The following is a 1,153,433-nucleotide window of genomic DNA, read 5'->3' as shown; positions in this document are numbered from 1 at the left end:
AAAGTGAGAAAGCTCGTGGGTTGAGATAAAGGCAGTTTAATAGGTAAAGCAAAAGCCATGGGTGCAGCAAAGCAAAAAAAGGAATTCATTCACTCCTTCCCATCGGCAGGCAGGTGTTCAGCCATCTCCAGGAAAGCAGGGCTCCATCTCACGTAACATTTACTTGGGAAGACAAATACCATCACTCCAAATGTGTTCCCCTCCTTCTTCTTCCCCTGGCTTTAGATGCTGAGTGTGATGTCATATAGTCTGGAATATCCCTTTGGTCAGTTGGGGTCAGCTGTCCCAGCTGTGCCCCCTCCCAGCTTCTTGTGCACCCGGCAGAGCCTGGGGAGCTGAAAAGTTCTTGACTAGCGCAAGCACTACTTAGCAACAACTAAAACATTAGTGTGTTATCAACATTATTGTAATACTAAATCCAAAACACAGCACTATACCAGCTTCTAGGAAGAAAATTAACTCTATCCCTGCCAAAACCAGGACATGTGCCTTGGTCATGGCTACTTCTCCCATACGGGTAGGGGCTCTATCCATTGATGTTTTCTGTATAGAATCATAGAATCAGAGAATGGTTTGGGTTGGAAGGCACCTTTAGAGGTCATCTAGTCCAACCTCCAGGAATATCTTCAACTAGATGAGGTTGCTCAGAGCCCCGTCCAACCTGAACTTCAATGTTTCCAGGGATGGGGCATCCACTACCTCCGGGCAATCTGTGCCAGTGCTTCACCACACTCACTGTAAAAAATTTCTTCCTTATATCCAGCCTAATTCTACCCTCCTTTAGTTTAAAACCATTAACCCGTGTCCTGTCACAACAGGCCTTGCTAAAAAGGTTGCCCTCATCCTTCCTATAGTCCCCCTTTAAGTACTGGAAGGCCACAATAAGGTCTCCCCACAGCCTTCTCACTTCTTACAGAAGTCCAGATAGATGACATCCGTTGCTTTTCCCTTGTCTACTGATGGAGTCACGCCATCATAGAAAGCCACTAGGTTGGTCAGGCAGGACTTGTCCTTGGTGAAGTCACACTGGCTGCCTTGGATCACCTCCCCGTCCTCCATGTGCCTTAGCATAGCTTCTGGGAGGATCTGTTCCATGACCTTCCCAGGCACAGAGGTGAGGCTGACAGGTTGGCAGTTCCCCGGGTCCTCCTTTCTACACTTTTTAAAGATGGGCACAGTGTTTCTCTTCTTCCAGTCCCCAGGGACTTCACCCGACTGCCATGACTTTTCAAATATCATGGAGAGTGTCTTGGCAAATACATTATCCAGTTCCCTCAGGACTCAGGGATGCATCTCATCAGGTCCCATAGGCTTGTGTATGTTCAGGTTCCTCAGGTGGTCACGAACCTGCTCTTCCCTTGCAGTGGGAGGGGCTTTATCTCCCTGGTCTCCATCCTGTGGTCCATTGACTTGGGAGGGGTGAGGAGAGAGGTTACCAGTGAAAACTGAGGAAAAAAATGTTGATGAGTACCTCAGCCTTCTCCTCACCTGTTGATACTAGGTAATTGTTCTTATTCATCAGAGAGGGGTATGCTTTCTTTAACCTTCCTTTTCTGGCTGACATACCTGTAGAAGCCTTACTTGTTATTCTTTGCATCCCTTGCCAAGTTCAGCTCCAGCCATGCCTTGGCCCTCCTGACCCCGTCCCTACACAACTGGGCAGTGTCCCTGTACTCTTCCCAGGATGTCTGTCCCTGCTTCCAATGTGCAGTTCCCTCTTGCTCTTCAGTTTGACCGGCATGTCTTGACTCAGCCATGCTGGTCTCTTCCCTTCTTTGCCTGATACCTTACACCTTGGGATCGAGAGCTCTTGTGCTGTATGGAATATCTGCCAGCTCTCTTCTGTTCCCTTGTCCCTGAGGACCATTTTCCAGGGGTCCTTCTGACTGACTCCTTGAAGAGCTGGAATTTTGCTTTCCTAAAATTTAGCATCCTGACTATACTCGCTTTTCTCACATCCCTTCAGGAGTGTGAACTCCACCAATGTGTGATCGCTGTAGCCCAGGTTGCTATGACAGTGTGATGGGACGGTCAAAGTGTCAATTGTTGGTCTATGAATATATGTGTGAAGGGAATGAAACTGAAGCCCCAAATGCGCACTATTTTGAGAGGAAGAATCCAGAAAATAAATATTTATCTCCATGTTGGTGTATTTAAAAGATCTATGAAATAGAAAGTAAATGGAATCTTTCTTACAAAATTCTGTGTGGCTGTTGCTTTAATGCTATGGGTTTGTGTGTGGGGAAGTAGTCCATGCCAGTGATTATGTAAAAAAAGTTTAGTGACTAATAAGCTGCCATACTTTAATTTGACTCACAGTCATTGGACTAGATTTTAGCTATTAGCTTTACTCTTGTGATCGAGGTCCTGAAGAACAGAGATTTAATTTTCCCAGGGTCTAAGCAGTAGCATAAGCTAGGTGCCCTTCCCACAAGCTGAGGAAAGACAAGAAGTTGGAACAGAGCTGTAAAAGAAGTTCAAATAGTAAAAGCTGCTTCTGGCAGCAAGTCAAATCTTGGTTTATCAGGATTTTGGCACAGGCAGTGTCAGGAGTAAGCAAGCACATGGCAGGTTTGTTTTGTCTGACAGTAAATCACTGCATGATATACTCCAGTGTTTATTTTCCCGAAGGCAAGGGATCACCTTCATCAAGTCTTGATTCATATGTGGTCTTTATCTGAAACATAAATATTAAGAAAATTTATTTTAAAGTTTTGGTATAATTTTGGAATATAATTTGCTCAGTTGACAGAGTTTTATAACTAATGTAACTGCTTTCCCCATCTTTTTGATTCTTTTTTTTTTTTTGATGGAGAACGTATAAACCTACACCCAAACTTTCTTCTACCCATTGTCTGAATTACACTTTGATTTCTTAAAGGTATATATTTATGTGGGTATTTTCTAAATAGTTTCATTTATTTTCACTGAATTAATAAATACAAGAAGTATTGAAAATTATCTAAAAATTATTTTCATATCTAAATAGATAAAGAAAAGCTAGAGAAGTATTTTTGTTCAGATCATACCTTTGCATTGAAAATCTCTACCCATAAATTTCAGAGGAAAGCTAATACTGTGGTTTTTACTATTTATCCCTTTACCTGCAGTGTTTATTGTTCCAATTTATGTTTCACTAATCTAATTTCTTTAAATTACTTTCACCATTCAACCCCCACTTCCCTTAACCTTGAATTGAAAGATTCAATCCACCTCAGAGGAAGTTGCAATTACCTCCTAGGTAATCTGATCTCAACATTTACTAAAAAAAAAGACTCCCCAAACTGCTGGATTAATTGTATAAGACTTTCCACAGAGAGTCTATCAAAACTTCCCAGAAACACTGTTCTGTGACTTAATTTGCCTCTTGCCTCATGAAGTATTTAAAAATGATTGTGAATTTGAAGGAAGAAAAGAAATAAAGATGACAGTGCAAAGATGGCCTGCACTCATCTGATCTCATTATGTGAATGAATTTAAGTGTGATCAGGGACTTCTAAGGAAAACCTCAATTCAATAATCCCTATTCTATATTGGGAAAATAATCTGTTTGTCTAGGTAAAAGACATTACTTTCAAGAAATCTTTGACCTAAAATGGAGTGTGACAGAGCCAGCTAAACGGCTTTCTCCATTCCATGTATTAGTTTATATGCTCTGGCTGTCATCTCTACTACATAAGAATGGCCATAAAGCTTCTGAAAAGAAGGAATAAAAGGAATTGCAAAGTAATTTTTCCTGCAGAAATATTCCTGTATCTCAACTTTTTAATGTGCTTGTTCACCCGCCTGTAATTGTTTCTTCAGTTTTTCATCATGTTTTAATTCCTCTTGTTCTTTCAGAAGTCTTCCAGATACAATAGGCTGAAAGAGAATGTTTTAACCACAGTTGATTTCACCTGTTTTGGTGTTGCTGTCTGCTAGTAACCCTGTTGGATTAAGGAGCTGATGCTATAAAACACTTTTTCATGATCTGTGATAGGGAACAGCCTTTTGCAAAGTGTTTATGTCGATGGTGTAGCACAAGTTAGCTGTTTCACAAGAGGGTCTGGATCAATAAATTAAAAACAAACCTGGAAGGACGATACAGGAAAGAGTTTTCCCATCAGAAAATCTCATCAACATTTATTTATCAATTACTCCTGTAGTAAGCACTGATCATATAATTGGTGAAGTCCAAAAAAGGAAACGGTCACTCCTTGGAAAGGCTCATAATCTGAAAATCAGGGAAGAGGAGACTGGATGATTTGGCAAGGCTGGAAGCAGGACTCTGAACTCATAGATTGTTATTCATTAGCAACAATAAGGCAGTCTTTGCTGGAGAATTGCATGCGAAGTAGATGGCTTAGAATTTCAGAACTAGAGGCAGGAATAAAAAGGATGCTAGTCCAATGTAACTGAACAAAATATGAGCAGAATTAGCAAATGGAAGATACTAAGTGGCATTTATGCATGCCCTGATTTTTCATAGCTTTTTGATAACCAATTACCGTTGGTCAGTGTCGGAGACAGCTTACTGGACTGGATTGATCCCTAGGCTGACCCATTTGAGTACCCTAACTTGAGGCTGAGGTTGCTGATGTATATTTATTTCTAAGTGGCATATGCTGGAATTTCTAACGCATCGCCTTTTAAATACTCATATATGAAAAACGTAACCATAACTCTTAACTCTCAATTTCTACTAAAGAAAATTTCTAAATAATGGCAACAGGCAGACCCAGGTTTGTCTTCTGCATTAAGCAATGTACAGGTCAAGGGGCACTAAAGGGACCAGTTTACATGTGAAAAATAATTCACATGTTCCAAAGACTGGGATTCCACTATAAAGATTTTTTTTTTTTTTTTAAGGGTAATCTATGATAGAGGGGAATATTCCATTCAGAGAATGGTTGTGGACAATTTTATTTTGGCTTTTGTAGACAGTATACTTGTCAGACAGTAGAAGGAGAGGCTAAGGCATGTAATTAGACAGGTTATTGGTGTGGCAGAGAGATACCCAGCAGAAGCTCTTTTAGGGAACAGCCTGGCAGTCATTTATAAGATTTCCCATCTGAAGTCAATAGGAGGTCTGAATCCATCAGGAATTCAGAACAAGCTCATAGTAGAAAAGAGAAGAGACAGGAAGTCAAGTGCCTGTTGTTTGCTCACTAGGAAAGACTTAAGGGCAAGGAAGATCAATACAGCTGGAGAACTGGAGTTAAGAGGAGGATTTATGAATTATTTCTCAGACTCTTATTCTCTGAAAGAAGAGAGAGAAAGCAAGTGTCTAATTTTCTTGTCTCAAGGCTTTTTTTTTGTCTTCTGGCAAATATCAATCATGTAGGTAGGTATTTTATTGATGCTTAAGTTAAGAACTGGAAAAATTTTCAGAGGTATAGTTTTACTAAGCTCTTTAATCCTTTTTTTTTTTTTTTTTCCCCCAAACCAGCTCAAGGTTAAAAGCCTAATCACATCTTCTTTTCCCTAGTTTATCTTAGGGATTCTTTCAAGGATCATTAAACATATCGCCCCCACATTTTTTATAATTATACAGACCTACTCAGTACATAAAAAATAAACCTTGATGAACCTCCTTAAACACATCTTCAACAACTGAAGTGCAATAGGTAGGCATCCTGTATGTGTATATATATTTATTTGTCTCTCGTGTGAGTGTACACACACGTACATGTATATTTAAAGAGGTAAACATTTCTGATATCCTTTGGATTTTGGCCTACCCTAGAGGTATAAGGTATTAGTAAATTTAGCATATTTTAAAAACTTGTTAAGCACTTTAATTGAAAAAAAAAAAAGTCAATTTTCAGTGACTTTTAGACTTCCAAACTGATATTATTTTCCTCTGCCTTTGGCACCTAGATTTCTTCAGCAATCACTAGAAAAAGGTAGATACATACTCTGTAAATTCCTATTTTTCTTCATTGTTTATAGGGGAAGATTAGATTAATAGCTTAGACAAAACACTTAAGTGTTATAGGTGATATTAGTTCTTCGACATTTGCATTCATCTTGAAAATGGGACTACACATTTTTAAAATATGACATAGTTATAACGTTAGTAGTGATATAGGCAATAAAACAAGCTCTATTATGAGTTACAAAATAATAGCTTTCTTTTGTACATTGCTTTTGTTTATGCATTATCTCTGCAATTGTAAACTCACATTTTATGTTATGCATCACTTAAAACTTGAGAACACTTAGCATTTGTCATTTAAGGAAAAGAGGAAGAAGAATTAATCTTAGACAAAAGCAGAAACACCAGACAAAGGAGTGATGGAAAAGTCCTTCAGAAATCTTCATGTATGAATTACTGGAGTCTCATAATGAGTTAAAAGAAGATTATTTAACCATAATGGATATAATACTTCTGTAGTACTCTAGCAGTAGAAGAAACGACAACAGAAATTAACATTGAACATACCTTAATTAATTTACAAATCAATCCACAGGAGTGGAGTAAAATAATTATTATAGAAGAAGGTTTAGTTACGTTGTTAAGAGCAAGTATGTTCCCCTCCCCCATTAGTAGAGGGGATCCTTACAGTAAGTTTTGTGCAGCTCAATGAAACTGCTGGCCTAAGCATGTTTTAAAGAAGGGCATATTTTGCACATATTTTATTGAATTGCACTGTTTTTAAGTAGAACAATACTTCACACAGTTTTAATGTACAACTTATTCTATTTTTGTCTTAAAATATTATTCCCATCTTATTTATGAGTCATAAACACCCATCCTTATGTTTGTGCATTTATTTCCTGTATGAAAGTTCACCATGTAAGAAAATTTTCTGATAGCTATATGGTAACACCCTAAACCAAATGTGAATCCAAGATCTGCTTCCCTTGAAGCCCAAGATTACCTCCATTTTCTTTTCACGGCTAGATCTATCCTTTCATCCACAGCCTAAGTAACAGATTATCTGAATCAATGTCTCTTTTAGGAAGCACCTGTTGAAGCTGATCTGTCTCAGACAACCTGAAAGCACAATTCCTGTCTTTTGTCTCTAGTTCCTTCTGTTAATGGTGCTAGGTTGATGTTGCTTTATAAATATGTTTTACCTGTGATCCTCAAATTGACATGTACCAGCTCACAAATGGGATGTAGTAGGAAGAGCAAGATGAAAAAAATTCAGTTGATATGAAGTATCTTGCAAACAGGATCTAGGAAACTGGGAAACTGCATTTAGGTGTTGCATCTGTCTGATTTTGTTTGTTTCCATTTTGAATTAGGCTGACTGAATTATCCATGCGTAAGAAGCTCTTCTTGTTTCTTCAACCCATGGTGAGCAGGAGTATTTGTAATCTGGATTATTTGTGATTATGATAATGATAATTTAAAATTAAAACATCAGGACAGACAAAATTTTCCTCATTAGTGCAACTGCTCCTCCATATCAGCCACCCCATTTTTAGTCATCTGAATCCCTAATACAATCAAGGGCAGTTCAGCACGTATCTCCAAGTCAGGCCTGTAAGGATTAGCAGCAGGAAACAAGTGAAAATAAATTATACAATAGGAATGTTTAATTGATGTTAAATTAATTTTAGCTATGTGCCAGCACACAAAATATTGCCCCAATTAGTGCATTTTGCTATTTTTCCCTTCAGTCTCTCTGCCTTCTTTCTAAACGAACTTATGTTTGTTTATAGCTGTGGTGATTCAACAAAACAGAAACCCAACTCCCCAAAAAAAACCTCCAAGCTGAAAATGAGATTATAATACTGATTATTTCTTCTTGAATATTATCTCATGTTTTCAGACACTTATTTCAAGCATTTGATCTTAAAGCAATTTGACTGTCTGTGGCAGGTTGATGAATTACAAAAGCTGACATTCTTCATTACAAAACTGTTACCGAAAAACTCAGTAAAATAAGAAACAACTCTTTAACACCCATTTAGTATTAAAGAGCAGGCATTCTTTATTCACGGCGCCGGATGCACGGGGGATCGCTTCTTCTAACGTGCATACCTTACACACCTTTCCCATACAATTTATAGATAAAAAATTTACGTATTCATACATATTCATTATTGTCCTTTCTACTGATTGGTACAAACTTGCTCATTCCATATGTAAATTACTGCGCAGGCTCAGTTGTCCTCTTCTATTTTTCTCTTTTGAGTAGGTGGTGTTACTTGGGACGGTGGTCCGTGAGTCGGTGGTCGCGATCTCCCCCTGGCAGAATTACTTTTACCTACTTGGCTCTTAATCTTGGCAGTCCTGGCCAGTTTTCTCAGTCCACTACACGAAACCACATTTTGTCATCCTTTTCTGACAGAAGCACGTTGTCTATTGTTTCGTTCACATTAATGATTACCTAGGGACTAAAATACAGATCAACAGATACACTGATTCGTACACTCCATGTTCCCATAATATAACAACATCCCTGGTTGATTAATTTCACCACTTTGGTTACAAGTCCAACAAGCAATGAACTTGAGTTTCAGAGGCCGTTCTTTTGCTAGAGATGAAATATTTTAGAGATTCTATTTATTATATGTACAAACAAACATAATGTACCATTATTGTGCTACTCTGTATTGGGAGTAGCAGTATGGACAAAAGTAGAACACAAACTGATAAAAGATCACAAACTGTTCCACTGCCATAATCCACCAAGTCAGAATTTCTACTATATATGACTGTCATTAAAGAGATAATGGAATTATTTCCAAAGCAGTTTCTAGCTAGAAATTATTTTCAAACAACTGTAATCCTATTTTAAGTCTTCTCTCTCATAGAGAAAAGTCTGTTTGTCTGTCTTTTGAATTAATATAATACAACTAGAATATCTTGGAACATAAAACTGTAAAGGCCCTTCTCCCAACCATTTTAAAACACCAGATAACAGAGTCTGCCATTTTCAAGGAGCAATTTTCAACAGTTAGACACTTCTCCCTCTTTAGGGAAAAGAAGAAAAAAAACCCAGATATATGAATCTTCAGGCTACTCTAAGATTTCCACTTGTCTGGGTAGCAGTAGACTTGGTACTCATACTGGAGTTCAGAGGTACATCTGTAACAATGTGAATTTCAGAACTAGAAACTAACTCTGTCCAAAAGGTGTGTTTGACATAATGTAGTTCGTCACTGAAATATCTGTGTTTTAGTTCTAATCGCATGTAATTAATTATTTAGAATACTTGCATCATAAAGCTTTTGGTGCTATGAAAAAACTGTTGGCTGCTGTTAAATTTTAACACCTCTCCCCTGAATTTCACAAATTTCACTATGACATACCTTGCTGTTGAGCTTCCTTATTCTGTATGCAGGCCTGGTGGCAGAGGCCTGAACTGTATGAAAAAATGAATCCTTGGTCCTCAGGATGCCAGACAGTGTGAGGGCACTGTGAGTGGCAATATCTGCTGGAGGAGAGGGACGGAAGAGGAACCATGTTAGAAATGTGTGTATTTGGGGTTAGTTGTGGGGTGGGTTGTTTCATTGTTTTGAAAGACATTTTGGGTTGCAACAAGAAAAATGGGGGGTGAGGGAGGTGGAGCAAGAGGGATGAGAAGTCATCCTGACGCAGAGAAAAGCTTGAAGTTTTAACACTCTATGGATAACAATGTCTAAGAGCTTTGGCTGACCAGTCACTCTTATCTAGGACACTGATTTCCAACGAAAAAATGAAAATGTTGATCAAAAAGAAAATGAGTGTTGAGGGATTTTCTTTAATAATGTGCATGAACTAAAGAAGAAACAGTTGTTAAAAGGTTTCTTGTGATCAGAGAAGTGGAAGAACATGATTAACAGCCTTCTGTATATAAAAAGGATATGAAAGTCCTCAGTGCTACCTATATTTTGTAAACAACCAGAGTCATGGGAACTCTTAAAAAGACCTAATTAATTAGTGAATAATAAAAACATTTAGGTTGGAAAACACCTTGAAGATCATCGAGTCTAACCACAAACCTAACACTGCCAAGCGCACCCCTAAACCACATCCCTAAGTACCACGTCTACATATCTTTCAAATGCCTCCAGGGATGATGACTCAACTGCTTCCCTGGGCAGCCTGTTCCTGTCCTTGATAACCCCTTAAGTGAAGAAATTTCTCTTAATAACCAATCTAAACCTCCCTTGGTGTAACTTGAGGCCCTTTCCTCTCATTCTATCACTTGTTACTTGGGAAAAGAAACCAACACCCACCTCGCTACAGCCTCCTTTCAGGTAGCTGTAGCAAGTAAGAAAGTCTCCCCGAGCCTTCTTTTCTCCAGACTAAACAACCTGAGTTCCCTCAGCTGCTTCTCATAAGACACGTGCTCTAGAACCTTTACCAGCTCCATTGCCACTCTTTGGACACGCTCCAGCAGCTCAATGGCTTTCTTGTAGTGAGGGGCCCAAAACTGAACACTGTCACCTCACCAGTGGCTAGTACCATTAAGAATCCATTTGTTCTGCAACATTTTTCATTTTTTAAATTGTCATTAATAAAGTACCCTGTACAAAAAAGCCATCATATCTGAATCCAAATCACTATATATGTGCATGCCTGGTGCTATGAAAAAAATATAAAACCTAACAATAGAAGTGATATACGCTATAGATTTCTAGCCATCAAAAAGAATGAAAAGGGGAGACAGACTGTTCTTTCAGCAGCCAGAAAGCATGTTCTACAATATGTTTTCCTTTAGCAGTAAGAGAAAGAGGAAATATCTCTTCAGCAAACAGGTGGGAAGAGATAATACAGATATTATGTCATGGTATGCTATTACATGAATATACTATACCTTGAGGTAAAGCCACAATAGAAATCCCCATTTAGGCAGACATATGAGAACAGGTCAGGCCATTACCTCAACCATCAGACTCTACAGACACATAATTCAGTTGAGAATTGGGCACACATTTTAGGTTGCATAGCACTGGCAGAATCCAGCATCTTCCCTTTGTAATGACATTACTGTTTCATAGGTCTATAAAGTCAGACTATTTCATTATTATTCTCTTTCTCATCCCAAGAATCCTCTGTTCTTTTCTGCATACTGACAGTCTTTAGAAGGAGGGATAATACATTCTTTTCAATCCCTCTGGCAGCAGAGTGCAGGCCACAGTTTGCTTTCACTTGGGGGCGTCCAGTACACCTGGAATCGACTGCCCCAGGGGTAGAAACACAGTCCTGCCATTTGCCATGGACTGATCCATAATGCACTGGAACAAGGTGGAGCTCCCGAACACCTACAATACATTGATGACATCATCGTGTGGGGCAATACAGCAGAAGTTTTTAAGGAGAGAAAATAGTCCAAATCCATCTGAAAGCTGGTTTTGCCATAAAAAAAAGTAAAGTCAAGGGACCTGCACAAGACATCCAGTTCATAAAAATAAAACAGTAAGATGGACATCAGCAGATTCCAAAGGATGTGATCAACAAAATAGCAGCCATGTCTCCACCAACTAGCAAAAAGGAAACACAAGCTTTCTTGGGTGTTGTGGGTTGTTGGAGGATGCATGTTCCACATTACAGTCTGATCGTAAGCCCTCTCTATCAAGTACCCGGAAGGAGAATGATTTTGAAGGGGGCCCTGTGCAACGACAAGCCTTTGAACAGATTAAACAGGAGATAGTTCATGCAGTAGCTCTTGGGCCAGTCCGGGCAGGACAAGATATAAAAAATGTGGTCTACACTGCAGCCGGGGAGAATGACCCTACCTGGAGCCTCTGGCAGAAAGCGCCAGGGGAGACCCGGGGTCGACCCCTAGGGTTTTGGAGTCGGGGATACAGAGGGTCCGAAGCCCGCTATACTCCAACTGAAAAAGAGATATTGGCAGCATATGAGGGGGTTCGAGCTGCTTCAGAAGTGGTTGGTACTGAGGCACAGCTGCTCCTGGCACCCCGACTGCCAGTGCTGGGCTGGATGTTCAAAGGAAAGGTCCCCTCTACACACCATGCAACTGATGCTACGTGGAGTAAATGGGTTGCACTGATCACCCAGCGGGCTCGAGTAAGAAACCCCAGTTGCCCAAGAATCTCGGAATTGGTCATGGACTGGCCAGAAGGCAAAGATTTTGGATCATCACCAGAGGAGGAGGTGACACGTGCTGAAGAAGCCCCACTCTATAACAAACTGCCAGAAGATGAAAAGCAATATGCCCTGTTCACTGATGGGTCCTGTCGCCTTGTGGGAAAGCACCGGAGATGGAAGGCTGCTGTGTGGAGTCCTATATGACAAGTAGCAGAAACTGCTGAAGGAGAAGGTGAATCGAGCCAGTTTGCAGAGGTAAAGGCCGTCCAGCTGGCCTTAGACATCGCTGAACGGGAAAAGTGGCCAGTGCTCTATCTCTCTACTGACTCCTGGATGGTGGCAAATGCCCTGTGGGGCTGGCTGCAGCAGTGGAAGCAAAGCAACTGGCAGCGCAGAGGCAAACCCATCTGGGCTGCCACATTGTGGCAAGATATTGCTGCCCGGGTAGAGAACCTGGTTGTAAAGGTACGGCATGTGGATGCTCACGTCCCCAAGAGTCGGGCCACTGAAGAACATCGGAACAACCAGCAGGTGGATCAGGCTGCCAAGATTGAAGTGGCTGAGGTGGATCTGGACCGGCAGCATAAGGGTGAACTATTTCTAGCTCGGTGGGCCCATGACGCCTCAGGTCATCAAGGGAGAGATGCAACATACAGGTGGGCTCGTGATCGAGGGGTGGACTTGACCATGGACACTATTGTGCAGGTTATCCACGAATGTGACACATGCGCTGCAATCAAGCAAGCGAAGCGGGTAAAGCCTCTGTGGTATGGGGTACGATGGCTGAAATATAAATATGGGCAGGCTGGGCAGATTGCCTATATCACACTCCCACAGACCCGCCAAGGCAAGCGCCATGTGCTTACAATGGTAGAAACAATGACTGGCTGGCTGGAAACATAACCCGTGCCCCACGCCACTGCCCGGAACACTGTCCTGGGTCTCGAAAAACAAGTCCTGTGGCGACATGGCACCCCAGAGAGGATTGAGTTAGACAACGGGACTCATTTCTGAAATAACCTCATAGACAGCTGGGCCAAAGAGCACGGCATTGAGTGGGTGTATCACATCCCCTGTCACGCACCAGCCTCTGGGAAAATTGAACGGTACAATGGACTGTTAAAAACTACACTGAGAGCAATGTGGGGTGGGACATTCAAGCACTGGGACACACATTTAGCAAAAGCCACGTGGTTAGTCAACACGAGGGGATCTGCCAACCGAGCTGGCCCTGCCCAGTCAGAATCTTTACGTACTGTGGAAGGGGACAGAGTCCCTGTAGTGCACACAAAAAGTATGCTGGGCAAAACAGTCTGGGTTCTTCTTGCCTCCGGCAAAGGCAAACCCATTCGTGGGATTGCTTTTGCTTGAGGACCTGGGTGTACTTGGTGGGTGATGCGGGAGGATGGAGAAATCCGATGGGTGCCTCAAGGGGATTTGATTTTGGGTGAAAACAGCCAATGAACTGAATGGTATGCTGTTAATTGCTATATAATGTTTTATTCACCCCTGCTATGGTTACTATATGCCATATCAATTATATAATGGTGGGAATCTCCCAAATTAATAATTTTAAAAAAAAAGAACTTTAATTGAACCAAGGAAAGTGCAGCAGTGATGGAACAAGGAGTGACTTCAGCGTGCAACAATCCAACACCAGCCACACCATCTCTCTGGCTCTGAAAGACTCATACAATAGATGGATGCTGAAGTCATGGACTAAATGAGCTCAATAGACATTTCATGGCCATTTTACAGGGGTGGTCCATAAACTAGGGGAATGATAAATGAAATCTGTATATTCTATTAAAGGATGAGAAGTCAGGTAGGGGTTATTGAAGTTGTACTGGATAGTATGGGACATGAGCATGACGTAAATGGTATGCAATAAGGGGTGGATGCTGTCATGGTTTTAGCTGGGATAGAGTTAATTTTCTTCACTGTATCTATTCTAGTGCTGTGCTTTGGACTTAGTATGAAAAAAATATTGATAACACACAGATGTTTTGGTTGTTGCTGGGCAGTGCTTGTACTAGTCAAGGACTTTTCCAGCTTCCCATGCTCTGCCGGGTGCACAAGAAGCTGGGAGGGGAGGGAGGAAAGCCAAGACAACTGATTCAAACTGGCCAAAGGGATATTCCATATTGTGTAAGGTCATGCCCAGTATGTTAACTGGGAGGAGCTGGCTGGTGTGGGAGGCAGCGATCGCGGCTCGGGGACTGGCAATGTTGGTTGGCAGGTGGTAAGCGGTTACATCATTTGTGGGTTTTGGGTTTTTTTCATTTTTATATTATTATCATCATCATCATCATCATCATTATTATCATTACTATTTTTATTTTAATTGTTAAACTGTTCTTATCTCAACCCACAAGTTTTCTTGCTTTTGCTCTTCTGATTCTGTCCCCCATCCCACAGGGGTGGGAGGAGTGAGTGAGTGGCTGTGTGGTGTTTAGTTGCCGACCAGGGCTGAACCATGAAAGGATCAAAGGAAAAATTAGGCTGGAAGGGAATCTGGAAGTCATGTAGACCTACTTCCCCATTTAAGACATAACTGCTGGGTTTGAATAATGGACTCTAAGGAAGCCAACACAATCTGTCCCACTGGAGCCTGTGCAGCCAGCATATGTGCCCCTTTACAGAAACAGGGTAGGGGAACAGAGCAATCCATGTTCTCCAAGTTCCACAGGCAAACACAGGTGCCACTTCGAGGGTATTCTGCACAGGAAGAGTCTGGCAAATATCTGATTGGCAAGATGAGGAGGTGTATTTTTGCAGGATCCACTTAAACCACTGTCGTGGTTCAGCCTCAGTCATGAACTAAACACCACGCAGCTATTCGCTCACTCCCCCCACCCCTGTGGGACGGGGGAGAGAATCAGAAGAGCAGAACAAAAAAAGACTTGTGGGTTGAGATGAGAACATTTTAATAATTATGATACAATAATAATAATAATATTGATAATAATAATAATAATAACAATACTGATAATATAATAAAAAGGAAAAGGGAAAAAAACAGAAACACAAACGATACAACCGCTCACCACCCGCTGACTGATGCTGCCAGTCCCTGAGCCGCGATTGCTTCCTCCTCCCCCCCGGCCAGCTCCTCCCAGTTAACATACTGGGCATGACGTTACATGATATGGAATATCCCATTGGTCAGTTTGGGTCAGCTGTCCTGGCTGTGTCCCCTCCCAGCTTCTTGTGCACCCGGCAGAGCATGGGGAGCTGGAAAAGTCCTTGACTAGTACAAGCACTACCCAGCAACAACTAAAACATCTGTGTGTTATCAACATTATTTTTATACTAAGTCTAAAGCACAGCACTGAGCCAGCTGCAGGAAGAAAATTAACTCTATCCCAGCTAAAACCATGACATCTTCCAAATTAAGGTTCATACCTAAAGGTTGAATCAGATGAACAACCTGAAGCTATTACTACTTCTGCCTGATTTTGTCCTGAGAGGAGCATTGTCACAGATGAAGCCAGGACACTTGATCAGCTCATGGATAGGTTGCTAAACCTCTATGATCTTCAGCCTGACATATCAAGGCAAAACAAATTACTTTCCTTTATTTTAATACACCTGGCTGAAAACTATGCTGCTTCAGGAACTGATCCAGTAGTAGAGGAACTGTGTCTGCCTTAATGGCAGGGACATGCATCATAGAAGCAGAACGGATGGTACCCACTCTACAGCTGCAGCCCCCTGATTGATTTTAGTCTACCGTGCCAACTCTGTTACAGGCATTGCTGTTATCCAAAGCTGCTTTATACACACCAAAAAAAAAGAAAAAAAAAAAAACAGGAAAAAAAAAGCCAGTGAAAATATGCAGTTTAAATTCCTTTTCTCTTTATATTCAAACAGTTCTTCTTTTACACTGAAGTTTTCAGGGAAGTCTAAGGAAAGCTGCTGAGAATTTTTGCCTGCCTTGCTGTCGTGCATAGAAAGGGGTCAGTGTGATTGAAGATTATGTCCTCTCTTGGTAACTTCAGCAACAGCTGTTGAAAACTAAGAACACATCAGCTTCAGTGTCTACAACACAAGACTGAAAAATAATTTGTGCTTGGCTCTAATCAAGGCTGGTTGCAGTCTTGGTGACCTTGGGCAAGTTACTCAAGCTCTTTGTTTGCCTTCTTGCTCAGCTGTAAAATGAAGTCAAAGCAGGACTTCACTGGAAAACAGATGCTGCCTCAGACTTGAATTTTTGTGGAAAATAAATTATAGAAGAAAATATAATAATTAATAACTAGCAGTCAGCACATAGTAATTATGTGGCCATATCCATTATGACTGTACATAAACAAAATCAATTTTCATTAGGAGTTATTAATGTTATCAAGCATTGCTAGAAAGACTTTGGCAGTTACCAAAAGCTTTTTTTTTTCTCTAGTGAAGCACAGCTATTCTTTCATTCCTTAGTATTGTGTACTTTTATAAGCCAACCAAATCCTGATATAGAATCAATGTATACTGAAATTTAAGACCAATTTGAAAATGTATTTCAGTACTGTTTCATATCTTTATGCATGTGAAAGTTTTATCTCCATAAAAGGGAAAGTTTTATGAGCAGTGAATATAGAGTCAGATTCTGTTGCAGTTTAAACTGGTGTAGATAGAGCTATCCTATCAAAAGCAGTGAAGCTGGATGTAGCATCAGGATAACTTCATTTAAATGCTAGTGTCTTTTAGGATACTAATTAATGCAGTGCTTTTTCCCTGTTTCGGCATGGAGAAGAATGTGAGGTGGGGTTCTCTTCTGGGAATGCTTCAGTGTAAATGAACATGAATTTCATGAAAATTTTCAAAAAAGCATGACTGATGGAAATGCATTTTTCCATGTCCCTAAGTACAACAATAGATCAAATGAAAAAGCTTTTCCTATTTCTGAACGGCCTCTGCTGTTTTTATGGAGGCACTGGGAAGAGGGCTAATAAATGGCAAAGAGCTTTGGCATCCATTCATATTATTTTTTAAGGGAATCTATATTGTCATGTTTTGAATTTGTATTGTCATTTATTTTGGAATTTGGCAATCTGTGGCAAAAAGGTACAGGAAAATTTTTCAGACATTACTGTGATTGATATTTTAGAAATCCAATGAACAAGGAACTCAATAATCACCAACAATTAAACTCGGAAAAAACCGACGTACTATTAGATCACACTTCTTGTCCTCACATAGATGGGTCCAAACTTGAAGTTCATCATGCTAGTCCAAATACTTCAGAAACAGCCATGAAGTCTGATATGCCAGTCTTTGCTGACAGAAGTTAAAGGAATCAGTTTTCAGTCTGGATTTCAAGACAATGACACAGAGATTCTCTGTTCTATTTACACTGCAGAGTGCAGCCAATATCATGTTTAAAAGCCATTAAACTGTATTAAGTGTCATTGTGCACACCCTACTCCTCAGTTTCCCTACTGTCTTTTGTTTTCCTAACAGGTTTTCTTCCTAAGACCATGGATTGATTCTCTGTAGCTGCAATTCAATTGCTGTAGCTATAAAGCAGGATGGAAAGCATATGATTACTAAGCTGCTAGACAAAACATGGCATTGCAGAGCTCAAATTGTAGGATTAGCTTATTTATTTCATTGTAATTGAACAATAGGCTTGAACAAAAGAATGCAACAAGTCATCTACTTCATCCTAAATCTAAAAACAGCACTAATTGAAAAGAAACAGAAGGAGTACACGTTTGAAATGTGCGCCATCGGTCTGTTATTCAATCAGTTTGATATTGAATTGGATATGGTAGATGTAGAGGGTTGGATTTATCTGTAATTTGTCAGTCCTTTTTCACACCTTGCAATTCTTTCATCTTCCATGGAATCTGGGTGGAAGACAAGCACGAGAACTTTAACTCTGGTTAAAAATTAAATAAATAAAAATGGACATTGGTGGTGCTAGAAATGCAATGTTGTGCCTATTGCATCTACTTCACACTGTGATCAATGAGAATTAAAGTCTCAAAACTATCTTGATAATCATATTAGCCATGTAATATAAGCCGTATTTATATGGTACTGACAGATGAACAAACTTTAGTGCTAGGGCCTTTTTTACTCATTTTGCATCAGAAGACAAATTTGGAGGAGTGTATATCTGGACCTGCAGTGGGTTCTTCAGTGGCTATATTTACTGATAACATGTCAGGCACTTCAGAAATGAGGAATTAATGGGATTAATTTCCTTCTCTTCCTCTTCAAATCCTCTGGTCTCCCCTCACTTTGAGAGGGTCAGTCAGTTCTGATATAAAATAATTTGGCACTAGATCATTATTGAACATGTCAGTAGGGGTCTGATTTTCACATAGAAACCACTGTCCTTAAGGTAGTAGTGTTCTCCAAAATGCTGATGGTAATAATTCTTCTTATTTCTGCAGAAATATCTGTAGAAACCTTTCTGTCTTTAGAACTGAGAACCGTAGGCAAGGTGCCAGAAAGAAATACAGAACTGTCTCCATGTTTAAACCACATTAATTGCCCAAGAAACCCTCACAAACCCACATTCTTTTAATGGCGCATTCTGTTATAAGTTTAATTGTCCTATATGCTTTCATCCTTCAGTATTTATTACTTCAAAAGTACAGATGTGACCTCTCAAAACATGCATTCATCCGAAGTACCTAAGTCAAAGAAAAAGACAAAATTTTTCTTAATAAGAATTTAAAATTACTGTTCAGGATGCAGCTTTATATGACACGCTAGAGAGGAAAAATTGCGAATGTGAGGAGCGGTATGCATAGGGTATGTACATACAGGTGACTCAAGCAGATGAAACAATATTAAAAAAGAAACTAATTAATGAATAAAATATGGGTGTTATCTTTTGAACTAAATGAGAATAGTTCCACTCAACTTCAAAACCTATCTTTTCCTATCTTTACATAAAAATCAATAGTTGTTAATTCATATCACCAGGAAGAATCACCCAGCTGGGCTGCTACAATTCTTAAGGGTGAATAAAAAGCAACGTCAAACATTTCAGGTTAGAGGCAAATTATGACAGTCTGAGTGCTAACTCAGAATAACTAAACTGAATTTGTGTGAGCTCATAAATAGTCCAAAAACTCCAGCTGTCTTTGAGGAACAATTTTGAGTAAAAACCCACAACAAAACAGCAAACCAATAACAAAAAAGCAACACAAAAAAGGTGTATATCTTCAGTAAAGTCAGACTTTTGCTAAGAACAACTGAATGGTACGCATCTACATTTAGCTAGGACGATGAGCAGCCACACGGGATCTAACCTGCAGCTGATGGTGAGCCAAAGTGCTGTGCAGACTGAATGTGAGCAACGCTGGCGGATAGCTGCCTCTGAAAGTGGTGCGTTACAAAGAGGAATATGAACAGGATAATGGACTAGTGCCAAAAGTCTTGACTAATGGAGAGTGAGTTAGTGGCAGGGCAGAAAATTAGGGAAGTGCAAGCAGCTCAAACTATCCAGATTAAATAACATAGGGAGTGTTTGCTGGGTATAGCTATCAAGATTAATATATGATTTGCCATATTATTTGAGACATTCTACTAATCCCTTATTAGAATAGGATTTTTAGACAGGAGATAATTTTCTTTTAAAAATTTATCTTCCATCTTCAGATATACAAAAAGTTTTTTCACAGGCACTTGGCATGCAGAAATTCCCAGGATTCAATGCATGTTTAGTATTCAGTTCATTACACCAATGCCTCTAAATTTGGTACACAGAACAATACTCATTTCTTAAATGAGTCAGGCTCCAGTGAAATTGAAAAGAGCTACATGCATGCATTTGCATCCAGAATGTAATGGATAATTTGAATATGCAACAATAGCTTTGCTGTGTTCAATATCACATAAAATTTGAAAGTTATTTTCCTTTCACTATACTTCATGGTCAGCTACTGTATTTTTCAGAAAAAAAAAAAAAAAAAAGAAATCTATACCATTGTATAGAGAGTTATTTGTAAAATTCTAGCAAGAGGGACTTCACAGGAATAAAGGTCAGGGTCAAATTTAAGCAGTCACTAATAACACATGGATTAGATCTTCCACATCATGGTAAAATCAAACTGAGCTTTCTTGTACTCATAGAACTAATATTCCCTACTCACAAGCAACTTTATTAAAGGAAGAAAACATAAACAAGAAAGGCATTAGGAGGCTAAGATTCAATTCCAAAATCAGTTATTTTTTGGACTTCTACTCTGATGACAAAATTGCTAGTGAAGCTGGCTTTCCTGCTTTTTTGCAGTCTCTTCTTCACTTAATCCTTGGGATACTCAAGATTCACTGGGTAAGAAGGCACCGGTCAAGCTGTATCTGATTATGGTTTATGCCACATTTAAAATATTTAAATTTTCCTGCTTTATTTCACTAGATGGTCCCACAACAGTCCAACAGTAATCCCACTAACTGCCCTAGCTGCTCCTCACTCCTCCTTGCTCTGTTAGTTTCTATTTTTAACCAGCTTCGCTAGGTAGAAAACTGGCTAGACGGTTGAGCCCAAAGACTTGTGGTGCATGGAGTTAAATGGAGTTGGCAGCCGGTCACAAACAGTGTTCCCCAGGGGCCAGTTGTGTTTAATATCTTTATTGATGATCTGGATGAGGGGACCGAGTGCACCTTCAGTAAGTTTGCAGATGACACCAAGCTGGGCAGGAGTGTTGATCTGCGGGAGGGTGGGAAGCCTCTACAGAGGGACCTGGACAGGCTGGATCATTGGGCCAGAGCCAACGGTATGAGATTCAACAAGGCCAAGTGCCGGGTCCTGCACTTGGGTCACAGCAACCCCATGCAACACTACAGGCTTGGGGAGGAGTGGCTGGAGAGCTGCCTGGCAGAAAGGGACCTCAGGTTGTTGATTGACAGCCAGCAGAACATGAGCCAGCAGTGGGCCCAGGTGGCCAAGAAGGCCAACGGCATCCTGGCTTGTATCAGGAATAGTGTGGCCAGCAGGAGTAAGTAAGCGATCATGCCCCTGTACTCGGCACTGGTGAGGCCGCATCAACGTTATCAATTGTAACACATCATACAGGCGCATACAGGTGCATTAGCACAAGTCAGGAGCAATGGGAAAAGCATACCAATAAATCCTTTCTGACAGCTACCATATTCCATCATTTACATCTGCCACCTTAACAAAACCATTAGGGTCAGACTGTTTGCTGCTTGTTGGTGGAGGGTGAGGAAAAGTTACCATGAAAAAGTAGATGGAGCTTTTAAAGATAAATATTTTATTTCTTTCATCCTCTGAAATCTGGTCCTTCAGTTACCCGGGTTCCATTCTTGGCATGTAGGAGGATACATTTAAAGTGCCTCTTTAAAATAAGTAAATAAACTTCCCAGGACAGCTTTAAGCTCCATCATCTTTTGAAATCTAATGAATTTATCCAGATGTTGAATTGTGGACTCCAGGCAAGACTTCTTCCAAATTATATGCTCAAAGTTATCCTCCTAAATCTGTATTTAAGGACCAAGAGTAATTGGCTTTTTATCACCAAAACTTAAGAAACAAAAAAATCAGGGCTTTTGCTCCAAAGAAAGATGCTGTATGCCTGATAATCTTACTGTTACTTTTTTAGCGTGAATTTAGGAGCCTGATGTCAGGCATGTGCAGCTCCATCCACAGCTTAACAGCTGTGGTGCAATGTTGCTGTAGTCACTGGAGCTGAGCCAGTTTATACCAGCTGGGGACTCTGTCCCCAGCTATCGAAACTATCTCTTGGCAGCTCTTCATTAGTATAGAGCTTGGGTTTTGGGGTTTTTTTTGTTTGTTTGTTTGTTTGTTGGTTGGGTTTTTTTTTGTGGTTTGGTGGTTTATTTTTTTCTGGTCGCAACATTGTCACTGAATGAATGTTAAATAAGGCAAGCCTCAGACCAAAAGCAATTTATTTTACCTTTATCTAACCTTAATGGTTACAGGGTTCAGCATCCGAGGTTTGGATCACCCACTCTGCTGGGTATGTGTACAGAAGGGACAGTGCAGGGCAATATCTGCCTTGTTTTTAAACTGCTATTGCCAAGCAGATTGCCATTTAAATCCAGGCAGTCAGCTGCTGCTTCTGCCTACTGTCATTAATACCATAGCTTTGAGCACTATTTCACTGTTGCAAATGTTTCTTAAATTAGTTTTCTTCCCTTCTGCTGCGTTCCTTTAAAAACAACACCAGTGGGTTTTATCGGGAGTTTTGAAAGCAACTGGCCTCCACGGCATTTAATAGTGACAGGAAGCAACAGACTTTCACGGGCTCCTACAGAGAAGTTAAATAGCTTCAAACATTTTCTATCAGCTTAAAGCACTGTGCTCGATGGTGCAAGCACACTTTGCTTTCTTTGCCTTACAATAACCCTGGGATATCCGTTCTGAAAACAGATTTGAATGAACTTGAAAATTCAAGATAGGCTTGATTGCAAACCTGTCAACAGCCCCTAAAAATAATAATAAAAAAATAAAATCAAGTGATAGCTCAGCAAAGCAAACTGCTTGGCACACTCCATGCTCTGCTCAGTGTTTTCTGTCTTGTCAACTATCAATATTTATGTTCAGTGAGGGAAACCTGGCTAAATTAGAGGACGTAAGAGGGCACTGCTGAAATCAAAACTCCGCCACAAGTCACAGTTGGGCTTGACTTTTGTTTCATTAAAAATTTAATTGGAACCAAACTGTGCAGTCACAAAGCTCATCAGTGCTTCCCGTTCACAACATTAAAAAAATCAGATGTTCAAACATAGCAAATTAGTGAAGAGCATGTTTACACTCTGCTCCCTTATTACTGAAAATGATTATTTGATAAACAAAGAGGTGCAGCCAGGAGGAAATGCCAGCATTTGTTGACAGATATACTGTGCCTTGGTGACTGCACCTTATACCGCTGGGTGGACCAAGAATGGTACTTCCATGAGTACTCTTGAAGAATTGATAAATAAAAGAGAGCAGCCAGCTGCTTGTGAGCTCTAAATTAATCTCAGAGCAGAAATCGTACAGGACTCTGACTTCATGCAATACTGGCAGCACTGCTCTAAACCAATGAGCTTACATGTGTGCATGAAAGGGAAGCTTGTTTGCAACATGCAGAAGGAGCTCAGAGGGCAATACACCTTTGTAGACAGGATCTTTCCTGTGTTCAGGGTATGTTGTCTCCCACACTGAGAGAATGCATTACTCACAGGTAGACAGCAGATGTTCCTGCTTTCATTTCAGTGGAAGCTATATAATACCACTGGACTACTAAAACTGTAACCTTCTCATTTCAAAGCTTACCCCGTCCAGCTACTCTGTGTGGCTGTCCAATGAAAATTAAACTGAGAAAAATAGTTTTCTTCTTTCTGAGGCTTTAAAGGGTCAGGCTTTCCCTTGGGAGTAAATGTATTGCTACAAGTCAGAGGAACTTCTACCTGGTTTAATTTCAAACAGCTTGCAGCTGGAAGACAAACAGAATAATAAAAGTCTCTTATGAAGGTAACAAATACCAACAGTTCAAGAACAACTGAACAAATTTACATTTCTTTAAAATGGCTTAGCTGAGATCAGGATGTGTATGTAAAGTTGCAACTCAGTCAAAACTTAACCATACATGGGTAAATAAAATAAGGGAAGAATAACAGTAAGAGCTATAGTTGTCTGTGGAATTACCAACTGGGAATTCATTAGACTGTGTATTTTTAATAAGAAAATATTAATTTAGTAATCAGGGGTGTTAAAATCAGTTACTGACTCTGACAGTTTTATTCCCAGTGGGATTGCTATGAAACTGTTGTACACTAAAAACTATGAATCTTAAAGGTACTTGGAATGTCTTCTGTATTTAATTGGGAAGTCCTTAAATCTCCTTAATTGGGTCTGCTGAATTACGCAGGGAATAGATTTAAACCCAGAGACAGTGGCAACAATTGCAATTTAATGGCTTCTCTTTCCTCTTAGATGGGATTCAAATGATTTTAGTAATGCCTGCCTGTAGGTTGCACAGCGACTACCCCTGCATCAGAGCACCCAGACACTGCCCGCTGGGAAGCCTGGTCAGCGCCATGAGTGTCTCCTCCTGGCTGCTTAGTGTAGGTGTTTCCATACTGACAAGTTCCCGATCTCCAGCTCTGGCCTCTTGCCCTTACTGCTCAAACTGAGCAGGCACCTGGTCACTCCTCAGCTCTCCTTTATCACTCTGTAAGTCTTTGGAATATCATACTACTAACCCATGATTTTTATTAATTGTTAATTCATAATAATTCCATTAAAAATTTTCATCAATTCACCCCCACTTACCCAGCCAGCTTCTAACAATTTTACAGCTTTTATATTTTCCTGTTTCAGGAATCAGTGCTTTTACTGCCATTTAATTATTGATGACTTCAATAACACCTGCATTGGCAAAAGTACTCTGTTGCTCAATGCATTGGCTAAAACATTTACTTTTCTTTTTCTTTAGAGATTCCAGAACTATTATGAGAGAAGTAACCTAAGACTGGCCATACAGGATACTTCTCTATTAAAATAAACCAGAGATGCTGGACCTGCTTTTATCCTGATGCAAGTAAGAGGTGACTATACTGAAAAAGTGTCATGCCTATTTTCCCACTGTCAACCAGCTTCAGCTTTAGCCTCTTAACATGCTTCCCAGCCGAACACAGTCACCTGTGTGAAATACATTCTAAAAGGAGGTTTAGAAGTATAAACACATACATTGCACAACGTACAGTAGTCTAGTTTTAGCCTTTGCATCCACAAAAAATTCTTGTGCTTGCATATCAAAACCTGAGGTCTGTCTTCTCATCAAACTGTAAAACTAAAGCTTTGTCCAACCATGTTATTTCCAAAAATACTAATTATATGTTTCACACTTAGCTTGTCTGTGTATATCTGTAATGCTATTGCTGATAGGGCTAAATGTAAAGTGAAAAAAAATTAAATTACTGTGAGAAGAGTTGAAAAGCAAATATGGTCGTGGAACACCTTTATATTCTTCTGCTGTACACAGGAGAATAGTTATTATAGTTATATATAGTTATAAAATTATAGTTACGTGCATCAGGGTGCGGGTGCCCCAATGCCAGCGGCAGCAGCAAGCAATGGGGCGGCCGGGGCGGCCCCGCGCCGGACACAGCCGGTTCCAGCCGGCTCCGAGGGCGCCACCGCAGGGCCCGGCCGAGCCCCTCAGCCCCGGGCGGGCACGGCCGGGGCACGGAGGGAGGCAGGGACGGGGGGCAAAGGGCTGCCCGGCAGCCGGGGCTGAGGGAAGGGGGGTGAGGAAGAGCCCCGCCAGCCCCGAGGGGAGGAGAGCGGCGGGAGGGGAGGAGGCGCTCCCGGCGCCCCGGCACAGATTCCCCGGCGGCCCCGGGAGGGACCCCGGCGGGGCGGGTGTTTCCCTGCAGCCCCTGGGAAGGCCCCGGGCTGGAGCAGGGGGAAGGGTGAGGGGGAAGGAGCGGCAGGGAGGGGCTGCTGGGGGCTGGCCGCAGCCACCTGCGCCCCTCGGGGAGGGGAAGGAGATCAAGTGTTTGGGGATGAGGAAGTGAAGGTGAGCCTGGGAATAAAGGGAGGATGGGGAGAAGGCGTTCTAGTTTTTTAGTTTTCTCTCATCATCCAACTCCTATTTTAATGGGAAATAAATTATTATTCCTCAAGTTGAGTCTGTTTTGCCCATGATGGTAATTGATAAGGAATACCCCTGGGTTTTTTCTCATAACATTGTATTTTTCTCCCCATGTCCTGTTGAGGAGGGCGAGTGAGAGAATAGCTGGGTGGGTGTGTGGCAGCCAGCCAAGGCCTACCCACCACATTATGAAACTTTAAAAAATTAATTCCATGTTTTTCTCCTCCACTACTTATTTAAAAAAAATAAAAAAACAGGCTCATGAATCTATATCTTCTTGTTATTGTCAGCTGTGCAGCATGCCAAATCTTCAGGTGGTGTCAGTTTGTGTAGTTCCACATGTGTTAAAAAGAAAAAAATGTACAACTGTCTGCAGAGACTAAGGAACTGAATTTTAGTGGTGTTTTAATCAAATCGATATTTTTGGCAGAGAAAAATATATAAAATGGATGTCAGTGAATATTAGAAAAGTTGCATCCTGATTTTGTATGTTTCTGTTGGTATGGTCCATGGCCGCAGAACTGATCAATTTGTACCCAAACCAATGTATAAATGCACAGTATGGTTATATGCAGATTAACTTCACTGACCTGTCACCTCATAAGGATGACCACCACCAGCAGCTCAGAAGGCGGTTCCGCTACAGGCTTCCCCAGCAAGAGCTGATTCCTCTGGGATATATAAACTTAAAGGAAGAGAACAGTGACATGTCAGTTTAGTGTCCTGAAGCTGCACCCAGTGGCCTGCATAATGATTCAGTTAGTAGAACACAACCCAAACCCACCCGCCTTGTCCACATCAGAAGCAGGAGATACTTGAGCTCTGTGTTAGACATAACTTTGAGGTAGATCTGATCATACTGTTGAGCTCAGATCCTTGCAAGCACCCCACCAAGTTGCAAGGGACTTATGTACTTTTTTTTAAAACTTTTTTTTTTTTTTTTAAGTATATTTGCTGTACTGGAATTTACTAAATTTGAGTGAGATTTAATTTATACCTGTAGGGCACCTCGTGGAAGTGCTTCTTGGTACATGCGCCATAATTTTACTCCAATAGATTATTTGGTTAGGAAAGGTGCTAATAAAATCTATGACTTTGTAAGGAGACCAATATGTTGAAAAGCAGTGGAAAAGCGTATACCTGAGCAGAGTCATAGGTAGGTAAAAATCAGCAGCTAATCAGTTAGTCTGTAATTAATTCAGTTGTCTAAAGTCTACGGGAGCAAATTGCTTAGGTTTAGTTCAGACTGCTGTGGCCCTTTGCCGTTTCTGTCATGGAGAAAGGAGGTGAAGAATGCAGGTGGAAGTAAAAAGAAATAGTGATCATTATTCTCCTTCCTCTCTTCCACAGTGCTGTGCCTGGAGACAAAACAAAGGAGGAAGCCAGATTCAGATTTTATGAAAATGGTAATTTTAAAATTTCTTAATAAGTGGCATGATATTTTATTTGAAATCACATTCTTTGACTGATTCCTTCCCTCAGTCTTCTGAAGTCCCTTTAAATGGAAGAAGGATAGAGTAAATCTGTCGTACTCCACCTTTGGGAATAATCCAACTGTTATAAACTAAGGGATTCCAAAGCTCTAATATATAATGAGCTCAGGCTATCTACAATTTGGGTATCTTAAAGGACAGCATATGCACTATTAATCTATGAATGAAAACTCTACATTATTTCCTCACTGACTTTATCCAGTTAGGTGAGCTATCATCAACTGAGGACTCCACACAAGAATTTTTTCAGAAATAGTATGGCACTAAACTAATACAGTTATAATTTTACAGTTTTTAAACTTTCCATTTAGAAAACAGAATTAAGTCCGAATTTACAGGGTTCACTTCTTTCCACGCAGTTTTATAATGATTGCAGTCCTTGAATAACGGATCTTTTATTGCCATTTTAAATGAAAGGGGAATTGTTCTCTGTTTTAGTTAATTACATTGCTATAGCAGGAACATGGTTTACTATTCTTTTACTCCCATCAGCTTAATAGAATATTAAATAGTTATTGACTTCGGAAGAGGTGAACCATCATGATTTATTGAGCTGAGATGTAAATATTCAGCAAGCAGCTACAATTAAGTTTCTGCTTCTGTTCTTCATTTACAGGAAGCGTAGGTGGTAAAAAGAGGCTGATCAAATGTGATAATAACTACATCATTAGAGCCCAATTATGAACTGATCTAAAGAGGATCTGAAGAACTGTGGCTTATAAGTGAACACAACAAAGCTGACTTTTAACAAAAATAAAAATAACAAAGTACAAAATTTTTTCCATCTTTAATATCTCCGATTGTATAATTTTAATTCCTGCCTGACCTGAAGAACCTAAGGGAAATGGTAAAAAGAGGCACAGAATCTCCTCTCACAACACAAAACTGCTGTTTGATGTTGTTCACACAAAGCAATAAATTATTGCAAAGTTGACATCTTAAACTTAACCGTTTTGTTGGGTGTCATTTTTCTGTGACCCCTGATTCACGAAATGGGAAACTGCCAACATCTGTTTCTGTTTTACAGCTCCAGGAAAGTACTTTGCATATTAAATGCAGCATAGTAGCATTGTAATCTTTGGGCAATTCAATATACAGAAAGAATATATTGCATTGTATTTTCCTACTCTTTTTACCTTCAGAAAAGTACAGTGCTGCTGGAGAGTTTGGATGCAAGACACATAATTTGTGTTCCTCAGGAGAGACTGTTAAAAGAATTTTACTAATTTAGATTTAAACTAAAACTGAAACGTTATTGCAATCGCCACCATTTCTGATGACAAAGCATGATCTGTCAACGCATCTACAGAGCTAATTTTAAGTGTAATTTGAACTGCAATAGACCGATTCAAGTTTTGCAGTAAGTCATTTACATAACTATCAGTTTAATGAAAGGATGAGTGTAAAGGCAACAACGTTTCTCATTTACAAGAAGTTTGTAACTTTTTTCCCTGCTTATCATATTGTTCCAGGCATGCAGAATGTAATTTAATTTATACTTTAGCAAAAAAAAAGTAGAAAATGGAACTGGTAAGGAATGGCATTATCTATACAGGAGGGCAGTTATGCCCCAGTCTATGTCCTGATCCTCCAGACTGTGAGATGTACTGGACAACACCATAGCTGCCTCCCTGCCTGTGCAACTTTTTTCTCCTGAAGGATGATGGGAACTGCACTAGCTTAGTCCAGTTCCAAAATTCAATTCAAACATAGCCAGGTGCTAGGAGGTACTCTTGAGTCCTTTCCTGAAGCAGGCAGGCTAGAACGTTTTGTTATCTCACAAAAGGGTGGCAACTACTGTTTTTTCCGTAGTAAGAATTATTATTCCCGTGGACACCTTTTGCCACCCAGTGTGAGCTTGAAATCAGGTAAGTCACCTACTGGATTTTTTGTTCTACTGAAATTTTGTTGAATCACAGCTGTGAATGTATTTGGCAGAAGCAAACAACGAGCATGAATTTGTTAGTGTAGTTCCTCTGACAATTCATTTTAATCATCTTATTCTGCATGTTTCATTGAATGTGTAGAAATGTTGATATTCCTATGGCAGACTTTCTGGGACATTAATGCTAGAGTTTAATAAAGTTCCTGGTACAGCAAATGCACATGTCAAGCACTTACGTACTAAAGTGATTTTGTTGTTGAGGTAATTACCATACATTTTAAATATACTTAGAATGGACAGTCTTATATTACTTACAATTTTATAGCAATTGTGTGAATGCTCACTACCGTGCATAGAGGTTCATTCATACTATGTGAAAAACATTGCTTTAATGAGAACAAATATTTCTAGAGGATTTTTTAGTTACATAAATAGAAAGGTATGCAAGCTGTCCAAAGACCAGGTTGCTTTCATGCTTCTGTCAGGAAGAGGGATGTAGTTAAGCGACTAACCCTTTCTTAAAGATCTCCTTTTCTTCTTCAGGGAATGTTTTCCATTCCCAGTTGCATACAAAGTCCTAGGCCAGTGCATATTTTTTTATCTTTTGACTTACAGGAAAAAAAAGAAAATAAAACCCAAAAGTCCCTCAATGGTCAGTACTGATGTTTTGTTCTGCCCTGGCTACTGTACACACACAAGTCTCCTGTTAGTGCCCGATGGAGTTATCCACGCTGAGGCTACAGTGAAGAGCTTTCTGAGAAGGAGGCTGCTCAGACATTATTAGCTGCAGCTGCTTGAATACTCCACAGGAGCAATTAAACTTTAGTATCTGTTCTACCTTCCCTGAACCTGTCATTCTCAGCAACTGCAGAAGTGAATTTATTTAGATAAATAAGGGGGATATTTAGATAAATACAAGGGGAAATAATTCCTCTTGTGTTCCTTTACTGCAGTGTTTATGCTGCTGTCAAAGGTTAAGATGAATCATCTGTCCCTCTGTGACATCTGTGTACTCAGGCTTTATTGAAAGAAATGTGTGAGTGTAGTAAGAAGGTAGACTCTCCTGCTGATCCATCACTACAGTTTTAAGATATGACAGGCACCTCTCCTCTGTTAGCTGGTACTATGGGCTGTGAAGGGACATCCAGGCATTTAATACTAGCAATTTCCACAGGATTTAATAAATAACACCATCTGCCTCTAGGTCAAGTACAAAGCACCGTTAAGTAGTGAAAGTAAGCAGTAAGCCTTTCACTGGAATTCTGCAAAATTTAATAGGATGTAAAGGAAATTGTCCTTACTCCCCCGTAAGTCGCAGTGAACAGAACCATTTGCACAGAAATTTCACTGCCGCAGCTTTTGCATAATGAAAAAAATGCACCCATTCAAGGCTTGTTCAAAATATATAGTGTAGATGTCTAAAGAAGCAGGCTGTAGATGTAATTATATATAACCAATAAGAGATTTTATCTTGGGCAGTATGAGACAGAAAATTTTATATCTTAAAATTTACTGTGATTTTTGTGACTTATAGGTTTTTAATTTTTTTGAAAATCCATGTTTCTTTTCAGAATCAAGATAGTGCCTGTGGTTAGTGTTAGCATGGTGGTCTCTCTTCCATCTCCTGAATGATACGACCTGCTTTAGTAACCCTCATGCATTTATTAAGCAGTGTTCTTTTGTGATGTGCCTTAGTTTAACACGGTTGAAAATAGGACACTATTAAATTATAAGACATAAAAAATTAAAAGCATAAACCAGTGTTAGCTGCTGTAAGAAATCCATTGTAGACTTTATGAGAAAGTTGCAAGAATACAGATTGAACAGGACAAATGTTGAAGGAGATAGTATGATAAAAGAAAAAACCTCACATTTATTTAATCTATTTACCTTGGATCAGATTGTTTTCAAGTCTTTTTTTTTCTTAAAGTGACATTGAATAGATATTGTTATATTCAAATTTTGCTAGATATTTTTCCTTTTGTTGTTGTTATAAACAGCATTTGGGAGGGCTGCTTTCAGCCGTGTATCTTTTTCAATATACTGTTGACTAAGACAAAAAGAAGAAGTGATTGTTTGGAAACTACCTACTTAGGTACCTTAACAGGTATAAAAAATACATAACTATTAGATACATACATGTTAGATACTAAAGATACATGACTAGAATTGTAACTTCTGGTCCCCCCCTTCAGAATTGAGCGGGCACGTTTTTCTGAAGACACCGTCACTATGCATTCGTAGACAGACTGGATTTTTTTAAGGATAAATCAGAACTGGTAGGTGTTAAGCTTCCATGGAAAGCTATTGAGTCTCCTGGTGCTCTTTTCATCCTAGCTGTACGTGTTCCTACGTGCAGAACAGATGTTGCCTTTTTTGCTTCTCTTTTGCTGGGCAAAGCTGGGAATTATCTAACAAAAAAAAAAAAAGTAGTGTTTATTAGAATTTGTAGTGCTACAAGTTCTGTTTAATTAGGCTCTGGCTTGGTTAGCATACATTTATGCCTTCGGTCCTTTAGTATCTGAGATTCTTTATTACAGCTGCTGTGTCAGGATACCGTCCACTCTATAAACACAGATACAGAGTGGCAAATATTGATCATGGCTTCTTCCGGCATCCAGAAAACATTGTCCTTCAAAACTTTCTTTTTTAAGAATCTGGGTTGGTTGTTCAGTTTTACATCTGTCAAAATCATCTGTCTTATTGTTTTTGCTAGTTTTTTAGTTGTGGGGTTTGTTTTTGTTTTGTTTTTTTTTTGTTATTCCCTGAGAATTACTCCCTCTTGCATTTCATTTCGTGCATAATTTGAAATAGTAGCTCTCATACAGCTTCCTGGTTTGCTTCCCAAGCCTTAGTTACTGAAACTTGTTACAGCTATTACAAGTTCTGGAGCTTTTCAGGGGTGCTGTTGGAAATCAAGCCAGCATCTGAAAGTCTTCCTTTTTGCTAACACTTGCTACTGACAGGTACACACGCACTTTTGTTTCAGAACCTGAGCACTTTTCTTCTGCATTTCCAGAGAGCTTCAGCTCCAGTGATGCTTTTAGCTGTCCAGTTCTTCCATGCAAGGTATTCTGCTAGTTTTTTCCTGGTACATGTGTTCCTTAGCAAATACCATTTGAAGCCGAGAAGTCTGCCACTGGTCTGTGTTATTTAGTGCCCAAGTTGCAATAGCTTAAGATCAGCCTTTTCCTTTTACCACTGTTTTCAAATAGCTCGTGACAAATTCTTTCATGTGTTAGGGAATTGTCATTTTGTAACTTTCATGTTTTCCTCTTTTTCCTTAAAAAATCTAAGGAACTACGCTTTCTCTGTCCTCACGTAGCTCAACCACTTGCTAGTCCTCTGACTGGGAAGAAAGAAAAGTTTTGTTCAGCATTCAGTCTCGGGCCCTCTTCAGTTCTGCTCTTTTTTTATTACCCAGCCCAGCAGTAATACTCTCGTTCCAAGGCTGGGAGTCTCACTGCTGTTGTGGAAGGAAGAGTAGCTGCATCTCTTCAGTGCAGATTGTGCTTCCAAGTGCATGTTTTGTACCTAAGAGTTTAGTCAAGTGAATAACTATTAAATAGACAAATCCCGAGGCAGCATTTGGTGAGAGAACCTGATGCTTTTTAAAAGAGGTTGAAAACCTGAGGGATGTAGAGACCCTAATTAAAGCTCAGGAGAATTTTGAAGTCAGGAAGACACAGAGCAGCAATAAAAGGCTACTGTAAAGTTTGTGGTCTTAAAGCCTAACGTTAACTCTATCATGCTGAAGTGGAGCATAAAATGAGAAATGTCAAAGTCTGATTTTAGCAATGCCTGATTCTCAGGAGAGAACTGAAGCAGGAGACTCTGAGGCACCTAAGAAATCTTTCTTGTGCAGCAGTGGCTGTTCATTCTTGTTATTTCTACTAATAAATTGCAAAGCTTAAGCTTTGTTACTCTTCAGAGAACTTCAGTTCAAGTACTTAAGAGAGATACTGGATCAATGGGTGAAACAGTTTTTTAAGTAACATAGTGTCAAGAATAAGCACATAAATCAATTTCTCTGAACCTGTATGCAATTCCTCGAGGGTTGATTGAAAAAGCCCAGAATGAGGCATTATTGATGGATCAGATATGCAGGATAGTTTTATTAGACCATGGCCCATATTTGGATTTCTGGCACACTGCTTTTTACTGATGTAGCCCCAGGGGAGATTCAGAATGGCTGTAGGGTGCCACATGTAAACAAATACTTGCTCTGCAATGGTGTATGATCAGCTAGCCAATCGGATATAAAAGCCATCATATTCACCTCTAAACAGCCTTTAAAGAAAGATCCCCAAACTAGAATTCTCATTACGGAAGAAACTGAAAGTAGGGATATCTGGAGTAAGTTGGCATGGACTAGATAATCTATGTTTTTCTGTGACTATTTAATGAAATAATAGTGACATGTTAACTGCCCAACAGTGGTAGGTAAACATCATATGTGGTTTCTTACTACAATGTACCTATCAGTTTGTTTTCCATGTTAGTTACATAAATATCAGGCAATTTTTTATCTTAATGAAAATAGATGCTACCCCTCACATTTCTTCTCATGTTATTTAACATTTCTTTTACACAATCTACATCAAATTATAAGCATACTATTTCTCAAATAGAAAAATCTCCTGTCTTTCCATTTGATTGTAACATGATAATGAGACTGTCATTCATTGAAAGTCTGCTTTTTAAATTAAATAGCAAGAGTCATACTGAGATGCTAAAATGAATATATTACAATAATTGAGCTTTCAATTTACTTAAAGCAAACAGCGTGAGTGATGGCCAGCAACTAGATCATCAGAAACTTTCTGTTGCTGTCTTATGCATCTGATTAGTTCTTTTACAGCTTTGGCAGAATTTTTCTCTGCCCTGAACTCACTGGCTTATTGACTTCTGTCATATCCTTCCTCTATGATCAGTCTTTTCACTATAGCTTCATGCCTGCATTTTTTCATGCTGATTTTTGTCTTTTTTTTTTTTTTTTTGCTCCTTACCTGCTTCCTCCCATTACATTTTTTTTTTTATTTCATGACAAAGTTTATGAAAAAGTAATGTCATAAAGTCACAAGAAAATAGCTGCCTAAATGTGCATCCAGTCAGGTACCATATCTCTGACAAGCTTTTCCAAAAGGCACCATCAACAGGCTTCTTCAAAATATTTTGGAAGCTGAAATTGTGAACTCACTGACAGTTTGGTCTTTTAGACTCACGTTGGTGACTCTTTTCCCTCTTGCCTCCTTTCTAATCTTAGCATTGAGATATCAGGTCATTAAGGGAAAATAATACTAACGTTGATGAAGATAAATGTGACACTAGGTGTTTACTAGAGTGAAACTTCAACAACGACAAAAAAGAGGCACCTGTGTGTGAAAGCATTATGTGTAATGATCAATATCTAATTATAACATAACTGTGGTTTTCAAATTAATCTAGATAGTTTTAACCTAAAATACAATCAAAGAAGAAGATGTGGAGATGTCTTTAACATGTCCCAGTATAGCCATTACTTTAGTATTACTTTTCCTGTAAAATGGGACTGGCTTTGTGCCCCAGTTACACGATAGACATATGGTTGTGATATTGTAGCAGCAAATGTTAAATTGCAACCAGAAGTAGTATTTTAATCTATTTGCTTTTGCATTTTCAAACTATTTCCTCCACATCTGTGATCATTATGTGTTTAACCCAATTTGTAGCATTATCTACACTTTACATCCTATTATTTCAAAAGCAGTGAACTCTGACCTGGTGACAATATAGTGAATTTGTGTTAAAGTGAGAAACATATAACACAGGCTGCTGTCTCTATTCCCTTAATTAGACTGTAAGTACTGTGTTATTGGTAACCTGTGACTGGAGATGCCAAATGAATTTCTACATTTTTGTGCCCCCCAATCCAGCATATTTATTAGAAGTCCTTAGGGAATTTTGAACTCCATTTCCGTAGAGTTTTTAATTCCTTTCTCTAGATTTAGCACAATTACAAGAGAGGTTAGGCACTTTATGTTCTGCATAGGTTGGACAGCAAGTAGACATAGCTTCTCCTCTTTACTGCAATACAAAGACATTGAAATAGAAGACAACATTCACTGAAAAGCAGGTCAATCATTACACATCTAAACATGCAGAATGGAACTTTTCTCTACCCCATGAATGTTCACATGCTTGCATATTTCGCCTCTTGTAGGTTACTTCTCCTGAAGTGTTTTTTATTTGCTATTAAGAGATGCAGAAAAAGGTCTATGCATTATCACCTACTTACCTTTTGCATTTTATACTGAGGGCTAATGTGGAATTTTCCAGTTTCTACACCTTATGGCTCTCACCATATAGTTAGGTGAAAACTGGAAGTAGGGGTTTTTTTGGGTTTGGGTTTTGTTTTGGTTTTTTTTTTTGGGGGGTGGTGGGGGGGAAGCTTGAATTACATCACATGAAAATGAAGGTAATTATTCTCTAGTTTTATACACCCATACATATTTGTATTCTCAATTAAGATCAAAACTTTTCAGGAGGAATAGAATTGCATTGGTTTGACCACACAGTCACACTAGGAATGGTAACATCACATACATTAAAACAACATTTATGTGAAAAAGCACAAGACACTAGCTTCCTAAACATTGGGTTCATTCCAGTGAAGTTGACCTTTTTGCCCTGATACGATGGAGCTGTTTAAGCCCAACTGGTGCTGTAATCCTTTCAAGCATTCTTTCGCTTCACTGCCTGATTTACTACTTGCAGAAGCAAGAAGCCCAAGAGAGAATCCATTTAAAATAGACTGCAAAAATAAATAAAACAAATGGAGGAATGAACTCGAGCTTGTTTACTGTCAAACCGTCTATGCTTCTGTACATCAATGAGTAATAGACAAAAATGATAATATTACTGCTGTATTTTTATGAGTAAAGGTCCAGTGCTACAGGTAGATGACAGCTCCACGGTGAAAAAGGGCTTAGATAACCAAGAAGTAATTTTCAAAGCATTAGAAAGCACTTGGAACTATTTTCATAATACTTTGATAAAACTTGCTATTTGGGTCAGCCTATTGTTTTCCAAAGGCAAACATTCAGCTTTTCAGAAGTAGCTTCACAAGCCAAGAAGAAAAATCACAGTTGGCATGGGTAGCTTAGCCGCGTCCAGGGATGGTGCTGTGCACTGCCAGAGGCAAGAAAGCCCCTCTTCCTTGCTTATCTCCAGTATTGCTTGTTAATATAGTTAACCATTCCTTGTATACTGTAAAACTGTTGAATTCAGCAGGATATTGAGCTCTTGTCTCTTGGAAGGATTAACTTCTTGATATTTATTTGGCTATCATTACAGAAATTAGATTACTACATTATTTTTTTTCTGAATTACTGCTACTGTTCTTTTTTCCATAAGATTCTGTGAACTTGGACTTGTATAAAGCTGTTAACTCTGGTGCAGCTGGAACAAAACCCTGAAATAAATGCTAGATGCTGCTTGGTAGTTTTGTTGCAACAAACAGAAATTTTCTTATCATGCAATCAAATATTCAGTGTTGGAAGTATTTACTGCATGTCTGCCACTATTCCAGTTTTTAAGTAGAGGCAGTGGCACTAAAATATGGATCTGTACAACAGTCTGGAGATTACCTTCCTCCACTTTGTAACATATATGATTTTTCTGTTCTTGAGACAGAGAGATCCCTGAGCAAGAGCAAACACTCTCCCTTGAGAGTATTGTTCTGAAACCTGTTAGAGGGGTGTGAACATTGACATGGAGAAAAGCAAATTACTGGAGAGATGGACTCTGCATACATTCTGCATTCTTACTGAAAAAGCAGCCTGCAAGACTTCCACTGATTGCTCTTTGATGGAGGTGTTAAAATAATACGGCAGTGTTATGTGGTGAAGCAACAATATTTTTGCTTGTAGGTATTATGTCTGTTAACTGGCTTCTGGTGCTGGACAAACTTGCTATCTGAGAGCTTGAGGAACCTGAAAACATACATACAGGACTTAATAGAGTTTGCTGTTAGAGTATATGTAAACTTCCAGAGTGTTTACCTTTATAAGAAAATAGCCTAATTTGGAAACTCACACTACTTTCCTGTATTTTAATAGATTTTGACAAAGCACGTAAAAGTGACTGGAAATGTTCAGATTGTCGTAATTTTTTTACTGCCAAACCTCTGATTGTGCCACCAGTGTATCAGTAACGTAGTTTATTAACACAGGCATAAAATTACTGTGGGACTGCCTCAAGGGAAGTTTGCTTGAGGAGAAAGCATAGTCACAGACAGGCAGCATTCAGTTTAAGCTAAAAAGTGCAGGAAAAGGCAATGTCATTACATGAACAGTTAGCCTGTAAGCCCCTGGGCTGTGCCCCACAACAGAACACACGGGACACCTGAACTGCTTTTGCACAGAGCTATTCTTGCCCTGTACACCTCAGTGCTTTAAGCAGCACTTGATACTTAAGTCAAATACCGTGCAAAATCATGTTAATTCAGGCCAAAAAGGCCCCTCAAAATCCAAGCACAGTGCAAAGACAACCAAATTAGGGCAAGAAAATGCAGTCAACACATTGTCTGACTTTTTCCCATTGTCCGTGGTAGGCTAACCCTCATGACATCAAATAAGGGACTGTTGAATTCTTTATATACTGCAGAAGTCAAACTAGAAAGTTAGGCTGATACCAAACTTAAGCAACCTACTGGACTAAATGATAGGAATAGAGGAGACATATTGAAATTTCATTTCTTTGATGGTAGCTGAGACCCGCAGCTATCCTTTATAAACCAGTGCCACACTTGGCCTGCAGCTTGAAGGAATATAGTCTTAGAAAAAGGATTAGTCTGTTTGTTTGATAAAGCAGAGAAGAAAAGGAAAATCAGAGACTCGTATTCTAATAATGGTTTGCTGGGTTATTCCTGTTCATTGGAAAGTCTTGGTTAGAAAATACGAAAGTTAAAATCTATACCTAACTGAAGTTTTAGGTATAGATGACTTGTCCGAGACCTTTCACAGTGTGCAGTCCATTATGAGTATAGATTTTATTTTACCCAAGTCTTCACTTTGACTGTGACACTATTCTTACTCTCTGTCTAACTTATTTGGCCAATTAAGCATGTTGATTTGCTGAGTTACTGCCTTAATAAAATTGATTAAACAGCCTTAATGAAATATACACCTGGAAATATTTAATTTATATGACACCGCTTATAAGTAATTAGGGCTAAATCAACAGAGTTAGCTAAAAATACCTAGTAATAAAGAGCAGGCACTGGGATTTATCTTCAGGTTTGCAGCAATGAACCAGGCAAAGTGACCACCAAAATAATGTTGTTGATTTCATCAAAGTGCCAGGAGAGCAGATGATGAAAAACTGCAGGTACGTAAAACTGTTGCTATGGTGTTCAATTCTTGCACCACTGTGTCTGGATTTAGTGCCTTAGACTGAATTACAAAATCATATATTCCAAATGCTGCTTATCATTTCAACAGAGCCTAGTAATAAATGACAGGAAATACATTACCCATCCAAGATGTGTAAGAGTATATGAGCAAAGATTGAATTCAGGCTTTCTAAAATGCTCACTATTTTTTTAAACTGCCATTTGTCTCTCCTAACATATATATCCAATTTATAATTCCAAGGCATGAGGTGGTGTTTGAAGACGAAATTTGGTAGCTGTGAGCAGTTAGAGATAGTAAGAACATGAAGAAGGAAGGGTAAGTAATACATTTGTATATCTAATCAAAATTCATGCTTTAAAGAAGAGGGGGGGAAAAGAAAGCAATCAAAAATTTAAAGTTCAGATATCTACAATATTGCAGGCTTAGTATGGCACAGCCATGTTTGCAATGTGATACCACAGAAAACTTTGCTAACTGAAGAAATTGTCAGATGGACTTCTGAAGATAAAAGTCGCAAGAGCAGCCAATTTTGAGACAGTGAAATGAGACGAGCAGACCTTTCTGAAAGGAAAGCAAGAATGATGGCAGCAACACCTTTCCTTGACCTTTCCTCCTTCTTTGCTATGCTGTTTTTTAATTTCCTCAGTATTGACCCAGACTTTTTACACCTGGTCTTCCCTAACTTTCCCCTTTCCTGGAATCTTACATCTTCTGGGTTCTTGACCCACCCTCCTCAGTATAACTTTCATCTCTTCCACCTTTGACTTTGCTCATGTCCTTTTCCTTCTCTCTGGTTCTTTTCCCTCAATATTCTCTGGCCTTTTTCTCACAAAACAAGTCTTGAACCTTTCCTTATTTTGAAACTAATCAAAATCCAGTGAAAGTGTCACTATCTTATGCTTTAACAACAGCTTCATCCTGCAGAGTGGCCTTCACAAAAGCCCCATCCTTTTAGCTTGAGAGTACTTTTGCAGAGCTGATGTTTATATGCTCTCGTCTAGGTTAGCTTGCTTTTTCCTCTCGATCTCCTCCTCAGTGATTCCCCAGTTTCTCTTGCATCAAGCCTACATGGCGTACCTTTACATCAGCTCTCCTGGACAGAGTTTCGTGCATTAGTGACTCCCTACTCCAATACTCATTGGGACACAGAAACTTCCTGTGTGGACGTCAGATGTGAAAACACTGAAGGGAAAGCAGGAAAAGTCCTTTTTTCTTTCTATGCATACATGGTTCTCCCATCAAAACTCAGACATATTTATAATAAGTTTGGAACTATGTAAAATGCAGGTTCATGACCCCAGTCCTGTTTTGGACAGTGTGGAAATGTTACCTGAATCTTTGAGTAAAACAAGAATAATTTCATTTCTTCTGTCATGCACTTTTAATTCACTCTCTCTTCTGCAGAGTGGTTATGATTGACACAGCAGATGAAGTTTCATGCTAGCTAGTAGAAATATAGATTTTTACTAATGTGTTTTGAAAATACAAAACTTTAAAAATTGAATCACAGATAATGAAAATCTACTGAGATTTGACATGACACTGTAATTTGAAGACAAACTGACTTAGCAGTTTAGATTAAACATATTAGATTTTGTCTGGCAAGTTATGCTCATGGCTAGGGACTTCTAAAGCAAAATAATCTAATATGATATAATAACTCAAGTGTAGTACTATGGTAATCTCAGCAAAAGCTTGTGTGAAGGTTTTGTAGAACTATGATTTTTGCATTTAATTGAAAAAAAAAAAAATCTTAATTAACTCTGCCCTGACTATCTGTACAGATGAGAGAAACTCGTCATTCTTTGCTCAAAAATCTAAAACTTGAGAGACGTATCAGTGCCTTTACATCAGTGAATGAAGCATCTGTTTCATTGTAAAGTACTGAACTGTTAGTGTAATAAAGGAACAACAGGGCAATAAAAATAAGAAAATAAAAGAGGAAAGAGAATAAGAAATGTGAAAAAAGGTGAAACATTGTTAGTTACAGTGAGTAGGAGATAAGTAAATATTCTCATATATCAGGGCATACTCAACATTTTACTGAGGACAGTTAGAAGGGCCATAGAATTTGGTCTAAATTATACACAGAAGTATAGATTGATTACCATTTTCATGGCAATTTTGGCAATTTAATAAAGACATGTTAAGGCCATTGCACTAAGCAGAATAGTGACAGGATGCTTTTAAAAACACCTGAAGAGCTGTTTAATTTGCAGAGTATATGGAAGTTCCAATTTGCTGACACAAACACTAAGGCTTCCCAGTTTTACATGGGATTTTTCACCTGGTGCAATATCAAGTAATATCTCGGCAAAAGATAATTCATTTTTATTATTTATGTTTGTAATCTCAGCAGCCTGTGAGTGCTGGCAGTGCCTCAGTTTACACACTGAGAAGGTGTGAGGACTCCCTGGAGAGCAGCTTTTACATGCAATACACTGACATTTGCACTTTCTCCTGTAGGTTCAGGTTTCAGGTGAGGAACAGCAAGCACAGCATTGTTCCATGTAATTGTAGCGATATGTGATGTCCAGCACTGATGCTGGAGTAAGGATCTGAGGAAGGTCTTTACAGAGGTGAACATGAAGCATCAGGGAAGGGACTCTGCCAATTCAGAAATGAGTTGTAATTATGATCTGGGAGGCTGCAGCTTCGCAGTGCTGCAGGTACCTGCCTAACAAATTAAGTATTTACAAGTCCGTGAAAAGCGGTACAGGAATCAACTCCGAGGCAAGTATTGATGCTATTTATTCAAATTAGATACGGCTGTTGTGTGTGAAGTCAGAAGTTGCTTGAAAAATGATAGTTACTCTATGGTTTGCTTATGAACTCATAAGCTCAACTCAAGGGGATGGTCAACTTATTTTCTTGATATTTATTCAAGGCAAGTGTTGGTGCAACAGCAGTGCATCTTTGCCATATATGTGGTGCCATGCATCTGAAGTGATCTAAGGTGTAGTGGTGGAACAAGATATGATGTTATACTTTTCATTATTTTATAACCTACTCTCCAGTGCTCTGACCTATAGACACAAAATGTGTAATTAAAGCACCTCACAGAATCAACTTTAGTTGCAAAGTTTGCACTGGCAGGGTTGAGAGGTTTTAGTACAGTAGGATTGAAGCCACCTACACAACTATTTAGATGTCAGTTACTAATGCCATCCATGTTATCACGGCAGATTTTCCCTGCAAAATGCCTGTAGGCGAGACTTTTCCTTAGCAGAAACCAAGGAAGTTAATCTGTCTTTTGCTCCTGTCAGAGCCCTGTGTGGGTTCTCCCTCTCCTGGTACTGGGATGCTTGGGCTCAGGGCCATATTGCAGCTGTCTGGCCTTGAGACACCTGAGCAGGGACCTGCCCCTACGCTCAGGAGCCACCTCGGAGCCCTGGCCATCAGCCCCTCCCCTGCCCCAGCCATGGGCATCACTGCCTCGATCCACTGCCCCAGCCACCCTTTCTGCTGTGCTAAGAGAATTTGTGGTGCTGTTAAGAAAATCTGAAGTGCTATATTGTTATAGAATACAGTGCTGTGCTGAGTTTGTCAACCCCAAAACTAAGTGGGAAGAGATTGCCTACTGAAGGCATAGATGTGATCTGTAGCTCAGTAAATCCATTGATTTTTGAAAGCTGGGAGATTATATTGAGAAAAAATCATTTCAATGTTAGACCTGTTGTTATGCCTTTCTCTAAGCATCCTGTTTTTAAACTGTTACGTATACAGTGGGATGGATCTTTCAGTTTGACCCAGTATTGGCATGTCTGTGGTTACAGTAGTACAGGTGGGAGTCCTGGTACACTGCTGCTGATCCTGTGGGAGTGCAGAGGTCACCTACCAGCATGAAGATGAGTTTCTAAATTCAGCCCTCCAAATGCTATGTGCTTCTTTGGCCTACCCTGATGATATTCTAAGCGTGGCCATTCCATGCTTCTCCTTTGGTTGCCCAATGTCTGACCTGGTAGACCATGCCTCAGACTTCCCTTACTTTGATAATGACTCCCCTCCCTATGAATGGCCACCTACTGGCAGTGCAACAGAAATATAAAATGCTGAAAAATAAATACATAGACTTCTTGCCTGAAATAATAAACAGTGAATAATGACTAATGTTTTTAAACTTGTACTGGCTGAGTATTTCTTTATTTCATGTTTAAAGTATGGATTCAATGAGGTAAGAATTTCAGATGCAACAGAGTGACCCCACAAAATGACTTGTTGGCAAAATTTCTTATGACATCAATATGTGTAAAACTTTCCTGTAGTTAAATGATTTCTCAGAAAATTCTGAGACGAAAAAACAGCCGCATTCTAAGGCAAATTTGCATCCTTTTTTGTAAGAAGACTTTTTGTAATACACTGACTGATTGATATTCTATCCCTTGTTATTCAAGGAATAGAAAGGTTTTGCATGCTGAAGGGATTGTTTTTGAACCTTTTTTCTGCCTAAGAACGTCCCTGTTACACAATAAATTTCTTGTCTCCCTTATGCTTGTTTCATTTCACTGGTAGCAAAGGTGGAAAAAGTATGAAAGTAGATTGTGATCTAAGGCATAGAACTACACTAACAAAACACAGGGTTTCCAAAAGCAGGAGTTTTGTTCACATCAGGCATGGGATATAATTCATATTTCTGATGCAGTTTTACTCATGGTAACAATGCTGGAGGCTTCATTCATTAAGGTAGTTTTTCAATCTGTTCCAATGATGTTGTTGTTGGGGTTTTTTTTGGCCAAGTTGGCAACGTCTAAAAAGCCATAGATTTATAAGACAGTTTCATATTGTCACGCTATCTGACCTCGGTCAGTTCTAGCAGTGTTTTCTGGTCTGTAATTTGGTTCTGTTCTTCCACACCTTTCTCTCAGGGTTCTCTTTAAGTCATATGTCTCTCCTCCTTTAGCTTTAGTTTCTAAAGCTAAAAACCCAACCACTTCTACTCAGAATTCTTGAACATTTTATTATATCCTTTCACTGGGACATCTGTGCTAGTCAAATATTGGGCTACTACCATAGATTTTAAATGCTTCTCCCAAAATCATACTCTCTGTCATACATACAAGTGTAACTAGAATCTGAGGCCATTCTTTATTCTGTATTAACTCATGTTGAAATAACATATTTTAGAGTTCTTTGGCTAAAGAGCCTAAGTTTGGTATCATGGAAGCAGGCTGTTGAAGGAGGGGTTACATGAAAGAGAGTTGCATACTAAACAACAGCTTCCACTATGTGGAAGGTGAGAAATTAGTGTCTAGAAAAGCTGGATGAAGCAAGGGGATTATAAAAAGTTACGATCTACTCAAATAAGCTTTTCAACCATCCTCACTACAAAGTAATGTGCCTTAGGGAAAAAAAAAAAAGGAAAGAAATCTGAATTCTCTTAGTCTGGACAAACGTGCTGTTTCAAAGCATGGAGGCATAAGACTAAGACTTCTTTTTCAAAAAATGTGTGAAGCTGGACTAAGAGCCACGTTAAAACTGGAAGTAAATTTATAATGGTGACACGCTTTAGGTGACACACGGCCCTGTGTCTTATTTTCAGGACCAATTTCAGTATATTCTAATGGGCCTGTGTCAAATGACAATGAATGAGATTTAGACTTCTTCCTCATTAAACACTCAAAGAGGACTGCCAGGAACCCATTAAGCAATCTACTTGGTTAGTGCTGTGGCTATGTCTGCATGTAGTACAGTTTACTTCAACTTGTTCGGTTTCTCCTGTGCACCTCAAGCATTCTGTGGACAGATACAGACAATAGGTCAATGTGAGCACTAAATAAAAAGAAAGGAGAAAGATTTGTCCAAAGCATAAAGCATTGTCTTTGCAAGTGCTGAGAAAACCTGCGTATTCGGGATGTAATTCCAAATGCTTTTCATTCAGTTTGTGGAATGCACGCTGCTTTCCTCAGCGGTTTTGAAGCAAAGCCAAAGTATTTGTCTTGAGGTAACCTAGGATCTGACTTCTTCTTCAACATATACACATATTAATTATGCCATTTGTTTCCAGAAAATCAGAATTAGAGTGCATAAACTGTGGTTAGTAACACTGTTAGCCCTGCAAAGTTTTTAGTAATGCTCATCTGTCTCAGTTCTTTTCAATGGCAGTACTCTGGAGTGGACACAGGACTCTACCATGATGAGCATTGGTCCATTTATAGATAACTAAAATTCTGCAGGAAATGTTTTATTCCTACCCCCAAAATGCAATAGTTGAAACCAAAACTCCTAAATAGCATCTGTTTTATCTCTGGAGTCAACATTTTTTTAATTTTTAAGGATGCTGAACAGACCAAAACAAGCAGTTAAACAGTTTCAGATTTAAAGACTTGAGTTTTTTTTTCGAATGCATTTCATTTTTCTGTTTGCTGCAATAACCTTTTTAAGACAATCAGAAGAAACTCTGATTTATGAAAAAGAAAATGCCCAACTGATTCACCCCAAAGTTATAAGACAAAAATTATCTTTGAATTTTTGGCTTTTGCTTTGATTCAGGGAAATATTTTCTTATCATGGACATATTAAATCCACTGGAAAACTTTAATGGTCCTACGGTTGTCTCCCATTGCTATTCTAGCAGTAAATTATAACAAGGTGAGATAAAAACCTAAGTTCCCTGCTTGAGCAAGTGGTTGGACAAGATGACCTAGAGAGGTCCATTCCAACCTCAACCATTCTGTGATCCTGTGAAGTTTTAACAAATGGTTTATTGCTTTATATCTGGTACTGTGTACTAATTGTCATTATAATTAATCCCGTTGTCTAAAGATTAGATGTTACTAGCTGTGTGGATAGGAAATCACATTTGTTCTCGTAATTTCACAGGAGAGACATCCAGCTTCTCCTAATGTGCATCTACATTTCTTACTTATTTCCTTTTTTTTTTCTTACTTGGTCTATAGTCTAAGCTATGAGATTGCAGCTGATCAATCAACTTTTATTACTATCTGCTCATCAGGAAACATTTGGTAGATTTGTTTTTTTTTGAGAGGTAAGTCAGATGCTTCACTTTTCTTTCATGGTTGTAAGTGGTAGTGATGAACTGCATCGGTTCATTAGGAAAGTGGGAGAATGATAAGGAATATGGAATCTTCCAGCAGTGTGGAAGACATCATATTTTTAGCACCTTAGTGTGTGCTGGGCAAAACTTACTTGCGATCCATATTTGAACCAGTGCCTGTTACTTTTATCGTGTTTTACAGAGAGCTATAACCATGGCAAACCTCTCAGTATCCGGATTAGAGCAGGTTTAGTATTAATTAGACCTTCAGAGGTGTCTGGAATCTAAACAGAGTTTTAAATGGTGTGCAGAGATATCGTTGATCATTCTGCAGAGATTGCATTCAGTTCCACCACAACAGAGTGATATTCATACTCCAGCAGGCTTGCTGTATATACATGCATATATATGTGAATATCTCAGATAGTAAGGATCTACAGGGTCACCTCATAGTTACTGTCTGTTCTCTTGCTCTAAGTAATGCAAACCTTTTTGTTGTGCATTATGTGCTTGTATTGCTACTTACCTATGCTATTGTGCATCTTTGCTTGCTTGTTTGTTTTTTAATTTCCCCTACAGGCATTTTCTTTTGCCTCTAGGTGTTTCCTGGCCAAGTCCATTTTACCACACCGTTGGCACATCTGATCTCTAGAGTGGACTCTCCAGCTACATCTTTTACATCCTTAAGCACTTGACATTTGTGTTTAGAAGTGTCAATCATTTTGTACATCTTTATGAGTGGATTCAGCAGCTGAGATTCCTCAGCTGCCCCCCACTTTTACTTACACATACAAAAAAAGAATGTAGAAATAAGAACCATTTCCACTATCTCATTTGATAGTTCACAAGGATCTTCTTATAAAACACACATGATATTTGCAGTGTTCAGTGAGACTCTTTAGGACAACCATAAGTTGTGAACACACTTTTCTTTTGTCTTAGGTCTTATTAGAGTCAAGCAGAAGTTGGGCACCAGGGATGGGGCTGCCCACAGATTTTCATTAAAACCAGCGAATGACAATTTTTGAAGTTTTCCTTTTCTGAGGACACATTTTTCTCATAGAAAAGGCAAAATTATCCTTTTCTTCATAAACAAATGAGAAAACTTTAGAGTAACAAAATTCCTCTCTTCATTCACTTTACCCATGGGAGTCATCCCATAATCCTCAGTTTAGCTTACTACGGTGAGTTGTTTGCACTAAACAGAAAGCTGAAACACAGGTCATCTGATGCAAGGTCCTTAAGCAAAAAAGCTTTTTGTAAGAGGATATTTGTACTAAAAAGGGTCCTTAAGCAAAAATTATACAGATAATTTTCAGATGCAGTTTAAGAGGTCCTATGCTTGTCCACTGACATAATGCATCCTCATGTTTCTTAACATAAGCACTGTTGTACTATATACAAAGTTCATCTAGTCCATTAAGCTGTTTCAGGTGATGCTTATTAGCAGACTGTGAAAAATACTTCTGTGTTGTTCTGTCCTAGCCTTCAGCAATCTGCAGCTCAAGGTCAAGTTGAACCAGAGGCAGTATTTGAATTTAATAATCTTTGTCAGATTATTTCTTTAAGGGCCTTTCTAATCCTTCTTATTATGAAAAATATTTCCCTGTTCTTATATCTTTGTTATGTCCTTCTTTTTCTATTTAGTTCTTTAGGAAGTAATGATTTAAAAAACAAGCAGCCCCTCTGGAATGTATAATTTTGAGGACATTTAACTGTGCTGTCATTTTTTTAAAATTTAACTTCTATGTTCTTTTTTACCTTTTTCCCCTGTTCTTTCCTCCACAAAATTATAAGTAGCAGAAAGGCTGTTATGTTTGCTGAGTCCTAGCAAAACCCATTCATGTAAATTAAGCTTGATTAACAGTAATCAAACAGCATATGAACAATGATAGCAGTGAAACTATGTTGCCCAATTAAGATCAGAGGATCACACCTTCAGGAAAAATGGCCCAATAGTGAGTAACTTGAAACTTATTCTACAGTTTCCAAGTGCCTAGCTGAATTGGTAACTACATGTGCTAGAATGACATCTGTCCTGGAAAACAAAAGCCAAATCAATGTATTGTAATATACAATATATGCATTCATTATGGATGTAGCTAATCCATCACCCTCTCTGCTTCCATTTCTATCATTTTTCTAGGTCTCAAAAGTTTTTACATGCTTGGGTTTGATTTCTGCCTGAAGTTATAGTTCAGAGTTCAGCTTTCACTACAGGTGAAACTGGTAATCTGTTTACTTTTCAACAAGAGATTATCAAACATAGGTGCTGTGATGGTTTAACCCCAGCCAGCAACGAAGCAACACATGACCACCCACTCACTCCCACCCCACTGGGTTGGGAGGGAGAATCAGAAGAGCAAAAGTGAGAAAATTCGTGGGTTGAGATAAAGACAGTTTAATAGTTAAAGCAAAAGCCGCGTGCACAAGCAAAGCAAAACAAGGCATTCATTCACTACTTCCCATGGGCAGGCAGGTGTTCACCCATCTCCAGGAAAGCAGGGCTCCATCACACATAACAGTTACTTGGGAAGGCAAATGCTGTCACTCCAAATGTTCCCATCTTCCTTCTTCTTCCCCTGGCTTTATATGCTGAGCATGACATCATACGGTGTGAAATATCCCTTTGGCCAGTTTGGGTCAGCTGTCCCGGCTGTGTCCCCTCCCAGCTTCTTGTGCAGCACAAATCCAAAACATAGCCCCATTGTAGCTACTATGAAGAAAATTAACTCTATCCCAGCCAAAATCAGCACAGGTGCCTTTATGTATTAGGTGCAGGTAACAGGTAACCAAGAAACACAGCAATTTTTGCAGCAGTTCACACAGACAGGTGCACACAATGGGCCAGCAACTGCACAGAGCAGCACGTAAGTGCTCAGCAAAGTGCCATGGTACAAGGTCCCCAGCAGGGATTTAAATAACTTTCCCTGTAACATCAAAGGCCTCGAACAACAGTAAGTTCCTGAGAAAGGATGCTGCTCTGCAGTTCTTGGGCTGCAGGTGTTGCTGGCACCTCTCTCTGAGGCTAAGGCAGCAGATGATCTCCTAGCCTGCAGTAGATGTACAGGTTGAAGATATGTGTCACCAGCTGAAGGAGATATGGGTGGTGGTTAGCAGACTGTGCAGCGTCAGACATGATAAGAGCTTCACTGGATTTTCTCTTAAGATCCTGCAGAAGAGGTCCAAGTCCAGTTGAAGGAGCAGGCAGAGTCTATGCATGCTAGGTTGGGAAACAAATATTCCTGTGGTTGCAGAAGGCTGGAAGCTTGTAGTTCCTGGCACCAGGACAGGAGGAAGGCTTCTGCTCCACCTGAAGATTTGCAGGTGCACAAGAGGTTCAGTGCTCTTCCACGAAATGAGCTGCTGGGAGCTCTGTCCATTGAATCATCTGAGCTGGCTGAGCCTGAGTCATGCACGAGCATCAGGAGGAAGCAGTGGGTGATTGCAGAGGAAGAACTTCTGCTGCAGAGAGCAGAGACTGCCATCTGTCAATCTAACTGTCTCCTGGAGATATTTCCTGCTTGCTTGGGGTTGTGACATGGGATGTTGTTGAAAGGCAGCCAAGGCAATGTTAGCAGATGTCTGTTACAGACTGATGAGGAAGTATGCAGGGCCTTCTTCAGACAAGACAACTAGTAGAAGCATCATGTTCCTAGGCCCTGGTCCTCATGGGGATGTCAGCCGCCCTGACATCTGCTGTAGGGGCAACACTGCAGAGCACAAGCTGCCTGGGAGGTTTCTGGAGTGCATTGATGACAAGGTGATTAGGTTGCTGCTGAGGGAAATGTAGTGCTGTGCCTAATACACAAAGCAATCTTGAAAGTGTATACCTACTTTCTGCATTTGAGCCAAGCTTTGAAGAAATTGTATCTGTTCCAGTAATACATGTTTTTAAAAAATTTACTAAAATCATCCTAGGAAATCTGGCTAAAATATCAGTGCAGGAACTCTTCTTGCTTAGCCTAATATACCAGGGATAAGGATTTGTTAACATTATCCATTTTCTCTTCCATTTAATTGTTCTGATGGAGATTGTTGTTGTAGTATACGAATATTTTCAGTCTTTCAGTACCACAGACTTGATACCTACATGCCTAAACCACTATCCATCCTTTGACATACTTTGGTTTTTATGTGCTTTTATCGTAAGACAAATAACCTTTATAAATCTTGGACCAGATATAACTAATAACTTTTAAATTCTCTCTCAAACATTTCTGCTTATTTCCTGCACATTTCTAATTGAAAATATGACACAAATGAGATGGGTTTATGGTGTGTCCTGCATGGATATATATTCTAGCAAGAAAGTTCAGTAGGGAAGCAAACTGGACAGATTGACAGGGAACCAAAATGGCTGTTGTATGTATATTAACATACAATTTTTGATTGCAACAATTATTACACTTTTCGCATTATGAAACTGTCTTCTTCAAAATGCATGAAAAACACATGCCAAAAAGGGAGACAAATGCAGAATGCTTCTCTTGCTAAAGAGTACTTTCCATAATTGAGAAAAGGAAAAAATTAAAATTAAATTTAAATTATCTAATGTTTTTATGTGTTGGCACTAATTGTTTTGAACTGGGAATGATTTAGTGAGGCTAGGTTACAAGATCACCATGACAACTAACTTTTCCATGACAGTCTGAAGCTATTTATGTGTATATCTATTTTTTTTTTTAGCATGCCAGAAAATGACAGTTAAAATACTGCAGTACAGAAACAAAGAAGAATATATTTGAGGAATACAGTGTATAAAATGTCATTTTGTAGACTACAATGATCATTAGTGGAATCTATGTCTGTCCTAGAAAGCAGACTGTGGTCTGATGCTTAGTCAACTGTGTCCAATTTTCCAACTACTTGCACTCCTAAATATCATTTTATATTGTAAAATGAAAGATAAATATGTCAAAAAAAAAAGTAATTTGAATTTTAAAATTATAATTTAAGGCACAGCAGTGTCAGGTTTATAGTTTTCAGTCCATAATCATTATCTTCTGATCACCAAACTCATATTTCCATGTATGTCAAATTTTTACCTCATTTTCTTTTGCTGGCACTTCAAAAAAAAAAAAAAAGATGATTGATGATAAAGACATGGCAATAAAAAAACCACTGGGAAACTCCATAATGTGCTAAGTTATGCTATTTTATTTTTCCCTGCGTTAACACAATGGAAGTTAGTCTTCACAGATAAATTCTGTTCTAAGGTATTTAGGTCAATGGAAATATTGTGCATGAATCTAATGATAAATCTTGTCCCCTCACAAATACTTGGGATCTCCTGCTTTGAAAAGAGTAAGGCAGCTGTATTACTCCAGAGGAAAGACTGTTTTATTTTGCTTACTGTAATAAAAATCGTTCTTTCCCAAATGCTAGATTTAAAGATTGTAAATTAAAAAGAACCAAAATGCCAAACTCCTACATTCTTTATATAAATGTTAGTGTTCCTGAACTTAAGGTTTTTCTGATTTCTATTTTTTTCTTCTAGGCAATGCTAGAAACTTTTTTGCTTTCTTAACCTTGATGCAGACTGAGTACTCCTTCAACTATTGCTTGAAATAAAAGGCACTTAACTTTTATAACAAATGTGGCAGGATATATGGGATAACAGCTCCTCATATGATGGAACATGATCCAGTTTGACCTACCACAGCTGTCATGTTAGTGCAAATTGAAAGAAATACCACATTGGGGTTAAAAGCAGCTACAAGCAGATAATTGCCCATGAAATGTGTGCACTTCCTATCTCCAGTGGATTGATGAGGAAAAATAATCCCTTGAGTCTGCCAGAACACCTCTATGATTAGACTGATGGGATAAAAAAGGCTTTATGGACAAGAGGCCTATTCCAATATTTAGCTCCAGTTGAAAGCAATTGTTTTCAAATGAATGAACTGATTATGTTAGGGGCCTCTACCAATTTTATTCTCTGCAGTCAAGAATTAACTTTCATGGCCATCACTTCACTTTCAAAACATATCATCCTTGATATCAAGGTCCTTGGCAGTATTACAGAAATTGTACTTTTCAGAGAGATATTGTTCTTGAAGAATTTCTCTGTTGTAATAGTTGTAATAAATATACTTAATAGCTTTCAGCAGTTTTCTTTTCCCTACAGTAATTCTCTTCAGGTTTTTTTTTTTTGCTAGTTAAGTACTTCTATGCCAAGTTTGTGAAAACCCTAACAAGAAAAAGTAGTGTTTTAATTTGTGGGAAAAAATAATTACCATTTAACAGCAATAACCATCTGCATATTTTGTTTAGAGCTCGTGTTAATATATTCCAGGGCACTGAAATAAATTCAAATATTCTGCATGCACCTGTGTGCAGAATCATCATGAAGACGAGGGATTTTTTTTCAAGCGTGGTCATATTGCCTTTGATGTAAACTTTATTTTCTCCATTCTACTTCTTTTTGTTTGGTTGTTTGAGAAGTTGATTAGTACATTAATTAGCACTGTCAGTTTTAAAGGATTATTTTAGCATTGCAGAAAAATTGCTGGGACCAAGTTGATGAAGGATCTAGTTCTGCTTCTGTTTTTCTAGTTATCATGATAAAGTAAAATTAAATCTGATCTCCAGCTGTGACCAGAACCTACTCAATTTGTAATACGCATTGTCTAAGGTAAAAATTAGATTCTGGCATAATCCTTCAAATTACACTAGCAGATAAACCATGTCTGGAGGTAAACAGAACATTTCAGTCCCTGGGAGAGAGCATCACATTTATTTAAAGAATGTGTGCAAAGGTGCAGATGGAAAAAATGTTAGGCATAGCAAAAAGCTAGGACTATTTATTAGAAGAAATACAGGTTTCCCAGATGTCAGCCTCATAAAAGTGGAGAAACCAAAGAAGAGTAGGGGCAATTTGTTGCTGGTAAAGAAGTAATCTTTTTCTTCACCCTCTGTAAACTTGCTTCCTCAGAAGATATGCCTTGAAAAGTATGTGACAAGTAAGTAAAGAAACAATTTGCTGGTACTAAAGGAGTGGTTAGAGTTAGTGGTTAAAAGGTCCTTCTTTCATCCCCAAATATGGCTGGAACTTGCTGTCCTGATTGTAACAATTCCTTCAGCATTTGACAAGCCCTTGGGGCTGGGTACAGCTAGCTATAAAAGCAAGGTCTCCCCATACCTTCACTAAGATAAAAGGTCAAAAGGACACACAATGTTGTTGAAGACAACTGGCTGGAGCTACAGCTGCTCTTACAACTCAGAGAGTATGGGGGCACAGGGGTGGAAGAAGGAATATTTGGAGAAAACTTAGGACAGAAAGATTTATCAGATAAGCAAGAGAAGGGGATTTAGAAGTAACACCACCCCCTCCTGAATTTAGACTGACTGGAAGATATCGTAAGTTAATGAAGTCTCTGCTTGCATACCCAGATCTCACTGAAACCTGCTGTAGCCCACTAAAACCCTGTGATTTGCACCCAGCGCTCCCTGCCCTTCTTTACTTCATACCTATTCTGACAGCATTGCAAGGACAAAGACTTATGTTGTAGGCCTGGCAAAATTCAGTTTTGTCTATACTTTCAGAATGTGGTAAGCCAGCTCTGTTTTTTCAGTGGTGTTTTAAGACTATCTAATTAAGTGTGACAGATATCTGGTTACAGTTGATTTGGTCTTACCTAGACCTCTTGTTAAAGCTATATCACTTAAAACTCACTTTGATCCTCTAGATTTTGAGATATGTACAGCATTTTTCTTGACTCCCTCAACTTTCTATTGCAACCCACACAGACTATGATCAGACATATTGTTTACAAGAATGTGTGTCAAAGAAATGTCAGACTACACTGACATTGGGCTTTTAATACCTTAATTAGCAAGTCAGTTCCGAGCTGTGTACTTTTTATGAAAAAAAACTCTTCGCTTTTAAGCTAACCTTTAAATGGGGCACTTATCTATGTTTTAATGACAATGACAACAGTTCACTTGCTTTTTATCCCCCAAAGACGTAAGCTGTTCCATTACAACTCTATTGCAGTCTTTAGTTTCCCAGATTTTAATCACCTTTACTGAGTTTTAGTGATGACTATGAGGTGAATAATTTATCATACTCTAAACAGAGGAAAAGAAGCAGAGTAAATGATCCTTCACAATTAGATTTACAAGGTGACTTTAAAATCTTAGGGGATTACCCAATATATTAAGAGTAGTCAATTTAAAAATTTAATTAGAGAGGTAGAGCCTAGTTTCATGTGTTATGTGTTTACTTTAGGTTAACCCTAAGGGTGGTTTCATTAACATTTGCTCATTTCTATGCATTTGTGTTTTTAAGATTTCCTTCTTCATAATAGGTCTGCTGCTTCACTTTTTAGATAGCAGTAAGACTAAATACACTCAGATAAAACAAATACAAAGCCATTAGTGAAAGGGCACATTTTTGGAGCAGTCAATTAGGATAGTCTGGTCTATTTAACTTCCAGCCAATTTATTTTCCTTAGTCATTTAATTCATTAGGACAAGGTAGAGAAGTCGAGGGCTCTATCAAGACCTTCTGAGATCTTCTTACTTACAAAGAGTATCTTTTTTTTTAATCTTACCTTTTTTGCTTATATTTTCTGTGTAAATGCTGCTCCCAAAAAAAACATTTTTAAAATTTTTTTCTTCTTTTGTATTGCCAGTTTAAAATAAATGTACAACATTAAATGACCTTAGATCTTGCACTGTGGTATACAATACATATTTGTATTATATTTGAAAGAAAAGCATTTAAGATTATTCTACCCTGGTCTTGGCTGTTTGGTATTGTTTTTAAAGGTATCATGTCTCTCTTCAACATTATTAAAAAAAAAATCCAGTGGTAAATCTTCCCTCACTTCAGTTATTTTTCTTACAAGAAGTTGAAAGCATTATGGTAATTCAGTGCTGTTTTTTGATGGTAAATATTAAGTGGCTTAAAAAGAAGTTGTTTATATAGCAAAGCTGTGCCCTTGCAGATAGAATCATAGAAATATTTATGTTGGAAAAGACCTTTAAGATCATTGAGTCCAACCAGAAACCTAACACTGCCAAGTACACCACTGAAACATGTCCCTAAGTACCACGTCTACACAGGTTTTAAGTACCTTCAGGGATGGTGACTCAACCACTTCCCTGGGCAGCCTGTTCCTGTCCTTGATAACACTTTCAGTGAAGAAAATTTTCCTAATACCCAGTCTGAACATCCCCTGGTACAGCTTGAGGCCATTTCCTCTCATCCCATCAGTTCTTACTTGGGAAAAAGAGACTGACGCCAACCTTGCTACAACCTACTTTCAGGAGGATGAGGTCTCTCCTGAGACTCCTACTGGCTAAACAACCTCAATTCCCTCAGCCACTCCTCATAAGGCTTGTGCTCTAGAACAATTGGTTTTACTATTAGAGATTGAGGGCAAAAGGCATTAAGTACCTCAGCCTTTTGCTCATCCTTTGTCACTATGTTCCCTACCCCACATCCAATAATGAATGGAGATTTTCCTTAGCCCTCCTTTTGTTGCTAATGTATTTATAGAAACATTTTTTATTGTCTTTTATAGCAGTAGCCAGATTAAGTTCTAGATGGGCTTTGGCCCTTCTAATTTTCTCACTGCATAACCTCACAACGTCTTTATAGTCCTCCTGAGTTGCCTGCCCCTTCTTCCAAAGGTCATAATTTTTTTTTATTTTTTGGTTTTTTCTTCCCCTGAGATCCAGCCAAAGGTCTCTGTTAAGCCAGGCTGGTCGTCTTCTCCACAAGCTCATCTTTTGGCACATAGGGACAGCCTGCTCCTGCCCCTTTAACATCTCCTTCTTGAAGAATGTCCAGCTTTCTTGCACTCCTTTGCCCTTCAGGACTGCCTCCCAAGGGACTCTGTCAACCAGGCCCCTAAACAAGCCAAAGTCTGCCCCCTGGAAGGCCAGTAGCAGTTATGCTGACCCCTCTCCTTAATTCTCTGAGAATCGAAAACACTATCATTTCATGATTACTATCCCCAAGACGGCCTCCAACCATCACATCATCCACAAGTCGTTCTCTGTTCACAAACAACAGGTCCAGCGGGGCATCTTCCCTATTTGGCTCACTCACCAGCTGTGTCAGGAAGCTGGCAGATGTTCTTGCCAAGCCACTCTCCATCATCTTTGAAAGGTCATGAGGACAGGAGAGGTGCCCGAGGACTGGAGGAAAGCAAGTGTCACTCCAATCTTCAAAAAGGGCTAGAAGGAGGACCCAGGAAACTATAGGCCAGTCAGCCTCACCTCCATCCCTGGAAAGGTGATGGAGCAGTTCATCCTGGAGGTCATCTCCAGACATGCAGAGGAAAAGAAGATTATCAGAAATAGTCAACATGGATTCACCAAGGGAACATCATACTTGACCAACCTGATAGCCTTCCCAGCATGACTGGCTGGGTAGATGAAGGGAGAGCAGTAGATGTTGTTTATCTCAACTTCAGCAAGGCTTTTGACACTGTGTCCCATAACATCCTCACAACAAGCTAAGGAAGTGTGGGTTAGATGAGAGGACAGTGAGGTGGATAAAGAACTGGCTGAACAACAGAGCTCAGAGGGTCACGATTAATGGGACAGAGTCTGGTTGGAGGCCCATAGCCAGTGGTGTTCCCCAGGGGTCTGTGCTGGGTCCAGTCCCATTCAATGTATTCATCAATGACCTGGATGAAGGGGTAGAGTGTAACCTCAGCAAGTCCGCTGATGATACCAAGCTGGAATTAGTCTCAGCAAAAGCTCCCTGTTCAGCCAGGGCAGTCATCTTCCCTACCAGTTCATCTTGTGGCCCTTGGGGACAGCCTGCTCCTGCACCTTTAAGACTTCCTTCTTGAAGAATGCCCAGCCTTCCTGGACTCCTTTGCCATTCAGGACTTCCTCCCAAACAACTCTCCCAACCAGTGTCCTGAACAGGCTGAAGTCCACAGTAGTGGTTTTGCTGAGCCCCCTTCTTACTTTGCCAGGAATCAAGAACTCTATCATATCATGGTTGCTAAGCCCAAGATGGCCTCTGGCCACCACATCTCCCAGCAGCCCTTTTTTCTGAACAGCAGGTCAAGCAAGGCAACTCCCCTGGTAAGCTTACTTACCAGCTGTGTCAGGAAATTATTGTCCACACACTCCAGGAACCTCCTAGATTGTTTCTTCTCTGCTGTGTTGTATTTCCAGCAGACACCTGGTAAATTGAAGTCCCCCAGGAGAACAAGGGCTACCGATTGTGAGACTTCCACCAGCCACTTGTAGAACACTTAATCTACCTTTCATCCTGGTTAGGTGGTCTGTAACAGACCCCCAGCAGGATATCTGCCTTGTTGGCCTTCCCCCTCATCCTTACCCAAAAGCACTCAACCTTATCATCACAATCACTGGGCTCTACACAAGCGAAACACTCTCTAACATACAGAGCCACCCCACCACCTTTCCTTCCTTGCCTATCCCTTCTGAAGAGCTTAGAGCCATCCATTGCAGCACTCCAGTCATAAGAGTCATCCCACCACGTCTCTGTGATGGCAACTAAGTCATAGCTATCCCACTGCACAATGGCTTCCAGTTCCTCCTGTTTGTTGCCCATGCTGCGTGCATTGGTGTAGATGCACTTGAGCCGGGTTACTGATTTCACCCCCAACACTGGCACGCCACCCCTAGTTTCCTCCCTAGTGGGCCTGGCTACATCCCCTTACCCTTTGGTCCTAGTTTAAAGCCCTCTTGATAAGCCCCGCAAACTCATGTGCAAGAATCCTTTCCCCCTTTGAGATACCTTAACTCCATCTGATGCCAGCAGGCCTGGTGCCATATAAACCTCCCCATGATCAAAAAAAACAGAATTCCACCAAAGGCTCCAGCCTCTGGACCACGTGTTAATGCGGTGAGTCTTCCTGTTCCTTTCAGTATGCTTCCCTGCCACAGATGGGATTGAGGAAAACACTACTTGTGCTCCTGATCCTTCAACTAATTTCTCCAGTGCCCTGCAGTCCCTTTTGATCGCTCTTGGGCTTCTCTCTGCAACCTCATCAGTGCCCACCTGCACAACCAGCAGCAGGCAGTAATCAGAGGGCGGTACCAGACCAGGGAGCTTCCTAGTAACATCCTTGACCCGGGCCCCAGGGAGGCAGCAGACTTTCCTGTGGGATGGGTCTGGTCGGCACATCGGGCCCTCTGTTCCCCTCTGAAGGGAATTGCCTACAGTTACCCTCCCTCTTAACAAAGGCAGCCATAATGCATGGGGCTGACTGACTCTCCCTAGGCACCCCCCAGATGGACCTTCACCCAAACCCTCATGTGCCTGGCCCTCAAGTTCCAGAGCCCCACATCTGTTGTGTAAGGGCATCTGGGAAGGTGAGGGAGGCCAGGAGGGGCTTCGCCTGCTGCCCTGAGCAGGGACCTGTTTCCATTGACCCCCATCTCTTAGGTCCCCTCCTTCTCCTTGTTGGCAAGAGGGCAGGGGATCCTCTGCCTCTTGTGGATCCTCCATCCGCTGCCTTGGCCCCAGGGATGGCAGGGTGTGGCTCCACCCTCTCACACTCCCTGATAATCCTTAACCTCCAATAGATTACCTGACAACCTGTGGTGGAAAAGATGTAACTCAGGCCTTTGAATGATTTTACTGCATTATTCTGCTTTTACCCTGTCAGTAGTTGTTCTCTAGTCAAGTGGGGCCACTCTAGTAGGGCCACTGCTCCTTTTGTTGAATCATTTTCCCCTTTTCTCACCTCCAAATGGTTATAGTTTAAAGAAAAGTCTGCCTAGGACTGGAAATTCTGCTCTTAGTCAAGGGTGAGTTTTTGTGGCAGCTGGAAAGCTGGAAGAGGCATAGCTGGAAAAATCTTTCCTTAGAAAATCGGGGTGAGTAGTGAGGGAGTTCACGTGTTGTGACAGTCCTGAGCGTTACTTGGAAAGGAAGCAGTATTCTCTTCCCATTTCATGAAGACTAAGTCTACAATATATGACAGCTTAAGTTTTTGGTGTAATATTTGTGTGGAGAAATATTCCATGGCTTCACCTGGAATGTGATTTTTCAATCTGTTTTCAATCTGAATTAAAATACTTTTATATTGAATAACATAGAAAGGGTCAGTGTTTCCTTCCACAGCTGTAAATAGCCTTTGAATTTTACCTTTTGAAGAAGACATCAGACTTATTGATTTTTTCTTACTATCTTTAGAACTAAAAGATTGATTCCTTCAATGCTGGGCATTGTACTTATGTTGACAGTTCTGGTGAGTTGCAATGTTAACTTGCATTTCTTCAGAAATAATGTACACACTTTCGCAGTGTTTTTAAAATCAGGTTTTTGCTTATTTAGAAGGGATAAGTGAGACCCTTTATTCACTCTTATCAGTATCACTGCCAGTAAAGCTGACTTTTGACTGCGAGAAGACCTTAGTTTTAGAAGCTCAACTCCATCAAATTTATGTTTTATAGGTCAGCTTGTCCTAGAATTCAATAATAATTCAAATTAATAGTCATGATAATAATTGCTTTTACCAGGAATCTTTATGATTTTCTTTCAGGAAGAAAAGCAAAATATCTGGTTTCTGAAATAAATAATTAATTGCAGCTCCATAGGAAACTACTTTCATGCTTTTTAGTTCAAGGTTGAAGGCTTCCTTTGGGGGAGAGTATTCTTCATTACCAATTATAAATAGTGTTTATTACATCTTATTTGAATGAAACATGTAGCACTAAGAGTGGGACACTGGACCTATTTGAAAATGATATAAACTTGCCCATTGACCTCTGCTAGATCTAAAATTTCACACAAAGTCTAACTCAGCTTTTTTCCCCAGTTGAGTAAGTTCTGTAAGTTCTGTGATAGAAACTTTGATACAGGAAGCCTGTGGGAAGATGTCTGTATTCTGTGGAACCTTAGTGAAATTCCATGAAAGTCCACATGGTCATGTGCTTATATATTTTAGAATAGCTCTGTGATCCAAGAAAATAACATTGCCCCATTTTTGCCATTAAATAATTTTGAGGCAAAAAGAACATGTGGTTCGAAATCACTTTTAAAAACTCAGAATAGTTTCTCAAAATGGCCTCAAATGTTTTCTTACATGATGAAACTAGTCAAAAAAGAGAATGTAAATGGAGTCACACTGGAATACGTCAAGTGTTTTAATGTTCTATATCCATGAGTTTTTAAGACTATGAAAGGCTACACAAACCAAAAATTAATTATAAGCTCTGAGCAATTGAGTTAAAAAAAGAAGTAATAAATATTTTAGAAGTTCAGCTGAGTTTCTAGAATAAAAACAATGCAATGCATGTTCTAAAACTTGAAAAGGATTACCTGCCATATGAATGCTATAATGATTACTATGTCTTTTAAAACTGTCTTCATCAGCAAGTGTGATGAATGTTTGAGTCAGCATATTAAAGAATCCAGAGTCTTGTCAGCGTTTCAGTATTCTCCTTGTGGGATGTCAGTGAGCGTAATACAGTAGCTTCTTTCCCTAACTTATTGTGGTTTTTTTTTCTTTATGTGAAGGAGAAGAGACGCACAAAAGAAAAAATGCAGGCCAAAAGAAAAAATGCAGGCCAAAAGAAAATGTGGACATTGTCTACCTGGACTTCTCCAAGGCCTTTGATACGATCCCCCACAGCTGCCTCCTGGAGAAATTAATGCGTTATGGCCTACACAAGTGGTCTGTGCAGTGGGTGGGGAACTGGCTGACAGGCCGCACCCAAAGGGTGGTGGCAAATAGCTCTTTTTCAAAGTAGCAGCCTGTCACAATTGGAGTCCCCCAGGGATCAATATTGGTCCCAACGTTATTCAACATCTTCATAAGTGATTTGGATAATGGCATCAAGTGTAGCCTGATGAAGTCTGCAGATGACACCAAGTTGAGTGGGGAAGTAGACACTCCAGAAGGGAGAGCCGCTCTGCAGGAAGGTCTGGATAGGCTGGAAGAGTGGGCCAACAAGAACCTTATGAAGTTCAACAACAAGAACAAGTGTAAGGTCTTGCACCTGGGAAAACATAATCCAGGAGTGCAGCACAGACTGGGATCCACCTGGCTGGAGAGCAGCTCTGTCGAAAGGGACCTGGGGGTCCTGGTGGACAGAAAGACCAACATGAGCGAACAGTGTGCTGCTGCGGCCAAGAAGGCCAACAGGATGCTGGGTTGCATCAAAAAGGGCATCGCCAGCAGAGATAAAGAAGTCATCATCCCGCTCTACTCAGCACTTGTCAGGACCCACCTGGAGTCCTGTGTACAGTTCTGGTGCCCTCTATACAAAAAGGATGTGGACAGGCTGGAAGGGGTCTGGAGAAGGGCCACCAAGATGATCAAAGGACTGGGAAGCTGCCATACGAGGATAGGCTGGGAGAACGGGGTTTGTTCAGCCTTGAGAAAAGGAGGCTCAGAGGGGATCTCATCACCATGTACCAGTACTTAAGTGGCAGCTACAAAGAAGATGGAGACTCCCTTTATACAAGGAGTCACATGGAGAGGACAAGGGGGAATGGACACAAGTTGCTCTTGGGGAGATTCCGATTGGACGTTAGAGGGAAATTTTTCACAGTGAGGACAGTCACCCATTGGAATAATCTCCCCAGGGAAGTGGCTGACTCGGCCACGTTGGACACCTTCAAGAGTCGTCTGGACAGGGTGCTGGGCTGTCTTGTCTAGACTGTGCTCTTCCTAGAAAGGTTGGACTAGATGATCCCTGAGGTCCCTTCCAGCCTGTGATTCTGTGATTAATTGCAACAGCTGGAAAGATTCTGACCAATCAAGACAGCTTGGAGACTGGGGACTCATGAAGCTCTAAGTTATTCAAGGCTGTGACAGACTTTGAGCACAGGGCTCTTAGAGCCTTTCCCATTGTTGATACCATTTTAATGTATTTGGATTAGGTTTTGAATTTTCTGTATTTAGTGCAGTGAACAGATTAAACTTTCTTATCTGTGAAATGAAATCTTTGATAAAACCAGGGGAAAACAGAGGCAGTATCTGTATGATTCTATGATTCTATGTTACACAGGTGAATATTTTTTGCTTGATCAGACAAGTAGTCCTGATTTACCCAGGACATAGAATTATTGCAGTAGAAGAGACTGTTTTTAATATGCCAGTCGTACTGTTCAACTAAAACTAATGGGCTTAGTTATTATGGCAGTATCTTAATTTCAAAAGTTTGTGGGGGGTGTATGCCAGTTGTGTGCTACTTTACTATAACAAACCACCTAGCTAGCAGACTATTCCTAAATTTACAAAATACTGCATGCTTGTTATTAGCATAGGTTTACTTAATATCAGAGGTAACTATGTTTCTGGAAACCTCTGTAACTCAAAAACTCTTGCTACCTTCATCCACATGTAAGTATGCTCCTGGAATGGCACTGAAAATTTTTCATTTTAATCTTTGCAAAACAGGGAGAAATATACTCATGCTCCCCAGGACACTAAGAAAGAGAAGAAACATTTTCAGAGGCTGAAGTTATATTGGCATTTGCAGTTCAGGTAAATAATATTTTACCAGTTCAAAGGCAGACTGCATTTTTCATTTTTATTTCCCAATGAAGTAAATACTGAATTTAATATGAAGCTACCATAGTGACAGGGTGAAGTAAAGATGCTTACAGCAAAATCAGGTTGTAACACAGGCTGTGATGCTAACCCAGATCTATGATCACTTTGGTAAAATTCAGTGATGCTAGAAGTCTGCATGGGGTCTGAAGTTGAAACTTCAGATATTGGTCTCCAGTATTTTATAATACAAACCATGCCCATAGCATCATGTAAGAGTGCAAATAACTTCTACAGATATCCTACATTTCTTTATACTTACTTGCCTAGAATATAATCTTAGGGGACCAGTATTTTATTTATTACTTCAGGGCTTTTTCTTTTCTTTTTTTTTTTTTTTTACTGCTTTCTCATGCTTTAGATTTAAACTGCAAGAATTTTATCTGTAGAGAAGATTTAATATACTCTTCCTTGATAATTTTATTCCTAGCACAATGAAGTCTTCCTTTAGGAATAAACCTGTGCATTCTACTGAATAATGGTAAAACATGGCTCCTTCACTTAAAAGGAAACAAGAGTAAGTTTTCTGCTAAACTGTGGCTAGAACAAGTATAGCAATTCTAATTTGAATATGATGATATGTTTCAATACAGTCTTGATATGAGCTGAGGAAGGAGATACCAATTCTGTGAAATAAAGTACATTTTTACTAAAATAAGTACATTATGAGAATTTTTCTTGATTTCTTGTGGTCATGTGTTTGTAGTTGATTATGTAGTTGATGAAATAATGATGAATACAGTAATTTAATACTGCCCATCAATGCCAGAACTTAGCAGCATGAACCCTGGTCCTTGGGGCAGTGAAACCTTAATTAAATAGCTGGATGTGTTACTCAAGGAATTGAAAATACACTTTTTCCCCCCTCTTTGCTAATCAAGGGAAACATGCTATTAAAGATAAATCTAGGTTAGTTAAACTGATCACATATTTGCTAAAAGCTGTTTATATAAACCACTGCAATTTTAGTAAGGGCACCCCCTGCCTCTTAGCTATTGCTTTTGTCTGTGTGGACAAAACAATGGGTGCTACAAGGATTGAGTTACGATAGATCACAAAGCACCCCCTCCTTAAAAGCACCCCCACTCTCCCAAGCCACAAACGACACTCAGCCTTTCTTTTGTGCCTGTACATTTGTTTTGCCTGTGGAAATGGAGGTATATTTTTCTTGAATGGGTTTATGTGAAAACATACACACACAGCATAGAGTAAACCTTAGCTAAGAACAAGGTAAATATTTCTTGTTTTTCTTTTTCACATGACAGCATCTCATTTCTTTATTACCTTGTCTTTTGCTCTCTCACTAATTACAAAAGTGCCTGTAAAAAGATCTTGAAATCCTTCATGTCAGGAAGTAGGCTTTAAACAAAATTTAATTTCAAAGCAGCAACATAATTGATCTGCTCAGCTGACAGTTTCTTGAAGATGTTGAAAACAATTGCAAATTATCTTGCAGGCAAGCGATTCGCTACTCCATAATCATTGTATGTTCATATTCTTAAGAGAGGTTTTGTTTCAAACTGCGCTGGCCAACTTCATAATCTCTTCATACTAATATGCAGAGAGTGAGCAGAGTTTTCTTCCAGCCGCCAAATAACAGAAAAATTGATTTGACAGGGTGTTGATCATGAATTTTAGTAGAATATTCAATATTGCACTTGTACTTTCTTAAGTCAGTCCTAACCACATACCACTGGTTAGAAATGAAAGCACAATGGCTTAAGTTCTCTAGATAGACTTTCTGTAGTAACTTGGTCATGCTGGCAAAGCTTCTTAATAATCTTCTTCAATTTTAGTCTTCTTCAAATAGCTGACACTCAGAGACCCCAGGCATCATGACTTCCTGCCTCCACAAAAAAATTTGCTTTTATCAGGTTCTTCACTCATATCCTTACCCAAGGATAATCAATAGAGGGAGATATAGGAAGTCATGATGCTCTTTTTCCTGCCCCCCCACATTAAAGGTGAACCAACCCATGAGAACTCTCCCTGTCTCTTCCTCCAGTAAGAATTGGAACATTTCAATACAAATGATGATTCAAAATACAGATGCCTTAGATGTACTGTTCCTTCATTAATGGGAATACAGTTAAAAAATATTAACAACATAAATTGGTATAATTAGCTCTTTACAAATATTGAAATGAAAATATTCTAAATATGTCTGCTTTTTCTTCTGTACACTAGCACGTGTCAGGTTTGAGTTGAGGCCATGCAATATTATTTGCCACCATTTTAGAAGTTTTCTAAATAAAAACAATAGTCAGAGGTCCTACATAGAAAAATATATCCCAACTTGCTTTGCTCTAGGAAAGTAAAGAAACATATTTACCTGACCGGCAATTGCATCTCAAGTAGTGATGGGTGCTACCTGAGACTAACAAAGTCAGAGGGTATACACTTGTATTAAACTAAGTATAAAATATTACCTCCCCCACAAAGAAATGAGTGCACAAAAAAGGACTGATAGTGCGGAGGTAGTCTGGAGTATTTGCTTCCGTTGGTTGTATAAAATATGTGTATTTTAAATTATATTATTTTTCTAGTGAAGTCATTGTGAATGTAACAAGGCTATATGTTCCTTTAACTTGTTCAGTTTCTAAGTTTTAAGAAATTCTCCACCCCGTATCATGCAGTAGCAATTAGGAACAAACAATGTGGGCTTCCTAGGTAACTAGTAGCTATGACTACTCTGGTTTTAGGGTTTCAGATTGAACCGGAATATATAATTTTACATTGAATCTGCTGCTAGATGCAACAATTGCTGTGTAGACATCTATGACATGCCATTGCAGGGTATCGAAAGTCAGACAAAAGGCCTGTAAATTCTTTTGTGAAAATTTCTGGTATCAAAGCAAAGCCCACAGTGAGTCAGGACGACAAACCTTCAAGCCTTAAGTGACTAAAGATGTATTAGAATAATTGTTTTGTACCTGATTGGTGATAAAACATCCAGTATTCAGGAAGAGATCAGTGACTTATTAATATTAGCTAATTAAATCTTGTAACAGATTGTTATTTGTGTTGATGTGTTCACTAGTATAACCTTTCATCTTCTTAATGTTTTCACTGCTTTTTTTAATTTTATTTTATTTTGGTGAGATCTATAAAATAGACTGTGTTTAATTACAGTTTCTACTTCTTTGATCCAGCCAGAGTTTCTCCTTCTTGGTTTCTGTTGCATGATTTAGTTACCAATCTAGACTTTTAATGAAATTCTGTTCTTTATTAGGCTGTAATCTGAAATCTTAGAATTTACAAGCTAGCAGAATAAAAATCCTAGAAGTAACACAGTATCTTGTCTACTATAACTAGTTTGCCATTGTGGATTTATAGGACATGGCATTATGGCAACAAGAGAGTTTTCAGCACCATGGCAGATTAAGTACAAGAGCCAGACTTGCTTGAAATTGAAATACGCCAGCTGAGAAATATTCTTTATATAACAGTGTAAAATTTAGTTAGGACACTTTTATTACACAGGAACTGTGAACACTAATAAGTCAGGATTTATGTGTTTGATATAATTGCCTATTAAAATAAGCACAAGACATAGTTTAGTATAAGTAACAAAAAATTATTCTCTATCCTACAAGAATTTCTGCCAACATAATTTCCTATGGAGTGCATAGATAGAGGCTCTCTTACCAAACAAAAACTTCATGTGGAGCTACTATACTTTTGGCTACAAAATTTCATATACTATTGCTTTTTAGACTTCTGTGGAAAAATGTGTATGTCATTAGAAGACTGAAAAAGAAAATACTGATATAGTAAGAGCGCATATGAAGAGAGAAGAGCAGAAAAATAAAGATTTAGAATATCAGCTCATTTTACTAAAAGAGAAGAAACAAAAAATGCAAGCCTTGTTTTTGAGTCTCTCAATAGCAGTTCCCTCTATTTTAGACAAGTGTTCTTTAGAGCATTTTGGAAATACGATAGTTAAAAACAAGCAAAACATTCCATTAGTAACTATATACTATTGACTTTTCCCTTTGCTTCCGTAATAATACAAATGACAGCAAACAAAGCCCAAGCCAGACACCATCCAGAGGTATGTAATCATTACTTCCAGTTTCCATTCAGTTTTATTTGAAAAGTCTAGTGCCTGGTTTCACAATTCTGCCAGTTGCTGATATGACAGTAAGTTCTGAAATATGAAGCTGCACACTGATATGAGCCCCCATTTCAGAAGATGGGAGTAAAGTTATTTTTAGCTTTAGTCTGACAAGGTCAGCTATTAGCTACCATGCTGTTCTTTGTACTGTACTCAAATATTTTATATGATTAATTTTGAATACTATGAAAATCAAAAAGCAGCCTACAAATGATGGCTAGCTTCTATCAAGCCACATAGATTGCATAGGTGCAACCCTTAAGGAGCTGATGACATGATTATGTAGATTATGGAAGGTTAATACAAATAAGGAGAAAAACAAAATTCCTAGTTTGTTAAATTCTTAATTTTGAGGTTGGTTGCATGGCATGATAAATGCTAGAAAATCACAAGTACGTAAATGCCTATAGTGGAACTAATGAATTCTAGTTTATGAGTATTCCCAAGATATACTTGTTGACCATTCTTAATAAATGCACTGGGTCTGGCTGGGATGGAGTTAACTAGAGTCCAGGAGTGTGGATTTGTGGCTAAAACAGTGTTGATAGCACACCAGTGTTTCACCTGTTGCTTGCACAACATCAAGGCTTTTTACCATATTCTTTTTCACGTTCTGTGCCCCCAGTGAGTAGGTTTTGGGTGGGCAAGAGACTCAGAGGGGACACAGATGGGCCAGGTGACCTGAATTGGCTGAAGGGGTATTCCACACCATATAATAACATGCTCAGTAATTGAAAAATGCAGTAGAAGGAGACAAAAAGGAGGGGTTTTAGCTTCCAAGGTGGCTGTTGCTTGGAGAATGGCTTGTGGGAGGTGGTGAGTGATTTCCTTTGCATTGCTTTATTTTTTTTTCTTTTTTTCCCCCTTTTCTCTTTCCTTCACCTATTAAACTGTCTTTATCTTTACACACAGGTTTTCCCACTTTTGGGCTTCCTATTCACTCTCTGTGCTTCAGGGCTGGAGTAGGGGGAACAACTGTGTGTACGTGTGCCTGGCTGTTGGCTGTGGTCAGCCCACCACAATAACAAAGCAAACATGAAAAACATTTCCAGTGTGGCCATTTATAATTTGTCAATCTCTACAGGTATTTTTGGACACAATTAACATAATTTTCTTTCTGGGAGTACAGAAGACATATATGCTAAAAACACCCCCATCTTTTCCTACAAAAGATAATGGAGACAGATCCAGAACACTGAAACAGCAAGCTGAAATTGGACTTCTAATTTCAGTATGAATATTCAAGTAATCTACTGTCAACTGTTAATGGGGAGGACTAGACATCCAAAAAAAAAAAAGCTTAGAAAACCTGTGTACTGAGTGGGATGCTACAGGAAAATCTGAGCACCAGACCCTGTCTTGTTTCCTCTGCCCCTGTTTCCCAACCTTCAACATGCTGTGCCTTCCCCTGGATGGATGGCAAGCATTGAAAAGAACAGGGCACACAGCGTAGCATTGGTAGTGGTGGTATTCTTTTGCATATCCATTAGCAGTTAGAGCACTCAGGATGTGGAAGATCTGAGATGTGGAGGTTTAGGTGAATGGAGAATTTATGTCAGATCATGAAGGCAATTATTTATTTTAGACAGTCTAAAGAGGAAATTCTGAAGACTATGTCATCTGGATTGCTGTCTAGGACTTTGAACTGTGACTTGATACGGTCTGGATCTGTCCAATGCCTTTCTCTCTACCCTTGGAGTATAAGGCGAATAGACTAAAGATTTTCAGACTTTGATCAGTCTAGCAGATTTTCAGAATATGCCCTAACAAGAGGAATTACCTTTTTGTAGATTTAGATGCTCTGAAGAACTGTCAGAGTAATTAAGTTCATCCTGTGAATGCAGCTGGCATTCATAGTTATGATATGACTATCATAGTTACCAGTGCATTGGGCTGTTCCTTTGCTGCCATATGCAGCCCCAATGAACAAAGATAGACAGAACTTTCTTCTCTGTGGGCACTGAGCAGGCCTGATATGAGACAGCTCCAGTTTACAGCCTGGGAATATCACTATTAGTGTGGTTTTGAGATTAATTTAATAAACCTTCAGCAGGACTTCACGTATGGGACTTGGAACAATGTTCATTAGCTCAGGTGTTGATTTACGTCCACCTGTTTTAGCTTGCATTGATCTATATAGACAAATGCTTAAAATGTTAGGTTAAAAACTCTGAAAGAACAGAAGTTTTCAATGTGTTGTTAAGATGACTTTCACTGCCGTTTGAAAACTCAGTTAAGCAGAAATAATAAAAATAGCAAACTCATGACTGATTACAGAATAAATTAAACCTTGTACCAATGACTTTTACAGTGATGTCCAAAACATATTCAAGTAATAAGATTCTGGAAGAAAGTGTGATTGAGGTCAATGCAGATAAATTACATGAGATGTTGGTAGTAAGGGTTCAAGAAGCTCATGCCTGATTTTACATCATTTGTGTTAGATCTGTATTTGACACTCATACTTCGAAGGTTTGCAGATTCATCTAAATGACACTGCAGTGTAAAAGGCTAAGTTTGTATCTACCAACTTAAATTTTCCCTATTAATTATATGCTAGGCTGAGATCCACACATACAATAGTGTCTTTATGAAAATGATTTGGAGATCTTGTTAAAAACTCTAGCTTCTGAAAGCAGCAGTCAAATGAGAGGAATTACTGCAAATGGTCTGGATTTATTTCCTACCATGTTCATTTAAAAATCCTAGTTTTCAGTTGTAATCCAGTCAATAGTTTTCTGTATTTTTGAGTTACAAGAACAGCTGTTCTTGTTTGGGTACATGCCCAATGTCAGTGTCCACAGTGAAGCCTTTGGGATTATTACCAGAAAATTGTCAGCAGGGTAATTATTAGCAGAGAATTACTTACTCTAAAAAGACTGGAGTAAGTTCAAAATAAGTATTTTCAGTGTGCAGTGTAAACCCTCACAGCATCAAGGTCAGGGAACATAAAACTGAAACAATAAAAATAAATCAGAGGATTAGTGGCAGATGCCAAGGCTGCGCAAGAGTAGGATCTCTTATAGATATCCATAATGCAATTCACTGCAGCAGACCCCAAATTTAAGCTACCAAACTTAAATGAAGTATTTATTTTTATTTTTATGCAATGGCAAAAGATCTACTAAGGAGGCTGTTTTTATTGTGAAAAGAACTTCTTCCATGATTCTGTTAAACAGTTAATTGATTATGATAAAAAATAGGTAGCACTCCCATGGTGTGAAGCTACAAGCAAAAGTACGGTGATCAACATGCATTTTACTAAAAATGGGGGAGGAGAAAGACAAACCCTAATGCCAGAATTTGTAATTTCCATGCTAGGCACAGTGCGAGAGAGGCATCCAAAGCTCCTTTGGATTGGATGGAATAAAGAAATAATTGAATAATTATAATAATACCAACAACAACTACTAGTACCAATTGAGAACAAACCCAGTAATACTACTCTACCATGTATTTATTCTGCCAAATAGAAGAGATTTGAAAGTGCCATGAAAGAGGTGGTCTTTAGGAAACAAAATAGTGAAAAGAGGGTAGTAATTTCTTATTAAGATTCTTCTTCTTTTATGTGAGCTTTATCATTAAAACTAGATGTGCAAAATCAGCTTCTCATTGATAAGACAGCTTATGTCAAGGGCAATCATATTAGGCTGTGTCTCTGTTAAAAGCACTGTTCCCTTAACTAAAATAGCACATTCAAGGTGAGAAGAGAAAACAAAGTCAAGTCTATTTTTAATTTTGATGTAAAAATATAGCCTACAGTTTCAGGATGCACAGAAATAGGAGGCTATATAAACCAAAACTTATTCCCTCTTTGGTGATGAAGAAGTGGTTTGTATGTGTGCTTGTATACACATATATATATGTATGTATTTTCAGACTCCATGCATCATTAAAGCAGCAATATGTTTCCAAGCCATAAGTAGAAAACATAAATTGAATATTCCTTTTAAAATTCTAAGTGACTGAAAAGAAGGAAATATAAAATAGCTTTGTGTAGGAGGGTGGGTTTGTGTTGGTTTTGCTCTAGACCGCAATCCCCAATAATCAGGTAATTGCTCTTTTAAAGAAAAGAGAAAGTATAAGAAAAATGTACATTGTGTATATAGAGTTTTCGAGGCACAGATATTTCTGTTTAGAGTCTGTAGGTATTTCAAAGCTCTCCAGGGCAGAGATTAAGGTTTCCTGTGTAGCTGAATATTGCCCTGGTCTTTTAGGTACTAGTCAGTACCTCAGGCATGCAAAGCTCATAAACTGGGCATGGCACAGGCAAAAATAATATGACTTAAATCTAATGATTTTCAAAAAGATTGTGGTTTGGGTTTTTTTTTTGGCCCTAGAAGTTATAGAGCACATTTGAGTTACATTTGAGTCCTTCCTTTCTCTAAAGCTGTGAGAGCTAGGAAATTCTAAAACAAAGGACAGATTTTCTTCTAATTCAATGGCTGGGGGAACTGGAACTTAAATTTCATACAACATGGGAAATGCAATAAAATTAGGAGTTGACAACTGTGTACTACATAGAATAAATCTTCATCCAAAAATAGCATCTTGACATGAGAAAAACTGGTAATTATATTAAATGATCATCCCATAGGCATGCAAGTAGTAAAGATGGAATGGTAGCATCCCTGCAGAGTCAGACCTAAAAAGAAATCCACTGAAGGCATTAAAACTATCTTTTTTCCACATATTTCCATTTCTTCTAAATATAAAACTCTATATGTTTGCTTTCTCATGTCTGTTTTGTTTAGCTTTGCATATTTACATTTTATGGCATTTTTCATTTTACTTTTCTTCTAGAAGTATAAAGCATGCTTTTCTTACTCCTAAATTAAGGATTTCTCTGTAAAGGCAGTTCTCCTGCATTTAGCTGGTCAGAAAGGCTGCTGCTTGCAGAATGTTGTCATATACAAGTACTGGTAGTGACTGTATTTGGTCATCAAGTGTCAGGTATGTTTAAAGGCCTGAAAGAGCATTGCAGGTTGCATCAACTGCTCTGATGCAGATGGAGAATTCCATGTTTACAGAGCCTTCCACTAAAACATCATGAGGACTGAGAAGTCTTGTAACGTACAAAGAAGTCTTTTTAATGGTGGTACACCCCTATATGATACCTGCTCAACCTACACTCATCTAGTTAGTGAGATCAGGAGGGGGTAAGCTCCCATATGGAGATGATCTTCTTGCCACTGGAATATGGTATCATCTGTGACTCCTGTTCTTGCCAACACAACAGCAGCAGCTGCCATTGTCTAAGTCTTCTAATGACAACTTGGCCAAAACCCCTTTGTGAGCCACTGTGTATTGTGATGCCCTGCATTGTTGGTTGAGGCACAGTAGTTAGGTAATTGCTTGAAAATGACACATGCCATTTCCAGAAAACATGGCTCACTGTACAGAAGAAAAAGAGATGTGAGGGTCTGGCATTAGCCGCAGGTTCTGGAACTGCATTTGTCTCAGATCTGGTCTCTGTCACTAATATCTTCCCTGGTATATATACAGGAGCTCCAATCTGTAGGAAAGATGAACAAATTCAGATTAAAATTCTTCCTTGATAAACCTTTTGACACTTTAGCTGTTATTTTACTGTGGAGCTGCTTTACTCGGTTTCTGCGAGTGGGCTTTTCAATTTGTTTATCTGCTGAGAAAAATCTCCTAAATCCATCATGATGAAAATACACACTGCTTTGCTTACTGAAGGATTTTAGTACTGAATGTCTCTGTATTTGTAGCAAGCAGACTCAGAGCAGTCTTGCACAGCAGGTAGTATTCCACCTATTTATTTCAATGTGATGCTGAGCTGTCATTATCTTGATGGTCAATGGGATTAGAGCTATGTAATCAATTGTTGCTATCATATAATGTACAAATAGATTGACACCTTGACCTTGCAATTTAGCTAAATTGTAATATTATCTATAAGGCTAATCTGAATTATCTAAGAATATATTTCCTCTTTTCCCATACTGTCAAGGGCCCTAAAAGCACACCCTTTTACAAGCCTTACGAGTATATCTTGCTGTAAGATGCAGATGTTGCACTGTTGTAAACAACTTATTCTTCCCTCTAAGTGAATATATCATTTAAGTGAATATCATTTAAAGTCTTCAGAAATTACTGGGTGCCCTCCACCGTTGCACGCGCTCTAGCACCTTTATATTCTAATCATCCCTACCAATACTCTTAGGATAACGTTATGTAAATTATATTCAAGGTCCTTAATTGTTGTTGGGAAAAAGATGCAGAAACAAACGTGCTGGTGTAACAGAAAGATATACTGCTGGTTACAAAAATACACTAAAGTGTCAAATATAAAGTTATTAGGAAAAAAATAACCAGGAAAGGAAACCCCTGTTTCAGCTACATTTATGTAAATTAATCTCTAAGACAAAGTTATTTAAACAGAACTTCTTTGAGAAAGAATATTCTATTACTAATTACTACACTTTGAATCCTGTTAAGAGCAAAAAAGCAGTACACCTCAGTACAACTAAGATTTTATTGTTAGACTAATCAAAATGTAACATGAAGTAACTGGTCCAGTTAACTAATAGAACATTAATTAATATTACAGTTAAGATTAATATGCATAAACTTCCCAGTACCTATACCTTTTCTTTAGCACTACGCTTCCCCTTCCAATATGCTTTCAGGTCTTAAGGTCTTCCTGAAGCAGAAAAGGCAAGGGATTATGATAAGACACTACCATCACCAATCCCAAGTTCTTTATCAGCTGCTATTTAATACCAGCAACAGAAAAAGTAGAGAAGTTTATCTTCCTTGTTCTTGAGAGCCACTGAAAGCTACTTTTTCTATGTTTTGTTACCAGTCTGCTTTCTTTTCATGAGTTCTCAGCTGAAGCTTGAAAGTTACACAGTAGCCTCCTTAAACCCCAATTAACATAAAAGGTGTAAGGGTCCTGAGTGCCTTAATTGATCTTAATTACCCTGACTAGCCTCATCTGGAACAGACCCTCACCCACATCCTCTCCCTGTAGCTCCAGGAGCTCTATTTAAGATCAGGCCTGGATACCTGCCTCTTTCTTAAGGTACATTGCAGGTACTCTGTTTTCAGTCCTGTCTTTAGCCCCAGCTTAGATCTTGAGCAATGTTGTATCTGTGTCTCTGAGCCCTGTCTCTGGTCGTTTACTGTTGTACTGAACTGGGCTCCTTGGGTGGACTCTGGCCCTGACTCATCACCTTGCCATGACTGGGACTGTTGGTGGCACTTGTTGTCAGCACCCAATTCTGCCCACTTCCTGTAGTGCTGCACTCTGCTGCAAGTGTGGTACCAGCAGTGGGGTCCCCTGTCATGGAGTGCCCCCACTTCTGCTGCTGCTCCTTCATAAAGAGCAGCTGTTTGCTGAGCAGTGACTTAATAATGTGGTGGGACCTTTTTACTCTATATGGTATTTCCTGAGCACAAGTGACAGGGTTTAGGCAACAATCACTTTGTTAATTATTGTCTAATAACCAAAAGAAGATGAAACTTGCTGAGGCCACCACAGACCCAGGTAAGGTGTGAAGCTCCAGTGCTGTTAAGTTGGTACAAAACTTATGGTCTTTTGGTAGAAATAATAAAATTGTGTTTATTTGGCTATGTAGCCTGATAACTCGATTAACAAGTTAAAATAACTCTGTTAAGAAGTGCGAAGCCTGTGTGGGATGCTGTAGGATAGCCCTAACTGAGACTGGATTTGTCTGGCTGCTATGGACTTCCTGGAGCTTTCTGGTAGTTAGGTAAGATAGCGTAGTATGTTTTAACTGTACCTGGGGACAGAAGTGCCCTCCATAACTATTTCTTGTGTTTCTAGCCAAATTGTTTGCTCTATGGATGAAAAGTAATAGACTGTAGGAAAGCGAGGGTTTTTAACAGCACATATCTTTTGGCTTTTGCCTTAAAGTGCATCTGGAAGCTCTTCAGAGAAGTGCTGGTTTTCATATACTGTTTCTGTAGGACTCTGCAAAACAGAGTCCTGTCCTAAGATTAGTATTTTTTTGGTAGCACAAATAACTACTACTGCTGATTACTTCTCTGGGATATGTATTGGAACTGAGTCTACTAGGTTTGGATTGATGATAACATATGGTATTTCAACGTTAAAAAAAAAACAACCCAACAATGAAACACTGCACAGATTGTATAAACTCTTGGCTTGTGAAGTAGAGAAATGTGAGTTAATGAAAGGTTTTGTACATGTTATTTGCTTGCCACTTGGATGTGGTTGCTGAGACATTACTTTCAAAACAAGACATCAGGGCTGTCCCAGAAATGGCATGTTGGTGGTGAGACAGCAGAATAATTCATCAAAGATGCATGAAAATCTGTTATATAAATACCATATGTACAAAATAGTCTCATATGTACTTGTGAAACAAGAAGAAGCAGGAGGAAAGTACAGTAACTGTTGCCAATATAAAACCAATGTGAACACTGTAACTTCGAGATAGTAAGTTGCACAAGTAACTGTTTGGATGGGAGCTTTGCTAAGTCTGAAGTTGAATTCCACTTTAACTTTACAGCTGGTCCTGAAGTTGCCTTAAACTGCAAGGCTCTTAGCTTTATCATCTGTACTAATTAGATCCATAAAAATCCTATTCATCCTTTATGGAATGTCTGACGCAGTTTTGTTTCTTATCTCCAGATGTTTATAGGTTGTTTTTTGGGGTCTGGGGGAACAGGTGGGGTGTGAAACCCATGGATATTTTACAGTGTTTTCTAGCAGCTTTGTGAAGAGATACAAAGAAACGAACAGAACTGAAAAACAGCTTTTAGAAATTAACTTAAACAGTTCTACTGGTTTTAAGTGGGTATTTACTTCAACCAATGCTATTTTGAATTTGACAGTGTTAAGCTTTACCAAGACATAGTGAGTAATTATCAGTGGGAGGAAATGCATTTAGCTAGGGAATGATGACAGACTAAAAGCACATGGAAAAGTGGATATGAAATAACTGAGCATCTCTTAAAATATTTTTCAAAAATCAGAACTCGTGAAGAAAAGTTAAGTGTTGTTAAGGATCAACTTTTTAAAGTGGAACAGTCATTAATTTGTGCAAATTGAATTCCAAAATTAAAAGCAAATTTTCTATCTCAAGGTTTCAGTTGAGCATGAAACTGTCTTGTAGAGTTGATAGTGGTGTTAAAAAGTTTGAAGCATCTTCCATTTGTAAAAGTAAAATTGAAAGTGGCTGGTCTCTCATCATACACTTCCAAATTCTTTCATGATCCAGTAACATAGAGATATTAGCTCTGAATAGAGCTATGAATAATTTGAGCCGTTCACTTTGCAGGAGGAAGACCTTTACATATTACTGTTTAAAAGTCTGTCTTCTATCATACTTCATAAGCACAGGTTAAAAAAAATCTGAAGAGCAAGCAGACACTAGAACTATACTCATGATAAGGATGCTGACTGTCAAGTGCAGAAACCCAAGGGAAACGTGTTGCTCTCTACTGATGTAGTCTTTGATCAACTGCATAACTACTCTGTTTCAAGAGTACAGTGAATGTCTTATATGCGTTGGTTTGGAATGTATTTAAAATCGTATTTAATGAGGAAGTGCAACTAGACTTTTAATCTAACTGCTAGTATGATAATTATAAATTAAGATTGAACTAGAATTTTGATGTCATAAAAGGGAGTGTTAAGGATTTCCTAATGCTTTCTTCTTGTCATACTTGCCAGTATTCAATGCCAAGGTCTTAATTCCCCCACTTCTGTATTACACCTGAAAAGTTTCAGGTCATGACAGTATCCTTTGCTTATAGAACACATTGGATTCTCAGCTCTTCTAACTCATCTGGACTTCAAAGTATTTAGGTCCAGTGTTCATTAAGCGTCCAGATCATTGAAACTGAATGGTTAATCATACACCTCCTTAAACTGTCCCTTAGCAACTCTCTATTATAGTGTTTTACAAGCTTCTTAAACAGTTGTCTTTATGCATCACTATAGGAATTTCATGCTATTGGGGGAACGTATTTCATAGTGAAACTAAGCAATGTGCTGATCAGACAAGGAAGACTTGCTGTGGATAAATGTACTAATCACTGTAAGATACCAATATAATTACTTGCATTAGCTTATTACAGTCTTACTGCTTTGCAAGTCCAGTTTTCTTTTTCTAAATACACTGCTTCTCTTGGAGCATGCAGATCAAGACTTGTCATGACCTTCATTATTTGCCCTGCTCTTCCAAGAACACTGACAGGTCTCTTAAAGGCATCAAGATACAGCACAGTTAAACTCCATTACTCCAGCATATATGTGCCAAAACTCCCAGCCCCAAATGCTGGCTGTGGGTGCTATTTCCACTGCAAGATCATTGGTGAACACTAGAGATAGACATACTCTCTGTCCTTACTACTCTGTCAGCCTTTGGGCTCAAGTTTTCAAGCTTTCTTATTTCTGTTTTTATCTAGTTATACTACAGTAAGCCTTCCAGTATTCTGTCCATGCAGACTTTAATTAAAACTTCCTCCCAATGTTTTTAAAAGAAGAGAACAGTGAAGAGCTCGATACAGTAATTCTTACCTAGTGTATATACTAAATGCCAGAAGTAGTGAAAGTGAGGTCTAGTGTGACAGTAAAACTATATTAAGTAACTGACAAATACTACAGCCAGAGAATCTACTCTTCGCTTAGGTAGTACAGGTACCTATATGTCAGTAGAAATAATAGGACAATTAGTAGTGGAAGACTTCCAAAAGCTAGGATTTTGAAAGACACTGGAGAACTTGTTACAGCTTAAAACAGTGTTAAACAAAGTTTTGGCTTCTGTTAAAGACAACAGCAAACAGCTAGTTAAACTCAACACAGAAAACCTTTAAACCTCGTATCTGGTTATCAGCAATAACCAGTTAGTATGCAGGGGGGAATTAATCCTGCAATAGCAATTATGGAACATCTCCCTTACAGAAGCTTCTCTCCTCAACCCTAATAATTTATTCATCTACCACCTTCAAATTTTTCCCTATGTTCAGTAGGCATTTTGTTTTACATACAGCAGCATATCTAAGTCATAGGATACCATGACGGAAGCAGAAGTGTATGAGAGTTGTCAATCATCTGCCCTTTTAAGTACTAAAATGATGAATTCGTTGATCTTTATAGCTAAGACTTACTGATTTAAGACACCCCTCCCCCCCATAATTCTTGAACAAATGAATACTGTATTAATGAGTATAGAACACCATGCCATGACTGCCCCTGGAGAGTTGCTACTGTGATTGTGTATTTTGCTTGAAAGTGGATGAGGAAGACCATGGCAAGAAGCTTAGAGAGGAAGAAACTGTTCATAAGGGTATTACAGTGCATGTGACCGCAGATATGTGATGGGGGAGGTAAATGCTGCGGGAGCACTAAAGTATTTAGTTGTACCTAGTTAATATAGTTGGGTGTCTGATAGCACAAGAAAATAAGTAGAAAGGCAATAATATCTGAGAATTATCTGGGGTGAAAAGACACTGTATAGAAATAAAAGCATAGATTTCATTGGTATCTGGTGGCTTTCCTACAGGTATTGGAATATAGATTGCCTGTCTCACTGTGTGTGCTTTGCTGAAGATTTAATGTCAACAGATAGGCAGAATCCCATCTTTTTCAGAAAAAGAACAGGTTGGCTTCTTTAAAAAGTATCTTTTTATTGGTTATAAACAGCTTTCTCTTCGAGTTTACAAGCCAGGGGAGCTAGGTCATATGCTGCTCAGCACAATACAGTGTTTTGAATGACTTGAGAGGCCTAGCTGCTTTTCTCTGCTAGAACCTGCCCTGGTTTAGAATCGGGCAGAGAATAGACATACTGTTCTACCTAGATGGCTAAAGAATAATGTGGCTTTACAAGTGCCTTGGTGAAAACTCAAGGTGTTGGTAAATTCTTTCAGGAAAACACGAAGATAAGCTTGAGCTGTGTTTGTACTTTCCCAAAATAATCACTGAGAATTTAATATGAGATCACAAGGATTTTTCTGCCTCTAAAGTACTTAAAAAGTAAAGGCCAATTTAAATGCAAATGTGACACACGTACTGTGGTGATTGTGCAGAAGCTCTCTGGGAATATAGATTCTTTATAGGTGTCAACTAAAAATACAGTGGAAATGTAGTTTCTTGAGTGATAAATAATTCAAATATTAAATTGGACCTTACTATCAGTGTCTCTGAAATTGGGTGTCAGAGCTGTGGACTGTTGTTAACCAGTTGAAAATACTGCCAAAGAAAAGTTTACCTATTCATTTTAGTATAATCTGTTAGCAAATTCTGGTGTGTGGGGAGCCTAGCCCGGGAATGGCTAGCAGAAAGAGGGCATTGAAGTAGAAAAGCAGGCTCAGAGTTAGAGCAACCTTGGGCCCAGCTGTTGGTCGACAGAGGAGTGTGAGGTCAGCTGGTGTTTTACAAGGGAGTGTGAGCCCAGCTGCTGTTGACCGGTAAAGGAGTGTGAGAAACAAGTAACTGCTAATTGCAAGGCTGAACACAAGAGATAAGCATGGGAGGAGTTGGCATCTACCTCCCAGCCAAGGATGAGCTATGCTTTTGCAAATAGGTATGAGCTAATTTACGAACAGTATAAAAGATATTTGCTAATTGCCAATAAACGAGACTTGATGATCATCATCGGATGGTGCCTGTCTCCCGCTGGTTTTCCGTCAAATGGTGACCCCGACGTGATACCACGGACGGTCCAGCGTAGGGTTTGGGTCCTGCAAGCAGAGGGACGGCAAAACAGACAGCGCAGCTGGTCTGCGTACCCTGGGCGACCACATAGGTGGGCTCAGTCTGCGTGCCCTGGGCGACCACATAGGTGGGCTCAGCCGATACGTGCTGCCGAGACCTTGGGAGCTGCAACGGCGCCGATGAGCACAATGGAGAGGCAAGCAGCATATGATTTCTTTACATCTCTTTTAGAGAGGCGTAACATTAAGGGTATAGATTTACGTAAAGAACTACCGTTGTTGATAAGCTGGGGATGCGAGAAGGGACACTTTGTAAACCCGCATACGGTGCATGAACTGGCAGAGTGGAGAAAGGTGGGGGATAGTTTGTGGGAGGCGGTGTTGGAGGATGATAAAGATAAAACTGCAAAGAAAATGAGTAAGCTATGGAAAGTAGTACATAATGAGTTATTGCAGATACAAGCAGAAAAGCGAGCTGTGCAGCAAGCTGTCTCAGCTCAAGAGCGAAATCGGAGCTACGGCTCAGACTGGGGACTTAGCACCCCGGGCCCGCCTGCGGTTTCAACTGTCTACCTGCCCCCTGGGCCGGCAGACCCCTCAAACTTGCCCTCGTCACCCGCAACTCCCGCTACTGCGAATAACCAGCCCGCAGCAGTACCGGCTCCCGGCTTAGACCAGGAGCCGACTCTTGGAGCGGACTCTGACTTAGCGGAAGCTGTTGTACGGGAGCGGCGAGAGGCATGGGCAGCATTAGCGCGGGAGGGGGCAGAAAAGGGTGATCCTGAATTAGTTGAAGCCGGTGGTACTCTCGCTTTTCCAGTAATTTATAGACCGAATCCCGGGGGAGGACTGCAGGCGGAGATTACTGCGTTAGACTGGAAATTGTTGTCCCAATTACGGTCTACTGTTAGTCAGTTCGGAGTATCGAGTGAGCCTGTAAGACAAATGCTGGACTATCTGTTCACTGCACATGTCTTGTTGCCTGCCGATATCAAAGGGCTCGCCAAGTTGATTTTTTCGCCACACCAAAGATTGCTGTGGGAGGCTCACTGGCAAGCTGAGGCACAGGCGTCAGCTGCAACCCAGAGGGCACCGGGAGACCCCCTTCAGGGCGTCACCTTGGATGAGCTGCTAGGGCTGGGAGCGTTCTTTAGAACGGAGGCACAGGTTTTATTGGGACCAGAGAAGTGTAGAGAAGCGATGAGGGTTGCTCGAGCAGCTATGACTAAGGTTAAGGATACCGGAGGGATCCCCTTTTATATGGGAATAAAACAAGGGAGAGAGGAACTGCTTGGAGGGTTTGTTGATAAAATAGCAGGGGCTATAGAGAAGGCTGGGGTGCAAGATTGGATGAAAGGGGTACTACTAAAACAGTGTCTGTTACAAAATGGTAACTCACGGACGAAAAATTTGATCGGTTCATTAGGAGTAGATTGGGGAGTAGCTGATTTGTTAGAAAAGGCAGCCAACACCCCCACCGGAGACCAGGTATTCTTAGTCGATGCTATTCAGCAGCTAGGGCTAGGGCTACAAAAACAAGCTGAAGCCTCTTGTGCTCAAGTGATGGCCGCCCTTGCACCTCTCCAATCGGCTGCCGTTAGTAACCCTTATTCCAATCCGCGGATCAAGTGTTTTCGCTGCGGAAGGGAAGGGCATGTGCGCCGACAGTGTACCGCGACTGGCGTTTGGTGTACGAAATGCCGCTCCGATAATCACAACACCTCCGCATGTCGTCGAAGGCCGGGAAACTCGGGACCCAGCGCGAGCCGCAGCAGCCGCGCGACGACACAAGTAGCTGCTGCAGCCCAGCCAGTTCGCTCCAACCTGCCACACGAGGAAGCCTCGGGTTGGACTTGGCAGCCTCAATAGACGTGATGCTTATGTCTACTGCGCCGACGAAAGTACCTACTGGAGTGAAAGGACCCCTCGTCATTAATGGCGGCGCAGTAGGTGGTCTTTTGTTGGGGCGATCATCTGCCTCTATGATGGGACTTTTTGTACTGCCGGGAGTTATTGATGCGGACTTTTCTGGCGAGCTAATGGCAATGGTATACACCCCGTTTCCACCCGTAAAAATATCTAAGGGACAATGCATCGCACAAGTGGTCCCCCTTCCACAGATCGCCAGGGACATTGTTCCAGTTAACCCCGAGGAAAGAGGACAGAAAGGGTTTGGGTCAACCGGGGGACTGATGCTGTTAACGGTTGACCTTTCCAAGTGACCGAGAAAGACCATTCGTCTCTCCTATAAGAACCAAAAGGTTACCCTTACCGGTCTGTTAGACACCGGAGCTGACACCAGCGTAATTGCCCCGGAGCAATGGCCCTCGAATTGGCCATTGTATGCTGCTACTAACGCAATCACTGGGGTTGGGGGCATGACATTAGCAAGCCGCTCGCCGACAGTCACCGTCGAGATTGATAATCGAATAATGACTGCCGTGTTTTCAATAATTTCACTGCCGCCAGCCGTACAATGTCTCATTGGCCGCGATATCCTCGCACAGATGGGGGTTGTGCTCACTAACGAGTCCCCTTTGGCGTGAGGGCCGTTGCTTGGACTTTCCCCCTCTCCCTCAACTGGAGATCATCGGAACCAGTGTGGGTTAAGCAATGGCCATTAAAAGGGGAAAGCTTGCAACAAGCCCATCATCTCGTTAATGAGCAGCTCCAGCAAGGGCACTTGAAGTTGTCTACAAGCCCTTGGAATACCCCTATATTTGTGATCAAAAAAAAATCTGGAAAATTTCGCCTTTTACACGACCTCCGTGCTGTTAACAAGCAAATGGAGCCCATGGGCGCGTTGCAACCCGGACTGCCAAATCCTGCAATGTTGCCCCAGCATTGGCCTTTGCTGATAATCGACTTAAAGGATTGCTTTTTTACCATTAAATTGCACCCGCAAGACACGCAACGATTTGCGTTTACGCTACCTGCTTTGAACCGAGAAGGCCCCGATAAGCGGTTTGAATGGACTGTTTTGCCGCAAGGTATGAAAAATAGCCCCACCTTGTGTCAACTCTTTGTCGATGTGGCCTTGCAGCCTCTGAGAAAGGCATGGCCCCACACAGTGATTTATCACTATATGGACGACATTCTGTTTGCACAAGACCGTCCATTTAGTGCGCGCCAGATACAAATGATTGAGCAGACGCTAAAACACCACGCTCTCGTCATCGCCCCAGAAAAAATTCAACGTACTGCGCCATGGAAGTATTTAGGATGGACAGTCACTGAAAAGTTGATCACGCCGCAAAAGCTGTGTTTAGACATGAAGATATGCACCCTCTATGATGCCCAGCGTCTTTTAGGGGACCTACAATGGCTGCGCCCCATCGTCGGTTTTCCCAATGAGTTGCTAACTCCCCTGCGGCCCCTCCTTCGGGGCACCGACCCCGCGCAGACAGTATCTCTCACGGAGGAGCAACGCTCGGCCCTGTCCCAGCTCCTTGACTGCATCACGAACGGACACGTCCGCCGACGACATCCCGACCTCCCTATCCACCTCACGATCTGGTTTGGGTCAGAGCATCTACTCGGCGCCCTCACTCAGTCTACAACAGAAACAGGGGAGGAATGGGTGCTAGAGTGGATAGCCCCGCCTATGCACCAGCGAAAAACACTAGTGCAGAAAATTGAAGCTCTGAGCGCGCTGGTCAAAAAGGGGCGGGAGCGCGTGATTCAGGTTACTGGGGCCGAACCAGCAGTGATTCATCTCCCCATCCAAAAAGAAGCGTTACAATGGTATATTAGTAATAGCCCAGAGTTACAGGAAGCATTGTTAGAATCCGACAGTGACATCGCCACAACTAAATCCCTGTCTCCAGTGATGAGATGGTTCGACACCCAGAACTGGATCGTCAAGCCATTGCGGGAGGACTCGCCCATAGCGGGGCGATAACGGCGTATACGGACGCCGGAAAGAAGTCTAGAACAGCGGCAGTTACGTGGCATCAACATGGCTCGTGGCAGCATCAAATCCTGCAGGCTGCTGCGACAGACAGCCTCCAGACCTTAGAGCTTTTGGCTGTGAGCTGGGCCCTGGGACATTTTGACGCCCCCCTGAACATTGTAACCGATTCATTATATGTAACGGGAGTTGTTCAGCGAATAGAAGATGCAGCTATCAAACAGCTACAGAATCAGAGACTGTTTGAACCGTTCACGAAGCTGCAGCGCACGATCAAAACAAGGAGGCATCCGTATTCCATCATCCACATCAGAAGCCACAAATGGGACGTGGGTCTTGGAGAAGGAAACGCTAGAGCTGACAAGCTAGTGTCAGCGATGCAGACCGCCCCGGTGCCCCAACTTGTGCTGGCCAGAGAGTCGCACGCGATCTTTCACCAGAATGCTAAGGGCCTTCAAAGAGACTTTCGTATATCGCATATGGAAGCCACCAACCTAGTGAGGATGTGCCCTGTTTGCAGTCATCATAATGGGGGTCTAGGCATAGGTGTGGGGGTGAATGCCAGGGGGTTGGAGAGCAACGAGGTGTGGCAAATGGATGTTACTCATATAAGCAGCTTTGGGCGTCTCAGATATGTACATGTTACCGTTGATACGTATAGCAAATATATTTGGGCCACGCTGCAGACAGGAGAAAGGGCCTCTCATGTAGTCAGACACTTAATGACGTGTTTCGCGGTGATGGGAGTGTGTAAGCGCTTAAAGACAGATCGGGGACCAGCCTATGTCAGCAAACGAGTACAGTCCTTCTTGGGACAGTGGTCAGTACAACACATTGCAGGTATCCCTCACAACCCAACGGGTCAGGCAATAGTGGAACGAGCAAATGGGTTGCTGAAAACCTATGTTCAAAAGTACGCAGATATAAAAGACCCGCAAGAGCGGCTGGTAAAAGCACTGTTTGTGCTAAATTATTTGTGTGTATTTGGCTCTGAGGGAGTGCCTGCTGTCATCATTCACTATAGACAGAAAAAGGACGAGCGGGAGTTACCCCGCGTTTGGGTCAAATACAAAGACCCGCGTACGGGTCTATGGTCAGGGCCTGTGGAGGTTTTATATTGGGGGAGGGGGTATCTCTGTGTTTCTACCCCTACAGGGCCGCAATGGATTCCAGCTAGATGTGCCAGACCCGCCGCCTCCCCCACACAGTGCGACGCAAAACAGCTGCCCACCGCGGCACCAGCCGAAGCGGCACCCGAACAGCTGGGATCAGCGGAAGGAACCCCAGAGGAGCGCTGTGCAGCACTCACCACTGAATAACCACGGTCCAGGAGGAACAAAGGTCCCAGAGGGTGCATAGCGCCCGAGATCTGGTCTGTTTTCTGCTGAGACTTCAAGGCGGACTGATAATGAACTCTGCCGAACAGAAATTATGGGCATTAGCCCTTTTAAGTGTATGTAGCACTGCCTTTGTACCTAACGTTTTTGACCCACGAGAAAATATCTGGGTCACGCTAGCTAGATCATTGAATACGACTAGCTTTTGTGCCAGCCTAGCAACGCCCGACTCCCCATTTATCACATGTCTTATTGGGGTGCCTTTAAGTAATGCAACCTTTCTGACCTTTACCCAGTCCGTAGCAGAGCTGCGACAGCAGCATAATATAACTCGGAAGCGTCCCTTTAAGTGGTGTGACGCCCCTTCGGTGTTTGCTGAGTATGACATCTGGGACGATGTACTCCCCGTGGGCCCAGAACCACAGGAGCTTGCCCTTGTGGGCTCTCTTAATGCTACTAGCTGTGTTTACATCGGCCTGTCCAATTGGACCGGGGATCAGAGGGAGGGGCGCCACATCAATATCTCACCCCCCACTAACGTTACCCCATTAGGGGACCTCAGTCTCTGGGAAACGGTTTGGTGCCAGCGACTGGCCCGCAACAAGACCCACTCGGCCCCGGGCACGATGTGGCCCAGGCGCCTTCCCAAGGGGTTCTTCTTAATTTGTGGCAACCGTGCCTGGGCAGGCATTCCCTCCTACCCTCGAGGGGGGCCATGCACGGTAGGCCAACTTAGTTTCGGTGCACCGCGCCACCACCCCAACGCAACCCATAGGTATCGGTTTAAAAGAGGTACGTCTCAGTCGCTAACGTCAGAGTGCAGTGACGGAGTCAGCCTATGGAATAGATGGGAAGTCTTTTTCGCATCCCTCTTTACACCAGGGGTCTCCGCGGCTCGAGCTCATAAAAATCTTGAGAGTCTCGCATGCTGGGTGCTGAAACAAGCCAATGGCACAAGTAGAGTCCTCTCAGAGGTATCTGAGGATCTATCCACAGTGCAGCATGCCGTGTTACAAAATAGAGCCGCAATAGATTTCCTTTTACTGGCCCACGGGCATGGCTGTGAAGATTTTGAGGGAATGTGTTGTATGGATCTGGCTGACCACTCTCGATCTATTCATAAGGAAATCCAGGACCTCATAGAACACACCCAGAAGGGGCAACAAGATACTGGCCTCTTTGGTTTGGAGGCCTTGGGGGGCTGGTTGGGGGTGCGTGGATGGCTAAAAAGTGTGTTACAGTCGGGGTTGTTGTTGCTAATCATAATAGTTGTAGTACTGCTTTGCTTGAGCTGTGTGTTTTCTTGTATTAGAACCCTTTTAATGAAAATTGTTAACCAAGCTTATGTCGTGCAAAGTAAAAACGGGGGAAGTGTGGGGAGCCTAGCCCGGGAATGGCTAGCAGAAAGAGGGCATTGAAGTAGAAAAGCAGGCTCAGAGTTAGAGCAACCTTGGGCCCAGCTGTTGGTCGACAGAGGAGTGTGAGGTCAGCTGGTGTTTTACAAGGGAGTGTGAGCCCAGCTGCTGTTGACCGGTAAAGGAGTGTGAGAAACAAGTAACTGCTAATTGCAAGGCTGAACACAAGAGATAAGCATGGGAGGAGTTGGCATCTACCTCCCAGCCAAGGATGAGCTATGCTTTTGCAAATAGGTATGAGCTAATTTACGAACGGTATAAAAGATATTTGCTAATTGCCAATAAACGAGACTTGATGATCATCATCGGATGGTGCCTGTCTCCCGCTGGTTTTCCGTCACTGGTGAGCTCTGATCTGTCTCTGCCTGTACTTACGATGTGTTCGGTGACAGCTGATAAAACATGCATTGTTTTCATGCATCTTGTGAAGAAAGTTCTCTGATACCCACAAAGCCTAATGATCATTATGTAGCTATCTGCAAAGGACCAACTCCTATAACCGTCATTTCTTGAACCACTGCAAATGGTCCCTTTCCAGATTATGTTGTTGCTAGTGCTTGACATCAGAGCTGCAGGGTTGGACCCAGATCCCTATGGCCGACCTCAGCTTTGGGATGGGAGGAAGCTGAATAATCACCGAGGAGTTACTGCTTTATTTTTCTAAACAAGGAGGAAGACCCTCTTCCTATGATTTTCTGATCTATGTTGTTTGCCTAGTACACTAAGTGATGAGCCAAGTGTGTTTTCTATTGCTTTGTATGCTTTTTGCAAAAGGTTGTTCAGAAGTAAGCTCCCTTCTTTTCTGTGCACTTTAATGCATGTCCTTCTAACAAGAACCCCTCTCCAAGAATTCTTCCTCTGAACATAAATGCTTTTTCTCTTATGTGTTTGTGTTCCCAGAATGTTGTTTTTGTGTGTGTGACCTGTTGTAATCTCATGTCTTTGTACTGAGAATTATCATATGTATAACAATGTGGCAGTTCTACTTATATTGATCCAAATACTATTGGGTATATACCATTCATTTAAAACATATTTATGCCAGTTAGGTATATACAATTATGTAATTAGTATATGCACCATTGAAAACACTTAAAGAATTAGCTTGAGGTTTTACCAATTAAATACCAGGGAAGTCTAAACTCAAACACCTTCTGTGTAGAGATTTTTCAAATAACATGTTAATGGCAATAAAAGACAGTCTGATTTGATAGACTCATTTGAGGCTACAAGCTAATTAGTGAGGTCCCAATTAGAACCACAGGACCTAATGACTTGATAAAGCTGTCTTGTGAAGAATCATTCTCTAACTTTTTCTTGAAACTCTACAAACAGTTCTCATTAAGTGCTAGTAACATGCCTGAAGTTAAACATCAGTTTCCTTGGACTGCAGTCAGACTACCTGCTGCAAAAAATTAATTTTTGCTGAACATTGAAACTGTTGGGTAACTTGAAACAATGGGGGGAAATGATGCTTAGGGTACATCCTTACACATCAGGAGTGTATGCAGTATTTTTTAAGAGAACAAAATTGTCCAGAACACTAGTTAGATTATAATTATGGATGATTCACCACTGTTACACTGCTATTGATTTATATTGATCCTCTCTTGTGGTTTTTATTGAGATTCCTATCTTCTGTTTGTTCTTGTTACCTGTTTCTGAGATGAATAGTTGAACGTGTACGACAGGATTCTTTAGTGCTTTCTGCTGTACATTTATCTTTCTCTAGTTCTAGGAGCAAAATATAATGATAGAGGTCTTGCCAGAATTGCAAACTCAGAATTATTCTGGGATGGAGTAAACAATTCTGCATGTATACAAAAGAAACACAACTTCCTTAAAAGGCTCATTTGGTTCTATATGGTATGTTTCAGTTTTCTGTCTATATTTTTGTAAACAAACACTAGCAAGTGAAGGAAAGGGGTGCTGTCAAAACTTCTCTTCCTACAGTATAGCCAAATAGATGGAAAGAATAGGAGAAATAAAGGTTGAAAATGGCTTTTGTAATTTCTAAGGCATGAAATTGAATTTACTTCTCTCTTCAGGGAAGTTCCCTACCTGTTTTTTGAACCAATGACATATCACTTGATTCTCCATGCCCTGGAGAACGTCCTAACCAATTAGCTGAAAGAACTCTATTCCTGGCTCCTAAAATAATGAAATAAATACACAAAATAGAAATGTCTTTAAGTTCCTACTCTGCCATCTCAACTAGTAAGTGACCCAGAACCATGGATAACCCTGCTGGATGATAAGCCCCAGGTGAAATACTTGAGGTGAGCAGAAAAGAGTATATAACACTTCCTCTTTCAGAGCTGGAGTGTCTTTACAAAGAGATATATGTCCAGAGGTGCTGATGTCTCTATTGTGCATTGCCTATGACAGTTTAATATTCTTTTAAATCCCCTGCTTCTACTGAAAAAAAAATAAATGTTTTTTTAGGCAGATTAAAATACTCTGCTTACAAACACGATATTTTATTTAAAAAAAAAAAGATATGAAAAAGCTTGAAGTGTGGTGTTTTGTTCGGGGGTTTTTAAATTTTTTTAAATTTTTTTGGCCACTAAGTTAAAAAAAGATTATCAAAAACTTAATTCTAAATATGATGATGTTATACTAACAGCTTTGTTCTAACTCATCCTCTGACAAATGCAGATTCTTACCTTAAGACCTTTTAGATAAACTTTCAAATGAAAGACAAATCCATACTGTACAATATCAAGTATTTTCTGTGTAGAATAATATATACAGTGCAATCCTGGAACATAAGATATATGCTCAGTGTTCCATACCTTACCCAAATCTCAGTCCTCTCACCAGTGCTTGGCTTCCAGGAAGCTATGTTACCCTGAAGATGCTTCCCTTCTCCTGCTTTTTTTTAATTTGATTTCCTTGGTATATTGGTGTTTGTCAACCATTGGGGATGGCTTAATTAGGAAGAAGGTAGGTAAGAGGCAGTAGCCTTCCTGGTGGTATTGCCTGATGTGATACACAGCTCTTATGTCACAATGTCGTGCTCGTGTTAAGCAGCTGCATAGCTTCCTCTTTACCAAACTCAGACTGGGGCTGACTGTATAGCTAACACGTAACAGCACTGGCAAATGCAACAGCTTCTCTGAAAGTAGAAGTCAAAGGGGATATAGCAGTCTGATCTATCAGCTCTTGCCACGATACCTGTGGCAAGAGGTATTGTCTATGTTCAGAATCAGCTGAATGCATTTTCAACTGGGACCTTGTTGTTTTATAGTGGGGGGCATGGTATGCGAACATGCAGTTGGTCTGTGATGCTGCTACAAATAAGGCACTTGCAAGGCGTGCAGGAGCGCCTGTGTTGCAGAGCTTCACTCTGCATTGCCTGTAGAGATACTTCAGCTAACTGCAACTAGGCCAATATATCTTTGTGGTATTATGCTGTGTAACTCAAGAACTGAGATATGGGAAGTAGTCTAGTTGCATAGCATTGCTCTATGCCTGGGATATTTCCATCTGAGATTTAGCTCCATAAAAATATTATATAGATGAAGCTGTGTTCTGGAATTTGGGCTAATTGGAAAACCCTTTGAAAAATCTTTATAAATTGCACAATACAGACTGCTAAGGTTATCTGCATATATCCTGAGACTTTTATGAGGCTTTGATATGTAGATTATTTGTCCTTTAAGCTAAGAGACATCATTCATCCATGAAAGAATCTAACCAAGCTTGTTTAAAAACACAACATCCCATATCAAAGCAGTCATATCTCATCTGCCAGTTTCAATCAGAGTTAATTAGCTATTCATTTATCTTGAGTGTGTTCTTATAACAAAATGCCCACAATTGTTGACTTAGCTTACTGAACAGCATACACTTTAAAGGAAAATAAATATAATTATGTTTATTTCAAATGCTTAGATTTTTCAAGGAAAATCTAAATGAAGTCTTTGGAAATAGTATTAGGAAGTGTCAACACTCAATAGGAAATATTAGGGAGTTTGAGATTGTTACTTGAAGTACTAAGTCTAGATGTATAATTTGTCTTTAATTTTGTTGTACTTTGATGCAAAGCAAAGGGAAAATAGAAAGGATCAGAAACTCTAGGAAGCTATGTGCAAAATACCTATTGAGCAAAACCCAAATTGTTTAAGGAATAATTTTAAAAGTATAAAGTGCAGTCATAAATCTTTTCCAAAGACCTCAGCTTAAGGAGAGCTGACAAAGAGTGCATGAAGTTATTTGATGACAAAGGCACAAAAAGAAGACTTTGAGGGTAAGACCACAGCAAAGGAATTATGTGGGGATTTTTTTGTATTGCTGTTCATCACTAAGGAGCTTGGGGACTTCCCATATTGAAAACCTGGTTTTAGCCTGTCAGGGAATCTGCTAAATTGTTTGGTACAAAAGGTTGTGAAACATGTAGAGAAAATGAACAAGAAATTATGATAACCGGATGATATTTACCACAGAGTTCTAAAATAAATGAAATTGCTTACTACAATTCATAGTTCAGCTCTCTCCAACTTAAAGCTACAGTGGTGTTAGAGGAGAGGAAGTGGCTGATGTGGTACCAGGTTTTCCATGGGTTGTGGGTTTTGTGGTGGTTTGGGTTTTTTTAAGGTTTCAGAGGCAATCTAGGTGACTACAGACTCATGATTATGCTATCTGTGCAGGTTTAATTAATGGAAACTTTGCCAAAAAGTAAAATTAGTAAACATAGATAATAAAATATACCAGAGTGAATACGATTTTATAAAGAGAAACTCCCTGCCTCAGGGGTTCAAAAAATAAAGGGAACTCATAGATATCCTGTTGTTCCTTGAAGTCTGAACTGCAAATTACTGGAAACTACAGAGTATTCTTGGGAATTACCATTAAACATGTCTGCTGTTCTTATTTTTTCCTAGCCATCCCCTGCTGGACATGCTAAGAGGGAAAAGGTTGAACTATACAAACATTTCATCAGATTTGTTACAGTCATGTTCTTTGTGGTGAAATCTGATGATGGGAAAGGGTCTTGTGTTGAGCTGGACTTCTTAATTTGGTCAGGACAGATGTCTACTTCTGGTTAGTATTCTGTTTTCTTGTGTCTGTGCTGTAGCCCATGCAAAAGATTAGTATATTCTAGAATGAGAAGCAAGTTACAGACGTACAGATGGCATACAGAACAAATGCATGAAACTTTCACTGCCATTACATTAATTTGCCTTTAATATGCCAAAGAAGTTTGATTTCTGAGACATTAGCAAGTGTGATAGCTCAGAAATCATCACTTCTCTGTGGGCCTTGAGGAATCTGTCTGTGATTTAGACTCTCTGTACTTCAAAGTAAACAAACTGATTGCATATTAACTTCAATAACAACTAATGATCTGTCATCCTCAAAACTGAAGAGTTTTACCAACATTGCTATGGAAATGGATTACAGACATTGGCAAATAGTTTGATACTGATTGTGAGAAATAAGCTACTGTGCAATGTATTTGTATGGGGAATTTCATCAGTAACTGCAGCTACACAATTGCTGGTTTTAGAATAATAGGTCTGCAAAGATATAAGGTATCTAGTAAACATTTACTATGACTTGTAGAATGTAAATTGTAGCTCCTGAACTGCATTTGAATAGTGTATTGTGAGTTATTTGGTAAGCTTTATCTGATATAAGCATATACCTGTATATTTCAAATGTAACCATCTGAATTCTAAGCAAATTTCCTAAAAATAAATTTTAAAAATATACTTTTTTCCCTGTTCTCAGGGAAGGTGACCATCCTGATAGCAGTATTCCTATGTGTTCCAGCTGTTGTCAGACTTGCTTCTAGCTACCCTTTACACTGCATGTGTGTAAAACGGGCATTTGAGACTGTCAGTATGAGAGATTGTCATTACCAAAATGTGACTTTGTAGTTGGCAGTGTAGAAAAGTAATGCAAAGATGGAGCTCAGGTAACAGGACTCCATCTGTGGAGTTCAATCTAGAACTGCAACCCGATGTTCATGCCTAAAAATTCCTAACATGAGTAGTGGTAAGATACTTAGTCCTTTGTATTTGCTCAGTTTCCTATACTTCATATTTCAAACTGATTTAATTGGTTAGTTCATCCAGAATGACAGTACACAGCTGCTGTGACTTTGTTATTCTTGGTATTTGAAAACAAGGGGGGTTTGTTGCACCAATGTAAATCTTGCAGCAAGACAGAATTGACAGTCTCGTAGTTACGACCATTCAACTGTTCTGTATGGCATCAAGCAATAGGATTCAAGGAAGCCCATGCCCTTCAAGTAAAAGCTAATTCATATATGCTAACTCAAAGCAGCAAGGCTAAATTCTTCTTTGGATTAATGGTAAATCTCAAATCCTCTTCAAGGGCCTTGCAATAGAACAATTCTTGAATACTACTCAGAATGCTAATTGTACTGATGACTCATCAGTTCCCAAATCCTTTTCAGAAAGACTCTGCTGTAGAGAATCCTGACCTCTGTAATTTGTATGACTTTACACTCAGCTATCAAGGCATTCATTTTGCTACCTTATGCCCAATTTATCAAGCAGCCCAGATCACTTTGGACTACTGATCTGTCCTCTTCATTAGATTAATTTCTCTAGTTCTTGTCATTCATAAATGTTATCAGGGATTAATTTATTTTCGTTCAGGTCTTTGATAAAAAGTTAACTAATAGTGGGTTTAGAATTGTTCTCCGAAATCCTGCTAGAAACACACCCTCTTTGATTATTAGTCCTTGCTACAGGAAGCTCAAGGAAATATTTATCATCTTTATAATCTACTTACTGTGTGTCACTTTCATTTTTTTGCGCAAGTCCTTTTAATTGAAAAATTATGCAACAATAAGTTGGTAAGCAAGGCACTAAACAAATAACAGGAAATAGGTCCTGTTGAACTAGCCAGGTATATGTTTATCAAAAGTAATGTTGTGGTTTTCTTTTCTTAACTGGCATTAATTATATCTTAGTCCTTTAGTTCTTTAGCACTTTTATTAATTCTTTATTAATAGTCTTGTGTCAGCCATTCAATATTTCACCCAGGATCAATATCAGGCTGACAAGCTGTTACTACACAGATTTCCTTATTTACCTTTTAATATATAGGCAAAAATTTTAGCTCTCTTCCACTGGGTTTGGAACGTGGCTATTGTGCCAAGTGCTGCTGCACCTCAGCATTTCTGCTCCAGTCTCACTCTGAAAGCAGGCTGTTTGGCTGCAAGCAGTCTAGGAGCGATTTTCTAACATCTGGGTTCCAGTTGCACATCCATCCTGTGGTATGACAACACCACCTCTCTTTCCAACTTTCCAAAAAAATGAAAATGCATCCATCTCTTGCATGAAATGCATCTATCACCTTTGTCTAGAAAGGTACTTAATTTATGCTGATTACTTATATTTCTAACTCATTAAATAAACAAAAGACACTATGCCCCCCCAGCCTATTTATTAACTTCAGTAACAATTTATTTCTACAGTGTCCTTTGCTTCCTTTACTGATGATTTCTGCCCCACCCCCGATTTATAACTTCATTCATATTCACGGCACTCAGCCATTAACACATATGTTCTGGGATTGTATTAGGGTGCCTTTTCCCCCATGAGTATCACACAGATTTAAGAGGAAATCAGTGAAACTTTATTCAGTCATAGGATTGTGATTTCTAGAGCATCTAGTCAAGTAATGTTAAATAACTTCCAATTATTATTCAGTTTTTTGTTAATATTTGATCGATTGATTTGATCCATTTATCTCAAGATTCAAGAAGACAGTTTGAATATCTCTCAATTTGTGAATCAAGGTAAAGAATGAAGTATTTATAAAACATAAATGCATAGGTTTTCCAAAAGTGAAAAAACCTGGCTACAAAGGTATTCATTTATTTTTCATTATTTCTCCATAAGTAGAAGCAGTAATAATGGTGGATACTTCTTTCACAGATTCTGTAGAGTTTAGGCCTTCTGGGTTTAACTGAATGCAAAAATGCCAAAGTATAAAGTTGCAGAGTAAACCAGAGAAGGAAATGCTTTGATTGAAAGATTTAGCTTCTAAATCTTCAAAGAACAAAACATATAAAATTCTGCCTCACATCTGTAAATGGTTAAGCATACAAAATTGCCCAGTAAGTGAGGTGTACATGTATGCTGTGCCCCACGTTCCCTCCTCCTTACTGTGCTGCAGGGAAAGACACCCTGGGAGGCTTTGTGTGGTGAATATGGAATAAAATGGAAGCTGTCTACCTGGTATTTTGTTAGTATCCGTTCCTCTGTTGCACATATGTGTTGGCTCGTGAGTGAAATATGTTAGCTCATAGTATGTGGAAATACACTAGTTCAGAAGTTTCAATAGAATAAGCTGTTCCTGGGAAGTAACTGCATCTCCAGCCTCATCACTGTCAGAGGTTGAGGCAAAGTATAGAAGTCCCCATGTACAAGGCAGTACGTGTCACAGCTGGTATGCACGGCAATTGCAGCAGAAAACTGCATGGCACAGCATTTCTTCAGAATAAAAAATGTGCCTATATTCCAAGAGAACCTGCAAGGCAATATGTAACAGCATCATATGCAATGTAATGAATTAGTCATGTGAAACTATTAATCATATTCCCTTCACCACTTGCTCCTCTATTAATCCATTCCTGCCAGAAATTTAACATTGCAAATTCCTCAGATGTTTCATACACCTACCACTGTTTAATTTAACCTTAGGCTTCCTTGAGTCTCCTTTCCCTCCAACCTATCTCTTTTTCCCAAGGAGTTAAAGACAGCAAGATTCTCATAGAAGGTTAGTTGTTCTAAATGTTGTGAGAGTCAGTTCTGGTATTATAAACCCAGAATTATTTCATGCTTAACAATGCATGACTATAAGCTTTGCAAATTTGTTACTAACTGGGAAGAAAAAAAGAACAAAAAACAGGAAGAAACCAAGGCTTCTTTATTTCATGGATGAGTGGGTGCAGCACAAAGCTGTGAAAACCTTAATATTTTACAAGAATCTGAGTATGGGTCAGGAGCTGGAAATAGGTATCTGGGTAAGAATAATACCAGGTGATATCTAAAATATTTTGACCTTTAGAGAAATTAATTATATACCTGGATGATGTTGCTGGCGATATGCTATCTGTTTTAAAAATTCAGGAGAACTTATTTTAGGAAAATATTTACATCCCAAGAGGATGGTATTGAAAAACCAACACAGCAGAAGAGTGTGTTTAGGGTCTGATGCCTCTGGAAGGTGATTTGGGATTTACTGGTGCTACTGTGGTGTTTCAGTTTCACGGGTTTTTTCAGCGGTGTTTGGTATGGGAAAATGGAAGCACTTTTAGGAACTGAATATGGTAATAGAGTTATAGGATCACCAGTTAGGGTCATACAAGATCCTTCAGGTTGGAAGGGACCTCAGGAGGTCTCTAAATCAACCTGCTTAAAGCAGGGTCAGCATGCAGTCAGACCAGGCTGGTCAGCAGTGCCTTATCTGGTTGTGGTCTTGAACACTGTAGGGGAATAGACAGGGATCGGCGACCGGAAGATCACGGGATGTGACGGAAAGATAGACTCCTCCCCATAGGAGTGGCAGGAACAGGAAGCGCAAGAGCTATATAAGCGTGTGATGCAGCTAAATAGACGGACATTTTGCATCCATCATATTGATGTCTGTGCATCACTGTCCCCAGGGTGGGTAGAGCCCTGTGTCCCAGAGATATGTGGCCCAAGAGAAGTTCTCCCATAGAAGCGTACAGCTACAGAACACCTCTGAAGACGGAGACTGGGCAGCATGCTCCCGAGCTTCACTGTCCTCAGGGTGAATTTTTTTCCTTATATCCAGTCTGAACCTCACAGTTTCAATTTGTCACTCTGAACCTCTGTATAGATCCTGCCTCTGTCTTTCCAGTAACCCCCTTGTAGGTATAGGCAGGTTGCTGGTTAGGTGCCCCAAAGGCAGTCTCTTCTCCAGATTGAACAAGCCCTGGACCCTCACCCTCTGTTGATAAGGCAAGTGCTCCAGCTCTAGGCCAGCTTGGGGGCCTTCCACTGAACTCCAGCTCATTGATGTCCTTCCAGTACTGGGGGCACAAGACCGGATGCAGTATCTAGAATGAAATGCAAGTGCTGAGCAGAGATGGTTAGTGCCCGCCACTGATGTTCTGGCTGTGTGCCTGTGAATAGGGGCTCATATAGCCTCTGAGAGGCTGCAGAACAGCTCTGCGGAGAGGGACCTGGGGGTTCCTGTCAATGGCAAGTGGAACGTGAGTCAACAGTGTGCCCTGGCAGCCAAGAGAGCCAACCATGTCCTGGGGTGCATCAAGCACTGCATTGCTAGCTGGTTGAGGGAGGTGATTGTCCTGCTCTACTCTGCACTTGTGCGGCCTCACCTAGAGCACTGTGTGCAGTTTTGGGTGCCACAGTACATTAAGGCATTAAGGATATAAAGCTACTAGAGAGTGTCCAGAGAAGGGCCACAAAGTTGGTGAAGGGTTTAGAGGAGAAACCGTATGAGGAGCAGATAAAGTCACGTGGTTTGTTCAGCCTAGAGAATAGGAAACTGAGGGGAGACCTTATTGCGGTCTACAGCTTCTTCACAAGGGGAAATGGAGGGGCAGGCGCTGATCTCTTCTCTCCGGTGTGACCAATGACAGGACTCAAGGGAATGGCAGGAAGATGTGCCGGGGGGTTTTAGGTTGGATATTAGGAAAAGGGTGTTCACCCAGAGGGTGGTGGAGCGCTGGAACAGGCTTCCTGAGGAGGCTGTCATGGCACCAAGCCTGATCATATTCAAGAAGCACTTGGACGACACCCTCAGAGACATGGTGTAAATTTGGGGTTGTCCTGTGCAGGGACAGGAGTTGGACTTGATGATCTTTGTGGGTCCCTTCCGATTCAGGACATTCTCTGAATAGTGCCCAGGGCACTATTGGCTGTCCCTACAGCCAGGGCACACTGCTGGTTTGTGCTCAGCTTGTGTCTGCCAAGGATCTTAGGTCCCTTCCTGCAGAGCTACCCTTAATCAGACAGGCCCAGCCTGTGCCCTTGCACTGGTGCTTCCTGCCCAGGGGCAGCACTTGGCTTTGTCCTTAAATTTCATTACTTTCCTGTTGGGCTTCTCCTCTGGCCTGTCCAGGTCCCTCTGAATGACTGTTGTGCCCTCAAGTGTGTTGACTCACTCACACCAACTTGTCATCTGCAAACATGACCAGCATGTCCTTTGTAACCTCCTGCAAGTCATGGATAAAGTTGTTAAACAGGACCAATCCCAGGATGGACCCTGTGGAGTATTGGCTGCTTGTTACTGGCGTATGACCCATTCACTGCTACCTGCTGACCCCAATAATTCAGACAGGTTTTTACCCATCTGTTTTTTCAATGATCTAGACTATAATGTCCTAATTTGTTTCCAAGAATATTGTGAAGGGCTGCTCAGTTGTGCTCAAGTTGAGGTAACTGACATCCACTGTTCTCCCCCATCCACAAATCCACTCATTTTATCACTTTTTACATCTAATGAATTAAAGGGTGTAAATGAAAACAGAGACCTTCCTATTTGGTAGAAATTTCTGGAAATAGAAAAAAAATATTTATCCAAGCATTCTTTTTCCTGTGTTCAAATCGTGATGAAGAGAGCAAGTGGAACCGATGCACAGAAAACCAAGGAGGAATGTATTTAGACAACAAAAAACCCAAACCAAAGCAACAAAAACTCCCACCCTAAACCCAAAACAAGCACCACTGGTGCTATGCTTCCATGCTGCTTTGGGGAAATAAGAAAGGGGAAAACAGAGTCTATGAATTGGAAGAAGTAATGTTTTCATTACAATGAATATTCTAGCTGAAGGGATTGGGACTAAATCTCAGGCAGAAACAAGCAAGTAAATACAAGTCTCTCTTTCTTAAGGTGTAAATTACTGTCAGTGTATTTGTCTCAGCTAGAAGTATCTACAGCTGCTAATTTTTCTGGGCTCCCTTTTTAGCTAACAGGCACAAGGTAGCATTTTTAGGACAGTTTATGCCCTGTTTTAGACATCTATGATGAAGTTATGACTTGAGTACAATAGGCCATAGTAATGTCTAATGTCTGTAAAAGGAGTTTAGAATAACTAGCTTAAAGTCATCCGCATCATGGTCAGATGAGAGGATTTGTTTTGCTTTGAAACATCACTTCAATAGCATGCTCAGGTAAGTTCTGCAGCTGATGTTAAGGTTGTTCATCAGAGGAAGATTTAGGTATATGTGACTGCTACCATTTCACCACAGCTGTTCAGATTTTGGTTTGACCCCTAATGCAAATCTAAAAGTTTTGGTTCCATACATTCCATATATGCCACCAATCTATTAGTAAAATCTTTCAGTGCCACGTGCTCTGAGTGGAGAGCACGAGAGACAGCTTCCACAAACTGACAGACTATAGAGCAGCAATAAGAATAGATCATTATGCCCAGGTAAGCTCAGCAGTGATAAAATACTGTAAGCATTGGAAAAATACAAGGTTTTAATGTTCTCTGACTCCCCATTTGTCTAACTCATGCCTCTAAAATCTGTGGCGGTTTGGTACAGAAGCATCCCAGGATGTGCATTACACTTCAAGGAAAAATAAATCCCCACACAGGTGTTTTTCAAGCTGTAGTAGCATATGAACACAAATCATCAATAGCGGAACATCATGCTAATGAGATCTAATTGTGCCTCCCACTGTGCCCCCCCAACAGTTGATTTCTATAAAGGACTGTAACTTGTTAAAGCAATATCTTATTGGTTCATTGGGTAGATTCTAATTGTTTGAAGACACTCAAAAGAAACAGTGTAGCTGATCATTGTTCACTTAATTCACTAAGTAAATTAGAAGTTGAATTGACTTCATGATGCATAATTGATTTATCTAAATAGCTAACTGAAAACTGGAGGTAGTAGAAAGAATGAAATGTTCTGCAGTAATTATAGCAGACCCATTCATCTCCATAGTTTTCATTTTTACTGCTTGTTCCCTAAATATTCTTTATTTCTCAGCTAATGAAATGTCCCTATACTTAAAGCATATACTGCAACTTTCCTTACTACTGCAAAATTACTGCAGTCAGTAGTTAAGCTGGCGGTAGGGGAATACTGTACCTTATCTATTACCGTGAACATTTTCATGCATATGGGTAACTCCTTATTTCACAATTGTTTGTTCTGTGAAACTGTTCAGCACGACACACTAAAAAATAATAGGCATGACTGGCATGTAGTGATGATTATTCTCAATTCTTTGTTCTTTATGATTTCTCTTCCTTTATTGTTTGTTTTTGTTCAAGAATGTAAGTAATTCTGAAGTTACTTAATAGTGAATTTTTACATCCATTTAAGAGATTAATTTGAAAAGTCAGAAATTCCTGTTTCTGCAGTGAACCAGTCCTGAGAACTATGCTTCCTCTTTTTACAAGTTCTTTTTATTTCATATTCACGTGGGTTTTTACAATAGCTAGAATAATGTGTTATCTTGTAGTCCTTAGACTGTATTGGGAAAAAAATAGATTGTTTTTTTTTAATGAGCCATCCTCAGATATTGAAATCGCTCTGCCCGTTAAATGGCAGGATGTTTTATTTGCAAAGTATCTGGGAGTGTTACAAAATCCATACCAGAAGCAACATGAGTTTAACTACGGAAGAGGTTTTTTGTATTGTTTTGGAATTACATGTTTACAGTAACAGCATTTCAATAGCTTTATGGCTGCTAAGAAATAGAAGCTTAAGAATAGAGCTGAGACCTTATCTTAGGGTCCTCTGATTCCTCTGCTGAGATTAGCATACACTTGTATTGCTCTCCTAATCTTACAGCTAAAGTTCATGTCTAGAAAATAGGATGCTTTAAAGAAAATATTCTTGGATAATTAGACATGAAAAGTAGTCTTTATTGCCTGCTATGAACAGTGTGTATACATATTTTATTTCTATACGGAATATATGGCCTCATCTGCTGTGTCATTAGAATTGATCGTTAAACTAAACTGCAAAATGTTGAGTTGTTTAATGTTGGATCGTACCCCATGGAAGTACAGGAAACATTCAGGTGGAACAACTTGCAGTATTAGCACCGTAAACTGACAACTCGAAACAGTTGAGAAACTGTTGGGATTTTTTTCTTCTTCTGCATTAGCCAATTTGTGTCTGAAAAAATTTGTTCTTATTAAAAAGTTATGCTCACTTCTTTTGTTGTTTTTGGTTTGTTGTTTTTTTTTGCATAATACCTTCTTTTTGAGTAAGCTGCTTTGTTTGTTTGTTTGGGGGGCTTTTTATATTTTGTAGGAGTTCCAGTATCTCCCAGTCCCTCAACATAAGATTTTTTTCAAAATGTGAAATTGTGTTGCACTTCAAGATACAACTTTGTTAAACTATAACTTCCTGGGTTGTTTTGTAGTCACATTTGCTAACAGTTTTAATTTCATACATTAATTTTACTCGGATATTACAGATGTTACATATTCTGTTTGGAAAAAAGTAAAGGGTGGAACAAAAATAAGATGGTAAAGAAAAATGGAGATCTGGATAATAAGCAAAAGGGGAAAGGCAGGGCTAAGGGAAGATATGGAAAACTAATAATAACATGGGAAAGTTAATAAAGTAGGAAAAAGTAGTTGGGTTCAAACTTCAGTTAGTGGATAAACTAATAAGGGGGGGAAAAAATCAAGAACATGTCTAAAAAAAGTTTACTTGTCCAAGGGAAAAAAATATGATGTGAAAGTACACACATGCTACTGTTAGATAAAAAAAAATAAAATCAGTGATCTGATGGATGAGAATCTGCTGATCCCAAACCAAATGCCTTCTGCAATTATAATAGCTGTTGCTTTGTATATAACTTAACTTGTCTGAAATCTCTTCAATCCCAAAGGCCAGACTGTAATGCCATACCTGCTGCAAAAAGTGCTCTCACATCTGGATGGTCCCATTCCAGCCACAGAGCTGTCTCAGTCGGAACAGTGTGAATTGGTGTCTTAAGGGCTGCAATAGGTTATACAATTTTAAGCAACGCAAGTGTGTTTGGATGCCAAATGCAATTATAATCTGAAAGATGTCTGAATGATAGATTGGAATTGCAGGGTAGCATTTTATGGCAATACTCTCTACAATGCACTCAGCTGACAAGCCAAGAGACCTGTGGCAAGGCTTGCTGGTGCCCCTGCCCCACGTGCTATGCAACCTCACACACGGACTGGGAAATCCAACTATGTTCTTTCTCATTCAGCCACCATCAGCAGTTGGCATTTTTCTTTCTTTTTCAAGAAAAGTTCACCTTATATCTCTAGACCTAGTGTTACGGTTTTTTGAATGTATAGCAAGCAAAAAGCCTAAGCCTACAACTCAAAAGGAGCTTATCCTCTAGGGTTTTAAAGTCAAACTTGGTACAGACCTAACAAAACTAAATATAAGAACTAAAAATGGTAACATCACAGGCATGTTGAAATTGCTTGATTTCCTAATAAAGCTTGAGTAATTGAATGCGGAAGAAGAAACTATGTGGGACGCTGAGTCAATAATCACATTCAGGTAAAAAAGGTCAAAATGAATAGGGATGCAAATGATACCTGGGTGTAAGTTCACAGGCAAATTAGATTTATATGAAGGAATGCAACACAAACTTCTAAAATATCAAGCAATATCATATAGTCCAAACTGCTCTTATGATATAAGACACAATCACTGTTTGCATTTTCTTTCTTTCTCTGTGAAATTACTTTCTTTAAGTCTGTCTTCAGACTTAAAACACATTATTTTACATGTAATCTTAGAGTTAAGTCTGTAATCTTTATGTTTTACAAACTATTTTATTAAAAAACCGTTTCATCTAAAGGTTTTTGTTTCATAGGTCCAAGGTTATGAGCAAGTTATTACAACACAAATGCATACCAATGCATACCAAGGTCTGCAAATTAAAACTCCAAAGCCTATTTTAAAGTGCTCTGATCTTGTTTAATCAGCAGCATAAGAGCAGTCAATTCCCTTGTGTGCTCCAGTTAGCTGAATGTTATTGCTTAGATAAACAGTACACCTATTCTGATTAGGTTCATGTTTATTCATTGAGACAAAGAAATTAGGGATGGAAAGACCTCTCAGGTCATCTTGTCCAATACCTTGTAGGTGTAGGATAGTTCCCAACAGAATATTGTAAGCTAGATGTTTTGTATGCTCCAGCTTCAACCAATTCAAGTAATGGGGTTTCTGCTGTTTCCTGATAGAGTTATTAAGAAATTTAAGACTTCAGCCTTAGGAAAAAATTGTGATGGTACTTGGTTTACATTTGATTTTGAGTTTCTGGCTGTTACATACACTAGGGTCCAAGCAATGATCAATCTTCCACACACAGTGTTTTCAAGTGTTTTATGAAACTTTTTTTTCTTATCTGATAAAAAAGGACTCTATAGAGATGTCTCTTAGTGCTTTTGATGTGTCCGTTTGTTTTGCTCTGCCATACATTCCTTTCATTCTGCAATTCTCATTTTAATGAAGTTTCTTCTTAAAACTGACTGAACTATCTTGCTGAAAACTTTAGTGGTAGCCTAGGGGTTGGGTTTTTATTGGGGGGTGTGGGCCTATCTTGTTTACTTTTTGTTTGAAATATCTACATGGTTCTCCTTTTAGCTTCTTATCAAGCTTGTGAAAAAAAACCTTTCTGAAACTGATCAAAACTTGTCCATGTTTGACTATGGTTTCATTGCTACACCATATCTTTTTAAAAGGAGAAAAAAAGTACCTGACATCCTCCATACATTTGTTTGCCAAGTCTGTGTGCCTTCTGAATAGGTCCCATTTGAAATAAGGGTTTAAAAAACAAATACTCAAATCAACTTCATAGCTGAAAGTTTATGTATCAGTAGTTATAGATGGCTACAGGTTTTGTCAGGTAAAGAATGGTGCTTGAGGGACTGCTTTAAAATCCACTGCATCAGCAGTTTTCTGAGGCCTTATTCTACAACAGCCTAGGTTTTGAACATACAATATTCTTGTCTTAAACTGTATGTCTTCCTCTAGGCACAGAACTCTGTCCTACGAGTCTTCCACATCAATTACACATCAATTCTTCCATGACCTTTACTTGTGAAGCAGTTAGGAATGCTACAGAAACCAAATGCCTCACATGACACCCCAAGGTGGGGGATAGAAAAATGAGGTCACCAAACAACATGCCATACTTTTCAGTTTATCAACATCCACAGATCTTACACTGTGGTTGTAAGTCTGGATTTTCCTTCTATGACCTCATGATCCAAAGTCCTGTCCCTCCACAGTTAATACTGAGAAGCCATCGTTGACCAAAATGGCAATCTGAGAACTAGTTTTGGCTTCTGCATTGTTAATGTGTAGGGCTTTGGGACTGGAACTGTAGAGTGCTTTAATATATTAACACCAGTGCCACTGTATAGTAGCCAAATGCACAATCATACTATGTGAGTCTCTTCTCAGCAATAACATTGATAAATATCTATCAAAACAAATTATACCCTACCTTTTGTTACTTCTACATGTACTATGAATTTTTAAAACAACTCTCCCTTCTTAATGGGGTGGATCTGTATGTTAAAAATAAATCTCATGCTGTGCCGAGGTCTCTACAGCATTTTAGCTATGTTTTTAAGTGTTTCAATAGTGTGTAAGTGGTGTAAAGATAATGTGCTAGCTTTCAGTAACAGACAAGTTTAATTCCGCTAACCTGAAGCCTAACTAAAATATGTACTTGCCCTACTTTAATGGTGGGGAGGAAGAGGGGAACACCCAAACCCTCCACCTTTTGAGGAGGAGTGTCACATCACAACTAATTTTCAGTTATGTAATCCATTACATCACTGTAAATGGAATTTCAATCTTGAGCAACGATCTGAAAGGACAGGAGTAACAATTCAATAAATCTATTAGGGTGGACTTTTGGTATAAAATCTTATCAGCTCAATAAGTCTTTTATTGAGTTGACTTAGCTGATGAGTATATTTAGCACTATAAACAAATTAAGTGCTTAGATATAAATGAGAAATGTAAAAGAGAAATCAAACTGTTTGCCTTTAGAAGAATTACATAATACCTAGCTCCTAAAATTCAACTTTTATGGGGTTTTCACTTTAATAAAATAAGGTCAGTTAGACATAATAATAATAATTTTTAGCTTCCACACCCCTAGCATCTGCAGCAGTGAAATAAATCCTGAAAACTTTTATTTTATGTAGGAGGTAAAACTAAATTACTGTAATAGTGTCTCGAGGTCTATATGCTTTGAATTGTGCAGAGAACTGTATTGGTGGACCAATTGTCAGGATATTGTGGGAGTCCCTGTCCTTTATGGTGGAAATCTTAATTTTTTGCATGGTGGTGGGAGAGCTGGGTGCTCTGTAGGGTGCAGCCAGCTTTCCAGCAGTGCCCTCAAACAAAGCTTGTGCAGCGTGAGTGTGATTCGAGAATGTGTTTGTCAGGGCATAGGAGGAACAGGAGAGTCCTGCCTGAACAGTCACTGTGTTACTATCTGAACATGTGCCTAACCAAGTGGTGGTGATTATCTAGAAGCTATTAACCGCTCTTAAATAGATCTCTACTGGCAGCTGGGGGGCAAAAAGATAAGGTTTGGCGTATCCAGTTGCTCCTGTTAGCATAGCTTGTGTACTGCATGAGAGTGAATCTAGGTCACAGACTGCAGTGCTAGATTTGTTGGAAGGGAGTGTGGACTATTATCAACATCAGCCTTCCTTTCCCTTACCTCTTACTCCTTGTTTTAGGATAATCCAAGTGTGGTCCCATATTATTTATCAAGGACACATAGCTAAATAATATACCCTTTTTCCTGTCTAATCAGAGTACCTGTGCTCCTGGTAGCCAGAGACAAAGACATCCTCACAGAGATTTTTTCCATCCAAGTTTTGGCCCTGGTCCTTTAGCACTGGAATGTGGTGATGCAGAATGCCCAGCAGCTCTTGGCTCTGACTACCCAATGCTGAGTCCCACCTGGAAACAAGACTTAAGTGGTAAAACATGGTTGGATGCTTCTAAAAAAACAAACTGCACTTAGGTTTCCTGTCAACTGAGCTCTGATAAGATAGAGGGAAGAAAAAAAGATGAAGTCCATGCTTAAAATATAGTTAAAAATAACTGGGGACATAGGCTAAAGACTGAATGAATGACTCCCTGGCTGGGGTTGCATCACTCCCTTTTAGTTCCTTCGTGGCAGACATTTTGAAAGAATCTTGAATATAGAATCCATTTACTTTGCTTTCAAGGCTGCTTGTGTTCTTGGTTTTCTTGTATTGGTTATATCAGTTGTACTCTATATACTTCAATAATGTGTAATCAAATAGAATAGTATCACATACATCCATATTGAATTTTAGAGAAAAATAATTTTTTCCTAAAGCAGCCTACTAAACATTCAGGTGGAAAAATTACAATAAACCATCATAAGACAAGAGAAGCTAGAGAAACAGTGACTGCTCTTGCTTAGACTCTGTAGCTTTTATTCAGCAGAGTAAATAGGTCTATATGTTGTCATGTATGTGCAGATTCTTCAATACGGATAAAGGCTGCAAAACTGACATTATCATGAAGAAAGAAAAATAGTCCCATGAAATCCAGAGATTTCTTTTGAGAAGGTGAAATTAATATAAAAACACAGTACTGGAATGTATTAACAAAAGCAAATACGCTTGTGGTCAGGAAAAAGATTGTATGCAGTTATAAATAAGTGATAGACAACAAGAAATGGGACACCCGGCAAAATATTTTCCCAGAAGATAAGACAAATTCACTTGAAATAAATTCCACAGGTTTGTAAAGCTTTCAAAAAAAAAAAAAAAGTCATTCTAATAGAGTTAAAAAGTCAAGAAAAAGCTGAAGAGAAAGGAAAATAAATAATCATGCTGGAATGATACCACATTCAAAAAAATGCAGAGGCAAAAAATTCATTCAGTGTTGTTTGCTGTGAGACAAGAACAGGACACCTATGGATTAAATAGGCCAGGGTGAATGCAGAAAATAAGGAACTCTACTAATGTAGAGTGGAATGTGCTGCCTCCAGTTTCCAAATGAAAAAAATAAGATTCATGCTGTTTTTGTCATCATTTGAGCCTCCCATTGCTTGAATACAGTGCAAAAACACTTGCAATAGTAGTAAATTCGCAATGCAAATTAGAGGAAGAAATGAATAAGCTGCTGTGCTATAAAAAAGTTCTTTTTAAATAAAAGTTCCAAATATGAGGCATTACAGACTTATCTACATAGGCTGACAATGAGCTGAAAGCTAATAGATAAGTTAAAAGGGGGAGGAAAAAGAAGAGAAAAAAGCCTAGCCTTGGACTGACAGTGAAATAAGTGGTTGTTTTAAGGCAGCTGTACGAGAGGCTATCAACACTTCACCTCTGCTGAGTTTTGCTGTATTCATAGATAAAGTAGAGCATGAACAGCAGACTATAACATTATAGCAGATTAATCAAATTGTTGCTGATGAAAGCAGATCCAGGCACATTAAGTAATCTCCTTTTATGATACTTGTCGTTTCAGGGATTTTCTGATTAGTACAAGGAAACAACTAAGAAAATGCATTCCTATTCATGGTACTTCTAGATGCAGTTTTTCAAGAATTGGACAGATAGGGCAGTAATCTTCTGTAGATTACATTTTTCACTGCAGTAATGAAAAACACCATACAGAAATTGACAAGGTCGATTATGTTATTGCTGATCCTTTGCAGTGGTCAGTACTAACACTAAAACTGACTACTGAATCTAAAATGTTCTTATTGTCTTTATTTTGACAATACCATGATTCACCAAGATACCGACGGTTTTTCTTCTGATCATATCCTAGTAATGCCTGATGCTAAGACCAGAGTACCTTTGAACTGAGTTCCTAGATCCCCAGTCCTACTGGTAGATAGGGATAATGATCCAGGTCACCACACAATACTGTTGTAAGATGCTGTATGTGTATTGGGAGTTGCAGTACTGTTACTGTCCATGTACCGATTAAGCACTGAAACCCTGGTGATACCCTGTAGCTGCCCACACCTAAGCAGAAATGATAACAGTCCCCAAGCTGAAATCCAACTGTGCTGAAATCCTCCAAAATGGGCATTTTTGTGATTGTCTTTCTGAATGGCATCGTTCTCTTGAAGTATGCAGAGATTAAACAGCAAATCTGTCCCAGTGGTAGCATGGGCCTGACTCATGTTACTGAATTTAAATCCAATTGCTGATCAACCTCTAAATTTGGTGCCTCAGACCAATTTCAAAACTGGCATTTTTTTTCAGTTATGTGAACTTTTAAGCGGAGTAACACTGAAAATATCAAAGAAACTTTACACCGGTAGGAGGGAAGAGAGTACTAACGTCTAATCTTGCTTTTCAGAGTATGCCGTTGGCTTTTTTAAAACCATGTAGTGAGTCTATATTCTTACCTAAATGTTTTATTCTTTACTAAGTGATTTGAAGCGTTAACAGTAGAAACACTCTTTAAACATAAAGGTATATTTAACAAAGCTCAGTACGATATTCCCCTGGCATTAAGTTAATTCTTCATCACTTGGGAGTATCTCTTCTTACGTAATAAAAGGAGATAATGCATTAATGTTTAAAGGTATTCTTGAAGAGCTAGACTAGAGTATTTTGAAGTAGCTTCATTGCTCTGAGATACCTCTGGCTTAAATGATTTCCAAGGCATTTCAAAGCAAACAAGTAAGCAAAGTCTGTTCTTGAATGATTCGGTCTGACTCAGTTTTCTTTGGAGAAAAAAAAAAAGATACTTCTCATAATGGTTTACAGAAGTTGACTGAAATGGGCATTGTTTAGCACAGAACAGAGGAGGCAACTTGCTCAACCTGTAAGGTGGGATAATGCAAGACAGTCGCATTCTGTATTTTAATTTTCTATTTATGTCAGCCCTCTGACACCATGAAGTCCTGCCTGTGCCTAGCTAGCTCCTTCCTCTGAACTTTTTGTTGTACTGTTGATTATAAAAGAGGTGCAGATCCTACTTAGAGTTACTCTGTCCTCCTAGATGATTCAGATATATGCTTACAAACTTAGAACTGTTATGAAAGACGAAGTACCAGCAGACCCTGTAGCCTGCACCCACCTGGACCCACCTGGTGCCTGTGCCCATGCTCTACCAGCTCAGCTCATCCTGGCTGGCCACTATGGTGGGACCTGGGCTGCAGCTGCCAGGAAGGCGGTGAGCAAGAGGGAGCTGGGAGAGACCCTGGTAGGAGCCTCCCCCCCATGCCTGGGAGCCACCAGAGTCCTGGGCCTTCCTGCCCTGCCCTATCAGACTGCTCTTGGTACCCCAGGCCCTGTCGCCAAACCCTCACTGGGGAGGGCACAGTCCCACCAGCCTGTGGGCACCTGTTGCCCTGTGGCCTGTGCCAGCCCCATCAGGTGTTTTGGAACATGTAGAACAGTCCTATGACAATTTTAGGAGCTGCCCCATGATATTCTCATATAATGGTGGTTTATAGAACTCACAGCTTTCTTCCATGTATAAAGTAGTAAACAATCAAATGTCTTTGGTAATGGAAAATTCTGTTCCCACAACAACTGCTTGGACTAAAGTTATTGCTGCTATTTTTTAATAGATTTTTCATTTGCTTGTTGTTTGGTCTGTGGAGCTGACTTAAAATTTCGTTGCTATTTAAATTGAAGAAATTGTGGACTAAATTATTTTTTACATCTCAATATAAGCTATAATAGGAGTTATTCAGCCTATCTATGTTCGTAGTTCATTAATAAACTCAGAGGGGCCTTTCCAAAGGCATCCTGAAATCCCAGAAATTCCATGATTCCCTGAAAGAGAAAACCTTACATGTCCTGGTGATACAATCTGTTCCTAACAGTCATGTAAGCCACTGGGATTACTCTCTTTCTTAGAATTCAATTTATGCTTAAATGCTTTGGTGCACATGCAGAATGTTTTCCACATTAATGTATCTTGCTTACTTTTCTGTGGTAACTAATGATTCCTACTTTTACTAATACATTCTTCCTTTGATGTTTTTTTCTGAAAAACAGATCTTTTCTGTGGGAAATCGTTACCTTAGGACTTAGATCTTTTCAGTGATGCAAAGAGTTTTTCTAACACCTTTCTGGCAGGAAAGAACATAATTATTTGTTAAAAAATACTCAAGGGTGAAAGATTAAAGAAAAATGTAAGTGGAACAAACACGGGTTTGTGGTTCAGAGTATGGAGTAATCCTGCTTTATGAAATAGAAAGTGAATCTGATAAGTTTATGAAATCTTCAGGCATTTTTTTATCCCTAGTGCTCTTCAAACAGCAATCAAAGAATAGAAAACTGCCTTGATGTTACTCAAGAATGCGTTATATGCACAATAGTTTGCTAAGTATGTCACAATTAGAAGATTGCAGATGGACAAAGGTTGAATGAAATAAAAACACTTAGCTGATATTCCTTTTAATAAAAATTTATTTGTGTAATCTTCTTTAAATTCATACTTAACTGTTAGGCATAACAATCTATCTTACTTTGTCTCCGTTCCACAATACGTTTGAATTCTATTAGGCTTTGGCAACCTGTTCTTAAACGTAGCACATACTTTGCTCAACGGTTATGATGATAAATCCTTTGTAGTGGGAACCTGCAGGATAAGCCATAGCATGAGAGCTGACATATGAATCTCCTGCTAAATAGGTAGGACCCTTGCCTGTTCCTCACAGAGCTGTCAGTGAAACCAATAACATGTTAGTGTAGTGTGATCTTAAACTGGAACAAGTCTCATGCTGCTCGCAATAATGATGTACCCCAACTCAGTATTATTTTTTTTTTCCTGAAGAGAATGAGATATCAGATAGATTGTAGCCAGTGAAATCAATAGCTTCTTATGCAAGGTCTGAAAGGCCATTTTAAGTGTTCCCTCTTCTATGGAGAATAGTCATCAGAGAGTAGCTGAAATATGTCTGCAATAAATGCCTTCATTTCTGTAGTTTTGATATGGGCAATTCCCTTTATACTTTGCTAGGAAAATAGCAGGTCTGTTTTTTCCATTCCTGGTCTACTTTTCTCTTACCTTTCATTAGGAAGTATAACCTCTCAGTAAACATGCCTGATATATGGAAGCACATCAAACTTGAGAAGGGTTATAACTGATGTTCAAGGGCAGAATAACTGGACTTGTTAACTGCTCACAACACCACTCTTGCATTCTAAAAGACAGCACTACAAAAAGTTTGAAGTAAACCCACACCATTGCCCTAATACCTAGAGGGAGAAAGAAAGGATGATTTTGTTGTGAAATGTACTGATAAGTATATTTCACAACGAAGTTTTTCTATGGTCTCCAAACTGTAAGTAGTTAAAAATATTTCTAAATTTGTGAATTAAAATATCGAATGCATGTGATATAGGAATTGCTGGTAGACTTAACATAATGAGTAGTTCCAAAGATATGATGTTTGAGAAATTTTGATGAGTAGCTCTGGACCCATTATCCCCAGTGAGCTCTATTAGGTGACTGAGGATGTGTAACGTAGATATGGCAGCCCTTTTGCTTGTCAAAATTCTCTACTTCCAATTATGACAATGTAAGAGAACGCACACACCCCTTGAAAAGGACAGGTATAGTAGTAGCAGTGATCAAGCACTGTTTCGTGTTTTAATACTCAACCTAAGCTTAGGGGCGGGATATCTTGGCCATCAGTGATTATCCATTTAACCAAGGACAAGCATTCCTTTTAGAAGAAAATTAAGGAGAGTTGGCAAGAGAAAATAGCCTTAAATTGTCCTTGTGTTAACACGTGGCCATATATGGGTAAAAAGGGTTACAGCACTTCACCTGTAAAGACCACTAAAAATCCCCAAAGAGAGGAAGGCAGGTGCAGAAGAATCTGAAGTGGTTGGCTCCCCTTCAGATGGAGGAGTGACTTAATGCCATTACACAACCTATGTAGATTAGAATGAATATGTATTAGATTGGTAGAATATGTATGGACTTATTGCATAAATATGAGGTAGCCAGCTTTGGTGTGCTTGATTTGTGTAAAACCACTAAGCACCCAGGCTAGCACAACCGTGAAATAAATTAGCAATATCTCTCCTGAGTGCGTGATTGCACACCAAGCAACGAATCTGTTTTTTGGACAACAATGTCAGTAACACAGTCAGAAAGCCTCAGAAACCATGATGATTGGAAGTATATTTGGAGATAGCTTGGGGTCTACCTTGTAGTTATTTAGCACTGCTAGAACTGGAATTTTACTGATGTATTTGCTGATAACTAGGATTAATAGTCTGCCCTTTTTATATTATTCTGTGATAATAGAATGCTGTGGCCTTTATAGAACAAATCAAATCTCTAAATGGACTGATGTTACAAGACACTGTAAGAAAGGTACCAGAAGTCTTTGTTTAATCTCCTGATGTCACAAATTAATCACACTGTGCCTAAATCCTCTCTAAATTAATTTTTGTATCTATATCCCTCTACTAGTGTTCAGGGTTTCTCAATTTTGAATAGCAAGAGATTGCAAACTCCTTCTTAAATATAACTCTATTCCCAGAAATCTGCTTTTCTAAGACCACTGTTCAGTTCCAGCCCTCTTCTACTTCTAGAATGGAAAGAGACCTATGCAGTTTTACTACCTTTGTTGGGCAGTCATATTTCCCCCCAGTAACTTTTGAACACGCTGGTTAATTTTGGATGTGCTTTTGAAAGGGTATCATTTTGAAAGTTTTATTTTCAAAAATTTCCTATATATTTTGTGAAGAGGTTAGCTGAGTACAGCAGAGTGATGCAAATCAGTGACCTCTGCTGATAGGAGAAACAAACATAAATTAGTTCGTGATACACCTGGAGAGTCTAATCAGTGTGTGAATAGCTTTGGTCTACTCAGTGATCACCTCTTTCTGCCTGCTGGAGTTGTCTTGGAGAACAGACTTGGTTCAGTTACAAGGTATAGAGGGAAGTTGAAGAATTGAGTAGGATAACTAGGGGCAGAAATGCTTGCTTTTTACTGTTCTCAGAAAAAAATAAGTAAATAACTCATATAAAAGCCTTAATTTCAAGCATTAGTCACATCACTGGCAATGCTCACTTTTGTTGTTTTCTTTTACATAGCAAAGATGAGTTACAATAAGCAGTCCTCAATGACTGCTAATAAAATTGTCTTAGGGCCACAGCACTTTCATAGTGAAAACAGGCATACAGTCTGAAACTTAAGTTTCCCTCATGGAATAGCACAGAATATCATGACACAAATTTAAAAGTTGGAAGCCTTAATGTTTGGTCGTTTTCTAATGTGGAGGCACTAATATGGCAGCAGTGTATTTTTTCCCAATCAGGGAAGTCCTACTGAACACAAGTTAAGTCAGAATGGTGTCTTTTTTCATGCATCTTGAGGTTTCCTGAGATAGCCATGAAAGCTTAAATACGGAAGGAAATTCAGAGTAACAGCACTAGCAGAATGTCTGCAGAATATGAACCAAGGAAAACCAGTCACCACTCATGGCTTCCAGCTGTGTTCACCATTAAGTCTAAAAAAGAACTAATGAAAGAAAAATAGATACTTTTGGATCAAGAACTGGGACACAGGTATTCCCAAATAAGTTTGGAATAAGGAGGACTATGTAATTTTATACTGTAAGAAAGTCATCCCAGCTTTAAAGTTCACATAAGTAACGTCCTTTATGGCTTAGGCTTAGCTTAATACAAACTAATTGCACAGTTTAAAACATGCTATATCAACATCTCCTTTTCAGTTTTCCACCACTCTTTGAGGCTTTTAGTTGGTGCCCTTTTATCTTCCTAAACTGTAATACAAATTAATAAAATGATGTTTAACCTTGAATTTAAATTAATTTTGGTTATTTCTTCATTAAACAAGAGAACAGCAAATATGCCTTATCTCTTCAAAATACAAGCCAACTGGCTCTTTTCTATAAAATAAGGATCTCACACTCCCTGCTACAAATCCAAATTTTGGGCTATATCCTATTAATGCATTGACAGTACAATTTGAATTTAATACATACTGTGGAAAGTAAGACAATTTTTGTTCTGAATGATAGAAGGAAGTAGTGCTCTGTCCTTGAATTAGCAAGTGCTAGTCATTGGAGCATGTGAAAGCATAGATGGAAACATTTGAAGTGTTTGGGTTTGCTTCTGAACAGTCACTATATTGAAATCAAACACATAAATTGATCATGTCGATTATAAGTAGATATTTGATCAATCTAAACTGACTGATCTGCTGAGGCATGGAAGTAGTTCAAATCAGAATACAGCTGAAGTTTCATTTCACAAAGCTAACATGCTGAGTAGCTGCTTTCTTAATATATTCTGAGGAGTTAACAGAATTTGATCCCTTTTCTTTATATTGTATTGCAAATCTTATTCTAACGGTTCTTTAGCAGAATAATAACAGCAGTGATTTGACCTTTATGTAAGTTGGGAAACTGAATGAGAAGGTAATGTATCTTCTGTCTTCCACAGAGAAAACCTCTGGGCATTAACTCTAGTTGTGATTTTTGTCCTACAGTGTAAAATAATTAATTTCACAATTGCTTCCTTCATCTTGTTAATAACGGTACACATCACTGGTGTGATTTCTGTTCTCTTTTTTTAAAGACTAAAAGAGCATCTACTATTCTTCTGGGAGAAATGCAGTGTTATAACAAATGGATTCAGAATGAAAGCTGTAACAGCATCAGAAAATGGTGGATTTTTTTTTTTATTTATTTTAATGTAGTGGGAGGAAGTAATGAGTTTCATTATTTTTCTTGACTAAAGGCCTGGCAGTTAAAAGCATTTTGTGTCTGCTGTAGAATTCATCTATCGGAGCTTCACAATCTTAAATTAATTAATCTTTATAATCCTGCTGATAATTATTGTGGCAGGTTTGTGGGTGTAGAGAGAATGAAGCAGAGCACTTGATCCAGCTTCCATGGTTGTCAGGGCAGTAATCTCATTGTCTCTAGAACTGGATCCTGAGCATGTGAAAGTAAAACTGTGCATAATTGTGGTTTAATGACAATACAAACCACCAGTTCTGCTGAAGGTACTGGGAGGAAGGGTTGCTGCTGTCTGTGCTCCACTTGGCGTAGCACCTCACAACAGAGGGCAGGCAGTTCCAGTGATGTGCTGAAGTAATTGCTGCACAGCCTCTATGTTTGTTTTGTGGCTGTATCTACTAATGCTTAAAAGAAGGAGGAAAAATAAAGGAAAGCCTCTCTACATGTTCCCTCATGAACTCTGCTTGAAAAAGAGTTTGAAAGATTTCAATTGATAAACCAGTGTAACTGCAGCAGCAGTATTTATGCGTAGTTACTGGCTTTGAATGAATAAATATCAGTTTGCATGCCCATTATGAGGTTTTGCAAGCATAATGTGTGCAAAAGCATTTATGTTGGGCACAGTGACTATGCCTATAAATCTTGAAAGTAAATGTTAAGAGCAAAGACATGTTTGAAGTTCTGAGTATATGAGGAAGTGGATTGCTTAATAAGCAGCACAGGGCTTGAATGCTTGCAACATTATTTTCTTTAGGGTTTTGTACTGCTGCTGTCACAGTGTTTGAACTTTTCAGATGGTATCCTAAGTGAAATAGCTGCCACTTTTAACATAAGGTCTGTTTTCCCGTTCTTTCATCTCCTCCTTGGAAGGAAGAAGGGGAATTAGCTGTGCCTTTTAACGTTTTAAAAACTAAGACAATTTTCCTGCTACTGCCTGTGGGCAAGCCAGTACCTCCATGATACAAAGTGCTTGTGGATATTTAAGTAATGTCCCTTCCCGGCTGATTGTTCCTGTCCCGGTGCTGCCCCGTCCATTCCCAAGGCAGAGCTGTTTGTGGAGCGCATTGTGATCTGAATGAGGGAACAAGTCTAGGTTAAAAGAAAAAAATACTGCTTAAATGCAGATTAGTTCCCATATTACATAATGGTGACTTCTCTTGGTATACAGATACATGAATATAATTGAAGGGCAAGAAACTATGTGAAGAAGTACCTGTTGCTGTCAGAGGGAGTCACCCCTAAATGTTTTTTTTCTATGAAACTACTGTCTTGCAGAAGGACTTACATGAGGGCTCTACATATCCAAGCTCTGTGACTATTATGACTGTACACAAACAAGAGGTTCTAATCACCACTTTTTCAATAAATAATAGAATTCTGATAACAAGTATTAATGAAGAAAAAAATAATGGTACAATTTTCCTTATTGTTAACACCTGGCAGCCATTGAACCTATATGAAAAAAATGTATGAACCTATTTGAAAAAACGTATAAATGTAGCAACATATAAATACTATACGGGGCGGGTGGGGGAATAATTCTGACCAATGAGTGTTTTAATGAAAGCATGGGGAAGGATTATTGTCATATTCTTATTAAAAACATACAACAGAATTTCAACATTTCTAGACTAAAAGGCTACTGTGAAAGGGAAAACATGGTGAAAATCTCAGGGCTAAACATAGTAGAGTCTTTTAACAGATTTGCCTAGAGCATAACAGGCACGGTTTAATTAAATTGAATTCTGTAGCGTATGTAACCACAGTCATTCTAAGCCAAGAAACAAAATTTGTCATTCTGACAACTACATATGTTTAACATGTGAAACTACAGCATGCTCCTAAAAAGAAAGAGATCACATTATAATAGTTTTAGGTCAATAAATATTCTATTAATTGGTAAGGAACTCTCGTGACTTAAATCAGAATTTTTAGCACTCAAAGAAATGAAAGTATGACGTACTTAAAAAGTGCTAAGCTTAAGATCAGGTCAGTATGCAAGGATCTTAAATACACTGTGAGGTATTTCACAAATGAACAATGTAGCGTTCAGAATTTGGAACATTAAATATCCTATAAATATAAGAACTGATGGAAAATGTAAATAAATAGTTACTGAATTTTTTTACAAGCAGCATTATTTTGGCTAAGAATTTTCACATTAAAGCAGTAGATGATGTGCAGTCAGACATTGGTGGGTCCTGGAACTGTGTTACAGGACAACAGTGGAAGCTTCTGAGAAATCTGGTATAGTCACTGGAGGGATAATACTATGGAGGAAAGGGATAGCTGATACACAAACCGTTTCAGCTTATTTTCTCTCTAGATAATAAACTTGAAGAATTTCTGATTTATTATTCCTTTTTGTACGTATTTCAGTCATCACAGAAAATATCAGACTGAATTCAGCATATTCTTTCTTGATAAGTGATCAAATAAGTTAGCATTTTCTATTAAATACCATAGACTAAACCACAAGCATTTAATTTTTGTCAGGCCCTAGCAACCAGCTTTAAATCGATATTAGGTATTTTTAAATTTTCACCTTAACCTTTCCCATCCCTCAGCTCTTTTACTTTTCTTTTGTATCCAATAAACTGTGTCAAATACTGTAGAAAGCTACACAAAAGCACAAGCGAGTATATGACACTTGACTTGAAGACCTGGGACTACTTTTAAAAAGTCAGTGACATAATCAGAGTAAACCCTTCCTAAAGTGTCACTCTTACTCCCTTGAAATCTCTGGCAGCATAACTCATGCCAGTTAGTATCTCCCTTCCCATCTGAGAAATAGATAGCAGGGGATATTTTTAGAGATACACAGGTTCTGGGAGTAATATGAAAGAAGGGTCATCCCAGCATCAGGCCTCAGCTGGTCAGACAATTGGTCTATGCCATAGAGGGGAGCAGATGTTTTCCCTGATGGGAAGCAGAACGAAGGCAGGTGGCTGATTCAGTCTCCCACACTCTTCAAGCCACTGTACTGGTGACCTGATGCTTTTGATGCCCTCCTGTCTCTCTTGATACAATTGACCACCTTTCTGAGGTTTTGTGAATCAAATGGACTTCTTTTTATGGATCAGAAAGCTGTTTTTTCCTGTTGGAGTCTAACTGATATTTTCAGGAATGTTAATACCTTATAGCAAAGGAATACTCTCTCTGTTGGCTTCTGCACTCTATTCATGTCAAGTAAATGATAAATAGGCCAGTCCCAGAGGTATCTGAGACCGAGCTGGGGAACTATTTCTCTGGTGGGGCGGGGAGCGGGGAAGAAGACTTGGACATTTGGTTTGGGGTTTCTTGTTTTGTTTCTGTTTGGGTTGGTTTTTTATGGTTCTCTCTGTTTTGCAAAAGCATACAGAACTCATCTGACCCTTGTGGAATAAGCCAGAGAACACCTGCCCCACAGCACTGATTACATTTCAAGACCTCTATTGTTCCCCTCAATTCAGTAAATTGACTGGTATCTGAGAAGGCCAAGTGTGTGGCCAGTGCTTCTCCCCATTGCTGAGTTAAGAAAAGTGTGGCCTGCTGTTTAAAATAAGCCTTCTCTCTGTTCTTTTTTTTTTTTCCTTCTGGGTATCTGATCAATAGATGCAGGACTGTGACATAAGAAAATCCATTTCTAATATCCAGAGCTACATGTAAGCTATAACTGATTTCATAATAGCTGTCTGTCATGCTGCCTATGCAGTCCCAGTCATTATCAAATCAACAGTTTTCAAAGCATCCTGTGACTATCACAGGAAGAACAGAATCTGGTTTTGTAATCCCCATCTCATATAAAAGACAGTGCTGCTTCTATGTGAAACTGAGACCTTTAGTACTTTGAATCATTAAAGATGACCTGTTACTTAGTGCATATTCATAGAAATTTTTCAGTGGACAGTAACATGATAGTTTCCCACGTGTATATGATTTTAAAGGGCCTCAAGGAGTTTCAAGGGACCACACACACTTTAAATGTGCTATCAAGTAATGTAGGTACAGATTAAAACAAAACAGCCAACCAAAACAAAGAAAACCTTCCATGATTTAATACATAATTAGGCTTATGTATCTAACTAAACCCATGTTTCTTGATTGTGATATACTATGTTAACTCATCTTGTTAAATTGCTCTTAAAATCTTTTTTCTATGTCTGTTTTGAAGTTGAGTATAAATTCCAAAGTCACGGTGTCTCTCTAAATTATTATTTGTAAACTTCCTCTTACTATCTTTCTCACTGTAAACACCAGTATTTGTATTTCTAAGATTATGCATTCTTATAAAGAAAACTGTACTTCTTAGGGTAATGATAGGTTCCCGTTTTCCAAATTGCTTTTCCCGTGACAAAAGCGTTACTGTAGAATTTGTAATGCTGCTTTCTATATAGTAGCAAATTGTACTCGTGTCAGGAATATGCATAAGTGGCTTTTTTCTCTTTGTGCAGAAAATGAGCAGTTTTCTCATTTTCTATTTATCATCCCTAAAAGCAAAACCACTTTCATGTTAGTGCCTTGATGCAGCAAGATAACCAGTAGTGAACCTTACATATTAGGATTTTTCCAAGTAATATCCTGACTCAGAGCCTTCAGATCTGCAAAACTTTCTCCAAGCAGAGATGAAAGTTATCCTGTGATTTCTACTGGTCTTACTGCTGAAGTTTAATGGGTTTGTTCAATATCTGTCCTAAGAAAAGGAAATGGAAGTTAAGTATTCAAATCATGTTGTAAATGAACAAGAGATCCACATCTGATTAATCGTCTTTCAAAAACTGCCCCCCAGTCTTGCACAGTACAAAGCTCCTCCTGAGTGAGACTTCACACTCATAGCACTCCATAGGAACTTAGCCTAAACTATGACTTCACATCATAGTTATATAATTCATGTTTTCAGTGATTTTTGTGCGGAATTAAATGTAACCTCAAAACTTGAGATACAGTTCAGAGGTTCTGAATCAAGATCATACTACTGTAAGCCCTCTGAAAACTGAAGTAAATAAACTTCCTAAGGATAGAGCACAGAGATGGCTTAAGCCATAGATAGAAATTGTTGACTGACCTGAATTTTGAAAGCTAATGTAACTCTCATCTGCAAAATTCAGGTTTCTGATAGCTGCTTAGTAGCTTCCCAGTACAGTAGCTTGGAAGACATAGTGGCAATTGGTTTGCAAAGATCAGTGATGTTTGGGGTGGCTCTTGGTGGAGATAAAGGGACTTTCCCCAGTTCTTCACAGTTGCCAAGGAAATTAAACTTGATTGGCTCTGGGACCTGTTTCCTGGGAATTGCTGGCTGGACTACCTTGTCATTGAGATCTAGAAATAGTTGTTCATTTCAAGGATCAGCATTTATTTTAGGCAGATGTGAGAATTCCCTGTTCTTAATAGGATCTAAAAAACAATACAAAGCAAGTCAGTATTAGGGTACAGAAATCAGGATTGTGGTTGTACCATGAGGATGAGTTGGAGAGAGAGGATGAGAAGGTTGGGTTAAGGAGGAAGAGGAGGGAAAGCTGAAACATGACATAATAAGAATTGTCTGGATGGTCAAATTCAGAGGGTAGTGGTCAACAGCTCAATGTCCAAACAGAGATCAGTGATAGGTGGTGTCCCTCAGGTGTCTGTATTGGGACCAGAAATGTTTAATATCTTCATCAGTGGCACAGACAATGGGATTGAGTGCACCCTCGGCAAGAGTGTCGATGACACCAAGCTAAGTGGTGTGGTTGACACCGCTGAGGGATGGGATGCCATCCAGAGGGACCTGGACAAGCTGGAGAGGTGGGCCCATGTGAACCTCATGAAGTTCAACAAGGCCAAGTACAAGGTCCTGCACCTGGGTCAGGGCAATCCCCAGCATCAATACAGATAGGGTTATGAAGGGATTGAGAGCAGCCCTGTGGAGAAGGACTTGGGGTACTATTGGATGAAAACCTGGGCGTGAGCCAACAGTGTGTGCTTGTAGCACAGAAAGCCAACCACATCCTGGGCTGCATCAAAAGAAGTGTGGCCAGCAGGTTGAAGGAGATGATTCTGCCCCTCTGCTCCACTCTGGTGAGACCCCACCTGGAGTGCTGCATCCAGCTCTGGAGCCCCCAGCACAGTAAAGACATGGAGCAGGTCCAGAGGAGGGCCACAAAAACGATCCGAGGGCTGGAGCACCTCTCCTGCAAGGACAGGCTGAGACAGTTGGGGTTGTTCAGTCTGGAGAAAAGAAGGCTACGGGGAGAACTTATTGTGGCCTTCCAGTACTTAAAGGGGGCTTATAAGAAAGGTGGGGACAGACTTTTTAGCAAGGCCTGTTGTGACAGGACAAGGGGTAATGGTTTTAAACTAAAGGAGGGTAGATTTAGACTGGATATAAGCAAGACATTTTTTACAATGAAGGTGGTGAAACACTGGCACAGGTTGCCCAGAGAGGTGGTGGAGGACCCATCCCTGGAAACGCTGAAGTTCAGGTTGGACGGGGCTCTGAGCAACCTGATCTGGTTGAAGCTGTCCCTGCTCACTGGAGTGGGGTTGGACTAAATGACCTGGAAAGGTCCCTTCTGCCCCAAGCCATTCTATGACTCTGATATTTGTGAGGCCCTGCAGGAGAGGAAACCCACTGAGCAGCTCTCTTTCTGTCTCTTTCTTGCTTATGCTGAATATCAGCTCTGAACATGCCTTTATAATGTGATATTTTCAGTGTTGCTGAGATTCATGTCTGAAGTCAGAAACAAATTGCTTATCTGAAACTCCACTGTTGTCACACTGAGTGAAACGTTGGGTCAGTACATTAACATTTTAAAAAGTAGAGGTAAGGAAAATCCATATATCCAAACAAGTGGGGAATATCTCCAGCCATGCTTTCTTTGAAATTGTGGAGTCATAAAAGGCAAATTTATTTTCTACTTGCTATGCATACCCTATACTTTATGATATGGAAGTACTGACAGAACACGGGATTTATTGCTGATCTGAACGGCTGATTACATAATTGTGAATTGACTTCTGATACTGGGAATTAAAGGTTAAATAGGAACTCACTGGACCAAGCATTGTCATAAAGTTGAGAGGGTAACATATGACTACTGATCTTAATTGAAAGAAAATTGCTTTTTTAAAAATGTAAATTTTTACTGTAAATAACCAACACTAAAGGAATAATACTTCTGAAGTATTAGCTCTGTTTCATGAATGAAGAAAGAGAGCGAGAGGCACTGAGAATAAACCCATACAGATGTAGTAGTTGAATGAAAAAATACATTAAAGGTAGTATTTTTTTTTCTCTGTATGATGTAAGGACCTAATTTCATGCAGAAAAATATGATCTAATTTTGACCTCAAGGATAAGTTCTGTAAGCTTTACTTCAAAGTACTGGCCAAGCAGTCAGTGTTGTCACCTGAGACTGCTGTACAATGTTGGTCTTTACCCCTTCAATCCTGTCTAAAATGATTATGCCTGTAGCTTATTGAGTGCTATTTTGTAGAGAGGTATTTTGTATTATAATATGAGGTTTTTAAACTTTAAAGGCCTTTTTGTGTATGTGATGCTTTGTCACAATTTAGAGAGAACTGTTTTTGACAGAAAAATAAATTTTTCACAAAGACTACTTTTTTCACAAAGAATTTTGCTTTCTATAAGAAAAGATAACTTCCGGAAAAAAACGAAGCCTAAACACAGATTGGCTTTTTTATGTTCACATCCACAGATCCATAAATACCTGTGGCAGGAAGACTTCGCAGCTTAATAATGCCAACATGGGATGTTATTTCATTCCTCTTCTCCATAAGCCAACTTTCCCAGCCACTGTGAAACATAAATCTCCTTGCCTTGCATCATGAAATAACTGTCAGTACATTGTTGAAATACCTGTCTGCATGCACATATGTATAAAAACCCACAGTCTATTATTGACATGCAAATACTGCTAAAGAGGAAAAGAAAAAAGGATGTCCACTAATGCCTGTTTTTTAAAAATAAATATATATCTAAAATATTTTTAAGCATTATTCGTGTGGAGAAGGTGAGAGGAAATGGAAGAATAAACTTTGTCTTTGTTCAAACTGTGCAGCAAATATGAAACCTCTTGAAATTTCAAGAAATGGTTGGATTTCTTTTCCTGGTGAATGATGTGTTTTTGCTTCAGGAATTACTCACATCTCATTGGTAAACCTGAAAGTAGATGTGTTTGACTTAGTCTACAGTGAGTTCAATGACTTCAGTAATACTTTAAAGGCTTTAATGTGACTGCACTGAATTGCACAGACTTTAATAGCAGCTTTCAAAAGCATTGATGGGTTGGGTCTCAAGCTTGAGTTGTCACTTAGGTCTGGAGTGCTTGTAAACAAGTTTAGCAGATGTCTGTGTAATCACTTCATTCATACAATCGACTCTGCAGAAGTACTTGTTTCTCTGCAGGAAGGCTGAAAACGGATTGTTTCTGTGTAGGCATGTAGTAGTTGTCAGTGGAAGACCACTACCTCTGACACAGCATTTGGAACAGAAATGGTATAGTCTTGGCAATAAGACTATAATAGGAAGTTTGATACATAAATTGCATTTCTAAAATTAATTATATACTTCCTCTCTTCCACGCACTTCAGTAAAGACACTTGGCCATTCATGGTATTAGTACTCATTTAATTACTAGTATATCATAAGTTCACTAGCCTTGTTTTCATCAGCCAAGACCAGAGTGAAACTAAGAATTACAAGTGTCTTGTGATTAGTTTTGTTTATACCAAAAGTACTTCTATCTGTAGCAAAGTTGGTGATCTGGAGAAAGGAGAAATAAACAACTAAAAGAAATATGAAGGACCTAATGCTGCAGTGACTCTAAGATCTTAATGTACCACACGTTCATCTTCCCTGGTTATACAAATCCCTCCCAAGAGGAAATTTTAAAGTAATATAATAAATCAGGCCAGTTGAGAGCTTAGCTTTTTCCTGCATGGCACTGATATCATAGCCTTGCCTTTTTTATATTTTGTGCTTCTCTATGCCTGCTTTTGAATTGTATGCATAATGGAGTGGTACATTCCTATGTCCAAGTGCACATCCTGGAAACAACACTGGCTATGAAATGGGTATTGCTCAAGAAAGAAGCTCCTTGAAATTTGATTTTCCATCCAAAACCTACATACTAGATGACATGGTAGTCATAATTTACCATTTAATATGCTGCCTCTTTATTTCATTGTTTTAATCCAGCGTGTTGTCAGTGTGCCAGGAGCCACGGGGGACACCCAGGCTTGCAGGGCAGGGGCCTCTCCAGCCAGGGTCCATCCCACTGGCCCCCAGGGAGGGAGCAGAATCAGGCCCAACAAGGGTAACTGGGATCAGACAGTCCATCACTAAGGAAGCCCAAAGGGGTGTGGCAGGGCTGAGGCCAGGCCGGGATGTCAGCCAGTGGGTCAGGGTTCAGATCAACAGTGTCCATGGCCACTGTGTTATGGCTGGAGATGTAGCTCAGATGGGGGCCAAAAGAAAGAGGCTCGGACCAACAGCTGCTCCTGGGGGCAGGGGATCAGCTCTGGATGAGGCCTGTCCTACAGCACTGACTGGGAGGGCTCTGTCAGGAAGGGGACAGCCTGTGGCTGCGCTGCTCTGAGCTGGCCCTGAGCCCCGCTGCCAAACCTCCAGGAGCGGAGGTGTGCTCAGGGCCCTGAGCCTGCAGTGCTGCTGGTGGTGGTTTGGCATGTTGCAGTCTCAATGCAGTTGAGAATGCATACAGTTGTCATCATTCTGTTCTTCTGAATGATCGAAGCCCCTCATCTGAATTTATTATTTTCTTCTATTTATTATGGACATTTAGCACAAAGGTACAGACTGAGAGAATTTTTATGAAGTACATAAGTATAAAAATTATTCTCCAGTATTGGGAGTATCCTTCCCAGCAATAGTTAAGTATCCAGGTATAGTTCATTCTCTGGATGTATTAACCCAAGTGGATTTATACATGGTATTTTGTGACCTTATACTCAATCTAGTATAGTATGCTTATACTCTAGTCTGTATACATTTAGTTCTGATTTCAGCAAAACTGTAATGAAGTAGAGTGAAATTATTCACAGTTGGAGGAAGGTGGTCTGTTGAATTTGAATCAGATCTTCCCCTGCAAGGGCTTTGCAGTATCCTGTTCAGCTATGGCTTTCCAAATATCAGCATATCTGCCAGCACAAGGCTCTCGCTTATAGAAGGTGACCTCTTCTCTTGGTACTCTGATAGACTGCTGTGTTGCATTGCAGGACAATAGGAGAAAAAAGGACTTCCTGGGATTTAGGAGAAGTATATGGAAAAGCAGGGGATTGGGTGTTCAAGCATCCAGACACCAGACAAGAAGAGAATGAGCAGAAGCCTGTTTAAAATGAGGTAATACAGCAGCAGAGGCTGATCACTACTGACTGGGAACAGCAGAACCAGTGGATCGTGTTCTCTAAAATGGCAGTGCCTTTTGATAATTAAATGTATTAACAGTTAATGGAAGCAATAAATACTACAGAAAATCAGAACAAGTCTTGGAGAAAAGCGTCACATAGTGATATGGGCCTTAGGGAAGTCCACTGAAAAATCTAAGTGTTTTACTGACTGTGTCTTTCAGTCAATAGTCATCAGATCCTCCTGTTATTTTCCACTGGAAATAAAAGATGAAGGCTCTAATTCTGTTGCTGCTGTGTTGATTAAAGAGAAATATCAAAGAAGTCAACACAATTGAAATTGTGTGACCAGTCAAACCTAGAATCTGTCAAATAATTTATACAAACTGCTTGCTTTATTGGTAGTGCTGATCCAAATTGACCAATGCTTACAAACATATAGTGTAGGTTTTTAATGTTCCTTATTTTCCAAATAAAATAATTTACATGCTAGCCTGGTTTGTCAACTTCCTTTACATAAAAATAGCTTGGGTCTTTGTAAACTTTGTCTTGGAATATTTGTCTTCATGCCACTTTCCAGTGCTGTAAATGCCAGTTCGTTGGGTTTTCCCTATCTATTTTCTAACTGCCTTATTTGTTTTCAGCTCCTACATGCACTGGCCTGTTCAGCAGCACTAAGGCAGAAGTCTACCCAGCAGGAGACAGTTACTCTAAGGTGTACAGGAGACTAGAAAGAATTGTCCAAACAGCTACCTTGACTGTACAATAGTCTGAGAATAATGTGCCCATGAGAACAGGAAGTAGGCAGTTAACAAAGGCTTCCCAAAATGGTTAGTTCTTCTGCTGCCTTGACTGCAGCAGGTAGATATTTCCCCTGCAGGAACACCACCATCTCACTTGAGAGCCACATGAACAGGATACTGCTTATGCAGCTGGACTTCCAGGAATCAAAGTGTAACTTTGCTGAAGAGGCAAAAGAGGAGCCATGTGCCTTAGCTGTGCATTTGCAGCATTCTGTGACCCAGGCAGGTCACCTCCAAATGCAAATCATACTTTTACTGTTTCACTGGAGGAGAGAGAGGATAGTCAGAGGCCGCTGTCAACATGCCTCTGCTTCAGGTTGTATACACAGTCTTAGCCACCCAATTACAGCTGTTGTGCTTGGAGTAATAGTAGCGTAATTGTCTGGAGGTGAGCTGGAAAGGCAGCCATTTAGTATGACGAGTGGTGAGATGAATTTCCTATGTTAAAAAGACTTTTCCATCTGATAGAGTACTTCCAGGAGATCTGAAACAAAAAACATAGTTTGCCAATGAAGTGCTGGATGTAGAACTGGAAGGTTTGTACTCATTGATCCTATGTTATCCCAAGGGATTGACATTATTTACAATTCCTTCTGAAACTCTCCTTCCTCATTTTACAGAAGCTATGGATTTCATAGTGGGCAAAGAGGAATTCAACAACAGATTATGGCTTGGAAATTCCGAAGTTGAGCTTTTTGTCGTGTGGGGGGGAAGGTGAAGGGGGAGGAATTGTGTGAAAACAAAATCTGCTTCATTAAAATGCCTGCAAGTTTTTAGGGATTTCATAGACTGTTTTTGCAGTGCCACAGCTTTGTAACACAGGATGTTGAAGTAGATTCACATACACGAAGATGTACTAGCAGGATCTGTACCTGCTACAACAGCACTACTGGGCTGTGCAGATGCAAAGAATAAGACCTGCAACACTGCAACAGCTGCAATAAGGGAAAATAATGCCATGGGCCCCTGGAAGGCACTGCCAGCACAGCTTGGGTGGAAAGGTGCTATGCCACAAATAGCAGGCCCCTAGCGTTGCTCTGACTGAGGTACTAAGGCACTGCCCAACACAGCCACAGCCTTTTCTGACATATAGACATTACTGGGTAATAGAGCATTTGGGGCAGGACAGGATATGGCTGTGGTACTATTTGACCTCTCCTGCTGCTTAGTGCCACTGGTCTCAAGCAAATGGAATGCAAGTGGAGAGAATTCCTCAGAAAAGCTTTAAGACAAAGATGATTTTCTGCTGTTTCTTTCCGTACTTTCACAGGGTCATGTCCTATCTGATTCTGAGTTAGCATTATTGTCCTGCCAACATTGGAAAACTATTATTTATGAAAACTTTAAGAAAAAAATGATAATTTCTTGAATAAATCAAGTCCCTCCCTTTTTGACTTTGTCATGTATCCTTTAGCTTCCAGAACTTATAAGACTCAGATGCCTCTGCAATAGTTTCTTGTATATCCTATTCCCATTTGCACTGCATATGAATCTGTCTAATCTGCCTTCCACATATGTACTTTATGATAGTGCTCTGGGAAAGAGGGGCTCCTTTGAAGTACAGAACAAGAAAAAGAAACTTGTCTGAGAATTTCAGTGACGAGTCTGTGTTGTTACCTCAACCTCTGTTGTAATATGGAAAAGTTAACTTTTCACTAAAGATGGCTGTATGCTGCAGGTAGAGTCAGGGTAATATAAATGTGCACAACAAATTAATATCTCTAACAGTTGGACAAGACAGTCCTGTTTGTTTTCCATATTTATAGATACATTTTTCACTCTCCTAGACAGCCATAATGAAACAAAGTGAATCATGCACACACACAAAAATTACACCTAAAGAACTGCTGCTTTTATAATTTGTCTGGTTTTTTGGTTTGGGAGATTTTTTTGTTTTATTTTTTGGTCATATAGTGTCATTTCCAGAATAGTAAACTAACTAAAAATGAAAGAAAGATTTCTACAAGGAAAGCAAGCCCTTGAAAATTGGGGTGTTTGGTTATTTTTATTTTTTCTGTTGCTGTTCTCAGAATATGCTCCACCACCTTTTTTTTTTTTTTTTAAATCTTTGTTCTGATGCCTAAAAGAAGAAAAAGTGTCTTGACAGTGCTCTTTTGGGGCTTAACTTCTCTATTCTCTCACTTCCTGTCAGTTGCTCTCATGCACAAGTCTTGGATCACTCCTTAAAGCAAGGGAGAAAAATCTCATTACAGAAACTATAAAAGGGATACAGCGATCTGGTTATGATGGTTTCAGCAGTTTTCACTTTTACTGCAATGTTTTTATTATTATTTTTAATTCAGTTAAGGCTGGTACTTTAAGCCAGAATTTGCAAGGTGCATTGTAACTGATGTGAGAATATGAAAGCTTTTGACTGGTGCTGATGTTATTCTGCTGATAAGAAGACAAGGACTCTAATTCATTCCCTGTGAAGAGTACAGCCCCTTCAGGTCTTGGAAGTTGTCAATTTTTTCACCTCACAGTGAGGACGGCATGATAGTGGCAGAGAAGCCACTGTATCCATGTTTCACCCTCAAACCAGCAGGGACCATTGCAGTATTCAAAAGCCCGTGCACCTCCTCATCTTCTCAGTCCTGCTGTCTGAAACAGCCATTTGTCATCGCTTCTGTAACAGCCCTGGGGGCCATACCCTGTAAAAAGCTGAATACTTTTAATTGCCTCTGAATTCACTCAGCAGCTCTTGGGAGATATCCTTGGCTTGCTAATTCCTTTTCATCATCACCTGCTCTTTTTCCATGAACCCGAAAGATTACTAGGTGATACCAGCTTTTACTCATTGATTCTGGTCCCCGTACATACTGTCAATATAAAGGTGAAAATTCTGTCTGCTACAATCAATGGTCTTGAGCCTTTGAGTCCCCTGAGCTTTTCTGTGTTTAGACTGTTATGGGAAGAGTATCATAATTAAAATTGTGTGAATAAGCTATGATGAATAATTTATCACGCAAATTCCACTATTTTGTCTCTTAGGAGTATCTCAAGGTAAATTGACTTCTGTTTGGTCTTTGAGAGTAGTTCATTGTCCAAGGAAGTGTTTATCTTTCATGATTAATAGTCAATGCTACCTTTTATCTGCTTCCGTTTTGACTGTTGCTTAGTCTTGATTGTCCAAGCAAGTCACATTGGGGTTTACCTTTCTGTTAGAATAAAGAAACGAGATTTTTGACATATAAGTTTTACAGTGCTGTTGCAAAATTTGTGAGAAAAATCATTACTGTTTTTCACTTGTTCTAAGTGAGTGACTGAGGTATTCCTTTCCTTAAAAACCTAAACTACTGAAGGCACATGATGTAGCTGGTGGGATGGGATGGGTTTACCAAAATACAGATCCCAGTACCTAGACTGAGATCTCAGCTATCCTGGTTGTTTAAAGTGTCACTTATACAATCACAAACATACACAAACATCAATGAGAATTCTTAATTTGTAGCTAATGCAACAAGAAACTCGGGTAAAAATGTTGTAGCGTTATTTTGGAGATTTTTTGGTCAAGCTTTAAGTAACATTTCAGTTTTAATTTTTAAATAAATTATTTAAATGTTAATTTCCAATATTTTAATCTTACGGGGAAAAAAATGGTTTCAAGTCCAGATCATATTAAATTGTTGCTGTCACTTTGCTGTGCCAAATTCTGTATTAGTTACCTGATAAGTCTGTTGCCCTTGCAGTGATCTCATCCTGCTTCTTTCTTTGATATCAGGTTCTTAGATGAGAAAACCAGTATGCAACTGTTATCTGCAATGGAAGTATATAAGTTTATACAAACAGTAAGCTGACAGGGGTAGGCAATTTATATGATCAGCCGCCTTAAATTAGAAAATTACCCTTAAGTGGATTATCCTGAATAAGTGTAGCAATATTGGGTGTGTGTATGAGTGTGTGCACCTTAAAAGGTATCAGCAAATTTGTTATATAAAGTAAAATCATAGTGCATGCAGCACTATGACTGCACCTCTCTCTTACCATGCCTGGAATAATGTAGCTGTCTTAAGTCCCTGATTTGCTGTTGTATATTAGGGTATAATTAGATCCATAGCTTTAACAGTTGTATGAAGTAGCACAGTCTAGTTGAAATCAAAGGATTTTTTGAGTTAGTTATTTTGCTTATCGCACTGTCTGTAATTATTGGGATGTCTTTTTTTCTTTTGTCTCATTTTCTGCTTCAGATTATAAAGTGTTCATGTTTAAAGAAGGCCCAATACCTTCAAAGTTGCAGAATCCAATCATCTACCTTATAGACAACACTAGTGCATGATATCTATTAATTTCCTATTGAGAGATAGTCCCAAAATGAGCCTGGAAATGTCTTCCAAACTCCTTAAAAAAACCAATCATCTTCCCTCCCCTCATCATAGCCAGAGTCTAATATGTTATTATGGTAATTGAATACATTTTGTCAGAGAAAAGCACTCCAAAACACAATGGCAATATGTGAGCATCTGAAGGTGTGCTTTTTGATTCATTTTTTGTTCCTTTTGTTATTATTTAAGTCTAACTTTCATCTGAGTTCTCAGCAGGATCCTAAGAAGGAGGGAGTGGAGGTTCTGAAATGGTTTTGATTTGAGAGCAGAGACACTATAAAGAAACTGCCTAAGTGGTAAACAATGCTATCTGTAGCATGTTTTAATTTCTATGGATGGGTGCAGAGACGTGTGTATGTCTCCTCCACCTTCCCATTGCCTTAAAAACTTAGAAAACCTCTGTTTTTATATTGTTTTGAGTAATATGTGATAAGATGGAAGGAAATTATGAAAACACAGGAGAACTATAAGTGCAGACTGCAGCAGATGTTTCAAATACGGGAAATGTTATTTTAGGATCATTATATCTTCCTTATGTGCTTTTTGAGATGATGAGACCCGAAATGTCAAAAAAACAGGTGTTTTTTTTTCTCATCTTTATGTAGGATCTTTACTGCTACAATTAAATTGATGAATTTGATACTGTCTTACATGTCTGTCTTACATTTGCAAGTATACAAAGATATTTATTTATAATTTTTAAAAAAAGCATATTGCTTGTGACCATTTGCTGTTCTTTATACATGAGTTCGTTCCCTACATACAAATAACTTGACAAGACTTTCACGGGAGCGTTGTGCTACTCTGTGGACCAGTCATTCATTGAAAGCTGATACTGCTAGAACCAAAGCAGTGGTTAAGAATATTTGCCTGGAGTGCCTTGAACCATGAAGGCCGTATCTAAATTGGTCCTGAAGGTTGTTCCAAAGGACACCCTAGGGAGTTTCTTACGGACAGGATTAGTGAAATGGCCTGTCCCCATGCCAGGGTAGAGGTAATATAGATTTGTAGTTTATGAGTAGGTTTTCAGAAAAGCTTCTCTGTTGTAGAGCCCACACTGAACAATGAGATTTTTAAAAGTACCTTGTATGGGTGTAAACTTATTGTGGTATTTATGGCAGTCAGCAGTTAGACTTTATAGTAAATTTATTTTATGATAATGTGCAGCTACCTATATGATTCATTTGGATGATATCAGTTTTGTTTATTGCTAGAAAAGAAAACTAGTAAAAAAACTGTCTTTAGTCTTTAATCTCTGATGATTTACTAAGCACAGATTCAAACTTCTAAGTCAAGATGGGAAAGAAAATAGGCTGCTTTTATATTCTGGATGTTAGCAGGTGTGCCCAGTATGCCTATGAGCACTAGGATGCCTAGTCCTCTTTAGGGATTTGAAGCCATTCTAAAGCAGGTCTGGGAGCTCTCCTAGATATATTTGAGCCTCACCCCATCAGTCATCCCTAAGCTATCTGAAGTCAGCTGAGTCAAAGGAGAAAGGATATAATGTTCAGCTTCTTCTGGAGCTACGGAGATTTCTTAAGACAAATTTCCTGTTCTCTCTACTCATGCACATGGAAGACACAAGTCAGTGATGCATGGACAGAAGTATGTCAGTCTGTCCTACCAGTGTAACAGTGAATTAATGTTGAATCTACAGGGTTCTGAGATAGGGAGTTTGACATATTGGTTCAAAAAGAGTGACATTAAGACAGTACCTTAACTTTTTAGGTATTTTAATCTCCTTGTGTTGTAAAAGCTATAACAGCAACAGAATTTTGATGCTCTGCAGATATCAGGGATGCAGATTTGGTTGCAGTATACCCTCTGTGGGAGCCAAGGTCCCTACCAGCATCCTCGTACACAGACCTGGTTCATTTCTGGGAAGGACACATATGCAGAATTGTCTGCAGTATTTCACTATCCTCAAAAGAGAGGCTGCTAAATGAGTGCTTTGCAGAAGCAGGCAATGGATGCAGTGATTTAAGCAGTGTTTATCAAATCACTAGATGGGATTCAGCCAAGTATTTTGGCTTCAACCATATTGCAGAGTAGACAGAGATATTCTCAGAGGCAGATGTTGGAAGGTAACAAGGGTTGCAAACTGCCTATGGCATGTTTGGTGACAGGGTTGCATCTTCTGCTCCGGTACAGCAATGATGCTGTCCCAGAATGATCCAGTCTACTCTGAACTGTGCTGATGTCTGCTAACCACCTGGAATGAAAATCCAGAAACATCCTTACTCAGATCAGTCTTTCTAGCTCAGTATTTTCTTACCAAAAGTGGGTGTAAACAAATGCCAGTGGACAAATAAAAAGGAAAATATATTCACATTTCCCCTGCACACACTCCAGTTTCCCAACTTCTTTTCAGATCTGAGTATGCCTTGAGCTTGTTGGGGCATTCTCTTTTAAATACTTGCCTCATTTCCCTTTGAACTTGTAGCATCATCAGCATTATTTGTTAAGGAGTTCACAGGTCCACTGTCAGGGTGAAAAACACTGGCTTATTTTGACACTGGCTCCAAACAGCTTATTTTGCTGGCACATCATTCTGGTGTTGGAATAACTGATCAATGACTGAGCTACATCTCCATGAGACCTTTCCCTTTTACTTGTGATAGTCTCAAGTGACTCCTACCCATCCTACGCTGTCCATCTCCCAAATAAAGCCTTTTCACATGATTATCTTTGCCTCTGAATATTTTCCAGTTCTGTTTTGGTGTGGGTTGTGCTTTTTTTTGTTGTTGTTTGGTTGGTTTGCGAGGTTTTGTGTTTGGTTTTTTGTTGGGTTTTTGGTTTGGTTTGGGTTTTTTTTGGGGGGTGGGGGTGTGGTTTGGCTTTTCTCTGGTGTTTGGTTTGTTTGGTTTTAAATGACAGTACCAGAGTTCACTTAGTATTGAGATGTGGGCAAACCATGGATTTATACTGTAGCATAATTCACAGTACTGTCTGGCATTGGAGTAACTTTTTAACCCATGCTGAGGACTGAGCTGCTGTTTTCACAGAGCAAGGAACCATAACCTAAAGTTTCGCTCCAGAGTGTTTGCAGTCACCTCAAAACCAATGGCTTGTATTGGGTAGATGGCACTGTGGTCCCAAGTGTAGGTGAGGCCTGCACCAGCTGCCTGGGGCTGGGGGCTGCCTTTTCCTTTGGGGAGGGGAGGTGATGAACACACTGGCTGCATGGGGAATGTGTACACAGTTAACTACACATATTCACTCAGCTTTTCTCTTGGAGTGCCTAGGAGTTTCTGCCTTGTTGCCTGTGCAGAAGTAGCCTGCTGCTTAGACAGGCCTTGGCCAGGGAGCAAGGAGGCGCCAGGAGCTGCTGCTTCTGCCCAGGTACCCTCGTTGCAAAATGCCCGCCAGCGCTGCTGCCGGCAGGCTCCATCGAAGCGGCTGTGACTGGCTGTTCTCCACGCAGGCTCTGATGCTACTGGTGGCTATGTGGGCTGGATTCCCCTAGCGACCTCTGCCTGGGCCCTGCAGGGCTGTGTCGGGGTGCTATGAAGGCCCCGGTGTGCGAGGAACAGCATCCTCACGGTGCAGACAGTGACAGATTGAGCACCAGGGGATGCCCAGATGTGGCGGGAATGTCTGGCCAGTCCATGGGACACAGGGAGAGCAGAGCCAGGGAAGACAATAAAATCCGGAGGCTGCGGTGCCTCTGCAGTCCTGCCTAGCGTGTGCCCACGCAGGACAGCGTGTGCCCCTGGGCGGAGGGGCCATGGTCATCCCCGGGTGGGAAATAACCCATCGAGGACATGCAGGAGGGAACGCGAGCTAGGGGAGACTTCATGTTGGTACAGATGGGGTGCCCCAGTGCTGTGGATGGACCTCTGAACTGCTGCTGTGGGCTGCAAACTCGTGGTTTCTGAAATGAAAACTGTGAGTGAGACACAAAGAAGGCAGTTCCTCAGCTACTGCTGTGAAATGTAGGTTGCACTTACAAGGAGTTTTACGTGTTTGTACTAGCTAAAATACAGCCCAGTAAATACACATAAGAAATGGGTGAAGGACCGATAAATACCTAAGGCCCTCAATCCTTCTGTGTTTTTAAAGGCATGGCTGGCAGTGTTTTCTCTGTTTTTCTAAAGCAGATTTATTGCTGTTCACTTGCAGTGAGAGAAATGAGGCAAGGCTCTGTCCACAGAAGGTAGCGCTGCAACTGCAGTAGTGCTGGAGAGATGGAGGCCAACGCATTTCAAACGTACCTCGCTTGCTTTCTAATCAGAAAGGGTTTCTGTGCAGTAGAACAATGCCATGATTTCTTATCTAATACTAAGTTGACTGTCCCAGGAACCAGTGGTATAAATAATACCAGTTCACTGTAGTAAAACTGTAGCAGCATGGGTGTTGCCCCTTGAAGCATCAGCCTTTCCCGTATGCCAGAAGAAAACTCATAATTTAGCTGCAGAGCGTTTCGGCTAAGTTGGTCGGCTCTCTCTCAGCACTGTGCTAGTGTAGCTCCATTGCTGCTTTCCAGCTCGAAGCACAGACAGGGCACATTCAAGTCCATATGGAATATAGCATTTAAACAAGTGCTATACTAGTGTCTCAATTTTTATGCCAGTCTAATTTATATCACCTTATCTATGTATCATTTGGACTGCTGATTATACATGCTTATGTTGGATTGGATAATTCTGTATAAGCACTATCTTGTTGATTCATTGCATTATCATGCTCTTTATCTAGAAGTTCAGCCTTTAGTAAATGCAGACTTTCATCAGTATGAAGTAGGCTTAGATTTCCTGCTTTTATCAGAACAAGTTGTTAATTTTTATAGCTTTTTTTATTGTGGTTCTTTTTTTTTCTTGAGGTTGTTATTGGTATGACTGTTATTTCGGTGCAGGAAGGCAGACTTCTCCTTTGACATACATAGCATCCAGCTGGAGAAAATGATGGACCAGCCTAGAGCTGCTTCATCTTGATGCTTTATCTGTGCAGTCAACTTATCTGTGTGCCTGTATGATACAGGCTTGGTGTAAAAGGGGTGTTAACAATTCCAACTATGCTACACAGTTCCTTAATCCTTGCAAGTATTGTGTTATTTCACAAGGTGGTATCTTAAAATGTGAAATAGCATCTGTACCAGCAAGGTGAAGGGGATTTCAGAATTATAAGAAGTACAGATTCACCCACCAGATTCTAAGAGAGATCTTGTCAACAAGTACTCTACATCTACGTTAGAAATGGAGACTGCACTACTATACTGGGTGCTCTATCACATTTATTTCTTTAAAACCTTGATGAATATTTTGTTTTCAGAAATAAAAAGCTTGCCAGAAGCAGTCTGGTAGAAATAGTTGTTAAACTCTATGTTCTGAAATTGAGATATGAGAGATGCCTGAATACAGCAAAAGGAGACAATGAACATTAATTTTGCTTTGCAAATATCAATTGCAGAAAAATGTAGATGAGTTTTTCCAACTCCCTGGTGTTGAAGACCAGGAAAACAGAAATGGATTTTTACTTTGCTTGACACAGGCCAGCAATTAGTTTGCCTTTAATAGTCTAGAAAGTAACCTTAGGAGTTCTAAATTGTACCTGACTTTCCCTTAAAGACTTAGAGCTAGGGATTTTTGAAGAATTATGACAGCATGGCTCTTTTTCCTTCCAGCAACAATGCTGGAGAAATAGCTAGGTAGTTTGAAGAAGTTACTACCTTTATTTTTATTTTTATCACAAGAAAACATCTACATTTAGTGAAATAGTTTTTGATGTAGATAAATAAGTATAGTTAATATGATATACACACCTACTTCAAAATTTTTCTTACGGCATTTAGCTCTCTAAAAGTTTCTTCTGTGGATGTAGTAGATTGAAGAAAAAAAACAGAGGTAGCTAGAGATCAAAACTTTGCTGAACTCAAAATTTTAAGCCTCCCCCTTCAGAAAATCTTCCAGATCTTTTGTTGTTGGTTTTGTTCTCTTTTTTTCCCTTTGATGTTACTGCAGAAATGATGTATACAAATGTTTTTGGAATGTATGAATTTTATATTGCTCCAGCAATTATGCCATATTGCAGAGTAGTTATGCTAACGCTGTATTACTTGTGCATGCAAATGGTTGAAATGAGAGCACTGAAATGCATCTACTTAAAATGTAGATCTGCACTACTGGTTTTCCACTCTACAAGGTGTCTGCATCTTTCCGTGTAAATAATTCTGCTTCTCTTGCATTTGTCTACCTCTGTTTCACTTGTCTCTGTGCCTGCGATTATGAGTGTGAGTCTGTACATATCTGTGTTTGTGGGCTTGTATCTAAGTATGGGGCTTTTTTTATGAGATTGTAAGGATTTGCAGAAGCAAGCAATACATTCTATAAATGTAGTTTCTTTGGCGGTTTTGTGCAAATTCCACATGCTATCTGAAAAATCCAGCATTTTTGTAAAATGTATAAAGCAAAGGGAATCACCTGATACATGTTCAGTACAAAAAAAAGTAACCAAATATGCAATATCTTGAAGAATAATTTTGACTGTAGTTTAAAAAACAAACAAAAAAAATCTTCCAAAAAGAATTCATCTTAGCCTCTACAAAGTCCTAATATGCAAAACACTTTCTATGAATATTGTTTTATAATTGTACATAATACACCGATTATATATGTTATTGCCTTACCACAATGCCATTCATTAGTGACTGTAATATTATAGTATTATATAATTATGTAATATTATATGCATGGCATGGTGCTACAATAACAAAAGCTGTTTCCACAGTTCCCGTATTTTCCTTGGATATCAGGCATTTACCACTACTTTTTTTGATCCATTATCTCCAGAGAAGTAAAAGCACTCCAGTTTTCACGTACAGCACTAGACAAGGTTAAAAACAGGCTTGGAGATGAAAATATAACAGCAAAAAAATACAGAATGTGCACATATCTGGTATCGCTGCCTTTACTTATCAGTTAGGCTTAACATAAGGTAATCCTCAGCTGTGGGAGCCCAACTACTACTTTAACATTATTCTACTCCTACAATTGCTTTTCAGAGGATTGGTTGTGGCTGGCTCCAGAGGAATCTAATTTGGGGAAAGGACTTGTATTTTCACTTTGATTAGTTCAGGGTGCTTTAGAAAAAGGCAATGAATCATCATCTCGGCTTGTCCAAGACTTCAGTTCTTGTTTACTTGGGGTTTTTATTCAGTTCCAGGTAGTGGGCTTGCAAAACCTTGGAATTTAAAAAAACAGAACAAACAAAACAAAACAAAACAAAAGATTAAAAAGCCCAACCCACCACAACAATAAAACAAGGATACGTTAACTTATAAAACTTGAGAAGTCTCACATATACTAATATGGAACACCTAATAATCTGCAATGCATTAATAAGAGGCAAAACATTCAGGATTAGAGGTATTTTTCCCTTGATCAGATTTTCTGGTACCCTTTACCTTCTGTCATTAATCAAACATAGTTATCTAATACTATATGCATAGGAGTAGTCCTTTATTTAAGACAATTAGATTTGAGAGTAGGCTGGTACTGTCCCACCACTCCATTCATACCTTAGTCCGGTTGCAGCACTTAACAAGATTAACATGTCAGTTACAGAGTGATCTATGCTTTAGTTAAGCAATATTTTTGCAAATTTTTTTAATTAAAAATTTGTCATAGTCCAAAATGTAGGACTCACCATCCCAGGTGGGGATCTAGCCACCAAAAGTCACTATCACCATTCTTTTGTGTGGTCCAAATGATACTTAATTATCTTAAACAAGCAACAATGGGGTCATATGCCACCTCCCATAGCAGGCGTTAGGCTGGTTGGCTGAGGTAAAACAGTGTTTCAAATGTTCTCTGGCAAAGGAGAGAAATAAATTGCATTCAGGGTAGCCATGTATGTACTGTTAGATGAAACTGTGCCAGCATCACCTCCTCCTTTGGCTGTCCTTTGATAGGAAAGACTAATCCTTTTGTGTTTTTTAAAGGGTGCTGAACTCTGGGTAATTATTCAGGGCTGTGACTCCCCAGTGAAGGGCAACCAGCATAAAGTATCTAATTGTTCTGAAAGGCAGAAGGTTTATAAGCTCTGTCATGGATGCTTTTCATTACTTTGAGTAGTTTTCTCTCTACACATCAGCTTTTGAAGACTGCGTTCCTGTTTCTCTGCATTTTGTATAAGGAACTAGGGAAGAAGCTGTTATTTACACTGTGTCTGAAATAATATCAATTTGGGATATAAACTGATATTATTTGAGAAATTAACTTATATAAATTTAGCGATTTATGGATGTGGGTAATTCCAGAACTGTTAGCAAGAATACAATAAAAGGCATAGCTTTCCTTCATTTCAAGGTCGGAAATTTATCATGGATTGCATCCATGGAAAGTATATTGGTAAATTTTGAAGTTCACTTTTTCCTCTGGCTACGGTTGTCTTTTCTGTGCCGGTAGTGGAACCAGGGACATGTGTCCTGGGAGAATGTAGGGACGATCCCTGGATGTGTAGGGATGGGATTAGGAAACCGAAGGCACAGCTGGAGTTGAATTTGGTGAAGGATGTGAAGAATAATAAGGGCTTTTACAGGTACACAGTCCAAAGACAAGACAAGGAGCTGTTAGTGGGTCCACCAACATCCACTGGAGGGAAACCATGCTTCCTTCCCTGGACGTGGTCCTCAAATGCAGAGGGGAAAAAAAAAAGAAGGCTGCTGCTGTTTAATACCTAAAATGAGTTTCTACTACAGAAGATCCCCAACTGTTTGCCTGCAAGAGTAACGACTGAGCTAGGCATGCCACCTTCATGTTATTCAGGGACTAAACCCAAGCAAAAAAGATTTTCAGCTGCTCTCCCTGTGCCTTTCGTGCTGTTGGATTTTGAAAAGATTACTTGCGTAGTCAGAAAACAAAATAGCAGATTTACACAACAGGGGAATGATAGCAATGTTTCAAAGAGTAGAAAATCTTGCCTGTAAAAGAAATTGAAATTGTAATAACTTTGGATACACTGAAATTTGACTAGTTCAGAGCGATCTCAGGGCTCTTGGTCTTTGTATTTATATGTATGTACCATAAATAATTAAAACACTTCTCACAGTATATTCACAGTACTAAGATGAGGTTCTATAGTATATTCAGCACATGAGTTTTCCTTTGTTTCTTTTACCTTTCATGACTGAAGACTAAAATACAACCCCTGGTATCAATGCAGGCTGGGGTATGAAGGGATTGAGAACAGCCCTGCGGAGAAGGACTTGGGGGTACTGGTGGATGAAAAACTGGGCATGAGCCAACAGTGTGTGCTTGTAGCACAGAAAGCCAACTATCCTGGGCTGCATCAAAAGAAGCATGGCCAGCAGGTTGAGGGAGATGATTCTGCCCCTCTGCTCCGCTATGGTGAGACCCCACCTGGAGTGCTGCATCCAGCTCTGGAGCCCCCAGCACAGTAAAGACATGGAGCAGGTCCAGAGGAGGGCCACAAAAACGATCCGAGGGCTGGAGCACCTCTCCTGCAAGGACAGGCTGAGACAGTTGGGGTTGTTCAGTCTGGAGAAAAGAAGGCTACGGGGAGAACTTATTGTGGCCTTCCAGTACTTAAAGGGGGCTTATAAGAAAGGTGGGGACAGACTTTTTAGCAAGGCCTGTTGTGATAGGACAAGGGGTAATGGTTTTAAACTAAAGGAGGGTAGATTTAGACTGGATATAAGCAAGACATTTTTTACAATGAAGGTGGTGAAACACTGGCACAGGTTGCCCAGAGAGGTGGTGGAGGACCCATCCCTGGAAACGCTGAAGTTCAGGTTGGACGGGGCTCTGAGCAACCTGATCTGGTTGAAGCTGTCCCTGCTCACTGGAGTGGGGTTGGACTAAATGACCTGGAAAGGTCCCTTCTGGCCCAAGCCATTCTATGATTCTATGATAATGGAGCAATAGCAACAATAAATACTGTTCAAAATGCTGTCTGTAGATGTGATCAAAGCACGGAACAAGGAAATAGAAACTCTCAAACTGTATTCCTCATGTGTCTTTTTAGGTAAGAAACTTCTGTTTCTCCTATGTATCACCTGGGGAGGATGACTGTTACAAGCCTCACCATGTTGTTGTCAGGATTAATTATAATGTTTGCGAAGTGCTTTGAAGATAAAAAGTGCTAGGTAAGTGCTAAGTAGTATTTTTATTCCACTGGAGTCAGAGTAATGTCAAAGAGAATGTCAACTTCAAAGACACTGCTGTCAGATGTAGAGTGCTCACAGGATGGATGAAGGTTATTTAATTTTATCTGCACATACTGAAATTATAATGGTCAATATAACCCTTTCTTTAATGCAGGATATACTGAGATGCTTATTTTATATAGATCTATGATTTTATAACCAATTTTTGATTGCATGAGTGTTAGAAAATGGATAGTTTTCCAAAATCTGCTAATTAGAGCCAGTATTAAATAGTATCTACCTGCTGGAGGGAAAGCAACTGCTCCTTAAGTGTTAGGGTAATCTACTTTTTTTTTTTTTTGGAAAAAAAAAAATCTCAAAGGAGAAGCTGTCAAATATTTTGAAGAAAAGTTAAGTATGGGTGAAGAATGAAGTGAAAAGCAGTAGAGGACATTTGAAATGGAGCTTAAACTAGGTCAAGATCCATGCTTTGTACAACCCCTTAAACAAGAGGTCAGTGTGTGTTAGTTTTTGTTTTATATTAAACCCACTGCACTAGTATGATCTAGTGAGGGATCTAATATGCTCCCCTTAAAAATTTAAAAAATATATTCAATTTAACTTGATTCAGTTTTGGCTCTCATTTTAGTTTCAGTAGAGGTTTTTGTTTTAGTTTGATTTGTTCTAAAATTCATACAAGTTTTGTTAGAAAGTAAACCTCTTTATCACCTTGGAACTTTCTCAGAACTGAGATGTGGTTGAGACTCACAGACTACATATCCTTTGACATTCTACAAGCTTGAGCTTTCACATCTTGCTTCATGAGCACTGGCAGGCTGAAAAGCAATTCTGAAATTTGCCCCCCAAAATCATGATCTCTCAGATTTTAAAAGCACCTCAACCTTTAAGGGCACTTGAGTTTGGATTTGAGTGAAGTAATAATATATTTTAAGAACTGAAAAGGCACTTATTTCTTCAGATAAATGACTTTGTCCAGAAATGCTGCCTCACTGCTATTATATATCCCCATTCTGTATTATTTTTTTTTTTTTTATGTTTTCATATAATTGTTTTTCACACAATAAAGCAATGAAAGTACTGGATTTAGTATTTAAGCCTGAGTGGTACAGGACACTTACTCTATTCACTGACTTCCCCTGGGGATGGGAGGTTTTATCACTTCAGGGTCGTCAAGCATAAATATAAGAAAAAAACATGTAATTAGTAATTGGGCCCAGTTCATGAATAAAAACATCCTAGGGAACACATGCCAGCTATTGCTGGAGCAAGACCACTGATTTAGCTATATTTTTACTGCCAGATACAGGGACATGAGCTGTCTTTAAGAGCTGTTTCAGATACTGCATATTTACAAGTAGAGAGTCTAATAGTATAGTGTAAAAATAAAAATAGCAGAAGTATTGCCATGAGTTGTAATCAGAGGTGAGAAATGCTCAGCTTTGTGAGAAACCTGAATTCAGAAGCATGGATGTAAGTGAATTATCCAGTCCATCGGCTGCTGACAACTTGCAAGAAGTTCAAGTCCAGTTCCAATGCCACAGCTACTCATTTGATCAATGGAGCAGCTGTGCATCCACAAAGGCTTTTGAATACTCAGCCCATGGTTGTAGGAGGAAATGAGACTGTAGCTGCTGCTAGGGGTGACCTTCCTTGGAGACCCAGATGCACAACCAACCTCAGCCTCTAGTGGAGAACCAAGACCTGTTACTCATAGGGAGAAAATCCTCAGAGTTCTACCTGTACCTGGCACTCAGTGCTGTGTGGTACAAGTAGAAGATTTTGTGGGTGTCTGCAGTATGAAGATCTTGCTGCATGACTCTTAGGGCTGGGAATGACTGACTAGGTATCTTTGTTTTCAACTATGGATTTAGCTGTCCGCGTTCATGATCACACAGTGAAAAGTATTTACTTTCAACCCACAGAAAATTTTCCTAACTACTCCTCAGGTTGTAAACCTTGTCTTAAATTTCAAGACAGTAGATAGGTGGGTTTAGCGTGTATATTGAGTAGGAACAGGTACCTCGATCTTAAAACACCTTTGATCAATAGTTCCTTGAAACAGTTTGACGGACTGTTAGTGGAGAATCGGCAAGAAAATGTCTACTGTTACAGTTAAATCTTGCTACCTTGTACGCAGAATTAAGCGCATTTGGGAAAGTGGTATGAAAGTGGTATCAAAGAAACTCTCAGTATAATACTTAGTTGTAGTAATCTAAGTTATGTTAAAAAAGTGTTTCTCATGCCTGTGCATTTGGTATTAGATACTCAGTAGAACGTCTGTCTTGTGAAAACTACCACATTCTATATAGTCAAGCTAAATTACTAAATGGTTCTTTGGTGTACTTTGTATCTATCTACTTTTTTCCAGTAAGGGAGTCGCTGGTCTTCCCTCATCTCACATTTGCAACCTTCATTTCCTTGGCTGAGAAAGCATTCTCAAGGATTATCTTTCAGAAGTCAGGTTCCAAGTAGTACCAGCTCCTCACTCAATCTCTTTTCTGTCAGGAAGAAATTCTTTCTCTACCTTATGCCAGCAGCAGCTAGTTCTGGGGCAAATCTGTTCTACACCTTCTCACACGTGCTCTTGCCTTCCTCTATATTGCATGCTGTCTCCGTTGGTCAGAACTGGTCTTTAACTGCAACAGTTCAGTTTTGAGGGTTACAAGCTGCTTGCACTCAGTAAACAGAGGTATCCCCTGGACAAATAGTTGTCTTTTTTGTACTTTGTACTTAAGCATGCTCAGAGTAGTCTGTTGTTGATATTTGATCTACATAAAGAGCTGATGTTTCTACACTATGAATCCTTACACGTAATAACATTTTAAAAAAAAAAAAACCACCTTCTTTTAAAATATTGTGTTAACTTACCCCTTCTTAATAACCTTTTCCATTTAATTCACAACTTCTTTGTCAGGTTTCTTTTCTTCATTGTCACTCTATATACTGTTGACAAGTTTGTTTTTCTTCCCCGTGACACCCCCCCACCCCTCCACACCACCCCACTCCCAAGCTTAAAAACTACTGTCTTTGGGTCCTGCTGTACACTCTTAACTCAGAATATAGCTAGTTGTGGAGAGGGTTATCACATCTGAAAAATACGTTCACCCTGGTTCAGCAAAACTTGTTTTAATTCTGTCTATTGAATCACAGAATATCCTGATTCCACACAGGAATCTACAACCTAAAAGTTAAACCATGTATCTAGAAGCATTGTCCAAACACTCCTTGAACACTGATAGGCTTGGTCCCATGACTGCTTCCCTGGGGAGCTTCTTCCAGTGTTTGAGCATCCTCTCAGTTAAGAACTTTTTCTTAATTGTCTCCTAACCTGTTGGAGTAAGAGGAATTACATTCTGTTTCTGAATTACCCTCCTGATATTGAATACCTTTAGGGTTCTAAACTGAGCCTTGCATTAGACTGACTTCCATTTGTCCATCTCAAATGGAGTCCCTAAGTTGGAAGCCTGGGTTCATGTACTTCACTGTTTGAATTTTCATGCTTCCTGCAGCCCACAGACTGGGCTTTGAGTTATAATCCAAATGTTTTGTGAACTCATAACATGATATTACAAGCATATTTGGGGATTTCTGGTTAAGTCTGAATGTTGTCACAGGCAGATGTGACCTTCTTTCTGTGCACCGCATCCAGCAGGCACAAGACTACTTGTGCCATTTTTCATCTATGAACACCGGGCAGTTATGTTTGCAGTGTCACAGGAGGACAGCATAACTGATTTAGTCATCAAAGATTGACAGAAGAAATACATTTAGAAATTGTGTCGTGGATACAAATGTCCCCTTGCCTATACCTTCAACTTTCCTTGTGAGTACCTTCAGCATCTCTCCTGGATTTCTAGCTAACAGAAGCAGAAGGTCCTGCTCACAGCACAGTCTCTGCTGTGTGTGTTTTCTGCAGGCAGTGGCAGTTGCTAGTAAATCTTGTCCGTGCTCAGAGCAAAAACCAGCTGTCCTTGCGTGCTCTCTGAACTAGCTGGATGCAAGCCAGCTCTAAACTGGAAGCCATGTAGCTGTGTTAGCACGGCGCTGAGCCTGAGTGCCACATGAGCCTGAAAGCCCTGTCTCCCAGCAAGGCTTATTAGCTAAAACTCAGTGCCATGTTAATTGTACCTCGGAATCTTCTGGTCTGCTGCTGGCTTACATCCAGCCAGCCTGGAGTGCAGACAAAGCTAGTCGCAACTGTCTGTAAAATACCATGTAGTTGCAACCCATATTTGCTTCCACAGCAGTCAGCCTTCTTTTGCCTAAACCCTCTTTAAAATTGGGCTGGCAATATGTAGTAGAAGCTTTGTGCTTAGACAGTTATCCTTGTAAGGAAGTGGCTCTTAAAATGTCTGAAGCCAGGTGTGCGGAGTATTCTTTGTTTATATATATTGTTGATAAATAGCTCCAGCTATTTCTTCAAGAATTCATATCTGTCATGGCCTTTCTTGTTTGAAGTTGTAACTGTTTTTCTGTCTAGTCATTTGGATTTGTGTGAAAAAAATGTATTCTTAATATATATAACTTGAAAAATTAATATTAAGAGTCAAACAAGCTCCAAAGTATATTTAAGCCTCTGTGCATTTCAGAGATATATTTTAAACTGACTATTTAAGTGCTGCAGAACATACTATGTCATACTACACTTTACTGGTATAACATTACTTCTGAGTTGCAGAAGATCTCATAACAGCAATTTTCAGGTATTGTGTAGTTTATTGTAGCTATAATATTTATTATTGGCATATTAAAAAAAGGCAGGAAGCCTAACTAATAGCTGCTTTAAGGGGATGTTTTAACTGCAATATTAAAAAGATTGTTCAAGTAAAAAGTCTGTTCAGAACTTGAACTGTAATTTGCTTTGAAAACTCTCCTGCACGCTGAGTGAACTCATAATTCTGAATATTTGTTTCTTCGTTTCAAACAGCATAGCCTACTACACTGATGAAGTAGCCACAAGGTAATTTTTACATTTCAGCAATGGAGATCTTATCATAATATCCAAAAGGCACATACTGTGCTGCCATCTGCTTATTTTTTCTTATTAAACTGAACGAGAAATCAAACTTTTTAAAAAATATTTTATTTAAAATATTTATCAACACTAAGTCTCTGTGCATGGTAAATACGGATTTAATATTAGCTTACAAAAATGTACTTCACAAATGTTTTTGATAATTACGTTTAATACCCATATTCTTAATGCTTAAAGGCAATGTACTTTGCTCTTTTTTGTTTTACAACATTGGTTTTGTTTTTAAATTGGTTTATTTGCCAGAAACACACACCTATTGAAAAGTGGAAAAAACCCCACCAAATGTCAAGGAGAGAATAAATGAATGCTCATGAAGGAGGGGGAGAAAAACTTGTACAATCTAGGGGATAGAGTAACACCTTCGTTTGTCATGAGACTTCTAGTAGAAAAGGAAGGGTTGAATATTTATAAATGTGATGAGAGACAATAGGACCAACAAACCTGACTGATTTCAAATCACGTCTGTGGAAATCAATCTGTCAGAACTTCTCCAGTGAACTGGAATTTTACTTTCCAAACCTTCCAGTAACATCTGAGGATTTTCTTGAGGATATGCTATTTTTCTTTGGTGTTTAATGAATACCTAAAAATAAATAAATAAAAAATTCTCCCTCGCCTCGAAATGGATAGTTTCTACTTTACCCCCTTTTCTCATACTATACAAGGTTATTTTAATCCTTATGAAAAGACAAATTTATGATTTACTATCTTGTCAACTCCTTGAATAAAAAATAGCTTTCTTTTGTCAGATTGCTGGTGACTCAGTGTGAGGTACAGAAGAGTATCCCTTCCCAAGAGTTGATTTTATGACTGACTACTGGAAAATATACTTTGGATTCATTATGCAGCTTTGTGGTTTGTTCTGCCTTTTATATAGATGTCCCACAGTAAAAAGAAAAATAACCCCAACATTGATACGCTAGGCATTTGGCTGCATTTCAAAGTGAGACCATGACTATCTATTTCTGAAAGAGGTTTTGTTATGGTGCATGTCCAAAAAAAAAAAAAAAGACCCCCCAAAAAACCCCCATCTATAATGACATGGTGCAGCATCCACATTTCATTGATAAAACACATAAAGCATTCATGGGTTTAACTTCAGATTGTCAGTTGTGTTCATGTCAGCCAACAGAATACCGTTCCTAACCCTCTACCATAGAGACATAGAGAATTATGTTAATAATCTTAAAATGACTTCCAGAACAATAGCAGGTTCTTCTTATACGTAGCATATTGTTTCAAATTCAGTTGCACTTCAAATATTTTCCCACATTCTACTATTACATCTACTGCTGTATAGGATGCCCGAGAACTTCTTCTTAGGTCAAGGAGATAGGATTTACAGGAGACTGTACAGAAAAGCAGATGGAGTCATGCTCCTGACTTTCTTAAATGGCACTAAGTGCCAATGTGTAGGCACCTAAATTGCATCCTTGATGACCAAATGCATGATAAATTCTTAGCTGCTAACAGGAATGGTCAAAGGTAACTGTGAGCATTGATTTTTCAGGAATTAACAAAATAACACTTCCCACTCCCTCTGTCCTTTTGATCTCTGTTAAAAAAAAAAAAAAAACCAAACAAAAACAAAAGACCCAACATTTAAGGGTCTCCAAAAGCATCTGATTCTGACCAAAATCTGCCCTTACTTTTCTGAAAAGTTTAAAAGGTATTTTTGCAGGGTAACTGAATTTATTTCTCATGTCAAAGTTGCAGTGAAATGTTCTTATAGTTTTATTTCTGATTACATGCATCTTCCAGCTGAAAAGGTCTCTACAAGGAAAAAAGTTTTTGTTGAGGCATTGAGAACTCACTTGATAAGTACCAGCAAACAGGATAGTCTACTTCTGCATTGTGGAAACCCAGAGTGTAGTAAGTGCATGCTTCTCTGTTACACCAATGGTGGCGATTCAGACAGCTAAAACTGTCTCACAGAATCACTATGATTGGAAAAGACCTCTAGGATCATCAAGTCCAACCATCAACCCAACAATACCATGTCTCCTAAAACATGCCCTGAAATGCCACATCTATGTGTCTTTTAAATACCTCCAGGGATGGTGACTCCACCACCTCTCTGGGCAGCCTCCTCCTGGCCACTCTTTCAGTAATTTTTCCTAATACCCAATCTAAACCTTCCCTGATGCAGCTTGAAGCTGTTTCCTCTCATTTTATCACCAGTGACTTGGGAGAAGAGACCAACACCCAGATCACTACAACCTCATTTCATGTAGTTGTAGAGAGCAATAAGGTCTCCCCTCAGCCTCCTCTTCTCCAGACTAAACAACCCCAGTTCCCTCAGCCTCTCCTTATACGACCTGCTCTCCAGACCCCCTTCACCAGCTTCCTTGCCCTTCTCTGGACATGCTCTGGCAATTCGATGTCCCTCTTGTACTGAGGGGCCCAAAACTGAACACAATATTCAAGGTGCAGCCTCATCTTGTACTGTGCCACCTTGTACTCACCTTATATTGTGCCAAATACAGGGGCACAATAACTGCCCTTCTCCTGCTGGCCACACTATTCCTGATACAAGCCAGGACGCTGTTGGCCTTCTTGGCCACCTGGTCACACTGCTGGCTCATGTTCAGCCGGCTGTCAACCAGCACACACAGGTACTCCTCTGACAGGCAGCTCTCAGCCACTCTTCCCCAAGCCTGTGGCGTTACACGGGGTTGTTGTGACTGAAGTGCTGGAGCCGGTGCTTGGCCTTGTTAAACCTCATGCAATTGACCTTGGCCCATCAGTCCAGCCTATCCAGGTCCCTCTGTAGAGCCCTCTTATCCTTGAGCAGATCAACACTCCTGCCCAACTTGGTGTCATCTGCCAAATTACTGTGGGTGCGCTTGATCCCCTCATCCAGATCATTGATAAAGATATTAAACAAGACTGGCCAAAAAACTCTCATTTCTGCTCATTCTATGTCTGAGCTTGGAATCACGAGCTGTCATTACAGATTACTATCACTCAGATGGATACTTGGGTTAAAATCATGCACCTGTTTAAAAATTACTCTCTAGTTAGTTACATTGCTGAAAACTGATGTGATGTCCTTCATCACTGTCTTGATAAAGCAACTGAATTTTCTGTGTGGAAATATTTGTGTTTTCCCATTGCACCAAAACCAAGAATTGCTCTACAAACACTAATTTTAGTGGCAATCAGACATTTTTAAAGCCAGGAAATGGAGACCGTTCTTCCCTATTTCTTCCCTTGCTCAGTTAAGCATCTCTACCTCATCTTTCTTCCCTCTCTGAGTTAATCAGCTTTACTACATCTACTCTTATCCAGTCAGGGCTTTCTTATATAGATCTTATCAAACTACAAGGAAGTAATTTGGCTCAAATTAACACTATGATACTTGTTTTGCACCTTTCACTTTCTAAACTTTTAACTCTACTTTCCTCATTTCATTAGTTCATTTTTAAGTGATGAGCAATTATGGCAGACACTCAGAAGAATTACTAAGGTCCTTCAGTCATTATGGTCTCCTATCATGAACCTGGATGATTTCTTGGCTGAGAGCAAGGTCTTTGATGGTCTGCTCTAGAGATCTTCAGTCATAGAGGATCTCATGAGTTTTCCAAACCCCTGTGCATTCCTTTAGATATTATTTTCAGAGGGAATAATATCCTAAATCTGTAGGAGATATCCTCATGCTCAAATCTTTTAGCGTTCTAATACTTTCAAAATTCTCTGAAAAGGCAAGAAATCTGATTTCCTTAGGCAGCGTGAAGGTTTTAACCTTAATATTTTATTCACCAGTTAACAGTAATTTCATTCTGATTGTTTCTAATCAGTTCTTCCTCTAAATTCACAAACTGATTCAACAGCACTGTATCTACACCAGTAATGAAGCATTCAGTAATGAAAGGTCACAAAACATTTGTTTCCTATTTTGTTTTTACTTTTTTTTTTTTTTTGTAAAGTGAGATGATAACTTATGGCAACAAAAATCACTCCTAAGGCTCTTTCCTTAGCATAATCTCCTATCTTGGGTTTAGGTGTCTGAAACTATAAAGCTACTAAATACTGTTTGCATTCTTATTTCTTAAGTATTATATAATTATGTTTCTGTGGAAGCAATTTCCTCAAATTTTTAGGGAGTAGGCCAGCATTGGACAAAGGAGGTAATATATCTGAGTAAACTGTTGAAGATAAAACATTTTCACATTTATCTTTATATTAAATGCAAGTCGTGTGTATTCAGTTTCCCTCTTCCTTGTTCCCTGCATAAAAGTACATGAATGCAATCTTTTCAACTCTTGCATTATTTTTTCTAGATCCTGCTTTTATAAGCATGTGAAAGAAACATGAACTGTAAGACTGAAGTCTTTGTGATAATTTAGAACAATTTTCTGCACACAAGTTTTTTCTATATACAAAAGCATCACTTAAATTTTTATGATTTATTACCTAGTTTAAAAAAAAATCCAGTGAGAAATATTTTATGACATCTATAAGAACTTCAATATTTTTGTACCTCTTATAATTTAAAAAAATAGTTTGTAAATAAAGCTGACTTCCTCATGTTACCTTAACAGGGGGGAGATATCATTTGTTAATATTAATTGAAAGTATAACACTGCTAGTAACTTTGAATATGGTTGTGTTTCTGATGACAAAACAGAGCAGAAAGGGATGACGGAATTTACTGTGGTGCGTAGTTCTTGACACACAGGATGGTGCTGTGTAAGATAATTTAATAAAGTCTGAAGAAAATCCAAAGCTTTATTAAAAGCTCAAAATAAGAAGTAAAATGGAAGAAAATGGTGCCGCAAGAGGAAGATATTAAATGTAGCATTAGAAAGAGTGAGAGAACTGGGATGCCACTGTGATGGTATTTTCAGCATGATGACCACTGTTCTCACTAATTATCACTGGACAGGTGGGACCTCTAGAGACTGTCTAGTCCAGCCCCTTCTGCTCCAGGCCTGAAGTTGTCTGAGACCTCAAAGTTAAAAATTGTCCTTTCAAAAGTCTGTATCATTTAGGGCAGGGAAAGTTACTGTTCAGTATCTGAAGAGGTTGTTCATTTGTTTTATGCTGCTTTTTATTCTGTGAATGTTCTGAATTTAATGTCACCAGATATGTTGTCCCCTTCCAGATGATCAACTTCAGCAAAATGCAAGCCTCTGAAATCAAATGCGGAAATAAGGCACAAGGCAATACAACCTGTTATCTGTCCCTTCCAGAGGCAGAAACTAGTCTCTGGAATTACCTGCATACAGTCTGGTAACATTCATTATGTTAGACGTATCTATATTGGTTGCAGGGGGATTAGCCAGAAAAATTTAGCAGAGGGGAGACTTAAAACAGGTGATCTAGGCATTTTGGCTGATCTTTTGTGACATGAGGAATACTAAGAGCCTTTTGCCCCTTTCAAAGCATCCCTATTTTTCTTTTGATAAAAGGGAAGAAAAGTATATATTGTTGAGCTGTACCTCATTTTCAGTTGCTGTGTATTGGAGGACGGGAAAGGCGAAGTTCTTACTGCAGAGATGATGAAGTGGGATATGAGATAAGTGAATGTACCGTGCTTAACAGTGTTGTAGAAATAGGAGGAAATGGATTATGAAAATGATGCACAGAATTGTAAAATGAGGTGCAATTTTTTTTAGTAGCTCTCTAGCCTGTCTGCCAAATTCTCCCTACCATATTTTTTTTAGCCATTAATCCTTTAAAAGCAACCAGCACATGAATAATCTCTCTGAAGCCTTGGGGTTTCGAGTTAAGTTGGTTTTGACTGGGGTTTGCTGTTCCAGGCTTGCATATATCATATTGTTTAATGGTTTTGTGCTCTTCCTTGGTTACGTAATTGAAGCTGTGTATTTAACTAGATGCACAGACTCTCATCTAGCCAGTCTGGTCAAGCAGCATTCTTGCTTGCCACTGCATCTCAACTTCAGCAACCTCCTTCCCTCAAACAAGCATGTAGTGGACTGGTATGTACCTTCATTCTTTGTTTTCCTGAGTTTCCAGGGTTGTTTTAATGGTCTTTCTTCAAACCCTGATTCAACTCACATCAGAGTTCCTATCTCTGGAGAGCCAACTGTGGGGGAGAAAGCAGTTCAAGTCTACTCTTATGCTCTCCTTCCAAGAAGGCTAATGTTTCACCTCTCTCCAGATCCCACTAGTTTGGGTTAACAGTCCCACACAATCTCTTCTTCCTGCTACTATAATCTGATCCTGTTTTCTTGTATGATCTGTCCATTCTTCTTGAAAGTTAGCCTTCACTATAAAACTATTTTTAAAACCAGTCCAAGTTTTCTGAAAGAAGAAACCATGATGCTTCTTTTTCCTATTATCATAAAATAAAAGCAAACACTTCAGTCATTTATCATATTAATAGTATGCCTGTAGTTCATTTTTAGACTATTGGGAAAGATTTTGACTAAGAGGACAAGTGGAATAACAAAGGTGTATCCATACAAGCAAGTAGGATCATATGAAATTGGACATTTTTAATTAGCTTGTGTTTGCTTTCTGGAAACTGATGAATGAGAGTTTTAGCACTGGTTAGCTTATCAAAACTAGTAATTCTGGAAAGTATGATGAGACACCCAGCTACATCCACGTATGAGGGAAACATATTTAGATTTTATAATGTGATTTTAAGTACAGGTTTTATTAGCAGAACCCTTTGTTCAAAAGATTCATATTTAGATCTCCAACCTAAATAGTAAATTTCTAACTACAGGGAGTTATCAGTGGAATCTAGATAATCCAAAATTTGACTCATGAGTGCTGGACATCTGCTATTCTTTTAGTTTTCTTTCATTGGAAGAGGTTTATCCTGGTGAAGTTAATGGAAGGATAATCTCTGAAGGTGTATAGAGTTCTAAAACTATCTTCTCTGATTCATGAATTTTCCGAGTCAGTTCTCTGGAATTTGGGAGGCTATAATAGGAAGGTATTGTTATATGATTATTATATACCTTTTTTTGGACGTTCACTTTTGTCTGCTCTTATACATAGAACATTGGGCTAAACAGGCCTTTGTTCTGACCTGTACGATAGGTCTTACTAAGCATGTAGATTTTTAATAACAGCTGAGCTTTAAACAGGAAGACTTCTCAACCTTAAATCTAACAAAACGGGCACTTTGTCATAACATTGTTTGCACTCTGCTGAAATCCACAGGAAAGAAATCTCTTCACTGCTGTCCCCCACTTGGATCCTAATAAATAAATGATATGTTTGGCAGTGCGTGCTTTCTTAATCTCAGTGACTGGTGCTAAAATAAGAGGTGGCCTGCAATCAGGAAGGTATTTTTAGTTAAAAGAACTGCTGCATGAAGTGCAGTGTTCAGTGCTACAGTGTCAGAAGCAAATCCTTATTGATTCTGACCTCTCTACATCATACATTTTGCTGATCAACTCTCTGATTGTGCTGCTCTGTCAGATACTGGAGCATGGGATTCAGAGTAAATGGACGTGCCAGAGCAGGTTTACACCATGACCAGCTGAAAGGCCTGGGAGTCATTCTACAATTTCTTCACCGTAAAAGTCCTCTCAGTGTCTGTTCAGCTTTGTAAAAGGAAGTTAAACATATCCTGCTATGCAGCAATATTTCAGTTTTACTTGTTCCTTGATGTTTTAGTTGATGCTTTCTTCATCATCCTGTGGGCACAACCATTTTAGTCCTTTAAACCATCTGTTAAATTAACATACTTTCTTAGAAGACCATGCTATCTCAGCTCCTTTTCAGCGTCTTTTATGAAGTGCATGTTTGCAAGTTATGTAGTACCTCTGGTGGCTGCTTTGAGAGCCCCACCAATTAAGGTTTGTGAATTTTGAACAATTTGGTTCGTATGATTCTGCAGTCATGAAATGAAGATTACATTCTTAAAACAGAGATGGTGTCACTTTTTCTTTCAGCTTCAAAGAGATCTGGTGTTCAAGCTTCAGGACAATTTTGCATTTAAAAGATATGTATGTGGAGGCTATTCATAATGCCATCCCTTTCAAAAACCAGTCTGGATTAATTCATTTGGTCACTGAGACAATAGCTATGGCTTTCTTAAGCCAAACATTGTTTTTAATTAATGTCACCTAGGTATCTGCAGGCTTCATTTCTGGTTTGTGGTCTTTTGTGTCTGATCTAGCTGAAAAATGCCTGTGTTCTCTGAACAGAGGATAAAACAGGTCCATGGTATGAAAGTAAGTGAACAGATGAAAGTAAGAATAATTATATAATTAAAACAAAAAAAGAATGAAACTGGTTTCCTTTTTTCTTGTTCTCTCCATACTACTATCGATAAAGTGAAAATGGGTCCTTTCCACACCTATCAGTTGCTGTTCTTCCACATACTGATGAGTGACAATTATGTTCTATCTTCTAAGAGTTTTCCTTATGGTTTTGAAGGACCCTCCGTCCCCCTGCTTAGCATCTTCTGAAATAAATTAATTGTCAACATCTGGAGAGCATACCCAGAATATTTCCTTTGTTTGCTTCATTGTGGGCAGCAGGCAAATTGATGTAGGTTGTTTTTTTTTATTTATTTCATGGATCTTTGAAGAGAATACTTAGAGGGTTTGGTTTTGATTTGGGTGTTGGGTGATGTTTGTTTTTTGGGGTTTGGGGGCGGTTGTTTTGTATTTTGGGGGTTTTTTTGTAGCACACTTTGATTACCTGACAATGTCATTTGAATGTGTTTCTTTCATAGTTTATTTGGGTGGACAAAGAAATGTCATGGTTGTTTTCACCTGGATTTTTTTTTATCAGTAGTCATTCTGTATTTTATAGTTAAGTTCACAGTAGAAAGAGATATTTTTTCTGTTATGACATTATACTATGATTGGATGGTGTAGGCACTCAAGAAGCAGATAATTCAGTGGAGTATGCTAGGGTGGCCATGCAGCACAGCTGTAGTTTACAGCCTTAAGTACTCTTAGTCATTCTAGGTCATAGCAGTCCTGAATTGAGAGTATCAGTCTGAGTTATGTTTTCTGTGCTGTGACTCCCAGCTTAGACCAGTATTATAAAGACACATTTAGAGTCTCCTGGAAAATAAATATTTAGCATCCCCAAAATGTTTTTGGACAACTGACCTTTAAAGGGAAAAGGTGGAGAAGAAACCGGATATGGGAATCAGCAGCTCAGCTCTTGGAGCAGAGGAAGGAAGCTGAGCAATTTCCAGATAAATTGATTAATCCCTTCCTCCGCACAAGTACAGAATTTGAAGACCACTTCAAAGCACAGTGATCATCATGATTTTGAATGCCATGAAATCATTTGAGATTGGGGAGATGATGGATGCAGTATAGCTCAGAATGTGATGGTAATTTGGCACAGCTGATAGCTTCATAAGGCATAGGGAGGGTTGCGAGCTTTCACTTTTATTCACATATCTAGCAGAATGCAATGAATAGGCATTTCAAAATAATATTCTGTAAACACCATATAAAAGACCTCATTGTTTACTCCTGTGTATGTGTATGAGCACAAAATTCTGTTAAAAATGGGTAAGAAGATACTGGAATTGATTTCTATTTCTGATGGGTCCCTCTTCCATTTGTGCTTGCTTACTTGTTTCTTTGTTTGGGCAAAATAGCGGATTCTATTAGTTGAAGCTTTTAACTGCTCTCCACTCACCCCGCTCCAGTGAAGCCATGCATTTCCATACAGGAGGGCTTTGCCTCTTTATTACTTGCTCTGATGTGAGCAGCAGCCCATGGAAAGGACTAGAGTGAACCGTATAACATCATTACTATTAATGGGCTCAGAAAGCACAGTCCATGAAAACACAGTAGTTCAGCTTGGGAAAAAAAGAAAAGGCAGAAGCTTTACCACACCTCATTCAAATGATGAATGAAAACGCTGAACCATTTCTACAAGACAGATGAACACTCTGAGCTGAAGAAGGTTGTTCAGGCAGACTGCATCCGTGAAACCTATGGTTATGAAAGATGACTGCAGTATCTTTCTGTATCAGTATTAATGATGCCTAAAATGCATTTCTGAACATACACATCTGCTTACAGATATAGATAGATTTGAAGGCGCATGTCATGCTTTGTGGCTTTTTTCTTTAACTAATAGATTAGTGGAAGTGGCTGCCATAGTTCAGCTTCATAACTTCACTAATGTAAATTGAAAAAGTTTGGTTATAGTTTGACAAATGTTCCTGTCTACATTAAATTCTCTGAACCATAATAATTTTTTTATAGAGATGTGCCAAAGTGCTTGAGAATAATTTGGGCAGCTGGCAAACTGTTACCCACTAGTTCACAGGCAGAACTTTCACCTCTTCCTTTTGTTCCACTTCAGTGAATTTGGCTAGAAAAATTGTTGCACAACTGGGGGAGACTTTGCTTCTCTAAGATACTTTATTTACCTTTTAACGTACTGTTGTACCTTAGTCGGATGTGCGCTGACATACTTACATGCTACTGAACTGCTGAGATGGTAATATATCACAAAATCTACAGTATTCCTTTTAACTGATTGAACTGGTGATGAACTGATCTATGTGAGCTGTGCTTTAGTATTCTCTTAGTAGATCAATGCTGTATGACTTTTTGAATAGGAGAGCTTATTGACTAGCAGAAATACTATGAAAACCTGGCAGCTTGGGAAGCAAACACAAGAGGCACAATGAAAAATTTCCCATTCCATGTCCTACTGGCATTCCCAAACCTTGACCCAAAAGAATTATCGCTGTTACCAAAACATGGTAATTCAGTCTCAATTTAAAGTATTTTTCTAATTTCTAATGTTGTCTCTTAGTGATTTGCTGCTTATAGCAGTTCATGGAAAATCAATAGCATTATCTGTTTCATTTTATAATAATAATTTGGCATTATTCTGTACAGGAAATACTTTAGCTTGTCAAAATAGTTTAAAGATTTGTGGATGGGTACCTATATTAAAGAATGAAGAGCATGTGCAATTTTTTCATGCAGGAAAAAATACTTTTACCTCTGCTTTGCTTTAAAAGCAGATAACTTTTAAAGGCTATTATTAATGCAATTAAGAAATGTACCATTCTGCAGAAATTAGCCTAATGCAAGAATGTTCTGCTCCCCTGCGCCCTCTGCAATGTGTGGGCTAAAGAACATTGCATTTATTGGGAGTCTAATCGATGTCTTGCCAGTCTAATCAAAGTACTAAAACCAGTTACCATTATTCTCAATAAAATTATGCTAACATATAATATTACAGCTCATTCCCAATAACGATCCACTTCATACCACTGTAAACAAGATTTTTTGTTTCTGCACACCGGGTGTTACGCTCACTCTTCCAGAGCGTTCTTATGGCAAGCTGTGAGCATTTGAGTTCATTTTCTGAAAGGAGGAGAATATTGATGGTGGGGAGTTTTCTTCCTCCTCAGACTTGCTCCACTTGGGGTTGCTCTTAGACGATTTCAGTCCATTGCCAACACATTTTTTCTTACCAGTTCACAAGTTTAATTAAGCAATGGTTGCTTAGATTCATTATACCTCTACCACATGCAGTTTAATTTCTTTTAGAAGTAAATCCATGCAATTTCACAAAGCTAACCTAAAGCAAGTTCAGCTATACTCATTGCACCATGAGGCAATATGCTGTTACAGCTAAAACAGGTGCAGGTGAAGACGCAGACTGACAACTCCTGAGGCCTTGTACTGTAATTGGCACAGAGCCTGTGGCATGTTACTAGCAGCTGCAATATCACATCACCTGGCCTTGCAAGGCTACTGTTCTAAATACATGGGAATGTAATACAAAGTCAGTCATTCTGTGGCTGTTTTATCCAAAGATAACTTCTGGTTTGCACTGTTGTAGTAGGTTGACTATGTACTACAGCTATGGAATGGCTTCTTCTTGGAGCTTCCCATTCCCCACCTACTCTTTCTTCCAGGCTGGTATAAAGGAATTTGGGAGATTGTAGGTATTTTCTCCCACCCTCCTGCTGTAAAAAGTTGCAGCTTTTAAACTGAAAATTTTAAGTAACAGCAAAAGCTCAAAGGCGTGGTTCTGTTTGGCTTGAGAAGATGCTATTTGGGGATTTAAAGGACAATGAGGTATATATTCTTCCTTGCTTTACTATAAGTAACGAATAAGATGCATGGACTTCCTGACTGGGGGGGGAGGGGTGGTGGGTGCGCCAAGCAGCGGGATTTGCATCGTGAAGATTACATCCACAATGTTCTCAACTCTGAGCCTCAAGCTCTCTGCCTGATAGTGCTGCAACTTCTTATGTAGTGGGTTCTGGAGTACTGTTTCTTGGGTATAGGTGTGCTTCCAAGGGCATATATACATCCTCCACCACACATAATGCCCTGACCTAATAATCCTATTACCAGTTTAATGCAACTTTTTAGTGCTGAAAGACAAAATATGCACTTACATGTTACTTTAAAGCAAACGTGTAAAATATTTTAACTTTTAGAGTTCTATGAACAAAATTCCAAAGATCTTCTGATTTCATAATGGCAAAAATGCTGAGTAAAGAACACATCCCTTTTTCAGATGGCATGAGATATAATAGCAAACATTTTCTTTCACTCTTGACATTACCAGATCTAAAATTCTTTTGTGAAGAGGACACCCAGCACAATTCAGGAACGGTGGCTCCTGCTGCTTTGCAGCTATCTTTCCAGGCTCGAAAGGCCGAAGTTGTATTCATTTCCAGCATAGGTAAAAAAAACCCCACATTGATCTGAAAACATAAATGAAATAGCATAGAATGCCTCTTATATAGGTATGCCAGAAGAAGCATCTTCACTGAAAATTACTCTTTCAGCTGAAATGTGGTCACTGACAGTATACATACTTCTAGTTCATTGCAATATGAAATAAATTAGGTTGTCTTCAGTTACCTTAAGTTCAGTTTTATTATTAACAGAGATTTTAAAAATTTGAATCTCTTATTTCACTGTGAAAGAACAGAAATTAGAGCATGATCAGGTACCATTGGTTCACCCAAGATGTAGTAACTTAACAGACTAGCAAAATGGCAAAAGGGAAAAAAATATCTAAATGGCAAGCTTGGGGAGTAAAATTTAATTTAGATGATCTAACATACTTGTAAAGGTCCCATAAGCATAAAAACCTTGAGAACTAAAGTTGCTTGAAAATATTTTTATGAAATAATATTTTTTTTATTAAATTGGCCTCTTAGTAGGTAGTAAAATTTCACCTTTTTTTGAAACTAAAGGATGGGAAGAGACAGTTGGCACCAAAAGCTGAAGAATTGTACAAAAAATAAAGAAAAATAAAATTTTAAGTTTGGGTCCTTTAATGAAAACTGCAACCTCTTGGCAAGCTTTGATGATAATTGTTTTCCACAGAAGCAGAATCACCATTTCCTGTAGAGCTTTGTTGAACGTTTTCAGCAAGTTTCACTGAACATTTGAACACTTTTAGGGTCATGGTATGTGAGTGTGATTAGGAAAAAGACACGAGCTACCCAAACAACAGAAAAACTATTTAAAAGATATATAAAGAACACCATAAAAACACATTACATTCAATACTGTCTGATGAAGCCTTCATCCATACAAGTATTTATAGTAAATAGAGTAATTAAGAACTAATTGGACAGAAAGCTTTTTTTTTTTAATTAAGCTAGAATAGTTATGTTGTGATTAAGATTTCCAGTTCAGTCACAATATATTTATATTGAGAAAAAAGCAAGAACGTATGTTCTAATTGTCAGTGATTTCATCAACTACTTGGGCTTGAACTCATTTGAAGTAAATTCTGACAGACATCTTGTGGAAACAATTTTTTGAAATGTCATATCAGCTTCAAACAATTAGCATTAAATTGAAATCTATTTATTAAATGAAGTTTATGCTTTCAAAGTAACCTATAAATTAGGGAGTTGCATAAAGAAATCTAGAGTAAATGATGCTGGTACTGTCCACCTCTTCAGCAAAATGTGTCAGGCTCAAACAGATAAAATGATGCAGCCTTACAACAGATTGAAAGTAATTCTTCATGGATGGCAAGAAGAAGCAGCGCAGATTCTTCCAAGTATAAAATTATATTGTGACTATATAAATTAAATTGCTGCATATGATGGGATTCTTTACAAGGACACTGCTCCAAAACACCATATAACTCAAAATATTGCTTTGCTGAAAAATGCTATGTGCAGGCTGTAGTGACTGTCCATATATCCAGAGCAGTTTGAAATGTTTTATAATGTCCAGTCATTAACAGTGCCGGTCATGAACAGTGAGGTCTCTATGCAGAATCTGCTGTACCTAGAAAGTAAAATGTATAGCAAGCAAAGTCCATGAACTTCCCTATTAAACTGGGACCAAATCTCTCACAAACTGAGTTTATTAAACAGAAAATGTTATCCAACAAGACAATAGAAATAGCTCCAAACTTTAAAAATAACTACATGAGAATTAACAGTTGTCATTAAAAAACTGCAATTAAAAAAACACACTATAAAGAAAAAATTGCTTATCATGACGTTCCGGGTGAATTAGAGAATGGATAACAGTTCACTGTTTAGGAAGAATTTATTCCTATACATCTCTCTGGTATGGCATCCAAGTATTTCCTGTTAACTTCTTACTATGTATGGACAAATGAACTAAGAAAAGATTAAATACAGCACTTGAAAATAACTTAAAAAATAGTGAATTAAATGACAACTCTTATGCAAGGAAATACCTTAGTCAGCTTTATCAAATTTGCCAGGCTTTATGGCAATCACCAGTTCATACAAGCATGCATTTTAGGGCTAGAATGAACACATGCCAGTCTAGTCTAAATTATATACTTGGAACTTCTTTTATTACGTCCAGCCATTTGTGTTCACATACCTTTATAAATATATCCAGTCTCAAATTAAAAATGTAAAATTATGGCAAAGCCACAATATTCCGTAGCAATTATTTTCCTTAAGTCAACACATCTTAAAAGTGTGTTTCTGATCTACTTCTGCTATTATATTCTGGCTAAACAGAAGTTCCCTCTAAAATTCAGTATCTTTTCCTAGTGTCAGTGTTTACAGACTATGGTCTGTAAACCATAGTCTTCTGTCTGATACTTCTGTCAACCTTTCACATCTTTGATAAGATAAATAGATTGATCTCCTCGTTTCCTCACTCTATGATGACAATATTTGAATATAATACGTAACCATGACAGTAGCTAAGATATTGTTAATGAGGCTTAGCCTCAAAACTTTTCTGCCTGACGTTGGAGAGCTTTAATTCTCAAAGAAATGAGCACAAGCTTGTTGAGTTCTTGATTCATTGACCGACCAAGATCTAATGCTGTGTGTTCTATGATGCACATATGCATCCTTTGTATCTCTTCATATAAACCTTTTGCATCTCTTCATCAAAATGAAGACTCTACTTAGACACAGAACATTGTCTGAAATGAATATATTCAAATATAGCTTGATCTTTTTTTCGTAAAATATTTATTCTACTTTTATAGTTCTCCAAACAAGCAGAAGATATTTAGCCCCTCCAGTCTCCGTCTACTTGTCCTTTCTTCTGATTAAGCATCTCCAGTAAAAGAAAAAAATAGCTTAAAGTTCTTACCTATTTTATGCAAATTCATTTCAACAATGGGATTGCTTCCTGTTTATTATTCAACTCTATAAAAATGACAAACCATTTTTTTTTAGAGGCACTCATTTTCTAGAAGTATGTCTTGCAGCTGCTTCATGGTTAGCATCAACGTGGAATCTGTGTTTGGAACAGCTTCAGGCCACAGCCTGAATTACAACTTAATTTCTCTTCCCAGTTCTCTCATGTATGAAGTGATCATATTATTTCTCGGCATGTCATGTTATGCGCTCCTACTGCTGCTTCACAGATTTACAGACGATCAAATCTCATTTTAGGTTTTTCTATAAGTTTACTGGACTACTGGAGTATTAGGCAATGTTTTTACTTATGTATTATGAGGGTGGGGTGGGGTGGGTTGACATTGACAGACACCTATCCAGCTGCTCCCTCGCTTCTCCCTCTGGACAGGATGGGGGGAAATAAGATGGAAGAGTTCACGGGTCGAGATAAGGACAGGGAGATCATTGACCAGTTACTGTGATGGGCAAAACAGACTCAGCTTGATGAATAATGATTTAATTTACTGGCAGTTAAAATAGAGTAGGACAGGGAGAGAAAAAAAAAAAAAGACATACTAGAACACCTCCCTCTTGTTCCCCCCTTTTCCCAGGCTCAACTTCGCTCCTTCATTCCCAGCTCCTCTACATCCTCCCCTCTGAGCAATGCACGGGGCATGGGGGGCTGCGGCCAGCCCCCAGCAGCCCCCCTCTGCCGCTCCTCCCTCCTCACCCTTCCCCCTGCTCCAGCCCGGGGCCTTCCCAGGGGCCGCAGGGAAACACCCGCCCCGCCGGGGTCCCTCCCGGGGCCGCCGGGGAATCTGTGCCGGGGCGCCGGGAGCGCCTCCTCCCCTCCCGCCGCTCTCCTCCCCTCGGGGCTCCCGGGGCTCTTTCTCACCCCCTTTCCCTCAGCCCCGGCTGCCGGGCAGCCCTTTGCCCCCCGTCCCTGCCTCCCTCCGTGCCCCGGCCGTGCCCGCCCGGGGCTGAGGGGCTCGGCCGGGCCCTGCGGTGGCGCCCTCGGAGCCGGCTGGAACCGGCTGTGTCCGGCGCGGGGCCGCCCCGGCTGCCCCCATCGGGGGTGGCTAAAACGCGGTGCAGAGGCATGAAATCAAGACTGAATCTACCAGCTATTCTTTCTTCTTCCTCAGCTTTGTGCTGTGTTGCTTCTCCATTGTGCAGCACACACAGGTATGGATTGGAAAGAAAAATGTGTGGTTTAAAGAATGTTAATTTTCTGTGGCAAAAAGAGGAACTGTAGTGCATTTAAGAGTTTGCTCTGGACCAGTCTAATTCAAAGTGGAATAAAAATAAGATTGAGATCTAGTGCGTTGTATTGTTACCTGTTGAAAACTTTATAGGCTTGTGATAATTTTTGGTCATTGTGTCTCTATCTTACTGTGATTGCACACCTTTAATCTCCTGGATCTGTGCATTAAGGAGTTGACAGCTGAAGAAACAGAATCATACAGTTTGACGTTGTTGTTTATGCTGATAAAATATTTAAATTGCCTAAAGACAAAATAAAAAGGAACTTGTGGCAGGAAGCAAAGACAAAGGATATTAGCTCATGGGAACCTTAAGTTTAAGTTTGCTTCACGAAGGTTCAAGGTATTGCTCCCAGAAGGTGAATTCAGAGAATTACGTACTATAATGGCACCCAAGAGTCAGAGAGAGTGCTGGCAAATCCAAGAGTAAATTATCCGTGGTTGCTTTTGCTAATTAATGGTCCAAAGACAATTTTGTAAATTATGAAAATAAAGGTTGGTGATTTTGTACCGATAAAAGCACGTACTTTGTGAGAGCTGTTCTAATGAAACTGAAAGCTGAATGAGGGTTAAGGGCATATGATTTCTCAGGAATGTTATTTGGAGTATGTAACACTAAAATAAGAATTACCAAACAGAACCAAAGGAATAAATATCTGTGATATTAATTCTGCTGTCCTAAACAAAATAAGTCATCTTGGAAACATTTTTGGCACAACTAAGACTGATCAGGTTAACCAGATCCACAGTCTTATTTTTGCATACTGTACTTTTGCAAGTATATGATGATATCTGCTAAAAAACTGTTAAGATGGGCTGTCATTTGTGGCTGAAAATGTCTGTGGCTTGCCCTGGAAATTCTCCATTTATTCTAAAAAGTACGCTTGCTGCTTTTTGTTATACTTGTTATTTTGGTGGTAAGGTGATTTTTAAATGGAGGCAAAAATGTGAATTGTTTTTCTTCACAGTGAATAAGTGTGCTGCACATTGCAACGCATTTGATATGATAATGATACGTAGTACATGAATTAAAAGCTTACTTAAATTTTATATGTGAATTTTACATTGTGCTATCTCACCCAAGTTATAGTTCTCTGCAGAAGAATTCTTCTGCTCGGAAGAAACTTAGACTATATGACAAACCATGCTACTTTTAACCAAATGGCATACCATTGTGGCTACATAATTTGCAAAGGCTACAGAATAAAATGCTCACATTTACAGCATATAAGGTTTCCATAATCTTATTGCCGTTATTGATGTTGCATTGCATTCTGATTATCGTACATGTAGCATTGTTAGGTGTTGCATAGCAAGAAGTGTTCGCCAAATTTTGTGAATGAATTCTTAATAGAATAACAAGTAATCTTAAAGCTTTAGGTAAAATCAGTGAAGAGAGAAAAGTTGCATATTGCTCAGTAATCTCTTTGCATATGACTGTTTTCTTGACTCACATCACTCAATCTTGACTCACTAACGTTACTTGACTCTGTCTGGTAAACCAGAACATTCTGAGGATGCCACGTTTCAGTTCAAGGCTTCAAAATATCTATTCTTACATCTTTCACTTCTAATTGGAAAAATCGGAAGCTAACCACAATATTATTATACATCATCAGTTTACAATGCCTGTCTGCCTATATCCTGACAAATGGATAGGCAAGAAGTGGTCCCTGATTCTAGCATTGAGTAGCTTGCAGTGACTCACGTCCATGCTGCTTGGGGCTTGCTGTCCCTAGAATAGACTACCCATGTCCACACTGCACAGCATGGCGGTGTCAGGCAGTTCTCCCATGGCCCTAAGAAGCAACTGTTATTTTGGTGTGTGTTTTTGACTAAAGTGTGTCTGAATGAACGTGAGACTTGTTATTGCCCACCACATTGCTTGCTGCAAAACACGCTGGGGTTGTGCTATAAATGTGAGATGTGGTATGAAGACATGCAGAGGGTTTGAAGGCACAAACCCAGTAGCACCTGAGGACTCAATGGGTTGAAAGGAGTCAAAATATATGTAGTCTCATTTTTTCTGCTTATTGAATCATGCCCAAACAATATTTGTTGGTGAGATTCAGAATGGAGCCAGGGAGCAAGCTGTTAATTAAGGCACAGGTGGCCAAGAGTCCTGTGCTTGGTCTCATTCTTTGGACCTCTTTTATTTAGAAGTGTAGATGTGTACAGTCAATCTCTGAACTGGTTTCCTTTACCTCATGTATCTCTGAAGCCTTTTGTGGATTAGATCCAATGTTTTGCACATTCTTTTCCACTGATCAGCTCAGTCTTTTCAGTTTCTGGAACTTAAAGTCTGAGTCTATTTTCCTACCTCTTTTTTTCTAGAATAAGTGGAAGGCTGAAGGCTTGCTCCTTAGTTATCACTCTACAAGTGCTTTTGATCTTTTGATGATCATAGAGATTTTTGGGTTTGTTGGGTTTTGGAGTTCTTTGTGTTTTTGGTTTTTGGTGTGGTTTGGATTGGCTTTTTAATAGGAGGGACTTCAAATAGCCCTGTCTTAAATGTTATGGTTATTAAATCAAGTATTGTACTGACAGTGATGTGTTTAAAATGACACCTTTCACAAAACATCTAAGCTTCTAACAATCTTATTATGATCCACTGTCTCTCAGGACTGCAGGTCCTATGCTATAGTAGTGTTATTTCTGGATAGCAGGTGTAATAATTAAGGATTAATGTACTTTTTTCCAGTAACTATTTGATCCAAGGATCTAAAACTCCTGTGACTACTGCTGCAGGCTGTTTGTAGCTGAATGTTCTCATTTCATGTTCTCTGATCTTCCCTCTGTTATAAGCTTTCAGCTGAAGTGAAAATAATGTAGTTCTTGGTATAGTAAGTGCTGTAATGTATCTGCTTCACCAACCCTTGCTTTAAAATTTTACAAAGGGCCAGTCTGACTACCTTGAACCCACCTTGACTGAAGTGGTGGGTAGTTGACAGTGTTTTCTTCTCATATTTTTAGTGCTTCAGGAGCTGTATGAGTAATACCACTTTTGAAATACTAGAGCTATTAATCTGTTCTGAAGTTTCTTCCATTTTCTTTTTTGTTTCCTGTTTAATCAATCTAATTTGTCATTAAGATTTTTATTGTTAATATTTTCTAGATGCCTCTTTGACAGGACAATTGAATTCTGTCAACTTAATTTTATATTTTGTTGACAGCTTCCCTGTGCTAGTAAAAACATCTTGGAATCAAGCTTTAACATTTCACTGCCTTTCTACATGAATGGTCCCAGAATCAGATTTAATATTTGACATGTTTTTGACCCACTGTAACCAATCAATTTCCTGCAAAAATTACAGATGTCAACATTTTAAATTTTAGCTTCACCTTTGCATCTCTCACATACCCTGTAGTAGGGAAGATACCAACCAGGTGAGCTAAAGCTTTCCTGTGTATTTTGGGGCAAATACTGTAATGGACCTTCAGCCATCATAGTGACTTGTAATGTCTAGTTTACAGTTACCCAGAGGTCAGTTCTGTTGAATATATTAAGAATGTGCCTCTCTTGAAGATTTCTCATTAACGTTTTTCTAAGTGTACACTGTGTGCTGCGTGTATGCCATGTTTCCCTTTCAGCTTTCAGTGCTTTTCCATGTGCTTTTACAAAATTGTTTTAATCTTTGCAAACTATGACCCTATTTCCAAGGTAGGAGACTTCTTAAGTGTTAAATTCCATGGTAGGTGTTTGGTTTTTTTTCCTGCAGACATAGTTTGTCTGCATTATGAAGACTCTATGGAAGCTTTCATGAGTTTTCTTGCCCCTGTGTATTAGTAGGTATCTCTCTGTATTTCCATCTGATTCCAACTGACGTTTTCTTGTCTTCCTACCCAAACTTGTAATATGATGCAACAGTGCTCTATAGCTTGTAAAATTCTGGCTACTTTAACTTATTTAAAATCTAATGGCAGTTGTCTTCTCAGTCTCTGTTTCAGTTATGATCTGAACATAAATTAGGATTTCAGAAGCCCTCTATGTATATGTGATTAGTTGATCTAATATTAATAGCTGTGAAGTTTATCTCCCTTTCAAAAAGACATATGAAATTATATATATCAAGTTAAATTTCTTCACATCTCCATAGGACAGTCTGAAAACTGTTAGAAATTTTAACTTGACTTTGACTGCCTTATTCAGGAAGAAGTAAGGAGAAGAGAATGAGGTATTGTGTTTCCAAACAAGGCAGCCTGACAGTTTCTTAGAAAATCTGAGGAAAATAAAATGCTTTTTAAAAAAAGTGTTTAAAAAGCTGAAATAAATAATAATAATAATAATAAAAACAACCAAAAAAGCAGATTCTTTGCTTGAGACATTTAATTGTGGAGTTTTGATGCCAGAAAACCAATTATGCACTTTTTCCCTAGTGATGGCTTCTTGCTCATTTTACTTTTTAGTGGCTCCAGATATCTACATGAATAGGTTTAATTCTTGCTTAAATCTTTTTTCAGTCATCTGTTGAGCTCCCTGAGAACTCCAGTTGTAACTGAGTGTTGCTCTTCGATTTTGTTACCCAGTTTTCGTCCTTTTGTTTCATGAAGCACTGTTATTTTTCCACATGAACTTCTAGTGTCATGCAGGTAGAAGTAGTACATTCCTAGACGTTTTTTAATAGGGAGTTTGTGCTGGAGCTCATAACTGCTATGAGCTTTTTGTCTCATAAAACCAGCAAGCTTTAAAGAGTTTGAGAAGCAGAAAGGGAGCAAGAACTACATGTGTCTCAGTAGGTGCTGACAAACCCATCTTAATAACAAAAATTACTATACCAGAAGTTTTCCATGACTTGCATTTTACCCTAATGCATACAGGACTCAGTATTCATATGACAGCATTAGCTGACTTACAGGTAGCTACTGTTATGATTCAGTGTAGACAAAATGAAGTCTAAGAACGTACAATTGCAGCCCTTTGTTGTATGTATTTCAGTGAAAAGTAACGTTTAGCCCTTGTTAAGAGCTAACATGGTTCTGCAAAAAGCAGCAACAGCAAGAAGTGTTTTTATGAATCAGCCAGTTATGTTAAAAAGGTATTCTAGCAGAATAGTGTTGACCAGATCCAATTCAACTGGGTGAAGATATCAGGTTGCTTTTACTGATTGAACAATGGCATATCATGATAAAATAAATCTGTGAGCAACAGGACGGCAATGGCTGACCCTACATACAGTATGTATATGAAAATACATAACCTATTTTCTACATTATTAATTATATTTGGGAAGAACATAAGGCATGACATCAGGTGGATCAGGAATTCTTTATCAGCATTTATCTAGAAATATAGCTGGATGGAATTTCTTGTGTTAGGAGAGAGTGGGGAAAAGTGATGGATGAATTTTAAACACAGGATCATAAGCTGTCAGGCAATGATAGCAGTGTGCAATATTAATATATGCATCTCACATGGGGAGGTGATAAATGAGACAGCCCTGTGACAAATTGCATAGGCATGTAATAAATAAGTTTACCATATAACTCTGCAATTAATCAGATGCCTTTTGCCATTACCTGCCCACTAATCCATCTCTCAGGAATTTATCTTCACAATCCAGATTCCTCAGCAGCTTGAAACACCCTACTTCCTTTGAAGTTCAACATGCCAAAACCCCACTTTTCTCCTGTTCTCCCTACACTAGCTCTGCCGGAAGCACATAATGAGCTAACCTGGGCTCTTGAACACTAACAGCTTTGTTATACATGAAGATGTCCTCACAATTCAATATATATTAATTCTCAGCACAGGAAACAGGCTACTGAAAATCAGTTTTCTCCACTTCGCAGTGGGCCATATAACACTTTCTTCTGTTAAAAACTGTTACGTATATTTTTTTAAACTACATTTCTAGTTGTTTTTCTTTCCTGGTGCAGTCAACCACGTACTGCTTCAGGTGTGTTTTTGTAGAGGTAAGAATTATCCACTTCTTAAGAAATGGGACCACTTAGCTCTGCCTCCTAAATTAACCTATCTGAGTTTATCAACACCCTTTCCCATCCCAATAAGTCTGAAACACTAACTGTTTCTAAAAATGAAATATGCTTCCATCTTTCACCCTACTTTCTTTTCACTGCAGAATTGCTTTTGGAAAAGCTCAAAGCCACAAGTCTGTCTGGATTACTGATTTCAAATGTGTTACCTCACAATTATTACAAGTGAAAGTCATTTAACAGGGAACAACATATCTGAACAGGAGCTCATTTAAAAATCCTTAGGCAGATTATATTTTTTTTCTTTTATAAGTGATGTGATTTTGTGGATATGGCCTCTTTGTCAGAAAATTGTGGGTCTTTTTCAAGGTGGCATTTGGGGGATTTTTTGTAGCATTTATGAAATTTATTAAAATATGGATATATTTTATTTTTTCCATTTTATATTTCTAAATTTCAGCCAGAGGTTTTCCTTCCCCCATTTTCTTTAAGGATTCCTAGGAAGTCTGTCATGGTGCCCTGCCTGGATACGCAGCAGTTCTCTACTAGCTTTTTTTTTTTTCCGCCACTAAATTGTATTGTGAAAGTCAACTTCATTTTAGAAACTTGTGATAAATGTTTCAGTGGCACATTTTAAGAACAAATAGCTCCAGTTTATTGTCTGATCAACTCCACTGTGTCTGAAATAAAACTTCTTTTCTTCAGCTTTGATTCTGTGAAAATATTTGAAACCTCATATTGTTATGCTCATTCAGGATGAAATGAAGCTCTAAAAACTGATAGATGTGTGTGCTTATGTGTATGAGAGATGAAAATGAAATTTCCATCATTTTTTATGGCTATTAAACTTGTTTCCCCAAAAAAGCTAAAACACCCCACAGTACTTGAAAGTTCCTATGGTTTTGGTCCTTATTGTCTTGATTTTATAAGATAGACATATACAGATAAAGTTATTTGAAGTAGCTTATAAATGTTTTCTGTCTGCTTTTGAACCTTCTATGGTTGGATTAGTGGAATTCTAGTATTTTGATTTTATGCAAAAAAAAAAGAAAAAATAAAAACATGAACAAAAATAAGTTTGGATAAAACGTGTCTGCATTGGTTTCTTTCACTGCTTAGATTTTGTGAATCCTAGCCAAATTCATACTGATTTGTGTATTTTGAAATTCTCTACCTATGTATTAAAGAAGTAATATTTAGATTTGTTTACGTGTTTCTCTATACAAATATAGTAATGGTAAGGTCTCCCTAAAGGAACTTGCCATCTCCTTGCAATATCATTAAAAGATTATAACAGCTTTTAATTTACTTGATTTGTTGTTTAAGAAACCAGTTACACTTGATTTAATAGGCAGCCGTGAGTTGCCTTTCTGGGTAACCAACAGTAGCTACCCAGAAACTGCATGTGTCCATGTGTTTTATGTTCATAAAGACCAAAAACTGTATGTATGGTAAACACTTCTAAATCACTTATCCTGAAAGATTTTCAACCAAGCAGTCTCTATATCTTGCAGTTCAATGTATGTTTTGTTTCTGTAATAAGTACTGTGTGTTACTGTTTGAAGATGTACTGTGTCCTGATAATGGTCCATCACTGGGATAGGGAGGTCACTGTAACTCCTATTTGGCAGTGTTTACAATATATAGGCATTCAGCCAGCACAGTGTTAAAAGGTCATGAAATGCTGCAAGTTTTAGTATGGGACAGGGAGGGAATTTATGAGGCTTATCTAAGGGTGGCTTATTCCTGATCTCTTTGCAAACCACAGACAGACTAAAGGTCACCATGACTGTTGGCATACTGTTCCTCTTGTTTCCCATTTGTCTAAGCTGCTGTAGTATAGGCATCTTTTACTCACAGCAGTACCAAAATAGCTCTTTCTAAACCAAATAGAACAAGGTGTGGTCTGAACGAACTCTTTCAGAGGGTTTTTTTGGGTACTGACATAGTTCCTTTTAATTCATAATATCTAAGATCAATATCCTAAATGTAGTTAATTTCAGTGAAAGGAGGGCTCCAAGCAGCTTTTGAAACTGTCTGTAGGGATTCAAAGTCTGTCGTGTTCGTAGTTCATGAGATCTAGCTGTTGTAATAACATTCTTTTTAAAGGCTAGTGGACATTCATAGTGGTGAGCGCTGCGCATGATCTGCACACCTAGCCCCTTTGTGCACTCTGGGACTGCTGGCTCCTCTCCTACCTCACATGTGGATTTCCTGCTTCGAAATCAATATGTGTGAGAGGAGAGATGGATTTCATTGCAAAACAGTGTAGAAAACAGATGAGTTGTGTACTGAGACAGGGAACACAGTTGCATTGTTGTGCCCCTGGTTTAGCTTAGCTGAAAGACCAAGTGAGTTGCCTAACTTATAGAGGGAGTATTAATATGGGGAGGATCAGAAAATCAAACCTAATCCTCTTGTGTCCTAGGCTGTAGTAACTGTTAAACTATCCTGTGTATTGTCAGTTGAAGATTATGAAAGCTTTCTGTGTCTCAGGATGCAGCTTGGATTTCTGTCTGTTTCTTAAGATTTGTACATATCGGTTTATATGTTGAGGGATAATTTAAATAATAAGAAACAAGATCTTGAAAATAACTTATTATAGATTTCCATTAGTGGTAGTTGTGAGGAAGGAAAGTAATGTCTTTTCTTAGCGTGCCATTTATCAGTAAGCACAGTGGCTCAGAGCAATTTTGTGCTCTTCTCATGTCCCAGGCGTCCTCATAGATTTTCACTTCTGCTAGCAGGGTGGAACCCTGAAATGCAACCTGATGCTTTATCTTGATGAGCTGATCTTTATTGACTGCATAGGTATTTTTTACAGCACAGGGATAAAGAGAAAGTTATGTTCTACAAAGCAGTCCTTACACTTTTTTGTTTCTTTCAATATCCCATGAGCAGAATTTAAAACTTTTTGATTAAGAACATTTCATTATTGATCAAGAATCTACCTCAACTGGCTAAGCCTTAACCATAGATTTTGCTGAGCACTTGTGATTCCTGAGGACACTCAACGGTAGCAGAGGGAGTTTTCTGGCACACCCTGAAATCATTAGTGAAGCCAGAAGGACAATGAGCTTCAGCAGCTGATTGTATATTAAATAAAATAATTCGTGTGGATAAGAAACTATGAAAGGTATTTATATTCAGACCCATCAAATTTTAGTATCTGTAGCAATCAGTAAACTCTTATTAGTGGCATTCAAAAGATGTCAGAGGCATTAGAACCTGTTGTTTTATATTTATGTCATGAAAGGTGGCACTAGGATGTTCTGGGGTTTTTGTGAGACTTTAGCAATCAATAATTTGTCATGTACTTTTACTAAGGTTTTTTTTTGTTATTTGCAGCTACTGGCAGGGGCATGACTTTGATGGGAATGAAGCATGTTTAGTTTATTTAGCTGCTGTAAATATGAGGTACATGGAGAGAAAAACAAAGCAATGCCTTCTTGTATTTTACTCTTCTCTTTCAACTACCAGTATTTAAAATGGCATAGAAAAAGTACTAAATATAGATGTTTCCTTCTTATTTTCTTGTTATTCCTATTGAGTTTACCAAGTTTCACCAATGGCAGCAGACTTCTGATGGAGAAAAAAAGAAGCAAAATTATTTTAACTGAGATAATTTCCACTTGTATATTTCATAGTCATGAAATCCCAAACAAAAGATCTTTCTTTGAGCATTTTCATTCAAATTTTGTGTAGCTATGTTTGTAAGAAATCTTATTCTTGCAGTTTCATCTAAAAAAGTACTGCACCTGATTCACTGAATAATAAGTGAACATCTGTAGTCTACTACTCACGTAATTTTTCTGATTTGGATTTTGGAGAATAAATTTGCATATATAATTTATTTCCAAGCTTCTGAACTAATTTATATCCATGGAGGACTTGGATCTTTATGCAGAAATATTTGAACCCTGATTATTTTTTATGTGTTGCCATCTTTTGCATTTGTTCTATCATGTGCCTTTAAAATTAATTGAAAATGTGATGAATACCATTAATTATTAAAAGTTTAAAATAAACTTGTTCAGATAGTGAAATGTATCAAAGTATGAAGGGATTTTTGTGATGTAACTCCATTGCATTTTTAGTATCTCCTTGGCTTTATATTTCCTTTGGTATGTATATTTTAAATCAAATAGATAAAGATGTTAATACCGTATTTCATGTTTTCTTGCTTGTTTCTTTTTGGTAGTGCTGTAAGAGAGATGAAGGGAATAATTCTGATGCATTTTAAAAGTAACTAAAGGTAATGAAGAGTTCTAGAAAATACAAATCAGTGTCTGAGTCCTTACCCATTTAAATGCTATTTGTATGCAGTACATTTTGTTAATACTGTATTCATAATAACATAAAGAAATCTCATTTTGCTGCCAGGGAGCATGGAATTAGATTTAGCATTTATTTAAGCTACACTTCACTTTTATGACTTGGGGGAAGATAATGCATATGTGCATGAATCCATGTTTTTTGGGGGAGGGGAGTAGGGGAGGAGATCATTCAGTTCAGTTCTAAAGATGAATCATCTGTTTAGCCCTATAAAATGTTATTTTTTCCTGTCCAGTAGCATGCGTAGAAGTACCATTTGGAGTGGAGAACAGAAAAAGATGATGGCTTGTGAAGGTACACACCATCACCTCCTTTCTTCTCCTACTAGTAAAATGGCTCTTTGTAGGTGAGATTAGTGTGGTGCTGAAGGCTTTCTTTGGGTGATACAAGGAGTTACAGTCATATCCTTTTTTAGCTACTCATGGGGTAAAGTAGTAACTGTTCAGTCACTGTCACTCCACATACATAACTAGAAAGAATTATTTTCATAAAAGAAGAGATTGATGGCAGCATGTGCTGCTGGAAAGATGTGAAGATGACATTGGCAGTGAAGTAGAAGGATCACGCCACCCTGAAAGAGAAACTCGTCTTTATTGGGTATTGGCACATCCCTTTGAATCTGTGAAACTGGAACAAGGACCTAGTCTTAAGGTTTCCTGTAAAGGAGTTGCAGCCGATTATTTACCTCGTTCTCCCGTAAGAGAAAAAAATACCAAAAGGCACTATGGTAGCTCTGTACAAAAAATGGCATTAAGAATAGTTTATGTGAGAAGGTAAGTGAATTTAAGTAAAATATTTCTATTGTGAAAATATGAGTTAATTGGAAGAAACCTACATGACAAGTTTTGCTTAAACTTTTAACTCGCTAGCTGGTGATAGAGAAAATACCTCTGAGAGTGGTATAGCAATCCCTCTCTATTTTCTTCTATACAAACAAAATATGATCTCTTCTCTCATAAGAGAGAAGTACGTTCCTCACTTTTGACTGAGAAATGTCATTTAAAGATAACAGTTGTAGCTAATACAGGAATTTGGCGCAGAATCTCTTAAGTAGCTGTAAGGGAGATAGCAGTTCTGTTCGCAACAAAATTACTTGGACCGTGCCCTCTGTATGTGGGTCAACAAAAGTACAGAGCCAGTGTTACTTTCCGTACCCATTTGAATTCTTTATAGATGTTCATCAGATCTCTGAGGGTAATCTGTATCAATCTCTACTCAAAGCAAGACTAACTTAAAAGTGAAATTGGACAGCTAAGGGTATTGCCATCAAATTTCGGTATGTTTAAGGGTGGCGATACTACAACCTCACTGCACCACCTTTCACAGTGTTTGACCAGCCTCAACGTTAAAAGTTTTATCATCTAAACAGATTTTCCTTTGCTAGAAGTTTTCAACATTGCTTCTTTTCCATGATACACCTCTAAGAAAAATCTGGCTTCGTCCTCTGTAATTACCTGTTATGCGGCTCGAGAGAGTGATAGGATCTCTCCCTTAGCCTTCTTTTCTTGGCTAAACAAACCCAGCTCTCTCCACCTTACCTCATGTCCTCCAGTCACTTTACCACATTGCTAGCCCTCTGTTGTAGTCATCCCATTTTTTCAGTGTCTTTTTTTTTTTTTGTGCTGTGGAGCCCAAAACTGGATGTGGTACTCCAGATGTGGTCCGTCCTGTAGTGTCGAACAGAGGAAAAGAGTCACTTCCCTTGACCTGCTGGCTACACTTGTGCTGGTACAGCCCAGTATGCGGTTGTTCCATCATTGCAGGATACTGTTTGGTACCTACAAGTTTTCTAAAAGTATCCGCATTTCTTAGCTCCAAAGTTCTTAATTCAAAGCAGTGTGTCGCACCCATCTTTCTGCAGGCACATGAGCCATATTTCAGGATAGTCCAACTTTTACTCCTTCAGTGAGATCTGGCCCACAGAGGTGATGCCTTCTGTCCCATTGTGGTTGTACCAGTGTGAGAAGCAAAACCGCTTCCTGTTGTGTCTGCAAACAACATATTTAAAGCTGGAAAAGATCATATCCGCATGGGAAGAAGAAATGAAGAACTGACACCTGCTGTGCCTGAGGATGGCAGAGCACTAAGAAGCACTGTGTTTTATGTTTCCATGGGCTGGTAGAAGTAGAATATGACATTCACCATAGTAATTGCTGAACTCCCTTGCATGAATGTAGGCCTGTAGATAAAGTAGGATCTACTTACAGACAACTGCTATCACTTTAAAGAAAAATACATTTTTAAGTGAGAATATTTGTGGATGTAGCTGATAATACCGTTCAGGTACTAATGTACTCACATAGTATTTTCTTTTGGCAACATTTTCATACTGCCAGGAAATACTTTTAACAATTTATATTACATCTTAGATTTATAAAAGTTGATTGTTGGCATTTTGACAAGCCATACACATTAAACCTTGACTGTAGAGGAGATCATAGTGTGAAAAAAAATGAGCATGATACTTCTAATAGTGGGTGGTTTATACTGTTAATTCTGAGAGAAAGTTTCAGTACATGCTATAAAAGAACACCCAACGATCCTCCTAATTAGTACAGAGAGAGATCATTCCAAACCTGTCAGAAAAAGCTGCTGCTTAATCTTTTTGGTTAGTCTGATCTTTAAGGATGCTATGATGATGGGGCGGGGGCAGGGAAGAAACATGGAAAACATGTTAAAATCCCTACATGGGGAGTAAATAGTATAAAATAATAACATGTCTCTTTCTCTGAAAGACTGTTTCTTTTCTTCTTTTCCTCCCAAAATCTACAAAAGAATTTTCAAGTTGCCTTTCAAGTTTCCAATAATCTTCCACTTGCAAAGAAATTAAATTGTATTCTCACTCAGACTTATTCAGGAAATACACTGATGTCAGACAAGTATTCAATCATTGTTTACATTATTTACTTGAGACATGCAAATATTTTATAGTTATCTAGTCTCCAGAATTATGGATATCGGTTTTAAACACAACTAGTTCCTTTAAGCAATATTATATATAATAGCTCTCCGTAACAGGAGAGATGCTGATTAATATCTTTGTTGATCTCATATATTGACACATTGTTCTAGCTACCTTATAATATGAAATTCATTATACAATTAGAGACTCTATTAACCAGCTAAGTTCATTTAGTTTACTAAATTTAATTCAGTAAATAATTGGTGAGTTTAAAAAACTGGTAATCTGATAATCAGCAGATAGAACAAACAGCTGAGCTTGTGAGACCTTTGCTTAGTATTTCTCTGTAAGGTTGTCAGATTTTGCATGTTGTGTCTGCTCAGTTGTGCAGTTTTGATGAATTTTGTAAGCACCTGTAGGCAGAGCACTATTGACTAATGTAACATTTTTCCATACGGTAAGTCATACTCCTTTAGGAAGATACAAGAAATATTATGCTTGGAAATATGCTGGCTCCTGGAGCCAAAGCTGTAGAGAAACATCAGCACAGTATGAAGTCCTGGCTGATTAGGAAGGGGTTGTAATAGTACAGCTTACTTCATAAGGAAGACAGTGAAAATAGTTTAGAGTGTATTTTCTTAGGTAATAACTTCCTTAGGCAAGATTTGGTTAAAATAGCAAAATCTGGAACTTCTGTTGTTTTGGGGGTTTCCTCTTCTCTCAGCTATTGCAGAAAGATTATTTTTGTATTTCCTAACAGTGTTTCTTTTTTTTCCCCTGCTTTTTTATTGCCTTGAATGTTATTTATTTGTTTGTGTCATTTGCCTAGAAAAATCTGGTTATCAGGGTGTTTGTTTTGATTTTGAATATCACAGACTTGGAATGAAGAACTTCATCTGTAAAGATGCTAGCAGACAATAGGGCTTTCTGTGATGGAGGCAAGCTCTAAAGAATAGACTGCTTTTAAAAACATAGTCACTGAAGATGTGTGTTTTACTTTGGGTACAGGTATTTGGATGATGCTTTGACCTGAGGGATTTGGATTATTATGAGCAGGAGCTCTAGCCAATTGTAAGGAACAGTGCTATGAGGACACAGGCTTCTCCGTTGTTAATCTGAGTGTTTTATTGCAGTACTGTTAGGCAAGCTGTAATAGTGCTGCAAACCCAGTAAGGCATGGAGAGGAATCCTGTAATTGTACTAAGTCACATGCCCACTCTGCTTTGGGCAGAGTGACCCTTTACTGGACTATCATTTTCCATTGCTTCAGAATGTTGTCTTGTCCCACAGAGCTTATAAATTTGGCACTGAGTGAACACAAGTTCAGGACTAGACTTGTATCTCCCTACCATGAAGTCCACAACTGTGTCCTTTACATCTCCTGCCTTGATGAATGAAATGTATTCCTCCCTAGTTTGTGTCTCATGCAGATGACAGCCCTCCAGCTTTCTACACAATTTGGCTATTAGGATTGATCTGTGTACAGATTATTTTGTCTATTTTCTGTTAGCTTTTCCTTGGCCCTAAATGGAAAAAAAATCCATGCCTTAGAAGTTTGGAATGCAGGTTAGATTCCTGCAGCATTTTTAAAGCATGCACTCTTTTAGCATAATTAAAACAACTTAATCTAACCTAATTATGTATGTAAAATCTGAATTTCTGTCTGTTATAACCCCAAAAGAACCAAACTATAATTGTTAAAGAAGCCATCTAGTCCATTTCTCTGCCCCAAAATTTGAACAGCTGTACATAAACTAGTTGACAGGTATTCATTTAATTTATTTAAAAAATTCTTTACCATTTAATTACTTCACATTTTGTGTGAGTCTCTTTGGAGTTGTTTTCATTTCTGACAGCACATCTGGAAGGGCTTTCTTCCTTTTTCATTTAATTGCTTATTTTCCTATCATTAAAGGCAAATTTCAATGTCCCTTAATGAAGAACAGTCAGTGGAGGAAGTGTTAATTGTTTGATTAGAAAAACCACATAGTTCAAATTTTCTGAAAAAGAAGAGATGGCATATAAATTTGAGGAAATCTTTCTTCAAAACAGTGCCAAATTACCTCTATTTCAAAACAATTTCTATAATTCTTAGCTTTGAACTTGAACAATTTGGTCCACTGTGCTCTTCTTTCAAAAGTTTTCAGGCATGTTCTACCTCTTTTTTGTGTTTAAACCAAGGAAACTCTTACCTTCTTTTCTTTTTATGTTTTACCCACTTGGCAATACCAGTTTTAATCTTTCCTCCATTTAAGGGCATCCTTTTGCCTTAGTATTTTAATTTTCAATATGGGGAAAAGGGGGAAAAGTCCTTTTTGCTGTTCCATCTCTCTCAGCTTTGAAGCACTGCCAAACTTCTACTTCAAAGCTGTTTCAAGGCTTCAGCTTTGTCACAAAACCATCCTGTGCAAAGATTTTAGCAACCCACACAACAGTTTGTTTTTTGAAATATGCCTTTATTACTGAAGAAAGGTTAACTCTGGTGATTCCATAAATTATCTCTGCAAGTATAAACTTTCCTTGAACATATGGGAAATATCTTGAGATAATACTGTTGACTGGAAAATGTTTCATCATTAAATTAAATTGAATTAAATTACAAAAAAGTGATGGTGTTATATCCTGAAAATTTTTTATACCCTGTACTTTTCCATTTGACTAGTATTCTGTTTCTAAGCATCTGAAAGTGATTTTGAAGAAAAGTTCTCCATAGATACCCTAAAAGTTTTGTGATGATGATCCAAAATCCTAAGAAATTTCACTGGAATTTTTAAAGTCCTAACTATTCTTTTATACTTAGATATAAAGAGATCACATATATCAGGTTTAAAACATCCAAATTAATTTTTACAAGCATATTAATAAGGTTAATACAGACAACAAAAAAGATAATGCTTCTGGTGCAAGTGCGTGTATGGTACACATAAATGGAATGTGATCAGTTCATCCTTACTGGAGTGGGAATCCTTCATGAAGGAAAATGTTATGTTCACATAACTGGACTCTGCACAGAGCAATAAACTGAGCAGGGTCTGACAATACCTGTAGTTTGACTCCAGCTTGGCTTTGTCAAGGTTTTCCTAGTAAAAAAGCCTTACTTGGTTTTGACCACAGACATACAACACTTAAAAGTAAATATGATAGTCTGTGGTCTGACTTGGTCAGAAAAAGAGCTGAGTATGAAGAAAAAATATGATTCATGATCGTGAGCTTTATGGTTCTTTATTGGGTTGTTTGGTTATCTTTTTAGAAGTGGAATCTAAATTTTTTAAATTTTTAATTTCTATTTCCTAAAATTAAGGTGATTTGTCTTGTGGCTTTTTAAATAACATAATGAAAACCAGAAAATAAATAAATGGTGAAAAATACATCTTCTAGGATAGTATGGTATATGGTATCAACTGCAAAGGTGTTACCTCTCCTTACGGTACTTGAAATAAACACTACTGGTCATGTCCATAAAGCTGTTCTCTACCACTGACTTAATGCATTCTGGGTTACTACAGTGGGTCTTCTAACATCAAGTGAATGAACGCTGCAAAAAATTTTCACAAAGTCTAGCACTCTCTGTTTAATGCTGAATGACCTTCAGTGCCTGATTAATTGGACAGATTATTGGGCAAGTAAATGGACAATTTTCACTTTGTTGCAGTCCATACTGAAGAGACTTATCAGAGATTAAAATGTACACTAAATAGCCATCATCTTTAGCTGTTTTGATCTACTTACTGAACCCAAATTTAAGGATCATATCAAGTCTCTCATCAAACTGAAAAATTGTGCAACCCAAGCGCTGTTTAGTTTCTTTTTTCTCTTTTTTTTTTTTTTTCATGTGCAATATGGTATGAAATGTCACTGGTTTTATCTTAATAAACTTGTAAAACACATATACAAACTTTTAACTAATTCCTGAAATTTGATTTGTAAACACAGGTACCAAAGGAATGAACATAGGAAGCTTTGTGACCAAATAAACTTAGTACAAGGTCTGCCAAAGTGACATTAAACATCATTGCAAATTCAGTGAAGCTAAATAACTGTCTAAATTGGGTGGTAAAGAAAATAATGAGGAATGCTTTTAGATCTATTAGCAGCTAATGGAAAAATCAAAAAACAATTTCAGTCTATGTGCCTGATGTGGCAGGAATCAGTAAAACATGCTGACTACTGGATCAGCACAAAATAGAAAGGGCTGTTTAGTAGAAAGCAGTAAAATCTGAGAAGTGTACCAAATAAATCAGTTGCTAACTATTTCCATGCAACAGGGTTAGCTGAACACTCAGGACAGAGATGCACCAAACTGTTGTGTGGAGATCTACCTGCCTTCCACATGTCGGTCAGTATTTCCAGAAGTAAAACAGTTCTACTGGATTTAGAGCCTCAGGAATACTATCTAGATCTAATATATATTTATCCAAACTATTGTTAAGTTGGAACCATACAAATGACACAAAAATGTCACTTTTGAATGAAGGCTGATTTCAATGAAGTACTAGCTGTTCTGGTCTTCTGAGATAATAGAAAAAATGGTCAATGGTAATAGCAAATCATTAAAAGTAGGTAGAAAATAATTTCTACCTTTTTAATTTTTAACATTTTGTTTGCTGCAGTTACCTTTAATACAACATTTTTATTTAAAAACAAAAGGTTGCTTTGAGCCAAAAAAAAACCCAGAACTGCCTGGATTTTCAGATTTATTTCTGAACAGATAAATTTCTCAAAAATAGGTCTCTCGTATGAAAACATCCATTTTAAATGTGTCTTACTTTTTAACTTAAAAGGTCAGAAGCAATTTTCACCGTTCATAGTTTATTCCTAGGAAGCTATTAATTCAAAGTACAGTTCAGAATGTAAACACAACCATAGATCTGTGAGACTACGTTGACTTTTCACCCTTATTAGAGAAAAACAAATTTTGAAATACAGTAATTTTCTTCAGGATACAAATATTTGTTCAACTGTAATTAACCACTAGATAGAATATAAGTCTCCCTCACTTGTCTGATGGGGGAGGCTGCTTGGAAGAGCTGTTCATACTTCAGTCCTGCACTGTTTTCATAATGAGTGGGATGGGTCTCAAAATAATGCATTCAGCTAATGAAGAGGACATGTATCTGTTTACCTCAGCTCTGGTGCTTCTGTGGACCCAGCTATCTTCCTTTCTCTTTGTGTGAGAGAGAAAACATAAGATTAAGTTTTACTTAATGTGTGCGAAATGTAAGGCTTCATACGGGATGCATGACAACTTTAAACTTAATGCTGACTCTTTAAGTCCTTGTTGCCCAAGAGCTACTAATTTAATTAGAGACTGCTATGCTGGAATTAGTAGGGAGATAAAATACCCCTTCAGAGAAATTTCATTGAAGAAGATGAAGAGAACAAGTGGAAAAAAGAAAATTACAACCACAAGCCTGTTTCTCTCCACCGACTACAAAAGGAGTGTAGGATGACTAACAGAGTTGGACGTGTCTAATTGTAGACATTTAAGGTTAGCTGAGATTATCTCCCCTTTGTATTTCAAAGATTAACCGTTGGTCTTCCTAGTGGATAGACATTGAATTTCAATTTAGATGCTTCTAAGTTTTCATGTTTTTTTTTTCAATAAAACATTGAAAGTGCAAGGAATATGGGAAATTTTTTAGTTCATTGGGGTGGCTATTTTATTTTTAAGTGAGACCTCTTTTTACACAATTAAGTTTTATGGTTAGTGACTCCTGTATTTACTTAACTTTTCATGGGGTTTCATTGTCATGATTTCTACCTCAATTTTCATAACTTTTAAAGATCTCAACTATTAAAAAGCATCACTGGACTTTCTTGAAAAATGCAATAAAGTATTTTCAGTTATCCTTACCCTTCTCTTTGAGGTCAGTGAAGAGTAAAATGAGAAAGGAGGGGGAAAAAAGCAATTATTGTATTTGTATTTTAAATATATTTACTGCTTCCATCTGTCCCTGATTTTTTTCCATCATCAGTAAGATCTACCTGCATGATATTTAATTGAAAGTAACTTTCAAAATCACATTTGTGGTGGTTAGCAGAACTCTAGCTTTATACTTATGTGTAAAAATATTCACACACTAAACTGTCATGCCCTTATCCAGTCATAGAACTAAATAACATATTCTGCAGCTTACCGTTATCGTTCCAGTTCTGAAAACTCAACAATTTATATTTAAGTTACAGTGTTAAAAATAATATCGGTGAATAATCCTGCATGATTAGTGTGAACAAATGTAATTACGATGTTTCTTGAATCAGTAAGAACAAGGTTACCTACTAAAAATAAAGAAAAAGCCTCTGGTACATCTGATAACTTTATTTTTATCTCATTTTTAATTTAGTTAAATTAGTATGAGTTTGGAGTAACCCCACTGAAGTATTGTAATAGGGCAAAAGGACAAGACTCAGTATCCTGGGTTTCATGTTCCAGGAGAACTATTTCAGGTGGGGTGAGACTTAGGCCACTTCTCTTGAAAGGCTATCTGCACTCTGAAATATTACCATCTTTACTGCTTATAAAGAAGGAACCTCCTTAACTTGCTCACCAGATGCTGATTTAGATTATCAGATTTTTTTTTCGTAAGAAGTATCTACAATAACTCTGTCAAAGATGCAAAACCAGTTTAAGTAGCTGAAGTCAGGTAAAGCCATGCTTCCATGGCCCTCACCAGATCCTTAATAATGGTCTTCATGAAATTAGGTTACCCTAATTAAACCCATTATAGGTATTAAAGAATAATGCATTTAGTTATGCATATGCAGTAGCTAAATAAATTTTAATATATTTAGCATTTTAATAACTAACCTTTTATTTCTCTAAATATGCAAGATAAGATAGCTGAACTATCACAACCTCAATTCTCCAGCTAAGGATGGTCTTAATGTTGTCAGATCAGTAGGTCAGGAACTTCTCCTCACCCCAGCAATGACCTACAACTGACCTGCACTAAATTGCTAAATCAACGTGTATTTTATTGCAGGTTCACTGGAGATCCTTATCCTTAGGCAAAACCTTTACACACTGTAAATGGATTCTGAGTACCTCTTTCTTCTTGCCTCTGAAGCAACTACAGCTGTGGGAGATAATGTATAGGCTAAAGACAAGCTCTATTTAAACCCCTTTCAAGCTGCTGACCTCTTGGGCATGGTAGCATGAAGCTCCTGATGGTGTTGCTGGTGAATTATTGCAGTCTGTGCGGAATCCTCTCTTACTGCAGCTACGCTGGCAACAGCATCTTACCTAGTTTAAATTTAGCTGAGATACATGTACATGAGGTGCATACATAGCACTAACTGCACTATACGTATGCATAAGTCAAGACAGTCAAACCGATGGCAGCCCACCTGCAGGATAATTTTATATATCCTTTGCCAATGCTGTAGAAGAAATGCTGCTGTCAACATTTAAGTGATGTTTAACGGTGAAAGTGGAGGCACAGTGCCCACTGTGTCTGTGCAGGGCTCAATGCCAAAAGGCAGAAGGTATCCCATTGCCTTACCATGGCTGGTGAGAGAGATGGCAAGAGACCCTGCATTTAGCTCCTGACAGTAAGAAAACTATAAATATTTTCTTTAGTGCCTGAAATAATCTATGTGGTGCAACAGAAAAAGCATTTACTTGTTCTCTGTTCTTATCTTATTTTTGCTTCTTCCCCCCAGTTAATGAGGGCTGTACACTGTAGCTTCGCTAGAAGAGCTTTCCATTAGCAAACACAGTTTCATCAGCATTATATAGTTTTGTGAAAATACACTGATACTGAAAGTTTAAATTTTCTGATTATTCCCACAGGACACCTTTGCAGACAGAGAAGAATGGCACTGGTTTCTTTAAGTGCACTCTGGTGAGTTGGTTCTGTGTTTGAATGTGAACACACTGATGTCTGTGTATGTGGGCCCCACTGACTGAGGAACTGTGTTGGCATATATTAGTGTATCATTTCTTGGAGAGAGAAGGCAGTGACCAGAGAGGCATGAGGCAAACTTATTAACCTTTGCTATTAAATATAGATGGGCATTTGTTGTAGGATGTAAATGGATGGTTGCAGATAGCCATGCATTCACCAAGCCCATTTTCCAGCCCAGGTGACTACATGGTGTTACTTTCAAAAGGGAGATACCTTCCAGTGAAGGCAGGAATTCATTGTTGGCATAACCAAAAGTTTTAACTGTAGCTAAAATGCTATGAACTGTTATTATTACTAGTCAGTTATATTGCAGCATTCAGTGGGTACTAACACTCACAGTCCAAGTCATCTACTTAATACAAACTAAATCTGAAGCTAAAGGTTGTTGTACAGGTCACCCCTTCTGGTGAACTCTCCCTTTTCTCTCACCATTTTACTGTTCTTCTGGGTCCTAAGGTCAGTGGTTTCTGTGTGTGGAGTGGGACACAATGTTAGGATGAGCTGTGAGCATCCTGATATATTCACTAGGAGGTTCTTCAGAATTGGAGAGTTAACCTTCCTTTGCTGGAATTGCATGTTCCTGATTCCTAAGTTTTCATTACTACCAGTAACCAGCCTCTGGTGAGTTTCTGGTACCCCTGGGACCTCTAGTACGAGACTCTGCTCTCGCCTTCAAGGCCTTTGCTGTCACCTCTTGCTTGTACTCCTTTATGCTTCATCATTATTCTTTGGTCATAGACAGTTCATTGTACACAGCATATCTACTTGTTATTCGTATCTGTGTCAAAATTCTTAACAGTAGACATTACACCACACCGTTATAAAAAGCTAAGCAAAACTTAGTTAGGCAATAGCCACCTGGTCATTAGGTAGTTGCTGCTGCAGCTGAACAGGCTGAACAAAGTTCCAGGCAAGCCAAAACAAGGCAAATCATAAAAAATCCTGAAGCCCTCATTAGCCGAGCGCAAAGCCCATGACCTGCTAATAGCAATCATAGTTACTGTGTTTACTGGTATGCAGGATTCATGTGGCACTGTGTCTGAGCTGATCACCCCCATGAAGGGCAGCTACCTGGCTTCTCCAGTGAAGTTCATTCACACTTGGTCAGTCTTGAGTGTTAACAGCCTGGTCATGTGTATGTCTGTTTCGCTGTGCATCAGCCTGAATGCAGCATTGACCAATAATTATGAAAGTTACCAAAACTTGTATCATTAAAAGAACTAATTTATGATACATTAGCCTGTGTTCATAGAAGTAACAAGGTGGTGTACCAAGATGTTATCAGAGATGGATACAGTGCCTCAGATTTTGCCAGCTTCCTGAAGCTCAAAGGTTCTGAATTCCTTCCCAGGTTTTCAGAAATCAGGATTTATCTGTACAGAACCATTTGCTGGATTAGAGTTTGTATGTGGTTAGCACTTTTAAAAACAGTTTAAAGAATATATTTTGTCAGCATCAAGAATTGACAGTAGTATTGTTATTAGTAGTTTCATAAAGCACCTGTGCAGTCATCAGTAGTTATACCATGCTGGCTGGAGGTATTATACTGATTTACAGATTTTTTTCAGGAGAGATTATACATCAAACATATGGAAGTTGACACAAAAAGTGATTATGACTGATCAGCTGACAGGCCCGGTGAGAAGTACAGCCAAGATACAGGTTCAGTACTTTATATTTTATTTTAGGAGCATCTGCTTTCCAGAGGACTGAAGAAGGATCAGTCCTTGCACACTCTAAAGCTTTTAGATTAATACATAGACTAGGAGAAGGTATAAGCTGTCTCTGAATTTCTTACAATCATAGAATCATAGAATCATTAAGGCTGGAAAAGACCTCTAAGATCATCAAGTCCAACTGTCAACCCAACACCACCGTGCCTCCTAAACCATGCCCCAAAATGCCACATCTACAACAAGGAACAAAGCATAAAAATGTCTTTGAACAGTTGAATGTTTTCTAGATGGGCTGCACAAAGAAATACTGTGTACCTTTTCTGAGAAAATTCAGGGGTACTCTGCATAAAAAATTGCAGAAGTGGAACATTTGGCACCTGAAGGGGAGAGTTATTTATGTTTTCAGTGTAACGCAAACATCAAATTATCATAACAAATTCATCCTTCTGTCAGCAAAGAATTTGAATGTTGGATACCGAGATGAGAATTTTGCTCCTATTTAAAACCATGCAATATATACTGTAAGACTGAAATGGAATAAAGAAGAGCAAGGTGTGATGGAGCAAAGACGTTAAGGTGCAGAGGAATGAGAGGACAGAGAGAAGCAATTTACCGATATATAAGAAGACAGGGAATTTATGATGGTGAAACAGAGTTTGCAAGGATTTAGGACTCTCTGATACTTATGTCTGTCACATCTCCATGCTGAATTTTCATAATTCTGAGGCTGAATTGTGGCAAGAAACCTGAATGAAAAACCTTTTTTCCCCCTAATATGTTTCTAAGAAGACTGGCTAGGTTCATACTCAACTGTCTTTCCCTCCTCTATAAATTTGACATGGACTGTGCTGGCAACTACCAAATCTCTAGGGAACCTGAACAGAAAATCTCCTTGGAGAACTTCAATTCAATTTATGTGGAATAGATTGGTTGGCAGCAGCTACTGAAAACTGAATTTAAGCACATTGTGAGAGACAGATTGTCTTCCAAAATTTTGTCTTTTGATGCAGGGCCAACACTTATTATTGGAACTGCTATAATTCATGAGATGATCTCAAGCAGCTTCTTCTATATGGAAGAGATTTCAGAAAGACATCTGAGAATTCATGTCCTCTCCTCTCCAAGTCGCTGGTGAGAACAATAGAATTTCATCCAAAGACCATTGCTATTATCTTCACTGGACACTATAAAGAATTCTCAGTCTCGTATAATCTCTTGCAAAGAAACTAAAAATAGGTTGCTGAATCACTGGTACTGTGTAGCCATGGTAGTCTTCTTGGGTATATAAGAAATACAAAATTTTTATCTTTAATAATGTTCTTTAGTTTGTGTAATGCATGAGAAATAGCTGAACTGTGTCTTTTATAAATCACACTTAGTATTAATGTAGTTCAAAATAAAAAAAATACTGCAGGAATGAAATTACATAGAATGTTCAAATGTTTTGAAAAATATGTTAGGATGTTTCCATCTTTTTAAAATTTCATTTATTTTAAATCACAATTTTTCAATATTTGGACATTTTATTCCAATTTAAGGTGAAAACAAAACAATGTACATCCTACATTCCAAAGTAATATAATCTCAAAATTGTTGTACTTTTCTACTTCTACTTTTCTTAATGACTATGAAGGTTATAAGTAAGCCAATTTAAATAAAAAATTACATACAGGCAAAAAAACTCACAACCAAACCACGACTTCATATATAAACTGTTAAATTGTTGAAGATTAATATAATTTAACTAGAATAGCAATATTTAACATTTTATGTAGTTTGCATTCTGATCAAGAACAATTTGTTCCATGTGCAGAAGAATTTTATATAAATTATATGGGGTTTCTGTAAATCTGCTGAATGCAGGCTTTGTTGTTGGTGGTGGGGGTTGTTTGTGGTTTTTTGGTTTTTTCCTAAGGGTGTGATTAAAATCATTTAGACCAATGGAAGGCTCCTTTTGTTTTAAAAGGCTATTGGATTGAGGACTCTCTCCCCTAAATTACTTACTGTATATAAAAAGAATTGTGAAAAATTGGCAATAAGGTGTTCAAGTTGCAGAATATCTTAAAGTACATTTCATACTGATCATTTAATGTGATACTTGTGCCCTTATGTTCTGTCCTGAAGTGCGTAAATGTCTTCAGCTGCCAGACCTTTCTTCACTGCAAAGCTTAACTGGGCTTTTAATTGAGTCCTGTTCACTTATGAAAAATCTCATCTAAATTTATTATTGCCTTCATAGTGGTTTAGCTGGCTTATCTTGGACTGAGGGCAAACATACGAGTTCAACATTTTCTCTGTCTGATAATGACATGCTTTGCAGAGAAATTGCAGTTTAAACCCCTGTGATGCAGATGACAGTCCTTTAGTCCAACCCTACAAAGTTCCTCAAACAAATCCTCCAAAAATCCAATAGAAGGGAATTGAGGTGTAACTCGCCTTTTTACAGTCCAGTTAATCATAGGGTGCACTCCTGTGAGGCTTGAGAAAAACCATTAGTGAATGCAACACCAGGAAAAGGTGTAGAATGCGTTTTGTCCTTTTCAGTGTTTCACTTAGAATCATAGAATCATTGAATCGTTAAAGTTGGAAAAGACCCTTAAGATCATCGAGTCCAACCACTAACCTATCACTGCCAAGTCCACCACTAAGCCATATCCTCAAGCACCATGTCTACCCTTATTTTAAATACCTCCAGGATAGACACTCCACCACTTTCCTGGGGAGCCTGTTCCAATGCCTGACAACCCTTTTGGTGAAGAAGTTTTTTCTAATGTCCAACCTAAACTTCCCCTGGCACAGCTTGAGGCCATTTCCTCTCATCCTATCGCTTGTTAATAGGGAGAAGAGTCCGACCCCCACCTTGCTACAACCTCCTTTCAGGTAGTTATAGAGAGCAATAAGGTCTCCTCTCAGCCTCCTCTGCTCCAGACTAAACAACCCCAGTTCCCTCAGCCGCTCCTCATAAGACTCGTTCTCTAGACCCTTCACCAACTTCTTTGCCCTTCTTTGGACATGCTTCAGCACCTCGATGTCCTTCTTGTAGTGAGGGGCCCAAAACTAAACACAGTACTCGAGGTGCAGCGGGTAGGAATGTGTCTTGCTGGCGTAGTTTATAGAATCATTTTATTTATACCATTCAGTGCCATGTAGGCTACTGCTGTTACAAGTGTAGTCTGTCAGTCACAGTGTGGTCTGCAATCCTTTAAACAGTAAATATCTGGAGGGGTACATTACAATGAAAATGGAAATGGCATGAAAAGATCATGTAAAATGTAATTTTTATCCGCCCCCCCCCGCCCCGATGTTATTTGTCAATAGTGTAAATGCATTTTTGAGCAGATGGTATTCATCCCACAGAAAGAGGGAATGAAAACTAGTACTGCTTCCATCTCTAGTGACAGTGAACAGAAGCAGCAGTAACATGCCTAGAACCTTTCCTCATATATCCACTCGGATTGGACCGGCTAATCTATATGTAAGTCCAGCGTGAAAAAGTATAAAACAAGATTGATCTTCATTCGTTGTAAAGAATGCAACTTTCTGATCAGATTTGGCTGTGATCTGTTAAAATGGAGTCCTAGAGGATACTAGGTTAATGTAAAATTCATAGTTATTCTGTTAGACTTTACAGTCTGATGGGAAATCTGGCGAAGGATATGACAGTAAGGAACTGATGTGGAAGTACTCTTCAGTAAGAACAAAAGTCTATATACTTATGCTGTATTTTCTGTGTTTGTTCTTGGTTCATGTTTGTTTCCCTGTAAAAAAAGAGACAAGGAAGCTATTTATATATCCAAAACAGTTCTTGAACATTGCTTGTACACTCCTACTTTCTTCTCTGAACATGTACCTTACATGCCCCCTGTATGGAACTGAGTAGCGCTATTGAAGATGGTTGTTTTGATATTTCAGAAGATGGGTTTTGATGCGCCATAACAATCAGATTACTAGGAAATGGCAAAGTTGGATATCCTTGTATTACAGTGTTGTTTGAAGAGGCATACACAGGGTGAAAATAACTATTTTAACACAGCCAAAAGCAGGCATCAGTTCAAACAGTCTAATATCTGATCTGATGGATATGTTTTGCCTACTGATCACCCTAATCCATAATCAGTTTCGGTTGTGCATTAATTCAAATGCTGCTTACTTAGGCTGTTGATTTTTGGAGAAGCTTTTTAGCTTGCATAGCTAATTATTCAGAAATCTATTGTGCACTGTCAGACTGTGAAGGAGCTGGTAGGCATTTGCAAATTCTATATTCAAGGAAAGATTTAAAGGATCATCAAAGCAGAAAGCATACAATATGCTGATTTTTCAGAAGAGGACAGACTACTAGAAATATCAGTCTCATCTTGAAGCAGTTTTTTCTCCAAAACTGAAGAAAGCATGGGGTACACCCACCCAAAATCAAACTGCTTAGAAATTAGATTTGCAGATACTACCTTTTGAGACAGATTAAACATTTTCTTTCAGAAATCCATAGATAAACATTGAAATCCAATAAATATGGGTCAGGAGTCTTTAAATTTAGGACAGAAGGAGATAGGAAAAATGCTCTCAGAAAACATTTGAGTGGGTGGGAATCTGTGATGGTTCAGCCTCAGTGAGCAACTAAACACCACGCAGCCTCTCGCTCACTCCCCCCACCCCTGTGGGATGTGGGATAGAATTGGAAGAGCAGAAGCAAAAAAAAACCACCAAACTTGTGGGTTGAGATAAGAACAGTTTAATAATTAAAGTAATAATGTTAGTAATGATAATTATTATAGTAATAGCAATAATGATAATATAATAAAAAGGAAAAAGGAAAAAGGGAAAAAACCAGAAACACAAATGATACAACCGCTCACCACCCGCAGACCAACTCTGCCTGTCCCCTAGCCGCAATTGCTGCCTCCCTCCCCTGGCCAGCCCCTCCCAGCTGGCATGCTGGGCATGACGTTACATGATATGGAATATCCCTTTGGTCAGTTTGAATCCGCTCTCTCAGCTGTGCCCCCTCCCCTCCCGGCTTCTTGTGCACCCGGCAGAGCGTGGGAAGCTGGAAAAGTCCTTGACTAGTACAAGCACTGCCCAGCAACAATTAAAACATTGGTGTGTTATCAACATTGTTTTCATACTAAGTCCAAAGCACAGCACTATGCCAGCTGCAGTGAAGAAAATTAACTCTATGCCAGCTAAAACCATGACAGAATTAAAGCAGTGTTAAACTGATATCTATTCAAGAAATCCAACATCCAGCCCAGTAAGATGAACGTTCAATAGGTCTATTCTCAGACAATAAGCAAATCAGAAAATATGGGAAGAAAACCCTTTAAAGTGTTCCCAGGATGTGGTCATGATTTCTTTAATACAAGAATCACAAAATCAGTGTTAGATCTGGGGAGAGGGAGAAGACTCGGCAGGGAGAAGCAATGAGCACAGAAAAGGAGTCCCAGATGATTTTGTTCTAGACACTTAGGCTGATTCATCTCTGCCTTGTCCTCACAAGCGATATAGGCATCTTCTAAAAAATTTTTTTTGTTTGTTCATACAGCACTGCATTATAAATATCAGGAACCACTGCCACTTTAAATTAATGCTGTTACTTTGACTTTGGAGCTTTGTTGTGTATTGATGGAAGGAAACATTTTAGAAAAATCTGTGAGAGAAGTCTAGATTGAAAGTTTCTCTCATGCAGAGTACTCAAACAGATGTATAAAATGGAAGGTTACCAAGTTGGTGAATATATGCCCAAACCTATCTGGCTGTTGCTGCAGCTGCTCCTGTTGCTTAGGCAGGACAGAAATGGAAGCTGGAAAGAGTTGTGGAAGGAAGGGAAGAGCCAAGATACGTGCATAGGTAGCAGCGGGAGCTAAGAGGCCAAGGTAGTGTGTGCTGGTTTTCGGTTTGCCTTTTAGTGCCACCTAGAAGCTGACAATGATTGCAGCCTTTTGTTGGTATAGTTTGTCCCACGTCCGAGTCATCAGGACTTGACCTTGGCTCCCTGTTTGGGTGTCTTATGTCCCCTATGCTGTTCTTTAACTTCCTTTTTTTCATCTCTTACAGCTTAATCTTTTGTTTAACCTTAGTGTTGGCTTTTTCTTATTTTAATTTGTCTTATACTTCCCAAACTCAGTGTCCCAAGGTGTGCTGGGATGTTGGTCATGTGTTCAGCTATACATGCCATTCTTATAGATCTTCCTCTCCAGTTTGCTGCTTCTGGTTTTTCCACATGCAGACATTCCCATTCATTCTCCATTAATACCAATTTTAACATTTCTATTGCAGTTCTCTACAATAATCCTTCAGAAGATTTTCTGTTGTTGTTGTTGTTGTTAGGATATTGAACTTTAGAGTCAAATATACAGCATGACCCCCAGGGAGCAGAAGTCAAGATCAAGAGGATCAGGTTTAGAGATTACAATAATCCTACGTGTGAATACATCTGCTCTAGCACAAACCAGTTACTCTGCTGGCAGGAATCTAGAGAGCTAGAAATCTAGAAAGTTTGAAACTTTATATCCTGATTAGCCTACATACTGTCTAACTCTCACAAACATATTCTACCACAAATTCTCTCTCTGTTAGCCTTCCATTTTAAATCAGAGATAATATTTGAGGAATGAAGTTACATTCAGCATGAATAAAAATACCAGAATCTAGACCTCACTGGGAAAAAATTAATTTAAAAAACAGGTAATCTTTGATTCTAAAACGGAGTAGAACTGTAACGTGAACTAAATATAAGAAGAGACTATTTTGGCACTGTAAAAGGCAGCAGTGATCGAGACCACATTTGAAATACGGTGAGCAGTTCTAATCAGCTCATTATAATAGAGGTATTAAGAAAATAAGGCAGCAAAGGAAAGGGTAGGAAAGGGCATTCAGAATTGAGACTTAAGGATTTTAGTTATTCAGAAGGTTAGAAAATCAAGGTTCAAATTCTTTAGAAAGAGAAGATTAAGAAGAGACCTTAAGCAGCTATGCAGTGAAGAGTCTGGGGAGGACAATTGATACAAGATTATTTAAGCTGGTGTCAAGTTGAAGAACCAGGCGGCAAAAGCCTAAGGAATGCAAATTGCTTGAGGAATTCAAGATGAGCTCTTTTTCAGCTAGAATAATTCATAAACAAGACGGCAGTAGGAGACATTTTTAAACAATGTGTGGTACTTTCATAGAAACTCTGCTTAATGGATTCATTGATAGCACTTTCTTAAAATAAATAGAATCCAAACAAAACGCTTTCCAGAAAAAGGATAGTAATTCTTAGGAAACAGAGAAAGAAAGATAATATAAAAGATAATGTTGCTTCTTAAGGTTACATACATGCACTGCACACACACTAAAGTTTCATTGCTCTCTATGGTTTCTCACTCTGACCCTTGTGCTGCTGTTATTAACCAGGACAAATATAATGATTTTATCTTTCAGTTTTAGCATAAGCCTTGTTGTATTTAATTTTACAAGATTTTATGCTGTAAAGTCTAGCAGTTAGTAACTTTTAAAAACACAGTAAATGTCCTGAATGTTAAGAAAGTAAAAATATGACCTGTGTTATAAGTTTTGGAGATTTCATTAATTTTTTTTAAGCTACTGTTATGACTCTTGCGAGGTGTTACTCAGAATTCCTATACACTGAGGATTTGCAAGAATACAAAAAGTTTGTTAATTTTTGATTAGGCAATAAAGCTGAAGTACTTAAATTATAATGATCTGTGCATGTGAAACAAGTCATAGTGTTTGAAACTTAGAGAAACACTGTAAGAACCTTAGCAGTTTCCTTACTCCCTTTATGTTCAGTGAAGCTTTTAGTTCCTTGTTCTTTGACTCATAAGAGATTCAGTTATTGCTGTCTCCCTGAGTTGTTCAGAGGTCATTCAGCGCCAAGTAATCTGGTGGAGGGTTGCTTCCTTCAGTTCTGCATTACTGATGCACTGAGTGAGATAAGCCTCTGAACTTGAAGATCTTGCACAGAGGTATCAGTCACAAGTATTTACATGTGCAGATGATTCTTTTTAACTAGCTGTATGTGGAGATGATAGAACTAATAAGAAGACAATTTCCTTGTCTGTGGTCTATGTAAGTTCTTCTTGTCTAGTGTATACACAAAAGTGCCCTAAAATGGCTTTAGGTATGTGCACCAAATCCTGCTTTTATAGTATTCAAAATTCCTGTCAGGAATTTCTTATGAATTACAGGTCCATTCAGTCTGAGGCATCTGGAACACTTTGGAAATCTTCTTCATAGATGTACTTCATTTGCGATGGATGTGCGTGGGAGTTCCATATGTCCTTCAGCCTAATCACAGAAACTGTTTTCTGCCAAGCTGTGTGGCATCCACGCACTTCAGGAAAATATCTAAAATACATTTTTTTTCTTTTCTTTTTTTTCCTCTTTTCTCCTTTCAGGCCAGATTTGAAGCAAAGAGAAGAGTTGTTTGAGTTGTCTGTGGAAAACTAGGATGTTTTGTAGCCCTATCTTACATAAATAGAGGAAAGTTATGAATGCTTTGAAAATTGATTAAAAATGTTTTTTCCCAGAGAAGTTGATTAGTACACGAGAAACTTTATGTAACCTTTTTTGATGGTGTATTTCTGCTAGGTATTCTGTTTAGACTGGTTTTCAGATTTGTATTTGAAGCAGTGGTCACTTCAAAATGCAGGTATTTCGGAGAGATTCCTTTTCATTTACACTAGTCAAAATCTGTACGCTGTCCTTTGGGTCTGTGTTCAATACTGATTGCACATCATGCACAGCTAACTGATTTTGAAGGCAAGTAAAGAGGGAGTATCTAGAGGTGGGTTTTGGTTTCAGTTTTCAGTATTTAGCAGTTTTTATTTTCCTGAAATTTTAAAGGGGGAAGTTTAGTTGGAACCACCTATATAAAATCAAGCCTTTCCCCTTTATACTTTCAGTGGGTTTTTTTATGCCTCGTACTTGTTAACATAGATCTTATGGCCTAAATTAGCTTAGTCTTGAAAAACAGAAAGAAATAACCATGGCTCTTGGATCATAGACATTAATTTGGCACTAATGAAATTGTAAAGCGTATGTGTAAAACAACAGCTAGGCTACTATCTATGTTATATATGGATAATAGTATATAGAATCACTCCCTCAAAATTAAGTAAATGTCTTTATTATTTAAAGTTTCTTTCCTGTGTCACTGTATTGCATGTAAGTCTTGTGGGCACTTTGTGTTCTTATCTGGATTTCCATGTTGGTTCCTGTGGTACTAAGCAACTCTAAATAAGATGTGACCCTCAGTAATTCCACAGCTTTAGCCTTCATTCTTCATAGACAACTCAGCCAAGAGATACTTTCTCAGTGCTGTTAGGAACTATTCCAACCCAGTTTGTTCCTCTGTTTCACAATTCTTGTAGCCACAGTAATGATGTTCACTGAGAAATTTTTTTACAGATGACTAACATAGTAAACATTAAGTCATACTTTAAAAAGAATTAAGAAGTTTTAATTCACTGCCTTATTTAACAAAACCGCCTGTCAAAACTACTTGAGAAAATTAATTCCACATTAAATCAATTGTTCTTGAATAATTAGATGTAATGAGAATTAATGCTGTGCAGTCCAAAAACCCTCTTGCACGTGACTTATATGTTCAGTAATGTTTAAAAGGATTTTCTAGAAGTATCTCTGCACAGTGCTGGCCTGGTCCTTCAATGAAGTAATTAATAGGATTTTGGGGAAGTGGAGTTCCATCCTGATCTTTTAACTAAACTGTCAAATTGCAGTGATCTACCACAGTGCTCAATACATATTTTTTATTTATATTTGTACATATAGTCTGCAGGATGTTAATTATTTACATGAACTTACACGGGAAGTCATGGAAAGTTCAGGTTGCAAAGATCTTGAAGTCATGTAGTCCCACCTTCTGCTCAAACTGAAACATGACCTGTTTGCTCAGGGCCTTACTGTATGTCATGTTTTCCCACTATCAGTGTAAATAGAACTAGTTATCAAATAATTCAAATTCACTATGCCTTTTGTATTTATTAATTTGCTGGGTAAACTGTAGACTTCTTAGTATTCGCCCAGCTGAGCAGCTGAGTGTGCTTCTTTCAAAGTTCTGATATATTGAATAATAATTTTTTTAAGTAGTTGAAGAATTATTTATCTGCCATCAGTTAAAAAATTTAATGACTTCAGTAGTTGCAAACAAATACAAATACCTAGCAGGAAATATACCAGAGAGAAACATTAAGAGGATTCCTTGATTCAAGCTCCTATACTGATTCCTGAAAATCCTTTTAATCTTTTTTAGTATCATACTTCTGAATGTTAGTCACTTATTAAGATTAGATTTTATTGCTGACAGTTTTAGAGCATCATATAATTTTTTTATATTTACAGTATCGTTAATCTATTTGAAAAACATAGTACTTAATACTTAGAATCAATGAAAGTCGTCAGCCAGCCTTAAAAGTCATAGCATGAACTCTGTCCAGTGTGAATAAAAGCAGCTATTGTAAGAACAAAGGTACCTTTATTATGATTGTGGATGTGAGAGAGAGCCTATTTCTCCTGGCAAAGCAAATCTTTCTTAGAACGTCTCTGGCGTCAATAGGGATCTTCCAAAGCACTGGATCGCCACATCTACCAACAAATAATTGTTAAAGGAAAACTGTCAATCCACCTATGATTAGCTGGCTGGTGGCATCCATTGATAAGCTGTTAAGAACAACTGGACATTTTTTGCTTGAACTTTACATACTGAAGTGTTGTCTCTTCTTCACTAAGCAGTTCAAAACCATACCTGACAAAATGAAGAATGCCCAGGTAAACCTATGTCCTTTTATAATTATTGAAACTACTTATAATCTCTTTTCCCATGGTACAGACTTGTAGAACAGATGTTCTCCTGCTGTTTCTTTTGGTAGTAGGAGACATTAAACAACCTATTCAATTTCTTTCTGTGAGATTTCATAGTAAACATAGTAACTACACACTCACTGCAATTCTTTTCACCTGGTTGTACTTGAGGTGCTACAAAAAAGAACAGCCTGGTAATTTCTGGTTGCACTTCTAATTTCTTGAAAGGCAGCTAGATGAAAAGAAATGCAATGAAGTGGTAGAGGAGGTTTGACAGAAGTAACGACGGTGGTTCCTGAAGATTATTTTGCTGTAAAAGATGATGGTGAGCTTATCTTTAAAATAAAATAATATGCATTAATTATGTAATCATATGTGATGATCAAAACTGGCATAGCTGTTATAGAAGCTGGGACCTTGGGGTGCCTAGATGAAAATATGAATTCCCAGACTGAAAATCAGCTGAGAGGGACAATGGTAGGAGGTTGAATTCAGATCAAACATTACATCAAAGTTTTTTCTGCCTGATTCGGGAGCTTGCAAAGGATGACAAAACTCTCACAACAAAGTTCACATAGAGTAGGTGTATATGGGTGGTGCTCTGAGTGACATTTCTTCTCTTTTTTTTTCCTCTCTCTCAGAAGTGGAATTACACATTAATTGACACTAACACAAATGCTTGCTGCAGAACACAAAATAATGCTGAGTTCACAAAGGCATTTGTAATTGCCTTTCAGAAACATAATGCATTTCTGTAGAAAATGCTGTTTTATTGTAGCATAAAAATACAATTTAATCTCTAAGCAGGTGTGACTGTAAATGAGGAGAAAGTGTAGTTACTCTTCTTTCTTATCATCAGCTCCTCTAATTATTTTGCTTCATTGTAAGAATTATAGTCTTTGTAGCACCAGAGCTAATTCATGTACCTAAAATGGATTATGATCTTTATCTTTTTATGCAGACATAATAATTAAACATTTTACATTAATGAGAAGCATTACTGGTTAGAATTTTCATTTCTGAAGTGAAATAGCTAAAATGTTAGATGGGGGGATAGGACAGATGGTTAAGTGGGTAGAGCATTAAGTTGCTGGGCCATGACGGTGATGCAATCCTTAAACAGGAAATGTTCCCCAATCTGGTCACCTATGAGCATACGCATTCCTTCTTTTGCCTTTTTTTGGAATGCAAAGACTAATACTTGCAATGATATGCTTATAAACCATTTTACTTTCCTCTATCTCCAATACCTTTAAACAAATCAAGGTTGGAAAATCAAAGGCTGAAACTTGGGAAATATGAGAATTAAAATTTACCCATTAATGTAAATTTAGTAATTGCCTGAATGCATACTGGTTTTATTCTTATAGATAATTTATTTACTTTATCTCCTAAACTTTTTTTTATATGTTATATTATTAACTTTATATCTAAGCCTTATTTAGGTGATCTCATCCAGCCTTACAGCAATAACAAAACTATTATTGCAGGGAATATGCTACACAAACTATCAACAAAGACTTTTCTCTCCTTTGCGCCTAATAATTTGTGAATTTTCATGGATATTTGAAAGATCAGTTTTTATTAGTAGTATTCCAGGCAACTGTTGGAGAACCAAGAAACAAATATTATGATAAAAAATTGTCAGAAGTACTTGCGAGCTTGAGATAACAAAATTGAGAGATCAGTATCTAGTTTTTCTAAATTCGCTCTATACTTTTAAAACAATTAGATGTTACATCAATTCAAGGAATGTTTATATTGGCCACAGTTGCAATTACAAGTGTATAGTATCTTTATGATAAGCAAATTGTATGAGGAATATACAATTATTGACTTCCTGAAAATGTCTTGTTTATGACTCGTAGCTATTCAGATGTTTAAATCACAACAATGGGATCTAAATCCCATCAATGAGAAATCAATGAGAATTAGGCTTCTGACTAGAACTCAGTTTTTTACTTTTGAAGATCTAGGGTAAGTAATAAATCTTGTATTACTCTGGACATTGTGAAGGAGAGAGAGGGAAAATCTGCTTATTCCTGATCATATTCAACTTCCTTCATGTGCTTTTTCTGAAATCTTCTGCCTCATCCATTAAAAACTGTCCAGTATCTGCAACATATGAAGTACGAATCAGTAATACTGTAAACAGACACCTTTCATGCATTTTTTTGAAGGAATCAAAAATTATCAGTGAAGCAGGAGATACCATAGGGAAAAAGACAGAATGAAATCTATAAACATATCACAACATAGGAACAGTCACAAAGTGAGGGAAATAAATTCACTTTAATTTTGGCGAACCTTACTTCATCGTCTTAATGCTTAATTACATCTTTTAATGTAATGTGCATGTTAATGCTCTTTTATACTTATTATTTAGGCTACACGGTGCATTGAAACCTTACATAAAACATGAGGTCTGCAATGGTTAAGATCTCTGAAGAGAGGACCTTTACAAGGCTTAATACATGAAAACTGATTTTGTCTGTCTGCTCTTTGCAGAGAATGAGTTAAAATTGATTCTTCTGGCCTAGTTGTTGAAGAGTGCCATACTCCTGTCATTGTCTTTCGTGTCCGCTTACAGTGTCATTTCCCTGAAGAGATGAAATTCTAAAGAGATACAAGGGTCAAAGGGGTGGAAATATTATAATGGCTTGGAAAAACTGGAATTTGTGACAGGCAGAGATGAAGTGACTGATTTAGGTTCTTAGAAGAAATTTGTGAAAAAGCCAGAAATAGGAAATCAGATTCATTATGTTCTAAAATACAAGAATCCATTCTATACAGTACAGCTATCATTATCATGCTTTCCATGGTATGAATTCTTAATTTTCTACAGGAACATTAGAGTAATTTTCCCATATATGCTGTCTTTCTTAAGAGAAATCTAGGCAAAGTTCTGTAAGTGTGAGGCTGTTCCTCTTAGTGGGAGAGAGGATTAGATGTGGAATCTTCTGTGATAATGGCTCAAGCCCTGTTACAACTCCAGTGAATTCACAGCAATTGTAGTAGAAAGTTAGTGTGATGAGTACATTTATATTAATTGACAAGAAAAATGCTTTTTCAGAGAGTTATAAAATAACCCACAAATCCCCCCCCAAAAAAAGCCAAAACCTGAAAATCTACCTGCGTATGTTTCAATTCTATGTGCAGATTTGGAGCCTAAAGTCTTCAAAATCTTCAAGCATCATTCTCCAACATGAGCAAAACTAGTGGCAGTAGCAGACTGTTATTCATAGAGTGAGCAAAAGGCTTGAAAAGGGTGGGATGCCACTCTGAGCAAACAATCTCACAGTCATGAGACAAGCAAGACATTCTGCAAGCATGATCCAACTTTGTTATTCCTTGGGCTGAAGAGGGAAAAACTGTGCTTATACCCAGTAAAACAACATCTGTTAGCCCATTTAGCTTTGCTTGCTTGTTCGATAAGTATCAGAGACGAATGCATAACTTGGTGCATTCAGCCTCAAAGTCAGTGGAGGTTTCTTCATATCTATGTTACTCATTCTAAAAGAGGAAGACATGATATTTGTCATCTTCCAGGCACATCTCTGTAAAACACTGTTGTGTAATATAGACAGTAAAGAGAATGACAGTGGAAAGCTTCCTCTGTTTCTCAGCCCTCAGTGTTATTTCTGTCTACCAATCTATTTCTGTGAATAGAAAAAATATTGCATATAGTTTTATAATAAAATTCCCATTGGAATCAGCTGAAACTAGTGATTTTTTCCCCCAGATATTTGTATCTCAATTTAATAAGCTTAGATGTGTGTTTCTTCTCCTCAAGGAAATCTGGTGCCTACAGAATCATTACAGCTCTTTTCTGTTCATTCTATGTTTGGAAATTTCATGTTCTATTTCTATTCTATTCAGTTTCTGAGCATTGTTTTTATGGAGAATGGCAGAACACAGAAGCCTGTAAGATTTCCAAAATTGTACTGGGAGAGGAACAGGTAGAGGAAATACATAGGGGTCAGGAAAGGAAGAGTAGGAACTTTTTTTAAAAATAATGTTGGTATTGAATGGATTTTCATGTCATTCTTTCAGACTGATTAATTCCATACTACACAAGTGAGAATTTGGGACATGCTTTTAAAATATCTGAGTTCTGCTCTCTAATGTGACATGTGTTAAGTCTCACTGAAAACTGAATGTTCCAGATAAAAATGCTTAAGTGCTTAAGTTCTGACAATGGGAACAGGTACGTAAACTTGTTAAGCATTTTTGAAAATGTTATTCCTTTAGTAGAATCAAATTTATACAAATCCAGTTATATTCAGATTTGAAAGGTTACTATCCAGAGTGCTACCGGCATGGTCAGATATTCACAGAATTTTGTGTTTGTTGTGGGATGAACTACAGAACAGAAATAAGAGCAATTGACTCACTGTGGACATGATTTGGAATATACTTAAGTATTTGTTCCCTTGAGCATGTGAACAACACAGTTAACTTCAATTATACTACTATTGAGAATAAAATGCCAGTGTGTTGAAGTATTTGTATGATTTTGTTCTATCATAAAAGACAAGCTCATATAAAAAGATGGAGAAAAGTGCTAAAATGGTAGGCTTTATTTACAGATGTTTATGAAAAATATAAGAAATTAATGGAATCTGGAGAACTTTTTGACATATAGCCCTTTGTATGTAGCAATGAGATAAATCTTTCTAAACATCTGCCTCCAGAGTTGTCCCACTGAATTGAATGAATTTGCACTGCTGTGAAATTACTGAAGACACAGAGAGAATAAAGCCCTATTCCTGTCATCGATATATCTGATAAGTATGCTATTCAGCATACTTGTTATTTGATTTGCCCAACCCTAATAAAAAGTCCCATCTGTTTTGTAAGGCCTATGAGTCATAATGCCTCCTGCATAAGTCATCTTTCTGAATATGTCTCATGATTTTTATTTTTAACTATAAAAGAAGCTACAGCAATAAAATGTAATAAATGTGTTTTGTGCTTCTTATTATAATTGCCTGAAAATACATTGTATATCATAACAATGCCATAATTTCACATACTATTTTATTATATTGCAAGAGTAATCAGATAAAGTGCAAAAATTGCCATTAGAGCTTCAGAGTCCCACATCACTTTCTTTTCTATATAAAATAGAGCAGATTAATGTCTCCTTAGCCTTTTCCATTATTCAGTTGCGAATATAGTTAAGAAAAGAAAATCTATGTTGCAGAAATGCAGCTTCTCCAGGGTGATTGGAATGTTTATTTTAGTAGTAGCCTCATTTCTAGGCAGGTTATCGTTTGTCAGATGTTTGTCATTCTGTGATAGCAAAACATGGTGACTCATCCAATACAGAAACTTTCAAGTTGTTCCCAAACTCTTTTGCTGAAACTGAAAAGCCATTTAATTTAATGCGTTTAAAATCCCAGCAAGGGACCCAGGTACTTACTTGCATATGCCTTTGCCCTTGAAATGATAGCAGTATGCCAAACTAAAGGCTACCTACACAGCTGTATAACAAGGAGAGACAGAAAGAGGCAGATTAGGTACATTAAAGCCACTTTGAGTAGATACAGTTTCCACCTGTAATGTTAATGGAGCAGAAAGAGCAAAGATTTCATTCAGAGACAGCAAAACAACTTGCCAAAGCACCAAAAGAGGCTGCATGGTGGGGGATGGGAGCCAGTGCTGGCAATACACAAGCAGAAGGGGAAAGGCTCCTTCATTTTCTCCTCTTTTTTCCCTGAAGCAAAAATTTCCATTTTCTTATATGCTAATGGGAAGAAGAACAAACAATATACCACTAACGTTTTTAGTGTGATAGTTTGAAAACTGCAAAAGCATAGTCTTCTGTTTTAAAAATGCATCTTTTAACTGGATTTTTTCATTTCAGTTTTTTTTGTTTGTTTGTGTGGGTTTTTTTTTGTTTTGGGTGGTTTGGGTTTTTTTGGTAAATGCAAGCACGTATGTAACTTAGGGCAGATATAACATGTTTGTAGTGTTAATGTGTGCCATGTGTTTTGTGTAGGCTCCTGTCTTTCCCAGCACACACACCTATAACATAAAGAAAAAATGTAAAAACCATGTTTTTTCCTATCTTCCACATGTCTCCTTTAGGAGAAAACAGACTGTAAGATCCTATAGGTAGAGTTTTCTGAGTGTTTTCTTGCATTCTCCAAAGCTTTAATCTCTTGAGGTAAAATTCCTCAGGTCTGAATTCTGCCAAAATTCAGGGCTCATTTTGCTTTTTGTCTTTTGAAGGAAAAAAAAAAATCAGTATTTTGCTCTTTTGAGAGCTGTTATGGAGCCACAGTGAGCTTAGCTTTTATGTGCTCAAAGTCACAGAGAACATCGTGATAAGCTGCAGATACTTTCTGTTGGAAGAAGGAAGGAATGGCTGTTGAAGCTGCACCTGCCTGTGCATGCCTGGCTGAAATCTCGAAGCTGTGATTTCTCGCACAGAATTCAATTTCAAGAAAGAAGGGAAGGAAGCAATATACTTCTTGCCTGTGTGCATGGGCCTGCCAATGTAGGATCTGTTGTTGTATCTGATTGAGAAGGGAAAGAAGAAACAGTGCTCTGCCTAAAGCATGCTTGCTTCCTTGAGCGTATTTATGTGCATACGTGTGTGGAGAATTGGATGATGAGTGAAGGAAGAAGTTTTCTATTCATGCATAGTCTAATAAAGCCCAAACAAATGCTATATTTACTTTACTTAAAATGTGTGAAATGTAAGTATAAAACAAAACAAGTAGAGAGGGCATTGGCAAACTGAATGTCAGTATAAATGTAATTAAGCTAAAACAGATGTTAGTTTTGTCTCTAATGATCTTTGTTAATTGTTGTATTCCATGTTACAGAGTACAAATATATTTTCAAAAGTTTTTTATTGGATACAACGCATATGATTTGCTGAATCAGAATAATTTATTCCTCTGATTATTTAAAGCCATAAGATATGTAACAGCTATATAATGGGACCGCTATCAGCCAGCATTCAGAGAATAGTAAACATAGAGTAAAACCATCCAGAAAAGTTACTTTGTATTTTACTTCTTAGTTTTGGCCAGAGATGGCGTAAATAAACATTCAGCTGAAGGGAACAAAATATTTTCTTTTTCTCAGAACCAAAGACCTGTACTTTTCAGTACTCTGAAATACAGAATTAGCTTAGTTGTATTTTTCCACATTAAAATCTTTAGAGAGTGATGAAAAGATAGGCAAACACATATAAACTAATTTTCAGGAAGGCACAGGTAATGTCGTTCAATGCACTTTCTCTGGGGAGCTTATTTGATGAAACATGCATTGGTTATCTTACTGATGCTTGGTTTTGCTTCTACTTCACAAATACCCTATGCAGGTTATCCAAGAGAGCTATGGGGATGCTTTAGGCATTTGTGGACTCTGGAAGCAGTTTGGTTCCCAAATTTTTAAAGCTCTCCATACTTCCTTCTCAGCACAAAGTCTCTCAGTCTATGGAGAAGACAAACCATAAGAATTAAGATTCTAGCATGGTTTGGGTTGGAGTAGACCTCTAAAGACCGTCCAGTCTACCCACCTGCCATGGGCAGGGACATCTATCAGGTTGCTCAAAGCTCAACCAACCTGACCTTGAACACTTCCAATGATGGGGCATCCACAATTTCTCGCGACAACCTGTTCCAGTGTCTCACCACCCCCATCATAAAAAATTTCTTCCTATGTCCAATCTAAATCTACCCTCTTTCAGTTTAAGACTGTTGCCCCTTGTCCTGTCACTAAAGGCCTTGGTAAAAAGTAAAACTATGTCAGTGGAATGTTTGTATTTAAGCCTCTGATTCCAAACTCAGTAGTACAACCATGCAGCAATACAGGAAAATATGCCACATGTTTTTAATACAGGAAATGGTGTTAATGATTTATACAGGAAATCTTATAGTGATAAATCTCAGCAGCAGCAGCAGAATTTGTTTGGGCTCTATTAGACTATGCATGAATAGAAGACTTTGTCTTTCCCTCATGATCCAATTCTCCACACATATATGCACATAAATACACTCAAGGAAGCAAGCATGCTTTAGGCAGAGCGTTTCATATTTAAGCCAGGAGTCATATTTAAGCCTTCAGCTATAAAAGCCCAAATCCAGATGGGGCTTTCTGAAAGCATTTGTTAGAGCATCATTTTAGGCTAGGTTAGATTATGTTTTTCAGGTAGAGGAAAGAGTCCAAGTGGTGTTGGATGACTAGAGATAGTAGGGGACTGGTTTTTTAGCTCTGAGTCACTAATGCAAAGCCCAAATAAGCTGTCAAATAAACCCAATTTCAGCCTATTAAAAACTCTGAAAAGTATTGCAAAGATTTACACTACAAAGTATTTTGAAGGCAACATAGTATGCATGGTTTTATTAGTTGGGAAAAATACAATTTAAACAGTAATCCTTGAGAGCAGAATGCCATGATATTTCAGACCATCTAAGTATTGTCTTGGGAATTTCCATTTAAAAACAGATTGGTTTCCTATGAGTAATTCCCTCTTTGTTGGCAACTACTCATTCAGTGGGTAGCATTTTTGATCTGCCTGTTGGCTGACCAGCAGTGTGTTACAACAAAGGTTTTTCAAGCTGGGTAAAAATCACTAACCACTGAATTGTAACAGAGAAGCTGACTGCTGAGAAAAAAAGAGCACTAAAAACTGCCACTGATGTGATTCCAGAGATGTTAAAAGTTTAAGGACAAGAAAATTCCCTTATAAAACCCAGAAATATGAACAGTCATTTTTATGGATAAAATGAATAATAGTAAGTACAGTAAATATTACTCTTATGAACATATGATCTTTCAATTCATAAATTAACTCTAGCCATGTATTTATAACTTTAGCTCTGTAGCTGCAAAAATATGTATTTTGACACTTTTCAGATAATAACCATGCTTCTTGTGTGTGTGTTCACAAATGATATGACTTTGCGTTCTAAAACTAAATAGATTTGCAAATAAACTTAAATACAGGGAAGCAGAACAAAGCAACTGGGAAGAATTGAACAGTTTTATAAGAAACCTAAAATTAGAAACTCTACCTGTTGGAAAAAAATCTTAGAAGTCACTCTCTGAAAAAAAAAACCACCACACATTAATGCCTGAACCAATACATAGTTTTAAATCACATGCACAAAAGTAGTCCTAGGCATCCTTTCAATGCATACATGGAATAAATTTATTTGTAGTATAAGCACTTATATTTTTCCTTGGAAGAACAATCTCTGAAGTAAGCAGTTTAATCACAGGGTGATGTCCTAGCAAGACTATTTTAATGAGAAAATTTATTTGAAAGAACAGAAAAAAAATATTGCAAATTTTCTTTATGGCTTTTGAGATGTTGCAAACTACATTCATATGTCACTCATTCAGTGCTGTTTTACATAGCTTCTGTAGTATTACCTAGTGCCTGTAAAGGATCACAGTCTCAGCATATTTCCACAACTACATGAGCCATTAATATGAAGGTTAGTTTCTGAATAAGCCAGTAAATTCAAACCTGTGTTCAACCTATATTCTTTTAATATCGCACACAACAATACTAGCTTTATATTATATTTTTCTTACTTGCGTAACTGTGGTTAGTAAGCGGCAACGGTAGATCACTGAACTATTTTACTAGGCCCCTTTCACAAACAGTACAAGTTTTCATTTCCTTTTAAACTCTTGACATATATTCTCTTTCCATAAAACCTGGGAAGGTGAAAATCTATAATCTGAATAACCTTTTTACAACTGTAGGGATCTTTTTTCCAGCTGCTTCCACTCATTTGGCTCAATCTGTGAATATTTCTGAACAGCTTCTCATATTCAGAAGTGTACATTGTATTTAAATATAAGAAAGAATGGGATTGGGCCCTTAATGTGCTCTCCATTTCTTATCTTTCTTTGAAAAACAAACAAATTGAGTTTTTTTAAAAAAGCTGTAATTTGGGCTCAAATAATCCTCAAATATGTAGTCTGGTCTAATAGTGGATGTATGTAAAGAAAGTGGCACAGCTAAGTCACTGATGTCTAGAGGTTTTGTTTGCTTATATTATGTATTTATTCATGTTAGAAGGGTTTTTTGAAATGTGCTGCTTTGCTGTCAGCATGCTCATGAGTAGCAAGCACTAGGATTTCTGGATCTCAGTAGCTCAGAAATCAGTAGTGGAATTATTCCAATGACATTTTTCTATTCCGTCACTCAGAATGAAAAGATCTGCTCTCTACTGTGTAGCGTAACTACTGTGACAGAATAGTATCAGCAGATAGGGGTTGTCATTTTAAGCAGTCAGGCCAGATATTTTTTATTTTTATCCTAAGCCTGGCAAGTTGCAAAGCATCAAGTGAAAAATGGGGGAGGGAGTAGAAGTACCCTATGGTACCCGAGAATACTATTATTGTTATATTCATCTATTCTAGTGCTTGATCTTCACAGAAGCAGTTTACTTTTAACAATGAAAAGCACTCACTATTAGTTTGATGTAGGTGTAATCATGGTTATAAGGAATGTACTGATTAAATAGACAATGTGAGTTAAATATCATCACTGTTTTGACCTACCTACTTCCTGCCCCAAAGCATAATGTTGCAATAACATGATCTTTACTAAAAACCACCTCATTCCATAATCCAGCTCAGCAACCATTTTATTATACAGGTCATTGTTATTCAGTCACATACCTCAGTTGGTAAATGTTATGCATGTTGATCATTTTTAGATTTGGTGAAGTTTCTTGATATATACTTAATAGTTAATAAAGAACCAATATTTCTGTGATTTTTAGTTTGCTGGGAGTTATCAAACTATCTGCAACAGCCACAGTCATAATGTATTTTTTGTCACTGTAAACCCTGAAGAAGTTTTATCTCAGTTACAATACTGCAGGAGTGGCAAAAGTTTTGCTGATGTTCAGTTTGAAGGTAAAGTTGTTATCACAAATGCCTTGGTCTTCCCTTCAGCCTACCCCTAGTAAATCTTACTTTAAAGTCTGTGGAAGTGCCTCCATAATAACTCTACCATACAGAAGATTTAAAAATATTATATAAGGAAAAGGCAGCATTAAGATTGAGCAGATTTGTTTTATGGATATTAGACTCCCTGAAAATTTTGTGATAATAATTTTACCCCAGTTATATCTGCTTATAATTGTGTACATTCAGAGTAAGGGCTGGTGGTTAAAAAACTGATAAGCATCTAAGAAACCCTAATTTAGTTCCCTGCTATTACACAAACTTGCTGCATGACTTCAAGCAACTACTTAAAACACCTTTGTGAAAGTATTCAAGGCAGCTAGGGGAAGTTCCACAAATGCAAAGTTGCCCAAATTTTAATACTTTAACTCTGGCTGTTTTATTAGCACACAGTACCAGTAAGAGTGCCTTTTTAAAAGTTTTCTTTCTACTGTATGTAAGTATTCTTACATTGCACTTTGGGTATTAGCTGTTTGAAGGGTTCAAAGGATTCTAATATATACACACACAATCTGGAAAAATAGTTGGCTGTTCCCTTCAGTGAAGGACTCTCTTCAAACCTTTTCTACTTAGCCTTTTTTTAGTGGATCTCAGTTTCTCTTGCTGGAATCTCTCTGAAATCAACAGGTGTCCCTTTTGGGCTCTTCGCTCAAAGTACATTAAGGCTGTAAAAATCATAAAAGTTCATTTCAGTCTAAAGGGTGATTGAAAAGCCCACAGATATCCATTGAGGGCTATCAAATACAGAGATACCACCTTTGTAGGAATGTCCCTCACCTATAAATTGTTGCAGGCCAAAAAATCTATTTGGGAACAGTAGTAATTCATTTATATACCAATAACTAAGCATATAAGTCTTTCATTAGCCGCTTCTCAAGGCATCCAGCCTGAATGCAGAGCTCTAGCCTAGGTAGTAATGACATGTGTGAGGAGCATGTTCAACTCCTCATTATTTCAGGCAGATAACTACAAGTGCTGCAAGTTATGGACCAACTGAAACTTCCCTGGATTGTTGCTCCCTTCTTTCTACAATGAAGCATCACACAGCTTTTCCAAACATTATCGTTACAGATTTAAAAAAAAAAATAAATTTAAAAAAGAGGGAAACAAAAGTCTAGATTGGGTTTGACTCAATGTTCTTGCTTTTATGTTCTTATATCAGTTTCAGCCTATCTTCTTCTAAAATGTTTTTCAAATGTTGGCAGCCATTTAAGAGTGGTTGTGGTGTGGATATCTTATGGTTGTCCGTAGGCCTGGAGTACCTTTTCTTTGATATTTCTTTCTATTACAGGATAAGATCATCAGCTATAATCTTGACTGTCTGACATTCTTGTGTTTTCTTAGAATAACTTTGCAAGTGGATTCATGTCCTGCAATACCTACTAAGAAGACATAAGGAAAATTGACACATCACGTGTAAAATGTCAGAACACATTTGGCGTTGCAAGCACAGTGAATGATGTTGCCATGGATAAATCAGGAAGTATGTCTTAATGTAGATTCTCAGTTTACTTAAAGGTTGTCTTGCTATTACAAGTCCACTGATGGGTTCTGTTCTAGTCTCAGGAGATGAAACATGCTTCTTCCTTACAGGCTTACTAACTTTTCCTCTCTGGCTTTATCTTTGCATTTTTTATGATGTACAGAATGCAGCTTGCCCTGCATAAGAATTTACTGAAGGGCTATATTCTGTCTATATTTTATTAGAAAGCTGAACAGAAACTACAGTGATGTCCTCTCTCTTCCAGCATCTCTGTATGTCAGCTGTTATAAACTCAGTGCAGTAACATGTCTTCTGTGAATTTTTTACTGAGAGCCTGAATTTTTCCACCCACCACAGAAAAATTTAATTGTACATCCCCTGACTTTTGTTCACAACCTTCCAGGCTGTTAGAGCTTTGTATTGTTGGGATTACATTGCTGCTGGCTTTACAATGCAGCTGAAGAGAAATGGATCATTGATCCAATAGCATGACCGTATATAGGGCAGCTGGATGGCTGGCAGCTTTTTTTTATTGCATAGTGTGCATATTGGAGATGTCTGTGTCTGCTAGAGTCGTACTACAGATGCTTTTCTCTGCTACAGGTGTATAGTCTCTATTTACTGTATATGTTGCTTTTTTTGTTTGTTTTCCTGTCTTGCTCAGTTGCTGGGCATTCTTCCTTTTATGTTTTGTATTTCTTTCTATGTTCTTGACTGGGCTATCCCGCCTCCCATATTCTTTAAGTTTGACCTTAACTTTATACTAGTAGCTACAAATATTTGTGCTTACGCAGTAGCGTAGTGCAGATAAATTTGAACTATTGTTAAACTTGCCAGCAACAAAGCTGAACAGGACAGAGGTTATACAGGCCTGAGCAGGTATCCAGATTCTCATTATATTTTTCAAGAGAACATCGCGCATTATGTTGTGGTGTAACTTCAGTACATCTGGGTTTTTTGATCATGGATGATTCAGTTGCACTTCATTTTTTGGAAGTTTGCTTATTGTATCTAGCTGTTCTGTTAGATCTCTTTCTCAGAGCCATCACTCCTGTTAGCTGATGAGTCTGTCTCTAATTAAAGAAGGTGTACCATTCCAGGAGTTCTCTATGAAGGTCAGCTTTAACTAGTCTATTTCACCTTTTGCTTCTTGGTTTCAAGTGAAAAACTGTTTCTCGTCCTCTTGAGAGTTATACCACTCATTAAACACCTTTACCAGCTGTAAATATGTTTTTCAGGCTTATTTCTAGCATCAGTCTTACTTCTCAGTGCTTCTTCAGTGAAATAGAAATTACTCTACTTTCATCAACTTATCTTTATCTTCCAAGCTTAACTCTCCATGCAGACTAATTTCTTGGTACCATTTACAATGTTGTCTTTTCCTTTCTTTCTTCCTTTTGAGATCTGGTTTACACTCTAGTCTGAGTTCTGTTCTCTAGTCTGAGTTTCTAAAGGCTGCCTAGTTTGACTTTATTTTTTCTTTTAGTAGATTTCATTATTCATGGCTGTCAATACCACATTTCATGCATTGTGTGCTGGTTAATAACTACACCAAGCTAGGATTTTTCTTTTCTTTCCTTTTAGAAGCATTTCTTACCAAAATGTGGGTATTACAAGCAGAACTGTATATTCATTCAGTTTAACTCTCTAGCAACCTCTGCTCCTCCGTACAAGTTCCAGGCCATTAGCCAGTGCTGATACGACAGGGCATAACTCTATGGAGTGGGGATGTATGGATTTTAACTTACTCCTGACTCCTGGTACCAAAGTTTCAGAAGATGGGATTAGCAATCAGCCTTTCACATTAAGGAGATGAGTGAATTTGGATTATGTACTTGGATACATAAAGCAGTGCTTCATATAAGCCCCCAAATCTGTAAAAGACTAAAAATTTATTTCATTAGAATCTGTTCGGTTTACAGATTAAAACTAAGTTTGGAAACATGGAAATTTTTCATGCTTCTAGCTCAGAATATCTCTTTTTCAGGCTAATAGGAGTAGTCACTGTCTATACTCTTTTTCCTAAGATAAAATCAGAAATAAAAATGTTAAGTGGAAATTTGGGGAAAGAAGGAAAGGCACAAATGAAATTATTGTGTCTCACTGCTGTACTGGTTTAGGCCTTAATTCAGGACTAAACCTCAGCTTCCTTCCGCATTATTCCATCTTACCTTTCCATTGATGGGGGAATTGCTCTACTTTGTTGCAGAGACAGGGCATATCTAGCACCTCATTTACAAAATATTTAATTATAGAAAAAGAGAATCAAAATAATTTAGAATGAAAGCAGATACTGAAACTGGAAGGCAGCCAAAATGTCTGGTCCTGCCGTTTCCTGAATGAGAAGTGTTTGATGTGTATCTGTCTCTCATTCTTTTTATTTTATCCTTTGCTTGTCATTGCTTTTGATTCTTTCAGGATCAGTGCAGACATGGATTCTATAAATCCATCCAAAGACTTGTTTTTAGCCAATGTAAAAAGCAATAAATCGACACTGTTTATTTTTTTCTCTCTCTAAACAGGAACTCAGTGAAATATATCTAACATTCATATTGATTCGTCTTCATATTGAATTCTCATCACATTGAATTTATATAGAAATGATTCTTTTTGTACTCAAAGGTATCTGCATAGCATTAACTTCAAGAGAAAATTGTTATCTCCATCTGCAGTGGCCCTGTTGTGCAAGGTATTGCAGTGCACGCTTCTTTTCACCACGTTTTTCTGGTGGCACCTGTAGTATTTGGCACAACAGACAACAAAAAGAAAAGAGACAGAATATGCATTTTGATTGTCTTTCCTTTTGTGGGTATAAGCAGTGTCTTTAAACAGCATTTATAAGGAGCTATTTTGCTTTCATTTCATTTCATAAGATTTTTTTGATTAATCAGTTCACAAAAATGCAAGGGTAGACCTTTAAAATTGTGTTAATGTTTAGAATCCAACGTCATGTTAAGCTCTTCTTAGGCTTTGACAGTGTTTATTTCATTCCTGCTTTACAGCTTGAATTGGAAATGCTGAAATATCATAAAACAGGCTTGGACAAATTTGATAGATTCATATCCAGACCTAGAGCTTCAGTACAGTCTTGACTGTAAACATGTCTCTTACTCTCCCAAATTACTGCCCTTCTGTTTATATATTGAAAAGGAGGACAGTTCTTATTCTACATGTCATTAAAGACTTTATGCTCTAGATTTCCACTTTTCCCTGTTCCTTTTATATTGCATTGTCATATTGTTTGACATCTGTCTTTGGTTACGTTCTGCTGTCCCAGCACTGATTGTTTCAACACCATCTTACTATGTCTCCTCTGTACAAAGGGCTTTGTACACAGCATGTTCTGGTCAGTATTTCTTAAAAGAAAAGCTCCCTCAGCACATTATTTACTATTACATGAAAGGGATTGCAGAATTTTGTTTTATATATTGTATACACTGCAAAATATTACAGTGATGCAACACTGTTACGAATACCAGAGTTTCTTAGTTGAAATAAAGTTGGCAATGTTAAATGCAGAGTAAAAAGTTTAATGTGAATGTATTTGTAATTAATGTTTTTCAGCATATTATAAGAAAGAAAAACAAATACTTTTCCTTATTCTGAATTCTTTAGAAGACTGTCCATTCAGAGATTTGTCAGAATAAAAATATTTCCATGTAACATGTCATTTCAATTAAGCAGCTTTTTCTGGTAGAATATGTTTCACTTAAAAAAAAAAAAATTAACTTTCTGTAATTGTGACTGAATAGAAACCCCTGCTAAATCTAGTTTATATGCTAGCATTATACCAGTCAAGTGAGTCAAGTCATTGCAATCTTAAGTGTATGTTAAATCAAGTTGGATTTTTATAACAATTTTCTTAGCTATAATTTTAGTCAAAGTAGTAGACAAAACAGTTTGAAAATCTTTTTGCCTGATATCCTTGAGGTTGGAATATATTCTGTTAATGCTTCTGCTGGAAGTGTTATGGGAAATATTAACAAGCTGAGGCTTACCTTCACTTGTTTATGAAAAGAAATTTTTTATACAAAATGAATGTTACATTTCCTACCTAGGTATGCACATGGGCTCCTCCACCATGAAATATTCTAGTGGCCTGCCATCTTCCTTCCAGAACTGTGTTGCAAATGCAGGTTTGTGGATATGGCTGACTACACCAAATTGTCACAAATACAACCTTGTGTATCCTGCTGACTACACCAAATGGTCAGGGATATGATTTGTTACACAGTTTTAGTTAGCAATTTAAGATTTATTAATATTTTTGAGATAGATCACAGTATGAGATTGTATAATTAACAGCATTAGCCAATTTAAAACAACAATTTGATGGAAGTTTTTTTACAATCAACAGCGATTTAGTTAAAGATTCGAGAATGGCAAGGTTCACTCTATTACTTACATAGAAGAAATGCAGAAAGGAAGATGGAGGAATACTCCAGTTAGAATGATTCAGAGGGATTGTGGATGCAGGAGATTCAGAATGCAGGAGGTTCAGAATAGACCCCCTTGCTTTCTAAACTTCTTTCACAGAGAAGTCTAGGTGCAGCTAGGTCCAATCTTAGTTTCAGACTTTGTCAACGGTTTATATGAATAGGGATAATATATATGTATAGTCAAATTTCACACACACCCCAAGGTTTACCAGTGAATAAAATTGCCCTTTTTGTGAGTTTCATAAATTAATCACTTTTATGCGCTGGCATTCATCAGCGCACAGGCGGCAAACCTCGTGAAAGCAGGCCTTTGAGTCCTCACAAAATGGTCAGCAGACAATCCTTCAATCCTTGCAAAATCTACCCTGAGAGGTATCCCAGCCCAGGGGGAGATAGAAGGTCATACAGCCCGCTGTGGTCCCACAGAGCTCAAAGGGTCTCCCTCTTAGATCACTATTTTTAGGATCAAGATGATTGGCTTGGGTCAATATTTTACATTCTGGCCACAATTCTGGTACACAACTCAGATGGCCCAGGTGTGGACAGAGATTGTCTGGCACCCAGGTCATTATGACTAAGATAACAACACAATAGGGCTCATTCTGGGATCCCAGTGTGGCCCGGCGCGGGGTTGGGCTGCACCACCACAAACTGCTTTTCATTTTTCCCAAAGAAATCACTTCCAATACAATCTTTACTACCCTGGGGATCACACAAATACTGGATGACATCCCAAATAAGTATTGACAACTAAACCAAATGGTGCATTATTGAAATCTAAAATTCTAGAGAAACAGATGGGTTTTTTAATCTACCACTTCTATAGATTAATGAAAAATTATTAAGAAAAATAATCATCATAATCATAATTCAAGGAGAAATGGTTAGTGACCTGCCACACCACTCAGATATACACAAGTCTATGGGGCCAGATGGGACCCACTCAAGGGTACTGAGGGAGCTGGCAGAAGTGCTCACCAAGCCACTTTCTATCATTTATCAGCAGTCCTGGCTAACTGGGGAGGTCTCAGATGACTCAAGGTTGGCAAATGTGATGCTCATCTACAAGATGGGCCAGAAGGAGGACCTGGGGAACTACAGGCCTGACCTCGGTGCTGGGGAAGGTTATGGAGCAGATCATCTTGAGTGCCATCATGTGGCACATATAGGACAACCAGGGGATCAGGCCCAGTCAGCATGGGGTTAGGAAAGGCAGGTCCTGCTTCACTAACCTGATCTCCTTCTATGATCAGGTGGCCCACTTAGTGGATGATGGAAAGGCTGTGGATGTTGCCTACCTGAACCTTAGTAAAGCCTTTGACACCATTTCCCACAGCATTCTCCTGAAGAAACTGGCTGCTCTTGGGTCAGACGGGTCTACCCTTAGCTGGGTAAAAAACTGGCTGGATGTCAGGGCGCAAAGGGTTATGGTGAATGGATTTAAATCCAATTGGTGTCCAGTCACAAGTGGTGTTCCCCATGTCTCAGTATTGGGGCCAGTCTTGTTTAATATCTTTATCAATGATTTGGACAAGGGGATCGAGTGCACCCTCAGTAAGTTTGCAGATGACACCAAGCTGTACAGGAGTGTTGATCTGCCTCAGGTTAGGAAGGTTCTACAGAGGGACCAGGACAGGCTAGATTAATGGGCCAAGGCCAATTGTATGAGGTTTAAGAAGGCCAAGTGCCAGGTCCTGCACTTGGCTCACAACAACCCCATGCAATGTTATAGGCTTGGGGAAGAGTGGCTGGAGAGCTGCCCAGCAGAAAAGGACCTAGGGGTGCTGGTCAATAGCCAGATGAACATGAGCCAGAAGTGTGCTCAGGTGGCCAAGAAGGCCAACAGCATCCTGGCTTGTATCAGGAATAGCGTGGCCGGCAGGAGCAGGGAGGTGATCGTGCCCCTGTACCCAGCACTGATGAGGTCACACCTTGAATATTGTGTTCACTTTTGGGCCCCTCACTACACGAAAGACATTGAGTTGCTGGAATGTGTCCAAAGGGCAGTGAAGCTGGTGAAGGTTCTAGAACACAAGTCTTATGAGGAGCAACTGAGGGAACTGGGGTTGTTTAGCCTGGAAAAGAGGAAGCTGAGGAGACCTTATTGCTCTCTACAACTGCCTGAAAGGAAGTGGTAGTGAGGTGGGTGTTGTTCTTTTGTCCCAAATAACAAGTGATAGGATGAGAGGAAATGGCCTGAAGTTGCACCATGGGAAGTTTAGACTGGGTATTAGGAAAAATTTCTTCATCAAAAGGGTTGTCAGGTATTGGAACAGGCTGCCCAGGGAAGTGGTTGAGTCTCCATCCCTGGAGGTATTTAAAAGCTGTGTAGACGTGGTACTTAGGGACGTGGTTTAGTGGTGGACTTGGCAGTGCTAGGTTAATGGTTGGACTTGTTCTTAAAGGTCTTTTCCAACCTAAATTATTCTATTATTCTATTTAGCTATACATAAATTCACTCATGTAAATATTTTTTAAAAACTGTTCTGAGAAGTGCTTAGGAAGCCATAAACAGAATATGATGAAAGACTCCACTCTAGAATTACTATATTAGTACCACACCTGCTGGTCTTACGTGTTGCACAGAGATTACACAAAGTACTAGATACTTCTACATAAAGTGTAAGAACCTGAAGACTGCCTGTGAAAACATCAGAGATTCTTACAACATGTTTTGAAATGGTCTACCCCTGTCTATATATACTATGGAGAGTTAGGCTAGATTATGGTATTAGAAGCCTGCAAAAACCCTTCAATTCATGCCAGGCAGTATGATGGAGGGGACTGTAAAGACAGTTGGATTGATGATTCCTTCAAGTGGATGTAAGCAACAGCCAGATGTTTACTTCATGCAAACATTACTGAGATTTCATATAGATGTCTAACTGCTGCACTTTGGCATTTAAGTTGCCCGTAGAACAGCTGAGGAAATGGCAAACATGACAGTGCTAAGCCTTATTGTAAGGCATAATTTGTTCTAGAAAATTTACAGGTAACATTTGGTCTTTTTAAAATTTATTTCTTCATTCTCTACTTGACAACCTAACATCACATGCATAAAATGGTGACCAGTGCCATCAGCTACCAATTTCTGTCCTTTCTATACTCTGCCCTGTCCTTTTGGTTAAGGTAAAATGCGATTAAATTGTTATATGTTCAACACTCTTCTTACTGTTTAGGTATTTACCCTGCCTCTTCCCCTTCTTATCTTCCTTTCTTGCTATATGCTCAGCCCCTAACCATTTGGAAGAGGAGGGGTAGAAAAGGGGAAAGGGGAGAGGAAGGTATCTTAGAACAAAACTCTACTGTAAAGTGAAAATTTGGTAGTCATACTCCAAAAAGCACACTATGGTTTACTAATGTGGTGAATTAATATATGAAGTCAGTGGAAGTTTGTGTTTTTTACAACCTCATCAATAAAATACCATCATGGCCTTTCTTTGCAGTAAAATGTTTGTAAAGCTTTTTATATAAACACATTCTGGAAAGGCTTTTATGTCAATATTAATCATAGGGATGTTTTAATATCAGCACAACTTTTAAAGGCTGTTAAAAATTGTAAATCCCTTATCAATGTGGTTTCTAAATTTACTATGAGCTGTACAGCAGTACTATCCAATTAGAAGCAGCAGGCACATCTGAAAGGGCAAATCACAAAACACAGAAGGAGTCACTGGTCAAAATACATGAAAATTGACCCAATCAGCAATAAATGGCATTTTTAAAACAGATAGATAGTGTTCCAGTGCAACCTATCCACTGCAAGTTGGCCTGCTTCCCCTTTGGTTCCCAAACTGGTAGTTTTGCTCTTCCATTGAGGCTCATAGTAAGGAAAAACCACTGGCCCAGCAGCACTGTGTATCTTTTATGACTACCCTCCATTTTTGCAAAAATATAATTTCTTGGGTCTTGTGGTTTTTTTCATTGTAGTATGTTTATTTTGTACATTCTCTAGATAAAGGGTGTTTGCAAAAGAACAAATGCATCACAAGCTTGGACTAAATGATATTCCTGTTCCCTTATTTCTACATTCTCCTGTTACACCTGCTCGTTCTGTGAAACAATATTCAGCATACTAATCTTCACTTCCCTCCAGTCTTTCCAATAACAAAATGAATACAGAAACAAACTAAACCAGCATGTCGTCTGCAATGACAAAGTATTGTTTGTTAGTTCTCTTGCCTTACAGGATCTGACAATATGAAATGCCTAGGTTTTCAGAGAGTTCTACTCTATAAAGACTGTAGCATAGGGCAGATAGGGCGCTGGATCAGGAGGAGGTGAGTTAGTGATATTTAAGTATAGGCAAAAGACTCAGACCTTAATACTAGAAGAGGACAAGCAATAAGAAAGGATGGAGAGGCCATGGTGGTACCACAGAAGGGGAACGAAAGAAAGGGGGTTGTGATGACTGAGCAGAATGCATTCATGGATATAAGAAGAGACAAGTTTTATTGTTGGATGATAGGTTTCAAAGCTGACGCTCACATTCTACCTCATACATCCTAAAACCCTTCTGCACATATAGTACCTGCAAGGTTTTGACAACCTCAGTGCTACAGATATTTAACAAATACCTGTCTAGGATCAGATAATTATCATTTGAGTGCCTATTTGAGGCTCAGTATGAATAGGACATCCTGTGGCAGTGCAGCTTCTTTGAACTCAAACACAGGGTTTCCATGACATCCTAGTTCCAAAGAGAAAAGATTGTTCAATGCAGCTCTGATCCTCTCCCTCTAAATTCTAAAGCTAAATTTGAATAATACCTTTGAGTTGGATAAGAAAGTTTTTCTTTACTGAAAAACCACAAAAGTGCTTGTTACATGTAGAACAGATCTTAATTAACTAGAGCTTAATTTACCAAAGACCTAAATTAGAAAAACTTCAAGGTCATTTAAGGACATCAAAAGGCAAAGAATGTAGATTTCTGACCATGTCGTTTAGTCATGATCTGTTGAAAATAACAGAGTGTCTTTTAAAAACTAGTTGAATTTCAAACTTTAACTACAAATAGAACAGTATGTATTCATCCTCAGTTCTGATTTTCATTTCTCTTGATTTTTTCTTTTGCCTTTGGTTACTAGACTCCAGAGGCTTACAGTGTCCAGCAGGTCTTTCTCTGGAAAGATTATACAGGTTATACACTGTAACCTAAATACGTCTCATTTTTAATCTATTTTTATTTTGCAATAAGCCACACGTACTGAGTTTTCCTACATTATACTTTCCTACACAAAATATTTCTTGCCAACCCACAATATGTGTTTTAAACGTTTATCTGCTGCCTTCTCAGTTTTCTGTCATTTCAGTTGGAAAAGTAAGCAACAAAACCATAGCCAAAATTACCTTTACTGATATTGCGTAGGTGTGAAAATACCTCATTACTTGACCTGTTTACCTGGGCTTCAGCAAAGCATTCACCACTGTTTCCCACAGCCTTTCCTGAACAAACTGGAAAGGTACAGATTGGATGGGTGGTCTATGAGGTGGGTAGGAAATTGGCTAACAGGTTACACCCAGAGGGTGGTAATCAATGGCTTTTACTCAGGTTGGGAACCTGTCACAACTGGGCCCCCAGGGATTGATACTGGGCCCCATGCTGTTCAACATCTTCATAAATTATCTGAATGATGGGATTGATAGCACCCTCACCAAGTTTGCTGATGATACCGAACCAGCTGGTGAGGTGAACACATCAGAAGGGTAAGCCATCTTACAGAGAGACCTGGACAGGCTGAAAGAGTGAGCTAGCAGGAGCGGTATGAAGTTTAACAAAGGCAATTTTGAAGTCCTGCACCAAGGACAAAAAAATCAAAAAGTGCACTACTGGCTACATGTGTGTGGCTGGGGAACAACCTTGCTGAAAGGGGCCCGGGGGTCCTACTGGACAACAAGCTAAACATGAGTCAGCAGCGTGCTGCCGCAGCAACAAAGGCAAGTCGGACCTGGGCTGCATCTGCCCAGGAATTACATTACTTTAAAAATTTCTCCATATGGTTTAGTTTGCTGTTGTTTAATTTGCCTTTTGTTTTTTTTCCAGGGACGTACATTTTTGCTGCATATATATATAAAGGAAATATTGTTAGGAAAATTTAAAATTAGCATACTCCATCTATACTACAATAATGTTATTTACAGAAGAAATACATATCAGAGACGATAAATCAGGTTTAGTTGATCAGAATTAAAAGTCAAAATATCATTTTTAAATAAAATACGTGATTTGATACTCTGCTCAGTGTTTATGAGGCACACTGGGGAAAGATCTTTATAATAATCTGCAATTGCCAAACCCAAAAGGAATTTGAAAAATTTTTGAACAATGTTTACCTGTCCCTTAAGTATTATCTAACTACTTAAATTCCCACCAATAAACTTTTGCATGAAAAGAACGAAAAGCCTTTTTGCAGCTCTTTGCGGCATAGGCAGTCTACCAAGGGTTTGCCCAGACACAGAAAACATACAGTTACACTCCAATACGCTTTATGGAAGTGGCCCCCAGGGAGTCCTGCTGTTGTAACAGAGACACTTACAAGTGCAAGGATCTGGCAGAACTGCTTCCAGATCTGGAGTTTAGCTTGTAGGTTTTATAGGTAATGTCTTGGTAAAATATATCTTAGTTATTTTATTGCTATTTCTTTTAAGCAAAGTTATAAAAAGATGACGAAACATTTGTATTTAATATTAAAGTTTACAAGCAATAAGTGCTTGAAAACCCTATCAGTTATCATTATTCATTACTTTTGTGCCTTGGTACAGCACAATATGTGTTATGCGTTCCTACTGGTCAGAGGGACTTTTTCTTCATATGATTTTGGGTGTTGTAAACAGTATGAACAAGTTACAAGTTATCAGAATTTCTCATAAGGCAAACAAAATAAAATTGCAATGATTTACTTTTTTGTCAAGTCTCACAGGTGTTTCCAAAATGCAGCATGATTTGAAGGTTAACTGTCATTCCTGCCCCCCCAGTTCCTTACACTTAAAATTAGTAAGTATAGATTATCTATCAGCATGAGACTATATGAGGTAAGGATGTATAATGACATGATGTAAATTTTTCCATTAATAATCTCAGCATAAATAGTGACCTTAACGAATGTTTTCTTTGAGTTTAGTACTATTGCTGTGATGCAGCCAAGGGGCAGGAGCTGTTAGGAATTCTGGGAACTGTGGAGTTTTGATAGTGGGACTAAACAAATGCTTTCCCCCAGAGTGATTACAGGGGAGCTGTGCAAATCTTCTTGCAGGGAAGCTGTACTATTTTTGCTCAGCACAGGGTTCTGAGAAGTTATAAGATGCAAGGCATCTCACACCATGTGTAAACTGTGAATTGCATTTGAAAATACTTTTTCTGTGAAATTCAGCATTTTGAACATTTTCTTGGTAGCTACCACTATCTTTTGTTGAACTGAGATTTTGACAGCCTTCCTGTGAATGAGTGTCTAAATAGTGGCACAAGCAGATGAGGGAAGAGAACATTCAGACTGGAAAATGACAGAGTATTGCAGGTTGAAATATACTGCCTGAAGGAGTGTAAGAGCCATCCTACTAAGTATGGTGACTGACACTCACACTAGTGGAGACTTAGATAGCCATTACTCTCTTAATTTTCCATTAGTAATTCACACTGTGTTTAGCAGCTCTCTCCAGCCTCTAGCTGACCATTCTGAATGGAATGATATAGCTGGCAACTTACCTCTACCTCTCCCCCTCACCCCGAGCAGGGTCTAGGAAGTCTTCCCTCTTCAAATGATGTCTTGTACAGGTAAGGACTGGGGATAGGTAAAAAAGAATAGAGACAAAGAGTTGTGGACTGAGAGTTTTGTGGGACCCAGAAATTTAATTTAGAGATTGCATAATTAGGTCTGAGAATTGGGAGGGAAGATCTTAGGGGAGAAATAAGTTGTTCTGATAGGGACTATCTCAAAGACTCTCAAGGCAAATATTCAGGTCTCGGAAGGGATCCAAGAATGCTTTGCTCAAGGGAAGATCTAGGGAGTGGAACAGAATGGTGTTCTGGGGAGGGATGGGAATCCTGACCAGTGAGCATGAATTTCACCACAGATTAGTTACATGCCTATGATGAGGCCTGCAATTTGTGCTGAATTGCAGAGGTATGGTTTCAATGTTTTTTTGAAGATTCCTGCCTTTTCAGGTGGAAATTATGTTTTAAGAAATGCTGTAGGAAGGGGCTCAGTGTTGTCTGGCAAACAGCATCCACTCTGGATAGCAGAATTATTTGTCCTAAGGAAAAAGAACTGACAGAAAAATTCTGGTAAATACTATTCACCAAGGAAAAATAGAATGGCCAGCACGCAGAGGGGCTACAATAAGGACTGCCTGTTTTGTGAGAGAGTTGTATGTCCTCTTACCCTGACAATTTTTTTCTTTTTTTTAGAATTCCCAGTGTATTAATTGATAATATAATGTAGGGGAAACCACATTTAAAAAGAGATATTTTGGGAAAGAAGAGAGTGGGGAGTCGATCAAGTGGAAGAAGTACTAATGGTGTACAGAAAGCACTAGGCCTTAAATGGCACAGAGAACGCAAGCAGACTGTAGCAGCTCTTAAGACAGTTTGGGATGTTAGTAAGATACTTTGCTCTCTGGGACCTCATTTACCAGCAGCACATCCTCTGTAATACATCATCTGAATACTGAAAAAAATGGCTGGATGGAATAGATGTAAAACTCCAGTGTGAACCTCCTTACAGTGTTCCTGTAGGCTTGACTGTGCTCAACAGCATGATAGTCTTAGATAATCCTCTGGGATGACTGGTACTATGATACATGAATGTGTGTCAATGTCTGATTTAGTGATTTTTCTAGAAACCACTGCTAAGTCATGACTAAGATAGTAGTCTCAGGAAGGTACTTACTGAAACTGCAAAATTTGTTGTCAAAAGAGTAACAAGAGATCCCATATACTTTAATATCTTGTAGGTGAGATAGCCTGGTACATTCAAATAATGATGCTGAGTGGGAAGGACAGTATACACAAGCCATCTCCATACTCATACCACTGTAACCTTAAACCATGCTACTTTAATCTTGCTGGAATTCACTCCTTATTACAGTTGCTAAATGCCCTTTTAACTTCTTTTTAAAGGTTGGTTCAGGTTTTTACTGAAGTAATAACTTCTTAAGTATACTTTATTCCAGCATGTCCTTTGCATGTTGCAAAACTTAATATTAGGTATTTCTACTGAAGTAATCTCCCTCTCTTCCACACTCCCCCCTCCGCCAGCCTTTTGTCCTCTCATGCTCTAACTTCTCCTTTCTAGAATCATTGGGTTTTGCCTACTGCCTTTTTGTGGCTGGTTACTAGGTAGCACATGAGGCCTCTTAGTTATACCACAGGAAAAAACATTAAATTTGTAAAATGCCATACATACCAACAACTTATAAATATCTATACCTTAGAGAAGAGTTCACCATGTAGCATCTGTTAATTTCTGTGGAAATAAGGAAACCAAATACTTCACTGGCTTTGAACAACCTTTCTTATATTTTAATTCAGGTTTGTTTGTATGGGTTTTTACTAGTTTTCAAAAAGCCAAATTCAATAGAGAAAAATAACAGTTAAGGGTCTTACAGAATTCTCTAAGGCCGTCACAGAAATACAGATGCACTTAAGTCCTTTCTGTTTGGAATAAACCTCTTGAACATTGCTCCTGCAGCATTGTCCCTGCATTCCCTTAAGTGCAGACTATTCAAGAACACTTTGTTTACTTCACTTTTCTAGAACGACTCATTGTATTATAAGGTTGAAACAATGTCCAGTACTTTACCAGATGTACATCATTTATTGTTTTTATCAAGTTTAATATGAGTGTGATTACATGAAGTGTTAAATGTCCTTCAGCCTTTACTGTAAGTTTTGTTTACTCACTGCACATTTTTGAGTTGTTCTACTCCAGATTATTTCCTAACAGTAACCAAGTTGGACTTTGTTCCACATGCTCAGAAAAATTTTTTATTCTTGTGATTTCCCTTTCTGTAAGGCTTCTTAAATTGCATTTATTCCTATATTAATTCTTCTCGCTTAAGGAATGTGTCTGAAGGTCTCTAGGTGCTGTACAAACATGTGCAACATGTCCATTGGATGAGTAACTGTCCCGAGGGAGTCCTCAAAAAGGACAAATAAAGATCTCCATGTTATACTAGATAGGTATCTACAAACCATCTATGTCTAATGAAAATATTAGTCATAGCAGGTCATACCTTTTTCATAAATAGCCCCTAGAAAGTAACCTCTAACATGACCTTCTTTTCAGATGCACTGATCACCTAAAACTTCTCATTGCTGTCCATTGTCTATAATGTAACTACTTCTCATCTGTGATAATACCAAATATTTTAATATCTATGGTATTGACACTGGTATAAGTATGGGCATAGTCATATCTACTATGTAATGTAGCTCTTGCCATGAAGAGTGACACTGGTGAAAGCAGTGTTCTGATTTGTCAAGGTACCTATTGCTTTTCATAAACATAAAATACTACAAATGCTGCAAGACAATGATGTAGACAAAGAGTGATAACCCAAAATGACACACAAACAGAACTGAGGAAAGAACCAAGTTACATAATATTCAGATGTAGATTATTTAAAATTATTATTTTTAATGTGTACTAATATATATATATAATCACCTCTTAATTTTATTTGCTCCATCACTTCCTTTGCATGTTACAAAGCTTAGCATTATGTCAAAAATATTCTAAAAATTTGGGTCATCAACTACATAAGAGGTCAGAAGTGATATATCTAATACTTACTTCCAAATTTTGCAGTAGAATGCTCTCAAGTGGCATCTGTTTCTCCAAAGATACGATATTTTAAATGATTTTGAAAAAAACACACCACCAAAAAATCCCCAGCAAACCCACCTTTCTAAAAGAATAGTTCGCCAGTAATTAAAAGACAAGCAACTACTTATCTAAAAAGAAGGAAAACGTCAGGGCTCTCTTGCCCTGGTATGAAAAGGCAACTATTTTTTTTTGTGTTATCACTGAGGTCAATGTATTAATTCTCTGTTGTCCTCAATATGCAAGGCAGTTTACAGGAAACCATAAGATAAGGGCACAGTTGGTCTCCATTGTTCTTCAAAGGCACTGAGAAAAGAGTTTGCCCTTTTTTGTAGAGGTTGTCATGCCTAGAAATTCCTCAAAAAACCCCAACCAACCAACTAAAAAACACCACCAAAGCCCTGGGCAGGGACTGCATACCATCACTGTGACCTAATCTCAAATCGGCATATGTGAATATTTCAGATTCACTTAGACTTACCTTACTCCTGAGAATGAGCATGAAGCCTGTGTACAATCATTACTGTACTTGGAAAGAAAAACAGAATTTCAGGGTATCTCACACTAGTAACAGAGTCACTGTACAATCTCCAACTTTACTTGTACTTTACTTTACTGTACTTTACTTGTACTTTGTTCTAAGATATTATACTGAACTTGGATGCTTATAGCTAGAGTGTCAGCGGGTTTGCTGTAAATTAAACTAGCTGGTAAGCCTATCTGCAAAAGAAAAGAAAAGGAAAGAGGGAATTAGCTGCCAACATTTTACACCAGGAAAATTAATTTTCTTTTTTAAAAAAGTACTAAAATGCCTGCTAGTTTTTGTGTTGTAGTTGTCAAACGTGCAGAAATAAAACTATTATATTCATATTCTGCACTATCCTTAATATTTTTTAAAAGGTTGTGAATCAATCTCGTGATTAATAATATTGGCTGTTTCATTGTACATTTCAATTTCTTAATGTCTGTCTGTTGCCTATTGTCTTATGCTTTAACTGTAACAGCTTTAGCATGAAGATTCTTTTGAACTGTGTAGGAGATTGGCTTATAGATAGGGCTTCTGACTGCAACTTTTAAAACACTAACAGTTCTAATCATTCTAAGGAAAGAAAGGCTCCTGAAGTCTGGCCCTTGCCACCCAAATCAAACATTCTGATTTGGGATATACCATGTTGCCAAACATCCTTTGTCTCTTGGAAGCTTTTCTTTCTATCTTACTGAAATAATTACAGCAAAGAAATTAACCTAAGTTAAATTAAACTCAAAAACCCATGCTATGATAATTTATGAGTATCAATTTTTTTAGTTCTCAGATAGACCAATTAATTTTTTTAAAAAATCATAATACCCAGTTTAGAAAATAAATATTAAGGCATATATAGTAAAGAAAAATATTCAGGTAGAAAATCAGTACAGTTTTTCCATACTTCAGATTCCAGAACATAAAGATCATTAGATTATGAAATACAAACACCTAATCATTCTGTTTGCACATATATGCACGCACACACACGTAAAAGGAGAGCTGAAGTACTAGAAATGGATAAGTTAATTTTTCCTTTGTTCCACTGGAATTATTAAATCATTGCAGAACTGAAAGACTGTGTTAATTTGAAGGGGTAAGGAGTCAGCTAAGGCAGTTGATTTAATACTTGTCAGTACAATTGTTCTTCTTTTGACAGCACAGTATTTATTCATTTAATAGTTTTACTGTATTGAGATCATAATGCCTTTCTTGGTTGGCACATCTATAAAAGATTTTCAGAACCATAATTTAGTTTTTGTTTCTGCTATTTCTATTGAATATAATGCCTACTAAGTATTTTTTGCCACATATGTACCTGAGTGTGGCTAGTATGATTTTTCCTAATTCTCAAATCCCTCTTCTTGCCATGTATCTGATATATGGCAAACCTTTGAATTCTTTTATAATTTCAAACTGTGAAATATTTTTTCCCACGTACCTAAATAGTGAAGTTTTATTAAGTAAAAACATCTATGAAAAATGGCTTACAAGGATTACATTTCTCTTCTTCATAGTAGGTGGAGTTCCTTGATAAAAACATAGCCTCCAAGTCTAGAAAATCCTGGGCTTTGTGTAGGGGAGGATTCACTAATAACAATAACTTATTTTCTCCTCAATTTATTTCTTCATTTCAAGCAATAGGAAAAGAACAGTAGTAGTGAATGCAGTAAATATAAAATTCAGACTAGAAAAGAAAAATCAGTGATTCACTCTCAGACCTAGCTCACAACATTAATGCCTCAAAAAGATGTCCTCTTTAGTAAGTTGTTTACATGTTCAAAATAGTCTAATTACAAATATTCCCTGAAGTGCATTTATTTTCTTTAAATTAATTCAATTTAGTAGCAACTCAGGGTGCTTGCAGGTCCTCTGATGTAGTTCCTTCCGGATTGGGAATGTCTTCCTGGAAGCTACATACTTTTGGCTTCAATATGAAAAGCATTGCTGCAATAAATTCTGATTCCTTTCCCTTTGTACCCGTAGTTAATACACATTTCAGTAGCTGTTACTAAGCATCTGAGTATATGAATCAGTGAAATGAATGGGGCAACTAATACAAGCTTTAAGACTTACTGCACATTTGCAGAGACATTTCTCCATCAGTTTTCTTCAGAACCATAACTAATGTGCAGTAATTTAACAACAACAACAAAAACCCCCTTAGATTCTTAAGAATAGGGTACCAGTCCCTGGAAGATGCAGAATGATTGTATTGTTAAGTGCTAATCTAAGTATGAGATCATATTATTTGTGTCAAAAGGTCCATAATACTGGAGAAGGGCTCCCATATTGATCATTAGCTATATATTATATTGGTCCTTCTCTATTTTTACCCTTAAAGCAGACTATTAGAACAGAGGAATTATACAGATTATTTTACAACAAATTATCAGCAGTTTGACATTGGAAATATGTTGGATTTAACCTCATAGAATTAAGCTTTTATTTGAGAGGTTTGCCTTGAACCAGTTCAAGAAGTTAAAGAAGCTGTCTAATTTAGTCAGATTAAAAACTGTTAATGGTTGAAATCTTTTACTGTGGACAAAGAGGAAACCCACTATATAAAATCAATAGTTTATTTTTAGTATTATAGAAAACTTAATGTTATAATGTAAGACTTGTTATTAGTCCAGATCTAATTATTTTGGAAAGAAAAAGAATACCTGCATGGATGAAAAATATTTAATAATGATAATAGTTCAGTAAGTATTGTTATACATATACTTCCTAGTTTGTACCCCTTTTCCTGATTGTGTGCTCACTCTTTCATGACTCCTTTTGGTCGTAAGATCGATGGCTTCATTGTGGTGTTGGTGGTGGTCTGTTACAGCAAGTCATCAGCATCTGGGGTCCTCATGGTGAGGAATCTAAAGCTGATACATTCTTCTACCTCTTCCTTGCTCCCTCCTCCTTCTTTCTTACATGCCTTAGATTCATCTTGGTCCGTTGTTATGTTTTCTAACATGCTTCTTAAACTTTGCTTTCTTCATTGGCCTGCAGCTCCATGTTACATCTGAATTTAATACATATGGTGCCTTTTGTGGATATTAGGTGCTCTTAGATATCTGATCTCTTTGTTCCTCCTAAAACCAAACCATTTTTTCTAGCTTTAGCCTGCATTTCTGTAGCTGACATCTAGAGAGTTGTTTATAGCCATGAGGTCTCCAGTGTCCAGCCTGTGTCCCATCTCTTCTCACCCCATGCCTATATTCCCCTGTTCTGCATTCTGTATCTCTACTTACCAAGCTCTCTGCTCTCATACCAGGCCTATATTTCTCTATACTGCATCATTATGTTAGTCATAAATACCTTTCTAGAATAATTGCTTGTTACTGACATCTATGTAAAACTATAGTCATTCCACACAAAGACAAACTAAAGAAAACAAATTAACCATAGCTACTTTTTCAATTAGATAGATGATGGTTACAGCTAAACTAAGTAAAACAAATCTGCAAGCAGGTTAAGAAAAGCTCAGACAGAGCAAGCCTGGGAAGTCCTTACAAACTCAGTACAAAGCCTGTGGCTGTCCTCCTCATCCTTTCCCCTTTCGTTTTTACAGACACCCAAGGAGTAATTGGTACTACAGAGTTTGTTTTATTTGTGTCCAGTTCCTCAATCCCTGGAGCCCAGGGGCTTGTAGCCTCACATTCTTCTGGGCAAGGGTTACTTATCTCAATGAGGCAGCCTCTCATAAGGGAGGGGTTGCAGTGAGGGATGCAGCAGGGCTTGGCTTCACCTGTGTATATATGTTTTCTCCTACTTTGAAGATACTCATGACTTGTTTTTATTCTGAATTAGATGTGTGTGGTTTAATTAATTCCATCCTGAAAATAAGATAAAGTAATATATGTTTGGTTGTGGTTTTTTTTTTTTAATTGTGACATCAGTAATTATACTAGTGTGTTTTCCATCCTGGTATATCCTATGAATAGATATTGAAGTAGTATGTTTGTGGAAATTTATGCTACTTTTACCTAATGTTTTACCACATACTAACAATACCCATTTGGGATTATATTTGTTCTTCTTTGACTGTCTTCTGACAAGAAAGAGTGTTCTAAGTATCCCAAAACATTATTTCTGTAGGTAAATGCTAGTGTATTAGTGTCTCGGAGAAGAAATATGGTTCTGCTCTGCAAGAGGAGGCAAGCAGGGGGTTAAGGCTGAGAACAGGGCAGTGGCCTTGCTGAAAGAGCACAGTCCCACTGTTACAGGTCTTAGTGACAGTAACCATGGTAGTTGTGTGGCTAGACAACTGTTCAGCTGGTGCGGGGTGCCGTGGTGGAGAAAAGCACCCTGAGAGACCCTGGCTTTTGCCCTCAGGCTCTGGGCATCCCCCTCCCACAGGAAGTCAGTGATAGGGTTGTGTATCCACAGACAGGGCATGGTGAGGATGGCTGGAAAGATAGGTCATGCAGGATGGGGAAAGGCAAATAATCTCAAAGTGTATGAGTGTTATAGTTACCCTAAGGAGAATGGTCTCACAGATGATGGGCCCCCCATGGTACTCCTCCCATCTACGGCAATGACTGTGGGTGGGGTGAGGGCTAGATGAAAATCCTGGCTCTCTAGGCAAACCAAAAGGACACAAAACTATGGGACACCCCTGCAACTAGTAGAGCAGTGGTTTACATAGTGCACTCACCTGGGATGATGAAGGAAGGTGGACTGTGAGGCTGAGCTCTAGTGCCCACACTTCCAGCTGTGCCCCTTCCCAGTGGTCATGGCAGGGTTTGTTGGGGCAGGTGGCCATGTGATAGACATTTACACCAGAATAAAAACACACTCACTCCCTATGCCTGTGCTCTTGATCTCCAGGTGTGGGGGGAAAGTGGCCCCTACCTAACTGTGACCCTTGTTATGATTGGTGGGGAAGGTGGAATAGAGCTCATTCATGGGTTTGGATACTTCTCTCGATGCTCTGGTAGGCATCACTCTAGGGTGAATGCCATGTCTGAGAGCAGCCCTCTGTTCCTGAACAGGCTGGCTCTGGCTAAGCCCCCTCTGTGGGGCAGAGCCAGCCCAGGAGAGCAGCCATACAAGCTGTGGGTCCAGAGCAGCAAAGAGAGCATGGAGGTCTGCAGCACAGGGATGCCGCAGGGCTGGCTCTATGAGGGCTATGCCTGAGAGGTGTGAGGTGATGACCAATGGGTAAGTAACTTCTGTCAGGAAGGCCCTTGGGGGGCCAGGTGAGGATATGGAGGGTGCCAGAGTGGGCCAGGATGAAGGGCACTGGTCAGGTTGGGGGAGCCCATGGACAAAGCAGATCTGGGGCCAAGGGCCAGGGCTCTGAGGCAGCTTCTGAGTGCAGAGGGAGGCCCCTGCCAAGGCTTTTCCCAGCTCCCTCTCACTTGCTGCCTGCCTGGCAGCTGCAGTCTGGGCCCTGCTGCAGCACCCAGCCGGGCTGGGGGAAGCAAGTACGGGGCACAGGCTACGAGGTGCAGACCCCAACACACGCTGAGCTTGCAGGAGCCTCTGGTGCACTCGGTCCTCCAGCAGTTAGCTGGGAGAGGAAAAACAGTGATTAGTCAGAAGGGGAGAAATGTATAAAATAAATGCACATGACAAAACTGTTTGCAGAGATCCTGATTTTGATGTAAGATGTTTACCTTGGTGGCAGGCAATTTTGAACATTAACCTGTGTAAACTTTTTATCTCCCAACAATAATTATCTTCTTAATTTTTTCCATAGCACTTAATCATAGGTTACTCCCTTTTCCATGTTAATTTCAAACCTGAAAAATGTGTTTACTTCTGTAACAACTCTGTTGAGTATATTGTGTTATATGAAATTATACAGTACTATAGTGATTGTATTTCTTTACATTTAATTATTAAAAAGAAAACCATCTCCCAGTGTTAGTTGTATTTTTCTAAATGAAGCACAGAAACAATTTTTGCCTTTAGCAAGAAATTTTGAATATATAGATAGGTGGTTGGGGTGATTGCTCTAATGAAACACAGGAGTTCAAAAAGTGAATGTCATATGTCTTCAACTGGACACTTTCAAACAGTAAGCAAAATATAACCAATATTTATCTTTCTTTTTAATGTGAAAGAGATTGTGTATTAATTCTTCTTCACCTTGCTCTATCCTATTTTTATTTCTTGTTTTTCATATTTTATTTCATACTGAGTGACATCTGAATCCAAGACAAATTACCATGTTAAAAGAGAGACTGAGTTGGGAAAAATTAATTCAAGTCATAGGCCAAATTTATTCAAACTTTTCCATTTAATTTTTTAAAAGTTTTTAGATACATTCTTTCAGATTAGATATTTTTCAGTCTTCACTTTGTAAATCCTTGATCAAACCATTTAAGAATGTGCTTCATATTTAGGTCCCAGTAAATTCTATCTATTTCCTTAAGTACTTAAGAATAATAGATATTTATCTATGCTGAATTATTGCAATTAAGTTAATTTTAGCACTTTTCTAGGATCAATTTCTATCTAAAAACAAAAGCTGTGAAGCTGATTACTTTTAGTAACTTTCCAAAGTTTTTGTGAAGAGGATGGAGTGTTTATTATTTAAATTTAGGGTATAAATATTACTTGAAATATTACCTGAATTACTTGAATTACCAAATATTACTTGGAAAAAAGAGCACTATCAATTTGTCTTGCTATTAATATTTCTTTCTCCCTGTGGCTATAATACTGCAATCATCATATTTTAATATGTCTCTTAGCTATTTTGCTGACCATTGAAAAAAAGTCCATTTCCAAGTTTCAAGTCGTTTTTTATTATTGGAATCAAGCAGTAGCATACAACAAGATTTGTATCTCATGAGAAACACAATGCCAGATCCGGTCTTCTGCATTGATGAATGGTGTCATAGGTGTTTCATTGTTTCAAGGAAACATATATGTCCTATGAAATCACGCACTTCACCTTGCAATCTCACTACTGCTGATAAAACTAGTTCAGGCTACTCAATTATCTCAGTACATTCACCAGTAAAATTCCTGATGTGACGTGTTAGGAGAGATCTAATGGTTTAAAGGGCTTTCAGCATCAACTGTGGCTTCAGCTGGAAAATACATTTTATTTCATCATCTCTGTTGCATGGCATGCAAACTAATACAATGAATTTGCATTCATCTCCTTGACCCTCCCTTGAACAGAACACATCAGGAAAAAATATCACCAATATAATTAGTTTTTACAACACATTTTCTGTCTGTTATTTGGCCTCCATAATAGAGGTGGGTTTTTTCCCCCTCTTTGCATATTCATTCATGTTTGCAATGAAATGGTATTGCTCTTAATTTACATTAGCTAATCAGAAGATTTTTGCAGTTTTGACTACCATGCATAATACAGCAGGCAAGATACTTACCATATCTCTACTAAAAAGCCTGTACCATGAGTTTAATCATGCTATTTAATTGCTAGGCTTAATTTGAAAATAATTGTTCACAGCAATTAAGTAAATGCCCCAATTTCATTAACAGACTTCCTAATTAGAAAGTACAACATAAAAGTGCTAATGTTGCTTCATTAGGCTTGAAATACTGTTTCTAATACTACTTTTTTACTATCTATACAATTTCTTTCTGCAGTAGAATATCAGCCTAATTACTGGTACCAGACTAATAACAAATTTCCTAGTGTAACACATTCATGTCCTGGCCAAGTGTGCAATGATTTATTAAAAGGGAGATTTAAATCTATATTTAAAATTTTAAGTATTTTCTGAAACTTGAAAGAAATCTAAGATACAGCAGTGTATGATCAAGTATGTAGGAGTTAATTGCTTTGAAGAATAAGAAACCAGTTTTTCCAAAATTTAATGTCTCAACACATGTTGGCCACTTGCTATATCAGAAACTGGAATAAGAAGTAAAAAGATAGAAAATGTGGCTGCTAATGAGATACAGCGATGACAAAAGCCATCATGTCAGTGTCACAAGATTATGAGCTGTCATTAATAGTCTGTCAGAGCTGTTGTTTCTTTAGAACATTGAGGAATCATTCCACTTTTTTACCATATTAATATAAACGCGTGCTAGAAGGATATTTCTATTTCAACCAAGATGTTTCAGTCTTTGATGTTAACACAATTGCTGGAAAACTTGAGAGTAGTGAGAAAAAGTGATCACATTAAGACGATTAAGAATAATGATGATAATGAAATATTTTTTTTAATTGTATAAGATTCAAGTGATGTATGAATCCTTGTGGGTTTTTTTGTAAAAGGTATTAAATAGTGCCTACCTGCCTGGACTCTCATCCCTCACTTGAGGTCATTGCATTCCTTTCTGCATATAAAAAATTCAGTATTCAGCAGCTTCATCATGCTCTGGAGTGGATAAAGGAGAATGTAGAAGAAAAAGCTGCACATAAAAGCAATAAGGAGACAATTAAAAGGATGTAGCAGTACATAAAAGCAAGAAATAAAATAGCCCTTGCTTGTTTCTGAGCTAGCTTCAAGCTTTCTCTCAATTTCCTTTATTTTTTCTCATACTGTCCCTTGCTTAAAATATAAGGATGATTTAAAATATGTTAGGAAGAAAAACATGTTGATGTATTTCTTTTGAAAAACCAGCCAGCTGTCTCATATGCTGATCATTAGTAGATATATGTAGCATTGAGAACTTTTATGTAATTATAGATTTTAATATTGGTAAAAATATGTAAATAGTTAGGGATTGGATTTTTTTAGTTTTGGAATTGCAACATCTCATCTCATCCATGCATGCTTATGTATGTAGAAATAGTAAAGTTCATAAATAGGCAAAGAATAATTTTGATGTACTACTCTCCATCCAAAAATACAAAATCCTGAATATAGGTATGGAATATGGCTATGGAGAAAAAGTTACAAATACATAAAAATGTTGCATATAGGCCATGGATGCTCATCCCATGGGTCAAGAGGAGATGGAGACAATTTTCTGTATTGAATGACAGAATGAAATTCTTGAAAGGCGATAAAGCAAAGAATACAGGTCTCCAATTGCAATTTGTCTGGTTCATCTGAATGATATTAAAATAATAAGGAAAATTATTTTCCATAGCAGAGTAGGGCAAGTTACCCAGGGAGGATAGCACTCATCTTGTATGAGCTGGATGAGCTTCAAGGCTAATCAAGACAAAGCCACAGCTATTTTGTTTTACAGGTTTAGGTGTATTAGTTTGACATAGATATCTTTATCCATGGTTTGACATTTTCTTGTGAACATGCTGATCCTCTGATTCATATCAGGTTATATGACATTCATAGTCCCACGTCAGGACACATCGTAATACCTAAATGCAGGACTCTGGAAATACTGTTTATCTTCAACTCTGCTACACTGGAGCTACAGCTATTTTCTGAATTGGTGTAAGTTTACAGGATCTTCTGAGGTGCTACAAAGAAGTTACGGCACTGGTATGGGAATATGTGAATTCCCAGTTCTGTGATATGAGAGTTGAAAAAGGGAGATCTTGAACAGAGAGCTAAGTTTCACAGAACACAAATCCATAGCTGTCTTTTTCAACTCAGCCTCTAATTACAGTATATAATACCCATTTTGTACCAAAGGACCTATTTTCCATAAACCCATCAATTTTGCTAATGTTCTTTAATTCCTTTCTGATAATATCTGCTGTGGTCAGACTCTGTGTGGTCACCACCCAGTGGTGTCATTGTCATATCGCAGTCGCTGGACAAGCTCAGGCCCAGCACAATGCAAGGTCAGACCCCTGACCAAAGCACTGCTGCGTGGTCTGGATTGTCTCCCCACAGTCCACCCCTTGACCACAGCAATCACTGCTGAATAGGGGACCTTGAAGTCTGTGGAGTGCCAGTGGGAGTGGCTCTTGTCTCCATGCATATAAACTCAGAATGTTGTTTCCACTGGGACAGGAGTATTAATGCCTCCGTAACTGTCAGGATGTGTTCTGGGAAGAGTTTGATACTGTTCAACATTAACACCTTATGCACTCTTAGTATGACTAACAATACATCTGAAAAATAAGGTAACTATGATAACTACGACTAAAAATTGTAAGACAGATTGAATCATAAAGGCCCATCATCCAGATAGATTGAGTCCCAAATGGGATAACAGTCATGACATTAAACTGGTGTGATGTGTGTTCCACAAGGTCTCAGAGTCTTGAGCAACTTTCCTCATTATGTTGAGTTGCTGCTGAAGCAGAAGAGAGATATTTGGAATAGAGATACAACAGCCTGTGGTTGTGTTGATGAGCACACACACTCCACCTTGTTTGAGCAAGAGGGCACCTAGCACCATTCTGTGTTGTAGTATCATCTTGGTGGTGGCTTGCAATTTTGTGTTGACCAGCGTGAAGGATGTTCTGGTGCTGTTTGCATGTCCCAGTTGAACAAGGTTATCTCTGATGATAAAGTTAGTCTTAATGTTGCTACTAAACAAGTGAAGCAAATTGCACCATCCTGAGTCTCAAAAGTCATTTGGTTACAGTGGTGCTGCTCATTGTGAAGACAGACTGGAATACAGCCACTTTCTAAATTGGTGGTCACCTAGGTAGAAAGCAGCAGACCAAGTATGGTGTACACAGGGTTATTTCTTCAGCTGCTCCAAAACCAGGGCCAGGCCCACCAGGGCTGTCATGTCCAAAGCTGCTAGTCAGCAACTCATCTGTTTTGCAAATTGGCCCATGACATTCCTTCAGAACAGAAAATAAAATTATCTCAGCAGGTAAAGGCCGGACAGTTACCCCTGGATCCACTTGTGGGGAATTTTTAGGGTCTTGCCATCAGGAGTCTGAACTCTCCAACTCTCCAGATGCACGCTAAAAAGGAGGCACTGTTTAAGCACCTCAGTGGGGTGATTAAAAGGTATTGCTTGCCCAATCGACAGGTCTCTAGGCACTCCCGGAGGAGCTGACAGGTTTGACAAAGGCAGTCAGGTGGAAAAGCGTTGCCATGTTGCGAAAATTTACTTTGGCCAGGGCTGTCCAAAGCAGCTCCCCCAGTCAGGCTTGTGGGGCTGTAGTGTCTGTTTTAGATCAGGAACAAAAGCATCTTTAATTTGGCAATGTCTGTGTTCATCAGGAAGGTGCAATGCCACCCAGGTGGTGGGTACACTGAGAGGTTGGCCATCCTCTCCCTGAACACAAACACATGCCTGGGGAGAGGTAGGGAGGGTTGCCATTAGGGCAGAGAGAAAACAAGAAATTTGGACTTCAGTGTTGATCAAACATCTTACAGGGAATTTATTAGGGCCCAGGCCAATAATGACATGCAGACCCCTGGCTTGGGGTTCTATTTGAAAATTTTGAGCTGCCGTACCAAGGACACCGGACAAGGTATGGGTGCTACTCATTTTCCATCAGTGGGGTGGTAGTACGCTGAACAGTGTCTAGAGCCTCTCTGGCTTCTTTATAAAAAGGGTTGGTGGATGGGTGGTGTGCATCCTTGCCATGCCAGCTGTCTTCACAGGCAGTTTGGACCACAGTCCCTAAAACTGCTGTGGGTTTCTTATGCCTTAGTTCTTGTGACAAACCTGGGTCCAGACCTTCCCTCCACAGCCTAGTTCTGAGGTCTTTCTTTTATCTTGTCCCACTTGAGAAGTTAACCCGAGCCCCCACAGGACCTTGTTTGAGGGTTCTGACCTCTTTTGGGGGTTTTGGTTGGGTGACATCTTCATTGCACCCTATTGTTCCAGCCTTTTGTGTTAGTTGCTTTATGAACCATCCCCAAGTGTTTTTCCCATTTTGCATTGCATCAGCAGCACTAATTAAGATTCGTTTAAGGCTGGGTCCCAGCCCTCATGTGAGCAGCCCTAATTTATCAGAGTTCTGGATCAGGTACAATTGTGAGTCTGAAGCTTCCCCATTGTTATTGTGTCCCCTTTGAACAACAAACTGTTTAATAGCCAACTGCATTAGTCTGTTAGCCAATTCCTGAGCAGAGCAAGCTCAAATATGTGCTTATTCTCCTTGCTCCGGTTTAGGAATATCCCCCACACAATAAGGGCAGTCGGGGACAGTGCTCCCAGGCTTGCGCTGAGAAACACTCTAGCCTCCCCCCTGAGCTTCCTCTTGATCAAAAGCTATTTGATGATCCCCCATCACATGAACTCATTTGACCCACTCGATGGCAGACTCATCAGGCCCTTTTACCAAGGTCCCTCTGTAACTTGGCCAGATCAAGATGGGTAAAGGAGGTGGTCTTCACTACATCCCAGGCAGGTATCCCACCTGCCCCTGACTTATTTTGTGTTTGATAATGGGGAAGACTCCTTGTGCAGTATCATCCCCATTGTCTGGCCAGTCATCTGGCTCCTCATTGGGATTGTTTCAAGTGTCCCCATCTCAGTGCTCAGGATCTTGTATTAAGGCCCACATTTTAAGGGCATCCACAGTCCCACCCTTTTTCTCCAGGTTAGCACTGACCATCTGTACTATTTTATCTTCTAATCTATTCTCATTTTCTCTATGTTTCTGTAAAGTTAGACCTTGCATCATCAGCTGCATCTCTTGCCTTTGCACCTTTTCTTGTAACCTTTCAATTAGAGCAAGCAATTCTCTGTCTTCCCGTCACTTTTTTTCATTACAAGCAGCATGATAGCATGCACCCAACATCTTACAGATGATACCTTTACCTTTTCCACCTTTAACATTTCTCCATGCCAGGTCTGTTTGGCTCTTCACCTGGTCCCGCTTAGAACAGTGGTCTCAGACACAAGCATTGTCAAACTGGGACCAGGGGGAATTCCATGTTTACCCAAATAAGCCTCTACCCTGTTATCCTTGGACCCTGGTCACTGTGCCATTTTCGTCACAGTCAGACCCTATGCCACTCTCCACCCCTTGAAGGAAGGAGGTTCCCAGTCTGAGGCACAAAGTGAGGTTTATTAGGATAAGGCACTTATTAAGAAGATAACAATTACACCACCCTGCGAGTGGGGACCCTTCTGCTTCTATTCCAAATTCCTTATAATCTATGGTTAGGTATCACTCAATTCCCAGGAAAATATCCTTACCTGGTGTCCCAAGTAAGGGAGATCAGGAAGGCGCGGGCCAGCCATTCCTCAGGAGCGCTTGAATTGGGCTCTCGGGGCAGATTATACACCTTGCCTTGGGGGGTTTCTGTGGTCAATGCCCAGCAGTGTCATGTCACTGTTGCCAGGTGAACTCAGGATTGCAGTTGCTGGGTGAGCTTGGACCCAGCACAAGGAAAGGTCAGACCCCCAACCAAAGCACTGCTGCTCAGTCTGGATTGTCTACCCACAATATTATATAGTAGCCTTTCTGTGTTTTTTTCCTAGGATCAGTATAAGCCTGCATGCAGGCAATAGTTATAAAAGCAATGTTTTTGTATTCACTCTTAAAAAATACTAACACAATTAGTTTTATGTGTGTATACACATTTATACATATACATGCTGAAATAATTTCACCCTGGTTCAACAAAGCAGTAAAGTCTATCTTTATTTCTTTCCTGATTTTCACAACTCAGCAAAGTACTTCAGAATTTACTCTTCTGACAATTGGTCTACTGTATTTAGCCAGAATTAAAAAAAAAAATCAGCAAAAGTAAATCGGAACAACTTTGAATTATGTCCTGCCTATATAGGAGCTAAATTTATAGAGGACAATTTATAAATTTAGTTTAGTCAGATGTGATTCCAGCTTCCAGAAATGCCAAACTAACCTGGATTTGAATTAATTACTACAATGTACAATGACTGCATTCTTTATTGATTTTTGTGCAGTTGATCCTACATCAAACAATATATATAAATTCATCTGCTACCTCATCTGCATCTGTCACCATCTTCCTTCAGATGCTTGACATTCCCTTTTCTTCAGTTGCTGGAACTTTTGCTATCTTATAATCTTTACTTATCTTTCCATCTATCTTCAGTCTTTATTTACAAGTGATTTACAGCTTGTACTATAAAGAAAGCTAAAAAGCTGCTGCTGTAAAGAACTTAGGTTAAGTCTGTGGTGGGACCTGCAGACAGTTTCATTTTCTTCTGGGTTTGAATTTCTGAGAACCATATAATAGCTTAGGGATGTGTCAAAAAAAAAAAAAAATCCCAAAACAAACCTTATCAAGAAAAGAGAAAAATAATTCTCAATTTTTATAATTGTTTTACTAGTTCAAGTCAAGATCTAATCAATGCAAAACAGTGGGTATATAAACTTTATAATAGAATAGAACATTTCAGTTGGAAGGGACCTACAACGATCACCTACTCCAACTGTCTGACCAATTCAGGGCTGACCAAAATTTAAAGCATGCTGTTAAAGGCATTGCCCAAATGCCTCTTAAACACTGGGAGGCTTGGGGCATCAACCACCTCTCTAGGAAGCCTGTTCCAATGTTTGACCACCCACTTGGTAAATAAATGCTTCCTAATGCCCAGTCTGAACCTCTGCTGGTGCAGCGTGGAACCATTCCCACATGTCCTGTCACTGGATACCAGGGGGAAGAGATCAGCACCTCCCTCCCCACTTCCCCTCCTCAGGGAGCTGTAGAGAGCAAGGAGGTCACGCCTCAGCCTCCTTTTCTCCAAACTAGACAAGAAGAATTATCATCCTGAGTAATGTGAAAACAGGAAACATTCTGAGGTTCGTACTAACCAGTATGAAGCGTGCTGAGAATTCTGCTAGTAGAAGCATATCCTGGATTTCATTAGGATACTGTCTCTGCTTCTTAATACTTTAAGACTGACCAAATTTGTCTCTATCTTCCTGATGAGTTTGACAGTTTCTTCCTTGGTTATTATTTCAGTAGACTGTCTTGACTGAATATTTTCCGGATCATACAATATTTTATTCTGAAGTTTACATGCCATTTTAGTAGCCATAAATGGCTTAACCACTTATAAAGCCATAGAGTTTCTGCAGTGTATCTTCTATGTAACAAAATATCTCAGGTTTAGAACGACTGTTGCTATTTTAGAACTCATGTTTTCATTCTCAGAGGATGCGAGCTGTTAGGTTGTCTGCTGCTATAAATATAAATTCTACAACCATTTTGAGAGACAAGCTCTGCCAAAATTTTACTTCAGATGGAACTGAGGTAAAAATGTACCTAAAATTAAGCGTCCTCAAAGGTGAAGAGCTGCAATTATTTCAGTTTGTCATTTAACCACCTCTCATCGTTCCTCTGCAGAAAAAGGATGTTTTGGAAACATTTAAAGTCTTCAACTGTACACAAGGGTAGTCTACTTGTGTGTAGATGGGTCTCATTTCTGCTGTATATGAACAACTATTTCTTTCAGTTACTTAAGAATATTCACGGGGTTTTTTTTCCATTATATTAATATGACTTTTTGCACAGACATGCATGGAAATAATGTTTTGGTTTGGTTTGCTCTAATAATTTATGGTGTTCTTGGCACAAGGTAATGATATCATATCTCTTGAATAGCATGGTCAGTTGTTGTCTGATGGTGACCTGTTGTGAGTGTCCGGGAGCGAATATCATCAGCTGGATGATATGAGTTTCTCCAAACTGCTGTTCTGCTCAGTTCTTTTAATCCATGGTCCTATGTGACCATGCCAGCACATGCATAATCCATTGCTGTTGATTGTCTTAACAACATACAAAACATATCTTAAATAGACTGTTTACAAGTGTCTTATCTATGTAAAATTTGATCACTTCACCTGCAGCAACTGCCTGGGAATCTCTGGGTCACACTGCACAGGATGTTAAATAGCAGTTAGGCATACAAGTTGGACTAGACACAGCAGGAGTTTCCTGAGTAATTCTCCAGAATCATCCAAAATTCCACATGAAGTGCTTCTGTAACTGTCAGTCAAATACTTCTACTTTGTGAATGTGTCTGGAGTTCAGTTGATCACCTACTTCCAGGTCGGCTCTGTTTCAAAGGAGTCCATTATCTCTATGCTGAAGATTAGCAGCATCACCCAGGAAATTAATGACTTAAATCCACTGGGCATATACAGAAGCACAGCCCTGATACTCTGCTATGTGTGTTAAGATCATAGAATAAATTTGTTTTTCATGCTCGTGATTCATTTATAACTTAAACTCCATAGCTCCAGTTATAGTTGCCATAAACTATAAATACTAGGGAAATTAAATACAACAATTAGGCCCTACGTGAAACTCATATGATGCTACTAATTATATTCAAAATAAATTCATAATCTATTCTTAGACCATATGCCCATAAAGAGGATCAGACAGAGTAAAAGACCTTTTTGTAACTGTATTGCATGGAAAGCTAAGAGGAAAGTGTACTGCACATCCTTTGAATGTCCTCATCAAAGCTAAGCAGAAAACCAGTGAGGAGGGTTGGATCCTCACGTCTGGTCTATCTTTGGTCAACCTAAATAAAGAAATGTCTAAAAGGAGCTGTAACATCAGTTGCTGAGGGCCTGTGAAGACGAAAGCAAAAAAGGAGTTATATAAAAGCTGGAGATATTTACCACTGGGCTGCTAATGGTTAGTTGTAACTGGTTTGAGAGGTGTGGTAGCTGGTATCTCTTTTGTACGTTTGTTCTCACCTTGTATATTATATTCCTTAAAAAAAATCTTAATTGACTATGTCACAAAGAGAGGAGAGATTATATCTTTTCTTGCATGTATTTGAGCATGCTCAGGAGAGAAAAGCTTTCAGATTGCTAGTTCACTGAGAGAGAAGAAAAGAGCATGCAGTGTAATAGGCAATGAAGAAACTGCAGAAAGGAACAGGGAGCAGCCACATTTTCAGGACTTTATAGTGATGGAAAGAGGAAATTTCTGTGGACCATTGAGAACTGAAGAGTTTATTGCAAACCAGAAAGCCATTACCTGGACTCGTACCAACCCAAGTAAAAATTTCAGGTGGGAAAATTTGTTCATAAGCCCTCTTTTCTCAATTTCCATTTTCATTTTTCCTATTTATGGCTATTCTGTCTTACCCAGTCATTTTTAATAAATCATTTTTTGTTTACATTTTAATAAAACAAGCTTTTTGCATTTAGAAATCCTTTTGATCTTCCTGAAGAGGGAGGTCAGGACAGAGAGACTAAAACTTTGGCTAGTTTGAGTCCAACAACAAGAAGCATATCCTGGTCTATGTCAAAGCATATACAATTCCTGGTGGCTTCCCTGAGTGACAGGTACCCTACACCATGAAAAAATTAGGCCCTGAGAGTCTTCACCTTACAAATATGCTCTCTGGTAGTGTACCACAGAAACAAAGAGAACGTCACTCTGGCTCAGACTTTGTTCAGTTTTTGTGACATCCCACTTTGGCTGTATATGTTTGAAATATGGGCTCATGTTTTTACTGCTGTTAAAATTAGTATATACCTTTCCTTGCCTGCAAGGGTTTCTTACTACTTAGATGTATTGTTTATATATTAAATTATTCTAATGTCTTCTGGGCTTGAGGGGAATGAGTAATACAAATTATTTTTGTTAATTCCTTTTAACTGTTGTTAATCAATACTATTCTATGCAAGACCAAATATCAGCTAGGGTATACACACCATTGCTTATATATGAGAAAGGAAGTTTATTTTTATCCTTTGCTTCTGGTGAAGTGCTGCCTGCTCATCAGCAGCTTGTTTTGATGTTTGTAGTTACTAATTTGCACTAATAAAAAATATCAAACATGGAGGGTTATTGAACTTATTTTTTTCTCTTCCAGGCTAGACTGAGAAAATGTTTACGTGCTAAAAACCATTTTCAATGCTACAGTCCATCTTTTGTAACACATAAAAGTAAAAAGAAAAAGCTTCACAATTTATTCTTCTCATGTTATTGAGTTTTAACAGCCTTCAAGGTTTGATCTTTCTGGAGGTCCTAGAGTGTTGCTATTCTTTCGTTTCTGTTTGCTGTTATTCATAACAGGCAAGGAATTTCTTTTATAAGTCCATCAGGCAGAGTTTAGTTTTATCCATATATTTGCTGATATCTTTATGTCATGACAAAAACCCTATAATTATCGTACCTTAAAGTGTCTGTCTTTCTGCCCATGTCTGTGCATTTTAATTTACTTATTCATTATTTTCTTATCTTGAAACTTTTAAAATATGGGTCTCACTGTGTTTCTGTAGTCGGTCTGTGATTGCAGCTAAGATTCCATGTGAGCAGACACCACTATTGCAACCCTTTCAGTGACCCCTACAGAACTAAAATTACAGCTTTTATCTTTCCTTTAGGCAATTTACAATGTTGTTTTCTCCCTTTCCCTCTTAGGCCTGAGCCCATAGATTTCTTCTTACATGATTAACATTAGCTGTGTAAGGGGGGAGTTGCAGAATCAGGCCTTTTATATGTCTACATGCATTCACACATTGTGTTTAAATTGCTTTGTTCTCTGTATCTGTTGTTAATTCAGTCAAGGTGAACAACATTACAAGACAAAGAAAGGGAAATAATGAAAGTAAGCCAGATGTTACTTCAATGTTAAATGGAGATGTAGAGTTTAATGTTTTCTTCTCTTCATGAATAAAAAAGAAAGGAAAGGAAAGAACCCTTCTTGGGAAAAAAAAAAAAAGGAAGTAGAATATTACATAATAATATTTAAACATGCATTCATAAGAAATGGATCAGACTATAATAAACTTTTACTACTTTTCTTCTTATTTGCATTAAATTTCAATTTGGGTGGCAGAAAGATATTTTATGATTACCATTTTTTTATGGTACATGTTATTTGTCATCTGTCTTATAGGCAGTTCTTCCTTTAGTGGTTGTTTTCTTCACTGAAATACGATATTGTTAAATGAGAAATTTTGGAGGGGAGGAGAACATATTAATCTTTTGGCAAGTGACAAATTTGTTCATTTTAAAGTTTGCTTTGGAACAGGAATGAAAACTAAATTAAAAATAATTTGTGCCTTCCCAGGGAAATCAGTGAAAAGCCATTGAGCATGAAAATGTTTCCTCCAGCGGAGGGGACTTTGTGAAGTCACATGTGTTTATATGTTAAATTGAAAACCAGCCAGCTGTCTTGGATCCCTCTTCTCTCTAATAACCAGATCCTGTGAAATTCTTCCAAGCAGATCCCTGAATAGGCCAAAGTCTACTCTCATGAAACCTGAGACTGTGAGCCTGTGTTTTGTCTTGTTCCCTTCTCTTGGGATCTTAAACTCCATCATCTCAGTTACTGCTGTCAAAGCTGTCCCAGACCTTCACATCCCCAGCCAGTTCTTTCTTGTTTGTAAGTATCAGGTCCAGCAGAGATCTTTGCTTATCAGCTTCTTACTCACCTATGTCAGAAAGTTATCATCAGTGTATGCAAGAATCTCATGTACATCTTGTGCCCTGCTGCGTTGCCCCTTCAACAGATGTTGGAGCAACATAGCTGATTTGATTTCAGAATTATATGAGATACTTTGGCAGTCTGACAAAATCTGAATTGTTATCATTTTCTTTCTTCTGGTGCACCATGGGAAACATAATGGGAGCCAGGTAGTTATGTGACTTTCAGTCACATACTTCATCAACAGCACAGCAGGCAGAAGACATTTGCAAACTATGACTATCTAACCTAAAGAAAAAGTACTCTATGCCACTAAATGGTCATGATATGAAGCAGTTCAAGAAGATATATTAATTAGGTCATCTTCAGTTGGCTTCACATTGCAAATTACCATTGTGCTATCAAACAATTTTTATAGAACTTTCAGTAAATATTCTAGTAACTGACCTGCCAGTATCTGTGGTAGCAGGATGCAAAGAACTTGCTCTTCTTGGGTCAAATTTGCTTAGATTCAGTGCTGTTCCTGTGAGAAGACTCTACTGTTGACTTCGGTTATATGGCAATTGGTGTGGAGTGTCAGGATGACAGACAGTTTACTTGAGACTTTGTCTGATGCATCACTAGCAAACCAATATGAAAATCTCTGTTGCCCCTGAGTGCCACCATACAGAAACATCATGATTTGACTTAACTATACAGATTAATGGACCTGTTATGATGAGAGAATCATCACTTTTTAAAATATGCGATGGGACAGATTACATAATTTGCCATGCTCAAGTTGAGCATTATTTTGCTCACATAGGCTTCCCAACTATACAGACAGGAGGAAACCCTAGTCCTGTTTTTACCCCTTTGCTTTGGCACTGTTTATAAACAGCACTTTTTCTGATTAAGGATATATGGTGGAACTCACATCTTTACATTTATTTGTTCCTTTGTTTAGTCCTGTAAACTTTACTGGTGTTGGTGCTCTTCTTGTTTTGGGAGATCAATATACCCTCTGCAGCTTTGGCTGAAGTCTTTCCCTGAGCACTAAGAATTGCTGTAAATAATTATTTAATTAGTGCCTATGTATTGCAAGATAAAAGTTGAAAGCATGTTTTGGAAGATGGAAAACATGGTGGCATTGGCATGTACCAAGCCAGCATTTTCTGTGCAGTATTTACCCTGAACTGTAGTTGAATATTACATTTTACTCACTACCCTCAAGACTAAAGACTTGGGGAGAAATAAGAGGTGTCTCTGAAGTTCTCTATATGCATAACTTCAGGATGGGCAGGTGGATGTCACCCTTGAGATCTTACTTGCTCAAGTTATGGTTGCTAGTATTCCTGCTTTCAAGATAGGGTCTACACTTGATATTTTTATTTTACATCTTATCGAAGATGCAAGCTATGGTATTTTGCATTTAGGAGGTTTGACTTTGTATAACTTCAAATAAACTTTTATAAATGACAATTCTTCTACATTTTAATGAATTCAGTGAAAATTTAAGTGTATCTTACAGGACAAAATGTCAATTATTTAAAATACTGTATTTTTAAAGCAACTTAGTGAAAAACAGGTTGCAGCATAAACTAAACAAATTTTGTTTCAAACTTGGCTTGCCTCTAAAACTTTTTTATTTTTGTTTATAGAAATATTTAAGTGTGACTTTCTGCATGGTTACTTTTTTAATGTGTAGAATGATATGCCAGCTTAGAAACACTCCGGGAGTTTGATGATGGACTTCCAGAAATAGTTGCTCTCACAAATCACTGTCCTTCTATGTGGGAGAAAATAATGTCGTTCATTCAGCACTATGATCACAGAATCACAGGTTGGAAGGGAACTCAGGGATCATCTAGTCCAACCTTTCTAGGAAGAGCACAGTCTAGACAAGATGGCCCAGCACCCTGTCCAGCCAAATTTTAAGTGTCCAACGTGGACGAGTCAACCACTTCCCTGGGGAGATTATTCCAATGGGTGACTGTCCTCACTGTGAAAAATTTCCCTCTCATGTCCAATCGGAATCTCCCCATAAGCAACTTGTGTCTGTTCCCCCTTGTCCTCTCCATGTCACTCATTGTATAAAGGGAGTCTCCATCTTCTTTGTAGCTGCCCCTTAAGTACTGGTACATGGTGATGAGATCCCCTCTGAGCCTCCTTTCCTTGCGGCGAGCGAGGAAAGCAAGCGGCCAACTCAATGTGAGTGATAGAGCAAGCTTCAGCTTTATTTTTAAGTCACAGCGCTTTTATATGCTCTTGTAAACAAGCTTCAACAATTACCTAATACAGGTTGCGACACCTTCTTAACAAACAGTCTATTTCTGTACTTCGTGCCTAATTCCTTGTTCTTGTTCATCGTTTGCTCTCAAGGCCGAGAGATATCCCTGCCTTTCTTCTTTGCTCTCAAGGCCGGGATATCTCTCGCCTTTCTCCCTCCTCCTGGTGACTTGCAGATTCTCTGTAGTTTTCCATCAGTGGGTCTGATCTCTGTAATTTTCCATCAGCGGGTCTGACGCCGGGTCTGTAGTCAAGCTAATTCCATCGCATACCTATAACTCTCCAGCCCGCTTTCTATCTCAAACAACTTATCATGAGACCCACATGCTGATTCAAACCTATATTTTCCCACATATCCCCCTTTTTCTTTTGTTCCTTGAGAAAGGAACACGGCACTCATACTTCTTTCCATCATTCGTTGCATACATTGCGATATACAAGGGACACACATTAATATAATAATAAACAGTATAAATATTATTAATCCCATCTGCAAAATACTCTTGATCCAATTGCCAATGCCCCATCCATTAAACAAGCTGTTAAACCAATGCCATGGATCATCCTCCCTAAGTTCTGAGACCCTTCTTCTTAAGCTCTCAATACTTGCATGTATAGATTCCGAGTGATCTGATAGATTCATGCAACACATCCCTTCAAATTCAGCACACCCATGTCCTTGGGCTAAAAGCAAAAAATCTATGGCTGTGCGGTTTTGCAGCGTAGCGTGTCTTACAGAGTCTACATCTAGTAATAAGTCAGATAATGCCTTTGATGTGGCATTTGTTTGTTTAACTAGCCAACACCCTAGCTTGTTTAATGTCGTGAGGCTTTGAGCAACACCAACTCCAGGAGCCAAGAAGGAAACAGCTATGATCTTTGTAGGATTCCAAAATTCAGCTGTAGAGTCACAGTTATCCTCAAACTTATGAGTGCTCCTTTCGCTTCTCATCTTTCTATGATGTTGATAAATCATTGAAGTGTTAGGGGTAAGAAACGTTAGGCGACCTATAGAGCAAGGCCCTCCCTTTATATGTGACGGGATGCCAGGCCAAGCCTGATCTCCACAAATTAAAAACAAACCTGCAGGTAGCGCAATAGGCATATTGTTAGAGCGTGATATATTTACAGAGGTATAGTTACACCAAGCAGTAGCATTTTTATATATACTTAGGGTAGCATTCACAGACCAAGAAAGAGACTGGTTCTTTCCTGTGTAAGTAAAATATAAACAAACATCCATTGACAAAGAACCCAGTAGCTCAAGCTCTTGTGGCTCAAGATTAGTTTGAGGGCGATGGACTGCCCAACCGTCCCAATTATTCACACAATTCTGGGGAGTATCACAAAGGCTTCCTAAGTGTGGTGTATTTTGTGGTATCACTAGCGTTCAATTATCAACTGGCACTCCAACCAAACAGGTGGAGAAGGGATTTCCTGGTGATGACAATGATAGGCAGATGGAATCTTGGCCTGTTAGATTTGCCAGGGTAACCCATACATTCTGTTTGGGCTGGGGCGGTATGTATATGCCCTCGGTGATTCTTATCATGATACTTACGATGACTAATGGGAGTACTCTCGTGTACATTTTTTCTTTGTCTTTTCCCAGTGCCTTGGTGTTACTTCCCATATTTCAGGTGTATCGTCTAGAACCCTCTACCCTGTGGCCTGTGATGATTAAAACCTTATGTGTCTGTAAGTGGTGATAGTAGCAACTGTCACACCACCTCCTAGCTCGATGGGTTTTTACCCACCTGCGCTATTGACAGTTATGACACTCTCTTAGTACCCAGGGTCGGCACTTATCGCATTGGGGACACTATCCGTATCCTGTCTACCTCTACCGGTGTAGTCATACGTCTTCACCGTCTACTTCGCAGATTTCGTTCTTCTGTTCACTAGGCATAGCCTTTACCCACCTACTGGGTATCCACCTTGGACCTGTGGGGGTAAGCACACACATGTAACCTCGACCAAAATACTTGACTTCTACGGGCCCTTGCCATAGACCAGTGGAAGGGTCTCGATACTTCACCATTACTGCCTGTCTTGACTCTTTCCTATTGTCATTTCCATGCACCCACGCAGGAGGGTTATCGTGTTCTGCAAATATGCATAGGTGATTTAATACAAACAAAACTTTTGCACAAACAAAACTTTTGCCATTCCAACACCCTTATCTTCTCCCCCTTTTTCTTTTTGCACTGAGTAAGTGCACCCAAAATGTGAGTAGAACCATGGAGCATGGTGAGATCGATGGGGAGATTGGGGTGCAGCCGGTCTACTGCTCTCTGGACGATCTTGGAGCTAAGACGTTGTATCATAGAGGTTTGTTCGGCAGTCGGTCAGACCAGCGTGGCAGGGTCAGTGCCCTTTAACATTGGGCGAAGAACTTCCAAGTCATCATTAGTGATTCCGGCTACTGGCCGTAGCCATTGCAGGTCTCCTAACAGCCGTTGAGCATCATTAAGGGTTTTGATTGCTGTGTGTAACGTAAGTTTCTGTGGGCTTACTTGAGAGTCACTGATGCGCCACCCAAGGTATTTCCATACTGGTGAACGTTGAACCTTCTCTGCTGCTATTACTAGGTCGTGTAGCTGGAGCTGTTGCTGTAAATATAATTCTTGCTGTGCTGAGAAAGGTTGTACTTGCGCAAACAAGATGTCATCCATGTAATGGTAAATTATAGTGTCCGGCCATTGCTGCCTCACTTCTTTCAATGCAGCATCTACGAAGAGCTGACACAGAGTAGGGCTATTCTTCATGCCTTGTGGCAATACTGTCCATTCGAAGCATAAGTCAGGACCCTCTCTGTTGATTGCCGGTAATGTAAATGCAAACCGCTGGGTATCCTGAGGATGCAGCTTTGTAGTAAAAAAGCAGTCCTTTAAGTCGATAATTAGTAAATGCCAGCCAGTTGGTAGCATGGCTGGATTTGGAAGGCCAGGCTGTAAAGCCCCCATCGCTTGCATTTGCTGATTTACTGCCCGTAGATCATGTAACAGCCTGTATTTCCCTGACTTTTTCTTGATAACAAAAATAGGGGTGTTCCAGGGGCTTGTTGAAGGTCGGAGATGTCCTTGATCTAATTGTTCTTTTATTAATATATGGGCTTGTTGTAGACTTTCCCGTTTGAGCGGCCACTGCCCGACCCATACTGGCTCTTCTGTGAGCCATGTCAGTGGGATTGGGAAAGTCCATGTGGCAGTGACCCTCTTTGGTTACTGTTGAGAGTTTTTGGCCGGACCCAATGGGGCGAGAGCGGCACAAACTTCTGGCTGAACGTGTACCATTCCCTGCCCAACTTCCCTCAATGCTTCAACTAACATAGCTCGGGGGCCGGGAGGTACCCGACTCATGCGTTCAAGCATCACCTCAATGCCTGCGTCTAGGGGAAGTGTAATTAAAATGCTTTTAGTAGCATGGTTGGAGTTTTCCATAACACATTGACGCAGCAATGGGCCCTTCATAAAAATTTTCCAATCAAGAGGATTATGGTGTGCTAATAAATTTTGATTGTTAGCAGGGTCCGGTTGATAGATGACAGGGAAAGCCTGAGCTAACAAATCGGCGGTCTCTAGGTCCCCGTTCTGTAATGCCTCTAACCGGATTTTTCGCCAGTCAACCTGGCTACGCACAGCAGGCACAGAACGGTGACTAGACGTGCTCGGCTTATTTTCCTCCACCGGAGAGACTACATCACATAAATTTTCAATATCTTCACCTCCCTTTCCCAAGCTTATTCCTCCTCCGCTAGTTTCTACAGATGTAGATTTATCAGGGGCGGGAGGGGGGTGGAATAAGGGGTTTTCGAGGTATGACAACTGGGATCCCCGAGAAGGGAGGTGAGAAATTGTCTAAGCCAATTCCAGTCTTTCCAGCATTGGGGTCACAGTTGTCTAGCCGATCAGAGGCGGCTGTTGCTAATCTTTTTTCAGTTTTATATTTTTTCATACAGTTAATCACTTCCCGCCAAGGTTTCATTAACTTTTTCGCTGTCTTATCGTCATCTATCACCAAATCCCACAAACAATCACCATAGGCTCTCCCCTCCTCTACTTCAAAAATCGACTCCGGTTCTTTAAAAAACCCTTTCGCTTTACCCACTGCAACTAATCCTGACAAGTCTTTTAACTGACTTACTCCCCGCTTTTCTAAAAAGCGCTTTAATAATTCGAAAGCTACCTCGACCTCCATCGCCCGATGTGAGGAAAATCAGCGTCTTTGTACAGCTCTCGCTCCCGGGTTAGCTTCAACTGCGGAAAGCGGATCCCCTCTTGAATCCCGAGGTTGGATCCAGGCCGGAGGGTCGGGACATATCAGAAATGATGCATAAATCGACTCCTTTTTGCCCCCTGGCCGCCGTCTGCCAGTGCGTCTCCGTCTCTCGCTGCCGTATCCGAAATAATCCTTTTCAGGTCCCTGTTCGGGCGCCAGTTGTGGCGAGCGAGGAAAGCAAGCGGCCAACTCAATGTGAGTGATAGAGCAAGCTTCAGCTTTATTTTTAAGTCACAGCGCTTTTATATGCTCTTGTAAACAAGCTTCAACAATTACCTAATACAGGTTGCGACACCTTCTTAACAAACAGTCTATTTCTGTACTTCGTGCCTAATTCCTTGTTCTTGTTCATCGTTTGCTCTCAAGGCCGAGAGATATCCCTGCCTTTCTTCTTTGCTCTCAAAGCCGGGATATCTCTCGCCTTTCTCCCTCCTCCTGGTGACTTGCAGATTCTCTGTAGTTTTCCATCAGTGGGTCTGACGCCGGGTCTGTAGTCAAGCTAATTCCATCGCATACCTATAACTCTCCAGCCCGCTTTCTATCTCAAACAACTTACCATGAGACCCACATGCTGATTCAAACCTATAGTTTCCCACATTTCCTGAAGGCTGAACAAACCCAGTTCTCCCAGTGTATCCTCGTATGGCAGCTTCCCAGTCCTTTGATCATCTTCTCTGGACCCCTTCCAGCCTGTCCACGTCTTTTTTGTATAGCAGGGACCAGAACTGCACACAGCACTCCAGGTGGGTCCTGACAAGTGCTGAGTAGAGCAGGATGACAACTTCTTTATCTCTGCTGGTGATGCCCTTTTTGATGCAACCCAGCATCCTGTTGGCCTTCTTGGCCGCAGCAGCACACTGTTCGCTCATGTTGAGCTTCCTGCCCACCAGGACCCCCAGGTCCCTTTCGACAGAGCTGCTCTCCAGCCAGGTGGATCCCAGTCTGTGCTGCACTCTTGGATTATGTTTTCCCAGGTGCAAGACCTTACACTTCTCCTTGTTGAACTTCAGAAGGTTCTTGTTGGCCCACTCTTCCAGCCTATCCAGACCTTCCTGCAAAGCAGCTCTCCCTTCTGGAGTGTCTACTTCCCCATTCAATTTGGTGTCCTCTGCAAACTTCATCAGGCTACACTTGATGCCGTTATCCAGATCACTTATGAAGATGTTGAATAACATTGGGCCCAATATTGATCCCTGGGGGACTCCACTAGTGATAGGTTGCCAGCTTGAGAAAGAGCTATTTACCACCACCCTTTGGATGCGGCCTGTCAGCCAGTTCCCCACCCACTGCACAGACCACTTGTCTAGGCTATAACGCATTAATTTCTCCAGGAGGCGGCTGTGGGCACTGTGTCAAAGGCCTTGGAGAAGTCCAGGTAGACAATGTCACCTGCCTGCCCCATGTCAACCAGACAAGTCGCTTTGTCATAGAAGGCCCACCAGATTTGTCAAGTACAATCTGTCCTTAGTGAAGCCACGTTGACTTTTCCCAGTCATGTGCTGCATTTGACTTGTGATGGCCCCCAGGGAGGATTTGTTCCATAACTTTCCCAGGGACTGAAGTAAGGCTGATGGGCCTATAGTTACCCGGATCCTCCCTCGAGCCTTTTTCGTAGATAGGGGTAACATTTGCCTTCCTCCAGTCATCTGGGACATCCCCTGTTGTCCACAACTTCTCGAAGATTATGGAGAGTGGCCTTGCAATGATGTCATCCAGCTCTCTCAACACCCTTGGGTGGATGGTGTCAGGGCCCATCGATTTGCAGGGGTCAAGCTCCTGTAATAATTCATGTACTAACTCTTCCTTCACTGATGGTGGGTCAGTGTTTGGATCAACCGGGAATTTTGTTCCCAAAGCCTGGAACCCAACAGTGCTGGTAAAGAGAGAGGTGAAGAAAGTGTTGAGGACCTCTGCCTTTTCAGCATCCTTGGTCATTGACTCTCCTTTTCTGTTTAACTGTGGGACTATGTTTTCTTTCTTTTTCTGCTTGTGGTTGACATACCTGAATAATCCTTTCTTGTTATTTTTGAAATCTACAGCCAGTTTCAATTTGAGCTGGGCTTTTGCTTTTCTAACTGCATCTCTGCACGCTCTGGCAATGCTCTTGTAGCTCTCGACAGATAATCCTCCACTTCTCCATTTCTGGTGTGCTTCCTTTTTGGATTTGAGTAGACCTAGGAGGTCATGGTTGAGCCAAGGGGGCCTCTTGCTCTGTTTACTTCCCTTTCCTTTGTAGGGGATGAACTGGCTTTGTGCTTCCAACAGAAAGTTCTTGAAGAATTCCCAGCACTCACCAGCTCCTTTGTCTTCCAGGGAAGCTTCCCCCGGGATCCCTCCCAGCTGAGCCCTGAGTGAACTGAAGTTTGCTTTTCTGCAATCCAGAACCCTTGTCTTAGAGCTGGCCTTCAGCACGCTCAGCAGGATCCTGAACTCCACAATATTGTGATCACAGCAGCCAAGGCTATCACTTACCAAGATATTGCAAAGCAGACATGATGTTATACCACTTCCAATATGCTTTGTTATCCAATGGTAATTGTAAACAAGCTGTCTTTAGTGGCTTTTTTTTTTTTTTTTTTTTTGGTACTGTGAAAGCTTTGCTGTCTTTGGTTTTTAATTCATTTTTCCTACCAATTCATATCAAGATTTTGTTCAGTTATAAAGGGCAGATCACATCGTTTCTCTGCCCTTCTTTTCAGACCAAAGAAACCCTTTCCAACCCTTCATAGCCTCACTTTAAATTCTCCAACTATAACCTTTTTGTCTTCCATGTTTCCTCTTCATATTTGGCAGGTGTTGGAAGACTGATCGTGATTCTGTTCTTCATGGTCACCCTGGCAAATATGCTGGGCCTGTAGGAAGCACAGAAAAACCCAGAAGTTATTGGGCTTTTTATTTTGTTTCCATGGCAGTACATAAAAAAAAATAAATCTCAATTTTATGTTTTATTCCTTCTGGCTTCTTCCCACTACTAGGGAAAATGTATGTATGTTACTCCTTTTACTACTTCTGTATTTTGGTGTTCTACTTGTTTGTCTAATGCCTGAGTTAATTTTGTGGACTTTGCCTGCAGAAAGTCTTAGGATGTTGCAGGAGTGCACTGACAGCAGGGAGCTTGGATGAATCAGGATAGGGACTGCACTTCTGCAGGAGTGTCCTATGTCACAGGACTTTTGGAACTGATTTGTGAGAACAGAAAGCAGAAAATATCCCAGAAAAGAATGAGAATACATTAGCAGGATATATAGCAATATTATGTTACAAGTGCTACTGGACTGGAAAGACATCTGTGAAAAGGCACCTGTATCATCTAAGAACCAAAGCAGAACTCTGTGCCTGAAAACCCATGTTACATTTCCTTGTACGAAAGATATAGTGTACAGTAAGTTGAGTTTTGCAATTATTTTCTTCAGAATAATAAGAGTTAACATTGTTCTTCACCTTTTCTGTCTCTGTTTCTGCACATTTATATTTGTAGGCAACTGTATGCCATGAAATGTGCCCTCAAATTTTACTGCTAAAATGCTATTCATGCTATCTGGTAAAGTGGCTACATAAAATGCTATCAAATATATATTATAAGATGCTATGATAAAAAGCTGTGGAATATACCTCATACAGTGCTGATACAATGCTATGAAATGTACCTCATAAAGTGCTATGAAACCTAGGCATCTAGGCCACTGATCAAACTGTGAAGCACATTAATTTGAATCGTACCTAGTTTTACAGTACTCAAATATATTTACTGAGAAAGTAGTGTAATTCCGATCTCCCAGGTGGAAGTGGAAGAGGAAGGACAGCTAAAAGTCATTATTTTGAGCACATTAAGAGAAGAAAAGACAGAACTGGGTGATTACCTAGGAGCAAGCTGGACCAGGAATTATAGATAGATAGGCAGAGTCAGAGAACATTATAAAAGTATTTGGTTCCTCAGGCTGACCTAAATGTTGTTTATCCTCTTCCGGCAGGTGGAGAATAACCTTAAATACACTTGTGTGTGTCAGCACATCATGGATGTTTCATTTGGCAAAAGAACACAGTTTAGCCAGTTATACTTTATTATTCATATTACACATAACCAGGAAAAATTATGGTTAACTTAACACCAAAGACACTATTTCAGACTTTCTTGACAAAACACAATGCCTGTATAGCTTTCTTAGAGTCTCTTTTTAAAATCTGAAATTGGGGAAAAAATGGTGAATTTTAAGAGAGAGCTCATTGTCAGAATGATAATGGTATTCAAGTATTTGGATTTTATTATTCCTGTGTGCACTGCTCACAATAAAGTACAGCTTGGTGATTGCATTCCAGGTCAAGATTTATCCTTGCTTCTTTGTATATGGACACGTGAATCTAGACTTGAGGTCTAGATTTTATTGTTGGCTTCTGAGGAACTTCCTCTCCATTGTTCTTTTTCCAGCATTGTCAGGTATCCTAGGTGTCACTCCTCCGTAACTTTCTGCTGTAAGTGGCTTCAGTATCCCAGCAGTTACTTACAAAGGTTTTCTAAACATTTTTCTCTCCCAGAAAAAAAGGTGCTCCAGGACCTCTGCTGCTCTCCATGGAGTTATGTGATGCATGGCATAAAACTCAATATTATCGCTGTCACAAGGAAAAACCGCCCAGTTCACATGATTTAAGCTAAATCAGGGTTGAAGCATTTCTTGGCAACAAGTAATTAAACAGTAATGAGTGAACTACACCTTCAGGATCAGTGTCAGCAATACAACAGATAGACCACAATAGTAGACTTTTATGAGATGTTTAAAAAGACCTACAAATTTGTAAACACGCTTCTAAACCTAATTCCCCCCCAGTTGTCACATACACGGAGTGTTACAGGCATATCCCTGTATTGGGTAATTAGTATAAACTGGCCGCAATGTTAGCTGACCCCATGAGTCTGTGTACTACCACAGGAGTGCTGGAAGCCAGCTGGGGCACCACTTAGGTCAGTACAGCTCCCCATGTTTGTGTTTTGTTATGTGTTTATTATAATCCCATAAGAATATATAAACTGTAGTAGGCCTTAAGACTGCTAGCCAAAGTAAGCAAATTTCAGTTAACTGTCTACATTAACCTGCAATTAACCTTTAGCCAAAAAACCCTTTAGCCTAAAAGCCTGCCCTGCATAACATAGTCAGATTCCCTGAGCTTTGAAGGTGCAGGAGGAAGTATGGCTTTGCTTATATGCAATATCATGAAATACATCAAGTCAAATACCCAGAATGCATTTACATAATACTTAGATTTAATTTGATGATTGTCTGGGTTATCTTAGGAAGGCTTATACGTTTTGTTTTCTGCTCATTGAATTTGCTAGTTCAAAAGAAGCGGCTTTCGGAAAGCTGGAGAATGAAATCCCTTTATCTGTCCACTGAATTAGTTCAAGTCTGGCAGCAGCTGTACTTATCTGTTGGGCTTTAACCAAGAGGAAAGAGCTATTCAGGAAAGAAGGTTGTTCTGTCTGCTGAGACCACTGACAAGAATGCCAACTGGGATGCAACTTGCTGAGCCAGTAACTTCAAAGGGAACTGTGCTTTCATTTCAATACAAGTTAAGGATGTATAGCCAGCAATTTAGCAAAAGGCCTGTGCCTTGGCAGTACCCTAAACTATCCTCTGCCAACTGTTGTCACCAGCAAAATGGTTCAAATGTGTAAGGAGTTCTTTAAGCAATTAAGAGATGTTTCTGGCACAAATTTCCACCCAGAAATCTGAAAAAGCTAGATGCTTCCCTGGAGGGCCCTATTAGGCTATGCTTCTAGTCTCACAAGTGCTGAATCTATGTACAACACCAAAAACCAACTCTAAGATCATAAGATACATCAAACTGTCATCTGAAGATGAGATAGCATATGATAACAAAGAAATCTGCACTTGATTTGTGGGAATATGGTGTGGAATTACAGTCTTCCTAAAAGAAAAGATAATATAGATTTAAGGCTGTCAAGTCTGAATGAAAGATCAGATGATACCAGGCAATGAAATGTACATGTGCAGTTAGTTTCCTTACAGTTCTTTAAAATGCTACTGCCCCAAACTCTACCTGTTACTTATTTGTTGATTCTCTGAGGATGGACTGTAGAAAGGCTTTTGTGCTAGAAATCTTGTGCCTTTTTTTTTCCCCACCTATATCAGTGTGTCTATCTAAAGGATACTTGTCTCCCAAACAACCTTGTCCTTTGTATCACTGTAATACTTAAATAATCAATCAGCGACTAAGGCATCATTGTGCCAGACAAAAAGTGGAAGACAATCCATGCCCTTAGGAGCAATTGTCTGGATATGACAGTGATCTTATTCTGTGTCAGGACATTAAAAAGCATTATTCAGTATCGTAAATGTTATATACAGCAGTCGCTGAAAAATCTGCTTTAACCATGGCCAAGCTTTTTAGCTTGTTGTCTTCTCTCCTCAAAGGACATGAAATTTAGATCAGACAATCCACACAGTCTCTGAGCCTGTGGCCTCAGGAGATGATCTATGATTGTGAAAAATCCAAAAGAACAGATGCATAAGTAGGAGAACGACATTTTCGCTATATGCATAAATGAGATGTTTTAAAAGTGCTGAATGAATATAAAGATATATAATAAATGTTTAGGCATTAAAACATTTTTAAGCTTTGAAACTAGTGTTTCAAGTGAAAAATATATTTCAGAATATTACACTTCAAAAAAATTTATAGCATGTTGAAATGGAGATGCAGTCATGCTGTTAGTTTTTGTTTCTTCATGGCAAAAGTTAGTTGCATACCGTAAATATTGTCTAACAAAATTATATTCTATTGATAAGTAATAGAATATATTTGACACAATGAAGACTAAGAACAAACAGGAAAGTATTACAATTAACATTACTTAATGCATTACTAATCATCATTTATTCTTTTATTGTTCATAACTATAGCTTCACAAATTCTTTACATTAATTAAATGAAAAATTCAAAAAAAAGACACATGTTTAGATGAATTTGTCAATTCTTGTATGAATAGGGATTGGCAAAGTATAACGTTGTGGCCTATAGTCTAATCTTAAGAAATTCCCTGAAGTCTGAAAGGCCTTCTGAGGTGCCATGTCAAGAGTGTGTGTATGGTTCTGGAGATCTTACACAAATTAGTAAGTGTAATGGAAACAAATTTAACAGATTGTTGCCTAAAAATCTCTACTGTGGTAGACAAAATATACAAGCGTAAGTACACTGCCAGTGCTTTCTATGGAAGAAGTTGAAAATAATTAAAGAAATCATGAAATATGAAAGAAATTAAAACTACACAATGTGATGAAAGCAAAAGTATGTGATGGAAGCAAGTTTCTTGCTGTCAAAGATAGCATTCAGGTTTCTGGATAAATTTATTAGGTATTACTTAGATAAATCAATTTATATAAAATCTAACATCAAAGTGGAACATAGCTTGTCCTACCTAAAAGTGAAGCATTTGTCTGGGCAATGTTTTCATTTGATTCCCCAGAAGATTTTTGTATTAGGTAAACTGTGTGCACTTTGCACTGATTCACATCAGTGAGTCAAAACTCACTGCAACACTTCAGTATAACAGGGGAAGCTAATGGTTTTTCAAATTGCTGTGGGACTCAGTCAGTAATGAGTAATAAAAAGAATGCATGCAAAAAATAGTTATGTTGATTTCAGGAAAAATACTTATGTGCCATCTAGGAAGTGTGGATCTTGTCTAAGGAGATGTGGCAAATCAGTTTTCCTCAAATAGGATTGCAGGATGCAAACATAATAAAAACAAGAAAACTACCATGGATGCTACACTGTTTAAAACTATATAGCATCAAAACTGTGATATTCCTTGGAGAACAAATTCTATTTCTTTCACTACTACACCTGCTGTGGTAAATAGGATTCCGTGTTGTTCTTATGGATGTTGGAAGCTTAGGAGTGCTGATTCAATAAGAACTCTCTTCCACTTACTTAGCCTGTGCCATCTCTCACCCAAGCTAAGTGCCACATAACATGAGGCATTAGGTACCTGCATGGCTTCTCTGTTACACATCTTGAGATTCAGCATCATGGAGACTCTACTGCCTTTGTGGCCTTGTATACTCCTGTATCCTCCTTGTATACTCCTGCTAAGTGAAGAAAAGGGGTGGCATTTGACTCATCATGCAGGGAAAGATGTTGGATAGACAAGACCAGAACCAAGGCATCAACAAACTGTAGCAGATTATGAAATACTAAATGCTGAAATAATTACGAATGGTGGCTGATATTGTGAGTAGCCATTAAGAAAATTAAAGCTGTCATCAATCCATTCCATTTAGTCACCTTTATATTAAATATATAACCACCTGTATACCATAAAAGCAATGATCTGTGAATCCTAATTTGAAGTGGTAGAGACTAACAAAAAGATATACGAACATTAGATTTGGCCAAGTAGATGTGACCTGATCCAGCCCCAAACCCCTGAAAGTATTTAATACTGACATCAGTGAAAGGTGGATCATGGCATATCACAGACAGTCCATATTGTGGGGGATCCATCCTGTTTTTTGGCACCCGTACCCCAAGCATTCTAACCACACAAAGTTTCAGTCTTGTGCTTCCCAAAGCCATATCAAGATTGCCAGTATTAGAAGGAAACATTGAGTCTTAGCTCCTACAAAGAAAAGAGTTGTGTTTGGAAGGGGAAAATGAGTGCACAAGATGTTGTTAAACAGGAAGTTTTCATTGAATTGCAAATAAAAGAATGTGAGACAAATAAGACCATGTGCCTGATATATATTGGAAGCTGAATGTTTCTGAAGCCAGCTAGTTTTGCTTGAGACAAATGCAGCTTTCTCATTTCGAGCAAATGAAACCTGCTCATCTAATATTTGAGTGAGGACTCCTGCTTAATGAATTAAACTTCCTTAAAAGTCACTATGATTATAAATTTGAAGGCCTGAATCAAATAAACACAGAATATACATATTTGGATACGTGTTATCTAGATTAAAAGTAATAATATATATACAAATTTTCATCAAACAGGAATATATGGCTAGGTCAAAACATGCCATGGCCTGTGGTAAAGCAGAACATGCTCAGAGACCCAATAAAAGTATTAGCGTAGTCTCCAAAGCTGCAAGAATGGTCCTTGCATAAGGTCATGAATGGTATTGTAATGATCCTGCCTAATTTTTACCCTAATAGTGTTCACTCAAATAAATAACAAACTAATTGAAGTGATGACTAAATTTTTGTAAAGTATTGAACTCTAACTTTTAAAATCAAATATTAATCCTGGTTTTCACCTACTGCTTCAGATTATTTTGTTACCACAATGTATCCATTATTAAAACATTATTAAAATGCTTTATGTGTGACTTTTCTTTACCCTTTTTGTTTGAATCTGGTACTCTTGCCCCATTCTTTTACAGTCAGTGTTTGTAGAAACGGAATACGTACTTTATTTCCGTTCGAAAGCATCTCCTGGGTTCTTTACTCTGTTTTGTTCTGGGAGTATCTTTTACACCACCATTTGTCTCCACCCTTTTCCTCTACATTTCTTTGATCCTCTCTTAACTCAACTGTCTTAGATCTGAATCTTGATCAGGGAGTGGATAGATCTTGCACGTCAGAAAATGAGGCTGAGGCTAAGGCTACACGTGTGTCTCAGCCTAGATATTCATTGCATACTGTTTTTAAGGCATACCTGCTTTTGTAGGCAGTAAGAGTGAGAAACAGCATACCCAGATTTATATCCACTAGCCTTAGGTACTCCAGCCTAATAATTGGGTACCCTGCTGGATATGAATCAACTGAAGATAACTTTCAACACGTGCTCAGAGCAGAGAACGATGTGCTTTCTCATTAGACTGCTGTGGGAATTTGCACTATGGCTGTGGCTCTAGTGGAGTACATGTTTTATTTTAATGAAGAGTTTTGTTAGAGGACTGAGGCTTCAGTAGCTGCAGTAAAACAGCAAAAACATGTACGTGTAAGTCTGCAGTGGGATGGAAGGTAGGTGAAGAATAGGCCAAAGAAGGGTTTTCTGCTCATCCAGAGGTATACAGCAGAGAAACAGCTAGGCCAACTCATTTCTGTTGTGTTTTTAGCTAATCCAACCCACATATAACCAACATATTAACACATTTCTGGAAAAAGGTAATGCTTTAAACACTAGCCAATTAACTACATTTTGTTACTAAACCATACCTCTCACTCCCCCAAATCCTCTCCCCTCTCTATTGTAGCATGCAAATATCAGCAGTCGGGGCACCAATTACTGCCTCAGCTTTCACACAGCTGTACAGGGCAATTTAATGATGCACAGCTGTGCCCAATCAGACATGCTTAGGAAAATTAGGCAACTCCATAAAAATATTCTTCCAGGAAATGCATAGGAAAGGGAGAGATTTGTGTTTGAGAAGTGGGGATTCCTTTCTGCCCCAGTAAGTTGATGGCTTTTTTTTTTTACCTTTTTAGTGTTTGTTTGGTTGTTTTTTGACTAATGATATTTATTGTCTGGCTGTCTCTCTAAGGCAACCTCTATTTTTCTTTTTAATTTAAAATTTGGCTCTATTGTGGAAATTAGTTAAGGACAATGCACGTTTGTGGTGGTTTATTTGTTTTATATTGTTTAGCAAAGCAATCTTATAAAGATTATTTGGTTATAAAACCTTTAAAACCTGTTTGTAGTCTGATAGGTGAATAACTGAGTGCTGTTATGTGGCCCAAATAGCTCTCCTGGTGAAGAAAGGTTATCTCTTGGTAAGAAGACAATACTTACTTACACAGAGAGCTGTGTAAATTAAGGCTTTTGCTGGAAAACATGGTGGAAAATGAAAAGAAGGTGCTTTAGAGTCAAAGGTGTTGAAGACTTTAGCTATAAGATCTAGTGAAGTAGAAGAGGAAATCAGACTTTCCTATATAAGGCTAAACATGTTCCTCTGTGTTAGGTGTCCCTGATCTGGAAGAAAAGACAATGGATGTCTGACTTTACTTTTAAGAACTACTGACTTTAATTTGCTGCAAAGTGTAATTTTGGAAGAAAAGATTCTATAAAATAGGACCTTGTTTCTAATATGGTTAGTTGCTACGTTTAAGAGCTGAAGTCCTTTTGACTGAAACCTCGCTATATGACAGTTACAAAACTCTGTTTGATGGTGGTGCTGGCGTCACACACTGTTAGTATAGATAATGAGACTGAAGTACTGAATGTGGGAAAAATATCTGATAACCCATATAACCACATTCCTGGAAACATAGAAGAATCAAAGGTAGATAAGAAAAATACCTGGACAAGTGAGTTATTTTCTTTCACTACTTCTCTATGCAGTGTGTTTGGTTGATGTTCTTGTTATTAAATTCTACAGAGGGGGGGGGTGTGAGAGTTTCTAAGGAAAAGGGTGATGTGATTATTGCATGTGGATCATACTAGCTTACAGACCTTTTTTGTTAAGGTATTTAGATATATTAAAATTAGATTTTTTAATGTATGTGGATATCTACATGGAATTAAACTCTTAAATGCTTTTCAGTATCTCTCTAGACCTTGTATGTGTAACTGCTGAAACATTTTTTAGCTTTTTTTGTGTGCTGAGGAGATTAACCTTCTTGGTTAAAAAAAAAAAAAAAGGCAGGGGTCCAAACAACAAGGAAGAGAGTTTATATATACCTGTAGCCATTTTCTTTAGTAAATGTGTTTGAAATTACACCTCAGTTCTATAGCATAACGTAAGAGTTGTGCCTCTTTTTCATACTCTGTCATCTTCTGGAGATGCACAAGGTGTGGGCTCCATTAACTGTGGAGTACTAACTAGTTTAAACATATCTGTTGCATAGAAGCCCCATTATACCCAGGTAACATCAGAAAACCTATAGAATATCTGACACTGGTGCAATCATGTCTGCCCTGTGCATACTCATGGAAACTGAAAGAAGCTCGTGCTTTAAGTATGTAATATCTGTTGCATTCGTACTTCTAGTGTATATTTCCTCACTGTGTGAGTAAATGCTAATAACTGTATGCTTAGTTTCTATGCATTTAGAGCGTCCTTGTAGAAACATCTTATTTCTGCCTTTGATTTGTATTATCTGTAATAGTAGTTATTTTCCATTATATTTTTAATAAATAAATGTTATTTACTTTTTTCTACACTTCAAGATGTTTATGCTTTGTGCTTTTTTTTTCCGTTGAAGCAGAAAAGGCTTGAAGATGCATTTGTAGTTGTTTGGAGGGCAAGGCAAGGAAAAAGGGAAATGCTGAGGCAGGAAGAATCCTTGTGCTGTCAGTCACCAGTGGTGTAACTTTTCTCTTTAAAAAGTCAACATTGTGTGTATTGTTTGCAAATGACAGTTTACAACTAACTGTTATGCTTCTACATGAAGAAGGAGGAGGCTTGTGATCTTCCACTTGATTATACTTATGTGATTTCTAACAAGGAAGAGTGCTCCTTTGCTGTAGAACCCTGCCTAGAAGCTTCATTATAGAATGACAGGACACTATTATTTAACACAGTGTGTGTCTTAGCCTTTTTTTTTTAACTGATAGCATTTTACTGTTTCACAGTAAACTGTTCTACATGATGGAAAGTATTTTGTATGCAAGGTTTTGTGTGCTCTTTAAACTAACTGCTTAGCATGCTTATGCTTAAGGTGTCTAATTTCTTTTTCTGCTTGTTAACCAACTTTTACACACTTATTTAGTACTTACATGAGCCTAACAAGTCTGTATTCTCAGGTAGGCAACTGTTTATCTTAATGTCCTGATATTTCTCCAGTATTAAGTGGGGATTTAATAGTTGACTATTAAATCCTCAACACAGAGAATTTTGCAGTGATTTTGCTGGTTGAATAGTAATGTTCTTGCTTATATACAGAAATAAGCATGAAGACCAGACACTTACAAAACACTTGACTGAAAATTCAATCAAAAGCAAACATGAATACCCTGTCATAGGCATAGCTAGACTGAACAGCTTTCAGAATAGAAATTTTTGGAATGCAGCTTTTTATGGTATTTTGGTCCCTTGGTATTACTAAGGCTGAGGCTCACTGCAGCCTTTCACTGAAGCTGTTGAGGTAGTGTTTTCCAGGGCCTTTGTGGCAGTATCTTTGTTTCATTTTTCTCATGTTGTTCTCAGATTGTTTGTCTTGAGCTCTGCACCTGCAGACCCTGATAGTACTGTTGTGGCAGGCTCATAAGGCAAGGGACTGCTACTGGTATGACATTCATCTCTCTCCTTTCTAGTCCTTTCTCTTGTTTTGTAGCTTTGAGTTTATATTACTTAGTGCACAATAAAGTTAGATGGTTCTTTATGCAGTGGTAGGTTACTTAGTATTTATTAAGTCCCTGTATGCATAAATTAATGTGCAACACTTGCACGCGGTCAGCATACTCCAATCAGAGCTAATAACATCATTAAACAGGGGCAGCCAATAGGGAGTTTGCACAGGTCCTCAAGACAAGTATGTAATTACACAGGGGAAATGCATGGTGGAAAATAATCCTTTTTCATTATTAGAGCCTAATGTTTAGTGTACTCCCATTTGAGGCAGTGGGTGTGAAGGTAGGTATGCTCAGGATAAGCTAAGAATTAACTGTTTCGTTGTTCTCATTAATGACTTTTTCTTCTAAATGCTTTTATAGCAAGTTGCAGTATCTCTGTCAGTTTCAGATGACCTGAAATCCTAAAATCTTGGTCAATTAGTCATTTGCTTAGCAAAAAAAAATCTTTATTCTAATTAATGCACATCACACTTGCCTGGTGATGTTTATAAGCATTCTCTGCAGTGACCCTTATAAGGGAAAGATGATTCCTTTTGGGCAGGTGGGAGGAGGTCTACATAGCTGTGTCTTGTCTGAGCTTGCAATTTTCTACACGTATTTAAGTCAGAGATGCCTGAATTTGTCACAGAATCTACTTCTCACTTTTTACTTCATATAAAAATTTGAAATTCAGTGTGCTAGGCTTAATGCACCCTGTCAAAGTACATGCAAAGGTTCAACAAGTAAGGTCCTTCTCTGCCACTGCATAGAAATGTTTAATGTGATAAATATTTAATGGATAAGAAAAAAGTTCAGTTCAAGGAAAGAGTGGGGAAATAAAAATTAAAACTTTTACTGGCACAGTAAGCCATTCAAGCACTAAGATTTTTCTTTTTTTTTTACTTGAAGGAGAAAAAAGCAGGGAGAGGAGTGCAGGAAGGAAAACTCCATGTGGGTATTCTGTCTGCACGGTAAAATTCCCGTGAGTTATCAAATGACTTTGCATTGAACGGGTATTGCTACACTACCATGCTGCTGCAGTGAGATTCCACAAACCATGTCCCCTGCTGGATGTGGGGTTGGCTATTGCACAGACATGAAAGAAACACTGTCCTGGTGTCTTACTTCCCCTGCTTAGCAGCTGCTTCAGGGTGAGGTTGTGAATCTCATAAATGTGCTACAGGCTGTCTGTAGGCTTAAGCTACCTCATAGGGTGGAATTCTTCAACTGACTGGATGAAGCATATATTGTAGTCTAATTATAGTTATAGCTGGAGTGCAGTGTAAACGTAACTCTTTTAGCCTTGAGTCCTTCTCAACAAGGACATGTCAGTAAATGTTACAACACTTCCTTAAAAATATTAAGCTTTTCAAGATGTTTTTACTTTAGTATTCTTCTAACAGTATTGGAAGTGTGTTACTAACAAATTCAAGGAAGAGTTCCATATTTAGAACAAGGCTTTCCCCACTGACGTCTGTAATGAGGTGTATAACCAAATGACTCTGATTACTTATGTGACCCATGTCATCTTTATTGGAAGAGTTTCGGTACTTTTTAAAGCTAAGCTACTGACCAAAAACAATGATTACTGACCTAGGTTTTAAAATACTTTCAAGGCTTACCAAGTGTTAGATTGTCAGATGAAAGGTTTGCCTCCACACACAAAAGAGAACAGAGGCCCAGTGCAAGGCAAAGTAGCCCAATAACCTGAATGGAGAAAGGAAGCCCCTGCCTGACTCCTCCAAGGGCTGTCACTGGAGGATTATAAGCCTCATAGTCTGTGGGGTGAAACACATCCAGATGAGTCAATGGAAAAGTTATCCTTGTCACCTTTCAGACTGAGAGGTATGGGACTCATGGGATACAGTGTTTTGGGATTGCATAGGACTTCCCATGAAATATTTATGGGAAAGACAAAAGGTAGGGGAAAAAGAGGGTTTAAGGTGGTTCCGGGAGGGACAGGCATGGGAAAAGAGGATAAGGGAATGACAGGCCCATTGACTGTAAGCAGGCCACTGCTCAGTATGCTTGTCTGGCCCTGTACTACGCCAGATGTGATGTGTACAATGCACAGGCACAATACGTCCTGTATTTTAAAATTTCATTTCAGTTATTTCCTTGAGAGAAGGGACTGTCTGTGTGCATGTTTGTGTCTGCAGGTTTGAGTGCCAGCAACTGGAGTAGGACTACAGGTCATAGGGGCTCACATGCCTGTGGTGCCAGCAGCTGGAGTGAGTGAGGGTGTGCATGTTAGTGTTTGCTGTATCAAGGTGGACTAGCTAATGAGTAGGTTAAGTGTCCTGGGAGTTCTGTGTCAAAGCAGTTGCAAGTCTGGGCTGGACATGTATGTGTCCTACAACTGTATGATTTGTCTACCAGATGGACCAGGAGCTCCAGGCTAGCTACCAGAGAGATCATACAGCCTGGGGATTGATAGATCTTTGCGTGAGACACCTGGAGACAAGAGGCTCCACAGATCAGGTACTGGGTAGGCAGTGTCCAAAGCCAGTTACTAGAGGGATCCACTTGGTGTGTGTAAGGGGCAGCAGCTAAAGGGGTGCTGGGGGCCTCAGGGGGTTGTATGTCTGGGTCCCAGCAGATGGGGCAGATACTGGATAGACTTTGTGATCAAGTCCAGCTCTGGAGGGATTAACTGTATGGGTGTGTATATCTATCCACTAATGGACTTTATCCTGACCAGCCAGAGAAGGGAGCAGATGAGAATATGTGTGCCTGAGAGTTGAGTGTTTATCTGTGTGGCCAGCCATGTGTATATGTTGTATACATATGTGTGTGTGTGCGCCCTTGTTACAGGTTAGACTGGGTGTCAGGGAGTTGCAGGAGCCTTGCTTCTACTGGGCTGCCTGATTTAGCAATACCTACCATCAAAAGCCAAATGGTGGTTGCACTTACTGAAGGTCTAGTTCCTTGCCCCATGCTCAGAAGTGATGTACAGCTACAGGTGAAATTGTATGTCTGTTTTCTGGAAGAAAACTTAAAAATGTGAATGCTGAAAGGGTCAAACCTGGAAGATGTATTTAAATGGAACTTGGGTCAAAATATGCTTTTTAAGTTCTGTAACTGTAGAGTCAGTGTAGTTTTTGTGAACTTGTGTTATTTTCCAATTCTGGCACTATTTTTTTGACAAATATGAAATTCTGTGACACTTGCAAAATTCATCTGTTTTAATCTGCTTTAGGCAACAGCTTTTCTTCTGAAGTGATTCCTTAGTGCAGTATATGGTCTTCTAGAAGCAATAAGGGTAGTAAGGCTACAGTAATGGAACTTCAAAGAAGCAATGGAGTATCCAGACTGGGAAACGTAGTCAAATATTAACCAAGTGCACATCTGTTCTTGACTTTCTTTGAAGGTGTTTTACAGAAACATACTGAATTAGTTTATTGGATTTTTGACCTTGTGTTTATGTGCCTTTTCTCAGGTTTATTTTAAATGTGTGGTTTTCTTCTGACTATCAATCCAGTTGATTGCTTGTTCCTTTAACATAGACATCCTTACACTCTTATTTTTGACTAGTTTACAGCACTTTGTAAGGCACAGAACTAAATATAATACTTATTACAGTATGAAAAAATTAACCTTAATGTAACCAAAAATGCTGATCAGAAGTTTGAATTATAGATTGTGCTCATTGAAACAACATCTGGCAGATCTATTTTTTAGGTAGACTTATGACTTCAAGGTTGAGCTTTAGAAGAAATATGGGCAGTTTAAAAGGGATATCAGAAAGACAGCCTCCATGATCCATAGAGTGTCACATATCCAAATAATTACTGTGTAAAGCATAGAGGGTTGTGTTACAAAATATTAGGCCTTTCAGGAAAAAATATAACATTTTTTAAATTGCTTGAACTATTGCGAATATGCAGAAGTTTATATTGGACATCTTGCCATAATCCTCTGGAAACAGCACTAAAGTGGTGGTTGTAGTCTCATTCGATTGATAGACTATTAATATCTTCATTATACTTATTTTCTTATGCTTCCTGTCAGACAAAGTAGTCAGAACTAGGTTTCTTCCACAGTTCACATGCAAATAATAGCACCAAACCACAGGTATATGTACTATTGACATGTATTAAATATGTAGTGTTTTCCTATACATCCTGTTCTACCTGGCAGTTTTCCCTCCCTTTAGAGTGATATTTATTTTTTTTTTACTCAAAACTCTTCTTAATAAATATTCACCTGAAACTGTAGAGCAAAACATGTCTGCTGAGGGGAGACATCATGCATTAAGCTATGATTGTTAGTCAGGGTTAGAGGATAGAGGCAGATACCTAAAAGGATATAAAGTTAATTCCTATCGTGATGGTTTTGGCATCAAGAAATTTTATTATTTATACGCTTCGGTGGAGAGAGAGGAATGCTACTTTAAAAGGCTGTTTTTAACACCTAAGTTAATACACTATGCTGCTTCAGTTGGATGATGTTTGATAAAGGTGTAAATATTTTTCAAATGGAGCATTGAGGGTAGGAAGGCTCTGCAGATGCATCTGGACAGGCTGGATCGATGGGCCAAGGTTAATTGTATGAGGTTTAAGAAGGCCAAGTGCCGGGTCCTGCACTTGGGTCACAACAACCCCATGCAGCACTACAAGCTTGGAGAAGAGTGGCTGGAGAGCTGCCCAGCAGAAAAGGACCTGGGGGTGTTGGTCAACAGCTGGCTGAACATGAGCCAGCAGCATGCCCAGATAGCCAAGAAAGCCAACAGCATCCTGGCTTGTATCAGGAATAGTGTGGCCAGCAGGAATAGGGAAGACATTGTCCCTTTATACTCAGCACTGGTGAGGCTGCACCTCTAATATTGTGTTTAGTTTTGGGCCCCTCAGTACAAGAAAGACATTGAGTTGCTGGATCATGTCCAGAGAAGAGCAACAAAGCTGGTGAAGGTTCTAGAGCACAAATCTTATGAGAGGGAACTGGGGTGGTTTAGCCTGGAGAAGAGGCTGAGGGGAGACCTTATTGCTCTCTACAACTACCTGAAAGGAGGTTGTAGTGAGGTGGGTGTCAGTTTCTTCTCCCAAGTAACAAGATAGGACAAGAGGAAACATCCTCAAGTTGTAGCAGGAGAGGTTTAGACTTGGTATTAGGACAAAATTCTTCATCAAAAGGTTGTCGGGTATTGGAACAGGCTGCCCAGGGAAGTGGTTGAGTCTCCATCCCTGGAGGTATTTAAAAGCTGTGTAGATGTGGTACTTAGGGACATGGTTTAGTGGTGGACTTGGCAGTGCTAGGTTTGTGGTTGGACTTAATGATCTTAAAGGTCTTTTCCAACCTAAATATTTCTATGATTAAAAATGCACTGCAACCAATAAACAGTTGTTTCCTAGTTCTTGTTTCAGGCAGCTTATTTCCAAGAGTTCTCAGCTGTATTGCTCCACAAGGGGAGTAATACCACTTAAATTACCCCAAAAAGGGGAGACAGCTACTCTATGGGTTGGTTGACATATGTTACTTTTTTTCTGAAAGTCTGAGCATTATGGGAGTAGTCAATATTTGAAGACACTTTAGGGTCTGGGATTTTTAATGTTTGGGTAGACTTTTCAAATTTTTAAAAATGTCTTTGTGAAAGGGTGTCCTTAAGCAGTTTGGTTCCTTTAAAATTTATTGTTTAAGAAAGTGGCTTTCTCTTATTCAGTCTACTTCTACCATCTACTCTAAGACGACTGTGCTGTCATTCTTCAAGGTTAATCAGTGTGTCTTACACAGTTGTAAGAAGGCACCTTTCTGCTAGGTAGGATGAAATATGGCTTTTCCAAGCACTTACATCTTCCTTTTCCCCTGTGCTGCAGTTGAAAAATAAGAACAAATCTAAAATTGAGGTTCCTTTTGTGCAGTAGAACAGATCTGCCATTCTGGGCTCTGTCCTTCGTTGCTTAATCTTTTTATGAATGGCCTTAGAAAACTTGTCAGATTTCTGATTCTTAGATTATATAAAGGACTTAGTCATATGAGTGATGCCAAACTTTTGTTGGCATCTGAGTTTTGTGGTATTTGTTCTTTGAGATGTATTGTTTTGGTTGTGCCTTGGGATCTTGTGCTTATGTCTATATTGGTAAATTAAACATGTTGAAGACTACCTCATGAATACAGCCATACCCTGTCAGCTGGTCTTAATGCCAGAACATTAAACTCTTAGCTTTTAAAAATAAAATTGCTGTGTCCAAATTGGCTTTTGGGAGTAGTTTCTGAACACTGCCAGCTCCTGAATCATGCCCAGAAATAGTTTGGGAGAGCACTGGTTGTTCGAGGCCAGTCCAGGCCAAAAACTGCGCCAGGCAGGGCTGTTGTAACAATTAAAAGCACAGATAATTGAATTCAAATGCTGTGGAACACTTCCTAGCATTTCTTAATTAAATAGTATAGGGCTGGCCAAAGGAATAAGCTGGACAGTTTTTCTTCTGTTAACATTAAACTTCAACTTGGCAGTTAACTAAAAATTGGCACTAAGGACCACACGCACAAACTTTGCTTTAAAATTTGCCTTAGACTGTACAAAGCATAATTAATTGACACAGCCTTGAACACTTCAACAACTCTCTTCTGTTGCAAGTTAACAGATGACTTTATAAAATAGCACATTTTCTTTGTTTTCACTTGTCTTTTCCTTTCTGTTGATATTCTGTTTCACTGCCTTAGGTGCTGGATGAAACTGTTTCAAATATCAGTGTGTTAGAGTTGAAGAAAAGTCGCTCTAGTCTCAGGATTAACCAGTGGAGGTGGTATTCAGATATAATCTTCCTATTAATTGATCTCCCGTCCTCTGTGCAGGCTGTAGGTATTTTGAGCATCTCCATTAGGAGCAGGAACTGAAATCAGAACTTCTGGCTTTCAGCTATGTGGGCCCAATGACATACATCCTCTCTAAACCAATAATCAAACATCTTTCCACACTTCTGTACAAATTTCAAGTTTTGATATAGCATGCATTCATATTCAGTCTTTCATCATAATATCTTAAGCACCTAACTGGTGCAGCTACAGCAAACATTTTACACCAAATAGTCTAGAAAAAGAGCTGTAGTGAAACCTTCACTGTACTACAAGATTGTGAAGGAGAGCAAGTATAACTGATACACTGGTTGTGTATGTACTTTGTGGAGAACTGAAAAATATTATCCTCACTGTGGGACTCTGCTGTCTTCACCAGTTTGTACCACAGAAGCTTGTCATCCCTTCTCTGCCTATTATACCAACATTCAGTTTTCCCTTTTCAAGGGGATAATATGAGATTATTCTGTTGAATTTTTCTGAATATTTGTTTTATCTTAGAGTCCCAAAATTTCTGTGAAGAGTTTATAAACAAGAATGGTCTAAAAGCAATGTGGCTGATAAATGTGTGGCTTTTGGTTAGCTCTTCAGTGGATCATCAACTATGAGAAGCAGAATATTTTGAGGAAGGATAGATCTACAATGTAATGAAAATATCAGCCAGTGATATTGTTTTCTAACAAAGGATTTCTAAAGTGATAAAGGACCAATTGGGAAGAACTATTTAACAACCAGGAGAGAAAGGAAAGATTTGGGTATGGTTTTATGAATGATTTAAATATGCTGTTACAAAAAGCAGTCGGTTGTGTCTAGTGTCAGCATCAGCACTCCTTGATGTGGCTGAAAGCTAGCTGTGTAAAATAAAGCTTGAGCTACTTCTCTTGACCAAAGCAACTGTGCAAGGGATAATAATATGAACCCCCTTTGCGCAAACAAGGAGATTAGATAAAGTGAGACCAACAGTGAACTTGAGAGGAAAGGTGGGGCCTCTGTTTCTAACAGCAATCCTAATTGGTTTGTGAAACTGCACTTTTTTGACATTGCTTTGAAAAACATGGAATATACCAGAAACAGGCTGCTGCAGAGCTTTTTTTATATAAAACAAAGAAAACCAAACAACCCCTCAGGTACTTAAAGCTATCTTGCATGTACAGATCGATCCATATATTTGCAATAGTTCTCCTACATGACAAGTGCATACGTAAGTCTATATCAGCACTTCCCTGGGTGCTGTCAAAACCTTCTTCAACTCACCCTGGATGTCTTGACCCCAGGATTCTTGCCTTCTGCATTCCAAATGCATAGAAAATGCATAGAAATCACCTAACTACAGCTGACCTCCTCCCCAGAGATTGACAGAAGTGAGGGAAGGGAGGGCATGCTTAGATAACAAGCAGATCTGTGTGTCACCCAGGATTCACAGTTTACTACTACCTGAAAGCTACACCAGGCACTGGCTGGGCAAAGTATTCAAGGAAATTTTCACAGCAAGGGTCTGGAGCAATAATTTTTTTAACCTATCCCCTCAAAGGAATTTTAGTGTTGCATTAATACCCTGTGGAGAGGTACAGAAACAGTCCAAAGAAATTACTTCAGGATTTCTGCATTTATAATAGCTTATATGCAACTACAGGGGATAAATACTTACTCTACAGGCAATGGGTTTTTATGCAGCAGAATTTGACTGTCATTAGGATGCTTTAAATTCAAGAAGCAGGAAAGAGATGACAAAGGAAATGGTACTTTGCAGCATTGTTGTATTGAAACTTTAAAATGCATGCAATACTGAAGCAGAAAGTTGTTACATATCAACAAGTAGTATCACAGTTTATTACCCTATATCCTGTTTAAAATGTGTTGGCAGCTTCCTAGTCAGACTTGTCAGCAAGATATTAAACGCTTCATGTGAGGCCTTCATTTTATCAGAGTAGAACATAATGATTTAAGGAGTAGTGGCATTCAGCATTGCTGATCCTAGGATCACTTTAATAATTCTCTTTATGTCATGGTAGGGAATTTGTTAACTTTATTAATAAATTATCTTGCGAGTCCTTCCTGAGGATCTGACACTTTGTGCAAAGTAATTAATTAGAATTGCCCATTTTCATTTTTCCCCTTCTGGGTGCATTAGGTATAAACTATAAAATCATATTTTTAAAGGTGGAGGTTGGTTCAATGAGAATTGTTTTTAAGACTTGCTTCATTAGTGTCTTATTAGCATACTGGTTTTTAGGTATCTCTACTTCTTATTCCAGCAGCCAGTAGGTGAGGATAAATAGACAAAAGCCCAACAGGATAAATGATGCCTAAATGAAATAATCCTGTGTCAGAGGAATGAAGGATGACATCTTGAATTGTAATGTGAACACATTCTGTACAAGAATGTGACTTAATGCAAATGTGATATAAGTCTTTGATTTGTTATGGCTAGCTTTAGGGTGACTCAGACTAATTATCTAGTATAGGAAGGTGTGATGTTTTCCTCCCTAGAGGTGCATTATCTAACAAATCTATGTGAAACAGGTCAGATGAATTCTATAGACTATTTTATCATCAATCAGAAACAACTATCTTTGTTAGAAACACATCATTTTTGAGTAATGAACCGTGGTTTGGGGTATTATTCAATAACATAAATTTACAGGTGCTCACTTGTTTCATTACAATTTGATGCTATGATAAGGACTAAGAGAACACTGAATAGTCTTCTGTGTACATCCAACCTGTTAAAATGCATCAACTTTTCAGCCTTTTGTTCTGGACATGTCTATCCCCTACGGGACATGGAGTAGGGTGGGTGAGGAGTTGGAGATACTTTCATACAGGACAGTGTTTGACTTAAGCCAAATAACAAATTGGGATCAAATATTAAGACCCTTACGTGGTTAGATTACTATATATTGTGGTGTTATATCTGCAGCAGTTTCTGGCTCTATTAAGAGCAGAGATCCTGTGCTCTTTCTCAGGTGGCAGAGGATAAACAACAAATATATCTTGCCTGTTGCAACAGTTCTTGCAAGAGGAAAAAAGTATCATATTTGAAGCCCCTAATAGTAAAATTTTTCTTGCATGCCACACTTGTCAGTTTTTCCTCTCTGTAGTAAGAAATGATCTTGGAGGAAATTGTCCTTGCTGTGGAGGCCCAAACAGCATGTCTAAGGGGTAAAGAAGTGAAGCAAAAGGGAAGTGTGACAGAAGAACATAACTTAAACATTTTCGCCTTTCCCTCGTGTTATAATATTACATTGTAACTGCAAGTGCTACAAGCATCACAAGCAATGCTGCCCAAAACCTGACAATAAAGAAGCTTACCCTACAGTTGAAGGTGTGTATGTGTTACTGGTATTACTGAATGCTTGTAACTTGGAGGATTGGGGGGGGGGGGGGGCGGGGAGGTGGGGCAGAATGCGGGGGAAAAAAGCAAACTACCTGCTACCAGAGGGTGGAGAGAATGCAGGAAGCCTGCCTTTGAGAAGCCTTCACTAATTCTTATCACAGTTACCAGCCCATATATTTAATAGCCAGCCTGGCAGAGGGGGGGTGGGGGGGTGGGGTGTGTGTGCCAAGCCAGGAATTGCCTTTTTCAAGCAGTAAACCTTGCTAGAACAGCTAGTTGCTGTCTCCTTTGATGTGGATAAAGGAGACGGTCTGCAGCCCTAGCAGCTTTTTACTTCACTTTGTTTTAAACAAAAAGAAAAAATCTAAATGCACTGCAGTCTGCAGGTTAAGATTTGTCATGTATGTCAATCCAATTTCTATTCAGACCACCATTGTGGAACAGGAAACACCTGCATACAAATGGTTTGACATGTTAAGCGGTGAAGCTAGCGGGAATTGAATTGGCTCAACACTACTGAAACTATTACCTAGCACAGAATGACATCCTTAGGCAGCACAAGAGAGGCCAATCTGGCTATCAGGGAGCCCTTAGCCCTTAAAATAAGAGTGGAAATGTTCTTTAGGACAGAATTAGCATTAGAAGTCTGCACGTACAAGAATGTTTTGTTGTGTCCAGTAAAGGAGCAACCTCTCTTCCTAAAATTCTGCAGTTTAACTAAACTGAAAGTTATATTTCCATGTATAACAAGAATGATACTTATTGTCATTTCATGTGATTACCAGCAGTACTGAGCATTTTGCCCGTGAGAGATTTGTATCCTCAGTTCTAATTATGCAGTATTTCAAAGCAGGAAGAGCAGCAACAACTAGAGTTCTCAGAACCTCAAAATCTGGTGTCTCTTCCTCAGTCTCCTTCCATATGTTGTCTTCTACTTTCTGTGATTAACAGATTTTGGTAGTTGCATAGTTAATGTGGTCTTTAATTGAAATAGCTTTAGTGGAAATTTATAAACAGCTTCAGGTGAAGTGAATCTTATTTCAGTACATATTTGGTGGCATACCATGAAAACATAGCTGAACTTCCGTGTAATTAAGCCCATCTGAAAGTTAGTTCTAACTGAGGCACCAAGAGAATAAAAATCCCTGGGGTTTACTTCTAGACATATTCAAAGTTCTGGTTTGTGTTCCTTGCACATACAGATTCTGCAGAATGCTTAAATAAAATCATGCTGGTGTTTTAGCCAGCTTCTGATGTCTTCAGGTCTACTGAAGGTGACTCGGACCTCTTTGTTATTTTCATTTAAATATGCTTGGAAGTAAACTAATTCTGTTGCTGATAAATCTTTCATGTTTTTCCCATCCCTATCCAGTAAAGCTGATAGAGGACAAAAAGCAGAAGTAAATGTCCAAGCATGTAGTGGTACCAGTCTGATAAAGTGATCCAAATAGATTTAGACAAATTGAACAAATTAATAGGAAAAAAAAATATGCTAGCTGGCACTTGAGACAAGCACTGAAGACTCTGAGATATCAAGGCAATCATATACTTGATCTAAAATCATCAAGGAAGAGGTGCACTCATCCGTCTCCTAGAATCAACTTTAAAAAGTCCTGACATAGTTAACTAACTGGAGAAAACAATAGTAGCATTGTAAAGCTGTGTGAAATACACTGACTTGATAAATGCTGGGAAGCTGTATTGGTTATTGATTTTTATGGAGCAGTTCTTAACTCTTTAAACTGAATGTAGTTGTGAATTTACCACAACAAAAGGGGAACAAGAGAAAAGGAAGGGAGTAAAATACAAAACCATGTAAAGTACTAAAATACTCCAGTGCTGTCTGCTTTTCTTGGTATGATATGGCTGTCCTGGACATGTGACAAAGGTGTTTGTCCATTATACACATCCCTCCCCCACTCCCATTCACAGCTTAGTTGGATTTGACTCTAAATTTGATACTTGTTCTTTACATCTTGTTTAAATGTAACCTTTGCAGGAAGGTGCTGTTTCTAACAGAATTTGTCTGATTCTGTGACCAGTCTACTAGATCTTCCTTTGGAGACTTTGGTTTTTATGGAAATGGGGCCTGGGGTGGGGAGATAGTTTTCCTTAGGTTATTTTTATTTTTTTTTAACTTAAAAAAAATAAAAATAACCTAAGGAAAACAACACCAAAGAACTGAGTAAAATTGGAAATCTTCCGGAAGAAATCTTCTGCAAATCAGATATAAGAACAGTTATTTGCTAGCTATGATGCATCAAGCAGAACTCTGAGAATGTTTGCTTCACAAAGGGGAGAAGAAAGACAAATCAAGAGCCAAAAGTATTAATTGGAATAATAGGGACAGGAAGAGTTATGCTGCTATGCTTAAGCTTTGTTTTCTCAGTGGGTGGTCTCCCTGCATTTAGCTATTCTCATGCATATAGAACTTTGTTTCAATTTGAGTTATTTTTCCTGAAGGTCTTCATAACCAGACTTTTTTTTGGAAAAATAAAGGGATGATATGGCACATGTGGGTCTGTCATACCTTTGGTCTCACCATACATCTGCAGGGAAGTTCTATATAGAGGAAGAAGGGTTTAATGAAGGTGGCTAAATTACAGCAATAACTTGGGAGTAATCTAGTGAGGATCAATATGACACAGGTCGGCATTTTCCTGAACTTATTTCCTTGGTTTGCTGCTTGTCATGAGTTCTTTGCCTTTATGTAGCTGGTCCAGTCTGTAGCTGGGATCTCATTGAACCCCACTTCTGTGGAAAGCCATGGGTTATACAACTGTCTCTTTGTTTTCTAGGATCTTGAACTCTAGAGAAATCGTCTTCAGGCATCTTAGGGGGTTGCCTTGTCAAATCCGTTTCAGATGTTTCTAGGCATCTGCTACAAGGCAGAAGCAGTACCACACTCAGATAGCCATTATGGACACAAGCAGTGCCTGAAAAAGATTTTGGGTCATCTAGTGCATTTGGAATAAGTTTTGGAGATGTTCAGATTTTAAATTACCAACTCAAATTTCCAGCTGATAAGTTCAATTAGCTTCCAAAGTTGTCATGATCTTTTCAGTGAATAGAGGAAAAATGGAGTCCTGTTGACCTGAGTAAGAAAGAACGAACATGGTAGTATAGAAGGGAAAAGATTAAAAAAGAAAAAGCTCCTGTCCAGTGGTCACTGATTTCACCCGATGCATAGTGATTTGGCTGTGTATTAAGCTTGAAGACAACTAGTTTGATGTACAGTTCAGGCATAGTAAGAAGTGAGTGAAATAGTTTAAAAAAAAAAAAAAAAAAAGCAAGACCCCAGTGAAAGTGAAGCTTAATGGGCTTTGAAAGGGAGAAAAGAGAAGAAATAATTTGGGTAATGGGGAAAGTAATTTTTTAAAAAAAACCCATCCAGACAAAAACCAAAAAAGAAAAATGAAACAAAAAAGACCCAGCCAAACAAAACAACATACACCCCTCCCACAAGAGACTTTTATGTAGAACAGCAAGATTTGGTGAGGTAGATGGTTGGTTTCTTGTGATACCTACTGTCTCCTAGGAACATGACTGTTAATGTTGCTCTATTTACTGTACTTCTGTCTTTTGACGGGATCTTGAATTTGCAATGTGCTTAAAATATTAGCATCTAACACTCAACTCTTCCAGTCAGTGTTTCAGCAAACAGCTGAATATCTCTAACATGCCATATGAGTGAAATGTTACATAGAATTTGGTCAAATGTGCTCAGTCAGATGCAAGTAAACTGCCCCATACAGCACAGTGACTGACTTGATCTGTCTGAATACTGGTAGCACTAGTGACACTGACTAGTCTGTTATACTCATGACACTCAGTTGATGCTTACGCAACATGCTTTTAAGCAACCTGAAGATATTTTTTTTTTAGTTCGTGTCTTAACTGTTAATCAGATACCACTTAACTGTGTCCAAGTCTATGTTGGCTGTCAGAGCAATTATGCTTCATAGATCACTTATTCCTATAAACCATATAATATTATTTTCAAAGATAAATCAGCAGTGGGGGTGAGGCGGGTAGAATAATACCAAAGTTTATGTGAGGAGTACATATTTACATGTTTCACTATTACTACTTATATAGAGCTCTTTACTTGTGTGCCTGAGCTCATCTAAACTGTTGAGGTGACAATTAGCTCAGTAGTTACAATGACCTGTGAGCATGCTATGACAACATAGCAGTTGCGAGACTACCTAAGCTAACTTAGCACTGCTTTATCAGAACCTAAGCTACATCAAACTCTCTTCAACTGAAATGCTTACATTTAACAAGAGAAATGTTTATTGTGTTGACTCATAGACTTGTTTTTAAGTTGTTAAATTCCCTCCATTTTCTCTGTAGAAAATCTTGTTAATTTACCAAAAGATGAAGTGGCAGAATGAAAACTAGGTATTTGCGATGTTGCGGAGACTGGAGCCACTGAAGAGTATGGTACAATGAAGAGTATGGTGTAACGAGACCATGAACATTCTCTCTCTCTCTCTCAAAGGAAAAAAAACAAAACCCCCCCATCCCCCAAAAAAGCGCCAAACACTAAATGTTACCAGCCTGTAGAGTCTTAACCTGACAATTCTAACTAATATTGAAAGATCAAATTAATAATAACAGCTTAATATTACCAAAAGAGAAAATAGGTATTTTTTTAAGTTAGTGGTGTCATTGAGCCTATTCAGGACTGTAGTCTAGAGTGGTTGAACTTATACAATTTTTAATTTTCTGATGCTTTTAATTCTTCAGTTCTCTGCTAGTGATCTAGGTCATGGAATACAGAATAAAATGTGATGTCACTAAACGAGAAAGATTATACAACTGAAAATTGAAAATGTTGAAAACGCAGTTATGTTAAAAATATAGCATGAAAAATTTGGGAGGAAATATATAAAAGCAGGAATTAATTGCACAAGTATAGGATGTCAAACAAATGTTCAGGTGTCAACTGTTCCAAAAAGCTCAATAGTGGACCTCTAGCTGAGCTGCTACCCAGGGAAATCCTGCTGTTCTGGAAAAAAATAAATATTCTGGTATATGTGAGCCTACAGTCTGTAAAGCCTTTTGAAATAATCCTTCTCTACTGAGTGTTAGAAAGATCTTGGCTTCTGTCCAGTGTTAAGCTTTGTACTGCACAATTGGAGAAAGCTCAGAGGGGATAATAAGAGTGATCATAGGTCTACTAAACATGGCTTACAAGAAAAATATGATTTAATTTGTGTTATCCTGTTTAAGAAGAGTCTTAAATATGTAAAATACTATTGAAAAGAGGGCTGGAATAATTCTTTGCTATGTCCATGATAAGATAAAAGATGTTAAATTCATGAAATGGTAAGGAAGTTTAAGGTTAGATATTTTAAAACTTCTCAAAATGCTGAAGTAGGGAAACACTGGAATAAATCATTTGGATATAGCTTCTGAGAGTAGAGGACAAGTAGAAAAACAGGTCTCAGAAATGATGCAGAGAGAATGATGCCTTAAGGTAAGAGAATGGAGTCAAATGCTCATACAACATGTCTTTAAACCCTGTAATTCCATAGTAAATGAGTAATAAGTATGTCAGACCTTTAGCTTTAAATAATAGAAAAGCTTTCACTTAACTTCCTCCCACACTTGTCAAGGATATTAATTCCTGCGCCTTCCCTTTTCTCTCACTCCCTAGTTACTTCTAACCTTCTCTGGCTGTTGTTTCCATCTCAAGCTCCTATATTGCTTGTCTGTAACAAAGTAGCAGTCGTCATATTCAGGCTTTCTTACGCTTTTCATTTTGGGATGCAGGCATTACAGAGGCTATCCCTTGCTATCATAGCAGAGAATTTCCTTTGGAAATTCCCCACTGGTGAAGGTAAGGTGGTTGGGTGTTTTCATTGGGGTTTTTGTTTGCTTTTCCCCCAATACTTTTTGTTTTCCTCCTTGACTGTGAAATTAGGAGGAACATTCATATATGATAACAATCCATTTGGTTAACCCATCTCTATACTGCAGGGTTTAAGGATTTTGTTGTGGCCTTTAACTCCAGGCCCTCATCTTTCTTATCTGCAAATTGTTCTCTGTCAGTAGTACAGAAAGTCCATTCTGTTGATTTGAGAAATTTAGCTAGAATGTGCAGATGAAAAAATAGTTTTTGAAGCAGAAGATGGTGTTTGTCGTAAGGCATACAGTCATATCAGTCCAGATCTAATTGATCTCTAGCTCTTCAGGAAAACTGATTGTGTTGACCAGGTTCTGTTACTCTTCACTTGATATAGGTATTGCTGCATTTGTTCTTTTAATTTAGTACTGCTTTGAACCGTACCCCAGTGTTGTATACCAGAAACATACAAATATTCCAAAGATCTGTCCATTAAAGGTTAAAAATATGTGCAATATAAGAGATGAAAGAAACAAGTGTTATACCCACCAAGGATCTGACCTGATAGCTCATATATCTACGAGTTACAACCTCTGCTGTCCTTAAATGACAAAGGCTCTGATTCTGCAACAGATTTTTTTTTTGAGTAGTGCCTTATTGTGCAAGTATTTCTGCTGACTTTCTCACAATTCCTTTGGTTCTTAAGAGAATCTCAGCTTCTAAATGTTATGCCCTGTTGTCTTCCTTTAATTTTGTAAAACTTCAGCTTGCAAGTCCAACATCCTTATTTGCAGCTGTAACACTTATATTCCAAGCAATGTGTAGGACGTGTCATTATTTGGAAATGGTTCCGGTTAACTTATCCTTCAGCTTCAGGCTCATATTAAGTAAACAATAACAGATTATAAGCCTGTTGTAACAGAATTAATCTCACTCCTTTTATTGAGTTACTCAATTGGTATTGAGTGTTTGAAGGAAGAGCGCTTCTTTTTTGCAGGCAAGAAAGATATTCCAGTAAAGATCAAACTTCTGAAACATTTTTAAAATAAAATATGATAAATAGATAATATGATTTAAAATAAAATGATAAATACATTTACATAAAACTATGTAAATACATAGTTTATGAAAAAGACAACCTGAGCATTTCATAGATGTGGTCTGTCTTTGCTTCTAACTTCTGCTTCTTTTATTCCACGATATTTGTGTAATTTGTTTATAATTAAACAAAATGTATGTTATAAATGTTAATAGACACATAACTTCAAGTTTTAACAGATTTATACTGTCATAACTGATATATAGATTACCTTTGGTGGCCTCTTAGTAACCTTTTTCTGTATAGAAATTACATATACAAAATACCTACACATACCAAGCTTCAAAGACAGATGTACTGACTTTGCTTTAGAAACAAATAGAGTATTTCCTGCCATTCCATGGAGACTTTGCAGATGGCCAAAAATTAAAATACATTTGTAATTTTATACTGTAAGAAATACATAATCCTCTCCAGACTGTGAGCATAGAGTGAATATATGGACAGAAAAATACAAACTTTGTGGTATTACTAAAATGGAACAATATTTCTGCCTAAAACCATTCCTAAAATATTCTGAGACTTACCATTTCTTCCTGGGCTGCAAATTAAGAGACTAAGACAATTAAGTTAAAAGTGACTTTCCATTTACAAAGGAGGGATGGGTAGGCTATTTCCTGAATGGCCTACTAGTGACAATGTCTACAATGAACTGTGACAAGAAAAGTACTTCTGGGTCTTCTAGTCTTTGTCAGCCTGAGTCTTTACCACATTTCTTTCACTGTAGTGGCACCTGAAGGTCAGTTTCAGATCCCCTCTTTGTTCTTTCATCTCTTGCTTCCCTGCATCAACTTCACCATAGCAATGATCCCCAGGCTGAGTTCATCTTTATTTCATTCTTCAAGGAGGACAGTAGCAGGAGACAAAGTAAGCATCATCACCCTGCCTCTTGCCACTGTGCAGCTGCACAAAAAAAAATAATCTTGACATCTGCAGCTCTGAAGGATAATCTGGAGAACCAGCTGGGGTCTTTCTGTTGACATAGTGCTTGGAAAATTTTGCCAGCATTGCACACTGTTGCAGAGCATTGAAAAGTGGTAGTTTTCAGAAAATTGTTCTATTTTCTTAGGAAGCAGAAATCACCCTAACATCTTCGAAGTGACTCCTTTCTATGGACAAGCTTCCATAGCTTTGTTCCAAAAGCATTTAATAACTGCAGCTTCTCAAGGGAATGTATGAAATCACAATTTAACACTAATAATGTACTCTTTTTACTGGTGTAGGGCTTCAGAATTGTGGTTCTGCTCTTATTGTTTGTGACAACTCAACCACACTGAAGGTCTTGGGTGGGGGGAAATCACTGTCAAAAGTAACTTTTTCCTTTGTAAACCCAAAAGTATTGGAAAACCTGTGCTATAGATAGTGATTTCAGCTTCACTTATAAAATTATTTTAATCTCATTTATAAATATTCCTGTTCATCTCTAGTGGTGTTACTGGGTTTCCTGATGTTTTGAAACTAATTTCTCAGACAAGAAAGAAGAGATTAAGAATTATAAAATTTATTTATCTGGAACAACAAAGCAAGGACATAATCCTATTTCTCTGGAAGTGTTTCACTGATTTCTTCCCTCTTCCTTTTCTCTGGCTGACTCTGCTTCTGAAATTACACAAGTTCTTGAATGCAACACTATTTTGCAGCTGGATGTATCATTAGGGGGATTATATGAAATATAATCATTGGTTCACTTCAACTTTTCCATTTTGTTTCACTTGCTGTTACTGTGTTCTTATATCTGGGATATGTACATACTACCTGCCTTCCTGTTGTTCCGTGTATCGCACTCAAGTCATGTCCCTGTAAACTAATTGGCAGCTGTTACTTCTCATTTTCTTGCTTGTGGTTCTAGTTATTAGAATATTTAAAATATGTGGGGAAAGGTTCTTATTTCTTTGGTTTAGTGTCGTTGTCTCATCATCCCCCCCCACCCCTTACTTCTCATTTGTACTGTAAATACACCAGAAGGGATAAAAATCAGTTTGTAAAATTCCAGAAACCTGTGGTGCAGAACATTTGCACCCCTAAAGGGCCTGTAATTAATGAATATCACTCCTTTTTCCTCCTAAATTTTTGTTTATTATGAACGGGAGGATTGAAGCACAATATTCAAGTATACTTATTCATACACAGCAATGACTGGCAGGGTTAGGCATTTAAACAAACGTCTTCAGAGAATCAGACATCTCTCTCCTTTTACTGTTACAAGTCATTAAACTGTACACAAACTGAAACACAAATTATAACATTTTTTCCCAACTGATACATACAAATTCATTGTTATCCATGAGTAATTTTATGGATGGTTGAAGCAGGGAACTTGGCATTTATTGTAGGGGTTAACAAGGTCTGTGTTCTGAAAAGCTTGTCTTTAATGTGTGCTAGTTAGAAAATAATTTTGGAAAAGGAAAATATAAAAATAGCACACTTTGGCTATATTATTATTTTATTGACATATATTAAATCAAGGTTTCTTTGGGCATGTTAAAAATGCAAATTAACAGTTGCAGGTGAGAAATTACCACTTGTTAGCACTGCTCTCTGGCTAGATATGAAATGCCAAGTATGCATATGTAGAAACCCTAGCTATGTGTCTGAGATGCTTTATTATGCACCTGATAGGAAGCTCTGATCTCTGTAAATAAAACCAATGGTGACACTAACCCTTACTAGACAAAAGGTGTTGCCTTGCTTTACACTTATCAGTGTATTCGTTGTGTATCAATGACTAGAAGACAGTGTGAAGAATGTGAGTGTGAGTCACTGTTAGCATTTTCATTGTCTGTTATCAACATATCTCAGATCAAGAGACAGTATAACATCCTTTTTCCACAAATGGCTTTTCTACTAAAACTTCATTTTGAGATTGATTCCTAAGTACCACATACTAAGCGTAAAGCCAAACATGAAACTGTCATCTCAGTAATTCAACTTTCATACAACATAGATTAATTCATTGAGTATTCAGTGTTGTGTACTCTGTTTTGTGCTACATTGCACATGCATAGGTCATAAAATAGAGGCTATCCAATAAGTATCATAATTATTAACTTTTTGTCATATAGAACTATCTTATGAAATTGAATTCTTCATATTAAATGCTATCAAAGGTAAGGTACCCGATATAATTCCCTTATGATCCTTTCATGAGACCACCTCTTGCTCTGTTGGTCTGAAGCAGGGATGAGCCCATGCTGATCAGTAACAATTTTGCAACAGATGCTGTATCTAGGGCTAAGTAGGGTTTTGCCTCAGGAGGCATCCTCTTCACTTGGAAGTCCTAGGTTTTCTTCTAAAAGGATGTGAACTGAGATATAATTTCAAACATGAATTGTTTTTATTAGCCTTTTGATGGAGCTTTAAGAAATGACCTTCCAGCAAAGAATATTTTCAATTAGATTTGAAAAACTTGCCCAGCCTGAAAAAGGAATTTTAAGAATGAAAACACTTACCTTTAAGTGGTGGTAATAAAAGGTTTTGATGCATGCTGCTGCTACCTTAAAATAAACCTAATGTATAAACACTATTACACTTCACACTTACTGTAGCAATTAAATTTACTCTTTTCTAGTTCAGCTCTCTACTTGAAATTTACTCTGTGACAAAATTAATTGTCCATGTTGTTTACTAGCAGAAAATAACTTACTGATATTCTATGACTAAAACAGAAGCTGAGGATCGGTTACCCCAAATTCATTTGCACACTACCTAGTTTTTACTGGTAATGAACTAATAATAATTACCAAAGATGCATGCATAACTCTTAATGCATCAATTGATACAGAGTATAAGTTCCAGAGAAACATGCATTCCCCCTGAAGCATTCTATGCAGCCACCAAAAGGAGGAGAGTTTTATCCTTATTTAAAGTAAGGATTTGCCAGGTTAATCCAACAATGCAGCACCCTCTTTTAAAGAGGGTGAGCAGGCTGTGTTGCAGGAGGAAGGAAAAAAATGTTTTGGGGTGAGATATTTAATCTGCAAGGAGCCGTACGTAGAGGAATTCGGGAGAAAGCCCAGTTCTAGAATTAATATCACTGCTATTTTCACCCCCACCAGGACATCTGAAAAGGCAGCTACTTTGCACTTTCCCTGTGTGAATTTCTTGAAGGTCTCTAAAAGCAGCTTTCTAATTGGTTTGTTGCTTACATAGTTTCCTAAATATCATCTATAGGTTAAAGTAAGCCCAAAGCAAAAAATCCTATTTCTGATTGTGCACACTGGATCAGGAAGGAAGAGGGATAGAAGGAGTGAGGATGTTTAGTTACATGTTAGTGCAAGGATGCTATGCATAGACTCTTATTTGTCTTTTATAAGTATTTGTAACTGTTTTCTATTTCTTGTTAACTGCTTTAACTTGTATTTTTCTTACTTTTAGATTAAGCTGAATCTTTTTTAAGTTGAAAAAAGACTTCTGATATAAGGGTGTGCTGAATTTAGAATTTATAAACTTATAAATTTCAATCCTCAAACACTTTATGAAGTAGCACAAGTCACTAGCACACACCTCAACCCCACCCTGTATTATATCCAAATAGTAAAGGGGTCCCTATTTAAGTGGTGGAAGCCTGGTGGAGGGCTGGCTCAAATGGATCTGACTTCTAATATTGACTTCTAATACCACTAAAAGCTTTGTGGCATGCAGTGAAATATTAGGTTATGTGCTTGAACCTCAAAGTCACAAGGACAATACCATATTCACATAGTATACTTGATTAATAAAACTTAAAAAAAAACAAATTGAACTGAATTTTAGTCACCTGTCTAAATATATTTACTTTTTATGAAGTGCAATAATATAAGATTTTAAGTATGGACTATATTTTAAAATAAAATCAGTACAATCCTATCTCTTTCACTTTCATAAGTGGACCATTTCCCTTTTTTCTTTTGTCCTACTGAAGTCTGGTGCAATCATATCCAAAATGCATAAAAACACAAGAATTGCCTCTCCGAACAGAACTTGGTGTTTATTTGCTGATGACTGACTTCAGTAGGACTCGACAAAGGATAAGAGCTTGTAATTGCAATTAGATAGGATGTGGTGGGTGAAGTCTGAATCATCAGATGTAACAACTCCTCTAAATGCTTTGAATTAACAAGAATACTTTGTCCTTTTTCAATTTCTAGTCACTTTTTTGGAGTTCTGTGACAATCATGGCTTTATTCTGCCATCCTCTGACAATGTGCAATAAGGTGATGGTACAGTGCACAGGAGGAAATAGAAAATTGCAGTCACTTGTTCTAAATTTGCCAGCCCTTGCTCTCAAAGTATAGTTCTTGTTCTACCAGAACTTCTACCATTGCTATACTACTCATGCACCCACTCTATTTCATTCTTTAAAAAAAAAAAAAACAAACCCAGTCTCTTGAAAACCATATTTTGGACTATCTTGGAGCATTCATATTACTTCAGATTTTTAAAAGTTGTGAAATTATAGCTTTTTAAATTAGTTGGACCATTGCACCATTACCCTTTTTTCTTTTAATAATCTTATAACATGCCCTTAATAATGTTTACTGTCATCTGATGCCAGAATCAGCTTTGTTTAGAAAGTCTGCTTTTAAATAAGGAATCATGACTTGAACCAATAAAGGACAAAAGTTTGTACGTATAGAGAAGTTCATGTTGTTGCCAACAAAAAGCTGGATTATTCATAATAACCCTGCCTCTTCTGAGAAACTATAACATTCTCACTGCATAATTTAAATGGACCAAGTTTTGAAAGGTTTATATATCCCTTCAGGTGGCTGGGGGAGGCCTTGGGAGTATGTCACAGTTACTTTTTGAGCTGTCTGATCATAGGACGTGACACTATGAACATGCTGAAATCAGTGAAAATGTTGCTGATTGCAGATGTTGTGCAGCTTGCGCAGTGCAGTCAGTACAGTACAGGATTATATGTTCCTGTGGAGATTGATTTTGCTTCCTGACATTACAGGAGACTTATTTGCAATAGTGTGCTGCAATCTGCAAGATGTGACTTACGTAGCAAGTCTGAAAGCTGAATCTCCATTGCTTAATTAATTGGAAGATTAATATAGGCTAGGGTCCTGATCAGTTCCTGAGAGATGATTTAAGAAATGGTAGGTGCTGATGCCTGCTGATTAACCTCAGATGGCTGATAATCCTTAGGCTAGTTCCACTTAGATTTCTTTTCTGTGAATTATTTTTTAAAATTATTAATCACTTCATGTGAATTTAACAACATTTTCAGTCATTCCATGCCACAAGTTAGGCTATGCCAGATCTTTTAAAATAATTCACTAGTTACTGTTTTATCAAGCAAATTAAATGATCATTTCTTAATATTTATTTTAAAGACAACTCATCTCCAAACCTAACCAATGGCAGCTGGATCTGCCCAGTTATGTGCTTTTGAATGCATTAGCACACAATTTACTAGCCTATTTAAGCATCAGACAGACCGTAATACATTAAACTCTTTTATTCCCTATTACCAAAAACTTGGCAAGGACCTGAAGTACAAATAAAACGAACACCACACATCCATAGAATACAACTACCAAAAGCAGGAACTGAACTTGTTTCTTAGTTTCAGTTTCTATCATGAGGTTTTTTGCTGCTTTACATGAGGATTTTAAAGACATTATGCTAATAGTTCACTCTGGTACTGAGTTTTGCTAATAACTTCTAGTTTATTTCCAGGCATATATAGTTACAGCACTAATTGTCATATATAGCTGACCCTTGCCAGGCCCTGGAGAGTTGAGACAATTTTAGCCTTATGTGAAGCAGAGTATGGTAACAGTGAACAAATAGTGGGTTTTTTTGTAGGAAACTCTAAAGCTGATTTTGATATCAAATGCACTGCATCAAACCAGTTTGCTGTTAGGAAAATTGTTACTGATAAAAGCCTAAATCTAATTTTAGACTTAGTGACAATGGATACACCAAATATGTTTCCAGCAATTCTGACTTGAATATGAGTAAAAATTCAGAGATACCTTGATTTCCAAGATTGTGAAACAATGGCAAAAATTACTTACATGTCACTTTTAAAATCACAAAATCATTTTGGTTGGGAAGACATTTAAGATTGAGTCCAACCATTAACTTAACACTGACATCCAACAATTAACTGTGTCCCTAAAGCACTACTTCTACATATCTTTTAAATACCTCCAGGGATGGTGACTCAGCCACTTCTCTGGGCAGCCTGTTCCAGTCCTTCTTAACCTTTAGGTGAAGTAATATTTCCTAACATCCAACCTAAACCTCATAGGCACAACCTGAGGCCATTTCCTCTTGTTCTATCACTTCTTACTAGGGAGAAGAGACCAGCCCCCACCTCACTACACCCTCCTAGAGGTAGAGAGCAATAAGGTCTCCTCAGCCTCCTCTTTTCCAGGCTAAACAACCCCAGTTCCCTCAGTTCTTCCTCATAAGACTTGTGTTCTAGAATCTTCACCAGCTTTGTTGCCCTCCTCTGGACGTGCTCCAGGAACTCAATGCCCTTCCTGTAGTGAGGGGCCCAAAAGTGAACACAATATTCAAGGTGCAGCCTCACCACTGCCAAGCACAGGGGCATGACCACTTCCCTACTCCTGCTGGCCACACTATTCCTGATACAAGCCAGGATGCTGTTGGCCTTCTTGTACACCTGGGCACACTTCTGGCTCATGTTCTACCAGCTGTCAACCAACACCCCGAGGTCCTCTTCTGCTGGGCAGCTCTCCAGCCACTCTTCCCCAAGCCCATACCATTGCATGGGGTTGTTGTGACCCAAGTGCAGGACCTGAGACTTGGCCTTCTTAAACCTCATACAATTGGCCTTGGCCCATTAATCTAGCCTGTCCAGGCCCCTCTGTAGAACCTTCCTAACCTGAGGCAGATCAACACTCCTGTACAGCTTGGTGTCATCTGCGAACTTACTGAGGGTGCACTCGATCCCCTTGTCCAAATCATTGATAAAGATATTAAACAAGACTGGCCCCAATACTGAGACATGGGGAACACCACTTGTGACTGGACACCAATTGGATTTAAATCCATTCACCATAACCCTTTGCGCCCTGACATCCAGCCAGTTTTTTATCCAGCTAAGGGTAGACCCATCTGACCCAAGAGCAGCCAGTTTCTTCAGGAGAATGCTGTGGGAAATGGTGTCCCAGTTAGCCAGGACTGCTGATAAATGATGGAAAGTGGCTTGGTGAGCACTTCTGCCAGCTCCCTCAGTACCCTTGAGTGGGTCCCATCTGGCCCCATAGACTTGTGTATATCTGAGTGGTGTGGCAGGTCACTAACCGTTTCCCCTTGGATTATGGGGACTTCATTCTGCTCCGCCTTCCAGCTCAGGGGGCTGGGTACCCAGAGAACAACTGGTCTTACCATTACAGACTGAGGCAAAGAAGGCATTGAGTACATCAGCCTTTTCCTCATCCTTTGTCTATATGTTTCCCCTCTGCCTCCAATAAAGGTTGGAGATTTTCTTTAGCTCTCCTTTTGTTGCTAATGCATTTATAGAAATTTTTTTTTTTGTCTTTTACAGCAGTAGCCAGAATAAGCTCCAGTTTGGCTTTGGCCCTTCTAGTTTTCTCTGTGTACAACCTCGCTATGCCTTTGTAGTCCTCCTGACTTACCTGCCCCTTCTTCCAAAGGTCATAAACTCTCTTTTTTTTTTTTCTGAGTTCCAGCCAAAGTGTTTTGTTCAGCCAGGCTGGTCATCTTCCCTACCAGCTCATCTTTTAGCACAGAGGGAATGTCTTGCTCCTTTAAGACTTCTTCCTTGGAGAACGTCCAGCCTTCCTGGACTCCTTTGCCCTTCAGGACTGCCTCCCAGGGGACTTCTGTCAACCAGGCCCCTAAACAAGCCAAAGTCTGCCCCCTGGAAGGCCAGTAGCAGTTCTGCTGACCTTTCTCCTTAATTCTCTGAGAATCAAACACTATCATTTCATGATTACTATCCCCAAGACGGCCTCCAACCATCACGTTATCCACAAGTCTTTCTCTGTTCACAAACAACAGGTCCAGCGGGGCATCTTCCCTAGTTGGCTCACTCACCAGCTGTGTCAGGAAGTTATCTTTCATATGCTCCAGTAACTTCCTAGACTGTTTCCTTTCTGCTGTATTGTATTTTCAGCAGACATCTGGTAAATTGAAGTCCCCAACAAGAGCAAGGGCTGGCAATTGGGAGACTTCTCTCAACTGCTTATAGAACATTTTATCTGCCTCTTCACCCTGGTTGGGTGGTTTGTAACAGCATCCCACATGATATCTGTCTTGCTGGCCTTCCCCCTGATTCTTACCCATAAACACTTGATGCTTTCATGACTGTCATTAGGCTTTAGACAATCAAAACACTCCTTAATATACAGAGCTACCCCACTGCCTTTCCTGTTTTGCCTATTCCTTCTGAAGAGTTTATAGCCATCTGTTGCAGCGCTCCAGATGTGCAAGTCATCCCACCATGTTTCCAGTCTTCCTGCTGTGCAATGGCTTCCAGCTCCCTCTCTTTCCCATGTTGTGTTCATTGTAGCTGCACTTAAGTTGGGCTATTGAGCCTGCCACCTTTTTGTGGGGACAAGCCCTAATTCCTACGTGAGCATTCTCAGGTGCTTCTGTGGTTTCTAATACATCAATAACTCTTGTGACTTTGCTGCCGTATGGACCTCCATCCCCTACCTCAACTGAGACAGGAGACCAAAGGACCTCACTGGCACACCATCCCTCGAGCACTGGCATGCTGCCCCCAGGCTTATCTCTAGTGAGCCTGGTTTTATTCCTTTGTCCCTTCAAATCTAGTTTAAAGCTCTTTCAGTGAGCCCTGCTAACTCTTGTTCAAGGATCCTTTTCCCACTTTGAGACAGGTGTATGCTATCTCTTGCCAGCAGGCCTGGTGTTGAGTTTTTTTGATCGTGAGTCAGTCTACACAAAATTCTGCCAGTGACACCAGGCTTGGAGCTAGGTATTGATCTGCTGGGTCTGCCTGTTTCTTCCCTCATCATTCCCTGCAACTGGAAGTGTAGAGAGGAACACTACTTGTGCTCCTGATCCCTTAACCAATTGTCCCAAGGCCTTTAAATCTCTCTTGATTGCCCTTGGACTTCTTGCAGCTTCATCACTGCTTATCTGAAAAAGCAATAATGGATAATAGTCTAAGGGCCACACCAGGACAGGAAGTTTTCTCTTTACATCTTTAACATGGGCCCCAGGGAAGCAGAAGATTTCCCTAAGAAGTCCTTAAGACAGACTTTAAGAAGTGGCCTGCATATTGGGCCTTCTGTTTCCTTCAGAAGAGAGTCTCCTATGAAAATGACTTGTCTTTTTTCCTTTAAGGGAGCAATTTTGATGCAGGGCACAGGCCAACTTAACCTTGGTGACATCTCCAAGCTAGATGAGCCATTGTCCTTGTTATTGTTCAGTTCCACTTGCAGAGCCTCTTAACCTATTATGCAGGGGCACCTGGGAAGGTGGGATAGTCAGAGGAGACGTGCCTGCTGCATTGGGCAGGAACTTGTCACCATTCCCTGCTATCGCTTAAGTCACTGTGTTCAGCCAGGTGGAGAGAGGATAGGGAATCCTCTGTGTCACGTGCCCTGTCTGCCTCCTGGGCCTGTCCCAGGGAAGGTAGTGGTTCTAGTGGTCTGTGTCTTTGAGTCCCTCATACTCCTCAACCTATTTACATCCTCAGAGCCACTAAGCGAAGGATTTACTCCACCTGAAAGACCTTTTGCTCTTCCCTCTAGAACTTAACAAAAGAAGAATTGGAGGGAGAAGAAATCCAGGTTTTTAACTTCTCATGTTTTCAGCGAAAGTAGTAGCACTGAAACAATAGTAAGTAATAAAGTGGTAAACACAGAGCACTTAAATTTGGCACCAAATTAATTTGGGTAATAGTTAATCTCTCCTTGTGTTTTCTCTGTGTAGTCCTAGCAGACTATTTTGAATTATTCTGCAGAAGTTTTTCCATTGTCTTCCTCTTTCCATGGCAGGAGTGTACGAGACTAGTCAGCAAAATATATTTCTGGTTTGACTGGCTACGCCTTTACTTAATAGTGGGTGGCATAAATATCCCCAATAGTTGCAACTCCTTTGAAACAGACATGGGAGAGAGAACGCATTGGTTGGGAGACCCGTGGATGTTCTGCACTTAAGGACTTCCTTCTAGTTTTAACCCACCTTGTTTAATGATTTAAGTTCTCTTATAGATGTGGTGAAGAGGAATATATCATACCTAGCATCCTCAGATTTCAGTTTTGAACAGGGCTTGCAGAATATTAAACTACTGCATGTAATAATAAGTTAGCATTTTTCTGTCACTTAGCTGCTTTCCTAGAAGTCCCAACAGTTGTTGTGGATTATTTAATGCCATCTATACAGTTCTCAGCCATGTAAACTCATATTCCAGGATTCTCTTGAAGAAGAATGTAGGCATATACCTATGACAGTTTCAGGTTTTTTAATCGTAATATTTCCCTGTTATAATTATCCTGAAAAAGGCTGGTGAAATGGATATAGATAAGCACAATCTCTATGCTATTCTTGAAAGTCAGGGAAACAGCGAATGTGTTCTTGTAATAAGGGACTTCAATAATTTTGTAGTCCTCAGCTAAGTCAGTTGTGGTTGGAAGTTATGATAGAGGCTTCAGAAGAATTAAATAACCAGATTTCAGTGGTATAGTGTTTCAGTGATTTGATTTCTGAAGAAAGTTTAAAAGTCTGAGGCTCAAATATTTTGATTGTGCTAGGATTGGTAAGGACAGGAAGACTTCTGTCATCAATATCTAGTGCTTACTTGGATGCAGGTATTTAAAATTCAGATTTAAATAATCACTTAGCTAACTGTAACAGCGTAAGTAAATTATGAAAGTAGGACACGATTTAATCTCATTTTAATGAAAATATTCCCCAGTGTCAGCCTTATCTTCATTTCTGAACTACTGTAGTATTAATTATTTCTATTTTTCAGTGTTCAAAAATGACTTGCCTGAATAAATGGCTTTCTTAATTGGCTAAATAAAGAGGTGTGATTGAACAAAGTTTAAATATTGGAATTCACAGCTTTTGAGGTGTCAGATACAAATATTTGTTTTTATTACTATATTTAGTACTCATTCATAAAATAACATTATTGGTTAAATTTAGTTTCTGAGGTAAACGAGATCTCATCAAGGCACAAAAAATGATACTGGAAACCTGGTGCAGTGAAAGAAGTGACTCCCTGTTGAATTATAGAGTTGATGGAGTATGAAAATGATTATATTTAATATCTTAAATAAATGTGCTTCAGGGAATGCTTCAGCACTTTAAAATGGTATCTTGTAATTTTATCTCACCTGGCTAACAAATACCACGGTATAGCTGCCAACTTTTCAAACTCTTTGACTAAGCTTCTGGTACTGCTATTAGATTTGAACAGAAAAAGATGATATGACAATCAACAACAATAAATGTCATAATTATAGACATTTCTAATCAGGCCATTTTTATAAGCTGTAATATCTCTGCAGCTTAAAAAGCCATTCACTTTTTATATAGTAACATGAATAGTTTTTCAGTTAGAGAAACTAACCTAGTTATACGGCTTTTCCATTTTCTGGCATGCATAAATATAAAAAAGGATCAGATCCTCAGGCTTCTGTACCTAAATAAACTGCCTTTCTACTAGGAATTGTATGGTGGAGATTTTGGGAGGGTCACTAAATCTACAAGAACAATTTCAACAAAAATCAAAACAATGTTATAGTTTAAAAAAAAAAAATCCTAGATCTTGAAGGGCAGTACTTTTTTTTTCTGTGTAAAATGTATGGTTATTACTTGGTAAAATAAGACTAATCTCTTCAAACTTTCAGATACATATTCTTACTGTTTTACTACAGTAACTTATTACCTGGGGAAGAAAAATCTTTAGATCAGGATTCTTTTGGTTGGTATGTATGCATGAAGATAGTGTTATGACTATTTATTAATCAAACCTAGTTGCTTGGAAGCCCCTTCACCTTCATAAATGTGGACAGGGCAAGCAGGTGATTCATGAGATCACAGAACTTGGGTAGCTTTGCATTTTGACTAACATGAATATGTACTTGGACATTTGAGAGTGACATGATAACTTTTAACATCAAATTTACTGTAAAATGTGTAACATAAGCTCTATTTGAAAATCAGGAGAAAACAGTAAATATATGCATTAAAAATAGCTGGATTTCTTTGTTTCTCAGTGCTGGGATAAAAGGCAAATACCACAAGCATGGATAGTAAGAGCTCTAGCATATCAGTATAAGAATATGTAATGGTAATTTTGTGTCCCATTTTGCATTTTTATGCAGAAATGTAGCTGAAACTCTTTCCAGAGTATATGTCTCCATAATAATCTAATGGAATACACTTTATCTCAAAGTGGAAGAGAAGTACAGGTATGGCAATGGAGCATAAAAGTAAGCTGAGGTCTTGTTTGATTTGCTTTTAATATTTATAGTATTTCCTACTTCATTGTGTCATGAAATGTTGAGATTTTACATTTCTTTAATCTTCTTGTTCCTCATGTTGAAGGCTTAATGCTTCTTTGCAATGAAAAAGGAAATAATCACGTGAATCAAAGGTTTAGGGAAAAATTAGTAAGAAACATGGGTTACAAGTGTTGAAATGCCTAAAAATCCTAGGTATTGTCCTAAGAATTGTCAGGTTTAGCACAAAAGTAGGTAACTGTTAGAGATAATTCTGTTAAGGCAGGTTTTTCTCATCTACAAACATAGTTTCAAATTACAGTCCAATTCACAACTTTTCACAATTGGCTCTTTAAACCAGTTTTTAGTGGAACTTCACAGTTCACTTTTTCTGATGCGATTAAGCTTAACACATTTACTTACCTTCCACATGAAAAGCAAAGCTACCATCTACTGTAATTGAGGCAGGTATAACGCCTTCCAGATACTCAGATTGTTTCCTGTTTGGGGGGGATCATGCCTGAAAGTTTTGTTTTCTTGCATAGTTACTTCACCCAAATAAGTTTATGTTAGATTTAGATGATTCATACTGTAATCTGAAATTAGCTAAAACAAAGATCATTTTAGAAGCCTCCTTATATCTAACTTATAGGCATAAAAAGCAGTATAGGCTGTTAGGGAGGCAGGGATGAGTGTTAGGGAACACAATGAATGAAAGCATCTTGTCTGCTCAACTAAGTATCAATATAAAGCTGAGAGTTTATATGTGGATGGTCTTCCTATTGAGTTGTCAAGCTGGAGTAAAGACGGAGAAAGCAGTGGGTCTAAAAGAACATTGGTTATGGTGCTGGTAATTAGTATTAACTCATTAATGCACCAAGTGATATTTTTGATCTGTAAAAAGATGTTTAAAAAAATAAGACTTCTAACTGTAAACTTCAGTCTAGCAGAATGTTTATGGTGACCCACTCATGTTAAGGAATTACATTGCTAAGTTTAGAAAATGGATTTATCTTTCCAACTGTTAATATTCATCATGCTGGGTTCATAGCTGTAGACTACATTGTAATTAATAAAACATTTAAAAGACTCCTAAGAGAAAGACCAAGATATTTTTAAAATAATTGTAACAAATATAAAGAGGAATTGTGATGAATTTATTCCTGAATGGTGAAGAAAGGCTAGAAGAAAATTATTTTGGTTTTCATGAAGGTAAAAAATAACCATCTTTGAATGTTCCCCCTCCTCACTCCTTGTTTTTTGGAAATCCCTTTTACAATTAACAGGAAAAAACTATACTGTGACTTCAAACCACAACAAACTTATTGGAAGAATTTTGTGGATTAAACTACTTTCTTGATAACAAAGACTTCCAAACTTCTATTCCTACTTAATTTGAAGGTTCGGGCAAAAAATTCTGTGCTTCTTCCTTGAAAAGTTACAATATGGAATGAAGCTAAGTACAAATGTATTCTAAAGTTGATTTCAGGCATCTCTTGAACACTTATCACTCCATGAAAAATTCTGCAGTCTGTCTTTATTTGGTAGTTTTCAAAACTGACCCTGGCTAGTATATGTGCTAAATGTGGAACATGTGTATATCCTGCTACAAGTATATTACTATTCAAATAGATAAACCATTGCTGGATGGGAAAAGGAATACTTTAACTGTCACAAGGATTGTTTGACCAAGAGCTGAGAACAGGATCCAGGTTTTGACTTGCATTCCAGTCTTTCCTTAGAGTGCTGTCCTCCATTTTATTGTTATGGTGATAGTTTTTAAAACAATACATGACTTGACAGTCCATGTGATCAAGGGAGTAGGACTTCACAGTATTTTGTAACACTTTTTCTTTGCTTTGTCAGCCACATACACATCTCTCAAACTTCTGTAATATACTTAGTATAACAATGCTTTTTGTTTTCATTAACTTCTAACGGGTGAGAGAAGTGCATGCAAAGTACAATCACAATTCAAGAGACACCTGACATCCCATGACAGCAGAGCTAATCAATAGAAAAGCAGCTGAGACAACACAGCTCTGGCACCGTAATAAACTCTATCCTTTAAGTGTACAGATCCCCAGTAAACACCTGGAGACCAAATTTTCAATTCTAATTGAAAATAAACATCATGGCCCAATAATCTACATCTCAAATATTGACATTTCCTTCTCCAAGAAAACGTCAGCTTTGATGCTTCCTTCTGGATGATTCTTCTTGCACAATTGGAAAGATCACAATAGTATAGAAAAGCGCACAACATCCAGTCTATTTGGAGGTCTGTATATACATATTAATAAAATTTTTGGATTAAACACTTTTGTTCTTGCAGTCATAAATTGGGTATGCAGTTATGCACCTATTTACATATTAAGAAACCAGGACTTAATAACTGGGCTTAATAATTCAGCTCAGATTTTCCATGTCAGTATTAAGTTGAGTCCTGCCTCAAGAATAGGGAGTAGTTAATAGAAGGTCTAAAAATATTTCAGAATCCTTTTGGAGGAGAACTTGAATAAAAGCAAAGAAATTGTATGATATTATCATACTACTGAAAAGCACACTGTCTGTGCCATGAGTAGATTTATTTTACTCCTGCCACTTTTCTACTTTCAGGAGTTTGCCATTTTTTCTTCAACACTCTCAGTGTGAAGCTGAGCATACGCATAATGTCATACTTTGATTGTTTTAGTCATAGCACTTAGCATTTAGCCAGACCTTGGCAGAGACCGGTGGGGATATCTTAAGGACAGGGGAAGACACATGCGCTGACACAGCAGCAACTTAAAGTTATTTCTACATTTGTAGAATGTTCATGACAAGACAGGGCTTGCTGTTTCCCCCCCAAAATCCCCTAAGCTTCTAATCTAGTTTTAAAATGTGAAAAATAACAAACCTGATGAAATATGCTCAAAAGATGGCTTTTATGAGAAAGTCATGACTTGTTTATCTTTTAGTCTGCCCTCACCTCCTTATAGCACTTTTATCTGCATATCTTTTCGTTCTCTAACTGTGATTTTGGTTGAAGTGGAGCTCTTGGATATATTTTGATTGATGTAGCTTTCAATTACAAGCACTTCAAAGTGGTTGTAGGAGATCTAAATAAGACTTTCATATACTTCCATCTTGTGTTGCAGTTTTGCAGTGATATCTGTTTTCAGTAATGGGACAAGGGCTTGTTTTTAAAATAAATCTGTGAATGTTTATTTCTTCTGCTGTAAATGACTACTCAAATCTATGTGTGCAGCTATGTCCAAAAAGGCTTGGATGTATCAGAGTAAGCCTGGTTTGTGTGTTTAGATCTGATGGACTTCAATTTGATCTAGACAGATCCAGAGGTTGGCCTGTTATGCAGCTCAATTTCTTTACATGTTCCTTCACAGAGCAAATGCATTACCTTCAGGAGCAGCATAAACAAAACTTGATCTCTATGCTGGAGTGTTCCTAATGTTTAGACAGAATTATGGAGCAGCATAATGTTAGCTTGCAAATAGTTAGGAATAGATATTACAAATAACTTAAATACCTAATTTCCATTTAATTTCAATAGTGCTTGGACTCCAGAGTGCCATAATACCTGGGGCTTTGTAAAATCATCTACATTTAAACATGGGTCATGGAGGTGGTTGTAGATTCTTCTAATATACGAAGTTATCTGTTTAGATAGAACTCTGCAGGTTGCAGGACTGAACAAAGAACATCCTCTTTAATAAGAGGAAGATGAAGGCGAGAAAGGGAGGTAAGCCATGGGAATGCTTTCTTCCACTTGAATGCGGTTAATGGAGGTGAACAACATTAATAAAGATTAATAACCTTAAACTTGAAAAGTTGATTTTGATGTCAGAGACTGTGGGAGTGTTCACTCATCAACTTCTAACAATCTAATTTCAGGAAACTAAAGCAAGACACCTATGCCCTTTCTAAAATGAGTAGCTAGTGAAAAGCCCTTCAAATGGATGAATGATTTGGAGAAAGAATCTCACAAAGGCAGAGTACCTGTGTAATGTTATGGAGGAGCTTAAACTTTTCTCTCCCTGATAAAAGTTTCTGACCTCGTGTTCTGTATGTTGATCATATAACTTGGGCTGTGACTGTAATTAAAAGATCGCTTACCTGGGGAAAAAAAAAAAAGAACTTTCATCTTCTCTGTAGACATTAATCCCTGCTGTGTTATGCATGACCACACTTTCTTCAAAGTGCACTGTTACTGTGCATCGTTCAAAGCACTGTAAGGAATTAATGGTCCTCTTAAGCAAAGCGCTTAATTCATACACTTCATCTTACAGCCAGAGTAGTCCAAAAGAACATATATATTCAATTATAGCACTTCTACCTGCTTATACTGAGGGTACTAGGTACCTTGGGTATCTAGAAGTCACTTCAGAATTTAAAATGTATTTGTTTATGTTTCAGATCATTGGAAGGTGATTGAATGTAGAATTCTAAATCAGCTGAGTCTTTCAAGCATTAAATCATCTTTAAAACATGACACTTAAGATACCCTTATGAAAGAATTAAAAGAAAACTCATGAGAAAGTGAACACTTCTAATTTTTATTGTTTTCACTACCCACCTAAATATTGCATGGATCTGATATATTGAATGGTAATAGTAATAGTCAAAAGTACACATGAAGGCTGCTGTGAATAAGTCCAGCTACTCTGTGAAAGTAGTATGGGAACAAATAGCTGGAAAAGTTATCATAACATGTGAAGATTTTGTATGGAAATGGACGTGTTGGGGGGTTTCTCCACTTGGAAATTTCATTTTGTAAAACCAGAGTTCTTTAAAACCTAATTTTACACAACAGATTTCTTTGCAATATACAATAAAATAAGATAACAATATCTAAAATACAAAATAAGATAACTTGTAAATAAAATGTGGAAGGAGAAAAGTTATTTGACTAGACAGCATACCCCCTCGCTTCCAAGTAGCTGCTTTTAAAGTACAGTATTTCTCATATTTTAAAATCTGGGGGTTTTGCTTTGGGTTTTTGAAAATTACTTTTGTATTGTCATACTAAATAGATCTTGAATAGATAACTTGACCTGCAAGTGCTGAAGTATTTAGCTGTGTTTGGGTAACCTAGCAATATTGTAAGAAATATTTGTTTCCAACCATTTGAATAAATGTGTATTTGAAAGTAAACAGCAATGATTTTGTATAACTTATCTCTCAAACTCTCCTTGAATAAATTGCTCTAAATTTTTTTCCCATGCAAAGATAAAAAGCTTTTATGAACCCGTTTGCATTGCAGAATATCTAGAGAAAGATTTTTTTTTAAATATAACACTTTCGAACTTGCAAGTATTGTTTTGTAATAGTTTGTGAAGATAAAATCTATGAAAAGTTCCCCAGTAGATATATAAATAGAATGTTGCTTTTTTAGTGTTATGGTCTGTTTTTTAATTTGGTGTTTGTTTTTTCTTTCTAGACTTAATTGTCTAGCAAGTAAAAACTCCCTGTAGTTTATAAAACACTGATAACATTACAAGACTCTTTTCCTTTTTTTTTTTTTTTTTTTTTTTAGACGACAGTAGGGCTATATAACGATTCTGGCCGAAGGGTGAGTTTGAATAGAAACAACCCACCTTCCGCTATTCTACCCTACATGTCATCTGAGCTAAGAGAGTTGGTGCACAGAAAGCTACATGACCTAAATTGATTACTACATTGTTGTAACCCTTTGTCTCAGCTTTGTGGAGTTGTGCTGCCGTTCATGAAAATACAATCTGTAGTCTATATCATTATAGTATCTCAGTTCCCTGATTCCTAGTTTTAGACTTTTGTCACCTAAATACCAACCACTAAAGAATGTACCACTATGGCACTTCAGGACTATGGGCCCCAGGATCATGCTCTTTGCAATACAATTGCACAAAGCACAAAGCGAGGTTACCAGGTATTGTGCTGCTTTGGAACAATCTACCACAACTGCAGCACATGAGGACAGTAAAATCGTGAAGCACCCCTGTGGACAGAGAGCCCAGCATAAGTGATAGGAAGGGTTTTTTTTAAGTTGCCTGTAATTTTGACCTTTTTTTTGGTGGTGGGGAAAAGATCATTAAGTTTTAAATGCCAGTAAAACTAACTTCTGTTCCAGTCTGTAGATATGCTTTTCATCCAGCCTGCTAAGGACAGACAGACATCCATAAGCTCTTTCGCTTATTAAAATAAATAAGACCTCACAAAATTGTTTTAAATTAAGAAACTCTGGTCTGCTTGGTGTAGGGGAATAGACAGGGATTGGCGACCGGAAGATTACGGGATGTGACGGAAAGATAGACTCCTCCCCATAGGAGTGGCAGGAAGAGGAACCGCAAGAGCTATATAAGCGTGTGACGCAGTTAAATAAACAGACACTTTGTATCCATCATATTGATGTCTGTGCATCACTGTCCCCAGGGTGGGTAGAGCCCTGTGTCCCGGAGATATGCGGCCCAAGATGAGTTCTCCCATAGAAGTGTACAGCAACATCTTGGTTATGATAATTAATAGTTTTCTGACATCAAATTAATTGTTGGAACCAATGCTGAGGAAGGTGAAGCAGTCATCGACAGGAAATGTTTAATTTACACACCAGTGAACAGAATAATGTAAGTCTTAAAACACAACAAGTAGAAGGGAATGATTAATGTATAGTCTGTTAACATTGTAATACACAAATAAACCATCATGAGAAGACAGCGTTAAAGGGACAGAACACTATCTTGTGTTTGGCATGTGTATAACTTTCTGCTACACCACTTGCATGACCACGAACAGCTGTTTCATTTTTCCTTTTTTTTTCCCCAACAGTAAACTGGAAATAAAGGGTATTTAGCCTTATGTTATACTTTTCCATTGTTATATGGGATAATTTTCTTTCTACTAAAGAAATCTTTTCTGCTGAAGTTAAAAAAAAAAAAAAAATAATAAAAAAAATTGAACACCTGGCTAGTGAGTAACCTGGTATCCATTGGAGAGGGCTAAAGGTATTTTTCAGAAGCTCCTTTGGCTGAAGAGCAAATGGGAATAAAAGTTGCTGTTGCCATTGAAACACCATCATGTAGAAATGCTACTGCCATGAAATCTGGTGTGTGTATATATATAAACAAGTAATAACGTGTGAGGGTTTTTAATTGGTTGTTGATAATTTATGTTAGTGTGCATATCTGTGATATTTTCCAATTCTAGAGAATTACAGTAAACACAAATTAGCCTTTTCTATTTTTAAAGCAAATAAAAGAATGCGGTATACTTACAAACTCTAGTGCCTTTAAAATTTGAAAGAAGCAATCTGATTATCAAGCCTGTCGTATTATCATTTTTTTTCATGTTCTAGTAAGTACATTACTGAAAATGCTGAATAAAAAAATGCAAATAATATGACTAGTATTACAAGCTGTTATATTTTGTACCATTGCTGTAGAAAGCTGCTGCCTCACTTTAATATGGGTTGGTGGTTGTAAGGTACCAAATGGTTGTTGAAATAGATATGTCCTTGTATAAATGGCAATGAAAACCAAATGCCTCTCCTTTACTCAGCTCTGGAAATATCCTACAAAATTGCTTTAAACATTTGGATGGCTTTGTCAACACTTAGTGAATTCTGGCCATCATGAATCTCAGATGCCCTCATTGAGTAAACCCCAAAATTATCACAGTTTCATAGCCTAAGCTGCCCCTGTCATATGGTGAGTGCAAATGTTTCTAAAGCAGCAAATGTTCTGTCAAGGGTTTCTAGTGATGTTTTGATTGGATTGCTTTATTATCTGAACAAGTCTGCCAAAAGAAAGCACCTGCACAATGAAAAGTGTGCAGAAACTGCCAGTCTGTAGCAAGGGAAGGAAAGTGAAGCATGTAGTGACAAGGTACCTGTCATCGGAAGTTACGCTGAATAGGTTATGATAGATTCTGCTGCGCATCTGATATCACAAAATATCTCTTGCAAAAAAACTTGGGGCGTGGGGGGAATAACTAGCCTAGCTGTGGTAACCTTCTGTCCTTGGAGACGCTGTGTCATAGCTTAGTGCGCTGTAACAGCTTACAAAACAATGAACTTTTCAGTGGCTTCTTAGCCAGACCTTTTCAGAGAGGTTATCAAATGATAAATGGCAGAGACAGTAGATACGCTCCTTTTCTATATTTGTCTTTGTTTCAGTTCTAGGATGTGAATGCTGTACGCAGATTTTTATTCTTGTGGATGATCTGGCCTGGAGCATATCATTCACTTGTTATAACTGATAGCTGAATATGCAAGTGCGCTAAAGAACTGACAGGAGTAAAATTATTTTTTCTATTTCGGAGAAGGGATACTTAATGAAATTCCCTTGCTACAGTCCACTTTTCTGGACTGTATATCATCTCTAAGTAGATTAAAATTATGATTTGCACAGGAAAAAGTTTCACATGAACAATGTGACAACTATTATCAGTTATGTATATAACTTCACAGATCATTACCATTTTTGTCACTGGAAAGTATATACAGTTATACTGCACCCATTGTTCTCAAGAAACAATTAAATTCAATCTTACCAGTAGCTAGAAGTGTGTGAAGTGTTGTTAGGACATGATCTCTGTGCAAATGTATTGTAAGTTTTACTGTGTACTTTCTAATGGAACTGAGGAAGTGGTCCAGAGATGCCACTGTGTATCACCTCAGGTGAACAGAAGTGGTCTTTGGCAGAATGAGGGGAAAGAAAAAAAGGCAACTGGATGGTGGGGTGGAGGTTGGGAGAGCCCCCTTTCAGTAAGGTAGATTAGACCTGAGTGGGAGTAGATTAAAAATCCAAGGGGGGAGCTAATAGAGGTATTGGTATTAAGAATTTTACAAGAGCCTTTTGGGATAGATTTTTGGCTTTATCCCCACTGTAGATATGGATAAAGTCTGTTAATGGATTTTTAAAACTCCGATTTAAGTTCAATAAAATTTAACTATCCTTCCAGACATACCTTTGCATATCTCAGCTTTAAATTTTTCCCATAGTAAATTTTCATGAAAAGTAAAAGAAGGAACTTGAGTATAATTGTGTCTTAACTAAAACATTGCCTCAGTGTACCTGATCTCCTACCAGACACAGAGCAGATGTAGCTGTTACACATATGCACTGTCCACAGATGCCAAATGTTTAATGTTTTGAAAGACTTCAGTTGTAGACCACGCTGTAGCAAACCTTGTAAAACATCAGTCTCAGACCTGAGTTGTTCTGGCCTCAGTAAAGCGTTATGTTAAATAAGCTAATTCAGAATTCCTAGAGGGTGTGTCTTACTCTTGAAAAGTCCAATTCAGAATAAAATCAAATGTGAAAAAATTTGGGTTCTCTTCTGAGGTCTGTCTGATAGAGGCAGGGTGGTTCCTCCTACCAGCACTTCCATAATTGACAGAGTATAGAAGTGATACTCTCACTTTCCAGTGCCCGAAGTATGCTTTGGATTTTTAGAGACTATGCATTTTGTCTTTTCTTCATTCAGGTCTATGCACTCTTTCATGATTTGCCTGAGTCTGAAGTTGACAATATAGTAGAAAAATCATGACACTATTCTTTTTCATATTTTTCATAACTACTTCTGCACCTTTACAACAGTAACTTGTTCTTCATGGTTGCCAAGTATGATTCAGGGGTTGCAGAGTGCTTAAGTCACTGGAACTGGATACTGTGCGGGTCTTAACCCTGTTTAATGTTGGAATTCGTAACTGTGTCCTTCTTTTCCATTATTGCCTTTCTTAAAGTATGATGTTTCATAAAACAGAAGGCCTCAGAAATAGGGGAAAAAGTGTTCTTGGACCAAAATGTCTTGAATGCTAAGGACATGTAAGCAGATGACTAAAGACTGTCCTGTACAGAGTACCTCTCAGTTATCACTGCAAAATTTAATACGAAGGATATGAATGAGTCAAGAATATGATTGGTAAGAATATTGATTAAAAAAAAAAAAAGCACTAAGATTATAGTTTTTCCTGCAAAATCAATTTGAAAAGCAAGAAAGTTGAAGCTGATTGAAGGAAATGCATTATTATTATTTTTAATCTGGAGTAATCTAACTTTCACACATTGTCTAGAAGTTTTTCTTTAGCTATAAATGATTTGGGGCAATACAGAGTGTGCATGCACCATGATCTGGTGGGCTAACCACCTATGTGCATGATAAGTAAAGGAAAACACCTCTGACAGGGTGGATTAATTACTTCAATTGATAGTCTTGACATTTTCCACGAAGCAATAGAAGTTAGCCACTGAAATACTAAAACAGATTATTTTTGTATGTGTGTCCAGAGATGAAAATGTCGTTTTGTTTACACATGATGCGTAAATAATGAAGCAGTCTATGCACCTGGTGACTGGCCATTTTGCTTTTACACTTAGACACATTTATCAACCAGCAGGTTTATATTAGGTGCATTAAATAAAAAGTTCAAAAACTTAGGCTGATTTTTTAAAAAGTCTCTGACAACTTGCTATGCTTGTTTTTGTGAGAACAATATGCAGAACAAGAAAAAAGGTTATTTCATCCTCTGACTCTTTAATTCAATTATATTCTAAAACTCATTGTGTACTTCAAAAATAAATTAGCTCAAGATGTTATTCTGCTCTCCATCTGCTGCATTTCTTTAAATGTATTCTTTCCACTCCCAGATCAGTTTAAGTGATTTTTTTTTTTTTTTCATCAAAAGCCACAGGCATTTTTCTTGTTTGCTTTTTTAATGCCTCTGTTTCAGAAATTGTCTCATAAACCATGTGACTCTCTTGTTTCCTCTTTTTTTTCTCATGCATGAAAAAAGCAGCCAGTAAAATGCAGCTAATGGCTGTTTGGTATCTATGTTGCTGTAGCTTGTGTATCAGCATGCCTTTCATTTTCTGTCTGTGTCTGGCCTGCAGAGGATGATGTGTGATGTAGAGCAAATGATCAAAGTACAGTTGCATTGTTGCCCCTTGATACTGAGAGGCAGAATATGGCAGAAGAGGGTACTTGAAATAACCACATCTTTGGTCTGGATTCAGCTGTTTTCCTCAGGGGTAGACGCTTCCTTCCAAACTCTTTGTTTCTTGAGTTTGATCAGCTGCTATTGCTACCCAAGATGTCAACAGTAACATTAGCCATGGTTAAAAAAAAAAGATTTAAAATGTCTTTATAGCACAGAATGTTTCCTATCAGCTCTTCCTGATATAAGTACAGCTTTAAGGTCACAGGAAGGAGTAGAATAAAGTTGTGCAGATTTCTCCCAAATCTTAAATGAATCTTGAATTAATCGTATAGCTGAATATATATGGTAATCTAATAAATCACAATTACACCCGGTTGATAGGAGCTCAAGAAAAAATTTTAATCAGTGTCACTTGTTACAAAATGGGGCTGGTCAGAAAAGCTGTGGCACTTTTGCTAAATCATTTAAAGACTCTCAGATACAATAACACTGTCCAACTTTGAAATATAAAAATATTAATTTATATTCAAAGTGCCATACATGGAGGTCAGCCATGCTTTTATTGGGTTAAGGGTAGCCTGTCCAAGACTTTATCCAATAGGCCAAAGAAGTTGGTAAGTGTTTACCTTAAATACAGTAAACACAATTTTATTTTGTTAGGCTTAAAGGATTCTTTTTCACCAAGTTTAAATTGTGATTTGCAACATAAGTCTCTGTCAAGAACAAAGTAATTAAACAGCAGTGACAAAAATATTGCCAATGCTAAATCTAAATATTTTTAAGAGGCATAGGCCTCTTTATGTGACAGGCTTAAGCAGTTAAATTCAAACAACTCGGGCAGTCTCCTACTTTGTGTCTAAAACTGAATGAAAAAATCTGGACTTCTTAGGCCTGTATTACAATTGGGTTACTGTCTAACATTAATTTAATTGTTTATATGTGCCATGTGATATCCATTATTCCTCAAAAAAATAAACAACTGGTTTAAAAATCAGGAAGCCCTAATACTAGTATGTCTAATTTTATTTACAATCATAAAGGTTAAGCTTACTTTGTCAATTGCTTTTTTCACTTCACTATGTGACTGACACTTGTCATGAATAAAATAACTTTTTTTTTTTAGAGATTATTTGGGGATTACTGTAGTATAAGATTTGTATTCACATCTGAATCTTTATTAAAGATATGTTTGCTATAAGGGAAATGACACAATTCTATAGGTCATGTTTACGTATTTCCAATTTTGAACTACTGTTTTCTTGTCATTTCTGTGCCTACCTACCCTAGTTCATAGTCTTTGAATTCCACAAATGAAAGATGGAAATGTTTTTCTTAAAAGTCCCATGTTCCCTCAACTATATTGATATCTTTATACAGTATGTTTGTATAAATTATATAAATTTTATATATTTCTAAAATGCAGAGTTTTAAGGAAGATTAGTTAACCTGGTCTCCTGTTCACTTTCTTTCAAAGTGTTCTTATACAGCAGCTATACTTCAATACCGTCTTGTAACTTTTTCAGGAATTAAACTGTGGAGTGAGCAGATAGAGGCAGTATTTTCTCTAGTGGTTGGGGCAAATAATTCTGTGTGAAGTTCCCCCCAGGAATGCAGTCAGAAAGCAGCCGCAAACTTTCCTGCTGGGGATAGCATCTCGGCTTGAGCAGTAGGGCTATAAACGGCTCACCCTGGCTCTGCTTTTAATATATTCTTTGAGCCTGGACAAACCACTTTTCTGTATAAAATGCATGTAGTAGTTGTATACCTTATATTTTGTATTCAATTTACATTTTTTAAAGTATCTGGCATCCTTAAATGAAGATATATTTAGAAACAAAACTAGCAAATCTCCAAGATAGATGTATGTGCAGATGAACGGATGTCTGTTTTGATACCTTTATGCTGTTTTAATACTGCCTCATAGAGACAAAAATTGAACATCTGGTTTTTTACAAATTAATATAGTGAAATTGAGCATTCATGTCACTCTGATAGTCATCCTAACAACAAAGGCCGATCTTATGCTGTTGCTGTGGTATTTAGTACAATCAGTCTTAAGAAGTCCTATGTATTCTGTTTGTCATACCTGTGTTAGCTGAGGTTTTAAGCTTTGACTGTAGTGAGACACTGAATAAAATCTTACCTCTTTCTCAGAGAGCACTGCCCCTTTTAAAAGTCTGCTTCATACATTTAATTGCTTGTAAGTTTCTTATGAATGGCTTGTGAGATTCAGAGGCTTCTAGCTGAGTTACAGCTGAGAAATTCTAATTTTCATAGTAAATAGAATTTACTGGTAACAATATGGAAGCTTCTTTGGGTTTCTGTGTTAAAAACAGTTGAGGTTAAAAAAAGTCTAATTTCAAATAAGTTTACACACAAACATACTTATGCCTGTTTTTCCTCCTTGACATAAGAAGGAAATTTTTATACTGATGAGAGAATGTAGAACTCTCATACTTATGTATTACTGCTAGTTTCTTAACATCAGTTAAGAGAATTTAAATTAAAATATCTGAAGTTTTTTCGCTATTATATTTTCAGGGTAGGCTGATAAAAAATCCTACCAGCACAGGCTCCATGCAAATTATTTCTGCTTCTATACGTCCCTTAGCAAACTGCCTTAGAAACTTAACTTTCAAGACAAAAATTGCCCACCCAGAGGACACTGGGACACAAAGTTTCTATCTGGAACACATAAACTATCTAACTTTTCTTGAGTCTATGCCTATGTTTTCCGAAGCAGAGTGACTGTAGCTGTAAAGGTCAGAAATCTAATCTGATTTGTATCGTATCTCTTTCTGCACAGACTGTACATCCTAAGATTCACCATTTTTGTATCAAACAGGCCAATTTTCTGAGAAATCCTGTTGCTATTGTAAGTTCCTACTCTGTTCTCACTTTGACTGAGGTACTCTGTCTCACTGATGATTTAATGGATCCCAGAGCATCCTGCCCAAAAGAGGAGGTATTGTGAATTTTATTTTTTTTTCTTTTAGGAAAGAGCAAGTGAACCTAGAGGTAGCAGTGGTGCATTGCATTGGAGAATGTTTCTTTTCTAAAGCTTCACTACCAAAAACCTGATAATTCCCAGTATGTGTAAGAGGATATTACTATTTTCTTAAACAGACAGATGTGAAAAACTTTCTACCTAAAAGCTCTGTAAGTGACTAAGTGATCAATAACATGTTATGAAATGATTGCATTTTGCTAGAAAAATATATCAGCATTTGTAGATGTACTTTAGGTACTATAAAAAATTAGGAATAGTTGATTGAGTGCAAATTAAAAATTACTCTGGCTAACTGATTCATATTCCATTACAACACACTGGTTTGTTTTTCAGACACACGGAAAATATTAGTTTATGCATTAATGCTATTTATAGCTTTTCATGAATTACAACATTCACTAACAAAAAAATCAATAAATGAAGAGTAGTTAGAGAAAAGTGTAAGTAATAAAACATTTTGCATTGCAAGAAATAAGTGATGACTGAAATACAATAAAAGCATTTAAGATAATTATTGAGGAAAATGTGCAAGTCTGCCAGTGAGTCAGCTGATGTGGTATCAGCAATGTGGATGAGGATTTTGAAACGGCAATCTCATAATGATTTTACCCAACTCTGTTAGTTCTCTTTTTAGCCAGGAGACCTTACAGTGTTATACCAAGAGGTCAAAAGAATTTTTATTTTATGTATTGGAAAACTGAGGTGCAGAGAAGAATAATTGGATATTCCTGGTACCTTGTCAAGCCCATAGTAGAGTGGAAGCAGAACCTTAATCTCCTCAGTCCCCTCTCTTGATCCAGTGAAAGGAAGTAGTTCTTATTCTACAATTTAAGAAATAGATTTGTTCTGTTGAGTAAGCTTACTGATTCTATTAAAATCCAGAAATGCTTTACATTAGTTGAGGCTCTGTTTCATGCAGTAAGCCATATTTCAGGTACCACATGATTTACATTAACTTATCTACAATTATCCTTTATTTTCATTGATCTATTTATCCACATACAAGAACTAATATGAAAGGTTAATATTAGGTCATTATGGCAAAAATTTTCCGTCTCCAGCCCGACATTTAAAACGCAGATTTAGGAATTTAATGACTCAATATAATATATTTTTATACCCATGAAAAGCTCTGGTATCTGTGATGAGAAATCATGCAGGTCCTTATTAGCAGTTTTTTAAATGCTCTCCTGAACATAGATGTCTGGTATGAAAATAATTAGGAAGCAGATAGAAAGCCAATTTTCACTGCATACGTCTTCGGACCAGGAAGAAAAACAATTAATCATATGTCATAGAGTATAATGGGGAAAGTAATATTCCAAGTGGTGGGGCTAATCCAGACTTTCTGCAGTATTAAAAAAACATTGAGAATGTCTTGCAATTTACCTATGTTTCTATCTCTAGTGAAGCATAACAGCAAATTGTTTGGAAATAAAGTAAGAGTACTAGAGGAGTAAATACTCAGCCAATTTCAAGTGTCCAGTCCTAAATTATCCCAAGAAGGAGAATTAGCTGTGAAGAAGAATGAAAAATGTCTTGTGTCCAAATCATGCTCTCCAAGAAACCATGGGATGAAACCCAGATGCAAGAAGTGGAAAGCATCCCTCTGCAGTGAATAGACAGCCACAGAAGGGAGCTGCCGAGGTGACAAAGGAAGGAAAAGGTGAATCACTCCTGATTATTGAGATGCCTTCTAGATGTTGTCTCACATAGGCACTTCTGCTGGAGTAGTGGAGGGAAAAATATAGCTGAGGAGCTATGAAACTGATGGAGCCACCACCATTAGCCATGGTGATTAAACTGAGAAGGAAATGGAATGACATATTCCATCAAATGTAGTAGGTAGCTGGGATGGTCCATTAGCACAATTAACATATTTTTTCATAAGACAAGATCTAGCATATCTCATACTCCATTTTTGTACATGTGTAAAACAATATGTCATCTTTTAAGCTCTGTAGGTCCTCTTCCCCAGACAATAAATTTCCAGTCAGGCACAATCAGCATTGTAAAATAGGGCTGTCTTGCCCTAAAATGTGACAAGAAATATGCAATAATCATGCAAAGAAGAATTTGTCATCAGCTGAATCAAATTCTTAGTAGCAGAGTTGATCAGAAAACCCCATGTTTTTAGAAACATTACACAGCTGAAGCTGATGGGATTAACACACTGATTTAATAGAAGGATGAAAAGATAGAATATAAGCAAAGCACTTTTCAAATCCTGGCAAACAGAATAATAATCAGACAGTAATCCATAGGTTGAGGAACTTCAGTTGTAATGATATTATTTTAAAAGTCATCAAAAGGGACAACCTATCCTAGGAAATACAATTTCCTCCCTGCTTGTCTGAAAGTATTTCAATGGACTTACAGTTGCTATAACAGTAAAATAACCCATAATTGTTGGTAGATGCAGGAATTTTAGCTCTCTTGTGTAGCCTTGCAGTTCCCAATTACGCAGTTTGTCTTAGCAATGACACCACTTTCTGTACTGTAGCAGTTAATAAGTCCTGCCATGGGTGCTTAATGTTTTTAAGCACTTTCTTTACATGGTTCTGGACCCAACTTTCCCCACAAGGTATAGATCTTTTCCCAACCAAAGTGAGAAAGAGCAAGTCCATGCCTCAACAACAATTTTGGGTTTCATTTGTGCACAACACCTCCATTTGAAGTTTTAATCTTCCATTGATCCATTTTCTTCCATTGGTAAATGAAAATTTTGTGTGCTTTGTGTCAGTGAGGAAAATTTTAGTTGCCTTTCTTGTCATTTTGTGTTTTATTGCAACATTTTAATTGAAATATAAAGGTCACGCAGTAATTCTGCAGAGAAATCCTACATTAACCAATCATATGGATCATTAAAGACTGTGACAGGACTCCCCATCCTACAGAGAAATAAATTCAAGCAGACAAACCCTGAGAGATACTGATGTTAAAGGAAAACCCCTTTGCAATAGGAGCTGCCAAAATGTGACATGCCCACTTCTAGTATGATCCTTGTGAACTAAATCAAACAAAAAAGCATTAAAAACTCTATTTAGATTCCTCTGTAAAAGTCTTTGACAAAGTTTCTCTCAGTATAATGAAAACTATGATTGAATTAAACAGATACTCCTCTTAACACATGTAGACACTGTGCTTGTTTTCTTAAGAAAAAGATAACTGGATATTCATTGGTTGTGGAAATAAATGTGTGATACAGCAAGAAATTGCAGAGTTAGTAAAAGAGCAATGGCTGGAGGAAATCCATACCGAGCAAAAGAACTTTTTTCCTGTAAGATTTTTTTATTATTATTATTCTAAGACCTTTTCCTGGAAGAGAGCAACCACATAGTAAAAGGTCTATATATGAAGAATTTGAGAAATACATTATGAGGCTGGATGGTAAATATAGCTCAGTTTCTATCACTAGAAACAGGAATTAAAATTACAGTTTAATTAATTTCATAGTTGTCCTTAATTAAAACATCCGTTCTGATTCCAACTAATCTATGAATAAATAATTGGTAATATAAAATTTGTTTCTATAGATTTTCTTCCAATGTTATGCATTTCATGTTATTATATTTGCATGTGTTAAAATTAATGAAAGCTAATCATTATGAAAACAGGATGTTAAAGGGCATAAGCATTGAAAAAGTATTTATAATACATGAAATAATTTATTTATGTTTTTATAATTCATGCAATAAATTATGCAGGTGTGCACTGGTGTGCAGGGAGGGATCAATGCTGGCCTGGACACATGAGGGAGGTGGGTCAAGGAGATAATTATTCTGGAACGGAAGGTTCCAAAGTACTATAGAGCCAGGTGGCAAAATGATATAATATGGGAGTAAAGTAGCCAGACCCTATATTCTTCCATATGTGCACTGTCATATGCATAAGTTGTATACATGCATTTTGGGTGCTATTTCTAAGTGTTAGACTATGTGAAAAAAGTGTCCAGTAGAGTTGGGTGCAATGGAGAATTACTAAAAATAAATACCTTTACCTGTATGGTCGTATTGGGCTGCCAGACATTTGTAACTTCATTTATCTATTTTCAGAAGAATAACCTGAAGTTTCTATTCCAATAAAACGTGCAACAGTTTCCTTCTAAAATGGCTGCTGCAGCTCATTGTTGTCAATGGCACTGAAATAAACTGGCAGCTTCCAAAAAAAATCCTCTGCCTCTTGTTATTTCCCCTGAGATAAAAAAGCTAGGAGGCTCTGAGGCATCTTATGCTGCCAGGAGTCAGAGTCACTTTGAGAGGAGCGTGAGGTAACAGCCATTTTGCAGCTGGATAGTCCTTTATGGAGTTTCTCTTTTGGAAAACTGCATCTGTGAGTCTCTGGTGTTGAACCTTCAAAACACAAAGAACAAGATATTAATTAAAGAAGAATTAAGAAAAACATTAATTAAAATAGCCAAAACCAAATGAAATATTTCAGAGTTTAAGGTACAGTGTTTTTTAGAGTGTATGCGAAACTTTTTCTTTTTTACTTTGCTCCTTAGTGGGAAGAGTTATGGGAATTGCACATAGCACTGCATGTCCTATAGGCTCTGTGTCCTATTTAAAGGATTTATTTGTAAATGGATACACTTTTCAGTCAACACCATTTTGAATGGAGATAGGTGTATGATGAAATCTCCCCAGACCTCACAAATTATATCTACATATTCATTATATGGGATATATTCTGGCTGCTTGCCAACTAGAAAGGTGCATACTGCAGCAACCTCTGCTGTTTTACCTGTGGCTTTGGTTTACCTCAACACCTACTTTGGTAGGAAACTGTGTTCACAGGCATTGAATTTGGACAGGGCTGTGTATGTGCATGTTTGTTCAAGAGAGGCTGTGGCCAGGGTGACCAAGGCCTGTTGGGGTATTATAGACTCACACATCTTCCCGAGAAGGAATTTGTTCATGGTTTTTGTGAGCTTCTTCAAGGATGCTTTTAGAGGTTTTTCTTTTTGCTGTTCTGTATTGGAAAATTATTGAGAACCTTTATTTTTAAGGCCGAACAGCTTTCCATTTGCAGAATGGAAAAGTAATTTTTTTTCAAATTCATCTGAATATTGCTATTTATTTCAAATAACATTTTGCCCTGTAAAGTGACAAATTACTTGTCATAAGTCAGAAAACTGTAGTGTATTGGCAGGCGACTGTGTGGATAAAAAAGAATAAAATATCCTTTTGACAGACAATATTGAAAGCTAACATGAAAGATATAGTTAGTGATATTTGGTGAAACACCAATGATGACATGTCGGTTTACGTAATTTTGCTTTATGTATTCACTTCTGTATAGTTTTCTATTTAATTAATGATCAATATGTGATATTTTCTATATAGGCATTCTTTTGTACTATGGCTGAATGTTTCATATCATTTTTTTATTACCAGAAATGCCTTGCTTTTCTTGCTTTTAATCAGAAAAAGATTATTTCACATCTGCATATATAAGTGAAAAATTTCATAATCTGTAATGCATAAGGTCATTAGATGAGGTTAAAGCTTGGGTGACTTGATAGACATTTGCAAATCTTGTGTCCTTAGTATTCTCAGGATAGGTATTATATCTTGACTATTTTCAGATAACATGAAACACCATTGCTATGCCACTGCTATATCAAAATATGACAATGTGGCATATTGTGACTTTCAGCTCAGGTTTTGTCAGAAAAAAACAGTAGTTACATCAGACCTGATTTGGCACTGAAGAACAAACAAAAAACATCCCAAAGCTAAGAACTCAGTATCTTAGATTTCACTGTTGCTTCCTGTGCCAGATCATCTGCGTTGATTAGTCAGCACTAATGGGCCATTGCCTGTGAACTCTTCTACCCTGGGTGAGTGTGCTGTATGAAACAAAGAAAAGCCTTTGTAATCTAGAGGCCACCTTAGATAGTAGCTCCTTCAAAACTGCTCAGATGATAAGCACAGTATTTACATTCTCTAACAAAGGGAACAACACAACGTCTTTTGCATTGCCAGTTGTAAGGAATGGACAGTAACGTTTCCTATAGGTGCCCAAGAGAGGTAATAGACTTTTCCATAATGGAATTAGAGATAAGAATAGTCTTAAAGTGTGAGGACTCCCTTATAATTGAACCTCATTTTGGTTGTATGACATAGGGTATTAAAATAGCTGTACGTGCCAAAAGAAGGTGTTTCTAATTTGCTACCCCTAGCAGTCAAATGACGTGGTTTCCTTCTTAAAATTCTCTTTGGAAAGACTTTGTCTTTTTCACATGTTATAAAAGACAACTAGATTATGCTGTTGCTCTGGTAATCCTTTCTAATGAAAGTTTTATGTCCCCTTGGCCAATTGGTCCTGTGTAGCTAACATCCAGAGCTGGCTGTTTATAAAGCAGACTGGCTGAATCCACGCTGAATACCACTAGTGGGATGCCTCTGGATGAGGAATACATCTCAGATACCTTTGCACTTACTCTCCCATAAGCCTTTCTAGCATGTGTAACAGATAAAACATTTCTGTAGTTTGTGCACACATGGTACATAAAACTGAGCTGAGCCCTAGGTAGCACCAGTAAGCTGTTATCACTCATGGTATGTGACAACATAACACTGTTTCCTGCTCCATCTTGTGCTGTGACCTCTGCTCCAGCTGCTTGTGTTAATCATGTTCCTAATGGAAGAGACATTCTTGCTGTTTCAAGCTGAGGAACCTAACTTTTCAGGATGATGCTAGACAAAAGGCTGTAAGATGGATATAACATGTAGGAAGGAGTACCACCAGGCTTACCACGCGTAGAGGAGACAAATAATACATATGTGATGACCCATCACTCTCTGTATGCTAGTCATGAAGCAGTCTGGGTCAACAGACATCTCTCTCCTTTCTGTTGCTTGGAAGCTGCTGATCAGGGAGACAGTACCAGGCAGGACTGGGCAGTAGCCCAGAGTTATCATTTAGAAGGTATAAAATATACACATGTGGAGGTCTCCATAGAGGTGCCTTGTTCTTGCTACAGAGCACAAGCTGACTTTCTTGGAGCTAATATATCAGTAAAGAGAAAGTTGCCATCAGAACCTTTAAATATTTGTGTTCTCTTTTTTTTAAAAAGCAAAATAGAACTGTCTTTCATCTCACAGATGGGATCCACTTCCAGCTCCCACACTAGCTGTAGCACTAACTAGGAGACTGACAAAGCAAACTCTGTGCCTGGTGATGTCCTGAACTGACAGAATATATTTTAAAATGTTAACTGAAAAAATTAGAAGTGCATATTATGTTACTTTTATAACATTTCTCATAATTTTGGGTATGGAGTGATGAGTGTAGTGTGACATATTCTGCTAAGGAGATGTGCTGCTGCACCAGGATGGGAATTCATCAACATGTAATGTAATGTTGGTGTAATTGCTGCACACTAGAGGAGCACAGCCTTGTAACCTTCAGCACTTGGTACAGCAGGGTCATTTGGTTAAGCTCAAAAACTTATGAGAAATGCATTGAGGTGTGAGACAACACATGGGCTAAAGATACGTGAAATAAGAAAAGTTTAAAATAAATAAAAGGAAGTCAGCAGAGACTTACAGGACAGCATTAGTGGAGGCCACCATACTAATGCTTAGTCTAATTTATTAATCCTACTTATCTTTTAATGTCTATTAGCCAACAAATGATTGCTTTCTAGTCCTTAGATAGTGTTTACTGTTGTCTCAGAATTTCTTCATGCATGGGCAAATTTGCCCAAGCAAAAGTGACACCCCCACCCCACCCCCAGAGGGAATTACAGTGTGATCTGTACAGCTGATCTGGAAAAGCTGGACCAAACATTTGTCCTGAATAGACCAGAAACTGAGCTTCTGTGGTGGTCATATCCTGTTAAAATTGCCTTATGCTGCCACTGATTTAGAAGGTTTAGAATGGAAAATTGCTCTAAGTACTGTTTCTTTCTCTACTTTTTCTCCCGTCTCAGTTGTAAATTCTAAAACATTCCAGTAAGATTCACCCTAATTATAGTGTCCTGTTTTTTAAAGTATTTGGGGATTTTTAAAAGAATTCATTTATTAAGTTGGCTGAATTGTAAAATACTGTTTTGAATAGACTATAGCCATACAAAAATAATTGAATTTCTAAAGTTGTTGGTAGGTTATTCTGTGTAAACACCATTTGCAAATAAGCCTATACGCTGCGTGGAAAGCAAGCAGGTTTCTGTTCAGATTCTGAGGTCTTGCTGCCAAACTATACAAGACAAGCTTTTCAGTCCATCCTCTAAATCTACAAACAAACTACGAACATACCTCAAAGGTAAACTTCTGTAAACTAGTTGTTTCCTGTTTTATAAGGGAGAGTGTTGTTTGGAAGATAATGGAGGATAAAGGGCAACGAGAGAAGCCAGTACTTCACATTCAGTTGACTGCTGTGGTAAATAAATTATTACCTCTTTGTTTATGTAAGCAGGCTGTAAGACTTGCAGGTTTACTTTTCATAACTTTTGTGAGGAGAGGTGGAATCAGAGACAACTCGTTTATTTAAAAATAAGCAAAATAACCATAGCTCTTTTTTCAGCTATTAATATCAAAGGCACACAACCTCCAAACTCCTTTCTTTCCAGTATAGGGATAGGTAATTCATTTATCAACAACTGCATAACAGTTGCTGTACTATGAAATATGTGTGGAAATGTGTAAAACCTCTAAATTATTTCTGTCAGAGATTAACTGATGATGTTGTGCAAAGGTGTGTTAATACACAAGAGCTGAATGGAGAAGTTCAAACATAAATGGCTGACTGCAAAATAGAAATAATGCGTTTCAGGTTTATTCCTTGCCTTTTGCTTAAAACCAGACTTGAAGGTTTCTGAGAACTGAACATGTAAACCTGAGCTATGCACAGAACCATCCATGTAATATGATGATTGTATGGCAGTGCAACTCTACTGGAGAGAAAAATGCATCCTGGACAGAATATAAGTGACTTGAACATAAACTCCGTATCTAAAGTTAGCTTCCTTACAGCTACACCTTCAGTAGCTTAGTATCTAATAGGGATTAGAGGACATTACTTCAGAGTTTCAGCTTCCTCAGAAGAGATGGTTAGCATTTCCAGAAACAGGCAATCAATATCATAGATTGAAACAAATTTTGTGTGGTCAACTAAATGCAGTTAAATGATGGAAATATAATGTTAAGGCTAAATAGATTTTTAGTGATAATTTTGATGTTATCTATCATTTTGGACAAGTTTATCCTTTCATCTTTCAGGCTTAGCTTTCTGTATCCTTTGGGTTTTTTGTTCCAGATCTTTAGTAAACTTGATTGACCTCTTAACCCTCCAGTTCTTTTATTTTAAATGTGCTTTTTCCTTTCATACTCCTCACAAAAGCCATCTTTACTGTTAATCTTTTTGTCATTGTTGATTTTAAGCAGGCAGGTGCACTTTGTTTAAAGATTGAATCAAATCATAGTCACAAAAGAGAATTATTAAAGGCTTAGATTCATAGAGCTGGCAGCCAGCCAGTCAGTCCAACGACACTGTTCCCTCAAAAGCCTCCTTCTGTCTTTATTTAAACTTTGTTTCAATATTAGGTTACATAAATCAAAATAAATAACTTTAACATGCAAAAACATTTTTACACAGACTTCTTTTTTTTTGGTTTTGTGTGGGAATTTTTTGGTTTTCTCTCCTGTTTGGGCCCAAGGGATGCTGAATGGGTGGACTGCTGCCGGTTATATACTCTGCTGCAAGCAGCTCTGCAACAGCGTGCATGGGGCCAAGTGTGCCCGTGCCGTGGTGCGTGGCAGAGTCTCCAAGCTGGCCACCCTGCCCTGCATCTTGTGCCACCCTGCCTGAAGGAGAGATCCTCAGGAAGCTCTTGGCCAGGCTTATGCAGGGCAGTGGGAGATACACTGCAGCTGGAAATGACTCATGGAAATGAATCACTTCCTAATTATCCGTTAGTTTAGAACAGTTCTTTTGCCTTGAACTATTATTTTCACCTGAACCAGTATCACGTGTCACTGCTCTGATGCAGTGACATTTTAAGCTCCCTGGGCAGCCACACATGATTCCACAAAGGAAGGGGTAAATCAAGCTCTAATTCTGCAAGCCTGACATTGTTATTTCAGCCTGATTTTCTTCTAATCCTGTTGCAGTGGAAGTGAGAGAAGAAAAAATCAGAGTTGGTTATTTTTAGCCTTCAGAGGTTCCCCTATTTTCACTGGATTAACAGGTCAATCACTGCATTTGGCTTGCTTATTGTGCCACTAATAACATTTTTATTAGACAATTCAGTGCTGCAATCTTATAGTAGGAGCAATTTACACACTACATTTGAAGTTTAAAATGAGTAATTTTTGACTGTTCTCAGTGTTCCACAAAGAAAGATCGTTAGAACTGTTCCACAGATAAAGGAAAGGGATGACCTTATTAAAGTATTTGGCTTTAAACTTTAAAATGTTGTTTCAGGAATGACCTATACTTGTGGGGTTTTTTTTTTGTTACAAAAGTGACTATTTGGGGAAAATAAAAGTAGATCAAAAGAAGGAACTTAAACATGAAACCCTTTTGAAGGTCTACTGCAGTTGCTGGTAGCATAAACAGGTTTGCTTAAACATGCATATTTATTAGTTTATTCTCCTGAAGCCCAGCACGAAACAGACAATTTATTTTTATCTGATATCAGTGAAATTGATAACTTACTGGTTTCATTGCATTTTCTAGATTCAGTATTTCCTCCCTATGCTTGTCTGAGAAAATTGTAACCAATAAATGGATATAAAAATAATTCTGATTTTTTCATTTCTTAAGTGTGAGTCTATGTGTGTATATGAACATATACCCATTATATATATATAGATATGTTCTATACAAATATAGAAAATGAAAAGGAAAGTTCATTTTTAAAGTTTTTTTGTCATTTGCAAATCATATAGCTATGTTAACTTGGCTAATGTTCTCGGCAGATTCCCTGAAGAAATTCACACAATTTATATAGTGTTTTGCATGCAGGAACTCTGTAAAATTATGTAAACGTCTGTTCCTGCAGATGCTTTTGGAGACACGTGTTGAGCACTCAGATTGAATGCAGTTACAGTATGCACACGCTAAAAATTATGGATGTGTTAAATCTTCTCCAGATAGAGCTAAAGATTGATGTTTAATTTGTTTTCTAAGACCAATATATACATAAAGAACATAGAATTAGTGACTGCTGGTTTTGAGACCAAAAACTAACATCTTTTTCATTGTTCTGTTACTGAATATGGGGCTGCTGATTTCTCCTCCTTGCATGAATGAAAATAGAACATACAAAGAAATGCTCCAGAATTAAAATACCTGGCCCTTGTTCCAGCTGCAGGTAACGAGGAGCCCATTCAATACCAGGTAATTTTTAAGCAGTAAAGAACCCCACTGATGCTTTTTCAATTCTCACAACAAGATTCCTTTTTAGGCAGGTGAGACAGACAAGATCTAACTCTCCTTTTCTACAAACTCATGAATGTTATTGAAAATGGAAGAAGAATTTTAAACTATTGACTAATTAGTGCATTTTTGGAGCATTTTAAGATGTATAGTTGGTAACTTATCTCACCTGTAAATTCACAAGCCAGTTCTATACCAAATTAAAAGCATGGAAAGAGTTAAAAGTATAGGCATTGATTCAACATGTGGAAATATTTTGCAGCTGGTTGAAAAAAAAAGATGAAGCTGAAGGATGGGAACAAATGTAGAAAGAAATAATACTGAAGGGCATAAAGTTGAAATCTGATAGCTCATTGGCAAGGAATTTTAATATGACCTGTACTGAAAAAGGCAATTGTGGTTTTTAGCTGCTTTCAAAAATGCTATGAATTAGAGAAACAATAAAACTTATTTTAACCTCAAAACTTCTACTACAACTAAGTTGTGGCCTTAATTTTTCTACAGTATGCTACTACAATGCTATTCCTAAAATGGATTCAGATTCAGAAAAGAGCAATAAAAGTTGTTGGGAAGAGGAATAAATAATATTTGGAAGGAGAAAAACAAAAAACATCCAACATGGAGAAGTATGTGTTCATTTAATTCTAGCAAGCTCATACATACACAAATTATCAACTATTAGTATGCATAATTCAAATATACAGATGTTTCAGCAGATCAAAAATTGTATCAGGCAATCTGGCTTTTAGCATTGGAATGTAAGTACAGAGGGATCTAGAGTACCTTTTTCTTTTTGCTACAGGAATCATGACTCAGTTGAAAGAACAGTGTTTTAAGAGGTATTCGGAACTCAATTTAATTTTGTGTCATCATTAATCTTCTACTGCCATGCCATATTTTATTTTATATCATCTCTATGTTGATCTGCCAATGGAATAACAACAGGTGGGCTTTTCTTCACAAACATTTATACATCTTGAAAATTCCTTTCCAGGAGAGGTAAGAAATATTATCTCCATTTGACAGATGGAGGCAGGGCACAAGACAAGGTAAAAAGTAATTCAAAACATCCACTGATTTAGAATCTCAATCTGAAGTTACAAAATCTTATTTTTTTCAACTAATTTGCTATTTTGAATAACATTTAATAACTTTGAGATGTTTTAGTGATAGCCGTGGATACCCACCAAGCTCTGCCAATAAATTCTGTATTGTGGCTATTTAAAGAAATGCAACATCAAAATGATGGCCAGTTATTTAAAGTTTTAGTAGGAAAAAAAAAATGTTTACTATTGCACAGAAATATTTAAAAAAAAAACACAAACCAACAATAAAGAAGACAGCACTTCTCCAGGACATAGTGCAGCTGCCCGTAGTTGTAATGTATTTTCTCTGTTCTGTGGGAGGTTTTTTCAGCATCTTCCCACTGTAAGTAAATATCTCGGTGTGCGGTCTTTGTGGTGTTCCTTGAAGGTGGCCCATTCTATGTATGAAGACATGAAAAATCTACAGATACTTGACTGTTGAATCCTAAGAAAAATGCCAATTACAATTGGCTAGGCAATTTTAATTCCAGTCTTCTAAAGTTTTGTGATCCTTGGTTATATGATCTTTTTCATATGTGTTCTAGAAAGGGTCAGAAAATTATACGTTTGAAAACTTAGGCCAACATCAGAACTCTGAGAGATTTATGAGATCGACTGCTACTGGCTTAGGTGGGGAATGCTGATGCTCAGAGATCACAATTTCTAGTGTAGTCAGATCTTTTTGTGTTTAAGAGTGCTATTAACTGTAGTCTGTTTCCACTGCCTCTTACATTCATTTTTGCTTCCCCCTTTCATCCTGGTCTCATTGGTTTTCAAGCGGCAGAAGCACAAGAAACGTGGGAAGAGGGAGTGCAGTCCCATGACAGCTCTAAGCCAGCACCCTTCCCGCTTTCCCACTGTGTCTGAATGTGTGTTCATATAGTTTCTACTTGTGCTGGCGCTGGCACAGCTATTCGTGGGTTTGCTAAAAACAAACACTGCTAAAAAGCTTTTGCTGGCTGTGCTGCACCCGGGCTGATGTGAGAAGGCAGGCAAGAGTGCACAGCAGAGCCTGGGAGAGAGGGAGGGACTGCAAGGGCCTCAGCTTCAGCTCATGCTGCCATGTGATAACGACACGCACTTTCCTAGTACCTGTCTGCTGGCTGGCACAACCGAGGCTGTCAGCCGCCAGAGTCGCAATTTCTGAAATGTATCTCTTTTTTGGTATATGCAGAGAAGCAAGGTGAGTGAAACAGGCTCTACATAGGCAGCCTGCAGAGGCAAAGCCTTAGCAAGGGTCTACTGCAGAAACGCTCTTCTTGGATGCTGTTTTCTAGGGAAATGGCAAAGGCTACGTCTCTGACAAACTGACAACTGTGTGCTAAATTTCAAACTACCAGACCTTGAACAAAACAATTGTGAAAAACAAAACCGCAACAAAAAAAGTGTAAGTAGCATTTCTTTATTGTAATTATGGCAATAGCTTCTTTTTGTTGATACTTTAAAAAACAGTCTGAAGTATTAATACAATGAGATAAATATCTACTATGGAAAGTTTCAGCTTGCATGTATGAAGTTTAACAAAATTATGATAATCTGAAAATGGATCCAAGTATTAGAAAATTATCTGCAGGATTAAGTACAGGTGAGCTAATACTTATATTGTAAGTTGAACAATGATTCAGAGACAATATATGAGTTCCACAGGTGAAGTTGAACATTGAATATTAGAGAAGGTGGTGCATCCGCATCTTTTCAGGAAAAAGAAAGAATGTTAGGATAATCTATTTAATATCAAGGCATATGACATTATTTTGACCTTACAAGTGACTCTATGATACAATTCTTAGTACTTGATTTTGAAATAGAACTGTACTATATAAGGCCTTACAAAGAGTACATAGAGAAATTCAGCGTTATTCAGTTTTGCCTTTCACATACCTAATGCTGCTAGGTATAGTGTTATTCTAAGTGACATTGTAGTGTGAGTCTGTTGCTGCTTCTGGGGTATGGCATGATATATGCACTACTCCTCCAGCACTGTATATGTCTGGAACTGCTTTGGGAATGGTGGTTATAATCATATTCATGGTGCATCAGAAAAGGTATTTAAAAGATTAATCTTGATATTAGTCAGAACTTCTTCCTGGGAGACCTTGAATGATTAAAGTAGTAGTTTTCTGAAACATTCACAAGTCTCTTGGCTTCTGATTTCTAATACAAAAAACTTGTTTATTATGGTCACAGTGCTCTATTGTTAACCTACATTCATGGGAGTCTGGAAGGACTACAAGGCGTTAAGGAAATAACAAGCAGAATTCTCTTCTGAATTGCACCAATATGAACACGAGTTTCAGAAGTGCTTGGCCAGTTTGAGTTGTTCAACTTTTTTTTAAATGTCACAGCATGTCACGGAAGCCTTTAATTGTGTACGCCGCATGCCTACATCTGCAGGTATTTTTCATTCACTGGCATGAACCTTCGTTAATGTCATGTTATCTCATGCTGTCTTGTTCTGAATATCACCCCGTTAGGGAGAGTTCCCGGAGAAGAACCTGAATCTTTGAAGTTTGGTTCATCTGTGGCAATTTGGCAATTTTTCACCTAAAGATTAGGTTCTGTTTATAGTGTGAGGATATGAATATCAAGAGGATTTCTACAAAATGGAACTTTGCCTTCTTCCATGTGTCTGTTGAGCTAAAGAAAGATCAACCCTAGCATATTTATAGCTCTACGAAAGAGCATCTTTGGTCATCACTGTCAACCAATGTAAAATTTGCCTGGAACAGTATGAAGAGGTTGTAATAAAAGAAGTAATAGCCCTACTGTAGGCACAGCAACTGGTTCCAGCTTTTGTTAACAAGACCCCTTAGTACACAGAGCTCCTAGATGGTCGTCTTAAAAACTCTGAGATTGTGTTGAACTGTGATGGTTGACCTTTTTAGATACTAACATTCGTCGCATGGTTAGTTGGGGGGTTATGGTTAATGACAGAAGAAAAGTGATTAAATTTTCTCCCTTTCAGTGCTCAGAGATATTTACAATTTTACAAGGCTTACTCTTTGAATTGGGGTAGGAATTTTAGAGAACTGATAAAAATACATTATCTTTGTCCCACAGACCACATAAATTATTGCTTATCCACATGTGCCAGAGATATTCACAAACATTTTCCATGAAATAGTCAGTGATCACAAATTCTAAAACATTATTCTCCAGCACTCAAGCAGCACACACATGTATGTGTGTAACAAAAATATTCACTGATTTCTCATTTCTCCCAAACTGAGTAGTGTCAATCCTCCTAAACCTGAGTTGTCTTATTTAATCTTCTAATCATAGCATTTGTCTTCTGAAATTTGGTATGATTTGACAACAGTTGAAATCACTATGTGGCATTTTCCTTCCCCAAATCAGATTAATATGCTAGGTAGAGTGATTGCAGTGGATTTTCTCTAAAAATTAATCAGGGGAACATAATTCTGGATTGTGTGACTACAAGAGATTTCCTTGTTTTTCAGTTGTTATTTTCCCATGCAAATCAATGAAGACATTTCCAGCAATAAAAAGATTGTACACACATTACATTGACTTCGTATTGCCTAGAAACGCAATAGATTATTATCTGATGAAGTAATAGCTAACTTACTGATCACGTCAATATCCTTCTGTGAAAGTTGTGTAAAAATCATCATCTCAGAGCAGTTACCTATTAACTACGGAAATTATTAGTATGCTGGCCAGTGGCTGCCAGAATCAGACCATGCCCAGGTTAGGAAGGTTTCCTTTAATTCAGGTTCGTTCTCTTTTGTACTGTCAGAAAGTTCAAATACAATACAGTTTCTGAAGAATCTGGTTAAAAATGTCTTCTATAAATTTGAATTGCCCTCTTGATCATATTGAAGAGCATCTGACAGGCATAATAGAGATGCAACTTGCAATGTCACTTGTGATTATTTAAAATTCAAAGTAGCTTGTTGAAATATAGTGTGAATGGTTGTGGATCCCTAGTAGAAATTTCTGGCATCGTTTTGGAAGTTTCAATTTAGCATACTCCTTTTTAATATCTTTTCTAATTTAAGCTCCATAATGTTATTTTAAAAGAACTTTCTCTAGATGTAGAATTTCTAAATAATAATGCAGATGCATATAGAAAATAATTCCTAACTACTGTTATTCTCAGAATCTTGACTGTCAGGTGTCTTACATGACAAGTGAATACTGCAAAATCCTAGAATATGCTTTTGAGGGGAATCAGTGGGGAATGCTTAAACAGGTGTTCTGTAATCTTTGCAGATAGTGAACTTGTCACCTCAGAGTAGAAACCATATTTCAGAGTGAGGGTGCATGGATCAGAGGATGCTGAGCTGTCACTTAGGGACATAAATATTCACAAAAATAGTTTTTTTTCTGGGTTGTTTTTTTTATTAAAAGCTAAAAGCATAACAACAGCTTTGTCCATTCTGCTTATTTAGAAATGAATACTTTAGAACTTTCACAATTACCAAGAAAAAAACTATTGACGAAACAAAAGGATGTATTTTTCATGCTTGAATTGAAAACTACACAAACTAGAGTAATTAATCAACTTCATTCCACAAACCATGTATCACATAGCCCATACTGCAAACAAATGATAATACTTCTAGGCAATGCACTAAAAGATTAATAATCTTTATATAAGCTTTTCCTTTTTCCAAAATAAACTAAACCAGAAATTTTAAAAGTATTTAATGGAAGATAATTATTCTTCTGCCAGATGAGGTTCCTTCCTTAAAAAATATCAACAAAAAACCAAAACAACAAAAAACCCCCAGGAATAAAAACTCTTACACTCTAAGTAGGTAAGTCAGATGTAAAGTGAGCTAGCAGAGTCACAGCAGATACTGCAATTATTCTGTCACCATGGTTTTTATTTACTTTTACTTGGAAAACAAAGATGGTAAGGTAGGGAACATGACAGAAGAGTAGGAGGGTGAAGCAGCAGTGGGGGAAGTGTGAGGGAGGAGAGTTTGTAAGCAAACAGTTACAGAATTGTGGTTATATAGATCCATCTCTCTTAAAAAGTTCTTCCTACATCTTATAGAAACAGTGTTCCCTGGTTTGGCAGAGCTTTCATCTTAGATTATGCGTGTGGATCCTGCCTTTTAGTTTCCCTCAATGACATTTGGTGAAACAGGGGTATACAACAGCTAGGTTCTTCCCTTAGCAACTCTCAGTGTAGCAGTAATGTTAAGGCAATTTTCCTATTCCTTCTCAATCTAATAACCTTTTCTTTCCTCATATTTATCTGTAGATTGTTCTGTGATACCCTGACAGAAACACATAGCTCATACTTTCTCATTCCTATGTTTGTCAATATTCATCATCGTATGATCAATAATTTACCAGCTGCTTTCCTATAACAACACAAATTAAGGACACAAAACCAGCCCAAGAATGTCTGTGTTGTTCATGGCTCCCTCAGTCACCCGCTGTTGTTGTGACATCCCAGCAGTGGCTTTACCTATGCAGTTATCATGCTTTGACCCGAAGCTATGCTTTCATTTGGATAAGTCACCAATGCCTATTTTGCACAATCCATTTTACTAAGTGGGTACACTATATGCTGTGAGAAGTGCATTACAGTGATGAGTAACACGGCAGAATCTTAGAGAACACAATTTTTTTTTTTGCTATTTTATTGTAAACACTTCCTAGCTGTGAAACTTCTGCATCATTTATTGTTGACCTTATTCTGGTGCTATTATAAAAAGTGCTACCTTGCTGTATGAATGGTTTGAAAGTAGATGGGATAAGAGTATTATCAGCGTAGGACAGCCATGCTAACGCTCTTGTGTAGGAGGAAGAGCTGCTCTGGGAGATGAATGTACTCCCACAGGAATTAAAGGCTATTGTAAGCATTATCTGTTTCATCTAAACAGATAACATGATTTAGAGATGAGGGCACCCCTTTGGTTGTGTTTTCTCTAAGCACAAAATGACATAGTTTGCATAGTAAAAAAAAAAATAAATCAAGAGTATACCCTTGCAGTGAAGAAATGCAACTGCATCTAGGGCTGTATTAGCAAGTATTCAGAAAGTCAAGGGACGCAATTCCTCCCCTCTGGTATTTATAAGACCATATCTGGAGTACCACGTCCACTTTTGGGCTCCATGGTACAAGACAGTTAGTGACATACTGTCAGAGAGGGCCATCATGATAAGAGGACCAAAGAAAAATGGGAGAGGCAGAAAGAGCAGGATTTGTTCAGTCTGAAGACGGGAAGGCTGAGGGGAGAACTTATATAGAGGTACCTGACGGGCAGCTGCAGAAAAAACAGAGCCAGACTCCTCTAGGTGCACAGTTGTAGAACAAGAAGCAACAAAACCAAGATGGAGCTTAGTAAAGTTTGGTTAGATATTAAGGAAAAAAATATTCACCTGAATGTGGTCTGACACTGGCATAGAAGTATTCAAAAGACTACATGATAAGGCCCTATGCAACCTGATCTAACTGGACCTGCTTAGGGAAGGAGACCGGTCTAGATGACCTTCACAAGTAGTTTTCAACAAGTCTTACACATCAGTGATTCTATGAAAAAAATCAAACCCCAGGCTAAATAAACTAGTCCAGTATGTGAAAAGAAGGTGAGAGAGAGAACACTGCAGAATTTTGTATCCAAATTTTCTAATCTGTGTAGCAGATGCCAGTATTTGGATCACAAGGGGAAAGATAATTAAAATATATAGAATATAATAGTAGATATGTTTACCAAATTTCTTGATTATTATCAAAGTAACTAAGGAAATAATATCACTTATTTGATGCATGCTATAGGTTTTTGTTGTAATTGTGCTTGTCATTGCAGTACATTTACGTTGCAATTGATGCTCTCTGGTTAAGGTGCTCTGTGGCTGTTGTACTGGCATAGTATTTTATCTTACTTGTCAGCCGCAGCTTGTGATATGTTATGACATGATATAAAGCTGTGCAACATTAAAAAAAAAAGGCAAGTCATCCACTCTGACATAATTTCTGTAGTGCAAAACAATTTTTTGCTTCTAGTTCCAGCCTCAGAACCAAATACAACATATCATTTGTCAATCACAACTTGTGTTAATGCAAATATATTATTTCCTAAAAGAAACATAAGGCTTCAGAAGTACTATTTTTATTTTGTTATAAAGAGGTGTTTTTTGGTTTTTTTATGTTATAAGGCTACATAAAACATATTAAAAGTGTACTTCCAAAATTGACTTTAACAGCATACTTTTCAAATATTAGGTAAGTTTCTTTTCCTTTTCTTTCTTTTCCTGGCTCCCTTTCTTTTTGTACAAGCCTCTCACCTTCACTCTGAGGCTGGATAGTCCATCTTCCACCCTTCCTGTCATCTGTAATTCAGTATCAAGTATATCGCTACAGACCACCAGCCTATGCTGAGAGTTTCCGTCATGCTCCTCAGATAAGCACAACCAGGCTTTTTCTACTGCTGCCCATCAGCCTACCTACAAATATATGAGCAGCTTTTAAATTTTTGCCCTTCAAATGTCCCCGTAAGTTTTCCTTGTCATGTGTTGCCTACACGAAGTTGCTAATAATCTAAATGGTTGTCATGTGCTTTTGCCTACCACAATGGTTCCTGTAGTTTCATTGCCACATTCCATGGGTTACTCAATCTGAAATTTCTTTTAAGACCATTTTCAATCTCTTTTTTTTACAGCATCAAGCTCAGTGAAGTAGTGGTCTCTGAACCAGTCTGTGTGCTATCTTCATATTTCACTGATAAGTGAAAGCTCATGTGATTCACATCTGACGGGTGGTGGTGGGGACACACACAAACACACACATTCCTGTTCAACTAGCTGTGACTAATCGTTAAAAGCTTTAGATTGTTTTAAAATTAATGAATTTATAAATAGAATAAAAGGCAGCTTTTGTTATAAAAATAAATAATGTTTGCAACAGATTTTTATTAGAAGTTAATAAAATAATAAAGACAGTTTTAAGTTAAAGCCGTCATCCATAATTCATCTGAGAACCTCTTTTTTTTCTTATTGCTACTCAGTGTTTTTGTATGCAAAAACAGCGCAGAGTTTTCAATGGAAATCAGAAGCAGGGAAATCTTTTTAAATAAGAAACCATTCAGTGAGCAATTTATTCCTGTGTAGTTTGGTAGAGCCTGGTTCTTCTGCTGTTCTGGGTTGCTTAGAAGCACCTTATGTTTTTCTGCACTGTGGTGTCTGAGAAAGTAAGGAAGGGCAGTTTGAAGTAATTGTTTTTTGAAATATCTATTTTTGTTAGACAAGTCCTGCAAATTGGCTTTGTGTCAGCGTTCAAAACCCGCTATTAACCACTGTATTCTTATCATTGCTTATGTACTGAGGGAACGTAGCTAGTGTCCATATTTTATAAACTGAAGAAAAATAAAGAAAAGAAAAAAAAAATAGAATCAGGAAGCAGTCCATTTTTCTAAAGGAATTGCCAAAGGGTTTCCAGCATGAAGACTATTAAAAAACAAAACAAAAGAAAACAACTTTTGAGGCATTTTGATCTCAGTATAATGTGGCCATTATCAGCCTGAGGAATGCTGAGTGAGAGATTAAGTATGTTTAACTTGAGATCTAATTAAAAAACTGTGTGATGAAAGAAATGAAGGAGAAAATTTGTAACAAAATTCTGTAAACTAAATCTTAGATGTTGACAGAACTTGGACTAAGAATAAAGCTGAGAAGTTACACTTTCTTTGAATACGAAGTTCCAGCTAAAGACAGACATAAAAATGTTACAGTCTGCAGCAGATATATAAAACCCATAATTTTATATGAAAATATATATGTAGCCAATTTCTCTTATTACCTACCCAACCCCAGCAGGGTAGACAGATCTTTGCTTTTTTGAAAACAAATCATTTTTGAAGAATTACCTTTACACTTAGATCAGGAACGATCATGTTTGCTGTTGCAGCAATTTAAAAGACAATTGAGGGGTCTCAGAAGATTATCAACATTTTAATGAGTTGAAAATTTGTCTTTCACTAATACATTAGAATAGCGAGCCTGATTTCTTCAGTTTTGCCAAATTAAAAAAAAATCCAGTTAAATATTCAGGAGTGAGTTGAGAGGAAGATGGAAGATCAGAGGTCTTAGAGAAAAAATTAATGATTCACAGGGCACAGGCACAAAATTCTCTTGTGTTCTTCCCTCCCTCTGTCCCTGCTCCTCCCCCTCCAAGTGTTCCATTAGGTTGTCTCAGCCCCAGTTTTAGATGGACATTTCTCCAAGTTGCAAGTGTCATGCTATCTCATTGCAAAATTATCACAAAGGTAGCAATGTCATGGCATCATGCACAGTGTCCTGAGTAAGGTTGGGAAGTTCTAGCATGAAAGTTGCCTGAAGCACTTGCTTCAATTTTTTTAAATATTCTCAACTGAATGAACACTTTAACTTCTTCCTACTCATGCTACCTATTGTCACATTTTTCAAAGACTGCTCTTTTTTGAGCATAAAAGATCCTTATAATCCGCTTCATGAATGCTCCGGTCTTTTTGACTCTGCTTATTTTCCTTCAGCGTAAGGGATTTTTTTTTAAGAATTTTTCTGTTTCACTGTGATTGTTGTCTTTCCCTGTTTCAAGTAGGTGCACCCAGTGGTTGTATACATTTTTCTCATGTACATTAGGCTTTGTTTTCCTCAACTTCTGTCATTACAGTCCTACTGAGACAAAGTTAACATTATAACCTCATAAATTGCTATATAGAAGGACTTAATTTTCTCTTTGTTTAAAGGAAACATTTTAAATATTTGTTTGGCTCTCAATGTTTGTATGATACGATTTTATTAAACCAATATTAATATATATTGTAAATAACATATATAACCAACATGTGTTGGTAAAAACACAGTAAATTGATGGAAAAAACCCCATTGATATTAGTGTGTTAGATGAGGTAGATATTAGAATAATAATTTCAGCTAAAATATATTGAAAATAAGCCTATATTTAAATTAATTTCAGAGCAGATCTTTTGATAACAACTTAAGGAGGTTTTTTCCTTCTTTTAGATACGTTTTAAAAGGACTATAGTTGAGATTTTAGAATCTATATCTAGATAGTACTGCGATAATGGTGATAGAGTGGTGAGAATACTAACTTTAAAAAAACAAATTTGCCATCTGTTATATATTGATTTTAAATGCCAAACTATTGTTAAATGATTTTAAGTTTACTTTTCATTTCCATAAAATACTTACGGAAGAACCTATCTGCCTTACATCTAAAAGGCAACACAATTTGAGCCTAACTACATAGATAAATGTTTTCTTTATGTATGCAGTCACTTTCAAAGCACCTACAATTCTTGGAAAATTTAATAGTGGAAAAAAAAGTTGGAATATACAATTCCAGTGATTCAGTGTTCTGGAAAGACATAAAAAGACGATAGCAAGAACAAGGCAGGTGCCTGTAATACTTTTCAGAACTTCAGCTTGTCTGAAAGGAAAGAGGAATAAAATTATTAATAGCACAACCAACTGACATTGGTCAGAAAGTGTATTCATTATTCTGGAGACTGGAAAGATCAGTATTGGATAGGTTTCCTCAGTATTCATCGTGTCTTCCTCTGAGATGTGAAGACATTCATATTGTATGCACAGGTTCCTTTAATAACCTGGAAGAGAGAAGAAAGCCCATCTGGTGTTACTCCACCCTAAACACTTTATAGTTTAGGGAGGATATTTAGCAGCTGCCAAGAGTGTCAAAGATTTTTTTTTTAATCCTAATTTCTTTGTTTAAAAAATAGTTTCACTGAATCTATCTCCTTAAAGTCCATACTTATCAGTCAGTATGTGCTTTCTAAAACACAACTACTCTCTAGCACTAAGAATCATTCACTCCAAAGATTAAATCATTTCACATGCAGAAAAGTGTTGCTGACTTCAGAATTTTGCAAACTGAAACTTAATCCATATTGCTATTATTTTCTTTATTAGTGGGTGATAGCTGACATTGAGGCTGAACTGGTAAGTATTAATAGGTCTTTCATGCATTTGTTAATTTACAGATATTCAAGCTGAGTCAGTGTCACAGTGCTTCTTAATTTTCTACTGCTATGATATTCAGGTTTTTGAAGAGCAGGTCTAGGTTAGAAACCTCTTCAATTGTAAGAAAGATAGAAAGTGTTAATATCCCATAGCAGAAATAAAACATTTTTTCCCCTGGCTTAAATATTGCTACTTAACATTTTATGAAATGTAATAGCCTATGTTATGTTGCCCAGGTGGTCATCTCCCCTGGTATCTTGGTTAAATATTTACTTTGTTTAAAAGCCAACAGAGGACAGAAAAATCTCTGCAAATACATTTTTAAACATTCTCTAAAGATTCATATTAAAAAGGAATTTTAAACAGAACTCTAAAATGCATTTTATTTGCATGAAAAAATATTTCATATCATGTTTCTTGAAAATTTAAATTGTTGCACAAATTTAGGTTTTGAATTATTCATTTATAGATATTTGCTAAGTACAAATACGGAGGGGAAAAAACCCACAAACCAGAAAACAAACAACCCTGCCCCCAAAACCAAACCAACCAAACAAACAAAAAAAGGCAAAAAAAACCCATCCCAAAACCACAAGCCCAGACCCTGCTTCAAATAGCCTAAATGCCAATTAGAAATTACAAATAAATTACATCAAACGTGGTTACATGAATCCATCTGTGATTTGTTATTGAACAAAATGACATACAAGTGTTTTGAAAGGAATTTTTGTGAGGGACGCCTACCAGAGACCAATATTTTTGCAATGTTATAGTAGTATCTAGATTAATCTACAGTAGTTTAGGTTCCTTTTTGCTGACTTATTCACAGAGACGGTGTTTCAAAATTTTAAGGAGTTTTAAAGAATGGAAGAAATGAAGTATCCACCTTTATTTAGATGGGAAATACAGGCATAAGTAAGCTTGTGAAAAGATAGGCACGTTGTCTGTAGGCAACCCATAAGAGAAACCTGTTCTTTCTCTGAAGGATTTGCTCAATAACTACTAGCAAAACATTAGATTTCTTAGAACTGTGGTAAAATAAAGCACCAGCTCTAATCTGAAGGCATCATTTATTAGAGGTTATTGTGTGGTTTGACCTCTTTTCTGAAATGACCAGAAGGCAAGATTTTGCTTTACATTGACTTTGATTGTACTGTTGTGATAAACACAGAAGTCTGGTAGGAATCACACTGAAATAACCAGGGTTTTTTTCCACAAGCCACAGAAGGATGGTTTGATAGTAAGATCTATTTCCAACGTAGCACAATTGTCAGTCTTAAACAAAAATTGTTAGTTTCCAAAGAACATATGAATTGACTCACAAGATTAAACATATATCATAATCTTATTAGCCTTAATATTTTGTGTTTCTACAATAAATTCTTGTTCCATTTTACAATTGTAAGAATTGGTAAACTACTGTTTGACTGATGTAATTATTTGACTGTAAGAGCTATGTCTTTAACAATGTGATTCATTACAGATAGTAAAAAAAGATGACTCAAAGCAGAACAAGAGATTAAAGTATCCGTAAGTGGCAAGTTTACAAATCTAATTTCCACAATTTGTGTGCATTCTATCCTTGTAAAAATAAATAAATAAAACTAAACCATGTGTTAGGTACAGTAACTATGTTCTTTTCCATATTTTTCTTGTGGTGCATGGTATTGTTTTAATATTTTCCATCTTTTCACACAGTTAAATTTTGTTAGAGCTTTTATATATTTAATCCATACATTTAAGTAGGAATGAATTATGTATTCATTATATAGGTCTATATTATGTAAATAAAATGAAAAGCAAACTGCAAAATAATTTTCTTCTTTTAGGAAATTGGAAATCTGACATGTAGTAAACAAAAATACTAACCCACATATGGTGGGCAAGCTGTTTGTATTCACTGTCATTCTGATCATTGTTCTACGTAGTCTTTAGAGGTCGCTGTATTGCTGTTTTAACTTGGACCCAGGGTTCATATCTGCAGTGAATCTTCTAATGGTCCCCACTTTACTGGGCTTTTGTTTATACTCTAGGGCAGCCTCTTATGAATCCATGCCTTTTCATGTGAAAGAGACAGAAGATAAATCTTGGAAACATGCCTCAGGTGCTTTATCCACAAGCAGGAATTTCCTCCTTCAGACCAGATGAGACCCCTTTAAATTAGTATGGTGAAGACCACTGGTTCGTCAGTGTAGACTGTTTTGCCCATAGCGGGGCAAAAAAATACTTGTTTCATTTCTTAGCTGCATCACACTTCTATCAATTAAACAAACAAACAAAGAACAACAACAAAAATAAACCAACCCACCCTCCTCATAAAAACCCCCGAACTCCCCAAAAAACAGGGTAGGAGTTTCTTCTTGAAGAAACTTTCTTAGTCAATTTATATCTTTGCCTGGAAGTTAAGGTGAATCAAACCAATAAGCAATCTCCAAGAATGACAGTTCTTAGACGTTTGCTTACCTAGCAAAAAATATGATTCATAAAATGCAGTTGCTTTGTAAGGAGTTGTTAATGTCAGATGCCTGAAGACTGGTAAAATTGCTGAGTTCAAGAAAGAAAAAATTAATGTATTTTTGACAAGTTAATGTGAACTCTTGCAGTCCAGTTGTATGCTTCAAAATATACTTGCCAACAAGTCCCTGTCACTTATTTTATGTTTTGAAGGTCCTGCTTTTAAAGTGGCATTCCTGGTGCAATTTATATTTATTTGGGTCTAGTGTATATATGTACAATGTGCTGAGGGAAGAACGTGTCTTTTGAAAAAGACCCAGAATTGCACTTTCCAGAACACCAATGAAAACTTGATTAGAGATAACAAAGCTATCCAGAAAAGCACGCAAGATTTTTAACTACACACCCGACAGACTTTTTATCAGGTTTCTGCTTCTTTTATTTTGTCCTAGGTAAATAACTCAGACATTTGTTCAGTGCTCTTGTCTCTTCTCATACTTGAGGTGATGATACTTTTGAAATTTGTACAGAGTCCTGTCTCTTGTGAATTGCATGAGATTTTTAAAATGCATACTTATTGTGTTGCAATTTACATTTTTTTCATTTCTGCATATTTTTTATGAAGGCAGGGTATCTCCCTCCCACTTCTGCCTTTCAATACTGTAGAGGGTCAGAAAGATTTCTTGAGAAATACTTAGTAAGTTTTAAAAATACACAACTAGATTTCATAGTTCTGGAAGTGTCTCTAAATAAAAATAAGAGACACTATTTCCTTTTAATAAAATTAGAAGTATCGCTTAATACTCTGGCACTATTTCTTTGATGGACTTTGCAAACCAATGCTGTAGATGGTTTTCATGAAAGAGTTACCTTAGTTGTGAAGTAGCTGATCTTCCACAAAGTTGTCTTTCTGTAGACAAAAATTTGAAAAAAGTCTAAAAAGAAGAAGAAATTATGGCAGAAAAGTTTGAAGATGATTTTATAATCCAACAGAAGCTCAATTACTGTTGCTGTAGCGTACAAACCTTTTTTATGATTTTTTTATTTTGTAAGGATGCAGAAACTGAAATTGTTGTTATCACGAAGGAGGTTACAGGGTTGTGTGCTAAAACAAAGGGCGACCATAACAAAGACAGTATTTTTATGTGAGAAAGAGCTAGTTCTAAGAATAATTATGTAGTATGAAGGATGGGATACCCAGATGTTTTTTTCTCTTCTACCAGATAGTAAAAGGTAAAAAGAAAACAAGATCAAAAGTGGGGAAACCTCCAGAGTTGCAATAGGCACACGAACACAAAAAGAGTTTGGTAAATGAAACCATCTGTACTAAGAATCCATGCTGAGAAGCTGGTGACTACTGAGATTTAATTAGCACCTCAGTACTGGAAGAACCACCAATTATACAAGCACAGGGAGTTAACTAGAGAGGCTGAATTCTGACCTGCATCTTTTAAAAAGTTTCTTGTTTACACAGAGAAATCATTTTTCCTTTTTTTCTTTGTTTTCAGGCAGCACCCAAGAGAGTAAAAGTCATTCCTGGAAAGTTTGGAGGTGAGTTTTATTTAGGATTGCCATCCAAATTTTAGAAGGATTTCCAAATTTATTTTAACATACTTTTCTTTAGACCCAAGGAAAACAGAAAACATGAAAGTTCATTCAGTGTAAACCCATAAATAAATCTTCCTTATTTTTTAACACATATTCTGACCTTAAAATCTTCCAGAAATATGTTTCTTTTTATTTTGTGCAATGCTTATTATTAAAGATTTCCTTTGTATTGGACTACAGTATACCAATTGATCAAGGGAAAATAGATTATTGATTGATTGCTTTGTATTTTATATTTTGATCAGTAAAGATGATAATTCTTAATTTACAAGCATTCACTAAATATCTGAAACACACATGATTTTAAATACACACAAAACTGATTTGTAGCTCAAATACCTGTTTAAGCTACCACATTAATTTAATCCTCAAATTTCTATATTGATTTTCTGTAGGTATGATACTGAATTAAAGATTGGTCATTGGTCATCAAATTCTTTAGCCGTAAAGATCAAGTTTATCCCTTAGACCTATTGCTACCATGCAATACAGTTTTCTAAGCTGTTCCCTAAGACAAGCAAACGCTGAGTATCTGATATTTCTAGGACATAGACTGATATTCCTTGAGAATATCAGATTTCAGCAGATTTCCATCTGTGAAGTCAATGCCCAACTGAGTTCTGAGTGCTACAGGTTACATTGTGTTTTATACCCCAATGTCCTGGTTTGGTCTCTTTGTTATCATCTACTGTTCTTACATTGCTATAACCATCTACATGGAGAAAGTAAGCTGAATTAAAACACAGCCATACACAATTAACAAAAGAAAAACGTTCTGGACTCTCCACATCCATTAAATGTTCTTTGGACCCACCTTTGGAATGTGGCAATGATCCAATTTTGTATGCAGTTTGTGGCAGCAGCCACATTCAGGGCTGAAAGGAGCTGCTGTTTAAATGGGAAAATTCTGATGGCAGAAAGGTGTGAACACTTTTGTTTGTTCCTTCAGCATGTGGCCTAGAAAAATGTATCCTTTTATGCATTTTGCTGGTAACCTGATGACTCCAGCCCTATTAGTCTGCTTATCTCCTCAGAAATATATTCCCTGGCTGTAGTTAATAATTTAAACCCAGATATAGCTAAAAATCTTGTTCAACCATTAGCATGTCTTCTTAAATCATGGTTAGAGAACACTGTTTTTCAATATTAATCTCCAAATACCTTAGAGTTTATAGTACCTCATTGAATCTGCGTTTGTTTCTTGCCCGTATTCCCACAGAGTCTAACTTCTTGGATAGCCTGTATCTTTCACACTGGCATCAATTATGTGTATTCACACTGAATTAAACTTATTATTGTAATAATACAAGACAAAGACACTAGTGAAACAGACGTTTTGAATACCTGTATCTAGAGAATTCTGGTTCTGACCAGATCTATAGAAATAATATAATTTGGTTCAGTATCTGAACTATAGAAATCCAGTTATTTGGGCTTAATATAAGTATCAGTTGTTTTCAATATGAAGCAAAATGATGTGTTTCATTTTGAAGTTATCTAAAAAATCCAATAATTATTTGAAAAATAAAACTTTTGGAGTTGAAATCTGAAAGATTTTGTTCTGAACATCTGATACAATAATATTTCATATTACAATATTTGATATCACAATAATATACTTATCCCCATTTTATTCAGCCAAAAAATATATGCTGAATTCTACACGGATTCCCTCTGATTAATTCTGACTTAGTAGTTGTTTCATTTTATGTGCATGTCCGATTCACAGCTGTTGTATTTCTTAATTATGAGAAACGCTTCAAACTTAAAACTATTGTATGGCTGGTATGTCCACAGGTTCTACAACTCTATTTGGTTGCAAAGTTCAGGAAGTTCTCTAGTGCAGTTCGCTAGTTCTCAGTTTCCAGGTAGGACAACCTCTGGACACTCAGCACAGCAGGCAATAAAAATTAGCAGTTTCCTAACAAACAGATTTTAAAATATGCATATTAAGAAATATAATTCCACAAAATATACACTAACAAAGCACCAGGTAATAAATTGCTACTTTGAGATTTATGTGCTTTGTTCCCTGAAAATTACTGTCTGTCTGTATTTAGAGCTAAAAATGGCTGTTCACCTTGTAAGGTTTTATAAAAGTCCCTACTGCTTTTCTAAGTAAATTATTTTTCTGTAGCCTGAAGCTACTAACAGTACCTGAAGAATAAATAACAGTGTTGGCACAGGTCAGCTCATATCCTGCCAATTCTCTCTCACACTGAGCACACCCACTAAGAATAAAGTACTTGCAACTCCAGTGGGTTTTATTACATATGGTGATGGTGGTAGTAATCTTAAGTGACTAGCAAAACAGGAGGGCACTAAAAAAGATATAGCTAAAATACATTGATAATCAATGGAAGAAATGCATCCCTAAGTGGAAATTTTCAGAACTCCAGCAAAAAGCTCTTGGAAAAGTTTAGGTTATCAGGTACTCCTTCAGTGCTTCGCTGAGGGAGTTCAATTCCTTCCTGTGAGAACCTGGCAAAATTAACTGATTTTACCTACCTGAAATTTTAGGTAGAAGCCCCAAAAAAACAAAATAACAAAATCTGATGTTAATTCAGAGACGTTATTTGGTTAACTTCTGGTTTATCAGTGTATCGACTTGCCATCTTTCTAGCAGGTTTGAAAAGTTAAGTGATAATCCAGTAGACTTCATGGGGGCGGGGAGGTTGCATTTTCTTTAGGTTTACTCATCAGGGTTTACAAAGCTGATCTGGAGACTGGATTTAGACTGGATTTAGAAGTTTTTAAAAAGTTTGATTAACAGGGCTGAACAAGTTTTTATTATTATTGGTTTTACTTTTCTTTCCCGGTGTGAAACTGAGGCCAGGCCAGGGTCCCATTATAGAAGTAATTAAGCAAACATATAATAAAACTGTAATCCCTGTTGTGTACAGCTCACAACCCAAAGAGCAGCCTGACATTTCAACCATGATAACTTAAAGTATACCAGTGAAATTTTATTCCCATTACATAATAAATATTTAAGCATTAAGAAATGTGCTTGGATATGAATATAATTTGCATCAGAAATTAGTATTTTTTAAGTTAAAATTTTATTAAAGTGGTATAATTTTGAAGTGATGGGCATTGCATTACAGTAAGATGTCATAGTTATTAATTTAAGAAGAAATATTTACAAACATTATTTTTAGAAGAATATCAGATAAACTTCTCTAGAAACATTCAGTTACTTTCCATATAAAAACATGTTGAAAATTCTGCTTTTGGTGAGACCTTGTCTAAGCCTGGAACTGGTTTTTTTCATTCATAAGGTAAATTACAGGATTGCAACTTATTCTCAAGATCAAATTAAATCTTATACACATAGTAAGGCAGTTCGTTCACTGCCTTCATTTCTGTTCAACTGAAATCAGCATAATGAATTTTATTTGGCAGAAAATATTCTGGCTCAATTTAGACGTTTCATTCTAACCTTACTGATAATACCCAGATACCTGTAGACAGTACAAGCTTCCAAGAAAAATCAGCTGAAATGCAGTAGAATACAAGAAAGCAGTGCTTACGTATAACGATATATGTTAACAGCAGGTGGTGCTGCACCTTTAAATTAAAGGCAAACTGCAGCTCCCCCCCCCACCCACCCATATGCTCATGGGTATAAAAATCTGGTTCAAGCTCCAATTGGTCTGAAGGCAAGTGAAAGGCAGATGAAGCCTGAACCATTTTTTTTTTTTTTTTTAGATCTGTATGGGTTCATATAAATATATGTGTGTGTGTATATATGGTATATGCTATTTCTGGTTTAAAAGTTCTTGTGAGGGTTGTCGTTTTGTCTGTGTGAGTGCTAGCTTTACAGTGCTAGCAGTCAGGGGGTTAGCGTGTATTACTTGCTACAGTCAGAATTAGTCTTCTCAAATGTGACACTCCTTCTGGAGGAGAAACCATAAGGTTATTTTTATTACGCTTTGAAGCCTGAGGTAGAAAAGGCATATAGAGCTGCCTACAGTGGAACAACTCACACCTATGACAAATCTTTCTCTGGTCATCATGCTGTTGTATTTAAGTGCCTTGAATGACTGTACTGTTTAATTATGGGATAGCCCTCCTCCCTGATGCAGGTATCTCTGTAGATGGTGGTGAGAACTCTGTATGTAGAGCTGGAGCTGAATTTTAACATCTCTGACAGTAGTTTGAGTAAGTAGTAGATTACAACAAATGATCACATTCTTAGAGGATCTTGTGAAGCTATGCCAGCAAACAGTGAATCATATGAGGTATGAAATGATTTATTTAACCTATCTAAAGGAAAGGTTAATGGTCGTGCTAACCAAAGGCACAGCATGTAAAGTTCTTAAGATTTCTCCTCCATAATAATTTCTGTTATGAAGTTTCCCTTCTGTATAGGTATAACTCCACTGGCAAACACGAGGTTCAAATAAAATGTCATATATGAAAAAAAGTCTACATGCAGTATATAAAAAATGTCTTGTCTGAAAAGTCTATTTATGAGACTTAATAGGTGAATTCTGTGACCTACTGTGTTAAACATAGTAACTAAATCTGTTTATTTCCTGGTTATATATTATTATGAATGATGAGTCAAATAATGGTATTTTGTTCAAAAATGTATCTGCTACTTCAAATCTGCCTTAAGTGAGTCTGTGTCAAGCTGAGTACTATATAAATATCACTACTATTGGACTGACGACATCTAAAGACACTCCTTTTCTATTTCATGACAAAACCAGAGGTTATTCTTAGAATCTGATAGTACCTAAAACAATTACCAAAGTAACTCTTTGAATACCTATTTAAATATTTGTCTGCTAAAGCAAAATGAAATACACAATATTTATTGGATTCATTTTACAGTCAAATGGACATAAGGAAGGATGTTATTGACAACCTAATTATCACTGGGAGCTGGATGTGTGATATGCTTATTTTGGAAATGTAGAGAGTGTTCAGTTTTATTGATAGGGAAACAAAGAATGATGAGTCCTTTCGATAAAAAGAAACAATTGTTACATATTGCCCTTAAATTGTGTAATGCATGATTATTATTTTGTAGTTCAAATAAAATAAATGCATGTTAATAAAAGACTGATGAAAAACATTACTTTTTAACATAGATGAAGAAAATAAATGAGAATTCTTAACATTTCTATAGCTTTCTAATAAGTTTGTTATAAAAGCTATTTTGATTTTATCACTGTTTTCAGGATGGCTGCTAATTATTTTTTTTTAGGTAGGGTTAAAATCTAAGAGAAACCAAAATAAAAACAAAGGCAACCTTTTTTTTTTTTTTTTCCCCTTGCTGCATGTAGCTGAGATTTAATTTGACGGTTTTATATGAGTACATTAAGACCCTAGCGCTTATCATCCTGTGCCTATATGGTAGGTACTAACAGATGAGCATGGGTTAGAATCTCATCAAGGATTTAATTGTTTTACAAGGCTTCTCTTAAGCTACATAGATTTACATGTATTTAAATTGTCACTTAATTTTGGATGAAAACAATACTTCATTTTTTTCTTTTTTTTTTTTTACAGTGGATATTCCTGAACACGCATTGTGTTAGTTCCAAAGTGAGTGTTACTATAGAAATATGTATACTAGAAGGAAACATTCTGGGTTTGCTGATGCTAGATTCATAACTCTGCAAAAGACTCATGCAAGCTTCATTTTGCCTCCTTTTAGTAATGTTCTTTTCATCATGTGCTAGACCTTGTTTAAAGTTAAATGTTTGCCTAACTGCCTCTTTGTTGCTCATGTTTTATGAATAATCTTACAGATGATCAATAAAATATTATTCTATTAAAATTTCAGCAAATGTTTGGAATGATGTAATGATTGCAATAAATGTCACTGAAGTTCACTGCAGTTCTTTTGGAACAAAGTTGAGACAGTCATTAGCAGGGAAACCCAGAAACAGCTTGTACAGCTTTAAAAGTGTGCCTGTCTAGACAGCAGATGAATGGAGAAGAAATTCTTCCTGCATTGGCCTTGAGCAAACTCTATACAAAATTGCAAGGACTTATATAAGCTAAGACTGCAGTGACCACACAGGAAAGCTTAAAATCCTCGTTCTAGATTATATTTTATGTAATCATGACTTATTTACATATTATAACTGAACTTACATTTTATGTGTTGAGTAGTCTGCAATAACATAATGTATGGCTCATGGTAACCCAATAATAAAAATGTACGCATAGAAAGAACTATCCTTACAGAAGGAATAATAATTGTATTCTTCCATCTCTCATTGTGTGCTGTTCCTGTCAGAATAAAATGAGCTTCAGGATAGAGCCGTTAATCTGAGCTCTGGTACACTCAGCAACATTTGTGGTTGTGCTGCAGGCTGACAAGAACTGTTATGTGGCTCTTCCCTGATGTACTCCTTGTACTTGCTTCCCCAGTGTAGACCAAAAGGCTCAGTTACTTTACAGGGAGGTCAGTCTGTCCCTCCAGGGAATTTCAGTCATCCTAAAGAGACTTTGAAACACAGTGAGCAAAGAGACAGGCAACCCCCTAATACTTGGTTCTGTCCAGCAGTCACCAAGACAGCAGAGTTGACTGATGACTTTCTCTTTCTTAGGGCAAGGGAGCTCTTGCTCAAGTGTTCCCTCCCCTTCCCCTTCACTAACATGGTGGCAATTATTTTCTCTGTAGATGCTCACACTTGCAGTCAAACTATGGCATGAACTGAACTAAAGGTGTGTATTTGTGCACTTAATTCATATATAGTATAGCTTAACCCATAGTAAAAGACTTGAGATAGATCATGTTACTTCACATTTGTTGCAAGCTAGGAATATACAGTGTGTATGAAAGGTAGCTCAGCTGATGCTTGGTGAACCACAGTAACTTGATTCATTATCAGTTCCCTGGGAAGCTAGGCCACAAATCATACAAATTTGCATAGGTTAAAATCTCAAGAGGTTTTAACACATTTCTGGTATAACGTACTCAATATATGACTGTCAACATATTGATATTTGCAAGTTTTAGCTGAACTCTGTTTAAAACAGCTTCCAAAGAGAAATTCTTCTTGAGAGTTATTATTTTGATCAACAAAAGTGTACAGTAGATAGTGGGAGCATCAGAGTACAGGGACAAACCTCAGGAATCAAGCAAGGAAGGTGTAAGCAATGTAGTGTCTAAGTGTTGCCATGGAATTGATAGAAACCTCAGGGAAAAGGAGTGAACAGCTGCTGCCATAATGTGCCAACATAACTTCAATGGGAAGTAAAAACTGGACAGAGCAGATCACATGCAGCCAGTGCGGAACCTGGAAAGAAAGGTTCCCATAAGTCAGCACACCACTGACTCTGGTGCCATGCCAAGTAGTATTGCATACGAGCTATGAGGATAAGCAAGCACGAATAATCATAAGGAGCTCAGAGCAGCAGCAATCTCACCGAGCCACCTCTGCCACTCAGCTCTAACTGTCTGGAGGATCAAAGATTGCATAGCAACGTGCATTAAGTAGAGGAAACTTAATACAAAGCATGCAGCATGTATTCAACCCCACTAAGGCCTCTCAGCCTAAAGACAATAGCAGGAAAAGGCACTGAAAGCATAATATATGGTATGTTTTACCGGAGCCTGTGCTCACATTCATTGTCCATTTGCATAGTTAATATCAGAAGTCCAATATATGGAAACTGTTCGTGACTTGAAAAATCAAATAGGGGACAGCACCCTGGGATGACATAGGTGGAGCTGCTGTTTTCCAGATTTTATCTGAGGGCTGAGTGATTCCTTCATTCATCTCAACAGTGACTTAAGCCACTGACTGCCAACAATTTTTTAACCCATTCTTAATTGAAAAACTACTAACCTTTCCACATTCGCCATGTCAGATGCTGTATTTCTTTACACTCAATCTTCTCTGCCTGTAAGAACTTTTCCATGACTCACTGACTGTACAGTGAAAGTGTAAGCAAAACTTGGTCAGCGAGCAACCATCTCCTAAAGTTTCCAGTTGTTTTTTTTTACATTTGTTAAATTCATTATGTTGTTCAGAACAGCTACCCGAAAGTTACTTTAGGGAGCCACGTTGGCAAAAGGGAAAGCAAGCCATATGTATGATAGTTATCTTTATTACTAAAAGAAATAAAAGTTCAGACAAATTAATGGTTACAGCCCTGACATGATAGGCACAAAATGAGGAAGTATTAAAATATAACTTTAGGGAACGCTTTAACAAAAAATAAACCATTGTTCTCTTTTCCTTTCCAAATCAGAAAATGTTCATGTTTGCTACCTGGCAGTAAATTTAGGATAATACATTTGGTTAATTTACCATGTTAATTTAAATTAATATCAAAATATCATTAAATATCTTTTCATTTACTTAAAAAAATATAATTTCCTTTTTCTAAGGAAGTAAATACATACCATTTCTCTGGTCATTAATGAGTCTCAGTCACTTTAAAACCAATTATATTTACTTCTACCAGGCCCCTTCTTCTCTTGTTAATTTTAATAAAACTCATAATTTTTTAAATTTATTTTTTAACTGGCAGGTAAAAGGTGAATGGGAGCTCTCAGTCTCAATTCTCTCCCCAAGTTTTCTGTATTCCCAGTTTGCCCAGAACAGGCAGAGACAAGCTGGCAGACAGCCTGGCGGAGGAGGAGGAGGGGCTGACAGTCAGGGCATTGAGGCTCCAACAACTTGCCAGAGAAGCGCGTGCCAATTTCACTTTCCCCCTGCAGTGAGAAAATTGGTTGGATAAAAGCCTTTTAGGCAGTCAACAGGCAAACATTTTTTTTTTCCCATTTGTATACCCAGTATGTGATTTTTCTAGAAATCTTCCTCTTTCTCCCTTCTCCTATGACTAATTTTTTAAAATTATCTTTATCCCAATAGGAACCATCAAAAATACCTACAAAAAGCATGGAAGGAGAAACAGATGGAGGCAGATAGTGTTGGAGAGAAGACGGGAGGCTGAATAGCTTTGCATGGTTAATTGGGTGGTTAATAGCTCACATCACTTTATAGTGTTACACAGCAGCTTCACCAGATAGACTGAGAAAACTGGAAGATTCCTGTTGGGGTGGAGACAGCCAGAGGAAGTGCAGCACAGGGTTTCCGGGGTCCTGTGGACTTACAGAAAAAAAGTGCTGAGTAGTAATTTCTTTTATTATGATTGAAATCAGAATTATTCTGACTATTTGCTAAAATACGTAATATTAATTGATTCAGTTAAGCTTTTCTTTCAGGGCATAAATATAGTTCTGTGAATGCAAATAGTGGCTTTGAAGAGTAACAAATAGGGTATAGGAAGGAAAAAAGCATTCGGCAACTAGGTGCCTAAATAGTATGGAGGAAGGCACTCCATTTTATCTTCTGTAATTGCCAGTTAGAGAGTTTGTTGAATTTATAGACCACAATGCTCTAGTGTGGTTTCTTACAAAGCAAGGCCCTGAAGAAGTTTTAAATAAATGTTTACAGTTCATCATAAACTTGGAACGTGTAGTGCAGTTGCAGATACTTAGTTTGTTGCAGTGAGACAACATTTTAAGTTCATATTCCTTGAAGAACAGAGGAAGAACTCTGAGCTACTTCAGTAGAAGTAAGCAAAATTTAAGTGTCCTTTGATGCTTCTTCACATGAGTGGTTGACTGGGAGATTTCTGTAACTTCCATTATTGACAGTAAAGGGTGATTCTAGACAAGATTAGAAAATTTGCAAGAAAGAGCATTGATATATTTCCAGGGTAATATTGTTACTCTTTTGATATTTTCCTTAAACCACACCCACCCTCCTGGCATCATGGTTCTGGGAAATTTTCGGGTCTTCAGATTAGTTATTTTCTGGGAAAATACACTGATAGTTTTTAAATTACTTTTAGCCTTGAAGTGTCAGACGAACAATTGAAGATATATCTAAAATGTATCCTGAGTTTTTATTTGGGTTTGTTGGTGTTTTTTTTCATTTTAAGAAAGAAATCTGAAGAACCCCAAAGCCATGCTTTTTTTTTTCATTGCTTCTAAAACAGTCTTAAGATTTGGGGAAGAAAGCTGATACTGAATCCTTATGACTGCTAATGCTGTGATAACAAATACGTGACTACATTAGCAAAGAGAAAAATTCAAGCAGCGTGTCACATTATTTTGTCTGATTGTGGATGGGGGAATTTAAAATTTGATTTTTGTTTTTTTACAGAAGTATGTTGGACTCTGTGCTAGTGACAGCCAGGAGGCTCAGATGACAGAGAGGAAAGCTTTGTACCTACAAAATTATGAGAGGTCAAATGCGCATACCCAGCTCAGCTGTGCTTGCCGAACCTTCAGCCTTGCTGAGAATTTGTTTGAATGGGCACTAGTCAGTCAATTGCAGAGATACCAGCACCACAATGGGCTCACAGAGGATTTACCACATACTGTATCTTTGCTGTGAGGCACGTGATGTTTTTAACTTGGGTTAAGTAGTAGACTAGGTACAAACCTAACGGGGAAAAGAAAATTGCTCCAGCACTGTCAGGGGCCAGCGCGGGCCAGTGGGTGTCCGCAAGCCAGCAGGGCCATGCCCTCCTCACCCCTCGCTGGCGGGCACAGTCCCACCACGCCCCAGAGAGCCGAGCAGGGCTGTGGCCCGCTGTGCTGTTGCCCAGTGATGCCCAGGAGAGGCAGTGGTGGCGGCGCTGAGGTGGGTGCTGGGATGAGACGGGTGATCGGTGGTGATGAGGTGGGTGCTGGCATGGGGCAGGCGGTCTGGATGGGGAGGCCCATGGCTAGTGCTGAGGGCTGGGGCTCCGGGACGGCTCCCAAATGTGGAGGGAGGCCCCGGCCAAGGCCTCTCCTGGCTCCCTCTCACCCAGCGCCTGGCTGGGCTGGGCTGCGCTGGGCTGAGGGGGCAGTGCAGGCCACAAACACCAAAGAAGCCACTGACATGGACCTTCAAAGTGAAGGTCACCATGCTTCCCCCTTCACATAGGCCCTATTGACCTCCACAGCATGCAGTAGGGCAAGTTAGGAGGCTTTTGGTAGATTTTTACTTCACGTTAACTCATGTTAGAAGTCTGCTATTTTCTAAGTATAGATACATTTTCATCCAGTCCAAGTGCAAAACGTTATACAAGAGGTTGTGAAAGAGCATTGCCATTAGCACTGGGCACAAATTATGCTGGCAAATGCCAGTGAAGATTTCAGCAGAAGGTAACCAATGTGGCAGTGGCATTGTTCTTCATCAGGCTTCAACTGTGACTCTATGTTTCATTTAGTTGTGCACCTGATGGCAGTCTGAGCAACATGAGGACCTTGTGGCAGTTTGTGCAATCTGTCATTTGTCTTTCATTTGGATTGTGAGGCAGTTCTCTACCCTTTCATCAATTTTTAAGCTTCATTGTGGGCTAAAACTGGTATAGATCTGTGAAATACTGTCACAGATGAGGATTTTTTTTGGTGTTGGATCACTGAAATAGCGAACTTTTCTCCAGAACACCTTACATAAAACAATGCACTAGATAGGCTTTTAACTACTACAGGTGTTCACTTTGTTTAATCTATAAGAGCTGTGCTAATGTATGTCAATCTAAGATCTTCACTAGGAAATACAGAAATGCATAAACAGAAAATTTAGCCCCCAAGCCACCTCATGAGATCTTTCTGGGTATTTCTTTATGTGTTTTCTCCTCAGGTCTGTGCTTTATCACTTAAATGATATTTCCACTTCTTAACTGGACAAGTAATGTTCTTTAAGGAGAATGGCTGTTTAAGAGGGACAAATGAAGAATAATACAGTCTTGATTTATCGACATAATATTAAAATTTCCCCAAATTTTACTAGATAGTAATATCTGGTAATTCTCAGAACAGCAGTTATCTACATCTATCAAGTATACTGTATAGCCAAGAGGTCAGCTGGGACCTGTTGTGTGGTTGTGTCTCAAGGATTATCCCTCATGGGTGGTTGGTGCTCATTAAAAAGAGGGACTGAAAAGCATTCTTGAGGAAGGAGCCGATCCATGAACTTCATAATTTCTGATATCAGAAACCAAAAGACAGTTGTCTCATTAGAAGGTGAAGCCATTGAAACTTGTCATTTCTAAAAAAGATCCAAGCCCTTCCTAAAAGGTAGGGCATGAGAAGCAGACCAGAGCTGACATAGCAGGATGTCCCTCTGCGCCCGCAGCAGTCTGCTGAGGTCTCCAATGACCAGGAGCTGCCATGAGGATCACATTGCAGGAGCTGGGGCCTGATTACAAGACTTTGGTGAAAGAACATTTATCCATGTTTTATTACATCGCAGACCTAATCAGTAGCTTTGTATCTGTCCCTACATCTACTTTTTTCATTTCACTCTTAAAATGCACCCTCCTCCAGGAGAACCAAACCTGAACTTGAATTTGGAAGACTCATTAGAGAAAGGTCCTGGGAATGTATTTGAATTGTTGTAGCAAGTTGTTTCAACAAATAGAGATTTAAAATGAGGTCATTACACAGGCTGTGTGACATGTAATTTAATTTATCTTCAGTGTCCAGTTGTTTAGAAAAGAAAGATCTACATGTATCTTTCTTCTCTATCTGAAATTATTCCTCTTCTGTTTGACTGAAAAATTCACCTGATTTGGAAGCTGTAGTAATAAATCTATAGCATTGGCAGAAACCTATTCATAAAACGTGGAGATTTTGCTGTAAGTTCTGGAGGAAAGTCAATGTTGCAAAGTGAAGTGTAAAATTATTCCTGTCTCAATGTTATTTTTTAGCCATATATCTCTGCCTTTTATGAACAGCAGGCATATTTGGAAGAATTATGTCTGAGTCATAAATCCCTATTTGCCTGGGACATGACTAATAGGTGTCTTTAACACAGTAAGATGATATTACTGTCTTAGCTTGCAATTTTTTTAACCTCTGAAGCACATAGAACGGATGAAGTTTAAACAGCATGGTGACATTAATCTATGGTCTGTCAGAGTATTGTTACCTCCCCCCTTTTCTGGTCCGTTGGTTCCAGCCAGCAGATACTGTAATTTATAGAAGTCTCCACATTTATTATTTCAATATTTAGCAAGCAGATTCAACATGGTTGTTTTCAGAACCTGCTGGTTATCATGATCCATTGGAGACAGGGAGCAAGTGATTCAAGGGAGGGAGGATGAAGGAGATTGTTGTTCGGGCACTCCCTCAACCTCGTCTGCTGGACCTGTGACCAGGGGAAACAAAAATCTATTTAAATGAATAATGCTGCAAGATCCCCCTCCTGTAGCTATTACCAGGGGCTTGTCTGGTGTCCGTAGGCAGTTACTGACCCCTCATGTTTTCAATAGCTATACGTCTTGAGTGTAACAAAGTAACCTTCTTGAGTGGGTTTCTGTCATCCTCATTGTCTTTTGGAAAAGGCAGAGAACAACTCTGACGACATATCTAAAATATTAATATTTAATATTTGTGAATATCTATGCTACTCTAAAGGCTGCCAAGCATTGCTTATGAATAGGTTCTGAATTTTATAGAAAGGTTTATTATTATAGTGGCAACAACACCATCTTCTTTGCATGCCTTTACTAGCTCCCTATTTGTCATTATCACTATTATTAGCTATTTATTTACCTGATGTAGGTCAGACTGCATTCCTGCACAGCATTATGCACAGTTACATTAGCTGCCCAAAACACATGCCCCACAAAAGCCAAAGCTTCTTCATCTGTGTACATATGCACAATGTGTTACATGATACACTGATAAATGTTATTGTATGTAACAGGAATAAACAATATTTGGAGTCTCCTGAACATCCTCAATTGTTCCTGAGAGTGTGTTCCCTGAAACGTTAATTTATCCTGGCTGTGTAATGTGAAAATACCATCCAGAAGTTTCTTTGTGAAATTTTGTTGAAGTTATGTCTTTAATCGTTTGGTCTTCAATGTTCCTGGTATGCCATTTGTCCCTTAAATCACATGACATTGTAGATGCTTAGTCATTAGGCTGCCTAAATTCTTAGAAGAAAATAACTGTAGAGGAATAATGAAGAATAATATATAATGCATCACTGATATGGAAATTAATCAAAATTTATGCAGAAATTCACAAGCCCTTCAGCAGTGATCAGTACTTTTTATAAATAAAATGGTAGCTGTCCAAGTATTTACAAACAAATAACAAACCCTACCACTGTTATGGAGCTAACTGATAAGATATATTTGCTAAAGCATCACCAAATTACAGTTTGTGCTCGTCGATCAGTTCTAATTAATTCTAGATGTTCCTCGGGGGAGATTCAGTTCAAATTAACTGATTATTAGCAATGATGAGAGAAGAATGGTTAAAACTGTACACTTTCTTGTAGCCTTCAGGAATATGAAAGCAATTACTTGGACATGAAATAAGAAAGTGATCTGTGTATTCAAATATGACACATAGAAGAGATTTTCTGCTTCTGGTAGATAAGATAATCAGAGGCTTTGTGTATTTTAAACTCTTTTTTTCCCTAAATTTTTTTTCCCTTTTTTAGCTAGAAACAGAGAGTGCAAGATAGCACTGCAGCACCCTAAAACACAGAAAGTGACTGACTGCGGTTTGGATTTGACACATTAGCATCTACCTTCAGATGAAGCATGCTGGTGGTTATTTAGATTACTACCAGTTAGGAATTTATATTCTTTGCATTGGAGGATGACTTTGTGAGCTTTGGGCTCCGCTTGAAGAAGAAATGACATCTTGAGGTACCAAAAAGTACACGTTTAAAGACAAACAGCTGAAATGACAGCAGCTGTTGCCCCCAGGCTTATCAAGCTGAGCACTGAAAAGGATGATTTTATCCCTGTGCTGTGGAGACTGTCACTTTCTGATGTAAACAACTAACATGTAACGTTTCTTCTTAAGCAGTAATAATTGTAGGCAACGTGCCACAAATGAAAAGAGAAACTGCTGCTACATCTGCCAGCCCTTGAAGGCTACAAGTGGTGACACTGGCTGCAAAATGCAGACAATTATTTCAAATTCTTTCTGATTTATTTATGCTAAACTGTTTTAATAGAAGAATATGAAAAATAGCAGCTGTGAGAAACCTTCAAGGGAGAAGTTGATTATTTTTGTTTTGTCTTCAAATTAACAACAACTGCATTACTATGCTTAATTTTAAACACATGTTTAGATGTGTTCGGAGTGTGGATTTCTAGCTCCAGAGCTCTAGCTTCCTCAGACACCATTGCTTAATGAGTGGTATTGTCAAATATGCATCACAATATTTTTTTTACTTCACTACTATAATTTCACATAGTTTTTCTACATCAGAGATTTCTTTTGTAATCATTCTGTGTTCTTAATATATCTTTTTTTTTCAGAGAATCCCACAGTTTACACATTTTCAGGTTTTCATATGGCACCGCTATTTTATGTTATTTATAGTCAGGAATGGGACATGGCTAAAAGAAGAAGATAGAATTATTCAGTGCTTGAAATATACCTTCTGCAGAAAGCTAATTTCCTATTTTAAGAGAAATTAAACTCCTGGAGTGACTGCAGATGTTGCTTTATGATACTTTTAATCAAGGATATTTGTTAAAGACTAAAAATATCTTTAGGATAGATACTTTTCAGGAAAAAATATATTTTATTTAAAAAAAAAAAATTAGTTTTCTTTTGGAAAGCTAACATTTCTGATCTCATCTCTGAAAATACATTGCACTCTGTTTACCAAAGGGCTATCAGATTGTAGCCTCTGCTCATAACTAAACTGAGTTATGAGCAAACTGAGTTACTGAGTGCCTAGATCAGAAGGTTAACTACCAGGCTCCTAGGTTGTTGAAACCCTCCTCCAGGAAGGTTGTTATTTTTATTATATGTGTAATCACAAAGAAAAGTTGCAAACAAACCAGTGGAAATGTAGCTTGCAGAGAATTACCAGTAATATCTCATGAAAGGTTTCTGAAGAACCACTGAAAAATTCAAAGTGTGCTTTTTGAAAGTTTAATATATGAGATCATACTACTCAGGTAACAAGGGACAAGTATTTAAAATCAAATGGTTGAGTTCAAGTGGAGAGAGATTAAATGAATTTGTAGAGAATTTGAAAAAATTATCTTTTCATTTTGTCATATGCTGTATATACTGTTGTCTCAGTGACCAGTAAGGGAGAGAAAAAAGGGGAAAAATCTCCACTTATTTAAAATATGTTTGTATATATACTACAGAGTAGGTGAAATATCATAATCTTGTGAACAGTAGCTGTCTGCTGGCAATATATGCACTATGTGGTTTTTTGACAAGTCTATGTAAGACCAATATGCTGTAGAAAGAATGAAGTTTTCTACCTTACATGTTATTAAAGATCTTTATAAAGGCAAGGTCATATGGTAGTAATGTAGGAAGCAGAAGAGAAATGCAACTTTGTTGTCAGATTTTTGTTTTGGCTGGCATATAAAATTATCATCTTGAGACCCATAAATATCATGTCAGACCAGTAGAGAAGAAAAGGTCTGAATTCCCATAAGGTTATGTTATAGCATTCTTACCTATTCAAGTTGATCTTTAAAGTCACAGCAGAATTAGAGAACTTCTCTTTTTTTTTTTTTTTTTAAATTCTTTGAAGCTATGCGAATATACCAAACTATGTACTTTTTTTCATATCTTTCTGTCTGGATCTTCCCTAAAACCTGAGCATAGCTTTCAGAGTTTTAATTTTTGAGCTGGTCTTGTTATACGGTGAAAGTTGAATAGATGAATTTGCATATCACTTCCAGTTGCCTAATCAGCTGAAATTAACACTGGAGTTTAGGAAGAACAGGAAAACCCATCATTATTTGTTGTCACAATAGAAGAAATCAAATGTATTGTTTTAGTGAGGAGTCAGTTCTGAAACAAATTCCTATGGAGGTTAGTAGCCTGATGTAAGAGTACTCTTCTGCAGTAATTGTAGTGGAATACCAATGGACATAAATTCTATCCAACTTAAGTTAGTACTATTTTATTCAATAATGGTTAGGCCTACTAAATCTACCATTGTTTTCTTTCTATAGGTTTTTCTTTACATTCATCCAAATATTGTCAGAATGTGTCTCCCTCACCTCTGTAGCCAGCAATGACAACATGATATTTCTAAAATATTTCTGCCATTTCTAGGATAGAAAATCTCAATGCCAGAATACCCCCTTTTATTCTTTCTTTCTGAGAAATAGGTATCTTTTCACACTCGTAAGAAAGTGGCTGTGAGTACAGAGGAAGAGAATTTGTTAGGAACTGAATATTTTTCTGGCAATGGATAGTTTCGAGAGTTTGAAGAGGCACTGATGCTTACCCAAATAAAAAGCTTTTGAAACCCTGCTCCATTAGATCTATGTTTAATTTTACTGTTTGTATATCCATTTATGCCTGCTTCCTACATGCTTGCAGTGGTGTGGCTGTCTTATTTGTATCCATAATAACTTCTTTATGTTTTCATTTTCCAAAGTTAAAGACACATTTCTACTGAGAATAACAAAATGAAACCAAAAACCTGCTCAAAAGCTACTGTATTTCTTCTGTCTTAGAAATAAAGGATGGCTCATTGATATATAGTCCCTAGCGAGCCTTTACATGCATCTTGGACTAGATGTTTAGCAGAATCTAACCTCTTTTTTTGTAGAGGGATTTAAGTCTCACTGCTTTAACTGCTGGTGGCAAGGACATCCTCCATTATCATTGGTGTATTTCTGAAAAAAATTACTTACCTTTATGGAGATGGTTTTGGTCATCCAGTTCTTAGTACGTTTTTGTACTTTACTGTGTTTCTCTCCAGATTCAGTGAAGTGCATAGTGAACTCCCCAAATCAGTATGATTTCACTGATTAAAACCATATTTTACTAGAAGGATGTAGCTAGGAATTACTGTCAACCATTTTCTCCAGATTTTTCTTAGCTTCAGACTTTATTAAAACACTAAGAACATTGTGACAGTAGAATTTTACCTAAAACATCTAATTTAATGACAATTTTTTTCTTGCATACTTATTTGGAAGAACTAGAGAACATGCAAATTGCAACATCAGGCTTGAAGACAGGAAGTTGTGCTTTGGATGTAACAGCAACTCATAAACTGTTTAAGAAAGCTAGTTCATTAGAAGACGTCACATGTATATTGTAGTTGGTGGGCTCATATGTACATACAGAAAATATGATTTAAGGTAAATTGCCTTTAAAAGATCAAATCAGAGTGTTCTATTCAGCTTTATATACTTGACTTACTTGAGTTATTCTTAATGTTTTGCAGTTGCAGCACAATCAAAATCAAAGCTTTCTAAATGAATCAGAACTGATAAATACACCTGTATTTTAAATGGTATTGCTTTCCATTTATTTTCTTTTTATTTTCTTTTCCTTGGTGGATAATTTTCTGTCCTGAATACAGTCTTCCTGGTATGTATTCAAATAGGTAAAGTGTTAAAACATATGAGAAATTCCAAATAAAACATTATCTTTTTCACCCAAGCAAATTTCCATGCTCTGCCCAGGCTTCTTAGTTACCTGCTGGTTTCAGTTTTTCACGTATTACTTATGCAATATTATAATTATCTTGGGCTAGTAAATTAATACTTTGTAGTAGTGTGTGTGTCTGTTATCTTCTCACTTGTTCTCATTGCTTAAAGGCTACATTTTGAAGAAAAGTAGAATAAACCAAAAAGAGAGTAGAAGGGAACAGATGAACAGAGATCATCTACCTGTCCAGTTGGGGAAAGAAGGAGAACAAATGATTCACACATTCACAAGTCACATATTCTGTGATTTTCTCTGTATAGTAACAACCTGCCCAGAAACAAACACATCCAGCAGCAGTACCTTGTAAAAAGAAAATATGGATTGCAACCCACCAAGAGACCATTGAGCCCGATCAAATACTATGAGATCTCAGCTTTCACTTGAGAATTCATGGAGCAATGTCCATACATAAGCAGGATTAGAAAGCGAGTTGCACGTGCATTTTCCCTCATCTTTGTAGCATCCATTATTAGCCATTCTTGGGAGAAGGTACCAGACCTTGAGCAGTCTTTTTTTACTATTTTTTAATTACTTTTTTTTACTACTACAGTTTTCATAGGATTATACAATAATACCACCACACCCTTTACTACCTTGTCCATTCTTTTCATTTCTGTCATGATTAAAGAGGTCTGACATAATTTTATAATATACATTCAATGTTCTGAAGCAGAATGACAAACGTGTCTTTCTTAATAATTTAAAATGTTTTTTATTGTTTTTACATCATGCAACAAAACAAACTAGTGGTGGGAGCGTTCAGTGAAAAAGTATCTGCATGCTTCACAACTCTGTTGACTTTCTTGACTTATTCACTTAAAAACAATTCTAATATACTTGGAAGCTGGAGTCAGCAGTCAGTGTAAATATCCAAAATTTGCATGGACAGTACTGAAAGGTTGTTGAAACTAATTCCATCAAGCATTTAAAAAATGTTAATAGAGAAGTTGAGAGATAAGAATTTGCACATACTAATGTACTGTAAGCATACTGTTTAAGCTGAAAAACTAGATAATTTTCCCTTCCTGTTTTCTGTAATATTAATTTGGGTTTGTTCTAAGCCTTACAAATGTTTGTTTTTGGCAGGGACTGTGAACGATCGCTTTTAAATTTTGCTTTATTTCCAACCTATTACTTTTTTTGATCTAGCAGTGGTAGCTTATTTTCAGCAAGATAGATGGATGCACTAGACTATGTACATCAGCAGTAAACAAGGTACAGAATCAAAGAAATAATTCCCAACTAATAGACATTTTGTGGACTGCAAACATATGTTTTGTGAACATAGGGGTTGGAGGTCCCCTGACGTTTTCAGGCATCTTTGTGGAGAATGCTGAATGAAATACTACTATGCTATATACTGTATTCACTTATCCAGCAGCTGATAAATCTTGCTGCCTCCAAAAGCCTTAGGAGGAGACGGTAATGAATTTCAGGGTGATATAGAGGTATACCATGGAAGAAAAAGGAAGGGCACTCTGTTGTTCAGGCTGACTGATGCTAGAGCACAAACTGGATGTGAATAGACTAGAAGAAACAGGAACTAAGCTGAAATTGCTGCCCCTTGAAGGGAAGGTTAGAATACCTGCTGAGGCAACACTTCATTCTGGTGTACATATGCTCAGGCTCAATGGGTCTTTACTAAGTTGACTGCCAGGAAAAATCTTTCATTGGTTGGGAATTATGTGCCACCTTTCAGTGCCCCAGTACCTAATACTTAACTATGAAACATATCTAATCTTCTCTCAGAATAACTCATATCTTGAAGAAAGTGTCTGTATTCCCATTTCACACGTTAGTGCACTGAGATACGCAGATGAGGGGACTTGTTAAAAGTTGCAAGAAACTTGTAAAACAGTGTGTTGATTTTTGAGGTCATAATAAATGCATCCAGTTTCATCAGTAGATATTAAAATACTTTAAGTAGCTACATATGAAATTTATGCTGCTCTTTTTTAGATGACTTGCAAACAAGTACATGCTATGACTTTTTTAAGGAGATCTAGACAGTTAAATAAATCTGAGGGTTGGTTCTCTGCCTCACTGTTCCAGTTCAGTGTTTTAACACTTATCAGTACTTTGTATATAGAAAATAAGTATTTCCTCAATTTCATTTTTTCTCTGTTAGTGCCTTGTGAAAATAGTGCTGCTACTGCTATGAAAACTAATTTGAGATCTACGTGTATAAAATTATTATACAAGTGTGAAGTACTAGTATTAAGCACATGATGGAGATGAAGACTCTTAAGTGCATAGTTGCAATCTTAGCCTAGGCAGGCTCATACTTTCAATAAGTGTAAAGAACTGTTATTTATTTGGAAACAGTTAAGTTTATTGTGTTTCTTCAGAGAAAACAAGTTGTCAGTATCTTTACCTGTATATATCATCCAGATAGGTATAAAAAAATCCATGGGAAGATCTTTTCAATAGCTGCCTTAAAAATTAAAACAACAAAATGCAATATTGTTTTGAAGGTAATGTCTGTTGTTTAGAAAAGGTATTGTATTGGGATTTACAAAGAGTTTCTGAGTTTCAGGAAAAGAAATCTACCTCTCAGTGAAATAAATTCACTGTCTTGTTAGAGATGCAGTAAAATAAGAAATGACTAAAAATGGATTACATTAATATGTATGCATTTATAATTACACTCCTGTGAAAAAGCTTGCAAGATTCTAAGATTAGTGATAACAATTCATGGAGATATTCTTATCCCCTGAAGAAAACAATGATAACTTGCTAGAGAACAACAGTTTGAACAATACTATCAAAACACATAATGTGGAAAACTTACCGTTTAGGGAGTGTAAGTCAATATAATACATTATTTAAAAGCAAAGTTTGTATACATATTAAAAAATCATTAACTATTTTATGAAATATTGCCTATGTACATTAGGGCTGATTTCCATTCTGTGATAACCACAGGGTTCTCATCTGTGCTACTGACATAACCATGTTGGTATTTCTTAAAAACTCCAGTTTGGAGTCCCTCTCATGTTGATAATCCATTTGGTGCTGGTGATGCTAATTAAGTTCATACACAGCCAGCTTTGATGGATGGACTTTAGCTGACACTAATTTGACAAATATCAAAACTGTATGATTTAGCTATTCGATTATATCTGGCTTATTGTTTCCATTTTTGCATCAAAACATGACTGTTTTACTGGAAAGTGAGATGAGTAGTTTTTTGTGCGTGTTGATGATGGTGGCAGGAAGCAAAACTAACTGAATTCGTAGGCTGGTGTTAAATGGAGATAAGTCTCAACAAAAGGATTCAAGAAGAGTGTCCTGATGCTTAGTTTCATGTTTTCAGCAGCAGGCCAGGCAAAGCGGGACTCAGTGCTGGAGTCACCAGCAAAGACAACTACTAAACTTGTGAAATCTGCTCCCACTTTCTTACCAGTACTTATGCCATTGTCTAAAATACAAGAGAAAAAAATCAACAAATCCACAGAACACATTCCAAGAAATGGTATAGATTGCAAAGTTGAATAAAATAGATAGATGCTTTAAATTAAATAGTTTACAAATTAATTGTGGTGCAGGTGAGGTTTTGTGTCTTACAGATTATTCTTCCAATGGCTAGATGGATAAAAAGCTCTACAGTTTGTGGATATATAGACATTATGGAAAGTAGGCAGTTTGGGTAAGACAAAGGTGGTGACAATGACATTGGCAAACTGAAAGCTTTGAGGAAGGATGTAGTAAGAAATATGAGAAGTTCAAAATGGCTTGTGGAAAGACTATTGCATCCTGTTTTATCTCTCATTTCCTGTGTCACTGGACACTGGGCTATTACATTCATAGTGTGCTGCTGTGCTGATTGTGTCTGAGCCTTCTGTCTCATTTTTTATTTAAAATGCAAGTTCTTTGGAGAAGGGACCGATTATTAGTGTAGTAGCATGACAGAAAGAAGAATGGCATTGACCCTGCATAAAGGCAGCACCTAAATTTGAAGGCATTACATTTCTAATAATCTTCAGGATGTGCCTTACTAGCACTGAGCACAGCAGCTGTATTGTATCCAGTATTAGGCATTTAATTTTGGAAACAGGAAATCTGTTGAATAGAGAAGAGAGCAGAGCAAAAAGAATGATCAGAATCTAGGAAGCAAAAAGTCTTGTGAAGAGAGATGGAAGGAATGGGGATTGTTAGAGATTATATATCTGTATTTCATATCTGCATGATATCTGCATGATATGAAATATCACAGCAAAAAGGAAGAGAATAATCCACATTATTCTCAACCATCATATACATAGAGCACTTAAGTCCCAGAGGACTTAAATTTCAGCCAGGCTGTTTTAAGTTAAACACCTGGAAAATCTTTCACATGTAAACCTAGCTAAAATGTGGAGGAGGCTAGTTGAGAGACTGAATTCTCCATCCTTGAAGGTTTCTAGGGACAGATTAGACATCAGCTGGGAGTGATACCTCTGTTGCTGACTTTACCTGTGATCTTAGGGAGGGACTTCAAATGCTATCTCAGCTATGATATGCTGGATCTCTGGTTTCTCTAGGTGTCACCATAACAATGTGTAATAATTCCAGTAAAAGCAGAAAAACCTGATGGCTACATGAATAACTGAAGAATAAGTTAGGCCACCACTTAAGAGGTAGGTTACCGCTTTGTTAATATAATGTACTGTAATTTTGTAATACTGTAATTAATGTAATGTAATGTAATTTTAAGTAGGTCTAACTGCAGAAGTTTAAGAAATTATACAAGTCACGATAGGTTGCTAGTAAGTGTACCGATAAAATTAAGCTTTCTCTTTGAATCTTGTCTAGAATAAGGTTGCCCAAACAAAAGGAAACTCTCAGGTAAAGACTGCTTGCCTGATCTTATGTATGCATACATGTAAATATTTATTGATTTAGAAGGTTCACTGGTGAAATCTCAGATCTCTTTTACCTATGAAATGCACCACTTGGGCATTTAATCCTAGTTTGATACTCTAGATGAGTGTATTCTCCATATAAATTGATAAACCTTAATTTCTACCACCTACAAGTCAGGTGAATAAGTATCTGCATAAATAAATTCAGTTGTTCACATAAATATGCTTCCATGAGGCTGCAAAGGTAAAAGTCTCAGACTTTATTTTAGCTAGAATGAGACATCTTTCTTTTAGACTCCATAATGGGTATTTGTCCAGCCTGCATCTTCTTAACACAGATCTTTGAAGGACCCTAAGAAGACTGAGGATCTAGCCAGAGAAAGCAAGAGGCCTGAGTTATCTGGGCAAATATTTAAACAATTTGCAGGGTAGTTAGGGGCAGGATTCATCCATGTTTACTTCTACTGGCATGCAAGGACCTTTTCAAAAAGGAGGAATTCCAGTTCCTCTAGGTTAATACTCCGCCATCCTACATATTGTGTACCATTTTCAACTTTAATAAGTATTCTCTCATAAGAAAGTAGCCCTGTCTCCACTTTAGAGTGAGGCTAAGAAATGAGTTGTTCATACTTCATGTTTGGTTTTTTTTTTGAAGAAATGGAATTTTAAAAAACACACATACTTTTTTATGACAGAGAGCAAAATTGAAGACTAAAATTAGCAATTAAACTTTGTGGTTTTGCAGAGACTTGTACATCTCTATGTAAATGATACAGGTCCATTTTTTACAATTTCTTTGGAATTGACTATTGCCAAACTTTAAATAAAACTGCAAAGCTAAAAAAAAAGATAATTTAAAGCAAGCGTTTAAATGTTGCTGTGGTTTTGCAGATAGTATGAGCTTTATTATTGGTATTTTCCAGTTTAAGGAAATACCTAGAATGAATGAACTTTTTTAAGCAACCTCTATGTTATCATAAAAGGAAATGCAAAGCAAAGTTTTCCTTATCACCAATTAATAGAACTGACTACAATGAAAATTATACTTGCTGATGATCTCCTAGTTTAAAGCATGGAACGTCAGAAACTCTTCTTCAGTCACTATACTTTTAAAGCACAATGACTTGAGGATACTTTCATGGCTTATTCACATGATGGACAGGAAAAGAAATTGTTTGATTTGTTGAGTCCCTGAGAGCTACTTGAGTGTGTCATGACACTCACAGCTTTCTCCACACCAAAGATAGGACTCCATTAGTTGCCTTTCTGAAGAACACTGTAAGAGGAGAACCTAGTGGCTTTGGTAATCCATACAAACACTTCTTAGGGCATTTTTTTTTTTCTGGTTAACTACCAGCATTTTCATGTACAACACAGTAACTGACTGTTTTGAGCGAGCTGGACTTCTATGAGTAGCTCACATATTAGATTTGAGCACATATTTTCTTCTTTATTTTAGTCTATCTATCTGTAAGGGATGAGAAAGAGCTACAGAACAGGACTGTGGCTGGACTGAGAGGGCTGACCAGCTGTGGAGAAGACCGTTCCCCTACCACCGATATTAGAGTCTTTCTTCTTGATGGGCTTGCTGCTTGCTGGGAGGAGACAGTTTTGCTTTTATCAGGCTCCTTTAGCTACATGATATCTCCCATGTTATTAACTCTGTGAGAAGGGATGCCTTTTTTTCACATCCTCCTAGAAATTTGGTTTTAATGAAATGTAAAGTCAGCAAGCATCAGAGCTACATGTAATTTAATTCCCATTTATATATGTATGTATTTCTGTAAAATAGTGCCTAGCATGGGCAAAGATAGAGAATCTTAGTTCGTCATAGCTTAACCTAACATCTATGGTACTTGGACTTTCTGGCATGCTGAAAAACCAACCTATCTCCTGCAACTGGACAGCAATATAGGGTCTTTTCCACAACATAGCCAGTCGTGTGTGTGTGTATATATGCATATTTGCACATAAAAATATATTTATATGCATAGTATAATGAATCTAGAAATGGGTCTTGTGCTTCTGGACTTTATGATGTTGGTATGCGTCAGATATCCCACATACTTTTTACTTCTTACAGCACGTATCCTGCATACTTACTATTTCCTGCAGCAGGCTCTCTCACTTGGTCTGAGAAGTGCATGTGAGCAGACTGATACAGACATTTCCAGGCTTCTCCAGTGATAAAGTTTGGACCATTCAGATCTTTTCTGCTGGAGACACCTTGTTCAGAATGAGCATCACATTGAGGAAGCAATTTAATGAGACAGGAAACTCAAAACTGTCTTGCAGCCACTACCAGAACAGCTCAGTATACTGTTCCCTCTTCCCCAAGTTACTTTTCAAAAAGAGAGCTGCTGAAACTGAGCCTACAGGTCATATGAATTATCCTAACAGGCTGCAAATGGCCCATGAGCCAGAAGCCAAACCTTTCTGAACTATGTCTTTGTAGTGCAGAAGGTGATACTTATTTTCAGCTTTGGCCATGGAAAGATGAGTGGACTGAGAGGAAGGCCCCATCTACTGTGCGACAGCTGCTTTGTGTTTCACAGTACAGTTAGCCCTGTTTCCCTATTTGACTAAAATTAATGAAGTTGCTGCCTGCCACTTTAAAATCCTTGCATGTATCTGTAATTAATTTGCCTGTCTGTCAACTGAGTATTATGTTATATATAGCATGGCACTCTTATCAGCTAAATAGAGGTGTGTTTTTACTAGTCAGGATATCTAATTTGCAAGTACAAACTTTAGGATATTGAAACATTGTGAAGATGCTTTGTCCACGTAGAGGAGGCAGTTTAGGTTACATGGCTGACTTACTTCTGTGTTTCTATACTTCATCCAGTTTTTTTGTTCAAAATTTAATGTAAGTCCTTTTTAAATGTGTTATTTTACAGTAATCTATGTAGCATACCCTTTGTTTTTACGTTAGAAACATATTTTATAGCCGTTCTTACCAGTAAATAAATACCAAGAAACAAACAAAAGACAGTATATTTACTTTGAGGGTCTAAAAATAAAGTTATTCCTTCAAGTGTAAAGCACTCAACATCTGTGATGAAATGAAAAAGCCTTACGCATTAAATAAATTTCAGCACTAGACAAAAGAAAAACCTCTCTTCCCTAGGCACGTTATTGTGACTGTGTATGTCACAATTCAATTTCTTTTTTTCTTGTTTGATTGCAGTTCACACACGTTTTGTGGTCAGAAATGTAGGAAGGCTGTGGGGAAAAAAATGATGATATCTGGGTGATAGATTGCAATGCAGTTTCTTTGGGGATTTTTGTTTGGTTTTGTCATATGCTCTGCCTACTAGATTGTAAACAGATCATCCTCCCAGTCGGTTGATTGCAGTTTGAGATATTTTAGTTTTCTTACTGAACGTTACCCAGCTTTAAAGAGTCCAGGTGGGGATATTTTGATCAGTCAGAGCTTTTCTTAACACAAAAAGAAAACGAGAGGTTGTCTGGAGCTCCAAAAGTATAGGGTAGTTTTCAAGCAAGGGGTTAAAACTACTTTTCACAACTAATAATATTTCAAATGCACACTGTGTATTTTTGTGGGAGGGGGTTACAGAAAGGGAATCCTCAATACCAATTGGCTAGTCTCTATCAGCTGCAGTTGAGCTCAAGCTGCTGCTGAAGAGCAGTATTGATCTGAAGGGTAAATGTGTAGGGAACCACAGAGAAGGATTCAGTCGTTTCTGAGAAGGGAGCCAACCCCTTCCAGTAAGAAAGTGGTTTCTACCTGTCTTTCCTGCCTGTGAGACCCTTTGTGAATGAAGGGGAACACGGGAAAGGGCAGTTTGTTGCTACAGTGATTCAGAGAAAGAGGTATTGCTGCTGTGCATGCTGCTGCTGCTGATCTTGCTGGTGCTGCTGCAGCTTCATGTAGCAGGTAAGGCTGCTTTTTCTGGGGAGGGGGAGGAGAAGAAATTGGGATTGCATCGCGGTGGCTGGGGATGTGGCGTGGGGGCCCCCTGAATCACTGCACAAAAGGACGCTGGCTCCACGGAGGAGCTGCAGGGGCACACGCGAGAAATGTGGCCGTGTGGATTAGCAGGCTATTTCCTGCTCATCCCGGTTTGGAATCGTAAAACTTCAATAAGTTCTAAACAAAGTGTGCAAGTCCGCAGTGCCCAAAGCAAGAGGGGGCAGTGAAGGGAGAGGAGGGAGCTGCACGTTTCCCTTCCCGCTTTGCAGGCGTCCAGCCCTCCTCCGGGTCGGGCAGTGGCTTTGACATACAGAGGTATGGGTGCAACTAATTCGGTTGTGATGGGTACTGAGATCAGTGCTGATAAAAAGCAAAATACGTCGTGCCAAACTGGGGACTTGTTTCAGTTCACAGAGAAAAGAAGTAAGTGAGGGTGTAGAACTTGTGGGACTAAACATATATTTGCCATAATTCTATGTGGGTTTGGTTTTGTTTTGTGTGGTGGGTGTTTTTGTTTTTTTTTTTTTTAAAGCACTCAGTCTGGTCTGTGTGTGAGGGAAGGCAGGAATGGGGGGGCAGGGGGGAAGGACACGGACGGAATTTCTGCAGCATTGACCTTTAAAGTGATATGGTTCAATTAAAAGAAAGAAGGTAAGAAATGTGAATTCGACTTGAAGCAACTTTGAAAACACCTGAGCAGCCTCTTCTCTTAAAAAAAAAAAAAAAAAAAAGCACTGCAGAAATAATTTAATTGTGAGAAATAAAATTTAGCTATGATATCCGAGGTTTTCAAATGCAAGCCATATTATTGTAATGTTTCAAATTGATCTTCTACAAATTAGTCATGTGATGGGCAGTAGAACATACATAATCTTTATACAAACATTTTAGTGGTAAGTTTAGCCCTGAATTATAAATCATGCTGCAAGTGTGCCTATAATAGAGATGTGTGAAGGTACTTATCTTGATAAATATCTCATGGAATTTTTTAATGTGAATGGCTTTGTGGCTTTGATATTTCAATTCTTAATATTTAGTCTGTTTAAGAAGGATACCTGTTTCTTATATTTTAAATATTCCTTTCAAAGCATACTATGGTGGTGATGGACTTTGTGTTAATATCCGTGTGTACTGAGTGATGGTTGACAGTGGTTTTTTTCTGTATCTGCAAATATCTGTACAGAGCTAAATAGGAAGGGAGGCTATTTTATGGCTGGGTAGCATCAATGTACAGTTGAGGTTATTGGTAATTTTTTCCCTATTTCAAGTTCAAATATAAATCACAAAAAGCCTAACAATTCAGGAATACTAAGTAGGTCTTATGATAATGTACCTTTTGCTGTGCATGTGATGGCATTTCAGATACAAAATAAATGGGGATTAAAATGTTTCCATGAAACGATGCTTTTAAGAAATTCACAGATTGGTCAGGAGGTCTTTATTTCAGTCCTCTGAACATATTGTTAGACCTTTCATTGATCACAGCATGTTTTTAAGAGGTTTCAAGGCTTCTTACAAAATATTTCCCCAGATCTGAAAGCCAGATGGTTACATTGCAGAAGTCATAAGCAGTTAATTGCTGAATTGATTTGAGTGCTCCAGAACATATCAGCATGCAGACCGAAGGCTTCCATCTCGACTGATCAAACTAGTTACCTGATGTTGCTCTTTGGTGAGATTGGGGTCTCTGTTAGAGGTGGGAGGGAAAACAGATTCTCTTTTTGGGAAGGAAGAACAAAACACTTTAGTTTCAAAAGACTTCTTTATAAAGTAATTTATTTTTCTTTCTCATATCAATCCCATACATGACATTTTTCCTCATGTTTACTTTATTTGGATTAATTTGCTTCTCCCCCCACCCCCAACTGTTCTGAATGTTAGGTCTATGGATTTGTTCACCTACTGTGTTGAATCGTATACCAGATAGAGATAATATGATCTCCCAAAATTTCCTTTCTATTCACTGTATGTAGACAGAAATCCCTCAGAATGTTCAATACTTTGGAAGGTTTTTTTTTGTGTGTGGGTTTGGTTTTTTTTTTGTTTTTTTTTTTTTTTTTAATATAAAAGAAGAAATACTGTTTCAGTTGCAGTGACATACAATATAGCATAGATAACAGAATGGTAAATATAAATGTTATGGTTGTCTTGCTATATGCAGTTTCTCATTTTGTACCCATCAGTTGGAGTTTTGTTCTGACGAAAAAGATGACTAGTAATCACTAATCGGAAGGAAAGCAAATGCTTATTTTGCTTTCTTTCAACCTTAAATAACCCATTAGTTCGATAGTATTGCTTGAGATGATTAAAAAATTTTATAGGCTAGCAAATTTCTAAATTGCTTTTTCTTAAGTAATTTTTAGGCTGAAAGCTTTTTTAGTATTCAAATTATTTTAAATATTGTCCTGTTTAAGAACTTTTAGAAATCGTTGACACCTGAGTTATATGAAAATCACATATGTTTCGGTCTTTATTGCTTTTGCCTGAACACTGCTATCACACTTTCTTAAAGGTATGGTTATAAATGCTTTGTAAAAGGTTAAGAAGTTGTGTTTAAGTAAGTGTTTAAATGGTTATCACAGAATTAGAGAAGTGCGTAAATTACATGTAACTGCAAAGCATCATTATAAATTTTTAAAAATATGCTTATAATCATCCAGGGCTCAGGTAAACTGTCTCTAATTTGCTCATAGGATCTATAGTCCCATATTAACCTTTCTAAACTATTCAGACATGCACATGCAATATAAAATGTTACAGTAAAACAGAGAGGATAAAGTCAGGGTAAAAACTTGCACTGTCTTCATGTAATGAAGCACATAGGTAAGGGGGAGGGAACACAGACTTGTATCCGCTGTGCATACAGCCACAGAAGTACATGCAGCCATCTCATTGGTGGAGTGGGGCTTTTCTTACCATGCGCCCTACTATAAAATTGGTCCAACACTTAGTTTCCTATGCGTTAACTGACTCTTAAAATACGAAAACAAAGATTATGTGGAACATATTTAGGCATAACTGGTCATAAATATCAACATTCTTGAGGAGGTTATACACAAAGAATTTCTGCACATACGTTATTCTGAAGATGGCAGTGCCTGCCCAGGGGGACATCATACCTTTTGCTCTTGAATATATTACTTATGCTTATCTTTATGCTTTTAAAATCATAAGATAGTGCATGTGATCTTTACATCTCTATTCTTGTTTTCCAGATATATTATATGGAACTGTTACAACAAAAAAAACCCAGAATATGTTTTAAATTTGGATACATTTACTTTAAAAGCTGTATTTTGGTCATGCATTCTACTTCTGGTTCTAACAACATAGATCAATTTTTAGGTAACAATATTCAAAGCTTGATAAAAGTTTTGCCTCTATTGCTTATACTTTAATACTACACAACATAGTTAATGGCATAGATGTGAGTATAGTGTGAAATCATTTTGTCATGACAACTTGCATTTTGATTAAGTTACCACAGCTGTCCAACTCACAGTCATGAGGTTCTGAAAAATAATCACTTATATCTATTTTTACTATGCAACTCTGTTTTCTTCTTTTAGGAATACCAAACTCTTTTCTGGATAATTTTTGTAGTATTGACAAACAGCAATATATGTGTGTGTATTACTGAACTATAAACTATAAGTAAAAAAGCAAAAAGAAACTAATTGTTAAATAACTCCAGCAGAAGTGTCATCATCTTGTGAAAGTCTAGGAAGGAAACATGGCTGGTTAAATTGTAGTACAAGTACATAAAGAAAAAAATTTTCTACAAGGTCTAAATTGCATCATTTTAAACAATAAAATATATTTATATTTTTTCAGTACACTGCTGAGTAAAACAGCTACATTTTAATCTCATTTGCACATTGTCATTCACTTCTGACAGCTGATATATTTGAACCTGTAAATTAAAGAACATTAATAAAGCAAGGCAGGTGAGAAACAGAAGAAAAAATAATGCTGATTCCGTAGTGTCTTTAATTTTTCTTAATTTAACCAAGGCTTTTCTATTCATGTGTTAAGAGAAGAAACTGTAATACCTCTGCATTTATCTGCTCCACTTCAAATCATATATATTTACCTGCAGCATCAGTATATTGGTTGGTTTCCAGGCTATTCATTTGCAAAGCACTTTGATGGATCTGGAATGTGAAAATTGTTATATGAAGCCAAATACTATTCTGCTTTTAAATGACTCATAAAAATTCCTCTACTTAATGCGTTTGTGTGTATACACAAGTTTGGGATGTTTATACATACCCTTTAAACTGAGACATTTTTATGAGGCATTTTAAAAGGTGAACAGAATTTGAGTTTACATAGCACTTGTCGAGTTTAAGGTATCACAAAGAAATGAATTACGGTGCATGGTGGCAACAAAGCCTTAAATGCTGCTAAGAAGGGATGTTGTCTAAAATGTTATGTGTTATAACACTGTGTTATGAAAAATACCATGTGATTTTTGCTTTTTCTTAAGCAACTGACTGTTCACTAAAGGAACTGGAATACAATGTCTTGTATGAGAGATGGCCCCTCTTTTTTTTCCACTGTAGATTTCACTTTCCTGAAAGTCTTTAATGAGGAGGGAGGACTAGGCTCGGTTGTGGTACATTAATTTGTTTCAGTATATTCACTCCTACTGGCCTACAGTTAGGAGCTGTATGATATCTATAAGTGGTCATGTCATAGTAGTGGAAGTAATGTTGGGGAGTATTTTCACATGTCTTATTTTGTATTGTGATACTATCAGATTTCACAAAGTAAACCTGACAGTGTATTTCTTAAGGTACAAACTAGGGTAAAGGAGTACCAGTTCTGTCATCCCATGTAAATATAAGTTGCTGTTTAGAGACCTCAGTTTAAGAATGACAGTTAAGTCTGTCTCTGTTTAGGATGTGGCTTAAGAGTCTGACTAATATTAAAAGATGATTTTATGTACGCTGTCATGGTTTTAAGAAGCTCTCTGCTAGACAAAGTACTCTTTTTTACCTAGGATGTACTACAAGATGTCAATCATCTCTCATTACTGAGGACCCTACATTGGTATCGAATAAAACAGGGGTAAAACATACTGTCTTGGGCACTTTGTTTTATTGGGTCCTCTTTCCTAATTTAATTGTTCTTTATTGTTTCACCTTGACTGATTTGTTTTCTTTTATCCAGTGAAATTCATTCTGAGGGACTATAAAATAGCTGCTTTGCTAAACGCCAGAAAGATGTTGCATTTCCCCAGCAGATCGAGTGCACTTCATGTCACGGCTTGTTATAGCTATATGCTTTGAAATCTTGTAACCAATATTTTGCTTCATCTTTTGTGTTGCATTATGTTTCTTATCTGCTTTGTCTCAGTACATAGTTTCTTACTATCTACAGAAAAATTTAGCTATAAATTGAGTTTTGAGATACCTTGACCACACTCCTGCTGCACTTAATGTCTTTTAGTTCCCATTGTCACTTACCAAATGGCAGATTTTCTCCAAACATCTGTCCCCCAGTAGTAGAGTCAGAGGAGACAGACTATGCTATGCCTTCACCCACAGAAGCAGTCTCTTTTTCAGTTTTGTTTTGTACATTATGTCTTATAAAACACTGGAAACTTTGACAACAGCATGAAATACAATAGGACTTGTGTGGAATTGGAGATGCACCTTGAAAATTACTTCAGCTAAGGGAAAACACTTCAAAATAACAAAATGAACCTCACAGAGTGTGTTAATGATCTGATGGATTCAACTACATATTAAAAATAATGATTGTAGACAGGGAAATCGTAGTACTGAAATCTATTCTTGGTTTAAAATACTTTAGCTAGAAAAAGAGAAATTAAACCTAGCTAAAGTTAAATAAAACCTGCTTCAACTTTTCTGGCATTGATGGAAATAGCCCTGGTTCAGGTCTTTGTCAGAGAAAGCTGCATGATTCACTGAAGAGATAGCTCAATGAACAGGCGTGACAGGCTTGATTTATCAGCATGTTTCATGTTGTATTCCAGCAGTAATTATTTATTCCTGTAGAAACTGGCTTCAGTTTTGGTTGATCCTAGCCTCTTTGGGAGCACAGAGCAGGAATAAAGCTGGCTTAACCTTGGTTGGAGACTGACTCTGTCACAAAGATAGTACTGTTCTGTTATTGGCAAATAGCGGGCATTTGGCCAGGCAGAGAGTATGGTTAACATGTTGCTGCCCTGCTCATTGCATACCTGCTGGTAAAGCTCCTTTTGGGACCTGTGATTAGTATGACGTAGGGAAGCCATGAAATTGTGCTGTGGATCTCCTTGGAAATGGACCAACAGCCAGCAGAATGGCCTGGGTCTAACCCTCTTCTTTCAGGTGGCAGACTTTGTCAGAACAGACTCTCCTATGAAATTTTTGCTGACATCTGCACTTGGTTGGGCTGATATAGGCAAACGAGGAACTAATTAAACACTAATTAATAATAACACGTAAAGTTAATGGAGATTCACCTGAAGTATAAGGCATGGCCTTCAGTCATTGTGTCATACCAGTCTGCCACTTTTTTACCACCTGTCTTTCCCCTTTCTTAATCTATAAACTGTATTTTAGGTCAAAGATTTGACCTTACCATCATGTATTTTCTCTCTCTAACCACTCATAAATATGAGGTAACCTACTTCAGGCCTAAAGCTGTGCTTTTGGCCCACTGTTGGAAGAATTTTCACACACAATCATACAGATGAATGAGAAAGCAAGTCTGTGAGCATGTCTAAAGAACACCACTGTATGACTCAAAAGCACAGGATGTTTTAAGTATTTATTTTAATATGTATGTTCATGGAAAGGGATATCTCACTCCAGTGCATATGACCTACAATAGCCACCTAAACTAAGCAGGAAGAAATTGGTAGGAGAGTGCCTATATTTTTCCAACAGCTGTTTCTGGAAAGTGTGTCAAGTGTTTTTTCTGTGCTAAAAGTCACTTTTGGCCACATACCGCTTAATAAGAATGCATTTTACTGTGTGATGCTTGAAAAGTCTTTCAGATTGTGTCTTTGTGTCTTGAAACCTAGGTTTTACCTATTGAACTAGTTGAACTCTGCTAACACATGAAAACTGGGTATTCTCACCAGCCACAAAGATGGCCAAAGGCTGTTCTTGACTGCACAACAACAAAAAAACTCAACAAAATTTTGCTAATGTTGGCTTCTGAGAACTCATCCAGATAGTCCAGGAGACAAGAATGAACTTTTCAGGTTAACGTAACTATTATTTCTACGCTGAGTAACTCGAAGAACAAAGTTATCAGTGTCTTTTGCTTGGCTGTGACAGAGAAGGTGACCAAAGAATAGATTACAGCTTTCTTGTCCTGTATGTCTAAGTTTTGTCATAAACAGGTGTGTGGATTTCATATGTTCTTCTCTAATTTATCAGTTGCCCCCTTACAGGGACAAAATGCATTTTTATTCAATTACTAGATCAAATCAATGGCCTGCACACAATCCGAACTGTTTAAGGGTAAATAACTTGTACCTATAAAAGTTGTATGCTATTTATATTTTATAGAAAATCATATTAGCTCATCAGGTAGGTTCTAGATATGTAAGTGTAAAACAGACTTCAATTTTAGAAAAGCACCTGATACAGTAGCTAACAGTAGCGTCTAACATTCAGCAAAGGCTGTATGTGGTTCATGGGGACTTCGTTATTATGCACACGAAAGGTATTTCATTGGATTTTGTTCCCAAGGCTGTAGAGTGAACTGAGCTGCTTAAACATGAATATGAATGTGCTTCTTGAAGCTGTGACTGGAGAAAAAGAATTGACTACCCTTATACTCAGGCTCTTGTCAGTAAAAACAGTATACTCTAGTGAATTTCAGTCCACCAGGAAAAAGTCTCAGTGTGTCTTGAGGAAGTATGAAGGAGGTGAGTATATGATTTGAGTATATCACAAGTGAAGTATGCCCCAACAAAGAACTTAGCAAACCAACATGTATAGTAATATTTAGTGACTTATTTGGGTACACCTTTAGAAATGTAAGCAAAGTTATTCTACGTGGATGCCGTGGAATGAATAAAAAGTGCAAGACCTTAAAGTACCTTAAGTATACTCAGAACAGCTATATAAGAGTCACATAGGAAGTAATCATAGACAGTTTTTTAATGTTTCAAGGGTCAAGGTGGAGGAAGTGGAAGGAAATCATCTATCCTTCCTAGAAGCAAATAAAAATAGTTTCAGGTGTTAGGATCACCACTTTCTCTATTATTTAGCAAGTTCTGCTGCATATGCTCCTCCCAGATTACTCATGCAGTTCCTGGAGAAGATATCTTCCTCTGAACTGCTAAGCCTATTACTGATTTTGTCAGGCAAAGCTGGTTTGCTAGCATATAAAGATTTGCTTAATAGACCCATTTATTTACTCCCCTTTTTGCAAAGAATTACTATAAGCTTTATATCTGTAACGATAACAAGAAAACATTTTTTTCTGGCAAAGAAATAAATAATTCTTGATATAAACTTTATTTCAGAAAAATCTAGGAGAAAAAGAATTCCTTCATTTATGATTCAGCAGTCTCAAAGGATGGTGTCCATAATTCCTTGTTGCATGCACAATTAAATAAAGCTGCCAGGATGCAGTAAAAGGGTGGGGGGGAATCTTTGAAAGGTTTGTCTTAACTGGTTCTGAAGCTTAGTCCTGTTATCTAAACTGAACAGTGAAGAACTGGTATTAATACCTGGACTTATGCCTATGCAATATCCAGAGTTCCTAAAGTAGCAATTAAAAGGCTTAATGCTGAAAACCTCCTAAGCAGAATTCTGAAGCTCTTTACTGAAGGGCAATATTTCTCACGTAGTGTCGATTCATATTAACTGGAACAGCATTGATTTTCACACAGTCCCAAAGTCTTACCTCCCTGAGCTTTAAAAGTTTCTGAGGAATAAAACATTTTGAAATTAGTGATTATTTTTCTCCTTCTTGAAGACAAAACTTAAATTGAGATGCGTATAAAAATACCTTTCTATATATGTGTAAATAAGTATGTTTCAGTGGAATGTTCTAAAATTATTCTTGTCTAAATCTTAGGTTTTCCCTCTCTCCTACCTACCCTTTAAGAGCATAGTTACAATCTCAGTTATACTCAGGCTGTATCTTCTAATAGAATATAAGTCCTTGGAGCATTAACAAATCTCTCAGCTTTTAAATAGACTGTGACCTATTCATTTACAGGGCTACTTCAATAAAGCAATAGCTCACTTAGGTTAATGATGGATCATGGTGTGATTCGATTTGCAGAGTGCAGACTTGCCCATTATCCCCTAATGTTTGTATGGGTCATGTTATCACATCCAAATAATGATACATGCCACCCCTTGTTCCTGGAGATATCGCAGTGATTACAGGAAAGCTCGGCGTGCTAGTACACAAACCCTTTAGGGTTCTGTTGGCCGCTGTTGAATTAGTATTTTTGGCTGGAGTATGATAAAGCAGGAAAGGCTTAGGTTTCTCTGTGACTGTGACACCTTCCCCTTGTGATTCAATTGGCCATCTGGCTGAGCAGACGGGCTGGACATTAGCAGAAATCAGATCTGCCTCTCTGTCTTTTGCTACTTGCTTTTTTCTTTTCTTGGTGAGGAAAGTTAGCTGACCCTGACCTGCTGTGAGAGATAATTTGCAAGTCGAGTGCCTTGTGGTCTTTTTTTTTTTTTTTTTTTTTTTTTTTCTCTCAGCTTGAGTATCTAACATGAAGATGGAGCAATTTCCAACAGGAAGAAAACATATCAATACTTTTGTACTGAATGTAGATATCACACAGGAGAGACTTGGGCTGGTAGCCACATTGAGAAGGGAAAAAAAGGATATGTTTTCTGGTTGTGATACACTGCAAGTACCAACATAATAATTTCTTTTCCACTGCTGTCACACTGTCATTTACTCTGAAGGATTGTCCTCACTTAGGCACAGCAATTCAAAACAGCCTAAGTGATAGGATAAGAAGTGAAATCTTGAATGTGTTTTGTAAATGTTCATAAAATGCTCTTAAGGTTTAATTTTACTTCCCATTTTTGGGGATGATATGGGTTTTCTTGCCTATCACTCCATTTATACTCAGCGACCATCAGGCTGCTCACTGGTCCAGCTGCTGACAAACACTGAATCTTGTTAAATGCTTCCAATAAAACTGTCATAAACCACACTAGCACTAAACCTTCCTAAATCTACACCAGTGCTAATTAATATATACTTCAGCTAAAACATGAATGGGCAGAGGAATAATTTCCTTATATTTTTTAACACAAAATAGAAATAAGGAAATAGAAAAAATGAACTTTCTTTGCTACCAACTGCACATGCAACCTAGGTAAAGAAGAAACTGCTGTAAGAAATAATGCTGATCTTCAAGTGAATAATTTTTGTTATAGCTGAATTTAAATATTCTCCAACAGCTTCTGTCACTAGGAAGAGAGGATAGTTGTACATTGTTCAAGAATATTTTTTTAAGGAAAGTCACTGGTGGTGAAAAATCTAAATGGAAAGCACCTGTTCACATTGTTTTTCCCACTTTCTTTGCTGCTAGACAATGACAAATACAACCACAGTCAACATTGTCAAGTGTCAATGAAATATTTTAAAATATGCTGGTTTTAACCCTTTCAACCATTTTTCTCACCCACCTACGCATAAAAGCTATATTTCCCAAAAAGTTCTAATACTAGAGGGGGTTGGTTGCTTAAATCAGAGTTTAGAAATAGAATTCTATGTGATTAAAATAATATTGTTGTGCTGACCTGCTGGGCATGGAAAGGGGAAAAGATGGGCACTTGCAATAAATGAGTAAAGCCATTTCATTACCGTACAATAGATTTGGCTTTTATTATATAACATTTTTATTCTGCTCTAAAAGCATTATATGAGGACCTCCCCAGAAATAGTGCCAAAGATCTCAAAACCGTAAGCAGATTTCAAACCCAAATTAGATTTCCCAGCTGCTTAGTGGTATATGCTCACAGTGAAATAGTGAAAAATGGCTTTTGAAATGTTTACTACATTAAAACTCTGAAAAATTTTACATATTTTAATTTGCTGAGAGTTGCAGCAAATTTAGGACTCAGAAGTCCCTTGTGATAGTTGCCTGAAGCATCAATAGAAAGAGGTTTTCTATTTTACCTCCCCTTGCATCAACAGTATAATGATTTTTGAGGATCAATATTATATTCTTGTGTTTGGAAGCTTAAAGTCACGCAATCTTATTTCTCTCAAGTGTTTTTCTTCCTTATCATATAGGGTTTACTGAAATTTGAAAGGATATGCAGACTCACCATTTCCAAAGACCAAAATCCAATGTCTTTCTCCTTCCTTCCCAGCACCCAATTGCAGTGATAAATATATAAAAAATTTCATTTTTTAAATCATATCTAATAAGCTTTCAGAATCAGTTCAAATTCTGAATACAATGACCCTTCTTTCAAACTCTGCAGACTAATACGAGGAAACATGTGAACTATGGGCATTTTTTGCAAGCAAAGATTGTCATTCAAACCATAAGCATAGGTGTAACTATTACCTGGTAATTTTACAGCAGAGTAATTTTTGTAATGAAACATAAAGGCTTAACATTTCAAGATTTGAAAGATTGTGTTAATGCTGATAATTGTACATTAAGTTGTCTGCCAGGTATAATGCAAAAATATGTATCTTTATCTTCAATATGTAAATACTAAGTGGCATATCTGTATCACTATGTCCTTATTTTCTTTGCATTGAAAAAGTGCAGTGAAAAGGATGGCCTGAAAGAAATAGTTGGTTCTATTGTTATTTTTCATATAGTCTAGTGGAATCCACCCCTAGAAAGAAGAAATTGTGAATGTCACTGTGACAAAATATCTACATAGGAATTTGTGAACTTATTTATTTGCTATGTGAAAATATGTGGTGAGAATATGTACTTAAGTCATTATTATTTTTATCATCATTGAGAGGATAGTGTTAGGGTTCTTGTTCATGTCTTGATATTTTAAATGGAAAAAGAAGATCCTCAGAGGAGTTTAGGGCCATAACTCCCTTCTTTTGCATTCAAATTCTCAAGGAGGAGCTAAGTGCTCAGATTTCCTTGAGGAGTTAAGTTAAACCCTTATATAGAGACTGAACCTAGATGAGAAGCAATGCAAAGCAAGAAATGATGCTTTTTATGTAAAGTGCAAAGCTTTTTCTTTGGAAACTATCAAATATCTTTTGCCTATGTCTTACTTAAATACCTGCAGACATGTAAACCTACCTCTGTCGCAAGTGTTAAGAAACTTATTAGATCTACTGTCAGAAAGAACACCTGACAGAAAAAAAAAAGAAAAAAAAACCAACAAACACAAACCTCTTCCTCTCAGCTTCTCCTGGAGTTTTCTTTATATCACATAGTTTTTCCTCTATGAAGAAAAGACTTCGATCTTTGTGAACTTAGTTTAGAATTATAACATGGAGCTTTCTTAATTTCAGATTACAAGGACAACGCTTATTTCTGCCTCAGATATAATTTCACAATTCCAAGAAAATCTGAGTAACATTGTGTCTTTGCAATGGAATGGGCAAGAGAGAAAATATTGGCCTTATTTCAGTAACAGTAGTGGTTTTAATGCTGTCACTCTATCATTTCACTTCAACTTATTTATTTATGTATATGGGAGGCTAGTCAGCAGCTATTGCTGCAGGTAATATAAATTAATTTATGTGGATCAGCTTATTTTTGACACTGGGCAGCTAGTCCTGATACCCGGTGCATCCATGATGTACGTGATAATTTCTACATTTCAAATTTTTATTGTTGTTATTTATCCCCCGTTAAAGTTAAGTCATTCAACTGCAGCAATAACTATTGGCACAATGAGATACTTATTTAAAAAATGAAATCGTAAAAGCAGGAAGTTTGAATGTTACCCAATAACACTAAGTAAATATACAGATGTGATTGTCCACCTTTCATAGATGGGGAACTGAAAAGAGAGGTGCTGTGAATTACTGAGAATAAGTCAGTTTTGTCAGCTTCAGGATAAGCTGTAGAAGCCCAGGCCAAAACCTTCCTGATGGAAATATTTTTCTAGTGAGAATTTGATTTTCAGCTGAAGAAAACATTTTGCAACAGAATTTGCTTTCATGAAAGAAAAATTAAAATAAATAAATAGCAGAAACAAAATATTTCCTAGACAAATGCATGAAAACAGAAAGCATTTAAGTCAGAAAGATTGCATGATGTTGAAGGTGGTGTTGTTGCCTCATGCGCTTCTCACTGAAAGACAGAAACACTTTGCATTTCCCCACACATAACGCTCATGGCCTTGACAGTCTTATTCAGCAAGGAAAGTGTTGGCCTGTGTAATAGCATGGGGAATACAGCAAATAGGAGCGGATAGAAGTCCAATTAAAACAATCTTGAACTCTCCCTACTATACGACACAAAGGCAATATTCCAACTGAGAATTTTGGCTAAAATTGTATTTTGTATTTTGGCCCTTTTTTCTCTGAAAAGCTGAAATTTGATTTCAAAAGCAAATCCCTGTATTTTGAACATTCCTAAACTGCCTTGTTTACTACTTCGTAACTCCACATTTTTTGGATAAGAGTTAAGCCCCCAAAGTATGTTTTATCTGTTGCTTGTGAACTTAATAATGTGGAAAGCTGTGTTTATCCATCTTCTTTATAGAGGTTTTCACCTCTAATTTATTAAGCACTCAATTTATTCTATCACTTCTTCACTCCAGATCAAGACTTACAGAAGGACAAATGATACCACTGACTAAATTGTAGAAGTTTAAGAGCTTGGGAGAATTATTAGGTCTTAGTTGTTGTCTGACAACCTAAATAATTACCTTAACATCAAGCTCTGACCCTCTTCTACACTTAGTGGAAACACTGCACACTGTTCTGGCATTCTTTTAACAGTTACGGCTGACTATTTTCCATCTTTCCTTGAGGACATTTATCAGATAGATAGCTTAATGTTGGTACCTTATGATTTCTTGACAGCTGGCCATAAAACCTGATAAATGTTCCTGCCAACAAAGCAACATGTGGGTTCCAAAAAAAGTTTGCAAATTCTAACAATGTAGATTATTTGATTGATGTGCAGTATGCAATTTAATTACAAAAATAAATGAGAAAGAGGAAATTTGTCACTTCCCCATTCATTATTCCTTAATTAGACTACAACTAATCAGGGTTTCTGATTGGCTAAAATAACCTCGGATATAATTTACTACACTGTCATTACAGTTGGATAAAAAGGACAGCATGAATTATCTCTCACTGCCAAAACAGCACAAAAGAACAAGGAAACAAGATGAACCTTAAAATATTGTAAACGTTGCCTGTCTGCAATCTGTCAGATTAGTAATGTATTACAGTAAATTAAATGCTTCTCTTGTGAAATGACAGTGTACATTTTTTCCAATATGCAATATTTATATATATTCTATTTCTGAGTACCAGAGTAGATCAATACTCCACCTGAGACCAGCATTTATTTTGGTTTTGGCTTGTGTAAATGCATTCTGTGTACTTTGCTTAACATCAAAACATGTCAAATGGGCCAAATGGACGGAGATAATAACACAGCTCTGAGCTTGTTATAGCTTCGTTGCCGAGTCTAAACATGGAGTATAAAATTTAATTTAGGTGGGTTTTTATTTTCTAAGTCAATTATATTTTACCAGTCTGGTTATTCTGTGATGTCTGTTGTGTGTTTCTACTACCTGCATTGCTGGTCTATGCTTTAATGCTTGTATATTAGGGGAAGAAGACAGGACAGAGAAAGTAAGCTTTCCTGATTATGTACTTGTACATACTGTTTTCTTGCAAGGGTGACATCAAGTTTATGTACATCCCCATGATACATTCATGCACATATGAAGAGTGTATTTATTTGTTTATGGGAATCTGATAACTGTGCAGGCAAATAGAACAGGTGACGTGGTGCAGGGGCTAGAAAAGTCTGATTACTCAAAGTTAGTTCTTCTTCTGAGGTACTGTCACTGCTTCAAGATGTTTTGTATGCCCAGGGTGGAGGAAAAGAGAGATAGTAAGAAAGATGTCAAAGCAGAAGCTAGCACAGTGGTTAAGGAATACTTTTGGGATGTGAGAAAATAAAGTTTAAACCCCTATTTTCCTTGGCTTCAACCCAGTTCTCATTTTAAGTAACTAACTTCATCTTCATACTATTATAGCCTGAGTCTCTCCAAGGAAGTTATTTAAATTTTTATATAAAAAAAATAAGAGATCATTGGCAAAGACAGGAATTCTAAATGACTCCATAGCACAGTGGGCGGAATACTTATCCACACTTTCAGAGGCAGGTTGGGTTTCTCTTCTGAATTGGGCCAAGCAGGGACTTTAAGCCTTGGTCTCTCTAAATCTCAGATGAGTTACCCTCTGCAATATTAGCTGGTCTAAAATTTATCTTCAGACTTTCACAGATGATTCAATATTGTCTGTGAGGAGTGTGAACACTTGAAGTCTGAAACAGTCTAATGGACAAAAAGTACATTTTAACAACCTCTTCACACAACTTTTTCTTTTTTTTTTTTTTTTTTTGTGTTACAAGTTCTAATCTAGGGGATGTGTTTTGGCTGCATTTATTTCCTTCTTTATTAGTGTAGACCCAAAATGGTTCAAGAGAAAAGGCAGATGGTGAGAAACAAGTATCTGAAAGAAAGATCTGTAATCCTGAATCTGTTTTACAGTGCAAAAACTCTTGAGGTTATGGCTCAGAAATAAGTAATTCATTGAAAAGTGCTTATCTCCTTTTAATACAGCTGCACACAAGCAGCTTATGTACCTTGCTGATGGCTCAAGCAACAAGACACAAAGTCATTTTTATTTCCTTTGATTCTATGTCTTGTAGCTAAGCAGGTGCAGTGTGTAAGACTGAGTCATGTACAACTACTGCTTGGTTCTTAACACTTCAAATAGTGCATATAAAATGACCAGCTCACTAATCTATCGCTAGAAATGGCAAAAAACTGCGTACTTGCCTCTATTTCTGTGGTAAGATTGTTTCTTGTGGGTTTGTTTTTGTCAGAGATTATCCATGATGTGCAGGGAATCTTCTCTCTGTGTGTGCACATGTGTGGTCCCAGCATCTTGGTAGTGTCCTTATTATCTCTTTTTTTTTCTTCTAAGATTTTGATTTTTTTTTAATTGTGCTTTTTCTTTCTTTTGCATTTTTTTTTTTTTTACTTCTAATAGTTTCTGTCTCTTTTGGTTCTTCCTCTATCTTCCTTTCTCTCATTCAAAAGAGGTAAAGTAGCTCAGTAATACTGCTGTATTAGATTTAAGGAGCCTTTAGCTTCATTCCAAGAAAGCTGGGTCACATCTGCAGCAAACAATAGTTCTCATATGCATCAGATGCAGTGAAAGAAGCCTGAGGCTTTATGTAGCACAAAAAGAGCTGGAATATTTTTGTAGCGATCTGCATTTGCATCATATTTGTAACTTAGTAGATATCTGCTATTTCCTTGCACCTCTATCTTTACTTCTCTACTTTGTAGAAATACACATTGCACCATGCAGTTGAGGATGTAAAGACACTCCAATATCTCTGCATCTTTGTAAATACAAGAAAATCTCCATATAGTATAGTCTGATAGCATGGTATGAGAAAATTTTTTAAAGGAGCAAGGTGGAAATTCCTATATATATGTAATTAATATAACTGGATTTCTGCAAAGGTTCTGATAGGATTTTTTTGTGCAAAGCAGAATCTTAATTCAAATGACTATTATAGCATTACATATTTTGATGTCTCCTTCACTACATATGAAATATTTCATTAAGAATTTTGTTGTGGTTGTTGTAGAAGCACTTGAATAATTAGGCAACCAGAATAGGTGAAATAAGACAGCCTGTGATCTAGACTCTTCATATGCTTTTTAAAAGGTACAGAATTATTTTTATTACATTTATTCACTTCAGGAACCTCCTGTCTGACCTTGGCAAGACTTGCAGCAAGGGCTTTTACAAAATGTTTTTAAAGAAAACTCATGTGTTTGAAATTTCCACACAGATTAAGACACCTCAGTGATCTTTAAAAAAATATGCAATATTTTATTTGTTGAAGTATTTAACTTATTTCTGTCAAACAGACAGGCTTTGCATTTATCCTGTTTGATGGTAACTTTTGAATGGTCTCCAGGTGCCGCTCTGTCTCATGACAAACTAAAACAATAGCTTTGCAAGTGATGCCATCTGCCTGCATCCTTTGAAATCTGTTAACTGAAAACCAGTAACCTTGGAAAAGGATTAACTGTTTCAGTGCTGTCCATATTAGCTGCAATTGTACTTCGAATACTGTGAAAACCCTGGCTGTAACTGAGGCTACAGAGTCACACAAAATCACCTCTGTCACGTTACTGAGACTGTGACTGTCACCACAGGTAAATTCCAAGGAGGTCTGTGGCCTTCTCAGCCAAGTTAATCTAGACCAAATAGTGCGTAGCTAATGCATCGTTCCAGAAGGTTGACCATTGCATTGCTTTTTTAGTTTAGGGAGGCTTTGTATAGGTGAACAAATAAATGCTGTTTCCCACATTGCTAATTCGGATGGGGCAAGAAGGTTTAAACAGGGAAGGAGAATCTAGTTTTGAACACTTGGCTATGTGAATGGAGCTACGCAGAAGTTAGCTGGCAATTTTAAAATTGCTAATTGAGCATTCTGGCAGATACTTCAGTGAATGTTTCTCCCCAGTGAAAACTATCTTCACTTTATTTTTCCCCAAATCCTAGTTTTCTGAATATAGCTTGATCATCATATGGAATATGACTCTTTATATTTTGACCTGTATAATATTTCATTTACTTATATGATTACAACCTGTGGACAGTAACTTTAAATGTAAGGGAATATTCAGTCAGAGAAAGAAGGAGCGTACTGTTATTGGTGAGATCTTAAAAAAAGCTGGAAAATATTTTCCAAAATGTATTTGACTCTATATTGAATTAAATGAAATGTGTAAAACTGCATCTAGTAGATCCATCTGGCATAATCACTCATAACATAATTACTCTTACTATTTTTCCATATGCTGAAAATCAGGTTTTGTCCAGTTTCAGTTTAATCGGAAAACTGTAGCTGATTAACTTCCTTGTGTCTATGAGTACTTCCATAGTGGAGTCCCTGTGACACCAAACAGAAAACATCTAGTTGAGTCAGCTGCCACTTACCATGTCTTCCTATATACTGGGTTATTCTGAAAATGCTGCTCCATAACCTGAGGCGGAAGCCTGAGACATATAAGCAGTTAGGGATAATAAAGCTGCAGGGCAGGGTGATGGGGCCATATAGATGTGCATAGTGTCACAGACAGTAGGTCCTCCGGGTTCTTTATGTGGCTTGATTTTATTTAAGATCTTATGTACTCAACACAGGGAGCAATTAAGGAGGAAAGCAATACAAACAGGATGTCATGAACATGGATGAATACACATTATATTACTTACAGAGTATTGTTTAACAGAAAGTTTTAAAAGGATAGAAATCATAGCTTTTATAATATTAACAAATTGTTTGCTTACCAGGGATTATATATTATGTCATATTTCCTAGATCATGTTCTTTCTGAAAATTGATACGGTCAGCAGGATCTTAAGTCAGGATTTGTGACATCTGCGTGAGAGCCTGGGTGGAACCTGTGAGTTCAAGGAAGGAGGAATGTTGCCTTAGAGGACTCTTTCATTACTTTTCATTAATAATTATCTGAATAGAGCAAGCAGATAAGTCCATTTTATTATTTATTGTTATATAATCTGTGCTTCTGGAAATATAGCAAATTTATTGTTTCAAAATATCTTGTTTCTGACTCTTTGCCCGGCATTTTAGTTGCTATATGGATGCCTTAACACATTTTAGTTGCTATATGTATGCCCTAATTTAAAGTATGGTCTCTAGTGTATTTTATACAATTATTTGTTCATCTTCAAATATTCAATGTCTCTTAAATTATTTTTATTTAATTTGCAGCTTTATGTGAGACTGAAATGACAAAGGTCACAGACCTTGTCTACAGATGTGTCAGATTAGTCCTTTTGTCTAATTCCATCTGCATCTGTGCACAGGTGAAAACTATTAATCCCACCTAGGTGGGAGGCCTAAGAGAAGAATACAGACTGATGTGAAGAGAAAGAAGAGATACCACATAGGTGTCTCAGTGTCCTGAAAGCTAAAGAATGTGTTAGTAGTAAATTTGACATCTAGAGAAGTAGTCTCAAACAATTCTAGTTCCAAAAATAATTTCCCCATTAACCTAAGCTTTTAATGCAACTTCAGCTCACCACACTGACTTTGAACAGTAAAAAAATTTCATCAAAATCTTTCAGATACCTCCATGGTGGTATCTACCTGGTCTTGACAAATTGAAAGAACATTGGTTTTGTCCTCTAAGACTCAAACATTGTGTTTCTCTAGGTATGCTTTCAGAAGTGAAGGTCTTCCACCACCTCTAAGGAGACCTAACAGTGACTTTTTTGGTTTCAAGAACATGCTGTCCTATGAAGCAAAAGATTTAGTTTGGAAATAAAAGTTTGGTATATGAAAAGGAAATATAATGTGCTCTCTGCAGAGCAAAACCATCCTGTAATCTTTTTATTGTTGAAATAACTGAGACATTAATGATTTTAAGAATTTAAGCAACAATATTATGTTGTCTCTCAACTACAAACTCAATTTTTATGCCTTTACCTTCTTCCCTAATGAGTTTGAATCCCTACCATGCAATCAGTGTTGTTCCTTAAAAAGCTATGCTTGGATTCCCTAGAAAATTAGATTTATGCATCCATTTTGTCTTTGTGTATCCATCTATGTATTTCCCTATTATGTTTCAGCTTATCTAGCATCTTCAACATGATTTAACAGAGGGCTAGAAATTTAAACAAAAAAAAATAATTTCTTACAATGGGAAGAAAAATTATTTAGAGGCAGCATGCAGCCTCCAAGTCCAGTCACTGGGCCTTCCAAGAGCTAGGAGCTTGTTCTTTTTGGCTTGTCCAAAAGCTGGGAGCAGACAGCTGACTGCTCAGTTTACACTGAGTCTGAGGCAACCACAGTTCATGCTGTTTCCTGCCTGTCTGGGTAAGGGGCCAAGCAAAAGTGGGTTAGGTCACAAGGAAGGCTCAAAAAAGTGATGGGAATATGCTGCAGTTGTTGTTATGTACTAGCAAGGCAACTCATGAATCAGTCACAATGACAAATCCACCCAGCATCAAGCTTTGTAAATTCCAAGTTTAAAGAAAGAACACAGAAGAGGTACTGTGGTATTTACTTATACCTTTCTGTACCTATAATTATCATAATTATTTCTGCCTTCTTTTGGTTACTAGAGCATTTAACTCCCACAAAAACGCTTTTTCCATACTACCAGTTTTCTGTTTCCATTTTACATTGATTTCATTCATCACATGTTGAATTTAATTAAACTTTCTTAAATCGTAAACAAGCATTAACCATTTCTTCTGTAAGGAGTAATTTTAAGGTCACCTTCCTTAATATATCCTACTTGATGTGTTCATTTTATAAGCAATAGAGATACCCTCTGTGCAATAGAACAAGGCTTTTATAGATAATTCAGTATGTGTTGCCATGCAAATATGCAGGTGTGTGTATATGTATATATATGCAGGTGTAATAACTTAGTATGCTTTTTATTAGTAGTGGGCAAACTGAAATTCTGTCTTTGGTACTTGTCATATTTGGTATAATATCCTTTTTTCTAAGGGGGGCCAAGTGCTGAGAAAAAGAGAGATAGCAAAAAAACAAAGCAGATATTACAGCTGCTAAGAGAGTAACTGGGAGGGTGCTTCTACAGGCATACCATCTCAGTTAGCAAATACTGTACCACAGCTATCAGCAAAACAGTATTTACCTGTGTGCCCCTTGAAGGATTACACCTGAAAGGGCAGAAGTGGAATAAAGACAGGCAGAGATGATAATGAACAACAGCAAAAATACTACTTCTACAAAAGTTCCTGTTCCCTTAGTTCACATGGGGGTGCGAGCCTCAGTGAGCAGAATAAACGGAAAGCAGAGAAAATTGTCAGTATTTTATTATCTTTCTCAATCTTTAATTTGTGTTCAAGTCATGCTAATGGTTAGATTATCTTGATAGGTTTTATTTTAGCTGCAGTGTTGGCTATTTGGATTTTAATTATCAGTTTTTATGGAACTTGTTATAGGGAGGACTAAGATGCATTTTACTGCTCTGAACAGTAACCTCTGCACACATTCACTCAGTACATAAGTGAAATATTGTCTCTGGTAAAAATGACCAGTTTTAGCAAGAAATAACAGTAAAACAGTTAGAATAAAAACATTTTAAGGCAATTTACCACACAATTATTAAGGATTCCTCCCATTTCTGGAGCAATGCTTTTAAAAAGTTATCAGGTCAGAAAGCAAACCACATAAAAGAAGCTGGTAGCTGCTGTTCATCTACAAGGTGTAAATGTATTAGATAAAATCCTTTTCTTACACTGTTTAGTTAGCCACTGCACATCTTCACAAGCAGATTAAAGTTGTTGTATGGAATTACATGTCTAAGAATTACTTTTTCACCCATTTAGGAATGCTTAAAATGCAGTTAATTTGCAGGGTAAATATCCAGTTGTTTGCCAGACCCTGTGCTGATGATATGTGCTTAGCCTGTTATTTAGCACTTCAGAGTTTTAAATTTGTGGATTGCTAAGCTGAAATAGTAGAACTGGTACTCAATTTGCCATAGAGCTACCATGTACACTGTTACTTGGGAAGAGAAGGATTAAAATATATCTGGCACTGTACTGGACAGATAAATGTGACCACTGCCCAGAGGTATTTCAAAATCAGAAGGAAAAAATTATCTCTAAAAGCCTTTTTTTTTACCATTACTTGTTATTTTTAAATCCTTTATGTCACCTTACCTGAATTTCTGTTACCTTGAAATACCTGTTGCTAAATAAGCACTTAAGCTTAGCATTATTAGAAGTCATGGCTTTGAAAGCTTCTGGATGACTGAAAATGCAGAGTTTGAATCTGTGTTTATTTGCATTAGTTTTTCAGTAGTGTCACCTGATGGTTTTAAGAAAGTAAGGTGTCAATTTTAGGCAGTGCAAATGACAGCAGAACAAATCTGAGGTTATTCTTACTTTGAATGTGACTGGTTAAAAAATGAAAAATAAAAACCTTCATCAAGCAAGCAAAGAGGGCTGGGTTTTACTGTGCTTTTATATCACTGTTCCCAGCATAAGAAGTTCTCTCTCTTTTTACGGCAGGTCATCCACTAGCCCTATGTTAAAGCCCATATAATAAATAAGTGAATCCACAAAGCAGGAAAGCTTTATTAGAAGAGGGCATAGAAAGAGTTTTTCGAGCTCAGTTTAAACCTGTCTTTCCTACAGAGATAACAAAGGCAAGATACAATGTCTAGGTACACTTGCATTAAGAACTTAAAACACCCAAATGTTCCTGCCTCTCAGAGTTACACATCTCTCTTCCTTAAGTTCTCCTTAGAAAGATGCTGAAGAAGAGGGTTAATTACCCTACAAAACTGTCTAAACCGGTCAGCATACAACTTGTCATACAGCAATAAAAGTCACTATACTCACTGATGCTCACACAGTCATCACTAAGACACGTAAGAATTTCAAGTGACAGTATATGGTATGTCTGTTGATCAGTCTTAGTCTGCTGGGCTTTGGCTTATTAGATGTGTTATACTGTTGGAATCAGCAGTGAAACTGCTACTGGTTTTGTAGCCACATTTCTGAATTGCACTTTTTTGTGTGTTCACATTGCTCTTGTGTGACACCCAAACTCTGCAAACTCACTTAATATAAATGTTAATTGTTCAGTACTATTTTCAATTTCTTATGTTTTCTCCTTTTGACCTATTCTGTAGAACTTTCCAGCAGCTTTTTCTTTGACATAAGCAATATTTTCCCTTCTTTCCCGAAGATCTCCATCTGTTTCTTTACCACATACAGCAGTGCTTCCTGATTTTTGACGTGGTGTATATTGTTCAAGATGTATCCATATATAGGACAGGACCAAGCGACCTGGTAGATCTCAGGGAAAGAAAAACTATGGAGGGTTTATCCAGTAATGAGTAAGAAAATGAGAAAGGAAAGTAGAACAAACTGTTTCCTCAACTGAAGAAATTATTAAAGACTGTTTGGGGGCAACTGCACTAAGTTTTCACTGTCTCAGATTCTTGGCAGTAGCTGTCCTAGTTTCAAGCAGCATGAAGTGTCTGAATTTATAGCTGGTGTGAAATTATGCTCTGGTATCAGCAAACAAAAATAATGAGTTCAGATCATTCCTAAGTGCTTCAAAATCTAGAGCTTTGAAATAGATGTTTAAGTACCTAATTTTAGGCACTCTGATTTGAAACCGGACTTATTATTTGTGTATGTTTTGAACACCAGCTGACAGATTATCACACCACTTTAAGTCTCCAATGTTTCAGACAGTTTCATGGTGCTAGAAGGTATGATATTTGAAAAGCACTTTGCTGTATGAGAACAGCATTCATTCTCATTTCAATGAAAGCTGCAATAAATTTGATAAAGTAAACAGATTTGAATTGTAATAAACTGACAGTTCACTAGTTATATCTGAAATATCTGACCATGAGCAGTCAAAGTTACGAAACAGACACAATTTTTCATGTCAGAGAATGTATTTGGGCCTTAGGCGAAGGGCAACTGAAGGCTTCTCTTTCCTGCTCAGACGAAAGTATATTGTTTTCCGATACAGTAAGGACCAGCATAAAGGTCAGTACTAGCTTAATTTTCAGATAAACAGCAATAACACTATTGAATGTTATTGACTGTTATATTAAAAATTAATAAAAATTGTCTCTTCATCTACAACATTCAAGAGCAGCAACAGTAAAAATGGGTGTCTTCAGCTTTAATAAATATGCCAACATTGAGGCTACCACATTATGAATGAATTTGGAGCATTGTGGGAAACCGAGGAGAACTTGCAGTGTACAGTAGCTCACACAGATCAGTCATATCACAAATGTTTGAAGAATTTATGCAACATACAAGAATTTCAAAGATATCTTTTTTCTTTTATAGTAAAGAAAATTCAGCTTTAAAATTCAAAGTATAGTCAACTATTTATAATTTGTCAAAATTAAAACTTCCCCAGAAAAATGTACTTTGAATTTGTTTCAAAGAAGGTATAAAGTTGGCAGGTTTTTTCACGGCTTTGTTGTTTTTTGGTTTGTTTGTTTTTTGTTTTTTTTTTCAAAAATTTACTGTTCTTGTATAACTTCAAGTAAAAGATGAATATATGGCACCTTTGACAGCTGGGATTTTGTGTGTGTGTGTGTGTTTGTGTGAAGACTTACGCTCTGCTATAAGGGATAGTGATATAGAATCTTGAAATGGACTTTCCAGTAGCCTCTGAACAGGTAAGCCATTCAAACAGGTGAGCAGGTTGCTCAAATAAATAATCTCACTGATTTGGTCTACTCTAACAAAAGCCTTGCTAATTGTGCTAAGTTCTTGCACTTAGTTTACTTTATAATGGATTTATTCAAGAAAAAACTGTACCCTTTGGTGAATTGTCCCAAAGACTTTGCTGTAACTCCACAATGAATTGCAGAGTTGAGGTCGATGTAATATTAAAAGAAAACTGTTTAGTAGCATGGTGTTTGCTTTATGTAGTAACTCTCTAATCACATATATAAATATTGGTTTAAAAGGAGTCATCTTATTAAGAAAAAGCAATGACATTTAAAAAGAATCCTATAAATGTCAAGGTAAAGACAGTCTCAGGAAAACATTAATCTGCTGATAACTGTTACAATCACAAATAAAATTATTAGAATGGAAAATAATTAAAATGAACTGATTCGTTTTATGCATGTTTAAAGTGTAAATTGTATCAGAACTTTCGGTACAGTGGCTGAACTGAGAAGGTATTTTTGTTAGAAAATGGCATGGCCCAAATCCTTTTCTTCTCTGCTTAGGAGCTCTTCTTCTCCATACTTACATAATAGAATCTTTCTTTTGGCAGAAAATGCTTGCAGTAAGAGAATATGGCTAGTCAGAAAATGCTGGTTTAGGTTTGTTTGGTTGTTGGTGGTTGGTTTGTGTTTTTTTTAATGTTGGTGTTAGATTATTTTATTTCTTTTTTTTGTTTGTTTTGTTTTGTTTTTTTTTTTTTGTTGCCACCCAAAACTACTAAATTTCAACAAGGGGTTTCTCAAGAAGCCTTGTTGGATAGCCTGTAGGATAACCTATGAGTGTCACAGTACAGGCTGTATGTGGATATATGTCTGTGGATATACAGGAACCAAAATGTTCCTCAAATTCTTCTGAAATAGGAAACTTGCAAGGGAGAATCATAAACATCAGAGAACAGAGAAACAGAGAGTATTGCTTTACAAGAGGTAGTATTTGATTATTTTTAAAAGGTGGAGTAACATAATATATTAAACAAGGCTTTACCTTTAAGCTCTGTTGTCACAGACCTTCTAGTATATAAATTAAAGAGATTAAATCCTCTAGCTGAATAAGACAGACCTTCACCGGTGTCTTCTGTGGCCCATGTGAGTATTCTAACCACTGTGTGCTTAGCCATACAGGGACAAGGCAACAAGTGTGCCACTGTATTGTTGGGAGAAAGCAAGGATGACTGTAGAATGTACTGCCTGTTATCTGTGTTGACCAATGGAAAGAAACAAGTGGCAGTTATACACGGTCAGACCTGTTTGTAGATCTTTTGTGGTTCTGAAGCAACACCTTTTGAATAGAAGTTCCTTGGATCCATTGTTTTTATCCTTCTTTGCTAACATTTTCAAAAGATTTATTTAATTCCAAAATTATTCTAAAATCTCAGAATTCCCAGGAAGCATCTTGTCTTTTGGTCAGTTGTACTCAATAGTTTCTATTTTTCTCCTCTGAATATTGATGTGGAATGGTTCGTCGCAGAATCAAATTGTTTTTCTGTAGTTAAAATAAATCCTCTCCTTTTCATTTTTTTAAAAAAGATGTTAAAATTGCTTTTTGTCTGATCTTCCTCATCAGTGGGTTGCAGGTCTGTGTCAAATGCTTTTCAAGTCAATAAGGTGTCCTGCTTAGAGGTGCTAATATATGTTACATGATAAATGAATTACCGTAGTCCTCATGAATTTCATATACGATCCTTTGTACATAAAAGTACAGAGAAAGGACAACAAATACTTCCCTGACAGAGCAAGATTTTTAAGCAGTAATTTTCCAACTACTTTTCTTTTGTGGCAGAAAAAGAAATCTTAAGGTTTAGTAATAGCGAAACCTCACATCTGAGTCAGGGAAGGCCTGATGCACAAATTGTTGAAGGGTGGGAGGCGGGAGGATATTCTCAGAAAAAATCACTAGATGCTTGCCATGTTCTTCCACTCTTCCCCCAGGCACACTTTGTTGATCACTGGAAGAGACAGGATATTTAATTTGACCCGACTATGTTCTCCAAACTAATTACTCCCACAATTTCACAGTCCCCTTTTACTTAGGGAACTGCTGACCTGTACCATTCCAATCACCTGTCCTCTCTACACACGTAAGCTTGCCAGTGACCTTCTTCAAAACTTTTAACACTTGCATGTTTCTGTGAGATTTGTTTAAAAGTTTCTCGTGAAAGAGATATGCTATAAAATCACAAGAACTTGGAGAGTCTGAACTCAGAGTACACAGACCTTTTGGAATAAAGTATGAATAAAATCAAAATTGACCTATATCTTCATACAAAAACAGAACCACTTGAAAATTAGAAATATTTAATGGAAAAAATATAATTAAAATATCCGTGCTTTCTGATTCAGATAAAATTTTGAGTTACTACTTAGTTTCTCTTACAGTAATTGGCATCAGTCTCATTGATATTATTTTGACATGAATGAAAGCAAAAAACTCTGCAAACCTCTTAGCAGCTAGTTCCTCAAGCTTTCTAAACTATTTTCTCCTCCAGTAGATATTTTGGCAACGATAGTACTTTGGGGCTCTACGTTCAACCAGTCCAAATGAACATGTCCATCCTACGTGTACTGATAATAGCTGATATATTTTTGGAGGTTGGATATACCTGAATTTCATAGAGATTCTCCCAGGAAAACAAACCGCTGCATGTTTATCAGGATTACCACAAGAGGGATTTGGAAGGATTTTAACTTGTTAGGTTTGCTGTTTCTCTGTCTTCATCTTTATATTGAGTGTTTCTTCATTGTGCAACATTATAAATTAACCAGAATTATTAGTTTGAAGTAGGTTTGTTACGTTCTTTTATTTCGGAATAATACACCAGAAATTTTACTGTTGCCAGTGATGACCTCCTGGTTAAACAGAATTGGATATGAAATGCACTGAAATGTTTCAATGTTAACGAAGTTCAGAGTATGTGGTTTGTAATAAAAGGCTAATTATCAATTTTGTCCAATTTCTCAGATATGTACACTGATAATGCCAGTGGATTAAGCAGACTGTACGCCTAATTCATCCTTAGACGTTCATTGTGCAATATAAGTTTACACCTTTTCAAAGGCTGCAAATCTGTCCCATTGAAATAAGAATAATGTTGGCAAAATGAACAGCAGCCACTAAAGGAAACAAAAATTCAGAAGAACTGAAAGTAAATACTATAAAGCTCCTTTTTTTCTAATTAGAGTAAGGGCATTTTGACTTTTAAAACCCAAGAAGGAGATTTTTAAAGTTAGAATTAACTTGTGAATGGTTGTCCCAATAGGTTTCATTAGCAATACAGTAAAAAAGTTAAACTTTTGTATATTTGTTGCTTTAATTTTGTTTACTTCCTTGCTTATAAACATTTGTGCTTCTGCTCTCTCCCTTCCTTCTAATGACATCTGGATGATAGATATTCCACAGATAATGGCTGACGTACAATGCACTATAATAGGGTTATAGGAGCGTTTTAAACTAGAAAAAGAAACCATTAGTAAGATATACATTTTTAGTTCTAGCCACACATGAAGTACTTGTGTCCTGTTATGGAAAGACCTGAAACCTGCATGAAAGGAGCATTTGTTCGGTGGCCTTAATATTCACTGTATTTTCTTAATCTAGTAGTGCTTTGGTTGGTTTTTTTTTAGATTTTGACATTCACTTGAGGGACTACACCTTATTAAATGATACTGCAATTTTTATGGTCTTCACATGAAGTGCAACTAATATAGGTTATACTGAAAATGTAGTGTCAGACTTCATAAATGAAAGTTTTTCTGCAACTGGGTTGAATGCAAGAAAAAAGGTATTTCATAGACATCTAGATAGGAAAAAACTGGGAGGAACAGTAACTTTTTTCTTTAACTTTTTGACACTGAAATGAAAACAAAATGTAATCAGGTCCCCTTATATTAGATCACGCCCTGAACATTTATAATAGTTTCAAAAGAAATCATACGTAATGTGAACTTTCCAACCATTAAAGGACAAAAATAATGAAGTATATGCTGAATTATTAACTTAGAACTATATCATGGAAATGCTGGTAGAAAGTAACATGTTCCTTATGTGTCTGCTGATATATCCATAAACAATACTGATTACAACTGACTGTCTGAAAAAAATATCAAAGGGGTCTGACAATAATATATTGTAACTTGAACACAGTCTGCTAGGAAGGGATTTTTTTACAGCACAGTAAAGTGGATCTAATTTACTCTTGATTAACAAGAGGGCATATGCCCCATTTTACTCTTGTTTTCAAAGACAATAAATAGCATGAATTCCTCCAGCACAAAGAACTGTCTGAATTATCTGTCTTGTTTTATAACATGTCACTATGTTATCCGGGGTTTTTTTGTTTTGTTTTGTTTTATCTTTGTCTTCTCTTTTCTGCATCACTTAAGTTTGTGCTACACCGTTTAATGTATTTATCTCTTTCATAATTCAAATTCCAGCTCCTCCTGTATCTACTTCCTCACAAGATCAAGCTTAACAGTGGATGCTGTGATTAATGTGCCAATTGTGCTTAGTGTTTTACAGCATGTGGTTGCACCAGGGCATATGGCATGAAAGGTCAGTGATACCTGAATTGAAACATTGATTAAAGTGCTGAAAATCATCTCTGGACAGAGATGTTTCCTCTTAAAATCAAGAGAACAGGTTGTCATTAAGCTGTCCCCTTCCGTTCTTGTAACTGAACTATTTGTTAAGCCCCGAACACTTAAAACTACATTATGTTAGATTGAAATTTAGATTTAAAGAAACATATAAAGAGTTAATTCTCTTAAGATCTTGTATGGGCCACAATCCATTACATATACTGCAGTAAGACAGAACTGTGTGAAGGTAGTCTCTTCAGCCAACAGATTTGGACGAATTTTGTTTTACTGTGTTCTATTGTATTTTAGCACATTTACATTCTACAGAAATTGAATTTGTGTCCTTTACAATAATTGTAAATGCTATTACTTTATTTTCCCCAAAGATTCTGGGAAAAGCGTCGTAAGAACCCTGAGAGTAATATTTGTTTAGTGCTTTCAGGAGACAAGTTATTAGATTCAAATGTTTATTAAAGATTCAGGTATGACCAAAAAATTAGTGCTATGTGGGTCTCAAGAGAGTCAAAGGAGTATATTCTTTTTCTTTTTTCCTCTGGGGTGAAAACTGTTGGGTAGAAGAATTATTTTGCTGTCTTCCTAATTCTTTCCTGGCTGAACTGTAGAAAGCCAATATGTCGGCAGTCATTTTCTACCTTTGATCTACATTTAACAGTTTGATTTTGTATATAATTTTTTTTTAAATGAAATCTCCTGAGAAACAGTATACCTTTTCCATTATTGGACAAAGAGATAATTTTAGTAATGTTCTAGAAATCCACCAGCTTGTATTAACTTCCTTGGATTTCTCAGGACTTCTTGGTTAGAACTTTATATTTTTCACTAACTGTGGTTTATGTCCTTGGTCATTTTTCTGTCTAGAATATGTGCCGTAAATGACAATGCTGGAAGGCTATAGGGCTATTCTTTTCTCACCTAATACTCTTCCTGGTTATCATATCCTCTTTTTTTTCACCTCTTACTTTTCAGTAGCTGTCTTCTTCAGTGACATTCTCCGTCTTAATGTAGTTTGTTTTCACATGTAGAGTATGCTGTCTTTTGACAGAAGCTTTAAACCACAGATTTGCATAAATTAATAAATTTAACTAGTTTATGAAAGTTAAAATTCTTTGGGAGGGATGAGTGTATGAATTGGTTCTGTTAGAAAAAATTCCTGGGTCCATGATAAGTCTGTGAGGAAGGCAGGTTTTCATACCTCTTAAATGACTGCAAAGCTATAGAATCACTCTCATTCTCTGCCTAGCCTAATGATTATGTATATTTTAAAATCAGAATTGTTTGAATTTCATACTGCCATGAAAGGAATAGAAAATTGTTTTATTATTCCTAAGAAAATGTTTGCAATTTTGACTTCTCTCTTATGATGCGTCAGTTAACAGATATTTCAAAAATCTTTCTAGATGGAGAGACACCTGTTCTTTTGAACAACTTGCAGCATATTGGTTGCAAAAGAAACATGGAGGGTGAGATGCTTGTAGAATAGCTAGTAGAATTTAGGCATCCTTATCGCTCCACTGATTGTATTAATCACTAAAATATCTGCCTTTTAGTGGTTTACAAAATCTCAAACATTTTTCTGGAATGAGATGACTGTTGCTTGCATTTGTCTAGTCATCTTTCTTGGTTTCTTCCAGTTATTTAAATGTTTTACAAATCCTCACATTCTCCAGAAGTGGCACCTAAGTATTTTTTCTTTTCAGTAATTATTCTGAGGTATTTATACTAAATATACCATCAAGGTCATTTTCTTGTCATCACTTCTTGACTCTTACCAAGTACCAATCATAAACAGTACATCTGATTTCACTAATAGCTTTCACCGATATTCATGAAGTTAACATTTACATATTTTCATTCGCATATGCTCACCCGTCTGTCTGCCAGGAAGAAGTACGTTCATACAGTGCATACAAGAGCTTTTGTAGTCAAATTAATGCTAAATTCAACTGTATCAGGAAGGGGCATTCCAGAGCAATGATACAGCACAGTTGCTTCTTAGAATAGGAAGGACGACTTTCTGCCTCAGCTGAGAGTTTCAGAAAGCCTTAGCTGAAAATTTAAAGTCGGTAGAAAGCCTGATGAGAAAGGGTGAAATACGAGAAAACTTCACCATGAACCAAATTCAGCCTCAGACTGGGAAAAGCATAGAGACAGTGTGCTAATAAACACCATCTCTTCCTTCCTGATACTTGCTAATACACTGAGGCAGAGGCTGGAGTTCCAAAAAAGTAGCAGGAGGGAGCCTGCTCCACAGTGCTTCAACAACTGTTTTAAAAGTTGACCTCAAAAATAAGAGGAGTCTTCCAATGGCTATTGATACCAGTAGTGCTGTGGCACAACCTTAGGGGCAGAGGGGAGGTGGATAAGAAAGCCTTCATGACTGTAGGGGTTAAATTTTTAGACACGATGGAAGGAACTATTCTGATCAGCTCATCTGTCGTGAGTTCACAAGCAACGTGGAGTGAAGGACTTCCTCAGATTAATTATTATTTCCAATCAAACACTATTCTTGATTTTTAAATTTCTGGTTTAGATAGTTCTCTCCAATGCTTAGCCAATGGATCCAATGACTAATTACTGCCATTATGCAAACATAATGCTCCATTGATTCATAGTGCTTCATTTGCAGGTGCCATGGTTTTAGCTGGGATAGAGTTGATTTTCTTCACTGTGGTGCTGTGTTTTGGACTTAGTATGAAAATAATGTTGATAACACACCGATGTTTTGGTTGTTGCTGGGTAGTGCTTGTAACAGTCAAGGACTTTTCCAGCCACTCATGCTCTGCCGGGTGCACAAGAAGCCAGGAGGGGAGGGGGCACAGCTGAGAGACCGGATCTAAAGGGATCCGGTCCAAAGGGATATTCCATATCATATGACATCATGCCCACTATATTAATTGGGAGGAGCTGGCTGGGGGAGACAGGCAGTGATCATGGCTTGAGGACTGGCAGCATTGGTCGGTGGATGGCGAGCAGTTGTATCTCTTGTTGTTTTTTCTTTTTTTCTTTTTTTTTTCTTTGTGGGTTGAGATAAGAACAGTTTAATAATTAAAATAAAATAGTAATGATAATGATTATGATAATAATAATGATGATAATCTAATAAAAAGGAAAAACAAACAAACAAAAACAACAAAAAAAACCCCACAAGCGATACAACCGCTCATGATCCACAAGTTTTCTTGCTTTTGCTCTTCTGATTCTCTTCCCCATCCCACAGAGAATCTACTCTATCCCAGCTAAAACCATGACAGCAGTCTACATTCAGCTAACATTAGCTTCCAGACATTAGTTGTTTTGTCTTTTTTAATAACTTTATTTGCTAGAACAAATATTCTTGTGTTGTCAAATGGAGATTGGAAAGTTAGAATGATATCAGAGACACAAGTCAACAGTAAAATAAAACAATGAATAAAATAATAAAATCTGATCCAGTTAGAATATCAAATAGCATGTGCGGTAACATTAGTTTAAGATTATTTCCTCTCTGAATTTCTTTAATTCTATGCATATTTTAACACTGCAGCTATAAATACACCAATATTAAGCTAAATGTTGAAAATATTTTAATGAGAAGGGCAAAGGAGGGCAAAGTGACTGTGTAAAATGACTGAAAATCAAATGGAAAATGGAAAGCCAAAACAGATTTTGTTTTGGATTTTGGACAAATAATTTTAGCTGCATCTTATCCTTAACTGCCATAGACTAGGTAAGTTAAAATTAACATGTAAAGATGAAATTTTTAAAGAAGTTAAACCAAGAGAGAATCTTTATACTAGTAACATAGATTTCTCCATCCCCTTCTCCAGAAACATAGACTTGAGTGTCTTAATATTGGCTGATACTTATGAATATAAACAACATTAATTTTATACAATGAAACCACCAGGTTGTGAAGTTACATCTTACACAAAATTTTTCTTAGAGCATGTAAAATATTAGCAATACTTTGTTTTCTTATCTGATGTGACTTATAGTCTTACATAAATTGAGGATATTATAAAATCAAACCCACAAAATGTTGTGTCAACCATGAAATTAATGTTTTTGAATCTCTTTTAAGAATGCATTAGCTCTAAATGATTTTCTGCAACAGAATACTAGGTAGTTTCAACAAAGATGTCTATAATTTTTCATTAATTTTCTTTTACCAAATATAAAATTCATGCTCTTTTCTGAAGTTGAACTTCACTGCACAATAGTCATTTCCCATATATGTCATCAGAACTTTGTGTTGTTACATTATTCCTTTACTCTTCCTTTCCCCATTTCCCATTAGTTACAGAATCATTTTTTTACTATGAAGTAACATGTAAACTCTCTGTGGTACTGTTGTCCTGTCTAAACTTTCTGCAATCTTAGATTCATAAAGTCCTCAGTTACAGTGCTTTGCTTTACAACTAAAGCATCTGGCATATCCAAGTGGCCTCATGAATGAGCCAGGGACGGAATGCATTCACTCCAGTCTCTCTCGCTCAGAATTTAGCATTCATACAGCCCTGGTTATTATAGTTTTATCTATTTACACTGTCTAATGAATTCATATAACAATCTTATGAGGTACAGAGGAAGTACTCTTGTTCGCATTTTATAGGTAGGTGTTGAAGCACTGCAAAAGAAGTGATGTATTTTGAAAGATAATTAATTTTTTTCTTTGGCATTATGTGCCTTAAAACATTTAAATCTCTGAAGTAAAGATTCAAATAAAACTCTCCTAATTCTCTGGGCCTATTGTTCCTCAATGACTGGCTAAGAAGTTGAGTAACATAAGAAATGATGTGGCTGGTGGCCCCAGCGGGTTTGATTGAAGATTGCAGTCCTGATTAGTTCAGGTTTGTCTCATCAGTCTGCCATAGCCGCTCCCTCCCTGGCAGGAAATGTGAGTCATCAGTAGACAGGACTTCCTATCTGAGCAACGGAATGAGGCCCTGAACTGCCTTGACTTTAAATAATAGTTTTCCAGGCTGTGTATTTCCTTATAGACTCCTCTTTTGTTTTTAGACCTTTGTCTTCTTGAGGGACTGAGATCTTCTGTCTCTTTAATGGTGCAGTGGACCTTAGGCAGATTCTCTTTTCCGTATATCTTTTTTTATTTTTAATTATACCTAGCTAATAAAAATGTTAGAATTTGAGTCAAATTCTGCTCATTAGTGCACAGCTGACTGTTGAGGAGATGTTTTACGCTGTTAAGGAGATGTTTTACTAAATCTCTTAGACCTTGACAAGTTGGGCAATTAAATAATTTCAAAAATCTGGAAGCAAGTGTTTTTCCCGAGATCAAATAGGATGAGTGTGTTGTCATGTTTCAAATAGGTCACCTTTGGGACTTAGTTTTTCTCCCTTTTTCACAGAATCACAGAATAGTTGGGGTTGGAAGGCACCTCCCTCTGGAGATCATCTTGTCCAACACCCCTGCTTAAGCAGGCACACCTAGAGCAGGGGGCACAGGAACGCGTCCAGGTGGGTTTTTAATGTCTCCAAAAAAGGAGATTCCACAACTTATCTGGGCAGCCTGTTCCACTGCTCTGTCACCCTCAAAGTAAAGAGGTTTTTTCTCATATTCAGGTGGAACTTTCTGTGTTCCAACTTGCTCCCATTGCCCCTTGTCCTGTTGATGGGCACCACTGAAAAGAGTCCGCTCCCATCCCCTTGACACCCACTCTTCAGATATTTATAAGCATTGATAAGATCCTCCCTCAGTTTTCTCTTCTCCAGGCTGAACAAACCCAGGTGTGTCAGCCTTTCTTCATACGGGAGATGCTCCGGTCCCCTGATCATCCTCGTAGCTCTCTGCTGGACTCTCTCCAGTAGTTCCCTGTCTTTCTTGAACTGGGGAGCCCAGAACTGAACACAATATTCCAGATGTGGCCTCACTAGGGTGGCCATACCTGGACTGCTGTGTATGGATTCAAAACTACCAGTGTATTCACTTTTTATTGTAAGAATAGAACTGTTGCAAGATGATGTACTGAAAATAAATTACCTCTTCCACTAAACCCATGGCTTTTGAGTCCCAGATGACTATCTAAAATGTAAGTCTTCCTTTTCTTCTTAGTTTCACACTCTAGTCTTTCTAACTCTACCTATCAAGAGTGATTTATTGTGAACTACAAATGTTTTCATAAAATATAGTGTGCAAATGGAAAAATGTACGCATAGGGGTTGTTAAAAATACTTTTGCTGTGAGAAACCAATTGTCTAGCACACCTTCTCTATCTTCTTTGATAATAATAAAAAAAGAAAGTAAATTTGAATTTGAATTGGAACAAAAGTAAAATCTTATGTTTCTGATATGACTTTTTTTGAAGAAAACAAAAAAATGTACACCCAGCATTTGTAATATATTAAAGAAGTAATAATTTTCTTTAGTTAAATTATAACTGGTTAGTTTTTAATTAATGCAATTTCATTACTTAATTTTAAAACTAAAGATCTTTTTTGTGGGGAAATTTTTCAGAAAGGCATTTGCACTATGGACATCTTTTTGTGTGTTCAATTCATCCTTATATAGTACTAAGCCCACTTTTATTTTGATTTGCAACATCTGACTTTCATTCTGACTAGGGTTAATTAATTTTCTAGCAAGAACAAGAGAATGAAAAAAATATTTGTCACCCTGAAATGCAGTTCGAGTACCTTAGGGAAACCTGAATACCTGTCTGATATAGGCAGAATGCAGAGTGAAATGATTGCTGGAGGCCTACGTGGCTAAATGGGGAGAGGTGAGCATCCTGTGTGTGCTGTCAGGAGAGCATACAAGTTGACGTGGCTGGTTTATGAGCTATGGCCCACTTCCCACTAAGCCTGAGGATGACTTCTATTTTCAGTAATAACAAGGGTTCAAAAGCATTCAGTTTCTCTGTACGACTCTTACTGCACTTGTTAAAGCATTTATGATGAGCTCAGGCTGCAGCTGGCAACCTTCTGCCAGCTTTCAGACAGAAAGCTCAAGTTCTAGGCTTGATGAGCCTCTACGTAATTTGTATATAAGTTAATTGTATCTGTGTTTGATCACATCGACAATTTCTTCAGAAATACACTAAATATTTGAATGTAAGTTTACATCCATACAATCTGAGACATCCACACATAATGTGATTTTTCAACTGAGAAAAAAGTGATCTTTTTACAGGTGAAATATTTGTCCTATTGAAAAGAATAGACAGAGTGAAGGACAAGACAGTTTAACAAAAGAATGGGAAGTAAAAATAGTATTAAAATTCCCTCTCCAAGATCCACACAATATTTCAGATCCTTTTTAACTAAGAAGAAATATACATTGACAGAATAAAGGTCCATAGGTGAGCCTGGAGCAAAATATTTTTATTTTTCTGGATCTTCCACTGCATTGGAGAAGACAGCCAGTAGTATGGTTTATATTTATCTGACAGCTCTGCTTTTCTCTTCTGCCTAAAGCAGAGCAAAAGTATAGGCAAGAAGGAACTATAGAATGCTCTACTAATCTTTTAAAAAATGCTGGAAGCCTGCTGCTTCTCGAACTGGAATATTTCAAAGGACAATTAAGAGTTTCTGACTCCAGACTAAAATCTTAGTTAAATCTGAATCAAGTCTTAAACGAGAAGTTTTGGTTCTTGTCTTATCAGGGTGGTGGAGCTCTACTCAGTGGAGTTGAAACAGACTCCCACTTCTTTAAAATATAGGAGTTTCATATAGATAAAAGGGACTGCATTGATTAGTGCATAAACAAGTCTGTTATACAATATTACTGACACATTGAAGAATTCAGAAGTGTGCTGAAAATCCTTACATCATGATTCACAGAATTTCAAATCATTACTTTTACTTTTACAGAATATCTGTATTCATTCTTTAAAAAGATGCCAAACACTTCACATGATTTACACGGATGAAACAAATGTACTGAGTGGATAGTAAAGGGTACTATAAACAGGAAACAACAGCTGATAAAAATTAAATTACGCATAAATTATTTTCTTAAATTTTGTGTTTAGCAATTTTAAATTTCTGGCATTTTGTTCTTGTGTTGAAATGGAGTTCAAAGTTTGCAAGGATGGGCGTGGGGAAAATACTGCACGTCTAGTCTAAATGAGATTAAAATCTCTGTGCGTACAAAAATGAACTTTTTTAATACAACCAGTGATAATATACTCTTATGTTGGTTTTTCTTCTTTCTAATTAAAGAATCTTAGAGTTTTACAAAGTGCACTATGAGCCCATTCAGTGAACTAACAGGAACTCTGTCTACAATGGAATTGATATGTTTTTCCAGCACTTAAGACAGCTTGTTAAGAATAATTTACCCATTTAAAAGTATAAAACGGAATTGAGGTTTAGGTTAAGAGAAATATAATTATGTGAAGTAGAGTTTTGTCTGGGCCTTCTGGTTATGTAATCAGGAAAAGTGCCCTGCAAGCTTCTCTGCATAAAACTGGTAAAAGCTTAGATCAAGGATGTTGTTTGCTTCAGCATGGTGCCTCCCCACACCCAGCTGTGGGATGTATGGTACAGTTTACAAGATGTTGTTTTGGCTGAATTACCAGTACAATTTGCTGGATGTTCCAGGGATACTTCCCTCATTCAGATATTTCCTCATCAGGACTTACTCATCATTCAACTAGTATAAAAGGATATGGCTGCAAGCCAAGACAGAAGAAGTACTGAATTGTACAGACGAAGAAAGCACTGGATTTAGACTTAAGACTGTAGGTACACATATGCAGTGAAAATACCAACACCTGAGATACAAAAAATTGATTTCAATATATATTTTATTAGGATACTAAGTGACAGTATATTCAGTATATTCAGCTCTAGTGAATAGCAGTTATAATTTACGAATTTCTGATAAATTGAATATAGAAATAATTTTGCTTTAGTGCTGATGCTTATCGTTTGTTTATTATGATCTCTTTCAGGAACTACATGTAGTTAATTTATTTTATTTGTCTTCAAAATGAAGATACTTTAAAGACTATTACCTGGCTGCATAAAGGAACTGAAGATGCTTGATAGAACTAGTATTAATCAGACTACATCTTATCTAGCTGTGTACATATATACATGTAGGGAAAATTTACATATATATGTGTATATATAATATGCATATATGTGTATCATGCAAATTTGAACATATATATGCGTCCACGTATTTACATATATTAATATATATATATCTTCAATGTAATAACTGTGGATGAGTAATATGAGCAATTACAGCTATGAATTTGTCTACAAAGCATTGGTGTTCAGATATTAAAGTAGCTTCTTGGTATCTAAATTTATTCTAATATTCCAAACTTGCAAATACATCTGTTCTTTTTTTTTCCCCAGTGATGTGCCAGTTTCCTACCTTAGGTAAAATTTATAACCAAGAGTGGTAACGTTTCAGTTCAGTTTATGCATAGATTTACTTGACCTAAGCTTGAATGTCAGATTTCCCAGCTATCTCTTTACTTCTCTAGAACTATAAATAATCCCTCCATCTTAATGATCTTGTATTATCTGTCGGGAGGTAAGAGGGAAGTGTTAGAGAATTTGGTTCACTTCAGCTTTGTCAGTTCTTAATCAGTTATTTCTCCTGACCCTATGAGCTGCATATTGAGGTTTTTGTAATATCAAAAGCCACAAGATGTATTTTGTACCATGTAGACAGGCAGAAAAGAAGTATGGAAGTACTTGAGAGAAAGGAGGTAACTATGCTTTCTCAGGGCTTACTCTACTTTGCTGAAGAGTAAGACATGGAATACTTCAGACATTAAGCGCAAATGTTTAGCCTACAGCCAGGGCAACGGGCAGTTTGGCTATCCACAGTCATTGCTGGCTCATTTCTCTCGCAGCTGGCTGACCCGGTTCCCTTTTGCCTGTACACCACCTCCTTTGTCTGTTGTAGTCTTGGCACTCAGCTGAGCTGCTTGAGCTGCATGCAGCCAACAGCCACTGGATATTCACCTCTGACCTAATGCTACATAGATTAAAAGGGAAGAATTTTCTGTAGGCAGAGCTGCTTTTCAGAGCAGCCATATCTGGGAAGACTAGCATTGATCCAGCATGGTACATCATCTCTAACAGTGGCCAAGAGCTGAAGCTTAAAATGATGAAACATGGCAAACACATAGAGTCAAACAGGATGAATGAGGTTGCAGGGTCATCTTAAGCACGTTGCCCAGGACTGTGTCTCATTGGGTTTTGAACGTCTCCAAGGATGGAAACTCCACAACCTCTCTGGGCAACCTGTTCCTGTGTTTGACCATCCTCATAGTAAAAGTGTGTTTTGGTTTTTTTTTCCTTTTTAATGTTTGAATGGGATTTCCTACACTTCATTTTATGCCCTTTGCCTCTTGTCCTACCACTGGATAACACTGAGAAAAGTCTGGCTCCTTCTTGACTCCCCTGATCAGGTATACACATTGATAAGATCCCCTTGAGCCTTCTCTTCTCCAGGCTGAATGGTCCCAGCTCTCTCAGCATCTCCTTCTATGTCAGATGCCGCAGTCCCTTAATCACCTTTGTGGCTCTTTGCTGGATTTGCACCAGAAAATGCATCTCTGTTTTAGACTGGGCAGCACAGACCTGGACACAATACTCTAGATGGGTCTCAGCAAGGCTGAACAGAGGGGAAGGATGACCTCCCTCGACCTGCCAGCAATGTTCTTCCATATAGTGCCCAGATACTGTTCACAATTGCTGGCTTAGGGTCAACTGGTTGTCCACCAGAACCGTTAGGTCTGCTAGAAAATGTTGTTTTCCAGACTGTCCTCCAGTGTGTACTGATGTAGGAGGTTATTCCCCTCAGGTGTGGGACTCGACAATTTCCATTACTGAACTTCATGAGCTTCCTGTCAGCTCATGTCTCCAGCCTGCCGAGCTCCCCTTGAATGGCAGCATGACCCTCTGGTGTATCAACCGCTTCTCCCAGTTTTGTGTCTTGTCTAAACTTGCATCCATCACCCAGGTCACTGATGAAGAAGATAGACAGTGTTGGTCCTGGTATCTACCCCTGGGGCACATGCTGCTCCATCCTCATGATTCAGCTCGCTGACTTCCTGAGGCATATGTGCTTTCTACAAATTTAGTAATTCCATATGTATGAGTTTCTCTGTAGTGAACTTTTCCTCACCTCTTTTAAACAAGGCACTTATTAGCAGAGTTAACTTGCCCAGATGTTAGTGATGCTCAGGATTTTAGACCTGTCAACACAAAAACAGAGGAGGGTCAGTAGGGTGCTTTCCGTGCCCAGTGGTCACATTACTTTTAATAAGAGCCACTTGGTTACTGAATTTTTATAATTTATTTAGTGACAGGCATCACATAATCACAGTTGGTAAATCTATTACAGTTTCTATTTATAAGGTGAAAAAGTGATAGCTTGGATATAGTGGAATGTCTTTTGACAAATACTGTCACAAATAGGAACTACTGTCTTAGTTAATGAGAGACTGTTTAATTGTTAGCTTTTTAAAAATCATTGCACCAAATTTAAATAAGAGTTACATTTTTAATATACCAGTTTTGAAGAAAATTGCCTCTGGAAACCAGAAAAAATTATAATAATTCTATAATTATAAAATAACTTGGTTTATATTTCACTGATGTTTTTTCCAAGAGACTCACAAAACAATAGAAATTAAAATCAGTGTGCTGGCTGAATAATTTTGAAGCTCAAATGTCAACTAAGTGGTCTGAGTGGAATTAAGCTTATCGGATTTTTAAAAATTGATCAAAGTGCCTGTTTGACTGTTACTTCCCCATTTGGAATCCAGGAATTTACTTCCCTGTCTCACTCGAGTTTTGGGAGGAAAAATACATTACATTATTGTAGTGCATGAACACTTACTTTGCAATGTGTAGGAAGCATATAACCATATGTGATAAATACAGATGACTGATGGCTTGTGAGGCTTCCTTACCAACATTTTTCCACTGACATCACAACCAAAGTGATAGTAAGAAATTTCAACTCTAAACATATGATTACAGAATGACCAGCATTTTTCTAGAAATTAAAATAAAAATGATCTGAAAATAGTACTCTATGCCCCATTTTTTTGCTGCATTTTTATCAGCTTTTTGTTTAATCAATAAGCATTTTTCAGAAACACAGTAATATGCTTTTTTATAGAAGTCTAGCTCTTTCATTGACTCCTGTTTAAAATTTTTTATACACTTGTCACTCTGTGTACCTGATAATATGTTACTGAAATACTTTATTTGACTTCAGGGGTTTGAAATAGTACTGTATGAGAAAAAACACTCCTGTTGAGACTTTTGATGGGTAGAGATGGGGGAAAGTGACAGGGAGAGTCTAACTCATTAAGAGCCCTTTTAAAAATACTGGCAGAAAGCCACTAGTTTCCTAAATACATTCACACATTTTTTCTTATTTTTATGATGTGATAGTAATGATTTGGAATGCATTTCCTGTGGCAGTGATACATGGTATGCAACAATGACACAAATCACAGCTAGTTTGTGATATCTTCTAATCTGTACCTTTTTTTAAACTATGGTAAATTTTATGGTTAGATCATAACATTCTGTGTCCTAGGACCTGAGGCTGATCTGTCAGAGTTCATCATAAAAATAAGCAAACAATCTTTACCTTGAACTCTAAAAAAAAAATAATAATTACTGCAGCATATTCAGCGGCCTATAATCTTTAACAGTGACAATTAAATAACAACCATTACAGAAGTCAATAATGCTCTGCTAGTACAGTATTTCAGACTACTGTTATAAAGACAAAACCAGCAGGCACACCAATCCTTTAAAAAAAAAAAAAAAAGGTAAAAATTTTCAGAATTCTGGAATATATACATAGTTTGGGAACCAGTCAGTCCCTTTGTATGTTTACATCATGTAATGTCTTCTTATGCTATTTTTCTTAGAATTTCTTCCATAGATACATCTGTATAGAAGCAAGTTGTAATTTCTTTGTTTTACTGTATCACACGATTTAGGTGTGACATCTGCCATGTTAGCAGTATTTCTACATAGGCTGTGCACTAACCAATGCAGGAGGTAACTATAGTTTTTACAAGGATTTGAAAATGAATGGCAAGACTTATAGTTCATTTAATATTTTGGAAATAATGTACCAAAATCATATATGTACTTTAATATATATAGACTTCTCTACCTCTGCCCAGACTTCTACTCCAGCTGTCTTGCCTCTCACTCCCCACCCCGTTCTGCACCACACTGCTACTTCCAGGTCCTGTCTCCAGGGCTGTTGTGGTTGCTCACCAGACTAATTGGTTTAAGGCAGGGGGTATGTGTTCACTCAGCTGCAGTTCCTGATGCTTCTCACCCAGCCTTAGCATTCTGGACCACCAGCCAGGAGCAGTCACACTGTTCCTGCCATCCAATCTTTAGATCTTCCCTTTCCTTATTTTGAGGAAATGCAATTCTTCTCAGAACCTTCAAAGTCCATTATCTGAACAATATACAAAGACCGAGAATCTTTTGAGGAACTACCCTCACCTATGCCTTTGAGACCAAATAAACTATGAAGTGTTTTTTTACTGTCTTTATGAGCCAGCTCCTGAGAAGCTGAGATAGATTAAAAACTCTATGTATCCTTTTTTCTACAAAAGCAAACATCGATATTTAGCTAATACTTTGTCCATTGTTGAGCAGTGTTGCTGGAGTGTTTAAAAGCGTTTTGTAAACAAAATTGTGTATGCCTAGCTACAAGTACTTGTGATAATAGTAAAGTGCTGAAGCTCAGCAGAGTGTGTTTTATTTGTCAATTAATACACGAGTTAGGTGCATTGTATGGCCGAGTGCTTTTACCACCTGAAGTTTGTATTAATAGACTAATAAAACATGCCCTGGAGTGTCTTAATGCTATTACCATATGGCTCTTTAAGCATCAATTAATTTATTTAAACTATCTTTTTAAAGCAATTTTTCTCTTAAGGTTACTTCTGCCTACATAAAATGAAAATTGTTTTTGTGGTAAAAGGATAGAATAAGAAAAAAACCTATTTTACTGCCATAGTATTTGTTTTCATTCATTATATGTTATTTTAAAAATATTTTCATTTGTATTCCCTGTCCTATGTTATATTTGAGTCTTACTGTTTTTTTCCTTGCAGCTTAGCTCTACTTTCTCCTTTCATTGTTTTTCCAGTTCTTTGCATATCTTTCTTCATTCACATTAAAGCAAAATTTCTCTACCTCATGCAGAATTCTTCCTGTTTTGATTTTTCACCAGCAGCTACAATTATTGCTATTTTTTAAGACACTGAATTAATTGCTTTGATGTCTGGGTTTTCAATTCCCCCCCCCCCCCCCCACTCCATCCTTGCAAATATTTTTAAAGGTAGATTGAAGTCAACGCATATATGTCATATAGACATGTACATTGTGCCAAGCTGTTAGTTTATGAGATTACAGTTCTGATAATTTGAGGGATGGAAGTCTCTGTCAGCAGGATGAGATGTCCAAGGTAGTAATTTTTTAATTTAATTTTTGAACACTTCATTAATTCTCCAGAGTGTTTCTCTTAAAGATGTCCTTTAAGAGATATCCAAAGCTCTCTAGAACCTGCAGGGCTTGTCATAATATATACCCTAAATAAAATTGGTAGTTATAGAAAGATGAAAACTGAGTGCTGAATCCCATATAGACAACTTTTTACTTGTGGGTCAACAGGCCCATCGTAGGTTGAAGAGATATGCTGGGTTTTTGAGCCCCTGCAGACCATATGAGCTGTGCCCTTTAGATTCTGTGAAAGACAATTGTAAAAATGTATAATGTATCTAGGAAAAATATTCCACTTAGGAAGTTGTTATGCAGCAGAATTCTAGCATGTCTGACCTTTTCCTTAGTTGTGTAGATGTCACCATACAGATATAATGAAGTGCAAACTGCCAGCTACTTTAAACAGAGTAATGATACTGGGCAAATTTTAGTCCCTACATACTTCAAAGAAGCATTGGATTTTTGTCATCATCTCTGTAGAATCAGTGTTATCAGGATTAGGACACTCCACTTTTTACAAATAGTTTTTATCCACTTCTATTAGATATTGATGGTGTCACTTGAGATGGCAATCCAGGTATTGCAGAAATGCAAAAACTGAGTGCCTCTACCATGCTTGTCAAAAAACTTGATGATGCCATCTAAGAATTTTAAAGCATTTTAAAGTCAAGCTACAGCTTTAAGAGCTAAGCTGGGAACTTCCATTTAGCTTGCTACATGAAATCAAAATGGAAGGTAAATCATTTGAACATGCCTGAAATGCTAATGAGGTGAGCAGCCAAACTTCAAAGAAAATAGTCACCTAATTCCAGAGTCCACCAGCTACATCATTTCTTAGGCAACTCAGCTGTTAAGAAACCTGCCTTTCACCAGAGAGGTAAATTAGCTCTCTCTGAAGCGCTACAGCCAGGTAGGAAGGGCAATTTCTCTTTGAAGTTCGGCCACTAGCTCTTCTTTCTTAAGGAACTGAACTTCAAAGAGAAATATTGTTTCTTTTCCTTTTGGATGTTGTATTCAGTAGCATACAAGACACAGCTGCTTTTTGTGTAGTAGGTGGAAAAACATTATTTTAAGCAATATTTCTGTATACATATTCAATTGAAGTTTCAGATTAGTTTCTCGGTGATAGGATAAGCTGAATAGCAATTAGGAAGAGCTACTAGAGACTTTTGACTATATAATTTACAGGATTCTTAAAAGAAGTTCAAAGAAAGGGTAAGAAAGAGAAAAGATCAAGACGGTGATTTTCCTTACTAGCTTTCCATTTTATTGACAAGAGGGACCAACCACCTATCAAAATCCAATAACTGAGCATCTGCTCTAACTTTTACATCTATTACTCCATACTGTTATTTTGGAGTTGGTAATAGAAATGGTGGTTAGAAGCACCTCTGGAGGCCATCCAAACTCCTGCTTTCAGCTGTGGCTTTGTCCAACAAAGTCTTGAAACCAATGATGGAGACTGCTGCCTCCCTATGTGACCTGTTCTAGAGTTTCAGTATCCTCCAGGTTATTTAATTTTCTTTTTTTTTTTTTAAGAAAAAAATTTCCAAATATCTAATCTGAACCTTTCAGGCTGCTTATTTTAGCCACTTCCCCTTTAACTTGGTTGTCTGCCACTGCTGGGGAGAGTTAGGCTCAGTCATATTCGTAACTTTCCTTCAGGTTCTTGTAGTTTGCTCTTAGATTATCCCTTTCCCTTGAATTATCCAGATTAAACAAGCCCAGCTCCCTCAACCTCTCTTGGAGGTCATGAGCTGAAAATCTTGGTAACCCTCCACCTTTTTTAACTGTGGGGCCCAAAGCTGGTCACAATATTCCAGGTGTGGCTTCATTATCACTGAGTGGAGTAGGATAAACGGTCTGCTGGCTCATAATGTAATTTAATGTGCTGGCTGCTTTATCTGTGGTGAGGGAATGTTGTTGGATTATATTGTTTTGTGTCAACTATAATATCCACATTATTTTCAGCTGGTTTCCCTGAAGCGGTAAAACTATCACGACTGTAGCTGGTCTGATTCATACCAAGCAACCCCAATACCATATACTAATGCAGTTGGAGAACGAATTCATCATTAATGCAGCTAGCTGGAACATATCCTTTTAGGCAAAGCTTAAGTGGTGCTCATAAGCTTCATACTTGTCCATTGCATTGGGATATTTCTTACCCATTAATAATACCCTGAAATTCAGCAGAATGAATGTCAATTGTGATGATGGAGAGAGCACTAGAGTTTTCAAGACCTCATGAATTATCTTTAGAACATTTTTCTCTCATGATTAAGCAATTATAATCTACACCTTACATCCTTGAAATATTTAGGGTTTTGTATAGATTAGATGAGCTGTAAAATTACATAAAAACTTTCAAAATTGGCCATTTTCAATTAGTTTCAAGGAAGGATGTTAGGAGTAACTTGAAATTTTAGTACTTGCTGTAGCACTTAAGAACATCAATAGGAAACTCTTGTTGAATTCAATAGGTCTGGAGAAAGCTAAAATGCTGATATATACAATTGCAAATGAAGATGAAGAATGGTGCAGCCCCAAGTCCCATTGCTTCTCTCAAGATTAGTATGATTCCTAACCAAAACAATAGCAGCACATTTCAAATACTGAAACAAAATATAAATAATTTGGTTCCATATAATATCCCAGACAGGTCTGGGGTTTTTTTTTGCTGTGCTGTTTATTGTTTTGATTGTGTTCTAGAGTGATGATGAGACACTTACTGCAAAAATGTAACACAGCTATAAATTATCAATAACATTAGTTAACAGTCCCTTTAATCTCTATTATTCTTGTTCCTCTTTTCCTACCTGGGTAGTTCAGGTTGTTTTGACAGACCCCACTGCCATCAAGAGTCCCTGTGCTCTTCTGTCATGGTTTTACCCTAGACAGCAACTAACCACCACCCAGCAGCTCGTTCTTTCCCCCACCCCAGTGGGATGGAGGAGAGAATTGGAAGGGTAAAAGTAAGAAAATTAATGAGTTGATATAAGAACAGTTTAATAATTAAAAATAATAATAATGATGATAATTATGATGATAAGATTGTAATGAAAAGGAAAACAATGAGAGGGGGAGAGAGTAGTGAAACCCAGGGAAAAAACAAATTATGCAACTGCTTGCCAATTGCCGACCGATGCTCTGCCAGTCACAGAATCACAGAATGGTAGGGGTTGGAAGGCACCTCTCTCTGGAGATCATCTTGTCCAACACCCCTGCTTGAGCAGGCACACCTAGGGCAGGGGGCACAGAAACGCGTCCAGGTGGGTTTTTAATGTCTCCAAAAAAGGAGATTCCACAACTTATCTGGGCAGCCTGTTCCACTGCTCTGTCACCCTCAAAGTAAAGAGGTTTTTTCTCATATTCAGGTGGAACTTTCTGTGTTCCAACTTGCTCCCATTGCCCCTTGTCCTGTTGATGGGCACCACTGAAAAGAGTCCGCTCCCATCCCCTTGACACCCACTCTTCAGATATTTATAAGCATTGATAAGATCCTCCCTCAGTTTTCTCTTCTCCAGGCTGAACAAACCCAGGTGTGTCAGCCTTTCTTCATACGGGAGATGCTCCGGTCCCCTGATCATCCTCGTAGCTCTCTGCTGGACTCTCTCCAGTAGTTCCCTGTCTTTCTTGAACTGGGGAGCCCAGAACTGAACACAGTACTCCAAATGTGGTCACACTAGGGCAGAGTAGAGGGGGAGGATAAGCTGCTTTGACCTGCTGGCCACAATCCTTTTAAAGCATCCCAGGATACCATTGGTCTTCTTGGCCACAAGGACACTTTGTTGGCTCATGGTCAACTTGCTGTCTACCAGCACTCCCAGGTCTTTCTCAGCAGAGCTGATTTCCAGTAGGTCATCTCCCAACATGTACTGGTGCATGGGGTTGTTCCTCCCCAGGTGCAGGATTTGCACTTGCTCTTGTTGAATTTTATGAGGTCCCCTCGGCCTGCCCTGGTATGGTGGAATGGCAGCACATCCTCTGGTGTATCAGCCACTCCTCCCAGTTTTGTATCATTAGCAAACTTGCCAAGGTTACTCTCTGTCCCTTCATCCAGGTCATTGATGAATGTGTTGAACAGAACTAGTCTTAGCACAGGCCCCTGGGGAACACTGCTAGTTACAGGCCTCCAAACAGACTCTGAGCCATTGATCACGACCCTCTGAGCTCTACTGTTCAGCCAGTTCTCTATCCACCTCACTGTCCACTCATCTAAGGAACACCTCTTCCTAAGCTTATCTGTGAGAATGTTATGGGAGACAGTGCCAAAATCGAGGTAAACAATATCCACCACTCTCCCTTCATCTACCCAGCCAGTCATGCCATCATAGAAGGCTATCAGGTTGGTCAAGCATGATCTTCCCTGTGATGAATCCATGCTGACTACTTCTGATAACCTTCCTGTCCTCTACATGCCTAAGGATGACCTCCAGGATGAACTGTTCCATAGCCTTTCTGGGGATGGAGGTGATGCTGACTGGCCTATAGTTTCCTGGGTCCTCCTTCTTGGTCATTTTGAAGACTGGAGTGATATTGACTACCCTCGTCCTTGGGTATCTCTCCTGACCTCCATGGCCTTTCAAAGATTAAGGGGAGTGGCCTAGTGACAGCATCCACCAGCTCCCTCAGCCCTTGTGGGTGCATCCCGTCTGGGCCTATGGACTTGTGTTGATCCAGTTTGCCTAGGTGATCTCTGACCCAATCTTCCTCAACCAAGGGGAGGTCTTCTTTTCTCCAGTTTTTATCTGTCACATCTGGGGGCTGGGATGCCTGAGGGCCAGCCTTAGCAGTAAAGGCTGAATTGAAGAAGGCATTCAGTAACTCTGCCTTCTCTGCATCCTGCGTCACCAGGGCCCCCATCTCATTCAGCAGAGGACCCACAGTTTCCCCTGTCTTTTTTTTACTACTGATGTATCTGACATCCCATGCCATATTTAGTTCCAAGTGGGCCTTGGCCTTCCTTGTTGCATCTGTGCATACCCTGACAACATTCCTATATTCCTCCTAAGTGGTCAGTCCCTTTTTCCACATGCTGTAAACCTTCAATTTGAATTTTTCTAGAAGCTCTTGCCTCATCTATGTGCATCTCCTGGCTCCTTTGCTTGACTTTTTCCTCACAAGGTTGCACTGTTCTTGAGCTTGGAGGAAGTGGTACTTGAATATTGATTAGCTGTCTTGGAACCCCCTGACTTCTAGAGCCCTAGCCTATGGGATTCCTCCAAGCAGGGCTTTGAAGAGGCCAAAGTTGGCTCTCTTGAAGTCCAGGGTTGTAATCCTACTTGTCCCCCTGCTTCTACCATACAGGATTAGGAACTCCACCACCTCATGGTCACTGCAGCCAAGGCTACCCCCAACACTCACAGGCTCAACCAGACCTTCCTTGTTCATTATTATAAAGCCCAGCAGCACATCTTGCCTCGTTGGCTCCTCCACCACCTGTGTCAAAGAGTTATCCTTGCCACTCTCCAGGAACCTCCTGAATTGTGTGTGCCTTGCTGTTTTGCTCTTCCAGCAAATATCGGTGGTTGAAGTCCCCCACGAGAATCAGGGCATGCAATTGTGAGGCTACTTCCAGCTGTCTGTAGACGGCCTCATTGACTTTCTTTTCTTGATTAGGTGGCCTGTAGCAGTGTCCACAACAGTGCCACCCATACTTGCCTGCCCCTTACTTTTTATCCATAAGCTCTCATCTCGGTCTTCCTCCGCCCCTAGGCAGAGTTCAATACATTCCAGTTGCTCCCTCACATAAAGAGCAACTCCTTCACCTCTCCTTGCTGGCTTGTCTTTCCTAAAAAGTATGTAGCCATCCATGACAGCATTGCAATAAGTTTGTGGCCCTGCGACCACACACAGGTCTCTAGTTCCTCCTGTTTATTCCCCATGCTGCATGTGTTGGTTGACAGGCATTTCAGAGAGGTTAATTGAGCACACAGGTTTCCCTGGAGGAGTGCGCAAGGATGCACTATAGCCATACACACCCTTGAGGAGGTTGGTCTTCTGATTGTCATCTTGTGAAGCAGCTAAGGCACATTAGTTGCTACTCTGGTTGGCCTGGCTTACTCCCCCATTGTACGTGATAGCATTAGCATTAGCATCGCCGCTTTGGACCCCACTCCCCAAGTCCATCAGTTTAAAGTCTGCCTCACCAAGTTGGCCAGCCTGCTTCCAAAGATTCCCTTGCCCTTTCTTGACAGGTGGATTCCAGCCCTCCCTAGCAGGTTGCAGTCCTCTAGCCAAAATTGCTGTCCACCCTGGCCAACTCCCCACAGTTAATGTACTGAGCATGAAATCATATGGTATGGAATAGCCCTTTGGCCAGTTTGGATCAGCTGTTTTGACTGCACCCTCTCCCCTCCCAGCTTCATATGCACCTGGCAGAGCATGGAAAGCTGAAAAAAATTCCTTGACTAGTGTAAGCACTACTTGGCAACAACTAAAGCATTAGCGTGTTATCATCATTATTCTCAAACTAAATCCAAAACACATCAATATACCAGCTACTAGAAAGAAAATTAACTCTATCTCAGCTGAAACCAGGACATCTCCGAAGGCTGGTATGGGTCTTTTGGATTTGAGTGCTATATGAAATGTCAAGAGTAAAAAAGATTGCAATGGTGTTCACTGCAAATGTGAAGATGGTAATTGGAATGTGTGCATCTATTCCAGTAAAATGAAAAAACACAGGACTGTTCTATTGCACTGTAAGGAACAGCCCACATCCATGTTGTTAAGTTTTCTTAGCCACCAAAATAGAGTGGTCTCAGGCAAACTGCTATGGTAATGGTCCATAGCCTGTGTTATGTTCTGCTCCATCTCAAAGAATTGCTTGAGAAAGTGTTGCTTAGCCTATGCCCAAACTTGGATGGGAACCATTATAATGATTAAGCAGGATAGATAATTAAAAGCATGGGAATGCTCACTGGCATTGTTTAATTCAGTAAAATAGACATGCCTAATATTTTCCGAAGTAAATAAAGGTTTTCTTTGTTTTACTTAATTGTATTAATCCTAATTTACACAAACATTTTGATCTTAGCCTAGGTATTTTTAATTTTTACTTGTTATGTGTAGGACAGAGAGAAGTTACATTGTTTGGCCTCATAATTACTCCAAAATCTTCTATAGCAAAATAAAAAAAAAGGCAATTAGATTTTCTGATAGGAAACTTCTTAGCCTTTCCTTTTTTTTTTTAGTTGTATCTTATTGTTTGGGGGTGTGTGTTTTGGTTTGGGTTTGGTTGAATTGTAAATATGCTGGTGTTGTAGGTAAAGAAACCTAGACAAAAGAAGAAAACAAAATGTTCTGTAAGTCTGATTATGTGACTACAGCATGAGTCAAATACTGTACTTTGTTTTCTTCCAGTGTTTAGGTTTTGTATGCAATGTTTCATTGACAGACAGAGTTCTGGCTGACTCCTTCTCTTATGGACATACACATGGTTCACTGAGGTAATTGCTGATATAGGAATAGTTTCTTGTGGTAAAGTCTTCAACTTTTTCTGTACATCATCCCTATATGCAGAACTGTAGAATTTCCTGGGGACGTGAAAAGATTCTGAATTCATATTTTCACCCATTGGAGTTAACAGTTTAAATGAAAAATCTGAATGGTCTAGCAACACGGTAGTTTGTTAAAAAAACTACAGGATTCATAAAATTAAAATTATATTGTCCCAGCAGTGTGTAAAAAAAACGCAATGAAAAGAGTAGAGCTGGCTTTTCTGTCAGATGCAGCTGCAAAGATAAAGGTAGGGAGATAAATAAGAACTTCATCCAGTCTGTAAAAGTGTGGTGGGTTAGCCTTGGCTAACAGCCAAATGCCCACCTAGCTGCTTGCTTACTCCCCTTCCTTTGTAGGATAGAGGGAGAAAATAAAATGAGAAAGCTCATGATTGAGATAAAGATGGGGAGATTGCTTACCAGTAACTGTTGCAGGAAAAAGAGACTCTAGTTTGGGGCAAATTATTTTAATTTATTGCCAATTAAAATAGATTGAAGTGGTGAGACACAAAAGGCAAATATTAAACCAACACTCTTCCTCCCCCCTTTCTAATGCCCAACTTCACTCCTTCATTTCCAAGCCCTCCCCAAGCAGCACTGGGAGGGATGGGGGAGGGAGGACTGTTACTGTCAGTACATAGCAGTATTCTCTCTACTCCTTTGTTCTCACACTTTTCCCCTGCTCTAGAGTGGGTTCTCTCCACAGGCTGCAGTCTTTCTGGATAAATCTATTCCAGCAGTCTGGGACCAGCTGTTTCCAGCACAGGAGAGCCCCAGACTCTTCCCACAAGAGCTATTCTCCCACTACCAAAACCCTGATGCCTATATCTAGTACATAAAGATATCCTGATTTAGCAAAGTATAACATACCAGTTTCAGTCTAAATGACACTACTTATATGTCAAAACACTTGTAGCACTGTGCAAGATGTTAGTGAAGCCACTTGAAATTAAATGTAATATTTTATTGTTATTTATGTGGAAATAACAATGATGTTACTGTTGCCAAGAGTTTGTGGTTTGTGTTCTAACACCAGGTTTGTATGACCACTAACTGTACACAGTGATCTATCAGTAGAGATTTGACCTGGATTATCCATGAGCATGTAGTCACGTTTCTCTTAAATTAACCAGAATACAAGTTTCAGCTTTTATTTAATCTATCCTTTCACGTCAACTGTAGAAGACAGTTGATGCCTGCTTTGGCAATTTTTTTTTTCAAAATTACTTAATTCAATTAGTACCAAGTAAATGCTTTGTATGATATGAGACTTTTTTTTTGATTTTAACTCACATATAAACCATACAGAACCTCTACCCTGATTCTTCAAGAATCATAGAATCATTAAGGCTGGAAAAGACCTATAGGATCATCAAGTCCAACTGTCAATGCACCACCACTGTGCCTCCTAAACCATGTCCTGAAATGCCACATCTAAACGTCTTCTAAATACCTCCAGGGATGGCAACTCTACCACCTCTCTGGGCTGCCTGCTACAGTGCCTGACCACTCTTTCAGTAAAGAAACTTTTCCTAATATCCAATCTAAACCTCCCCTGATGCATCTTGAAGCCATTTCCTATTGTTCTATTGCTAGTGACTAGGGAGAAGAGACCAACACCCACCTCACTACAACCTCCTTTCAGGTAGTTATAGAGACAGATAGGGTGATCCCCCTGCCCCCCTCTTCTCCAGAATAAACAACCCCATTTCCATCAACTTCTCATAAGACTTGTGTTCTAGAACCTTCACCAGCTTCCTTGCCCTTCTCTGGACATGCTCCAGCAGCTCAATGTCCTTCTTGTACTGAGGGGGCCAAAACTGCACACAGAATTCAAGGTGTAACTTTCACCAGTGCCGAGAACAGAGGCACAATCGCTTCCCTACTCCTGCTGGCCACACTATTCCCCATACAAGCCAGGATGCTGTTGGCCTTCTTGGCCACCTGGGCACACTGCTGGCTCATGTTCAGCTGGCTGTCAACCAGCACCCCCAGGTCCTTCACCGCTGGGCAGATTTCCAGACACTCTGCCCCAAGCCTGTAGAGCTGCATGGGGCTGTTGTGACACAAGTTCAGGACCTGGGACTTGGCCTTCTTAAACCTCATACGATTGGCCTCAGCCCATCGATCCATCCTGTCCAGGTCCCTCTGCAGAGCCTTCCTACCCTCACGCAGATCAACACTCCCACCCAACTTGGTGTTGTCTGCAATCTTACTGAGGGTGCACTTGATCCCCTCATCCAGATTGTTGATAAAGATATTAAACAAGACTGGCCCAATACTGAGACATGGGGAGCAACACTTGTGACTGGCTGCCAACTGGATTTAGCTCCGTTCACCCAAACTCTCTGGGCTTAGTCATCCAGCCATTTTTTTACCCAGCAAAGAGTACACCTGTCTAAGCCATGAGCTGCCAGCTTCTCTAGAAGGGTGCTGTGGGAGACAGTGTCAAAGGCTTTGCTAGAGTCCAGGTAGACAACATCCACAGCCTTTCCATCATCCACTAGGCAGGTCACCTGGTCACAGAAGGAAATCAGGTTTGTCAGGCAGGACCTGCCTTTCATGAACTCATGCTGGCTGGGCCTGATCCCCTGGTTGTCCTGCACATGCTTGATGAGCTCACTCAAGATGAACCTCTCCATAATCTTCCCCAGTACTGAGGTCAGGCTGACAGGCCTGTAGTTCCCCAGATCCTTCTTCCAGCCCTTCTTGTAGATGGGCGTACATCGGCAAGCCTCCAGTTGTCTGGGTCCTCCCCGTTAACCAGGACTGCTGGTAAATGATGGAGAGTGGCTTGGCGAGCTCCTCTGCGAGCTCCATCAGTACTCTTTGGTGGATCCCATCCAGCCCCATAGACTTGTGAATGTCCAGGGGGTGCAGCAGGTCATGAACTGCTTCCTCCTAGATTATGGCGGGTTTGTTTTGCAATCTACTTGACTTCCAGCTCAGGGGGCTGAATACCCTGGGGGTAATTGTTCTGACTGTTAACGACTGAGGCAAAGAAAACATTTAGTACCTCAGTCTTTTCCTCATCCTCAGTTGCAATATTCCCCTCCACCTCCAATAAATGCTGAAGATTTTCTTTGATTCTTTTCTTGTTGTATGCCAGTTTATCCCTCAATTATCACAAACTGTTACTGAAGAAGATAGACTTTATACATATATACCAGCCTGGTAATCTGATTTTTAATGACACTTTTAGACAAAATTTTTAAGTCCTTGTTCATTATTTTGCATTTTATTGCTTTACCATTTCTGAAGGACAGGCGCTACTTTGATATGTTTGCCCTAAAAAATATTCAGTTAGATCAGTTTACTGTTAGTAATGTCAACATTTTATTACTGGTGTAGTATATTGTACTGCTCCATCAAGCGCCTTACTAGGAGATGAAGCAATGTAATGTAACAGAGATATTGTTTCTGAAAAGTCAGTAGACTACAGTAGGTGGCTTGAAATGTGTGCCAAGTAGCATGAAAAACAAACCAGAACAAAACAACGCTTCATAAGTTTATGCTTCCCAGGATGAACTTTATAGCACTGACACGCTGGGTCTTCACTGTCAGTAATCTTATGCTGAAACAGTCTCTGCCTTGTAACACTAAATTTGTTTTTCAGAAGTTCTCTTTCATTAATTCCTGCTTGAAGCCATATAATTAAAACCTCACAAGGTGTTCCTTGGTAAAAAATTAGTATTTTTTAACATGACAATAGAACACAAATCCCACTCCTAACACAATGGACCTTCTAACCTGGCACTCATAAAACCAAGATGTTGCCAAGTAAATTGGCTGCTAGTGCTATCAGCACCCTGCAGTGCTTTTGTTAATTATCTTGCCATAGTGCCTGACACAGATAGCAATCTCTCCAAAAGAACAGGCAGATTTAAAGAGGCAGAATTAATTAAAATTGATTTGTGCAGCCTGTCATGTTGAGCTCTGCTGGGAGAAATTTCTTTCCCCTCCTCTCCCTAATTCATGCTGCAGTAATACATGAAACAGGTAGTTGCCTCACCTTGGCGTACTAATTATGGTGAATGAATGGGATTTGTCTGCCGTGATAGGTAATTCACAGGATGAGAAGACATCAAAATTTAGTTCATTTGGCTACCACCCAGAGGGAATACCTCTTTCTTCCAACTTTATGAGTTCATAATACAGGAGACTAGAAACCAAACTTCAAGGTCATAATTTTGCAACTGAGGGTGTACTTTGATTTAATATGTCCAAAGATAAAGGGCTGTAAACCTTCATTGTAGATAGTATAGAAAATGGTGATGTAAGAATCATGCAAGAATGAAAATCCTGGCTTGTATGAGGAATAGTGTGGCAAGCAGGACCAGGGAGGTGATAGTGCCCCTGTACTCAGCACTGGTGAGGCTGCATCTTGAGTACTCTGGTTCAGTTTTGGGCCCCTCACTTCAAGAAGGACATTGAGTGGCTGGCGTGTGTCCAGAGAACGGCAACAAAGTTGGTGAAGGGTCTAGAGAACGAGTCTTATGAGGAGCAGCTGAGGGAATTGGGGTTGTTTAGTCTGGAGAACAGGAGGCTGAGGGGAGAACATACCACTCTCTATGACTACCTGAAAGAAGGTTGTAGCGAGGTGGGGGTTGGACTCTTTTCCCTAATAACAAGTTATAGGACAAGAGGAAATGGCCTCAAGCTGTGCCAGGGGAAGTTTAGGTTGGATATTAGGAAAAACTTCTTCACCGAAAGGGTTGTCAGGCATTAGAACAGGCTGCCCAGGGAAGTGGTTGAGTCTCCATCCCTGTAGGTATTTAAAATAAGGGTAGACGTGGTGCTTGAGGATATGGTTTAGTGGCGGAGTTGGCAGTGATAGGTTAGCGGTTGGACTTCGTGATCTTAAGGGTCTTTTCCAACCTTAACTATTCTATGATTCTATGATTCTAAAATGCTCCAAGATTATACAGAGAAATCCTGACGTGAGCACTTAATTCATTTCCCATGTATGAGTTTCATTAGCAAGGAATACTTGTTAAGAATTCCTGAGCTCCTTTATCCAGATCAAATGTTATGTAGGATTCTTCTTGTATTTATAAAACTCAGAACATTGAGTGTTACAAATAACCTTGAAGAAGACAACAACAGTTACCAAAATTTGCCTATTGTACTGGCAAATAATGGAAAAATGTGGGCAGAATTGATGATTTTTAATTATTTAAATCAAGTCAGTCCAAGCTGGATTTTTAAGAACTTGCTTTTTGAAAAATCCATATTTTTAAATATCTTAGATTTGGTGTATGTTTTGCTGTCAGTTTTTTAAACTGTGATTTATGTGTGTGAAAGTAGTTTTTATTTTTTGGCAAGCTGATATAGGGCTATGATGAAGCCACAACCTACAGAAACAAGTTTCTCCTTATATCAAACACCTTTTTCCAGAGACATGTAAAAAAAAAAAAAGGAAATATATATTTAAAATAAAAATCAAAGTTTATTTATTAACAAGGGGGTTATTGAGCAGGATTTTATACTTTTAGTGGATATTTTCTTAATACTTTCCAGTTTTTTTTTTAACTTCAGAAAGTTTTCCCTGGGTTTCTGGTGGTGAAGTTGCTACTCAGAAAGGTATCTAAATTTGAAGAAGGATTATAATTTGTATTTAATGTGAGAGGTGGATAGAGTATTTTCAGACAAAAATTGCTTGCATGGAGCAACTCCTTACTGAATCAGAACTTGAAAAATATATTTAAGGTGCCCACAACAGTCAAAAACTGAGACAGCAGCAGCTGAAATACTAGGCAGTGAAAGAAATACATCAGACAAAATACCTTGACAATGTTGTATTGGATATATTTGCACAGTGAACTTGTGTCGTGGTTTAGGTCAGTCAGCAACCAAGCACCACGCAGCCGCTCGCTCACACCCCTCCTAGTGGGATGGGGGAGAGAATCGGAAAAGTAAAAGTGAGAAAACTCCTGGGTTGAGACAAAGGCAGTTTAATAGGGAAAGGAAAGGCCGCATTTGCAAGCAAAACCAAACAAAGAATTCATTCACCGCTTCCCATGGGCAGGCAGGTGTTCAGCCGTCTCCAGGAAAGCAGGGCTTTCCTGTTACTGGGGAAGACAAATGCCATAACACTTCCTTATTCCTCCAGCTTTATATATACTGAGCATGACGTCGTATGGTATGGAATATCGCTTTGGTCAGTTGGGGCCAGCTGTCCCAGCTGGGTCCCCTCCCAGCTTCTTGTGCACCCAACATGGCATGGGGATCTGAAAAAGTCCTTGACTAGTGTAAGCACTGCTTAGCAACAACTAAAACACTTCCACATTATCAACACTGTTTTCAGTACAATTTAAAAATAGCCTCATACTAGCTACTATGAAGAAAATTAACTCTATCCCAGCTGAATGAAACTAGGACAACTTGCTATGCAGCTTCTTACTACTGTATTTGCTATTGTGGCCACCTCTTTTCCTTCTTCTAGTAAGACGGTTTCCCCCCTGCCCTTTTTCCCAGCATAAGTTCTACAAATGCAATTCAACGTGAGACAAATTCTATTCTTGAATAGCTGTGATTTCAATGGAAATGGCATGTTTGTTAGACTTAAATACGGAAATAGAAATAATAATTGAAGCATATTGGGCCTGATTCTTCTCTGATTTTCACCCACTCAGAGGACCATAAGAATTCATGAAGGTACAAGACAAAATAAAATGTTATTATTTTATATCCATTTGTATGTTTCAGGTATGAAATTTTATAGAAAGCACAAAGCAATAGAAACATCTCACTTGGCTTACAAAATAAATGTTCATTAAATAACAAATTTTCCTAAATAGTAAAAGAATATCTGTAATAAATTTTATGAACATAGGAAGTGTAGTTGTGCTACTGTATGATTTTATTTCTGTTTTCCAAGTATACTTAGCAAGGTTTTCCTAGTTATACTGCCCCAGAAGTTAATATATTAATTACAGAAGTTCTCCGTGGAAAAAACACATTGAATCATGTTTGGCTCTAATAAAACTAGGATGGGACAGAACAAGAGTTAGACCTAACTTTTAGTGTTCTACTACATATATATTTTAATAACACTGAAATTATATTGTACTGTAAACCCATTACATATTGTTTGATAATTCACTCAAACTCAGCTTCACAGTCTTTAAAGAAGGAAAAAAAATTCTGAAAAGAGAAAGGGTTTGATAAATACGGATCATTACTTACTATGGGAGATGTATTATGAATCTTATCCTGAGATATTTTGGGTTTTAGCTAACAAATACCTGATATGTTTGTGACCCTAGAAAACTTGGCTTTGTCCTGTTCTGGATCTCTGTCTTCAGCATATGTACAAAAGGGGAATGCAGTGAGCACTAATAGTTAAAACAGAACTCTGCTTTCTCAGAGTTAATCTAGTGCCTAGTCATTTACATAATGTCTCCATCTTTTCTTTTTCCCTCTCTCAAACTTGCTTCTTTTCTTGGCAAAATAGCTCTTTGATTGCAAAAAAACCCCAAAGTACTCATCAAAATCCTCATGGAAAAAAAGTGCTTACAGCTACTCCAAAGATATTTGATGTTAATTTCTTTTTCTTTTTCTCTCTCTCAATATGTCATATAAATTATTTGATAATTTCACTTTCCTTTTTTTTTTTAGCTGTAGCCATGAACAATTTGAAAATCCAAAACCTTCCAGATATCACACACACACAAAATTTTAAACATAGTCTCCTGAGAGTACTTCTGAAATGCCACTCTCATTTCAGACCCAGATTTCCTCCCAACTTACAGAATGCATAACAATGTGCTTTACTACTTGTATCTGTTCCTGTAATAATAACATGAATGATACCTAGCATTTCTGTGATGCATTTCTTTAGAAGATGTCTAAGTAATTTACAAAGATAGTCAGTAAAGAGCTGCAGGAACGATTTGCATTCTGGAAAAAAGTGTCAGATGGGGGAAAAACCCCCTCATTTATTTAGTCTTTTTTTCCAAGAAGAGGTCATGTAAAACTTTCACACACTGTATGACTATCTAAACGTAGGAGAGAGGTATTTGAGATATGACTTTTCTTTGTTTCTATTGAAAAAAGTCAGAATGTATTTTAATAGCTGGAATACAACTTTTTAAAATCAAATGAGACTTAAGATGTGAAGTACTAAAGTGAAGTTAATTTTCTATTGCAACAATTTGCTCAGAGTGATGGTGGTTTCTTTCTCACCAGTTGAACCTAGCTGTTCTTAATAATATTACAGCTCAAATAGAAATTATAGCCTTGGTGCAGAAATTGCTGTGTGAGGTTCTGATCAAGAATGCTCTAATCTAACCTCAGAATCATATAAAAATTTAGGCTGAAAGTGACCTCAGAAATTCATCTTATCCAATTTCCTGCTCAAAGCAGAACCTACTGTGAAGGTAAACAGGTTGAATATCTCCAGTGATGGAGAACAACCTCTCTGTGCATACTGATCCAGTGTTAACAGCCCATATTCCTACATACTTTTATGTTTCTTGTTGCTTATTTATTAAATGCCTATGTGAATTTTATTCCTTGATAAGACACAACTCAGTGGCCAAAGAAGGTACAAACCATTGTTCAGAAGTATGTCCTCAAAGAATAGAAAGCTATTTTCTTATTAAATAAAATAGTGTGGTACATAATTTTTGTCTTGAAGACAAGCATACATTCAGCATACATTCTTAGAAAAAACCCCAAGTGTGTGATTTGAATTTTTAAAAAAATGCCTAACTCAAAACCAGAATAGATCTGTGGTAAGCTCTTGTTGGTAATTGTACTTTACATTTCTTTTTTTACAAGTCCTTTACAAAAATGAATAACTATGTACTCTGAAGTCTTTGCATTTTATAAAATGCATTGAAGACTGACAAAATGATTTGGAGAAGATGCTGATTCTTCTAATAAGATGTTTTCTTTCAGGGTGATAGGTACCAGCAATACTTTAGAAGCTTAGTATGGCAAAAATTTTGTGAAATGGAAAGTTGATAATATAATAAATTTAATTATGTTTATTTATAGACTGGATGAAGTTGAAAAGGACCTCTGGAAATCATCTAGTCTGATCCCAGTACTCAGAGCAGGGTCAGCAGGGTCAGCTAAAGCAAGTTGACAAGCACTGTGTCCGGTCAGGGTTTGAATATATCCAAGATATTTCAATTCTCCTATATTTCAATTTGTGTCCATTGTCTTTTGTTCTGTCACAAGATACCACTGAGAAGTCTGGCTCCTTTTTCTTGACTCCCTCCCATGAGGTGTATATGCACATTGATCTCCTGAGCCTTCTCTTCTCCAGGCTGAATATTCCCATCCCTCTCAGCCTCACCTCATATGACAGGTGCTCCAGTCCCTTAATCTTGTTTGTGGCCCTTTGCTGGATTTGTTCCAGTAAGCCCATGCCTGTCTTTTACTGGGGTGGACACAGCACTCCAGATTTTTCTCACCATGGCTGAGCAGAAGGGAAAGACTACCACTCTTGACAGTTTTTTCTTACATAGTCCAGTATGTTGTTAGCCATCTTTGCTGCAAGGGCACATTGTTGACACATGGTTAACTAGTTGTCCACCAGAGTCCCCAGATCTTTCCCTGCCAAGCTGTCTTACAGCCAGTTTCCCCTAGCATGTGCTGGTGCATGGGTTTTTCCTCCTCGGGTTCAGGACTTGGAAATTTCTGTTACTGAACCTCTACTGAGACTCCTGTCAGCACATTTTTTCCAGCGCAACCCTCTGGCATCCACAGTTTTGTATCACAGTTTTGTATCATCAGCAAACTTGCTGAAATTACTCTCTGCCCCATCATTCAGGTCATTAATGATGTTGTTGAACAGTATTGGCTCTAGTGTTGACCCTTAGGGTACTTCACTAGTAACTGGACTCCAGCTGGAGGCTGGTCACAATTTGTGCCACTGATAACAATCCTTTGAGCCTGACAGTTCAACCAGCTTTTAGTCCACTTCACTGTCCATTTATCTAGTCTGTACTTCAGCAGTTTTTCTATGAGGGTGATACCGGAGACAGTGTTGAAAGCATTACTAAGGTCTAGATAAACAACATCCACTACTTTCCTCTGAATTAGTGTCTTGACATAGTAGTTTTCTATTACCCCTTTTACATAAAAGATGTGACGTGCAATGTATCAAGATTGTTCAAGGCAACTTCTAATCTGAAAATTCCATGAAATTGATTGGTAATTCAAGAAAATATTACTCTTTAATAATAGTTATTGGGGACCATAGAAGTTATCTTGTATTGCTAAAGCAACTTTTTAACCACATTTAACCAATTTCTGATGATTTTAAAGTATTTTTGAAATCTTCTCAAGTTTTAAAACATCTTTTTTTGAAACTAAAAAAAGTGTTTCAATAGTGTAGATAAGGGTTTGAGGTGTCTGAAACAAAATTTCAATTCCTGCTAAAGCCCAACGTAACCAAAAAAAAACCTGAAACAGTTAACTGACTGGAAGAACGAATTCAACCTCAAAAGAAGATAGAAACACTTCTTACCATATGGACAAGCTGAGAAGAAATCACAGCACCATTACATTTGTAGTAGATTACCTGTACAGAAGCTCCAATTTCTAAAAACTTTAGCCCATGACAGAGATAATGTAAATACAAATATGTCATTTTATTCAGATCAAGCCTATAAGAAAAGGGGATTTTTATTTTCATCAACCACCTTCCAGTGTCAGAAGGAATTATAAGAAACCTTCTAACTGAATAACTTAACTGATATGAAGGTAGAACTCAGCAGATGTAAATGTCTTGATGGCAAATAACTTTAAACTACTAAGCTATTTAAATTGATTATCTTGAACTTCTTTATTTGTTTATTTCTATCTTGATGATTTAAAATATTTTTTTAAGCATGGTAGAATCTGATTGTTTAAATATGGATGAAAAAAGAGGTTTCACAGCAAGCCTACTAGAAAGTAGGTGTTGCTATATGTTACCTGCATGCAATACACGTTTTCAGGTGAAGATGTTTTCCAGGTTTCTGAGTTGTCCTTTAATTACTTCTCTTTTGAGTTAGAACAAGCAGATACAAGACGAAACAGTAAAAAGAAATTGTATTTTTAATTATCTCAACAAGAAGCCGCAAGCTACTCAAAGAGAAGGGATTAAGTTAGAAAATGAAAGCTGTGCTATCTACACACTAATAGAATACTACAAACTTCAACCAGATTTTTCAGATTATATAAATCAGTATTGACCCTTTAAAATCAGTGAAGTTATACTGACCCACATCAGCTGATAATTAGGATTTCTTTATTTTTAGAAAAATACCACTGAAGCGCCCTTATTAAATGTATGGTACTTACATAGATCCCAGGTTTAGCAGCAGTTTTTCAGCTCACATTGACAAGATTAGTTCTGGGAAACCTGTACTGTATATCTTTGCTGGCACTTAGGAAAAAGTTAAGGAAAGGCATGGTGTCCTTAGAGTTTCAAGTATGAGAAACTATACTGGAGTTTTTTGATTCCCTAGCAGTGTTAGAAACTGAATCCAAATCTGGTGCATGGCTTTGGAAGAATCAATTCTACCATTTATACTTTGGTTTTCCTTCCTGTCCTTGTTTCTCTTGTTCATTCACATTCATCTGTTTTGAACATGGGTTATCTCTGACAAGAAATGGCAATGGTTCACATGTATACAGGGATTTGCAATTGCTGCAATATGAAGTAATTGCTGGAGAACAGAGACCTTTTATTCTTCAAAGTCACCCTCAGTTGAACATGTGCAATGGTCATGACAGCCCCCTCTAGGAACAGGGCATCTAAAATGAGGAAAGCATGAAGAGGCTATACTTACACAGGTGTTTGTTTTTTTTTTTAAACAAATACATATTTTTAATATATATTTATTAGAGACAGATGAGAAAAGACAGTTATAATCTTGGTTGTTGTCATTTCTAATGAAGTTCAGGCATTTTACTCCCCAGTTTTAATCACAGTTTTTATTGCTCTGCAATAATGGCATCAAACTGGAAAACAAATAACAATAATTTATTTAAATAATAATTTTTTCTTAATAGAGAAAGAAAGAAAAAACAAGGCCCAACCAAGCACCAAGCAATTGGTCCACACTGAAATCTCTTTATCACATCTTTATATGAAAAGCTTTTAACTGGGGTTAGAACTGTTACTGGGACATACCTAAGTAAATGTGAAGTATATTCTTCCATATGTCAACAGCTAAATGAAGGTATTATACATACACTTATAACATGTCTTCTGGACAAGATGACATCTGGAGGTCCTTTCTAACTTACACCATTCCGTGATTGTGATTCTCTGAAATAACCAAGAATATTGAAAAATTATCAGGAGAGTTCCCTTTAAGAATTAAAGGGAATAGTGAAGTCTATTTAGTCCTCTGTGTTACCTTACAACACAGCTACTTTTTCTTTCTGTTTTTTTAATTAAAAAACCCCACCAATTCACTTTAAAGAGCTATCTTTAACAGCAACAACAACTTCAAAATAATAAAAAAATTAGTAAGTGTTAGGCTTTCTGTATTCCAGAATAAATCTAATTTTTTCTTGTAGCTAACTAAGTTTGATTTTATAACATGAGTGTATAGTCATAACAATCTGATGCTTAACAGAAGAAGCTGTTAAATGCAAAGGCTTTCAGATTTCCTACAGGAAAAAGTCAAGCTTAGTCTTTGTCAATGTTTTTACTTACGTCCTTTACTTAGTCATGGCAGTTTGTGCTCCCTCATATATAAAATGTGCCAAAGTAGAAGGTTAGTGATTCTTGAGTCATCAATAGTGCTGACAAATTTTAAATTATCAGTTATTAATATTGACGTTGGTATGTTAATAAAGTTTTCAACTAGTGCAAGTACTGAGAGAATCATTAATGATAAAATGATCATTGGCAGCAAGCAATCTGGATCGCTTGGAAAAAGGACTGCAAGAAATACACAAACCAAATATTTTTTCATACATCTGAAAAATGTATCATGTTCTTTTCCTATATCTGTCTTCCTGGTCATTAAGAATATAATCCTGTAGTTTTGTTTCTTTTAGACAGACAGTACTCAAAATTGCAAAGGGCAATGGTCTGAAGCACAGTTCACAATTATAGTTCTGTGTAGTAAAAAAACCCAAGAAACCCTAGCCCCACAAAAGCTAACTTAACTTTTGGATACACTTTTATAACATCAAATAAAAATATATGAACCATTAAAGCAGTATAGAAATCGAAAAGCTGAACTTCCAAGTCTATACAATGGACCTCAAGGTGATATGTGCGAGTTTACAACCCAGCAAGGGAAGCTTTACATGCCTGTATTTATTGAAGCAGAACTGAGATTTAGCTTAAAGCAGAGGCTTATTTAATTAGCCTGAACTCTTTATTTAATAAAATGAGCAAAGACATGAACATGTGAAGTACTATGTTCTTCCAGCATCATGTCTCAGGGAGTAAGCATACCTCTTACAAATCAATAAAGGTAAATGCAATTTTACAATACCTAATACTTCCAGTAAAAATTACTGGTTTTTTCCCCACAATTAGAAGGAAAATTTGACTCTGGACTTCTTTCTTTTTTTTTTTACCTTTTTCTTAAAATAAGTTTTTATACAGTTATGATAGGACAATTTTTGCTATTTTTTAAAAATGTAAAATCATATCAGGGTGAGTGTGTTACTGAAGGTCTTTTTCTGTGATCTAAGGAAAGATTTAGTGTTTAATGAATAGTGGCTGTTAGTTCACAAATGGTGTTTTATAAAGTAAAATGTATTAGTGCATATTATAAAGATTTTAAATTCTTGTGTCCTATATTTTGAAGCAATTGCTAAACATTTTCATTTCTTTTTTCCAAGTTTAAATAATTTGTGGCAGAAAACACAGCTGATTGCTTGAACTGAAAAATATTTCTAATTAGCCTGTAAAGTAATCTTATCTGAAGGGGGTTAGGACTCTCACACAGATCACTTGTTGCTTTATTTCTGTCATCCATCTTCTTCAGGCATCTTGACATTTTACAGTGCATTATTTTTTACACACCCTAAACTGAGGCTCTTAAGCTGATCCTAGGAAGAATATTGTTCACGGAAGACAATTAAAAAAAGACCTTTGTTTTTGATCAGAAAATCTCTAGGCCTCCTGCCTTAGTGGTACATGAACAACTGCTGTGTCATACTTCTGTTCAAGTCTGTGTCCAAAGACAATGCCACAGAAACACATTTCTTAAAAAAAATGACACTTTCTTTATTGGTGCTTATTAATGAAAAGACAAGGTGACCTTATTATTTTCTCTCTTTTTAAAATTTTCTGTTGTTTTGGGACTGAGGCTAGAGATAATTGGCATACTTCTCAACAGTCTCTAAAGACCAATTAACTACAGGGAGCCATGTACTCTGCCAGTCTGAGTTTCAATTAAATGTCTGCTCCAGGAGGAGTTAAACTAACACATAGCTATTGAACAGCAGTTACACTATTGATATAGCTGAGTCCACTGCTGAGGACAAAGACTCTTGCTTCATGACAGATGGCCTAATGCTCTGGCAATTAATACATTTTTATGACTTTTAAATCTTTCTGACCTTTTGCTTTTCTCTTTCTGAATTAGTAGGGCACATTTTGATTAGTGGAATGGAATTTTAAGGACACGCTTATGTGATATCTTTTCAGGAACTCCCTTCTACTTTTGTTTAAATGTTAAGTGTTGTTGTTAAATGTAGTCTGTTGACAAGAATTAACAGCCCAGTTTTAATCAGACAGGACTGTAGGGAAGGTGATGATTTCTGGTGAGACCCTGTGTTACTATAGCTGGACTGCCAAAATAGTTAGGGATTAAAGAATAGTAATAATTAATATTATTAAGAACCTAGTGGCCAGGATATATGTAATAGAATTCAATACTTGTATGCTAACTCATCATGTCCTAGAGTTGTATCTTTAAAACATAATTTTCCAAAACTAGAAACTCAAGAATCAAATCAACATGGCATAGATTGCCTTGTAAACACTCTCTTTCAAATTACAGAGGTATCTGCAAATTTTGGTTAACTAATAAAATAAGTTGGAATCTAAGAAAATGCAGTCAACCAAAGTTATCTTAAATATTTCAAGTATTAAAAAATGTACTACAGTTTCCCTCATTTACTTGTTTCTTCCCTCAAAATATCACCAATATGATGTTAAAAAATAATCACAGAATCACAGGTTGGAAGGGACCTCAAGGACCATCCAGTCCAACCTTTTATAATATAAAAGGAAATTAATATATCTCTCTCAAGCATACTTTACCCTGGGTCAGTTTTTCAAACATGGCTAGATAAATTTAGATGTCTCACTACTTTTTTTTTTGCTAGGCTTTTAAAAGAAGTACAATGAGTTTCTGAAAAAATAATCACTCATAACTCTAGCAAAAAAAACCCAGAAATTATAAATTCTTGGTATTCATGAAAAACAAGCTCTCATATAAAATCATGGGAAAAGGATGAAAGATACAAATTATTAGGTGCCTAACACATATTGACAATTTTTTAAGTATTATGCAAATACTTACTCTTCTTATTTTTTTAATAGAATAAGGATTAGACTGTTTGTGTATGCATTTGCATTTTGTACAGGATACAATATTTCAATGGGTCAATATATTATCTTTTTTCCCTCTTTCTATCCAATGTACATCATTCAAACAATGAACTCACTTGAAAGAAAACAAAGAACACTTACAGTTATACATTGACTTTATCTATTTATTACAGAAATGTTATTAGTCTGTTTAAACCTATATTTGTATTCTAAGAACATAAATGATGAAGGCAAAGCCTTTTCATTTAAAATCCACCTAGTGTTTGTGGTGTTTCCCCAATATCTAAATATTAAGATGATCTGAAATGAATTCCCCATATTAATACATGAAAAAATTTTTATATTAACTTGAACACAGATGGCTTCAATGATACTTATTTATTAATAATAACAGTTAAGTGACACTCAGAAAATCTATAATAAAAACTTTTGTTCCATAAAATATTAATTAAAATTTTAAAATGCATACTTTACTAAAACCCCACATTCTTAGAAAGCAAAATTTTATTTCTTCTCAAATTTGTGAAAAAAGTAATTAAAAAACAGCAACACTGAGGTGTTAAATTAAGACTCTGTTATCCATAACAGCCTCTTGGGGACATCAAATATACATATTTCAGATATCAATAGATAATTAGACAGCTCAGTCAAGCTCCTAGTTAAAAAAGCCATAAACTTTGGGAGTTATTCAGCTGATCAGACTTATATGTGCTCTCTGAAATCCACTGACTTTATTGATTGTCTTTATTGGCCAATGGAAGTTTACACACCTAAATTGCATGCAAAGACTTTAATGCCTCAATTTCTGTGTCCAAAAAAGGTTCTGCTTTCCATCCGAAATGGTATCTAGAAGTAAGATTCTGCTCTGGTCCATAGAAAATTTCGAAATAGCTAATTTTATTTTGATTTTTAAATACTGAAATACTACATGTAATAGAACCATTCTTTTCTTTGTGGATCAAAGTTGGGGGCTCGGTTTTATAGTCATATTTGTTCATCTTGTTCTTTTTGTTATATCTTGTTACTATTTTACTGTGTAAAAAAAATTTTAAAATACACTAAATTAAAAGCAGTGGAGAATTAGATGCCTTAATATGTCTAGGCAGGTATGAATTCTGTTTTACTAAGTTTTAACATAAAATCAATATGAAAAATTTTCCATATGTAATGACAAATGTCAAGCCCTTCTAAAAAGTTGGAATATATCTTACAGTAAAATTTGGTAATAAATAAGCTGCTCTTACTATCAACTGACTTTACAGACCTCCAGTCTAATTGACCTTGCCTGGGAATTCGCTCAGCTGTTTTAAAAAATGAAATCTCTGGACTCTAGTTCAGAGAAATATTCATCATTTTGATACTTCCTAGGTATCTTCCTTGATGTACTTCCAAGGTCTTTCTCGTGAGAACATGTCAGTGTGCAGGCAATAATTTAGTGAGATTTTGTCAGAGAAAATAAAACATAAAAGAGAACAGGACTGAAGACTCCATTCTTCATCTTTGTAAGATGGACAAAGTCAACTGAGAGTCTAGGTATTTTTCTACTGAAGGTTGGACTATTTAATGCAAAGGAATTGATACTTCCACATTGTCTGTGCTGAACATGGACACTCATTACTTGTAGGTGATCAAAAAAAAAAATCTAAAAGATTGGATAAAGTGACTATATAGTTCTATTTGTATTTTTTGGGGGGAATACATTGGGTCCCTCAGTTCCCAAGCAGGCCTTTTCTAAGCTAATTCACAGTTCACAAGGGAAAGAGGAATACCAGATGAAGGGTATCAGGACCCTTTTTCATTATAGCAACAAATAATCTGTGGGTACATATTTACCATCTAGAGATAAATGGAAGGTCACCAAGCAAACAGCATCTTAGAACTATGCCTGCAGTTAGGAAAATGAGATGTGTTTGGAAGTGGATGAGTTTGGTCATTGTCTTCAGAAATGTCATGTATTCTGTAAAACCTATAATTATTACTTCTTTGTAAAAAATGTTTGTGGTTTGTTGGTTTTTTTTTTCAGCACACAGCTTTAGAAGTTAACCTAGCGTTTTAAATAGCTCATCCCATGTGAACAAACTTCTCACTTATTTGGAAAAGTTTACTCTGCTCTTCTGTCTATGCACATGTGTTGGTCTTATGGTTAGATTTCTGGGTTTTTTCCTTCAGTATTCTTAGATAAGGAACCTGTAAATGGGGAGAAACTTTTAAGTTTTGTCTTTCAAATAGTGTTTGTCTATAGTTTCTATTACTCTGTAGAAATAACTTTGTTCACATGTCTTATCCACTTTTTACAAATTTACTTCTAATCTTGGTTTTTGTCTTTCATAGACTTATGGTATGGGGGATTTATGGGCATGTAAGAAAAAAAGAAATATGCTTTTTACTTTCCATTTAGGTCTTTACTCTTCATAGCAAGTGATTATTGAACTGAAGAAACCAGTTTTTATTAATAGCTTGGTTATAATTTTATTGCTCACAAAGCACACCAAGCTGACAGCACTCTAGACTGATATCCTTTGTTTATTGAAGTGTAAGTACAGGATCATTAAATCCATGCTTTTCATTAGCCCTGTTCAGTGAAACTTCAGCTCCATTTAGGTGTATGATACCTTTGGGACAGAGAGTGTATAACCATACTTAAAGCCAATTCAGGGTATGTGAAGGTTTAGCTCTATAGTGCATGGTTGGAATGGTTTTATAGGATTTTACCTTCTTTCTGCCTTTCTGTTTCTTTTTCTCTTGCTTCCTCCCTTCTCCTTCTGCTCTTCCCCTTCCCCTTCCATTTCCCCTCTAAAACAGACCCCATCCCACATAGGACTTTGCACCATTCCCTGCTACCTTAATGAAATAAAATCCATCTGCTAGCCAATGCTATTCCAATCTACAAAAAGGGTGTGAGGGAAGACCCAGGGAACTACAGACCTGTTAGTCTAACCTCAGCTCCCACAAAAATTGTGGAGAAGATTATACTGGGTACTCTTGAAAGGCTTTTAAAGAATAATCCAATCATCAGGCACAGTCAACATGCATTCACAAAAGGAAAGTTCTGTTTAAATAATTTTATATCCTCCTATGATAAGGTCACACATCTAGTGGATGAAGGGAAGACAGTGCATGTGGTTTTTCTGAATTTTAGTAAGGCTTTTGGTACTGTCCCTCACAGCATCCTTCTGGACATGTTGTCCAACTGTGGATGAGTGGGTTCATGGTGCGCTGGGTGAAGAACTGGCTGAAGGTCAGAGCTCAAAGGGTTGTAGTGAATGGGGCTATATCTGGCTGGTGATCAGTCACCAGAGGTGTTCCTCAGGACCCAATTCTAGGCCTAGTCCTGTTCAATATATTTATTAAGGATCTGGATGCAGGAGTTGAATGCATGCACCATCAGCAAGTTTGCTGATCATACCAAACTGGGAGGTGCTGTTGACCCTCTTGAGGAACAAGATGCCTTGCAGAGGATCTAGATAGATTGGAGCATTGGACTATGATTAATGGGATTAAATGCAACAAGTTCAAATGCCAGATTCTGCACCTCAGATGGAGTAAGGCTGGGCACAAGTATTAATTGGGAGAGGAGTGTTTGGAGAGTTGCCCTGCAGAAAGAGATCGGGAGGTGCTGTTCAACAGCAGGCTCAATAAGAGTCAGCAGTGTGCCCTGGCAGCCAAGAGGGCAAAGTGCATCTGCGGTGCACTGAACACAGTGAAACCAGCTGGTCAAAAGACGTGTTTATGGCTCTGTATTCAGTGTCGGTGCAGCCTCACCTTGAGTACTGTGTGCAGTTCTGGGCCTCACAATTTAAGAAGGATGTGAAGGTCCTTAAATGCATCCAGAGGAGGGCAAGAAAGCTGGGGAAAGGGCTGGAAGGCATGTTCTATGCGGGGTGTCTGTGGACTTTGAGCTTGTCTAGTTTGGAGAAAAGGAGGCTGGGGCGTGACCCCCTTGCTTTCTACAGTTCCCTGAGGAGGGGAAGTGGGGAGGGAGGTGCTGATCTCTTCTCCCTGGTATCCAGTGACAGGACATGTGGGAATGGTTCAAAGCTGCACCAGGGGAGGTTCAGACTGGGCATTAGGAAACATTTCCTTACCAAGAGGGTGGTCAAACACTGGCACAGGCTTCCTAGAGAGATGGCTGATGCTGCAAGCCTGTCAGTGTTTGAGAAGCATTTGGACAATGCCCTTAATAACATGGTGAAAGCTTTTGGTCAGCCCTGAGTTGGTCAGGCAGTTGGACTACATGATCATTGTAGGTCCCTTCCAACTGAAATTTCTATTCTATTCTATTCTATTCTATTCTATTCTATTCTATTCTATTCTATTCTATTCTATTCTATTCTATTCTATTCTATTCTATCTCAGTCAGGTTTTACTTCTGTAGGGCATTTCATTTGCAAAAAAATACTGGCAGGTAATTAATTATGTGTACAAAAACCTTTTCCCTTAAAACACAAGGTAATGATGCAAATACATGCTTTTAAATAACAGTGAGTAAAATATCAACTTCAGAGGAATCTGAATATCCTAGTCTTGAATTTTTTCCTACTCCAGTACCATTTTTGCAGCTGCACTTGTTTTGAGCTTTTAAATATATTAAGACCAAGATAAGCTCAAGTGTTCAAAGGCTACATCTGTTCTAAGCTTACAGATGGTCTTTTGTGTTATCTCTGGGCTCTGTATAATTATATGTGACACTGCTTCTAAGTTAGGTGTTGCAGTGTACAGATACTTTACAATTGAAATGTTCCAAGGGGTTTTCCTTAATACTTATTATTTTCTATTCCTCAGTGTATGCACCATGACCTCAAGAGCAAAGAATAAGTTATTGAGCATTGATTTGTACTTGTTGCAGAATCCCTGCAGTTGAAAAAGTCCATCTTGTTAGGTTAAAAAATACTGAAAAACTTTCATTCTCTTCCTGTATAATTTAATAGAGAAAAAAGGTGTGCTTTAAGTTTTTCAAACCACGCTAAAGGAAATTATCTTTTTGATATTTGCATAAAATGCATAAGAGAAATATTAAAAACATGCGTTCTAGTAACATCAACACTAACCTTTTGGTTCCTGTTAGCTTCTTTAGTATTCTTTGGCATTCAAGTTTATCTCTTCATTGAGCGTTCCTTCTTTCTGCCTTCTCAAATAAGCTAGCAGTCTTGGAAATTCTTATTCTATTTGACTGCAGAATTCCCCTGTTTGCGTCACAGAATAAACATGAAAGGGTTAAATACAGCAATGTGTATGTGAAGTTGGTTGAAGCAGTGTCTGGAATTTCTTATGGATGAGACATATACACCTGAGTATTGAAACAAAAAGGAAGAGAGCTATCTTGAATTATTTATTCTCCTAGATTCCAACAGCTCTTTTTTCAAAAAAGCACTTTTCTGTTGAATAAATAACCAATTCCCAAATGTACCCCTGCTATAGTTGAATCTTATTAATCCTAATATGAAGGACAGGGAGACTTTCTTTTAAGCAACCAAAACACCATGCAGTGTATGAGGAAAAAGTGGCAGTATTGTAGACAATATTTATAGGGGAAAAAAAGAAAAGCTGGAGTATATTGCTTAAAGTGTATTAGACTATTTTAAACTTTCAAATCTCTAGATGCATAGCTTGAGTATTGTTAGTGTTTCTACTTTTTAATAAATCTTTGTACTATAAAGTGTATGAAACCACTTTTTTATCAAGGCAATTCTGTGGTAACTAGTAAATATTTGTCTGTATGGTTAGTTAAAATAAGTAACAACAGAACAATCAGATAACTGTTTCTGCTTTCTAAAACAGAGCCTTGCAAATAAGCGTATAATCTGCTGGAGGTCTATTCTGTTCATCCAACACATTCTCAGTACCTCTTGACACTAATAAGAGTTATCTGCATACATCAGGATGAGAATTGAGCAAGTCATTATTTATAAAGCTTGCTGCAACTTCATCTGTAACTACTAAACAGACTCTCGCCCACTTAAAAGTATAGGAAAAGCAAATATTGGCCAAATAATGATGTTCTTGCTGTTTTCTGCTGAGTTTTTATTTAGTTCTTACTAAGGGCCACTTTTCTGAATCCTGATTTCCTAGTCATATTTTAGAGCAGTTCAGTTCTATTGCAGTTATGCACAGTATTCATTGAAATAGAAATGGAATCATGAGCTCGCTAATTAATACTGCTATTTTGCAGAGAATTTGTCTTTTAATTGTATTTTTAAATGTAAAGCTTTTTTCAACAGTCTGTATTCAGCAAAATCATCATTAGCATAGCTTTTCTTAATTCTGGTGACTTTGGAGATATCCTGGTTGGTCAAAAGCCAAAATAATAGTTGAGCCTTCCTTCCAGTTCATCCTCTTCTGTGGCAGTATTTTGAACTTAATAAATGCTTTCTTTTAGTTTTATTATTAGAACCATTACAGTTTAATGAAAAAAAAAAAGAATCAGACTTTTCTGCAATTTTTTAGTTGATCTTGAAGTTCATTTACCTTTCAGAATGTGAATCACCATAAATGCCTTTTTATGTTAAGCAATGGATGATATTAAAGGAAACCCCTCCATGTAAACCTACTAAGGGTATTTATTTTTCATATAGCCATGAAACAGTGCACTTAACAGGGTAATGCTGACTTAAGTAAGATGACTTGTACAGTATGAACTACATTCTGGTAAAGAGCCCAGTTTTTCAAAGATTAAAATTTTTTAGAGAACCACACAGCATTTTGATTCAAAATGCACAGTGCTTCTGAGCATAGTGCTTTATGACTCATTTATGTTTAACATGTGTCTCTGTAGACCTGTATAAATTTTTGCAGGAATTGGGACCTAAAAGCAGTGTTGCTTTTTGGAGTTGGACTGTGTGAATATTTGCTGTTGTTTTTCTTTACTTAAAATAAACAAACCTCCATAACAAAAAACACTATTAGTAACTGATGAATTACTGGTAGCTGGAGAGAGAAGATATGCTAACATAAAATGTCATCCAGGCAGTTTTAAAGTATGTTCCAAGAAGACAAAACAAACAAACAAATAACAGAGAGAAAAACAGATACATAAAGCATAATCTTTGCAAACATTGACTTTTAAAAACTATTTCTGACATTTATTGAATATGGAAACTCAATTGTCAGTAAAAGTCAAAACAGCAAGTGAAAGTGTTTTACATTTTATCCCACTTCCCTTGAGAAGGGAGTATTTTCAATGGAAAATGGTAGAATCAATTCAGATTTTTAGGAGTACTGATGGCATGTGGACATAGTTGTTTTTCTCTTGCTTGTTTTTCTATCGATCGTGCTAGAAGCTTGAACTTTTTCTTTGTAGGCAGACCTCATGGCAGCAATTTATTCAATGGTCATCTTTTAATCAATCATTGTAATATGTTTTAAATGCTACTATGCTAAAAGATAAATATAAAATCTTAATAAACCCAAATGCTACTGTGTGATTTCTTATAGATACATTGCATCAATTCTCAAAGAATATAGTTCATTTTCAAAACACCATTTTCCAGACAAATATCCCTAAGTGTGTTGAGTTTCCACTCTAAGAACCATTTATCTTCCTATATGGTAGCTGAGATCAACAGAAGAATGTCATTTCCAGATGACCTTCAGGTTATGTGGAACAACGTTGTTTCCCCTTGAGGATTCTTGTAAGGAAGCAAAAAATCAAGGGAAAGCTATAGTCTTAAAATTGAGGAACTGGCTGTCTTCATGATTAGTAGGTTAAAGCTGAATCTTTTAAGTAGTTTTATGATTTAAGTAAATATCTGACACTTACATCACATATTAAACAAATTTAGACTACTCCATATCTTACCTGAAAAAAATGTAGACCAAATTTACAATCACATGGAAAAAAGAAAGACACTTTCTCAAGAAACAGCTAAAAAAAGGAAGATAAGCAAGAAACGTAAAAATACCATCAGTGCTCTGCAGAAATACCTTTAGAGAAATATCTCATGCCTTTATAGACTATTTGGAAGAGAGAATAAACAGTTTATCAATGAAATCTGCATAATAAATTTACTAGTGTGTAATTGTCAGCATTAGTCAAAAACAAGAAGAATAGGAAACTAAAGGGTATTCAAACATAGACAAAACCAAGATAAAAGTCATCCTGGGGAGAGAAGCAGTTAATATAACCAAGGAAAACAAACCAGCACGCTCATTGTCAGCTGGAAGGCAGTAACACTGGAAAGAACAAGGCTCACTGTCATCGCAGGGGACAGCTACATTTCCGTGAGCACATCAGGAAAAAGCAGCAGAGACTCTAATGCAATGTTGGGCTTTTTGCACAGCAGCAACATTAGTAATGACAATAATAGACCCTTAGAAATGTGGTCCAAGTGTGACCACATCCTGCTATGTTACTTGGATTGATTAGAATTATTTATGCAGTTATTATAATGCAGTTCAATGAAATATTAAGGAAAGAAACAAATAAAGGTAAAAGACATTTAATTGCAAAAATAATTGTTAATCTGTTTAAATATAGGCCTTTCTTCTCCCTAGAAGTAGTAAAATAGTTATAGTTCAAAAACTGCAAACCTTAAAATGCCCGTACAGATCAATCTTTCTCAGCCTCCCTGAGAAGAGGGACTATTTGGAGGATGTTTTCTGTTTTGAATTTGGATGTTTCTAGAAAGAAAATATAGTTACTTTTATAGTACATACTTAAAATATGTTTTCATTTTGTACGCCCATATCTGCAGAACAGCCAGGTTTCCAGCAAGGGAAGAAATAGTTTTCCTATATTACAGTGCCACCATGTCTACCATAGAAATCACCTGGCCTGCCAAGCAGGTTGTTTTTCTAAAGACAAAGATGAGATACTGGCACAGTGACGGCGTATGACTGCAAGTAGGGGTTATTTGGCTATTCTATGATGGATGTTGCACATGAAGAAGAAAGAAATAAACCTGAAATACTAAAAAATGTTTTCCATTTTTGGCAGCACTTGTTCTTGGCTTTGGGTTGGCATTTTTGTAAAAGCATTTGTCTAAACCATGCTATTATAAGATCTTTTCAAGTATGAATATTGAATCTTTAACATTACTATTTTGCTTCTAGGAATTTTATGTTCCTCCCCCAACTCACATTCAGATTAAAGATACGTATCATGCAAGTTGAGTTTTAAATCCCCTCTCCAGAAGCTGTCATATCCCAAGGGCAGCTCCAGACTTCAATCTCTGCACCTAGCCAGTTTAAACAAAAGGGAAAATATTGCCATTTGGAGTGCTCTGCTAAAAGAGACATTGAATGCAGAGGTATTCCCCTCACCAAAGAGCAGCTTTACAATAAACAATAAAAATAGCTTGTGGCACAGGTAACTTCTCTCACAGATCCAATTCTTCTAAAGCAAGACCTAAAGGTGGTTTCCCAGCACTTGCTGCTTTGCATAAAACAAAAGTCTAGCAGCAGTTTTTGCTCAGCACCTTATGAAAGAGGTGCTTCTGGTAGTAGGTGTGAGCAACAGCCAGTCACAACCTTGAAGAAAATTAACCCATTATGATTAAATGAAGATTATTTGTTATCAGTAGAAAAGAGAACAGAAGAACTAGAGAAACACTTCCAGTTTCTTGGCATAAATCTCAAGGGTCAATGTTGTCTAATATCTGGTTATCGCAAGTGGAGGGTAAAGAGCCAAATGTTACAATTCTGTAAATCTAACTATAATATATATATATATATATATATATGAGTATACTGAACATATGTCCTGTGATGGTAAGAACATTTTCTAATCTTCTGCAAGCATTTGACTTGTGTGTGTATCAGGTGCCTCTGGGTTACCCCTGTGCTGGAAGGAAAGGCAGTACAGGAATCTTTTTATTTATACTGCTCTGTGCCAGCTAACAAAACCTGAGATCTCCTCACAGAGTGTCTGTATCATGCTTCCTGTCCCTGCTTGGCACAGGAGGTGAAGGCAGGAACAAGCAGGTCCCTGTCTCAGAGCCACTGGCTGGTCTGCACAGGTTGGGCAGCCCCAGTATGAAATCTGCCCTTGGAACAAGGCAGCAGCAAGAGATGAACCTTCTGCAGAATCAGAGCAAAACCCTGTTTGTATGAGTCCTCAGTTACTACTTTTCCCCGTTTGGAGCAGTGCCTGAAGACTATACAAAACAGTCTTTATCTATTAATGGCTATGAATAGAATAATAAAAAAATAAACAAAAAAAAAGTAACAAAAAAAAAAACCAAGACAAAACCCAAACAAATCTGCTATACTGTTCCCTAAGAGTTCTTCATTTACTGTTTGTTTTATTAATTTGAATTCAGCTGTCAAGCCTGCTAAATAATCATGTGAAACAAAAATGCTGCTTCTTTGGCCAGCTCTGAAGAGTGCTAAAGAAATAACAGTTGTACCATTACGATATTGTAGATGAAAGCTATAAAGATACTTCCTTCTACAGAAGTTACTTATTTTCTGTTCCAGTCTTATAGATGTTAGAACAGTTTAAAAAACAAATCACATAAATTAGTACATAGGTTGAATATTTTTTACATTCTTAGGAATGACTTACGAATGGCATCATATAATCCAGAGAGATCAAAGGTTCCATCCTATAAGAATGAAAACACAGAATCAGAATAGCACAATGTAAGCAAGTTTAACTGTGGTGGCTACTAGAGGTCCTGCTGTAATACTGTTTTCTTGTTAACTTTTAAGCTTTTCCCCAAAAAAGTCTTCATCATGGAAGGATCTTGTAGTGAAAGCATAATGTAGTTATAAGTAGTGCCCTACAGGTCTCGCTTTAAGACCTGCTGATTGCTTCAAGCAGCAGAAGATGAATATAGAAGGAAGTTCTTACTTGGATACTTTCAGTGTGCTTTGAGATAATTTGAAATAATTTTTAACAGTTTTTTTACTGGGAGTGATCAATCATTAATAAATGGTTCTTGGTATGAACAATTTAGAAATAATTTCTCAGAATTAGAAAAGAATCTTTTACATTTAGCTTCAGTGTGTGGCACAGTGACTACTACCTGTGACCCTGAACTGGTATCCAGGAGTACAGGAAGGATAATGTCAGAGTCATTTTTAGTAGATTAGAGAATGACTACACCTTATTTTGGTAAGTTAGGGGTATCTGCTTCCACAGACTAGTTTAATGAAAAGCTCCATGAAATAACACACCTTTTTAGCAGACCATTCTTTGATCTTATCCTTTTGAAAATATAATCACTACTACCATTTAAGATATATCATGGATTTATGTAAAGATATTTAAAAAATAAAGGTGTATTTTATATATGCAGATTCATAATTCTAAATACAAGAAAATCCAAAGAATTTTTCCTGGGGTAGATTTTAATGATCAGCAGTACTACACAAAATCAAAGCAGGAAAGAGATTGCAGTGACAGCATATGGTCTCCCAACTGCAGCAATACAGGTTGCTAAAGCCAGTAATAAGTTTAAAAAAAAAATATAAAAATCTGTGTATCATATTGCACAACCATTCATCAAGCATGCAGATATTGAGGGGCAGAATAACACATAGTTATCAATTTAAATTGCAGGAGGCAGAAGCCTCAAACTTAAATAAACCCATCCAAGGTTGTCATGTGCATACTGTGTTCCCCACTCTTTTACAGACCTCAGGCAAATTTCTGAATGGAAAGGAAGATATATTACATTATTGCTCAATGATCTTCTCACTGTACTGGTAAAAAACCCTACTCTGAAACATGCAGTTCTAATAGCACTGATCTTTTTTACTCAGGATGAAACTACTGAAAATTTATAAAGCCTCTGTGAGCTTTCAACTTCAGATTTTGTGTTCTTTGCATTTCAGTTTGTATGTTTCTTTAGGCTTTTGAGATATCAAGAAACCATTTTCTCAAGAAAATATTAAAACGGGACATCATTATAAGGAAATGGTACAAGTTTTTTAGGAAATGGCAGATGGTTAACTATGAAAAGAGATATCTTGTGACCTAGTGAAATACCTCTTTATCAGTCTCTTCCTGTGCCAGAGCTTCCCTGCATTAGGATTCAGCTGATTTGTCAGCAAAAGCCAGACTAGAGCCACAGTCCAGAAGAACCTGCAGCTCCACAAGGTGTGGGTAGGCGAGGGCAAATTCAAGGCCTAAGTTAACATAGATAGAAAGCATAGCCTGGGACCACCAAGCTCCCCTGACTGTCAATGAAACCCAAGTTCCAAACTACTCAGGAGCACCTATAAGAAAAGGCAGTAGTTTTTACCAATATTGGCTTAGATTGTATGCTGAAAGCGTCTATAACAGAAAATATGCTTCATAGAATCACAGAATGGTAGGGGTTGGAAGGGACCTCTGGAGATCATCTTGTCCAACCCCACTTCTTGAGCAGGCACACCCAGAGCAGGGGGCACAGGAATGTGTCCAGGTGGGTTTTGAATGTCTCCAGGGAAGGAGACTCCACAGCCTCCCTGGGCAGCCTGTGCCACTGCTCTGGCACCCTCACAGGAAAGAAGTTTTTCCCATGTTCAGGTGGAACTTCCACTTTTATGTCTTAAGTTACTAAATACCTAAATCAAAAATAGCTCTCCAGCTACAGGAAGACCAAAAAATATAATTTTCAGTCTTAAACATCATTTAGCATATGTTTACCTTTTGCAGTAGGTTCTAGTGTTATAAAAGTATTAATTAGTCACATTTACAATAAAGGCGAATGGTTGTGCAAACATTTCATAATATTGTTATCTGTGCCTTCTGAAAAACAGAATTTTAAAAACCAAAGGCGATTTTCTAAAGAATACATTTCAATTCGTCTTAAAAAAATAGTCCCAAATTATAAAAGTGACTTTAAAACTGTACCACATTGTCCTGGTTTTGGCTGGGATAGAGTTAATTTTCTCCGTAGTAGCTAGTATGAAACTATGTTTTGAATTTGTGCTGAAAGCAGTGTTGATAATGTGGATATGTTTTAGTTGTTGCCTAAGTAGTGCTTGATTTTTCCGCTCCCCCGGCTCCGCTGGGTGCACAAGAAGCTGGGAGGGGACACAGCCGGGACAGCTGACCCCAGCTGACCAATGGGATATTCCATACCGTATAATGTCATGCTCAGTATATAAAGCTGGGGAAGAAGAAGGAAAGGGGGAATGTTCAGAGTTATGGCATTTGTCTTCCCAAGTAACTGTTACACGTGACGGAGCCCTGCTTTCCTGGAGATGGCTGAACGCCTGCCTGCCCATGGGAAGTAGTGAATGAATGCCTTGTTTTGATTTGCTTGTGCACATGGCTTTTACTTTCCCTATTAAACTGTCTTTATCTCAACCCAGGAGTTTCCTCACTTTTCTTCTTCTGATTCTCTCCCCCATCCTACCCGGAGGGAGAGTGAGCAAGCGGGTGTGTGGTGCTCAGATGCCAGCTGGGGCTAAACCACGACACACACGGAAAACCTAAAACATTAATTCTAATGAGAAAAGAGTACATGCTTGTCCTTTTTTTCCCTTTTTTTTTTTTTTAGCATATTTCTAAGAAATTAAATATATTTATCATATTTAGATATTTAGAAGGGCAATACAGGTAATTTTTCCAGCAAGGGCAATTGACTTTTTTATATATTTTAAATATTTTTCTGCAGTTGAGAATCTCAAATCTTAATTTGTGGTGATAACTCTAGAGAAACAAACTGCTATTTCTTCTTTAAATCTAATAAGCAATAACAAAATAATATATTTTCCTGCTTTCTATTTAATTTGTTGCTTAACTCTCATTTTCTTGTCATACCAAAATGAGGTAGAGATTAAAGCAGTGATGAGCCCATGTAAAAGAAAACTCTAGTTGCTGAAGCTAATGGTTCTGAGTGGTTCGCAATTTACGTTAGACTGATTCTGTTTACCTCATGTAAGCTTATTTATAAGTATACATTAGCCTGGCTTTATTTATCTTGCTTCTAACTGAGAAAACTGAGACGTGATTTTGTTTCTGAATGCTTAGTTACCTAGAATGATTGTATCATTATCAGTTCATTACTCAGTTTAGGTAAAATTAATATGTAGAACTGGGTAAACCTTTTTTTCCACTGACATATGTGGCATTAAACTGATTGAATATGCTCTGCCCTCCCTGAAACAGAAACAGGAGCCACCACCAGAAAGAAACCCAAGATCAAGGGGTTCCTGTACCCCTCCCCCACCAGGCCAAAGGCAGTAGCTCAAAATAAAAGAGTGAATGAAGGCAATTCCATTCTCAGGGCAGCAGGCGAACACCCTCCTTGCCCATCTCACCTTCCCAGGTGACTCTGTATAACAGGTATGAGGCTCTGCAGGTGGAAGAGCAGTCAACGGAAGACATGGATAACAGTCCATCTATACCAGTGGTGTTGCCAGGGTCAGATACCCCCTGTATCAAAACCGCCTCCATGAGGAAGAGAAGATGGATTGTAGTTGTAGGCGACTCATTTCTGAGGGGAACAGAGGGTCCAATATGCCACAGAGACCCTCCTCTTAGGGAAGTTTGCTGCCTCCCTGGGGCCCATGTTAAGGACATTACCAGGAAACTTCCTTGCCTGGTATGGGCCTGGGACTATTATATGTTACTGTTCTTCTATGTGGGAGGTGATGAAGCTGCAACATGTAGTCCAAGTGCACTCAAAAGAGACCTCAGGGCTAGTAAGAGACTCTGAAGCAGAGGTTATTTTCTCTTCTCTCCCTCCAGTTGTGGGTAGCGACACTGGAAGGAACAGATGCACCCAGTCTATTAATGCATGGACCTGTGGCTGGTGTCATCACCACTGTTTTGGTTTTTGTGATAATGGGATGGCCTACACAACATCAGGCTTGCTGGTGGGATTCACCTTTCTCAAAGGGGAAATAGGGTCATTGCTCATGAGCTTGCAGGGCTCATTGACAGAGCTTTAAACTAGACTGAAAGGGGGAGGGGGTTAATATCAAGCTTGCCTGACACAAGCTGAGGGATGACACGCCAAGGCTAGAGGGATGCAGTGCTAGTGAGGGCACTCAGCCTGTATCTCTGACATGTGCTGGGTTCACTGCAGCACAGTTAAAGTTGTACAGAGATGAGCTAGGGGCTACTGAGGTATTAGGAGCCAAGAGGGGAACACCAGTGAAACACCTAAAGGAATTAAGGGGTATTACTCTAAGAAGGTGACATGGATGACAGTCCAGCTGAAGTGCCTCTACACAAATGCATTCAGCATGGGCAATAAACAGGAGGAGCTGGAAGCCATTGTGCAGCAGGAAAACTACGATACAGTTGCCATCACAGAAACATGGTAAAATGGTTTACCCAGTTCTACTGGAGTGCTTCAATGGATGGCTATAAACTCTTCAGAAGGGATAGGCAAGGAAGGAGAGGTGGTGGCATAGCTCTGTGTGTTAGGGACCATTTGGATTGTCTAGAGCTTAATGATGGTGATGATACAGTTGAGTGTTATGGGTAAGAATCAGAGGAACGGCCATCAAGACAGATATCATGGTAGGAGTCTGTTATAGACTATCCAAACAGGATGAATAGGCAGATGAATTGTTCTACAAGCGGCTGGGAGATGCCTCATGATCACTAGCCCTTGCCCTCACGGAGGACTTCAATTTACCAGATGTCTGCTGGAAATACAACACAGCAGAGAGGAAACAGACTAGGAGGTTTCTGGAGTGTGTGGAAGAACTTCCTGACGCAGCTAGTGAGTGAGCCAACTAGGCAAGGTGCCCTGCTGGACCTGTTGTTCATGAACAGAGAAAGACTTGTGGGTTATGTGATGCTTGGAGGCCATTTTGGGCACAATGATCATGAAATGATAGAGTTTTCAATTCTCAGAGAAGTAACGAGACGGTCAGCAGAACTGCCACCTTGGACCTCCAGAGGGCAGACTTTTGCCTGTTTAGGACCCTGATGAACAAAGTACCCTGGGAGGCAGTCCTGAAGGGCAAAGGAGTCCAGGAAGGCTGGATATTCTTCAAAGAGGAAGTCTTAAAGGAGCAGGAGCAATACATCCCCTACGTGTTGAAAGATGAGCTGGCAGGAAAGAAGACCAGCCTGGCTGAATAGAGCACTTTGGAACTCAGAAAAAAAAAATTGACCTTTGGAAGAAGGGGCAGGAGGACTACAAAGTCATAGTAAGGTTACACAGGGAGAAAACTAGGAGGGTGAATGACCATATAGGAATTAATATGGCTACTGCTGTAAAAGACAACTGGCTGCTCATGGTTTGGACAGGTATAGCCTTTGCTCGATTGTTGCTGTACGCTTCTATGGGAGAACTTATCTTGGGCTGCATATCTCCGGGACACAGGGCTCTACCCACCCTGGGGACAGTGATGCACAGACATCAATATGATGGATACAAAATGTCCGTTTATTTAACTGCATCACACGCTTATATAGTTCTTGCGGTTCCTGTTCCTGCCACTCCTATGGGGAGGAGTCTATCTTTCCGTCACATCCCGTGATCTTCCGGTCGCCGATCCCTGTCTATTCCCCTACATCTCCCCCTCCCCATGCTGCTAAAAGTTCTACAAAGCTACTTGCGTAAGCGGCTACATATTGCGGTCAGGTCTATATTCATGTAACTCTTGCAGGCGCTCCCTGATTTGTCTTACAACACAGCATAACAATGGTAGCCCACAAGTAACCATGGTTACTACACACAACAAGATCCCCCCAATTATTACTATCCAGTTCCAGTTTATATCTCTCTTTTGCCGCCCTTTCCCAGTGTCGCTCTCGTTGCAATATTGCTTGCGATCTTGTCAAGGAGCTCATTTCTTTTCCCAATGGTACGGCTAGCATGAGGATCCATGTCAGCAGACCCTGCAAAGAGACAACTCAGAGAGGGATTATTCATTGTACATCCTTGCACAGTTCTGCTTTCACACACTTTGCAGGCACCCATTCTATGCGCCCCTCATTCTCAACCGCGGCGTAGCCCCTCCCCAGGCATCTCAGTTTCCATCCTCTCTCCCATTGCTCACTGCCTGGGAACCTTACTCGTACCTGCGGATAGCGCTCGCCTGCTTGAGCTTTGCCAAAGTGCTTCTCCACTGCTGTAACTTGCTCCTGCCCGCGTATAAAATGATTAAGCGAATATAGTGCACGCATTAAAATAGTTTGCTGAGCTGCTACGGGTATAGCTCCCTTATACCCCTCCCCCTCCCCAAGCTGTATTATCTTTGCTTTCAAGGTGCGATGAGCGCGTTCTACTATTGCCTGCCCTGTGCTATTGGAAGCAATGCCGTGTTTTAATACAATATTCCAAGCTTTGCACCATTCCTCGGTACTTCGAGCCCAAAAGCATGGTCCATTGTCTGTTTTTATTTCGGTGGGCTTTCCAAGCCACGCCATCACCGTGGTCCAATGCGCAGCCAACTGCATTGTGGTCTGCTTCCGATGTTGAGTAGCCATGATGACTCCACTATATGCATCAATTGTAATTGCCAGGTGCCTTCCGGGGGCCAACTGTGGACATTCAGTAAAGTCAGTCTGCCAGATAGCATTTGCTTCCAGTCCTCGAGGGCTGACTCCTGCCTCCCACAATGGCGAGTGCTGACAGTAAGGACAGGTGTCTACTACTTCTCTTGCTGCTCTTATTGAGATGCCACACTCCTTTGCCAAGGCTTTAGCACCCAGGTGCAGTTGTTCATGCAGTTTCTTTGCCTCCGTCAATGTCCAGACTCCCGCGGCTGCCTCATCAGCCATGCGATTCCCCTCAGTCAGTGGTCCAGGCCCCGTCTGATGACTGCGATTGTGAATTACTGTCACAGTTGCTCCTTGCTGCGATAAAGCAACCTCTACCATCAAGGCAATTTCCGTGTGTGGTACACCTTCTTGTTTCATGGATGTGACCAACTTATACACGTATAAAGAGTCCATGCACACATTTATATGCCGATCTATATCCTTTTGCAGGGCCAACTCTAGCGCTTTCGCTTCTAGCCACTGCACACTTTTACCCCGCTCCTCATACGTCTGGCGCATCCAACTAGTCTCTTCTTTCCACACTACCGCCGCTCTGTTCGTCTTCGAGAAAGCATCTGTGAAATATGTTGGTCCTGGGTGAGGGGTATCCAGAACTCTACTATCCACACTCAAATCCGCCACTTTGGCTGTCTTGGCCCACCTCTGTACCGTGCCTGTGACGATTTTTCCTGGGTACGAGTATACCGCCAATTGTATATCCTCTTCACTCTCTACCACCTTCTGCCATTTCTCCCCATTCCATGGCACTGTCAGCTTATCTGGCTCCTTCCCAAAGACTCCCTTGCTTTCCCGTCGCAGACGCCAAATCATTCCCCCAGCTACCCTGACTTTTGTGGAGAATGCATCCTTGAGAACCTTCTGATATACCCATCGGAGTGGTTTTTCTTCCCCCGCCCGTATTTGATATAGCAATCCTAATCCTCCACCGGTGGTCAGAATCCAACCTGCGATTAATTCCTCCTGAGGGTCCCACCGCCATACTCCTTCCTTTTGCATTTGACGTTCTATCATCTGCAACTGCTGGACTGCCTCGGCGTCTAAAGTCCTGGGCTCTCATGGGTCAGTCCCTTTCAGCAACGCATAGAAAGGTTGCATCTCCTCACAGGTCACGCGCACAAACGTCCGCAACCACTGCAGTGCTCCTACCAGCTTCTGTACATCGTGCAAATTTTTAAACTTAGGTGTAAGTTTAATAGGCTGAGCTTGTATGCAATCCCCTTCTATTCTAGCACCCAGAAATCCACACACTGGTCCTCGCTGTACCTTTGTCTCAGCTACCTTGAGGCCCTGTCCCTCAAGGCCCCTTTGGGTGTCTGAAAAGACTTGTTCACATAACGCCTCGGTGGGCGCAGCTATGAGGACGCCATCCATGTAGTGGATCATGTAGATTTTCTCCTGATACTGCTGCCTTACTTGCTGCAGTGCAGAAGCCACATACCTCTGGCAGATTGCTGGAGAGTTTTTCATCCCCTGTGGAAGTACTGTCCACTGCCATCTACTACCTGGTTCTGAGCGGTTCACCGCGGGCAGAGTAAAGGCAAATCTCTTTCTATCATCTGGATGTAGCGGAATGCTGAAGAAGCACTCTTTGATATCTAAAGCAATGACTCGCCATCCTTTCGGGACAGCACTCAGATCTGGTAGGCCGGGTTGGAGAGGCCCCATGTCCTCCATTTGCTGATTTACTGCTCTAAGGTCATGCAGCATCCTCCATTGGTTTTTATCTTTCTTTTTTATAGCAAATATAGGGGTGTTCCAGGGGCTCATCGAGGGCTCTAAGTGCCCCGCTTTGTGCTCTCGTTTTACTATAGCTCTTACAGCCTCTCCTTTCTCTGTTGTCAGGGGCCGCTGCTCCACCCAGACGGGCTGTTCGGTTTTCCACACCAACTTGTGCTGACGAAGCCCCTCTGAGGCAGTGGCCCTTATGCTAAATTTTTCAACCCAATCCCCATCTGGGCAAGGGCATTCCGCCCCAACAAGGGGCTTGCTACCCCATCTGCTACTAGTATGGTCACTACGGCCGTGAGGAGCTTCCCTGCCTCCTCGTCCATGACTTCGAGTTTCACAGGGCAAGTACTAGTCTTCGTCTGTTGTTCTCCTCCTACCCCTATTATACGTTTTCCCATGGCGAGGGGCCAAGTTGGTGGCCATCGTTCGAGTGGCATCACTGTGACGTCTGCCCCGGTATCCACTAACATTCCCAGGCATATCTGTGCCGGGCAACTCAGCTCTTGTGGGGTAATCATCACTGCCGCCATGGGTCTCTTGTTACAGCCTATGACCAAGGCCACGCGGGGGCCGTAACCTGCAAATCTTCCTGGTTCTGCTCCCCTGCCTGAAGGTTCACTCCCCCTTGGCCCGCTATGGTGGGCCAAGCTCCTGGCACTGGCACCATGATGGGGGCCACTTGACTCACAGGAGGCGCGAATCCCTCTCGCTTTGCCCTCCTTTGGCCGTTTCCCAGCTTTGTGGCTGGACAATCTCTTGCCAGGTGTCCTGGCTTCCCACACACCCAGCACCTCCCTACTGGGCGTGCTCCTCCTCCATTACGTCCTCCCCTTTCCCCTAGCGGGCACCCAGATTTAAAGTGCCCTTGCCGTCCACACAAATGACATCTCGGCCCCACCCCGGCCGCTTGCACCATCACCCTTTATTCGCTTCCACAGTCAGGGTTCTGGCAGATGTGCACTCATACACCATGCTGATTCAGCGCCTCCTGGCGCAAGACGTGCCTGATGGTTTGACCCAACGATGCCCCCACCGCCAGGGTGCGGAGGACATCTTGTGTCTGCGGATTTGCTTGACTTCGGAGGCAATCCATAAGGACTGCCTCCTTGGCTGCTTGTGGCAATTCTGATTCTATGATAGCCTTCTGCAACCTGTCACAAAACGTTGTAAATGGCTCTGCTAGTCCTTGCTGTATCTTTTGCCAAGGTTCCGCTCTTTTTTCATACCTGCCCACTTCACTATACACTCTGCAGGAACTCTCCGTTACCGCTTGCAGCTCCCTGCCCCTCCTCCAGGAGTTACCCGGACAGGGAATATCCCGGGCATCTCTATCCTTACTCCATCGAGGCTACAAACCCTGGCTATCAGCCGCCAGTTAGGTAACTCGACTGACTGTCGCTGGGGCGCACCCTTCGTTAAGAGTCCTGTCTGCCTCCGAGTTACTTCCCCTAGTGTGCGCATAACCTGCTGCAGCTGCCGCAGCACGTCCTCCGCGGACCCCTCCGGAGCTGCAGCGCTCCGGAGCTCCCCTTTTGGCAGTCTCTCTCTTCCCTCACTCTGACTGGTCCTCCGAGTCCCTGCTGCCTTATGCCTCTTTTTTGCACGCTGCAGGCAATCTGCCCCATCTTCCCACATGTGGACATCGGTTTCTCCCCCAACTTCTGATTTGCTGCTACTCGAGCTTGATCTATACCCACCCTGCCCTCCCCTCCAGGCACTCCAATCCTCCTCCTCGCCTGACTCCCATCTCAAGGGTTGCCCTGGGAGCCAGTCTCGAGGGTCAGGCAGAGGGCGGTGCCGCTGCCGGCACTGATCATCCTCCTCCTTCCGCTCTGTCACTCCCGCTGTGTCCGCCGCTATGTCCCCCTCCCCGCGCGCAAGTACCTGCGCCTGTGCCAAATCGTCCCACGGGTATGCGGGGGGGCGTTCCAAAGGTCCTGCTGGCTCAACAGGGAACACCGCCGCTTCCCGATCCACCTCTTCGGGAGCTTCAGACTGAGTCGCTGGCCAGACTACTCCGTCCGAACTCCCTGCTTCTCCCCCATCCCCCACGATGCTTGTCCCTGCTTGCGTCGCCACTGCCCCTCCTGGGTCTATTTCCGGGCTACTGTCGCCTGTAGCACCGTGCAGGCACCGCCGCGCCTGCCGCCACGTCTCCTGATCATCCCCAGCTTTCAATAGTAATCGGTGTATCTTTCCCCAGAGCTGTATGTACTGGGGTTTTCCCATCATAGCCCTTTTGGCTAACTCCTCTTTAATTCTTATCCAATTATCTTTATTATATATGTCTGTGGGACTCCGTATGAGCCCCTGCGTAATCATCCATTGGATGCCCTTTGAGGCAGGCGCCTTCGATATCGAAGTACCATATTCCTTCCCCAATCCCTTCAGCACCTTTACGACTGATTCCATGGCGCGCCCGCCGTCCTGCGGCTCCCTGTCCCACCCCTGTGTGCCTCAAGCTATCTTTTCCCCCCGGCAAACTTGCCATGTCGCCCCGCCGATCACGTCGGGGTCACCACTTGTTGCTGTACGCTTCTATGGGAGAATTTATCGTGGGCCGCATATCTCCGGGACACAGGGCTCTACCCATCCTGGGGACAGTGATGCACAGACACCAATATGATGGATACAAAATGTCCGTTTATTTAACTGCGTCACACGCTTATATAGCTCTTGCGCTTCCTGTTCCTGCCACTCCTATGGGGAGGAGTCTATCTTTCCGTCACAGCCCGTGATTTTCCGGTCGCCAATCCCTGTCTATTCCCCTACACTCGATAAAATCTGGCTGGATGACCAGGCCCAGAGAGTTGTGGTGAATGGAGTTAAATCCAGTTAGTGACTGGTCACAAGTGGTGTTTCCCAGGGCTCAGTTTTGAGGCCAGTCTTGTTTAATATCTTGATCAATTATCTGGATGAGGGGATTGAGTGCACCCTCAGTAAGTTTACAGATGACATCTAGCTGGGCAGGAGTGTTAATCTGCCTGAGGGTAGGAAGCCTCTACAGAGGGACCTGGACAGGATGGATTGATGGGCCAAGGCCAAGTATATTAGATTCAACAAGGCTCAGTGCTGGGTCCTGTGCTTGTGTTACAACAAACCCATGCAGCTTTACAGGCTTGGGGCAGAGTTTCTGGAAATCTGCTCAGCGGTGAAGGACCTGGGGGTGCTGGTTGACAGCCAGCTGAACATGAGCCAGCAGTGTGCCCAGGTGGCCAAGAAGGCCAACAGCATCCTGGCTTGTATGGGGAATAGTGTGGCCAGCAGGAGCAGGGAAGGGATTGTGCCCCTGTACATGGCACTGGTGAGGTCATACCTTGAGTACTGTGTTCAGTTTTGGGCTCCTCACTCCAAGAAAGAAATTGAGTTGCTGGAGCATGTCCAGATAAGGGCAAGGAAGCTGGTGAAGGTTCTAGAACACAAGTCATATCAGGAGAGGTTGATGGAGCTGGGGTTGTTTAGCCTGGAGAAAAGGGGGCTGAGGGGAAACTATGTTGCTCTGTACAACTACCTGAAAGGAGGTTGTAGTGAGGTGGGTGTTGGTCTCTTCTGCCAAGTAATAAGTGATAGGATGAGAGGAAATGGCCTAAAGCTGCATCAGGGGAGGTTTAGACTGTGTGTTAGGAACTATTACTTCAGCAAAAGGGTTGTCAGGGATTGGAACAGGCTGCCCAGGGAAGTGGTTTAGTCACCATCCCTGGAGGTGTTTAAAAGACTTTTGGATGTGATGCTTAGGGCTGTGGTTTAGTGGTGAACTGACAGTGTTAGGTTTGTGGTTGGAATCAATGATCTTAAAGGTCTTTCCAACCTATATGATCCTGTGTGTATTCTGTGGTAATTATTTCTTCCATGTCAGAATCAGAAGCATGGGCTTACAAAGCCCAGCAGCAGTGACTGAATGTGCACACATCCAACAATATTCAATTTCGTCTGGTTGGGTAGTTAAGTTAGAAGCAGTTATAATGATGCTTGCCATGAACATAGGGGATACCAACCATGTGGTCTCATCATAAGCAGTTCCTGTTTTACATGGCTATCACAGTTCTGGCTTGTTAAATGGACCTGAGTTCTGGTTAACTTCTACTTTTATTCCGCCAAACTGAGATGTTTTTCTGAATATTTTTATGAGTTTGTTGTTTGTTTTCTTTTTTTTATGGATTATAACAAAACACTTTACTATCTCAAATTTACTATGTGTTTATTTTTTGCCTGTAGCATTTTCCATATAAATAAGCTGCATGGATTAACTTTAAACTAGGATGAATGTAATTAAAAATATTGTCTTTCCTGTTGATAGAATCGGTTTTGAACTTCCACATATATATTGATTTCTAAATTATCTTTTAAAATTCAAATAATTAATTCTGGCCTAATGAATTATGCAAAATAAAACCAAGATTTCTTAAACTTAATATTAAACTCAATGTTAAGACCTGTGTACTTTTGTCCTCAAAGTAGATAAAATGTATGGCTACGTATAATTCATTTATTCCTATTCCTGATGTTTTCTCTTTTGAAATGTGGCACATATTATTAGTCCATAGAGTCAGTCATAAAATTCCTAGTTAGACATTACTCAGGGGAAAACCTCCTACTGAAATATCTAAGAATTCCAAGTGAAGGTTGAATGCAGGTGTTTGATTTGTTCCTGCAGAAATCAGAATTACCTAAACAAATAATTGTATATTTGTATTCAAAATCTGTAGATTTCTTGGAACATAGAAATTCACACTGTGGTGGATGTATTCCAGGAAATACAGCATATTCCCCTGCTAACAGTGCTCTGCATTCTTCCTGTCAAGAAACAGTTCAGAGTTTTCTCTAACATGCTAGATGTGCTTTAATTTTTTGTTTGATTGCCAGGGTATAATCTATTAGGAAGGGCTTTTATCTGGCAAAAGGAATTACTCCTTCCCTCCATGCCATTTTTTATGTGTAATTATTTATATCTTCAACTTCTAAAGAAAGAGTTGCCCTAAGGATATTTTGCCAGTGTCTAACAACAGATATGGTAAAACAGATATGAAAGAATTATTTGGCATTTAAATACTTTGCATACTTGCCACATCTCCAGCTGTTACAACGATTTTCTCAAAGAGAAAATTTAACAGAAAAACATCATTGCATGGCATGATTACATTGTTTCAGCTACAGCTTTTACAATGAGATAAAGACCTTTAAAAAGAAAAGCTGAAAACATAACAGAGAACTTATATCACAACTTTTCATATACCTCATCCACTTATAATATCCTGTTGTTGAATGTACTTTAGAGATTTAAGGACTGGCCATTTTAGAGTGCTGTTAGATATCCAAATTCTCCCATTTAAAATTTCTCTGTAAAATAATGATTCCACCTGTCAAGATTTTTAAGAAAGCCTAAGTAAAATCTTAGGGATAATTGATGAAAAATACCCAGCTTGGCAGTGACTGTATAGTCAGAAACAATTCAGAATTCCTTCAGAAATTAGCTTTTTGTAGAAAGTTAATATTTAGATACAGTATTTCTTTTATTGCAAGCATTATCTCCCAATCATTTTAGCTGGCAGAAACAGAAATAAAGTACATATGGTGAGTAATTACAGGAAACTAATAGAACTACTTCTGAAAAGTAACCATATTTACCTGCTGAAAGATAAAGATGACAATAAGACACTGCACAAATGAGTGATGATGATAATCTCAGTCTTGTCTCTTATCTTTGTGTAAGCCCAGAAACAAGTTAACAGTGAGTGACAGGGTGCGAGTCCAAAATGAATACCCTACATGCATTATTAGAAAAAGAACTTGTTCTTATCTGTTAAACTGTCTTTCTGACCAATTAACCTTATCAAAATATCTTTTTAAAAGATCTAGAACTTCTTTCTCTATTTACAATGCCTTCACCTCTATAATAATAATAATAATAATAATAATAATAATAATAATAATAATAATAATAATAATAATAATAATAACAACAACAACAACAACAACAACAACAACAACAACAACAACAACAACAATTCCCAGCTATTGGGAAGATCTTCTGAAATATATCAGTAAAATATTTGTATGTCCATAAATACCATAACAGAATGGTATAAGGAAGTGGAGGATGAAACAGCTTTTCAATGTTTTCCACCATGCAAGAATAAGGGAGCATGCAATGACCAGTTTTAGGCATGCGTAAAGCAAAAAAAACCAGGTTGGTTTTTTTAAAAGGTGCAAGATTAACGGTAGCTCTGATCACCTCAGAATATTTTCAAGGCTAAAAGTATGTTTAGCTGCCATACGGCTATAGTGACCAGTACCAAATATCACCCAGGCACAATCCCATTTTTAGGCATATTCTTAAATATTTTATTATTTCTCTCAAAGAATTAGCATTTTCTATGCTGTTTTTTCTGCTTCTTGCAGTGTCTGTTACTCACCCTTCTCAGGATTTCAGGCTACACAGACCTTTTATATGGGCCATTACAGTCATTTTTATGTTCACATTATTCTGGTTCTGCTCTCTGCCTGGTTTCATTTAGCTCTTTTCCACTATTTAGGAACTCCATTAGAGCCTGAACATCTATAACTTCCTTTCCTGTGGTTAGATTCAATGTCTTCCTTCCTAATAAGTCTCATTTCTTTCTTGCCTCTTAGCCTTTTCTCCCGGCAAGTGGATAATATAGTTGCACCCTTGCCTATTTTCAGCTTTAGCATGGTAGTAGATGTCCTGGAAGTGCCTTCAGTTGAGCCACTTCTCCTTTGTTTTGGGGTTAAGCTATGAAAAGTCTGTATAGCTGCGTAGCATGTGGGAATTCTAACAAGGTTTTCCAAAGATGCCAGCTTAGCAGAACTGAACTGGGGCAGCTGCTAAAATACTGCAGTATTTTTAGGTTTGGTTAGGCCCAGTAGTCCTTTGGTGTCACAGGCACTGTCTTGGGACAGAACAGTCTAAGTCGTTTCAGGTTGATCTCTGATTTCAGCTCTGCGGTGGGACAGGGCACAGGGATAAAAGGCAGCCACTAGCAGAATAGCAACCCAGTCAGACAGCTGAGGCAAACTGAATCGGAAAATGCGACTCCTGGACAACATAAAATGTAAGAAAAGGTTCTGAATACCCAAGACTCTCTGTATGATCAGCAAAATCTGAGAGAAGATACTAACTAAATTTTGTGTGAGGTACAAGACTATTTTCTTCTGATTTAACAGGTTGTTCTTGTCCTTTATGAGTTATCTTAGCTCTCGTATGGTGGGAAATACGTACACATGGAGAAATGAATCTGCAGTCTTTACAGAAAAGAACAATATTGTTTTCCGTATTTCTATTTATGAAGCTTGAAAATATTCTGGACACCAGGAAGTGTCATGTTTTTCTTTTTCAACAGACAGTAATTAAAACAATGGAATATAATGAGTTTTCTTATATGAGTCATTTCTGAGGGGATTAGCAAGCCAGGTGGCTAGGGAGTAGGACTTTTTGTTTCCTACTAAATTCCACATTGCTTTCTCTATTCTACTTCTCAAGCTGAACATTTCTTTTTTTTAAGATGTCAGGTTTTTAAACAAAATCTTCAGCAATATTCAAATTTCCATGACCAGAAGTTGTCTTTTATGGATTTTGGCCATGATTGCTTTTATTTCCAAGATCTAGGGTATGTGTAAACAAATTAGGGAAATAAGTCCACACCGACACACACAGAATTACTTATGCATATATTCTGTATATCAAGCAGGTAAGCCCTTGTGTAACATCTTTTTATAGAATTTAGTAAGGATTACCTCAAATGGTCAATGCAAGTTACCTAGGAATCTGTAGCAATACATTCAAAACCTATGGGATTTAATGAAGGATTGTAATAATTTCTTTGAAGTTTTAAACCACCTTTAGACCATAATATGAGGTTGTAAAATGTAGTCAGTTGGTTTAAAAAACATACAGCAAGACGATTCTCCATTAAGTTCTCAGATTGTTTTTTTTTCTGTCTGGGAACAGTTTGCCTTTCAAACATGAGTGCTACTAGGTGGAGTAATCCATGGCCTAGAGGTTCAGCTGTCTGTACTCCTCAGCTTAGTTTTGGAGTGGCACAGCTGCATGCCCTTACTTCAGTTTCGGGAAGAAAAATGTTCTTGCCCTTTAATTTTCTCTTTTTTTGACATCTGAATCCCGTTCAGATAGATTTTCGGAAAACACAGATTGTGTCCAAGCTTCAAAAATTCCAACGAGGACAAACATGGGAAGTTACTCAATATCAGATGAGTTTTGGCTGGAGATGGAGATAGAAGAAAGGGTTAGGACAGAAGACAAAATGAAGAGCTCTGGGGTTGGGGTGAGGGGAAATGACAGTCTGCAGTGGGAAGACATGCAAAACTTTCATGAACATCAGAGGCTTCTGGGAAAGATTTTCATGGTTGGTGTCTCAGGGAAGAGGGTCTTGGTCAGTATTCCCTTCTCTCTGAAAATTAAGATTTTTGCTAGGGCCTATGAGGGAAGTGAACATGTGCACAGGACTGCTGTCCTCTGCCCTGTCTCCCACTACCACCTTTTATAAATTAAAGAAATCTAGTACCCCTTATTTCTTGACTATTATGGTTTATTTTCTATTCCTTTTCTCCCCTTATGTCCTCTCTTATTTTGATTTACCTCTGGATCCTTTTCTCTTTCTACTATCATTCTTTTAAATGTCCTCTTTCTTATATATTTTATTATACAGTGATCTAGACGGTTTAGTTTAGCCTTGTAAGCAGTTGTAAGCAGTTTGTAGGCAAAATTTTTGATTTATTTTGATTTTTTTTCTTTCCCAGAAGTTGAAAATGAATATGATTATGATGCGGGTCTTCTAAACAACCAAATTTGTTCTGAGCCAAATAAAGTACTTTCCAAAATCAGCCTGCAGATCAAATCTCAGCCTGTCATTACTTTCACATCTGCTGCTGATAGAATCTACTGCACTGAAAATGCATGCTTGAAACAAGAGCTGCACACAAATGGCAGGACATAAAGTAATATAATGAATGTAAAGAAACAATAAAACCCACTTTCAAATGCCATTTATGGGCTCAATACTGCAAGCTGCTTGGAGTTTTCAGGGAATAAAGAACAATCTGTACCTCTGAGAAAGTGGTCAGTATCCTACTAGACCAAGATCTGTAAATTATGACCTTACCTCCAAAAGCACCTGTAAGAAAAATCTTTCTTTTGCCAAGAGAGAGATCTGACAAAAGACAGAAAATAGCGTGCAGAATTAATCTGGTTTGAAAATGCAGCTCTGTCCTACTGAAACTCAGTAATGAACTGGAAAGGTTAACTACCTTCATTCTGGATGTCTTTTTAAGTTCTGAAAAAAAAAAAAGGATATTTTTGATTCTCAAACTGATTTATGAACAAAATACAAATCAGTGGACAAGGCTGCCACTGAAACCAAGGTTGAAGTATCTCTGCTCATTTGCTTCCCATATTGTATCATTTTTTTATAGATTATGTTCTTAACTGTGATGTCAAACCATGAACATATGTTTTCTGTCATAGTACTAGCTGGTTCCTAAATCATAGTAGTAACAGGAGTGTCAATATTTAATTTTGCATTGTCTTTTCTATCATAAGTCTTTGCTTTCATTTGTGTTCAGTATTGCCAGATTTAACAGGTGGGGATAATACACTCCATGTTTGCTATCTGCTTCAGGCTTACTTTTTGTGAAACAAACTTGGAGACAAAATTTCTACTAATACACTAAGAAAAAAAAATATGAGTGCTATTTATCCCCAAAAATTCCATTGCTTCTGCATGTTGACAAGTGATTTCTAAACCAGGCCAAATTCCAGTGTCTTCCAATGTGAAGGTCCATCAAGACCGCAATATTTTTTGTCCAAAAGACAATACTTTTCTCTGAAAACTATAATTTTAATATTTTTATTATTATCAACTCTGTTATAAGGAAATAAATTTCTAAAACCATGAGTTAAATAGGTTGCAGGTCCTAGTTGTGTCACATATACATTAAGGTGTAGTTAAGATTTCTGGCAGGAGGTAGATATTGAGTGGTCTAGTAGTTTGTTAGGCTTTGCTAGTCCAGCAAAACCTGTGTATGAAGAAATACATCAGTGAGACTATATGTTTTAGTGCAGACTCCTCCACTGACAGCTGGATGTAGAAAGTTCTGTATAGGTAAAACACTTTTGAGTTCTGAGTTTTGGAAGCTCTGTGTATTGTTTCACTTGATATTGATTATCACCTCAGTTTTTCAGATGTTGGAGTTCTACAGATCATTTATTGCAGAGACCTCTAATGCACACTCCCCACCCCTCCAATTTCTGATTAGCCAGTCTGAAGTTTAATTTATTCAGTGACAAATTTTTTCACTGTGGTGTGATAAGTCTATAAATGTGTCTGCACCGTCAGTAACTCTAGGTCATGCTTTCAAGGGACAGGAAAATTATTTGGAAGTTCTGAGGATCAGAGGTTCTCTGCCCATATTGCAAGCAGTTATTTATACTAGAGTAAAATGTCTGGCACGTTTCATCTATTGGCTGGCTGACAGAGCTTTTCCGTATAGTGTTGCTACCCTACAGTATTAATTCAAATGATAGACATCTGCATAGGCTACCTAAAAAGCCTGTTGGGTGGAAGAAGATGTGTATCAGGAGAACAGTATGTTGAACTGTGGAAATATGTGAAGAGGTGGTACAGGACAAAAAGTATTTTTCTGTGAATAGTACTCTGCTTTGTGCCAAAGGCAAAGCTCCATCCTTGGCTCTCTTCCTGAGCTACCAGTGTGAGACCAGACAAGAAGGAATAATCCACGTACAAAGGGAAAAGGCTGCAGAAACAACCTTAAGAGGAGTATTTTCATATTTCTGTACTTCAGTTTTATCCCTTGCATTCTTTTCATGTATCATCGAGTCTGTTTGTATGACCTGAAATGAAAGACTAGTCTTCCCTTTTTATTAACAATAGAAGGGCTCATTTAGGAGAGGTGATACCTTGTTATTAAATTGTAAACAAAACAATGTGATTGAGTGGTCTATATCCCCTATCCTGTCCTTCTGTGTTACTGAAAATTTAGAGGTTCATTTAAAAGCAAAGCCAGCAGGAGCCAGACTAAGTTTATGCAGGCTTTAAATTACAGCGAGCAAGTGTAAAGAGAACAAAACAGAAAAAATATTTGAAAAAAGAATAAAGTCCCTCCAGAGGCGGTGATGTTATCTATACTTAGTAATATTGGTGATGGCACTTATTCTCAGGGAAGGGCACATGCTGCTTGTATCCCCATTCAGCACAATAAAAGATAAGAAACCTGGGATTTTATTAGTCACTTAGTTGTTGTTCAAAATTATATACGGACACCATCCATTTGATGAGTGGAGGAGTATCAATAGAAGGAAAAGGGATCAGCGTGTAACTGCCGGGGAACATCCTTCTCTCAGACCTCTTTATAAAGAACTATACACGTGCATGAAAAATGTGTGCAAGCAGCAGAAGAATGCACTCAAAAGTTCACAACAGCATAGGGTTAGGCAACTTTTTAAAAATGCTACTCTATACTTACTCCTTCAAGTCTCATAATTACCCAAGATTTCAGATGCAAATTTGGCTTTCAAAAGTAGGCACATTTTCTTCCCACAGACTGTTTCACTGTTTATGCACAAGATGGCTGAATTCAGCCTGCACAGAGCATCTTACTTCCAGGATTCCCTGCCTTCTCTATGCCAAATTTAAAAACTGTTGAAGTCCCAGTGTGTTGTTGTACATTAGCTCATTTGCAGAAAACAAACAAGAAGAAGAATACTCAAAACACTAAGCAATCAGTAATTCTTTCAGAGATTTAAGCTGATTCATGTTTGGAGTCACCAAAGGGTTCAGACCATCAGATATACAAAATTTCCCACCTGCATTCATCAGTCTAGGATTTATGTAGACTGACCTCTGAATAGGTCAGCTATCAGGTAGCCAAGAGGGAATCTAGCTAATAGTTTTTCCAGTGTAGGATTACAGACTCTCATGCTTTATGGACTTCTGCAAGAAAATATATGCTGTTGATTATATATGCTGTTTCTTGCCCTTTCCCCTGACCCTTTACTTAATCTTTTGTTACTCAAACCTCTAACACCCTCCATTCTTCATCTTAATTCTGTACTGTACAGCATTTACATTTCTTACTAGAGTTCTGCACCTGCATCTGGCTCCCTGGTGCCTGTACCACAACATTGGGAGTACTTAGGAAAAAACCACAGTGTAACAGGCCAACATCTAGTTATTATCAATACTTATTTATCAGATGGACTTAAATGTAAACAGTGCCTGGAAAAGTTTTCTTTTGTAGCCTCGCAGGTAGACAGGAGGTGCTACTGCTGAAATATCACAAAACTGCCTTTTATTATTACCTTTTTTGCTAGTCGTATTTATGTTATGAACTCTGTATTGCTAAATATTTCCCAGTAACATAATAAAACAGACTTTTCCCCAAAAGTTTATTGTCTATGATATGTGTTACTCAGCTTTTCAGACCTTAGAGCTTTGAAGATAATTAAAGGAAGCATTCCAAATCTAGGATATCTAAATAAGGTACTGGAATTTTTGGTTCTGAACCTCACAAATCTACAAATAGATGACCTACAATGTCATGCTATCTTTCCATGTTAAGGTATATTACTCATCTTTTTAAATACCTTTCCTCCTGCTAGAGTCATGGCAACACCATACTCTTGCCTGGCCCATTAGCAGTAGGCATAGCCTTTAATTTCTAAAACAAAAAATCAGAAATGTTTCTGAACTTATATAAGGCATCACAAAAGGGAACAAACCACCATACAACATAGGTTGGAGTCTGCTTACCTGTAGTCTCTATATCTTTACTGCTTTTCCTGTCACATATTTTCCAAATGAAACTACCTTTCTTCATGCTTTCATTTCCCATCTCAGTTCACACTTACAGTATTTCCTGTTCTTGCTGCCACCTATTCCAACTAAAGCATTTTCACACACTTCCAGTGAGAACAATGTGACACTTTTTTTTAGGTTTTTTTTTATAAAAGGAAATGCTTTACTGACTGAAGTAGGATGTACAGGTTGATGTACAGTTCAAACTGATTCAGAATAAATTCCAATGTACAGAGTTTTTACAGTAACTAAAGTATTTTGTTCTTTCCCAATGAATGCTGCCTTCTAAATTGACAGTGGCCATTTAATCAGAAACAACCAAAGCAAATTCTAATATTACTCTATTATTCTTTGTTTAGCTAATTTGCTAATAGATACCTCCCACAGATTTGAAAGTCAAGTTGGAAGAAGAGTCATCTGTGCTGCACTTAACATTTGATAGTCTGTTTGAGCTACTGAATAATGAATAACAAAGTCCTTTAAAACTACAAACATTGAAAAATAAATGAGTCATCTTCTTTGTCTTTCGCTTGGTAACTCTTTCCTACTCCTGTTAACAAGTAGATAATAATCCTGACAGTATAGCAACATGTTCTGTGTAGATTTTCCAGTTGGAGGTACACCAGTGTATTTCAGCTAGGGTCACATCTGATATCCCTGTTGTTTACATGCATACATTTTGAATTTATCTTCTTTAGTTTAGCTTAGTTTAACATAATTTAGTTCAGTGTTGTTATGCTTACTTGAGTTTTATTTTGGTTTGATCGAGGTTGGTTTTATCTGGGGCTTGCTTTCATCACAAAAGGAACAAACATAGGCAATTTCAGATTAATAGCTCTCTCAAAAGATATTAGGAATAAGCAGATACTGGAAAAAGGGACTGATTAGAAACAGAAATAGGAAACAAAGTCCATGTTTTAGAGCTCAGTAATGAATAGAATAGGAACAGCCAAAAGTCATGTTTGCAGAGGAATTAAAATTAAAAGTGCAGTTTCTCCAGCTATTTGCATAAAATAAGAAAAAATAACAGAAATAGTGGGACCGCTATGTAATGGGAATTAGGCAGAAATTAAAGAAAATCCTTGTTTCCCTTGATTTTCAGTAAAGGTAATAATTGAGAGCATGGAACCAAAACAAAATGGCCTGTAAGGCAGAGAGAAGAAAGGCAAAAGCGGAGACATCATAAGGCAAAACCAAAAATAGATAAATAAGTTAAAGGTGGTGTGGGGTGGATGCATTATAAAAAAATAAGTTCTGAAGGAGGAGAGGCTGAGGGACCAGGGATTGTTCAGCCTGGAGTATAAATGGCTTCAGGGGGACCTAAGAACAGTCTGCCTATGCCTGTGGGGGGTTACTGAGGAGACAGAGACAGGCTCTTTATGGAAGTACACAGCCAGAGAAGAGGCAATTGTCATAGACTGAAACAAAAGAGATTCTGACTTTTAATAAGGGGAAAAAATTCACCTTGGGGACACCTAACTCATGGAAGAGGCTGCCCAGAAAGGCTCTGTAATCTCTGTCCTTGGAGACTTTTTAAGACCTGTCTAGATAAAGCCCTGAGCAACCTGGTTTGACCTCACAGCTGACTCTGCTCTGAGCAGGTTAGACTAGAGACCTCCTAGGGTCCCTTCTAGCCTGAATGAATCTGTCACAAGCAACATATTGCCCCAAAAGAAAATAAGGCCTGAAAGAACATAGTCACTGTCTCTACTTACATCATATGATAGGAGTGAACAAAAGGAGGAAATGTAAAAAGCATTACTGGCTCAACAGCAAATAAGTATATATGCAGATTTTGAATAAATTCAGCCTGGAGTTAGAAGATTTCTAACTGTTTGAGTCATGAAGGTTTTGGAACCACCCTCCAAACGACAGTAGTGAGGCCCAAGATAAAACTAGTTTTGCCTTGGAACTTGGCTCCTATACAGAAAGGATTGTAGTACATGTCTGCCTGCTACAGCATGTCATTCCAGTTCTGCAGCTAGGCAGACCTTCACAGGACTCCTAAGAAATTTCCTAAGAAAATTCCTTTGTGGTGACCTAATCTTTGCTTCCCAGGAGTTTCTACAGTTACTTCGTAAAAACTTGACACAATGACACAATAGGCTTGTAAAACCCTCTCTCTGTAGTCAGTCAATGGCAGATGTTATTAGGAGGTAAGCCGAAGAAACCCATACATATATCAAACAGAAAGGTAAATCATCCTCAGTTTGTTCTCATCATGCTCAGCTGAGTAATACCTTGAGATATAGGCTGCAGGGGCTACTGCTGCATTATAGTTAGTGTTCAAGGATTCAATCCTATTTGGTTGATATTAAACAGATTTATTTTAATGTCCTTCTCTTATAATTGAAAGTTAATACGGCAATTTGCAGCATTTTGAGAGTTCTTTAATAAATCTCTGCAGTGTTTTCTTCCTACAGCTTCTTTTTGAAGAGCTTTCTAGGCTCTCAAATTCAATTTTCAAAAAAAGGTGTATTTAAACACTTCTAAAAAGTTCTAGATCCTTTAAAGCAAGTCCTTTCAAAGCTTGAGATAAATGCAATCAAAAGATAAGTAGAGAGTGAGCACATTTGAGTTTTTCTGTAGAATTATTCTTTTCAGATTTCTGTGCTATACTTATATGTGGAGTAAGTTTTTAAAGAACAAACCTAAACCATCTGGTAGCATAATACTTGGTTAGTGCTTCATGTCTATGTACTGGGTACACAAGAAATCTTTGATTTATACCATGTCTTTCTGGAGCAAATGAAGTACACAATGCATAATTCATTATATTATGTCTTGGCAATGGATGGCGGTCTCAATTCTGATGTTAGAACCATTTTTCTTTTTTAAAAGACTGGGCCTCTGTAGGAGCATGATTACAGTTAAGTGCACAGATGAGTATCAGATACAATGAGAGGTTGTATCTCTGTCTTACATCTCTGTCCTGAGCATGTTGGTTTAGAGCAGCCATAAGCTGCAGGCCCTCGTGAATGATTGACATTACCAGTGCGACTGGAGAAAAACAATGAAAGTTGAGAGGAGCTTGTTCTGATGTTTGGGACATTAAAAAAAAAAAGTTTTAATTAAGTGAAAAAAACCATAGCTTTAGAAACTAGAAGATCATATCTTCTGAGTGTGAGCTCACAGTGTGGATTACTTCATAAATGGGTTATGCACCTGGTTCATGCCACTTACTAACCCTTACATTCCCTTTAGTCTGAGGAGTGTATATGGGACTTGGAATGGTTGGGGAGATGTATTTTAGGGCAAGTGTGCTTTGCACTTGAACTACCTCTCGGCTGGAAAACCGGTACAGGGAATGATTCCCGCCAGTGTGCTTTAGGGTTCATGCTAAGACTAACTTCAGTGACTGTTGACATAACTCTGAAGTGGCACTTGTGAGTGTTGTCCCATCTGTTCAAAAAGTGTGATGGTTTTCACTGTGGAGAGAATTCTTTCCCCACACATGTTTGTAGGACTATAAATTTTCTCAGTGAATTTCACTGTATTTCCTTTCTTGATCCCTTTCATCTCTAGATTCTTTTTCATAATGTGTCTGTTCACTCTAGTGATGGAAACACCTCCTATAACAAATGTGCTGTTTATGCCTTCTCTTGGATTATTAATGGAGTTGTTACATAAAATAAATCCAACCTCTGAAAAATGCAGTAGTGTAGCAGATTAACATCCAGGCTCAATATATTGCAATGCCCTTCAATATCTTTTGTCATCAGGTGCAATGACATGGTCCTCATTACTTCCTAATTGTCCATAACATTTCCCTGTATTTTTCTTGTTAAAGACAGCTTTAAAAAGCAGCCCTATAGCAGATACAGTTCAGAATTACCAGTAACCTTGTTGCTGTACGCTTCTATGGGAGAACTTATCTTGGGCCGCATATCTCCGGGACACAGGGCTCTACCCACCCTGGGGACAGTGATGCACAGACATCAATAAGATGGATACAAAATGTCCATTTATTTAGCTGCGTCACACGCTTATATAGCTCTTGCGCTTCCTGTTCCTGCCACTCCTATGGGGAGGAGTCTATCTTTCCGTCACAGCCCGTGATCTTCCGGTCGCCGATCCCTGTCTATTCCCCTACATAACGTAACCCTCTTCTTCACGAAGGATCGTACAATGACAACCCTGTAAATCCTTTATTTAAATTAAGTGAAGTATGGCACAAGCAGCAGTGAACATGTTTTTTTCCCAGCCCCCCAGAAATGAATAACCTTGAGGGGCAAGTCCCCAGGCCTATTTAGTCTTTGGCTTCTCTCATGAAATTGCTTACAAGACTGCAAATTAGCTTGGCAATAATAGTGAGGCAGACACGCTGTATGTGAATTCATGAATACCTTTCCCACTTAATAAAAACCTTTGAAGTCATCAAAGTTAGCTAATACAGGTAACCTTGTGCTTCTAACACTAACATTTTTGTATTAGCTATCTCCATCTTAACACTCTACTCAAATACCATTATGTATCCTGCTTATTTTCCCTTTTTATTTGGGGAAATCTTTGGAAAAAATGCTGTTTCCTGTTTTCACAGCATCTACAAAAATGACCCTCAGGACGTTGACTGGGGTTTCTCTTCAGTAGAATAACATAGATTTCACAGCATGCAACATGTAAAGTAATTACTTTCCTAAGATGTATCAAAGAAAGAAATCATCTTACATTATATGGCAAACATGAAAGAAGAATACCAAAAGGGATCATCTTTTTCATCCTTTTGCCCCAACTGTTTCTGACAGAGTTATTTCAAATCCTGGTAAATACATCAAATGATGGAAATCTCACAGCCTCAATCTAATTTAGTGCTTAACTGTCTGTACAGTTAAAGGTTCTACAAATGTCTAATCAAACTTCAGGCTTCATTTTAAGCCTCTTACTTCATGTTCTATCCCCAGTGGACCTTAAGAACAATTTCTTCATACCTCATGTGCAACATCTAAGTAAGAGTACAAGGCAGTGCATCTTGTTCTTATTGTAAGTCATCCAAAGTGCCCTTTCTCTTCAAATATTGCTTTGTCTCTTTCCCAACAAATGTTTATAAATTTTGGACTCTGAAGACATGGTCTCCCAAATTCACCATGTATGGCATTTCTACATTTGTGTACTGAATCAACTTCTTTTTCCTAAATTCTTAAATTTTAGTATGAATTTCTGAATCCTGAATTTATAAATAATGTTTAGTAAAGCTTAAATGTTCTTGCTTCTTGCACCTTTCAAATTATGATTGCTTTCAATGAGATGAAATTGTCTTGAGAGGAGATTCTAGTTGTACAATTCCAGAAGTCAAGCACCCTGAAATTACTTAGATTATCAAATTGATCTATTAGCTATACTTGTGTCCGTCCCATCCTATTGGTAGATTTGTCTTTGTTTAACTCAGATCAGAATCCAGAATAGAATTTTACAAAAACAATTTTTTTAGCCTTTATTAATGTATATCATCCATTAAAATGTAAAGTGGGTATTTGTCAATAAATCTAAATTCAATGCAGTATGTTACTAAATATTCTCTGAACTAAATGTTCTCTGTAGAACAGCTGCTTAATTTTGGTAGTCATACATGCAACTTACATTGACTGTCCTTGTCCCTTGTCCAGGGTAACACCAACTAAACTTAGGGTATCAGGTGCTCAACTCACTTAAAAATATATACTTGTTTAATTGAATGTTAATAGATCTGCTTACATCCCACAAAATCTATAAATTTGAAATGTTTTTCTTACTTGGCACATTAATGAGGTACATGAAATAAGTAGATCAATCTGACTATTTTGTTATGCAAAGAACAGGCCTAATTATTTCACTCACTCAAAGTCAGAAAAATCTATATTTAGTCTATATATAAATCAGTATTTACCAAGGGTAATATTTACCAGGTTTAATGCCTCACCAGCCTGATTGTTTTTTTGATAAAATGACAGGTTTGTGGATGTTACAGCACATCTGGATACTGAGTCCACAGGGATGACACTGATGAACTGGAGTGAGTTCAGCGGAGGGCCCCCAGTGCTGGCTGGGTTCTCAACCGCTTGTCCTGTGAGGAGAGGCTGAGGGACCAGGGCTTGCTTAGCCTGGAGGGATGGCTTCAGAGGGACTTAGCAGCAGCACCCGCCCCTTGCCCCGACACCTGTGAGGGGATACTGAGAAGATGGAGCTGGGCTGTTCACAGCGGTGCCTGGTGGGAGGAAAGAGTCAACACACATAAGGTGAAACAAGAGAGGATAAGACTGGGTATAAGACGGGATAGAATCACCCTGAGGACACTCCAGCAGCAAAGCACATTTCCCAGAGACATTGTTCAGTCTCTTACCTTGGATGTTTTCAAGACACAACTGGATAAATCCCTGAGCAACCTGATCTGACCCCATATCTGACTCAGCTTTGACAACCCTTCCAGCCTGAATCATTCTGTGAATAGAAACTATGGAAAATTTAGACATCAAAATGTGTTAACTTATTGGAAAATACTATGGAAATGCAGTTACTTAGCTGCTTCTGTGCATTTACTTCAGGTTAAGTTTAAATATTCCTTATTTACTGGATTTTTTTTATATTATTTTGCAATTAATTCTGCAGCCTTCTTTAGAGATTAGTCAGATTCATGGAACGGGTTAAGGAGATTATTGTGTCACTTCAGTATATTTGCCTAAGATGGTGAAAGATGAATTGTTAAGGACCTACAGGCTATCATAAATAATTGTATTTTCTCTCTCAGTCACTGATTTCTTGTCTGATTCTGAAAAAAATTAGCTGAACGGGACTTTTAAGAACTGGGTATCATTCATTTCTGAATAATTAAAATAACTGATTTGCAGAAGCCCCAACACAAAAAGTTAACTAGAGCTGTGTTTTAAACCTTTAAGGTTATTATGAGAACTGTTCTGAAAAATCATACAGTTGATGATACTTACTAGATCCTTCTCACAATCTTGTCCTTATTTTCACAGCTGTAAAACAAAACTCTATTTTCAAGTCACATTACAGAAATGTTGATATCAGTGTTTCATTACCTTGTGAAACTTTGAAGAAATAGAGAGAAAAAGGTGTATGGAGTAAGTACCCCATTCATTGGATGAGACAGGAACTTTGTGGAAAACAGCTGTGTGTGCTAGCATCACAGTACGTGTAAAGTGGAAAATAATAAATGTAAGAGTTCAGCTCTTAATATTTCTTAACTGTGCACTCTTAATATTGTTTTGAAGTAAGTTAGGATTATTTGTTATTTTAAATAATTATTTGAGGCTGTGTTTCACTGTTTTGATTAAAGAATCCATTCTTTGATGAAATAATGGGAAAACCTAATGGCAGTTTAAGCAACTGGTATCTGGAATGTGCAAGAGAGGCCTGCTCCATTGTCTCAGTATTGAAAGAAAGTTTCTTAATAACCACATGCAAACCTTTTTCCTTTGCTTTCTATTTTGGTTTCTTTTACACAAGGGGAGATTCAGGTGCTCACACCTCATTCATATCCGCATCGCTGCTTCGAAAGTCAATTCACTCTATTATCTTTCACTTCAGTGCACATCTCATATATTTCTCCAGCAGAATACACAACTCTCAAGGAGATGAGCATATCAAGGAAAAAACAAACACAAACAACAGAGGCCATCACTAGCCACACATCACAGGTCATTATTATTGCTGCTTTGTTATCATCTTGTTTTTCTCTCTGGTCTCTCCTCCTGGGTGGAAAGAGCACATCTGACTATAAAACCAGGAGTTTTTGTTTACTGAGAAAAACATTTCTATATTAGAAATTCTTGTGACTTTTTCCCCACTGTCAACAACCAACTACCATCTGTCCAACAGTGGTGAAAAAAAAATGCTTGAAACAATATTCTGGAGGACAAATAATTTGCAGAAAGTTTTTTTCTAGAAATGACAAGCTAAGTAAAAGATAGTAAAGTGCATACAAACGATCTGCTAGCCCTTCAGTCTCTCATATCTAAATCAAAACTTTTAATATTATTAGTATAATTGAGCTATTCCTTGTTGCTTCATTCTTCTGGTCAGATGAGTTTTTGTACTGGAAATGAAGGCTTTCAAATTCTGCAGCAAAATAAAAGCATTTTTGTATGTTGTTTATTTAAGTGAACAGAAATCCAACCCAGTGGCTCTTAGCCTAGAAATTCATATTAGTCAATGTGTATAGAGACAGTGCTACTAGATAAGCATAGTGATACTTTAATTTCAAAGGAGTGTTGCCACTTAATGTAGCAGTCAAAACTTGTTTTCTATCAGAAACTTGCTTTCTCTACATCTACAAAATCTGTCTATAGCTTTAAACCAACCAGAAACAGTATGCACTTAGTCCATTTCCATTATGTCACCTTGAATCTTTTCTTCCTGACAATTTAATGTAATCTGCTTTTCAGTTTCATGTGGAAAGCAGTGCCATACAAAAACGTTTCACTCTGTGACTGGTTTCACTGTAATGTTTACCCACGAGTAATATTCTCTCCAAAGTGTTATGTTAGTTTAACCTCTCTCCGGTACTGAATTCACCAATTACGTAGGAAGCAATTCAGGGTTAACATAAGGTATTAGCTCTAATCTTGTTAATTTGAGTTTATGTAGATACGAGTCAGGGACCTGACCCTACACTGATATTGAGAATAAACCATAGAAGTGTCAGACAAATTGCAGCTCATTAGTTTTCCTAGGCTGTGAAATTATCCCTTCTCAGTAGTTTTCTGGGACCAGCTACTCCCAAGGAGGAAGAGTAGAGGTGGGATTGCTAACCTTGTTCCTTCCTGTGCTGGACTGAAGTGAAGGCTGATGCGTGATGTGGAATATTCATGTGCCATCACCTGGAGAAAGTGGGGGGGGAAAAAAAGGGCAAAAAACCCCAACATGGTATGGCAGTCCCTGAGGACGAGATGGTCTTTCTTTAAGGCACATGCTCTTCTGAGTTTGATTTTCAGATGAGTGAAGAAACAATGTCAGCTCATACCCTGACATTCTTCAGTTTTCTTACCACCTTTCTAATGCTATGCCCATAAAAGCTGTGCAATAGTTGGCAGCATACAGCTGAAAGTAATTTGTTACAGAGACAGTAGAAGATATAAACCAGATTACAATATATTCTTCAGCTGGTTTTGTTGAAGATGTTTTTTTTAATAGGTTACTTTTGAAAATATGTTTCAACATATTTTACACTGTAGGACAGTGTCCAGTAAAGAACTGAAGGCAGAGGACTTTGCTTGTGATATATTTATACTGTCCTTCAGGACTTCTCAGTTGTCTGCAACAGCGTCACTGAGATAATTCTAGTGCTTTCCCATTCAATCAAGATCCAATTACAGAGTTGCCTTCTCTGTTTCTGAAACACATACAAACTGGTAAAAACCTTTTTCCGCTGACACCTTCTTCTCATTCTTCTTCACTACCTTGCTCCCATTATTTAAAGATCTTTTATCATGAAATATGTTATTTCATAAGAATGGAATATTCCATAATCTCAGAAAAAATATTTCTATTGTATTGTTTCATCAGTTTTCTATTTACTTCCAAATTTGCTTGAAATTATATTCTTTCACCTATACTTTCTCATCTATATGTGATCTTATTTCTGCTTAACTAGTAATTCTTTTTAAAAATTTGTAACTTTGTTTAAATATTATAATCTATATCGAAGCCTTCTTAATCATACTGAAAAGAAACCACTATTATGATCAGTCAGGGTAGCATTATGCATAAAAGGTTCACGGTTTGTTCTTATAGGAGCAACCACTTGTTTTATTGACTTATGTTAAACAAGAATATATGTATATAATTATCAGCTAGGGAATCAGATCACTGTGATGGGAGTATCTAGAAGTCTGACATCGTGGGTTAATTTTAAACCTTAATAATCTTTACTAAGTTCTTTGATTAGCAGCAGACTTGCTAATCATTAATTCATACTCATTATTAATCATCACTACATATACAGTACTGTTAACACATATATTAAATTAGCTGTAAGCATTTAATAGTTTGAGCTGATGCAGTATAGTGAGCATTGTTGTCTCTGGTCCTTGGTGGCTCTTTGTCACCAAGGTCTAGGTGGTCAAGCTTGGGAGTTCATCAGATGTTTTCATGGAATTGCCCTGCTCCCAAAAAGGGGAGTCTCCTCTGCTCCTGATTCTGCTTATTGTGTTGCCTTTTGTCTTACCACCTTTCCTGTGTACACAGGAGGTGTCGTGCTTATGTGTAGTCCCTTGTGCTCATCCTGTCCTCTTTCTGGCAAATTTGTGTTACTTGGATGCCTCCTATTAGGAACTACACCCATCCTTGCCCCTTTGATGGTCACATTGCATCTGAAATGACTGCATATGTTATGTTCGGCATATGTCGGATGTTTCTTCTTCGCTCCCTCTGTTAGCCCTAGAGCTGTTTTTGCCCGTCTCCCAAGGCCACAATCTGATTGTGACCCGTAATGCTCATTGATGAGTTGTTCATACTTCTGGTTTTATCCTGTGCTTACACTTGCAAGGCTTCTGCTATCATTAGATGCCTCTACTCCACCATATCGTTATTTTAATGTGACAGTTCATCGCTACTTATTGCCTACCAAAATATATAAAAATTCTTATAACAAGCATAACATGCCATTGTTCAAAGTAAGCAAAACTGAAATAAATTAGGCAACAATAATCTGATTGCTTAGATTGCTAATGCAGAAAAAACAAGCTAAAAAACAAAAATGCTGGGAAACCTGAGGAAGCGCAAACTGAGACAGACAGGCCCTCCTCCTGAGGCCTTGCAGAACTATTACAGCATTAATACATTGTTACTAGTAATGGCAATATTTTATTTACTGAGCTACAGGGCTGCGTGTTTCTTAAAAGATGGATTTAATTTCATGCTTATAGCAGCTGAACTACATAATAAGGAAAAGAGTTTAAGCAATATATTTAATGTTAAATATTTGTATATAACAGCAGAGATTTGAATGAACATAGCAAATGTTTTTAGAAAGGAGAAAGAAAAGAGATGTCAGATATTCAAAACATTTATTTCTTTTGCTGGTTTTATCCAAGTATGTGGTGAAAAACCTGAAACCTGATCTTGCTTATGAACAGAGTTGAGTTAGGAGGCTGGATCCAGCTCTATGTGCAAACAAATCTCTGGGAATTTGTTTCTCTTGTGTGATCCCAGACTTATGATGAACACTATTGCTAGGAGTGCTTGCAAGAAAGTTACCACAGAAGGTAACTAAGAAGGAAGGAAAGCAACGTAACTGGAAGTGGTGCAAACTGAGCTTTTTGTTCACCTGTATATACATAACAGAAAGCCATGTACTGGCATTCTTCTCAGCAAATTCTTAAATATTCCAGCTATTAGCCTCTGCCAAGGCACTTTAACTCTCTATTTCTCAGTTAACTGTATTTATGTATTCTTTTCTTAGTTCATCTGGTTAAAAACTACTAAATTTAATTTCTTCTACTATATATTCACACAATAATAGCTAAGAACTCACTGGTTGAGACATATGTCTGTCAAGTCTCGATATATGGAAGTATAAGACACATCCATATACAGAAAGTGTCATTTGGCTAGCAAAGACTAGAAGATATATGTCTTACTGTAACAGTGTTTTGTGGTCTTACAAGCTGAATGATTTGGTACAGTATGTTTGAATTTAAAAAGTAAAATTATTTAGGTTTCTAAGAAATGTAAGCAAGTTAAAAAATTTAACAAAACTAAAATCTTGAAAAGAATAGCTAGAATTTGAGCAGAACTGACTCTGTCTTTAGAGAGCCAAGAACTGTATCTGTCTTTAGATCTTTAAGAATAAAACTAGCTTTCAGTGAATCTAAAGTACAGGAACCAAGATTTAAGGTAAGAAAAGTTCTCTCAGACAGCAAAGAAAATGTAGCTGTTTGCTACTGCTGATAGTGACTGTCCCTCAGAGCCAATGAACTGCTCTTCCCAGCAAAGTATTTATATATGAAACTTCACTGACTGTGTGACAATTGGTGACCCTCAAAGGCTACAAGGTTTGGGGCTGATAATTTTACAGGTGGGTTGTTGTCGTGGTTTAACTCCAGCCAGCAACCAAGCACCACACAGGTGCTCGTTCACCCTCCCTGCCCCCAGTGCAATGGGGGAGAGAATCTGAAGGACATAAGTAAGAAAACTTGTGGGGTGAGATAACAGCTGAATAATTTAAATATTATATTAATAATAACAATAACAACAGTAGTAGTAGTAATGAAAAGGAAAATAACAAAAAAGGGAGAGAGGAACAAATTTTTTCATTTGAATGAGATGCACAGAGTTGCCCCCAAGAACTGCCACTGTCCTCTTGCTAGAGAGGAGGGTTTGAGAAAAGGAAAAGGCAATTTTATTTACTATTTTAAAACAGCCTTATTTGGTAAAGTTAAGAAACCATCAGAAGCACTGTATGGCAGCTGTGGGGCAGACTGGAGGCTGAGGTGTAAGACTGGGCATGAACGGAGAAGAAGTCAAAAAGGGAACTGGACAGAGGGGCAGGTGGCTCCTTGGGTGCTCAGCAGGTGTGAGCTCCCCACTGCCCTGGGACTGGACAGAGGCTCCCCTGGCACCTAGACATGAGCAGAAAAGAAAAAAAAAGGGAAATAATGCAGGAAGTTAGTCCTCAGAGATATCAGTTGGAATTTTCATCAAATTAAGATTGAGATTTTATCTGTTGCAGTGGCGTTTGCCTGTTAGACTGACACCTTATCACCTGTTACCCATCTCATTATGGTAATATCAGTCTATAAGGAAATATTCTTAAATGATGTTCAGAAAATTTTCCTGCAGACTAAAAGTAAGAATGGAAAATATGTATAAAGGTTTACTTTGAAAAGAATCTGAGAGCATTTCTGCTCAAAGGCATTTTCAATTTTCTGTAGCATTGTCTGAAGTTAATAGTATTTTTTATACATCTATTGCCTTCCAACAGATGGAAGCTAGGACACTGCGGAAGGGAGCCCCACTTCACCTTTCCTTCTCATTATTCTTTGTCTGCTCTCTCTCAAAAAAAGAAATAGACTGAAGATGAAGAGACATGGAAAATAAACTAATCATCCAAAATTACAATTGTAAATATTTGGGATTCCTAAAAAAAAGTTATATTAGTTCAAATAAAACACAAATTTTCATTTTAATTCATAGTACAAAAAATTAAAGTTATTATAGGTAGTAACTAAACAAATGTAATAAATGTATTTTTGTATTTTTTTTTCTCAGCAAAAAAGTTTCTCAAGAAGTTGTATTACAGTCAGACATATGGAACTATAAGTGCAAAGAATCTCTACAAAATCTTGTGGTTGCAGGTGACCATAATTTCTTTTTCTTTTATATCGATGGGATCTAAATATAGTTCATTCACATAATGATACAGTATTATAAACATTTTTATTCTGAAACATTGAGAATTTACAAGGAGAATGAGTGATCCAATGGGCTGAAAACATCAGTATTCTAATTCTGTTTCATTTAGATTTTAACCTCTTACTGAACTTATTCTTCAGTGTCATTTTTATGTCCATAAAGGAAGAGAAATATCGATTTATTTTATCCATACTGCTCAATTTCCTTTTTCCATTGTGTAAGAAATGGCAATTCAGTGTAGTAGTACCACGGGTTTTGATTTTTGTTCAGCGAACATCGGAATGTTGGGGTTTTTTTTCCATTCATTTGGTTTTGCGACTTGTTCCATGTACAAATGAAATACACGGATGGCAGAAGTTCCCTTATTTACTTTACTTTATTGCCTCTCTCACACTTTACTAGATTACATTTGCGGTAACCGAAGTCACAGTTTACACTTATTTAACGGTATTGACTGAAGTAACACTGAATCTTTTCCAGTGAGGGCAGATTTAGCTACAAATCACTGTTCCAACACCAAGATCATTAATCAGCCTCAGGCTAGATCCATTATGTGGATATTCAGCATAGAAGAAATATTAACGGCTCCACAGAAGAAACGTTACCATCAGATTAGCTCTGACTCCCTGCTGGAGCAGCAAATTACTCTGAAGTAATAATTATAATACATTAGTAGAGGTTTAATTTCCAATAAGTGCTGTCTGTTTAAGGGATGGCAATCTCGCCATAGCTCAGAGAACAATAGATCATGCTATCAGCAAGAACAAACCTACATGAAAATAAAAAAAAAGATAATAAAAAATTCATTACAGTCTCCAAATTGAAAAAAAAAAAAATCCCTAGAACTTTCCTAGCTAGAACTTTGTGGAAAAAATCCCATTTATTGTGTTTGTTAAACCTTTCCCTTAATCAGTAAACAATGAAATGTTTTACCTGTAAAAAAGGCCTGACTATGCAAACTCCTGTCTTCTTTTCAACAGTAATTTCTGGAACATGCTCATCTCTGTTTTAGGGTATATATATAGCAAGAAAAAGGGAAGGTGTGTTGTGCCTGAAAAATTTAGTTTGAGTAAGCATAGCACATTGATTTTGATGGAATTACACCAGTTTACCATAGCTGAGGGACTGGACTTCTAGGTATATCCTTAAACATGGATATGAAAGGATTTGATTAGCCTGCACAGATCCACTACACAGAACACCATGGAGTTTTCTTTGAGAATCACCTACAACTAAAAAAAATTTCTTTTTCCTTCTTCTATGTCTGTGCTGATATTCATCAATTTAAAACTATTCGAGTCAAAAAGCCTATGCTCAAAAATGTTTTGAGTCATCATGACGGCGTGCTGAGGAAGTAATATGAAGTTTTTATAGCACATGGAAGCTTGGATATATTCAGTACAGCTCTGATCAATGTTATTGTTTGAAATGAGTTACTAGAACCTTTGAAAAACTCAGTATCTGATAACCACAGAGGTGATCCAGCAATGGCTCAGTGTAATGTTTTTATTTTCTCTACTCTATGCTTGTTTGCTTGTGAGGTTTGGGGGAGAAAGTAGGAATGGGAAAAACAAAGATGCTAGACTTCAAAAGAGGAGCAAAAAGGCTTTTTTAAGGTGAAGATTATAATATTTAGCTACTAGATATTTACTAGTCTAACTTTAGTTGCAAGTATTGTATTATGCCTTGCCATTTTAACCATCAGTTCCGTTCCTTCACACAGTCAGAAAAAATTGATGAAGTTCCTGGGACTGAGGAAAGCTGATAAGAGTACATACTATGGAATCAAGTTAAATAACCTCAGCCAGCTGTCACATGGCTGCCATCTTTGCCTCTGATGAGACCAGAAATGGCAATAGAGACAGAGTGTCTCCTCTTCCTCTAAAGAACAGCCTAGTAACTAGAGTCAGATTTGCTGCCTCAGCAGAGGCAGCCATCTGCTTCCCTGCACAAAAAGAGACTGGCAAAAAATTGTGGCCCAAAATGTGTTTCCAGACAGGAATCCAAGGTAGGTCAGCATGGAAAAAGCCATTGCAAATGAAGTCCCATAGTTTCATTCTAGAACAAGAATGACTGTTCTGATTTATCTCACTCTACTTTGGAATGAGAAAAGTTTAAAAAAAATCTTAATGGTTGTTCTGTAGCAAAAATATCTGTAAGGATACTTGTTCAATAATACATAAACTATTTTAAATTCAAATCCTCTTTTACTCATAATTTTTCCTTTAGACAAGCTGGTTGTAAAGGTAAATCTGATGCATTCAAGGTTGGTAAATTCAAGAGCTTCTCATTCTCTTTCCCTCTATTGTCTTGACGTTTAAACTTTTTTTTTCATTATTACCTATATCCCATCATGTATTCTGAAGATTGTTCTCCAGGTTCACCCAAACCTTGATTTATGGAATTCTTTGTGGTTCCATTATAAGAGTAGAGAGATTAATATCTTTTAATCCTGTGGATTTCTGATGTGATTTATATGTCTCAAGAATGTATACACTTGAAGGTTTTTCCATTTAAAAATAATTTAAAGCCATATTGTCAAATACAGAATAAATAAAAGCTGTGATGTCTGGATTTAAGCTTTTATGGCACAGTTATAAATACTGTGTTAAGAGCAGTTTGGGCCCAGATCACTAAACTTATTGCAGAATTGAATTCTTATTATTCAAAAAAGAATAGTCTTCTCAGTTCCACTGAAACAGTGCTTTCTGAGATATAAAAAAAGTTGAGTGTTCTCTTTTCCTCTGTGTACTGTCAGACTTTCAAACTAGGCAATGAACTGGAAGAGACTATCGTAACACTTCAAGAAATGCTGCTGCCTTTCTATATGTGGTCAAATCAGAATTAGTCTTCAGACAGTTTATGCTTAGATTAATTCTTGTTTTAATAGCCCTATTATGTTAGGAGAAATCCTTCAACTTTAACATGTTTACGTGAGACTCCAGTATGGAGATTTTGGCTTAATCATCAAAACTGCATTCATGTTTCCATCTGTCATACTGTCCCATCCAGGAACAGGGAAAATTACACCATAAGTCTCAACATATTTTAACACAAAATGATAAACCTGTACAATCATAGAAATGCATATTATTACAAATGTGGTAAAAGATAACTACAGTTCAGAAATGCATAATGTATAGTATATATTATTTTAGCAAAACCATAGTTATTGCCAAGTGTGAAACTTGGAATTAATGAAAACATAGATTGCAAAGATTTTACTCCCTAACCTACTTCAGGAAAACTATATTCTATTTCTTTTATTAGTATGCTTTTTCTACCTGATTGGTATTGACCGAACTTAGGTACCGCTTACAGGAGCAGCTGTTCTGTTGAATCCATGCACATAGTAAATTTCATGAAAAGTGGCCACAAAGACTCAAGTACAAATTGGTCTTGGTATCTCCTTTGCTGAGTCACCCATAGCTAGCACAGGGTGAATGACTATAGCCTGAGAAGAATACACTGTAAAATAAAGTATTGGAAACATTTGGGAAGATACGGTCCTTATAATATATTGAGTGTTATTTTGAAAATTGTGTATTTTTCTGTCTTTCTGCTTTTCTCCTGGCCTAACTTCATTGAGAAAGGAAAAAAAAAAAAAAAAGAGAAACAAAAAGAGGGAGGAAAGAAGTCCTCTCTGCCCGCCTCCCTCCAAAGACTCAAGAAAACAACCTTTTAGGTATCAAAGAATTGCTTTATAGGCTTCCATTGCATTTCAGCTAAAACATTTCTGTATAAGAAAAAGTGCCTTTACTATCCTGAACTTTAACATATGTTAATGTTGAATCTCATATCCCCATCACAAATAGAATTTGTTTTCAGAAATCTGCAAAGTTCTGTGCAAAGTGTTAGAAAGTTAAAAAATCAATTACAACTCATAGTACCTGAAGCCTTAGATTCCAAAGCTGCTGACCTCATCTCATGGTATATGCATCAGAACTGCCACCTCAGTCAACTACTTAGGAGACAACAAACTGGATTTGATAGCTTACTGCACGCTTGCCCTGATTTAAGACACATTGGCAAAACTGAGCAGGAAAATCGTCGTGCTCAATTTCTGTGCTGTCCACAAGGTGAAGGCAGAGGATTCTGCTTTCCTCAGCTTGGTAGCACAATCTAAAAGATATTTCCAGGTATACAGAACACAAATCTGCTCTTTCCTTCAAATATCTGGAATTTCCTCATGCTTTCCTCTCCCTTCTACAAATGTTACTAATTAGCTGCTAGTCTGAGCAATATGCAGCCACATTTTTCAGCATTTCTTCTGCAGGCCCATAAAAATTTGTTTCTCTATATTTCTGTAGCAGTCCTTTGTATAAATAAAATTCAAGATTATTTCTTATTTTGCTAGAGAGAGTGTACATTCCATAAGATTTCAGTGAGCATTGTTAAAGGTGAAACTGCAAAAATAATTTCCATACTTTCACATTCTAACAGCTATTTATTCCTGATTAAAGATCACTAGTAAAGATATGAAATAAGGTACAGCTTACCAAAAATGAGAATAAAGCACAGATATCTTCATTGGCATCTTCTAAAACAGTGATTTATTCTTCATCTACTGAAAACTAAAAGATGGCAGATTTTTTATTACTACTTTTTACTTAAAAATAGCATGATTTTAAAATTTGCAGTACTTTTTTTTCTTTAGAAATTTTCATTCTCTCAAAAGCAACTTTTTTCTCTACAGAAAACTTACAGAAAACTTTCAGACAGCTCTAACAAAATCTATATATGAGACAAGTACAAGCATGAACATAGGTCACAAAATGACAGAAGTTCTGATTTCAACGGACTAATCCAGTTCCAAGATCAGAAGCTGTAATTTCGTGTTTTAGAACAGTCCTACATTACCGTCACAAGCACAATGTTTCAAAAGACCTTGAGAAAACACTTCAAAACAATAAAAATATTTAGAAGAATTCAAAATTGATATTTAAAACTTTCAAAACAAAAATGTGTCAAGATGTTTGTTATTATAAAAACAACAGAGTTCACACACGCATTGGTTTATTCAACTTTTAGACAGAGAAGTTGCAACCCATTCTCATGTTTACTAGTCCTTAGGTTAGGACTCAACTCTCTGTCCTCAGGTGAAAATCATCATCTGAACGATTTCAGAATTTTTTTAATCCTTTTAATCCTTTTGAAATACACTTAAACCTCTGATTCCTCTTCAAGGGGTTGATATGAGAATAGACTTGCTACCTGAACTGTTTCAGACGCTGGGAATTCTCACTTATTTCATGACTTTCTCCACTGAACAGGAAAACCAAGTACTTACGGGTCCCAAGAGACACAGGCGTGGACTTAGCTCACTAAGACCTGAATGCTCCTCTAGAATGATCTTTCTCTGTCCATTGACTACAGACAGGACGTGCAGAGATTACAATTCTGTATTAGGTACCTTAATTAAGGACCCAAAGTTAATCTCATTCAGTGCCCTGTGCAGTGCTGATGATATTGTTAATTTTTTGCAAAGAGAAAAAGAAAAAAACAAAGGAGAGAAAATAGAAAAGGAAGTAAAACCTTTGATAGTTGATGTTACAGATGTGTATTTCTATGTCACAAACCACAAGCATGTGGGTGACCTTTCACATCAACCCAAACCAATGTAATTGCTGGCTGAAGCACTCCTGCCTTTACCCATAGCTCTACCTTCTAGCCCTATTGCTCACGGGACATTGAATTAAACATTTTCAGGAAAATAAACAGAATCCTCCATCACCCTCCTTTCCCAAGAGCAAACAAAACTGACATCAAGAATTTAGCATTTTTATGTACTCACCATACTGCAGCTGCAGCCTTAGACGTCACAAAAGGAATTATATATGGTTTGTATTTTTTTTTAGCTATGGGCTTTCTCTTTTTTTCTTTCATTTATTTTAGGTGATGAATGTATGTTTTCTTTAACTTACCAATGATCACAAAAACTGAGCAATTCAGGATCACTTGAGGACTATGCTTTGGAGCTCAGCCACTTTCCATACATATTTTAGGTTTAGTTAGATTTATCATACTAGCTTGACTAGCTTGAATTACACTGTGTGGTCCTGTACTGAAGGTTAAACTTCAAACCTCTGAATTTGGCAGAGTTATGAAATCCTCCCTTGATCTATCACTGTCAGTAACCAGCAGGGTTCCTGCCTTTCAAGATGGGTGAGTTATGCTGGAGACCAGTCTATAAAAATGTGCCTGTAAAGGTGAATATTCCTCTCTAAAGGTGCTGGTTGGTTTTGTTAGGTGCTCTAAGATTTAAATACCTTTCTCTGAAATGTGTGCTGCTTCTCTCAAAAGACAGATTTGAAAGATCCCACTATTTAGTTAATATCCCTTTGCATTTTGGCAGAAGTAGAACATTCCTCCTATTAAGGTGGACTCTAGTGGGGATCTGTAATTCCATTCTGTGCCGTGATCCATGTCCCAGCCCTCCTTGAATCTGCTCCAAGCAATGCTCCCATTTCAGAGCTCTGGGAAGGGTGGACTCGGTGCAGGATCCCCCAGGCTGATGATGATTTTTCCTCAAAAAATAGAAGGTTGGAAGTATCATTTCTGGTACCATTGTAAAATTGTATTTTTTAATTATTTTGGTAGCTCAAAATAATTAAAAAAAACCAAACACTACCACAACTAAGCAAGATGTAAAATAGGAAATAAAAATATATTAATTATACAAATATGTCAAGGGCAGTGAAACAAAAAGCATTCTATTTACAGTTTTCAGACTGCAGTCTAGTTACAAGCTTTTTGGGGGGTTGCTGTCTTTGAATGCTGCAATTACTTTATACATACTGATAAGCTTTGAAAATGTGACAAGAAATTAGAAATATAACATCTTTTTTTGATAAAGGAAAAGAAGAGGGGGAATATATCGGAAGTAAGAGGTTACCAAAGTCAAGTGTGTTTTCAGTTGTTTTGGGTTTGTTTCTTCTTAAGACAGGAACACAAGATAAAATAGGGAATAGTAGATCACCAATATCAGAACAGATAAAAAGGTTTACACACAAGGCAAACAATGAAGTATTTTGGGGGGGTGACATTTGCCTATGAATGCATGCAAGATAATTTATTAACGAACAAGTAGTTCCATTCTAAGTACATATGAAAAGAAAAATATTTTTTTTTATTTGACTATGGGTATTCATTGACTGTCCAAAAGAAACCAAGATCAGTATCTGCCTTTTGAAATGACCACCTGAATAAGATATGTAAGTAGTCAAACCTAGTTCTGCTTTTATTGAATTTAGTCCTTGAGAAAAATGACACCGAATTTTCTTTTAAAGTGACCAATTGCTCATTATGGCATATTCTGATTGCTTGGCCAGGAATTAGTACAGCACATCATAGAGCAGAGAGACCTTTTAATATTTTAATTAGTATTAAGCATTGTAGTAAGAGGTCCAACCACCACAACACCAGAGAGACAATTTGTCGCTGTCAAGAGCAGGAAAAATATGACTAAGAAAATAGGCACGTATTTTCTGTCTCGCTGACTTTGATATGGTCATCTATTTGCAAATTACACCACTTTCCTATAATCCCTTTATTGCGTTTTCTTAATTTATTTGTTGTGACGTTCTTTCATTTATATTACAAACCAGAGGAGGTGATGACATCAATTGTTACGGTACAGTAAGTCTAAATTTTATATTCTACATTTTTTATTCAAGTACAAAAAAAATATTCCTTGGTAAATGACTGGTGAGCCTATCAGCCACACAGAAGTCAGTTAAAACTCATCTTTGCATATGGTGGCATTTGCCACACATAAGCTGAATAAGTGCTCTGAGGGCCTCTGTGGTGGTTTCAGGACTTATTTAATTTGCACAAAATTGACAGTGGCCCAAAGCAGCTTTCCTGCTCATTTGCTAATGGTGAGAGTAAAATGCTGCTTGCCCCTCATTCAGTGAGAATTACCTGTAGGCTGTAAACCTGAAGATGGGGAGGGCAGGGTGCTGTTATAGACTCTCTATTACCCAACAAATCTATTCCATCAAATTTATTTTTTGGGAACCAAATTTATTTGGTGTGGCTTTGCATCAACACAGAAAAGAAAGAAAATTATGGGGTGTGAATATTTGCAGGTCATAGGATGGAAAAATCACACCCACATCCATACTAAAGCCCTCCCAGAGATGGGCTATTGTCAGGGGTATTTTCAACTATGCTAAGAACAGCTGATGTATTTTCTTCTGTATCTGAAAAGGAATCACCTGGAATATTTATCATGAATTGGAACAGGAATATTGAGATGTTTATGGTGCCAATTTGCTTACAGATCAGATGTCCTACCATATAGGACTACTTATGAACTTTTCTTAGGGGTGGTTCTAGGGCAGGTTGAAATACTTCATCAGGGAGAACTACCAGCCTTGCAGGAGTTCACAGGGCCATAAAATGCACATGGAATCAGTATTCAGGTGCCAAAAATACCTTAATTGACACTGATTATGATTATATCTAATAAGTATATTGTTCATTAGAGAAGAACTGGTTTTTTGGTTGGTATGAAGGAGGAAACTTGAACTATCAAGGAATTTTGCTGTAATTGCCAAGCAAACTCTGTTTCTTGTTTTATTCTCTTGGTTCACCCCCTTAAATGGCCACAAATAAAGTTAGTGATATTATAATGGAGTACATTTAAATAAAGCAGACTTGATAGGTCTTCACTATAATACATGACTGTATTTAAATGTAATATACTCTTTCTACACATATATATGTATACTACAGTTATTATAAGTATTTTATATTATAATTTATAATATATAATATATATAATATATATTATTATAAGTATATTATAATATACAGTTATTATAAGGTTACTCCCTTTGTTTGAAGAATCAAAACTTCTTCACTGTTTTTCTTTTTTCATCTTAACTGGAATTCTTATAAACAGACAATATTACAGAGAACAAGGGCAAACAGTCATACTCCCTGGGACAATTTAAAGTGTAACTCCTTCTTGGATAACTTTATTTTACTGAAAATCATATTGAGTAAGTATATCAGAAAGCTTCCACTATGGTGACTAATGAATTAAAGTAGGACACCTGATGTGCTGGATCAGAGAAAAGCAATTACTTCTTGCCTGTTCTTTTAACCTGCAGAGTGGGAAACAGCTGCGAGCAATATGAGAGGTAACAATATGAGAATGTGGATATGAGAAAGTGGCAGCCAGGTGGTTTAGGGGAGGTGTTGAGTTGGTGAAGACATTTATGGCCTTGCCTGGGTTTTTTTTTTGTTGTTTGTTTGTTTTGGTTTTTTTTTTTAATATGTTGTTGAGTTCCTCTGTGGTGAGTTGGGGTGCTGGAGGTAAGCTTTGTGCAGTTGTTGCTAAAGCCTTTTGTTTGTCTTCTGTAGTAGGAACAGTTGAGCTGCTAGGTCACTTGGTTCCTGTGTGTTTGAGGACTTGGTATGAGAGTTTCCTAATGGAGAACTGCCTTAGAGCAGCCAAAATGTTATTACTGAACAGCTTGAATGTAGCTGGTTTTATTTGGCAGGCTTGTAGGAGAGCTTAGGAATGGTTTCTGTGAGAATTTGATTCTTTAAGCTTCTGACTGAAGGCTATGAAAAAAGAAAATTCAAAAAACCCTGTGTTTAGCTCATATAAAGTGTTTGTTAGTTGTGTTTATGGTATTAATTCTACTGAGATGTTTTCCTATTAGCAACAGGTTCTCTTATCTGCTTTTATTTAATTCCTATAGACAAAAAAATGAATAAAAAGTTATAGGAGTGGTCCTTGGCTAATTATAATCTTTGTGGGCACACCATTTTAGTGGCTTCTCTTACTTGTCTTTTTTTTAATATTAGCAAGATTGAATGTAGCTCTATAGACTTTAGATCTGTTCAGTTTTATTCTTTTTATGGACACCACACCATATATAGCATCAGTACTTAAGGCTACTCTTGTTAAGACCATAAGCAGTTGTTTGATATTTGACTAGTTTTTTAAAATTCTGTGTTTAAAAAAAAAAAGCACCACCTTTTCTTTTAACAAAATATTGATCAACCCCCTAAGGTTTAAGGCAAGGCCTCTGGTTTCTCTAGTTCTGAAGAGCCTGTACTGAATTCTTGTTATGAAGGAATGGTAAGTCAACCAAATATTTAAGTGTGTGACTAAATCCTGTTGATTTCAAAAGTAAACATATGCCTAAGTAGCTTGATTACTAAAGCTTTTATTAAGAAAGAAAAGCTGTATAAGTAGCTTTGACATTATTAATAGGATGGTACTTTGAAAAGCAAGCATGTACCTATGTGGCTGTCTGTTTCCCTAAGAATAGCTTCTTGCATGCATGAAGCATTCATTCACTTTCTTGGCCTTTCTTGGTTTAATTCTGGGAAATGTTTTCATGTCATCCTAGTGGATATTCTGGAAAAAAACTATAGTCTCTTGTGAAAACTCAGGTTTCTGTTGTATGCATACTTCTAGACTTTACTGCTTGATTCCAGAAAGGTGGTTCACAAGCAAAAACTGCTGTTTGGAAACTTTGGTATGCAAAGTGAGAAATGCATTATGGTTTCTTTTAAGTCATTTCACATTTGTTTCTTCTGGTGTGGCTTGAGTACCTGTGAGAACATAACAAACACAGTAATATTTTTGAAATATTTTTTTTTCACTCTTTGTATTAAAAATGCATAACATTAGGTATAATATAGATATAGTATGTCCTCAATTTTTGTATTTAATTTCAATTGATAAGCAAAAATGCAGCCAAGTTAATCTGTTCTCATTTATTGCTTCTCTCATGTTCACGTATCACTGAAATCATAAACATTTATTCAACTTACACTAGTGCTAGCATATCTTGGAGCTTTTTTCATCCTCCTGCTGCCCCTTGTGAAACTGTCAGACCTTCATCTCGGGTCAAGAGACTACTGTCTTTAAATCAAAACTTCTTGAAAACTTGGATGGTAATTAAAGAAACTGAAGTGACTTTGCTTTGTGATGGTATCATGTGCAACTCTTACTAACTAATTATTTGTTCTCATTGTTAATTTTGTTTCATGTTATACAGTTATGAACAGTCTCAGCAACAGTTTCTGTTGCTAGTCATGCAACCAAATAAATCAGTCTGGAATGCTACTGGGAGAGAACAGGCCCTGTCACAAGTGTGTAAAATATCATTAATTAATGACAGCTTTGTCCTGCAGGGTATTAATTTCTGCTCACATGAGAGAGTCTTTGACTTAACTGGATTTTTTTCCTCAGCTGAAGACTTGAATTGTAGATAAGAATTTGTAGGATGAACAAAATCTAAAAGATAGAAACTATTATAAGTACTTTCTAAAATCAAAGTTAAATGACCCTGTATGAAAAGTCTGAGACCCTAAAGCTGTATAAAAAATTTAGGAAGTCAGGTAGTAATCATAATCACCACCATTGCTGTTTCTGGTCTTTTGGAAGGAAAGAAGGGAAAGTTAGCGGTACGTAGGTGAACACCTTGGAAAAAATATTTTAAGTACTAGAAAGGATCTAAAATGACTGTTTCCTTTTTTCCAAAAAATCGTCCAGGCTGATATCGTCAAATACGACTAGGTTTCTTCTGCTCATTGTGGTTTTCTTCCCCTCTTCTGCCCCCTCCTTCTTTCCTTTGTCTTCCAGAAGCAACATATCTTCTGGGTAATTATGGATAATTAGCAGTACAAGAATTTTTTTACCTGTGCCCAATAAATTTTTAAGCTTTTATGTGCAAGGATTTAGTTTTGTTACTTAATTTATGTTATCCTTGGAGTGTCTGATCCAATTATATGGTCAGCTGGGCTTTGATAGAGACAGCTAAATTAGTATGTGATAGGAACCAAGCTTTAGAATTGCCCATAAACAAAAAAGATTTAAGAAAACACTTATCCTTACTATACTACATCCCTGCTGAGTAATACCTGTAAAAGAATAATCATAAAGGGGTAAGTAGGAAGGATAAGAGACATAATTTCATTAGGTACCCCAAGTTTTCATCTCCTTAATAAACACACACCCTGTTTGTATGTAAAAGACAAAATTCCAGAGGATAAGTACAGGGTTTTCTTGTGTCTTGTGGAATCTAGAAATGTAACTTTGAATAGGTACCAAGTCACACTTTCAAATGTTTCTGTGAATGCAGAGGGAAGTGGAGACATTTGTGAGACATTAAGTATTAATTAATCTGACCACCTACATCAGGTGGCCATCAACTAATCAGGTTAACCTACATTTGAGACAACATCTATCTCCATTATCCGTAAACTAATGGCATTTCCTGCTGACTGACTTTTATGTTCAAGACCTGGCTCTTTCAGAACGAGAACAATTAAGATGTTCTTCTGAGCACCTTGTAGTGCCATTCCAGTACATGCTCCAGCATTAATCTGCTGCACTTGAACATTATGGGAAGCTATAAGTTTAGACCATACATAATTTTTCACAGGCTTGTCTGAGCTAAAATACAGAGTGTTTGGCTTATATTTCCAGACAGTTCAGTTGTTTAAAGTTTTTGTTGTCTATCTCAAGTTTTCTATGACACCACAGCCTTAAAGGTAGTTTGTGCTATTATATTTGTGATTCTTAAGGCTTTAAAATTATTTCATATTTTCTATTGAATATATTCCAGATAAAAGCAAGGGGGTGAGGGGGAAACAACTATTTTATCCATGTTTCACTTGTAATCAAATTCCTTGGGATGGTTTTGATGCGTAGCATGCTGTGATAGAATTGTAACACTTCCAAAATAAGAGATATTAAATCCTGCTGATGCTTATACATTTCCAGTGGCCCAGCATGTAGTTAGATCAGCTGCACCCTTAACTACCGTTGTTGTACTGTGTGATGTTGCATAATCAGAGTACGGTGCTGCTACAGCTATAGGCCTCTCATTATGGTTGCTGCTGAATGACTGCATTCAATATTCTGTATTCCACTCCAGGGAGTACTGCAGACGTGTTCTCTACAGATTCTGCAGCCCCATTAAAAACACTTCAATCTTCTTTCCATTCAGTGTGGGCTTTAACTGGTTGCATATATGAAGCGATAAGCACTTCATCGAACAAAGAAAACTTATAGAGCTTCTGTTCTATTACCATGAATATGAACAATTTTGAAGAGTATGTAGAATGTACCAAAAGTGACAAAGTAACGTGGAATTTTTTCTAACATGCTTATTTACCCTGCTCAGCATCAGAGGAGGTGAATGAGGGGATGAGAGATGTGAGGAAGCAGTCTTCTCTCCATGTCTATTCAATCAACAGTTTTGGGTGAACCTGCCAACCTTGGTCCTGAAGGTTTCTACAATCTAGCAATGGCTGTGTCATGTTAATGACTGGTATTCTCCTCATTTCTATCAAACTGGGATTCCCTGCCTGGGAGAAGGAAGGCTCCCCTGATCTAATGCATTTAGCTTTTGTTAAATTAATGCTGTGATACAATTTATTTGTTTTGGGGGATGGGGATTAGACTTTTTCTCCTTATGCAGAATACTATTTCTTTCTAGAATTATCTAGTGATTTAAAAAGTAAAGAAACTTCATAACTTGAAAAAAGACAGTTGTATTCAACTCTTCAGGTTGTGGCAGATCTGAAGGCATAATTCTTGGATGCCTTCAGCAAGTGCTGGGGGTCTTTAGATCTGTTCTCAGATACCCTGCCTGGCTACCTCGTTCAGAGTTTTGTAAGCTTTTGACAAGTTCTTCTCTCGCACCTCATTTTTTTCTTCCCAGTTTGTCTTCAGTAAATGTTTCTTGGGTTTCCGTACTCTCAGAGGATATGAAGGTATACCCCCCATCATTTAGTCTTGCATCTGAAATGCAACAGAGTAACAGGCTTTTGGAAATGCAGAATTGACTGCTCTAATAAAAAAAAAAAGTCAAATGTCAATATTAAGTGAAGTAAAATAGTTTCTGATGGTTAGAAGTACATTATGGTCTGATACTGCAGATTTTTTGATTATTACATTGAATTCAGTTCACTAGTTTATAGATAATATGTATAATTTAGTAATGTTTTAATTTTATTTCCCAGATAAATCAGTGTGTTTTTATACAAAAAAGAGGAATCTGGTCACATATGCAGAAGAATGGGGGAGGGGGGCAACCAACCAAAAAACCCTCCAACAAAACAAAACCCCCCAAAATGCTAACATAATTGACTTTTTATATGAAATTTTGGAAATAGTGGGAAATAGGAGAGGTGAATACTGGTTTCAGCTCAGATGAGGTTTGTTGTGGTATAAGTGTATCTCTTATTAGTCTGTTCATAAATCTCCTTACTAACAGGAATTTCTACCTGGAAGTTACCTAATCTATATGGTAAACTGCATAGATTGCTTAAAATTATACTGTTTATGTATAAAGCATGATCATTATAATCATATAGTTAAAGTGAGTTTACTTACTGACTTTGTTTAAAAAATAGGTTTGGGGAAATATCAATATTCACTTCTCTGTCTAAAGAAAAAACCTAATTACAACTACTGTGATTCTTTAAAATGGAATTCTCTTAAAAGAGTTTTTGGAACAACAGAAGAGTGTCTCCTGGAACATCTCTGTACTGTGAAATAATGTGCTATTAACTTGCATTGGCTAACTGAAGTTAGCGGTTTGGTTGAGAATGCTGTCTTGTGTCTAACTGGAGTTGAAATGTACTTTTCTCTCTCCTACCAGCAAAACAAGTAGAGGCTGATATTTGCCACTGAAGTTCATCATTCAATCCCCTAGCTAGAAGGGTATTCGGACATTTCTCAGTTACTTCAATATGAGGAAAGATTAAGTAACTAAATCTTTAACTTGGGGAAGAGACAAATGTGCTAATAGTTTATAAAATGATGAATGAACATGCATTAATCACTTTATATTCATTTTTTTCATGTCTCATGATACAAGAATGAAGGATTTAAAAAAAAAATTCAAACAGCAGGTATGAAAACCAGAAAGAAGTATCTATGTCATGGAAAGCACAAACTGTGGGATCTTCCTTCCAGCAGTTATTGTGGAAGTGCAAGGTGTAACTGCACAGAATGACTAGAAAAATTCATAAAACAAGCTCTTCAAGAGCTATCAAAAACCAAGATGAAGACACTAACTCTAGTTCAAAAGGCCCAGAATCTATAGGTTAAGGTATCTCAGAAAAGGAATGTTTCCAAGTCTGTTTTCTTGAGCACATAATTCTCTTTGGTATAACTGCTGGGTTCCTCAGTCAGAACAGATGGACTCTACTAGGTAAAGAAAACAAAAAATTGCTCTGACATTACAGAAACTCAAGAAACAAATATTGCAGAAGACAAACTGGGAGTCCAAACCAGGGGGTGAGGGGGAGTATAGAGAAGATTGTGTCCAAAGCTTTTTTTAAAAAACAAAACAAACGAACAAAACCCATCTGAGGTAACCAGGTAGGGCAACTAAAAAATAAAACAACCCAGACCTAAAACCCTCCAGTACTCGCTGAAGGCATTCAAGAAGCCTTGGATGTGCTCTGCCCAGAGGCAGAAACATGCAGGAAAATGTAGATCTGTGAATATTTGGAACTCCCTGACAACTTTCAGGCAATTAATTGGTAATGAAGACCCAATTCCCTAATTATTCTATTTTGTTATCGAATTTTGTGTGCTTCTCAGTGCTAATTGTTGACATAGATAACTTGTTTATTCTTAATTCTGTTCCAAGCTTGTTTGAACAAGTATTGCTTCATTTCCAGCATGGGCTATTTTAGTCTTCCTGGGAACTTCTTTATCCTGTTTTTTCTTTTCCTCATTTCATCATGGTTCTGATGTGCCTTGTAGAGCAAGTCCTTTGGAGCTAGATTTGCCAGCTCCTTTCTCTTATTTCTTAGATGTTTTTCCACCATTTACTTGCCCTGTACTTGCTTATCTGTATGTAACTGTGGCTACTGCTTTTCTGGTTTTCCAGGTGGCATGAACCTCTATCTCAGTCAGAGACCTTACTTTTAAATAAATTAAAGAAAAAAAAAATGGGGGACAAAGGAGGGTGGGCATGAATCTCAAAATACCAGAAACTTGAAGTAAGTAAACTGAGGGGAGAATAAGCAGAGCTTCCCCAGCAGTACTCTGTGATCCCAAGGTATCCAGAGATATGCTGGCCCAGGGATCTGAGAACAGGAGCAGATTCCACCCCACCTTCTTTCTGTTTAAGCTCCCTGTGATTGTCTGGGCCAGAGCTGGGGAGGGGTTTGAGGAGGCATTCCCGTGGCTTGATAAGACCTTGGGGAGTAGCAGCTTATGAGTTGTGAAAAAGGGATCTTGCTGAGGTCTGAAAGAAGGGCAGCATCCCAGTGAGTGCTCTGCAAATATCTGTGGGTGCAACCATTCAAATAACACTGCAAATGTGCTTGCACCCACTGCTGGAGTGCAGCAGGGTGCCAGAGCTAAGCCTGCCCCTGGGCTGCTGGCTGCTCAGTGCTGCAAACTGTTTGCAAGGTGTCAACTCCATTTGGTAGGAGACACTGGGAATCCTTATCTGCTGAATGTGTTTGTGGTTCCCCCCGTGTTCCTCTGACTGTAAGGATATTTTTCTGCCTAGCCTTAACTGATGTTTTGACTTGTTGCCTGGTTATTTCCCCAAACTTGGTTAGTCTTGTCATTCTTTTGAAGAGTCACCCTTCCTGCTCCCTCCCACCCCCAAAAACCAATCAACCAGAGTATCTGCCGCTTTCCTGTTTGCTTTGGTGGATGTAGAGAAGAGGAATTACTCTGATATCCAAACTACTTGCTTGACAGTGGCAACATCTCCAGATTATTTGGAGCTGTTACCCAGTAGTTTTCCCACCTTTGTTTTACCTCACCAGTCTCTACGGATTTTTGGAAGAATACTATTTGTTCCCACTTCACTGGCTGCAAGCTTTAGCTTAAAATTTAGCCATGTGTGCAGTTAACATGTTTATTTCTGGGAAAGAAACATTTTAAGACCAACAAATGTCTGAAGGAAAGAGAAAGCCCTCTCCTCTGTCCTCCTATGCTCATAATAATGTTGTTTAGGCACATCTGAGTGAGATTAAAGTTTGGCAAACTGCCAGAGCTAGCAATAGCAAACCATTCTGCTGTGTTCTCCAATATTGCATTTCTGGCCATGTTCAAAAATTACGTAGATGTCAGTATAAGGAGGAGTAAAGTTGAGGTAATCAATTCCAGTTATTATGTGGAATAAATGAAATATCAAGGTGGAGGCTGCTAAGCTTTCAGTTCTTTGGGTGCCTGGTTCCACGGGTTCAATAAGAATGCCTATCTCATATTTTTCAAAATCATAAAACTTCAGACAATTGTTCTGATGCTTTCTTTTGCTTATGTTTGCCTTTATTTCCTAGGTTGACTCTGTGTAGAACTAACCTTCTCAGTATACCCAAGGATTCTGTTTGCATTCCTAATATCCAACAACTAACCTTATCAAGTTCTATGGTGAACTCCAAGTTTAAAAAACTCAACGTTTAAAAAAATCATATTGTGAAGAATTGCAGAGTGAGTCTTGGGGTTTCTAATCCTCTATTCACTGGGCACGTCTACACACTTGTAATGGATGAGTTATTTATCTGCCATCATCTTGCTTAGTTCCCCAGGTATAAGCATATGATTCAATCTTGGGTTTCTCCCAGATCACTATAACATGTTATAACAGAAACAGTGTGGTGTCACTGGGAAACGTTATCCATTTGCTAGCTATTTCCTCTTCCAAATCATTAACTGCATAGACCCAGGAGATTTTGCTACTTAAAAATCTGTGGTTGTTTTGAGGAATAATTTTTAAACCTTATTTCCGATTGCTTAATTAGCTTCTAAATCAAGATATTTGCCCCTTAGAAAACTACCTAGTACACAGCTGGTGACATAAAGCTAAATAATTAATATCCTTATGTGTAATTAAAAAAATTAATACTCCTTTAGGAAAGATCTAATTATATTATTTTTGAAAACTGAAGTTAATTAAGCCCACCTTCATCTACTCCCCCTCCCCAGTTTGTGTGTGTTTGCAGAGTAACTCTATTGGGGTAAAGGAGTGAGATTTCTTTCTGCTGCCTCCCTCCTCCCTTTACTGGAGCCATGCTGGCTTGAGCCTATCAAGTTATATTTATCCAACTGTTCTGCCATCCTATCTTTAATTAGATTCTCTATCAGTTTACTCTGTAATGGGACAAATCTCACCAGGCTGTAAATTCTAGGTTCTTTTTAGCAGCATTATTTAAAAATAGGTACTACATTATTATTTTCCCCACGATTCACCAGCAGCTTGAATGTTTCTATAAAGACATTCTGTAGATTTCTTTTCAGCACTCTTTCATTTTTTGTTTGATACTGTAATTTTTTCTCAACTTTTTCCTGAGTATCACTCCACTCAATCCTCAACCCCCTCTCCCTGTAGATCAAAATTTTTTGTTGGATATCAAGTGATTGGTTTTAAACTAGTGATTTGAAGACTACCATGTGTGTCCATAAGGGATACTTAAGAAAAATAATCTTACTGGCCAGCATCTGAAGCTCACAGAGGAAGGGTTAGCACTTGTGGTGGGTTGACCCTGTGTAGAACTAACTTTTTCAATGTGCTCTGGTGCCCGCCAAGCTGTTCTGTCACTCCCCTTCTCAGCTGGAGAGGGGGAGAAAAATACAATTGAGGTAATGATGGAGAGATCACTCACCAATTACTATCATGGGCAAAACAGACTTTCCTCTGGGAAATTAATTTATTGCCAGTCAAATCAGAGTAATGAGAAACAAAAACAAATCTTAAAAACACTTTCCCCCCCACCCCTCCCTTCTAGGCTCAACTTCTGATTTTCTCTACCTTCTCCCCTTGCAGTGGTGCAGGAGGTCTGGGAATGGGGGTTGTGGTCGGTTCATCACTGTCTCTGCCACTCCTTCCTCCTCAGGGGGAGAGCTCCTTACACTTTTCCTCTGCTCCAGTGTGGGGTCCCTCCCATGGGAGACAGTACTCCATGAACTTTTCCAGTGTAGGTCTTTCCCATGTGCTGCAGTTCTTCATGACTTCTCCGGTGTGAGTCCCTTTCATGCAGTGCAGTCCTTCAGGAACAGACTGCTCCAGCGTGGGTCCCCCACAGGTTCTGCCAGGAGCCTGCTCCAGCATAGGCTCTCCATGAGGTAACAGCCTCCTTTGGGGCATCCATCTACTCTGGCATGGGGTCCCCCACAGGCTGCAGGTGGATATCTGCTCCACTGTTAGCCTCCATGGGCTGCAGGGGGACAGCCTTCCTCACCATGGTTTTTACCATGGGTTACAGGGGAATCTCTGTTCTGGTGCCTCGAGCACCTCCTCCCTCTCCTTCACTGATCTTGGTGCATTCAGGGTTGTTCCTCCCATATTCTTACTCCTCTATTCTGGCTGCTGCTGTGCAGGTTGTGAGTGTCCTGTCCCCCACCCCTTCTTAAATCTGTTATCCGAGAGGTGCTACCACTGTTGCTGATGGGCTTGGCTTTGTCCAGCAGCGGGTTTATCTTGGAGCCAGTTGGCATTGGCTCTGTTGAACATGGGGGAACCTTCTAACAGCTTCTCACAGAAGCCATGCTTGTAGCACCCCTGCTGTCAGAACCTTGCACACAAACCCAATACAGTGTTCTAGTGTAGAAATATGGTGAGCTTCCACACTGGAGAAGTTGAAAAAAACTGTTCAGCAATTTCTTTCCTTTCCTGGTCTTTTCACTTTATAGGTAATTGTGCACTTGGAATATGCAACCATTTGGAAGACTAAATACAATGTGAATAGAGTAAAATAAAGATGAAATGAAGGGTAATTATGTGCAAGGCCAAAATTAACCTTTTAATACAAAAGGGGCAATGTAAATTATCCAATTTACTTAACTTTAGTTATATGTAGCCTTATTCATGTGCATAGTAGAAAAAATAATTCACATTGTCTTAAAAGTATTTCACCAGCTATTTATTAAATTTTTATTTGCAAATAATTTTGGCAAATTCATCTTGAAGCAATAGTAAAAAGAAACCACCACCCACAAAAATCCCACTAAATGAGGATGTGTCCTGGTAGAGTATTATTTCAGCTTGGTATCAACTGAAGTGGTTCATGTGGCTCTACTACAAGTATCTTTCACTGGTACTTTTGTTGAAAAGGTTAACACCCCTATAACATACTCAGTCTTTAGCTGGAAATAAATGCCTTTCAGCTTTATGGTTTTGTTTAAGATTATACATTTGTGGCAATCATATTTAATTTTATTTTCATATACAGATAAATATTAACATCATGCTAATATTTAGTACATGAATACTGCAGAAAAAAGAAATTAACTGCAACCAAAGTCAAATAACTTAGAGGGAGTGTTACTTATTCTTTCTGTAAACTGTCCAGAGCTATTGAATTTTAGCATTTCTGGTTATGCCTAAGGCATGGTGCCAAATCAGAGTGTCTTTATTCTGCCCTACAGCTGGGGGGGGATATGTGTTTTGGATTGTAACAATGACCTGCAACTGCATGTCCTGTTGAAGTGGGTAGATATTGGATGGCTGCCAGATGCCCACCCAGCTGCTCTCTCACTCCCCCTCTGTCAGGAAGCAGTAAGATAGAAAAGCTCATGGGTTGAGATAGAAAGGGGGTTCCCTTATCTGTTACCATCATGGGCAAAACAGACTTGATTTGGGTCAAAACTAATGCATTAACAATTAAAATTGAGTAGTAGGAAACAAACTTTAAAACAAGACTTTTCCTCCCTCAGGCTTTCTTTGGACCCAATTTCAGGCCAGGCACTCTACCTCTCCCCAGGTGGCACTGGGGAATAGCGTGGGGGATTGTGGTCAGCCTCCAGCAGCCCCTCTCTGCCACTCCTTCCCCCTCACCCTTCCCCCTGCTCCAGCCCGGGGCCTTCCCAGGGGCCGCAGGGAAACACCCGCCCCGCCGGGGTCCCTCCCGGGGCCGCCGGGGAATCTGTGCCGGGGCGCCGGGAGCGCCTCCTCCCCTCCCGCCGCTCTCCTCCCCTCGGGGCTGGCGGGGCTCTTCCTCACCCCCCTTCCCTCAGCCCCGGCTGCCGGGCAGCCCTTTGCCCCCCGTCCCTGCCTCCCTCCGTGCCCCGGCCGTGCCCGCCCGGGGCTGAGGGGCTCGGCCGGGCCCTGCGGTGGCGCCCTCGGAGCCGGCTGGAACCGGCTGTGTCCGGCGCGGGGCTGCCCCGGCCGCTCCTCACAGCGGCCGTCCAACACCATCACCAATACACCAGTTTATATTGTTGTCTGTCCCATATACTTTGTGTAAACTGGGTCATGTGTCTTAATACACCTTTTTAGGTAGGGAAAACAAGGCTTAATTCTTTTGGGGATTTAGTTATCTTTATACTGTGCTGGAGAGCTTTTACTTTAGTGAGGGGGAAAGTAGTTGAACTCTACCTCCATTACTGCTTTCTGACACAACTTCTACTGGCTGCAAGCGTCCAAAGAAGAGGAGTTGGGTTGCTGTGCCTACCACCTTCTCCTTGTGTGGTGGTTGTTTTTTTTTTTTTTAATCTTGGTTTGTTTGTTTGGGTCAGTTTTCTGGGTTGTGGTTATTTTTTTTGAGAATTGTTGGTCTGTTTTTAAAACAGCTCATACTGCAATTATGCAGCTTTAAATTCAAGGTCTCTTCAAATGAAAACAATATTTTTACTTGGTAGGTGATAAAGCCCTTTTCCTTTCTTAAAAAAAAACCCAACATTTTAGGACTAAAGAGGTTGTGTCAAATTGCAATTAGAGAAGTAAAAACCTAGATGTAGCTTAATGAGTAAATGAAGAGTTGGATAATGGTGATCTCTTGTAAGATGTTTTAATGAGGAAAATGCTCTTTAATCATCTGATGATTATGGAAGAAGTGCAGTAATCTGTGCCACTTTGATGTCCTGGCAAGGTAATTTACTGTATTTTATTTTCTTGCTGTGAAACTGAATAGCCTCACTCTGTGCCCAGGCAGCAATCTGAAACATCTGGAGTCTGATGTATTCAAAAGTCTTTTTTGAAGCGTTCATCCTAAATTGAGTAAATGGAGAGTGTATGCTTTCTACTGCTGACACCCAGAAACATATGAGGGGCTGTGGATGTGGTTAGAGATAGGATTACTCAAAATATGTTTTGTAAGCGTTTCCTTTTCAGAAAATCTTTATACTTAAATCTGAAAGCTGTTTCTTCTAGGAGGTGATACATAGCTGCAACTGTCTGTCTCAAAAAAATGAAAGCAACACTCCACACCAAATACTTCTCTGCTGCCAGAGTGCATCAATATACCTTTAAAACTACAGGTTCTGAAGTGCTCTGGCCAGTTCTTTCATAAATGGAAATACTTTTCAGGTCTATAATGTTTGTGTTCTTATGAATGGAAGGAGCGGCATCACAGTCCCATGAAGAAAGGCTATATGTATGTGTGAAGCAGAATATAACATCTTATACTATCCCAGGCACGAACTGTAGCCTCGTCCCTGATGGACATCCTCTGTGCTGATCACAGTCTTTCTTTTTTTTTTTTTAAATTCAGTACTTATGTCTGCAACTGTGCTGATATTGCTATGATTGACTGCTAGCACTGTTAATTTAAAGCCCCCAAACCAGTTAATAGATAGCCAACTCTTTCCTACCTGAGGGCTTAGATGTTTGTGGCAATTTAGTAAAATGTATAAAGTGTGAAGACTATATACTCTCTCATGTCTAAATCACAAACTGTAACTTGCCAACAAAACGTTTTTGTCAAACTTAATTGGTAATTTAAATTTGAACATTTTTAGCTGACTTACACCATAAAGTTACACAGGTTCAGTTTTTGCAGTTGCTTTTACAGGCTTTAGTTTATACATTGCATAAATGCTTGGTCACATTCTGTCAGTGGATGGGCACAAGTGTCATCTGTTGGTAGCATCTATTTCTGCTGGTGTTTGGTGGTACCCAGAGGCATGGTGATTGCACAAGGATAGGCAAAGCACCAGTCTGCACGTGGTCAACACCTTGTTCATTACAGAGGGAAGGAAAAGAGGTTTATTTTCAATGCTTCAGCATTTTGTATGGATCCTGTTCTCCAGGGTTTGAGGTGGAAGCAGATTCCAGGACTATTCTTGAGGGCAGACTGCTGCTGAAATGAATAGCTTCCAAAATTTGCTTGGGACCAATTCTGTACTGTGTGGTGTTTACAGCTCTAAGAATGTGTATTCAGATTCATGGAGTGTAATGGTTATGATGGCAATGAGTTAGAAACATTAAAAAAAAAAAAATCACATTATTGTCTTTAAAATATTTTCTGTCAAATCTGTTATTTTTAAGTTATCTTGGGCTAATATAAAGCCTATTTTTATGACTCTTCAGTAACTTGTATAAGCAAAACCCTGAATATGAATGAGTGTCTTCAGGTACTACTGCCATATAAATTATTATTTCCTAATTGTACTATAGTCTCCTGGCTGCTGATTGTTATTGTAGAATAATTCTAATTATAGTTGAATCTATTAAAAAAGCCAACCACCTCCACCTCTAAGAATGTCTGATATCAGGCTACCAGAAAACCAGTGAAGGCCACCTTTATTTTATGATGATGAGATAAAGTCAAATAAGGCTTAGCCTTTCAAAGATGGTTCACTTTTTTTTCATTAATTAAATCCTAAATAGATAGTGAGACATGAACAGTTGTCATGTATGCTGAGTCAAAAGAAGTGGTCTGATTCATTGGCTGTGGTTAGAGAGAATGTGGAAGTTGCCACCGGAAAAATGCCCAACACACTAGCTTTATTAACAATTTCACTATCATGACTGCTTCTAGGGCAGTATTTAGATGGTGGATTTGCTGAGGCACTCTTTTAAAAAAAAAAACAAAAAAAAAAAAAAACAAAAAAAAAAACCACACACACAGAAAAAGAGGAAGAAAACCCAAAAAGCAGAGATAGGCAAAGCTATGGATTTAAACACCTGGGATTTTTTTTCTTTCTGCCCTATGTGCTTTGAGAAAAGGAAAACAATGGCTGTGCAGAGTTTGGGTTGAAAAAGCAAAAGCTGTGTAATGAGATTACTACAGCTATCACACTGTGATTCCATTGTACTATGTCTGTGTCCCCCTTTTCCAATAAATCATAATAACCAGCTGACAATGCAAATATCACAGCATGTTGTCTGGGAATTATGCTGATTAGTTTGTAACTTGCAAAAGCTCCACTCACTCTCAAGCAATGAGTCTGTCTCCTATAGCTGTTATTTTTTCCTGATACTCTGTGTCATAAGAGATACTGATATTGCAGTGGCCATAATTCTGTTTCAAATCATTGCTAATAGCTTGTGTTTGTTGCCTTTCAGGGCTTTTGGAGTATGCTATTAATACAAAAGTATGTTTTTACAATCTTCTCTTGCAGAATACCTATAACTAGATTTTTAAATCCTCATATAAAGCTTTGGTTTTAAATCTTGCACAAAGATAAAAGTATATATTAAACCAGTATAGGAGCATACAGTCTGCATGTCAGGAACATGTCTGGAACATGGTAGTCTTTGTAGAGGCAGAAAATAAATTGAAATCCTATATGTGTCTTTTTCTCACAGAAATAGCAAACTTCCTGCTCTAGGAGTTATAGATCTTTTTTTTTAACCTTTCATATATTTTTCTCTTACAGTAATGATGATTTCTGTGTAATAAATCATGGTGTTTTTTCAAGCTATTTATTCTTCTACTATGCATTGAAAGTGTGTATTCTCTGGTGTGATAAAATTATGAGACAATGACTCCAGTGTAAAGCTTGGAAATATGTGTTAGGCTTGTGGAAAAAATTCAATAGAGAAAGATTAAAGCATGTAAATCTTTACACTGACACTTTCTTTGTCTTGGTCTAGTTCAAAGTTTAATAGAATCAGTATGTTTGAAGTCATCACAGTGTTGTCCCATAGGGTGACCCAAGTGAAGGATCTACCAATACTTCTAGCATCCTTGCCTATTGTGGAAAAACCTTATTTCAGACACAGTCTAAGCCCTCATGCTTCAAGATTTGTCTATGAAGGACTGCGTATAAAGAAAAGCCCTATTTTTTTAGACAATGTTATGGGCACATCTGAAAAATTTCAGATAAATGGTCTATTGGATGAATCCCATTCCAGTGGTGCACACTGGCAGCAGGGGTTATGACTGAATTACAGAAAATGCCAAGATTCAGTTAGCTGTGTTTCAGAATCACTGGGCTGGACTGTAATTACTTCCTGTAAAAATAAGAAATTGCTGTGCCTGGTAACACTTGAAGCAGTGTCAGCAGGAATTTGTACATTGAACACAGCAGAAAATGCAGGAGTCTCAAGTATAGACAGCCTCTACTGCTGCTCTTTGACATCGTGTACAACTTCTTTTAAGGGCAGGACTTTATTCTAAAGTAGGCCAATAGGAACAGGAAAATATGTTGCTACTTAATGTGTAGAGAGTTATCACTATTAGAAGGCCTTCTGTGTGTACAGACATTATCTTGTCCACCTATACATTCTGGTTATTTTTGGGTTTTTTTGTTTTAATTTTTAGAATTTTTCTGCTTTATTGCTAGACTTGTTGAGGCTAATGTTCTGCTTCTATTGTATTTCATCTCTGGTTAGAGCACTTTCCATCCATCCATCCATCCATCTCTATATGTATCTATTAATAGTTAAGTTCTCGGAACCCTTCTGGAAGGGTGAAGTATGGGGAGAATACTTACCATCTCCCAGGGTGTTGAATTCTCACCACCTGGGATCTGTGAGTCCCTAGAGCTGGGCAGGAGTCCTAGGTGGCTTTTTTTTTTTTCCTGTATCTTTCCTGTCCTGAAGACAGCTATGTATTTCTCATCCTAAAAGTCATCCCAAGGAAATACCTGCTATTGCTGCAACCTAAAGAGCAGTTGGAGAGTCTTGATAATTCCCTGTTGGTTGCTGTTTGGCTTAACACTGAGGTGATGTCTACCAGGCACTGCTACAAGCTACTCATGGAAACTTCCTGAGTTCTAGAACAAAATTACCTCTATTGTGAGGGGGAAAAATCCAAACCATCCACTGGGCTTTAACTTATTCTCACTGATGTTCTTCCAAGCACTTCTTGTTCACAGTTCAGCAACAAGAATGTTTCAGGGACTGTTTTAAGATATCAGATAAGCAATCTTCCATCACTATCCTGTTGTGAAGCCTAAAAAATATTATTAGAAAGGTATTAGAAGATATCACTTCTTCACAGTGGCTTGAGTGTCTGAGAATATTATGAGGTCAAATTAAACTTATTATAGATATAATTCCTGATTCCCCATACTGTTGAACAGAAATGGTAGGAAATGTGCCCTAGGTATTGCTCTAGAGCTTAAATCTTTAATCTCTTATAGCTGGTTCTAGAAATTGCTAGGGGTACTTTGATCCTTCCCTGTAGCTCTAATTATCTGTGGCATTTCTGCTGGCATGAACCTCTATATCAGTAAGCATGAAGAATTAATACAGCTTTAGTATGTTGTTCAATAGCTAATACAGGATCTGTTCACAGCTATCTACATTATGATGCATGGCAAAGAACTTAACACTTCCAGAGTAGCTTAGTTCTTGACTTATGGGTAGAAAGCTTTATATATTATTTGCTAAACCTTATTTGATTTGAAAGGTGCAGAATGGTCCCTGAAAAGATCTAACTATTTTCAGTTAGGGTGAAATAATTTTAGAAATCAAATTAGAAGAGTTGGAAGTAGCAATAGGTAACTTCAGATCTTCAGGACTATTGGTGGTGTTAGAACTACAGTAAAGTCTTTGAGCCACAACCAGCATCTCGCTTTCTTCATGCCAGATGGTGTTGTACATGTACACAGTAAGAGGTTACTTCTATTATGTAGAACTTTTGGTTTTAATTGGCAAACAAAACCCAAATCAAGGCTAGAAGGTCTTCCTTCTAAGCCATTTTCTACTGAGCTACCCACTGTTCTGTTTTCTCAAATAAGAACATATACACAAAACCTAGGGAATCAAGCTGACATTACATATTATCTTGCTAAGGATGTTATGTGCTTTTATAAAGCACCACATATGGATATCTTAAAGCTAATTGGCTCTTCAGAGCAGAAGTGCTTTCCCTTTTCACTCTGGACAAAATGTGAGGATACATCCCTGGCTTTGGGATAGTATGGTGTTCTTTTCTTGCTACTTGTCATTCACATTAGGATGGATTTCCTCTTGTAAATACTGCTGTAGTTTAACATCCTAGATAATATAACGTCTTCCCCATGGTGCTTGTGCTTTCATATTTTTTTTAAATCTAGTGAAAACTTCTTTGTCTTCGTATTAATTAATAACTTTATTTTAGTATAAATTATTACCTTTAAACTGAGCTTTAAGTGATCTTCAGACTAAATGAAAACAGGTGTCTGTATACACTAGTATTGGAAGTATTAGAGTTTGCAGATCAGGTTATTTTGTTGTTAAGGAAATTACATCTCTGTGGTTTACAGTAGCTGAAAAAAAAAGTGACATTAACTCAGCATGTTACCAGACAAACTTACACCTTCAGTATAAGATGTACCAAACAGTGTTTGTCAGAAAAGTTCAAGGAACAATGACTGCGGTGTGTTTCTTCTGGTGGTGGGATCGTGTCACTTGACGATCCCTGGACTTTAATGTAAGTGCTGTACCATGATGCACTCAGAGTATTTTCCTTCTGATTTCAAAGTGTGATGGACTTTGGCAAAGCACCCTAATTTTTAGCATTAAGTTAATGAGGTATGTAGTAATCCTAAAGAGAGCAAGAGAGAACTGTTAGAGGAAAATATTTCATGCAGGATCCAACAGCCTGAGAGGTGAGGCTACTCCAGCTCCACATCCTCAGGTTCAGCTAGTAGCAAGGCTGAAGATGCATTCCCACAGGCACACACACACAGAGCACACATTACATATCCATGGCCAGCCACATAGACCAGACAGACACGCAGACCATTAGCGGTCTCATCCTGCTTCCTTGTCTTGCTGGAAAAGATGGAAGTCCATTGGTAAGAGCGCGCGTGTGTGTGTGTGTGTATATATTTTTTTTTTTTTTTTCAAGGTGGCTCCCTCCAGCAGCTACTGTCACTCAGTTTTTCCAGTAGCTGTCCCTGGATACCAATCTTGCCAGTTGCTCACACCTGGACATGCAAGCTCACTGAGGCTGAAGCCCTGTTCCAGTGGCTGGCACACTGTGGATGCATGCACCCCTCCCCTCCCCCTGAGCTGGCCAGGACTCCCCTGCTCCCACATATGACCTCTCCCTGCTCTTGCCTCTAGAGACACACAGGTGCTCTCACACCCAGACCTGCCCTCCCCTCCTTGCTCCCAGGTCACTTCACCCACTCACAAGCTCATCTGGGTTGATCTTTGTTAATGATCACATGCTCACTCGCATACCCATACTTGTTCCAGTCACTGGCACCATGGGCACATGGGCTTTCCAACCCCAACTGCTGCACTCACACACCCAGCATAGTCTCCTCACTGATGAAAGAGGTAGACAGTGGTTTAATAAGAAGACAGGACAGGCTGTGATGATTTGTCACAGGACATGGCCAGATGACTATCCTGACCAGCCAACTGTTTACATGACTGGGCCGTTACACCCCCTTACCCCTCTATTTTCCCATTCTTGTTCCTACCCAAATCAACTGAACTCCTCCCTTTTCCCACCTTTGGTTCCTCCCTCCCCTAAATATGCCACAGTAAGTCCTGTGACCCTGCTTTCATCCTTCACCCTACAGTGTGTTCCCCTGGGCAGCAACCCTCTTCATCTGAAAGGTGATCTCCAGAGCTGCTCCTGATGACTCTTCATCATGGGTTTCACACCTGAACAATGAGGCTGAGGCTCTGCTGGGACAGCCCTGGGAGGGGCCCAGACAGGGTGTTTGTTCCTTGGGAGCCCTTGGTTTGGGTTCCCACCTGTGGTGTTTGTGCATCCCTCTGCTCCTCTGGGCTTGTGGAGATGGCCTGCTGATGGGCCTGGGAGCAGCTTGAGCAGGGTATTATTTGGGGTCCCACTTCTGCTGTTGTGTCTCTGAGCTCCTCTGTGGGCCTGCAGATGAGATTTGTCATGTAACCCGGCAATAATGAATGTCTTATGAATAATAGGCTGTGTTTACTAGTTCTTAGTTATAATACAGAATTACTGTTATCCCATTGTAATGTGTTCAAGTCTCCAGAGAGGAAGATGTTCTGAGTGGAAATAATTGTAACTTACTGTTAGATTGTTTTTCTGAGAATATTATGTTGTTTGCCTTTCCTTTGTCCTTAAAATATTCTTCATCAGTGATATTTTCACTTCTCTTTTTAAGGATCGTTCTTCAGAAGACTCAGACTGTAGCAAGCTCATATGAAACAGCTGACATGTTCTTGTCTTTCACAGATGAGTGTGGAAAAGAGGAATTAGATTTACTTATTTCTCTTTATTTTTCCATAGCTCTTGGTCATGTTGGTTATTTACAAGGTCATGCTCTGTTTCCCTAATTGTTGAGTTACTCTGGCACAACAGTATTGTTTTATGGAGAAATTTTGCCTGGGATAATGTCAGCAGGAAAATGAGTTCAGACAGCCCTGTGATTCAGACCTTAGAAGGGATCAGTCTCTAGTGCACAAAACTGCCTGTCAATGTCTGAGCAAGATGAAGCTGAATGGGCCATGACAGGGGAGAGGGATAGATGCTCTTTATCAGAGAACTTAGACTTTTCTGAAAGGTGCCAAGTGACTGGGGAAATGTAGCATGAGGATGTATGCCCTGTAGATGGAACTTGCCTCGCGATGTTGTATTTGGTCTCAGAGGTCAGTGACGGGGTGGTCACTGGAAAGGAGCTCATTAAATGCCCTTTTGGCTAATGCAATGTTTTAAAAAAACAATGCTTCTCAATTCAGGAAAGCAGAAGTAGTCAGCTGGTGTGCTATCTCATTATTTTAACTGTAATTATTGATCTGACTTCTTGTTTTCTCTTGTTTGTTTGGGATGGACATCAGGATTTACCTATGGCTGGTGAATGGTTGGTTCCCTGTTGGTCACCCACACAAAAGCACATAATTTTATAAGAAGGTAGATCTAAGCCAAAAGAAGTACTTAGAAGTACTTGCTGGAGGCCCTTTACGTGCTGAGCTTGAGTAATCAGATTTAGCTGGTTAGGGGAAAGTAAAGAGGTGAAGCTTTCACTGGTGGGTGCCAGGTCTCCAGGATATGTGTTTCAGTAGCTTTGAGGATGCATGGAACTGCCTCTGTTCAAACTATCTATGTCTTGCCATTGGTGTGAGAAACCATGGTGAAAGTCTTGAGGAAAACCAGCCTCTATCTAAATTAAATTCCCTTATAATTGTGTTTCCGAGGTCTGCTCTTCTGGGAGGTATTCTGGAACTTTACAGAGGGAAGAAAAAGAGTTGTTAGAATAGCTACTTGTTATCCTATGTAAATCCTCACAGATGATAAAATTTAGTACCTTTTCAATATTTTACAGTTTTCTGTCAACAAAAAGCTGAAGTCTTTGTGTAATTTTAATATTCATATATTCTGGTAGCTGCTTATTATTAACTGTCTAATGATTTGTCAACAAGCAGGGATGAGAGGTAGTGATGAGTGTTGCAAAATGAGAATATGAGCAAAAAGCTCGATGTTCAGATCAAAGGATTTTTATGCCTTTTCTTTTTCTACAGCTTGATGGAAACAAAATTTGTCTCTTTCAAACTTAACTGTCTGCAAATTAGCCATTATCCCATCACCTCAATAGGTTGTCATCTTAGCATTTTAGGTCATAAATAGGCAATCTGTGAGTACCCATACAGTATACAGGCAGTTATTTTTCCTCAACTTTATTGGTTACATTGCTGTTGTCTCCTTTCTAAAGGAGGAGCAAGATTGTCTTTTGAAGTTAGGTTTCATTAACTGAGTTTAGCTTCACTGAAGTGTTTTTCAGTGTTGAGTTAAAAAGCTATTTCCACATGAGCAGAGAACTAGTCCACCCAATAGAAAACATTTCCTATATTTGAGTGAGCTACTGTACTAAAAGCAGATCTGACAAAGTTTTGCTATTAGATATAGTAGACATATCTATGGCAGTCGATATAAAAGCTATTAGCAATTTCACCTGCAGATGCAGCATTTTCAAACACTCAGCATATAAGAAGGCAGTGTTGCCATCTTCAAGTATTAAATAAGAATAAATTCCATCTTGAAGAACATAAGTTAGAAAGGCTGAAATGACTCCTTCTGAACATATTCCAGCCACTAGAGGTCTTATAGAAATTGGAAGTTGTAAAATTCTTACAGCACTTAATTTTACAGAGAACTTTTATACTAAATTTGAATGGTTTGTTAGAACTTTCTGGAAACTATGTTTAAATCACAACATGCTTTCTGCAACATAATATTATAACTCTTTGAAATACCTTTTTTCCTCCTTTTCATGTCTCATTAAATATTTTGAAAACATTTTCAGAAACATATTTTAAGGTGATATCATACCTATAAGAAAGTGAGAGCACTGTAGAAAGATGTCTTGAGATCTCAGGAAATCATAGTCAGTCTCTCTGCTCAGTCATTCAAATGAGATGCATTGCACTTGGATATTCAGCCACTTGCAGCATAAGTTTTTTCAGTTAAAATCTTGTGTACATAGCTAATCCAAATTCCAATAATTAGTGTTAATATACGTCAAAGATAACAGCATAGGATGGCATGTAGTAGAAATGTAATTACAGGCTTTATATAAAAACATGTCTGTACTTTATGTTGTTTTCTTGCATGGAGGTTCTAACAAATGAAATGGTCTTGACATTCTTCTCTCTTTGCTGAAAGAGCATATGTCATACCTGGTGTAGAGGTTTCTAATTCTCTACTGATTGCCTTTCCTTGGGTATGAGCTTTTATCCTGTAAAAATGAGTTTTTAACTTTGAGCCTTAAATGTGAAACAGTTCTCACTATCACCTTTTATCCCCCCCTCCCCCACCCCACCCCGTATATTTTAGGCACTGAGTGGCTTGTAACTTAACATAGCTTGTGTTTCCAGCAGTAGCACTTGCTTTCAGCAATAAGCTGTGCTCTCACTATGAGGGACAACTGTAGTTGTGCCAGTATTTCCTACTTACAATGAGTGCTGGGGAAACAGAATTATTCTTGCCTTCCCAGAGGTAAACAAAAAGACGGGCAAAGCAATATTGTGTTTGGATATGAAATAGTCATACAAGACTGTCCTTTCCACGTAATGAGGTTCACATTATCAGTCAATAGAAGAACTCTTGTATTAAGGTTAGCAAAATTGAAGTACGCAGGATACATAAATCTGCTTCAGTGCTAGGGAATGTACAGAATTAGACAGGATCATCTCTTATGACTTGTCTGTCCTTTCATAGCTGTAATTATACAGATAAATTTTCCCCCACTATCACTACCAATACATTTTGTTTAAAAATATTTTTAATCCATAACATAAATCAGAATAGGTTTTCCTGTTTCCCTATGCAATTATTCAAGTTTTCTCGTACCTGAGACAAAAATGAATACCACTTGGAGACTTTTTTTTATGTGTTACATAGCATATCTAGTTAGGCTTGGCTGGTTTAGTCTTATGCCGTTATTTTTGCCAAAGGAACAATTCTATGTAGGTAAGGTGCAGCTGCTCATGCCATCAGATATGTTGATGAGTGGCAAGTAATATTCAGATCAAGGACAAAGTTACTTTTTTTTCTCATAACGATGTAATCAGTCATGTCATAATGAGTTAGCCCATTTAGGACATGCCTATTGCATTTTTGGTTTAGTCTGTGTGAAACCAGAAACTGATTTTGCAAGGCTTTTTTGACCAATAAACTGGGTATATCGGTCTCATTCTCTAGCTCTAGAATGAAAATGCCAACCCCATTAACTGAAAGAGGTCAGGAAATACTTCTGGCTCACTCTGTAGAGTACTCTACAGAAATGTTGACAAAAGCTGAATAAACAAAGTTAAACTAGAATCATAGAATGGTTTGTGTTAGAAGGTACTTTTTGAAGATCATGTAGTCCAACCCCCTTGCCACAAGCAGGGACATCTCTCACTATGGGGTTGCTAAAAGCCACAACAACCTGACCTTGAACACTTCTACTGATGGGGCATCCACAACTTCTCTGGGCAGCCTATTCCAGTGTCTCACATGTTCATCATATAAAAGAAAAAAAGCCCCTAAAATAATAATGAAAATATACCCCAAACCCCCAAAGAAACAAAAATTTCTTCCTTATATCCAATCTAATTCTGCCCTCTTTCAGTTCAAAACTCTTGCCCTTGCCCTGTTGCTGTAGGCCTTGGTAAAAAGTCTCTTTCAGTCTGTCATATAATCACCCTTTATATAGTGAAAGCCTGTGATAAGGTCTCCCCAGAACCTTCTCTTTTCCAGGTGGAACAACCCCAACTCTTTCAGCCTTTCTTCATAGGGTAGGGGTTCCAGCCTTCTGACCATTATTAGATTTACCGAAATGTTGTGTATTAGGAGACAGCTAATGAAGAATTGCCAAATTATTGCATCGAATGTACAACAAAGACTCTAACTATACTTCATTATTATCTAAGTTATCAGGAGGGTCAATTAATGGGTCTCAAAGAATATCTTTATTCGGACACAGGTACATGTAGTGCATTGTGAAAGAGAAGAGCCTTTTTTCCTGTTTCTTTGAAGTCTTTCCCAGCAGCACAAAATCTTTCTGAATAAAATTGTTAATGATATTTTATAAATTATTTGGAAAATAGATAATCTAACCATGATACAAGGTCAAATGGTAAGCAGTAGAAAATAATCTGCTGAGAAGGTTAGTGTTTAAGTGGCACAAAGTACAAAAATATAGAAGTTCTTGTGACCTTGGCCTGGGTTTAGAAACCAGGCAACTGTGTTAAAATAACACACGCATAGTTAAAACGTGAATTTCTTGTGTGCAGTTCCTTCAGCAACTTTCAATATTGTGGAGCATGCCAGCAGGAGAAAGGATGTCTTCCTTAAAGATACTGGGCTAAATATTGGAAGTCCTTTCTACTGCTCTGAAGGCAGCAATAGTTTTCCTAAGAACTCTTCAGAAAAAATACAGTGCTTTTATCTTTTGTGGTCTAAGCCTTACTGGAGACTTAAGTAACTACCTGTTTCTTACTTAGCTTTCCTCTAACACTTTATGGAGTTTTCAGTAAAATCTTAGGTTTGGGGAAGTGCATTGATACTGTTGATTGCTTAGTTCATAAGTTACTACTTGTCTAGTGCTATCCAGGAGGTACCATGAAGAACCAGCAATTCTCATAATGGGCTGCTAGAAGTTTTCCTAAGTGAAGCATTAGTGTAAATTAATTTTCACATATGTTGCATAAGTCTGTTCGTAACGGTGGTCTTCAAATTGCATCATTAACATGGCAGCATATTATAATGGTCTAATCACTTTCTCTCTGTATTGCACTTATGGTACTTTTTTTAAAGAGCTGAATAGTCCAGAAAATTTATACCACGCTCCTGGGGACCATTGCTTCATCAATTAATTCTTACAGCATACCAGTTGATATGGCATGCAACAGCAAACCCATGATTTTTTTAAGTGGTTTGTTCTTAGGATTGCTTTTGTTTTGCAAGTTCTTGTAATGTTTTAGCTAGAAATAAATCATGTAAGAAATAGTTTTCTGTTTTGCTGATGATATGTCTGCTTTCTTAAAGCTAGTTACTAATCCTGAAGTGAAAAGGGTTCTTGGAAAACGTGGAATACTTTTACGTCTTTCTTTGTGTTTCCGTGCAACAGTCTATGGTCTGTAACCATGAGTGGCAAATAACTGAAACTAGTGTGTGATAGGCTCTGAAACAGCCCTACCTGGGGAGAGGAAATGAACAAATGTTAGGAGTCCAAACTTTTTTCCTATGTTTTCCATAAGCATATATGTAATGATGCATTAAGAAAAAACCTGTAAGCTTCCAAGCTGAAGACATAACTAGAATAATAACTACATGCAACTAAGAAAAAGCTCTTGCTTGTCAAAGGGAAAGAAATAGGCATATTATAATAAATAATCTAGTTGAAGCAAAGCTGATAAACTATGTGAGGTGAAAAGAAGAGGGAGCTCAATGGAAATAAATGAGAATTATAAGCACAATAAATAGTGGATGTGTACACAGGAAAGTACAGAACTAAACTGAAGACAGGGTACAAAGCTGAGTCATGCTAAAAAACAGAAAGCATCTTTTAAAGAAAGTAACAATTATCCTGTACTTGTTTTCTGCCTGATATAACATTAAGACTTTTTTTACGTTCTCTTTGAAAATATTATTTTGTATTTTTTGTTTGCTATAGTCACTAGTGAGGCAGGATAGATGAGTTTCACTTCCTGACAAATCAATGCTGCTTGTCACAAATTTATTTTGTTCTTTAGTTGCTGAAATCTATGATATCTCTGTCTAGTTAGTGTGAGAATGAGGTGCTAGCTACAGCTTTAGGGAGATTTACCGTCAGCTGCTTTCTTGACATATAACTTGCTCCCAATATTTTATTTTGACTGTAAATGAGAATAAGGTTACTCCTCCTCAATTTCAGCCCATGCAATAGAAAATGGAAGAAATCAGATCTGGGGTTTCTTATATCAGTAGACTTAGATAAATCTGGCACTGATCCCTCATACTGCAGAAAATTCTTATGCTGTAAAATGAAACAATATAATGTTGATGTATTCCATCTGATAGTAATTGTCTCTCTTATCAAAGAAGCATGCATGATTAGACAACTTATTCAGTGTCCTCCTTACAGACCTTCTCTGTGATAATAACATTTTCCCCCCTTGTTTTCTGGGATGGGTTTATGTAACTTCAGAGCTTTTGTAGCATGTAACTTAAGGTTTGGCATCCTGGTTTTGAAGCACTTTTATTTGCCTGGTCCCATCCTTGTTATTGGTAAGGATGCATATATGAAATTATAACTCAACATAAGTAATGCCATTCTTGCCACTACTCATATCTGCACATGGGCTAATTTTATGCAGAATGAAATAATCTTTCTTTTCTTTTTTTTAACCAGGAGCCTAAAGGGAGTTAGATGAGCTAATTTGGTTATGTAGTTGTACTAATATATGCTTCTGTGGAGCTAGAGAACTGATGGAGCTGGCAGAGGAGCTCGCCAGGCCACTCCCCATCACTTGTTAGTAGTCCTGTGCAACAGGGGAGGTCCCAGACAACTGGAGGCTTGCCGATGTACGCCCATCTACAAGAAGGGCTGGAAGAAGGATCTGGGGAACTACAGGCCTGTCAGCCTGACCTCAGTACTGGGGAAGATTATGGAGAGGTTCATCTCGAGTGAGCTCATCAAGCATGTGCAGGACAACCAGGGGATCAGGCCCAGCCAGCATGAGTTCATGAAAGGCAGGTCCTGCCTGACCAACCTGATTTCCTTCTGTGACCGGGTGACCTGCCTAGTGGATGATGGAAAGGCTGTGGATGTTGTCTACCTGGACTCTAGCAAAGCCTTTGACACTGTCTCCCACAGCACCCTCCTAGAGAAGCTGGCAGCTCATGGCTTAGACAGGTGTACTCTTTGCTGGGTAAAAAAATGGCTGGATGACTAAGCCCAGAGAGTTTGGGTGAATGGAGCTAAATCCAGTTGGCAGCCAGTCACAAGTGTTGCTCCCCATGTCTCAGTATTGGGCCAGTCTTGTTTAATATCTTTATCAACAATCTGGATGAGGGGATCGAGTGCACCCTCAGTAAGATTGCAGACAACACCAAGTTGGGTGGGAGTGTTAATCTGCGTGAGGGTAGGAAGGCTCTGCAGAGGGACCTGGACAGGCTGGATCAATGGGCTGAGGCCAACTGTATGAAGGTTAAGAAGGCCAAGTCCCAGGTCCTGAACTTGTGTCACAACAGCCCCATGCAGCTCTACAGGCTTGGGGCAGAGTGTCTGGAAATCTGCCCAGCGGTGAAGGACCTGGGGGTGCTGGTTGACAGCCAGCTGAACATGAGCCAGCAGTGTGCCCAGGTGGCCAAGAAGGCCAACAGCATCCTGGCTTATATGGGGAAGAGTGTGGCCAGCAGGAGTAGGGAAGCGATTGTGCCTCTGTTCTTGGCACTGGTGAAAGCTACACCTTGAATACTGTGTTCAGTTTTGGCCCCCTCAGTACAAGAAGGACATTGAGTTGCTGGAGCATGTCCAGAGAAGGGCAATGAAGCTGGTGAAGGGTCTGGAGAACAAGTCATATGGGAGTGGTTGAGGGAACTGTCAAAGAGCTTAGCCTGGAGAAGAGGAGACTGAGGGGAGACCTTATCGCTCTCTACAACTACCTGAAAGAAGGTTGTAGCAAGGTGGGAGTTGGTTTCTTCTCCCAAGTAACTAGTGATAGGATGAGAGGAAATGACCTCAAGCTGAATTAGTGGAGGTTTGGATAGGATATTAGGAAAAATGTCTTTACCGAAAAGGTGGTCAGGCATTAGAACAGGCTACCCAGAAAGGTGGTGGGGTCACCATCCCTGGAAGCATTCAAAACATGTCTAGACGTAGTACTTCAGGGCATGGTTTAGGAGACATGATGGTGTTGGGTTGATGGTCAGATCTGATGATCCTATAGGTCTTTCCCCAACCTTAGTTTTATGATTTTAACTCCAGTCTAAGTGAATGTCTAGTTATTTTAACTCCAAAATTGCCTGTAACTTCTCATGATTCTGGAGTTGAAAATAAAACATAATTTAGTTTTTATGCTTTATTATGATGCACAAATTATACATAATTTGTAGAAAAGTGTCTGTGTGTCTCAGGTTCACAGCATACCCTGAAGTTTGGAACTGGAATAGAGTGAAGATTGAATTGTTGATCCAAATTAAACTTGCCTTTGTTTTTATAATGCATTGACTCAGTATCCTAGGCCTAAACCTAGGCCTGAGTATCACCCCTCTTTTTATGAACTTAACTCACTAACTTAACAGTACTAGAGACATCTTGATGAATTGACTGGTTCATCAACATATTCATCCCCTTCAGTAATGGAGAAATAATGTGACTATACTGCTGTATTATTGAGTCCTGTTATTGGTGAGAATAGATTTGAATACATTCAGCAGGGGAGAAAACATAGAAGAGAATTAAGCCTGGAGCAGAAACATAGTATGTAGTAGCGTGTTTGGATCTCTTGCAAAATGGGACTTGGTGTGTATACATGTACTATGTAATAAGTGTGTGTATAACTGCTTGTGTGACTTCATTTCAAACACTAGTAGATAAGCATATGCATATGCTTTGGTTTAAGGGAAACAGCTAAGCTAAGAAATCAACAAAATCCATTGTAGTTTAGCAGCACTGCACTAGGAGTCAGTTGAGATTCAGATCGCTTGTGCTGTTTGCCCTGAAGTTTTTCTTCTATTCTCTGCACTTCTTGAGTGGAGACTGTTTATAATGGGAGACTGCACATATGCCTCTGTATGTTAAAATAAATGTTCAGATTAATTAAGATAACCACCAAAATCAAAGGCTCTATTTCTATCAAAGTACATGTATAGAATTCTGCGTTACAATCAGAATAATTTGGGTTCAGAGGAGCCTCAGGAAGTCACCTAGTCCAAGTTCTTGCTCAAAGCAGAATCAACACAAAATTGAAACCAGGTCTTGAAAACCTACAAAGGTGGACACCACACAACCTCTTTGGGAAATCTGTTCCATTGCTTAATTATACCCATAGTGATTTTGTGGGTCTGCCCTGTGTTCCCCCCCTTCCCCGGTATCAGTTCATGTCCATTGTCTCCCATCCCTCCCATCCTCCAGCCATCTACCTCTGCAAAGACCTCCTTCCCACAGGGCAAGGGCTTGGCTTAATCTCCCTACACTGAACTTGATCCAGTTGTTAAAAATCTGCCTTGTACTGAGGGTTCAAAACTGGACACACTATTCTAAATATTGTCTCACTAGCACTGACTAGGAGGGACTAATCTCCCCTCAGCTTCCTTGCTCTGCTCCTGTTAACACAGGCCACAATGCTGCTGGTATTCCTTGCTGCCACGTCGCACTTCTGATTCAGGCTGAAGTATAAACATGCTTCCTTTTTAGGCTCTTGAGAGTATAAAGTTTGCCATGCTGGCTCAGACAGTAGGGTCAGAATCCTTTCTTTGGAATTAACCAGTGTGCAGTGTTTCAGGTAAAAGCAGAAAGAACCATGATGCTCTACATAAATCCTCTGATCAATTTACTGCCTGATGTGTGGGTGTTCTGGCTAATTTGTACCTTGTTCAAAAAAGAAAGAGCTCTTTCTGGCACGCTCTCTCTCTATATATATGAATGTTATAATTGACTTTCACAGCTGCTTTACATAGGACAAAATGATGCTGGATTGCATAAACGGAATCTTTGTCTTTTTTTCATCACTACCAAAAAAAAATTTTACACTTCTAGTACTTCAAATGTTAAGTAAGAATATATCCTGAATTCTTTTTTTTTTTTTTCTGTCAAGGGGAAAGAAGAAAAAAGCACCTGGGCAAGTGTCTAACTACTTGGGTTGAATTATGTCTTTAGTGATATGATGCATCTGCTTCTGAAGTTACATTCATACTTGAAGCTATTCCAATTAAATATTTCCAAGCACATGGGAAAGTCCTCTAAGTTTTAATCAGATGTATATTACAGTTCTCTTCTTCAAGTATCTAACAGAAAATAAGATTATTCCTGACAATTTTTTAAATTACTCAGCTAAAGTATATACAACAATATATGTTTGTTTCAGTAACATTCCGTAGAATAGGCTAAAAACAAAGTGCTATTTAAAGACCTTGCTATTTGTAATACATTTCAACTGTTACCATAAAAGAAACTCAACCAAAGGCAAAAATAATTGTTTAGGAAGAAGACTTGCCTATATGTAATTTTTGAAGTTTTGACAAATACCTTGTTGATAGAATATTTCTCTGAAATATCTTGAGCCCAAAACAACAGAGACAATCATAACGTGGAATTCATATGAGATTATCTTTGAAATTAAAAGGACAGTTTATTACTCAAGCAATTTGCTAAAGAGTAAAATGTAATATCCTCGCAAATCCATGGGCCCTGAAGGATGCACCCGCGTGTGCTGAGGGAGCTGGTGGATGTTCTTGCTGAGCCTCTCTCCATCATCTGTCCTCCATGACCTTTCAAAGAAGAGGGGCCCGAGGTCTGGAGGAAAGCAAATGTCACTCCAATCTTCAAAAAGGGCAAGAAGGAGGACCCAGGAGACTATAGGAAGCCAGTCAGCCTCACCTCCATCCCTGGAAAGGTGATGGAACAGTTCATTCTCTGGAGGTCATCTCCAGGCATGTAGAGGAAAAAAAGGTTATCAGAAATAGTCAGCATGGATTCACCAAGGGGAGATCATGCTTGACCAACCTTCTATGATGGCGTGACTGGCTGGGTCGATGAAGGGAGAGCAGTGGATATTGTCTATCTTGACCTCAGTAAGGCATTCAACACTGTCTCCCATAGCCTCCTCACAGGCAAGCTAAGGAAGTGTGGGTTGGATGAGTGGACAGTGAGGTGGACGGAGAACTGACTCAGCAACAGAACTCAGAGGGTCGTGATCAATGGAGCAGAGTCTGGCTGGAGGCCTGCCACTAGTGGTGTTCCCCAGGGGTCTGTGCTGGGTCCTGTCCTGTTCAACATAGTCATCAATGACCTGGATGATGGGACAGAGTGTAACCTCAGCAAGTTCACTGATGATACCAAGCTGGGAGGAGTGGCTGATACACCAGAAGGCTGTGCTGCCATCCAGGGAGACCTGGAGAGCTGAGCCGAGGGGAAGCTCATGAAATTCAACAAGAGAAAGTGCAAGGTCCTGCACCTGGGGAGAAATAACTCCATGCACCAGTACAGGCTGGGGGCTGAAGTACTGGAAAGCAGCTCTGTTGAGAAGGAACTGGGAGTGCTGGTGGACAGCAAGCTGACCATGAGCCAGCACTGTGCCCTTGTGGCCAAGAAGGCCAGCAATATTCTGGGTTGCTTAAAAAAGAGTGTGGCCATCAGGTCGAGAGAGGTTATCCTCCCCCTCTACTCTGCCCTAGTGAGACCACATTTGGAGTACTGTGTTCAGTTCTGGGCCACCCAGTTTAAGGACGCAGAAGTGCTTGAGCAAGTCCAGCAGAGAGCTACGAAGATGATCAGGGGACTGGAGCATCACCCTTATGAGGAAAGGCTAAGAGACCTGGATTTGTTCAGCCTGGAGAAGACTGAGGGGGGATTTCATCAATACCTATAAATATCTAAAGGGTGGGTGTCAGGATGATGGGAGCAGACTCTTTTTAATAGTGCCCAATGACAGGACAAGGGGCAACGGCACAAGCTGGAACACAGGAAGTTCCACTTAAATATGAGAAAAAACTAATCTACTGTGAGGGTGCCAGAGCAGTGGAAGAGGCTGCCCAGGGAGACTGTGGAGTCTCCTCCCCAGGATACATTCAAAACCGGCCTGGACGTGTTCCTGCGCCCCCTGCTCTAGGTGTGCCTGCTCAAGCAGGGGGGGTTGGACAAGATATGATCTCCAGAGGGATGTCACTTCGAACCTGTACTGTTCTGTGATTCTATAATATGCAAACCAACTCTTTAATCTGAATTGCAGTTCACTAGTGGTTGTTAAGCCAGATATGTTTTTCATGATTTTATCATTTTCTATATCTATTTGTAAAACTGTTTTTGTTTTGCAATCGTAATAAATGTAATTAAACATAGAAGAAATGGTTGAATTTCTGTATTTAATCATACTCTCATATAAAGGAACCCTGTTAATTGTAGCAGAGCCTCTTTCCCCACACCTTTGCTTGCTGATCACATAAAACAATATTGAAATATTCAGTAACTTTCATGAAGATGCAAATACTAATTAGCAACGCTGATCTGTGATGCAAAAAATCATCTATGTAGAGCATGGTGGTAGTGTCAAGCTTAAGTGGAGCAGAGGGGAAGCAAATACTCAAAATTACAGGGCTAGTTTGGAACGTTGATATTGAAATAAAGTTAGTCCAACAGCTTAGGCTTCTTTCTAAGCTGTAAGGCTCTAGAAAGTATTCAAGGGTTTGCATTTTGGGTGGCTTTTAGTGTTGATGTTTTTGTGTTTGGTCTTTTTTTTTGTTTTGTGTCATTGTCCCCTCCCCCCCAACAAGGGTTGGCAACTCTGGTTTTGTTTGTAAGCTTATTTTTTTAGTTTGAGATATTCTTGCCACTGGCAGTTGTACTATACCCTGTTTCCTTGCTTAGCGCTAAGTTTAATAAAACTCTTAATGTTAGTTTTTAAGCTAACCTTTTAAATGCCACTCATTCTTTAAGGTCACTAATTAAATTAAAAGGGAAAAAAATTTCAGTATTTGATGACTGCTGCAGGGAGTATATTTGTAACGCATATAAGGCATTTTTATGTGACTCTGAAACACAGCAAACAGTAGTTCAAATACAACCAAATTCTAATTCAGAAAGTTCCCCCAAGTCCAGGAACTCCTAATGGTGACATTACATGCATCAGTGCTATGTTAAGTGCTCAGTGTCTTATATTCCTATCACTACTTTTTTTTGTATAACTAATGTTTCCTCTTTTATCTGCAGCTGTATATGTTTTTTGCTCATAATCATAGGCTGCATATGCCTGTCTTCCATGTTCCCTTGTCAAAAGCTGCCCTATATTCAGCCTTGTGGTGGAAGTTGCTATTGTTAGAGCCCCAGACTGGTCAAATGTCACTGACAGCTGACTGAAGTGAAAGACTACATGCAGATTTGATGCCCGACCCTGTGGGAGTCAGTGATGAATGCTACAACATTCTGACCAGCACTACCTCTCTATTTGCTAGTGCACTGCTTACAGGTGTAAATGATTAGTGAGTTGGCAAGTTATTTTCTTTTTCTTATGAACTGAAAGAATAACACATTTTTGCTGTGAATACATGGTAAAGTTTTAAAGTAAATTTTATAAGAGTGAATTGAAATAGGCAAATGTCTGCATAGTATGATTCAAAACTGGTATTAGATTGCTTCATGTATTTTGAACTTGGAAGAAGCTACAGTATTTTGACTTATTTTTGCTTTTGATTAAGGAAAAGTTTTGAAAATCCTCGGTGAAGTTTTTTTTAAATCAATTGGCAAAACAGATTAGTATTTTTTGGGTTTTTTTTTTTTTCTTGTTTTGTAAGTCCCTTGTTCTCTTAATCTGCGTACTAATTAATACAGTTGATATCCAATGTGGGGAACTTGATAAAAATTCCTCTTCAATTCTATCCTTTTTAATCGTATTTAATTGTTTATGTAGGCAATATTACATGTTGAACTTTGCAGGTCATAGTTCTAGACATGGAGTTATCTCATCTGCAAAAAAGTCAGAAAATAAAGGAATTAAACTGACTTCTTCACTGTTCACTGAGGTTATGTAATTATTGTGAAACTGCTAATTATTATGCAGACCCAAAAGCATTGCCTCATGAAGTGTAACAGAATAACTAATAGTTCATCACCACAATAATAATTTTTATATATATGTATTGAATTTCCTGTTTATAAAGTAATTAAGTAGCAATAAACATCAGGTAAACTGATAGATGCTGAAATAAACACAAATAATTGGAAAATAATTAATCTTTTTGTACACAGAATTTAAATACTCCTGTTCCTGCATAATAAGAAGATTTAAGATTAATCCTAATGTAGAAAGGAAATGCTACTAATTTGCGTGGTCATCACCATGCCTGGTTTATCCACCTACAGATGCTGGTAATTTGCACGAGAATGTAAACCTTACTAAAAATAGTGTCTTTTAACTTGTATTATAATGTGCACATATAGCAAAGAATTTATTTGCTTGTTTCAAGATCTGCACTAGGTAAAATTAAATGCCATATGTTTCATTTCAGAAGGAAAAAATCCTATGCTCTGACATTTTCAGTGTATGCCTACATGCTTCATGAAAACCTTGCAAAATTGTTGTGAAATATACAACTCGAGAACAAAATTTTATCATCAGCTATTTACAATGGTTATAAATATGAATAAAACAAATTCTGCCCTGTCTTACCATTTAAAAAGGTTGCTTACGAGTGGGTGGAATTTTTCAGACCTGTTAGAGAGGAAAATGTTTCAGAGTAAGTTGTGTAAATGTGTTTGCAGGCTTGGCAGAAATCAGGCTAGAAGTAACTGCTCATCTTCAAAATCATGTGAGCAATGTCCATGAAATACACTTAGTTCATTTTAATTTTTTTTAATATTATGAGGAGCAGACCCTTAAGAAATGCCAGCTTTTTCCTGTGACCAGCCTCCTAGGAACACATGTGGATTTATGTTCAATGAACACTATTTTACAAGTATTATTGTAGTTTCCTTTATTTCCCTTAAACTTATGGTAGGAAGTAGATTTAGTAAGTAATTTTCTACTGTAGGGAAACCAGAAAGTAAACTAATTTATTTTTTTTTTTACTTGTTCTCAAGAAGGACCTAATAGGTGATTATAGAATGACGAAAGATACTGTGATAGAGTAGCTGTATGCACCTCATAAGCGGAAAAAAACTCCTTAGTGCTGGCCCTTGTAGGCCAGATTCATGGTACAATTCATAGTCAGACTTGTAATACAAAAAAACCCCCCACAGATTACATTACTTCTGCTCACAGATCAAATATTACAAGGCCCATCCAAAGTCTGTCTCGACATACTTAATATTAAGGCATATACCCAATATACTTGTAGTATATTAATATAACTAGGCTACATTAAAGTATATGGCTGTCACATTTGTGAGAATATTGCTGAGGGTGACAACCTTCATCACTCATTTATTACACTTGTTTTTCTAATAAACAATTTTCTATCTTTTTCCATGCAATGCTTCAATAGAAAAGATCCCAACAGTCATCTTTCATCAAAACCTCTGACTTCATGTAGGAACTAGCCCACCAGTTCCTTGATTCATGGAAAAAAGCCTGGACTTTATCCTGATAAGTTTAGCATATGAATGTTGCTAAATATATGCATAATATATGGAATTGTAGAATCATTAAGGTTAGAAAAGACCTCTAGGATCACCAAGTCCAACCATCAACCCAACACTGTCATGTCTCCTAAACGATGCACTGAAATGCCACATCTACTTGTTTTTTGAATGCTGTATAGCTAGTAGTTCGGAGTGGTTGGTTATACTGTGGCTATAGTACAGAACTATACTATTTGAAGAGGGTGTCATGTGGCTTGGGTGACTGCAGCCAGCTCCATTGTTCTTGTGCCTGTTGGTAGTAATAGGATCAGAAAGGCATGTTTACACTGATGACAACACATAACTATGGTTGCCACTATACCCATGTAGCTTTGTTTGTTGTAATAGTGGTATTGGTGTTTTTATGCATTGGTAATGCAGCCTGAATAACTGGTGTGAAAAGTATTTTTTGCCTGGCAGGATTCCTAGCTGGTTGCTTACATGTGTGCACACATTTATTTACATGTATATTTTTAAATGTGGGAATTTATATGTATTATATATATATCAAATAAGATATGTGTATCATTGTGCTAGTTGGCATTGCAGACATCTGTCTTTTGGAAGAGAATAACTACTTTTTTAGCTGAATTTACAAGTTGATGAGGCAGGCAATATCATATGTATAGATAGCGCATCTGTGCTGGTACCCATAGGATTAAATATTTGGCCAGTTGTGATGGATGATTTGCTGAAGGCTAAGGAAGAACTCTGAGCAAAAGGGAAAAAAAAATCCTCCGTAGGACAGTACGTAGCAAAGTGAAAGGATTGAGAACCTAATAAAAGACTGCAAAATCTAGCTTTGCTTTCCCTCATTACTTTCTCAAGTAGTTCAGTGTGATTGTGTTCCCTCTTTGCTCTTGGCCAGAGTGCACTGCAGTTGTATACATTGGTTCAGCACTCTCTGTCATTGTTTTCAGTGTCACATAAATCTAATCTGTCTGAAGATGAGCTTATATGGCTGAGCAACAAGTGGTGCTGATCTCTGAGCATAACGGCAAAATGTAGTACCTGCCTGTTCTACCCATCCACACAAATGGCAAACACTTGTCTTTTCTTTGGTTATGGCACATCAGATTATTGTCCTGTGCTATGTCAAAGTCTTAAAGCAAGCGTCTGACGTTTCTTTTGAACAGTGTGATAGCTATGCTCCTATGTACGTGTCTGTATATATACACGCATATATGCACACATGTGCATGTATACTTCCTGTCTGTCTTTTTCTCTTGTATCATGATGACCAGTCCTGTGTCCTTTTATTTGTTTGGGTAAAACAGGTAAAAAATATTCCTTTAGGTATAATGTTTCAAAGAGCAGAATTGATGATTTGACTTGTTTATTTTTTTTTTTGCTCATTACTTGATATTAGTTGCAATTAAAAATAAAAGACAATTGAAATGTGTTATGTATTTTGGAGTATTGTCAGGATTAACAGTTTAAAAAGCATAATTTGGGCTGTCTCCCCATCTGCTTACTAATTTATACATCTGTGGCCTTGCAGGGCATGAAACCTCTGTGTACTAGACTGTGGTGTTGGCTGTCTGATCTGAGAAGTTTAAGAAATTGTACTGAGTTCTGCAGTTGAGTTACCAGGCTATGTTAAAGTTCCTGGTGCTAAGGGTGATCATAGAATCATAGAATTGTTATGCCTGTAAAAAGTATCCTGAGTTAAACTGTGGTTCCTCCTTCTCACTTTGCTGCTGTTTACCCTACATGGCTGACTGGCTGCTGATCTCTGTGGGGAGGTACTGATAAAAGACCCCTAGGCTTCCTAAGCGAAGGTGTCTTGTCTTGCTCTTGCTGTTTGCGTGGGATTCCCCTCACATCTAATGTTAGTAGCCTAAATGTTCATGTCTAATCTAAGTTGTGTATCTAAGCCTGCTCTCGAGGTACACGTGTTGCAATAAGGACTGTCACGTCAGCCTTATGGTAGGCAGACTTGTCCTTTTGGCTAAGCTTTTCTTCCTCCAGACTAAAGACCTCTGGGGTCAGCTAAGATGGAAATCTGAGGTGGTACAAGGCAGCTTTTACTGCCCTACTGACTTTAGCTTATCATGTAGGTAAGGCCCAGATGCAACTATATCAGCTGGTTGCCTTTCTTGTCTCATATGCAAAAGTCTCAACAGCTGCATGGAGAAACTTGTGAATTAATCCACTGTGATACCCTGGCTAAACGGGAGGCAGCAATCAGCTCACTTCTTCTCTGTGTAGTGCCTTATGCCAATACAGTAGAAGACACTTATGCTAGCAGGCACTGCATGGATGTAGAAGTGTGGGTGACACTTTCAAAGCTGTAGTGCCTTAACCTTTCACTCCTTCTTTTAAAATTGTTTTTACCTGCTTTACCAAATGCCTCACATTTCACCATTTAACCATAGGTGCTTTGGTCTGTTGTTTGGGAGCAGTTAGTAAGACCAGGGTCTAAGGGGAAGAAGGCTGAAATAAAAAAATATTTTCAAGTGATGCTGTCTCTCTTGTATTCCATGAACAGCTTTTGTTAGTACCAGGTGTTTCATCAGAGGATATTATTCGTCTCTGCCTTGTGACATTAGATGCAAAACTAGCGAAGAATTAATGATCAGTGTCATGATCTTTCCTGACTTCTATGTTTCTTTTAGTTTTTACTGTCTGTCTCAGCCCAAGCCAAAGTGGTGACTGTGTCCATTATTTTTCCTTTGATTTCTCCTACTACAGTCGGTTATTGACTCTGCTTTGCTATAAACTAAGGGGTTTATAGTCAGTGATAAGATTTCATGAAACTAATATAGGCCCTGACAAAAGAAACTTATGACAAATTAAAATGACTAAATGACTTTAATTTTCTGAAGATGCTGTGTATTGCTGCTGAAATCTCCTGCACGTGCAGTCTTTCAGTCTAGGATATCAATAGTAATCCAGGTAGTCACAAATTGGCTCAATAAAGCTAATTTAAAAAGCAGAATCTATAGTATCCCCATCACAAAATAGAAATGTTGTATGTTGCTTAATTCCATGCAATACATACAATGTCTTTGAGCTGAGAAATGTAAGGAGATAACCTTTTAAAAACTCGTACAGTAATGTTAGTATTGGTGATTACATTGGACACCTGTCCAAGATGAAAGAAATAACTTTGTCGCTAAAGATTACTCTAACATTAAATTACTGTAATTGATTTAAAAGGCAGAATTAAAACTGTATAGAAAAAATGTTTGTGTTTGAGAGACACAAAATCATATTTTGGGAGATGAAGTTTGGAGATTTCTTCTGATTGTGTGGTAAACAACTCTTACAGTACAGTCATTTATCCTTATAAATGGAACAGATGCAAGATGGGGAGATTAATGGCAAAATGTAAGTCTTCTTAATGTGGTTGAGTCATCCTTATGCCAATTGTAGTACTGCAAAAAGATGATGAAGTACTCGACATACTTCTAATCAGGAAAAAAATAATGTTAGCATAGGTTAACATCAGATGGAGACTATTTCTTGTGTAATTAGTTGAGTCTTTCTGAAGATTTCTTTGCCTTTGCCTACATTTTAATATTGCCTTTAAATTATTTTTAGAATTAAAATTATGTTAACTAGATTTTAAAAATGTTTTTGAGTTTTACTGTTTTTGGTAACTACATCTTGCCCTGACTTGTTTTCTACTAGTAAATCTCTACGCTTCATAAGAAGTTACAGTTCAAAAAAAAAATAGGTAATGACAAAATATATAAACTTTGTAGAGTGAACCAGGCTAACACTTCTATGTTCTTGTGTTACAATTACATCAACATATTTAAATGTGTATTTTGCAGATGCATTACCAGCCAATGAAATGATCTATAATTCTATTGTGTTCAGAACGCAATGGAGCAGCAGCTGTGACACAGTAGATGGACTGAACCACTATGAAAACAACTAGTATATGTTTGAGTGGTTGCTTAGCCAAACCCTGAAACCAGAGTGGGACTATTATTTCTGACATCACTAAATTTGTTAAACTAGTTATAAGAAAACTCAGGGTGCGCCCTTTGCACTGGGGCTGGGCAAAAAGCAGTCAAGGCAATTTTGGCTGAAGTGTTACCTACCCAGTATCTGTTAATTCCCTGAAACATTCTCTGAGCTTAATGATAACCTTGTAACCCTGGAATTAATTTAGTAATTGATCCACGTAACTTTAATTACAGTACAAAGTAATGGAACTCTATACATGAGCTAGGCTATAATCAGTGGCGCATGGACTCAGGAAGAAAATCCTGTCAGAGGTAAACGATCTTTGTGGGCTGTGGGTATTTAAGACAATCAGTTGAGAAAACCAAAGAAATAACCAATCTTGCCATTTCTGTAACAAATGGAAATCCAGTTTAAGAGAATTCTGGTGTGTTTGTGTATACAAGGAAATTCTGTTTCAGCATGGTTTAAATAATTTACTGGCTTCCTGATACAGTCACAGAGTCTATGAATGTCAGTTATCTGTTATAGCTTTTTAATCTATTGGCCAATTCCTCATAAATTTGTCAGGTAGTAGAAGCCTGAAGGCAATGAAAGACTTCCTGCAAGCTGTGTAGGAGAGGAGTCTACCTCTCTGTCTGCACGGAGGGAAGGCAGGCAGAGTACAGCTTCCTTTTCACCAGTGAAGAAAATGCATCTGGGTGTACCTGTGGGTGTGCCAGGCAGGCAGTTAGTACCTGCTGGGGCTTGGATGCAGATATAACTCCTATTTTAGGCTATCTAGCCAAAAAGGGAAGGTAGGGGTTGGGAAGAAGGAAAAATGAAAGGCTTCAGAATGCACAGAGGAAAAGAAGAAAAATAATAATACTGTGGGCAAGAGAGAATGAGAAGTGAGGTATGCACATGTAGCAAATGGAGCTTCATCAGTCCATGGACAGAAGACAATGCTTACTGAAATGTCCACTGCAAACTCATAATTTTGAAAGAAGGCTTAAAAATGCACTTACTGTTGATCTACTGTTGCATATAGAGAGGTCAGAAAGCTCTACCACTAATTGTGTATGGAGATTGTATGCCCAATGCTGCATACACCTGAAGTTCACCCTTTCTAATGCAAAATCATTAAAAAAAAAAAAAAAACCCACGGCATTTCAGGGGGTTCATTTTAATTGATTGCTTAAGGGAGAGAAGTTTGTACAAGATGGATAACTGCTGACAATACATACACAAAAATGTTGTTTTACCTGTTGTAGCTCTAGGAGATAAATGGGTAAGGCATTTAGACCTGCCCTGCTTCTGACCTCTTCAACTACTCATTTGAATATTCTACAGGGTAAAAAGCATCTGTCTCTGTCCTTTGTCTCAGAAGCTCTAGGAAGCATATGTGAAATGTGAACTACAGGTGCTAGAGGAAGTCTGAAAATGTATCTATGTACTTGGATGATTTGAGAGAATGAAGAGCAGTGCAAAGACATGTTAATCTCTATCCCACTTAAAAAATCAGTATTATTAAATACTGCTTAATAGAACTCACTAAAGATTTTTTGGGGCTGTTTGCTCCCTTTAAAATTGATGTCCAGAGGAAAGGAATTGCATAGAAAAAGAAATCTGTAGAAAAGTTACTTTCTGCTGCCTGATTGCACAGTAAGTACAAAATCTACATATGATTTGTATATTCAAAGATAATTTCTATGTTCAAGGAGTAGACAATATGCTATATTTTGAAAGACTGGCAGTAGTAACCTTGACAGGAGAGTTTAGGACGACAGTGTTACTGTGTTGCTAGTAGCAACATCTGTGTTAAATGTGCTTTAACTGAGCTTGAGTTTTGAAGCTTATTGCTCTCACAGTACGTGCTGACATTTCATGAAAATGGGCTGGGATTATTAATGCAGTTAGGCAGCCACATAGTTTCTGCCCCCCTGGTCGCAATACCTTCTTCTCCAACTTGGTACCCATTGTGCCCTCTCATGAGGAGAGGGGTGACACCCTGCTGAAAGACGGCTAGCGAGGAGGGGTAGGAACGTCTGGGCTCAGTTAATTCTGTCTTCAAACACACAAGGCAGGTTCACTTAAATGCCTTCATGAATTAAGTCCAGTGTTTAACACATGAGCTTCTTAGAAGATGAAAGCCCAGTGAATTCATATGGCTCTATCTTTTCCTACTACAAAGTTACACATTGCTTAAGTTGTCATCTTACTACGGAGTTCAGTCTGGCTCGTTGTTTGAAACTCCAGTTTCTAGAAGCTTGACTGGAAAAAGGTTTTGTAAATCCTCTGTACTAGAAATAGAGGTCCCATTTTAGCTGAAATCTATACTACTACTAATTTCTGCAAGACAAAATACTTTGTTACTGCTAGAACTAAGATGTTAGGCTATTTTATGGTGCCCTTTTTCTGGGGGGAAAAACATACTGGTATACTCAAGCTACAGTGCTTTGTGGGGTTTTTCGGTCATGGTGGTTTTGGCTTGTTTTTTGCTTTATTTTTAGTAGGATATTTGTGAGATTTAATCTTTAATGCCATCTGTTTAGTTTGCAAGTGTCAGCAATGCTGAATGAATGAATGTGCTTAATGAAATGCAAGATTGAAACTTGGACTCTTCATGTTCCATTCTCTGGTCTGTATATATAGAAGTTGGAATACCTGTGCACTTTGTATATTTTGTGCCTCTAATAATTGTGCTGGGATTAGGGAGGGAAGAGGTAGCACCCTTGCCATAGGTCAACAGTAACATCTTTCAGTTTAGGGTCTCTTAGCTAAAGCCTGGAAAGAACATTTGTTGACCACAGTCCCCAAGGCTTGCAAATCAGATGCAGATTCAAAACTCATTTGTTATAAATTAATTATAAACCAATGAAGTGAAATATCTTGTATCTTACGGCCCCGTGCATAGTCTGCATCTTATTTGTAAACTTCCTCAATTCTACTTTTGCATGGAGCCCGACTGTTGGAGGGCCTAAATCCAGCCTCATCCTGTTCCCTCCTCTGGCTGAGCAGGACCGAGGCCCATTACTGGGAATACATTTGCATGTGTACAATATGCATCCCTCCAGCAGCTGGGCTCAGTCTGCCTAGCAGCTGTCCCTGGACCCCAGTCTTACCAGTTGCTGGTGCCTGGGCGTGGGAGCCCTGAGGCCTGCAGCCCAGGTGCCAGTAGTATATATGAACCCCTTTGCACACGCTGGCATGCACACACCTTGTGGGCCCCTAAAACAGCCAGCCTTGTACATGCAGGCCAGTAACTGGTCCTGGATTGTCCTTGCTTTTCCCACATGCCTTAACCAAAGGAGACAGAAACATGCACATAAATGTACATGCACACAAATACGTGTATGTCTACACAAATGTAGGCACGCGTACACAAAGGGTCTCACCCATAGACTCCTAGACTCCGTGGTCTCTTCAGCAGCCCTCCAGGAATTCTCTGGAGTCCCTGATACCCAACTCCTCCCATGGTCTCATCCTTAGAGGAACACACACATACATGCCTACTCCCCCCTGCCCTGGCTCCCAGGCCAATTCACCTGCTCCCTGGCTTGTCTGGCTTGATCTTTGCAGCTGCTCACGCACTCATTCGCACAATTGCACTTGCTCTGGTTTCTGGCAGCATAGGCATGTGGGTGTCTGACCCCTGGTCCCACTCCGCTCCTCCCCCCCAGGCACACAGGTAGAGTCCCTTGCCCAGGAAAAAGTTAGAAATAGAGTCTAATAAGAAGAGGGGACAGATTGTGCTGATCAGAGGCAGAGCATGGCCAGACAAGTGTACTGACCCAGCCACATGTTTACCCATGACCCTTTCATCTCCCTATCCCTCTACTTTCCCATGCTTGTTCCTTTTCAAACCACCTTGATCCCTCCTTTTCCCCACCTTTTCTTCTCCCCCTAAGCATCCCATAATAAGTCTCATGGAATCCCAAAATGCTCTTCCCCCGCATCCCATAATGTGTCCCATGCCCCTGGGCAAGGATTTCCTACCTCCATCCAAAAGGTGATTTTCATGGTTGCTCCATTGACTCATGATGATGGGTTTCACGCCTGAACAATGAGGCTGAGGCTCTGCTGGGACAGCCCTGGGAGGGGCCCAGACAGGGTGTTTGTTCCTTGGGAGCCCTTGGTTTGGGTTCCCACCTGTGGTGTTTGTGCATCCCTCTGCTCCTCTGGGCTTGTGGAGATGGGCCTTTGATGAGCTGATGGGCCTGGGAGCAGCCTGGGCAGGTTGTTATTTGGGGTCCTGCTCCTGCCACTGTTGCTCTGAGCTACTTTGCATGTATGGAGGTGATCTCTTTTTATCACATATCCTATCATCAAGTCTAACCTGAAAGACAGCCAAATAATATCAGAAAAGCAAAGCTCCTAACTATAATTTGGAAACTAATCTGCAGTGTGAATACTGGCATGTATCTGGAAATTTCAATTCACTTTATGTATTTATTGGACTACTAAAATTAAGTTATACTGAGTATCAGTTCCCTCCATGCTGGATGTATTTTGATGTCTAACTGGAGACATTTTAAAATTGCTGGACCATTTTGGAAAATTTTTGCTCATGTTCTGTAGTCTTCCCCCCCCCTTCCGCCCCCAGTAGTATTCATAGGATCAAAATGAGTAATTAAAATTTTCTAGAAGATAATTATTTTAGGAGTAGAATTATGATATAAAATAGGCAATGATATCAAAATATAGTTTTGAATAATAAATTGTCTATGATTACTTGAAAGAAAAATTAACAAAACAATTGTACACAGGGGCACTATGTATGGTAATTTCTATCAAAGACTGATCAATACTTCCTATATCTTGACTTTTAGGGATGAGATTTATCAACTGAATAATTTCCTGATATTATTTTTTAATAAAATGTGATTATTTATAATATGATATTGCTTTAACAGTAATTTTGGTCCTGGTGAATTTCCATTTGCAGCAGGTAAAAGTTGTTTTTGCATTTTAGAAATGAGTCTGTTTTGCCTTCTGTGTAGCAGATAAAATATTAGATGTATTAGCTTATTTGGTTTTTTAGGTGCATAAGATAAGAGTAAGATTAATAGGATTCCTTCATGCAAAGTGTAAAAATAATAATAAAAAAATAGTGGAAATTATAACTATAAATATATTTATAGAACTATAACTATAAATTATAACTAGGGGCTGGAGAAGCAAATTTACTTAGATGTGAAGGGCTTTCAATTGGCCGCTTAATCTGTGTAATGGGGTTGTAGAGTAAGTAGCCTGTCACTTTCCTACATAGCATAGTGCTGTTCGCTAAAGGTAAAGAGGGAGGTTACAGAATATTACTGTAATTCTTATTATTTTTGTGGTTGTTTGCAGTGAGACTTGTAGCATAAGGATGAAGCTGATTCAAATGACTGAAAAGTTCACAGATGTGTCTGCAGTTTTGTTTGGTCTTTTCTGGTACAAGCTAGATGAATATGGATATGTGGGGTAGAGCATATTGGTGACGAATACTGTAATTTCATATGCTTTGCAATTGTCAAAAACTATTATTAGCTATCTCTTTGCTAATTCTCGTGTTCTTTTACCACAGCTCTTTTCATTTACAATTTGTATTCATTGAGGTAGATTTAATCTAATTTTTTTCCACTCAATATATAACCAATTAAGTCTCCCATGCCACCACTACAAAACCAAGTGCATGTTCATCCAGAAATGGATCATGAACCAGTATTGTTCAGTAATAAAATTCTTTAATGCTTCTTGCTATTATTCTGTAACAAACACATTTTGCACGCATGAAATACAGGACCAATTCTTTTATTTTCTTCAGTGTAAAAATACCAGTTGTTAGCAAGCAGTCCAAATTTTTAATTAAAAATTACATATTGCATCTTCCTCTGTTCTTGGGGGGGAGGAAGAACTTAATTTCCCTATTGATGTTTTTGTTACTATATTACTTAAGGAAATGAGCAGTGACATAAAAGCTTGTTTAGAGCTCTTGAAGGCATAACTGTGATGATCAAAAACTGTGTGGGGGAACAATTCTAAATTAACTTGAAATTCAATTTACCAGAAAACAAAAGAACCCTGAAAAATTAGTATTACTCTGAAAAAACCAATTCATTACCTGGAGTGTTGAAATGTCTGTTAAAAGAAAGCTGAGATTGTAGAACACGATCCATAACTGAGAAGAGATATTTGGAACAGAATAGATACTTTTAGTCTTAAAGCTGCCACAACTGTAGTAGACACTAGTGGGAGTTATCACTTTAATGGCTGAAATGCCAGCATCAAGTCCATGAAAGGTGATGTGAGTTCCCTTTGCAATGTGTATCACCAGTTGGAGCTGTGGCAGGATAAAACAGATTTCTTGCAGGTACCTAAGGCTGGAGCATTTGTACATGTGCCCTTGGGAGTGTTGTGCATTGGTCAGGTCAGTAACTCGGTCTTTCAATTTACCACTCTTCTGAGCAGCTGTTACTCATAAGTGAAAAGCATTTGCAAGGCTCCCTGCATCCATTTGTTTACCTGCAGGCTAGAGATGGCAGTGTTCTGTATGAAGTGTGCGTGATCAGCAATTATGTTACTGTGATATATGATAATGGGTTATCAATGAAATGAAAGTAAGCCAGGTCAATAATCTATAAAAGGCAAACTTATTTTATTCACTTTAAGAGCTGGATAATCAGGTTAAAAAAAAAAAAATCAAGTCCTTATTTTCTTACGAAAAGCCTCAATAACTGCTCTCTTTGGAGTTTTTATTGTCTCTTTGGTAAATGATAAATATTGAACAGGGCAAGTTACACATTCATGAGACACCCAAATGCAAAAAGTATTTGAGTGAAGCTAAATACTGTAGATTGATGCGAGCATAAATTATCAGCAAAGGATAAATACTACATACAGCTCAGAATTGTATTTCACTGCTTGTGGATGTTAAGAGAAGACAGTGGACTTAAGGATTGATGGGAGTTGTCCTCCTATCTCTGCTAGGGCCAGAGGGAGTCCTCTCATCCCTGCTAAATGCAAGGCTGCTGCCTTTTCCTTTCCCATTATTCCCAATACATCAGTGTATGTACCCCCCATGCATACACGCTGTGATACACTGTGAGCATGGCTGGCCATGAGGAGAACATCACCTCTAGCTGTTCAGGCACCACATACCAAGAAACAACACTCACATAAGCATGAGTTGTACATGGCCCAATTGTATTCTTACTCACTGGCTAAACAGGCTCAAACTCACATGCAGAGGTCTCTGGTAGCTCCCCCTTGACCTATGTTCTTGCCCATATCTAGTCACAGACCTATAATTTCTCCGGTATTCATTTCCTTGCCGGCTAGTCAAGCTTGAAATTTGCTGGCATCTCACATGCATGCGCACACACAGAGTAGGTGACGCGCTCATGAAAAAAGAGTTTGGAATAGAGTTTAATAAGAAGACAGGATGATCTGCTGTGGTCAGGCACCGGACTTGTACCTGCTTGTATACAACCAGCTGCTTTTGTCCCCTCTTCTTTTTGCCGTGCATCCAACTTTTTACCCATCTCGATCCCTCCCTTTTTCATCCTTGTCTCCTTGCAGGTAAACAACCTGCCCTCAGTTTCTTTTTCCCCTTTAGAGCCAATGCTCTAAATGACTAAGTGACCTAGTGAAAGGTGGGGTAGGAGGTCTACCTGTCTAGAAATAAAGAATCAGGAAAACATAGCCGCTGTTGGCAGTTTCTATGAATGTGTAGAAGACTGATCCCTTCTCTCGTCTGCAAGCAGACATGAAGTTCAACTTTCTCTGTAAGTCATCATCATTGCTGTCAACACTCATGAATACCTCAGAAATAACAGAAAATTGATTAATGTTAGAGGAGGCATCAATGCTGCTAAATGTTCCAGATATTTCTGTAATTTTTACTTTGCATGGGAAAAAAATTGTCTGCTTGCCTGCTTCTTGATTTGGATAAATTCAAATGTAATTATTTTAAAGGAGCTACCTGTTAGACCTTCAGCAACTTCATAGTGCATTGTCAGTAGACGAAGGAAAAACAGAAAATCTAGAAAGTTGTGAAAGATCATTCCTACCCTCTTGTCATGCAACGTCAGCCAGAATAGGGGAATTTCTGAAGAAATACTCAAGACTGTCCTCTGTGGATTTTACAGCAGTCAATTACTGGCAGACAATGTGATGCTATTAAGAAAGACTTGAGCTTCTTAATTTTATCACAAAATAGTACCACCAACATAATCCAGACAGAATAGCTTTTTCTATGCCATAACCCAGACCACTATAATGAGTACCTGGCCTTTCTGGTGTATTATGATTAGCACTGTAATACAGGCAGAAAACACTGAAAACTTAAATAGGACTGTCTCTCACATAATCCCTACTTAATCTTCTCAAGTAACGATTGTCTGTTGCCACTTGCCTAGGCTGTATTTGATCTGATATTTTTAAGTAAATGTGATCTTCTCCCATTGTTCCTCAAGCCCTTTGTTCTCCTGTATGTTCTCATTCAATTCCATAGCCGTTTGTCTCACTCTTTGGAAGACACATCCGTAGTTTATTTATAAATTCACTTAACTATTGGATGAATGGCACAATTAGCTTTATATTTCCTAGGTGTCTCACTTATGGTCATAGACATTTTCTTGGTATTTTATTCTCTAATTTCTACTGGTTTATATTTTATTATTTTTTCTTGTTTCCATATTTAATCAATCTGTGATGTAATTTACCACTAAGTGAAAAGGAAGTATACTATAGTTGAAGAATATGAATGGTAGAACAATACCCTATTAAATTACTACAGTGTTTCTTGCATTGCAGTTGGTAGAAAATTGGTAAGTTATTGAGTTCACAAGGCAGCTAGTCAACCATGATATGCTTTTAATTAGGAGTTTGAAAAGAGCTTTCATAATTACAGAATTTCTAAGACTTTTCACTTTGAACTTGAAACAGCTCTTTCTGAGTCTCTTAATGCAGTTTTAGTTAAACACTTGTGTTATAAGAACTCTGAAAAGCTATTTCAAATAAGGAAATGGCTTCTCCCCTCCACCCCATCCCCATTTATTCTCCAAATTAAAACTGTTCTTTTCAGTCCTGTTGGTGGTAGTCTGTTGAAATTTTGAAAGTAAGACATGGAGAGGTCTTTTACACTTCTGTGCTTAAAAGTAGCTTCTTTTGGGCTTGGGTATTGCAGAGGTCATCACACCAGATGATTTTAATTGTAAGGTTTGCCATACACTGTAAATTTGGCTTTTTTTTCCCTAAAAGTCTGGCTTTTGAAATAAAGGAACAGGTGAATCTTAGATTTCATTTGAGAAAGAGCATTCTTCTGATGTCTGTAGTTGAGGAGAAAAGTTTGACAATATGTTCTGTGCTGGAGAACTGTAAAGACACTCTGAGAAGAAAAAGCCTTCACTCTTTCCCTTTCTTAAAAATGTGGTGTCTGAACAAGCGGGCTGTGCAACATTCCTGGTTTGGAATTTCCTTACTGCGGTGTCTGTGGAAGCTTATACTGCTGCTCTCCCTTTTATATACCTAGTAGGTGAAAGGGCTTCACACTTGGACATGATTAGCTTTCTACATAGTGTATTTTCATTCATCTTAGGCTGCAATAGTATTAAAATATTGAAAACAAACCTACCTTTCAACATATCCCTAAGTATCTCCTTTTTTATTAGCAATGAATACTACTGCTTTATAGATCTCTGTTTATAAAAGTTCTATGTCAGCTTTAAATGTCTGGTTTAATACTGATGAAGATCAGGTGAATTTACCTTTCAGCTCTTGCATTAGTGGAGTTGGATTGTGCCATGCTGTTGTAGGATAAAAATGAAAAGTTCACTTTTCTATGCCCATGACTTTTATCAAATGTTAATTGCTACTCTACATATAAATTTTTGACAAGGTCCAAATCAGTCAGAATCTTGGAGTATATCTGCCTGTACCTTTTCTTTAAAACAAATGCACTGAAAATACCAAAAGGCTTCCAACTGAGATTTAATAAAACACCAACTAGAGCAAGGTGTAGCTTTTTAAACAAATTAAAATTCAACTTGTGGCAGTTGGAAACAAAAGGAACTGGAATCAGTGTCTCCTTACTTGTTCTGCCCTTGTAGAGCAGGGCTTTTTTCCCCCATGGCCTTGCTCTCCAAGTGATTTCCAGTTACATCCCCAGTTGCAGAAAACTTCACACATCCACCTCTAGATCCATAGGAGATTCACTTCGTCTGCCACCTCTGAAAACCTGGCAGTACGTCTGCTCCCTATATCATATTATACGGATATCCCTATATGCACGCACCCTTCCTGCAAGTTCCTTCTGTGCTGTGTTCCTGTTTCTGCCTGTCTTGTCTTGTGCTCCAGAAAGCTTTCCCCAGGTGAGCACCCTCACGTGCTCTCAAGGTCATCTCTCCACCCATCCAGCAGGTCCCTCCTAACACAACATACAAACTAAGTGACTCTCGTTGTGCACGTACATCCTTTCAAACAAAATTGAATGTGCACTACATTATGAACAACTAGAAATAAAGATACTATCCTTCGCAACATGTAAAATAGACAACAGAAACACAAGTCCAAAGACTTGTTCATCATCACTCCCAGAAGTTCCTCAAATGTTTTATATTGGTTTACATTATAACAATCTTAGTTTTAAGTGATTTGGTGTAGCTTGCCCTTTCTGGCAAGTCTCTCATATAGGAAGTGTGGAGTTACATCCCACACTAATGTCCTCTTGGACAAGGTGAAATGCTGAGGAAAACATCAGGCGATATTGTTATAAAAGAAAGAATTTGGGTTAACATTTTTATAAGTGTTTATTAGATAGACCATCTTTCTTTGACATCCCACTTCCCCCCCACCCCCCAAAATGAAGATGGTAAATGCTTTGGCCTCATAGGACACTGCATATATTTTGTTCTATAAAACTGATTTTACTGATACAAGTACATCCTCCATTTTATTTTTTTATATATATATATATATAAAGAGCACTTGGAAAAAGGGTTTAATTATGCCTGCTGGCAGGCATTGGCAAATGTGTGATAATACATATGCATGATTTTGTGTTGTGCTCAATTTTAACAATAAGTACAGACTATTTTCTGATATTTTGTGGCCTGCCATTATCTTTTCACTGCAGATGGAGTGTCTGTCATAACTTGCTGAAACCATGCTACACAGAATATAAATACTTAAGGTAGAACATGTTTTAACAATAGTTTCATTGTAAAAACCTACATATCCTGTGAAAATAAAGTTATGATTTTAGGCCATGGTCAGACTTCAGTCCTTTCCTTCAGAAGAGAGCATGGTAACTGGCAAGATTTTCATGTTCCTTATTTGTTTCTGAATTTCCACATACCCCACCTGCATGTTGGAAGGGGGAAAATATATTTACAAATTGTTAGGCTCTCAACCTGAGATGCATTAGATACTGTGCATCTTGTACATATTTGAGACAAATAGATGTAATCCCCAGGACAACTTATGCCATTTGATTAGTAAGGATTTAGGCCTTTGCTAATTATCTTGGGTGGAAGGCAGTGTTGGAAAGGCAGTGACGACAGACCTGTGCGGGGCATCTCCAGCTGCCCTAGTGCTTTCTTTGCCAGCTGCAACACTGCCATTGAGCATCAGTACAGCTGGGCCATAGGAGATGAACCTACTTCTTATCTAGGGACATTGCTATAGGCAAAGCTGGTTATTGTGGTCATATAACATAACTATCTATATGAATGCTCTGATTTTGTTACTATCATTGCAACATTAGCAAAGCAAAAATGAGATGCTTGTGTAAAGAGGCTGGCCCAGCCAGTGACACAAAGACCCAGGATACCACGTGCAAACTGGTAACCCTCCAGTGACTAATGCTAAAGCCAAACTTCCTTTTTAAGAAGCTTTCGATGCTCATACTGCTTAAAACTAACAGGTCTGGTGAAGTCAGAGATCCAAGGTAGGAAGACACCTCACGCAGGTCCAGAGTGCAATTAGTCTTTATTGGTATAGGTGTTTTATGTTCTTTTGAGGTTAACTACATAAACGTTCAGATGCAGTTTCTTAATGCTTAGCTCATCTCCAAATCCAGTAGACTAATTGAAAACTCTGAAACGTGATTGTGTTAAATAAGCTTTAAAGTTCTTCTGCTGTATATTGTTTGTAATGTTTAGAGATATTTGCAGAAATGCATGCAGAGAGGAACTTGGAAATCCAGTCAGGTGTGTGATTGCATGAGAAAAATGAATGCATAACTGAAGATTTAATTTGGGCAAAATTCTATTATGCATTAATATTTTGTGTTTCTACTTTCTAGATGGCTAGCTAGAGTTATACTGAAGTACTTGCATGCTCGGATGTCCTGATTGTGATTATTGCATAGAGACTGTATAATAAATTAACTATATAGGTGTACATCTGATTGAGGGTCTCAACATTAAGCTGTACAGAGGTGATTAAGACCTTAGACCATGACAGAATGTGGGATTCTAGGGTTTAAAGTCTTGAAACTAAATTCCATTGATAGGTAAAGTACTTCTCTTACAAGTAATTATTTTTCTTTCATGAATGTAAAAATGGTAACTGGAAAGTTATCTGGGTCTCACTACTATGGAAATGCCACCCTTCAAGATGATCTTAAACAAGTTACATAAAGAATTGCTGATAAATATGGTCAGGAGCAGAACTGAATCAGCACAGCAATATGACATTAAAGGAGTACCACCAATTGGATGTATATGTAGTCTTTGTTACATTGTGAACAGTACGATCTTGCAGAGTAGATGATTAAAATCTTGGTGTTCCTAACAAATTCTGAGATGAGCTAATGTCTTCTACTCTATCCTATTTTTCAATCTTAATTTTCAGTGTCAAATCCAGTTTAGGAAAGCAAAAAATATTCCAAGACTATGTTAAAACCTGGTATTTTACAGTATTCTAACAGGAAAGCATACAAAGGTATGAAATTGAAGCCATGCTCTGCAAGCCTCTGGCTATAAATGTGTGGTATGCATATTACAGCTGTCCACCCTTGGGGAACCCCAGCCATGGTTTATTTTTATTTCAGGGTTCAGTGATACAAAATTAGTAATTTTTATTTTAAACAATTCCTTCTTCATCACAACTTTTAAGTTACTCAATATAATTAATGCAATGTTTAGATGAATGCTAAAAATTCATAGGTTCATTACTTTATTTAAAGCACTGTACAGCTGGTATTCAGTCCTATGTTTTGGTAACAGACAAATTTACATGATGTACTTCAGTTTAATAGAGTTAACTTTATAAAAATGTCATTCAAATGTACAAAAAGACCTTTAAAAACATTTCATTTGCATTATGAAAACTGTACAGTACCATGTTTTCCAAGCTTTAAAACAAGGTTGAGACTTTTTTCAGTTTTGGGGGGAAGGTATTAATTCATTTTTAAGGACAGAGTCTAATTTTGGGCAAGAATATTTGGGACAAGTGGAAGCTGATGTTCAGATCCCACTGATCTACAAAAAACTTCCCAGTATGGTAGTATAAATTTACATTCAGGTACATTATAATAAAAATCTTTCAGATACTTTTATTTCTGTGTCATTAGAATAGCATCTTAAGACTGGACTATGACAGAAGAGCATAAAGTTTTACATTTAAGTGCGATGTGACTCTTCTGCCTATTTGTTGGACATGGAAGTTAGTGTTCTGGAATAATGATCTGTGTTATTCTCGTTGTTACAGACAATATAAATATGGAATTCTCAGTATTCTTCCTTCTTTTTTTTTTTTTTACTTCCATGTTTTTCTGCAGAATAATTTCTGTCTCTTTATGATTTCAGTCTTGCTTGACGGTAGTGTTCAGACAGGAGAAGCAGCATATTGTGTGGAGTTGTTGGGTGCCAAAGCCAGCGCAGGCTGGGTCACCATTGCACTCATCCTCCCTTGGTTCAGGTAGTTCCTGCTGTAGTAGGTCCCATAACATACACCTCAAATCAAGGGGTATTTTCCCCTAAGGTTAAATCTCCTTGAGGTGCGTGCTGGACTTCCTCATCCTCCTGCACTGCACAAGTGCACCCAGGTCCTCCAACCAAAAGCAATCCCATGAATGTGTTCATCTTTTCCAGAGGGAGAAGCAACCCAGTCAGTTCCATACGTGGGCTATGGCGACCTTATCTCCTTCTGGAGCCTGTAGGGGATTTGTTTGGGCAGGGCCAGGTCAGTTAGCAGATCCTCTAGTGTTAACAAGTTAAAAGACTTCTGATAAATTTGCTGAGGGTACAATTTATTTCAAGATTTCCAAAGCAGGCAAACCCGTGTAGCTTGGCCATGATTTTGCTATGCTCCTTTGAACAATGAGACAGATCAGATGGTTGTTCGCAGTGCCTATGACTGTTCAGATGCCTCTTAGTTGTGATTCTGCCTGGGTATTGCAATTTTTAGCTTAATCTTGTAGAAAGAACAATTCCATTAATAAATAATTTTTAAAAAAATATTAAGTAATTAAGAGGTCTTTATTGGTTGCTGATGTAGATTTCAAGGCTGAATGAAGTGAATAAGAACATGCACAGCCTTGTGTCTTCTGCCTTGGCATGTGACCCATGTGTGTTTTACTGCTTGACTGCAGTCTTCTAAATCCCTCTGATAAATCTCAGTTTTAATTTACCATTTTAAAAACTCAAAATTTAAAATATTTTGCATTATTTGGGGTTGGATTTTTTCCAAATTAAAGTTATTGACAGCCATCTTTGTGATAATTTTTTTGTAATAGTTCTGAGGAAACATCCAGGCACTCCTTTAACTGGAGGGTGTTTCTCCAGACAGGGAACTCAACAATGACACAATGTGTTTTGACCACAAAAAGAGACACTCAGCATTTTAAATCTTACTGCTGCTGCTCTACAGATGTGGGGGATTCTTTGCATACACCCAATCCAAGGTGGATTATTTAGTTTACTAATTTCAGCAAAACTCTTCCCAAGAATCTGACCCAGGTAGAATGGAGAAATTGTTTAAGGCAGCTTGATAAGTTTTCTTGCAAGTCTTGAAGCAGAGGAAGAGCTACACTTGTGGATGTAGCAGTTTCTGAGGACTAGAACACCCAGCTGTATTTTTGCTATCAGTTTTTAATCTGTCAGGGAGTGTGTAGAGACTGATTTCTGCTGGAATTCTGCCAGCAAGCTGAATGTGCTATTACCTCTAATTTCTGTCATCTTTCAGTGATGTCCAGTAGGTGGCACAAATACACAAGGAATTTGTACGTTCCTTTTCTTATCGGAGTTCTTTTATGTTTGGTTCATTTCAAGGATTGTAATTCAAATTTAGTCCAGATTGTTAAAGTGCTCCCACTCCTTTATGCATATGTATCTCAAAATTTTATCTTAATTAGGGATGTGTGTATGTCTTATTTTTCTTTTTATGCTCTTCTGCTACTCCTTTCATAACAGTTGGATTCTGTGATAGATTGTAGGGAGAAAACCAAAATATTTTCTGTCTATATTCATAGGGGACTTCTCAGTTCGTCCCCTGGGGACAGTGGCAGGCAATCCAATCTCATGTAGCCATATACTAGGACCATAAAGTAAACAAATGTATTTCATCTAAAGAGATAATTGTCTTTCATGAGGAGTCTGAAAATTTACCTTAACTCTCCATTCTGCTTTTTTTTTTTAATAGATCACCTGGTAATTTATTTTAAAATTATTTAGATTTTCAATTTCTTTGCTATGTTAGGAAACTTACTACTACAATTTTCATGTTACAGTTCCTTTTTTGTATGATAACAGAAATTTATTCCTTTTAAACATATAACAAAATGCTGCTCTTAATCAGAGCAAAACCCCTAGAAGATTCATTCATGTGTAAGTCACTTGTGAGGCTGATTTGGGACTTAGAGTGGTGGGGAGGTTTTCACTTCTACTTTTACTGTCATTCGATTTTTTTCTAACAAAATGTCTACATGTTGAATACCTACATTTTGTCATTATCTTCCTTACTAGTTTCCCTGACAAAACTAAAATTTTATTTTTCTGTTAAAACACAAGAAAGTACACAGGGAAGAACTTGGGCTATAATTTTATTTTCCATGGAGCTGAGCACAGAAACAACACTTATTAATTACAAGGAACAGAGAAAAAGCTTTAGTGTCTTATTGCAGAAATAGTCAAGGCATATTGGCTGTTTACTGATTTCATATCTATCTGTTATTTGTATATTATCTGCATTTTCTCTGATTACAAAAACAAAAGATAATTCATAGTATAGCATGTAACTGATAAAGCTTAGTCTGTAACAAGATGCACTAGAAAAAAACACAACATGCTTTTACATTAGCATATCTCTACCATGTAAATGCATTGTATTTACAATGTATTTATACTATCCAGGTCTACTTGCTTCTGAAGCTTCTTTGTCCTAGAGTATATTAATACATCTCATTTTTCCTGCCAAGAGATATTTAGATATGGTAGCCATATTTCATAAGTTTAGATAAGGAAAGAGAACTAATCTAGCTTTAAGGAAGCCAGTCTTAGAGAAAATAGATGGAAGAAGGTCACTGAAGAGGTATTGTGGAGCTAGCCTTTAAACCTTTCTGCAAAAACTTTTTATCAGATGGGTAAACTTCATGGGCTCCTGTTGTAATTAGAAAGCTTCAGAGATGAAGCTGTATTTGCAATTTGTGCTGCCCGCCTTGAGTAGCAAAGGCACGAGGACTACTCAGTTTAATAGCAGCATCAGGCTTGTAAAAATGTGTTGCCAAAACAGAACCCAATCTCAAGTATCACATAGTTTGGCTTGTAAAAATGTGAAGACAGCTATCATACTGCTTTTCATTTACTCCCTTCGCCGTTAACTATGATAGTTCCTGTAACATTGTGTCAGTAACGCTTTCCTTCAGAATACCAATGGGAGATACCACTGCAGTGGTGGCAGCTGCTGCTGCATTTTTCCTTTCTTTTCTTTACTTGTATCTGAAGGTCCAGTGACGGTTGGACAAGCATATCTAAATCCTTATCTATCTTACATTACTAGATGTATGCTCCTCCTTTAATAATTAGGAAATGGGGGGTGGGGGGTGGGGGGGTGGGTATCCTGAATAAGATAATTTTTAGAAAATAATGGAATGCTTTTTATTTTTTTTTTTCTTGTTTTAAGCAATATAGTTCTTACAGTAAGAAGAAACTACATCCAGGTGATCTAAGAACCACGTTAACAGATCCTAACTTTCAACTTTGTTTCCTTGTTACTTTTGCTTTAAATAAGGAAATAGTCACACCATTGACTATAATAGGTTTTCTGCATAATTTCTATTTGCCTTAAGCTCTTAACAAAATTGCTATTTAAATAAGAAAAGACAGGTGATCTGTACATTAGCAGTTATAAACCTCAGTTTCAAAAAAGTGGAACAATATAATAGTATCTAATAATTTAAGTTCTTCCATGATCCTTGCTAGAATGATGAAATTAGTTCATAACTTGTTTACTCAAACAATACCAAAAATGAAGCACCTCTATACCCAGAAACTTTTTGGGGGTGGGATATAAAATACACTTATTTGAAAAAGAAAATATTCAGAACCAAAGACATGGAGCAACCTAAATGAATGCTTTGATTTAATGTTAGGGTATTAAATAAGTTATTTAATATATCTGGTGTATGGAAAGGCTTGTTAATGCGGAAAGATTTTTTACTGTTATGAAGAGCTTACATTCAACACTACATTTGAAATGGTGATTTTGTACTTGAAGTGTGTTCTACACTCAAAGATAAAAATGCAACTAGAGAAAAGTTAGGTAGACTAAATCTTGTTATACCAATCACTTTCATAACAAATACATGTAAAATTGCTAGGTTATTATTTAAATATATTTCAAACTCATTTTTCATGCACTTCTTGCGATGGCTTCCAAAATTACTTGGTGTTTGGCAAGAGAATGTGAAAGAAAAACACATCCATTATCCATCCTCATCAATATTTCAGGAATTAGGTAGTTGCTTGCTTTTTTTAGACTCCAAGAAAATGTTTTTACCAGTCACTGACAACTCTTCCAGCTAAAGCTTTTCCTGACACAAGGATTAATTACTGTTAACTTACCTGTTAACCCTTCCAAAAATCCACTGCATGTTGTAAGAAAACAATGGTATTAAGAGTTAGATTGACAGTTTTCCCTGCCATACACCACAATGCCCCACCTGGCAGTGCAGCTGTACAAAGCTTTGGCAGTTTTGCAATAAATCTTATTTGCAGCCCTCCACTTTTTTTTTTTAAACTATTTTTAATGCTGGTGTTGGAAACATTTCAAATCATCTTTTTTCAGTCCTCCTGTTTGTGTGTCTTTCTGTTTGTTTGTGTTTCTGTAACATGTTGCTCTCCTGGATAGTCACTATCAGAAAGTATCAGTGTAGTCCTAGGGAACTGGGGATTTGGGGGGGCAGTCTTTCGCATGCCATCTTACAGATCCAACTTGAACCATAAGATGTAAATATTAAGCAATGCCAAGCAAATTTGTACATAAAGTAAAAATTTTAAAGTAGCGTTTGACTTAATCTAATATGTATCTGAACTTTAAGTTGTGTGTAAACAGAGGATTTTGATGTTGAACTGTTTAATAATCAGTAGGACAGTCTGATTTAGCAGCTTCGTTTATATCTGAGGAAATACATAGCAAACAGACTATTTTGTAATAAGTATTTTTGGTTTTTACTTAATTTTCTAACTACCTTTTCAAAGCGATAATGAATCAAATAAGTTCTCTCAAAAATTGTCATGTCAGTGTGCTAACAAAAGTATTATTATTATTTCAATTTTTATTAATTTATCGTGTCCTTGTCACTGTTTAAACAAAGTAGTTCAGGCCAGTGTTAGTCCAGGATTCTTGAGTGCAGAAATCTTTGCCCTTTCCTTTCCCTGATGCCCAATACTAGGAATTGCCCCAGGAACTGTCTAGTGACGGAAAGCCCTCCCGTAGTGCCTGAATGCTGCTTATGGAAAAGGGTGGTGCTTCCACTATCCTCCCACCAGTTGCAGCTCTCACTGGCCACTCTGGTGCGGCCAGTTTCCTTCAACACAAGAGCAGAGGCTTGAACCAGTGTCAGGTTTTTACTAGCATCCTGACTCTGAACTAAAATAGGAGAAGAAATTAAAAATAATCAGAATTAAATGGAAAAGATTTATTGTGGCCAAATTAAATTATTGCTAATGTGAAATAGTCTTCTAGCAGATGAAACACTGGCTATCACTTTCTTATTGAATATAAGCTTAATGAGAATGCCAAGAAAATCTCATTGTATAATGTGCAATGCCATAACGCACTTCTAAAAATCCCTTCCATATATAAGACCAAAAGGATAAAATAAAAAATAAAATCCAGGTGATTTCTAGAAGTTTTGTGGGTTTTAGAGTAGAGTCTTATTCCTTCAAGTGATAATAAAATAAAGACAGGTTTTTTGGTTGTTTGGTTTTGGGGTGGGTTGGTTGGTTTTTTTCCTCTCCAAAGCTGATATCATATAACATGTATCATAGGCATCAGTGACTTTCCATCTCTCATAACAGGAAATCACGGGAGACTAACATTATACTGAGACAAAATTACCACGTTTAGATTGAAATCCAGCCCACCAGTTTTCTTCTTTCCGATTATGAACGGGCTGAAATTTGTATTTAGCAGACGTCAGGATTTCTAGCACTTTTAGTTAGTTTATCAACAGGATGCTTTATAGGATAAGCAGACTTGATGGACAACTGCCACAGGATGACATGAGTATGTAAATTTGACTACTTAGGTCCAAACTTTGCTCATACTTGGGTCTACCCTGACTGTTAGTCTGGAATGCTGAAGAAGGTTTATAGTGAAATACACATAAATAAAATGAGCAGGTGTTGCTTTTTCTGTTAGCATGTAAAGTAGAAGGGTGTGTGAGCATGTTCTGCAGTTAAATTACTACAAAAGTTTTCTATTCAATACACTAAGAACAAGATTAAAAGACTGATAGGTGGCTTAACTGAATTAAAACAGAATGAATATTCACTCTGCAATAAAAGTTACTAGTAAAGAAGTACAAGCTAATATCTTTGACACTACATGAATGCATCAAAAAGGAGCCTGAAGGACAAGCTCTTGAGGATTCCCAGTCACCAAGGATGAAGCAGCTGCCCTACAGGCCAGGCATTTGGTTACCTGTAGCATAAATTGTGTAGGGTTTGCATATGTTCTGTTTCATGTCCCTTTAATGTGAAAATTAGGGTCATACCTAGCTCCTGGGAATAACAGCTAGAAACTTGAATGGACTTCCCAGATAATTAACAATTGCCTACCCACGGCTGGCCAAAATGCATCTGTTGCTGGCTCATGATGTGTTCTCCATCATTAGGGAATGATGGAGTTAGTTGCCAGTCTCAGCGTCAAAGGTGCATTGCTGTTGCTCTCAATCTGAGCGAGAGGTTTTATTTGACAGAACGAAATATATCATTGCACCGAGAAAAGGAAGGAATTGGAAATAGGGTTATTATCCAGTTCTTTGTTCTCTCTGATCCATACTCACGAAGATAAAAGCATTAAAGGACCATCACCACCTCCCCCTATCAAGGATGCTGTGAGCATCGCCAATGGCTACATTGCTCAGAAGTGAGAGGAAACTTGGGTCCGTAGCTACATTTTAATAGAAGCACAAGACATGCCTAGTGTCTCATTAAATACTTCAGTTTGACTTCCTAGCCTCTGACAATGCTATTACGGGCAGTGATGCTTGCTCCGGTGAAGTAGGAAAACACAGGCAAGAGGGTGCTTTGCGTTGTTTGTTTGTTCTACAGTTGCAGCTGGATTAAGCTAAATTATTCTCACCTCAGTGACTTGCTGCAGACATAAAAGGACTGTGGCTCTTCCTCTGGTGAGAAACAAGAACATTACCTCTTCTCCAGCATCTCTCTTGTTTTCCCCCTTATGCGTAGTGAGTTCCTCCAATGTTTCGTAGTTAAGTGAATCATAAAGCTTTCATGCACTCCAGTGGGTATATTCATATGTAAAACTACTACTATGCTTGTCATGAAATTGTAATAGGACACAGCACTTAACACAGCTGTGGACTTTTTCCCAGCCATCTGAATCTCCACGTGTGCCTTTGAAGTGACAATAACAAGGTGATGTTCTACTGTTATACCTGTACTGTATTTTATAATCTCACTGTCTGGGAAAATTGCTTCATAGGAAGGAGTTAATATAGATACCTATTCCTAACTTCTTCCCAATATTTACATGGTTTTACGTGTTAGGAATTTCATGTGAAAACATATAAAGCATAGAAATATACATCATATATATAAAGCTCCATTAACTTCATGGATTAAAATGGTGAATCTCAAGCAAGTAATAAGAAGTTTTATAGTTCAGATTAATCAAAATATTCCATAAAATCAAAGCAAAGGGTTTATATTGTTGAGTATAGTTTCTTGCTGCTTAGTTATTTCTGTGTCAGCGTAAATAATAGCCTGTAATTAGAACACTTGAATTCTACTTTATTTGCAAGACAGGAAAGAATGAAAAATAAAACTTTTCTGCCATATGGAAATTTCATATACATATGGGTTTTTTCAGTCTCAGAAAAAGTCCCAACCAAACAACCTGGAATTCCATTATCTTTAATATGTTTCAAAGCAAAATAGTCATCAAGGGTGAAATTCACTTTATACAGAAGATAAGCAGCAGAAAGCCCTTGATTGCCACTACATTTTTAATATAGTTGGAGGAGGAAGGCAGAAAAAAGGAATCTTGGGTTGCATTTAGGACTCTACCTATTCCCTCTCTGCTACATCTGTGTAGTTGTGGCTGTTGGCATCACAGTTAAATGGACTTCTATTGTCACTTTTTCAGGTCCTCCAGAGAACATTTGGGCTATTCCTCTTGATGTTACTAGACAATGACTTCCAAATCTCATTATCATGCAGGAACAGTTGCATAGGATTTTATCTTCACAGGTGGGGTTTTTTAGGGATGTCGTATTTAATAATCTCTAGAACAGAAGAAACTAAATTGAAAGAAATTAGCAGATTTTCGGGTGCACTTTTTGATTGATTTCTATTACTCTGCTTAGACACTGAATGATTTTGGAGGGTTTGCTAGGGTTTTTCTTTACATTAATAACTAATACTGGAGGTGATATAGTGAACCTGGTTTTTAAGTATTCAAATTGCATGTTTATTTTCACCACATCACACTTGTACAAATTCTGCATTTTGGGTTTTTTATTTTTTAAAATTTCTTAAGGAAATCAATCATAAGAGTTTTTTTCATTTATAATAGAGGCATCTTGTGGGGGGAAACACTTTCTAGAGATATACTATTTTCTGATGGGAGGGGGGAAGAACCAGTATTTTCTCTCCTTTTTTCTTTTTCCTTACAAATGGACATATGCATCCACGATCTGCCAGGAATGGACTATGGAAACCTGTTGTTAATTAGTAAACTACTGTCCTTCCTGTAGTTGCCATTCCTGCCCTCGAGGTTGTAAGAAGAGCTTGCATTTTTGTGATCAGATTTAAGCATTGAATCTGCAGAGTTTTGGTTCCTTCCTTTGTTACGTTCTCCAGCTTCTGGAAGGGTTTAGGCTTAACCATAGAACTTTAGTCCACAGCCACTTCAAAATAAGATCTCCTCGTACTTGCACGTGATGCAATAAGTAAAAATTGTGTATTGCATAGGTATCTTGGACTTAGATTTTATTTGCAGACCACAGCACTGCACTTTAAATTACTGAAATACTTATTTGCAAAGCACCTAGTGCCTAAATTATGTAAGAGCTGAAGCTCACGGACCATGTTCTGAATTGCTGATAATAAAGTGGATTTTGCTTGTGAATGTGGGATTTTAAGTTATGAAAGGTAGTGATGCATTTTTTTTTCTTTTAAGTGGTGAAATTTCAAGACTATAGAACTCCCAATACTAGCTGTCAAAACATAACTTCTTTTCTGACACCCTTTCTTATATTTTTTGTTTCACAGTATTTTAGCAGAAAATTCGGTCTTTTAAAACTTACAAATCACAATCATTAGGTATTTATGCAAGCAATTGTTTACCTGGTCTGTTTGGTGAGCACAGTAGTTTCTTAATACTTTGCTGTAATGACAGTAGAAAACCTGTTTTTCCTGAGCTGCTCCAACCAAGCAGTAGACTGATTCCTTTGAGAATGTAGCAATTTTACTCAAAAATTTGAGCTTTAACTCTAGTATAATTTTGAAAAAGATTATACGTATACATAGACTAGAAATTGTTAAAACCATGTACTAATCATCTTTTGACCAGAGGTAACAGCATAATATAATTACCAAGGAACACTGCAATCAATATCCAGATAAGAACACCAGAAAGTCAGCAGCTGGTTTCCAGTGAGTTTCTTATAGAATCTCCAGAAATAGCTTTGGAAATAGGCTTACTAAAATATGTTACTCTATTTGAAGTTCTATTCGGCAAAAGCAACCACATAAAAATTTTAAGCTGGAGTGCTTATTGGGGAAAGCCTTACAAAACAAATTGAGGCCTAGCACCCCCAGGAACAGTCATAGCCAAAGAATCTGTGCATGTAATGGCAGAATAAAACACTATTAACACTGTCATGTTTAATAGAAGTGCTAGAACAGTTTTCATTGCAGATGTGGAAAAAAAAAATTAACCTAGTTATAAGAAGGCAACAAAATACTTTGAAACAGTAATTTAATTTTTTTTTTTTTAGATTTTAAGATAAACATTCTGGCATTTTTTGTGTCCAAATAATACCAAATTATTTATATACATTTATATATTTATACACATATGTGTCACTGAGAAATAAAATTGTAAATTTGAAAAGATATTCCATAATTTATTAAAAAAAGAAGACAATATCTGGTGGTATTTGCAATTGTACAAAGCCATTGCATAGGAACCTTCATGGTATTAGATAAGGCAAAAATGTTATGAAATTAATGAGTAATAATATTTCCTGATGAACACTGTGTTAACACTGTGTTATACTCAGCCTCATTCTGTCCCTGGACATACCAAGTGTTTACAGCTATACTCAACAGTTTTCATCTGATTAATTTCAAGGATTGTACTTGAATTATTTAACTTAGCTACCTACCTCACTCCTCCTTTCTGTTAGAATCATAGCAACAGTGGCTTACTGTAGCTATGATCAACATTATCAGATTTTGTAACAAAAAAAAAAAAAGCCCAGGTTGTTCTTTTGAACCGCTACCTATGGCTACAGCTTCGTAGCGTGTTGCACTGCTAACTTAATTTCCAGCATTGGAGTGTAAATCAAGACCTGTAATTAGACAGACTATATGCACACTTTGGAACATTTGGAAAGGCTCAAGCGCGCTGCTGGGGAAAAAAACCCTGGGCTCTGATAATGTCAAAGAAATTATGTGGCGTCTGAGAAACACAAATGAAATGCAATGCACTGAAAAAACCTACTATGTTTGGCAGATGTTTTCAGAAGAAAGCAAGCAATTTTGGTTATCTTAAGCTACGGAGTGATGAAAAAAAAAGATCTCGGATCCTGAGAAGTTTGCGAAACACAAAGCAAAATATGCCTGTTGTACAGGTGGTATTTAACTCCTGTTCAGAGTACTTGTTCCTCTACCTAAGTGCAAACACAGCATCATGTCATCAGCTGCCCCACTGAAACGGACTCATTCAAACTTCTGTTGAATTGTTCTAAGGATGGTACAAAATTACATTGTCATCCTGTTTCCAAAATGGTGTTTGCTACTGTTAATGTGAAAAATTTTGGGGTGGAAAGTATTTGAATGTGCTAGATAACGGCCACCTTACAAATTCAGCCTGAACCCCTTATATTACAATAATAAAACTAGCAAAAGCATAGTGATGTCCTATATCAAATGAGAACATATGGCTTCAGTATGTTACTTTTCGTTTAATGCTATTCAATCTTTACGTAGCCCATGTGCTCAATGGAAATACTGTTAGAGTGAAAGCAGAGGCAATGTTCTTTTTTTACTTTCTTTCAGACTTTTAATAGTTTTATCGAGTAAATTAGTTAGAATTTACTAAAAGACATGGAAAGAAAAAATAGCAATGATCAATGTACTAAATTTAAAATAAAACATTTAAAAATCTGCTATCTAGTAGAAAGAAATTACATACATGTGTGTGCACTTACGAAGGTGTGTGAGTAGGTGTGTACAGAGGGAAGGGTGAGAGACTAAGGAAATACCCATTTGTTTTTCCATTTAGACAAATGATGTTCCTGCAGCCATTAACCAAGTAAACATATGGCATCTTTTCACAGAAGAATTTATATATAGTAAATTCTTTATCAGATCCCTGTTGTTCCTGAAAAATGCACTCAGCACAAGTGTTCTGTAAGCTATTCTAAAAGCAAAATACTTAAAAATATTTTGAGAGGCCATGACGATTTATTCTGAGAAGTAAGCTAGATATCTTTAGAAATAATCTTAAAATTCTTCTTTGCCTTTTTTTTTAATGTAGCTCTTTAAAAGGAACTTCTCATTTCTCATGACGCATATATGCAATATTAAAAGGGATGAGGAAGACCAAAAACCATCTAAGAAAATAATTATATTCTACATCTGGAGATAGCAATAAACTGCTGGCTAGCATCATAACTAGTTCAGAATGATCCTTGGTAATCCTGTCATCCTTATCCTTGTACTAAACGACAACTTTACGGGTGAAGGATATTAAGGCGTACAGGCTGGAGTCCAGAGGATTATATTCAGAAGGTCAGTTATAGATTCTTTATAGGTATTTCAATGATTCTTTGATAATATTTTCTGTTTAATCAGTAAGACTAAACACTTTTATATGCCACATTGGATGTTTGAAACCACATGAATTCCTGTCTGAAAATTTAGACAAAACTCAGATGTTTGAGACCATAAAATAATACTCAGTGTAGTGACAGAGTTCTTTGTCTTAATTCCTAAATAAATCCTGAACAGTCAATATTTAATTTTCAAGTGATATTTATAGTAGTAATTTTATTATGGTTTTCTTGCCTCATCTCAGTGAAGAAGCAGCTGTAGGATGGAAGTAAATGTCAGAGCCAAAGCCTTATTTGATTAAACTACGGCAACAGCATTAATCTTCAAAAGGAAATCAAGATAATAGAGGGGGCTGAATGGACCAGGAGATTGATAATTGGTTAGAAAGCTTTTGACCTTTGAGCCGGTAGTTCAGATTCAAGCCAAGTCAGTAGTGACTGAAAATCATTACTCTCTGATAGCAGTGCAATTGCCATGTGAAATGGGTGATTGGTTTCAATCCAGTTCCTAGTGAACTGGTACTCTCATTGCAAAAATAGCTACTCCTATTGTCAGGGGTTTAAGAAAGGAAAGGACAAGGAAACTGCCTTACTTTCTCACCCTCAGAAGTATTTGGGGAGGGGATGGGAGGGAGGGGAGAAGCTGCAGTCCACTGGCACATTAAAAGCATCACAGCTACCATCAAGCTCCTGATAATGAATTTAAAACTCTGGATTCCTGTTTTGTCCACATGACACATCTCGTTGACGTGAATAAACATGAACATTCTGTATGTAACACAACTCGAAACACTTTTATAATGATATTTCTCATTTAGAATAAATTAGATTGTTTTCACTATTTCAAGTAGGAAAAATGTGTGGCAACAGAGATTTTAAATTTTTTTGTCAATTTGCAAGTCACAGAAAACTGGTAAGCAAGTAGTTTATATGACCTTGGAATTGTGCTTGACCTCATCATCAATGGGTGATTCATACCTGAATTGAGCTACTAAAGATTTACAACTGCTTGTCTATGTCACATTGTGTTTTTTCCTCCTTAATTGGATGACCTGATGTTAATAATTAATGCCACCTGAAACCAATATAATTTAATCCTGTAAGAAATCATTTAGATTGCTGGCAATCTCAGGAACCACAAAGAGTCATATTAAAATGATGGAAGATTACATTTGTTCTCCTCTTACTCTTCTGACTAAAACTTGGTTACATTTACCATCTCCTTCACCAGCCATTTCCTTTCATTCTTTTTACCTGTGAAGAATGAGGCTATGTTGCTCACGCAGGCAAGCTTCGTGACTTTTTTTTAGTTTGCCTGTTTCTTCAATCTGTTATCTGAGTCCTCTGCAAACTGGGATGATGTACTGTTGCTTCAGCACGCTCATGTTGCCATGTTATTTATATGGTTTATGCTAAAATTAATAATTTTTTATCTGTTCTCACCTATTTCACTATCTTCCTTTCTTTTAAATAAATTTAAACTTAAAAGTTTGACTGTCTGGTATGTATTGTCACTAGAAGGTATCAGGTTCCTTTTCTTTAAAAAACACCCACCTTGCCCCACCTGAACCGCCCCCCCCCCCCCCCCCCCCCCAATCCCCACTATTTATAGTATAAACTCTGTCTAGAGTTCACTACTAGAGTTTTTTTTTATTTTTTAGTTTTATGGTAGAGACAACGTAGGAGAGAATAAAAATAACACTGGACCATTTAAAACTCAAGTAATGCTATATTATTAGAAGTTTTCTCTTACTAAAAATACACTGGTTCAGAGGTTGTTGCATTGTTTTCTCTGTGGGAGAAAGCTACTTTAGAAACCTATTGGATTTGTAGAGGGTCTTTTTGAATCCCTTCAGATGTGTCTTTGTAAAATACAAAGTGCTAAAAGGGTGAACAAATATGATCATTCTATGACATATCCTGTTGGTTGCTTCTCTGTAACTGGTGCATCTCCCTTAGACTGCCAGAAGTGACAGGAAACAGCCTCCATCTACTGCAGACAGAAGAAACAGGAAAATGCAGGAATGGATGCAAAGACTTATGCTGCAATGCTGTAGCCCGTGGAAGCTTTATTACTGAATTCTATCGCAGGAATATCAGGCTTCAGCAAAGGAGTTAGAGCTGCTGTTTTAATATTGATTTGTGAATGAGTAAACATAAAAGCATTATTAGCTGTGCCTTGTTGCATATTTGTGTTTGAGACAATATTTATCAAATAAGCCCAGATGGAAATGTTATTCTTTAGAAAATTGACTATTACTGCTTTGAAGAGAGGTTAAAAATTACATGGTATTCTTGTTTTTCCAGTATGTGTTTGACTGCCAAATTTCTGTAAACACCCTAGTGCAGTAAAATATAAAAATAATAATACTGACAAGTACAGGAGAAGTGAAGGATAGAAAAACCTTTCAATCTATGATCAAGTTCGTTCTTAATGACCTTGCATGTGTGATAGACCCAAATTTGTATCTTGCATGAAAACTTTTTGTTCATGAAGAATAAATGTTGACGTAAAGGAAATGTGAAAAGAAAAGCAGGCCTGGATGCCAGCTTCACAAATAGCTTGGCAATGGAAACTGTCACTTTCATCCACACCTGTGATCCACCTCCCCCACGGTAGGGGACAGGGGGGCACAGACAGAAAAGTGCCATGAAATTCAGTCCACGTACAAAACCAAAAGAGAACAAGGAACCAGAATGTCATGCAGAACAAGTTTGACTACCACCAGTTAAATGTTCTACTTTGAAAAAACTCCATAAATCAAACTGTATGGTATTTCACCAGATATGCAGGTTCTGTATCACTTGGTACTTCCTGCCCTTTCATGGATGATGACAGTCCTGGCAGCTTTAACTCCATTTTGTAAATGTGTTAAAAAAGTTCTCTGTGAACATGACTATATTCCAGTGTACTCAAATGACACCATAGTTTCCAGTCAGTCTCCTCAGGCTAAATGATTAATCCAAACTGAATATTATAGTTCTCGTGCTGTACTTTTCCTCTAGCTAAGTAAACTGGGTATTTGCAGAAAAGATTTTTCAAATTTAATCAATGTTACTGAGAAAAAAATCGATAAGGTTTACAGAACCACTCCAGTCCTTATTTGCAATAGGAGTCATTGTGATCTCTTCCTCGTTGCCAGTGGTTTTGGTGAGAGTTATTTATTGCTTGGTACCTAGGGCTGTACACTGCATGTTAATGATATATTTAAGGAAACAGGAACTTGCAGTGCTAATGCCAAAAAGCTGGATTCATTTTTATTTTTTTTCATTGCTTTCCAAACTTCCTTATTCATTTCTGCATCAGCAGACTCCAGACTCCTATAATGAGTATAGTTCTAGATGCATGCTTCAGCTGCTGGTTTCAACTGTTATCAAGTGTTATTGATCCATGAAGTTAATATTGTTGCTATCAAATCCAATTCAATAACATGAAGAAATAACACTGAGAAAAAGCAGGTTGTTTTGGTTTAGATTTTTTTTTCCTATTAGAAGGTGGTTTCTGAGACACAAAAAATTTGCTTGTACAGTGTTGGGGTTTTTCTCTTCTTGGACTGTTTTTAAAATTTATTTGTTAATTTGTTTTTCAGTAGGTGCACTCATTTCTTTTATGTAAAAGCCATAAGTAAATTCTTAAAAAGAAAAACAAGTGTGGATGATTTGGTAAGCTTGGAGTAAAGCATACCATTCATATTATGCTTGCTTTACCAAGAAAGTCAGAAGGAATTCTCCTGTTAAGTGGATAGGTTTTGTACTGGTGCTGCCTCCCTCCCAGATATGATGAATTTAAAGGGTAGAAGAGATCACCATGTCCATCTAGTCTAAGTATTTGAATAGTACCACCAACTGGAATTGGAGTCAGTCACTCCTAAAGTAAATTTATTCTCAGTGACTAAAATGACATGGGCTTTAAAAAATTGTGGTTGAATGGTAGTCATAATTTCAAAATTGAATACAAACAATAATTGAATAAATCTACTGAAGTTAAAGTGATTCCTGTGATTCCACCACCACCACACACACCCCTCCCCGCAAAAAAAGAAACAAAAAAAAAAGTTGTTTCCTACCGTACTGAAAGTGGTTCTGTATTAGCCAAGTGGAGGCAGGGGAGCGGAAGCACTGCAGAACAAGTTACATGCTTATGAATATAGAGTTTATGTTGTAGTATGCTATAAGCTTTTGTTTTAATATTTACTTGAGTTATGGCAATTTAGGTTACTAATGTCTGTATAAATGGCTTTTTTCCTTTTGTGTGCATAATTCATCTGCAACTTCTGTGTTTGTAAATTTCTAAAAGCCTTAATTTAGTGGCAGAGAGCGGGTATTATGTCTTCCTTTAGTAGCCCCGTATCTCGGATAAGAACACTGCCTGGGGTGTGAAAGAACGCAAATAGATACTCACCAGCTTAGCTGTTTGTCTTCCCTTTAATTTTCTCTGCTTTTATAGTTTTATATCTGGATGCCATCTCTCTTTTAATATCCCTTCGGCCATAGGTTTGGACTCCCTTGTTTTTTAATTTCCTTTTTCTCTTCCCTCCTATTCCTATTCTTTCTGTACATCTACATTCAGAAATTCCAATATTCAAACAACCAAGCACCAAAGAAGCCTCCAAGTTTTAGTCCTATTGAAGTAATAGAAAAGGTTTCCTAACATTGTTTTTTTGTTTTTACTTTCCTAGTGATCTAAACATTAGATCAAGGTTCAAATAAGAATGTGTCTCAGAGTTGTAATAGGAACCAGTTTGGGCTGGTTATGGAAGTTGCTATGTGAGTTATAGACACTGCACTTCTGAGAAAAATTACCATGCCACCATATACGATACTGATTTATGCCATTATGGTAGTGACAAAATTGACTGCAAAGCAGAGAACAAAACATTATATGCGATGTCCCTAGCTCATATTATCACTCCTCCATCCTTTTCAAAGAAATCTTTGTATGTTTGTTTTCACGCTGTGATGAATGATAGCTGACACAAAGGAAACCCAGCCAAGGCAATGCATACAAATCAGAGCCATAATATGATGTTCTTCAGTAATGCCTACTGGCAGTAAAAATCCCACAAGTTTTAGACAGCTATAAGGAACGTGATCAGCTTAATCCCGAATGTTTGCTCAGTGGGTACATCTGCTTCGAGGGTTATCTCTGTCCTGCTCCCAACCTTGCCATATTCACACATGAGGCACAGAAAAAGTACTGTGTGGTGATCTATTAATTTGTATTTTTTTGCTAGATTGAGTTGCCTAAGAAGACACTCCCTGTTTTTTTTACTGTTAACTTTTTCAGTCTCATGAGAAACAACTGTTGACAATGATAATTTAACTTTTGTATGTTTCTACAGACTGTAGTGACCCAATCAGTTGAGCCCTGTGGTGAATGAGGCCAGCTAAGGTCTGAACTTCACTTCTGTAAGATCTTGGAAGATGTGGTGTCATATTCACAGGTAGAGTTCTTAAAAACTCTCTAGATGTCTCTGTCATCTCTAAGAAACCTGTAGTAATTGCGGTCAACTTATGTTAAACCTAATGGATTCAGTTCTCATCTTTCAGTTACTTATTTTTCTATTTTGTTATTTCTGTATTAAACACAAATTAGTTTTAGGCCCACAAAACTGAGCTGGAGAAATATGGGAATGCAGTATTTTTGCTGCATAGCTCAACAAAAATACTTGATGCAGTCCAGAGGTTGCACTACTACTGACCAATTGACTATTTACAAAGGCCTATGTTGTATGTTACCTTTTCAAGGCTATTTCAATTTACATGCAGATTGGAGAAAATGAAAGTACTTTTACAGTCTGTTCCGTACCTCTTAAAGAACAGAAACGAATTTTCTCTTTCTGAGCTTTACTTTTATGATGCTTTTTTCTTGTAATTGCAAGGTGTTATTTTTGTCAAATGCTATCTGTCTCATTTCAAAGGCATACCTTAGCAGAACCTCTTTCACAGGAGAATAAAACAATGTCATAGGCTTTCTTATGTTTATTAATATGCCATTGCCTACTTCAGTTGTTTCTTATGGAATCCACTATAAACTGGTTTTACTATTCTTGGCAAGAATCTAATGCTGAGGATGACCAAAAAAAAAAAAAAATCAGTTACAGGCAGGTATGAGTTTTATAATTTTGAAGTTAGTTATAATATATTTTGAGGTAAAAGCCTAACTGATTTTGAAGCACAGTCTCCAGAAGATGGCAAAGGTTAGTGGGTGGTTTTATTTGGGGTGTGTGATTTTTTTTGTTTGTTTGGGGTCTTTTTAGCAATTTGTTCTATGAAGCATTGTACACTGGAGAAAAAGTACACGTGACATGGAATGATTAAATTCAGTAATAGCCCATGTATCACACCTTGGTTGAATGCTTCCTATCAACGCTCATTTGCAGGCAGGCAGAGCAAGGAAAATCTGGATGCTGATTGTCCCCTGATATAGTTATATAGAAAAGGAAAAAGCTGAGGAGAGTAGTTTAAGACTCGTTGTGGTTTAGCTTTAGGAGGAAATAAGCACAATATATACAGGCTTTGATTTAATTTTTAAAATTATTGATATTTTCTTTGTAATAAGACAGTGTTCTGCCCAAATCCCATTTTATGCTATCCTTGATTTAAATGGATAATGTAGTTCTGTGCTACCCAGTACAGTTGTGGGGCTGGTACTAAAGACAGACTTTTTTTCACATGTGACTGCATTTTCATAATTGTGTGATATCTGTTATGTAAATACTTCAATATGTATGTTTTCCATAAAATTCTGATGAAAACTTCAGAAGCAAAGTTGGAAGAGTCTGGATCCTAAGTTTTTGCTCAGGCCTGTCTTTACTGTTTGTTCTTTGGGACAAATAACACAATACGGTTTTCGGTTATGTATCTTCTCGTACTAAATTCTGGGTTTCTGACATAGTCAAAAGGAATTAGGATATTGAGATTATATCTCAGTGACACTGCCAAATATATAAAAAGAGCTCCTCTGATGTCAATGCTATCAGCACTTGTTACCTTGCCTAGGCTCACTGGAATTGTGCCATCTGTACTTTGAAAACCCTTGGCTGGCTGTTAGGTTCTTTTTTGCTGGAGATTTGAAACCTTGGATGAGTTACCTTAAACTGTGACTTGATATTGCTAATGAGTTTATATTCTCACTGCATATATTATGTAATAGTTTTAAAGTGCAAGATTATAAAATTAGGCACATAGTTAAAAACCAGGTTTAAAACTTTAAATGGGGTAAGTGATCTAATTCGCAGTGTTACGGTGTAAGCTCCACAAAATACACTATTTTAGATGCACAAATGTACATCTATACTGCATAGAATAGGAACTCAGCTTTTCATATGGGTTAGATAAGCCTATATGGGTTTGATATGTTTATATTGGAATATGTGCATATAAATAGAGGTGTGGAAATCAGCATATCAATGAACATGTAATAAAGAGTTATTAGAGCAACAAAAAGGTATATATTTGCCTCCTTCAGAATGGGTTTAAGTGCCCAAATATTTGTTTTAGCTACATAAATTTCTGTTAAGATGAGGAAAATAAGCTCTAGATCTGTGAACTTTGAAGAGTTTAATGCACAAAACAAACATGTAGCTGTCTGCTCTGTCCCTCGCAGGCCATTCCCTCCCTTCCTTTTCTCTGTGGGTTTTTACAGCTGAACATGTTGTTTGAAAGTGTGCATGGCAGGCAGTAATCCAGGTCATCATATCACCCAGTCTGGCAAAACAAGAGTGATAAACAAGGGAAAAAAATCCTTTTGTTGTTATCAAAGAAATACTACAGGAGAGATGAAGAGGCAGCTTGGTTGTGGGACAACAATCCATAATTTACATTTGCAGATGCCTCTGTAATTTAAGCAGCAGGCAGAACAACTGCACAGTTGTGGATGCTCTGGGGAAAGGATACCCAGAGCCTCGTAAATCATGGTAAGGATTAAAAGCAATGAACATTCATCTTCTTAACCTTGTAAAGCAATATTGCAAAGCCAAGGATTACGACTTACTGTGCATGTAATCTTTGTTCAGGGATAAAGGGTGTCAACTTTTTAAAAAGCTTCTCTCAATTAACAGTAACACCTACCTTTTGAGAAGGGACAAAAAAACCCATAAAACTGATTTTAAAAGAATTCCTACTATTAAATGAATGCTTAACATTTCCCACAAAAGAAGGGAAAAAATTTAGATTGGTTCTTGATGGTGGAATCCTGAACAACCCTTTGCCTTTCTTGACTTTTTCAAGTATGATGAATACCTGACTCAACTACTCATTGTGATTAAGGAATAATCTCATAATGAAAAAGCATAGCATGTATTCAGTCTGTTGAATAAGCACTGTGTAAAGCCTGAATTTATCTGTCTGCTTTCGAAATGTTGCAAGTATGCAGGTAAATAAATTCTAACTTATCCACCAATGTATTAAAAGTATTTTACTTCCATATTCAGAATGCCAGAGTGTAGAGGGACTAAAAATATTTGAAAAGCAAAAGAATGTGGGCAACATCATGAAGAGGTCCTTTCATTGTCCAGCAAATGAGAAAAATCAGGGAAGTAAGATTTTCTGTCTTGGGTGGGTTTCTGTCATTCCTGTCAGAAAAAATACTGTTCAGCAGAGTCCTGTACTGCATCAGTGACAATGATGATGATCAGCTTTCAATATGTACTACCAAGAAAGCAAAAGGGTGTTAGGTTCTTGTAGGTTTGACCCAAACTAACGGAGAGGAACTGAAGGAGAACATGGAAACAGAGAGCGAGGCTGTTCATGAAGCAGTAGTGTTCAGGAGAAGAAGAAAAACAGCAACATTAAAATTACGTACTTCCTGGAAGCAGATTTCAGTGAATTCAGATAATTGATAAGATCCTAATGAAGAATTGGTAGTTCTTTGAATAAATGTTTTTAGTAGTAAGAAGCAAGTGGTGAGGAGAAGAAAACCTGCTATCAGTGTTTACTGATCAGTGCATTTATTATTTTGTTTAATCTTTATCTTTGGGTATCAGTTAATCTCAGTGACAATGGTATGACATCTCAGATTATATAGATCAACTAGTTATTTATTTTGATGTTGTTACAATGAGCCGAAACATATCCCAGGTTACTCACAGAGCCAACTGAATCTTTCTCAGACTTATTATATCAAATGTATCTCAGAGATGTTTCACAGAAAATAAGCAAGATGGATGAAGTACCAGAAATTTGAGTAACAAATACAGTAAATACAGGATGCAAAAAGAAAATTAATTAATTAATCATCTTAGCAGTAGTTCTTGGGAAAAATAAACTATTTGTAATCTAAGTGTGCATTAAAAGCAGTGTGGCCAGCAGGTCAAGGGAGGTTATATTCCCCCTCTACTCCACCCTAGTGAGAACACATCTAGAGTACTAGGTCCAGTTCTGGGCCACCCAGTTCAAGAAAGACAGGGAACTACTGGAGAGAGTCCAGCGGAGAGCTACCATGATGATCAGGGGACTGGACCATCTCCCTTATGAGGAAAGGCTGAGAGACCGGGGTTTGTTCAGCCTGGAGAAGACTGAGGGGGGGATCTCTGCAACACTTATCAATATCTAAAGGGTGGGTGTCAAGAGGATGGGGCCAGACTCATTTCAGTGGTGCTCAGCAACAGGACAAGGGGCAATGGGAACAAATTGGAGCACAGGAAGTTCCACCTGAATATGAGGGAAAACTTCTTACTGTGAGGGTGCCAGAGCAGTGGCACAGGCTGCCCAGGGAGGCTGTAGAGTGTCCTTTTCTGGAAATATTCAAAACCTGCCTGGATGCGTTGCTGTGCCTCCTGCTCTAGGTGTGCCTGTTCAAGTAGGGGAGTTGGACGAGATAATCTCCAGAGGTCCCTTCCAACCCCTACCGTTCTGTGGCTATTTGTTTCTGTAGGCTTCAGCTTTTCTTCAAAGTGTCCTTATGAACTGTCCTCTCAGCTACAAATAACTGATCCGTTTTTTCACCATTTTTCCTTCTTATTCTCTTCTGGATGTTTTTGAGAAAGCCTTTAATAAACCTGTAGTCTTTGGAACTGTGTCTTTCATTCCCTTGATTCCAAATATTTATTCTGTCAGTTATTTCCAGGCTTTGACATGTATTTTGGGAGGATCAGATATGTATCTATGCAGTATTAAGTTAATTTAGTAAACTAATTATTTATTCATAATTCAATTCCGTTATTATTATTATTCCAGAATACAGCTGCTTAAAGACCTTTGCATTAATTCTGATCCTCCTGAAGTCTGCACTGGAACGGCAAGATTTGAATAATTTATTTTTTTTAATGATGGAATTGGAGAGTCTAAGCATTATGCCTTTGGGACCCATAAGTAATAACTTTAAAGAAAGGAAGGCTATTTTGAAAGCAAGTGTATTACGTTGTTTGAAAACAGTTATGAAAAACCTTATTTCAGTTTTCTTGTTTAAGGAAAAGAAAAACCTTTAAAACCTCTAAAAATTGAATCCATTGCATAGATCAGCACTATAAAGCAAATTTGTGGTCTATCTTCGTAGTCTTCAATGACATTGTGATATGGTTCAGCGTTTTGAGTGGCTTCAGCACCTCATAGTAGTTGAGCTTTTGAAAATTATGAGATTTTGTATCTGTCAGGTTTTAAAAAAAAAACAAAAGTAGGTGTGTAGGACAAAATAAGTAAGTCTGAAGACAGCTCTGAGAGTTGGAATAGATATACTGAAATTTTCTTTGGTAGATTGCATGATTAATTTAGTGGGAATTTTCTTTCCCCTTTTTTTAATTGTAGCTTTGTTTACTGGTTTTATATTCAGATCTGAGTAAGTTCTGTTGCAAATGCTGTACTTATTTCATTCTTATTTACGTCATTTTCTGTCCCTTTGTAATTTGACAAAACATTTCTAATGACATTGGGTAAATGGATGAAAAGATCACAGTCCTGAAAAGGACTGTGCTGCTGAAACAGCTCTTCTCTTATGATTTGGGAGACATTGCTCTTCTAGTCCTCTATTTACTGCTAAAAAATCGATACAAAAAATAGCTTAGTATTTATTAATCAGCTTTAAAATGAATGTGCCTCTGAATAGAAATGCTGGGATGTTGAAGAGTGATGTTCCAGAGGGAGATGTCCTTCAAAATATATTTTCACCTTGTATGCTCTTTAGGCATGTAATCATTACTATCATACAGAATACAACTATCACACAGCATCTTTAAGTGGAAGATGAAGTTGGCCCACATCGTGATTACCATACTTCTGTCTTAGAATTTTAATTATTTAAAGTTTATTTAAAAAAAAAAAAAAAGGAAAATATGTGAGTGTAGTTTGAGGTTTCTGGGTAATTTAAACCTTTGCATTGTCTGCAGACCCAGACAGACATCACGTTATGATCTTTATATTCAGTCATTATTTACAAAGTGTCTTTTCTAGAGAGGGCTTCCTGAGTACTGACAGAGATTACAGTCACAAGAATATTGGTTTGTCAACTGCTTCAAGCCAGACCATTTGATAGGTGCTTATAAACAATGCTGTAAAGTTTTACAGGCCCCAGGCAAGACTTTCCGTCATCTCTTCAGGATAGTTGTATCCTCTGATTATCTTATGAAGTTTGTCCTGGAAATGTCTTCCTGGGCAGCTTTTCTATGGTGATTTTTCCTCTAATTTGACTATTTTTCTTTCTCTGCTTTTTTTTCTTACTTTGAATATGTGGAACTTCATTTAATTTCTAACATTCCATTGGGATGTAGATTACTCTAGAAATCGAGCAGATAGTACAGAGGATGCAGGGAGATAGAACTTGCTTATATATCTACCATGCTAGGCAAGAATGATGCAGTTGCTATGAAACTAAATACTGGGCTTGAATACTATTTTTACATACACTTTTTTCTTTCTATGTTTTAATGTAAACTTGAAGATTATTTCTTTCCTGTTAATATTTTTTTTTCATACCATAGATGTGAGCTATATGCGCAGTTTTTTATCCTTATGAAACACATCATACTGCATGAATCCTGGAATGGATCACTGGTTTAAGGGTTCATAACTCATGAAAACCATTAAAGTGAAACAATGACGTGAACAGCTGGCTGTTTAGTGAACTGGCAAAAACTGTTCTTTATCTGGGTGTGTTAATTTGGTCTGATGTAAATGTCTTTTTATTATTTTTAATAAAGCCTTCTATGTATGATGGACATAGAATAGTCTATTTTAAGAAAGCAGGATGATCAGGTGCTGCTTACAACTGCATAGCTGAGACTGAGATTTTTGTAATCTTCTCATGCAAAAAAACCTTTCAAAACTAGTTATTGATTTGGGATTCCTCAGATTTTAGTGCTAACTTGAGATGATTGTAAAAGACATTAATTTTCTGACCATGGGTCAGTTTTTACCCTTTTTAACAAGCTGATTGAACAAATATTCAAGTTTCAAAGACTATACCTGATTGAATTGTGACTTCCAAAAATGTAGTCTAAAACTAATCCAGGGCAATCAAGTTCTTATGGAAATCCCAAATTTGCTTCACGTGGTTGAAATAGTTAAATGAAACATATGCAATGTTTTTATTCGCCTGAAAGAAATAATAGAAATTGCAAATTATTGTTGCAATAGCACAGAAATAACTGCTTAACGAAATTGCTTATAAAAGTTTGCAAGGAAAATAGAATGTTCTGGAGCTGATAGTTTTTTTCAGGAGTGAAGCTTAAGTTACAAAAAAGAGGGCAGTGGGTTTTTTGTTTGGTTTTTATTTGGTTGGTTGGGTTTTTTAGCAATGAATTATTGCATTAAAAGTATTCATGCTCCTACTGAATCTTGGTAATTTGAAAATGTTTGAAAAATGCTGGTGTATTTAAAGCCCAAGATGAATGAGAAGATCCCAGAAAGAAAAAAAAACAAAAACCAAATCTATTGATTTAGGTAAAAGGAGGACTAGAAATTTAAAATCTATCTAAGGTTCAACTATTTCAGAAAGCAGTTCATGGTACTGGGGAGCCAAGGGCTGCTGCACTCAGAAGCAATTTATACTACCGTCTTAGCAGTATGCAACCATGCCAAAGCTAGTTAGTTTTGGTGAGAAAGACTGATTAGTAATGGGGTAGCACTGGGCTGTTGTAGCAATTCGTCTTCAGCTTCTTACTGAGTGTCCTTATATGGTACCATACTGCATTATGCGAGCATCTGCTGGAGTTCCACTCACTGCAGCAAGCATGCCTTCAGAAACAAGGGAGTGTGAAAGAACAGTGAGGTTTGCAGGATCAAAATAGGAGATCTGTACAGTGATGAGCCAAAATATCAAGCTTGCTATCTCAAGAAGGTGTTCAAAGAATCAGTGGAATTCACTTAGAAAAATTCTAATCTGTTTGCAACATGAAGCACTTGTTTTACTCAATGTTTGGCACAGGCAAAACTAGCACAGGTTCTTCCCATTCTTAATCCCATATTTAAATGAATGCTATCAAGAATAAAGTAGGAGTTCAATGTACATGTCAGACATTTTTTTCTATCCAAGGAGACTGTAATTAATCATAAACTGTACTGATGCAGTTTTCTTCATCCTTGCTGTTAAAATGTTGGTTGTTTGCCAGGTGGCAAAGAAATAATGTGTCCAGTAAAATGGCTTTGCTATGCTGGTTGTATATGCTCTGAATATGGAATTGATATTAAATCATAGAAGTCAACCAAGATCAGTTTAAGTATTTACTCTTACTCTTCTGTGCCGTCAGCTTGTAGGTTCAGAACCTATGTGTCCATGAAGGGCTATAGAGAGTTCAGTTTTCTACAGTCCCTGTAGGGTTTACAAGGGTAATATGGTTATTTCAATATCGTGTTATTTTGCATGCATGGGAGCCTACAAAGGTGCTTCCAGAATTTTTTTTACTGCAAACTATTTCTTGCCTAGGGAGTATGCTTGGTAATGGATGCCAAGGCTGCATTTTTTTAATCTGATATGGACATCAGTAGGAAGCATATGGGAGCCTCTACAGAGCTAGTCTCTACAAACCTTTATTTACATTGGTAAGCCTAGCACTGATCTCGCAGTGCTTAGTGGTATTACCACATAAGTATGAGCTTTGGAAGGAATGGAGGTGAGGTTTTCAATTATAACACATTATATCCTTTTAAGAATTACTTAAATATGCATTTCCAGGGTGGGATATTACAGAAATTCAGAATGTTACAGTCCACTGGGTACATACAACATGCTGTAAAAATTTCAGTCAAATTTCATGAAGGAAAGACAGACGGGTACAAAATGTTGTAAGATAGAAGTGCTTATTGTACAACAACAGGAATATCTGTCACCCCTAATATGAAGCACAATGTGTTAAAAAATCTTTCACTAAATAGGAAAATTAAGCACATAGAGACCATAACCGTTTAATACACTACACATGACTCATTCCTAAAATCAAGAAATTTTGATCAATGTTGATTAAAAATCAATGGCAACAGTGTAGGATTTTTTACTTTCACTACACCTGACAAAAATGTATTTTTCTGGTGTTAATCTGAGGTTTAGCTGAAGTAAAACACAAAATAAGTCGTTTGAATATGAAAGTCCAACCAAAGTGTCGTTGAGTTGCCTTAAACAATTTCAGGGTTTTTTAGATTAAAATATTTAATCATATAATGGGATGACTTAAAATGTTGTTGTTCTTTATATCAAGTATGATTTGCTTAAAATAAAAAAAAAAAGAAATAAAAAATCAATGCAAATTGAAGTAAGTATTATGGATAAGTTACTTGTAATTATTGTGTCTTTAATTTTGGCTCCCCATCTTGGGAAATCATGCTGCCACCCATACCTCAAAAAGCAGTTAGCTGCTATTGCAACAAAGGCGTATTGAATTTTTTTCACAATCCAAAATCATGTCAAGATCCAAGCAATCTAAATTCATTAATGATGTAGAACAAAGAGTCCTCAGTTCCTTTCTTATATCCATCATTCACCTGACCACCCCAAAAATCTTTGTGTTAAGACCGTGGTTATAAAAGATGGACTCAATATGATCTCTTGCATAGCTGTAATAGTAACACATAATGCTTCTAGTTTGCTGATGAGTAATGTAACTTCTAACATATTGAGTTCTAAAAATTAGAAATCAGAGCTAAAATTGCATGGTAGAAAAGCACAGATCATGAATAAATTATGTCAAAGCTGTCTAATCGTATAGTCTTATGGATAAAGGAAAAACAGTAGGTGTCATAAATCCTGATTAAGTAAGGATTTTGGTACTGTTTCACATGGTATTTTAATCTGCATTTGATCTAGATGGATCAACAAAGAGAAAGTACAAAGCTGTTTGCAGGACTGTTCTGCATAATGACGAAAAGGCTTACATTCATAGTGAAAGTGTGTGTCATGAGGATTTGCCTATGGTCTTAGACCTGGCTTTATTCAATATTGCCATTAACTTGATAGGTGATGAAAGAGAAATATATATTGCTTATTGATTTTGTAGATAATTTTGTTATCTTCACAGAATCACAGAATAGTAGGGGTTGGAAAGGACCTCTGGAGATCATCTTGTCCGACCCCCCGCTTGAGCAGGCACACCTAGAGCAGGGGGCACAGGACTGCATCCAGGCGGGTTTTGAATGTCTCCAGAGAAGGAGACTCCACAACCTCCCTGGGCAGCCTGTGCCACTGCTCTGTGGAGAATTAAAAGTGTTTATAAGATAGACTCAGCATTCAAAATAACATTGAAAAATGGGGAAGTAATCACCAAAACATGTGGTGAAACTTAGACAAATGAAATATACCCTTGTGCACAAATCACCGAAGGCAAAATACAGACTGAGGAATATCTAGTTATGTAACTACTCTGGGGTGTGAGGGAGGGGAGGAGGGATTACAAACTGAAGATGATTCTGTAAAATCATGTCAGGATGGAAGGTGGAAAATCTGACACATGATTTGATGACTGGAGAATGGCAAACTTTGCACACATCTTCAAAAAAAGCCAAAAAGACAAAAAGAACTACAGTATGGACTCTCCTTGTTAGCTTCTGGGGGAATCATGAAATCATCCTAAAGTCCACATCTGAGCCCATGAAGGAGAAGACAGTGATTTGGAACAGTCAGCAAGGATTGTGCCTGACCAACCTGATTGCTTTCTGTGGTGAAATGACTGGATTTTGAACATGGGGAAAGCAATGGGTATTATTTACCTTGACTTTAATAAGGGTTTCAACACTGTTAGTGTTGAACATTACAGTCTGGATGGGTGGAGGACTAGGTGGGTAAAAAACTGTTTGGATGGTTGGGACCAGGAAATATTGGTTAATGGGTCATGTGCTATTTGAAGTCCTGTGACAAATGAAGTACCTGTGGCCAGTAGAGGTGGCATCTGGGCTGTATTCATAGGGGCACAGACAGGAGATTGAGGGAAAAGGATTATCCCCCGTCTCTTCAGAACTTGTGAGACCTCATCTAAGTACTGTGTTCAGTTTATGGCCCCCCAATACAAGATAGATGTCAACTGAAGTGAGATCAGCAGAGGATCCCCAAGCTGATCAGGAGTTTGAGCACTTCTCCTGTGAGGAGAAGCTTGAGGCATCAGGGCTTGTTCAGCCTGGAGGAGAGACAGTTTTTGGAGGATGTGACAGAATCTTGTTCATACCAACAAGTGGTTTAGCAAGAAGATAGAACTGGGCTCTCCACAGGAATGCATGAGGGAGAATGAAAGGCAACAGTCATAAACTGAAACAAGTAAGGTTCAGACAGGATATAAGGAAAAACTTTTTAACTCTGAGGATAGTCAAACTGCGGAACAGGTTTCCCAGAGAGGCTGTTTATTCTCCATTTTTGAGATACTCAAGACCAGACTGGATAAAACCCTGAGCATGCTACTCTGACCTCATAGCTTACCCTGCTGTAAGCTGAAGATTGTACAAAAGATGTCCTGATGTCCCTTCAGCCTGAGTTATTCTGTGATTCTATATGTAGTTTGGGAGACAATACTTCATCTCTATTCAGCTTCAGTAATGATTTTGTAATGTTTTGGTAATTTGTCCTGGTTTTAGCTGGGTTAGAGTTAGTTTTCTTCCTAGGAGCTGGAATACTGCTGTGTTTTCGATATAGTATGAGAATAACACACTGATGTTTTAGTTGTTGTCATGTAGTGCTTACACTAATCAAGGACATTTTTCAGCTCCCCATGCTCTGCCAGGTGCACAAGAAGCTGGGAAGGGGCGCAGCCAGGACAGCTGACCCAAAGTGGCCAAAGGGATATTCCATAGCATATGACGTTATGCTCAGTATATAAACTGGGGGGAGTTAACTGGGAGGCAGCAATCGTTGCTCGGGGACAGGCTGGGCATCTGTCGGTGGGTGGTAAATGGTTGCATCATTTGTTTTTCCTGGGTTTTGTTTCTCTCTTTTTGTTGTTTTCCTTTTCATTACGTTATAATTATTTTCATTATTACTATTATTATTGTTAAACTGTTCTTCTCTCAACCCACGAGTTTTCTTGCTTTTGCTCTTCAAATTCTCTCCCCCATCCCACTGGGGTGGGGAGAGTGAGTGGACCACTGTGTGGTTCTTATTTGCTGACTGGGGTTAAACCATGACAGTCCTTTTTGGTGCCCAATGTGGGCATGAAAGGTTTGAGATAATAACAGGTTAACCAAAGCTTATTAAGTAATTAATATCTGTTAACAGTTGTGGGTCATGATATTGATTCTTCTGTTCTCGATATTTATCTGATCCTCACCATGCTCTTTTTGCTGCTGTACCTGTTAAAAATTGGTGTTGGGTTTTCCTGTTTGCTGTGTTCTGCAGTGATTAGTGATGTTTTGCCTGGGAGATTTCTATTTAAAACACTGGCCTTGAGTTCCATCTGATGTCTGGGTTTTGTACAGAAGCGTTACTGTATTTCAGGTATGATCTCATGGAGACAATTAGCAATTATCCTTCTTCCTCTGAGAGTTTTTTTTTTATGGAGGAAATACAGAATGGCTCCTTTGCTACCTTATTCTGTGATGTTTCCTCCTTCATCACAACAACTTTTCAGCATCTTCAACATCCTTGGATACTTAAGATACTTCTGTTGGTATTTCTTGGGAATATTCAAAGAATCATAGAATGGTTTGGGCTGGAAGGGACTTTTAGAGGTCAGCTAGTCCAATGCCCCACAGTGAGCAGGGACAACTTCAACTAGGTCAGGTTGCTCAGAGCCCCGTCCAGTCTGACCTTGAATGTCTCTAGGTATGGGGCCTCCGCCCTCCAACCTCTCTGAGCAACCTGTTCCAGCACTTCACCACCCTAATTGTAAAATGTTTCTTCCTTATATCCAGTCTAAATCTACCCTCCTTTAGTTTAAAACCATTACCCCTGTCCTGTCACAAAAGGCCTTGCTAAAGAGATTGTCCCCACCCTTCCTATAGTCCCCCTTTATGTACTGAAAGTCTGCAATATTGTTTGAGTTTTGTCTAAGGTTAATAAGCAATTTAAGAATACTATCCAGAGATCTGCCCCAAGGCTCAATAGTTATGAGTGGCAGGGAATATGGGATAGCATGGGCAAATGCCTAGCACTGTGTTCACCTCCAGTGTTTTGGAACTTCACCCCTGAACAAGTGCAGAATCCTGAAAAACTCGTAGAATATTTGGAAAAAGTGTGCTGTCACCCTAGCAATTCCAGAGAGAGAAAAATCACTGCAACATGCTGTGCCCTGGCCCATGCATACCGAGCCCTGTTCAACACTATGCAGTACCCCCCAAGGGGAAGAGAAGGCCTCTGGATCTGAAGCCAAAATGACAGGCGCTGCTGCTACTCCAGCCCCTACTACAGGCACTGCAGCTGAGCTGGGGAGCCAACCCATACTGTTCTCAGTTAAAAAGAATCATGAAGAGTTTCCTACAAAAGAAACATCTGATTGGTTAAACAAAAAAACCACATGATATGACATGACATGACATGAGAGTACCTTTGAATAAGTATGGCTTTAAAGTCAAAAAAAGAGAAGATGGACTAAATGAGAAATCTTAATTTGACATGGTAAGGTCCTGAAAAAGGAGAGAATAACCTGTTGTCCAGATTCATGACAAGTAGGACAAGAATTAAGTACTTTCTTACTTTATAGCAAGGAAGACTTGGACTACATATAATTAAAAATCTTTCGATGGAAAAAATGCCACTGAAATAGACTGTATAGGAGAAGCATGAAGTCTTCATTATCAGAGACATTTAAGAACATAAGCACGTCAGAAACACTGATTTCTGAAAGTAGAAATGAGAACTTTTGAATATATTTCATATTGTGCATGCATAGACTAGGCTAAAATTATTTAAAGCTTTCCTGATTTCAGGCCCCTATTGTTTGCAGTACAACTGGGAGGTAATTTTTTAAAAAAATCCTTCAGACAGTGAGTGTGTCAGGATTTGTTCGAAGACTGACTTAGCTGTCGGTTTTGGTACTTTTCTCTGTAGGACTTATGTCAAGTCATGTTAAAATATAAGAGTACACTTTTACACACATCTTTGTACGAAACACACAAGCTTTAAATTACAGCAGCCTGAATTCCAGCATTCGCAGTTTATATCTTTAAATGCCTCTAATAAAAATCTCATATGATGCCAATTTTTTACAGCTCCTTGACAGAGTGAGAAGCAAACCATTATCTTTTTTAAAAGTTTGGTTATCTGAAATAGAAATAACAGCTGTAGTTGTAAGAGAGTTCTTCCTCTGTTTTCTTCCATAAAGAGTGACTTTTTCTGTTACCTATGTGTGAAAGTGGTAATAGTCTACTCTGAAGTATATGTATTTACAGCCTGAGGAACAGAGTCAGTGTGAGGAACGCACTCTCATCTCTCCACGTGCTGCATCAGACATCCCTTCTGATGCAGCGTGTCTTCTCTGCTGTGCTGCCTGGTACACTGAGAGCAAGGTTGCTTGAGATAAACTATACCTTTGTGATTTTGTGCTTTAGGAGAAGTAGTAGTGTGACATGAATTGTTCTTTCTCTGGACAACCTTGTGTTATACTGAGAATTAAATGCAGAAATTGTGCGTCTACTCCTTTGTGTAGACTGAGAAGTCAACCCGTGACTGACCCAGGAATAGGTGGTCCTTTTCATTTCATGTGTTTCAGAATTTTAACTGTTGAGTTTGCACCATGCAGGCAGGGTAACACAGCTTTGTCTGAAGTAGGAGTTTCTGATGCTTCTTTTTCAGGGCCTTTCGACTCTCTTTGTTGCTGGAATGCAGACAAGCTAGAGGTAAGATTTAGGGTAGACTGCTAGTCAGCCTATACGGAGATGAGGCTGAAGGCTCTAATTCTTGCAAGATTAAAGGCTTTAAGTGAAATGAATTATAAAGGGAATAATCTCTTTCCTATATTGTCAAGGTTGATAACTATTTTACAGGTCAAACCTCAATATTAGTCTGAGTGGTCCCTGAAGCAGACATGTCATCTTACTTGTAGTCTGAATCATGTGAACCAAGTAATTTTAGAGCAGGATAAACAAAGGAAAGAAATTGAATTTTTTTACAGTATGTCCTCTACACTCTGGGGTTTTTTAGTGTGCTGTTTTGCTCCTCAGTCCTGTGGACTTTTCCTTTCAGTCATACCTCACAGACCCCATTGTGAGCCAATTAGAAGCAACAAAAACTCTTTTTAATTGTAGACTATGTGAATTACAGTGATATTTTGCTCATTTGATCAGGTGACAACAGGACAACAGAAAAAAGCTAACATAGTATTTTAGTTTATTTTGTTTTATTTTTCCATTGGATGAGGCATTGAAAAAGCTAAAATGTTTCCTCATACTGTTTGCTGTTTTTTCATTATCAATCGTAAGGTATGTATGCCTGAAACAAAATGTCTCAGACAATTTTTCTGTGAAAATACAATTCTGTATTAAGAAAACACCTGAATATTTCTGTGCTAATGGACAGCTGCCACTTTTCTTACATCTGTGCATTGGGATATTGCCTGAGGGTTGATGCCATGTGCTTAACGTCTGATGACAGTAGAAGAAAAATGTGTTTTGATTGACTTGTGTGTTTTTCAAAGTGTCAATAATTGTATTTAAAGCTGTGATTCATGAGATCTCACTCTGAGGTTTTGCTCTCACTGTAGACATTATTACATAAATACAACTAGTAGAGAGCTTCACAGAACCTTCCTATTCTGATTGCCTGATCTAATTGCTATGAAGGACATCCTTATTAAACCAGAGTAGGGAATTTCCATTTTTTTACTGAAATCTCTTTTATTCTCTTGTCCAGCATGTCCCGTTGAATGTTAAGTTTGTGCTACAAACCACAGTTAAATGATTTTTATCGCTCATTTGATTTAAGTAGCATTTTACCTTCATTTATTAATAAACATGGTAGTGGTTCTGTAAAGTTAACTGCATTATATATTATTATATTAAATACCATATTATGGTATTATGCAAGTTGTTAACTTTACAACTAAGGTAACTGATACTGTGGTAACAAGTATGTTACAGGAAATTGAAAAGATTAATGAGACACTAAGGACAGTAGTTTGGATTGATTCTCGTTATAGTCCCACCTACCACGAACTTTGAAATCTGCAGTTCATTTTGCATCCCATAACTTAACAATATCAAGATCAGCTGGGCTTGTTGACTTTATGAGCTAGATAAATGGAGTACAATTAAATATTATTAGCTGAAGCTCACTTAGCTTCACCTGACATATGGTGGTTTGCATAAGCGCTTCTACGCTGAACTGGGCACGCACATTCGCAGTACATGTTTCCTCATATTGTTTCCTGTTTTTTCATTATTTGGGGGTGTGTTGTTTCTTTCTGAAGCTGAAATACCTGTATCGTGCTGAGCAAAGTGTGTGCTTGCAACTGCTACAGATCTTTGAGAGAAGTGAAGAATAATCTCTCAGTGAGGTTTTTGGGTATTGCTAGCAAGACGAATTCTCTGGTACTTCCGGTTGGCTATGCCTCTCATTTCAAATGGAAAGCTCAAACAGACCAACCCTAAAGATTTTCATTCCTTACTTAAAAAAAGTAACAGACAGAAAAGGAATATTGAAACTTTGTAATACCTTAGGTGGAAGTACCTTGTACAAAATGTTAACTCAGAATTCATGTCTTGAACTTGGGAAAAGGAGTAAATTGTTTAGATTCAGAAGTCATATAAAAATTCAGGATTACAGATCTGACCAGGAGGGGAAATCTTGAATAAATCAAAATTGTCACAGTAGAAAATTAATCTTTTTGGAGTCTGTATTGTGTCATATGTTCTTCTACAGTGCCATGATCTTTCAGGGGCACTCATACAATAATATAATGACTGAATATGAAATAAATGGAAGATGATTAAATTGGAAAGTACAATGTAGAAGTGCTATGTGCTACAATAACATTCAATTATCCCAGCACTTTCTTAGCTGGAAACAAGGAAGGGACTAGTGAGGCACAAGGAATGAATAACAAGATGTAAGGCACCTTTCTGCCACAGTAATTTTGTATGAGGTAGGAAAGAGTTCTGTGACTGAGGCACAAAGTGGGCTAGAAAATGTAAATATTGAATTATGTGAAAGTGTTAATACTTGGATGAGAAAGGTCTATGCAGAAATCGAAATGAAAAAAATACATATTAAATAAGCAATACAGAAGATGCCAGCTCTGTCTGTTTCTGGATCCCACCAAGTGAATTGGTAAGAAGCTTAAAATGTTTTGGGAGCAAACATGCAAGCTTTAGAAAAAGTTGTGCCTACTTACATAGTCAGCTGTTGGTATGAGTAAGAGTAACAGACCTCTGTAGATGAAAATGGGATATTGCACACATGAAAGTGAGGCAATAAGCTAGCCTGCAACAGCAATGTTTTATTATAAGATTTAGAGAAGGAGGACTCCTTTTACAATATTATTTATTTTTCTCTCTAATGTACATTCCTGCTGTTGGTCCAGGGGGAAGACGTGTATGAGTCAATGATAAGGTGCTTCAGTGTATCACTGACAGTTGTATTTATGATAAGTGTTGATGTGTTTTGATATTTTTCATAAATATATTACATTTTATAAAATTTTTGTAAGGTATTCAACACTGGAAAGAAAATATTTTTGTTACTAATTCATCTGTGGTGACAATGGAGATAAATTTGCACAACTTAAGAAATTGAGACAGCTAGGAGTTGAGGATACGTGTTACATACCTTCATAATACTGGGTTTCTGAAGCATGTGTGCATGTTTCTCTGAATCTCTCACAAGGCCTTTATAACTGATTTGTATAAAAGCTTTTTAGGAATTTTCAAGCTTTAAAGAGAGTCTCTGGTTTCTTTATAGAGTTTGGGTTGGTTTTTTTTTTAAGAAAGGTATTAATCAAATTAAGTTAGTCTTGTTCCTTGAAATCAAAACATGCGGTACAGTTTTGACATCTTATAGGGCTACTGCGTGAAAACTCTTTCCCACCTCAATTTTTTTGTTTTTTTTTGTTGCTGTGATGTATTTTAGACAAGTAGCATTTCTGATTAGTTTATCAATTCTTTGTTATAGTTGCTCCTTCATAGTAGTATGCCGGACTTTCCCATGTATTTGGTAGTCTTGTTCTGCTTTTAAGACTTTGATACATAAAACATTGACATTTGTCTTTTCATATGTAAGGGCACTGCAGGGGCCTGTGGCTGCTGGGCACTGGGGTTGTGTGGAGGTGGAGGTGTGTCAGGGCAGGGCCAACATTTTAATATATATTCAAGACGGACAAATTGAAATATTTCCTCTAATTCAGAGATATATTTTGGCAGGTGGTTATAAAAAGACTTGAAAAGTCTACTTTCATAAGTTTCAAGTTCACATATATTGGCCATACGAGGGATTTTTTGTTCAGCCTTGAAGCATTCATAGAATAGAATGTCCTGAGTTAGAAGGGAACCGCAAGGATGATCAAGTCCAACTCCTGTCCCCACACAGGACAACCCCAAATTTACACCATATATCTGAGGGCATTGTCCCAGTGCTTCCTGAACAGCGTTAGGCTTGGTGCCATGACTACCTCCCTGGGTAGCCTGTTGCAGCGCTCCACCACCCCCTGGGTGAACATCCTTTTCCTAATATCCAACCTAAACCTCCCTTGGCACATCTTCCTGTCATTCCCTCGGGTCCTGTCATTGGTCACCAGAGAGAGGAGATCAGTGCCTGCCCCTCCTCCCCCCCTTGTGAGGAAGCTGTAGACTGCGATGAGGTCTGCCCTCAGTCTCCTCTTCTCTAGGCTGAACAAACCAAGCGACGTTAGCTGTTCCTCATACAGTTTCCCCTCTAAACCCTTCACCAACTTCGTGGCCCTCCTCTGGACACTCTCTAGTAGCTTTATATCCTTAATGTACTGTGACGCCCAAAACTGCACACAGTACTCGAGGCTGCGCCAGTGCAGAGTAGAGCAGGACAATCACCTCCCTCAACCCGCTGCAATGCAGTGCTTGATGCACCCCAGGACATGGTTGGCCCTCTTGGCTGCCAGGGCACACTCTTGGCTCATGTTCAACTTGCCGTCAACCAGAACCCCCAGGTCCCTTTCTGCAGGACACCCTTCCAGGGTTGGAGGTGAGGGTGAGTGGCCTATAGTTTCCTGAGTCCTCCTTCTTGGTCTTTTTGAAGACTGGAGTGATGTTGACTCATCCTTGGGTATCTCTCCTGACCTCCATGGCCTTTCAAAGATTAAGGGGAGTGGCCTAGTGACAGCATCCACCAGCTCCCTCAGCCCTTGTGGGTGCATCCCGTCTGGGCCCATGGATTTCTGTTCATCTGGTTTGCCTAGGTGATCTCTGACCCAATCCTTCTCAACCGATGGTAAGCCTTCCTTTCTCCAGATTTTTTCTCTCACCTCTGGGGGCTGGGATGCCTGAGGGCCAGCCTTAGCAGTAAAGACTGAAGCAAAGGCGGCATTCAGTAACCCTGAATTCTCTGCATACTGCATCACCAGGGCCCCTTCCTTGTTCAGCAGTGGGCCCACTGTATCCCCAGTCTTTCTTTTACTGCTGATACATACTCAAGATGCCCAGGCAATGCTTTGCTATTCCTCCTCAGTTGTCTACCTCTGCTTTCATTTTGTATATGTTTCCTTTTATGGTTTCAGTTTGGTCAGGAGTTCAGGCAAGCTGATTTCTTGTCACGCCTGCTTATTTTCTTGCATTTTCTTGTGCTTTGAGGAAAGTATCCTTGAAAATTAATCACCTCTTCTCTGTTCTTCCACCCTTCAGAGTGGTGTCTGTTTGGATCCTGTTTCAGTTGTTATCAGTTTTCTAACCAAGCTGAAATTTTCTCTTATCCCAGGCTATGTTTCTACGTTTACCTTGCTCACTTCTCTGATGATCTAAAACTCCTCCATCTCATGGTTGCTGCTGTCAAGTCTTCAATGAGTTTCACATCTGTAACCAGTCCTTATTTGTGACTAATTGGCCCAACAGACTGTCTTTCCTAGCTGTCCCGTCTAGCATCTCCATTAACCATGCTCCTCAACACTTCAGAAACTTCTTTGATTCTCTGGGACTTGTTGTCCTGCATTCCCAGCAGATGTCAGTGATCAAAATCCCCATGGATCTTGGCCATTTCTTCCAGTTGTCCAGTTGGGAGGCTTTGTCCACCTGTTCCTCTTAATTAGACTGGCTGAATCATGTACCCACCACAATGTCTCCTTTATTGGCCCTTTCTTCTGATCCTGGCACACTAGGGGTCCCTGGACCTGCCACCTCTGCTATAGAAAAGTCATGTACTTTTTTTTTCCCCCAACTGCCTCCCTCCACCCCCACCTCCATGCAGAGTGTAGCCCTCTCCTCATCTTTTCTGCTTGTCTTTCCTAAAAAACAGTTCTCTATCCATCATTTCTTTACAGTTGTGTGGGTTGTCCTACAGTATGAGTTGCTACTGTAGTGAGGGCATAGCTGTGCAACTACTTCCAGTTTCTCCTGTTTGTTTCATAGGTTCTGCAAATTAGTGTGAAGATACTTCAAATGGACACTTCCAACAGGCACTTCAGATTAACCTGTGTTTTCATGGGCAGTATGAGAGCCACTTTCATTGCCAGATATGCCCTTACCTCCGTACATCGATTTTCCTGCAGGCTTTGGTCTGCATTCCCTGATGAAGATAGATAAAAAACTTCATGATTTTTAGTAAGCTTGCTGGCAAAGATGCTCTTGCTTCTTTCCAGTATGTGACTTCCATCTCTACATGGCAGTCCTTGGTCCTTGAGGAAGATCCTGTGATACCATAGGTTTAAACCCTAAAAGCAGCACCAACTATCCAGCCAAACGTTGGTGTGTAGACTCAGGTTGCAAGTACATTCGAGTGTCTAAACTCAGAAAATAAAGGTGGCTCAGAAAAATGAAACTGTTTAGCAAAACTGACTTAAATTCTGTCAGTGATCTCTATGTTGTTGGGGTTTTTTTTTTTTCTTTTTCTCGTTGTGACCACATTCTTTAGATTACAAGTAGTAGTTTCTGTTATATCTGAATGAGACCCCCATGTCTGGATGATCTGCTTTTTTCTGAAACCATCACCCTATAATGAGTTCCCAGGGAAACCTTTTCTTTTTTCTCTTCCGTTGCACGACTCTGAAAATACCTTCTACCATTTCCTCAGTAGCTTAAAAACACAAAGCAGCACAGCACAGAAAAAGCAAGAGCTGAAATCTTGCTTTACCTAGGGCTCACTGAGCCTGTATGAAAATTTCAAGAAAGGTCTGGTAATGCTTCCATGCATGAACTCTACCAGAAGGAACTGGCTTGGTATATGTTTCAAAGCCATGATCTGCACATAATTCTCTCAGAATCTTTTCATTAAGATATACTCTTGCTGTTGTAGAACAAGCATTTTCTGTCAATGTAATAGTTTTTCTTAAACCACTTTCCATATGTGGGTTACAATTATAAAACAGACATTCAGGGTGTACAGGAAGGATAAAATCATAAATATAATCTTATTTTGTGTTTATTTTAGTGCAGCCTTGGATAAATATTTTCTTTTGCTCTGTTCTGTTTTTTTTTTTTTTTTTTTTATTTTAATGATTACTATACTTCAGGTGTTTTACACCAAATAAAAGTTTAACTAGCAGTTATACTGCTTTGTGTTGTTCAGTAGTAGTTTACTTTTTTCCCTATGTATGTGACAAAAGAACTATGAGACTTTGTTAATGAGTTTTGGGGTCCTCCCTACAACACGGTGGGAAGCTGTATCATATAAGCAGAAGGAAGGATTAAAAAAACTGTTGTTATCAATCCATAAATTGACAATCAGTTCATTAAGAATTCATTGTGGTGAAAGCCTTCTGGGGAGAAGGGAATTATTTTTCATGTATTTTAATATGGGCATAAAGGGGGAGTGCAGAAGGCAGTTTTGGAAGGAAGGGGGGCTGTACAAACCCTAGGTACTGGATACTGGAAGAAGTGTTTATCACTATCACTTTAGTTATGAAGTTCAGTATGGAGCATGACCTGGTTATGTGTTCCGGATTGAGGTGAAAGTCGTCCCATGGTTAAATGATTAAAGACTTACCAATTACAAGTGCACATACACTGGAGAGGAGAAAAGCTAGGGGGGTAAAAGGGAAGTATAAAAGTCTGTCCCTACTTTTGAAATCAGTATGTCATGTTATAACTAATAATAAAAATAATTGGCCAAAGGCCAGTGCCATTTAACAAAAACTTCTGTGCGAGATGTGGAATGGCTGTTAAAGGGGGGAGGTCTGCTACATGTATATTGCTATCTTTTATGAGAACAACTCTTTGGTTGTCAAAATCTGGTATCAAAAAAATAATTCTGCAACTCACTGAGCCTGCCTAGGTATAAAAAGACTTCACTGAGTTGTGAAAGTCTGGAAGTAAAATTATATACAAGTAATCAGTAATAGAATTTTAAACTGAATTTTTATTTGGTACAGTCTTTGCATGAAAGTATTTTCTGAAATGATATTTAAAAACTAGCTACTGGTACTGCTTGCTATCCACAATTGCACAGACAAACAACTTTTTTTTCCTTTCTGAGAGTTTTTGCTGGTTCTTACATAAGCTTAGAGAAATGCAGAGTAGGTATAAATTCCACTCTGTGCTCAAGTCTAGTTATTTTACCAAATATTTACATTGCTTACCACAGAGTCCTTAGTGTACAGTTTGGAAGACAGATCTCCATTACTTCAATGGCTTTGCTAGGCCTTGCTTGTTCTATATTACTGTTAATAGATGAACAAAGAATATAATATTCAACAATTTTTGAAAGCTCCTCTTATAGCATAACCTATAGCTTGGGTATGAGACATTCTGCTGGACTGAAACCCCTTAGGCAAAAAACTATTAAATCCATCTTTTCCATGTTTCATGCAAATTCTTTATCCATTAGCATGATATACAAAAGGGCAGCACTACTGTTCTTTCTTGTGACAATGAGTCTAAATGGAAGCTGGCATCATTGCTGTATTTGTGTGGAGCTTATTCTCTAAATCTGAGTGGAATGAGTACATCTCCTTCTCTCAAGGAGTCTTTGGATGAAGCATGTGGTCAAGAGCAGTTGAAGCAATTCTATATGAGTGCAGAGGCACTCAGGAAACTTCACTCTTAAAAATGTACATACTTCCTGACTTTGGGTATTTATGACTTATGCTTGGATTTGAGGATAACTTATCTTGAGAAACTTAACTTGAGAATTCTTTCTAAATGCTGTCTTGTGGGTTTTTTTTTGTTTGTTTTTGTTTTTTTGTGAATCTTGTTAGTTCTGTATCTTTAAAAGGGAGATGGTAACATTACTCACATCGCTGCAATGAGTATATGCAGTTAAGGTTCATAGCACTGATGTTTATAAAGAGAAATCAAAACTTGAGTATGTGGCTGTAAGAAGCACCTTTATTAACTTTGTCAATCACTTCACATGGGGTTTAGTTTAGCATCTGCCACTGACACATCCTGTATTTTACATATTTTTTATTCAATTCCAAGATGCTTTTGCTTACTGCAGTGATCGTCAGCTGCTTATTTGTTGGCTAGTATGTTGTACTCAGTCAAATGTAATTTTCAGCTGTTCTTTGAGCCCACTTTCTATCTTGCTATAGGGAAATGTGTATTTGCGTGACACCTGTTGGTTTTGTCTACTGCTTTTATTACTGCCTCAAAGGAATAAATACAAATAAGATGTGTTAGATAAAGAGCGAAAAAGAAAGCAAGGTAGAGCAGGAGCAAAGGAGGTGTCAGGAGCAAAAGGGGAAATAAAGAAAAAGATGGAGTAAGCAATGAAAATATTAAAATTATTTTTTGGGGGGGGAGGGGGGAGTGTGACAGGGAAAGCTCTCAGAGGAAGGAAAAGACACCCAACACTTACTGAAGAGTTAGTTTTGACTTTTGTATTTGGAAACATTCTACTTAACTAATCTCCATCATGAAATCACATCTCAATAAATGCTGTAAATGGAATTTACTCAGTGTAATAATCATCCTGTTGCGACCTGTGACTCAGACAGAAACTCTTACTTATCGGTAAAGAGAATTTATTTTTGTTCTCTATGGCTTGATACCATGAGGTTGTTATCCCAGATAAAAACCTCAAACGAATATAGGGGAAGTAAAAAGACATTTTCCATCCCTTTCTTTTATTTGTAGGTCCTTGAACAATACGGTCTTGACACTGTGGGTGGGAATAGGGATGGGTATGGGTGTTCCTTAAATGACTTCAAAGGCAAGTAGGTTTTTTTAAGTTTTCTGTATTAGGCCTCTCTTTTAACGTAGCAAACATGGGGTGGTGGAGTTTTTTGGTTTGGTTATTTTTTTCATATCTTTTTGAGGTGTTTTATTTATTTATTAAAAAAAACACAGAGCAAGCTAAAATGGTAAATTAACTCATCCTTAGATGCTTATGGTGGCATGTTCCAAATTTTAATTGTAGCATTAGATAAAACACACTTCAAAAACAGTTACATTCCGTGTATGTGGTTAGATATTTTCTGCTTCTTTTGCAATCATTGAAGCCGTTTGCTTCCTAAGGCCCTGCCTTCTTCTAGAAAACATAAAATTTACAGTATTAGTGTGATTTGCTACAAAACCAGTTCCGAAGTCACAGAGCCCACATTGACACAACAGATCAGGAAATATATTCAAATAACAATTGATAAACATATACACTGGAACTGTATATCATATAGTGAATCAGACCTGATTCTACTTCTGGTCCATAAATGAGCATTAAAGAAACACTTCCTCTTATATTTCTAATGATTTTGCCATATGTGAACATACAGTCATACTGTATTTCTAGTAAAAGTTTCCTTATCTCTGTCATTGTAACTAATCTCTTTGGTTCTTTTTGTTAGAAATATTTAGTTCTCATTTTATTATTACTATCTCTAGTTTATATCTATCACCAAATAATTCTTTAGGAAGAAAAGGTTTTAATTTTTTATATTTTTTGAAAGGAAGTATTTGAGGATGAATAAATGCATGCTTTTGTTGTTCTCTATTTCTGGAATTTCACAGAAATCAATTGTTTTCTACCTTGTCTCTGAATATTTTTATTGACAGGAAACAGAATTTGGTGCAGTTCCATGAACAATCCTCTCAGTTACTACTACAAATCTAAATAAAAAAAGAAACAAACAAAAAAATCCTCCCAAACAAACAAAAAATGCTGGTGCAAAAGTCTAATTTCCATTCCTCTGACATGTTGTTAGTATGAGGAGATAAGGCAAGCAAGAGCGCAGAATTTCAAAACTCTTATAATAACAGGCAAAATCCACTTGCTATCTTTTCCAGACAAATTATAATTGTGATGTCTTTAGTCAAATATTGTTCATATTCAACATATTCTATTCAGATCTGTATTCCTCTTTCTCATGATTTTTCATATACTTATTTCATTTGAATTTCCATAGTACAGTACAAAATATATTCAGCACCGAGCTCTTTGAACTTTATTCGAGGGAGCATCATACTACCGCAGAGAGTTGTAAGCCTGTAGTTTCCTGAAAAGCCTGGGGGAAATGAGCAAAAAACACTCAAACCAACCTTCTCTTCTCAAAAACCTAAAATAAAATGTTATGCACAAAAAAAGTTTGACAGTGGTCAAAACTTGGAATACCAAAGGAAGAAAGCTTTGTAGCATGAGCCGTACACCAGCAGAGTTGGGTTAGCATAGAGTTCAGAGAGCTTTAACACACAGTTGAAGGTCGTTTCTAGAAAATGGCAGTCCTTCAGCCTGAGGTGACTTGTATTGTGCCAGTCCCAACTACAGAATTCAGATACATCCAGAGGTGGTTATTCAAACTGTGCTTATCCCTTCAGCAGATATTTTTTGAATGAAAAATAATGTCACCCACACCTCCTGTGGAAACAAACATGAAGTTGTGTCCTATGCACTTCTCATTACAGGCCTGTAATGAAAAAGCAATTTTTTTTTCTCCTAGGGCATTTTCGTTTTCTCTGTAGGTCCAAGAAATACTAAGCATATAATGGCCAATTTTTGCCTATTAATAACAACAAGGAGTCCAAATGATTCACTATTAGATTCCATACTAGATGCCATGTGTAGCTAATAATATGGGAAAGCCAAAGCCCACCTGGAGCTGAATTTGGCAGGGGATGTAAAGGGAAACAAGAACAGATTTTACAAGTATGTAAACGGTAAAAGGAACACCAAGGAAAAGGTGGGCCTGCTGCTGAATGCATCTGGGAAGCTGCTGACAAAGGATGTGTTTAAGGCAAAGATCAGCCTTCAGGAACCCCATGCCCCTGAAACTAGAGACAAAGTCTGGAGTAAGGGAGACATGGCCTCAATGGAGGACAGCCAGGCTAGCAAGCACTTTAACAAACTAGGCATTTGTAAGTCCACGGGCCTTGATGGGTTGTACCCAAGAGTGCTGAGGGAGCTGAGTGATGTCATTGTGAGGCCACTCATTTATCTTTGAAAAGTCATGAGCATCAGGAGAGAGCAAATGTCACTCTTATCTTCAAGAAGGCCAAGAAGAAAATCTGTGGAGCTACAGATTAGTCAGCCTCACCTTAGCCCCTGAGAGGTCAATGAAGCTAATCCTGGAAACCATTTCTAAATATGAAGGAGAAAGAGGTGCTCAGGAATAGTTAGCATTGACTTATGAATGAGAAATCATGCTTAACCACACTGATAGCCTTCCACAACGAAATGACTAGCTTGGTGAGCAAAGGGAAAGCAGTAGATGCTTTTTGCCTTGACTTTAGTAAAGTCTTTGACACTATCTCTCATAACATCTTTAGAAAACTAAAAAAGTGCAAGTTAGATAAGTGGACAGTGAGGTGGATTGAAAACTGACTGAATGTTCATGCCCAGAGGATGGTGATCAATGGCACAAAGTCCATTTAGGGGCAAGTCACTAGCAAAGTACCCCAAAAGAACGAAAAGGGGTCAAGAATGGAGGCAATACTGTTTAATATCTTCATTAATGAGTTGGATGATAAGGCATTCATTGTTTTGAAGATGATACAAAACTATGAAGAGTGGCTGATATGCCAGATAGGTGTGTTGTTATTCAGAAGAACTTTAGTGGGCTGGAGAAATGGGAAGAGAGGAATCTCATGAAATTCAACAAAGGGAAATTCCAAGTCTTGCATCTGGGGAGGAGTAATCCTAGGCACTAGTACACACCAGGGCTGACCAGCTTGAAAGTGGCTTTGCAGAAGAGAACCTGGGGATCATGGTGGACACCAAGTTGACCATGAACCAGCCAGTGTGCCCTTGTGGCAAAGGTGGAAGAGTGTTGCCAGCAAGTAGAGGGAGGTGGTCATTCCCCTTCTGCTCAGCACTGGTCAGACCACTCTGGGAGTGCTGGGTCCAGTTCTGGACTCCCCAGTACAAGAAAGATATGGACTTAACTGTAACAAGTCTGTTGAAGGGACACAAAGATGTATAAGTAACTAGAGTATGTGACATACAAAGAGAGGCTGAGAGAGCTGGAACTCTTCAGCATGAAGCTCAGGAGGATCTTATAAATTTGTGTAAATACCCAATAGGAGGAAATGAAGGAGAGGGTGACAGGATTTTGTCAGCGGTACCCAGTGACAGGACAAGAGGTAATGGATGACAATTTAAAAATGTGAAAATCCATCTGAACACAAGAATTTCTGTGATTCTGTAAAAACAGCCATACAGCCCTAGAACAGGAATAGAAAATCCTTCCTATGCATCTAGGTGTTTCCTCATTATTACTTCAATTTCATCCAAAACAGAGGTCTTCTATTCAGTCTAATTGTGGCACAAGTAAGAACTTCGTGAGCTCTGATACAATGTAAGACTAAAAGTCATTGACATGAAAAGCCACAATCTGTTTCTTCATTTATTACTATAAAAAATGGATGTTTTATTACAACAATAAAATAAGGAGCTGTCGCTCTATCTACAAGTTGAAGAAAGAGGAAAAGCTGAAATATGAATAACCCTATTGACGTTTATAATCTTCTTGCCACAGAAACCTGGCCAGAGCTTCGATCAATCCTGTACGTAAGAACTAATCAACCAAAGGGTTACCCCTCTCTGGTCTTGTTTTGGGGAATAGACTCTGTTGTCAGGAGCAGTCTAAAATGAAGGATACCAAGAACAATTCTTGTGTGTCCAGCTGAACTATACGTGAAACGCTGGTGTAGGACACAGCTATCATTAAATTCATTGTAAGGCTGTTCTGTCTTGTGCATCTTTATTGCGTACAAATATAAAAACCCCACTGTTAGTTACATAATATGGGTTTTATGTTTTTCCTTGTATTTTTCCTAAAATCTACATACAAGCCATAGTCATGAAAGAGAGTAGGTTTTTTCATATGGTAAATCCTTTACAACTTTGTTCTTACCACAGCCTTAAATGAAAATTGTAGCTTGTTCCTTCACTGAAATTAAAAAAAACCAAAACAGCCCACACAGACAAAAAACTCCCATAACACTCTACCCAAAAACAAGCAAACAAACAAAAAAACCAACCTCAAAACAAAACGTTTTCACTTCTAATGTTCAGTGTGTAAGATTTGGATAATTTCCAAAGCACCTGAAAATCTAATGTAATCTTCAGCAACTTACAAGCAAAGAATGAAAAAAATGAAAGAAGTGCAAGACGAGAGCTTGAAAATAAATCAGAATTAATTACATGAACAAATGAATGGGTTTACTAAATTTAAAGATACAATTATATGACAAATTATGCTGAAAATGAAATTGCTCACTGAAATAGAAGCAGCTCCCTAGAGGCTGCTTATGTTGTGCAATGCTGTCATCATAAGCACCAATGTAAAATGGCTTTGTCTTACTCAATAGATTTATGTATATAGAGAACCAGTTTGATTACTTTGCTGATTGAGCTTTTTGTAATTTCTGTGGCTTCTCTTTTAGCACTGAAGTGCCAACACACAACTTTGGGAAAGTAAGATGGTTCATTAGCAGGGTTCTTGACTAAATTCAGATTCATTTGGTGAAATTCACTGTTAAAAGTGATCAGCATAGATGTCTGTGATGCTATTTTAACATCTAGTTTCCAGGGCTCAGCTAAGCATAAACACTTCATATCGCATAGTGCTTTTAAAAAAATCAAAAACCTGCCAAAGAAGCAGGCAAGTATTCTGAAATATAAAATACTATTTATCTACTCAGATTTAATAATATAGTGCTAATGCTACCAACTGTGCTTCAAATAATTCTTTTTAGATTAAGTGGGTCTTTTGGAGGAGCTTTGCATGCTTTCATATGTAGAGAGACCCAGAAACTTTCTAATGAAACATGCTTACAGCTGAATTGAAAAAGTAGTTGAATAACAAATGCATCATATGCTGTGTCTCTAAGCTGCATGGCTGTTTCTGTCTATGGCTATATTTTTTTGTTTTCTACTTAATGTATGTTAATACGCATAAAAGTGTAGTGTTTATCTACACATGTATCTGCATCTGTGTATCTTCATTGCATAAAAATGAAAGAAGGAAGTATCTAAAGACAGTTGATAGTAGATAGTGTTGATCTGTTAGTATACCATGTAAATTGAAAACAAAACCGAAGCCTGTAATTAGTGACTTTGAAGCAGTAATAAGAATGTAAATGAAGCAAAGTCTTGTTGACTGTTTTTATAAGAAACGTGAGAACAAGAATCAAAATGGTGAAAGAATGTGAAGATGAAACCTCTAGGAAAGCAGAATCTGTTTTTGAGCTTCTGAAGGAGTATTTTGTAAATAGCTGTGAACAAGAAGATTTGAACCTGTTAAGCAGTAGTTGAACTTTCTATTACCCCTTAGTTACCTAGTTATTTTTAGGTATCTTACAATAATGCTGTCTCTCAGAGGTTGGGGAACAGCAGAATAAAAGGAAGAAGGGTTCACATTCTCGAAGACAGAGTTCAGTTTTCTACAGAATAGGAATCTTCCCTTCCTGCATGTTCGGAATTGTTTTCCCCTTCCACCTAACTTTTTTTTTTTCCTCTGGATATTAGATTCCAGCTGTCCTTTCAGATCAGATAATAGAAAAGAAAGAAATAAAGCATGAGAAAAGTAGGCAGAAGAAAGACCTTCAGGAGGAAGGTCTGCTGCTCTTAGAAGAAGTGTCTGATACTATAATGAAGGATCGAAGGAGGGGGTGCCAAACTGTCTTTTGGTGCTTTCAGGAGATTAGGTTTGGCAAGGGAGACAAGAAGATAGAGCTCTTCGAGCCCCATACAAGAGCTCTCTTTTTCTCATGTCAGGGCTCTGGAGGAAAGAAATTCATAAGAGATTAAATAAAAATGCTTAAAAGATTCAAATCATGCAGAAATTTAGATATTGTGATAGGCAAGGATTGTAGTATTTGGGGAACCATTGTTTGTTTTTTAATTGAGAATTCATTTGGGCACAGCTGAATTGTAACTATTTCCTTATAATTACAACTCTAAGAACTAGAAGTTTCTGTTTGCTTCAAGCCACATATACAGACAATTATTTAGCAAAGCAGTTTTGTTCCAAGTCTCGTGTAATTGGCAAAAGGAAGAAACTGTGATCTCTAATATCCTTTAAAAAATCTTGTGACAGAACTACCTCTACCAGATGTATTAAAGTAGGTGTTATTACTAAGAGTGTTCTGTATTCCTCCTGACAGAAGCATGATCCTTGGCATTTTTTCTACTCCAGCCTCTGGTTCTTCTTAGCCTAGCTCAGCTTGCTCACGTCAGATACCAGTCACTTTGAGGAATGATTCAGAATTCAAATTCAAAATTCATGGGCTAAGTTTCAGGGGTGAGTAAGAAATTTATATCTGAAAATTCACAGTAAGGATTCTTTATGGCACCTAGGTAGGGGAATTCTTTGACCTTCCTCAGAAGCTGAATTTAGATCATTTTATTATCTCCAAGGGGGAATAAACTGAGATAAGAACAGCAAGGAAGAAAAGCACCGAGTCCCAATTAAAATAGATCATTCTTTTGTAAGTCCATTGCTTGAAATATGCAAGATTTTAAGGTTTCAGTTCACTGACATAAGAGTGAGAAAACCCTTGTCATTCTAGCTGATAGGCTTTCATAGCTCTTTAACCTTGCTAAAGGCTTCTGTTTCTTTCAGGCCAAAACAGATTTGTTGTAAAACATGGTAGAGCCAAAAACTTTAATTAAATTCCATGAATAAACTTTTTATTCCTTTGTTTTTCAGATGACACTGGAAGTAGGGTTTGCTTCTATCATAGGAAACCATTTGTTCTTTACAATTAATTGTATGACCTATATAAAATAAAATACTGTGTAATAGTATAACTATATGTAAAGACAGCAGCCATGGATTTGCAATGAATCAGCCATTTTATAATGACACTTCTGTGTGGTTAAGTGCTTTGTAATTCTGAAAAATCTATGCTAATGCAAGCAAACACATCAGTATCCTGGGTCATAATCAAAGGAATCATAAATAAGAGGAGCACATAATGCAACTTACAGCTGAGCAAGGGATGGCTGAGTTCCTTCCTATTCATATGCAACCTCTAAAAAGGGAGTTATAGCAAAGATTATGGTCTTGCTTAGTTTTCTCTTTGATCAACATACATCTGGCCAGCTGTAGCTGTAAAAACTAGACTGTCATTGTCATGGTTTAAACCCCAGCCAGCAAATAAGAACCACACAGCTGCTCATTCACTCCCCTCCGTGGCATGGAGGAGAGAATCAGAAGAGTAAAAGTGAGAAAACTCATGGGTTAAGGTAAAGGCAGTTTAATAAGCAAAGCAAAATCTGCACACCCAAGCAAAGCAAAACAAGGAATTCATTCACTACTTCCCATGGGCAGGCAGGTGTTCAGCCATCTCCAGAAAAGAAGGGCTCCATCAAGTGTAATGGGTGCTTGGGAAGACAAATGCCATAACTCTGAACATCCCTCCCTTCTTCCCACAGCTTTATAGGCTGAGCATGACATCTTATGGTATGGAATAGCCCTTTGATCAGTTGGGGTCAGCTGACCCGGATGTGTCCCCTCCCAGCTTCTTGTGCACCCGGCAGAGCATGGGAAGCTGAAAAGTCCTTGACTATTGTAAGCACTACTTAGCAAGACCTAAACCATCAGTGTGTTATGAACAATAGTCTCATACAAAATCCAAAACATAGCAGTGTTCCAGCTCCTAGGAAGAAAATTAACTCTATCCCAGCTGAAACCAGGACAGCCGTTTAAAATGCCATTGTAGTGAACAGAGGGTATTATTTTTACATAAAGTACCACACGTGAGGAAGAATTCTGTTGCCTGGCGCTTGATTCTGTTACAGACTTCTTCCTAGGATGTTTTAGAGTGCTTTAATGCCAGAGTTTGGGCTTGCATTCAAAATATTCACCTTAAAGTTTGTGGTCTGGTAAAACGATTGGTTGTTTCTATAGGTTGAATGCCCATGTTGGCATTTCACTGAATACTTAATTGGATACGCTGAATGTTAGAGAGAATGCTACGTGATATTTTCTGTATCAGAAATTGTTCTGAAACTGAAGCCTTATAATGGAAATGAGCTTATACATATGCAAGGTGGTTTTTGTACTGAGAGAATACATAAGGCACGACTTCTCTGAGTGTGGAGTTGTACAGATATCTTATCACATATCCAAAAACTCATGAAATTATTCTTATCTTCCTGCAGCAGTTTGATGCATGGATGTAGAACCAGAAGGAACCTTTAAGGTCATGTATTCTCACAAATGAACAGAAAACAAGCATGGGTTTCTAGAAAGATTTTATTATGGGTACTTTTACTGATGTCAATATTTCTGAAGAAGAATAATGTCCAGAACAACCATATGATGTACTGGGCCTGGATCTGTCTGCAATAAATGATGGAGCATTTGCACACCATCTTGAAAGACCTAAATTACAATATTGCAATCTATTTGTTCTAATTCTTGCCTGACAGTAAATCCACATTTGACTGTTCTGTCTTCTATCAGTATGAATTTGTGAACAGGCTTACAGGCTACTTTCACACAGACCAGCCTGTGAAGTGTGCTAATCCATGAGCTATGCTTGAGTAACTAAAACCCTGTTGTGGACGTGCCAGACAACCTTTATATGACTGCTTGGCATAGCAGAGTTAGGAGTATTCTTGAAGGCAGTCTTCTGCAACAGACAAGATGGACAACCATCAGTTCTCCAACATACCCTTGCCATTACTGTATCCAGAATGAAGAGTAATGGAATGTTTTGGTAAATTAAGATACTCCCTATATTAGCACAGAAATATTCATTAGCTAGTCGGAAACCTTTTCAGCCTGTTACAGAAGGTTTATGACATATATGCAGGGAGAATACACAAAAAGGCAAAGCCCATTTGGAGTTGAAACTGGCCAGTGTTGTGTCAGACACCAAGAAGGGGTGTTTTAAGTACATTAATAGCAAGAGGAGGTCTAAAGAAAACATTGGACCGAAACTTGTTGAAGATGGTCATCTGACTAACAGGGATGAAGAAAAAGGTGAGGCATTCAATGCTTTTTTTTTTTTTTCTTCAGTCTTTAATAAAACTGACAGATTTTGACCTCCTTGGTCCCATGAGTTGGAGGACCATGAGTGTGGGAACAGTGCCTTTCCATCTGTGGACACTGAAATTTTAAGGGACCAGCTGTATCAGCTCACTGTTCACAAGTCCATGGTGCCTGATGGGATTCATCCCAGAGTAATGAAGGAGATAGTGGATGTTATGGCAGGACACCTCTCAATCATTTACCAAAGGTCTCAGGAGTCCAGGGGGGTCTCTTCTGACTGGAAGCTAGCCAATGTTATTCCAATCTACAAAAAGGGTGTGAGGGAAGACCCAGGGAACTACAGACCTGTTAGTCTAACCTCAGCTCCCACAAAAATTGTGGAGAAGATTATACCGGCTACTCTTGAAAGGCATTTAAAGAATAATCCAATCATCAGGCACAGTCAACATGCATTCACAAAAGGAAAGTTCTGTTTAAATAATTTTATATCCTCCTATGATAAGGTCACACATGTAGTGGATGAAGGGAAGACAGTGCATGTGGTTTTTCTGAATTTTAGTAAGGCTTTTGGTACTGTCCCTCACAGCATCCTTCTGGACATGTTGTCCAACTGTGGATGAGTGGGTTCATGGCGCGCTGGGTGAAGAACTGGCTGAAGGTCAGAGCTCAAAGGGTTGTAGTGAATGGGGCTATATCTGGCTGGTGACCGGTCACCAGAGGTGTTCCTCAGGACCCAATTCTAGGCCTAGTCCTGTTCAATATATTTATTAAGGATCTGGATGCAGGAGTTGAATGCATGCACCATCAGCAAGTTTGCTGATCATACCAAACTGGGAGGTGCTGTTGACCCTCTTGAGGAACAAGATGCCTTGCAGAGGATCTAGATAGATTGGAGCATTGGACTATGATTAATGGGATTAAATGCAACAAGTTCAAATGCCAGATTCTGCACCTCAGATGGAGTAAGGCTGGGCACAAGTATTAATTGGGAGAGGAGTGTTTGGTTTGGAGAGTTGCCCTGCAGAAAGAGATCTGGAGGTGCTGTTCAACAGCAGGCTCAATAAGAGTCAGCAGTGTGCCCTGGCAGCCAAGAGGGCAAAGTGCATCTGCGGTGCACTGAACACAGTGAAACCAGCTGGTCAAAAGACGTGTTTATGGCTCTGTATTCAGTGTCGGTGCAGCCTCACCTTGAGTACTGTGTGCAGTTCTGGGCCTCACAATTTAAGAAGGATGTGAAGGTCCTTAAATGCATCCAGAGGAGGGCAAGAAAGCTGGGGAAAGGGCTGGAAGGCATGTTCTATGCGGGGTGTCTGTGGACTTTGAGCTTGTCTAGTTTGGAGAAAAGGAGGCTGGGGCGTGACCCCCTTGCTTTCTACAGTTCCCTGAGGAGGGGAAGTGGGGAGGGAGGTGCTGATCTCTTCTCCCTGGCATCCAGTGACAGGACATGTGGGAATGGTTCAAAGCTGCACCAGGGGAGGTTCAGACTGGGCATTAGGAAACATTTCCTTACCAAGAGGGTGGTCAAACACTGGCACAGGCTTCCTAGAGAGATGGCTGATGCTGCAAGCCTGTCAGTGTTTGAGAAGCATTTGGACAATGCCCTTAATAACATGGTGAAAGCTTTTGGTCAGCCCTGAGTTGGTCAGTCAGTTGGACTACATGATCATTGTAGGTCCCTTCTAACTGAAATACTCTATTCTGTTCTATTCCATAACAAACACTGATGTGTCATCTGCAAACTTGCTGAGGGGACATTTGATCCCACTATGTCATTGATGAAGATATTAAATGGTAGTGGTCTCAGTATAGACCCCTGAGGGGCAACACTTGACACTGATCTCCATCCAGAGAGTGAGCTGTTGACTACTATCTTCTCAATACGACTGTCTAAACAATTCCTTATCCACTAAGCAGTCCACCTATTAAATCCATCTCTCTCCAATTTAGAGAGAAGGATGTTGTGGGGGACCATGTCAAAGGCTTGTTGCTCTTCCCTTGCCTGTTGATGTAGTCGGTCCATTGTAGAAGGCCACTAGGTTGGTCAGACAGGCCTTGTCCTTGGTGAAGCCACACTGGCTGCCTTGAATCACCTCCCTGTCCTCTAAGTGCCTTTGCATAGCTTCTACGAGGATGTGTTTCATGATCTTCCCAGGAACAGAAGTGAGTCTGACAGGTCAGTAGTTCCCTGGGTCATCCTTTCTACTCTTTTTAAAGATGGGCACAATGTTTCCCTTCTTGCAGTCCCCAGGGACTTCACCTGACTGCCATGATTCTTCAAATATGAAGAGTGGATTGGCAGCTACATCAGCCAATTCCCTCAGGACTCTGGGATGCATCTCCTCAGGTCCCACAGACTTATGTACATTCTTGCTTCACAGGTGGTCACAAATCTGATCTTTTCTTTATGGCAGGAGGGACTTTTCGCCCCAGTCCCTGTCTTGCATTCTCTCCACTCGAGAGGTATGGGAATAGAGGTTGCCAATGAAGACTCAGACGAAAAAGTTATGGAGTATCTCAGCCTGCTCCTCATCCTTTGTTACCAGTTTGCCAGTCATGTTCATCAGGGGAGTACGCTTTCTTTGACCTTCCTTTTCTGGCTAACATACCTGTAGAAGCCCTTATTATTCTTTGCGTCTCTTGCAGCTTCAGCTGCTCCTTGGCCTTCCTGACCCCATCTGTATACATCTGGGCAGCCTCCCAACACTCTTCCCAAGATACTTGTCCCTGCTTCCACTTCCTGTGCATTTCCTTCTTCTCTTTAGTTTGACCAGTAGTCTTGACTCATCCATGCCAGTCTCTTGCCTTTCTTTCCTGATTTCTTACACCCGGGGATCAAGAGCTCTTGCACTCTATGGGAAGTGTCCTTAAAGGTCTGCCAGACTACCATAGTCCTTGAGTGCAGTTTCCCAGGGGCTCCTATTGACTAACTCCTTGAGCACTGCAATTTTGCTTTCCTAAAATTCAGGGTCCTGGCTTTACTCTTCACCTGTCCCATATCCCTCAGGAGTATGAACTGCACCAGTGCATGAATACTGCAGCATAGTCTGCGTCCAGTCTTTATGTCACCAGTTAGCTTACTTGTGTTGGTGACCAACAGGTCCAGTATCTCATCCCCTGTGGTAGGGCTAATATGAATAGTCTGCCTCAGAAGCAGTCTAAAAAAGTCTGAGGGATTAATTGTTTCTCTCTTACTGCAGCTGAATTAGTATTTATGCAAACAGTTCATTGTTCATCACAAAAGTGAAAAGTTTTTTAGGAAAAGTAAAGAAGCTATGCCATCTTTTGATAATGCACCAAAAGATAGAAGCTAGATGGCTTAATAAATAATTATAAACTTAAATATTTTGAGGAGGAAAGTAGATACATCTTTGAAGCATCCTATTAGAATGTAGACTTTGTAAGACTAAAACATTCTTGAATCTTTCATACCTAGTATCATAATGATATAAAAACACTGATCAGAGAAATTTGTTATTCTATACTTGATATCTTCAGAACTTGCATTAACAAGTTAGTTTTGGGAATATACTTTTTTTTTAGTTAATGGGTGAGACGTTTAATATAAATGAATTTAGCATCTTCCTGTCTCTGAAGATGATCAAAATCAGGTAAAGAAAAGCAGACTTTCTTATAAGTCATTTTTAATTACTGTGCACCTTCTTATGCTAGTCAAAGATATGCATATTTGATGCTTCAAAAAATACAGATGTTCATGACCTATTGTACTTTATAATTTTGCCTGTGCTTAGTAAACAAAATCTAGAGTAAAGTTGCAGAACTACTTTTCTGTGGCTTGTACATTTATTTCTGGGACAAAATCTGACTTTCTGTACATGATCTAACTTGAACTCTGTATAGATCTGATGACCATCAGTACTAGTTTTTCGCTGAATTGCCTACATGATTTCAGCATAAGTCATATAGATGTTGTTTATTATAGATTCATCCATTCGTCATATATTATAATCAGTGTTTTCTTGTCTTCTGAAAATTGGAAATTACAAGAGGAGAGCTTTTTGGAACAGTGGTCCATTAGCCACTGTTAACAAGCATAGCTCTTCTGGTTTCACTCCTATACTGCCTGTGGTTTGAGCTTTGTGTCCACATAACGTTTCTTGGAAAAACAAAAGGGGTGTAAGTTATGTTGAAGTTATTTGAGAAGTATGGGTGTGATTCAGAAAGTTTATCTGTTCTTATTAGCAGGGTATTCTGAGTATAAAAATCCATGGTATATGCCAGCATGTTCAGTAGAGTTTTGTGGGTTTTTTGTTTTGCTTTGTGGTTTTTTTTTTTTTTAAACTGTATGAAAATAATTAGAAAATGTGGGGTTTTTGGTTTTTTTTTTTAGGAGAACCCCTCACCCCCACCCCACCCAGCAGCATTTCAACATATCAGTCTTGAAATATTCTTTCTGAAATAAGAGACCTAGTGTGTTCTGTTCTGATAATGATAGGGGCATCAAACAATCAGCAACCCTAATGCAAAGCAAAACCTCCAGAAAATCTCAGTACAGCAAGGGCAATGTGTTGCTTGTTGTTTCAGACTCCTACCTCAGATTTTACTGAATTACTTCTGCTGTACGATATCAAGGGAATGGCATTCTCCTTGAGTTGCCTGGTAAGAGTCTGCCTGGTGCAGGCTGGGAAGGATACCTTGTGTAGAGTTTCTCATGCCTTTACAAAGTGGCATAGTCTCATTGCTAAAAAGTGATTTTACACTACTGAGAAGATAAGTCAGCAAAAGGAACTAAATTACAGGCAGCACTTCAGCCTTTAGTGACAGAACTATTTTCCACCGGAGACCTTCCACTTTCTCAGATGCAGTAGCTGGAACAGATAAGAATTTAATTCTACTGCTAAGGGTGCTGTTAATAATACAGGTAATAATTACAGCAGTGAAGTTAATGATCTCATTTTGTGCAGGCCTAGATACTGTAAAATGCTGCTGACTATTACCTGGGTACATCAGATACTTGGTAATGGAATTTCCTTAAACTTGTCTGCAGTAGAGAGAAAGGGGGAACACTGAAGATAAACTTAGGTTTTTAGTACAAGAATTGTATTTGACCATAAAAGCAAAGTCATATGGACAATAACGTTTTCCTTTTAAACATGTAATTTGAGGCTAATTATCTTCGGAAATACAAATACCTGTATCAGTCTTATTTTCAGAAAAAATATAAGTTGAGATATGACAGTTTTTCATAAGCAGTGTCTTAATTTTATTATCTTCATTTTAGAAATTGCCATCTGTTAAAAACTGGTTTTTCCAGAACTGGAGGGTAATTCTGGCCATATTCATACCTCTGCATTATTATTTTTTTTTTAAACTGATTCTTATCTTCAGGAACTCCCAGAGGTTCTCAAGCTGTGTTCAATTATCTATGCTGATATACAGAAGCACATGAAATAATGCATTATTTAGTTGTCTTTAATATTAAAAGATGGATGTTGAGGTCCATGAAAAATGCCTGTCCTAACATATACCAAAACTTCTGGATGTGATTTGAGGAGAAAAAGCAATTTGGAATACTGTAATTTCTGTATGGATAAACAAGACCAGAATCCTACATATTTTGGAAATAAAATTTAGATTTCCAAACATTTTTTCAATTACTTCATCAGAAACTGTTCAAAAACATGTAACAAAAATTTGTTGACAAAAGTTATCGGATACCTTAATACTTTTTTTCAAGCAATATTCTTATGCAACTATTTCATTGTAGTAACTAGGAAAAAATGTTCTGCATTTCATGAGATAGAAAATAAAACTAAAGAATTACCATTGTTATCTCACACATTTATGTTATGTATAGTAAAAAAATTTCTATTCAATTGAGCTTTTGCTATAAGCTCTCGGTTCAGTAAAGCATCTTTGTACAGGTAAACTATCATCATCCTTGTTCAAGTCTTAATAAAATAAATATAGATTCTACCTGTCAAACTGCTCCTTCTGAATTGGTCCTATATAAACAGAGGCACCAGACATGAGGAGAAGCAGCATAAAGTCGAAGTGATCTGGTCAAGGGTAAACAGCTGGGCAGAAGTGGAACAAACTCCCCTGTAATCTTAAACTTTTATTCTGTGCTGTGGTTTGAACCATGTGCCTTCTAAAGTGAAAGGTCAAGGAGCAAATCAGTGCCTTTACCTGTAAATAACATGATTAAAAAAAGACAGGAAGGAAGACATTCAGTCTTAAGAATTGAAGAAAAAAAAAATCTGTTTTTAGCAGATCCATGCTTAGATTTCTATTCATAGCTTATATATTTTACCATAAGAATTTTTTAAAATTACATTTTCCATTACATTAATACAAGAATTAACACAATAACTATAAATCCCAGACATATGACGTACATTCTGTGCACTCTCAGTGTATATATTAAAGACTAATGTTTTTATTCTTAATGCTGATTTTCTGAGAGAATTGAGACAATATAGGTGAATCTGAGGTGCTATTGGGTGTGTGCAATCAGGGGAATTTGCCATTTTCTCTACAGAATCCTAAAGGTGATAATTTTTGGTGATAGATGTGTTTGTTTTTTTTTTTTACTGGAATGTTTTTCTTACTGGAAATATCTTTCTGAGACAGGCAGTACCGGCACAGCCAGCCAAGTGGCATGGGCCCCTCGCTTACACTTTCTCAAGCCAAAGCTGCTCTCTTCAACAGATATAGCCAGAAGAAAGCATTCAACAAATTTGATGAACAAAGGTTCAACCAACCATTTTACTTACTTGTATATATCTGCATGTGATATATCCACGTATATATATAGGATATATATAGCTTATGTGTATATATAGGATATAATCAGCCTGTTGTGCCAGGTGCAGGGGTGGCCTCTGTGAGGAGAGGCCAAGGCTGCCCTGTGCTGGACACAGCCAGTTCCAAGGGAAGGCCCGACACTGGATCAGGGAAAAGTGTGAGCAGGAAGGAGCGGCAGAGAGGAGCTGTTATGCACTGACCACGGCCCCCCGTTCCCCAACCCCCAGTGTCACTTGGTGAGGAGTAGGTAGAGGAGTCAGGGATGAAGGAATGAAAGTGAGCCTGGGAAGAAGTTGGGATTGGGATAGGTATTTTAGCTTTTGTCTTTGTTTCTCACCACCGGACTCTTTCAATGGGCAAGAAATAAAGTTAATTTTCCCCAAATCAGGACTGTTTTGCACAGGATGGTATTTGGTAAGGGATCTCGCTGTCTTTATCTTGACCCATGAACTCTTCCATCTTACTTTCTCCCCCATATCCTCTTGAGGAAGGGGGTTGAGAGATTGGCTGGGTGGGGATCTGGTAGCCAGCCAAAGTCAACTCACAACACCTGTGTAATGAAAACTAGTAATGGGAATATAAATTTCAATGTGGCAAATGTTTAAAGAATCATTTTAAAAGACTAATTTCAATAGTACATTTAATATACATGCTTTAAGTGATGATCCTACGTCATCTATTTGCTGGCCACTATCTTTTGTTTCAATCCTGAAACTAGTATGGTAAAGTAGGTGTGATATGTTATGGTAAATATAGGCATGTTGTGTTCTGAAATCTAAAATAGAGACAACAGAATGAAATGGTAAAGTAGCATAATTTTCATTCACAACACACTTAAATCCTCAGCTGGTCTCTATGCACAAGGAAGTACAACAGAACTTGTCATTTTGAAGGAAGCTAGAGGTGCCACAGCAGAATTAAGTCCCATCTAGAATGATTGTGTTATAGGGACTTTTAACTTTGGATAGTCCTTTTCATGGTGGTACTGGAATTATTTGTCAGCTGAGGGCAGTCTTGTTGAGAAAAGCTGTGTTGTAGTTGAGGCACCTTCAAATGGAATACTAATTTTTTTTAATTACATCAGCTCTGTTGTTGAATACATTTTTGAACAAGCAGTAAGTTAAGTTGTATATACAATTCCAACCAGCTTCTAAGTGATGGAGGAATAGAAACTACAAAATTATGGAAAGAACAGAAAAACTATATAGGCATTTGTTCATAATGGGTAGTTTATACATTTGTGCTGTTTCTTATTACCAAAAACTCTGCCAAGAATCTTCCAAGTTATTACTGATGAGCTCTTAAATATTTTAATATTGCGCATCTATTGAAGCCCGTAACTTTTTTTTTTCTGAAGAAATAAACCTTCCCAAATACTAGACGGATAACCAGTAAGTTATTCAATAAAATATTACATGCTTTTAATAATCATTAAGAACATAATTAATGCATTCATTAATTATATGACATTTTAATCAAAATTAGTGCTGTAGTGCTGACAGTGAAGTACACATACATTTTAACAAAAAAAAGTCCCAAACATTAAAGCCAGAGCTACAATAAGAAATTAAAACAGACCTCTTGACCTGCTGATCTCTTGAAAATTACTGTTCATAAAATATCTCCTTTGTACAAATCAAAAGTCTAATCTATAAATCTGCACATTACAGATAAGAGTTTCTTTTCCTTTTGTCTTTTTAATTCATGAGTAGACCTGCCAGCAGACATCCAAGGCCCACTCTTACCCACTGTTGTTATTGCAAAAAGCCTCACAGCTAGAAATACTTATGCTGGAAATAAGGTATGGGTCACAGCTCAGCCTTGCCTGCGGTGAATTGCAGCCAGAACAAAGACCACATTCAGTGGTTCAGGAGGAGAACATGCTAAATGACAGTATAACAGTTTTCTGTGTTTGTTCAGCATCTAATTAACACAATGGTGCTGGTACATAACTGAGACACTTAAGCAATACAGTAATAATAATAATGATGATGATGGCTAGGACAGAAAATACAGGAACCTCAGAAACAGTAAATTAATGAGTGCAAAACTTACTAGAAAATTTGTCTGCAGGAAAGAGTAGTTCAACATTTTAATTAAAAATAGCATGAATCTTTGTAGATGTCAAATATTCTTCACTTGCAGACTCAGCTCAGTATGTGTACTTCATACACATTTTTGGGGTTTTTTTTTATAGATAGGCTTACTGGATTGAATTCTTCTCATCTTAGTTTACTAAGTACTGCCACATTAATCTGTTAAGCCCTTGAAAACTATTACTGTTTATAGAAGTAATCAGGAACTGTTTAGTTTTCACAGAAATAAAACTTAATATTTTTGGAAAAAAATGTTCGGTTATTTGTTTTTACTGAAAACCATGTAATATCTCAAAAATATTGACATTCAAACAGCTTTGTGGGGAAAAGAATTCTACCTAGAAACCATTTAGTGGAAACACTGTTACCATTGTTAGATATAAGCTAGATGGTTACTCTGAATGCTCTCTAAATCAAAGCGAATTGTGCAAAGCAATTGAATATCTTATTAACATGTAGTGATAATGTTTGACATTCACAATTCAACAATATATTAAGATAAAAAATAAAAGGTTGTTGTTCTGTGTTTTAAAGAACTGCAATTTCCTACCATAATTGTGGTAGGAATTCTGGCAGTCTACTTTTATGGCAGGTAATACGGTTACAGGATTTGTAATACAGTGATGCAAAGACATTCATGTTTTGAAACGTAGTTTGTAACCAAGGTTGAAAGTATAAACAATAAAATACCAGATACAGATAGCATTCATGATGTATTTTACTGAAATTTTATTAATACTAAATAGATACTTAGTGTTAGGTGGGGTTTTTTCCCTTTCCATTGTGTTAAAAAAAACCTAGAACTAATTAACCTCAGTGCACTAGATGTCAAATGTACGCTTTTGGTTTGAGGAACCCTGACATTAGAATAAAGACCCCAGACAGCAAAAATTATTGTCTGTGCATTATGTTACAGTTTATGCACCACCTGGTGGTTTTAAGAGGTGGTTATGTTGCCACACCAGTTACATCTGAATAGCTGGTTCACCAGATCAGAGACAGCCCACCCCTAAAGAGCCACAATAGCACTATGTAACGTGTCTATTTGTCTCGAGTTGCTTGATGGAGAGGAAAGATGATGACAAAAGTATCTACTTTCCCCCTAGCTCCCAATGAGCTCTGAATTCACACAGGGGTCTTAAGTCTAGTGCCTTTGCAAATAGTTTGCTTTATTTGTGCAGTTGCTTTTATTTACGGAGACACACTCATTCATTAACTTTCCTCCTCCTCAGTTTCCTTTTCACAATTGCACATGTCCAAGATAGATTAAGTTAATAATCTCAAGCAGAGTTATTCCACTAGTTTCTTATCTGTAAGGTATTGCATCAGGCTGTATATTTTTCTCCCAAGAGCTACTATTTATTCTCATTGTTTAGTCTTTCTGCTTTTTGATTCAGTATCTGGTTATTTATTTTTCAAGAAATGCCCTATTTCCTTTCTTAATTATCTGGTAAGTGAGTAGGAGGCCATGGGCGTGGATAGATAACAGTCTTACCATGTAACATGATCACCTAGAGCCATGAACTTACTTTTATAAGTGCTAAGTAATCAACAAAAAGCAATGTCCAGTATCATCTTCAGTCAAATACACACAGTTACAGAATTGTTGTTTTCTATTTCCTAAGACTACGTCAGTGATGTCTTTGTCTATTGGCAACATCAATCTGTTTGCTCCTCACAGTAAAGCTCATTTTTCTCTCTCCCGTTACCCTCCATCCAAACTTTTAGTATTCCATGATAAAATCCTATTACCCAATTTCCCTTCAATAACTCCAGACACCTGATAATTTCCAAAGCTTCATTTTTTTTACTTTTATTTCTTGCAACTGAAGTGAAGTATTTTAAAAAAATGTTCCACAAAATAACCAGTTTTTCTTCCTTAAGTATACAAAAAATCTAAACAAAAAATTGGAAAAAACAGTGAGATGAAACCTTTAAAAATATTTCACTAGATCTAGTCTGCGCAAAGATGCCAAACTAGAAGCACAAAGTTAAGGGAGATAAAATGTGTTTGAAATAGGCCTGAACAGATCAGAAGTTACCAGAATATATTTCTAGGCTAGCTATGTGGCTGATGTTAAAGCAAGAAACAAACTCAAAGTATCCTGGACATACTTTTCAGGAAAAGCCATTGAAAATTAATTCAGAGAAGTGGAGAACCCAATCAATAATGACATAATAATTTCAAAGCCTTGCTTTGTTTTATTCTCTTGTTCTAGATTCTAATATTTTTAAGTGCTCTTCACCTAGAGACTTATATTTGAGTTTACTTGTGCTTTGCATTCAGAATCAAAACGTTATTTCTTTTACTTTTAGGTACAATTTTTTCTTTTGGATTGGAAAAAGTGAACTCAGGACTAGTGTCACCACAAAGCATTCACAGTTATTACCTTCATATCCTCTATGCAGTTTGACTATTAAAATCTCAAGAAATATGGAAATGTCTAAAGAGTATCTTCTAAGACAAATTATAATGCTATAATATTCTAACAGTTTCCTTTTGGTGCAACAAACCATTTCAAAATAAGGCTATTAAATTTTTTTGTAACTTCCTTGCAATTTATTTCAAGACTGAAAGAACATACATGATAAATTATCCTGTATTATAGTAAAAAAAAAAATAAATAGTCTGGGCTGGTATACAACACATCTCCTATGTTACAATTTTTTTGAAAAAAATTGTAAATCAAACCTATCCTAGGTATAAACTACTTCTGTTTCTTCTCAACATCTTCAATGCTATTGTAATTTTTTCTCTCCTGCGTCTGTGTCCCAGATCCCACAAGACTCGACAAAAAGGAAAAAGGTAGAGGGTGAATATGGGAGTAGTGCCCAGATGATGCAGTTTACATAAGCTATGGTGCCTTTGAACGTTTTTATAAAACCACCATCCACACTTGCCTCCCTTCAGTCCACAGGTTTCAAGTGATTTTTAGGGAGAGGTTACACATCATCATTTGTATTAATTTTTTCTTTCCTTGAGTTCCTGATAAACTTTTAAGTGAATATCATCTGATTCTGGCAATATGGTTATTATGTGAGTATTATATGTTAGTAAACATAAGTTATATTCCTTTAAAAAGCCAGCTTTTATATATTGCATCAATTTACCTATAGGCCAAGGACCCAGGTTCTTTTAGCTTATACAGCATTGTATGGGATTCCAGGACTAAGTTATACCCACTCAGGGAAGTAAAGAATGGTGTGTGGAAAAAGTAGATAGCCCCATACACACACAGATACCCAAACCTAGAGAGAGAAAATAAAAAATATGGTACCATGCTCTCCTCAGTCATGTTATTAGTGTAGCTCTTTAATATAGATACTAGACACTTTCAGTTATTTTTAATGACCTACAAATTGATACATCAGAAAACTAGTTTGGGAGTCTAGCTTTAGCTAAAAGAGTCTATGTTGATGTGTGGGGATAAGTTCACTTTCTATGAGTTATTCCTTTCTTTGCAGGAGTCATCTATTGTATTCTGGTGTAATTTTCTGCCTTCAGGTGTAATTTAGGAAGTGAACATATTTCTTTATACTCACACCCACACAGAAAGAAATATATATACATTTTTTTAGTTAAAGAGATGAGAAGTAGAGAATTAAGCGAAATGGTAGTATTGGATCCAATACATTCTGCATTTAAATGTAAAAGAGAAATGAAATTGCTCTGTCTTATTGTAAGTGGATTGTCTTCACAGTCTCATAAAGATGAATTCACTGTTTTATTTGTACTTTGTGCAACACAGCATGAAATCTGCAAGTGAAATCTGGGTCACAATGAAAAAAATGATCAAAAATCATGTTTATGCAATATTTAACTAAAACTTTAATTTTTAAAATATGAAAATACAAAATGTGTTTGTTTTTTTTTTAATAGGAATCATTCTGGGAGGGGGAGAAGAAATAAGTTTGTATTTACTGTAACTGAAAGCAAGTTTGCAACACTAACTAGCCAACAATAAACTTCCTACTTTTGCCTCACTAATGTGTTAGAAAATGAGTTTTCTCACCAGTCATGTTTTTATAAGAGAGCCCTATTTAGAAATATAAAAATTTCAAAGGGTGCTGGATGATTTATAATCACATATATTTGTTCTGAATATCAATTCTGTGATTGTATTTCATTACTTTAAGAACTGGTTTGTTAGGATTCACTTCAGAAGTAGGCTTTCAGTCATTAACCACAGGATGTTTAAAACTGGTAGCTGATTTCAGGTTTAAAATATTCCATTTTGCAAAGTAAGTAGAGAGTGAATAGGTAAATGTCTCAGTAATCCTGAAGGCCAATTTTGACCCGTTAAATATATAACACCTGTTGCAGGTAGAAGCTCTGAAAGAAACAACACACTGGGTGTAAATAACATAAAGGCAAAATTAAAGCCATCAATCCCTTGAAGTAATGCTTATTTTTTCCTGAGAAACCTTTTCACAGCACAAAACTGCTATGACTTTTACTCTATATATCCATGTATATATATGTACATGTCTGTGTTTGGATTTTTAAAATTGGATACATGTAGTAATCCCAAAGTTAGAGAATAAGGTTGGAAAGTAAGGAAAAATATATGGACAATACTTAATCATATTCGTACTGTATTAAGCACATATACGTTTCTGTAGTTCTACCAGCTGAACATCATATCCAAAGAGGCTCATTAGTGCTTACTTTATTTTGATGTTTTATGTAAATAAATGGCAGTTGTAAATGAGCTGTAAACAGAGTGAGTTTACTAACCCTTGCTGCATGAACATATCATCACTTTCAAGACTAGCTATTGTTTCTAATGAAAAAAATAAATAAAACTAAACAGAAAGTTCCATGGTGATCCGAAGATGAAGAATGTCTTTTAAAAGCCAGGAAGATTCTTGAATAAATTAAAACCCATATCCTATAATACTGTATTTTTAACTATGAATTTTTTCTGTTGGGAGCTGTCATTTTCTCCATATTTGTAGAGTGCCAAACAAAATGAAATTTGACTAGAATATCATTATTAAGAAATATCATTAGTGCCATAGATTTCCTCCTTGATCAACTGAAAAAGTTGGACATGTGCTTCTTGTGAGCATGTACTTGTTTGTAATTATACTTATATGTGTTCACTCTTTGGGAGAGGCTTTATACAATAGAATGCCTTCAATCTCGTATACATTTACTAACATTGAAAATAAAATATTTTTACCATAATAGTTTACCCCTTTATATGTTTGTCAATGTTCAGTAACAAAAAAAAAACAAAAAGGATTTTTTCACTTAAAATTTTCTCAAGGAAAATCCTTAAATATGCATAAGTATTTTTGAAGGAAATGGAATAGATAATCAAGACCCAATACAGTGCTTTGGACTTGCCAAAACCCTATGGAAAATTAAGTTTTAAGGATCGGTTCATGGGCAGGGCTTACAAAAAATAGTGGTTCAGATTCAGAAATGCTGTCCCCTGCATTAAAATTTAGGACATTTGTGCCTATCTATATCTACTAAAAATCTAGCCTAGAGTTTTATACATAAAGATGAGAAAGAAAAGCTCTCTTGTGCTTTGCAGCTCCTGAAAAGAGAGACAAAAATAGCTGACCATTCTTACTTTGGCCTGAAACATTCTCCTGTATGTTTAAGACAAAGATCAATACAAAGTATGTTAAACAGGTAATCAATATTTATTGTCTCTCTTTTCTGAAACAACATTTACAACCCTAAACGATCCTTAAAGCTATGGGTTTTTTTTTTACATGAAAAAGAAGAGAGAAAATAAAATGTGGTTTTAAATTTCTGGGTACCCCTTGTTCCCTCTTAGTGTTTTCTTTTCTCCTCCACCATCTGTCAGGACACTTACAAAGCAAATTGGATTTTAGGATTAAAGGGAAATGAGGGGTCAGAAATAATGCTGTGTGCATAATCTGACTTCTTATGTAGCCCAAGCTGTGTAAAGAAATCAATAAATTCCAAGTCTTTGAAGAAAACAACACAACAAAAATTGCCTGAATATATTCTGTGTCTACTTCTCCACCTCAACTATAAAAAACTATTGTCTGTCCAGCAAATACCTAAGAACAAAATAGCAAATGAAATGCAGTGCTTTCTTGGTCAGTTGGTTTGTTTATGAACCAAACAGGTAGCTCAGGGTGAGACTATCCTTGAAGATAGACCACTGACTTGGGAGTCAGTCAGGTAAGTCTTTCTAGCAAGACACACAAATACTAATGATAGGATAGAAGGCAACAAATTGATAGTAAGCACCATGCTTGAGCTGGCAGGAAGACGCAGTTTCCCTCCCCAAACCTAGGAGGCAAGTGGTATCATGAGGTAGAAGACCTAGCAGGGGTACAGGGAGGAGGTGAAAACAGCAACAGTAAATTAATTAAAAGACAATCATCAAAGTCATCAAAGAAATGCTCTCAGACCAGGAGATTTGGCTTAGAAATAGTACCATAGCATAAAAATTAAACAGTTAGTCTGGAGAATTATTTGGGAGTGCTGTTTAGTAGGTACAGTTCAGACTTCATGCTTCCACCATACAAATACTGATAAGCTAGAGCATCTGCCAAATCAGTGTGTGACAAATATGTCATTAGATGTTTAAAAAAAACACAATAACTTAATTCCTATGAAAAGATGACTGATCTTCAAATGGTTGACGTTTTTGTTTAGCTAGTATGAGTGGCAAAAACTCGTGCTATAGCCACTTAAATGCAAGAGACAAATTAATGTTTGTTTCTTTTTCAAAAATAAATGATTGGTCTTTTTCTTGTTCTCACAAATGTATTAAATCTGTTTCCTTTATATATTTTATCAACTCCTGCTATCAGTGCTTTTTCTTTTGTTTTCACAAAAGGTACCAAGTGGTTATTTTTTGTAATCAGTGATATCACCCCATAATTCAGTTCTAGCTGTGTTCTCAGTTAGTAAGTTGTTGAGTATTTTTCTGCTTAAAATTCAAAGTAGACTGAGACCTAATGAAAATTTTGGTACTCAATCACTGGTTTATGTATTCATGCTGTCTTTATTTAAAGATAAATTCTTCAAGCGCCATATTATATATAAGTACTCATCTACCAAGTCTTCAGCTTTTCTGCATGCTCTGTAACATGAGTTTGTTTCATAAGACAAACCTGTTTTCCCCTTTGCAGGTCCATAGTGGTTCTGTGGCAGATATTACAATTTCTTAGATGGAAAAAAAATATTTAAAATGCACTAACACAGTTGTAGCAGGTTGATTTGTGTTTCTGCTTGGTTTTTTTGGTTGGTTGCTTTTTCTTTTTTTTTTTTTTTTTTTTTTGAGATGTTACAGAAATAAGGAAATCTTTACTTCTTTTCTGCATATGCCACAGCAAACAGCCTACAAACTACAGTCTGAGTCCTGTCTAGTTCATCCCTTTAAGGGTACTACCCTCAACAGAATGTCAGAGCTCACACTGACGTGAAATGCTGCTCTTTCTGTGCCATATCAAGTTTTATTTCCAAATTAATTAAAGGTAAACTTGTCTCATTTCTGGTAGTACATTCATCATTGGTTTCTTCATACATCTGTCTTTCTTCAAGCCTTCCCAACAGTTTTTCAAGAAATCTGCACAGTTTTAACTCTTTGACATGGAATGAAAGAACACCGCAATACAAATAATAAATTATTTCAGTAACTTAAGTTTTTCATAGATGTTATCAGTTCAGTTACTCACTAAAATTAAAACCAAAATCAACAAGGCTCAAGCACTAGTTTATTATCACTTGTGTACTAACCTTTAAATGACGCCTAAAGCAACTTCTGCGCTAGGAAATGAATAAGGGCTAAGTTGTCCTATAGGGAGGATTTCAAAGTGCTATTATCTTATAAACTAGGCTGAGAGACAGGATTTGCAGAACTCACGCTTGATCAGGGAATCAATTGTGATCTATATGCTGGCATCATGCATTGTAAAATAAGAAGTAGTAAAAATCATAAAAAGAAATCATACTAAAGGAAAGAGAGAATGAGTGTGAAATATGTAGTTAGGGTGCAGTTCTGCACATTTTCCAAGCTTTAAAATGTGGTACATTAGGAAACATGATACTTTTTTAAGGTAAGGACTTATCCAATTTTTTGCTGACTAGAACAGTGCAAAAGATGGAGATTTCAAGTAAAGCTTAAATAATAAATAAACTAACATCAGCAAAATAATTTAGGATTTTTTTTTATTCTTTTTTGGCATGTGAACAAAAATATATTGAAAAAGTCCTCTAAATACATAATTAGGAAATAGCAATGATTTAGCCACATTTGTAGTTCTTTATCATTACGTTTAAGGAAAAAAGGGACAAAAAAAAAAATTATTTTAACTTCATGATCTCAAGACATGGCTCATGATCTGAAAATGTTTATTCCTGAGTTCTAGAAGTGTGGAGGTGACAGTACTTACATTGGAAACGGTCTGAGAAATAGGGAAGGGATTTAGAGTACACCATTTAAAAAGGTATTAAAAAAGGTGTTTGTTTTTTCTAGAGGTAAAGCAAGAAGAGTCTTAAGATAAGTAAAACTAGCATTGTTCTGCCATTTTTCTCTGCCTTAAAGTACTCTACATGTCTTTGAAATTTATTATTAGCTCTGGAGAAATATAGCGATGGAGCAGCATAAGTAAATATCACAGTGTACAGGTGGAGATAGGTCAAGGACTTGATGCCCAAACATTGCTCCATTATTTTTACCTCTAAATCTTTGAAACAGTTATATTAAGCAGATAGATAATCTTGTTCAAAGTGAATATGAAGGAAATTACTATATATGTGACAGAGCTACATTACACTTCATCCTCTACCATCCTGTAGACAAGTTTTCACTTTCAAATGAGAGACTCATTTACTTTTTCCATTTCCCCAGCAAGTTTTATTTATTTATTTAGTATTGGTTTTTATTTTGCAGGGGAAATTAGTTAGGAAGGAATATCCATGTAGACTACTTTGTTGCTAATGTAAAACATTGCATTCTTTCTTCACAGTTTTTATGGATCACAGAAAAAGTAATTATAGGCCCTTACAAATCTTACTAAAAAAATGACTGATCTTTCAAATGTTGGTGTTGAAATAGTGCACAATAAACTGTTGCTCATACTATGAACCTAATAGTAAAGCCCATCCTACTGTTGCTACTCTGTGGTGAAACATCTATTCATTCAACAGATCGCATCAGATGCCAACCCTGATCATCAGAGAAGAAAGTCAAATTACTGCTATAATTTTTTTTTTTTTAACAAAAAGTAGTTGCATTTAAAGATTCTATAATATTCTACATAGTTGTGTGTTTGGATGGGAGCAACTGTCTACCTGTGATTGTTGCCAACATGTGGAGTTCCACAAAATGCTAAGACATTTAAAATTTCAAATCCATTCTGGTTAGAAATCAATGTTTAGTTCAGGTATATGTTACATGGTTGACAGGCACCCCTGGAGAGTATTTAATATCAACTGTTTAATAAACGATCTATTAGGGTCAGACTTCATGATGACTCCTGGGAGAAGTATGCATTTATATCTTTGCCATTTACTCACTCAGCTTTCCATCCTGTTGGGAATTAAGAGCTGTAAATTCTCCAGATAGCTGTTTGTAGTCAGGGAGAACCTGAGATGACTGTGGTAGGATGTTGGCTGCTGTGCTCGCCAACCTAGTCACTGCTGCAGGACTCCATTCCCTCTTTCAGAATTTTTTCAGTTTTGATAACGGGCTGACTGCTTTCATGAGAAAGGGAAGAACTGTACTAAACCATGTTTAGCCTTGCTATGAGACCAGACCCTTTCTAAAGTGTGTATTGTTGTATGTAAATAGCACTTTACCTCTTCCAGAATACCTTATGTCCTATTCTGCAGCCATCTTCTGTCATCTTGATAATTTGCTAGCTCCAGAGTGATATTTTTGCTAATTATGAATTAAACCACATCATCTTCTGAACAATTCTGAGCTACAGAAAAGTTCATGCTAAGATCCAAATTTCAAGTCTGACATTTGTGGCTATTTCTTTAAGGGCCTGGCATTTTCTGCAGGATGAGCTGCTCTTTACAGCCTAGGTGATAAATGTGATATCAGTCAATTAAGGAAAAAAGTGAGAGATGTGTAATCACAGAAATTACAATCTAATGATGCTTAACTCATCTGAAGATGCTAGATGAGAAAAATATTAACTACTAAAATCTAAATTACATTATGTGACACAAACAATCCAGTATAATATCTGATTGAATGCATAATTGTGTAAGTAGTTAGAATTTTTTTTCAGCTAAGTAACAAATAATGACTAGGAAAATGAACAAGGAGAATCCTGTTAACACTCTTCAGAGATTTTTTAAGAAATCATTCAAATGGAGATCAAAACTCACCAATGCTGAAGTCAAAAGGGGCTGAAATTATCTATGTCAAAATAAGAATGACATAATTTTTAGCTTGCACTTATTTACCCTTATTAATTTATCACTTGGTTGAAAGGACCTGAGGACCTCTTTTATTAGTAATATTTGTCCCAAACCATGTACCTGTAGATCACAAGCTCTCTGACTTTCTCATTAGAGGAAGTAGGAGGAGTTTTCTTAGTATTTCGCTATGTAACAAGTGTCCCATACCTCAGGTCATCCCCATGGACCTTTCCTGGGCTGTTTCTAGTGCTTCAGCACCTTATGAGCTGCAGAAATGACCATACTGTTCTATAAGTGATTTTGCAAATAGCTTTATACAGATCATATTTCCCCTGGAATTTTAGCTGATCTTCCCTTTATTCAGGTACACCTGATATCAAGTCGTTTTTTTAATTACTTCGTTATACTGTAAGCAACAATTATCTGGTTATCCACCCTTAAACCCTTCACAGTCAGCTTTAAAGCACTCACTCTTTTTCACCAGTGGTATGACATGTATTCTTGATTTATATGTATGGGATATACCAAATGATATATGTATGTATGTGTCTCAAATGTACCCAGTTTACCAATTTATCTTAACTTCCTTGTAAAATGTTTTCCTTTTAGAATTAACACGCCACTGACTCTGTGACATCCGCAGTTATCAAAAATTCTTTTTTTCTACGTAGCTTATATAAATATATACATTTTATGTATATGATACATATATATGTACAGAATACTGTGGGTTTTTTTTCAGCAGGACCATATTAAAATATTTCAAATCTACTTTTCCTCCTTTACAAATGCATTTTGAGGGCTATCAATGAGAACATATCAATCTTGTCATAGGTTAAAATAGTGCAGGGACAGTAAACACAGCCAATGTTATTATTTTTGTTTTGGTATTTAACACAAATGGCTCTAGATACTTCAGGGAAGATGAAAAGAGGAAAAATTGGTTTATATTTTCCTGTCCATTAAAGAATGAAGACATCAGCAATCTACATATCCTGCAACCAGGAAATCTAAGAGACAAAGATGCCATAGACAGGCTGCTCTTATCAGAATTGTACTAATATTCATATGAACTATCACTTAATAATTAAAATAAAGTAAGCCTGTGTTTTCCCATCAAGGAATTGAGAGAAGAGGTATCAAGTTTGTTTATTTTTTAGGATAAAATAATTTTTTGATGAAGATCAGCAAAGAAACTTGGATAGAGAGATTATAATTGATTCAGATCTATAGATCAGCTGTTGTGGATGTTATTTTCAGACTAGAGCTATGACAGGGTCTCTGTTTTAAAGATCTTATAATCTGCATTAGAACACAAGTTTCTAGCCTGGCATGGACTCAGCATGAACAATTTCATTGATTGCTGGTTGCCATTTAAAATGCAGTTCTAAGATTAAAAAAGTAATGATTTCTTTTGTCCTTACAATGACTTGTAAAGCCGGAAAAAAATCTCTAGTCTGTTTATGCCATTTTTAGATGTATGAGTTTTTGCTGCTTCCCTTTCAGTACTAGAACTGTAAAAGATTGCTTTGCTTTGCTTTGCTATACCTTTATCAGTTGATATATGCAGGTCAAACATAAACAGGTTAATTATTGATCTCCATGACAACTTTCTACTACATATCTAAGTCTAAAATAGATTATAAAATTGAATAATCTCAGTAGGGGTTATTTGCCTACATGATCCAATAACTGGGCTATATAGCAAGAAAGAATAGAACAAATCTGTTATTAACTTACTGAGAGGAAAATAAGTGTGAAACTGAATGCATTTACAGCAGATCAGAAAGCTACTTTATGTCTACCAGTGTGTCTAATCAAACATGGTTGATTACACAAGGAAATAATTCCCAACTCATCTAAAGATAAAGCAGAAATGAAGTACAGAGTCTATATGTTGATCTCTTTCTGACATGAGGTTTTTTGTCAACTGTGTAGATGGTACAACATTGAAATGTTTGTCAAATGCATCTCACTGTCAAGAAGATGTTCTTCCAGTAGGTATAGGAGAAGATTTTTTAGAAAGTGTAAACATTTGACCATTTCCTTAAATAAGAAAATTTTCATCTGAAATGTCCTTTTTTATATTTCATTGAATGACAAATTTAAAATTGCATACAGCAATGTGGTAAACAGTTGATTCTACCAAAAAATCAAGTGTGTCCCCATAGATTTGCCAGAATCATATTCTTTTCCTAAATTGTTTTGACCTTACTAAAAAACTGCTGATGTACCCAAAATACAACAATCAGCACTATGTTTAAGCTGACATTTGATTAAAAGGTGCTGTGCTAAAACAGTGATGTTGCAATGTATTCTATGGGGACAGTTGCCAAATAGGTAAGAGTTTGCATTGTTCAATGTGACATTGCATACACTTTCTACTTACTTTGCTGGATGCTGATATAGTTAATTCGGTTTACCTCAGCTGCAGTTTGATCCGGTGACTTTGCTTAGCCTGAATGCACTACACAAAACTTTTTTTTTTTTTTAAATACTTTTACTGTACCTATTCTTTCATGGAATTATCCAGGAGATTTCACTGTTTTTTTTCATTGTGCTAATAGCCTTTTGTGAACCAAACTGGACTAGCTAACATGTGTTGCAAATGAGAATACCTTAAATGTCTTCCTTTACTCTTAATGTTTACAGAGAATGCACGAAAGATGCAGGGTGGCACTGGAAGATTTCTCCCAAAAACAACTCCAGGAGAAATTGTTCAGTACTACTAGCCTGAAACATTTTTAATTGCAAAAGAAAGAAAAGAAAGAGAAGGAATTAAAAAAAAAAAAAAAAAGCCACACTGACTTGTACACAATGAAATATGCAAGCCTGGGAGGTGTTATTGATCATAATATTGCTTGCATCAAATTGTTTTGGCTCAGCCTGCCTCTAAAAGCAGTTGTCACACTGAGTTCTCATCTGTCTCTGTCAGTTCTCTTCATTTCATTAAGGTACTGCCTGTGAGCTAAGGATAGGGGAACAATGCTGCACTGCAGTTTAATTCCTTTACAACCAGCATTGCTAGCTTTTCGATAGTGGTCTCTTACTAGACTGTCATGACCTGATATTAACAGTGAACCTTTCCTGATGGAGGTAAATGGATCACAGAAAGGATCAAAGTACACTGTGAGTATTAAGGTTCCAGTGATGAATGCAGGTGAAAAAGAAAAAAATAAACGAACCCAAAACAGCAAATTACAATTTGCCATCTTCTAATTACAACAAATATTACTTGAAAATATATTTAAAATCAGTGAGAATTATTGTACACTTGGAATAGACAGTTATTTAGGAACAGCCATCAGATATTTCTTCACAAGTAATAACAAATGGGAAAAACTTTTCAATTAATACTCAATTATCAGTCACAGTTTCACAAATTTTGGCCTGGTCTCTTGCCCACAAATCTATTAACAAATGCAAGTTTTCATTCGTGTATAAGCCTTGTGAAGCCTACAAATGTGCAATTAAGGCAAAAGTGTTAAATGGAAAATATAGCAGACATTTCCTCTGCACGTTCCCCTGGTGTCCAATCGGAATCTCCCCAAGAGCAACTTGTGTCCATTCCCCCTTGTCCTCTCCATGTCACTCCTTGTAAAAAGGGAGTCTCCATCTTCTTTGTAGCTGCCCCTTCAGTACCGGTACATGGTGATGAGATCCCCTCTGAGCCTCCTTTTCTCAAGGCTGAACAAACCCAGCTCTCCCAGCCTATCCTTGTATGGCAGCTTCCCAGTCCTTTGATCATCTTGGTGGCCCTTCTCTGGACCCCTTCCAGCCTGTCCCCATCCTTTTTTTATAGCGGGGACCAGAACTGTACACAGGACTCCAGGTGTGGCCTGACAAGCGCTGAGTAGAGCAGGTATGATGACTTCTTTATCTCTGCTGGTGATGCCCTTTTTGATGCAACCCAGCATCCTGTTGGCCTTCTTGGCCACAGCAGCACACTGTTTGCTAATATTGAGCTTCCTGCCCACCAGGACCCCCAGGTCCCTTTCGATAGAGCTGCTCTCCAGCCAGGTGGATCCCAGTCTGTGCTGCACTCCCGGATTATGTTTTCCCAGGTGCATGACCTTACACTTCTCCTTGTTGAACTTCAGAAGGTTCTTGCTAGACCACTCTTCCAGCTTGTCCAGACCTTCCTGCAGAGCAGCTCTCCCTTCTGGAGTGTCTACTTCCCCACTCAGTTTGGTGTCATCCACAAACTTCATCAGGCTACATTTGATGTCGTTATCCAGATCACTCATGAAGATGTTAATATAACATCGGGCCCAATATCAATCCCTGGGGGACCTCACTCATGACAGGTTGCCACTTTGAAAAAGAGCTATTTACCACTACTCTTTGGGTGAGGCCCATCAGCCAGTTCCCCACCCACTGCACAGACCACTTGTCTAGGCCACAACGAATTCATTTCTCCAGGAGGAGTCTGTGGGGAACCATATCAAAGGCCTTGGAGAAGTCCAAGTAGACAATGTCCACTGCCTGCCCCATGTCAACCAGGCAAGTCACTTGGTCATAGAAGGCCACCAGGTTTGTCAAGCACAATCTGCCTTTAGTGAAGCCATGTTGGCTTTTCCCAATCACGTGCTTCCTTTGACTTGTGATGGCCCTCAGGAGGATTCGTTCCATAACTTTCCCAGGGACTGAAGTAAGGCTGATGGGCCTGTAGTTACCAGGATCCTCCCTCGAGCCCTTCTTGTAGATAGGGGTAACATTTGCCTTCCTCCAGTCCTCTGGGACATCCCCCGTTCTCCATGACTTCTCAAAGATTATGGAGAGTGGCCTTGCAATGGTGTCAGCCAGCTCTCTCAACACCCTGGGGTAGATGGTGTCAGGGCCCATTGATTTGTGCGGGTCAAGCTCCTGTAGTAATTAATGTACTAACTCTTCCTTCACTGATGGTGGGTCAGTGTTTGGATCAACCGAGAATTTTGTTCCCAAAGCCTGGGACCCAACAGTGTTGGTAAAGACAGGTGTGAAGAAAGTGTTGAGGACCTCTGCCTTTTCAGCATTGTTGGTGACTGACTCTTCTGTTTAACAGTGGACCTATATATTTAAAGACTTGGAATACTTATATATTATAGGCCATCAAATATTTCTGGAGTGCAGGCTTATTATTTAGACCAGACTAACCATTTTGCTCCACTGCTTTACATAAAGAAGTCACTTTTACTGTGATTATGCAAATAAGACTTTAATTTCATTAGAGGTTAGGCATATATAAAGTACTTCAGATAAGTGTGATACATGTCAGGGAATATGTTGAAACACTACATCTAAAGACAGGAAGGTTGTCAACGTCCAGTACATGTCAAAAGGTAGAAATATACATCTTTTTTTTTTCCTATTTCCATTCCTTATTTCTTGTGACAAAATACAAACTGATTTGGTGCCAGTGTTCTGTTCCTTTTTTTTCCTCTCTTGATCTGACTTTTCTAGTACTCCTTATCTGAACTGTTGCTTGTCTTTGGTTCTGATCTAGCTCAATTGTTTCCTTTGACTCTTTTCTACTTAGCTTAATGCTTGACAAAAATATTGAACAATTAAGCCATACAAATGGTCATATAAACCATCTACTATTGCTTGCTGAGGCTGCAAGGATTTGATCTACTGGAATTGTGTCTGTGTTATAGCAAGATGAAAAAACTGAGCCTGGATATTTATTATCTGGCAAATATTTACAGAAAGTAATCACTTTATTACCTTTTTATGTAATTTCAATTGAGCTTTAAGCAAGCAAAGCTCTTTCCAAGGGAACAAACATGAAAGAGTACAAATTTATATACACTTTTGATTTAATAATAAGCATTAATATAAATAATATTCTTAATGAATAGACTGTTTTTCACTATAATAACTCAATTATTTTTAAATCATAACTGAATATTCTCTCCACCATTGAAACATCGGGTGCTACATGACAACTGTTATAATGAGCATAGTAGAAGAGTAGAAGAGTAGGAAGACTTGGTGGGGAACACTTAGGATGGAAAAGTATGATATTTTGTCATTAAACTTGAGCTAGATCATAGTCACTACTCAGTCATGTTTATATCTTCCTTCATGTGAGAACTGCAATATTTAATCTGTTTTCTGATGTGACATCCCTTGAAAAATCAGATAGATCTGGCATGTAGTCCACCCTCTTTGCCCAAAGAAGCTGTTTTTTAAAGCTAAGCATAAATGTTGTTTTCTGATGCTAAGTAGGCCAGAATGAGAAGAGGACCCTTCTTCCATAAGGTTCTAAGAGAGGTCTTGTCATTTTCTGTAGTTTTCTGCACACTTCAGCCTATTTCCTTACAGAAGAATGATGACCATGATTTCCTCTTATTGTACAATAGTGTCTGAAAATAGAGAGAAGAGAGAATTTTTCCCTCCTCCATGTTCAGGTGAAAAAGTTTGTGATAAGAAAACTCATCCAAGCTCCAAATTTTGGTAGGGTGTATTTGATGTCCAATTAGTGGAAAATAAAACTTAAGTTTAATTTTAGTTTGTATTTCTATATTGAACTAGAAGGTAGAAAACTTATTTTACAGTGGACCTCATAAGACCATACTATATGTAAATTGTTCAGGAATAAATCTGGGCACCAGTTATGTCAAAATCAAATTACTCTTGACTTTAGTAAGGACTGACACCTCTTAAACTGCAATAAACAGTGATATTTATTATTTCCTATCTATAACTTTGCTGGAGTTGAATATACGTATCCTGAGCTTTGAGTGGTGGTACTGCTGGCAACATGGTCCACCTCCTGGAAACTTTGTAGTGTGAGGAAAATTCCTAATGGTTCAGCAAAGCGCTGACATAAAAGTGGCATGTCAGCATCTAACCTAGTTTCCAGCTAATCTCTTAGTGCAACTCTGTCAGTATGGACAGTTAAGGGTTTTAATGACTTGTGCTTTGGTTGTGTTGATCCTCTCTCCCTGGACTGAATGACCCTCAGGTTACTGCCTGCTTGTATCTCTGAAAGTCCTGTCCCTGGAATGACCATGACGATATCACATATAACTTAAAGATAGCTTGTCTGGGTGAACTCAAGCGCTGGGTAGAAATCCTCTCTTTGTGTGGCCTGTAAATAAAGCCTTGCAGGCAGGTTTAGAGCTGAGCTCAGCATGCAGTGTAGGCATATTCCCATCAGCCTGGTCCCACGCTATTTACAGCTGCCCTCTCCGTTCTGTTTGTCTCAATGAGTGGAGCACTTGGATCATGATGCTCTCTCAGGAGTTGTAATCTCTGATTTTAGTGAGGGAGGAAAGCAGAACTGTTTCGAAGGGTGGTTCTTGGCTGTGGAACTGCTTTTTTTTTTTTTTTCTTTTTTTCCACTCAGCTCAAATGGATTTGAGTCTGTTGATTTGTGAAATAAATTTCAAAACAAGCCATCTCTCTTAATCTGTGAGACATGCCTGGGCTCAAAGAAGTAAGGTCACTGACAGAGAGACTAAGCATCCCATTGGGTCCATTTGGCAATTAAGAGTATAGCCTTTGATGTCTTAGACAGATAATTAGTACATAAGCCTAAAATGTGCTCTTAGGACTATGTTTTAGCAAGGATTTTATTAAAAAAAAAAAAAAAGTGATTTTCAAATTAGTTATTTGTTGATTTATCAATGGAAAGATGTTATAGTCTTCTAAATACCTTGTCTAATACTTATAGTCTTTTAATTACATGTCCAGTGAGTAAGACTGCTTACCAACATTGTAGTTAAACATAAAAACTGTTGCTAAACCTGGTTTGTTTGTTTGTTTTTCCTAACAATGAGTGTAAATGAGGTTTTCGAAAGAATGTCAAGCAGATCCTAACCATATAAACTCTTGGTGGGAAGGAGTTCCACTAGTCCCTGTGATATCTCAAATTTGGTAACATAATTTAATCATACGTTATTTGTATTATAATATCATTAAAATGCACCCATCTCTTAATCTGTATTTCTAAATCTGATGTATTACTAAGAACCGGATATTTATTTCCTAAATAATTCAAATAGTTGCCTCTTACTGTGCATTTCCACTGTATTTCCACACAGATGAGCGAAGAACAAAGTTGTATTGCTACCCAAACACCCTTTTATAAATTACCTTCATAATCTTGGTTGCATTAAAAACACAAGAAAAAAGATGGGGGAAAAGGCTTAGCATCTGCATTTATTCATCTGCTCAGCCCCTAACAGAGTTTCTGGTAACTCAGAGTTCAGAGGATACATAGGTTCCTTCAAATTACAACATTTTAAACATATTCTGCCTTACTGATTACCACAAGTATAAAATCCCTGTTCATCATGGAGACTATTCTGAAAGTAACCAAAACCCTGTCATTGTCAAGGTCCATGACTAGAGGACAGCTACTGTGGTATGAAAATATATAATACAGCATCTTCCAGTGTAAACAGGAATTAATCTTTGATGTATTGAGCATATTAATCATTATCCAAATAACAATTCCACAGTAATGCAGCTGGAAGAGGCCTGAAGAAAGGAGTCCATCTACCATTAAAGTGGTTATTGATTGAAGGTTAATGCTGTGTGTCTGGGAGATCACTCTGCATCCTTCTGGTAATCAAATAAGTGCAGAACTGACTGACTGACTAAACTGCTTGGCTAGCTGTCCATTTTACTCAATATGGGATATCAGCATTGATTGTTTAAAGTAATCCAGGGCCTAAAATGGTTTTATGCCCAGAAGGGCACAGCTCTATGTTGACTGGAAATTGTCATATATTCACACTTACCTACGAAGAGAAAATTGCTATTTTTTTTACCTTGTTCACATTCAAGCTGTGAACCTCTACTGCTTATTGTATTTTGAAGGTTTCACCCCTGGTTTTTTTTCCTGTGAACAGAATGATTTGTATACTATTATATGGTACTGTTCATTTCTATGTGACATTCATACAAAAAGAGAATTACAAGGTTGGATAAATGCTCCTGAGGGATGGGGAGATGGGGGTAGCCCAACGACCACACTCAAAGGAGGGGTAGTTCAAGTCTTCTGGGACCACAGGCAGCAGCTATGGAGAGCATCAGGGTAAGAGGCAAGCCAAGCAATAAGCACGCAGGAGCAAGCACAGGAGGCACAGGAAGGCTGCTAAAAACAGGAAGCAAACGTGGAGCCAGGTTCCTAGTGTGACAAAATGAGAAATTTTTCTTAGGAACACAGACAGACTGTGCATAGATAACGGCAGCCCAGGAAAACCACTGAGTTGCCAAAATGAAGGTAGAGCTAGGGGTGAGAACTTACACTGCTATGGCACAGTGGGAAAGGTTTCCCTTTTATTTCTCTTTTGTCCTACTAGTCAGTTGGAGTTTTCTATTCTCTAAAAGTAGAAAGGGAAGAGGAACATCTATAATCTAAGCACATAAAGTAAAAGAATATGGTCCCTAAATGCTCAAGGATAATAAAGGAGTTAACACAGCATTTCAGAGCACATAAATGAAAAGCCCAATTAAAGTCTGCATAAAGTAAGATGTGTAAATATCATACCAGTCTAGGAGTTGACTGTGTCAACTTGTCAGTTGATATTTCATCTGCTCTGGTACATTCTCAGTGGGTTGATGATTCAGTTCTCTGTTTTTCTAGCTTAGGCCTGACCTTTATTCCTCAACGGCCAAAATGACTTGTGATCCAATCTTCTAGAAATATCAGTAGTGAATGCCTTGTGTGTTACTGTTAACAGAATGTGAAATTAATTCTTCCAGAGGAAGAAAAGCATGCAAACAAGTGATTCTAAATGAATAGTTTTGTGCTGTCTTTTTGTTGTATGGCCTGAATTTGAGCTTTTAAGCTGTATTATACTAAAAACAGTGGCAACTTAGAGATGACAGCAAACATTATTTTTTCCCCCTTATCTTTTGTGGCAATAATAACTAGTCTGTACAATATTAATTTCATTTGCTGTGTACCTTTTGATGAGTTTAATTGTTACATGACACAATTCATAGAACAGTAAACCTTAGTCTGTCTGAATAAAGAAGCTATTTCTATTTGCATGGTAATGAAACCTTCTCTCAAAAATGATGAGGATAATCAACAAGCTAATGAGACTTCTGAATGACTTAGGACTATAAGTTGGTTCTTCTTGTCATTTAGATCAAACTCTGCTGATAAATATAGGAGAAAATCCTTAATTGAATGTAAACATTCAAACAAGAAAAGAGAGAAGAAATTAGTATAAACCAGAAATTAAAGGAAAGGGAGAAAGAAATTCTGAATGGAAGTTAGTCTAGCCAAGAAGGTTGTATACGAGACAGAAATGCACTGCATTAATGTCTATTGATTCAGGCACAATAAAGTTTCTCCCTGACTGTTTACTGAGCTATATAAAGGCTTTCCAATGGACAAAGTAGCTAGATTTATCCCTAAAAAAAGTATCTGCTTTAAACATCATCTCTCCTTTTGTGTATTTTCTTGGTCAAATATCTGGTGTCAAACACCAATTTGTATGAACAGCCTCAGAGATTCCTTTGCTTCTAGATCTCCTGTAAAACAAGCTATTCAGTTTTCTTCATAAGGGAACATCATTATAAAGATCAGAAGAAAATCCAAGGAACATTTTTGATATCTGAGCATATTCTCTAAGATAGATGTAAAGTTATATATTTATATTATGCATCTTTTCTATTTATGTACAACTATAACGTAGCATGAGCACATTGTTTTAAAGCAGCACCAAACATAATTTTAAAAGTAGCTTGTGTTTCTAAGCTTCTAACTTCTGACTTCTTAGACAGAATATTTAAACAAAAAAAACCCAAGGAAGATTACATTTGAAAATATTGACACTAACCCTGAACTTGGTCACTCCCTTCTTACTGCGTCTAGTGACTGTCTGCCAGGGCTTCATGCTTCCTGACATGGCCTATATTTTCGCACATTCGCTTTCCCGCTTAATGACTGCCAGTTGCCCCCTCTTCTCCCTCCTACTCAGGGCAATTACAGATCATGCTGCCTGTCCTACTTTTGTGTGAGCACACTCTAAGTGGAGGAAACAGTTTCGCCTGCAAGTGGTTGGTTGGTTCTGCAGCTGAACACATATGAGAACAGAAAGCAGCAGAAACTGAAGAGAAAGTGGTTGCGATGATACCTATAAACTTCAAACAAAGAACATTTTCTTACAGGTAATATTAACATACAAAAGAAGTTATGCTTATTTAGAGGAAATTTTAATTTCTTTACCAAAATTATGACGTTTGGTAATATAGGAATGCTTCATAAAGAAGTCTTGGCAAAATAGCGTATTAATTTGTAGAAGAAATAGAATAAAAGTCTGATGGTTGATTTTTTTATTTTTAAAGGAAGACATAGCTAGTTATTAACATATATTTGTCAGCATTCTGTTTTCTTTTCCGGAGACAATTTCCCACATATGCAGCTTTAAAAGTAAGTGTCTGTGTTTTATGCATGCAAGCTTCTGCCTGCTACATGTATATTTTTTGAACAGCAGTGTGTTGCTCATTTCTCAAGATATTATTTCTCAAGCATAGTATATATCAAGCAAAGGGTTTTGTCATTACCTTGATACATGAGATTAATTTTGCTGGTTGTGAATGGTGTGGTTGCTACAGCAGTGTGAATCAAGAGCAGATTTTAAACAAGAATATAAAAGTTCATGTTTTTAATACAGTAATTATATCCTGTGGCAATTTGTCTGTGTTCTTGAGCAGTCTCTTTAAATGCCCGGTGCGTGACAGTCAGTTGGACAAAAACGTGATTAGTTTTCCTCAGCGGGTGGTAGAAGTCTCTGATAAGGCACGCTCAGTGCAGGAAAGGCAAGGACCTGTTGGGGTGGGTCCAGAGGAGAGCCACAAAAATGGTCAGAGGGTTGGAACACCTCTCCTATGAGGAAAAGCTGAGACAGATGGGGTTGTTCAGCCTGGAAAAGAGAAGGCTCTGAGGAGACCTTATTGCAGCCTTTCAGCACTTCAAGGGGGCTTATAAGAAAGATGGGGACAAACTTTTTAGGGAGACCTGTTGCAACAGGACAAGGGATAATGGTTTTAAACTAAAAGAGTGTAAAGGAAGTAATTTTTTACAATGAGGGTGGTGAAACACTGGCACAGGTTGCCCAGAGAGGTGAGAAATGCCCCAACCCTGGAAACATTAAAGGTCAGGTTGGACGGGGCTCTAAGCAACCTGGTCTAGTTGAAGATGTCCCTGCTTTGATGCAAGGGGGTTGGACTAGATGGCCTTTAAAGATCCCTTCCAACCCAAAATATTCTATGGTTCTATGATATAAGAACATCGTTTCAGCAGATAAAATTCTTTTCTTTGAATAGCACTATTCTTGCACATGCCTTTTGCAGACACTGAGTTCTGGGCTGATGAAAATGCAATTTCCAGATGTAGGATGCATGGAGAACACCTGAGACCTCTGAGTTAACACAAGAGAGAGGTTTGGCCTGTAAACTGTCTTGCCAAACTTGAAATCAACAAACTTTAACCTCTCTTGCTCCAAGAATAAACTCATCCTGTTTTAAAGACAGTTTTGAAAATGATCAGCTTTTATGTGGAAAGTGCTTTCTGATCCATGGCACCCCTTCTGCATCTTCTGTATGATACAAAGGCATTGGTTACAATCTCAGTAGCTGAGAGAGTTGTTGCCAAGGGGAAAATTATGACTAGATATTGAGTGAGCATAACCATAGCTCACACACTCTCTGTACTGTCTTAGGAAAAAGTGACTGTGAGAAGACTAAACCAGGAATTAGACTCAACATGTGATTAATACTGTAGTCTGGCTTTTCTTAGACAGTAGAATGTGTCATGTTAGTACGATCAAAAGCATTACAGAAAAATCCATATATTTGTATTTATTTATTTATTGCATAAAAGTCATTAGGCAGGAAAAGAGAAAGGGAACAAAATAAATGGAAAGCCAAAAAAAACCCCAGAAAAACAGCTGGGGTTTTTTCATATATATGTTTTGTGTTTATTTCCTCCTCCTTTTTCAATACATGTTGTTAAAACTTTGTTTACTTTCAACTGTGATTGCCTCTCATTTACATTATTGTCAATTTTATTGTTGCTATGGTCTTCTTCAGATTTTGTTTTTACAAAAAAAATCTTTTGGTAGTTCACACAAGGAATGCACAAAGACCATGTACTACATTATTAAAAAATTTTGTCTGAGAGGAAAAAGAGATGTTATAATGCATATCACACTACAGGGATGTTTATCAAGAAAATTGGAGGAGTGTACAAGGGCCCTAGCAACTCTATTTGTCCTTGAAGTTAGCTGTGCTTTCACTGGAGGTTGGACAGATGTTTTCTCTTCAAGCCTCTATTTTTCTGTAGAAAAGCCTAAATGATGTTTATGGGGATCATATTTATGTATTTATGGTGGTTTACACCAGGAAGTAAAAAGTTCCTATTGCTATATCTGCTTTTGTCTTTCAGTACATATGTTCTGTCCTTAAAAAATATTAATAGCCTCCCTGCTGTAAGTTCCCAAATGGGTAGGGTGGTATTTAGCTATTGGAATCCTCAGGTGAATATCCTTTTCCCAAACCTAAATCTACAAGAGTTCTGAAGACATAAGTGAGTAAACATGTAAGTCTTGATAGGATTCCAGATTTTGCATAAAGTAAGAGGACATTTAGAGGCCACATTTAAAATCCGTTGAAGTTGGTGGGAGTTATTGAGCTACTTTGGACTCCAGTCAGTAAATATTTTGCTGGAATTTTAGTATGTTTTCTACCTCTGTATGAATTCCTTCAGAGGTCTTATGGTTCCTACTGCTTCTGCTCTCCTCAGCTGGTTAGGAAGGAAAAGGAAACCTAGAATCCTGGAGAGGGTGTTCAGTTTCTTGAAATGGTATCTGTTCAGTTGACTAATTGTCTTTGTTCTACCAGTGGATCCTTTTCTCTCTAGATGGCTTTATGGCTGTGTGAGGCCTAGTGAAGCAGAGTAAGGAATGAACTGACAAACGAGGTTCAAAATTACCTATATTTTGGAGGAGGAAAAGGATCGTGAACCACATTTTCTTCTGAGAATACTTAAAGAAGAGGCATTTGAAATATAACTGTGAGGTACAGGCACAAAAGAATTACAGTACTGAATGAATGTGAATAGCTGGAAAGCCACTTGTAAATGTTAACACTAAACTTGTTCTTGCCTTAATTATATTCTTCTTCTTTACTATTATGCTTGGAATTGCCCTCACTGCTTAATATCAGTTTGTCTGTAGTATATTGTTTTCTATTAAGAGAACCACAGAATTAATGGCACAGAGACCTTTAGTGAAACTACCTCTTAGAATCCCAAAATGGGAGTAACATCTCACAGCCCATCACTTACAATTTCTGTCTTGCTATATTAATGAGTCTCAGGCAATGTTAATGCACCTGGAGGCCATGGATCTGAAAAGCCCAAGTGCAGCATAAAGGAAATGGACATTCATTTGAGTCTTAGAGCCTCATGGGGCCTTTACAGGTATAAACTTGGCTATAAATTGACAAGCAACCTTGTTTGCCCTCAGGCTCTCTGAAATCTATGAGGAGAGAGGTTGTAGTGTTTAGGGAAAAAAAGTGCTTTAATGGATTGCCATTTGCTTAAAATCCAGGTATAGTGCTGTGTTCTGTGTAGATACCCTTTCTGGTTATGGCATGCAGGGTGAATTTAAGCCCACTGGCTATGGATTTTCATAGCAAGTCAACCATGCTTCTACATTGCTCAGTATTGACCAATTTACATTAAACAGTTACCGGTGTGTTTTTTTTTTTAAAGGCAGGCTAATAAATTACTATGCAAAACCTTTGCCAAAAGTAACAAAACTCAAAATGCTAATGTCTTTCTCTAATGTGAATTTCTGCCAGTCTGTCCTGCAACTCCACACTGAGGTTTTTGAAGTTGTTTAGGTGTGCAGAATAAGCTTGAATCAGGATTTTCTGACTGTTTTGTTATATTGCAGAATACAAGGAATCTCAAATAGTCTAACATCTCTGTCTCCTTTGGAAAACAGGAAAAAAAGTACTGTAGTAAACAGACAGAGCAATTTGTCTTGTGTGCTCAGATAAATCCTTAGGATTTAGCCATTGTTTAGTAGTCAGGTAGGACTGGATTAACAAGGACAGTCCAGACAGAAAAGAGTCTCTTCAATGCTGATGCTTTCACGTATTATCTTCCTCTGTTTTTTTCTCTGACAACTTCCTGCACTTTTGTCCTCTGCCAGAGTGAATCAGAAGTGATTTCAATTGACAGAAAGTCTGATGGCAACTCAATAAAGAAGAACAAAAGTGCTAGAGGTTTCAGGTAAAAGAAGATTGTTCCCCTTCAGATAATTATCACTTGTCCATCAGAATAACTTTTTCCCTATTTTTCCAGGGAGGTGCCTCTGTTTGTTGGACAGGGCATCAGGATGGGATACTCTTCCACTGACATCCTCCTGGGCTTCGGACAAGTCACTTTATCATTATTCGGAATTATAGATATGACACTTCCTTTTTTGAGATCAGTAAATAGAAAGTGCTATGTGGTTGTTTAGTGTTATTTTTAGATTTTATCCTTAAACCTCCTTGAAAATAATGTCATGTTGCATGTACCTTATTACAAAGTCTGGGTATTTTTTTTTAAATTTTCACAGCATTTTATCTAGAATTTTAATTAAAAGGGGAGGTAGAATGATTGCAGTTACGAGGAGATGATTGTTTTGATTTTTCTGTCTTTCTTTTCTCTGACAAAATCTAGTTGAATTTGGAAATCAATTAAGAAGACAATGAATGATGATCAGCATTTGTACAATAAAGATCATGTCCATTACAGCTGGAACACTAACAATAAGACATTTGAAAGTTCTCTTTCATATTAACTTTAAGGCACTTGGTTGTAACTTGGTTGGTTTGGGTTTGACTCTACCAGAGACATTCTTTATGAGTTTTGACAAGATGTTAGGTTAATCTTGGCCTGCATTACACATTTTACACGTGTAAAATCATGATAAAGATGATTATTTTTTTCTATTTGGATTATAACCTTTTTAGTGCAGCAGGCAGTGCTTGTAAATACATACTTGTGAAGGAGACTCCTCTGCACCGAAACAGTGCAAGTAAAAATAATCATGAGATTTCAGGAACTTGGTTTCCACCAGATCATGAGGCAGGGGTGATTCTCTATCAAAAGAGCAATCATAATGGCAATAAACCACAAAATATGTTTTATAGGTTTTGGAAAGCTTTTCCTCTTTAGAGAGATTTTTGTGGAAATTTCACATACTGTTTCGTCTATACAGCTTATCTGTCACTGATTAGGATGTCGTAGAAAAGTAGAATATGAGGTTTTTCTATAAGTAATTCCAGGTTTCTGTGCATTTTACTCAAGGAAAATTTATCCATAACCATGAATTCTAGAACAATTTGCATGGAAAAACAAGAACTGCTTGTAGAACAAACATGAACATTTCCCATTGTGAATGCCCCTTAGGCTATTGCTAAAGAAGCTTCAAAAACAATTGCGCCTGAGTCTTTGCTGCTGGCCCTGATGTAGTCTTAGAAGATCAGTATAAATGAGCACTATGAATATTTTCTAGGCCAGGATGAAGAAAATCAATATGAAATCAATCCAAACTGTTGTGCTTTCTCCCAAAGTGCTCCAATGGCTAGAAAAAACCAGAATTGTTCACTTGTATGTGCTGAATTCCTGGGAAAGACACAGTGAAAACTAACAACAAAGAAAAAAATACAGAGGCAGGATAATCTCCATGTCTCCCCATTAACTCTTAGTAATATGGTTGACTGAGTAACAAGAAGTGAAGTTTCACTTGCAATAGCTAGCACAGTGTTTATGCAAAGGAACACGTACAATATTTGGTATGCATCCTATACTTAATATAAAATGCAGAAGAGGTTTGCATAGTGATCTTTTGTATCCCTTCATCATCTTCATTGTTTCTTTGGCCTTAGTCCAAAAATTTTAAATGACTGTCATTTGCCTTCCAATATGCACTAAGTGTCTGACTTCCTATTGCATTAGGCAGTTTTACGTTGGTGTAACCCTGGTGAAACTAATGGTGGTGTTGCCTCCGAGAAAATGGAAGAACTCAGGAGTAACTCGGACTCCTAGTTTTAGCAGTTTTGCATTGAACTTTTGTCCAGCTTGAACTGTGTGTGGTAGGAGTGCGAAGGAAGAACAGGCCATCAAAATACAACAAAGATAGATGTGGTAGGGCCCACTTCCCACATTTTGCATTCTAATAATGAGATTGATGTCTTTTTTCCAAATCAAATGAGTCACAATTAGTCTTTATTATCCAGAGAAAAAACAAATGGTGAATCATAGCTTCATATCTTAAAGTGTTTGTTATATAATACATATTGAATTTCATTTGCATGCTTTATGCATATATTTATTTTGCTGAAAGCTGATTACCCAAATTCTTCTAAAGTCTTTGAAGGCACTGTGCCAGTCCTTCTTAAAGTCTGCAGGCATATTGTTTTTGACAGTCAGGAGAGTTTGAGATTTCTGTATTAATTACTCTGTTTACATAAAAATGAGCTTTATATCATTTGTGTATTCCTATTATATGTATTTTAGAAATTACAGAGTAATTACAGCAATTGCTTAAGCTGCATGTGGTGTCTAATTTAATTTAATAAGATGCAGCTACATCATTTTTCACATGTCATAAAACTAGATGTGTGAGGGTGAAGTCATAACGAACTGTTATAACAATATACATGGAGTTCTAAAAACATTGTTCATTTACTTAATGCTAATTATTTATATAGCTAAGAAATACTGGTATGTTTGTCTCTGTACATGATGTCCAAAATATGTGAAACGTTGCTACTTCTTATTTTGTTACTTTATACAAAGAAATACATCTTACTTTTTTCTTCTACGTAGGTCATAGCCTTTACCAGTTTTAGTCCGGTAGTATTAGCTATAGTCTGTGGTAACGCATTTTAGTAAGCCAGAAGGGATGGCCATTTATCAGACTTGACAAGTAGTGGCTGAATAATAACTTTCCTGTAATGCAGACGCTTTCCTGAATGTTTAAGTGCTGATGGTTTGAACATTACTGCTCACCAAATTTTAATTGATTTGAGGTTCACTGATTCACTGACCTCTAAGTAAGAGCCAGAACACACTATGTTTTTATTTTCTTTTAGCTGTATTTCCAGATGGATTTGCAGTCATGTATTTGATTCTCTAATGTCCTATAGGTATGCCAGAAATGTACATCCTGCTCAAATATGCAAAGTCATTCTCTGAGTTAGAGACACATGATCTATACATTCAAGAACACTGGTTCTAGCTGCGTGTGAGGTACATGAGAGTAAGTATTGCTTAGGGAGGGAAGTACTTGAATAACGAGACGTAACTTTTCTCAAGGCTCGATTGCATGGGTTAGGAGCATAGGTTTTACAGATAGCTGCAGAATGAGGATGAGATTTTAGATGCTGGCGCATGGTTGGGCTAAGGCAGCCTGACTCTGCCTAATTATTGTGAAAATTTTGACCAGCAATCTGAGCAATGTTTCCATTTTCCACTTGTTCCTTATAGCCCTAATTCAGGATTTTGTGAATGGGTCATGGCAATTTGCAGTTATGTCCTTTGGTTCCTGCACCAGGAAGTTTCATTTCTGGTTCTTTTTTTTTGAAAGTTTTCTGGCTTTAATGTATGCAGATCCCCCCAAATATTTTATTTTTCAGCTTCTTGGGTTTTGTCTCACCTTGACTTTAAGACATGGAGACATTCCTTCCTTTCTCTTAACTTCAAGGAGAAACAAGAATAAAAGCCACTCTGTGCTCTGTGACCAAATAGGAAGCATTGTAGTGACAAATACTTCCTGATGATCAAAAATGTGAGCAAAAAAAAAGACTTTTTGTTTTCTGTTTTGGAGCAATCAGTCAAAAATGCTGTGTTTTCTTTAACACCATCAACGGAGGATGAAAAATCATATAGAATACATTAATGACTGGTGGTTTTGGTCATTTTTTGGGTTGGTTTTGTGGTGGTTTTTTTGTTGTTGTTGTTGTTGTTTTTGTAAAATCTCAAGGACTTCTTTGTATGCCATCATTTATAATTGGAAAATGCATTTTGTGTAAAATTCTCAGTTTAGATTGGAGTTCTGGAGGTTTCTAGAACTTGTTCCCCCTTATAAGACACCTCAGATTTAGTAATAGGCATGTGGGCAATAAGTGAGGGGACTGCCATTTCTTTTATTTAGACTGTCAAGAGACTGACTTTGTCATAAAAGAAACCAGATAATGGAAGTACGAACAAATAGTTTCGATTTTGCTTTATATCCATATAGAAGAGGTGATATAATAGGAGTTTTGGAAACTGTTAGAACAGAGAGATTCAAATAGGAATAGATAAGAAATACTCATTATATTATAGCTTTTCATAGCTACTTTGTGGAGAACAGTGCAATCTTGTCTTCTTCTCCAGATATTCAAAGGATGACATATGCATAAAGATCAGCCATTTACACAGAAAACTCTTAAACTGAAAGGTAAAAAAGGCTAAAGTGGTGAGTACCCAACATAAAACAAAACTGTAGTTTAGACATTTAATTATTCCTACAGTGTAGGAAATGTTTTCCAGCTGCATAGAAACATTGTTTACTTGACAAAACTGCTTTAGCTATTTTTGTCTGCTCTACCAGAGTTATGCTGCTTAGTGAGTTAGTTTACATTCATGACATTTACCATTAATGGAGCCAAGCAATACAGCATATATATATATATACACACGTGTGTGTGTATGTATATATATAATGGAATAGGTGAGCTTTAATGTCTGCTACTTCTCTGCACGTAAAAAGAAAAGACCCTTCATTTTCTTCCTTTCCTGTGTATTAACGTACTTTGTCTTGAATTTTAGTGTCTTTTTCATTAGCAGCATATTAACTGCAAGTGTGCTGAGTTGAATGTTATGTACTAAAATTCACAGAAGATTCAAATCGTTAAACAGTAAGCTTCATGATACAATAAGTCATAATTAAATCATATGTGGTGTGTATCTACCACCAGAGGAGGGGCTAGGACAGACAGGATCAGCAGTCCTGGTCCTTCAGCAAGTGGCTCAGGGGTGAATTGAATCTCTGTAATATGGAGCTGGCTCACAACAGGAAACCTAGATAGTAGGATTATTAATACAGTGTTGGTTCTTGTTAAATTGCTGTTCACTGTGGTTTACACATTTTTGTACATGAAACATACCAAAGAGAATAAGAAATAAATGATGGAAAGAGAAGTATTATTTATTGCAGCTAAAATATTTTGCTGATTTACCAAACTGTCAGTTTGGTGTATGGATAGAGTGAAAATGTTTGAATATATAAATAAATATATGTTTAAAGGTCTACTTCTAATTCTGTACTTTTAAGCTACCTGATTTGGCCCAATTCTTAAGACCAGCCACTTTAGGTAGGTAAAGAAAATTTGTTCAAAAATAGAGTGAGATTCAGTGATGTAAACATGGGTATATTACAGTTACTCTGTTTCAGGAGGAAGAAAACATTGTAGTAATCAACATTGTTTCTATACAGTACCTGGAACCTAAACTCCAATGGGAAGGAGTTCCTGATGAATTCTTAACTTTTATACTCAATTCTTGCTCTACACCCTAAAATGTCACGGAGGTTAGTTGTGCTACAAAAATATTTCGTATCTACGCTTCATGCTATTACATACTGTGTTTTAAGCTTATGTGAGATAGTTGCCACAATAACACAAGTGTGTAATATACAGATAGGTACTGTTTATATTTTTCATGTATATATATGTACCTATACACATGCATAGATGTAACAGTTTTCATTCTTAGCATGGAGATGCATTGTTATTCATAGTGGGATAAATCATCAATTGCTCACTCAGGTCTGACTTAGTGAGACTTTATGCTGAAAATTGTCATATGTATTTCAACAAATATTATTGTACTTCCTTAAGAGTCTTTAAAAAATTTAAAAGTAAGTGACCAAATTTTGGAATGAGAAAATGTTAAGGTTGCTGTCTAAGTTTTATTCCTTTTTATGTATTTGAAATTATTTTCTTCAGTTCTTGAGAAAACAGATTGTCTATGTTCGTTTCATATGTTAGAAGTTCATAAGAGGAATCATTAACACTTTATTTTGAGAAAGACGATGACACCAAATTCATATTTTCCAACAGGGATTCTATCCTGCTATATTATTCAAGCTGATTTCATGAGCTCCAACACTATTTTTCATGCCAAGACTTGAGTTCAGATTCTGTTTCATCTGTGAGAGCTGGTAATGTGTGTAACAACTAAAGCACTGTAAATAAATTTTGTTCCTCAGCTTTTCTTTTTGGTGATAACGATATCAAATATTGCAGTAAGAGGAATGCCAGGTCAGGTCTTAGCAGCCTGGATGAAAGCTCCCCAACAAACTCCCCTTTGCATGACCTTTCAGAAGTTGGTAGATTTCTTATAACTTTTTATATACCTACATTCTATAAGTCAAACTGTTAATATGTATGGAAAACACAAGAGAAAATTTATTCTACTGTCTTGAAATGAAGTTGGAAGACTTCTTTTCTTCCAAACTACAACTAATCCAAAAATATTGTGCCTTGCCCTTAGGGAAATTAGAAAAAAAAATTCACTAAAACCAAAAGGAACTGCAGTCTCACGTGAATAAAATTTGCCAAAGTTTTATTTGTGATAACCCCTAGCATTTCTTCCTCCATAACTAAATCTTATTCCATGGGTGAATCATGCATCATATGGGATTTAAAAAGAATCAGTGAGGTCTGTTCTCTCACCAGACTGTGAAATGCCTAAGGAAGTCAATGCACATTCTTGTATGCATTTCCTGCTCTGTCCCAATGTGCCCTCCCAGTAGGATGAGGAGATCCTTACTGCCCAACCTTTTGATTAACTGTTTAATTCTGAACCCCTTTTGAGGATGCCTTTCTTCACTTGCAGTTCTCATATACACAGCCTGAGACCTTATTCTGTACTATTCCCCCCTTAGTGTGTCTTTTAGGGTACAGGATGTTCTTTTCCACAACACTGCTAAGAGATTTTTCACAGAAAAACTGGCTCTGTTAGCTCTGCAGTATTTTCAAAGATTAGGACATCATGCAAAAAGGGTGTGATTTGTGCTTGATGTTTTTAGCTTTGTCTTGAGATCTCATTGAATTGTTTAGATACTGTTAAGTTAGTTGGGAAGCCTTTTCTGAGTCCCTGTTTAGAGACTAGATATTTCTGCAGAACCACGCCTGATCTGGTAACAGTTGTGTTGCTTATTTAGTAAACTCCACCTGCTTAATAATACAGATAGAAAAGCTGTGTGTTTGACTTAATTGAACATGGAGTTAAAGTGATATTCTAAAAAAATAATTACTCACACAAAGCCTCTTTAATTAAATAATTATACCCTTAATTAGATAAATGTCCCCTCTTGGATCCAGAATTTTTTCTGTGTTGTTTTGTAGTGAAAAGGGGACAACCTCGGGGAGGCTGGCAAAGTTCCCCTTAGAGCTCTTCTTTTGCATCTACAGCCTAATTCCCTGGTACAAATCAGAAATTTCCCATGTATCTAACAATAGAAAGCTGAAGAGGGTCCAATCATACCACCAACTGACATGAGACCCTTCCCTAGGCTGTCCATCCAAGAGGCCACTTGGACTGCACAGAAAAGAATTTTAGTGATGTTACAGAAGCATCACCAGAAGACAACTGACCGACACTTTTCCCACACACATTTTTTCCAAATACGAAGACATCTCTGTGAAATATGGTACTGTTACAGGCCTGCAACATCTGTGCAGGATGTAGGAGAGGAGCTGAATTTGCTAGTTGTATAGTATATCCCAGAACATTTAGGTTCCCAGATTCAGTTGCTACTCCCTCCATGCCAAATGAGTAGTGTAAAAAAGCCACCCAAAAAAGCAACCCTTTGATCTTTCTTAGATGCTGGAATGAGTCCTCTATGGCACAGATATGATTTCCATTGATTCCACTCTGAGCTTGGTGTTAACATCGATCTTGCATTTTATCTCTGACATACAATGAGCCCCTACAGCATGCTACCAGGAAAAGGAATAATGTTTAGGTTTTAATTTGCTACTGAGGTTTGATAGACTTTCCATTAGAAATCAGTGACAAAGAGTCCAATCCGATCTCTGCCTGGATTCAATAATTTATTCTCTGAAGCAAATGTCAAAGTAGAGGAAGGTTTGCCCAGCCTGGGGAGTTTCCTGAAGTTAGCTTGTGCTAGGTCTAACCTTCTGTTAAGAAAGTAATCTTAGTTTAGCTAACTTCACTCAGGTAGGCTTCTTTGCCATCTGCCCTTTTGTGAATAATGCTTATAGTGTTACAATTTAAAATCCTACTTAGCAAGGTGGGAATTAACACAGAAGAAATGAAGAAGCATTGCAAATAACTATGGTAAAATAGATAAATATAATAGATTAAAAAAAATTAAGAGCTGACTAAGAAAGGTTTGTTTAGGCAAAAGTCTGGGAAGAGTGGAAATCTTATTTTGAGAAGAAGAATAGAAGTCATCCACAGGTCTGGGATGAAACAGTTCCACTGATGATGGTCCTATTAGGTAGCAGTCTCACTCATTCTATCTTTAGCTGAATATAAAATTGAATGGCAGCATCTCCAGCTGAGATGACAGCTTGACTTTGGGTGGGTAGACACTTCATGTTTCTACCACGATTTTTTTCTCACTCTTCAGCTACACCCCAGAGAAAAATTTTTGAAAAGCAAGGAACAAAACATAACGATTTTTGACTATAGAGGTTAAGTTTGTTTTCATACACTCTAAAAAATGCTAGGAAGATACAGACACTTGCAAAAATAATTACCAGTTGGTGGAAAACATGCACTTCTCATCTCTTTGTGTGAGCTGGCTTTTTGGTTTTGAGGTGCTCTATATTTCAGAGAAATATGAGACTAATGGAGAGCAGGGCAAGGTCAGGCATGGGCATTAAAGGCCACTGTTGTCACAAGTTAGCAGATCAGAAGAGCTAGAATTAAGACCACACAGGAATAATTGTAAAAACATTGCTGCCTTCTTTCCCCTTTGCCTAAACTAATCACAGAATCGGTCTTCCTTATTCTAATCTGTTTATAAGGATCAGTAAGGCAGTAAAAGCTCGGGGCTTGCCTTGTCAATTTGACAGTTTTCAGCTGTAGATGTATATGAAAAATTGAACTATATCTGCCATGAAGAATCTGTATTAATTGGCAGTAGTTTCAAGAGAACATATACAAGGTTGGTTCCCTGGTAAGTACCAGATATGCACATTGATTAATCCTGCGTGTTTGTTGGTTTGGTTTTTGGGTTTGTTTTGTTTGTTGTTTTTTTTTTTTTTTACTTCATATATTTGCTTTATTATTTCTATTTATGTAACTGTTAATGGTTTCTTTAGTGTTTTCTTTTTCATGTCCTCCTTATTTTTATGGGAGAAAAGCTGATAGCATTTTAAAAGTGTGTCAAAGGAAATAATTACAAGGAATGTTATTTCTTGTAGATAATTTCCTTTTTCTTGTGTTTTCTTTGTTTTTCTAGAGATATTAGAAGAAATAATATTCTGTATAAATATAACGGAGCTGATACGTATACACTATTTAATACAGCACCTGGTGGTTCAGGAGAAGCAGTTATAAAGTAGCAGGCATGTGTAATGCAGCATTATTTCAAAATTAGATCAGGAGATTAGAAATCAGAGTTTCTACGCTGTGATTCTTGTCTTTCTAGGAGATATTGGACAAATAACTTAAACTTGCCTAATTCTGCAAGTTAACAAGCTCTGTTTATATGTGTTATCAAAACAATACTTCACTAGTTTACTGACTATTGAGAGCTCATATAATTACTTGAAATCTTAAGATGAAACTCTTTCCCCCACCCCTAAGTTTAGGAAGTCAGTCATTCTCTCTCTGCAAAATGGTTAGTGATTATTCTTGTGGTCTTTTTTTACATGCCTTAAAGAAGTCTGGTTGTCATGAAAACTGGCCCTTTCAATGAATCTTATTTTGTATAAATTTAGCACATGTTCCTGGCTCATCAGGGGTGCATTGGTCTAATGGTCAGTTACATGAAACAACACTGTTTGTCCCGTGTGCTTCTGCCTTTCACGCACTGTAAAACTAAGGTTATACTGTTTACACTTTTGTATGATGATAGATGGGTCAGCCAACCTTGCTTGGGTTAGGCTTGTAGGATGTCGTGTACAATCTTGGAGGCCAAACCAGCCTCAATTTAAAAAATAAGCTATTAAAAGCATGAAAGCTGGCCTGAAAGTAGGTGTTATAATTGGAAGACGGGGAAGAAACACATGCATGTTTCAATGCATTTCTTTTGCCTAAATTATAGTGCATGATGTGCTCTTTGATCTCTTCTGTTAGTTCAGTTGAGTATAATGGCTGTCTTCTCTTTACTACATTCAACAATAAGGTAATCTGCAAAGGACAGGAAGATGAATATTCTATATCTCATTTCTAGCACTAGATTCAAATGAATGAAAATAGATGCAGGCTTTACAGCTTCTGATAAAGAAAGAACTTTGCATTATTCTTGACAGTGATTAAGTAGAAAGCTGCTTTTATTTTGTCTTTTGTTGCTTGGTGATTGTAATGATAACTGGTTAAAAATAATGAAAGTTCTTTGCAATGATAGTTTACACTCTTGGTCTTATTTTTTCTTAAGAGCAAATTGTGAAATGTTGTAGCTCTTGTAGGAATAAGTGGAACCTGAGAAGTGAAAGCATCTCTGAAAAAGTCTGTCTGCAAGATGTAGCCTATTGGAGGTGGAGTGGATGATCAGGTCACATCACAAAAGTCATGTTCATTCTGGAGATATCAAAAAAGTCAAGGGAACTTTTACTCTATCTGGGACTTTGGAGTGGGGAAAAAAAATCTAAACATTTAAAAATTTGCTATTAGCTAAAATCTTGAAGTCTCTATTTAGTGGTTTGGAATTTACTCAAAGTTTGCTTGGAATTTTTCCCAAATGAAAACTAAAAGCAAGAACCTCACCTGATATAACCTGGCATAGCTCCACTTAAGTCAAACAGATACGGTGTTTGAAGCAACTGAGGAGATGGTTGCTGCTTTCAGAATAGAGGCTGGTCCTTATTCTTTCCACTTCTCTTTTAAAATATTTTTAAATTTATTTTTTTAATCTTCAAAACATTTCCAAGTATTAAATAAAATTTCTTCTTTAGTTATTTTGGAGTGTATTGGTGAGAAGCATGCAGATATATCACCCTCTGTATTGAAACTGGAATGCCTAACTCATTTATTATCTAAAGTATTTTGTGGTCAAAGGGGAGAGAGGGCTGTAATTTTCGGTGCAGATGGCAGAAGTACTGTACAGAGGAGTCTAGTGTATCTATTAATCTAATCCAGAGAAGCAGACAGTGAAGAGGTTCAATTCTGTGACAGCCTAACCGTTAATGGCATCCCAAACTTGATTTTATTTCTTCACTTTTTCAGGCTGAAAACACTGTGGCTAAGATTTATTATGTCATTGTCGTCTCTGCCTTTCCTCTGTCTCATCTGTATTCTTTACAGAGCCTATAAACATGGGCTGTCAGCAAGCTAAACCTGTCAGATTTCCACTTCCCCCCTCCTCCGTCTGCTACTATGCTGCCTGAGAAACAGCCCTGCACGCTGCACCCTCACTATGATTCTCATCATCACATCTCATTCATCACTGTGACTCCAAACTCAGCTCAACACATTATAAAAAAGGTCAGGGATATGAAAGGAAAAGAGAAATAAACAGCTACCCAGCGGAAGCGGTTGAGCTACAGGAGACGTGGGAGGTAAGATCGGAGCCAATTTCTCTGCCAGCAGCTGTACTGGGCATAAAGTACTTGTTATACAAGTTCTAAGTGTTTTAAGCTGGAGGGTTGTGTAGGGGTTTCCTGCAGCTCCTGGTTTATTTCCCACCACAGAAGCATAGTGAAAGGACAGAAAACCTTAGTTAAAGAGAGAAAGGTTATAAAACTTTTTATAACTGGAGTAAAGATGATGGATTGGTTGCTGAACGACTAGGAACCTGATAGCACGCAAGATTTGGACTCGAGAGTTCAATAAACATCCTTACAGTGACGAAAGAACAAGCCCTATGTTGACTTTATGAGCCAAACTTTAAGTAGCTTTTGACTGGGGATGGGGGGGAATTTCGTATGTAGGAAAAAGAAATTATTTTATATGAAGTAGTAATATTCTTTTAAGTGGGATCTGCTTCTTCCGGTGTGCTACGCTGTCAGTGTAGTTAGGTAGAATTTATTTTAAAAATTATTCTGGCTTAGTGATATCCCTTCCCTTGTTCATTCTCCTCACTGCTTCTTTGGCCATTTTTCACCAAGCAGGCTTGTTTTCTTGATGAGGAATTATGTTCTTTGCCTTTATGCCATTTTTTTCAAGCTCTTGGCACTTTTCATCATAAATAGAAAATAGCTGTTAGCTTTTTCCTTATTTTTGTTTTGAAATTCTATATTTAAAATATTGATTCAGTATCATGCCAGTAATATCCTTCTCTCAGCAAATAAAAGAAATAAGAGAAACTGCAGAGCTTAAAATAGGTAACTTTCAAAACTCCATTCAGAAGAGTTTGATACAACAAAATAAGCTTGTGCAAGCATAATGTTTTTTTTTCTCACAAAAGGTACTCAGCTTATAAGGATTTTAATATATAGTTTTATTTATGTATGCAATAATTGGTTAAGATTTTGATATGACCTCTGATTATAACATATTGCCCAGCAAACATGATTACTTTGGTCAAATAGACAAAAATATAAATACCTATATTGACCAGTAATCTTAAAAACAAGTAATTCTGACTGTGCTTTATGCAAGCACAGATGATTTATGTTCTAAACTTTTTTAATGTGCTTCTGTCCAGTTCATGGTAAAAGCTTATTTTTATGCTTTATGTGATATTTAAGCCAAATAAAGAAGATAAGTAAACTGATTATTTGACACTTTTCATTAAACAAACAAACAAACAAAAAACCTAAAACGCCCATGGTGAAATTATTAGACAAATTGTAAAACCAAAAGCATATAGTGATTTAGAAGGGAAAAGGCAATTTCATGGAGAATGGTTCCCATGACGTCCATTAAATGCCATGTTTTGGATGCAGTCTTCGAATCTGATAAACCTTGTGCCACTGGCTGTTGAAAGGTGAGAAGGAATACTACCCTACATTTTGGATCTATTTCTCATTGTTTCCTAAACATTTGCTGGCTTACTGAAGCTGAAGACAAAATACTGGAGTTCTTGGTCCAAAACTCTGTAGCACATCTTACAGAGTCACCTGTGGGAGGAATCTAACAGAATTTTGGAAGAAGCTTCTTATAACTGAGAAAAAGAACTTTTGCATGTAGAAATAATATAGGGGACTTCTATATTCCTCTACTTCTGTGCAAGTGTTTCTGTTTTCCTCAGTAAGTGCCACTGCTCTCAGTGCCGTTACAATGCTCTTTTCTCTATGTTCAATATACCCCATGAAATGATAGTATGGAAATTAATCTCTTTTGACCTCACTGAATACCCTAGCTTTAGGAGTTAGGGGAAGTTAAGACCCCTGAACTAGGTAACTGCATTAACACATTGCATGCGTAATAACATAACATCTGAAAACAGGTGAGCACATGGGATTATTCAGACAACAGACAGCTAAAAACCTAGCTGAGAATAGATAAATTCTACATTCATGTGAACGGTGGGGAGTAAAATAAATTGTGGATAATAAGAACCAGGAAGGAAAACATGTTAGAAAAGAGAAACATATTTAAGTTCATACAACTTACTAGTTGTCATACAACTGTCAAGCATAAATGCAGCATTGTAATACAGCAGAGCTTAGTACTGATGTGACTTGTCTGGCCCTAATATGAAATGACTCATACTCCAAAATAGGGAAACATCATACTAGAAATTTCAAACCTGTGAAGAAAGAATTTTGAGCAACACATTGCAGTATACCTATAAAAGAGGCTATAACTGTAAAACAATTAGGAAGTAGATTCGAGTAGCTTTTCATGAGCTATGTTCAACTGTAACAATAGCAACAACAGTGGCAGTATGAAAATTATGATCCTGCTACTGAAGGAAAACACAATAGAGGGTAAGATCAGAATAGTAAAGTGAATTGTGGTAAGAAAATGGGAATATTTTAGAAAATAGGTAAGAAATAGAAACCCTTAGAGAGTTTAAATTGTAAAATAATATAAACAGCATATACCACATCACTGCAAGTATAATGTAGATTGAGTGGAGGATGAAAGGAGCAAGAAGAAAAGTCCAGAATCCAGTACTTCCTTCTTCATTGACGAACTGGGTTGAAGTAACCCTTAGCCAGTTTATCTGCTGACATCAAATGAGATTGCTTAAGTTATCTTGATCAATACCGGATGAAAATGAGGTACAAAGGAAAGATTAAAAGATTACTTTGTAGTGAGATATCAAGTATTCTCTTATGTTCCTCTACCAGAGTAAACTAGTATATAGAACTTGACAGGCTGAGTCTGATAAATACTTCAAATTTAAAGTCATGACTTGGAAAAATAAATGGGTATCTCGCTTTTTCTTCTTGAACATATAGTAGGGTTTGTATTACATAATGCATTGCTGTCCACATAGCTACTGGCTTTTTGCTAGTAAATGTTGTTTAGAGGGCTACATTAAGCTATGAAAAATTGTCTTCAACTGAAATACAAAAGGCAGCCATTTTAAAGTCACATGGCTGAGGACAGGAAGGAAATTCAGAAGAGGATCTCTTTCAAATCTCACCAAGCAAAGATCTCTGTTTACATTCACCATCTAATAAGTCTAATTAATGTAATATGACAGAATTTGCCTACTCTTAGTTTCTCATAATCTCCAAAACTAGGTTTGATTTGCCAGATTGTAAATCAGGTTCATGTAATGCAGATATGTAGGTGGCTTTTTTAATCCTATACTTCTTAAGGAGGATTAGTTTAGGTGCAGACTTCCCTACTCATGCTTCACAGATCAACTGACTGAAATCAATAGTCTGTAAACTAAGACAGATTTGCAAAATGAACAAAACCATTCCTTTGTTACAGATCACTGAAATAAAAATCCTGTAGCTGAATACAGAATTTTATGATATACTCAGAGAGCTCTTGCATTTGTGTAAAGAGTCATGACTTCATTTCACTGGTAGAGTTCAGTTGGTGTATTGGGTATGACAGTTACAATGTTTGGAGTGCACTCAAGTCAACATCTGCAGCATAAAAGGATGTACCACTCTCATGATTGACATGACCATTGACCCCTCTTTATTTTCTGGCAATGTTTACTTCCCATTTGACACAGTCTTAAAAAACATTACTTACTATATGGAATTAGAAGAAACATTGAAACACATTCAGATTTCTCTTCAGGAACAGTTAGTACTCTTATTTTTCAGATACGAGACTCTTTCTGGGAGTTCTAACTGGTCTGTTCTTCTATTCCAAACCCTGCGGGTTTTATTAAGACCTCTTCAAAATGTGAAAAGAAGGGGATCCAAACATTTGCATACTTAAGAAGTGTTTAGTCTTGATTAATGGTGCATTGGAAATCAAGTAAGGTCATATTTTTACCACAATTCATTCATCTGATGCTACCTATAATGCTATTTATTTAATAGGTATGGTGCTAGTCCAACCACTGAGTATATTTGGATATTGAATTTTATTTTTGCTTTCACTTTTCCCTACAAGACTGCCATGATGCAAAAGGACTTCTGAGTTCTGTTGCATGTCTCTTGAATGAAAATCACTAACATCATCATTGCATATGTCCTTTGATAGTGCTGCTTCACTTCCCCCCGTCCCCCACCTCCTCCAGCTGAGGCAAACTAAACATTCAAACAACATTAGCTCATTTCAAATTTCTTGCATGAATATGAACAAAGTTGTGATTTAGGAAAAAGTGTGTTCTTTTTTATAGTTATATTACATTAATTTTTAAATGTCGATGTTTGAAATGCTCTAAAGTCATTCATGAGTGACCAGAATACAGTATTAAATGTATTTTTTTTGCATTTTCTTTCATATGCTGCCATATGAAGATGTATAACAATGCTTGCCATTTTATTTTCTTTAGATCATAGCCTGTAATATTTTTCAAGAAGCCCAGTGCTAGATGTACTCAAAGATTTTAATGTTGCTCCCCAAAATACTACTTTTTAAAAAAATATGTCATTACTTCATATAAAACTCAGGGATTAATTAGAATTGCAAAATTATACAGAAAAGAGACAGAATAATTACAACAATTTTTTAAATGTACAGCCAGATCATTTTATGTTTACCCTTACAAGAATTATGCAAAGCAGTTGAAATGCAAACTACTCGCTACATTATGCATTATATTCATTATTGGTGCTGTAGTTAATATGTTCTTGGCATTCTGTTGCCTGTTACAACAATGGGATATAATGAGATCTTTTTTTTAATGCGTCAGGCGTACGAAGTGTATTATTCAGAATTTCTCATGCAACCACTAGAATCCAGTCAACATTGAGATATGCTTGCTAATAACCGGAGGTTCTTGGCACTCTGATGTGCAGCTTACAACAGTCCTATACGACATGGGAAACCCTCTGTCACATGCAGTGGAGAAACATACAACTAAGATGAACTGTTTAGTCCCCCAGGGAGAACATCCCACCTACTGTGTCTTGGCTTGAAGTTTTTAGCAGCAAATATCCATAAGACAGCATGAACATGATCTTTGGAGGGAATTAGTGTCCTTCCCTTTCCCTTCATAAGGCCTTTAAATTTACAGATGATGATGCCTGTATGCATAGGAATGGACAAAATATCCTTGTTAGCTCTCTCTGTTCGAATATAGCTAAATGTGAATATTAACTCTCCCCCTTCATAGGTAAGATAAGGAAGAGATAGCTCTAATTCAATACAGTGGTATGCTGTTAGTTGTAATTTGGACAAGAAAGATTGTCCTTTAATTAAAAAAAAAATAAATCTGTCAGGGTCATAGTAGTACAACTTTTGTTTTAATTGGGCAGAACATCTATTCTTGATGTACTGCGTTGATATGGCACCCATTAACATGTCAGATTTCAAGAAATATTACACTGACCTTACCACTACCATCTCCAATGCATGTGTAGTGACAAAGCAACTTGACTGGATGTAACGTAGTCTTCATGTACCAACTATTTCCCTGTTTAGTAAATTCTTTGTCAAGCAACTTCCTTTAGCAAATATATAGGTATTATTTATGGCATTAGGATTGTAAAATGCAAGAATTTTGAAACATCAGCTTATTTAAAATACTTTTTTCAACCTTTTAGTTTAAGATCTATATGTCTTTTCTAAGCATTACTGAACAGTACATTTTTATTTTTCTTTTGCGATACTGTTGCAACCCTAGATAAGCACATAAAAATACAGGGAAAAATACTAAGAATAATAAAAAAGAGCTACACTAGTATCTTAGAATATTGCTTTTCCAGAGACATTCTGAGAGAACAGATAAAAAACCCACCATTGTCCAAAGTCTGTTTCTTTGTATGTATCCAGAGTGTTTAATTAGTGATAATTTGATTCTGAAATTGCTTTTTACTACCTTTTTGTCTGGATATGCAAGGCAAATGCAACAAAAATTATCTGGACTCAAGTACTACAATATTAGTAGAATTATTTTCTGATTTCAGATTAATTTTAATTTACTTAGTTTGAGAATTAGAGGGGGAAATTTCCTACAAGAAGTTTCTTCAAATTTACTTTTTTATTTGCCAGCTGTTAATGAATGTCTAAGGCAAGAAACAAAAAATGTATACTATTTAAAATTCAAGGTTCTGTAACATATTAGAAATGTCTAAAAGACAGTGATATGAGAAGCTGAAATAAAATTAATAAACTTCTCAAATTGGTGTTTTTTACTTGTTTTGTGGAAGCTTGGGGGGCAGGTAGGAAGCAGAAAATGATGCATTACTTTGAAATATTTAGACAGTACTAAATCCACTGCATTTTTGATGGGGAAAAAAAGTGAAATCACTGTTTTACTTTAAAATGTTTCTCTGGATGGAATAACTGTTAACAGTGGTATAAGGATGTCTACCTGAGGGACTGACATGACTTGCAGAATCTTTTATTAATGAATACATGAATGGTAGAAAGCCAGTTAGATTCCAGAGTTTAGACTGAGCTTCCATAGATGGAAAATATTTTGTAAGGTGAAAAAAAAGAATCTTACACATATAAAGACTATAGATAAGGTAGATTGTTTATAATCTATCCTGTTATATCCTATCAATCGTCTCACTGTCAGAGACCTTAACTGTAACAAAAAGTCTAGAAATAAACATTTTAAAGCATTAAATATTTTGTTAAAATCCTTTTGAAATACAGAAAGAAAATTTGCTCCTAATTAAAATAAAAATGTCATATTTGTACGCATTTGGATTTTAGAAATGTTTATTCCTATTCACTAGATTGAATTTCATTTTAATGGGCCTAAAGAATAGTGTTAATTAAAATACCCACTCTTTTCTCCAGTGCTTTTCTAAATCTCTAAGGTTAGAAATGTTTAATTTCCTACAAGACCATACTAATGAATGTTTCTTCGCTGAAGAGCATAATCTTATTTAAGGATTTCTCTTTAGTTTTTTGTTTTCTGGTTAACATCCTTTAGCACTCTTCACACTTGGAATTTGAATTTTCCCCTCTTTAGACCAAGACAAATCCAACTGAAAGCATTAGCTACAGACATTTTTGCTCACTATCAATGTCCAAATTCAAATCTGTCTGTGGGTCTCAGCCAAGTTCTCATTTCTTATTCCTGGTCCCCAACAGATGAATTTTTGGTTTCTCTTTATTTATTTCTTTTGATTTCTTCTTTTGTTCTTTTGCCACCCTATACCCCAGGCAAAATACCAAGGTATACCTCTTTGCTTATCGTTGTTATTGCAATCAGAAGCCTGGTTTTTTGTTTTAGATTTTTTGCAGCAATTGCCCTACGTGATAGGTGTTCATAAAGTATTGTTGGGTTACTCTGGTTGGTTCAGATGAAAGCACCTATCCATTTTTCAGATATTTTAATAATTACTTAACCAGACAGTTATTCTATATCCTATGTGTGAAAGGGAAATTTTATTTCTTGCCTCACAAAGATACTGAGCTCATTAATTCCTTCCAGATTATAGGGCGTTTAAATGCTATGAGAAAACGAGGAATGGACAGATAAGTATCTATTGATAGAACTAGATTATATGCCTGTGATTCTCAAAAACACCAAGACTGGAAGTCAAACAAAAGTATATACATTTTTATTCAAGGGTATCTTGAACTTTGGTCTCACACTCTGTTATAATATAATGGTGAAATAGTACTATTGTCCTAATTTAAAAACAATGGCACAAGTGAAGAGAAGGGATTGTGGAAGGAGACAGACAGATATATCTACCAGACAGCTCTCTCATATTTTGACTGTCCTGTGCTTAAGCTACACAAATAGCAGCTTAAGGATCTGCATTTCTAGACTAATGCGGACTCTGAAAATCAGTGATTGGTTTCTTTCTATCCCTAGCTGCAATACCAGAAAATAATTTTCTTCAGCAGACTTCAGTGCCTTTATATAAATGAGCATATGGGACTTGCACCTTTATGCCGTACACTTGAAGGCCTGGGGTCCTCTACTGCTGCTACAACCCACAGCTTTCTAATTATGTCACAAAGAACATGAAACGATTATGGATGAGCAAGAGTAGTTGCTAAGAGACGTCCTGTGCAAGGAGCTAGGTAGGAACTGCCAAGTAAAACTGTTCAATAGGCACCTTTCAAGTTTTCGCAGGACTAATAAGCAGAATTCTAGGTTAAGGGCTTACTGATGTAAATATTTTTGAATGGAGATATAATTGATTTCTTTCAGTGAGCTCAAAACAATAAACAATCACCAAAAAAGGCTTAGGACTTTTTTAGTCCATTAGCAGTCTGTTAGATTCATAAGTTTATGAACTTACAAAATACTCGAGTTTGTTAATGCTAATCAAAATTCTTCAAGTTTTACATTATGAAAAAGGCATAGTTTTAATTAAATGTTAATATTTGGTATCACTGGTCCTTCCACCAGAAGCAGGATGTAATGAACTGTATCTTACAGAAGTGCTTTCTATTTAGGAATCTTGTTGGCGAAGCAATGCTTGATCTAACAGTATAGTCTAAAACTTCTTGATAAAGGTGAGTATATTTATCTGTATGAAATTATATGGACAAGGTGTTATGAACTTTGACTTTGATCCAATAAGTCCCTTTGACAAATGGCTAACTTTTCAGTTTATCTCCAAATTTACTAAAAGTTTTACGTAATCAAACATACCACACTCCATCTATAAATGACTAACTCCTGAAGCAGTATTGGCAGAAAAGGAAAGTAATTTTCTGTAGTACGGATAATCTGTCCATAAATGCTGTGATATCGTTTGAGTTCTAACAGCATAACCATACCAAATGAGTAATCTATAAACATATCAGCCTAATGTATCAATGTTGTCAACTTTATAATTATAAGAGAAATAATGATTCATAATTGAAAATCACCCCACTTTCTAATTTTTACCTCTGTGGAAAGGCCCCTAATGACTTCAGGGTGCTTTCAGTCAGGCCCATTCTGACCTAATGGATAAATAAGCATACAGGTGCTATTATAAAATGTTTCTTATTTTTTTCTTTAAAGGTCTCTGTCTTTCTCCCCTTTTCACCCTGCCTCTCTCCTTGATGATCATGCACAGGTTACTAGAATACAGATCTACATAAAATTTGAGATCTCTGTAATATTGAAATTAAATGCTCCTCCATATATTTGTAGTTTTCTGGTGTAGTACACATATCATTAATGTAGTAAAACATGCCATTGCCAGTCCATTCTAAAAACTCTCTGTATTTCCACAAACATTTTCTACTGCACAGAGCTGATGACTAATACTGCCTGGCAAGTTGTACTACACTTTCTGGAGGGACTAGAGTAGCAAATATATAATGTGGGCTGTGCTAATGTTCTTGAAATGATTGATAAGTTTTTAATTATAAATCAATTTTTAATTTAGTTACTCTGTTCACCCAAGTATATCTTATGAAATTTAATTTATGAAATATTAATACATGGTATAATTGACTTTCCAGTGCTGGTAGATTTAGTTGCTTGAGAACACAGCATAGATCCTTTCATAATGACTAGTTTTATAATCAGGGACTTAGGCCCATAAAAAGGTATGCAGGAAACCTCCCCTCTTAATGGTATTACTTGTACTGGCGTGGTTTGGGGTCTTGCTGCAAAAATCCCTCCATCTGTGTCCTAGCCTTGATAGCACTGAAATACAACATTTTTCATAAGCACTGTGATTCTGTTTCTCCTCTTATGCACTGTGAATTATAAGTAACTAGATGGAAGGGTGAAAGCAAAGTCAGTTAATATCAGCTGGTCTAGGCAACCTCTATGTTATTTAATTTTCCTTACTATAGATAACCAACATGCTTTCCCTGATATACCTTTTAGGCCCAACTTGAACAACACACTTCCTGCATTCAGTTTGATTACTGTGGTCAGTCCTCACTGATTTTAAGAACATGCATGTGTTTGCATGGTTGGTTGATGGCTTTATAGCCATTTAATGACATTTACTCTTGGCTTTCTCTGGAAGAACGGGAAGTAGCAAGCCTCTGTCATATATTGTTACTAATGTTTAACTTCTTCCTCTTCTCTAAAATTTCTCAAGTATTTACCTTCAAAAGTCCCCAGAAAGCTCATAAGTCTGCTGGATCTTCATGTCTTTGGTAGTGTAGCCTATGGTATAAATACATTTTTAATTTTCTATGTACCCTGTTGGCCAAAGTAACAGTAAGCAAGTCATTGTACTAAATATAATATGTTGAATAGTATATGCTTCATAAAAAATGAACAGTTTTCTTGGAATGATTCCTATTTGTCACAAAATATTGCAAAATATGTGTGATTTTCATAAATGGAACATGCTGTCTGGAGATTTCAATGCTTAATTAGAAACAATGATTAAAGAAAAGTGAGTATACACATAGAACTTTGGCTTTTCTTTGTTATTTCACAATTAATTAATTACCTCATTTTTTAAAATCACTTTTCATCCTAAACTTGGAAAATTTAGGGCCAAACTTTGTTGACCATAAGTAAACATCTGATATTCCATACTTTACTACAAGCAATAAATTCACCGTTCAAGAGAGAATAACAGTTTATAACCTATGTAATTAAATGGTGTTATTTTTGTAGTAGAGCAGGCACTGAAAGGAAACTTTTATTTCTTCGCATCAGTTTTTGAACAGCAAAGGAACTCTCAGCAGAATGGGATATGTTGAACTGTGGGAGGGAGGGATTGATTTAGTTTGGCTACAAATCTACTTCTGATCTTCTGTCTGCTACAGATAGTTTTTTTTTTTCTTCCAGATTTTTCTTATTGTAGCCTAATAGCATAGGGTTGCCAATGCAGATTTAATAGTTGGACTTCTAAAAAGACTAATTTAATGTGTGATTTTCCTCATTATATTAAGTAACTTTGTGAATGGTTATTTGGGTTCTGTATACCTGGGACTTTTTTTTTTTTTTAAATAATTTATGCATTTTAGATGACTGTTAATGAATATCTCTTCATCATTAATGAACTCCTAGTTATTTCTTGTTTGGGAACTAAAGATGTGAGAACTCTCCTTGGGTTTTCTAATTGCAGCTGTTTACAACCATTCAAGGTTATGACTACACTCAGCCTTTCAGCCACCAGTTCCAATAATATTAGGAAAATTCCACATACACATTTTTCAAAGGGAACTGTGTAGTCAAATATGGCATATATATGTTTTTGGGCTGGATGAAAATATGGTTCTCAATGTTGCTTATAGGAATGCAGGTTCTCCATGGACAGGAGATTAATAGTATGTCTTTCAACATTCACAATAAATTAATTTTATATCAAACTAAATCAGCACCATAGAATTCTAATTATCTTAAATACGTCTTTGGACACTATTGCTGAACAAAATGCACAACTCATAATAATTAACGTACCAGTGATAATAAAGATGTAGCAGTAGCTGTAATTGGAAAAATCCTTCAGCTATACTTCCCCACACTATCTTCTACTCTTTTATTCCCTTATGTTTACACTGGTATTTGTAAAAATAAATAATGTTATCACCATGACTCTGTAAAGTTCCTAAAAATCCTACTGTTCGAGTAAATGATCAGAGAGTCAAATCTCAGATTTCTAAAGTTTAATACCTTTAGTTCTCTTGTTTTGGGAGTCCTAGAAGGCGTAAATTTATAGGGGAAATTTTAGAAAATAAAAATTCATATCCTAATGATTTTGGAATAGAATTTTAAGGAGAAAATATACATCTCTTCTGTTTAAGGAAAACAAACATAGAAAATCCATTCCCTGTTCTCAACTGTTCCTATTTCTACTTACTTTTTCGATCCTGTTTGTACTTACTTTATCTGTCATGGTCAATGCTGAACTCTATGGTAAACATGTTGAGAAAGTATGGGAAAGAGAAAACACATAGCATGAAATATTGTGACAAACTTAATTTTTTCAAGCCTTGTCCAGGCAGGGAGGAACCTCTCTTCGTTCCAGAAGATTCCTCCTGGTCCACATTTTCATTACCCTTTTTTATCTTTTATGGTGCTAACTGATAAAATATACAGAGAGATGAAAAAGATGTTTTCTAGCAGGTGGGAAATTAACACCTGGTAGCTAGCTGGCAGGAGGAAGCTTATGTGTACATGCATTTGTGTGTGTGTTCATGTGTTTAATGGGTTTTTCCTCCTTTTAAGAAAACCCCCACTTTTATAAAAAAACCCACTTTTAAAAATGTTTATTCACTAAGTATTACCTATAGATTTCCACAGAAGGAAAAGTGCCACTTGAACTAGTCTTTACTATTTCTTTCAACAAAGCAATTCTAACTGTGTCTCAGGAATATCTTTTGCAAAGGCTTCCTCTTTATGATGTCCTTATTGCAGTGCCTCTCTCAGCCCTAAATGGGTCTAACAGAGGTAGCATTGCTCACAGGATATCCAGACTTCCATCTTTAGCGCCAGTTTGAAAGCAAGAGACTCTGGGCTATATTTTGAAGTACCATTTACTGCTTGTTTGATTGGACTCGAGTCAGTCTTGAATTTATCATGCCATAAACACTGAATATGTTCTGAATCTCTAATGGTGTTTTTATTAGAACAGAGACTAGAAGCATGAACTTTTTAAAGCAAAGAGCTCAGAACATGACAGAAAGCTGAGAGGGTTTGCAAACAGAAATTTCTCTTGCCTTCTTTGTCTTTGCAGAGGTCTCTTGTTCTCCAGGCTTGCTATTAGTCCAGGTTCCGAGGCTGGATTAATGGAAGTGAATCTTGTTGATCCCTAGAAAAAGACTAGCTCCCATTTTGGAGGCCTGTGTTTGAAAATCCCCTTTTCTTCCCTACTGCATCCTCTCACAAGGCAGTATTTTTACGGTCCCATGAGCTACTTGCTCACCTGTATACCAGAAAAACCTCTCTGGCACCCTTGCTGCTTTCAGGGAGTAGCCTCCCCTTCCTGCCAAGGTACTTCCTGATCCAAGACACACCTCATCCTCCTGTCCAGATCTGGGCTTTTAAAAGAATGGAGCACTGCAGTTCACTGTGACTAAATCAAGCAGATTTAACTCTCAGCTCCTTCGGAAAGCAAAGGCCAGAGGTGCTCGGAATCAGGTTTGCTCAGAAACAGGTTCGGATTTTAACATGAATGGATAGGGATTGGGAAGAAAACTAAATGTTTTTCAATTACAGGTTGGTAATTTTGTGAAGTGACATAATTTATGTTGCTTCCTATGTCTTCTTGATAGGAAAAACTGTCTGCCTTTTTGATTTCTAAATTACATTTGATGATGTTTGGCCAATAAAAGATATTTGATTGATGCTGTTCACGCTGTAAATGTACAGAGTGCCTACACAACTGTCTTAAGCAGAGAGCAATACCCTCGAAAAGAGGGTTAGCAGCAGGTAACTACCATCTGTGCTGCCGTTTAAGATTTATTCACTGGTCTCTGGGATGCAACACTGAACAAAGTTTTCTAGGCAGGTCTTTCTAGAGTCTAACCAACTGTATGGACAGAAAGCAGCATTCACATAGCCTGTGCTTTCCACCCTTCAGACTCCTTGTTTTATTCTTCTGGACCCTGCCATGATGTAGCTTGGGTATTAATTCCAAATGCAAAGTGCTTGGTCTGACTTTCTTAGCATTTTCCAGAATGACTGCTAATTACATTGGATGTGGGCTGCTATTGCTGTGCTGCTGCTATGTTCCAGTTTGTGTCTCTCGTGCTCTCATTTGCTCCCCTTCTTATTTGCCTGAAGTGAAAGGACTCATTTAATGGAATGTATTTACATGAAAAATTATGGTTTGGTCTCTTGGCCGTAATGCTGGTTGGAGCCATTTGGCACTGAATCAGTTTCAGTGGATTGCGGCTGCCTGTTCTTGTTGTATAAGGTTGCCAGTTATAGTTTATAGTCTGTGTGGAGCAACTAATCTCTCTCTGGTGTAAAGGACAGAGCTGGGTTTCTGTATACTATACATTACATCTCATGCCAGCTGGAAAGATTGCTAGGCACTCTGGAAGCTTTTTTTTTCCCAGAGTAAGGACTTTTACTTAGTTTCTATATGTAGTTTCTTCTTCTCTTGATTATCTCTTAGCAACAGACTTGAGAAGTGTTAAGAAGATTAAATGAATAAATGAAAAAGGAGACCAATTCACTCCAGAATAGGACAGAACAAATGGAAAGAGATGCAGCATTGATCTACATCTGAGCATCATTCCATCCCAAAACTAATCCATAAAGGATGGAACAATTGCAGTTGTATATTATTGACATTTATCACAACTGCTTGGCAGTAGAGTTGTTTAGAAAGACGCGGGGGGGTGGGGGGGAAAATTACTTTCTGGGTCTTTTTCTTAGATGATTATTTATAAATTCAAAAAGAAAATCGGAGCTGTATCAAATAAAAGTTATAAGGGGAGGAAAAGCACTGGAGATTTGATCTATTTGTCCTTTTTGAAGTTGAACATGATAATGAGACAATTAATGCAATGTTTTTTGGTGGATTGAAATTACTCCGTACCAAAGAATAGGAACAATTAATTAAATACAGTGAAAGTTATCGCTTTTTAATATTTCTTCTTCCCATATGATATTTGGAATAGATGAAAGGTAGTAAGTTACTAGTTTAGGTTCATGCACACTTACAGTGAAGTGTAAGGATGGCTGTATTAAGTCAGTTCTCATATCTATGTAACCTAATATTCTGTCTCAGACAGTGATCAAATATGAAGGCCTAGAAAAGAGTATAGGAAGTGATTGTCCCCCTGTACTTGGGACTGGTGGGGCCACACCTCGAATACTGTGTTCAGTTTTGGGCCCCTCAGTACAAGGAAGACATTGAGGTGGTGGAGAGTGACCAAAGCAAGGTGATGAAGCTTGTGAAAGGTCTAGAGAACAAGTCCTATGAGGAGGGGATGAGGGAACTGTCGAAGAACTTAGCCTGGAGAAGAGGAGACTGAGGGGAGACCTTGCTCTCTACAACTACCTGAAAGGAGGTTGTAGCAAGGTGGATGTCAGTCTCTCCTCCCTAGTAACAAGTGATAGGACAAGAGGAAATGGTCTCAAGTTGCACCAGAGGATTTGGTTGGTTATTAGGAAATAATTGTTCCCCAAAAGCATTGTCAAGCACTGAACAGGCTGCTCGAGGAAGCAGTTGAGTCCCCATCCCTGGAGGCATTTAAAAGACGTGTAGATGTGATGCTTAGGGACATGGTTTAGTGGTGGATTTGGCAGTGTTAGGTTAGCGGTTGGACTCAATGATATAAAAGGATTTTTCCAACCTAAATGATTCTCTAATTCTATGGTATTCTTATATTATGCCTTTCCAGCCTTTAACTATTTTTGGGTCAGGGACTCTTGATACGAACATTTTATCTAGGTATTTAGCAACTTTCTTTGGATTTGTCTTCCATGAACTTTTCAGGTCTCCCCTGGACTCCATGTGAAACGTAGGCAACCAAATATGTTTTGGCAAGAATTTCCACTACTCAACCATCTGTTTTGAGCTGGCTCCTCCTAGCTTACTTTATTACCCCTAGTTCTTGTTTTGAAAGAGAGTGCTTAACTGAACTGTATCCACCTCTTTTCCTTGTTACTTAATTTTATAAAATTTTACCACAGCTCTCAGCCCTTTCTTTTCCAGGCTGCAAGATTGAACTCACTCAGGCATTCAGTGTAGGGAAGATACTCCATCTCTTTGCTCATATCCAAGCCCTTGAGATGTAGAAGGAGGGGAGGGCTGGAACGGCACACAGTACTGAAGATGCAGAGGGACCACAGATTTATGCAGTGGCATAGTGAAATTGAACCATAGTGTATATTCTGGACTACGTATATATTTAAGAGAACTCCCAATAGGTTTGTGACTTGATGCAAGCACAGTTTCTCCTCTAGAGATAGATTCAGAGCAGGATCCTGTTTTACCTGTCTGAATTGCGAACTAGGAGATTCTGCTACATGCTCTCTGTTGTGGGATGGTCCAAAGAAACCAGCCTTGGTGTACCAAACACAAGCCCAAAATCAAACAAGTGATTTTGCCTCTCTGTGTGTGTTAGATTTAAATCAGGTCTATATACAAGTGAGATAATATAAAATCAGTTAAGCATAACCCATCTGAGAGCTTAATTATTGTTCCTTTATTTTGAAGATCTCATTTTCATTAGGGTCAGAGGAAAATAAAAAGGCAGTCTGCCCCCATGACAAAGAAGGGACTCAATAGCAAAAATACTATAGGTAAAATATCAAACAAGTTTTTAATTTTGTTTGGAGATTGCCATAACTTGATTAAATTTCCTGGGGTTTAACGTCTTTTACATTGATTGAAGACCTAGGTTGGTAAATTCAAGTTAAGTTGAATTTGTAACAGGAAAAATCACCACTAAAATAGTATTTGTTAATGGTTCTGCAAGTATTTTTGCTGACTGCATGGAACATGAAGAGTTTGAGCCTGGAGTGTATTTAGAGTTGTATATGTAATTTTAACCAAGAATAGGGTAATTTAAAATTCTTAGGAACAAATTCAATGAGTTAGGAATTCTTTTGTCAGAATGTGAGCTAATAGCACAGTTGATAAAATTATGGCAAAAGAAGACAGAACGAATTGGGTTTTTTTTAAGGAAGCCTTTCTAACACAGCCATTAAAGGACTCAATCTTTTTAACACAGTAGAACAGTCTTGCTCCTAAGTTGACAGGTAGGTAAAACAAAAGCTGAACAAAGTCCTTTTATTTCAGAAGCAGCTGGAAAAGGTCAGTTAGAGTGGAAAGCATTTGGCAAGCTTTAGAACAGCCTTTGTCCATTCCACTCTTGTACATCCAGCACTAACTGTGGTTTTGTGTTTATTTTATTTTCAGCTCTAGAAAGAAACACTGCTTTAAAGCAGGTGGCAGATACTTAGTACATTTAAGGGGCATTCTTTATGGCTACTTACTGCCTTTGATCATAACTGACAACGTGCTTGAATTCCCTTAATATAGGAAACAGTTCACAAGTTCACTGTAAAGTTGGTAATGTTCCTGTTTCTTCTGACATCATATTTTGGTTTAGTTTTTAAATGATCCCATACTTTGGATGAATGTTGTTGTTCATAGAACCTCTCATAGACAAATACAAAACTCAGATCAACAACAATCCTTTCAAATAAGTAAGAATGTCTAAATGTGAGAAAATCAAAAGTTGATCAAAAGAAATCAAAGTGATTTCTATGGATTTGTTTTTAACCTGACTTCTGTGACTGTAATTTTTTTAAAGCCAAAGTCCATAATTGAGAAGTATAGTGAAGTTTGTGGAAATCTTCTCTCTACTTACTAACAATGAAACACTTTCTTGACCTTACGTATGGATATAAGATACTTCTAAATTCAGTAGTACATTTTGAGCTCATCCCAAGGACTCAGCACAGACTTAAATGTTTTTCTCCATTGATTGGAACAAGAGAACAATAAAATAATAATTAAAAAAAAAAGATAAATAATTATTATGATGATAATTAACCAAAGGACCTGTCTTTGTTGGCTAAATGTTACGCTGCTAATATATTAATAGATAACAGCAGATTGTTAAAACAACACATTCAGCAGATAAATATCCTTCAAGTACAATTTTAAAAAATATACCCTGTTGAAATCCTTAAAACAAATTCACTTCCTAGCCAGAGATTAGAAAGCCCGTAATGTTATTTGTATTGTTATACTTCTTAACTTAAGCAGCACGCAATGAGTTTACACAGGCACTAAACAATCTCTTCTTAGAAAGGTTTTATGAAACCATTTGTAAACATCCACAGCAAAGTAAAGCTCAGTGGATCCATCAGCACAGTATTAGCTCTATTTGCATGTCAAAAATACAGGTACTTATTTAGTGGAACCTGATAACTTTCATAAAAAGAGAACAGGGTTGATATAATATAGAAAAGAAAGGGCAACCAGACTGTTGGGGATTTATCAGCACTGTAAAGTTAGTATGACTGGTTACTCTAAGAAGCTTTAATTAACCATTGATCACACTGAATATTTTAACGATCACATACATATTGTGATGTACAGCATGCAGAACTGCTTGGGACATCACACAAAACATATCAAAACCAGTGTCAAATGTTCCATTAGTTATAATAACTGCTCTTCAACTACATTTACTATTTAATGTAGGGTTATGGAATTTATGAAGCCAACTGAGATTAAAATATGAAGTACTTTGCAGGTTATGGAAATGCTGCAATGACTTTAAGACTTCAGCCTAAAGTGGTAAGTTTTAGTGCTGGAAAACACATGAGAGAAAAAATGGGAAATAAAACAGTAATACTCTTTTTTTTACTCAAAATAATCTTACTATTACTTCCTCTCATTGTATAAAAGAAGGTGACATATTCACAAATGAGCCTAGCCAGAAAGGTACTGTTCTGAAAGAAGGCATTGATTTGTTCACCCTTCATATAAGAGTTAGTTCATTGGCTTGGAGTGTCTTATCTTGAAATGAGGGTAATTTTGTTTCTCTTTTAGCTTAACATTCCAGACAACCTATGATTATAAATAATTTCCTCCATTAATTCAGTATTTTAGCTGTAGGAGGAGTTGAGATCCTAATATAGATCAATGGTATAATGTGTATGTATAATGCCTAGATTTAAAAATCTGTTTTAAGAAGCCAATTGTGTCTATCTTACTGGATTCATAAAACTGATAGATAGGGAAAGAAAGGTATCCTGAATTACTCTCCAATAAATACTGAAGGCTTTTACACCACTCTAACTTCACTAGGAGATTAGCTGGTTAATTTAGCCAGCTAATCCAGGTGTCTGAAATGCAGTCAAATGAATAGTCCCTTACATAGCTTCCTATTTGTGCTACTCTGGTGTAAACTGGCCGTAACAAAATTGGTTCTTCATACTTTCAGTTTTCTTAGAGCACTTCAAGCCTTTACATAAGGTATAATAGTGAGTAGAAGTACTCTGATAATTTTGTATTCCTTATCCACAGGGGAGTAAATGAGACCAAGTTCTTAATTACTGTAGTGTGAAAGAGCCCATAATATACCTAAAATGTTTATAATGCATCAGATGTCCTACAGATCATTCTTGGTGTTTCAGTAGTAATTCTACTAATGTATTGTATTATTCTGTGTGTTCTTCATTCGTATCATTGCACAAATGTAATGTAAGACAGTAGAACCCACACAATTCAGTCACCTTCTGCTGCAATAGTGTTTTGACAACAGAAGATTGGACTGTTACTGATCTGCTATCAAGCAGTTTAGATATTATCTGTATTGTGAGATAGCAATCTTAGATAAAATACTACCACTTAGTGACCTGTCTATAAAATAAGGTGATTGAAATATGATATACTATGGTACACTATTTTTGTTATTGTTACATGTAAAATAAACCTATATTTAAGCCTTCTAAATTCCTGTGTCTATGTGTTAAAATATAACTACACACAAGAAAGCTCTGAAATTTTCCTGCCATCCAGAATAAAAAGTCCCACAGAGATAAACTTTCTTTTGAGTAACGTACAGTGTTTACCCTGTCCATAACTTGAAGTTACTTTCCAGACTAGTATGTCTTACCTTAATTTAGAAAAATGGTTGACAGTGTACAATACTGCATTTATTTCAGATGTTGCTGAAGGTGAAGGATGACAAAATACAAGTTTCAGCTCTATGCTCCAAAGGGCTTGGAATAGCCTTACTTAAATTCTAACTTAAAACTTTTGAATGCCGCCCTACATCACAATTAATATTATAAAATTTAAGTTGAAATTCTACAGGATTTTGCAGACTGTATCTAAGAGCCTTGCTTATTTTGACACTTCCCCCTCATTTTTGATTGCTGGGTACTTTTTCTCTTTTAATCTCTTTAAATGTCTTTTCTCTAGTCTTGACTCCAAACTAAATGGATGGCCTGCCTAGGAAAACACATGTTTAATTCTACTCCATTGAATGTTTATTTGATCTAGGAAAACTTTAAAAAAACTTTAGCACGTTTATTAAGTGAAATTTGCGTGCCAGTACACTGTCAATTTGATATTCAGTAGCAAAAGGTTATGACATTTGCAGATGTGACATCACACATTTCCTAAATTTAAGAAGACTGGTGCATTGATATTTTGAAAAGTGGAGAGGCTGGGGAATGGTTTCCAAGGGAAGATAAGATGAAGTGGTGAATAGTTTAAAAACAGTACAACCAGATATGGTAAAGCAGTATTTGTCCTACTTATCAGGAAGCAAAGAAAGCATAACTTGGAACTTGGGCTTTTTTCTTTTTCTGAACTGAATTGATTCTTGGAAGACAAATGGTAATTGGCAGAATTTAATATTGTCCATTTCTGGGGTTCCACCAAGTGCTCCTGGGCTAGGGGTACAGAAAGGGTCAAGAGAAGCAGAAATGACTGCTCTGTCATAAGGTTACTTTCCTTCAGAAAATTGTCAGTAGGTATCTTAGGTCATCCATAAATTTCTTATAAATGTTATCTATTTCTTCATGATTCTTTTATGTTAGTTGTGAGTATTAAGGTCCCATATTAAACAGATAGCAGTGGATCTGACATTCAGGCTATATAGCATTAACAGCCAGTTTCATGCTTTAAAAAAAAATAAAATTGTTAACTCACGCACCAACCACAAAGCTGCCTTCTCTTCACTAGGATTTTGCCTAGTTTAGTTGCAAAGTGAGCAACACCTCTTTTCTCCTCACAGGGGAGATAAGGTTGCTAAGGATGAATGCTTCATATCCCGCCTCCTCTATGGTGGTTCTTTGTGATAATTTCTGAATGACCTTGCCTGCCCTACAAAGCATATAGGTGTTACATGTCATATTCTGAGTGCAATTCTACTTCTCCATGGATAATAGGTGTGAATCTGTGCATGGTACTTAACTTCTGGGTGCCTGGTTATTGTTATAACTGAGGATCTTTCAAATACTGTAAAGAGTTAACAGATTTACTGTAACTATTCAACCCATATGATAAAATAGATTATTTCTGTTCACCGGTGATAAGATTTTTTTTTAAATTTTGTCCTGTTTTTATGGATTAGGATATGCCTTTGCCATTTTTTTCCCATACACAATTCTCCAGTTGAGTGGACTATCTGAGGCAAAAGAACTGCCCTAGTAGCAGTGGCCATGCTGCCTACTCTGGCCATCCATCTCCTAAAAGAATGTGTTTTTCAAGTGATACAGTAATTTGGAGTGTTGCTTCTGCTGGAGGATGGGTTTGGAATGGAAAGGATGGAGGGCAGTTACTGCTGAGAGGAGGAGGAGGGTAAGGCTTTCCACTACCACTAATGAGCAAGTAATAAGGGTTACTGCTCTCATAATCTAGAAGCAGCATACTCCTTCTGCCTAAATTTTCCATTGTTGACCTGCCAAAACAGCTTTCCTGTTTCCCTCCTTCTGAGAAGTGTGGTTTCAGACCCCCCTTGCCTGTACACAAGTGTAGACTCTCACAGGAGATTTTTGTGGGAGACTAGGGGAGTTAGCTTCAGAACAAAACATCCACAAGTGAGCAAGTGAGCAAACTGGAGAGGAAGGAGATTTCCACCTTCACTTTCATCTCCAGAAAACCTGACTAGAACATTTTCATGAACAGACTGTCTTCTTATTCTTGCTAGTTAAAGCTGATGGTTGAGCAATCAAGCTTTCTGTGGATGGAGTAATGGATCTCCAGAAGCCAGAGACTGACATTTAAACCAAGCCAGACCATAACAGTACTATATCAGCACTGTCTTCCTAATTATTCTTCTTGTGTCATGTAACTGTCATAGTCATACCTTGTGTTAGTTTTGGACAGGAGGAGGCCAGATGACACAGTCTGTAAGAGTCTCTGCATTTTTCAGAGAATAACCTCCCAAACTAATAGATCTTGAAATAAAAACTTTCAATTAAGAAGTTGTACTAGTACATGACTTGCAGCTGTTTTTTATAAGACAAACATTTGTAAGACAAGCAGTTACTTATAAAGCATTTGCTAATAAAATATTCCCATAAATCACAGCAAGAAAAATTTTACAGTACACAGGACAGGACAAATTGAAATGTGCAATTGAATATTGATCTATGGCCAAATAAAAATCTTTTAAATGTAAAGGCCTCACTTAATTTAGGCAGAATCAAAAATAACATCAATGGACCTGTTACAATTCTCCCAAGGCCTTTTCCGGAAACATAATGCAATTTTCATGCTGTCCGGTGATGGATCCAGTTAATGGAATAACCCTATAACCTTTAGTGTTCTTATTCATATTCAGGGGTAATATAAATATCATCTGTCCTTCCTTTGGCCTGCAGAACATTAGGCTAACCTCTTCAAACTCAACGTGCTGTGGTTGCTCTATCTGTCTGATTGATTATTTTAAAATAACCGGTGTTATTTTAGGCATAGCAACTCCTTTACTAGACCTGCAATGTATTAGGGACTGAATATTGCACTGAAACTTAATGAAATTGAATCTGTACCAGAGATGTATCAGACCCAGAGAAAAAAAAAATATTATTTATTTGTTCAAGGAATTCTCCCTAGCAGATTTGTTACCTCGAGTGTTTCTTCATGTGGGGATTTCTGACCTAGAGTTCAAGTAATCATACTCTTTATTTTCACTTGATAAGCATTCTAGCTTTTCCATAAAGCTTCCTTATAGCGTAATTCTGTATAACAGTCTAATTTATAAAATCTGTGAAGAATAAATATAAAATATGAATCTACATAACTTAAGACTTACTGGCTTCAGCTTTCACATGATTTACATTTTACATGTTTAATGGCAGGTTAAACTGTAAATTAGGTTATCCTCTGGGTGGAGGTCTGAGGTGTACTTGCCTTCTTGGGAAGTCTAGAGGGTTCAGCCCTTGTGTCGTATAGTTCCTAGCTGCAGTCTATGGGCAGAGGGGCTACTAAATACCTGGAGCCAAACTAGTAAAGGGAGTGTTCAGCTAGAAGTTCTCACTAAAGGCTGTGGTAAACATCTGAGGAAATGAACCCCAGACACTTGTTTTGTTAAATAATCCTCCATCTCTACATTATCCTTCCAGAAATGCCAAGGCAAGTATACCCAACTCAGGTTTAACGGCGGTAAGCAGATCTGTCATTCCTTACACACAGCTGCCAGCCTGGCTTATGCGTATTCCTACAGCTATAATGCAGCAGGAAGAGACAGGCATGGGAATTGGGCAGAATGATGAGCTTGAGTTAAACCAAGGGAAAATCCGTAGCCATCATACCTTGTTTTGGAAGAAAAGTTAATAAGTCAGAAAAGACATTTCAAGGAGGAATTTTAAAATAAAAGGGCTGAACTCAAGGAAGAAATGCAGAATCAGCCCTATAGTGATGGCAAGTCTTCCTTGGAATGTGCTATTTTATATGTGCTTAAAAGAAAGTGATGATGGTGGATGAAAAGGTATAAGTGTGTTTGCCTTCAGCCAGACTTCTCACACCACCTGGTAGGTAGCTCAAACCAGAAAATTCTGAACATCCTAAGGAAACCCTTGCCATTGAAGTGGAAGAAATGAGAGAAAAGAGAGAAAAGAGGAAGGGGATGATGTGATGCTTGCTGATGAAGGGAGGATTTTTTGGACACAGGGATGGCTACATAATAATTTCTTTTCCTAAGATCTATGAAATTTATGGGAAACTTCCAGTTCCCTGAAGATAAAATGTTTACTTATGTGTATCTGTGCCTGAGAATAATTTTTCCCATTCTATTCAAAGAAGATTTCTAAGAAGCATTCTAAGAAAAGATTCACTTGCATATTGATTCACTGGGCTGATTCTTTGTTCCAGTTCACGTATAAAAACAGAAGATTTGAAGCAGGACTCCTCTATGTTCCTTCTGAAATGAGTGAGTATATAGCAGCCAAACAGACAGCACCGCAGTGATGAGTGCATTACTAGATATATAATGGTCACAGCCCTTCAACACCATCAGGTTTTAATAGTTGTTGGTGCATGTAGTGTGTAAAATAGTGTACAGCTATGGTTCTGTGCACGTCTCAAATACATGCCTGCTGCCTTTATGCACGGTAGAACAGAGATGAGAAAAGGAAGGTAATGAACTGGCAAGCTGTCTTGGGTGGCTAACAGACAGAGCACGATCTAAAAGAACAAGTTTAGAATTAGATGCCAGAACAATCTGTGTCTTTGTCCTCCACTGTGTATTCACAGTCGACCTCATCCTGAAAACACTTGTTATTTCATTCCCAGACCTGTAAAGCATCTGTGGTTGTGCTTAGGCTTCTAAGCTGAAGTCAGCAGCATCACTCAGAGGCTTCAAAAACTAGACTACTTATGAGATTTATTGGATTGAAAACCAAGGGTTCATTGCTCTGCAAGACCTAACTATCCCTTGTTTTTCAGATGTGCCATAGAAAATCAGCTTGCTGTTGATGTCAGCAAAAATAATCTTTCTGACGTAGGACAGTAACATGTTAACTAGCCTGCTTTAGCTCTAGGGGTAAAGCTGGGACTGTTGGGCTCATTTACAGTTAGGATCAAATTTGTCTTTCCATAGCCCTCTAAACAGAACTGAAGGGCTATGAGAATTAATTAGCTGATGCCTGTCACATCCCTTGAAGATGAAAAATACTGTCTAAGCAGCACCATGGTCACCATAACAGTCCTTACCTTTGCAGATGATTACATGTAATCAAAATGTGAGAATCATTCACAGCACCGTGATAACTGTATTGTATTGCTGGAGAAAATACAAGGTTGTATGATGAGAAGGGTTACTGTGATCTTCTGTGCCATCTCTTCTGAATTCAGTGTCAGCAGCAAAATGTATTAAGCACAGGAGTAGTTATCTTTCCCTCTGAATTTCTAGAAGAAATACTAGGTGACTGAGATGGGACGGGAAAGCTAGTACTTAGTGTGCTCTGAAGTTTTTTTACGTGGAGCACTTCGAGAGTGAGCCTTGGGCTCCTGTGAAAATGGAAAATGGCCAGTCTAGAAAGACAGAGTATCCTGTTACATATTATCCTCTTTATTTTAAATTTTCCAGAGGCAAACTTAATTTAACATGACATATTAACAGAGTTAGATTCTCAGGGACTGTGGACCAATTTATGAGGCTTTGTTCTGATACCCTGGTTCTGTTAGTTTTCTCTTTGTGCAACCTTGGCTGTGTAACCCAAACAATGCAGAGAAATATTTAAAGAAAACAAACTGGGGAATATGTGAAAGTCCTTTCCAGCATCAGGAATGTGAGGAAATGACCTTCACATCTCTTGCTGGAACTTTAAAAATGCTTCCATGGTATGGTATGAGGCAAAATTCTGTAAAAGGAGAGATGGACATGGCATACCTCTGTCTTGGAGTCGTCTTCTTGCCAATTTACAGAGGTAGTAGTAAGAGAAAGAAAAAAGGCATCATGTTGAATGCAAAGGTCACAATCTAAAGTGGTTCTTCAGTCCCCATAAGACTAGAAGATTAGAGTCTGCCTTCGTCATATTCTGAGCAGGGCTGGAATTCACATCTGTATTTAATTTCCCATCCGTTCCTCATTCTACATGCTTGAGACTGAGTAGTGAGTGAAAAGAGATTTTGCTTCCTTTAAAATAAAACCTGAAAAATATTTAGAGTGAAAGAGGGGTGGGGTTTTTGTCTTCTTATAATACCATGCACCTGTACAAGATCCAGACACAAGGAAATCCTGCAGAAACTCTGCAGGGCTATTTGTAGGTATAGGCTAAGCTGGCAATTGCCTGGGTTGATAAAAGTATCAAACACTAATTCTAGGCCATGGCAGCACTGCCCAAATGCCCAAATTGCTCATGCTAGAGTGCAGAAAGCCATTATTCCCACCCTACTGTGAAGAGGACAGCTGAGGCAGTCAGATGGTCAGTCCAGCTAGAGCTCTCCTTGGCCCAAAACTGACTCCATAAGATTAATTCTGTGCCAGGTAACTGCCTCTTTACTGTGACTCTACTGCTTGGGGTATTTTTTTGGTTTTGGGTTTGGTTTTTTTTAAGTAGTAAATGGTGTATTAATAAGTTTTGCTTAAACTGATGAAAATTCTTGAACCAGGTCTGAAAGCACCTATTTTTTCCTGTTGCCTTCATAACAAAGGAAGAATGTAAAGCCAAGATTAGTTAATGTCCTTGGTTTAATTTCCAAACAATATATGCTAGTGTTTTGTTTGTGTATTAGACTTTAATCCCAATAGGATTAAGGTTTAGAAAAATCTGCTAATACAGTATGTCTAGCGAAGGCACATAATTGTTGGTTAAATGTTACCTTCTTGTCTGCATTGACTCTGTTTTTCTTACTCTCTAGACTGACAGACTTGACTTTCAAAAAATGGGTGGAGCAAATGAAGCATTTTTAGAAATAATGTTCTGAGAAACTGTATTGCCTTAGTCTTCTAACTTTTTAAATGAATTATGGAACAGCTTTGTGTATGTATTAACTGCATAATAAAAAACAGCACCCTCCCCCCCAATAAAAATAAAGCCTGTTGTTTCAGTAGAGCATGTAGTCCCTTTTAAAATTAATTTGTCAGTACATTAATAATTTTCTATTTGGTGTGTATTTAATCAGTGTTATTTTCAGGGCTCTGAAATATAGAATCCATGAAAGAATGTTCTCAAGAAATCTACTCTTTTAATGTTTTATTAGTTTCTGATGTTGTATGTACTGTTTCTTTTTGATGAGTTTAGGCAAAGATTAAAACAACTTAATCCATTCATCCAAAATGAGCTTAATGGCCACGTTGTAAAGATTTATCTCGCAGCAGCTGTATCAGTTACAGAAATTCTATCAAAACCCCACTGATTATTAGAGATGAAATTTATTTCACATATGAATTTGAAATAAATAATTTGTACTGTTTGCATTAGAGAATTTCAGGCATGACTGAATTTTTTAAGGAACACTACTAAAGTATAATTCTAAGTTCAGATAAAACCTGTACTTAGTTTCAGATGCTTTCCATTCAAGTGCTAGACAGATCTTGCATTTTCGCTTTTATTATCGTTATTATCTGAGTTATTTCTATTCTTGAGTAGTAAAGTACTGTTCCTAGTAGTAAAAAGTGTTGTTTTTTTAATAACTGTTGTTAACTGTTATGGAGTAAAACCATTAAAGGATGCTCTTCAATTTTCTTATAACTGCAAGCGCTATAGGATGCATTTCTGTCCTGCAGTCACTGTTGTGGCTATGCTATAGTAAAAAATTAGATTGAGAAGGCATACTTAAAGTAATTAGCTTGGGGAGTGGTTGTACAGGCAGACAGTGGGGAAAACAAAAGAAATTTTGTTAGTGTTTGAGGCAGGTCTGATTCCTCATTTTTCCGTGTTGTCTACTTTGCTTACAGTATTCTGGCTAGCCAATTTAAAACTAGCTTAGGTATTTTGCTCTATCATCGGTGGGAACTAAGGGCAGCCTAGTTATTCAATATGATCCTTTCTCAAAAGAAGTGTAGGATCAGAAGTTCCCTAAAAGTTATGTTTATATAATGAAAAAAAAAAAAAAAAAAGAATGTAGAACATCTGAACCTCCACAAAAAAACACTTTTTGTCATCTCAGATCTCACATGAAATGAAGAAAGTATGAGTTCTTGTACTAGTCCAGACACAGCAGGGCTCATGTCTACATTGAGGAATGGTAAACCTGCTTTGCCACACATCATATCTTCCTTCATAGATAAACTTTTAATGGAAAATGAGCTTGCAGTTATATGATTATGAGGCCATAGCTGTGATACCTCAGAGCTATCATAGAATCCTGGAATAGCCCAGGTTGTAAGGGACGTTAATACATCATCTGGTCCAACCTTTCTTGGGAAAGGGAGCCTACATGAGAATATATAACACACTACCCAGTCACATATTGAAAACCTCCAGTGATGGAGTGTCTACCATGTCCCTGGGGAGTTTGTTCCAGTGAATGATTGTTCTTATTGTAAAAAATTTCTCTCTTATGTTGAGATAAAACCTCTTCCAGTGCAACTTGTACCCAATGCCCCTTGTCTTCTCCATGTGGCTCCTTGTGAAGCAAGAGCTTCTGTCCTCTTTGCAGCCTTTATGTACAGAATACTGTGATGAGGTCCCCTTGAGCCTTCTCTTCTCCAGGGAGAAAAGACTTAACTCCTTCAGCCTTTCCTAGCAGAGCAGGGTCTCTAGCCCTTTGATCAAGACGTGATGATTAGACCCTTTCGCTCAGGTCTGATATCATGTCTGTTTAGATCACTGTGACAGGTCAGATTAGGCTATAGGTCTGCAACTTCAAGTGTAGCAGGGTACCAAATAAGTGTCCAGATAAGTTTATCAAAGTGTTTTCCTCTGTCCCCTCTCTGCCATCTTTGTATTATTTGTGTATCACATGTTTAATATGTGTGCATATGTCTTTGAAGTGTTCTCCAATTTCTTCTCAAGCCCATGTTGGGAGCCTGTCACGATCCACTGTTGGGTTGAACAGTTTGGCAGAGGATAAACCCCCTTGCTTTCCAACGGACCTCAGATAATTCTGGGAGGTTGGGGGTGGCTGGGCTTAACTTCTGATTGATTCCAACGTGTTATTGTGACTAGGTTCCTTTTACATTCTCGGAAACAGAATTAAGACTCAAGATGGAGTCAAGTGCCAAGTCACTTTATTTGGCCACAAATAGGTACAGGAGAGAAAAGCAATGAAAGAGAGAAAAAAAAAAAAAAAAAGGTGAAAAAGGGAATGAGAGGGAGGGAGAAAGTAGGACTGTTGCAATAGTTATCACTGTGGATCTGTGGCAGTCCATCCAGTTCAGGCAGGGGGGAATCTGGGGAGTCCGGGGTGACAGTCCAGGTGTCTGATGCATCTTTGAAGCTGGTGGAGGAGTGGATGTTCCAGAACGTTGTCTCCCCTGGTTTCCCCTTTTATAATGTTGCTCTTTTGCATAGTCAATAACTGTTCTGCATACCCACACGTCCCACTCGGCAGTGGGGCGCATGCCCAGTACTGTCACTAGAGGATGCTTGAAAGTTCTAGAGGGTCCGAGCCCCCCCCCCCCAACCCCCCCCCCCCCCATTGCCAGTCGGCCTTGGGCCTGGTCTTATGCACGGGGGATATGTACTCCAAGATAACGGGGCACACATTCCTGTTGGGTCAACATTGGTGATTAAACTGTTCCACTCAGCTGCCATAGTGATCAGGCTTTGGTAGAGAAGCTTGCCTGCCAACAATGCTGAGACAAGTTTCTAGTCCCTGACACAGCCTTTTCTCTACTGCAGAGCTATGGTGTCATCATAGAAAGTTTTTATGTTTGTGTTCCAGATAGGAGTGTAAATGGTTAATCTGTTGGCATCCATGGTATAAGATAGTGGACACAGTGGTGTCCAGAGACAGAACCAGAGGCAATGGGCATAAACAGAAACATAGGAGTTTCTATCTGAACACCATAAAACGGTATATTTTACTATGGTGGTGACCAAGCACTGGCACAGGTTGCCCAGGGAGATTGTGGAGTCTCCATCTTTGGAGATATTCAAAAGTCATCTGGACATGGTCCTAGGCAACCAGACAGAGATGTCCCTGCTTGAACAGGGCGCTTGGATCAGATGACCTCCAGAGGTCCCTTACAGCCTCAAACCTTCTGTGACTCTGAAACTCTGTGATATGGTGGTAAGATTCTGATTAAAACACAAGCACAACATCTTAATGTAATGTGGGTTAAAGCTTAGTCAGATGCCCAAAACTTTAAGCTGTTTTAAGTTTTTTTGTGAATGATTTTTACACCTCTTCAGTTACTGCTCTTCACTCAATTGATATAATTACCTTTCATCTCTAATATTTGCTATTCACCTAAGGGAAGAAAGGAAATTATTCATAATAATACATTCTGTTTAAAAGCTAAGCAGGAAGAAAAAGGGGGAAAAAATACAGTTCTGTAGTAATACAAATTCAGGGATTTCAGTCATCATGTCTAGTGTTTGGCTTTGGTTGTGTTTAAGCAGAAAAGCAGATACTTGACTTGTACCATGTTGCACATCAAGGAAATGTTCCCATAGCAGAGTCTAAGGGTAATGTCAGGTACACTGTGGATAGAGGCAGTGCTCATCTGCATGGGCACTGCTTCTCAGGCCTGGGAAGGACTTGTCACAGTGTGGAATATTTATGGAAGTATAATGTGGAGAAAGAGTCATTCTCTCCTTTAGCCAAATGAATAAATTTGCCCTGGTAGTGATTACTGAATCAGTGTGTAAAAGAATAGTAAGTGGAATGTGAATAAAGCCTTCTTCTGAAGCAGGTGTTCACTGGTGGTGGCATGATCAGTAAAAACATCCACTAAATGCTATACCAAATGTTCAAACTTAATTGCTTTTCAGTCTCACCTAAGGTTTTAAATCCTTTAGTTACATTGATAATTATTGTCTTCAGTATATAGATAAATGGAAATGGGGATGTAATAAACATTGCAGCATTGAAAATATAGCACAAAAGCATGACTTCAGGTGTCAAACTATACAGCTCTTTTCAGCCATTTGCTAGTCTGTGAAAGGTTAGCTCACTTATTTTATTACACAGGTTAAGAATCTGAATATCTGTCATCTTACTTTATCCAAAATGAAAGTACATCATGTATGATTTTTAGACTTTTCCTCTTCCTTCTATTAATCAAGTTCATCATCTTGGTAGTATAGCAGAAAGATTTAGGTTTTTTAAAAATCATTATTGTTGTTGTTTTGCTGTTGTTTTTTACATTATTAAAGGATATCCCCAGCCTAGCAAGCAAGAAAACTCCACAAGTCTTCAGACATTTTACAATTTTTAAAAGAAATTAAATCAGAAAGCGCTACACATTAATTTACATATCACTGACGATAAACAACAGGTATCATATATATTGTCTTACGTATGCAGGTAAATCTGTTCCTAAGCATGAATAAACCTTGAATCCAGAATCCAAATCTGAGGTCAAATAACCACCTTTCTATCATCTCCAGTTCAGTTAACAGGTATGTAGATGAAATAATACAAAGGTAATATTATTAGGTGCTTGCCAAATTTTTGTGGGGCTATGAACAGAAAAGCAACTTAAATAAGTAAAATCTAACAGTCTGCCAAGGATGCATTTCATATGAACAGGAGTGGTATGTCGTAGAAGCAGTGATAAAGAATATGTGCAAAAGATAAACTTACTCTATCTGGGACACTCACCTAAATACGACCAGTGAAAACTGCACAGATAACGATCTTCTGAATTTTAGTGTTTTCTCAACATTGGAAAAATATGAAGAAACCTAGATAGTATTAAGAAGTCAAGATTTTTCATAAATTGAAATGTCAAACAACTATATATGAAATAAAATGTCTTTTTACTGAAATTCAAATATTTTTTGTAGAGTTCATCTATTCTTTTCAAAACATACAAACTTTTTTTTTAATTAAAAAAATTAAGGTTTCATTTAGAAAAGGCTTTTTATTACCATCTGAGTTAATTTTTTTTTCCAGGACAAAACATACTTAGAATAACTAAAAGTGGTGACATATTTTGGTATTGCTGAATCTGCGTGACTTTTTTTTTAAAAAAAAGAATAATACCAGAGTCACCTATTAAAAATACAGAATGAAAATGAAGCTTTATAGTATATTTACATGTAGTGGTATTTTAGAGTGAAGTGAAGCCAATACAAATGTTGCATTACTTATTAGGGAGCTGCTCAAAAGTAAGTACTACAATCGTAACCATAGCTGTTAGGCACTATCCAGCATTTTGCTGCAGAATATGGGTTTAACCCAATGCCATAGCATGGTACTAGAAAGTACAGTTTGTAACACAGAACTGTGTCACCTCTTGGAAAAACTGCAGTGCTACTCTTAGCTTTGAACTGATAAAATTATTTGGCAAGATATCTCCAATTTAACTTCCTTAGTTACTGTTTTACGATGTCCAGATGGCCACAGAACATATCCTGAATACTGCCAATGTTTGGACTTGCCAAGGAAATACATGGAGAGCAGTGGCTGCTTCACTGTACATGTGTGAGGCTGCAGCCAGGGTGATAGAGAGAATCATATATATAGGAGAATGCACTAAACATCCTATTTAAATGCAGTCTTTTTCCAACAGCTCAGCACAATGCTTCTACACCAGTATAATCTGGCATGTCTACTCAGATAGATTCTGATAATCCTGAGCAAGTTTCTGAGCTGTTGGTTCACAGGGGAGAAGTGGTCTGGAAATAGTGATCTTTATTAGGTCATGCAGTGCTGTATCAATACAGGAATTAAAACTCCAGAACTCTGTTATTTCATATCAAATTCTTCAGCATGAAAGAGAGAACTTGGGTGTGCTTTGTACAGGCATAATATTTGTCAATTCAGTATCTGTTTTAGGTGATTAGTGTGCTTTAGCTTTACCTATACTTGATTTTATTAAATCTCATTGTAACCAAAATAAATCTAGAGATGCAAATATTTGTGTTTCTCCTTGTTAAGAGCATTAACTCTTTAGCATTAACATGCTTCTTGAATTTTTCTTGAATTTTTGTTCCCTGTGCTTATAACCACAGTACTGTCTGAAAACTATAATAGTATTTTTTCCTTGCAAAGGATTAGCCCCTTGCAGTTCTGTCTTTGGAAATATTTCTGGTCACACTGTTATATGATTGTGCACTTTTGCATTAAAGAATGCAACCTCTTTGCTTAGAGGTGTAGACATAATTGTGGGTAGTCTTCACTGTTAGGATCTGAGGACTAAGGCATTTAAGTGCTTCCATTTCCCATAACTGCTAAATATGTTTTACTGGAATTTGAGTAAGGGCTGATGAACAGTTCTATTACAGCTGCTTTTCTCTTGGTGGTCATTCATTTCATTAAAGCCTACATACTTCTCACCATGAAACATAAGACAGGAGTGGTGATCAAAACAGTAATTTTCTTTTTTAATTATTCTTTTAATACAGAAACAGTTGCTTGTTAGTGATGTCCAAAGTTTTTAAAAAACTGTATTCCTTTACAGTTCTTCAAGTGAAAATTACTAACATTTTCAAAGACTTCAAATACCAGTCATTCCAAGGAAGGTCCAGTGTGCCACAGCTCTTCTAAGTGTAGTAAGACAGAGTGAAAACTGGACATGAAGCAACCATATGACTCACTGTAACAGTGCATATCAGCAGTTGAAAACCTTGGGTAGTCAGGCAAGCAAACAAGGGACGGAATCTCATAAAAGTCCTCTTGGCTTATTTTTTCATCTTGAAACTTTTATATAACTCCATAGGTAGTCATTTTTGTTTGGCTAATCAAACATAGATTCCTGTGAAATAATGTCATGTCCTGGTTTCAGCTGGGATAGAGTTAAATTTCTTCGTAGTAGCTAGCATGGGGCTGTGTTTTGGAGTTTTGCTGGAAACAGCGGTGATAATGTGGAGGTGTTTTAGTTGTTGCTAAGTAGCACTTACACTGGTCAAGGACTTTTTCAGCACCCCAGGCTCTGCCACGTGCACAAGAAGCTGGGAGGGGGCACAGCCGGGACAGCTGACCCAAACTGACCAATGGGATGTTCCACACCATATGACGTCATGCTCAGTATATAAAGCTGGGGGGAGAAGGAGGTAGGGGAGGGCATTCAGAGTTACAGTGTTTGTCTTCCCAAGTAACAGTTATACATGATGGAGCCCTGCTTTCCTGGAGATGGCTGAGCACCTGCCTGCCCATGGGAAGTAGTGAATGAATTCCTTGTTTTGCTTTGCTTGTGTGTGCGGCTTTTGCTTTACCTGTTAAGCTGTCTTTATCTCAACCCATGAGTTGCCTCACTTTTACTCTTCCGATTCTCTCCCCCATCCCACTGCGGGGGGGGAGTGAGCGGGTGGCTGTGTGGTGCTTGGCTGCTGACTAGGGCTAAACCACAACATGTCATTAGTGCTAACTTTTTTTTTCAAGAGCTACTTCTGTTTCCTCCTGATGTCAGTCCTTAATACAGTTATAAAGCAATGAGAGATTTTTATTTCTACTTTTTTTTAGGCATTCTTAAGATATACTGGTAGCTTATTGTAGTTAACATTGTGATTAAGTGTTCAAGAAGAAGTAAAAAGTCTTAATAATGTATGCATTTGCATAATGCTGTGGGATATGTACTGACCTCGGTTGGTTGCTGACATACATTTGAACATGGGAGGTTTAATAATGCAACTCCCTCCCCTCCATTGACATGTCTGCTCTGAATCTCAGAGGATGCTGCTTTTTGTAATAAGCAGGATTATTCATAACCCAGTTATATTGAACAGCCATATATTCTCAACCTGAACTGCAGCTTATTAACCAACCATACAGTCCAGGAATTTTAACTAAAATATTAATGTAGTATGCTATTTGCTCAGGACAATTCATGTTTCTGCAATTGAACAGGTTCAATTGCTGCATCATAAATTCTGATTTTTAGTAGATTATTGCACACCACATCAAGCTGACTATAGTCATGCAGGATGCTGTCATCTTGTCAATGAATATTTTTTCATGATTAATAGGCTTAAAGTTTCAAAGTATGATATTTTAGAGATTGATTTTCTTTTATGCCTTTATGTCCTGTAGTGTGAAACCTGTCTTTTCAGAGGAACTTGAGTCTCCTGAAGTCTCTACCACCTATTCCTCACTGAAAATATCCGAAGACTGAACAGAATTTGATATGTAGTTTATATGTAATAAATATATAATACAAATTCACAGTGGAATGTCATATTATTAATTCAATTATCTACATATTCAAATAATACTAATATAGTGGATAGTACTACTGAGCAATAGCCTATGGAGTGTGAAATCCAGTTTCTTTAATGACCCTTTTTGACATGTTGCAGAGTGTTGCAAGAATCTAGAACATAAATAAAGAACAAAAAGACTCAAGAACTCAGAGATTAAGTAAACAGATAGTTCATGTGAGTCTATGAACACTTCTTCCTACCCCTATGGAAAAAACCAAGAAAAATATCAAAATATTATTATCTCTTGGGTTGTAGACTTACTGTATTGGTGTTTGCCCAGTCACAAAAAGAGCAGCTACAGCGTATGACCCAGGCATTATTGCCGATGTGATATTATAAATGGGGATAATTCTTGCAGGCACTAAACTCTGAGGGGGAGCTAAGGAGGAGAAGTGTCAGTATAGATATTCTAGTACTTCAGATGATTTTATTTAGACACACTCACTTATTTTGAAGAATGATTATCTTGTATTCTTCAGAATTTATTTCTTCTCTCAATTATTATACTGTCTATGATCTGCATAGCAATATGCTGCATCCTTACTGAGATTTTTAGCTCTACTCATAGATGTAAAATTAGGCCTTGAGCACTTGTGGTCATAAAAGACTTCTTGGCACTTTGATAAGAGAGGAAAGGGGTAACCTGCTGAAGAGTGGTTCGCTCTGCTAGCCATAGCCTAGTACGGGTTACTCATTGCATTTTTCTCATCTAAAAGGAAAAAAAGAGTAACCAGATTGTCTATCCTGATAATGCCATAATGAGTGGTTGTCTCTGTAACAAACACCACGTTTTAACCAAATATAACTAATCTGGTGATTAGTGAGGAAACTATCTCTCCCTATAAGCTATGCATAAAAATTTCACGTGCTGCAGTGACAATGCAGTTTTAAGTTATAAAAATAATATGTTTATTTTAACTGATAGAAACAGATTGAGGGGAGCTGCTTTGGGGCATTCTTGTAATTCTGATTTGGGAATCTGGACTACAAATGACATTGTTATTTGGAAGGTAAAGTTAAGTATTGCTGCAGGATTTGATGTATCAAGGGGTTGGGGGATAGAGAGGAGGGTTGATATACAGTTGGTTATATTGAAACATACTAAAAGTATTTTTGAATTAGAGTTTATTCAAAGATTAACCCTAAATTGTAATAAATGCATGCTTTGTTTTGTGGTTTGTTGTTGTTTTTTTTTGTCAGAACGTTTAGTTATAGACATAGTCCAAAGTATACTTGAGCCTCCACCATATGTACATAGATCCTGCACTGATAAGAGTCAGCTGTGACAGAATATGGATTTCCCCAGTGCCTTTTGGTGTTAATAAGATGAAGGGATTAGGATTTTTAATTATCTGTTAGAAACAGAAGTGTCTTCATCAGATCAGCATGCTGACTGTTACAAGTATTTTGTTTTTCCATGGTACCTAAATTTGTCTTGAAGTTCACAAGCAAGTCAGCGAGGGCATCAGTATGGTTTGGACTCTGTTAAAACAGTCAAGAAGTTTGAGCCCAAAGAGAAACTGTTATGAACTCCTGCATTTGTGACCACTTTTATAGGATTGATTGCCTTCTTTGTACATCCCTTGGGGCCTGCCAGTTCTTGGGGGAAGAGAGTTCCTCTCTGGCAAGTTTGCCTCTGGCACTTTTTTCCTGTTATTTGTGTACTTTAAAATCTTTTTATTGTGTCAGGGACTCTAGATCTAGAAACTTGCCATGAGTGCTTCTAGGGTAGATGTTGTTAAAAGATTGTGGTTTTTTTTCCCTATTTTCCTTGCAAAGGGACATAAAAGGTATTAGAAGAGGGAAAGAGCTAGCAAATGGCATAGCTAGATCGTCAATTTACCTCATCACTCTCTGTAACTCCAGAAGGGTATAATGAAACCTCAGTTACTATCCTGGAAGCTGCAACTCTTTAGCTTGCAGGCACATAGTCCTTTTTTTTTTAGTTTCTTTAAAAAGTAGTAGCCTCTTTATGTCATTAATCCTGCCCTGCGCAGACTGACTAGTACTGGGGAATATATTGCCAGTAGACAAGTCTACTGCCTGGGCATAATTCCCAGCAGTAAAGCTGGCATTTGGCCTGCAGGAATAGATTACTATGGATTGTTTCCCAGGAGCAGCTTTGTGAATTATGTCATTTGGCATCTGAACCATATCTTCGGGAATACCCTCTTCATGACTTTCAAAATTCAGTCTGGATATTCACTCTGCACTTAACTTTCAGCAGAGTGCTTATAATTCGCTCCAAATCATTCCATGTCAGACCCATTTACTATAGTTGCAAACTCATGCAAAACTAGCAATCCATGAAGGAAGAGTTGGGCCTTGGTGACTGAGTGTTTTGGCCTTGAAGTTGAGGAAGCAAGCATGCTAGTTAACACTTTAAGTATTCTTGCTTATTGTCACCATTGTTCATCTGAAATGAGTCTCTGCCTACACTATATTGTAATATCAATTACACATCTGTGCTTGGCATTTGTAATTAAAGCCTTTTATTTTTTTTTCCCTCTGTTAAGACCTGACCTGTGTTACAAATTTTTTGAATGTTGCAGGGAAAAGAATCATCATGTTTTCAGGTATGTGCATATTTTGTCAGACTTCTGCTGTGATTTAGAGGAGCATTTGGACTGTCGCATCATTCAGCCAAACCTTTAATCACATGCCTGAATTTCATGCAAGAGTGCATTAAGGTTAAGGATTTTTTTGAGTGAATTAATATTTAAAATTTTAAAGTACAGGCTTGGCTTCCACTAGGGGACTTCAGCTATAATATTATTAATATTATTATATTAATATGTAAGTGTTTATTATTAATATTATAATTAATAGTAGTATTACATTTTGAAAACCCAAAGGGATCATGGTTTGATTGGGCTCACTGCTTCTAAACAGAAGAAAAGAGTTTCTGCCCCACTGTGGGTATCTTGAATAGACAGGACGAATAAAAAGCAGGAGAAAAGATATTATTATTTGTATTGTATTATTGGGGAACTGCCATTCAAAGAATTTTAGCAACCTGTACAAATTACAAAGGAAGCATACATAGCAATAGAAATGACCCGTCGCCATGACAGTCTTCAGCCCCCAACCATCCATTCATTTTCCCTCACTGCTATCATGTCCCTAAAAGCCAGTATGTTCCTTTTTCTTTAATTAACAGTCAGCCAAAAGATACAAGTCTCTTTTAGAAAGAAGAGACTTGTCTTTGACATCCTTTGTCAGACTTCCTGTAATTGGAAAATCTGGAATGGCTCTGCTCATGGGAGCTAAATGTTAAAATCCAAATTCATTCTTTAGCCTATTAAAAAACATCTCATTTTCTGTTCCCTCAAGCAGCATTGTCAAAATTTGCTCCCCAGGTGTCTGGATAGATGGAAGTTACAGCTGGTGTCTGTCCTGCTCTTTACATTGATGTTTATATTTGTCCATCTGACTGAATGCCACCTGCTGCAAGGGCAAGAGGGTGACATCACCCGTTTCTGAACAATGTCTTTCTGCCAACAGAAGGTTATTCAATTAGGCAATCATTCCTGCTTAATGCTGGATGGGATGAAGTCAACCACCTGCACTTTGTCTCCCTTGCTTTCCACTTCCTGGGACAACAGCCTTTTCTGTCCCTGGAGAGGAGAGGAAGGTTGTCAATCTGTTCTCTTTTTGCGTTAGGTTCTGACTAGAGTTATTAGTCTGACATTTGTTTTGCTTCCTGGCTGGGGCTATACTCAGTACAGATACTTAGTAGAAATATGAACAAGCATTTGATAATATATTAATGTTTTAGCACCCCTCCCTGCTCTAGTGGACTGAATTTTTTGCTTGCTTGCCTTGACATGGGATTAACAAATTTCATATGCTTTAAGGCATTATACTAGGATCACTAAGGGGAGAATCATTCTTAAGTGCAATGGCATGATGAGACCCTCCCTGCAATTTTGTATACATTTATATGTAATTTTTTGTTAAAGTTTTGTTTGTGTGGTTGATTTTACTAGATTTACTTCAGTTTATAGAAATAGAAGCAGTGTTTATTGCTCTGGTTACTCTAGCTTCACAGGCAAATACTTTTCATAGAGGAACATTCTCTGGTTTTGATTAACAGGATGTGTGGCTTTGTGGCTTTTCAGGGTGTTCCCTGCACCTTACATGGTGGATCTCATTTTGCAGAAGAAAGAAAAAGAACAAAGAAGAAAAAGAAAAGGGATGCAGACCATCATCTGTTTCTTATAAACAGACATGCTGCTTTATATTCTTTCTTAAAACTTCACAAATTCATGAATAGTATGTCAAGCAACCATCTACTCCAAAGTTTATTTTAATAAAAGTACAATGACAACTCTTATATCTGTATCAGATTAGATAATAATTTCCTGAAATATATAATATTTATGGCATCTTGAAATCTTTACATGAATGTGGAAAATTGTTCTCTAAGCATTGTTATCAGAACAAAATTGAGTTTCATTCAACCCTCGTATGTCCCTGAGATCCCATTGAACCCAAGTGCCACACAGTTGAATTTGAAGTAATTCCATTTGGTTTTAAGTGCACTGAAGACAAGATTGAGTCTGTCAGATCTTATTTTAGTCGAAGGGCATAACTCAAATTATTTTCCTACTCTGATAGTGCTTACTATTTTTTATATTTATTTATTTTTCTCTAGATGTAGTCTTCTGTTCTCTCAAATATTTCATCTATATAGGCCCCATTTTGACTGGAAAAGTATCCAGTCTTTCTGTTAAGTAGACTTTATTACTTTTTTGCCAGTGTTAAAAACTAGTTTTTCAAGTAGAAACACGTTTTACCAACCTGCATTAGAGCAGTGTTCACTGCTTTCAGATATACTTGCTGCCTTTGCTGTCTCAAAAGCATTTAATGATCTTACCCCAAATGACTGTTTAAACACATTTGCAAACAATACACATTTTTCTGGAATAATAAAAAATGTAGTTCCAGAAAGAAAGAGGTAATTAAAATTTTCTCCCTCCTCTTGCAAAGGAGACAGAGTCCAGAAGATTTCAGTTTCCTGTCTTTACAATTTTCAATAAATATGTCCTTATATATTCAATTAATGACTAAGTGTAAAATTAATTAATTTTTCAGAACTCTCAATAGTCAGTAAACATTTTACACTGAGTCTGCACCTTCAGCCTAGCATACAATAACACCAGAGATCATAGGGGTTTGTTATTTGCAAATATGTGATAACAAACTTCCAGGACTGTATCCCCATTAGTGGATTATGTTGCCTTTTATTGAGAATTGCACAAACCGCACCGTTCTGGAATAAAACAGGCCATTGAACAATTAATGTGTAATTGATGCAGCATTTGGGATTCTTATATTAAAAAGGATGTACCAGCTTAGGAAGCTGAGCAAAGCTCAATTCCTGTTGACCTATCATTTTTGATGCTCTTGAAAAAGCATCTAAACTTCTGTAAATAGTTTCCCAGTGGTGATTAGATAAGTAGCCTGTCTGCTTGCTTACCACAGAAATAATAATATTGCTTTTAACATTGATACATCCAGTGTACTTAATAAACAAGGTAAATACTTTTTTCATGTAAGTAAAGTGAAGCAGAAAGGAAGATATTCAAACAGGTTATTCCACAAGCCAGTTACAGCATATGGGAATAGAATTAATGTCTCTACACTGGAGAAGAGTTTTCAACTCGATTTAAAACTGCCTTTAGCTCTCTGGACATACCAAATTTAAATATTTTTGTTATCATTACTTACATTGGTAATAAATGACAAAAATATACAGAAAGCAAAGCTCAACCATTTCTCCAAGTGAAGAATGGGGATCTAAAAAGGCTTGGACAAATGAAAAGAGAGGAGATGAGGGAAATGAACATAAGTGCTCAAAAGCAGAAGATCAGTGAATACCCATGAGCACAAATACATTCACACATCTCAACATTCAAAACCATTTCACCACTGTTGACTTTTTGTAGGTTTTTCTGCCAGGCTTCCAGAATATCACAAGACCAACAGTTCTGTTAAACTGTTTCAGTAGTTGTTGAAATGCTTCAATAAATTGCTGCACACAGAAAAAATGCAAAGAACTGTCTGAAAAGCAGGATAGAGAAAAATAAACTTAGGAGACTGAGAGGGGAAATACTGTTAAGATAGTGTTATTTGGAAAGAAACAGAAGTTAGTAAAATTATGAAAAGTAGGAATTAAGGTTAGAATCTCTAATGTGATATATAAGTTTGTGTTTCTTCCTCTCTTGATCACAGTTTTCATCACAATATAGTAGCTTTACAATTCACCAAACTGACAGAGGCCAAGATAGGTGATAATTCAGCCATCTTATCAGCCAGTATCATTCAGTTTTTTGAGTTGTGATGAGGGGAAATCTGCTGTCTTTACTGGATTAAGTCCACTGATCTTTCTTTAAGCTGGTGAAATTAGTTTCCAAACAAGTTCTAAAGGAGGAAATGAAATAAAGGTTTTGAAAAATAAGAAAAGCGGGAGGTAATAAATCTTCTCCAAACCAAATAAAACTTCTCCGAACCAGATGACATCACAAATATTTTGTCTCAAAAATTATGAATGTAGAAAGCAATTGGGGGCAAAAGAATTGCAGAATCATATAAAAAGTGAAGTTGAACAAGAAACTGAATTCTAGATGGATAAGTGGAGAAGAAAATAACTATATGCAACCATTGAGTTGAAACAGGGCTGAAAAAAATATTGTCGTAAAATAGAGCAAAAGAGTCACAGCAGGATTAATCACTGTAACGCTTTTCTTGTCTTGTTTTCAAGACAGAGTATGACTTGAAAAAGGTGTTTCCAGACCACATTACTTAGTACACATGTCACATTTTCAGCCGGACTGGTGTACTTTGTCTCTGATGACTTGAGATAACACAGAGGTGAGTTTTACTTCCTAAATGGTAATGTAGAAGAAGGTTGCACTGTCTTAAGGAGTGTAAGATGCCATTTCATTCTCAGTCTGATGCACAAATTTCTCTGAAGGCATGCAGTTACTGGCAAGCCATCCTATGCAAATTTCCACTGGAAGGAAAATTGATCCCTTGAAGGACTCCTGACAAATCTTCCTTCACTACTAAAAATTAATAATATGGGTCAACTCTGTTTTCAAGACAAGAATTTTCTCAGCTGAAATAAAGATAAGAAACTGAGTTAGCCTTGCTGTCAGTGGCAATTTCTGAATTAGGTCAAGGATATTATTAAACCTATTGCAGTAGTACAAGAGCTCATCTTCGCAGCGCTTTTGGAATATTAATATATATCAGTTTAGAAAATGAGAAAATTATATTTGGAACAAGTGTTTCTTGACATCTACATTTGTACAACTTAATGTTGTGTGTTGACAGAAGTAAACTAGACTGATTATAAATATATGCTTTTAGTTTTAAAAATGTGTTCAGGATAAGTAGGAGTCCTCATGGAGATCTTAATGGGCATGCAGAATCTGCAAGTACAGCCTGAAGGATGAGCCCATTTCTGGCTTCCTGAGCATACAAAACCCAGCAAGCCCAGAGATTTTCAGCCAGGTAGCACACTGCCACTCAAGTGCACACTGGCCACAGCCGGCCACAGCTGTGTGATTGGAACAAAGGTGGTGGAACATCTTGTGCTCAAGCTTCCTTTGGAAAATTGCACCTTCACATCAGGACAGATATAACATACGGGTCATGTCTGTAATTCATAGATGCCAATATGTATCAGTGGAGTTGTTCTACAATGTTTTTGGCCTTCAAAGGGAGATGTCACCTGTAGGGATCACAAACCCCTCTATTCTGCATGTGACTATATACGTATGTGCATCTTTATTTAAATATAAAATCAATAATTTGATGCTTATGTTGAAGGTTAAGTTGTTCCTAATGAAAGGCCATAGCAATCTTGATGCTGTCACAGATAACTATATGGCCAACAGTGTTTAGCTTTAAACAGGTAAATCTCTGTTTTGGTTTACACTTGCAGCACCCAAAATGACAGGATCAATTTGTTTGAAAATTGATAAAATTAATCTATTGTGGGCTATGACCTTATATGCCGAGATTCACCCCAGAAGTATTTTTTCTTTATGTTTGAATTATAAATCTCAGAAAAACAGTTTTTATTGTAGAATTATTGACACAGCTTTAACTGTAATTGTGTGGCTATAATTCTGTAAAGCAGTGTGTGTATTGCTAGCTGTTAACTAATATTTCTCAAATAGTAGATATTGAACAGAGAAGTAAAAGAAAATTCTGTGGTGGCAAAAACCAGTAAGTAATTGATGTGATGAATCAATAAAAGAGCAAAAAACTGCTATAGGAATGACCCAGGATGAAAATTATTTGGACAGCTGAAATTGTTCAGCGTATATGTGGAGATAATCATATATGGATATTTATGGGCTATATGTTGTATTCACTGTGTGTTTCAAGACTCAGTTTTGTTAAGAAAATACAGCATCACTCTAATATTTTAATATATAAGATTGTAGATGGCAATAAAAGCAATTATTGTGGCTAGCTGCCGCATGACTTAGAACAGAATTTGAGTACAATTTTACTATGTACTACACTGTATCTGTGCTTGAAAAAAAATCTGTTCTGCCTCTTTTGGAGGAAACATGGGAAGTGCTGGTTATCCAATGTAGTATAAAGATACAAAGATGTCTGATTCTGAGTTATTTTCTTAGGGCAAATACTTGTTTTCACCTGTGGCACACCCTCTGAAGATTGACAGGTTTTATTGGATGTCATTTAGTTCAGATTTAAACACAATGAGAACAGCTGAGATTTGTGTTGCTTTCATGTTTTCATTCAATAAATTTCTTTCCTTTTAAACTTATTTACTTAAAAAATAATTTAGGCTAAAGTTCCTAACAATTGCACCTAATTACTTAATAAAGATGTACTTTGTGATAACCAGATAAGTTCTCCACAAACATTCATAAGAACTGATGTCAGTAAGATCTTATGGTGATATAAAAAGAACCCAGTTAAATTATATCTTATTTTAGTGGGCCTACATATTTTAAATGAAATATGAAAGGATGAGATTCTTTGAAAACCTAGGAAAGAAACAAACATCTGCATTGAGATTGTTCTCTTTATTAATGGCAAATCCTTAAATTGATAAGCTTTCCAAGGTCATGATTTATTGGGTGATATTTGTTACCTGAAAATAGAAGGACAACACTTTAGAGGCAAATTTTCTATCACTGGAAATCTAAGACCAAATAAATGAATATATTTTGTGATTTTTCACCTCTTCAAAAGTACTAGAAGATTGTGAAGTATAAGGGATGAGAAGCACATGTGGCTGTGGTGGCTGTGGTGACAGCTTTCTGTATTAGCCATACCCTTATTTAATGTGTAATCACAGGCTTGTCTTGAGGACAGGCTCCATATTTTTTTTCCAGAAATAGAGTAATTAGTATGAAAATTTAGAAAAACTGGTTTGTGTTTCAACCTGGGGCCAGGTTTTTCTCTAAATCACCTTTATCCAAACTGGGTTAGCTTTTATATCTAAATGTACTGGTCTGGTATCTCTGTACATTCGAAGTATATGGACTTCCGAGGGAGTATATAAACAAGCTGTATACTGGGTGAACTGTTCTGTGAATAGGTACAACAAGCTAACATTTACAAGATGCCCTCTTAATTGCTGGTTTTCTGCTATTTCCTTATATCTGCACTTTCTTTAAGGTAGTCAGGAGTAAAATTGGAGGGTTTGCCATGGTAAGAATCTCTCCGTATTTTTATTTCTGCACATGCTTCAGCAAATTCTGTCCTGCTTAGCCTTTAGACCGTATCAAATTCTACCCTAACATCTTACCCTTCTTTTTGTGGTATCTCATAGCAGCACAGCAAAACTGTTTTTGTGGCCTCCCTGACACCTTTTCATCAGCATGCCTTCTTTTTAGTAATTTCCTTTATTTTCTTTTCTGTTTCCATGGTCTTCTGGCCTTGCTGTTGACCTTGTACAGCAGAACACAAGGGGAATTCTTGAGCTTTTCTTGTCTTTAGTGATCACTAAGTGTTTAAAAGAACGGTTCTTACTTCCTAGCGCCCTGTGTTGAGAACACAGCAAGATAACAAATCTTTTAAATCACCGCTTTAAGGTTCCATTGGCCTGGGAAGTGAGCATCCTACAACATTTAAGTACAATCTTGTAGTATCATCAGCTCCACTGAATTCTCTGCTTCGGGCACTTTGATATGTTCTGTCAGCTCAGCAGCATATTGTTTGACTTGCTCTTCAGTGCAAATCTAATGGGGATTAATGGCAGCAAACTCAAGAGCACTCAGGGGCCTGCTCACCCTGCTTTGACTCCAACAGCTCCCTAGAATGCTGAGGAAAGTGCTCCAGCTTAGGTTTGTCTTAATGTCTCAGTCAATTCACTAAGAAGTGCTTATTTCAGGGAACCCAGTAGTACAGGACAAAAAGGCCTTGCTGAGTGTGAAGCCACTTCTTATGTCTTTCTAATACTTAGTTCACTTAGAATTCTGTCACGGTTTTGTCCCTGTGATGCCACAGTGCAATCGTTCACTCTGTTTAGCAGACTGTCCCTCTTTTCTGTAGGGCTGTAAGTTGCATGTGTATAATCAGTTAGAAAACCTATAATTTGTACGTTTTGTTTCTTGTAATTTTCACAGGAGTCAAGAAATAGATATTACTTAAAAATGGTTTGAGGGAATGTTTCATTGGGGAAAACTGAATTAAAATAATTTTTTTTATATTTGAGTCAAGAGAGATGCTTATTCTTCCAACCCAGAATGCATCAAGGTGCCTTCTTTCATTTCCATAGGAACTGTTACTAGAAATGTAATTCTAGATTCCTTATTTTTAGTTCAGTGTCCCAAGTGGACAGCAAATACTACATCCCAGAACAAAGTAGCATTCTCCTCCTCCCCTGTCCTCCAGTATAGACTATACTTCTTTAATTTAGAAATCTGGAATTGAGTTTTAACACTCAAGTTCAGTTGTTACTACTTGTGTAGATGCTCTGCACTGATTGTGTCAGTGCAAAAGAATTTCCCCAAAGTAACTGAAATCACACAGGACACAGTATGAAAAAGGTGCTCTTGTGTATCAGAGTCTGATATCTGAATACAGGAAGGTTTAAATGTTTAAGTAAAACAGAACCACCCTTCTCTAAAAGTCAGTTCTTATCTCATACAAACATTGCACTGGTAAAATAAGATTGGATTGCAAACACTTCTTTCACTGCAAAACAATACTCCTAATTATGAACATTTATTATGGTGCTACTTCTCAGTTAGAAGATTTTAGTTAATGCATGATCTTTGCCACTCTGATGTTTCAGAAATCATCCCCAAAAATTCACCACAGATCATAATATATTAAATGATATCAGAAGCCTGTAGAAAGGGAAGTTTTTTTCAATGTTGAGGACAAGTCTGTGCTTTTTATCTAGTTTAATGCTTGCTCAAGTGGACTTTATTTTATGAAGGTATTTATAGTATTTATTTTGCCTTACCTATGGTAAATTATTTTAAAATTGTCTACTCTGGAAATCATGCAAAAGGAGAGGGACAGACACATGGTGAATGTTTTTTTAGGCATGTTACATTAAAATACTACTACTATGTTTATCCATCACTTTCAGTTGTGTAATCTGAAGTATTGCCAATTTTTAAGACAATATCAAACACTGTAAGTCTGTTTCTGAACCATGGGTTCCTAAAATTATGTGCTGAAACATGTAGCATAGCAGTTTATAAATATTCATTGAATCAGTTAAACAGCTGGTCTCTCCCTCTTTTTTTTTTTAATAAATATACATTTGTGAGTTTTGCATGCTTTTTCTTCTTGGAAAGTGTGCTTTTCATCAAAGCAAAATCCTTTTCATGCCAGCATACCTATTTTGAAAATTTTTCTGAAATCCATGTTTTAGTGTTTTGATCAAACAGAGAACAGTTTCACTCCTCTACTATGTGGGAGATGTAAGATCAGATTTTCTTTTCAATTGTTATTAAAGGTGACGACACAAGATCAGATTTTTTTCAACTGTTATTAAATATAATTATTTGCTTTTAAAAAGAGCCATGTTATAATGATTCATTACATTTTAAATTACTCAGAAATGGTTCGCTATATGAGTAGAATGATCTGAACAGCTTTAGTAAGGGCATCTGGGAGATACTGACCCCAAAATATTCCAGAGTGGCTGTGAGGGAGATCTCACTTAGGATGTGAAATACCAATAGATTAAGGGACCTGAAGCTGACATTTGCCACATACTAGGTGAGTATTCTCATCTTGTCTGTAGTGAAAATCCCTCTGACACTCAGTTTGATTCTTTTTTCTCTCTGCATCTTTTTCTTTTACCAGGAAGTCATATAAAAGGCTTTTGGCTTCATGCCAGCAAATATTTTCTATTCTTGATACCTCAGGAAGAATTGTGTTACAAGAAAAGATTTCAGGCACTTTAAAATAAAGTATCATCTTCAAATGAAATTGAAAACATTGATATTAGTAAATATTAAATATATTTTACAGAATTCATTTGGAAATTAGGTACATCTTTCATTTCTTATCTGTTCAATCTCCAAAGTTATGTGCAAATATACAAACTGAATTCTGGTAAAACTTCTCTCAACGGAAGCTGCCTGTGAGTCAAACAAGGACAGACTAAAATTTACCTTGTCATGAGAAAGGAAATTGAACAATTGTCTGAACTACATTATAGTTCTTCACTCAATAGGTGGCAATCCATGGCAGATCATATTTATATGAGAAACCAGGATCATCTACATTTTGTTTCTCTGCTTGGCTAGGTCATTGCCTCATGAGTTAAGGTATGATCTTGGTTGTTCACAGATAAATTATATTTAGAGATATTCTGGAGAAAATTTAAAGCATGTGAAGGATATGAATCTACTTTCTAATCTCAGTCTAGGTGATCTGAGAGAAGGCCGTGGATGGTGTGAATTGTTCTGAGTGATTTTACATCTCACTGTTGTTGCTTTTCATTGCAAAATTCCATTTTGTTCAATTGCTCGCCATGATTTACTGGTTTTGTTTAAGCTTAAGAAAGCAAGGAGATGGGTCTGCTGGCAAACAATGGAAAAGAGATATAAAAATAATATTGTCTACAGTGCCTGCTTAGACTATCTGACCAATGTTCCTGGTTTGGGGTAGCTATTCAGTTGCTGAGACAGGTTGAGACTTGAAGCACTCTTCAGAGTAAATATTTATGGACATGGGGTGATCTGTAGGAAAGGGCAAGAAGCAGTTCATGCCTTTAATTGATTCTTGAAATTTCTTAGGAGCAGCCTAAGAAGGCGTCCGATAATTTGGTGCTATGTGTACCTGCACCTAATAACTATCTAACCGAATCTCTCACTGGTAAATGAGTTTTGTCTGAACTGACAGGAGGACAATAGGATGAGAAGAAACAGCCTCACTTTGCAATAGGGGAGGTTTAGACTGGATATTAGGAAAAATTTCTTCTCTGAAAGGATTATCAGGCATTGGAGGAGTCACCATCCCTGGAGGTATTTAAAAGGCATGTAGACGTGGTGCCTAGGGGCATGGTTTACTGGTGGACTTGGTAATGTTAGTTAGTGGTTGGACTTGATGATCTTAAAGGTCTTTTCCAACCTAAATGATTCTTTGATTCTGTGATTCTGTGACGTATTGTGGATGCCTGTGCTGAAAGTCTTGGAAACAATTTCCGGTGAAAATAATGCGGAAGAGACAGTAGGGTTCTGTGGAAACCAGGAAGGTCTGAGGTTCTGCTAGTAACATTGTTTGTTTGTGTGTGTTAATGCATGGATTATTCCTTACTTTTCAACTGTGCTTCTCAGAAATGCAGACCTTATTAGGGTACAATTATCTGAGAATGTAGAAAGAAAAAGTCACACCTACAGGCAAAAAGTAGTATGAAATAAACAATGATAGAGTTTCCAGTAGTTAATTTAATAGACAATAAATAAAATTAAGCCTGTTTGAAAGAAGGATATGAATCATATATGATAATGTGTTTGAATAAAAATATAAAAGTATCAGAAAAAAAATAAAAGCAGGTCATCTTACTACATCATTCAAAGCCTATTTCTTACCAAATTTCTAAGAAAGCCCATTTAGCATCAGTTTTATGTTTCAGTTTAATGTGAAGCATTTTCTGTAAGTTGCCAGAGTAGATGATAGGATGTTTACATATTATTACAAAAGAATTCATGGTTTGTAAGTACTTTAAATTTGATATTTCTGGTTGAAGAAGCCTGATTGGCTATAGAATGAATTACATTTTATATCCATCTGGTTGGTGTATGAAGCTGGAATGAAACATGAAGAATTAAAAAATGAACAATTAAGCTAGGCTTTTGAAATTTAGTAGTAAAAAATAAATCTTGTTTGAAGTGTACAAACAATGTAATTTATCTTGCAAGACTGACACATGAATAATTGCAGTTACCCATTTGCCTGGTGAAATAAATTCCACTTACACATCATGCTGTTGTGCTCTGCAACTCAGCTTTTTTCCACTGTTTCACCATCTAACACTAACCAGCACACATCAAGGTGCAGAAAAAAATTCCCTTCAAAGCAAATCATCCACACGAACAGCCTTATTTGAAAAGCTTAGAGGACAATTACTTCCTCAGGCTATAGTCCTATTTAAAAAGGTACAGAGAAGAATATATGATAGTCAGCAGCATGTATGAAATTTAAAAATAGTGAATTCAATTTAATATTAACATGCACATTAGGCATTCAGTAAAAAATATATTAAATATATTAGTTTATAAACATAAGTTTACTCTTTGAATTGATGTCATTAAAAATGATGTTTTTCTATTTAGGCCAGAAGCCATGTGCAAACCTCTCAAAGATACATTTTCTTCTAAGTAATATATCTTTATTGATTAACCAAAAGCAAAAAAAAAGAAAGAAAAACCCTTTGAAACTCTCTTGGAACGCTAAGGGGCAGTTATGGTCAGAAAATTGATTGACTGTAAAAGGGTTGTTTTTATGATAGTTTTGAATAGAGTCTATTTATCTTGTTAGCTAAAACAGATTTGTATTATTTGCCATATTTGTATTGCACTTAGCACAAAGGGTGCTTCTGGTTTTTGCTTTGTTTTTTGTACTTGTTTCATTGTTTCATTATGTGAGATGGAGGCTGGTCAGGTAAATAACAAAACCAGTAGAACTGAAATGGTAGTACCAAGCAGTGGGATAGCAACCACTTAACCAGGATCAGCAGCATCTGAAATAGTCAATTTGATCATGCTCTAAAATGCTGTATTATCTATGTGCCAATTACTGAGGCCATGTAAAGCACTACAGCAGATTGCGGTAATCAGTGGATTTTTATTTTATTTAACTTTCTAACTAATTCTTCAGGAATTTTTCTCTATATAATTTGTTTCTGATCACACAAAGTCTTTCTCGACCCACAGTTCTTCACAGTACTATTTTTCCATAAAAAGTAAACTAAAGTAATGGCTTTGCATGTGCTAATAACTTAATTCTTTTACTCTGGAACGGGGTAATTGTATTTCTGATATTGAAATGAGTTTCATATTTTTTAAAGAAACCTGTATGTTAACTTGAAGCATTTGAACATGCCTTCCTGCCCAAGTCAGAAACAAAAATGTTAGCTCAGTTAAAAAATTATTCTAGAATAGAAAACATTCAATACCATAGAGTAAAATAATTTACTATACAAATGGTAGCCTTTCTGGTTTAAACTGTTCTATTTGCTCACCAAAAAAAAAAAAGACTGGTTTTTTATGTACACTTGAGTTAGACTGACTTACAGCTTTAAAAAGAACCCAAACACATACACATTAGCAGTTTGTTTTTTAAACTTGGGGTAAGTTCAGCAAAAACTTGAACTCTTCCATTGAATTTTTTCCTTCCTATTCTACACACACAGATTAGACGGTTGCTAAGCTAAAACTGGATTCTGAAGTCATTATTCAACTTCTGTAATAGCATATTTCTTGATCTTCCTGCTAAATTGCATTCCTTGAAGTGGCCAAGAGAGTCACTCTCAGTCACTCACAGTAATATTTCATTCATTATTAAAGTTTCTCCTCAGGTAATTTAAGTGTTTGTTTCTTTTGAATCTAAGAAAATGTAGAACAGAATTATTTATTTTTGTTTGTATATTGTAAAAATAAATTGAGATTGAGGAAATAGATATATTCTTTGAAAGTTCATATATGCTGCTAATTCTCAGAATAGGACTTTTAAAGGAGTTTTTTTTAAAAAAGAGAGATTTTTAAAAGTTCATTGAGAAATTAACATGGATCGGAAGCAGCAAATGATTTAAAACCGATCATGAGAAAGATTTAGGCAACAGCCTACAGCTTTTCTAAGACTCAGGGAAATCATTTAACCTCAGAAAAGACAAGTGACTGGGGGCAGAGCAAGATTCCATGTTGTGCACAGATATCTTCTTATTAAGTTATCTTTAGCTTCTTAGGTAGGACCCTGTTCCTATTTCAGTTCTTTGGTCCTCCTCCTTGAAGAGGATAAAAAGATATAAAATACACATGAATGATAGAAGCTTAAGATTCTTCCTTATCCATGTTGACCTGTGGGTTAATCAGTCTCTTGCTGGGTCTTTACTCTTTATGTACACTGACAACCAGGCAGACTTTATGAGAAAGCAACCCTGTATTTTGTGCAGTATTAAGTTTCTAAACATAATGTACTGTGTTTCCACAACGTTGAGAAGGAAATGAAAGCTTTACACTTCTGTTAGTCCAGCAGAGGAAAAAAGTCTTCCATCTCTCTGCACCTTCTTGAGAAAAGCTGTGAGGGAAAGTTAGAAAAATAAAGCCTGTAGGACACCAGTCACCTTTTATATGATGGCACTGTCTTTCCACAGGATTTCCATACACAAAATGCTGCAATGGTTTGTTGTCATTAAAAACATCCTGAGATAGAGAACGCTGGAACTGTAACACGGTATAACAATTATCATTTCCAATGAACTTCATAGTACATTACAAAATTTTCAGTGTATTTATATATCCAAAGAAGGACTGTGGTGTTACAATAAGAAAAATGCACCTGCTGGCATTTAGCAAAGATTTTTTTTTAATTCATTCTTTGTACTCCAACCCTATAGTTACCATCATCATTCTTGCTCTTTCCCCTCTTTGTACCCTACTGCCAGGTAGCCAACAGAGAGAGACCCTGAAGCCCAGTAAATGTGATTTTGGCATTACTAGCAGAAGCCTCCCAGGGCCTTGTGCTGGCCTGGGTGGTGATGGCCGACCCAGTGCCTCAGGGTGACTGTGCCCTTCCCCAGGGCAAACCAGGGTTTCACAGTGCCATCAGTGGTGTGGGCCGTGCTGAGGGAATGTACAGAAATAAACATAAATGGTCCTAAGACTGGGGAGGAAGAAACTCTCTTCATGAACGTGGCATGCTCCCTGGTGAAGGGCTAGAACACGGCAATTTGCTGTAAGTCACCCTGCCGCCCCCACCTGCCCTTCTGTGCACGCACACACTGGTCCTCTAGAGGACGCCAGACACAGCCCATATTCAGGCTACAGGAGCCCTGGAAGGGTGGACATAACCTAGAACCGAGGGTGGAGAACAGGAGGGGTAGGAAATGTGTGATTTTTACAATAATTTCAACTGCATGGTTGCTGAGAGTTTTTTGTATTTGAGAATGTGGACTGTAAAAACGGTGAGCGCATCAGCTGCACCAGCAGTGGTTTGTTAGTAGCACAGGCACGACAATGTCCCTTTTGCCCATGACAGGCTTTTGGGGGAACGAGTGATGGAAAAGGTGGGCAAACCCCGCAGTGATCTCAGGCACTGTGACATGGTGAGCTACCCTCTGCAAATGTGCCTCTCTAGGTGGCCAGGGGTGATAGCAGGAGACTAGAAAGGCAGAGTTTGTGTCAAGTCTGCCAGCTGATTATGTATTTTATTTTATTTTATTTTATTTTATTTTATTTTATTTTATTTTATTTTATTTTATTTTATTTTATTTTATTTTATTTTATTTTATTTTATTTTATTTTATTCTAAAGCAGTTCGGGTAAGGGGCGCTCACTAAAAACCTGAGGAAAGGGAAGAGAGAGGTTTTTGCCTTGGTCTTGCTGTCAGGTTGCAACTCCAGCTGGGCAAACCCTGGTATGGAGAGGAGGCAGCAGAGGTGTTGGTGGCTCATGTTGTTAGTCTAAAACCTGAGAGGGAGAAAGAAAAGAGGCAGCCCCTGAAGCACTCTGAGAATAGGTGAGGCCAAGGTTAAAACTCAGGGTTGCTGCAATGTGAATTCAGCTCTGGTCATAGTCTGAGGAGATCAGAGGTCTCTGTTTTCTGTTCTTTTTTGTGATCTGGTTGAGTCCAGGTGTTTGGTCTTTTTGGTAGGTTGTTTTCTGTGAACTGAGGGAAAGGGCAGAAGGCCAGGCATACCTGTAGGAGAGACAAGAAAGAGGAGAGAGCAAATTCCCCCATTCTCCTGACCCCATGCTAGATGCCTGCTCTGCTGCTACGTGAGCTCTCAGGGCTGAACTGAGTAAAGGGGTTATACACTGGGAGCTAAAGCCCTGGGGATGGCCTTCTGGCACAGGGCTTCTTGCAGTGTAAATCTCTGGAGGTTCCTCTCAGAAAAGTGACACCCAGAGGAGAGAGAGGAGTATAGCACAATAAAAAGGAAGGAAAAAATGCAAGGAGGAAAAAAGCTTTAAAACACAAGGTTGTTGACTAAGTGCTCTCTGTACTTAAGTAGCTCTCAGTGAAGTGAAGTAGAGCTAACTGCGTAAGCCGGAATGTGAGCCTGTAAGGGATGATTGTAATTGATGCATTCAGAGAGACATTTATTTTGAAAGTAAAGAAGAAAAAGAGAGGGGTAAAAGTTTAGGTGAAAGTGCTTGATTTTTTTCAATTAATATATCAAGTTCTATGTAACATATGTTTTGTGTTCTAAAAAAAGAGATGAAACCCAGGAGTAAGAAACCAGGCTGTTGGGTCACTGAACAGTTCCTTAAGCAGACCAAGTAAAATATTCCTACCTAGAAGTAAAGTCATTCATAAAATATACTGCAAAATATATTGAGAAAGCAACAATGCTGCTAATTAGCTGGAATATCACCAGAAGCTACTCTGGAAGGAGATGCTTTGGTTGGGTTGACAAAGATAGCTATTCATAGTTGTCTTGGCTGCAGGTTTTTTGTGGTTTTTTTTCCATAGGCAGAACAGAAGGATGAACAATCTATTTCAGTCCTATGGGTATTGTTAGCTGTGTAATGCATAGCTTTTCTCTGTTTGGATTTTGTTCTGATTTGGTTTTTTATTACCATATCTCAATATGGGAAAAACTAAAGCTAGGATACTTTTCTCTTGAAGTCATATGCCATGGCTGAGGTTCAAAACATAAAAAAAAAAATGTACCTAGGCAAAGAGAGAACACAGACACAGTTTAAAGTGGGTTTTTTTTCAGTATTATTTTGGATTTGAAGCGTTACTTTAACTAGACTAATATCTATTTGTTAGGTTCCCTGTATACAGTGTGTTCTTTTTCCCATAACACTACTTTGAATGTAACAACCCAATGATGGGTGCCTTGAGTTCCATCTTCTCTGTCTGTAGAGATAATTTTACCTAGATTATGATCAGACTGTTGGTGCTGAACAGCACAAAAGAGTCTGAAAGCAAAGTAGATTGTATTTTCACTTTGCCTGAATTCAGCTGAAAACCTGTTCCATGTCTAAGTTAGTTATATGCAGAAACTTGGTGTCACTTTGTGGGCTACTTAACCTCAGAACTCAAGAGATCCAATCCATTATCCTCCCTCCCAGATGGTATATCCTGAACATTCCAGGCTTAAGGGCTCCATACATTTGGACTAGCAGGAAATGCCTCCCCTCTACCCTTGCTCCTTCACAATTAATTGCACAGAGGAGAATACAGTGACGCTTTTTCTAAGACATTGCATTAGATTGTGAAACCCAGCAAATAATCTCTTTGTTCTCATTTGAACTTACATTTGAACTCTGAGTTCAAGGAGATCTTAATGTTACAAGAAAACTTTCTTTAACTACCAAACATATGCTTATTACAGCAATTCAGAGAAGATGTGTGAACTGAAACTGAAACTCTTACACTTCCTTACATTCACTGAGTTTTTCCAAAGCGTATATCTGCCTGAAGTTAATTGTTAAGGTGTCAAACTTGGTGCAAATAACAACCTAAGGAGGTAGAATAGAATATGAAAAATACATTAAATATCAGATTTTATTACAATAATACTTTGTATCTTTCAGTTAATTGTTTTTCATGTGATCTCCTAGAGGAATGCACCCACTGATGATGTGCAGACACGGATTAAATCAAAAGCATTTGTAAGCTTGGATGGATTTACTAGAGAGCTAATGTAGCTTTACGTGGCCTACTTGCACTGTGAGGCTTGGCATACGTCTTGTATTTATGATCAATGTGATCTTTGTTTGGCTTCAGAGTGTTCTTTCAGATGGGGCTCTGTTAATGTTATTCTGATATAATTTGTGAGTTGGGGTAAAGCAAAAAGTGAAACTTATGTGAACTTTACATCCGAGTTTCTACAAATCTCTGATTTTTGCTATTTTCTTATCACAGAAGGATTCATCTTTTCAATCACTGTTCTGCATTGAATGAGGTTGTATTCTCCTTTTTTCCAGTTACACAATATAATATATGGAATACATTGAATACTTTGTGTATTATGAGTTCACTTCCATTAGATATCCACAATCCATATTCCACAACTAGACTTTCTATCATCTTCCATGACTGAGCTCTCCCATGGGCAGGTAGAGGGTTTTTTTAAAAGAAAAAAAGAGGTAATATGTAGCTGTACGCTTCTACGGGAGAACTTATCTTGGGCCGCATACCTCCGGGACACAGGGCTCTACCCACCCTGGGGACAGTGATGCACAGACACCAATATGATGGATACAAAATGTCCGTCTATTTGGCTGCGTCACACGCTTATATAGCTCTTGCGGTTCCTGTTCCTGCCACTCCTATGGGGAGGAGTCTATCTTTCCGTCACATCCCGTAATCTTCCGGTCGGCGATCCCTGTCTATTCCCTTACAGTAATACAAGTCAGTGAGCATGCTGCAAGATCAGGGAGGGAAACATACTTACACAGGATGTACGGACTCTTTTCTTCTGTTATCGGATGTGAATCTCAAAAAAAAACCCCCACAGCTGAATAAATTATCTGCATATTAAGGATTGTCCTTGAATATCTCAGTTTGCTGTTTGAACTTGGACTGTTTGTATATCTACCTATTTTTTCTTTTTGGTGTTTTAAAGTAGTGTTCATTCAATTTTTGTTCACAGCAGATATCCAGGACTGTATCCTTTTTAGGGCTGCACACTTCTAAGTCAGTACTTAGAGCTGAGATCACTCAAGGGCTGGTATCCTTACTATTCAATCTTCAGGCTTGCACATTTTCTTCTCATCAGTGCTTGAGTACAATGACCATGTACTTCATGCTCTAGACACTGCAAATACTTCTGGGATAAAAGCCTATAAAAGCGAAAGGAGCTACTGTATTTATTTAGGATTTTGCTTTTATCCTCTGCTTTTCCATAGCTCTGTTAGCCTAATATGTCTTTCAAATGAATCCTTTTAAGATGCTCTGAACTATGAAAGATAATCCTACATCCTGTGTTTTGTCAAATCCAATTGATCATAGCCCCAATAAGTTCATCTCTCCTTACCAACATCCTTGTAATGTTTTCCTTATACTATTGTAGGTTTGTTTCAAAGGCATGATAGGTAAGATTTTCAATGGTTACTTTACATTCACATTTATATGAATTTACAGTAAGAGTAAAAATAAGAATGTACTTCATTGAGGGAGTTAACATGATCTCATCATTTCCATAATATGAATAGTCAGACTGACTAACATCTGAGATAAAATGAAAAAATACACTTCCATTTATTGGATAAGTTCTGTTTTCAGTGTGACACTCAGACTTGTAGGTGCATCCCAAAGGGGAAGTTTTTATATACATGCACATTTTTAAGGCTTCACTCTTCATGGTTGTTATTTTTTCTTTTTTTGGCTTGGTTGGTTTTTAATTTATTTGGGGATTTTTGTTTTGTGTTTGGTTTTTTGTTTGTTTGTTCTTTTTACTTTTTCTTATTTTGGATGCTTTTAGGAGCACTAAATTCTGGAATACAATTCTGCCCTTTGAGGGAAATTTTGGTAACTATAACAACTCTGGTTGGTCACCTAAAATCATTACTACTGTTTTATGATGCTTCTAGGTCTACTTGTATTTCAAAGATTACTTTCAAGGTATTAATTTATCTGGGTTTTTATTAAGATTTTTGGAGGCAAATATTTGATTTTGATTGAAAAATATTTCATTTAGAAATGCTTTTTTGGCTCATTGCACCCAGGACAAGAGAAGACATAAGCATGTAATTCAGTCTTTTCCTGAATCATAGGTCTCTAAGTCTCTGAGATAGAACAGAAATGTCTTTCTTCAGTCTGGAGTAGTGAATGTGCAAATTATGAGTAAAAATAATATTTATTTCAAGATAGAGTTCTGCCAAGAGCAGAAGTATAAGAAATATCCATGAGAAGAAAACTACAGTGTATGTTATTTGTTTAGCTTCTAAATATTATTTTTACCTTTCCTTTCAGAGCAGAAAGGGTTTGAGAGATCTGTAGCAGGTAGCACTCAGAATGACCAGCGTCCTCATGACTCCACATCAGCTCTAGACTCTCCTTGTCTAGCTTCAAGGCAGACAAAGTACAAATGAATTGTAACAACTTCTGGAAGAGATTTTGGTTAAGAATCTTTCTTTGAATAGGGCATGGGCCTGTGTAGACTGGAAACATTCTTCTTTCAATTAACTGTTTCTATATCTTCTCCATTTCAGATATGTTAATTCAACCAATCTATATCTAAGCATTTTTATATTTATATATAGTTTTTTGCAGTTTTTTTTTAATTTTTGTGTTGTGTGTAATAGTTGTATGTAATAGTTGAGCTGTGCAACTGAAAATGGTATTACAGGAAAAATTGTGACATTGGCGACTGAGATTTGGCTAGCATAATGTAGAATCACAGAATCACAGAATGGCAGGGGTTGGAAGGGAACTCCTTCTAAAGATCATCTCATCCAACCCCCCTGCTTGAGCAGGCACACCTAGAGCAGGGGGCGCAGGAGCACGTCTAAGGGGGTTTTGGATGTCTCCAGGGAAGGAGACTCCACAGCCTCCCTGGGCAGCCTCTTCCACTGCTCTGGCACCCTCACAGGAAAGAATTTTTTTCTCCTATTGAGGTGGAACTTCCTGTGTTCCAGTTTGTGTCCATTGCCCCTTGTCCTGTCGTTGGGCACCAATGAAAAGAGCCTAGTCCCATCCTCCTGACACCCACCCTTTAGATATTTATAGGTATTGATGAAATCCCCCCATAGTCTTCTCTTCTCCAGCCTAAACAAACTCAGGTCTCTCAGTCTTTCCTCATATGGGAGATGCTCCAGTCCCCTGATCATCTTCGTAGCTCTCCGCTGGACTTGCTCAAGCAGTTCCCTGCCCTTCTTGAACTGGGGGCCCAGAACTGGACACAGTACTCCAAATGTGGTCACACTAGGGCAGAGTAGAGGGGGAGGATAACCACTCTCGACCTGCTGGCCACTCTGCTTTTAATGCACCCCAGGATACTGTTGGCCTTCTTGGACACAAGAGCACATTGCTGGCTCATGGACATCTTGCTGTCCACCAGCACTCCAAGGTCCTTCACAGCAGAGCTGATTTCCAGTAGTTCAGATACCAGCCTGTACTGGTGCATGGGGTTGTTCCTCCACAGGTGCAGGGCCTTGCAATTGCTCTTGTTGAATTTCATGAGGTTCTCCTCGGCCCAGCTCTCCAGCCTGTCCAGGTCTCCCTGGATGGCAGCACAGCCTTCTGGTGTATCAGCCACTTCTCCCAGCTTAGTATCATCAGTGAACTTGCTGAGGTTACACTCTGTCCCATCACCCAGGTCATTGATGAATATATTAAACAGAACTGGACCCAGCACAGACCCCTGGGGAACACCACTAGTGGCAGGCCTCCAGCCAGACTCTGCTCCATTGATCACAACCCTCTGAGTTCTGTTGCTGAGTCAGTTCTCTGTCCACCTCACTGTCCACTCATCCAACCCACGCTTCCTTAGCTTGCCTGTGAGGATGCTATGGGAGACAGTGTTGAATGCCTTACTGAGGTCAAGATAGACAACATCCACTGCTCTCCCTTCATCGACCCAGCCAGTCACGCCATCATAGAATGCTATCATGTTGGTCAAGCATGATCTCCCCTTAGTGAATCCATGTTGACTACTTCTGATAACCTTTTTTTCCTCTACATGCCTGGAGATGACCTCCAGGATGAACTGTTCCATCATCTTTCCAGGGATGGAGGTGAGGCTGACTGGCCTCCTATAGTCTCCTGGGTCCTCCTTCTTGCCCTTTTTGAAGATTGGAGTGACATGTGCTTTCCTCCAGTCCCCGGGCACCTCTCCTGTCCTCATGACCTTTCAAAGATAATGGAGAGTGGCTTGGCAAGAACATCTGCCAGCTCCCTCAGCACTTGCAGGTGCACCCCATCGGGGCCCATGGATTTGTGAGGATCCAGTTTGCATAGGTGATCTCTGATCCATTCTTTCTCAAACGATGGTAAGTCTTCCTTTGTCCCAGTTTCTCCTCTCTTCTCTGGGGGCTGGGATGCCTGAGGGCCAACCTTAGCAGTAAAGATCGAGGCAAAGAAGGTGTTCAGTACCTCCGTCTTCTCTGCATCCTGCATTACCAGGGCCCCTTCCTTGTTCAGCAGTGGGCCCACTGTATCCCGAGTCTTCCTTTTACTGCTGATGTATTTAAGGAAACCCTTCTTGTTATCTTTGACATGCATTGCCAGATTTAATTCGAAGTGGGCCTTGGCCTTCCTCGTTGCATCTCTGCACACCCTGACAACATTCCTATATTCCTCCCAGGTAGCCAGTCCCTTTTTCCACATACTGTGAACCTCATTCTTCCATTTGAGTTTGTCTAGTAGCTCTTTGGTCATCTATGCAGGTCTCCTGGCTCCTCTGCCTGAGTTCTTCCTCCTGGGGATGCACTGATCTTGACTTTGGAGGAAGTGGTCCTTGAATACTGTCTGGCTCTTTTGGACCCCCCTGCCTTCCAGAGCCCTAGCCCATGGGATTCCTCCTAGCAGGTCTTTGAAGAGACCAAAGTTGTCCCTCTTGAAGTCCAGGGTTGCAACCCAACTCATAGCCCTGCTTGTACCTCGCAGTATCCTAAACTCAACCATCTCATGGTAACTGCAGCCAAGGCTACTTCCAACTCTCACATCCTCCACCAGCCCTTCCTTATTTGTTGGGATAAGGTTGAGCAGCACATCTCACCTCATTGGCTCCTCCACCACTTGCATCAAAAATTTGTCGTCGATGCTCTGTAGGTACCTTCTGGATCATGCATGGCTCGCCGTGTTGTTCTTCCAGCAAATATCAGGGTGGTTGAAGTCCCCCATGAGGACCAGGGCCTGCGATTGTGAGGCTACTTCCAGCTGTCTGTAGAAGGCTTCATCAGCTTCCTCTTCTTGATCAGGTGGCCTGTAGCAAACGCCCACAACAGTGTCACCCATATTTGGCTGTCCCTTAACTTTTACCCACAAGCTCTCAACATGTCCTTCCACTACAAGGCAGAGCTGGATGCATTCCTGTTGCTCCCACACATAAAGAGCAACTCCCCCACCTTGCCCTGCTGGTCTGTCTCTCCTGAAAAGCCTGTAGCCATCGATGACCACATTCCAGTCATGGGAGCTATCCCACCATGTCTCTGTGATTGCAATGGAGTTGTGGCCCTGAGACTGCACACAGACCTCTAGTTCCTCCTGTTTATTCCCCATGCTGCATGCATTGCTGTACAGGTATTTCAGAAAGGTGCTTGAGCACACAGGTTTCCCCAGAGGGGCATACGAGGACCCACTATAGCCATGCAAACCCTTGAGGTGGTTGGTCTCCTGATTGCCATCACATGAGGCCGCCACGGCACCTTTATCACTGCTCAGGTTGTCCTGTCTTATTCCCCTATTGTGCGTGATGGCATTAGCATTGCCAGTTTGTCCCCCTCCCCCCAAGTTCCTCAGGTTAAAACCCTCCTCACCAAGTTTGCCAGCCTGCTGCCAAAGATTCCCTTGCCCCTTCCCAACAGGGGGAGTCCATCCCTGCCTAGCAGCCTATGGTTGTTGAAGAAAGTCCCATTGTCACAAAAGCCAAAACCCTCACATCAACACCAGCTACGTAACCAGGAGTTGATTTGTATTATTTGCCTATTTCTAGTAGCCCGTTTCTCTCCAACAGGTAGTATGGAGGAGAAGATGACTTGGGCTCCAATATTTTTCACTTGCTTTCCCAGAGCTTTATAGTCTTGCTTAGTTCTGCCCAGACTCTGGCTTGCAGTGTCATGTGTGCCCACATGAAAGAATAAAGTTGTAATTATGTAACTGAGGGCAGTGGATTTTTAAAGTTCACATTTTATATAACATTCCTGTTATTTCTTTTACATGTTGGCGTTTTTTTCCACATCTTGATAAATATTTTAAACTAAGTTACAAACTGGGAGGGGAATATCATCAAAGAAAAAGATTTCAGAAAGCATAGTGGACCCATTTGCCTGACATTATGGGAATGTTGTGGGTTAGAAATAAAGCTGTTGCTGTTAAACTACTACTATATACATATATCCCCAGGGGCATGCAAGGAGGAATTTTCTTCTATAAACTGTTAGTGAGATGCTCTCTTGAATTTCCTGAAAATAATCAACAGGCTGTTGATAGTTTTTCCCACAGAATATTGGCTATTTTGGTAGGCAGTGAACCTGAACAGGGAGTCAGCTGTTCAAAATGCAGCCTGACTCCAGCACTGACTGCAGCAGTCTGCAGTTAGAGATGTTACTTTTAGACTGGTAAGGAGGATGATACTTTGACTATAGAATCCACAGGCTGATAGCAGTCGCTCATACAAGTCTTTCTTTATTTTAAGCATTTTTTTCTGTTAGTTGGAAGATTCTTGTCAAATATTAAACAAAACTTCTGAAAGTAAATGTATTTTTTAAACTAGTCTTATGAGCAAAAATATGTTACTAATAAGAAGTAAAAAATAATAAAGGCCATAATAGAAAACTATTTTTATATATATCGTATAGACCTAACTAGATAACACCACCTCAATTTTAACACAGTTCCTTTACTTTCAAAATTATATGTAATTCTTATGCAAAATATTCATTATGGTAAAGAAAACAAGTCAGATATGGAAAAAATAGCTCACCCAAAATACCTAATAAGCCAATGGGAGGTCCAGGAATAGAATTTGACTTTCCAGCATCTTGTTCTAGAACTCTAGTTCTCAAAATATATTTATAATTTAGCATCACAGTAAGGAATTTAAAAAAATTCACTTTTTGCACAGCAAATTTTCTATTGGAATAAATTTTTCACTGAAGATTTTCTACATACTTACTGCTTTTCTTTTTCCCACAAGCATCTTTTATAAAAATCTGAATGAAATATTACATTCTAATCAGTTCATTTAAACAAGATTATTTAACTCTGTTCTCTTTTTTTATGTGTGGTGCTGTTTGTCTGAACTTGGTTACATTTTAAAAAGTTAAGGACATTGAACTCCCAAACTTTATTACCTATGGGGAAAAATATAGTACCAAAGGAGATTAACTTTACTAATTAACTGATTCAAAATGAAATATTCTGGGTGTACTTGTATCAGACTGAAGTTTTTCAATTTAAGAGACTTCAGAGTATTGTAATATGTTACATATAGAAAAAAAATTTTTAATGTTTTGCAAAATGGAACCTCCAATACCTTTCTCTGTCTTGGTAGAAAAGACAAATGTTGAAATGTCATATTTCCTACAGAACAGAAATAATGAGGTTTGCATAACTTTAATTCTAGGATGTCTGTTATTCTAGCAGGTAAAAAGCCATTTGTGAAAAGAAAAAATATTTATCCCACCATGAAGGCCCAAGCAATTTCTAGAGTGAGGTGACAGTGTGTATTAAAAACCATGTTCATCATGAAATATGAGTCCCTCTGATTGTTTGGCATTGAAATGTTCTAAACATAGATTATAGAAAATATCAGTTTTACCAGCAATTTTCCAGTAATAATCTAGTATTTAATTAAGTACTTACTGATGTCATGCATATGGCTGTAATCAACAAACCCTAAGTAATGTCTTTTTTACGGAAAGCAGTGTTCCTGAATAACTAAGATGCATAAATAGCTTTGGAACTCTTCTTAGTGCAAACCCAGAAGTTAATAAAAAGTTTTGTGATAGCTGCTGTTTCAATTATGTGTTTGGTTATTTCCCATCTTAGAGTAGTTCGCAAACGGTGAATACAGCTTGGCTGTTGACGCTCCATTGTATTCTTAACTTGTTTTGGATCAGATCCAAAATTAATTGCTATCAATGGCAGTTTTCTGATCTATGTTGAGAGTTGGATCTGGCTTTTACTCATCTAAAAATATTTTATCATTTTCCTTAATACCGTCTGCCACATTGAAAAACTAAACAGTTGCAGGGTTTTGTGTTTTTCTATGTTTCATTAAGAGACACGGCATCTCTCTTGACTAATGGGATGGAAATCAGTAATAATAGCAGTTAGCAAGCAAGTAACATTCTCTGAAGATGTCAAAACAAACAACAACAACAAAAAAAGAACCCAGATAGACAATTGATCTTTTTAGTCGTTTTCCCCTAAAAGACTAAGAGGCACAGAGCATGCCATCTATAAAATAGATTTTTGGAGAATCAGGAGAAAAAGAAAAGAAAAGAAAACAAAAAAACCCTACTTCATCCACTGTGGAAATGAGCTATTCTGGGAACTGAACTTCTAAGTAGTACCTCTGGACTTGTCTATAGGGAAGACAAATGCAGAATTTGGCAACCCTGAGCCATCATATTTTGAGGACAACTACTTTCAGAAAGACCAGTCAGAATGGAGATCTTTAATGCAAAAAGTGCCTGAACAATGTAAAGCACTCTTTAGCAGCCCGAGAATACATGTGAGACATCTATTGTGCATATTACAAACCACTTGTTTCTCCTTATTTTAGATGTCAGTCTTCCATTGTCTAGTGGATTTCTTATATTAAACAGTATGCAAATTTGCTACTTACTGCAAGGATTCATTTTTCAATTGTGATGTCTAGCGTCTGTGTCTAGTGGTGATAGCTCATATGTTCAGGATTGCTGAGAATTTCTTTTGACTGTGTCTCTCTGTCTTAATGAGTAATACTACAGCTTTAGATATGTGCCTGACTGACAGCCCTGAAAGGCAGTGTTTTTTACATTTTCTTCTAAGTTTGTATAACATGTGTAATGTATTCTCCTTGATAACTTCCTTTTGCCTAACTTGAAATCTGATGGGACATCATTAGGAGAAGTCTTCCTTACAGATTTGGTCACTTTGCTATGTCTGTATCAACAAATGAAACACACCAGGATCATTACAATGAGGGTGGTGAAATACTGAACAGGATGCCCAGAGATGTGGTAGACACCCCATCCCTGGAAACATTCAATGTCGTGTTGAAAGGGCAACCTGAACTAGTTGAAGATGTCCCTGCTCAGTGCCAGGGGGTTGGACTAAGACCTTTAAAGGTCCCTTCCAACCCAAACCATTCTATGCTTCTCTGGCACTGAGGCTAAAATGCAGCAAACAGAGAAGAGCAATGTAAGTAAACTCCCTTAGCTTCCTGAATAAGATGTTTTCACATAAACTCCCTGTTGTTCTTTGCTACCTCCTAAGCCTTGCATGGGAATGGCTTGCAAGAAAACAGAGGCTGCAAATGGGCTAGAAACTATTCTAATAATTTTGCAGGATGAGTGATTGAGCCCAGTGCCCAGGAGCATTCACAGACATGGGTTAATTTAATAGCATAGGCAAATCTTTTGAGGCTGCTGAAATATTTGAAGTTAATTTCAAGTGCTTACTATATTTTTACATTAGAGGTTTCTATTTAACACAGAGGTTGGAAAACAGTGTCAGGACACTTGCCTGTCTGGATCATCAGTGAACCCCAACTTCAAGTGTAACATCACAGAATCACAGAAACACAGAGCAGTAGGGGTTGGAAGAGAACTCCCTCTAAAGATCATCTCATCCAACCCCCCTGCTTGAGCAGGCACACCTAGAGTAGGGGGCACAGGAACGCGTCCAGGTGGGTTTTGGATGTCTCCAGGGAAGGAGACTCCACAGCCTCCCTGGGCAGCCTGTGCCCCTGCTCTGGCACCCGCACAGGAAAGAATTTTTTTCTCCTATTGAGGTGGAACTTCCTGTGTTCCAACTCGTGCCCATTGCCCCTTGTCCTGTCATTGGGAACCACTGAAAAAAAGTCCAATCTCATCCTCTTGACACCCACCCTTTAGATATTTATAGGTGTCATGGTTTTAGCTGGGATAGAGTTAATTTTCTTCACTTTAGCTGGTATAATGCTGTGCTTTGAACTTAGCATGGAAAAAAAAAAATGTGGAGATAACACACAGATGTTTTGGACTGTTGCTGGGCAGTGCTTGTACTAGTCAAGGACTTTTCCAGCCTCCCATGCTCTGCTGGGTGCACAAGAAGCTGGGAGGGGAGGGGGCACAGCTGAGAGAGCGGATTCAAACTGACCAAAGGGATATTCCATATCATGTAACGTCATGCCCAGTATGTTAACTGGGAGGGGCTGGCCGGGGCGGGGGAGGCAGCGATTGCAGCTCGGGGACAGGCAGCGTCGGTCGGCGGGTGGTGAGTGGTTGTATCATTCGTGTTTCTGTGGGTTTTTTCCCTTTTTTTTCCCTTTCCCTTCCTTTTCCATTTTATTATATTAACATTATTGTAATTATTATCATAATCATTATTATTATTATTATTTTATTGTAATCATTAAACTATGCTTCTCTCAACCCACAAGTTCTTTTGCTCATCCAATTCTCTTCCCCATCCCACAGGGGTGGGGCGGGGAGTGAGCGAGTGGCTGCATGGTGTTCAGTTGCCAGCTGAGGCTGAACCACGACAATAGGTATTGATGAAATCCCCCCTCAGTCTTGTCCAGGCTAAACAAACCTAAGTGTCTCAGCTTTTCCTCATATGGGAGATGCTCCAGTCCCCTGATCATCTTCGTAGCTCTCCGCTGGACTTGCTCAAGCAGTTCCCTGCCCTTCTTGAACTGGGGGCCCAGAACTGGACACAGTACTCCAGATGTGGTCTCACTAGGGCAGAGTAGAGGGGGAGGATAACCACTCTCGACCTGCTGGCCACTCTGCTTTTAATGCATCCCAGGATACTGTTGGTCTTCTTGGACACAAGGGCACATTGTTGGCTCCAAGGTCCTTCTCAACAGATCTGCTTTCCAGCATGTCAACCCCCAACCTGTACTAGTACATGGGGTTGTTCTTCCCCAGGTGCAGGACCTTGCACTTGCTCTTGTTGAATTTCATGAGGTTCTCCTCGGCTCAGCTCTCCAGCCTGTCCAGGTCTCCCTGGATGGCAGCACAGCCTTCTGTTGTATCAGCCACTCCTCCCAGCTTAGTATCATCAGTGAACTTGCTGAGGTTACACTCTGTCCCTTCATCGAGGTCATTGAACAGGACTGGACCCAGTGAGGAACACCACTAGTTATGGTCCTCCATCCAGACTCTGCCCTGTTGATCACAATTCTCTGAGATGCCAGATTAAAGATGGCATTAAAGATGCCAAATTGAAACCAACTGCAATGCTAATACTAAGAGCAGCATCGAGTCTGTTGGATCCACTGAAGGTGAAGCGTAAAAGAATTAAAATGATGCCTAGTAAAGAAAAGCTACTGCTTGTTCCTGAGGCCACCTAAGTGGGATATAGGAAATGATACATGTCTTCATATGGAAAGCTGAGCTGCGGTACCTTTTCAGCTCAGAGGTGCAAACGCATCTCTTCACAAATTAAAGCTAGTTCTGAACTCGCTGGCTGGGATGCTGGTGGTGTAACTGCAGAACTACAGATCTCAGTTTGGCCAGCTATCCTCTTTGGTCACCCTGTGGATTTCTCTTAAGAAAGTCCAAAAAGCAAAAGAAAAGCTTAATGCTGATTATTGAACAGATTTTTGAGTATTGTAGCAAATCAAGACTGTATCAAATCATGTATGACATGTATTATACATGCATATAGTTTGTAGGATACACATATATTTTGGGGGTTTTGATCACTGCACATTTTTTTGAAACATCAGGTGACAGAACGACACAGAAAAACTGCAGGAGGCTGGCACAAACATCCTATTTGCTTTAAGAAATAATGGTTTTGGAGTACATTGAATGTGTGTTCAAACAGCATCTTGTCCTTGTTTTTAGTTATGCTGCTGCCTCAAGACTTCAATGATTCCTGTATTTGAATGCTTTATGCTTGCCACTTTTGCAGTGTTATTAAAAAATATCATGTTGTCATCTCTTGCTGCTGTGGAAAGTCACAAAACTGAATGATGTAATTCAGGTATTGTTTCTAGGCTACAACTGGGATGATATTTAAATTTAGATTAATCTTCTTCATCCATCTCCTAGTATTTTAACCCTGCGGTATTTTAACCCTGTAAGAAATGCCAGCTTTAAGATATCCTTGCTTTATGGATATCTCAACAACAAATTCTTTGGTCATATAGTATTATATATGACAGTATTTATAAATGTACATTTTCTGGGTACTCTCTGGTGATCATCCCTGCAGTATTATTTTTGATAATTGCTGTCTCCCTTTGTTACAACTGACAATATTGGTATGAAATGTTATTGTTAAATCTCAGTCTTTATAGGATCAAAACCTGAGGTCATTCATTCTGCCCAAATCAACATTAAATGAAACAAACTGTTTGTAATATTTTTGGTGTGCATCAGCAAAACGGAAGCATTTTGGCATTCTGATCCTCAATTTTCTTAGGTCATACCTATGGAGGGATTGTCATCAGTACCTAAAATTCATAGAACCGTAGAAAGGTTGAGGTTGAAAGGAACATCTGGAGGTCATCTGGTCCAATCCCCTGCTCAAGAAGTGCCAAGTGCTTACAGTGAAGGACACAAAAAGTTAAAATAACATAAGCTCAGAAACTGAAAACTTTTGACTTTGTATTATGTTTACTTAGGAAATAATTAATCAGCCAAACTTTGAAATTATTTTTAAAAGAAACAAAAAAAACCCCAAACCCTAAACCCACTTTATTTTTATTTTGGTTTCTTAAATTTTTATAATTGCAATTAAAATACAATATGGAGCAAAACATCAATTATAAAAAAATTAAGAATACTAAGATGGGAATATTGGAGATTCAGGTATCCATTTACTTGTCAGAACAAATTATAAGAAAATCAAAATTTAAAACATTTTAATTTAGGCATATATTTTCTGACAGAAAAGCTCTTATTAATGTATTTACGAAAAATTTACATGTAACCTGAATTCCCTGGGATGACAATTTTTCTTTATGAAATGGCATAAAAATAAAATTATATTAGTTTCAGAAAAGGTAACAGCTGACATAATGACCAGCCAGACATGCCACTTATTTTCAGTAGCTGCTTTTTCACATAGCTGGCATGGATAATTTTCACAGAAACTAAGATATTGACAAGATATTGTTTAAACAGCTCTTCCCCTGTCTTTGCTACTTTGCATTGCCCATCTTCTCAACTCTTGAGTAATAAAGAAATATGCCATGTGCCTCAGTTATTTCACACAATGGCTCTGCTTTGCTTCTTTGTTGAAATATTCAAGAGGAGTTACTTGACTTTTAAAAACAAAAAATATCAACACTGTCAGATTTCTTTCCCCTACTTATATAGCCTATATTGGCAACAGAAAATAGTGAAGTTATAGACCAGATTTTTCCCCCGTACTGTATAAATTTAAGGTCCGTAGTCTACACCTAAAAGTTGCTTCAATTCAAATTCAGTTCTATGTTTTAGATCAATTTATACATGCTCAGAAATTCTGTGTATCAAATAATTCTCATTTAGGTAGCTATTTGATGTTTATTTGACATCTAAATTGCAGGGAATTAATTCTTTATTTATTTTAATCGGCAGTATATTAGCACGCAACACAAATTCAGTTTTATTTCAGGGTTTCAGGATTTCAAAATTAGGTTCTGTTTCAACCTGAAAATGTCCATTTTGCATCAATTTGGTACCTATGAGGAAAAAGTGTTTTAAAATAATTTATTTCAGAATTTTCAGGATTTTTTTTTCAGTTCTGTCTGAAGAAAATAAAAGTTAAATTTTACGTACTTATAATTTTATTTTTTGACAGAATTACACCTTTGCATGCAAGGTTCATTTCCCAGTACATGGCTTTCTGCAGTGTTATTTAAGGGAAATGTTCTGTTCACAGATTCCTCCATAATATATTTGGGAAGAAATCTCCTTGTACATTGACAGGGAAATACGCATAAAGTCAAAGCTAGCTGTGGAGATTGTATTAGTTATGGAAAGCGTACAACATATGAATGTGGACGTGTGTCTGTGTGTATTGTGGTGAAGATACTTTCAATTTTTAATTAGTAAATCACTGTTATGTGGAAAATTTCTGAGTCCCAAGTGCAAAGATATAGTTAATGGAAATATTTTCATTGTAGGAGGCCTCTGTGCTTCACTAAATCATGACTGTTAGTGTGATAGAGAATAGATCTAATTTTTTTCCAGTAGGAAAATACATTGTATTCAGTGAAAAGACCTAATTCCTTTATTTTGTCAGTAAGAGAATGTGATCTAACATCATTTACCTACTATTGCGTTAAAAGTGGAGTACACAAATACCATTATCTTGGTAAGAAATTGCTCATTGCATAACAGCCATGTTTAATGATAAATTATTGGAGTTGCACTGTATACCAAATTGAGGATAAGGCATTTACAGTGTGATTTAAAAAATGAACATGGAATACCCATATTTCTTACAGGAACAGCTCTCATACAGCTACATCTGACTGACATGAACTTTCAGCTATGAAATTACAATAGCTATTTTTCACAGGTCTTCTCTCATTTATGAAATGAATAGATTTATCCTGTGATGGTATTGCAGCATAAGCCTCTTTTTGTTAATGAACACAGCAACTCATCCAGGCTGTGTCTGTTCTCTTCCCGCTGATATCAGTCCTACTTTTCTGTTTACCTCATGCATAGCAGGTCTTCATCGCTATTTAGAAGCAGAAATAGTAGGGATTGAATGGCTAACTTCTTACATTGAAAATGTACCCTGTAACAAAAGCACACCTATGAGAAAAGGCTTAATGACTAGTAAAATAACATCTCATATATGAAATTAAATTTATCCTATTTTATTCCTCTTCTTATACTTCTTTCCCCAGCCTAGATCATAGAAGAAAAGTATTTACAAAATGATCAAAATCTGGGTAAGACGGTTTTGGTAAAAGCAAATAAATTATTTCAAGAGTAAATATAACATTTACTTAGATAGTATTAACTAAGTTAGAAAACTTAATGCTGAATTTCTGCTCTATAAAAAATTTATATCTACATAACTAAATGGCGTGCTCTAGTATGTCGATACTTTGCAACATACATTTGGGATCTTAAAGAAGAATACTTATGCTTTGAAGTTTTAAAAATTTATTTACCAGGTATTGTTTTGGTTAGCTGAAGTTAGTTTGCACTGTAGATGTGATACCTGTTCATTATTGTAGAAAAGTGACATGGAATAATATTAGCTCATAAGGCTCTGTGGGAATGTATATTTAATAAGCTAGGGAATGTAGCTGTAAAAGTTTGATGGGGAAAGACAAAGAACTTGACCAGAATGTATATTTTCAAAATATAAGTATATTTTTTTCTATACACTTCTACTGAAGGAAGCTTGTGGCAAGTAATGATGGGATTCTGCTCACCTAATATTAACTGTCTAAACTTTTGCATCTGATCTTAGCAAATTTTCTATGATCTTTTCATAATCAAAAGGGGAAGAGCTAGATGCCAGCAAAGAATGATAAATCTCATTTTGAGAAACATGTCTGTGTTCAGGTGGAAGAAAGCTTACTGACATTCTTCTCTAATAATGGACTATCAGTAGCCTAAATGACTAGCTTAAATTAGATGATTAATTATGGCGGTACAAACTCAATGAAATAAATCACTCATGAGAGCCTCATGCAGTTCTAATGACATTGCAGAGCATAGAGAAATGTTGCAATGTTCTTTACAACGGGACTCGTTGTAAAAATTAATACATTCACACCAAAACAGACCTGAAAACTTCTCAATACTTTGGTTTTAGTTAGGATATTGTATACTGCCTTTCCTTCTTATGAATAATTCCATCTAAGTGTACATATGTATATCGCTTATTTTAGCAATGAGTTATTAAGAAGTTTCTTATTTCAGTTACACATATATGTATATTACCAATGCATTTTTTACTTGTTCCAGAGCTATGATTCATGAATAATTTGAGTAAACTATGGTTATCAGCATGATTATGTTATTAGAAGTCAGTCTTGAAAACATTAAGATGCAGTTTAATGAATTCATTGAAAATTTTTTACTCTTATCTGCACAAATAAGGATAGCCTCTTAAAGAAACGTATGCAAGGTCTGGTCCACAATCTATTGGCCTACAAATTTAATGGAAATAATCTCACTTAACTCACTGGAACCACTTTATTTGAGACTGTAGTGAAACAAATCAAAGCATGGAGTGAGTTTTTTTGATGGGATGTTAGGGATATGTCCTGCATTGTTCCTTTGGTCTCAAACTTACTGTTCGCTGCCTGTGATATTGTAAAGAATATGTTAGAGCACCTAGCTTGCAGTTAGCTCTTTGTGCCCTGCTATACTGTTACTAGTATTTGAGCTAATTAGGAATAACTCAGATATGTCTGTGTGAGTTGCAACCATTCCCAGTCTGCTTGCCGCTGAGGATAAAAACACTCGTAAGTTCTGGAACATAAATATTCATGTCTGATGTTTTACAAAATCTGATATTCTTCAGCTTTGTGGTATGGGACCCACATGAAAAGATTGCTAATGTATATAATACCAAGCCTGGTATTATATACAGGAAGTGAAGTGACTGGAAATCTGCCTATTAGTATTGAGAATGAGGCAGAATTGAGAACTGAGAAACAGACAGCATTGTGATACAAATTACACGGTACAGATGTCATCACTGTTGCTGTAGCTTTCCTGTATACTTCAAAAAACAGTTTGGAAAAAGATGCACATAAAAATGAAGATAATTTGCCATCTGAGCAGGTTTAGATATAAGGGATGAAAAGTTGAGAAAAAGGTGGACATAAACAATGAAAAAGCCCCAAACACTTGAAAAGCAGCACAACCAATTACAAAGGCCACTTTCATAAGTATTTTACTTATTAGAAGATTGACTGAAACACTGTAAACACCTGTCAGAAGAATAAAAACATATACTTTTAGAAATTGACAGTTATGGATGACATTGTCTACGAATCTCTGTTGTGTTAGATCCACAGTTAGATACAGGATTTTTTTCTGACCCATCCTAGTCATTGTTTAACTATTCTTTGTCTCCCTGTTTTGAAGATTCGGGGTTTTGAAGAATGTGTGTGAATTTATCATTAATCTCACACAAATATTCTCCCGAATTAGAAAATAAATTATGCAAAGTTAAGATGTTTTCTTCTATTTTGTTTTCAGGTGTTGGTTTTGAATCAGTTATGAAGATGTTGAATAACATTGGGCCCAGTATCAGTCTCTGGGGGACCTCACTCATGACAGGTTGCCACTTTGAAAAAGAGCTGTTTACCACCACCCTTTGGGTGCAGCCTGTCAGCCAGTTCCCCACCCACTGCACAGACCACTTGTCTAGGCCATAACGCATTAATTTCTCCAGGAGGAGTCTGTGGGGAGCCATATCAAAGGCCTTGGAGAAGTCCAAGTAGACAATGTCTACTGCCTGCCCCATGTCAACCAGGCAAGTCACTTTGTCATAGAAGGCCACCAGGTTTGTCAAGCACAATCTGCCTTTAGTGAAGCCATGTTGGCTTTTCCCAATCACGTGCTTCCTTTGACTTGTGATGGCCCTCAGGAGGATTCGTTCCATAACTTTCCCAGGGACTGAAATAAGACTGATGGGCCTATAGTTACCGGGATCCTCCCTCAAGTCTTTCTTGTAGGTAGGGGTAACATTTGCTTTCCTCCAGTCTTTTGGGATGTAACCCATTCTCCACAACTTCTCAAAGATTCTGAAGAGTGGCCTTGCGATGATGCCAGCCAGCTCTCTCAACATCCTTGGGTGGATGGTGTCAGGGCCCATTGAGTTGCAGGGGTCAAGCTCCTGTAGTAATTCATGTACTAACTCTTCCTTCACTGATGGTGGGTTGGTGTTTGGATCAACAGGGAATTTCATTCCCAAAGCCTGGGACCCAACAGTGTTGGTAAAGACAGGTGTGAAGAAAGTGTTGAGGACCTCTGCCTTTTCAGCATCATTGGTGACTGACTCTCCTTTTCTGTTTAACAGTGGGTCTGTATTTTCCTTCTTTTTCTGCTTGTGGTTGTACCTGAAGAACCCTTACTTGTTATTTTTGTCATCTATGGCCAGTTTCAATTTGAGCTGGGCTTTTGCTTTTCTAACTGTATCTCTTCACGCTCTGGCAATACTCTTGTAGCTCTTGACGGATAATCCTCCACTTCTCCATCTCTGGTAAGATTCTCTTCTGGTTTTGAGTAGGTCCAAGAGCTCATGGTTGAGCCAAGGGGCCCTCTTGCTCCACTTACTTCCCTTTCCTTTGTAGGGGATGAACTGTCTTTATGCTTCCAAGAGAGAGTTCTTGAAGAACTCCCAGCACTCACTAGCTCCTTTATCTTCCATGGAAGCGTCCCACAGGATCCCTCCCAGCTGAGCCCTGAGCGAGCTGAAGTTTGCTCTTCTACAGTCCAGAACCTTTGTCTTAGAGCTGACCTTCAGCATGCTTAGCAAGATCCTGAACTTGACAATATTGTGGTCACTGCAGCCAAGGCTATCAGTAACCGAGATATTACAAAGCAGGCTTTCTCAGTTTGTGAATAGCAAGTCCAGCAGTGCCTCCTTCCTGGTTGGCACATCTAACATTTGTATGAGGACACAATCCTCTATGCATTCCAGGAACTTGGTGGATGACATGCGAGCTGCCGTACTGTTCTTCCAGCAGATGTCTGGGTAGTTGAAGTCACCCATCAGGACCAGGTTCTGTTGGCCACAAGCTTGCTTTAGTGCCCCAAGTATCACTTCATTGGCATTGGATAACGGGATCAAGTGTAGCCTGATGAAGTTTGCAGAGGACACCAAACTGAGTGGGGAAGTAGGCACTCCAGAAGGGAGAACTGCTCTACAGGAAGGTCTGGATAGGCTGGAAGAGTGGGCCAACAAGATCCTTATGAAGTTCAACAGGGACAAGTGTAAGGTCTTGCACCTGGGAAAACATAATCCGGGAGTGCAGCACAGACTGGGATCCACCTGGCTGGAGAGCAGCTCTGTCGAAAGGGACCTGGGGGTCCTGGTGGGCAGGAAGCTCAACATGAGCGAACAGTGTGCTGCTGCGGCCAGGAAGGCCAACAGGATGCTGGGTTGCATCAAAAAGGGCATTGCCAGCAGAGATAATAGAAGTCATTATCCTGCTCTACTCAGCGCTTGTCAGGCCACACCTGGAGTCCTGTGTACAGTTCTGGTCCCCGCTATACAAAAAGGATGTGGACAGGCTGGAAGGGGTCCAGAGAAGAGCCACCAAGATGATCAAAGGACTGGGAAGCTGCCATACAAGGATAGGCTGGGAGAGCTGGGTGTGTTCAGCCTTGAGAAAAGGAGGCTCAGAGGGGATCTCATCACCATGTACCAGTACTGGAGGGGTAGCTACAAGGAAGATGGAGACTCTCTTTTTACAAGGAGTGACATGGAGAGGACAAGGGGGAATGGACACAAGTTGCTCTTGGGGAGATTCCGATTGGACATGAGAGGGAAATTTTTCACAGTGAGGACAGTCACCCATTGGAATAATCTCCCCAGGGAAGTGGTTGACTCAGCCACGTTGGACACCTTCAAGAGTTGTCTGGACAGGGTGCTGGGCCGTCTTGTCTAGACTGTGCTCTTCCTAGAAAGGTTGGACTAGATGATCCTTGAGGTCCCTTCCAACCTGTGGTTCTGTGATTCTGTAATTCAAGATCTGTATGTCTTTTATTAATACAGAACTTTTTCTCTGAAAAAGTAGTGCTTTCAGAATTAATTCTCAATGATGGAACACACTAAATTAATCCATTGTTACAACACACTTTTTATGCAGGTGCTTATTTAGGGGTTCTTCTGAGACACGTATTTTACCACTGTTTACAAGGCAATAGAGTTCTTTTTGATGAGTGTAACTCTATATTTAATTATTTCCTAAACCAAATTAAAACAATTTCATCCTGCTATCATTTTCATATGGATCAGGATTATTTATTATTAATAGAGTGTTTTCTTCAACAAATTAGTATTTTATTATTAATTTCATCATAAATAAATAATTTGTATCTTTTATATCATTAATGACATTGGACAAATATGTTTTCGGTTGATTGCAAATGTGCTGCTGTGCAAATGTCAATGTGATAAAGAGAGTTTACTTTATGCCATTTTCTATAGTTTTAATTAAGCAAGAAAAGAAGACATCCAAAATAATTACATCCCATTTCCTGGTTGAAGAATACAAAGCTAAAGCCTATGCAAACATAGAGTGCTAGACAAAGAAAACTGATACTTTCCTGCTTAGTCTAGATTAACCTTAAGTACTTCAAAATATTTGTATCAGCATCATTCAGATTGTATTAAAAAAATTTAGTTAAAGATTATCTGATATGTAAAGCTAGTTTAACTGTAGGTCTGGACATCTAAGAACCAGTATATGCCTTACTTTCATAATGATTCTTTAAATTTAGAGCATTGAACTGCATAACATTGCCTAGTTTTGACACAGATTTAAGTAAAATAAGCAAATAATAATAATTGTTTAAAAGAACTTGATTTCTAAAACAGTAATTAAGTTTCTATAACCAGCACTTTTGAGGTCCATACTTCCTCAGTAGCCTTCAAATATAATTCTGGAGACATGTAAATAAAATCCATATCTTCCTTTTAGAGTTGAAATGTGTTGAAAAAAGGGAACACAAGATGAAGCTGCAGCACCTTATGTGTAACCTGGCAGCTGTAACACCCACCTGGGAAGAAACTGAGGGCTTCTGGTCTGTATCCTTGCGATTTTCATGTCTGTTGCATAAACAAGGTTTTTGTCCTTCCTGCTGAGCCACATCATAGCTGAGCCAGGCTCTTTGTTTCCTTTGCCACTTTTCCTGTCTGCTGAAGTCCTTTCTGCACAGTGCTCCAAATTTCTGTGGGAGTGGTCTGTGACCCTACCCAGACCTCCAACAGGCTGGCCTAGGCAAAGTAAACCTAGCTAAATTTCACAGACAAAATGCAATACTTGTTTCTGGCATGATACCCTCGTGTCATTATTCAGCATCCTTCTCATCAGTCCTATACCTATGTATGTGAACTGTTACGAAAGTTTTGTCTCATTACTTTTTTGTAATAACATAAAAACCATTTTAGCACAGTAGCTAAATAAAAATTTAATCTGTGGATGAAATAACAAAGTTAATAGTGTCATCATGATTACAGCATGCTGCAGAAACTCTCTCAGTCAATTTGTTTCTCGCCACTACAAAATTTGAGATCAGAAGTGGTAAGTTGCTTGCTGTTGTCGGTGATTGGATTGGTAAGCATGTGTAGTGGCTACAAAGTTTACAAATGCTGAAGCCATGATACATGTTTTGTTAGTAACATCAAAATAGCGCCAATAAAGCTTTATTCCACCTTGTCATTTACAGGAAAATTTCTCCTGAGTATGTGTCTTAAATAATTTATAGGGAGAATTAATTTTAAAAGGACGTAGAACTCAGAAAGAAAAAAACCTGATCTTTACTTTCAAAATCTTACGCAAACAAAGAAAGATATGTTTTTAGTATTCTTTCTTGGAATAATAGTTTTCACTCAGGTTCTTAGAGCTTGGGAAGAAGGTAATTTTCCAAGACACTGAATAGGTGTGTCTATTCTGTAGGTAAATATATTTCATTCTGAGGGCATCTCCAGACAAAGGGGTAACTTGAGAGAGAAATGCACAGCGGACAGGAGTGGGAGCTCCCCTTTTATCACTGAGCCTTGCAGCATATATCTTACTGCAGTGGTTGAAATTAACAGGGGTTTTTTTTGCATTTCTCCCCTCCCCTCTTCATCCTTATTGGTGCTTTCTGTAGTCTTGGATATCAGTGTAGTGTGAGAGTTTTGAATAAAAGAATATATAGACAGTTCAGCACCTTGCTTCTATTGTCACTCATCAACACAATACAGTATTATATACAAATGTCAATGTCTGCATAAAGCGCAACTGGAACAAACATTTACCCTATCAATGGAGCAAAAGCAAACCTTCTCAAAGAGGGGCAAAAGTGATCTCAACTCAGCCCAATTGTTTGTACATCTGGTAGATTTTGTACAGATCTCAATGTTTGTTCCCAGTACTTTGAATATTTTTGTAATCATTTGGAGCTTTTTGATTTGGGTATGTATGTGCGGTATACCTGTTGGGATTCTATTGCAATCCAAAACCAATTCCCAAGTTCATATGAGCTGTGACACAGAGAACAGTTTTTGCTTTTAGATTACTCAGTCATTCCATTCATGGATTTAGCTTGGATATCTCGCATCCACGGTTGCTGTCCTAAATTCTGGGCAATGCTGTATCTGTTACATCCTCAATGAAAAAGTCTTTCTGCCAGCAGTACAATACAATAATATTAACCCATGTTCTCTGTAGTCCTAATGTAGAAGTGTCTGTTTTCCTGCAGTCATTTGGGAGGTCTGGATTAAGAGGCAGTTTTTACTGTAAAACTAAAAAAAAAAGTTACTGGGATACTTAGAGGATTAAACAGAGGTTATTTGGAAAGAAGAAAGGCAAGGTTTCAGGCAAGTCTGTTTTGTTTACATACAGTTTGAACTAAATCTGTGATCTAGATCTAGATTTATAGACCATTTGTTTTCTGTCAGCCTCCCTACATGCAAAATGAACCAGGCACAAAAATTCTAACTGAATTTATGCCACTAGTATTGGGCAGTCTTTCCATTTAGTTGATCCAGTTTTGAGTACAGATAGCCCGACATCAAACAAGACGCCCAATAAATTAGAATTATCTAGTTTCCTAATCTCAGTTTTGTGCTCATAATTACTTTTAAGATTTTGCCACTATCCAAGAAAGGACTGTATTTTGTTTAAAAAAAATAATTGTGAAAATGCACAATATGTTTTATTTGTCTGTTCCATTTTTTGATTTGTGGATCCTCTGGCATACTGAGTGACTGTATAATACATGGTAGGGCTATCACTGCCTGCCCTCCGGTGGTATGTTAAATTCTTCACTGGAATCTTATGATTATTTTCTGAACTATCACCATAATTGTCCCATCAGCCTCCATTCCTTTCTGCTTATAAGCATCTTTTCCCTTAGTCTCCCCTTTCTCTGCTCTCCATGGCCTCAGGCAGGTCACTTGCCCTCTCTGCTGATGCTTCTCCATCTGTAAAATGGGAGTAATCTGAGTTGTTGGGAAGATTAATTAGTGAATTAATATTTGTGAAGCACTTGAAAGATGAGAAGCACTAGATAAAGGCTAAGTAGTGTAATTATTATTCTCAGAAGTGCCTTTATGAATAGGAAAAAAAAGAAACAGCGTTTCTGCAAACTGATTAATAATCAGTATAGATGGTTCTGGAGATAGCTCAACACAGGCTAGTTGGCTATGCTTGTAAAGAGACAAATTAACATGAATTAATATGTAGCATTTACATTTCTTACCCACCATTTTTAACAGATAATGTTAATATTACACATTTTCATGTCAATCACTAATCACAACTTGCAACCATAAGACAAAATGCAACTTTCTGAAGTTTGGAAGTGAGCCCTTTACCTTCAGGCTTCCAAATTCTTCTACTCTCATTCCATATACATGAGTGTCTTTAAAACATGCTACTTATTACAGATGCAAATGGAACTGAGAGAGTAACTGAGAATAAGTATTTTAAGGTAATATCCTACAGTCTCAACTTTGCATTATAATTATAAGACTGACTTCTCCACCCCACCTCCAAAAGGAAGGTAATTTCCTAGTGCTATAATTAAGCCATCTTTCATTCCTCCATATGCAGAAAAATTCGGAAGAGAGGCTAATGGCCCAAAATGAGTATGATCGCATAATGATACTTTCTGTCCAGAAAAGATATAATTATTAACCTGAACAATTTTTTTTTAATGTATCATATGATTCATCTTTCTTCTGTGGCTAGAGAATCCTATGCAGTTTAACCACTGGAAACCAACTTGTATTACTTTGCCAACTGTCTCAAACCATGTCATCTTAAAAAGAGATATAGGGAGAGAAAGAGATAAAGGTGTGCTTTGTGGGACATTATTCTCTTCCAACATGTTTCCATACCAAGAGCTTATTAAAGAAACTCTGTTCCAACATGCTCTGTACTGTTTTTTGGCAGCATGATGCAATGAAGTAAAGATGCTACTTCTTTATTCTTTCTGTGGGATATGATGCCCAAGTTTATGTTGTCAGTTCATTGCCTCTGCTTCCTTGAGTGAAGGGGCTGCAGCTGAGACGTGGCTTTTGCTTGGGCTGCCCGAATGAAGGCGGCTGATTTTTTGCTCCATTCTCCTCCTGCCCCCTTCATTTTCCTGCTGGCTAGAACTGAGTCACATATTTGTACTATGATCTGATTCTGTGTCTTCTGAGTGTTTAAATGTTGGCATTAATAGATCCCATTGGAAATAACGAATACAGGATGGAAATATTAAGAAGGCAGTTTTGTATATTATTGCCTTTTCATTCTTCTGCCGATCACCTAAAGAAAATTTTAGGAAACCTGATAATCACAAAGGCCCATGAGACTGATGTTTTTGAAGTGCAGGATAGACTCAAAAACAGGTGGATGAGGAATAGCATGCAGCTCTGCAGAAGGAAGCAATAATTTTGTTCTGAATTTTGTTATAGGCTATAGATAAGCAAACTAATGGGGTAGTAATATGTAGCATGCTGTCTGTAATAGGAGGGCATTGGAAGGTTTAGTGATGTGAGTGGTACAAACAAGAGGAAAACTCTACAGGGTTAGGCTCTGCTAATCTGTGTTAGTATCTGTGTACCAGATTAAAATCATCATGTTCCTTGGTACCCAAAAATAAAATCTATATACATTACGTAATTTGGCTTCTTTATGTCATAAAAGCTACTTACATTATTAGACACTTGGATGCAGTACAATGCTTTTAGGAGTAATGGTCCTGCCAGTAGGCACATGAAAGGAACTAAATCACTTAGATTCCTGAAAGGTTCTGAAAGTTCTGTTCTGCTCAGAAGACTGGGATGAGGGACTACCTTACCAACCTGTCCACCATCAGCTTGGCATGGTGGAGCTTGAGTATTCCCACAGCAGAATCTAGCCTAAGTGCTAACCAGCATGGTCACACAGGAAAGGAGAGTGCTGACCCCGAATGAGAACTTGTCTTACTAGCCATTGTTTCCATCAGCCTATTCTTTCAGAGCTTGGCATCAAAACAATGTTACAGGTCCTCTTTATAGTATAGTCCAGCCTTCTTCCCTGTTTGCTGTGCAGAAGGAAGTCATCCTTTACAGCCAAGCGGCTGGTGTCTGTTATGTGAGAGAAAACATGCTTCAGACCATGAAAAATGAGAAAGAACTGGGAATTACAAACTTTCCAGTCATGTTCTTTACAGCTTTCCCAGTTCCTCCTGAAAAGTAGTTGAGGGAATGTGATGCTAAAAGAAATTTTGTCAGCACTTTATTCCTTTTCCTACATAAAATTTTTTGTGTCTGTATACAGGAAAAATGTAGCTGTTATTCTCCCTCTATTTTCTTCTTCTATACTTACCCATTCTAACACTGCCAGAGGAAGCAGAAGGATACTTTTCTTTCTAAGACTGTCAAAAAAAAATAGCAGGAACACAAGGAAGGAGGAACATTAAGAGACATGGGGTAAATAATCCTTGGAGAAGAAAGATAGGAAGTGCTTGTGGTACTAGAATTTTGTAGGAAGAAATATTAACAAGGAAAGAGTAATTGGAAAGACAGTGGATGAAGGTAGGAAACAGGGTGTTTCATATGTCTAGAGAACAAGTACATTAAAATAACTTGAAAAGAAAAAATCAGACTTTTTTAAGAATTTAAAAAACATATTAAAAGATGACTGAAACAGGCAAACTGAAAAAGAGAAGGGTGGCATTATGTAAGAAAAAGCAGTCCAAGGTAAAATTAAAAATAAACAACAAAACAGAACAAACAAAAAAAGAAACAAAACCAATTCCCTGAAGTTAGAAGACTAAAAACTAGTCAGAGACATGCAAATTAGGACTGCAGGAAAGTTTGGTTTAATTAATGTTTATGTTTGTTACTATATTTTTCTGAGCTTTTCCAGCAACCAATAATGTCTGAACAATCTCGGGCAGAGATGTTACCTCTTAGGATCTGGTTTTCTCTAGGTATTATAAAAGCCCTGTGGCTTCCCTGAAAAATGGACAGATATGATAGTTTATGACACCAAAAATGTGTCTCTTAAAGTATGTTAGATTTATAGTATTAGTCTGAGTAACTAGAAGAGCAGGCTTCAGCTATAAAAATGCCATGGAGAATACCAAGACTAAATTGCAGTTCAGTTTTGTCCCCTTCAAGGGGACACAAACAACCCCTCCTTATTCAGACAGACAGGAACATGGAGGCTAATGGATAGGTATAAGATATTTATGTGGTTACAAGCAATATATTGCATCCCTGTGCACTACTTTCTGCACCATCCTCTCCCCCCTATTCCTGCATGCTAAAGGAAGTGGATGGCAAAAGGGAGTGAGCAGACAGAGATTTTACTGGGAAGTTGTTGTAAATTGCTGCTGAGACAGGTTATACCACAAATCACAGTGTTCCCTTCACCTGAACAAGAAGGATGTGGGGGAGGAATTGTACTTTCAAAAGGATGTCCCTGAGTCATTCTGCCTCCCACACTGCTCCTGTGGTACAACTTGCGGGGCAAACCTGTTTCTGCTGCTATGCCTAAAGCAGGTCTATAGCCCCCAGCAAAAAGGAGACCCATACCAGAAATTATATGTTACACTTTGCTACAGAACCATGACCCTGGTTACAGCTGTGTAGCTTGTTTTCAGTTGAACTGTGTAAGTGTATTGCTGACAGAAATTTTCAGCAGAGATAAACTAACTTCAGGTATAAAATTTCCTCTGTTCTGTAGAGTACATTCTAGCAGTCCTGAGGTTCTCAATTCATACAGAAAGATGCACCAAGCAGACAGAACAGAATTTGGATTCCATGTTTTAACAAAACTGCCTTTGTAATGCATATCTGTAGCTAAATAGTATTGCAGGCCCATATCATGTTCAAATAATTGCCCATTCTGTTTCTTTCCTTATAATTATGGACAATCATAATTCATTTGGTGCTTGAACATGAACTATGATCCTTGTGGGTCCATTCCAACTCAGGACATTCTGTATTCCTCTGTGATAAAAAGTATATTTTTCTCAGAGGGTAGTAAAACTGAAGAGGAATAATCAAAAGAGTGGTGGCCATTTCACATCATCTTTCTACCTTTATTTCCCTTTTCTGTTTACCAGATGCAAATACATTCTTAAAAACACTGTCCTTCCACGTTTCCTTTCACTCACAGGGCTCTGTACCTTCTCTGCCCATAAGTCCCCCGCTTTTGGGAAGAACAATATTTTTTTAATACCTTCCAGAACTGAATCCTGGAGTACTTTAGTCACCACCAGCCTTCCCACTGTCATTCTGATTTTGGAACTGTTCTGCTCTGGTACTGGATGCTCCAAAACTTGCATTTGTTTCTTTATGCTTTTTGTGGACCTTTACTTAAATCCAGGATTAGCTGTGCCTCCTAAATGTTTCCAACATTGTGGGAATGCCACCAAGGAAGTAACACTAACATTGCAATGTCACAGTCTACCACCCTAGCTTAATAAAAGTGTACAATGAAGCTCAAACCTGTACATGGTATAAAATAATCAGAAATGTCTTAAAGTAATATGCTGTACTACTTTCCTTATCTTTGAAAGTTTGGCCTAAGTAAAAAGAACAGTACTGATTATTATTGCTAAACTGGGAGTGAGAACACTGGTCAGATACAAAGCAAGAGCGCTTTGTATTTGTCTGAGCCCCTACAGCTACCAGAAGGAGAAGCCTCATGAAGTGAAGCAGTTTTCCAATAAGTATGGCTAGGATTCAGCTGTTTTCTTCCATCCAGATCACATCTTTACCTTAACATCAAGAACCTATCGGACAAGGAGTTGAAGTGCTGAATGTTCAAGATTACACTTTTTGTTAGATGCAAACAAGTTTCCTGCGTTCTCTGTACTTACTCTGGCCAGAAAGTTTGTAAAAAGATGATCCATATAAAAAATAAAATATTGGACGGTATTGCAGGAAGGTTGATCTTTGAAATCCGATGTAATATTCATCAATGACAAATTGTATTGCTTTTACATGAGATCTCACTAGTTTATAAATATGCTGTACAATTCCACTTAAATCAATGCAGCTATGCTGGTGTAAGCCAGATGAGAATTTGTAGTCGAAACTGCTCAGCTCGTGCTTTTGAAGGTAATGAGGATGAGAGTAAAATTTCAGTGCTGAAAGGCATGGCAATTGTCAGGTTTTACTGAGAGCTATCTAGTCTGGTTGTCTCTGGCTGCCATGGGGAAAAAATCATTGCCAAAATTTAGAAAAACTGATGGTTCTGAAAGTTCAAATGGTTCAAATGGGTTTCTTTTTCTTCAAAGCATTTTAATGTTTTTAAGTGCTGTATTATTTATATGTTTTTCTCTGGAGAGATGAAGGGTAAAGATGGCTTTACTCAGTCTCTTCTATTAAGTCTTTTATTCTGCTGGTTTCGTTGCTGTCCTACAGTATTCCCACACCTGATTTCTAATTACTGTTTTTCCAGCCAAAATGAAGCAGACAATACTTCTTTTTGTTAATTACTTGTTAAAAAAGAAGAAATTACTGAGCAAATTGACATTCTTGGTACATCTTGTATAGTATATCTTTTTCATAGCAAAGGATCTTTCTAAGCATAATTCTGTGTGTTGAAGCTATGGGTATAGACATGGTTCACTTCTAATTCATTGAGTTCCTTAGCATCAGCACAGCTGAGGCAACTGACTGTGTGTGATTTGCGCCAGCAGAAAAGTTGTGAATATATTAGCGTATAGGTGATTCCGTCACTTTGCTATCTGTTCTTCTATGGCCATTATTCTGTATTGAATTTACAGTGATGCATGGTGAAGTATTTTGCTGCAGTAGTTTGTGTCTCTTAACTGAAGATCTTTACATTAATATTAGAAAACTGACACTAGTAGAGTTTTCTGTATTTATTTTAACATTCGGTCTCTTCAAATGGCCAGTTTGGGAAATAAATCTCCTTTAAAAAATGCTATTAATCTGTTAAAATATACCCCAAACCAACTAAATTATGCTTTTAATGAAACATGAGTGTCTAATGACCTTTGACAGTAAAAATACCATGGCTTATGCAATGATACTTTAAAGGTCTTCTAAATTTTATTACTAAATAGTATTAGATAGCAGAGGATTTTTTCCCTATGATTAGTATCTTGTCTTGCCCAGGAGGTAATATTTTTGTCTATCTTTGAGGAACAGTCCTGAAACAAGGAAATTTTTCTTGAGTATATATTTTAAATCCTGTTGTGATTTTAAAATTTTCTCACACGTGTATATTTTAATTCTTTGCTACAGTCATGGCTTGTGGCAGTGAATTCAAAAGGTTAATTAAGGATTGCATAGAAAACTATTCTTACTCCTTCCCCCCGCCCTCTCCTCCCCTTTAACTGGTTTAGTGTACTGTCCCCCTTGTATGAGAATGATGATCTGATGAGGGGTTTTTTTTGGATTTTTTTTTTTTTTTAAATCTATATAAGTCATTATATTATCTCCTGTTGAAGACGTATTACTTCTCTGATCTCCTTACTCTGAACAAACTTTGTCCATTTATTCAGATGACTGATAGGAACTGAATTCAAAATTTTAAGTTATGTTTAGGATTTGGAATAGGACCCAAGGCAACTGACTTCACTTCTGCTGTTTGGACTACAGCGAGATTTATGAGTGACTCAAATTATTGTTTCCTTTTGTTAACACTTAATTTAAAATGCCAGTTTCCTACCCAGTTGTCCAATTCAACAGTAAGTCCCAATTGTTTCTGCATAAACTTAAATCATGTTGTCACTTCAAATTTTGTCACTTCATGCTTCAGTCCCTTTTCTCAACCCGCTGTTTTCTTTTCCAGAACTTTACTCAAGGTAAGAAACAATTAAGATAATTCAGTTATGTACGATAAACTTCTGATGAATGTTGACTTTTAAACCTCAAAAAGGCAATCAGAACATTAAGTGAGAAGCATTACAATTTGTATAATAAGAGTGGAATTTTTAGTAGAAAACTACTCAAAGAGATTTGAAAAGGGGCTTGTAATAGGAATAGTATTCCTGACATGGAGATCTCTTAGGTTGTGGAACAGTACTTTAAAAGAAGTGTTGAAAATTCCAGGGCTAGTAAGAGTTAGGACTCAACTAAACAAAACAGCAAGAAACCTGAAATTGGAAGCTTTCAGGAATGGCAAAGGAATTGTCTGAATAAAGTCTTTTTCATATTTAATCTCTTTCATTGTATTTGAAATCATAAATAATACAGTATGTGTCTGTGGATTACCTGTTTCATAAGGGATGACATGTCAGAACAGATAAGATCATAAGTGTTGGGATGACTTGCTGCCCATTCTGTGGTACAAATTTATGGGTAAGGAAAGCAACCTCTTTTTCAGTGAGGATTGTCTCAGAAAATCACCTTGGTCTTGACACATGAAACCATTTTAGTCAAGTTCAAGAATGTGTTTCTCTTTCATATTAATGCATGTAAAAGCCTTATTATTTGATTAATTTTTACTTTGTTACCATTAGTCCCAGGTGAAACGGGAATCCCTGGGTGATAGGCATTCTGTAAATCATACTAAAAGATAAGCTATGTTCTAAGAAATGTGCTGTGCAAATATGAAATGCTCCAAACAGTCTTATAATCCTGATTTTGCACATGGAGGAGCTTTTGATCAGTGGGAAGAGAGAGACATTTCCAGAGGAATATAATGAAAATGATATTACTACCACTGTTGGGGTAGAAAAGTTAATCTCTTCCTACTGTCTGCGTAGTGGGAACATGGGATTTATTGCCTGTTTCTCAGGTGTTACAGTTAGGGTGACTGCAGTTTGGGTGAGAAATCATTTTCAGCTGTGATTTGCTAAATAAATAGGAGATTCAAACTTTTCTGGTTACTTCTGGGTGATCCAAGTCTTGTGATACTCTTCTCTGTAATAATGAGATTTCAGATGTGAATGCTTGCAGAAAGTAAATATGTAATCCATTTTCTCCACTATTTGTTTAACAACTTAAAAATTGCTTTCTTGAGTGCTTATCCTACTAAAATACAATTACACTAATTTACCTGAAAAATTGATAAAACCAGACTTAAAGTAAATAAAAGTGATTAAGAATTTCTGTATATGCTTATGATTATCTTTGTTTCAGCTTTCATAGAGTAACTTACGATAAATATATATGAACTAACATTGCTACTGTAAGTTCCAAATGTTCTTCTTTAGGTGCTATCAAAATTAAATATTATCCATTTTGTATTGGTGCCTCAGATCACCATTACTAAATATATTATTCTGTGAACTCCTCTCTTAGTCACAAACTGGTATTTCCATGGATAAATCTGAATGGAAAAATGAGTCAACTGGCTAGTGGCATGATTGTTGTCCAAGAAGCAGGAAAATAGCAGATGAGGATAGTCATAAAAGTTGCCATACTTTGGCTGAACTCATTTGACCACATAAGCCTGAATACTTGGTACACAAAAATCTAGTTTCCATAACACCTTAAAACCAAAAACAGGTTACAAATACACCTCATTCTTCTTTCACCCTGCTTTTATTTTTCCAATCTGTATTTAAACTGTCATCTTTAATAGATTTATTTGTATCAGTATAAGTGAAAGGCAAATTAGGTCTTTTAAATGCATTCCTTGTTTTTTTTCCCTCTATTGCAATCGTAGAAGAGAACTTGTACTATTGTGCTTTGCTACTGATTTTATCTCTACGTTGAAGAGTCCTTTCTGTACTAATTTGGCATTCTTTCTCTACATTTTATTTAAATTGTTACATACGCTTGTTAAATAATTCTAGTCTGTTTGGGTTTTGTTGTTCTTTTCTTTTTCTTTCCCGGGTGATTGATTGCCATCTGGGGGCTAACATGAGCCCACCATGCTAATTACATTTATTCTACCCACTAACTGCTATTGTCTCCAGGGTCAGAGACAAATGTATGAATCCACTTTATCTCTCAGCTTACAGAACATCTCATACAGTGAGCCTTGTATTATGAAACAGCTACATCAGCCTCTAATTACTCAGCTCTACCCTGTGTTGAATGCTGGTGCACCTTGAGAAACAGCATGCAAAAGCACATTTGTTTAAGTCCTCAGATGGTTAACGTTGTGCATAACCTCCTCACAAATTACAGCCTCAGCTGCAGCACATCCATTAGTCTGGAAGAATGAAGATTCCCAAGCGGCCCTGGTGCCTTTCCCAATTCCCTTGCGACCCACCAATCCTCTCAGTGCTTTCTCTGCATGTAGGGAGTGTTCAGAGCTAATCAGGTCAATGATCATCTCACAGCTCAGGGGACATGACAGGAGCCTATCACAGCAGTTACACGATCTTCCAGACCCGAGCACGCTTGCTGAGAATCTCATGTTAAGAAACATTGCTTTGGTGCCTCTTCTCTCACTCCCTAGGAGCCTCTGAGGATTTCAGCTTATCTTTCTCTCTCTCCTTTAGACAGTGAAGAGTTCAACATCAACGAAAAAAAGGCAGAGCAGTATGCAGCTTCCCAGAGGGTGTTGATTGAAACTTAGATTACCCCCAAATCACTGTTGATTTGACTGATGCTCCAGCTTTACCAGAGAAAAGATTTCAATTAAGGTAAGTGCTGCTTTATCTGGCTGACTGCATCATGCCGAATTTCTGCATTGAAAGTTCAAACTGAGTAAACTGACAGCCTGCACTGCAGCAAGGGAGCCCGTGCTGAGTGTCAGGAGAGGGCTGGGAGCAGAGGCAAGTGTCCCAGCTTGGAAATCCTCTCTGGAGGGATTCAGGTTTTAAGCAGCTTCTTATGAATGGCTCCAGTTATTTCCAATTTGGTCCTTCTCTGAAGCTTGAAGAAAAACGTTAGAAACGTGCAGCGGTGTGAGCAGGGAGGAGGAAAGGCAAGCACACTTTCCCCCTTTGTGCTTAGTGTATTTATCTGGGGAAGCACAGCAGCTGGAAAGCAAAAGTACGTTATGGTAAAACTTCATTCTGAATGAGGACCGTTGTTCCTTCACAAGCAGGACCTTGTAGGCATAAGGCTTCAAAGTCCCATGGCATTCAAACGAGACAGAAAGGGATTTTTGAAATGTGAATCAAGAATATGCCTGCAGCTTTCCAGGTTACTGTCAGACTGAAGGCTGTGACTGGTGTGTGTAATGTTATACTCGGAGGCTGATGGGGTTTGTAGTTACTTTCATAGGATTAGAAGTTCTGGGGGGGATAAGGGTGAGTGGGGTGCTGGTTCAATTTGAGTGCCCAGAAAATTAAATTGGTAGATGCCAGAAGAGGGAGGAGTAGTGCTTGACTGAAGAGGGAGAGGATGTATTTTTCATGGGGTAATAGAAAGTGTGGCATATCAAAAGAAATAGACATGATTAGAAATCTTTATCTTGAAAGAAAAAAAGCAGAGAGTATATGAGGGAGGCTGCCTTGAAAGATTAAATGATTAATAAGGAAAAGTCAGAGATGCTTCGGCAGCCTGGAGTTAGTTAGATGACCCGATGTACCTATGGCATGTCCACCCTAAAATGTCTAAAGTGAACTGAATATGATAGTCTCAGTCAAGTCCACACTTAATAGCTATGCTGTCGGGGGCATAATTAAGGAGCCAGCAAACAGCCCAACTTTTTAATACTATAAGGGACCAGATTAAGATCTGTTGTACTAAACATGTCCGTGTTCTTTCTGTTGCCTACAAAAATTAACAAACTGTGTTTAAAAATCTGTCATAATAGGGAGAAAAGATCAATGGAATGTTAATTTATTTCAAATCTTGCTGTCTTAAACAGATGTGTTACTCCTGGGTAGTTTATAAAAGTGTGACTTAATTGCACTGCTTTTTGCAGCCAATACTGTTTAGTGTCATTAAATATCTGTATCATTGTTGGTAATATAATTAATAGCACTATATCCTGTGATAAAAGCTCAGCTACTCACTATGGAAATCTATTTTTTCATCCAAAAATACCTTCAAAGTCCCTGCCCCGCTCCACTCCTCCCCTCCACCCCCCCAACTCTCCCCCCACCCCCCAAGAATAAAAAAGGACAATTCAGGGAAATGTTGGCTACCTGCAGGTTCGTTATATATTCCATTGGCTTCTTCAGTGAGAAATACCAAGTTCTTTTTCTCACAGAAACATAAGCATATGGGAAAATGACCTGAGGTTGTAAGGGAACATACTAAGAATAGTGACAGTTTTAACTGTCTATCAGTATGTTCTCCTCGAAATGATTTCTGAAAGTATGTTTTTTATAACGGTGACTCAATGTCCACAGTTTTCTTGGAAAGGAAATTGAGTTTGGAAGTAGTTACAGGCACTGATCTTCATTTTGGTGTAGTGTATGGCTCACTTCTTTCATGTTACATTAATATATTTACTAAGTTTTGTGTTTCTTACACCCAGAGATGGAAGTCTTGACCAGGGTTGAAATATTTGAATGCGTAAATCAGCTTCCATTATACCTGCCTTCACTTTTATTCTTTCATGAATAATCAATGGTTTCTCAGCATAATTAGTGTTCAGTAATATACATCAGAGTATTCATTAAAAAAATCGAAAGACAATAACTTAATGCACTGTGTGGAAAAATTTCTAGTGTAAATAATTCCTATGCAGACTCAGACATCCAGGTTGCATACGAATAGCAGGAACTTCTGTTCCAGTCTTTCACAAGGGCTGACTACAAACATTGTTTGACATGATGGCTCTGTTTCCCTTTTGTCTCACAAAGCTGTTACTGTAAGTAAAAAATAAATAAATCACGCTTTCATGGCAGTGTGTCTGTGGGTTTCTAAACAAATCTTACAAATGCACTTACATCTTTATTATTATTTTACAAGATCAGATGTTCTATCGGCTTCTAAGTGAAGAGCACTTACTTTCCGGTATGTTAGCCTCAGAGACTGTATGAGATGACAGTTCACCAAACATGGAGAAATGCTGGTTTTCCTCATGTTTTGATAAAAATAGACAATAATGCTACAATTATTTTCTGATCTTTTCCATTGGTGAGTTGTGGGCTTGTTCATATGTACTGATAGTCCGAAAGTGGCCTCAGTAATATGGGAAATATCATTCCTCATTAAGCAAATAATGTGGGGCATCTGATTCACTGAAGCTTTTCAGACTTGGTAAACATATGAACACAGGTTACACAGAAAGGCAGTGGAAGACGTGTCAATATAGCCTAGTTCCTTCTCTTGGACCTTTTTTTTTTTACTCTAAGGTTATATCATATATTAAATATAAAGCTGTATGCAGAGTTCAACTTTATTTCAGATATTTCAAGTTCTTTGTATGAGGCCATTGTTAAATTCTTTTGCCTCAAGCTATGTCCTCTTATTACTGACAGAAAAGTATGATTGCCGTCTGGCCTAACTTCATTGAAAATTAGCATTTGATGCTAAAGCTTTAATGTTTTCAGAGCTTTTTAAGGAAATTTATTAAATCAAGGTTCGAAAAGGGGTAAACCAAGGGAGCTCTCCAAAAGCTGACATAAGACCAACCATAGAGCAGCAAGGAACAGTCCTGCTAAAACAGTGATAGTGATATATGAAAAAGAAAACAACTGTTAATAACTACAGTTAATAATCCAGATAATGTCTAAAGAGATATATTGTAACTTCAAGAGGCGAGGGTAAGAGTGAGATATAATAAACTTCAGGGGTTAATGAGTTTCCCCAGTTTCCTTTCTCAAAGATGTATGGCAATTGGCTTTACCAGAAAGGGAGTCTTTTCAAGTCCTGCGTTATTAACATGCATTGGCGAATTAACATCAGCTTTCCTAGCGAGACCATTGTGTCCCACCAGACTCTTGTTATTCCTGTTCCTTCTGTTATTTTCTTAGTCTGTTTCCTGGGCACTTACTCTTGCACCTCTGGATAGAGCCTTCTTCTTCATATAGCTTCTTTTTCTTCTTAGTGACCCGTGCTTCTTTTCATTCTGTTCCTCTCAGCGTTGTCCCTCTGTCTTTCCTTTCCTTTTCTTCAGCTACCATGATTTAATGCTTCATTGCTTTCACATCTATTCTCCTCCTTCCTCTGATGCTGTAAGGACACCACTTTTCTTACTTGGTCCACTTCTGTAAATTTTTCTTTTTAATTGAAACAGAAAACCCCTCTGAAAACACTCCAGTACTCACATGAATGGGATGTGTGCTCCAACACTCTACCATCTCTTTATCCCCTGATTCTGTATCTTTTATTGTTTTAGATTGTACATTCTTCATGTCAGGGGCTGTATCTCAGTGTACAGTAAGTAGCTAGCACGGTAAAAGCCAGTTCTTTTTCCAGCTTTGGAGTCTATGTGTGTGTCTACACTGCCTAAGTAACATGCTTTTAACTGGTTCATGGAAACAAAGCTCTGCAAGGTTTAACTCAGATACCTCAGGATGTCATTGTTCTTGCAAAAGCATACCTTACAGTTAAAAAGAAACATACATTGCAGTGTGTGTATTTTTATATATATCTATGTAAGTTTTCAACATATATTCAGGAGTTGTTATTTTCAATTCACTGTGAAAGTTACACCTTCTGAATGACTTCTTAGACTCGTAATTATTTGATTTAGAGGCAAATGTAGTGTTTACTACTACTTTTTCCTGGCTTGTCTTTTTATTGCTTGTCATCATAAATGCACCATATTAAAGAATGAGTTTCAAACCTTATCTTCCTTTGTATCAATAGAAACTTTCACTAAGGTCCACTTGTTTTGCAGAGATGTAACTCATTGAAAGCATTGAGTTTGGCGTGTGTCCCTGGATGAATATTTGTTGAGGCAATAATTTTGTAGCAAAGCTTTGAATCTTCAGTGGTGTTTTGAGAGGCAGAAAGCTTCACTCTGCTTTCCTGTTGAACCTTCAAACCTGGTAGTTTGAGGGGGGGGGGGGGGAAATCTTTACTGTAGGTGATATCTATATCAAAGTAAAATACAAACCTACATCTCCATATTTATTGCTGGACTTGGTATTAGCAGAAGTCAAGGACATATGTTTTACAATGTTAATTTTGCAATGGATTATTTAGAGGCTTCTTTTTCTGCCAACCAGATGGGAGCTATAATATTGCATCATAAGACTTGGTCAGATTACTTTAGGAGCAGCTGTGGTTCAGTTTCTGTCAAATGTATCACTTCAGTTTCAAGGGTGAAAAGAGTCTTTAAAGACCAAACTCGTTGATGTAAGCCAGAGAGTTCTGGGGCTGGAGGGGCATCTTTCTCTTGCAGATGTCTCAGTGTCAATATTTTTTAAGGCAATGACTGCATTGGTTGACACATGTATAATGTTTACTGTTTTGTATCCCAGCAGAGTGTGATTTGGGGTCTGTGGGTACTGAAGCCCATCTCTGTGCTGTTGTGCTGAATGTCCCAGATCTGTAACCACAGCTCAGACTGGAAACCTTTACAGAGGCATTCATAAGAAACATGTAGGTCTGAGATTCAAAATAATAAAGTATCTAAGCATCTAACTCACAATAAAGTGCTGTATCCCACTTAAGTTTAGGAGTTATATATTTAGGTACCAGAATTATGTTGTCCTTCAATTTCCAGAGTGCAGTATACTCTGAACAATCTCCAAAACAGACAATAAATGCTCAGTTAAATGAGAAGTTTTTGTTTCCAAATTTAGATCAGATTTATTATTGTTTTCATGCATGCATTTACTCACTGACCACACTAATACTATGTCTAGCACACCATATATACTTACAAATTACAGTTGTGGCTGACTTGGTTAGAAAAACATTTGAAATTATCTTTTTTTTTTTTTTTTTTGCCAGTGAAGGTAAATAGGATGCAAACCCACTCCTTTTCCAGAAAACAGACAATACTTTTGACCTTTCTTGATCAAAAATGTGCTCCAGCACTGATCGCGAAATCCAGCTTTTTGACCTAGGTCATTTAGAGTCTATAAGCGATAGGTAGGTTCTTGGCTGCTGTTCTCTGAAGGCTGCCAGCAAGTGCTAAATTTAATTGTAAATGCAGACACACATTTGCTAAAGGAGGTGCCCATGTCATTTATTAGTTTTGCAAAGATTTCTGGTTTTTTATGCAGTTCAACCACTACCCGCAGGGCTTGGTTAGAACTGGTGACCTAGGTTCTGAGTTCCCTTACTATTCCCTTATGTTCTTCAGTCCCCTTGGACACTATATATATATATGTATAGTACAGTGTTTCTGTATATGGAATTGAGATGGCAACTTAAGCAACTCTCTTAAAAGCCTTTATGAAGATCACAAAGTACATTTATTAAGAATAACTTTCTTGGCATTCTGTCCTCAGGCATACTGACTCTGTGTGTGCTTGTTACATTCTTTCATAAGCCTGTTTTATATTTAGTTCAATATACAATCTAAAAGGGAAAAAAAAAAAAGAGGCTTCATTCCATGGTTCTTTTTTTTCTATTTAAGAAAATACTGCAAATAAAGCCAATATTGTTAAATGGAATAAATATACCAGAGAGTAAAATTTAAAGATTATTTTCTAAGAATATTTGTAGCATGAAGAAAAGCTAAAACGTAGTAATTCTTGACTAGATTTTCATTGTATTCAACAGTCTGAGCAGACTTTTACTCAATACTTTTGTTAAATATTTGATGATGAAGCCATTCTGCCAATTCACTCAAATTTAGTTGCAACAAGCTTTCTGTAAAAACTCTTCAAGTAATGCTTCAGTCATTAAAGTGTAGTATTAATTGTACAACAAAATGAAAAGCCATTTCATTTTCATTTAGGAAACTTCTATCTTTCCTTCTTGACAGTCTTTTCATCTCTCCCTAAAATATTAATAGTAATCTTGGTACTTGTTTACCATAATTTTAAATATTCAGCTGTACCTCTTGAAAATGGTAAATGGAATAAAAATTAGTTGCATTCCCTGGTACAAGTAACACTTCTTATTCCTTTTCTGGGTAAAATAGTAATAATTTAGAGAAGGGAGTAAACCTACCTAGTGTAGACTTACTTATCATAACTTTAAACAGATGTTACAGAAGTTCTGATTTACACGGGTAGAAGAAAATGAACAATAAAAAGCCCTGTGCCTTTCAGTAAAAGTCACTTTTTTTCTGTCACTACGTGATAAGCAATTCTCTGAGGATACAGCTGTGTTTCACATTCTCATCTTTAATTTTTTTTTTTTTTTTAATCTGACCTCCTAGACAGTGGGACTCAGGTTTTCTATAAAACAGATGTTTTCGTAATTTGGCACTTCTATTTCTGAACTGCTACTTGAAGGAGCACATATGTCAAAATACATAAAGAGATAAAATGTGATATACCTGGCTCCTGGCTGAAAGACCGTGTATGCCAGAATAAATACAGAGATTAAGAGGTGATGTTGAGAAGGTAAGCGCTGATAAGGAAAACACTTAAATGAACTTGCTAATTAAAATGCTTTTTGAGGAGTATCACTTCTCTCTGACAATTTTGTGATTCAATGTTAAGACTTCTATCCCATTTTTTGGTCCTCACTGCATACAAATCCTTTGAAATTTTCAGGCACCATCACTTTTTTTGCATTTGTCCTGGTGTCTCCTCATCTTCTTCCCCCTTGCCCCACCACTTTTTTATTATTTGGAATGGAAATGCCTGTTGTCTGGTGCACAGAACATATAAGCAACTAAATTCAGGTCCATCAATGGACTTCAATCCCACTCTGAATTACCTGCCAGATGTAGCACATAGCAATTACCCGTCACTCTTTTTCACCCTGAGAGCCAAAATGTATCATTCAAGGACATATTTGAGTTCCAGCAGCCAAGAATGTGAGTAATCCTAGGCTGAGTGTAGAGGAGAGACTATGTATGGCAAAATGGAGCACAGCCATCAGCACCTGGGTGTTTTCAATAAGTACAGTTAAAAAAGAATATTTTTTTTTCTTGTACAACTGGTTTTCTTTAAGCTTGTTATTTAAACTGCATGGGTCTATTTGTTTATTTGCTTAGATTTTTTTTTGGCTCTGAGTGGAACTCCCTGGGGCATTATCTTCCAACAAACAATGGGTGTTTTTTGCAAATGTTTTCTAAAGGTCACTCTTTTTTTTAATCAGCTCGCTTTTTCTGTAATAACTATATGATATTTTTTGCCCTACTTGTGATCAATGAGCATGAATATTTTAAATAGAAGACTCACACATTTAACTACATTTCTAAATGTTGCTGTTACAGTTCTGTGGAGGGCTTGGAAGGGGGATGCTGCACATCCAGAATTGCCATTCACTTCTCATTGCCTGGTGGTTATAGAGCCCTTTCTGTGATTATGTGCCTAGGGATGTTCAGGTAAAAAAGGCAGGAAGCTATGTTATAATTTTCTCTTGAATGGAATTTCTCACAACTATTTCTAAATTTATGTATGTCTTCTGCCTAGTCCAGGTAAGAGCTGCGTTCATGTTGTTCAAATACCTAGTGACAGATGACGATTTTAACTAAGATCTGAGATTTAATAAATCTGACTCGATACAATCTTACTTAGTTGATAAAGAACAGGTGGAGCTGGTTACCATACAGCCTACCTCAGTTGTTTCTCTCAGTGCAGGCTGTACCAGGCAAAACACAGTGATCTACCTAAAAATATTTTAATGGAAAGTTTAGGCGCGTCAGGCATTTCTCTTTCTATCAGCTGCTCTTTAGGTTTTCTTTGGACTGATACCATGGTAGAGAAATAGTTTATTCTAATTTCAAAGCATACTTTAGCATATATCATTCTTTGACTCTCTGGTTCTGACTTTGTGTCTGTATGTCTTGTGCAAAATTGATTAAATAAGAAAACAGCTAGAGATCTCATCTTATCTAAAACTATGAAACATACAAGTGCTGAAGGTTATATCTGTTGTGTTGCATGGTTTTCCTACCCTTCTTGTTTTAAAGTTTTACTTCTGAAGAATAATGGTCCGATATTACTGATGGCCATAGTTAAACTAGTCACTCTGGGAATCCTTCTTCTAAATTTTCTGATAGGATATTTTCCCCTACCCCAGTAAAAGTAAGCAATAGTATTTCTATTGGAAAAAGTTTCCTTCGTACCTCTTTAGCGATAATGTTCCCAAATAGAAATTGCACTTCTTGCAGAGAAACAAACTTGGGTCAGATGGGTCTAGGTTTCCTGGGATATACAGAAATATTTTATAAAGTGCAATTCATAAGGCATAAATGTGGTTTTTAAATTGCTTGTCAGGAAAAAGAAGTGATTTTTAATGCAGATCTACCAAATATAATGTTCTTTAATAACGTCAGTACCCCTGAAGGCAAACATTTGAAAAGGCAGAGAGAGCCATAGTGCCAAGATGAATGTTGTGAGTAGGATATAAGGCAAAATATAACACAAAGAAATAGAGAAATATCTCCTGTCAAAAAGAAAAGTATTAGTAATCGAAATGATTGTTCTAGTTTTCAGTTTCTTTGCTAATATCTAATGAGGCGTTGGGCTTTTCCAGTACTAAGTATTTTCCCTGTAATTACTTTTAAAAACAATGTTAAATCTTTATTTTTATTCTAAAACCAATTAGGAATACAAATGAAAATAGTAATATTTATTTTCTTTATGATGGAAAATTGTATAGCTCAGATGATACTGAAGAAAAACACAGCCACAGGGAGGGAAACTACTTCTGAGTATTCATTTGAAGTATTACTTTATAATTCTGTATGAGAATGTAATCACATGTGTGTTGGATTTTGATATTCTAAAATAGTAAAAATTTTCAAGCTCTCCATGAAACCAAATGTTATTTGATAACCATTGACATGAGGTTTATAATCAGATAATCTTACCCCTCTCTCTTTGAGACAATACAGTATGTTTTATGGAAGGTATTTTCAAAGCAGCCCTACTGCAGTAAAGCTATAACCTAGCTTTAATTGCATTAAAATGGATTTCATGTTTACCAGCCACAGAATGGAACGAAGTTGTGGACTCTGCTCAGTATATTGCCTCACAGTTAAAAAACCTACAGCAACAGAAGTAACTGGTGAAATCTGTTTTACAGAAAAGGAAAAAAATAATTGAGATCAGTCAAACCTAGATGAAGAATCAATTTAACCTTCTCTGATTCAACAGTAGCTGTATCAGGGTATGGCTGTGAGGTATACTGCATATGACTGATAGAATTAGAAAATCTAACTGAGCAAGTAGGTTTGATAAGCACTCATGAGAGCTCTGAAGTTTCACGGACTGTCTAAACAAAGCCAAAGTCTCAGAGGTATTACTCCTTGATTTCTACCATATTGCTATGTCTGCAATTGAAATGTTAGCGAGTGGCCAGTATGTTGAGTAATGGGCAAGTTCCTTCTCTGAGCGGTTAATAAGCCAAAGCAGTGCCATGTCCTGGACAGTTCAGCAGCTCTGACCATTTGAGACTAGGTGAGGATGTGATTACTTGTGTGATGCCATCAGCACTTGAGCTTTTTCTCCCAGATAAATTGAAGTTTATCAGTACTGCAATAATTTTTGTTCTCTCCTGATATTCCTTTACCATTTCATATTTAACTTGGTTTGTCTTCTTTCCCCCCATGTTTCCCAGAGAGAGGCTTCTCTTCCCAACATTTGAAAAGTGCTCCGTCTGCCCAATGTAAAGGTCAAGAGAATCATAGAATCACAGGTTGGAAGGGACCTCAAGGGTCATCTAGTCCAACCTTTCTTTGCAAAAGCACGGTCTAGACAAGATGGCCCAGCACCATTTTCCCTCTTTCATTTTGTCCCCACTTAGCAGACCAAGGGTAACAGGTTTGTATAACTGCTCTCTGGAAGTCACGTTTCCCTCCACAGCCTCTTGTCATCCTGTTCCCTTTCTGTGCCTAAGGAAATAATGAGTCACTGTCTCAACAACTCCTAACTCAAACTTTTACAAGAGATTGGGTTGGGATCACAAATTGCCCTAATGTCAGATATTAACCCTGGAGATTATAATAGACATAAGCAGAAGCATTTGTAATTTGGATTAAGGAATTGGTGGGGGAAGAGGGATTGAGGCTACATTTCTTCTTGAATACGGAAGCAGTATATTTATTTTCACTAACAATGGTAACCAGTAATTACAGTCTTTTCTCACTCTCCTGCTCCAGGGGAACTGAATTGCTGCTATCTCAGGGGAGGCTGCATTGCTACTGGCTGATGTCATTTAACAGTTACTATTCTCCTTTGAACCTGTTGGTGAAGCACATCTTCCCTGTTCCTTTTTCTTTGCTTTCCTGATAAATATGTTCCTGAAATGCCCTTTAAAGCAAGTTTAGATATCTGTGCAAATATTATGGTTTAAACACATGGAAGATACTAGAAAACATAAATATTTAGTTTAAGAGAGTCTATCTACAACAAATTCCCCCTCCTCCCCATAATGGGATGCACTTTATTACAATGGCAGTTAATATGTATTTAATTTTTCCATGTTTTCTAACATACAATTGAGATTACAGCTGTCTATTTCTTAAATATATTGCATGAAACAATATTCTTACCTTTAAGAGTGATCTATTTAACTCAAAAGTACCGGGCTTCCTGCACAGTGCAAAGAACTGGCTAGATTATCTAGCATGCCAAAAAAAGATTTAGCTTTTACTTTTTATAAACAGAATATATATTTACTAAATTATGCTTTTTATTAATATTTCAGTACAGCTATAATCCTTCTTCTTTATTGTTCTCAGTCTCTCTAATGCCAAAGAATGGACATTTAACTGGTGGTGATTTTGAGAGTTCTATTTTGTGTATATGTTAGTAAATGCATCTGAGGAAAAAAGTGACATTTCTGTGAGCATACAAATACATGAACACCTTAATTTTGCATACTGCTGGCAGACAAATTTTGAGCACTGTTTAAAATTTGTTTAATACGCGAAACATGAGATCTCTACATATTCATCCAGTCCTTACATACTTTGGATGATGAAAGCAATACAATCCCCATGCTTTATTATCTAATCACATTCAATTTTTAATTGTTTATTTCCTACTATTATTCCTCTTAATTATGTCTTCTCTAAAAACAGCCTGTCTGCTATTCTTTGCAAGTACTATAGTTGCCATTTCCCTGGGACAGACTCGCCATTTAAAAGAGACTCTTCCTTTCCCCTCAGCTATATTTCTTTGCTTAACGGTTACTCCCCAGCACCCATAATTCTAAAACAGACACCAGGTAAAAGGAATAAAACAGGACTTGTCAGATCAGCTCATCTTAAAGATCTTTTATATTACACTGGATCCACATATGTTCACATACAGTTTTTAAAACACATTGTTCATTCTTGTATACGGTTTTTCTTCCTCTGTGGTTGTTGTAAAGGGATCCACATAATGAGCAACTGGAATGAGAAGAAATATCAGTCCAATCATACACTGTAACTCTTTAAAATCAGAGTGAAACCGGCCCTTTAAAATATCATTAGTTATCTGCAAAATGTTTTTATTCCACTGTTTAGAAGGCTGATGCATTTACAGGAACCACACCAATACTCATACTTACATAGTCCAAAAGTGTATGTAATGGTACAATATAAGGATTAATTGTGAAAGTAATCATGTTAGTTTTCTAATTATTCAAATCTTAATTACAACTCTGTTGGCCCAATTAGTTCAAAACACAAGGCTAATGTTAGGGTTGGGTGGATACTCAGCATCTGTGCATAAGTAAGAGGCATCTGTTGCCAAGTGGTGGAGTGATGGAAAGTGTCAACTCACCAGCTGTGAAGTCAACAAAGCTTTTAAAAAACAAATTTGAGCCAACACAATGATTTAGCACACTTGGGGGAGTGTAAAGTTTATTGCACATGTATACTTTAGCTAGCTGTTCTCACCTAGTGGGACTGAAATCTAGAGCAACTACGCACATTTAAGTCTTTGCCTGCTTTTTTGACCATGTCCTGCCTGGCAGGGATCTGTAGTGGGGAATCTGGCAGTGACATTTCTGTCTGTTAGTGCTGCAGAGGGTTGATTCTGGGTTTGTTTGTTTGTTTGTTTGTTTTCTTGAGCAAACTAGAGGACAAAATATTACTAAGTTGTTCAGCATACGCAATGTCTTAAGGTGATTACAGCATTTTGTAAGTATTACATGCAGACAAAAGGATAGAAAATAGTGAAATATTGAGAGGAACCTCCTATTTAAAAAGTGTTGGCTTTTCTTTCCTAAGACCAGTATCCCCATTCTCTGCAATTCTGTAGGGAGAGACAGCTGTGCTAAATATCAGTTGTACCTTGTCCATTGTTTATAGCTATCAATTCCAGAAAGAAAGGATTTTTACGATTCTGACTATTGATACTGATCTTAGTAATTTCTAGTGTCGCTTACAGAGATTGAGGATATTAATAGCGTTGCTAACTTTACAATAGTGTGTTTAATATTTATGCATTATTAACATTTAATGGTAACGTGTAAACTTTACTGAAAGATAATCAGTTGGCAGCAAGAACAAAAGGAGGTGAACATTAAAACCTAAGACAGAATTATATTGAACGCTAATGCATTCACTTTTGCCCTAGTTCTGGATTCTATGGATCTTTTGTCAGTGACTTCATTTGCATTACTTTCAAGTTTTTATTTATTCAAATTTCACAAAGTACAGTTGGAGGAGTGTTTAGATTCATTGTCGTCTGATAATGTTGTTAATTTACATGAAATGCATAGAGTTTGGTACTGTACTGCAATGTAATAGAAAATGAACTCAGCTTTCAACATTGCCATCATAAGACTTTTCAATTATATTAAAATAAAATTAAACTGAGTTATAGGGCACTTCTAGCATTCTGGATCCAGGTTTCCTTATTTGTAAATTACAAGCAGCAAGCCTTTGATTTCCTTGCTGGTTGAGCAAATAGCCCTTTTTAGGTACAGTTTGCACTTAAATATAGAGCCTTTTGCTTTAAAAAAATTTGGCCTGTATGGCAATACTTGATCTGTCCTGTTAAAGCAGCACCCTGACTGAACTGAAGAAGCTAAGCAACTAACCCACCCCTACAAAAATATCTATAAATAAACTAAACTACTTCTGAGCAGGTGTAATGAAGTGTAAACTTTAATGGTTGTAAACTGAGGACTTTGGTGTCATGGAATGCATTTTTTTATAGTCACAATTTATTTTGGTGTTTCCACATCTGCACATCTCATGCTCAGAAGGCAAATTCAGCATTTCTCCACATTATATAGCAGTTTGTGTATAAATGTGTGTGCAGTGATGTAATGATGCAGACAGTAGTAGTACATTAGGTTTAGCTAAGATTACCTGTCCAATTTTACTTATGACTGTGAGACTCACGCAGAAGCTTCTGAAACATTGAAAGCTGCCACCTCCCACAGTGTCATGAGTCTGACTATGGTATTTCTGTAAATAGGGAAGAGAAGGGGCATAGTGAGACACACAGCAATTAGTTATATGTGCTTTAGTGTTTTGGATTTCAGCTTTCTGTTGCAGTTGCAGCTGTATTTCACCTGCAAAATGTTCTGTCCTTTTAAATCATACTGACAATGTGAACAGCACGTGTATACTTTAACTAAACAACTTACTAGCTGAAGTGGGCTGCCTCAGCTGTAAGACATGAACTCAGAAGTGATAAAGCATGGCACTGCTTCAGCAAAATGGAATAAGAAATCATTTTGACAGAGCTTAGATCTTGGTCTGGACTGTTGAATGGGTTTGGTTGTGGGATTTATTATTCCCCACCCACCCACCCTTTCCTTTCAAGGTCGATGTTCCGTATTTTGTGTAGAGTACATCTTACGTGACAGAACAGGAAGAAATGCAAGCTGACTAGGTTAATGCTTTTGGGGTCAAAATGGGTTCCTGAATGCAGGGAAACAGCATCTGAGAAATGGTGTTCACTGTCACCCCATAAAGGAAAACAGTGACTGAACATCAGATGATCAGACTACAGATCTTCACTGGGGGCTCATCATGAATTATTTTGAAAGTAACTATTTCAGTTTATCAGTAAGTAAAGGAAATAAATAATTCCTATCTCTGTTAACTCCCTTTATTCCATGGAATTAAAGGAGAGTAGCAGATGTTGCTGTGATGTTAGAATACAGATTATAAATTATGTCTGAGAACTGATTCTCGTGTATTGGGTCTGCAGACACCTTTAAAATAGCAGAAGTATTCAGACACTAGAAATAGTTTTTTTGTTATTTTCCCATCCTATCCTTTGCTAATGCATGAAACACAGTTAAGGTGAGTAGTAGTGATTTATTTGAAGATGACTTGGCATTTGCCTGTGATAAGAATGGATTTTAAAAAGCCTAATCCATAATCATGCAGATGACTGGCTATAGAGTGTCTGTAAGATTAGTTCCTCTGAAGCTCTCTCTCGGGGTCTGAAAGCAGCAAACCAGTGCTCCTCTGATCACAAAGGGAAATAATGTTTCCTTTGCTGCTGTTCCATCCTACATGCTAGAACAATGGTAAAGCCTCAGCTGCATGTAAACCAGGCTAGAATAACTCTATCTAGCCCCCCGCACTGTACAACTTCCTGTCACATATTCATGTACCTCAATAACTCTACCCTCTACCACAATTATGGATAAAAACTGTGCCAAGTTAGAGCTTGTCCTAAAATCAAACACCTTATGATCAATGTTTATCAGCTATTTTACATTTTTCTTTGCAATAAAACACTGATGTTCACCTAAAACTAATGAGGTAAAATAGGGTAGACATAGCATTTAATCTGACTACTTCACGTAGAGACAATGGTATTTCTTTAAATTGTTTGTTCCAGAGCCAAAGGATTGCTCTCTCATTAGTTCACTCTGCTATGCTTAATTTGTCATTTCTTCCAAGACTTTCTCTATGAAGACCACCTAGGTCACATTAGCAGTTGCATTTTGAAAGTGCACCTTGAACTGCATGCAGCATGTAAACTTTTCTCTCAAGTAGATACAGTATATCATGTCTCAAGCATATCAACTAAATGAAGTGACTTCAGTGAGGTTATTCCAGAACGTTATTAGTTTCCATAAGGATAGATACTGTCAGTATCTGATTGATAGAATCATATTGGCATTTTCTGCTACTTCAGGTTGAATTGCTATTGTCACGTAAATGAAAGAAATTATAAAAGGTCATATGCCTAGATGTCTAGACACATTGTTGTTATATCTCATCACTAAAAGCTATTCACTTTGAGGTCAATGACACATTTGCTGGGACAATTCCCTAAATAAGTTTTATCAACTGTACTGACCTTAGAGCAACTATTCAATTTTACATTACACCAGAAAAAAAAAAATCAAATATTGATCTTGTGAAACATTTGTCATATCGATTTCAGTGGTATTGGATCAAGATCTGATACTCTGTTTTTCAAAAGGGAAAGAAAACAGAAGCAAATCTTAAGAACACAGAAGGAGCTGTCTTTGTAGTATATCTTGACAGCATTTCCCTCAATATTATGGTCATTAAAGTCACAATCACTCCTTTGAAGCAAAAGCAATCATAAGAAAACAGCTATGGATTCTTGAAAATGTAAAGGTATCAGGAGGCTGTGTGTGCTCTTTGTTTATGACAATTGTCATCTTGTATTGCTCTGTAGCTGAATATTTCCACTAATAACCTTGAGTCGTCAGCAGAAAGCATAGAGTGTTAAAGACAGCATGAAGCTTTTAATGTAAAACATCATTTTCCAGGGAAAAATAAAATTATGCTAACCATGGCAGAGCAATTTGTTACTATGTTAATCAGTGTAGGCTCTTTTATGTCAATTATCTTCAACTTTTATAATGTGTGATCTCTAAGAAGGAGCAGATTTTATAGTGTTCTGCACTGAAGTTCAGTGGCCATGTATTTCTTATGTAACTTATACTAAAATATAGAATATGAACAGAAAACTTAGAGCAGAGGTCAGGTAGAGATTTACCCAGTAGGCTAGGTTGAAGACAACACAGACCAGTCACGCTGTATGCCATACTCCAGCACAGATTCTCTTTGGAGTTTTGCTTTGGTGGGTTGAATTTTTCCTCCAGTCTCTTTCAGGACAGGAGCAAGTCAGACATGAGATAGCATCAATTCAGTTTTGCAGAGGAAGAAAATTATTATTCTTATTCTCTCTGAGAGATATTATATTCCAGAACATGAGGAAGCAGGCACTGTACTTGCTGGTACAAAAATCAAGAACAGTTGTTCTGAACCCAGTACGAAGGACAATTGTTGCTCTTTTTATACTCCTATAACTTCCTATACATGAAGTTAGGACTCTCCCTCCTACCTGTGATACTATATCTGTGCTAGTATATCTGCACTAACTTTAATACTTGATTTGATTTCATTATGTGAAGCTATTATTGCAAGAGGCCTTTTTTACCTCCTTTCAAGGAGTCTTATAAAACATAACGTGCTGGACATAAATCTGTTTATCCCACAGTCCTTATAAACACCCATTTTTGTAACTTAATTTAAATAAATAATTTACTGATATTGCAACTTCAATATAATGCTTTCTGTAATAACTGGCCATAACTTTCTCTGTGTTGTTATCTCTTCAGTTTCTAGCTTCTCCTCCTACCTGCTTTAACTTCAGAATAAATTACAGAGAATTCCTATTGTTAGTTCTAATGAGTCCATGCTCATAAGGATCCTGTTTGAATTGTAAACTGAACCACACTACCACATGGATTTTTTTCCTCTGTATTTAGGACTAATTCAAGTACCAGTGATGTGAATCAGAGTTTTCTTATTGACTTAGCTGTGAGGTGGATTGAGCCCTAAGGCAGTCCTTGTAACTCTGTTTCTGAAACTGCTAATGTTGCAGCTAGGAAGAACTAAAGCATACCTCAGTTATTAACCACTTTAACAACACAGAGTAACTGCAAATGTTATCATTGAAGAGGGAGGAGGTAGTAATTACAGTTCTTGGTTCCCACTTTCATAATGAAAACTAAACAGATTCTGTATGAATAAAACTGGTAAATAATCTAGCATTATTCCTCCACTATTTTTTAATGAAATTCTGTACATTAAATTTGCAGTCATCATAATAGATAAATTGAAGTAATCAGGATAAAAATCCTACTCCTTTATACTACTTACCTTTAAGTAGTCTTCTGATTTTTAGACCTGCTAAACTTGAAACTGCACAGTGTTCCCTTATTTTGATGTAACAAAAACTTTCTGTCATCCTAATAATTCCTGTCGGTACTGATGTTCTTTCTTCTTGATGAGACTGAGAAGGAGAGAAAGAGATGAGTAAGATTCTTAATGAAATCACTGTGTAAGTCACTTCCACACATACTACTCAAAGTTTATCTTGCCAGATAGCCAGAAAATTATTCCCATTTAACCACAAAAGCAGAATGCCATGAGAAATACACAGCTGAAAAGAAAAATATAAGAGTAGGATAATATGTTGGTTGTCATTTTTAGCAGTAGATTAATAGAATCATAGAATAGCTTGGGTTAGAAGGGATCTTTAAAAGTCATTTAGTCAAACACACCACCCTCACCTCCCCCGCAATAAGCAGGGACCTCTTCAACTAGACCAATTTGCTCCAGGCCCTCTCCAACCCGACCTTCAATGTTTCCAGGGATGGGAGATCTACCACCTCTCTGGGCAACCTGTGCCAGTGTTTCACCACCCTCATTATAAAAAACTTTCTTATACTTAGCCTGGATCTACCCTCCTTTTGTTTAAAACCATTACCCCTTGTCCAATCAAAACTGGCCTTGCTAAAAAGTTTGTCCCCATCTTTCTTACAAGCCCCCTTTAAGTACTGAAAGGCCACAATAAGAACCTTCTCTTCTCCAGGCTGAACAACCCCAACTCTTGAGACAGTCCTCAAAGAAGAGGTATTTCATCCCTCTGAATATTTTTGTGGCCCTCCTGGACCCGCTCCAACAGGTCTTTTTCTTTTATTCACCAGTTAAGTATTATGCTAAGCTGGATGTCTTAATCATCTTCCCACATCATCTCAATGGAGCAGAAAGAGGATCAGACCCATATCCCAGAATTTGTTCAGAGAATTATAGTTTTTCATAAGCAAAAATGTAAGAGCCAAAATTAGGACTCTCTCTTTCTGAAACTTGTACCAATTGCCCATATAGTTTTGGAACACTTCATCTGAAAAAGAGACTAGAAAGGAAAGGAAAAGTTTGTCCTGCATGAGAAATGCCATATAATGTCTTCCAACTCCTTTTTGGATTGAGAATTCAGGAACTTAGAGCTTTCTAGACCTTAAAAGGGAGTTTCTGCTAGCAATATCTCAAAACGGGAAAGGCAGGACAGCTGAGATGTCAAGAGAAGATGTGCTACTGTGAAAAGTATGGACTGCACTGCTGCCTCTCCCTGAAGATAATGTTGAGCATATGGGGTCCAAGCAGGGTTTCTGAGACCAACTCTAAATAGAAGCCGAATTTGTAGGCTGGCCAAATGTTTCAGAATTTTCTGTTTGACTTTTCTGATTCCTGAAATTGGATTTTTTTTTTCTGTAGAAGTGAAGCAGCATAAATGAGCTAGCCAAGAGCATATCCATCCGTTTCCAAAGCAAGACAAAATGTATGAGCTTGTAAGAACAGGAACATTTATATATATAACCTAAATGAGAGTTTATTTTTCTTCTTTGAAGCATGCAAGGAAAACTACAAAATACAAGGCGCTCTGAAATATGCTGACAAAACTAATCAACAAAAAGATGGCTACTATTACAATTAGTTTGGTGAACTTTTGAATATCTATGGATTATCTCCAGATCATCAGGTCTGTAAAATAATTTTGAAGTGATGATTGTCTGAGGTATTTTGTCCAAATATTTACGTCACAGAAAAAAATATAATGAAGTAGACAAAATGTTGAATGAAAGCATTCATTAAAAAGGCAACAATTATTTAATTTCAGTTTGCCTGAAATATTTCCTCTGAGTTTCATTTTGCATTTAATTTGCATTTCAGGCTTTAAAAAACATTAAACTATCATGGTGAAAGCTATAGAATTGAGACTTCTAAAGAGATTTTTTCCAAAACTGGTGAAAATAAATAGCAGAACTCTGATGCTGTCCATCATCTGGTTGTGGACAAGAACTGAATCCACTGGAAATCATAGAATCAGAGAATTATAGAATCATTTAGGTTGCAAAAGACCTTTAAGATAATTGAGTTCAACTGCTAACCTAACAGTGCCAAATCCACCACTAACCCATGTCCCTAAGCACCATGTCTACATGTCTTTTAAATACATCCAGGGATGGTGGTTCAACTACTTCACTGGGCAGTCTATTCCAATGTTTGATAACCCTCTCAGTGAATTTTCCCTAATCAAAACCTCCCGTGGTCCAACATGAGGCTGTTTCCTCTCATCCTAGCACTTGTTACTTGGGAGACCAGCACCCACCTTGCTACAACCTCCTTTCAGGTAGCTGTAGAGAGTGATAACGTCTCTCCTGAACATCCTTTACTCCAGGCTAAACAATTCCAGTTCCCTCAGCTGCTTCTCATAAGACTTGTGCTCCAGACCCTTCACCAGCTTCGTTGCCCTTCTCTGGACACGCTCCAACACCTCAATGTCCTTCTTGGAGTGAGGGGCCCAAAACTGAACACAGTATTTCAGTTGTGGCCTCACCAGTGCTGAGTACAGGGCATGATCACTTCCCTACTCCTGCTGGCCACACTATTTCTGATACAAGCCAAGATGTCGGCGGCCTTCTTGGCCGCCTGAGCACACTGCTGGCTCATGTTCAGCTGGCTGTCAACCAACACCCCCAGGTCCTTCTCCACCAGGCAGTTTTGCAGCCACCCTTCCCTAAGCCTTTATCATCATATGGGGTTGTTGTGACTCAAGTGCAGGACCTGACAAAGCCTCGCTGAACCTCATACAGTAGTCCTCAGCCCATCAATCTAGCCGGTCCAGATCCCTCTGCAGAGCACTCCTACCCTCAAGCAGATCAACACTCCCACCCAACTTGGTGTCATCTGCAAACTTACTGAGGGTGCACTCAATCCAGATCATTGATAAAGATATTAACAAGAACTAGCCCCAATACTGAGCCCTGGGGAACACCACTTGTGACCAGCTGCTAACTGGATTTAACTCCATTCACCACAACTCTCTGGGCCTGGTCATCCAGCCAGTTTTTAATCCAAAAAACTGGCTGTCCAAACCACGAGCAGCCAGTTTCTCCAGGAAAATGCTGTGGGAAATGGTGTCAAAGGCTTTACTAAAGTCCAGGTAGACAACATCTACAGCCTTTCCCTCAGCCACTAAGTGGGCCACCTGGTCATAGAAGGAGATCTGGTTAGGCAAGCAGGACCTGCCTTTCATAAACCCATGTTGACTGTGCCTGGTCACCTGGTTGTCCTGTAGGTGCTGTGTGATGGCACTCAAGATGATCTGCTCTATAACCTTCGTTGGCACCGAGGCCAGGCTGACTGGCCTGTAGTTTCCTGGATCCTCCTTCTGACCCTTCTTGTAGATGGGTGTCACATTTGCTAAACTCTAGTCATCTGGGACCTCCCCTGTTAACCAGGACTGCTGATAAATGATGGAAAGTGGTTTGGTGAGCGCTTCTGCCAGTTCCCTCAGTACCCTTGAGTGGGTCCCTTCCAGCCCCATAGACTTCTGTGTGTCTAAGTGGTGTAGCATGTTGCTAACCATTTCTCCTTGGATTATGGGGGCTTCATTCTGCTCCCCATCTCTTTCTCCCAGCTCAGGGGGCTGGATACTACAGGAATCATTGGTTTTACTATTAAAGACTGAGGCAAAGGATGCATTAAGTACCTCAGCTTTTTCCTCATCCTTTGTCACTTTGTCACACATTTCCCCCTGCATCCAGTAAAGGATGAAGATTCTCCTTAGCCCTCCTTTTTTTGCTAATGTGTTTATGGAAACAATTTTAGTTGTCTTTTATGGCAGTAGCCAGATTAAGTTCCAGTTCGGCTTTGGCCCTCCTAATTTTCTCCCTGCATAACCTTACGACAACTTTATAGTCCGCCTGAGCTGCCTGCCCTTTCTTCTAAAGGTCATAACCCTAGAAATTCTATGCATTCATACACAGTTAATCAAGAGCCATGGTAAGCAGCTACCTGGCAATCAGCAGTTTCTATCAGAGGTATGATAGGTATTGGTAGCAATTAAGTTACAGTTCACTACCAAGCTCGATTGTGTTGTGATGGAAGATTCTGATTTTTTTTTCAATTAATATCAACAGATCTTGTGTGGGTATGCTTTTGCGTGTGTAACTGTGTTTGAATAGCAAATGTAATTCAGAATATCTAGTGGTGTATAAATTAGAAGGTAGTAATTTGTAAGATGTGAGTAATAGTAGATCACTTAAATATGAAGCTGTGATCATATGTAAATTTAGAAAGTTATTTGCATAAAAACAATATTTTGTTACATTATTTTATCCATAATACCTTTAAATGAAATTGGCACAGATATTTTAATATGTGAAAGTCATGGTTTTAGTTTTCATAATTCATAGGTATATAGTTGTTCATAAACTACTACTTCTGCTGTTGGTATGAGATAGGTCAGATCTTAAACCAAAAAAAATTCCGAACATATTTAAACAGGTGACTAATGAGTCAGTGATGAATACAGTAAGATTACTGATATGGTTAATTTAAAGCCACACGTAAGTGACTTGCTAGTAAGAAGTCACAGGAGAGTACGGAACTGGATAGTTTTCCAGTTCACTATTTTGAACTGAAGCAGCTCTCAAAAAATCATGTTCTCTGTCAAAAGAGACAGAAAAGGTCTGAACAGATTTCCTTTTTTCATCTTGTGCCATCACAACGTTACTCCAGCGCATGGTGAACCACTGCACCTTTTTCTAAAGTGTTTTTCATAAATCTGAGCACTAAATACCTCTTTGCAGCAGCACGTTATTTGCTGGTTTTGTCCTTTTCTTCACAAAAGTTATAATGAAATTAGCCTGTGTAAAATAGCTGTAAAATTCAAGACAAAAATGATCAAAATTGTAAAATTAAAGGGTGCTCTGAGTTCTGATTTTTAAAAATTACTTGTTATAGAAAGGAGCAACTGGAAAAGGCAAAGAATATGTAGAATGTCAGGACAAAATTTTGGCTAAAAATTCAATTATCTTTTGCCAGTCTGACTGAATTTATCTCAATTTACTTAACACCATTGTAAATCTATGTACCTAATTGCATTTCTAGGCTGTGTGAATGATTGTGATTTTCACAGTACACTGGGGGCATGAATTTATATGTCTATAATTTTTGAGGGGCATATTGGTTACTCAGTATTAGGTTTCTGGAGAGGGTGGAAAAGGATCCAGAATTCAGAAGTTTTGAACTAATTTTTTTTTCCATTAGCATTGGTAGGTTCTATTGTGGCTCTGTGCCATATGGTAGCGGCTCTATGGCCCTGAAGTCTTTCTCAGGCCCTCATGCCCTCCTTTAAACTTTATTAGACATTGATTTTGTAAAGGTATTTCCAGATTCCCAAAGGTAAAGTCCTAATTTTAACTTACAAGTGCAGATAAAGTTTTTCAAATGGTGATTGGAAGGAAGGAAGGGAGGGAGGGAGGGAGTTAGCTTTGTGGGACGTGTTTCCTTTGCATCAAGTATGAAAGTCGATTCTCTCTGTGTGTGAGAATATTTAATTGATCAACTTAAGCCATGGTGATTAAGGCATTTATAGAAATGGACGGGAAAGGACTAAGTCTCTTCACAGAATTTACAAAAGTATAATCTTTGATTTTGCCCTGATATGAATTGTCTTTGGAGAGGCTGCAATGTTTATGAACTTTTTTGGTGTCTTATGTTTTCCACTCAGTGAACAGTTTTTTCTCATTAAGTTTCTGCCATTGGATTGTTTGATAATTTTTAGATATATTTATACACTTGAACTTTCTAAAGTTTTTTATTGAATTTTTTTTAAAATTATTTTTATCTTCATCAGGTAACTGTGCTACTTTATGCAATTATGGCTAAATTAAAGTACAGAGAGATGGTAATAATTGTAAATCATTTAGAGCAGTGTAAATATAACAGATGGTAACAAACCTATAAGTAAAATTCAATGGATTATTACCCACGTGTATTTTTGTATTAAAAAAAAAATTGTCTTTGTTGTAACAGGAATTCACAAAATAGTGAATGCACCCTGAAAAAGTCCTTAAAGGTTTAGAAGATATAATTTATTGACCATATGAAGACCTTCTTGACAGTAACTTTCTAAAGGTATAAAAAGGAAAAATACTTACTACTTTATCTGAACCAACAGAGCTTGTTCAGCAAGGACTTTTTTTTTTTTTTGGTAGCAATGACACTTGGATTCCATTTGAATTGCCCCCTCTACAATGGAGCACCACCTTTTAGATTTATTCTATAGCAAATATACAATGCTGGGGAGGGGAGTTTTAGAGACATTCCTCTCTTTTAACAGTTCTACATAATACTGAAGCACACTGGAAAGAAAATACACTGTTCTGTGTGTAGAATTTTCTGCTTAATAGGTCTGTGATTACACACCTGGTCAGTAAACATTGAAAGTTTTTTTGGTTGCTTTCTCTGTCTCTGTTTCTGCAGAACAGAATAGGAACTTAGTTTTTACCTTTCAGTTGTGATAAATCCTCCAATAACTCAACTAAAAGACGATGGAGTCCAGCCCTGTGAATTACTGAGGTACTAGAAAGGTTAGGTTATTTAATCTGGGAGTTGTTGCTGGCAGTGAGCTTCTCACTCCAAAGTTGTTTAATCCTGATATGTTTTATTGGAGCACTTTTTTAATTGTCCAGAGAAGTAAACAATGAGATTCCTCTCATTGAGTCCAGAGGTACTATGTACATAGATTCAATTCGAAGAAACAGCTTGGATACAACAGTACGTATCTTTGACACTACACTGTTAGCTTGGGAAGGTTGCTAGAATGTTGTGCAGGTGTGCTGAACTGGGTCTGGAACACAGATTGGCCTTGGGAAGGGAATAAAACCTTATTAGAGATTACTTTGAGATCATGAGAGTAATTTATTTGTGCATAGATTTTATTTGGGGATTATCGTAGATAAAGTTTATTTAACTTCCCAAATATATAACAAGATACCCACTGGGATCATTTTGTTAAGATTTGACAATTTGGGTTCTTTATCCCCAGTTACGATAAGCTATGAAGTCCTTTTAGTAACTACACACTACAGCTTGTTTGTCCCTCAGACTCATGTAAATAAGTTCTTACCTTATAAATATTACATTAATTTAGGTAACAGCAATATGCTAAAGTATGTAAAATATTACTAACTGTAAAAACTTCTGTAACAATCTTTTACTTTAATATTTTTGTAAACTGCAGAAAACGTCTGTAGTATTAATAACATACTAATAATTTACCAAGTATCATCTCTGATACAAATACTGAAATCCACTATCCAGTTGTTCTCTATCCACATTCTGCAATATGTTTTTAAACAAGTTAGTCCAAACAGATATGTCAGAGGAATTTCTCTTATTATTTGGATTTAAGCTTCAATGTATATCTCAGTATTGACTTTACAGAAAATATTTTCACATGTAGAAAATAACGGTGTATTGCATTGTCTGCCTTAAAAATCATGCAGTCTTTACCAGGATGAAAAAAAGGCACTTAATTACTGTATTTCTCTTTCTCATCTTACTCATTTAGAATGAATGAATAAATAAATAAATACATACATAAATAAAGGTGTGTATATAAAAGACGAAAATGCACTCTCTTGTGAAATCCATGTGATAAATTGTCTTTATAATGCGCCTTTTGCCACACACTAATGATTCCTTTCAAAACTTCTCCTAAGAACTCATCCTAAATTGAAAATCTCCAAGTGAGTGGCATTTTATACGTGCATAACATAGAGTGTATGCTTACATGTGTATTTATACTATTTCTCTCTCTCCCCTTCCGCACTGAGATATTGAGAGTGATGCAACACAGTGGAATGAAAGAATACAGCTTTCTGGGTGGACAGCTGACTTTTCCATCACTCAGTGGGCTAAAAATATAATCTTTTGGAACTGAAGCATTGTGTATCTGTGTCAGCTACTGGTTAGATCCTGCTGGCCTTGTGCACAGTTCAGTAGGAAAAGCTCTTTGTTCTTTCTAGGAATGAGGTTGAAAAGCTGTAACACTAAGGTATTTTTAGAGATCTTTAAACTTTTTGTACATTTTTATTTGCCCATATATGTTTCAGACTGGCTAACTGTGGGGTGTATTACAAGGTTACAGAGACCTTCATTCAAGATGATCTGTGCAAGTTGCTCATGGCTTCACACAGAACCTCAGAAAGCACAAAACAGCCAAAAGCTGTTTCAAAAACTAAAAGTTACGTTTGTCAAATAGAAGGTTTGGACGTCCAATAACGTGAAACCTTGAAGCAAAGATTAAGAAAAAGGCCTGATCACAGCTATAGATCATCATCTTCCAAATGGGTCTGCACTACTTGTGTTACAGGTGCAAATTCTTGCCCTTTTACTAGCAGATATATCTCTTAAATTTTGGGAGATGTCTTGAGTACCGCCTCTGGAAAAAAAAGAAGTTCTTACATCTATTTGTCTGTAAGTTCTTTTTACTTGTGGAAACAAGCAATGTCTTCACAGTTATGTGTCTCAAAAAAAAAAAAAAAAGTCTGATCTCTATGGCGCAGTGTTGTTGGAAGTGAGTTTGGAAAATTATTACCAGTGAAAAATGAAGCAGTGGAAAGCTAGTGTATCTGACATAAAATAGGGGTTTTATTTTTGAGGCTAGAACTCATTTTCAAATGGAGGTCAGAGTAGCATAAGTTTTTCCCTGAGCAGGGTCTCACCTTGTACAGTGTGTTTCTGTGTTATTTGTGTAATGCATTTAAATTATTTTTTCTTTATGCTTGTTTGTTTGAATAAACATGTTTACTGAGCTTAGTGTGAGATTGCTGTGAGGTTAGGTAATGCAAATTTTGAAGCTTCACTAGGAATATAAGTTTACTGACCTGCGTTTAATAAACAAGTGCAATGATTTATTACAGCAGACCTCAGTGATGGCTGTAGGACTTTTTTTAATGATAGGGATTCAATGCAAAATCATGCTTCTGGCATTCAACTGTTGCTCTCTGTCCTGGATTGCTTTTGTGAGGTCACTCAAAGTCACTGCGGCTCCTCTTCTGCTCACCAAGAGACAAGTACACTAAGAATAATATTCCTGACTAATATCTTGACATTATTCTGTTTTAAAATTCTCAGCCTACACAGGCGCTACTTGAATGTGAAGAGAAAACCTCAAATGCGTTGACTCACCAACCACACAAGCGTGCTACAAAATTGTGCATTAGCTCACACTGATTAAAATTGGTCTCATCTAAACAAATTAAGGGGTCTGTTCTCTCATCCATATGCATGGATAATTCTCATTAATACTAATAGTGGGTATGTGTATACATGGGTTGGAGAACAGACCTCTGAGGCTGAGTCTTCAATGTCAGTTTGGTTTATTTTCTACAACAGCTACAAAACATTCAGTGTTAAGTGTTTCAATAATTTAGAGAAAGATCAAAGGGGAGAAAGGTCAACAGTGTACCTTTTCTTGTACCTTACTGTGGTAAATTGATAAAACAATATACCCTATCTCTTGTAAGCTGGGAGGCAAGTAATATTTTTTACCAGCTACTGGCTTTTTATAGTATCTACTAACAAATTCAGATTTGTATGCCTGTGTTTTCAGACGGAAATAAGGAAAACAACAAAAGCAATAATGCTACAAAGTTTCATCCTCCCAGAACAATGAAACATTGATTTGTATTGAATCTCTTAATGCCATCTTCATAATTTTCCAATCTATAAATACCATTTACTGTATTTGAGCATGTGCCTGTGCTGCTTACAGCATATGAGCTGTAATGTCATCTAAAGAACTCCTGTGATTTAGTCATTTGAAATTCAGTTAAGTGTTCTCAGAAGAGTCTGTCAAAACATTTTAAATATTTTTATAATACTGTAAAAATAGTGTCATGCATATGTTATCAGACAGTAGGAGCTTAATTAACATTCTTAAGAGCCTGAGCTACACTGGGATAGGGAAAAAGGTGCATAGTACAAGGGCTGATGCCTCAAGGGATTTTGTTCTCCAGGTACAAGGTCTTTAAACTGAGCTGCACCGGGAGAAGCTGGTCTGAATTGTTTGAATTGTAGGAATTGCTAAGTAAGAATTGATTCATTCATGAGTACTAAAGCACACCAACCAAAGAAAGGTTTTTGCAATGGTGATACCTAGGTCGCTGCTCTAGGTGCCATGGAAACCTTGGAAAGCTCAGGGTCTGTTCTGAGCTAGACGTTCCTTGGTGTAAGGTTGCAAACCATGACAATGTGCATCTCTGTTCTTCTCCTAGGCACAATGTGAAGTGTCTCTGGTTACGCTTCCAGCCACCTAAGCCTGGAATACTAATGGAAAGCTAAACAACAGGATATGATGGGGGCTTACAGAGCTGAATGTTTTAGGTTAGTTGTCATGGATGACACAAGGACAGAACCACACTGATCCATGGCATATAATGTAAAGCATATTTTTAAGTAGGATGGGATCTCAGTGGAGGGATGTTCTCCATGAGGGGCTATTGGTTTTCCTGTTTATTGCTTTCTAACATAGCTGGTTGACACGGCTTCATTGGTGTCTTATACTGTTACCCCAGGCCAATCTCTTCTGTTTTCTCTGTAGCTAAACCCATCTGGCTATTGTTTCCTGTGTTACTATTGCCTGCTGACTTCCTGCTCCAAGTGTGTTACCTGAATACAAAGTTGTTAAGAGTTTGTCTATGCTTCTGTGTTTCTTTTCTGTGCATACCTCATCATTAGAGCAGGCAGGTGTAGGCCAGCAGTTTTGGGTAAGACCCTACATAACAATGATCTGTGGTTGGTTTGTTTTCATAGCACATACCACAGCCATGTAAAAGTTCAGGCTGGGCACTGGGCAAATGCAGTCAAGGTGTCAATTACTTTAGGGGTGCTTTCAGGTAGCCTTTACCCTTTGGCAGTTACCATACTTTGGGAACATACTCTGAACTTGCCAATGAGGGAGTGAGGCCTTTAATGTGTTTCTGAGTAGAAAGATGTATGATGCCGTGATGCTTCTTCACATCCCTGCTTCTTTTAACTTAGCCCAACTTGTAACTTGAAAAGATATAATTTGTTATACAGCATCACCAGAGTCATCTAGAGAATTTTTGAAAGGTTTGGGATCTTGAGTTCTCCATTAGAGTTAAGGTTAAGGGCAGAGTTATTTTGTTTGTCTTGCATTAGTGTACAAAAGGCACCAACTCCCACAAACTGACAAAAGTAATATCCATGTGTTTGAGTGGCAATGGTGACTTTCAGACAGAGTTCTGTTCTGCACAGTGCTTCATGGCCACTTGAGGAGGTGACTGTCCATCTTAATCACTTAAAAAAATGAAGTTAACACCTTCGAGCAGTGAAAGGTGAATGTTATGGGTTTGAAACATAGTCAATAATTGCTTCGATAGACCATGACCCAAAAATGAATGGTACTTTTCAACGGCAGTTTAAAACATCTTCTGCAAAAGGAAGGATAAAAAGAGGAAACCTTATGTGAAATAAGCTAAAAATAGAAGATGACTAGCAGGTTTTTCCTTTGTTTTTTAATCAAACCTATGCAGTACAGCATCAGAAAAATTAACATGGTATTGTGCTATGCAAATGGCATTCAACAATAAATATTGACAAATAAAGTCCCATACATACAGAAGTTACTTTTCATTTGGACAATTTTTATTTAAATACACACACACCAGAAAATATTATTTTGGTTAACTAAAATGAATGAAGAAATTTTTAGCCAATTACTTCCAGTGGTGTATTACAAGACAGCTGTGTATGTACAAACATAAGAAAAGTGGAATTCCTTAAACAGTTGAGTGTTTTGGAAAGTGCTCACATGATGGGATGTGAATAACATGTTGGGGAATTTATCTTTAGTTAGAAAAAAAAAAAACCCACGAACTAAAATTGCAGGTTTTGTAATATTGTATTTCCTGCAAGTGTGTCAGACCAGGTTGTGGGTTAGAGCATAGATCTTTAAAGCAATTCAAGTTTATCAAAAACTAGAACAACAGAGAGAAAGAAGGGTGACAGAGTTTTGTTGTATGATTATGAAGTCAGCCAGTCCCTACCTTTTGGGGCAGAGGAAGGAGGTTGCCAAAGTAAGTAAGACAAAAAATAATTAAAAATAGGAGGAATTATATAAGATGAAGAAGACATGTGAGGTACTTCCATTTGCTTTGTGAACGAGACATGTTCTCATAATAATTGGTTATACTTTGAAATGACAGTAAGCCCTAAGAAAGGCAGAAGAGAGGGTTGTCAGATTTATTTTATTTTCTGGAGTATATAGTATATATTGCTTTAAATTCAATGGAAATTTTATAATTTCCTAATCTCACACTAATGCTTTAATTACCATTCTGCAGTCAGATCCATTAATCCCTTCTGCTCACATAGAAGTGGAGAAGCTTTGGTCTTCTTATAGGTAGTACAAAAAAATATGTTCATAGAAACTTCTTTTGTGGAATTAGATCATTTGGTTGTAACATTTTGAAGATTGTGAAGTTGTAATATTTTTACACTGTAAGCCTGTTTTTTCTTCTCAGTTATATTAAATCAGGCAAAGCAAATTTTCTTCATAGATGTAGTTAAGGTTAGAGGTGTTCATTAGCAGCTGAATTTCCTGCTGCTTCAGTGGTGGCAATAGGATAAGCTTCTTAAATTGTAGGGTTATTTTTCGTTCAACATTATTCCTTTAGCTCTTTATATGTAAAAAAAAATGCAACAAAAATATCACTGAACAGGGTAATTCAGCTTGTGACTGGCACACAATCTAGAAGCCAATATATCTTTCTTTTTCTCAGTCTAAAAGATACGCCATTGTGAGGATGTAATTTTTAATACTCAGTTCTCTTAAAGTGATATGATTTGGACTGCCTACCTTTAGGTACTTAAGTATTTATAAATGAGGTACTTAATTTTAGTCTTTGATATGTCATTTGAAAAATGTGGACCAGCAACTTTTGTATAACAGAATGTTATATGAAGTTTGAAAGGAAATGTGAAGTCTTCAGACAAAGTTCAAAGATATATTAGCATATAATGAACATGAGTTTATGAAAGGTAATACAGAATCTTCACAATAATATTATGGGTGATTTTTTAACTTGAAACTAGGTTTACAATTGACTCTGTGGTTCAAATGGTTAAATTCTTGGACTGATTTCACTTGGTGAGATGGGTGATCACAAAAAATGGAGCAATTGGTACCAATGTCTGAAAATTTTTACTTACACGGAAATTTTCTTGATTCTTTTCCCTAGTTTCAGAAAGAGAGAGAAAGTAAAAGAAATATTTGTTGTTCTTATCAACTATTGTGTTGGATTGCTTTTTTTCTGAGAAAAAGCAAAAAAATAGAATTTTAGCTTTTTTAATTTGTTGATATAGTTTTGATTTTATATATATATATATATAAATATAAATATATATATAGATATAAATATAAATATAAATATAAATATATAAATATATTTATTTATATAGATTTTATGACTTATTTGAAGTACCATGATGCTTGAAGGATTTTTTTAAAAATGATTTTTCATGGGCTAAGCTAAATTGTTTTTCTGTATGAGAAGTCAGGAGTCTCTCAGCAGTATAGTGAGTTATGGTCTTATATATATCAGGCAGGGATGGAGATCAGACGTTTGAAAAGAAAAGAAAAATAAGTTAAAGGAAGCTGTTTTTTTCTAAAATAATATTGGGTGGGAAGCAGTGAGGACTCTAGTAATTTTGGCAAAGATTTCAAGGGGCATTTCTGGAGGACTAGGAATATATAAAATTCCCTCAAAGTCTTGCTGCAGGACATAGTTGAAGGGGATAGTTGGAATTTGCCTGAAGTGAGTGGTTTCATTGGTAAGCTGAGTGACACCCTTTGGACTGGAGTCAGCAAAATCCCTGCCTTGTCACAACTCCTGGTCCAAGACCAGGCTTGTAGTCAGGGTGGTAGAAACTCTAGGTTCAGTCTTCTTTGTAGACTGGTCTTCCTAATCATGAGACAAAATGGTATTTCCCGTTTGCTGGGAGTTCGAACTCCATTGCTTCTGAGCGGGGTGGAGGGGGTGGGGGTAGTGTGTGTCTTCCTTCCCTGCCTCCTTTTTATTCCATCTCTCTTGCTCTGCACCTCTTTCTCTCCCTCTTTCTCCCACTTTTTTTTCCCATTTTTGTAATATAATTCCCTATACCCCTTTGCCTTATTCATATGCTGAGGCTTATTTTTTATTCCTTATTTTGCTGCATCTTTCCTAATTTTTTTATATCTAAAATACAGGACCCTTGCTTTCAATGCCTCAGAAATGGATATTGCTACATAAACCTTTTGTTTCTTTGTTTTCTGTTTTATAACTCCAGCTACCCTAGTGACTCGTTCAGGACAGGGAGGTTTCATAGTCTTTGTAGAATTTAATATATGAGCAACTACAGGCCGAGCAGCAGATCTAGTAGCTATGCATGTGATGGGCTCATCAATGTACCTGTGCATTTCTAAAGTTGCCTTTTATGTGCACAGAAAAAAAAAAAAATGCCTAAACAGACAAACAACAAACAAAATCCTGTGCAATTTGAATAAAGAAGATTGGTGAGGGAGGGTGGCTATTCTGCTCCACTGGATGTTCACATGGGCAAGGTCTTTGTGGGTTTGAAAGCATCAGGAAACTCAGTCATCACTCCTGTGCAAGCCCCCACTCTCCATGGCCACCTGTTACTGCTCCCGCCACCACACAGGTCTGATTCGTCCCTAATGGGAACAAAGCTGTGGCAGGTTTTTGCTTTTGGAGCAGTGGCCTGCTCCCCCAGAGCACCCTGCTGTGCCACGTCTGAGGCTGGATCAGATCAACAGGACGGCTCGCATACTTGAGGTTAGGGCTGGGACAGAAACGTTTTGCGGAATCAGAGGCTTAGCACACTGATTGATGTCTGTTCATCATACCTGCATTCTTCAAAGCATTCTCTGTCACTTTCAGTTTATTAATTCATTATTGTAGTCTAGTACCAGTGATCCAAATATCCCTTATACCTTATATTTCAGCGATGGAAACATATGTCTGAAGCGTGATAATATTAAGAATGGCCAGTTCGTTGGGGCATAGATGTCATAGATCAAAGCTGAGCTTTCACTGTAAATCTAGGGGAAATTAAATTTTGAATGACTTATGGCTCTGTTTTCAACTGCAAATACTTCAGGGTTTCAACTTATACTGTTCCAACATTCATACAGGCAGATCATTGCATAATACAAGAGCACAAACCTAATACCTAGGAAAGGGTGGTTTTTCTGGTTTGTTTTTGTTTTGGTTTATTTTTTAAATTCATTTATATTTCAGAAGTTTAAGACAGAAGGTTTTTATTTGTGTTTGTAATGAAACAATAGAAGAAAGCAGCACACAAACCTTTGGTTAAAAGCAAAATCTGTTTCGCCAACAAAGCTTGGTTACAAGGGGATGTAGATTATTTAAATGGTACATTCTGTTACAGAAAAAATAAACCCTAGTTTCCTGAAACCTTTTAAAATGAGCACTCATAGTTAATTAGCCCTAGATAATAGTGTTGGTCTACTCCAATATACACGATAAAAATAAACTTGAAAGTTAAAATATCATGAAAATATCAAGTTAACAATACTTATAAAACATATAATTACAGAAGGGATTGAGATTTGTTTGACACAACAATGTGCAAAGAAAATCAGCCGTAAAGGAAAAAAGCCATCATAGAGCAGAAAAAAAAATCAGAAAACCATCAACATGCTTTTGTGCTTAACCTTTTCAGGGAGAGACTATTGTAGTACACATGATTTGAAAGTGAATAGGCAGTCTTGTGAGTTTAAATAAATTTTTATTGATGCTAAGGTGATAAATTTGAATTTTTAATACTAATTTCTGTATTGCTCCATTGGTTAGTGCTGGCTGAATTGTTTTGTGTGTTGAGTCTTTTTCTGTCTTTCTTTTCGCTTTCTCAGAAGGTTCTTTTCTGATATGCTGAAGAGTGGGTGTTCCACCAGGGTAGCATTTTCTTATGAAAGAAAAAAATTATCAGCACACTTCTTATCAATAATAACAGCCTCGATACAGAAATATGTGTCAGATGCAATCCAGAGATCCATGGCCCTGGGAAGAATGAATGACAGTTGACTTTAGATTTTAAGACTGGCTGGACAGTTCTCTATAGTTCTTCTTAGAGAGCTGTATACAGCCAGAAAGAGCAGTAGTGATGACATGAACCAAAGTGAAGCCTTATTAAAGCCACTGCTGTCAACAATTCTACTCCATCAGGACATTTTCTCTTTACTTCTCTTGAAGTTGCAGGTCTCACCTGGGTGAAGCTAACCATTATGCTGCATACATTAGGTGTATTTGGGTTTCATTATTATTGAATGTTTCTATATAATATAACAATAAATATAGTATATATGTATACACCATTAAATATATACAGACTTCAAAATTAGGTTTAGATTTTGTGTTTGGTGAACTAGAAAACATTACAAAATAAGGTACGTCATATATTTGAAGCAGAGCAGTTACAGTACAGCACATTCAGGATTCTTTGAGGTACTCTGAATGTAGCCCCAACCCCGGCCTTCCAAAATGTAATGAGGTTGATGGAAACTTACTATATTTCAAGAGATGAATATAAATTTTTGAAGCTTCTTGTAGAAGGGGTGAAGCAAATCGTGTGTAAACTGTGATTCCCTTCTCAGTCACTAAAATGTTCCATCACATAGTTTAGTTATTTTCTATTGTCTATTTAATTTATCAGAAAAGGGAGTGTGTTGAGAGAACATCAGAAGCCACTGGTACTCCTTTTCGAAAAAATAAAAAGTTGAATAGGACATGATACTGGCAATTATGGCCAAGTAAGCAAAAAATCCGGGAAGATTATTATTTTCATTTCAATGGTGTTTTAATGAAATCTTGTAATATAATAATGGATTCACAAATATTTAAAGTAGATATTTAAATAATCTTCATATTCTTCCTAACTCAGCCCAGTTTCCATCATACAGTCAGGGTCCAAAGTGTAGAAAGTTGGAGATGCATAGCACTGTGATGACTGATTAAGAACACTGGAAGTGTTGTAATGCTGACTAAATTAAGTACTACACATTTTTAGATTTAAATTAATAAGCTCTGTATTTGAAGATAAAAGGAATAAACCACCACAAACATATGGAAAATACATAGGTCCAGGCTCAGCTATTTAGTAGCTTTCTGTCCTTCTCATCTCTTGTCAATGTTTCCTTTTTGTTGTATTCACTTTGGAGGGAAATTTCAGGCCTTCAGGAAGTATGCAGTTCACAGACAATAACAGTTTTATGCACTGTGTTAGCTACTTGCTGCATATTTAATTAACTAGAAATTAGCTACCTACTGTGACTTGATATCAGAAGTGGACTGCTAGAGTTTTATCTTTACTGTCTTAATAGGACAACTCTGCTGTACATGCATATGTACATTCCTTTAACATTGTTGTTAAAAGAGATTATTTGTTCGAACAGATTTAAAATCTTTCTGTGAGCATGAGAAGAAACAGTGAAAACTGAGCTCTTGATGTACACCATTTCCTGTCAAACAGTTATGTTTTTGTGTAATGCTGGGCACAGTTTAGAATTTATAGCCTACAGGCCCAGTTGTTTTTCTTAACAATTGCTTAACCTTCAAAATTTAACTAAAGGTCTCTGGAAAAACATGTACGCTACTTTCTAGCTACTTCTGATCTTAGCAGTCTCATTCACATAGATTTTCATGTCCTTACCACTTACATACTCTACAAAATGTAAGTCGTAACAAAGCTTTTATTTTTTTCAGCCAGTAGATTGAGGTGTTTATGCTTTATGCTTATACCTCCTTCTTGCTAACTTTTCTCTACATTATCATATACAATAGGGAGTCCCATATATTTATTGCGGCTATAAAGCAAAGCAGTAATACTCCCTGTATGGACAGACATGTCCAACAGGTGTTGTCTGTGGCCCTCTTTACTCAGGGGTCCCTCAGATGTGAGCAATGTTGGTTTCATTTTCATGGTGGTCTGCTCCTTATAGTCTTTTCTCCTGTATTTTCTTTTGCTTTCTTTTGCCTCTTGCCTCTTATATGACTAGCAGCATGTCTGTCGTGGAAGGTTCACATTCAGTTGTGCCATGGCATCACAGAGATGTAGTTACACCATATCATACTGTGCAGTTTCTGTATACCCAGTTACATAAACATGTACATAATTTGTGTATCCATCATGTGAGGGACAGGGTAACTTGATTTTTGGTCTTATGAATTTGGTCTTCTGGTCAAGTAAAAGGTCAGGAAATATTTCCTTGAATATTAGCATAAGAAGCTGTATGGCTTCCTGAGCCATATGAAGATCTGTGTACGAGGAATTTTGTGGATGATGAAGAAAACATTAGACGACATGGAAAAAAATGGCTGAAAGAATAACCCACCTCATGACTGTATAGTTCGGTTGTGTATATCAAATAAATCCTACACCTTGAATTGAAATTTGAACCTTCTTATTTCATCCATGTGTAGATAAATCAAGAGGTGCTTCTTTTTGTTTTAATGCCACCTTCCTATAAATATGCATTCACAAACATTTTCAGGCATAGTCTGGTTAGTCATAAATCATCTGATTTATGATCTGTAACTTTAAGGACTGATACAAAACTAGGTCACTTTTCAATATGTATAGTATTGTGTGCAAAACTGAAAGAATAGAGTTTGAGAGATACTGCATTATGATACTGACTGCTCAAAACCCACAAAGTAGATTCTTACCACAGAGAAATGAGACAAAAAAAAGGAACATGTGGAAATCTGTGTTCTACTGCATCTGCATCTGACTTTGTGCTGGTAGCTTTAACTAGAAATTTAAAACAGAATGAAAAGTAGAACGTACTTATGATCAGTACTTTGGATTTGTGTCATTGCTGCATCTCAATACAATAAAGGTAGCTAGGAACATTAATGGCCTGAGCTTCTCTGAGGTAGAAAAGCACTGTTACCTGAAGTTGCTTTTAAGTGTCCTTGTGTCAGTCTGATGTGACCAGATCTACTGCAGAACTTCAAAAATGCCATGTTTAGTTCTGTCCTCAGGTATATGATTTCAGGGTCCAAGGGGTTGGGAAGTATTCATGCCAATTTAAATGAATCCATAAGGGTAAGGAAGAAATACAAAAGAATAAGCAAGACACTTTGAGACACTATCTAGACTTACTACATACATGTGCCAGAGTGATCTGCTTAGATTTCAAAAACATTCCTATCACTTGTTCCTTGCTTGTTCTTACAGGCTATTTTGCACTTAATCATGTTATATGCACCTGGCCATGAGATTCGTTATATTTTTTCTCAAAAGCTGAAAAAGCTGGCTAGGAAACCAGCAAACAGAATTCAGAACACTACCAACAGCCCCAGACAAAATATTTGAGGCAGAAGTGCACACACAGTTCAGAATTGGAAACCATAAAAGCCTAGAATTTAGTCTACAGACATGAGTAAATAAAAGCCTGTCTAGAAAAAGATGGAAGCATTGTAATAGACTACTGCTTTGCAAGGGGCAGTGGTGTTTAAAGGCTAGAAAAAGGGCGATACTTTGACAGGAGAAAAATTCTGCTGAGCTGCAACTAATCAATATTACAGCTAAAAAGGAATAGATTATCTGCATAGGGAAAACACTTATTAATTTCAGATTAGACAGTAGACTGATGTAGAAGTACATCAGAAAGAGTTAAATAGTTATAAAGCAGGTGACAAGGCAGTAAGAAAGTAAAATTCATCATATATAGTGGCAATTTTACCCATATTTATAAAGTATCTGAACTACATTTGTGAGTTAATAAACTGGAGAAAGAGTGACAGCTTGTAATAATGTCTTGGTAGAACACCTGGAATTTTCAAGAGACCATTTTTATTACATTGTAGGAGATGCAAAGTACGTCAAAGTTCAGAGTCAAAGCAAGACTCCAACCCTACCCATGATTCATGTAACTAGGGGGTTCTCCTTTCCCTGGAGAAAATTGAAATTAGGATTTTTGAATAATGAACAGATGACATGTTTACATGTCAATATACAAAATACATATGTGTATTGTCAAAATGTATGTATGTCAAAGTACATGTATGTATTTTTAACCTGTTCTAAAAAAGAACCCCAACAAACAAAACCAAAGGCCAAATTCCCTGTACCTCCAAAACAAAATTATGATGGAATTCTTTCCATGTATATAGAGCCAAATAATTAAAAAATGTGAAAAAGGAAGATTTTTTGGTACTAAGAAAGAGGAAATTCTAGGAATCATGATTTTTCAATGCTTTTATTTAAAAAAACCCACATAACTCAGATTACTTTTTGGGTTGCCTCTGGCATCAAAGATATCTTCTGGGATAATACACTTTTCTGATACAATAGAGAACACATTGGACATTTAATCTAAAGGGAAGAAACAAATGGAGGAGGATGAACAGAGATTCTGAACAGCACTGGGAAGAGCTAAAAATTTAGAAAATATGAAGCACAAACAGGGAAAACAGAGAAAATAGTAAATAGGGAAATAGTAAGTAGGGAAAGCAGAGAGAAAAGTAATTATGAAAAGGGTAAATAAAACAAAATGTACAAATATATCTGAAGATTTTTAAGTCCATTTCTGGAATACCTGCTGCTGTGGTTTAGCCCCAGCCAGCAACTAAGCACCACACAGCCTCTCACTCACTTCCCCCTGGTGGGATTGGGGAGAGAATAGGAAGAGTTTAATAGGTAAAGCAAAAGCTGCGCACGGAATCAAAGCAATACAGGAATTCATTCACTCCTTCCCATGGGCAGGCAGGTGCTCAGCCATCCCCAGGAAAGCAGGGCTCCATCACGCGTAACAGTTACTTGGGAAGACAAATGCCATCACTCCGAATGTCCCCACCTTCTTCCCCCAGCTTTATATACTGAGCATGGTCTCATGGTATGGAATAGCTCTTTGGTTGGTTGAGGCCAGGTGTCCTGGCTGTGCCCCCTCCCAGCTTCTTGTGCACCCGGCAGAGCCTGGGGAGTTGAAAAAGTCCTCGACTAGTGTAAGCACTGCTTAGCAACAACTAAAACATCTCTGTATTATCAACACTGTTCTCATACTAAGTCCAAAGCACAGCACTATACCAGCTACAGTGAAGAAAATTATGCTAGCTAAAACCAGGACACCTGCTTTAGCTGTATAAACATACAACACATCAATGGATTGGTAAATACAAGGGAACAGAATATTTTTTTTATTCTGGAAGATAGATGGGACATAAAATGTAACTTTCAGTAAGGATTTTGAGAAAGGAGTTTCTATTAGAGAGGTCAAGTCCTGAAATATTTTTATGGAAGCAAACATTCAGGTTGTCTGCTGATACTTCCAAGTAGGATATTGGCGCAGATATTGTGCCTGGTATTTTGCAGTAATAACACCAAAGAGAAGCTTCTGCTTTGGTAATTAAAATGTGAACAAAACATGAAAAGAAACATTTTCAAAATGAGAAAGGGATTTCAGCCATGATCCATGTGAATGTATAAATATATTTTTTTATAAAAGGATGTTAAGGCTTGCTAAAGTTGAGTGTTATTGATCTTTCCACTAGTACCTTGGTGAAAAGATTTTTCAGAGCGTGAGATTTTGCACGTAGCCATCACTCTTTACAACACTTTAGATGCTCATGGAGCAAAGATGGGAGCTCAATTACAGACCTGTCATTCAGTACAGTGCAGTCCAGCAGCAACTGAATATGAGACAGTGCAGGTTGTAGTTATATCATTAGAGCCTGGGACTTTATATATATTCACTTTCAAAGTTACCCCCTGTGTTGCTGTTACTACAAATGAGGATTTTAAACAAAGACAGCAGACTTGTGACTCTGTGTCACTGCAGAAAAACATATTCTCATAACAGTGCATGAAGATTATTTGAATTACAAAAAAAAAAACCACACACACACACACAAAAACCCAAAAAAACCAAAAAACCCTTTCACCTATATGTATGAACCTCAGGTGCACAAGGAAATAGAATAAGTTGTGAAAGACTGTTGTATAGGCCAACAGTGCAAGCTATAGATTACAGAGCCTAAACTGGTAGTTAGTAAACTAAATAATACCTCTTACTTAGCAATTGTAATACTATTTGCTTCCAAAGGAACAGTGACTGTCTCAAATTTGTAAAAGACTTTTCTTGCCAGCTTGCTAGAGACCTTTTCACTTTCATTCAGAGTACAGAAGAATCACTCTGAAATGAGGTCTTATAAAAGACAAGACTTTTTTTTGCTTTATCCCATTCACAAGCAGAGAACCACAGAGGTGAGAAAATCACAAAAATCCAGCAACCTGCAAGGAAGGAGAGTCATGCATAGCTTTCAGCTGCTGTCCTGTACTGTCATATACTGAATTAACAAAATGACAGATTGCCAATAAGACTGAAATAATCACATTCTAGGACAGCATGAACAATACAGGGAAAGATGTAATCCATTTGCTGGGTTGTATCTTCTGCCGGTAATGGAAAGTGTGCAGCTAGATGACTCCTAATAAAAAAAAAAAAAAAGCCAGCTAGTTATATTTTATGATAATATGACCTGAATTAGTGTCTCTGCTGGGCATGCCCAGTTAGCTAATAATACATTATACAAACTTAAGCCTTTTGAAAGGCTGATGGAAAGCAGGCAAGAAAAGTAATGCTCGAAATGTAGGTTTTTAATCACCACCTTCTTCATCTAAAAAAATTACTCTCACACCCCTATATTGTTATGGTCTTTTCCATTTAATAATATGGGAATGAAAAAAATTATTTTGACACTTCAGTTTGAGATTTCATGCAGTAAAGTACTGCAGGTCTTGTGTAAAAAATTAAAAATTGACTGTAGGCTTCTGTGGGACTTAGTAATCTGCAGAATTAACACAAAAAAATAAAGTGACAGTTATCTTCAGCGTGCACTAATGAAGGTGAAAGATCCAGGTCAGCTTATCATTGTACAGGTAAAACTAGACTGAGTCATGAGAAGAAGTTGACAGTGGCTTAGAAAAAGACATTGAAGATCAGTCACCTGAGAATGACTAATTACTACCATATTTCACCTGAATAATAATAATGAGCTACATATCTGTATAACATGGAAATATTTATCAGCTGTTTGTTAATATAGAAGAAAAAAGATACAATATCAGTAGTGTTTATTGATAGTATATCATAATGAAATATATCATTGGTTCACCAAAGGAAGAGAGGGGACGAAATTTCTATCTCACCAAGTAAAAACTTATTAACTGGTCAGTCAAGTGCAGGATATAAAACACACATATCTAAGGAAACAGAAAAGTGCTGATTTCCTGTGTAGGTAGCAAATACAGTAATTTTCCAGGAGAAAGACTGAATCTGCCTGGGTGTTTTGGGAGACTTGATGGGGGAGCTTGGCTATAGGAATGTAACATTTCACCAAAAGCTAATGATTTTTGATGGAGGCTGTAAAGCAGAGGTTCTCTCCAAGAGTGCTGTCTGGGATATAAAGTAAGGAAAAGATTGTGAATGCCTTACTGTCATCTTCCCTGAGAGAGCATAGCAGCTATATCTGGTTATGAGAGGGGGAGAAAGAACATTCTGGTTTTACATTACCTGAATAGACCAAGTCTCTCTTTCAAACACATTTATAAATAGTAGGAATGAAGACAGAAAAAAAAAAGTGTTACATTGAAAGCTGGAGGGAAATACGCATATTACTTTAACTTGGATTTTCTTAAAGTGATTTTTAAATTTGTGGGTAACTGCTTACCACTAAGACTAGATGACCCCTGAGGTCCCTTCCAACCTGTGATTCTGTGATTCTGTGAAGACATTGTGAACATAAGGATAGGATGAACCTAAACCACTGTGTGGTGTGGTTGACATGCTAGAGGGAATAGATGCCATCCAGAGGCATCTTGACAGGCTGGAGAGGTAGGCCTATGCAAACATCATGAAGTTCCACAAAGCCAAGTGCAAGGTCCTGCACATGGGTCAGGGCAATCCCAAGCACAAATACAGGCTGGGTGATGAGTGGCTTGAGAGCAGCCCTGTGGAGAGGGACTTGGGGGTACTGGTGGATGAAAAGCTAAATATGACTTGTCAATCTGCGCTTGCAGCCCAGAAAGCCAATCGTATCCTGGGCTGCATCAAAAGAAGCATGGCCAGCAAGTCGAGGGAGGTGATTCTGCCCCTCTACTCTCCTCTGGTGAGACCCCACCTAGAGTGCTGTGTTCAGCTCTGGGGCTGCCAAGTAAGAAGGGCATGGACCTGTTGGAGCAAGTCTGGAGGTAGGCCATGAAGATGATCAGAGGGATGGAGCACCTCTTCTATGAAGACAGGCTGAAAGAGTTGGGGTTGTTCAGCCTGGAGAAGAGAAGATTCTGGGGACACCTCATAGCAGCCTTCCAGTACCTGAAGGGGACCTACGATAAAGCTGGAGAGGGACTTTTTACAAAGTCATGTAGAGAAAGGACAAGGGGTAATGGCTTTAAACTGAAAGAGGGTAGGTTTAGATTAGCAGCAAGGAAGAAATTCTTTACTGTGAGGGTGGTGAGGCACTGGAACAGGTTGGTCAGAGAAGTTGTGGATGCCCCATGCCTGGAAGTGTTTAAGGCCAGGTTGGATGGGGCACTGAGCAACTTGATCTAGTGACAGGTATCCCTGGCTATGCCAGGGTGGTTGGAACTAGGTGAGCTTTAAGATCCCTTCCAACCCAAACCATTCTATGATTCTGTGATTCTTTACACCTTATCTCTCCAACATAGTGTTTGGAGCATCCAGAAGATAACAGAGAAAGTCCCCATTTCATCTACATAGACCAGGCACCATAAATATCAGAAGAGACATAAAGGTTTTCCAAATACTCATGGTAGCCTGCAACACATTGTCATAACACTTTGTTGGGAAGTGTGTGTGAATGCTTAGGATTCTCAGGGAGCATGTAATTTTTCCAAAGTAAATAGGATTTGTGTCTGTTCTCCTGTGAACTAAATCATGGTTTATCCATCATCCCAGTCACACGCAATGCTATGTGTTTGGGTTTTTTTCTGTTTGTTCTAGAAATTAAAGTTTGGGAAAGTGAAAACACAAGTAATAAAGGAGAAGTCATTTTTTGAGAGTTGGCATTACCTGGGTAAAGAGAGGCTGAATGGTCTGGCAGTAATAGGCAGTCTCCCTGGTAAGCAGTGAGGTTTTAGAATAAGTGTATGAACTGCAATGGTCCCCATAGATTGTGGAGCAACTAAGTATAAGTGAGTGAGTGGTAGGGCAGATAGATTTTCATAGTCAGTGTTGTAGGTCCTTTTCTGAATCGTGAAAATTGCCTATATTTAAAAAAAGGTTGTCCTTATTTTAATAAAAGTGTAGTTACTACAAATTAACAATTCCTTAAATTGCTACAATACTTTTTCTGGTTACCAAAACCAATCAGTGATTTGTTTTATCAACGTGTCAGTAATGTTTATTGAAATTAATGTCCTGAGGGGAAGAGAAATATGCTGTATAAGACATTGCTTGAAGTTACTGTTTTACAACAGTTTCAATTTTTTAGTCCCCAGACATGTGCCATACAGAAAGCTTCATTAACTCATTTTTGTTTCTTCTTGATCAGTTGTCAAAGGCAGACATTTGTATTTCATTGAAGACCACTTATGATTCCTCTAGGATGAAACAGGCTTCAAATATCCAAGTTGTGATATGAATTGTGAAGTATGACATAGTATTTTACATATTTGTATTTTATAAATCTAACAACCACATCATGCCAAAATACTTGAGAGCAGAAACCTTGACAAATAAGCATTTATCATCTTATGTGAAATCATTAACACTCAGTTTGGGAGGTTGGTTTAGATGAGTAGACTTACCTTTGTATGAATATGTGAAAGTTTTCTGATCTTCTGCAAACTCAGTGCAGGTTTTGAGAATGAGAAATACCTCAAGATATGGTTTTGTCTCTGAGAGTTCCCAGAGGTAGTTTGTGCAACAGCTTCTTGCGCTACAGGTCAGGAGCGCTGAAATCAAATTCTGGCCCTTTGTTCTTGATCCCATCTAAGGCTTTGAGTTCTGACATAAGCACAACAGTCACTCTCTGTGAAGATTAATATAATCAACTCCTTGGTTATATGGACAATTAAAAACTGAAAGGGTAGAGAAAGGTGCGGATGCACTGAATTTTTTAAAAAATGTGTCTGTTTGTGATCACTTTTTAAATACTTAAATACTTTTTAAATACTCTTTGATAAAAAAAAAGAACCTGAATTTGTAGTACAGAAAGAAAAACAGAAGTATCACAGGGTTTGGAGTGCAATGTAGTATGTTCCCGCTCACCACTGGGCTTTTGTTCCTATGTGATTTTACCATCAATTTACTTCACCTGCTTCAGGGAAATTGAGATTCTCTGAATCCATTTGTTTTTCTTCAAGCACGTTTCATGAAGAAAGGTGTTGTAAAATAGATTATATGAGCTGCTTTTAAAATTTAGTGCAGTTTTGGGCTTGTCAAAGCTAAAAAGTCCCATCTAAGTTATTCAGAGTCCTACTATAGTCTCCTGTAATGCATATTACCACCTCTATGAGAAAATGGATCTATATTGTCTGTAAATGAACCAGAGTAAATAATCTCCTACATTGTAGGTAACCACTTGTTTCCATTTTTCTACTGCTGATGTGATACAAACAGCTGTGATTGTTGGGACTATAGAAATATTTTTGTTTCTGTATTTTATTAAAGGAGAATGAAATCTTTTTGCTTCATGGGTTGGGGGAAGGGGGGAATTGATGAAGGGACAGACATAATTGGTTTCCTAAGCAGGAAACTGGAGTGGGAACAAATAGAAGGGAAACAGCCACTTTCTCTCATCAGGGTTAGAAGGTCAAGTAAGGCCGTGTTCAATAAGAAGAGCTTATTGTGTAACAGAAGCATGGAACAAATTAGATGATGTTTCATCTGAGGCTTTTTTTGGTCTTTCTGAGATTTTCATCAGGTGTGAACTTCTTACAGGAGAAAATTACTTTGATTACAACCAAATGTTTGCTCTTTCAGCTGTTTATGCTTTCTAGTGATTATCATGTTATCAGTAGTTAAAATATGCACAGTTTAAGATCAGCTAAAGCACTTTAAATGTATAGATAGTTTGTGAAGTGAATAAGAAAACCAATTTTTGATCAATGTTTAGAAATCAAATTCAAGATAATGCTGTACTATCATGAATAAGTAATACTAAAAAAATATAACCAATTCATCTTGAAAATAATGGTGCATTTCAGCAAGCTTCTGTAGGTTACAAAAGAGTAGCATATATTAAACAAAAGCAGCGAATTACACACAGTGCTATTAAAATGTAATTGTTATAAACAGAGGTTTTATAGAGGATAATCAATCACCCTCTGTAGGGGAGAGGAGAGCTCAATAGTATTCATGATATAGTGCACCTGAATAATCAAGTTTTTTATTCTTTTCTGCACAGAATAACTTCTCTTTGAATACAATACACAATTTAGAATAGCCACAAATTATAACTCAACAAATAAATTGCCATGCATTTTCTGTAGATGGCAGTCATCCTGGAAAATTGAAATGAAGTGTAACTTTTATTTCTGCCTTTTTTTTTTTCCCTGGATGACTTTCCTTCACCAAAACACATTGGTTTGTGCTCTCATGGAGCTTCTAAGCTATTAAAGAAACTGGTGGTGTTTCAGATGCTTTCTTTTTGGTTAAGTCTTGGCATTTCAAGGTTACATGTGCGATAGTTCATAAAACTGAATGCATGTTGCATGCTCTGTGCATGTGACTTCCTGCAACATGAAGGCATCAACAAGACAGTCTTAGAAGTGACATCTCAGAAGCTGAGGAAAGCATTTGCTGTGCCATGTAGTTTTTAAATAACACTGTCAACTATTAACCTAATTTTGTATTCCCAAGACACAGTTTTTTGAAATGACATAACCTTTTAGATATGAACCTTTTGGGTTTTTAATCTATCACTTAAAGCCTAGAAGGACCAAGTAAATGTTGACGATACAGATCCTAGCTCTGGTATATTCTGTTGCTTGCTGCGATGGATTTTTTTCAGATCGATTCTCTCTACCTCTGATTCTCTCTTTGTGAAATATAGTTGCTGTTATTCATATTCTGGGATGATCTGTCAAGACATTTTATTCATTAATGCTTAGAAAGTCATATGTGCTACTGCACTCAGAAGCATTTATTAATATGGTATATATGGGCACATAAATGAACAGTCCTACTATATACACTACTTAGTATTATTTGTATCACTATTTAGTTTTTTGGTCTCTGGAAGATTATGAAAGCAACTTTTTATGTGATAAATAGATATTTTCTTTAATCTTTAAAAAGTTTGATGTGCTTCATCTTCACCACCATCAAACTGTGCTGTAAAAAACCATACCGCTATATCATAAACCACTTTTATTTGTGTTTTCTTTATATTAGTTATTACCTCCACAAAAACATTTGTTGTTTTTTTGTGGGGTTGGTTACTTTTTTCTTCCTAAATTGGACAGCAAAAAATGAAAACCAATTTTTGTTTTGTTGTAATATATATTTTCTTGGTTTGCCTGCATTACAGGTACCAGGCTGTGTCAGACATTTTTTCCCTGAAAAGTTCAGGAACAGAGTTCGGGATAATAGTAGTAAGGTATCTATTAACATCGTAGCTGTAAAGCAGCCTATAGTTGTCAGTATTTTCAGAAGGTGCATATTAAATGTTTTACATGCAGGGGACACAAACTCTGTTTCCTTTATAATGAAAGCTCTGCCAAAAACTTATACAATAAATACTATGAACCTGCTTTTAATGAACAGTGTATTGAGGAGGTCCATGAAAGGACACTATACCACACTGAAAAGAAAGTGTAAGTACCTCTGTATGTGGAACATGAAAAAAATCTACATCTTCTTTCAATGTAAAACTGAATGGGGTATTATCCATTTTTGTTTCCTCAACTGAAAAGATAGCAGAAAAATTCTCCTTTAGTATATTATTAATTGTAGTGGATGCAGAAGACTATAGTATGAAGGTCAAAGACTAAAGTTTTAGTTGCCTTGTGATTTACAGATTTTTTACTCATCTTTCCCCTGGTAGACTCTGGGAAAGACTGTTTCCAGTGTTTCGGCTTCTGAGCTGAGAAATGTGTTTCTGGAATGAGTGAGCACATGCTTTTGAACAAAGAAATGAGCAGAACCAAAAACACCATCAGGAAAAATGGTCCATAGTGACTAAAGGAACATTATGCTATTTACCCAGGGCATTGCAAACTCACATCCCCCTGTGCTGTGCAGCTGCTCTGAATAGAAGTACTGAGTGTCCTAGAACGTATTACATGCAGTGACCATATGTAGAAAAAGGAGCCATAGGAAATTTATAAGCTTTATAAGAAGCACTCACAGAATTGTAATTGCACTACATCATTGAAGCGTATTTGTCCCAAATCCTTTATTAAATTACTGAAATTTGCAGCACTGTGTATAATGCTTTTTATTCTTTCTTGTATAAAATAAGAAAACTAAAATATCAGTTTTTCAGGCTGTTAGGGACTTGAGGAGTTCATTTCAGGTGAAACTGGTGTATACTCATTCTTTTTTTTTATCTGCAAGCTACTTTTTCTTCTTCTGAAATGCCATTTTAAAATATCTCTTGATCCTGTGATCACAAAGGGTTTTTTTGTCATTCATATAATTGCTCTAAAATGCATTCAATAAAAGTGGAAAGGAAAGTGGTAATTTATTTGTTGGGCTTTTTTCAGCATCGTTTTCACAAATGTTTCCCCTCTCTTCTCCTTTTTCTTTTCCCTGATCGACTTTAGCAAAATAAAAGGGAGCTTATGAACTCACAGAGATGAATTATACACAACTGACATGCCATTGACTTCATGACTAATGTGGGTGTAAAATAAATTAAGGTTTTTCACTAGCATCCTGTCCTCCCTGTGCTTCTTTTTCCTGATGTTTGCCCAACCTCTTTTTTTGCTCTTAAGAAAAAATGGGGGTGGAAGGTGGGGTTACAGTTTAGCCTGTGATTCGTCGTCTTCTTTCTTGCTTGCTTTCTTTTTTGTCCTTTTTTTCTTTCTGTTGTTGTTGCATACTGTGTGAATGCTATACTTTTCAACTGCATGTTTCTAGCCTCTTTAATAAGCCTAAGCAGATTTTTGTGTCAGTTACACTGATAAAAATCTGTAACAATACTTTGCTTGTCCTTGGTGCTTGTCTAGATATCTATCTGTGTACCAGAAATACAGAAAATCTTTTATCTTTCATTTTTAATGTCTGATCACTGATTGCTCGGTAGAAAATTGCTTGTCAATGCCTGTAGGAAAGTTTGCTAGATCCCAAATTCAGTTTGCTTAGTGTCTGATTAACAATGAAGAGTCAGGTTTGTTGCCGTTTATTGAGTTAAATGAAAAAGGAAGGAAGAAAAAGCAAAATAAAAAAGCCTGCATCATTGACTTGTAAGTGGCTACAAAATTAGTAACAAAATAAGTGCACAAATTCAGAGAAAAAAATTCCATAATGACAAAAATACTAAGTAGTCTATTGATATATATTTACTGAAGAAAGTGGGACTATAAGAAAGTGATTTGAGGTCAGAAACATTTTCTATCCCAGTTTGTCCCATTCCCGACATTAATTTTATTTTCCTCTGAGCTCCAAAGTGCCTGTGCAAAGACAAAAAGCACATCTGCTTCCTTGAGAGGATTCTGTTTCAAGCAATGTCATAACCTACCCAGGATGTCAAAGTGACATGCAAGACTTTCTCTACCCTTCTCCCTTCTCTCTGAAATATTTCATGATGAAAGTGAAGTGTTAGGCTCCTCCGAGTGATTTCTTCTCAGCCAAACTAATCCCATTATCTGTTAGTCATGTTTACATCAGGCTAACAGATAATAACTCATGTGGAACTCTGTAACCATCTTTAATCTTGTTTTTCATCCAAGCCAGTGTTCCAGGAGCCTGGCTTTCTCTGATTATTAATGTTGATGGGTAAGCGTCCTGTCAGGCTTCTGCTCACAGAATTGGAAAGGGGCACAATGTCAGCCCTTTCAGACCAGCTCTCTGGAGTCACATATGATAATCGCGGGTACCCCTTCTCCTAAGGGAAAGAGCTGGCTATCTCATATGTGGTCTCAGATAGTAATGTAGAGCTTGTTCTCACACAACCCATGAAATAGTCAAATTTTCACTTCTGAAAAAGTTGGAGGTAGAGACAGAGAGAATTGTGACTGATGAAAAGTCTGCTGTCAGCTCAGTGGCAGGCTGTTTATATCCAAGTGAGCCTCTTTTGTAGTAAAATGATCTTACAGAAGATTCCTGAATCCCACTAGGCATACAGATGCCAAAGGATGTTCTCAGAATTAAATAAAGCATGGATGACACATTGTGAAAAAATGACTTTTTAATACTTTTCTGACTGACTTAAATGACTCAGAGTACCAACAATATTACAGAGCAATACTTTATATTAAATTGGTAAAATGTTTATGTATGAGTACTTGAAGGCATGAGTAGGTACTATAATTTTCATGCATGTTTATGTAGACAGCAAAAAATTATTAGTCTCAGTACAATAATGTCAAATCACAGCTTTATCTTTAGACACTATTGGATAAGAGAGACTGAAGTAGAGGGAAGAACTTACTTAAAGAGTTTCTATTCAACAGGGTAAATCTGCTCTATTGTTACAGTCAGAATGAGTGGAGTGTAAGCAACTGCAGGGTATGTGATCATCCTTTTCATCTAGACAGTGCTCAAGAAGCCTGTCTTTCTCTACTGAATAAAGATAACGTGCAAGTATCCCTCCAAATCCTTCAGTCTGTGGAATCTGAATGGGGCCAAAAGCAGACCTTGGTAAGGAATCTATAATTTATGTAGCCTTGAAATGCTCAACCGACTTACTGAGATGTTACTACTTTTGTGATTTATTTAATTTTTGGTTTAAGAAAACCATAAACTATGAAAAAATCTTCCTCTGTATTTATTTGGACATGTAGGTCTGTCAGGAAAAAAAAATAAAATTTAGGATTAAAATCATCCCTTTACTACATGCATGTACTATATTCTGCAATGGTCTTTTTTACCCATTTCAATGTGAAATCTTTAAGTCTGGAATGGGCATCCAGATCATTATCTTAAGAGATATCATATCTGCAAACATAAAATAGTTAATTGAATAAAAAGGAAAATTAAAGGATATAATGTGACCTGTGAATGTGAATGTGTGGATTGTCTCTTGATGGAAGTGGAAAGCAATCTGTTATCTCAGTTAATATTTATACTTGACTACATCACCATATTGGAAAGAACAATTACAAAATTATATGAATAGGCATAATGGACTTTAAAATCTTTTCAGCCATTTGAGTTGCTTATTTAAATACAAAATCTCTTTTCTTCTCTTTTTCTGTCAAAACTATTAATAGTTTTCTTCACAGGGATCTAGTTCCTTATAAAATTGATAACAGGTAAATAAACATTTGGGGACAAATTCAGAATTCAATTAACATTATAAAAAGTCAAAGTAATTTTGCGCAACTCCACAAGTACTTGAAGTAAATGGTTTTGGCATATGAAGTTGGATACTTTATTCATTACCCTTCAAAGTTGTTGGTTACTAGTTGTGGGACTGCGGAGGTATTATTTAGCCTTCATAAGTTTTGTGAATGACTATGGAATATATTTAAATTTAGAATAAGAATACAGAGGCAGATTCTGATCTCCACTAAGGCTATATTAAATGCACAATAACACGACTTTTTCTTGCATCACAAAACTGACATTGGAAATTGACATTTTTCAGCTCTTTAAATTTTTTAATTAATGTAACCACTTATCATCTTAGCAGATAAAGAATGAAATATAGAATGACATACTAATTCAGACAACAACAAAAAAATAAAGCATATGGGTAAAATACTTATTTTTTAAAAAACCAAGGACAGATGCAATAAAGATTAAATTCTGTCAAGCATTTTTCACTATTTTTTTTTGTATGGAATTAAGTGTAATCTGTTTAACCCAATTATCTTTATTGTTTCTCTTTCTTAAATCAGAAGCACCAGGTTTTGGGTGACAGTGATTCTGTAAGACAGAAATCTTAATTGACTTAGTGGCCTTTGACTCAAAGCAAGGACTTTCTGTTACCGTATATAATGGGGAAAGATGAGAAAAGAACACAAGTGACAAAGTGGATGAAGAAAGCAAAGCTAAGCTTATGGGCCCCCTGAAGGTTGGTTTGCTAGCCTCAACAGCTAAAGCAGGTGCAGGCATACAGGTTTGCCAAGAAATTTTGTGTTGACAGCATGATGGAAATTCATGCAAATAAGTGTTCCATGTCACAACTCAGCATGTGGTACATGAAAATTATGCTGATTTTGTAAAATTAAACTGTCATTTTATGGAGAGGAATATTTAGTGCTGCTGTGTTATAGTATTCAATCATGTGAATATAAGTACAGGCTGGCTTCAAAATCTTTCCCTCCGAGACCTTGCCTTTCCTGCCGGGTTCCAGGAATGCTGTAGCCTCCTTTGCGGAACTCTTTCTGTCGCTGAGTTTTCTGTGCATGTAGCTGCTGAACTTCTAGAGCCTCCAACTTCTAAGGATGTTGCCCATCATGTGGACATAGATTTTGCCCCTCTGCTAATATGACATATTAAACCATCTGGGAAGACTTCTGGATTCTATTCTATATTGAAAATTACTTTTATCAATTTCTGCCTTTGCTTTGTTGTATGGCATCTTGTAATCTTCTCTTTTCCTCTTGTGCTTTTACCTCCCACAATTTATTACTCCAATTGGACTGTACTCCATTTAATTTATGATAGCAGTGACTCCAGGATACAGGGCTACTGGTGTACTTGGTTTTCTTTCTTTTTTTTTTTTTTTTTCTTTGCTGGTGTTTTTGTTGGTAAAAGTTTGCAGAGTTTCTACTACTAAAAGAAAAAGGAAATAAATTTTTACATAACACTGCTTCGTACTGGTTTTACAAGAGACCTTACCCTAGAATGCTTTATTGTATTAAAAAGTAGGGGTGTTTTTTCATTTTTCTCTTTAAAAATCCCTTTGGAAACAAATCTTGTTTTACAATTGCTTTTGATTTCAACTTAGGGTTGATTTAAAAAGCTGATAATCCTAAAAAGGGAACAATCTTTCTTTTTTGTTTTAGGAATAAAACTCAATTTACAATGAAAAGCAGATATTTCAAAATACTATATGAAATGAAAATTACCTTATTAGCGTCTATTGTAAGTGTTTGCAATTTATCCATTCAGTCCTAAATCTTCATCACGTTGTTCCTTATGCACCATCCTCTGTAACCTGAAGAAGATTCTGGGCCACATTAGGGTTAATCTTGTTTCTTTTTCATGTCAAAATTATATCTATAGTTCCAGTTTTGACAAGAGAAAATTTCAAAATGAAGCATGGAATGTGAAAGTGCTACAGTAAGTGCTCTAAATTTCAAAATAAATGTTACTGGCATGCAGTTAAAATAATAAAAAATGCATGTGCATTTTGATGAGGAGATCATAATCTTTGGGATAATGCATTATATTCAAGATTTTTTTCAGCAGAGGAATAAACTTCATTTTCCTATTTCCACACGTAGGCACTGGACCACTGCACTTTGTGGGAAGTGGAAGGTGTACTAAGGGGCTACTTAGAGTTTTTTTTCTGCTGAAGAGCAGCAACTCTGTTGTTGAGAGCATTTTTTGGAGTATGTATGGTATGGGAAGGGAAACTTGCACCTTAAAAAGACCTGAGGAAGTCATATCATGGGTGGTGTCCTGCAGAAATGCTTACACTTTATATAAATTTGGAAGTGGGAAGGATTTTTACACTGTATTGGGAAGGTTAATTTACATTAGTCAGCGGTCAATATGTTTGGTGTTTTTTCTGACAATATACCACCACTCTTAGGCGTGCCTGTAAGGAATACACTTGCATTTTTCTTATGAGGCATATAAAAAAATATTTGTGTATATATGTGTGTGTGTTAGTATTTATGTATAAATATACACATAGAAACAACACAAAATAAAGGAAAATTTGTTGTCCTGAAATTTCTGGCCTAAAGACCAAAGCAAATGTAGTTGTCATGAAATCTTTCTCCTGCTTAATGAGGAGTTTGTACCCTATCAACAACAGAGAATTATTTGATTTTTTTAAATAAGTTGAAGAAAATTAAAGACCTGAGGGTTTTGCCTTGATTTCCTAAATTGAAAAAGGAAAATAAAAAAAATCTTCATGGGAGAATTTGTAATACTTGGCTTTAGCTTTGTTCTGAGAAAAATAAATTTTATTGTTTTTTCTTTGGGAGATGGAGTGCTTAATCTTTGCAGAAGAAAAGGGACATCTGGGAGGTGAAACTTTGTTACCTCCTTTAGGCTGATAGGGACATCAACTCTGAAAGACAATTGAAAACCAAAGTCTTAGTTTTGCTGCAAATACTTAAAGAGACTATTATGTTCTTCAGAATCACATTGGTCACAGTTTGGTCTTTCTGTTTCAAAGATCCCTTCAGACAGCAAACGTGAACTAAAGCATCATTGAGGATGCTGTAAATTTTTCCAGTACTCGCACAAGTAAACAAACCTTCAGGTTTAACATGGCATATAGTCCAGCCTCCTATACAAAGTGATCATAAAAAGATTTATTGTGCTCTATGCTAATATGTATCTCAAAAGTTGTCCTGATTTTCCAAATTACTCTGCACACACAACCTCTGACCGAGAGCACCTTTGAGAAGCAGACCTCTTTAATTCAGGTGTATAACTGTAAACTTAATGTCTTATATTAGGTATTGCATTTTAATAAACAAGACAGTCCCATTTCCTCACTCTTCCCTTTGCCCTCCTGTAAATACTGGTTCTAAAATTTGCTATGGCAGATAAGAGAGGGAGATAGGGAAGGCAATTATTAAGTGAGCAGTAAAGGTGTGAGTTGATCAATGTGTTGACAAACTGGAACACTGGTGCTGTATTTTGTTCTTAATTTATGTAGCTTGAGCCAGTTAAGACAACTGGGACGCTGCACAGTTGCTGGCACTCATCTGTGTATTTATGGGGCAATTAGCAATTCCCTGCACCTTGTCTGCAGGTTCACTTACATAATTCTGGTGTGGTTATTTCTCAGTAATAGTAAAATATGAAAGTCTCTGTAACCTGGCTGAAAGCTCTTATTGCATACCTATTATTTAGGCTGTTTCTGAACACGGGCCAAGTGGGTAAGTCTTTTTCATTGATCAGCTGAAAGCTATTTTATCCACCTCAGTACGAAATAATCACGATAAATTTTTCTGCTTTGATTGTCTGCTGCTCAAAGGAGCTACTGGCCAGCCAGGCTGCTAACTATTGTCCCAGATGTTAACCTATTAAATATTTAATTATCATTAGCGACGTTTGAAAACCGTAACTACGCTAACACAGGTAACAGAGAAGTAAAGCCTTTTTACTGAGGTGGGAAGGGCCTTCAGAAGGCATACTACTTTCTGTATTTGCAGGTATGCATCCTAAAGGATCAACTGCTTATTCTGGGCTAATGGCAAACCTGAATCTTGGTACCTTGTTTCTTCTTTTTGTTTCCTTTGGTGACAATAGATTTGTTTCTGAGCTTTCCATCATTATGCAAATATGTGTAGCAGCAGCATCATGATAAATACTCATATGTAAACGTATGAGATTTCAATCATTCTGAGGTAGAAAATGGGACTTTCCAAACATTTGACAAAACAGAGAAGAAACATACAGGGATAGCCCCCTTCCCTGGTATTATCAAAATATATGTAGGGCTCTCAAGTGGGTGACCTTAGTCAGGTTTTGAACTGCTCAACGGGGTTTCTGTTTCACACGTCAGGTGAGAGGTGTGTCTGCTGTTTGCCTGTTTGGTCTCTCTCTCTGGCATTGGTCCTCACCAGAAATTCCTTGCTGTCCTTGAATGAAGTTAGCAGGTAAATAGGTGGAGACACATCTGACACCTTAGCAGATTCTGAGGTATACAGGGTTGCAAGTGGTGAATCAGTGAAAAATTCTCATTGATCACAAGAGTTTGCTGCATTATGTTTCATCTGCAATACCAAAGGAGTAGTAAAGTCAATAATGGTTGACATTGCCTCAAAAGTAAAACCTGATTCAATTTCTAAGTTGCAAGGTTTGGGTTATAATGCTCTTTAATGCCACAAACCATATTAGAAAAGTGTATGTGTATCAAAAGGGGTTAAAACAAAGAATAGTTTTAGTTCTTTTTGAAATGGAAAATAAGACTCTTCCTGGGGATAAAACCCTCCCAGGAATTTCAAAAGCTCTAACATCAGAGAAAATTTTAGCTACAGTGAGGCAAAGTCATAAAAGCAGTTCAGATAGAATTTCTCTAAGTGATACGCTTTTACTGTCTTTCATATCACCAATTGCTTTTAACACCTTACTAACACCCAGCAAAGCAAATACTTATTTTTATGGTGAATTAATTGTTCAGTCTGTATTTCTGAATAATCTGTCATAAAATGATGAGAAAAAATTTTACCGTCTCTGTTAGAAAAAAGGTAGTCAATGGAGTACCTTTTTAAAGAATATTAGAGATATAAATCTATTAATTTACAGATATATTTTATGAAATTCACTGTGCAAACTGACCTTTTTTTACTTACATACAAAGATTATCCAGATAAAAATCTTCACTAAACAAAGTTTGATTATTACATTTTTGATAAAGTATGGCCCAAAAGCATTACAATTTAGAGCTTTATATGTAAAATATTATTTTTTTATATAAATATTTTAGGTATCATAGGTGAGGTAATCTCTTTGTTTACTACATTAAAATGCTATCTTCCAAATATCATTTATTTGGTGCATTTAATATCTATTAAGAATCTACAAGTTTATAGCTATTAATTTGTAAGTCATTGGAGTACAGGGTGTATCTTCTTCCTTGAAAGCATTCTAAGGATTTCAACAGGCACTTGAAGTCTATAGTGTCTCTTAAAAATCAAATTACTTTTATTTAGAAACACAGACCATACACCTGTATTTTCAGCTCCCATGTCAACAAATGCAATTGCTAGTAATAATAAATAGAGGCTAATACATTTATAAAGAATAAATTGGGAAATTAATTAAAAAGTGAACTATAAACATCTCTAAAATTCCTTAGGACTTTCAAAGACTCATTTCCTAGGAGGAAGAGAAGAGGGATTTGACAAATGAGAGAGTTTATTTCGGCTCACCTGCTAGCTTGGCATGAACAACAAAAGCTATCTTCATGAAAAGACTCTGTCACAGTGCTTGTGGGTGAGGCTTTGAAACTCCAGAGAAGCAGGAAGTACCTGCTGCTAATGAATAGACCAAGGAAGACTTACCCTCAGTGGAGGAGGACCAGGTTGGGAGCACTTTAGCAATCTGGACGTACATAAATCCATGGGACTGGATGGGTTGTGTCTATGAATGCTGTGGGATCTGGCTGTTGTCATTGCAAGGCCACTCTCAGTTATCTTTGAAAGGTCATGACAATAATGAGAGCTTCCCGAGGGCTGGAAGACAGCAAATGTCACCTGTATCTTCAAGAAGGACAAGAAGGAAGATTTGGAGAACTACAGGTGAGTCAGCCTCACCTAAGTCCCTGGAAAAGTAATGGAGACCTGGAAACCATTTCCAAACCCATGAAGCACAAGAAAGTGACTTGGAGTAGTCAGTATGGATTTACAAAGGAGAAATCGTGTTCAACCAACCTGATAGCCTTCTATAATGAGGTGGATGAGGGGAGAGTAGTGGGTGTTGTTTACCTTGACTTTAAAACGGCTTTTCACACTGTCCGGCAAACATCCTCATAGAGAAGCTGCTGAATTACTGATTAGATAAACAGACAGTGAGGTGGATCAAAAATGTGCAGAATGGCCAGGCCAACTGGAATAGATTGGCCAGAGAGGTTGTGGAGTCTCGGTCTAGAGAAATTCAAAACCCCAAAGGTCATGGTTCTAGGCAACATGCTGTAGTTTACCCTGTCTAAGGGGTTGGACTAGAGGAACTCAAGAAGTCCCTTCCAATCTCAACCATTCGTGTTTCTGTGATTCTGTGATGAGCGAAACCACACAGTGGGTCACATGTGACTACACAGCAAGAGTTACATTGGGGAAACATATATTTATTTCCACCAAAACAATAGCTCCCTCTGTGGTTTTTCAGTGCAGAGTATTAGCCTTCCTTCTACCTAGTCTTTGGCCCAGTACTCCATTTCTACCTGAAGAAAATGTGTGTATCTCTTTGGGCTGCGTCCTCTAGTAAGGTTAATTCACTCATTTTAGGAAAGTATTTGATTTAAGTTGCTCCAGACTAAATGCGTCAATCATTCTACCTTGAGGTCTGAAGGTATTTTTTTAGTACAAGACTGAGCCCTTAGCGATTACAATATATCTGATTGATTGGCTGCAATCTATAATACTGCAAGTATGACATTATCCTCTCTCCATAATGCTGTTCTTTGTGAGTTCAGCTGAGGTGCAATTTCATCAGGGACTATTTCAGCACTTTGTTTCACTGAGCTTAACCTTAAAAAGGCATTATTGATTTCCTAGCTAAACCACAGTTTTGCAAACTGCAGTAACTAGAAAAAATTTATGCTTATTATAAAAAATAAAAGAAATATATGCAATAAACAAGATGCTAATTACATGTCTTGAACTAAGTTGTACAAATCGTAAACCACCTATCCACTATACAGTTGCATTTTTACTGTAACACAGTGGGAGCTTGTGGTGGGTTGACCCTGGCTGGATGTCAGGTGCCCACCAAAGCCGCTCTATCACTCCCCTCCTCAGCTGGACGGAGAGGGGGAGAAAATATAATGAAAGGCACATGGGTCGAGATAAGGACAGGGAGATATCATTCAGCAATTGCTGTCACAGGTAAAACTGACTTGCCTTGGGGAAATTAGTTTAATTCATCACCAATCAAATCAGAGTAGGGTAATGAGAAAATAAAACCTAAATCTTAAAACACCTTCCCAAACCCCTCCCTTCTTCCTGGGCTTAACTTTATTCCCAATTTCTCTAACTCCTCCCTGTGAGCAGCACAGGGCATCGGGGAATGGGGGTTACTGTCAGTTCATCACACGTTGTCTTTGCCACTCCTTCCTCCTCAGGGGGAGTACCCCTTACACTCTTCCCCTGCTCCAGCACGGGGTCCCTCCCACAGGAGACAGTCCAGAACTGCTCCAGCATGGGTCCCTCCCATGGGGTGCAGTTCTTCAGGAACAGACTGCTCCAGTATGGGTCTCCTGCAGGGTCACAAGTCTTGCCAGCAAACCTACTCCAGCATGGGCTCTTTTTTCCACGGATCCATGTGTCCTGCCAGAAGCCTGCTCCAGTGTTGGTTTTCCATGGGCTCACAGCCTCCTTTGGGCATCTGTCTGTTCTGGCGTGGGGTCCTCCATGGGCTGCAGGTGGATATCTGCTCCACTGTTAACCTCCATGAGCTGCAGGGGCATGGCCTGCCTTGCCATGGTCTTCACCATGGGCTGCAGGGGAATCTCTGCTTTGGTGCATGGAGCACTTTCTCCCCCTCCTTCTTCTCTGGCCTTCACTGGTGTCTGCAGAGTTGTTTCTCTCATGTATTCTCAGTTTCCTCTCTGGCTGGGCTTTTTTTCCCTCTTCTTAAATCTGTTATCCCAGAGGTGCTACCACCGATGCTGATAGGCTCAGCCTTGGCCAGCGGTGGGTCCATCTTGAAGCCAGCTGGCATTGGCTCTGTTGGACATAGGGAAGCTTCTAGCAGCTTCCTACAGAAGCCACCCCTGTAGCCACCCCACCACCCCACTACCAAAACCTTGCCATGCAAACCTAATACAGAACTCAGAAAAAAAGCAAGGGAAAAACTTTGCTTAAATTACAAATAGAAAAAAAACCACACTGCAGTTTGAGGATATTGGGTGTAATAGTTTTTACAAATATGTGCTTTATTTTAGTTAATACTGTTTTATTTGAGTAGTAAAATAATTCAAAGCAGGGTGTTAGCAGAAAAACATAATAAGATGATATGGTTTCTATTCTAATCTAAATCAGTGCTAACTGAAAATAGCTTATGTCTCTTTAAGGACATTTTTGTTTCCAAAAAATGTTGGGTTTTTTTTTTTAATTTTAAATAAGCTTTCAAAGATAGACTATTTTTTTATTTCACATTGAAAGTTGTGTATTTCCTTTACTTTTTGTAATGCTGGGAGGTGGGTCATATATGTATGAACATCAAATTGGAGACAAAAGAATACTTGCCTTTATTTTATTACGTTAAAACAGATACTTGTGTGACTGAAATTATGAAAATATATTCACACCAGTTAATAGAGGCCTACCTGTGTACCATACAGGGAAAAAGGGGGTCAGTGAAAGGAAGCCTCCAATAATTTATGTTGCTGAGCGTGAGTGTTATACAGATGACAAGACCTGTCTTTCTTTTAATATATTATTATCTTGTGCTTTTATTTTAAAATTTAGAAGGGTAGGAAAGTAACTGAAAGGAAAATTATTTTCACAAATAAGATTTGCATTCATTTCTCTGGACAAGACAGACAGGGCTGCAGTAGTAAGTGTCACTGAAATAAGCCCCCTATTTCTTCCTGCACCACCTAATCTATTGTCTGCATTGGTCCTTAGTTGCTGAAATTCACAGCAGGCTTCTGTTATGAAATTACTCAATTCATTAGACTTGAATTTGGGAAATGAACAGTCTCACATGAGAGGTATGAGAATCTATAAAGATGAAAGTCAGGAAACAATATTGTTTTATTTGTTCTAGAGACTGCACACAAAATGCCTCATGGTTGCTTTTAACATCCCTGAGTTTAATCGCAGACTTAGGTTGGGAACAATTCTGCATTGACTGGAGAGTGGAAGGTTTTACTTGAGTGAAAAGTTTCTTGAGAAGAGAGTAGGTATTCACAGATATCTCAATACCTGGTGAGTTTTCATGAAACACGTCTGGTTCTGAACAACAAAAAACAAATGAGGATTACTTTGGCTGAAGTTATTATAGATGGCTGTAGTCTCTAGTTAGAACAATTGTTGTCAGTCTAACTAGAGCCTGCCTCAGTCAATGTGATGGCCTTATATTCCTTTGCTGTAATGGTGGGCAAAACAAAGAAAACTGTTCTAAAGAATAGAAATAGAAGCCCTAAAGTTACTACTTCTGTTGTTTTAATACCCATGAAGGATTTTTTTGTTAGTTTATCAATCATCAGAAAAGAGTCATAGGCTCACTACAGCTGCAGGTCCTAACAGAACATATGTAGGTAGGGTGAGTACAAGTCAAAATTAGTTGTGAAGAGATAAATTATTAATCATAAGAGTTATTTGCTGTTGAGCATTGGAGTAAGCCCAGTGTAAACTTGGTGATTCCAGGATATTGAGAATCCTGAATTGGATGTTCTCACAGTTAAGAAAATTGGTGGGTTATCCCTCACTCTCATTGTCTCTGGGACTACCTGTTAATATTCACAAGATTAATGGCTTGACACTTGTTGGGCAAAGCTGCTGTCTGTCATTTTTTTCTGAGGAGGGTATCATCTTCTGAAATTACATAATTCAGTTCTGTTAGCGCAAATCTATTAACGTTTCAGAAGACCAAAAATGTAAGTTGGGCTGAAAGTACAAGTCAAGCTATGGATTTCCATGATGTATTATGGAAAAGAATATTAAAGATTAAATACTTCTTAATACTATGGTGAGGGAGACAGAGGCAGTTAAATCTATTTTATCCAAATCACAATAACTGACCATAGGAGACCTATTTTTTCAATTTTAAATATCTAAGGTTATACACCAAGTTTGTATTAAGCAATAATTTTGCCGTTATATACACCATACACAAGCAAATGCCTGCAAGGACTCATTTTAAAATATTTATCCCTGTGTTAGTTATGTAATTTAGTTATATATTTATGTAGTCCTTCTAACACAAGAAACTCATGGATTATATCAAATTTATTATACTCAGAGTCTCACCAGTAGCAGAGTCTTTTAATAATGGGATCTTAACTAAAGTATGTTAGCAATCTGGAATAATTGATAGAATTCTTGACAGGTTGGGAAAAACAGAAACACCCTAAGGAATAACAAAATAGTATGTTACAGAGCACATTAAAATGTGCTCACATTCATTTTTATATCCCGTGTTACCTACAAAATTATAAAAATATTTGAGTTGCAGTGTGAGATTTATCAATTTTTCTCTTACATACATTGCGAATGTGTTGAAAGGTTTTGAGCTGTTTGCCTTCTCTCCTTTCCTCCATCTCATGTATTAATTAAAAAAAAAAACCATAGGAGAGTAGAATTAAGGATAGTTTCCTGATTGTCCATGCTTTGACATTGACATATTCCTAACAGAAATGAAAATGTTTGTAATTTATCAAAAATAAAGATTCTAGATCATTGAAAAAATAGGTATAGGTTCACCATAGTACTTTTCTGAGACAAGATGAACTTAACATGATACAAGGCAGAATAAACATAAAATTGATGATGTTATCTCATCATCTGACTAACTTCCTCAAGTAAAGGGAACCATGTGCTGTTCTGAGGCATTTTGTTTCTTAATTTTAACTGATGACTAAACAGTAGAGCTGCATTGTATATTTACAGAGTAGTACTGGCCCGGATTTGGATGTCACTGAAATAAACGTTCAGTTTTAACCTGTAGTGAAAATTTCATTTTACCTGAGTTAACTTTCAAGAGTTAAATGAACTGTGGAGCCTTGTGCATTGACTGATGTATTTTCATATTTATAACGAAAGTTTCAGTTTTCAGTCTTTGTTGGTTTTTTTTTAGCAGTTATCTCCCTGATATTCTTATGCATGTTTGTAAGTCAGACATGATAATTTCCCATGTAGAGGATGATGATTCAGTGGTTTAGATTTAAGTCATAAATGTTCTCCTCTAAGTATTGATAATGATGACAGCTGATACAATACGTATAAATAGCTGTATATAGAACCAGTTCATTGTTTTGCACTCACACAAAATATTTTATATTGCCTTTTTTTTTTTTCATTACACTTTCTATAACCCTCAGCATTGTACAGCTACACATTGTTTTGGAAGTTTGTGTCATCTGATTTTGTTAGGTTACTAAACTCTTAAGTAATCACTTTTTTACGTGTTAGAAAGCTGGTTATTAAAGCATGTCTATGGAGCTATAATATGTTTATTATTGTAGTGTTTAGAAATGCCAAACATAATTAAACTCCTCTCCAATGTTAGGCACTTCATAAATATGTTTATTGGATACTGGTAGATCACGTATTTTGTGCTGTAATAAGTCTTTGTGGCAACCTTCTATGAATGTACTACAAGGACAGTCATACTTGAAGTTCAGGAATATAATTATCATCTCACTTTGGCTTTATGCCAGTAAAAGCTCAATAGAGTATTCCAGATTCATATTAGTATCCCTCCTGATATCTATAGGCATAAATGACATTAGAATTGAACTCTTAAATCAGCATAGAGAATACAGTTCTGCAAATAACCATTGTAGAGAGAGGGGGTGGCCTTGGCAGTCAAATCTAAAAATCATGGCCTTAATAAAACTGATGTTTTCTTGCCCAGCTGAATAATCAGCAACTTTATATCAAACAAAATATTTGACATGAAATATTAGGAATTGGAGGCTTTTTTAATAGAATTTAACAAAAGGAGAGCTAAAGTCACCTTATTGCAGGAGAAAGGCCATCATCTGCTTGTTGTCCAGTCGTTCAGTCAATGCAGTTCTCCTCCAGATGATGACATATATCTTCCAGAAATAACAAGATTTGTCTTCTATTTGTGTATTTTCTACCCATATTTATCACAGTTTATTGGAGTCCTCTCATTACTAAGCTACAGAATATTTGGGATTGACACAGAGCATTGGTTTTCTGTTCCTCCTGTTCATCATCAACTTCATATAAACCACCACTGAAGCAGGGACTGTGATTCAGGTGTTCAACTACATGAGGGGTCGATCTATATAACTAGAGAGCCATTCTAGGTTTCTACAGCTTGTTGTGTCCCACACACAGTGAGATAAAGGTATAACTGTTATGGTCATGCTAAGATCCCAGCAAGTCAGATGTTTTCTTAGCAGATAGAAACACCAAATTTTTTTCTACCCCATGACAGTCATCTGGCATGTATTCCAGATCTTACACTTGCCAAATGGGTTTAATTCCTAACTAAAAAAGACAAGGTGAAAGAATGGTGGGAAAAGGGAAGAATTACTCTTATTTCCAAGGTGTCTAGATAGGTTGTGAGCTCAAGGAAGTCAAACTCACAAAGATATATGGACATCAATAGTCTAATCAAATGGTAGATCTTTAACTAAATACCTTTGAGAATATCAGCCTAACTGATTTGCCTAAGGTCAGAGAAAGAAAACTTATCAAGGTGAGAGATGACCTGAGGTTTTCCATATCCTTTTACAGTTCCTTTAACCACAAGATATATCATCTTAAATGCTTTAGCAGTTAATTTTAATAGATACTGACAGCATAGACTTTTTTTCTGTTGTTGTATTTTCTTATTTCAAGAAATTGCAGAAACGCGAGGTTAGACAGTCAGTTATTACAGCATATCCACAGTTATAGATCTTAGCTGGCTTTCCATCTGGCATGGATCAACCATGTTACAGTACTGTCGCCAAGTTTTTTCAAACCTCTTTACGGGTAACAAGAGGGTTGCTTTACATTAGCTGTTGTTTCACGTAAGCAAAAGTATTCTCTATGCTGATAGATTTATGATTAAAGTGGCTGCAGAAATGTTCCCCCTATCAGTGCATAATGGATACCTTCTCAGTTAGCAATATGCCTCCATTCACAGAGGTACAATTATCAGCTTTGCTGGACTGAAGGCAGTTTTGAGTGCTTCATGGAGCTTTAGTGTTTCTTGCTTGTCTGCATGTGACAGTAGCATTTATGCAGCCTGATCCAACTAGATACTTCATACAGATCTGCACTGGTTTTGGCTGGGATGGAGTTAATTTTCTTCTAGTGGCTACCATAGGGCTGCGTTTTGGATTTGTGCTGGAAATGGTGTTGATAACACAGGAATGTTTTAGTTATTGCTGAGCAGTGCTTACGCAGAGTCAAGGCTTTTTCTGCTCCTCACATTGTCCCATCAGCGAGTAGGCTGGGGTGCCCAAGAAGCTGGGAGGGGACACAGCTGGGGCAGCTGATGCCAACTGACCAATGGGATGTTCCATAACATATGATGTCATGCTCAGCATATAAACCTGGGGGGGGGGAGAATAGGAAAGGAAGAGCGTTTGGAGTTATGGTATTTGTCTTCCCAAGTAACCATTGTGCATGATGGATCCCTGCTTTCCTGGGGATGGCTGAACACCTCCCTGCCGATGGGAAGTAGTGATTGAACCTCTTATTTTGCTTTGCTTGCACATGCAGATTTTACTTTCCATATTAAACTGTCTTTATCTCAACCCATGAGCTTTATCACTTTTACCCTTCTTATTCTCTTCCCCATCCCACTGCAAGGGGAATGAACAAGCATCTGGGTGGAGCTGAGCTGCCTGCTGATATTGAACCACGACAAGATCAAAGATCATTTGATTATTTAGAGTTTTCTTTCAAAGAGTTCTCTAAATCAGACCTTATGTTCATATTAGTGACTGCAGAGGATGTATGGCTGTTCTCTCCAGAAGGGATAACCTTTGCCAAGCTTGGTGATGTGATTTGTGTCTGCAGTGCCATGGCTTTCTTTGATTAAGGGTTATTGCAGCAGTAATCGCATGCCTCAGCTTTGCTATTCCGAACATTATTTTGCTCAGGGTGTTTAGATTAATGTCAGTATAATGCAGGTCAGTATCAAAATTCTTGAAGGAGCACCATTTATGCTGTATGTTTTTATTCTCAAGAAATAATCTTAGCAATGATATTTAAATCATTGTTTGCAGTTCATGAGTTTCGAAGCCTATAGTTTTGGGGACAAAGTAAATAAAATCAAGTATTCTTAATTATCATGTTTTAACAGATTGTCCATGCTTGCTGCTGTGTCACTTTTTCAAACTGGGCAAATGAAAAATGTAATCTCAGTGTATAAAAGCATGTGTGGGGGTAAGTTCATACAGGTTCTCCCTCTGTAGCTCTCTTCATGGGTTAATTAAGTTGCACATAATGGTACTTAAATCCATATAAGATTGTCTGAAGAAATGACTAGCAATAGCTAATCTTGAAAAAAAAGCAAGATCTAAGAAAATTCTGGCCTTCTGTACTTTCATATTATATGGGAAAGAGATGTATTGGGAGTGCATGTCTGTGCACTACTATCTTACTAAAGTATCTCTTTATGAGCATCAGAGGAAATAATTCTTTAAAGAATTTAGAAAATATAGTACCTTACTTATGGCCAAATGTTCTGATTGGATTTCTAAATCCTTATCTCCTAGCCCTCATAGCACTTTCCCAGGCAGGGGTATATGAGAGTGCTAAATTTAAATGTCTAAGGAGCATATGACAATGTAAAAGCACCAAAACAGGTTTAGGCATCCTGGCTAGAAGACCAACATTTAGCTTAAAAAGAAAATGCAAACCAATAAACACAGACTAAAAGAAATATCAGTCTTAGCCTTTGAATTGTTGCACAAGTTTCAGCTGTGTTATTAAATATATTCTGTCAGGCCACTTCCACCAGGGTTCCTCTAAAGCCAGCAGTGAAATGCTGGGGAAGAAGTGCCAGCAGTGGGAGACCCTCTGTCTCAGTTTCCTACTGCGCAAGTGTTACACAGCAGTAAGCTGGAGTGGTTCTTTTGAGTGTCAAAATACTGGATTCTCAATTTTTGCCCTTCTAAGTGCTGAGCTTTAAATTTAAAAAAAGAAAATTCTTCATGGTGAACTGTCTTGCAGCTGATGAGGGTGTCTGTGCTGCAATCCTGTACTGCAACACCTACTAGTCACCCATTTTTCTCTAACCCTCTTATTCATCAGCTTTTTGAAGCTGTACGGAATGGAGCAAGTGCTAGTACTGCTCTTTCCTGACTCTGCAGCACATGTTCTGGAAGGCAGTCTGGGAGACCGACAGAGAAAGGGTTAATGTGTTCTGTGTTTTGCGCTTGGTTACTAACCTTCCAGCCAAGGGGGAATTTCACTGAAGTCCTTCAATCTCTTTGCATTACTTTTGGTGCTGTATAACATTTTAAAAGCTCCCTGACTGAGAGACGTGGCCGGAGGCAGAGCTCTGCTGGGAGAACTGTAATGTACGGAGCCTCCTCAGCAAAGAGCAGTGCTATAGCAGTTAAATTGAATACAGTGTGATATTGGGGTTTGTGAAGCAGTGCAGACTATCCCACTTCCCACCACATTTTTATGTTGTTTATTTCCATCTACGGATGTGCAATTCAAAAGGATAGTTTGAGTTCTTTGTTTGTTTGGGGTTTCCCCCCCCACCCCCACATTTCATGTTACTATGATTTTGCCCAAAAAACTAGGCATGCACCCTGCTGCCATGGATCAAGAGAGGCACGGGAGTTTGGAAGTCTTGGAACTGAATTATGGATGAACGTAGTCTGAACCTGATGTTGTATACCATTGAATGAATAGAAGAGAGAAGCACAAAAAGTCATGTGAGCTGTTAAATAACAAAGGCTGCTACTAGAAATACAAACCAAATACATTAATATTGAGTGCAGCTCTCTAGTGTGGTAGAATCTTGCCTTAAAGTTTCTTTGCTGGAATAAAATCCACAGAATACAAATGATAATCGAAATGGGAAGTTTGTACCCATTGTACCTAGGAATATTTTGCTCTAGATGAAAAAAATTGAAATTACTTGAGCACAACTTATAAAAAAAAAATTTTTAAAAGGATCATGAACAGATAGGATTTCTTCCCTCATTTTTAATCCTTTCTGAAGGTAGAATTAAAACACTCGCTTGAACTAGATACCTTTTCACCACATTTTTTGCTTTCTTTTTTATTAAGACCTAAAACATAGCCTTTCTAATCAGAACAGAAAATCTTGCCTTAAATTTAGGATAGGAAGTGCAGTTATTTTTCTAGGGTGTTTTTTATCCCTTCTTCAAAACTTGTTAGGTTTTCCAGGCTCCCAATTATAAATTCTTTCTATTTAGATGCTTCAGCACGTACCTAACAAATAAAAAAATATTTTATCTATTGTAATGGATAATAATAATATTATTCATAAGTAAAATATAACCTTTAACAGTGTTTGAAAATGAAAAATATATATGGTTAGATCACTGTTTTTTCTTTTCTGAAGTCCATATCGTGTCATTGATTTTTAAGCCGAGCTCTTTATTGATTTGGTAAAAATTCCTGCTTAAAAATCAATGACACAATATGGCCCTAACAAAGTGGTGAATTCCATTGTGATATAAATTGTATTTTTGTTTTTAAAATGTAAAATGCATCCATCTTAAATCTTGTAAGCAGTATTTCTTGTACCTGACAACCAGCAGGCTGTGGAGTAGGCTGGCACTTCATTCCTAGGTTGTAGGTCTTAATGAGACAAGATTATTAATTTATTCTTAAGTCTTCAATCTACAGTAGAATTTAAAATTTGTTAGCATAGAACTGTGGTTTATGGAAATGTTAGTTGTCAGAAAACAACTTTGATCCCCTTCTATTCAAGTTAGTGTAACATGCAGCCTGCCAGTCATCCACCCCTAATGAAGAAGAGCCACGAAAGGGAAAGCGCATTCATTAAACAGATGTCCTGGACCTTACGAAAGTATAAGAGTTCAGTTTTAACACCTGCATCAGGGCTGGCATAGTCAAGGATAGCTTCAAGAAAGCCATTGACCCATTCTCTGTATTAAAAGAAAGAGCAAGAAAAATAAACACTAAAGTGTTCATGTTGCCTCAGTACTTACTGCTGCCCACCTGAAAATTCATGTAGATGTGTGATTGTGTCATTGTTTATTGTCTAATTCTAAATTCTAGGAGAGCTCCATTTGTTTCAGCACAGGTTCCATAGATTTAGCAGTCTTCACAGTGTTTTTGTTGGGGCCTGGGTCACAGCATTTTTCGATGGTGTGAGTGCTCATTTTCACCAGTTTTTATTGATGCTGAATTTGGCTCAAAGTTGTAACTGACAGCTAGAACTACATTTTATTGAACTTGATTCATACTCCATAATATTTAAATATTTGCATCCCTAATTTTTATATACTTAAGTCATTTATCAATGGCATTTTATTAATTGCAGGCAATAAATCAGAACTTTTCATAAATACAAAAAGAAAGCACCACTGTTTATTATACTGTGGCTAGAAAACACAGTCTATTTTCCTATCTGCCTTTCTGTTAAAAGGGTCTGTGCTGGTATAAACAGAGCAATGTGAGAGCATAACAATTCCTTTAGGATTTTTTTTTTCTTCCTTGCTGATGGCATTTGGCTGCTACAAGGATCACCACAGTTTTAATTGTCACCTTGACATGATAGTTCTGTCTCAGTCCTGTAGTTAGTTAGCACTGATTTATTTTTAACCTGTGTACCTGGCATTTGTCAGTAGAAATGAATATCACAGTCTTATCTTACTGGCTTCTGTGTTGTTTCATTTTCTACACTGACTGCAGTTCTATCATTTTCTCCATATATCAGGACTGCAATTTTAATGTGCTTTACTGTAGTCCTGAAGAACAACACAGCTATCATTTTGATACAAGGCTTGTTGTGGGAAGAGGATGCCAGTCATAGACTTCATATTGTGTGTTGGCAGCTTTGTAGTATTTAGCTGTATGGGCATTGTTTCCCATTTTTTATTTCCCATAGAATTTATACAAGTCTATCCCCTGGAGTCCAAGGTTCAGTAAAAACTTTGTCCAAGTCCACCCACAGACAGAAGGGGATGCTTCCAAGATGCTTTTTTGGCAGAGACAACAAGCAAAGCATTCCTGCTCTGCACAGTAGGATGGAAGAGTAGGTCACCTCTTCCCCAGTAAATTTTGTGTAAACCTGGTGGAAATATTTTTGACATCACTAATGTGTAACCAGTTTGCCTGATAACTGGGTCACAAAGCAAAGGCTATGGGCATGTCCTCAGACAGGCACAAAGGTAATGCTAAGCAGAGCAAGAATGACCTGTTCCTGTAATAACAGTACAAAGTTCTAGAGCAGCTCAGTGCTACAGTCAAAATAGCAATCTCTTTTAAAACTGTGATTCCTAATCTTTTTCTCTGTCTCTAGAAACTAACTGTGAGAATTTTGATGAACGCTTCAATGTAATTTTATGTAATCTGATGTTGCCATGTAAATCTCTTTTATAGGTCCCTTTAGATGGAATTTAATGTGGCAAAAACCTTGTCATCAGAAGGATTAATGCCTGCATTAGCATTTCCGCAATAAAATCAGAAGCTAAGTGGTGGAGGCCACAGACACCTCAAACTTGGATTCCTCTGCTCTGCATTAAGTGCTGGAGTTTTATTACTTGCTGTAGGGAAGCCGTTGCCAATGCTTACAAGGAACTGCTTATCCCTGCTTCTCTGGGTCCTGTTTGATGGAGGTCTCCTAACGCCACTGCATCCACAACCACAACAGACTTTAGAAGCAGAGCCAACAGAGAATGTTGTCCCAGTGCCAGGGAGGAGGTCATCTGCCCAGCGAGTCAAACGTGGCTGGGTGTGGAATCAATTTTTTGTGCTGGAGGAGTACATGGGCTCTGAACCTCAGTATGTGGGAAAGGTAATTTTTCACTCTTTCTTTAAAAGTTGAAATGACACTGACAAATAGTAAAAAGTGCTATAAATGTGTACTTGTTTCTGGTGGACCAAACCTTCTTCAGCTGGCAGTAGTTCCCTCAGTTCATTCCCTTCACCATTCGCCCTGTCGTATAGCCACTATAGACATTATTATTTTTAGTGCACAAGTTTATAACATTTACTTTCTACCTGTGTATGTTTGTCTTATTTCCTTATCCTTGGATTTGGAATAAAGAAAAAAAAAAAGGGGGGGGGGGGGGCGGGTTCTGAGGTAAGTTTGTGGTGCACAGCTAACTGTAATTGAATCTACCGCAATAGCACACTTGATTTTTAGCAATGAATGTCAGACTGATATCAGAGATAAGATTTAAACCAGAAATCTCTAGCCCAGAACGCACAGTCGTTTCTGTGATTGGTATGGTTGCTCCAAGTCAGTTTTCAACTAGAGAAGATTCTTGCTTTTTGCTCTGTTATCTTGTCTCAGTATAATTTGCCTTTATTTCTGATTGTTCAGATTGTTTTCAAGTATTTCTAATATGTTTTATTGCTTCATAATTCAAACTCTTGCATTATAGCTTTTATACACTGTGTGCAGACACGCACACCCACACATGCAGAGAATTTATGCAATTCTTTCTCATTATATGACCACTGTTTCTGTAACAGGGCATAAGTAATTTCATAGCCAGCTGTTTGAGGCGTGTAGGGGGTGAATTTAGACAATAGAGTTTTCAGAATGGAAAGCTGGAAATAAGACCTGAAAAAAATAGTAGCACAGTATATAATTGTATGCCATATATAATTTTCAGTTTAAGTAAAGTCCCTTACTCAGTGAAACTAAGAGGTCAAGGATTCATTTCCTGGGTCCCCAAGTCCACTTCCCTAGACAGTGAGGTTCAAATTCACCTACCATAAAAATGAGGCATCATGCTTACCTTAACACCATGTTTTAACATTTTTAATGTAAAAGCTGGGAATGTAGGGGGTTTTTCTAAATACAAATAAAATTCACAGAAATTAATTTTCCTTCCGACCCTTCCAGGAAACTATTCTGAAAGAGGGTGTAGAAATAAAACATCAAAAGACTACATGTGGTTCACTAGATGATTTGACAAACCAGCCAAAAATGTACTTGGTTATTACATATGTAGGCATCAGTGTTAAGCACTAAAACATACTAGTCAAAACAATTTACAAAGCAGTATGTTTATATCACAAAGATAATGAGTTTGTTTTACAGTCTGAAGAGAGGGGAAACACATAATGAAAAGGTGCATCTTTGTGACATCTGGTTGATACAAATTACACTGTCTCTAACATGTATCTTTGTTCTGGTCGCTTGCTAAAGATGCAAACGAGGATTCTAATCACATTAGATGCTATAGCACAGGCAATGAGATTGCTTGTGCTTTTTACCTCAGAAGACAGAGAAGTTATTGCTGCACCACTGTAATTCATTAGTCTTTATTCCTTTATGTAAGATAGTCTGGGTAGTCATTTAGGGTCAGTTCTAAGCTGCCAAAATTAATATTAATTTTGCACAAAATTGACTATTATCAATACATTTGAATTTAAGCTTATAAACAACTTCAGAACTAATGGGTTATTTTAATTAAAAGAAACACTTATCACATCACAAAATTAGCTGGCATGTTTTTAACTCTTAAGACATTTTTTTAACTGTTACAAGTTGTGGAAAAGACAATTTTCAAATATGAGGAAAGATCTAATTGCAGTGTAGCACACACAATAGTGATATTTCTTGACAGGATATCATACACCAATGTTACCTAATAAATAAAATAAAATATGGAAGGATCTTGGTGGTAAAACACAAAGCAAATTAGGATGTTTAATTAATACATCTGTAATATTAAGTAAAAAAATCTGCTTCAAGAATAATGCAATTCATTGCAGATGATAATTTTTTCAATCTTTATTACCTGCTAAGCATCCTTTCCATGTTTATTATTACTTATTTTATTTATATTAACTGTTTGCTTCAATATACTGAAAAAAGAACCTGCTAATTTTTGCCTTCTTTGTCTTCTTTGCCTAATCTCTTAAAAAAAAACCAACCAAACAACAACAAAAAAACCAAAAACACAACCCAAGATGGAGATGTTAGTGTTTTCCCCTTATTTTTTGCAGAAGCTCTCAAAGAAGGTAGAATTTAGAGAAATTGTGCTTTCAAATCCAGATAGTGAAAGCCATGTTTAATATAAATTCAAACCATTGTCAACATACAGAAATACACTCAATGGTGGCTAGTCAATATCTTTAGATCTTATGTAATTTTTTTAAATCACAAAAAACTTTTAAGGTATGAATTGCACTTGAGTTCTTGATTGATTGCAGAAATAAATTTGGTTTATATTTACCTTAATTTAGCTTTATTCCAAAATCATATATTTTCAAAGTAATTATCTTTTATAATAACTATTGTGCTATATTTTAAAGTATTAATATTAATAAAGATATTAAGTATATTGTAAAGTGCAGGATATTTTATGTGACCTGAAATCACAGGGTTTTTATCTTCTTCTTCCAGCCATCGTAGCCAGACACAATATAGTCAGATGTGCATTGGCATTTATATTACTTCTCATAGAACTGCTGCACTAATAATGTCAGAGTAATTTATAAATAGGAGTTTAATGTGTCTATTAAATCAGCTGACAATTTCACTAAACAGATAGGGGTGACTAGTTAATTTTGGAAGCCACCTGTAAGACAACACAGATTTACAGCAATAATGTCAGCTGTTATCGGCCAAAGCACTTAATTCCTTTTATGTCTGTTTTTAGAAGACTATCTCAAGAAGTGTCAGGTTGCAAATCAAAATATAGTTTCAAAACTGATGGGGATTAGTCTATCTCAGAGTTAGAGACCTTGGAATAGTGCTTCATGTTGACACATTAAAAGCCATTCAAACTGAATATTAAATCAAAGTTTAGAAATCCTTTGCTTGTGTAATGTAGAAGGGCCATAAAAATCCATCAGATTACCAAACAAAAGATAGCCCCTTTAGTAGAGATCCATGTAAGCAGACCAAGGCTAAAAAGCAAAATTGGAATATGTTGTTGCCATGTGACCCATGAAAATTGAAGGGATGCTAGAAGTCTTGCTGTAAAATAAGGCTTGCTCGTGTACCTACTTTGCTGTGCTTCATGTGTTTTCCTGGTACTGTGAAGTTCCAGAAGGCCATGCAGAATAGCACATGTGTGGATTAAGATAAAAAAGTTCATTATTCTTTTTTTGTGCCAAAGCTCAGTCCTCACTAAATAGTGATAGAAGTCATCAGAGTGTAAGATCCTCAAACATGGCCATGTCCCAACACAGTTCATAACCACTAACAAGGTAGCAGTTTTAATTGACCTTACACAGGGGTAGCTCAAGGGTGTGCAACCCTGTCAGAACATGATAAATCTTGCTGTAAACTTTCTTTATTGTTGTGTTTCAATAGCGGCATGCTGTCGTGGTTCAGCCTCAGCTGGCAACTAAACACCACGCAGCCGCTCGCTCCCCCCCCCACACCCCTGTGGGATGGGGAAGAGAATCGGACAAGCAAAAGAACTTGTGGGTTGAGATAAGCACAGTTTAATGATTACAGTAAAATGATAATGATAAATGATTATGATAATAATGACAATAATGTTAATATAATAAAAGGGAAAAGGAAGGGAAAGGGAAAACAGGAAAAAAAACACGGAAACACAAAACGATACAACCGCTCACCACCCGCCGACCGACGCTGTCTGTCCCCGAGCCGCGATTGCCACCTCCCTCCCCCTGGCCAGCTCCTCCCAGTTAACATACTGGGCATGACGTTACACGATATGGAATATCCCTTTGGTCAGTTTGAATCCGCTCTCTCAGCTGTGCCCCCTCCCCTCCCGGCTTCTTGTGCACCCAGCAGAGCATGGGAGGCTAGACAAGTCCTTGACTAGTATCAGCACTGCCCAGCAACAGCCTAAACATCTGTGTGTTATCTCAACAGGGTTTTGTTTTCCATGCTAATTTCAAAGCACAGCACTATACCAGCTAGAGTGAAGAAAATTAACTCTATCCCAGCTAAAACCATGACACATGCAAAGGCAGTATAATAAAATGAAAGTTCAAGAGAACAAAATAGATGAGAACAGTATAGATTCTTCATTATCAAGATAATATTAACAAAAGTTTTTAGTTGTTATACATGTAGCATGCTTCCATTTATATATGTGTCTTTGCATTCCTAGTGTATGAATGCATTACATCTTCTCATGTTGTACACCTGCACAGCTGCTCTTAGTAAGGATTTTTGCTGTCTGTCCTCAAGCTTGACGAGGCAGGCATGCAGCCATTTGTACTGAGCGCAGACTGGGTGCATAGGAAAAGATTGCGAAGTCCTCTTCAAGGTAACAGCCATTTTTCTTCTGTTTTCCAGTGTGCAACAACTAAATATTCTCAGCTTGCCAGCTACTACCTTGCTAATGAATAACCTATATGTTTTGCAACATTTTGTTCTTTAAATCTCTGTTACATTATACATGCTTACATACAAACTGCTACAGATTTTTTTTTGTTATGATCCCCACCAGCTGAAAAAATGTAATAGGCACAACTGGCCTATGGCAGCATAGGGTGCATGTAACAATAAGGTATTTTTCATCTGACTCAGTCCTGAGAAAACCTCATCATCTTCAGAGGTTTTACCATATATCAAGTCAGAAACAGTGCTGATCTGGAGGAAGCAGAGCTCTGTATCTTTGACCAGACCAGAGTGCTTTTCTGAAACCTAATATTTTACCCTTTGCATCTGAAAAATGAGCATAGAACTCATTTATGCATTTTGTAGTGGATAGTATTTAATATAAGGAAATTAATGTTGACCACCTTCTCAGGATTAAATCAACACATCTTTCTGAATGCAGACTCAGATTTTACAGATATTTGCCCTCTTGGGTGAGTGTCTGGATGGTTTCATCTGGGATAGAGTTAATTTTCTTCCTAGCAGCTGGTATGGTGCTATGTTTTGGATTTAGTATGAGAATAATGTTGATAACACACTGATGTTTCGGTTGTTGCTAAGTAGTGCCTATACTAGTCAAGGACTTTTCCAGCTTCCCATGATCTGCCCGGTGCACAAGAAGTTGGGAGGGGAGGGGGCACAGCCCCAACAGCTGACCCCAACTGGCCAAAGGGATATTCCATACCATATGACATCATGCTCAGGATATTAACTGGGGTGGGGTGGGAGCAATCGTGGCTCAGGGACTGGCTGGGCATCTGTTGGCAGGTGGTGAGTGGTTGCATCATTTGTTTTTTCCTTGGGTTTTGCCCCTCTGTCTCTCTCTCATTGTTTTCCTTTTCATTTCGTCATATTATATTTTCATTATTAAATTGTTTTTATCTCATCCCAAGAGTTTTCTTACTTTTGCCCTTCCAATTCTCTCCCCCACCCCAACAGGAGGGAGTGAGCAAGGGGCTGTGTGGTGCTTGGTTGTTGGCTGGATTAAACCATGACAACAGGGCAGTCTGTGAAGGAAATGATAGGAAATTAAGGAAATGGGCATGAGAGGAAAATTTTTCGTGGTGAGGACAGTCAACCATTGGAATAATCTCTCCGGGGAAGTGGTTGACTCGGCCACCTTGGTCACTTTCAAGAGTCATCTGGACAGGGTGCTGGGCCATCTTGTCTAGACTGTGTTCTTCCTAGAAAGGTTGGACTAGATAATCCCTGAGGTCCCTTCCAGCCTGGGATTCTGTGAAATTTTGCACTGTTTGTGCAGAACCTGTTCTCAGACAAACAGATTTACAGTGCTGTGGCTATCTTTCCGGTGTTATTCACAAGCACTGAGTTAACTGGAAAGAAAAAATGAAATTAAAGAAAAAGAAATACATGCAGAGAATTTGAAAGCTACTGCCCTCTGAAGAAAAAAAAAAGCTTAAGTCTCTGTTCATAACTGTACCCTGATGAATCTGATTTTTTTGAAAAAATATTTCTACTAAATTTCTGCAAAGAGGGTCACAAAAATATTTCATTTAAAGCTGTCATAAGGGTTTTCCTAGCTTATCAGATTCTATGCCCACAACTAAGGTAATAATACTAGAGAGAGACCTGTATATCATTTCCATTAGACATTTGCACAGTGCTATCTTGAAGGAGATGAGAGTTGTTTCAGAGACCACTGATAGTAATGTGTTAATTGAATCCCATGATGCAGGACATTACAGCTACTCATTTCTGGACGATTTTAATACGAAAGATCTTCCAAACAGTATTTATAAGAATGAGCTTCTTCAGTACAATTTTATCCCACATGAATTCATATACCTTCCTCTGTCTATAGATACCATAGTGAAATTCTTGTTGGGCCTTACTGGTCCTTAGATGATAATTTAAAGCGTGATCAGGCATGATCACATTAGCCTGGCTTACTAAACTGACTGACTCTGTTTATACCATGCACATTTTCAAGTAAAAGCATTGTCACAATCTATTACAGATAAGAAAACTGATGATGAGAAACGAAACAGTAAAAAAAGCGTAAGAGGAGTCAGAACAGAGGGCAGAACTCCAGACTTCTCATCTTGCTGTGTTGAGCTGAGACCTTTGTCTCTCTCAATTCTGGCTGGTGAAAACAAGTGATGACTTTAAAAGCTTTGCATCCTGTATATTGCATAAAGTATGTGAGGCACAAAGCAATTTTGACAGTTGCACATGAAATTGTGAGAAGGAAGTAGAACCATGGAAATGCAAAACTCTCATGAGCAAGGCAGACTTGCACTTAATGTTTACTTTTGCAAGATGTATGAAGACCTAGTTTTATTGTCATGTGTGGTACACATGACAATACAACACAACGTTTCTCATCAGTCCAATGGCTTCACTTATTTATCGGTTTACCTAGGTAGCTCATAGTGGGAAAATTAAAAGCAAAATACTGATGGTAGCAGCACCTTTTGCCTGTAGTTCTTGCATCTATAAAAACTATATGAGGTATTTGGAGAAGAAGCAAAGATGAGAACTATGCTTTCATTAATTGCATGAGAGAGGAGAAAGAGTGAGTTCAGGACTAAGAGCGCCATATAAAAAGAAGGATCAACTTCTTGAGCTGTAATACAGATTTTAGGGGATGTAAAAGGTTGTGGTCATTGTTCTGGACTGCTAAGGAAGTCACAAATAGAAGTAGTTAAAACTCTAAAACTCAGCAGGCTTCATTGGCCAAGAATTCAGTGATCAGTGTAGGAGACTGAAGGCCTGTGAAGATGGTCCTGTTAGTATAAAGTCACCAGCTCTCACAAGATCTCTGAACACAGCTGAGTGGATGGTGCTAATGGTGTTAGCATGTGTCTGAAGGTTATGGTGTCAACACAGATGGAGAAATACAAATGACATAGAAATTAAACTGATATAATGAAAAGCCATATATCTATTGTAGTTTTATCTGGAATGTTTTTGTTTAAATATCTTCATCTGGTCATGAAGACCATTTCAACTAGGAAATATGTGAAAAGATAGTTTAAAAAAAGATTTACAAAACATTTTGGGGTGTTCTAAAGGATGGACAACCCAAAACATAAGCTCTCTTTTAATCCAAGAGAATTTAAAAATTTTAAATTTGTTTAATCTAAATCTGTAGTTTGGCTGAGAATTGCTGACTCACCTGGCAGCTGTGGAGATAGTGTTTCTGATATTCACATCAAACACAGACATGCATTATGTGTATCAGCAACTCAAGACTGAATTTATAACTAGTGAAACATTAGATCATCAATTACAAGTGAACTGAAGTTCAACAAGGCCAAGTGCAAGGTCCTGCACATGGGTCAGGGCAATCCCAAGCACAAATACAGGCTGGGTGGAGAATGAATTGAGAGCAGCCCTGTGGAGGACTCAGGGGGATCAGTGGATAAAAACTGAATATGAGCCAACAATGTGCGCTTTCAGCCCAGAAGGCCAACCATATACTGGGCTGCATCAAAAGAAGAGTGGCCAGCAGGTCGAGGGAGGTGATTGTGTCCCTCTGTTTTGCTCACAAACAGAGACATGGACCTGTTGGAGCCAGTCCAGAGTGGGGACACGAAAATTATTAGAGGGCTGGAGCACCTCTCCTGTGAGGACAGGCTGAGAGAGTTGGGGTTGTTTACTGAAGAGAAGGCTCTGGGGAGACATTACAGAGGCCTTCCAGTACTTAAAGGGGGCCTACAGGAAAGATATAGAGGGACTCTGTCAGGGTGTGTAGTGTAAGGATGAGGGGTAATGGCTTTAAACTGAAAGATAGTAGATATAAATTAGACATAAGTAAGAAATTATTTACTGTGAAGGTGGTGAGGCACTGGAGCAGGTTCCCCAGAGAAGCTGTGGATGCCCCATGTGGGGAAGAATTCAAGGCCAGTTTGGATGGGGCTTTGAGCAACCTGATTCTAATGAAAGGTATCCCTGGCCATGCCAGGGGTGTTGGGACCAGATGAACTTTAAAGTCCTTTCCAGCCCAAACCATTCTGTGATTCTATGAAGGAGAAACTAGCTGAAGTCACAAGATCTCCTTTTTGGAAATGTATCAGAAAGCCAAGTAGGGAATTAAATAGAATTAGCCAAACAGCAAGATAAGGAAAACTATTAAATACCTATAGAAATGTCTGTATCTGGTTAAACATGTGTAAATCAAAGTAACAAGGAAATTCAGAAATGGAATAAAATTTATGATTGCTGCAACGTGTGAGGTGTTAAAAAAAAAAAGGGATAGCATAATACCTCACTCAAACATCCTACAAAAATATTAATTCTCAATAGGAAAATTCAAATTATAGAAATATTAATGAAAGAATTGCCAGAAGACAGAAGGCTAGTTTAAATCTCAGGATTTCCAATCTATGAGACAGCTTGTTTTTTCAAAATGTGGACTTTTTTTGTTTCTTTTGCTCATTACAGGAGGATGCCTACTTGATATAAAAACACTATTTGCAAAAAAAAAAATTAGAACAGCAAGCTTCATAAATTTAAATTTATAAAATTTATTTCATAATTCCACTTAATTTTAAAAAATATGTTAAAATGTGAATATTTGCATCATTTAAATTAATCGTTTTAATAAAATATGCAGAATTATATTCACATTATGAAAACATAGTGTAAAAAAATCACCACTGAAATTCAAAAATATTGTATGAATAGAAAATAAAATTCATTACAAAATTCAAACTTAAAGTCAGTTTTTTCAAATTAAATGCCAAATATCCTGAAACAAAAGCATTTTCCCAGGAATAATCAACCAGTTATTAATTAGGCATGTTTTCCAAGAAAAAAAAAAAAAAAGAAAAATTTCCAATCAAGTGCCCAGCACCAGCCTGTAGGAGAAGCTAAAGGGTTTTTTAGGCACTACAGTTAATATCCTTGTATGTAACTTATAAACAGAAGTGAAGGTAATTAGGACTGACAGTCTTGTGAGGTGTTGCAGTTACATCTATCATGGTTTGCGAGTCAGGGCCCTGAAAGTCTTTTCACAGTAGACGTCCTAAGGTGCTAAAACCCTTAAAAAGTATGTATATCACACTGAAAAAGTATGTATATCACACTGTAATTTGTAAGTCTGTCTGATACAGAAAGCAACGGACTTGGAGCAGGTATTGCTTTTATGACATGTACCGTTTCCCTCTCTCACCTACCTCCATGTCCCACAGGCTGTAAATGACCTCTCTTCTCCCTCTAGAAATAATGATCCTCTAATCCTTCTCCTGTCTCCTTGTACCTGACATCCACTCTGCTGCAAAAGCTCCAATCGCAACCGCTTTACTCCTTACAGAGGGTCTGTTACATATCCAATTACATTCTGGGCAATGAACCCAACTTACAGTTAAGTTTGAACGCTGCAGCTTCTGTTTTGATTTGAAGTACACCTTGTGTAGACAACACTTGCTTACATTTTCTACATACGTTGGTGCAAGTTCAGTGAAAGGAACTGCTTTCATAAATGATCCTTGTATTTGCTAAAAATGATTTATATATAGAAGAGATTAGATTACATGTTTTCCACCTGGGAAAAAAAAACCCTGCAAAGTCAAAAAAATGTCTTAACAAAGAAGAAAAGTGGAATGTGACAAGGCTAAAACTGAGGAAACAATATTACATTAAAAAAAACATATATTATTCACGTGTCCCAAATAGTGGAAAACTTTTGTTATAGGAACAATTGTGTAGTTCTGTCTCTATTGTCACTTGTTCTTGAACATTTACTCAATCTAAATATAGATTATAAAATTCCAGATAATCCAATAATATTGTAGAGTCATTTACAAACAAAAGATTATGCTGTTTCTAAGGGTAGAAGATGAACTCAAGCATAAGAAAAGTGTGGTTGAAAATTGGCCTTCTCTTTTCTTTCCAGGATTATTTTAAAACTCTGATAAATCCCCTGGCATCCTTCACTGTGTGGTCCCAGAAGCATGTGTACTATGACTGCTGCACTGTAGTGATATATATGTTATAATGCTATATAGGCAAGAGAGGATGCCTAAGGAGAAAGGTGCTTAAGCTGACACTGCTGGATGGCTTTTCCCTCCCCCCACCCCAACCTGGGGGCTGATATTTTACAGAAGGTGAAAAAGGGAGGAGAAAAGCTGAAAGACATAATAATGAGTGAAGAAAATGTCCACCAGTATTGACACAGGCTGAAAGTAAACCTAATATAGTTTTAATTACTAGTTACTATCTTAAATTTAATATTCTTCTGGAGAAGGTTTTGTTTCATAAATACACATAAGGAAAAAAGCACCCTGTTGATCTTGCTACATGACAAAATATAAAAAGGGTAGGGGAAAACCAGGTTAAAATAGAACAGGTGAAATAAGATTTGAAGTAATACTCAGGAAGTAAGATGGCAAGAGAGGGCACTTTTATACAAACTCAGAAATTGTAGCAATAAAGGTGTAGGCAGATGGTAATGGAGGCAGTTAGGATCCCGGTCCCCTTAGAGCTCGTGGGGCTCCTGCTGTTGCCGTGGAAAAGTGGAATTGCAAAGGACGTCCCATACACAGCGTCACAGTATACAAGCTGTTCTCTTGCTGCACTAACATTAGCTAGTTAAACAACAAAAAATTTCTTACTGTAGGTTCACATGCCTGTACTTCATTGTATTCTGAAATTATTGGGTCCAGTGATGGTAGCCAAAATGTTACAGGTTGAGCCACTGCAATGTTAGCTTAAATAGTAAAAAATACTTCAGAAGTACAATGGGTTTTGTCTAAACAGCTGTACGCAGTATTTGTTCTTGTATTTACAACAAGAGAAAAAAGTGTGTGTAGAGAACAAAGCCAAGCTTGGAAAAAAAACCTTCTGTCTTCTAGCACCAGCTTTAATTACAGAGGTTATTTTCTTGTGTACATTGTATTTATTTTAACTCAGTCTCTGAACACGTAAACTAGAGTTATTATTGATACTGCCATTATGACCTTGCAACTGCTTGCTAAAAAGAATAGATTTTCACTAACAGATGGATTATCTGGATATCAGTGATGTGGACACTATATTAGTGTCAAAAAATACTTAACTGATCACTGAAAGAAATATTACTATGTTTCATCCTGGACACTTTTGTGCTGTCTTCAGTGTCAGTAAAGATTTAGGCTGGGGCCTATGTTGTAACCTGATCATAAATGAACTGGGAAAGGGTGTGAGTATCCAAGTGACAGTGTTTGCTGTTCATATTAAACTATTTGAATTAGTAAAGACAAAGGCTGAACAGGAAGAATGGGAAAAGGACCTTATGGAACAGGATTAAAGTAATAGATGAAATTTTATATGAAGTGGTACACACTAGGGGGAGGAGCGGATAAGTCTAACTTCATTACAAAAACGTAATGTTCTGAGGCAACCATAGTCTCTCTCAAATGAGATCTTGTTTTGTAACAGTTGTATGTACATTTGCTCAGTGTGTGGTGAGTGCCAAAAAAGCTAATGGGATGTTAACAATTCTTAGCAGTGGCAGGAGAAAATAAATGTCATTAATACAGCTTTGATTCTAAATTTCTGGTGAGCCTGTATCTTCAACACTGTGTGAATTATTTATCTCTGGTCTCATAGAGGACAGGAGTCCCAAAGAAATGGGAGAAGTACACAGGAGGATACGAAGGGAATCAGTACCTTTGGACTGACTCCTTGTTAATGAACGACAGATTAAGATGGGATTCCTTAGCCTGGAAAAGAGGCAAAGAGGAGGAGGTATGATAGGTATCCATAATGTCTAGAATAGAGTGGTGAGGCTCAAGGGGGAGGGATGGGGAATGATGGGGGGCATCAAATGAATCCAACTGGTGGCACATTCAGAGCAAAGAAAGGGAAGAGATTCTTCACAAAATGTACAAATCCGAAATAGGGAGCTCCCTGCCACAAGGTGCTATGGATATTGAATCATAGAATCATAGGATCATAGAATTGTTAAGGTTGGAAAAGACCCTTAAGATCATCGAGTCCAACCGCTAACCTATCACTGCCAAGTCCACCACTAAACCATATCTTCAAGCACCACATCTACCCTTCTTTTAAATACCTCCAGTGATGGAGACTCCACCACCTCCCTGGGCAGCCTGTTCCAATGCCTGACAACCCTTTCGGTGAAGAAGTTTTTCCTAATATCCAACCTAAACTTCCCCTGGCACAGCTTGAGGCCACTTCCTCTTGTCCTATCACTTGTTACTAGGGAGAAGAGACTGACCCCCACCTCGCTAAAACCTCCTTTCAGATAGTTGTAGAGAGCGAATTTTTTCATGTGTGTGAGAAGAACACAAAGTAGTTAATGAAAAATCAGTCTGCTGAAAGCTGATAACTACAGAGTCACCACTAATGTCTCCACAAATTACTGGAGGCTTGGAAATTATGTGGTGAACTGTGCTTTCTCTAACCTTATGCTTTTCTCCAGGTACCCATTTTTGGCCTTTGCCAGAGACAGAGTTCTGGGTTGGAGGCCACTTGCACACAGTGCAGCACACCATTCTTCTGTGGGGATCATTGGTAATCAACAGATGTTCTCCTCCACCTAAGAAAAAATGTTAATGAGGTGTCTTAAATGAGTAGTTTTTATTTTGGATATGTCCCCAAAAGTGACTCATTTAACTTCATTGAAAGTCATTTGGACAGTTTGATGGGCAGGAATATTATCAAAGAACAATTCAGTTCTAAATAGAGAAATATACTTGCTTAAATATTATTTTTCCTAGTGAAAATATAGACATTACTCATTATATGTAAAATGCAAATACCTGGAGTACTTCATGTAGCAATGTACTAAGTCTTTAGCTAATGTGGCTATATTAGTAATAATATTAGCTTAGGCAGCTTTAAAACAGTAGTGCAGATCAACGTCCTAAGGCGATGTTCAGAAAAATGTCCCGTTAGCAAGAGTTTTGTGATATTGTTGCAAATATTCATGCCTTGCAAGCTTTCTCACTCCCTACCCTTTCACATCGTTTCATTAGTTTTCTAGTCCATGTAGCTGGCGGAAGACTTTCCTTTAAAAGATCTTTAAAAAAAGCTGAGCCTACTCAGGCTCCCTATAAGCCCCTCAGAGGATGCCTTAACTCTAAAGTTGGCCTACGCTGTGATTGGCTGCGGGTATACTTACCGTCCCGTTAGCTGAGGAGCTAGGCTTGTGCTGCAGCCTGCATACACAGTTTTCCATGCTGCCTGTGTGATTCTCTCTATGCTTTCAGGCAAGAAGGAACCAGCTCTACCTGAGCTCAGGCCAAACTGAACATGAGAGGGGACTTGATCAGGTGCAATGAAACCACCCAAGCAAGCTCGTCACCCACATGTAACACAAATGTGACAACCTGTGAACTGCAGTGGTGCCTGCATTCAAACCCAAACTCAAACATGACTGCAAAAGACAGATATGAAGCACAAATATTCCCACATGTCTTCTTGCTGGGATGTTTTAGCTTTTTATACAAATCTTACACCATTCTTAGAAAATGCAATGTCATTCAAATCATGCTTTTCAGTCTATTTCATGAAACTAAAATGACCTGTTAAAGTGGATAAGAGTTGAAATGATGTCACGTTAGTCTGACTGCCTGACAAGCTGAAACACAAAAAGTAAATGAAAGGAAGGTTTTGTTATACCTTCTGCTTTACCTCTGTGGAAGAAGTCCTTGTTTATCTTGCAAATCCAAAAACCTTCAGAGTTCTTTATACATTTGCATACAGTCTTTATATTCAAAATGAATACCACATAAACTGAAGGACAGTAAATGTTTTATGTGCAGGTTGAATAAGAATTTAGGCCTGTCAGGAGTGTGTACACTAGCCTTTTTAATTTTTGTTAATTCTGTGGGTCTTCAAAAGTGGTTTTCTGGCGCTCAGTTCCACTTGCCCTTTAAAGAAGCTTAAGGTGAAGCAAGATGAGAGAGAAATTTCTGTTCCAATATCTTAGAGGATAATGTCAATAAATGTGTTTTAATTAATAAAACCTTTTCTACCTGTGACTATGGCAGCGAGCATGCCGTAGTCCCTGGCAATGACACTGCACTGTTCACCAGAGGTTGTTCTATTCAAATTTTTTTATGTCATTGTTTTTCAGCAGTGATATTTGAGTAAGCTGTTGATCACAGCTGATTATGTCTTTATTCTTTTTTCTTGTATCTTGGTGTTCATGTAGAGTTACTCAGTTGACAAAGAGGGTTCAATTTTTTAGTATTTCGTAGCAGAGAAACCAAAGACAGTTTCTTTGGTGTGTCAAAAAACAGATTTGGTTAGTTAACAAGAGTTCTTGTGTCAAAAAAACATCAGCCTATAGATATTTATGTATTACGGCTTCTGTGAATTAAGGATTACAATTTAAAAAGTGGTGCAGAGCAGTCTAATTTCTGTAACGATATGTCTTTTCTTGTTGTGAGCAGTGAAGCATAAACTGCCAAAGAGCAAGCCAAGAAAAAAATCTCATTTACGTTCTTAGTGCAATGTATATCTTCTAGAATCTGAGAGCACTTTTTCAGCACTATCATATAAGCCAGTTAATAGCTCCTGCTTGTCAAATCCAGCTGTATCAGCCCAACAGCAGGTAACTGCTTCTAGTTTAACCCTAATTGATGCCAGTAGTAGAGTCCTAGAAAAAAATCGATGAATGTTTGCGGAATCAAGAGATTCCTGCTTAAGCCTAATGAATTCTGGCAGACTACATTTGTGCAGTTTAAGAACTGTAATAAAGCTGCTGAAAACTTGAAACACTGACCAGTTTTAATGAGAATTTCTTTTCAGTAAGGGTATGTGTTACTGTAGCATTTTAAAAACATACAGTATTTACTTCTGAGTAATTTCTATACTGATAGACGAATTTGGTATTATCAAAAAATTAAAGGTCAGTAACACTTGTTATCTATGTTAGAAACAATAATTTTGGCTTTTTTGTATAGCAAAACACAGAACCAAAAATAAGGTCTCCTTTCATCTGGGATGCAAACAAAATTGGTTTACTTTATTTACCATTTTGACATGTTCATTGCAATGCTTTGTTTGCCATGTCTGAAAGCTATTGTAAGGCCTGGTTCTGAATTGTACTTACTACATCATTCTTTCTTCAGCAAGCTGTGTGTAAAATTCTGCCAGATGAGCCCGGTAGCAACTATAGCAAATTTTTATTACCCAGGGTAGTAAAATTAGATATATTGTCAATTAAAAAATAAACTAATGTGTAACCTATTCTTTTGGTTTGGAGGACTTTTCTTTTTTTAAATTGTAATTGATCCTACACAAAATGAATTGTTCTGTCCTCTACACTTATTACCATCTCTATAAAGAACTGTGATTCAGAGAGGTGCCTTTATGGGCCTCATCACTAAGGCATCTGAACATTGCAATAATTACCCTTGCGTGGCTCTGTGAGGCAAGAAAGTATTAGCTCCTTCCCAAAAGTAGGGAGTTGAGGCACAGGAAAGACTGAACTACTTGTCAGAGTAATTACCAAAGTTATACTGAAACCCTAGAGACTAGCAAGTCCATCCTTCTGATTTTTTTTTATTATTTTTTTTTACAAGTGTTTTTTGATATAAAAAATGGCCTACTGTTTAATATTGTCTGAATTGTTATGTAGGGAGTTCTGTCTATGCTGAACAACACAGTAACAGAGCTGGCCAGATCTGCCTACCTGGAAATGAAATAAAGGATTACTGATTAAATTCTTCTACATCCAACCACTGCAGTGTTCTTTAGATTAAATAGTTACCTTCCAAGTCCATTCCTGGTTTTGACATTAATATTGTCAAATTTGTAACTGCAAGGTGAAGTAAGCTCAAGGGAAAGAGGGAAGGGGAGAAAAGGGCAATACTGTCAATTCCTCACTAGCCTACTGTATTCATAGATCATCAGACTAGATCACAAAATTATTAAAATAACAGAGGAAACAGGCAATCAAAAATATTGTGCTGTTAAACTCATAATAATCTATCTGCATTATGCATTATGCTTCTTCATTTGTGTTCCTTGGAATAGATTGTTAACTTGTTTCTTTGGGGAGCCCAGCCCCAGAGACTGATTCTGAAGTAATGGCTTCCTCAATGTATTAAATAATTCTGACAGGCTGCTCATTTTCTTTAATTACCTCCAAGTATCAGTAGTTAAAAACTTGTAAAAAATAATGGTATAAGTAATTAGCCTATTGACATTACTTTTCCTAGAGGCTATACAAGATAATAAGAAATGTGCACTGAATTTGATCACATCTTATACATTATACAGATAATTTTGCATTATTGGGGAAAATTTAAAATTTTATTATTTCATGGAAAAAAAGGCTGCAGCCCATCTGCCCAATATCCACCAGACAGGAACCAAAGATTCTTTAATTCTGTGTGTTTGTGTGGGCTCTATTGCTGTGTTTGTTAATGATGTACAATTGGTAAGCTATGAGTTAGATAAATATGCAGAAGTTATTTGCTTCAGTAGTTAATCTCCAGTGTTACCTGACAGTAATGTAGTAAAACTGTAGGGAAAAAGTTATAAAGATAAATATAGGTAAAATTATGCAAGGACTTAGGAAAGCCATTGTCATTGTATCATGCTTATGTATTTAAATAGCTGAAAGTCATTTATAGTCTTAATATTCATGGGTGTTGTAAGCTATAGGACAAGATGAGCAAGGGCCAAAAACAACGCCTACAAAGAAAAATAATGGTGACATTTGTTTAAATGCTGCCAATATCCCACACATTTTGACAGACTTTATTTACACAAATCCTTTTCAGGAAATTTGTCCTCAGATTCAGGGATTTTAAAGTAACTTTTTGGTTTTTTCCTGTTAAATTCCAGTTCACTTCACATTATGGCACTGCTAATTTTATAACCAGCTGATGAGAGTTGTATAGCTTTACTTCAAAAGAAATTGCCTTTGTTTACAATACAAACATAAACCAAAGCCCACTTCCATTTTGATCTGTGTCCAAAAAATAAATTGGACCTTTCCTAAAAAAATCTTTTTTTATTTTCTCAGAATAAAGAAATGTATATTATCCTTCTTAAATACTGAAGTTCTGATCATGTTTCAGAATTGTGGCATTTGTGTGTTACCTGATAGATGGTGAATCTCCTTGAGCGTTTTCATTCTAATCTAAAGTGCACTTCTAGGCCAAATCTCTTGAACATTCAGACTTACTGTACTTTTGTTGACATCAGGAGAGGTCTTAGAAGGTACAAACTAGATCACTTTGGGAAAAAAATAAGCTGAAAAGGTGCACTACATGAATTGGGACTTAGTCCATCAAACCAGATGAGATCTTGTGCACAGCAAAAAAACACTGAGGTGCATTTATTGTGGACATTGTTCCTCAGCATCAGCTGCTTCTTTCTACAGATTCAGTCTTACTGGTTCACGTTACATCCTAACATAGGTACAGCTTGTGTCTAATAAAAAATAGATATGGAAAAACTACCCAAGGCTCGGCGAGAGCTTGCTTGTTCACTCAGCCCTCTTTCCCTAAATTTTAGTTAAGTTTTCTGGTCCTTTTAAGAAGAACTACTGAGCAGAAGTGGTTTATACAGTCAACTGTCCAAAAGCAAGGAAGAAATTACCCAGAATAGTAGCATAAAGTAGGAGAGTATGACCTCAGTTTTGGAGTAGCTCTATGTGATATTTATATTAAGATTTATGTTTATACAATTTATATGCATAAATATGCCATATTTTCATGCTGGTAATGTACACCTCAGTATACAATCCTTGAAAACCCTACGTACTAGAAAATAAGTGTACATTTCTTGCCCAAAATCAGAGCAGAGACAGGCAGCAGAGTCGGAATAAATGAGCTTCCAAGGTACAGAGGGAAGAGAGGTTCCTCAGCAAAAAATTTCCATTGCCTGCTCATGAGTATATCCCGGTGTGTTGTTGAAGCGCTTTTCAAACAAATAACCCCCAGGTTATATTCATGGAGTCGTGTGTGTGTGTGTGTGTGTGTGTGTGTGTGTGTGTGTGTGTGTGAACACTTGTATATATTCACAAAAATGTCTATTACCTGTATGTGAGGTCTACAGGTGGACTACAAGTCTAAAATAAAGCCTCAGTAAAAGTTGCATTAGCCCATGTGCCTTCTTTTTTTGGCTACTTTTTGGCTATTACTTTTTGCATTGTGAAAAAAAACACACCAAAGAATAAAAATTTTGACACAGATCATTTATGTTGAAGTCACTCAGAGATTTCCATTTTAACACATTTTGACTTGATCCCACTTGATTGGTAAGACTAAGCATGAAACAGGTGAAGTTATAAGAATCATGACAGAGAAATGAAAAATTATTTGTTGATGTATTTGGTTTAGGAAATATGGTCTATTTAAATATTTTTTCACTGCAATATTGAAAGATAACATGAAGTCTAGTTAATTTTTTTTTTTTAATGGAAAAAAAAATTAGAATAGTCCAATACAAAAATGAATTTTTCAGGAGAAAAGTTTTGGTGTGAAAAACAGTAAAAGAAGTTTTGAAGAACAGAAGTAATTTTCTAAATACTGTTTTATACTCTTAAAAGAGAGTACATTTATTCCTGTGAAAGCCAGTACTTTCTCCTGAATACGGGTTCATGAAAATATTCACTGTAGCTTTTTTCTAAACTACAAAAATTAATATTTCAAAACTTTTTAGATATGAAAGAGATGAGAAAGGATGCATCCATTATTCACAATCTGTGATAGAGAAATCTTGTATGTAGAATGCAGTCTAAAATGTCATCAGTTTTTTCCTTTAAGATTCTCATAAAATGCATATTTTTAAAATACTTGGCTATGTAAAATTAATTTGCCCTTTCTTTTTGAAACATTTGCTAGCTGTTTTGCAACATCGATTAGTAATGCATATGACTTACACATGTTTGATCATATTCTTTTATTTTTTGTCTTCTTTTCTCTTATTTCTTTTTTCTCTTCCATGTCCACCAGAAAAAGAACTACTCTAAAACAAGCATATGGAAAATGTGGGTGCAAAATCAGCAGCTGGGGAAACTTCATTTGATTATTTGCTTTTGTGCTGATAAATGATAAATTCAACTTTTCTTCTCATAGACCCTCTGGTTCCACTCTCTCGACCTTTAGAGTTTTCATTCTTAAACCTTCATTGAACTGACCCATTTCATATGGAAGGAGGACAAGTTTGCTTTGGTTGGTGTTTTCTGTCAAGATCATAATCTCTGCTCTTCTTCAGAATCAGCTGGAGTTACTGGGACTGTTCATTTCTTCGGTGTTCCCAGCTGCAGTTGTACGATGTTAGATTATTCTGCTTCACTTCTCTGATCTTTGTTTGGGGTACTGTGGTTTGAATGAAAAGAGAACTTAATGTTCATCCAAAGCTGCTATTGTGCTGGAAGGCAGCTAAAAGATAGAGTATTGCCATTAAAGTCACTACATTTTCACTGAATTCTGTTTACAAATTATACCATTGAGCTACTTCATACCCTTTTATTTCCTTGTCTGTTGCCCTTCCTCTAAGTAGGGTTGATAATACCCTCTGTAAACTGATGTATGGTTATCATCTGTAGCTCTTATATGAACATGGGTTTGTAGAACCTGAACATCATTAACTTTCCTGTGTTAAAGTCCGTAATACCTCCAGGACTTTGACAGTGTGTTGCTACTCAAATCCTATATACACCCCACAGTGCTGATATGTGCTGTTAATTTGTTGTTGCCATGACTAGTTTATTGCTTTGCCTGTCCACAGGGAAAAGTGTTTTTCCACCCTTTTCACAACAGCCAGTACTGCTCAGCAAGGAAATATAGGAGTTCTTGTGGACAAAGCAGAGAAAGAGATGGGTATCTGCTGCCCTGGTGTAGCATGATGCAGACACTTCTGTGGGAGAGAGGTAGGTGCAGCAGCAGGAGCAGCCCACAGAACGTAGTCGGTAATACTGGGAGAAAAAGGGTTTATTTGCACTTTTGGGAAGTCATCTGAAAACACCTTACAACCTTCCCTCAGTGGTTCTGGTGCATCTGTGTTCCTGTGCCGAGGAGGATGTGTGTTAGAACACTGCACTGCAGCCACAGGGAGAAATATCCTCCAGCTGAGATACGTAACTGCTCCTTAATAACCTCTTCATAGGTAGGCACGTATCTTTTCTTAGCTGTGCTTTGTACTGCCCAGCCTGGCTGAAACACCTATTCATCTGCTGATCAAAGTCATGGCATTCACAGATCACTGGCAAGTTGGAGACCCACCCTGTGTAATTCTTTTCTGTCTTCCGAAGAAGTTTCTTGTTGCTTTTTCTTAAAAATGAAAAAAAGTGTCTTTTGAGGGCAAACTTGTTTTAGTACAAAGGCCATGTATTCCAAATTTTTTTGAGGAGATTAACCAGCATTTCTAAGGTTCTTTCATGTGTATGAACAAAACAATTTTTTTATTTGTGGAATGAAGAGAGCCCTTTGGATTCTCCCATTGTTTTCTCTTCTAAAATACAGATTCCATTCACATTCACCTGACATGTAAGAATGAATTTGTGTAGGTTTATTTTTTCAAGGGTAAATATTAGAGTTTTTTACTGAAAAAGAAAAATCCCAATTAATCTCATATTCCGTAGTCAGTTCCATGATGCTGATAATAAAGGAGTCACACAAACCCAAAAATTGTCACCATGGGTCCACAATACTAAGAGTTGACTACAAAAAAGATGCTTTAGGAAGTCAGAAATGCTACACTGCTACTAGCTGCAGCTGGTATATCAAATTAGGAAGAACGTAAATTACTGTTGCTCCAGGTAACAGCTGTTCCAGTAATGAAAACTCCACTACTCTGAAGTACTGTTTAAAACAAACTAATGTTAAGATTATCTTATGGGAGATCACTGTTATAATGGCTTGTTAATCATGCTGGCTAAGCCCAGTCTAACTAGGTCATTAAGTTAATTAACAAATTAGCAAAGAAACCTTAACGTATTTATGAATTTTGAAATTTTAGCTGGGGTGACTCACTAATTTTATCCATTTTAAAGAAATAATTATAGAAAATTTAGTATTCAGTTGAATTCTTACAGAAGAACACCATCCTGAGAAGGCTGTAAATGTGCTGGGACACAGTTTATTCATGATTTCATAGCATGAGATTTCATTGTGACAGGTGTTTGGCATCCCACAACACCAATTCATGCTTCCTGTAAATGTATTGTTAAAATAAAAAATATGCACTTTTAAGACATGCATATAGTAAATCAAAAGCTCATTTTTGCTTAAATATTTTCTTTTGCATGTGCTACATGATTTTTCAAAGCATATTTTGCAGCACTCAAAACAAGGCCAGCTGGATGCCAGTGAGGGATGAATCTATTCTGAAAGCTTAAAAAGGCCCACTACAACTGAATGCTGTATTCTTTTCATGCCCCTAAGCCAGCTTCTCAAAAGACTTAGTTTTAGAGTAAAGGATGTAGCTCTAAATTGGATTTCATAGCAGCTCAACAAGAATGGCTATTTCCCCATGCAGGTGTGGAAGGTGAAGGTAAAAGTGGGAAGCTCTGTGCACAAAGCCTTTTTCTTTTTCTGTTCTTACTCAGTCAAACTCCCCATTGTTCCTTTAATAGAACCAGCTCTATGGGGCACATGGCTGGTACAAATAGACCTGTGCCCTGCTGTGGTTTTTTCAGTTATGTGGTATCCCATATACGTAAATAAAGTGCAATACTACAGAGTACAGCCTTGCAGATCTTCCCATGTGTGGTTGGAACACTGTTTTCAGAGGCTGCACCTGCTATGTTCATGTAGTGACACACTATGATCATTGTTGAGGAGGTAGATCTTGGCTCCTGAATGACATAGGAAAATATGGCTTGCCTCAATGTTAGAGAGCAATGCTCCTTGATTACTGTCAGCAATACTTACAAGAGAACACTCTTGTAAGGCAGTTTTCACTGCACTGAATCTATACAATTCTGCAGAAGATAGATCGTCACCAGATATCCTTGAAAAAAATGAGATTTTCTAACAAATAACTTTGCACTGAAAACTAATATTTTAATATTCAATTTGTTGATAGAATTAGAAACACTAGCTTTCCACAGATTCAGTAATTTGTATATCTGGAGTATTTTCCTCTCAAAAAAAAAAAAAAAAGATGAACAACAGAACTAACTACTATTTTCTGGATTACTCATTTCTGGCAAATTTGTTTGTCAATAAGTGTAATTACCTCTTCATTCTTTGATTTGGTTTAACCAAAAGCACTCTGTTTATACATTACCTTCCTGAAATAATTGGATTCTTGCAGTAATTTACTTATTGTCCTATGTAAATTAGACTACATTATCCTTTATTGTTAAATTGAGTCCAATTTATGGTGCAACTATTGCTAGAGTAAGAGTTTCATTAATAAACAGATGATAATCAGTTTAAGATTAGCTGACCTAATTCTAAAGAGGTACCAGTGTTCTGTGATGTCATTAACACATACGTAGTTTCTATACACGTTTTTCAGGTATAGTTAAAATTCATCTGCCTCTAGATTGTATGTTTTCTTGAAGTGCCTTATTCACATTAGGGATTCTCTGTTATTCAGTGAGTAAAAATGTTTGTCAGAACAAAGCAGAAATTTATTCTTTATCATAAGCCATGTTTACATTGTCTTTTTAGAGAGGCACAAGCATGTTTCTCAATCCTGGTTTCAATATTTGGAATAAGTGTCATAAGAAGATGAACTTGAGAACTGTGCTGCAAATCTGTGAAAAATTAAAGGCAGACAGCAAAGGAAATAGATGATGTTTGATGCTTAGAAGATCTCCAGCCAATGAATTTATTATTTCTTAATAGCTAAATCTGTTCTCATGTTCAAAAAGGGCATATGCAAATCATCTACCACACCAAAGGAATATTTTTTAGGAAAATTGCTAAAAAAGGCTTCCTGTTTTGAATATGACTTCCTTGACTATAAATAGCAGCTACTGCAAATCCAGGTGAATTTAGCTACCAATAGCTACAATATTTGTTGGTGAAAGAAGACTTACTTCTGTGAACATCAATAAACAGATAAAAGCACTGTCACATAACAAGCAACTCCTGTACCAGTTGGTGTGTTTCACAGTAATTTCTGTCTATCTGAAGATTTATTGTTAAAATTGCAAAAAGCATTATTTGATCAAGTTTATCCCATCTCTTGAATCCTGAAGCAATCAAATTGCACTATCTGAGGTTCTGGAAAATGACTGGGGGGAATGATTTCCACACAAGAAAAGACAAGACTTTTTTTGTTTCTATTTTAAGATCTTCAGTTCGTTAAAACTTAAAAGTGGAAAGAAAATTTACCTAAGTGTGTGAATTGAAACAAAAGAAAATGTTTACTCTCACTCTGCAGGAAAGTACCCTGCTAGTACTCTACAGGTGAGTACTCTGCTAGTACTTGCAAGGCCCTAATTATTATTGAATAAAATTGGAAACAATGGGAGTTTTGCCATTGACTTTCTCAAGGCCAGGATTTAAGCTTTATGGACACAATTAGGCTTCCCTGGAGCCTGGAGAGATTTTTGCACTTGTAAATTATTTTCCCCAGGACTTCTTGAAGAACTATATGCAGATGAATTAGGAACAAATTAACACATCTGTTGTTTCATTGAGCAGCTCTATCAGAAAAGGGATGGCATATAAACTCACCCAGCTCTTCTACCTTGCTTCCTGTTTATTCCCTCTTCCAAGGTCTCTGTAGCAATAACCTTGCTGCCCTCTGTCTCTGGGGTAAAATGACTGTGTGCTCTTCACTTCCTTCTCCATCCCCAATAGCAGCAGTGGCTGTTCTTTCATATCATCAGTATAAAACATAAAGTACAGCCACAGCTATAGAAAACAGAGATATTACCACAGCCATACAAGCATTTCTGTTCCAAATTATAAAGCTCTAATTTCTTTACCTATTACACTGTATTCTCTTCTGATTCTTATTAACATTTTCTTTATTCATTAAAAACATGAGTAAATCTTAAAAGTAAATGCTATAGCTACGCTATAACTTCATGTAAATGCAACACATTTTTCAAAAAATTGCATTGGGACAATCCAGCAGAGACAATCACAGTTCAGATTTATAATTAAACTGCTCCATTTGCACAGAAATTATTTAGATTTGAGCTGTGGAACATATTTTTCTTTTGCCTGTTACTACATAGGTGTGACATTTTTATTAAAAGGAAGGCATGCTGATATTTTTACACAGTGCAGCTTAATGATATGTGAAATATGAATGTATCCATAACTTACAATATTTATAGGATTTCTGTGATTTGATTCAGTTCTGCATAGTGTCATATAAATGCTGCTTGTTTTAAATAATCCAAGCCTAAAGAACAAATTCTGACACTTCACACCTTGCCAGTGTCATAAGAGCCTACTTTTATCCCATCCAAAGATCGATTACTTAAAAGACCCCACTGAAAGAAATTTTTTTGCAAAACTGCCAAAGAAAAATTTCTGTAAATCAAACTATGCAGTGTGTCACTTATCTGTATTGTACCAATTCACTTGCTTTATTTACTATATCCTCTAACTTATTAAGTTTTTATACCATGAATACCACCTCATATACATTCTATTGAAATGACTGGTACTATTTCTGAAAACCCTAATTATACCAATTGAGTAAAAACGGTAGATATGACCCCTTCATTATTATTTCTGAAACTCTGAAATTGGAAATAAAGTTCATATCCCTGCCAGATATAACAATAAATTTTTTTCTGTTTCTAAGGGAGCTTGTAAGTAATACAACCTTTTTCTCAAGTAGGCCTTCTCCTTCTGCCAGTATGCCTCGGCTTCCACCACTGATTATAGTTGTCATTCTGAATATGAAACGGTGTCCTGTTGCAGTATAGGCATCGTGATGCAGGAGGTGACACACAAGCGGGGTGGCAAGGTGTACGTTCCTTATGCACTTTCATTCCTCTTCCTCCAGTGATGACATTAACTCAGCCACCTCAAAATCATGTTTCTGCTCCTCTTTCTGTAGCAGCTCTTCACTAATCTCATTCTCTTTGTGATTTGTTGAACCTGCTTACATTGAGGTCACAAAATTTCGTAAGTTGCCACTCTGCTGTTAAGTAATCACTGCTTGAATTTTACTAATTTCTTGCTGGTGCTTGAGAAAAGAATGTAAGTTGATCAGACCAGAAACCAGCTTCAGCAAGTAGTTTTAAAAAGTGGAGGGACTGCTGTTTATTGCATTATTGTTTTAGTTATACCTAGACCTCAATCAATGTTGCAAGAAGTTTGTCTCAACACTGTAGCAAACACAGAGCAAGTTACAGTTTCATGCCCAGAGAATATTTAACCAGAAATAATTTTGAATGTTTAAGCAAAATGAAATATGTACAACACAACCCTTTCCTATGCTTCTTCTGAAACCTTAGGAAAACCAACAGTTGCTGTACGAAAAGGCTATTTCATTAATACAGCCTTTAAATTTTATTTTTTCCTGAGGAAATCTTGCAACTGGAACATGATTCATGTGATTATGCTTTCTTGGAATTGAGACATCTGGGCACAGAAGTCTTTCAGCTTCTCTGCTCTACCTTCCATTCCTATATATCATACACATTAAACATTATTGATTCATGACTGCTGGATTATTTTGCATTTTTTGTGTTGTGGTGTGCTTGTTTGCCTGGGTTTTTTGGACCAACTGAAGACAAGGAGATTAAAAATTCAGAAGATATTCTCTTTCGCTCATAAAATTCTGTGTCTGTAAATGCCTTAAAATTATCTCTCTAATATATGTGTAATATTTTTCACTTCTGTAATAAAAACTAAGATATCTTTTCCCTATTTAGAAAAAAGAAGTGGTCAAATAGTTTATAATAATATGCCTTGTCACAGTGACAGACAGGTTGAGACAGAATCTTTCTACTCTGTCATTCCCTACCTGTTGTAGTGTGTCATTATCAAACAAAAAGAGACACCTTAACCGACAGTGCTTTACAGCAAGTGTGACTTATAGAACAAATTTTTTGTATTTAACATAGCATTAAAATTAAATACATGAGGAAGAGAGTTTTTATATTCTTTTGCAATACAATCAGTGAAGAAAAATGTTTGAAATAACAAAAAATATTGTATTAAGGGAAAGATCAAAAAGAAGAAAGTTTAATCAGCACCAACAGAATTTAATAGGCCTTTGCTCTAAAACCCCCCAAGGTCAGACTGGAATTGAAGAGCATACTGATATAAATAAAAAATGAAACAGCAGAAGATTTATTTGCTACTTAAAGTTCCAATCAATGTCAAATTAAGCATAAGCTTTTATAATCGGTTTAGAATCTTTGACCTCTCCAAATGCAATGGTCTTAAACTGATACTCTTTCAGCATATGTTTCCAGCAATGTGTTTCCTCAAAAAGGAAGAAACCCTACAGCTCCAGTCTTTCTTCTCGTGTTCTAACTACAGAAACCTCTTTTTGATTTATGACAGACCTCCTGTTAGAAGTACTTAAAAGTTGTGTATTTATCAGTGATTTTTAGATGACGATGATGATGATGATGGTGGTGATGATGATGATGATGGTGGTGATGATGATGATGATGATGATGATGATGATGATGATGATGATGATGATGATGATGATTATTATTATTATTATTATTATTATTATTATTATTATTATTATTATTATTATTATTATTGGGATATACACATAGAAAAGATTTCAGCATAGGTAGACCACTGGGTAATGAAACAGGAGTCTACATGGTGATCTGTGTCCTTTCACGTCTGCATGTCAGAGAATTGTGTGTTCCTAAAGTAGAGTAAACCTAGTTTAGAGAGTCTTATGGAGGGTATGTTTTTAGGAACTATGCTGACCCTTTGACTTTCTGGAGAAGCTATCTCCGGATATTTTGCAGAGCTGAGTCAGGGAACCAGAGTTAGGCTTGGGATTCACTTTGTGTGGGGTCAGGTGGACCATTTCTAAGACTATGGAAGTCAACTAACTCCTAACCACAGTTAGCAAGTGATTAATGGTAGGAGATAACTGGCTTCATGAGTAGTATGTCTTTAGATGTTTATGACTACATAATCAGAGATATAGTTCTTCTCCTATTCCAGCTGTGGTGTGGAATAGTACCCTGCTCCACAGCTACTGTTGCTCATGCACGTTGCTGCCTCCAAAGAAGAGCAACTCCAGCAGGAAATTGAGTTTTCAGAAGAGCCAGGCTTAAGATTTACAAAGGCTATCCAACTGATTTAACTAGATGGGACAGTATGACATAAAAAAGTTCAAGGGAGTTCAATTAGCTCCAGATGTATGGGGTGGAGAAGTGAATGCCACCAACAAAAGGGGTGGGAAGCTTCTCAGTGCCATGATCTCTTCCAGCAGCGGATGTCAATCCATAGCCCCTATTTGCTGTGGCGGCAGTCAGCAGTCAGCTGTCTTTTTGTCTGTCACTTCAGAAGCAGAATGGCATACAGTACACTGTCTTCCCTATGACATATTCATAGCTAATCCTACAGCCTACATGAAGTTATTCCCACTGACATCAGTAGGGCAGTTCCTGCGAGAGAAAGAAAAGGTCGTGCAACTAAGCAGCTGTAGAGATAACTTCCGTGGGAAATTAAATCTCAAGAAAAAAAATGTCCATAATGTCATGACCCATTATGTGATGACAAAAGGAATCATATATTGATCATGTTGAATTTGGTATTCAAGCATGTGTCCTCTGACACTAATGGTATTTTCCATGTAAGGCCCAAGTAGTTAGCATATAAGGAATATAAAACATGATTTTATACCTTGTAGCTTAAGGCATCTATAGAGTATAATTCTACAGAAAATGGATCACATTCACACACCCTTGAAAGAAAATAGATTTTGTCACTTCACTTCACAGGTGTAAACACCTCATTTTAGACTGAAAATATCTAACCTTGCCAGCATTTAATTTCAGTGATACTTTGCAATATAAAGTGTCGACTTGTTCTCAACTTTTTGAACAGTGTTTATATAGTGATCTTCAGAGAGGCTGTCTTCATAAATATAGTTAGGCAGTCATTAGAAATTATGAACTCTCCTCTAGTAAGTGTCTCACAAATTTTGTTATAGGTATAGCACATTTCACGTAAAGGTTTCCTAAGTCTGTAGAATCTATTTTATTACATTTATTCATACAGCATAATTTTTATTTTCATGCATTGATCTTTTATATATGTTGTAGAAGGGATAGAACAGGGAACGTAATGCAAAGTAGTATATTGCTGTCAGTATGTGACATCCAGAGAGATGCAGGTCCTTTTGATATTCTTACATGATTCCTGTTTTAGAAAGGAAATATTACATCTTATATACTACCTAAAAAGAGCACCACTCCTCTACACTTACTGTTTTTATTAATTACAGCAATGTTTTTCAGTGTTTCGCAGGTCCTGCACAATTAAATAACAAGAACGTAGTATTTCACTGTAAAGTCTTTTCTTCACTTAGTTTTCAGAATTAAAAGGTAACTATTGCCTTGAAAAGGAATACAAGTATCTGATGTTGAAAGCTGTGATGAGTTTTCCCCAGGCCCCTGTTTGTGGCACATTCCCTTCACTCATTTCTCAGTTTCAGCCATCAGCATTATGCTCCCAATTAGCCACCAGGACTCCAGCCAGGCGCTGGTACAGGGGGAACGCAAGTGCTTTCACAGGTGTAAGTCAAACCAGCTCCACCGGTGCCAACTGAAATGCATTCAGTTGTAACAGATGATGACTTGCACAGACTCCTTTGAACCAGAAGATAGTTCATCATTGATTTCAAGTGCACAGGAATGAAAAGAAATGAAAAAGCCAAATCTATGCATGAAGATACATGGCAAAACTTCACCTTTCCTATCTGATGCATTAAGGTCTTTGGACTGCCAAGGTTTCAGATTCAATCCCCTGATCTGTTCCTGTTAAATACTTTTAAAAATTCTGAAATTATAAAACTTTAATGAGATGATGAAATAATTTTCCACTAAGCTGTCATCAGCAGTTGCACGCTTCATTGTAGCTGATACTACTTCAGCAGGATGCAGAAAAATTGCATTCATAAAATTGTAGAATGGTTTGTGTTGGAAGGGGCCTTAAAGATCACCTAGTTCCAACACCCCTTACATGGCCAGGAATACCATTTACCACATCAGATTGCTCAAAGCCCCATCCAAACTGGCCTTGATTTCTTCTCCATGTGGGGCATCCACAACCTCTCTCAGCAACCTGCTCCAGTGCCTCACCACCCTCACAGTACAGAATTTCTTATATCTAATCTACATCTAACTTTTTCCAGTTTAAAGCCATTACCCCTCATCCTATCACTACAGACCCTGATAAAAAGTCCCGCCACATCTTTCCTATAGGCCCCCTTTAAGTACTGGAAGGCCGCTATAATGTGTCCCCAGAGCCTTCTCTCCTCTAGCCTAAACAATCCCTCACAGGGGAGGTGCTCCAGCCCCCTGATCATCTTTGTGGCCCTACTCCGGACCCACTCCAACAGGTCCGTGTCTTTTGTATGCTGGGGGCCCCAGAGCTAGACACAGTACTCCAGGTGGGGTCTCACCAAAGCAGAACAGAGGAGCAGAATCACCTCCGTTGACCTGCTAGTCACACTTCTTTTGATGCAACCCAGGATATGAATGGCTTTCTGGGAGCAAGCGCACATTGGTGGGTCATGTTGAGCTCCTCATCCACCAACACCCACAAGTCCTTCTCCTCAGGGCTTCCCTTAATCCATTCTCCACCCAGTCTGTATTTGTGCTTGGGATTGCCCTGACCCATGGGCAGGACCTTGCACTTGCCTTTGCTGATCTTCAGGAACTTCACAGAGGCCCACCTCTCATACCTTTCAAGGTCCCTCTGGATGGCATCCCTTCCCTCTAGAGTGTCAACCACAACACTCAGCTTGGTGTCATCCACAAACTTGCTGAGGATGCACTCAGTCTCACTGTCCCTGTCCCCAACAAAGATGTAATATAATACTTGTCCCACTATGGACCCCTGAAGGACTCCACTTGTCACTGGTCTCCACCCAGACATCAAGCCGTTGACCACAACTCTTTGGGCATGAGTATCCAGCCAATTCCTTACCCACTGAGTGGTCCACCCGTCAAATCCATATCTCTGCATTTTAGAGACACGACTGTTTTGCAGGACAGTGTCAAATGCTTTGCACAAATCCAGGTAGATTATTTCAGTTGCTCTTCCCTTATCTTCCAATACTGTAACCCCATCATAGAAGGCCACTAAATTTTCAGGCACAATTTGCCCTTAGTGAAGCCACGTTGTCTGTCATTAGTCATTTCCTTATTTTCCATGTGCCTTAGCACAATTTCATGTTCCATGATCTTGCCAGGCACAGAGCTGAGACTGATTGTCCTGTAGTTCCCTGGGTCTTCCTTTTTTCCCTTTTAAAAAACGGGGTTTGTGTTTCCCCTTTTCCAGTCAGTGGGAACTTCACTGGACTGCCATGACTTCTCAAATATGATGGATAGTGGCTTAGAAACTTCATCTACTAGTTCCCTCAGGACCTGTGGATATATGTCATTAGGTCCCATGGATTTCTACAGCTTCAGGTTCCTTAGTTGGTCTTGAATCTGATCTTCTCCTACAGGAGGTGGTTCTTCATTCTCCCAGTCTCTGTCTTTGCCTTCTGCCACTTGGGCAGTGTGGCTTGAGCACTTGCTGGTAAAGACTGAGGCAAAAAAAGTTGTTGAGTACCTCAGCCTTCTCCATATCCTGGGTAACCAGGTCTCCTGTTTCCTTCCAGAAAGGACCCACATTTTCCCTAGTCTTCCTTTTATCACTGACATACCTACAGAAACTTTTCTTGTTGCTCTTGATGTCCCTGGCCAGATTTAATTCTATCAGGGCTTTAGCTTTCCTGACCTGATCCCTGGCTGCTCAGACAATTTCTCTGTATTCCTCCCAGTCTACCTCTCCTTGCTTCTGCCCTCTGTAGGCTTTCTTTTTGTGTTTGAGTTGTCCAGAAGCTCCTTGTTCATTCATGCAGGCCTCCTGGCATATTTGCTTGTCTTGCTCTTTGTTGGAATGCATTGCTCCCGAGCTTGGAGGAGGTGATTGCTGAATATTAACCAACTTTCTTGGGCCCCTGTTCCCTCCAGGGCTTTATTCCATGGTACTCTACCAAGCAGATCCCTGAAGAGGCCAAAGCCTGCTCTCCTGAAGTCCAGGGTAGTGCACCCTCCTTGGTGCCCTAAGGATCTTGAACACCACCATTTCATGGTCACTGCAGCCAAGGCTGCCCTTAAGCTTCACATTCTATACCAGTCCCGCCCTTGCTTGTGAGAACAAGGTCCAGCATAGCACCTCTTCTTTTTGGCTCTTCTATCACTTGGAGAAGGAAATTATCATCTACACGTTCCAGGAACCTCCTGGACTACTTATGCTCTGCTGTGTTGTCCCTCCAGCAGATATCAGGGTGGCTGAAGTCCCCCATGAGGACAAGGGCTTGTGAATGTGAGGCTGTTCCTATCTGTCTATAGAGGGCCTCATCCACTCAGTCTTCTTTGTCAGGTGACCTGCAGCAAACCCTACTATAACGTCAGCTGTCCCTGCCCTCCCTTTAATCCTGTCCCATAAGCTCTTGGTCAGCTCCTCATCCATCCCCAGGTGGAACTCCATGCACTCTAGCTGGTCACTGACATAGAGAGTGACACCCCCTCCTTGTATCCCCTGCCCATCCTTCCTAAAGAGCCTGTATCCTTCCATTCCAACACTCCAGTCACAGAAGCCATCCCACCAAGTCTCTGTGATGCCAATAAGATCAAAGCCCTGTAGGCATGTGCACATCTCTAACTCCTCTTGTTTATTCCCCATGCTATGTGCTCTTGCATAGAGGCATCTAAGTTGGGCCCCCGATGAAGCTGGCTTACTGGCTGGAGTGTCTGGAATTCCTTTGTGCTGCTCTTTAAGTGGTCTCCTGCTGACCTGTGATCCTTCTCCAGGCTCTGGGCATCTATTGATGGCACTGGCATCAAACTGGTAGGAGTGGGATGGATTAAGGTTGCCCTTCCCCAGGAACTTTAGTTTAAAGCCCTTTTCACCAGCTTGGCAAGTCTATGACTGAAGATGTTCTTCCCCTTCTCTAACAGATGGACCTCTTCAGCCCCTAGCAAACCAGCATTGGAGAAAGAGGAAATTGGGAGTTGATAATTTTCCTCAAATTTTGTCTTCTGTTGTTGTATAATGGCCAATACTGGAATTTGTTGTTGGAACTAGTGATTATGTTGTTATTTTACTGTGGTAATACCTAGAGGCCTCAGCAGATTCATGGTCCTATCAGCTGTTACCATTCTGCAGAATGTTTCTCTCAAATGGAATTCAACATAACTGTGGTCTTAAAACTATCATCATACATTCGTAAAGTATATTGCAATATAGAGTTATATGAGTTCAGTAAGAATAATTTAATTTTAAAAATTACTTCCAATATTGATTCTTACATTAAAGTTTAAGACAGAGGACCAGGACACGGTGTTTCTATATGCATCAGTTCTACCTGAAATGGTGATATAAAAGTCATCATCAGAAATACATGCAACTTGTAACTTACATATATAATTACTTGTCTAATCAAGTTTTAATGGGAAATTATTATTATTATATTTTTATTCTCATTATTATATTTTTATTCTTTCAGTAATGTGCTAGTGCATAATTTTTTCATTTAGCAATTTTTTTTTCTGTCTATGGGTAATTGCATTTCAGGAAAGAAAAAAATATTTTGGAGTGTGCTTTTACAACTGTAATTACTGAATTCCACATAGTGCAACAAAAATACTCTTGTAGAGAAGAATTAGAAAAATAACAGTCCCTGACCCCTCAAGTCAGTAATGTTGATAGGGATGAGGATTCATTTGAACTGACTGGGTCAGGGATTGTTTTTATTCCTTGCTAATGACTTATTTGCCATCATATTACTAACTGGCAACCACACTCATTATTGGAAAAGTCTGGTCTGACTTAGTGTGCTTAAACTAAATCCCCATGACAGAAGGAGATAATGTTTTATTTAATTGGATAATCAGTGTTTTAATTTAAGTAAAGCTCAGCTTTATTTGCCAAACACTAATCATTAGAAAAAGAGTAGAAAACCTTTTTATTTAATTCCTTTTGATAAAGAAAGTATTCTAATCTAATTTGGAAAGTGTACAAAAGATACTTCAAAATGCAGAACAATGTTGTCTATTACCATTTTTATAAAAATTAAACAGAAGGATGCCAGTTCTTGGAAGTAGAGATTTTACTAAACATAGGAAGAAAAGCCATAGCAATACATCTCTAAGAAAATTGGTCATGGTGATATGATATGCACAGCTTGTTAGTTCAAATAACTATTTTTTTCTTCCTCTTTATATATATATATTCATTTTATATATATACGCATCCTTTAATTGACATATTAAATTATTGTTTAAAATTCTCATAGCACTAAGAAAGCCTAGCCATGGATGGGGTCTCTTGTAAAAGGCCCTGTACAAAGCTAGAACAGAGATATCCCTTCCTATTGCAGGTAATATTCAGTCTTAAAAGGAAACAAAACTATCTTTTCCAAATGACCTTTAAAAAACAATTATTTTCTTTTTTTTTTTGTTAATCTTTCTTCTATCTCATCATTTTGTGGTTGGACTCCATGATGTTAAAGGCCTTTTCCAACCTAAAGGATTCTTTGGTTCTGTGATTTTAGTTGCTACTTCTTTCCACATGCTTATTTTGCCGATTGTTGTTCATCTGACCCATTTTGCAGTAGTGTTCTAACTCTTCCCAACACAAGGTTAGCCCACAGTCTTGCCTGATTAATGCATCTTAACTGAGTATTCAGAAGATGCCCTAGGTAATCCAAATTTTTAGGATCAAGAAACATTTGCACTGAATGTGTGTGAGCCAATTTTGCATTGTCCCTAAACATGCTCTGGAGAGGAGCTGAGGGGGGGAAGTGGGTGTAATGGAGGGGGAGAAAAGAAACAATATGTGATTGGATTTGATTAGCAGCAATTGCATTGTTGTTTTTACTACTCGATTTCCTGAATTAAAGTCTCTGACGCCATCACCACCTCTTTTTATCCTGGGAAAATTTTCAACATTTATATATTTTTAGAGGGAAGTAAAAAAATGTACATATAAAAGCAGTATATTAGAATATAATTATCAGTTTTTAAAAGGAATTATGCAATCTCTGTAGACCATAGAGTTCTTGCCAATTGACAATATGTGTAGAATAAGTATCTTTTAAAAGAAAGGGCAATGTTCCAAACAGAAAGTCTTATATGGTTACTATCAGAGGTTTCTCTGTGCTCATTTACACCCTCCTCTCCTGTAGTGGGCATCCCTACTGCAACATATAGGCTTCTGCAGTAGAGGATGGCCAAAACAGCTCTGCTTGCATCTATGTTTTCCATACAACAAAGACCTTTTTTTCTTTCCTCAGTTTAGGACATCATTCTGTGTTTGCAGTCCTAGGTAATACTGGAGCTGACTGGCTATTTTGACCTCTCAAAAAGTTTTCAATATGCATCTTACTCAGGAGCGGGCAGGGGATGGGGAGGTAGGGGGGGAGAGCTGGTGGCTACAGAGCAAATTGAGGTACTTGGCAGTAGATACAGGCAGAGAAAATAATGGAATAAGGTCCTAAAATATATTTCATGATGAAAAATGATGTAAAGGTACTGATATGGGATGGATAGTACCATTGTGCATGCAAGGAAGGGTTAATATCTTGGAACATTTAGCAATGTTTTCAGTCCAGAAAGCACCGCAACATAGCATTTATATTGGTCTACTAGCAATAAATAAATTCAACAGTGAATTTTTTTGCAGCCTGTGAAATTGACAATGGAATAAGACTTAGAATCTCAAAGTATATCACATGGTGAATATATCCATTTAGGGATATTAAACATTCCTTGACATTTAAAACTATTTTACTTCCTCCTCTTTTCTTTCTCTACCTTTTTTTTTGTATTGTAGATGGATAGGAAATTAAGAAAAGGAATCAATAAATTCATAAAATGACTTTTCAATGTCTGTATTGGTGTGGAATTAAGATCACAGCAATCCTAGTGAATGTCATATGCCTTGTTCTTGTGTGTTCTCTGAGGATAAAGATTACTTCATTTTAAGACTAGACTAGCTTGCAATTCAGTAAGCTGCTTTTGCTTCTGATTTCGTTACCTATGTCTGAGAATTTATAAATTAGACTTTCAAAATAATTGTAAGTTCATTATTGCAAGCCACTGAAGTGTTTAAGAGATGTACAGTTGCCATGTTGAATTTAGCTAGCAGTATACAGCAGTTCTTGAAGTACATCAGCTAATACATTTCTTGATCTTTCATGTGGTTTCATATATAATATCAAATAATTTGTGCAGGTGTATGAATTCTAGGAGTTACAAGGAGTTAATAACACTGAGTTATTGAAGCAGCAATGTCTTAATTTATTGCTAAAATAGGAATGCTTGTTAAGAGTTGGACATAACTGCCTGACGAACTGAATAAATAATTTCTCCCAGATGTGCTGTAGCAAGTTTTTATCAACTTTTTCATCCTCTCCGAAGCAAACTCTCTTTCAGTTAGTTACAGGCAGCAGATTGCTAGATCACGTGGACTTGTAGACTGACTCAGTCTGGCATCTGGTATTGGACAGGATTCAAGAACATTGTCATACTTTCTGGATAGATTTACGCAATATATTTCACAATAGTCTCCATCTTGTTATTCGTAATTGATTTTTTATCAGTCATTGCCTCTGCCATATGTGTTATTGTTTGCACACATTAGCAAGAATTATGGGATGATATGTCTTTATCTGCCATCACAGAAAAATATTCATGATTTTCTGCACGAAGAGAATTTGCTGCAAGAAATCATTACTTTTACACTTGGGGCAGATTTGCCCAAAGATCTGACACTAATGTCTGTGTTAGGTAATGAGAATAACAGTGCAGATTTGAGCAAAAGTAGAAATGAATCCCTTGCATTTCCAAACTTTTGTGGCATTTTTAATATTCAGGATTTACAGAAAAAACATAACAGTAAGAAAAATCCATGTGAATACAATCTTTTGCAGCACCCTGTTGCAGTAAATTCAATTCTGAAATGTAAACACATTGTGGGCATTTACGTAAGTTTTGAGCAATTGTTCTCTTGCCCTGCAGTTTTGCTCAAGTAGCAGAGAGTAAGAATTAGAAAATAAGTACTAACAAGAAGGAGAAACAGGATACAAAACCAAAACTACTGCTGGACACAGTGTCAGAAAAACTAGTCTCTCACAAATCTTCTCTATGTTTTTCAGCACAAAAAATAAATGTCTTTTCTTCCAGTGCAATACAGCTTGTAACACATAAATCAGAGCCACACTAGCAAGCACTCACTCTTTAGGCTAAATTGCTTTCTGGAAAATTTCAGGCATTGAAAGTCAGGATTATTTTCTAGTGTTGTGCAAGTCCAAACAATGCTAGTTCCTCTCTCTCCATCCTTGCATCTGAATCTCAGTATCACATGCCTTTTATTGTTGCAGAATTTGGTTCATTTTAAATTAAATTAATTCTGTATTCTTACACAGTAATTAGACACTTTGTAATGTTGAATTGCCCCACATATTGCATAGCTCAATCTGGGTTACAGATAAGCATGCATTTACTCATTGTCCAGCATTGGCATCTAAGAAGCATATATCAAAATCAGCAGATCAGCATGATTTGATGAATAGATACAGTGTGACAGATCCCAGCTAATGCAAAGCATTATACTACTCTGCTTAAGACGGTTGAATGGTTCCTAGGTTATGCTAGCTGAGTGATATTTGTGAAGCACAGTAAACACATCTATAACTGTAGAATTGCCAATGCTGTCAGTTATAAAGTTATTTTGCTCCAATACATTTGTTAAAAGCTATGCTTGTGTTTGCCTTTGTATTTCACTCTTCCTTTCTCTCAGGAGCCCTTGTTTTGTTTTTTTTCTTGTTATATGTTTTAACTCTTTCCCCAGCTAGGGGACACAACTATAATTATTTCTCTCTAGTATAATCCGAGCGCTTGGATAACACATACGATGCAGCCTGATTTGTTACTAGTTGAATATAAACCTTTCAGTGGCCAATCAGAAAGGCACTCAACCATCTCAGCTTTAGTGCCAAATCTGATGACAGGAGATGGGAGTAGAGGCAATATTCTTGGCACACTTCCCTGTTTACAAATCCCTGCTTTGAATCCACATTCTTTTTCTCTGTGTTATTCTTACTTCCAGGAGTATGCAACAAGGTAGACTTCACAATAAAGTCCACACATATTTAATACAGGGACACAAGTAAGAAAATGGTGTGATTCCTTCTATAAAGTTCTAACATTTTTTCTTTGAGCTTTCTCATAATCGTTTTGATTTTTATTTTTACTCCATGTGTGTCTAAGCCTCTATATGATAATGGAAGGAAAATACTAAGTTTTAACTGAGCAAGGTATAATGGAACAGCAGGAACCTTGTGAGCCACTTAGATTAAAATGATGAGGAAGAAATAGACGTTAATTATCTCAGGCTGCATTATCATTTCATTTTGCAAGCAAGGAAATATTTAACACCCCAGGAGGAAAAGAATTAACTTCCTTTGAATCTTTCCACAGTGAACCAGTGCTCAAGAAGCAAAATGCTTTCGTTTGGACTGGGGGGATAATTTTAAATATCATACAGGGGGCACCTAGATGAAAGATCAGAATCTACTGTATTCACTGAACAGGAATGATGGGATGAAAAAGTAGATAAAGAAGAGACTATGTTCATATTCGCTCTGTCCCACAAACCATGACCTCTTCCACAGTCACAAGGACCTGTTTTCAATTTCAGGGCAATAGCTATAAATGTTAATAATTGCCTTCACTTCTTTCTCTGTAGCTTAGCTTCTTGCCCCATTACCGAAACCATTTAGTTTCTCGGTAATTCATTTTCTACATAATCTCCTTTCATGTCCCATGTTTCCTCTACTGTGTTTCACCTTGGGCAGTACATCATGTAAATAAAGCTTATATCCATAATCGCTTTAGTATACTGCTTAAGGGAATTCACTCTTGAAAACTCCATTCCAGCCTTGTCCATTATAGTAGATCTCTTTAGTCCTCATTAGATGGGACAAGAGGGCAAATATTTTAAAAGCTATTTCAGCATCAGCGATGTAACCTTGAGTATCGATTCAAAACTTTTAGATGTATTTAAAGGATAATGATGAAACAGATAAAATCGACTGAGAAAGAAATTCATCATACTGTGTCCTGATTTCAAAAATTCTTGCATTTGAAATAGTGTTTAAGAACATATTATAGTAGCATAGACACTGATCAAATGGACAAAAACGTTAAAGAACTTGTATTCAGGTGCTTTTCAGATTAGAAATAGAGATTTAGCATACTAACATCCTGAGCCTGGAAAAGGTGTATATAGGTATTTAAGGCAGAAATAATTGAGTTAATTGAGTTAATAAAAGAAAATATTGAGTTCTGTATTCTTTCAGTGAGCAAGAGAACTCCTAAGTCCATACTGTCCACAGTGTGACTATCTCAGGAAGGACAGAAGCAAACAATCAAATATGTGTGTAAAAGAGGTAGTATTTTTAGTTCTGTTTAGCATTTACTGTAATTAAGAGGTCTATATTGTCTGTTTTAAGCCAGGTTTGACTTTGAGTTTAGGATTCCATCAAGCTCTTGTGTATGAAATAAAAATTAGATAGTTCCCTTCTACTTCTCTGAAAGCCAAATGCCTGTGAAAGCTTTTGACCCTCTCTCATATCATCTCATGTTTGTTTGACATGGTTATTTGTGGTTTTCCATCCTTGGTCTTAAATTTCAGTTTATAACAAATCTGAAGCCCTGTTTCATTGCAGTTTTAGTAGTGAACAATATCCACGGGAGAAAGCAGGTGGAATTTTGAAATGCTCTCTGTGCTGAGTACTAGATGGGAGTAAAAATGTTAGATAACATGCTACCCATATTTTTTTCCATGCACTTAGAGGTAGTTAAGGACTTATGAAATTGGTTCCTCTAACATCTTTTATTACATAAGGGGAAAAAATATTGCCTTCTAGCCTAGAAAAGGCCTTTAATGTTCTTTCCCTCCTTTTTCTTTTTTTTCTTTTTGTTCTCAAGCTTCATTCTGACTTGGACAAGGGAGTGGGCACTGTTAAATATACCCTGTCAGGAGATGGTGCCGGCACGGTTTTTACCATTGATGAGACCACAGGAGACATTCATGCCATAAGGAGCCTAGATCGAGAAGAAAAACCTTTCTACACGCTCCGGGCTCAGGCTGTGGATGTTGACACCAAGAAACCACTAGAGCCTGAATCAGAGTTCATCATCAAAGTGCAGGACATTAATGATAATGAGCCAAAGTTCCTCGATGGGCCTTATGTTGCCAGTGTCCCAGAAATGTCTCCAGTGGGTGAGTAAGAAGCTTTAAACACTTGATAACTAATTGTAGATTAGTTAATTGTCTCAATGTGCTTTTCCTGCTGAGGAAAGAAAAAGAAGGCTGAAATAAAAATATAGATTCTAAAACTTATTATTAGAAATGTCTTGCTCTGTGCTTAGAAATATACAGATTACAGTTTTGGTTTACCTTTATTTGCTTATTTAGAAATTCATTCTCCTGCAGATGAGTTCTTGTGACTTTAGGACTCTGAGGACAGGGAGAGAAAAATAGATATTCAAGGCAGATATACTAAAGTTCAGGGGTTCTGTGTACCCCCGAACTTCTTATTTCACATGATGAAGTTCATTCCCCTCTCATCCTAGTTAACGTTGACTGTTTTCTGTACAGAATTAGATGGTACAACAGCATCTTGCCATTTACTGTTCTTGACTTTGTGGCTCTGAAACCCCTACAGCACTTGTATGAACCCCTAGTTATGAATTAGGGAACAATTCTTTAGCCAAGTCCTGCTACACTGTGGGTGCTGAAAGTAAAGATTGACCTCACTTGGCTCTCCCCAATGCAAGAACGGGAGTCAGAGAGACTCAGCAAGTCTGGTGCAAGGTCTCAAAACCTAATGTCCGAGAAAATATTGATGGCATTGGATTCTTAAGTCACAAAAAAGAGAAGACTGACTGGAAATTACAAGTTTTCAAAAAGCTAGTGTACAGGGGAGAAAATAATTTCCTCTCCAAAGCAAGGTGGACTCTAGTAAGGATACTGAAGCACTGGAACAGGTTTTTGTTTGAAGAATTTTCACAATAGAATAGATATTTGCCAGGAAAGACATAAAGAGCATTGATCAAGCTGTGTAGGAGGAGAATAGACTAAACGGACCCTTCAGGTCTCTGCCTGGTGGCTGATTCTGCAGTGGCCCTGAGCAGTGTGTTTGCCACACAAGCACACTGCTTGTGTCCTGCTGCCAGATGGCAATCCGGGCTTCCCTGTGGGCACCAGAAATTAATTCATTCTGGGCTGGGAGGCCTTTAACTTCCCAGCACTATTTTCAGCTTATTGCTATTTTCTCTCCTAAGCCGTCTTTCCCCAGTACTTCACAAGCCAGTACTAGCCATGTAATACTCCCTGTAGCTGCTAACAGTTCTGGGAGCGTTCTGACTCTGAAATGTGCAAAGGGGTCCTTTTGCCCCTTCAGCTATGCAGCTCAGATGATGGTGTTTTGAAGGCAATCAGGAGGCAACTAGCTATCTACACAAGTTGCTATATGGAATTAGTGAGCTAGTATTTAAATTTTTTTTATAAAGGGTGGTAGAATGTGATAAAATGTGATACGAGTAGACATGATCATGATAATTTCATACATATGTAGAGACCAGTTCACTACAGTCACCACAGAGGTTCGTCTATATATTCACTATATCAGTGCACTGTTGTTGTTGCCCCTGTAGACAGTTATATTACATATAGATGGAAAACGTTTGCTATATTTTCAAGTCTATTTCTGTGGCAAGTTCAGAATAAAATTTTCTCACCAGTGAATGTATGGTTAGTTGTTAAAATGTTTTTAAGACTTGATCAGAGAGAAATGAGCAAAATAATAATGAATAATGCTGTTTACACAGTGGTATGCAGTGCACACAGTCATTCTCCCACTCTGTTCCTCTCCCTCCATCTTCCTTTCTTATTTTCATAAATACATGTATGCAGAAGCAAACAAAATGCTAACTGTGGTTTTATTTCATGGGAAACTCTTCAAGGTGTGCCATGCATTGTGGCTTTTACATTGACTGGGAGTTGCATGACTAAATGAGATGCAACTGCGTATAGTGTGTCATGCATACAGCATTTTAAAAGAAATGCTTTTCGATTTATTCTCCTTTGGAAAAACAACAGTAGATGGCGTGGCAAAAATGTATCCTCTTGATCTTCACTTTATTCAGTCACATTCACTACCTCTAAAAGATTTAGGCATAACAGGTTTAATTTTCCTTTATAAGAAAAATAAAAGATGGATGAAAATTGATCAGAAAAGACAAGGCAAGGAAATAGTGCTCTAAATGGAGGCCGAAACTCCAATTAGTGGTTACTAAAGCAGATAACAATTTTTGCTGTTGGGCTGTCTTGCAGCAAAAATATCCAGAAATGCCTTCTGTTGCCTGTGATGTGCCAGGAGATGGTGCCTTCTCTGATGTAGGTCTCTCCACTCACTTGCTCTCTCTTATCCATGCTTTTGCTACCTTATGCAAGCATAGATTTCTCAGAGGATCTAAAACTCCTGCTCCCTATCATCGGTACCATTTAGTTGCGCCTATAGAGATGCCTAGACCTACCGCTGCCTGAGGCTGACATTGAAAATCACTCTGATTTTTTTAACTGGTGCAGCATATGGTTGTCTTGGGTTAAGCAAAACCCCTGATAAACTTTTCCTCTTATCTATTTTTTTACACTTTCATTTTCTAGTTGCCAGTTTTCAATTCCCAAATGTCCTAAACTTTATTTACTATATTTTTGAAACAGTATTTATTATGGACTGCACTCATGCACGCTGTTGCCCTTGTGGGAAATGCACTACCACATGACATTTTTTCCCCCTTACTAGTCGTTTCTATGAACCTCACAAGCTTTTTGTGGCTAGTGACTTGCTGTCTTTTATTGTTGCATGATACTTGCATGCAAAGTTTTACTCAGTTTGGTAGTTTATCCTAAGGTTTTTGGTAATAAGGAGCAATATAGGGATGCCAGAGTTCATGTTGAAAGGGGAACATAGAGGTAGAGAATTAGCTAATAAAATCCTCAAGACTTAATACCCAATTCATAAACACAGAGTTTATATTCCATTTGGACAATGAAATAAAGTGAATTGTATAAAACACTTTTGAGGTACCATAGTCTGCAGCCAGGAGAGGAATGCATGGGGCTGAGAAGTCTTGAGAAGAAAAATGTCCATCAGCCCTCTTATGTACATTTTAGAAATTTTCATGGCTGCATTGTTCTCAGTTTTGTAACATCTCTGAGCTTTGTACTAATTACAGTTGCTGAAGCTTTGGTGATTGAAAAAATGCCATAGTATTCATCCTCAGATTCAGAGTTTCTCTCACAGAGTTATAATAAAACTCCACGTCAACAGTGAAGTTGGACTGTGATGATTTCTTACTGGAAAAGGTACAAAAATATGGAAATTTATAGGATCCTCAAAAAGTGGTTTTCTGCACATAGGTATGATTTAGACATATCTGATGGTAGATTTTTCATGGTAGATTTTCTGAGAACTTTGTTGTGTTATTTTCCATGCATGCTTTATGTGGAAATTTATTTTTTCCCTTCAAATTCACTTTGAGGTTCTATTAAAGTTTTAGAAATTTTTAGATAATATTAGAATTGCCATTTTTACTTAGTGGTGCATATTTTATTGTAGCCAAATTCCTTCATATGCCTTTTACTAAGAAAAAGTGTAAGCAGGATGTTTGCTGGGCTCTAATACTCTAAGCCCACTACAAACTAGGGCGCTTATTTGTTTTATGCTAGAGGCTTGAATAGACATCTAGCCTTCCTCCTTCCATACATGCACTGTAATCTGCTCTTGTATGATGGAGAAGATAGTCAATCACAGATATAAATAAATAAGATATTATCTTGAAAAGCCCCTTGGTTACTGACTGGTGTAACATGCAGGCTACCGTACCCATCTGTGACTTCCACTATTTCTGATACTTTGTAAGTGTGCACAGCTTTTGTATTGCTGCGGAAGAATATTGGTACCGCCAAAATGGACAGTGTATTGCTTACATTATAAATAGGGTGCAGAATACTTTATGGTGAAGAATTTATTTTGGAAAGGGCAATGATATGAAATTCCCTGCAGAGAAACTCAGCAGATGGAGTCAGATTACAACGCAGAACTAATATTTTAAGAACAGAGATTGCTATGCTGTTATCCTATGCCCAATAAGAGACTTATAAAAGCTTAAAGGCTGGATTCCTAATATATTTTTTCTGATATTGGACTGGTTTTATCAATATCTTTATTTGAAAATATTGTCTTGATTTAATAGGAGTTCCGAAATGTAGAAGAAACAAGAAATGGAAACTTATGGATGAGGACTGAAAAGGTGGCTGAAATTTCCCTATTTTTAAATTAGTATTAGAAAAGTACATTGCCCTTAAGTATAATTTAATCGGTTGTGTTGTTGCTTCTGGCAGCTGTGCCAGCTTCTGTTGCAATATAGCTCACGTAAGCATGCAAATATATGATGAGTTTAAAGCAAGGTTATCCCCTTATTAAAGCTATCAGTCCAGATGACTAAGAGTAGAGGCATACCAGTATTAAACACACCTTGAACAGAAGATCTTACTACATAATTTTATAAATTTATAAATAAAAATGTGCACAGAAATATATCTACATTTCTCATGCATTTCTTCCACTGACTATGCTGATTTTAATTGATCATATATATTACATATGACAAATGTATAACTTCTACTGTCACGGTATACTAATTGTTTTCTAAGGTATTTCCATTATTCCTCTATGCTTATACACAGCCCAGCTAGGGCTGTATTAAACCTATCAATTCCATAACATAGAGATTCCATATGTTCTTTCCTAGGCAATTTCATTTCATACCTTTCCACTAGATTAACTCTTTGTTGCTTAGGGCAACTCTGCAAACTCCAGATCACCATGGCAATTATTCTGCCTTTTTGGTTATTAATTAATGAGTAATGAAATCTGTTAATATTAAAGAGCTGTATTACTGACTAAGCTTGAATATTCTTTTGAAACTGCCTCATCTGTAACACTACACTGTAACACTAAAATGTGCAATGATACTAGAAAGTTGATATCAGTTTCTTTTTACTGGGTATCCTCCATGGTGCAAGGCAGCTACTTGAATAAGGCTATGGAGTTGCTTCCCATGGTACTGACAGCAGTTTTCCTTCTGAAGTGAATACTCAATTAGCTTATATTTAAACATTAACAAAGGCATATATATACACACATTCACAAATGGAACATAAGTTTAATATATCCATCTATGTAGTTTCATGTATTGTATTTCTACGATACGTAGAAAACTAACTTGATGGACTGGTCGGTAGGAATCTGCATTCTGGCTGGGCATAGCTTAGTACCAGGTACTTGAGTAAGCCTGAAGCTTACACTAAGCAGAGCAGGGGAAGGAAGGACTATAAAGCATTGGAGCAAATACTGAATGATCCTTCCCCTGATATAGATTCCTAGCTTCTGGTGATATATTTTTAAGGACTTCCAAAAGCGTACCCAGGCTGTTGTGGAAGATACTACTTGGGGAATCTGTAGAGGCCAGAGAGATGTTTGAATGGTATTACACACATTCATGGAGATATAACTGGCAATATAATCTGTCAGCCCCTGTCTGCAGCCCCTCCATCTCTACCCTGGTCTCCATGTTTTTTCTGGTGTTACAGAGTCCTTAAAGACAATGATGGGGGTCATATTCAAGATAAAAAGTTCTTGAATATTTTTGTTTATTCTCTTTTCCTTATCTAATAATTCCCATCAATCATTTTCCCTTTTTGTCAAATGTTGATCATTGAGATGAAAACTCTGGAGGATTTTCCACAGTGACCCCAAGATCAAGAGTTAATAGGTAACCGAGCTACAGCCCACCTCTGTGAAAGTACTGATAAGGTATTTTTTCCCCAAGCTTCCTACTTTGTATTTCTCACTGTGAAATCCCCTATCCCCAGTCACTTGTTATGTTAAGATTCCCCTGTAACACTTTGCAGTCAAGCTTTCATTTTGTCAAGCTGTCACCTGCTTATATATTCTCTTTTACTGGCAACCTATGAGTTCAGACCCAAGTGAGATGCCAGTGGCAACCCATCTCTCATATAAATACTGGCAAGTTATTCCTACCATTTTATTTCTATTTTTATGTGGATGTTATCTTAGAAAAGGCTGTTCTCTCCTAATCTATCTTTTCTTTTTTAGAGGCCTTTGCTTAGGAACCAAATTAATCCATTGCCTGGGTTGGACTTGGTGCCCTAGGTCACACAGAGGACTTTTCAGAAAAATTCATGTCCCATCACTGCCTTTCAGTTCTCCATCCAGGGGCTATGTCAGATGGCAGTTTACCCATCACAGTTGACTTTTCAGTGGTTTCTCATTTCGAACTGCTTTGTTAATTACAGATCTTGTTTTTTTGATTCATGGTTTTAAATGTGAAAAGAAGCACTTACTGATCATCAGACTAAGTGTTATAGCCACTGTAGAGAAAGGTGAGTTTTAAGGAAGAAGCAAAAGGAAAGGCAGGTTATGGCTGCTTAACCTTTTGTCAAGAGTTTTTTTCCCATGTATAAGGGGAATTGCACAAAAATACAAAACAAAAAACCACTGAGATGTTGAGAGAAAATTACAAGTAGACAGTAAATGATTGTAATACAAAAGTGTTTCTTGACCTTATGATAGATCACTAGGCAACCTAGACAGCTTCAACTACTGTGAAAAACCTTACATACAAAACCTATTTAAACCAGAAGGGAGGAAGAAAACAATGCAGAGAATCAAGGCTTGCTTTGTTAAAGGATTGTGGCTATTGTAATACTCACTGGGAGTTTCATTTCATACACCCTGGATGTTGGAAATTGTCAGCAAAATGAGGAAATTTGGTAAATACTGTTAGCTGGGAGAATCTATGTAAAATGAAAGCTGTGACAGACAGGACCTTACAAATATGCACACAGCAAAATGTCTGAGAAGGTTTTGCTGTTAAAAAGGTGAGATGCTGGATAAATGTTTTATGCTAGCTGGTTTCACAGTCCCAAAATGTCAGTGTCAGTGTCAAATTCATGCAAAGCATTTCAGTCTTATTTCATGTATATCAAGGTCTGCTTTATTGTGTTTAACTGGAAGTGAGCAAAGTTAAAAAATCATGTCACAGCAGATAAAGCCATTATGTTCCTACCTACATGCTGACTTTACTCCGGCTCAGTAGAGTAAGACAAATAACATTTTATATTTCATCACACCCAAGTATTTTGATGCACACCCTTCTGTTAGGTTAACAAACCAATATTTCCATTATTAAAATTAAGCTATTTGGGTTTGCTTTAAATGTATATGTTGGTAATTTTAATGGTGCTGAGTTTTAATTCTTTCAGTATTTAAGAAGAAGCTTTGTAATTATTGATACTGCCTTATGCTTTGCACAATCATCTTTAGGTTTAAGATATATTGCATTAGAGTTGATGGGTTTGTGTGGTTTTTTTTTTTCAATGGTACTATTTCTGAGGGAAAGGTATTGGCATGTTTTAGTGTAGTATCGAAAGATGCAGGAATTGTTTTTATACAGGCACATAGCATCTCTAAACATAAAACAAGTTGTATTGATGGTTGTTTTAGTAGCCACTGATCAGCTGTAAATGTTAAAAATTAACAAGAAGTTGCTTTTTCCTTACCACAAAATGACTCTGAACATTAAATATCTTTTCAGCAAGAGCTGTTCTTTTGGCCACCAAGCGGTTTTAAACATTAAACATATTTTAAAAGTATTACTGTTCTCAGCCACTGAGTGACTGTAAACATTAAACATGTTTTATAAAAGCTGCTTTTCAAGCTACTGCTTGCATGGCTATGAACATAATTTTTCTTTAAAGTTGCTTTCCAGCCACTGAGCTATTTTTTTCTTGTAAGCTCAGTTCTATTTATAATTTTTCACAGAAGAAACAAGTGCAAGGTTTCACTAGCACAAATCAGCTCTTCATTTATGACAAGTAATCATGACCTAGCCATCTTCTCATAAAAACTCTGCAGATAATGAGAACAGGCCAAAGTTAAAATGGATGTTTATGGATATTTTGCATGGACAGTGTGTGCATATCTAGTGTTCTCCTCCCCTGTTTTTGTGTATAACTCTGCAGTAAACCAAAATAATAAAAGCAGAAACAAACAGTATTTTGTACTAAGGTAACTGGTCTAAGAAGCCAGTCACTGATGGATTGTGTGAATCAATCATCATCAGCCCTAAAGGAGGACAAAACAGAAGGCAAAATAGTCTCAAGATTGTTAAGCAAATGGGAGTCACTAAACCAAATGTGATTAAGGGCTTTAATTCTGTGTGCAGAAATAACTCCATGTGGAAAATTAGAGGTAATCCGAGGAAGGCCCAGAGTGATAAGAAAAGTGTTCGTGAGAATCTGGATTAACAAGGGCTAAGAGAAAAAAAATCTCTGATCACAAATATTCTGATAAGGACAAATTATTCTCTGTTTAGAGAATCTCACAAGGCTTAAAGTCTACAGCAAAGACACTGCAGATAAAAATAACACCTTAGGGGAAAAAAAAATCTACATAAAACAGAGGTCTAAAAATACCAGCAGAATGAGGAAGAGCACATACTGGAGTACCTTGAAATGGGATGTCAGCCAATTAGTAAGTGTATCTGTCTGTTGACCTTGGATTTAAAGAATCCTAGATACTTAATGTTTCTCCTTATTTGTAGTAAGGAATAGCATAGATGGGCAATCCAACCCAATGTCTATCCCATACACTGCAGACTTTTCCTAACTAAGGAACCATTAAAGATCTTAGGGGAACATGAGCATGACACCCCTCCAGCCTTTGATCAACAAGGGTCCCAACAGAGCTGGTTGAAACCTTTCCGCAAAAGCCATTTTTGCTAAGATTCTGTAGAACTGAAAGATGCAAACATGTAATTCTGTCAAAACCTTTTTATGAAAAACCAGATGGATGTCTGGTGAGTCATCCCCCAGGTTATCTGGTGACTGGCAAATTAAAAAGGTGGTTCCCAAATTAGCTGAGAAGCACTCTTTATATCAACCTGACAAGCCAAGCGCTGGCTGGCTGGGAACCCATAGGCCAGGCAGTCTTCTCTAGAGCTGGGAACCTGGTGGGTTTGTCTGTTCCCTGATTTCTCTGCTGCACAGTTGATGACAAGACAGCTTGCCATGCTTCCCAGACAAGCTAGTCAGCCTGCAAGCTAAACAGGTCACAGCTACAGAGGAAGAAGATAAATGGAAGTGAAATTGCTAGAAAATCAGCAGTGCCAATATTGTTTTCTGGAGTGCACAAATAATTTTTCCTGGAGTGAAGCAGGATGAAGTGAAAGGCCAAAACTACCTGAAATATCCCAATAAAGCAATATTTCACTGTCCAGACGTCCTTACTTGCTAATTATGTCTGGGCAGCTTTAGCGCAGAAACCAGCTGTAAATCGGAAATCATGGAGGGTTAGAGAGAAGAAGACTGGAAGTAAAGATGGGTGCTCACTTCAGGCAGGTGTGAAAGTAAAGAATGATAGCAGAGGAAGAGGAAAAGCTTTACAAACTGTACAGATTTCATTTCAGGATCTACTGGAGAGAAATGTAACACTTTTAATATTGCCTTGAACTTGATTCAGACTGGCAACCCTAAAGAATCTGCTATGGTTTCTGCTAACAAGACCTCAGGACCATACTTTTATTTTCGTAAGGAGCTTAAAGGATACGAATTAATAAATAAATTACACTCAAAGTATGAGTGAGACTATGGAGCGGTCCTGAGAAAGCAGGGAAACAGCATGAAGCAGGAAGGGTCCTCCAGCAAGGACTGCTGCACCAGTCATCAACAGAGAACGATGCAGATGCCCTCAGAGGTGTAATTTCAACTAACCATTTGCATCTTGGTACACAATTGTTCACAATTGATGATTTTCACTGGAAATAATTGGTTGACTGCTAGCCATCCCACTGAGGCTGACATGATGTTTTGTGGATAGAGATTCTAACAGGTAAAGGATAATATGAATCCCAACAGTCAATCCAGTAATAACCGGGTCAGGATATCTACAGCTGGAGAGTATCTCCTCAATCATATCCTTCATCTTCCACCTGTGTTTATTGCTGCTAGTACAGCAAGCATCAATTTTACCATTTGCTCTGATCTAAAGAGTATTCTAACTTATCTGAAACATAATCACATAGCTAGGTTTCTCATATTGTAGGAACATCACCTTAGAAGCCTGTCTATCTTCCTGTCTCTGTGCATGGCCAGAAGTAGAGACCTGGAGAAAGTTAGACACACATTTAGGTGAATTATCATGTCACAGTCTATTTGGGAGTAGGTTTTATCCAAGCACACCTTACTTATTTAATTTTTAACTCTGTTAAAAAGGCTTGTTGTTAGAGTTCACAAGCATGTCAAATACTTCTCTAATCCCGATTTTGTTAGGTCTAGTGACTGCACATTCTCTAAATCGATCATGTCATTCTACAAAGCATTTCCTTTTCCTATTTTTAACGCCTTTTGACTTTCAGTCTGGAAGATCAAAGTTTAATAGGAATAGATAATTTAGCTTTGGTATAGTCCTAACTACTGTATACATCTCTATCATGCCCTATTTGTCTCATTTCTAAATTAAACAGATGAAATCTTTAAAGATCTATGTGGAAAACTTCATGTCTCAATCACTTTCACTGCTTGCCTCTAAGCCCCCTTTATTTCTGCTGTCTTTTTAGCAATAGGGCCATGGTAATCAATATTTTCAACAGTTTTGAGAGAATTCAGATGAGAAAGATGCTTGAAGGGCAGCTTCAGGTGCTCAAGCCTGCAATTTATGGTTTTGCAAGAGATCGTACAGACACAGATGTTCAAATTATCAGCCCCACTTGCTACTTCTTTGGTTCAGTACCTCCAAATTCATCCACTTTTTCTTGCTGCTTACACTCCATATCACCTCATGCCTGAACACAAACCAAACCCTGCCAGACAGCAGATGTTTGATAGTCCTGGGATTCTTTCATGGCTTGTGCATGTGGTTCTGAATGAATCCTCTGTTCACAGATTTTAAGTCCTAAACCAATATTAATCACTGAGCATAATCCAGCGAGACATAGCACCTTGCTGTTCAAACAGTGGATGATCCTATGTGCCTTCAAAAGATCATCCAGTTGCTAATACAGCGGGGGGCGGGGAATCTTCCCCTGGCTGAATAGAAAAAATAGCTTTACTATGATATATTAAAGAACTGTGTTTGATAGTTTTATTTGCAATACTGGTGGGGGAATAAGGAGGAGAACTGTTAACAATTGTGGAGGGGAGGCAGTGGCTGAATGTATGTAAATTGCTGCTTTTATTTGCCATGACCCAGATTCAAACACTGGTGTACCAGGAATTGCTCCAACATAAAATAAGGGATAATCAGTTCCTACGTCAGCTTTTCATTGCAACAAATAAGTAAAATCAAATTCTAGCCTTTTCTTCTGAAGAAAATCTTTCATAAATTACCTGAAAGGCACTAAAATGTCAGCCTGCTTGCCTGAATCAAAAGATGGCAGCAAAGAATCAGCTCCTTAAATTCCAAAATCCATATGAAGCTCATAATTGAACTGGCAAGTTGTAAGGAAGGAATCCTTTCTCTGGGCCACTGCACAGCAATAAGAGATCTCTGAACTGCTGATTTAAAGGAAAGATATGGGATAAGAACTGCACCAGCACATCCTACTGATTTACTGTAAAGCTGAAGTTGTGGCAGTTCAGTAATACCTATGCTGCAATCTGGATGCTTTATATTTTAGCTACCTTTATCAATTTGCTTTGGGTAGCACAAGGGGATAGTAACAGTGATGACAGTATAGGCTTTATGGCAATGTAGTACAAGGGACTTTGGGATACTAACTCACCAGCTACCTTGCAGGGATGTCCTAATGGTTCATTTCCAGTTCTACTGTTACCCAGACTGCCTATATTAAAGCCCACATGAGCCTCCCTGCCCACATTGCAAATATGTTTTATGATTTGAGTGTTGACTTGTGGACACAGTGTGTGTCATGTTGGTACTGCTCTCATCAACAGTAGACGTTTTAGACTTGTTAGTAAGATCTTGTTCGTGAATGTTCTTCATCGGCACATTCTCAGGCCAGATTTGTAAAGGTAACTTGGCACTGAAAGTGTTTTATAGGCATCTTGTGGGTTTGGTTTTTTCCTTGATATCACTAAGTGCAGAGCACGTAAATGGTTTTGAAAACCCTAGTCAGTCTTTAGATTTCCAGATAGCTTTTAATAACTTGAGCTGTACCACCAAGTTCCTCAAGCAATGCTGAGCATCTCTAATGTATAGGCACCTAAATTTTGCTGTCAAATTATAAAAGTGAACCAAAATGTTATGGAAATTTGGCCAGGTAGTCCAAGCAATATCTTCAGACCCCAGTCAGATCAAACACAGATCAGATTCAGCACTACTACAGCAGGCAATCTGGGGTATGACATGCAGGGTTAGATGCCCACATGGATTTATTTGCCTAATTCCAAATGAAGTATCTTAGTACCTGTCTGAACCTGGAGAATAGTAAATGTCTATAAAGTTGTTTCATGGGTGCCTAAAATCACTAAACATAGTAACCTAAGCCTGTCCCCCGTCTGCTCGTGCACAGAACCATCTGAACTTTAGACTGCTGAGTAGCTAGATGCCAATTAATGCCTAAGCACTGTCAGAAATCATAACGTAGATATATTTAATTCTCCTTTGGAAGACAGTCAGTGACATTTTCAGGGTTCAGAGTTACACCACATGCAAAATGTGACTGAAGGAGAGGTTACAGGGTTTTGATTTTGCAGTGAGGTAGGCAGAAAACTCACACAAAATGCTGCAGATGCAGCTGTAATCCTTTCCTTTTCTGAAAACCCCTTCCTCATGTTTTAACCACCAGGCCAGATAACCTTTCTTAGTTTTTATCCTTTCTCCTTTTTTTTTGGCCTGATGAATATTTAATAAGCCTATATAAACCAGATCATCTTCCTCCTTCTTCAAGAGAGCGATGGTCTGAGCATTCACTTAAGAGGTAGGAGATAAGCATTCAACCACCATATAACAGAAGAGTGACTTAATCTGCATCTCATGCATCCACTGGGCATTCAGGATGGACCATCATCTGCTTCTGCATTTTGTCAGAATAAGGTTTGTTTAAGCTGTTAACACAGAAAAGGGTTCAAAATTGCTTTTCCCCAGAAAATAATTTCTGAGAAAGAAGGTACCTAGGATGCACCTTTTTTCATTGCTGTTTCTTCCAGGCTACAGCACATTTTCACTAATAAGATCACTTGTATGGATCTTATTGTTAAGCATCTAAATAACAATAGGTAAAAAATATCCTGCATCTGTTCTTATTGCATATTGCAGTGGCACTTTTTGTGATTCATGCCCTCAGTATCTCTGCTCTGTAGCAGTTGTGTATAAAAGCACTGTGTAATGTTGCTTCTCTGGTTTATAGGTATAGTCTTGAAGACGGTGAAAGCTGAGAAGGTATATTAATTGCAGAGCTTGTTTCTTAATGCATATATCTGATACCAGAACTGAGAAACCACAAACGAAGGTGTATGTGCAAGGGAACTGGGGAAAATTCACCTTAAAAAATAGTATGTCTTTTTTAATATGTTTGTGAAGGAGTCAGGGGTAAGAATAAGCTGAGGAAAACAAAAAATATGGAACGAAAAGCTAGGAAGTAGCTCATAGGTGAATAACAGTATAAGAGTTCAATGCTCATTAAAAAATCTGAACACGATTTGTTTAGTGAGTTAAGATGACAACCATGTTGTCTGTCTTTATGTATGTGGGAAGGAGTGTGCATGGATTATAAAAATCCACTTGATAGCTTTTCTAACAACCCTTCGTAGTTGTCTGGCTGTTCACTGTCTGACTCTCAGGTCTAAATTCCAATGGCTGAAAAGTACTTCATTGCCATCCTGTAAATGGTGATCTGTATCCAGCCTCCAGCTGATGTAGTGCTCAAAGACTGACAGGCTGTGGTGGTTGGAAAATCTCTTGCTACTGCTAAGTATATGTATTGGGTGTCAAAAGAAGTGCCATTAAGGGTCTGGGGTTTTATAATGATCATATTTATTACTACTAGTAGTATTTTCTTACTGATATTTTGCTGGAAGAAAGACATACTTGTGTTGTGTAGCTTTGTTCTGAGCAACCAGTTATGAAATAATCAAGTTATAGAAAGACAGCAACATAACATATTTCAGAATTTTGTAAATTTTTTTTAGTTTTGAAACAGCATTGAAAATTTAATAGTTTGAGCAACTATAGTTAGAATTCTAGTGACATGATTCATCTTGCAGCTCTAAAAATATTCCAGTTCATTTCAGTGATTAAAATGAAGATCCAGCTGTCTGATAATGAATTTATAGCCCATGTCTTTCTTTTTCTTAATTTATTTTAATTGTGATTAGGATAGAATTTTGTTTTATGGATCTTACCACTCTTGACCTTCAGGCAAAATCAATACCTTGGATTGTAAATTGTTTAGAAATTTCAGGGGAAAGACAAGAGTCCCTGAATAACTGAGTACATTCAAATTTTAGCCAGTTGATATGTAGGCCTGGATTTGGATTTTAACAGACATAGATTCACCTGTGAAACAATAACATGACAAATGTTAAGCAAGTTTTCTCCTAAGAAATGTAAAACTTTTTATTGTGAGCTAAGCAATAAGTTGAAAGATATCTAGGCCATATTTAGGTGTGTTTAATTTTAGGTTCAATTTTTCACAAGTTCAGAATTTATGCATAACAAGGCTTGCTTACCCCACAGGTTTTAGAATTTATGAATAAACATAAAGAAGTTGTGTGGGTATGGCATAGAAAGGCAAATTTCTAGAACAAAATCCTCATTACAGTTGAAGAATGGTGAAACTGCACTTCAGCCTGGACAACAGTCAAATACGGTTTGTCTTTGCCATCTGAATTGTATCTTTCCTTAGTCTAGCCAGTGATGCCAACTTAAGCATTGCTTTTTATCTGGTCTCCAGAGACAAGTGATTTTGATCATCAAAATAGAGAAATGCAAATCAGGGGAAAAAAATCCCAGAGCAGGCTCAGAATAACTATAATGAGTAAATGATTCAAACTTCTATTTCATAAGTATTATGAAGTTTCTACCTTGATCATTTCAACAGCATGAAGTACAGACTTAGGCATTTTGTATCATCCTTAACTAGAATTTTCTGTATTGTAGCTGTGCCATTCAAATATTGAAATACCTCTAGTTATGCATGTATGTATGGCCACAATTCATTTGCATGTTGTACTGGTCTGTCTTTGTCTCCTGTCTTGTTGAAAGAACATAATGTGTTACAATAAAATTGAGGTATTAAAGAAGCCTTCATATAAGCTGCTTAAAATTAAAAGAAGAATGCTGCAGCCTTACCAGAGAGAGAAAATGCACACTGTGGCAGCAGCGGATTATTCCTTTAGATTTTGAAAGCAACTGAATTTGGTGTCAGTGTCTGATTTTACTCTTTTTTTCAAAGTTCAGGTATTTGAATTAAGGAAATAATAATTTTTCAATGTGTTTCTTTTTAAAAACCAGATTACAAGGAAATATTTGGAAAATGTGTATATATGGCATCAGGAGAAGGCTATGTTGCAGTCATTGGTGTTTGCAAGGTGTTAACTTACTGAGTAGAGTGATGCCATAGAATTCTCAAATAAGAAAAATTCTTCTCAACAAAGAATTGTTTTAAATCTTATAATAAAGATTTATCTGTCCATAGTGCAGTGATCACAGGAAGACAAACGAATGTTTTCTCTTTACATTTTACAGCTGGGAAAATGAGCAGGTAAGGAAAGTTACTGTGTTACAAATTAGATTTTTCCTCAGAGCTTTCTGGCTACCAGTTATGCCCCTAAATTCTTGGCTATGGATAAGGAACAGAAGAACATGATGAAAGAATGACCATGCCTTAAGGGAATGAAACTACCTACTATATTACCATATATCCTCCAGTCACTCTAATAATAAATCCTAATTACCTTTTTTTGGTGTTTAATTATTTGGTCTCATTGGCTTCCATATTTTTAAAGGGTTCTTTAAATTAACCATATGCCTAAGTGACTTGCTGGTTTTTCATGAATCCAGGCTTTCATTCATATTTTAGATGGCTTCAAGGTGGTGTTTACCCAAAATATTTGGGCCGTGGAGCAATGTAATAAGTGGAAATGCTGACTTGGCCTGTTGTTCATCATTTTACCCAGAGATAACACTCCATGAAGAGGGAATAACTTCTGCTGCCACTGTTCGATCAGTGTAAACTTTTGACAGCACTCAAGCAGCAGAAAAAGGGATGAGGGAGAGCCACCCTGGATGACAGGAAGAACTCAGGACAGGGAAGAAGAGTCTGGAAGTCCCCAAAAAAGACACCATGAAGCCCTCATAAAGGCAAGGTTCAGTGCAGAGCTCCTGCTGAAACTACTCAGAAATCCTCTGAGAAAACATCTGGGGAAATTAGGTTTTGAATAAATATAATTTCTATACTGGCATGGCTGGGATACTGCACTCATGAGGACCATACAGATGTGAAGTGAGAATATCACATAGGCTTCTGGAAGGTGGTTTTCAACATTAGCTTTTAAATACTCAGGTAATAGGCAGAAATTCACATATTTGGCTGTTTTCTTTGGCATAACCTAGACCTGCACCTATGTTTCTGATATTGCAAACACAACTGTCTCGGCATATTTCAGCTCTCTCAACTGCTGACAGGCAGATGTACGTACAGGAGCGTGGCAACCCTCCTTGGTGACAGGCACATGTTTCACAGGTCACACACGCTTGTTTTTTCCGTTCACACATTGTACTAGCAAATACTTAATCCCTGTCACAAAGTTTATCTGATAGGGAAAAACAAATACTGTTTTCACTTTTAGAAATACCTCCATTTTTATCATCGGTAAGATAAAACACAGGCATGTCTTTAAAATCTAATCTATACTATATGCTCACCTCTACTGTACTGTCTCAGCTAAATTAGAAAAATTAAATGCCGTATTGAATTATTTCTCTTGGTACCAATATTTAAGCTTAACTGTTTGATACTTGTATATGTGTGTGCTTTCTAACATCTCAGAAAAAAAATATGGAGGTCCCAGTTTTTTATTTTGTTTGCTTTTCCATAGGTGCCTGAGCTATTCTGTATTTTTACAGCTTAACAGATGAAGGGTCTGACACTGTATTCCAATTTACAGAACACCAAATATTATCTACTGAAAGGCTACTGTGATGAACTAATACTTTCCATAGCAATTTTCAAATTTTTCATTCAAAACAATCTGAGAGGATTTCAGTTTTAAGGTAAAACAACGTCAGAGTTACAGAACTGCAACTATTGCCACATGCAGAAATAGATAAACTCAGGCTCTTGAGTAGATATATGAATCTGGGAAATTCAGAATCTCATTCTTCTCCCTGGCTGTTTTTCTCCCTGATCTCCCGTCTGCATTTAGGGGCTTCCTTCTGTCAATGAAGTAGCACTGCAATACAAGAAATGGAGTCTAGCCAGAACTCCCTGGGCCTTATCTATTTTGTTTATTTATATTTTTTTGCTGTTCCATATTTTGTTTCTCCAATTCCATATGAGAAATATGATCTATCTGTGTAAAAAGACTTTTTTTCTGTTGTTTATATATGAGAAACAAAACAGTCCTTTTCTGAAAACAAAGCTTTTCTGAATAAACTTACCATATTTTTAGAAGGAGCAGGATTCTTCCAATCCAGAGAATTTTGTGAGACTAGCTGTTGTAAAACCAAGAGGAGTACTGCATGTAGCTGTATATTCTGAAAGTACAAATGGAAAAGTTACCAAGTTCATATCTTTCATTAGGTTGATTAATTCCCATGAACTTTGATTCTTACAGATGTTCACATCAGTTCTGAACATTTTTGCACTGTCCTTTTAAATTAGTTCTATATTTCAGCAAATTCCCAAGTATTCCTCTTATGCCCCAGTTCTGCAAAGCAATGTATCGTTTAATCTTGGCATTAATTTCAAGCATATTGAAACACTTCTTTAAAACAGATTTAAGGCACGCAGCTCTTAATTTTAAACTACTGCTTGCCTAAATATCCATGCTATATGTAGAATAGTAGATGACCCATACTGATTACATGCTTATTAAACTAAGAATACTAAAGAAAATCTGCTAGTAGTATTTAAGACAAGAGGGAAATAATATAAGATTTTCTGACATTTTCTGTCAGAGCTCTTTGTCTTAAGGGATATTTTCTTACCTGTACTTTAGTACAATGAAATTTTAAATTATGCATTATGGTGTTATACATCATTCAGCATTGTTTTTTTTCTTTTGGCCACAGGCCATATGAAAGGCTAATGACCTTTAAAAGTGGGGGGGTTTATACACTTTTTTTTTAAGGAAGATGCTTACTGCATGTTTTTTTATATTTGTACAATAAGGAATGGCATGTCACACTTTGGTAATGTACAACATATTTGCTTTTGCCACTGGTCCCTTTCCCAAAGCAGATCTTTAACTTGTGAGCAGGAATTTCATTTTCCTTTCTTGTCCATTTTTCATCTGGGGACTATGCTCAGACATTTTATTTTCTTGTTTCACAAATCTCATGTTTTGAAAAACAAATGCTGATAACCTGAAGAGTCATCAGGACCTAATCTTATTGGGGAGTCAGAGATGTATGTAAAAACTATTTACCTTTCTTTTAGTATTTCTCTACGTACCATGCAAATAGAGAGAGTTATGACATACAAATATGTTTGTACAAGCATTGGGGTTTTTTTGTTAGTTCACTGACCTAGAAGATTACAGTGCCCTAAAAAAAATATTCATTTTGGAATCAAAGCATAAATGTTTCAAAACAAAATGCTTTCACCTTTTTAAGTATTATTTCTTCATTTCAGAATTACATTATTTCAGAGAAATAATTTCATTATTAGTTCAGATTTTCTTATTATTTCAGAGAGGTTTGTGGTGAGGCTGTTCAGCACAGATTTTGAAATATCTTTGATTAATCTGAACCTCAGTTTTTCAGTGACTTTTCTACCCTCCAAAATTCAAATAGTGTTTAGGATTGTGTTCCTAAGGTCAAAACCCATTGCAAAGCCTTTTAAAGACTTTTTAACATTTGAAACATTTATAATGACAATCTTAGCTAGAGATCGATTCTCTTTTGCAGTGTGGTTATTGCAAAGTTCTTTGCAGACTCAGTTGCGTGCTAAGAAGTAGATCTGAGATCAGTTTGGAGGCTGCGTGGTATGTGTTGCGCCTATAAGATCTTTTTAACAGTAGAGTTCCCAGCAGAAGTGTAAACAGCCTCTTATCCCAGATGTTAGTGTGCAAGAAGTAAGTAACTGCAGATCTGTAAACATACCTAAAATGTTTGTAACTATTAAATATTTATAGGATTATTTTTAATAGGTATTTCCCAGTATTTTTAGCCTCTCACACGAAAAACATCAACAGAGAAGAAAGGGTTTCTTTTCCTCTAGAAGAGGCATAGAATTACACCCTTTTTTCCATGCACCTTGAGTATTTTAAAAGTAGAAACATAACTTAGTGGTTTGTAAGCTATTCTTTTGTCTATGTACCTCCAGTCCCAACTGGGTTAATGCGTTCCTGTGTTTGTCATTAGACTGCTGAGCTCCGATCACCCTCATGATGTTGGGTGGACGCTCTGTATGGTCAAATCTGAGGCTACTGATCTCCAACCATCATCAAATTTATTCACTACTGTAGCTTTCGCTAATTCATAGCTTTATTAAGCTACCAGTAAGAACCTGACAAATCACCTTTCTATGCCTGAAAACCCCACTGAGCCTGTAAAAGGCAGGTGATTATACTGAGAAGCTGCATTGAATTCTAATTGAAATTAGCCTAACCTGAAGGAGGAATACATTTTTCTTCCTAAGAATATAGCTAATATTGTCATTGCTGTAGGTAAAAACATCATTAATATTTACAATTCTGTAATGGATTATATTACACTGTATTCAGATCACCTCTTAGGCAGGAAAAATATAAAGCTTGAATGCAAAAGATTCAAGTAAACTTAAGTGACTTATTCTCTGGCCAAGGGGGCTGCAACTGGCCACAGCTCCTCTAGATGTTTACAGAGGACCTGTTCAGCTGTCCTCATCTGGTGTCAGCCCAAACGGTGAGTATCTGGAAGCGTCTGTTCACAGCTGGCTGCAGACATCAGACAGGCTGTTGTGGAGGCCAAAGAGCAGAAGTGTTTGGGAGCCAGGCTGCGAAGCACCTCGCAGTCAGCTCGCTTCAGGCGTTGTTCCCTCTGCCATGCAAAGAGAAGGCAAGCCAGAGTGAGGAACCTGAGGCACATGACACAACCTGAAAGACTCAGGTAATGACAGGTGTTTTGAAAGCAAAACATAACTGAACTAGGTCAGAGAGCAGGTATAAACTTTCTGGCAATATGTTATACCTGTTGTGGTTCGTGTTTTAAAAGGTGCAGCTGTATTTTAACAAGATGGCAGGTCTGATGGTGGCTCTTCTGAGGACAGCAGTGAAGGTGACGAAACGGCTCTGCAGCTGGAACTGTGTATGAGCCACAAGACAATCCATGCCATGTACATGGCTGACCCAAATGGGGCTCCACCAGACCCCAGCTCATATTTCTTGCAAAGTGAAGAAGTTTTAGAATCAATATCAATAGGTGCAAAAGGAATTGAGGTCTCTAACATAGAGTGGTTTTACATCACTTCATCTCTAACAAAACTGAAGTTGCACCCTGTTTTCATCAGTATGAGTTATCTAAAGTTGCTGAGTGTTGTCTTTCAGTCTGTGGAAAGCACTAAGTGCTATGCTAGGCAAGTGTGATACTTTTGCAAGAAAGAAAAGCTAGAAAAAGAGAAAAATAACATTTTTTCCCTGGTGCTGTACTGTAATTTCTTTAACCTCTGAAAACTATCTTTAAGAAGGTTTTTTTTTTTGGCCAGAGCCTGGGAAAATAAACAGATATGTTCTGTGTTAAATTTTAGCTAAATATGATTTGAAATGGTGATGCTATTAAAACCTCAAAATAATAGTTTAAAAATAAAAAAAAAGCCCCACTCAAAAAACCAAAAAAAAAATCCATAGCACATCAGTCTAAACTGTGATGCATCAGAAGTATTGGTATGGGACTGCATGTGTTTATCACATCTCAGTGTGTTGTTTCACTGTCTTTGTACTTGCTGGTCTGTGTAATCATCACTCCCTGTTGGATTTCATGTAAATTCCAAGTGCAAGCAATACTTAGCTCTTCTGGAAGCATTTTCTTGTACAGAAATACCACACAAGGCGATACGATATTGCTCAGTGGATCCCTTGTTCTTGCAGCCTTATCTTTCAGCCCTTAGGGACTGAAGCTGCATCTGCTGAGGAGCAGTTTCTGTAATAGCTCTCAGACAGCCTATTCCAGGTAGTCTCTAATTAGACACACCCAGATGGTGGGCACTGAGCAGATGTACTGCCAGCTTGAGGTGGATATGGAAGAAAGTTTTCTTTTGGCTCCCCATAGTTTGCCTTCCTAATGTTTCTTCTCAATTTTTCTTCACAGTGAGCATTTGAAACGCTTTTTGACAATTTCTAAAATATGAAGCGAGCTCAAGCACTCTAGTTTTTATTGCCGCTCCAATCCAAGGTACTAAGCATTCACAGTGCTTGGTGTAGTCTGAAGCCTAGACATATCGAATTCATGTTACCCAAATGTTGTCATGAACAAAATTACTCACTTGTGCTTTGATACAGAATCTTTATCAGCAATTAAGATTTTGTTCTTGGAAACTAATTAACAATTATGTTCATGCTGCCAGAGACATAAGTAAGCACACTCAATCATTTCTATGTAGCCAGCCTTGCAGATCAAATGAATTTAACTAGCCTGAATGGAGTCTGATGTTTTCAGTCACATGAGTAAACACAAGAAGCAGATCTCCAGAGTGAGAAACACTTATTTTCTGACAGATACTTTTCACGGTAGGGCCATACTTTAAGTATTTAGCTAGATCTGACATTGAAAAGATTTTGAGGCATAATACTTCCTTACCCAGCAGTTCGACCGTCGTGTTCACAGTGTTGTATTCCATGCTTCATTTTCCATAAATGTTGATGTATTTTTCACAGCATTCAAGGCAATGACAACTTTTAAAAGTTCCTGTGTTAGTCCTCCACTTTTCTAAGTCTGATCTCATATAGAATTAAAAAGAAATATTATCACAACTCATGTGAAATATCTTGGATCTGCAGTACAGTGTCCTGTAATCATCTATGTTTCAACAGTTTTAACAAAGTCAATCTTCAAATATCATCCTTCTACTGTATTGTCATTTTTTAAATAGAAAAATTTTATTTATTTGAAAGCAATATTCACAAAACGGCTAGGCACCAAACTTAGTTGTATATGATGTAGGAATTTATGAAGCATATAACTTGGGAACTGAAGATAAACTTGAAAACCTGAAGGCAGATTTTGTGAATCAGAATCGTTTTTTTTAGGAGGGTTTGAACACATCTTTACAACTTAGCTGTCAAGAAACGTAACTAAAACGTAAGTCATTATTTGTGTGATGCTTAAATTATAATACATCTTCACAGTCCTCGTGAGGCTTACTTTGTTCCTTCTTATATATTGCTCTCTGTTTTGGCATTTGTTGGAAGGAAGTCTTTCAGACTGTGTTATGTTTGAATATCTTGTGTAAGAGAGAATTCTACTGATTTTTAATTGATGAATATGTAGCATGCCCACTAAGCTGCTGCTTAGTCATGCTGCAGACAACTGAAAAGCAAGGAAATATGGCAGGGAAATGCTATGTATATCTCATGTTTTAAAGAAGAAAGAATCAAAAAGCAACCAACCAAAAAAAAAAAATAAAACCAAACCCAAACCCCACAAAATGATTTGCAAGTGTGTCCTGGTTTCAGCTGGGATAGAGTTAAATTTCTTCATAGTAGCTAGCATGGGGCTGTGTTTTGGATTTTTGCTGGAAACAGTGGTGATAATGTGGAGGTGTTTTAGTTGTTGCTAAGTAGCACTTACACTGGTCAAGGACTTTTTCAGCTCCCCAGGCTCTGCCGGGTGCACAAGAAACTGGGAGGGGGCACAGCCGGGACAGCTGACCCCAACTGACCAATGGGATATTCCATACCATGACGTCATGGTCAGCATATAAAGCTGGGGGAAGAAGAAGGAAGGGGGGGGATGTTTGGAGTGATGGTGTTTGTCTTCCCAAGTAACCGTTACGCGTGATGGAGCCCTGCTTTCCTGGGGATGGCTGAGCACCTGCCTGCCCATGGGAAGGAGTGAATGAATTCTGTGTTTTGCTTTGCTTCCGTGCGCAGCTTTTGCTTTACCTATTAAACTGTCTTTACCTCAACCCATGAGTTGCCTCACTTTTACTCTTCCAGTTCTCTCCCTCATCCCACCAGGGGGGAGGGAGCGAGAGGCTGCGTGGTGCTTGGCTGCCAACTGGGGCTAAACCACAACAAAGTGTTAGACTTCAGAAGCTAAACCAGGAGAACCTTTTCCACTTTTTCATCATTTGACCATTATGGAGTAGTTGAGACCATCTGACAAGATACATGCAGCCACTTTAAAAGCAATTTTATCAGTAACTATGTTGTATTTAGATAATACTTTACTTTAACATTAGGTAAAGACAGACCTATTCAGTGAAGGATAAGCATTCTTCCAAAGCATTTCTGGGATCAATCAAACTTTGAAAATTCAAAGATGCTCTGTAATTAATCTTTATTTCCCACTATTTGATAATTTTCATGTGTACCTTCACCTCATTTTCTAATGGAGAGTGGTGTCAAAAATTCTGAGAAATCATAAGCAAAAGCATTTTGCAGTTTTTCCTGGCCAATTCCATGCCAATTCCATGCAGAGGTTTAGAAACCTACTTGAAAGAGTCTCCTCTCATGGGTTTTCAAATTCAATTTTACTGACACAACATATCTAGGAAAAAAATTCAATTAGCTTTCAGAATACCAAGTCTTTATCTGACTGAAATCAGAGCTCTGAAATTCTTGAAATTCACCCATGACTAGTGAAAATGTATTGTTACACACAGTTCAAGTATGTACGGCAAAAAGCTTTTAAAGTTTTTAAACTTAATGTCCACCTAAAATATGGCTTAGCAAACTTTGTGTAAATTGTTGGGGCTTTAATATATTCTGGTCAGCCATTGCAGTTGTGCTTCCGATATGTTTTTTTGAATGTTTGTTTTAAGGCCAAAATCAGGCCATTACTGCAAAAATAAATATGGTGATTTAAAATGTTACTATGCCTCGGAAGTACTGTCTCCACATTTGCACAAGCAGAAAGAATCACGTGAACATTCCTCATCTGTTTTAGGGGCAAATCATCTGAGCTGTTGCTGCTGAAGGCTGTCCAGGCTAGGCTGGAGAGCATTGCTCTGGAAGCAGAGCTCCCAGTGAATGTTCTGGCAACTCGAGTGTGCGAGGTCTGACCTAGAGAAAGTGGTAAATGCAGGTATGGAAGTACGTGGGTGGGAGCAGCTAAAGGCGCTATGTCTTCTGTTTACAGGGTGCAAAAGTAGATGCACGGCTGTGCAGCCCATGCTATTCGTGTTGTACCTGCTGTTAACCCCACTAGCAAGTGGCTGCAGAGTGGTACGGTGGTTGCTTGGCTGGTATAATACAATGTTAAGAAACTAGTGTGGACATTAAAAGTAGTTTAACCAAAGCAGCGTGCTCTCTGCCTGGGGTAGTTTATATAGGTATTGTGTCTTTTCTGTTTTTATAACCTAACAAAGCTCTCATTCATCTCAGTGCAGCATGACATTAAACTATACAGACCTAACTAGGTAATTTTAGATAGCTTAGTTCAGGGGTAGAGGAGGTCATGGTAGCAATGCATGTAATCTGTCTGCATCACTGCTTCCACTGTTACTTCTACAGTTGGCAGGGATTATACTCCTAGGGTTTGGGGTTTTGGAATTTTTTGTGTTTTAACTGACCTTCCATCCCTCTGCTCTAAGGGTATTTAGTACGTGCCACAAATGACAATAGTGAAAACTTGAAAACCAGCATTGTCTTTATACAAAGAATTACAGCTAAACACAATTTTCTCTTTGTATTATAAATGAAATTGACAAAACATGTGTGTCACTGATATGAAATGAATGTTACCCCGCAAAATCAGAGGAAGGAGAAGAGAGTGTTCACATTCAGCCTCAGTTATGTCTATATTATTAAATTATCTCTGCTAGTCTGCCTGTTATTTTGTGCTGAGTCCTTTCTTTTCCTGCCCTTGCTCTCATTCTTATCTTCTTTCCCTAAGAATAAGTTATTTGATTAAATTGTAATTAGTGACTTTAGTGGGGCTGCACGTGTGTATCTGAGAACAGAATTTCGCCTAAAGAATTTTTTAAATTGAATGTGTAATAATAAAAGGAAACTGAAGGGGCGTACGGTTTTTAATATAATGACCAAAAAATTCAAGGAATTGAAAGCAAGCTTCCCAGAAAAAAATTATTTCTCCTCACAGTAAGTAAGCAGAGAAAAGGGGCACAGCACGTCACATGTCATTTGGTAGATTGTCCTTTCATATTCACTTCTAATTTGATAAAATTCAGATAAAATTCAGATATACACAGAATAAAGAGAAAATAAAAATAAAGTCAAGTGCAGGAGTGAAATGTCTTTGATATAAAATTAGACTCAGACTCCTATAATTGCTTTATTCTTTTTAAATTAAACCTTAAAACACATTCAGCATATAAGTATTTTTAATGCAATATTTAAATTGTAAAGTACTTACTTTATTGATTAATTACTGCAGAGGTCTGGGAAGAAAGATGAGACCTGCCCATTTAGCTCCTGGATAACATCTGAGGAGGCTTTATTTAGTTAGGTGTTTTGCAGGTAGCCAGCTGCTTTATATGTCCTGCAAGTTGAATTCTTGTATTGCTCAGGAGGACGGCGCAGGTGTTACCCAATACCCAGTAAAGCGCACACAGAAACAGCAGTGGACACAAACTGCAGTCCAAATGGGCAGTGGGTGCAGCAGGTTGCAGGCCGTGATTATTTGTCAGTCTTTGTGCTCTGTTGTCCTGAGCAGCCACCTATTTTTCTGTCCCCAGAGCGGCTTTGTAATAAGGTGTTATTAGCTACCTGTCAGCAGTCCTAAAGCTTTATCCCTGGGACATGAATGGGAGTAATTGGGAATTAGATCTAGGTACATTCTGAAAAGGAGAGACAAAAGGCTTCCCAGCCTTTCTGTAGTCCTGACATCTCTTACAGAGGTTTTTCTTTTTCCTGTGGCAAAAAGAGACGGAAGTGCATCATTAAATATACTTACTTGAAAGTGTGATTTGGTAAGTCTTTCTCATATGCCGTATGGTGGCATACCTGTAGCTTGCCAAAGTTAAATCAATAGCCTTCTCTTCTGTGCACAAAACAAAATAAAACAAATGTGCCAACAATAAATTGTGGAGATAATTGCACGAGCTTTGGCTTTACCAAACCCTGAGCTCAGAGAAAACACAATAAATTATCCAGAACAGAACCTCTGATTTCGTATTTGGTGAAGAAGGATTGCCTCTGTTGAAAAAAAACATAATTGAATCAAAAGGAAAAAGTCTTTAAGTTGCTTGTTTTACTAACATATAATTAAATTAGCTTCGTGCAAATATGGATGGAGTGCACTGCATTTACAAAGGTGACAGGGTTCTTTTCAGGATTTATGTTGAATCAAGAACTTGTTTCCGTAGTGCAGCTGCCTCTGAGCAGTGGTATTTGTAATTTTTTGTCTTGCAAAAAACTAATGGTGAATTGCCTTATGTGGTTTAATAAATAGCAGTACAGTGTGTTAAATTCCTGTGTTTCATAAAGGGAAAAGGGATCTCGAAAACTCATCATTTCAAGCTTCTGTTTTCAAACTAAGACTCAGTTCTGATTAGAAGTGTTTTTCCAGCTAGCATATGACTTAGTAATAATAAGAACACACCTGTAATTTTCAGCTCTTTCCTTTCCATAAAGAAGTCTGTCCTACTGTGCCATAGATTTCTTGCTTGCTACACCAAAAAAGGGATAATTTAATCTATTCCATAGCTTCTTATACAGAAGGGCACAAATTTCTTATTACAAGGGGATGAGAGAATAAAAAGGAGAAATTATTCAATACTTGTTTCAGTATTTCTTTGTAATATGGGTATAAAAGTGCTTCCTGAAAGGAAGTGAAAGAGATGAAAAATGAGACATCATTAGAATGATATCATTCTAATGGCCACGCATTGTTGAAGCAAAGTAAATACATAAAGTGTGCAAATACTGGAAAAAAAAACCCAACACAACAGTTTAAACAAACATGTAATTTCAGATATCTACTTGCAATGCTGTTGAACAAAGTATGCCTTTAAATGAGTCCTGTCCCAGATCATCAGTTACATCTGTATGGAGTCCTTAGTTTGCATGGCTTGCTGTCAGAATTCCTTGGTGATTCATGCCACAATCCCTACAAACATAGCCAACAACAGTCATGTAGTCAAAAAAAAAAAAAAAAAAAAGGAAAAAATATGTAACTTTAATGGCTTTATTTTGGTTTAAACAACAGAATTTTCTGTTTATTTAAGGAATGCTGAATAAAAAGCTGGTTATCTTGACACGAGGGCATCAGTATACATAAAACAAAGAATTTCCCAAAGTTACAGAGTCTGGTTCAGAATATCATAACGACCATAAAGTTTTAAGTCAAGGTTAAATTTCATTCTGTGGTGACAAAGAATTTAATTCAAGGGTGTTCCTGCTTAACCTTTCTTGCACTGTTACTGTTCTTTAATTAAATGCATTCCCCCAGTGAAAAGGAAGAATAATGCGTGCATAAGTCAACCCTTGCACTGTGGTCTAGGAGCAGCAACTAATTCCACTGAAGGCAAATTAAACAAGAAAAAATATTATCTGAATGCATTCATACTTCCCTCATTGTCAGGTATGGAAAAGAACCACAGTCAATAAGGACAAACATGCTGGAGGTAGAAGTCAGATTCTGTCAAATTTTGGATTAGTGCCATAACACCTGCATCAGTTTTTCAACACCGTTGTGGCTCCTGCAATTTTAATTTGATTTCAGAAGACAAGAATTGTTCTAGAAGAGTACTGATACAGTCCATTGTAGAAACCAGCACTGGGCTGAAAAAAAAATTAGTCAGGTTCAGCAGATTTGGCTTGATCCCAATATACCTAAGAACTATCATGACTTATCTATCTTACTAGTTTTACTTCTTAAAATTCAAAATTTGGAGTGATTATTGAATTCCTTTTTCTGACTAGGGAACTATTAGCCTAAAAATGCTGAGAAACTGTTACAGAATGTTTTTATAGCAATTGTGTAATTCACCATATGCAGTCTTGACACTGTGTAGTTTGCCTATGAAAGCCTGTTATTACCACCATCAGTTAAAACAAAACAAAACAAAACAAAACAAAACGAAACTCAAAACCCTAAGAAACTTGATGCAGTATGAAATCCTACAAATTATAAATGTGACAAGATTTAACTTTCTCAGGTCAGTAACAGGAGACACACATATGCACATACACACACACATTACATTCATGCCACAATCCCAATTTGTATACATTACTAACCGCAAAAGTAGGATATCTAAGTCTGGAAACCAGTTTGACTACATTTGTATGTAGAAAGGATATTTAGTGTAAGGGAAGATCCATAGAAAAACAAATAAACTGAGAACCGGTTGTGAGAAAGTAAAAGCTAAGGTGTTCGGAGAATACATCAGGCAGAAAGCATGCTTATAAAGATGAGAGACCTGCCAAGATCCATTAGCATTGCCCTGAGTAAAGCGTGAGAGACTCCAAGTTTAAACAGGAAAGTCATTTTGAGAAAGGCACTTCATTTCCTTGGAGGACTCTGCTTACAGGGCATTCCAGAGTTGTGAAGAAACTGAAACCAGGCATTATAGACAGGTGCTTTTTTTTATTATTATTTTTTTTCAGGGTATAAATTAATTGCATTAAATAGAGAAATGTTTATTTTGGATCCACTTAAAAGTTGTGTGTAGATTATAGTAGTGCAAAGTCACCACCTCTCCCTGCGCCCACAGTGTGAGAGGCAGCTTTGCTCCCAAGGCCGTTTGTGCTCATTAGCACATGTTTGTGCAGAGACTAACATGTCCTTTATCTCAGGTGCATAGATTATCACTCTAACGCCTATGTGGCTTTCAGCCCCGTGGTGGCTCATAGCCATATAGGAGAGTGTCCAGAATTAGCACCAAACCATTCAGTCTGTGTTTTCTGTTTAATCTGTTTTGCTTGTGCTTTCTCAGTAAGTGCAGTGTTTATGCCTACATATGAGCCTTGTTCCTCAGGCACCTCAACCTTTCCTGTCAGCTCCAGGTACGTTTGGTCTACTCACTCCTGGGCTGGGAACAGTAAAGGCAGGTGACCCTTCAACAGGTGGGTTGTGGGACCCTTTTCTGGGGAATGGAGGCAGATGAAGAGCCCCTCGCTGGCAAATGCCACAGTAAGGCTGAGGAACAAAATCATGTTCTTTCATTAAGCCAAGAGCAGGTAAGGGTGTAGGACCCTGTGCAATGGTCTTCTGGTGTATTTAAAGGAAGAATCAAGAAAAACTGTAGGGTACTACTTGAAGCCACATTAAGATATTGCATGGAGATAAAAAGGGGGTAAAGTTCTTGCTAAAATGACAATCTGGACTTGTATTCACTATTTCCGTCTCTGAGAAGTAGTATAACTAATTTGAAGTGATCTTTTAAAGTACATCAGAATAAATTTGTGATTTCTTTTTATTTAGTGGGTAGATCCAGCTCAAGCTTATGTCAAATCTAAGATAATTTTTTTCTTAATTCGAAATATAATAGCCAGTGATAAGACATTCTGAGAAACTATGCAAGACAAACTTAAGTAGTGATACCGAGGGTGGCAAAAGTAGGAGACTGAGGTATAAGGTTTTGGGTTTTTTTTTGCCTTGACTGCATGCAGGTTTTACATCAGAACATGAGGGATTTTTCCTAACCAAATAAAAGGTAGGGTGTTATAGGAAATTATGACTACAGACAACCCTACTACTGAGCCACATGCTGGGTCAACTCTGCCCATCTACCTTGCATGAGAGACAGATGCTCTGACAAGTTTAGGTCTTTAACTAAAAGTCAGCATAGCATTTATAAATGCATAGGACATAGACAAAACCATGAACAAGCAGATATTGATTATTAATATCTATTAATAAGAATTTGAGAGCTTTCATGGACCAAATTCTGTATCCTGCTAGGAGAATGGCACCCTCTGGTGGACCTTCTTTATGGAAAATTTCTAATGGAAATTGCAATCATAATTTAGAGGCTGTTCCTCTACCATAAAACTGAATATATTTTAAGAAGTGCTAAAAATTAAATAAAAGGAGAAAAAGGTATTAGTGATAAACAATATAATTGTCACAGTTGTCCAGTGTGGAAGCTTACAGTTATTTCTTGCACAATAAAGGCCATGTGAATATTTAAGAGAACAAAGAAAGTTACTCAGAAACGAAAGCTGCTTGTTAAGTGTTTACTCGAACTATCTCTTCAGAGCTGTGAGCAGCTAGTAAAGAAATTACTCTACAATTCTATGAAATAAAGATTTCTGAAGACAGTAATGGAGTACAGGAAATCAAAATAATATAAGTTGTGGTTTAACCCAATGAGCAGCTAAGCACCACAAAGTTGTTCACTCACTTCCCACCCCCAGTGGGATGGGGGAGAGAACTGGGAAAAAAAAGTAAAATTCGTGGGTTGAAATAAAGACAGTTTAATAAGACAGAAAAGGAAGGATGATGATGATGATAATAATAATAATAGAAAGAATGGTAAGTGGAGATACATAAGAAGTGATGTACAATACAATTGCTTACCACCCAGTGACCAATGCCCAGCCAGTCCCTGAGCAGCAGTCGCCAACTCCCCCCAGTTTATACACTGAGCGGGGCATCATATGGTATGGAATAACCCTGAGCCCAGTTTGGGTCAGCTGTCCTGGCTGTGGCCCCTCCCAGCTTCTTGCTGGCAGGTCATGAGAAGCGGAAAAGTCCTTGACTAGTATAAGCACTACTTAGCAACAGCTAAAACATCAGTGTGTTATCAACATTATTCTCATACTAAATCCAAAAACAGCCCTATACCAGCTTCTAGGAAGAAAATTAACTTTATCCTAGCTGAAACGAGGACAAATTCAGTTGTGGTTTTTTGTTTGTTGTTTTTGGTTTTTTTTTTTAATACAAGTGCTCTCATTTACTTTTTCATTACAGCACGACTCAGTTGATTTTGGGACTACAGTAGTAGCAATTTTTTATTTTCAAATATGATGACAGTCATTGCTAAATGTGTTCTGTAGGTTACAGTGGCATCGAAGTCTTGGGAAATCAGTCAGCATCTCCCCTGCAGATAAGACAGGTGATCATATCCACAGGGGTCTTTGAAGACAGCATATTCTGGCACCTTCTGCCCATCATACTTGCCCTGCTACATTGCACTACCTGTAACTTATCAGGTAACTGGATGAACTGGGTATACTCCCAGACCTCATTTCTGCCTAAACAACATGCAGTCCATAAGATATCTTGCTACTGCATGGTGGTCCATGAGAATAAATTTTGGGAAACATTACTTTATGAAAATTAACATCTATATCATCTGCACTATACTGTAGAGGAGAATATTCCAGAAAACTTTTCAAAAAACTTGTGTTTATCCTAAATAAACAAATTATATTCTAGGCAATGTAAAAGAATAAGTATAACCAAGTAAGATTTTTCTTTGTGTGACCACAACTAGCAACTGAAAACTGATGAGTTTTCAGTGAGAAAATATTTAGAATTATTTAAGGACAGTAATTTGCAACTGCAAAATTCAGTCACCATTGGGAACCCCAATAGTCCCAAGCATGTAACAGAAACATATCGGAAGTGACAAAGGAAAATTAATTAGACATTTTTACATAATGGTCAAAGAGTGCATTCCCTCATTCAATGCAGCCTTCACATGCTTACGGAATTTTAAGAAAACCAGACTGTATTCTGCATTATATTTAGCTGCAATAACAAAGAAATGAATGAGCCTGTTTTCTCCATTGTCTTCCTATAAATTTGTCCTCAACTAGCCCACATTCACATGAATTATTATTAATTTCCTTTTTCTACTGTCGATGATAAAAAAAAGCATAAAGCCCCATGGAGAAAATGAAATGAATAAATTAAAAACCAGACAATTAGAAGTCGCCTGCTTAGATTTCTCATTAAAATTCCATATTATTTAGTTAATTGTGACATAGACTCATTTTTGCCAGCCTCTTGACAAGGATTTTTGTCAGCTGCTTGACATGAAGCTTGTTGTTAGCACTAGATGCAATAAGGCCAGGAAAAAAATAGTTGTGGAGCAGTGTCAATCATTTGATATGCACTGCATTTCCAGAAAATACAATCTCACTTTTATTCATCCCATAATTAATTAAAAATATTGACATGTCAAGGAGAGTTTTTTTCTAATATCACTATAAAATACAATTAAAAACAAGATAAAAGCAAGAGAAATGGGCTGATTAGAGTCAAAGGATGAAAAATGGCTGAGCAGCTGCATCCAGAAGCAGTGCTTTCTGTGAAAGAGACAGACTATAAAAGAGCTTTTTCTTCTATAGAAAGAAATCTAAAGAAACCATAAGTTCCTCCAGGGACATTTTATCAAGCAGGGCTTGGGCAAGGTTTGAGAGTGGAAGTCCCAGAGGAGAAAGAGGCAAATGTAAAAGGGAGATGGTTGCAGAAGAACAGGCACAGCAGGACATATGGCAGGAGAAATTAGGAGGATAAGCAAATGTGTTAAATAAACATGGGAGAGTGAAGGTTAAATTGGTTGAATCTGGAGCAGAAACCCACTTTCCTCTGTGAGACTCACCAGCTGGAGCCTATGGGAATATGGCGGTCAAAGATCTAGGCCTTTGGAAATTGCAAAAGGTATGAGACTTCTCAGCAGCCAAGACCTGCAGTCAGTCTAGGTAAGGTATCACTGTTCTCTGAAGAGGAGCAAATACTTTTAGGAGCTGGATGGAAGACTTGCCATCTTTATTGGTTTGGGTTTGGTTTTGCTATTAGATAGTAACTTGTCCTATGACCAGAAACCTTAATAAATTTGAGAGGAAAATTTACAACTTACTGCATTCAGATGCTGGAATTTTTACCACCTCTTCCTGCAGCTGCAGTATGTACTTGCAAATGCATATGCTCCACTTCACCTAAAGGGTTCCAGAGTTGAAATAAAAAAACAAAAACAAAAACAAAAACACATAAAAACTACAACCTAACAACCAAAACCAAAGTTATTCTGCTGCAGGAATAAGGGACTGTTCAGTTGAACTACAGTATGATCCTATGTAATGTTCAGAATAATCTCATTTGCCGTAGGTCTCTAGTAGTTAATAAAACAAAAATGCATGTTAAAAACAACTGCTGTCTTTTGCCTGAGGCTTGTTACTAATTTTATCATGCTGTTGAATAATTTGGACCTCATTTCAGGGATCAGTTAAGTTGACAAATGTGATTGTGGCTCTTGGGGAGGAGAATGATGTTAAAATTTTTAGGTTTAGGACATAAATAATGATTTATTAAAGGCATTATTTTTTGTCTCCTCTAGCATCTGTGATACTCTTACAGGTTGGAGTACATTTCTAAAAACCTTTAAAAGTGGTCTGAGTCAGTTTCAGCTAGTTCTAGTGAAAGAAGCCTGACTACCGCGTTTTTGGAAGAGCTAAAAATCTACAAGCTGATCCAGTAAGTTAAAGAAATTAATCCTGTAAAAAAAAAAAAAAAAAAAAAAAACCACATAAAATAGTCTTAAATGCTTCCGAATCTAAACAGATTTCTTTAAGATGATGTTTAATGTTACTTCTCAGAGGCATAACACTTTGCAAAAGGGTCCAAAGTATTTTGAAATTGGATTTCTTATGTACATTAATAATGAGATTTATCTGTGACAGGTGACAGGAGCTTTTATATTTTAAGAGTTCCCAGAGAGTTCATTCACGTATTTTGGATACAGAATACATAGTCTGCGTATTTAATGATTTGAAGAAAAGAATGGTTGCAGAAACATGCAAACAATATTTTGAGTCAATATTTCCATGAGAAAGGCTGCTCAAAATCAGTCAATAGCTCACAAAACCAAGTTCAAAAATTTTAATTTTAATCCCATTTCTCTGTGTAAGTACCAACATGTCAGGGAACATTTGGTTTTATCTGGAGTGATAGAGTTAGATGGATTTCAAATTTCGAAACGACAGGGATATCTAAAGGTATGGTCCTTCCCTATCCGAGGTAACGGGAGCCTTGTTGCTAACTTTAGGATGGCCAGGATCTTACCCTTCCCAAAGAGGGCTTTACAATGGGAAGTGCTGAATAACATGATGTGAAATATTCTTAACTGGGAAAAAGATAAAGGATATAATTGCATTTTGCCAGAAGATACAATCTTCAGCTAGCTAGTTTCGTTTACCAGTCATGGCTAAAAGAAGGAGTTTTAAGAGTAGTAGTCTGGGCTTTTGATTTACCTCTGACATACAGTGAAAAGTGGCACATATGTGAGTATAGCCTTTAATATCACCTAGAATGACTCCAGGACCACTGGCAACACATCACCAGATCTGGCTTAACTCCAGTTTGAAGTTTTGCAGCCACGACCCACTCAGTCAATAACACAGACTGTCCCATGAGGATTCAGACATTTACTTTTAGACACAGGATGAATGAATATTTAGTTGATAAATGAACACTGTCTGCATTTTGGAATGGGCAGGTACATTAACTTTTAAAGAGTTGAGATTGAAATCTTGAGTGCCTGAAGTTAAATTGTAAAACTTCAACACCCACAATTAGGAGACACTGATGAAGACAACACTAATTTTAGAATAGAATAGAGTAATAGTATTCTCTAAGCAGATGATGAGGGGGTTTTGTCCAGTACTTCAAACCCCTTCCTCCATACCCTCCATCACGTTTCTTACTTGCCACAGTAGTACTTCATGGTGGAATCATAGCACTGCCTTGAATCTCTCTTGAAAGATTAAAAGTGAGTCACAAAGGACAAGAGCATTACTAAAGGTGGTGGGGTTTGGTTTTTTTTTTGTGTTACTGAAGAGTTCATTCACTTGACAACTCAATTCCAAATATCTTGAAACTGTTTTTCCAGTTAGCTGATTTTACACACAAAAATCTTCTAGGAATGGTTTTAAAACAATAGTGCAATTTATGTAGAATATCCAACTTCTTCCTGTTTCAGTGCTAGCAGTGGTCTTATTCCACTTATTGTAGGTAAATGGCTGTCTTTCATGATCACTTGTTAATATTGTTTCATGTTGCTGAAAATGCTTAGATTTTCATTGATCATGAGTGCTTGTACAAAAGAAACTGAGAAAGAGAAGATGAAAGAAAGAGTGACATGAGAGTCAGGAAGATGTGTGCGAAAGAAAGCATGTAACCTTGTGAATATTTAGACAAATGAAAGGTAAAAGTTTATAAGCAGTCACTCATATGAATTTTTCCAGAAACATGGGCAGTACAAATTTGAACTTCCTCGGGTCAAAAAAGGCGGTTGAATTAAGAACTCCCACAGCATATGTGGGTGTGTCTTCCACTCCTCATGCCATCCTGGAAACAAAAGCTTTTTTGGTCTTGCCTGTTTACCATGCTTAAAACTGAAAAGTTTTACGTGTATTGGAATGCTTGAAATTAACTTGAAATCAAGGGTTTGCTCGAGGTTTTTTGTTTGTTCCAAAAACCACACTTTATCTTTCAGTTTTTAACAAGATAAACAAACAAAACCAAAACCAGATATTTGCACAGCCATAATTTACAAGGTGCCTTCTAAATTATCATAAAGTATTGTCCTAAATAAGCAATATTCTGTAATTCTGTCAGCTCTTGAGATTGTCATCTGACGGCTTCTTGACTGTAGTCTATAGTTCTTTCAAAGGTATGACTTTAAGGAATTTGAAGAATGTGATATACTGCTTTATGCATCTAAGATTGGGACAGTCTGGTGTTCTGCCCAATGCTAATTTCCAAATTATGTATATTATGGTGTCATGATGTCCTGGTTTTGGCTGGGATAGTTAATTTTCTTCCTAGAAGCTGGTATAGCGCTGTATTTTGGATTTAGTATGGGAGTAATGTTGATAACACACTAATGTTTCAGTTGTTGCTAAGTAGTGCTTACACTAAATCAAGGTCTTTTCAGCTTCTCATGCTGTATCGACTGAGAAGCCTGGAGGTGCACAATAAGCTGGGAGGGGGCACAGCCAGGACAGCTGACCCAGACTGGACTAAGGGATATTCCATACTATATGACATCATGCTCCATATATAAACTAAGGGAAATCTGGCTGGGGGGCTACTGCTTGGGGACAGGCTGGGCATTGGTCAGTTGGTGGTAAGCAATCGTTTTTCATTTGCATGACTTTTCTTTCTTGGGTTTTATTTCTCTTTTTTTTTGTTGTTGTTATTTTCCTTTTTTTCTTCTTCATCATTATTATTATTAAATTATGAAACTGTTCTTTTCTCAAATCATAAATGTTCGCACTTTTACTCTTCCGCTTCTCTCTCCCATCCCACTGGGCAGGGGAGTGAGTGAGCGGCTCTCACCCCGGGTGTGGTGGTTTGCTTCTAGCTGGGGTTAAACCACGGCACATGACCAGTGATATAGTAGGAGACCTCTCTATTGTTACCACAGTACAGAGCACCAAAAAAACACTGTGCATTGAACTGTATTAGGACAGTGTCTATGTCTGTAAGTGTGAAGGCTAGTGTTTCTATTTTATTGAGAAGAATCAAAGAAATAGTGAAATACTTTGTTGACCAACGGTCTGGTATAGAAGTAAGAACAGGACAAGATCTCCCCGTTCCAATCTTCTGCTTCAGTTACTGTCTTTCCTGATGCTGAGAAAAACTCGGCAGTATCTTGAAACAGAGACACGCTTAGTAAGGTGGAAAAGAGTGAAAGGCATGTTTCTGTGACCTTTTGGCAAAGAACATCCTCCTAGTTATGCCTGGGAAGTACATTCCTCCAGTGAAATACTGACATTTTCTTTGGCTTGCAGGGCTTTTCTTAAGAAAACTGGCTTTAACTCCCTAGTCTGGCAGCACACAATCCAGAAATTTGCCTGCTGTGAAGGACACTTGAGGTTTTGTTTAATATTACTTTATTGTCAAGGCATTATACTGATCCAAATTGTGAAGTAAACACAAAATTGGATTTACTGTTCAGATCAATAACAAGTCAGACTGGTACACTAGAGAGTTGTAATATGATTTTAGGAAAAAAACAGAATACAGACACATGAAAAGAAGGGAATTGTTACACTAATGTAAGATATTGGAGACATGAGAGTCACGCTCCCAGCTAATTTTAAGTGGATATATTTAAAACTTCCATATGTTTAATATGACCTTGTAGTTTGAATTTCTTCTCTCTCCTAATCACTAAAATATTATATTTTCTGTGCTAAATTGGCTAAGTGTGCATAGTAGTATTACCATAAAATTTTCTGTCTTCAGTTAAAACTTTATAGACTTTTGATAATTAATTTACAACTGTTCCTTATATGAAATAATTATTATACCTATGTATTGTTATGGTAGTATCTAAAGGCTCTGAAAAGGATTGCAGAAGTATTATTCCTGATGCTGTACAAAGAAAGAGTGCTATCTACATCATACTAGACAGTAATATGATGCAACGGAATCAGATTTGTGTGATGAAACAGTGAGTGCTGAGGACTTGGCATCCAGAGTATCTCTGCTCTCACAGTTTCAGACAAACTTTCATCTGGCCCCGTGGACTGAACACCTACCTGTTAACAGCTGTGTTGCATCAAGTGCACACCTACAGCACACCTTCCAGCTTAGCTTCGCTCCAAAATAATCCATTTTGTACACTTAAAGAGTGCTTCACATATTAACCAGAGCATAGTAAGTGGGGACAAAAAAAAGATCTACTTCAAAAGTAAAGTCCTGAACCAAATTAAAACACTAACACAGGGGCACTCCTATCGTAGCCACAAGGGCAAGGACATAATAATACTCTGAGGGGAGGGATGTCTGTTCATACAGTGCATGGAATCAAAAAGCTAGGGTTAGAAGGGATCTCAAATTTACTTAATGCATTTCCACGAGGAACAATCACATATATGTCTCAAGAACGTCCAAAGATGGTGACGCTACAATCCCTCTAGTAATAATAATAATAAAAATAATTCATTATGTGCTTTCCATTAGCATTAGGTCTCTGAAGACTGACCACTCTTAACCTGAATGCCTGCACTGTGTTCTGTTTCCAGCTGTTTTTTCCACCTCTCAGGAGCTTCTGCTGCGAGGCTGATTCAGCTGCTTGTGCAAAGTCCACTAAACTGCTGTGAATTATCAAGGAAATCTGAAGTTGACCTCAGTTGGTACCTTTATAAGTGGCTGGGTCATTCCTACAACAGGAAGGGATTTCTGAGAGGGACCATAAAGCCCATCTGAGGAGAAGAGTCACCCGCAGTCAGCCCTGTGCAAGCTGCCTCTGCTCATCCATTAAAAACCTCTGTCTCCCTTGCTGTATGTTGAGTTCATTACTCCTTACCCGGTTCCTCTAGAAAGGAAAATTAGTTCATTACATTTGTTTTAGGAAGGCCCAACTATTGTGGTAAAAAGTAAGAGATGTTTGGAAGGCTTGTGTTTCACGGTTTAGACCAACCACTGCTAGGAATCAGACCAGGACTTACATAGGGATATGTTATCCTGCGTTTTTCAAATTATGGATTTCCTCCACCTTTTATTCCTGAAACACCATTTGTGATGGAGGCTGTGCCTGATGTCACTTGGAGCAGCAATACCTCTTTTACCATTCTTCTTATTCTTGCAACCGAATTTGCAGGAGATACATCTTTTGTGGGACCTGAGGACCTCTGTGCTGTTCCAAGTTCTGAAGCCCCTATAATCAGACACATGTCCTACTGTGGATATGTGTGGTTACTGTCCCCTATCAGTGCTGAAGGTTAATGTAGTTGGATGTTGATGTAGAATAGTATAGAAATCATGAATTAGGTCACTGAATGGATCAGATGTCATTTTAAATTTTATCACAAGATTGAGTAAAATTCTATGGATTCCTCAGTGCTTTGATCCTGAAGTAGCAGGAATGTGTTCAAAGCAATATTCTTATTAAATCTTTAATGAAAAATCAGCACCTTTCACAGAATATCACATTGCATACTAGATTGTGTAGAAGTCACTGTTGTGTGCTGAGGTTATTTTTGCATGTTATCGTGTCTCTGCTTAACGCAAGTTTGCCCTTAGGAGATTTGTAGATTTTAAGTAGAAGAAAAGATCTAAAGGTAAATACAAAAAAAGATGAAGGAAAAAAATGCTTATGAAGACTGCTCTGCATTCATCCTGAGAGATTTACCCACAACACTTTCAGTAGGTGGGAAGAGGTGTGATGCAGGCAAAACAAGCTTTAAAAGTGCTTAGTCCTCAACCTCTCCAAATCTCTTTTTCCTTGCAAAGTCACCAGATTAGCATGAAATTTGATGACCAAAATTTAATCCTAAGTGCATGACTCTATTAAAATATAACTGGCCAGTAGGTCCTGATAAAATTCTGACATTCAAAACTAAAATATTTTTTCACCAAATTCTGGTTTAGAAATGAACTTTATTCAGGTAAAAATGCCTGGGTGAACATAAAATTAAATTATTTCTAACCAGGTCCAACATCTGGTAAAAGTAAATGAAACAAACCAGCCTTTATATACCATCTGAACACCTACTGAGAATCAAACCAAAGTCCCTTTAACTGACATTCAGTATGAATGACATTTATTTCACTAATCTTTTCTTGTTTCCTCTGTAAAGCTCAAGTTTTCTTATTTCTACGTTCTGAATAAATCATTTGACATTTGAAGAATTGATGTGTGAAACTCCAGCTCATGAAAACTTCAGACAGTAAATAATGGAAGTACACTATGGCAAGCTTTCTCCTGAATTCTTTGTGTGATGCCCACCATTTTTGGTGTATATATTGGGTGGGGCTGGGGTGGGCAGGGAGTGTCACGATTTCAAGACTTTCACCACACCATAAGAATCTCCAGGGGCTTTTCCATGAGAAGAGTAAATGTCATTTCCTGGATTGCTTAAAAATGCTTCTTTTCCTGGTACTCTTTCATCCAGCACTGTTGAAAGGCATGCAGCTGATATTAAGTGCTGTACAGATAAACATCATGACAACCATCACGTTACATGAGCATGCAGAAGCTAGGGATTAGTTCCAGGATACCACTTTTCTCACTCAAACTGAACTTAATACTTAGACTTTTCTTTGAACATCTGCATCTGAACAAATATTTTGATCATACTGAAACCACTTTATAGATTAATAAATGAATAATAACTCTTTGTGCTATCATTCTGGGGTTGACTGTTTTTCCCTCAAGCCTTTAAGATGTCTCTGCATCATGTATGGCTAACATTTATTATTTCACAATTCCATTGAAAAAAATATATTTACTTCCCAGGGCAAATCTAATTTCACAGTGTTTTTGACAAAGTTCTCTGGTTCAGACATAGCATATGATATCAAAAAGGTTCTTTCTTCAAATACAGCTTACACCACCTCCCTGCAAAACATAAACTAACCCAACAAAAGCATGCTTTTATCAGCAGAGAGACATCTACAGTAGGGTTTTTGCCAGCATAGCTATTGTGACTAGATGGTGTACTCGTTATTTTTATCTCCCACATCCTAGCCATGATGGGTATACTGGCAAAATTAAGTCCCTGTTGAATCATGGCCTAAAAAGCTATCGAGCTGTCAAGATGATAAAAGCAAAAGTCAAAGTTAAGCTTTTCTATTTGCTAAATTTCTTATATGTGAGAGGATCTTCGGTCACATTGGTAAGAGGAAAACAATCCACCGACTTGAAAGCAGAAAGGAAAAATCACTCTCAAGAGATGCATTTCTCAAACAGATAGATATTAAGCTTAGTATTTGCTAATTGGTTCTTGTGCTGCTCTCCTTGTGCATTATTTCCAGCAGTTACTTTACTAGGCTACTCCTTTATGTGCATATTGGGTATAGACTATTAGCTGCTATTTCAAGCTCCTCATTTTCTTCAGAAGTGCAATCTCTGTAAACATTATCACAGCCTTGGGACTGTGTAAGCAGCTGGGTGTCTTAATAAATAAATAAATAGACTAAATTAATAAAAATAAATAAATTAAATAAATATTCACTGCTAACAGAGTCATTATTATCTTAGCCAGACTGTGTGCCCTTAGTGGCTTAACTCTGGCCAACCCCAACAGATGAGGGTAGGGAAAAAAAAGGGAAAAGAAAATAATCGCTTTGCTGATTTCCAGTCTAAATAATTATCTAAAAGCCCCACAGCTGTAGGTGTCCCCTGTTTACCCTTATCATCCATGAGGGAGACAGGAAGGACTAGGAGAAAGGGACCTATTAATTAATTAGCAAGAAGGACTTTGAGAGACAAAACTGTTGTGGGCAATAAAATGTGCTGACTCTTTCTAAAACCTTGGTTCTACTTTTTAAAGCATTTATGACATAAGGAAGAAGAAATAAAAGTCTTTCTTCACAATGCCATGGGTTCCAATTTTCCAGGAAAAAGCCCTCAATATTTAAAGCACTGTTTTTCAGATGAAATTGGAGTGTGTATGTGGTTCAGCTTAATGCAGCCAGCTTCCATACTCCCTGGATTGTTAGCACTGTAAATCAAATGTTATTCTGGAGATACTAGAAATGTGTTTGATTATGCACTAAATGCTGAGACTTGCAACAGCTGCTTTTAGCTACCAGCACAGCAAAAGTATTAGCAAAAAGCTGCCATTCTTCATCAATTACAACAGGGAATGGCAGTATTGCTTTTGTGGACATGGCTGCTTCTGACAGCTGAGAGAAAAATATATATGTGTTCGGTGTCATGTCTGGAATGCAAAACAGGAGAAAAGTGTGCTTCCCTGATTGTGTCTAGTATTCAAGATATTGATGGAGCCAGCAAGCTTGTGTTATTATCAGGGCTGCACAGCCATGAATACCTAAACTGGAAACTGTTTTTTTCCAAGTCAAATATGCCTTCCTCACTTTACTTTAGTGGGAGTCAGCTTCAGGAGTATATCTTCAAAACATATTATTGGTAATTTCTTCTATAAAAGATAAGCCCCAAAAGGGCGATGTCAGCATCTCTCTTTACAGATGCATACGTTCTCCCAGTACCGGAGCTTTGCTAAAACTGCCAGTGTCAGGTCAGGGGAATATTTATTGAGACAGGGGATCTCCTGATCTGAATTGCAATGTAGTGCTGCAGTGAGTCATAAATTCACTTTTCCTTTTTTTTTTCCCCCTTAAAAGAAAAAGTAATCACAAGAAAGGTAGATGTTCATTAGGTTTTTACTTGATTTCTGAAAAGAGGATGGACATTGTTCAGATTGCCAAGGTGCTATGCTGGGAATAGTTTAGGAACAACGTTGTGCAAAGTATTGAGTTTCTATGCCAGCAGGTATGCCCTTCTTTCCTCCCACCCATAAAAAAATGTTTGCACAATTACCTGATTTCTTTCAAAAGTACTAGGCACCAAGAACTCCCAGCAGAGTGACAAAACCACAAAATCATATATGTAGTGGGGAGAGGCTGTACAGCAAGATGATGACAGCTCTTCTAACTATACCAGAAAATCCTGTTGCGGGGAAAAAAAAGAAAAAGAAAGCTTATGGCAGAAGATCTGCTATTCAATCATTACTTATCATGAGTAGGTGCAACTATCTTGATAGTCTGTTACAAAAAGTAAATTCTATGAAAATTTACGTACAATGTCACCTATTCATTTCCTACTAACAAAAGACAGGCAAAAAGTGAACAAGACAAATGGTAAAATTACAGCCCTGGACTTCAAAAGAGGAGAATTGAACTTCCTCAGGAATCTGCAGGATCTCATAGGAGGATCTGAAGAGGTTGTGGGATCTCTGTCATTGGAGATATTCAAAATTTGTCTAGACAAAGGCCTGAGAGACCTGCTCTGACTGAACCTGTCATGGATCTATGTGGAGTGGAGAGGGGCTCCAGGCAAAGCCTGTGGAACACTTATGCTGAAGGCCTGCTCTCACATGCAGTACCCCTTCCCTTCTCAATTACCCCCAAAACTTTATGCTCCCATCCAGCCCTCTCTTGCCTCTTCAGACCCTCAGAGCAGATCCCCTTCACTTTTGAGGAAAATAATGCACTGCCACTACTTAACTGAATTTTGGCATTTATTACCAAAGTTAATGGGATTTGCAGGCCTAGTGAAAGTTGACCTTAATGAGAAAAGACTTGGTGTATCACCATCTTCTTTTTCATTTTTCTTTGCAATTCTATTGACTATATATTATTTTTGCAGGAATCATGTCTAAATAAGTCTGTTGTCTTATTCTAGTAACCTTGAATCATCTCATTTTCCTCTACAGTGAAATAACCAATTTATCTAGTCCCAGTTGAGATTTTTGCTCATGCCCTTCAGTTCAATGAACTAAACATGAGAAATTAAGATTTCCTGGGGTTTTTTTTGGAAGCTGACAACAGCTCCACAGTCAGCAAGGTACCTCACCTACACTTTGGTGATGCGAAACCTATTTCCAGGCTGAAAGAGTAAAAAAAGTCAATATTTTAGTCTTTTATTAAAAAAAAATCGGGGTGCGGGGGGGAATCAATAAATTAAAATTTCTGTTTTGAAATTGGGGATGTTCTGAACTTTGGAGTAATTTTTTTAACAAGTTTTGACTGGCCTTTCAAAAGCAATTTCAAAATGTCAAATTGGATGTATTAGAAAATTTTGGAATTTCTTTTTAGTACTTTTTGGTTGGAAAGAGATTTAATCAGTACTGCTTTTTCAGAGATTCTTTTTATTTTGGCAAAGTAGCATTTTTACTAATGAAAGACTGTCAGAAAAAATGGTAAGAATTCTAGAATTCAAACCCTTATTTCATAAACGTTCTTATTATGGTATAAACTCAGGCTTCCTATAGTTCCCTCCAGTCATTCTAATATAAACTATGAGGCTTTTTAAGTGCTATTTTAGTCAGTTTGGCCAATGATTTAGAGATCTTGGGCCCCATTCTATTTGCAGTTATTGCTGGATTGCCTTTGGACTTCAGCCAGAGTAAAATTAGACTAGTATGCTTCCTGTAATTAAAACAACTATTTACAGTATGTTAGTCCTCAGTATTGTCTGTAATGTTTTAAAGAAAATATAATCTTCATTAAAATTCCATACTATTTCCTTGAGCCGTTTGAATGGTTTAGCATTATATTTCTTTTCTTTCTAAAGTATAAATAAATACTTAAGCACATAATTCCATTCTTCTGCATTTTATAATGCCTTACATCAAATATTTGTTGATTGCACACCAAAAATTAAAAATATAAATATTTTTAAACGCTGGCTATCTTATAAGGTATTTTTAAACAACAAAAAATATTGTATTTTTTGTTCATTTAATTACTCCATGTGGTAACGTAAGGACATATTTTAATTAAAATGTCATGAGCTATAGTAAATGTGATCCTCCAGCACTGCCTTTGTGCATTGAAGAATTTGAACTGTAGCACCCTGTGTTATTGCCTGGAAAAATAAAATTAGATTTTAGAGTCTACTTTTAAAAGTATATTGGTTTTATGCTTCGCAATAAAATAAAAAGCTTGTTAGATACAATAGATACAATGCTTGATAATATTGAAAGATGAGAAACCAATTTCAGAAAACCCATTTAGAACATTAGGTATGTATTTAAGTTAGTAAATGACTGGAGACACATTAAAAATTGTGCCTGACCTCTCATAAAAATATGAGCTTTACATATCATCTGCTTGTTGTAAACGATTTGACAGAAGAATTAATACAGTTGAAACTGCTATCACTCTGAAATAGAATATTTTTCATATTCGGTGCCTGCTACTTATCAAGCTAAAATATTTGAATTTCTGCCTTAACAAAACTTAGTTTATAAATCAGCATTTCTTCTTTCTTTTGTGTAATAAGGTTGAATCACCTGGAGCATGTACCTAAGAATATCCAAACTAATATTTTTAGACAACTAAGTCTGTGCAGGGATCATCAGGCACCTAGGTCGACAGCAGAATTTTCAGGCAGGCTGATGGCCACCATCTGCTTCCTTCACCTTGCAACATCACATTTTTGCATGAGAATTTAAACATAGATATGGATTCAGCTGTGGTGTTTCACATGCCTACCTGTGCATCACTGGTATACGCAAACCAGTGCTACCAGGGTCCCTGTGCCACCCTGGCTGCAAAGTGAGCTGCAGGTGCATGGCATGAGTGTAGATGCCTACATGGTAGAAGTCTAATAATAGGTGACATGAACTCCACTGTAAGTATTGCCATGAAAGCATTCCTTCTGGTGCACACTCGTTCAGCAAATCTTTGTTTTGGTAAATAATTTCTAGTTTGGAAAAACCAGCTGGTGGTGGTGGTATAGCAGGAGCTGCTTGCTGGTCATAGTGGCTTTGGAAAGAAGGGGAGATGGTCACTGCTTTGTAAAAAGTATATTGATTGGTTTTAAGCTGCTGTTCGTAGAGCTTAGGAAACAAACTGTGGAATAGGGGATGAGCTCCTAAATCCATTCTCAGCAACAGTAGCTTTGCTTTGAATATGCAAAACCAGATAAACACATTTACTGATGTACCTGTTGTTTCAGTCTCCTGAGACACTGTATGGATTAAATTTACGAAAAATTCCCAACTTTGCTTATTAAAAATCCCCCCACAAACACATTCAATACCTCACATGTTAATCTCTTAAATATATGTGAATGGTTACATCATAACAAGAAAAATTAAAGTTCCTTGAATATTTTAACTCAAAATTTCTTACCTAAACCTGTTGAAACATAAGGGAAGCTGATGAATATACTGGGTCAGTAGTTCTTGATTTGTATTAATTTAGTACACTTTGTAAAGCTTCTCTGATTCTGAAGCGTTACCAATTCATGCATTCAGTTGTGGATCATAGAATGGTTTGGGTCAGAAGGGACCTTAAAGATCATCTAATTCCAGCACCCCAGGGATACCTTCTACTAGGTCACGTTGCTCAAAGCCGCATCCAAACTAGCCTTGAATGCTTCCCCACATGGGACATCCACAACCTCTCTCAGCAACCTGCTCCAGTGCCTCACCACCCTCACAGTACAGAATTTCTTACTTATATCTAATCTAAATCTATCCTTTTCCAGTTTAAAGCCATTACCCCTCATCCTATCACTACAGACCCTGATAAAAAGTCCCGCCACATCTTTCCTATAGGCCCCCTTTAAGTACTGGAAGGCCGCTATAATGTGTCCCCAGAGCCTTCTCTCCTCTAGCCTAAACAATCCCTCACAGGGGAGGCGCTCCAGCCCCCTGATCATCTTTGTGGCCCTACTCCGGACCCACTCCAACAGGTCCGTGTCTTTTGTATGCTGGGGGCCCCAGAGCTAGACACAGTACTCCAGGTGGGGTCTCACCAAAGCAGAACAGAGGAGCAGAATCACCTCCGTTGACCTGCTAGTCACACTTCTTTTGATGCAACCCAGGATATGAATGGCTTTCTGGGAGCAAGCGCACATTGGTGGGTCATGTTGAGCTCCTCATCCACCAACACCCACAAGTCCTTCTCCTCAGGGCTTCCCTTAATCCATTCTCCACCCAGTCTGTATTTGTGCTTGGGATTGCCCTGACCCATGGGCAGGACCTTGCACTTGCCTTTGCTGATCTTCAGGAACTTCACAGAGGCCCACCTCTCATACCTTTCAAGGTCCCTCTGGATGGCATCCCTTCCCTCTAGAGTGTCAACCACAACACTCAGCTTGGTGTCATCCACAAACTTGCTGAGGATGCACTCAGTCTCACTGTCCCTGTCCCCAACAAAGATGTAATATAATACTTGTCCCACTATGGACCCCTGAAGGACTCCACTTGTCACTGGTCTCCACCCAGACATCAAGCCATTGACCACAACTCTTTGGGCATGAGAATCCAGCCAATTCCTTACCCACTGAGTGGTCCACCCGTCAAATCCATATCTCTGCATTTTAGAGGGAAGAATGTTTTGCAGGACAGTAGCAAAGTCAATTACAGTTTATGGATTTGGAGTGGGTTTTTTTGTTTTGTTTCACTTGGAGGAAATACATTTATGAATTCCAGTAATTCGGTGTCACACTGATTTATCTTGTTCATTGAGTGTGACTTTTTGTTGTGGGTTATCTTTTATTCAGATCTGAATAGAACTTAAATACTCTACCATGTGCATAAGAAGGTAGGCAAAATGAGATAAAATGTAAATAGATTTTTGTCTGTTAAATACAGATCATCTTTCCTTCTTGGTCTTTTTTATAACTACAATATGAAGTCAAAATCAGATTTATTTTAGGGATTGATTTGATGTGGTGAAATAGTAAAAAAATGAGTTGATATTTTATCTATAATTCTACAAATAAATTAATAAATCACAACTCTCCATGTGAAGGTAAAAATTTCTAGTATTATATATAAGTTTTCCATAAGAAAAAGACTGCAGCATTTTTTTCACAAGCTTTACCAGAGCTAAATCTGCCTTCTGAATACGGCCTAGCATAGCAAACTAGTATATCTTACAGTCCTCTTCAAAGTACACTGTAATTATTTTTTCCTGAACTAGGCTTCTAAGGATTAAAAGAAAAGCACTGATAGTGATAAATACAGGTGCAGAATTGTAAATGAAATGGATAAAAAATAAGCGGTACTATTTAACTAACAGCTTAAGTACTTAAGAGGCACAATGCTTTCTTAAATAATTTCCTTAAAATTAAGTCATATTTAATATGTCTCATTGCAGCCTCAATATTTCAGTTAATATTGATTTCAAATCTCAAAATCAGTACATGATAAGGTTTAAGAATTCTTATTTTTTAAAAGAGCTGTCACGTAGACTTATATGTTTTTTTCAATTTGCAAGTGAGGTGCAGTGAAGCAAATCTCTTAACCATCTATATTTGTTGTCCAAAGTTAGTCAACGTGAATAGTCAGTAGTCAAAGAAGTGATTTACCCTCTTTAGGTGATGACCAGTGCTGCGTGTGACAGGTCTGCTGATTCTATCAGATAGCCTCAAGTGTTGGAGAGATCTTCGTTACGGTGTTTGCAAGTTCTCTGTTAATAACTTCTGAGAGGGCATGTTGTGACTAGCCTTCCAGAAACATTAGATTTTTTAATCTGGACTTTTGGTAGGTCTTCTCAGTGCTCAGCACTTCAGAAAACAGGTGCACATACAAAGAAACTTAACTTTCTGCTCTTGCATTTATAAATCTTTGTCTGCCTGTCCTGTTTTCTTATTGAGAATGTTGCTCCCTTCAAGGTGCAAAACAAAGGCCTTGGTAACAAGGCCACAAAATTTCAAGGCCACAAAATTTTATCAATTCATACTCAGATGACAGAATAAAATGAGGTCTCTGAAGCAGCAACCACTGTGGCATCAGAAACTTGAACCTGGCCCAAGGGGAGACTTGGGAATGTGTGACATTACTGCTTGCTTTTTTTTTTTTTTTTTTTTTCCAAAAAGTGCAGGCTATTGCCTTAAAACAGTCCCAAAGCAGCACTTCTGTCAGCCACAGCACTGTCACCCAATTCCAGCTCAGACCTCAGCATCTGGGAATCTGCTGCTTTGCTCCACCACTTCAGAAGGGAGCAAAATTCACCAGCCTAAGGTCAGAACACAGAGGAAAGAAGGTTATGTTAAAAGTAGCGTTTCTTTTCAGTGGAAGAAGTGAACTGATTTTTTTAGGTTGGAAAGGTAGTGAGATAGTATAGCAGTGAAGGAAGAAAATTGTGTGTGTACCAGGAAGGGAAGTTGTTCTATACAGGAGTGAACATGACTTCTTTTGTCAGTATAATTGCTCCAGAAGGAACAGATCTCCCTTTTTCTTCCACAACAGTAAGAATTCAAAGGTGCCACATACAGTGAACTTCTGTTTGTCAAGGGAAGAGGGGAAAAAAATTGAAAGCTGCCATTTTCTTCTCCATCTTGGTCATTGGAGTAGAACTAAGTTATTGTTGTGGCTCCCTGAATTTCTGGAGCAGAAAACATGGATGAAAGTGGGAGATCCTATCATAAAGATACTCCTTATGGACAGGAACAGATGAAACCCATCAAATGCTCTACAGGTATTAGATAGCTTCTGTCTGTCATTCCAGTAGGAAAATATATTCCTCCAGCTGGGCTTGTCTAAGCTATTTAATGTATAGTCAGTTAAGGCTGTGTGTTATGTAAAGAAAGGCACAAGTGTTTGAGGAGGCACTGCTTCCACAATTGTTATACTGAACCTTGACTTTGGTCTTCTCTAAGACATTTAGTTCCTCAACTTTCACATCCAGAAAATCAAAAGACTAGCTTCAGGCTTTTATTTAACTGAATCGATCTCACCTCAATGGTTTATTTTCTTTAATTTATTCATTGTTATTCTTTTATTTTTTTAGAAATTGATTATAATCAGACTTTGCCTCAGCTTGAAAACATGATCAGCTATTGACTTTAAAAAGTGATTGTTAGTTGTATAACACTTGTGTTTCTGTGTCTTCTTCAGGAGATAGAAAGATTATCTCTTGGAATACCTCTTCATTCTCTATTGCTCAATAAACTGTAACAGGAGCAGTCCTGTATGACCAGCCATCATGCAGCAAGTATTTTTACAATGTTAATTCCAAACACTTCAGCACCATTGTCAATCCTCATGTGGAGCATTAGGGGGGAGGGAGGAGGGCCAGGACTGAAAGGAAAATCCTCCAGCTACTTTTGCTATGAGTTATTTTCCTGTCTAAGTCATAGGACCTTTCACATGGAGCATCTCTCAGTTAGGCACTCCCAGAAATAAACTTTGACAAGTCCATTAAGGTTAATTTTAGGTTGTGAACATCCTTTGAAACTTGCCAGTTCTCATTACAGAAAAGGAGCGGTCTTGAAGTGCTTGCAGTATGCCACAGATATTATTGAAAAAAAGTCAGGTGACCTCCAAATGCAGAACATTTCTCAAAAAAAAAAAAAAAAAAACAGGTGTGGATAACCCTCCTCCCTTTGCTATTTTTCATATGGGTTGTCTTAACCCTCAGTGACTCCAAATCAGTATTGCAAATCCCAACATTCATTTGCACAAAAGATCACAGAAACTATTAATTCTTCAAAGCTTATGGGAAAGCCTAAATATGTGGCCATTTGTTTTGCTGAAGACTATAGTCTGAACACTATTTTCATTATGGGGCAGTGGAAAAATGCAGATAAATTGCTTAGTGACCAGCAGGAGGGACAAGATATTTCTGCAAGACTATTGACATTGACAGTGAGTGTTCTGCCTTCATTTTCATTTCTTTTGCTCCATAGTATGGGTCCCCTCTGAGTTGGAATATAAAGCAAACTGCACTAGGTCTGGTCTATAACCATGGCTGAGTATCAAGGGGAGGTTCTTTCTCCATGGTACTTTTGTTTCCTACTGATTTGTACTGGAAGGAGAAGACGACTGAAGTTCGGATTTTGAAGACAACTGGCTGAACCTAACACCTAAATTCCTTCTACAATGGGAATGTGAATTCCAAGTTTAGGAGATTACAGTATATTTTTTTAAGGTACTTAGAGATTGGTTCACTGGCATAGTCAGGAGTTACTTGACCAAACACTTGTTTTAAAGGCAACTAACATATTTTACTTCCACAGTAGTCAACCTTTCACAAAACTGTGGGGCATATTCCTTTTTCAATATCCAGTATTGCACTTCCCCAGGCCTCCATCCTATATGTCTTTGGCAAAAAGTTTTTGCAAGTACTGCATGCATCATAAACTGTTTAGAAATATCTTCAGATGGTGGGCTGCTTCCCCTTTCCTTCCCATTATACCTCAGCTGTTACCTAGATGGTTGCTAGCACGGAGCTGAAGAATTGACTGATTTGTTCTCCCTTTGCTTCCAGTGGAACAAGAATTACAACAGAATCCACTAGCGAAAGGACTAAAGTGCCTGAAATATCCCTGATCACTGCTCTATACTGAAAAGGTGATTACCTGTGTTTCTTTGCAGGTGCATATGTGCTTCAAGTAAAGGCTACAGATGCTGATGATCCCACTTATGGAAACAGTGCTAGAGTGGTGTACAGCATTCTTCAGGGGCAACCGTATTTCTCCATTGATCCGAAGACAGGTAAAATGTTTGTCAGCAAGAGTGGAAGATATAAACTCTGGTTTTTGATTCATGTGGGCAGTATCAATTAAAAAATATGGACTGGGCTGATATGGCCAAAAGCCAGTAAAGTAACTTTGCACATGATTCAGTTTTGGGTATTGTCTGGTTTTTGAATGAATTACAATCTGTTGTAGAAACAAAAGAAACATGTTCCAATCAGCCCGGGAATATCTAAAATACATATACATTTAACTATTTTTTTTTTATGCTTTATCATTTCTCTGTAGCTAAAGCTTTATCTGCTACATGCATTCTATTTTTTTGGTTTTTTTCCTGATGATTCAGTTTTGTTTCTTGGGTCTACGTTCTTTCTCAGCATAAATTCTTAGCATTTTTACTTGCTGAACTTACAGACAGAAGTTCTCTAGCAATTATTGTTTTGCTATACAGAGCGAAACTGGGACTGTGGAACTGCTAATCATTTCCTGCCCTCCTCTTTTCCTGGGGCATAGTATGTTTCTCTGGGGTTATTGGATGTGTGAGCAGAAAAGGATAATACTTTTAAAGAGACTGAAGTATTTGGGAGGTTGGTAGACATGTTAATTAAGTATCTTGTCCTATATTTCTAAATGTCATTCTTGTTTCTATATTTAGCAATTCAGTTATGGAGCAAATAACCTACATGGTGAATGCCATGCATTGTGTCACCCCGAATGTGTTACAGGGATAGTTGCCCATATGCTCCTTCCAGCAAATAGTTGCTCCTTCCAGTGAAGCTGTTCTTGAATGTCAGACTGTGTGTTAAAGAACCTTCTTCCCACATCAATCAATAGTTTGGCTCTAAGAGTGGCTGTATGAAAGCCTCCTAAGGCTGTTAGTGCACTGTCTCCAATGGGCACATTCCTTTGTCACATGCTCCATTTAGCAGATGATATTGCAATTTGCAGTGAGCAACATTACTTTTCAAACTGAAATGGAACATCTTCAAGTGTCTGGGGGGAAAAAAATTATTTACCTTTATACTTCCTTTTTAATTTCAGTCTTGTAAAGAATGAGGAGGAAGTCAATGTCAAGAAAAACCTTTACAGAAGCCACAACTGGAGTGCTAGTACAAGTTTCCCAAGGAAAAAAAATATTAGTTGTTAGTACTTAAAGAACTTTTTTTCCTGTAGCACTTTGAATTACTCAGCAGGGAGTAGTGAGAGGACCATAGGTGATAGCCTGCACCTTACTAACCCTGGAACACCATACAAACCCAGTGTTTCCACATCTGTCTACTAACAACTTTAATAAGTTACTCAGGTGGACCTTGGTGGTAAAAGAATGGACACAGTTGTATAGGAAGATTCATGAAACACCTAGCCATGCATAGCTTAAAATCCTATACCAGAAAAAAGCATATAGGTTCATGCTTCTTTGAGCAAGAGTAATGTGCCATAACCTGTCTTACATTAGAAAGGTCACAACATGAGAGTTACCTGTGGATCTAACAATGACTGTAGAGATAAACAGTATGTGAATAATAATGTACAGGGTGCTGCTTAATAATTTGTTCTTAAATCCAGAAGTCTTGGGCAACACTACAGATCATCTGGCATTTCCAAGTTTTTATTTTATAACTGAGGATATGATACAGTAGTTTTTCACTGCAGAGTTTTACTGCCAGACACCTGCCTTAAGTGTTTTTGACAGAAAAGGGGAAGAAAGCCATTTGGGTACAAATGACAGACAAACTCAGAACTGCTGGCAGATGGAGAAGCATTTTTTGGATTGCTGTTGTTGGCTTTTCTTTTTTTTTTTGCTGTCTCTAGCATTCTAGTGACAATTTTGATATATTCTCTTGTGCTATTTAAAGAGCTTAAGAACATCCATACTAGGTCAGACCAAAGGTCCATGCTGCTGTGTATCATATTTCCTGCTCAGCTCTAGTGAAGAACAAAAGAAGTGTTTAGTGATGCACCTCCTCAGTACTCTTCTAGTCTTCAACAACTTGTTCTTATGAAGTTCCTGCTGGGTGATTAGCTGTGTCCATGCAACTAAATCTCCAAAAGGATTTCTCTTTCATAACTTGTCCACTTCCCAGTAGGGTTGACTTGTCCAGGAGCACAGTATCTGCACAACCAGTGACTAGAAATTCCACAGCAAAAGTTTTTTTGGGGGGTGAAGAACCAGCTTTTCTTGCTCCTTTGAAGCATGACACTTTTTAACTTATACCATACCTCACATGTACATCTCATGAGACAGTGAACAGTTAATTCCTATTTGTTAGTTCCCCAGGACCTTATAGATGCATATTCTCCCCCCAGTCACCTCTCTTCTAGATTGAAGACTTCTTTAAGTGGAAACCATTCCATAACACTGATCATCCTCCTCCACCTTCTCGGGATGAGAAAGCGCACACAGTATTCAAGAAGACAGCTCATACTGATGTATAAAATGGTTAATCATAACACTTTTGTTCTTTATTCCTTTCCAAACAGTTCCAAACATTCTGTTTACCTTTTAGCATGTACCACACAAGAGATGATATGTTTGTGGATATTTCTATTACTACCTCAAGATCTCATCACAAAGTGGTAATGGTGAAACCGTTGACCATAACTTTATATGTGAAATAAGGAGTGTTTGGCATGCACATGATTTTACACATACTCCTTTCTCAAATCATTCCTGATAGGTGATAAACATTTACACTGATACAAATCTAGTACACTTAAATAGTTCTTAACCTTTATGTGTCTGAATGTCACAGCTGCCCCTTTACTGCTCTTCTTTACTGACCACCTAATTTTTTGCAGTACTTTTCTGGAGGTAAGCAGACTATGTGGAAGGAGGAGAGTTAGCTTTTATTGCTCTTGCAGGAAGGTTAAATGCATTACAGTCTCTGCTGGAGAGCAGCTGTTGGATTGGCACATTTTAAGGCCTCAAATCTTATACATGGGGGTTACATTTTGATGCTGTGAAATTGCTTTCCTGATTTTAATGTGAGTTTTCTTTAAAATAGAGCACTTCTCTTAAGATAGATAACCTCCCTTATCTTTCCTCTGTACATTCTGTTCTGTTACTAAAATGTCCTTTTGACAAACTTCCTTCCACCCAATGTTCTGATGTGTTTATGAGGTCAGTATTCTTAGTTATGGCTAGATGTCTCCAATTTTTTCTTAGACTCAGTATTCTAGTCCATATTATGACCACAGTTATATTCTTGAAACACAAATTGGTGTCAGCAGGAGTATTGATGTTAATATTTGTTCAGGAGGTTTTTCATGGAACCTGGATTTTCTCTTCCACATAAGTGGATCATCAGCTGTTGAGTTATGGCTCAATAACTTTGCAGGATATATCTTCTGGTCCAGGTCCCATACATACTATTTTCAATTTTCAGCAGCCTCATTGAGACCATACTTTTCTGCACATTTAATATTGATAACATTTGCAATGAAAAAAAAAAATCAAAGTTATTCAATTCTGGAGCTAAACAATCTTTATTGTAAAATCTTAAGTTAGAAAGATTTACAAATACTCAGAATACCATTACCTGCATGTTAAGGCATCTACATTATAATAAGCCTTTGATTTAAAGTTTGGATATTCTTTGCGAAGCTGAAGCTGGAATATCAAAATCTGTAGCCCTTTCTTTCCTAAGGATTTTTGCCTTCATTATATTTTTCTATTTTACTGGTTAGATAACTTTAAATCACCTTTGTCCTGTCCATATGAACTGAAGATTTTGGTAGAAATAGTATTTTTCAGGGGTTTCTCTATGGTTTTTAAACAGAATAGGTAGTAAAGGGAAAGTGCCTATGAACTGCTAGATATGAAAATTATTCTAATTGATTATTTTTGCTGGAGACAAGGGCTTTCTACAGAAAAAAAAATATAGCATGCCCTTATACTTCCAGATAGGAATAAACAGCAGGTGACTGGGAACTTTACTACTAGACCAATAGCCAATTCTTCATTTTCTGAAGACCATCTGTAATATTCTAACTGAGAAAGCCACTGGGTTGTACCTAAACAGGTATAACAGTACAACGAACTGTATCTCCAGCTCACAATCTACTATCTGCCCATATTCAGTTTTTTCTACATACTGTTATTTTGTTTTGCTAGTATAACAAGGGAAGTCTTTAATTTTCATAGCTTTTTTCTCCTCAGAATTAGCATACCAAGGATGTTGTAAAATACTGTGGATCGTATAGTCTCCACAATGCAAAAATATGAATTAAGAGATTCAAGAGAAAACCTAGTAATCTTCATACTATTTAGAAAAGGATTTTTTCATGAATATGAAGAAATGTTTACGTTCTACAGTTCAAGATTTCTGTCTGGAATAAACAAAACATTGAACAACACTGATTGTTTCCGAATGCTCAAAAGGATAGTGTTGCATTATCTAAAGGTTCTTAAGTATTTGCTGGTCATATTCCAGATCTATGCCTTGCTGAGGTAGAAAATAGTAGTTATTATTAAAGTTGTCACTATCATCATCAGTGTTACAAATGGAGGGAAAGGAAATTGTTATACAATTCAATTCAATGGGAAATTTTAATAGGTTCTAGAAATAGCAGATTTAGGTCAAAGTTATTTCTAGACACTGAACAAGTACTATAAGCTAAAGGTTCCTATTCCTACTTGTTAACACAGCAGCAGTTACTTGCTAAGATAAGAATGACCCTTAAAGTTTGTTTCTTATCATTCGAGACCCATTATAGCACCAGGGGAAAAGGACTGCTTTTAAACCCAAATGGTGTAATACTAGAAAATAATATTCTTTAAAACTACAATAGCTCAGAGGAGAAGCATGCTTCCAGTTGGTTTGTTTTTCAGTTGTGCATGCTACCTGCACCAGTCTGCACCTAAAAATTTTCTGAAAGATATTGCTGAATATATAATATTTTGCAATGTAGTATGCACTTGTGAAATGTTGATAAATAAATGCATTTTCTCCTATACATTTTGTTTCAAGAGCAAGGCTTGGGTGCCCAAAACCTTATAGCTTTTTACTATCAGCTCATTAGCTGATCCTATGGTCAGTAGTACCTCTTTCTCTCCAAGTCTTCCTTTTATCATATACATTCTTAACATATCAGAAGGGAGATTATGGCACAGCTATTTAGATGTAAGCTATCTGAAATCACTGAAGATTAAGAGTCGTTTGGGTAATGTCTTACCATGATATTCTAATTACATTTCTTTAAGGAAATTCCTGAAGTTTTCACTGCATCTATGTGCTATATCAAGAAAACTTTCTCAAGCAAAGGTGAGTCTTCTAATAAAGACCTCCTTTTGTACAGATGGAATATTGTCTTGGCCGACAGTAGCTTAACTGTGATGGCAAGTGACAAGTTGGAAACAAGTGAAGATGCAGTCTCTGAAATGCATTGCCACCTCTACCTACATTGCCCTACTCTGCACAATGCAGTGTTCTTCTGTTCCAATGTGGCAAACCTATGCTTACGCCATTCACATCCCTAATGAAAATGTACATTTCTCTTTCAGCCATTCATGTCTTGACTGAAAAGACACAGCAATCATTCTGAATGGTTGAATAGCTGACGAGCACACTTTTGGAAAGCGCAAGTGATTTGCATGTTTCTCTGTGAACTCTTCTCTTATCAACCCTTTAGGAAGAGTCGATTCCAGCCTGGCCCAGGAGATCCAATATTAAAATGTAATAGTAGACAGTCATAGCCCTTTTTTTTACTTGTTCTTTCTCTTTCCCATTTCTTCTCATAGGTATAATAAGAACAGCTTTGCCAAATATGGACAGAGAAGTGAAAGAACAATATCAAGTTCTAATCCAAGCCAAGGACATGGGAGGACAGCTGGGAGGACTAGCTGGTACTACCACTGTAAACATTACTCTCACGGATGTCAATGACAACCCACCCAGATTTCCTAAGAGTATGTTGTATTCCAACTGCACTAATTTTCAAATAAGCATGACTGAACGTATTAATGTGAAAAATCCTTCAGATAAGGAATTGAGATCCAGGAAGAACAGTATATGATCAAAAACTTTATAATACACTGTTGTTTTTTTAAATACTATAAGGGTCAATTTGAAAGTATGAGTATTGAATGTTTAAGAGGAAATATATCATCATTCCACAGGGCCAGCCTGAGCCTGAGAGTTCATTTCATTTACACTTTAAAAATTATTTGGGAAATACTATTTTCTCAGAGGAAACTGGACGATCCCCTTCAAATGACAATGGGTTATAACCTGAGACTTCCAGGTACCAAAGGCAGAACTAGCTTCTGATAAACATTGTTGTTGTGATAATCAGGATCAGGTTTTTTACACGTCTTGGCCCAGAAGATTATATCTGTCTTTGAAAACACTTACAGCCTCAAAATAGTGATCATTTATTGACAATTTATAACATTTCATATCAGTTAGTTTAAATTAGACTTTTATCTCAGAAATATGCTAATTTAAAGCATTTCATAGCCTGTGTGAGATTAGCAAGATTGTCAGGTACTGCTCCCCTTAAATTTACTGAAGTTTTGTAGATTCCGTACCTTTGAAATGCAAACATTAATCAAGCAAAACCCTTGATAACTATGCCAAAATAATTAGCTGCTAAAAGTTTTTAATAAGGGAAATTCATAGTAGAACATTCCTGCGAAATTGCAGTAAGATCATGGCAGCTTTTTACCTTGTATCTCTTTTCTTGCCCATGAACTGTAATCCCACTTTATGTATTATAAATGCTCCTTAGGTACCAAACCATACTTGGAACTTCACAGTTTTCTCTCATATAAAATTTATTAATCTTTTACTCAATATGAAAATATATTGCATTTCTACAGGCATGTAAGAACGATCATGTTAAGACAAAGATCCATCTGGCCCCATCTTCTGTCTCTTACACTGACATCTAGAAGGCATACATAAGAACAGGCCAAAAACCACTCCAGAATATTTCCTGTTTCTAATGATTTTTAGTCCAGAGGTGTCTTTGTATTTAACAACCCTCAATGGATTTTTTTTACAGCAAGTTGCCAAGTTGCTTTGAAACTTATGTAAAATTTCAGAGTCCACAAGATCCTGTTAGTGAGGTGCACAGATTAATCAGGTATTGCACAGCAAACAGCTTCCTCTCATTTGTTCTGAATCCATCTCTACATATCAACCTGCATGGTGACCTCTTTAAAGAATTCATAAAGCATGGCAAAATATGACCTTTATTTAGAAAAGCTGTGTTGTTTTTTTTCAGTATGGCATATTCTCCATTAGTCCATTAATCCTGCTCCTTCTGTTTTGCCCTGTGCATGTCACTCATATCCATCCTTACCCACCCCGAACTCCCCGGATATCTTTGGGGATAAAAAAAAGTGTTATATTAGCACCTCCAAGCCTTCATGTGGTTTGAAGCAAAATATTACACATCATAATAGTTCACTTATTTCATCCTTCAGGCTCTTGGGCATGTAACACCTAATCCCAATGATTTGTTACTGTTGTGTCTGTTCGTTCCACAACTGCTTCTATAGCTAATTTAACCTTCTCATGAATCCACCATAAGGAAGGGTTCCAGGACAGAAAAATTCCCCAGCTATTCTACGCTGAATGCAAAGAAAAAAATATATTAAATTTTATATTTCTGATCTTATCTTCTCTGATCACTTTTTCTGTATCTCTATTTTGGGTTGGCTTTACAGCGTTCCTCTGAGGCTTTTGCCCCCAGATGGCTTTAAAAGACAATTATTATTAGCTTGTTTGCCGGAGATTTATTCAAACTCATTTTTTGTCTTCTTTATTGAGGTTTTATAGATAAAGAAGGTTTTATGGTTCTTTCTATTGTCCTTCTTGAGGCACAACTTCATTTTTTTGAAAGATGTGTTCTTGCTTTTATTAGCTATGTTGTTTACCCTTACTGACTTGCTTTTTAATGGGTGCTGTGCATTTACTGTGGGTCTTCAAAATGTCATCCCTAGATAGCATCCACACCACCCACAGTGATTTAACTGTCTCAGCTATCCCATTCAGACTTTTTACAGCAATATCCCTCAGTTTTATTTATTTCCGCTTGGTTTTTTTTATTTAACTGAGTACAACCATCATGTAATTTTGGCTGTTATTGCTTCTGCACAGATATTGCATTTAAACTCATTATGGTTGCTGTAAAATTTAGAACTAAAGAACTTTTCCTGACTAGATTGTTAATACTGTTTTCTTCTTTAAGTCTTACTTGACTTAGAGCTTCCTTTAACAGCCATCGTTATTCCTCCACTAATCAGGTCTACTTTGCCTTTCATGTGTATTTTGCTCCTTAGTACACACTGTCTGACTCATTTTCTTCTTTTCCACAGATTTTGAACATGCTTATTATGCTGATATTCTTGTTCAGCATTAGATATTAAAGCCACCCATACTAGGTCCCATTTTAACCCTTGGCTTTATATTGTGGCTTTCTCTTCTTTCCGGGACCCTAGTTTAATTCTGTGTGATCTTCCATTTCTGCATTTCCTACTGGGCTACTACCACCTTTTGTATCATTCTTCTGTGAAGAATGCAGAATCCCAGTGACTGCACCTATTATCTGAACTGTGTACTTTTGCATTTTTGAATTGTGTGTTTTCCAACACCTGCAAATTTTCCTGAACTTTTCAACTAGAATCACAACAGATATCAGAATATTTTTAAATTTTCTGGATCCTGTTTTTCCTACGGCTAGAATGAATTTTGTGTCTCCTCTATGGGCATCCATTCTTTAGCAAGTGCCCCTACTTTCCAATAATGTGATTCTCTTCTCCTTAGACCTTTTTCTCAGCCAGTCATTTAAAGCTTTGCCTTTCTTTCTGATCTTTATCTCACTGATTGTACATAGGAGACAATTTCAGACTATGCTACTATGAATGTCTTTAACTTCAGCTTTCACTTGCCAGCCTAAATTTCAATCCTAAGACCTCTGTCTAGCCTTACCTTATGTTGTCAGAGCGCACATGGACTACTGCCCCTGGCACCTCCTTTTGTTAGCTGATATCCTGTCAAAACACTTGTGAGATGCTCCAAATCTGGTCAACATCCAAATCAACCCAAAGGGTCTCTTTGTACCTACATTCTTACTGTCCTCATCCTCAATGCTTGTTAAACTGCCCGTGACTGCAGTCCCCTCCTTCCTTCCAGCTGGAACCCCTGCTGCTGAAAGGGTATAATAAGAGCCTGGAAACTGAAAAACTTAGCGCATTGGCAAGTTCTTTGGACCCAATGCTCTCTCCTGTGTCTGATTTTCCATTGTATATTTTACTTTATTGCTGTTAGGGGCCTTAGTAATTTCCTGTTTTATTGTATGCCTTCACCTACTATGGTGTTGCAAAAAAGAACACGTCTCGCATAATGTCAGACAGTTTTCATGACACAAAGAAATAATGGAATATATCATCCTCTTTGAAGAAGATAGACTTCAGGTCTCATTTAATGTATGCACTGTAGTCATGACGTCTTTGCCCATTTGTTGCTTTGAAGGAACAAAAAAAATCACAAGAGACCAACCTTGTCCTATGCTTTGCATGCTAATAGTGTTGAAAACCTTTTCTCTCCATTATATCAAATGTCACAGAAGCTGAATTATAGCAGTGACTCTTAACAAAACAGAAGAGAATAATATCAGAGGTTTGTGTTGATATTGAAAGTAATAAACTTTTAGCATGGCTTACAAACTAAAATGTCAGTATGGGGACTCCAGTGTATTAGAACAAGCTTGATCAAGGCAGACAGTTACCTGAAACATTCTTTTCTTTCAGGATGTGTTACAAGCAACATATTCATATGCTCATAAACTAAGGAATTCTGCTTAATCAAAGCAGTAAAAGCAAAAATCCTGATCAATGGGGATTTACTTAGCCAGTCCCATTTGCTTAAGCAGTATGTCAGATAATGTCTCATGTGACTGAAATTCACAAGGCTAATTACAGCTAAACAAAAATAATTGCTAGGGAAAAAAGTTAAGTATTAATCTTATTTCTAATATAGTAACTGTTTTTTTCAGTTTTGCTCTTTGAAAAAGTTGCAATGATTCAGAGTAACTACCTGCCAGGAAATGGAGTTCGTCATTTGTTTGACTGCCATAGCTAAAAGGATACTTGTGCAGAATTATGAAAAAATAAGCCTTTAAAATCAGGTCCAGGTAGGTGCCAAGTTCAGGTCTGGCAAGACCTAAAAAGCCCTCACTGTGTCTGTGATTTGAGACCTCCAGTATCACGTAACTCATCGATGATTAACAAAGCCAGGAAGTCCAAGTGCAGACTGGAAAAAGGGACTGAGGTCCTTTAACACTAACTGCTGCAGGCTAAAGGTTTCTAAATCACATAATCAGGACCACAGTCTCCCAAGGGGCTTATATCATAGATGCCATGCTATAGATTACCTTATCAAATAAGAGATTAATTATGACAGAATAAAGTTTAAATTGATTTTCTGAACTCAGATAAACTGAAAAAAATCCAGTTTCACAGTAGAAGTGGGAGAACATACATTATTAATACTTGGAAGAAGCTACATTGATAAATAATACATTACAAGCTTGCCCAAAAAATATATCACAGAACACCTTCATATCATCGAGGCTCCTTTAAGGAGACAGGTAGGTTTGAATGGGATATCAGCATCCAGTGATGAAAAAACACTGACTAACCTGCTGAACATGGAATTTTTTAATTTAGAACCTGTTTTTTTGAACATATTCAGTGGGGAACTCCCACCTTGCATGTCTCACAGTAATGAGGAGTGTAACAAAGGGGAAACCTCTTAACATTATATACTTCTGTCAGAGTTGTTTGACCTGCAGGTATCTATTGACCCACATTTCAGAAAACTGAGACACTTCAGAAAACTGATATTTTCTTTGTAACTAGAAGGAAAAATGAATCAGAATCCTTTTTTTTAGCAGAAATTTATTTCCAAAGGTGTTTTATATATGTTTTGCCTGACTCTTCATTAGTACACTGACTTTCTGCATTACTGTGCCTGTTTCATTGTTAAAGATAGAACTTTTTGGTAAATATTAAAATAAATGTTTCATAAAATATTTTTGTCAAAACCAGAAAAAAATAAGGCAAAGAATGAAAGGGAAAGTACTTTTCGTATCATAGCAACAATATTCAAGCAATTAAATGAAAATTTGGTATAACACAACATTGCCTTCTAACAGGGAAGAGTGGTTACAAGCTGCCTATCTGTAGGCATGTGTCCTGGTCCAGAAGGGAACTGACGGCCTTTCTCTCTCAGCTAGCCATGTACATGATAGCTGGTTAAGTAAAAAGTCAGTTCCGTACATCCTTCCTAGAAGCTAATGGGCTAACCCTCACCACATCAAGCGTTACACAGTCTGAGCTAGCTGCAAGGACAGCTGTGGCCTGTTTCCAACTCTTAAAATAACCTTCAAGAAAGGATGGATGGGTTATATTTACTTCAACATTTAAATGACAAAAAGTGTATAATTAGTTGGTATAAATTATACATTACGGAATCAAACCAATTAAGAGAAGTGGTTGATTCATATTTTGTAAGGTGATTGTGCTACAGTTTTCTTGTCTCTTTCTTTTGTTCACTGATGATAAAGTGACTGCGAAAGCAATTTAGAGAAATAAAGCCTCTTATGCTGAGCAATAAAAACACATGCAAATAATTTTAGTCAAAGGAATAGTATGTCTTTTTATTTTTAATACAAAATAAGTATACTTTTAAAGGATAAGGCTCTGAGATAGAAGAAATTAAATTTGATTTTAGAATTTATACCATTTTTATTCTGATCTTAGCAAATAAAAGACCATTCGTAAGTGTCTTATGAAGTCAGCAGTAAGTTGGGTTTATTTGTAAATTCTGTATTTTTAAGGTGACGCTCCATTAATTTACTGTTTTTATTCAAAAGAACTATTTGGCTAAAACTATGTTTTATCATATCATTTCCAACTCACAGGAGAAGTCAATATTTTAGGGGAATGATTGAAAAATGTTTTAAATAGAAGAAAAATTAATTAAGGTTTGGAACCTATACTTGAATTTTGTCAACTTGTGCATATCTTGGCTTTAAAAAAAGCAGCTCCCTGGTGGTCTGAAACCATTATCTCATGGCTGTTTTGCAACCACACATAAAATGTTCAGGCAGCTGTAGCGCAATGCCTAGACATCAGAAGGGCCAGTTTTTTGCTGTCACTGGTCTTTCCAAAAGCATCCCGGTGAAATCCATCAAGTTAGTTTGCATAAAAGAGCATGGCAAATTTCAGAAATGCTAACATGCTTGGAAATAGAATGCAACTATTCATCTTTCTGGTAATGACGCCTTAAATAAGGCAAGGTTGAAGGATCATTACTAGGACCTTGCACATTATCTCCCTGTCCATACTGTAGAATTTTGCAGCTAATTGGATTTGGATTTCAGGAGTGACCAGTACAATGTATTTCACAGAATGTATTAAATCCTCCACTGAAGAGAGCAGAGGAAACAACAATCTGAAATAGAAAAGTCAACAATATGGACATTCAGAAACCAGGAAAAAAAAAATCTCTCATTGATGCAATCTCAGGAATTTCAGTGAAAGTAAAAAAGACCTTTATAAAAGAGAACTAGCGCTTTTTTTTTTTTTTTCATGTTACTTGAAAGATCTATTATCTGGATGATCTATTACATAGATCTGTTATCTATTTCACAATTATTATATTAGGAATAGTGTTTGCATATAATTACCCTTTAAATAGCATATATTTTCAGTGATTATTTATTGGTTCATAGCATATTTTAATAGATTTACGTTCAAGTACTAAAATCTGTAGAAATATTTTGAAAGAAAAGACAACCAAGTGCTGAACTTGGAATAGCCTGCCTGTACATATGTATGCATACACACTCTGTGGACTGAAAATCCTTATCTATTTATTTATATACTCTGGGAAGCTTAGTACATCACAGAAATTGCACACACACTATTTAGCATAGGTTTTACTATATAAAAGCAGGTCAATTTTGTTCACTCAGTAAACTAAATGTGGCTGATGCCATTCATGTAGCTTTGAACCAGCCTTGCTCAGATTTTATTGCAAAATTGGATTCAGATGCAGAGTGTAAGTAAAAGATCTTCTGGTCCACATGAGTTAGAAAGGAAAATCTTTTAACCCATTGCTTTGGATGAGTGGCCTATGAGAGGGAAGTTCCTCAGATAATGGTATCTGCTTGTAAAGATTTCAGGAGAATACAAGAGAGGTCCTACCTGGTACCAAATGAGACATTTACAGAAAAGGACTGCATGATTAAGAAATTATTTTGTTCACTAACTTAAAAAATTGAAATAATGAAAGCAGATGTTTTGATTAAAAAAAAAATGAGGATGATTTATTCCCTCCCTACTTGCATAATTTGCTAGAAAACTTACTTGGGATTACAGTTCAGAGCTCCCATCTGCCTAATTAACTATTTTAACAAGTCTTCCCAAATTCCTGAAAAGTTATCCTACCCACTGCACTTTAGTTAGGGAAGTATGGCTTTCCCCTGGTACAAGTTGTTGTACTTTTATACAGCCGTTGTATCTTCATTGGCTCTCGGAATGAAAATGAGCCTATCTTTCACTGATTAAATAATTTGTTTGGCAGACAAGATGCCGTAATTCAGTTTCAGCAACTAATTACTTATTTTATACCAAATGGGAGGTACTTGCACAGGATGGGTGGACAGATTCATTGCAGACTAGCCTGCAGGCAGCGATTAGGTGGGATACTGAGTCAGAGCTTGCTCTGAATCAGAAAAGGAGGGAAGGTTGGATCCTGATCTACTCCATCTGTGTTAATTTTCAAACATGCCGTAAGACATAAGGGGAAAAAATCACCAGCTTCATTTTGTAAACCAAGCTTAAATCTCTTAATGTCAGAAAATCTTAAGCAACTATGATTTCCATTTATGTGTGAGTTTTGGGTAAATTAAAACTGTATTTTTGAGTTGACAATATGTTTTAACTGATCACTTCAAGGAGTGATGGACGACAGGAATGCAAAGACTCCAGAAATGGGTCCATGCAAATGTAAGCCAATGATGAACCAGCAGGCAGGCAGCGGTCATTATAATTTTGGATTGTAATACCAGCGAGTCACTTAACTACAGCTTTAACACCAGCAAAACAATAGTTAAATCAATACATGAAAAAAAAAAACTAGCAGACCAGTATTTGCACAGTGCTCTTACAGGAATCAGAGGAGGACTGAGGGTAACCCTTCTTCATTCCAAGTTCCTTCCATGTCTCATACCTCTGTACAACCTGCCTTTCTGTCTCACACTCCGCTGGCCTTCTCTTTCCTCCTCACCGTATCTATCCTTACATTCAACATGAGCTCTTGTCTCCCCTCTCCTAAAAAAAGACAAACATTTATCCTTAATCTCATTTTCTTCTTATAACTAGTGTGGCCATCTCCTCCTTCTCCCCCCCAAGTGTTTTTTTTTTCTCCCCAACAATAATACTGCTAAAATAGTTTATCCTGTGTTGGTTCACTTCCAGCTCTGCGTCTCTCCACATTTTGCTATACTGAGATCATGAGTCTTCACCACCCCAGAGAAACTCTTTACAGCTCCATCTTGCCTGGTTCAGCCACTACACTGTCAGCTCAGTGACCCTTGCCTGATGTTTCTATTTCACCCACCTGAGTTATCTACATATTTGACAGCTAATCATAAAAAAGCCTCTGTAATTCTTCTTCTCCTACGCCACCGCTTAATCAGTGTGATGACCGACATTCTTACATACACTATAAGAATGGATGCAAAGGCTTTTTTTATTTTCCTTTGAAGATTTAAAAAAGGACGTGAGGGTGTCGGGGAAAATTCCTGGACATTTAAATCATTAGTACCGTTAGCCTTAGCCCAGTCACTGGGCACAGTTTTGATCAACTCCAAGTAAAGCTTTCCCAGACAAATTCAAGACATTTGGAGAAAGTAGTACAGATCAGGAACTATTCTCTGCGGTCACTTTCCATGAAGCTGACCTATTTTGGTGTGGCTAAAAGAATTTAATAACATGGAAAGAGGCCATTCTCTACTGGCTAACTTCCGGATCACAAAGTACAGCTGGTACATGAAATTTCTTTGTACAGTTGTAGCATTTTTGGGCCTATGCTTTGCAATCCAGGCCATGCAGCCCACCTTAGGTCACAGCACCTGACAGTTAAGCAGGCTTCTGTTACTATTGGTGTGTGCAACATAAAGGAGTTAACACAAAATTCAATATCTATACAGATTTCTATTTGTTATGCCAATTTTCTCTTACTTTTTTCTTATTCTTTTCCACATCAAAATTCTTTAAGCACTTTCAGAAAGAGCTGATTTGCCCCCAAAAGTGGATGTAGTCTTAGTAAAAGCTCTCTAGAAACTTTTTTTTTGTAGCTGTCACTGTTGCATGATCTTGATCATAAAGCATCTTGAAGAGTGAAACATTTGACTCAGTCTGAACAATGACACAAAAACCAACTAAAGCATAATATTGTAAAAAACCATGACAAATAAACTGGAGGGAGAAATATTCGGTTACCATAGATTCTCAAAACACTAAATATTTAGTAAATTTTGTCTGCTACACTTACATTGTTTTTTAACTTTCTCAATAATGCATAACTAGCAAAGGCTATTCTTAGAGGACCATTTGGAGTACTGATTGAAACAAAAACCTCTTTAAAGCTCTAAACTGAGAAAGACTGAACCCTCAGCTGCAAAGCTGAGCATGAAAACAAATATAGCTATTTCTTGGTACTATTCCATAACCAATGAAAAAGATGATAGGCAATTTGTCACTAGGCAAAATGTAAAGCTTTGATTGCACAGTAAACAATAGTCCAAGAAATACAAATTAGCACAATAGCGGTTAGAAGTTAAATATTATCTATTGGTCATGAAATTCTGTTGTTAGTTCGCACTTATCCAATTCAGTTCCCCCCTATAATTAAGTTTAAGTGGAAATTGATCATTAACAGCAAGATTTATAGGTCAATTATTTTTAAACACATCATTATCATCATAGTAGGTTATTATAATTAATAATTGTATTTTACATCTGCTACCTTCTGTATAGAAGTTATAAACAAATACGGTTCACAGAAATTCAGCAACCTTTGGAAGGAATCATGACATTCATTCCACCCAATGTGTTTCCTGTGGGGAGCAGTGAAGAAATTATTCATTCAAAACACAGAGAGTATTTAGACTGGATGCATGAAATTATCCACGGTAACCTTGGAATGCCTTAAAAGCACCATGCATCTCCACCTACTCTCTGATACTGAAGGGTAGCTAGGGCTACAGATTTAACAGCGTGACATTGCCTTCCAATGCCTTGAGAATTGATTGCAAAGTGGCGCACAGACTACAGCATCACTTGGTGTGCCACTATAATTTCTGGTAGCATCTGCTTTTTTCCCTGAGGCCTTCCCTCCAAGTAAAAAATCAACAAAGCCTTTCCGCCTCTGAGCATGGTGAGTTTGCTTTCTGAAAATTTAGAGGCTACTGTGCAACATGAAGTGAATCGGACCGTATGTAATTATCTAATTATAATCACAATAGTTTAGGCTTGTGATTTTCAGAAACACCTCACAACCACAGTTGCAGTCAGGTTTTCAGGAGTGCTCCACTCCTTGAAAAAGCATTAAATAGGATGCCTAAAAAATGCTTGCAACAACCCAAAGGTTCCTACCAACAGCAATTGGAGCTGCAGGTACCAAGCAGTTTTGAAACTGTCTTCTCCGAGTCCAAAATACATGTTTAGTTTAATTTTTGCATAAAGCAAGCTATGAAAATAAAAAGAAAGTAACAGAACATTCTAGAGGAAATCTTTCAAGTTTTGTCTCAAATTCATGACAATTATTTTTTTCTTAGTGGCTTCCACAGCACATTTGTTAATCTTATAAATGTGATCGCCAATGGTCTCAAAAGAAGGATCTATAATTAAGCACTCACTACCCACAGATTTCATGACAAAAGGAGCAGTATTTACATAGAGATCTCACCTTTAAACACTTAAAAAGAAGGGCCTAAACATCACTTTTGATAAGTTGGTCATACTTGCTGTAAAGTATAAGAGACTGCAGTTGTGAGGTCAATTGCCATCCTACTGTATCACTATTTTTTGGTTTATAGCATACACTAAATCACAAGTATTTTAAGGAAACTGCATACAATAAACCAAAACTTAAAACAAAGAACAGTAAGATATTATGTACTTGTACTTGATGATTTCACATTTTTGTCTTTAAAAATAATAATTTTCTGCTTCAGACTGTGCTAATATGATGAAGTGATATATATATTAGGGAAAACCATTTACATTAAAAGTACCCAATGAGCATGTGAAAATCACAGCTTCACAAGGAGTCTTCTGAGCAATACAGACACTGACCATGCTTTGTTTAGGCAATTTCAGGCATGCAACTTAGGCGTGACTCAGAGGACTAAAGATAGGGACCTAATTTACTTAATCAGTGGAGAGAAGAATGATTCTTCCAATACACATGATTTAGAGCATTTGGCTTAGATCCTAAAGTAAATGGTTTGACCACATTCTTAAGAGTGAATGAATTGTAGTAAAATTATATTATATTTTGTGCCAGAGTAATAAAGAAAATAGGAAGAAATTCCTGCAGGATATTTAAGAAGCAGAGATGTTAAACAGAGCATTACAAACTGTGGCCCATCCTTGGCAATATACTTTTTATCATGTTAATGTTTCACATATATCATGCAATTTAAATTTTATAGAGGGATTAAGTGTATTGATTTATTTCATGGTGACGGTGTGATCACCAGAATATTACCAATAGACCTACCTGGTAAATGCCAATTACATGCTGCCTGAGATTCTGAAAAAGGAAAGGCATTTTCTCCTGAAAAGCTATCCTTTTTCTATCTGTAAGGCATGATACACCTTGATAATTCTTTATAATCTCTATACAACTTACAAATAATTTTGACTCAAGCTTTTAGGCTATACCCTTATGAAATTATTTGTCTCATTGTATTTTGGGATTTTTTTCAGTGACTTTTTAAAATAATAATTTCTTACTCAGTAGACTGCGTATTAGCAAAACAGTTCTTTATTGGTCATGGTACGTAATGAAGCTGATCATCTACAACGGGTTTTCCACATAAGGCCTCAGAGATATAGGAAGCACACTGTCTAACATATGAACACATGGACAAAGTCAGACTTTGCACAGGTGACCACTTAACCACCACTTTTCCTTATAGCAAGACCAATGGAAGGGGAAGTACTAATGGTGGGATCTTTCCTGTACAGTGATAACATCGTGACTAAAGCAGTTACTCGGGAACTTGATTTGGCCTCCTCAGCTTGTCAGAGTTCAACTCTATACCGCATAGGAGAAACCTTTAATTATAAATGTGGGCAAGTTCTATAAATTAGCATTTTCTTCCCCTCCCAGTAAAACTGTGCCACCATACAAAAGAAAATTTAAGATTCTTCAGAGAAGATTAAGAATTATTCTTGCCTAGTTATTAGGACATACACAACTGTGTATGGAGTGTCTGTGGCTCTACAGACATTCTACATTATGCTGTTAAACAGAATATTGTCTATTGTCTTTGCTACGCTCAGCACTCTTTGGAGACAGAAGCTGTGGGTCTGAATATCATCAGCTGAGAAAATGAACTGGCATTTCCCATTTCCTGAACTCTTGCTCCAACAAAGGGATATTATGCTCTGTGGAATTAGACAGGCAATGGGGAGTTTTATTTTTAGAAAGCTTTCTGACAACAATTTATCAGTGGAAAAAGAAGCAAATTGTTAAACTGAAATATTTCAGTATACAAAAATTATGCCAGGTATGATGAACATTTTTTTTTCCCTTTAGGGAAGGAAGAAAAAGGACAGCCTCAAAAACTCTGTCTGCTAGCTCACCTGAGGGGCTGGTAGAGTTCTGGTTCAGCAGCTGTCAGCTCTGGGGAAGCTCCATCACGTAGATTAACCTAAACTTGGGCAGGATCAAACTGAAAAGGGGTTTTGCCTCTACTATTTTTCCCTTGAAGAACTGGGGACCCTTGGACATCTGGGATCTCTGCAGGCTGGGGAGATGTAGCAGATCCTGCTAGGTGTGGATTTTGTGATCCACAGCAGAGAACCAGGAATCTTTAAGAATGGTTATGCTATATCTAATAAGGCCATAAACCCTAACTCACAGCAGCAGGTTTGAGGGTAGAAGAAGCCTCTCCATAATCAAAGTTTTACCAGCCTATGCAATGCGTGACCTGCATCATAGTGCATGGTGACAAGGCCTGGATTCTCTTCTCTTCTCTTCTTCTCTTCTTCTCTTCTCTTCTCTTCTCTTCTCTTCTCTTCTCTTCTCTTCTCTTCTCTTCTCTTCTCTTCTCTTCTCTTCTCTTCTCTTCTCTTCTCTTCTCTTCTCTTCTCTTCTCTTCTCTTCTCTTCTCTTCTCTTCTCTTCTCTTCTCTTCTCTTCTCTTCTCTTCTCTTCTCTTCTCTTCTCTTCTCTTCTCTTCTCTTCTCTTCTCTTCTCTTCTCTTCTCTTCTCTTCTTTATGCAGTGTTCCAGCCCCCTGCAGGGCACAGAGCCATGGCTAGGAGAGGCATGAGCATATCTCACTGCTGTGCTAAATCCCATCTTCCCAGTTTCAGGAGCATGTACATCAGATGACACTAATGATTAGGCTGTTTAACTGTAGCTGATGTAACAGGCGTAGTGTAGTGAGTATCTGCTTGTTTCTGCAGTACTCTTTCTTCTGCCTGTTACACCAGCAAGTAAATATGAACTGTTGTCTTTGGATTCTTCCTAAACAGACAGAAATCAGTGCCTTTATTACCTGGTCAGGATAAAAACTGAAATACTTTTGTCATTTAAGCTACGAATATTATAGTGTACATAATCTGTTTGTTTTTTGTTGTTGTTTTTTTTTGTGTGTGAGAAAACATGAAAAATTTAGATCAAAAAGAAAGAAATTATTTTCATGTTGTTGACTAAAAGATCCATGCTATCATGATTAACTGTGATGCAATACTTTGGTGGCTGCCAAAGATAACTGATAAAAATATAGGCAAAGAAAAAGCAGGAGAGGATAATCTTGCATAAGCACATGTATGGTGACAGATTAGAAAAAAAGCTCAAACAGGATTTACAGCTGTTTCATTGAAGACCATTATGGATTTAGCTTAAGTCCTTAGGTGCTAACCTAGGTTATTTCTTAATGGTTGTTTTGCTACTGAGATGTAACAATGGTTTTCATTTCTTACCCTTGTCAGAATTGAAAACCTTGTTGGCAAATAATGGTGTACCTGTACACTGCAGGTGTGGAGAAACAAAACAAAAAAAACCCCTTTGTAAGCAAAAATCAACGCCCAGAACAGCTTTTAAGTCTTAAAAACTAAAACTAATTTAATCATGTCAAAAGAACTGTAAATGCATGCTGAATTTCAGTCAATATGACTGATTGCCTGTCACTTACTCAGCTCTGATTTCTTCCCTCTATACGCTTTGGAACCATCTTTGTTTTAGAAACTCGGAGGCAGCGTGTGTGAGTTGTTAGCTCACCCCCACCTCAGTTTCCTGAATGTTTTTGGGCTGAGTAATAAGCCCCATCAGTCATGTCAGCCTAAAGTCTTCAAGAGCATCATCAGTCATTTATTTTTATCATCCTTATTGATGCTGCTTGGCCTGAGACTTTCACACCTTGAGTCACACAGAGACTACGCAAGCTTTATAAGGGAATGCCTGAATGCTTATGTTAAGCTACATAACCCCTGATCTTTCTCTAGTTTTGGATTCTGGCATGAATTTTAAGTGTAATTTAGAGTGCAAAGTGCTGCATAAGTTAAGCATGTCAACTGGCACATGAATTTTGGCCTTAAAAATAATTTTTTTTTCTTAAAATTCCATTTAAAACAGAACAAAAAATCTTGACCACGTAACATGCATTGCTCCTACCTTTCCTATGTGTGAAAATATTCTGATATGCATGCAGTAGACATGGCTGAAATCAGCAAAAGGGTAACTAGTTACCCAGTCCAGTTTTGCAGTGTAGACAGAGGGAAGTAAGGGCTTGCTCCTTTCGTTCATCCCATATCATTCATCCTTTACAATAGCCAGCAGCAAACTTAGAAAATACATTTAAAAGAGATTTATGCAAGTAGAAGGAAAGGTTTTTGTAGCAGAGAAGCCACATGAGACAATCTACAAAATTTGACAGAATTGTTTGAGCGATGTAACCTGCTGCTACATAAGTTTGTCTGAGCTGCTTGTTCCATCATTCCTAGAAGCTGCAAAGAACAAGGTTTTCAGGACCTTTGGGAGTAAAAGGTTATTACTCAGGCCTGTTTCAGTATACCTCTATAGCAAATGGAGGCAGTAGTGTATACAGGCAAAATGGACAATAAAACTGAATAATGCTAAACTGTCACAGCAAGTCCACAGCAAGAAGTAATGTCTTCTAGAAAGAGAAAAATAAAAATCTACAAAACTGTCTTTCTGTTACATTTCATGTGCAACGCGTATTGATCATTTCAAATGTCCTCTGTACAAGGCTATTTTCTGGGAGGAGAAAATGAAGGTTTTCATGCTACACATTATATTCTTCTGAAGGTTTTTCCCTGAGCTGGAAATAATATATATTATTTGTTTTCATTTATTTTATTCTGAAAGTATGTTGTCACAGCAGCACCATTAACAGTTTCCATATGCTGTGAAGATACTATTACAGAGGGACTCTGGCAGTGTAATTACATACTACATCTTCAGAGATCGGACTCTGACAGAGTTGATTACTTCAGAGTTTCAAATTAATCTGAGTGACCCCATCTTTACTGCTGTTGAATTTCTGGAAGTGATGAAATGCCAAATCATTGAAAATAACTGATAAAAGCCTAAACAATCTGAAATGAGTAATGTAGTGTTTCTTTGACTTTGTCTAAGTCCCATATGCTTTACAGCCAGGTACAGTATTTTATAGAGAAATATTTGTTTTAATGCATCTGAGTGCTCTTCAGTACACTAAGAATATATCAGCTAGGCTAAGAAGGAAAAATCCATTATCATACGCTCTTACATTTTATGTTCACCAAAATTGTGGATGCAAAGAGCAAACACTGCAGCAGTGATTTCTGTCATACAATGTGTCTGTAAAAGGCCTGGGCATCAGTGCTGCTTTTCAGCTGTTAAAGCAAGAAGAAAAAGTAAAGCTTCCTTTAGCATGTTGCCTTGGAAAAAGAAGACAGAAAGGCTCCTTTAGTATGTTCCCTTGGAAAAATAGTGAAATGATACCTGCACAACCGTTGGTAGCTCAGTCAATAGGTACTACAAAGCCACACATGGTAATGTCCACATGTGGATGCTGGCACGAGCGGACTTTACTTAATAGTGAATTTCTCAAACAAATTATTCAAGTTTTGCCTTCAGATACATTTTGCATACTGATGGGCAGATGGAGGAGGCAGACAAAACTAGTTTGTTCAGAGGCAATCAATTAGACATTTATATAGGTACTGATATATATCCCAAACTACTAGCTCAGGAAAGAGTAGGTTTGCTCCTAATCCAGCAGTGCTAATGTCATTTCTTTTTTCCTCACCTGGAAATACTGTAAAGCTGAAAAAGCTGACACAGCATGCATTGTAAGGCGATAACAACAGGGAGCAGCGTCTGCTGTTTAATTCAGCGGCTGGATGCGAAAGTCATTTATCCTACTGTTACATGATATAGAACTTCTCAGAGCCTTATTTTGTGAAGTGTGACTGAACCATTACCAGGAGGAAATCTCTGAGACATCCTCCTAATATGCCTCCCACTAGTCACAGACGCTTGTCCTGCTATATTATTGAAAAAGTGGTGTAACATTTCCTCCTACAAATTCACATATAGAGGAACATAGGCCATTGCCAACACTTTTCTGCACCAAGGCGCCTGCTCTATGAGAGCTGTTGGAGGATGACCCAGGAAAACGAGATGTGCAGCTGACGGGGCAAGCAAATGCCAGCTTTGTTCAGAGCCAGGATGAAGCGAATCAAACATCCCAGACCTGCTGAAATCAGCTCCCAAAGCTGCTGGTGGTTTTGACAGCAAAGGCTGCTGTGTGAAGAAAGGCGAGCACTACCTGCACACTGGAAATACTCCCACGGTGGTGCTCACTACCAGCTGTGCAAAATAACAACTCCAGCGAGAGGTGCAGCTGAACAGAAAAGGCAGGTTCTTCAGCAGCAGTGTAATAAACCGGGGCACACTGGCATAAATTAAGGCCTGCTGCTACTGGTATCTTTAAAGTCAAGGCTGACTTGAAGTATTTTGGACCTTTTCTCTTAGCTATTTTAACTATTATGTCTAGCATTTTTTCAACATAGCTGCTTCCCTAAATGAAACCATTTTGTCCTCACATATCAGCAGTAATGCTTATTTTAAAAGTGTGCAATTTTTATGTGCTTCTTTTTTTAACTTTTATTACCACTAATAGTAAATAATCTGAAAATAAAAGTGTGCAGAGATAAAAATTTGTTTAGCACTGAAATTTTAGCAAGAGCACCCTCTGGTGGCTAATGTATAAACAATACTCTTTACATCTTCCCCCCTGCCCAAGGATTGGTACATGCAATTATATACCAAATGTTACAGAAATGGGTGGAAATCCTTTTTCCACTCAGTTTTTCCTTTCGATTACTGTGAAATGCACAGGTACATTTTCTCAAATAAAATAAAAATTCAGATACTAAAAACTGTTAAACATAGAAGGAGGAAAATGCTTATAAATGTAAACTGTCTACAAGAAAAATTAAATTCAAAAGAGTCAACCATATGGGTAAAATGGAATATAGACATATAGGTAGATATCTCAAGAGATAGAGATGCTAAGGACCTTACAGCTGCAGTGGATGAAATTTAAAAACTAAGGGAAATTAACTTGTTCAGTGGGTAAAACATGCATATTTTTTTTCTAATCCTTTGTTGTTTTGATCTCATAATTTTAATTGGATGATTTAAGTCTGTTTATTTTCCCCAGGCTCCATGTTTTTGATCAGACATACTATGTTAATTATCAAGAAATCCCAAGAATGACTGTTTACCACTTTGTCACAGGTATCTTCCATTTAAAAGTACCTGAGTCCTCTCACGTTGGTTCTGCTATTGGAAGGATCAGAGCTGTGGATCCTGATTTTGGGAAAAATGCAGAAATTGAGTACAACATAGTTCCAGGAGATGGAGGGAACTTGTTTGACATCACAACAGATGAGAACACCCAGGAAGGAGTCATCAAATTGAAAAAGGTATGTGGTACCAATGGGGTGTATACACCTATGGTTCAAGTGAGATACTATGTCAGAGAATTAAATGTTGCACAATTATACACCATAAATAACACAAAGTAGTTTGTACCTTTATTAGAATCTGTGGTTGTGATCTTAGTCTTAAAAGAAATTGGAGTTTAGTGTTTCATTTCATGTCGATTGGGTGTGACTTTTCGCAAATAATGTCAGTTTTAATGGCAGAGGACTAATTCTTATCTCTTTCTAGAAAATATAATTTATTTTTTATGGGAAGTTTTCCACCCAAAAGCATATGAAAAATGTTCCAGTTCAGAACATGGAATGAAAGAGCTATATATTATATTTGAGATAATATATGCAATTTTCACTTGTAAGCATTATATTTTGAAAACTTTGATTTTATATTTGTTGTTTTAATAATGAAACTGTTGTACAGTACTGTGGTGAACAGAGTTTTTACTCAGGGGAGAAGGGTTCCAAATGGTTGCAAATCGACATGTCCTACTTCCAGTCCTCCAATAGCATCCCAGGTAGCTGGTTATCAGATATTCATGCAAGGGAGCACACTACATCTCAGCTGATCATGTTGCTTTAGTGTACTAGAATAAGTTCAAGATTACTGAATTGATGAATTTTGAAGATGGCAAGGATAAGTGTTGTTTGGAATTCAGTGATTAAAGCACTCAGTAGGAGAGATCCAAAACAGGGACAGTCACATTTTAACCAATGGTTGTCTTCTGACCCCAGGCATGTACATGTACACCAATGAACCATTTGTTTAGTAGAAAGAAATCTGAACCACCAGCTCATTTTGAATGGCCAGGTTATGTTTTATAGACAGCTTATGCTTGTAGGTGCAATTTTTGTAAAACAAACACATCTATGAGCTGATTACTTCGCAAGGGTTTGGAAAGGAAAGGGTTCCGGACATGTGTATTAAGACAAGCTTTAGGTAAAGAGAAGCTTTAGTTCCAATAAAACTTAGAATTTAGGTACTTAAATTTCTCCCAGCTCTGATCATGGATCTATATTTGCATTATGCTTATTCTAACAATGAAATTCATGGCTTCAGCCTCTCAACCCAGGAAATAATAAATTATCCATGGATGCGTTAAAGGACCAGATGATGTCAAATCACTTACTCTGCTGCTAGTTTTCGTGTCATAAAATGGAAGCTACAATACCCACAGGAAGTAATTTGTTAATGAGACACAAACTCTTTGTACACTTCACACACAGCCTTCTTTTCTGATTTAAAAGTTTGAATATACTGCTTCCTCCTTATGTGAATTTGAAAACTTTGTTTCATTTTTTAAAATCATTCTGATCACCTTTTTTCCACTATGCAGATCACTCAAAAATAGCTCCATCTGGAACCGTCAGGCTGAGCAGCTGCATGCCCCTCCATATGCACTGCCAGTTGGAAACAGCAATGAGTGGGAACCATTGAAAAATGAATGTTTGAGCATCAAGAGTAGATTTTTGATAGGATTCAGTTCTCCCTGGATTAGTCCTAAGCCTCAGCTGTGCTGCTTGTTTTTATACACAGCAATGGAAATTTTCCATACTTATGGTTAAGCATATACATATTAGAATGTATAGGCCAAACATTCAAATTGGCAATGAGGATTCAAACAGCACGCATGTAATATTTGTTATGGATTAAGAGCATACACATATGAATTTGCCTCATACAATTATCTTATGACCAGCACAGGCAAAATGACTGGCACCTTTGAGACTGCTATATGGCGAATTATATAATATCTATTTCGACCACTAATTAAAAAAAATACACAACTAATTCTATATCCAGATACTTTAGAGTTGGACACTGTATTTTGCTGCTTTTATTTAGTTTTTTCAGCCACAATATAAGGTATATCTGTAAGTTTAGGGCATTTATACAACAGCAGAACACTGGTTGATGTTGTCTAATGCAAATGAAAGATCTCTGTCACTGAACAGGAGGGGAAAAATATAATCCTAATCCCGTCTTAATCTTCTTCATCGCAGTGAGCCTGGGAACACTGACAAGCTGTGAAGGTCAGGGAATGCCAACTTTGTTCTATGCAAGAGTGTAGAAAGAAGATAAACCCAACATGCAGGTCCTCCAGCAAAGAATGTCTTCATACAGACCCTACACATTGCCCTTCACAAAGCTTTTCTCAAGGAAAAGGTCCCATTCACTAAGCTTTAAATGATCCAAGTGTTTTAAGACATTTCTGAATCATTCAATATCCAACCACTTAAGTTCCTTGCTGGATCCCAGGTTAAACAAGAGCAATCTCGATTCTTAAAGATACTGTTAACTCAGTTGTTTCATATCGTCTACGCTTGTAATAATAGAAATGTGTTTTCATGGGTTGCAGTTTTCAGATTTTCAGAAGTGCTGGACATTCACAACTCTGTAGACACCTATTAAAGTGCATGCTACCCATACTGTACAAGCCTGCAACAGCACTATTTGTTTGCCTGCACAGAAGCAATTTCACATTGCATGGTGTTCAAAACACTGATTTGACCTTGTGCGATTATGTAAATATTTAAGTTAGGTATACATTTAAGTCCTTCTTCACATCAAAGCTGGTGAATGAATAGGACCAATGCTTTCAATTAGGAATTATAAATAATAAACAAAGCCACTAATGAAAAGTGCCATGTGCTTTAAAAACAAGTTTGCTTTTTTTTTTTGTATCATAGGGTATTCTGGTGCTGCAGTAATTCAGTGCTGAGCCATTTTTAAACCATTTATAGAGTTTGCTTTTATTTTTCCTGAAAACTTTCTTGCAGCTAGACACTTTCAGTTACTGCATAGATGCTTTTTTGTTCTGTCGTTATGCAAAAAAATGGAGAAATTTCTACATCAAAATTGAGAAAAATGAAGCCTTCATGGACTATGTTTATTGCTGGTGGAAAATACATTTGATGATAAAAAATTGCACAAGCCAAACTGTTCTTTTCAGCAAGCTAAGTGCATTGGTGGAAGCAAAAGGCCATTCTCTGCTTCTCAGACACTAAGTGGGCAGAAACAGCCACACCTGGACAAGATGGACATCATAAATCGTCTGTTTTGGTTGCTAATTTATTTCTGTGCTTTGATCCAATATAAGCTTGATTACTACTGCTCTTGTGCTATTTACATATATTAAAAAATGGAATAGCTTTTCTTATATGCTGCTAAAGAAATGATCCAGATGCCATTTAGCACCACTGTGTGGTAAGTACTGTAATAGCTTCCTCTCAGAAAAAAAATAAAAGGGAAGATAGTATCAGTAAAAAGAGATGGCTTTAGGATAGTGGTGCATACAGATCTGTGTAAGAATAAGAAAGATTACTATTTAGGAATAGAATGACCAATTTCTTCCCTTGTCTGGTCTTATTTAATACAATGTTTATTGGGTTTTATATTTATATAGTATCTGTCATCCTATCTGAATGCCTCAGCAAACTACAGTCAGTGCAAGCTACAAGAAGCAGGATGACAGAAGGGACCATCTCCTTCATACCAGAGTGTAGTGGCTTCAGGCGGGGCACAGAGTAGTGCTCCCAGGTATGGAGGGAAAACGAGTTGGTTCCAGGCAAACTCCTCATTTTATTGAAACTGTTATGAAATCTTTAATGACCATGCCCAACAAAAAAAGAAAACAGAAGGTTCCAAGCTTCACTGAACAACTGGCACTAAATTTATTAAACTAGGAGTGAGTTTATAGGATAGGCCCATTGTGTGCAGAAGCCTCTTAATTAGCTCTGCATGAGCTAATCCAGAAATTGAGCAGGGTTCAAGCACTGCGTCTGGGTCAGACATTACTAATTTGTGCAGCGTGTCATTAAAACCCGGGAAAAAACTGATTCTAGGCTTCACCTGGTATGATCCTACACTGATGCATTATACTAGGTGAGCTTCGCCCTGTGGGCCAGTGGACACTCAGGTAAACTCTGTGTCTTATTTTTTGTAAGCCATGTACCACTGCTAACTGGTCTGGTGACAAAGGCGTATCCATGAAATCACAGCGTGTCGGGGAGGACATAGCACTGCATGGTGAGAAACAGTAACTTTAGAGATAACAAAATAACAGAAACTGGCGGGACGAAGAACAGACCCAGTAGCTGCAGGGAGGTGTTTGCAGTGTATACTTCCTTATAACCTCAAGGGCCACTTTTAAAAAAAAATTTAATGAGAGGCAGCAAGTAGAAGTTTGACTGCTGACTAAGCTGAGTTGCCGTGCTCATGGGACAGCCCATGAACGTAGCGCTGGGACATTGCTATAATAGTAGAGCAGCATCTGTACACCATAATAGTGAGCATAAGGCAGACTCCTGACATCCCTCAGCCAGAATTGCCTTACTGCTACTACTTGCTTTACTAGCAAGACTGTACAGACTGCTGACCCCACCCCACCCCTTCGCTCTCAGGAGGCCGGGAATACACACAGGCACAGGCACTGTGTGCGCACAGGCACTGTCTGCCTATAATCATAACTCATGAGTTCGCGTGAGTCGGAATTGTGGGTTTACATTTTGAGGGGGAAGAGCAGGTGATATTAAGTCCTTCAGTACAGGCAGAAAGTGGTGAGCCAGGGGCAGAAGCAATCCTAAAGACCACGGCAGCTACAGAGAAGAATGACAGGAAGAGTGAGGAAGGAACTTAAGTTTCTGCAGTTTGCAGATACAGCTGTTGGGTTTGCTTTTTCCTGGAACAGTGAAAGACACCTGCAGAATGCAAGGTAAGATGCTTAAGAGCAGCAAACAGCTGAACCCCTGACATTGGTCAGCTTCTCCCCTTCCTCAGATACAGAACATACATATATTTCGCCCACCTTCCATCAAATCTTGAAACGCTCACTTCAGATTTGGTCAAATCTACAGCACTTGCTGTAGACTTGGCCGACAGGTTTCTTTTTTTACTGTGTGTTCTCATCTCTGTAATTAATGAATGTTCCTGTTTGACCTGGAACTTGCTTAAACCAACCAAACTGCTCTATAATACCAATTATTTCCTTATGTGATTTAAAATCCAGTGCAGAAGTGTAATTACTGATGTGTTAATGAACAGTGAATAGTCTGATGGCAGTATTTCACAAAGTATATAGATACTTAATGCATCTTCAAGGGGAAAGCATTGCCAGGTTCTAAGACAGGCACACATGACGCAGAGTTGTTCTACAATTGCACAACATTAATATGAAGACAAGTGTAAGTTAATATGTGCTTCCTCTCAACCCAGTTCTACTGCCTGTAACTATCAATATGTCCTAGAGCTTACAGTCTCATCCCAAAATATGGCTTTTCCATCATTGTAGGTGTGGATCATAAAAGCCCATATTACAAAAAATACTGTTGTATCTCTTATGTGTGGATAAAACAGGAGAAATTTCTGGACTGTCTCATCCTGCCTCTTTGTGAAGTTGAGTAAATTGGCAGGACAGTTTGTTTCCCACCCTTGCCATGTTTCTCTTCAGAATTCATTACATCTTTCAGCCCATTTTTTTTTTCTTTCAGTTCTGTACACTCTCTCTCTCTCTAATTTAGACACAGATACATCTGTATAGTAGCATTTCTTAACTTCTACCTTGAATATGGGATACAGTAATATTTCAAAATATATTTACTACTACCACAGAGCTGTTTATGTGCTTTCCTAGTCATACTGAATAACTCCATTCATGGTACTTCCAGAGATGCAAGATAAAGTGATTTGTCAGTGTCTGTATTTGATTTTGGGATTTGTGGAATGTCTTTGCTGCACACAGCTGTGTATATGCTGATAGTGCTTTACTATGCAACTATATAGAGCAGCTTGTAACCACAACATAAGAAAAGGCAGATAAGAACTGGTAGGGCAGCCAAATACATTTATTTTGTCCCTGGTACTTAGATTGTCAATTAAAACTACTCCTCTAATTATTGAAAAGTTCACATTTCATAAGACATTGCATTAATATTAACAACAATGTTGTTTACTGTGGAAAAACTTGTGAATTTTGTAAATTAAAAGCCTTATTCCAACTTAACTTTCTGAATATAATTGTTTTTACAGAAGGAATAAATATTTATTTTCTTCTTTAAAAAAAAAAACCCACCTCTATGAAGTCTTTCTATTAAAATCTGTTTAATTGAAAGAGGTTTCAATAATCTGACAGTTTTTTTCTGTAAGATTCAAATATTCTGCTATGTTTGTACCCTTACCAGCATTCTGGATTTTAAATAAAAACTGAGCACTGTTAGACATTTATTATGTAACAGAAAAATATGTTTTTAAATTTAAAAAATGCAACTAAAATACTATGTGTACCACTCAGTTCCTTCGCAGATTTTAGTGGTATCTACTAAAAAAAGGAATACAAGGAAATGTTATTTTAACATCTTTAAAACTAAACATCCCAAAAGTGTTGCCTGAGAGCAAGGCAGACATTCAGTTTTTCTGTTTTCAGGCAGACTCTGGGCATATCAGTCAAATTGTTTAAAATCTTATTTCTTCCCATCCATCCCCAAGCAAGGACTCTGTTCCCCTTGCATCATGAAAGTTGTGACGGGGCACTGGCCACGCACTGTGCTCTCGTACTGCTGCCTTGAAGAGTAATTCAGTGAAAGGCAGCATGCAAGGACTGCATGGATTATGGCTCTTTCCATTAGCACATCTATCTGCAAATATACTCATGCATCACAGGAGCCAGTCTGAAGAGTTGTAATGTAATTTTGGTGGTATGAAAGATACATACAAGGTGTCAGTTAGAATTACTCCTTAATTGGGTGCTTAGATTACTTGCTTTCTCTGTCTTAATCATTTATCTCTCTCTTAACCCCTCATACTTAGACTTTTTCCACTCCAGACTGGTTTGTTAGACTCCAGGTTTTCTTCCCTTAAGATATATCTTTGAAACCATGTTAACAATTTATATAATCAGTTGGAGAAGATTTTGTGGAAGATTCTTTGTGGTTGGTTGGGGGCGGATTTTTCTGGCAATGCATAAGAGTGAACATGAGTGGTATGAAAACTGAAAAGACAGTGTGACAATAAATTTGATAATGAAGCAGCAGGTCCATTTGTGGTGAAGGTTTTCACAACTAGGGCAGAAGATCTTCCACACCTAATTTTGTCTGTCTCTTCCTAGCCTTAGTTTCTTCTTCTTTCTGTCAGTCCAGTCATGAAGGTGCAACTCATACTGGCTTTTACTGGGAATTTTGTCTGTAGGGAGGTGGTTGCATGTGGTAGTGGATTGGTTAGGAGTACTTGCCTTTCAAGCCTGATTATTTATATGGTATATATACTTGGATGGCTAATTTGAAATCCCCAGATCAGAAAAGACTGACCATCTGGTCTATTAAAATTATAAAGTCTTTCACAAGGATTTAAAATCATTATGCTAGCTGTTCAGCTAATGTAAGTCAAGGTAACTCGATTGATTTTAATGGAGCTACTTCAATTTACACCAGCCAGTCATCTGGCCAATTATGTCCTGTTGTGATAAGGACAGAAAATGGCAGAATTTAAATCTATCCTAGCTGTGACAAATAGCTGGAAGCACTGCGGTAATGACGGCTGGAGAAAAAAAAAAAATCACAGACATTGAAATATTCTTGCTCATGTATTTGTGATCCTGCTCTCTTTTCCAGACAGTATCCTTTCCTGTTAGAAAATTTCCAACAACTATAGGCACAAACCACTAGATGCCAGTGTAATCCAGACATCAGGAAAAGACTTTGTCAGTAACATTAAAAGCATGAGAGTGAATACAGCTCAACCCTTTAACTGAAAAGAAAGCTTCTGTTCCTTTTCAACTAAATAAGACTGCATTAGGGTTTTTGAGGTAATTTCTTTTCTAAAACCAAAGACACTAAATTGATAGAAACCTACACCAAAACAATCTGATTGCAGGATGCATTTCCATCAAAAACCCAGGTAGGTACACAAAAGCTGCTGTGCTGCCTTCAGGGCCTTGTGGATTACATCTAGGATCATAAGGCAGAGTCAAAGTCTGCATTTTCCAATGACATACTGGTTGAATATATGGCATGGTTAGCAGTTCACTGCCAAGATAGTCATTTTACAGGAAAAACTTGGTTCAGATCAAGTTTGAATTTGCATTCCAAGCCATACCTGAAATTCGGTTAGACCCATTGGTATATACCAAAGTTTTCATTTGGGCTCATTTCCATCATTGCCATAGTACTCTGAAAGCTTTCCCCGCTAAAAGAATTGGAAATCTTCTGTTTAAGGAACCGGATCAGCTAAAGACAGATGATTGCCTGTGCATGGCAGTTGTGAATGCAAATCTCTGGCTAACCGGCACACAGCCCATTTGCAAGCAGGAATCTCACTCATTTTGCTTCAGACATCTACAGTGTAACTGTTTACATCCACGACACTCATCCTGATTTTTTTTGATGTGGAGAAACAGTCGTTTCCTGGGTATGAGTCATCTGGCCTATTTCAGAAACCACCTTAGCATGAGATGAACAGCAAAACAAGATCAGATGGTTAGCTCAGGAGCTGAAGTTTACACTGAAGGCATCTTAAGTTATCTCAGATTAATCCTACCAGAGTGATTTGGCATTTTTTAATTTTTAGTCGAATCTGATGTTTTGCTTTTGTTCTTTCTTCAGCCATTAGACTTTGAAACAAAAAAGGCATACACCTTTAAAGTCGAGGCCTCCAATCTCCATCTAGACCATCGATTTCACTCAGTGGGTCCATTCAAAGATACTGCCACTGTGAAGATAAATGTGTTGGACATGGATGAACCTCCAGTTTTCAGCAAGCCTGTGTACACAATGGAGGTTTATGAGGATACGCCTGTGGGGACCATTATAGGTGCAGTGACAGCACAAGACCTCGATGCTGGCAGCAGCTCAGTTAGGTAAGAAAGCTTCTCCTCCTTCAGTAACTCTCAGACAACCCAAAGTGCTGCTGACAGTCAGTCTTTGTGGTAAAAATCTTAGTAAGAAGATGTAAAATAGTCTGTCACTGTAACAGATAACTGCTGCTTTGAAAAAAATGCTGGAAAGAGATGCTAGTTTGGGTGGGTTATCTGGAAAAATACGTTAAGTGCTGACAGGTTCTTATCATACCGATCATATAAGTTACCATGCACTGACGTGACTTCGGAGATGGTGTGCTCAGACTAAGGAAGTAAAAACATTGTTTCACCTGGTGTCTGGGGTTTCCACAAAAGCTACTCTGAAGTACAGTAGTGAAAAAGGAGGCTGTATGTGCTATATCTGTGTAATACCACAACTGGTGACAGTGAGCACCACCCCTTTCTCAAGAACTTCTCACTCTCTGCATCTAGCAACGAACAAATGCTTTGATACATAAATGCTACATCTCTCTTGGCTAAGGCTGTGGGGATGTGATTGCTGACCAACGTGGCTGTGTTCAGCAGACTTCAGCTGGTTTTGCCAGCAAAACCTCTCATTTACTGGTATAGCTTATTTTCCTGAAATAAAAGGGAGAGGGGAACTGTTATACAAGGGTAATATATTGATTTTGCTGATGTATTTCCAGGCACATTAAAAACTATAAAGTAAATCAGACTTATGTACCAGCAAGGAAGGTCCTGTGCAGGCCTGGTCTAAGGTGTAGGCAGCAGTCATTACACACACTTCCAGTCCCAATTCATGCTGGACCTATCTGACTTAAGGAAATATTTTTATTTCCAGACTTCTATAAGAAATATTGCAGACATAATGGAAGTTATCAATCTTTAAATATTAATGTTTATCAAATGAGACTATGATGGAATGGGAGAAATGCCACTGCTGTCTACCAAGTGCATACACATTCTTGCCAAATTTAATTTGGGCTTTTTCATCTGTGTTTATTAACAATATGTATATTGACTCAGTACTTCTGTTCTCAAAATGCACAATAAACATGCTAGGTGATATGTTGTAATCCTATGCAAAAATTTGATATGAAACAGTGACAGTTTAGCTCCTGCTTTGTCAATTCACTGTTAATTAATTCTTAAAACTATTACTAATAATGTTCGTTTCGCTACACTTTAAAAATACATTATTCAATCTTTTCTAATACAGAAATGATTCTGTTCATGAATCTGTAACATATTCCTTCCCTGACAAAGGATCAAAACCTTCACTACAAAGATTGAAGTGGGAACCTTTGTTCCTGGTGGTAGCCATGAAAATAGCCTCACAGAAGTCAATATTCTGTTGAAAACCATACTCTTTTGCAACCAGATAGGAAGCCTTTAATCATATTGTTGAGCAGTTTTTCATATGACAGCAGAATCATTTGAATGCATAACCACTCCTCAGTGAGAGTTTTTTATTTCACAAACCCTCCTAGGAGACTCAAGTGCTTTGATTACTGATCCTACATTTGCAACTACACAGGAAAAATCGTCTCACGATGGTTTCGCCATACATTGCGCTCACTGTAATATTGAATCCTAAGCCAATTCGAAGTGTCCATTTCTACCTTTTTTTAACCCTGAAATCATTATTTTGGTGCCCAAAAGCCCATCTACAGTTAAAAGATCAGGAATGTTATAAAATACCCTTGCATTTTGTCTCACTGTTCTACTTGCTGACCCCTTGCACTGAGAAACTACAGAAGCGCTCCCAGGGTCACTTTCTATGAACTGACTCAGCTGGTTCATGTCCAGGGGAAAACATAAACTATGTCCCAGTATTACTGATTTCTCAAGGGGACCCATTCCTACCCAGAAGTAAGCCACACATTGAATTTGGTGGACTTTAGAGGGAGATGCTTTGCTTTAAGAGGAGGGATGTGTTCCAGTAAGCCAGCTGACATGCAGAGAAGATTAAGCTGGAAACTTGTCCGTGTAGGTCTCTCATGGCATTGTAAGATAACTTATTTCTGTCAAGTTTCATGTTTCAGTCCTGAAATCTCTTCCTTCATTCTCATTTATTTGAGGATATATTTGATTCTGTGTTTAGCTTGACCTCCAGCTTTTTTAATTTAATGATAAATTCTTACTAATTTATTGGAGATCTGACCATGTTTTTATGCTCTGAAGAACCTACCTGTATCCAAATGCTGACTAGTCCAAGCAAAAAAGAAATTATATGCAAATTCTAGTTACTGGTGTATTAGTGTTCAATATTCCTTAAGTTTTATATATTCTAACTGAAAAAAAAAAAACAACCCACATGATCAGAAGTTAGAAAAGTTTGTGATGGTTACAAACTATCTGGGAGAAAAAAAGAAAAGCACCTGTGCTGTAGTGTATTACAATGTATGTAATTTGTAGATATGCAAATTATTTCAGTAAAGATCCTTGTACTTCTGGTACAAGAAATTTTAGGACTTCCTAAAAATCACATTTATATGTGTTCATACAGCATGAATGTTATAGACAGAGCTGCCTAAATAACAAGAAAGTGCAAATGGATAGCAAGACTGAGTTAGCTGCAATACTTTCTAGAATAGTGAGCTTTATCTAACAGTATGTGTGAAGTTCAACAACTTTGCACTGACACCTTTGAAGTCAGATTTCCTTAGAGATGACCTTCTGGCATAAAGCATGAAAGGACTTTTGCACCTGATGTGAACCCCAGATATGACTCCAATTACAATGAGTTTCATATTCCGTGCCACACCACTGCCCTTCAGATCTTCTCTGCTTGACTCAGGAGTTTTGCCTTATGAACCACAAGAACCACCCAAAGCAGGAAAGCTGTGGGGACTGTACGTTCTCCTGCTCCAGTCCAGAGTCACGAAACTGTGATATTAAAGAAAGAAAAAGGTCACGTGTACTAGTCACAGGTCAGTCTTGCCCTCAGTATCTTGGGGACAAGACTGTATTCCCTGCATATGCTTCCAAAGAAAAAGCCTTATTTATTTTCTGAACTAGTTCTCAGTGGTCCAGAAACTTTCATGGATTGGTTCTGTTTTTGCAGTGCAATACTTTGCCATGTAAAGATCAAGAAAATACAACTAGTAAGTTTCTTCCCGAATCCTTAAACACTTTATCTTAATGTACAAGCACAAACAAGATGAACTAAAGTTACATATTTAACAGGAAACTGCTTGACCTTCCAATCTCATAACTCTTCTGATTCTTTGTGTGTACACTTTCTGAATTTGCTTTTTCTTCAAAAAGAAAAATCCCATCCTGTGACATCAAAATGAATTTTATAGTTACACACATAAATAGAAAGACTAGGACATCTAGTTCCAGCACCTCAAGCCTCTTCATTTAATAACAGATTAAGGAGAGCTATTTCTCTGTGTACGGTATCATGCTGGAGGGGAACAAGATGTTTTGCCAGCTGGTTTTGCACAGATAAAAGATGGTGGGCCTCAGGAATTCTGGTTCATTTTTAGCTGCTCTGGTAAGTTTTGTACACTTCTTGCTATGTTACCTCCAGTCTGTTTCTGTCACAATTTCAGCTCCACTCCATCCCTTGTCTTTTACTAATGTCCCAGTCTCCTCAACCACTTTTAAGGCCTCTGTTCCAAGTTCTAATTTATCCAAGCTAACCAATTCAAATCCCTGCATAAGTACCTCTCGGTTCCTGCTGCAGAACCCTTGCTATCATTTTCAGTCCTCCTACTAGCCCACTGTTCTCTTACATCTACTGTGCTCTGGCAGACTAATACCTTTCAGCAACAATGGAAATTATATGGGGCAACAAACTCCTACTTCCTCCTCCTCCGCTGTCTTATTCTCTGGCTCCTAGAAGACTTTGCCTCTATGGCCTCAGGCAATAACATCTTCCACTCCATCGCCCTCTTCCTGCAAGTTTCTCCCTACACAATTCCACGTACTTCTCTGCAGTTCTCCACGTTTGAATGAGCTGGCTTCCTCCTCAGCAACTGGGTGGTTCTAAGGGACAGAACAGAAAGGTGTCTTCTCTTCAAACACAAGGCAGAAAAATCTTCCTTTCTGTGTATAAAGTGTCTTTCAAAAGAAACTGTTTTCTTGCAGCTTAATGAATACCTGCTCTTCAGCAGAGTCACAGCAACTGGCTCTATCTCTATGCTTTACTTTTATTGTGAAGCATGATGTGTATAATAAACTATTATGGTAATCCCCTTCATTGTAGTTTAAATTAATATATTTCATTTCACTTTGCAATGGATTACATGCAGCAGATCGTTACAAGTATATAGTTACTACAGCTCAGTTAAGTGACTCGGTTGTATTAGATACCTGCGTTCCAGAGATCAGCTTGGAGATGCTACAAGTTGCCACTACAAAGAAAAGTGCAGATTTATTTTAACCTTAATCTTAACCTTAACCTTAACCTTAATCTTAAATCTATAGACTTAAGGCTGAAGGATGGCACACCTTTATTTGGTGGGGAAGGTAAACATACTCTCACTCATTAATCCTCTGTGATGCTGCAGTGTGTTCACTAGGAACAGCCAAAGACTTGAGCTGAAAAGCCCTTCTTTGTCATTTTGGAGCACATGCAGACTGGCTTTTTGATCTATGTGGATTGTCACAGGATTGGCGGGGATATGGAGCAAAGGTGAGTACTTTCTGGCAGAAGTCAGAAAGCCTGCACTACAGGAAAGTCAGACCTTCCCAAATAAAAGATTACTAGTATTCATTTGGCATGCATAATTTTTTCCTAGATCAACTCCTGGAAGAACTTACAGCATAAAATTTTTTTTCCTAAGTCCAGTAAGTCAAAAGCAACTGGAAACAATGTTTAAAACTGAGAGAGAGCAGTAACCTTTATTTACAGTCAATAATTCATCAACTTACTGAAGTTTGTGAAAAACAGCAAGTGATCTTCAGTTGGCATATGCAATCATATTAACCTATAAAATGTCACTCAAGTTTAGAACAAAAAGTGTGTGTAGATCCAAGAAGTTTATGGACTGCTGCTTTCAGTGAATGACCTGTTTTTGAGGGAAGTGGATGCTGAAAATCAAGAAGAGTGCATTTAGCTCCAAGGCAGAAAAGAACAGCTTGGCAGGGAAAGCTTTTAAATTAATTGAGAATAGCTAAGAAGCCAGAGTGAGAGGAAAGGAACAATATGACCATAATAGTTCTGGTTTACTTCACAGCACTTATACCACCTGGTGATGTGATTTTACAAAGCTAGTTCTCATCCCAGAGGCACACACTGTAATTTTACTCTAGCTCGAATAATAGCCTTCCTGATTTTTGATCATGGGCTCTTATTTCAAATTTCTCCAGCAATGGATTTCTCAAACATTCTAGAAAGCAATTGTAAGATTAAAACAGAGGTTTTAATGGCTGTAGCCATATGACCTCAAGCTGTGAACCTCTCAGGGCTTGACACTAAGAGAATTATGAAGTGTTAGGACTTAAACCTTCATCTAAGGAAAACTATGTGCTACAGGAAAGCATGTTAGTTGGTTATTCTGCACAGTGGTGCACAAAGTCAAACCTGACACCATCTTCATAGTATGAAATTAAGCTTCCCAACATTTTCAATTAAAGGTCTTACATCCCCTTCCAGAACAATAACTATTTTAACGATCACAACCTAGTCAGATTCCAAGATCTTTCAATCGGAATTTCTCCTTTAGGACAGTTTGTAAACATCAGCTTTAATTTCCTGTTCTAAAATGCTCAAGTTTATTATTATTATGTTTAAATAATTATTCCATACAGAGTTTCTTATGCATTTGGTAACTTTTCTTTACTTGCAGGCTTGTTAATGAAGTTTAAACAACAGGGTTTTGAGAGTTATACACTTTTGGGGATCTATGTATTTGGAAGTTTCCATCACATCCTGACTGTAGATACAGATAGATCTCAGATACTTCTACTTTAACTGTGCCCAGTTATGGGCTCCTCAGTACAAAAGAGACATGGACATACTGGACAGAGTCCAGCATAGAGCCCTGAAGGTGGTGAAGGGACTGGAGTGTTTTTTCTATGAGGAGAGGCTGAGAAAGCTGGGACTGTTCAGCCTGGAGAAGGGAAGGTTCAGGGAGGGGCTTAACAATGCATATAAATACCTGAATGGAGGGCATGGAGGCTCTTTCCAGTGGTGCCTAGTGGTAGGACCAGAGGCAATGAGCACAAACTGAAACACAGGAGGATCCCTCTGAATGTCAGGAAACACTTGGTTAACCATGAGGGTGACTGGGCCCTGGCACAGGTTGACCAGGGATGTGGTGGAGTCTCCCTCCGTAGAGATATTAAAAAAATGTGGACATGGTCCTGGACAACCGGCTCTAGGGGGCCCTGCCTGAGCTGAGGTTTTGAGCCAGATGACCCTCAAAGGTCCCATCCAACCTCAACCCTTCTTTGATTCTACAACACAGGCACAGGATCATCCAAGATGCTGGAGATGAAAAAGGAGTAAAGAAAATATAAAAACAATTATGAGGTTCAATATGTGCAAACACTAAAGAAAATAATTAAAAATACTGCTGTTAGCAGATTAATTTAGGCATTAAATATAAAAATAGTGTGGAGGAAACACAACACAGTAATTCCAGCTCAGGTAGGAGGAGAGAAGAACTAATTTTAGAGGCAAATGGTGGGACCTGACTAGGCTCAGGTCAAACCATCAGCATGCAGGGGGGAGCAAGGAGGTGCTTATCTAGCAATTTTTGCCTGGGGCCCTCATGAAATTTGTAAAACCTCTGAAAAGTTGACTCCATACTTATATTGATCTCTGCAGATTCTGGATTCCTTTTTACATGCAGAGGACTGGAAAGGAGAAATGAAAAAGGAAAATGCAGCAGCTTCTGCAGTGTCAGAGCTGTCCTGAATAATCTTTTACTTTATGAGCAGTTCACCAAACCAGCTTCAAAGCAACAATTCAGCCTCCAATTCCTGACTTCACTGAGTGTTTCCTCTTGCAGATCCAGCTGACGATCTAAGTGAGTCCCAGCTGAGGATCTAAGCAAGCGATAAATCCTCTACTGTGTACTGCAGTTTTCTCTAGAGTCAGCATGATTGCTGTTATACGCTTTTTCTTTGCTGTCTCAGCATCAGCATTTTACTTCAGCTTTTTTTCTGGGGAAAAATATGAGAGATTTGTTCTGATTTTACTATTCAAAAGATATAGAACAGAGCTAATATTTATTTATATGATGCAAAAGCAAAGCAATCAAAGATTATTCCTGTTGAATTTATGCCACTAGGCCTGCTCTCCTTTATAGCAGCTATGGTACTTATTACCTTAGCACTTTATCAGAGAACAAAGCTTTTCAGGCCAGGCATGAGAACAAAGGCCCAGGAAGCATCTCTGTCTTATCCCATGGTGTTTAGATCACATGTGCCCAAGCACAAAATAAAGTTTTTACTTCTACTAAATATCTGACAGGGTCATCACATCCGTTTTCCCCTTCTTGACTCTCTTAAGGGCTGGGAGGGGGGATCTACTCAGACTCATTTGCTCCCTGTCTTTCTATACTTACTCTGCCCATTGGTAGACACACTGATACACATCCAGACACCCCTCCAAGCGTGCCCTTTCCCCACCTAAAGCCAGAAAAGCAGGAGCTCTGCTCTGCTCTTCACCAAATATGAGATGCACCCTCCAGTGCCTGGGTGCCTCAGTGAAAGCAGGTGCAGGTCCTTCATGCTCTGGACAGGATGAAGGTGCAAGGCAAATGTACACCTTTCAAAATCAAGGTGAAATGGTGTTCAGGGCCTATATTTTGTGGTGTTGCTACAGAAAGTGCTTGCTCTACTGCTTTCCCACCATAGCAATATTGATTGGCAAAGCCTGGAGTGAGGGTGTTAAGATCAACATGCCTTCTACTGCTACTCACAGTCCAAACAACTGAGGCTTAATTAAACTACAAGACAAAGCTTTCCCTCTGCCTGGCTGCCTTGCAGTTCTGCCTGCTCAATGAGGCCAGAAAAGTTATGTTAAAACTGAATAAAACCAATGCATTTTTGGGTTTTGTTTGTTTGTTTGTTTGTTTGTCATGATTATTGTGTAACTGCAAGGGTAGGGCTCTTCTGGGATCCAGCTGGTATTCATGGGATTACTCAAAGGACACGATCTGACAGCAAACCAATCAAGGTTTCTTTTGGTTTGACCTCTGCAGCATTCTGAAGATACTCAGTAAAGGTACAGAAAGTTTCTGCTCCCATTAAGGGAAATAGCTTAATAAATTATTTAAACATATAAACAAAAAAAAAAAAAAGGCAACCTAGCAGAGCAGCATCTGCCACTTCAGAGCATTACCACATCCTTTACATTTTTTGGTTAATGGCAGGAAAATTTTAGAGAAAAATTTCAAATGTTATTTTGCTGCTATTAGCATTAGTTTTTTCTTATAACTCTTACTATGAATACAGCAGATTATGTTTTTATGTGACAGTAGATAAATTTGATTGGATTTACTTGCTCTAAGTAGAATGTCACAGTATTAAAACCAGGGTATTAAAACCAGGATTTCTGTACAAGCGAGATCCCATTTCTTTTCATTATATTAAGAAATTTATTTTTTATATTAACAGAGTTTTATTCAAGAAAATGTATCTTTATTTTATTACAGATATCTAACATTTTATATACCTAATACTTTGTACACATACAGCACAACAGTTGCTGGATCGTACAGTGTAAAGGGCCTTAAAGAAATATGAGAAGGTTGTATTACCACAGGACAACATGAATGATATTCAAAGACTATTGTCAGCTACTGTTAGGCAAGTAGTGCATTACACCTTATTTTGTATTACTGTGCTGCACAGAAGAGAAAAAAGGATATTTAGCATTGCTGCTCCTGTAAAACCTTGCGAGACAGCATTTTTAATAGGAAACCACAAGACTTAGAATCAAGGGTAATCTTTAAATCAAAGGTATGAAAAAGAAACTAAAGTAACTTATTACTGACTCAAGTGCTGTAGGCCCAAGGAAGAATTTGGAAATCTCACTATCCTATTTAGCCCTAAAAGCAGATAACTCAGATGATTGTATCATTTAGCAGAGGAAAAATAAAATGTTATGATACATCTAATTATACTTGTTTGAACTTCATGGCTTCTCTAAGCATGCACAGTCTACAGAGGATTTGCTTTAAAAATTCTTGATTGCATCTTTAGCCAAGTCATGGCAATCACTCCTCAGTCTTAACTAGAATGGAAGATACTCCCAGTAATTAGCAGAAAAGTCCAGCACTTATTTGAGATGAACAATAAAGAAATTACTTAGTGTTTCAAATATGTATGTTTGCACATAGAGTGATAGGATTTTTTTTTGAGTTTTACACAACAACTCAGTGAATTGATCATCTTAGGAACTGCAGGAAGGAAATTTCAGTGGCAAGATGGAATTTTGGAGGACACAAAGTGGCTTGCATGTGTCAACAGATTTCATTCTCTAACATTTTAATCTCTTTCAGGCTTACGTGAAGTCTGAATTTCATGTTTCTTGTAGTAGTAATTTTTCTGTTTCTTTATCTTAATGTTAAATAAACTTTTATGGTTATATTTTAAAACATTTGGAACACCACCTTAAAACAGATTTGTAACAGAGTATGATTAACCTGAAGATACTATTTCCTGTTATGTATAAGAGTTTAGCATTACTGGGACTAATAGGATTGTTCTGTCCACCTTCCTAGAAATTTCCCTTACTGCACAGTCTCCATTACTTTACCCAGCTTAGCTTTGTGGTACCAAGTGACAGAACTGGTATCAGTCCTCTTGTGTGCAGCATAACATACATCACTGCCAGAAAGGTTTTGCTGCATTATATAAATTTTCCCTTTCTTAATTTTGCCCATGTTTCTCTGTGCTAAACAAAATAATACCTTTACTTTCTCAGTGTTTAAGCCCTTCAGCCATCAGTAGACCATTAACATGCCTCCCTTTTGTCATCTCTTATCTAAGCTAAACATATTTTAGTTGTTTTAATCTTACCTTATAATTCACGACACCTAGACTCAAGACAATTTTCCTTGCTTTTCTGTAAACTCTCTTGAATTTGTTGATATCTATCTAGTGACGTGATGCCCAGGACAAAACTCTATGGTAGAGGCATCATTTTCTCAATGCCTGGTTATATGCAGTAATCTATTAATTTCCAGCCATGGCACATGATTATTCTACATATAAAAATTCCTTTGGACTTTCAAGTAGTCAAATCACACCTAAAATCTCATTTGTATTCTTTTAGTCCTTCACACTTTTCGCCGCTCCTGCTTTACATGTTTCTTTCATCTATTTAATTGTATATGTATTGGAGTTACAAAAAATCCTGACAGATCACAGTTCCCAAATATCATGGTTTTAGCTGGGACAGAGTTAATTTTTCTTCACTGCAGCTGGCACAGTGCTGTGCTTTGGACTTAGTAAGAAAATAATATTGACAACACAGTGATGTTTTAGTTGTTGCTGGGCAGTGCTTGTACTAGTCAAGGACTTTTCCAGCTCCCCATGCTCTGCCAGGTGCACCAGAAGCCGGGAGGGGAGGGGGCACAGCTAAGAGAGCTGATCCAAACTGGCAAAAGGGGTATTCCATATCATGTAACGTCATGCCCAGTATGTTAACTATGGGGGGTTAGCCGGGCGAAGCAGTGATAGTGGCTTGGGGACCAGTTACATCACTTGTGGTTCTTTGTTTTTTTCCTATTTTTTTTTCTGGGTTTCATTTCTCTCTCTTGTTATTTTCCTTTTTAGTATATTATCATTATTATTATCATAATCATTATTTCTATCACTATTTTAATTATTAAACTGTTCTTATCTGAACCCACAAGTTTTCTTGCTTTTGCTCTTCTGATTCTCTCCCCCGTGCCACAGGGGTGGTGCTTAGTTGCTGACTGGGGCTAAACCACGACACCAAATGAATCTTATTGTCTTTCATTTATGTTTCTAAATTTTTTAGGTTCCCATCTATTATTTGTGATATATGGATGGTATTTAAATGCCCCAAGTTGGTATAAACTCTGAATTTCATTTAGCTGCAGTTCAATATTTAAGGAAAACTTAATGTGAATGCAGTTTAAACAATTTAAGGTTACATACACAAATAATGATCTATTCCATTACAGCAAATTGTTATTTCATCCCTCCCCTTAATATGTAACATTTTTCTCCCAAAAATCAGTGTTCTACCTCACTAGGTATCAGAGTAAGGAATGTGCTTTGCGTGATTTGAGACAACTTGGCAAATTTTTATAAAGCACCTCTATCAAACAGGTTATTTGTCCTTCTCAAACTAAATAAATCAACAGGAGTTTTTAAGGAAATGTCTATTCTGCACAAAGGCACAACGATCAGAAACCACTAACCTTCAAATGCTTAATTTCCGGTTGTGCTGGGCTCATGTTGCCCCTGCCTTTTTTAACTGGAGGATATTACTTGCAATGAGGCACCAAGCAATTTAAAAAGAAAAAGAGGAATCACTTAAGTCCATATCTTTTGAAGTCAGTCACTTAGCTATCTCTGAGGATCTTGGCCTACAGATCTGGTATTTTACATGATAGAAAATGTAGCCTTCAGTTACAGGAGAGAAATTACCAGGACAGTTATCTTTTCCCCCTTTGAAGATCAGTGTTAACTTTGTGTTATTGTTGTTACTTTTCCCACTTATTCCCATGATCTTTCTCTCTCAAAGCACAAAAAGTCTGTGTTTCTGTAAATTCTTTCATTCTCTTAATCATTTACAATTCATAGTCCAGAGTAGCTAATTTACATATATTAACATTTCATAAGTATTGCTCATTTGCTTCTTATCGACAGAACTACTTTCAGTAGCAATTCTCTCAAAGCTGTCAAACTGAAACGTCTCAAGTGGATAATACTAAAGAAACCAGTTTTAAGCAGTGAAATACACCAATAATTCAGCCTGGACTGAGAAAGTCGGCTTTACCTTAGTTGACGGAGTTGCCTAAATTGAGACCTACATCACAAGCAGCTCCTTAGGTGTCTGCAGGCTGACACAAGCACTCTCAGAGATGCCTCAGCCCATCTGAGAGTGGCAGGCACCTTCTCCTTTCACCCCTGACCAGCCATAGGGCCTTTCCAGAGTGGCTGGGCAAGGATGCAGTGCTTGGGTAAGATCAGAAGGCGCTGGTGACCCGACAAAAGAGCACCTTCAGTGAAATTTAACTTAAAAAGAGCCCAGACAGTCAAGAAACTATAGACAGTGAAAAGAAGGATCTTTCCTCTTTCCAGTATGGTTTGGTTACAGGGAAACGCATTAAGTACGTACTTGAGGTTGGAAAAAAGTGTGGGTAGGAAAAGCATAGTTGAAAGCATAGTTTCTTTTAGAAATTATATTTCTTTTTATCCCATCATGTCAGGAATTTTCTTACATCTAAAATGCCTAATTCCAGTGCTTGGGTTTGAGAAGCTGTAGTTGGAGTAATAAGATGCTTTCTAAGATGGGGTTGGCAGCCAAATTATTCAGAGTATACGCAGAAAATTTGTGGTTTGGGTTTTCTTAGATTAACCATCTGGGTCTGCTTAAGGAACAATTTCACAATATAAATTGAAATACAAACAAGAATATGCTGATGAGTGGCACAGATAATGGACAACTCTGTATCAAATATAAAAAAGGAATGTCCCCTCTTACCTTTTTTTTATTTTATTTTTTTTCTTCTTTTAGAAGGCTGGTTGCAATTACCGTACCTTATTGGTGGAACAGTAATATAAAAGGAAAGACAGTAATTGAATGTTAAATGTGTTACTGCTTACTGTACCGGATGACTCCTTTCCATTTTTATGCCAATTCCAATTGAATAATGAACTTTACTCTTACAGATTATTTTCTATATGCATGCTGTTGTAGCAGGAGCAAGTTTGGTCTGAATGCCTTCAGCTTAACAGCATCTCTAGGGGCATGATCCGTACTTCCCTTCCCTGCTTCTGATGCAAACAATGAAAAAGGGTGTAGACACTGTTCCTCTCAGAAACTTGGGCAGGTCAGAGCTCTTCTCCTCATGTTCACTGTCACTGCACCTCTGCTCCTTTAATTAGTCTCTGAGACCTTCCAGTCTAAAATAATGTCACAGCAGCTTGTCTGAGACCTGAACGCTGCTTTTCAGAATGGATGGATGTAGCCGTCAGCTACATGTGAACACAAGCAAGGATAAATACACCAGGGTGCCTCTGGGCTAGGAATGCAAGGGAGAGCACCTAGACCTTGATATGACCCAGCTTTCACTGTGTCAACATTGTGCACCTGTAAATTTTTCTGGTACCTCTTCAGTCTCTGCTACTTTTACTTTCTCTATATTTATGACATCCTCTTCAAAAGAAGACCTGAGACTGCTTCTGTCATTAGAACAATCCCAGTGACCTCAACTACCTCATAAGAAGGTGTCCCTATGTTCTTGAAAAGCATATAACAAAATACTTAGGCTAATACTTTGTGACTGTCCTTCTTTGTAGGCAATAAAACTCTGTCAAAAGGGAGCTGAGAAGAGAAAATGATACTGAGCACCAATGGTGGCTGTAACATTTTTTAGCTGCTGGAAATACCAACAGAAAATTTTGTATGTATGTGTGTGTATATGGAATGCAAGGGAGATTTGAGTATGAAACTGTAACAGTACAGGTTTTTCATTATCAAGGTAATACTAGTAAGACTAGAATACTCAGCTGAATTTTGGAAAACAGAAAAAAATGGCCTTAGCTTGTAAAGGACCTTGTAACTTTCTCCTAAGCTACCCTTTTTGAGCTTAGTCAAAGCTGCAATACGCTTTCCTCTGAAAATTTGGGAACAGCTGGTGAAATGCCCGCTAAGCACCAATTCATGGGCACAAAAATACACACTCTGTATTGTGTTTAAACATAGACTAAAAAACAATAAATAAAAGTAAAAAGATGGTAATACATTGCAAGTTTTTGCATGCTGTAGCTTGTTATGGGATTCCTCTGTTGCATTTTGCCACCACTGCTCTCACTATCAAGGTAGAACAACAAAAATAGACTTTGGCAAGGTTTACAAACTTTTGGTGAGGATGGACCCCACTGTTCTCAAGGTGAGCCCTGCTAGGTAGGGGAATTCTTCCCCTTTACATTTTTAAGACCAAAAAACAATTCAAGTCCTGAGTTCCACAGCCTCCTTAGCCCCCTGCTACCTCCCACCCCTCCTGAACATATTGTCATGCACATTTCTATAGCAGCAGCAGGACAGCTGTCCAGTTCTTTCATTCATGGTGTAACAGTCTGAAGCAGTTGTCTCCTCAACAGCTCAGAGTTCCTGTTATCATCGCAAGGGTGTCTGCCGTCACTCATGTATTCAACAGAACTCCATCAAGCATTCTGCTATCACGTGTGCTGCAGCTAGAGTCGACACAGTCTTCCCCATTGTCCACTCCTCAGAAGGTGGTGAGACCTCTTTCAGGGGAGTGGTCTGTGAGATCACATGAGCTACATACAGCCTCACCGTTTAGCCAAGATGAATGTAAATTATTCGTGGTGGTCCTAAGAGAGCCATGCGTGTCTTTGTGAACGCTCTGGATATGAGTCCTTCAGACTTGACTCATCATTTTACAAATAAATTATTTCCATTCTGTCTCTTCTACCTGTTGTGGTTTAACCTGGCATCCAGTTAAACATAATACTACCATTTGCTCACCCCTCCACCCCAGTGGGTTGGGGGAAAGAAAGGGGAAAAAAAGAGTAAAATTAATTGGTTGAGATAAAGACAGTTTAAGAGGACAGAAAAGGAAGGGATAATAATAATAATAATAATAATAATAATAATAATAATAATAATAAAAGAATATATGAAATAAGAGATCCACAGTGCAATTGCTCATCACTCACTGACCAATGGCCAGCCTGTTCCCAAGCAACGGTGTCCCCCACCCACCAACTCCCACCAGCTTATACACTGAGCATGATGTCCTATGGTATGGAATATCCCTTTGACAGTTTGGGTCAGCTGTCTTGGCTGTGTCACCTTCCAGCTTCTTTGTGCACCTGGCAGAGCCTGGGAAACTGAAAAGTCCTTGACTTAGTGTAAACACTACTTAGCAACAACTGAAACATCAGTGTGTTGTCAACATTATTCTCATACTAAATCCAAAATGCAACACTATACCAGCTATTAGGAAGAAAATGAACTCTATCCAGCCAAAATTAGGACATTTGTACTTGATGTATGAATACAGCTATTCTTGGGAAAACCCAAACAATGTTAGCAAAGGCATATCCTTCTACACCTATCTTCCCCCCCACTTCAGTAATATAATCTAGAATACAGTCCTCTGCTGGGAAGTATATTCAGGGAGACATATAGTTTAAAGTTTCTTCCCCATCAATGAATATGAACGATTTATCAATGTCCTGGTACTCAAGGCTGCCAGGCTGGCCTGGTCAGGTGCTTCTGAAAAATAATACTGCTGTGTCCTATGTCAACAAGTAAGGCTGTGCCAGTTCTCCCTAACTTTTCAAGGAGACAGCTGCCTCTTGGGATTAGTGCAGTTGTCCATGATCTGTCTTGCAGGGACTCTGAGCAGTCAAACAAAACATCTTCAGTTTCTTCAAACTGCTAGACCATGACAAGAAGATCTAGACAGCTGTCACAATAGCAGTATTTCAAGTGTTCCTCTTTGTGTCACAATCTAACAACAAATGTCAGGCTTTATGTCCCAGATACTTGGGTTTATCTCTGGAAACTTATTGATTTTTCTGGTTTGAGACCCTTTTCCCATTTCTTCCCTTCTTGAAAGCATTTTTTCCAAGAAAAAAACATAGCTCAGGCAATACCGTTGGCCTTAGAAAGAGAGTAACTCTTGCTCTGCTGCTTACAAAGAATCTCACATTGAGTGTCAGACTGTATGAAGGAGTGTTTTTGGGCTGTAAAAGAAACATACATTTCTTTTAGAGCCTTCTCCAAAACTGGCCTCCCTTTGGGGTGTTCCAAAAATTCCCATTTGAAACGCAGACAGATGGGGTCCCATTCATTCTTTTACTAAGCCTTACAGACTTATGGAAGTATCTGGGAGCATTACTAAGTCCAGAAGAGCTGTCTGTAAAAGGATCTTCTGCCAGATACATTTTTATGGGTGCTGCACATGAAAAACCCATGAAAGGAGGAAGGATGGCTGCTTGTTATCAGTTTTTCCTGTAAATATATATATTTTAGGCAATACATCTCCAATATTTCCTCCTAGTCCTCTTCCCTCTGTAGTCTAATATAGACTATAGAATAAAGAAGCTTCTTAGGAAAAGAGGAGCTGAAATGACTGACTGTTCCACCCCTAATTTTACCATATGGCAGCACATGGGGAGAGAAGGAAGGGATGTCTTTAAAGATAGTGCCAAAGTAAAAAGAATTAAAAAAACAAACAAACAAACAAACAAACAAACAAAAACCAACCAAACAAAAAAACCCAAAATAATAATTCTAACAATGCTGGCATAATAGTTTCCACAGTGTTAATGCAGGCAGACAATGAATTTGGAAGAACTGTTAGACTTCTCTTTTTATCAAACTGTTCAATTCCTAGAGATCCTCCATCCAATGACTCCAAGAGGAATTCTGCCATTAGTTTCAGCAGGAGTAGTGCTAATCTTGCAGTGCTTATTGTGGACTTTGATCCTGCTGATGCTTACGTTTAGGAGTAGGCATACTGGGCTTGTGCATGAAGTTAATCACCTAGACTATCAGATTCCAATGCTACAAATATTCATGCTTGAACAGAACTTCAAACACAACCGTGTTCAGACTGAGGATGTTTTCTGTAGTTTCAAAGCCTCATGGTGAAGGAGGCTATCGCCTACACCGTGCTTTGTATTAGGTCCCATACTTTCTTCGCTGTATTGTACTGTGGTGTGTAGGGTACTTAGACAAAGATCATCTTCCTAAGAGTAAAGATAAGCAAAGTTACTTTCTCATGCTGTGGTCCTGTTAATTTGTGTGTGGATGCATATCTAATTTTGGAAGAAATTATAACTTATTAAACATGCAAAGCCTGAAAAAGTAATTTTACTCTTCCTGAAAGAGTATCTCAGTGTAATGATATTTCTAATACATGCCTTATATATTTTTCATAATTTTTATGTCAACCAAATTTTGAACGAGATTGAAATTACAAATGTGGGTAGACAATATTATCATATTCAAGCAAATGTGCCTGCTCAGCTGTGTAAAAGGATACATGCTGCCTTTAGCAAACAATTTCTGAGGCTTTTCAAATAAAGTGGTGAACTGGCAATGATGCCTGCCAATTGATGAAATAACTTATTTAATCTACAGATAGGATTTTCTTGTGATTTTGATTTTAAAAATGTCTCCAGAGAAGCATGGTACCTTATTTGTGAATTTTTACTATTCAAGTCTTTCTGAGCTATTAGCCTTCAAGTTCCAATGTGAGATATTTTCTTCAGGAATATGCCATATACCCCTTTCTACCATTGTTTCCTTCTACAGCAATAAACATACTGTTTACATTACATTCTCCATATATTCTTTCCATAAATCACACTAATCAGAGAAGGAAACACTAGCTTTTATTCTTATGCTCACTGGTTTACATGTAATGAGGCACCATAGGCATGGTTCACTGGCCTTTATGATCTTCTAAATGTACTTGTTGTTGAGTGCCATTTTGTTCTTATTGCCTACTGCTCACCAACGGCTTTCTCAATTTCATCCTGCCTAGTTTTTGAGAAACATCATCAAGGTATGAAGAGACTAACAATGAAAAGGAAATTAGTAGCTGGCGGCACTGCATCAGAAAAAATATTATTCTGTTATGTCTACAAACAGTAGCATCAGATGTGAAAATAGACTTTCAAATTAATTAACATTTAAGGGAAATGGGTTTGGAATAATTACTAGATTGCTTTTAAGCAGGAATGTTTACAAGCACATCTCTGCTTTCTATTAAGTCCTTGATAGGGAAAAATAACAAATAAATATACATTTTGAGTTTTGAATCTGTTCTATGCTCATACTTTTTTACAAACAAAGGCTCAGGAGAATAAAAAAACGATAGTATTGCCTTGTTCCTCACAGCTCCAGTGAAAGTGAAAATTGCTTATTCTTCCCAAAGGGAAAGAGCTTTTATTGTTCCTACATACGTGGGAGAATAAGCACGCTCTTCTCCATCTCCCATACTGTGACTATTCCAACATCCCTTAGGTGAGGGATCCCTTAGGTGAGTAGACTGTGCCCACAGCATGTATATGTCCACTAGGACACCTCTGTGAAAGCCCAGTGAGGCTGCTTCCAGCCCATTACACCTACAAATGGATGTAAAGGCATCAGGTCTGATCCACTCTTCATCACTATTCATACCTTAAGCACTATTTCACATATCTTTTTGCTTTATTCCCTCTAAGCCTACCTAGTGTTTTCCAAAGTGACTGATATAAGTGATTAGGGTCACAGAAGCTGTACACCAAATTCTTGGGAGCTCAGAGATTTCAAATAATCTGAACACCAAGAGTACTAAATCTTTTATTATATCCCATTTTCCCTTGAGCATTCCAACTGTGCAATAAATAAATAAATAAATAAATATTCGTTCTTTATTGTCTTCTTCCTGCAAGGATGGTAATAGCTGGGAAGAGAAAAATAACAAAACTTGAGCTAATTAGACTGCTGTTACGGGAAATGAGTAATTTTTTACACATTTGCATCCACTTTGTTTAATATTTTTCACATACAGATATTTCATCGATTGGAAGAATGATGTGGACAGCTACTTTACAATAGATGCCACTGAAGGAACCATTGCTACTAATGAATTACTGGACAGAGAAAGCACAGCACAGTACAATTTCTCTATAATTGCAAGTAAAGTTAGTAAGTATGACAAAAACTAAATTAATATGCTAATGTGGTATTTTTTTCAGAATGTAGTGCTCAGGCATAAATATGCTGTGAAGAGTGCATGTATTGCCAAGAGATTATTTAAGAAGACCCAATCAATATCATTTTGCCAGACTCACTGGGAGGCTGTGTGGTGTTCAAACAGGCCTGTACAGTGAGATTTTTCTAGTAGCCCTCATGTAGACACAGTTCCCTCAGAAACTGAAAAAAGTTTTGTCAGCATGAAGAGCATGAGGAGCTGTATGGAGACCTTCCAATTCTTATTTCTGATTCTGTAATTCACTCCATATGAAATTAGCTTAGCCAAATAACAGGTCTGTCAATCTGCTTTTTGAAGGCCGAAAGATTTAACGACTCCTTTGATTCTCAGAAAAAAAAGTACACTAAAAGTGAGTCAAGATTTAAGGCCCTAAATGAATCAATGTGTGCTGCATCTCTGCTCTTTTGTTTTCTCTCTGCCCAAGACTTCATGCCTAACCACGTGTTTTCTTTTCCTATACAAGTTGTGGTGGGTTTTTTTTCATTTCTTGTCTTTGTGTCTTCTCCTACATAGTTTTTTTTCTTTAATAAGAACTCCCTTCTGCTTTATTATGTATCTGCATCTTTCTTCATCGTCATCCTTTTGTGTAGCATTCCCGCTTCATGAGCTTGTCAAACTGAAACTCTCATCGGTGTGTACCACCCTTTGAATACCAGTCTTTTGGTCACTTAGTGGTTCTGTAAAGGCCACAGAAGTCCTTCTGTTGACATCAATAGGCTGTAGAAGAGGATCCCTGCTGTATTTCCTATTCATTCTGTACTGTTCATGTATCCAGAAATGCAAGTTTCTAAAGCAAAGGATGTGTTTTCCTCAATGTATTGCTTGGCACTGAGCCTTCAAAAAAAAAAAAAAAAATAGAAGCTACTAAGAGGAAGCAGGAGATTTTGGAAGCAGAGAAAGTATACATTATTTAAAATAATAATAAAAAATTTTTAGTTGTATTTATTTCAAAAAGAACCATAGGCTCACTCCCTGGAGCCTGAAAATATAATGAGGACACCAGTCAAATGAAAACTTGGATTTTATCTGTAGCTTGGAAAAAGAATACACTAACAAAGGAAAGTAATCTATCACATCTGACTGAGTATATGGAGATAGATGTGCATGTGTATATCAACAGAGAGTCCAGCAGGACGGTAATTCATTTCCAGAGAAACTGAAAAGCGGGTAGATGCAGAGGGGATGTCTCAAATTGTCTATGTTTTAGTAAGGTTTAACTATTTAGATTTAATGGTGGACAAAGAACATTTGAGATTTGTAAATCTTTTCTCCAGTAATGCTGCAGTTTTAGTTGGTGTGAAACTTGGTGTGAAACTGTTTCTTATTCCCAAGAGTGATTAGAGCTAGCTAAAAGCTCCAAGTCTGCTTGTCTGTGCACCATCCTGGCACATATATAGTAATATCATATTTATGTAGAGCTGTATCAGGTAGGCTGTATTACAAAATTCCCAATTTTAACAATTGCCTAGTTAAGATTCTACACCTTAGGCATATTTGTGATTCATTTCAGCATACCTGAAAATATTTATACATTGACCATTATCCATAGCATTAAAAACAAGTACTACACCAGTAACTGGCAATATTTTGGAGGATTTGAGGTTCATTAACTGTCAATTTTTTTTCTGCCGTTGTCTGACTAAGAGCTAGCACAGAAATAAAATCTAGGGTTTGAATCATGGCACGCTGGACACAACCAAAAAAGGTTAGAGGGAAGAGAAAACAACTGAAGAAAAAAAAAGGGGGCGGGGGGGAATTACTATCTTTGAAGAATTTCTGCTATAAAAAAAAATTGAAAAATTGCCACTTGTTCAGTGCTGACATAGAAACACTGAAACTGCCATCTCTTATTAGTGAAAAAGGGCACTGAGCAGTGCCTTGATATATACATGATTACCTAAAGAAAGTGGCCCGGTATTGCAATCAGTTGCATAAACTTGCCTCAGTAATGGACACTACCGTTACCTAAGTATTTTCAGTTCTCCATAACCTTATATCTTTAAAATAAACAGACCTCAAACTAGTAATAGGCATATTAAGTTCTGTTACTTAAAAAACATTTTTTCTAAAATACGTATTTTGCCTTCTCACTGTGAGAGAATAACAAAAATACATCCCCACCTTTTAAACACATCCTAATGGTCCTGAAATTATCTTTTCTTGAACAGGCCAATTATAACAAAGACCACCAGCTTTAATCCCATCAAGTCAGAGAGAAAAATAAATTAAACCGGCTTTGCCATCTTTCCCCTATATGTGGAAAATGATGCCAAGGTCATGAGCAGGCTTGCACGGGCTCCCTGCCTGTGCCTTAGCCCTGGGGCCTTCTAAGTGATTGTTGCCCATTGTTGTTCCATAGCTTCAAAATGAAACCCTGTACGAACCACAGATGATGATTGTGTTACATTTTTTTCTCACAGCCAGTAAAGTCTTGAAGTAATATTATGACTTTTGAGCAATCACGTTACCTTTCAATCAGTGGCACAAATGGCATGTAGTTTAGATAGCTAAACACAGCAGCAGGCAATTGATAAATGCAAATGTAGATACGGATGTACCATTTAGACTTTTCTTACAAGCTGATAAATCTGACTATTATTAGCACGAAAGCACCAGAAGCTATGATTTGTAAAGGAATACATTTCAAAAATAAACCAGAAGATAATTACCTTATGTTTATTAAAGTATCTTTTTCTGACATCGCCTTGTGGAGGGAAAAAAGAAGTCTTCAAAAGCCTGGTTGTCCGAGAATTCATAAATGCTTTCATGTCCAGTGTCCTCATTCTGCATTTATCTGACATATATATTCATATATATTTTTTTTCAAAGATATATATCTGTGTAATATTAAATAAATATATATGCTGAGATTATTCTTTCCTAAACTCCAGGTCCTGCCCCTTCATCCCTGCCTACACCAGACATGGTGGAGGTTGGCAGCTTAAAGAGAAGTGGAATCTGGACCCTTAGCAAACAGTTAATTATGAGATCAACTTGTCCTGGGCTTGCTTGTGCCAACTTGTACACTTACAGCCAGGGAAGTCCTGGTTACCCAGCAATAACACAGTATATCTTGCATATGGACAGTAGCTGGTGGTTCCACATAGGGAACTAGTTACTCTACCCAAGTTATACAATGACCAGCAGAGACCTTTTTCAGTGGGAGGTGGATGATTGTTCTGCTGACACGTGGATGATGGCACAGACCTGAAGGCAGCTGAATGCAGAAGGTCCCTTACCTATCCATAAAAATAAAAAACCCATCCTTTATACAGAAAAAAGTGCATGAACAGGGAGGGGATATTTCAGACTCACATTTCTTTCCCGCATTTCACTTCCCAATTTCTCCATACTTCTTTTCATTTCCTGACTATATTTCATGGTAGGTTTTTTACTTCTTAGAGTAAATCAACACCCTAGTAACCTTCCTGGTTGCTGTTTCTGAACTTTTTTGATACCACAAACTCTGTCCAAACTAATAAATTAAACACAGCTTACAATTGTTTCAAGCACAAAGGCCATCTGGCACAGAGTATTCTATTTCTATGCCATTAAACACTCCTGCCTTCCAAACAGAATACCCACAAATAAATTGATTCTTTGAGAATGGTCCCATGCCCATACTAACTCCCAGCACATGCATGTGAATTGTCCACAAGACCACTAGTTGCCCAGGCCAAAACTGTGCCATGGGCTGCTGTAAAAACATAAAGGTATAAAAAGATCACAGTCCAGTGTTCAAGAAGTTCCCCAGCGTGCTGCTTAATTAGCTAGTATGGAGATGGTTTTTGCATCTTACAAACAAGGAAATAGGTAAAATGCATAAGACCTTATTTCTGTTTTCCCATCCTCGAGGCGCTCGTTAAGGTTGAAAATAGATATAAAGTAACCATAATCCTTCCTGTCCAAACCATATTCCCAACTCCTCTAACTCTAGGCCCAGATTTTATGAATGTTAAAGAAAACTCAGCTTAGATCTCAAGGTGGGGTTTATCTTCTCCAGCATACCATAACTGGGATTAAAGGAATCACCAGTTTTCCTCTGTGGTCAATATATATTTTCTCAGAAATCTTGTATTTTCACACGTTTATTAGTCAAAGTATTTTACATATTTTCTACTACTGTAATATCCTTGAACCATAAAGGTGTTAACAGATGATGGTGTTCAAGCAAAAGAAAGAAGCAGGGTTGTTGCAGTCTTACAGACAGGAAAACTGAGCAAGGAAGAAGCTTATTAATTTGCCTGTATTTTATAGGCAGAATTGGAGCCTGAAATCATTTTCTTAATTCCTAGGCTAATGATTTAACAACTCATCTGTGTAATCTGGGTTTACAAGGCATGTGCAGATGTTTTCAGTGACTCACTCACTGATACCAGCATGCACATCATTGCTGTGCTCACAGGGCTCAAAAACATTTGATTTTGAGACTACAAACAAAAGAAGAACAGGGAAAATGGAGTTCAAGTCTCCAAAGTGGTATTTGAAATGCAATTCTTCATCCTTGCTTACATCAAATGTAATGTAAACACTATGTTTGTTGCTGTAGAAGGAAGCAATGTTAGAAAATTGGTCTTTGCAATTCAAAGCTGTACAAAATCTTCTTGCAGTCTTCGTTTACACACATGAATAGTTAAACTGATATTGGCGCAAACCAGAAAGAAAATTAATCTTTTAAATAAAGTGAAACCCAGAAGTAGGTCCATCTTATGCTGTAGTATTTCTGTTTATATTCACGTTTGATTTTTGCTGACCATTTATAAAAGGTAAAATTCTAACTTGCTAAAACGCATAGCAAGGAAAGATGTTGGCCTCTAATACATCTTTCAAAGAATCATAGAAAATAAATCACAGACCACCAGTGAGAAATAAATATGAAAGATATACTCATATACATATGTATTTCCAAAGCATGCTATCCTGTCATGATTTTGAGGGAAGGCAAAGTGTCAGATTCCTTTCTTCATTTTAAAAAATATACAGTCCCATAATATGTACACTGTTCCAAAAAGCTGAAAAAAATAATTTGTTAGATACTTCAAAAATATAACCTAAAAAGACTTTGTATAGAAACTGATATGTTTGATAGAAGTTATCAAAATCAGCCAATATCTCCCATGTACATGAGCATAAATTTTGAATACATTCATGCTTTTACTGGTAAGGAATTGTTTCTAACAGAAAACAAACTAACATTTATGCCTGTACTTTCAAGGCACTGCATTCATCTCTAATGTGTTTGGAGAATATATCCTGAACCCCTGTTGTTCAGTACCTTAAAATAAACATACCTTAAAATAAATACACAAAAACTAAAGGAAAGCCTAAGTTATTCTGTGTGAGTTGCTGTGTTCTTTGCAGCAGGTACTGTTAGGAAAGAAGTTTTAGGTCAGGTTGTTTCTGCCAGTAACTGCGTGAACTTGACCTACTCAGGGCTTTTCTGATCTCTGTATATATTCAGAGCTAGGGTCCTGCCCTCTATGGACTAAAATAACTTCTTAGTACTTTTCTGTTTTCTATTACACAAATAAACTGATTCAGCTCTGAGCAAGTGATCTAGATTTCTTCTGGTTCTCTGGGCATCTAAAGAATCACTGCCTAATTCCCAGCTGCTAGAACAAACTCTGTCTTCATTCATACTGTACAATGCCTTTCTTCACAAAGACATTCTGCAAGTAGGGAGGATGCTGAATTGGAAACGAATGAGGATTAAAAGAGAAATTATTAGATATGGTCACAATTAATTTGATATGTTCATGGGAAGGAACTACAAATATTGTGTGATTTTGGTAGTGGTTTTTTTGTGCGTTTTCTTATAAGATTCCAAGCTGAGTTTGTGGGATGGTCAGTTTATCCACTACTTGTAAACAGGTAAAACACACTTCTACTTGCAGCTGGTCCTATCTTACTTAGGAAATCAGGGATTTCCTTTTGGCTTCCACAGATGCCTCTAGAAAACACTTCATTTAGTAGTTCCTAAGAGACAGAAGGAAAAAATGTAAAATTTCTACAGTGCCACTATGAAGAGACTTTGCTGTATTAGTTATATGCAACAGAAATGCAAAAATTTATACAAACTATGAAGTAAACAGCTAATGCAAATAATTTGCAGGGTCCATTTATGCCTAAAGATTCAAGAAAACTGTTCTTGTACTTAACCATGACCCCATGCCGTCACTCCTCCTACACCACCCTGATTCATAGCATAGGTTTCTTGAATAGTTAACTGTGTCTGTATAATGGCTGCCACTCTTAAATGAAAAAGGGTAAAATAATTATCCTTTTGACTCACCAGCTAAACTGTTTTTGCATATCTGTTATCTTGCAAGGGGTCTCAGCATAAAGTAAAAGAGAATATTGCGTGCTTTGTATTGAATTTGTGTCACCTTTCCGTCAGACACTGCATTTGCAGCCAAACTTGTTTATAAAATGCATCTAGTGACTGATGAAGATTATCTGCATTGGTAGGACAATGGAAAGAAACATAATGTATACTGGGTGTTTTTTTTATTTCTTTTGCACAACAGTATTTGCTGCTTGCAAATAATTATGCAGTTAAAGAAATAAGTGTTACAACATCACCTAATGGTTTAACAACAAGTTGAATGCTAGCTCTACATGTTTCACTGCTAAATTTACCACTGACTGTCTGGCTTTCAGCAAGATTTTTCTGTATATCTTTCTCTCTTACTTTTCTCCATCGTCTAAAAGGGAATGCTCCACTTACCTCCTTAATATCTTGAAGATGTAAATAATGGCTAAGTAATATATATTGATTTTCCGCATTCCATTGTGGAAAACAGAATTCAGTTTTAATCACTGGAAACATTTTCCACAGACTCCATGAAAAGCGCTCTGAGAAAAGTTTGCATCTTTAATTACAGGAACAAGTTGAAATTCTTTAACTTATGCTCTGATAAACATAACCATGTTGATTGATTCCTTACTCCATGAAGAGTAATGGATCAAAGTCTGGTACAAAATGATAAGAAGTTTGCTTCTGATTTCTCCTTAATACAAATAAGAAATAAATGGAAGTCAGGGGCTTTTAGAAGTCACAGTACTGGGATCAAAACAATTTATGACAGCTCATGGGCACTAGTGATGACAACAAACATAAATAGTATACCTTAATGCTTTTCTCCTAAAAATCATTTATAGGTAACCCACTATTAACCAGCAAAGTCAACGTTATAATAAATGTCCTGGATGTCAACGAGTTTCCTCCTGAAATTTCAGTTCCATATGAGACATCTGTGTGTGAAAATGCCAAACCAGGACAGGTATTTCAAATTTGTAATGCTTGCTATTGTGCTTTTTCTTTCCTTATTATTTATAGCAATACAAATTTCTGGGTTTGAAAATGACATCATGGTTAGAATTATTTTACAAATAAAATGTCTGTGTTGGAAATACTCACCTTTTGAAATGCTGTTTGTTGACCTTTATGGTCTATTTGTGCTCTATTTATTTTTATTATCCCTGATTATATGGGCCTGAGCCACCCTTTCCTGGACATTTAATAGCTATGACAGGAGAAAGAACCCCTTCCTTAAAGACACCTAAATATAAGGGTAAAACTGCAGTGAATAAATGGAATAGGATGGATTACACACATTTCTGTGACCTATTCTGAGAAAAAGAAGCCACATCACTAAAGGCAATCATCCTGAAAGCTTGGTTTTATAAGCAGTTTCAAATATACACATAGCATGCAAAACCTATTTCAGATTCAGAATATCACCTTATACCATGAGTGATGCCAGTATTAACAGAGCTGGCCCCAGAAGATATTGGCATGTGCCAACTGAACAAAATCTGTGTGATTAAACACAGTGCTGCAAAGCACCAAGGCCAACTATCATACGTGTTAACAGCTAATACTGTTTCCAGGACAAGGTTTGTAACTTCAACTGTTCAACTTTGAGAGTGACTGCCAGCCAGTGAAGGAACATATTCAGCCTGCTGTGTAATCAGTGACTTCTCTTTATATGTATGAAATACGTAATGAGTCCATTTGATTTTTATTGCCTTTATTACAGTTTTGTCCATGACTTCGTATGATATTCCAATCTCATCTTTTTATTTGATGTGTTTCAACTAACTATGATACAACCTAATTTAACTTCTAGTTTATCAGATACCTTTAGTTAGTACCTTATTCAGGCACTAACAGTAGAAAAGAGAACGTTTTATAGGGAAGGATGAGATAAGCGCTGAGCTGCCAAAAATTATAAATATTTAGACCTTTATTACATAAAAAAAGGTCTTCCTTTTTGAAAGATCAGTGGCAATCTTACTATGAAACATTTTAACTGCACTGTGCTTATCTGAAATCTAGCAGTTAGGACTCTGGGACCCAAAAGTTCCTTCACGCCTAGATCGTGCAGACCTTTCAACCAACTCTGCTTCATTTCAAGCTGTAAAAATATGATGCAGCTTTGTGAAGTACTACAACATGTACCAGTCGTAACAGTGATAGTAGCAGTAGCACATAAAGTGAACTGTCTTTAAGTAATCACTCACCTGAAAACAATCACTAGTATTTTGATACAAAACCCAAATATTTAATACTTCTGCTATGAATATAGGGTAAAGCTTTCTGATTTCCTTCACATATGTCAAAGTGAGAACTTCTGAGACAAGTCCTCTGGATGCTATAGCATCCAGACTTCTTGCCTCCACTGTCCAATATATTAAGGGAATGAGAGTAATCCAGCAGGATTTCACTTTCTTTGTTTCCTTTGATGTTCACTTTGCACTTCTACAAAACTGCTTTTAGAAGACTCAACTGACTTCAGAATTAATCTTAATCTGGTTTCAGGTGATACAGACTGTCACTGCAGCAGACAAAGATTTGTCACCAGCTGGGCAAAGGTTTTCCTTCAGACTGTCAGCTGAGGCTTCCAACAAACCGAATTTCACAGTCCATGACTACAGAAGTAAGTTGCTTACCCATATCTCTCTCAGAGCAGCAGGCTGTGATTATAATGGCAAATGTGATTATTTTGTATTACAGTCATGTCTACAGACTTTTTTATTTGACATTTCTAATTGTTAAACTATCTAGGACATATATTAATATAAATTCAGGTCTTGCACCATTTCTCACTTTTAGGGAACAGGAATTGTCAGAACATCAAAGGCTGAGATTTCCCTTCAGGCCTGTAGAAACACTGCTACTAGTTTTATTTTCTTCCTTTTATCATTCAGTATTTTAGGAAGAACTCATATGTCAATGCAGGTATACCTTTAAACAAGGCACTATTTCTGCCTTTTTTAAACACTTTTACTTTGCTAACTTTTTTAACAAACCCAGCTATTGCACTTTCTGGAGGATGTATAGTCCTGCAGAAGAATTTATTCTAAATATAGACAGTGCTGCTGCAGTATAACATCCCACAACGCTCTTAATTTGTAGATTTATATAATTACTGTCTCCAATTTTTACCAGATTTTTTGTCATAACTGATCATCTTTTTTTCTTTTTCACTTGAATTTTTTTGATAAATGGCAAAGAACCACCTAAGATGAAAACAATGGATCTTTTTTCCTACTGTAAACATCTACAAACATGTAGCTTTGTGAACAGACACAGCTAAAACATCATAATAAACTGTAGCAAATTTTCACCACTAATGATTTTAATCAAAGAAGGAAAAAAATTTTAACAATGAGTTTATCTGCTATTAGGTGATTTTAAAGAACTGTGATATGACAAGCTTTTAATAAAAAAAGGTTTACATTACTCTGCAAAGAAAGAACACCTAAAGCCATCCATTGAAGCTCAGTAGAATTCCTTTGCTTATGTAACTATGTAGGTTATTAGTATTACTTTTAAGGAAAACTATATAATTCTTATTTTTTTTTAACATTTTATTAATATATTCATTATTATTTTTACTTTAAATTTGAGATGATAATGAGTATGATGTTAAGGTTCCTTTCTTGAGAATTAAGTAACCCAAGCCCTTAAAAGGGCTAGAAATGGATAATACACAGAATGAAAAAAAATTGCAGAGGTCACTTATTTAGCCTTTTTTAAAATCATTAAGGTATATCATTCACATTGTTTTTGAAGCCATACACTTTTGTCAATGTTAGGTGAAACAAAATTAAAACCAACAAAACAAACACAAATATTAATCATGAAGACCTTTATCATTAAGAAAGTTGTGGAAGGAATAGATTTGAAACAGCAGAAAAATAAACTGTGTTTATTTTCCCTTTTTATATAGCTCCTCTGTGAAGATGACAAGACAAAAATGGTTTATTCCTAAACTTATTACTGACTTTTATCTTAGTATGTCATAGATAGCTAAAAATATTCTACAGAAGAGCAAAGAATTTCACTTAATGATTTTGTAAGTATGGTATATAATGAAACCATAATAATTCATAGTATTGCAGACATGAATAATAGTAACTTATGAAACAAAAAATTTGTAGATCAGCATTATCAGAGGCCATTCAAATAGTTTTCTTGAGACAGGCAGCTCAGTGACTATGAAGGACAACATCACAATGGATTCAAATCCGCTTACTTCTATTCTTGGAAGATTAGGTCGTTATTCTTCTCCAGAAGTGCTTAGTCTAAACAGTTTGGTTTTAACAGCTACTAGTATTTTTAAAAGTTCTGGCATTTCAATCTCTAACTATAGTTATGCCAAGCAAGATTTAAATGCTTTACATCTGTGTCCCTCTGGACTTAAAATATTTTATAATATTTAAGTTCAATTATCCTTAATGCTGCTCTGTAGTTTCTGTTATTTTCTATTCCTTACAGAGCTGTTGTTGGTAATTATTGGAAAACTCAGCATGATGAACTTTGCTAATGATTATATTTTTTTAAAAAAAAAGTTCTTTATATAATTATGTAGACTTAAACATGAATACTGTGGATTTCTAACTACCTCTGCTCTTTTGCTCAAGATTTCTTTAAAGTAAGAACTTTAATTTGTTTCTTTTGGTCCATTTTCTAAAATATCCTTTAATTTCATCAAGATTTATTTTTTTCAAATAATTTCAAACTATTGTTTTAAATATAAGTCTTCCAGTTCTTCTCGGGTCATTTTAACATATTTAATTCCTCAAAAGAATCTTTAAATTTAAAAAGGCTATACAGTAATTAAACTCCATGGCCTTTCTCATTTACAGCTTTTGTGAAGAGTGCTTAGCATATAAATATGGTGAGGAAATTGCTGAAATATTATTAGATAACTAAATTTCCCTGTCTAGGGCAGTAATGTTGACACCAAGATGACTTTGGATCTCAGTAGTCTGCTAACAAACTTTCTCTACTGTATAAAAACAAATGCAGTATTCCCATAAAACATGGAATTAGAAACCACCAAGACACACAATTTTTCGTGTATAAATGTTTGTGTGTCTGTCTACCTATATACACACTCTTAAAAGTATTTCTTAACACTTAAAAAGAAAGAAGTACATCATCAACTGAAATATAAGGAAGACAGGAAAAAAAGCTTTTGTGGAATATTTTCCAACCATAAAATACTTTTTAGTTTTTGATTATTTTACACAGCTATTAGAAAAATCTTCCAAACAGAAACTCTGAACAATATTTTCAATATCTTCTGCCAAAAAGGTGGAAGGTCTGCTTTGTGCACAATTTAGATGTATAATAACACAACCTTATGTTCAGTACAGAAACCTTTTAAAAAGATAAATACCATTATCTTTGGAACTAGAAATCATGTTAGTACCAAGCAGGTACTTTAGGAAAAAAATTTTTTTTTTTTTTTTAGGGAAGTCTTGTTCACTGTGTTACAACTGATGCTTTTACAAGAAAAGGTGTCATTTAACATTTTTAAACACATCAAGAAGCCAAATAACCAGTGCCATTCTATACAGCTAAAAATCATGGGTGGTGTGACATTACAGCAGGTATGTTTGTAGGGTACCCAAGAGAATAAACTTTTCCAGCTTCCATAATTCCTCAGAATATAACTTAATGAGGTCAGAAGCAAGACAGTAGCTCAAGGTTGTCATTTGGAGTCACTATAAATATAAAAACAGGGAAATATTATGTTTCTAGACTATGCCTTGAGCAGTGTTGAGACCAGTCCACCAGCTGTGAATAGAATTGAGAGGCCCTGGCAGAGCTGGAGTTCTTCCAGCTGAACCACCCACCTTCCTTTTTCCCCTTTGTTGCCCTCACTCTGCTCCCTAGAGGGCTACATCCCTGCTGAGCACACCCAGTTGCTCAGTAAGAGAGAGAATTTTCATTCTCTCCAGACTGTCACATGCACCCTGCAAATGAATTTATCATGAACAAACTGAAGAACCAGAAGCTGTCTCAGCTTCAGGCTGCAGCTCCAGGCTGCTCTGTGTAGAGTTCAAACACATGCCTGTGTCCATATTTTCCAAAGGACCTTGAACAATTGAAAGGGTTCAAAGAAGAGCAACAAAAATTGTTCAGTCAAAGACTTTAGAGCTCGGTCTCTTTGGTTCATTTCAAAGGAGAATGGAAAGTCATTTCATTCGTTACATTTGCATTGTAGCATGTATTGAAATGATCTTCTACATTGCAATTAGAAGAAGAATAAAAGAATATAAATAATTCTATCAATAGAAATAGAAATAAGGTAAAGCTGGATGACTTCAAATTAGATCTAAAACTCTTTATATAATGTCTATGATTAATCATAGAAAGGACAAGCTGAACATGGAAGATGGTTTGATTTAAAAAATTTTGAGACATTTTTATTTTTCAAAACTAAATGTCACTGACCTTGACATGTCATGTACCATGTTTGAGTCTGATAAAAAGGAGACTTCTGAAATAAACATATTGTCAGTCAAGTGCTTTCTCAATGGTGTCTGATCATAACATATCTGATTTTGGATATTCAGGGTTCCTTCTTACTGTCCTTAATCAGAACTGCACACAAGTATTTGAGTGTTGAATTCAGAGCCCTTAATCATTCTACTTAGTGACAAAACTCCAAGAAGGAATGAAAGCTATAACATAGACAGCAAGTCACCTCTTCTAAAGATACAGTAAAGCACATGGGTGAGATGGTCAAAGGGTGACTGCTGCAGGCTACTTTCATTCAGCTCTGTCATCTAATTAATTCCCTGCTAATTTCAATTTGGTTTTGCTTTCAATGCAGTTCTTTTAATCTGCACATCATTTCCTTACTACTCTGTTTGATTCAAGAAAAGCAGCAGTCACTGCATATCTACTGGGAAGAAATGATAAAACGTGACTTCTAGGAGTTCTGAACACATTCATAACTAACTGATGGAAAATATACTGATTATAAAGTACTCAGTTCATTTCTGTACTTATTTTTAACAGGGTAAGAAAGTTGAAGGGGTTTTGCATTTTGTCTAGCTATATTACTTTCATTTTTAAAGGGAAATTAATTGATCAATAGAGACTTGACTCTAAATCCAAGAGGAATCAAAGGACCACAGGCATGAAATATAAGGACATAAGGAGAAAAGAAAAACTGAAAATTCTTCCTAATCTAATACCTGTAACGCTTTTTTACATTATTATTTGTTGTCTTTGAAATTTTAGCTGTCCAGCTAACAAGTTTACAAGAAATGGAATATTATTTAATGCTCTGCAAAAAACTAGCTGTACCATTCAGAACACAATACCTTCTGTAATGATAAAACAAGGCAATTACATAAAACATGTCATGCACTTAGTTTAAAAAAATGGAATAGCTGCCTATTACTAAAGGTGATACAAACTACAATGGTGAACTGAAGCACAAAATAAAAATCCTGTAATGACTGTGTTGTTGTTTTACAGACAACACTGCTGGGATTGAAACCAGGAGAAATGGTTACAGCAGAAGACAACAAGAGCTGTATTTTCTTCCAGTAGTAATAGAAGATAGCAGTTACCCTGTCCAGAGCAGCACAAACACAATGACTATCCGTGTTTGCAGATGTGATTCTGATGGTACCATCCTGTCCTGCAACGTGGAAGCAATCTTCTTACCAGTTGGCCTCAGCACAGGAGCGCTGATTGCAATCTTATTGTGTATTGTTATACTGCTAGGTTAGTTCTCGTAAAACCATGTGAAGTGCCTTACTCTGCTTATTCACCTGTGAATTAATTTGTGTTCTTATTAGCTTCATCTATTGTTTAACAAAAGCAGCTGAAAGTGTGTGGCAGTTTATGAGAACTTTTATGCTTCTACGTTTCTAGAAAAGCATCCCAAAGCACTGACCGCGACCCTGAATCTGCTAACACCTACATATTTCTTTATGCAATAAGAGAACCAGCTTTCAGTGGAATCCAAACCATAACATTTTATCTGAAACAGTTTAAATACTTTTCTTGAAGAATTAATATTTTTAGATTATTACTAAGGTAGGCAAGTCCTACTGACTGTAACAGCAGTAAGGACTTAGTAAGGGCCTTTATCTAATTCTTCATGACAACTTGAGCAAAAGGAGAACAATGAAACAAGAGAGGATAAAATAATTGTAATGCAGACTGCGACTGGCTAGATCAATGTAAAGCTTTACAGTATCACTTTAATTTCAGGCAGGCATGGTTTCTGTATGGTGGCATTGTAATTTGATCTACATTATATTTAAATATTGCCTTATTTACAGAATGTCCAAAACAGTCAACACTCATGTGCATCCTACTTATAGCCTTAATTAACTGATAACAAAATAAAACAACTTTGTAGCTTACACAGGCACAATGCGGGACACAGAAAGCAGACTGATTCTTACAGATACTAGCCCATGCCTCTTCTTGATACTAGTGGATTTCCTAGATCTTATGATTATGTAGGTCTAATGCATAGGCAAAAATAGCTGCAGACACAGAATATAACATATGGATACCTCTTTGCCTTTGGATAACACAGTAATTTACCACTTAAGTAAATTACTACAGCCTCAGGGTTACATAATAGCTTCTGAGTAGCAGTGGGTAAAATTCAGAATATCTGTCCTGTGTAAAAAGTTCATGTTGCGAGAAAAATGTTTCAAATCAGAATGAGAATGGCAAACAGTGATAATTCCCATGGAATAGGAATTAATAACAAATACACCCATTCTGAAGAATTTAAAACAGAAAAAAACAACCTTAAGTCATTTTTTCAGAAACAAGAACAATGCTGTCTCCTTTACCACAATTCCTTGGGACTACTTTTTTACTTTTGGGGGTTTCCTGGATAAAAGCAGCCAGGGGAATTTCTATTACCAAAAAAAGATTTAACTTATTTTCACATGAAGAGCTCTGTCTTAGGGCAGGACTCCCAGGATATCTAACCTCTCTGTTACACAGCAAAGTGCCTAGAAGCCCTAAACACATAGCCATAGCAAAGCCTTTCAAGTTGTCACCTTTGTGTCCAGTAATCTGGACAATGTGAACTACACAGCAGAGATCTTGGTGCTCTTGGTACAGACATCGTTTACAATGGCAGAGTATCTGGGGAAGGAGAAATACCTGAAGCCTGAATGTCCCCTAAATTTGCTGGGTGATTGTAAAGGCCTTCAACAGAACTGTGGTTATGTTTCCCTAAAGGTTTGCTGAAATAAATACAATTTTTATTTAAAAACCCCGAGCATATTAAATCAAAAATAATTATGTCAAAGAACTTCTTACCAGATCTGCTGCTTATTGATGCTTTTGACATACAAAACTAATGAAGATATTTAATTCCTGCTTTGCACAAAACACCAGACTGAATTACTGAGATTATGTTTGGAAAAGAGGTTTTGGTCCTTTAATAACTCCCTTCATTCCAATCAGCCTGGCGATATTACCCAGAAAAACTAATGTATAAATAATTAATTTACAGTGCTGTATGTAACGTAAGAGAATGGCATTTATCTTACTGCCAGGCTTTCACCTTACTATTCCATTGATCAATATAAAAACTGCTTTTGGACTTTCATTTCTTGTGAACCTGACCTGACACAGAGTCATTAAAATTGTAGTTGAAGTCATTCTTGTCAAACTCATTTCTACGTATTACAAAAGACAGTCAACATATTACAAGAATCAGAAGTTATTTTAGGCCACACAAGCCTGAATATGAATTTATAATCATTGCAAATCCTGTATTCATTATTGTGGTACTTCAACAACAGCTCTTAAAACACTGTCATTTCTACCAAAGGCAGTTAGTGAGTTAAAAATAACATAAAGGCCAGTTTATTACAAGCAGATTTTGTATTCAATGCAATATATCTGCAAAGACAAACTATTGAAAAAACCCCACAAGCTGATTGTCACTGAGTTGCCATCTGGAATAAAACTGGACTGTAACATTTTATGTTATATAGAATCACAAAATCACAGCTGGAAGGCACGACTGGAGATCTAGTTCAACCTCCCTGCTTACAGCAGGTCAGTTAGAGCAGGTTGTTCAGTATCCAGCTGGGTTTTGAATACCTCCAGGGATGGATACACCACAACTTCTCTAGGTAACATGATCCAATACTTGATCATTTTAACAGTAAAGAAGCTTTTTTCTTATGTTTTAATAGAATTTCCTGCATTTCAGTGTGTGTCCATTGCCTCTTCTCCTGTTGCTGGGCACCACTCAAGAAGACTTGGCCCCATCTTCTTTACTTCCATCCATCAGGTATTTAGCCACATTGATAAGATTCCCCCTAAGAGTTCTCTTCTCCAGGCCAAACAGTCCCAGCTCTGTCAGCTTCTCCTCATGTGGCAGATGTTCCAATCCCTTAATCATCTTTGTGGCTCTGCACTGGGCTCATTCCAGGAAGTCCATGTTTGTCTTGTACTGAGGACCCCAGGACTTGACCTAGAACTCCAAGTTTGTCTGACCAGGGCTGAACAGAGGGGAATGATCAACTGCTGACAACGCACTTCCTAATGCAGCCCCAAATCCCATTGGCCTTCTTTGCCACAAGGGCACATTGCTTGCTTATGGTGAACTCGTCGTCCACCACAACACTAGGTCCTTCTCTATCATGCTTCTTTCTAGTAGGTCAGCCAAAAGCATCTACAGTATGCAGTTATTCCTCTCCATCTGTAGGGCTTGGCATTTCCCTTTATTGTACTTCGTGGTGTTCCTGTTGGCCTATTCCCCAACCTGGTGAGGTCCCTATGAATGGTTGCACAACCCCTGTTTCACCTGCAAACTTGATGAGGGTGCTCTCAATCCCTTGATCCAGGACATTTATGAAGACGTTAAACAAAACTGGTCCCAGTATTGACCCCTGGGGTACATCATTAGTGACTGGCTTCCATCTAGTCTTTGGGCTGTTGATCACAACCCTTACAGCCTGGCAGTTTGTCCAGTGTTGCAATCCACCTCGCCATTTACTTGTCTAGTCCATGCTTTCTCAGTTTTTCTGAGAAGGTTGTTATGGGACACAACAACAAAAGCTGTGCTAAAGTTAGGATAAAAATAATGTACTTTTCTCCTTTCATCCACCAGTCATGTCTTTGTAGAAGGCTGTCAGGTGAGTTAAGCACAACTTCACCTTTGTAAATCCATGCTGACTACTCTTGATCCCCTTCCTGTTCTTTATAAGTTTGAAAAAGGTTTCTAGAATTATTTTCTCCATCACTTTCCTCAGGATCATGGTGAGGCTGACTGACCTGTAGTTCGCTAGCTCACTCTTCTTGACTTGCTTGAAGATAGGAGACACATTTGCTTCAGTCCTCAGAAACTTTGCTCAGTCCCCATGACCTTTCAAAAATTTTCTCAGGTGGCCTTACAATGATATCATGACATGCACACATAACTCATGTGTGCATCCCATGAGGTCCCATGTCCTTGTGTGTGTCAGGCTTGTGTAAGTGTTCCCTAATCTGACACACCCCCCCCAAGGATAAGTCTTTCTTGTTCCAGACTTTCCCTCTCGTCTCAGGGACCTGGGATTCCTAAAGGACAACCTTACCAATAAAGACAGAGGCAAAGAAGCCATTGAGTAGGTTGGCCTTTTCTGTGTTGTCAGCAGGTCCCCTGCCCCACTTGCCAGTGGGCCCACATGTTCTCTACGTTTTGTTTTGCTGCTATCATACTTTTCCAAGCTCTTCTTGTTGCAATTCATGTCACTCATGAGATTCAACGCCAGACGAGCTTTGGTTTTCCTGACCACATCCCTGCATGTTCAGACACTCACTGTATATTCCTCCTGGTTCATGTGTCTGTGTTTTCATGTCTTATATGGCTTTTTAAATCTCTGAGTTTAGTCAGGAGCTCCTTATTCATCCATGCAGGCCTCCTGCTGCCTTTGCTTGATTTTCTTCTCATCAGGATGGACCACTGTTGACCTTGGAGGAGGTGGTACTTGAAAATCAACCAGCTCTACTGGACCCCTTTTCTCTCCAGAACCTTATCACATGGGATTTTTCAAAGCAGAACTTTGAAGAGGTCACAGTGTGCTGTATAAAAAGCTGAAGTAGGATTTTTTTTCTCCATTTCAAAGATTCCAATTTTATTTTTAATTTTTAACACTGTGGGTTTTTTTTTTTCTCTGCATTGTGGAAATTTGGGGATTTTTCGCTATTTTGCTATGGAAAACATTTTTTAAAAAATCCCATCTGTCTGTTTCAATGAACTAAAAGGCTGAAGTCCTGTCCAATTCTATTTGTTCACAAAGCAGGCCAGTAGGAAAATTATTTGTTACTTACTTCAGCAGCACAGCAAGCTCTAAGGAGTTAGACTCATACATCAAACAGCAAATGACTTTTCATTGGCTAGAAGACTGCTGTTTTTAAAAGAATAGTAGGAGCATGTCTTCTAAGGAAAAATGTCCCTTTGATTGCTTGCAGCTTTCAAAGGAAGATATAATGATATATCATCAGAGTACCAAAATATTTCTGTGCATGTCTTAACTTCAGTTTTCTCTCGTTACAGTCATTGTGGTACTGTATGTAGCACTACGGAGGCAGAAGAAAAAGGACACCCTAATGACCTCTAAAGAAGACATCAGAGATAATGTTATCCATTATGATGATGAAGGAGGTGGAGAAGAGGACACCCAGGCTTTCGACATAGGTGCCCTGAGGAATCCCAAAGTAATTGAAGATAACAAAATACGCAGGGACATAAAACCAGACACCTTGCGTTTTCCACGTCAAAGACCACCAGTGGAAGATAACACAGACATAAGAGATTTCATTAATCAAAGGCTGGAGGAAAATGATGTAGATCCGACTGCACCCCCTTATGACTCCTTGGCAACCTATGCTTATGAAGGAAATGGATCTGTTGCAGAGTCTCTCAGCTCTATAGACTCCCTTACTACAGAGGCAGATCAGGATTACGACTATCTGAGTGACTGGGGACCTCGCTTTAAGATCTTGGCAGACATGTTTGGAGAAGAAGAAAGTTATAACCCTGATAAAGTCACTTAGGTACAACTACAACAGTGAAATACAAAGAAAAGTAAACCAACAACAAATTTAAAGATAAACCTAAGCTTTATAATAGGACAGGATTCCTTTGATTATAAAAGACAGCAACAGTTTCCAGCAAGTTACTACATTTATCATACTGTCAGTTTTGGTTTGATCTGCGAAGGAAAGATAGATCCTGTAATATACGCAGTTTTTTGTTGTTGTTATTTTGTTACTCTGGAATTACACTGAGACAAGCTCAGGCCTACAAGGTACGGTTTACTGACCTGACTTAGAAAGAAGATAGCTTTCTGGCATCACGGTGGAAGTGTGGTAGCTTTTTCGTAATTCCACTAAAGTGCCTATTGAAACTTTTATCATTTAAGTGGCAAAGAGTCTGCCGTGATGGTGTTACAAAACTGAATGGTAAATTGGACAAGAACTTTAAGACAAGAAGCAACAGCAACATGCTGACTTCTTTTAGAATAAAAATGGAGATCACTTCCTGGAGTGTATCTAATGACTGCAACTAAGGGGGGGATGTATGTTGTGTTTGGGGGTTATGTTTGTTTTTTTTTAAAGAAAACAGTATGTCAAGATGTCATATTTCTTCTTCCAAAATTTCACTGAAAATTTAAATTTAAAATGTTATTGCTCACTATGAAAATGTAAAGCCCAAATTAAAAAGGAAAAGATCTTAGCATACATCAATGAATATTTAAAATGTTCATGCAAATATTACATTTTTCTAGAACAATAAAAAGATGAAAGCAGCTTTTCCTTTATGTGAAGGAAATTTTCCTTGGCTCTCCCTCTTCTTTTAAAATGAGACTATTATTAAAACATAACATGGAGAGGATTTTTTAAGAGTATTATTGTATTTTTAGTACCAAGACACTTTTTTCCCTTGTAAGTATCACTAAAGCAGTATATATAAAGAACTCCACACCACTTTTCTTTGCAATTAGATTGTTAATCTGTAGGAACTATAGGCATACATATTATAGAGATAGTTATTTTTCAACTGACCCGCTGCTACTGTTCAGCATATCATCATATTTCACTTTCAGACCGACATCAAACACTTTAGAAAGCCTTTTAAGGATGGAAACTTTATTAAGTTTGTTCTCGCCAAAATATTATCAGAGGCAGAATAAAAATATAAAACAGTATGCTTGTCCACACTTTATGTACATACCCATGCATAAATGTAGCTGTGCAGGTAACAGAAGTACAGATATGCACAAGGCATTATGCCATGGAAGATCTCTTGTAAAACTATTTCAGCTCACTTTTTCTGATGATCTAAGGCACAGAGATTTTGTAAGACAATGGTTTACGGCCCCCAAAGTGCATATATCCTTATCTTCTTGTTCTGAAATCTCTGCAGCACTATATAATCTGCTTGAGCTCTACTCATGATTAATGGCACTGGCAAGGTCAGCCCAAGTCTTTCATGAATCAGAAGTCTTTTATTCACCTCAGATCTACAGCTTCATTTTTGTACTGCTGAAGAATTAATAAATATCAGATATAGTTAGTTCACAAGTCTGATATTAACATACACAAAGTTCCCCTTACTCTCTTGAGGAAACTTAAAGGTATTTCAAAGTTGTATTAATTAACCTTCCAATAAGACTTAAAAAGTTGTATAGTTTAAATAAGTTTTGGATCGTTCTATACAATTGGACAGGGCTGCATTAAAGCATGATTGGCATAGCTTCTGCCAGCAGAGTGCTGAGAAAGAGACACAGCATATGGCAACAAGAAAATTTTGTGGGTCTTTTCACTACCAGCAGAGGCATCCTATGTTTCCAGAAAGACAAAGTAAGCCAACAAAAGCTCTCTTCTCATAGGATAGGGACACAGATGGAGTGGTAGGGCTCATTTGCCAGCATAGCAATTTTCATACGGAGGGTGATGTTTTTAATTTTTGCAGACCTTGACAGCATGACAAAGACAATTTGATACTGCAGAGTGGGCCTAAAACAGAGCTCTAAAAAAAAAAAAAAAAAAACCAACAAAAAAACCCACAACTAAACTTGCTACTAGCTACAACACAGGTTTGATTCATACAAAAGTCACGCTTGTGGAGGTACTCAGCTTCCTCATGTAGCATAAGCATAGCAATGCTTCCCACACTGCTGCCACAGCTAAAATACGCATCTCACACTGCTCTTCTACAGATGTGTAACCCTGTAACCAAACTCTGCTCTTAGTAACTGTATCAGTCCTTTACATGTATTTCACTAGTAAAGTCAACGTAAGTGAGAGCAGTGTTTGGCTTTTTGCTATGATGCGGCATGCTTGCTCCTGGGAAAGTTGTATTTGTAATGGATACTAGGTGAACATTAGCTCTCTGGAATAGGTTGGCATTTGTTCTAAGCAGGACAGTCTGTATGGGAGCCTGACTCCCAAAATGGGTAGACAGAAAATGTGGTCTTAAACATGCTGCTACTCACTATCCATCTTTGAGAGTGAATTGTTGTATGTTAAATTAATACCAAATTGAATATCAAATGCATATTTTTGACATTTAAGAGGTTTGTAACTGAGATGTTTCTATCATATAATTAATAAACCTCCAGGAAAATAAAAAAAAAAATGGTATGCAATTACTAATGCAATTGTTCTATAAAATCATAATTATAATCTTTTGAGGCCCTTTTTAAAAGAGTGATCAAACAATTCTAACTTAACAAGGGTATTTTTTGTAAGCAGCTCTATAGAACTAAGGAAAAGAATTGATTTTCATGTATAACCTGGGATCGAGGAAATTTGTGTTTAATTCCCTGTTCTTTCACTCTTTTTCTGAAAGATGCTTTTCAGGTTTTTAACACCTTATTTTTTAAAAGGTAATTCGACAAATATGACATTTACAAGATTTATAATATGTCAAGGCATCTCAGATAACATGAAGTCATTGGGATTAAGGAACCTCAGTGCATTTGTAAACTGTGTCAGATAACTACTTCAGTTTTTAAGCACTATATCTTCAAAGTATCTCTGCAAACCCTTGCACAATAAAGATGTTAATGTCTGTCTTTCTCTCGACTGTGGAAAGAGCCATAAACCTCAAACTCTATCATCAGCCTGACAGAAAGCTAAAATAATACTTAAAGGCACAGAAGGGGTAGAAGTGAGAGAATTACTTTTGTTTAAATTTCTAAACATAAGATATTGGTGCACAAACATCTAGCATCATCTTAAATGTCTCAACAGTGCCCCCCCTGCAAATCACAAGACACCGTGTAAAATATCTTCTGCACATGAAGGCATTGAGACACCCCAGTGGCACAAAAATAATCCATGTTTTAAGTTAAATAGTTATGATATGGACTACTGGTGCTGAAATAAAAGTCTAAATGTAAAGCATTCAGCTAACAAGGGGAGTATCTGAAGAAATCTAGCTGATAAGCTCACATTGTAGACATACAGAACTGAAGACAAATTTATAACAGAACATTTGAAAGGAGTTCAAAGGAAGAAGGAAAAAGTCTTCCCTGATATCCCAAGAAAGCTGGAAATGCCACTACTTTGCAAAGTTCAGACAAAGTTCATGTTCTGTGGGATCAGAACATGAAAGATTTAGATTTAGATTTAATATTTACATTTAAGAATGCTACCACACAAATCTGAAAATGCGGTTATTCTTGAAACACAGATTTACAATATTGTCAGTCAGTCAAATAGCAAGAATTTGGAAAGTAATGACAGTAGATTATGTCTTTTGCAAAATGATATGTTTGAATATTTTATACTTTCATGATTTTTACTGATTTTATTAATTTGCTCTAAATTTTGCTGTTCAAAATAAAATCACAGTTACTGAGGGTTTACTGTAGGTTATGGAGGCAGAGCTCATTATGTAGCACAGAGCAATAAATGATTCAACAAATTACTGAAAATATTATTCTAGAAAATATAGAAAATAACCTTGAAAATATTCTTGCCTTAGAAATAAGATGTCTATATCCACATAAACACAGCAGATCCTTAACACTAATAAAAAATGTAGTTCTGCAGATGCTATATTAATTTTAGATTTACCTCCATTATTGTTATGAAAGAGCTCTTAAGACTGTGTTGCTATGAAAAAACAAATATCTATTAAATGAATACAGGAAGAAAATATAATAATCAGCTGGGTTACAGGCATTTCATATGACATTAGTGATGGGATTTTACTTGCTGAGATTTGGGTTTGTAAATTCTTTGCAGTTATTTTATTAGTTTTACTATTATTATTAACACAGACATTCAAATCATGTGTGTATAGAAAAATTTTTGAGCTTTACAAACCTTCATGAAAACAAGTAATGAAATGACCCCTAATAATAACCGTAGTGAAGTGACATTTAAGTGTAAATGAGAATCAAAGTTTATATTACAGCCCTTCGCAACCTTTTAATGGCAAATCTATAACAACCTGGTGCCTTTTCTCTTCTTATTTAAATCAAGAACCAGATAAATTGTCAGAACACAAGGAACAATTGCTATTTTGAACAAAACTAAGAGAAATTCCTCTTTGTTCTTTTTTTACTGTTCTATTTATTTAATTTATAAACTCCCTTTATTTTATTTTAGTTTGCAACTAAAATCTCTGGATAATTCTTTTTTTTATCTTAATTTGATTGCGGTCAAAATAGTTCTCAGGGCTCGGGGGAATCTTATCAACGTGTGGAAGTACCTGATGGATGGAAGTAAAGATGATGGAGGCAGCCTTTTCTCAGTTGTGCGCAGCAACAGGAGAAGAGGCAATGGGCACACATGGAAATGCAGGAAATCCATTAAAACATTAGAAAAAAGTAAGAAGCTTTACTGTCAAAATGGTCAAGCATTGGATCATGTTACCTAGAGAAGTTGTGGTGTATCCATCCTTGGAGATATTCAAAACCCAGCTGGAGTTGTCCCTGGGCAACCTGCTCTAACTGACCTGCTGTAAGCAGGGAGGTTGAACTAGATGATCTGCAGAGGTGTCTTCCAACCTCAGCTATTCTGTGACTTATGCTAAAACAATCCTCTGTATTTAGGCTCCTAATCTCTAGTAAACTCAATGGCTTTAGAGACCTAATTACATATGCATAGTAACTATGACTTGTTTTAGAGAGGCAGCTCAGGTAAGAGCAGAGGAATAGGATAGCTATAGCTATAAAATTGCTAGCAATTTGGGCAGACTGGAGAGGGATAAATTATTTACTGTCACTTCCAGTACAATAAGTAAGGGGCACCACATGAAACTAGCAGAAGTGAGGACGAAAATAAAAAAATGGAGGTGGTTCTTTACATGATGAGTAGCTGAGATAGTCATGGCGGCTCAGAGTTTACATAGGTTGAAAGAGAGGTTGGACAAATTAATGAAAAACTAATGATTTGTGAGTTGCTTAATACAGATGAATCACATCTGGCTCAGGGAGTCTCTGAATAGTGCTTGATTCATATCTGGGGGAGTCACATAACCTGCTCTGTTCCTACATGTTTTACTGGGACACCAGCTTATGCCAGTGCTGGAAAAGGTTATTACCCCACTTTGACCAATCTTATTTTTTTCATTATGATTTCACCATAAATTTAATTGATCCTTATATCACCATTCCCTCAGTTGTAATTTTCCAAATTTCATAGATAAAGCCAGTTCTTTCTTTTTTATTATGTATCATATGCATGTATTCATGCATATTTTATTATTTCCCTCAGATCTTAACTGTTGTAATTGCCATATTTTGATCAATTCTGCACACTTTTATATAGTACTTACATGCTTTTTTCTTTAACAGGGACACTAACAGTGCTGTCAGTGACAATGACACAGTTTGGCTTAGTCTATATTTAAAACAAATTATTTCGTTACTGCGAAAAGATGATAACCTCTACAACACATGTCATTTTTTGTATGCATTTCACTTCATTAGCTGTCCTGGTTACTTCCATGTGTCCTGAGAACACATGAAGAAAAAGGAGGAATGTAGTGACTGTCTGGCTGGACAAGTGTCAAGTGTTACTCCAGTAGTCAGGAGTGCAGCCTACTGCTCCCCTGTTATGTGTTGTGAGGTTAGAGGTGATTTATTGTTCTCACATGTTGAATACTGTGCATTTACTAGTCAAATGCATGCTTTTCTACTATATGCCTCGTCAGAAAGGATAATTCAAGAAGCATAAATTAATCGTCTCCTTCCTCTGACGCTATCGATGTGTATGGGGAGGAAATGGAATCATATTAGGAGAGATCAAAAATAAATATGCCTTAACAGAATGTCTTATATCATTTGGTCACATGCCTGTAGTAATTAGTTACATTTTTAATTTTGTCCTTGGAGTTCATTTTATCTCTGAGGCCAGTGAAGTCAGGGCAATACATTTGATATTATTCAGAATGCTCCCATTGCCTTCAAACCCTGCTGCTTTAGCCTTTTCGGGCTACTTTGAAGTTTGATCTTTATCCCCCTGTGCATTCATTATTCTTCCAGTTATGGGTTTTTCTGCATATCTGATTACAGCTGAACCTTCATGGCAGAAACATCTGACCAAAAAACACGTGACACAGCAGTACAGGCACAGAATTGTAGTTTGGGTTTACATAAGACATTTCAAAATGAACAAATGTCAACTTAATGTTCTGTAAACTGACATCAGCAGAAATCAGACTATGAACATAATAAGGAAAAAACTAATCACAATATCAAAACTTTTTGTATATTTTCTCCCATTCTTCTATAGCATGTAACTGATGTACCTGCTTTCTATGAAGGGAAGGACGTACAAAGAGGATGCAAAGAACTCTGAAGTTATGTCTTTTTTTTCTGCTATTTGTATTCAGCATTCCTTTGTATATATAAATAACAATCTAACATTTCTTAGCTTGAAATTATTTTAGTCTTAAATTATGAAAAATATACTCTATGAAACTACGGGAGATTTGGCAATGACAAATGAAATACAAATGTTTCAAATGCAGTACAGCAAGATATTACTTTTCAATTCTTGAAAGGAGAAATTTGAGGACAGAAATTCAGTTTATATTTTTTCAGGCTTGCTGAATTTACCTCACTCTTAGTAATGCTGTTCGGCAATTGGTAAGTGTTTTATTTTACTTTCTAGGACTAATTTTTATAATTGCAATTGTAATGACTTAAGTTAAATTAGATCATAAAATTTAGTTGTTGATCTTGGTCCAGATGATATGACTCAAAGTACCAGATGTCATATGTAGTCGAGAGAGCATGGTAAGTAAACTCAAAAAGTGATTTAATGAAACTATCTGCTGACCAGAGATATTCAACAACAGATACTGAGCACAGTGTTTTCTCTGAGTATTTGCCTATCTGGAAGATAGTACTCTGCAGCCCAAGCTGACAGAGGTCCTTGAGTTCTCTCTTGATGGTTCAGGAGAGGACAAAGCCCTGCCAGGGATCAGATTTTATGAAACAGCACATTGATTTGACAACTAATCTGGGTAATAGCTCTAAAAAACTGGTGTCATGAGCAGAGTGAAATCCCTGTTTCAAACACTAAGCAGCAGAGGAAACTTAAGTGTATGGGAAAAGCTAAATGGGACCATTCTTCCCATTGAAATGGTCTGTAGAGGACTGTAGGACAGAATGGCCTCCTTAGAAATAGCACACCACTTCTGATCAGTAATTCGAAGGCCATTTACGCTTTTGCACTAAAGCATTGCAGGATTAAATGAAACAGCATAACATGAAACAGATAAAATGTTGTGAGCCATGACTGATCTCTCCGTTTTGTTAGAAATGTCTGAGCTGAACTAGGCTTCATTATGCTTATGATTTTCTCTGTATTCAGGAATTCAGAAATCTGCCTTCTTGTCTGCATGTGACAGTTTAATAAGTGAAGGAAAGAGAAAAGGGGGCGGGAACAAAACCACAAAAGCAAGTGATGGACTCACCACCTTCTACAAGTAGACTGATGCTCAGCCAGTCTCCAAGCAATGACTACCTCCCAAGAAAATCCCTTCCCCCAGTTTTATTGCTGAGCATGACATCATATGGTGTGGGATATCCCTTTGGTCAGCTTGAGTCAGCTTTCCTGGCTCTGTCTCCTACCAATGTCCTGTGCACCCCAGTCTACTCACTGGAGTGGCAGAGTGGGAAAAAGAAAGCCTTGACTGCTCAGCAATAGCTAAAGCACTGATGTGTTATCACTGCTGTTTTAGTCACAAATGCAAAGGGTTGCTATGAAGAAAGCTAACTCCATCCCAGCCAGACCTAGTGCAGCCCCCAAAGGTGTGATGAAGAACAAGTAATCTGAAACCTCACAGACGCAGGGCCTCATTTACCGTACAATTGAAAACGTTGTCTGAAGAGTACCTTTCCTCCCAAGACAGTGTGCCATGTTCTTGGAGGAGGAGTTGTCCATATGATTTCTTTACCAACCAAGATAACTTTTCTATGGAGAATTTTTGGTTAAGGTAGAAAGCCAGTAGCAGAACAAATCAGAATTTACTGTAATCCTGAAAATCCTCTCTCACTTCATGCCTCTTCCCATTTATATTTGCTGAACTACCTCAGCCTCAACTGAACTCAACTGAACAGTGTTCAGTAACAAATCTATATTCTGCTGAAATGCAGAAGGAAATCCTCCTCCTTCTAAATCATTAATGGCAATCACATGTATAACAGGCCTAGCATACCACATAGGCTGCAAAAGTCACTTGCAGAAAGAAATCAAAATAAAAGAAAAAACTAACCTTGCCAAATGACAAGAAACTCACTCCCTCTCAGGCTAGGCCAGCAGTTAAAGCCAGCACACAAAATTTAAGAGCCCCAGTTTTAGTCCCCTGCAAAAGTTACAGCAAATAAGCATTGGGCTTCTCCCAAGACCATATTGAGGCCACTGTTGTGTTCCTCTCACCACCTGCTGAAGCAGGTGTGCAAAAGAGTACACAATTTGTTAAGCCAAACCCAGAAAAAATCAACGTGCTCCATAGGAAAGGTTAGGCTCGCAAGCAAGGCACTCTGCTGTCTGGGTTCTTCTCCCACTGTTAATCCTGCATCTTTTACAGGCTCTGAAAAGTCCCAGGCAAAATCGTCTTCCTTGCCTCAGGAAAGAATGAACCTTCATTCATGTAGTCCTTCCAGGAACTTCTCATCCTTCGACAGGAAGACTGAAATACCTATTTTAAAGAAGATTGGGCTTGATGATTCAAGAATAAATGCAGGCTGGTCTTTAAATGCTTCTTAGGACTGGGACTGAAGATGTTGCAACTAGATTAGTCAGGTACACACTGATTCCTTCTCAGTGTTTGGCTAATTGGCTGCTCTGACTCACCTTTCTGAAGCATATGGAAAACCTAGATATCTAGTCCAACAGCTAACCTTGAAGTAGCATTTTGAGTTTTTTTCTGGCCTAAAGTTGTTTTCTGTAATCATCCAAGAAAAGGAGGTCAAAAAGCTTTTTTCTAAGTGCTCAATAGCTGTTCATTTTGTCTGTGCTTGCACATGCTGAATGAGCAATATTTAACATAACTGAAGAATTTTATTCTATTTTCTATTTATAGAATGAGAAGCATTTGTAAAAGAGGCTACTGCAGGTAATATTTTTTAAAAATATGCAGAGTAGACTGTTTTCTGTGCTCCTTCTGCAATGCTCAGACACCAAAATCTTGAGAAGTAAAATTTAGGAGAAAAAATTATATCTTTATGAAAAATCCATGGGAAAATGGTAAGCAATTTTTAATGAGATTATCAGAACACTGTTTTACCTGTATGTGACAGGGCATCTGGATATGCTAGTTAACTACTTAACAGGTACAAATATTTTTGAACAATAAGACTTAACAATCTTTTTTTTTTTTACTTACACCATTTTGTCATATGATGTTTTTTGAATGCTTGACTTTGGATGTCATACATGTTTTACAGGAATGTAACACCATGAACTCTAGTAGAGACACTCCTGATTTACATTGACACAAGCCTTGTATATGCAAATAATTGTTATTTTGAGTTGCCAAATCTGTTCTGGGGTACAGAACAAGTTTTCACTGAAAACATGTATATTTTATTATGTTAATTATTATTTATGAGATTTCATTTTTTAAATTATACAGAAGTACAGCAGTCTGGCATCTCTAGGCACTGGAACAGGAAATATACTTTCAACAGGAAATGTGTTTAAAACAAATACATTAACCTACTCAAGCATGGCTTTAAACCATTTCAGAAAGTTTTAGTATGATTCACATGACAAAGAGAAGAGAAGACACTGAAATAGATGAGGTAGAGCATACTATGAAAAATTGGCTGTTGTTTTTTTTTTTTAGTACCAGTCAACATCTTTCAAATTAAATCCCATTAAAAACAGAAAAAGCTAATAAAAATTTTAAAGAATATTGCCTATCTAGACAATAAAATCCCTTTTTCTAACCCCAGGTTTCTTACCTTAAAACCAGGTTCTTTTCACTTTACAGTCAGGCTGGTACATTTAGGAATACACAGGAAATAACTTCACTCATCTGGATGTGGTGGAGTCTAATTTTCTTTATCACATTGTATTTGAACAGTTTGTTGATTTTTCTTCTCCCCGGTCATCAAGGATTTATTTTAAAAATGTATTTAACCAAATTTGGTAACATTTTAATTTAAACATTAAGTTTTAAAATCAAATGCTAAGCATTTTTTTAAATTATTGAAAATTGGCAGAAGAGATACTTTAAATGATCAATAAAGTTCAATAAATTGATTTCTAAGCATCTGAAGGAACTTAAGGAAATTGTTTCATCATTAATCTGGCAATTTTGTTAGGATGAATCATTCCAGTATAAAAACTCAGATTGAGGTTGCTTAGTTTGCTAAAATGGTGCAACAGCAACGATCCTGTGATGGAGACAACCTCTGTCCACAGCATAACTATGCTGCTCTGAAAATGAGGTGAAAGTGAGGAAGAAGGAATCTGGAACACCTTCAAAGTCTTTGCTGGTTTAAAGCCTCTGTTAGCACCACAAAGAAATCAATCACAATGTATTTTCACACAAGTCAGGCTTTTACAGTCTATAATGTAGGACTAGCTGAGTCAGCATGACTGACTGAAAAATGTTATACCACTAAGAAATTATGATAATGGCATGCAAATGGATTGGAAATTAAACACAAATCCAGGACTAATGTATAGGTAGAGTTAGTTTCATCTTCCAACACCTAAGGTTTAGGCTATTTCATGAACCTATTTAAAGTGTCCTCTCTAGAACGTTTTCCACTTTTACAGCAAATTGGACAATGGATAATTTAGGTACCAAAGATTCTTTTGATCTATGGACAGTGATATGTCATCATTCCTACAGAAGAATCCCACTAATTTCCTGAGTTACTATTATATTGGTCTGTTCTGAAGCATAAGTAAGATTATTCATGCACTGGTGCTCTTGATCACTTAAAGGGGAATCATGGAAATCGTTCTGTCTTGGTTATAGCCTTTACACCCCACAAACATACAGTTAATTTCTTGACTATCCCCTAACTCACATTTTTGAAACAGTCTGCTTAAGTGCTCACAATAGACCTGCAATCACTACAAATCTTGATGCACAACTGATATGCTCATTAACGTATCTGTTTTGTGGTATAGTACACCCATGCTACCACTCATGGGCATTTTTGCTCTAACCGTATAAGGTATGCCATAGCCTTTGACTCCCTCCTCTTGCTCGGTATGGTCTATATTAGAGGAAGAATGTTTGCAGCTATTTCACTTGTTCTGAAAAATGGCTGAAGATGGCTTTGCTAGAGGAAAGAAAGGTGACCAGAACGCAAATACACATATGTACTACACATCTCAAAAGCACCAGATGCTGAGAAGCAATCTATTTTTTGTCTTTGAGACAGGTCACATATATACTTATGCCTCAAAGGAAGTATGACAGGCATGCAGTCCTTTCCCACAGGAAAAAAGAGTAGAATGCGGTTTGGTAGGTGGTATACACTCCTTATATATGGTGAACACCAAAGGAGTTCTTTGCTGCAAGGACTTGATTTCCTCATTCAACAGAACAGCTAAGGAGGACTCATAGTCTCTCAGAATGTGCAAGGCATTGCTAGCATAAGCAAAAACCCACACTGCTATCTGCTTGAAAGACTGAGTTCTGATAATGATTAATGGGGGCTGGGAATTAATGGATAAGGCAAGGGTACTATGGAAGAGAGATATCTACCATTCCCCTCTACTTGCTCTATTTGAGCATCAACATTACAGTCACTTGGTAAAAAATTTATATTAGCATAAATAAGAATAATAAAAGTAATAATGCCCAACTTCTCATCTCTACCAGGATAACAATGGAAGACCAAGGCGGCAACCACCATGATCAGTTTCTTACTCTGTGTGATATATGACCAAGTTTCTTTCCTGGAAAAGCTCAGGTTCTCCTAGTACATATATTTAATGGCTTAGGTAATGTTCATATTTGTCAGCAATAAGGTTTCAGAAAATGGCACTATACTGGTTGACAACTACTGAGTGAAGAAGCTTGAAGCATGGGAAGTTCATTAACTTTCTAACAGCAGCTGCATAACACCAGCAACCTATCAGACCATACAGCTTGCAGGTTTTAGAATTTTGATTTACAACAAACGCTTTACATTTCAGAGGAAGTAGACTCAATTTTGACATAAATTTTAACTAATTTCACTGTTTTTTAGTTGTGAAATTTCCTGATTAGTACAAGCCAAGAAGTCTGCAGGTCATTCATCCTTATTTATCTGAATATTACGCATTTCTATTTCTTTTTAAGTTTATTCTCTGACAAGTATGAAGACTAGACAGTAAGTATATAGAAACCTGAAATGTATACTCTTGCCATTTAAGATAAGTTTGTATTGAAAAGGCATAGGATAGTTGGGGGTTTTATTGGCTGAGATTACATAAAGTTTCTATTTGTGAAATTTATAAATAGTTGAAAAATATAAAGAATATGGTATTCAGATGTGTTGCAATCAATGTGACAGAAAAAAGCAGGTGTGAATGTGAACAATAAAGTGTATTACTCAAAAGCAGAAATACTACTAAAGCAGTGGACCACAGGAAAACTTTCTATATGCGGCGCCTTAGGAACAAAGAAGGAGAGCTTTGGATTTTATGTCATGATTCAGTTCCTCTCATCTGCAGCATAGAGAAAACAGGCTTTACCAATCTGTTTTGGGATTAGAAATTAATATTGAAAAATGCCTGTTGAAAACCATTTAACCTTCCTCATGGCAAGAGAATGCCATCAGGTACGTACCATCAGAGGTTTGTCCAGTTATTTCTAAAAGGCTGAAGTGACAGACTTTCCACCATCACTGACATGACCTTCCTGAAATTTAGCTGGGAAGAGAAAAAGGGAAGTGGAAGAATCCAAATGCCACTCCTGCATGTTTAGTTTTGTCAATGGCTCCCACAACGCTTAGAGTTTGGGTCTTTGCTGCCCTCATGTGGCTGGTAGATTTAAGAGTTCTCTCGAAGTAGCAAAGTCCAGTGTTCAAACACTGGACAGGTGTACTTTTGTTACAGCACATTCAAACTTCGCAATATCCAATGGGGATGGGGTTTAATTACACTTAGAAACAATAGGTACTTCTTAAGAAACAAATAATAGCAGGTAGTATTAGGGATTTCTATCTGACTTATTTCTATTTTTTAAGATAATATTTCCTTGATACAACATGCATGCCTGCTTATTTTTTTCATGTGTATTCATCATGAAAATAATCTTGGATGTTGTCAATTAATCCGGAAGTAGTAAGGTTAATTGCTACTGCCAGGAACAAAAATGCGTTATGTATATTAAGAAATGAGATATAAAAATGGCACTGTAACTACAATGATATTTCTTTCTTTAAAAAAAAAAAAAAAAATCTGTTAATAGATGCTGAAATACAGATTACCTTGCTGTCAACAGTGAAATTCCCATGAACTCTAGAAAAGTCAGGATGTCATTTTAATTCAGACTGAAATTTAAAAATAATTAATACAACTAATGCTAAATTCCATATAACTACAATTTCTTAGCCTGTTCATTCTGCAGCTCACTCATATTTCATTACGTACTTGCTATGCAGTCTGCAGCAACAATCCAATGACTCACACCAGTTGTTCCCTCTGTTCTTCTCAACAAAGCAAAGGAAGTTTTGCCAGCATTAGTTTTTTGTTATAGGCAGTCATTTACTTGCCTTGAGCTTTTCAAATACTGTTATGGAAAATCCGCAAATAATTTAAAAAGCATTATATCAGGGTGTATTGGGTCTAACCTAGTTGTATAATTTATAGTGATATACTAGCATCACAGATAATGTTTCTTTCTACAATAAAGTTACTTCAGCCTGCCCAAGACTTGACAGAAACAAGAATAAAATGATTTGGCAATCAAATAGTAGCTAATGAGAAATCAACAGGCTCTGAGCTCTTCTCAGCAGTATCACTGACTGCAAAAAGAGGCTTGAATCCTACCAAAACAACGCTGTGCAATGCATATTAATACCGTGGAGGGCTCTGTGCACTTCACAAACATAAATTAATAACAAGTACCCAACAATGACTCTCCACAGTTCCTGTATTTAGTGTAATGTTTCTCCTGCTAAGTGCTCACAACTTTATTAAGATCAATGGACTGAATTCAGCTATGACAAAAGTGCGGATCCCTCCAAGTCAGCAAGAGTTATGACAGCTTACTTAGGAGCTGAATTTAACTATATGATTATCCAAGAGGCCTCAATGAGAAAGAAATTTCATAATAATGATAAAAGAAGAATCCTCTATACCACTGCGGAAGGCAGGGTATGGATCCTGCAAGCCTGTTGCAAATAAGGTAACGGTTGCACATCATCCTACAGAAGTGTCAAGTTTCAAAACTTGCCTCAAGTACTGATTACTTGTTAGTGTAAAACTTAATGCCAACAGTGGGATCAGTCTCTTAGAAGAGTCCTATGCAACTCTATGCATAAATGAAACAGGCAAGCAGCGCATCAACTTCTAACAGCAGCTCTTCTTACTTCCCACTTGACAGCCTCTGGACCAGAACTTGCTGCCCCTGGATCCCAATATCATTGGAATTAGGCAGCCCAAAGGATCCCAGAATTTAGAAGTTTACGTTATCCTTAGGACCATATTCATTTTTTGAAATAGAGCACACTGTGATGTTTTCAGAATACTTGCATTGACTGTTTCATAAAATGAAATTAGACATTCCAATGCCAGCATTTCTCACAGAACAGAAGTTGTAAGCTTGTCTAGCCTTCTTTATGCCAAATATGCTTTTCAAAATGTTGAGACAACCATCTCTGACATCAGTTTATTCCTTAATAATGCACATAAATAATTTTATATTTTTAATTTTTATGAATTTTTAATTGAACATGATTCATTATTATTTAACAATTATAGAAAATACAATTGTTTATGTGTTTGATTTTTTTACTTCTACTACTCATGACACATGATCCAATTTAGAGTACCAATGACAAGAGCACTTTGAGTTAGGACAGATTTTCTATTCAGACACAGAGAATGCAGACTTTTAGTTATACACTATAAGGCAATTAATGGACAGCCCTCGTAATATTTTATTATCAGTAAAAGGAGCTTTCCAGGGTTATGTTAGGATCCTAAGGGAAACTTCTATTAATTTGGAAAAGGGCAAAACATTTTATAGGGGGGAAAAAAAAAGAGAGTAAGAGGGTATTTTACAAAGATATCCTCTATACAGCAAATCCAAACACAGGTTTTCTCTCTCCCTTCACCCCCTCTCACTTTTTTGATGTTTTGAGTTTTTTTTCTGGTGAAAGTTTCCTCAAGAATATCTCATAAGATTAATGAATTAATATGTGAAGACATTTAAGATATCCTTAATTCATTATTTTGTTATGCTGAAATAATGGCATTTATTGAGTTCTGTGGAATGGACATAGATATTGTTAAAACTCTGTGGGTTCTTTATTGTGTTGACAGAGGAAAACTGAATTGCATCATAACTCCTACTAAAGAACTATAAATATGAAGAAGTTCTAAGAGAAATAATTAAAATATTTACATTAGTAATATCACCAATATTTTTAATGACCAACGTTATGTCATTTAGCACCCATCTTAAAGGTTTGTATTTTATAAAAGAATCTAAAACAGCATTGTGTCACTGCAGAATGTTTTTTCACTGTTGCTTGAAAAGCAACAAGGAGAAATTGTCCACTGATTTTGAATATAAACAGAAATTTTAATATAGAGAATGCCGACAACTACTTTTAAAATTCATTGCAAAGTCACTAAAACTATTTATCTTTTTCACAAATGCATGGAAGAAGTGTGAGAGCATAACACTTTCAGTAGTTTCAGTGGATACAGAGATTTTTCTAGGAACCTGGTGAACTGAAAAAACAGCCACAGGGTTCAGAACCTATTTTTCAGGAGGTTGTTCAGACAGATTTTTTTTGGTGCTATCTAGATCTCAGGAGTTACACATATCTAGATTTTGAACTGATTTACTACAGCTGGCAGGTGAATGTTCAATGAATTATGGCAAAAACTATAAGCCCTTTTTCATATCAGTGAGCAATTACATAAGTACTATTGAAGCAGCGCAAATGTACACTTTCCTTTTAATTTAAGGTTGATTTCATAAACCCATGAGTTCTGAAGACATTTTTGCCAAAATTTCAGCAATCAATATATAACATTTTACATTATGAATGTAGTTTAAATTTTACCTATGATCTCTCAAAGATCCTCAGCACTACACTTTGCCTTCACTACTATTAATACTTAGAGATAAATGGGGCTGTTGTTGAATAACTCAAAATATATTGATTTCCAGAATTTCCTTAATCTCAATTACTGTTTTCATGTGGTTTTCTTAACCTGCTTCATTCTCATTCATACTACATAATTGTCAAGTAAGTAAAAGAATTAAACAATTCTATTCCTGCCTTTTTAAGGTGTTTTTCCTCTTTTTTTTTTGTTTTGTTTTATGCCATCCAATCGGAATACAGCAAAATAAACAAAAGCAGTTAAGTAAAACAGAACTCAAGGAAGCACCACACTAAGAGACACAACCTATCTCCATAAAACTTTCTGAGAAACCCCACCAGGTGTAAACATGCTAATTACATATTTGCTAAGTTCAACACCACAGTCCCTGAAGGTTACTTACTATGTAACACATTTTCTATGATAGACCTTAACAAAAAAAAAAATTCATTCTCGGGAACCCTCATTTGGCAGAAGTAACTGCAGAGCTGTCAGACTTCGAAGGTCGGGATGATAACTCCTGTAACTTGCCCCAGAATTTTCTTACTATGACCAAATGAAGGATCTAGCCTAAGCAGTTCTGATGCATTTTATATCATCTAAAATGAAACCCCACAATTATTATCCAACAACTTTTGTAAATGTAATAAATCACATCACGATGGTGTCAACTGTTGTCCTGGTTTCAGCTGGGACAGAGTTCATTTTTTTCATGGTAGCTAGTATGGGGCTGTGTTTTGGATTTGTGCTGGAAACAGTGTTGATAACGCAGAGATGATTTAGTTGTTGCTAAGTAGTGCTTATGCTAGTCAAGGATTTTTTGAGCTCCCCATGCTCTGTTGGGAGGGGACACAGCCGGGACAGCTGACTCCAACTGACCAACGGGCTATTCCACACCATATGACGTCATGCTCAGCATATAAAGCTGGGGGAAGAAGAAGGAAGGGGGGGATGTTTGGAGTGATGGTGTTTGTCTTCCCAAGTAACTGTTACATGTGATGGAGCCCTGCTTTCCTGGGGATGGCTGAACACCTGCCTGCCCATGGGAAGTGGTGAATGAATACTTTGTTTTGCTTTGCTTGTGTGTGCAGCTTTTGCTTTACCTATTAAACTGTCTTTATCTCAACCCAGGAATTTCTTCACTTCTGCTCTTCTGATTCTCTCCCCCATCCTACCAGGAGGAATGAGTGAGTGAGCAGCTGTGTAGTGTTTAGTTGCTGGCTGGGGCTAAACCAAGACAGATGTGTATATGGGATTTTGTAGATGTGCATGAGGTTGGTTTAAGTGTTCTCTACACTGGCCAAAAGTCAAGAGAATGTAATTTGTTTTGACTTATGGATCTGAGCTTAAAAAGACTGTCTAAGAATTTATCTGGAAACCAATGAGAAGTCATTGCAGGTATCAGTGCACAGGTTTTATGTACTCTCTAAAAGGAACAGGTATAAGTAGGTATATCCTTCTCCAGCTCTGACTTCCATCTGGGTTGATTTATGTAGCTACTAATGGTATGTATCAATAGGCTGCAGTGACAAAGGCAGAGATGGCTGTTGTTGGTCCCTGCTACTGTAATAGTACCTGCAAATAATGATTTTTAAGAGCAAAGAACAAGAGAAGCTTTTGTAAAACTTTCACTTTGGCTTGATTTTGTAAAGTGTTTTCATTTGAACATTTTGGGCACATCAGTAATCTGCTCAGTTCTCCAGGCTGAAATCATGTTGTTAAAGGTAGAAAATTGTCCATACTGAACTGAGGCATTGGTTGGATGGATGTCAAACACCAGATGAAAATGAGCTTTCACACAGTCTCACAAAACTAAACTGTTTTCATTTTACCTTACTGACAAATTGGGCAATGAAGCTACTCCATTTTAGAAGTCTCACTGGCTACTGGGAGACTATGCCAATGGACCAACAGTCACTGACTACACATGGGAAAGACAAACTTTTGACACATTTAGTATGTTAGAAAATCTCTCCTGCTGCATGTTTTAACATGAAGAACAGGGAACTATAAGAATCAACAGCCTAAATTAAAATACAAATACTTTTTTGAGCACTGTAAGCAGAAAGAATCCAGTTATATAAACCAGCTGGAGTTATCCCCATTGTATACACAATTACAAATGAGTCTATATCACCAGCATCAGAAATGACTGTGTGTGAAGAAACAATAATATTTTATTTGCTGCACCACAGTAGGTACTTTAAAATTATAATAGAACTCTTATGGATATGTTATAAAACTATATTAACGTAAGTATTTTGTTCTTTTTCTCCTTCTTTACAACAACAGTTTCATTCCCCACCTCAGAAATTAATGAATCCCTGAGAAAGCTGTTTCTCAGTGGAAAACAAGCTCATCAATATGCCAGAATGAGTGTCTAAAAGAATAATGACCTGCAGACAAGAGAAACTGCTTAAAAAAAAAGGGGGGGGGAGGGGCGTGTATTTAATTACACATACCGCTTTCCTCTTTGGTTCTAGTTTCTCAGGATGATTTAGCCTCCTCTAGTCTGAAAAAAAAACAGAATCCTCCAGTGAGTAATTCATCCTCATCTTAGGCCAGCTGTCTTTATTCATTATAGATGGAAAATGGGGTGAGTAGTTGGCTAGCTTAGGTATCACAGTTCAGTGTTTAAAGATAAGCAGAATAATTCTAGATTTCTGGAGATTTTTTCAAAGGTTCATTATTAGCTACCTAACACCAGCCAAAAGAAATGCCCAACTGCCTTAATCCCTCTTAAAATTCTTTATCTGTTGCAATTTACCTATCAGTATAACAGAAATAAATCCACTATTTTGCCTCTCAGTTTTATCCATTTTTTTTTAATTTCCTACTATGAATATCCATAGTGCCCCCATACATATCAATCTGCCAGCCTTGGTTCTATAGCAGTAACCATGAAATTCAGACAATCTATTCCTTTGTTACTTGTTCAATAACACAAAAGTCTCTGAGACAGCTTCCCATTTCAAGGTGAGAAACTTAATACCTTCCTACCTCAGAGGAAGGAGGAAAAATTTTTAGGAAGCACTTAATTTCTGAAGTGAGAATACAAAAGAATATAAACTAAGTGAAACTGTGCTACTCATCATTGCAAGTGCATTTTCCAAATCTATTTTCCTTTAGTTTTTCCTGATCAGAAAATCCCTATCTTTTTACTGTGAACTAGAGATTCAAGTCTGCAAACACAGAAAAAAATTGAACTGAAAATAAGTCTTCTCAAGTTTCAGAGGAATACTACAGCTGTTCAAATTATTTGTTAGGAATTGTTTAGTTACAAATATAATTACTCTCTGCCCTTCCCACTAACTCTCATGATTCATATAAATAACTATTTCTTTTTTAGAGTTTTCAGCTGAAACTTTTAGGCAAACAATCATGAAATTCCATTTCAAAGAAACTGAAATACTTTTATTTTTACAAGTAGGGTTCCTACACACACAAAACTATTTGTCTCTGTGCATGAAAGCAAAATGTGCATGCGTGTTCACACATGCAAAAACCATACAATACTTGTTTTGACAAATCCAGGAAAGAATATCACACAAGTCTTATGGGCTTAATCTAGGCTGGAATAAGTTAATTTACAGCTATACCAAAATACATTGGTCTAGAACAACTTTCACAGTCTCAGATTTCAGCCTACTGCCAAAAAAGTAAACATTTTTGAAAGCCATTTACAAAGTGATTTTAAATATTCTCCTGAAGAAAGACACAAGGCCACAATTAGAAAATGTTGTTCTTACTCTGCAGTTTCTCTCAGAAAGAGCACTTCAACTTTTATTATTTCTACAAGAATGAGAAAGAAGGTATAGCTCTGCTTACAGTTCACGTTTCATTTCTCTAAGCACTTTAATTAGACAAACTTGGTTTTCTCGTCACTAAGTGTTAATTCAGTCATGTTTCTCTATACAATGCCTCACTTAAATGTGTACAACTTTAATAGGAAAATGTTAGCAGTGAGAAATAGATAACAAAATCTCACATCTCCATTATTGCCAAATCCTTTAACATGCTTTTAATAAGGTTTGTGAATTTCAAGTGTGAAGGCCAATAGAGTAAAAGATGAAAATGTTTCAAATTTCAGAAACTATTCAGCAACAGGTCCTCACAGTCACAATACCTTTGAGAAGAAATGTTTAAGATATATGTGGAACATAAATAGTTCCTTCAACTGAGTTTAAGGATTATTTGTTAGTTTAAGCTGCGTATGGAAAATCTGTGTATTTTAGATATAACATCATTTTTTCCAGGAAATGGTGAAGACTGGGCTATGTATATTTTATAGCACAGTTTCATTTAGGTATGAATATGAATATGAATAGTATGTTCTATTTCTGCAGAACAAATACTTATGAGTCTACCTTAGGGGACTTGAAGCCACACATACTGACATCTGTCGCAAGCATCCATAAAATTTTAATAATGTAGGACCATGGTCTTAATCAAGCAAATCAGTAAGAGTCAGAACAAATGAAATAATCTTTATGCATTACTCACATGGGCCATTCAGCTATCTAACCCATGGATCCATACACACAGTTATCTTCAATGACCCGAACACATATCCACTACTTCGGGAGTGTACTTTTCCGAGTTGTTAGATAAAGCATAACAAAGTAATGGATCCCTTTACATGAAATACTGTAGACCAAACATAAGAGTCCAGAGTTGCTACATTGCCAGAATTATACTCCACAAATACAGCCTGCCTGACAAGTTTTCCTTGTATTCTAACTACTTTAACTTCATATCATATCTTCATATCACTTTATCTTCATATCTATCAGACAACTTAAGTTCCCTGCCTCCCCTTTTTATTCATCCCTTTCCCCTTAAGTGTTTGCTCTCCATTTCTGTCTAGCATGTTCTACTTTTTCTGTCTTCAATGCAGTGACATTTTTTTTTTCTCAAACTGTTTTCCCACCTCTCCTACTCATATTCAACACTGATAGATTTATTCACCAAGGTAATATACTCATGCTCTTTTTTGCTTATTTCTGGTTCCCTCTAGCTATGTGTGAAAAATGTCCTTTTTTGTCTGTGTCAAACTATCTTTTAGGATCAGTAAGAATTTCTTCAATTTTGACAAAAACAATCCAATAGCTTTAAAAATATTATGTAAACAGCAGCTGGGTTGGGGTGGGGTGGGGTGTTGAGGGGGTACAAAAAATAAACTACAACAATGCTCTCTGTTTGTGAGTTAGAAAAAAAAGTCGATGGATATTTACCTAAAATTTTCCCTTTCTATAAAAAAAAAATTTCTTGGTTAATAAGATGCATTCACTGAAAAATAATCAGCCTCTGAGAAAAAGTAGTTAGTCCCTCATCCTTGGTATCTCACTCAGGCTTTAATGATACTCTTCTCACATATCTTTCTTTATACCTCATCACTTTCAGTCTTCCTTTTCCATTCTGCCACTATTATACTGTAGTACACTATTGGTATTATATTATATTCCTATTATCCTGTTATATAAAAGTGATAAGTGTAAAACACGACCTCTAATTTCTTCGACAGCACTTCTTTAGGTTGCTTGGTCTAGTCTTAGTGTCAAGTCCCACTACAATATCCATCTCCTATACACTCGTTATTTCTTTGTCCCCACTCTCACACCTATACTCTCATGCTTTGACTGTTTTGTTGTAGTTTATTATATCAGCTTTAGGCTACCAAAAGATGTAGTACTTTTTTATGAACTGGTTTATGTTCAATACTAATAGATATTCTAGAAATTTACCAAGAACCTACCATACATTTTGAAAGACGCATTCTGTTCCAATTTTCATTATCTAGCTTTGTACTTGAAAAATTGCACATATGATAAATAGCATTTACGGGTGGTATAGTTGGGGTAATCAAGTCCCATGGTGTAGAACAACTTTAGATGTATCTGACCACCACTATCAGTATTAAAATGAAATTCTGCTATTAAGTTGCTATAAAACTAAACAGACAGTTCAGTAGATATAATTTTTTTTTTTTCTTGAACTGATTTCCCATTTAGCAAAACTAACTCCAACAGTTTTCAGATGGTGCCATGCTCTGTGGAATCAGACCTAAACCACCTAAATAGTGGGCTCTTTTAAACATGAAAGAAGCAGACAGAAGCATTTATTAAAAATGCCAGAGGCGCATAAACTTCTATTACAGCAATGACTATTTTTCTAAGTTAGAGGAAGCTATCACGTTTAAAATTGTGGGTCATTTTCTGTTCTTATACATGCATATGAAGTGCCTTCATTTAAAGAATGGTTTGACATGATTTATTTTATCTTAAATCCATACCTGCATTAACATTCAGAATATTAGAATTGCATCATTTTTTGAAGAGATATTTCTTTTTCAATGGGGGCAGAGGATATTTTCCTTTTCTGTTTTGCTAATTGAAAAAGAATGGACATATTTTGGGTGCTGTTAATTGTATTAGTTCTTACAAACTGGAGTAATAACATCAAAGTTGTAATACTGCTTCTAAACTTTGCTAATCATACAGACTTCAGTTAGGTAGGCATTATCTGACTTTTCAGAAAATGTTAATATTGCCACTTTAGGTCCTTAAACTCTTACATGGTGATTCTAAATCCCATTCTGTATTTTAGTTTCTGATCTCAGAGATAGGTGGTTTTAAATAAAGCATCATGTGTCGTAACTTTTCAAAACTGAGTATTCATAAGGCAGGATTGTAAATACTTATTTAATCCAAGAAATTCCATTAATATACCTACCAGCTTATTAAACAGTTATATATTTACTAGTCCTCTTCTTCCCCAGTTAGCAACACTGTTACATGCATGGTATAGATGTAATAACACGGTCTTCAGTGTGTAAAACCTCTCTACCCACAGTATAAATAGTTTTCACTCTGTCTGGGTTGTTTGGGCTTTTTTTTGCAAGGGGAGGGAAGGTAATTTTGATATCATGTAGTGCTTTCCTGAAAGGCAAACTGAAGAAGTTGGCTAGACAACATGCGCAGGAGGAGATTCTGTATACATTTTGGCAATATTAGACCTCCGTGAGGAGACTGATGTGGCTTATGAGCTCAACACAAATAATTGCCTATACGCAGATGCATGCATGAAGTAATTTTCTGGATGGTTTTGTTCTGTTTTAAATAGCTTCTCTTCCTCCTGGCATGTTAAGTCCTAAAAGCAACAGAGATAAATACATCCATTTACTTGCGGCCACTAATCACTATGAAATACTTATTTGGAAAGCACAATACTTAATGCTTGTGCTGAGAATTAACTTAATATGTTTCTAGCAAAGAGCATATTGATAGTTAAGGTTCAACAAGATGCTAGGTGGAAACACGATCTCATCCTTAGCTAACACACAGCTATGAAACATCAGAAGGGGTCAACTTCATTTCCCCACCAATCACTGTATAGCATGTAGACAGCACTAGCAATGTTAACTGTTTTCTGATGTCATGAAATAACCATCATAGTCAAAATAATAGCAAAATCAGCAAGCCTGGAATCTTTCAGTTTAGAAGAGTCATTTAGTGGTTTGCTTACTCTATCCCTCAGCAGCTTAGAAAAATCTTAAAGTAGTTCTATTGCTAAACATTTTTTTTTAACTTTCTCTTATTTTTTTTAAAGGTTACTGAAGAAAGAAATATGTATTTGGAGTGGTTGTACCATGATTAACATATGTTTTATCATTTGCTTATTTAAGAACTACAGGCAAACAAATTAAGCCAGCACAGTTTTAACTGTATTACTTTCTAGCATCATTCTTCACGGCAACTTTTATTTGAGTCAGCTGCCAGACTAGACTCAGGACAATCTTTTGAAGGTCTCCCATTCTTAATGACATTCTTGGTGAATTTCAAAGCAATGACTTACCTTTCCCCAGTGTAAGTGTTTGGGGTCTATAATTAAAGTAAAGAATACATAGGTAGGTCTCTCCCACATTTTACTAATATGTCTGAAGAGCCTGTGGAGGTATCTGGCAGCTGACAAAGCTTGCCTTTGGGGATGTTGTAACTTTTAATAGAGACTGCCACCTGAAGGTAAGCCTGAAGAATGACAGGCATTTTTCTCTCCCTTATCCCCAGATTCCTACTAGCATTTTTCAAACATACCATTGAGGACAGCATGGTATCATACAAGGGTATAAGTTCCTAAGTGAATATAGTATAATGCTTCTAATAAAGCAATATAAGAGGTAATAGAAATTGAAGAATTGAACTTTAAGCAAAAACTGTAGTTATTTGACAAAGTAGAAGATAAAAATATTTGTATTTGCCTTTGTAGATGAAAGCTTGTATCCACAAAGAAAGTTTTCATTCAGTTCTAATTGACATTTAAAGCAATCATTATTCATTTTACTATTAACACTTCAGATTAACTTAATTGGATGTTTGCTTCACTAATATCCCAGGGCCACGTACTTACACTGAAGAATGCAGCACTCAATTATTCTTGATAGAAGAGTAAGGATTCATTTACCTCTGCTAGAATGAATAGGCTTTCTAAGGGAAAGATGCTGAGAAAACTGACATCTTAAAGGTGTGTAGCTCTACAGCGCCATAACAGAAGACCTAACCCCATTTACCAGCTAACCTTCAGTCTGCAGTTATTGGTTTGACTGCTGGGATGCACTGTGTTGTTGCTTCAGGGATTAATCAGCCTTGTCCCAGCAATAACCTGGTCAACTCTACCTGAAAAGGTGCTGAATAATGAAGATCACAGCAAAACATTCAGCAAACCTGGAGAGAGAAAAATGTAAACTCAACATGACTTTCACTTTCACAGAATTTTAATCTAAACAAACAATTAATTTAAAGAGTGAAGAATTTTGTTACAAGATAGTTATCTTAGCATTTACTATTTGGCTTAGTTTCCGTCGTTTCACATGATTCATTCCAAAGATAGAACTTGGCACTGATTTTTAATGGAATGTGGAAAAAAAGAAGAAAGAAATTGTCCCCATTCTGTGACAATTCTGAAAATTATTCTCATCTTAAACTGGGGGGAGATGTCAAAAATATTTCCAAGTACTCCCTGACATCAGCATTGATTAATTCAGGAAAGAAACCTGAGAAGTGTCCTATGCTTTGTTTAGATTACTGAAATTAGTTGCAACAAAATATTACAGATAACTTACATTTTCTAAACAAGAATTCCTTTTTAACAAAAATCAGCTTTTTGATGTCAAAAGGCAATTTTTGCAACCGTATGGAAACACTGGTTTCCAATAAGAAACTGAATTAGCAATTTTGCTCAACAATTTGGTGTCAGCAAATATATTTCCAAGAAAACCAAAACAAATACAGGCATCCTAGTGGTAGAGGGCAGAGAGACCCTCACCCACAATATCTCAAATAGATCCAACTGTGAGTTACTGAACAGATAAATGTGCCAAAGTAACCTAAACCATTGTGGAATAGGAACTTAGTTGCTTAGCAAATTGCTTCTTCAAGACAGTGTGGGAATTGTGGAGGAGAAAAAACATCCCAACAGGAGTCCCACGGTGAGCGGTGGGACTTGGACCAGCTACTGCGGGAAATGATGCCCTGTATACATTTCCTTTTGTAAACCATGGAAGTGAAAAAGACTGTATGAACACAGGACATTCTGTTTTCTAGTCTCCTTTACATGAAATCTCTCTTTAACTACAATATTCACAAGGCACCTTATAACAACTAATCATAGTACATGTTTTAATGCAATTAAAAGCCACAACAAAAAAACCTCAGTTTTGACAATACTCCAGTGCAGCACATGTTACCTTACGGCTTCTGTCACCATTTTGTTGTGAAGAAAGACAGTGTCTGAAAAAGGGTATTTAAAATTAGAAAAGTGCAAGAAAGAAACCTGGTTCTTCCCTGTCCTTCCGGGACACAACAGCAAGTACAGGAGAAAGAGGGGGCTGGGTGACTGCCTCATTCCCTTTGGGTCATTATTCTAATTTCTTGAGAGAGCATGGGGGGTGGAGGGTGGGGGAGACAGGGTGAGACAGGGGGCAGCAGTAGGCAGGCTGCCTCTGGATACATGAACAGGTCCAGAGTCAGACAGTTTGGGAAAACTAGAGCCAGTTATTCCTCACTACTGCTAATTCAGCACTAGGCTGGACTCCTAGCAATGGTCCAACAAATGAACTATGCAGTCACACCAGCTATCAAGAGTATAAGCTGCCTTCTAGATTCCCTCTGTGAAAATGATTATTTTTTATCCCTATACAAAAACATTAAAGCAGTAGGAGCTGGCATGATGAGGTGACTCTATGCAGAAATTGTCTTAAGGCAACAGTCTTCAGTAGCATTTCTCAGGTGGGTAAAACTGCCAGCTTGAAATGCCTAAGGTTTGTGTCCATATGAATTTATGTAGTTTCATAGAAATTCATAGTTGCAGCAATTACAGGGATGAGAGCCTGAAGCCAAGCAAGGCTTTCTCTCGTGCCTCAGACTTCAAGATGAATATTTCGTTTATGTAGGCATAACTTGCTAGGAAAACTACTGTTCTCTCACTACAAACAAAATCACCTTTAATATTGTCTCATAGATAATTTAGCAGGAAAAATTTTATGGCACACCCTCATTCTGAATTAATTTTGTTGCCAGAACAATAATAAATACAGCTAGCTGACTAGCTTTGTGCTGTACTTCATAACCAAGCCAAAGGATACTCCGTATCCATAATTATTTAAAGAACTTGATCAAGCTAAATTCCAGGTGCCACCTTTTATTTTTAACGTTGCTACCCAGACCAGTTTTGTGTTCTGCAGCCTTATTAAGGATAACGTAACAAAATGTTGCTTCTGACCAAAAATTAGGATCTTTGCATCTCACACTCTCTGCATCTCATCTGAAGTCCACAGTATTCAAGACAGTTTCACCATTTGGTACCTCTAATTGCAATAAATTTCTGCAAGACTGAGCAACGTAGCTACATTAATTTATGTCTACAGTAAATGATACAATTTACTAAGAATAACTAAACTGTGCTATTTCGGGAAGAAAGAGGGTTTTAGCATTAAGATTACAAAATTAATTTTGCAGGTAGAGCTGTGCAAATAACTGATTGTGTTGATGTGTCTGCTGTACCAAAAAAAACCACTGAAAAATGTTACCATTTAGAGCAGGTACATTTCTGTTTACTTACAGAAATTACATTCTCCCTATCCCTCAAAACATAATTCTCAGACAAAGTAAAAATTCTCTACTGGAGTTAAAAAATTAAAGGCTTTTTGTTTTCTTTTCTTGTTGTTGGCTGTTTTTAAGTTTGGGTTGTTCTTTTTTTTTTTTTTTTTTAATTTAACCGTATGTGGGATTGAGACTTCATTTTGAAACAGCAAGTTAAAAAGTCAAAATGAAGCATTTTGAGTTTTCTCCCACCCACACCCCTGCCCCGTTCTCTGTCTCCTTCCTGCCCTTCTTCTCCCATTCCTCACCACAGACTGTTCAATGAACCTGGCCAGAACTCAAGGGGTGAGCTTTGTCCCAGACCAAATTCTCAGGATGTAAAGGTAAGTAAAACAAATCAAGTTCACAGTCTTCAACCTTTTTTAAGCTGAGCACTGGTATGTTACTCCACAACCATTCCCATTAAAATTGCCACATAAATTTGTACCACAGATATGCAGTCAGAACAGCTGACACTTCCTCAGCGATCCTATTAAAGGAAATTTCTGAAAAGTTGTGATATTGGTGCAAAAAAATCCATGGCCAGAACAATAATGAAGAAGAAGGTCTGTATACAGTATGTATATGACAATGCAAAGCGTAAAAGTCAACAGGATTCTGGAAGAAAAAGAAGGGGGGGGGGAAGGATAATTTGCTCATAAAATAAGAGTAAGGAAGCAAAATTCTAGATTAAAATTATTTTGTGAAATCATGCCATGTGTATTCTGTCTGAAATTCAGCCAGTTTAGGACTTCTATTTTCTTCCACTGGCTCCCAAACCTTCTTCTCTTTCCCCAAGCTACATTTGAGTGTGCAACAATTTAAGTGCACTGAGTACAGGAGTTTAATATGTTGGTTGCACACAGGAAGTGCAACATTAACAACTGTTGCATGATTAAAGTTTTTCTGTAAAGTATATAGACCAAAAGGAAAACATGGTTTGGAAATACTTAAAGGTATTCTTATCATTGGACTAAACTGAGCACTGAAAACTGAAGGGGTAATAAGCACTATCTAGGATCTTTCTTATTAAGTTATCAAAAATTGTACTTTAAAAAGTCCTTAATGTATTTGTACTCTAGCTACTGGTCTGTGCTGAATCCTGAGCCCTGTTCACATAATTAGCTATGATACCAAGGTCAAATGTAGATGGCTACTTTTGCCTGTGCTGCAATGAAACACTCATCTTGCTGTGTACAAGATAAAGGGGGGTGTAGAAATCACACCCAGCAAGAAATGTTCTGGAGGTCTAAGCATTTTGTCTTGTAAAACATACACCCATATTTGCAGGGGTTTAATTTGCAGTGCTGACTTCTAAAATCAAACATAAGACTTGTTATCCAGTAAGTTAGAAATCTCAGGCTCTTCTTGTGTTTTGTGTATCTCATCCACTTTGCCCTTCCAGGAAGCAACAAAAAGTAGCACCTGTGGTTCCCTGTACATCTTGTCCTTTCAAACTGTAGCAGACAAGAGTGTGGTTGAAACAGCATACCTCTGTCTGCACAAGAAGCAAGGCAGAAATTAACCCACAGCTCTAAGTCAAGTCAAACAATACAGAGGACAAAGCAAAAGAGGCTGGGTCCCTAGAGTGCCCATTTGTTTTTACTGTATTGTTTTACAGCTGTAACATTAAAGCCACTCCTGCTTTGAATCATTAAATGTTGTGGGTTTATTTTTCTTTTTCCCTGTGTGTTCTCTCTCTGAAGCCTTCTGGGCACGCAACATTATTTGTTTTCACTATTTAGGTTAACCAAATATGTCTTCAGTCATCTTTCCTCGTCCTCATTACTGTACATTGCAGTGAGAGCTTATTGCCTTGTGAGTCTTTTCCATAAATCACTGAGAAAAGAATTTTCTGTCAGGACTTTTATAAGTTCCTTGCAAATTCCATTTCTAACTTTTGAGCAGAAACAAAAGAATTTGTTTTGCTTTGCTATGAACTTTTCCAATTCCATTGGCTTTTCACATAGTGCACGTGTTAAGGATCAAACTACTTCAGGAGGATAAACACTAAAATAAATCTACTTATTAAATCATTAGAAAATCACCCAGAGAGAAGTGAAGGAGTATGGAGAGTGGCAAAAGTGGAAAGTTCATCTGGGTGAACTTCACCTAATATACTTTAACATTTCTTATATGTTTAAAATTATCTCCAAGTTATTCAATACCCTATACTATCCTGTAATGTTATATATATTTGCCATCCTGTATCCCTGAGTAAAGGTGTTTTAGCATTGTCCTGTAGCACAGTGCTAGGTTTGATATATCTGGTGAATATTATAGGCAGCATTTTTTCCAGAAGAACTAGAGGATTTGTACATTTACATTTTTCTCTATATCTCAGTATGAAAGCAGTTCAAACAGGCGCCCAGATCCAAAACATTAAAAACTTCCATGCATTTCTAATTGTGCTGTTTTGAAAAACAATGATACATTCTTGAGAATGGCTGTAATGAGTTTCATAAGGAATATTAGGTGAATACTTTTGTTATTAATTCAATGTATCTTTGAAAAATAATCAAACCACAGGGGGACACCAAAACCCCATAGCTGTCCCTTTAACCTGAGGGTATACTCATCCCCCATGCAAATATTTTAAAGACATTTGACTTTTTCTCATTACTTTAGCTTTCACTTCTATACCAATAGGTGGGAAATTTAGTTTCAGCCTCTCCCATTGTGTCAGGATTTGAACCTATGAGTTAAATGGATAGGCATCATCCTCAGCTTAGCCCTTCCAAACATGATGTGGATTAAATGCATGGCTAGCTAGGACCTTGGAGCACACTTTAATATTGACCTGATCATCTGGCAAAATTCTCTGCTCAGAATCATTGCTTCTTTCTTCAGGTCATCAAAAAGCATTTCTTTAGCCTAAATTGTGCTTATCCCCCAAGTTGTCCCGAAATTAATCTTTTCCAGCCTTAATTTCAATAAATGACACCATTGCACAAACAATCCTTTCTCAGTTTGCCCAGTAATTCCAGAATTATGTACCAGCAGGACAGTGGGCCTGGGCTCTACCTCCTCTCTGTGAGCTGACTAATGACACTGGTGAGACACTAAACTAATCCCTACAGTGTAGTAGATGCTTGCAGCCATAAAGTCTTTTCTGCTCCATAAGGGATGATGTGATTCCACACAGCCCTGAGTATATACTGTCCTGAAGTGACACTGCTGAGCCATTTGTGCACAGCAAGAAGTACGAATCAGTCTAAATGACTGTTATTAAAAGTACAATGTTGTGTCAAGACAACAGTAGTTTCACTCTACATGAAAACAGCTCTCAACAACAGAAATAAAAATAAAAGGAATGGAGGCTACTAACGGGGTGAAAACCACTCAAACCCTTTTCCTTCTAGCTATGTAAAGCCAAATTATCCTATCACAATAAAAATATGATGCTATTTACAATAAGCACGCAACTTCAGAATTACATTACAACTATAGACTAGTTTACCATCATAATTAAGACTACACAGTTTCTCTCTTTTTTATATAATGTTAATTTATATTAAAAAAATAAATCCGCTTGTATTTACAAATGACAGCTATCAATCATTACCTTTGTTTTCTCACACAAAATGTAATTTTTTATTATATTCTCCCGCATAATAAGTGCTTTAGTTTAGTCCTGCCAAGAGGACAATTGTTTTGCCTGGCACCACACAGGATTTGTGTAGGCAGGAATTCGCTTCCACACATCCTCCTCACTCTGATCATTAAAAATACCCTATTAAGTGTTTGCAACCTGCATTTGCTTCTTGCCAGGAATTCAATTCCCATCCTTCTCTTGTCAGTCATCACATAAACATAATCCTGCCAGCAACCAGGCATCCAAAATTTGTTGTTCTGCAATGAAGTTTCCTTAAATTAACCTGATAGAACTGCACCTGGAATTTACTCTTTGACAGAAATGCATTGTCTCTATTTACTCAGAAGTAAATACAAGCTGTATATAGGAAGTTTCTCTTAGCAGTGTTCTGCTCATGCAGCTAGAGGCTGTCTTTATAAGATTTATCTTAATAAAAATATATTTATAATATGAAAAAAAAACCCTTACCATTTCCAAAGTTTAATACAATTAAACTAAAGTATAAAACATGTATGTTCTTGTTCTGCACTGTACACTGTACTTGTGATTCAGCTTGTTTTTTGTAGTAGTGGAGGTGTTGCAGGTAGCTGTGTCAAATGATTTAATATCTTCCCCTCAATTACTCCTGGCAGAGATTTTTTTTTCTAGTTATTTTTAAAAGAACTGCTTACAGTTCTTACAGTACAAATCAATGCATTACTTCATATAACAAATTTATAAAATTAATTAATACATATTTGTATTCTGTATTTATTTACACAAAATCACAGGACTGTATAGAGTGGAAGGGACTTCTTGAGGTAGTCTAGTCAAACCCTACTGCTCATGCAGAGTCAGCTATAGCAGTTTGTCCAGGTCTGTGTCCAGTCAGGTTTTGAATATCCACAGATGGAGACTCCACAACCCCTCTAGACAACATGATCGAGTGATATCCGCCGCTTCTACCTATTTCTGATACCCAGATTTGTACACCCTGCTTTGTTGCTGCCTTTCCACACTCAACATATCTAGCAATCTCTATTCAACTTTGTTCCACTATCAATATCCACAAAAACATAATGCTTGTACCATCATTGAATATCACTAAGAGGGTTGTAGTCTACATGGTTTTATATATGTTGCAAAGAATTCTCACACGGTTTGAAAGAATCTAGCCACACCATGCACAAATTTTGACTGAGCTGTATAAACATAATTTTACAGTATCTCCTACCACATTATTTGTAAAAATGCACAGGAAAGGGGGGGGGGGGGGGGGCCGGCAGGGGAGGAAAGCTCTGCAAGTTCCTTTGCGCTCATGCCAATTTTATATTTTTCTTGTAGGTCAGGACAGGCTTTATCTATCACTGAAATTCACCACATACAAACTTCCTGAAGAGAAGTTGCTCCTGAGGGCGTACAGCTTGTGAAAACTACCCCTATGTAGTAAATTTACTCTTTATCTAATTCTCTATAAAAATTTATTTTTTGTCTTCCAACCCTTTGTTTCTTCCATTAAACAGAACATTTTCTTATGTGCTATGATTTATTATTGTTCATTTTTATTGTTGCTAGAGATTCTGTGGTTGAATAGAACAAAGAAATCAAAAGAGGCTGATGCACAGGTTGTATTCTGTAGTGCAGGTAGTTGTATAACTGCTATCTTTAAACAAGCGTAACAATTTCAAATGTCTAAGCTAGTCATTCCAAATACTATGGCTGATGTTCTGCCAGGTAATCATTATGGCATGGTTTTAAAGCATTCAGTGTTTTCTCATCAAGGTATTACATGTTATTTTTCCATTTACTCTGTGCTTACTTTTGTTTAAATTTGAATTCTTGCCTACCAAAAACACAAGAGTAAATGTAAAAAAATACTGCAGAGCTTTGCAAACCTTTCAAAAGTATAAAAGAAAAAAAAGGAAAAGAAGCAGGAAGAGATACTATGCTGACATTCAACCTGAGTCTCATGACTCTCTTTTGCCTTCTGAAGCACACAAAAACAAGATCAAGAGCCAATGTTTCCAGTACTAAGAAGGGCCATTGCAAACTTATCCATTCTTTGTAAGACACAGAAGGAGGAAATGATGCAAGCAAATTTTTCAGTAATTTACTATTAAAGCGATGTCTTCCAGTGCAATTGTGGACAGTGACAGTCTTTTTCATTAGGCAGTCTTGTTCAAGGCAATAGCACACGCTTATCTTGTGCAGTGTAGGAGTATGAAACAAAGGTTTAAACTGGTGTAATGGCTGTAACATCTGATGAGCTGCTTTGAAAGAAAGTGCTGACGTTGCAGAGCCTTACATTAACAACTGAGCTCTCCAGGTGTTCCATCAGACTATTTTTCACACTATTTTCTCATAGCTAATACAGCAAGAATCCTTGAATGCTTTTAACTACAGCATTAAACTCATACTTGTCCTCTCATCCATATGCCTTCATTTGTTTCTGGGTTTATGATTTCTCTCTTCCCTCCCTTGGTCTACAAAGATGACTAGTAAGAAGTGTGCTGTGTCTCTGATTACTTTCTGGTTATTTTTTTCCTAGGCCTCTGATTCTAGCTGGGATTTATGTATGAAGTGGGTTAAGTTGAGAAAGTAAGACAGCTTTTATGATTTTACCAGATTGTATACAGTTGCTACACAGGTTGCTTACACTGTTAATATAATTAAAAAGAATTTAAAAGACTAAAATTTTTGAGGTTACAGTGGATCCGTTGTGGATCACAACCAAGAGATGTGACTTTCTAAGGGGATTCTAAGATATGTCAGGAGACATTTCTGCTGGTTCCCACTTGGAAATACTCATAAACCTTGAGTGGAAAGGATTTGAACTAGTTAATGCTCATTCCACAATTTAAGCATGAGGATTATGAAAGTCTTGACTATTTTAAAAATAATTTACATTTATATATACTATAAATATTAATCCACTACAGAATCCAATTCTTGTCAGTTATACCTCAACTGTGATTTCTTATTTTTTGTTTTTGCCAGAAAGCTGCCAGATGAAATTCACTGAAGAAACAAACATTGAAGTATTGAATTGCAAAGGCTCCATTTTTGGAAATGTAATTATAGGTTCCTTAAACATGCACAGTACATGCTGAGCCAAAGGCTTTTATCAGAGCATTTTAGAAAATCTCATCACCAAGGACACATAATAATGGAGGAATGCAGAGTCAGATCCAGCTGACAGTACTGACAGAGTAAATCTGAGATTTATCTGTTTAAATAGGTGGAGCTGTTCTGCATTTACACCTTCTTATTCCACAGCAGCATCTGGCCCTGTAATATACCAAAAGCTTGGACTCTGTTTGTTTTAAACTTCATTGTGCTTTTCCACCTATGAAGAGCTACCTCATATTATTCAGCCTGCATTTAAACTGAACCAGTCTTAACTTCTAAAACTTAAATAAAATATCCCCCTAACTTTGAAGAAGCCACCATTTTCTTACTCTGTGAAATTTCTGAGTAGAAATTATTATTGGTGTTGATTTCCTTGGAATATGATGAATCATAATGGAAGGTACCATTTAGAAATTATTTTTTAAAGTAATTAATCTTTCATGCTCAATAACATGAAATAAAGTGTAAGCAGTTGCAGTGGAGAAGGAATATAAAATACAGATACTCTTCTGTAGATGAGGAGGTCCTTGTTTGTCTCGGTCATTGTATATGGAAGCACACTGTGCACTGCTAATTAGTAACCCGAGACTTCAAAAGCAAATGAGAATATAAAACTGAACTTGTCTCCAGCCTTTAACTGATGACATAAGGAGTCTCCTGATGAAAGAAGTCTGATATTGTCAATACAGCAGGTTTTTTGTATTATTCAGAGGTGTATAATTTCAATATAATTACAAATTCAAAGTTGAATTGACAATCTGTTGCAAAAACACATTTTAAAGTCTGGTCAAAGTTCAGAAAAGGTTTCACTAGTAATCCTTTATTTGGGCTTTCCAAAAACTACCATGCCCTCCCCCACCCCGCCCTTTCTTTTTAGCATCAGTATTTGTAACAACTAGGCATAGCAAATTAAGAAATATATAAAGTCTTGTTTCTCAGCATAATACCTCACTGTACAGTTAAAAAAATAATTTATTTCCTCTTGTCTCTAAATTTAGGCACCAAGAGTGAGTGGAAGAAGTATCTTGGATGTGGCAAATGAGTGGCCCTCTCTGGTACCACAAAGCTTCCGCCCATGAGAGACACAGGGCACAGTACAGAATTGCCTCTGCAAATGCAGGTGGTAGAATTTTCCTAGTCAGAAATTCAGCATGAAAAAGAAAACATTCCTTTTATACAGAAACATGAACATACATGTAAACACCCCCACCCACCCCCCAGAAAAAAAGCTAGATAACAAATTGGGTATATCACTGTTAATTACCTCAGGTGGCTGTAAAGCTAAAATATTCCTCTGTAAATATTTTACTTTGGCTTTATGCTTTTTATATAGCTAGAAATCTCAAATATAGAATTTTTAATTCTCTCCTCTGCACTAAACACTATTAAAAATACTGCTTTCTTAGAACGTTACTCTGGTTCTGTTCATACCACTCACATGTTTTTTTCTCTTCCATAGTTTCACAGCATCTGATAAAAGATTCTCTTGATAATTATTCAGTGTCTTCCACAACTACTTCTTTTTCTTGTCTTAGGAAAGGGTAAAACAAAAAGCTGACAAATGTCCAAACATTCAGTTCTCCACTTCTCTCAGTAGAATTTTCTTCTGTCATTTCCCATGAAAAAAAGCACTGAGGGCAATGAGACTGGTGTTTTTTGAGGGCAGCGTGGGCAAGAGAACTTGATCCCTTAAAGGCTTACTTAAATCATCCCTGTCAACTAGAACAGGTGGGTTTGTGTCTGACTGGTGAAACAGAAGTGTATGGCTTATATGTACAGTTAAGAAAAGGGGGACACAGGCCTTGCAGACTCATTATGGCAATGATTTTTTTGAGGAAAAAAAAAAAAAAAAAGGTTTAGGAATAGGTTTTGTAGGAGAAAAACATTGTGCCTTTCCCTAGATAAATGACAGTAAAACAAGAAATGAAGTTAGGATTATTATTTTTTAGGGCCAAAAGTCCCTGATATGCAAAGGGTTTTTTTTTCTCAGAATATACAAGGGTAAGCTCCAAAGCTATAGCTTATAAATATAACTAAAGAGAAGGCCCTACACAAGCGTCAGGTATTCAGGCTTCTTACTTATGGATACTGACAACTCTGCAGTATCTCAGTGCTAACTCTGATAAGCCACTTATATTCACAAAATTAGGGGAATAGCCACCATCAGAGAGTTGTCTTTCCAGTGGCAGGCAACAACGATACACATCCCAGAAGTGGCATTTGAGGAAACCTCTAACACAAAGTATCAGAAGTGATATCTGATTCTCTGACAGAAAGAAAAACAAGAAAGGAAGCAAACAGGAAGTTCAATTTCATGCTGGAAGAGCAAGTGCACTCCAAACAGGGTATGAGTATGCCCACACCTGGCAGACACCAGAGGGAAAAGGGACATTACCCAGTAACAGCAAATCAGCTCCACTGGGCTGTGCTAGAGTGCAAGAGCAGGGCTGCTCCACAAGGGAGGATGAGCAAGGCCATCACCGCCAGGATGCAGCCCTACAGCACCCAAGCAGGGCTGGGCTAGGCACGGTGACAGGCCCGGTGACAGGCCCGGGTGGGGTAAGAGGGTGAGTCAGAGCCAGGGCCCGTGCAGCAGGAGAGAGGCCTGCAGAGAGCGCTACCTGCAGCCTGTGTCCAAGGCCCACGCAGGAGTCAGGGCTAGAGGTGGAGTGGAGAGAGGTACTGGCACTGCTGATATTGAACTTGCTGACAGAGAACTGTACCTGGAAGAGGCTTGCTGTGATTCATCTGACACCATCCTTCATACAGGCTCCAAATCTACCAAGCCAGATCCATAGCTTTGACACTGACTGTTTTTTTGGAGCACAAATAGAAAAAATTAAAAATGCACAAGAAGATAGCTTTTGTGGGCCCTAACTTCTTTCCAGTCTTGACAAGAAAAAATGTAAATTCAGAAATTACTACTAATTTTTTTTAGTAAGTTCACACATTTGATTTACAAAGTGATGCAAAGTTTCCTCATTGCTAAGTATATGGCTACATAGTTTGGACCCTGCTGTTCTTGTTGTACCTTGTTATTCAGGCTGTGGACCTTTCATGGCAGAGACTCTTCATATTACTCATGCAGTGACAAGCAAACCCAAAATTCTCATTAGTCCAGCCAAGCATAAGCAGACTATCATTCACTTTGGGGCTTTTGTTCTGAGATAGAGATATACGGCATAGTATTGTTAGGGCAAAGTGAGCTAAGTTAATCTTTCTAAAAGGTTCTTCACCCAGATGGTAGTGGAGCACTGGAACAGGCTACCCAGGGAGGCAGTCATGGCACCAAGCCTGATGCTATTCAAGAAGCACTTGGACAATGCCCTCAGAGATATGGTGTCAGTTTTGGAGCTGTCCTATGCAGGGACAGGAGTTGGACTCGATCCTTTCAGGTCCCTTCCAACTCAGGACATTCTATGTTTCTATGATTCTCTGAACAATAATACATCATAATAATGGATAGCTCAGCCTGTGTATATGTGTCACTTTCCATCGCATGAAAGGATATGAATAAACATGGATTTTCAAGCATTGTATAACAAAATACACTGCATTTGAAATGGCATCACTGTATCATCACAAAAATGCATTCTGCCATTTCAGAATTGAGAACTTTTACATTTGTCAGAAGAACTGTAAGGATAAACTCTGTAGGAAAATGAACAAAGAATGGAGATAATGCATTATTTGATATAGCTATACTTCTGAAAATGAGATTTTTCTCTTGTAAAAGGAAATTCTGGCTACATCTCAGAAGAAGTGCATACCAAAGCCCATCTTTATTCCCATGGATGTCTGATGGGAACTAGTTTTCAAGTACCCTATAATATTTTTTTAAATAAATTTAAAGAAATATGTAGTATATAGTGTTAATTTAAAAGTAAATTGCTTGAAGGCATACAGCAGTGTTCAACCCAGCATAAAATATAAGGGTCAAAATTTTTTTCTGCTTGTTCCTTGTATAATCTTGAGCAACTCACAGAAATAATTGGAATGTCTCCTAATTTAGAAGATACAACTACAAAACTGAATTTTTACACAAACAATTTTAAATTGCTTAAGCTTTTTGGAAAGCGAAACAGCTTTATACTACTGCAACAGCTATGGTATCTAATTTGAGTCACCACCCCTGGAGGTATTTAAAAGGTGTGTAGATGTGACACTTAGGGACATGGTTTAGTGGTGGACTTCACAGTGCTAGGTTAACGAATGGTTGGACTCGATGATCTTAAAGGTCTTTTCCAACCTAAATGATTCTATAATTCTGTAATTCTGTAATTTGGTGCTCTCCTGAGCATTTATTTCTGTATTCTATTTTAACTTGTAGGGACGCATTTCTGAATAAAGCTATAGTGATTCACTCTGCCTAGACATGTGGTTCATGATTAACTTCCAGAAGAAACATTTTCTATGATTGACCACTAGAATATTTGTTGTCTCTTAGCAGTAACAACACTAAGAATATGACAACAAAACTAACTTCTTAGAAAAAGCAGGGATCCAAACCCCTTCTAATCAGTAAAGGTGCATTAACTGTATTATATCAATTTAGAGAAAAACTAAGGAAGTTCCACTAAAGGGCTTGCTTCTGATCACATGATAATGCAGAACAGAACAGTGTCTGCCTCACTGTAGTATGCCCCATTTTAGAAAGAATATCAGTCTAGTTTGCAGTTAAGCTTGCTCTGGGACTCAAAGCAGTAGTGCCATATAATTTTCAGCTTTGTGACAGGTCAAGCGAAGTAAGGGGGCACTATTAGACTTTTGGTCTGCTGGGACTCTAGAACCCAAAGTAGTAGGTCTGCACAGAACTGTACTACACTGTTTTGTGCAGGCATAACATCTTGTCTGAAGCTAGGCTGAGCATCAGTGTACCATGCAGGTTGTCCTGGTTTCAGCTGGGATAGAGTTAAATTTCTTCGTAGTAGCTAGTATGAGACTACGTTTTGGATTTTTGCTGGAAACAGTGGTGATAATGTGGAGATATTTTAGTCCTTTCTAAGTAGCACTTACACTGGTCAAGGACTTTTTAAGCTCCCCAGGCTCTGCCAGGTGCACAAGAAACTGGGAGGGGACACAGCCGGGACAACTGACCCCATCTGACCGATGGGATATTCCATACCATATGGCGTCACGCTCAGTATATAAAGCTGGGGGAGGAAGAAGGAAGGGGGGACATTTGGAGTAATGGCATTTGTCTTCCCAAGTAACCGTTACGCGTGATGGAGCCCTGCTTTCCTGGAGATGGCTGAGCACCTGCCTGCCCATGGGAAGTAGTGAATGAATTCCTTGTTTTGCTTTGCTTCCATGCGCAGCTTTTGCTTTACCTGTTAAACTGTCTTTATCTCAACCGATGAGTTGCCTCACTTTTCCTCTTCCAATTCTCTCCCCCGTCCCACCAGGGGGGAGTGAGCGAGTGGCTGCGTGGTGCTTAGTTGCTGACTGGGACTAAACCACAACACAGGTATGTCCTAGGACTCTGCCTATATTAGTTTATCAGTTCTCTAGCATACACCTACCAAGATATCAGAAGTATATTCAGCTTCTTCTGGAAAACTGAGTAATTTTCCCACAACAGTGTATATTTGAGCTATGTTTAATTAGTATATATTTTTTAATCTTCATAACTTGGGCACAGTCATGTAAAAAGCAATGTGAGCTCCAAATGGAATAAATTTAGACACGTGTGTTTGTTAAGCATTTCTGCTTCTGAAAAAAAAAAAAAAAGAGTTATTAATTTGGAGGTCTCCAAATTTATCTGACAATGTATCTGTTTCAAACTGCCAATAATTCAAGACTGTAATTGACTTTTCCCTTCCACGCAAATCTGTAGGACTACTTCAAAGGGCTTCAGCTAGATGATAAAGCTCAAAAATGAGAAAGCTATGCCCATCTAATAACTTCTCAAAGGCTCATAAGGTTTATCTAAAGTCTCCTAGAAAATACAAGTTCTATTTCTGTGGAAATGATTTTTCACTAGCATTCCCCAAGGTCAGTAAAACTCTCTTTTCGGAATGCAGTTGCATAGTATAAATGTAATACTTTGAGCAACTTTCCATTATGCTGATTTGTATTTTGAAATTTGCATTCCACCTTCCCAGCAAAATAAGTGATGGGAAATACCAGAGGTTAAGCATGAAGTTAACTACAAAATGGCAATTATGGATATGAAAAGGAAGGTGTGAATCTGATTTGTAAGGGTCAAGTCATGATTTGTGTGGGCATTTCAAGCGGCAGCTAAGGCTCTACACGGCTCCCATAGGAACACACCCTGCCACCCCATTTTTAGAGCTTCTGATAAGTCTGCAACCTAATGTGGAAGTCTTTTATATAAAGCTGCTGCCTCCAAATTAATTTTAAAGAATATTAATATTTACAAACTGATTTTAAAAATCTCCAGAGGAAATGTCAGCATTAATGAACTTACTTCAAGTGCTGAGTGGAGCAATTCCCTTAAAAGTTATAAGGATCAGAAAGTTTGATGAGAAAGTGCCTTAATTTTCCAAGTTATTGCCTTATTAGCAGAGTTTATCGTTATATAAATTTGGGTTTCACTCTTCAATTCATACAAATTGAAATTGAGTCGATGCATCGTGCAATACCAGAAAGTATTAAACCCGAAACTAACCTCAGCAAATTCCTCTCACTTGAAACAAGGAAATTCCTTAGTTTCCAAAAGAAGCTGCAAGTAAATATCAGGTAGTCCAACTGGTTGACAATTTGATATCCTGACAAAAATGGAATTTTCTGCCAAGTAAAAAACAATGAACCATGTGAGCTAGAATTTGGTGGCCAGAGAAGGGAGCTAAGAGATAGGGAAGTATTTGTTTTATGACTATATCCCTGAAGAACTGAGATACTGATAAAGGGAACATCCTGCTTCAGGAGACACCAAAAGCTGGGTGATACAGTGTATAGTCAAGCAGGACAACTAATGGGGATGTTGATAGGAATTAAAACAAAGTGCCCTTTAAGTAAACTATCCTCATTATAATAGTAAAAATCAGGCCCATAGGCCAGAAACACACACACACACACACACCCCGCTCAAATAAGCCCCTTACTCTCTGGGCATGATTGGTAAATTTAAAGGGAGCTGTACCTTTAAGATGAAGTGAGAAAGAAACTAACCAATGATCAGCTGGGAGGGCATGAATATTAGCTGTTACTGAGACATTTAACTGTATACATACCTTGTAGTTTCTTGGTGCTGCGTGCTAGCTTTGTGGAGTTACCACCTAGTACCCATCTTTGCACAAATATGAATTGAATAAAATACCTCAGCTGTGTGTGTAATATGGTATTTTGCACACTGGGTGAATGAACCCACTTTTTGGGAAAACAGATTCATGAATATAATATCAATAGGTCGGTAATTTGATACACGTACACTGGTTTTGGCTACCCTGGCTATGGCTAGTCTATCAGAGACTTCTGCTACTTGTCAGCAGTGAATTGTTGCTGTGTATGTAATAATACTGAAAAGAATCATGAAAATTATACAGAAAATCTGTACGTCATGAAAGATACTAAAACCATGCTAATCTATACCCATCAATTAAAGACATAAAACACAAAATGCAAAACAAAACCTACTAGTTAATCAAGTAGTTCAGAGTCCTGGGCAATGGAGCATGGAATTTTCCTTCTGTACCTTCACTGCTTTCAGTTATTCTCTGCCACTCCACTAACTTTTTCTAACCTCATTGTCATGATGAGCTTAAGAAATTTTGTTTTTCCTATCAGACTGTAGTCTTCCCACGACTGCATTACCAAACTGTTAACAATAATTTAAATAGTATGCTAGAGTAATATATAGGGCAATGAACTTAACATGTCTTTGTAATTAAAATCAGAAGGAAAATGCACTTGGAGCAAAACTGTAGTACAGCTCAGGACCACACTGATTATACCTTTATAAACTACTGTCCTCTGATCAAGGTTAATCTAAATCTTAAAATCCTAACCTTAGAATCTTCAAAAAGTAAATAACTAAAAATTGCCACTCCAGTGCCATCATACTGGTTTCCCTAAGGATTGGCAATGAATTGCTAAATAGTTTCTTTCAAGCCTAGGAATCGTGGAAATCTTAACACTTCTTCAAGTTACAATGATTTGCCTACTGAACAGAAAGAGAAATCAACAATATGATCCTGTAACAGTAAGACTAAAAGAGATGTTGAAAGTTTAGTAGATGCAAGTCAAACTAAAATATTAAAGGTGTTAGAGGAACTTAAATGTCATTATCGTTGGGTCCAAAATTATCACTCTGGGGGGCTCCATAAGATTCCCTTTAGCATAAATGCCTATGTTTTAGTAACAGTTGTAAAATATGACCTTTTAAACCACTGAAACAGCTTCTTATTTTTAACTACCCACATCAAAGGAGGCATTAGACCTTTACCACTTTTTGTTTCCCTTCCAGCACCACTTAAGGTTTTGCAATGAACTAAGTATAATGGACTCTTATCAGGATTAGACTGATTGTTCCTTTTTAAGAGCAATACAATTATTGATATATCCTTATCTTCTGATTTCCTTTCATCAAACTAAAAATGTTTCAATTTAAGGATTTTTTTTTCACTTTTTAAAGAAATTGATTGTGTTAAGTGGGAAATGCATACTTAAAAATTACTGAATGGGCAACAGGGTGTTTTGTTTTATATATTTTTCTTCAGTGAAACAATACATTGTTATGAACCATAAAAGACTTTGCTTTGCATGGATAATTTGCATATGCAAGAACAGGCAAATGCAATGTGCCATTACCTCTTTGAATAAAGCTTATTTTGCATTAACATCTATAAACTTCTTAGACTCTAAGACACAGAACAGACTACCACGCCTCATACAAAGGTCTTAGAGGGACCTTCTGAGAAAAGCTGAATGCTAGAATACTTCATATCCGTCGGTCTCTTCCAAATACATCCCCACAGTACAACCAACAGTGAAAAAGACTGGGACAATAGATTACCTGTGATTCTATGATTCTGTGATTACTGGCATGGGCCAGCAGCAAATAACTAATGTTTTGAAGAAAAGGAATTATGCTTATCCAAATCCTACATGGTATATCAGAGCTCTTAAATGAAATTTCTGACATAAACGAAATCATCTTAATTTAATCTGGAAGCTTTCTTTTAAAAAGCTAGGAAAATTTGGAGATAATAGAAAGAAGACTAAGAAAGGAATGCTCACTATTGCTTTGAAAAGCAGCAGAGTTGGCCAGCTGTAGCTGGTAGAAAAACGAGAGAGGAGAAAGACCAAAATGTTACGTCTCCTACAAATATTACTGATGTTATGAATATATTGACTCCTAATAGTCTCCATGATTTAGGCTCCAGGATGAACTGTTTTTCTTGCAACTGCTGGATGGGGACAGAAGATCAGTTCTCAGTGCCTGGTACTGGAACAAGTTCCCTGTATAACCTTAAGCGCATTGACAGACTGATCATGAGGTCATCCGACTTCTATAGAGAATGAATTATATTCCTAATTTCTGTGAATTTGTTTTCCTACCTTTCAGATCTGTGGGATTTCACTTTTCCCATGTTTTATCCAGTCTTGTCTCTTTATACTGCATCTAAGGAAGGCAGAGGTTTTCACTATAATGCAGGACAAAGTAGTGCAAAAGATGAGCAATAATTGTTTAAACTCTTTACTCTAGTACAGGTAAGAAAAGATATTACATTCTAATATTTCTGTCCCTAACTCCTTGCTAAAAATCTGAAAGGGTTTTAATCCTATCATGTCTGTCCACAGCACAAGAGAGTTAAGTAAGAGCAGACATAAAAAACCAAGCCAGATAAGACATTAATAATTTTTCCCTCAGATTTTACTTCTGGTATATTTATGACATTAAAACAGAAATAGTGTTTATGCCAAGAAACTGATTAGACATAAGAAAGTTGGTGAAAAAATGAAAAGAAAGAAACCTGTTATGGAATTCAGGGTGTCAGCATTTTCCTCTCCAGCTGGATTTTTTGAAAGAAAAGAGTTGAATCACTTTCGGATTTTTGCTTTTCACTGTACTCTTCATACCAACCTCCCTATATTTTCATGAGAAGGTAACAAAACTATTATTTCTCTGTGCTGCTAATAGTTTTTTTTACTGTTTCAGAACTTCTCCAAAGCTGAAAGGAAGATGGAAGTCTAATCATGTCAAATGGCTAAACAGTACCTCCCTCATACACAAAAAGTAAAATTTCTCATTTTTAAACCTCTCATTTCCTCTCTGATTAAGGAAAAAAAAAAAAAAAGAACAGTTTCCAATGGTTTCCTGATCATTAGATTTTATTAAATAATTGAAAGACATTATATAGTTAATAATGTAGCAATTATTCAGGTTAAGGAGAACTATTCAAATAATTTTAAAAATTCTATTTGAATTGCTATAGCGTGGTTAGAACACCTTATTTAAGCGATTAGAAGGCATTTGTTTGATGAATATTGACTATGTTTATCTAATATGAGATGGATCAACATTCCTTTTAATTTCTAAGTATCAGCTGTGCAAGTAGAACTGAACAATAATGAGGACAACAGTTCATCTAGGTTAGATGTGTCGCTGAGGTTAAGTCGGCCTACGCCCTGCATCAAAACCACTTCTATAAAGAAGTCAAGACGGGTCACTGTCATAGCAGACTCTCTTCTGAGGGGAACAGAAGGCCCAATATGCAGCCCTGACCCACTTCTTAGGGAAGTCTGCTGCCTCTCTGGGACCTGAGTTAAAGATGTGAAGAGAAAACTTCCTACCCTGGTACAGCCCTCAGATTATTATCTATTATTGCTTTTTCAGGTAGGCAGCAATGAAGTTGCTACAAGAAACCCAAGGGTAACCAAGAGATACTTCAGGGCCTTGGGACAATTGGTTAAGGGATCAGGCGCACAAGTAGTGTTCTGCTCTACCCTTTCAGTTGCAGGGAATTATGAGGGAAGAAACAGGAAGGGCCAGCTGATCAATACCTGGCTCTAAGCATAATTTGGCATTTTTTGATTGTGGGTCAGCCCACATGACACCATCTGCTGGCAACAGATGGGGTACACATTTCTCAGAGGGGGAAAAGGATCTTTGTGCAGGAATTAGCAGGGCTTTTTGAAAGAGCTTTAAACTAGATATGAAGGGGGAAAGGGATAAAAGCAGGCTCACTAGAGATAAGCCTGGGCAGCACCCCAACATCTGAGGGACAGTGCGCTAGCAAGGTAGGGAATGTAGAACTATGCAGCAGCTAAGTCACAAAGCTTATTGATGTGTTAGAAACCACAGAAGCACCTGAGAACGGTCACATAGGAATTAGGGCTTCCTCCCCAAAAAAGGTGGCAGGATCAATAGCCCAACTGAAATGCATCTACACCAATGCACACACCATGGACAACAAACAGGAGGAGCTGGAAGCCATTGTGCAGCAGGAAAACTATGATATAGTCACCATCATGAAAACATGCTGGGATGACTCACACAACTGGAGTGCTGTAATGGATGGCTATAAACTCTTCAGAAGGGATAGAGATCACCAAGGCAAACTAGATCCTTGCAAATCCATGGGCCTCAACAGGATGGGCCCACAAGTGCTGAAGGAGATGGTGGATGTTCTTGCCAAGCCACTCTCCATCATCTTTGAAAGGTCATGGAGAAGAGGACAGGTGCCCGAGGATTGAAGGAAAGCAAATGTCACTCCAATCTTCAAAAAGGGCAAGAAGGAGGACATGGGAAACTATAGGCCAGTCAGCCTCACCTCCATCCCTGGAAAGGTGATGGAGCAGTTTATCCTGGAGGTCATCTCCATGCATGTAGAGGAAAAAAATGTTATCAGAAGTAGTCAACATGGATTCACCAAGGGTAGATCATGCTTGACCAACCTGATGGCCTTCTATGTTGGCGTGACTGGCCAACTGGGAGAGCAGTGGATGTTGTTTACCTTGACTTCAGCAAGCCTTTTGACACTGTCTCCCATAGCATCCTCACAGGCAACCTAAGGAAGTGTGGGTTAGATGAGAGGACAGAGAGGTGGATTGAGAACTGGCTTAACGGCGGAGCTCAAAGGGTCTTGATCAACTGGGCAGAGTCTTGTTGGAGGCCTATAACTAGCGGTGTTCCCCAGGGATCTGTACTGGTTCCAGTCCGGTTCAATATATTCATCAATGACCTGGACAAAGGGATAGTGTGTAATCTCAGCAAGTTTGCTGACAATACCTAACTGGGAGGAGTGGCTGATAAACCAGGAGGCTGTGCTGCCATCCAATGAGACCTGGACAGGACAGGCTGGAGAGCTGGGCTGAGAGGAACCCAATGAAGTTCAACAAGAGCGAGTGTAACATCCTGCACCTGGGGAGGAACAACCCCATGCACAAGTACAGGTTGAGGGCTGATCTGCTGCAAAACAGCTCTGCTGAGAGGGACCTGGGAGTGCTGGTGGACAACAGGTTGACCTTGAGCCAGCAATGTGCCCTTGTGGCGAAGAAGGCCAACAGTACCCTGGGGTGCATAAAAAAGAGTGTGGCCAGCAGGTCGAGGGAAGTTATCCTCCCCCCTCTACTCTGTCCTAGTGAGACCATGTTTGGAGTACTGTGTTAAGTTCTGGGCTCCCCAGTTTAAGAAGGACAGGGAACAACTTGAGCAAGTCCAGCAGAGCTACAAAGATGATCAGGGGACTGGAGCATCTCCCTTATGAGGAAAGGCTGAAAGACCTGGGTTTGTTCAGCCTGGAGAAGAGAAGACTGAGGAGGGATTTCATAAATACTTATAAATATCTAAAGGGTGGGTGTCAAGGGGATGGGACTGGACTTTTTTCAGTGGTGCCCAATGACAGGACAAGGGGCAATGGGCACAAGTTGGAACACAGGAAGTTCCACCTGAATGTGAGGAAAAACAACTTTACTGTGAGGGTGACAGAGCAGTGGAACAGGCTGCCCAGAGAGGTTGTGGAGTCTTCTTCCCTGGAGACATTAAAAACCCACCTGGTGCCTGTTCAAGTAGTGGGGCTGGACGAGATGATCTCCAGAGGTCCCTTCCAACCCCTACCATTCTGTGATTCTGTGATAGGCAAGAAAGGAGAGGCAGTGGGGTAGCCCTGCATATTAAGGAGTGTTTGGATTTTCTAGACCTTAATGATGGTGACGTAAGGGCTGAGTGCTTATGGGTAAGAATCAGGGCAATGGCCAACAAGACAGAGGGTGTCTGTTACAGACCACCCAAGTGGGATGAAGTGGGAGATGAAACATTCTATAAGCAGCTGGCAGAAGTCTCTCAATAACTAGCCGTTATTCTCATGGGGGACTTCAACTTACCAGATTTCTGCTGAAAATACAATACAGTAGAGAGGAAGCAGTCCTGGAGTTTCCTGGAGCATGTGGAAGGTAATTTCCTGACACAGATGGTGAGTGCACCAACTAGGAGGGTGCCCTGCTGGACCTGTTGTTTGACAACAGAGAAAGACTTGTGGGTGATGTGATGGTTGGAGGCTATTTTGAGCATAGCAATCACGAAATGAGTTTTTCATTCTCAGAGAAGTAAGAAAAGGGGTCAGCAGAACTGCTACTGGCCTTCCGGAGGGCAGATTTTGGCCTGTTTAGGAGACTGGTTGTCAGAGTCACTTGGGAGGCGGTCCTGAAGGGCAAAGTAGTGCAGTAAGGCTGGACATTTTCCAAGAAGGAAATCTTAAAGGCATTGGAGCAGGCTGTCCCTATGTGCTGGAAGATGAGCTGGCAGGGAAGAAGACCAGCCTGGCTGAACAGAGAGCTTTGGCTGGAACTCAGGAAAAAAAAGCATGTTTATGACCTTTGGAAGAGGGGCAGGCAGCTCAGGAGGACTATAAAGATGTTGCGAGGTTTTGCAGGGAGAAAGCCCACTGGAACTTATTCTGGTTGCTAAAGACAATGAAAAATATTTCTATAAATACATTAGCAACAAAAGGAGGGCTAAGAAGAATCTCCATCCTGTACTGGATGTGGGGGCAAACATAGTGACAAAGGATGAGGAAAAGGCTGAGGTACTTAATGCCTTCATTACATCAATCTTTAAGACCAATTGCTCTTGGAGTACCCAGCCCCCTGAGTTGGGAGACAGGAACAGGGAGCAGAACAAAGTGCACATAATCCAAGGGTAGGAAGGCTCTGCAGAGGGATCTGGACAGGCTGGATCAATGGGCCAAGGCCAATTGTATGAGGTTCAACCAAGCACAGTGCTGGGTTCAGCACTTGGGCCACAACAACCCCATGCAGTGCTACAGGCTTGGGGAAGAGTGGCTGGAAAGCTGCCTGGCAGAAAAGGGCCTGCAGGTGCCGGTCAACAGCCATCTGAATATTAGCCAGAAGCGTGCCCAGGTGGCCAAGAAGGCCAACAGCATCCTGGCTTGTCTCAGGAATAGTGTGGCCAGCAGGACTAGGGAGGTGATAGTGCCCCTGTACTCGGCACTGGTGAGGCCACACCTCAAATATTGTGTTCAGTTTAGGGCCCCTCACTCCAAGAAAGACATTGAGGTGCTGGAGGGTGTCCAAAGAAGAGCAACAAAGCTGGTCTGGAGAACAAGTTTTATGAGAAGCAGCTGAGGGAGCTGGGGTTGTATAGTCTGGAGAAAAGGAGGCTGAGGGGAGACCTCACTGCTCTCTACAACTACCTGGAATGAGGCTGTAGTGAGGTGGGTGTTGGTCTCTTCTCCTAAGTAACAAATGATAGGATGAGAGGAAATGGCCTTAAGTTGGGCCAGGGGAGGTTTAGATTGGCTATTAAGAAATATTTCTTCAGTGAAAGGGTTGTCAGGGATTGGAACAGGTTGGCTATGGAAGTCATGGAGTCACCATCCCTGGAGGTATTTAAAAGACATGTAGATGTGGCAGTTAGGGACATGGTTTAGTGGTAGGCTTAGCAGTGTTAGGTTAAATGTTGGGCTCAATGATCTTAAGGGTCTTTTCCAACCTAAATGATTCTATGATTCTGTTTCTATGACTGTAGTCAGAAATACTGAGGGAAAGGATACTAAGTGACAGAAAATTGCCACTGAAATGGACCTGGTAAAAAAGGCAACTTGATCCCTAAAATGCATGAATCAATACTTCTACACTACAGAAAGGCAGGTGGTAGTCTATTTTAAAAAGATACTAGTGACACCTCATATAAATTGCTCAAATGCTCATGGTCAGAATAAAAGAATCCCAACTAGAATAGTGGTGTGAAGAGCCATTTAAATAATCTAATTGCAGAGCCTTTACTGAGACAAGAACACAGAAGAGCAAAACAAAGGCCCAGATGGGATATCAATTTTGTAATGGAGACAGAAGGAAATATTAAAGGGCCCCAGACTGTTACCTGCTATTATGTCCACGATACCTGCATACTGGGTCTGGCTGGGATGGAGTTAACTTTATTAACAGCCCGTATTGTGCTTGTTTTGGGATTTGTGCCTAAAATGGTGTTGATAACACACCAGTGTTCTGGCTTTTTGCTGAGCAGTGCTTGCACAGAGTCAAGGCTTTCTCTTTTTCCAACTCTGTCTCCAAGTGAGTAGGCTAGGAGTGAGAAGGCAGTTGGGAGGGTATACAACCTGGGCAGCTGACCCCAACTGACCAAAGGGATATTCCATGCCATATAACATCCTGTTCAGCAATAAAAACAGACAGAGAGGAGGGTTGTTTTTTTTGGAAGGTTGCTATTGCTCAGACTGGCTGGACATTGCTCTGCTTCTGGGAGGTGGTCAATCACTGCCTTTGCGTTGCTTGTTCTGTGGGGCTTTGGGCAGAGGGGTATGTCTTCCTTCTTCCTCTTTCTTTTGCTTATTAAACTACCTTTATCTTCATCTGTGAGTTGTCTTGCTTTTGCTTTTCTTATTCTCTCCCTTGTCCTGGTGGGTGGTAGGGGAGAGAGTGAAAGAGAGGCTGTGTGATACTTAGCTGCCAGCTGGGCTTAACAGAAACAACCACCCCACCACCATCACCTCTTGGCTGCACCCTGACTCAAATCATACATTGGCACATACCACTCTGTCTCTCTTCTCTGGTTTTCACAGGAAGGCAAAAAAACACATGGCCAGAATAATGCCACATTATATTTCAGCCATGTCCTGAGTATGGATGACTAAGGATACAGAACTGTCAGGTACCTGTTTACAGATTAAGTATAATCCTCTGAAAACCTGAAGAATGAATGCATACATGGATTTTTCCTATATTTTATTCCAGTACCTCAACTGGTCTAGTAAAAGCCGTTCCTTCTCTCTGGAAACCTTGTCCACCTCTTGTGAATACATTAATGACAGGACAAAGAGAAGCAGGGGTGGCACAGGCAGAATGGGTGCAAACTTTCAATATACATATTTAGCTCAGAAACCCAAAGTGAGAGATTCCAAAAGATTCTCCCTGTGGAATTACATGGTGAGGAATGGGAGGGAATTTGTAAGCTGCAGATTAATAACTCCATCAATTGGTATATAACTGCTTTCTGCAAGAGCAGCAGACTGCATTTTATAGCCTAGAGCTGGAAGGAATCTCCTATATAACACACTGCCAAAACAGCATCTTTTCCAGGATTAAACTGCTGGGTAAACTTGTATACCTTAGATAGATCACTCAACTCACACACTTCTCTGTCTTCAGGAAAAGGCATTAAATCTAAATTTCCATGAAAGTCTTTCAATACAGAAGATGGCAGAAAACCAACCCATCACCATTTTTTATAGATAACAACCAGCATACAGACAGAAATCTCTGTAAAGCAATTTGAACCAGTTATAGAGAAAATAGTTTTACTTCTGTCAAACAAAGGAAATATGAACATTTTATGTTGTAATCATTAGGAGCAGATAACCTCCTTTCATGAATTCACAGGACTGTGCTCGATTTACTGTATTTTGGGCAAAGAGCCTCACACAGTCACATCTTCTTCAAAAAGTAAAATGCAAAGTGTGTTTTGTTCTAATTTATTGCCTGCAGTGAGCCACATATTACTCACTGCAAGACTCTAGTCTAGTCTGGCATCAGCTCATATTCCTCCTATTAGCCTAGAAGACAGAGAATGAACCCAAGGAGCCTTCTTCCTTCCAGAAGTAGTATAAATTGCAGTAAAAAATTATTTTTGCCCTGATCTTATACTGATCTGTTAATACTGACTGTAAGAATCTGTTATTTTATTACAAAAGCAAAAACAATTATGTATTTTATCATAGCAGATGACCCACATAAACTTGGCTGCATTGCTCCACATGACAGAGGGCCAAAGGCTGTCTTATATGCTGGAGAAATAAAGGACTTTTTGCCAAAAATTATTTTGAGCCTTACTACTTTTGGAGGTATCTAATTGCTTTAGATGTTTTCTGTTGCTCATGAAACACTGCATCAGTCAGATTCTACCTTTTATTAAGAATAACTGTATTTGTTGGAGGGCTGGTTTAGATGCATAAAATACTCAGCTAAGATAAAAGGCCAGACTCTAGCCCCATGGTAGTGTTACTACAGCATAAGGATTGTGGAAAAACCCTGGAGAGTCCTCTCAGCTGACATGGAAGAGTATAAGGTATGAAAAAACAGTGAAAGCACACTAGTGAAGAACAGCATGGTAAAGACATGCATCTCTGCACTGATGATACCTTCCTTTCCTGTTGAAAGTCATCATTCTCTCTAGGTGACTGTAGAAAGATTCCTGCATACGAATTACTCCCCGATTCTTAAAGTCATTTCTGGTATAAATAAAGTGTTTGCACCATATGAAAGAAGTAGTACTGAGTATAGAACAGAATCCTCACCATACATTACTGTAGGAAGAGGTAAAATATTTTATTACCAAATACAGGCCTGGGATTTTAGAGGGGACAATGCTGACTCAGGAATTAAAGAAATCAACAGCAGAACTTCCACAGGTTTGTAGAACCATGCATGCAGAGCATGCAGAGATGTAAGTGTCATTTTCAGCTCTGTCATGGGTTTGCTCACACTGTTCTTGCTAAATCACTTGTCTTCACTCTCTCCCTAATAAAGTGCATTATGTGGGAAATAATGCAGTGCTGTTCACATCTCTCTTATACTTGCATGAAAAGGACAGAATATTACTGATGTTAAATAATGTATTGGTTTCTAGCATTCTGAAGCACACAATAGGTCTAAGCATGCTCTGTCAAAATATATATCTCTGATAAAAGTCTTTTTAATGGGAGCTTTAGAAAGACCCAAATGAAGAGACTTGGGTATTTTTTCCATGATTCTATGACTTTTTCTATAAAGAAGATAAATATTTCAATACTCAAGTATCTAAAGTTACAGCTATGGTACTCTTTCACAAAAAAGGTCATTAACATATGACAATATGATTTGCAGTATTCCATGCTTTACTAGGTTTGTTATAATTGAGTAAAAGAATGCATATTCTTGTGTGTGACTGCTACTTCCTTTCTTCTGCTGAAGAGTAGGCATAAATTTAACATATAGTTTAATGTTGCTCTGATCAGAAGTGGTGAAACAGATCATTGATATTTTTTCTCCACTTCTTTCTTACTTCCACGTTTCTTGCATTCTTTCTACCATGTTGAATCCACCTATGGTTTTATGCATATTCTCCTCTCACTTTTAGTACTATTTCCAGTCACAACTTGCTGTCTCAAAATTGTAACAGTAATAAATATAAAACCAGAATGAAAGTAAAGTACAAATCTAAGCAGTAATCATTAAGAAATATACTAAAAAAACATGATAAGTACATATATATTTTTATTCTCTGTCAGTAAATATACTATTTCTCATTTCATTTTAGCTTACCGTCTTCAATTAAGGACGGAATGCTATAACTGAAGTGATGTATTAAGTACCACTGACAGCTTCTAAGACAAGAAAAACATCACAGATACTGGAATAGCGAACTACAACTGCATTTCTATTGACCTGCACATACCACAATACTTTAAAAGCAAATAAACTGAAAATTGGAAGTTGCAGGAGAATTCCTAAAAGTAAAACTTTCTCCACTCCATTTCTTCAGATTATGTGGTGGGGCATCAACCCTTATACTACCCCTGCACAGTGCCTGCAGTTATGAATATGACATCAAAATTGAATGGAAGAACGGAAAATAGAAATTTCAAGTTAGGTAACACAATGAGTAAATTAAAAGTACTATGATCCTGAAAAATATTGGGACTATTTTGACTTCATATCTGTTATTCAAAGTAGTTCAGTACTCTTCGTAAGTCATGGATATAATGATTATTTCACAGAGTTGTCCAGTTTATGTAATCTTTTCATGGAATAAAAAACCATAACAAAAATTAAAATCTAAAAATTTTTCCAAACTACAATGGTACCAATCTAAAACAGACCTTCTGTAATCTCTGAGAGATTTTTTAGCATAAAATAATAGTATGGTATGACCGAGCCACTGACTTTATTGCCCTGCAGGTATAACTGGAGTAACTTGGAGTCAATTTAAGTATGTTTATTTAAGAACTGGTATGGCTAAGAGCTAAATTTGAAAAGAACCAAAGAAGAAAATTCCAGCTATAGCTACAACCCACTTCTAATAACCCAAACAACATTTTATAAATTATCACTTCGGACAGAAAATCTATCAAATTTACTGGGTAACGAACACACACACACACACACATATATGTATGTACGTATAAGTAGATGTACATGTAAAAGCAGAAAGCTTATCTTTTGCCTACTTCTTAAGTGTGTGACTTAAGAATTTGCTTAATTTGTTCATGCTTCCTCATCACTCAAAGTGGAAAGCAGTAGAAGGCAGTAAGACAAGTATACATGTCTGAAAATGGTTAACCTGAAATCAAACCTGTTGTATAACCTCAGATAGTAATTTCAGTTTAAAAGCTCATAAGAGATTCCTTATGATGCCATAAGTTAGTAAATGTAATTACTGCTTATGAGTTAGTGGGATAATGTATCACAAATGAAAACAAGCTTTAAGGTGCGAGCTGAGACTTCATTCACAACAGACATTTCTTATACGTCACCCAACTCTTTCCAGACAATATTGGGGTATGTTGAATATACATGGTGAAACTTATCTGCAAATAAGCTGGGTTTGTTACTGAATACCACACTTTCCAGCCTAATCTTGTTTATTTTTATCCAGTCTTTAATACTGTACATAAATTAGATTATCCTTTTTTATCTACAGCAAAAGAGTTATTGAAATTATTGAACCCTAAATAGTTGAAATTTACAAGTATAACCTCTTACACTACAGAACATACTTTACTTGTACTGCTTGTTCTTTCTATAGTTGATGATAACACGCTTCTCAGGTCTTAAAAAAAATTCCCATGAAAACAATGAATAAAATATACAAAGTAGAGATGCAGTGTATTGATTCCTTTACAGGAGAGGTGCAAAAGTGATTTGCAATCTAGCTGACACTGCAGTCAGAGAGCTAAACAATTCAGTCAGTTTAGTTCATCCAAGCGAAGGTTAAGAAAAGAGCTAATAGTAGTATCTAACCAAGGATGAGTCTTCAGAAGGATAATACGTATTTTAAAGACAGTCTAAATATAAGATCCACACCAAAATTTGAAATTAGCTTACTGCAAGACTAGAAACAGAAGCAAAAACATCTCATCGCTGAAATATTTTTATAGTGTCTGCATCACTTTAAATTATTGATAAAATGAAACAATGCTTTTTGGAAGTTAGAGATGTGATGCAAAATTACTTTTTTATTGGGGACCACCTCCTATGGATTATCAAAGTAGACAGATGTATAGTTTCTTCTAACCTTAGAAGTTGTACAACAGAACGTCATAGCAAACTCAACCCAAACAATCAAATAACCTGACATAAACCAAAGATAACCTTACTTTTCTTTGTCATTTGATCCATTTTTTTTTTAAATTTGCAGAATGAAATCTATTCTAAAAAAGTATAGTTCGCTCACACTCCAAACAGCTAAAATATCAAATAATTACTATTTATCTGTTATAATGTTCTTGTTTAAACTCAATGATCTCACAGTTATAACCAGCATTCATGCCATTGAAACCTTGCAGGTCTTATTAAGATTTAAGAATTATTCATAATAAACTGAACTGAATGAATAATTAAACAGCTATCATTATTCCCTTTATGCAGAATATTAATTGTAGTCAAAGATCATTGAGAGTATTGTTGCTAGACTGTTTATGTATTAAATGGAATTAATAGAAAAATGTGCTTTGATAGCCTGATAGATATGTAATAGCTCCAAAGAGATAATTGTGGAAAACCTTTAATGATTCCAGTGATAGCTTTTTGAAATGAATCATGTTATTAATGAGTCATACAGGGCCAGGATGTTCAGCCAGGGCTTCTATCATCCTAGTATCTGCTGGGAAGACATTAGGGTTGGGTACTACATCCAGGAGATATATGGAGTGTCCTGAAGGTGGTTTCTTGCCATATGTGATCGATACACCAAGGACAGGAGATGCTCTTCTGGACCAGATAATCCCAAAAGGAAGAAATGGTCAAAGATGTGAAAGCCAGTAGCAAACATCAACAGCAGTGATGAAAAACTTAAAGCCCTGAAACAAAGGGAGCAAGACAAATGGTGACTCGCATCAGTCAGAATGATCCAACTGCAGAACTGAAGCTTTACAGAAAATTATACTTTCAACAGTGGTTTGGGCTTTTTGGCTTTTCATTATTTTCTTCTCCCCCAGCATTTTAATTTTTATGTTTTAAGGCTAGATAAGAAATAGCTTGCACCTTCTCTAAACAACTGAGATGTTAACATACACTTGGACAAAAGTTTTTTGACTTTGTGGAGAAAAAAAAAAAAGAAAAGAAAGCATTTATATATTTTCTCTTACTCCAAAACCTGGTGGCCCAGTAGTTAGAATGCTTATCTAAGGTATAAAAGGCCCGTTAACTTACGTACCTGCTCCGTCACACAGAAAGTCAGGTTTCAAAATGCAAGGTTTTATGCCTACTTGAGCGCCCAACTGGAATTTCTGGATTACTAGCTCAGTCTCTCCCAGTTATGTTTCTATTTTATATTAAAATTGTTCACTGAATCCAAGAGAGATGACAGAGTTGGCTGAAGAAACTAATGCTAAGGTAATGATAAAATACGAGAACAAGGACTTAAAGTATCTGAAATATAAACTTCAGTACTTAACTATCCCTTGCCTATTTTACAAACTAGCTTTTTTTCTTTTGTGGGTCTGATTAAGTATTCTCCATTGAATCCCAGGAATCTTGCTCAAGTTAAGTCTGTTCAAAGCAGTACAACCATGTGAAAAACCTTCCACAGCCCAATTAACTGAATTTGGTATCTAACTCTACCTAAGACTGGTGTCCACAGCATTATTGAAAAGAAGATTCTAGGGTTTGGGATGGGGTGGTTTTTTTGGCTGTTTCTTTTTAATTAAAATTCCCTGCTCAAGCAGGGGGGTTGGACAAGATGATCTCCAGAGGTCCTTTCCAACCCCTACCATTCGGTGATTCTGTGATTCTGTGAAAATATTGAGAGCACCATTTTAATTGCACAAAGTGATCTCTCTACTCTTGACCCAGAATAGCATTTAAAACACCAGCTTCTCTTCAGGCTTAAGGACTTTTCATCATAGTATCTATATATTAAAAGTTAAGAAGCTGGTTTTTTTGGTTGATCAAAATGAAAGTAGTTAAATTTTACAAGGATGTAGAGTGGCAGCTATAAGTACTAACTGCCATGCTGTAAATGTGACATAAGAACTCTTTGCAAAATTACCTTTTCTTAAAACATAAAGAAAAATTAACAGAAAGTGTCAAATGACACAGGGAAGACAAAAGATTAAGGAAAGATTCATGCAACAAAAGTTACTACTATTTTCACTGAAATGCCAGTATAAAAATATAAAGCTTATATATAGCTTCAGTGTAATAGCCAACTGTTTTCAGAACTTTTTTTATGAATATCAGAGCAGTTTTCAGCTAATCACAGCTTAGTTAAGACAAACATATGCTTGGGTTTGGAAATAGATATCAAGGGGAAATCTATGCCAAAATAATGTCTCATTTCAACCCAATAAAATCTTCATAGTATATATGTCACCTTATTTAGCCATTGTAACATGTTGCGTTTTTACTGCACAATGACTTTAAGGAAGTGTGGCATTTCACATTTAATGCATTATTTTGCACAGCTATAAACTTTATTTCCAGTTGGCCTGATGTAAAATGCTTCTAAAGAAAGCTTTGATTTGTAAGGCACATTAGACTTTAAAATTTCCCATAAGAGAGACATATGGTATATTTTTATAGTGATCTATAGAAGCTTTAAAAGATTGTGGTGTCTTATGATTTTTTCACCAAAACTATAAATCAGTATTTATGTTACATATTGTGCTGGTTTTGGCTGAGAAGGGGTTAATTCTTCTCCCTGTCGGGGGGGTCGTCTACCTTTCCAGCTTCCCGTGCTCTGCCGCATGGCGGGGGGGGGCTGGGAGGGGCAGGGCCATGGTGGGGGCAGCTGACCCCGACTGGCCAATGGCAGGTTCATTCTATACCATGTGACACCGTGACCAGTATATGGAGGGGGGGCAGGTTGCGGCTCGGGGGCGGCAGGTGGTGAGCGGCTGCGTCGCGTGCAGTTTGTTTCGGTGGTTCGTTCCCCTCCCCCCAGGTTTTGTGCCTCTCATTGTTCTCCTTTACATGGCATTTCTGTTGTTGTTTCTTTTAATTTTTATTACTAAACTGTTCTTATCCCAACCCACGAGCGTTACCCTTCTGATTTGCTCCCCCATCTACCGGTGGGGAGTGAGCGAGCAGCTGTGTGGGGCTGAGCTGCCGGCTAAACCACGACACATATATTTAAGGCCCAATAGTGTTTTGGCAAGACTCTGCTAGTTCAGTGTTTTGAATTTCAATTTCTCTCGGGAATTAAAAAAACAAAAACAGAACAAAAAAAATGGAAAACAGAAAAAGACAACCAATATCCTCTGAAACAAATTCTCCTGTTGAAATGAAATAAGAAATAATTTTTTAAAACATTCTTCCCCTTTTTAGTGTTACCCCTTGGAATCACGCTGCTTATCTAAAAGCATTTGACTTCTCAGAAACATTCATAGGTTTCCCATTATAAAAATAATTTAAGATAATAAGCTTTAGCTGCTATTAAAATGAAATGGACTTTGCAATGAGAAATTAATATTTTGATTTGGAAAATGGGTCATTCAAATTATTTTCAAAGCATGGCAGTATTATAGGGGTTATTGTATCACTACCTACATTTGTACTCACTAAATAAATATTTTTTGTCTACTGCTTTCATTATCTTTTGAATATAAATTAATGCAGCCTTGATTCTGTTGTTACTTATACCAAATGGATGCTTCAAATTATGTATATTTTCCTTTCCTAGAGCACAAGATAATTAAGGTTAAGAACATTCTTTCACAGGGTCTGTTTTGTAACATGTTTGGAAATCACACAAGTCCATAAGGATGCCTACACAGGAAGGCAGAAGAGAAGTACATATATAATTCCAGGATATTTTAAGAAAAAAAAACAGTTGTAAGTGTTGACATGGATACTACTTTAAGTAAGTGCTCTTCATAACTAGAACTAGTATGAAAGCATTTTTAGTTTGATTTCCAAACAAAAATAACTTTAAAAAACGCAGACCATATTACTAGTGTAAACTGAGTGCTTGTGAGCTTATGACTTCTTGTAAGTTAATAAAATACTAGCTGTACTTAATAAAGGGGTTTTTTAATACTTAGATACTTTTAAACTCAGACAATGAAAAAAATATTAACCAGCTATTAAAAAATAACCTAGATATTATGTTAACATTTATGAAAAATATATTAACCAGCTATTAAAAATAACCTAGATATTATGTTAATGTTTATTTGATATATTGCTTATGATGAAATTCATTCTGCTATTAGAAAATAAATGGGGTTTCTGTATTCCAGAAGGAATAAATCTGTTCAACAATGAGGTCTAAAATGTAGGATAATTAAAACAGAAATAATAGCCTGCATTTAAATATACAGAAATATTCGATCCATGCATCCCAATTTATTTTAAAAAGAGGAAAAAAAACGCTGTGCTTTTATGGCCTCAGCTATGATACAAGTGTAACTAAGCACATATTGTATTTGCTTTTAGAGAGGCCACCAACAGTTCATCAAAATGACGATACCAGTTTCTGCATAGATTTAATGTGATCCATTTTATGTGGTCCTTGAACCTTAATCTATAATGATTAAAAGAAGACTGTCTTCCACGGCACTTATTTATGCACAATGCAGAGTCAGCAATCTAATAAAATGAGTGGCTAGGAGCTTACAGTATAGCTACAAACAAATATTCCTACTTTCTTTTTTTGATTCCTTGGAAGACTGCACTCCAGCAGACAGAACAGGATAGTTTGATTTAGTGAAAGCCAGCAAAATTAAGCCTTTTCATTTATGAATCACTGGTCTGCAAGAAACCAGATCTCTTTTTATAAATGTTGAAAGACATTTTATGTGAGATTTAATTAGGGAGAATACAACCAAAAACGTTGTTTCTGCTTTTAAATTCATGACATGTTTGAAAAGAATGAATGGGAAGACATTAAAATCCTAATAATGACAAAATATTTAGAAATAACCTTATTGATACGTTTGTCACTTGGAGAAATTAAGATATTTACCAGCATTGTACACTTTTTTAGGCTGCATACCATTAAATATACAACTTTTGCACCTTTTCATCAATTTTATCTTCCTTATGTGTCTTTTTAAATAATATTATTTTAACCAAAACAGTAAATGCAGGAGCATGACTTCAAGTGTAATGACCATTTTATGTCTTAGTGACATAAAATACCATGGTATTTTTCTTCGCCATTCTATTTCTAATATTCCAAATGCTGTGGCAAACTCCATTACTACCACTTCTTTGAATGATAAATGGTTCATAGCCCTCAAAAATCATTTGAAGAAAAAACCAAAATGGTTAGTCTTTTTCCCCTAGTTTCTCCCTGCCTCCCTTGTAGGAAATAAAATCAAATAGACTTTTCTCTATGAAGTTTTAAGTGAAGAAAGGAGGTTGTTGCTGATGTCACTGAACTGTACTGTACAGGTACAGCTGCTGAGTATAAGATCAGAAGTATCATTCCCAATAATATTATTGCATTATTTGGATCCACTTCTGGCTACAAGAGACTTATAAAAGATGTTAGAATATATGTTTTCGTAGTCTGTTATGGTTCAGGAAGCAAAATGCAAGTAGATAGTAATTTTTTTTCTTTTTCTTTTTTTTTTTTATTGTTAAGTGTTCAAGCTTCATGAGAGATTACTTTATTTCAGATGGGAAAGTACTGGTCTAGAAATTGAAAGACCACATCTGTCAGGAAGAAAATATGAACAATTGTAAGATTATGAACTCAGATCATTAGGAGCTTAATTTGGGCTTACACATTTATGAAACTTGAGAAAGCAGAGTGGGGAAATAAAGTGGAACAGAGACTTGTTAATCAGCAAAACATAAGATCAAAGAAAATATCCCAAATTCCAGAATGGACTTTTTGTGTGCTCAGCATCTACTTTTCCTTCTATGTATGAAAAAGTGAGAAAAAAAATCCAATGAGCATATTAAAATTCTCTTTCAAAATGAATTTTGCTTTTTCTGTTTGTAAGCACCTTTCAAATAAATGCATTTTTAAGAACTTCTTCCTCTTTCGCAGCTGATCATGAAGCTCAGAGTAGCTATTTTTCATTTTTGCACAATTTAATTGTCATGCAACACAAATTCAGCTTTGCTCACCTCCCAGATATTTCCTTTCAGTATGATTATTTCAGATAAACACAGATGAGTATATGAGCACAATATTGGGCCAAATGCAGCATTTCAGTCTCCTTAAGCTTCCTACAAACTGAGATCACATTCGGTCTGGCTTTTGTGTTCAACTTCCCTCCTATAACGAGCGTTAAATGCAACCATCACAGCTCTGGAGTTGAGTTCAGCTCCTCTCAGGCAAAGGAAATTCCTGGTGAGTGGTCAAACTATTGAGTGACTAAGGTAAAGAGAAAAGTTCTGTTTTACAACATCATTTCAGGGAAACAGCAAATGACAGATGGTTAAAGTATACCTTTGGCTTGAACATTTGCTTTAGACACTTTAACTGTTCCCTACTTTTGCAAATTCTAGCACTAGATGCCTAAACAGATAGGCAATGACAAATCTCAAACCAAACATGCATCATCTCCAGTCTCAGTAAGGTTTCAATATCATGGCCCTGTCATGCAAATGTCAATCTGGATGACGGCAACACCTGGGCTTTAAAATGAGCTGCAGAACACAAGTGTCGGTCTTACACAGATAAAGCACAAATTGCAAAGCATGAGTTTGGCAGGAGAGCCATTGGAAAAGCAGGCAACAAACAAAAGATGATGAGGTGACCATTTTCTTCTAACAGGGGACATGAACTAAAAGCTTACAAAGTGCAAAACAAGCCACATAGATAGAAAATACATTTAAATAAAATGTACTGTAGGAAACTGCAAATTGATGCTAAATTTCTATGTATAAGAAAAACTTCAGCGGTTTTTGTGTTGCTTTGGCTTGTTTCAAAAATTAGCAGTGGCTATATACCTTATTCACAGTGACCCAATGGCTATTGACATGCAGAAATTTCAATACCAATGTACATATGATATTGTCATGGTTTAACCCCAGTTGGCAACTGAGCACTGCCCAGCTGCTCGCTCACTCTCCCCCCATGGGATGGGGGAGATAATTGGAAGAGTAAAAGTGAGAAAACGTGTTGGTTGATATAAGAACAGTTCAATAATTGAAATAAATAAATAATAATTGTTAATAATAACAGAATATACAAAGCAAGTGATTCACAATACTGACTGATGCCCAGCCTGTCCCCAGGCAGAAGCCCCCAGGCAGCTTTCCCCTAGTTTATATACTGAGCATGATGTCTTATGGTATATAATACCCCTTAGTTCTGTCTGGGTCAGCTGTCCTGGCTGTGCCCTTCCCAGCTTCTTGTGCATCTCCAGCCTTCTCAGTCGGTACAGCATGAGAAGCTGAAAAGTCCTTGACTAGTGTAAGCACTGCTTAGCAACAACTAAAACATCAGTGTGTTATCAACATTATTCTCATACTAAATCCAAAACACAGCGCTATAGCAGCTTCTAGGAAGAAAATTAACTCCATCCCAGCCAAAACCAGGACAGATATTCACTTTACAGTACAAAACCAAGTTAACTGTTTCCCCTATATCTCACAGAACTTTAATTTCTCTCTGCTGAATAATTCCTAAGTTATGCTAATGGTATCAACATCAAATTCTTTTAATTCATCACTGAATCTGCAGGTTTGTATTGCAACACTGTGCAATGTTATATGGAAATTGACAAAAAAATTCAATACATGTAGAATTTTCATCAGATGTAAACAAGTAAGCTACAAGCAAAAAACCTAGATTCAAAAAAAACCCATAACAATGAGCTAAGGTATGCATATTTAAATTTTGTGTATGCTTATTCAGAGCTGCTGGCACATTTAGAAAATTAAAATCCAGTATTTTGGAACTGCAAAGACTTCTCATTGCAGTGCCCTAGCTTATAGAATTTCTAGCCACACATTTGCATTAAACAGACTTGTGGAAATAAGCTCATTTGTATCATGCAGAATCAAATTCAGGTCATGTAAGCAATAGCAACAGTTCTTGACTTCATTAGGCAATATTCAATTATTCCTAGAATATTCCTAGAATAAATAAAAAATAATTAAAAAAAATAGTTTAGACTCATAAACAATCCCTTTTTTACCTTTAAAAGAATCATAAAAGCCACAAAGCTTAATGGTAAAATTTTGTAAGAGAAGTGTTGTCACTGCACTACACAGTATAATGTCCCTGCTAGTACACAAGAAGTGAGAACACATTATTAGAGACAGCAATCCAGCAAAATGGAAATGCTGCTTTGGAGGAGCAAGTTATGTGATCATGGAAAGAAAAAAAAACATGTCCCATTTTGCTTGTTGCGTGAAGCCAGAAGGAAGACAAGAAGAAGAAATCAGTAACATGTTCATTAAGTAGAAAAGAAGCCACACACCCAGCTTTGCAACTAAGGTGATTGGTGCAAGGATGGAGTATTTAGAAAGAAAACTCCAGCACAGTATTTGTCTTTAAGACACAAACAGCTGATGGAGTTTCAGGTGACTGATGCAAGGACTCATAAACACTATCCTGAAAGTTCCATGTATAAAATAGAGTAGGTACTGTATTATGGAAGTGCATTTTCAGTTCCACAGCCACTGTTGCACTTGAGAGCATTTTCCCAGCTACCAGAGGTATTTTATCAAATAAAGTAACTTCTCATTAGGGCTGGCTAAGGGTCAAGAACATTTTTGGAACATGGCTGCAATAAAAAGTGCATGACTGTTAGGACAACCTAAAGATCAGGAACAAGGATCACTTACTAGGAAGGTGAATAAAAGATGGAACAAGAGGTTTCATGTTTTAAATGTTTGAGTGATTAACATAGCTATCCTTAACCACTGCTAAAACACAACCTTCTGTATTTAATTCCTGGGCCTGAATGACCTTCTTTTCCCTGCTCACATCCTGCCATACCATTAAAATTTATTGAAACCACCTGAGCAACTGTGAGTCCTTCACTGCATGCACATATGCTTCAAAGCGTTTTCCACCCTCACACAAATATCTACAACCTATGTAGAGTTTTGAATTACTATTTCACTACTTCACTGCTTTTTTGAGAAAGCAGTAAGTCAATAGTGAGACATAGATAAGCTTTAGGTGAACTAGTTTTAGGTTCTCTGACCTTACAAATCTCCCTGTCAGCTCTCCAAATGATTCAATATACATATCCAAAAGCAATGATTGTTAAACTGATTTTGTGTGTTAGATGACCATTATTCACTACCTCTCCCTGAAACACAACCATGAAGAATAGCAGAGCGATACAGGCTATCAGTCCCACTCTTCCATATCAGAACACACAGTTAACTGAACACAACATGTTACATCTGAAGAAACTATCAGATCTAATGAAAACATTCAGCTAAATAGCCATCACACTCTGTTGCCGTTCCTAACATATGGCACAGACTCAGACTTACACTGGAAAAGATCAAGTTCCACACCATGCAGATAAAACTCCAGAGATGCCCAGTGATGCGTTTCTCCTCAGAATTTTAACAGATGCGAATCTCAGTGGAGGATGCCTCAGTTTTAAGAGTTTCCCAAATGCTGACTGTGCAAACAGCAATTTGATCACTGCCAGAATTTTGCACTGAGGAAAAAAGGTTTGAAGTATGGAAAAAAAAAGTAGAAAGAAGGAGGAAAACACGTGTTTCCAACACAGATGAACATTTATAGAAATGTTAATTTTTGTCAAAACAATATTTCAATTTAATTGCTGGCAAAGAAAATTGACCAACTCTAATTTCATATGGAATCTGTTTCATACAGGTTTTTCATACAATCTGATAGGTCTTTCAGCAAAATACCTCTTTTCTGCACTAGGATTACACTAGTAAGATGATGAAAATTAATGTCTACAGTAGATCTTGATATAAATTTAGAAGAACGGACATATTTAAAAATTCAGGGTCTCCATGTTGCAAGACTGTAGTTATCTTCTCCTTGGTTTACAAAGCTGCTAAATATTGCTGCATCCAAAATGCAGCTTTTTGTAGCCCTAAGAAGCCAACGTAAACAGAAACGAAGATTCCATCCCACTTAAAATATTAAGAGTTCAAATCAGGCAACAACCTGAAAGACTTCAAGTACACACATGTAGACTTCCTGATCTTCATTTGAATGTTTACTCCTTGGTGGAGGATAATTACAGCTCTTTAAGTAAAACAGGGTTGTTACTTAGGGCTAAACTTACAGCTTACAAGAACGGTAGCTTGAATATAGACAGGTTCAAAAGAACTGTACTTAGTCTGTGTGTGTCTGTACTCATACGCAGACACTGATTGCTTCCACAGAACTCATGTAATTGAGACACATCAGAACAAAAAAAGCAGACCCTGTTCCTTACGAGATTATGAACATACTGAACATTAACCAACAATTCTGTTGTTTAGAGTTTAACTGTATAGCTTTAAATCAGAGCCTTAAAGGTTATACAATTCAGTTATGCAGCAGCACAGTAACAAATGACAGTATAATGAAACATTTAGCCAGCTTCCCCTGCCCCAGCTTTCAAGAATGCTGTGATGGGTAATCCCAGAAAAGACCCAATAAAACAAAGAATGCAGGGGAGAAATGCTAATGTCATTTCTCAAACCAAGTACCTATTTCCAGAGTCACTATCCATGCTATTACATTCAGTCTTTACGTAACAGAAGAACATTTATTAAAATAGGAAAAAGAGTCTGCACTAAGTATTAATCTCCAAGTTTACCTTCAGATTGCTTTTAATTGTTATGAGAATCTTGAAGACAGGAATGTGTTAACATATACTGTAAAAGTGGTAATGAAAGAACATTGGGGAGGAAGGGGAATGTGAAACACTCAATCACAGCTAAAAAATTCAGCCTTCCAATGCCTAAATAAAGCTGATTAGGAAGTGCAGTTTGGAACTGCAAAGAAGGAATTTTAAAAATACTTTCTCTTTAAATCTTTATTAGTGATACAACCAATACCTGCTAAGCTCACTCACCTGGACTGTGGGTGAATTCTAAATAAATAAAATTAATTAAATTAATTTTCCCCAAGTTAAACCTATTTTGCCCATGATGGTAATTGCTGAGTGATCTCCCTGTCCTTATCTTGACCCACAAGCCTTTTTCTCCCCCTGTCCAGTTGAAAAGGGGGAGTGATAAAGCACCTTGATGGGGACCTGGCATCCCACACCAACCCACCACATCTAAATACTGAACACTGAAAAGTTTCAATAAGCACAGATACTTGCCATCATATTATTTCCACATATCTAAAAGGTAATTAACAGGATATGCTGCCTTAGATGATATATGTGAGCTGGATTAAGAGCTGGTATCGCAGGGGTCATAAGAGGAGAAAGATACCTTTCAACTACCACCGATTACTAGTAATAATATTTTTGCATGCACTGAGTTGGTGGGAAGCTCACCTAGGGCCTTGGGAAGCACTGCTGTTCTGTATCAATGACTGATGGTAAAAATTCCTCCAGCAGTACTATATCAATGATTCCCACTCCAGTAAAAAACAACAGTTTAGAAAATATAATCATTAATTGTATCTTTTCCTCTGAGAAAGTATTGTTTTTATTAACACAGACACTGTCCTAATAATCACTTCTGTCATACCCCTTCTGTCCATATCTAGAAAACTGCCAATAAATCCGCTAGTTAAGGGTGCTCGCCTTGTTTTCCTCTGTCCTCTAATCTATACAAAAAAGATAAGTGAAAACATCCTGAAATATGTGGGTCACTGGAACTGTTCAAAAGTTTGTTACAAATTCAGGAGCCATAAAAAAAGTTACTTTTTTTTTTTTATTTATTTCCAAGGACATACTGCAGTATGTGGGGTTTTTAGAATCACTTAGGATACTTTTAGGAATAAGTACAAAGACTTGTACAGGCACACTTTAAGCTTGTAAAAGTAGAACAAGAAAAGTAATGACTGAGCAAGCAACTTGGGTTTAAGTCATGAAAACAGAATTATAGGAATACTTCATTATTTATAATGTTTACTAACACTCTAGAAACCAGAACATTGAATTATAATCTATAAAAGCGCCAGCAGTCAGCAATAAAACCTAGGTCTCCTGAATCCGAACATAATACGTTATCAATAAGAATGTACTGATTCTCATTATGTGTTGAAATGGTGCATAGCAGTTTAATATTCTGAAAAAGAAACAAGTACTTTGCTAATGTAATGTCAATTGTGACAGTGACATAGTGACATTGTCCACACTCTTAGCAAAACATCATCCAAAGTAATTCAATGGCAGACAGATTCTCAAACACTGTGTTATTTTATCATCCTTCAGACCAAGCTATGTCAATAACAATGAAGTTGCACAGTGCATGTTCCATTGTTATGCACAACTGTAAACAGAGCCAGACTTTCCCCATAAGCCTAATGCCTAATTCAAATTAAGCTATACAAATCAGGAAAAGGATATATATATATAAAAAAGTATATGCTATGTCTGAAATTATAAGGGCAACCCTTATTAAATAATGAATATGTTCTCATGTTGGAGGTACTCATCCCCAAACACTGAAACTTGAAATATCTTCATAAAGTCAGTTAGATCTAATGCTGATTTTAATCAGCTGAAATCTTAGATATTTGCATCACTTTCACGTCACTTCCTCATGTATTTTGTGACCTCCATAAGCATTAAATTATTTTTATTAGCAGTCTACTGGTCAGTATTTGTCCTGTTTACCTTTAAGATTGTGAACTGAGCACTGATTAGTCCTGAAACAGAACTAATGGTAATATGATTTTTATTTTTTTGGTATGTCACCATTTTGATCAACAAGTTGAAGACAGGACTACTGTGCATGCAGCTTTGAATCGTATCTTTAAATAACTTTCATGTAAAGTGTTTGTCATGTCACTTCATTGCCGTTTGACATAACTTTATATTTGTCTATACTGTCTAACTAATGGAATCCTTCCTTCAGTGATTTTGCCTTTGATGATTCAAAACTCATTCATTACATGATATCTATTCAATTTCCACATAATACTGATTTGAAACCATTTATTTGCATTTCTAGAAGATCTAGAAGCTTTTCATCTATGGTCACATAATGGGGGTTATTCAGCTCTACACCACTTAGATGTGAAAGATTACCTACCGTGCAAGGGAAAAAAATGCCTACTGAAACTTTTATTCAGGTGTTAAAGAATATGCTTCTGCCTATGAAAGGAGTGTGGTCATGCTCTTTTCTTCTACTCCTTGTAGGTCAGGAATGAGGGAGTCAAAAGAAACTCTATGGAGAACAAAAGGGCTGCACCGGTTTAAGATGGAACGTAGAGTTTCATTTTTCTTCCCTTTCATACCCATCAAAAGGCTAGCCATAATTTGCCCTTTGTCCATCTGTGTTCACGTATAATTTCAAAAACTGCAAGAATAAGAAGCTTAGCTAATGGCAGAAAAAAAAAAAACAAAACAAACAACCAAACTGAGTAAAGGTTTAAGTTGCCAAGGTGAATTTAACCTAGAACTGTGTTAAAAATAAATGAGATCCAGAAATAATTTATACTTCTCCTCTGCCTTCTACTCTATGCAGAACAGAATTGTATGTTCAGCTAAGCTACTGCAGAAGTCCTTCTACTGAAAACAAGATTTTATGAGGTTTTGTCTGAGAATTTACAGGGCTTATATGTGATAGCAGCCATTTTTAAACAAAAATAACTAACAATTTGATATCCACATAATTCAAATTTTAGCTATACTAGCATGTTCATATTTTTCTGCATCCTGAGCTGGCAGACAGATTTTAGTCTTGGCTCAATCAGTTTTCCTGTTGAGTCACTTGAGCCACAGACTTAACCCAGCTAGTATCCTACAGTGTCGTTTCCAATAACACTTCCTAACTGGCTCCAGGTAAAAGCCACCAGTTTTAGCTTAGATTTTTTGGTTTAAGTGCTTTCATCTGATTTTTGCTTGAGGCAAATAGAAAGTGCTCATAGGCAGAAGGAAGCAAGGACAGCCCACCAGCCAGTGTTCACATAGAAACAGAGCCAAATCCGAAAGGTGTCTTCTCATGACCTTCTGAAACAATAAAGAGCTGCTTATCCCCATTCATTATATGTATGACTATATTTTCAGTTATTCCCCTGAAAACTTCTCCCTGAAACCTAACTCCATTCCTTCCTATAATAATTTCATTGTAATAGCTTCCCTCTTTGTAAGTTTTGTTAAAATACAACAGTGTGATAAGTGTGGTCAGATGCAGTCATGATGAGGGTAATGTTAATACATAAATAAAGGGGATGGATTGTATTTGGGAAAGCCATTCACATTTTCATAAATCCTCGCGTAAAACAGACCTTTTACTCAACACTGTTATACATACCAGCAGCAGTTAAAACCAGTAATATAGACCTGCCATACTACACAGGCCACGGACTACAGGTATGGAGCATAAGTAGAGATCTCAAACAGCAGAGGAAAGACAGTAATTTGAAATTCTGTATTGGTTTTCACTTCAACTGACCCCTTCGGACTAGAGAAAAGCTAGAAAAGCATTGTAAAAGATTCCCAAGAAAGGACTGTGCCTCAGGGAGACAAAGGGTTGGGCTACGTTATTCATCACTGAATCCTGTTTTGAGTATTAGACAAGCATAAAAATGAAACTATTTTATTAGCTAAGTCAACTGCACTCAATTAAATTTTGTTGCATGTAAGATTCCCAAGTGCTGATTTCTAGGATGACTCATTTAGAAATATTTCAACTTCTCAAAACAATATTTTTAGTGCAAGCAGCAGAATTTTAAAAAGACATTTTACTATACATACATTAAAGTAACATATTAAGGTGACAGCTGTCACCAAATAAAATGTTGAAATCAATTTTGGTGTTCTGAACAGGGACGTATAAATACTTTTTTTGCATTAGTAAGCTGTTACCAACTTATTATTCAGTGCTACGAAAGGTACCGGGCAGCACCTCTGACACAGTGAACATTCAGAATCGAGACAAGGGGAGGTAAGCACGTGGCAACCCCTTTACCTTGTAACAGGAGACAGATACATAGGAGGGAACTGAAAATCAAAAGAGCTATTTAAAATAATCCTGATGGAATTAAACAAGATTTCTGTAGCAATGTAGATGGAGCCTGGGAATGGAATGCCAGATCAGGACTTTAAAAAGAAAAACCAAACCAAAAAAACAGAACCAAAAAGCTCTCTAAACACAGGAAAGGCCTGTAACTAGAGACTGGTATTAGAAACTCTAAACCTTTCACTTTCCCCATGAAATCTGATAAAGTGTCACAATAGGTAAGGTTTCATAATCCAGAATCAAGGGGGGAAGATAAGCACCAAACACTTGGAGCTTGAGATGCCTCACCATAAATAAGATTGGGCCTGGCTGGGATGGAGTTATGGAGTTAACTTTCCTCATAGCAGCCTCCCTATGGTGCTGTGCTCTGCATTTGTGGCTAATACTGTGCTGGTAACACACAAGCGGTTTGGCTGTTGGTGAGCGGTGCTTGCACAGCGTCAAGGCTGTCTCTCCCTCTTCCCTACCTGCTCAAAGCAGGTACAAGAGGCTGGGAGGTGATGCCACCTGGATGGCTGACTGCAGCTGACCGAAGGGATACTCCACACAACGCAACGTCATGCTGTGCCCCGCGCCGGACACAGCCGGTTCCAGCCGGCTCCGAGGGCGCCACCGCAGGGCCCGGCCGAGCCCCTCAGCCCCGGGCGGGCACGGCCGGGGCACGGAGGGAGGCAGGGACGGGGGGCAAAGGGCTGCCCGGCAGCCGGGGCCGAGGGAAGGGGGTGAGGAAGAGCCCCGCCAGCCCCGAGGGGAGGAGAGCGGCGGGAGGGGAGGAGGCGCTCCCGGCGCCCCGGCACAGATTCCCCGGCGGCCCCGGGAGGGACCCCGGTGGGGCGGGTGTTTCCCTGCAGCCCCTGGGAAGGCCCCGGGCTGGAGCAGGGGGAAGGGTGAGGAGGGAGGAGCGGCAGAGGGGGGCTGCTGGGGGCTGGCCGCAGCCCCCCATTCCCCAGCCCCCTGCGCCCCTCAGCAGGGAGGTAGGGGTGTCAGGGTTGAAGGAATGAAGTTGAGCTTGGGAAGAAGGGGAGGGTTGAAAGATGTTTTATTTCTTGTCTCTTTTTTTTCTCACCATCCAACTGTATTTTTAATTGGCAATAATTTAATTTTGCTCAAGTCAAGTGTGTTTCACCTCTGACAGTAACTGGTCAAAGACATGCAGATCACTGTCTTGACCCATGAGCTTTCCCATCTTATTTTCTCCCTGTGTTGGGCTGAGGAGGGGGAGGGAGGGAGCGGCCAGGTGGGGATCTGGCACCAGCCATCATCACCCACCACAAAAGCAAACACAGATAGTTGTAAATTACGAAATTTTAGAACAAAGTAGGCCTGAATATCTTGTTACATGTTTGGCTGATATATATCAAGACAGTTATGTGTGACCAGCTCTCCGAGGAGAATAAAACACAAGAAAACTGAGAATTGTGATGCTGCTCCCCCTGTCAAAGACAGCAGAAGCACAACACAGAAAAGAAAAAAATAAAATCATTAAAGATCCAGTTTGTTTCTTTTCTCTGGATGCCATTCAGATGTTTTCCTTTCATTCCCATTAATGTAATTTCACTGGTTCATGTCTTATTGCACTAGCGTAACTTGCAATCTGATCTGAGCACAGTATGTTCTTTGCATAATATATTTGTTGATATTGTCCTTAAATCAATTCCCAAAAATATGTTCTTTAGTTGCATGTTTCCCTCCAATCCACTGATTTTTGTTTTTTATGGCTTACAGGAGCACATTGTTCATATGCAGAATGGTATAGAGACATCTATCCTTTATGAATGTTTTTCTTCTATACAACAGAGAGACAGGAGTACAGTTGCCCTAACTCAGGCTATATCCAAGCCTCATTTCAATTTAAGCAATTTCACTGCACCTTACTTACAGAATACAGCATTGCTACAATAAACTACCCAAAATTCTTAAAAGTGTAATCTTCAGAGGTTCCTAATTGATCTTAACCAGAATAAATGTATAATCTTTACCATATGACTCAGATAGATACCTTGAATATTCTTCCCTATGTAAAACAGTGGTGCAGTTTAAAAAAGAGATTTTATGGTTAACTTTTTCCTCATTCGGTTTAACTGAAACAGCTTCTTTCTTACCATGGATTTTCTCTTATGTCATGATCCTTACAGTAATTTAACCCCAATGAAAGCATACTAGCTTCTTTCTTTCATCAGCTGAAAATGTCATCACTGAAATAAACAGTTTTTGACCATTAGCTCATTTTCAGCATTTGATCTTGGCTTTTAAACAAAATCCAAAGGGATGCCTCATCTCTTAATGGCTCTTCAACAGCAGGGGGAGCTTTCAGCATGTTTAGAACTCCACTGTGTTTTTAATTTATGATTCAGAAAAGTGCAACTGAGTTGTATTACATTACAGAATAGATTTTAGAAAGAATAAACGATTTCTGATTGTACTCCCAGGGCCAACACTATACCCGAACTATAACTAAAGAAGAAAATTTTAAAAACCCACAACAACAATTCACAAAAAGCCAACCCTGCTTACAAGCATCTTTTATCAATGGCAGATTGGTCTTCTAGGAAAGAGGCAAGAGTTTATGTCCCTTGACTGGCTCTTTATTATGGTGCTTATGTCACAGTGGATGCATTCTGCATGTCACAAAGACATTTCAACAGTCATAAAGCATTCCAACATCAGACTAAAACATGTAAAACTGATTATATTTAGGTGCATATCAGCCAGACATAGAAAGGGTCATGACTACATTAATGAGTCCAAAAAAACAGCATAGATTTCTTTTTTCTAAAAAAGCTTTTTCTGATTCTGAGTACAGTAGTGATGATTTTCCAGGCAGTTTCCATGGAAATCCACAATAGAACCATACTTTTGTTTGCTTTGTAAACAAAGTATTTATATATATATTAATTATTCTCAGCTGGACTTTTCCAGCATTGGTGCATAACAATGTACTTTTTATTACCATGCATTTTTCCCTTGTCTTATTAGCATGAGGACACAATATTGCATACACAAAAGAATAAAGAAAAATCTAAAAGCACAACATTAATTGATTATTTGTAATTTCCACTTACAGTTGCAGTACACCATCCATCACACAAGCTGGTTGACTCAAGCCCACAGAAGTTGCACTTCACTACATTTATTCGTCTGTATCTTGACTTGCAAGTGAATTTGGGCACATACAGCCACAGTACTAGTCCTGATCTTAGAAACTTTTGGCAAGATATATATTCTTTTAATTCTTTCCCCTTGTATTTAACTGAATGTTTTAATTTCTTCTTTCAGGTAATTTCTACTTATTTCATGCAGACTTCTAGAAAAAAACCCTGGCTTTATCAGCTTTCTATTTACTTGTATTTCATTTTGTCATTGAACAGCAATATATGTATCCAGCTGCAGCCAGCATTTTCATAGTATCCTATAATTTTGGATTCTTGACTTTATTAATTTTTAGCATGTTGAACAATAATATTTCATTCAATTCTGAAGAGTTTCAGGAATGACACATAAAATTAAGCTATTTTAGAAAGCCTAATCTGTTTCTTTACATCCTCTGTTGATACAACTACTCATAACTTCATTACTACGAAACAGCTAACACAAATCTCTAAGGAGTGAAACTCAAAAGACTCTCCCTTCAATCAGAAAAGCAAAGACAGAAACTCTGTGTTCCTAAATTTCTCAAATTTCAGTTTCTACTGCATTTTCATACCTTGCTTATGTAACCACATCACAAAAATACCATCCGGTATTTCAGGTCCTCTGCATAGCTAATTCAAGTTCTTTCCTTATCTGTATGGATTTACACTTGGCCCTGTGGCTGCAAGTTTCTTACCTCTTAGAGCCATTTCATTCCAGATACATCTCAGATACAGTAAACTGTTTGGCTGCATCACCTCGCTTTGTGCGCTGTTCTTCATAACATCTATTAAAATACTTCTGCCTTGCATATGCTTTGATCTCCATTTTATTTGTCACTAAATTCCACTTCCCCTTCAACTCTGGCTTTCAGTTTCAATATTTCATCTTCTTCATCCAGCCTTTCTTCCACCTTTATTTCCAGTTGTAAGTTTTAATTAAGTGTATATCAGTATTACCCACTGAGGAAAGACTGATTTCCACAGCATATACATCTATCTTTATTACTATTGTACTGGAATATAGCAGTGTGTATTAATAGGTCATATATTGATTCAAAGATGAGCAAAATAATCCTGACAAAGAGCTGTGATCTAAATATTAAGTATTTGTACTCACTTCATGGTATTAACTTCCATGGTCACTAACACATGAACAATTTCAGACTCCCGGACCGTCACTACACAGCTGATCTTCTATTAAAATAGCTGGCATAGGGTGAGCAGGCAACTGGAAATACATAGTCGGGATTAAGTTTGTTAACAGTTGTTAACAGAATGGAAAGCTGTTTTGCTCTGACATCCTTCTAAGGTATGTCAGGATGTATGTCCCAAAACTCCCTTGCCCTGTTTATTCTTGTACATCATCTATTCTGTCTGTAACCTTTGCTGACATGATTCATACTAACATTAAAAATCTATGTTCTCGTGCATTACAGTATCCAAGTCCTTTGATTTCCACTGGAAGTTCTCACAGTGATTAGAGGCTGACAATAAGTCAAGGAAGAAGGACTCAAAATAAGTCTTCATTACACTTTGTAGTCATGAGAAAATTATTTAAAGTCTTTGATCTCCCAGTGACTAGATCTCATCTCTAGTAAATGTAAATTTTTCCTCTTAAGGATTTGCAGTTGTTTAAATTACAAAATCTGTAGGAGAAGGAAAGTATACAGAGGAACATTATTAAACATGTGGGGCACAGGTCTTCAGTACATGCAAATCTGTAATTCCACTGGATAAAACGAAATTTAATGATTTATAAAGTTATAATGATCAGTATCTTAGACTTCCTGACTTTGCCAGGACATCTGAAGTGACTCACCAAAATAAAAATTTTAATTAAACTACAATTATAAATCAGTTTGTTACCATACTGTTCCAAGATCAGAGAAAGCACAGAGTGAGCAAATACTTACCATTAGGGAAAATTAAATTACACACTTTTTTTTTTGTTGTTCTATATGATGCTTAGCACATTCTGATGTTCTGAAAAAATATAATACATACTAGATGAGAATGTGTGGGGCTGAAGGTCTGTCAGTTTGTATGACAAAGCAGGGAAGACTTTCACCATGTTGGCTATTCAGGAGGCCACATATCTAAATTAGATACAACCAGACTGAGACACATCCAGTGCCTTTCTGCAAGGACAGTGGAGGTATGTATCAAAATTCACTCACACCAACTGGTAAGTGTAACAAACATAAAAAGGGAGGTGGGATGGTAATGGAGCCAGACATGTACAAATGCACCAGTATAAGCTTCAAAAATACACGTCAAGGCCTCCAAGCATAACAAAGTATGGAGAGTATATACAGAAGGCTTCTCTAACTACCAGACATGTAAAAAGACTAAGCTAAATTTTGATGCAGGTCAAGCAAACCAAGGACGTGATGTTGAGCTTTCATATCTTACGTGAATGCTCTAGTGAGTAAGCTATTACTGTACCTCTGAAGAACTTTGATCTGAATATTAGGAAGGTTCTTTGTATTTTGTCTAAGATTTAGGAAATTAATTTAAGAGCTGCAGGGGAAAATATAATTAAAAAAAAAATTTAAAAGTCATTCTTCCCTATTCAGGTAACAGTTTAATGGAACCACTGTTCTGAAAAAGTATTCATAAAGCCAACAGTGACTGTTCTACTTGTTTCCTTTCATGCCTATAAAATGTATACACTGAAGAGAACTTGTCCCTTTACAACAAGAAAGCAATAGCTTTTGCACTTCCAGAAGAAGGCTTGTTCTAGGACCTGTAATAGAATTTAAGCAGAACACAGTACTGCCTTTACAGAGAAGTACCTAACAACAACAAAAGAATGTGAAGAACAATGTGTGGCTGGACTTAAGCTATTTCCCAAATTATTCTCCCATCCTTTAAAGGGATAAATAGAAAATGCAGGGCATGAGAAAGCTATCATCAACATGAAGATTCCAAGAGCACAGATGAGTATTAAACCTAGCGAATGGTAGCAAATGAGACAGATTTAATGCCAAACCGCCCTTGTAACACTGAAGACATAGGCATGTAAGCTAAGTTGCTCTTTCTTCCTACAGGAAGAAAAAAATATAACCACATTTTTTTCTACTTGTAAGTCCTTTGGAGACTTCGCTGTAGTAAGGACCAGGTAAGCAGAAGCTTCTTTGTCTTTTTGTGAGCAGAACTTCAATGGTTAAGGCCACAAATTGCCTTCTTACAGTCAAAATGAACAGATATCACTTAGTCTTAATAAAGAAATTGCAATACAAAAGCACCTAATGCAGAAATAAGAGCAGGCAAATGGGCTGCTTTTGTTGTTTTTTTTTTAAATCTAATTCTTTCTGTGTAATTGTTAAATAGCAGCCGGCACCTCTCCAAGTTTCTAGTGTGTTTACAAATACCCTCAGTTTGGAGCTACTCCACATTTTTGAAGCAGTCTGGCTTAGCACTAATCTAGAATAAAAAGAAAATCCTTTACAACTGCATAATCCATTTGATCCCTCAGGTTCCTCTCAATGTAAAATGTAGTTTAGCGAATGAATTCCATAGCCCCATAGAAGGTTATACTCCAGCCTGACATACGGCTGATAAAAAACAGAGCTTATATTTATTAGAGTGACTGCCAGGATTTTACTCAAGGGCACATATATTTTTGACAAAAACTTGCTTCAGAGTACCAGATGCTTCTGCATTAAGAATGACATTATTTATTCTAGTCAGAGATTAAGACAAGGCACAACATTTTGTAACAGGTAATGGTTACAGACTAATTTGGGAGGGGCAAGTAGGGGAGTATAGATTTTCTTTATTAAAAAGCTCTGGAGAAAAGGGTATTTCCTTAGCTTAGTATTTAGTATCTTGTCACTTGCATAAATGGTAATCTCATACAATTTGATAAAAATACTACTAGTGGTTGGGTTTTTTTAATCCTTATTTTTTTATCACTTGAAATGCCTGCAGCAGCACTTTTCAACAGATTTCAACACAGTCAGAATTAAAAGGAAGGAAATGTTACAATGAACAAAATCTGAAACTATCCTCTCTATGTCCATACACTAAGCAACATTATCACACCGAAAAAAATTTAAACGAGAACACATTCGATTACAGCTACTGAACTCAGGCATTTTCCCTAAGGCAATAAAACTAATCACAAGGAAATGTTAGCATGCTCAAAGAGTTCCAAATGTATTAAAAAACCCCAACTTGTTTACTAGAGCTAGATGAGAACAAAATCTAACAGCTTAAGAATTTCGATAGGTTCTACCCTATCCTAACATATAAATTAAAAATCAATTTTCTCAGTTTTTGCACAGCCACTGTGATTAAATAAATTAATTCATAACTCTTGAATGTTATTCTCATATCAAAAGTCAAATAAACATTCTATTTTAAAAGTATATTTTAGATTAGCAATATATGGGTTGATAACAATATGTAATCAAAACTGATATGTTTTAACTTCAGTAGGAACATGACTTTTTGTCAGGATACCACTATGACAGTACAATTTTCACCAAATCTGTAACATTTGCCAAGTAATTAAATGGTAACATGCATCAAAGAAAGACTGCTAAATTATTCTTGTTTTTCTCTAGTTATTCAAGAAGTATAATATTCTAGCTACATGTGCACACATTTTATCACATTTAGATATCCACAGAAATAGGCATCTCAACACCAAGTTTGAATATTAAAGAACTGGATTTCAGATGGAGTGTACTAAATGCAGGTGATTGTCTTCTCTGAGACTTTCTCTCCAAGTGCTGCCAAAATACAAACTGAAAAACATGCATAATGAGTACTTAGAAGTAACTGCTATCAAAATCAGACTTAAAAGGTTGCACTTTTTCCATGGTCAAAAGTTCTCAGAGACTAGGCAAAAGAGGTGCTGGTTCATATCTACCACAGTGAATTGATAAAACTAACTCTCTAATACTTTAAAGACTCATTACTTACAAAAGCTGAATAGAGAATTCATTTAGAAAATGTGTAAATAAGCAACTGAATCTGTATTCTGTATTATTGGTATGTTATGTAGTGTTCAGGAGATATGTACACAGTGACGTATTTCCACAATGCATGAAATCTGTGTGTTGACACAGCCTTTAACATGTTGTGACCAATGTGGTAGCCACTCATGGTAAAAGGAGTCATCTTATTAAAGGGCAAGAGTTAGTCCAAGGGTAGTATGACATAATCCAGCCAGCTCCTGGTATGTCATGGTTTTAGCTGGGATAGAGTTAATTTTCTTCACTCTAGCTGGCACAGTGCTGTGCTTTGGACTTAGCATGAAAAAAAATGTTGAGATAACACGAAGATGTTTTGGCTGTTGCTGGTTAGTGCTTGTACTAGTCAAGGACTTTTCCAGCTTCCCACGCTCTGCCGGGTGCACAAGAAGCCGGGAGGGGAGGGGGCACAGCTGAGAGAGCGGATTCAAACTGACCAAAGGGATATTCCATATCATGTAACGTCATGCCCAGTATGTTAACTGGGAGGGGCTGGCCAGGGGGAGGGAGGCAGCAATTGCGGCTTGGGGATGGGCAGCGTTGGTCAGCGGGTGGTGAGCGGTTGTATCGTTCGTGTTTCTGTGGGGTTTTTTTCTTTTTTTTTCTTTCCCTTCCTTTTCCATTTTATTATATTAACATTATTGTCATTATTATCATAATCATTATTATAATTATTATTTTATTGTAATTACTAAACTGTGCTTATCTTAACCCACAAGTTCTTTTTCTCTTCCGATTCTCTTCCCTGTCCCGCAGGGGTGGGGGGGAGTGAGCAAGCAGCTGCATGGTGTTCAGTTGCCAGCTGAGGCTGAACCATGACATGGTACTACAAAGATGGCAGTAGAGACACTAAGACATCTTGGAACAAGCTATCTTGGCACAAGGGATCTGGGTGAGTCCATCTGAACATGGAAGTACCAGGCAAGTTCATTTTACTTACCACATGCAAACTGGCTGTATAAGCCTGGAATAACATTACAATCATACAACAGAAAGCAAGAACTACACATTTGTAAGTCACCAGAAACTACAGGTGTACCCCAGGGGTCAATACTGGGTCTAATTCTGTTCAACACCTTCATTCATGATCTAGATGATGGGACAGAGCATACACCCAGCAAGTTTGCAGATGACACAAAACTGGGAGGAGCAGTTGATTCACCAGCGGGTTGTGCTGCCATCCAGAGGGACCTTGAAGCCGGAGAAATGGGATGATAAGAACCTCATGAAGTACAGCAAGGGGAAGAGTTAAGTGCTGCACTTGGCAAAGAATTATCCCATACACCAGTATACACTACAGGCTGACTGGCTGGAAAGCAGATGTTCAGAAAAGGCCTTGGTAGTCCTGGTGGACACCAAGTTGAACATGAGCCAACAGTGCACCCTCAGAGCAAAAAAGGCCAACAGTATCCTTTGCTGCAGTAGGAAGACTTTTGCCACCAGTTTGAGGGAAGAGATCCTTCCTCTCTGCTCAGCACTGCTGAGGCCACATCTAGAGAACTGGGTCCAGTTCTGGAGCATTTTTCCTGTGAGAAGAGGCTTAAACAGCTGGGATTGTTTAGCTTACAGAAAAGAAAGCTGGGGATGGATCTTATGAATGTCTATAAATATCTGACAGAAGGAAGTAAAGAAGATGGAGCCAGGCTCTCTTCAGTGGTGCAGAGTGACAGGATCAGAGGCAACGGGCACAAACTGCAAGAGAGGAGGTTCTGTTTGATTATCAGGAAAAACTTTTTCACTGTGAGGGCGACTGAGCACTGGGACAGGTTGCCCAGAGAGGTTGAAGACTCTCCATCCTTAGAGATATTCAAAAGCCATCTAGATATTGTCCTGAGCAACTGGCTGTAGATGACCCTGTTCAAGCAGGAGGTTTGGACACGATGACGGCCTCAGCTCTGCTGTAATTCTGTGGTTCACTTTTTTTATACCATTCTTCATACCCTATCAGGAGAGAAAAAAACCAACAAAATAAATCTTATTTGTCTCCTTATTCCTACCAAGGACTGATAACTAATATGATTTGCATTTTTCACTGTGTTTTAAAAATTGAGTTTATAAAACAGAAGACAATTATGCCTAATATATTAAATAACAAAAATATGGAAGGTTTTTGTTGTGTATCCTGTTTTCTGAGGCACTGCAAAGGCAAATGTGTATGGAAAAAAAATGGAAGATTTAAAAGGCAGATAATATAATGAGACTTACTAAGGTATCCGTGACAGGAACGAGTTTTTTAACAAGATTTTGGAAAGTGTTAAACATATGCCTGGAATGGCAACATAATATCACCATCTTAGGCGAGTAAGTTATTATACCCTGTGTCACAGGATAAGCAAGATAAAGGTCTCATTTTTCACCTCAGTTTATTAAAGTAGCTAATTGGTAAGGCACTGATAAAATGACATTTAAAAGAACAAATAATGTCTCTATCATATGAAACAATATGAAAACATTTAAGTTACTCTATGTATTCTCCATGTATTTTGTGCAACTTGCTTCTCAATTCCTAAATTCAAATACTGGAACTTGGGGAACTCAAGTGGATTTTCAAAAGAAAAATGTCCTGTCTCATCTCATTCTCCTGAAGAAACTGGCTGCTCATGGCTTGAATAGGAGGGTAGAATGGACTGTACACAGGGTAAAAAACTGGCTGATGGCCAGGCCCAAATAGTTGTGCTCAGTAGAGTTAAACCCAGTCGGCAGCTGGTCTCAAGTGGTGTTCCCCAGGGCTCAGTATTGGGGCCGGTTCTGGTTAATATCTTTATCAATGACCTGAATGAGGGGACCAAGCGCACCCCCAGTAAGTTTGCAGACAACAACAAGTTGTGTGGGACTGTTGATCTCCTTGAGGGCGGAAGGCTCTGCAGAGGGATCTGGACAGGCTGGATCAATGGGCCAAGGCCAATTGTATGAGGTTCAACCAGGCTCAGTGCTGGGTTCAGCACTTGGGCCACAACAACCCCATGCAGTGCTACAGGCTTGGGGAAGAGTGGCTGCAAAGCTGCCTGGCAGAAAAGGGCCTGCAGGTGCTGGTGGACAGCCAGTTGAACATAAGCCAGCAGCGTGCCCAGGCGGCCAAGAAGGCCAACAGCATCCTGGCTTGTCTCAGGAATAGTGTGGCCAGCAGGACTAGGGAGGTGGTCGTGCCCCTGTGCTCAGCACTGGTGAGGCCACACCTCCAATACTGTGTTCAGGTTTGGGCCCCTCACTCCAAGAAAGACATTGAGGTGCTGGAGTGTGTCCAAAGAAGAGCAACAAAGCTGGTGAAGGGTCTGGAGAATGAGTTTTATGAGGAGCAGCTGAGGGAACTGGGGTTGTATAGTCTGGAGAAAATGAGGCTGAGGGGAGACCTCACTGCTCTCTACAACTACCTGGAATGAGGCTGTAGTGAGGTGGGTGTTGGTCTCTTCTCCTAAGTAACAAATGATAGGACGAGAGGAAAAAGGCATTAAGTTGCACTAGGGGAGGTTTTGGTTGGAAATTAGGAAAAAATTCTTCACCAAAGGGGTTCTCAGGGATTGGAACAGGCTGCCCAGGGAAGTGGTTGAGTCACCATCCCTGGAGTTATTTAAAAGACATGTAGATGTGGCAGTAGTGGTGGACTTGGCAGCATTAGGCTAATGGTTGAATGTGATGATCTTAAAGGTCTTTTCCTACCTAAATGATTCTATCATTCTGTCTGGGCTAAAGTTTTATCAGCAATGTAGGACACTTCACATCAGTTTGTATGAAACTTTGCTTCAGTCAAAGAGCACGCAGATATTGCTAGGGACTTATGTTTGACAAGGATAAGCTATTCAGAGGAGGAATAAAAGAAAAAATTACATATGGATAGTAGTAAAGGAATACAAGAAAAAAATACCGAAATTATGGCATGTGGGAGCTACTCAGCATAATGGGACATAATCAGAACAAACGAAAATTTCCTTCATTTATCACAGAATCCACATGTTGCAACAACTCAGTCAACCTCAGAGTTACAGAGGAAATTGGCATAAACACATCCCTTTGAGAGTAATCATCATAAAGGTCAATTATGCATCACTTAACAAATTAAAGTTCCTTGAGCTTCATGATTTAGTCTAGACTAATTTTATGGGCTGAACACTAGCAGATATTGTTCTTTAAAATCCTAACAAGGCCAGCTTAGTTGGGAACACCAGCATATTATTCCACTTCATGTGGTAACAATTTTCACAGAGAAGTAATAAATAGTTTCCCCACCAGTATGAGCTATTAAAGGAAAATATATCCTCTTTATTTTAGGATCTGGACCGTCTTTTGGGATCCCTACTCACTATGCTTGTGGAGGAAACCTTGGTCAGCAGGACTCTGAAGGTGAAATTATCTCTAGCTTTTCCTTGTAATAGGCAAACCAGGAAGATTTCCAGCTGCTAAAGCAGCACAACATTAAAATGCTATCAGAACAAGATTAGTTTTCCGGAGGGAAAAACTCCAGTCTGCTGGGACAAATTAAAAACAAAAGATCTAGAAAAAACACTCTCCTGTGCTTACTGTGTCTTTCCAAAGCACAGCACAAAGCTAACAGAAATGTCCTTGGACTGAATGGGCCTCCCAAGGTGGCTGCATTTCCCCTTTCCTCCAAAGGGTTCTACATGACCTCGCACCCTGTTGGAAATAGGAAAACTCCCTTTTGCCCCATGACAGGTTTAAACAATTCACATAGTTAGTGGTAGGGAAAGGGGGTGGAACAGGGGAAGACACCATAAACAAAAAAGACCCTATCTGCCATAATTCTCATTTGACACATTTATTTCACTTCATACAGCCCATCCACCCATTCGCAAGCATTCAATTGAATCTGTGGACATTCCACACTCATCAACGGCCCCTAACCACTTTAATAGTAGCAACACTAGTCTGTTTTACAGACACAGAGTTACAGAATAGTTGATATCGGAAGGGACCTCTTGAGATCATCTACTCCAACTGAACCGCTCAGGCATGGTCAGCTAGAGGAGTTTGCCCAGGACCATGTCCAGCCAGGTTTTGAACATCTCCAATGACAGAGACTCCACAGCTCCCTGTGCATCCTACACCAGTGTTCAACTACCCTCAGTCAGAATATGAAATAAGTATGATAGATTTAGCAAGGGAATATTGATAGCACCAATATCTAGTCAGGGTGCCTGACTAGAACTCCCTAACCTAAAAAATATCTAAAATCAGTGAAAAAAAAAAAAAAAGATGATTGAGTTCTTAGCTGTGGCATTCATATACACTTCTTTCGTTCTCTTTTTGGTCTACTTTCTTTACCAGAATGAATTTACTGCTTGTCCTTATCCATGTCAGAAAGATTAATCTGAATAGAAATCTTAAAATGGTTTCCCCTAAAAAAATAATTATTTAAAACATTTGTATGATTCTTTATGTTCTTGCACATGGATTTTTTGTAAAGATAATAACCTAATTTGATTAGGAACTCTCCTTCACCGAACTTCCTCTCTACTGCAACTTACATTGCAGCAAAGTATTCCCATACCAAAGGTATAGAAAATGGAAAGCATAAGAGGCAGAGAGAGATATAGACCAATAGTCTGTATGCTAGAACAAATGTCTCTTATAACAAGAACACTTAAAAAAACCACAAGCCCAGTGCCGTACCAGAGGTCAATTTAATGATACATAAGAGATGTATTACCTATTTTGATTTTCTTCTTTATTTGGAGAAAATAAACTCATTTGCAGTTAATGACTGCTGGCACTTCTGTGCTTTGTAATCCCTAGCTTCAAGAAGGCATCTCATTATCTGTTTAAGAACACAAATGCTTGAAAAACAGCAACTTTCATTCTTGCAGGAGGTCATGTGCAGAATAATTCAAATAATCATCTTAGATTCTTTAACAACTCCAGCATTGTCTTAAGGAAGAGCTATTATTAGTAATCCCAGGCAAGAGATGCAGAGTTCATCCCATGATTAACTTTGATTTATTGGACAGAAGGTTAGTGACATTATAGCATAAGAGTTGAAATTTAAGTAATGTCTTTATTGAAACCTTCTGAACATAAAATAAGCCCAAGGGTGTAACACAAGAGGAATAATAAGCATACATTCACAGCAACATATACCATTTTATTCCCTACTGTTTTGCATTATCAGTCACTGTAGTTGAAACACTGAAATAAACTTATTTAAGAGGAGTGTTCATTGATGTATTTTATTCACTTTTGGTGTGATACACAAAAGTCGTCATAACCTTCTATCTGTTTTTGTGTAATCTAGGCTTTTTGCTGACCTGAAATATTTCTGAACTGAAAAAGACCTTTCTGCATCCAGTTGATACTGAGGATGTCATTCTCTCACGACAGCATTTCACAGATATCACAGCTGTCAATACTAAAAAGTAGAATACTTTGGGGACACTTCAGTGGAAAATTATTTTTTCACAAAGATCTGATATACCCTTCTAAGGGCTCAAGAAAGTAACTATTGGGCCCAGCCAAATGCCTACGGCAGTAAGTGAACATCATCTCAGTGACCTCAACAGCCTCCGGGAATGAGGTCCATGACTAGTCTGACATGCTTTCTTTGGAGAGCTATTAACAGTGTTCAGCACACAAAAATTTAGAGGATGAAGAGGAAGAGTCATTTAACATGCTTTACACTTTAAGAGTGAGTGGGGCCCCAGCACCCAATGCTATGCAGTGAACACCTGATTCTCTGACACTAAAAGCTTTTCTTTTTATCTACAGTCAGGGCAGAGGGTTTGGTTGTTTGGGTTTTTTCCAAGAAATCCTGTGGGGGATGCCCAAATCAAATGCTTTATGTGTTGAGATTTAGTAGGTTTATATAAAATTGTCCTGATAACCCAGTTCAGGGTTATCAGGTTGAGGGTTTCAGCAGAAAACGCAGTCAGGAAATGCAGAACAGTAACTCTGCTACACATCTCCTATCAAAAGTCTACCTTCTTGATTTTCCTTTTAAATACTACCCACTTGCAAAGCATTCAGCCTACAGTCAATGACATACCTGAGTGCCAGGATTTGCCACTGGGTGAAAGCCTCCACAGGCTGGCAGATCAGAGCAGCTCTAAGAGTAGGTTCCACTGGAGATAAAAAAAATAAGGGGTGGGGGGAGGTTGGGGGGAAGCTAGATTAGCCTATAGAATCATAGAATAGTTTGGGTTGGAAGGGACCTTTATGGTCAAGTAGTCCAACGCCACTGCGCTGAGTAGGGACATCTTCAACTAGATAAGGTTGCTCAGAGCCCTGTCCAACCTGACCTTCAATGTTTTCAGGGACAGGGCATCCACAACCTCTCTGGGCAACCTGTGCCAGTGTTTCACCACCCTCATTGTAAAAAACTGTATTCAATTAATATTTGTGCAAAGATTGGTGCTAGTGATAACTCCACAAAACTAGCACACTGCACTGGGAAGCTACAAGGCATTATTAAGTTAAATGTGTCAGTCACAGCTAAAATTCACACTCCTCAGCTAACAATTGGTTAATTTCTTTCTTGCTTCAACTTAAAGGTACAGGTCTCTTTTAATTTACCACGCATTCTCAGAGAGTAAGGGGCTTATCTGAGGGGGATGTTCTTGGCCCATGGGCATGATTTTTAGTATTATAATGAGGGCAGTTCACCTAAAGGGCACTTTGTTTTAATTATCAAATCCCAATTAGTTGTTCTCCTTGACTATATACTTTATCACCCTGTTCTCAGCGTCCTCTGAGGAGGGATGCGTGCTTTCATCAGTCTCTCAGCTCTCCTCAAGGATACAGTCCTAAAACAAGTGGTTCCCTATCTCTCAGTTCCCTTCTCTGGTTGTCAAATTCTGTTTTGCCAGGCTCACAGAGTTCATTATTATGGCTTAGTGGAAAAATCAAAAAATTCCATTTTCTTCAGGATATCACTTTCACCAAGCTTGTGGCCCTCCTCTGGACACTCTCTAGTAGCTTTATATCCTTAATGTACTATGGCGCCCAAAACTGCACACAGTCCTCAAAGTGAGGCCTCACCAGTGCAGAGTACAGTGGGACAATAGCCTTCCTCAAACCCATATCTCTCCAGTTGAGATAGAATGATGCTGTGGGGGACCGTGCCAAAGGCCTTACAGAAGTCCAGACAAACAACAACAACATCCATAGCTCTTCCCTTGTCCACTGATGTAGTCACTCCATCATAGAAGGCCACTAGGTTGGTCAGGCAGGACTTGCCCTTGGTGAAGCCACACTGGCTGTCTCGAATCACCTCCCTGTCCTCGGTGTGCCTTAGCATAGCTTCTAGGAGGATCTGTCCCATGGTCTTCCCAGGCACAGAGGTGAGGCTGACAGGTCGGTAGCTCCCCAGGCCCTCCTTTCTACTCTTTCTAAAAATGGGTGCAACGTTCCCCTTGTTCCAGTCCCCAGGGACTTCACCTGACTGCCATGACTATCATGGAGAGTGGCTTGGCAACTACATCAGCCAGGTTCCTCAGGACTCTGGGATGCATTTCCTCAGGTCCCACAGACTTATGTACATTCAGGCTCCTCAAGTGGTCACAGATCTGATATTCTCTTACAGCAGGAGGGACTTTGTTCCCCCAGTCCCTGTCTTGCGTTCCATTCACTTGAGAGGTGTGGGAAGAGAGGTTGCCAGTGAAGACAAAGGCAAAACATTTTTTGAGTACTGAATAGAGATCTGGTCTAATCGTTAGAACATGAATTAAAAATACTGAGGATACAATCTATAGATGAGCTAATATTAATTATATGGCAAGCTGCTTCTGTCACCCTTGAGGATAACTCTAAACATGATTAAAAATTCCATTCAAAGGAGGGTCATATTACATATTACACCCAGTTTGCCAGATCTTAAAACCCATCATGCCAGTAAAATTTATTGAATGGAATACTGAAGAAGCAAATTCATCCCACTTATTCTAGCACTTCCGTTCAGAAACATTTAATAACAAAGTTAATAATTCCTCTATGCAGGCTGTACTGCTTTTCTAAATATGAAGTTTTTGCCAGGCATGGAACAAATTTTCACAGAACAGAACTTTTATAACTTGTTATACAGCAAAACAACAATACTCTCACCTAAAACTACATGATAGGATATGAGAGTGACAGCCACCAGGCTAGGTATAGCACCGTCCTTTCTCAAGTTCTCATCAAATGAACACTTTGACTGTCATGTTCAGGCTTTACTTTCTTAGAAAGGGAAATTCCACTCTTCCCCCCTCCCTCAGGCCAGAACCAGGATAGGAACTTCAGCAAATCAGCCCAAACTAACTCAGTAGCTCCAACAAGGACCTAAAGGGATGGTAGGTCTCCATAATGAGCTACTGATATGTTTGAAGGCTTTTTTCCAATTAAAAAAAAAAAAAAAAGACACAAGAAGAATGCAAGACAAGATAGAAGATAGACAGAACTTACAGGAGTAAGTTTAGTGTCTTGTGTGCATATTTCCTAAGTATGCATTCTTTATCTTTAGACACATCTGATTTATGCCTTACCTCTGAGATGGGGAGAAACAGGCTGCAGTATTTGAAATATATTACTCATAAGTGTAATTCCTTTGTCTGTCAGCATTTTTTCCAGTGATGGTGTTTCCTTACTCAGCTATAGGTTTTTCCTTTTGTTATACTTCTGACACATTAAATCTTTCCTGATACCCAACTGAAGACAGGTAACTCCTCCGACCAATTCCTGACCTATTTGTACTGGAAGTTCTTAAGCTTTCCAGCCTCCTTTAATTTAATTTTATACATTGCTGCCTATTCTAATGCAGAATTGAAGACAGAAACAATCACATTTTTAGAATTATTCCCAGATGTTTTCCAGACTTGTCCCAAACAGTTTTATATACTTTTCAAAGATGAATTGTTTTCTTTTGCTAAGAGTCAGCTTAGGTAGCATTTCATAAAGTCAAAAGATAGTTATAAAAGTTAAATTAGGTAGTATTACGGTAGGCAGAGGAGGTACCAATAAAATGCTAAAGTCCTAATGCTACAGTAGCAAGCATTGAATTAAATTCAAAGTGAGTATTGTTTCAATAGGAAAGGAATGACAGGCTGGCTATTGGGAGACAAGTAAAAACCCAAAAGTGGCATATAACTTTTTGATAGGGAAACGTTTGCTCTCTGGTCCAAGAAAAGTACAAAATTCTTATAAGGATTTTTGAACTTGAATATGTTGAATAAGAAATACCAGAAGCTCAAGAGAAAGATTTGCTTGGAACATACCTGGGTGAGAATAATCTGCATCACATAAAATGGAGAAAAACACACCTGAACAGGCAAGTGCAAAGGATATGGATTTTCATTTGTATTCGCTTAGATGGCAGAGAAACAGAGCCAATACATATGTTGATTAATACCTGATAAAAACATCCTTTAAAAAAAGCAAAGTAGTTGTTGTTACCTGTCCTGCCCCTCCCCCCCTCAAGGTCTCAGAAGCAAAAAATTACAGTTTGCTAGGAATACGTAGATGTGGTTCCTTGACAGACTTGTGTAACAACTGCTGTGTAACAACAGCAACAACAACAAAAGATGTCAGCAGCTTTTTATATAATGTCAAAGCAAAATGTAGAGACAGGAGACCTGCAAGTTGTGTACCCTGACAAACAATACAGACGGCAGAAGCAGAAGGCTAGCAACAATGAAGCCTACAGTATTACAGGCTAGAGAGGGAAATGACAGTAATTAACATTGTAGCTGAAAGACCAAGAGATGGGATTTGAACAGTTGGTGTGAGATGTAGACTCTTCTCACTGAAACCAGCTGACCAGTCTAATGAAGGACTTCAGCACATACATTCCCCTTTTTAAGTCACCCTGATTCCTTCTATCCATGGCATTTACATGTGGTATAGAAAAAATCCATGGTACTGGAATGAGTAGTTACCACACAAAAGGAGGGGAAAACAGCTTACCAGCTAACTACTCACAAAACCACAGAAACAGAGATGCAAGATAAAATTTAAACCAGGGAGAAGCCTGAACAATGCAGTCAGAATTAGTTTCAAGGAAACAGACCTATGAAGTACTCAGCTTTTTGAGAAAAGCTCTTTGCTTCGGTTTTGGTGGTAGATTTTTTTGTTTGTATGGGGTTTTTGTGGTTTTGTGGTTTTTTTTTGTTGTTGGTTTTTTTTGTTTGGTTGTGGGGTTTTTTTGTATTTGGTTGGGTGGTTGGTTTTTTTTTAAAGAAAGAGGGGTCAGGAAAGCCTGAAGATATCAAGCTATAAGGAAAGAGCCTATAGAAACAGTCCACAGTGAAAACCACTTTGTGAGAACTTTCCAGGGAACAACCTCTGTTAAGTATATTAATTCTAACTATACTACCACTCTGAATGTAACAGAAACCCTTATTTCTTTTGAACTGCAAGTTAGTGTGATGTCTGAACTTACAATAAAGGACATGAAAATAAAAACCTAAACATACCAAACACAGCTATGACCATATCATACACAGTGTTTAATAACAGCAGGAATGAGAAAGATGTAAATGGAAAACAAGGTGATTTCATAACTGCTGAAGAAAAATAAGCCTATTATCTAATATTCTATAAAAATATAATTAGTTACATATCAAGTTTGACACAGACATTATTGAAAAAATGTTTTACTATCAAGTAGGAGTCTATGAAGACAGAAAATCAGTGGCAAGAAATTAAAAAAAATGGTAAGCAATAACTTCTATTTTTCTTTGCAAGTAGGCAAATTTCAGAAATAAAGAAATAATGTTGATACTATTCAAAAATAAAGCAGTAGTAGAACAAAAATCACAGTTTTGTGTTATGACTCTGAAGATGCTCAAAGAAACTCTAAATCAATAGCCTAAAATGAATACAAAACTATGTGGGAAAAAGTTACATACTGGCTCTGAATTATTGTTCTGCTTTTACAGAAATACTATTATTAGTGAAATGTAGAGGATAGAGCAAAAATTACAAAAAGCATGAATCATAGTAATTATGGATAATGAAACAACTCAGAACTATTCCAAATTGGAATGTTCTGTAGCAAATTGAACTTCTATCTACAGCCAAGTAGACCTGTGGAAAGAGACACTATGAGTGTCAAAAGAATATTCTGAAAGGAGGAAAGAAGGGACAAACCTGGGTCCTTTTGGGGACATACTAAATTATAGGACAGGATTCTTAAAATGTCTCAAATGCTAACAGGAAACTTAAAACTCATTTTAAAGTAAGACTATGTAATCACCACTGTTGATGAGTATAGTTATCCTACTTTTATAAACATTGTGGGAAAAAATTCTAAACAAGAAACTGTAGGACAGGAGTAGCTTTGACACTTGAGTTTGAACTTGGCTACAAGGCAACACACATGTGTACAATGACATACGAAGAAAACAGTTCTCCATGAGGATGCTCCTTGTTAGTTTTTGTTATTATTAAATAATGTAGACCCACAGAAAAGACCCTGCTTCTTCGAAGGGCAAAAGAAGTGCTTGCATCTAAATACTCCAGAGCTATTGGGAAGAACCAGCAATCAGACAGCACAAGTCAAGGTACCTGAAGAGAAACAATAAAAGACAATGTCTCAAAAAACTACAAAACAGAAGGTTCTGTTAGCATATACCTTTTTTTTTTCTCTCCAATAAAAGATTTTGTGCGGTTAATAAGACCACACAGATAAGCATTAAAAATAGAAAAGTCCATTCAGAAAAAAAAGTTGTTTCTCTACTCCTCAGAAACATCTAACATGAATGCTGCTTTGAACAGTTATGGTTGTCTTAATATTGGAAAAAGAGGGAACACACTTTGAAAGGTCTGAAAAGTTTAACATCACATGTAAGGATGCGGAAGTCTCAGAAATGTACGCAGTGGGGATTTTCCTGAGAAGTTTTACCTTTTCTTATTTGTAGTCATTGATATATCAGTGTCCTTAAACTCCTGGGTCTTGGTCCTCCAATAACAAAGATTTCCCTGTAAATAATTTTATGATTTAAATTTTTTAAACTTCTCCAGATTATGGGCAAGGGACTCAGATTTTCCAATTTCCATCAGACCTGAGTGAATAGCCTGTGAGCACATGCCTAAGGATCCTCAGACAGAGGAAACCACCTAACCTGATGGGTTTTTAGCCCATCTCCAATACAGTAATGATAAGGCAGGTTCTGATGTGATAAATTGTGTGGGAAAAATTATTGTCGTTATGACTTCCTAATGAGGAACTCACACAACTAGTCCTCCAGTTGTCCAACTGGTGTTGAGGTACGAATTGTGGGACTGATCTGCATCAATTAGCTCTACCTCAATAATACCTGGTAATAATACCTCTATCTACCAATACCTGGTAAGACTTGGCCTATTGCTTTATCAGGACTCCTGAATCTCTAGTTCCTAAAAGTTACAAATTAGGGACAATTAAAAACTCCTTCAAAATTTTGAGACATCACTCGGTCAGTGATTCAATGATTACCTGAACCAAAAATACTTCTTCCAGCAAAAGTGATAATTTCTTTATCAGGTACTCAGCGAGAAGAAAGAATACTGGGTAGGTATCCAACAGTAATTTTATAAAGCAAGTTGAGGCTTGTCATATCCTTGGCTACCACAGCTAGAACTTGTAAACTGAAGCTAAGACATGTTTTTGAAATGTTATGTTCAGTATCTTAACTTTCTTTCAGTAATACAAAACAATTCTTCCTTCACTGATCATTCTCACATATGGGAATTTATCCTTACCATAACTACAAAGCTTTTAGTAGTACTTGACTTGATGAATGAGCTCACAGCACTGTTGACAGAGTTTTTGCAATGAATTGTCCAAGAGCAGTTATCACAAAATGTTCTTGGATAACTACTAATATTGTGTATCCTACATTGCCCATTTTCTCCAGGCGTATTCTATTTGTTTCCTCCAAATAGTCCACATTTATAGCCATACAAAAAAACCTCACAAAAACTTTTATCAGCTCTTTAAAATAAGTTATATTTTATGCTTTCCTGCCGAAGATTTTAAACTGTCTCTTTTAGGTGCTAGTTCCAAGTGCTAATTTTATATTTTTTTCAGGGTAATTTACTGAATAAAATTTATAACATCATCAAATTTAAGGAGTAAGCTTTGCAGTCTGCAGGATCATAACACACTGAGATGGAAAACAGGAAAGGCAGAGATATCCCCTATTCAGTCAGGGAGGAAAAAAAAAAACCAAACCCACTATTTAATCTGGACAGCACACAGTATATCATTAGTACACCCTTTTGCTTTAAAAAAAAAGATTATTGAGTTTACCTGTGTAGATACAACAGGTATCAGCTGCTTTTTCTTCTAAATGCCTTATCAATTTCATACGAACGCTGCCACTGACATTTCTGTCCAGATACTAGTGGTCTAACATCCCAAATCCTTGTGTATCACAGAAGCAAACTGAAATCAGACTTGTTTAGTAGGTGCTCATTTCTAGTAGTGGTAGAGGCTGGCTGCAGTGCAGAGTACAGTGGGACAATAGCCTTCCTCAAACCCGTATCTCTCCAGTTGAGATAGAATGATGCTGTGGGGGACCGTGCCAAAGGCCTTACAGAAGTCCAGACAAACAACAACAACATCCATAGCTCTTCCCTTGTCCACTGATGTAGTCACTCCATCATAGAAGGCCACTAGGTTGGTCAGGCAGGACTTGCCCTTGGTGAAGCCACACTGGCTGTCTCGAATCACCTCCCTGTCCTCGGTGTGCCTTAGCATAGCTTCTAGGAGGATCTGTCCCATGGTCTTCCCAGGCACAGAGGTGAGGCTGACAGGTCGGTAGCTCCCCAGGCCCTCCTTTCTACTCTTTCTAAAAATGGGTGCAACGTTCCCCTTGTTCCAGTCCCCAGGGACTTCACCTGACTGCCATGACTATCATGGAGAGTGGCTTGGCAACTACATCAGCCACTTATTCAAGACCTGAATGGACCTGGCTACAGTAATAACATGATTCACATTAGAGGTAGATTCAGTGTTGTTCCATTCATGCACTGAAATTGGGTGAGCATCCATGGGTGCTAACTAAACAGTGAATAGTAATGAAATTTGGGACTTAAGTATACAGCCTCATTACGACGATTATATGTGGAAAAAGATATGGTCAGTATATACAGTGAATGAATTACCTGCAAGTTCACCCACTAGGCATTGGCAATACGCATTGTCACTATTAACCTAAATTAAAATACCTAATTTGCCTAATAGAAGTAAATGATAAAAAAGACCATAGCATGGCAGGATGGAAATGTGTAATAATTAATTTTTTAGTTTATATTTCCATGGGGATTAGAATTGAATTCAGGGGCCCAGGGGGTGGAGCGGGAATGCAGAAAAATAAAATCCCCCTGCAACACCAGGGGTGGTGACTGCCAATCTCACCTGCATACAACCAGAGCAAACAGCATGCAGCTGATTACTTGTATATTCCCCTGACCATTTTCCACATCTGGTTTTACAGAAACACAATAAACATGTAAGTCTATCAGGGTATGACAAGCCACATTTGTGATTTCTTGCTGCTTACCTGAATCATGAATTTTATGAGTATTATTTCTCTTACAAAACTCTAGCTCCATTTAAGTGCAGAGAAGAGTCTAATGCCCTATAATGTGTAGTAGCAGTTTGTAACTAACAGAGCAGTGGGCAAGCTGAGCCTAGCAAAAACTTATGAAAACAAAGTTTAGCTGTTTAAATACATAATTTAACATAAAATAAGTCAGTCTAAATTCCCAAATAATAATGCTATGCCTAAAAGTTGTATCCTTTAGTATTAAAAACAATTTAGTGAAGACTGGGAGTTCAAACTGGAACTATATAAGGACAGAGTACTAGGTCAGCTGCTTACTAAAGCCCAAATTACAGCTTTTGAAACAAAAAAAGGAGCAGGGTTGCCTGGGCACACTGCTGGCTCATGTTCAGCTAGCTGTTAACCAACTCCCCCAGGTCCTTTTCCTCCAGGCAGCTCTCCAGCCACTCCTCCCCAAGCCTGTAGCGTTGCATGGGGTGGTTGTGACCAAAGTGCAGGACGTGGCACTTGGCCTTGTTGAATCTCATACCGTTGGCTCCGGCCCAACGATCCAACCTGTCCAGGTCCCTCTGCAGGGCCGTCCTGCCCTCCAGCAGATTGACACTTCCACCCAGCTTGGTGTCATCTGCAAACTTACTGAGGGTGCACTCAATCCCCTCATCCAGATCATCAGTGAAGATACTGAACAGGACAGGCCCCAACACTGAGCCCTGGGGAACACCACTCATGACTGGCCGCCAACTGGATCTGACTCCATTCACCACCACTCTCTGGGCTCGGCCGTCCAGCCAGTTTTTAACCCAGCGCAGAGTGCACTTGTCCAAGCCGTGAGCAGCCAGCTTCTCCAGGAGAATGCTGTGGGAGACAGTGTCAAAGGCCTTACTAAAGTACAAGTAGACAGCATTCACAGCCTTTCCCTCATCCACTAAGCAGGTTACTTTATCATAGAAGGAGACCAGGTTAGAGAGGCAGGAGCTCCCTTTCATAAACCCATGCTGGCTGAGCCCGATCCCCTGGTTGTCCCGCACATGCCACGTAATGGCATTCAAGATGATCTGCTCCATGACCTTTCCCGGCACCGAGGTCAGGCTGACAGGCCTGTAGTTCCCCAGATCCTCCTTCCAACCCTTCTTGTAGAGGGACGTCACATTCACTATCTTCCAGTCATCTGCAACGTCCCCGGTTGACCAGGACTGCTGATAAATGATGGACAGTGGCTTGGTGAGCTCCTCTGTCAGCTCCTTCGGTATCCTCAGGTGGATCCCATCCAGCCCCATGGACTTGTGAACATCCAGGTGAAGGAGCAGGTCAGTGACTGCCACCTCTTCAACAACTGGGACTTCATTCTGCATATGATCTCCATCTCCCAGCACAGGGGCCTGACAACACCGAGGATGACCAGTCTGACTATTAAAGGCTGAGGCAAAGAAAGCATTAAGTACCTCAGCCTTCTCCCCACCTTTCCTGGCAAGGTTACCTTCCACAACCAACAAAGGAGGGAGGCTCTCCCTGGCCCTCCTTTTGTCACTGATGTATTTATAAAAACATTTTTTTGCTATCTTTAATGGTGGCGGCCAGTTTAAGTTCCAGCTGGGCCTTCGCCTTCCTAATCTTTTCCCTGCATAACCTCACAACATCCTTGTAGTCCTCCTGAGTCACCTGCCCCTTCTTCCAAAGGCGGTAAGCTCTCCTTTTTTTCCTTGAGTGTTAACATTCTAACACAGTGTCAACCTGATTAACATATGCTTCTTTGCTCTTCACAGCACATGGGGAGGATGTGCATACAGTTAGGAAGGCATTTGAATCAACTGTGGAATTTGAAATAACTGACTCCATGAACTCTGTGAAGTTCAGGGTTAATTCTGTGAAAGTGGTAGAATCTCTGTAGAAAATTATACTGAAATAAATACTGTAGATTCAAACATTACAAATACCAGCACTTACAAATGTAAAAATAAAGTGATCCTTTGTTATTCAACCTAGTTTTATTTCACTAAACTACTTTTTGTGCTAGCAGTGGATGACGTCTGGATTTTTTTCGCTTTTAACCATAGATCATGAAGTAAATTAGACTAGCACTGTGAAAATCTGCAGTCTACTTCAAGTGGTATTTACTTCTAGTGGTTCAAGGAGGCAGAAGTTATGTTCCAATAAAACCTGAAAAAGCAACAGTATTTCTTTCTTCCCTCATGCAATTTTACCATCCAGTCCTTCATACTTAGTATTGACTTTCCACTAATGTTCTAGGATAAGAACTAGGGATTTTTAACTCAGCTTCATCTGTACAAAACAACATCCTACTCTATGTGCAAAGCTCACCTGTTGTTACTAGTTTGTTGTTGCATCCCAATTACTTAGTGGTTTGCATTCATTCCCATCACTTGTTTACACTCAAAGTGTTTTCAAGGGTGAGTCCTGCTGCAGAAGGAGTATGCTGTTGATGGTTTCTTCTTTGTCACTTTAGCATCTGTTTTGTGTTGGTTTTAATATGTTTGCTAACGTGCTCCACCTTGCTGGGTTTTTTTACCACTGGTTTGCAATCCCGCATTACACACCCAGATTTACTGAGGTGTGTGGTGCTTAGGTTGGATATTTGCTCTTTGTTCCCTTTGTTATCCATGAAACTGACTTTGCCCAGCTTCCAGGGCAACATTCCCCCCAGGCAACTATAGCTGGGCATCAGTAAATTGTTATAGCCCTGGGGCTATCACCCTTACATGTAGGCCCCTGCTGTCATTCCTTAGCTGTATCCCTCGGTTCTGCATTCTATTCTAAGGCTATATGTGGCCCATTTTACACAGAATAACAACTTGTTATTATTGTCTATTAGTTGCAACATATTAGTTACAAACATGTAATAGCAATTACTGTTATTCCATTTGTTTAGCACAAAGCTAAACAAAACCTAAACCAAGGTTGTTAATAGTTACCTGATCTTTGCACTGTTGCTGTTACAGCTAAACAAGCTAAAGCTAGTCCAGACATAGCCTGACACATCCCAAGGCCCGAGCAGGTATAGCCTGACTGGCACAAAACTCATGGCCTGTTACAAGAAATGGTAACACTTAATTCCTAGGCTGGAAGGGGGTCCACGACTGCATGTGAATTAACAAAACCTTCTGGGAGTGGGGAAAATCCAAGCCTATGGAACTCATTCTTCCACTAACAAAGAACTACACAGCTGTTTTTGCAAATGCAAGATATTTCTCTTTGACTCATCTCTATTAGAAAAAAGGCACTGTACTCATGCCTGTACATAAATATGACAATGCAACAATTCCTGAAGAGGGGGAAGGGGAGGAATAAATTTCCAGAGTGAGAGACATTGCATGTCTTTGCAGATTCCTCAGACTGGGTAGTGTTTTGATAAGGCGCAGGATGCTCTATGCTGACAGCTTGAAATGCTTATTAGGACTTTTTTCTTGTCCTCTGAATAACTTTTCAAAAACATTTGGTTCTTTGCACTGACACAGTGGATTTAAGGCTAAGAAATATACTCAGAATAGACCTAGCTTGCTAAAGAAGACAACTCAAGTCATTGTTTTTAAGATTTGGTTATGTATGACTCTCAGTAATGTGTTTTAGCCACAATACAGAATGAAGGATGTAGTGATTTATTTCTCTCACACACACACAGAGGACAATAGCATTTAAGAAGTTAACATGCACTTGTATTGAGACAAAAACAAAAGTATGAAAAAAATAATCCAATCCATTCAAACCATCATTGTTAGTGAAATCACATTTCAGCACCCAAAACCCACAGATGCTCTGTGGTTGCTTAGTAAGGTACCTTTTCCAATTAATTTCCTCAGTGCACTTATCCACTTGACTAATCTCTCCTGGAATCCTCTGTGAAAATCAGCATCACTTTTTTCTACCTTTCAGTCTTCTGGAAGTGAACTAGTTAAGGGAGACATTACATATATCACAGATAGCACTTCAACTATTTTGTTCCCAATCATTTTTTATGTTTGTTTTAAATACTTTGGTCAAAATGTTTTAAAGTGCTTTTGGTCCTCTGATGCATTGAGATTACACTTATGGGTGGAGGTACCATATCAAACACCCCGTGAAATCTACATGTGATAAAGAAGTGCACTTTACATGCAAAGCCACAAATGTACTAATACTCTAATTAAAATATCAACAACCTGTTCAAAAAGTTACTATTCTCTTTACAAGAAATTCTCCAAACTCTACAAATATTGTTAGTTCTCAATGGTAAGACTAGAAAGCTCCTTTATGGAAGGTTTCACTGTATCTACCTCCTTCTGTGTTCTTATGATAACCAACCTTATGCTCCTCAAGCACAAATGTGGCTATTATTATGGTGAATTGTCAGCATCCTGAATTCCTCACTGGCGTGGGCATGCTCACAGAGCCCACCCTTAGCAAACGCTCTGAATAACAACATGGGTAGGATTAGAATTAATGTACACAGCACATGCATGCAGATCAAATGCACAAAGCTGTCAGGAGGGTGCTTGCCCAAAACTGATCGTATTAAATCCCACAGCTGATAACCCTTAGCCTCTGATGAGGTTAGAGGAAGACAAACATCAGGCAAATTAAACACTATCTGGGAAATTGTAAACATAGTTTGAAATAAACAAAGAGTTCACCTGAGAAATACAGAAGAAACAAGTTTGTAACAAGGGAGAGGAAGATACCCAAGAGTAGAAAAGGCAATACTCATCCTGCTGGCACTCTAACCTCTGCCTATGCTAAACAGCATGTCCTCCCCATGGGAAGCCATGAGCAGCTAGCACCCAGCCTGCACCCCGCATGCCCTGTGGGAGGAGTGCACATGGTTAGCATTTTGGGGAATGAGCTGTAGAAAGATTTCTGTTTATTAAGTTTAAAAATGCATAGTATTCTGGCTTATCTGTTGTACAAAAGATATTAATTCCAAATGGATACAATGATAGCTGGTTAACAGAAGTCGCTAATAAGTTTATGAATTGCTTTGATCCCAGTTTAGGATTAATCTAGGTGAACTGAGCAGCTTTTTCCTTATAACAGCTGGGACATTTATGATGTTGATAGCAAAGGTTATTGCTTCCTCATCCTACAATCCATCATGGCCTATTTTTACATACTCTCAAACACCCACTGTACCTTGCTTTTTCTTCACTAGCCTGCAGTTCCATGTTATTTCTGGATTTAATATATATTATGTGGTTTACATATACTAAATACTTATTCTTTGGTCCCTTTTTCAGCTCTAAAACTATTTCAATGTTGCATTCCCTTAGTGACCAGTAGTGGACTACTGATCATTTGCTCATAGCCCTGGACCTCTGGTTTCGTCATGTGCCCACATCTCAAAAGCTTCTGTGATCAGCCACACGTGTACCCTGTTAAAGTGCATTTTTATTCTATCATCATATATATAACCCATTCTCACAGAACTACTTATCATTACTATCCATTACTTATATAAATTATTACTTTTTGTAAGAATAGCACTAGAGCACACAATCACACAGAGATAAAATCACACAAAACCACGTTAAACAAGTTAGGTAATAGTCACTTGGTTGTTAAACAATTGCCATTACAGCTAAAGAAAACAGACCTCTAGGCTCAGGCAAAGCAAGTCTATGAAGCGCTAGCGCTGAGGTTCTGCTGAGTTGATACAGTGGCTCTGGTCTGTTATTAACAAAAGTAATACTGTATTCATTGGGCTACAAGGTCACACCTACTAATTTCTTGTAGTTCATTCTCTTATTTTGTTTCATAACTTCCTCTACCAACACTTCACACAAGACAAATCTCATGAATCTCTAATAAAAAAAACCCAAACATTTCAGACACAGCCATGTCCCTCAGACTTCTAAGTATACAGGAATTCAAAAAGTGCTATGGTTTTATTTCTGCATGCTTTTATATCCTGATCTATTAGCCCTACAGATCATCTGGCAAGCTTACCTGATAACATATTTAAAAATACCACTTAGTATTTGTTTTATTGCCTTCTGGCTTTGCCTTCAAACTTGGTTTTTGGCTTTTTTACATAAACTTTCCAAAAGCATATGGTTGTTGTCCTCATTTGGACAAAAATCCTACTTAAGGAATGATGCACTCTTAGTAATTTAACTAACCTGTTGTCAAGCAGCTGTATGAGCAGGGCTGCCCGGTAACGGAGGATGGGCGGGAAACAAGGATGACCCCAGCAAAGTCAGGGCAGTGCCCTCACCGACCAGGGCACAGTCCCACAGCACCCAAGCAGGGTCATGACAGCAGGCTCCATCGCAGTCCCAGACAGTCAATATGATGAGCCAGGTCTAGAATTCATCCAGGGAATCCAGTCAGAGCTGAGAAGAAAGGGCTGGAGACGGCACTGGAAGCAAGACTACAACATAGGCACAATGGCCCTTCAGGAGTTAGAACTACAACTCAGAACAACTACAACGTAGTTGTGAAGGGAGCTCCCAGCCCAACGGGCTGGGGAGACATGGCCTGGAGGTCCCAGGTGAGGCTGCTCAGGTGTGGTGGGTTAACCTTTGCTAAGGGCCAAACTAACAATCTCTTACTCTGCCTCCTCAACAGGGCAGGGGGAGAAAATACAATGGAAAAGCTCATGGATCAAGATAAAGACAAGAAAAATCACCCACTACTATCATGCACAAAATAGACCTGAAAGGAGAAAAATTCTTTTATTGCCAATTAAAACAGATTCAGGTAATGAAAAACAAATATAGAAAATTAAAACAGCACTTTCCCACCTCACCCTGTTTCTCAGGCTCACCTTCACCCCTTGATCCCGCCCCGAGCAGCGCAGGGGGCTGGGGAATGGGGGCCTGCGGCCAGCCCCCAGCAGCCCCCCTCTGCCGCTCCTTCCCCCTCACCCTTCCCCCTGCTCCAGCCCGGGGCCTTCCCAGGGGCCGCAGGGAAACACCCGCCCCGCCGGGGTCCCTCCCGGGGCCGCCGGGGAATCTGTGCCGGGGCGCCGGGAGCGCCTCCTCCCCTCCCGCCGCTCTCCTCCCCTCGGGGCTGGCGGGGCTCTTCCTCACCCCCCTTCCCTCGGCCCCGGCTGCCGGGCAGCCCTTTGCCCCCCGTCCCTGCCTCCCTCCGTGCCCCGGCCGTGCCCGCCCGGGGCTGAGGGGCTCGGCCGGGCCCTGCGGTGGCGCCCTCGGAGCCGGCTGGAACCGGCTGTGTCCGGCGCGGGGCCGCCCCGGCCACTCTTACTGTCAAAACCTTGCCACGTAACCCACGGGGGCCGGCCCTGCAGGTGCCAGCATAATTCACCAGAGCAATTAGAGTCTCGTGGTGCAATCAGGACCCGACACCAGCTTTTTAGCAATGTCAGATGCCTCTTCTCAGGTTTTGTCTTTCCCTGCCACAGCCTCCAACCCACTTGCAAAGATTAAATGCTTTTAGTTGCCCACGTTTTCTTCATTTTAACAGTTCTTTTTTTTGTTTACTTTTGCTGCTTTTGTAAAGACGTTTAATCTTAGGTACACGGCGTTGCTCTCACAATATGACTCCCTTTAAGAGGAAAATCCCATGTGAAGCTGTTTTTCCTCTTGCGGTTTCCCTAGCCAGCTCTTCCACGAAGCAGTGGCTGCCTGCAGCCAAGGAGCTGGATCCGGCGGCGTGCATGCTCCTACCCCTGCCCCAGCACTATACCCACGCAGCAATGGAGCTTGCTTTAGGAACTGATGAACTCAAATCTTTTCCACTGCTTTTGCTGTGCTCTGCCTACTACTTCTTGATCTCTTTGCATAATATCTTGTTAAGGAGAAGCCACAATTTGGGGGGGTTTTGATGCTCTGCTACTATGTATTTAAAGAGGGGGACATGCACAAATCATGCAAACACAAATGCTCAAATTACTAGCATTTTTTCTACATTATTATTTTACAGAATTTTCTCTCAATTTAAATATTTTTTCTTAATCTCCTGACTTTTCAAATTTTTTTTTTCATTTCTACTCATGTTTTTTTAATGATTTTGAGTCCAGCAATATTATGCCTTTAAGCTGAGTTTGCTTTAGTTTCTCGTGGTATTGAAACATATCAAGTTTTTATTACCATTTTTCCTTCTGCTTTTCATGCTGTCTGAACCATTAATAATTTAACTTTTCCAAAATATGACCTATTTTCCTAATGTAGACAAGCCTATAACATTAGCTATCTATGAAGAAAAATAAGTTGATTCGGTTATGCAAATAGTTAGCAAATGAGTTTCTCTGCAATATGACTTACATTTCTAACAAGTTGTAGAAGATGAAGTATAATGGGAATATGAGGAGCCTTCATAAAGGGAAGGTTTGTCTGAGCTGTCTACCACCATTCTTTGGAGAAGCCAGCAAGCCCATAGATAAGCAACACTACAACCCATCCAAAGGGAACCTCTTTTCACAAGATCTCTGCAGTAGATATTTCTGTATCATTGAAATGTAGCATCTCCATGGCATTTTAAACAAACCACAAGTCATTCCTCCTCTACAGGTTATGCACCTTATAAATTTAAAATTGACCTTAAAGACTAAGGTCGTCGTAGCTAGTTTTCTTTCCTTCCTTCCCACATGTACATATAATGACACTATTTTATTTTGGTCATTCCCACCAATCATTCCAGGACAAGGCTATCTATATTTTAAGTTTTGTTATTTGTCATTGCTGATGAGATGGAGATGTGAATCAGTGCAAGTAACATCAAAAGATTATAAGACAGCTGGTCACCAAAACTGAAGAGGGTGATACAAAAGGCTGAGGAGAGGGGGAAGGAGAAAAGAGGAGGGATTCATTTCAGATTATTTAAATTGAGTCTTTCCTCTCTCCCACACTCTAAGACAAGAAAAAACCAATTCAAGAGACAGGATTTCAATATTTCCATATATTAGGAATGAAGTTCATCAAATACTGTTCAGCTGTAGTCAAGAAAACCAATTAGACATTTAGGAGTTACTAGAAATGTAATAGAGAACAGAATTGGAACAGGCATAAATACATACCTATGATGTGCCCATGATTTGAACATTGCAGTTATGATCTTCAGTATCAAAAGAAGGTAATAAATGGATTGTTTTGATCATAGATTACTTGTGTATAAAGAAAAAATGTGACTAAAGGGCTATCTGGCCACCTATCCCAAAATCATCATTAGCCTGGTGGTACCACCTGGTGTTGGTGAGTTTTGTGCTTCATGATCTACCCTAAGTCAAGACAAACACCACGCTGACTGAAATAACATGTTTGAAATGCTGTCTTGAATATGGTCAACTGCCAGGTGCTATGCAACCATCATTCATGCATAAATTTCTAGGTCTCCTGATAATAAATACAGCAGTGAAACTCAGGAGATCCTTCTTCCACTCAATACCATAAGCTGGCAAACACAAGAACCCTCTAAAACTCAGTTTGTAGTTTTAGAAAGCAGGCATTCTTTATTGCAGCACCAGGCACACAGGGGATCGCTCCATGTAGTGTGTGCACCAAGTTGCTCTACTACAGTGGTTGTATGCGATCAAAATATACACATTCATTAGATTTCTAGCAAATTATTATCATATCCATACTATTCGTGGAACTCATTAACATATGCAAATGTCCTCAACACATGCACATTCATGTTCATTGGTGGTCTTCCAGGGTCCTCTGATGGTCATCGATAGCCTTCCTCACTGTGTCCACCGATTGAACTCAGTCTTTGGTCATGCTCAGTTCATTTTTGGCTTGGTTACACAATTCTTACTGATACTAAACTAGCTTATTTTAGTATATTTCCCTTATTTATTCTACTCAAGGATATAGTGTCTCCAGACTCCCTTCTATCTAATCGCATATAGCAAGTTCTAAGACTATCTTATTCACAAAGTATTCCAAGTACTTTAAGACTTAGCTATGTTGTTCCATTTAGAAGGGACCATATATTCTTTCTGAAGCCAGTATCAGGTATCACACTGACTGCTGGAAGCTGGGAAGTTATAAAAAAAGTTACTGTACTTTTCACTCCAAACTCCTTATTTGCCAGTGTTAGAAAACAGAACAGGTTGCCAATCCTTCTTACATCAGAATAATTTTATGGAATGACTAAAATCGGGAAGTTTAAATAGGGCTCATACAAGACCCTTAAAGTCTTAATTAATAACAATTTTATTCCATAGATCATCTAAAGATAAAAAGAACATTCCTTAAGAGAACATAGTTGTATGTTGGGTAACTGCAAAGAGCCACCCTGATATGTGCTCCTCCTTAAAGGTCAAAAAGAGTTGGTAAAAGCTTTGTTGACCTTCATGATGTTGATTTAGAAAAATTTACTAATACGAAGTGGCCACAAATTAGCTTGGAAATTGGGGGAGGGTAGGGAAGTAAACCTCTGAACATGACTTCTTGAGTAGATCAAAACCAGAAATGGGAGGGATTAGAAGGGTAAGCATAGTTTTCAGTTGGAGTATAATTGGTCGCTTATATGGCTGCCAGTCCTATATCTTTGAAGTTTAAAATTAAAACATTGAGGTAAAATAATTAAAAAATACCCAAAGGGTATGCAAAAAGGATGAAAATTACCTCTGTATAGGAAACTGGTGAAAACTTATGTCCTTGTCTGGAAGGATTACAAGTCTTGGGGTCTTTTATTACTAGAACTTCTCACAGGAAGTGAGAAGGACCATGCTGATGCTTAGGAAAGAGGACAAGTAACTGGAAGTCATCTTGGAATTCATATCCTTAAGATGTAGATGACTACAATCAGATGAGAGATTTCAAAGCTGACTATGCTAAATTTATTCTTGTAGGTTGAAATTTGCTCAATGATTAGCCTAAAGCTCTCTACAGTGAAATATAGCCACAGAAGGAAGGATAGAATGAGTACAACAGTTGTGCCAGAGGCGTCCCCTAATCCTACCCATTGCTTCCTGTCTGTTCAAAATTAGTTTATAAAAAAAAAAAAAAGGATAGGGGTACACTGTCTCTCCTAATGTCGCTTCAAAGACTACATGAGGAACAGACCTTATTTTCCCTTTTCAGGACCAAAATCACAGTGCCAGGATGCTTAGCCATCCATGCCTTATGTGTGATTCAAGAATGCTGCAAAATGTCTGCCTCCCCCGCCGTACACTTATCTTCCTTTCTCTCACTCTGTCATTTTCAGAGGAAGAAGTGTTGCAGAAGTACCACACCCTGTGCCAAAGGCACTGTTGTATCTATTTCTGTTCATTTTGAAAGCAAATAGGTAAGGGGAAAACAGCTAGAATCTCTACAATGATAAAACACTGTTACTTTGATTCAATTCTTACCACAAAAGCAGTCTCCTCCCTTCCAAGAGTTTTGATGTCATTGGGGCTTCCACTTTTCAAAGTATTTCTTAACAACTGTTGGGATAAACTTGGAAAGATATTTATAGTATGTGACAAGGTCTTGCCTTGCCTTACATTACTCCTTTGGAAATTGTAATTTATGATCAAACCTATGAGTCACCAGCATAAGATCTCATTTTTATTCCTGTCCAAATTACTGAAAAATTTAAATTGCTATGTTTCCTCTGACTAGAATCTCTGATTAAAACTGCCAGTAACACTGGAGACTTATACAGATATTTTAGATTGTACAGCTCCGCTTCTTGTTGAAAGGCTGCAATAAAAAGTAACCAGAGACAACATTTTAGAGCATTATACCTCTTGATTTAGATTGTATAAAAGACTTCAGAGTTTTAAAAAACCTGGATGCTTACAGAGGGGTTTGGTTTTTATGTTCATTTTAATAACACAGGGAAAGGGGCAAAGAAAAAAAACATTGCAAGCATAAAATACATAATCATCCAAAAGATTTTGCTACTATTTTTACTTATGACAATCTTGGAAGAAAATCTTTTAGTATTGCATCTAGAAAAAAGTACACAAAACCATTAATTTCTGTTTAGGCTTTTTGTGCATAATAACGATAACACACAGAAAACTAATTTTTCCACTAAGTAATAACAATGGACCATGTGATCTTTGCAAAACAGAATCTGGTGGTCAGAGTCCATCTTTGGACTTTTTGACCTTGCCTGTCATATATTATAATGGCTTGACTATACTGTTTAACCATTTAATTTGCTAACAGCACAGAACTGATAGAATCACCCTTACTCCAGACAACAGTTTATATAAGAGCTTAAACTTGCAGAGCTGGTTTAAAGAAGCAGCTGCTATAGCAAGGGCTGCCACAGAGCTGTGGTTTGGTGGGTGGAGAGAATGGAAAGAAAAGTGGCCAAGAAAGGGCCTAGTTCTCTTCACAGATGGGTTATTTTGCTTCCTATCTTTTACACGATGTCATGCACTCTTCCCAGATTGTTATCCACAGCAGGAAAGATTTTGTCTGTTAATGCACTTCACTGACAAGACACCAGGCAGTTAACATATATCACAATTTTATTATATTTTCCACTGTCCTTAAACAAGTTATTTTAACCTATGTAGTAAGCCCAGTACATAATAAGACAGAAATTGGTAGAGCAAGATACATGAAATTGGGGGAAGGGCAATATGACTTGCTCAGTGTTCCAGTAGTCCGTGGCAAGGTCAAAGGTGGTGGTGGTCTCAGACCAGCTGAGAGGGAGCTCCACTGAGTTGCTCCCATTCTCCAGTTTTATAGCTGGTATGAAGCTCCTAGTCCCCACATATCTTCGTATGCAACATTTTAATCACTGCAGCATACCCTGCTACAACTCTTGGAGCTGAACAGGGGCTGTTTGGGTAGATAAATGGGGGGTGAGGAGGGAGGACGGCCTCATGGTTCAGCAAAAACGTTCACTTTTCTATAATTTAAAGGAGCCACACAAGTAAACCCTCAACCATGAGTTGTGCTTGTGATTACTGTTTAGCTGCGAGTGGCTGACAGCTTCTTGATTTGGTTTAAATGCTTCCCCCAGGGTGTTCTGTTAGAAACTATCTAGGCTCTTGACATAAGTGTAGGCCCAATTCTGTGGCAGCTGATAAGCAGTGTAGGGAGTGGCAGAGGCATGTTATTGGAGTCTGCACGGCTCGGGCTGGGGGCTAAGCAAGGGGAGACCACCAAGTCTTCACCGAGTTCCACCCCTCCCCTCGGCCTCATCGTGGCATTCCCCTCTTCAGCAGACCCCCAACATTAGTCCTGCCCCAGGGTTGGGACACCACACACAGTTATGAATTCCCTAAAATAAGGATAGTTTTACCATTTTAACTGTATTCATGTGTTACATAAATTAATTTTTACAGTACTGCTCTGCCATTTTGCCTCTTTTCAGGTGTTTATTGCTACAAAAGATAATAATCGTAAAGATTGTCAAAATACATAAGTAAGAGTATTCAGGTCTAACATACTAAAAGATCAAGAGAGAAAAATAATAATAACATTTACGCATGTATACAAATCCATTCAGCAAAGTATTTAAATCTGTTCTTAAATCCCCTTCTAAATTGGGGCTTATTGTACAGCAGTGTGTTATGACTATTTTATTGTACCTCATAGGAAAAAATGGGGTTTTTTTGTTTTTAATTTACTTAAATTTGATAATTTGAGAAGATTAAGACAGAAAATATTTAAATAAAAGTTTCCAAAAGCAAACAATGTAGTGATATAAGTATGATGAAGGAAATAAAAGTGGTTTTAGAGCTCTGCAATTTTTACTACCTGTAGTTCCATACTTTTGTTTCACATATTTTCCAAGACCTAGACACAAAAGTGACATTACTTCACCTTGCTATTAAAGAAAAGCTATATTCCATTAGGAAACTGTTCAACATTTTATGGAATTAAGCTCTGTATTGATAATAAATGTCTCCAGTTATACACTCTTAATATAACCATACTCCAAAATTCTCTTGAAGCATGTTACCAATAATGCGTTTTCTCCTGGAAACACTGATGAATTAAATTTGAGGCTGCAAACAGAAATTACATTAATCCATCTTGTAGCTTACAGTAATGTAAATCTCCTAACCTCCTCATTTATATTGTTACAAATGTCTCATTAATCTGTTATGGCCTGAACTTTTGTTCTTTATACTGTGTAAGAGCAGTGGAGTAGATAAACTATGTGCAGTGTATCAAAAAGAAGGAGCAAATTATAGTTTTGACATTTACTAAGTGATTTCTACATTTTCCTTCTATGTATTTCTGCTGCAAGTTATCACTTAGGCAGTAACACTTCCATTAAACTTTCAAATGGGCTTTCTCTCTGTATAGAACTTGTGGAAATGAAACAAATCATCTGTTACTTTTTTCCAATTGGTTATTTCAAAATGCTGTCCCCTGTTTTATACTGGCATTTTAAATTCTGGAAGAAGGAACTTCTCCAGCATGCTTGTTGTATTCTTCCTAACACTGTGCTCATGGGAGTGCTGCAAACAGTAAAATAATATGTACTTATGAGATTTATCTGGATAATATCAAGAATTATAAGAGATCTTGGTTACAAAACCACTAGAAAGGTTACTGGACTTTGCACTGCGTTTTTGATTATTTAATCTCTGATTAGCAAATGTTAAAATAACATGTCATGTGTCTGGGAGGCTATTATCCCACATCTACCTGCCTGTTTTGAAGCCTTCAGTGTTTATTTTGAAGTTGTGCTGGTGAGTATCAGATACAACACATGGACTAGCTACAAAAGGCTCTGGCAGTGACTATGTTCATATGAAGTTACTACTAAAGGCATGAAGTTTTGGAGCATACTACTAAAAGAATGCTTTGTGTTCCTTTGCTACAAAGTTATGAAAGATATACTGGATTATATTTTTTAGAATATATTACGATGCTGGGATAACATGTTGGATTCTGTTGCACCAGAGAAGTTTGGAACAGATAACCCCATAAGAAAACATTACACTACCTATTATTGTGATACTATTTCTTAGTCATGAGTAAAACCTCACTTAGTTTAGATAAATAATTTTTGTAGTGGTTTATTTGTGGTGCTTCCATTAAAAGCTCTAAATATGCTATAGGCCTCTGCTGTTGTATGTCAATTCCACAAGCCTCAAAGGATTCACAGATTTATATTCATTGCAGTACATAATCTGGCGTAATTTAAAGTTTTCATGTTTTCACTGCACACTTTAATTTTCTGGTGAAATAATAATAACAACAACAATAATTCCCCCTGTACACCCGATAAAAGGAAATTGAAATACAGAGTGAAAGTTTCTTCCTAACACTAGAGAAATGCACATAAAAACACAGAATGAACTCAAACTCTTTGGAGGAAGTTGCATGTAAAAGCACATAAAACATTGCCATCATGACAGAAGTTATATGCAGAGGGAGAGAAATCTGTACTTACCAGTGAAAGGTTGCATAACAGAGAAAATGAGATTTCACCAAGGATGCAAAATTAATTTATAATTGTGAAAGTCTTATAATTTCCCTAAGTCTGCTCAGAACACTCCTGTTGAAGACTAACAGTTCACTGGCTTTCCTCACCTGTATTTAGAAGAATGACTGCAGATGCCATGTCTTATCTCAGAAAGCAAAGCAAAGTGATGCAAATACTATATAATAAAGGAGAATGGAAAGTTCTGAAGAAGGTTTCAACTTCCTTATTTTCTGGGAAAAGGAGGCCTGATATGGGAAAGCGTGTCTTCTCTGAAATGTTTAAGAAAATAGTAAGATACCAAAGTAACAATTTCCAGAATTTTTACAAGTGTATTTCAGTCTTTTTCTTTAGTGTTCTGGGGATGCTGGTCTGACTAACTCAGGGAGACATTTACACCACCAATCGATCCCTTCAACTGTTGACAGCTGTTTATCTAAAACAAAGGCCACCCTCCGGCCCCCTTTGTGTTGAGATAAAGTCAGCTTCTTTTCCTTATTCTCTGAGCTTCAAGGGGCACATCACCCTTGCCCATCTCCACTGAGCTTTCTTCCATTTTAGGGGTTTATGTAGTGACTCCCGTTCCAGCCCTAGTGGTTTAGTCAGTCACAGCAATCTGTTCCAGCATTGAGTCAGCCTGGTGGAAAGTATTGAGTATAAGGGGCAAAAAATACAAAATAAGTTGAAAAGGTTTGACTTAGTCTGAATGTCACAGTCTCAGAAAATAGACTGGTATCTGCAAAAGGACAAAATACTGATGAATGTCCTAATCTTCAAGACTTGTAATGATATATTCCCTCCTTAATGAGTCCAGACAAGACTTTTTGCTTTTGAATATTCTCTTAAAGAATAATTGTTATTAAGTATTGTGAATCATTCACAATACTTAAAATTTCTGAAAAATTTGCACACACAGAAGAAATAAGAGAATAAAGAATAAAAGTAATTTACAGCAAAGGATAAATAAACACAAGTTATTACCTCCTTAATGGAAGTGGACATTCTAGAAGTAGTAGATACATTAAGATATCAATTTTGCAAATATATAAGATTGTTCAAGGTCTTAAAGCATGAATGGTCTCATAGAAATTGCTTGGACCATTTGCAGTGTGCAAAGCTAAGCGTATGCTTACGTTCTTTGACTGAGGCAATGTACATTCATGAGCTGAAGCTTGTATCAGTTATAAAAAAAAACCTGGAATGGAAGACAGCTGTGAACATGTAGTGACCTAATATTCATAGAACAGTTTGATATCTTAATTCCATGTAATAAAATTGTCCAGTTCAATGTTTGAGAAAACAAAGAAAACTAATTTTAAAACTCTAAGCCACAGGAATGCTTTTGATACAATTTCTTTAAAAACCTCTGTTCTTTATTTGAACATGAAAGTATATAAAGTCTTTGGAGCTGTTAATTTAGGAGACACACAAATCAGCAGCTATTTGGGAGTGTGAAATTCTCTCACTTTACAGGGGCAACAACAGGGGAATTATTGTTTAAATTTTCCTTTTATAGGTGATGCATAACTTCTGTCAGAAAAAGATGCTGTTTTTTTCTATATTGCCATCATTCAAGCTAGGGCAGGAAAAAAAGCTCCATTTAAACTCCTGAATAATATTTCAAATGTACTGTCTTCCTAACCATAAAATCCAGTCCTGGTTTCATACTCCAGATGTTCCATCATCAGATGTAGGAGATATAGAAAGGTATTTTGAAATAATCATTGAAAGATAAGTACATATATTGTACTAAATTTTCTGCATTTCTGACTGAAAATCTCACAATGCTACTTGAAGTTGACTTCTTTTAAAAGTATTTTCATTGGGGAAGGGGTGTTTGGATTTTTTTAACAAACATTTTAAACTCTACATGGGATAAGTAATTTACAATATTCTACATGATGTAAGGTCTGATTTAGAAACAATTATCCAATGGTGATATATCCATTCTTGTCAATAGCTGGATTAAAGAGAAGTCTGTGAAGTAATAATCTTAATTTTTTGTTTTTGGTTTTGTTTTTTTTTTTTTAAAGAACTTGCCTGGTATTTAATGATCTAATTGTCACCAAAATCGGCAGTAAACCTCGTAACACCAATGCAGTGTTAAAAGGCAGGCATTCTTTATTTACGGCACCAGATGCATGGGGGATTCCTCCTCCTAACGTGCATAGCGTCAGATCTCATTATGCCAATTAAGTACATGTTCTATATACATATTAATTAATTTTCCAATAAAAGAGATACATATTCATCATATGCAAATGTGACTTGCCCATGCCTGTTGGTGTCTCTGGGTGGTCATCAGGGGTCTCGGGATGAAGGATATACTCTTCCTCACTGTGTCTGCTAGTTAACCCTTGCTTTTGCTCAAACTCAGTTCTGCGATTATGTATGTGCTATCCTTGAGGGATGGTCTGTTCTGGTTTAGTGTTTGCTCTGCAGTTCCTTTATGGTTCTGTACATCTGCTTTTCTTAAGATCAAATGTCATCATAACTTTATTTAGGCACTTCTTGAAGCCTTTCTGACTCCCCCAAAGCAATAAGTTTTAGTCATCGTGTAGGCTGTTCCTGTTAAGGCTACCTCATTATCGTGGCTAAGTTTTGGATCCGGGCCCCAACATTTGTTGAGCTACACTAGATTGCATTAGCAATGCCCAACCATTTATTCCCTGAATCATTGCTACCTAAAACTGAGGCTTTAATCCTTAAAACAGAGGTTTGGACTCTAAAAGTCAGTGTTTGGGATCTAAAAATTAGGCTTTGAACCTTAAAAGAGGGGTTCTGACAGAAACACCTTGTCTATTGTTTCATTTGCATTAATGATTAACTAATGACTAAAATACCGATCAAAGAATAAACTGATTGTCACCAGACAAGAGAGAGAGAGAGAAGGAGAGAGAGAGAGAAGGAGAGAGAGAGAGAAGGAGAGAGAGACTGAGAAACAATGAACCTTACCTGGGTTTTAGAAATGCATTCATTTCATACAAATCAGTTTTCTGCAAAGCACTGTCAACAAACCCAGCACGTACAAGCCTGACGTAGAGTCAATCTACGTCAGTCTTAAGATCTGGACATTCTCATCTCCTAGTTGGCCAACTGTGTGCTGAGTCTTACTTGTGTTCTCACAACCTACTTGCTTGTGCAGAAAGTCTCATATGTAAAAACATATTCACTGAATAGTTTCTGTGCCCCAAATTACACCAGTCTCAATGAAATCACTATGATGTTTTGCTCTGCTGTTTCTCCAACAAATTCCAGTTGAATATGTTCTTACTTGTCAAGTGTGTTTTGGAATTTGAAATATGGTTCTGATATTCTATTGTTCCCTAAAATTTCGGATTCACCCACAGAAAGCAAAAGAAAATAACAGAAAAGGATTAAAACAGAACTACTCAACTGAAAGAATCTAATAGAGCATTAATTAAGCATTAGTTTCCTATTGTTAAATCTGGCCAGCTAGCTTTTAGTTTAAATGCATATCTCCCAAAATTTTAATTGAACTCATGGCAGTAGCCTTGAACTCTAAGGGAATCTTTCAGGATCTGGATTCTCTATGTTCTATAAAAAATTTTTCCATCCAAACAAACTGAACAAGGGTCTAAAATTAAATTTAATTTTGTTTTCAGTTACTCTGTATGTCATCCTGAATAATCAGAGCCATTAACAAACATGGTAGCCATTCCACCTTTACAAGCTCAAGACAATATGGAATCAGTAGAAAATTCTGTCCTTAGGTTATTCAGTACTTACATGAGTGGATTTTATAGCTTTCTTCCTGGTATGAAATCTGTATCCAAAAAGGTCTCTTATGGGCCCCAGAACACAGGATCTTCAGCTACAGTGGTAGGAGCTCACACATGCCAATGCTCCCAGCCAAACTGGTAGTGTACTGACCAATCTGGCAGCTGTCACACCGATCTAAATCAAATTCAAACATGCACCAACAGGTGATCCCCAAAGTAGGCCTTAATTATTTCTAACACCACTGATTAGGACTACCTGAAAGGAGTTGTAGACATTAGGTTTCTAGAATTTAATCCTTAACATTCCATGACAAGTTTCTGCCTTTTGGTGATTTTTTGGAGATATATGAACATTCCATCTTAGCCATTTTTTGAGAATAGAACCATAAGAAATGATCTTTCTGCACCAATTATTTATTTTTATTGATTCTTTCCTGAATCTCTTTGTAGCCATTAGCCTAGCAGTTCCACTGCCTGAGATCCAACGCCTACATCTGATACATCAAGCTGCATGACCTTGGATCAGGTTTACCACTAAAATTCTTACATTTTGAAAAAGAATATATAAGGAAGTGCATAAGCTAGAGACTTGCAAGATAAGAAAAGTAAAACAAAGAGATGAGATAGTTGAGAGAGTAACAGCTCAAGGATTCAGGAGGAAAACTACAGCTATGAAAGAGCAGACAATGGTAAGAAAAAACTCCACAAACCAGGAAATGGAAACATAGCAAACCAGCAACATTGAGCATCGATTGACATTGAATACCGGCCCATTCCAGGGAGCAATACAGGCCAATGCCTCCTAATCTAAGACTGACTGGCCAGCAAAGACTCATTACGAGTGTACTAATCGACGCATTAACTAGGCTAAGCCCTAGTAACTCATTAGTTCTGACTATCTGCTCTGTGTGTATTAGCCAATAAATGATGAGGAAAGGTTACACTGCAGTAGATTCATGCTTTGGAACAAGCTCACAAAATTTGAAAATATGACATTTTCCCATCGGAGACGTCTTCCTGTATTTTCCCACTTTTAGTAAAAAGTAACTGGGCATATTTTAAACACATTTTGGAAATTACTGACCGTAAAAAATAACAGAAACCTTGATGGCACTGGTTAAAGACCTCCAGATGTCACAAAGATCATCCTATAATCCTAATGCTAACTGCATTGCATTTGTGCCATTCTCACTTAGTAAAAAAACCCACATTGCTCCGTCCTTTGTGAAGCTATGTATGGCCAGACTGAGATCTAAGCAGAGTGTCTGAATGTGTTCTCTACAACCTCCGGCTTTTGGGTGCAAAATGAGGCTTTGATCATATATTTAAAGATTGCCATCAATGTACTTAAACGAGAAAGTTGACTGGAATGTGACAGTTCCTGAATTGGGCATTTTGTTTTCTGATGTTTACACTACTCTAACACTATATTTTTTTTTTACAAAGACTTCCAACAATAGTTTGATTTCTCTCCATAAATGTGGGAATTTTCTTCTTCTGTATCCAAGTTTTAGGAAGGTTTAGATGAAGCAGGGAATAAGGAGGAAAGAAAAAGTGGAAAAATCTTTGTTGTTCTGGCAGTCCTGCACTACTCAGAATCATCGAAGAGCACATTGCAATGTTAACATTTTTAAAAGGAGCTCAATAATCTTGTGCACATCTCTGCCATATTATTATAACCTGCACTCTGTTTAAAGTTTAATTTTAAAAATAATTGTCCCTTATTAAAATCTCCCACATTACATTATTGCTGGTCATGCAGAAAATTACTTTGCTGCAGGAAACAAAACCATCCAATATAATCACTTCTGTCCTATAGATGGAAGAAAATTGGTTTAATCACACTGCAAAATCTTGGAAGGGAAGTACTTTGTTTACCAAACTGATCTGTGAAGACAAAGAAGAGGAGTTAGTGCTTGTGTCTTTCATGCACCTTTCACTATTTTCTTGAAACTAGGAAGTGATCTCCCAGGTGCCTTTGGCATGATTTCCTTAGCATGATCTAAATTAAATGGAAAATAAAAATTTATAAACAACAGAACTATGAAAACTGTTGAAAATAGTAAATACAATGACAATTTACAACATGTATTTTTAATATTTCCATTTATGCATTTTTTTCAGGATTTATCATGTTGACAGTATGGACAAATTTGGACGAAATTAGGCTTGGCTTTTTTCTCTTTTCTTACTGCAGGGTTGGTCAGGAGAATAAAGAGCATGAAACATTCCTCAACAAAATAAAAACAACAAAAATAATAAACTAAATTTCTGCATTTTTCAATACTCTGTTGATCTGAGAAATTTTTGTATTGCCAGCAGTAGCTGCCACAGAAAACATTATTTCACTTAAAGGAACTGAAAATTAGAATACTATTATATAAAAGGCTTGTTTATTTTATGCAGGAGAAAATAATTTTTATGATGTCAAGGCTGAACTTTCAACTTATTCATATCTTATTTCACCATAATATTAAGGCTGGAATTCTCCATGTGTCTATCCCTCACAGGCTGGAGGAGAGTTTGGTTGGAAATAAGGAAGACTTAGTGAACGAAGATCCTATATGTTCTACAACAAATGCCTGATTTGTGCACATATATTAGACCTGTGAAATGGCTAAAAAAATCCCATCTACCGAAGAGCAACAAAAGGGAGGCTGCTCCCAAGGGAGGATGAGCTAGGAGCAGCAGATGCTCACAGCACAAGCTGTGCCCTCCCTGACAAGGCACAGTCCAGCAGGACCCAGGCAGGGCTGGACTGCGGATGGCAATTCATCCACATTCCCAGACAAGGTGAAGGGATGAGTCAGGACCACGGTCCATCCAGGGAGATTGCTTAGAAACAGCAGAAGTCAAGACAGGGCACAGGGATACCAGCAACTCAGGCTAGGTCAGTGTGTCCCAGCCTGACAGGCCTGAGCCCAAACAGAGCTCCTGGACAAACAGCCAGGGGGTGCCTGGGTTGGGGCCCCAAGTGAGGCTGGTCAGGGTAATTAAGGTCTGTTGGTGCAACCTGGATCATGACACCACCACGGTGAGCTGACTATGATGGAATTGAGAACTCATGTGGACAGTTCTCAGAGTATATTTTCTCCATCTAATTTTGGTTTATGAACTATGAGGGGAATATTACAGGACCTCTTCCATTTAACATCTTTACCAGTGCCCTAGAAGAAGTGGCAGAGCTTACTCTCAAAATTTACAGATGACACCAAACCCAGGGGAGTCGGACAATAATGCTCAAGTAAATGGAGCACCATTCACATGTACCTAATGAAGGTGGAGGAACAGGTCAACAGGAAATTTATGAAATTCAGCAAGAACAGATGCCAAGTGCTGCCCCTGGGCAGGAGGCACCAGTGCAAGGACACAGGCTGGTGCCTGCCTACATGGGAGCAGCTCACAAAACACCTAAATCTCTTGCAGGATTGTTTTGGGTTTTTTTTCTCCCAACAGCTTGGTCTAAGGTTACTTAACTGAAAATAAGAAGTCCATCAGCTGCCTGCTGATGGGTGAAAAGCTCTAATGTATACTAAGTGGATTAATGAATACACAGTACAATCTTAGCTAGTACAAGTCCATTGGCTTCAGTGAAAATTCAACACAAGAATTTCTTATCCACTGACAATATAGTGGAAATACTTCACTGGAGAAAGTAGAAATGCTCCTTCAGGAAAGATTCGGAAGGAATTTCAGATTTTATACTTTCTGTATCTCTAACTTATTCCTTGTCTCAGCACTTACAGTGCTAACTAATGGAGAACCACTAGTGGATGATGGGCTGACTGCACAGAGGTGATATATGAGGGAAAAAAGGCATCTACATACTTTGATCCACTGGTAAAGTTAATTTGTGTCGAACTGCCTTTTAGATGTACTGTTGCTACTTCCAAAAATGCATACTGAAAGGGTGAGACCATATAAATAGATTACTATGCAAAGGTAAGTTGTACTAACCCCTCTAAGACATTTAAGTATCAGATTGGTAATAAAACCTAATGCTAAAGTATACTTTTAATAGGTTTTGAAGAATATTCTTTCAATAAAATTTTAGGGGTTCAATAAAATGTGACTGCTATCCCTCAATAAAATACTACTAGAATTTCTGTATTAGTGCATAATGGTTCAGAAGTCTGTAGTAATTTCAAGGGAAATTTAATATTTGATACTAAGATTTTTTATGTTAAACCTGGCACATTATTAGAGAGATGGAGACCAATTTCTTTCTTATTACTAAATGATTGCTTCCTTGATTCCAGTAGAATTTTACTCATTTGCATTGGCTCTAAAAGTCATTGTTAATTTAGCTGATGCTAGAGGACTTAGCTGTCTGTAAACCAATCTTTTAAAAATACATGTCAATTTCATACTATGTGTTTTTCATCACTTATTTAGTGCTTATATTTGCTATTTAGGGAGAATGATTACCTACTGAAGGCTCAGTTCTCTCCTGGATATCAAACATTTTTCATTCTTACGATGATCAGCAAGTGATAGCTTCTCATCACACAGTGGACATTGCACTTCTAGTATGGTTATTAAGGTACAGAATTTTCAATGCTAAAAATCAGGTTCAGCATAGCAGAAGTTAGTAAAAATTATTCTAATGAGAAAATGATATTTCTCACAAATGAGACTCACGAACAGCAAGCATTGTTTTCATTCACAAAAACCCCTATTTTTTTAATATATTGAGAATTTACAATAAACAATATAAATTGGAATAAGAAGTGCCTTAGTAGGTAACTACTACTCACTGGCTAACTACGGTTACTGAAGTTGCAATTCACATTGTATAATTTTGTGATGGAAACTATAAATCAGTATTTTTTTCAATAGAATTAATATTGATTTTACTTGCATATATTGTACATTTCTGTAATTACAGTCACTGTTCGTACACTATAGGAGATTGGTCTGTAGGCTACAACTAGCAAGACTGCCAAAAGGCATCCTAGCAAGAAAAACCAGCTAGATTTTTTGTGAGATATTGTCAAGCCCAGAATACATTCAGTGGAAGCAACAAGAGCTAGCTCTTCGCAGCAGCAGCAACTGGAAACCCAATTTCCATTTTTTGATAGCTCAAATTTTTTGAAAACTTTCCATGCCAATGAAGCCAATATCAAAACTTTCATGATTTCTATGAATAGAAATCCTTTCCCAGACCTCCTCTAGAGAAAGAGGAACACAAATTTTCCAAAGGAAGATATGTTCCTTCTAGGATCAGACAGGTGCTGTCTAAAATTGATCTTGGTCTTGTCAGTTCTTGACTGGGCAGCACTGGGCAGCAGCAAGGAACATAGTAAAAATCATGTTAGTTTTAGGCAGGAAGGGTCACAGGTCTGGGCAAATCCACCCTGGAAGCCACAAGACTGCTGAGCCAGAAGGTTTGCCCAGAGTAGTCCTGAAAGCAAGTTTTCCTAGCAATGCATGAATGTTGGCAGCATGACTTCAGGAACCTGAAGCTAGATTTTCAAAACTTCCTTGCCAAACTCTGTGGAAGACAGTTCTATCACATTTTCATCAAAATTATTATTTTAATATGACATGCTCCATATTTTAAAAGCCGTATTCTTGCTGGGGAAGAAGAGTGTCCATTCTTTCCCCTAGTTTAAATTATCTACAGTTTGTTGGTTTTTTTTAAAGGGTATTTATTACTGATTTTTTAATAATGAAATGTGAGCTATGAAGAACCCGTGAGGATCTTTAAAATATTTCTCATGTAGAAAAGAAGGGGAGGAGGGAAATACAAAAAGGAATCCTGTGTCACTGTTTGATATAAGAATGGGTAAATCGGAATAATGTTTTTCCTGAGTCACTGCCTTAGAGAAACCTAGGAACAAGGCTATGGAAAGCAGCTTATCCATTACTGGGTTTAACTCTTTTAACACTTTTCTTATAACTATTGATTTTGGGGATTTGAAAAATATATAAACGATTGATCAATCTGTGAGTCTTCTTAACTATTTTATTCTGAGTGGTCAATCTGTTTCCTCAATTTTTCATACAGAAGAGAAAGGCACTGCACAGAAAAGCCTGTACTGAAGACTCAAAAAAAAAATACTAAAAGCCATGCTGAAAGAATAAAACTATGTTGCACTGGAGCAGTAAATTTTGCACTTAAGTGTACTCAGAAAATTGATTCAATATGTAAGATTATCTGTTTTCCCATTTAAAATTAAGTGCCTGAAGCTGTAGATCATCAGAACTCATTTTCCAGAAAACTAACAAAATACAGTTTGACAGATTGATTCTTGTTAACAATGAAAAGGTATGCCACATACAGACCTGAACTGATTTCTATTTGTTTTTTTTATAATAAGAACAAGATCACTTTTTATCTCCTGATTTATGGGTATCAGATTAATGCAGTTTGACAATGTCAAAGAGTTTAACCAGCAGAATGTAGCATTTCTGGTTTAATCTGAAATTTATTGGAGTAAATACTTAAATAATAATAATAAAAATATATTAGTGAGATGCAAACTTCCCTTGGCCCCAGTCCTTCCTACCTCCTCCCCAAAAGCAACAAAGGGTTGTGTACTGGTTTAAAAACAAATGAGATTTTTTTGGGTGGTAGTGGTGTTTTTTCAAAATGCATTTTTACTAAATATTGATATAATTTTCATAGGTTCAAGATCAGGAAAGAAATTTCCTTATTCCTTACTTAAGAATAAGGGTCATTAAGAGGCTGAGCAAAAACACCACCAATGTCAACTGTAAGTTTGACATTAAAATATTTTCAAAAAGGTCAGAGAATGGACCACAAATTTTCTCAGTCTGACAGACTCACTGATGCAACTGAATCTTTTTAGAGCTCATACAGCATGTAGGACAAAAATACAAATCTTGAAAGTCTGTGGTCTTCTAATAAACGTAATAAAACCAATTATTGATCACCACATCTCCCTGTGGAGAAAAAACCCTCAAGATTCAAATTAATCCTTTAATCATGAACCTAGACGATAAGAAAACTTAAAAGTCATTACAGAAAAGAAAATGTCTTTATTTGTTTATCTATAGAATCATAGAATCATTTAGGTCAGAAAAGACCTTTAAGATCATCACATTCAACCATTAACCTAATGCTGCCAAGTCCACCACTAAACCATGTCCCTAAGCACCACATCTACACATCTTTTAAATAACTCCAGGGATGGTGACTCAACCACTTCCCTGGGCGCCCTGTTCCAATCCCTGAGAACCCCTTTGGTGAAGAATTTTTTCCTAATTTCCAATGAAAACCTCCCCTAGTGCAACTTAATGCCTTTTTCCTCTTGTCCCATCACTTGTTACTTAGGAGAAGAGACCAACACCCACCTCACTACAACCTCATTCCAGGTAGCTGTAGAGAGCAGTGAGGTCTCCCCTCAGCCTCCTTTTCTCCAGACTAAACAACCCCAGTTCCCTCAGCCGCTCCTCATAAAACTCATTCTCCAGACCCTTCACCAGCTTTGTTGCTCTTCTTTGGACATGCTACAGTACCTCAATGCCCTTCTTGTAGTGAGGGGCCCAAAACTGAACACAATATTTGAGTTGTGGCCTCACCAGTGCCGAGTACAAAGGGACAATCTCTTCTCTAGTCCTTTTCTGCCAGGCAGCTTTCCAGCCACTCTTCCCCAAGCCTGTAGCACTGCATGGGGTTGTTGTGACTGAGGTGCAGGACCCAGCACTGATCTGTCTTGAACCTCATACAATTGGCCTCAGCCCATTGATCCAGCCTGTCCAGATCCCTCCGTGGAGCCTTTCTACCCTCTACCCTATGTCACACCAAGTATCACAATTGCCTTATCTGTGGTCTGCCTCAGCTGACTAATTTTCAGTTTTATTCTCATCTCTGCTAGTCATTAACAAAACCAAATTAAAATAAAATATTGACCAGTAGGTCAATGAAAAACATCACTATTATTGTTGCTGCAGTTCAAACCATCTTCCCCTCAATAAACACTGCAAAGCAAGGACTGAAATGATCAGGTATCATCTTAGGAAGCTATGGTGGGTTGACTCTGGCTGGATGCCAGGTGCCCACCAAAGTCACTGTATTACTCCTCTTCTTCAGCTGGACGGGGGAGAGAAAATATAATGAAAAGCTCAGGGGTTGAGATAAGGACAAGGATATCACTCTCCAGTTACAGTCATGGTCAAAACAGACTTGACTTGGGAAAATTAATTTCTTACCAATCAAATCAGAGTAGGGTAATAAGAAATGAAGCCAAATCTTAAAAACACTTTCCTCTTCCATCTTACCAGGCTTAACTTTACTCTCTAATTCTCTACCTCCTCCCCCCTCAGCGGCACAAGGAGATAGGGAATGGGGGTTGTGCTCAGTTTATTACATGTTGTTTCTGCCGCTCCTCCCTCCTCATGCTCTTCCCCTGCTCCAGCATGGGGTCCTTTCCATGAGAGACAGTACTCCATAAACTTCTCCAACAAAGGTCCTTCCCACAGGCTACAGTTCTACAGGAACTGTTCCAGCCTGGGTCCCTTCCATGGGGTTCAGTCCTCCAGGAACAGACTGCTCTAGCATGGGTCCCCCCATGGGGTCACAAGTCCTGCCAGCAAACCTGCTCCACTGTGGGCTCCTCTCCCCATGGATCCACAGTTCCTGGCCAGGAGCCTGCTCCAGCACAGGATTCCCATGGGCTCACAGCCTGCTTTGAGCATCCATCTGCTCTAGTGTGGGGTCCTCCACAGGCTGCAGGTGGGCATCTGCTCCACTGTTATCTGTTAATGGGCTGCAGGGGGACATCCTGTCTCACCATGATCTTCCCCATGGGCTGCAGGGGAATCTCTGCTCCAGTGCCTGGAGCCCCTCCTCCCCCTTCTTCTTTACTGACCTTGGTGTCTGCAGAGTTGTTTCACATATTCTCACTCCTCTCTCTGGCTGCAGCTGTGCAGTTGTTGGGGTTTTTCTTTCTTCTTTCTTAAATATGTATCCAAGAGGCACTACCACCATTGCTGATGGGCTTGGCCTTGGCCAGTGGTGGGCCATCTTGGAGCTGGCTGGCACTAACTCTGTCAGACACAGAGGAAGCTTCTCACAGAAGCCGCCTCTGTAGCTCCCCTGCTACTAAAACCTTGCCACACAAACCCAATACAAAGGGGTGCACTGCAGATGAAGGAAGCATTAATTACATCTCCCATTATACTTTCTCCTGAGGCAAATCACTGAACAAATCAATCTTAATTCTGCAAAGTATCACCACAAAATATCAGATGCTTTTTGTTATGATGTAATAGTAATTATATCAATGAGCTGCTAACATACATGTTAAAGCCTGCATAAATAGTGTACACAAACGTCCTTGAGTCCAAACTAGAAGTCTGACTCTAGTTACTGAAGCATAATATTTGATGTAATAATTTAAAAAAAAAAAAAATAAAATCTCATTCAGTTTGTTACCACCATTAAAACATTCCTTGAAGACAATAGTTATAAAGGAACTCAGTATAGGAAGGTGGTTTCTTAAATAAGAGTCATTAAGTGTTCATTTGCAATTGGATGGTCAGCTGCTACCCTATGGCCATGGAGACATATTATTTACTTCTTCAGATTTTAAAGCCAAATAGATAAATTCAGTTAAATATTTGTGTAGATGTTCTAGTATAAAAATACACTGTCTGGATTTATGTTTACTTCTAAAGTGAATTTGGCAATTTTTAATGGAAATGTCAGTGTATATGTTTAATCTAAGTAATTTGTTTTAATTAAATTAAAATTCATTTTCCTGAATATTGTAATTTATAAAATTGCTGAAGGTAGGACTGGTAATCTTAACTAACGATGGGAAAGCTATTGTGCAAGGTTCTACCACTTTGTGGGCAAACATCCTGCTGAAGGAAGAACTACTTCTAGAAACTGAGACTCTCATTTTAAGTTATCTGATCTGATATGTAAAAATCTTCTTCTAAAAATAGAACCATATTAGAGTAAATAACATTTCCCAAAATCTAAGTGATATTACTTCAGTTAAATAGAACATGTACTCTTACCTGGCAACTTCCAATATTTTGATTTGTCACATAAAAACTCTTATATGTTTACATATGCAAAATAATAGGTACACAGTCAATGGATCTCATAAAATCTTTAGTCACCCACTGACTTTCTGTTGAAGCAATACAATCAAAGCTTACAGGAAGAATAATAATCTGCAGATAGTGTAATACTGGTATGATGTAAAACTGCAATAATACAAAATTTCTGTACTTTAACAGGACAGGTGGAAGAAGGAAGATGAGGAATTCAAACTAATTAGTCTATGTAAAGGTTAGGTACACTGCTTAGAGCAATGATAAAATTGTTGATCTTGGATAAGCAAACATGGGTGTCAGAGCTGTTTAATACTTGGACACTTTCTTACTCTGAAAAACGGGAACAATAAATATTGAGCTGCCATGCTGGCAGACATAAGACAATAAACCTCTCGTAGTAATATCCAGTCATTACAAAAAGTGAAGGCTGTTCTAACCTTATCAAAGGTTGCAATCCAACCACAAGCTCTGTTCTCAGTTTACTAGTTAAGCTCAACAGACTCCTAAAGGGGAAATATTTGCAAAAGGAGCTCACTGCCCTCCACTGGGACAACACAAGATTTCTATTGTGGAGGTACCACTGACCTAGCCTTAGACTAGGGATATGTTGCATACCTTGATCACAACCCTACTTCATTTACTCCATCAGCCACCTGTGGGCACAATAATAGGAGAGTTTCTTATATGATCACCTCTCAGATGACTTCAGTGTTTTGATCTTGGTTATGTCTGGGAGAATGCATCAGCTATTTAGGAACTGAAAACAAAAACGTGGCAGAGTCAAAGGTATCTGTTCAATGAGGTTTAGTTCTGAAAAGTCAGTGAAATACCTATTTTACACCTTCACCTACATGGCTTCTGAGAACAGCTTCAGACCAAATGAAGAGCCAGAAGTCACAATTATACTATCACTCAAAGAGAACAGGAAAGTCTGGGGATATTGTCAACATCCAAAGTTATTTGCATTAGCAAGAAGTGTGTTAAATAAAACTCTATGGTATCTGAAAAACAGAGCATGCCTCCTGCTGCACAGGCAAAACAATCCTGCTAAACAGCAAAGGTCCCTGATAATCTGATCTGAAAAAAACCCCAAACATCTGTAGAACTTGTACTATTTGCAATTCTAAACAAGACATGGCAACAAGCCATATGAGAAATTTTAGCGCTAAAGAGAAAGATTTATGCTCTGGCAATCTCAGGTACTTCAAATAAACTTCTTCCTTTCTCACAGTCTCCACAGAATTTAAATTTTGCAATAAGAATGAAAATGCTAAGAACAGACAAACCAGAAGGAAATCAGACCAGAGGAGGGCTCTATATCAAGCCTGACAGAAAACAGAGGCTCTCAAGCAATTTTTCAAGTAGCAGAACACAAGCGATAGTTGACAGAGGAAAGTCTACAATGACATGACATTAAACAGGACGTTACCTCCATACTTCCAGTAGGTTGTGTCATTGGTCACTAGGAATAGGTTTTGTAAATATAATGAATGGTGTGTCAGCAACAATATCAATGCTTCTCCCTTACTAGCAGTATCAGCAGCAAGTATGCTTGGGGAAAGCTTTCATTATGGCTACGAAAACTAAATGAATTTACAGTACCAGTGAAGAAGAAAAAAAATACTCTATCCAAACTAGTTCAAGTACTTGTTTTGAAATGCTTTTCTCAATAAATTCTTTTACTTGCACTGTTGTAAAATACAGTAAAATTTTAAGTACGATTAGTCTGAGTTTGCACAAGCTAGTGAAAACGGAACTTGACTTTCAGTTTTATACACAAAAAAGTTAGCTAAGATATTTTTTTTTTTAAATAAAGGATAAATTAGATATGTAGATACGCGCTGGCTAATTTTAGGAATCTCACTTAGGAGCAAGAATTAGGATTCTATTTAGTAAGACATCTCCAAAATATTTATCAGAATTATTATTAAAAAGAAGTAGAATTTGTATAGATTTGGAGATGTACTTACACGCATACATGTACATGTTCATATTTATGTATGTATTTGTATGTAAGCCTTCCCAAAGGGATATATATAAAAATTATACATTTATAGATTTAAAGTGAAAAATAAAGTAATGACACTAAATGGTAATAAGATTGGTGCTTAAGGTCAGGTTGTTGCTGCTGTGTGTGCTTAAACATTAGAGAAGAGTAAAACACAGAATCTGAATCCCAGTAGCAGAAGTGTTTTCAGCTTGCTGCACCAGATGGGAAACCTCACCCTTACTGCCTGACAGGCCATAACAGTGACTTTTTCCCATTGCATTCTTTTGCCACTATTATAGCTCTTAGTGAGAGCAATAATAAGTAGTTTAGTCTTTAAGGCTTTTCCAGAAACATTCTAGTTATACCTTATTTCTAGGTAAATTAAAGGTTTCTCTTCTCTCATTCCATGTGATAAAAGCAACAATAAATGACACAGTTTTAAATAAATCATTCAAAATTTCTAACAAAAGTCCCTCTTTCCATGCAATGGAAAACATTAGATAATACCTCTTCCCCACCACCACCACCTCCCCATCCCCAGCTGATCTACTTCTTTCTGTATCAGTTAGGGTTGTGACTGGATCTTTTTGACAATCCCATCACAATACAATCCTTAGTAGAAAAAAGGACGATTTTTTCCAAGAGAAAGACTATTCATTCCCAGAATTTATGAACCTTACTTGAGACTGCCACCAACCACAAATCACTTGAAATAGCGAACCTATTAGTAACAGGTAACAGCTGTTTGGTTCCATACATGTATCTGCTATAAAACCTTGCTGCTTTTAGAACAGTGCTAAAATCTGTGGTTTTCTGCTCCTACTGGATCAATTAAGTCATTGTTTATTACCTGGAGTAATAATTTTCCAAGGTGCCTATCTTTTTAACACAATGAAATACAATGTTAGAGATACCTAACGAAGTAGTCCAGGGCTTTTCTACAGAGAAGCCTTTGAATTATCATCCAAAGACCAAAAACTTTAGCAAAAGAATTAGTTTCTGAGCATAATTTTCATATGGTTTCTTTAGGTCTGTATGGTTGTAATATTTTCTGATCACTTGGAAGCTGTGGCACTTTCAGATCACACTCGGTTATTTTTGCTGATGATTGACTAAATTCAGGAGACCTGTGATTGTCAGACACAGAGTTACATACCTTAGATTTGGAGATTTAATTCCACAAAGTTCAGTGGTCTCTTTTCAGTTTGGAAAAAAAAAAAAAAAAAAAGGCTGGGTCAAATTTTGGAGGGTACCTACTCCTGTATGCCAAAAATTATGGAAGAAGGCTGGAACCTTAGATACAATTTCATGTTTCACACTTGCCTTGGTTATACCAATGCAATGTCCTTCTTGGTATAAGGACTATTTCAGATTGGGACACCCCTGCCTTGTGCTATAAAGGGAGCAAAGCAGCCCCAAACAACTTCTCTTGTAGGCAAATAAACTGCAGTTCCTCATTTGCAGTAGCCAGTGACCTTAGGCACACACAGGACTTATTGGTTTTATTCTGGAGAGCTCTGGAAAGAAACTCCAGCAGCAAAAAACACCCACTGGGTTGGGGTGGCTTTAGACTCTGTCATCCTTCTCCAAACTATTGTCATTCTTTAGTAGGATGAGAGTAAATAATGCAGCTGCCTGTTTTGCATGTGCTCGTGAAGAAAGTATCCCATTCACCTTCCTCTGCTTGTACGCCATTCGTGGCTAAGCTCAGCAGAATTCTTAAGAAACCATATACTATTAAACAGCAAAAATCTTTCCTGATGAAAAGCTGAGTTGGGAGCAGGGAGGAACGCACTGAAAAAATGAAAAAAACACACCATAGACAGATAAAGCTATTATACAGGTAGGATAAAGTTATCCACAAAGCAATTTTGACTCTTCATATTACCCAAATAATATACACTTCCCTATGTGTTGCTGAACTAAATACTTCTTAATTTCATTTATGACCTAAAAAACCATGTGCTCATAACATCACAAGGTCTGATTAGTGAAGCCTGTTTTCACTAGGATGCAAACCTCAGTGGTAATAAGAAAGCAGAGGAAGGACAGTATGGTATTTCCCCCAGATACTGGGAAATTAGCTGAACAATGCTGTTCTAGAGCAGAATGCTGTATTTTAATAAACAACCAGTGTAATTCAAGGCTTCTTGCTACTTTATGTGGAAGAGTGTTTTGAAAACATCTGAATTAATTTTCCTTCAGAAAGTATTCCATGTTATGGTGGCTTAGTGAGAAAAGAACAAAAGATTTCTGGAAATGGCCTCTGTTGTCAGAGCAATGCTTTTTAATAAGTAGATGAAAAATTCAAGATTAGTAGAAGATGAAAAAAAAGAAAAGTACTGTTTTGGTTTCAAAAATGGTAAAAAGGAAAAAAAAAATCCCTCATGCACAGAAAGGAACACTGGCATTACACTACATTCTATTTCTACCATGTAATTAAATGACTTAGCCTTGGAACAGAGTTAGTCATAGTTGCTTTTACTCAAGAGCAAGATATAACCTTAAAAATTAAACATTGTATGAAGACACCCTTACACCAGAGGTTCCAACAAACCAGAAAAAAATATATTTAGGGAGCAGTAATTTCTTGTTAATTATAAATTTAAAAGGGCAAGTCTGTCAGTCTTCTGTGTTCCAACAGCACCTGTATTTCAACAGAAAAGAGGAAAAAAACCGTTTTGCTTAGGAAGTTGTTTGTTTTCAATTTGTGCAGATTTCATTGTACACTGCACTGAGAATCTTCATTACTCTGTCATTAGCAACACTATTTGTTTTACTGTGATAATGATCAGAGCTAACAAAGACTTTATTGCCGCTTCAGTATTATAGTCAAGCTAGGAGAAAATAACCAACACACTCATATCTTTCAAATATGCTATCTGAAGCTGCTTTCTTTTTACTACAAAATTAGATACATAAGAAAATGAAACTGAAGGCTCTTTTTTTAATAAAATGTGAAAAAAATTTAAAATAACTATATAAACTAAATATGTTTGTTGCGTAAAGAACACACAACTGAGCGGCAAGCTAAAGACAAAGTCAAAGCTTTTTTAAAATCTAGCTTTAAACAAATTAACTGGAGTCTTGCTGCTTCTTTTCATTTTCATGTGAAAGTAACTCCATGCAACATTTAGATTCTTTCAGTAGCAATAGGATATAAAAATATAAATAGGCAATTTGATTTCAAAACATAGCTAGGTTTAGGAAGTAAATTTATAGGATTGTAATAAAAATAATCCTCTCAATTTCATTTAAATAATTTTCAAGACGTGGCGCCACATATTTACTGATTTTTTATTTTATTTTGTCCTTACCTCATACCTGTCATTTTAATGCTGCTATACTATTGAGATGTTAATTTTGAAGTTATGGAGCAAATTTACCCTGTGAACAGAAAATCCCTTTCTTTACCTCTGCTTGCTCTCTTGCCTTACACAGAGAGTGACACCTACTGCCAAGCACAAGAAAGGACCATGGGGAAAATTAGAAAAAAATTGCATATCATGCCCTGCTCAGAACTGAATGAACATTGGCAGTGGTAATGAAAATTGGAGAACATGGTGAATTCAGGCCACATTATGAGCAGAAGCAGTGCAGATCTCTATTTCCTATTTTGGGAGCTTTCACCCTTGGATAAGCCAGGCCAGGGAAAGGGGGGAGAGAAATAATTTCCTTGAAACTCCACATATAGATTTTTTGTACACTTCTGCCTTCAGCGTTCTGAAAGGAGTTATAACACATGGATGCAGGTAATAACAAAAGGCAGCAACCTCACTGGCACAGAAGTTCCTTCCAGTTCTATGGACTTAATAACTGTAGTTGTGGTTCAGTCCCTTCCCTTTGCCACAGAAATCAGTTTCACTGACAGGCACATGGTTAATTCCTTACAAGATTTTCATCATGTTCAATAGGATGACTGGACTTCAAAAAAGAATTGGATAATTTCATCACTGTTCACGTTATTAACTGAGAATAATGACATGGATGATCTCTGGGTTGAGATTGTCAGCAAGGCATCTATATATACCAAGGAGGACTTCTTTTTGGGAGAATTTTTTTCTTCTGCCAAAACAGAACTGAGGGGATCCCTCAGAATATCTGGAATGCACAACTCATCTTTCTTTACACCATCAAGCTCCTGCTGGAAGCTATTCTTACCCAACAAATTGTTTCACTCATTATATAGCAATGTCTCTGTACCTAATATACGAAGTGAATTATTATTATTGAGGTTACTATGCTTAGCAGTTCTCACACAATACACTGATGATTTAATTCACTCTAAAAAGAGAAAGCGTAAGCTATAGAACTGTCAAAATAAGTGCTATTCTTGCTGAATTGGAGAAGTACTAAATAAAGAGGTAACCTGCCTCTGAACCTTGATCAGTTTGTATCTTCTAATAAACTGTGACACGCCACACAAGATGTCAGGCTCTTCTCTGTGATGTTTCTCAGAGTCAGTTCCAGCACTACAAAATGACTGCAAACACTGCAACTGCTCTCCAGGAGTTGTAATGGGCTAGACCTAGAGAAGAGAGGCCAATGCCCAGGTATGTCATTACTTTGTTTCCTTCTCAGGATCTGTGGTTAGATTTGTGATGTGGCAAAGAAGAGCAGTTAGGGGTTTTATAATCCTGATTCACCCTGCTTGGACATTTTTTTTTCTCTTCCCAGACAAGAAAATACAAAAGAAGCACACTAAAGGGAATATGCCAACAGGGAAGTCTACCATGGTTTTACAAGGCAGGGTAGCTACCTGGCCAGGGGTTCAGAAGTTTCACTGCATGACAGGACAACAAAGAAGTTAAATTATTTCCAGAAGTCTGAAATAAAAACAGGATAAGGAAGCCTGCCAGAGGAAGGGCTGCTAGAAGAACCCAGGTAGGCATGGCAGGTGAGCTAGGCTACTTTTAAAAACAGTTGCTGCTAAGCCAACCAGTTCAGACTCCCTAGCCTCTGACATTCAGGTGGAAGTCGCAGCAAATGTAACCCCAGAATTTTGTTTCGTTTTACAGTGACGTAAATATCTGTAAAACTAATGCAGCAATGGAAGTTGTTAAGATACCTAATTATCTTGAGTGCCTCAGCAAATTGGAGACTAGATTTGGTTGACTTATAGGGAAGGCGTCAAAGAGTATCAGAGCTGTGAACAGAATAGGAATACATAAAGAAAGGTAGCAATAGAAAGTTAAAAGAACTACGAAAAACAACGAACATTCCAACTGCAACCCAATCTGATTTCTATACACCACATGGGATTATTTACATAAATTTTCATTGATTTTTAGCAAAACTGAATAATAGCATGAAGAAATGACCAGTCTTGTAAACACTGACCTCAGTGAGACATACTGTGGACCAGTGACTGATCTGCAAACCACTATGTTTACAAATGGTAGACTCCATGGTAGATAAGGAGCACTCCATTTAACTTTTACTTTGTAGACATGACATTTTGAAATATTTAAACTCTGAAGAAAAAAAAAAGATTATGGATTATGGTGTGAAATGTTCCCACTCTTCCATGCCAAGTCCTGACTTCTTTTTGTTCTGTGTAGTTTAGACATACAGGCAATTTGTAAACTTTGTGAAGCAAAGTTTTTATTTCAGTTTAGGTTTACTGTAGCTTTAACAGCTCCCAACTGATAATCTGCATGAGTCTTTAACATTATACTCTCTCTTTTCTAAAAAATTGTTGTTCCTTCTAGTACCTACAAGTGCATGTTTTTATACAGTATATTTAGCCATAAAACTTGCTGAATATAGTATTTTATGCTCTCATACACTTTACTAGCTTTAACATATCCTAGATTTACAGAGCTGTGTTGCTTATTTTAGTGTATTTTTTATTTTTTCAAAAGAAAATATTTTAATAGAACTTAAAATACTGTATGCATTAATGGCTACAATTTAAAATATTTTCCCAAGCATTTTATTTCAGGGAGACCTTCAAAATCATGGCCATTTTTTTCCCAAGCAGTTTTCTTTAAGAATATACATTCTTTTGGCTTCTAAGCTGCATTGCACAGACAGAAGTAGCCTATACCCAAAACTAAGTGGTTTGATAGAGATAATCCCAGTAATAGAGGAAAGTAACCAAGTCTATCTAGGAGGACAACAAAAAAAAACACTGCACTGGGACAGTTAGTCTACAGACAGAGCTTGCTTTTAAAGGACATTGCAAATGTGCCTTTATCATGCAGTCCATTTCTTTTTTTTCAAAGAGAATCTTTAATAAAGATTTTAAAATTAGCTTCAGATTACAAATCTCAACTCTGACCTGGTCAAAGGATAATAAAGGAATTAGATTATCAAGTCCTTTTAAATCCCGGTGAACCTCTAATAATGCTAGAACCTTCTGAATGTGTCAAGCAAAAGATCCTCTGGTATATGTCATCCAGTCAAGCTCAAACTAATATATTACTTTATTTGACATTGCACCGTATGTTTATTTATTCTGACCTTTTGTTTTGTTAACACTTCACTTATCACTGGTGTCTTAAATACCATATTCTGTCTGTACCTGATGCTGGCCTGTGTTGTTTTACTATAAATGTTTAGTTTAATTGTGCTTAATCCTAAAATACTTGTTTTAGCTTTCTACGTGAAAATGGGTACTAAAACTATATTGAATATTTTAGTGTATGTTTGTCTCTCTGCTAAAGCTACATATAACTTGATCTGAAAAATTTCTTTAAATACATAAAGCAGAAAACTGTGTCTGTAAGTAAGTGCTTATATAATTCCTCTACTCACACAGAAGCCTATACAAAAGTGCAATGCAAGGTAGATACTCCAGGCTGCTGACTTTAGCCTCTTACCATATACACCAATAGTCCAGGCTGATCCTGTGCTTACTTACAGATGCTCCAGTCTCTTGAGTTTGTTGTAAGTGAAGACTATTGGTTCAAAGTAGGATTTCAGGATAATTGCTTGGTACTTCTAAACTATAATTAAGGCTCTGTAGTGTGTAAATTTGTCTCTGGTGCCAGGAACCCATGGAGTATTTACATTTCTGTCAAGAGCTGGCAGCTCACTGAAGTCTCCTGAAATCTCCAAGAGGCTAGGTAGGCATCAGTGGACTGAGCACTCAGGGGTTATATCGATGCAACTGTCTGACATGTAAAGCAATATACCTGGGCCATGGTGTACGTCAAAACAATTTTTTCAAGTCAGTGGCTCTTCAAAACAGGAAAATTTTGACAAAATGACATAATAAAACTACAAGAATCCACCTTATAATTCTGAAGTAAATTTAGATGAACAAACCATAGCACTACCTGCTTTTTTAAGCAGATTTACTTTGCAAAACTTTCCTCTGGCTGTTAACCTGACAGGACCATTTCATCGCTGACCTATTCTGATCTTATTAGTTGTAAGTAATTAAAGAACTAATTGAGAATCAGGCCACTATGTCAATATTCTGATCTTGCATTTAAAGAGGTCCTTTACCAAAACTGTACTCTAAGAAAAAGTTACATTGACAGCATCATAACACATGAATACAGTACCGTAATCTGAATAACTCTTGCAACAGTTATTATTGTGAGAAGACAAAAACCATATTCTTACATAGATATGTGTACACACTCAGAAGAGTCAGGAGCACGTGTAGCAGTACACCCACTATAGCCAACCAACTCCCCAAAATAATTCTCAAATTGCACATGAAGAAAGTTGGAAATCACTGTTTCAATAAGATCAGGAAATCCTGTAAGTCACAGAACTGTATTAGAAATTGACACAACATAATGATAAGGAGCATATACTTCACAGTAGATGTGTTGGTTAGTCGAAAGAACACTTCTTCATGTCAGTCTGCTTGTTTTAGGATAAACAGAATCATTATTATTGATTAATTCTACATTGGGCAGTGGTTTAAGAGAAGCAAAAGGAAGGAGGAGATTCCTTATCTATGACACTTTAGGTGTTAGGAGCTTCATTATAAACAGCTCCTTGAATTTAGAGCAAAAACATTACCCAACCAAAAAAAAACCACCAGACTATAGCTGCTCTGGTGATCAAATAAAAGCAATAGGAAGCTTAGAAACTTTATATGTTGGAAGAAAATACTGCAATACTGGAGGTTTCTAAGACAGGACACATCTTGCTCCTTGCCTTAATTACCACAGGAGTTTTCTCACTTCTATTCACATAGCCAGTCTTTGTGGTAAAAGCTGATTTTTGATCTGAGTTTTGCATTTAGGCTGAGACTCCTGAAAGAGCAAAGATAGCACCTGTTTGCACACTCTTCTGTGTAACAATCATACTACTGTGTACCAACAGATTTCTTCTCTAATGGAAATACGGCCTGCAAGACCTTACTATCGGGTAAACCTTGGCAGAAAGATAATACTCTGAACATGTTCAATGTTTTATTTTGTCTGCCTTTAGGCCCCAAACAACATTACCTATTATTATTATTAGGGAATATCATTAGGCGATGCAGGAATGTGAATAAAATTTTCTGCATCAATGAGCTTGCACTTTAGAGCACTAGACTGAAGAGAAGTAAAAGACAGCAGTACAAGCAAACAGGCATTAAGAACCAAACCAAAGTTATTAATTTTTCTGAAGTGATCTGCAGTGATCTATGACTGCTGTCAATGTGGTATCTGCATTTACAATACATTCATTTGCCAATATATTCACCTTATATGAGAATTTATAGAATTATACTTTTTAAAAAATAAACCAACTTATCATGAAGTTGAGTTAACATTGAGGCTACATGATCTTTAATATGTTTCCTTAGCATCTGTTTCCTAAAGGTAAGTAAACTCCACAGCTTGCAGTCATGAAAAGACCACTATTGAGCTAAACGTATGCAGCAACAGGAAAGCAGTAGGTTGCTATAAAATGTAACAATCTAATAAAAGGAAGAAACTTTCAGGAGAAAAACATACGCTGATAAGCCTTTTCAAGATCTCATAGGAATTGCTGAAGCGAGGCAAAGAAAAAGGATGCTTTGTTAGTACCAACAGCCTATGCTTAAAGACAGCAGTAGAATATTATTTCTGAAGCAAATGCTTCCAGCTACAGCATCTCAGCTGCTTCTTGAAGTAATATCTTTAATACATATGATGGCCTAAATTGACAGTAATAGCATGTGTTGCATTTAACATAATTTCTGGAAATATCTTTTTTAAAAGCAGTTTAAGTGCATACCACTTTACTTCTGCTGACATTAAAAAAATATATCTTTAGTCTACATAATATGACTAATAAATTACTTTGTATAAACTTGAAGGACCTACATAAGCTCTGAATATACAAATAGTTTTTACCGAAATTGCTACCTAAAAGAATAAATGAAGAATTACACCTCCCAAAGCTAGAAATATGTGGAATTAATTTATATTTTCTGCAATTTTTCTGCAAATAATGTTCTTAGTGTCAGGTGGGCCCATTAACTACTTTGTCACAACTGTGGTGGGATTTTTTTTTTTTTTTTTGTCAGTTCCATGAAAATGAAGTTTCTCATACTACTTTTTCTCTGACCTAAATGTTTCTTTCAATTCAGACTTGTTATACCTCACAAAATTGAATTTAAATTGAAATGATTTGAATTGAAAAACAAAACATCTTGGTGAGATTATGAAAAACAACCAGCAAACTTGGTCCAATTTTGTTTCAATGGATTTTTTGCAAACTAGCCAGCCATGAAAATATAAACTATCAAATCCAGAGAGAAAGTTTCATTTCATCATTTTCTCCCCAAGACTAAGTCATTTAATTCATCATGTTAATTCTACCAGCGGTTCTTGCATTATCTACTGTATTTATAAGCACATGTATTTGTATGACTTTAATTCCATGAACAAACTGTTCTACTACTATCTTTAATATTAGGCCAGATGCCTATATTCCTTGTTCCTTCTGTACTGATCTGATTTTTCCTTATCAGAAATTTAGTGGATTCTTCGTATCAAAGGGTTAAAACAACCATGATGTTGGACCTTGAAAACTCCACAACTAGAATAGTAAGCCCCTAAAACAAAGATCTGCAAATACCTGCCTCGGGGCTAGCCATTGTTCAGGCAGAAGCCACAGCAGACATGAAATAATACCTTAACTTAGTGATAACTGGTAGATGAAGGTATGACCTCTGGCTGCCTTTGGTTATTATAATACAAAAAAGCACCCCCCTAGGAGGAGACCTTAGTGCAATAAGCCAAACTAAAATTAAGACATACGCAGATGAACTTTTGGACAAGTAACCAATCAGATATTTTAATGTAACTTCTTTTTGTTATCTTTTGGTATAAAAGACCCCATAAGTTTCTAAAAGGTGTGCTGGCTGATGTTAAATATCTGGCACCCCACCCTGCAGACTGGCAATAAAGACAAATACCTTGACTCAGTGTGTTGATTGGTGTTTTGCTCACCAGGTGAAGAACCCCGATTGAGTGACAAAAATTTGGTAACCCAGTCAGGATGGCCATAAAACCTTGCCCAGAGTATCTTACCACCCCTGGTGGTGGAGGATTTGGCTGGACAGGACTCCAGCGCACAACAGCCTGTTGACTGGGGACTCCTCTGGATCCCCTCCGGCACCGGGATGATGAGCAGCTCAAAGGTGCAATGCTCAAGAGAGTCATACAAGGGTGAAAGGGGGGGTGAATTCCTGGTTTGGCGAGTGTTACCTTTAATTTCTTCAGCAGAATAACAAGCTGTATTTGCATGTAGATGCTTGGTAACAGGGGAAAATGTTACCTTTGTTGACTGAAATTCAGAGCCAAGTGGGCATAAGGTTTGTTTGGGTAAAGGCAAACCATGGGATCTGACCAATCCATGATTCCTCCCTGTAGCCCTCTGGAGCGTACTTGGAAATTGAAATAAGTTGGGGGGGGGATACAATGACTAAAGATGAACTGATGAGATATTGTAGTCAGTGGTGGCCAAACTATAAATTGGATGATGGAGAACGATGACTGGAAAATGGGTCTTTGCAATTTAATACTATAGTGGAGTTGATGTTGTTTTGTCATTGCCTTGGGAAACGGGATGAAGTTCAGTATGTTGATGCTATTATGACTCTGTACATAAATCCAAGTATTCAGAAAAAGTGTAGATTATGGCAAGATGTGTTAATGACATGTACTGAAGAAAAAGAGAAGACATAAGGGATTATGTATTGCAGGGGGCTGAACAGAAAGATATACAAATGCTGGCTCCCTCTTCCCCTTCCCCATATAACACTGGGACAGGAATAAAGAACGAAGAGTCCATGGGGTGGATCAGGGAAAATGGCATATGGGAAATGAAACTTTAGTCCTGTCTCAAGTAGGACCCAGGACACACTCAGCCAGTGATACAAGAAACCTTGAGACAAGCAGTGGGGGCAGAGGTTTTACCCGTTTTTGTAAATATTCCATTCATTACTTCAGACTCGTTGAACTGGAGACACACAGGCTATGTTGAATACCTTTTTTACTGTGGAGGGAATGAGACAATAGATTTTTTGGATACATAATAGAGCCACTCATTCAGTAGTGACTAGCTATACAGGGCCCCTGAGCAATACTGTAATATTGATTGTTGGGGCAATGGGAAAGAGAACTTTGCTGCCTTTCTTATGACCTATGGAATGTACAATTGGAGCTGCTAAACTGACTCATGGGTTTCTCTATATGCCAGAGTGCCCCCTCCCATTACTAAGATGATGTTTGCTGTGTAAATTGAATGCACAAATCATCTTTTCTGATAACTCTGTACTGCTGCACATACCACAGGAAACAGCCTGGAAGGCTCAAATCTGCTTACTGATGGCTCAGACTTCAGAAGAACCTGAAAATGACATCCCAAATGTGATATGGAATGTGGTAATCCCTTTGGTATGGGTCTCAAAGAAACCACGTAAAGTGAAGAACATGACTCCAATTAGAATAGAATTTAAACCAGGGGTAAAACCAGTAAGGATAAATCAAGATCCTATAAGAATGGAGACATGAAAAGGATTGGATCCTTCGATACATACTTTTATACAATATGACTGCTTAGAGAATGCCAGTCTGAATTTAATACTCCTATTTTACCAGTAAAGAAGCCTCATTCTAAAGAGTATAGAATAGTACAGGATTTAAGAATGATAAATCAAATAACCATGGATACATACCCCACTGTACCAAATCCTTACACCCTGCTAGCTTTGGTACCTGAAATGAATGCCTATTTTACCATTCTTGACTTAAAAGATGCTTTCTTTTGTATCCCAGTGGATGAACAAAGTCAAACAATCTTTACCTTCGAATCGGAGAACCCCATAATGAGAAGAAAGCTGCAACTATGTTGGATTGTGATCTCCCAAGGATTCAAAAATAGCCCCACTCTGGTAACATATTGGCAAAAGACTTGAAACAATGGTGGGGTGAGAATAGTAGTGTAACTCTGTTACAATACATACATGATATCTTGGTAGGCACTGATACTGAGGAAAGCTGCCTGGAAGCCATGATTAGTCTTGTCAATTATCTGGGATTATCAGGATACAGAGTGTCCCAGAAGAAGGCCCAAGTGGCACAGGAAAAAGTTAGATATCTAGGCTTTGAAGTATCAAAAGGACAAAGAGAACCCTGAAAAAGAAAGAAAAGAAGCTATATGTAGAATTGCAGTGCCAAAAACTGAGACAACTGTGGGGATGTTTAGGAATGATGGGATTTTGTCACTTATGTACTCCAAATTTTGGATTGATAGCTAAACTGCTGTATGGAAAAAGGTTGCCTTACACAAATGTGTAATTGGAGCCCTGAAACCTGGGAGAAAAATCCATATGAAACACCCTCAGTGTTCAGACAAGGAAAATTGATTGTCAGAAATACTGAAATGTTCAAAAGATATGGAAAGAGGGTTGGTAACCCCAAATCAGCAAGTTCTTACCACAGCCAAAATGGTGGAAGCTGTCCTTAAGAAGCTACATGAAGAAGCTCAAATGGGAGCCAATGCGATGGTAAGCAGTGTTAAGAGATATGTTACAGCAGACTGGCAATAGAGACAAATATCTCAACTCAGTGTGTTGGTTGGTGTTTCACACACTGGGTGAAGAACCTTGATTTAGGGACAACATTCATGGTTCTTTTTTATGCTACATACTTTATTCCTATGTTCATAACCTTCATAATTTTTCAAGCTAGAATTTGTATCTTCCAAAGTATAAATTATATCTAGTTCATTGTATCATTAAACTTAGAAAGATTTGAGGTTTAAGTGATGTGATTCAACAGGGATAACTAAATACTGTTATGATTGTCAAATAATTTTGGAGGGTTACTTTATATATAGGTATATAAGAGTAATATATAGACTAATAATATAAAGTAACATGTAGATATATTCCTATATATATAGATACCGATGGGTTACATGTGTAGATCTTCCTTTACACATATAGATAAATAAACAAAGGAGAAAAGCTATATTGTTCAGGTGATTAGAATTCCAGCTCCAGCTTCAAGATAAGAAACATCCTTAAACATCTTCACCCAGTAACAGTAATTTTTATAATCCCTCCACCAAATGGAAGATCGTCATGAGATGATCACTGTGTTTAGGGACTAAGAGCACTAAGTTCTTACTACAGGAACTTAAGAATATCATTTCCTTATGGCAGGTACTAGCTCTGTGCAGTCCCTTCAGTGCTTAGTATCCCCCTTTGCTTGGTGGTGAGGAAAGCTGTCAGAGAAGTGTCATAAAACTAGTGAATGATAGTGATCTCTCTGAGGCACATACTTTGCTGCTGTTTTACCCAGTCAGAGATACTGAGAGTGCATGATGGGAACAGGCTACCATATGGTAGATACATATCTAAAAAAATTCAGATATTGATTTAAAAACTATGTTGAACTCCATCCTTGGCTAAAATGCAATCACATCAAGAGAGAAAAAAGTCTCTTCACTATTTCTCCACAAAAATATAAACAGTGGCTGCCACTCCAAGGTTATATGATTTCAGAATTTCATTAGTCTTATAAAAATACACAACAGCACAGTTATTTTTTTACCCTGAAGTGGTGTCAGGGGAATATTGTGACAATATTTACACAAGCCTTTATTAGACAGAACAGCTCCCTTTGGTGGTTTCTTTCCCTTTTATACATTTGAACAACAAAATTTTACTTGCAAAAAGGATCATGCCATGTGAAATCCAAGCTTGGACGACTTCTACAAGAAATCCATGGCATGGCAAAAAAGTTGCAGTGAGGCAGCTGCAATCACTTAATGCTGGCTTTACACACAACCGGCTTTTGGTGAAAAGAGGTATTCTAAGTGGTTGAATGCTTTAGCTCCTAACATTTATCTGAATTATCCACTTTTAGGAAGAGTCGATGTAATCTTAAGATTCCTTTTCAAAGTCCCTGATGGGCATATTTTCCACGTTTTAAGGCATTTTTTATGCCTTTAAAGTGCAACTCCCAATCAGAAAATCCATATTCCATCACTAAGATCACAGTTATACCCTGTGCATTTACAGTCTCTCAGCTACAGGTTGTTACTGATGCTGTCTGGGATTTGCATCTTGGGCTCCAACATGATCCTGCATTTTCCCAGGAGTCCATGTTCCTCCACCCAGGCTCCTCTATCAGGGTCTCCCCAGCAAAGCCCCCTACAGACATCAAATATTGCGAAGACCTCTAAGCTCACCAGCCCTGGGCTCCTCAAGCCTCCCTCAGTGCCGCCACAGGCCATCAATCATCTTGCCCAGCTAAATGGGGACCATAGCTAAAGGGCTGTCTGTAGCTCGCTGTGTGAGCACGAGTGGGATGAGAGCTGGGAGGCGGATCAAGTAGCTTCTGCTCATCCTTCTGCATTAAAGTTGTTGTGCCACTACCATGATTTATAAGTAATAAGGCTTGTCAAAAGGAAATCACTGTTGTCATTTCTGGCCATGCATAACTCATCAAAATTAAATACACTCTGCACTAGGGATGCTGTCACCTCTGTTGCACCTCATTAGGCAAACTGAATTCATAAAAACTTAAAAACCGTTGGGCTTGGGCTTTCCTCAACAACAAAATTAAAGTCACAGACAGAATTAGTCTAATTATCCTTTCGCAGTTGGGTTATTTTTTGCTGGAAGTATGTTTCAGAGCTCCTCCAGTGTCATTGCACAGTCTCTTCTTGAATGCCTTGCTGTGGAAGCATGGGCGCAGTGTTGCCTTTGCTCTCACCCCATGAAAGCAGGAAGCCTGAGCTGGCTTTGAACGTGCCATGGAGCTGCTATGCATGTGCACAATTTGAACAATGTTATTCACCCCCTAAAGTACTAAAAACATATCTGTAAGAACTGGGTCAAATCACTTCAACATTATTTGTATTAAGAACACTGGATTTTAGTTCCCAAGTACAACGCTAAAAGCACTGAGTAGACAAATTACTAGAGTAGAATAAATTTACTGGCTTGCCTTTGGGAAATTTTAATAACCAGAAATGTTAATAATTAATAATTACCAATAGAAGTCAGACAGCTCATCTTTACTAATTTCCCATGGTCATTTCCACATTCAGTATTTGATTTATGTGAATTCATTGACGCTAAAGTAGTTAGCCAATCATTATCACACAACAAAATGAACTTCAATAATAGCTACCAATCAATATAATCACTAATGCAGTATGTTTCACATTAATGATCCAACATTCAAACTTCAGTTTGCTTAATACTGCCATATCCAAGTGTCATGATCCATTGTTGGGTTGCACAATTTGGCAGAAGTTGAGCCCCCTTGCTTTCTAACCAACCTCAGATAATTCTGGGTGGCTAGGGGCGGCTGGGCTTAACTTCTGAGTGATGTTCGATTGGATGTGTTATTGTGACCAGGTTTGTTGTATTCTCGGGAACAGAATTAAGACTCAGAACGGAGTCAAGTGCCAAGTCACTTTATTTGGCTGCCAACAAGTACGCAAGAGAAAGAGGAAAAAATGAAAGAAAGAGAGAGTTACAATAGCTACCACCACAGATCTGTGGCGTTCCATCAGTCCAATGTATCTTCAGTCCAGTGGGGGAACGCTCCAACTTGTCTCTGCTGGTTCTGCCTTTTATAGCATTGTCCCGCTGCACAGTCAATGAGCCGGTTTGCATGGCCACACCTCCCGCTCGGCAGTGGGGTGCATGTGCAGTATCGTCACTAGAAGGTGCTCGACAGTTCCAGAGGGTTCCAGGGGGTCCAAGCCCCCCTCCCATATGTTGTAAGATGACCCTGGGGCCAGGTGCATGTGCAGAGGACTGGGCCTATGTGCTCCGAGACAACAAGATATAGATATATATGTTCCTGTTGGGCAGAACTTCCTCAGTTGCCACCGTGGTGAAGCCTTGGTAGTCAAGCCATTCTGCCAACAATGTTGAGACAAGTTTCTAGTCCCTTACACCAGGTTCAATAGTTCTTGTCTGTGTGCTTCAGGATACCATATTCATAAGAGGATGCTTAGATGAAACATCCATTTCTTTAAATATCAGTCCCTTGTACATGACATATTAGATTTTCCCTCTTCATATTTACATCTCAAAAGGTGTATTTGTAAATGTCTAACAATAGAAATTAAGCAAGTACAAGCAGATTTAAAATTCAGTATACATCCACATTTACCCTCAAGTTCCCTTGTGAAATGATTCTGTGGCTAGAGAGTATAATTAATAATGTTTCAGGCTTCATCAAATCAACAGAACTACTGATAAAGACAACTAATCAGTTCATACAAGATTGCTTGAATACCCTGTTTATATAAGATGCAATACAACTTCTCATACCAAAAATTTGCTAGCTTATCACTAAGATGTTCTTCATGTAGCTAGGCATTCTTGAATGAAGTTGATCTTCCCTTCACAAAGTTCTTCAAACTGAGAAGCTAGCACCATGTTTTTTCTACCTTATTTCTCTGAGAACTGCAAATAAACCCCCTCTCAGCTCTAGAAAAACATAAGCCATTTTGCATACATGGGCTTGTGGGATTTTATATTTTTATGGTTGAAATGTTGTGACTAATGGAATTTTGCTTAGTAAGTCTGGATGTAGTTGTTAATAAAGTTCAAAAACTTTGCTATCTAAAATATTTTTAATGTTGTCTTCTAACTTATGTTAAAGCTACATGCCACCTTTTGTATATGTGTAGAACATATAATGAAACTGTTCATTATTAAAATTATTTACTTATGTATACGTTTGTTATTTAATGCACTTTACATTCAGTATTTTCTAATTTAAAATTTCAAAAGTCATACAGAATGGCCTTATTACAATGTTCACTATGACTCTGCACAAAAAACCGTAACATTTTCCCTGCCTTCCCCATTTTTACCCTATTTTAACTCTTTTTCATCTCTTATTTAAAGTAATTCTATGATTCTAAACATATTCAATTAATTAATGAAGTCATTACTTATATGAAATAATCATATATATAGTAATGAGCCAAATGGAACCAAATGTTTAAGTTGTGCTACATTTGAATTTGATTTAAAACCATGACTTCTAAAACAAGCATCTCTCAAATAAATACTCCTTAAAGGAATTCTCAGTGTATGTAAATAAAAGCTGTGTTCTTTAGACTTAATGAATTAATAAGGCATAGATTTTTATATTATATTTAAAACTACCAAGCAGCATTTATCTTTTTCCCTTAAATAGATGGTCCTAATATTACAATCCCATTACGTTCCAAGGTTTCAGAACAACCATGCTGTCAGAATGAGGGATTTTTTGGAATGGTAGATCTTTGACAATTAGTATTTTAAATTTGGGAAAAAAAATAATTAAGTGTTTTAACTATGCTCGTCAGGAAACAAACAAAAACTTTCAGTTTTCTACTTCAGTTAGCCAGATGTAGAGTACAAACACAAAGAAAATTAGCAGCCTTTAAAAAATGCTGGGTTTAAGAAAAAAAATTAGTTTTTTATTTTAAAGGGGAAGATATGAGCTTTCTACTCTTTAAAAACTCTACTGAATTATTTCTCTTTGAATTATCTGTGTTAATTAAAATTATAAATGAACTTTCATGCTTTGCCTCAAAATGTTCTCTTAAACTACATTATGAATCATAGTTCAGTCAGCCTTAGAAAATGTATTTCAACATAAGTTAATGCAACATCATCTTTAAGGCATTGTATATATTCTTTTGTAACTTTGCAGTCCTCATTTATACTATGTATTTATTACATTTTATCTCTCAGGCTTATCTCAAGTGATAATTGTTTTCCAGATGTATAAAAACAGCCATTTGAGGAAAATTATTTCTAAAAATAATAATTATTCTTTAAACAGAAGAATCACAATTTAATATCTAAGAGTCAATTAACCACTTCACATGGTCTTTCTAACATGGTAAATTTACATGCCTACTTATTCTGCGCATTAATGATGAACAGTTTTTAATGACAAATCAGGCTGAGAATTTATCACTGCAGATTGTTGAGATTCCCAAGGAGTATGGAAACCACCTAGATTTTGCCAGTAAAGAAGAAAAAACCCAACCAATTCTACTTCAATGGATATTTAACCCTCATACAAGAATTACAGTTATACTATTTTCTGGACAGAGCCCCCTGAATGCTAGGGAAAGTCTGCAACCAGTCTGCAAACCTGGTAGAATTAGAATAATCAGATGCTATACTAGGTATAGAGACCTTTATTTAACTGCATGGTCCTGAGTCCTGAGGATAAATTGCTATTCCAGATCCCTGTGTTCCTTTGGCAGGTAGATGCAGAGCTGGAAGTCAGCATGCCAAGGTGAGGAGTAAGTGGCTGCAGGGTTAAGACACCTGACAGCTCCAGCAGCACCACGCTGGTGTCTCTGGTGGACCTTGGAGGACATTTGGAGAGGTTGCTTCATGAAGGGGCAACATTGTGTTACTCTCAAACCTGGGGAATCGTGCCTCCCAAGAAGTGGATCCTGCTGAGCCTCACCTCAGTGAGGAATTTGTTACCATCAAAATCTATTAGCACTATTAAAGAGCAGATGAAAGCATCTTACAACAGCATGCAATATAATTATTTTGAAAGAGTAATCTGAAGTCTGAACCAGAAGTCGTACTCACAGAATTTCTAATTATTTTTTTTATATAGTAAGCCTCACTGTAAACAGCAATCTAATATGGTAAGTAACATTTTTCCCAAAATGAATCAAAGTAAGAACAGGTGCAGGATAGCTTGTGGTAACATTAAAAAGTACCCTTTTGCCTTTGGAAAGATGTGCTGTTCAGCTGTGGTCCTTGCATTGCCAGAATAAGTGATATGATCATTCAGGAGGTAGAAATTCACTTCTCCCAGTGAAGTGCTTGTGAAAAGGTTAACTTCTACTAAATGCCCCTCATTTCCTCCCCCCTCCCCCCAAAGGCGAGAGGTAAATATGTTATGGCTCATACATTATATGCTTATTAAGAACAACATTGTTTCTTTGTCATCACAGCTTAGTTTCTTTCAATTCATCTCCCAACTCTCATTTTCAGGTTACAAAATCCCCCCAAATTCCCAAACACACAGTCAATAAAAGTTTTATTTAACAAGCCTTCAATGAAAATGAAATAGCAACATTAAGATATCTGTGTATCCAGATCAGCTAGAATACAAGTCAATATGAACTGTCTCCCCTCCCCATTCACTAGCATATCAGACTACTTCTTAATAAAACAACATCTTCTTAAAGCTCCTTGGTCCTTCTGTTGTGTCTCAATAGTCTTAAAGGAGCCTATATCCATTACACTTACTTTAGATTTACTTTAACTGATTAGTGCAATCACTTGCTGTCAGTAGGAAACAGAAAAGAAACTGACTCTGGTACAAATGCTGAAGGACAGCACAGACAGAAAGAAAAATAGACTTGTCTGCTGGGATCGGTAATCCTGCCATCAGTGTAGAACTAAGAAGACAGAATGCATTTAAAAAGGACAAGGTTTTGCTATCTGAATGTCCATGATAAAATTAATTTAAGGTCGTGATACTGGATTCATAATATGGATGTAGTAATTAAATTCCTAAAGCTGCAACAGGTTTCCTGTGAGACTTTGATAAAACGATTTATTTCATAGATTTGGGAATGTGTTCCTAGTTTTAGACACAAAATATTTCCTAAAAACAGCACTAAAAACAGTGAAGCAAATTGCTCAAAGATAGGCCTAAAGTACTAAAGTACTTCCCTGAATCAGGGCTTTTGAGCTGCAGTTTCCCAAATGAAGATACCACCTCTTTTTTTTTCCTGTCAGGTTTCAACAGGCCTGGTAATACCATATGCCCAGTTTTTCTTCTGTGAACAATCTCCATTAGTACAGATAAAACATTTAGCACTTTATGTTACAGATAAAGCATTAGAGATTGTTTGGGTTGTCCTGGTCTTTCAGTACAAATAATAGTGGTACATCTTTTCCATTCTTTATGATACAATGAACTTGAGCTCATAAAAAAATGGCAGATGCCATTAAATTTTTTCGAAGACTCTCTCCCAAAGTCTTATGAATCCTGTGAGACAGGAGGGAACCAGTGCAGAGTAGGTTAGAGGATAAAGAAGTAAAAATTTAATTGTCCCTGACAGAGAAGAGCCTGAATTCATGTGGGAACAGACACAAGGCAAAAATCTATTTTATAGCATCCCTTGCAGTAACAAAAATTGCTGTTGGAAGCCACCTTCTGAGATATTGCTAAAATAATTTCCTGTGGTCTTTGAAGCTTGTTTCTGTACAGATATATATACACAAAATAGTCTGTTATTGAGGACAAAGCGATGAAAGAACAAAAAAAGACTTTGAAGTTTAAATCCTACACCTAGAATTCAAAAACACTGTTCACTTTTCCAGCAAAGAACTGTCCTAAAAAAAAAATTCATACCAGACTCCCATCTTTCTCCAGAAATATAAAAGCAATAATGAATTGCACAGCTATTTTATACTCAGTAAGTAGTTCAGATGAATAAGAAATGACATAAACCTTAAAAATAGTTCGATTAAGCCATTGAGATAGAAATCATCACACTGAAATGTCTCATCCATGAAACTGAGGCATAAAGTTAATTTTGAAATTATTCTACGAGGAAAATAATTTCTTTTTTTTTTTTTTTTCTAGTGACTTGTGGTTAAATTACCTCTTGCTAGGTTTTATCCCTTAAGGTAGCCTGAAGCCAAAATTACGAAAGGGACACAAGGAGGTTTTTTGTGTTTGTTTGTTATGTTAAAATGGCCACAGGCCTTTTCTGCTTGGAAAGGTCCTAAAGAGCAGTCTGTTACTGCCCACAACAGCAAATTTTCCTTCTGTTCTGTCAGCAGTCTCCATACCAGCCAGACCATCCCATGTGTAGAAGTGATTTCAATACTGACTTCTGCTATTATTTTGCCAGGCAAATCTGGGCAGGCTGCCTGCAGACAGGTTGTGCAGATGGGTGGTAGTCAGAGACAAAGTGCTGGTTGTCAGTGTCCATGGCTACTCCTGAATTACAGTTTAGGAAATAGTAGTAGTAAAACCAGGAAAAATCACATCTCCAAGCCCTGAGATAGGTGCTCTAGTAAAGTGGATGGTGTCATGACAGAAACATGGTGAGAAATAGACTCTGCACTGCATAATTAATACTGCTGTGAGCCCATTGGGTGGAGACGTGGATCCCCAACAGGACTTAGGAGAAGTTTTGTCACTTAAGAGCATGCCAAGTGTGATCTCTAAATACCCTTCAAGTGTGAAAGCAACTCAACACCTCCTTGGCATCTTTGCCAGCACACAGAACAGAACAGTCACCACATCTGTAAGGCTTAGCGCTTAATTCTTCAGCCTGATGAGACTCTCCTTCTACCTATGTCCTTCAGCCAAGTTTAGTGCGTGCACCATGCCCCAGGTACTCCTGACAAAAGCACAGTAGCTGTGACCCCTTTTCTAGGGAGAAGAAAGAGTTGAACTGCCCCACAATGGAGAAGGAGCCAGGAACTAAAGGTGACCCAGCACAGGCAGTACCCTCACCAATGGGTGTTGTCCCACAGTACCTGGTGATGTCAGGCGGAATCAGGTGCTAGCATTGGAGGACATCAACAGTACAGGAAGTGGCAAGCCAGGGCCAGGACCAGGACCCATTATGCTGGTTTTGGCTGAGAAGGGGTTAATTCTCCTCACTGTGGGGGTCGGCTACCTTTCCAGCTTCCCGCGCTCTGCCAGGTGGCAGGGCGGGGCTGGGAGTGGCGGGGCCATGGCGGGGGCGGCTGACCCCAACTGGCCAATGGCAGGTTCATTCAATACCACGTGACACCATGATCAGGATATGGAGGGGGGGCAGCGTCAGGTCAGTGGGCGGCGGGTGGCTGCGTTGCGTGCGGTTTGTTTCAGCGGTTCATTCCCCTCCCCCCTCCCCCCTCCTCTCCCCCGGGGCTTTGCACCTCTCGTTGTTCTCCTTTACATTGCATTTCTGTTGTTGTTTCTTTTAATTTTAATTATTAAACTGTTCTTATCCCAACCCACGAGCGTTACCCTTCTGATTCGCTCCCCCATCTACCGGTGGGGGAGTGAGCGGCTGTGTGGGGCTGAGCTGCCAGCTAAACCACGACACCCATCAAGGGGCTCTGGTCAGGAGCAAGATAAGATGGGGCCAGAGATAAAACTGGAGCTACAGCACAGGTCTGTGAGGTCCGGCCAGAAGACAGGACTGGAGTCAGGCTACCTGCAACATTGGTCTAAGGTCCCTCCAAGAACCATAGCCATAGACAGGGCTGGGACAGGTGCACCTACAACTCAGTTTGGGGAAGAGCCAAAGGCCCAGGCCTGCACTGAAATAGGGCTCCTGGGCCTGTGGACAGAGGTGTGGGTGGAGGTCCCAGGGGAAGTTGGGCTGGGTTATTAAGGACTGTTAGTGTCTTCAGAGTCCTGACAACAATACCAGAGTGACTAGAAAATCATTCAAGATGATGAAAGACTTCAACAGCTGGGATACCACATTAAGTATCCTTGCATCTTTTTTCAGAGTGGTGGATCAACTTTAGTTTTGTTATTCCTGTTTAAGGCTGTGCCAAAATAGAAGGCAAGCCACACTTATAAATTGATTTGCTAGGGTTGGAGGGAGATGAATTCTTCCTAAACCCAGTTACTGTTTCAATTAGTATAAAACTCAGGTGTTTCACTCTGAACCAAGACAGTGCCTGGACCTTGCTTAGGCTGAACACAATCCATTCAGTCTCAGTCTTGCACACTCTGAATTCCTGCTCCAGTTAAGGACGTTTGGTGTCAAGTGATCCTTTCATCTGTGTAAACTCTTTAGTCCATGTAGAACAAGTTTCAGACCTGACGTACCCCCACACCCTACTCTCAGTTTTGGGACCAGTGCCCTGGAATTGGGGCTTTGTGTAACAATCATGGGGTATAACTCAGGAGCTTGTTTCACCCCACTCTATAACTTACACTGAAAGAGGAGTGTGAAGAAGGGGAGGAATTTCCTTCATACTGCGATTTACTCCACTCTGAGTACTCAGTAGTTTTTACAGTTAAGGAAAATGTATTGAGGGAAATCTAAGGAAATATGGAATTCAGTAACAGGCTTTGCAAATCTCCCATGGACTTATTTTATGGCCACAATTTTTTAAAATATTACATTATTATGTTATTAAATGGCATTAATTGCAACTTAATGTTTTCTATACATGTTCATGTGTTACACAATCATGTAGAAACTGTTAATCTGCCCTCTTGACTGCCTTTAAGCTACAGTTCTTTGCATTTGGACATCAGCTTGTGGTAAATTTTTCCACATCTAGTAACATAAGAGTAGCTAGGGTCTGAGTTAGTACTTTGGCTTTATGATCCAAATTGCGTTAGCAGTACTGAAATGTTTATAGTTTTCTTGAACACATCTTTTCATTTCACACTTAATATACCATTGCTATAAAAAGGATGCATTGCACCTTCCAGAGCTGTTGTTTCAGGCTATTTGCAGAATAGAGCGCGGCATCTGTTTATATGCTGTTGGCATTTGGACATTTTGGCCATAGAAGAGTATATCTCTTGCTGTCTTCATCTGTATTGCCTAAGAGAAAAAAGCCTACTAATGCAGATGAAGTGTCTAGGTATCCAAATGTAATAAATATCAACATTTTTATTTAAATGGAAGATTAGATTCTGGCAAACAATTCCGTGGAAACAGGAAGTTTCCATGACAAAACTGCAATCATAAAACATACAAAAACTTGAATGTTGAGCAACATTTTAGCAAACATTAAAAAGGCAATATAAGGTTTTGCCTCTGAAATTCAAACTCCCGTGTCTGTGTGTAACATGTGCAGGACTAACAGTCTGCTTTGATTTTGGATGTTAGTCTGCCTTGGGTTACTAGAGTCCTGTATGATTGACCACCCACATTATCAAGAATATCTTCTAGACCTTGACTGGATGACTTGAGCTTTTGAAGCAATAGGATTAAAAAAATCTGACTTCTGAATACCAGTAAAGGCATTTACAAAGTAAGTGTTCAGATGAATAATTATTTTTGACAGAATTCAGGCAAATGTGGAGATTTAGAGTAATTTTGAGAGGAGATATGAAGTTGCTTGAAAATTCATAAGCAATGAAAACAATGTGGTTTAAAAGAACAAGAGCATACCTACTTTACGATAGATAGATAGATAGATAGATAGATAGATAGATAGATAGATAGATAGATAGATAGATAGATAGATAGATAGATAGATTAGAGGCCAGCATGGCTTCTGGACCATGGGCTAGTGGGTGCCTGTGGGCCAGCAGATCCATGCCCACCCCTGCTTGTCCCAGCGGGCACAGTCCCACCATGCCCCAGTGAGCTGAGTGGGGCTGGAACCCAGGTGTTGCATTAATGGTAGGAGCCTGAGGAGTGGCTAGGGAGGGGGAGACAATACCATTGAGTCATGAGGTTCAGGCAGGACCCCCTTGCTTTCTAAACTCCCTCTCCGAGAGGAGTCTAGGTGCATTGAAATCCAGTTTTAGTCTCAGACTTGTTCAATGGTTTGTTTTCTAAGGGTTGTAGAAGTAACCACTCATCAGAATATTTATTGTTAGTAACTAATTTGGCAGATGCCCAGGCCGGACACATTCAATGAGAATGATTACAGTTGGATTAATGAATAGTGTGATTTATTAAAGCAACAGATACACAGGTTCTTTGGATTACCGGTGATAAAATTGCTGGTTACAAGACACACAAAAATACTAGGAAAATTAGTAACACTGCTAGGCTACAAGTGCGTTATGCAAATATGAAGCGGCTCTAATGCATTGAAGATTTAAAGTGAAGCTATACAGAGGTTTCTAATTTTTCCCGGGGAAACACTTGGTATAGCCAAGTGCTCAAATCTTACTCAAAGGCGTCCCAGTGGGGGGGAAGAGAGGCTCGGCCCATCGACTGGTCCCAGAAGTCAGAGTGGTACGCTATGGTATCTTCCCCAACACCTCTTTTCTCCTAACCTAATTTATACTATTTTTTACCTTTCAGGTGGAGCTTCAGTGACTGTAGTCATACATACCTTTATTATGATTGGTGTAAAATTTCCTTGCTTTGCCCAGTGAGGGGTGGTTGCACCTTAGAGGCAGGTAGCTTTTGGCATGGAGATGTGTTCTGGTATTATAATGATAAAAAGGACAGCATTTTGTCAAAAGCATGACAGACTGTTGGCTCAGGGTAGCAAATGTGCAGTGTACCAGCTCCATGGTCACAGAACCTGGCCACGGTGCCTCCACACTGTTCCACCTGCTGGACAAATCCTCTTAGAGTCAGTACACCAAGTTCTCCTGGCATTGCTGACATCTAAGGTTATGAACCTAGGGAACTCCCATGGAATGGATTTCTCACCTGTCAGCTGCACCCTACCCTGCAAGCTTCTTCCATGCTGTACCTTTTCTAAAAACATAAATTTAATTTCTAAGTCACCTCCAGCAATTATTCCACACCAGGGGAGCCATGTCAGGCAACGTCCAAGTGAAGCAGGTGTTAGGGCAGTGGGTCAGGTCAGGTCAGCCCATGACCAGGGCAGGCTGGGGCTCTGAGGTGCTCCCAAGTCAGGGGGACAGCCCCCGCCAAGACATCTCCTGGCTCCCACTCCCCCAACAGCTGCCAGGTCCCTGGGTAGGGAGATGTTTCTGGGCCCTGATCTCCTGGCTGCCTTGTTTCTTTTCTCCAGCTGTCCTCAGAAAAGGAGTTTTAGAGGGTTTTGTTTACAGCTTCTGAACCAATGTAATTCATCCAAGATACATCTTGGTTCTCTTGTGAGGTACCTGGTCCTCCTTAGATTCTGTCCTCAGGATTTTGTGGTCCTTGGTGTTTCTATAACATGTTGTTCCATGTGTTTGTAAAAGAGAAAAATCTCATGTCTCACCAGCATGTCCAACCATTGCCAATGCCCACCAAAGCAGAAATAATGTTATTGTTCAGCATGTATTGCTTGCACATCTGGGATTCTGAAAAAGTGCCCCCTTCTTTTGTGTAAGGATGTTCTCAAATTAGAAATACAGAAATATATCTGCAAAAAAATAATCAAGATCTCCAGATTCCCTACCATCCTCATCTTTTTGTATGCTTGTGTGGATGTGCATGTGTGTGGGTGACAGATGAGGATAAACAATAAAATTTAGTGTGTTTGTAGCTCTTACTGGAAATAGTTTTATATGAAGCTGACTTGAAACTTCAAAGCATTATGAGAAAAATCATGTCTGCACACCAAATTAAAGAGTAATGTCCACATTTCCTTTGTAGTGCTGTTTCTTTTTAACCTTTCAACACCTTCCATATCATGTCGTAGCAAGTACAAACTTTAACATTTGGCATCAGTTTTGTTTCTCTGTCACTTCAGCAAAAGACAAATTCTTTACTAAGTTTTCCAGAAACCCAGCTGAGGAAGAACTTTTAAAAGATGAATCGTTCTGTTTTGCAAATGCAACAGAATGGAATTTCTCACAGTGGAAAATACAAAGTTGCAGGCATATTATGCCCTTTTTGATGCAACCCAGCATCCTGTTGGCCTTCTTGGCCGCAGCAGCACACTGTTGGCTCATGTTGAGCTTCCTGCCCACCAAGACCCCCAGGTCCCTTTCCACAGAGCTGCTCTCCAGCCAGGTGGATCCCAGTCTGTGCTGCACTCTCAGATTATGTTTTCCCAGGTGCAAGACCTTACACTTGTCCTTGTTGAACTTCATAAGGTTCTTGCTGGCCCACTCTTCCAGCCTATCCAGACCTTCCTGCAGAGCAGCTCTCCCTTCTGGAGTGTCTACTTCCCCACTCAACTTGGTGTCATCAGCAAACTTCATCAGGCTACACTTGATGCCATTACCCAGGTCACTTATAAAGGTGTTGAATAACATTGGGCCCAATATCAATCCCTGGGGGACTCCACTAGTGACAGGTTGCCGCTTGGAAAAGGAGCTATTTACCACCGCCCTTCGGGTGAGGCCCATCAGCCAGTTCCCCACCCACTGCACAGACCACTTGTCTGGGCCATAACTTTTTTTAAACAGTGCCTATTATTATTGTAGTCCTGACTCCTTAGTTCTTTGATTTATGTTGTTGTGTCATTTATCAATAAAAATTGTAGATTATATAGAATATAGATTATACAGAATATATAGAATACAGATTATATAGAATATTATTCTATTTTTCCTGACTGAAACTGGAAGATTTCTAGTAATTTTCAGGTTTTCTTTTCTGAAATAATCTACGCGCACAGCAGGTACCTAGGCATACATACTCTACAAGCTTCATAAACGTCAGTATAAAATTTCTTGTTTGGCTAAAATAAGGATGGAACATAATATCTAGATGAAAAACAATGTGTACAACTCCTGTTTTATCCTAAGAAATTGCATTTGCAGGCACAGTATATGCACTCATATTTTTATGGTAAGCATATATGTTCAGCAATTTGTAAGCATTCACAATGTATTAAATACAAAAAGCCTGTGGAAACTTGTGTCTTCCGTCCATTTTATGGGATATTTTTCAGACTTTCATGTTCCCCTTAGCTATAAATCTGCTCAAGCTATTAAAAGTCTATTAAAACCATAATAAAATAAATACCATTAACCTGCTTACAGGTGAATCAGAATGAGAGTGGCAAAAAGACATACAGTAATACAATTCTTCTAGCACAATGCCTGTTTGCAGTTAAAATCAATGTCTTCCAGTGGCCAATCAATACCACCTTACTTTGTTTATCATTACTTGTAAGCCTTTTCAATAATTCTAATTTTAAAGAGTCATTACTGGAATTGTATAGCCATTGATTGTTTAAAGGTTACAGATAGCATGAACAAATTGAATTTCAGATTCAATTAAACCTGTTGAAAAATTGCAAATCACATTTTCTTGAGAAAGTTTTGTATCAGTCTTTCAGATGAAATCAGCTAGCATAGATCCGTCACAACCACTGTGTATTTGCTGATTTAGATCAGTGGAGGATTTCATTTGTAGGGTAAAGTGCCTGCAAGCTACAGAGGGGTTGTAGCCTGTCCCAAGGTTGAAATGGTTGTCCCTTTTCATGTTCCCTTGACCTGAACAGGGACCGTAATAGTCAAACCTGGATGCCATTATATATTCTCTGTCTCTCATATCAGGTATCTTATCCAGCAGAACCACACAACTTCTGTACTCCTCCTCCAATCTGATTAGATGCAAGTCAGCTTGCATCTGTAAGCTCCAGAGAGTGATTAAAAGAATATTATGTGAATTTAAAAGTCCACAAAGACTAGGTTTTCAAGAGAACAGCTTCTGCACTTAATGTCAGGTGTGATCATGCTGCAGCCACTCAGTAAACTGTTCACGGTGAGATATTTTTCAAAAACTGGCTGCTTACATGGGTGTCTCAGAAACAGAGAGACCTTTTAAGGTGTTGAGATTTTTATTGGAAACCTGGCCTGTACATAAGCTGTAACAGATAGCAGAGTTTGGGCTCACAATGTCACAGCAACTGAGAATTAGATGGGAAATTGTCTCTGTGTCTTCTCTCAGGCCATCTAAAAGTAGTGGCTTAGCTTATCACTGTCTTTTTTTTTCTGGATCAGATAGATGAACATCATGTGTAGTGAAGAGAAAACTAAACTCTTAAAATGTCAGCTGTTCAGTATCTGCACTGTTACTATAATTCCCTCTATAGTAACACTAGCTCTGTGAGTGCATTTGTTTCCATGGCTTTGATGCAGACTTTTTCTGGCCAAATAATAGAAGTACTAACAGAATTCTTATAGTGCATTTGCATCCCCTAGGATAAGTTCATCATAATATTTTCTGACATGTCTTCCTTTTTCTTCTTTGTTCCCCTTCTTTTGGGAACTACAGATATCCCTTGCTGTTGATTTGTATTTATTCTCACTCACTCTTCTGCATTGCAGATAAATTGAAATGGAAGTGTCACCTGGTTTGCTCACTGATGGCTCATGCAGCTAAAGATAGATTGCAATCAATAGAAAAATTTTTGTTAGCTTTCCCAAACTGAAGGCAACAGCCCTGTTTTTATCTACATACTTATGGGTAAATTGCTGGTAAATCCAACCACTTGAGTTTTGTTGATTTTAGATGCTTTTACAAGTCAGTCACATCTTCTACAAGGCTATCTTAAATTGTAAGCAATTGTCCTGTTCGGCAACTTGAATTCCATGGGAGTCATGTCAAAAATACAGACATCTTAAACCTCATGAGTTTTACTGATAAGTGCTTTTCCTGTTGTCATGGTTTAACCCCAGCTGGCAACCAAGCACCACATAGCTGCTTGCTCACCCTCCCCCCCACCTGGTGGGATGGGGGAGAGAATCTGAAGACCAAAAGTAAGAAAACTCGTGGGTTGAGAACAGTTTAATGATTGAAGTAAAATAAAATAAAAACAATGACAATAATAAAAAAATAATAAATTGTAATGAAAAGGAAAACAACAGAGAGAGAGAAACTAAATCCAGGAAAACAATTGATGCAACCACTCACCATCTGCTGACCAATGCCCAGCCAGTCCCTGAGCAGTGACTCGGGGCCAACTCTCCCCACTTTATATACTGAGCACGATGTCTTATGGTACAGAATATCCCTTTGGCCAGTTTGAGTGAGCTGTGCTGGCTATGCTCCCTCCCAGCTTCTTGTGCATCTCCTCGCTGGCACAGTATGGGAAGATAAAAAGTCCTTGACTTAGTATAAACACTGCTTAGCAACAACAAAATCATCAGTCTGTTATCACATTATTCTCATGCTAAATCCAAACCAGGGCACTATACCAGCTACTAGGAGGAAAGTTAACCCTATCCCAGACAAAACCAGGACACCTGTTTGCAAGTAAAATTAATGGAGTAACTGATAATGCCTATCTACTGTGCAGCAACAGTTTTTGATCAGTACTGTCAAGTGGTTTCCTAACATCCAAATTAGAAATGAGCCAGTCATGCGAGTGAAAGTTTTGTTCTTCTACCATTTTTGTGACAATCTATCTTACACCATCTGTAAACTAATAATGTTTTTTGAATTTCAGCAATCATTCTACAGGCAGTGATGGAGTTAGGAAAATCTAGCCAATCATTCTTCTCAGTATTTCCCTCATGGTAAAAGCTGCTGCTGAGGTGAGAAAGAATACCATAAGCCCCCTCTGAGAGTCATTTAATGGCTGGTATATATCGATAAGAAGGGCTCTATCATTCCACTTGTCTGCATCAGAGCAGCTAAATGGCTCTTACTACAGTAACTCATTCTGATTGTAAAAATTGCATTGGAGGCTGCATAATCTTCTCTGCTCTATCAACAAGTTATGTTACCTTGGCCACAGTTATTTCACATCACTTCACTTTACAGGGTCTTCAATCCACCTATAAAAAGAGAATAATCTCTCATGCAAGCAAGGGGGAAAGGAGTTGTACAGAAGATGTGTTGCCAAAAACATTACAAGGCTTACTTTTTAGAGACGAATTTGTTTGAATTTAAACACGCAGACACTGACACCTCCTTCTTTATTTACAAAGCACCTCAATATTCAGAGATGTAACAGCTCATACAAAGCTTTTAATAAAAACACAAATGTGTCCTTGTAATCACAACCCTGGTAGAAATGGGACCAATATAAAAACAACAACTCATGATTTCAGCATCCCAAAATTTGTGCTTTCCAGCATCTGGATCTTCCATGTGGAGGTCCTGTGTGAAGTCTACCAGAGTTTTGGTACAAGAATATCTCAAAATACTGCAGGTCTGAAATTCAAATGAAACTGAGTTAGTATGTCATCCTTATATTCATTAGCCTATGCAAAGCTTCAGTTTTAGTTCAATGTTTATTAACCTTTTATGAATTTATATAAGGGTTTATACATGGGAACTCACTTGCAGTGAACTCAGATATACTAGGAACAGCAGCTTTAGTTGAGGAAAGATATAAAAATTAAAATCACTCAAATGACTTTAAATGTGTAAGTGTCAAATTCATTTATGATTAATAAAAAAGTATGCAATATTACCTGCTGAGAGTAAAAGTTTTTTACTGCATAACAGTTCCTAGAACAAACACAATTGCCACCTTTCACTATATTCAGCAAGTTCAGAATGTGTGTTATTCCTGTGCCTTGACAATACTTTCTAGTGTGTCCATTCAACAAACCTGACTTAAGCTGAGTAATACTTGGTTGAATGTTGTTCTCTGTCTGCTTTGGGGCTTCTGCTACAAGGATGTCTCCATCTGCTTGCAGTTGTAGAACAGGGTATAATAACTTTATCTATATATTCAGTCACTGAAAAAGAAAAAACGATAGAGAAGCACACTCCTGGAAAATTAGTTCATCCCTCCTAACCACAGATGTCAAAAATCTATGCTTCTCTGTAATTCTGAAGGACCACATCTTTCTTTACCTGTCCAGTACAATATTCTTCAGTGACGCTAGAAGATTCCTAGATTTTTATTTTACCCACCTCCATATACATATTTAGGTATTTTATTGGTGCATTCTTCTTGCATAGCAAAATAATTTAAAGTTAAATAAAACCTCATTTCGGTCTGTAACCCTGCCATGGAAGAAAGATTTTCTAAGTTCATTCAACTCTGCACTTTGCCAATCAGACATATTTACAAGTAATATTATCTAGTCCACAGTATTTTCATACTATTTCAATCTTTCTATATAAGGCTTAGAACCTTATATTGTTTACAATTTAAGCTAAGTATAAATAGGAAATTACTTAGACAGTACACAGCTGCTAGACATCAATGAGTAGAATGTAAGGGTATAAAGCTCTGCTGTTGAGTTCCACAGTGCAAATTTAGATGCCATCCCCAGTGAGGAATGTATACACAAATATACATTTCATTAAGTAAAATGTCTCAAACTGAATTTGAAGATAGGGAGACATCTATTCTCTTATCTTTTTGTGTGTAGTGAAGAAAATGAAATGGAAGGAATTAGCATGATTTAGAAAACATTAGTTTTCACAAAGGGCTGAAATTTCCCATTAACTGCTGGCAGCACACCTAGTGAATGCACATGAAGAATGTTTTAAGACTCAGCCTGAGTTTGGGGTTTGATTTTTTTTGTTTTGCTGTTGTTGTTGTTTGATTTGTTGTTGTTGTTGTTTTTTAAAATTCATCTAATCAGCACATCCTTGGCCGGGGGCAGAGAAGAGTATTTGGGTCATAAGCAAGGAGAGGTGAGACTGCAGGCACAGGGATTTTGCTTTTATTAATCATTTTTTCCAAAAGCAGCTATTTACTTCCCAAGTATGCAAGTGCTTATTTAATTTCAGGTGTGTAAAGCACTTGAATGAATTTTCAGTAAAACTACCTCCCGGGGCAACAATTTATACAAGAGTCTTAGCTTTATTATGAAAGTACCTTCACATATATCAACTGAAATGGATTCGAATACTTTTTGAATAAACAGTTGCCTGACGTTAACTACTAGTTGGCCACCAGGAGACACTGTTGCACCATAGAGATGAAACAAAGGGTTGTGGTATTAATTACTGGCAGTAATACATTTAACAGTAACTATTCTCTTCCAGGTCATTCTCCACTATTTATAAAACCTATTTCAACCTAGATAAAGTATGGTGTTTTTTTTTTTCTTGGTGTGCATCAAACACATGTTCTAATACTTTTCACTGTCAGAACTTGCAAAAAAAGGGGGGGGGTGGAAATTGGAATCTGGAATATTTGGTGAAAGAGTAAAAGAAAAAATATTGTTTTATAATATGCAAGGACAATAAAATTAAAATTTTAGAACAAAAATTTGACATTTCGAAATACATTAACGTTTGAATTTCTTGTTTCAACTTTATATCATATACAATTTGGAAAATGTATTTGAATTTTTATTTTAATTAGCAGTGCTAGATTTTTTTCCCAGAAAACATTGTAATGACTATTTTTCAGAAGTCATATTTGTTTTTTTAATTGGTAATGCCATAATTTCCGTGCTATTTAAGTACTAAATGAAACCAAATATATGTTAAAGCACTAAATATATTTTTTTAAACTTTTCTTATTATATTAGCATGTAAGTTACATAATATATAGCATAAAAACATAAAAATAATACAATATAATATATATGCTATAATAAACAACTAGACTATAGATTATTTTGTATATTGCATGCTACCTTTATATTGTATATCATAATATATACTACATTTTAATAAAATACAATAATCTTACATATATAATATATAACAATATCTACAATATATACATGCACACATATATACACATACATATATTTATATATAATACATATATGTGTATGCATTTTATCATGAAATAACCAATAATGTTTAACATGATGTAGTTAATCATAATGTATAACTCTATATAAAAAAACTTAAGACGATAAGTCTGAAATGAAATATATTATCTGTTAAAGTAATCCATTTCCATACAAAGAAAATAGGATTTTTCAGCCATATCAAAAGCAGTCATTTCAATACTTTATTTTTAAAATTTGGATTAATTTAATGTTACATAAACTGTAACATTAATATATATTTTATGTAATAGTTTCATAAGTATATGCAATATTTGCAGAAGTATGCATCCATTCATAACTAAAAGTTGTATTTTAATCTAATTGGCATTTTCAGATAATTTTTATTCACTTTATGTAAAAAAATCTAGTTTTCATTTGGCTACTGTACATTATGCTAGGATTGTGAAATATCCATAATACCTGCATAAATTTTGCTTATAGACATATGAAGATTTAGTCTTAGTGCTGCAGAGTCATGAAAGGTCCTAGCTGCATGTGCACAAAAAGATTTTTGAGTTTAAATTGTCTCAGTACAAACCTCAGAACTCCCACCAAGCTCTCACCTAGTACCTACAATCTCAACCAAGAAACTGTCTCAGGCAGCTGTGTTTTCTGCTTCTCTGCACGTCCAGAACTGCCTCAGTTTGATCCTCCTTGATCAACTTAATATCATTTTCATGTCTTACCCTAGCTCAGGTCACAGACCTTCAGGGTGAAACTGCAGAGAAGATGACAGCTTGAAGACAATGAGGTTTGTCTCCTTTGTGCAATAAACCCCTCATTCAAGAATCCACCCCTCAAAGAGAGGCTGAGAGTTCAACACTTTGTTTTTACTTAGGAAGGTTATGTATATGTACATAAAATATGGGTATGTATGTTATATGTACACCTGCATACTTTATATTAACAATTAAAATATTTCTTAGAGTTTATTTGCAGTAAAGAAGGGGAATTTTGAGACATGTTTTTCACAGCTGCCTATGACCTCTCTCTGACGAGCCTTTCTGCATGCAGGAAGCTATAAGCCATCCTGTTGAATTCAAGACTTTTCTGAGAACAGGAAAAACACTTTATCAGGCCATAAGACAGACAGCAATCTTCTCATTTCACCAACTTGCCAAAGACAATTGGTAGAAATTGGTTTGGAGCACAGTTGTATTTTATAGTTCAAAGTTTTATAATAATATATATACACACAGGTAATTTTTTTTTTTGGTGGAAATAAATGCCATATTCAGGCCTTTTCCTGATTTAACTTATGAGTGTTCAGGGTTACTTTTGGTTATATTTTATTCATTGATTTTTAAGATGGATTACATAGTTGTGTTATCAGATGATTTGCATTTAATTATCTGTGATAGTGATTTTAATTTCAAAACTGAGAACAGTAAAAGTATTTAATAGTTTTGAGACCTATAAAACAGATCAGCTTTATTTTAAATTAAATTTTTTTTTAAAATGGTAAGATTTCTACTCTTCATTAAATACAGGAGAATCCAGCAGCTGTAAAAAAGTGAGTTTGAATGTATCTATTTTATCGCTAAAAAGGAAAGCTCTAGGTTGTACTATGGGCTGATGTAAATCAGTGTAGTTTGACAAAACTCCAAGGAGGTATGCTTCTTTGTGATAGATAAATGTCTATTCCTTTTGATCTTGGTAAGTAGACCCTGTTTATATGTGTGGGCAGGGTGGTTAGTAGCAAATAGACAGACAATCAGAATCCACAGGCAGAAAATTAAAAAAAGCGAATCAAACTAGACTAGGAAAGGGAAGAATTCCAGAAGGATTTACAGAGTACCAAACAGAGACAAAAAGATTCATCAACTATTTGCCATTTTATTATTTTCAACCATGCACTTGCAATTTGATTGTACCTGGAAAGGAGCTGTCTCCTAACAATCTAGAACTGCCCTTTCTAATTATTTTTAATGTAAATCATGTGAAGAAGAAAGCCAAATTCTTTGATATTCAGTCCACCTGACCTTTTTTAGAAGAAAAAATATGCCATTCTGAAGTGGTAGTGTGTCATTCAGAGTCTTGGTCTTAAATAAAATTGATGCAGATAATAAGTAAGATAGATAAATAGTAGTAATAAAGGCCCAAAATGGCATAACATCTTAAGGTTCGGAAGCTGAAGTGCTGATGCCTATTGACCTTTGCTAGTGATTGCAGACTACTTTCTTAGGTACATTGTCATAGGGAAATCAAGCAAGTTTAGAGGACAGGATAACCTCCTGCAGTCTTTGGCTAGGGCACAGAAATTGAACAATTATCATTAAGGCTGGAACACATCATTCAAACATTGCACTCACTTTTGTGGTGCCTGAATGTAGCCCTTGCTGTGCAGTACTGACTATTTTGAAGCCAGGAAAACCAAATGTTTTAGTAGGTGCTATAGTAATTTCTCAGCCTGCTGTTAAAACAATGCCAGGCCACCCGTTTTCTGCTTTGGCTGCTTTTTTTTCTGGCATCTGCATTGACTATGCTTGGATATGCAGGAGGACCTGTCTGACTCTTCTCCACCTGAAAATTTGGATCTGAAAGGTCTGAGCTCCTGAATGACTGCAGAGAGTCCCTGCAGTTTCTCACATTTGACCCAGCCCTTTCAAGCCTATCTCCTACATTCCTTAGTTCCTGGAACTAGCTGATGTTCAAAACACTGTATAACATTATTACTTGTCCTGTCCTTTGACAAAGTTAAAGATTTTAAGTACACAGATTTGCTTTATATACTACTGACCCGTCTCATTCAAAAGCTTATCTTGGCTTTTACTTCTCATCCATATGCTGAAGAAATTGGTTGTCTTCAGAGACTTTCTGCCTTCCTTTTTTGTTTTTTTTTCATTTTCCTAAATGAACCTGCAAAACTTTGTTTAACACTTCTCAAAAAGCAGTTATGGGCCATGGGGGAAGTAAAATAATGGGTTATATAAGCAATGCAACAAGCCATATGGAAAAATGAATAGCTTGGAGAATGTCTCACCCAAAGACAGCCAAAGGTCTGAGACTGCTTGTGTTAGAAAAATGAAGAGAGGCTATTAAGTAAAATAGTTTAGAGAAACTAGAGTGGGAATATCAGTTAACTGACAAATTAACTGCTATATCTCCAAATTAATTGTGAAGTTGACTATAAAACTTGACAAGACTTAACATCATTTGGTATTAATAGACATCTCAAGAATATTTTGTGTTCAAAAGAATTTCTAGATTCTGTGCTTTTGGGATAAAATGAAGCTCCAGTTATTTGAGAATAGGTCTAGAAGTACGTGGAAACAGATTAACAAGCAGCTATTCATTTTAGCCCTATTATATCTCCTTTTATCACCACTGTTTGGTAATGACCTTTTGGCTTCTGTCAGAAATATGTTGGCATAAAATACTCTGAGGCTTGTTACCTTGGGAAGGCAATATCTATGACCTTAATAGAGGCATTTTTAATATACTGTTTTTAATTTTTAGAATCTGTGGAAAATAGGAATATTTTGTAAAAAATATCAGTTTAATTTAAAAGTTTACTGGTTACTGAGAAATCAGTTTTGACAGAATACTTTCAACCCAACTTTATGCACAGTCTTTCCTGTATGCACGTGTACATGCTGTTTGTGGAACAAAATGCTGATTTCATACCTCAGCTCTCTTAGGTTACTGTGTCCATCAATCATCTAACTGTACAATGATGTGGAGCAATAAGATAGGCATATTGTGTTCTTAATTTTGCTGCAGGGCTGTTGTGCCTGCAGACGTTTTCTTGAGATCTGTAATTTTCATTACTACTTATTCACTGTCATGGCACACACTTGTAACTAAGTTTGTGGAACATTAGTATTTACCATGCAAATAAGACTTACTAGCAAGGAGTAGGCACTACTCACGCTGTATTAGACTGCAACATTATTTTGCTGTGCTAATGCTTCTTGCTTGCTTCATTGGAATGGTTCTGAGAAGCATATTTTAAAAATACAAATAATTAAAAGTTTTCTATAAAAAATAAACCACTACATTTATTTAAACTTCTCATAATATATAAAAATAATATTTTTAAATATCATCATTGCATTGTCTCATTGTGGTTCAGCCATGTATATTACATGACTTTGATGAAATCTGCAAGGCTAACTAGGGATATGAAATTTTTTTTCTGTTTATTCCAAATAATGTATTTAGTTTCTATAATTTGAATATGAAGGTGATAAAATAATTTCAATGAAAAATCACCTTTTTTTTTTTAGGAAAGGCTGATTAGTCAGGTACACAGTTGCAATTTTTCCATTTCTTTCTCTATATTTTTCTAGAAACATCTACTATCCAAAAGAAAATAATTATATCGTATTCCCACTAGCTTAGAAAATGATGCCAGATTTTAGAAATTGTACTTTTTGATTTCCTACTTATCAAGTTATTTCTTTCAATATTTACAATTACTTTCAAAACTTACAATTTCTTTTCCTTCCAACACCACACTTTTATGTCCACTTTACAGATATGCTCTTCATGCAAAAGAGAGGCTAGTTTCAAAGTCATAGAGAAATCTGTTCTGCAGCCAGAACCTCCCTCAACTCAATCCACAGCTTGTACCTTCAGAGTTGGCCTTCATCAGGTTAAGCTTGAATTAAGGTCTGGTACTTCTGGAAATCCTGTCAATTCCTACATTGTTCTTTTGGTACCAGAAATCCAAAGTCAGCCCTGACAAAGGAAGCCTATGGCACAATAAGGAAACCTGGACTGAGTTTTGAGTACTGAGGTCAGTACTCAATACGCTGTTACTCAAACGATGCAGCTCTAAGACCAGGAACCATGTATTTAATCACTGAATATTTAATCTATATAACATATATTTACTGAATTAGCTTCAGCAAACTTGGGTATTTCCAGACCAAGTCAGAAGAATCCTTGGAAGACACACCAAAAGAAAATTTGGTTAGGTATCCTCATTCCACCCCTTTGGCCAAGGATAAAGCCAGTACTTTCTACCCTCAATATTGCTATCACACTGAGATCTTAATACAGGAAACTAAGATCTTATCCAAAGAGTTATAATTCTAAAAATTATTGTATTACTACAGCAGATAATAAAATAATAATAGATAATAATAATAAAAGTTGAGAACATTTACCTGTGTGACTGTCCTACAAGATATGAAGACAAAAATCTTCCCTGGCATATTTCTATATAATTCCACATGGCTTGAAATATTTGCATGCAAACATGCAAAAGAAACCTTATGGAAAAAGTGCTACATTCTGTTGGTTGTCTTCCCATGTGGTAGCATGAATTTTATCACCTGTCAGTATACGTTACATATGGTTTTTGGTGTTGATCAAATTTGCCTAATATCACCAATAAGTTTTAGGAAGCTGTCATTCTGGGAAAATTTTGTGCATCATTCCTCAAAAAGACAGACTGTAAATACAGGTAATTTCCAACAGCTTCCTCCCCCCTACCCAACTTGTCTGCAGGACAGCATGCCTCACACATGAAGAAGTGCTCATTAAAAACATTCCAGTGATCTAATCTAATACAGTAGCTGTATGCTTATGTACAACTCTTGTGCTTTGAGGACAGACCTTAAAAATTTGCTGGTTAATTTTTATTACTAAACAGCTGATGGCAGAAGCAGTAGATTGTGTTATTCTGAACAGAGTGCATTGACAAGGTTCAGTATATTAATTCCCTCTCTGACTTTATTTGGGTTTCCCAATATCATTGGAAGACATTGACAGAGGTTCTGTGCACTTTTCCCTGCTCGCCTCCTATCTGCAGCAAGGGTATGTCACAATGTTTTATTAAATTTGCCATCTGTAATTTCAGAACCTCAGGTATATCTGAGCCAGCTATCTGCAGTTCACAATAATTGTTTAATTTGTCATAATTTTCAGCATTGAAGCATTCTTTTTCACTTGGAAATGCAGAGGGAGAGATTCATAATGGCACTGAGATTTCGTGCTAAATTTCCCATCTGGTGGTCGTCTCTCATTGGCACTACAATATTCTGGGTTTCCATCCATTTGCAGCTGCAGCTCCTGCCCCTGTGAGATCAGAGTTGCACCTGGCTGAGCAGCCTTTTAGAAAATGCTACAAATAGTGCAATATGTCATTTTAAATGGTGATGACTGCTTTCAGATTAGGACGTAACAGCAGGCAGCCGGTAACTTGCTGGCACACCCTTCACAAGGCACTTCCCAAATCAGAGTATTTCCATCTTATTTAAGTAGATTTATTGATTTGCTAAAGGCGACAGAACAGACCCATTTTGAAGGTGAGGAAGCATCTTTAGTGGCATCCACAGGCCAATAATGCAACTTAAAACAGCTGTTCTTAAGCTGCATTAAAACCAGGACAAGCCCTCCTAATTAGGCAGCTCCTTCTCTGCCTAATGCCTGCGCTGTGCAGATATGCGGTGCAGGAATGAAAAGAGTTGCTGCTCTTCATGCTCAGTGTTTTGAGGGATGACTGTGAATCAACTGTTCAACAATTGCTGGAAGCATTTGAATACATCTTGCCTATTGGTTTACGATGAAGGCATTTTCCTGGCCCTGCTTTTTGTGACTGTTACTTACAAAAAGCAGCCATGGAGGCTGCTGGACAGAACAGCAGGCGCAGCCCCAGGAGGCTAAGATCCTTTTTCTTGTCCTGCCAGTGACTTGCTGGGAAACCCTGGAGAAGTCTGTCAATCCCTTCCCCAAGCAGAATTCCCTCTTCTGCAAAGCCTGATTCTTCTAAAAATACACCATTGAAAACCTTTCCTTCATTCAAACCACATTTTATCTAAATCCAGTAATCTCAGAATCAAAACACTGAACAGTGCTGAAAATGACAAAACAAAATTAAATCACCGTTGAAGATAAAACTGACAAAAGGAAGCTGTAACTCTATTTACTGTTACTGAGAGTTGTTGCATATTACCTTGGGACCATTTCTGCTTTTCATGCCAGACAGAGAGATATTTATTTTGTTGTGAATATTTGGTTTAACATTTTACTTCAGAAATCTCAGAATAAAAACTTGCTGGAAACGATTTCATCTCTGGAAAGGACTCACCAGGACTCTGTAGCTGTTTCAGGACAACATGCTTGGCAATTAAGAACTGAATACAGCATGTCCAGATTTCCCAGGTCACTGTTACATGGAAAAGCTGTTGAAACCTGCTGCCATACCGCAACACACCAATGATTAAATCAGAAAATGAATGGGCCTGCTAAAGAATCTGTACCATTTCAAGAGGTAGCACCTGAATGTAACTTAGATGATGACAGGTTGTTGGTTAGACTATCCTACCCTCTGCCAAAAAGTCTGCCAAAGGAAAATATGGACTTAGTCAGCTGATTGGGGTTTTCACTGTTGTTTTGTTGTTGGTTTGGGTTTTTTTTTTTGTGTGCGTTTCTTTTTTTCTTAAAGGCCTGCTATAAGTAGTAGGAGCTCTCATTCTGTTTGATTTTCATCTTCCCTGAAAATCTTTTGTGCTTCTGCAATGTAAAATTGACCCAACACATGAAACTTTCTGTATCTTCTAACAAGAGAAGGAAGAGGCATTAAAATTTGGCTTAGTTCGGTCTACACTGCAATTGATACAGTTATTAAGACAATTAATGTCTTTAGTTTTATAAGGATTTCCAGTCCATCACCTTTAGCGTTTATGTATAAAAACACTTAGGAGAGGTCATATTTAATGTACACACAATCAGGATCTGCTAAAACTCCGTAGCCAACCCTGAAGACAGATAGATTATCAACTCTGTCCTTCAACTAAACCCATTTTCCTGAAAGAAAAAGGATTGCCACTGGCAGGGCCCTGTTGCATGGCAGGGCCCTGGCACCCCCGCTGCCCGAGGCCTGTGCCCCACACTCCCCCTGGCCCAGCCCGGCCCAGCCCAGCTCAGCCCAGCCTGGCCACACTCCATTGTGGGACCCAGGCTGTGGCTGCCAGGCAGAAGCTCACCCATAGACCTTCCCAGCACTCCTAAGGGTGTTGCATTTCCTACAGTGAAGGCAAAACAAATCCCACTGAGTTAAAATCTGGTTAGGGTGTGGGACACGTGGGGTGTGTGCATTTCCAGTGTCTGCTGGCTGGCCCTGTACAGGCTGCCTGAGTGAGATGTTTTAGTAACCCCACGTACCCTTGGCTCTGGCCAGCCGGAAAATACGCACAATGCTTTGTGTCCCTGAAGCAGCAAAGGAGGTAGAGGATTAGCAAATCTGGATCTCACTGTAATGAATTTGAGTTTGCATAAGAAAAATATTTACTAATGCTATCTATATCTGAGATGAGGGAAAACAAACAGATTCTGTTTGGAGTTCAGAACATCAATTGGAAAACATTGTGGAAAACAAGAGGTACTCAGAAATTAATATTTTGTCACATCCTAGTACTATTTTACATAAAATTACATTGGAGGAAGAACAGGGACTACGATACCATGTGTTTTAAGGTCAACCCAGAATTAAGCAGTTACAGATTGTATATGAGACTCGGAAACAGCTGCAGCTCAAACTTTTCCATGGCCTACACACCACATTTAAATTCACCATTTCTGTTTCAGATGCTTTCATATTTATATGATATTAGATTTGCATTCCTGAGTTTTAAATATGAAGTCATGTGATGAAGATTTAGATCCTCTAAAACTGGGTGCATCCAGTCAATCTGAGCCATCCCACAGACATAGGCAGGGGCAGAGATCAGTGTTTGAAGACAGGTTCCACCATGGCATCTGAGGGCAAAATTGGTGTTAACTTGTGACTTGTAAGTGTTTAATGAGATTTAATGAGATTAATTCATGTGGTCATAACGTAAATATTCATAGAGTAGGTATGATATGTGCTTGCCCTTCTCTTACTCTTCCTTGGATGTTCATGTATGTCTGCTGATGTAGGAAATTTCTAGGCTAGACTGACCCTTTGGCAGAACAGGTAGTACTGGCTGTGGCCTATTGCAAGTTTTAACATGCACACAGAAGCTTTACTCATGTATTTAATGCAGTCGTTGTAGCAGCTTCTCTTAGAAGAGTTGGTTCACTGACAAAAACATTTGAACAGCTGAAAAAAATGAATGTATATGAAGTAGGCAAAGGTTATATGTTTTTTCCTATCAGCTTATACTCTGGAAAAACCTGAAAATTTCATTTCAGCTATGAAGGTTTTTCACAGATTTTGAACAAACTGCTGGTAGTATGAATGACCCAAAGACCTTGTTTGTAAAAAAAAAAATAAAATTAAAAAAAAAAATCTATTTTTTTTTTTCCCCTCCTAGAGAAGAAAAAACCTGTTTTGCACTCAGACTACTTGGGAAGACTGTGAGAGACTTGTTAACACATGCTGGGATTTGTCCTCTTGAGCTCTGACAGGACAGAAAACTCAATTAACAACAGAATGTGTATCTTTTTTGTCACATTCACACATAAAAGTTTAAAGAGAACATAAACTCTGACATTAAAGTATACTGTGAAGGCAGAAATTGTAGATTCTGTAAGATATGGCTGGAAGGATAGAAAACTCTACTGAGAGATTTACTGGCTGTCTGCCATGCTCTGAATAGCTGCCTGTCAATGCCACATGTAGCACCTTTCAGGTAGCGTATTCTTTGAAGCAAGTCCATAAAGGTGGCAGATATTGAGAGAGTGTAAAAAAGTGCTTGTGTTAATGCTTGAGAGCAGTTACATTAACAGTTTAAAAAAAATAAAATGAATACTTTTAGGCATTGCTTCTATAGGCAGCAACACAAAATGATCCCATTCACTCTATTCTTCCATAATCAGCTGTGATTTGTATTTTGAATCCAGGAAATCCATATATTTTAGTCCCTCGTTGTTTGAAAGCATTTTGGATTCCTACCATGCAAATTGAATGATGGAGGTGCAAGAGTCTCTTCCCATGAAAGGGTTTCTAATTCTATTTCCATCTGTGGCCATGGTTATGTTTTCAACCCTTTTCACCACAAACCTATAAGCTATAAAATTAATTTACAGTCTTGTAAGGAAGGGAAGCAGCAATAATTTAAAAGAATTAGATGCTGTCTGAGGCATAAGAGTATTCCTACAATTTCTCTCCCCACCCTAGTCCCTCCTCAAGGATCATCAGTATCGCACTATCATTAAATAGCAACTTATGACAAATATGATCAACCTCACAGATGAATGAGAAGTTAAATTTTCTCTTTATAAGCTAAATGTCTTTTTAATTAACATAATAGGAAACTGTATCTCCATTACAATCTCTTTAAGTTACCAAAATTCAAGTGAGAAACTTGACCGTGGATTTGTGCAAGAGAAATCATTGGTCATTATTTTTACTGTGTCTATCATACAAAACAACAGTGGAAACTTATGGATGTTTATATAAATTGAAAAAAGCAGAAGCAAGGATTTGGAAAAAAAGCAAAGCAAATAAAATAATAAACAACATTTACAGAAGTAAAGCCAGAGTCCCCACTAAAACATAGAAATAATCAGAGAAGAGGGAGCTCTCTTCATAAGTCTTTTAAGTGAATCTGAAGCCAGCGATGTACACAGTATTTAGCCTCTGTAACTGGGTGGTGTTATCACTGCTCCAGTTATCCTTTCCTGTGTTTTTCATATCCATCTCAATGCTAAGCATCACTCCTACACCTTGGCCTCTGCAGAGACCTTTGCAGGAGTGAGGGGTTAGATTCTTGAAACCAAAACTGAAACCCTCCTGTGCACGGTGTGTAATGCAGCTCATTCCTGACTGAGGCCACTGCATCCACCTTCACATATGTATCTAGCTGGAATTAAAACACTTAATGCATTAGAGCAGGTAAGAAGCCACTCTGTTGTTAAAGCGCAGATGTAAAGCTTTTTTCAGCTAACACTGCTAAGTCAGCTAGCAGGTATATATTTAAAGTGGCTATAGCTTCTGAATTGTCTTCTGTGAATGGTAACATCAGAAAAGCTAACTCCACTGCAGAGGCAATTGTAGACAGTGCATATTTAGAAAATAGATTTACAAATGTCCAGAGCAGACAGGGCTGAAAGTCCACCAAAGGCATCTGTGGTTCCTGGAGTGCTTGGGGACTTTGAGGCACAGCCAAACTACAAACCTCTTACAATATGGTCTCCTCTAAATTATACTTTATTTTCATTCCAAAGATTGTCTGTACTTCTCTTTCATGTCTTTAATGAAATACCGAACTTTGTGTTTATGTCCACAAAATAAGTTCAGACTGTTTCCATCTCATCTCTTACTGACTAGATAGTTGGTGTATCTTTTGCTTCTTCTAAATGTTAATAATAATCTCTGTTTTTCCTTCCTGAGTTAGTTCTAATTTGTTTTTATGTTACCAATGCATCTGTAACTCCCCAGGGATCAAGAGGATTTGATAAGAGGGTAGGTTTCCTTCAGGCTTGCTGATTATTTTGTCAGAGAATTACAGTATCGGCTTCTCGGCACCACATGTTCCATTTACTTATTTATATTGTCAGTGCTTGAACTTTGTCTGCTGGATAGTTTAGGTGATCTGTGTGAAAACAAACTCTAATAACATAAAAGAAGAATAACAAAAATAAGCTGGTCAATTAAGAAGGTCAAGGATCAGTTCCCCAGAGCACAGAAGTACATGATAATTTAGCCCATCATAGGAATAAGCCTGTCTAGCCATCCATGGCCAACATAGTATTGAAGAATAAATAAATATAATGTCAGTGTCTGCGAAAGAAGGAGGACTTAGGCTTAGGAAGGCTGTCATTTTCTGGGTTGGCCCAGACTAGCCCCTATGCCTACATCTGTGTCACTAATCTAGGGACAAGCTAAAGAGTGTAATAAAGGTGAGTTTCAGCCCTGTTAGTATATAATCCCCTGTGTTGGGATGAGAACATGTGTCTTTAGTCCAAGAACTGGCTATGGAAGTCGCTGACCACCAGCACAGCTACCCAGATTGCCTTAGTAACAGAGCTTCTACTCTGTCCCTAAATAAGCCAAGTCTTAGCTACAAAATAATCTTTTCATCTGATCTCTAGAAAGGCCCTTTATGGTTAAAAGTCAGTAGTATTTTAGCTATCAAGTTTTTAATAAAAATATTTGAAGATTAAACCATGTAGTATTCCTTAAAACCATTAGAAGACAGTTCTGGGAGTCCCAGAGATGGAACAGCAAAAATGTAGTTGATATATATGGAATGTGTGCAACACTTCACATCTTAAAAGTAACTCTGTTATTCACTTCACTTCAGTATTAGATTTGTGTGTATTCCTTAGTGCTTGAGATGGGCAAAACCAATCCAGTAATATTATTTAATAACAAACTGTGTACTACTAATACAAAAAATTTTGTAGATAAAACCCTGAGACAACACTTTTCATTCTGTTCTCAGTAAAAATTAGAGTTAAATGTATAGATGTACGTGGGAGTTAGTTGAAACAAAAATGAAATCAGTAATGACTTGGGAAATTAGTGAAGGTCATTGAGGAGATGAAATATGCTACTGAAAATAAGCAGATTATTACCCTTATTGTTTATTTAAACAGGACATTAATTACTAAGTAATTAATTTAAAATATTTTCCCATATTATTAGGTGAGAGCCATATTCAGGAAGAGCTTTGCTTTACATTCTGTTTGAAAATCTTATTAATTTACTACTGGGCTAAATTGTATCCTCTAGCTGAGATACCATATGTTCTATCAAGAGGGAGGCTGTGCTACATAGTCCAGTTCTGTCCTGTTTCCAGAATTTGGTTGTATATAAATAAGCAATGGTCCTGAGCCTTTCTGTAATAATAGTGCAATGTCTTTCCTGAATCTGTTTTTTTCTGTGTAATGTTTTTCACACATTGTACAGAAAATTTACACAAAAGAAGGCAGGCAAAAAGAAAAAGAATAAATTTACATTGACAGATGAGCACTATGTAAACAGTTATTGTAAATAGATTGGGAAGTAAGTTCAGTATCAGCTCTTGGAAAAACTGTTGTTGGTTTATAGACATAGCAAGGAATTCCAATATTGAAAATAAAAATAATATGAAGTAATAACCATAAACCAATTTCTTCTTTTTCATTACTTAAAATATGTTGTTGTACTCACAATTTGAAGTATCTGGCTATATTTATAATGTGTGGCATTTTGTTATGAAGTTCTTCCAAACACCAGCTAACTGCATGTTTTTGCACTCTGCCAAAAAGAGCAACTTTATTTGGTTCTTTATATATTTTTCTGAGGAAGTAATGTGTCTTGGCTGTTTCTCATTTAAGAAGCTGTTCATATATCTCACAGCTTTAGCTTCACAGATTAGATTCAGTGATTGCTCTTTAAAAAGCAGAAGTATTAACCTATGAAACTGTCGTAAGGTTACCTACAACAGCCTATATTTCAACATATTAAAAAGTAACCAAGTTTTCAGAATTGTTGCATACTTATATCTTTTTTTAATTATTATTTCTAAAGCAGCTGCAGGTGCCCTGAATTGAAAATAAGCATCTATATGGTTAAATATGTTTAGAAAAATTCACAGGAAAATTAAAGAGTCTGAAAACTAGAGTGGTGAGTTGACCTTGGCTAGGCACTAGGTGCTCACCAAGCCACTCTATCACTCCCTCTCCTCAACTGGACAGGGAGAGAGAAGAATATAATGAAGGGCTCATGGGTCAAGATAAAGACAGGGAGAGATCACTCACCAATTACCATCACAGGCAAAACAGACTTGACTCAGGGAAATTAATTTAATTTATTAGTAATCAAATCAGAGTAGGTTAATGAGAAATAAAACCAAATCTAAAGACACCTTCCCCCACACCTCCCTTCTTCCTGGGCTCAGCTTCGCTCCCTATTTGTCTAACTCCTTCTCCCAAGTGGTGCAGGGGCACAAGGAATGGGGGTGGCGGTCAGTTCATTACACATTGTCTCTACTGCTCCTTCCTCCTCATGCTCTTCCCCTGCTCCAACGTGGGGTCCCACCCATGGGAGACAGTCCTCGGTGAACTTCTCCAATAAGGGCCCTTTCCACAGGCTGCAGTTCTTCAGGAGCAGACTGCTGCATCGTGTGTCCTTTCCATGGGGTCACAAGTCCTGCCAGGAGCCTGCTACAGCGTGGGCTCTCCATGGAGTCACAGCCTCCCCAGGGTACAGTTGGCCCTTTTGCCTGCCAGGGCACACTGTTGGCTCATATTCAACTTGCCTGAAGAATAAATATTGGAATTTTATATATGCACACAGAAATAGAATTTTATATGTAGAAATTTAAAAATATATGAAGAATTGTGCATAAGGAGCCTGAAGAACTGCAAAGCTGAAATGAATTTTGATTTACATGGCAAAAGGCTTTAATCTTTGCTTTACTGATTGCTGAGAATCTATTGACTGACTCTTTTATACAGAAATATTGTGATATACACTTGCGATCTTAAATGACTACCTTAGCTTGCAATGTGAAGCAGTTATCTTCAAGAACAATTCTTTACCAGACGTCATTTTCAGAGTATATCTTCAGAGCAATCTTCAGAGTATATCAGAGCAAAAAAAAAATATTTTTTTCTTAGATTTAGCAAAGTGCTGTGTTTGTTAAAGTAAACACTACAAAATTGGAGCTGTCAGCTAAACTAAGGTAATAAATGCACACACTTATATGTAGGTATTAAGTTAATAAAAAGACTGACTAAGCTTTGTGAGTGGTCACCTATGTCTTTGTTGTGTTTTTCTCTAGAGGAAGGGGAACAAATTTAAAATTCACATTTTTAATTTCCACAGTGCTGACACTGGGTTATTCAAGCTCCATTTGTGAGATCTCTAGTCTTCTCTTCAACTAGTGTTTCAGGGTTTAGCTTACAAGTTTAAATTTTGCTTGTATCTTCACACTTACATATATCACAATAAAGTACAACTCAATATTGACGCTGCCATTTAAAAGAAAATCCAATAGAAAATTGATAAAGTGATATAATATATATGAACAAAACTTATTCAGAACTCTTACATTTCTGTTGAGCTAGACACTTGAACTTTCATTTCTTATCCCTTTTTTCCAAGTTGATATATGAAGGATAGATGAAAATTTTTTGTTGCTTATATATCGAAGATTAACAGCCCACCAAATATCATTAGCAGTTCCTGCAGTATGACAAGAGCATCTCAAACTATGTCACATCCAACATGGACAGTTCAATGGGACTTATTATTTCTGCACCTGTGCATTAAGGGCACTGACACTGAATACGGACAGACACAGATGATGTTGATGGAAAATCAGTACTGCATCTGACTGTTAGGCCTGTATCAGAGAAAGGTTATTGAACTGCCTTCATCGTGAACTCACATGGGGAAAAGACCTAATTATTACATAGCAAGGACCAGTAATGGCAAAATTATTTGGCCAAAAGATTACATACATGCTAAAAATATGATACTTAAAAGCAATTATTTTACAAGCTGACAATAAAATGCAACATCTTAAAAATAGTTTTGCTGCCAATGCTCCCTCTCTCTTGAAAAGACAGAATTTGTTATTCTGACTATAGTTACTTCTTATATTTGATCTGACTATTCTTTACCACAATTGGCTCAATCACCTAAATCTGAGAGTTTTAAATTGAAAGAATGGATTTTGTTCCATTTAAAAACTTAATTTAATAATGAAAAAATTTCAAGACTGTTGAGAACACATCAGTTTGACAGATTTGTCAAAGCTTAACCATTCATACCAACAATTAGTTTCAGTGAATTAACATCGCTGAACAGGAAGCAGGTTGTCTGAAAATTTCCCATCCAATACTTTTTCAGAGCACAACTAGCAAGCTCTATTTGCTATTTTGTGCAGTTATGACTAGGTACAATAACAACCAATCTATGATATTCTAACTTAATGTCATCTAAAACCAAAATACTACAAAGAACTTCTCAAAAGCCTGTACTACCACTAAACATTAGTGGTTTTTCCTTGATTAAAAAAACAACCAAAGAGACATAGGACATCACTAACTCTACAGATACACCTCCAAAATTATTATTACAATCAACTCGTTTGTCCTTGCTGCTTGTAGCAGTCTACCCAGTATCAAAAACACTGCTGAAGTGATCCAAGTAACTACCTGTTTCTTTGCACCATGTGAAGAAAGACTGTAATTTTTTTTTTCCTCTCCTCCAAATTAAATACTGGGGAGGGGGGGAAAGAAGAATGAAAATAAACTATAAAGTTGCCCTCAAATAATTTAATGAAAATATTCTTTTGTTCTTTGAGGACTGAATGTCTTGGATTATTCCAATTACAGCAAGATGAGAAATGTAAAATTCCTATTCCCAAACTGGTGAAATTGCTGGCATAGTGTACAGAGCAGAGCTAACACTAGGAACATGAATGCCTTTCTATCAAACTTCAGTTGCCATAAACATTCTTGCTTCTTTTCTTCTTTTCCAGCATCATGGAAATGATAATGGTTCATAACAACTCAGTCCACGTTACTTCCTCTGCAGATTTCTCATACAACAGTACAAACAAACATGCAGCGTGCCACTTCAAATCCTATCCATTTCCATATGTTCTTATTATACATCTCAAAAACTCCACAGTAAGATCTATTAAAATGAATGGGTGAGGAGAAGAAAATTCTTTGATTCTGAGGTGGTGAAGGTTGTTCCATTTCCAGTGAAATAACTTAGGAAAAACAAAATTTCTGTCTGACATACCTAACTTTGAAAACACTGATAGAGATTTAATCATCCTGCCCTCCTCACAAGGGGCTCCACTCTGTCAGGAGCCAGCTGAGCAAAGCACTTGGATTTATTCCATCAACAGTGTGTGGGTGTCTAAACTAGCACTCAGTTTGTGTCTTTTTTTTGAGACCCTTCAGTTCTTACATAAATACTAAATTTCCATCCGTTTCATTTGAAGTTAACTGCATACCTCAGTGCTTTGAGGAATCAGAGCTCATAAGAAGCTCTTATTTTCCTTAGTATGATTTTTTACTGAATAGCTTCAGTAATTTTATGTCCATAAATTTGGAGGTGTGAAAAACCAGTGAGTTCTAAAAAGCTTTCTAAAAATATTCTGAAAGTACCATTTTTAATTGAGATTCAATGTTAGAAGAAATTAATCCAAGTGCTTTGAACTATTAGTGTAATGTGCATTATACAGAAGTTTTAGCTGCTCAGCTACTGTCTGTGATGTAATTCCCTGCATGAAATTTTGCTTCTTGATCTCCACAACCTAATCTCATTGGTTTGTTTCAAATATTATAGTGATCATAAGGGTTACAGCTGTTTGAAATATTAAATCCCTTATTTATGAATGCTGGAAGAACAATGTAATAATTTTATAACACTTCAAGTCATCCTTTTTTTAGCTTTACGACAGTGAATAAGACAAATCACAAATGGCCACAATCCCATACCCAAAGAAACAGTGAATCAGGGCTGTGAAGTGACCTCCAAATGAACTGCTAGCTGTAGCCAAGACATCAAAGCTGGTGCAGGTATATGTAACCCTAGTGATGCAACTGTGTAACACACAATTGCCAACAGTTATACTCTTAGAGCTGAACAAGCATTTGATAGGCCCTTGGGGCACCTTTTCTGAATCACTTTGAGCAGCTCAGGACTCAACTCAATAAGAAAATATTAAGAAAGATGGAGGCCAGTGTATCTGTGTACATAGAGGATTTTGGTTTCCAACTTTATTTTTAAAATGCTGAAGGAACTTAAGAAAAGATTTAGTGAAATTAGAAAGCATATATTGGAATAATTTGTAAGTCTTTTGGTTTGTTCTAAATACAGACAGTTCAGAGTTCATTCAAAAGAGAACTTCATGGTAGTGTCTGCTCTGAAAGAGCCATGTGGTGGTGGATACGGGAATCACAGAATCACAGAATGGTAATGGCTGGAAAGAACAGAACCTCCGGAGATCATCTTGTCCAACCCCCCTGCCTGAGCAGGGACACCTAGAGCAGGGGGCACAGGAACGCATCCAGGTGGGTTTTGAATGTCTCCAGGGAAGGAGACTCCACAACCTCTGTGTGACAACAAAAAGCAATACCTTGAAAATTTTAGTCAACTGAAAACTCTTCTACTTTACTTCCCAAAATTCAGGTCAGGTCAGTATCTTCATATTGCACTTCTAGTTCAGGGTTGTTTTTTTTTTTTTTTTTACCTGACCTAAACCTTAACATCTAAAACTAAGTAGTTTATTTAAACAGAAAGGTGATACCTTGACAATTTCATAATATTGTCTGGAAAACAATGAAGTGGAAATTTTTATTTTCTTTTTGTTTAAACTAAAGCTAGAAAATTTCAGGTCAGCTTTCTACAGCCTCAGGATTCAACAGAAAGAAATTGGATACATTTACCTTAAGTACAATCAGCTAAATTGTCTCATTAAGATAAAGCAATTATTGAATGCATGTTCTTCTAAGCAAGCATTTTAGTGGAGACACTGGTTTCTGCTCATATTAATAACTCCAGGTAAGCTCCATATCAGAGTGCATCTTGTTGGCGTTGACCAGTCATACTGAAGAAAAAACTATTATGTACTGTAGATTTGTGATCTCTACTCTCTATTTTTTACTTTAATACAACAGCACACATCTCTTTGCAGTGAAGAGACAGCTTAAGGTTATAATTTAACAAACTCTTTATGTCAGGAAAGATGGTGTTGGCACAAAAAGAAGTAATCCAGTCTCCCTCCTACCTTCACATAGTTTCAGCCATTTATCTGGCGATTTTAACTATAGTTCTATGGACAAAGGGTGAATTTAAGTTGATCTAGATAAATCCAGAAATATATATATATGTGTATGTGTAATCACTCTCTGTGTGTGTAGATTTATAAATGTACATATACCCAAATCTTCCCACAAACTTTGTTCATTTCCCAGACAGCACAAAGTCCTATATAGTACAGAAGTGGAAATGAGCAGTAGGAACCTCAGAGGAAAGCAGTGAAAGTGTTGATTTAAGTCATTTTAATTTGTAGATGAAACTATAGGAAACACAGTTGGAAAAGACTGCAAAATATGAATTATCAGGCAGCAAGTAAACTTTTACTCTGTCTGAGAGTCTAAAGGCTCAATGATGATATTAAAACATACAGAAGAAAAAAAGACCTCAAGTGTTCCCAATAAATAGTAAATCTACATTTATCACAAAATATTTTGAAATTCATTTAAGCCGACACTAAGAAAGGTAGTCTTTTTATTGAGTGCACTAAATTGATAGTTCCTAGTCAGAAGTACCTATAAGATTTTTAGACTGGTAGATTTTACCTCACTTCTGCATAGAGATTGAAAATAAGAGGGGAAAAAAAGGCTTTCCTACTTCTTTTCAACCGTGAATGACCTAGTAATCTATTTTAATTAACTTAATAAATTGAAATAAATAAAATATTCTCTTTGCATATGCAGCAGAAGCTACTGTTTCTCAAATCTACTTTAGCACTTACAGCAAGTGTGCTTAGTTAATGACTTTCACTGAAGGGTTTATTTGCCTTCAGAATTTCAGAAGCATATGTAGAAAAATAAAAGATAATTGATTTTGATCCATTTTGGTTGGAACTATATTTGGTTAATGACTTCTTTCTAGCCCCTTAAATGTAAATCATCACAGCATCATGAGCAAAAAGAGGTTTGTTTTTGTCGTATGATTGTAAACATCAAGTCAAAACAATGTATTTGTGTACCTTCTGAGTAGTGAAAATTACTCTGGTTTGCATTTTAGACTTTCCTAGACTCCACATGTCATTTTTAGTGCCACTTAAGTGAGGCATTAATTTGTTCCTGAGAAATTTAATAAGAACTGCATTTAGCTTCCATCAGTTTTACTTTCAATCCACTGTCTCCAAGCTGTCTTGATTTCAGAATACCAAGTGTTAGTAAGGGTCAGGCAGGCCTAGAGTTTTGTTAAAATGTAATGATGCATTGCTGTGCTCTTTAAAATCAGGTGAAAAACCAAAAACGCCTGAAGAATCATCATTTCCATTTGTTTGGCTTCTGACTTCTGCAAACTTCGGGAACTTTGCAGGTTTGGGAACATGGTTGAGAGCAGGGACCTTTCCATGTAACAGAGTGTACTGGTGCCCTGGTTTGTGACACGTCAGTATGAATAAAAAAACAAGGTGGAGAGGCATGTTTGGGAGAGACAACTGCTATGTCATTCTGTGTTCTTTTGTTTTGCATTATGTTTACTTATTTGATAATCTTGTTTGTCCTTGATACGTTAGAAAAAAATAATGACAGTGTCAGCTTTCCCCTGTGCTGCTGCTGTTAATGAACATTTCCACAAGAAGAAACTCCTGGGACGTGACAGCTTTGCCTGATGTCTTTCCCTGCAGGTCCATGGAGAGAGCTGGCTTTGGAAACCATTTCAGAGATGATTAAAAGCCATTTTGACTCCCTCCAGGAAGTAAATGAGAAAAAGCTGGTGGCTCTTGGGAAGAAAGTATGAAGTACTAATGGGAGGGTACCAGGAACGAAGGTCAGCCCTGACAGGAAGAACATGCTCATTAACAGACATTTTCAAAGAGAAGTTTAAAAAAAAAAATCCAAGTGGATGAAAGAGTTAAAATACCTGGATTTCATTTATCTCTCCAGCCAGCTTCAAAGATGGGGAGTCAGATGATGTTCCAGTGAAAGAGCTGTGAAAAGTAGTGGGTGTACAAAATTAATATTAAACACTAAACCGCAAGATATGTTACTGTGGAGAATTCAGAGCAACCACGTGGGCGTTACAGGTGTCGTTCAGTGAGCAGAGGGATATTCCAGATGCTATATCAGTTACTGATGCCCTCTGCAACAGGGCAAAAGATTTCAACCCATTTTCTATCACCTTCCTCACCCTCAGCTTACCTAGAAAAATCATTCGAGATTTTCCTGCCTGGAGGTGGTAGGACCTGTGAGGACTTTGCCAGTACGGGAACCAGGGGCCACAATGAAAGACTCATCTCATGCCTCTGTACTGGGTTTACCTGCCCAGATGACGGCAGCAGCAGATTTTCCCTCCTTTACAAGCCTTTTCAATCCAAAGCTATGTTGTAGCAGGTGCAGGTGTAGTGGCGGGCAGCCGGGGCGGCCCCTGTGAGGAGCGGCCGGGGCGGCCCCGCGCCGGACACAGCCGGTTCCAGCCGGCTCCGAGGGCGCCACCGCAGGGCCCGGCCGAGCCCCTCAGCCCCGGGCGGGCACGGCCGCAGGGAGTAGAAACCCTTTTTGCGCAGAACTCCAGGCCAAAGAGAAGAGGAAACCTTTCACACTCTTAAGTATGAAACTCTTTCATGTGAAGGCTCAGGGAATATTCGCAATGAATAAGAAAAAGGAATTTTCCTTTTCAGGAATAATACCACTTTGTAAATATTATTTCTGATCTAGATTTTTAACACATTTCTTGTCTCTTTCTTATGTTGGCATAAAGGATCATACTTTGACAACAAAATATGAACAAAGGGGAAATTGATAGCCCTGATCCAAGTGACTGTGAAAGATAGTATTTGTATTGTGCAGATCAGAGTTGGTTCCTGGGTGCTTCTGGCTCTGAGCAACCACACAGTGCCGAGGACTGAAAAGACACTAACTTTACTCTCAGCTGTGCAACTACGTACTGATGCAGACAAAGTAAATGAAGTAAAAGAAATAGAAGATATTTTTCATGTTATCATGTATATTTTGCAGAGGTGTTCAAAAAGAAAAAAAGAGCAACACTATGAGTTTGTGCTTCCCTTGTTTTTCAGAAATTTTGCCCAGGACTCCAAAATGTATTTTGAATGAGAGATTATAAAGGACAAAACACACTACAATTGCTTTTCTCCTCTAACAATTACGTCTGCTAGTAAAGAAAACTGTGACTAAAGCCATTTAAAATTAGAATGTAATTTCTAATGTTAAAAATAAATCCCTATTGTATGAAATTAGAATGTGAAAGGAAAACACTGAAGAGAGGCAGTTACCTATTATCTAAAAAAAATAACCCAGCAAAAAACAAGAACAGCTTAGTCTTCAGCAAAGAGCACAGCAAGATAAACTTTAAAATAAGATAGTAACTGGAGTACATCTATACCACAACCAGTTCCTGTCATAAATAGTCATCAAAGTAAAATGAATAATTTTCATCACTAATCTGTCTTTATAAAGCATAGCTGTTTTCTATTAGACCACGTTGGCACTTATTAAAAAAAATCCTCCTACTTAGAACAGCCACTGGAAGGAAATTTCAAGTAAAGTTTTTGAACAAGCTTATTTTACCATTGCTCAGCCTCAGGAATATAACTCTGCTGATTTGAATTTCTAGTTGTCACGAAAATAAGGACATCACAGTCTGGCACTGTATGAAGAAGAACCAGCTTCACCGTGCACAGCTTGATGGTATGTGGTACCTTCTGTAACCTAATCCAGAAGCCAGCTTCCTCCCAAAACAACTGTTATATATATATAGGTATACATACAAATATATATATATATATATATATATATATATATATATATATATACACACTGCCAGATACTTACCTTAGGCCTGACTCTGAAAAAAAGCAAGGCAGCATTTTCAAGACTTCAGCCTTTTCATTCTCGTTACACCTTAGGACCCTATTTCTGTCTAATATGCAGTTTTGAGAGTAGCTATACTTGTTATTCTCCATAGAGCTTGCTAACTTTTTAGATTTCAAATATTTTAAAACATAGATACAATTACTAGTTTGCTTTCTTCTATTTCTTTGCCCTGAAATAGTGTTATTGCACTAGGATTGCTGCACTTCAAGGCTCTTTTAAAAGCCAGTTTTTGGTGCTACATTCTTCCTTCTGTGTTGGAGGATGTGAAGGGGGATGGCAGGCCAAGCAAGCATCACTCATGTCTCAAACTTCTCATATATCCATTGCCTCTTGCCTCTTCTCATGAGTGAGAGGCTTCCTCAAATGAATTCCGAAAATACTATTTTTGAAAGTATCCTGATCACTTACCTTGACCAAGCTATATTCAAACCCCTAATCCATGAATTGGATCCCTTTTTCCTGTGCAAATCTATACTAATTGTGCAAGGCACTTGCAAGACAAATACCCAATTTTCCATCTTTAATATTTCTTATAATCTAAATCATGACACTGTAGGACACAAACTGTGCTTTAATTGTTTGTCTATTTAACGGTTATCTCACTACATACCTTATTCTTGCTTGCTATGAGGAATACTGGATACAGATGAGAATACAATGGCAAAAATTTTTTGCTTGGCAAGGTTAACTTCTACCACCAATGACTGAGAACAAACCTTTTAATTAGAATCTGCATTATCTTGGCATTGAAACAGAATAATTGATAAGCAATGGAGTGTAAAGAGACTGTACAAATATACATTTTCCCTTTCAAACTATTGCTTTTAACTCTGTTCTGTAGAAGGCCATGAAGATAACCCACCAGGGCTGAGAATAGAATGCAAGCTGAACAAAACTGGTCAGTAATGGGAGGTAAAACATAACCCTCATTTCAGATATCTTAAAATATCTAATAAAAAGCTGCTATTACTGCTAAAACTTATTTTAGAACGTTTCTTCTTCACCAGTGTTCACAACCAAAATTAGGACATGGTGCTATAGGGACAGTTAATGGGTAAGCATTAGAACTGAGAATATTTTTATTCTGTGGTTAAATTAATTCGGGTATCTGGCCTCCACACAATGGGTGGTACCAACCAGCTGCCATCAGAAGCGATACTGTGTGGTAAGGCATGCCAGACTTACATCTTTCCCAAGCAATAGGTTAAGAAATCCCTTGTTACAAAGGCAGTGGGAACTTCGCTTTGAAGGCTTGCAATACATATTGCTGTTGCCCTGCTAAGGCAAAATGGACATTATGTCTGGCAAAGTATAATGAATAAGCAATCAGAAAAAAATAATTTTCCCATCAGTTTATATTTCCATAATCATATATAAAGAAAAATAAGGTACCCTTCAATTACATGCATGAGCAAAAGAACTGTTTCAAATCCATCCTTGACCAGAAGTAGCATTACATGAGAATCCAAGCTTTCAAAGAAAGAAAGAAGACAGAAAGGGAAAAAAAAAAAAAAAAGGGGGGGGGGGGGGCAGGAGGGCAGGGAGATGTAATGAATGCTCAAGGAAACAAAAAGCAAAAATAAAAAGTGCTAAGAATAAATCCATATCTATATATTTTTCCCAAGTCTTCAGAAAACCTGATACAATAGCTATATTTCACTTCACTAAAAATTAGTCATCTACAAAGCAACTATTTATTCTGAAATATAAATTACTTTTTAAAAATTCCACCAGTTTTGCTACAGAATTGTTGATTTGTTGGAATGAATTGTTGCAGAATCTGAAAGACATTCCCAGACGTTCTTGACCTTAACTGAAACCTTTAGAATGATTTAGCAAGGCGTAACGATTATGCCTCAGATGTTAATATCAAAGTGTATCTAACAGATTGTTTAGTACATAGTATCTCCACAAAAGCTAAGTCTTTGATAGTTCCAACTTCTTTATATTTAGCCCTTCATATCAACATAGGAAAAGCTTGTTGGATAGTTTTGTGCTAGTTTCTTTCTTGCTTTGCTTTTTTGGTTTGAATTGCTATTCTTGAATTTTACACTCTCTACATTTCTGGTTCAGCTCCTGACTCAGATAACTATCATGACAGCATAAAATGTATGAACTTCCCATGAAACAAAGGACTGTTGCCATCATTTCTGCTTAGTCATTTTATTGTTTTCAGCCTCACTGAGTGTCTGCCCTTTGCACATTAAGGAGTAGGATGACTGGTTGGCACAATTGTGTGTGAGTAGAATCTCCTGTTAAAGATACAGGACTTCACTTTCTATATATTGATAAGCAGAAATACATAGATGTTTTGCCAGCAGTTTAAAGAAAAAAAAAAAAAAGACCAGAATACTTTAGAATGTATTATTTATTAGAGAATTATCACAATGCATCAAGTAGATAAAATTATAAACCCTATTTCCCTACTATTCTGAATGCATATGTACTTTATTACAAAAAAAAAATTTCCTATCTTAAAACAATTTGAGGTTTGAAGGTTGGAGTTTGTGAGTGTTGTCTGATTATTTATTTTGTATATGCCTTGCTGTCCTCTGAGATGTAACTCATAGACTGAAGGACATTCATTCTTTGTCATAAAAATAAAGATTAAATGAATGTGAGGGGGCAAAGACCACAAAATATTTCTGAGTGGCAGTTAGGGTCTTGAGCTTCTTAGTAGGGAGCTTTTGAAGCTGTCACTGGTGTCAGCCTCCTGCTGCCAAGATACTTCAAAGGACACTGGTCCTTTCCCCTGCAGTCCTGTCTTGTATTCACAAGTATGGAGGAAAGAACTGAACAGCCCTGTACTGAACTTGAAGTTCATCATGTGGAGTTATCAAGTAGTTCAAAGGTTCAATCTAATAGGCAAATTCCAGACAAGTAAATAAGGTAACACAGCAAGGAAAATAACTCCTCAGTCCTAAAATTGTTGGGGATGGGCTGATTTTGGGGGGTAACTAGTTTCCTGGCTAAACAAACAAAATCCTTCCCTCTTCACTTGGTATTTCACAGGATACATTGTTACTAAAGTTTATCTACATTGAAGATATGGTATTTTGTAGCTTTTCAAAGTTTGAGACTTTTAAAAATATGTATTAGAAACAAAGCTATTTTGTGACTGATAATCTAAGCACTCAAACAACACAGATTTCTTGTATATTCTCAGTTGCTGTCTGTATTTGTGCTGACAGTATGCACAGATGCCTCATTTTTTTCCTGGACCAGCTTGTGAGACCTTACATAGCAGGTCACATAAGGAGAGAGGGGACCATTGGCCTCATGGCAGAGGCAATGCTGTGGCTCATCCCTGCTGTAGGAAAATGTATCTGGGTTCCCCTGAGTGTGCAGCCCAGGACACAGACCTTTCTACTGCTCTGCGATTCCACAGAGGCAGATGTGAGAAGCCAGCAGATCTGCCGGACAGTCTATGCAACTGTCTTTGGCATAGGTGATCACAGTTACCATAGTGTACAATCCTTTTCTGTGCAGAGGCACCATGGCTGAAGAAGGAGCATCCCAAGCATGACATGCAAGAGTGACCCGCTCAGAGTCTTCCTGTCTCTGCCAATTTTGTGCATCTGGCCAGGTAATTTGGAGAGCTCGCTGCTGTCTGCACCTCTGGCTTTGTAAAATGAGAACGACAGCAGCCTTCTCTGCACTCTGTCTTGAGTCATGTATAAAAGCTTAAAGCAGCGCTGTTGGTTCATGAGTAACTAAAACTACGATTCTCATGAATGCACATTACCAAGCAGGAGTTTTCTTGCCTTAACTACATTAGGATGATATCCCACACCTTTCTGCACCAATCTGGGAGACTGGCAATATACAGTGCTCAGTCCAATTGCGCATTTTCAGGAAGAGTCCTCCTGAGTAGGTACAGTTCCAGGAGGCGAGGCTCACACCACAAAAAAATCACAAAATTCACCATTATCCCTCATTTCCATCAATAAATTTATGATTGCAAAGCCCATGGTACAGGCCCAAATTCTTAATCCTTAATCCTTAATTTTAAGGACTTGAGATATCTAAAATGCTTTCTGCAAGTCAGAAGAGAGAGGCAGACACCTCCGAAGATTGATTTCAGTTTACTTAAGATATGTATGAAGAGGGTCGTCCTCCTCCATTTGGTAAGCTGAACTAAGGTACAAGGTGTGGTCATACTCTGCATTCTGCTTATGCAGAAATACTTGTATTTGTCTATCGATACAGAAACTCTACAGGATTGCTACAGGAAGCATTTACTAATACACTTGTAAAATTATTCTAAACTGCTTTAACACTATAATATTTCATATATGTACAAGAAATCTTTTATTTTTCTAAAATTTGAGCACAAATCATACAGGAAGTTATGCAAAACAGAATAAATTATGCAAATAGCATTATTTGAATTTTTGAATTAAGTGTTATTCTCTGGAGTACACAGCATACACACTGTCTGTTGAGAGGAAAAGACTTTATATTTAGATTATATTCCAGTAATGACCATTTGTGTTGCTCTCTTCTGACCATCAGAGAATGACTTGCTGAACTTCAGTACTCCATTACCTCTGTTCTGGTTTGAAAATCCAGTCACATGGGATCAACTGAAAAATCTCATAATTAGGAGTTGACATTAGTTTGACAGCTGGAGCATGCAGTGTGTGCATAGCATTCTGAAATATAAAAATGCAAAGCCATCTGAGAAACCACATGAAAGAAATTCCACTACCCTAAGCTGTGCATATTAGAAGACTTTGAAGCTCCCAACATAAGCTCATTTGAAATCTCTCCTTGTCTGTGATGGAGAAGTCGTATTGTCAAGCTTTTTGTTAGAAAGGTGAAAGTTTCAAATAAGGTCCCTGTGTTATTCCAGGATTACCTCTGTCAGATGGTAGCATATTACTTAAACTAAGGTCACAGTTAACATGCACAATCTCCTGTCATAAGAAAAAAGGACAAAGGGAAGTAATATTTGCTTTGCTTACTATTAAATTAGTGAATTCTTGTTACTTGGATATACAAAATAAAGATGTTTAATTCATTCCTTGAGGCCACAGATACTCTAACACATGTTCTTAAAAGAATCAAGTCAGAGTTTTGCCTCATTAGATTGATTTTACTTTACTATGTATTTCTTGTTATGAGAGAACAGATCTTCACCTCTACACAAAACTAAGGATTTCTAATTCTATTAAATAGAGGAGCAACACCAAATGGCATAGGTTTAGTGCTGAAAGAAGGATGAAGCTCACAGCCGCAAGTGGAGAGAGGCTCGAGCCACGCTGCCAAAAGTCTTGAATTTGAAGACCCATTGCCATGTAAAGGAATCACAGGAAGCTGAATTTCTTTCAGAATTACAAGGTTATTCCTCTGATAACAAATTAGCTCATTTAATACATCATCCAGTAAACATCTGATCAGATTGTAACATGCCATCTTTAAAGGGCCTATCTACATTTTGAGATTCTGGAAGAAAAGTATACTTCACATTGTCTCTGAAAGGAATATATTTAAAAATCACTCCTGGAGTCAAATTGCTTGCAAGCAGCCAGTCACAGAGTGCTTTGTCAAGGTATGGGCTTTCAATTTCCTCAGGTATTTAAGAGAGTGCCATATCGGTGAAATTTTAATGCAAGTAAAATACTCATCAGGCAGATGGGAAGTACCTTTCATGGAGCCAGATGCTAAATAGCTACTTTAACACAGACAACTTTCCCCTTGTACTGAGAAAAAGATACTGAGAGGGATTTCTACAATGAAAAAAAGCAGTGACCTGGTTGTCAAAGAGTAGGAAGTCACTGCAGAGAAAACGAAAGATGGGGGAAAAAAATAGCAAACCTGTGGTTCTTGCCACCATCTCCACCCCTGCCATCCCATCCCCCTATCCTGTGTCATGCTCCCACCCCCCCCCCCCCATGAAGTTCTTGTTGAAGCACCTGAGGTGTCACACTTTCATTCTGCAGGTATTTATTAAAGTGAAGTACATACACTAAAGACTATTCCTTAAAGTCAGAACTACCAGTACACCTCAAGCACATCATTATCCCAGCATGACCCATTTTTTTCTTGTGGTCTCAATCAAACAAATCAGTAATAAGGTGTACCCATGAACTCCATTTTTGTATACTCTTTCTGAAGAATGGCTGTCAAATTACACCCTTACCTATATATATACATATCAATTTACAGAGTGTTTTTTTCTGGAATGCAAGCTAAATATTTTCCAGTGCAAGGAGAGATGGAGAGAACAGGAAAGCGTTTGGAGTCTTAAAAACTGTTCTTCCTTGCTTCCCAACCATTGCCTCAACCTTAAGAGCATTATGGAGTATAATAAGAAATGAGATCCCCTCCAAGTCTAGGCTCAGTTTTGTGAAGAAAATCTGGTGACTAATGGCTGCAGAAGAACCAGTCTTTTGTTAGGAAGACTGTGAAGTGCCTATTAATTTTCTAGCCAACTCTTATATGCCAAGATGAACTCTTAAACCTAACCGAAACACTGATAAACATGCTTAATTTCTTTTCAATTCTTATAATTTGTGTCCTTATTACCTTGCTGTAGAGGTTTCTATCTATACAAAACATGCTGGGTATTTCAAATTTGGTGAACAGTTACCTGAGTACTGATAGCTAGGAGTCATGGTTTAACCCTAACCAGCAAGCAAGCACCACAGAGCTGCTCACTCACTCCCCTCCCAGTGGGACAGGGGAGAGAATCGGAAGAGTACAAGTGAGAAAACTTGTGGGTTGAGATAAAGACAGTTTAATAATTGAAATAAGATCAAGTAAAATAGTTTTAGTAGCAGTAGTATTAGTAATGATAATAATAATGTACAAAGCAAGTGATGCATGATACAGTTGCTCACGATCTGCTGACCAATGCCCATCCCATCCCCGAGTAGCGATCACTGCCGCACCAGCCAACTGCCCCCAGCTTATATACTGAGCATAATGTTATATGGTATGGAATATCCCTTTGGCCATCTTCCTGTGCTCCTGGTAGAGCACGGGAAGCTGAAAAGTCCTTGACAGTGCTAGCACTGCTTAGCAACAAGTAAAACATCAGTGTCTTATCAACATTATTCTCATACTAAATCCAAAACACAGCACTGTACCAGCTACGAGGAGGAAAATTAACTATTCCACCTGAAACCAGGACTCCAGGCAAGCACTCTGCACAAGGCAAGCACAATACAACAAGGAGCACACTTACATACTAGTACTGTACCAGAAAGCTTAAATGGGCCTAACTATGAGCTGTCTGCAGCTACAGTATTGTTTTACTGTTAGCGTGCTTTCTGGGACAGTTATAGCTAGTGCCATCTTTCACTCTCCCAGACTTGCCTAGGACCTCTTAAAAATTTGCCATTATAGATAAAAGCTAAGTTCCTGTTGTGGTTTAGCGGCAGCTCAGCCCCACACAGCCGCTCGCTCACTCCCCCACCGGTAGATGGGGGAGAGAATCAGAAGGGTAACGCTCGTGGGTTGGGATAAGAACAGGTTAATAATTAAAATTAAAAGAAACAACAAGAGAAATGCAATGTAAAGGAGAACAACGAGAGACGCAAAGCCCCGGGGGAGGGGGAAGGGAGGGGAGAGGGGGAACGAACCGCTGAAAAAAACTGCACGCACCGCAGCCGATCGCCGCCCGCCGACCCGACACCGCGCCGCCTCGCGCTGCCACTGCCCCCCCTCAATATATTGGTCATGGTGTCACATGGTATGGAATGAACCTGCCATGGGCCAGTCGGGGTCAGCCGTCCCCACCATGGCCCCGCCCCTCCCAGCCCCCCCCCGCCACGCGGCAGAGCGCGGGAAGCTGGAAAGGTAGCCAACCCCCACAGTGAGGAGAATTAACCCCTTCTCAGTCAAAACCAGCACAATTCCCAGAAGCACCCTGTGACAACAGACTAGTTTTACTGTTTTATGAAAGGTAAAGCCAGAATTCATACTTATCCTGTATTTGCATATGTGTTCATGATTTGGCTAAGCATTCACTGCATATGAAAAGCAGAGAAATGTTAGTGACAAATTCCAGAAAGTGAGAACAACTGCAGGGTGGATGGACTACATACCCTGCAGCTGTAAAAATAGGATTTGTGGAAATCAGGTGGGGTATAAACCAAGGAGACTACAAAGAACATGGCTGCTAGGTGAAAGGGAACCTGGGACCAACCAAAATGACACTGGGGAAGGGAAAATTGCTATAAGTTGTTATCACGCTCTCCCCAGCATACAACTTATTCCTCTCTTTTTCTCTAAAACCCCTTGTTTTCATTAGTTGGGCTTCCCATACCTATACTTAGGAGACATGGTAGTGTTGGGTTGACAGTTGGACTTGATGATCCTAGAGGTCTTTTCCAACCTTAATGATTCTATGATTCTATTCTATGATTCTGTCTTTTCCTAAGCTCTTGCTACCATCTGTGTTTATCCTGTCAGTCCTTTTCTGTTGCTATAGGTGAGGCAATGACGGACAAAATATTCTCTTCCTTACTACCCTGAGACATGCAGACATCACAGAAATAACTAGAAACAGCTCATTTGGCTGCTTTCCTAGTGGATGCCACAATTACCCTTCATTGTCACATTGTATCTGACAAAAGCTCATGACCTTTCACTTTCTGGAGTCCAAAGGGATACCTCACATTGAGGTAGGTCAGAAGAAATGAAATATTGGTGGGTGCCAGGTGTGGTAGATGATGCTAAGCAGGTCTCCCTATGCTCGTAAGTGCACTATCTGGGTCAGCATCCACATAGCATTCAGTATTTTCCACTTGCTAAATCAAGAAAACAGATATATGACAAATGGCTTTATTCAGTGTACTTGGTATCATTTAGAGAAGCCCATCCCTCTGACAAAAAAAATTGTCTTCTCCTGCCATACACTAACACAGCTCCTACAGACATGTTTTTTTGCTCTGCACAATTGGTCCCCCAGAGCAGATGTTTAACAGTGCAGGCTATATGGTAACCTATCCTGAGCTGGTCTCTGTGCGTAGCTACTGGTATTTCCTCTATTTTGTTTCCTACAGCTGTTTTTATTTCTATTGGTATTGCTTTTCCAGGACCAGACTGCTCAGTATTGCTACTTTAATTCTGAAATGGTCATTGCAAGACTTAACGGAAGCTTTTTACTGTACACCAGAGGATCCTTTCACATTTGATTCCAGGTAGTATTTGAACGGCACAAAATGCCAACAAGATAAAAGGAAGAACTGGGCTACTTAAGGACAGGCAGGATATTTTCTTTATCTGATACTGGTCTTTATATTAGCTCAATGGAAGGCAGGCAAAATCAGCTTAATCAATGGCATTCTGCTTAGCATTTGCTATTTTGTAAATTTGTGCAAAGAATTCAGAATAAAGTTGAAATACTTCCTCTGCTATGTGACCAATGAATAGAAAGGCTAATAGGAACTGATATTAAAATGTTGATAGTTACTTTTTATAATAGCATTGACTTACCTCTAAAGCTTGCATTTAGTCTAGGTAGGAAAAGAACACATTACAATCAGATAAATTTTAGATCAGTAATGTTTTGGAGAATTTGATCTGTGTAAAACTATAACCTATTCTGAAAGCTTGTGTAAAACGTAGCTGTAAAAGTTATATTTTCCACTAGTTTTCTCAGCTACAACCACAAAGGTAAACGAATTTAAATAGAAATGAAATAATATGTTTATAAAACATTGTCCTCTTGAAGGAGAAAATGTGACAGAGTAACAGAAAAGGTATTATGAACATGTCTTGCAAGATGTTGGGAAGTACCACTGTTGATCTGCTATGAATGCGTTTTATGCTTTGAGAGGCAGAAATTGACCCCCAAAATAAGGCAAGGAGAATGCATAATAATCATATATAAAGGCCACTGACAGGATAAGTCAGTGGATATTTAGAAAGGTAACATGTTGGTTAATCAAAGCCCCTTGCTACTGCAATAGAGCTGCCACCAAAACGAACAGGTACCTGTAACAGTTATCTATAACTTCTTGGAGCTTTTCTCTCTCCAGAATGAGGGTGAGGAGAAGAGCAAGAGCAGAGAACCTGAAAGTTTTTGAGATAGTCAGAGGGGACACTACTTTTTTGGCAATATGTGGAAATAAAATGGTCTACACCAGCAATATATAATGTTTTCAATATGACTGAATTCCCTTTTTCAACACAATTTAGGTATTCAGATATAAATTTAGATGTTTATATTTTCTTTAGTCCAAACTCACAAACTCTGGCACGTGCAGCTTTGTTGATTTATGACACTGCCACCCTTGGTGTCTGCCCTCCCCCTCCATCAGAAATTTACCACAGCAGTGCTGGTGCAGTCAAATCGTGCTGGCTCTTCAGCTGCTGCAGCTTGCAGTCGACACATTCACCTGAGCCATGCTCTTTGTCAGTTTTAGCTAGTACTGTGCACAATGAACTATAACAGAAGTAGATGTGTTGCAGGACAAGCAAATATGAGCCTTAAAATTTGCTCCTCATCAGTTTCTGCTGGTTTACTGTTGTATGAGCTGGGGCACTAGGACGGTTGATTTCCCTGCTACAGCTAAGGGGCACAGTGGTGGGTCAGGGCAACATGATAAAGTCTGCAATGCTGCAAAGCACCTTGGATAAATCCCTCACATGAGATGAGGCTGGAGGTCCAGCTGCCGTAACGACAAGCTGTCTATGTTCATACCTGTCTTTCAAACTGTCCCTCATTTTAAAACCCTTTATTCCGTTTCTTCCTCCAGTTATTGGCATTTAAAATCTAATAACTAGAAAAAGTAATATTTTTTGTTATCTCAGTTATTTTGGGAAAAAAGGAAAGATACTTTATTCTTCCTATTTAGTACTCCTGTTAATCTTTATTAATTTATCCCTGTTTCCTTTTGCTAAGACATTCATCAGTATAAGGATTTTTTATATAATATATATAATAATAATATATGTAAATAAGATCTTTTATTGATTGTTGATGATAAATGAGCTAGAACTGAATCCAGCATGATCTTCTGATATTCATGTTAACTCAAAAATATTTACAGGCCTGAGATATATTTATTTTTTCATATGTGAATTTAATGAATTAGTATATAATCATTGTATATAATCTACTATAAAATGTCTTTAAAAAAAAGATCCACTTTTCTAGCTATGAAACAGTTTAACAGCCTAAGCTGTGACTGTTCTAGCTGCTGGATTTATTTATTAATGTGTATTTTCTCATTCTTGCAATTTGTTTTCTTTTTTAGTTCTACTAAATATCTGTAATTAAAAGTCCCTCATTATATTTTAATTTTTATTACTAAATTTAAAAACCTGTCAGCTATTTCAGTTCACTGTCTGAACTTAACTAATGAAACCCTCCTTAACTTTAAGCGTGTCCTTCCCTTTCCTTTGTTTTTCTCATTGGATGTAGAAAATCCATTCCTTTTCCCCTCAATCCTTTCATTTAGCATATTATTGCAGTGATCATATTATTCTCTCTCTATTTCCCTGAGTACCAGATTTTCTCTATTTTCTGTCTTGGCACTTTTTGACTTTTACAAACCTTTTGACAAAGTACTGAAATGGCTCAGAACTTTCCCGTATTTCTCTGTGTTAACATATAGGAATGATACAATTAGGAAAGCCTTCTCAAGATACAGAATTTTCAGTGCCACCTAAACACAAAGAGGCATATTTGTGAATTAAAATGACATGAAGCCTATTTCTGCTGTATTACAGTATTGTAAATGACTTCATTGGAATCCTAACCAAATATAAGGTAATATTTTTCTCAAGTCTATGAAGTCATCCTTTACATAGAATGGGAATGAGGGAAGAGGGAAAGAGTAGGAATATATGGCATTGATCATTATAGACTACTTTTCTAGTCTACTGACATTTAAACCCATTTCTGAAACAACAGCCAGATCTTCAGCTGGATTTGTCATTCTTGCTTTCACAGGCAACAATTTCTGGACTACTGTCACAATGAAATAACAAAGCACACTACTGGATGAAGAGATGTATGTCAATAGAAAATAGAAGTTTAGAGCTGTCAACAGTACATTAAATAATGAAACTGCAGGTGACTGATCACACTTAAAAGCAACTTAATTAAAAACTAATTGCACATAACATTTAACATTTCTTATACATTTTCTGTATGGTTCAATGGCTTTCTGAAATCAAGCAGTAACTAATTTTTGATTATCTCACATTTATCTCCCAGGAAAAATGTAAAAAAGTATTTTTGAATGACTGGCAACTCTTTAACAAGTTAGTATTTTATATGGGTAATTGTAAGTATGGTTTTATTTCATATTATTTCCTCCAACAATCTAAATAACAACTAGACCTCAAGGACTTACGCATGTAGAATTACCATACATTGCATGCTAAGACAAATAGCATGCTAAATTAGGTAGTTGAGTCTAATAATGAAGAAATTTGATTTCTACTGCCTGATAAATCAAAGTAAATTAAAAGTCAGTAGAATGATACAAAATTTATGGAAGAATAAAGCAGAAGCTGGTTTTCTTCTTTTTTCTCAAATACTGACTGAAGCACAGTTTAATATATTCATCAGTGACCTGGATGCAGGGACAGAGTGTAACCTCAGCAAGTTCGCTGATGATACCAATCTGGGAGGAGTGGCTGATACACCAGAAGGCTGTGCTGCCATCCAGCGAGACCTGGACAGGCTGGAGAGCTGGGCCAAGGGTAACCTGATGAAATTCAACAAGAGCAAGTGTAACGTCCTGCACCTGGGGAGGAACAACCCCATGCACAAGTACAGGTTGAGGGCTGATCTGCTGCAAAACAGCTCTGCTGAGAGGGACCTGGGAGTGCTGGGGGACAACAGGTTGACCTTGAGCCAGCAATGTGCCCTTGTGGCCAAGAAGGCCAATGGTGTCCTGGGCTGCATTAAAAGAAGTGTGGCCAGCAGGTCGAGAGAGGTTATCCTCCCCCTCTACTCTGCCCTAGTGTGACCACATTTGGAGTGCTGTGTCCAGTTTTGGGCCCCCCAGTTTAAGAAGGATCTGGAACTCCTTGAGCAAGTCCAGCAGAGAGCTATGAAGACGATCAGGGGACTGGAGCATCTCCCTTATGAGGAAAGGCTGAGAGACTTGGGTTTGTTTATGCTGGAGAAGAGAAGGCTGAGGGGGGATTTCATCAATACCTATAAATGTCTAAAGGGTGGGTGTCAGGATGATGGGACTAGGCTCTTTTCAGTAGTGCCCAATGACAAGACAAGGGGCAATGGGGCACAAGTCGGAACACAGGAAGTTCCACTTAAATATGAGAAAAAACTAATCTACTGTGAGGGTGCCAGAGCAGTGGAAGAGGCTGCCCAGGGAGGCTGTGGAGTCTCCTTCCCTGGAGACATCCAAAACCCCCCTAGACATGTTCCTGTGCCCCCTGCTCTAGTTGTACCTGCTCAAGCAGGGGGGTTGGACAAGATGACCTCCAGAAGTCCCTTCCAACCCCTACCATTCTGTGATTCTGTGATTTCCAGGAGTTTAATGACTGGCTGGATTTAGTGGCCCTTGACTGCAGTTCATACCTTCAGCTTCTCTCACTGGTTATTAATCCCCAGGAAATTGTCTGTTCATCAGTCATGATTGTTTGTGTAATGAAGTTCTTTGAATGGCTCGAGACAATTTTAAACTCAGTAAATTATGTCTTAATCAAAACTATTTGATGCTGTAAAACATTTTTTCTTCACTTGTGAATATGTGCAATAGAAGAGCTTGAAGTTTTGTCTGCCCAGCGGTGGCATCAGAAGTGCTACAGAAGCACACCCACACTCCAAGCAGGCTGGCACAGGTCTTTACTAGCTACTTTTCCACTTTGCTTATAGTTTCTGCTCAACAGAGTCAGCTCTCCCCATCACTGGATTACGCAGCCCAGCTTCCACAACAGACAGAATCAAATAGTGTGAATTAAATGATGCCCTCACAGAGCCTTCACTTAAGTCAGTATTATAACTCAAAGAACTCAACATTCTAAATGCAAAACTTTTACTTCCCTGCCTTTATGTGTGGCCTTTATTGTACAGATGTCTCTCAACTGTCATGAGCTTCCAAGCTTAGATGTCAAAACTTCATACCAAAGGAACTAAAAGTGTTTCTTCTGATATCAAATTATACCATGAAAAGCACACAGAGAAACTAACCTGTTAAAACAACATTGCACTTAAAAAAAAGATTCTGAACTACCTACAGTTGCAACCACATGTACATTTCTCCAGAATAGTTATGACCTTTACACAAACTCAGAAGACTTAGGACATGGCATAAACAAGAAAAAATATTTTTAAATCTTTATATATCATTTTCACATTCTTCCTTAGAGCGATCAGAAGTGACAGTTGTTGGGTCTTCTGACTATATGGGTCCTATGCAGAGTAAATAACATTTTTGTATAAAATAGCCCCAAACAATTCTGAACAACAAACAAGTATGCAAAAACCCATTTTATTTTTGAACATCACATACGTAACAACCTTATTTCCCCCAGCGGCATTTTTGCCATTCTCTTCTCTGTTCTCCTTTCTTCATAGTCCAGGAATAAGAAAAAAATTATGTTCACCAGATAAACTGAATAATTTGGAATAGGCTTTAAATGACATATGCTAATAACTTAGCGGGGATAGACAAGATCAGCAGTGTGGAGTCTAAATAAGAAAAGCTAGAAGGGTGGAAAGCAAGGAACAAGGGAAAATTATTAGCTTTAGAATTTTTTTCAAAAAAGAACAGTCTAGGGAGAGAAAAACAAATAAGCCATGTAGGAAAATCACCAAATTTTTTTATCCAGAGAGAGATAACAAGTATTTTCTGGCAGCGTTGGTTTTACGAGCCAGTTATGTGTGTCTTGAGGCAACATAACAATGAAATTAATATTAGCAGGGTAGTGCAGGAGTTGTTTACACTTATCCAGAAAGAATGTTGATTGTTTTTACTCTGCATCTACCATTCGAGTACCATTTGAAGGAATAAGAAAGAATAGGCAGCAGAGAACATCAGTATTAAAAGCTACTTAAAAAGAACATTATCTTAATTAAGAAAAGAATAGAAATATCAAAAACAAATTTTATCTAGTCAGAGAGAAATATCTAACTGAGAAGAGGAGTAAGTTGATCAGAATTCAGAGGTTGCTCTGTGGGGCGCAGTCTGCAGTATTGCATTGCTTTATAATGTGGCAAGTGCAAAGCCTTTTGGTCCCAATCCAAAAAAGCTATTCACATCCGCATATCCACATGTTTAAGCACATGGATAGTTAAATGGGATTATTTAGCTGCTTGCTTCTAATCTTAGATCTAAGAGTTTTCCTTGACTGGAGTTCAGCACTGTGCAAGCAGCAAGCTTTTACTGCCTTTGAACCACCACATACACCAATATATAGATTACTGGACTGGAAATTAGGAGATGAGATACCTCTGCTCTACTGTGCAGACTCTTGAACCTCAATTCAGAGCATCTGTTTTCCTGCTTATTCTACTTGAACTGCAAAATTTTGGGGCAAGGAGTGTTTCACTACATGTATGTATTTACCCATTAGTTGGTCTAAGGGGGCTCTGAGCTTAATGTGTATCTCTCTGTAAGTAAATTAATAAAAGGAGTATGATCTAGACAGTAATTATCCCAAAATTAGGACTATGCAACTTAAAGCAAAACTTAAGTGACTAAGCTTTGTTTTCAGATGAGTCAGGCATGCATAGCTTGGCTAAGGATGATGGAATTCATAAGCATTTAGGCTCTTCTGCAGATTTGTCTCTGTTTTGCCTCAGAGTCTTCCAAATTTCCTTTATATTCTGCGCCAAATCAGTATCGGTTTCATTTATAATAAGGTTTCTAACTTAAAAATAAAATATAAACCCCTGTCAAGCTAATACGTATAAAGCAGCAAAATATATATTTTTTTAACAGATCTACTCTTTAAACAGGTATTAATTTGTGAGGGCCCTAGGGATTTTATGAAATGTATTCATGTGTAATGCATATAGAGTATATTAATTTATGAGGCCAGTATTCTATTCTGCTTTTCATCTTTAAGGCCTTAGACATGTTCATTTAACAAGTTTTTTTCTTAATTATTCATCTATGGATACTAGGGATTATTCTTAACCACCTAGTGCAAAGAACCACAATATTTTTAAATGGTTATTTTCTGCACAACATGCCCATCTGAGGGGTCTCCACACTGGCGAAGTACATTACAAGTAACAGTTGGCTTACAATACTCCCAGAGAGCCAGCCTTGGACTTGTACTTCACTGCACAGACAAAGATGAGTAAAACAAATTACATGATTTCAGAAGTGCATGTAGTTCTTGTCAGACTGCAGACCTGTGGACAGCAAGGCTACACTGGTTATCTCCAAGCATCACCTGCTGGTTTTTAGCTGACCTTTCTGTAGAGTAGCTGAGAAATGACATGTACAGGTTGCAGTCACTCTGTCTATTGCACCGTAGCTTGACAAATCACAACCCAGCTGCAGCAAGACAGTAACTTGCTGCGCATTATCACTCTGAGAGATGTGTGCCTCTCATTAGGTCCTGATGTATTACAACCATCAGAAATACTCTAGCAAACTGTTACAGTATTAGCAAGAACATGATCAATAACAACACACACTTTGAATTTACAGTACTATTCAAAGAATAAGCATTGTAAAGTTTTAAGGAAACCAGAACTGCTACTTCTCCACTACAGATATTTACTACTGAGAATGCAGTGCAAACTGAGGAATTAGCACATTCTGCAACAGACCTAATAAACAAAAAGTCAGACTTTAAGACAGATGAATCAGGATAGTGAAATTTTTCAGAGCTGAAGGCATAACTTCATTCATGTTTCAAGGCTGACCTAGATCTGCACTTCTGCAAAGTGAACACATTGGTCATAGTGAATATCCTAAGAAAATCAATTACAAAATGAGAAGTAAAGATTACGCTATAGAGCACATATTAAAAACATTGGGTTTTTTGAAGCTTGCTTTCTTTTCCTCCAAAAGTGTTTACATGTAAACACTTCTTTCCCTGTTTCACCTTATGTTGTGTCTAACAGACACTTAAATTTCCTTTTCCTAGCCTTAAGAAAACCTAAATTATCAAGACAACTTATTATCACCCATTTTTTATTAACTGGGTTGATCAAGGGCAAGTTGTTTATGTGGAACAAAGAGAAGACAACCTAAGTAAAAAGAGGTCTACTTGCAGTCCAAAGGCTGTGGGTTGCTCAACTTGATCTGAATTTCCAAAGCTGAAACAACTAATGTTTAATCTAATAAATTAACAGGTTAAAGAACATTTTTCCATCTAAGGAAGGAAAGGGGAACTCATAGGATAGCTGCAATCTGTTCAGGGTGACCATGGAAAATACCAAATGCTTTCTTTTATTTGCATCTCTATAACCATTAAAATGTAGAGAATTCCATACCATTGTTGGCTGAAAAAAAATTAGGCTAGTCCCAGCTAAGTATCCTGAAACAAAAAAAATTATACTCACTCCTCTGGGAGGAGGACCTTGATAAATTTGAATTTCTGCCTCATTCATGCCTGTCTAGCAGGCGGGTAAAAGACAGCCATATTTTGGATTTGTTGCAGGTGCACCTACGACCACTATTCTCTTCTGTGAATTGGACCGTGGAACTCCTCGTGCCTGACATATACATTGTCTTTGATTCATGCTCCACTTACTTTGCCTAATCATACTCAGAGCGAATGGGAACTCACTGGCTGAATCGGACAGAAAATAGCTGGCAGGAAACTTGACCTACCGTCACCACAAGAAACTGCTGAGGGCAGACAAAGCTTAACTAGAACAGGATACATTATCTTTTGACAGCTCCTCACACGTCATTCTCAGAAAAAAATAATGTTATTAAAGGTGAAAAATTAAGCTACTTTTTGGTTTTCATAATGAATTTTGAGAAATAAAAAAGGATGAAGTATGAAATCAATGTTTGCTAAGGGGCATCTATATGACCCTTATGGATGAATCACAGTTATGCCTATCAATACCTCAGAGGCCTGGCATAATCCAGAGATGTACCAAGTCTTCTGCTCTGATTTTCAGTCAGTAATGTCCTTCATGTTGTTCTCCCTCAACAGCCTGCATGCTGGCAGCATATTGTGTATTCTGGACCTGCAGGTGTCAGGTACATTTGACTGAAGCCATGCCACTGAATTAAGAGGGGCTTAGCGTCAAAAAAGCCCTGATAGAGGGCAAATTTTCCCCTGGTCTATGCCCCAGTTCTTCCCCACCAGTTGGCCTGGCTGGCTATGTAATATGAATCAGGGTAAAACCAGGTCTTACTCCATTGTTGGGAGCTTAAGTGGGATGTGTGAGAACATGTGTGGAGTCTGTGGTGTATCTATTCGAATAACAGCTCTGAAGTGCTGAAGAAAAAAGGTTTTCAGACTCTGTTCAGGACAATGCCTTTAACATGAGCTTCACTTGAGTTTATAAGGACTTTAGTATTTGCCTGAAAGGTCCATTGAACTGATACTGAAGAAACAAATCTATCCCAAATTGGCTTTTGAAATAGAACCTGCATCTCAGATATAAATCTTAACTATACAGATCATATCCATTATAAAAATATTCATAAATTCTCCCAAGGGAGGTGGTATTGAGCAAACCAAAAGACAAAATTAAATCTTAATACCAGTGAAACACATGGTTTGATTATGTGTGTGTTGCTGGGTAGGTAGAAAACCATTGTAACAACAGATTAATTTTGCTGTCTTTGGACTAAGCACCTTGAAGGAAAAAGGGCCACAAAGGCATTGCAGTGAAAGACTGCATACAACAGGAATAAAGTCACTGTCCTGGGTTTGAGTGACCTATGACTGAAACACTTGATTAATGTTTGTGTGGCACTGCTTGTGTTGACAATGTTGTGATCGGGAATGTTCTGAACTGATCTGGCAAGCGTTACAATACTCTAAAAAGTGTAGGACAGAGCACAATCCTTTATTCTGTTGTTCTGTGGATTGTTTGGGGTTTTTTTAATAAATTTTTTGAGTAAGTTTTACCATGTTACCTAAAAGAGGTATTCAATTTACTACCAGTTGCTAATTTGTAAACAGAATCTGTTAGAGAAGAGGAGGGAGGGAAGGAGGGAGGGAGATAACTCAGTAAGCAGTCTAATCTGCAAGTTTTAATTAAACGTTTTCATTGTAGTGTCTGGTGAAATCCAGTTTTACTGATGACTGGTAACTACTTTGGTTCAATTCTATGGACGAAATCTACTTTCCCAAAAATCAGGTATCATTGGTACTGATGTACTTACCCATGTTTATACTGAAAAATGATATTTTAATTCTAAGAAGCGTATTAGAAATTACTGCTTTCATTGTTCAAAGGTAATAAGGAACTTTGTGTTAGAGATCATGGGGTTCCCTTCGTGGCCAATTATACTTTCACTGCCCAGCCTCAAATTAAAATGTCTGGTAGCTGGGACCTTTTGCTTTTTTGTTCATATCTGATTTGGAAAAAATATTTTTTGCTACTTTTACTAGATTTCTCATTCACATGGATACAACTATAATTTGGTTATCCCAATGAGCACTAAATTCAGCATTTCACTAAACTACATTTGATACAGTACTGTGACAGTAAATATTTAATTTATATACTATTTGGCTATGACTAAGATTAAATGTTGAATACCATATTCAAAAAACTTTCCTTTTTGTCAGAAAGAAAACCCAAGATTTTGGATATTTTAATTTAAACTGAACTATTTTAGGATATGTCAGAACTGCTTTTTTCATATGACTGCTAAACGAGAAAAGGAAAGGTAGCGCTATCCTGCACTGTCACACTATGTCCAAATTCCATTTAATTATTTTGGTTTAGAAGTGCTTTCTTTGTATGATTTCTTGAAATATAAGTTCTTGGCTTTTGCATTATTAAGACAAAATGTAGTGGCACAATGTAAAGAAAAATATAAGCTGACTGTCAGGAGCTCTTTCACAACAAGAACACGAGAGACCTCTGGAATATTCTATACTTGAAAGTGACAGAAATCAATTCAAAATTGATACTGAACAAACTGTTGGAAAATACATTAGCGTTAAAGCAAACAGTCATGAACTGATAAGGCAACAAACTAGAATGAGACTTAGCTAGTCTTCCTATCTCCAGATATCTGCAGTTCTGTACAAGAGATCACTGTGCAGCTGAAGAACACCCTTACTATTTTTTCACAATTTCCCAGTCTGGTCAGTAAGCAAACCCAGTGTGTAGTCTATCTAGTTAAAGGCTTAGAAACTTCTTATCACTATTTTCAGATTTTCGTTGTCCTCTCTACTGCATTATGCCTCTTTTGCTATAAATTTCCTCATTTCGGTCATGCTACGGGGACCAATTTTGAGAACCTTGATATATGCTGCTTACAGGAAAGCACAGAATTTGCCATCCTTGAAAATATTGCAAGTCCATCAAGTTCAGTATGCACTTGAAAGTATTGGATAACCTGATGCTTCAAAAAGCAGGGTGGGGAGGAACGGAGGAGGACCTAGGAAATTTTCCATAGTAGGAAAGAGTCCAACCTGACAGATGGTGTGACCAGCTTAAATTTTCAGCTATGAAATTTCATTACCACTTGCTTACATGCACAAAATTCGATGTTACTACAGATCATAAATTTATTCACTGCTTTTATAAATCCATCCACTCTTCTGCATTCAAGTTTACAACATAATACATTCCAAGGACTGAGTACACACTTTCTGAAGAAACAATTAATTTAACTTCACCCAAGTTTACCTGCTTTTTCTTTTTCTCTAGTGATCCACAATTCTTGTAAGTACCTTTTTAAATACCTTTGTAGGTTTTTAGAAAAATCCAATGTAAGGATATACTATAAAGGTGCTCCAGATAGAGATGCTTCCTCTAATAAAATGCTTAACATTAGCTTTGGTTTTACTGCTGTCCTGAATAACTTCAAGTACATATTTACATGCATTAAGGCCTATCAACACTAATAACTCTATCTGTTCCTGTTTTCTTTAGATAAGAAAAATCAAAGAAGCCACACAATTCCAAATTGAGATATCTAAATAAAATGTAGCTATCAGCAATGTAAAGTGAATTGTATGAAGTCTGACATTATAGCCCTTTTCCTTCAGAAAAAAAAGGAATATTTATCCAGGAAATTAATGTGTTTTAGTCTTTTATTTCTAGTGTGCTTATGGCAGTAGACTGTACTCAGAGGCACAAATAAAAACATATTGCAATTGCAGATCCAACACATAACCCAAGATATGGAACTTCTTTCATTGCTTCTGTTGTTAGCAGATCTTCTGTGTTTAAAACTTGCACATAAGTTGAAATGCTTTCATTTAGCTGATGTTGCAATATCATATTTTTCCAATGTATTTCTAATTTTAAAGTATTTTTCCCTCAGGTGTGGGTTTTTTTTTTTAAACCCACCTATAATTTATGCCAATGAAAAAACTGCCAACTTTATCAGAAATTTCTAAAAATTTGTTCATCAAGGTTACCTACCACTTCTTTTACCCAGCAAAAGCTGTAGTGATCATTAGTGCTACAGGTGACTGTTCATTGTTTTTGCACTGAGCTGACCTCTCATGCATACATTCCTAATGGTTTTCTGAAAACTCATATATTGATATCCAGATAAGACATTGCCATTCATACTCAAGACTGTTGCTGTCAGATCCAATACACACCCATCATACTTCAGCCCACAAAGAGATATTCTGGGTGCTTACACAGGTGAGGAGTATATACTCAAAGCTGGACCTTTCTAGTGCCAGTTGCTTGTTTTGGAACATAAATCTTCTCTGTAAACTGTCTGCTGAGCCATGATTCTGGCCTCCCTCTAAATGGAAATAACTGCCATTTCTTAAAATGAGAAAGGTAGATGGGATGATGAAGAGGCTTGGGTAAGATTAGATTCTGAAACTGGGGAATCAGCCCCCTAGAAGAAAAATTGAAATTGCAGTGATTTAGACTTTAACAAAATATTTCATGAAATATTTCAAAATAAAACTCACTAGAC

General features: G+C 37.7%; 1 protein-coding gene and 1 long non-coding RNA gene across 6 annotated transcripts; one reads left to right on the top strand and one right to left on the bottom strand.

Moving 5' to 3' along the window:
* The first annotated feature begins 359,930 nt into the window (after window positions 1–359,930).
* On the top strand, window positions 359,931–951,290 carry CDH12 (cadherin 12). 4 transcript variants are annotated; one of them, XM_064443424.1, is made up of 16 exons: window positions 359,931–360,247; window positions 361,815–361,955; window positions 551,987–552,088; window positions 718,998–719,141; window positions 787,799–788,213; window positions 827,803–828,097; window positions 879,020–879,139; window positions 884,861–885,028; window positions 903,187–903,374; window positions 911,982–912,235; window positions 930,901–931,037; window positions 938,266–938,387; window positions 939,929–940,046; window positions 944,894–945,145; window positions 947,619–947,699; window positions 949,950–951,290. In XM_064443424.1, exons 5-16 carry the CDS (start codon window positions 787,983–787,985, stop codon window positions 950,447–950,449), a joined length of 2,466 nt encoding a protein of 821 aa, XP_064299494.1. In that variant the 5' UTR covers window positions 359,931–360,247; window positions 361,815–361,955; window positions 551,987–552,088; window positions 718,998–719,141; window positions 787,799–787,982; the 3' UTR covers window positions 950,450–951,290. The 4 variants fall into 4 exon arrangements, with proteins under 4 accessions (XP_064299494.1, XP_064299493.1, XP_064299495.1 ...); XM_064443423.1 differs by lacking the exon at window positions 361,815–361,955; XM_064443425.1 differs by lacking the exons at window positions 361,815–361,955; window positions 551,987–552,088.
* Window positions 951,291–1,026,945: 75,655 nt separating this feature from the next.
* On the bottom strand, window positions 1,026,946–1,051,123 carry LOC135311718 (uncharacterized). Of its 2 annotated transcripts, none has more exons than XR_010371305.1 (3): window positions 1,051,011–1,051,123; window positions 1,050,364–1,050,602; window positions 1,026,946–1,030,730 (listed from the first exon to the last, which is right to left on the bottom strand). It is a non-coding gene; the product is annotated as an uncharacterized LOC135311718 (long non-coding RNA). The 2 variants fall into 2 exon arrangements; XR_010371304.1 differs by lacking the exon at window positions 1,026,946–1,030,730 and adding an exon at window positions 1,034,498–1,034,559.
* Window positions 1,051,124–1,153,433: the final 102,310 nt, after the last annotated feature.

Source organism: Phalacrocorax carbo, chromosome 2 (genome assembly GCF_963921805.1).
Source record: "Phalacrocorax carbo chromosome 2, bPhaCar2.1, whole genome shotgun sequence".
Classification (NCBI taxonomy): domain Eukaryota; kingdom Metazoa; phylum Chordata; class Aves; order Suliformes; family Phalacrocoracidae; genus Phalacrocorax; species Phalacrocorax carbo.
This window is presented reverse-complemented; position numbering and strand designations above follow the sequence as displayed.

Excerpts from the sequence above, each read along its gene's own strand:
- CDH12 (XM_064443425.1), top strand. The coding sequence starts at position 787,983 with ATGCTTACAAGGAACTGCTTATCCCTGCTTCTCTGGGTCCTGTTTGAT. Across the intron at positions 879,140-884,860 it reads CTCCATTGATCCGAAGACAG|GTATAATAAGAACAGCTTTG; the intron begins GTAAAATGTTTG and ends TTCTTCTCATAG. Across the intron at positions 940,047-944,893 it reads CACAGTCCATGACTACAGAA|ACAACACTGCTGGGATTGAA; the intron begins GTAAGTTGCTTA and ends GTTGTTTTACAG.